General features: G+C 34.1%; 1 protein-coding gene, 3 long non-coding RNA genes, 1 other non-coding gene and 2 pseudogenes across 7 annotated transcripts; 3 read left to right on the top strand and 4 right to left on the bottom strand.

The window, feature by feature from the left end:
* Positions 1-48,226: 48,226 nt before the first annotated feature.
* On the top strand, positions 48,227-246,534 carry LOC122217744. 2 transcript variants are annotated; one of them, XR_006201653.1, is made up of 7 exons: positions 48,227-48,313; positions 67,099-67,196; positions 102,425-102,562; positions 174,946-175,064; positions 229,873-229,953; positions 243,795-243,856; positions 246,393-246,534. It is a non-coding gene; the product is annotated as an uncharacterized LOC122217744 (long non-coding RNA). The 2 variants fall into 2 exon arrangements; XR_006201652.1 differs by lacking the exon at positions 67,099-67,196.
* Positions 142,725-159,826, top strand: LOC122217745. The gene is made up of 3 exons (XR_006201654.1): positions 142,725-142,846; positions 158,984-159,081; positions 159,670-159,826. It is a non-coding gene; the product is annotated as an uncharacterized LOC122217745 (long non-coding RNA).
* A 46,802-nt stretch (positions 246,535-293,336) lies between the features above and the next one.
* Positions 293,337-1,086,945, bottom strand: FSTL5 (follistatin like 5). Its single transcript, XM_042935151.1, has 16 exons — positions 1,086,901-1,086,945; positions 1,011,751-1,011,892; positions 933,339-933,372; positions 791,283-791,531; positions 646,959-647,155; positions 632,618-632,738; positions 538,339-538,505; positions 477,771-477,891; positions 440,420-440,581; positions 435,913-436,047; positions 404,775-404,801; positions 395,425-395,543; positions 375,187-375,336; positions 357,951-358,058; positions 351,871-351,995; positions 293,337-294,153 (listed from the first exon to the last, which is right to left on the bottom strand). Exons 1-16 carry the CDS (start codon positions 1,086,924-1,086,926, stop codon positions 293,451-293,453), a joined length of 2,586 nt encoding a protein of 861 aa, XP_042791085.1. The 5' UTR covers positions 1,086,927-1,086,945; the 3' UTR covers positions 293,337-293,450.
* On the bottom strand, positions 333,167-333,295 carry LOC122218862 (annotated as a pseudogene).
* Positions 506,063-506,171, bottom strand: LOC122218807. The gene has a single exon (XR_006202129.1). It is a non-coding gene; the product is annotated as a U6 spliceosomal RNA (small nuclear RNA).
* Positions 519,879-519,978, bottom strand: LOC122218798 (annotated as a pseudogene).
* On the top strand, positions 793,731-856,635 carry LOC122217743. 2 transcript variants are annotated; one of them, XR_006201650.1, is made up of 4 exons: positions 793,731-793,783; positions 835,089-835,160; positions 848,112-848,164; positions 855,873-856,635. It is a non-coding gene; the product is annotated as an uncharacterized LOC122217743 (long non-coding RNA). The 2 variants fall into 2 exon arrangements; XR_006201651.1 differs by lacking the exon at positions 835,089-835,160 and having other exon boundaries at positions 855,873-856,634.
* Positions 1,086,946-1,153,433: the final 66,488 nt, after the last annotated feature.

The raw sequence follows: 1,153,433 nt of genomic DNA, 5'->3' as shown, positions 1-1,153,433 counted from the left end.
GATGATTTGGGGATGAATTTAAGTTACAAATATTTTCTTAGTTAATTTATTTTTTCCCAAAAATAAGTACTATAATGTAATGGTTATACTTTCAAATGTGGATGTGATTTCAAAATATATTACTTCAAAAATCTATTATCACGCTTAATAACACCAAGAATCTAAATATAAATCAAATTTTAAAAATATGGAACATTTTTCTGACACATCCTTAAACACGGGTGTAGAACAGTGGTATCAATATTTCTAATTTAAAGGAGATTGTTTCTCTATAGAAAATTTTTGCCTACTTACACCACTCAGAGTTTTACATCTGAACATCTTGGACTCTCTAAAATGTAATATAGTTATATGGTTATCAGTCTGTAAGCACAGCTCAATTCTGCTGATATAAAGGACAATGTTCTTTTTAATATTTGATACTGACACTCTTTCATGTAATTTAAGGAAAAATAACTTTTTTTATCAACAAATTTTCTGTATCTAATGTATATTTACTCTTAGGTTCCAAATGTTTAATGTTTATACTGGAAAGTAAGTCTTTGCACCAAATTTGTATTCTGTCTGTAACATGGCAGGTCTTGAGCTGACTAAAATTATGTTGATTTGTTTTTAAGACAGGAAGAGAGAGATAGCATAAGCAGGGTAGGGACAGAAAGAGAGGGAGAGAGAGTATCTCAAGCAGGCATGACCAAAGCCAAAATCGAGAGTAAGATGTTTAACTGACTGAGCCACCCAGGCACACCTAAAATTATGTTGATATTTAATTGATATATTTGTTTCCACCTTTATGCATTCTACATAGACTCTGAGATGTCTTACAAAAACATTTAAACAAAAAACAATAAATTTAATTACGCACATCTATTGATAAAACATATAATGCATATTTCCTACAGTATTTAGTGCAATATACAACAGATCAAGAGAGGGACTGAGAGCGGCCATGTTTTTTATCTTTCTATGTCTCTTTTAAAATCTTGATACCCTTTGGAGTAGCATTTCAGCACCCCAGAAACACCCTGCTCATCACAGAATATTTTAAAAACATGTTCTATTTTAGTAAAAAGGTAGTCTTTGTAGTCAAGAAAGAGTAAATTAGCCTTGTGGATCTTTGGGGACTGCACTCTCATGGTTTAGATTTCCAAATAAAATAGGTCTCAAATTTTCATAAAATACCTGTAAAGACACCAGGGAGGAAAGTCAAACATCACTGACATTTGCAGTTTGCCTACCAACTCCCAAACTGTTGATATAAATAAATAATGGCAATTATTGAACCAATTAATCTATATTCACTTGAAAAAGTGACTAGTCCTTGACTTCCCTGACACCAGCCAATTTTCTACCTGGTTCATATATGGAAAGACAGTGGTGTGCATATAAGCTGGCTCTTCTGTTTTATGAAATTCAATTCTCAGGGAAAACAAAATTGTGACCTAAGAATATTTTGGCCAGTCTGTTTTTCTTTTGAATGAGTACAATAGAACAACACTCATATATTAGGATGCAGAAAAAAATACTACCCATATATAATTCTTGAATAATTATCTGTAGACACAGTTCAGGCAATAAGGAGATGAAATAAAGAAGGCAGTGGTATTCTCTTATTTACAAGCACAAATAGCAAGGAAAGGAAATAAGTTATTGCTTTATTATTGAAAAGTCCTGCAGGAAAAAGTGCATATTATTATTGAGGTATTCTGCTATAGTAAGTTCCCCAGTCCTAAAACTTTACCATCCCTTTATGATCTATGCTAGATCAAGGAAATATCTTGCGTTCCAACTTAAAGAAAGAGGAAAGAAAGTCCAGTGGCTGTGGAATTAGTCAGAGCTCTCCAGAGAAACAAACCAATACGATAGAGGTTTATGTACATATGAGGTCTGAAGGTAGTCTGTGGAAGAATTCTCTCTTGCTTGGAGGAGGCCAGATTTTTTGCTCTATTCAGGCCTTCCATTGGTTGGATGAGGCCCAAACACATTATGGAGGGAAATATGCTTACTCAAAGTTCACCAATTTGAATGTTAATCTCGTTCAATAACACCATCCAAGTTGACACATAGAATTAACCATAACAGGCAGTAGTTTTCTTTAACGAAGTAAAGTAGAATTTGCTTTCGTTCATGTGTCATTGGGAAAAACTTAGATGCCCAAGCCTCCTGAAAGGTGGTCAGGGGAATAAAAATAAAACAAAATAAAAAATAAAATAAAAATAAAAATAAAAAATCCCCAGGTGGGAATTTATGTGCCTTGGAAAAGGAAATCATAGATTTGGGGAAACATCTATATGCAATCTGCTGGATACGCAGAAATTCATGGAATCATCTTTTTATACCTCAAACATAACTTTCTCCTTTCACAGGATCCATTAAATTACTTTATTCAGGAAAAGTCTGGGATTCCTGTGTGATGCATTATTCTTTGCAACAGGTCCGTATTTGACTGCTTATCATCTTGAGACTACAGACTGAAAGATGAGGTATTTGCTCCTACCCCATCAAATATAAAATCATGGAGTCAGAACAGAATAACAGAAACAAACCAATAAAAATTTGGCAAAAGAACTGAAATCACACAGAAGTTTCTAGTCCACAGCAGTGATTAAATCCTGGGCAAGATTTGAAAGCCTCCTCTGACCCATCAGTGGAGTGAATTCCATAGTGTATCAGGTTCTTTTTGCTGCTGTGACAAATTTCCACGAAATTAGTTGTCCTAAAACAATACGAATTCATTATCTCACAGTTTGGGATATTGAAGTGACTTTGGGCTAAAATCGAGGTGTCAGCAGGACTGGTTCCTTCTGGAAGCTTTAGGGGAGAATTATTCCCTTGAATTTTCCAGCTTCTAGAGATTTCTAGACTCTTGGCTTCTGAACAGCACCACATAGCCCTTTTCTTTCTGCTCCCATCATCACACACCCTCCAACTGAGTCTGATCCTTCTCCCTGTCTCTCATAAAGACATTGATCCTGCCCAAATAATCAAGGATGAGCACCCTCTTCTCAAGATCTATCTGTAAGTCCCTTTTACCATTAGTAACTAGTAATTAACTAACTCACAGATTCAGGAATTTTTAGGAGGGGAACATCTTTGCCATTTTCTACCTATCCCCTCCCACAAACTTAGTAAGACCCTGTGCTTGTTCTCTGGGAAGAAACCCTTTACCCACTGTTATCCATGACTTCTTAGAGGTTTTCCTTGACATGTTTTTCTTTGGCTATAGTAGGTGCCAGAGAACTCTCCTTTAGGTTGAGGTCTTCATAGTCTGGTACTTATGATGCATATGTGAAGGCCCGAATCTTTTTATTCAAATCAAGCTTGTGGTCATTAACCATGAAATCCTCTTAAAAAAATAGTAGACTTCTAATAGCATGTACTAGTAAACATTCACCATGCTCCTTTTTGGATAGAATTCCTAAGCCTTTCTTATTAAGTGCCTTCAATCTACATTTTTCCATCATTTTATTAATAGTTACAATAAAACTATCTTGCATTAGAAGGTGATACCTTTATTTAATACAATCTGTTGCAGGATTAGGACTGATTGTAAATGAGAGCTTGTGATACGAGGCCTTTGAGAATGGCACAAGGAACAGTGTTATATATGGTTCCCAATATTATTATTAATATTTGATATATTATTCCAGAACTGCAAAAGAATAAGCTTTATTTTGCTAAGCTAAGCTACCAAATGTTTGGAAAATTATTACAGCAGAAATAGGAAACAGATACACCGAGGACTTGTTCCCCTGCCTGGTCAAAAAGGCTTTCCAATACTGCCAGCTGATTTTATCACTGCTGTGCACCAGAAACTACTGTGTGGTTTCAATTATCCCTTTTGCCAATTTTGTTATTTGTTTTTGTTAACCTGTTCTGGGTCCGTGATTTAATATTTGATGCTGTGGGAACAAGTATCTTGTCCTTCAGTCTCTAGTCTTTGTGTCATTCATTCCCAGCAAATAATCCAAATTTTGGTTGAGATAAATTTTTTCTTATAATACTTTATTAAGGGGCCACCGGGTAGCTCAGTCGGTTAACCAACCAACTTTGGCTCAGGCCATGATCTCACGGTTCTTGAGTTTGACCCCGGTATTGGGTTCCTTGCTGGCAGTAGGGAGTCTGCTTGGGATTCTGTCTCTCTCCTCTCTGTCTGCCCCTCCCCTGCTTGCACGCACTCCCTCTCCATCAGGTAAATACATAAACTTTAAAAACCAATAGCAATAATATTTTGTTAAAAGCAGCTAGGAATAATTAATACTTACTAATACTCTGGATCATTCCAACTGCTTCCAGAAAGCCAGAGGCCTTGTAGTTACACAGATGTTCTGTCAAGTTACCACAATGACAACTTACCAAACGTTCTGCTGCAGTATAACAAGGAACATGAGAACTTGGTTTTCCTCACCTCTCCTTGTTTGGTCACTAAGCCAGCCACATATTTCAGATTTTACATTTTCAACTTGCACAATGTTTTATGTCAATTACATCTCAATAAAACTGCAAATATTATACCAGTGGAATGTTGTCCCCCTAGTTGCTATAAAGTTTAATTTTCATTATCAAGAAACTTAAGGGGCGCCTGGGTGGCTCAGTCAGTTAAGCGGCCGACTTCGGCTCAGGTCATGATTTCGCGGTCCGTGAGTTCGAGGCCCGCGTCGGGCTCTGTGCTGACAGCTCAGAGCCTGGAACCTGTTTCAGATTCTGTGTCTCCCTCTCTCTGACCCTCCCCCATTCATGCTCTGTCTCTTTCTGTCTCAAAAATAAATAAACGTTAAAAAAAAATTAAAAAAAAGAAACTTAAGTAAAAGGTGAATGTGTTCCCAAAGCTCATTTGGACTGTCTTGAGTCATCTAGGTTTTATAACTGGCAAAGTCCAGGAAATCACCCAGGAAAGAAGAACGTGCACCTAGAAATGTCTTCATTTAGCAGTGCTTACTAGTCATGAGATTCTAAGTACAGTATAGTATTCCAAACTCAGGTTGTTATCATATCCCACAATTTGTGTAAAGAATTTGGGGGCTAGAGGGGAGGCAGGAAAGGCAGAGATGACCAGAGCTGGGATTTTCTTTCTTTCTTTATGTTTTTGATTGTTTTATAAAAGAGCTAAGTTCACATGAATGTTCTTTAAAGTCTGTCTAATATAACAGCTTTATTTTTACTGATGTAACAGATTATAATACAGGGAGGGAAAGGGTTTCTCTCCATAACAGTGAAGCAAATTCACAGCAGCCTGGTTGTTAGCTTAACGGCCCTTTAGTGGACATTGTCAGATCATCCCTAGCACTGTCCTGGCACCAGCCACAGTGGGCTCCACAGGAAGGTCTCAACATCTTTGGCCCAGTGAAGTATTGGCTGGGGAGTTTGGTGGCCTTTAGAGGCTGGAAAGGTGAATGTTATCAAACAGAAGCAGAGTCAAAACAGAAGACAGGGTAAAAGGTGATGGCTCTGTATGAGCTGAGTGCTGTGCTGTGATCATAGAACCACAACCCCTGTGGATCTGAAGGAATAAATAGGACAGAGGGTTTGAAAGGCTCCTCTGGATGGAGACACATAACTTCTCTTAGTTACAGAAATTGTAACACTGCGTTTATGTTCAGTTCCTAAAAACCCTTGGGCCATCATGCAGTATGTTTCAACTATGTCACAAGTTGTTGTAAAGAGATATACAAAGTCAGGCACTACATTGATTCATAGCAGAAAACATTCTGCCAAAGTACTTACACTTCTTTATTTATATGTTACATGGGGATTATAGAGCATTACCTTAGTTAATTTTATACATCAGTCCCAAAGGTACAAAGCAGGATACATTTGAGGAAAGTGTGTGTTCATTTATGGAACTTATTTTCTTTTATTATAAAGTAGATGTAGTGGAGGAGACATTAGAAAATCCCAGATTTTATGAGTCTCTGAGTTGCAAAAGTGTTTTAAAAAACCAAGCTGTCCTATGTTTGATGTATTTTCCTTTGGGGCTTGAGTAATAAACATAGATATATGGAGGGAAGAATTTTATATCAAGTTTTAATGAAAGGTTAATCACTTCAGCATCAATAAGTCATTTACCAGGAAAGACATTCTAATTCATAACTGTAAGGTTTGATATGTGTTTCCATTTATTAAGATGTAAGGAGAGAAAAAATGAAAATAACCAAACTTAAAATATAGCTATTAACTGCTTCGTGTGTCCTGATGCTAATAGATTCCTGTCAAAGTAGAAGCCGACTTAAGATGACCTTGGCTGAAGTTGACTAGTACTGAAATTCAATTAACTGCTGCATTAGGATAGTAATGAACATACTTTTTTGCAGGTTAGTAACATCCAGAGGAGACAAAGCCCAAGGGTACAAGTTGTTCAGTATGCCACAGAGATAGCAGGAGAAGAATAAAATTATATGCAAGCAACTGGAAACTTCATTAATAAATTATTTTTAATGTTATGATGATACAGACAAAAATCCCTTGATTCTTTAAGGAAAACCTAGGAGCAGCAAGTTGCTGAGAAGGTTGTTAATACTTTCTTTACAAATATGTAAGACTTTTTATGAGAGATTGGGAAAGCACAATTATTTGTGCTTCCTTAGGTCCATTTTCTTTGCAGAGTAATGTTGCAGATGTTTCTTTTAGAGGTGGAGGATCTTTCCTTACTCTTTGAATTTGAGCTGGTACAGTGACTTGTTTTAGCTAAGAGAGAGACACAGTGAGATTATATCTTACTCCCTAACTTCAGACTGGAGAAGCCTTGCATGTCCCCAGTAGCTTGCTTGGACTTCTGTAGCTTCTATATGAATAAGACTTAGAACAGAGTCAGTCAGCTGATTCATCTCAGCCAAGACCCAAGGTACATGGAAGAGTCCAAGTGAACTCGGCAAAGCCAAACGCCATCAGTCTTTCCAGCTAACACCCCAGCTGACTGCAGCAGGTTACACAACCAAGGCCATCCTAGATCTGTCAAGCCTACAGCGAGTCAATGATTCATGAGCTAAATCACTGTTTATTGTTTTAAAAGACCAAGTTTTGGGGATGCCTGGGTGGCTCAGTCAGTTAAACGCCTGACTCTTGATTTCTGCTCAGATCATGATCTCTTGGTTTGTGAGTTCAAGCCCCCATCAGGCTCTGCACTGACATTGCAGAGCCTCCTCGGGATTCTCTCTCTCCCTCTCCCTCTCCCTCTCCCTCTGTCCCCACCCCCACCTGTGCTCTCTCTCTCTCTCTCTCAAAATAAATAAAGAAACCTAACAAAAAAACAAAATACAACAAAAATGAAATAAAACACCAAGTTTCTCATCAGTGTGTTACATAGCAACAGATAACTGATATACTATTGATTGCATTGTGGTAGGCAAAATGTAACAAAAAATTCATTTTTTAAAATATAATTGTGTTTTGTTTTTGTACTACTACTCTGTAAACATCCTCTAGTTCTATCTATCTATCTATCTACCTATCTACGAATATATAGGTATAAATGCGTGTATCATATGTATACCCATATAGTATTTATATCTATATACATATATCTGTAGATATACCTATGTACATATGCATGTATGTATGTATGTATATAAGTTCTATGAAGAAATATAACGCAGAATAAGAAGACAGAGTGCTAAGTGAGAAGGGGTTCTATTTTAGACATAGAATGATACCAGGATGCTCTCAGGAATTGGAAAACATATAAATAGGTTCACTAGATTGTCAAATCAATTTTTCACATCACTTGTATGATGGACACAAGTGCTATTAATAGCTGGTAGTTAGCAGGAGTGAATAGAGTCAGGGAACCAAACCTCCACATTAAAACTAAGTGTGTGAAAGTTTGGAAAATTAGTCAGGTTGAGAAAGCTAATTTATTTCACTTTCCTGTTAGTTGAGATGGAAACAGCAACACCTTTTGCTTCTCACTTTTCCTCACGAACTAGATTAAAATCCAACTAGAACCTGTAGTTTGTAGCAGCTCCTGAGATTTCAAAAAACATCTCTTCTGTATCCTTTTGGCCACCGCTTGTCAGAGACTTATTATCACTAGCATGAATCATGGCAAAAGCATGCTGTAGTGATTTTTCTAAACCAAACAAACCTCTTTCCTTTTAAGCCAAGTTTCACTCAGGAAGGATGTTCGGCCTGAACCAAATTGAAAAGTTTCATTTTTCATTTATGATCCTTCAAAGGTTACTTTATGACATCTTATCAACATTCATGACCCCAGAGCATTCCAGAATTGCTTCCCTCTGTCTGCCACTCCCCATTACTGCCCATGGAACATACACTTTGTATGCAGTATACCATTCAAATATACTTACCTTTTAATTTTTTAAAAAACCTGAGGTATAATAAACTACATAAATGTTAATGTGTCCTTTTTTCCTAGAATGCTGAAGAATTGAAAGTCAAATATGTATTTAACTTTTAAATTTTCCCACTCCAATATTTTTCTTCTTGGTCAAAACAAGATTACTGACACATATCTGACAAACTATTAAAATAAGTAGAAGAAAAGTAATCAAATAAATAAAAGTTCATAATAAAAGGCACAAAGTGATAAAAAATATGTTTTAGTTGGTCAGAAATAATCAGTTTTGGTTGATAAAAACAAGTTAGTTTAATAAAAGAGGCCCAAAGGGACTTCTATATCTGTGTCTGGTAGAGTATGAAGATATTGAACAGAATATAATGAGTATCACTATATTCAAGTATATGAAAGTAATGAGCTTAGTACTGGAGGCTCTAAGAATACCAAAGTCTGACAAAAGCAGTTAATGAGTGGTAAAGGAAAATGATGTATAGGATTTAAGCAGTCCACAGTTGTATGGGATAATATCAAAGATGATGGAATCAGAGTGCCGGGATTTTAATCCAAGTTCATACATTTACAAGATATGAGCGAGTTAAAATTTGCCTGTTTCCTCACTTGGGAATAGCAATAGTTTGACTTTTCAGGGTTATAAATATTAAGTGAGTTAATGTTTTATTTTTAAAAATATTTTGCTGTCCAAAAATTCTTCCTTGACTTAGGCTACATTCACTTCTCCGCTTAGGGCATTTGGATCCTCTGACATGGAACATTCGACAGATCCTCTGGTCTATTCTATCATTTCATCTATGTCTTCAAATGCCAACTCCTCAGAGCATCCCAGCATCATCCCTGAGCTAAAATAGATCCCCTTCTTACTCAGCACGCTCTGTCTTCTTACTCTGCTTTATATTTCTTCATAGTACTTATCAACATCTGAGATCATAGTCTATATTTAGACAGTTGTTCTCTCTCTTTCTACTAGAATATAATAAAAAAACATTACAGTAGAGATGTTTGCCTTTTATTATTGTTTTTCACTGAAAGTATGTCACTTATAGATCTTTCTAAATATTTTTAATAAATTATTTTTATTTTTTATTCATATATAACTAACATACAGTGTTACATTAGTTTCAGGTGTACAATACAGTGATTCAACAATTGTATACATTACTCAGTGCTCATCAGGACAAGTATGCTCTCAATGTCCTTCACATTTTCACCCATCCCCCACCCATTTTCCCTCTGGCATCCACCAATTTGTTCTCTATATTTAAGAGGTTTTTTTTTTTTTATTTTTTATGTTTTATTTATTTCTGAGAGAGAGACAGAGAGAGAGAGACAAAGTGTGAGTGGGGAAGAGGTAGAGAGAGAAGGAGACACAGAATGAGAAGTAGGCTCCAGGCTCTGAGCTGTCAGCACAGAGCCCAACGTGGGACTCAAACTCACTAACCGTGAGATCATGACCTGAGCCAAAGTTGGATGCTTAACCGACTGAGCCACCAGGCTCCCCAAGAGTCTTTTTTGTGTGTTTGTCTCTTTTTGTTTGTTAGCTTATATCTTGTACATCCCAATGAAATTTTGTCATTGGTCTTTTTAAAATCCTATCTTGAGAGAATGAGCAGAAATGTCTTTAAGACTATGCTTTACTCAAAAAAAGCAGAGAATTCCTTTTCTACTACCCTACATCAAAAACTTCAGATAACAAGTAAGAGAAAAATATGCTGGGAGAAGATCAAGAAGAGGACAAGAATGTTGAAAAATGCCTTTTTTTAGGCACCACAAAAAGCTAAGTTTGTCACAGTCAAAAATATAAGACGAAATGCAGCAGGAAGGAGGGAATGTATGCACATTCAGAATGGATGTACAACTCAGAAATGAGTTCAAAAGGACTCATGAAAAGTAATGGCATATGTAATAAGTAAAAGCTGAACATATATACACACACGCACACATACAGATGATCTGTATTTACAGATACAAATAAAAAATTAGCAGACCAATTTTTTTTTTTTAATCTGGGAAAACATGTTTTGGGAATTGGGATATATTATATATTCAGAGAGTAACATTTTTTATGAGCCTGATTCTTTCATCAGAACAGCTTTGATTACTGTAGCTTAGTGTGTGTATGAAGCATGTGAAAAATACACCCTTGTCTTTTCAAGGATTAAAGTTTGAAACAGCTATAATGAAGAGGAAGCATCAATATACATAGTATTTAATTTAGACCTAAGGTACAAGCAATTCCCATCGGTATGATTTAAATTAAGGGCAAGATTTGGTCAAGTTTGTCTCCCTGCTTGGCAAGTCTATCAAGTCTCTGATAGTCACGTAGAGAACAGTCCCTTCTTTTCATGTGTTCAGGCCTCCCTGGTTTCTCAGATTTGGACAATAGATATAAATAAAAAAAAAAAAAAAAACCTTTGTAATGGAAAATAAAATATATTATTCACCAAAAGACTAAATTAAATTTAAAATATTTTTTAAATGCATAAACGACACATTAAATTCATTATCATTGAATGTTGTTGGATCAGTTTTTCATTTTTAAATGTTTTGATCTTGTATAATCATAGCTTTTCTAAAGTTCACAATAACCCATTTTATTAAATGACTTTATGAATTTTGAAATTAGAGTGCTTAATTTTGTGGATTTTTAAAAAATATTTTTCATAAAGAAATCTGGCTATAGTTTAATATTTATTTGGCACTGTACTATATAATTAGTCATGTGAATTATACACATTTAAAATACAAAAATAATAACCAACTTTTTAATATGAAATAAAAATATTTATTAAGAAAATAAAGACCTTTCTTTGCAGTTTTCAATATCAATATTTCAAAACTGAATTTCAAGTTTACTTGTTACCGAAAATTTTTCATGATTTTAATCTCTTTTTGACATGCTTGCTAATGTAAAAATCTAAATAGCTAAAAACTTGACAAGAATATATATCTCTGAAATTTATGGGGCTCTTCTACCAATAGTTAAGCATATACAGTATAATGCAAGGAAAAACTTTCTTCCTGTCTCATTTTCCTTCCAACAGAAATAGAAATTGTTGAAAATACAAGAGATTCAGCTGAAATTCATTATTCATATTTTTATAGAAATGGTTTCCCTAACATAACTTAATAAACTAATTAATAAATTTTATATTACACTCAAATTGTCATAGACCATAGGTCTTACTCCTTAGGTAAGAGTAGAGATTTCAGATTATGGCAGGGGAGACAATAGAATCCTGCAGCCAAACAACAGCACTTTTCAGACTGAAAGGTTGTGAGGCCAAGAGATGGGACACTGGAACCACAGTTGTAAACCAGAATTGTGTCTAGTAAACTGTAATCTAGGTCATGCTAGTTATGTATTTACTGTCTTATCTTAGATATTTGACTGAGAACTTTTCTGTGTGTTAGGCACAGACTTTGGGTCGCTCGTCTAGTAGTTGGGAAGCTGAGATAATGGATATAGCTATGGAGGCAGCAAGGCAAATGGTAGTGAGTTTTGAGTAAAAGTTATAAAGAACTGACAAAAAGTAGGAACAAGAGACTCTGAATAAGGCTTTCTTTATAGACTTTACTGCCCTGGCATCTGAGATGAAAAATCCAAGCAAGGGAATGAGGCACTAACAATTTACCTTACTGTACTGTAGATTTTGAAGATTGATAGCATTTTGTTCTCCTTGTACAGCACATTGGATACATGAAAAGGGTATATGGCTTGCCTTAGCACACTGAGTTTATATCTGATTTATACGCTGTAGAGGGCTCTCCATCAAAATAACAGAAAAGGTTTTAGTGTTTCTTAGAATGATATTCTGACTTTTGTCTAAGAATGAAATGTGATTTAAAGTGTATCACCTTATTGATGGGGAAATCAAACCCCTCCCACTACCTATTTTACAACTTATTTCAAATAAGGCCCTCAATTTGGGTTGTGGCAAATATAATTTCTTCAGTCTTGACAGATTTATTTTGATCCTGACTATAGCATCACCAAATAATAGCTCTGTCTAAGAGGGAAGCTACTTACTTTGCCTTTGAAGACTTAACAGCTTATCGGGGGGAGAATGTTACAACTACTAAAATGTCCACTGTTGCATAGAGTGGCTCCCACCTAAGATTTTAGTTTATGCCTAAATAACCTAGCAAATATAAAAATATGTAATAATGACAATCTACCTGATATTAGGTTTAAAAAAAGGAAACTGGCTTATAATTAAACAAAAATTGCTCCATATTTTCATGCATTTGATATGAAGGTATGTTTTATTATAGTGTCCTAAGTAAGTGCTTCTTGTAACTGCCAGTCTTGAATCTCTTGTCTAAATAAATACATAAATACATTTTGAAAGAAGGAAAGAGAGAGAGAGAAAGAGAGAAGAAGGAAGGAAGAAAGGAAGGAAGGAACATTAGAAACTTAAAAATCTTACAGGAATTTTATAAAATTTCATATCCTTAGTTTTTTAAAGTTATTTATTATTTATTTTATTTTGAGAGAGAGACAAAGAGAGCACACCAGTTAGGGAAGGGCAGTGAGAGAGGCAGACAGACTTTCAAGCAAGATGCATGCTGTCAGTGCAGAGAGACACAGGGCTCAATCCCAGGAAACCCTGAGATCATGATCTGAGCCAAAATCAAGAATCAGATGCTTAACCAGCTGAGCCACCCAGGCACATTCCTCTTAAGTTTTTAAAAAATATTTTTGTTGGGATATATTCATGGGAAATTCTAAATATATTCTGAGCAGTATTATATAGATCTGGAAGTTCAAGATTTAGGGTGGTTAAAGGCTATTAGCTTTGTTTGATACATGGCCACAATATCCACCAGATTTTATAGCCCTAATAGAAAATTTATATCGTATATAATGATTTAAAATTTCCTTTAAATAAATATCAAAATCTATTTTATCTAAAATATAATCCATTATCTGGAAGGGAAGAGATTTAGTTGAGGGTACAAAAGTATGCATAAATGAAAGGTTTATCATTTGATTAACATATGCCTAACTATTCCAAATATCTAAACTAATAAAAATAAATAAATAAGTTAAATACCATAGTATCAAAAACAAACAAACAAACAAACAAACAAACAAACAAAACTCAACGATAAAACCCCTAGGCATAAAAATAATCAAGTATGCACAATGTCTCTAACTGAAAATAACAAAACATTGATAGGATAATTTAAAGAAGACATAATAAATGGAAAGCTACACTTTGTTTAGTAACTTGGATAACTCAGTATGTTAAAGATGTCAGCTTCCCAAATTGCTATATAAATTCAAAGCAATCTCATTAAATATTTGAGATCTTTTTGCAAAAAGTGATGTCTGTTTTAAAAATAAAATGAAAACACAAAAACCTCAGGTACCCTAGACAATCTTGAATCACAACAAAGTTGGACTACTGTACAATTATGAAGTTACAAAAATCACAACAGCATATTAGTGCAAGAATAAACATATAGAAAAGTTTAATAGAATATAGAGTGCAGAAATAGATTTCAGAAGGGAAAGAATGAAAAATTTAAAAATTTAAAAATTTAAAAAAGAAAGGAAAGAATTTGTATTAAGTTAGTCTATGGAGAAAATAAATAAATATTCACCTTCACCTCACATTAGTATAAAAATTAATTTGTTATGAACCCTAAAATATATGTGTAATAAAAGACATAAAGCTTTATAGAAAAAAAAATTAAAATTCATGACATTGGGGAAATAATTTTTGTCAAAGACACAAAAAACACTAACCATTCAAGGAAAAAACTCATAAATTACACTGAATTAATATTAACAATATCTTTACTTCAGTAGAGACAACTGAATGAATGAAAAAGAAAAAAATAGATGGAAGGAAGATTTTCATACAACATATATCAAAGATTGAATCATATCCAGATATTTTAAAGAATTCCTACATATCTATAAGTGAAAGACAAACAATTTAATTTAAATATTATGGTAAAGGCTTGAACTTACATTTCACAAAGAAGAATATCCATATAGCCAATCAGCATATGAGAAGATGCTCAACATCATTTTTTATCAGGAAAATACAAATTAAAATCACAAGGCAATGAATTATATAGTCATCAGAATGGCTAAAATTAAAAATTTGGTAACTTACAACAATCATTATCATAGATTGGAATGTAAATTGGTACAACAGCTGTGGAAAACTGTTCGGTGATATCCACTAAATGTAAACATATACTCAAACTATGACAAAGAAAAGTCTACTCGTACGTAACAAGTAACAAGAGAAATAAATGCCTATGTGCACCAAAAATGTACACATGGGAGCATTCATCACTTTACTCATAATAACAGAATGTCTGTCACTAGAAAAATTGACTGTTGACTTAGTGACTTATGGTATGTTCATGTAATGGAATATTCCAAACTAACAAAATAAACACTAATACACACAACAAAATGGGTACATATTATAGCTATTATTTTGCAATAAAGTCAAAAGAGGGCATTCCATTCATTTAAAGTTTCAGCATAAGAAAATCTAAGGTTAAAGAGAGAAATCAGATTATTTATTATAATTATAATTATAATAGGGTTCTATTGCTTAGAAAGTGACACAAAACAACTTTTGGTGCTTCTAAAACATTGTATATTTTTATCTGAGTTTTGTTTACATGGATATATAAATTATAGAAAAAAATCATCAGTCTGTATGTTAGTTACCAAAATTTAAATACTTTATAAATGTTATACTTCAAAATAAGGTAACTATAATTGTGGAATACATATAAGGCAATGATTGAAAGAAGGTTAAGAGTCTTAATTACATATATTAAAAAGGGAAAAATCTAAAGTCATTAACCTAAGTATCATTCCAATAAGATTGAAAAAGAACATCAAATTAATGAATGGAGAAAAGAAAAAGAAAAATTGAAGTAATTTATAGAAATATAAAAAATATAAAAAGATTAAAATAACTGCTATAAATGAAACACAACAAAGAATTGAAGAGGCTGGTCAGGAATGAAAAAGAAGACATTAATATCTAATGTAAGTAATGACAATAGAGTCATCACAATATGCACTAAAAGCATCAAAGACAAAGATATAATGAAGAACACTATGTACTAAATGAGCTAATATGAATGGATGGGTTACAATTATAATGGTGAGTCAGAAAAATTAGACCTAAAGGATATACTTAAATAAGTATAATTGTATAATTAAATAATGCGAGATAATATTAATGAATGATTTGATTTATATAAACACAGGAAAACAGAAAACTCTATTTTAGTGTTAATGTTTAGTAAAGAATGAGATTATGATAAAGAATGGGCAAGTGAGAGTTTCCTAGGTGGCAGTACTATTTTATTTCTTGATCTGGGTGTTGGTTATCCAAGTATTTTCTTTGTGATAATTCACTGAGCTGCATATTTATGGGGGAGGGGGTGAGTTGGCACTTATCTGGTTGTATTTTATATTTATTTTTTTAATGTTTTTATTTATTTTTGAGAGAGAGACAGAGCATGAGCAAGGGAGGGGCAGAGAGATAGAGAGGGAGACAGAATCTGAAGCAGGCCCCAGGATCTGAGCTGTCAACACAGAGCCCGATGTGGGGCTCAAACTCACAAACCATGAGATCATGACCTGAGCCAAAGTCAGATATTCTACCAACTGAGCCACCCAGGCATGCTGTATATTTCAAAAAAATTATGATATATCCAGTATCATACCAAAAACCTCCAATAAGACAATGATAAACTTTCAAAACCTATAAGGCTGATTCTGGATATTCATAAATGTAGTAGAACAGATTTGATGGTTTTAGTGACAACAACCGGGATAGAAAGTATTGTAACAATTAGAGCTTATAAATAAAATTGTGTGATATGGAAAATTTTTAGTAATCTTTTATTCATGATCACCCTCTATTCCTCCATATTAGCTAGTGTAGTACATCAAATTTTCTTAGGACTTTATTAAAATTAGTGTACCAAATTTGAAACATGGTAGGAAATTTCATGAAAATAATGAGAAGAAAATAATACACTGTAATACTGTTTATCTGCCTCCGGTTTCTAGCACAGAGATCCTAAAACCCTTAGAATTTCTCAAGTGTTGTGAGTGATCAAGGTGTCTTCTGTTATGTCAATGAAGTGGCCTTTGGACCCCACCTAAAGATGTGGGCTGGTTGCTAGGAAAACCAGGCATGTGATTAGAGGGTTGGAACTTTGATTCCCACCCCAGACCACCAGGAAAGGGAGAGAGCCTGGAGGTTGAATCAATTGCCAATGACCAATAATTTAATTAATCATGTCTATACTTGTATAAAACACAAAAAGGACAGTGTCAGGCAGCTTTTGGGTTGGTGAGCATGTGGAGGTATTTGGACAGTATTATGTCTGGAGAGGGCATCGAAGCTCCTCACCCTTTTCCCATGCCTGGCCCTAAGCATCTCTTCTGGCTGGCTGTTCCTGAGTTACGTTTATACCCTTTTATGGTAAATTGGTAATCTAGTAAGTGAAATGTTTTTCTGGATTTGGTGACCCACTCTAGCAAATTAATCAAGCTCAGGGAAAAAGAGGGTTGTGGGAACTTCTGATTTATAGCCAATCAGAAAGAAGTACAGGTAACAACCTGAACTTGTGACTGGCATTTGAAGTCCAAGGAGGAGGTAATGGAAATCTCCAATCTGTAGCCTATCAGTCACAGGCACAGATAACAACCTTGGCTTACAACTGGCATCTGAAATGGGGGTTGGCTGGGAGCAAGGGCTGTCTTGTGAGACTGAGCCCTTAACCTATGGAGTCTGATGCCATCTCAAGGTACATAGTGTCAGAATTGAGTTGAATTACCAGACACCTAGTTAGTGCCCAAAGAATTACCTGTTGGTGTGGGAACACTTGTCACATTGGAAGTGATGTCAGAACCTATTTATACGTTCAGAATATAATTTGCAAAATAAACTTTGAATAAAATATTGTGAACATTATTTTATTTATCATTTAAATAAGAAAGTTGTGAAAGGGAAAGTTATGTATAGTTATTATTGAATGATAATAATCACTTCTCATAAGTTCAGTAGTAATAAGAAAGAAAATCTTGAAAAATAAAGTAAAATAAATTGAGTTTATATGATCTACTCTTTTACAATAGATCATAACATAATTTCATTTTGGGAGAACAATTTTTGAATCATTTGATTGTACAATAGAAAAACTCCAGAACATACTGATTCATTTCTTATTTCTTAAATTTGCAAGGATAAAATGAAACATAACTCTGTTAGTTATTTTTCAGCATATATAATTTTACTTTTTAAAAATTAATGTTTGTAATCTGGAAATGAGTGGCATAGAATCGTATAGATAGGTCTTTAGACAATCTGTCAATAATGCTTAAAGATGTCATTTTTTATTTTATGTTGAGATAATTGTACATAGTTTACTCATTTTCTTCTTTGAATTCTCTATCAGCTTAAGTGATAATATAAATTGAAGTTTGACTATTTGCCTACTTAACTTGCCATGTTTAATATCGAAGTAAAGGATGATTACATGAACATTAATTTTAAACTGGCAAAGTACAGTTGCATCTATGTAAGAATAACATTTGGAAGGTTTCCGCTGTTAACCTGTCCATTCAAATGGCTGTTGTGTCTTTTTTTTTTTCCTATTTAACTTATTTTTTACTTGACTAAATCAAATAAATAAATTTTCTGTAATTTTAGCTCAAAAAGTAAACTCTTCTTAGGATTTTGGCTTTGTCTAATAGTTCACATACAGCAGCAATTTAAAGGCATACATTCTACATGGCATGATTAATAAATTTGTTCTTCATCTGGCAATAGGAGTGCAGCTTAGCTATATAAATCTTTTTAGAGGTCTGTTGTGAGTTGCAGATTCTCAAATAAGATTTATTGTAAAAAGTTTCTTAAATTTTACAATGTAAAATGCAATATTTGTTAATGGTTATGTTGAGATTAGAAGAATCCTATTTTTTAATGGCCTATTATGGATATATTGAGAAGGCATAAACGTCCAGACCACAAATGGTCAGCCCTGTTATATCTTAAAAACCCATTATCCAAATGTTAATACAGTTGTTGTTCATTAGGACAGTTGAACAAGACAGCTTCATGAACACAATCAAATCTGTTCTCTACATAGTCTTGGCTTTAATATCCATACAGGCAGCTGCTCCCAACAGGATGGCTGGGCTGAGACTATAGATACTATGGAGAAAGTAACTGCCTTGTCACATGATTTAGAGCATTGTTCTTGGAGTAGTTGTCATGTGCCACTTTCAGAGTAGTATAGAACATCGAAGATACTTGTGACCAGTGGTCAAGGTGGTATAGAAGGCTAAATGCTGGTGGGAGCCTTTAATTTATGATAATTTTTTTTAGAAAAGGAAAAACAAGATTGCAAGACTTGGCAGCATACCTTCCTGTTAACAACCATGGGATCCAGAATTGTTAAGACTTGAGTTTGAAATTGATCTCTGCTTTTTATTAACTATGCACTAAACAAAATACCTGATCTCTGCTTCATTTTTCTCCACAGTGAGAAATATAATCCTTCTCCTATGATTAATTTTAAGATTTATCTATTCATTTGTTTGTTCAATGATTATAAAGTAAGCTTAAGGCAGTAAACTGCATAGATGTAGAATTCATTCTTTTCATTGAGAGGATTATGGAAATTTACTTTTTTGCTTGATAATAGTGAATACTGTTAATTTTAGTTTACCTTCAGAAAAACTTGTTTTTTTTAAGTTTATTTATTTTGATTTTATGGAGAAGGGGAGAGGCAGAGACAGAGAATCTCAAGCAGGCTCCACACCACACCATCAGTGCAGAGCCTGACATGGGGCTTGATCTCACAAACCCATGAGATCATTATCTGAGCTGAAATCAAGAGTGGATACTCAACCCACTGAGCTAGCCAGGTGCCCCCAGAAAAACTTGATTTTTAAAATTTTATTATTGAAGTATAGTTGACATACAATCTTATTTTACTTTCAGGTGTACAATATCATGATTCTACAATTATATACATTACAAAATGATCATAATAATAAGTATAGTTACCATCTGTCACCAAAGTTATTCCAATATTCTTGATATATTCACTATACTGTACTTTTCATGCCCAAGCCTTATTTGTTTTGCATGTGGAAGTTTGTAACTCTTAGCCCCCATCACCTATTTATTTTTAGTTAACTACCAGTAGTACTTTTCTTACTGCTGATTGTTTTCCATGTACCCTATCATCCTTCCTCTCCCCGATCCCAGACTTGTGTTCTCTTTGTGTTTAACTTAAATCAGTAATTTACGAATTCCAGTCACCTATGCTAGAAACTCACAGACATTTTCAAGTACTTCAATACCTATATATAGAATGCATTTCTATACTCTTTTGAAATTTCCACCCACTGTAGTTTTTTTCCAAACAATAAAAATATAATTTGAAAAAATATACTACATACTCACTATTCTTATGAAAGCCACCATGTATTCTCTGCAATTGCTGCCTGGTTTATAATGCATCACTTTTCTCTTCCCTTCCAGTTTCATTCTGTTATTATGAAAAAACTGCCCAGATTTTTATAAAAGCCAATGCCTACACTTATACTTTAGATCCTTTTCTCGTCTCCTCAACACGGTATGATTCTACCAGTTTTATGGATTTTTGTCCTGCTTGGTTCTATTTTCTCTCTCTATTAAATAATTCTGACTAGCTATAAATATATTAGAATTTCTCCATCATAAATATATGAATTACTATCTCGTCTCTATATATATGCATAAGCATATAAATAGATTTATATCAAACTAAATACATATCTATATATGTGTATATTAACATATCTAAATCTATTTTTTTATTTTTTTAACGTTTATTTATTATTGAGAGACAGAGCGTGAGCAGGGGAGAGGCATAGAGAGAGAGGGAGACATAGAATCCGAAGTAGGCTCCAGGCTCCGAGCTGTCAGCACAGAGCACGATGCGGGCGCTCGAACTCACAAACCGTGTGATCCTGACCTGAGCCAAAGTCGGACGCTTAACCCGCTGAGTCACCCAGGTGCCCCTCACATATCTAAATCTAAAGCTAAATCTATTTATCATCTTGCTTATATCAGTCAGCATAGGCTGGGTTATGATTTGGTAAAAAAGAATGCCAAAATTTCAATGAATGTCTTAAAACAACAAAGACTTTTTTTTCTTCACACAATGTATGTCTGCCACAAGTTGAAAGAAGTCTATGCTCTTTTGAATTTCTTAAGGAAGGTAAAGTAGACAGTATCTTGAATATTGTTGATTGCTATGCCAGTACAACAGAGATATCTGAATGATCTCAAATAAGCAATTAAATGTTCTGGCCCAGAAGTAACATTCATATCTTTATACACACACCATATCTTGGGTACCAACCAAAGTGAAGGAAGCTAAGAAGTGAATCCATATAACTAGGAAGCAGAGTTGAATATATATGATAAATGCACTAGTTTTAATGACAATCTACATTTTACCACTAAATAGTCACTTCTCCCAACACACAAAATACCCCATCTTCAAAGGAAACAACCCCAATTCCCAGTCCAATAATAAGATCATGGCATCAAATTTAAAGTTCAGAAACTCTGAAAAGTTGTGCAATTATATATTCATCAGATCCATGTGGTTCCCCTTTGATCTAGAAACCTATGAAATAAAAGCATGAGTTTGCTTCCACCTCATATATTCAGTGGACGTAGGTGGAACAGAGATAATGTAATTAAAATAAACACCCTCATTCAGGTAATGAAGAAAAGGAAATGAAGCAATTCTGAGATGCGTTTGGACAGACAGGTGAATAAAGATGGAGGCCTCCACCCTGGGAGTAGCTGTCTTGTTCTCCAAACACCCTGGCTTTGTTCTTCTGCAGCTTCTTTCTTTCCCCTTTTGCTCCACCTGAAGAGACTTTGTGAAATATCTATTTTGTGGGTTCTGAGCAACTATTTTTTAGTCTACATCACAAACATGGACATCTGGAGGTACAGGTTTTGTTTCTATGACTGCTATGACTTTCTATCTTATGACTAAGATACAGGTCTTAGTCATATTTGCTCGCAGATATTTAGAAAATATAGCCCTCTCAAAAATATAATGAGTTTTTTATCTGTTTAATTCAGATTGTCTCCAGGTTCTAAAAGCCTAGTGAGGTGGGTAACTTCATTAGTGAGCAGAAGAGCCAGATTCAAACCTAAACTTTGGAGTTCAGTGCCTATGTTCCTGGTCACACTGCTACTACACTGAGTCTTGTTTTTCCCTGTTAAATTTCCCAACTATAATCACTTTAAAAGGCAATGATTCCAACTTCATCATATTTGTATGCCTTAAGACATTTAGTATATGCTAAAGGGCTATTATTTTTATATCAGAAATATCTCATTTATTTAATAAAGTTTATACAATAAGGTTTTCAGATCCTAGAACATTCAAACTCATTCCATTTTATCCATTTCTCACTATGACATGGTGCCTAACAATCAATAATATACCTTACAAGTGATATGATCACCTTCAACCATGCCATCTTCTTTGATACAGACTCTCCACAATTTTTAGAATACATAGCCAATAACATTGTGTTGGCTCTGTGGTTTAGCAGCATATCAGATCATAGCGTTATTTTAAAATCATGATATGGTTGGTCAAATATAAGTTCTTTTTGTCCCACATCCAATTCTGACCATTAATTTTTCCCTATTATCATTCATTTGTACATATAATTTATTTTATAGGATATTCATATTGTTATGTTGCTCAAACTGTTATGTGGCATTTAATGTTCAAGGATTTTGCCTCTTAAAAAATGCATTGCATCTTGATTCTGTCACCAAATGGCTGACTATCTCTCAGGGGTAGGAATCATCTAGAGATCTGACAACAATTTGCCATATTATCACTTAGATAACTGCTAAAAACATTAAAGAGGTATAGAATTTGGTAGTACAGTGACCTAATAGTGAAGAATTATCAATTTGGGGGCTCTGATTATCTAAGCAGCAAGAGAATTGTCTCAACTAAGCTATGATCATGTGAATACCCAATGTGCAGCTTATCTTCAAAGATAATACTCACCCAGAGGTATAGTATCAGGAACCGTGGTGGAGGAAAAGGGCACAGAGCAGAGATTAAGGAAGCCAGTATTCTTCTCTTCATTCTGATGCTTACAAGCTACATAACAATCAGTCACCAAACTCTACAAATTTTAATTTTGTGTATTAATAATAAAATCACTATCTTAAATACATTATGAGCATTGTAAGCATTCTAGTGCAATGTCATCTATTTTGGTCATCGTTGGAAGCAAATACCATTTACTGAATGCTTTCTACATAAAAGCTTTCATGTTTTTATTCTAATCTGTTCAATAAACTTATGGGGTGGGTATTGTAAATATACTCCAGCTTGTTAAAATGAGAAAACAGAGGCCCAATGAAATTACACAAATTGCTAATATTGACAAAGTTTAGTTTGGGAATGAGATCTGGCTAGTAACATTATGCTATTCTGTAAAACATAATGGATTTGAAACCCCTTTGTGTAAGGTATAAAATTTGGCAAGTATAAAGCATTATGCTTCTGAATAGAATGTAATTAAATAAACTACAATAATTTGACACCAATTTTTATTAGATTACCTTTAGTTTTTTTGGTAAGAGATTATGTTTAATTCTATTAATCAATGTGAAAATCTTATTTAAATGAAAGCTTGCTGAGAAAATTAAATCTACATTACTAAAATGAAAGCTCTGAAAAAACTTATAAAGAAGCAATAGAGCAATTTTCATTAAAGTAATAATAGAGTGAGAAACTGTTAAAGATTTAAAGATACAGTAAAGTAATATGACTAGAAATGGCTGATGAATATTAAAAAGATCAGATTCATCAATACAAACGTTGGAAATTTAATCACATAAACGCTAAAGTGTGCAAACACTCCATACAGATGACATATGGTGTTTTCCAGTGTACATTAGATAGAAATTCACATTAAATTTAGATATAAAATTGGAATAAGTCCAAACTTCCTTTATGGGGCACCTAGGTGGCTCAGTTGGTTAAGCATCCAACTTTTGACTGCTCTCTCTCCTCTCTCTGTCCCTCTCTCTGTTTCTGTCTCTTTCTCAAAATAAATAAACCTTAAAAAATTATATATGTATATATGTATAAATACATGTGTATGTATATATATATATATTCATATAAATGTACATACATATCTACATATAAATATATATTGTGTATGCATACATATATAAAAATATACAAGTGTGTATGTATAAGTATATATATTTATGATGTTCGAGTATTATCTCTGGTATTTCCACCTCCTGAAATTTAGTTAAATGAAATAATATAAATCGTGGTCAAAGATACATGTTTACAAATACTCATTAGATTGTCCCATATAATCCCACCAAATTTAAAACAACTAAATGTTTGGAAGTATGGCAATGAACTTAAGATAATACATCATAGGGGCACCTGGGTGGCTCAGTCGGTTAAGCGGCCGACTTCGGCTTGGGTCATGATCTCGCGGTCGGTGAGTTCGAGCCCCGCGTCGGGCTCTGTGCTGACCGCTCAGAGCCTGGAGCCTGTTTCAGATTCTGTGTCTCCCTCTCTCTCTGACCCTTCCCCGTTCATGCTCTGTCTCTCTCTGTCTCAAAAATAAATGTTAAAAAAATTAAAAAAAATAAAGTATTAAAAAAAAGATAATACATCATAGAATTCAAACAACATTATGCTCCTATCCAATAACATCATTCTAAGAATATATAATAATCTTGGAATATGTTAAAGTGTTAAGAAAGCAGAAAGAAAAATATTACAGTGCCCATTCTTTTTTAATAAATTTTTATTTTTCAATAGTTTTAGATTTACAGAAAAGTTAAGGAGATAATGCAGAGAGTTCCCATATACCACACACAAAGATTTCCCTATATAAAACTCCCCTAAGACTCCCATTTATGGAAACTCCTTATATGAACTATATGAACTTACCCTAAAATATCTTATTATTTGTGACACTATAATGGATAGAAGATGGTTGGAACCAGAGTTTCAACATTGCAGTGGAGTTCAAAGAAAAGCAAAATAATTAGGTCTGGAATGATCTGTGTAATAACGGATTAAATTTGGAGAAATCACTGTGAATTCAAATGTAGCTTAATAAAAATAGACATGGTTTTATATAGACATGTTTATCTTGTGTATATATACAGGCTAGCATGCATATATTTCTCCTTACTTAGTCATCTGAGAGGGCCTAGAAGCAACAACACCCACGTAGCAATGAGCACATCTAGCACCTGGATCTTGTTTTCTAATATCATTCTCCAAAAAAAGGAACCAAGTTTCCTTGGGGAAAATGGTTGATTATAGGACTAGGCAGAAAATATACAACCTGGGCCTGGAGCAACTGGTAATTCCAGAAAGTGAGGAAGTGCTTTAGAAAAAAATTAAAATAAGTAGAATATAACAAAGACACATGGGAGTCAACTGAAAGAGCTCCAAATGTCCAACTATGGAACCATATGAGCAAACTAATAATAAAAATAAATAAAAATAATAATGTATTAGATTATAGCCCAAGGTATAAAATAAATCCACATACATTCATACTGATTGATATGAGTAATTTATTAAATAAATAAGTAAATAAATAAGAAGAAACAAATCTCCCCTACAGAAGAATTTCAAATAGTTTATGTAAATACTCCAGCATGGATAGAACATGACTCTTCACTTTTTAAATATGCACAGTCACTTTCTTCAAAGGGTACAGTTGAAAAGAGGCAAGGAGGAAGTAACTATGTAGTGGAAAACCTGACAAACACAAACTCAGCTAGGTGATCAATCTAGCAGTTTCAACTGCTAAGTCATGTTCCTAGTATGTACCCTTGATATAAAGTGATAAAAAGGCATTTTAACTGTGTAGTTTCCTCCTTAAAACCCATAATCTCAGTGCTATGAGAAAAATAATTCTACTTCAGGAGTATTCTGCAAAATACCTAACCAGTAATAACAATTTCGAAATTGCCAAGGTCGTCAAAAGGAGGAAAAGTCTGAGAAACTGTCACAGTTAAAAGCCTAAGGAGACATGACCACTAAGTATAATGCTCAAATCCTGGATGGGGTCCTGAACAGAAAAAAAGGATATGAAGTAAAAACTAAGAAAATATAATCAATATACAGGTTTCAGTTAACCTGTGCATCAACACTGTTTAATTAATTGTAAGAAATGTACCATACTAATGTAAGGTAATATTATGAGAGTTAATATAATGAGAAAAGGTGTGGAATATTTGGGAACTCCAGTACTATCTTCACAATTTTTCTACAAGTCCAAAAAATTTTCTAAAATTAAAAGTTTGTTTTCAAAGATTCCTTGTACTTCTCTATTCAATGATTATTTCTTCTAATTCCTGGCAGCTGTAAATCTGTTTACCAGCTCTATAGGTTCTCTTTTTTCCAACTGTCATATAAATGGAATTATACAGAATGTGTCCTTTGCAGGTTGCCTGTTTACTTAGCAATATACATTTAAAATTCATCCAGGCCTTGTATGACTTGATAGAAATCCCTTTTGATAACTGAATACAGTATTCCCCTGTAGTATTTAATTATTCATTCATGTATTTAAGAACATCTTGTTTGCTTCCAGTTTTTGGTGGTTATGTATAGAGCTTCTATAATGTTTCTGCAGGTTTTTATGTGGACATAAGATTTCAAAGGAATTAAAAAAGTAACTACGATACTATTTTCCATCATAAGACTAAATTTGTAAGAAATCACCAAACTGTCTTCCAAAGTGGTCATGCCATTTTGAATTTTCACCAGCAATAGTTGAAAGTTCCGGTTTTTCACATTTTCTCCATCAATTACCATTTGTTTTGATTTTAGCGTTCTAATAAATGGTATCACATAATTGTTTTAGTTTGCATTTCCCAAATGACAAGGGATGTTGCGCATCTTTTTATATGCTTATTAGCCATCTGTATATATTCTTTGGTGAATGTTCAGATCATTTGTCTACTTTGAATTGAGTTGTTTTCTCACTGTTGTGTTTTCAGAATTTTTTGTAGTCCGTTACAAGTCTGTTATCAAATCTAGGTTTTGCCAATATTTTTTTTTCCCAGACTGTGGCTTGTCTTTTCATTCTCTTAGCAGAATCTTCACAGGACAGGCAATTTTACCTTTAATAAAGCCCAACTTATGAATTATTTATTTCATGGACTGTCCTATTAATGTTGTATCTGAAAACTCATCACCAAAACCAAGGTCACATACATTTTCTCCTGTGTTTTATGCTAGAAATTTCATACTTTCACATTTTTGATTTGGGAACATGATGTGTTTTCAGTGAATTTTTGTGCAAATGTTAAGGTTTTCTCTGTGTTACTGATGTTTTTATGATTATTATTATTATACCCATGTACAACCAATTTTCTAAGTGCCATTTGTTGGTAGATTATTTTCTCTATTGAATTTTCATTGCACATTAAAAAATCAGTTAAATATAATTGTGTGGTCTATTTCTGGGTTTTCTATCCTGTTCCATTGATCTATGTGTCTTTTATTTTGCTAGTGCAATGCTGTCTTGATTACTGTAGCTTTATGTTTAGTCTTGAAATCTGGTAGGGTTAGACCTTCAACTTTGTTCTTCAGTATTGTGTTGACAATTCTAGGTCTATGACTTTTCATATATATTTTTAATCACTTTTTAAAATATTTGCAAAATACCTTCCTAGGATAGTGGCTGGAATTGTTTTTAATTATAATTCAAACTGGGAACAATTGGCATCTTAACAATAGTAAGTATTCCAACTCATGACCATGGAATATCTCTCCATTTATTTGGTTCAGCAGATTTTTGTAGATTTTCACATAACAATCCTACATAGGTTTTGTTAGTTTTATACCTAAATACACTATTTTTTCATGCAAATGATATTGTTTTTGTAATATCAAATTCCAGATGTTCATCAGTACTACACAGAAAACCAGTCAACTTTTGCATGTTGATCTTGTATCCTGCAACCTTGCTATTTTCACTTACTAGTTACAGGGCTTTTCTTCCAGATTCCTTGGGGGTTTCCACATAGACAATACGGCACTTGCAAAAAAACTGGTTGTTACTTTTCTTTCTGTACAAAATGTATAACTTTTATTTAACTATTTTGGTCTTATTACATTAGATAGAATTTTCAGTACTATGTAGAAAAAGAGTGATGCAAAAGGTCATCCTTATCTTCTTTCCAATCTTAGTGAGAAAGTGTTCAGTCTTTCACCATCACATATGTTGTTAGCTGTAAGCTTTGTTTAAATATTCTTTATTAAGTCAAGGAAGTTCTCCACCCTTAGTGTGCTGAGATCTTTTTCATGTATTCGTTCTGGATTTTGTCCAATGTGTTTTGTATGTCAATTGATATGATCATATCCTTTTTCTTCATTGCTCTGTTGACAAGATATAATGTAATTTTTAAATCTTGAACTAGCCTTGCATTCCTGGAATAAATTGTATTTGTTCATGGAGTATAATTCCTTTTGTACATTGTTTGTTTTAATTTTATATTATTTCATTAAGATTTTTCATATATAAGTTTATGAGAGACATTGGTTTGTCTTCTTTTTTTTTTTCTGCATGTCTTTATCCAGTCTCTTTTTAAATAATGTTGGTTTCATACATGAATTGGGAAGTGTTTCCACTGCATTTATATTCTGGGGGAGATTGTAGAGAAATAGTGTTACTCATTTCATAAATATTTGGTAGAATTCACCAGTTACATCATCCAGTCTTAATGGTTTCTGTTTTAAAGGTTATTAATTAGTGATTAAATTTATTTAGCAGAGATAGAGCTGTCAAGAACTCAGCTGAACTGGAGAGCAAGTTGAGCAGCCAGATGTCAGAGGCACAAATGAAAGCAGTAACATGCCAAAATGAAAATGACAGCAATGCCTTTAATCACTTACTGGAGAAGTGTAACTGCAAGGCTAACCCTCCCTTCCCCCCCAAAAAAATGCCTACTCCTCCACTTTCCATTTTCCCCCATGAGTCAGTGCATTGGTTCAGGGTCAGATGTATCAGCATGGAAGAGAGGGTCAGTTCACAATCTAGGGAGACTAGAACAAAATGTTCTTTTAGTTTTATGGGCCCTGAGGCTGGAGAGAGGGAAGCAGAGGGAGGATTAGGAGTAGAAAGTTATTGAGTATGGAGTTATGGTAAGGAAAAGTGTCTTTGTGTCTACCTCCCCCAATAAGGAGGTCTGAGTAGAAGCATGTGAGGAAGGCCTCAGCTAAAGGACTCAGACATAGAGGCCTCCAATGTAAGACATCTGGGCTAACAATGCAACTATATATTTGTTCATAGAGTATGGCTGGTGAGTTGAAGTCAACTTCAGAACCTGTAAGTATTTGACTGTACCAAGTCTGGTGTGGAGAGGCCAGCTTTCCCCTAAGGTCTACCAGGTACAGCCTCTGTAGTTGTCTATGGTTGAGCCTGAAAAGAAAAAAATAGACACTTTTTTTTTTTTTTTTTGGCCAGGAGCCCGAATTTTCAGGAACTATTCAGGTTGTATATTTCACCTTATGCAAGCTTTGGTTGGTTGTACCTTTCAAGAAATAGTCCATTTGATGTAAGTTATAAAATTTGTAAGCTTAAGGGTTAGTTGTCCACAGTATGTCACTATTAGTCTTTAAATGTTCATGAGATGAGTATTAATGACCTCTTGTCATTTCTCATATTGCTAATATGTATCTTTTCTCGCTTATTCATTGTTAGTCTGACTAAAGCTGTATTAATTGTATTGATTTTTTTCTATAAATGTTAATTAGATAATGTTGATTGATGGTACTTCTCAGATAATTTATGTATATCTTTAGTGACTTTCTGCTTATCTCAACTAATCATTAATGATAATTTTGTAAGTATAATGTATCCACATATGACATGGATTTGTGTAAGTATCTACATATGACAATGGATTTGTCTATTTCTCCTATCAATTTTGTCTCCTATGTTTTCAAACTATGTTTTCAGGTGATTATATGTTTTGGATCATGATGTCTTTTTGCAGAATTGCCCCCTTAATCATTACATAATGCTCTTCTGACATAGAAGTTGTCTGAAATCAATACCTACTCCAGCTTTATTTTATTGTTAGCATGGTATACATTTCTCCATCACTTTACTTTTAACCTAAGTATTTATACTTAAAGTTGGTTTCTTGTGTGTGTGTGTGTGTGTGTGTGTGTGTGTGTGTGTATACATATGCATATATAAATAAAACTGGATTTAGTTGTTGTTGAATCTAACTTCTTTTACTTGGTATATTTAGACCATTCATTTAAAAACAATCATTGATATAATTAGATATCTGCCATGTTTGTGTTTTCTATGGGTTGCCCTCCCTTCTCTTTTTATCTGTTTTCAATTCAACACTTTATATGATTTCATTTTATATCTTTTCTTAGTATATCAGTTATATTTACTTGACAATTTTTGGTGCTGTTCTAGAGTTTAACAATAAACATGTTTAACTAATGAAATTCCATCTTCAAATAACACTATATCACATGTAATGCAGGTACTTTTCACCAGACTATTTCCAAATCCTTCCTCCCCTATATCCTGTGACATTACTGTCATTTATTTCATATATATGTTATACGTATGCTATATGTATATATATATATGTGTGTATATATATATATATGTGTATATCTATGTGTATATATATATACACATAGATATAGATATATATACACATAGATATATTATATATGTTATAATCACCCAATACAGTGGTATTATTTTTGCTTTAAGCGAAGAGTTATCTTTTAGATCAAATAATAAGAGAAATAAAATTTTTTATCTTGATTTCTTTTTCTGTTTTTTCTTTTCTTATTATTTAAGCAAGTATTTAACTTACATGATTTTCCTTCTGCCTAAATAATTTCCATTAACATTTCTTGTGGGGCAGTTTTGCTGGAGAATTCCCTGAATTTTTGGGTTTTTTGTTTGTTTGATTGTTTGCTTTGAGAAAGATGTTACTTCTATTCACTTTGTAGAATAGTTTTGCTGGATAAAAAAATTTTAGGTTGGTGTTTTGTTTTGTTTTGTTTTGTTTTCTACATGTTATAAATTTCAGTCTATTCCCAGTTTCTTAGGAGTCTATTATAATTCTTGTCCTCAGTTCTCTATATTTAAGGTGTTTTACCTTTTGTCTGGCTTTTGTTCAATCACTGTGTTTGCCATTCTGCTGTTTGAATATACCTAGGTGTGTTTCTTTTTGGTGTTTTGTTTTCTGTTGTTTTTAATTTATTCTGCTTGAAGTTTTCTGTGCTTCCTGAATCTGTCGTTTGATGTGTGTCATTACCTCAAATATTTTTTTCTCTTTCCTTCTCCTTCTGGTATTCCAATTCCACATATGTTACATTTTTTTTGATATTGTCCCACAGTTCTTAGGTGTTCTGTTCAATTTTATTCGATGGTTCATCTTTTAGAATTTTAGTTTGGAAAGGTAATTAACCATTTTCAAACTCACTGCTTTTGTCTTCAGCCATGTGAAATCTACTTAACTCATCAAAAGCATTCTTCATTCAACAATTGTATTCGAATTCTATTTTTTTTATTCTTAGAGTTTTTATCTCTATGCCTATTTGTTCTTGCATCTGGTCTATGTTTTCCATTAGAGCATTTATCATATTAGTCCTACTTATTTTAAATTTCCAGTCTAGTCATTTCAAAATCTTTGCCATATCTGAATCTAGTTCTTATTCTTCATTGTTACTTTCAGACAATATATTTTCTTGTATTTTAGTATATCTTGTAATTTTTTATTGGAAACGGGGCATGATGTATATCTAGTGATAATCTTTTCTTAACCAAAGTTTAACCAAGGATTATCTGATTTTTTTCCCCAACTAGGCCTAAACTTTTGGAGTTCCATTGCCCCATTATTACAAAAATCCTGCTAAGTTGGTTTAGCTAGAATCCCCCACTCTGATTAAATGACCAAACTGCTCATCCTCTCCTATATCCCAAGTGATATCTTATCACCTTGGTCTGCTTTCAACAAGAATACTGTTAGGTTTGGATAAAGACACCCCCACCCCCTACCCCTCCAATACTCTTGAGATTTTCTTTTAGTTGTTTTCCATCCACCAGACAGCTCCTTTGCTACAAATTTCCATTTTTATGTGTTGTATTCAAAATTGAGCCCAGTTCTATTTTGAAGTCTATTTTCCTCTATTGTGATAGACCACAATAGTATTGAGTAAAATGTGTTATTATTACTTTATTATTTTTTAAAGTTTTTTTATTTAATTTTTTTTACATTTATTTACTTTTGAGGGACAGAGTGAGACAAAGTGAGAGTGGGGGAGGGGCAGAGAGAGGGAGACACAGAATCCGCAGCCGGCTCCAGGCTCTGAGCTGTCAGCACAGAGCCTAACATGGGGCTCAAACTCACGAACCGCAAGACCATGACCTGAGCCGAAGTCAGACGCTTAACCGACTGAGCCACCCAGGCGCCCCAGTTATTATTACTTTAATGACCAGCTCTACTGTTCTCTGATAATGGCAATAGGAAATGGGTTACATAGGCTTTAAATGGGAGGTTTTATGAACATCTGTCATGGATTTGGGCTGTGTTGATTTCACTGTACTGTAGGAGCCAGACCTTCAGTTTCCTCCAGGGTCTTCGTTTTGGTCATTTATCTTGGCTTTAGTCTTCTATGAACATTCCCCATCAAAAAGAATCCCTTTTTTAGAGCTTTTTCAGCTGTAACCCACTGTTATTGTGTTAGTGTGTTAGTGTGGTGAAAAGTGTGTGGAAGGAGATACTTCTATAATTTCCTAATTAAATCACAGTGTTTAAATGACCCTGTGAAACAAAGCTATGACTTTCATAAGTAGTTATACATGGTATACTTCTGTTTCATGTTTTCCACTGATTTCTCTTCCCTAAGTACAGTGTTCTCAATTCATTTCCTAAGAGCCTGATGCCTCTTGATGACTTCTCCCCTTTAGTTGTAAAAGGAGGGCTATAAAGGGCTGGAGTGGCAGGAATGCCTTTATCCCAGCTTTCCAAAAGCTTTGGCAAAATCCTTTCACCTGAAATATAGGCCTTTGTTATGGAGATAACCCTTGATAAATTTCACAATGATTACCTTTCCCTTCTGAAACCTGCCAGAACCAAGATGATTTTTCTTGATCTTCACTATGGGAACCTGAGATGTGTGGGGATATATTTTATATCTTTTATATAGTTTTATCTATCTATCTATTTTATACGTTTTTATCTCCAAGATATATATATCTTGGAGATAAAAATACATGAAAATATGGATCCCCTCAATACCAAAGCCCCCAGAAATTTTTCAGACTTGCATTTGTCTGTATGCAACCTATAACAATCATCAAAATTACCACTTTAGTGTCCTTACCTGTTTAAGGCTCTAGGTTCATTTCCAAGTAAGCAGATCTAGAGAATTTCTCTCAGCGTGTTCCAGTACCTCCATATTTCCAGATAGCAATTTCCCCTGAAATTTCAATTCTCTGAGTCCAAAAACAGTCACTGATTTTTAGTTTATCCAGATTTTTCTTCTGCATGTGATAACTACTAAGCTCTTTAAATGAAGCATAATTTCATTTCTTCTTAATAGGTTTTTTTTTTTTGCTTATTCCATTCTTGTTCATCCTCCCTATTTATTAACTTACTTTTGATATATCTGGTTTTTTTCTGTTTTCTGAAGTATAATTTTGATGTCATCTAATGCCCTGTATATTTTCTAATCACCTATTGAGTTATAGAGTACAGAATTAATTTAATATTTGTGAAACTATAAGATCATATAATAGTGCACCATTATAATACTAACTCTGATTTATGCATTCCCAATGGAAGTCATATTGCTTTAAGTAAAGTAAATACCTTTCTATATGACATAATTTCATTGACCTCTGGGAAATACTCTTTTTTTAATGTTTATTTATTTTTGAGAGAGAGAGAGCATACATGAGAGCAAGGGGAGGGGCAGACAGAGAGGGAAACCAAGGATCCAAAGTTGGCTTTGCACTGACAGCAGACAGCCCCACGCAGGGCTCAAACCCACAAACCATGAGATAATGACCTGAGCTGAAGTCAGATGCTTAACCAATTGATCCACCCAAACGCCCACTGGGAAATATTCTTGATTTCAAAGTAACTTTTCTCCAACATATATTTGAAATACCTTTAACAAGAGAGAAATCTTTTATGCCACAATGAGAAATAAGACTTCAAATATCTCCTTGGAGAAGTAATATGTTGAGTTCAATTCTTCTAAGGCAAAATTAAGTAACAAGTCCTTTGAAGGTAGTAAAAGATTGAAAAGGAAAAGTAATGGATCAGATAAGCTGGAAAAATTGGAAAAAAATATAAACCTCATGTGAATAAACTCTGAATGTGTCCCAGCTCTATTTTAAACACCAAATCTATAGCTTTATCAAGGAAAATATCTTAGAGTTGAAGAAGAACAAAAAGCCAGGTAGAACTCACCCATAAAATGGTTGTCAATTATGGCCTGCTAGAAAATAACTGACATTACTGAACAAAAATGTCGTGACCATTTCATTCCCATAAGCAGAAACAGATCTAGAGAGATTAAGTGAGCCAACCCATATCACAGAGATAAATAGTAGCAAATGTGGAACTAAAATAAAAATATTCTAACTACTGTCCTTTGCTAACATTTGAGTTTGTAGTTACAGTAAAAAGTTATTCACCTTGCTAATTTTTTAAATCATGGCAATAATAAATCATAATAAAGTCACAAAAGTAGAATGTTATTAATTTTTTTTTTTTCATTCATTCCTTGAACTTTGAAAACTTAAAAGCCTAGATTTGAATTCTGGCCTTGAATTATTTATCTTACCTTAAAACTTATTTCAAGATGATGGGCTGAAAACATAATTCAGCTGTCCCTTGCCTATTTAAAAATGTGGTATTTATAGAAGAATATTTTTAAAGATCTATAGTTTTTTTGGAAAGCTAGATATAGAATGCTTAGTGGACAAAAAATGTCAAGAAATATCAGAAATAAGGAAAACAGATAGCATATTACTGAAGAATAAAATCACAGTGATAAATGCTTGAATGAAAATTATATATGATCAATATAGAGTATCAAGGACCAAATTTACCTCCCCACTTGAAGGAACAGCAGCAGCAAAATAGACAAAATATATAAAACAAATATTGTTGAGATAATGGACATTGGATAACAAAGATAGTATTCATTGATAGAGGAAAACAAGGAAAGTAAGTCCTAGAATGGCCTTGGCTTAATACCAGGAGAAAATTTCCAGTCCATGGAGCAGGAAGAAAAAATCTAAACAGACTCCTATAGCCTTTCTAAAATCAGATTGGAACAAAAAATTCAAACAGGCAACAGGAACTAGAGTTTACAGTGAAGAGGTATGTAGGGGACTTCTACCTAAATTGGATTATAGATTCAAGCAAGCCCAGTAAAAATCTTAGCTGATCAATAGGATAGTATAGATAATACAGAAAGAGATTCACACATATATAGTCAACTAATCTTTGACAATGGAGTAAAGGAAATTCAATGGAGAAAGGATAGTCTTATCAATAAATAGTTCAGGGAATATTAGATTTTCAAATAGTGAAAAATTAACTTAGATCATACATCATAACTCATGAAAAATTTAAATCAAAATGGATCCTAAATTTAAATGTAAAGCCCAAACTACAAAACTTCTAGAGGAAAACACAGGAGGAAATCTTTGTGAGTTCCTTTCTCTGTTCTGGTTGTTTGTTTGTTTAATCAAGCATTTTTACTCTATTCTTTTTATACTTTTTCTGTATATCCTTCTTTTTTTCTCTCTGTCTCTTTGGATTAAGCCTTATAGTTTCTTTGATTCTCTACCTGGACTTTTTTTTTCCACCCCTGTCATATCTCTTTTTGTATAGGATAAGGTTTCTTCCCCCCCATCACCACTTTTTTTTTCCTTTTCTCCAGGGTTACTTCAATGAACAAATCAAAGCACACCTGGTGGAAGTTCCAACCTACCACTACGAGCAGTGAAATAAAGCAACCAAAGACGCTACAACAGAGTCCACACGACACACTCTAAAAACACTTCCTGTAGTGACAGGCCCTAGACAGTGTATGACCACTTTTTAATATAGTAGTACTCGCAGGTGCAGGACACACTGCAAGCTATTAAAACGTGTAAAGGACAGAAAACTAGCCAAAATAACGAACCAGAAGAATTTTCCTTGAACACAATTCCAGGAAGAAATTACAGCCAGAGAACTGCTCAAAAACAGATATAAACAATATATCTGAACAAGAATTTAGGATAATAGTCATAAGACTAATAGCTGGGTTTGAAAAAGCATAGAAGACAGCAGAGAATCTATTGCTGCAGAGATCAAGGACCTAAGAAATAGTCATGATGAATTAAGAAATAAGTGAATTAAGAAATAAGTGAAATGCAAAATAAACTAAATGCTGTGATGGCAAGGATGGAAGAAACAGAGGAGAGAATGGGTGAAACAGAAGACAAAATTATGGAAAATGATGAAGTTGAGAAAAAGAGGGAAGGAACATTTCTAGACTGTGAGATGAGTATCAGGGACCTAAGTGATTCAATGAAATGAAATAATATCCATATAATAGGAGTTCCAGAAGAAGAAGAAGAAGAAGAAGAAGAAGAAGAAGAAGAAGAAGAAAAGAGAGAAAGGAGCAGAAGGTTTTTTTGAACAGATTATAGCTAAAACTTCTCTAATCTGAGGAAGGGTGCAGGCATCCAATCCAGGAGGCACAGAGAACTCCCTTCAAAATCAACAAAAACAAGTAAACATCATGACATATCACAATGAAACTGGCAAAATACAAAGATAAAGAGAGAATTCTGAAAGCAGCCAGGGACAAACAGGTTTCAACATACAAGGGTAGACACATAAGGGTAGTCACAGATCTGTTCACTGAAACTTGGCAGGCCAGAAGGGAGTGACAGGAAAATTCAATGTGCTGAATAGAAAAAACAAAAAAACAAACAAAAAAACCCATACAGTCAAGAATCCTTTATCCAGCAAGATGTCATCCAGAATATAAAGAGAGATAAAAGCTTTCCCAGACAAACAAAAACTGAAGGAGTTAATGACCACTACACCAGTCTTGCAGAAGATCCTAAGAGGAACTCTGTGAGTGGAAAACAGCCAAGACTACAAAGGACCAGATAACACAGTGACTCTAAATTCTTATCTTTCAAAATTACTCTGAATGTAAATGGACTAAATGACCTAATCAAAAGACATAGGGTATCAGAATGGGTAAAACAAAAACACGATCCATCTATATGTGGCCTACTAGAGACTTGTTTTAGATCAGAAGACACCTGCAAATTGAAACTGAGGGGATGGAGAACCACCTATCATGCTACTGGATATCATAAGAAAGCTGATGTAGCCATATTTATATCAGACAAAATAGATTAAACAAAATTTTTTTTATGTTTATTTTTGAGAGAGAGAGACAGAGCATGAGTGGGGGAGGGGCAGAGAGAGAAGGAGACACAGAATCTGAAACAGATTCCAGGCTCTGATTGAGCTGTCAGCACAGACCCCAATGCGGGGCTGGAACCCACAAACCGTGAGAACATGACCTGAACCAAAGTCAGATGCTTAACCAACTGAGCCATCCAGGCGCCCCCAAACAAAATAGATTTTAAAACAAAGACTAACAAGAGATGAAAGAGATGAAAGGGCATTATATCATAATTAATGGGTCTATCCATCAGGAAGAGCTAACAATTGTAAATGTTTGTGTCCTCAATGTGGAAGAACCCAAGTATATAAATCAATCACAAACATAAGTAAATGTATAGATAACAAGTCTGTGATTGCAGGGAACTTTAAACTCCACTTAACAGCAATTGACACATCATCTAGGCAGAAAATCAACAAGGAAACAGTATGTCTCAGTGACACATTGGACTGGATGGACTTAATTGATATATTCAGAACTTTTAATCCAAAAGCAGAATACACATTCTTTTCAAGTGCACATGGAACATTCTTCAAAATAGATCATATCCTGGTTTATGAAAAAGTCCTCAACAAATATAAAAGGACTGAGATCATACTATGCATATTTTCAAATCATAACTTTAGAAAACTAGAAATCAACCACAAGAAAAAAAATTGGGAAGCCTCCAAATATATGGAGGTTAAAAAAAAATCATACTACAGAATGAATGGGTCCACCAGGAAATTAAATAAATGAAAAAATATATGAAGTCAAATGAAAATGAAAATACGATACTCCAAACCCTTTGGGATGCAGCAAAGGCAGTCCTAAGAGGAAAATATGCGATCCAGGCCTATCTCAAGAAGCAAGAAAGGTCCCAAATACAGAAATTTATCTCACACCTAAAGGAACTAGAAGCAGAACAACAAAGAAACCCTAAAGACGGCACTAGAGGAGAAATAATAAAGATTAGAGCAGAAGTAAACAATATAGAATCCAAAAAAATATATAGTAGAACAGATCAATGAATCTAACAGCTGGGTTTATTTTTTAATTAATTTATTTTTTAATTTACATCCAAATTAGTTAGCATATAGTGCAACAATGATTTTAGGAGTAGATTCCTTAGTGCCCCTTTCCCATTTAGCCCATCCTCCCTCCAACAACCCCTCCCGTAACCCTCAGTTTGTTCACCATATTATGAGTCTCTTCTGTTTTGTCCCCCTCCCTGATTTTATATTATTTTTGTTTCCCTTCCCTTATGTTCATCTGTTTTGTCTCTTAAGGTCCTCATATGAGTGCAGGCATATAATTTTTGTCTTTCTCTGACTAATTTAACTTAGCATAATACCCTCCAGTTCCATCCATGTAGTTGCAGATGGCAAGATTTCATTCATTTTGATTGAAACAGCTGTTTTTTTGAAAAAAATAAACAACATTGATAAACCTCTATCCGGACTTCTCAAAAATAAAAGAGGACCCAAATGAATAAAAATCATGAATGAAAGAGGACAGATCATAGCCAACATCACAGAAATACAATTATCGAGGAACACTATTAAAAATCATATGCCGACAAACTGTACAACCTGGAGGAAATGGACAAATTCCTAGACACTATCAAGACTCAAAAGGGAAGAAATAGGAAATTTGGACAGACCCATAACCAGTGAAGAAATTGAATCAGTTATCAAAAATTTCCCAACAAATAAGAGTCCTGGGCCAGATGGCTTCCCAGGGCACTTCTACCAGACATTTAAAGCAGAGCTAAAACCTATCCTTCTCAAGCTGTTCCAAAAAATAGTCATGGAAAGAAAGCTTCTAGACTCACTATGAAGCCAGCATTATCTTGATTCCCAAACCAGACAGAGACCCACTAAAAAGAAGAATTACAGGCCAATATCCCTGATGAACAAGGATGTAAAAATTCTCAACAAGATACTATCAAATCAAATTCAACAGTATATTAAAAGAATTATTCACCACGATCATGTGGGATTCATTCCTGGGCTGCAGGGCTGGCTCAATTATCACAAATCAACCAATGTGATACATCACATTAATAGAACAAAGGATAAGAACCATACAATCCTATCAATAGGTGCAGAAAAATCATTTGACAAATAATGAATTCTTTCTTAATAAAAACCATTAAGAAAGTTGGGATAGAAAGAAAATACCTTAACATCATAAAAGCCACATATGAAAATCCCACAGGTAATATAATCCTCAATGGGGAAAAACTGAGATCTTTTCCCCTGAGATAAGGAACACGACAAGGATGTCCACTCTCACCATTGTTGTTTAACAGTGTTGGAAGTCCTAGTCCCAGCAATTAGACAATAAAATGAAATAAAAGGCATCCAAATTGGCAAAGAAGAAGTCAAACTTTCACTTTTTGCAGATTACATGATACTCTACATGGAAAAACTGCTAGAACTGATACATGAATTCAGCAAAGCCTCTGGATATAAAATCAACGTACAGAAATTGGTTGCATTTCTTTACACAGATAATGAAGCAACAGGAATAGATATCAAGGAATTTACCCCACTTACAATTGCACCAAGAATGATAAAATACCTAGGAATAAACTTAACCAAAGAGGTAAAAGTTCTGTAAGCTGAAAACTATAGAAAGCTTATGAAAGAAATTGAAGAAGATACAAAGAAATGGAAAAATTTTCCATGCTCATGAACTGGGAGTACAAATATTGTTAAAAAGTCAATAACATCCAAAGCAATCTACACGTTCAATGCAATCCCAGTCAAAATAGCACCAGAATTCTTAACAGAGCTAGAACAAACAATGTAAAATTTGTATGGAACCACAAAAGAACCTGAATAGCCAAAGTAATGTTGAAAAAGAAAACCAAGCCTGGAGGCATCATAAAATAGGACTTTAGCATATATTACAAAGATGTAATTATCAAGACAGTATGGTATTGGCACTAAAACTGACACATAGACCAATGGAATAGAATAGAGAACCCAGAAATGGACCCACAAATAATCTTCAACAAAGCAGGAAAGAGTATTCAATGGGGAAAAGAAAAAAATAATCTTCAACAAAGCAGGAAAGAGTATTCAATGGGGAAAAGAAAAAAAAAACACAGTTTTTTTAGCAAATGGTGCTGGGAGAACTGGACAGCAACATTCAGAAGAATGAAACTGGACCACTTTCTTACACCATACACAAAAATAAATTCAAAAATAAAGGAAAGACCTAAGTGTGAGACAGGAAACCATCAAAATCCTAGAGGAAACAATAGGCAGCAATCTCTTTGACTTAGGCTGCAGCAACTTCTTACTTGGCATGTCCCTGGAGGCAAGGGAAATAAAGGCAAAAATGAACTATAGGGATGTCATCAAGATAAAAAGCTTCTACAAAGTAACAGAAACAATCAACAAAACTAAAAGGCAACTAACAGAATGGGAGAAGATATTTGCAAATGACATATTGGATAAAGGATTAGTATCAAAAATCTATAAAGAACTTATCAAACTCAATACCTGAAAGACAAATAATCCAGTGAAGAAATGGGCACAATGCATGAACAGACATTTTTCCAAAGAAGACATCCAGATGGCCAACAGACAAATGAAAAGATGATCAACATCGTTCATCATCAGGGAAATACAAATCAAAACCACCCTGAGATACAACTTCAGACTAGTCAGAGTGGCTAAAATAAACAACTCATGAAACAACAGATGTTGGTGAGGATGTGGAGAAAGGGTCACCCTATTGCACTGTTTGTGGGAATGCACACTGGTGCAACCACTCTGGAAAACTGTGGAGGTTCCTAGAAATCTATCCAAAGGATACAGGAGTGCTGATTCATAGGGGCATATGTACCCCAATATTTATAGCAGCACTATCAATGATAGCCAAATTATGGAAAGAGCCCAAATGTCTATCAACTGATGAATGGACAAAGAAGATGAGGTATGTGTATACAATGGGATACTACTTGGAGGTGAAAAAGAATGAAATCTTGCCATTTGCAACAAAGTGGATGCAGCTGGAGGGTAGTATGCTAAGTGAAATAAGTCAGTCAGAGAAAGACATGTATCATTTGTTTTCACTCATATGTGGAATTTGAGAAACTTGACAGAAGGCTGTAGGGGAAGGGAATGAATAATAAGTTACCAACAGAGAGAGGCAAACCATAAGAGACTCTTAAATACAGACAACAAGCTGAGGGTTGATGGGAGTGAGACACTGGGGGGGGGGCGTAGGGAAAATGAGGGAAAATGGGTGATAGGCATTGAGGAGGCCACTTGTTGGGATGAGCGCTGGGAGTTGTATGTAAGTGATGAATCATAGGAATTTACTCCCAAAGCCAAAACTACACTGTATACACTGTGTGTTAGCTAACTTGACAATAAATTTTTTTAAAAAAGGAAACTACAAATTAAATGTATTTCAAGTATAAATGTATTAATTCCAATTGAAATTAAATCCATTAACTCCATTAATGATATAATACTATATTCCAATTAGAATGTATAAATTTTATTTTTTTTTTTCAACGTTTTTTATTTATTTTTGGGACAGAGAGAGACAGAGCATGAACGGGGGAGGGGCAGAGAGAGAGGGAGACACAGAATCGGAAACAGGCTCCAGGCTCCGAGCCATCAGCCCAGAGCCTGACGCGGGGCTCGAACTCACGGACCGCGAGATCGTGACCTGGCTGAAGTCGGACGCTTAACCGACTGCGCCACCCAGGCGCCCCTAGAATGTATAAATTTTAAAAGGCTCACTATGGCAAGTATTGGCTAGGATGTGAAGTAATTCAACCTTTGATACATTGCATATGAGAATGTGACATTGTGAAATGCCTTCAGAAAGCAAAATTCTACACTAAAATATAATGACATAAAGATCAGTGGTCATCTTGTGATGGGGACCTTAAAGAGGTAAGTGGTAATACAAATGTAAACAAACTTTTGGGGGTGTTGGATATGCCTATTATCTTAACTGTAGTGATGGTTTAGTATGTACTAAAAATTAAATTGCACATTTTAACTATGTGAAGTTTAATTTGTGTATTAAACTTTTAATAAAACCATTTTTAAAAGAAAAATGTATAGAACTACACAGTTTGTAATTCAGTTTGATTATGACTCAAAGAAAACTTGAAATAGTAATGGCTTAAACAAATGAGGATGTTTTTATATTTTTTCCTCCCAAGATAAGAATTTCAGGATTCCAGGTTTCATTAATGTTGTGGGCTTCTTAGTTTTTTTCTGTTCAATTGTTATTAGTGTTGAGTGTTTTCCTTATAGGCTCAGGAACGTACCTCTACTTTCAGTAATCAAAAGCATGTCATAAGCAATTTGAAAGAGAAAAGTGAAAAAGGAGAGAAGCCTGTACTACTCGACCTTATTTTAAACAGGCTTTCTCATTTCTGTATGGCTCTTTGGCCAAAATTTGTCTTTTGGCAATCTCTCTCAAAAGAAAGTCTGTGATATATAGTTTTCATTTTCTTTGTTTAGCTTTACACATTGCCTTTCCAAACTAAATTGAAGTTTTTATAGTTTCTATTATTAATGAAGAAGACTAGAATGGATATTGGATTGATATCTAGCAGTATGTGCCAGAGGCACCAATAGTCCTTTTCATAAGTAGGTATAGATACAAGAAAGAGAAAAGTTCTCAAGATTAGCAATTGTAAAGTGTATGTAGTATGATTCCTGGGGAATCAAATCCTGCATATTCTACCTCCCCACCTGCCTCATCCCTGACAGTAGTACTAGATATACGTACCAGACAGAGGAGAAATGACTATGTGAGATGGGGTTGAAGAAAGAACAATGTCTCACATAGCCTGCTATTGTGGAGGATAAATGGAGCATCTACATCCAAATTAGTAGACAACAAAGGACCCCATGCAAAAAATGCAATCTCCCAATCTTATTTTCTATTAAAAAAAAAAGCCAGAAGACACACAGAAGAGGCATACATAGCTTTTCCATCTAGTGCCCAAAAACATTTCGGAGATCCGAAGGAAAATACCAAGTAAGATGATTAAAAAAAAACCCAAAAATTCATCAAATGAGCAGGTACTACCATGGATTAGACAAGAAATTTGACAGATGTGAGAAATCATGAACATTGAAATCGAAATGATTTTCATTAGCTCTTTTTTATTTGTTGGTAAAGTGGAATGTTTTCTCACTGGGTGTTAAATATTGTCTAAAGTCCTAAGAAATATCTTAAAATATATAATGTATTCAATATTAAAAGGTATTTTTTGGAAATGTATAAAAAACGAATTTTCATTATCAAAGAGAATATAAACAAGCTAATCAATGAAAAGGTTAGAGCCAGGCTGAAATTATACTATTTATAATCTATGATTCTATTGAATTTATGCCAATGCATTTAAAAAAGCATTGTAAACAAGAAATTTTCCAAGGGATCATAAATTATCCAAATTGGACCAAGAAGAAGTAGAAAGCCTGAGTAACTTTATACTTATGACAGTTTGAAAGATAATCAAGGATCTTATATTTGAGGTACAGATGATTTTATAGATGAAATTTGACAAGAATCATTAATGGATAGTTCCATATTATATAAAATATATTTAAAAAAAGATCATCAGTTCAACCAGACAAGATAGTCAATAAATTTAACTACTTTTGAAATGTAAATACAATCAGGGTGTGATAATTTAAGAAATTAGAGAATTGTCATACATAGTTATGTTTCTTACTTTCAGCAATAGCTTGAAGCAATGTTAGCTAGAAGCAAAAATATTCATTTCTACCTGAATGAACACGCATTTATTGCAGTTTGCTTAACTCTAAAAGGGCAAATGGACTTCGAGACAAGTCTGAGTCTAGTTCTGCAGGATAATAAGAGCTATAACCTTATTTTCTCTTGAGCTGAAAAAATAGGTGTAATAAGAAAATATACCTGTTTCCAGAATGAATTACCTATAAAATTATTTATTCTTTTCCTTACAGGTAATTAAAGATAGAAATTTCTGTAACTAGTGTCAATTTATAGTTGGAATTAAAAATAACTGTGAAGTTTACCAGTCTTATTGATAACAAGTAGAGCCTTATAACAGACTAAGTCAAAGAGAACTCATAGCAAATTTACTTAGTATAGCAAATATTATGAAACCTGTGTTATATCTTTTAGGCCTAGAGGGGAGAAATATTGTCAAATCTCAAAAATTTAAGAACAGAAAAATAATTAACAGATAACACATTGACTATTGGAATGGATACCTTTTTAAAGTTCTTAATGCAAATGTAGGTTTCTTTTTCTAGTAGAACCTGATGACTGGTAAAAATTGGTTCATTTTCCAATTTTATAAGTGTTTGAAATCATTTTCCAAATTGCTTTCCCAGGTAACCTTACAATCAGCAATGCAAGAGAAATGCCATTTTCCCACATTGTGTCCATTTTTGGTATTATTAGACTTTGTGTGTGTGTGTGTGTGTGTGTGTGTGTGTGTGCGCGCGTGTGTAATCATAGTATGAAAATTAAATCAGCACCACTTCTACTTTCCTGTTTTAGAATACCTAACTAGATGAGCAATTTTCTGCATCTTTAATGTCAACAAATATGAATTTTTTTAGTCATACAATTTAACTAGTTTTCTATTGGTTTGTAGGTAGTAGAAACTATTTGAAAAATATATATTTTGTACACTCTGAATATCAATTCTTTGTTGAATTTTCCAGATATAAATCTATCATTTCATATTGGGCTTTGCATTTCAGTTTAGTTTTTCATACATTTGGTCATGTGTTGTTGTTGTTTTTCAATGTATTTATTTTAAGGAAGATTAATTTGTAACTTTTCTTCTTCTTTCTTTTTTTTTTTTTTTTTTTTGATAAACAAGTAAGTACTTTTAATATAAAAAATCCTACAAATCAATAATAAAATGTTGAATGCATCACAGGGATAAAATAGGCAATAACACAAAATTTAAATACTACAAAAATTGCTGTTTGAGAATTTTCTGTTTTATTTTTAATATTTTTTGTCTTAAAAATGTATAATGCTGAAAATGTAAACAAAATACACTTTTTTTTTTCAACTTTTTTTTTTTTTAATTTTTTTTATTTTTGGGACAGAGAGAGACAGAGCATGAACGGGGGAGGGGCAGAGAGAGAGGGAGACACAGAATCGGAAACAGGCTCCAGGCTCCGAGCCATCAGCCCAGAGCCTGACGCGGGGCTCGAACTCACGGACCGCGAGATCGTGACCTGGCTGAAGTCGGACGCTTAACCGACTGCGCCACCCAGGCGCCCCTAAAATACACTTTTAATAGCTGTGGACATTATGTGAATAACAACACTGCTTGAGACATCGCACCCCACCGGATTCACCAAATGGCTTACTCTTTAAAGAACTTCCCCCTACTTGCTCCAAGATGAAAAGAGGCTAGTTCCTTTTCTCCCCATTGTTTAACTACTTTTATTATTACTGTTGATGTTGTAAAACATTTAACATAAGATCAACCCTTCTGACAAATTTTTTAGTGAACAATACATTATTGTTAACTCTAGGCCCAATGTTGTACAGCTGATCTCCAGAACTTATCTTGCATAACTGAAACTTTTTACCTGTTGAACGACTTCTCCTTCTCCCAGCTCCAGGCAAATACCATTCTTTTCTCTGAGTCTGACTTCTCTATAGGTACCTTCTAAAAATGGAATCATTCTGTATTTATACTGCCGTGTCTGGTTTATTGCATTTAGCATAGTCCTGCAGATTCATCCATGTTGTCTTATATGGCAGCATTTCCTTTTTTTAAAGGTGAATAATATTCTACAGTATGGATTTACTACATTTTCCTTATTCATCCATCCACTGATGGACATTTGTTTCTTGGCCACTGTGAATAATGCTGAACATGGCAGTGCAGAAATCTCTGAGATTCTAATTTTAGTTCTTCTGGATATATACTCAGAATGGGATTGCTGAGGTATATGGTAGTCCTAGTTTTAATTTTTAAGGAAACTTCATACTTTTTCCCATAGCAGCTGTACCATTTTATATCCCCATCAACACTGTGTAAGGTTTCCAAATTCTCCATATCCATAACCAACACCTGTTAGCTTTGGGTTTTTGTTGTTATTGTTATTCTGTTCTGTTTTCTATAATAACCATCCTAACACATGTGAGGTGATATCTCATTGCAGTTTTGATTTGCATGTCCCTGATGATTAATGATGTACAGTGTCTTTTCATATACTCGGATATTTGTACATCTCATCAATCTTTATTTCTGCTTTTTAGTACTTTTTAAAAAATTGCCTAAGATGAATTTAATCCTTTGTATACTTTTCCTAATACTTTTCAGTTTTTTTCTTCATAAGTCAGCTTTAAATACACCACGAATTTGCTTTACACATGGAACATAATGGGGTTAAGAGTATTAAAGGTAAAGCACTTCATAAAGTGTCAATACAGGAAAAGTACAACAAGTATGTTGTCAATATTATAATGCAAAGTTATACTCACAGAAATAAGCATAAATAAAGAGAGTGGGGCAGGAAAGAATTAAGTGATATAGGGATAGATTAAAGAAAAGCTGGCTGTCCATGTTAACTGAAGAAACAAGGAGAACAGATACAAAAGTGAAGACCATTTTCACTGATGCTGGAACTCACATTTGTTTTCACATTTTTAAGAGCTCAGAAGTTAGGATGCATCCTACAATCACTAGTTTGTATCAGTTTATTTGGCAGTATTTTCTCTTTCTTAATAGTACACAAAATATAGTAAGACTTACAGTTAATGGCACCTTTAGATTTGATGAAACACTTTAATAAGATTTTCACTGAGCTGTAGAGAACACAGATATTTACATTAATGGGACTCACTGCCTGCTAAATAGGATGAACGATTAAAGACTCATAGTTACATTATGGCAAAGTATCAGAGGCGCAAAAATGAAGACAGAATCGTCTCAGACACCAGAGATAAAATCAAGCAAAAAGTAAAGAATTATACTAATGTAATAATTTTCATCAATAACACTGGAAAATAGTAAATGAACACTTTCCAAGTTAAAATAAAATTATAGTTTTGGACAGAGAGAAGGCCATGTGAGGACACAGCAAGATGGTAGCCATGTATCAGCCAAGGAGAGAGGCCTCAAGAAAAACCAACCCTTCTGGCACCTTGATGTCAGACTTCAGCCTCCAGAATTGTGAAAAATACATGTTTGTTGTTTTGCCACCCAGTTTCTGGTATTTGTTAAAGCAGCCCAGGCAGACTAAAGCAGACTTTGACATAGAGAAATGGGGTTCTGCTATAACAAATACCTAAAAATATGAAAGCAGCTATGGAACTGGATGATGGGCAGAGGCTGAAGAATTTTGAGGTGCATTTGACTAAGGACTATCACTGGATAAAGAGATTATAGGATTACACAAGTGGAAACATTGTAGCTTTGACTAAAGGGCATAGACACCAAAGAAGTGGTGGAAGGCTCTCAGACTTCTGGGATTCTATAGGACTACACAATAGAGCTAGTTACCTGAGAACTAGTTAGCTGTGATCCTTCAAGAAAAGGGAGAAAGACCTCAAGGTGTCTCACAGCTCAGCAAGGCTGTCTCCTCCTCCTTTTGAGAAGGTGGAGCCATCTCCTGGGGGCAGGCTGTTTTCCACCAGTGCCTATGAAGCAAGGTGGGGACCACAGCAGAGACACGTCTCACGCCCCAGGGGTAACACCACCCACAGCCAATGCCACGCCCACACTAAGGTGTCCAGTTCCCTGGAGGACTCTCTTTGGTCTCTCCTTGGGGTCTGCGGCGAGACGCGAGAGGTGAATGTGGCTGAGCTGGGGATTTGCTGCCTGTACACTGCCAGGAAATGTTTTGGTTCGCAGAGAAAGTCCTCTTTGTTCTACAGCAGCTCTCCCTGGGTGCCACTCAATACCCAGATCCCCAAAAATCTCTGGGGCACTCAGCAGTCCTACTGACCTTGCTTCCTCCAAACCCACCAGGATCCCGGGAGCTTTTCTGGAGGCGGGATTATTCAAAAAGTAGGCCGGCCCCAGCCTGCAGCCGAAAGTCCTGAAGGGAGTCCGTGAAGGATGGGAAAGGTGGCGTGGCCGCCGCCATAGCTCTCGGCGAGGCTGTAGGTCTGGCGTCGGTTCAGCGCTTCTTGGCGGTGCTAGCCGCGGCAGCCATTCCGGGGGCCTGCTGTGGATGGGGACAAGCCCAGGACTGTCCAGGGAAGCCAAGTGGGCCCCAGGTGCAGCCGGACCTCCTTCCCCTGAGGCTCTGAGCTTAGATCCCCGGATGACCATGACAGACTAGGTGTCACAGTTGGAGGGACGTCACTCCACAAGAGGGGGCAAGAGTGGCCTCACTAACTCAACGTCGCCTGTGAAACGCGCCCATGATGACCTTTAGCCGGGTGATTTGGAAACTGCATTTCCACAATAAGGTAGGCGATGTTGCCAGTTACGGTGTGGGTGAATGGACATCGCATCCTGAGCTTTTCCCAGGTTATAAGCAGATGGTTGCTCCCCTCGCCCGGTGGGCCGCCAGCCAGTCATAGCTCCTCTCTGCCCTGCCGGGGAGGGGTGGGGGGGGCAGGAAACAAAAGGCATTCTGGGAAGGACCGAGTGCTCAAGTTCAGGGGAGTGGAGGTGGCTTGACACCTTTTCCCTGGGTCAGGGACATGGGTCCTGCTGGCTCCGCAATTGATCCGCAGCTCCGAGGACTGGCTACCCCTGTTCAAACCTTCTGTCACTAAGAATGTCACCCAGGACATAGCCAGCCTCCAGGGGCATGCACACCTTTCCAGGCCTGGCCTTAGCCGGCCCTGCGGCTTAACCCCCAGTCAAGTACAACCTCAGCCTCCAGTGTGCCCCTTTCCACCAGGAACCCTGTTACTATTGCTGGACTGTAGACCTCATGTCTTGGGATGTTGCAGTGAGTGAGGTGTTCATGCCTTTCGTTTTCTTGGTAAAAGGAAAGATCAGCAGCTGCACCCAGGCTTCCGGTTAGGTGATAGGTAGCTGATGTTTCCATACACGCTGCATATAATTTTAGCCAAAAGACGAACCTCTAGGTTTTCTAGCTGCCTTGTGTGGTTTTATTGAGAATAGAGGCATAATGCCTTCAGCTTTTGAGTGTTCATTAAAGCATGTGGACTTGCAATGGGAACACTGGCCTGTCCAGTCCTGCACCCTCCGGTCTTTGGGGCTTCTTGGGCTTTCATCTGCCCGCCCTTTCCAGGGTGCCCTGAGTCTCTTCCTGACCCCAGCAGGCTCTCTCATGTCCCCATGAGGGCTCCTGCTCCCGCTCCCTCAGGGCTCTACCCTTTTTTGTGCTGCTCCTTATTCACTCTGATCTGACAACACGGAATCCCTGTCTACCTTTTAGTATATTGCATGAATGGAAGGCTCACCACTGAGCAGTGGATATTTGAGACATAGATTTATCTATTCTCTTTTGGATTATTCACAGTACTTAATACAGTACTGCATTATTATAATTGTGCACATTTTGCTGTGGTGAGTTAAGTTTCCAGTATTAAGCAGGTAAAAGCACAGAAGGCTTAATTAGAAGTATGGAAAGAGTGCCAGTGTTGTAAAACCTGACAATGTAATAATCATAACCAAAGTAACACAAACCAAAAGTCTATGCAGATGTGAGAGGTAGAGAAATTTAGTGTATTCTGTGTATTTTTTTGTGGTAACTTAAAAAGCATTTTATCTAAATAATTTTAAAATTAAGAAATAAAGGAAAAGATGTGCATGATTCAAAGCTGTGCAATTAATCATCAAATAACTAAAAACTGAAAACTTTAAAAATAGTTAATCCTGAAAAATAGGACCTGAATCAGGGGACGGAGGCTGATAACTTCTTTTTGTTTTAATATCCTATTTTTAAAATCGTTGTCACTCGTACATAAAGCAGAATTAAAGGAGAGTTGTTAATATTAGGGAAACAAAGGTTTCCTTTTTATTTTTTACCCCGAGTTTGTTAATTTAACTTCAGGTTATTTCTTTTCATATATGTACAAATATTTTACTTATTCTTTTTACTTCACAACCCAAACTTTTCTTTTTTCCTAATTACTTAAGGAAAACACATAATTTTAATTATAATTTTGTTTTGCAAGTAACCCAGATAATATCTCAATCAAGTCTACAGCCTAAACAATGAAGTACATTTCAATTACATGAAAATTATTAAATGAAAATAGGCATGACATCAAATAAGAATCATTAAGTACTTTTATAATTTTCAGTTAACTTGTATCTAAATATTTATTCTGAACTGCTTTCTCTCTGGGAAATAATGCTCAAAATAAATTCAAAATTCAATCAGTGAAAACATTTCTTTTTTATTAAACCAGAATTTTGTAGAGATATTTTTCTTTGAGTTCAATGGTGAGATATAGTACATAGTTCCTATCATATTGTATATGGATTTTATGGGCTGACTTCTATGTAAAAACTAGCTCCAGAGAAAATCTTTCTGAATATGAATCAGCCAAGTTAAAAATAGTATTTGGATCAAATTCATATCTGAATCAGAGACAGATTTTTCTTTTCCTGCTTCTTTAAACATAGTTTCATTCAACCTAGAACCCATGTATTATAGTTTTACATTTTATTTCTAATGACAAAGTGTAATATTACTATTATACCAGAAAAGAGTGAATAGTTTCTTTCTAAAATGTGTATGTGTTGCTATAATTGATGTTATATCCTAGTGATTAAAATAAAATAGAAATACATGAATTAAGGCTCAAGCAACTAATTTATAGAATTTTCAGTAGAAAGTGATTAATATAATATGCATTGCCTAAAAGAGCTGAGCTAGAGTACAAAGAGACTATGATAATGGAATATTTTTCCTGTGTGCAGACATAAATATTTGTATTCTGCCCACACATTATTTTGAACAACAATTGGGAAAAACAGACAGTTATGCGCTAATATAATTAGCATATCCATGTCTGATGGATAATACTATAATTGATTATATAAATCACAGAAGTATATAACAGGATCATAACTACTGACAATTATTTAGGTTGAAGGTGAAACAAAAATATAATTTTAGAAATTACATAAAATGCCAAGTTATTTTAAAATATTTGCTATAAGGAATAAATTATATATGCTGGACTCTATGTCAGTGAAGGATATACTAAGTAGCAAATATGTTTACATGAGTGAATAAATAATATTGTTTTAACATTTTATTGTCAGAATGAGTTCTTTTCCTTTACTACCAACTGAATAATTCAACTTTTTTTGAAAATAATTTTTATCATTAAGTATCAGGATTTATCTAGTTTCTGATTTAAAGAAATGGTCCCAATATTTCAGCCATAAAGAATGGTATTTGCTGTGAGATACTGGTAACTGCTGTTTAGTAGATGAAACATATAGAGAAAAGCTTATGAATGGCAGTAGGCATTATGTGTTTGTTTTTCTTTTTTCTTTTTTTTTTTAGTAATTGAGGTAATTAGTGTTTTTATCCTCTAATCTGTTACATCGGTAGAGTTTTCTTTTCTTTTCTTTCTTTTTCTTTCTTCCTTTTTATTTATTTATTTATTATTTATTTATTTATTTGAGAGAGAGAGAGAGAGAGAGAGAGTGAGTTCGAGTGGGGGAGAGGCCGAGAGAGGGGTAGAGAGAGAGAATCCCAAGCAGGCTCCCTACTGTCAGTGCGGCGTCAACAGGAAGCTCGATCTCAGCAACTATGAGATCATGACCTGAGCTGAAATCAGTAGTTGGACTGACTGAGCCACCCAGGCACCCTTGATAGAATTTTCTAATTTATATCTGTCTTTAGGGTTTTTTTGCATCTATGGTCCTAGGTAGGTTTGCCTTTAAACCCCACTGTTGTGTCTCTTGTCTCTTACTTACTCATTTGATGAGTTTTTACATGTGAATTGATGATTGGCTGAGCTGGGAGTATCCTATGAGGCTGGGTTGAGGATTTTTTACTTCATAGAGATTGGTTTTTGGTTCTGCCAAGTACTCCAAATAGTTCCCACTTAACAACAACAACAAAAATCCCATTAAATTTTTTTTAAATTAATGTTCCTAGTTTGGTTTCAGTGGGTTTTACCAACAAATAATCTCAAACCCCATATCATTATAAGTATAGGCCGGTATTTACAAATTCTTATATTAAAACAAAGCAAAACAAAACAAAACAAAAAAACAAACCTCTATCTAGAACCCAAGCAAAGCAGACATGTTTTTATATGTATGTGTCTCCTTTTGCTAGAAATGCAGATTCCCCGCCCCCCCCCCCCCCCACTGTCCTTTTACTGAGCCTGTGTTTTTGGTTTTACATGGGAATAGAAATGAGTTTGTATTCTCTGTTCCTTTCCTTCTCACTTTGCACGAGCCCAAACCCTTGCCTTTTGTTGCCGATGTGATTCCTAAATCCCAAAGCTCTATATTAGGCAAATACTTTGAATGTAAATGTGGATCCATTGCTTGATTATTCATATGTTCCCGGGCTATGTATTTCATTTGCACAGTTGGGAATTTCCATTTATAACTTCTGTGGTTTACCTGGTATTCATGTTAGCACAGATGCCCTGTTTCCCTTTCTTGAAATTCTGTATATTTACCTGTCTCAATTGCATAGCGTCTGAAAAAATTGCCACAGGTTCCTTTATGGCAAAATCAGAGGAATATTTTCTATAAATATTTATAGTGGCATTACAGTATCTTTCCTTAAGATGATTTGCCTCGTCTTCAGTCACTGGGTTCTGGTTTTGAAAACTACATTACTTGTATAAACAGGATAATGAGTTGTTATTTTTCATGGTGGTAGCTGACATATTTACCTTCTCATTGACTTTCAATTTTATTTTGATTATATTGATTAAACAACCTTCTACTTGGCTGCCTATCTATGCCTCCTGGAATATTATGAACTACTAAATGTCAATATATTGTCTTGAGAGTCCAGACACAGTGCTAGTAGCCTCCTCAGCCATCCTGCATATGAGGAATTAAAACATTCTTACAACTTAAGGTAAAAAGTGTCATAATATGAACACTGCCATTCTGTAATGCTATTATCCATGTTGAAATTAGGAAGCTCGGTTCAGGGAAACATCTTCCATTGTTAACTGTGGCTAGAGGATGGCCATTACCAAACTTCTCAAAAGATGTTGGTATCTTCTCACTAGTGCAGTCCTTATTACCTAATAAAGGGAATGACCTCTGGGCCTTTCCAAGGAATATAATTAGTAGAAATTTGATATAATAAGAACATAATAAATAGAACTGCAGTTATTACATAGTAAATCCATTGTTACACTAAAGATATACTGACATCTCAATCTCATTTAGTATAGGGAATCATTATGTTCATGGTTCAAGGTGATATTACAGTAGTATATTTGCCTAGCTCTGACTTTCCTTGCCAGAACACTCAATTTTTAGCCAGTAGTAAGTCCATTTTTCAGTGTATTATTCTTTGTCTCGCCTCATGTTATTCCTACTCAGATCTAACTCCTTAAGACACATCTCTGTTCAGGTTACCCAGGTTCCTTCTAACACATATTTAATGAACTATTTTCCCCCATTTATGGTAAGGAAAATAAACTCTTTATTATTTTTATTATTTTTGAGAGACAGAGAGAAAGCAAGCGGGGGAGGGGTAAGAGAGAGGGGGAGAGAAAGAATCCCAAGCAGGCTCCATGCTGTCAGCGCAGAGCTCAATGTGGAGCTCGATCTCATGAACCATGAGATCATGCCCTGAGCCAAAATCAAGTCAGATGCTTAACCAACTGAGCCACCCAGGCTCCTGAGATCCTTTTTTTTTTTCTTTTCTTTTTTTCTGCCACAGAAGCCATATTCAAAATTAAAATGATGCTGTGTTCTCACCGTGGTCATCACCACCAAAAAATAAGTGTTGAATATCCTGACAAGAACAAGCTTTGTCACGTGAGGTATCTACTTCAGATGGAGTCACTATGCAGCCTGCAGACAAAGAAATCTGCTTTTCATTTTATTTATTTATTTATTTATTTATTTATTTATTTATTTATTTATTTTCAGTAAAAGGAGAATGGATGTTACTGTTAGCCAGGGAATTTCAAAGGATTTGAATATTTAATTTCCCAGATTTGTGTACTCAGAGGCTATTTTCCTAGGAGTAGAATACCCTCTCCTACCTGATGAGGGAACAAACTTAGATATAATGTAAATCTCATAACTTTATTCTTCGTCCTTTGTAATTAGATCCTGAAGCTGCTGTTCAGCAGGGTCTGACCATTATCTATAGAATATAAGAATTTCCAATGAAGCATCATAAAGATACTCTAACTTTCACAGCATGATTTAAATTGCTAATTAACACTTCTGGACCTAAGGGTTTCTTTTTGCAAAGCTCCAAGTGCCATCAAAAGCAGGTTTTCTACAGGACAATTATCATTGCCACTCTACTATTCAAGTACAATAGGCAGTCCCCCCCCTCCGCCTGCAAAGTATTAACTTTCACATGAACTTCATTCCACTTGACCACAGATAAGTGTTGTGTGGTCACTGCAAAGCACAGGTTGACTTCCACCCTAATTACAGCCATAAACAAAGATTCTCATTTCTTATATAAAAGTGGGAAAGTTAACTCCAAAATAAGATTCTGGCCTCTTGTGGTATCAAGTGTGTTAGCTCTGATTTCCTAGGGAAGAGGGCTGAGGCAAAATATATGTACTACTATATGTATGCTTCATTTGAGGCATTTCTTGGATAAGGAAAACTGAAATGAAAACACAAAGTAGAGGGAGCAAATACAAGATGGTACTTTCACCAAGCTTTCACAAGGAAATACAGACTAGGTTAATGCATCCATCAGGGGAGAATAAGACTACTTTTCCACTTCCTTTGTTTCTTCTTTTCATGTTTCTATTTTGCCTCATGGTGTGTTAACTGTGTGTGTGCCTGTCATGTGTAACCAGGCCCAAGACACCTTGGATGTAGCCATATCTCATGCCTCATGGGGCAATGCCTCATCTGAATTGGGAATTGGTGGGAGGATCCATTTATTCTGTCAGTCTAGTCAACGAAAGCAGAGTGACAGAGCTACTTAAATGCCCACTGAAGCAGCCCTGATGGAAGCTGTACCAAAAGCTAAGCCCCAGTGTTGGGGAATTAGGGGCACTTGATGATATTAGATGAGGAGACAAAGTTGGTTATAAATAGGGCTCACCAGTGAGCAAGTGGGAGAAGATCAAAGGAACAAGTGGGCACACTGCACTGAAGGAGGGACACAAATAAATCTAGTACAATCCTGCTTTTTTCTCCATACCCAACTTAAAAAATATACTTTTAATCTCCGCATATATATTTTCCAACTTCTATTTTCATGTTTTCTGTATACTTTTAAATGTATCTCTTGTAAACAACAAATTGGTGACTCATTATTTTTGTGGATTTTAAAATCTCCATCTTTTAATTACTGTGTTTGAACCAGTTATACTCAACATAATTACCGTTATTTTAGGACTTGTTTCTAAGATGCTAGTTCATATTTCCATTTACTGTACTTTATTTTTTCTATTTTCTTGCCAGCTTTGAAGTGTATGTTATTATGCACATAGTTGTATATGTCAGCTTTTCTGCTGCTGACTACAAAGTAATATATTTTGTAATTCTTTAGTTAAGGTTTATATTTGAGGTATTTTTACCCCTGTTGATTTATGAAATTAATCCAAATATGAATTTCTGAATGAAGACAAGAAGTAATATGGTCTCACATTATTTTGTCTTCTCTCTTTCTCCAACACCATAGTGATATTTTCTACAATTTTACATGGACTTTTGTGAATGCATGTTTTTCTATTTGTTTGGTTCTTTGATTATATTCAATTTACATATTTCCTCCAGCGTCATCTATATTATTCTTCCAATTTTCAACCTTTCTTCAAAATTCCTTTCAGGTATGCTTTTTGGTAAACAAAATAAGAGAACTTAACTAATAATATCTTTATTGTACTTTTCATTAAATTACAATTTAAATTGAGAATAAAGGTTTCATAATTTGAAAATTCTGTTCCACGTTTATAGCCAGTATGTTTGTCTTGAAGATTCTTTGCCCCTCAGTGTGGTTTTTGGTCCATAGTTATTTCAAATTTTTCAAATTTTTAGTACAGAATTTTCTTTTGTATCATGTTTGGCATACTGAATCCTCTCAATGTGCTTTCTTATATCATTCTTTGATTATGTGAATATGTCATCAGTGATATTTTCTCCATTCCATTTGTTTCTCTTTCCTTCTGGGACTCCTATTATCTGGGATATTGATACTTACAATTTTCATGTCTCAGCATAATTTTATTTAATTCATTTATTTCTTAAACTTTCTAAGGTATTTTTGGGAGTTCATCAGTCTAATTCTTCAGCTCACTAATGTGGTCTTTCATGCATATGTTCTCCTCTTTGGTTTATGATTTGTCTATTTAAACGTATTCTCCCTTGCAGCTCTTATTTTCTGTTGGTTCTGTTTTATGAAAATTCATTACTATGTCATATCACCAATATGTTTCCTTACTCTTTTACAGTTAGTTTTTATTTTCTTAAAGGTAATTTAAATACAGCTGTTTCAGTAATTCTACTTTATTTGGTCATCTCTTTCAGCTCTTATTTCTGTTTTATAGCAGTTCTCTTTTTTTAAGAGTGGGCTCATCTTTCCCTGGTGCTATCAGTCTCTCCCTGTGGTAATGAATGCTGGTGATGGCATCCAAACCACATGCTCTAGTGTATGATGCTCTTGCGAATTTAAGAAGAAAGAAGAGAATGTGGGGAGAATGGAAGTTCCAGGCATTTATAAAATCACATTGACTGCCTATGTTGCCACTCTACCATGTATTTATTTTAGTCCATTTATTTATTCTAGTCAGGAATATCTCTTTGATTCAAAGAAAGAACTGCAAAAGCAGCAGCAACAGCATAATAATGAATGGTTGCAGAGCCTATGCTGTGGGACAAGCACCTGTGTGTGTGTGTATGTGTGTGGGTGTATTCACTTAATTCCACAGCAACCATATGGAATATACACTATCGTTAGCCCACTTTACAGAGAAGAAAACTGATACAAAGAGAAGTAATGATTCCTGAGTCTGGCCCAGAGTTTTGGCACTTAACAAAATTTTTCCCAGTTTTCAAATTGTAACCATAATTTAAATATTAATGACTGCTATAGTTATACCATACAAGTTTTGTTATTTTCTATAAAAACCCCTAGATCAATATGTTAAAGTTAATTCAGTTTTGTGAATTCATTTTCTTAAAAGGTTGATTTCAATAATCTGGGAGTTTCATTTGTATCGTATTGACAGACAATAAGCAGACAAGGTGTTTTACAAGAAAAGAAACATGGAAAAAGTCTTAACGTCACATATTTTATCTTACAAAAATAAAAGTTATCAAAAATTTTGTAAGAGCAAAGAATGCTAACATATTAAAAATGCAGTTTTTCAAAAGGGAAGAAAAGGGGAATGAAGACAAAAAGGAAGGAATTTTAGTGGTAAGGATTTTTTTAAATAAAAGAAAAAAGGAAGAATGTACACTTGAAAATAAAGTGGAAAATGAGTTTGATTTGAAGTAACATCATTGCATCATACTGAAGAGAAGTAAAACAATGCAAATTAGATATATGTCATTGCATTCAAAAGAACATTTCTTCACAGAGGTAGCTGAATGTAGAGTCTATTCTTACCTTTCTTCTAAACAGCAAGTCAACAAATGACAGAAGTAGAAAATGAATAGGACTGAAAAAGAGAGAAATCACAATAAGAGATGCGTTATCAGGATTAATTATTATTCAACTCAATTACTTGATTTACTGTAAAAAAAAAGCCCTTAAAAACCATCATTTTATGTGTTCTGTATAATCTTTTTGGAGTTTGTATTGGTCAATATTCTGATGCAAAGGGTGAGTTCCACTCTAGATAATTTGAATAAAAAGGATGTATTACAGCATGCCAGATTGCTTATACAACTATGAAGATGCTGAATAGAAAACCGTAGGATGAGATTCTAGAATCTCAAAGCTATACTTCAGAATCAAGCTGCTAAAGGAAGTGCTTCTCCTCATGATCAGGAAGCTGCTAGTAAAATCAGGAGGCATCTTTTTTAGTATGTATATAAATAAGGACTGCCTTAATCTGGTATGCTAAATTAGCTATAGGTACTGGTTCCAGAAAAGCATCACCTCAATTGCAAAATCAGAAAGTTTACACTATAGCTTCAGGGTTCGGTGGGGAGATGTGTGAAGTAGGTGGAGAGCATTGGGTACAAACTTTTAGTTATAAAATAAGTAAGTCACAGAGATGAAAAGTAGAGCACAGACAATATAGTCAGTAATAATGCAATAACATTGTATGGAAATGGATGGTAACTTACTGTGATGAGTGTTGAGTAATGTATAGAATTGTTGAATCACTGTGGTGTACAGCAGAAACTGATGTAACATTATATGTCAACTGTACTTCAGTAATTTTTTTAAAAAGACCATAAACAACAGTCAACGTAACTACATAGATAAAAATAAGGGTCAGTATTTTATTTAAACAAACAAAAAAAGCCATTTCTGCTAAATCAGCAAGCCTCAGAGATTGATTTTAGCTCCAGACCTATGCCACATTTGCTCTACTCCACATTGATGAATGGGATATTGTGCAAGTGTTTTATCTCAGTTCAAATTTTGAGTGTCATGTGATTGCATCTGATGTGGAACCTGAATTACACTTGGATCAACAACTGAAAGTGAAGAACTTTTGATTTAGCTTTCTCCTCTCCACAAGAAATGGGAGTCACAACAGAAGAAGATTGGAATAGATATTGTGATGCAAACTTCCATAACTTCATTAGACTTCATTCTTACTTTGCTTCTCCACATTAATCTTTAAAAATTTCAAACTTTTTTTGTTCTATAAAAAATTATATGTTTAATTCCATTTTTGAGCATAGTCCCAAAGTCTAGAATATTCCTACTGTAAATAAGTGCTTAATAAATATTTATTTAATAGATTGATGTCAGGTACTTATTGAGATTTGAAAATGTATTTTTATAAGAAATTGGAAAATATTGGATTTTCTGGTTACTTTCATATGGAACGAGCACATCAAATTCTTCTCTGTATTAAGGGTTACCAGCTAGAGCCTTACTTGGGATTCCTAGACATTTAGGAAATTTGCTAAAGTTTAGAGTAGATTGAAAAGATTTAACAGTATTTAATAACTCTGTTTACATAAGAAATTGGGGAGTACAAGAGTAGGAAATTTTCCTAAAGGATGGAATAGTCAGAACAATGCAATTAATCAAAAAATGATCCACAGTTTTCAAAATGGGATGGCAATTATGAATATAGCCTGGTGGCTATAATTCTAATCTTTCTTTATCCAACCATCATGGGCACATAATTGGTTCCGAAAAGGAGAGAGGGCTGTAATTAACAGCTGCAACAGCTGTTTCTCTATAACAAAGCAAACAAAAATCTATAAAATTTTGTAGCCCGAGCAGAAATGATTTGGGTCTCAGGAGCATAATGTTACATAAAATGTAGAGTGATGATGCTATCTTTCACATTTTATCTTAGACTTCCAAGAAATGGGGTTCTTAACAAAAGGAAAATGTCCTATGTGAGGAAAAAAAATCCAAAATCAGAGTATCAATCATTGTCTTTTTGCTTTAAAACTGGTAGTAAACAACAGGTTGTTTGCCTAGTTTTATTTACTTATTTTTTCATGCTACTGGTAGCTACGAGTTAGTGGTTGTTGCTGGAAGATTGGGTACTTAGCAGGGTTTGTAACCAATTTAACTTTGGTGAATAGAACATGTTTTTGAACTCTTACATAACCAGCAACAATGCCATCATATTCACTTAATTGGTGAAGTCCTTTGTGGCTAACTGATATGCGTGAAGGTAGTGGTTTCCCAGTATAAAGGTATAAAAGGTCTTCTCCAAACTGGATGCTATTAATGAGCCTCATAATAGACAAGTATACCTGCCATCTTTCAGGACAATACTTTGCTCCCTGCTGTTAACTGACATAGATCTATTCTTGTTATTTTTCCTTTCAGACACAATAGGAAAGGTGATATAGTTGTTGAAGTTCTGCCAGTGTGAAATTTTCCTTCTCCATAGTCATTCTGGGTCCTCATTAAGCCAGGATCTAATGCCATGAAATGCTGGGGATTCTTTTCTGTTAATAGTCACAAAACCTCACATGAGGCCTTAGATATAGGTTGAAGAAGAAACAGTAGAATGACAAGAAAAAAGAGACATGTTGGAAGTTGAGGAAACTATTTTTGAAATTCGCTCAGACTTTCAAAATCTGTTTAGGTCTTAGCTTATGTATAACTCTTCCACTTGACAATAGAATGCTTTTTGGGCATTTATATTTATATGGCCAGTCATATTAGATAATGTTAAACTCATTGTAGACAGGTAAATTTCCTACTTTTCTAAAAAAAAAAAAAAAAAAAAAACAAAAAAAAAACTTGGCTGGTTTTTCAATATCCATCACAGGTTAATAGCAAGAGTTCTTTCTTAAAATGAGACTTTTTCATTATTTAGAGGAAAAATCTTTGCTCTTAAAACTCTGAGGTCTATACTATGATTATCCTAGTATGACTTGCTATGGTCTACAAAGCAAGTCCCAGAGACATTTTAATGCCCGTTGGATGATCATAGATATTTAGCAATAGTACTCTTGGTCCACCTGGAACATCCTTTCTTGATCTGAGTCCTCTGTAAAGCTAACAGGTTTGGGAAGATATAGGAAATGAGTGAAAATTGGATAGCCAACTATGACAATTTTTGCCTTCATAATTGAAAGACCATATTGCAATCTCCTACTTAGTATTAGGGAGTATAAATTCAGCGATGTGTTCTTTGCTTTAGAGGAGTAATTCCATATTACTTAAGCCACAGAATCCCCCAAACTACACAATATAGCAGGCTCTTTTATTACATGGGATTTATGTCTATGTATGTTTGTAAATAATATAGACACATAATTTGCTACGCATGTGCCTTAACAAGTCACATAGTGTACTTGGTACAGTATTTCCAACTTTCCAAGAATGGCATTAATAGGTAAAAAGTCAATGTGTATTGTATTCTAACACCATGCAGAGGTGTTGATTTATCCATGAGATAAAATAGTAAGGTTAAAATATATCCCATGATGGGTAAAAGAAAACTACTTCAATTATTTTCTCTTTAACAAAATGGAGGGAAAAAATCAATTACAGGCAAGATCAATAACTGCATCAAGGTGCAAGAAGAGGAATAAGATAAAAAAAAAAAACAACAAACATACAAAAATTCATTACCTGAGTTCCTCAATCAAATCCTCTCTCTTATTAGTGAGCCATAATGGCATTCTTGGTATCATGGAATTATTTTGCCCCAAGCCAGTGTCTTCATGTGCCCGGGAAAATTTTAATGTCCTGTTTTATTCAGTGTGCAATGACTCATGCCAATGGCTAAAGGTCACTTAGAGAATATCCAAATAAAAGAACGACTCTATATCAACTTGTGTTGGAACCATAACAGTCTTCTTTACATCCACAAAGTGATATAGCAAATAAGAGACATACGTGTGAGCTGCAACAGCGTCTTGTTCTTCTGTCCAATATTACTGCTTCACTTCTGCATTCCAAAGCGTACACAAAATGGCTTTTTGTATTCCACTGTATCCAGACATGGCTGAGGAAAGGTAGTCCCCCCCCCCCCCTTGTAGGGAAGCCTAGCCAAGTTGAAATACTACAAATCCACTAAAAGCAAGAGTTTGGGATGGATATGGGATGGTACTTGGGGCCTAGCCACATCCTAATTTGTAATAGATTTAAGAATGCTGAGAAGATAAATATTTCAGAAAAAATAGAAGAACTGATTGGATTTTGATTGTTGGTAAAGTCTATTTTACAACCATCAATCTCATTAGACACTTGATAAAATACCATTATGATACTGATTCCTCATGAAAGGGGACTTTCTATACTTGTCCAATGTCATTGGTAGGAGGTCACAGTATATGATTGACTTTCAACTACAAGAGAATTTTTTTCAGTTTGATGGCAAGGGAGTAAATTATATTCAAACGAGAAGGAAATTTTCTTATAAGATGGAAGAGCTGCTTCATTTGATAAGGGAGGAGCATCTGGAGCCTTCAGAGTTATTCAAGTTTAGGGATGCTCTGAATTCTTCAAACCCTGTCATGTAGCTCCAACCTAATGACAGAGTACTTCCTCTTCTATCAATGCTCCCAAGTTTTATATTAGAGGATAGTAAGATACGAATTGAATTGATAATATAATTCAGCCAACTCGAAGATTATTTTTTGGCTATCATAGCCTTGTGTGTAAAAACATATATAAGAGATTCTTTCAACATAGGCATAGAAAATCCCTGAGTTTCAGATCATTCCTTGAAATGAGAATTCAGAAAGTGGCATTTCTCACTCTTCTTAAGTATCTTAATAAAAAGTCACACCATCCCATATTTCTTGACTGCTGCATACTGTTAATAATATAATATTCTGTGATTCCCCCAGAGCCTGACCTTCCTGGCATACCCAAGAGACCACCAGCAATAACTTACTTAGTTGTTTTGTCATAGGGTAAAGCATGGCCAGGATATTTTTCTGAGTTTGAATAGAGCTTCACTGCCTTCAGCTGCATTCTTCAAAAATACTTCATATTGTCCTGGCCATATCAATTTCTTATAGGAACATCTGTCATTAATTTATTTTCCTCTTATTATTTGGTTGTTTGGGGCTATAAGTAACAGAAATTGATGTTGTCTAAGTAAAATGTATTAAGTTCTTACCAACTTGATAAACAGAACAGATTTGAAAATGATAAATGCCCTATTTAGCTGTAGAGGCTGAGAAGTGGGGACGCTACAGTATCGAGTGTCATAACAGAAACCATCATGTCCGAATGCCAACACCAGAAAGGTAAAGGTCCTAAACATCTTCAGTTTCTTTGCTGTTCTTTTCAGCTCAAGATTCAAATTAAAAAGGAGGCATATGACTATTCTAACTTCAGTCACATTTTATATATGCAGTAGACTAAATCCAAAGGGGAGCAAACCATTCCTTTAAGGACGTCAGTGTGCTTTTAAGAGGAAGTAGAAATGGATATTGAGTAGTTAAAAATAAGTTAACATTCTTTGAACTTAATTTGTTTAATATTTGTAGAGATGTAACCAAGAATGCTTCCATTTTATCTTTTTGAAAAACATCTACTATAAATGGTTCTGCTAGAGTTCTTAAGTCTATAGCATTTAAATGCTTTCCAATGATTAATATATACAAGAATGAACTGGCATGTTTGGTATAAATGCAAATTTTAGGGTTCCACCCTTAGAGAATCTGATTCTTTAAGTATGGCCTGAAGCACAGGAATCTACACTTTAACAAATATTCCAAATGAAGATCATAACAGGCCTACATACTTAAAGAAGTGCTGTTCTAGAAAATGTTGAACACATCATTGAAAACAGATAATACAAACTTGATCAATTAACAGCTAACCCAATTTCACATTACATCACTAAATAATTTAAATTTATGTGTATACCTTGCCAATTCATTTAATTAGTGACATTAATATTTATCTAAGGTTTCCATTTATTTAAATTTCTTAATAATAGTTATTTGTTGCAAATTTCTATTTTGTGTTTATTTCTCTAAAATGTATACTACATGTATATTTAAATGTGCTTATAATATGATTAGTATCTCTACCTTTTTATCTTATCTACTATGTTAACCTAAATTCTGTGAAGAATTACCATCTTCATTTTATAAATCATGACAGCAAGATTTTGAGAAGTTAAAGTGATCAATTTCTTATAATAAATTCAAGAATGATAATGCCAATCTATTTGATCAAGATATCTGATCTAAATATATTTAGGTATTTTGTTACACCATCTGAAAGAATTTTGTGTTTTCATTCCCTTTCTAGAACAGCAGATACTATGATATAAGTTCTGCATTCTAGATTGGAGATAATTCCACACAATTCAAGAACTGGAAGCAGAACACATATGCTACGTTGTAATCATTGTCATGTCTTTCTTATCCCATAGTAGAAAATTCTCATGTGATCCTCCCACAGTACACTGTATGCTAGAAATTTATATAATGTATGTATAATGTTTTGTGACATGTATAAAACTGTGAAAATGATAATTATCTTTTACTTAAATCATTTTTTACTCAATATCTCACCAAATGATGTCTACATTTGAAGTCACTCTAATAGTTTTGAGCTCTTGTTTCTATGAAACAGTAGACCAAATGTGGAACAGAGACCAAAAATTAACAAAAAGCAACAACTCTATAAGCAAAGAGTTACCCTAAACAGAATCCTAAAATTCAAACATGACTCACCAATAAAAACAAGAGAGATTTCAGTACAAACATGGTTGATACAATAAGTCAATTCTTGTATGACCTATGATATCACAATGTCATCTGTATCTCTGACCTCTTAGCACTTATATCATGATAGTACATTGCTGTTTATTTTTATTTTTATTTATTTTTTTATAAGTTTATTTATTTTGAGAGAGAGCGAAAGAAAGAAAGAGCACCGGAGAGGGGCAGAGAGAGGGAGAGAGAGAGGTAGACCCAAGCAGGCTCTGCACTGTCAGCATGGACCCAGACACAGGGCTTGATCTCATGCACCATGAGATTATGACCTGAGCCAAAGTCAAGAGTCGGATGAGTAACCGAGCCACCCAGGCGCCCCTGGTTTCTAATTTCTTAATAAGTAGTTATTCAGTTATAAAAATAGCTGGCTGAAAAGCAACCAAGTATTATGAACTTTAGTTATGTTTTAAGGGATAAATAGATTTTGACTATAATGTACATAAGTATATGTAGTTGGTAATAAACAACAAATGTATTACACAAATTTATGTAGCTTGTGCAGAATGAAATATCCCTCACAATGCAGATAGTCTTATGCTGCTTTGATCTTTTTCTTGTGTACTAACCCTCATTATTTACATACTTAATTTACATAATTACCAAAGTCTAATTATGGCACACTGTTTTTAGGAAATATAATACATTTGGGTGATAGTGAGATTTAAAGTAATCTATGTTCTCATAAAATAAATAAAATCATTGGTTGAAGAAAGAACCAGAATGACATAAACTAGACATATAACCTTTTGATGACATCAAGACAATAATACCTAAGAACTGAAAATATCTTATTTTAACATAAATTTCTTCTTTTAACAAATCATGCTTTTCTGTTTGTGTATGTGTGTGTGTGTGCGCGTGTGTGTGTGTACATGGTCCTTGTGGTGAGCTACAACATCACAACTGCTGCAAATAGCAAGATATTATCACTTTCTACCCATGGAAATATGTAAGCCTTGGGCTTGCCTTAGGAACAGTGAATTGGAAATATAATAATACATTTTTCCCATCAGGCTTCATTACAAATCCTGGATATGTTTAATTCTACCCATAGCCAGTATAAGACTCACAAAGAATCATTAAAATTTATTATCTGATTTCTCACTAAAATGTTAGTCATCAAATGCAGTCCAAAATAAAAACAACACTGAGCCTACACTACACAAATTGATATCTGTTAAACGCATAGCTGCTCCTATAATAAAGTTTTTTTTTCCTTTGTTTTAACACATAGACAAAATTAGAGAAAAATAATTTAGGAAAAAAAGTCTGTTTTTAAGGGAGACGTACCTAGTGTCAATGAGCTTAACAAACATGTTTGTTTATAGTTGACCAAAAACTATTCCTACATTCCATTGAAGCAATACTAAGTGTATCACTGTGATGCCATCTGTTTACTGTGTCTGTTATAATCAGCAGTTTTTGAGGGTTCTACTAGTGACTAGTAATTTGAAACTGATCTTGAATTATGTAAAAAAAAAAAAAAAGAATAAATCTAACCAGTGGAAAGTAGGAAATCTTACCAAATTATCTTAAAAGGCAGGGTGAAATTACTTTAATGTCTGAGGAGCTTTCTAAATGGTATTCAAACTATGGTTAACATTCCCATTACCAATAAGTAATTTGTAATGGTCTCTCTGATAGAACCATTTTTGTAGGAAAACATGAGATTGAGGGACTTACAACCTTGAAAAGTAATTATTCAAACATTGCTCTGAGAAACTTTTGAAAAGTGCAGAAAACAAACAAAACTAAAAGATGTTGCATATGACATTCCTTGAATCTCAGGTTCTTTTTACTTTCAAAATCAATGACAATTGATTGCCCCTTCTATTTCTATATCTCTGGTCCACTCATCTGCATATGTTAGACATTCCCTGTATTTAAAGTTATGTTATATCCAAGAGAAGATCAAATATTCTTAATTGCAATTTATTTTAGAAAAATAAAGTTATGCATGGAAAATACTGATTACAACAAGTAGCATATGCATTGGTCATAGGTATTGTGAAAGATAATTTTAAAAAGTGTCACCATTATGGACCATATTGGTAACCATATTGGTTACTTTTTGAATAAGGATTCATCTTCCAGGAAATGCTTTAAAAGGTGGAAAGAATAGAAAAGAATAAACATAAGCAAAGACACACAGACAGAATTATTTCTGTAAGTGCAAGGAAATTAAATAAGCTAGCCTACAAATGGGGAGCATCCATTGCTATCTATGTCATGTAAATATAGATTCATTTTGATGGATTGATGTTGTTTAACCCTTTTTTTCATTTAAATGTGATATTAAATGTTCCATATAATACATGCATATGGTTCAAAACAAAACTGAATACAAACTGTATGTTGAGAATTCAAATTTGTACCCCTTTCTGCACCTAACTCTTCCTCCACATATCATCTTTTCCCTAGTCTACAGCATATCCTTGTCATATTTCTGTTAAATTATGATGATGCTCCTTTAAAGGCAATCAAAAATATCTATAACTCATCTTATTCTACCTAGTTTTTGTGGTAATTTTATGCCTCCTTGGTGTTTTATTTCATAATGTGCTACTGTTCATTTCCTATCTGAATTTACTTTTCCCACATAGGTCATGCCCTCTTTGGGGCATAGTTGTTTTCTTTGACTTTCCTCTTCAGTGTCGTGAGTATACACTTTCTGATTTGGGGTCAGAGGTGTGACAGCTAGACAGACACCTTCTCCCTCCAGTTTGAAACAATTGAGAAATAATGTGGTCATTCCTTGATTAAAATATCAATTTGATTGCAGGTGGAAATGGTCTACACTGTGGCTTTGATCTGCAGTTATACTTAGACAACTTAATATATCCCCTGACCAAAGAAGTTACTTAATTAGGCACAGAAAAAGTAAGTAAAAATGTTCTCAAGACTCACCCTTGGGATACTCCCCAGATAAGCCTAACTTAATAAAGGCAGTAAAGGGCTCCTAATTTAAAAAAAAAAAAATCATGAGTATGCATTTTTCTAAGAGTTACTCATCTGGACTCTTCTGAGGGACTGATTTTCCTTCTTAACCTCTGCTCCTATGATGTTTTATTCCACACTGAAGGACTCAGACCTCTGGTGGTGAGTCCACTGGTAGCAGATATGGTTTTCAAACAAATTATGACTATGCTAATTGGATATACTTTAGCAATAGCAAAGGGTGATTGCTGGTTCACATGAAGATGTTTAGATTAATAAGTCATGGAGAATGAGAGGCAATCTGAAGGACAGGGAACTACATAATGAACTGGGCACCCCACCCGCATGAGACTCCTGTGTGATGTGTTGGACTATGTTCCTCAGTGATGCATTTCCTCATGTTATAATCCCCTTCGTTAATAAGAGTGATGTCCACACACGCACACACTATGTATTATACAGCTTGTGGTAAATAGGGAAAACTTAACAAGGCAACAATGGCAAAGGGTGTTTCTATTCCCTTCTCTATATTTTGTCCATATTGACACCTTTTAAAATCTGCAGTCTAGGATAAGAAGTCCAAAATTTTAGGTGGTGACCATAACAAAGTAACTAAGCAACCTAAGTAGCTAAGTAAACATAGTAAAGCTAGGTACAAAGGAGGAAGAATAGTCTTAGGGAGGTAGAGCTTTTGAAAATTAGTTTTTTGTTTTATTGGTCTGTTCTCCTTATCAAGGAGAATTGCTCATCACCCAGCAGAATGGAAAGCAAGGATAATTTGTATGACTTTTTATCTTAGGCCAAAGAGTAAAAGCAAAAGTAGATGACAACTTGTTTCATATTAATTTATACAATTTTTTAATTTTTTTACTTGAAGTATTAAGCGATGTTAATGAAAAAAATCAAAATTGAGCATTGTAATAATTTGTGGTCTCTGTATTTACAAATATCACTGATTAGGAATGCCATTGATTAAGTATGACATTTAATGAGCTCATAACTTTCTAAGGAGTAGAAAAGGCTACTGGGGTTAAGCTTAATGGTTTGCAAGGACAGTGGGCTAAATAAAATATTAATCACTGGCACCTTCATTTAAGTAGTCTGTTGTGGGGAAGAAAGCAATATAAACATGCTCTTCTTTCTTAAAAAATACTGATGATCTGAAAAGTAATTTTATACTTACAAGTAGGGCAAAGACAGCCTGCAGCAAACACTGTTATGTCAGTGGCAATAGTTTACATAATGATTCAGACTGTTTTAATAGCTCACTGATTTTGTGAGTTCGTACAGAATGTGCAGCACTTTGACTTGCCAACTGAACATTTCAGTATCTACATATTTCTGTTTATTCATTGCCTGAAATTAATTAACAATGATGAGAACTGTGAAATCACAGATTCTAAGTCATTTCACATTAGAAAAATGTTTGGGTTAGGTGACATTCAGTTTCTGTAATTCTTATTTTCTCTATCTTCATTTTTAAGAGTTTGATGCATATCTTTAAAGCTTATAATATACCTAAAAATAATAGTGATCTTATAAAATCACTATTTTGACGATATATCTACCAAAATAATATCTACTAAATATGCTGTACCCCATTGGTTAAAAAATATAGAGCTCATATATCTTCTTCATTTTCTTCTTTCCTTGCATTCATTCCTTCATTCAACACATATTAATTGAGTGACTATTACCTCTTAGGCATTGTGTCTGATTTCAAGTCACTGAATACCCAAGTGTCTGGGTATTCATGAGCTCACATTGTACAGTAAACTTCAGTGACTGGCATCTAGTAAGGATTGTATGAAACAAAAATAATAATTTAGGTATTTGTGGATATTTTTACAGAAGTACAAGTTTTGATAAATTTTGAGCTATAAAATATAATCAACCAATAACAACAGATGAATAAAAACAAGCATAAAATCAAGAGATGATTTGGCTATTATGAAAATAAATTATCAGAAACAGTTTTTCAGATTTTATCTTTATTTGGAAATGTGCATGGCACTTGAAAAATGGTATTTTGAACTAAATTTAAATGGCCATTTATAGGCATTAATTAATTAGCTAGAAAAATCATTGTCCAAAAAATTAGTAGCACTTTGATTAGCCTGAAAGAAATTCCAAAATGCTTTTAAATTGAGTGTACTGCTCTCATAAGAAAAAAAAAGTGTAGGTTTCTCCTTCTCCTTTCCTTGCTTGTGCATCTCTTCCCTCCCTCTTCTCCCTTCCTCTCTCTCTCTCCTCCTCCTTCTCATGCTCTTACTCCTTCTTTTGTGGTTTCTACTTCTGAATCATCTGTTTATGCCCCTCTTCCTCTTTCTTGATTTCTCCTTCACTTCTTTTTTTCTTTCTCCTTTTTCTTTCTTTCTCTTCCTCTTCATTATCTTTTACTATTATTTTCTTTGTTTCTCCCTTCTTCACTGCTATTTGAAAAACACTCATTTAAATTAACATGAGAAGAGAATTGATTTCCTTCATTAGTGTGTTTAACTATGATCTGAGGACAAGGATTGAAGACATCTTCTCGGTCCCCAAAGAGGCTTAATGGATATCCTAAGTTCAGATCTTTCATTTTATCAACACTAGCCTAAGGCAGTAATAAATCATGTTTCAAACAGTGCACTGAATAAAAGAACGCACAAATATCCTTGGATCAATAGCCTGAGGTTTTATCATTGTACTATAATTACTAACATAATTTAATTCTAATGCAGTCTAAAATTGAGTTTAATTACCTAAAGAGAACAAAATGATGGAATATAGCATATGAGTTAAAAATTACATGTTATTTTGGCAAATACAGTTCTATAGCAGAAATGACTTGCTAACTAGGCTAAACAATTAGATAGCCACTTGAACTGCACATTACAAATTTTAGATGACTGAAGCTTAAAGGGTACGCAATAGTTTTGTCAGGTAGTAAATATCACTGAGGTGATGTGCCATACAATTGGAAAAATATAGCTCCATTTTCTCCTCCATCATTTGGGTTCTGCATACTATTTTTATTTTTAAAATTTTACATTAATTGAATTTTATTTTAATAGACTACTTATTCTTTTATGTTGAATTAACCATAATTTGTTTTATTGTACCACTGAAACTTAACCTTTACCTGATACATAGGTCACTGACTAATATGAGAATGATTGAGAGTACTTATTATGAATGCCTGAAATTTCTGCAAATCGGTTAATAGATTTTTTATATATATTTTTTATTCCTTGATTTTCAAATATTTTCAATAAAATGTATTTTAAACTAATGGTATCAATATAATTTCTATAAATAGCTTATATGTTATTATGCAAACTTCAATCACTAAGAAGTATGTATATATATATAGTGTAATATAACATACATAATATATAAATAGTATATAATGTAATAAAATAAAATATATACAATAATGTATACACATATGTAATAAACATACATTGTTTATATATATATTCATTTTACTGTGAAATATTCCTGTAGAAAGTACCTTGCCAGTTATGTGTGCATTTTAACAAATAATTACAAATTAAGCACTCATAAAACCCCAATAGAAGAAACAATATTATTATCATTGTAGAAGTCTCCTGTGTATCCCTCCCTGATAATAGCCCATGTGATCCCCCAAGAGGAAACTACTCTTCTGCAATTTGCCACCTTACAATGAAAAATAGGACTTGTTTACTTCACTTAGAATCTGTAGGCTTTTCTCTAATAGTTATGTATTACCCTTTTTGGAGATCTCCATGACACTAATGATAGCTATCATTTATTCAGCTTGCTGTGTGTGTCAACATATTCAAAGTAACTTACAAACAGAAATTTATTTCATTTTATAGGAACTTTCTGAGGTGGATCCTTATGTAATCATTTCACAAATGAGGAAGCTGAGGCTTATGTATGTTAAATGATTGCTTAAGTGCCTATTACAGCCAGTGTGATAATGAACATGGCATTGATACTCACTGAGAAAGTGTAACTTTTCCTGAAGAATCATTTTGATGCCTAGAATCAGGAGGTTTTTAGGTAAAATACCAAAGTGAGATACTGCATTGAAAGAAAGTAGTGTTTTATCAGATCAGTAAATGAATCACTTAAAATTAATAAACTGAATGTGCCCTCTTATAATAAATTTAAAAATATTTTCTTTTGTCCACTTAAAATAGTCATTGAAAATATGTCATGAATTATTGGAAAGTATTTATTTTTATTTTTTATTTTTATTTTTTAAAAATTTTAATGTTTATTTATTTTTGACATTTATTTAAACATTTATTTAATGTTTGTTTATTTTTGTTTTGTTTATTTGTGAGAGAACGAGGCGGGGAGGGAAAGAGAGAGAGAGAGAGAGAGAGAGACATAGAATACGAAGGAGGCTCTAGGCTTTGATCTGTCAGCACAGAACCCAACATGGGGGTCCAAGCCATGAACCACTGGATCATGACCTGAGCCGTAGTCAGACACTTAACCAACTGAGCCATCCAGGTGCCCAGGAAAGGATTTATTTTTTAATTTATTTTTATTTTTTATATATTTTTTAATGTTTGTTTATTTTTGACAGAAAGAGAGAGACAGAGCATGAGCGGGGGAGGGGCAGGGAGAGAGGGAGACACAGAATCCGAAGCAGGCTCCAGGCTCTGAGCTGTCAGCACAGAGCCCCACGCCGGGCTGGAAGTCAAAGACCTCGAGATCATGACCTGAGCCGAAGTTGGACGCTAGACCAACTGAGCCACCCAGGCGCCCCAGAAAGGATTTATTTTTAAAAACGATCTCTAGATAACCCTTTGTTTTCAAATAACTTTTAAGTAACCAAAGACAGATATAAATGCCAAGTAGATACATTTATTTTTATACACCAGAAAAGTGTATCAATATATGATATGAAATGTCATTAAATAAATGAGGCATATAAAATAATGGAACAGAGAAAAAGAGTAAAGATAAAAGCTGGAATAAAAGGGAGAAAATAATGCACCAGGAAAAATTTCTAATTTTAAAACAGATGAATGATGAGTATTTCTTTGCACCTAGAGGTACCCAGAATTAAGCTACTGACCTTTATTTTTTTTATTTTTTTTCCAATATATGAAATTTATTGTCAAATTGGTTTCCATACAACACCCAGTGCTCATCCCAAAAGGTGCCCTCCTCAATACCCATCACCCACCCTCCCCTCCCTCCCACCCCCCATCAACCCTCAGTTTGTTCTCAGTTTTTAACAGTCTCTTATGCTTTGGCTCTCTCCCACTCTAACCTCTTTTTTTTTTTTTTTCCTTCCCCTCCCCCATGGGTTTCTGTTAAGTTTCTCAGGATCCACATAGGAGTGAAACCATATGGTATCTGTCTTTCTCTGTATGGCTTATTTCACTTAGCATCACACTCTCCAGTTCCATCCACGTTGCTACAAAAGGCCATATTTCATTCTTTCTCACTGCCACGTAGTATTCCATTGTGTATATAAACCACAATTTCTTTATCCATTCATCAGTTGATGGACATTTAGGCTCTTTCCATAATCTGGCTATTGTTGAGAGTGCTGCTATAAACATTGGGGTACAAGTGCCCCTATGCATCAGTACTCCTGTATCCCTTGGGTAAATTCCTAGCAGTGCTATTGCTGGGTCATAGGGTAGGTCTATTTTTAATTTTCTGAGGAACCTCCACACTGCTTTCCAGAGTGGCTGCACCAATTTGCATTCCCACCAACAGTGCAAGAGGGTTCCCGTTTCTCCACATCCTCTCCAGCACCTATAGTCTCCTGATTTGTTCATTTTGGCCACTCTGACTGGCGTGAGGTGATATCTGAGTGTGGTTTTGATTTGTATTTGCATTCTTATACACTAGCAATGAAGCAACAGAAAGACAAATAAAGAAACTGATCCCATTCACAATTGCACCAAGAAGCATAAAATACCTAGGAATAAATCTAACCAAAAATGTAAAAGGTCTGTATGCTGAAAACTATAGAAAGCTTATGAAGGTAATTGAAGAAGATATAAAGAAATGGAAAGACATTCCCTGCTCACGGATTGGAAGAATAAATATTGTCAAAATGTCAATACTACCCAAAGCTATCTACACATTCAATGCAATCCCAATCAAAATTGCACCAGCATTCTTCTCGAAACTAGAACAAGCAATCCTAAAATTCATATGGAACCACAAAAGGCCCCGAATAGCAAAGTAATTTTGAAGAAGAAGACCAAAGCAGGAGGCATCACAATCCCAGACTTTAGCCTCTACTACAAAGCTGTCATCATCAAGACAGCATGGTATTGGCACAAAAACAGACACATAAACCAATGGAATAGAATAGAAACCCCAGAACTAGACCCACAAACGTATGGCCAACTACTCTTTGACAAAGCAGGAAAGAACATCCAATGGAAAAAAAAGACAGTCTCTTTAACAAATGGTGCTGGGAGAACTGGACAGCAACATGCAGAAGGTTGAAACTAGACCACTTTCTCACACCATTCACAAAAATAAACTCAAAATGGATAAAGGACCTGAATGTGAGACAGGAAACCATCAAAACCCTTGAGGAGAAAGCAGGAAAAGACCTCTCTGACCTCAGCCGTAGCAATCTCTTACTCGACACATCCCCAAAGGCAAGGGAATTAAAAGCAAAAATGAATAACTGGGACCTTATGAAGATAAAAAGCTTCTGCACAGCAAAGGAAACAACCAACAAAACTAAAAGGCAACCAACGGAATGGGAAAAGATATTTGCTACTGACCTTTAGTGTTTGTAATGTGACAACTGTAGACAAGAGTCTGTGTACGACATTTTAAAATATTATCTTAAAACAAACAAACAAACAAACAAACAAACAAATAATCCGAAAACAAATAATGAGACACAGTGTAAGACTGCATTGGAATAAAACTGTGTTTTACAGGAAGACTAATTGCTAGTTCTGGCTTCCAATAGCACCTTCAGCAGCAGAAGGTGGCAGCAAGTATGAGGAAATGGCACAAAGAAGTTAGGAAGCTATAAGAAGTAGGGTTCATGACCTTAAGCCTTTCACCTTATACACAAGCGAAACTGTATTTAATAAGGAAGGTGGATTCTCAAAATTTCATCTTACTGGGTACCTCTGCAGTCAAGGTCAATAAAGAAAGGTAGTTTAGGCAGAACACAAGTAGATTTTAAATAATAAATCAAATCATATCCAAAACTTATGCCCCCAACTCTGAACTCAGAAATGGCTGGGAAAGCACTTTAGAGTATGAGTTAAATTTTCACCAGTTTCAGGGACAAGGCTTATTGTAAGAGGATTATTATTTATTATTGGTAGAATTTTTTTTCTCCAAGTTGGACTGTTTGAAGAATCTGCATTATACGTGGCTTGAAACAATCTTATTAGAAGGAATGAAACCAGGGAGTCAAAATTATGGTGTTGAAATGGAAAATTTGAGGCTCTGAATAAATCTATGAATATAAGATATAGAAAATTTATAGATTAATTGAATATATTATTAAAAACATAGCAAATGTAAATACTGTTGCAGGGATAAGTACTAAGGAGAAAATGGGAGCAAAATGACGACTAATGATGAAATATTTGACCAGAAAGGAGAACAGTTAAATAGCAGTTACATAAAATTCTAGCCAGGAAAAGCAACTGTACTTGGGCTTTAAAGGTCTGAATCTTTTTTATTAAAGAAGTTTATTGTGATGACTTGGAAGAATTGTAAAAGGATAAATACTTTTAGGTGGAAAGGTCATTTGGGAACTGGAAAGAAAGTCAGCTGTGTGAAAAATAAAGGACATTGTACAACATTGTCAAATAAGTAAAGATGAATAGTAAGAGACTTAAGAAAATAAAAAGACAAACCAAATACTGGGAGAAAATATTGTGACAAAAGACTGCTATCTAGAATAAATAGTGAAAAAATCTAAATATATTAAAAAATAAACTTCATTTTTAACTTAAAATAACTTTTACATTTTTTGTTTGATTTAATAAATATACTTTAATATCTGAATTCATACTGAATCAAGCATATAGTGACCATATAGTTGGGAAAGGCAATCTTTTGTCCACGAAATTCTTTAACTTTTTTTTTTTTTACTGAGTTTATATAACATAAAAATGATTCTATATTTGTATATATTGTGAAATGATCACCACAATAAGTCTAGTTAACATCCATTACCACACATAATTAAAAAACATTTATTTTTCTTATGATGAGAACTTTTAAGATTTACTCTCTGAGTAACTTTCCGCTATACAATCCAATATCTTTACTATAATCACCATGATTTTCATTACATTCCCATGACTTACTTATTTCATAACTGGAAGTTTGTACCTTTTGACCCTTTCGCTCATTTCACCCCACCCCACTCCCTACCTTGGTACCTACCAATCTGTTCTCTCTCTCTCTTTTCTTTTTCTTTTTTTTTTTAATATAATATTTATCAGTGATTAGTGTTAAAATTACTTCTCTACCTACAAAAATACAGATTTGAACACTATGAAAACAACCTCTAATCTGTTCTCTGTTCTGTGAGTTTGGTTTTGTTTGTTTGTTTCTTTTGGATTGCACACATAAGTGAGATCATATGATCTTTGTCCTTCTCTGTTTAATTTGTTTCACTTAGCATAATGGCCTCAAGGTATTGCAAATTAAAATTTCATTCTTTTTTTTTATGGCTGAATAATATTCATGTGTGTACACGTGTACACACACCACATCTTCTTCATTCATTCATTCATTCATTCATTCATCGCTGGACACTTAGGTTGTTTCCATATCTTGACCATTATAAATAGTGCAGTGCACTAAATGCATATATCTTTTTGAATTAGTGTTTTTGTTTGGGCAACTATCCAGAAATCTAATTGCTCGATCATATAGTAGTTATATTTTTATATTTTTGAGGAACTTCCATACTGCTTCCCATAGTGGCTGCACCAGTTTACACTCCCAACAGTACATAAGCGTTTCCTTTACCCACATCTTTGCCAACCTTATTTCTTATCTTTTTTGATAATAACCATTTTAACAAGTGTGAGGTGATATCTCGTAGTTTTGATTTGGATTTCCCTGATGATTAGTGACATTGAGAATCTTTTCATGTAGCTATTGGCTATCTGTATGTCTCCTTTGGGGGGGAAAAAAAAACGTCTATCAGATCTTTTGCCCATTTTTTTAATCGGATTTTTTTTTGCTATTGATAGGTGTGAGTTCTTTATATAGTTGGATATTAATTCCTTATCATATCTATGATTGGCATATATTTTCTCCCATTCAGTAGGTTGCCTTTTAATTCTATTGATTTCCTCTGCTGTGTAGAAGGTTTTGAGTTTGCTAAAGTCCCACATGTTTATTTTTGTTTTTGCCTTTGCTTTTGATGTCACATCCAAAAAATCATCTCCAAGATGTCAAAGAGCTTACCACTTTTTTTTTTTCTAAGAGTTTTATGGTTTCAGGTATTACATTCAAATCTTTAATTCATTTTGAGTTAATTTTTGTGTATTGTATAAGATAGTGGTCCCGGCAATTTTTTAAAAACCCTTTTTAAAAAATATTTTATTGAGATATACTTGACATATAGCATGCAAATTTAAGTTATACAATGTGTTGATTTGATATATTTGTATATTGCAATATGATTACCACCAGAACTTTAGCTAATATCTCTGCATGGAGTCTTTTAATGCTCACTGGGCTACATGAGAATGTGGCTTGGGCCTGGAACAACACTTCCTTACCAAGAGATAGAATTCTCACAGCCTATGCTGGGATTATCACCTTGTGTAGGACAGTCTTCCCTTGTTTCAGATTCAGTGTATTCTTTTGTTCTGCTTACCTGTGCATGTCATACGGCACCTGGCCAACTGGATGGTTATATCTGTCTCCTAATGGGAAACAATGGGGGTCTTTATTCTGCATCACAACAGGGGTGTGTCCCTGTCAGTTGCCCCTGGAAGGGATCTGTAGCCACGGGGGACTGATACCCAGTACTGAAGCCCTGTCTGTTCTCCAGGAGAATAAAGCGTGACTGTGTTGTGTTTTTCTTGATGACTCTTATAATAGGATACAGTGGGCAGAAGTGTTCAGAATTTGGCTCCCTAATGATAGGCAAAAGATGCCACTTACATGACAGTTATGCTATGGCTAAAACAAAAATAAAGACACCAAATTGCTATAGAGGAAGAATTACAAAAGAGTAGAAGATCTAAAGAAAATATTGAAGATTTTTTGGCCCCTTCCATACACATTTTGTGGTAATGTATGAAAAAAATCTTTAGGTGGAAATCAGAGTTTGGGAGTAAAAATAGAAGATACAGTTAAGCAGATAAACTTAGAAAAGGAGTAATTTATCCTCTTTGTGTAGGATAAACATTTCTAGTAGACATAGGGGAGATATGTTTTTCCATGTGAACTTTGAAATAAAATCTAAAATAAGAATTTTCAGATAATTAAATATGCCATGTAATATTTAATAGCATTTAATAATTCAAATAATAGTAATAATCATATTTATCATTAATGTAACTATATCACCAATAAAATAGTAACACACAAGTCAAATAACGGAGGAACCAATGGATTTAGGGAATTTAAATTTGGATATGATCATAGACATAATTCATTGCAATATGCCATTTCTCCTGCTTGGACATGAACACAGTATTTCCAAGTACCAGTCAATCTTAATAATAAATGAATCTTAAATGTGTCTATACTTTTCTTTTATTTAAGTAAATCAACCCCATTTAGGTATAAATTACACACCAAAAAGCTCATTCAAAGTGTGTAAGACTTTTGACAGAAGTACACACTCATGTAACCACCTTAATACAGTCAAGTTATGGAACATGTTCATCAGTCCAGAAAATTCCTGTTTGCTCCTTTGATATCATTTATTAATTGAAACAGAGCAAACAGTGTTCCGCTTTCTGTCATCTTTACTGATAAATAACACCATTTAAAATTTGACAGCAAGCTTTCTTGGAACAGGTTTGCTTCTATGCTGCCATAGTGGAATGTGAAGATCAGATTGAGTCTCTAAGCGTAGGACTGAGTCTAGAAGCCTATCATCCTTTCTATGACTGTCTCCTACATTCATATACCTTAGTTTTGTGTGTGTGTGTGTGTGTGTGCGTGTGTGTGTGTGTGTGTGTTTTAACTTGTTAACAATTTAGGAACTGCTACTATTAATATTAAATGGAAAATAAAGGGTTGTTAACTTGGAAGACCAAGTATAGCCATTTTTCTGGTTTATGAAGGGATTTGGAAAAGCAATTATAGAATGAATGCCCTAGTCAGTGAGAAACCAGCATACACTAATGACACAATATGGACATTATGGAAATGACAGCAGATAATACATGGTTCTACTAGTAGAAGGTATTGAGTTCTTACTAGGGCTTTCCTGGTCTGGTGGTTAAAAATATACTTAACACTTTTGGAATGAATACATCCCTTTGGAATGTTTTTATATTTGGGGTACCTGGGTGACTCAGTCGGTTGAGCGTCTGACTTCAGGTCAGATTCGTGGGTTCAAGCCATGCATTGGGCTCTGTGCTGACAGCTCAGAGCCTGGAGCCTGCTTCCGATTCTGAGCCTCCCTCTCTCTCTGCCCCTCTCTTGCTCTGTCTCTCTCCCTCTCAAAAATAAATAAACATTAAAAATTTTTAAATGTTTTTATATTTGAAGAGGAATAAGAGAAACAAAACTCAAAAGAAAGATATATTAATTATCATGTTAATTTAATCATGGGATGAGCTGAGCCATTAATTTGAAAAAATAAAATAAAATAGATATGACTGTCTGCATACCTGGAATTATGGCAGTGGGTCATAGTGTTATTCATCTTTCTTCGTATGTTGTAAGGGGTGTAGAAACACATTTTATACTCACTTAGAATCTAAATATCATTATGTCTATGAGGGCTTTGCAAATTTACTATAAAGATTGTTGTTGTTTTAATCACTGGTGGATGGCCTTCTTTATTGAAATCATTGGTTTTATGCACCTCACTATATTTTCCTGCATATGTTTCCTTCTGTTTTGTGATTTCTTGCTCATGCCATCCTGCTGTTTCTGCTGTGATGAAGTGATCTCCTTTAAACAGACAAATATCTCTTGTAGTCAGACACTCCATGCTAACTTACTTGCTCTTAGTGCTGCTACTATAAATCACTTTCTTAATCTAGGCACACAATTTTCCTACTCTTATCACTGTACTGCTCCTGGGAGCAACACCAAAAACTGTATCCTGGCTTGCTGGATTCTATTCTATTCTGTCCTGACTTTAGGCTTCTATTCTTAACAAATATCATTGATAAAAGAAACTATTTCTGCCAGAAGAGGACCAGTATAATAGAGGGAAGGAAAAAAGGGTAACATGTATCTGCTATTTCTGCAATTACTAGATGCTGCCTTTTTTCTCTCTGATTACTCCGGGATTAATCCATGGCTGATCCCCACTCATTGTTTTGATTCCTATTCAATTTCAGCCAGTGTAGGGATTACTTAAATTTATCTTATTCAATTATACTTATTTGTGACACTGCTAAACATTCATTTATTTCTTATCTGCAATAGTCTCCCTCTGCGTCTCTTCAACCTCCCCCCACCCACCTCCTACATTTTGCTTCATACTGCACTTCTGAACAATTTCTTCTCCATACTACTTCCAAATGATCTTCCAAGATTATCTTCCAAAGCTAGGTACTTAGACTCCATTAATAAATCAAGAAGACATGATGCTTTCCCTAGGGTGGTATATTTTCTACTTAGGATTCGGAAATAAACTTAAAAGAACAAATATAGTAACTGCACATATAAGAATTTATAATAGAAAACAACCAAATAAATTGAATAATCAAATGACAGGGCATAACTTCTGATAGCATGATTAGAGACAGCTTTTTCAATCAGATAACAGTGAAGCAAAGACTTGGAAAAAATATTCAGGTCTAGGTATTTAAAGAAGAGCCCTGGAGGCAAAGACATAAGCATAAAAGAAGTCATAAATGCCTTTTTAAGAAACAGAGAAATCATATGAAGATGCCTTGTTCTGAGATGTAAAACCAAAACCCATCACAAGCAGAGGCTTTAAAATATCAGTTGTTGAAACCATTTAAAAAGATTAATTAGAGCACTTTTGCACTTTGGGCTTTCTGTCTTTTCTGTGCAATGCTTATTTCTGTTAAGGGTGAAATTTGGCCTGTGTTTGCTTGAATATAACTGAGAAGAGCTGAAGCTGTGTGGGTTAAATAATTTGTTAAAGTAAGTTAAATGCTGTTACAGATAAATCCTGACATTTCCATGTCTTAAGTGAATTAGTTCATTAACACTGAGAAGTGTGGCTTAACACGGTCACACATAAAGTTTATTGTAGGGGAGTTCAGCTCAATTGAGTTATTCAGGAACCCAGAATGATAGAGTTATTCAAGGTGGCTCTACCTTCTTCAACACTTGATTGCACAGATCACCTTAGATTAAAAAAAAAAAAAAATGAGAGAGTTGGTCTCGAAGTGAGTTCATCAATTTTTCCTACATCCCATTAATTGAAGATTCAAATGCAAGAAAAACATGAAATGTAGTCAACTGTGGGCTTACAAGAAAATGCCAACTTTGGAAAATAGTTGGCTAGTCTCAGACCCAGTCAACAACACTGGTTATTAAATGCAACTGGAAGTTTTTCTGGGGCCAATAATCTTTTTCAGGGTAGACTGTGTACACAATAAATAGATAACATTTGTTTGGATTCTTTAGATTCAGTACGTGCCCTTGAGACTAGTCAAAATCAACTTAGTGCATCATATTGTAAAATATTTATTCTAAATTTTAAATACTGTCTGCTCACACCATTTAAAACTTTTCAATTATTTGATGTACTCCATCTCCCATTAGTAAAAACAAACTTCTAAACTTAGGAGTACATGAAGGTACATTTGTCAAGAGATGACAGGCTATGCTGACATCATCAGGTATTTATTTCTCAGTTGCTTAAAATAATAAAAATTACTTCTTGGATCATCTTATATATCCATTGAGCATCATTAGGAGGGGTCTACTCCACATAGTCACTCAGACACAGAGCTTGGACCAAATAGGCTTCCTTGGTCATTTTGGGGAAGGGGTAGCATACATATATAGAACACATATAGCTTCTACTTATAGTCAATTTTCCAGAGCAAATTATGTGTCCCCTCCTAACTTCAAATTGGGCTGGACATATGTGGGACTATATTCACTTTAAGTGGAAAACATTGGTTCCCAAGTTATATATTTTCAAAATCCTATTGGGAGGAAATATTAGCAGAAATTTGAAGACCATATTTTTAAAGAAACCTTAAGGAAATGCTGGAGTTGAATTTGCATCTGGAAGAACAACAATCAGTCATACCTAGTAGAAATTTCATATGATTTCCTTACATCTGTTATCATTATGTTTTGAATGGTGTTATGAAAAGTATAAGATATATACATATCATTATGTCTTGAATGGTGTTATAAAAAGTGGTACCCGTAGTGATGTAGGAAATGAATGGAGGGTTCTGTGTATATTATGTATGAGGGAGAGAGCCATATTGCCCTCTCTAGTTGCTGTCCCCAACATCTATGAAAGTCCCAAGATCAACTCTCTGGAATTAGATGATCCAGGAGTCAGAGGAGTTGTTGTTAAGACTTGGTAGGAAAAAATATGAGCTTATTAGCTCATGAGTAACTGATACAATTGAAGAGTGGCACTAGGGGGGAGGGGAACCTATAGTTGAGAGTTTAATAATCTCAATTGAATCATTAATATAAATATGGCCTATTTTGTAATGGTGAAAAATTTTCTAAATTTGGTGAAAATTATAAAATCACATATTTAAGAATCTCTACAAACCTCAAACAGTGTAAAAGAAAATCAAGGAAAACACATCAAAGCATATCGTCATGAAATTACAACAAACCAGTGATACAAAAAAATATTGAAATAAACTTGCAAAAGGAAAATGCAATATGTGCAGAACTGTAGATTGTTCATAAGAAAGAAAATAAGACCTATCTAATGGGATAACATCTTCAGAGTGTTGAAATAAATTTTTGCCATCTTAGAAATCTCTACCCGTTGAAAATATCATGCCAGAGGAAAATGGATGTAAAGACTTTCGGACAAAATCTGAACAATCTCCTGGCTAAGAGGCCTGTACTAAAGCAGATATTAAAATAAAATCTCCGGGTAGAAAGAAAATGATAGCAGATAGACATTTAGATTCACACAAAGAACTATGAAAATGGAAAAATGGGACAAATATAAAATGATTTTTGAATTATAATTGGATAATTTGTTAACAAAAAATAATTTGTTAAGGGGTTTATAACTAATGTCAAAGGAAATGTGTAATAAAAAGTCCACAAGGTTTCAAGAAGGCCCCATATACCCAGTAGGTTTAGAATCTATAGCCTCTGAATCTATTGCCCCCAAATCGTAACAATCTCATTTATCAGTAATATTAGCTCTTAAAGATTTGATTACTCAGACTACATTTTCTGAAATAGGTACTTTTATACTTAAATTGTGCCTATTAGAAACAAAATTATTAAGTTAAAAGGAGAAAATGTATTCAATTATGTAGTAATTTGACATATAGGAGGACTATATATGAGGAAGATCAAAGTATAACTCTTTTCTCCAAAATTGGCTTGAAAGATGATTAAGAAAAATCATGGCTAAAAAGAAGTTCCAGAACTGTGGAATCCAGCTCCTTTTTGTAAGTAGATGTGAAAAGAAACTGTCATGGGTTCATCATAGAGGCATGCTGTGTCATGACATTGTGGGACAATGAAAATATGAAGTCTATGTAACTTTTTTTTACATGGCACTGGATTCACTTTATGTCCCAGTTGTGAGTATCTATGTTGATGTGCTCACAACACTGACTCATTTATGTTATATATGCGAAGAGGGGCACAGCAAAAGGGAGAGAAAGGTGAATACTGAGCAATTTTGCATATGTAATTTTTCTCCTTTGTGTTTGTTTCACTTGAATGGACCTTATTGTTTATATTCATTTACAGATGAACACATTTGTATTTGAGAAGAAATAGCACTAGGAAATATTTCAAAGGTTTTTATTTGGGGGCGGGGGAGAAATAACTGCTCTTATTCAGGTCATGTGCCTAGCAGATACACAGGTGAGCACTTCATTTCTCTTCACAGTGTCATCAGTTGGCTTGACCTGGTTTCCAGTGATGTGTGAGACAATCATAAGAGTTATATTTAGTTATATATACTTATAGAAGCCAAATGTGTAATTAACATGTCCCAAGGAGGTGAAGGAAGTGTCAGTTTGAGCCCATTAAGTGTCATGTAATCAAATTTCATGAATTAATTTTCTCAGTGAACAGTGTTTCCTGGAGGTATGCTTGCTAAGGTAAGAAGTAGAGATGCAGATTAATTGAAAATCAATTTTTGGAACAGATAGTGGGCTCTTAAGGTAACATCCTCTTGGCAGGTGAGCTTAAATGCTTTGATAAATAAAAGGAAAGAAATGATAAATAACACTATTCTTGAACATCATTCTTGAACATTCATTATGTAACAGCCCATAATTTCACAATTATTTCTAGATCTGTAATTATTTGTGTTTATGTTGGCAAACATAGTATTTGGCTTAGAAAACTGTGCTACTAATTATTAGGTTTCTGAAGATTTATTTTGTAGCATCTGTCCAGTTGCTACTATTTATCATTTGTAGTTCTGACCCTATAAATTCAGAACTTCTATATGCTCCTGGGAGTATTCTCCCTTTAATGAGACATTTATAGTGAAGGGGTATTAAAATGAAGCATTTCATTGAAAAGGTCATTAAGCATCTAAATTCATAAGCAAGCCTATTTAATTGATACATTAATGGCACGTTCATAAGAAAAATCCCTAAAGATGTATTACTACTGAAAGGGAAACAGCAAATATGTAAGTTTAAAATTAATTGTTTTCAGTGACTTAGAATGTATAAGCTGCAAGAGAGACTAAGGGTCATTTAGTTTTATAGTTTTCATACCTGATTGCACATTAGAATATGTTGGTTTCCAGAAGTTCTTATTCAGTAAGACTCTTTTTAAGGCAAGAATATGCAAAGTGAAATAAGTCAGACAGAGAAAGACAAATATCATATGATTTCACTTATATATGGAAACTAAAAAACAAAACAAAATGGATAAGGGAGAGTGGGAGATACAGGCTTCCAGCTATGAAATGAATGAATCATGAGAATAAAAAGTACAACTTAAGGAATATAGTCAATGATACTGTAATAGCATTGTATGGTGACAGGTGGTAGCTACACTTGTGAGCACAGCATAACATATATACTTGTTGAGTCACTATGTTATACACCTGAAACTGATGTAATGCATGTCACCTATACTTCAACAGAAAAAAAGGAAAAAGAAAAAGAAAAGAAATCTGGATTTCAAAAGTGGTAACTAAACCAATTCTTCAGATAATTCCCACATAGCCAGTCTGTACTAATGCATTTGAAAATCGCTGTTCAAGAATAAATATTTCAAGATACTTTCATACAAGAAAGTAATAGCCAAAAAGAATGAGACTCATGTTAAAATTTTATTTTTAATTTTGTCCAGTATCTTAGGTTTTTAGGCCAGAGGAAAGGTCAGGTAACAGTTACTTCAACACAAATGGCAGCATACATTGTAATTTTTTAATAGTGTGCTATATCTTCTCGTAATATATTTGTTATGTATACCTCTTTTAAAAAAAATAAATGCTTGTTTTGGAGTTGAAAAATGCATTGTTAATTTATGAAATATTTTATTTATGTATTTATTTTTTTATTTTTTTTGATGCTTATTTTTTGAGAGAGAGAGAGAGAGAGCAAGCAAGCTGGAGAGGGGCAAAGAGAGAGGGAGAGAGAAATCCCAAGCAGGCTCCATGATGTCAGTGCAAAGCCCAATATGGGGCTCGAACTCATGAACTATGAGATCATGACTTGAGCCGAAACCAAGATTTGGGCGCTTAATCAACTGAGCTACCCAGATGCCCCAATTTATGAAGATATTAAAAAAAAAAGACTTTTTTTTAATGTTTATTTATTTTTGAGAGAGAGAGAGAGAGAGAGAGAGAGAGAGTGCGCAAGGGAGGGGCAGAGAGAGACACACACACAGAATTGGAAGCAGGTTCCAGGCTCCACACTGTCAGGGAAGAGCCTGACAAACCTATGAAATGTGAGATCATGACCTGAGCCAAAGTTGGACACTTAACCAACTGAGCCACCCAGGCATCCCTATGAAAAGATGTTTAGAATAAATATTGTATTATTTAAACTTTACACTTCATACTTTACCCTTTATACTTCCTACTTCACACTTCACACTTGCCAGTTTTTAGTTCCAACCTCCCACTTCTGACTTCTACAATGAAATAATGTCCCAGGAGTGTAATTCTCTATGTCCACCTCATATCTACATGGAAGAATAATTCCAAGTGTTGTTGTCGTATCTTGTGTTGCAATGTACATTATAAACCACATTTTACATTTTATTAATTCTATTTTTGTCAGTTCTTTTGGAGGAATATTTTGAAAGAAAAAATAGACAGTCCTTTATTCCTACCTACATAGTTACTTTTCTGGCACTCTTTTTTCCTTCTGGTAGATCCATGTTTCTGTTCAGTGTGGTTATCCTTCTTCCTGAGAAATATCCTTTACCGTTTCTTGTAGTGCAGGTCTTTGGGCAACCAAATATTTCAGTTTTCGTTATTCTGAAAAAGTTTTATTTTACCCTTGTTTTCAAGGATATTTTAACTGTATAGAAGAGTGGTGGACAGAACTTGGTTTTGTTTTCCATTCTTTCTTTCAGTTTTTTATTTCTTTTAATTTTTCAATTTTATTTATTTATTTATTTATTTATTTATTATTAATATGAAATTTATTGTCAAATTGGTTTCCATATAACACCCAGTGCTCATCCCAACAGGTGCCCTCCTCAATGCCCATCACCCACTTTTCCCTCCCTCCCACCCCCCATCAACCCTCAGTTTATTCTCAGTTTTTAAGAGTCTTATGGCTTGTCTCCTTCCCTCTCTGTAACTTTTTTTTTCTTTTTTTAAATGCCATCACAGGGGCACCTGGGTGGCTAAATTGGCTGTGACTGACTCTTGATTTCAGCTCAGGTCATGATCCCAGAGTCATGGGATTGAGCCCCAGGTCAGGCTCCGTGCTGAGTGTGGAGCCTGCTTCAGCTTCTCTCTCTCTCTGGCCCTCTCCCCTGCTTGTAGTCTCTCTCTCTCTCTCTCTCTCTCTCTCTCTCTCTGTTAGATAGTATAATTTTTTTTGGTCAGTGGTTAAGTTCACGGAGTCTTTTCCCATCCTCAGCCTACTATGAAGCACAGAAAAAGTTTTCACCTCAGTATAATTTTCAGTTTTAGAATTTTTATTTTTAAAAGTAGGCTCCATTTTTCTGAGCTGCATTCATTATCAGCTTCTTTTGTTTAATTCTTTGAAAATCATTATAAAACTTTATTTCTTTGAACTAAATAATGCCTTTTCTAAACTTGTCTGCTAAATCTGTCATCAAGATATAACTGGTTTGCCTTCTATTGACTGCTTGTTTTATTGACTACTAGGCATATAGTTTGGTTTCTTTGCATATATGATTTTTAAAATTATTTTTAAGTCTTTTTTTTTTTAATGTTTGTTTATTTTTGAGAGAGAGAAAGAGTGCTAGACAGAAGGGGAGGGGCAGAGAGAGAGGGATACAGAGGATCTGAAGCAGGCTCTATGCTGACAGCAGAGAACCCGATGTGGGGCTGGAACTCACGAACCATGAGATGATGAACTGAGCCGAACTGAGCCTAAGATCATGAACTGAGCCACCCAGGCACCCCTAAAATTATTATTATTTTATTCTATTTACATTATTATTATTTAAATCATTATTAACTTATTTGAAATTCTTATTTTATACTGAAAATGTTTGATGATACATTATGGAGACTCTAGATTCTGTTAATTTCTTCTCAAGTATGTTTATTTTCTTTTGGTAGGAGTTCAATTACTGGTTGATTACGCTACCCTTAAGTAGGCTTTGTTAACACTTTCCTGGTAAGGAAGACTTCCTGTGGGAAGTCTAAGTTGTTTCTCAAGCTCTTCTAAATTGGTAAGATTCAGTCTCAAACTGCCTCTGCTTTGGATCTTGTCAGGGCTTGATTTTAGCTATTAGGAAAAGTATAGTGTAGGCCTTACTTAAGTCATCATACTCACTCATAAGCTGCGGTTTTTCTGTTGTCTCAGCTAGATGTACAAGATGTGAAGTAAGGGTAATGTGATTTCTCCACTTTGGCTGGACTGAGCTACCAGTGTCTCCCAGAACTGTGTGATCTGCCTATTTCATTTTCAACGCCTTAGCGAATGCTATATAGTAAATTGTGTAGAATTTTCCATTATGTATGTGAAATCTGGTCCTCCACAAATGACTAGTTAGGAAACTTCATGCATATTTTCAGGAAACCACTTTGCATAATCCTCTTCTTCAGTAGTCCTTGCTACAGAATTCAGCTATTTGAGCACTTATGAATTCTGACCTCTCCCTCCTTATCTCAGTTCAACCATTGTGGTTCCTCTTGGAGATCAGCTTGCTGAGCCATCATTAGGAAGTTGTCTGTTGGTAGAGGGATGATTGTGGAGCTCATCTTATGAATTTCCATGTTTCCAAAATCTGTGGTTATATGCTGTTGGCCACCCAGTTCATAATAACTAACCTTGCCTAATGTATTTTGTCTGATTGTTATTTGTTTAGAGGTCTAATCCAATATCATTTACTCTATAATATCTGAAAGTGAAAACTCTGTGTTGATATGTAATATTTTATATTAGCAAATAAAGTACATAAGACTGAATTGTATCTGCCAAAGAAATAAAATTTGCATCATTGTCAGAATAAAAGTAAAGTTATGTCATATATAAACTCCTAACAGAAAGAGCACAGGCTCTTGGATCCTCACCTTATAAGAAGATGAGTCAATGGATAATGTTAAAAGTTGTCTACAATTGACATTTTAATTAAAAATCAATTGAAGTTTTAAAAATAACATTACTCTTCTGTATTGGATGGAAGAAAAACAGGGGTGGACAGAGTGATTCTGATAAGATAAATTGCTATGTTTTATTGTAGTAAGTTAATAGATTGTCAATATCTCATATTGATAGATCAAGAATTAGAATTATGGAAATAACCATGAGAAACAGTACATACTAATTTCTAGAAAAGAATGTAATTGAAGGAAGATGGGAAAAAATAAAGAAGAAACTCCAGTTCTTCTTTCTAATTAATTGAAATTGTACGTGTTAAAAAAGTATAAAATGCTATATAGTAAATAAGCATATCCATTTTTTAGCATTCATTTATAATATAATAATTGGTTGAGTCTGCATTATATGATGAAAAGATTCTATTTTTATTCATTATTTGATGTTTTTAAATAATTTAAATTTCTTTACATGAATGTCTTATTTTTATGTTCTGAAAACACACAAAGTCATAAAAACAAGAGCACAGTGCTTGGTTTAGATTTTTATCTCCCTTTGTATTTGTTAATTTGTATTTTAAAAGAGGGTACCCACAGTGTGTTAGTCTGCCATAATGTTCCTCAATAACCCAGGGACTCTGATAAATCACTGTCCTTAAAATACCCAAAGACATCAGACTAATCCCACCTCTCCCCTGTTCCCTCCAGATATTTTATAAAAATTGCCTGCTTTCACCAAGGATTAAAATCCTGTTTGCTGCATTGAAATGAAAATGTCTTCCTCAGAACAGCATCCAACCTATATCCAGAATTAGCTAATTTGAGTCCCTAAACCTACTTTGTGTTTCTTCCCTTGACTGTACATGGAACCCCTGTGGCTGGCCATTGCATCTAAAGAATAAGAGATTAGTGTGCTTGATTTCCATCTTTTTCGCTACTGTGAATTAGATTTGACACATATAAAAAATATGGTGTGGTAGGGGCACCTGGGTGGCTCAGTTGGTTAAGTGTCTGACTCTTGGTTTCGGGTCAGGTCATGATCTCTTGATTTCGTGAGGTTGAGACCTGCCTCTGACTCTGCTCTGGCAGCATGGAGCCTGCTTAGGATTCTCTCTCTTCTCTCTCTCTCTGGCCCTTCCCCACTTGCGCTGTCTCTCTCAAAATAAATAAATAAACTTAAAAAAAATATATGGTGTGGTATTTCAGTGTTGTACTGAGAATACCACAAGCCCTCGTTACCTTGGGGAGATTTTCTGTATCTGAAAAAGGAAGTGAAAAAAGCATTCTCTGAGAAAATGATTGGTTTTTTTTTTTTTTTTTAATGTTTATTTATTTATTTTTGAGGTCAAGAGCGCAGAGAGCCTGATGTGGGACTCAAATTCACAAACCTGTGAGATCATAACCTGAGCCAAAATCAGGAGTCAGACACTTACCCAACTAAGCCACCCACCCAAGCGCCTTTGAGAGGATAATTTCTAATGTCACCTGGAAGATGGCATGTGGAGTCATACTCCCAAGCATTGTGGGTTGGCAATGACTTGATGACAGTTGTTCTGCTGGAGTATGGTTATCCTTATAGTGTCTGTTGCTGACTTCTATTGTAGGTTGTAAACATACCACAAAATAAATAAGTATACTTAACATTCTGCTCTTTCCTGAATATTGCATTTTCCATGTATTTTTGAACTTCATTTCTCTGCAAACTTGCTGATATTGCATGTTATTTATAAAGTTGTAGCTCCCAAACTTAAGTGGAAAGGTTCATTTTCATATGATGACTATCTTGCTTAGTTTTATTTCAGACCACTCCACATTTTATGGCACAAAATAAAGTATCTTAGGATAGCACAGTTATGAATCATTTAGTGTCCTGGAATGTATGAGCATAATTGCCATCTAAGATAATAGAAAATACATAAAATAATCTCTCAGAACTCAATGGGCATATTTCAAATCCTACAAATATTTCTGTTTTGTGGAATACTATATCACAGAATAATGAGCAAAATAATATAGATTGTGTAATTCAATAATCGTCTCCATAAAAAAAAAAAAAAACTGAACCCAGATTTGTGTGGTTATTCAGTAAGGGAATAATTCTGATCATTAATATGGATAATGTTTAATATAGTATTCAAGCCATCCTGATGTATTCTTCTGTGATAGGACATTTCACTTAGATATTTTCCTGAGTTCATCTATAAGAGAAAGGTAATTAAAAATGAAGATGCAATGCTTACTCCCATCACAAATCATACTTTATTGTAATGCATACTTTTAGATTCACATTTAGAGGGTATCCATCATAAATTTTTATGTTGTACATGAAGAAAAGTGGGTAATATTCCAAATAGGTAATAACTTTACAAATTGTATGGGAATGAATGACACAAATGTGCCGGTGCTGCTTTATTTTAGAAATACACAGCAGTAAAATTCATCACTTAGGAAGATTTTTATTCAAATGCTTATAAGTTCAGAAATCTTCCTCAATCAGAACCTTTTTTCCCCTTGTTCTTTTGTTGGTTTTGTTATTCATATAGAAAATAAGTGAATCACCAAACCAGCATTCAAGGGATAATAGTACTTCCCAGTGTATTTTCTTTAAGTCTATGGAAAATTATTTGGAGTATCTGACTTCTGTTGTCTGTGACACACTTGGAAACTTCTTGCTCCTCCTTTCTCCTTTTCAAGATCTCTTTGCATGGATGGGGTTAATTGGAGAGCAGAGAACTCATCCAGGACCAATTGAGTTGTTTTGAAATTATGTGAATTGATGAGCATTGCTGTGGGGAGATAAAAATGCCATAGTATAATCATTTGATTATTCTAAAGCTATCTATCCCTTTCTTCGAATGAGTGTTCATTTGTAAGTTCACACATATTTCTGCTGCATTGGAGAAACAGATGGACTTTGTTTTACAATCCTCACCGTGCCTCTTGGACTTCATCAGTGTTCTCTGAGTATAACCTATATCTAGTAAGGCTCAGAAGGTGTTTCAAAATAACTGATAGAAAGTACGGACATTTTTTAGTTAATGCTGTTTCACTCCCATCATTTGTAAGAAGGGGATAATAGTGGCTGTTTTCCTAAGGTTACAGTGAAAATTAAAATAAAACATGAATTTTAAATGTTCTTAACAATCCCTTAAAAATAACAAGTTCTAAATAAATGTTAATTCTCTTCTTCATATATTTACTGACATAGAAGACAACCCATAATATGATCACATACGATTCCAAAATAAAATATCCTAGTTTACTAAGAAAACAATGATATAGACACCAGAAAGTAAGCATAAATTCTCACAGAGCTCTAACACTATATTTTGATCATTTTTAAATCTTACTTGAGCAGGGTAGACAACTGGAAGAACTAAGAGACACCCATTCATTCAATTATTTATTTATTCATTCATTCAGTATTTATGGAGAATCTATATATATGGCAGGCACTGTGAGAAGTTCTGTGGTTAAAGTAATGAGCAAGACAAACATGCTCCCATTCATAGATAACATGAAATTAATAGATTAGACATTGATCTAAAATGTTCACTTACCAAACAAAGTTTAGTTCACAATCTTATTCATCGTTTTAAATTTTAAACATAATTTCCAAATGGTCACACAAAATTGAAATAACTCAAGTTTTGTTTCTTTGCCTTTATAATCACTGTCCTAATATTGTTTACTTTAAATCCACTGTTTAAATGCAGGAAAATGTAGCACCACAGAGGTTGGAGACAAAAAGTGAGTCTGAAGTGATCCTAAACAAATTCAAATCTTGATGAATTTATTCTTTAAAAATATATATATACTCTTAAAAAACTGGAATATATGTGATTCAAGGGATAATTGTGTAACTGGGAAATTTTCCAAATTATTAAGGCATATATAATAAATGTGTTATTTTAAAACACACACACATATGCACATATATATATATATATATATATATATATATATATATATATAACCCATGTATATATGTGTGTATGTGTTTTAAAATAACACATTTATTTTGTCACTGACTTTATTTAAAGTTTATTTATTAATTTTGAGGGGGTAAGGGCAGAAGGAGAGGAAGAGAAAGAATCCTAAGCAAGCTCTACTCTGTCAGCACAGAGTCTTACTTGGGGCTTTATCTCACAAACCACGAGACCATGACCTGAGCCGAAATCAAGAGTTGGATGCTTAACCAACTGAGGCACCCGGGCACCCCTGTCACTGCCTTTATTTTAAAATGCCAGTATAGGGGCACCCGGGTGGCTCAGTCGGTTGAGCATCCACCTTCAGCTCAGGTCGTGATCTCACAGTTCATGAGTTTGAACCCCGCATTGAGCTCTGTGCTGACAACTCAGATCCTGGAGCCTGCTTCAGATTCTGTGTCTCCCTCTCTCTCTGCCCCATCCCCACTCATGCTCTGTCTCTCTCTGTCTTAAAAATAAATAAAACATTAAATTTTTTTTAAATGCCAGTGTATGTTGATAATATAAGGCCAACCAATGTTCAGTTTGTTTTATTTTTGTTCATAAATTCTATATAGAATATGTGATACCTTGTCGCCTGCACCCAAGAAAGATATCTCCTGCCAGTTCAATCTTGGCCTTCCACTGGAACACACTCACTTGAGAAACCCCTTCTTACTATTGGGAAGGATGTAGAATTGAGGATAAATGTCTTAGTATGTCAGTGCCAGTGAGCCCCACACAGCATTAAACTCCCCTACTGACTAATCCATTCTATCTCATAGGATAAGCTCATTAAGCTTATCTATCACAAAATTATAATTTGATTAGCTCAAGTTGTATTAATGGTAAGGGAGCAATAAGCAGTCATGTTCCTTATCTTCTGTTTATGGTAAAAGAAGAAAGTCTCAATACTTGCAACACAGTCATTTCTAGTTTTCAAATAATTGAATGTGAAACCACAGGAAAAGTATTCTTTCTTACTCCATTAGTGGGATGTGGGCTGAGCAAGAAGGGAACCAACTGAAATATTCAAAGAACCCAGTTTGAAAATCTATGGCTTTACTTAGAGGCTGTGGCCACAGTAGATATTAATTATATAGCCCTAAAGCACTGCAGATGGGAAAAAATGTTTCCTTAGATGGGGATTAAGATTTGGTCAGGAGTATGCACAGGGTGGGACAGAACCTGGTTGAAGTTTGAAATGTTGCAGATTTTAAATGTGCAAACATTCCCCCTACATAAAAGATTTATAGGTAAAGATTTATATAAGATTTACAAAGACCTATATAAATACAAATTATAGATTTTTATTATGCTCTATGAATGGACTAAGAAAGATACGGATATTTAAAAAAAATTCCCCATGATTCTAGTGATCATGCAGGTGACTTTAGCCACTTTCAGAAAGAACACAGAGTAGAGGTTACAAGGGTGTGGTTCTTTTCATCCTATGTGGCTGCAAATGCTCAGACAAAATTTGGTTCAACTTGGGTTCAGAGGAAAATTTTTCACACTGGTATCACCTATTAAAAATATTTTCAAACTAAAAACCTACTAGAATTAGCATGCATCAGCACTCTCCCCCCACCCTTTGATTAAAGAGGAATCAGAACTGTAGAGTACTGGTCTAGGATAGGAATCAAAACACTTTGATGATATTTTAGTGTGAAGAAAAATACATTCTCTATATATAGGTTCCTGGCTTGAACCTATTCCAATGAACAGAAGATTTTGAGCATCTCTATTTTCCAAAAGTATTATAGTTAGCAAGAATCATCCACATTCTTAAGGTGAACCCTAACTAGAGAGACTTTACAGATTTATGATGGGGACTCTGTTTAAAAGAGTAAGGGAAATGGAGGGTAGTGTAGCTCCAACTCTGCCTACCTTAGAATTCAGACCCTAATAACCATGCTCAAATTGCCCAGCACTGCTCCAAACTTAACTACCAAGAGTCTGGTCCTCCCAACTTCACCCTATTCATTCTATCAGTGGAATCGGTGGGAAGAGGTAGTAGAAACACCTGAAGTGACAGCCCAGTCGTGTAACTTCAGGATATTGAGGGGCAAGATGTGGCAAAATGTGTTGTGGAACATAATGTGGAATGTGAGGTGAGTATATAAAAGAGGGGAGTGATATGGAGTATGTGATTCTTGGCATTCAGTGATAAGGAACAAGTAAGAGCTCCACGTATAAACCACCACTCACTTTCCTGACTTGAAGTGAGGTGACAATTTTAGGAAGAGACCCCCACCACGCCACTACATGTGGCTGGAAGCTACCTGAAAAGGTACTCCTAGCCCTCTCCACTCATTAAACTGGGAGAGGAGAGTATCCTCACTTTGAATATATTCAAAGCATTTCTCCAGGGAGAGTCTTTTAAAGGCCAGAATTCCCACCACCTCATTTCTGAGAACTTAGTCCATCTTCCTTATTTTCTCACCATTTCATTGTCCTAACCCATTCTGTCTTTGGTATAGAAGCAAAAAGAGATGAACACTCTGTTACTTCCATGATGCAAAGAGTTCAGATGAAAGAGATGTTCAAAAATAACAAGAGAAATGAAGATTTATTGTACGCATTTATGGGCCAGATGGGCCTGAAATTCTAGTAGCTTTTAAGTTTGAAAACATTTTAAATTCTGATCTAAAAAAACCCGAAAGACTTCCCTCATCCTACATCTGATTCATCTGAACCATGGTGAGGTAGGTATGGGCAAGTAGTGGTATAAAGATACTAGTAGACCTATGATAGGAGAAAAAGATGGAGGGTTCCTTGATGCTTAGCTCATTTTATGGATTGAGAGCAAAGAATTTGCAACATTCTCTGATCTCTGTTAGGTATATACATCATCTGGTAATAAGATTTCCTTGTGGCTATGGAGCGTGACTTTTCTTACTTCCAAACATTATGGGCATACCCAAGTTTATTCGTAAATAAATATGTTATCTTTCTAACATTCAAGGGACCATTATATTTCTAAAGAACTAGAGCAAAGTCAGAAAAATGGAGAATTTTCTGCATATTCGGAAATTAAAAAAGAAAAACAAAGAGCTCTAGAATGTTCAGGGTTGTCTCCAGTAAAGGTCTTCATTCAGCTAATAATCAAAATTTAATAGAACAGTCTTGGATATCCCTTTTTTTTTAATGTTTTATTTATTTATTTATTTATTTATTTATTTATTTATTTATTTATTTATTTTTGAGACAGAGAGGATGAGTAGGGCAGGGGCAGAGAGAGAGGGAGACACAGAATCCAAAGCAGGCTCCAGGCTCTAAGCTGTCAGCACAGAGCCTGACGTGGGGCTCCAACTTGCGGACTGTGAGATCATGACCTGAGCTGAAGTCAGACGCTTAACCAACTAAGCCACCCAGGTGCCCCTAGTCTTGGATATCCCTTAAAAGTCTTGTCAGTTTTGGAGAATGATTAATTTAGATTAATCAAAATAATTTACAAACTTATGTGATTCAAAGTAAAAGAGTATGTTAAATACGATGAAACAGGTTGAAATGATTCAAAATAAGGGGCCAGAGTATCTCGTATGTTTGATCCTTATTCACAACATGAACAATTAACCTTCTGTAACTTCATTAAAAAGATGGATTATGATGAGATTAATAACAAGAAGTTTGATTTGAGGAAGGGGTAATTAATGGCAGACATCCGCATTTGTTTGTTTTGATCTGCAATCTCCCTGGGATTTATTTGAAATTTATCAATTGGATAAATGCACGTTTTAAGTGTCTTATTACCTCATGAAGGCTAGAATGAAATTTGAAACTAAATCATGAGAATTCTAAGGAGTACTCCAGAATTGGGCTGGTTCTATTTTCTGCCATCATTATTATCACAATTGCCACAATCAAGAACTACATCAAGAATAAATTAATTTAGAAAAAAAATTGTTCATATAAATATATAAAAATTTGTGCTAAGGGCAAAACTCACTAAATAAAAACACATATGAAATTTACTAAAATTTCTTTTGAGAGCTATGAAGGATAGGTTGGATTATATCTCTTGAAGCTACTTACTATTTATAGCTCTAAATCAAGAAGGAAGTAAATTAAAAAAAAATGTTTATTTTTGAGAGAGAGACAGAGCATGGGCAGGGAAAGGGCAGACAGAGAGGGAGACACAGAATTCCAAGCAGGTGTCAGGCTCTGAGCTATCAGCACAGAGCCCGATAAGGGTCTCAAATCCACCAACTCAGATCACGCCCTGAGCTGAAGTCTGGTGCTTAACTGACTGAGCCACACAGGCGCCCCAAGAAAGGAGTAAATTTTAAAAAGAAAAAAAATGTCATTTTATATTAATAAATTCACATTACACTTTTCTAGTAATCAAGTCAATTGAATTCATATGGCAACAGGATATTTGAAAAGTGCTAAGGTGGGTTCATGACAAATATGGGTAGATGGGCCTTCGCGAGGGTCCTTAAAGTATTCCAAAAATGTGTAACTTATTTTTTTTTTAATTTAACCTCTATAATACTCTTAAAATATGGAAGTACTACTTCTAACCACTTAGAACCTATAAGTGAAAATATAATTAATTTAAATTTAAATTAAATGGCACTATGCAGCATATGATTTCAATAGTATAGTACTACTTACAGTGTTTCATGAAAAACAAGTAAAAATGTTAGAGAAACACACTATGTTACAACATCAAGAAAATTTATGATGAACACAACAATATAAAATATCCCAGAAGTACTTCAGTTAAAAAAGAAAAAAAAATAATTTTATGTAATTTAAAATTTTCCCTTACCGATTTTTGCATCACAATTCTTAACTGGTGAAACACACTTTTGGGAAGTTTTAGTATGATAATTTTTTTTTCATTTTAGAGCGTGCGTGCACACATGCATGTACACACGCGCACGCACACACACACACACACACACACACACACACACACACATCAGAGCAGGTGAGGGGCAGAGGGAGAGAGAGAGAATCTTAAGCAGGCTTCCTGCCCAGTGCAACAGACTTGGGGCTCGATCTCAGGACCCTGAGATCATCACCTGTATTGAAATCAAGAATTGGAGGGTTGGCTGACTGAACCATCCAGGTGCCCAGGTAGTATGATAATTTAATTCAAAAGCTTAACTCTCAAATCATATAATGTTGGAGAGGAGACCTGAATAAGTGATAAACTGAAAGACTTGGACATCACTTTTGATGCACTTGAGTCCCCATAACACAGTTGTGGGGTTAAAGGAGGATTGGATATCATGACCACCCTCTTTTACAGCATCTGTATTTTGTTAAGCCAGTTAACAAACTTGACCTCCCTGGGACATGACTTTCCTTTCCTCTCACTTGAATTCTCCACTCTGTAAACAAGGAAATTTCTTGTGTAGGTATCCCCCTTATCTTTAGTCTTCAGTTGAGCTTTAACTTTTGTGGAAACAATCACAATTCCTGAATGAAGAAAATACTCAAATAGGTTTGCAATAAAGGCTGAAATGCCCCAATGCCACTATTAATCAAAAGAAGATTATGGTTAGGATAACTTCAAAGCTAAGTGTAATTATTCAAAAATCAGAAATATATGTAAGAATAAACACAAGAATCCTTTACTTTTCATTTAACCAATATTCAACTAATCTCTAGTTACTTTACTGCCCAGTCATCCTGCATAAACATGACATTTTTATACTTGCTGATTCTATACTGAGACCCAACCCAGTTGGTTAAAATTACTGAAAAATCTAGATCACACAAAACTGTGTAGTTTGTTAGTAAATGGTTTTATAATTTGAAGTGTCACTTTGCTTTACAAAGCCTTGTGTGATATTTTCTTGTAAAAGAAAACATTGAGTTTTCTTGATTACTTAGAGTATATATATATATATATATATATATATATATATATAATATTTTCTTCAAAGTTTCTCAGTAGAAATACAGAATACTATGATATTTATAATGTAAAGATGGAAAAGTATCTGAAAGAAACCACTAACACTCACATGCACTTTTAGTAATCACCTGTTATTATGCTCCCTATAGTCTCCTTAGTATGTGGGCCAAGGCATGTATGAGTGACAAAGGCCTTTTTGCCTATCTAGCTTAAGCCTGTACACAAACCCCAACCAAATGGCCTTTTGATTCCTTTTCCACTAAATTCTTTTTTTTCCCCTTTTCACTAAATTCTTGACAAATCTTAGGCATGTAGAAAAGTATAATCTAAAAAATAATGTGCAGAGGAAAAAGTATTTATTATGAGACCCTAAAGCAGAGTTGTGTTAATCAATGAGGAAAAACAAGGAAATGAAAATAGCAAACCAAGGACAAAAAGCAAAACACAAAAACTCTTCTAATTCCTTTTGCTATACTAGGAGATTGGAATAAAGTAGCCAACAAACATGATCTCAAAAAGAGAGTGAAAACCACAAACAGGATTAACTTTAACCTTTTTTCTGGATAGTAGCTCCATTTCTGAGTAAAATATCATGATCTAATTAGGTCAGGGATCCTGATTAGTCTTTTTTGACCAAGGTGGCCTTAATGTTCCCTTTAGTCTGACTAAACTTTAGGCAGCTTTGTTCCTGATTATAGGCCCTGGTCTCTGTTTTCTTAGGGCTTTTATTTTAGATATCTTGCAAATGTAAATTCTTTTAATGTTTCTTGGAGATGTAAATCTTCTCCTAGCCTGTCCTTGCCTCTTGCTAGTTTTACCACACAATCTTTGTCAAAGATTTGGGAGCAATCCCTGTGATGTAATCATCAAGAAAATAGGACTCCTATCTCCTTGTCTAAAGGAGGGTGGGAGCCTAACTTTGATAAGTACCAATTAGTAAAAACGGGTGACCTAAACACATTGACCAGCCTCTCAGTGACCTCCTGTACTTTACCAGTAGCTCACCCTAGTACTTAAGAATGCTCTTGCCTTTGGTTTCAGCAGAGTTAAATTCAGTCTTTCTTTGCTATTGCAATAGTCTTAAATAAAGTCTTCCTTGCCTGTTTAAATCCGTAATTTTTCTTTGACACTTCCTTTTTGGGAATTAAGAGAGATGTGGCTCAATTTGATCTCTTTGTAAAGGCCAAGAATTGCCAATATATTTCTGTAAAACCAAAGCTTCTTGTGATAATTTTAAAAAGAAATAGTTAAAAAACTGCTTTTAGTGTGGGAATTAGTTTAACCTTATTTATTCAGCATTTTCCACACCCACTTAGAATCAAAGTAGTAACATATATTAAGACAGGTTTTAACTTTACTGGTGTCTTTTTTTTTTTTTTTTTTTTTTTACGTTTACTCAATTTTTGAGAGGGAGGGGCAGAGAGAGAGAGGGAGACACAGAATCCGAAGCAGGCTCCAGGCCTTGAGCTGTCAGCACAGAGCCCGATGCAGGGCTCGAACCCGTGAACCATGAGATCATGATCTGAGCTGAAGTCTGACGCTTAACTGACTGAGCCACCCAGGAGCCCCCTTTCCTCGTGTCTTAATTGGCTCATAAGAACATGTTCACAAAATAACTTTATTCTTTAAATAATATATAAGGTATGTTATTAAAAATGAAGGAGACATTTGCAAATATGTATTTAATTTTGTCTGTGGGCCAGTAACTTAAGCAGCTAGACTTTGATTATCCCTGCCCACCCCTCTACCTCTATACAAAGAGTCTTAATTCGTTCTGGATGTTATAACAGAAATATCATAGACTGCGTGGCTTATAAACAACAGAAATTTATTTCTCAGTTCTGGAGACTGGGAAATCCAACATCAAATCACTGGGACATTCAAGATCTAGTGAGAGCTTATTTCCTGGTTCATAGATTGTCTCATTCTTTTTGTGTCTTCATATGGTAGAAGGATCAAGGGGAATCTCTGGGATCTCTTTTAAAAAGACACTAATCACATTTATGAGGGCACCACCCTCATGACTTAGTTACCTATCAAAAGGTCTACCTTCAAATACCATCACATTGGGGATTAGATTTCAACATATGAATGAGGGGAGGGGGAACACAAACATTCAGTCAATAGCAACAGGCAATCTAACTTTATTATATCTGTAACTATATTCATACAAAAACATTTAAATATGGCCACAATTATTGAATCAACACTGCTGTATTTGGCATACTATCATTATTTAATGTTTTGCAAAAAAGCTCATTACCACTCCCCTACTGACCCTTTTTAGACTTCTTTTTTCCTAATTGTTCAGCTTCCATCATGAAATTTTAATACCACAGAGATACTGTATATTGTTTATGTATGTACTGAAGGCCACAAACCATTATAATATCTAAGATATGATAGCTCAAAAGAGCTAATTCTTATTCCTTTAAAGGTGATGGGGCTCCCTTTACAAATGCATGGTTTAAATAATTCCTTTGATAAGGTACAAATCACACTATTCTCTATAATACAGCCAATATAAAAAAAAAATCTATCTCTGCCCGTTAATTTATATATGTATTATGTAAACCTCATTACTTTCACCAATTTAAAATGCCATCTTAGTTTACTAGGGTCGGGCAGGAGAAAGTGGGAGGGCAGTTTGTGGGGGAGGTGACAGTTTCAGATCACCCTTGGGTAGGACATAATTTTGTATGTTTATGTCTAGAAAATATTACCCAAATGAATCTATATATAATTGACAATGACCATAGTAGAAGTAGTTAAAAGGACTGAAGAAATATTGAGAAGAATAATTAATTTCCTAAAAAGCAGCTTTGTGCATTCATTATTATCCTCATTCACATCTGTTTTATTATATATGTCTTTTATACGCTGTTGAAGAAAAACAGATAATTTTCTATTCATCCTGGAAAGTCCCACAGCATGTCAATAATTTTCTTCTGAGTTCTTAATGAGAGGCTTTAAATTTCAATAAAGAATGTTCTTCCTTTTGGGAACTCATGAAGGGTTTGCAGCAATTCATTCCCAGACAATATTTTATGGCATCATTATACCAAAATTTTACCAAGTAATTTCACTCAAATAATTCAATAAGAAAATACCTCTATAAACAGTTTTCTTGATCTTTATAGCATCAATTAATTAATGGCAGTCTTTTTAAAAATCTTGCCACAATAATATGTTGCTAAACCCAGTTGCTTTTAATAATTTCATTATATCAATGCTTCAGTCAGAATGAATTAAACTAATGAGCTTATTAATGTCATTGTAAATTATATTGTGATATACATTTATCTTTTTAACATATAATTTAAGCCTTTTTATTTGTGGTGCTCTCCCACAAAGTCTGGTCTACATATGCAGTGTGTAATAGAATATTTAACTATTTTCAACACTTTCACAAAAACAATTCCTGAAACATTAAGATAATTCAACTGAAAACAATTTTTGTTGTTTAAATTTCTAGATGGTTGTTTTGGTTCTGTATTCTTTGGTGTGTATAAAATATGCTAAAGTAACATAAGAGAAAAAAAACATGATTTATTATTTAGGTACTTTAAAAATATATTCTACATATAAATTCTACATATTGTACTATAAATATAAAACATATTGCATAGTAATTAAAATCTTAAACCTTGACAATATATTTAGTTATTAAATGTAAGTGCATGGAAGCTGGAGCAAGTGAGCATTAAACATACAACTAAAGACACAGACTCTGGAATCAAACTGCTAAGTTTGAACCTGAGCTATGACAGGTACTGTCTGGATGACCTTTGACTAATACTAATTAGTCACTAGTTATTTATTCTCCTTATTTCATTTTCCTTCTCTGTGAAAGAAGGATATTAATAGTGTATGGATAGAAATAAACCAGACACAAAAGAGTTTATATTGTGGCAGGCCAAGCGAACCTTTGAAATAAATAAAAATAGATAACTATAGCAATAGGGATTGACTGGAAAAAAAAAAAAACACATAAGTTTCTGGAGAGGAAATATTCTATATCATGATAGGGTTACAAATTATATGGATGGATGCCTTTGTCAGAAGTGATCAGAGTTTGTCTCTAATATCTCTTAATTTCATTATATGTAAATGATACTTCATTGTTGTTAAAAAGATGATGATGAAGATAAAAATACTCAATATAATTTCTGCCAAGTATAGTGTGACTGTATCATAGTAATCAATCACTGATAGCCTTGGAAGTCAGGGCTTGGCTGTGATCTCACTTTGCCTATTAATGAGAATAGCAAATATTAGCTTTGAGCTTATCCTTCCTTCCTTCACTTCACAGATATTTTTGAGTGAGTTCATGTGTTGATACATCAGTGTTGAACAGGACATAATCCTTGCCTTCAAGGAGCTGATAATGGAGCTAATGTTGGCATTTCTTAATTTGCCTCCTCATCTGTAGAAGGAAAGTGTGATGCTGGTAAGCACCCCCTTAACCATAAACTAAGCAGAAGAATCACTGTTCATGAAACAAAAACATAGTGCTCTGCTTACTATAGATATACCTGGGTCTAGAGCCAAAAATACGGTATTTTTGGCTCATATTTTCCTCAGTCCATCTATCAACTCTGCTTTTCTTTTTGCACGTTTGTTCTCCTCCCCCTACTCCCCCCCCCCCCCCAACACACACACATTCTTTCTTTCTGACTCCTTCATCAGACCAGGGAAATTTGTGGCAATCCACTTACTGACACAAGTATTCATCTTCAAGAAAGAAAGACCTTTTATTTCCCAGGGTACATATGTCAAAACATCTGTCAAAAAAACTAGACAGATCTTGACTGTCCAGCTATATGGGATGGACGGTGGATAAGATTATCTTCACATAAATCATATGGAATAGATTTCCAACACCAGAAAAATCAATGATGGGGACACTAATTACACCAAAACAACTATCACACACACCATTTCACACTGAAGCAGCACAATGTGGAAAAGCAGAAACTATGAAGGCTGAATGGGTACAAAAGCACATTTTGCAATTTATTTACTGTGTGTTTTATACATTTACTTAAAATCTTGCTGCTTCTGTTTCATTATTATAAAAATATGGATTATAATACTATTCACCTATGTTAGAAAAATCAGGCAGTATAAAGAGTACTTAAAATGGTATCTGTCACTACATAAATGCTTGATTAATGTAAAGTCTAAACTCTACAATGTTACAATTAATTAGAATTGGTGTTGTTATATCCTCATCTTCACACTAGTAGCCAGAAACTATAGAAATATTTTGAAATCCATAAATGCCTCAGCAAACCATGAAATTGAAATCATGTTTCTGAAGAACAATCATACTAACTAGTCATTCAATTAGTCTCTTATTTCATTAGAGTTTAACTTTTAATAACATCAAGAATATGATGCAATATCCCCCTGAACATGCCAATTTTGGAAACATTGTGAAGCTATGTATAGACAATACTGTGGTGTGTTGTAAAAGTTATGAAACTACAGACGTAAAATAGATAATTGCTTGGGTTGTTACAGGAGAAAGTTGATTTCAATAAAAATTACAGTGTTCAAATGCAGCCTGTCATTAATGTCAAGTTATATTTTAGCTAAAATTTGCTAAATGTGAGTTATTTTCAGGGTTTTAAAATATTGAGATGTCAAAGGAGCCTTTTTCATTCCTCTGTGGAATATGGTTATATTTCTTGAGCAATTTGGAAACCTAGAGACCTCAGGAAAGTCCACTCTCTTTGGTCTCTTTATAGAGTTGCATATAAATACTTGGTCACTGTGATATTTTGTTTTATGTTTTAATAGCAATGGAGAAAGCATATGTATCCCCACTGACTTCTTGGATTACATCTTGATAAAAAGTAAAAGTGCTTTATCACCACACTTCATGCCACACGTAATTTTCTTTGGCTCCTTAGAGAGTCCAGCAATTTTACACTTTTCACTTGAGGGAGCCACTTCTGGTGTTAAAAGAAAACAAAAATAAAATACCAACCAAAAAAGTCAACGCCTTATTTTTCAAAGTTACATCCATCAGAAGCCTCTTGTTATCTGCATCTTGGGCAAATATGTTTAATCTGGTCAAACATGGAATAGATGTAAAAATCTAAATGAAGGGTTACAGTCAAATATATCCCAATTGCCTGTTTTTCAATACTGTCTGTTCATTTCCTATATTTGGTTAAGTGCCACTAAATATGTAAATAGCTATATTACTCAAAAAGATGCCATGTGTTAGTAAAGATTATGGAAACTTGTTTATATTGCCTTCCAGAAATATTAAAGAAATAAAAACACAGTTATCTATAAATGAGTTTTAGTTTTTTTAAATGTTTATTTATTTTTGAGGGAGAGAGAGACAGAGCCCAAGTGTGGGAGGGGCAGAGAGAGAGGGAGACACAGAATCCAAAGCAGGCTCCAGGCACTGAGCTGTCAGCACAGAGCCTGACACAGGGCTCAAACCCGAAAACCTTAAGATCATGACCTGAGCCAAAGTCGGATGCTTAACTGACTGAGCCACCCAGGTGCCCCTCTATAAATGAAATTTAAACGCATTTACTCCTACTCATGGTCTGCTTTATTTTGGCTTTTTAATATGTAAAGTATTAAAAATAAGGGGGTTTACTTTGAAGTAAAATATATGACATTATTTATGATAGAAAAATCATCATTGCCACCAGAGTTGAACAAACTAGGTAGAAAGTAAAGCTAAACCAAGTATTTGTCTCCATGCAGAAGAAGTAGTTGATGCTTGAATTTATTCATTTAATTTATACACCTTTGTGTATGTATACAAAGCTAGTGATTAAAAGAATATTTGTTCAGCCACAGAAAAATAGCCTGTTGTTGTTTTCTCAACATGAGGTATCATTTTTTTTTTTTTCCCAACAAACACACAAGACCCTCTTCCTTTTCTCTGACATGAAGTTAATTAGGGAAAAGTGAAAACTAATAAAAATAATTAAGTACTTACCAAATGTCAGGTGTTTATCAAATATCAAGTGTAGTGTGCCAGAAATGTTAGTGGAGGGCTTAAATCTACAGGCTTTGGAGTCAGACATATTTCAAACTTGAGCTAACTTGTATGGTAGACTTAGGCAAGTTTCTTCCTTCTCTTCCTTCTCTTCAAGCACCATTTCCTCAAGTGTAAAATAGAAATAATACTGTCACCTAACTTAAATGATTTCTGTAATTAACTAGTATACAAAAACTTTAAGTGTCTATAGCGTACTCAATAAAGTGTTTACTATCATTACTTCATTATTATTTTGTCTACTCTTCCCAGCTAAACTCAGATATATACCATTATCTTTATTATACATTTTAAGAAAAATGAAGTCAAGAAAATTAAAATGACTTGGCCAAAGTCATGCAGTCAGTTAAGGTACTTTGAACCCAACACTTTAAAGTCTATTGGTTTGTCATCAGACTACAAATTTTGCACACTTCTCATTTTCTGGTGTCTGTTAGGCAACGAGTGTTCTGCCCATGCCACTGTACAGATCATTGTGTAGAAAATTGACAGGCTGTTCACATAGAGAACACTAAGTTTATAATTTTAGTGCATATCACAGTAAAATTATCATTTAACAGTTACTGCCTCTCTCTTCTGGGCACAGTAAAAAGAATTATCCCATTTAATTTTCAGATTATCCTGAACAACAGGTATTATTTCTTTTATTTCTACGACAAGGAAACTGATCACAAAGAAGAAATGATGTTTATTATCAGACAACCAATATGAAAAAGATTTGTTACTTGAACCATGTCTATCTTATTCTAAAGTTTATAATGTAATCATAAAGCAACAGTGTCCCCCCATGTGGGTCCAGCAAATAAGGTCAGATTTTTTATATTCAAGAATTGCCCCTGCCAACATTAATTGTCACATTCACCTCTACTCTGAGAAAAATTTTCCTGGATGATACAACGTACAGTTATGAATTCCAGCTTTCATATTTTAAATAGAAATATTAAATAGGGGGATAATTTAAAAGACAAACAATCTCCTCTGTAATGTCCTTAGAAGAAATCAAAGTACTTAAACTGTTTCACTTTTCTGACAGCTTTGAAGTAAACTCGTGCTGAAGACCGAAGAAACCAGCATGATGTGCTGAACCTTGCACACCTTCAGAACTATTATTCATATAAAGCAAAATCTAGGCTTATACTCTGAGATATGATTTCATATAGAGTATAGGGAAAGGATTTCAGTCCAAAAACGGGCCTATCAGTTGTGGATGTGCTTAGCCAGAGCTCACAATTATATGCCAATTCCTTACAATAAGTTCATGTAAAATTGTATATCGCAGTCATAAATATCCTGAATCTGCAAACTGTTAGTTCTGCTTCTCTGGTTGAATCCTACCCAATACACCAACCTTTTTCTTACTCGGTTGACACCCCCTGGTTAGAGCAAGCAAACTATAAAAAAAGTTTGGTACCAACAGAGTCTAGATAGTTTTGAATTGTGTGGAGAATAGTGGGATTCTTTCCTGAAGATCACAGACAACACTTCAGCCAAACTACTTGCAGATGTTATCTTCCTTTTCAAATGAGTGGTTTTCATTGGGTTATCAGATAGTCTAATGGCAAAAACATAAAATTGATTCTTGTGTTCTAAATAACCATGAAAATGTCATGCTGAATAATATGTTGGCATATTCAATGAGAAAGAACAAAATAGGGGTAAGATTTTTGCAATTGCCAGTGGTTGTGGTATCATTTTTATTTATACTCATTTATAACCATTAACAAATAATTAGACATTGTTTGCTGAAGATAAACCAAAATAAAAGTTAAATTAAAATTGTAAGGAATGATTTAACATGATTTAAATATTCTAAAAGTACATTGATCAATAATATAAAAATGTAAAAAAATGTTACTTCTATATTTCTCTTATCTTAAAATTAATCAAATTACAAAGATAAAAATTACATACACACAGTCATACATAACTGCTAATAAGGGATGAGGATCCAGTTACCTACATTTTTATTTTTTGGTTTTAAAGCAAGCATAACCCCTTTGATAATTAGAATATGCAGAAAGTAAACAGAACTTCATTTATTTTCATGTGTGATTCATTAAATATGCATTAAATAAAGATGTTTCCATTTTGCATTTTAAGTCAAAGACTCTAGAAAAATCCAACCATTTAACTACTATTTGTTAATAATGTTATTGCAAAATGACAACCAGAAGCTTCTCCTTTTTTTTTTTTTTTTATTTTTTAATATATGAAATTTACTGTCAAATTGGTTTCCATACAACACCCAGTGCTCATCCCAAAAGGTGCCCTCCTCAATATCCATCACCCACCCTGCCCTCCCTCCCACCCCCCATCAACCCTCAGTTTGTTCTCAGTTTTTAACAGTCTCTAATGCTTTGGCTCTCTCCCACTCTAACCTCTTTTTTCTTTTTTTTTTTTTCCTTCCCCTCCCCCATGGGTTTCTGTTATGTTTCTCAGGATCCACATAAGAGTGAAACCATATGGTATCTGTCTTTCTCTGTATGGCTTATTTCACTTAGCATCACACTCTCCAGTTCCATCCATGTTGCTACAAAAGGCCATATTTCATTTTTTCTCATTGCCACGTAGTATTCCATTGTGTATATAAACCACAATTTCTTTATCCATTCATCAGTTGATGGACATTTAGGCTCTTTCCATAATTTGGCTATTGTTGAGAGTGCCGCTATAAACATTGGGGTACAGGTGCCCCTATGCATCAGTACTCCTGTATCCCTTGGATAAATTCCTAGCAGTGCTATCGCTGGGTCATAGGGTAGGTCTATTTTTAATTTTCTGAGGAACCTCCACACTGCTTTCCAGAGCGGCTGCACCAATTTGCATTCCCACCAACAGTGCAAGAGGGTTCCTGTTTCTCCACATCCTCTCCAGCATCTATAGTCTCCTGTTTTCTTCATTTTGGCCACTCTGACTGGCGTGAGGTGGTATCTGAGTGTGGTTTTGATTTGTATTTCCCTGATAAGGAGCGACGTTGAACATCTTTTCATGTGCCTGTTGGCCATCCGGATGTCTTCTTTAGAGAAGTGTCTATTCATGTTTTCTGCCCATTTCTTCACTGGGTTATTTGTTTTTCGGGTGTGGAGTTTGATGAGCTCTTTATAGATTTTGGATACTAGCCCTTTGTCCGATGTGTCATTTGCAAATATCTTTTCCCATTCCGTTGGTTGCCTTTTAGTTTTGTTGGTTGTTTCCTTTGCTGTGCAGAAGCTTTTTATCTTCATAAGGTCCCAGTAATTCACTTTTGCTTTTAATTCCCTTGCCTTTGGGGATGTGCCGAGTAAGAGATTGCTACGGCTGAGGTCAGAGAGGTCTTTTCCTGCTTTCTCCTCTAAGGTTTTGATGGTTTCCTGTCTCACATTCAGGTCCTTTATCCATTTTGAGTTTATTTTTGTGAATGGTGTGAGAAAGTGGTCTAGTTTCAACCTTCTGCATGTTGCTGTCCAGTTCTCCCAGCACCATTTGTTAAAGAGACTGTCTTTTTTTTCCATTGGATGTTCTTTCCTGCTTTGTCAAAGATGAGTTGGCCATACGTTTGTGGGTCTAGTTCTGGGGTTTCTATTCTATTCCATTGGTCTATGTGTCTGTTTTTATGCCAATACCATGCTGTCTTGATGATGACAGCTTTGTAGTAGAGGCTAAAGTCTGGGATTGTGATGCCTCCTGCTTTGGTCTTCTTCTTCAAAATTACTTTGGCTATTCGGGGCCTTTTGTGGTTCCATATGAATTTTAGGATTGCTTGTTCTAGTTTCGAGAAGAATGCTGGTGCAATTTTGATTGGGATTGCATTGAATGTGTAGATAGCTTTGGGTAGTATTGACATTTTGACAATATTTATTCTTCCAATCCATGAGCAGGGAATGTCTTTCCATTTCTTTATATCTTCTTCAATTACCTGCATAAGCTTTCTATAGTTTTCAGCATACAGATCTTTTACGACAACCAGAAGCTTCTTACATCATTTGCATCATACCACATTTCTAGAGTAATCTATGATATAAGACAACATCTGGTTGATTGCATTCTTGCTTAAAATTATTGAAAGATCACATTCATGACTTTATTCATAATAAGAAATCATTTTTAGCATTTGGGTAAGTGTAAGCTATACATATTACCGTTTTATTTTCACTGACTATTTTTATTTTAGTGCATGATAAGAAGAAAATTGTGTATCCTACAATAATCTGATTTTAAATAATGGTTTTGACATGCTTAATATTATTATTAAAGAGTTAATGTTTATCACAAAACAAGACCTCTAGAACGAGCTTGATCATTGTGATGTTCACATTCTATCAGTTGTTAAATATTTGAATATCATATTAATTTCTTTATCAGCACACTTTTCCATTAGCCAGTCTGCAAATGCAGAGATGTTTCATATGTAAATGCATCACCCAAAGACTATTCTATTTACATTCTAACTCCTTCACACTTGTCTTCCTACTGGGACTTTGTATGATTTCTCTGTGGCACCTTTAATAACACTACCAGGAGGAATTTCACTGGCTAATTAGATTCTCTTAGATAAAACTAGAAGAATAGATAATGGGAATAGACTTGCTGAACAAGAAAACTGTAAAATATAGTGTGTGTGTGTGTGTGTGTGTGTGTGTGTGTGTGTGTGTATATATATATATATATATATATATATATATATATATACACTTTTCTTCTAGAAATAGACAACTCAGACATAAAGAGGCAAATGGTTCATGTAGCAATGGCCATTGGATAAGCTTGTTTATTTCAACTAAAGCAAGAGCAAAACCATGTCTAGTCCCCAAAGAATTTATGATTACATGATACTCGTGTCAAAATAACCTAGTGTTTATGGGCCCAATAGCCAAAGCAGTTCCTCTGTGGCATCACATTCTGTTCATAGAAAATTAGTGGTTATATTCCCAAACTTCAACTCTTCCCTGGGTGTAGGGAATCAGATCAAGAATATGGAAAAAGTTTCCTTCCACCCACTAGTCTTTGCCTTTAGGAATCCAGTGGATGAAAGTGGGGATATCTAATTTATTTTAGTTATCCAAGTCTAGGAAAATACTTTAGGTTTCCAATTACATGAAAGCTGAGCTCCACAAAGCTGAGAGTATTGAGCACTGTATCTTTGGTAGTGTGCTCTCACTTGTTTGCCCTATTCCTCACAGGTATGTTCCCCAGGAACTTATCAAAGATTTTCTCTATGGGAGAAACACATGAAAGCCAGTGGGTCTGAAAGAATATATAAAGAAGCTGGATGGAACTGAGCAGAATTTCTGGAATGATCCTTAATGTGGTGTAATCTCCTTAGGAGCTTGCCAATAGCTAATTCTCTGGGACAGAGAGTACAGAAAAAAACAGAACTGAGGCTAAAACTGAAAGTAGAGGTAGATGTTTTATACGGATGATCATATGGTTGGATATAGTAGCAGAAGAGTTAATTTTTAGAAGTATCTGGCTAGGTTATTGGAAGGGTAGGCTCCTGGAGAGGACTGTCCCTTAAAGATCAAAACTGTTAATGCTCATCCAAATATCTACCATACAAATTCCTTGGGCTGGAGACTGACTGCTGTTCTGTTGGCTCTGTGAATGTGTCAAAATGGCAGTTGGAATTGCTTGTTATGATCTTTGCTGATTGCTTCAAAAGAGTAATCATTGCAAATAAAAATTCTGGTAGAAAGTCCACCAAAGGAAGGCATCAATATTCAGGCCCTCTACCCTGACAAAATAAAAACCTAAGAGTTGGGGAGGGTAGAGAATCTTGAGGAATATTCTACTTCCCCTCTCTGTTTTCATAACTTCCTTGAACAATGTAGGTTGATGGATGGTTCCCATTGTTCAGATGAAGGGCAGCTGGGTGGACATAACTTGGACACTCATTTCATTTTAGGTGGCTCCAAAGTTAAACTCTTGTATTTTCAGAAATCACATATGGTGACATAATGTTGTCTTCTGGGTATGAAAGAAGGGTAATAGTCAATGATGAATAAAATCCCAATGGATTAGTCAAACACTGCCAACCCCAGGAAGTGGATGGAGGGTATAATATATTTCTCACTCTGTTTTCCTATTCTTGATTCAATTAATTATATCTCCTGATAAACAGGGTTCATATTTGATTATTTCTTAAGATTAGGGGTTGACTTGGAAAAGACATAATTTTCGGTAAGATCAGACTATCACAGTTCTCTTGGTATTGTGCAAGGATGCTAGCTTATTCTATTACCAGGCACTTGGAGAATCTACAAAGAATCTTGTCAACCTTCTAGAGTTTTCCAGTGATATTAGTACAAGTATTGAACAGGTGGTACCCAAGTTCAGACTATTTTTAAGAACACTCAAATACTCTCTGTAGAACATATTTTTAGGAAAATTTCTTTCCTGGAACACAATGTTATTTCTAGTTGAGTCTGACCCAAATATTCCTCTCTAAAGGATGCTGAGAGAGCAGGGACCATCCCCCCCGCCCCCCACCCATCTTGCTGGTAACTTTATTCTTTAATTCTAGTTTCCAAATATGGTCTCTGATAGTATTTTTTTTGAACCCTTCCCTCAGTGTGTGGATAATAAATTCTTCATATAAGCTCCACCAAAATCCCAGTCATTTTTTTCAGCTTCTTAACACATTTTTAGACACTTAGGAGTAGGAATATGGAGAATGAGACAGTTTGGGGGATGTACTTTGATCTAAGCAAAGTGAAATATATTTCTTTGACCAGTAAGTAAAATGTGTTACATATGAAATAACATCTTGTGACCTTGAATCTATAAACATCTACTATTGTGAACCGTATAAATTCTCACATAGTGAATTTTTATGTTATAAACTAGCTCTTATGTAAACAATTACAAAACTATTTCCTAACCATAGTAATGTATATAATACCAATTTATGTGATTCATGGAACATCATGTAATAAAATTTACCCAAATTTCTAATAACAATTTGCCTTTGCCTCTACTACTGAATGATTTCTAGAGTTGCCTCCCAAATCATAGAATTTCTGGTCTTGACTGACAAAAGCAAGGCAGAAACACTAAAATTATCTTAAACACTGATTGTTTTCTTTATCCAAAAAGAAGTCCAAATTCTTAAGTAATTTTATGGTCATGAAGTTGTAAGGAAAAGTAACCAATTTGCTATTTTATGAGGGAGATAGTTTAGATTTCTGAATATTGAAAGGCATACGTTTAATCAGTTGATTGGTATTATACCTAAATTCTGAAGTCTAAGTTGAATGCCCAGAGAAAAACCTGATAAATTTGAGGGGACAGATGCCTTAACCTTTACTCTGAATTATTTCTAAAGAATCATACAGAAAATAATTAAAATGGAATTACATACTTTACTTGTATCTATGAAAGATTACTAAGAGGTATCTAATTCAAAATCCATGTCAACATTTTCAGAATTTTTCTTTTTCTACCTTTTTGACACATATATTTTGAAGCTACTCATATGTTTAAATCTCAACAATCTCCATCTCGTTTCACAAGATTGTTTTTCCTCTTTCTGCCTCCCTCTTTCCTTGAACTTTTTAAGTTGAGCAATCTAGCCTCTTTTCCATTGAGTACAAATATTTCTTATTCAGAATACCAAGGAATGATGAAAAAAAAAAATCACTGGAGACTGATACAGTGGGTTTAGAGCTCAGAAATAAAAGGTACAACTCTCAACATTCTCATGCAGTTTTTTTCAATTCCCACATATATTTGCCACGTGATAACTGTCTGATCTGAATGAGATAATTCAGAAAATAAAAGCCTCAAGAAGTTAGGGATCATGTGGAAAACCAGCACAGAAATAACCTCTACATATCAGCATTTTCCTGTTTCTGCTAGGTATTACATGAATGTCCATGACTGTTTTGGGAGAGATATTTATTTTCCTTCCATAAATGGATCTCAGAAAGTACTATGTTTTTTTATTATCCACAATGCAGTTCTTCATAAAGCGTTACCTTGAAAACTGAGAAGCATCTTTTCTCTTCATGTGTATTGTATACAGTGCAAAATTCAAGATGTCATAGCTAAATGTTCACATTTTAAGACAATTTTTAATTAATTATAAATAACAAATAATTAAAATAAAACAAACAGTGGGCGTAAGATGTTTGGAGAAAAAAAAATTTCACACTGTTTGTTGAGGTTCTGGGCATGGCCACCCGGAAGTGTGTCTGTTATCTGCCCTTATCTTGGGTTTAATGGTATATGTGTAGTCAAGAAAGGTCATGTTCACAAACATGGTTTCAACTAATATCCATGAATGATGCTGGGATTTGAAATTTGTATTTAGAAAACTATAATGCTTAATTGTATTGGTTGGAACCACTAAGATACACAGAGAAATTGGGGATTAATTTTTAACACCATATTGGGTCTGTTTGCATTTACCTTTTGGGTGACCATAAAGTTATCTAATCTGGAAGTTCCCCAGGAAATTTAGAAGTCATAGTGTATGATATCACCCACTCAGTTCCTCAGAAGAAAAACTTGACTACACAAATGTATTTCATGTCTGCTTAAAATGATGTTCTAATGTGGTTACCAACACAAAAATTTCAATATGAACCTCAAAATATTCTCTTGACTTATTATAGGTCACTTATTATAAATTTGCTCCATGCTTACTTATACCATTCATATCATTTATATAAAAGAATTTGTGGCAGGTAAATAAAGGTCTTGTTGATGGGGTGGCTGGGTGCCTCATTTGGTTAAGTGTCCGACTCTTGATCTCGTGGTTCATGACATCAAGCCCTGTGTCGGGCTGTGTGCTGACAACGCAGAGCCTGCTTGGGATTCTCTCTCTCCTGTTCTCTTTGCCCCTCCCCTGCTGTGATCTTTCTCTGTCTCCCTGTCTCTCTCTCTCAAAATAAATAAATAAACTTTAAAAAGTAAAGGTCTTATTGTATGTTTTTCTTAACTTCTTCCCTGTGTTTCCCTTGTCAACAGTCACTGCAACCAGTATTGAAAAGTGTTTTTCATCATGGCAAGCTGTAATAGTCATTCATGTCACACTCTTCTAATCATGTTATATACATAGATTTACTGTCTAAGACAGTAAATAGGCACATAGATTTACTAAGATCATATTATGTAAATGCAAGGTCACCACCAACATTATACCAGTCACTAAAAAGTTTTTATGGGGCACATGGGTGGCTCAGTCAGTTAAGCATCTGACTTCGGCTTCGGTCGTGATCTCCTGGCTTGTGAGTTTGAGTGCTGAGTCAGGCTTTGTGCTGACAGCTCAGAGCCTGGAGCCTGCTGTGGATTCTGTGTATTTATCTCTGTCTGCGCCTCCCCTGCTCACACTCTGTCTCTCTCTCTCTCTCAAAAATGAATGAACATTAAAATATTTTTAAGTATTTTATGCTTTATGTCCAAAAAGAACAGTAAATTTTAAATGTTCCAAAATTATTTAAATTTTGAACTTAAGGTAATCAAAGATTACTGGTAAAATATAAAAAGTAAATTCTAAGATTGCAAATGATAAAAAAGTTTCCTGCATTTATATATAAATAAAAGTCAAGAAAGTTTAACATTGGCATTCAACAGAGGCCATGATTTTTTGCAAATGTCAAATTTATCCTTGTCTAAAGCTAGTCATTTTTTTAAAGAAAAATATTTTAACATAGAGGCACAAGGATGGAATTTCTGAATATACAGTTAGAGTTTGTCTTTTGATTGACTGTTTGTATGCAAATAGGATTCCATTTATAAAGAATAGAAAAGATCCAAATACTATTATTCTTAGAATTCTCATTATTTTTTTTTAATTTTTTTTTAACGCTTATTTATTTTTTTGAGACAGAGAGAGACAGAGCATGAACGGGGGAGGGTCAGAGAGAAGGAGACACAGAATCTGAAACAGGCTCCAGGCTCTGAGCTGTCAGCACAGAGCCCGACGCGGGGCTCGAACTCATGGACCGCGAGATCATGACCTGAGCCGAAGTCGGCCGCCCAACCGACTGAGCCACCCAGGCGCCCCAGAATTCTCATTATTTTAATTACACAAACAATGCTACTCTTTCCCAAAGGTTAATTTGCTTTAAAATTTTGCAGCTCAATCCTTGATTATAGATTATTCCAATTTCCCTGGAGTGGAAATGATACTAATCAAAGAAGGGATGAAAAAAGAAATTTATAGTTATAATTAATTAAATATTTCAGTCTACATATTGGAGCTTTTATAGAAAAAAGATATAAAACTTTTAGTTATTTAACTAGTTTGAATGAAACACTGTTTGAATATATATGCACATGTTCTTAATAATTTTCCTGAAGTCAAATAGTTATTCAAATTTATCCTTTTTGCGGATCAGCCAGCCCTTTGCTTATCTCTAATTGAGTTCATTGTGGCTGACCCACAGATATTATCTCACAAGGATTCATTTTATTTAAGTTCCCAATTTCAGCTCATTCCCACCTGAACCCCCCTGCTCAATATGTTACTAATAATATAGTTTATTAATCATAATAATATAGATTGCTTCATACAATAGAAAAACCTGAGTTTTTCACATATACTGATCTCATCTCAGTATAGCAATAAATATACATGTCTCATTTGTAAATAACTTAAAATCATAAATGGTCTCAGGTCATCAACCTTTAACACATTTGAGACTTTAGTGGTATGAAAATGCACTTTTTTTTCTAAGATGTTCAAGCTCTTGGAAAAGGTTCCTTTCTTTATATCTTTAAATATTCTCAACTTGCTAATGTTTTATTTTATTTTTAAATTGTTTTTAATGTTTATTTATTTTGAGAGAGAGAGATAGAGAGAGGCTGAGTGCAAGCAAGGGAGGGGCAGAGAGAGTGGAGACACAGAATCTGAAACAGGCTCCAGGCTTCAAGTTGTCAGCACAGAGCCTGATGTGGGGCTTGAACTCACGAACCCTAGATTATGACTCGAGCTGAAGTCAGACACTTAACCAACTGAACCACCCAGGCGTCCCTCAATTGCTAATATTTTTTTTTTAATGATTATTTAAAATGCCCTTTCAGGACTAATCTTTCATTCAATCTCCTTGAAATCAGGTTTAATTACAACCTACATGTGCTCCTTATTTTCATCCTCTTCTATTTGACTTCCACTCTTGTACAACACTATATAAGGGTGACTTGAAATTTAAAAGAAAAAAATATATATCTAATCTCCTACATGGTATTTCTTTTGCCTAATTCCTCTGAAGCATTTGGTTCCACTGGTCATTCATGGCTTGCAAGTTTCTCTTGCTGCCTCTTCAGTGATATTATGCTCTTGATACTCATGTTATAGTTACAAACTTCTTTTCTATATCATTGTCTCTTTCTTTCCTTTCACTACTCTCTAGATCTTAGTGTTCTTAAAGCTTGAATGCTTTGTGTTAAAAGTAATCTTCAAAATTGCAATTAACCCCTTATAACTTTTATGTGCAAATCTTGATTAAATTTACTGTTAATTAACTTTCTTAAAACTTTACTTCTCCTTAACCTTTATGTGCCAAGAACTGAGAAATATCCAAGTAATCGGATTGAAATGGCTCACTGAGTACTTAGTGATGATTCAAAATAATAAAATTTAAAAAATACATATTTTAAATTAAAAAATCATAAAAATTAAAAAAAAAACCAAAATAATAAAATTAGATTTAAAAAACCCACACAAACACATAGAAAACAAATGTTCAGGAAAAATATACAAACTAGATTGGAAATGAGTTTCCTAACAGTGATATGGATGCTAGAAAGACATAGCAGCAGCACTTTTAACTTTATAAGCAAATGATTTTTCTATCAGAGATATATACTCAGCCAAACTATTAATTCACTTGTGAGAAGTTTGTTTTAAAATTTTTTAATGCTTATTTATTATTTTGAGAGAGAAAGACAGAGTGTGAGTGGGTAGGGGGCAGAGAGTGAGGGAGACACAGAATGTGAAGCAGGCCAGGCTCTGAGCTGTCAGCACAGAGCCCGATGTGGGTCTCGAACTCACAAACCATGAGATCATGACCTGAGACAAAGTCGGATGCTTAACTGACTGAGCCACCCAGGAACCCCCATGTGTGAGGAATTTTTAAAAGCATGACAGATATATAAGAATTCAGAAAGTTTAACTTGTTACAGCCTTTGTTAAATAGTTGAAGATGTGTTTTGGCAGAGTGGGATGTACATCAAAGAAGAAAAACTGTTAGAAACCAGGTAACAGTGGCTCTTGCTATCAGTAATTCTTAAGGTAACAGCCCAATTGCAGGTGGGGAGATCAAAGTTTCACCATGAGAATAGAGATTGAAGGTAGAGTCTCTCAAAAGGACAATAAAAGAACTAAGGAAATGAGAAAATTTGATTAAGCAAGGAGAAATACAATGAAGTCTTGATAAAAGCAAGTAAGCTAAAGAAAAGTTTTTACAATGTCAACAAAATATAGTAACAGCACTATTACCCCATAACTACTACTGTTCTTACCACTACTATTATTATTGCTGCTGCTGCTATCTTCAAGACAATCTATGAATTGGAGACAATTATGTCTACAGTAGTGTGATTTTTTCTGTTATTTATTATAAAATATAGATCAACTTAGGAAGAAAATACTAGAGGAATAGTACCATGGGTGTAAAAGTAAAAGTGCAGCTGACTAAAGGTGAGGTGTGAATGTGGGACTGTAGAATGGGAAAATTTATATGTCAATAATAGCTTTGTCTTACAAAGTGGGGACAACTGGCATTGCTCAATAGTGATATTAACATAAATATTAAGTATATACTTCAAAATTAGAAATGCAACCAAAAGAATAATTAAGATAACATATCATATATAAAACACTTGTCAAAAGTTAAAGTAAGATAGGGGCGACTGAGTGGCTCAGTCAGTTAAACATCCGACTCTTGGTTTCTGCTCAGGTCGTGATCCCAGGGTCCTGAGATTGAGCCCTGAATAGGTCTCTGCACTGAGGGTGGAGCTTGCTTAAGATTCTCTCTCTCCCTCCCTTTGCCCCTCTCCCCCATTCCCACTCTCTCTCTTTCTCTCTAAAATTTAAAAAAAAAGTTAAAGATATATATAATTTAAATTTTATAGACCATATTATTATTATGATAAATAATGTTAGCTTTTTATTAAAGTTTATTTATTTATTTTGAGAGAGAGAGAATGGGGGAGGGGCATAGAGAGGGATAGAGAGAAAACCACTCAGGCTCCATGCTGACAGCAGAGAGCCCGATGTGGGACTCAAACTCATGAACTGTGAGATTAGGACTTGAGCCGAAATCAAGAGTCGGATGCTTAAATGACTGAGCCACCCAGTGTCCCTACCCATATTTATTTTTAAATAATATTGATAATAATGTTTCTTTTGTCCTATTATACAGTAGAATACTTTTACTCTCTTTTTCCTTGTCTAGTAATACTTGTTTGAACTGCCTACAGCCATTGAGACATCTTTCTTTTCTTTTAAAACTCACTCTGACTTGCAACTCTTGTCTTCTCAAGGCTGTGTCACATTGGTTCCACATTTAATGAGATGGCAGCAAACCAAATATCCTCACACCAGAAACATTTGAACATAGAATATTTAGAATTTTACTTGCCAGAAAGTTTTTAGATGATAGGAATTAGTTTGCAGCTCTCCAAGTGTCTAGCCACTTACACTGCCAGCTAGATCTGGTAGACCAGTCATTTACCAATCAGATTTTCTGTACTCATAAATGTATTATACAGCCTATTCATGTTTAAAGTGTCCATCATTTTTAATCATTCTGAAGCACGTGGATGTCATCATGAATTGTATATCCCTTTCTTAAAGAAAATGGTTTAGGGGCGCCTGGGTGGCGCAGTCGGTTAAGCGTCCGACTTCAGCCAGGTCACGATCTCGCGGTCCGTGAGTTCGAGCCCCGCGTCAGGCTCTGGGCTGATGGCTCGGAGCCTGGAGCCTGTTTCCGATTCTGTGTCTCCCTCTCTCTCTGCCCCTCCCCTGTTCATGCTCTGTCTCTCTCTGCCCCAAAAATAATAATAAAAAAAAAAAAAAAAAAAAAAAGTTGAAAAAAAAAAAGAAAATGGTTTAAATGCACAGAGGTAATTTGATTTTTGGGAAACAAGTTAAATTTCAAGTGAATTAAAAGACATAAGAAAGTTGTATTTAACTTGGCTTCCTTTTTCTGGTGAACCAACCTTCCTTCCTTCCTTCCTTCCTTCCTTCCTCCCTCTTTCCCTTCTTCCTTCCTTCCTTTCTTTCTTTCTTTCTTTCTTTCTTTCTTTCTTTCTTTCTTTTTATTTTTTTAGTTCCAAAGCCATCTTATTTCCTGTAGTTTGTTATTTTCACTTTGGGAATTTCTTTCATACATACAATAACAGTGAATAACTCAAATTCAGTTATTTTATCCTTTTCTAGGCTCATATGTCCTTTTCAAAGATCATCAAACAGTTTAGGTGAAACAGCATAATTTTTCTTTTACTATAATGGTTTCCCTCTTTTTCATCTCCAATGTATCTCCAAATTAGAGTACATCCTATATGTACACACTGAAAATATAATTTGATGGCAGGCCAACATTTTAAGATGATCTCTATGGCCAGAAAAAAATGATAATTATCTTATAGGTGCAAGTCTAAGAAGGCTATCTCTGTCCTTTTATATCAAGTTGAAATCTTATCATGGGCTCATGCATGTTTTAAGAAAACTGAAAAGTGAGAAAGCAAAGAAAATCTTTACTATGAAAGCCTCAATATCACAAGTCAGCAAACCCCGCTCCGTTTGACATTGCTATTTACAAGATATGCGGGATGTTTAGCAAGTAGGATCTCTTCATTTACTTGGTAAGAAGTTTATAGACTAAATGGGATTTGCCAAAATCTACATTTGTGTTCTCTGCCAAACATGAGAGCAGAGTCTAGTTTTTATTTGAACAAGGTAACAATCTGTAGTTTCATATTTTCTGCAGTTTCATCACCCTTGATAGAAATCAAGATTATTTGAAACTCCACTTTTTAAGTCAAAATTCCTAAAAGCTAGAAGGGGAATTTTTCTTTTCTATATTTCTTTCCTTCCTCCCTCCCTTCCTTCTTCCTCTCTCTCTCTCTTATCTTCTTTTGTCTTCTCTTCTCTTCATCTTTTCTCCTCCCCTCCCCCTCTCTCTTCTCCTCTCCTCCCTTCCCCTCTCCTCTCCTCTCCTCTCCTTCTCTTCTTTTTTCTTTCACCATGACTCAACAACTTGATAAACTTTAGAGAGTATCATTATAGGCAGGATCCTCAGAATTAGCACTACACCATAAAAAGCCAAAACATATGTTATTAAAATGTCCTTTTGTGTTTAAAGGAACAATATGATAATTACTTTTCATTCCTATAGTAATATACCCAAGCTAATTCAGCAGTCACTATTTTCAATAGACAATTTGTGTCTTTTGGGGAGATGACCAATCTTTTGATTCATTTAGAAGTGACTGTGTGTCTTCTCCTGGAAATGTGAGTTTCTGTGTCCGTATGTGTTTTCTTATGCTCTGCTCCACCAGGTCCAATAACAAGTTCTGTTCTGCAGATTGTCCAATATGCTCCATTGTGCTTTTTTACCTCCCTAATCCAGTTGTATGTGTTCCCCCATCTGCCATCAATATAGCACAGTTGTTCAGTTTTTTTTTTTTGTTTTGTTTTTTTTTTGATAATGTCTGAGTCATCCTGTGTTGGCATGGTAATCATTCATTTTCATTATCTTAAGTCAAAAAAATATATAGTCACAATATACACAATGTTAAAAATTAAGCTGGCATTACCATGATACAAAACATTACAGTTAATCCATAGAGGCAAAGTCAAAGGTAAAATAATAATGCTTACAACTACAGCACCCTCAGTTGCACATTTAGTTGCATAATCTGGAATGAGCAACAACTCTCATGATCCATAAACCATAAATCATGGTTTCCAAGATCAGAAATCGGGGAAAAAAACAGTACCAGGACTACAGAAGGCAGATAATCTGTCCTATCCATTTTACATTAAAAACAATTCTACTTTTAGCCCTTGTTTTGGAAGCAGCTATATAGGTTGTGGGCTTTCCCCCAAACTTCCAAACTCATCACCAAAAAAGAGAGCTTTTCAAATCCTGAGGAGAGGTTTTTTTTCTAAGATATAGCTCTTTTTGTACTAAAACAGGAGCTGACAAACCAGACTGTTTTACAGCAGCACATGGTAAAAGGACCTTGAAAAGAAAGGTAAGTGAGGCACTGAAAAGCAGAAAACATAGAAGCAGTATAAGCATATTTTCTTGGTAGGGGCTTTGGCATAGGAATATTTTTTTGGGAAATGGAAAAGCAGTCTGTTACAATATCAAACAAAATATCAAAAAGATTAGTCCCTGAATACATGAGACAATTTCTCAGAGTCCTTATGAGTAAAGTTACAAGAGGGGATTGTAAATTACACATACATATGTATATAGAGTGTATATATATATATATATATATATATATATATATACACACACACACACATATGCACACCCATATATATACACACACATACAATTTACTTACAGTAATTAAAGAAAATTATTGTACATACATATACATATATATAATTTTCTTACTCTTACAATATACCTATTTAAGCCATAGGATCACATTTGCCAGAAAATATATATTCCATATTTATAACTTGTGCTTCTGGGAAGCTGCAGTTTTAAAATAAACACTGTTAAAGGAAAGAGAGTAAAGATAAGAGAATAAAAGAACACTGTTACAAAAATCAGTTTTGATTAAATGAGGAAAAAATGGAGTAGAAAACAATGAATATATAAGGATACTTGAGCAAGATAAAATAATAGAAAACCTTAATATCTACCAGAAAATTGGCTGGGATTATTCTGATAATATATTTGTTTTTACTACTGCTTTTTGTTAGTTTTAATGAATCTTGCATTTTACCAAATGTGACTTTGTTATAGCATTTCCCTCAGGTTTTCTTAGTAAAGGCTGACACTTTGCAAATTTAAAAGTATGTATTGTCACATAATTATATTAATTTATATTCAAATACTTCACACATATCTATCATATATCAAAACATCTTTCAGAATCTTAGAAGTGTAGTTGTGATCACCTTTTTCTTTACCATTAATATCATCTTTATTTGAAGGAATAAGTGCTACTATTTTCTATTTAGTACCTTAGAAAATTTTATTTTCACATTATTTTGTCTTTTCAGTATAAAAACCTTGTATTTTATTGTCTGTATTCATTTTATGTGAATTGAAAATATCATCCATTCTAATTTTCAAAAGACATAATAGTGACCATTTAAGAATTTCTAGCAGATTAATATATACTTTATGGTTTGAGGAGCTGTTACTACCATGCAAGTATTCGCTACTACAGATTACATATTTGCATTATTTTGAAATTTTTCTATTCTGCACCTAAGTCAGTACTTAAAAGTTAAATGATATCTATATAATATGTGAATGAATTACTTTATATTGCAATCACATTTTTGAGTATGTTATATGAAGAAAGAAACTTAGTAGAGATTTATAGTGCTAAATTTATTTTTAATAGTATTTATTTAACATCGTTTAGTATATTTTGTGAATATATCATGTTTTACATTTTTATGACATAAATTACATGGTACTGGGAAAAGTAGGGGTGTTGCAACTGTAAATAACATAAACAGAACTCAATATTTGATAGTTTATAGACAAATGCCATTGATTTATTGCTGAAAGAGCAAGTGAAATCTCATGTGTGCTAAATTAGGAGTCAAGTGCTAAATGAAAGTGAAAACCTGGGCTTCATTCGAGATTGGTGAAAAAGATAGCAAAACAGGAGGAAACAGGAAAGAAAATGAGATTTCGGGTAATGATTACAGATAGGAAAGAAGTCTAAAGAGATCATGTACTGAATTGTGTATGCTAATCATGCTGATCTGAATATTCAACACACATCAATATAATTTGCTCTAAATTACTACCCAAACTATTTTTCCTCAAATAGATCATATTTTTTTCTACTAAGTGTTTAAAATAAAAATCAGATCAACTTCTTTATTCTTGTGCACTCTTCATTTGTTTCCTTATTTTATCCTTGATCTTGTGTACAAGAAAAATATTTATAGGCAATGATTGATTCAAAGATATTATAGTTTTATTTTTAATTTAATTTAATGGTTTTTAAGTTCTATTGGGGCGCCTGGGTGGCTCAGTTGGTTGAACATCTGAGTTTTAATTTCAGCTCAGGTCATGATCTCACAGTTTCTGAGATTGAGTCCCACCTTGAGCTCTGTGCTGTCAGCAGAATTCTTGAGATTCTTTCTCTCTTCCCCTCTCCCTGCCTCTTCTCTGCTAGCACTCTCTCTCTTAAAACAAATAAACATTAAAAAATTATATATATTTAAGGTGTGCAACCTGATTCGTTGGTATATAGGCATCATGCTGTACATTAGTGTAGCTGATGTAGATATACTTATATCAGAATTTAAAACAAAGACTGTAATAAATGACAAAGACAGATTGCACATAATGATTAAATTGCCTCAATTAAACAAGAGGCAATCCAACAAAAGGATATATTTCTAAATATGTATGCATCCAACATAGGAGCACCTAAATTTACAAAGCAGACCTAATGGATGAAATAGACAACAGTTCAATAATATTAGGGATTTTAATATCCTATTTACATCAATGGATAGATTATCAAGACAAAATCAATAAGGAAAACAATAAGGAAATAAAGGAAATAAAGGAAAAGCTTTACACACGTTAGACCAGATGTACTTAACAGATATTTACATAACATTCCATCCAAAAGCAACAGAATATACACTCTTCTCTAGTGCACCTGGAACGTTTTCAAGTATACATCCTTTGTTAGGCTACAAAACAGTCTTAATAAATTTAAGAGGATTAAAGTCGTTTCAGGCATCTTTTACAACCACAATGTAATGAAACTAGAAATTACTTATGTGGAAAAAAGGAAAATTCACAGATAAGTGGACATTAAACAACATGCTACTGAACAACCAATGGATCAAAAAAGAGATTAAAAGATAAATCATGGGGCGCCTGGGTGGCGCAGTCGGTTAAGCGTCCGACTTCAGCCAGGTCACGATCTCGCGGTCCGTGAGTTCGAGCCCCGCGTCAGGCTCTGGGCTGATGGCTCGGAGCCTGGAGCCTGTTTCCGATTCTGTGTCTCCCTCTCTTTCTGCCCCTCCCCCGTTCATGCTCTGTCTCTCTCTGTCCCAAAAATAAATAAAAAACGTTGAAAAAAAAAAAATTTAAAAGATAAATCATAATATGTATTGAAACAAACAAAACTAAAAATGTAAAATACCAAGATATATGGGATGCAGTAAAAGCAGCTCTAAAAGGAAAGTTCATAGTGGTAAATATCTACCTCAAGAAACAAGAAAAGCCTCAAATAAACAACCCAACTTTACATTTCAAGAAACAGAAAAAAAAGTCAATAGAGGAGATCAATGAAACTAAGAGCTGGTTCTTTGAATAAACAAAATTGACAGTCCTTTAGTGAGACTCATCAAGAAAAAAAGGAGAGAGAACTCAATTTGATGTTAAGGTGATTCAATTGAGAGGATTCAATTCAAAAAAGAGGTGTCTATGGGGCACCTGGGTGCCTCGGTTAAGCGTCAGACTTGGGTTCAGGTCATGATCTTACAGTTCATGAGTTCAAGCCCCGTGCCGGGCTCTGTGCTGACAATTCAGAGCCTGGAACCTGTTTCAGATTCTGTGTCTCCCTCTTTCTCTGCCTGTCCCCTGCTCATGCTCTATCCCTGTCTCTCCCTCAAAAATAAATAAACATTAAAAGAAAAGAGGTGTCTATTTGATAGCTGAAGGATAAAGAAATTGGGATATATATGTATTTTTAGATATAATGGAATATTATATATATTGAAAAAAATAAAATTTTGACATTTGTGACAACATGGATGGACCTTGAGGGCATTATACTAAGTGAAATAATTCAGACAAAGATGAATACCATACGATCTCTCTTATATGTGAACTCTTAAAAACAAAAAGGAAAAACAAAGCTCATAGATACAGAGGTTGCCAGAGTCAGGGGATAGTGTGTAGGAGAAATGAGTGAAGAGAGTCTAAAAGTACAACAAAAGAAAACAAAAAAATAGGTTCATGTTAATGATATTGGGCCATATCTATAAAGTAGAATTCAGTGGGGCCGTTTATAAAAATTATATTTTTGATATAAACAGATGATCAAGTGAAAATAACATTATTACAATACAATTCAGTTTTTTTTTGTAATATGTATATATATTAGGTGTGCATAGAAAAGGTCTGAAAGGCTATATATCAAAATATTAGTTGTTATCTCCGTTATGTTAGAATTATAATGACTTATTTTATGTAGGAAGAAATAGATCTCTTGGCTTATTCATCCTATGTAACTGCAATTTTGTTCTCTTTAACCAGCATCCCCCATTTCTCCTACCTCTTCTCCCCTGATAATCACAATTCCACTTTCCGTTTCTATGTATTGTTTAGATTCTACTTATAAGTGAGATCATACATTTTTTTCCCCTGTGTCTGGCTTATTTCACCTGGTGCAATGTCCTCCAGTTTTATCCATGTTGTTGAAAATGGAAGTATCTCTTACTTTTTTGATACTGAATGATATATATTCACCATAATTTCAGTTCTGTATCTGTTCATCTGTCAACAGACACTTAGGTTGTTTCTGTATCTTGGCTATTGTGAATAATGTCATGGGAGTGCAGTTATCTCTTTGAGGTACTGATTCCATTTCCTTTGGATATATACCCAGAAGGAGGACTGCTGGGTCATATGGTAGTTTTATTTTTAGTTTTTTGAGGAGCTTGCATTCTGTTTTCCATACAGCTGTATCAATTTATATTCCTATCAACAGTGTACAGGGTTCCTTTCTCTCCATATCCTTGTCAACACTTGTTAATTATTATTTTTTTGATGCTAGCCATCCTAAAAGGTGTGAGGTGATATTTTTCATTGTGATATTGATTTGTATTTCCCTGATGATTAACGATGTTGAGTACCTTTTCATATATCTGTTGGCCATTTGAATGTCTTCTTTGGAAAAAAAAATGTTTATTTGGGTCCTTTGCCTGCTTTTTAATCATTTGTTTTGTTTTATTTTGTTTTGTCTTTTGTGATTGAGTTGTGCTATGTTGATTATAATTTAAAATCTTAAATTTATTCAGATGTACTCTTTAGATAATTATATATGTATTTTCATATTTAACCTGACATTTAAATTACAGAGAAAATTCTCACATAATTACTAGTTATACATATACCATGCAGCAATGACTTTTTACTGTATAAAGGATTTCATTCTATGCACTCATGTTTGCGATCACTTCTCTACTGATAAATTGTTAGAACTGAGAGGTAAGAGTCAAAGGATGTGCTTGATGACCTTCCCAGGAATCATTGTCTAATTTAATCTCTCTTATTTTATTACCAGTGCTTTTGAGTTATTTTTTTTTTTCTTTTACCATGGTCTTATTTCTCTTACTAGATCTCAAACTGAAAAATTAAACTGGCAAAAAAAAAAAAAGCTGAAAAAGTTAAATAGAAAAATGGGAATAATAAGCTTAGCTTAATTCCTTCAAGATCTCCATTTGAAAAATGAGATGTCTGTCTGATGCCTAGGTTGTGATGGAGTCTCCTCCAACACTCCCACACTCCACTTGATACTCTAAAAGACTCCTTTAGTGTCCCAAAGTTTAGAACCAAACTGCTGACTTGGCACAATTGTTAAAAGTCCGTAGAGTTAATGTGACACATATTAACACACCACCAGTATTACAGACAGAAAACTATACATACACTCCCCAAAAGTATTCCCAAACTCTAGAAGTTTACTTGAGTCGAAGTATATTCCAAGAACTCGTTGCTTAGATCTATGAAAGACCATAACAAAAATTAATTGTAGCCGATGTCAGTCATTCTTCTTCAGTTAGTCAGAATCCATAATATGTGAACTCAATTTGGCAGAAATTAAGAAAACGACACAGATTAATATGAGCACTCACCATGCATATACCATTTGGGACAGAAAATTTTGTTACACATTACCTCTAAATTTTCAGTTCTTGTTTTAATATATGTTTCTTTGTTTAGTGTTATTGTCTCCTTGTTAGGAAATGGAGTAAGGACTAACAAACACTTAATAAGAAGAAGTATACTTTTGTATGATGTGAACTCACTTGACTTTTTATATTAAATATAATCACAATACATGAGAAGCAGGGATATAATCGATAGGTGACCCCTTTGCAACTGCAACACTTGGTTTCTTTTCCAAGAACATTGAAAATTTAAAAATAATAGGACAGCATCTTTTACTAGAGCCAAAGTATATAGCCATTTATCTTACACTGTGATGAACAAGGGAATATAATCAAGGTGTTTGGAGAAGATTTTACTAGGCTTCGTTATTTTTTCAAGTAGTATAGATGACTTCATGTTGCTTCCAGCTGTTCAGAGGCTTAAGACGTCTTCAGGGGGTGCCTGAGTGGCTCAGTCGGTTAAGCTCCCGACTCTTAGTTTTGGCTCAGGTCATGATCTGACAGGTTGTGAGCTTGATCTCCAAGTTGGGTTCTGTGCTGACAGCACGGAGCCTGCTTGGTATTTTCTCTCTCCGCCCCCTCTCTGTCCTTTCCCTGCTCATGCTCTCTCTCTCTCAAAATAAATAATTTTTTTTTTCTTTTTTTCTTTTTCTTTTTCTTTTTCTTTTTTTTTTTTTTAAGTCTTCAGGGCAAGGAAACTACTTAAGAAAGGCACTCTATCTTTTTCTGTATTTTTCCAGTCATGCTCCAGGTGGAGGTCATGGGTAGAGATCCTAGTCATGATACTAAGGAGAGGAAAGTAAACCTCTTAGATAATGTCACAATCTTTGCTGATCCCTCAGAAAGTTAGAATTAGAGATTTAATACTAGCTATTAGCCAATAGACTCTCTCCACAACACAAGGAAATTGATAGGCCACTAAAATTTGAATGGAGTCTGTTTATCTGATCAAAAGGAGTATGTAATTAAGACTTCTCTTCAGTCATGAAAAGGGAGCCAGGGATGGGCTGAGTTTTGTCCCTTCTATAGAAGTAAGAGATTTTGCAATTTTTTGGTATGGTTACTTTAACTTGGAGAGATTTAGAAGCAAATCAATAAGAACCCTGATAAACGTTTTAGGCAATTTACTGCAGAAGAAACCACAAGCTTGAATCTTGAAAGCCAGTGTAGCAGATTGTATACCTACCGCATCTCTGAGTTCACTTGAAGCTATGGAAGTTAATTTCTATTAGTCTTTCTCTGCAGCCTGGGAGCTGACTCTGCAACAATGACACTAAAGAATGTGAGCTGAGGATGGGGTTAAAAGTCTGAAGATCCTGAGTGCAATGCTGAACACCCAAGGGTCTGAAAGGATAAATGCCGCTGGTGGAACAGTTCTTGTTGAGGCAGTTTAGTGGTAAACTCTACGTAGTTTCTTAGAGATTCACAGTGGAATTGAGCCCAAGTTGATCACAGTTCCGACTAGGCTCATTTTTGTACACTTTTTTTTTTTTTTTTTTTAACTTTTCTCACTTCACTGTCTCACTTTCCTCATTTGGACTCCTTGGGATTACTTTGTCCTAAACATTCTGGACCCAAGTCCTCATCCTGAGGTCTACTCTGGGTACTCCAAATCCTTCACTGGCAGAATATAAGCTATACAACAGAATGGCCTCTCAGTGAAAGACAGCCAGAGAATTATTCACAAAGGGCAGATGGACTTACCAAGGAATTTACTTCTTTCTCAGGCCTGGGGATGTCTGCATTTTCTGACGAGAAGGATTTTTAGATTGCTGTGGATAGCTGACTGATGTGTGTATCCCATTCAGGTAGAAAGTCCTGGCTGACTAATGAGATTCATACTCCCCTTCAGCTTTACAAACTGAGTATATGGATGACCAACTAAGGGCAGCTAAAATTTCCTAACCTATTTTTCAGTTGGGTGTTCCCCAGTGGTTAAGTTTTCTCTGATAAAATACGAGCAGAAATTTGGGTATAGTACCTAAGCCTGGCACAAGAAAATTTCCACAGTTTACTCCAAGCTCTTTTCAACTTCTGGCTTTCGGATGTAGCTAACATCAGGTTGATGTTATAGGACCACATATGACAAATGGCAGAGCACCTGAGTTTGTGAAAGCATCGACCCTCTGACCTGCAGCAGATGAAGCATGCTAGTGCTGAAGGCAAGATGTAAACTTCATCCTTGTACATTTGGGGAGATTTCACTGGAGCGGTTTAAGTCCTCATAGCTATACTGTGGCATTCTTCCTTTTTCCAAATGGAAATTTAATGGGCTTATTATATTTTTGCTCTATCATTGTACATCAGTCGTGGAAAGACAGATATGTTGACTTTTTAAGGTTACTGGGGAAAAAGTAGTCATAGCATGACCTGCTAGAGAGTACTTAATGCACACCACCAAGAGATCCTAAAAAAATAAGCTGAAAGCAGTGCAGATAGGGACATGAGGAGTTCACCCTTGGAATGAGTCATGAAATAGCCCTACTTGTGGGAAAAAAATGGCATTCAGGAATGCTATGGTATTTTCTACCTATAACCTAGCATTTGTTCTTATTTTCTTCCTTCTATTTTTTTAAAAATCCGTGAACTGTGGTTGGCAATGTAGACGCTAAGCCAGAGACTGCATTTCCTGGCCATTAGTATGACACTGTGCTTAGCAGGAGAGCAATGAAATTGAGGGGGATAGATGTGCTTCTTCTTTCCTACTTCCACAGCCTGAGACCCAGAGCTAGAAGCCAAACCACATATTTAGGATGTCAGAGCAAACTCACCTAATTGGATCTTTGGAGTAAAACTCAACCTAGATATTGTTGTTCATCAACATTTGGAAAAATGGGGAGAGAGAATGTAATTTCTATCATAATTAAACGGGAAAGTATACACAAAATGCTATTCAAATTACATTTCTTCAAATTAATCAACATGGGCACATCTAACTGCAAAAAAGAAAAAAAAAAAAGACTGAAGAACAGATTGGTGGTTGCCAAGGACATGAGTGGGTGGTGATGTGGGGTGGGGATTGTGGCTGAGGCAGCCAAAGGGTACAGCTTTCTAGTTACAAGATGAATGAGTCCTGGATATGTAATGTACAGTGAGCATACTGTATTGTATATTTGAAAGTTGCTAAGAGAATACATTTTAAAAGTACTCATCACACAAACACACTAAAAGTGTAACTATGTTAGGTGATGGATATGTTAATTTTATTGTTGCGATCATATATATTCATATATATATATATATATATATATATATATATATATATAGTATTTCATACATCACATATATATGATTGTTACATGTATACCGTAAACTTACACTACATTATGTGTCCATTATATCTCAATAAAGCTGGAGGAAAAAAGGTTGGGATATATAGGTGTATAGTAAAGTGTCTTCTGATGCTATTTGCCTACTTTACAGGTTATCTCCACTGACCACCCACCAAGCACTCATTCTAACATTTCATATAAAGTGAAAGTTAAGTTTCCTCTTTATATTGTTAACACATTCCCCTTCCTCCTTTCCAGATTTAATCTGTCTCCCGAGGTTGTTTTATGTTCTCACCATGCATTAAAAATTTTAATCAGTCAAAACTGACCAAATAAAAAAGTAGTTCAAATAATTCTAACATCTGTTTTAAACAGGTTTAGACTTAGCTTGAAGTTGGTGTACAGAGATACTTTGCTTGCTATATTCCTTAAAATGTATTTTGTAGCTAATTCCTTACATAAGATTAATATTTTATGTAAAATTATTTCATATTTCTATATGCATTCAAATTATAAAAACATATTTACTGAATTCCATAAAATCTTCTAAAATATCTCATAAAATGATTTATCTGTTTTTTATCTGTTGATCAAAACAATGGTGATGGTGTATTTTAAAAATTAATGAAATTAGAGAATATTTATATGAACACATAACAATGCTAAATCTTTACTGAAATAAAAATTGAACATAAATGAATATATTTAAGCCAACAGCACCACCAAATAAATCAGTTAGAGTATTATTTTAGAACATTTCTATGTGGATAAAAATATAATATTTATATCTTTAAATAAGGAATAAGAATACTGTTCTAAAATAACTTCTATAGTCTCAAAAGTTTCTTAGAAGAGCCCATAGGAAGAGGGTTTGTAAGGCCAGTTCTTTTTTATTTTTATTTTAAGTTTTTCTTTAAATTCCATTTAGGTAACATACAGTTTCAGGTGTCCAGTATAATGATTCAGCTATTCCACACAACACCCAGTGCTTATCACAGCAAGTGCGACCAGTTCCTTTATTTATTTTTTTTATTTTTTTAATGTTTATTTATTTTTGAGAGAGACACAGATTATGAGTGGGGGAGGGGCAGTGAGAGAGGGAGACACAAAATCTGAAGCAGGCTCCAGGCTCTGAGCTGTCAGCACAGAACCCAACACAGGGCCCAAAGCCACAAACCATGAGAGCATGACCTGAGCCAAAGTCAGACGTTCAACCAATTGAGACACCAATGTGCCTCTTTTTTTTTTTTTTTTTTTTTTTTATAGGGGCATCTGGATGGATCAGTCGGATAAGCATCCCACTCTTGATTTTGGCTCAGGTCATGATCTCACGGTTTGTGAGATCAAGCCCCACATAGGGCTCTGTGCTGACAGCTAAAAACCTGCTTGGGATTCTCTCTCTCAAAATAAATAAACAAACTTTAAAAAATAAATAAAAGGGGACCCTGGGTGGCTCAGTCGGTTAGCCGTCCGACTCAGGTCATGATCTCGTGGTCCGTGAGTTCAAGCCCCGCGTCGGGCTCTGTGCTCACAGCTCAGAGCCTGGAGCCTGTTTCAGATTCTGTGTCTCCCTCTCTCACTGACCCTCCCCCGTTCATGCTCTGTCTCTGTCTCAAAAATAAATAAACGTTAAAAAAAATTTTTTAAGTAAATAAAAATAATCTTTAATAAAGTACAGTTGACACAATATTACATTAGTTTCAGGTGTAAGATATAGTGTTGCAGAGCTTAATAAATAAAAAGGAAAAGTTATTTTTAACCCTTCAAATAAGTCAAATAAACTATTAGAATAAAGTAGTTAATAATCATTATTGATATAATGACTGCAAAGAAAGCTTTAACACTTGGTAATTATAACATTATACAAAAATAATTTATTTTCCCCATCATAATAATTCTGTATAAGCAGCAAATACCTGAAATATCAGTGTCAACCACATCATCATGTGTCAGAGTAAGTATAGAAATAATGCTCATTTTAATTGGGCATATTACTTTAATACTTTGTTTACGACAGTATACAGGTAAGGATTTTGTGGAATTGTCACAGAGAAAATTAAATTTAAATTAAGCTCTTTGATTCATTTGCACTGTGATCTTGGCCATATTATTGCTTCTATGAGATACAATTTTGTTGAATGTAAAAAGCAAGGAAAACAATCTGTAACCTGCAGCCTTTATTTTAAAATCTTTGTTGTCTGTCAGGCACTATGTTAGATGCCAAGGAGATATTGTTACAGAACACAGATCCTGGCTTAAAGGATATTATATTCTAGAGAGAAAAAGGAAACAAACATGTCAATAACTGCAAGATAGCGTGATGTGCAGGGTGATAAAGATACACGCACTGTGTACTCTGTATTCAGGAATGGAGTAAGGAGATCTGCCATGGGGCTGGGTCAAGGTGAATCATTGTAGAAGTTGCCTTGAAAGACAGATTGGAAGCAGCTGGATGAAGGAGGGGAGAAGTGTGTTCCAGGTAGAGAAAAGAGCATATGTAATGTCAGAGAGACATTAAAATGACATGGGACAATTTTTTTTTAATGAATAGTGAGAAAAGAAATAAGGATGGATGATGGGAAAGGACTCCCTGGGAGAAGGCCCTAGCCAAATTTTTATAAAAGGCTTTATGTGTTAAGCCAGGACCCTAAAAATTATGATAATGTACTGCTATCAAAATATTAAGGTAGGTGTGCGTTTTAGAGAAATTATTTTGGTAGTGTGTGGATGATTAAATGTTTGCGAAAATATAAGCAAGAAGTGCAGTTGGGAATCAAATCTGGATATTTACATGGTAAAAGTGAGGAGAATAACAGAACTTGGGATAATGGAAAAGGAGAGAAGTTGAGGAGTGCAAAATTAAATAAAGAAGACAATTCACAGACTCTGGTACATGATAAGGCATGTGACAAATGAAGGGACTGAGGTTTCTGAGTTTCTAACTTGCCTGACTGTAGAAAAAGGGCAATTCACAAGCATGGCAAATACAGGGAGAATAGATATGTGGGGAGAAAATGGTCTTCAGATTTAAACATATTTATTTTAGTTTTTAGTACGAACTCTCAGTGGAGATGCCGGATGAGCTTTGGCTCAAAAGACAGAATCAGACATAGATTAGGAGTTATTGGGAGTTTTGGTTTATATGTGCTAATCAAAAATTGTACATATGAGGTTATTCAGGGTGACATTTAGAGAAAGCAGAGCTCTGGGATGCAGTGAAAGATATAACACAAGTGGAAATACTACCTAGGTTTTTGATGATGAATTATATTTAAAAAACCTGGTTTATATCATGGTAAATGCTAAAATTGGTCATATGTATAATTGATATGTAAAATCATATATATTTGGTATATGTATAATTGGTATGTATAATTGGGCATATGTATAATTGGTATATATAATTATATATAATATATATTATCAACATATTATATATTTAGAGCAACTTGATTATATAACAAGAGTATGTATACACACACACATACATGTGTGTATACATGTAGGTGTGTATACACATACACATGTGTATACACACCTACATGTATTCCATATATATACATCTTTATATATATGTAATCACTAGATTGCTACAATGTAGAGTATAAGGTGACTCCAGAAAAAAATGTCTTGAATACTCATAAAATTTTTAAAAAAACATAATAAACTTTTTAAACATTCACGTCATAAAGAAATGTTGGAAATATTCATTTAAAAGCAAGTCCAAAATGTGTTTGGGTAAATTATTTTACTTGCTGTTTCTTTCCTTTAATCAGCTGTAGATATATCTTTACCACCCAGCTTCCCAGTTATTTTTGACCATTCTCCCTTTAAGTGGAATCCTTCCTTTCTCTTCATTCCATTTCACCTACTTCAGATGTCTTTCAAATATATATTGGATCAGAACAGATCAGAACAAATATTGGGTCAGATCTGATCTCATTTTATAGAAGATAAAGATCTTGCATAAATAGAACTTAATATATTATTGGTTTATATTTGATTTTTTTACAGGAAAATAATCAAAGTGTTTTCCAGGTATTATAACATACAATGATGAATTTTCATTACATTTGCAGAATGAATAGAATAAGAGAAAATGGTATGATTACATAAGTGCCTTTTATATGTACTAAGTGAAGATTTACTGCATGATAAACAACAGATGATTATTTTGTGTATGTGTTATGATCTAATTGCTGTAGACATCTGAGTGCACAGCTTCAGTAACTGCATGAGGAAGGCAGGCTGCCTGAAGTCTTCAATTAAGGTAAAAAAAAAAAAAACACAGATCCTTCACGTCATTTATGGGAGAGTAGAAACTGCACTGCAATTAGAGTTTCCAAGGGGAGAAATAGCTCAATCTAATCCCATTTATAAATAACAAAAGGAACAATGATGGCAATTTATCATCAGTCAGTGGCAAGGAAGTAAACTAAAGAAAGTGAGAATTAAAGATAGCATTGGCTTCTGTGCTGGATGCCTAAACCAAAACTAAGAATGGCAGGCCCTGGGGACACTGTGGTCTGCTAATGCTTAGTTTCTTTCTCATAAAAAAAAAAAAAAAAAAAAAAAAAAAAAATTCTGAGGATACTTTTGTAATGACTTAATGTGACCATAGTACATTTACCTTAAGGGGCACCTGGATGGCTCAGGCGGTTGAGCATCCGACTTCAACTCAGGTCATGATCTCATGGTTTGTGGGTTTGGGCCCCGTGTGGGGCTCTGTGCTGACATGCTGACAGCTCAGGGCCTGGAGCTTGCTTCGGATTCTGTGTCTCCCTCTCTCTCTCTGCTACTCCTCTGCTCACACTCTGTCTCTCTCTCAAAAATAAATAAAGTTTAAAAAAATAAAAAAATATATTCCTCAATCCTTTTGATTTAGCAGAGATATGAATAAATATTACAGATACTGTGAGCATCACTATTCATCTCATGCGATAGTGACATATTTGATTTTTGCTTTATTAAGTATTTTATGATCACATTTCTTCTCCACTATTGGCTTATTATTTATACAATTTTTTAAAGTTAAGATATTACCTTAGGATATACAATATTTATCTTTAATTTGTCATAGTCTACCTTAAAATAATGTTATAGCTCTTCAAACATAGTATAAGAACCTTACAATAAGAAACTCATGATTTCTGCTTCCCATACTTTTTGGTATTATGATATTTATCACATTTTTACATATACTGTAAACACCAATATGTTGCCACTATTTTGGGTTTAGCAGTCAATTAACTTTTAAATTTATTTTTATTTATTTTTGAGGGACAGAGAGAGCGAGTAGAGAGGGGCAGAGAGAGAGGGAGACAGAAAATCCCACACATGCTCTACACTGTCAATAAGGATGCTAGACTCGAACCCACGAACCATGAGATCATGACCTGAGCCAAAACCAAGAGTTGGACGCTTAACCAACTGAGCCACCCAGGTGCCCCACAAGAAAGATTAAACATTAAAAAAATAAATTTATTTCTACTTTGATTTTTGCCATTTCCAGTGCTCTCCATTGCTTGTATCGATGAACTTTCTATCATATTATCTTATATATGATATAAATTTACCATATTCTGTCTGCCGAAATAACTTCTGTTAATTTTCTTATAGTGTAGATCTGCTGGGAATGAATTCTTCCTTTTTTACTTCAACTGATAAAACTTGTTTTTCTCCTTCAATTTTGAAAATGGAAGATGCAAATTTGAATAAAGAATCTAGGTTGTTAGATTTTATTTTATTTTTTTTCTCAACACTAAATGTTTCTACTTCTATAGTTCTTAACAAGAGGACTGTGGAATTCTTATCTCTGTTCCTCAATATATAATGTGTCTCTTTTCCCTGGCTACCTTCAAGATGTTTTCAGTCTTTCTCTGTATCTCCCTGTCTCTGTGTCTGTCCCTCTCTTTTGGTGCTGAATATATGTGTCTAGGAAATTTTAATTTTTCCCTTGCCTTAAAAAAAAAAAAATAGACTGGCTGATGCTCTTTGAGCTTCTTGGTAGTATGGTTAGCTATCCCTCACCATTTTTGTAAGAATTTATATCATTATGTCTTCAAATATTTTCGTGCTTATTACTTTTTTATTCTGAAATTTCAGTTGCGTGCATGTTAAATCATTGCTATTGAGTAGCAATAATATGTTCTATTATTTTCTTTTCTACTTTTTAAGTGTGTTTTGTGTTCTATTTTCTTTTTATTTTCCTTTTTGTTTCAAATTGGGTAATGTCGATTAGGATTTCTTCAATGTCACTTATTTTTAAACCTTATCAAACTTATTTAAGTTCACTGATTAAGATTAGTATATGAAGCGGGGGGTGGGGGCGCACCTGGATGATTCAGTGAGTATCCAACTTCAGCTCAGGTCATGATCTCACAGTTCATGAGTTCGAGCCCTGTATTGGGCTCTCATTGGGCCCTGCATTGTCCGTTCAGAGCCCAGTTCAGATCCCCTATCCTCCTGTCTCTCTCTGCCCCTCCCCTGCTGTCTTTCTCTCAAAATAAGTAAATATTAAAAAGAAAAAAAATATGCTGTGAGGAATGTTAAAGGACTTTCAGGAAAAGATACTGAACAAGCTAAATAAACAAAAAGCGGTGGAGTATTGAATCTTTAAAGAGGCAATGATTGAAAATTCATGAAAGATATGAACCCAAAGGAAGCAGAACATATCCCAAACAGGATATAAAACTAAAGTACACCCACATATATTGCAAAAATGTGTAGAATGCCAGGACTAACAGAAGATCTTGAAAACAGCAACAAAGAAAAGAGAGATAACATTCCAATAAAAATAAAATGAGAAATATTATAAAAATTATTTCAGCACCACCTTAACAATAACAATAGTTATCTTGCCTTTTATCACCTGTATATAATATAGACTCTAAATCTTGAAAAATAAAATGTTTTACTTGAGAGTATTAAAGATGCAGATATTAGAAAGCTAAATATATTCAAAGAAATTCTTCTATTCTCCTAATCCAGTTAACTCTGCCACGGTTGTAGGGTATATTTTAAAAAATGCCATTGGTAAATGGGTCTTAATGTGCTATGATTAGACCAGAGAAATCGCATGTAATATATATTTTTGAGTATGCATGTTGTTTCACATGATACATCTAGGGGATATAACTTCTTTTTTGGTTTTTATTTTCCTTAAGTTTGGAAATGATGCCAATTTTTTATTGGTTTTAATCATTGTATTATCTTCAGTCAGATATATATATTGTGTAGATGATAGATGATAGATAGATAGATAGATAGATAGATAGATAGATAGACACATTGATGTGTGTATCAATATATAATGAGAAACATTATACTTACTGATTCAAACACATAAAAAAGAAGAGGTGAAAAGTATAGCCTTTGCATTCTCTATAGCTTGCAAGCAGAGAAACTTAGTGCTGTGATGTATAGAGATGAAGAAGAGTATTGAACCATATTTAAGAATTTTTAAAAATCCTAGATTTTTGGTCAGAAAGCATATGTTTGAATAGCTTTGTTGATAGAAAATAAATTGGTATATCCTGCCAAAACAAATCCTCTGGGCTTCTGTCAAAGAAAAAAAGTGGGATGATGGAGAATGTAGGAGACTGAGGTTGAATACCTATTCCAAGACATACTTCAGAATTGCCGTGTCAAAAACGAACATATTTCTTTTCCTTTCAAACTAGCTTCTCCTTCTTTGTGACATATTTTACATGTCAAGACTACTATTCATTTAGCTAATCAAGCTAGGAGCCTATGTAACTCACAGACTGTCCCTGACCTCTCACCTGCCTTTGTGAAATCTGTTATCAGTGCTGTTGTGTCTACCTGTGTCATAGATCTCAAAACTGTTTTGTTTTGTTTTGTCTCTCTCTTTCCATTCCTGTTTATACTACTTTAGTTAGAGGTTCTGGCCTCTTTCAATTACCTGTAAATATTTCTTCACAATTAATCTTCTTTCCACACACATTCAATATTTATTATGCTTTCAGAGTGAGTTTTCTGAATTAATAATTTGACCGTTTAATTTACCAGCACAAAATCTCTTATGGCTTTCTGCTATCTTCAAGATAGAATGAAAATCTGTAGTTTATCTTCTGTTTAGACTGTTTTATTTACCGATATTCAAAGGTTTAATTTCTCTCATTTTGGAGTTTGTTCATTGTTCCAGAGCTTTGGATTTCTTCATTATGATTTTTATTTGAGAATGCACATTTTGTTGTTAAATATTTATTTATTTATTTATTTATTTATTTATTTATTTATTTTAAGTAAGCTCCATGCCTAGTGTGGAGCCTAGCATGGAGTTTGAACTCACAACCTTGAGATCAAGACCTCAGCTGAGATCAAGAGTCCAGTGCTTACCACACTGAGCCACCCAGGCACCCCAATTTGTTGTTAAATTAAAATGAAATTCCAAATATCATAGATAAAACTAATAGAGTAGAAAGGCACATAACTGTTAACATATGAATGTAAATAAATATCTGACTTTTTCAAATCATGCAAAAACACACCTGGCTATGTAGAACACATTTGTATGGCCATTAACTGAGGTGAGGTACTCTCTTTCGGGTTACCTTATCCATCTCAGCCTTAGGAAGTGGAACAGCAGATGGGAACTAAGACACTTAAAATTAGAGGCAATATGTATAACGTTTAGGAAATGTGCTTCTGGAATAACACTTCCAGTGTTTGCCCACACCATTTATTAGCCATGTGAACTTCACTGCATTACTGAAACTTTCTGTCTATACCTGTTATAATCAAGACGACAGTAGTACTAACTTCATAAGGTTGTTTTGAAGATTAAATAAGTTAATACATGTAAAGCAATTAGAATGGTGCCAGAAGATACTAAGTGTTCAATAAGTGTTAGATATTATAAACATTATTATATTTTAAAATGTTATACATAGCTAATTTATCAATTAATTGTATTGGTAAAATGAGGCATTTTAAGTCTTATAGGGCTCAAAACATTTCATCCTACAAACTTGTTGCAGGACAGTAGTAAGGATATGCCATAGCAAATGAAGGGATGAATCAAGAAACGGATCCAGAAAAGTGGGGACCCAAACTAGAAAAGCAACACAGAATGGCAGCTCATTGGCTGAGAAAGTAAAGAGCATACTGGAGCAGAAGAGAAAGTGAAGGGAAGGTGTTTTCAGCCAACAGAGAAGATTACATAGGACTTCATTAATAGGAAATTTGGGAAAATACTTGGCTAATATATCTATATATCTATCTATCTATCATCTATCTATCTACCTATTTCATGAAAAAAGAATGTCAATTATTAACTTCATATAAGTGTATAAGGAAGGACTTATTTCTAAAATACGTTACTTGATGGGGCGCCTGGGTGGCTTAGTCGGTTGAGCTCTGACTTCGGCTCAGGTCATGATCTCACAGCTCGAGAGTTCCAGCAGCACGTCGGGCTCTGTGCTGATGGCTTGGAGCCTGGAGCCTGCTTCTGCTTCTGTGTCTCCCTCTCTCTCTCTGCCTCTAACCCACTCACATTCTGTCTCTGTTTCCCTCAAAAATAAATAAACATTAAAATAAATTTAAAATACGTTACTTGGATCCACAATGAAAGCATTCACACAAATATAATGTAGGCTGTATATATTTTCTTACTTTTACACCAAAACTAAAGATATTATTATGCCATGATTAAACGGCATGATATAAATCTCCAGCCTGGAAAAATCTAACAATAAGATATAGACTGGAGGTAGTAAGAGTTGGGAATAGGAGCTTAAGAAAAGAGCAGTGTTCATAGTGCCCTCATCTTTCAAAATAAGGAGTCAAATGATAGCTGAAAGAAGTAAAAATATAAATGTAACAAGTTATTTAAAACTGTAAAGCAACCAATGAAGAAATTAAACTGGGAATTAAAATATGCCAGGAAGACGGTCGGAAGGAGGAAAGGTGCAAGATTACACAAATGAGCTAGGCTCTTATCTATTATAATAATAAATTAACAGCTAATTTCTATAGTTGATAAATCAACATTTGAGAAAACATATTAATTTGATATGTAGTGGTAACCAACAGAAGAATAACCTAAAAGAATCAAGGGAAGTTGCAATAATACGAGTTGGAAGATGATAGTAGCAGGAGATGGCTGCATTTTGTTAAAATCATTCTATTTTTCTTTTAAAAGTCATTAATATATATCTAACTATAATAAGGCAGATAATATACTGAAGAATAATTTTTAATTAATTTATTTATTTTAGGGAGAGAGTGAGAACAAGCAGAGCAATCAGAGCTGAAATCAAGAGTCAGACACTTATGGGGCACCTGGGTGTCTCAGTTAAGCATCCAACTCTTGATTTTGGCTCAAGTGATGATCTTATGGTTTCATGAGTTTGAGCCCTGTGTCTGCCTCTGTGTTAGTAGCACCAAGCCTGCTTGGGATTCTCTCTCTCCCTCTGTCTCTGCTCCTCCCCTCACGCTGTCTCTATCTCAAAATAAATATATAAACTTAAAAAAAAAAAGTCAGACACTTAACAGACTGAGCCACCAGCAATCAAATAATGATTAGATTTATATATATATATATATATACATATATATATATGTATATATATATATTTTTTTTTTTTTAATTTATTTAAGTAGCCTTAACACCAAATGTAGGGCTTGAACTCATGACTTCAAGATCAAGAGTTGCAGGCTCTAGTGACCAAGCCAACCAGGCATTCCAATTATACTTTTTAAATTACACTGGGATAGAATTATGATATGAACAAGAACCTGGAAGGGATAACCTAGTGAAATATAAGCCAAAGAATCACTTTTATAAAAACAAACATTAAATGTCAAATATTGTTAAATTATCTCTTTTAAAAATTTATTCCAAGAAAATAATCAGAAATATAGATGTTTAGATTTAATTAGGGAACAAATATTAACAATTGAATTTTCATTCTATATAGCTCCTGCAATTTTAAACTTTGTATGTTGATTTCAAAATTAGAAATATATGTGAAATCACATTCAAGGAATTCGATTACACATTTAGAAATTGAAATATAATAATAAATTGGTTTTAAATAAGCAGAAAGCCAAATTAATTAATACTTTGTCAAATATCCATATCATTACCTCTTCTTTCTTCATAATTTTGTAAAAAAATAAATAAAATTGTATGATTCTCAATGTATATTTCCTGGTGTAAAGAAAGTCATTTTCGTAGATGATTTATTTCCAGGATCTATTCAAGCCATAGGAAATAGTTATTAAGATAGTCTTTTTAAGTATATGGCACACATAGGATCACAAGGAAAGAGAATTACTTATTCTCTTCTCTCTACTGAATTCGCAGGATCTTGTGGAGCATCTTCCTTAGCAGGTGTTCATTAAAACTTGTTAAATCAATGGATTAGTTAATGTACAACCATTTATTTTCCCTTTTGCATTGGGAAGAGTGTTTTACCAGCCAGAGAAACAAGAAGACAGTTGTTGAATGTACACTATACCACAGCTGCCAAATCATCAGGGAGGGACATCTATTGTACCTATATTATTTTCATGTGATGGCTTTCTTTAGCCATCAATATTTTAGAGGCTGAGGCAGCCATGAAAACATTAGCCTCTGAGAATTTACTGAACTCTGGGGTAGTAGGTGACACTTCCATAATCCATGGGCTAGGTGGGAATCTGAGCAAATTATAAGTATATCTATAATTTGCAAGTAACCACATGTAAATCTCAAACTGGTTTTAAAGGTGACAGAAACTTTCCTAATTCTCAAGATTAATGGTCTAATAAATTAATGCTTTCATTTCATTTTTTTTATAATTTCAATTGGAATCAACACAGCAAATGTATTTATTGGTTTCTTTGCACCTTCGATTAAGATATTAGTGACTTTATGAAACTATATTATGATGAGATCAGAAAATTAGATAAGTAGACTCAGTGGAAAATGGAATAAGGAAAATACTGAAACCGTTTAACTTAGGTAGTCTTTGATTGTGAATTGATAAAAAAATGTTTTTATGAAAATCAGTTTTATTTATTTGTAGTCACATATTGCATATTCATAGAAATCTCCATCTAAAATAAGTTAGCATACAAAAATAAACATACTTGATGTATTTGATGTACATAGAATATCGAGGTTCATCAGGGTACATATATATTTGTGAAGTTATGATGTCAGAACTTTACATTTATCAGAAGACTCCATATCCTGTTGATTTTTTCTTTCTTTTCTTTTTCCAAGAGGTTAATAAAAAGCAAGAGAAAATTCAGAGCCAGATATATTACAGCAGCAGAGAAAAAGCAAGCATCTGGTACATAAACATGATTGTAGATTCATTAGATCATGAATATATATTCACACTTACCTGCCATTCCAAGGTGAGAAAAGTTTTAGTTATTGTCAGTGCTATAGAGTTTCAATAGCTCATTGGACCCAAAGCTGCTTGAAATATTATAAACAAGACATCTAAGGCATCCTTAAGGGGAAAAGAGAAACAACTGTAGCTGAAGCAAAAAAAATAAAAAAAATAAGTAAAGCTATCCATATGGCTCTCTGAAACTACTGCCAAAAAAATAAAAAATAAAAAAATCCCAGAAAAATGTAATTGTCTTTATTATAGGGGTTCATTATTTTTCTAAATACTCTGAAAATAATTTTCCTTTGTGTGGAAATAGTTTAAGAAAATACTACTCTTCATCTGGCTGACCATTAAGCCCACACCAAAGGCCTCATGTGTTATATGTGCTAGCAATTGAAGAGAAGGAATAAACATGTTTAACTGAATTGACGACAAGAATACATAATTTGCTTAAAATCCTACATTTTTTGGAAAAGTGGAAAAGTTCTTTTAGCATATTATGTGCATACATTCTTGTATGCTAAAAATAAAACATTCTGTTAAATTAGTAACTAAAGCAGGATACATAATGCACATAGAAATTAGTAGAGAACATTATATTGAATGAAAACACAAATCCACAGTATTTGTAAATAATGGCTTGAATATTCCCTACAGAAATTTATGTTATAGACTAAATTTCTTGAAAATTATTTTTTTCTGACTTCCAACCGTTTAGGAATGAACTAATCACAAAAACGTATGCAAGAATATTATTTTCATTTATTTTTCAATATATGAGAGTTTCCATATTTGTTTCTAAACATCTACATAACTAACATGCATAATGATTTCCCAGTTACTAGAAAATAGGTAAAATATTGTAATATTGTTGGATGAAACTAGGCTCTGCCCATAAGTTTAACTGATAAAGTTGGTTTTAATTCAGCCAAATCTGACATTATTCCATTTTTTAACTATTTTTTTCAGCGCACTTCCTCCATGCAAAATACATAGATTTACCACAGTCCTTACTTATCTATATTCTAAAGTTGATCCCTAGAGGTCTTATATTAAAATCCTTAAGATAAATGCAATTCTTTTTTTTTTTTTTTTTTTTTTTAATTTCAACATGCTTAAATTAGATGTTGGGATTCTAGATACAAAACTTCAAATGAAACCAATAGTACTAAGAAATTCAAAGTGAATAGAAAAATTATTCTTTAGAGGAAAATTACTTCAGAAAACATAAGATTTAATGGGTTTTTTGTTGACCTATAGGCAGCTCTGAATCCCATATGTTTCAAAATCTGCCCTTTTCATCTTTAGTGGATATTATTGACTTTAATGTTTTGTTGTTCCAAATGTTTAATTGAAATATGGAAAAATATGAAACATGTTTTTCTTTCTAAATAATGCAAATCATTTGAATATTGGGAGTAAATTTATTTTTTGGAGCTACAGTCTGTCAAGTAAATTTAATTGTATTTTTTCTTAAAAATATAATTAAATACATCTTCTACATAATTTTACTTAAAAATTATTTTTTGAGATCACTTATTTGCATATTAACTTTGAAATGAATATTCAATAAGACATTTTGATGAATTACAGTTGTCACCATTATGAATATTATTTTTGGTTCATTAGTCCAAAGAAATTATTTATTTCTGGGTCATATTTCACAGATAACATATTCTGTCAAAAACTCTCATTCTTCTCAGTTTTAGGCAAATTTTAATTTTAGAGTATGTACTTTTGTACACTTTCAATTTTATTGTCTATTTATTTTTTTCTCCAATTATGGGTTTTTATTTTTATCAGTCAACTTTGGTGGTTTCCAGATTTAGGAATTGTGATACAGCAACCATTGTCTTCTCATTTAGAACAATTTTACCGAAAGCAGCTTTGGAAAGTGTCTCTTTCTTTAAATTTCTTTCTAACATTAGCTATCATTAAGAATTGAAAATAAGTGTTATGTAATAAATAATCCATAAAAAGTTAATTGACAGAGACAGCATGAACAGGGAGGACCAGAGAGAGAGGGAGAGAGAACATCCCAAGTAGGCTCCATGCTATCAGCACAGAGCCTGATGTGGGGCTGGAACTCATGAAACCATGAGATCATGACCTGAGCTGAAACCAAGAATCAGGATGCTTAACTGACTGAGTCACCCAGGTGCCCCAGTAATACATTTCTTAAATACATTCTGACCAATTTATGATTGTGTGATGATTATGTATTATTTAAAAGTGATTAGAAGGATCATAACAATCTCAGCATTCTTGTTTCAAAGCAAATATGCTGGGTCACAAATTGAAAATACCATGATCAGAGTGATTTGATAGATTCTTAGAATTCCAAGTTATGTGGAATTCTGCTCTTGGGCATCTAGAAGTACAATTATTAGCAAAATGGGGCATCTTAGAGATACTGTAATGCAGAAAAAAAATTACAAGTGTTATCTTTATGTCACTGTACCCAAAGTTTGTTACAGTTTTCTGCTTTTAAGATGAACCAAAACCAGCTAATCAAGGAACCAAACAACTCCTCAGCTTTCCATAATAATAATAAAAAAAAAAAAAGCTAATGGACTTCTATAAAATTTGTGTTTCAACTAGCTACTCCACACCTCATTATTTTGTTTTATTCTTGAGTTTAAATCTTGGCTTTTACTCCTATTATTATATCATTTTTATAGTAACATAATTCATTTTTATAGTAATATCTTTTTTGTTACTCATATAAAAATGCTTTACATGACCTTAAAAATATACCTCGGTAGCAATGAGCACATCTAGAAGCCAGATCTTGAATTACATTATCATTCTCCAATAAAAGTTACCAGAGCTCATTAGAGATATGACTGAGTCCAGGATTGGGACAGGAAATATACAAAATGAGTCTGGAACATCTTGTATTGCCAGAAAATAGGAAATTATCCAAAAACAAACAGACAACAACAAAACACTGAGGGGAGTGTTTGTGTCAAAGGCATAAGAGCCAAGTGAAAGATCTCTCAATAGTCAAAATGTAAAAATGTGATAAAAAATTAATCAAAATAGTATTGGATTATAACCTAAATTATAAAATAAATATCCAGGAGTCCATGCTGATGTAAATAACTGAAAAATAAATAAATGAGTAAGGAAAGACAAATGTCACAAGCAAAATTCAAAATAATTCATCAAGATACCTCTTTATGAGGAAGGGAATCATAACTCTCTATTACTTAAGTGACTATTGTGACTTTCTTCCAAAGTGAAAAATGTGGAAAAGATCAAGGGTGGAGGGAAGAGTAACTTTGTAGTGAAGAAACCTAACAAATACTACTTCAGTTAGGTGATCAAAATCAACAGCAATAATTAGAAATTACATTAAATAAGTTTCCCTGATATTCTGTGATGAAAATGGCACCTTAGTGATCTTCCTTACAAAACCCTGCAATCTTAGTATAGTGATGAGAAGAAAACAGTAGAAAAACTCCCAACAGAGGTGACTTCTACGAAACATCTGATCAATACTCAAAACTGTCAAGGTCAGAAAATACAAGGAAATTCTGAGAAACGGTCACATATAGGATCATCCCATTAAGACATGACAACTAACTACAATGTATCCTGGATAAAACCCCTGAGCAGTAAAAGGATGGTAGATAAGGGGCGCCTGGGTGGCTCCATTGGTTAAGCGTCCGACTTCGGCTCAGGTCATGATCTCAGGGTCTGTGAGTTCAAGCCCCGCGTCGGGTTCTGTGCTGACAGCTCAGAGCCTGGAGCCTGCTTCGGATTCTGTGTCTCCCTCTCTTCTGACACTCCCCTGTTCATGCTCTGTCTCTCTTTGTTTCAAAAATAAATAAAGATTTAAAAAAAAAAAGAAAAAGGATGGTAGATAAGAACCAAGGATGGGAATGCAAACTGGTGCAGCCGCTCTGGAAAACAGTGTGGAGGTCCTCAAAATATTAAAAATAGACCTACCCTGTGACCCAGCAATAGCACTGCTAGGAATTAATCCAAGGGATACAGGAGTGCTGATGCATAGGGACACTTGTACCCTAATGTTTATAGCAGCACTCTTCAACGATAGCCAAATTATGGAAAAAGCCTAAATGTCCACCGACTGATGAATGGATAAAGAAACTGTGGTTTATATACACAATGGAATACTACATGGCAATGAAAAAAAATGAAATATGGCCTTTTGTAGCAACATGGATGGAACTGGAGAGTGTTATGCTAAGTGAAATAAGTCATACAGAGAAAGACAGATACCATAAGTGAAAACTCACTCTGATGTGGATCCTGAGAAACTTAACAGAAGACCATGGGGGAGGGGAAGGAAAAAAAAAAAAAAGAGAGAGAGGGAGGGAGCCAAACCATAAGAGACTCTTAAAAACTGAGAACAAACTGAGGGTTGATGGGGGGTGGGAGGGAGAGGAGGGTGGGTGATGGGTATTGAAGAGGGCACCTGTTGGAATGAGCACTGGGTGTTGTATGGAAACCAATTTGACAATAAATTTCATATTAAAAAAAAAAGAACCAAGGAGTAAACTAGAGACTTTAGTTAATGGAAACACATCAATATTGGTTGAATGTTGATAACAAATGTCACATACTAATGTGTGAAGCTGATATTAGGGGAAACATTGTACAGGGTATATGAGGACTTCATACTCTTCTAAAATTTTCTAGAAGTCTAAAACTGTTATAAAAACTGAAGTATATTTAAAATACTGTAGATTACTACTGTTAAATATTGTTTCTATGCTACATAGTATGTAATCACAACTTCAGATTCAAATATTCAAGACAAAACTAGACTTATGGCCTAGTTCTCCATCCGCTGAATGAGACTAGTAGTTGTTTTTTAGGACTATTATGCAATAATATTTTAACAGTGAAACAATCAGGTGCTCCAAATATCTGTTCTCATTTTGTGAAGAGTACTTACATAGTGCTTATCTGTAAGGCTTTTAATTTGCAGATAATAGATCCTGAATGTCTTCTATAGGTTAATTTCTTCAAGTATTACTTTAAAATTCTCCTTATTTGAGACTTACAATTAAGATGTAGGAGACTGTGATAGGTGAACATTCCTGATGAAAATAGGAAAAAGAAAATACTTGTTAAATTGAAGAGGTCAATTTTTTGCATTTATTATGTTTTTTTTTTTAATTCACAGATTTTATTTCTTTAAGCAGTTTTAGGTTTACAGGGGAATTGGAAAAAAAAATAATAGAGTACGTCCTGTATACCCTTCTACCTGCCCGCAGTTTCTCCATTATTACACCTTGAATTGGTGTGGTACATTTGCCTGAATTGAGGAACAAATACTGATACATCATTATTAATTAAAATCTATAGTTTGCCTTGGGATTCACCCTTGATGTACAATTCTGTGGGTTTTGCCTCGTGCATACTGTCATGTATCCACCCTTGAAGTATTACTATATGGGATAGCTTCACTGCCCTAAAAATGTTCCTGTACTTCACCTATTCACTCTTTACCTCTCTTCTGAAGCCTCTGGAAAGCACTTATCTTTTTACTATTGCTATAGTTTAGCCTTTTCCAGTACATATCATGTAGTTGTAACCATACAGTATGTACCCTTTTCCTATTGGCTTCTTTCACTTAGCAATATTCTTAAGTTTTCTCCATTCCTTCTCATATCTTGATAGCTTGTTTCTTTTTATTGTTGAATAATACTCCATTATGTGGATATACATAGTTTGTTCACCTGTTCACCTATTGAAGAACATCTTGATGGCTTCCAAGTTTGGGCAATTATGAATAAAGCTGCTATAAACATTACGTGTAGGTTCTTGTGTAGTCAAAAGTTTTCAATTCATATGGGTTCAATACCAAGAAGTGTAATTGCTGGATCATAGGGTAAGAATATGTTTACCTTTGTAAGAGACTGCCAATTGCCTTCCAAAGTGGAAAGCCATTTTGCATTCCTACCAGCATAACGAATAAACATTTTTGCTACCCCACATACTCACTAACGTTTGATGCTATTAGTGTTTTGGATTTTAATAGGCATTCTAATAGGCATGTAGTGGCATCTCACTGTTACTTAATTTGCAATTTCTAATATATGATTTGAGCATAATTTTCTATGATCATTTGCCATCTGTATATGTTTTTTGCTGAGGTATCTGTTCATATCTTACCTGGGACGACCTTGACAGTTTGGAAATTAGTAAATCCACAATACAAGCCAGATTTACTGCAGTACATATTGTGAATTTTAGGGTGGCACGTGAGGAAACTGGATGTTGGGGCCAGAAAGACAAAGTGAAATCACCCATGGTTTCATAGTGCTTAAGATACAAAGGTCCCACTGATCCAGAGAGCAGGGGACTCAGGAAATTCTGGCCACACATGCACAATGAGTTGCTGCCTCAAGACATAAATCAGATTGTGAAGATGTGTAGGATAAGGATAAAGAGTTAAAACTCAAGACCTCTGAGTGATGGAATGGAATCTTCTATAATCTGTTAGCTGTGAAGAATCAGAAACCTGCTAAACTCTTAATCAAAAGACTCCGAAGAACCCACACTTAAGACTTTGCCAAGAAGCTCTTATAGGAACAATCTTTTGCAGATAACAAATAAACCTTAGATTAAATACTAAAAACAGCTATCTGAAGATACTGGAGAGTGAACAAAAAGCAGGCAGGCTCTGTTGACACTTGAACAAAGGGAATGTCTCTGGGTGAGTTTCCAGCTTTTATGACTCAGCCTGCCTGAGGCAGGCTGTGGGCAGTGCTACCTCAATGGCGACATTTTCTAAAAAAAAAAAAAAAAAAAAAAAAAAGAGTTTGAGACAATTGCAGGGCTGAATGTTGAATGGTGAGAGAAATCCCAGAAGAGAGCCAGAGCCCTGAGTTCTGTGTATCCACACTGTCTAAATATCTGGTTACCCCTGAGCTACACTTGTATGGAGCAGACACTAAGCTAAGGATTAACGAATGTAACTTAGATTTGAGCTTCTTCACAAGACAGTTTTCTGTTGGAGTCAAATCAAGTTAACTGCCTGCTAAAAGATACAAACAAAATCAATAAATGTGTGATATTTTGATGCTTCTGGCAGCCTTTCTTTTAGCATTTTTGGCTTCCACTAAGATGATTCCTTTTAGTTAGATTTTTAGTTTTGTAGGATAAATTATTGTGAAAAGTATTTAAAATTATTCCGAAATCAAGGCGTACACAAGAATAGTTGAAAGCATTTTGTAATTTGCCGCTCTGTATTAAACCTCAAAAATGCACATTCAAAAAGTATATATGCAAGTTATTTTAATACTACCTGCATTTATGTATGTATGTATTTATATGTGTAGGACTTTTGTCACTATAGTATTTGTTTCTTCATGGCATTTTGCCACACCAGAGACAATTTTGCATGCAATTTCTTTTGGGACTGCCAAATTTTGGCAGGAAAACATATGAAGCATGCTAAAATGCAATATGATAGATTGAGATGCATAAAATATGTAACTTCACAGACAAGCACATTCGCTGTTTGAAATACGAATACTAATATAGATTGTGCCACACAAACCCATGAATTTTGGTGATTTCTGTTTCCCACGTTTCTTGACCACCCCTCAAATAATCTATCTACTTGTCTATCTATCTATCTATCTATCTGTCTATCTGTCTATCTATATCCCTATGATCTTCTCACTTACCTACTTATCTGTGCATCTCATATAATAGTAAAAAAATGAATTATACGTGTAAGCAGACAAGACAGATTATCTATTCTAAAGATCAATGAAGTGAATAATACACTTACAACTTACACAGCTCATGACTATACCAATTTTCCACAAAATTATTTCCAGATCTATATATTTATTTATTTTTTTCTCCTACACTACTCACATCATTCCAGAGCCAAGTACTGTAGATTACATTTGCATGGTGAATTTATCTGGCCCTGTGTCACAGTGCTGGTTGAGTCAGCACAGTGAAGGGCAGCTCCTAAACTGAAGACGACCAACCAAACATTACAAGTCCCAGAAGTATATCCTACAACACTAAAAGCAAAAGATTCCCCAACTCCTTCAGTGATATCCTCAAAAGTGCCCATGCTTAGTCCAGTATTAACCAGTATGAGAGAAAAGATGACAGATAGTAAGATGAACCATTAAGAGATAGTAGACATTAACAATTGTGTTTAAAATCATACTTTGGAAAATTTTACAAAAAAGACATGATTATGTGAACAAATATCCAGAGCTCATCCTGGGGTTTTGGAAGAATCCCATGAAAGTAAAAGGCGCAAAGTTGGAGTTTTATTACCTTCACTGCAAATTCACCATCATATACTTTGTACAGCCTGGTCAGATTTTTGCTCATTACTAGTTAAAATCCCTAATGAAGTTACCAATAGAGTGAAAAACATAAGAATTTTCATACATATCTTCAAAAAGAGGAGCAACATAGCAAAAATGTCAAAGCATTTAATTTTCTTATTGATCCATGGAAACAGAACAAGTTAGAATTCTTAACATTGTGCCTGTGTGGGAATTCTTGTTCTATGGATAGTAAAACTGAACACATAAGGTATTTTCAGGTCTATTTTATTTCAAAAGTTTTGAAAAAGAAACAAATAATTTAGAATCTTAGAATTGTTCAAAGAAAAATTTATTCACCTCACTAGTTAAAACTATCTTTGTATTTTGTAGCATTTTTTAATATTGGCTAAGAAAAAGGATAAAATACCTGTGCGGAATTCAAGAGTTTCTACTATTCAAACTTCTATTCAACTAATGTCTTTTATATTTTATATTTGCTTCAACCAAATTTATTTACTTTCTTTTTATATGTGCACCATGTTTTCTCATCACCCATGCTCTTTCTTCTTTCTGGTGTATTTTTATTCTTCCTTGTTTTGAATAATTCCTACCCTCAAGAACCAACTCTTTAATAAAGCATTCTCTCCATCCTCAAGATTCATGTAACACAGCGTATCCTTTTCTTTTTTTAATGACAAGGAATTTATGCCTTTCACAAAAATTAGCTTAGCTCTCCCACTAACTGAAAACTCATGAAAGACCATGTATTTTCTCTTGTGTATCCCCTATTCACTTCACCAGTGCCATGAAGAAATATCTATATAATAATTATTTGTTCAAAAAACAACCAAAATTATACCATGCATATTAATAAACATAACAGAGGTGTTAAACCTGACTTACACCCACTCTGCATGTCTCTGAGCCCTCTCTGTTCTGCAACCCAGAGAGTCTTCTTTTCCCTTCTCTAATTTTCTCTAGTTATTCCTAGTTTACATATTTGAAAATGATTTTGTTATAAGAAAAAAAAAACCTACATAACAAACAATGTTTTCTGCACTGTTCACAGACATTTATTTTTCCTTTATTGTTAAGCGTAGCCTCAATGTATAGACCTAGTTTTTTTGGACTCAGGACAAAATAACAACAGCCTCCCGCCCCCCCCCCCCAAAAAAAAAACCTATTTACAGTAGTTACATTGTAGAGTATAAACGGAATGCCCTTTTCCATGTCTCATAAATTGTCATATACCACAAGGAATGTAAGACAGTGATATGCAAAATCCATCTTAAAAGAACAAGATGAAAGAGAGTTGCAAGCAGACTGAAGAGATGTCCTTCAGCTTCAGATTTCAGAGATAGCTGGCAGAACATTACCTGAATAAGGCAGCATACCTAGGAAGAAAAATAACCATCTCTTATTTAGAGAAATGGGACCACCTTTCAGTGGCTGATATGGGCCTTCCTAGATGGGTGTAAGGAGGAGCTAGAAAAGTGAAGGAGGAGCTGGAAAAGTCAAGGTAAATGAGAAATCCCTTAGACATGCCATATTCGTAGGAAGCTGTCTGTTGGGGAGTATGGATGATGAAAGGATAAATTATAAGTAACCCAATATCTGCAGATTGTTGAAGGCAGGGAGTAATAAAGCTGACACAAATTCACAGATATATTGTGTCATAAATAAAATCACTGAGAATGAAAGAAAATTTCTCTTATTCTTGGAAACTCTACTTAATAAACATTAGTTGGGGCGCCTGGGTGGCTTGGTCGGTTAAGCATCCGACTTCGGCTCAGGTCATGATCTTATGGTCCATGAGTTTGAGCCCCGCGTAGGGGTCTGTGCTGACCGCTCAGAACCTGCAGCCTGTTTCAGATTCTGTGTCTCCCTCTCTCTCTGCCCCTCCCCTGTTCATGCTCTGTCTCTCTCTGTCTCAAAAATAAATAAACGTTAAAAAAATAAAATAAAATAAACATTAGTTGATAAAAAAAAATAAGTGACCTAGGGGCTCCTGTGTGGCTCAGTCGGTTGAGCATCTGACTTTGGCTCAGATCATGATCTCACAGTTTGTTCGTTCAAGCCCCATGTTGGGCTTTTTGCTGACAGCTCAGAGCCTGGAGTACTTTCAGATTCTGCTTCTCCGTCTCTGTATGTCCCTCCCCTGCTCGTGCTCTGTCCATGTCTCTCTCTCTCTCTCTCTCTCTCTCTCTCTCTCTCTGTCTCGCGCGCACGCAAAAATAAATCAACGTGAAAAAATAAATAAGTAACCTATTATAATTGCTCTATTTTAGGCAGTTTTTGTCTTCTATGTTGTGTGTTTGTTTTTCAGCAATTAGTTGCACAGCTACCCTGTATTTTGGCATATTATTAAGGTATCCTTTTGAACTTTTAACACCATTGCCCTTTTCTATTGAATATTTTAGTGAAAATTAAATGAAAGAATTATCAAAAATGCTTAGTACTCTTTTTTCCTAAATGTCTAAATAAATGTTTATTACTGCTATTATTATTATATCAGTATATGTCTAGTTAATATTACAAGCACTAAACAAGTTGAGTCAATAAATATGATTCTCTAAATTAGAAAGTCACATGCATTTAGAGGCTCTTGGGTGGCTCAGTCAGCTGGGCATCCGAATGCAGCTCAGGTCATGATCTCATAGCTCCTGAGTTTGAGACCCATGAGGCCCCTCATCGGACTCTGTGCTGGATTCTGTGTCTCCCTGTCTCTCTGTGCCTCCTCCCCTCATGCTCTGTCTCTCAAAAATTAATAAACATTAAAAAAAAGAAAGAAAGCCACATGCATTTAAAGTAAACCGCACATTTGTATGTGACGGGGATTAGGAAAAATATGTGTTAGACCATGACTGAATTATAAGAAAACAAACATCAGGTGAATTGAAAACTTGTATAAGCAACTTACTTTATTCCTATGACCAAAATTGAAATGTTTATCTCATTATTCTTGATATTAAGTTGTTTTAGGTGCAAAATGATTTTTGCATTTCCAAATAAGGCTTAAAATTGATAGGTTAATTATTTTTATATTTCCACTAGTAGAGGTAATGTAGAGCTAACTAGATTTAAGAAGTGAAGTTTTCAGTGATCAGTAAGAAATATTCAATCATTTAATTCTAATCACATTCAGACATTTTATAGATGTATTCTCATTTGGAAAAATATCACTGAATGTATGATAACATCAGATCTATGTGTTACCTACTATGTCAATAATGACACATTTGTGAACTGGTTAGTAGCACTTTCACGACACAAAGCATATCCTACTAAAAACAAACTTGATTTTGATTGTTTGGAATAGTGGAAGTGAAAATATTGTCTTTACTTCCTGTTTGCCAGAGAAATAATTCCACTGCAGAGCCAACAGTAAATTTAAAGTGAACATTATGAAGAAAAATAAAATTCAGCTGTGCTTGAAATGTTTGATGCAATTACTACAATGAGAACATATATTAATAGGTATGCAGTCAATGACTGACAGATTAATAGATTGTCACACATAGAGGAAGACAATGCACAGTAAAGGAACGTTTGTCCAAATCAAAACATTAGGATGAAACATATGTGGTCTTTAGGTTTGTATAGTGTGTGTGTGTGTGTGTGTGTGTGTGTGTGTGTGTGTGTGTATTAAGGCTTTATTACCTAAAGGTGTGGAAATTATAATCAGTGCAAAAAAGGATAACATAAGGAAACCCATAAGTTACAACAAAAGTTGCCTTCTAATAATGTGATTTAGAAAAATAGAGTGAATGGGATCAGCCTTCTAGTAAAATGAGTAAAACTAAATAAAAATCTATGAATTGTTTACTAAAATGGATTTTTAATAGCCTTATTGTAATCAAGGTGTCTAAGCTATGGTGCGTTTTACGTGATCATTTTAGTAAGTATAACTTTGTCAAATAAATTTTATTTGTGTGGGCTGTGTACCTCTCTGCCTCACCAAATCCACTCTCCACCCCTCTCTCCTCTGCTCTGCGCCAAGAGAGACAGATGTTTATGGAATGCATCAAAGAAGCTCCTTGTTCTTGGCATCCACTTGAACTAACAAAAAGTACTAGCAAGGAATCAGCAAGTGGGTGTGGAGTCAGTCATGGAATATTTCTCCTGAATCCATCCCCCGTAAGATTGCTACAGATTGGTTAAATTATTTTAATGGAAGCTACTAATCTGTCCAGGTTCTGATAACTTCAGACATGGGGCAGATTTCTTTATTGTAAGCTAAGCCCCCCTAGCTATTCATTATTGGTTTTTCATATTCCCACCTGCACCATTTAAAAAGGTTTCTTTTTTAAACTATCCTCAACTTTCAAAGTTAGTGTCATTTATTTCCTGATAAATACACATTTTAAGGGAAAACGTTTATTAGTAAGATTGAGAAAGAATTCACAGGGCCTAGAAAATTGAATTTCTGTAAAAAAGGTAACCTGTCGATATATATCAGGTACTCCTTGGGAGATGAAGTGCTACAGTCAGTTGCTCCAGATGATCCAGTCACATTATGTCTCTCTCTCTCCCATTTTCAACATTTTGCTTAGTTTATTGAATCGGTATCATGAGTTATCCAGATTTTAAAGAAGGTAGTCCTATAGTAAGCACTAAATCAATGTAATTCCTTCCATAGTCTGTAATGACACCAGAAAACTTTGACTTAGAATCCCAGAAGAATTTCTTATGAGGAAAAGGGAAAATATTTGATAAATGGGAATTTCTTCCTAATGATATTTTGAGAAAAAATGTAAAGTGTTAAGACAAAAACAGGAACATAAAAGTATATGATCTCTTGAGAGTTTATTGATACATAAAGGAAGCTATGGACTTTATGTCAAACTGCCTTTGTTTTTGTGTTTTTTTTTTTAATTTTAAAAATTTTATTTAAATCCAAGTTAGTTAACATATAGTGTAATAATAATTTCAGGAGTAGAATTTAGTGATGCATCACTAACAAGTATCAACCAGTATTCATCCTAACAAGTGCCCTCCCTAATGCCCATCACCCAATTAACCCACATCCCCAACCGAACACCCCTCCAGCAACCCTGTTTGTTTTCTATATTTAAGAATCTCTTATGGTTTGCCTCCCTCTCTGTTTTTATATTATTTTTCCTTTCTTTCCCCTATGTTCATCTGTTTTGCATCTTAAGTTCCATATGAGTGAAATCATGATATTTCTTTCTCTGACATTTTGCCTAGTTCCAACTGCAATGTTGCAACACTCTAATTTCATCAACATGGCTGCAAATGACATGATTTCATGTGTGTGTATATATATATATATATATATATATATATATACACACCACATTTTCTTTATCTGTTCATCAATCAAATGACATTTGGGCTCTTTCCTTAATTTGGCTATTGTTGATAGCACTGCTATAAACATTGGGGTATATGTGCCCCTTTGAATCAGCATTTTTATACCCTTTGGATAAATACCTAGTAGGGCAATTTCTGGGTCATAGGGTAGTTCTATTTTTAATTTTTTGGCGAACCTCCATACTGTTTTCCACAGAGGCTGCACCAGTTTGGATTCCCACCAGCAGTACAAAAGGGTTCCGCTTTCTCCACATCCTTGCCAACATCTGTTGTTTCCTGAGTTGTTCATTTTAGCCATCCTGAACAGTTGTGAGGTGGTATTTCATTCATTATGGTTTTGGCTTGTATTTCCCTGGTGATGAGTGATGTTGAGTATCTTTTCATGTGTCTGTTAGCCATCTGGAGTTCTTCTTTGGCAAAGTGTCTATTCATGTCTTTTGCCCATTTCTGCCACTGGATTATTTGTTTTTTGGGTGTTGATTTTGATAAGTTCTTTATAGATTTTGGATACCAACCCTTTATCAGATATATCATTTGCAAATATCTTCTCCCATTCTGCCCATTGCCTAAGTTTTGGTGATTGTTTCCTTCACTGTGCAGAAGTTTTTTATTTGGATGAGGTCCCACTAGTTCATTTTTGCTTTTGTTTCCCTTGCCCCTGGAGACATGTCAAGTAAGAAGTTGCTGTGGCCAAGGTCAAAGAGGCTGTTGCCTGTTTTCTTCTCTAGGATTTTGATATTTTCCTGTTTTACATTTAGTTCTTTCATCCATTTTGAATTTACACTGAAAACTGTAGAAAGTTTATGAAAGAAATTGCCGAACACAGAAAGGAATGGAAAAATATTCCATGCTCATGGATTAAAGAACAAATATTGTTAAAATGTCTATACTACCCAAAGCATCTACATATTTAATGCAATCCCTATCAAAATAACATGAGAATTCTTCCATACTAAAACTCCATTCTAAAATTTGTATGGAACCAGAAAAGTCATTGAATAGCCAAAGTAATATTAAAAAAGAAAACCAAAGCTGGAGGCATCACAATTCTGGACTTCAAGCTATATTACAAAGCTGTAATCATCAAGACAGTATGACACTGGCCAAAACCAGACACATAGATCAGTGGAACGGAATAGAAAAACCAGAAATGAACCCACAAATGTATGGTCAACTAATCTTAGACAAAACAAGAAAGAATATCCAGTAGAAAAAAGATAATCTCTTCAGCAAATGGTGTTGGAAAACTGGACAGTGACATGCAGAAGAATGAACCTGGACCGCTTTCTTATGCCAGTCACATTCTCTTGAAGGGATAGCCTTATCAAGCTATCATTGCTGGCATTGGTTAACATCACTTAATATTTTGCTTGTGTAGTGCTTATGAAGTACACTTCCTGATAGTATAAATTCCAGTGTAGGTTTTTTATTGAAGAGTGCTAATTAATGAAGTAAAATTTTGTGTAGTGTAACTTGATGCTCTTGAGTTAGTCTGGTCATTTCTCAGCCCTCAGTCTAGAGAGAATTACCAGACTTAAATTAATGATCAGACTTTAAAATGTAACTCAAGTTGTGTTACCCTGCAGAAGACCAACTGGACAGACAAATTTTCTTGGTGCTATTTCTCTTAAACTACATAATTTTAAAAACATTTCATATCTTCCAACTCTTTTTTGTTTTTTTAAATATAGCAGTCTAACTGTCAATAGCAAAGGCATATCACTGGTTTATGCAAGTAAGTCAGCTCCTGTAATTGTGTTCATTTAAAATAATTGAATAATTATTTCCAATAAGGAGTCTAATTTCTGTACCATAACAAATATAAATTGCAGCAAGTACCCATTTATGACTCTACAGTATAAAGTTAAAAGAATACCAGTGTGAAGAGAGTTATGGCTCATTCCATGGTTCTTCTTTTTTATTTCAATATAATAAATCAGAATGTATGAGCAGTATGTGGTTGTCCCTGCCCTGAATTATGGGCATCTCTGGGGACTAGATAAGGAGGATAGCTAACATAAGTCTAGTTATTAGTTTAACACTGATATGGGGCGCCTGGGTGGCTCAGTCAGTTGAGCGACTGACTCCAGCTCAGGTGACGATCTCACAGTTTGTGGGTTCGAGCCCCACGTCGGGCTCTGTGCTAACAGCTCAGAGCCTGGAGCCTGCTTTGGATTCTGTGTCTCCCTCTCTCTCTGCCCCTCCCCCACTCATGCTCTGTCTCTCTCTCTCTGTCTCAGATATAAATAAAACATTAAAAAATTAAAAAAAAAAAACACTGATAAAATACTTTTATGTTCAATGTGTATACATTTTTTGAATTGTGTTGAAAGAACAACAACAAATAAGATATTTTTACTCAAAGTGAAAAGCGCCTAAAAACCAACCAAGTTTTATCACTATAAAAGAAGGCAGGGTCTCAGGAGTATCACTTTCTTCATTTCTAATGATTTTGCCAGATATCTTTTATAATGGGATATTCACGTATGGTGATATAATTATGTATCATTGACGCGACATTTCTTAACAATTCTCTACAGTAAGGGAATGTGATTGGCATTTAGAAGAAAGCAATAGCAAAGAATGCTCCATAACACCATGGAACTTACATTTCTGAGGTAGAAACAGATCTAACCACGTAATTGTGCATTTAATTATTTAATTTAATGTTGATGAGTCTTACAAAATTAAAGGGTGATCAAAAGAATATAAACAAGATTTAGGGTAGTGTAGAAGTAAGGGAAAACAAATTTGGAAGAGAACATAAGATTGAGATTGGAAAGATTAAAAAATAGTAAATATGTGAAGATGAAGATAATAATGGAAAGCATTGCATACAATAAAAATAAGATATTTGACATTAGAAGAGATAAAGGATAATTGCTATGAAGTTCAAAATTCTAGTAAGCACTAAAAATAATGACCTCATACAGTGAACTTCTTTTTATCTTAATTGTTCCTAATTTTATTTTTTTGTATCTATAGTTTTTATTGAGATGCAAGGGTTTTTTAAAGATATTATTTATCTTTAAAGAATTGTGACTTCCTAAAGAACTACCCCAAAATCATTTGTTCTCACACCTGGTAGGTGATACAAAAATTCAAATATCAAAAATTTTCCTATACTTTAAAGGTTCTCTCTTAGTCACTTGAGCATATTTGCAAATGAATCTTTTATAGCAGTCTCCAAGGACTCTTACTTACTGCAGCATTTTGTCTTTCACAGGTGAGAAACTTCAAGTGCCTACAGTAATTTTATTTGAGCCTTTACTATCCTTTCAAAGCAGGTGCAAAAACCTAAAGAGCCATGGTATTCATCACTCAGCAAGATTTTTATGTATGTAACATTGAAAGAAAGCTGCAAATTTGATTTGAGATTACTTTTAAAAATCCTAGGAGAACTGACTTACTACTCAGCAGCTTGCCTAACAGGCTATTTTAATCACAATTACATTGATTATATCTTGTCTGAATTCAAAGAATTTCACTTAAAGTCACACTCACATACATATCCTGAAAACTTTCCTTCTCTTATTGATAAATAAGAAAAATAATGGTTAATAAAAACAGTATTTTTATATACAGAAAATGGAGTAGTAACTTAAATGTGATGCCAGAACTCTGTACTAATGTAGAAAAATTCTGTTTGAATGAAAATTATATCTGTTCAATAGCAAATGTACTACAGAAATTTCTATCATGAATGTGACAACGCTCAAGCATTACTATTATGTGCGTGTGTATATAGTGTGTATGTATATAGCATTCATTCTCAAGAGAAATGATATGAAATGAAAACTGGGATCTACAGTAAGGAGTGGAGAGCATCTGATATAATAACAGGTGTGGGTATGTGTGCATATATACTCGTATGTGAGTCTGTGTGTATGTATGTTTCTTCTCAATTTCTTGAAAGTATGACTATTTGTAAAAGCATTTATAATAACAACTGGAGATATCAATTTTAGTAACATAATTTATGAAAAAAATACTAAGATGAAGAGGGCTGTAAACAGAATTTTATTGCTATAAGGTTTGGGGTTTTGTTTGTTTTTTTATTTTTAAGTGAAGTGCTACAATATTACATCCAGGTAGACTTTGATAAGTTAAAGACACATAAGATAGGTGGTGATCCCAAATGTCACTTTTAAAACTAAAAAGAAATATGATCATAAAACCAACAGATACTAAAATGGCAGAAAAACATGATTAAAGTAACAAAATGAAGATGTGACAAATAGCAAAATGGTCAACTTAAACAAAAACAAACTAGTAAAATGCAATTTACTAGTTTTAAATATAGTTTTAAATATATGTGAATTAAGCATGCATATTAAAAACAATCATTGTCAATATAGGTAAGTAGTAACACCCCAAACCTTGTCATCTACAAAGAACACACTTTAAATACAAATATCCAGATGGCTTGAAAAGTGCAAACCATAGTAAAAGATATATCTTGAAAGAGATAGGACAGGAAAGCTGGATTGGCTATATCATGATCATAAAAATATGCTTTAGATATAATCATGGTATATTATCTGATATACAGAACTTTATTGCGTTATGACAAAATACTAATTCAGTAGGAATTAAACGTATCATGTCTAAGACATCTACCAACTGCACTTTAACATGTGGGGCAAAAACTGGCAACACTGAAGAATTAAGAAATAACAATTTAGAGATAGAGACTTTAATAAGGTTTATCAACAAATGATAAATCACCTAGATAAAAATTCAGTAACAATACAGAAGAATTAAACAATGAGTAACATAAGGTGGTTGAATTGTTTGTTTCAAGTTTTTTTTGTTTACATACTTTTGCTATCATGTTACATTAAAAAGATAAGAAACCAGGAGCCATTGAGACCAACTCTTCTGTGTTTCATCTATAGTCCTTTTAAAGGTATTTTCTTTTGCTTCCTGAGATATCAATGTTGTCAATACTCTTGTCCTGCCATAGGGAATATTCCTTAATACCTTCACCCTGTCATTCCACTTATTATAAAGTAGACGGTAGGACAGTTTCTTGGGAAGATTTTATAGGTATTAATGTTAAATGAGTAGCAAGATCTTAAGTGATATTTATCGTACCTAATTTATAAGCTTTCTGACACAGTTTAGTAATTTGCTTGATATATCCAATTGTGTTCTTTTAAGAAAAGGATATATTCTTAAACCTAAGTAAATAATTACATGGTTAGAAAAAGTAAAGGAACATATCTTCTCCCATTCAGTAGGTTGCCTTTTTGTTTTATGGATGGTTTCCTTCACTATACAAAAGCTTTTTATTTTGATGTAATTCCAATAGTTTATTTTTGCTTTGTTTCCTTTGCTTCAGGAGACACATCTAGAAAAATATTGCTGCGGCTGATGTCAAAGTAATCACTGCCTATGTTCTCTTCTAGGATTTTTATGGTCTCACATATCATGTTTAGGTCTTTAATCCATTTGGGTCTATTTTTGTGTATGGTATAAGAAAGTGGTCTGAATTCATTTTTGTGCATGTAGCTGTTCCATTTTCCCAACACCATTTGTAGAAGAGAATGTCTCTTCCTCATTGTATATTGTTGCCTTCTTTGTAAAAAAACAACCTACTGAATGGGAGAAAATAATTGCAAATGATATATCCAATAAGGGATTAATATCTAAAATATAAAAAGAACTTATACAACTCCAAAACACAAACAATCCAAAAAAAAAAAAAAAAGAAAAAAGAAAAAAGAAGCAGAAGGCCTGAATAGACAAATACTTTAAAGAAGATATACACATGGTCAACAGACACATGAAAAGATGCTTAATGTCACTAATCATCAGGGAAATACAAATCAAAACCACAATGAAATATGACCTTATACCTTTCAGAATTGCTGAAATCAAAAATATAAGAAATAACAGTTGTTGACGAAAATGTGGAGAAAAAAGAAAATTCCTGAACTATTGGTGGGAATGTAAATTGGTACAGCCACTGTGGAAAATGGTCTGGAAGTATCTCAAAAAATTAACAATAGAAATATGATATGATCCAATAATTCCACTATTGGGTATTACCAAAGGAAATAAAAAACACTAATTCGAAAAGATATATACATCACTAGATTTATTGCAGCACTGTTTACCATAGCTACAATATGTAAGCAATCTAAGTGTTCATTGATAGATGAATGGTTAAAGAAGATGTGGTATGCGTGCGCACACACACACACACACACACACACACACACACACGCATACACACACACACACACACACAGTGGAATATTGCCCATAAAAAGATGAGGGTGTTGTAGTTGTTGTTGTTGTTGTTGTTTGCTTGTTTTTTGTCTTTTTGTTTTGTTTTGTTTTTGTTTTGTTTGCCATTTACAACAACCTGAATTGATTTAGAAGGTATTAGGCTAAGTGAAATAAGTCAGACTGAGAAAGACAAATACCATATGATTTCACTCATATGTGGAATCCAAAAATAAAACAAATTAAAGTAATATAGTTAAGGTACTTTGGGAAATATTTAAATATTGTTACTATTGTTTTGAGCTATTTTGTAAACAAAGTCAATTGATAGTCATCATTCTTATCTAAAGAATTAAGTGGTTTTTTTTCTTGAAAATTCATAAGCTTATTAACATCCATATTTTAGCAAAATAGTCTTGTTCAATTCTAAGTGTTACCTGGAAAGAGATATTGTGTAAATAAATATTTAATGCCTGTTTGTATAATAATAATCTGATAAATTGTGGGTTACAGATAAAGGAAATATAAGTGGGTTTTCACATGCACTATTAATACAAATATTACAAGTATTTTTTTAGACCTTTTGGTCCTAGGTTATTAATTCTTGTTTTGTCAGTCTTGAATTATGCAGTCTGCTTTCACGTTATCTGTCTAGACTAAAAATTCTTGGGAACACTGTGTCTTTGTACTGCCTGAAAGAACTCAGTTTATGGTGATGCTATCACCTTAGACTGGAAAGCCTATATGAATGGTAGAGTGATTAAGGAGGAGAATACACTTAATATTAAGATACACATTTTGTGGAAATTGTGGTAAAGTGTTATGATGTTCCAACTTACTTCAAGTGATCCAGTAACAATAAAAAATATCTACTGTATTTACACAGTGAAATGAAATCAGTATATAAAAATGTGTATTGTAATCAAATATAGGTGAAACTAGGTAGAGGATATAGTAGTGTTTATTCTACTATTTTTTCAACTTTTGTGTATTTATACAAGTTTTTGTAATAAAATATTAGGCAAATAGTTGAGTATAATATCAAACTAAATTTGAATATTTAATTTACCATTGGTATTGCCTTATATTACATAAATACTCTTGAGTTTTAAAAATTAATTTTTTTTTATTTTAGGGAGAGAAAGAGAGGATAACCATAGGAGAGGGGCAGAGGCAGAGACAGAGAGAGAGAGGATCCCAAGCAGGCACCATGCTCAGTGCAGAGCCCAACACAGGGTTCAATCTCATGACCCTGGGATCATGACCTGAGCTGAAATCAAGAATCAGATGCGTAACTGACTGACCCACCCAGACGCCCCTACTCTTCACTTTTTAAATGTAACCTGGGTACACTGTGTCTTATGCACATAGAAGCTGGAGAATGTTGAGTTCTTAGATTAAGAGAAGACACAAAAAGATGATACAAATGTAGGCTCTAGATATTCAAATTCTCTGTTTAAAGAAGTGCCTGTCAAAATTCTACTAGGACTAGAGAATTCTAATGTGTTATATCTTACTATCAGGGTTCTATATTTTTCTTTTTGATATTAGGAATTTATTCCATTAAAATAAGTTAAGATTTTCTTCTGCAATTGGGGACGTAAAGAAATAGAGGACTCCTTTTCAGTAGTTGTGGTTGTGGGGGAGATGAGGTTTAAACAACCACTTTTATAATATACAAGTACTATAACCCTATGCATATATATGCATTTATATTATTATATAATTAAATGTAATTTATCTTATTTAATATATATAAATACTATAAATGATTATTTAAGGATAAACCACAGAATAATTTTGCAATGAAAAAAACATTTAGGAATTAAATTTGCTGAGAAAAGAGGCACAAAATTATAGCTGTCTATACATAAGTTGTATTATACTAGGATATCCCATGCTTGCATGAGCATTATGAAAACAAAAAGTTGTGACTTAGGTTTTAAACTCTTTGTGGCAAAGAGATCTGGCTGGTAATAGAATGATCTAGTAGTTTATGAAGACAATAGTAACTAGAGAGATGAGTTCACCTGCTAGATGTAAAAAGGTTGGGTCTTTCTATCATATAATATACAAAACGTTTTATTATGATGTTAGAAGTTGAAGTTTCATAATAAATCTATTTTCATGGGATGATTTTTTTTTTTAATATATGAAATTTACTGTCAAATTGGTTTCCATACAACACCCAGTGCTCATCCCAAAAGGTGCCCTCCTCAATACCCATCACCCACCCTGTCCTCCCTCCCACCCTGCCCTCCCTCCCACCCCCCATCAACCCTCAGTTTGTTCTCAGTTTTTTAACAGTCTCTAATGCTTTGGCTCTCGACCACTCTAACCTCTTTTTTTTTTTTTTTTTTTTTTTTTCCCTTCCCCTCCCCCATGGGTTTCTGTTATGTTTCTCAGGATCCACATAAGAGTGAAACCATATGGTATCTGTCTTTCTCTGTATGGCTTATTTCACTTAGCATCACACTCTCCAGTTCCATCCATATTGCTACAAAAGGCCATATTTCATTTTTTCTCATTGCCACGTAGTATTCCATTGTGTATATAAACCACAGTTTCTTTATCCATTCATCAGTTGATGGACATTTAGGCTCTTTCCATAATTTGGCTATTGTTGAGAGTGCCGCTATAAACATTGGGGTACAGGTGCCCCTATGCATCAGTACTCCTGTATCCCTTGGATAAATTCCTAGCAGTGCTATTGCTGGGTCATAGGGTAGGTCTATTTTTAATTTTCTGAGGAACCTCCACACTGCTTTCCAGAGCGGCTGCACCAATTTGCATTCCCACCAACAGTGCAAGAGGGTTCCTGTTTCTCCACATCCTCTCCAGCATCTATAGTCTCCTGATTTGTTCATTTTGGCCACTCTGACTGGCGTGAGGTGGTATCTGAGTGTGGTTTTGATTTGTATTTCCCTGATAAGGAGTGACGTTGAACATCTTTTCATGTGCCTGTTGGCCATCCGGATGTCTTCTTTAGAGAAGTGTCTATTCATGTTTTCTGCCCATTTCTTCACTGGGTTATTTGTTTTTCGGGTGTGGAGTTTGATGAGCTCTTTATAGATTTTGGATACTAGCCCTTTGTCCGATGTGTCATTTGCAAATATCTTTTCTCATGGGATTATTTTTTTAATTTTATTTTTTATTTCTTTAAATTTACATCCAAATTAGCATATAGTGCAACAATGATTTCAGGAGTAGATTCCTTAGTGCCCCTTACGCATTTGGCCCATCCCCCCTCCCACAACCCCTCCAGTAACCCTCAGTTTGTTCTCCATATTTATGAGTCTCTTCTGTTTTGTCCCCCTCCCTGATTTTGTATTATTTTTGTTTCCCTTCCCTTATGTTCATCTGTTTTGTCTCTTAAAGTCCTCATATGAGTGAGGTCATATGATTTTTGTCTTTCTCTGACTAATTTCACTTAGCGTAATACCCTCCAGTTCCATCCACGTAGTTGCAAATGGCAAGATTTCATTCTGATTGCTGAGTAATACACCATTATATATATATATATATATATATACCACATCTTTATCCATTCATCCATTGATGGACATTTGGGCTCTTTTATTTTCATGGGACGATTTAATCTTACCTGAAATTAATTAAATGTTCATATTTCTGAATTGAACACAATGTTTCTATAGTACCAGACTTGAAATCTAAAATAAAACTCAATTATTTTTGTTTAAAATTTAACTTTTAAAGAAAATGAAAATGTTGCTTTTCATCATGTATTAAGGTTCATATATTTGGTACTTTTCATTTCATGGTTTGCTTAACACAAAATTTCATTATTACTGTCTACTCTCTAACCACACACTTGAGTGCTAATTTTATTTATCAATATATATTTAGGAAAATTATATCTAATTCCTGTCCTAAACTTTCTAATACTATAGAATTAAAACTTATGCTTTCTCTATACACAGATATTTTTAGTATAAACAGGTAATAATCTTATCATATGAGTGTACAAAAACAATAAATAAAAGTAATTTTTCATCTACTCTACTCACTCACATTCCCTAACAGTAAAATAATAAAAACAGCTGACAGTTTGGAGTTTATTCTTCCAGATAGTTTATATGTGTGTGCACATATATAATGTATATATATATTTAGTATATTATACTTTATTATGTAATATTAAATAGAACTTAATATTATTCTATATTAAATTTACACATAGCAGTATTTTTTGGGCCTCATTCCATGTCTGTGAATGAAAATTTAGCTCATTCTTTTAAGAAGTTTTATAGTATGACATAATATAGAGAAGGATATGACTTCTGTCTGAGATTTGTTATATTATTATGGATAAACTGGTTATTATAACTGAACATGCCAAAGACACATCAGTGTCTGTTAACTACCTCAGAGACAAGTAGTCCGACTTTAATTTACAAAGGTGAATGAGAAATGATCAGTAAAATTATGACCTAAAATAAAGTTTTCATGTCAAATGAAGCCTTAATCATGTTATGTGTACAAATGAAGCTTCTGCAATATTTCAAATTTTATAAAAAGGCAGAAAAATCAAAGCATCACGTCACTCATAATTCTAGACATGGCAAATTTGAAAAAAAAAAAAAACCTTGTGCTGTAGATATCGATATACTAGTTCAGCTTCTTTGAAGAATGTGGTATGTTCATGGGCGTCTGGGTAGCTGGGTCATTTAAGCGACTGGCTCTTGATTTTGGCTCAGGTCATGATCTTGTGGTTCATGGGATAGAGCACTGAGTCAGGCTCTGTGCTGAATGTGGAGCCTGCTTGGGATTCTCTCTCTGTCTTTCTCTTTCTCTCTCTTTTTCTGCCCCTCCTCAACTCCTGTGCGTGTGTGTGTGTGTGTGTGTGTGTGTGTCTGTGTGTGTCTGTGTGTGTGTGTGTGTGCACTCTCTGCTTTTTTCAAAATAAATAAACATTAAAAAAAGAATGCTTTCAGCACATCATTCATAACATTAAATTAATGAACTAATTAAATGTAATTGATTCTATAGTTACATTAGTATTTAATTTGTAAAGGTTTTGGTTTTATATCTGCAGAGAAACCATAGCGTAAGAGTTTACATGTAACTTATTAGTATATTTAATATTTCAATAACTCTCTTAGTGAGAGTGAGTGTTCACAATAATTTGATTATTCTTTGAAACAGTCCATACCTTATTCAACTTTAAGAGATATTGACATAGGAAACAGCCTCAACAAAGATTACATATTATTTGTTTGCTATATAGTGAACATTTAGTTTTTGAGAATATATAACTTTTACATTTTAAACTTCTTTAATATCAAAAGTGAAAATGAAGGCATACCTGGATGTTTCTATGAAATGAAAAACAGAAATTAAGGAAAAGAAGAATTTTCCAGCATCATTGATGATCTACTTGACAGTATAGAATATAAAATTCACTGGGGCAATGACAGCTGGTTTGACCAGTGTCGAGAATATTTTGGTTGCTCAATAAATATTTGCTTAAAATACATATATGTGAGAATACATACATAAGCATGTAACAGATTATTTAATATTGCATATAAATGTGTTATTTTGCCTGCATAAAAAGTGTATGTTGATGAAGAACAATATGGGTCGGCATCTAGTGAATTATTCTTAAAACTAAAGCATTAAATTTTCTGGAAAAATCTGTCTACATTTTAAGATGGAGAGAAATTTTAAAACATTTAATTGCATGGTTTTCAACAAACAGAAATTATTCAGGCTACATGCACTTATAAAAGATTCAGGAGAAAGGCAATACTTTCAGAATAGCAGAAGAAGGCCCTTCCAAAATCTACATCTCAAAAAAAAAATCTTCATCTCCATAAAAGCCATGAGAAAACTGACGAAATGTGTCAAAATCAACTCAAAACTCTAGATTTAACCAAAGGCTTGCAACCATCTAAGGAGTGACTATTCAGTAATAACAGCTAAATCTCTGTAAGAACAGCCAGTTTTTGACATATCCTATTTCCAACCTTGTGTCCCCAGGTTCATGGTAGCCTTTTAAATGACAGCCTCACAACCTGAAAGGTGTGAAAACTAACAACATTATAGTAATTGGAGAGGAGAAGCCCAGTGTGCAGCTCATCCAAAGTCCCCCATTGCCAAAGAATTGGCACTATTTGACATATATGTCACCACTCTGTAAAAGTCCCATTCCCAGATCTGATTGTCTGATTCTGAGCTTGCTCAATGGAAAAAGTCTCTTTCTTAGGGAGTTGGTAAAAAACTTAGTGACAATTATTTAACATCATAGTAGACTAAGGCAATGATACTGGTTGAGACAAACAAGAGGAAAGTAAAATATTAAAAGGAAGATTTGAGGAATTAAGATGTCCATAGTGGTTTTAAAAATCTCCTCATTTTTTATAAATATAAAAGACCATATGCATGTGCAAAGATGTTTCATGGCGAGAAAACCCCAGATACATGAATGCTTCACTTGTGGCTAATTTTGAGGTTCTATGCAAGCAAGAAGTGAAAGGTAAAGCAGAGATGCAATCTGCATATAGAAACATTGAATGTGACCCCAAGTCAGAACTAAAGAATCCTGATGAAGTGTAAGAGACTTACTGATTCCAAGTATTTAAGGAAATCTATCCAATCTTTATGTAACCACTAAGCTAAATGAACAGAGACTTCAGTAGCCACAAATGTCAGGGAATGCAGACTTTATAGAATCAGTTCAGGAAGATCACTGAACTAACAAACAGCAAAAAACCCCAACATAGTAAACACCACCAACAATACATGGGAAAGAGAGGGAATCTACTACCCATACTTGTCAAATATATTGTCTGTGACATTCGTTTTTAAAAAAAATAATTTTCAAAAATGCTAACATCCATTAGTTTTTTTCTTCATATCAAGTGAACAAAAGTAATCAATAGAAACTCTTTAAGAAAGGACAGATGTTGGACTTACTAGACAGATTTTAAGGAATTAAAAATGTTCAAAGAACTAAAAATAATCATGTCTAAATGATTAAAGGAAGATGTGGATTGATATGTTACTAAATAGAGAATATCATAAAAAAGAGAGAAATCCTAGGGTTGCCTGTGTGGCTCAGTTGCTTGAGTGGCTGACTTCAGCTTAGGTCATTATCTCACAGTTCGTGAGTCCAAGCCCCATGTCAGGATCTGTACTGATAGCTGAGAACCTGGAGCCTGTGTCTCCCTCTCTCTCTCTGCTCCTGCCCGACTTGTGCTCTTTCTCTCAAAAATAAATAATAAAACATCAAAAAGAGAGAGAAAAATTCTAAAAAAATATCCTGGGGTGAAAGTACATTGTTATAGACTGAATATTTTTTTCCTACAAAATGTATGTATTGAAATGTATTCCCGCCATGTGATGGTATTTGGAAGTGAGAATCTTTGGAAAATAATTGTCTCATGATGGTGAAGCCCTCATGAACAGGATAAGTGCTCTTATAAAAGAGGCCCCAAGAGTTCCCTCATCCCCTCCACTATATGAAGACACAGCATGTATATTTATAGATGTATATTTATCTATGAACCAGATAGGAGACCATATATGATAGCACGTTGATCTTGGACTTCCCATTCTCCAGAATTGTGAGACATAAATGTTTGTTGTTTTGAGCCATACTAGTATTTGTCAAATTTGGCCCAAATGGATTAAGACATACATTAACTGAAATTTAAAATAATCACGAGAGTTCAACAGAAGATTTGAATTGGCTTAAGAAAGAATAAGCATACTTGAAAATAGGTCAAAAGAAATTACCCAGTCTTAAGAGCAGATAGAAAAAAGGGATGAAGAAGAAGTGGTCAGAGCTTCATATGTCTAGGGGATATCACAATGTGTACCAACATGCAAATAAATGTGACAAAGGAAAGCAGAGAGAAAGAGGCAGAACGTGTATTTGAAGAAAAATGGTCCAAAACCTCTGAAATTAAAAAGCACTATTTATACATCCAAGAAATTCAGACTACTAATAGTATGTACAATAGCATGACATTAATATCATGACAAATTATATAGTTAGGTTGTCAAGAGTAAAAAAACAAACAGAGACTCTTTTTAAAGTTTTTATTTAAATTCCAGTTAGTTAACATACAGTGTAATACTAGTTTCAGGTGTACAATATAGTGATTGAACATTTCCATAGATCACCTTGTGCTCGTCACAACAAGCACACTACTTAATCCCCATCACCTATTTAACCCATCCCCTTACCTCCTCCCTTCTTGTAACCATTAGTTTCTTGGTTTGCCTCTCTCTCACGAAGAGAGTTAAGGGTCTCTTTCTTAGTTTGCCTCTTTCTCACAAAAAGAGACTCTTAAAAGCAGCATGAAGTAACTCATCACACACAAAGGATTCTCAATAAGAGTAATAGCAGATTTCTCATAAGGGCCATGGAAGTCAAAAAGCAGTGGGATGACATTCAAATTGCTGAAAGAAAAGGACCATCATCAAATAATTCTATATCCTTCAAAAATAAAAATAAAGATAAAGCTTTTAAAAAATAAATGAATTTATTGCCAGGATATGTGCATTATAAGCAATTCTAAAGGAAGTGGAATAATACATGAAAGTAATTTAAATCTATCCGAAAAATAAAGATCACTGATAAAGATAGTTATATAAGTAAACAGGAAAGGCAATATGTATGTGTTTAGACTTTTTATTTTTCAACGATCTGATTTAAAAACAACTGTATAAAGTAATAATTATAAAAGTTAAACTGTATAAATATGTAACTGTATGACAGAGATAACACGAAGAAGGAGGATAGAGGATGGATCTATTTTGGAGAAAACATTTTATATATTATTGAAATTATGTTAATATTAATGTGAATGATATAGATTTATGTAAAGATGTAATTATAAACCTCAAGGCAACGACTAAGAAAATATCTGAAAATGTATACTGGAATAAATAACAAAGGGATGAAATGGAAGACTAGAAAATGTTTATTTAACATGAAAGAAGGCTATAATGTAGAAATAGAGGAATATAAAAGAACAGAAGACATATAAAAATAGCAAAATATCCTATAGGATTTAAGAGAACAGAAGACATAAAAATAGCAAAGTATCCTAAATTACTTTATCAGTAATTTCATTAAACTTAAATTGTTTAAACATCCAACGAAGAGTGAGATGTTGATAGCATGAAAAAAAAAATGTTATCCAACTATGTTTTGTGCATGGGGACACACTTTAAATTAAAACTCACAAGTAGACTGAATTAAAGAGTAGAAAAAGATATACCATGCAAATAATAACTAAAAGAGAGCTTGAATGGCTCTATTAATAAGAGACTAAAAAGAATTTAAGAAACAAAATTGTTATTAGCATCAAAGAATGGCATTTTAAATGATAAAAGGATGGAAAGATCAGGGAGATATAGCAACTTTAAACGTGTGCAGCTACTAACAAGGTTCTAAAATGTATACAGGAATAACTGAGAGAATTGAAAGAAAATATGGAAAATTTAACAACTGTTGGAGATTTAAATATCCCACTTTCTTTTATTTTTAAATAATTTTTAATGTTAATTTTGAGACAGAGAGAGAGACAGAGTGTGAGCGGGGGAGGGGAAGAAAGAGAGGGAGACACAGAATCCAAAGCAGGCTCCAGGCTCTGAGCTGTCAGCAAAGAGCCCAAGGCAGGGCTCAAACTCAAGGACCATGAGATCATGATCTGAGCCAAAGTCAGACACTTAACCGACTGAGCCATGCAGGTGCCCCAAATATCCTACTTTCAATAAAAGGTAGAACAAATCAGTAGAAGAACACAAAGAACATAAAAGACTTCACCAGAACTATAAACCAAATATAACTAAGGAACATCTAGAGAGCAGTTCACCAACAGCAGAATGTGCAGTCTTCTCAAGTGACTATAGGGCATTCTTTAGGATATAATATAGGTTAAACCACATAACAAGTCTCAGTAATTTTAAAAGAATTGATATCATGTAAAACATGTTCCCTGACCACAATGGAATTAAATTAGAAATCAATAACAAAACGAAATTTGGGAAATTCATAAATATATGGAAATTGTTTCAAAAACTAAATAACTAATGGGTCAGTGAATAAGTCCTAAGGAATATTCAGAAGTAATTTTACATGAAAGAAAATGAAATACCAAAATACAAATACCAGAATTGTGGAATATAGCCAAAGTGTTTCTTAAAGTGAAACTTATAGCTATAAACACCAACATGAAAATAAAATAAAGATTAAAAAACCTAACCTTTTGTCTGAACAAAATATAAAATAGAGAGTAAGCTAAACTCAAAGCAAACAGAAGAAAGAAAATAAAATTGATTAGGGCAGAAATAAATGAAATGGAAAATAGAAAAAATAATAGTGGAAACCAATAACATCAATAGTTAGAGCTTTGAAAAAATCAACATTGACAAAATTTTAGCTTGGCAGAACAATGAAAAAGACATAAATTACTCACATCAGGAATAAAAGAGTAAACTCTTTACTACTTGACAAAAATAAAAAAAAACAAGAGGAAATACTATGAACAATTATCTGCCAAATACATATACAATATATACATACATTACATATGTAATATACATATATATATATAATATACCTATATATATAAAACCAAGATAAAGTGGAAAAATTCCTAGAAGGAAACAAACTATCATAACTGAATCAAGAAGAAATAGAAAATCTGGATAGATCTATAAAATTAAAAATAATTCAATTAATAATTTTGAAAATTTCCACAAAGAAGAAAACAGGCCTACACTGCTTCAATGGTATACTCTACTAAACATTCAAAGAATATTTAATACCAGGCCTTTACAGACTCTCCCCAAAATATTAAATCAGTAAATAGTTTTCCACAAATTTTATTGGACTAGAATTACCCTGATGCCAAAACAAGACAAAGGTATCAAAAGAAAAGGATAGTACAGAGCAACATCTTTTAAGAATATAGCTAGAATAATCCTCAACAAAATACCAGCAATCAACTCTAGCAATATATCAAGTAGATTATACTTCTTGACCAAGTGGGATTTACTATAAAAATGCAAGGCTAACCTACTCGAAAATCAATCACTGTAATACACCATACTATACAATAAAGGACAAGATCCTCATGACTATCTCAAGAGATGTAGAAAAAAAGCCTTTGACAAAATACAACACCTTTTACTGATAAACACTTAACAAACTAAGAATAGGTGACTTCCTTTACCAAGTAAAGCCATCTATAGATTACCCACACATAACACATTTTTAAAAAAAGTTTATTTATTTATTTATTTATTTATTTATTTATTTATTTATTTATTTATATTTTTATTTTTTTTGTTTATTTATTTTTGAGACCAAAGAGAGAGAGTGTGTGAGAAGGGGAGGGGCAGAGAGAGAGGGAGACAGAATCTGAAGCAGGATACAGGCTCTGAGCTGTTAGCACAGAGCCTGATAGGCACACATGAACCCAGGAACTATGATCTGATGACCTGAGCTGAAGTCAGACACCCAACAGACTGAGCCACGCTCCCCACAGCTAACATGTTTAATGTTTGAAGACTGAAAGTTTTCCCTCTAAGTAGAGGGCAAGACAAAGACTTCTACTCTCATCTCTTCTGTTTAACATTGTACTCAAAATTCTATACAGGGAAATTGGGCAGGAAAAAAGTTTTAAAAGACCTCCAGATTAGAAGGGAAGAAGTAAAACTATCTCTATTCACCTATAATGTGATGCGTATAGTCTTGCATATAGAAAATCCTAAGAAAGCCACAAAAAAACACTATTAGGACTAGTAAATTCATAAGTTTACCAAAAAGTAAGCTCAATATCCAAAAATTATTTGTATTTAGATTAACTGGCAATGAAAAATCCAAAAATGAAAAACATTCCACTTATAATAGCATCAAAAATACAATGCTTGGAAAGTTTAGCAAATAGTGAAAATCTTGTCCATTGAAAATTACCAAATATTTTCATTGAAATCTTTAAATTTTTAATATTTTTCAAAAATGATATTTAAATATCAAACTAATGGAAAACCATTACATGTTTATGAATCAGAAGACTAAGTATTATTATTATTATTACTATGGCAAAATTCCCTAAATTGATCTACAATTTCAATATAATCTTTATTAAATAATAATACCAACATTAACAATAATATTCAGGATGAAATCATCCTCTGGAAAATTTTGATGATTCCTTTTTACCCTAGTAGATGAATTTCAGGATATTCTACCTGTTAATGCCAAAATATTGCTATATCTTTACAGATGATATGTTACCAGCATTTCAATGCTCAAATTTGGAATCCAGGAGCAGAATAGAAGTTCAACGTATTATTTCCTCACTCTGATTTTACTAGTGTATCCTTGATTCTACAGCAAAGAAGGTAAGATTCAGAATCATAAAGTGATTCATCTATGCAGAGCAAATTTAGTTTGCCTCTGTGTGAAAACAATTTAAAATCACTGCTTGAAATTTTTTTTCTGTTTTAAAATGTTGCTCAAAATGTAATGATCCATGATAAAAGCTACAAATTCTTTCAAACCAGTTGGTGCTGAGGATAAATTTCCATAGCTAAAGCAAATTTATAAACCACATCTATTATTTTAAAAATCTTAACAAAAAAGAAATACAAATGATAAGGTGTTTGATTCCTCTTCAACAAAGAGGTTCTTGTAACTTTCTTCGAATTGGTACAATTTAGTCATGATTACATCATATGCTGATATCTAATGATGTTGCTTATGAGACTCATTTTTTTCTCTTTCTTTTCAATAAGAGGAAATATCAGTAGTAATAACTCCTGGAGCATCTACTGATGCAGATTTTGAAAGAAAAATTAAGTCTGTTTCTTAATTAGCCGTAATAGCTTCTAATAGAAGTAAGGTGTGCAAACAGACTTGCTAGGAGGGCAGCCTAGAAGCAATTTACATCAGTGTCAAACACAAATTATACCTAAAGGTTTTGCATTCAAATAACTCAAGCTAAGTTAGGAAGAGTTAGTATAATTAAACCCGCATATAAAACCAGATCTAGTTTAAAAACAACACTTTTTAACATCAAAGAACATGCAAGTCTCACATCTGAGAATGGTTGCTTTCAAAAATATGTTTAAGTGAATTTTATTTTAATAACCACAGTATCAAATACTTTATTTTATTAATACATAAAACAGAGTAAGCTTGTTAAAAATAATAGTATGTTTTGAATTATAGGTGCAAGAATTCCAGTTTAGCCTGGAGACATTGCTTGATGCACACATGGTATTTTGTTCTTGACCCATTGATGCTCTTTGATTTTGAACTCTTAATAGATTGATTTATAACATGGAAATTTGGGGTCTAATTTTCAAATGTTGTCTTTTAATGGAAATTTACATTTGCTTCTCTTAGTAGTCAAATGTCATTCTTAACCAGGACCACAATTGGCCCCTTACAGCCCCCCTGGATGAATCTGAGGGTTTCAGGTGCTGCTCCTCTGCTTTATCCACTGGCCAAATGCTTAGTCTTTTAACTGATAACAGCATTCTTTTCTTCTTGATGCCTTGTTTTAGCATTTGCTTACTCCTGTATTTTCAGTGGCTATGACTTCTTTGAAGATTTCATTTTTCACCGCAAGTCAGCTTTTCTGTCTCTCTCTCCTTAGATAGTTTCTTAATTTCCTGTTAGCTCAGGAATACAATGAAAATTTTGTTTTTAGCAGAATGTATTCTTTTGCATTGCAAATGACTATTACCAACACCTATTTTAAAAACATTATTTTGTCACTATTTTTTTAATGTTTATTTTTGAGACAGAGACAGATTGTGAGCTGGAGAGGGGCAGAGAGAGAGGGAGACACAGAATCTGAAACAGGCTCCAGGCTCCAAGCCGTCATCAAAGGGCCTGATATGGGGCTTGAACTCACAAGCCATGAGGTCATGACCTGAGCCAAAGACGGACGCTCAACCGACTGAGCCACTCAGGCACCCCTGTCACTATTTCTAAGAGAGAAAGGATAGTAAACCTCATATACTTGCTTTAAATACATAGGGGACAGAAAAAAAAAAAAAAAAAAGCAAATGACATGGCAATTCTGCCGATTAACCCAGCATATAGCTTAAGAGGGATGGTGGATATTCTCAGCTGACAGCCAGTCATGTCATCATCACTTTCTTGCTTACTTACTCTGTAAAATTAATTGGTTCACATTCTTCTCTAAAACCTCAGTTTCAGAACTCTGAAGTGGGAAAAATAGTAATACACAATTGAGATTATTTCATGTATATTCTTACCTGTTTTATGCCTAATTCGATATGTGGCAGCTATTATCTATCAGTGTTATCATTACTTATTAGATAATGCAGAGACAAGAAACAGGAGAGGATAAGGAAAACACAAAAATAATAAGAAAAGTAATCAGAGATAAAAATGCAGTTGTCTATTGAGTAAGAAACAAAGAGAATAGGAAGTTGAGAGAAATAGAGAGATAAAAAAGAAAGATACATAGGCATAGACTGGGAATAAGATAAATAGGTATTTAGGTTCATATAAATAAAATCAGATAAAAACAAGGAAAGTAGAATTTTGGAGAAACAGAGAAACATACAGAGGCAGTGGACTGTAGATACTGATTTGAATTACATTTGTAAAGATTTGTACTTTAGTCATTGAGCTTTAAAAAATCAATATCACTGGGGTGTCTGGGTGGGTCAGTCAGTTAAGTGTTTGACTCTTGATTTTAGCTCAGGTCATGATCTCACAGTTCCATGAGTTCAAGCCCGGCATCGGAATCTGCACTGACAGTATGGAGCCTGCTTGGGATTCTCTCTCTCTCTCTCTCTCTCTCTCTCTCTCTCTCTGTCCTTCTTCCCTGCTCATGATCTCTCTCTCTCTCTCTAAAAATAAGTAAATAAACATTTAAAAAATCAAATATCACTGATTATAAAAATTCCTTAGTGCAGTTTATTTCTTAAGTATTTTCAGTTATTATGAATGTTATTACAGTCTCCTGTCTTTCCAAAATCCACTCCAAATTCATTCGCTTCTAAAATTCACAATTATATAAAATATTATTTGAGGGGCGCCAGTGTGGCTCAGTGGTTTAAGCATCCGACTCTTGATTTTGGCTCAGGTTCATGATCTCACAGTTCCATGAGTTCGAGCCCAGCATCGGAATCTGCACTGACAGTATGGAGCCTGCTTGGGATTCTCTCTCTCTGCTCCTCACCTACTCACACTCACATGTGCATGCACATTCTCTTTCTCTCTCTCTCAAAATAAATAAACACTTTTAAAAAATAGAAAGGATTATTTTTTAAGCTGAAATTTACCTGTTTGTATTCTTTTTATTCAAATTAGAATTGAATATAGTACACAGAAAATTATGCAGGCAGCCCAGAAAACAAGTTTCATGTCCCATTTATAGCATCAAATAGCAAGATAACGTTGGGCAAGTTAATAAACTTCATTAAAGTTAACTCTTATCAAACGAGATTTGGATTAAATAAAAAAATATATTTATTTATTTTTGAGAGAGATTGAGAGCACGAGTAGGGAAGGGGCAGAGCGAGAGAGAGACAGAATCCCAAGAAGGCCCCACACTGTCAACATGGACCTTGATGTAGGGTTCAAACTCACAAACCATGAGATCATGACCTGAGCAAGAGTCAGAGGCTTAACTGACTAAACCACTCAGGCACCCAGCAGCATTTTCACCTTTATATCCAAATGTAAATCATAGCATGTTGTAAGTTACCATCTGAGTATCAGATGTCTTCTTTTTCATTTACACTGTATTTAACATGGTGTGTGTAATTCCAAAATTAATTGGTTTTATAGTTTTAACACACTTGGAGCAAGAACCTTTAAAAATCAAACTATTTCATTATAAAAGTTAAGAATCTTTGCTGTAGAAGTCTGCTTAAGATTCTCTCTCTCCCCTTCTGCCCTTCTTCCCTACCGGTGCTCTCTCTTTCTCTAAAAAATTACAAAAAAAACCCCACAAAACCTTGAAATATATGTTTAAATCAGAAACACTTAAATATTCTTCATTCTTGGAATGTTTGAGAATGTTATGCTACAGCCATAGGCTGGATCACATACATTCATGATTACTATAGTTAATAATTTTAAATAACTTCGAACATAGGTGCTTTTAAATGTTATGTAAAAATATCCAGCATGAAAGATAAACTATATGATATGTATTTGACTATAAAAAATACATATGCTTAGAATAAAGCCTAGGAAGAAAGACAAATAATAATATAATTTGTATCTAGATTATAAGATTAAATTATTTCTATTTTTCCTTTTTATAAGTTTATTTTACTAATTTTTAAAAAGATTTATTATTTTAAGAGATACAGAGAGAGCATGAGTGGAGGAGGGACATAGAGAGAACCAGATTGAGAATCCCAAGCAGGGTCTGTGATATCAGTGCAGAGCCTGATGTAGGGCTCAATTCTATGACCCTGGGCTCATGACCTGTGCTGAAATCAAGAGTAGGACACTCAACTGACTGAGCTACCCAGGTGCCTCAATACTATAAGGTATTTTAAATACAGAGAACCAGATGAAGTAAAACAAAGAAATACCACAATCCTGTGCACACTGCTATTGTCACCTGAGAGCTGTCTTCATTCTTTCTTTAATTCCAAAGGAGAGAGAATAAATTATTAAATGTGACTGTGTGAATGAGGCCTAATCCTTTTATTGATGTAGAAAACTGTAACTTATTTTCTAACAGTACAAAGGGAAACAAAATGCTTTGAAAATTTGGGAGACTACAAATTCTAGAATTGGCAGGTTGGTGAGGTACAATTACACTGAGAAAGTGATAATGGCAAGGTAGAGTGAAGAGAAACATTCTGAGGAAACTTCTGGAAGCTTTCTATTTTTCTCATATGCTACTAGGTCATTTAGGAAAAGTCCTTGGTCTAAATTAAAGTAATATTTTTAAGGCAAAATATGATATATGAGTATATTTAAAGATTACATTTTCTTTTAAAGTTTATTTTCTTTTATTCAGCTAATTTGAAGATAGTTTGGGATATTTCAATAATCGGCACATGTTTATAATTTTACTTTTTAAGGTCAGGTGTCTATGTCATTAAAAATAAAATTACTTTAGTTTGTAGTATATAGCTAGAGTAGTCATGACTTCCCTCCCAATAGTTTTGCAGCTTGTGAAAAATAGTAGCTTCCCCAACATCCACTCATGATCATGCATCTTTGATCAATCTATTCTTTACTTGGTACAGAAGGCAAGGCATCCACTACAGTGACCTCGGAGGGAGATAAGTACCACTGCAGTACATATACACACTCCTTTTTGTGCCTACAGATAAATCTCTGCCAAGGTGAAGTAGGAAGGAAATAGGAAAGGAAGAAAAAGGCAGGAGAGACCCATTTTTCTTATCAATTCCATTAACAAAATAAAGATTCAGAATCTGAAGTCAGTAGACAGTAAATCACTTCCTAGCTAACTTCACATTCACAGAAGCCCTATGAAAGATTAACATACAAGAATTACTTTTACTGCACATACACAGACTAGAGATAAGGACAAGGGTTTTTCTAACCCATTGCTGAAAAATTAATGAGCATTCAGATAATAAGCCCATTTTTATTTCCCCAGTCCGAATCAGGAAGTTATTTTCTTTCTGGCACAGACCTCCCAAAACCCTTGTAATTTCTTGCGTAAGAGCACTAGGAGCCTCTTGTTTATTAAGGTGACTCTGAGTGGGCTCCTAGATGGCTCCTGGAAAGGGGGCTGATCACCAGAAAGACCCAGCCATGATAAGAAGCTTGGAACTTTCAGCACCCCGCCGCCTCTTCCTCCAGAGAAGAGAGGAATTGGAAATAGAGTTAATTGATCATGCATTTGTGAGGAAGTCTCTCTAAAATCCCGATAGTAGGGAATTGGATTCAAAGAATTTCCAGTTTGGTAAACACATACAGACCAGGAGGGTCAAACATCTCAACTGCATGGGAACAGAAGCTTCTGCACTCAGGAAACTCCTGGATCTCATCCTATGTATCTCTTCATCTGGGTGTTTATCTGTATTCTTTATCATCTCCTGTAATAAACTGTGAATATAAGTACTTGATTCCCCAAGTTCTGTGAGTCACTGTAGCAAATTTATCAAACCCAAGGAGGCGGTCATTGGAAACTCTAATTTGTAGCTGTCTGGTCATCGTGACTGGCATCTGAAGTAAGAGGGAAGGTGGCATAGTCTTGTGGGACTGGGCTTTTAACATGTGAGATCTGATGCTATCTTCCGGTACATGGTGTCAGAATTGAGTTGACACCCTACTGGTGTCCAAAAACTGCTTGTTCTTGTGGGAACCACCATCCCCGCCCCCAACCCCATCTCCACACACACACACACATTTGGTGGCCAGAAGTGTGTTTTGTGTAAGTAGTAAAGGGGACACAGGGATAAAGACCCACGGCAGGGAAGAACTGTGTTTTTCCCAATATAGAAAGTAGAAAACTGGGGAGCCTGGGTGGCTCAGTCGGTTGGGTTCGACTCAGGTCATGATCTCCCAGTTTGTGGGTTCAAGCCCCACGTCAGGCTCTGTGCTGAATGCTTGTTCAGAGCCTGGAGCCTGCTTTGGATTCTGTGTCTCCTTCTCTCTCTACCCCTCTCCCACCTGTGCTCTGTCTCACTTTGTCTCTCAAAAATAAATAAATGTAAAAAAAATTTTTTTAAAAGAAAGTAGAAAACTGAGGTGTTTTTTTTTTCAGTTTTAGTAAATGCCTTTTTTTTTCATCCATTCTGAGAGAGGAAAACAAACAAAGAATCTAATTCATATAATGCTTTGAAAGAACTATTGAATAATAGACTTTAATTTATTTCTGGTCTTTATATTGAAATAGTTGGTTGTTACAGGAAGATCAGTAACACTAAACATTGGAGAGCTGACAGGAAACAAACAAAAAAGTAAGGTCAAGTGATATTTAAATAATTTCAAGGAAATCTGAAAATAATCGTAAATTTTCTCCATAGAAATTTTCCACGGGAGTAAAGAAATTCATTGCCTTAAAATGGTTCAGAAGTGAAAAAAGGTAGTATGCATTTCCACATATAAAGTGGTATGCATATTCCACATCTGATCTGTGCTTTTCTCAGAAACCACTTAATATTCTAATTATACATTAAACTTGTATTCTATTATAACCTTATTTACTCTTTTTATACTATCCATTCTTTATTGTGTAGCTCCTCTTTGCAACATTTGTACTTTAGATATTTTAAATACTGCATTGCTTATGGTAAAAGCAAAAATGTTGTGTATTTTAACAACTCTTAAGAAAGTTCTTTTTTTTAAGTTTGTTTCTCAGAGAGAGAGAGAGAGAGAGAGAGAGGAAGTCAGGAAGGGGCAGAGAGAGAGGGAGAGAGAGAATCTGAAGCAGAGTCCACAGTACCAAGACGGAGCCCTATGTGGGACTCAAACTCACAAACCGTGAAATTATGACCTGTGCCGAAACGAAGAGTCAGACGCTTAACTGACTGAGCCACTCAGGTGCCCCAAAAGCAAAATGTTTTAAAAGAGATTGTGTTCTAATTTGTTTAAGCACTGGTAATCAAAGTCTAGATTCTTTTCAAGAGATGTTGTGCAGTTGAATGGATTCTGTCCCTTGCCCCAGAGGTAAGTACATGATCCAGAATGGGCCTATTTATACACTTGGTCACAGTAGTTGTTTCAGGGATAAGAATGAGAGTGGGTCAAGGCACAAAATAATTCTTTGTTCCTTGGCTACTTTTGGAAAGAGGTCCTCTCTTTATGATCAAAGATATGGACAGAAAGAGAAATAGAGACCTAATGCCAATATTTTGACCAAAGTTCATGTGTATTTGATACAGAAGATGCCTGGGTTTTTCAGTTTTCCTAGGCCAATATATACTCTATTTGGGTAAACAAGATTGACTTTGGGTTCTGTCTGTTATAAATGAAAATTATTATCTAATATAACAGGAATTAAATTTAAGTGTATAATTTCAAGAACATCATCCGAGAAGAAAAGTTACATTTCCTGATTTGTTTGATTTTTTAAAAAAATGGGTGCCCCTCACCCTAATCAGTCTTAGTTAAGTCATCTTTATGTCAATTAAGGATTTTAAAACTTAGGTTACTTTCTAAAAAATTGGTTATTCAGTTATCACCCCTATTAGGTATCATCTATATTCCTAAATGGAGAATGCCATTGTAACATTTTGGTAAGAACAGCTTGTGACTTACAGAGAAAAGCGAGAAATATGGCTCAAAGAGATAACCACTGTGTTTGCACATCTTGGCCTTTGTGCGAATGTGCTCTTTTTAAAAGTAGCACATGGGGTGCCTGACAGCTCAGTCAGTTGAGCATCTGACTCTTGATCTCAGCTCAGGACATGATCTCACTGTTCCTGGGACGGAGACCCCCATCAGGCTCTGTGCTGAAAGCACAGAGCTGGCTTGGGATTCTTTCTCTCCCTCTCCCTCTTTCTCTGCCTCTCTCTTTCTCTCTCTCTCTCTCAAAATATAAATATATAAACTTTAAAAAAAATCACGTGTAAAAAAACAAGTTGTATATCTGTCTGATTCCTCTGATCAAGAATCTTCCAAAGCATTCTTCTCAGTTGGTGATAAAGATAGTGAACACATATCTTCTTTAACCTCCTGTCAGTGGCTTTGCCAAGGCACATGAAATATGGCAGATTTACAGTGTATCAGTAAATGAGTGTAAACAACCATCAGACATTTTGTCTTTATGGTGGTTGGAGTAGTTTGATATCAAAATATAACACAGGCTCTTGATTGATTTCTTAATATTCATTTAGTACCAGTATTAGCTTGGCTATATACATTATTACTAAGCTCAGAGATCTCTATGTTATACTTGAGCAGGACATACCCTATTTATATTGCTTCTACTCTGTTAGAGAAAAAGAACATAGTACCTGGATCAAATGTAGTCTTAAAATATGTGTTGTTAATTTCAGCTAGCAAATGCAGCACATAGCACTTTAATATTGTTAGAAAAAAAGGTTAAACATATGAATAATAGTCTCTTGCTATACTCTTAAGCTTATCTGGGTGGAAAAACTTGAGGCAGTAAAACAAAAAAGAGTTAAGTGTTTTTATTAACTAGAAATATTTAGGCTGTGTCAATAACAATAGGAATCAAGCTATGTATATTTAGATTTTTGTAAAGATACCATTGTGCTTTCTAGATGCTTTTGTATATAATTATTTCTTATTCTACAATTCTTAGAAACAGTGAATTAAAAAGGGAGAGAGAGAAAATACATTTAAAAATAAATAAACAGGAAGTGATCTGATTTTTCTAGAATGACTAGTCTTACTAGAAGTTTCCTTACCATACTTAATTGTGACATAAGAATAAATTGACTTTCTAAAAATATTGAGAGTAAAGATGAAATAAATCACTGGACTTAAGCATCTGTATATTCAAGAAAGCCTCTGTCAATGGCGATCTGAAGTCATTAAAATGAGGCCTGTATAGCCAAGAATCTAAACTGGTAAAAATAGTTCATGTGTATGATTTGGGGAGAAAATAAAATATATTAAGCATTAGCACTATTTATACAGCCTGGCTTTTCAGTCTGTATTCAGTGAGGCAAGCAGAGGGTCACTATGGGTGTAATGGGATAAGGGATTTACTATTCTAGTTTGACCTTTTACATTTGTGGATGAAGCTTGGACAGCCAAAGCCTGGAAGGGGAAATTAGAGGAAAAAGAAGTCAGTCACTAACCAGTCAGTCTGAAAAGACAAGCACTTCTACTCCCAGATGTGGGCTTGAGAAGGAGAAACCTATGGGAGGCTCCATGCAAAGCTGCTGCCTCTGAGCGGCTTTATCTCTGACAGCTGAGCATACAGTGAACTTGGGGCCTCTGTTGGTCAGCAAGTTCAAAAATCTGAGAGAAGACCTAAAGAGATCAAAGAGAGGTTGGAACCCATGGGTGTGTGACAGCTTCAGTAATGACCCCATCCTTCACTTCTGTTTTCCAAATCTTTTGTCCAACTCTCACCTCAAACTGTACAAGAGAGGGGATTCTGGGAAAACATTGTTCCAGCTTAACCAAGTCAAGAGAACACAAAACATGACCAATGTTCTGGCCCCTTATAATATCAAGTTGTCTAAAACCAGCCTTTAGAAGAAGGAGTTTTACATAAAGAATGTACAACATTGAGAAATGTATTCAGAATGACCCCTATTCAGTAGATGCAATAGGCAACACCTTATCTTGACTAAATAAAACCAAATTTGACCAAAATCTTGGTATTTATGTAGGTACAGCATTTTATTGTTACTGTAAAAGGATGACCCATATAAACTGCCTCCAATATAGAACAGTATAACATGACAAGAGCAAATTACAAATAATTAAAGAAGAGCGATTTCCTAACTAGACAAAGGAAGTGTCTTGCATTTAGCAGGGAAACATAAAGAATGAATAAACAAATGTAAGAGGACTGAAACAGATGAAAGATACAACCAGCTGTAATAGCAGGAACTACAGAAAAGTAGCAGCCATTACAGTTTAAAGACATTAGTGTGTAGGGAATCTGAGAGAACCTGGGACCAATAAACTTTTAAACACCACTGTCTCAGGAGAAAATTACTAGTTTAGGAGGACAATAGAGATTCCAAGGACATTGTGACAAAACAGAAAACTGGGACAGAGTAGGACATTGCCTTTGGCTATTTTCTGCTAAAATACTTGAACAATACTTAATAAAGAGAAATGAGCAACTAAACAAGAAAAGGACTATTAATAGACCATAAAATAAATATACATATTAATGAATATGCATATTAACATATTAGTTAATTTATGATCATTTCCTTGTAGTGGTATTACAATTATTTTTGAATTTGAATTTAATTCCTAAAAACAATTTGAAGTAATCCATTTGTTGCTAAAATAGAAATCTTTCATCCAAGTGAAATCAACTAACCATTTGGAAATAATCTTGACCTACCTATTGGTGATTGGTAAACGAGTGGCACATTTATAGTTTATTGAGCTGACTTGTAAATGTGAACTGGCCATAACAGGTGTATCTCCTAGAAAACAGTCTTGTATGTGGTGCTGCATAACCTGATTGGAATTTGTCAGATATTTGCAACACTTCCACCCCCACCCCTTTTTATCACAGTGATTGGGAAGCAGAAGCTACATTTGTTATTCTTCCTTGAAGCTAGAGTTCTGTATGCATTTAAATTATAGAAATAAATAACACTCTCATGGGATTTGAAAGAAATTTTAACTTAGACCATTTTACTGCACTTTTAAAGCAGGGAGAGCAAGACCTGACACATATGAATATTTGTAGCAGATTCCATATTTTTGTGTTTAACTATAAGTTTCATAGAGATGAGACAAGCATAGAGGATGTGTACCTGAAGATTCCTTACATTCTGTGTCTCTACCCCTTCAATCATTATTGTAACCACAAAATTCCCTGTATTAAATTTCTTGCTGGTTGGAATACTTTAAGTGGATTCTTACACTATTTCTTATATTATGGCCTGACAGATACACAGCTACCTCTAAGAATCCTTATCTGATCATGCACACACTGAAATCCCGATAAAACACCACAGTAGAAACTGAATTTCAACATTGTAATACAATATCTATCTGGTTTGGAAAACAAAACATGCCCAGTTGGATTGTGAGATGGTGAATGTATGGTTTCAAATATCAAAGTAACATGAGAGCATGGACAGTAGGACTTGTCTTAAACCTTAGGAATTTTGTGATCTTGCTCCATTGTCCCAAATCATCGGCACTTAGAAATAAGATGAGTCACATGCAAACATTGGAATGTTCCTAAACAGCACTAATGAGTTACTTTCAATAATTATGTTTGATGTTATATCAAGGTAATGTGATAGTACTTCTTACTAATGCAGCCATTTTGACTCTACAATTTTTATTTTATTTATTTTGTTATTTGTGTATTTATTTATTATTTATTATTTTTTTTTGATGTTTAGTTTTGAGGGAGAATAGCAGAGAGGCAGAGCATGAGCAGGGGAGGGGCAGAGAGAGAGGGAGACACAGAATCTGAAGCAGGCTCCAGGCCCTAAGTTGTCAGTACAGAGCCTATGCGGACCTCAAACTTGTGAACCAGGAGATCCTGACCTGAGCTGAAGTCAGACACTCAACCGACTGAGCCACCCAGGCTCCCCTGACTCTACAATTAAAAAAAAAAAAAAAAAAAAAGGAAACAAATAGGGAAAATGTATTTAAAGTAAATCATTTTATTTTTATTATTATTAAAAGAAAGAAATTTGTGGAAAACTGGTCTATTTTCTGGTATCCAAACATGGTTTATTCCCTGGATTTTCAAAGTTTAAATTAATAATGTTTATTCACTGAATGCTCAATCTGCCCATATCCTGAGCAATGAGTCAATACATTGGCAGTCTCATATTGAGTAGCTGATAGGCTCTGCAATTAGTCTTGTTGAAGACCTGGTATTTAGTGTGCAGAAAAGCCTTAATTACATGTAAATCCACTGTCTTGTCTTTTTCTTTTTCATCACTACTCCTCCCACTGCCTTGTTGCTACCTCAGTATAACTAGACTTCATCTAGCCTTGATATCCTTGCTTAGTACTTGTAAGTTCAAATCTGGTTCTGCACCAATCAAAAGCAAGCTGATTGGAGCCTTTATACACAATCTTCCTTTTGTCAATCTCCCCCAAATTGTGTTCCTTCAGCAGTGATATTGTTCTTAGGAGGCTGGTCCACTATCTCCTGACTGATTCCAAGCATTGCCTGTCACCTATTTTCTCACTGTATCATAACTCTACCACCTTAATGGGTCTTTTCAGTTCTCCAGGCCTACCAACCAAGCCAGAGTTAAGTACAACCTCTTGGAAATAGCACAGCTCGGAAGTGCCATATTGCTTTGCCAAACATGGCCTCTTTAGAAAAGTTACCTTCCTCTGTCTTTTTGCTACTGGATCCAACTTGCTTCAATGCCTTTTTTTCCCCTTCTGCTAACATTGCAGTCTGAAAGCCAACTTTTTCTCTGCTGGACATGATAAAAGCATTTCAGTTTTCCTTTTCTGTCACACTCCATAGATCTCATAAATCTTACACTCCTCGAGAGCAAGATAAACGGCTCTCAAGCATATAAAACTTACTTAGGCATGTTTTTCTGGATGTGTAGCTTTTTATTCTGAATAATTGGAAGTTTATATGAAGCTAAATAATTATCAACAGATAGTATCAGACTATTTCATATGCTAGGAGTAAAAGAAATATTGATTAAAAGGACTTTCAAGCTGTTCTACACCACACAAACTCTTTATAGTTTTCGATTTCTCGACAAATCTTCCTGACCTACAATTTCAATGAAAACAGCTTCTCCAGAAGTTTACATAGATGAGAAACATGGGATAAAGAAATGTTATATGTCCTCTTGTCTATAACACGTACTTGCTTCACATATTTTTTCTTAAGAAAAGAAAATCTCCTTATGATGTATGTATTACTGTCAATTATAATGAGAACTAATTGTGTTTAAGATACATTTTGTATACTTGGAGTTAACTTTGCTGACACATCAATAATAAGTAAAAAAAAATTAACATAGGAAAACAGGCAAAATAAAGGAATGCTTAATAGTTGGACATGCATGTCCATTACCACAGATATATTTGTATAATTTAAAAACAATACTATGTGAATTGTACTTTCTTGATCTTCTTTTAACATTTTTAATAATGCAATAAACTAAGAAAATAATTTATATGGTTGCATATAAGCCCTGAAATTCTGTAGTTCTAAGAGTCCAGATCTCATATACTTAACTGAGTAAGTATGTCTCAAAAGATAGTGCCTCATTAAATGATAAATGGCTCTCATCATTTCATTTAATTGTAAAACTGTTTTATCTTGAAGATCAACATAAGGGTACCTGTGTGGCTCAGTCAGTTAAGCATCTGACTCTTGATTTCAGCTCAGGTCATGATCTCCTAGGTTTGCAAGCTTCAGCCCTGCATCAGGCTCTGTGCTGACAGTGCAAAGCCTACTTAGGATTCTCTCTCTCCTTCTCTCTCGCTGCCCCTCACTAGCTTGTGCTCACCCTCTCTCTTTCAAAATAAATAAATATTTTTTTTAAAATGAAAAAATAAAATCAACATAATATAAAACTCTCATAAAATTCTTAGAAAGCCAAATAAAACATCACACTATCTTTAAAGAAAATAAAATTGTTTGAAAGTTAAGCATTCTTCCAAAAGGCTGAGCACACTCTGAATATATTTTTAATGGAAAATTTCCAAAAATAATTGATCTTTATACTGATATGTAATAAAAATTATATATTCTGAGTTGGGACTCTAAAATCTAAATTCCACTTAGTTTAAACTTGAAGTTAAAATTCATAGAGCATATTTATTCTTTAATTTATTATTTATTACCATTATAGCAAGGTTACCCATATATTTTATCCCTATTCAATCCATACTTTAATGTCAAATAAAGAACTGTACTGATAATATAATGTAATCATTTATAACTTGAATTCTTTAGTGATCTAAAAATAAGTTTAGTCAACAAAGTTGGGACTACATCGAATGAAAAACCTGCATGGCAAAGGAAACCATCAACAAAGTGAAAAAGCAACCTACTGAATAGTAATTTTTGCAAATTATTTGTCTGATAAGAGGTTAATACCTAAAAATATAAAGAATTCCTACAACTCAATGGTAAAAAGATCTGACTAAAAAACCAGCAGAGAATATGAATAGACATTTTCCCAAAGAAGACATACAGATGGCTGACAGGTACATGAAAAGATGTTCAACATTATTAGTCATCAGAGAAATGAAAATTAAAACCAAAATAAGATATCAGCTCACACTTGTTAGAATAGATAGTATTAAAAATAAAAGACAAAAATAACAAGTGTTTGGAAGGATGTGGAGAAAGAGAAACCTTGTGTACTGTTGGTGGAAATCTAAATTGGTGCAGCCACTATGGGAATAAGTATGAAGGCTCCTGAAAATATTAAAAAAAATAGAACTACCATAGCTAATATCATTCTCAATGGGGAAAAACTGAGAGCTTTCCCACTAAAATCAGGAACATGCCAGGGATGTCCACTCTTACCACTGTTGTTCAATGTAGTACTAGAAGTTTTAGCCTCAGCAATCAGACAACAAAAAGAAATACATAGCATAAAAATTGGCAAAGAAAAAGTCAAACTTTCACTCTTCACAGATGACATGATACTCTACATGGAAAACACAAAAGACTCCACCAAAGAAACTACTAGAACTGACACATGAATTTTGCAAAGTTGCAGGATATAAAAACAACATACAGAAATTGGTTGTATTTCTATACACCAATAATGAAGCAGCATAAAGAGAAATCAAGGAATGGATCCCATTTACAATTGCACCAATGACCATAAGATAGGGAGAAATAAACCTAACCAAAGAGTAAAAGATCTGCATGCTGAAAACTATAGAAACCTTATGAACGAAATGTAAAAAGACACAAAGAAATGGAAAAACATTCCATGCTTGTGGATTGGGAGAACAAATGTTAAAATGTCAATACCACCCAAAGCATCTACACATTCAATGCAATCCCTAAACAAAATAACACCAACATTCTTCACAGAGCTAGAACAAACAATCTTAAATTTTTATGGAACCAAATAGCCAAAGTAATGTTGAAAAAGAAAACCAAAGCTGGAGGCATCATGATTCTAGACATTAAGCTATATTACAAAACTGTAACCATCAAGATAGTATGGTACTGGCACAAAAACAAACACATTGATCAATGGAACAGAATAGAGAACACATAAATGGAACCACAAATATAAGGCCAATGAATCTTCGACAAAGCAGGAAAGAGTATCCAATGGAAAAACAAAAAACAAACAAAAAAAAAAAAAACAAATCCTACATTCCTACAATCCTAAAACAAGCAGCAATTTCTTTGACTTTGGCTGCAGCAACTTCTTACTTGGCATGTCTTTGGAGGCATGGGAAATAAAAACAAAAATGAAATATTGGGACCTTATCAAAATAAAAACCTTCTGCACAGTGAAGAAAACAATGAAAGGCAACCGACAGAATGGCAGAAATTTGCAAATGACAAATCAAATAAAGGGTTATTAACCAAACTCTATATACATAAAAAAAAAAAAAACTTATCAAAGTCAACACACAAAAAACAAATAATCCAGTGGCAGAAATGGGCAAAAGACAAGAATAGACACTTTTCCAAATAAGACATCCAAATGACTAACAGACAAATGAAAAGGTGCTCAACATCACTCATCGTCAGAGAAATACAAATCAAAACTACAGTGTGATATCAGAATGGCTACAATGAACAACTCAGGAAACAACAGATGTTGGTGAGGATGTGGAGGTAGGGGAACACTTTTGCACTGTTGGTGGGGAAGCAAACTGGTGCAGCCACTCTGGGAAAATGGAGGATTCTCAAAAAAAAAAAAAAAAAATAGAACTACCCTAAGACCCAACAAATGCACTATTAGGTATTTATCCAAAGTATACAAAATTGCTGATTTTAAGGTGCACGTGAACCAGTGTTTATAGCAGCACTATCAATAATGGCCAAATTATGGAAAGAACCAAAAAGTCCATCGACTGATGAATGGATAAAGAAGAAGTATATAAAGAAGTGTATATATACATATACATATACATATGTATATGTATATATATGTATATGTATATATATGTAAACAAGGAATATTAGTCATTGATGAAAAAAATAAATTCTGCCCTTTGCAACAATGTGGATGAAACTAGAGTGTAGTACGCTATGTGAAATAAGTCAGTCAGAGAAAGACTTATGATTTCAGCCATATTTGGAATTTAAGGAACAAAACAGATGAACATAGAGGAAAGGAAGGAAATATAAGATAAAAGAGAGGGAAGCAACCATAAGAGACTCTTAAATACACAGAAAAACTGAGGGTTACTGGAGGGGAGATGGGTGGGGGATGGGCTAAATGGATAATGGCCTCTAAGGAGGGCCCTTGTTGGGATGAGCACTGGGTGTTATATGTAAATGATGAATCACTGGGTTCTACTCCTGAAACCAGTACTACACTGTACGTTAACTAACTTGAATTTAAATAAGTAAATTTAAAAAAGAAAAAGAAAACATAACATCAATGAAATGTATTAGTGTTTACTTACGTCCATTAAAAAAAAAAAGAACTATCATATGATCCAGCAATTCCATTTCTGGGTATTTATTTGAATAAAATTAAAACACTAACTTAAAAGATATGCACCCCCATGTTCATTGCAGCATTATGTACAATACCCAAGACTTAGAAACAATCTACATGTCCATCAGTGGATGAATAAAGAAACTGTGGAATATATATACACAGTGGAATAGTACTCAGCCACAAAAAAAAAAAAGAAATTTTGCCATTTCAACAACATGGATGGACCTTGAGGGCATTATACTAAGTGAAAAAGTGAGATAGAAAAAGATAAATACCATATGATCTCATTTTCATGAGATCTAAAAACAAACAAACAAATACACAAAAACCAAACTTATAGATCTAGAGAACAGATTAGTGATTGCCTGAGGCAAGGAGTTGAGTTGGGCACAATGGGTAAAGAGGGTCAAAAGATACAAATTCCCAGATATAAAATGAAAAAGTTAAGGGAATATAATATACAACATAGTGACTATAATTAATAATACTTTATTGTATATTGGAAAGTAGGTAAGAGAATGGATCTTAGAAGTGTTCATCACAGGAAGAAAAGATTTTTTAACTATGTATATGAATGATGTTAGCTGTACTTTTTGTAGTGATCATTTTGCAAGATATATACACATTTTGAATCATTTCATTGTATACCTGAAACTAATATAATATTACATAAATCATACCTCGAGAAAAAAATAAGTAGTGAATGCAACATGCTATACTGTTCATACATCTTACAATAAGCATTAATTTATGATACAACATGTCGAATGCAACGTAATAAGCAGTTTTAGAAAAATGCAGAAAATAATATACAATTAAAAAAAATTAGCTGGTGTGGTGGAGGGGATATGAGAATTGGGATAAGTAGCCAAAAGTCTGGTTTTGGTACCATCCCTAATTATCAGCACTACGTTGATTTTTTTTTTTTTTTTAATCTTTATTTTGAGAGAGAGAGCATGTGCGAGCAGGGGATGAGCAGAGAGAGACGGAGAGAGAGAATCCCAAGCATGGTCCATGCTGTCAGTGCAGAGTCCAACTCTATCCCATGATCCTGGGATCAAGGCCTGAGCCATAATCAAGAGTCCATCACCTAACCTACTGAGCCACCCAGGTACCCCACCCTGACTATTTTTTAAAGAAGTCTGACATAAAATCTTTCATTAAGTGGGTGAGCCAGACTGAAAAACCTATTTGGACCCTTGCAATTCTAGGATCCTGAATTCTTATGAGTTTTAGTTCTATAGATGGATTGACATTTCTTTCTAGACCAAAAATCTGGGTATATAATTCCATGATTAAATTCTGTATTCCCTGCTTTGTGAGAGGGCAGTCTAGGCAATGTGGTCAAGATGCAAAATGATAACGCCAGAAAAGTGGTAGCACAATGCCTGGAGCTTAATTATCATAGAGTAAATATTAGCTGCTCTTATTTTTACTCTCTATACACACTATAGCTACATGATTTCTTAATAGTACATTTTGATGGGTAGGGCATGTGCTAGAGTGATTCTGGAGAAAAGAAGGCATTGTAAGAGGAAAATATACAACCTTGTCTCTATCTTGTATGTGACGTTAGTCCTTGATCTTTTCAGCTAACATCTAAGTGTCTTGGTCTCTTTGTTGTGTATGCCTGTTTTTTTTTTGTTGTTTGTTTTTTTATTTTTTTTAATTTTTTTTTCAACGTTTTTTATTTATTTTTGGGACAGAGAGAGACAGAGCATGAACGGGGGAGGGGCAGAGAGAGAGGGAGACACAGAATCGGAAACAGGCTCCAAGCCATCAGCCCAGAGCCTGACGCGGGGCTCGAACTCACGGACCGCGAGATCGTGACCTGGCTGAAGTCGGACGCTTAACCGACTGCGCCACCCAGGCGCCCCTATTTTTTAATTTTTTTAAAATTTACAAATATATGTGCTGCTTAACCACAAAATTGCACTGAGGGCAGCAGAGGATTGCTTCCCAGACAGGCATCCTAAGTAACATTGACTTGATCTTGCTCAGAGGAAAGACTCCTAAAAAAAAACATAAGTCATCTGAGCAAAATAAAAACTCATGAAACTCATTGTATTCTACCCAGAGAAGACATTCTCCACAAAATCACTTCCTATCACGATACCTTGTGGAGCCTTTTTCAAACTACAAGTACGTCCTCAACCTGTCTGGTGAGTACGTATGACACATTGCAAGTTCTTGTCCCTTCTGATAATTACTGCTGTCTTACTGCTGTTGTAGTGCAGTGAGACTATGATGTAACCTTCGAGTGAGGATAAATGATAGTACAAATGGTTGAAAATGTAGTGTACTGCTACCTTTATTGATTTTTCCAAGCGACCTGTTGGTCTTACGTAACCCTTCCCATTTTTAGAGTTTATCACCTTTTCCAACATATATCATTACAGTAGGTGCTATGTAGTTTCTTGCTTTGATGCATTTACTAATGAGATGGCACTAAAAGTTGAATGAAGTGGCCATTTTTTAAATCCCACTATTTTCTAACTGTGTGAACTTGCAAGCGCCCGAGGTAGACGTGTACAGGTGTACATCATTTTATTGCTGATATTGTGTGTTTTTTTGTTTGTTCATTTTTTTACAAATTGAAAGTTTGCAGGAGCCTGCATCTAGCAAGTCTATTGGTGCTGTTTTTCCAACAGCACTTGCTCACTTTATATCTGTGTCACATTTTGGTAAATCTTGCAATATTTCAAATTTTTTCTTCATTATTGTATTTGTTACAGTGATCTTTGATTGGTGACTTGCTGCTGAAAGCTCAGATGATAACATTTTTTAGCAATAATGTATTTTTAAATTAAGTTTAAATAGCATTTACACATGATGCTATTATCACTTAATAGACTATAGTATAGTTTAAACATTTATAAACTTGTACATGAACTGGGAAACCCCAAAAAAAAAAAATCATTTGACTCCCTTTCCTGCAACATTTGCTTTATTATGGTGGTCTGGAACCAAACCCACAATATCCCCTAGGTATGCCTATGTATCAAATAACTGTTGCATATATCACAAGCTTAGAGCCATGTCAGGGATACTAATAGGGGCAAGCAGTTGTTTAAAACTACTTGTACTTGGCACTTGGGTGACTCAGTCAGTTAAGAATCCAACTCTTGATTTCGGCTCAGGTCATGAGCTCACTGTTTGTGCGTTTGAGCCCTGCATCAGGCTCTGCACTGACCCGTGGAGCCTGCTTGGTATTCTTTCTCCTCTCTCTGCCCCTCCCCCACTTGCTCTCTATTTCTCTCTCAAAACAAATAAATAAACAAAAAAATAAAATAAAATTACTTGTACTAACTAAACTTATTTTTTTTTAGATTCATTAGATTCAAATTTAATGTTCAAGGAAGGTTGGCTGAGAAATAAGAGATAAGATACTTTGAAGATATAGATGTACATTGAAGGGAAGGGATGACAGTTAAAGATATTTTCTAAGAGTGAGTAGAGATGGTAACGTATAGAAGAGAGATAAAACAGGTAGTAATCAGAAGAAATTTGTTAGAGAATTCAAGGGTCACAAAACCAAGGGCCACACAAACAAGCCAGTTTGTCTTCAAAATTAACCAGATAAATCACCTACTAAACACCATGAATTTTCACTTGTGGAATGTTTATGGAATGGATGAATAAATACATATATAAATTAAAAGTTATGACATACTTTGGCCTCTAAAGTACTTGAACCACAAATGGAATAAAATGCTTTAAAAGGTAGATACTAAAGATATAAAGTATTTAAAGTTGTTCAGCGTATAGACGAAAAAATATGTTTGTCATATTTCTACACTTTACAAGTCATGACTGATTAATAATTTACTGAATGAAAAGAAGCTCTAAATTATGATCCTCAAAATTCCTGATATCAAGGGATTTCCCTTCCCTGAAAAGAAACCAAAATGAGTTCTAAAATAAATAGCATTCTCATTCCTAGTATGTCTAATATTTGGGCAAAGGTGATTATTGTGCAAGATATTTCAATCATACACTTATTAAAAGAAATGACTTTATTCTATGAAGTGATAAATTAAAATTCCTGAAGTAAATTGCAAATTGTGGATGCTTCCATATTTTCAAATTCATTATAATCTTCTTGTTTTTGTTTCACTCCACCCCCTGCCCCAGCACACACACCATCTTTGGGAGACTTAGCTAATGAGAGGAAAACTGTTCTGGTTTTTTGAGTTTTTGTTTGTTTGTTTTTAATTTTTCCAGATTCTTTCCTGTTTATCAGTTAACCTCAGTATACACAGTTACTCATCCTCTCTAATGATCTGAGACTGCAAGTCTCTTGAAAGTACAGCCAATGCAGAAGGCAACGTAGGTGTTCCAATCTTGCTGTATCCTTCTTTGGGTCAGCAAGCTCCAACAGATGTGATTTTCAGTTCTATTAACCGCATTAAGAAAAAAAAATAAAAATAATATTTTTCTAAATAGTTGTTATTTTTTAGAACAGATTCAAATTTGCAGAAAAATTTATGTAATAGTGCAGAGACAAAAATGTCAGCTGATATTTTGTTAGGGATTGCATTGAATCCATAGATTAATTTGGAAGTATTGTCATTTTAACAAATGTTAAGTTTACCAGCCCATGAATAGGAAATATTCTTCCATTTATTTTGAATATTTTAAATTTCTTTCAACGTTGTTTTTTAGTGCAAAAAATAAATTTTGTGTTTCTTTTTTTAAATTTGCTCCTCTGTACTTTATTCTTTTTGATACTTTTCTAAGGGGAAATTTTGTCTTAATTTCCTTTTTGGAATGTTCACTCCAAATGTATACATATACTACTGATTTTTGCATATTGACATTCTTCAATCTTGCTGAATCTGTTATTCTAATAATTTGTTTAGTAGGTTTCTTAGAATTTTTTATATACAAGATTATGCTATCTTCAAGTAGGGATGGTTTTACTTTTATTTCAAATATGAATGCCTTTTATTTCTTCTCCATTTCTAATTGCCCTGGCTAAAAGTTTTATCAGTCAATCAAGATCATTTAGTTATCAAGGGACACAAAACCAGCAGAAAACAAAATGTGTGTGTGTGTGTGTGTGTGTGTGTGTGTGTGCGCGCATATGTAAGATGTTTATTTCAAAGAATTGGCTTATGTGATTGTGATGTCTGGCAAGTTCAAAATCTGTATGGCAGGCCAGAAGACTGGAAACTCTCAAGTAGGAACTAATGTTGTAGTCTTGAAGCAAATTTCTTCTTCTTTGAGGAATTCTTTTTTACTCTTAATCCATTTCAGTTGATTGGATGAAGTCTACCCACATTACAGATAGTAATCACCTTTACTGAAAATCTGCTGATCATAAATGTTAACCACATCTACAAACCTTCATAGCAAAGCATAAATTAATGTGTGATCAAATCACTGGGTGCTACAGCCTAGCCAAGTTGGCAAATCAAAATAATCATTACCTTCCAACTCTTGTTAACCTGATACCCATGCACGTCTCCTTAAACCATAATTATCTATTAATGATGTCAATAGAAAAGTTACATTTCCACCTAACATGGTAAAATTATCCTATATACAACCAAAAATGTATTAACCCTTTTCTCTAAAGAGGATTCAAAATTCTTGCATAATGTTCACTCCTCCCACAGATATAACCAATATTGTGATGTTAACTGTTATCAATACATCTTATGTTATATGATAAAGGAATAAGAAGAAAGTATATATATCTGAAGTATATAACATACATACATAAATGTATTCATAACAAAATAAGGAAAAAATACAATAATTACAGTCCTAGTTTATACAACTTGGCATGTGGTCATAGCTGGAATTTAAAACTGTATTTTTCAACTATCCATTTCATATTCCATTTTATCTCATCAACTACTTAAGTTAGTTGTGGTACTTTGCTTGGTGGGTGGCTTTAACTTTCACTCCTTAAGTAGTTGGGCCATAAGTAGTCCTGAGTGGTTTTGGGTTGTGGTTATTTCCCATTGATTTTAATCACAGAGCATGGTAGTACTAAGAGAGATCTCAAGGAAATCTCCTATATTCCAGACATACTCTTTCTTGCCTCCATTGTAGAGTAGCAGCCCTGTATCCCCTTGGTAATCAGAATCTGCAGTATAGGAAATCCTTTCTCTGCCTATTGGTGCAGAGACAGGCAAGTCAAAATAGCTGAATGGCAGTTTTAACTTGCAGTTCAAAGAATCATTGTGTTTCCTAGTGCAAGCACTCTTCCTTTGGAACTAATGCCTCTCAACTCACAAAGCATAAGGTCGTAAGGATAGGAAATGAAAATTTTGTCAGTGGATCACCAAGAGTAATAATGAGTTGTACCACACTCATTTCTGCCACTTGATTCCTGGACCTATAAATCTTGGCTACATGAGAAACGACACCATATATTAGACACAAATTCAAAACTTCTAGAGAACCTTGTCACAGTTCTACAAGGTATTGGCACCTAGCTGGTATATTCTACATATTCAAAAGGTTATCCCACCATCGGATTGACTGGATCATATGGCCTAAGTTGAAGAGGAGCTTGCATAGAAGCCTGGATCTGTTACAAATGCCTTCTTTTGGCCTGGGACCCACACGAAAGTAGCAGCTCTTTGAGTAACTTAAATAAGCCAGAGTAGCACATCCAGATGAGGAATATGTTGCCTTCAAAATCCAGAGAGGCCTAGTAGTTGTGGCTCTTTTTAGGTTATGGGAAATGCCAAATGCAATTATCCTTCACCTCAGAAGAGATATCTCAACATATCCCACACCACTGGCCCCCTAGAAATTTTACCGAGGTATAAGGCACTGAATTTTTGTCATATTTATTTCTTAACCTTTGGCATGTAAATGTCTTACCAATAAGTTTAGAGCAGTGGCTACTTCTCACTCACTGGGTTCAAACAGCATGATGTCCTCTCAGTGTAGTAAGACAATAGGATATCTTGTGGGAGGAAAAAGTTATCAAGGTCTCTGTAGACTAGATTATGATATATGACTACTGATTTGATATACTCAAGAGGTAAGTAGCAGACATTCTTGTCTTATTTCTGATCTTAGGAGGAAACTATCTCGTCTTTCACCATTAATTTATTGTTAGCTGTGGGTTTTTTTGTAAATGCTATTCACCAGGTTGACGAACTTTCCTTCTATTATTAGTTTGTTAATTATTTCCTTATGAAAGGATTTGGATTTTGTCAAATGTTTTTCTACATCTATGGAGACAATCGTGAGATTTTTGTTTTTTTGTCTGTTATTATTATTACATTAATCCATTTATTGTAATCAATTAGTATATGTGTCTATAGTAACCTCTGTGTATGGATATATCGCTACAAATGTCTATATGCAACCACTGTATTTATATTAAGCTAAATATGAGTTCATAATATCTCCAACTTTATTCCATTGCCAGATGGATCATTTCAGTCTCACTCCTTATTCACGCATAAACTCATGCTTTCGCAGTGAGAAATCCGGTTCCCAACATCAACTGTTTATTTACTTAATTGTACGTTTCCAATATTCATGTATAACAATATGCATGTAAAAGTATATCAGAATTCTTAACCTGTACTCCTGGAGGAGCCAACTTCAGCAAATAAAATACAGTGGCTCTATGCAGTTTGGCTTTCAGTCTTACAGATGCCACTGTTTCTAAAGTTACTTAGGTCAGCACCTCCCTCTTCCTTCACTGAGGGTGTTTCATGTATATGGTATTCCAAATTTGGTATTTCAATTAGATTCTCTTGACAGATTCTGAATTCCTTTCTATGATTCTCAATCTCCTAAATGATATTTTAGAATTTGCATATAAAAGGTCCTCTCCTTCTGATGTAAATGTCTATGGATTTTCACAAATGCAAAATGTCATGGACCCACAATTACACTCTCAGTAGAAGGGTTTCACCACTCTAAAAATCCCCAAGTTTACCCATGTAAAGTTTCCCTACTGCCCTTCCAAACTCTTGGAAACCACTGATCATTTCACTGACTATAATTTTGCTTTTTCAAGAATTCCATATAATTGGAATCACAAAGTGTTTAGCCTTTGTAGACTGCCTTCTTTCACTTAGCAATACGATTTTAAGGTTTATCTATGTATATAAATGGATTGATAGCACATTTCTTTTCATTGTTGACTAGTATTCCATTATATGGTTGTACCAAAGTTTGTTTATCTACTTATCTGTTGAAGGACATCTTGGTTGCATTCAAACTTTGGCAATTATGAATAAGGCTGTTATAAACACACTTTGAGGTTTTTGTGTAGGCAAGTGTTTTCAAATCAGGTAAGTAGCTAGGAGTGCAAATGCTGGATTGTGTAGTAATACCATGTTAAGCTTTATAATGAACTTCCAGCCATCCTTGAAAGTTGTGTACAAGTTAGCATTCCCACCCACAATGCAAGAGAGGTCCTGCTGTTTCAGCATTTGTTACTGTCAGTTTTTTTTAGATTTTAGTAATTCTAATAAATGTAAGTATCTTATTATTTAATTTTTTAACGTTTATTTATTATTGAGAGACAGAGAGACACAGAGCATGAGCAGGGGAGGTGTAGAGAGAGGGGGAGACACAGAATCTGAAGTAGGCTCCGGGCTCTGAGCTGTCAGCACAGAGCCTGACACGGGTCTCGAACTCACAAACCGCGAGATCATGACTTGAGCCGAAGTCGGTCGCCTAACCAACTAAGCCACCCAGGCACCCCAGTATCTTATTGTTTAATCTGCAATTACCTAATGACAAAATATTTTAGTAGCTTTTTATATATTCATACTCTGTATATCTGCTTGATGAGGTGTTTATTCAGATCTTTGCCCATTTTATTTGTGTTTGTTTTCTTATTATAGAGTATTAAGAATTTTTGTATATTTTGGATACAAGCCCTTAATGAGAATAATATTTATTTTAATAATATATTTTATATAAAACAATGTATATATTAAAATGTTTATACTAAGGAACTGGGTCATTTGATGGTAACCATCGGTAAGTCTGAAATCTTTGAGAAATGTTTGCAGGCTGGAAACTCAAACATGAGTAGATGTTACAGTCTTGAGGCAGAATTTATTCTTCTCTGGAACACCTGGTTCTGGCTCTTAAAGCCTTTAGATTTATTGGGTAATTTCCTTTACTTAGGAGTCAACAGATTGTAGATATTTACTACATCCACAAAATACTTTCACATCTATCCCTAGATTGTTGTTTGATTAAATAATGTTAAATAATCTTTAATGTCTAGAAACATTTTTTATAGACTGGGTAATCTAGTCTGAAAAAGTTGACACATAAAACTTAACCATCACAGAAGTCATCAAATTTACTATCGAAAAAATAAACTTAGCACCAGAGTTAGCATATATGTAATGATTTTTCAATACCTGAATAGAATATCAGTTTTTAATTTAAGTTTAGGTTAATTAAAATGAACAAAATTAACAATTCAGTTCTTCAGACTCACTACATTTGAAGGACTCCATGGCCACATTTGATTATTTGCTTTTATTGGACAACACAGCTCTAGACATCTTATGTGTTTTCTTGCCATCAACCATCCATTTATTTGGGCAATTCTTAAACATAGTTTTCCATCTTAACATGTCTCAACATTGCTGTATATTTCCAAAGAAATTCTATGAGACAGGCTTATTTATTCTTAACAATTTATTTGAAAACTGAACCCAAGCACCACTTTTATAATCCTTAGTCTTCATTATTAGAACTACCTTATTTGTCTACATTCTATAATCGTACTGTATTAGGGAGTAGAAAGTATCTGAACTTAGGAACAAGGCCCAGGTGTGAATACATGTGTTAGTACTTTCTAGCTAACCATTTCATATCTATGGACCTTAATTTTTTTTTTTAATTTTGAAATTTGCATAATAATACCTTCCAAAATTACTTGATATGATAAGTAAGATTATTAACAAAATAGGTGTATAGTAGCTGCTCAATAAATATTGCTTACCTTATTTCCTATTTATGTTTTTCTGTACTTTGTTACTTTAGTTATTTTATCATTTACATGCCAAATAGATTTTCCCCAGGTCAGTTCTTAACTGTATTTCTACACTGATTTTATATCTCCAGGTCTGTATAGCCATACTTATATCTTTTGATCAGATAAATCATCACAAAAATCTAACTCTGCTTGTATGCCTATCTTATTTTTTTTAAGTCAAGTATCTATCCATTCCCAACCAAAACACGATACTTATTTAGTTGAGAATAAAATAGTCATGGCATTTATAATACAGACCCTTTCCAAACTCGTCACAGTCTTAACTCATACTTAAAAAGAATATATGCCATTTCCAGAGAGGACCTATATTAATTTCATTACTTGAGTCTCTTTTTAGATGCTGATTTTCCACAACTGAAATACTTTCCATTTCAATCCCACCATTTAATCTCATTTCAGAACAAGGTTTATTACATTTAGATATGTACATTGTAATTCCTATTCATTATATCATGAGTAAAAACTACACTCTGGTAAATTCTGTCTACTCAGTTTGGATAAAGTATTCTCATTAGGATGATAATTTCTCTTGAAGTAAACATGACCTGTTTTCTTTCTGTCAGTTAAGTTAGATGATCTTTGATTTTTTTTTTTTCCATAAAGAGGATATGACCCTTTACAGCTTATTTCTTTACCTTGTTTGACTATCTGTCTGTGTTCATTTGAACTGAGATTTTTTGGGTCAACTAAATATATGACTGTATGAAACTCTCAGATGTGTGAATTATAAATTGTGTATTACAAGACATTGGTAATATTAAACTAGCACATTAAAACAGAGGTGAGGTCAATGTACATTGATATAACAAACATTGAAACTCTAGTTTGAATTGAATTTTGACTGAATTGAAGGTTACTATACCAGAACATGCATTTTCACTACATTTTGAATGTAAATGATGTTGAAGGGATGAATACAGAAGGAAATCTGAAGTGGAAACACCACAGTGAGGTTATATACTGCATTTTAGATTTGTGCATAGATTATAGTATTTCTAGCATCACAGTTTCACAAAAGCTAAAATATTTATGTCCATATCCACAGAGAGAATATGAAAAAAAACTTATTCAAAGCAGATTCAAATGACTATCAGAGCTAGATTTTAATACTATAAAGTATGCATGTGATTCATGCATTTGTGAAAGGTTTTAATGCTAAAAATTTCAAGCAACACATCTTTAACTGAAAAACTCAAAAGATATTTAAAAAAATTATTCTTGGGGCACCTTGGTGGCTCAGTTGGTTAAGCATCTGACTTCGGCTCAGGTCATCATCCCATGGGTTCGTGAGTCTGAGCCCTGGATCAGGCACTGTGCTGACAGCTCAGAGCCTGGAGCTTGCTTCAGATTCTGTGTCTCCCTCTCTCTCTGTCCACCCCTCCCTGCTCTCTCGCTCTCTCTCTCTCAAAAATAAGTAAACATTAAAAAATAATAAAATAAAAAAATAAAAAAATCATGCTTGAACTAGAAATTTAGAGATGATCTCTTCATGTTTTTAAATCATGTTGTCCCTTTCTAAGTTCCATAGGAACCACATACTTTGAATTTTCTGGAGTTAATCTATCTCAATTCTGCCAATATATACATATATACTATAAATATGTATTTATATGCAATAGCTTTTATTATACTTATTTTACATTAATGTATTTAAATTATGGATGAAAAATCTCTAGATCCATGAAACTTCCTCAGATCAATGCAGTGTGATTAAAATCTCAAGAAGCAAGCAGTAAACAAGTAAATACAATGGGTAGGTAAATACTGCCACAAATATATAAATGGCAATCTTATATTTTGGAACTCTGCACTAGGAAACAAAGGCCTTTTGATTCCTTCATTTCAAAGACATGCCCCTCATGGGCCTCATTGTTTTATTTCATTGTTAAGACCTTAAACTGGACACATATTGCCTGTAAATACAAATCCTTGTCTCCTTTCTGTATCACCTACTGACCAAGCGCTCACAAAATGCCCTAAATGTGTCCACTGACCTTTGGCTTGACCAAACTGTAGTCAGGCTTCTCTTCTCCCCACAGGCCCCTAAACGTTGGCTTGCCTCCAAGTTTGAGCAAGCACTAAAGCACTAGGTGCAGAACATCCCCTCTGACCAGCTCATTCATCTTTTCTTAAGTTTATTTTTAGAGAGAAGGTGCACACGTGAGCAGAAGAGGGGAAGAGAGAGAGGGAGAGGAGAGAATCCCAAGCAGACTCCGCACCATCAGCACAGAGCTCAGTGCAGGGCTCAAACCCACAAACAGTGAGATCATGACCTGAGCAGAAACCAAGAGTTGAACGTTCAACTGACTGAGCTACCCAAGTACTTCACGACCAGCTCATTCTGAGAATCAGCCAGCCACACAGAGAAACATTTCTTGCTGATGCATACTGATTTACCACCTGCACATTCACACTTATTGACCCACTGACTCTCTCACAGAGTCCTGCTAGTCCTTCTTATAGAAGAAAAGCCTTTCCTGTTTGTTTTTGAGATGTTTGCAAATTACTAAGATCAGAGCCTCTTCTGCATCTCAATAATCTTTTAAAAATAAAGTTTCTACTTATCTAGGTCCTGATTGATTTTTATTTTCAATATGTTCAGGATATTTCTCTCACCAGGATAGCTAATCACCAGTCAATTATGTCCTTTATAGAAAACTCTGTACCCTACCTAGATGTAGTTAGACCAGTTATTAGTTCCTTTTCTAAAACACAGAGGATTTTTAAGGCAGTGAAAACATTCTGCATGATACTATAATGGTGGATATATGTCTTAATACATTTGTTCAAACAAATAGGATGTACAACTCCAACAGTAAACCCTCATGTAAACTGTAGACTCTGAGTAATTATGATGATAATATAGATTCATTACCTGTAACAACGTCCTCTCTGGTATAGGATATTGGTAATGGGAGATTAGTTTGTATATGTATAGGGGCAGGTGGTACATGGAAAAACCTCTGTACTTTCCTCTCAATGTTGATGTGAACCTAACATGGCTCTAAAAACCAAAGTCTGTTCTGGTCTTTTCAGAGTTTGTTTTCTTTGCTTTTCAGTTTTGAAGGTTTCTATTGCTATATCTCCCAGCTTAGAGATTCTTTCCTCAACTGTATTCAGTTTACCATCAAAGGCACCCATTTCTGTTGCTTTATCTCTACCATTAATTCTCCCCCCCACCCCTTTAGGGTTTCCATCTCTGCTTACATTTCCTATTTTTCTTACAATCTGTCCACTTGATTGGTTAGAGCCCTCAGCATGTTGACCTTAGTAGTTTTGAATTCCCAATCTGGTCATTCCCTCATTTCTGCCATGTCTAGTTTTGATGCTCGCTCTCTCTCTCTCTCTCTCTCTCTCTCTCTTTTTTAAAGCAGGCTTCACGCTTGTTGTGGAACCCAATGCAGGGCCTGAACTCATGACCCCAGGATCAAGACCCGAGCTGAGATCAAGAGTCTTTTTAAAAAAATTTTTTTAACATTTATTCATTTTTGAGAGACAGAGTGTGAGCAGGGGAGGGGCAGAGAGAGAGGGAGACACAGAATCTGGAGCAAGCTCCAAGCTCTGAGCTGTCAGCACAGAGCCTTACGCAGGGCTCCTGACTCGTGAACCGTGAGATCACGACCTGAGCTGAAGTCTGAGGCTTAACCGACAGACCCACCCAGGTGTCCCTGAGATCAAGAGTAACCAACTGAACCACCCAGGCACCCCTGACTCTGTCTCTTCTAATTGTGATTTTTGTATTTTAGTATGCTTTGTGGTTTTTTTCTTGGTAGCTGAAAATGGTGTATTGGGTAAAAGAAACAACTGTAAGTAGGCCTTTAGTAATGTGATACTTAAGGTAGAAGGGGAAGGAGAGCATTGTACTGTTCAATGATCAGGTCTAGGTCTTAGTGATCCTTTGCCTCTGGACATTGAGCTTCATAGTTCTCTTCAACCCTTACCTTAGGCAGGACGGAATTGCTGGAGTAGGTTGAAGTGAGGCTCTGATAATACTCCAGCAGGTTAGGCTCTAGTTAACTATTTTCTCCTGAGGGCAGAAGGTTTTAAGAATAACAATGCTATGGCATATTTCAAAATGCTTCCTTTTCCCCTCCCTCTGCTGCAAGTATGAGGGGATTTTTCTCCAACATTTACTGTGAGACTGTAGTCAAAGTTTTGGAAGTAAAGCTTACAAGAGGAAGAGGGCCTCCATAACTGAGTTCCACTGGAGTTTTTAATGTTCACACTTGTCCTCTCTCAGCCTCCAGTAATTTGTCAATTGTAATTCAGATTTTCCTATCCCATCTGCTTGTGAATCTCTGCTCTGGTAAACTGTACTTTCCTGTTTGTCTCACCAATCTTGAGGCTGACATTTGCCCTGTTTCCTCACCTCCATTAGAAATTTAAGAAGCATTGTTAATTATTCAGTCTGTTCAACTTTTCACTCCTTAGAACAGAATGACAACTTTCAAGCTCCTTACATGCAGAAGTGTAAACCAGAAGTTTCTATCAGCTCTTTTTTTTAATTCTTGCTTTTAGTCATTAAGACAATCAAATTTATGTTCCAAAAAAATTAATATTTTCTTATTAATGTTCTATAACAAATGGTTCACATAGATTTGAGGAATGTTGCTTATAACCTTGCTGTAGATATGTCTGTTAGAGACCTCACTACAGAAGTTTCTGCTTGAACTTTGCTACATTGACCACTATTAGTATAGCTTTAAACTCTTCATATAGTTTAGAATTGGCCTCTAAATTTTTCAAGGAAAAAAGAAAGATAATCACTACACAGATATTTAAAGTTTTATCAAGGTCTTACATTGGGTTGTAAATGCTATTCAACACTGATGGTATTTATCTTTAGTTAACTCCCTACCATGCTTTCTTCACCCTCCTTTTTCTCTTAATATTAGCCACAAACCACTTCAGGCAAATCTCCTTGCCCCTTATTTAATTGAGCTTCTATTCCTCTGTTCACATGGTCTATACACTTAGTAAATAGATTTTATGTTTTCTTATCACAATTATATAATCGTTTATCACTTTATATTTTCTTAAAAATTGCTTCCTTGTTTAATTTACCTTTTCTTTTTTGCTTTCCAATTTCACTGCCAATATCTTTTCTTCAGAATTTTAGAACATCCCTTTGATTGGTTTTAATTTAGTTGTATTCAAGTTAAACTTGCAGAAGTTTATTCAATTATCCTTCCTGGAGGACTATATTAATTATCATATGGTTTATTCAAAACTTTCAAAAACACCATGTTTTGTGCTGTTTCATGTTGTAAAAAGTTATATTTCCCCATCCCATATTAAAGATCACTACTCTATGTTACTACTTATCTTTCTGGTGCATTTTTGAAGTCTCTTAAAATAACCATTAACTTAGTCCAAATAACCCACTCACTGTTTCTCAGTAGACCTTATTCATTCTTTTCCCATTGTGTGTGTGTGTGTGTGTGTGTGTGTGCGCGCGCGCATGCACACATATGCTTAAATCCTTCCTGCTAATTCAATTCTATCTCACACATAATAAAAATATTCAGTAACTTCCAGGTGGATTAAAAACTTAAATAAGAAAAAAAATTTTTGAAATTTCCTGGAATGAGAATATCTTTAAATGACATTGGGCTTGGGAAGGAATTTCTTGGCGTTACCATACAAATCATGAAAATAAAGACTAATGCATTTGACTACATGTAGCCTTTTTGTTATGATAACAACACACAAGAGATGAAAAGACAGGACATAAACTGGGAGACAATATTAGCTTTATATCATTTCAAAAGTCTTAATATTCAGAATACATTGTTTCCTATCTGTTGATAAGAGAAACACAAGCACCACAACAGAATATGGGGCTAAAGTAATTTTCACATATTTCACAATAGAAAAAATATAACTCAATGATAAAGATAAGAAACAATTTTGAGTTTATAATTAATCTAAAAATACAAACAATGTTATTGAATTGAATACCATTTCCTTTTTAACAGGTCAAAAAACAAAACAAACACTAAAAAATTTTTTTATAAATAACAGTAAAGAATAGAGCAATAGCTAGTTTAAGCAGAATATAAATTGATAGACATACTTTTGAAAAATAATTTGGTATTACCAGTTGCAGATATGTAATTTTATTCTTAGAAATATTCTTGCATATCTGTGCCAATGAATATGTACAAGAATGCACATGCCAGTATTAGTTCTAAAAACAAAACACGACAAAGAAGCAAATGTCTATTCATATTTAAAGCATAAATACAATTTTTATAGATTTTGTTATACAAATTTATAGAAATCTATAAAATACAAATTTTATAGATTTTGTTATACAACAAAATCCTACTCAACAGTGTAAAATAATTTTTTTTCAGTGTTTATTTATTTTTGAGAGAGAGAGAGAGACAGAGACAGAGCATGAGCCGGGGAGGGGCAGAGAGAGAGGGAGACACAGAATCTGAAGCAGGCTCCAGGCCCTGAGCTGTCAGCACAGAGCTCAACATGGGGCTAGAACTCATGAAGTGAGATCATGACCTGAGCCGAAGTCAGACAATCAAATGACTGAGCCACCCAGGAGCCCCTCAACTGTGTAAAATAATAAACTAACTTCATATTGATCAACATATATGAATCTTAAAAAATATTTAATGAAAAATATCAAGTCACAGAAGAGTACACATGCATATTACATTGAAGTAAAAACCAAGTGTGCAAAACTTAAAATTAATTAAAAATGAATACCTATGCCATAACATGATGAAACAATATAAAAGGATAAATAATAGCATTTTGGATGATTTTCTTGGGCAGGGAGAAGAAAGAAGATCCTTTCAGAACAGAACCATTGAGAAATTTGATTGCACTGGCAATATTATATTCATTAAGTTTGGTGGTGTCCATGGGTTTTCATCTTATTATTAAGCTTTGAAATATTATAGATTTTTTTTACATTTTTCTATATATTCACAAAAAGGGATGAGGGGAAAAAGGAAAGGGAAGGAAAACAAGGAGAATAAGAAACATTGAAGTTGGATGGGCTGTGTTCAAAATCTTCGTTTGCCACTTGCAATGGTACTCTGGGCAAGTTATTGAACTCTCTTGGGTATTTTTTCTTATGTGTAAAGTGAATAATGACAACAGCTATCTCTCAGTCGTGAAGAATAAATAAATTAAAACGTAAAACAATCTAGGACTGTGTCTAGCAGCTAGTAATACTGAATAAATGCCAGTTTTCATTTTTAATTATGAAAGAGTAAAATCTCACTTATGTTTTGTATCATTTATGTAGATAAATAGTTACTTGAACATAACAGAAACACTAAAATCAATAAATATTGTTGATTTTTAATAACATTGTGTGTTATAAGAAAACAAACTCTTGCTACACACACACACACACACACGCACACACACACACACACACAGACACACCATGAATGTTCTGGCTTCTGTCAACTTCTCCAGCCTTCAGAATAGTACATGACCTTCGGTTGGTTCTTCAGATACATCCTCTCTGCTTTTTTATGTACTTTTTATGTACTATTTCATCTATATAGCAGTCTCTTCACTTAGTTCTTTATATATTTGGCTCACCCTCATAGATTAATTCTAGACAAAATTTCGCTTCCTAAGGTAGGCCTGCATAACATCCCTAACCAAACATGTAAATATGTATGAGTTTGATTATATTCTTTTCATAGGATTTCTCACAAAAATTCATACTATTACTTGTTGTTTTCTCCTTCCTCCCAACACAAAACTAAATTTTAGGGAGTCAGGAGCTCTTCAGTCTTTCTCTCCACTGTATCCCCAACACTAAGAGATGTGTCTAGTACAGAGTAGGTGTTTAATATGTATTCATTAAATAAATGAATGAATATATAACAGAATAAGTGAATAAATGAATACATTCTGCTCTTGAATATTGTTGGTTATTTAACTAAAACTTTGTAATTTCATTACGTTAATTGTGTGATTATTTTCCTCCAGTTATCTAAATCATGTGCAAGTCATGACCTTTTATAGGGGAGCAAGGCAGGGTGAGCAAAAGATTGTTATTTGAAAAAAGATTTTCCCAAATAGCACAGTGATTGTGTTAGCAGAAGGTTTTAATAGAATAGATCCAAAAGTCCACATTGGTCTCCTGAAATATGTGAGCTTTTCTCTTTAGTTGAGGAAAAACCATTCAGAAAAGTAAAAATAATTGCCACAGTGTTGCTTGAAGAGTGGTGCCCTACCCCAGTTATAAAATTGTTTAGATAGAGAGGTGGCTTGATGTAAGCAATACTAAAACTTTTTTCAGTCATATTAAAGATATCTATGAAACGAAAACTAGCAGGAATAAGCCTTTTGAGAAGCAGTTATTAAACACAAAATTTACCCTTTGAAACTATTTTTATATGATAAACCAACTTTCACATGGCCAATGATTTTGAAACAGTTATACACTTAATAGGAAGTTGTGGATCTTTGTTCTAACTGTAAAATTGGAGTTTAGAGCTACTTAAAGCAGGCAGATTTGCCTTGATGACATGAAATCAGGCTGGAAAGTGGGAAATTTTTACAAGTTGATGCAAACTGTTTATTACTTACAAATTTTGCTATGTTTTCACATCTTCCCCTCATTCTCAGGGAAGCTATAACTGCATTTCCCCCATCAGTGTCATGAAACAATTTGGATTGCAAGAATATGAAGCATCTTCATTGTACATCTTCAATGTACAAATAACTTACCCCAAAGGGAAACATAATGTAATAAAGAGGTTGAATGTAAATAGGTGAGGTATATATATGAAAACTAAATTAAAATGCCACACACCAAAAGTATAAGCAAGTGAACAAATAAGACAACCACTTTGAAATTAAATGCTTCTTTATTTATTTTAGAGAGAGAGAGAGAGAGCACAAGTACAAGCAGCAGAGGGGTGAGAAAGAGATAGGAAGAGAATCCCAAGCAGGCTCCACACTATTAGCACAGAGCCTGTCACATGATTGGGAGATCATGACCTGAGCCTAAATCAAGAGTCGGTCACTTAACTGACTGAGCCACCCAGGAGCCTCTGAAATTAAAGAATCCAATAAAAATAAAGCTATTCACTGATCAGTTCAGGCTGTTAGCGATTTTATTATTTTTAAAATTTTTTTTAATGTTTATTTATTTATGAGACAGAGAGAGACAGAGCATGAACGGGGGAGGGTCAGAGAGAGGGAGACATAGAATCTGAAACAGGCTCCAGGCTCTGAGCTGTCAGCACAGAGCCCGATGGGGGTCTCGAACTCACAGATCGCAAGATCATGACCTGAGACGAAGTCGGACGCTCAACCGACTGAGCCACCCAGGCACCCCAATTTTATTATTTTTAAAAACACACTTCATGGATTCTAAATAAAAATCTTCTATAGGAAACTTAGTGTTTAAAGAACAAAAATAATGTAATGAATCAAATTCCTAAGAGTTTCAACAATCAATATAAGAAATCTTCCACACACAGTGACTCTGTAGTTTAGTCAGCTGTTTCAAATGGTCTTCAAGAGAGTCTGACAGCAGGACCCTCAGTAGGGAGCTACATCAATCGCGGGCAAATCATTCTAGCTCATCTAGTGATAAGAGGTAGTAAAAGGAATCACAGACTTTAAACTGATTTAAACTTGGTATAACAAACTTGAAAAACTATACTTTTTAAGGGTTATGTAACAATTGCAAATATTCTGAACTATCTAAAAAATAACTTGATGTGATTGGATTTCTTTTATTCAAAAAAAAATGTTTAACGTTTATTTATTATTGAAAGACAGAGAGATACAGAGCATGATCAGGGAAGGGGGAGAGACAGAGGGAGACACAGAATCTGAAGCAGGCTCCAGGCTCTGAGCTGTCAGCATGGAGCCCAATGCGGGGCGCCAGCTCACAAACCGCAAGATCATGACCTGAGCCGAAGTCAGATGCTCAACCGACTGAGCCACCCAGGCACCCCTGGATTTCTAATATTCTATGATTTTGTACAAATCATTAAGTTTAACAAAGTCTTTGCTTATGGATGGCAGCAATGTAGGGTGCTTATCTTTTGATTCATATTTCTTATTTCTAAGAATGGCATATGAATTCTACACTTACAATTGGGGAATAGGCATGTCATAGCAAATTAATTTAAGAGTTACACTGTGATGGTAAATAAGTTGTGAATATTAAAACTCATGAAACGTTTCTATAAAAATTTGCTGATTTAAAAAAATTTACTGTCTTTGAGAATTTAAAGAGAAATTTAAAAAATAAATAGGGATGACCTACAAAATACTTGTTTTGTTTTATTTTATTTTATTTTATTTTATTTTATTTTATTTTATTTTATTTTATTTTTTTAGAGAGAGAGAGCAAGAGTGAGGGAGAGGAGCAGAGGGAGAGAATTTTAAGCAGACTTTACATTCAGCATGGAGCCCAATGTGGGGCTTGATCTCATGACCATGACCTGAGCCAAAGTGAAGAGTTGGACACTTAACCCAGGACACTGAGGTGCCCCAAAATATTTTATTATTTATAAAACAAAGTTTGTAAACATAATAACACTGATCCTATTAATGAAATCAGATTACAAAACAGTATTTGACTGATTCATCCATCTTACTTATAAAGCCTATGACCAGGGAAATAGAAATGATTCGTTTTCTTTCCTTAACACATGTTCTAAAGTGGAGAACAGTTACAAAGTCTTTGTTATGGAAACTATTAAATTTTTAGCACAACTTGGTCTCTGCTTTTCTTTCAACATTGTATGAGATACTGATAAAACATTGGACATAAATTAAAATTATTGGAAATGCTAGTTTTAGGTTCTCTTGTAATGAGAGGCAACATAGTACAGTGGATAATATTCAAAAAGTCCAAACAACTTTAAGATCAGGTGCAATACTGATAAACTTTGATCTTTTAACCAGAAAACCTTATTTAACCTCTCTCTGTGCCTTCATTTTCCCTGGTTAAAAACATAAAAGAATAACTTACAGGGCCTACTTCAAAGTGTTATTTATTTAATATTATACAAAGCACTTTGAAGTGAGACTGGTACCACTGTAGAATACATGTGTACGTGTATGTACATATACATATGTTTCTAGATTATTTTGAACTTTTATAATTTTGATTTTATTTAGAAGAACTTTATTTTATTTAGAAACTTAGTATAAAATATTACATAGTATCACCATTGGCATATTTATTAGATTTTCCAGGATTTTCTCTATTTAAAATATCATTTTCCATTGCATCACCTATTGTTACCATTACATTCATACTTGTGAGATGTGTAAGTTTTGATTATTACAAATACGAATGTCATGAAGGAATGAAAATGAAAATTCAATCAGGAAATGACCATAATTGATAACTGTAATTGTATGTTTGAAAGTTGCTAAAAGTGTAGAACTTAAAAGTTCTTATCACGAGGAAGAAAATTGTATTACTATGCATAGTAATGGATGTTAAATAAACTTACTGTGGTGATCATTTCATAACATATACAAATATCAAATCATTTTTTTTGTACACTGAAACTAATATAACGTTATATGCCCATTATATATCAATTAAAAATAATCTAAAGCTCTTTTCTAATAAAAATTAATGAACTATATGGTGAAACAAACAAAAAATCCTAATAGAAAAAAATAATATGTAAATAAAAGCAATTTGACGACACTCTCACACTACATTTTTTTGTACTACAATTCATAAACGGTAATATTTTGTTTTCACAAAACATAGAAGCAGCCAATACAAGGTTTTTCTAAGGGCTTTCATATAAAACAAAAAGAGCTCTGTCTATCGCAGTTATAGTGTCTAAAAAAGGATTACTGGGATGAAATGAAGTCAAACACCTTGCTCCATTGAGTATTTAAGAATGTCTATCATAACACCAATAAGGTAAGTATGAATAGGGAAAGAAAATCTCTCAGGTAGTTTTTAGAATAAACAAGAAGTAGAGTTCTCAAACTGTCAGGCTGTTTTCCTAAGGGGATTTTATTTTTACTCAGGGCTTAACTGTCTGAAACACTTCTTTTCTGCACATCTGATAAGTCAAATTTAATATCACTCTTTCTACGAGAAAACCTAGAGAGTGAATTAAAATAAAACATGGAAAGTATTTGTGCTTAACTTGCAGTATAAGACAACAAAAAGAATATCCAAATGTTTTTCTGGGTCTTCTAAGTCTGTAAGCTTGGCAGACATCATATACAAATATAAATAAATATTTAGAGGTGCCTGGGTGTCTTAGTAAGTTAAGTGTCCAACTTAGCTCAGGTCATGATGTCACTGTTTGTGAGTTCAAGCCCTGAGTCAGGCTCAGTGAGCCTGGAGCCTGCTTCAGATTCTGTCTCCCTCTCTCTTTGCCCCTCTCCTGCTCGCACTCTGTCTCTCTTTCTCAAAAATAAATATAAAAATTAGAAAAAAAAAACAAATACAAGTGAATATTTAAATCAAATCCTAGATTATGCACGCTTAATGTAGTTGCTGTCATACCTGTCTCTGAAAACACACAGGATGAAAGTATTCTCTATAATTCAATACAATTAATTATTATAAACTTTTTTCATGGAACATGTTCTTCTAATTATTTATCAGTAATCACCTTAAAGTACATACTATAAAACATTCAACTTCCACTTGAATTTTTATTTCTCATTGAGAATGATACCTTTTTATCTCTGCTTCCTAATTATCTATAGTTTGAAAGACAGTCTTCTACTTCTATTTTGGTTCATAATTGAGCACTCTATGATACAACAGACATTCAAACAGCAGAAAATTATTCTTCATTGAGGATTACCAATTTGAGGAAAAAAAGGCAAAATCCTATTGAATAAATACATAAATATTAAATAAGGCCAGGAAAGTAAATAACAAATTTATTTAACATATTTTTATGATAAAATATATGAGAAATGCTACCCATCTAATGTAATTGCTTTTAAGTATTTAAAAATATTTTATGATAAAATTATATATACTTATGTAAAAATTAATGTGTTTGGAATATTAAAATAGAATCAGAAACAAGAAAATTTTTTACATTTTCTTTAACACACAACCTGGAAAAAAAACTCTCTAAACATTCCATGCACATACTTTTTCTTTAATTTTTCTATGAATATGGTGTATAAGAAAAATATGTTTCAAATGGTCAGGCTACAGTTAGGTTGTTAGTATCACTAAGGTTCTCTCCAAAAATAGATGTGTATTTGTTTTTCAAAATAACCCTAGGGGTGCCCGGATGACTTAGTTAAACTTCTGACTTCCACTCAGTCGTGATCTCACAGTCTGTGGGTTAGCCCTGCGTGGGGCTCTGTGCTGACAGCTTGGAGCCTGGAGGCTGCTTCCGATTCTGTGTCTCCTCTCTTTGCCTCTCCTCTGCTTGTGCTCTGTCTCTCTCTCTCTGTCTCTCAAAAAAAAAAAAAAAAAAAAAAAAAAAAAAACCTAAAATAAACATTAAAAAAAGCAAAAAAAAATAGCCCTTATGATAAGAGTAAATTGTTTAAAAGAAGTATAAAATGATGAAAATATGAAAATCTCAGTAAATAAGAAAATTGAAGGCAAATAAATATATTTTTTACACCACTCAACTTTTTAAGAAGACAAAAAAAAAAGAGACATGAGCATGAAGTCCACTTTCCTTCTGTCCCACTGAAACTATGTAATGAAAAGATTAATCACTCCTACTGGATTTCTTGGAGTATCTAAGTTGATAAAATACATTAGAGTCCTTTGAGACTTGCTGGGGGTATTGTTAAAGTATTTAGCTTAAAGCCTTTTCCTTTATGAGAAAAATGAAGTATTGTAAAGAACACTGAACTACAGAGAAAAATAGGAAGAGAAAACACCAGAAGTGGAAATAGAGGGCTGATGTAAGAGTTCATGTTAGATTTGTTAATTGTTCCCAAGCCTCCACTACCTCTCTGTAATTAATTACATAACCACCTAATTTTGCCATTTGCCTTTGTAATGGTTATCAGTACAAGTAGGCAGAGTATATATTACCACCCCATTGACTATGTAACTCGCTGGGACAATAAAATGTTAGTAGATGTGATGTAAACAGATGATTAAAATGGGCTTTTGCTGTTTGGCTCAGTCCTTTGGGCTTCTACTATGGCCACAAAAAGACCACAACCTGGGTAACTGTTGGTCCCCAGAATGATGAAGATAAATGAGTTAAGAATTCCAGAGTCTCAGCTGAGCTCTGTGAGAACCAAATATGTCTAGTTAAGACCAACCAAACTGTATCCAACCTAAAGATCCATAAGCCAGAAAAATCAATATGTGTTGCTGCAATCCATTGAGCTTTGGGGATTATTTGTTATATATTTGCACAACAATAGCTGAATAATAGCCTTACTGTATGTAAGGCTTTGTTGAGTAGGTAAGACTCTGCAGCCAGACTGTGTTTTAATTCTAACCACACTACTTTTTAATTGAATGATCTTTGTTAAGTTGCTGACATTGTGCTGTAAGCTGTGTGTGCTGACAGCTCAGAGCCTGGAACCTGCTTCAGATTCTGTGTCCCTCTCTTTCCGCTCCTCCCTCACTCATGGTCTGTCTCTCTCTCTCTCTCAAAAATAAATAAACATTTAAAAAAATTTTTTAAAAAGATCCTCTTTTAAGAAAGAAGTGTAAATAAACTTAGAGGATTGCTGTGAGAATTACTGTGAGAGAATTGCTGTGTGAAGTATATATGTTTAGAACAACAGCTAGAATGTAATAAGTGCTTGTTACATGTAAATAAGTTACAATTCTTAAGTCTAGAGTTCATATTATTTCACCTAGAAGCGTGATGTTTATGTAAAAAAAGAAAATATATATTAACCCTGAGTGTCTAAACATAAGTAGAAAGGCTAACTAAAAGTTTATAGATTGGAAACTTGAGTGCATGTGTGTGTTTCTAAATCTCGAGTGTAACTGGTAAGCAATTGAATTACCTGCAATAGTTCAACATTTTAATTTTTTCTGACATTATAATATTATGGAGAAAATTAAATTGGATGAATTTTTGGATAAATATCTGGATAAGGTAGGATTTTGAAAATTCTGAATAGAAAGCTATCCAAATCTGTATGTTTCTGAATGTAATGAATTACCACAAGTTTAGTGGCCTAAACAATACAAATTTATTATCTTATAATCAGGAGGTTAGACCCAAAATGGGTCTCACAAGACTGAAGTCAAGGTATCCTCAGGGTTGGACTGCGTCTAGAGGTTCCAAGGCAGAACCCAACCCATTGCTTTTCCATCTTTTAGAGGTGGCCTGATTTCTTGGCTTGTGGCCCATTTTCCATCTTAAAAACCAGCACAGTTGCTGTATCTCTTGTTCTTTCTTCCAATTCCTTTCCACCCTAAGGACCCCGGTGATTACACAGAGCTCATCCAGATAATGCAGAATAAGCTCTCTATTCTGAGGTCATTTGTTAGCAAATTTAATTCCATCTGCACCCGATTCTTCTTTGCAATGTAATCTAGTATTCACAGGTTCTGGAGACTGGATATGGATATCTTTGGAGGGGACACTATTCTACCTATCACAAATACTCAATTTAATTTCTGTGGGTAAAATAAGAATATATCCAATTTTACCTATTATAGTGAAAGGCAGGAGCATATTGACACAATAAAGTGTTCATCTTGTCATATTACGATATTTCTGTGTGTTGTTCTGTATTTAAATCTTCACTGGGTAATTTGAATGTTTTCATGTCTTATTTTCCATTTGCATGTATGTACATATTGGACTGAAAGAGATTGTTTCAGGGTGCAAATCTGCATATCTTATTTATATCAATAAGTTTTTCAGGAAATAGCATTATATATTATATATAATGTGTAATATATATATATATATATATATATATATATATATATATTCCTATTCTAAAACTTCCTCTCAAGATATATATTTTTAAATTGACTGACTTGGGATAAAAAGTCAGTACACATCTCTTTGTTACTGTGGTTGTTCTGTTACATGAGTTTTTATTTTCAATCCATTAGTTTTTTAACCCCTACTCAAATACTAGCCATGCTATAGTATTATAAGACCCATTTTTGATGAAACTAAGTAAAATTCCACTGGGTAACTTTTGTCTCATTATGTCATAGAATAACCCATATGAACTTCAAATGAAACATGAACTCTAAAAAGCCTGTATTTTATTCTTTTATGACTTAATATTAGCCAAGTTTGCATTTTCCTATTGCTTTTGTTTTTCCTCTTGAATTCTAGATGATGAGCAAGAGGTGAAATATTTTATAATTTGTTTTTAGAACATGCTTAAACATGAAAATAAGATATAGGTATTTTTATATAGATGTGGTCTGCAGTCTATCAACATACAAAGAATCAAGAAAAAAAAAACCTTAATTCAGGACATAAATCTTATTTCTTTCAATCCCTTAATTCTCTTTCTGGAAATATATTATGGGGAGGAAAAAATTATTGAAATTTGAAGAGATCTAATACTTTTATAATCACTATTATACTGTTGAGTTCTGGGTATCCCTTGACAGTGAAATTTTATGGTTCAAAATAGTTCTCTTCCACCTCATGAAGACATTTTGCAGTATGTCATACAACTATTATATTTAATATGGCATCCACTGTGTCATTTAATTCTTAAATGCTGAGAGCATAGTTGACTAAAAATTGTTTATTGGTGTGACCATTCTAAACAATTTCAGGATAAATCCTGCTGACAGAAAGACTTTGCTAAAGAAAATTAACATCAGTCATGTAACCTTCTAATGTGAGAGACAAAGACATATTGCTGTGAACTCAAGAATGCCACAAAACGCCAGTTATACTGAGCTTCTAAAAGCCTGCAGGCCTGAAAACAGCAAAAACTACATGATTTAAAAAGAATGCTAAAATCACTAAGGGGTAGAGTAGAGCAATTTTGAGGTCAATAGGGTTTTAGTGACTAGCCTGGCAAAATTGGAAACATTATTCCATATTTCTAATCTTAAGGTCATTTCACTTTTTTTTTTTTAAGACCAAGAATAAATTTTAGGGAAGTTGAAGACAAAATTCTACTCTAAAGTTGTTATCTTCAAGTTTCAGAATCACATATCCATTTAAAAACCATCATTATTCCTCAAATTGTTCCCCCCAAATACTATAATTCTTTAGGGGACTTTGCACATATTATCTTTATCTTGTTTATGTGTTTATGCATTTGTTTTCGTTTGATTTTAAGATCCTCTAAGGGAGAGTTTCCCTCCTCTGTTCTCAGCTAGTTCTGATCTATCATGCTATTTTCAAGTGTTCTCAACTCTATAGGGCTTTCACTTATGCCTTTAATTTTCAGTGTCATGTTCTTCCCAAATGCCAATAAAAACTAAGTTTAAAAACACACAAGTAGGAAATGGTTGACTATGTTGATTTCATTGGCCTGTCCAAAATGGAAATAAACAACATACCAATAATTGGTCATTTTTCTGACAATGAATACGAGAGAAACAGTTATAGAGGCAAGGTGTTCATTCTACCTCCTAATTAAATCCAAAATACACTTTAATTCCAAATGTATCTAAAGGAAATTTAAACTTTGAAAACAATGACTATACACTAATTATATTTATTCTAATGAGAAGTGCTTAGATGAAAAAGAATTTAAAATACAGCACATATGAAAAGGAATATTCACAACACAAACTAATTTTCTCTTACTCCCTTGGGCAACCTGAAGTTAATTATAGCCAGAATTATTCCCCTTTATACATTATTTTTGAGAATCTGAAAACACAATTGCTTGCCATTGAATTTTTTTAATTTAAAAAGCTTTATTAGATCATACAATTTGAAAATAATAATGAGTTATAATAATAGTAAGTGAAAAGCCTCAGAGCATAAAAATATTTCTGTACATTTTAGATGTGCATAGTCATGACATTATCCAGATGAACAGTAGGATGAATGTTATTTTGAAAAAATAAATTTAATTAAATGTCTTTGCCTTAAAATATCCTTCAGAATAATACCTCCCATGCCATGCCACCTTGGCATTTTGGGGAAATATATAAAGAATAAAAGTTTAAATTTTGCATAATTTACATTACAATATCCACACACTTTTTCCATCACTCATTTACTCCAGTTCAAGTCCAGAACCACTCATTCCATCTTTGATTCAACAAAACAGATACATGCATAGTGCAATGATGAATCTATGTTCCCTTTATCCAAAAATATGTTTATTTTTTCCCAGTTAATACTTTAAATTTTTTCTAAAATAAAAAATGCAGACCAATCAATATGTTTTAATGCAAAACTATATCTGGAAAGATTATTCTTTGTGCTTTTCCTAAACATTCACTTTCATTTTTCAAGAACTATATATTGATTCTCCTGGAAAACTTTTGTGGATAAGATTGTAATTTATATGCCCATCATCACTTCCTCAAATTTTCCTAGTTGCCAGTTTCCTCCTCAGAATACAGCTGTATACAATGGCCTAAAAATATCTTTCCAAACTTACAAGCTTTGATTCCCAATATTATACAAATGATATGTTAGAAAAGCATAAATACCTCTCTAAAGGAAATGGAAACCATATTCATTTATCTAAGTATATGCTGATGTGAAAATGGATACAAAACTATTTATTCTTAAAATGTCTATACTACCCAAAGCAATCTACACATTTAATGCAATCTCAATCAAAATACCACCAGAATTTTTCACAGAATTAGAACAATTTTAAAGTTTGTATAGGACCACAAAAAAACCCAGATTAACCAAGGCAATCCTGAAAAAGAAAAGAAAAGCTGGAGGCATTATGAATCTAGAATTCAAGTTATATTACAAAGCTTTTGTCATCAAGACAGTATGGTACTGTCACAAAAACAGACATATGGATCAATGGAACAAAATAAAGAACCCAGAAATGAAACCACAACTATATGGTGAACTCTTATTCAACAAAGCAGAAAAGAATATCCAATGGAAGAAAGATAACCTCTTCAAAAAATGGTGTTGAGAAACATGGACAGCAACATGCAGAGGAATGAAACCGGACCACTTTTTTATACCATACACAAAAATAAATTCAAAATGGATGAAAGACCTAAATGTGAGACAGGAAACCATCAAAATCCTATAGGAGAACACAGCAATAACTTCATTGACCTTGGCTGAGCAAATTCTTACCAGACACATCTCTGAGAGGCAAGGGAAACAAAAGCAAAAATGAAATATTGGGATTTCATCAAGATAAAAATCTTCTATAGAGTGAAGGAAACAATCAACAAAACTAAAAGATAGCCTATGGAGAAGATATTTGTAAATTACATATCTGATAAAGAGTATCCAAATTCTATAAAGAACTTCTCAAACTCAACACCCAAAAAACAAATAACCCAGAGTGCCTGGGTGGCCCAATTGGTTAAGCATCCAACTGCAGCTCAGGTCATAATCTCATGATTCTTGAGTTCAAGCCCCACATCGGGCTCTCCTCTGTCAGCATGGAGCCTGCTTAGGATCCTCTGTCCCCTCCCCTCTCTGCCTCTTCCCCACTCACGCTCTTTCTGTCTCTCACAAATAAATAAACATTAAAAAAAAAAAACAGTTAAGAAATAGAAGACATGTTTCCAAAGAAGACATGTAGATGGTTAACAGAAACATGAAAATATGCTCAACATCACTCATCATCAGGGAAATACAAATCAAAACCATGGTGAGATACAACCTCACACCTGTCAGAGTAATTAAAATCAACAACACAATAAACAAGTGTTGGTGAGGATGTGGAGAAAGGAGAAGCCCCTTGCACTGTTTTGGGAATGCAAACTGATGCAACCACTCTGGAAAACAGTATGGAGTTTCCTCAGAAAGTTAAAAATAGAACTACTCTACAGTCCAGCAATTGCACTACTAAGTATTTACTCAAAGGATACAAGAACAAGAATGCAGATTCGAGGGGTACATGTACCCTGATGTTTATAGCCACATTACCAACAATAGCCAAGTTATGGAAAGAGACAAATGCCCATTGACTGATGGATTGATAAAGATATAAATACACACACACACACACACACACACACACACACACACGCACACACACAGCCATCAAAAGGAATGAAATCTTACCATTTGCAATGATGTGGCTGGAGCTAGAGTGTATTATGTTAAGTGAAATAAGTCAGAGAAAGACAAATGCCATATGATTTCACTCATATGTGGATTTAGGAAACAAAACAGATGAGGGGTACCTGGGTGGGTCAGTCATTTAAGCAAACAACTTTTGGTTTCAGCTCAGGTCATGATCTCACAATTTATGAGATTGAACCCCAAGTTGGGGTCTGTACTGACAACATGGAGCCTTCTTAGGATTCTCTCTCTCTGCCCCTTTCCCATGTGTGTGTACAAGCACTCTCTCTCAAATAAATAAATAAACTAAAACAAAACAAAAAAAAAGAACATATGGGAAGGTGAAAAAGAAGAGAAAGAAACAAACCATAAGAGACTTTTTACAGTAGAAAACATACAGTGTTGATGGAGGGACTTGTGTGGGGGATGGGTTAAATGGGTGATGGGTATTAAAGAGGGCATTTGTCCTGGTGAGTACTGGGTGTTATATGTAAGTGATAAATCAATAAATTCTACTCTTGAAAACAATATTACATTATATGTTAACTAACTAGAATTTAAATTAAAATTTGAAAGAGAAAAAAAGCCAAAACAAAACAAAAACAAAGATAAAAATAAATACAACTATTTATTTTTCTCACCACATAAATAGCTAGATTGCATTGATTTTCGACATGGTCATTCACTGTGATGCACTGTGAGCAACAGCATATGAGTTCAAGTGTTAAAAACTATTTCTAGGCTTGTAGGCTTGACTCATGTCACTTCCCATGTAGCATAACCCATACTTTTTTGTCCTTTCTTTGGGCACGATCCAATGTACATGAATGTCCAAGGGTTGTAAAACACACGGATTCAAGATAAAAGAAATCCAGGTTTGTAACTTACTATTAAGAAGAAAGACACAGACCAGTTAGGGACACTAGTTTTGGAATTTACTAAACTGATAAATAGACTTCGCTCATGTGTGAGTCCTTATATTTATTTATTAGAGCATCTGTCATTATGTCAGTTTATACCAAAACTGGTAACCAGAAATGGATCGCTGCCTTTATAGTCACATGAAGTATGTGACATTGGCTTGGTGGTTGGATGACAGGTGGTATATATATATATATATATATATATATATATATACACACACATATTACAAATTGTAAAGTTGTGTTAATTGAAGACCTGTACTATATAATTGAAAAGTATTCAATAAAATTATTTCCTATAAAATTGTTGAAAATTTTCAAAATAGACTATGTGCCCACTGAGCCTGACTTAAGGGAAATGGAGTTAAAAAAATATACTGTATATTCGCTATGATTGGCAGATTTTAGCAAGGTATTATAAGATATGACATCAAACAAGAATTGCCTGGTTTCAGATACAGATATAAATAGAGAAGATATAGAAATGAAGTTATGGGGTTGGAAAAACCACCAACCCCTTCTCGATCCAAGTAAAAAGATATGAATAAAGAGCCAATAATACCCCCTAAAGGGACAAAGATCCAGTCCAGAGACAAAGATCATTGACACTAATACTGACACACTTGAATCTTCTCTTTCATTTTACTTCACATTAGCCAAAATTAAGAGGGGAAAGGAGCATAAGATAAACCAAATAAACAAAGAGTACCTGAGAACTATGCACTAAGACGACTTTCTGTGAATGTATTGCACATTTGAAATGGCTCCAAGAAAACAGATTCAAAACCTACTACATTTTGAGGGAATTGTTTTGTCAAAGAAACAACACATCTAGAACTAAAAAACAAACAAGCAAAACCCTTTGACTTTTTTTTTTTTTTTTTTTTTTTTTGCTTCAAATCTGTTCAGAGTTGCACATGTAGGAACACTGTGAAAACTGCACATGACCAAATAGGTCATTCTCTCCAGATTACACACACTTCATATGTAGCTTTGGAGAGTAAGAAACAAGGAGAAATTTGTCAGAGAGAAGAAGAATTAAAAAAAACAAACAAACAGCAATTATGAGAACAATGTATAAGAGGAAAATTAGGGAGGGTCTTATTAAGGTGATTCTCCAACAGTCAAAGTGGTTCTTAGAATACCTGAACTTTAGGATTTTATTATTTCTCTGGAAAAGTGATTTCATTGTGTCTTTCATTCTCCACTCTTCCAGATGATAATTTTTATTATGATTATTCAACCCCTGCTTCTCAGTTATATAAACTGAGATAAAACATCTTTTGGTTTATAGGTTATCAGACAATTAGGAACTCACCAAAACCAAATGATCTTGATTGAAAATAATTATGCACCAAAAATTAGCACACCAGAGACACAGAAAACATAACATAAAAAGTTTGCAGTATGTTATCCTGTAATGTAGTATTCGTGACATCATCAAAGTCAACATTGTCAATGGGTACAACTAAGATGATTTGGTTTTATTTTTTATTTTTTTTAATGTTTTATTTATTTATTTTGAGAGAGAGAGCATGAGTGAGGGAGGAGCAGAGAGAGGAGGAGGAGAGAGAATCCGAAGCAGACACCGCATTGTCAGTGCAAAGTCCGACATGGGGCTCTATCTCACACTGTGAGATCATTACCTGAGCGGAAACCAAGAGCCAGACGCTTAACTGAATGAACCAACCAGGTTCCCTGATTTACTTTTAAACTTAATACTTTATTCCTTATTCCTCTGACCTTAATTCCATGAAAATGCCAAAGTCAAACAGAAGATTTTTTTTAAGTGAACAATAATTTACGTATGTATATCTGTTTGCTACTGTGTACTACATGAGACGTTAAATACCCTCAGTAATCAGTTTACTACTATCAGGCCTGAAATTTGCTGGCCTTGGAGTTCACATTGCTCTCTCTTATTCTGGCATCTCATCTTCTTTATCTCTGGACCTCTAGTTCTAGATGATGCACCAAAAGTGTGATGTAGATTTGTCTATTTTTACATATAATAGCATCTGAGGGAAAATCAATGGAAGTACAGTTTTTCTATCTTGTGAGAGAATTGCTAAAATTAACAAGGACACTGATCAGATACACTTGGTAAATTTAATAGTGGCACGATGTGTATGTAGCATTTACAAAATGCTAATATTAAGTGACATTAAGGGAAAGGAGAAAATCATAGTTTTGTTTGTAGCAAATGCTAACAAGTGCACTTTGACTTGAAATCCAGTATTGAAAAAATGGAGAAATAGTTCAATGTATATTTAAACTGTGTATCATGAAAGACTGTCTGTGCATACACAGCACAAGCGATAACTAAAAAAAGCTTAATGCGTTACCTTTGTCATATGCATAGGTCCATTTAATATTACTGTGAAACCATTACTAGTTTAAGTAGAATGAATCCTAGATAATGTAACATTTGTGGCTGTATCAATACTCTCAGATACAGAGTGCTGACTCTCCTATTGTTGTATTACTCCTTCCAAACACAGGGGAATGGTTTCACTGTTAAGATTTATTTATTTTATGTGGCTTGAATGGATTTCATCACTTATTTACTGTTTTGGTGCACATCATTATACATTATTATCATCAAAATATGCTTTTGTAAGTACTTTATTTTTATGTCCGGGGATATTCCATATATAACATGTACTTAACTAATGAAATTTCTCAGTTCCATCATTTGTAGAAATATCTATAGCCTATCTTTCATGAATGTCAAGAAATCTCTATATGAAAAGTAGAGGACTAGTTTATTTATACCTTGCCTATAAGTTGCAATGTTGTGCTGACAAGTCCAATTTTTCAAAATAATAGAATGTAAACTCACACTGTATTTGTGTAATTGCAGGATTCTAGAAGACTCCTGAAAAAAGTATTATACTTTCGAAAACCAATGAGATATGAAAATTATAAATGTCTACAGCTTTTAAAATTGAGAATAATGGAGAGTTGTTTATCACACTCCATACTTTATTCATATCTGACTTCACTTTGAAGTATATTAATTGAAACTTACTACTTTGAAAGCTATGTCAATATAGTTTTGTGGGGTTTTTTCACTACCAAATCTGTTTCCAGCTCTGTCTTTAAATTATACAAACTGAACAATATTATGAACTTAAAAATGACTATTAAACTTAGAACAATAGTCCATTGATTTTTGTGTTGTGACTATAAATTTTGTACTTTTGAAATTTGGCGTAATATTCTGTAGTGATGCTGAACCCAGAAGTTATAACACTGTCCAAATAGCTCAATTATAAATTAATAAGTAACTACCGAATACTCATCTAGTAATGTTCCCCTTATCAATATTGTAAACATGCATTATTCTTTAAGTAGAAGTTATTACTCAGTCAGTTATGTGGCCGACTTCGGCTCAGGTCATGATCTTGCAGACCATGAGTTCGAGCCCCGCGTCCGGCTCTGTGCTGACAGCTCAGAGCCTGGAGCCTGTTTCGGATTCTGTGTCTCCCTCTCTCTGACCCTCCCCTGTTCATGTTCTGTCTTTCTCTGTCTCAAAAATAAATAAACGTTAAAAAAATAAATAAAATAAATTATAGAGTGATAATTCTTATACGTTGTCTTCTCTCAGTCTTGATTCTGTCTAATGGAATGAAAAATCAATGCGGTATCAAAGGCATAGATCCAAGTGCTAACTATGTTGAGTAATTCAGTTGTGAACTATCTTCTTTGCTGAGTCTTTCTTTGTCAGGAAACAAGAGAGATTCTGGAGCTGAGTGAAACAATATCATCACAAAGATTCCCTGCAATTCTAAAGTCTCTTTATTTCAAATGTAACTCTCCATGCATTTGTTTTGTAGTCTTCCAATTTATGGATAACACTCATTATTTTCATAATTATGGTTACTTTTTATTTTCATAGTTTGTTTCATTTTCATTAGATGGTATGTATCAGTATTACCATAGATTAGGATTCATATTATTCTGTACTGAATAAGGTATTAATTGTTTTATTTCTCTATAAATGTACCTTTATGAGAAACCGTGTGAGAGTTACACCTGTACAAGAAGCTTCCATGGTAACAGAAGATAGATGTGGAAACAGCACACTGGATAAAATATATTTATGGTGAGAGCATTGGTAGTCTACAGTATCCTCTATAATTCGTACTGATAACACAGAAAAATGAGATCAAATACAGCTGAAATCTAAACATTTTACAGAAGAGATAACGTTTGAGCTGTAACTTGTCAATAGATAAACTTCTGACCCACAGTAATCTTTAGGGGAACATTTTAATGAAAGGAAATGACTGTGCTCAACCTTTATTTCATCGTCCAGTGCCAAAAATATAGTGGCAGATCTCAAAAGTGAAGTCTTGAATGATTTTTACATGTCTGTGATAATCCCCAAATATTAATAAGCTATGAGAATATTTACTAAGATCTGACAAGCTCTTCCTAAGTGAATAAAGTTGTTAGACAATTTTCAGTGTTAGAAAATAAAACAAATTTACTGGGGAAAGGTAATTCTGAAAATGGAAGCATGAATTGTTGGAATCACAAGGAACCAGAGAAATCACCTAGTTTAAAACTCTGTTCTTTAGAAAAGTATTCTCTGCAATATTTCTTATAAGTCATCCTCATACTCTTTCAGTACTTCCAGTGATACAATTTTCATTTTCTTTAAAAATATGAGTAAGATATTGCTTTTGCCGTATGCAAACTGGGAGAGTTGAAATAAGCTAGTAAAAATACTATTCAATAGAGAAAGAACAATAAAAACCTTTTTTTCCTTTTTTTCTTTTTTGTGCATATCCCATTTTACGACTGTCTTGAAATTAGCATATGGCATTATGATTGCTATTTCCTTTCTCCTTTAGGACACGGTCTTTGTCATTTATATTTGTAACTTCAAAATGTATCATTTGCTTATCACATAGGAGATGACTCATAAATATAAGTTTCATGACCAAATCAACCTCCTCTTTATGAGGAAGTGATTAAATCTGAATCTTAAATATGAAGAATATATACTTTGAAGGGAAAGGAGCAAAATATAGGAAAAGGTCATTCAGTGCCAAAATAAATTGTATATGAAAGAATAAGGAGTATTAGCAACTTAAAGCTGAGGAGACATGATCTGTCAAAAACCCAATAGTAATCATAAGATGGCTAGTATTCCAACATAATTGGAATAAATTTAACCACAGAAAACACAATCTTTGTGTTTATTCTCAGCTTGTTTAATACAATGTTTTCTTAAGAATTTTAATGTCCTTTTTCCCTTAAACAACTTTATTGAAATATCTTTGACACATAAAAATGCTGTATATTCAAGGTGTACAATTTTATGTTTTGATATATGTATATCTTGTAGGAAGATCACCACAGTCAAGCTAATTAACATACCTATCACCTCTACATAGTTACCATTTTGCCTGTGTGTGTGAGAGAAAGAGAACACTATTTTCTTGAGGTATTATATAATATGTCAAATGACTGTTATGATTTTACTCCTGTTGTATTAAAATTGCATTCCAAAAATATAAGAATTCCTTTGCTAGTGACAGAAAGCTTTTTTTTTAAGTTTATTTATTTATTTTGAGAGATAGAGAGACAGCACGAGTGGGAGTGGGGCAGAGAGAGAGAGACGGAGAGAGAAAATCCCAAGCAGGCTCCACACTGACAGCACAGAGCCCAGTGTGAGGCTTTAACTCAAAAAACCGTGAGATCATGACCTGAGCGGAAACCAACAGGCAGAGGTTTACCCGATTGAGCCACCCAGGTGCCCCTTAGATTTTTTTTTAAGTTTATTTATTTTGAGAGGAGAAAAAGTGCTCCTCAGGGGAGGAGCAGAGAGAGAGAATCCCAAGCAGGCTCCCCACTGTCAGCACAGAGCCCTATGCAGGGCTGGAACCCACAAACTGTGAGATCATGTCCTGAGCTGAAGTTGGTCGCTTAACCTAATGAGCCACACAGGCACCCCCAGAAAGCTTTTTAATGGGAAGTCAAATTAGAACATCAAACTGTTTATTCTTTAGAAAATAGATTTTTCAGAGAATTGCAAGGTGACCTCAAACGAGTTACATTTACTGGAGAAAAAAGAAAAAAGCCTAAGGTGAGAAGAGTAACAATATAATCCTGAAGTGTCAAAGGCTTCGTTGATATGTTACAGATGGATGTGCTATGCCAAGGCATTTTTGTTTAATTTGACACCTCAGTATTGAGTAGGAATTTTTCAGGTAAGAAGGAAAAGACAAATGGTATAGAGAAATTACTAAGAAGGGGGCTAGAGGCAAGAGAAATCTAGATTTTCTTCTAGGAATTACATTGCATACTGTATAGCCAAATGGTAAAGTGTTCCAAGAAGTTAAGTGGAAATAATATGAAATAGTCTTCCATTAAATCTCCCGAGATTCTATTATGATTTCAGTTAGAAGAATGCTTACATTAATTTTAGTCTCAAGGTAGCACTAAAATTAGTATGTATATTTTGGAGACAAATAGTCTCCAAAATGTAAGCTCACAGATCTTTCTCAATTGCTGATAACTGCAGATACACTAAAAACTAAAATTTAAAAAAACCTGTAGAATATTTTGTTACTATTAAATCTTTCTCTAGAAGAGTATAAGTTCATTGAGGGCATAAACTCCATCTATAGTTGTTTGCCCTTGGCCTGGCATAATATGTAGTACATACTATGCACACATATATTAATATTTATCTCAGTGAATAAAAATAAGGTTATTCAATGGTGAATTAAAGAGAATATGACAAAGGTCAATAGTGTACATATTGGCTGTACTTCAAAACATATTTTTTTGTCATTTATATTCTTAGACCTAGCCACTTGTAATTAACCTTACCTCTGCATTTATAATTCCTTATTGGAATGATTGGTTTGTTCACTTTTCTTCTATTTTAGAATTCAGACTACTTGAGGAAGCCACTATGCATCATTCGCTGTTGTATTTTCTAAAGAAGAAAACTGACACTTAGTTTTGAGGTAAATTAATTATAACAAAGCAAAAATAGCTTAAATTATAAATAAGTAATAGAATAATGATGGTGAAAAGAAAATGGTTTTGGGGGTGGGTGCCTGGGTGGCTAAGTTGGTTAAGTGTCCCACTCTTGATTTTGGCTCAGGTCATGATCTTGTGGTTTGTGAATTCGAGCCCCATGTTGAGCTCCCTGCTGACAGTGCAGAACCTGCTTGAGATTCTCTCTCTCCTCTCTCTCTACACCTCTCCCTGCTCTCTCTCTCTCTCCCAAAATAAAGAAATAAACATTAAAAAAAGAAAATGTTTTTTAAAGTACTCTTAAGCTAAGCAACTTTTTTTTATATTTGGAAACACATGAATTAATCAGGAAATAGTTTTAGGGATCTAAAGGTCAGGATGTTAAATAGTTTGAGAGTTGACATGTGGTGATCATCTATACTCATATATCCGAATCAATGAGGGTCCAAGAGTATTAGAGAAATTAGAGGTTTTGTTTTGTGTTGTTACATTTCCTAGCAAAAAATCCAAACCAAAAAATCATTACAGGGAAGACATTACAGCAAAACAACAATTCATTAATTCATATAATATGTATAATCTTACTCCTGTGTATATAAGAACACATGCACATGTACACATGCACACACAATAAGATGTTTAATGAATCAGGGACACTTAGGTGGCTCAGTTGGTTAAGCATCCGACTTCAGCTCAGGTCACAATTTCACATGAGTCTGAGCCCCACACTAGGCTCTGTGCTGACAGCTAAGTGCCTGGAGCCTGCTTCAAATTCTGTGTCTCCCTCTCTCTCTGCCCCTCCCCTGCTCATGCTCTCTCTGTGTCTCTCAAAAATAATAATAATAAAAACAATAATAATAAAAACATTAAAAAAAAGAAGTTTAATGAATCAGATTTCAACTGACCCAAAGGCAGTTGGTTTTAGAAGAAATATGAGACTTGGAGTCAGAACTTGATTTAAATTCTGGTTATACCATTTTCCACTTTTATTGAGGTATACATAACATACAAAAAATCCACATATTTATTGTATACATTTTGATGATGGTTCTACTGTGGTATTATTAAGATATTTAATTATCTTGAGCCCCATTTTTTTCCGTAAAATGGAAATGATAATATCCTCTAGGTTATTTGTGAGGATAAACTATAGTAATATTAAAAAGTTCTAACACAGTGACTGAGTTAAAGAAGGAACTCACTAAGTATTAATTCTAGTGTCTATTATCAAGTAGATATTTCCTATTAGCTTTTGTAGATCAAATAACTTATTGGACAGAATTTGACAACAGCAAAACTGAAAATTTGGTGACAAATATGTATGGGAAAATGTATGCTGATGGATCTCTTGGAATAGAGTGTAGATATTTGTGCCATGTACAAATGACCACCAAAGCACATCCACTCTGGAGGAGAGTGTCAATAATCATAGACAAAATGACTGATTATATAACATAGCTTTGGTGCAGGATGAAGGCTTTCTCTGGGATTAATAACAAATTCTTCTCCTTACTGAGGCTGTTTTGTCTGCCAGAGCTGTTGAATGAATGCATAATCTTCCAAGAGCAAAGTCCAACACTGAACTCCTAATATAGTATCAGAGGGCAAGCTGGTATCTAGTTGATTATAGTGAACCTCTCTTATCACCAAGGAACATTACTGTGCTCTCAGAGAGATAGACAAATATTCCAGATAAGAAAGAATATGCCTCTCCGTTCCACAGAGCTTCTGTCAAAACTGTGATCCTTTATCCTTTCTTTATACTGTCTGACACAGTATTCTTTGGGTTCAGCAAGCATGTTGTGTAGCAAAAGAATATGGCAATTACCCTGAACTCATGAATTTCATTGATTATAAATACATGCTTCATATCCAGAAGCAGTAGCCTTGTTCTCATCAGTCAAATCTCCAGTTTAATGTCATGCTATCTAATAGGTCGTGATGAATATATGTAATTTTTGTTTCAAGAATCTCACAACCACTAGATGTCAAATTATAGAGGTGCCTGGGTGGCTCAGTAGATGGAATTTCCAATACTTGATTTCAGCTCAGGTCATGATTCCAGAGTCATGGGATTGGTCCTGTGCAATTGACTCCAAGCTGGGTGTGGAGTCTAAGATTGTCTCTCTCTCTCTTTCTCTCTGCCCCTCTCCCCTGCTCATTCATCTGTTATCTGTCTCTCTCCAAAATGTACCCTAATATTTATAGCAGCGCTTTCAACAATAGTCAAATTATGGAAAGAGCCTAGATGTCCATGAACTGACAAATGGATAAAGAAGATGTGGTTTATATGTACAATGGAATACTACTTGGCAATGAGAAAGAATGAAATCTGGCCATTTGTAGCACCGTAGATGGAACTGGAGGGTATTATGCTAAGTGAAATAAGTCAGGCAGAGAAAGATACCATATGTTTTCACTCATATGTGGATCCTGAGAAACTTAACAGAAGACCATGGGGAAGGGAAAGGCGGGGGAGTTACACAGAGGGAGGGAGGGAAACCATAGAAGACTTTTAAATACTGAGAACAAACTGAGGGTTGATGGGGGGTGGGGAGAAGGGGAAAGCAGGTGATGGGTGTTGAGGAGGGCAATTATTGGGATGAGCACTGGGTGTTGTATGGAAACCAATTTGACAATAAATTATATTTAATATAAAAAATAAAATATTAAAAATAAATAAAGTCCAGGTCAATAAACCCAATATTTTTATTAAAAATAAAATAAAATAAATAAAATTATAAGCCCAAATGAAGGGTTCTAATTGTGTGTGTGTGTGTGTGTGTGTGTGTGTGTGTGCGCTTTTCTTTTTCTTTTTTCTTTTTTTCTTTTTCTTTCTTTTTCTTTTTTTTAGACAGATACAGCATGCAAGCAGGGGGAGAGAGGCAGGGAAGGGGAGAAAGAGACAATCTTAAGCAGGCTCCTATCTCAGTGCAGAGCCCCACACCAGGCTCAGTCCCACAATACGAGGATCATGACCTGAGCCAAAATCAAGAGTCAGACACTCAATGACTGAGCCTGCGAGGTGCCCTCTCTAATTGTATATCTTAAGTCCTACTGTTTCTTAAAACTGCAGGGTGACATTTACAATACGTAGTTGACACAAACAGTTATACTAGACTGTCTCACCCACAGCAGCCCACATTCACTGTTTTCAAATCTGATAGCCCAAGACATGGCAGAGCCATCAGGCCAGAGTCGTCAGCACAAACGTGGACCCTCTTACTCCTAGTCTTATATTTGAATGTCCCCTGCTATCTCTCCTTTCCCTCCACTAACAACCTCAATGGAGTAAACGAATAGAATATCAATTGAATAGACAAATTCCGGTCTTGTATTACAGGGTCTTTTGATTCAAAGAGTCTCTTCTACCTAAAATGCTTTCCAGTTTCTTCTAGCCAATTCAACTGCTATTTTGGGAAATAACACTCCATCCAAATGGTCTGCTTCTCTGAGCAAAAGGTACTAAAAATCTTCCCTGGAAACTAGAGATAGTATCTCTCTCCAGGTCAAAGGGCATTTGTTTCCTGACCAATATAATAAAGATAGAGAATTTTATTATATTTTTTTCCAGGAAACATTCCAGGAAAGTAAAGTCTCCTTTTCATCCCCAGAGAAGATTTGTTTACCTTCCAGAGTAAAGATAAGGGCTTTTGTTTTTCCTCATAAATGAGGAGAGAGTGGGTAGGTCACCAGCAGCCCTAGATAAGATCAGCATTCCTTAATTCCTGAGTTCCTCCTCCTTATGTCCTCTGTATTCCCCCACTATGTGTCAGGTATCATCTCTCCCTCACTCTGCATGGAGATCTGAGTTAGGAAACTAATACAAAATATTGCTGGGGCTGCTGCTTTTATCATGAGTTATAACTGGTCTTTGTCTCTGATAGCGGATTCTCATATTTTCTTATAACACTAAGGCAGGCTCACTTGTTAACTTGCAAATAAGACAAAACCTCACCCCCTCCCCAGGTTCTGATTATACATACCTTCAGGAGGATTTGCAGATCCTTCTAGATGTAATCTTTAAACCCTTTAGGATTTCTCTTTCTTAAATCTCTTAACATCTTTTTGTTGTTGTTGTTGTTACTATTCTTACTACACTCATCCTGAACTTCTTTCCCAGTAGTATGCTACTGGAAGGCAGAATTATACTGCTGGTAAGAGATAACTCCTTTCTTTTGCCCCACATATGTTGTCTGGCCCTTAAGAAACATTCAGTAAATATGGAGTTTTATTAATAAAACCTGAACTAGGTTTCAAAACATTCTTTACAAGTCTGGCATTTTCTCCTGCTTTGATATTTGCATTAGTTTCACTCTTCTTTGAGTTTTGAACATTCCAATGTCATATTTCTTTATGTGCAGTACATTTCCTCCCTACGTTACAAATTGCAAGAACCGGGAGTTTTCTATTTAGTAACAGTTGTTCCAGGACCATCATGTCTGCCACAGCTGTTCTTGTTTTAAATCAGAGTGGGTGGTTTTTCATCCTAATCAATGTTTTGTGATATAACTGTAATATGAAGCTATTTTATCACGTTTTATTACCTAAATGGGTTATATATATTTTTCTAATTTTTTGTGCACTGGTCATGTAGTTTTTAAAGGTAGGCTAAGGAAAAAAAATTATCTTATAAACAAATATTTTTTTTATGAATGGGATTGAATGAGGTGTCTGTCTGGAGGGATGAATACAGTATTTACTGACTTTAAAGTTTTAGTGGTAACAATTGACTCATACAGTTTTCCTTAAATAAAAGACTATATCATGATGTACATCAGTATGCCCCTGCTTAGATGCACATTATGCTGAAAAGCCTCTGAAAAAATTAATATGTGTACTTAAAGGTATTATAATTCTCTCTCAAGATACTTTTTCTTCTGTTTCATTTTTAAAGGAACCATTCTTTGGATGTTTGACCTCCTGCTGTTTTAAATAGGCTGCCTAATCAAAAATTTAAACCATAGTACATGTATTGAAAAAAACTCTAATAAATCTTTGAACTTCATTCCATCTATGAAATTCTATTTGTGCTGTAGCTTTTTCATGCAAAAAAAAAGAATGTCAATATTCTATAAATATACATGTTTTCAATAATAATCTAGTTTTCCATAAGTAACATTTCAGTCTTGCTTTTCAGCAAACGCACAACAAATATGCATACATAAACACAAATGCCTATCCGTTTTCATTGTGGCAAGATGAGATACTCAATGAGAAAGCACAGCATTTGTGTTTAGGCATGCACATTTGGCTGTGAGTTGTATGGCTGTGGGTATTTTAGAGTGTATATGTGGATGTGAGTGTGATGGGTGTGTGTGAATGCGTGTTTTACCTCTTGAACTAGCAAGAACTGAGTTTCATGTAGAGTTTGTTGTTCTTATTTTATATATGAGAAATATATTTTACTTTAAGAACAAGTCAGAAAACATCCTCACATAATTTGAAAAGCAATTATCTTTACTGGTTCAACAAAAATGTCACATTTACTAATGAAATTTTAATAATAATGTTAACCCTTAATCTGGTTGGTTATGCCCCATGCCCTAATAAAAAAACCTTTTTTTCTCAGACATTTAGTCTGTTGCTCTCTCAAGCGTCCCCTGTGTCTACTCTAGTGCAAGTACTTTCTTTACTAAATTCACTCAAGCTCAGATGTCTACTACTTCATTCCCAGAAAGAGAAATAACTTACTCTTTTTTAAAATGCTTTCTAATGTTTATTTATTTGAGAGAGAGAGAGAGACAGAGACAGAGACAGAGACAGAGACAGAGAGAAATGAAGACACAGAATCCAAAGCAGGCTACAAGCTCTGAGCTGTCAACACAGAGCGGGATGCAGGGCTTGAGCTCAAGAACCAGTAGATCATGACCTGAACTGAAGTCAATCGCATAACCAACTGAGCCACCCAGGCGTCCCACTAATAAATTACACCTAAAGTTCAAGCTACAAGCATATCATTAACATCTCAGGTGTTTCAACTAATAGAAAATAATAATCAGATATGAATTATTAAATTGGGGTAACAACATAGTCATACACAATTTAATGTGATTTAAATTACCTAATTACAATAATAATTTACTAACATTCTTTTGAAGTGAAAAATTATTATCCCATCTGCTATCATTTCTACTATCACTCTGTGTTTTCATTTGATGATAGCATACATATTTGAATCTTTGCTAAATTCATTGTTCCAAGGGCTGCTGTGGTCTTGGACTGTTTTGTTCTGTTTCACTAGAGCATCACTCCACCCCAGCATGCATTCCTTTTGCTGGTCAATCATGTTGTACCCAACAGGCTCCCATATCCTTAACCCAAGCCCATTCTCTCCCTGTTAAACCTTCCTGTCTCTATCAATGACTGTTCTCTTAATATTTCAACATATTTTAGGTTTGAAACCTTAACTACATCCTTATATTCATTTTCCTTATTGAAACTTGTCTTTTACTAAGGGCAGTCTTTGCCTTCCTTGTGAGTGCACCTCTTTATTCAGTCACCAATTATAAGACCCAATGCTTATCACAGAAGCTGCTAGCATTGTGTTAAGCTCCTGATCCATGATCAGAGTGTAAAGGAAAGCTCTTCTGTTTCTCTCTAACCTCGATATGTCTCTTCTGAAACTGGATGTGAATTTTCCCATACATCAAACAATTCTCTCACACCAGCTGGGTGTCCTGCAATTCAACTCAATTCTGACACTGTCTAGCTGGAGTTATCCTCAGGTGCCACATTGGTTAAGGGCTCTGTCCCATAACTGCCCCACCTCAGATAGTGATCACAAGTCCAGGTTGTCACCTGTGCCTTTGACTGGCCAGCTCTAAATGGGACTTCTCTGTGACTCCCTATTCTGATTCATTAATTTGCTAGAGGAGCTCACAGAACTCAGGTAAACAGTTTACTTACTTATCAGTTTATTATATAAGGATATAATTCAAGAACAGAGAGATGGACGAGATGCAAAGAACATGTATGTGGGAGAGGGCATGGAGTTTCCATGCCCTCTCTCTAGGTGTACTGCCATTCCAGCTCCTCCAGATGTTTGCTCACCAATCCAGAAGTCCTCTAAGCCCATCCTTTTGGGGTTTTACAGCAGATTAATTATATAGGCAAGATTAATTAAATCATTGGCCATTAAGTGATTGTACTCAATCTCCAGCCCCCTTAGCTCCCCAAAGGTTGGAAGTCAGGAGTAGGACTGAGAGTTCTAATCCTCTAATCGTATTATTGGTTCCCTTGGCAATGAGCTCCCATCCTAAGGGGCTTTACAAAAGTCACCTTATTAGTAGAATCTCAGGTGTTGTTGAAACGGGCTTGTTATGAATAACAAAATACATCTTTATCAAAACCCCAAGCGTTTTGGGGCGCCTGGGTGGCTCAGTCGGTTAAGCGTCCGACTTCAGCTCAGGTCACGATCTCACTGTCTGTGAGTTCGAGCCCCGTGTCAGGCTCTGGGCTGATGGCTCAGAGCCTGGAGCCTGCTTCTGATTCTGTGTCTCCCTCTCTCTCTGCCCCTCCCCCGTTCATGCTGTCTCTGTCTAAAAAATAAATAAAACGTTAAAAAAAAAAAAACAAAAACCCAAGCGTTTTATTTTAGGAGCTCTGTGCCAGTAACAAGAACAAAGATTGAATATATATTTCTTATTATAAATCGCAATATCACAAATGGGGGCGCCTGGGTGGCTCAGTCGGTTGAGCCACCGTCTTCGGCTCAGGTCATGATCTCACGGTTTGTGAGTTCAAGCCCCACATCAGGCTCTGTGCTGACAGCTCTGTGCTCCAGCTCTGTGCTGGAGCCTGCTTCTGATTCTGTGTGTATGTCTCTCTCTCTCTGCCCCCCCCCCCCCCAATGCTCTGTCTCTCTCTGTCTCAGAAATAAACATTAAATTTTTTTTTAATGGTTTGTTTGTTTGTTTGTTTGTTTTAATTTTTATTTCTCCCAGCAGTGTTGAGTAAGTTTCAGGATAGATGGTCCTCAAGTTATGATGGTTTGACTTAATTTTTCAGCTTTGCAATGATGCAAAAGTGATACACATTCAGTAGAAACCATACTTTAAATTTGGGATTTGATCTTTTCCCAGGCTGGCAATATTCAGTATGAACCTCTCTCATGATGTTGGGCAGTGGCAGCCACAGTTCTCTGTCAGCCACAAGATCCTAAGGGTAAACCACCCACACACTTACAACCATTCTGTACCCACACAACCATTCTGGTTTGTTTTGTTTTGTTTTGTTTTGTTTTGTTTTACTTTCTTTACAGTATTCAATCAAATACACAAAATATTCAACACTTTGTTATCAAATAGGCTTCGTGTTAGATGATTCTGTAGAACTGTAAGCTAATGTAAATGTTCTGAGCACCTGTAAGGCAGGCTAAGCTAACCTATGATGTTTGGTAAGTCATCTGTTTTGAGTGCATTTTCAACCTATAATTGACTTATCAGGACACAATTCCATTGTAAATCAAGGAAGATCTTTACTGATCTTGTACATCTTTTGTCAAATGCATTCAGTATTTCATATTTTTTGAAGCTACTGTAAATGGTATTAGCTCTCAATTTAATTTCTGATTATTGTTAGTTTATAGAAATACAACTGAGGGTCTTGATTAGTCATGTATCCTGCAATCTTGCTAAATTCACTTTGTTAGATTAGCATGTTTTTTTTGTAGATTCTGTACATTTTCTGCATAGATAATCATGTTGATTACAAATGAAAAAAATTTTTCTTTCTCCTTTCCAATTGGATAACATTACTTTCTTTGTTATTCCTACTGCACTGACAAGAATCTCCAATATATTGGAAAATAGAAATGGTGAATGCAGACACCCTTTCTTTTTCCTGGTCTCAACACAAAGTATTCAGTCTCTCATCATTTAGGAGCATAATAGCTGTAGATGTTTAGATGATGCCTTTTATCAGGTTGGGAAAATTCCATTACACTGTTAATTTATTTTCCTTCAGCTTTGACATAACCATAGAGTTTATCTTTACAAGTTTTTTTTTTTAATGGTAAAATGCATTGATTGATTTTCAAATGTTAAACCAACTTGGTATTCTTTGGATAAGCTCCATTTGTAAGCTGATCTGTATTTTTATTTTTGGCATGCATTGACCTAATTTTAAAGTCAATGTAATAACCTCAAAGAATGAATTTAAAATTATTTATTCCTTTTTCAGTTTTCTACAAGAGTTTATATGAATTTTTTTCTTCTTTAAATATTTGCCAGAATTTATCAGTGAAGCCGTCAGGGTGTGGAGTTTTCTGGTGGGTAGTTTTTAACTCTAATTTTACTCTATTTAATAGATGTAAACTATTATTTCTTCTGCGAACTTTGGTAGTTTATATTTTTCAAAGAATTTGTACATTAAATTTTTAATATATTTACATAATCTTGTTCATAATAATTTCTTATTGACCTTTAAATCTCTACACAATTTGTATTGATGTCTTCTCTCTAACTGTAAATATTGGTCATTTATGTCTTCCCTCCTCTTTCCCTGATTGGTCAGACTTAGGGTTAATCAATTTAATTTTTTTTGCCCAGTGGGCTAATTTTTGGTTTCATTTTATTTCTCCCATTTTGTTTGTTGTCTAATTATTCAACTTATCTCTTATGTTTATTAATTCACTTCTTTTGTTTTATTGCTTGCTCTTTGTTTCTAGTTGTTTAATTTGGAAACTGAGGCCATTGACCTGAGACTTCTTTCTAATGTATTTATTTCTAATGCATTATTCTAATAAATTTACTCTATAATTATTGCTCTAAGTTCCACTTTAGCTGAATACTATAAATTTTGATATGCTGTGTTTTTATTTTCATTCAGCTTAAAATACTTTCTAATTCAGCCATTGATTCCTTTATTGACCCATGGATTATTTAGAAGCATGCTATTTGGTTCCCATCTGCTTGAGGATTTATTAGAGACTTTTCTGTTATTGATTGCTAATTTAAACATGTTGTAGTCAGGGAGCATACTCTATGTAACTTTAACTTTTGTAAATATGTGGAGGGTTTGTTTTTTTTTTATGGCTTATAAAATGGTCCATCTTTAAATGTTTCCTGTGCAGTTGAAAAGAATGTGTATGTTGTTTAGTGAAATACTGTATAAATGTCACGTAGGTCTACTTGATTGGTAGTGATGTTCACATCTTCTATATCTTTACTATGTACCAATAATTTCTTTCAATTACTGAAATAGGGGTGTCTAAATCTCTGACTGTAACTGTTGAATTTTACTATATTTACTTTAAGTTTTATCAACTTTTCTTAGTTTATCTTAAAGTTGTCTACTAGGCACATAGACTTTTAGGATTATTATATCCTTTCAGTGAATTTTCACTTTTATTATGAAATGACCTCTTCATACCTGGTAATATTCTTTGCTCTAAATTTAAACTTTTAATTACTAAAATAGCCACCTTAGCTTGTTCGTTCTTTCTTTCTTTCTTTCTTTCTTTCTTTCTTTCTTTCTTTCTTCTTTTCTTTCAAGAGAACTAATATGAGCAGAGGAAGGGCAGAGAGTGAGGGAGAGAGAATCTTAAGCAGATTCTGTATATGCAGAACCCGACATAAAGCTCAATCTCACAATCATGAGATCATGACCTGAGCCAAAATCAAGAGTCGGATGCTTAACTGACTGAAACACACAAGCACCCCCCCGCCAGCTCTCTTTTGATTAATATAATTGTAATATAACTTCTTCCAGCCTTTTACTTTTAAACTATTTTTTCCTATATAGAAACACATAGTTCCATATTGCTTTATTATCAGCAGTATTCACTTAATTTGGTTTTAATATCACTTACAGTTTTATGATTATTGATATCACTAGGTATAAATTTATCATGCTTCTATTTATTTTCTATTTGTCCTATCTCTTTTTGGTTCATCCCCCCCTTTTTTTTTCTGCTTTGCTTTGAATTATTTTTACTGATTAGTAATTTTATCTCCTTTGTTGCCTTATTAGCTTAACTGTTGTGTGCATATTTACTGTTCATTTTAGAATTTATGAAATTTACTTTAACTTATTACACACAACCTTCAAGTTTTGTTATGCCACAGTATAAGAGTCTCATAACTACATTTCCATTTTTCTCCCCTATGCTTTTTTTGTTATGCTTGTCAATATGTTACCTTCCATATATGATATAATTTCCACAAATATCTTTTTTTACGTTAAGTAGCCAATTTTCACTTAATAAGATTTAAGTTTTAACAGAAATATCTCTTATATTTATATACTTATATATATCGTTTCATTCATTTATATTTGAAATCTAGTTTTGATCTGATGTATTTTTCTTTTGCCTTCATGATTTCCCGAAGTGCAGTCTGATGTTGATGAATTTCAATTTAGTATGTCTGAAAAATGTTATCTATATTAAAAGATATTTTTGCTGGATATAGAATACAAGATTAATAGTCTTGTTCATTTTGTACAAAAGAACAAGGCAAAAACCGAAATATGCTACAGATGTTTCTCTGCAACTAATGTCTTTTTTTCTTGCCATGCCTGTAAGATTTTCTCTTTATGACTTGTCTTAAGCAATTAATGAGGATGTGCCTCAATGCAGTTTTATTCATGTTTCTTTTGTTTGGGATACTTTAATCTTCTTGGAATTATTTTAACAAATGTGAAACATTTATATCATTTCTTTAAATATTTTTGTGCCCTATGAATTTTCTGGGTTTTTACTATGGCTGATGAGACATATCTGCTTCTAGTCCTGTTTGAGTACAGGAGTTAGCACCATCTAGTCCATGTGGATGATTCCTTCTCCAGCCTTGAATTATCACCTTATACGTATGCACTGATCAGTACTCAGCTTAAGAAGAAGATCCTCAGGGCTCCTGGGTGTCTCAGTCGGTTGTGCATCCAACTTTGGCTCAGGTCATGATCTCACGGTTCGTGAGTTTGAGCCCCGTGTCAAGCTCTGTGCTGATAGCTGGGAGTCTGGAGCCTGGAGCCTGCTTCAGATTCTGTGTCTCCCTCTCTCTGCCCCTCCCCTGCTTGTGCTCTGTCTCTCAAAAATGAATAAATGTAAAAACTTTTTTTTTTTAGGAATAAGATCCTCTGCAGATCTCTGAGTTTCTTTTTTTTTTAATATGAAATTTATTGTCAAATTGGTTTCCATACAACACCTAGTGCTCATTCCAACAAGTGCCCTCCTCAGTGCCCATCCCCCATTTTCTCCTCCCTCCCACCCCCTACCAACCCTCAGATTATTCTCAGTTTTTAAGAGTCTCTTATGGTTTGGCTCCCTCCCTAACTTTTTTTCTTCATTCCCCTCCCCCACGGTCTTCTGTTAAGTTTCTCAGGATCCACATTAGAGTGAAAACATATGGTATCTGTCTTTCTCTGTATGACTTATTTCACTTAGCATCACACTCTCTAGTTCCATCCATATTGCTACAAAAGGATTTCTGGGTCTCTTGATGCAGGTTTCCCTTCTCTGATAATCTGTCCTGCGAAAACTATCCACTTTTGCTTCTCAGATCTCTCAGCTTTATCTCTCAATTCTCTGGGGTCCTGATCCCTGTGATGCGGAACTCTGCCATAAACTAAAGCGGTCAAGTCTTCCCTCAATTGTTTCCTATCTTTCATGGATCTGTTGCCTGATGTCCATGTCTTGAAAAGTGTTTTATATGTTTTATCTGTTTTGAGTTTTTCCGTGGGGTGGCAATCTGATCGCTACTAATAAACAATATTTTCAATGTTTTTTTTTCATTTCGTTTTCATATACATATATATATATATATATATATATATATATATATATATATATATTTTTTTTTTTTTTTTTTTTAGCCCAGCAGAATACTGCATTAGGGTTAGGGTTAGGGTTAGGGTTAGGGGTTAGGGTTAGGGTTAGGGTTAGGGTTAGGGTTAGAAAGCGCTCAATGACAGCTTTTCTCCTTAGTGTATGCCAAATGCTATTTATTCTTTAAGCCAAATTCTTCTTCATACACTGAGTACCTTCTCAAATATTTTAGTAACAACTAATATCTGAGATTTTCTGACAATACTGTATATATTTATCTACATTAATAATTAAAAAGTTTTGTTAAAAGTTTTCTTATCTTGTGGTGCCTGAGTAGGTCCATTGGTTGCACCATTCTTGATTTCAGCTCAGGTCATGCTCTCACTGGTCATGAGTTTGAGTCCTGCATTGGTCTCTGCACTGAGAATGTGGAGCCTGCCTGAGTTTCTCTCTCTCACTTTGTCTCTCTGCCCCTCCCCATACTCACATGCACTCTTTCTCTCTGTCTCTCAAAATAAACAATACATAAACATTTAAGTTTTTTTTCTTACCTCTAATTATGTCATATGTTATAGTTTCCAAAAAATAGGTGTGTCTTCCAGAAGAGTGAAGCTTATTTTTTTGTCTTTAGCATATTTATTCATAGAAAATTAATAAGTAAACATTAATGTTTATTGAAGAATATGTAAAATATAGTAAAGTATGAGCTAACAAACAACATGGTTAACTTGTAGGATTATCCAAATTTGTTTATAAATGTTTTTAATCACTTAAGAATAATTATCTTTGGAAAGTTTCTCAAATTCTTTTCTCATCTCTGAAATGGAATTACACTAATTAAATGCAGTAATTTATATAAAGTGTAAGACTTAATAAATGTCAGTTCTCTCCCTGCTTGTTGGAGGGACTAAATAACCACTTTAAAATAAATACAGCTTAATATGTTTAATAAAACCATTTGACTAATCTGCTCATAAATTGTGATTTATAAGCCGTGTGTTCATTCCAAATATATGCGATAGTACCCAGATTGTCATGTTTTGTTTTGTTGTTCTCTAGGATCCTAGAACAATGATACATACAGAGAAGTTACTATTTTTCTAATAAGTAAACAATGTTGAGTAAGTACAAAATTTTTATCCATGCTTTTTTTTTATTCATATAATGTCAGTTCCAACATTTAATAAATCCTTTAATAAACAGGATTTTCAGGGGCACAAATCAGTGAGCTCTCACTCGAATAGGCATGTTACATAAGCATTCTTCCTTGAGTCTAACAGAATCTTCAGCAATGAGTAATATCTTATATAGCTTATAAATGTCTGCTCAACAGATTTAAGACATTTGATTTGTCTTCTAGCTTTGCTTACTACTTACAGACAAGGAAGATGGCTGATTACCACGCTATAGACATTGTCAGTTCAAGGATATTTGAACTTTAATCCTAGTCTATTCATTCTCTACAGGTTAAATTTCGTTTTAAAGGTTTTCCTCTTTCTTGTTTCCCTCCCACAGGCTTTCATGTATTTTAGAGAACTCTATGAATAAATATTATTTTACTAGCTAGCATTTATTGAGCACTTACTACATACCATTTTTAAATTTATATTTAAATTTATTACATTTATACTTACTATTTGTAACATCATTTTGAGGCAGGTGCTACTATATTCAGAAGTTCATAAATGAGAAAACAGATCACAAAGAGGTTAGGTATCTATTAGCACACTTTCCGGGTGATTAAGGTATTGTCTCATTGCATCCATTTTACCTTGCTGATCTCTACTTGATGGTGCTGAGTTTGAAAATCTGCAAACCACATTTATCATTGCAACTGCCTTCTTGTAACATTCTAACCATAGCGAGCAACACAATTAAGAAATTACAGGGTGCCTGGGTGGCTCAGTCAGTTAAGCATCAGATTTCAGCTCAGGTCATGATCTCAGTTTGTGGATTCCAGCCCCATGTCTGGCTCTGTGCTGACAGCTCAGAGCCTGGAGCCTATTCAGATTCTGTGTCTACCTCTCTCTCTCTCTTTCTCTGCCCCTCCCCTGCTCATGTTCTCTCTCTCTCTCTCTCAAAAGTGATAGGCATTAAAAAAATTATTAAAAAAAGAAAGAAATTACAAAATTACAAACTAAACAAAGGGGAGACTGTCTCCCTTCTTCCAACTGCTTGCTATTTATGTCACCACCACCTCCATCTCTGGACTTCACTTCAGAAGCAGCAGGTGATTCCAGCCTCCCGATCCTTTTTGCTCTCCTAGCACCTGGGTCCTTTAAACCCCTCCTGGTACCTGCAGCAGCACTCTCACACCTCTTCTCCGAGTCCTGATTTCTGTTCTGCAGGACCGTTCTTTTTTTTTTTTTTCAATATATGAAATTTATTGTCAAATTTGTTTCCATACAACACCCAGTGCTCATCCCAAAAGGTGCCCTCCTCAATAACCATCACCCACCATCCCTTCCCTCCCACCCCCCATCAACCCTCAGTTTGTTCTCAGTTTTTAAGAGTCTCTTATGCTTTGGCTCTCTCCCACTCTAACCTCTTTTTTTTTTTTTCCTTCCCCTCCCCCATGGGTTTCTGTTACGTTTCTCAGGATCCACATAAGAGTGAAACCATATGGTATCTGTCTTTCTCTGTATGGCTTATTTCACTTAGCATCACACTCTCCAGTTCCATCCACGTTGCTACAAAAGGCCATATTTCATTTTTTCTCATTGCCACGTAGTACTCCATTGTGTATATAAACCACAATTTCTTTATCCATTCATCAGTTGATGGACATTTAGGCTCTTTCCATAATTTGGCTATTGTTGAGAGTGCTGCTATAAACTTTGGGGTACCGTTCTTAATAGTCTATATTACGATAATCCCACCCTTTCTCCTTTATTCCCCCAAAGGTAAGAATGATAGATTTTTCTTGTAGTTATTTCTGATTTACCTCAGTGTTCCTGTTTTTGTTTCTTAATCATTCAGTCTATTCAACATCTACATAACCAATTCTCTGTTAAACTCCTTCATTTCAAATTCCTAGTTTGATTTCTGATTTTCCTGCCATATCCCTGATTGATCAATTCTCTTGGCTCATTTATTTGCCTTGTGAGATCTCTTAACTTAGGTCCCTTGTGGGGTGAAAATAAAAATGTTCATTTTAAAACATTTTCAAATAATTATTGGTATAAATAAACAAATATAACTACTTCTTACATCCTGGATGAAAATAATGCTCAACTAAGGAAAGCTGTCATATGCTCATAACTGCTGTGAATGCTGAAAGTGTCTAAGCCATGCCAGCTAGAATTGTGAGGTAGCATGCCTATGCTCATGTCCGTGTGGTTCTCCGTCTCCCAGGTTCTGAGCCAACACAGTGTGGGCCCAGAACCTGACAATAATTTTCAGCTATCCATCAGTCAAAATCAAAATCATGCCAATATCTAAATTTCCCTCATCAACAGCCTTCTCTTTCACTCTACTCCATTTTAAAAATCTGAATTCATATCCAAGATTTAAAAGAAAATTAGGCATTACTAAACTAACTTATACAAATAGCATGTGTATTTGCATGTGCGTGCGTGTGTGTGTGTGTGTGTGTGTGTGTGTGTTGGAGAGGAAATGGTGATTCCAGATGCCTACTAATCTTTCTGTTTTAACCAGTCCAGCTGAACCATCTGTCTTAACCACACTGAACAGAATTGACTTTGCCATTTACCAGTTCTGGAATTTACTCAAACTCCACACACCTCAGTTTCTTCACCTCTAAACTGAGGAATTCAAAAGCATCTGAATCAAGGATTATATGAAGTTAAGTGAGCTAATAAATATTAAATTCTTTGAATGGCATTGTCACATGGCAATTGTTGAATGAATGCTAACTACTTTTACTGGTATTATTCTTGTAACATCCTAGGATGGCATAGCCTGGAGAAACATGTACTGGCAAAAAAATTAATGTATTCTAAAACATGTATAGGAAATTTCCATAAACTAGAAATAGTTTGCTCAAAACTATGGAAAGTATAAATTTATCAGACAATTTCTCTTGTGAACAGAAATATCTGAAATGAAGTCAGGAATGTCAATGGAGTGGCAGGTCCTTGGGGAGGTTAGTCTTACACATGTCCACACTTGGATGGAATGTGAACGTTTTTTAGACTGTGCCAACCACAAACTACCACATCCTGTTGCACTTCTCAGAAAGAATTATTTCACTAAACTCCAACCTAGCAACTAGCATAGTCACCTATAGTATAATATAGACCAATGTTAATTATTTTTGCCTACACTAATCACGTGTCTTCCACAACAACTTACATAAGCCCACTCTTTTTGCCTTTATAAACTCTTTCTCCTCACCTCTCAGAACACATTTCAGGTTTCTCCTGCATCTGTGCCTCCTGGATTTGAGTTCCTAAAGACCCCAAATAAACTTTTTGTTGGCTTTGCAGCCTCATTTCTTTCTTGTTCGACACTCCCTTATACTTGGTTTATTAATTGGGTGGAACTGTTTCACATTTCTGGAGAAGAGAGCCCCTCAGGTAAAAAGAAGTGTGAAAACACTTTCTTCACTTGCCTACCCCTCATTTCTCCCTTACCATATGTTCTTAGAAGAAATGTGAAGGCAGATGTGGCATGCAAAATTTTGATACTACTTGTAGAAAACAATTAAAGATTAAGTAAATTGAATATGAAGTAAGGTTGCTATATTGTTTGTTTCATTTAGACAAATTTTCTCAATCCTGTAAAGAACATTTTTCTAGTTCTTTGGCAGGAAATTAAGCACTGCCCTCTCTACCAGCTCCCACCCTGTATATATGTATGTATGTATGTATGTATGTATGTATCTATCTATCTATCTATCTATCTCATTATTAACCAGATATTTTCTTTCCTATCTTCAATTTCTCTGACTTCCAAGTTCCATATATAAAAAGCTGCTATTTGGTTTCAGAAGTATTTTTTATACTTTATTCAAATTGATCTTGGTTATCCTTCTCCCTTATGAACAATAAAGTTGAGTCCTAGAAGCTAAATGCCTGAATATAGTGTTTGAGTCAAGTCTAAATTAGATTTCCTGATCCTTGGCATCTTTTGTTGATGTCTGGATTAGAAGTACGTGTTTGTCCTTTTCTAGGGCAAGAGTCCACAGCTTTTATTAGATTCATGTATGGATATATACAGTGAAAATTTTGTAATAACCAGGATTTTAAATATTATAAGAAGCTGAGTTTTGGATAGTGAAATGTACTGAGTTCTTTACTAGTAGATCTGGTGAACACATTTTAGGTCTATTGCACTGTTCCCATTTACTTGTGAGTGAGAGGGATCCAAGTAATTCAGACTAAAGAGGATTTTCATTTCTCCTTATCTTCTGTGCTGATCCTGCCTAGCTGAGACTTCTCTGACAATAAAAGGACTAAATATTTAGTTCAGAATAAAATGTTTCTGTAAGTTTTCACTATAGTAGAAAGACAGAGATTGGAGAAAATATATCACAAAACCTTAACTTAGCCAGTTGAGTTCCATCATAAGATACAGCAAAAAAATTTTTTATTTTAATTAAAACACATTTCTACTAAAAATATGGGAAATAGTTATCCGAATGTGCTACATTTTCCTTGGAGTATGTAACATTTTGCAGAGAAATATAAAACATGCAGGACTAGGTCCATTTATATCTACTCCTGGAGATTCTTGGACTCTATTTCTATTTCAGAAGAAAACTCCCTGGAGCAGGCAGCCAAGACAACATGGCAGGCAGGATATAAAGAGAGAGCGTCTGACTTCTCATCTATTCCACAAAAAATATAAGTGCAAAGATGTATTGAGTCTACATCCATAAAGTCTCCCAATGTGATACATTCATAACTGCAATACCTGCACTTTTTATCTAGTGAGAAATGTAATCATCTCGAGTTAATACGCCTTTCCTTTTTCATACTGAAACTCGGTTAGTGTGGGCCTAGAAATCTGTTTCTTTCCCTCTGTGTCTCTTTCTCTTTCTCTTTCTCTCCTTCATTTCCTCTCTTTCACTTATTCCCTCTCCCCATATCTGAAGTTTCTTCTGTAATTTAAAGCATCTTTGTTTCACAAAATTTAATATTTTAATTGACAAAACAGCATGCTCTCTCAAGTCATAAAATTTTTATATGCTTACTTATTCCTTAACACCCTCAAAAGAAATACAAATAAACAAAAAAACCCAGTTGGAGGAGGAAGTTACAGGGACACTACATTTCCTAAATGATACTTATGTTCTTGTTTGTTACTAACTCCTAAATTCGCCTCAATCCATCCCTGTTGAATCCTCATTTCTAGAGACTTTGCCATGAAAACTTCTGCTCCTCTGAAACCTTGATTCCGTTAAAACCAAGCAAACTCTACGAGTTAGGTTTAAAAGAAACAGAAGAAATCGTCTTGCTTCATTGTGTTGCATTTTCTTGTATTTTTTAAACAAAACTCAATTTATCAATTCGGGAGAGGATAGAACATAAAAGTAAAGGATGTTGCCATAAAAGTTGGAAATCTATCCTCTGTAACAGCTTCTGGGGCCGATCTGCATAGCAAGCTCTTGGTTGTTTATTCAGTGCGAAAGCTAATAAATCTATTTGTGAGAACTCCTAAAAGGCAATCATTTTCAGCAAGAGTGAATTCTGGCAAAAGCTATTGTTTCAGCAAACCCAAATGACAAGTGCTTTAATATGACAACATTTGCAGTTCCGGGGGCACAGTACATTTTGGAATCATAAAAGTAGCAACACGTTCTGTGTGGCAAAACATACTGTGTTTAAATCTGTCCCACTGAAACGTGCTGCTAATGGTTATGTACAATACGTGAGGGAGAGGAAGGATGACAAATTATACACCTACACAGATCCAGTCATTACAAGAAAATCTTTATTTTCTTTATTTATTTTGTTCTTTTCATCCATCTGTTTTAGTTATACACACCCTCCAAGTTTAGCTAGAAATCTGTCTCTCAAGAGCTTTCTCACACCACATTTCTACTTTTTTTAAAGGATATGCATTAGAATTTCCAGTAACAATAACTTTCTACTTTGTAGATAGCAGCAAATAAAACGTAATTATTTTAGATTAATGAATTAAATGAAACAACGTTTTTTGCTATGTGTAAAATGTAATGATTCTCACGAATGCTTAGGAAGGTGAAATTCAGTTCTCATTTAACTTACTTCTTCAGTTGCTATTTTCTGTTTGTTACTGGGACACAGGACACCAAACATTGTGGAAAATGAAAAGTTGATAGTCTTTGCCCCGAAGCTTACGATCTGCAAATAAAAACCTGAGACAGGCAGAGTCAAAATAGGAAAGCTGTACCAAAGTGAAGTGAACACTGTTAGAGGTAAGGCAGTAAGGAAACAATAAACTCTGAACTTGGAAGTAGAGGAAAAAAATCGTGTTTATTTAAGAATTGTCAATTTCTCTAACTTCATGCTGGGAGATGACCCCTGTGATAGCGGGCTTAGATATTTCTCTTAAGGATTCATGGATGTAGCTTCTTATTTGGATTTTCTGATTGGGGCTCAAAACCACACTGCACAGAATTGTCAGGAAAACATACCAAATTTTTGTAGATATTCCCACTCCCCCCCCTCCCCCCCCCCTTTTTTTTCTGTTACATTTGATCTAAACCTGTTGCACAGACTTTCAAAGCTCTCCATTATATGACTCTGCCATTCCTAAAGAGTTCACCCTTCCTAGTCAATGATCAGGCCAGGTTTCATGTGATCCAGTTTCCCAACGTGCTCAGTTTTCTCTGTTCTGCCTGTTCAAATCTTGTCATTTAAGTCCAGATGAACACTCACCTCTTCCACCATCCTGACACTATTCTTTTTTACAGGTCTCAGTTTCTAGGTTATATACGAAGGTGTGACTTGTAGATTGTCAGCTCCTGTTTCTGGTGCTCCCTCGGTCAGAAAATGTGCTGCTTTAGGGGCGCCTGGGTGGCTCAGTCAGTTGAGCTTCCTACTTGGGCACAGGTCATGATCTCAAGGCTTGTGAGTTCGAGCCCCGCGTGGGGCTCTGTCGGGGCCTGGAGCCTGCTTTGGATTCTGTGTCTCCCTCTCTGCCTCTCTCTGCCCCTAACCCACTTGCATTCTGTCTCTGTCTTTCTCAAAAATAAACATTAAAAAAAATTCAGAAAATGTGCTGCTTGAGGGAATCTGTGGTGTATTGGCAAGTTTTTCATTAATAATTACGTTATTAATGCTTCTTATATTAAGTATAATAACTATGTGATGGGTTAATAAAAGTGTTATTTTAGCTACTTTCAGTTTTCAATTTTATTCTTAATTTTTTTTTTTCTTTAGTTTATCTTTAACATGTATTCATTTTTGAGAGTAAGAGAGACAGAGCATGAGCGGGGGAGGGGCAGAGAGAGAGGGAGACACAGAATCGGAAGCAGGCTCCAGGCTCCGAACTGTCAGCACAGAGCCCCACGCGGGGCTCGAGCTCAGAGTGTGAGATCATGACCTGAGCCAAAGTCGGACACTCAACGGCCTGAGCCACCCAGGTGCCCCTAAAAATCTTTTTGAATACGTTTGGCTCTAAGATAAATTTTCACTATAATATTTTTTTCTCAATTTTCCTCCACTCAATTCCACCCTAATTAACGTGAAGAGAGCAATGGGTTTATTCTCCTAATTTTCAGTTGAAATTATGCAATTGAGGATAGCATATATTGATTGTCTTGAATACACACACACACACTGAATTTGGCTAAAATATTTTAATTATTTATAAGTTCTTATTGCTTCATAAGTACAACACCACATCATCAAGCTCATCAAACCTTTTTTTTTTCTTCATAAAGGACTCTCATATGGAAGCAAGTAAGCGTATTTATTTTGTATAAACTTACATTATTTCAAGTAATATTAACTTCATTTTGGTGTAAATTCAGTAATATTACAGGGTAAATAATACAATATAGGTTCATGAACAGTTTCCTGAAATTGTTCCAATAGCCAGCACTGTTTCAGATATCAACACTAGTTTGCAATATCAAAGGAAATATATATTCCTACCTGAATTATACTTCTATAGCAATTCTCACATTTTATTTAGGATAAAAGTCAAACTCATTAGCTGTCTTTCATCTATCTTTTCTACTGCCATCATCACACTGCTCAGGACCCAACTCAAATTTTTCAGTTTGAAATACGTGACCCGATCTTTCTCATCAGTCTCACCTGTACTGTTCTCTCCACCTGGCATTCTTTCTATTTTCCTCTTAATTGCTAACTTCAAAGCTCTTGTCAAGAATCACCTTCTCCTTGATGATGCCATGATGCACTCCTTCATTTAATCTAGTTTCCATCTCCTCCTCTTGTCCTGAAGTCCCTAAGTACTCTCTGTCACCTCTTCACAAAAGCTGTTCTCCTTGAGATCACCAGTATTATCCACACTGACCATCCACATTATTAGTTCTCAATGAAATACTTGACACAGAATATCAGCCGAGTTTGACGTATGTAATACCATTGATAGACATTCTTCACGTGGTTTTGAGAACACTATATTACATTATTTTTACTAACTCACTTTTCTGATTCACTCTATTTCTGTCAACATTGTTTAGTGTTAATTCTTGGTCCTCCTTTGTTTTTCTTTTTATTTTATAAATAATCTCTTGATGATCTTATTGATCCCATGGTTTTAAATAGGGCAAAAACTGACAACTTACAAATTACTTTTCATGAGAACTTCATTCTCTCAGTTGCTCAGTTAGAAAAATCCTAAAGTCACTTTTTCTGTCACTCCCACAGCCATCAGAAAATCTTCTTATAATTTAAATTTTAGCCATTTCTCTCAGTCTCTTCACCTCTTAATCTCTTAACTCTATCTAAGCTGTTGCTGTTGTCATGTTGAGTTTCAATTGTTGCTGTAACTAACAGATCTCAAATTCTTCTAGTGCTCTCTCTAATCTGTTCTTAAAATAGATGCCGCAGTGATCCTGTAAAATGTGCTGTAATTCTTACTTCTTCCCTGGCCGGAGCCAGGCAATGATTCTCCATTTCAGTCAGAGTAAAAGCCAAAGACCTTTCCATGACCTAGAATACCTTGCAAGATCTGACCCTGCTATGGACTGAATTGCATCTCCCCATAATTTATATGTTGAATCCCTACCCTACAATATTAAGATATTTGGAAATGGGGCTTTTGGGAGATAATTAGGTTTAGATGATATCATGAGGGTGGAGCTCTTGTGATGGGATTAGTGCCCTTATAAGAAGAGATATCAGAAAATGTGTTTTTATTCTTTCTGCTATGTGAGGACACAGACTTCTGTCATTTGAAAGCCAGGAAGGAAGCCCTCATTGGAACTTAACAGTGCTAGGATCTTCATGTTGGACTTTCACCCTGCAAAACTGTGAGAAAATAAATTTCTGGTGTTTAAACCACCTAGTCAATGGTATTTGGTTATGGCTGCCCAAACTGAGTACTTCAGACCTCTGTTAGCTTTCTGAATTTTTATTCTATTAGCTTCTTTACTTGAGTCAGAGCCTCCTTTCCTTTCTAGAACTACTAAGTATAATCCTGTGTTAGAAACAAGTTCTACCCATACCCTTTGCTTGAGATAGTCTTTTGGAAGACGTTCTTCAAAAGATTTCATCTCTTTCGAGTTATTGCTCAAAATCCCACTTTGGAAGCAAAGTCAATCCTGCCTGCCCAATTAGCCACCACTTGTACACCTGACCCAAGGATTTCTCACCCTCTTTACTCTGCCCTATTTTTTTAAGTTTTTTTTTTTTTTTAATTCCAATTAGTTAAAAGTATAATGTTAGTTTCAGGTGTACTATGTAGTGAGTGATTCAGCACTTCCGTACAGCGCCTGGTTGTATCACAAGTGCACTCCTTAATACACACAACCTATTTAACCTGTGCCCCCAACCACCTCCCTTCTGTCAACCCTCAGTTTGTTCTCTATAGTTAAGAGTCTGTTTCTTGGTTTGCTTCTCTCTCTTCCCCCCACCTTTACTCATTTGTTTGGTTTCTTAAATCCACATATGAGTGAAAACATATGGTATTTGTCTTTATCTGACTGACTTATTTCACTGCCTCGCTCTACTCATGCCATTGCAAATGGCAACATTTTATTCTTCTTTATGGCTGAGTAATATTCCATTATATATATATCACTTCTTAATCCATTCATTAGTTGATTGCCACTTGGGCTGTTTCCATAATTTGGCTATTGTAGATAATGTTGCTATAAACATCAAGGTGAATGTATCCATTTGAATTAGTATTTTTGTATTCATGGGGTAAATACCTAGTAGTGCTATTGTTGGATCATAGGATTGTTCTATTTTTAACTTTTTGAGGAATCTCCACACTGTTTTCAAGAGTGCTTACACTAGGATGCATTCCCACCAACAGTATAAAAGGGTTCCTCTTTCTCCACACCCTTGCCAACACGTGTTGTTTCTTTTGTTGTCTATTTGACCCATTCTGACAGGTGGGAGGTGACCTAATTGTAGTTTTGCTTTGCATTTCCCTGATGATCAGTGATGTTGAGCATCTTTTCATGTGTCTGTTGGCCATCTGTGTGCCTTTTTTGGAGAAATGTCTGTGTATGTTTTCTGCCCATTTATTTATTTTTATTTTTTAAAGATTTTTTAATGTTTATTTATTTTTGAGAGAGAGACAGAGTGTGAGCAGGGGAGGGGCAGAAAAGAGACACACACAGAATACGAAGCAGGCTCTAGGCTCTGAGCTGTCAGCACAGAGCCCAATGAGGGGCTCGAACTTACAAACCGTGAGGTTTGTGAGATCATGACCTGAGCCAAAGTTGGACATTTAACCTACTGAGCCGTCCAAGTGCCCCTTTCTGCCCATTTTTTAATTGGATTATTCATTTTTTGGGTATTGAGTTTTCTGCATCTAGTTCTTATCCTCTGATTAATGTGATGTCTCACATTGATAGATTTGCAAATGTTAAACTACCTTGCAGCCCAGGAATAAATTCCACTTGATTGTAGTGAATTATTTTTTAAAATATATTAGTAAATTCAGTTTGTTAGTATTTTATTGAAAAATTTTGCATTTATGTTTATCAGGGATATTGGCCTTTAGTTCTCTTTTTTAGTGGTGTCTTTATCTGCTCGGTTTTCTTTAATATAAAATATCATCTTGTAATCATTAGGTGTCATTTACTGATTATGTGTATTATTAAATGCTGTTCTCTGCCTGATAAACTGAGAGCCTCACAAAGACAGGGATATTTTTCTCTACGCTTCTATAGAAAATACATAGTATTTTAACTTAAAGTTTAATTTTAATGTATTTTATCCTATCAACAGTATTTTTTTTTCCTGAGAGCTCAGAACATTCATATAATAATTATTTTATTGTGCCAATTTCATATTTTTTCTCTTAAAATATTTGTAATAGTTTATCTATTTTTAATTTTTTCTATTAACATTTAAATTTTTGTATATAACTAGCTTCTTTTTTATTGACATATAATTGATTTACAATATATTAATTTCAAGTGTAAAACAAAGTGATTTTAACTTTATATACATTGTGACATGATTATCTCAATAAGTCCACTACCCTATGTCATCATACAAAGTTAATAAAAAGTTGTTAATTATATTCCCCCTACTGTAAATTACATCCCCATGACTTACTCATTTTATGACTAGAAAGTTGTACTTTTTGATTCCCTTCATCCATTTTGCACTACAACCCCCATCCCACTAGCAACTCTCAATCTCTTCTCTTCAGCTATGAGTCTGGGTTTTGTTTTGTTTTGTTTTGTTTTGTAAGATTCCACATATGACTAAAATCATCCAATATTTGCCTTTCTTTTCTGACTTATCTCATATAACATAATACCCTGAAGGTCCTTCCATATTGTTGCAAATCGCAGCATTCCTTTCTTTTTTTATGGCTGTGCAGTATTTCATTGTGTATGTATATATACCACATCTTATCGGTTTATCCATCATGGACATTTAGGCTCTTTCCATATTTTGGCTATTGTAAATGATGCTGCAATGAATTTAGAAGTACACATATCTTTTGAAATTAGTGTTTTCTATTTTCTTTGGATAAATATCCAAAAGTAGAATTGCTGGGTCATATGATAGTTTTTATTTATTTATTTATTTATTTATTTATTTATAGGAATTGTAATACAGTTTTCCATAGTGGCTGCACTTATTTACATTCCCAACAACAGTGTGCCAGGATTTCCTTTTCTCAATATCCTTGTCAAAGTTGTTATTTTTTGTCTTTTTCATAACAGTCATTCTGACAGGTGTAAGATGATATCTCCTTGTGGTTTTGATTTGCATTTCTCTGATGATGAGTGATGTTGAACATTTTTTCATGTGCCTTTTACCCATCTGTGTGTCTTCTTTGGGAAAATGCCTATTCAGATCCTCTGCTCATTTTTTAATCAGATTTTTTAATTTTTTTGTTGTTGTGATTGAGTTGTATAGATTCTTTATATATATTTAATATTAACCCCTTATCAAATATATCATTTGCAAATAACTTGTCCCATTCAGTATGTTGTGTTTTGGTTTTGTTGATTTTTTTTTTTTCCCTGTATAGAAGTTTTTGAGTAGGTCCCTTTTGCTTATTTTGCTTTTGTTGCCCTGGCCTTTGGAGTCAGATCCAAAAAAACCACTGAGACTAATGGGAAGGAGTTTATTGCCTTTGTTTTCTTCTAGAACTGTTACGATTTTAGTCTCACATTCAAGCCTTTAATCCACTCTGAGTTAATGTTTCTGTGTTTGGTATAAGACAGTGGTCCAGTTTCAGTCTTTCACATGTGTCTGTCCAGTTTTCCCAGCACCTTTTATCGAAGAGACTATACTTTCCTCTTGTCTATTGCCTTTTTTTGTCATAAATTAATTGACTCTACATGTTTAGGTTTATTTCTGGGCTCTGTATTCTGTTCCATTGATCTATGTATGTTTTTATGCCAACGACATACTCTTTTGATTACTACAGCTTTGTATTATAGTTTGATGTTTGGGAATATCTCTGACTTTGTTCCTATTTCTCAAGATTGCTTTGGCTACTCAGGGTCTTTTGTGGTTCCATACAAACTTGAGGATTCTTTGTGCTAGTTCTGTGAAAAAATGCCATTACAATTTTGGATAAGGATTGCATTGAATCTGTAGATTGCTTTGGGAGATACAGGCATTTTAACAATATTAATTATTCCAATCCATGAGCATAGAATATCCTTCCATTTATTAGGGTCTTCAATTTCTTTCTTCAGTGTTTTATAGTTTTTAGTGTAAAAGACTTTTTCCTTATTGGTTAAATGTATTCCTAGGTATTTTATTCATTTTGATGTAATTGTAGGTGGGATTGTTTTCTCAGGTTCTCTCACTGATTGTTCATTATTAATGTATATAAACAAAACATATTTTTGTATATTAGTTTTGTATCCTGCAGCTTTAGGGTCTTTAGGGTTTTCTATATATTATTGTGTCATTGCAAATGGTGACAGTTTTGCCTTTTTCTTTCTAATTTGGATGCCTTTTATTTATTTTTCTCTTCTGATTACTGTAGCTAGGATTTTCAATACTATTTTCAATAAAAGTGGCAAGAATGGGCGTCCTTGTCTTGTTACTGATCCTAAAGAAAAATCTTTTAGCTCTTTACCATTGAATATGATATTAACTGTAGGTTTGTCATATATGACTATTATATTGAGGTACCTTCCTTATATACTCATTTTGTTGAGGGTTTCTATTACAAATTGATGTTGATTTTTGACAAATGCTTTTCCCATTTCTTTTGAAATGATAGCGTAATTTTTATCTTTCATTTTGTTAACATAGTGTATCATGATGATCGATTTGCATACATTGTGCCATTTTTGCATCCATGGAATAAATCCCACTTGATCATAGTGTATGATCCTTTCAATCTATTGCTAAATTTATTTGAGAATATTTTGTTGAGGGTTTTTGCATCTATGTTCATTAAGAATATTGACCTGTGAATTTTTTTTTTTTTTTTTTTTTTTTTTTGGTAGTCCTTGTCTTGTTTGGTATTAGAATAGTGCTGGCCTCGTAAAATGAGTTTGGAAGTATTCTTTTTTTCTCCATTTTTTTGAAGATTTTTAAAAAGATGGATATTAAATATTCTTTCAGTGTTTGCTAGAATTCACTAGTGAAGCCATTGGGTCTAAGATTTTTGTTTGTTGGAAAGTTTTGATTACTGACTCAACGTCCTTACTAGTATTCAGTTTATTCAGATTTTATATTTCTTCCAGATTCAATCTTGGAAGATTGTATTTTTTTTTAGGAATTTATCCATTTCTTCTAAGTTGTCCAATTTGCTAGTATATAATTGTTCATAATTGTATAACATAAAAATTCACATTTACAGCATCCAAAACACAACCTTAGAAAATTCTAAAGCATATGCAATTAGATTTTAGCAGTAAGATAGTCCTTTTGTTCATTATAGCACATCACTTAAAAAGTCAAGAGTATTATTGGTAAAGTACTGTTCTGTCAAGAACTAGAAAGGAACTCTGTGTGCATAATATCACTGAAAGCAAAGTAACTTCTTCTGTGGATGAATTTCAGTGGCAAATATTATTGACCTCCAAGAAGCAGATACTAAAGGAATTTCCAATCAAAATACAAGTGCAGTGGCTTTCATCCAGTATAAAACTATGATAATTCTATAGAGACTCTGAATCCTTAAGTACTTGTAATATGATTTTATGCTGTGACACTAGCACAAAACACTTCAACTCTAATGCAGATTCTGACAGACTATAACAACAGAATATTAGAGATAGCCCTTTTTCTATATCAGAAAATACCGAACATATTTCTATGGTATCAGTTGTAATATCCCTACTTTCATTTCTGATTTTACTTATTTGAAATTTTTTTCTTGTTGAGTCTAGTTAAAGATTTGCTGATTTTGTTTATTCTTTCACAGAACTGGCTCTTAGTATCATGTATCTTTTCTACTGTTTTTTTTTAATTTTCTATTTCATTTATTTCCTTTATAATCTTTATTATTTCCTTCCTTCTATTACCTTTGAGCTTCATTTGTTATATTTTGTTTTATTTTATTAATTCCTTGAGGTATAGATTTAGATTGTTTATTTGAGGTTTTTCTTATTTCTTTAGGTAGGCTTGTATCACTATAAACCTCCTTCTTAGAACCACTTTTGCCAGATCCCATAAATTGTTGTATGTTGTATTTCTGTTTCCATTTGTCTCTATGTTTTTTTTTTACTTCTCCTTTGATTTCTTCAATGATGCAGTAGTTGTTCAGTAACATGCTTAATCTGTATTTTTTTCCACTATTTTTCTTGTAATTCATTTCTAATTTCACACCTTATAGTTGGAAAGATGCTTGATATGATATCAATATTCTTGAATTTATTGAGATTTGTTTTATAAACTAACATGTTATCTATCCTAGATAATATTCCATGTGCACTTGAGAAGAATGTATACTTTGCTGCTTTTGGATGGAATATTCTGTATATATCTATTAAGTCTATCTGGTCTCATGTGTCATTTAAGGCCAATGTTTTCTTATTGATTTTTCTGTCTGAGTGATCTATCCATTGATGTAAGGTGGGAAGTTCAAGTCCCTTACTATTATTGCATGGCTGCCAATTTTCTCATTAAGTCTCTTAATATTTGCTTTATATATTTGGTGTTCATATGTTGGGTGCATATATATTTATAAATGTTATATCTTCTTGCTGAATTGACTCCTTTATCATTATGTCATTTTCCTCTTATTACATTTTTTTGTTTTAAAGTCTATTTTGTCTTACATGTCATATATATATATATATATATATATATATATATATATATATACACTAGCTTTCTTTCCATTTCTACTTTCATAGAATACCTTCTTCTATCACTTCTCTTTCAGTCACTATGTGATGCTACTTTTGAAGTGGGTCTTTGATAGGCAGTATATAGATGAGTCTTGGATTTTTAATCCATTGAACCACTCTCTGCTTTTTGATTGGAGAATTTAGTCCATTTATATTTAAAGTAATTATTGATAGGTATGTACTTATTGCCATTTTGTTAATTGTTTTCTGGTTGTTTTTGTAGTTACTCTCTGTGTCCTTTTTTTTTCTCTCTCCCCTGTGGTATAATGTCTTTCTTTAGTGTTATGTTTAGATTCCTTTTTGCATTTGCTATAAGTTTTTGCTTTGTGGTTACCATGAAGCTCATGTATAATATCCTGTATATATAACAGTTAATTTTAGGTTGATAAAAACTTACATTCAAACACATTCTATAACTTTACACTTTTACTTACCCTCCCATTTTATGTTTTTTGATGTCACATTTTACTTCTTTTTATTTTATGTATTCTTTAATTATTGCGGTTTTAGTTAATTTTGCTACTTTTTTATTAAGGTATAATTAACATATAATGTTATATTAGTTTCAAGCGTAAAACATATTGTTTCAACAATTCTATACATTACTCAGTGCTTACCACGATAAGTGCAGTGACCATCTGTCACCGTACGTTATTACAATATTATTGACTATATTCCCTGTTTTACTACTTTTGTCTTTTAAACTTCATGTTAGCTTATATATACTACCTTTACTGTATGATTACTTTTCCAAGTGATGTTTTTACTTTCATATGTTTTCTGGTTTTTAAATAGTGCCATTTCTTTTCAGCTTGAATAGGTCTCTTTAACATTTCTTGTAAAGTCAGTTTACTTATGATAAATCCTTGAGCTTTTGCTTATCTGGAAAACTCTTTATCTCTCCTTCAATTGTGACCAGGTAGAATATTTTTTGTTGGCAGTTTTATTTTTCCTTTCAGCACTTTAAATATCTCATGCCACTCCTTGCTGGCCTGTAAAGTTGTTGCTGAAAAGTCTGCTGAAAGCCTTATGGGATTTTTCTTGCACATGACAAGTTGCCTATCTCTTGATGATTTTAAGATTGTCTCTTTGGGGTGCCTGGGTGGCTCAGTCACTTGAGCATCTTGCTCTTGATTTTGGCTTAGGTCATGATCTCACAGTTCATGAGCTTGAGCCCTTTGCCAGGCTCTGTTAGCACAGAGCCTACTTGTGTCAGCATGGAGTCTGCTTGGGATTCTCTCTCTCCCTCTCTCTCTCTGCCTCTCCCTCATTCACATGCTCTTTCTCTCTCTGTGTCTCTCTCTGTCTCTCAAAATAAATAAACATTAAAAAATTATTTCTTTATTTTTAACTTTTGCCATTTTAATTATGAGGTATCTTAGTGTGGATCTCTTTGGGTTCATTTTATTTGTGACTCTCCATAGATTTTGAAAACTTACATATCTCTTTCCTCTGTGGTTTAGGAAACTTTTAAGCTATTATTTCTTCAAATAAATTTTCTGTTCCTTTCTCTCTCTCCTCCTCTGGGACCTCTATAATACAAAAGTTATTCAGCTTGGTATTTTCTCAGGTATCTTAAATTATCTTCATATTATTATTATCATTTTCTTTTTGCTGCTCTGGATGAGTTCCAAAATCCTTTGTCTTTCAGCTCACTTATCCATTCTTCTGTTTCATCCAGTCTGCTGTTGAACCCTTCCAATGTATTTTTCAGTTCAATTTTTGTATTCTTCAGTTCTATGACTCTGGTATTTTCTTAAATTTTCTAACTCATTGTTGAAGTTCTTGCTGTATTCATTTATTCTTCTCCTGAGTTTGGTGAGCATCCTTATGACCATTACTTTAAATTTTTTTATGAGGTAAATTGCTTACCTCCATATCATTAAGGTCTTCTCCTGAGATTTTGTCTTATTCTCTCATTTGGAACATATTTTTCTCTTTCCTCATTTTGTTTGACTTTATGTGTTTGTTTGTATGTATTATACAAAACAGCTACCTCCTTGAGTCTTGAAGGAGTAGCCTTGTGTTTGTGATGAAGCTTTCATTCACCTTTGCCCTACTTCACAGGTGTCTCTCAAACCTTTCTGTTTGTCTAAATACCCTGATTTATTCTTGATATATCTTCATTGTTGATGGTGTGCCAAGACCTGTCAGAGTTCCAAGGGGAACAATCTCATTTTGCATCAGGTTGCAGGCTGATTGGAGTCGTACCCTCAAACAGAACCTTTTGAAGCACTCAAATATATACAGTCCTGTGAGGCCACAATTGTAACCTCTGCTAGCCTCCAGATCTCTCAGTCTGCAGGTATCCCCTGGGCAACAGTTGCAAAAATCAGGGCTTCAGATAAGCCCATTTCTGAGACATTTCATTGAGTTTTAGCAAGACAAAGGGGTACCCAAGAATGGTGTCTTCCTGCTTACATTCTCTGGGAACACTTGCATAACCTATAGAACCTGGAACCTCTTTCACAAGCTGAAGCTCCAGGATAAGTAAATAGGCCTTTTTCACAGGAAGATTGGAGGTATGTTTCAGTCTCTGTGTAGTGTCCTGGTTGTTTGATCTGCCAAGAACTGTCCTTCCGATTATTATAGTACTTTGAAGCTCCAGAATGCCAGCCCCTTTGGCTACCAGGGTCAGGCAAACAAGGGGTATCCCCTGTTGTTCATGTGCGTTCACTGGCTTCAATAGGGCAACCAGGAAGTATAGCAGGTAGCACACACCAGCTTCAGAAAGACGACAAAGAAATGTCTTGACTGTGTGCACTAGTGGGCTTCAGTGATGTTATGTGTAATTAGCTTCTTTTTTCTTAACACTTCTTTTGTGACTTAATAAAACATAATCTCATTAGGTTGTTCCAATGAAACACTGAATTTGATGTTTCCTAATGTGTCTTGCTTACAACAAACTATTTCTTACAAAGATCTAGAGTTCTCATCACAAACCCCTTTGTAACATACCTGAGGCACTTGGCATATATCTGTGATCAAGTTAAAAACATCCTTATCCTCTATTCTATTCTATTCTATTCTATCCTCTATTCTACATACCATATATACCCTATGGGTTCAAATCCAGCTGTCTGAATTTCAAATACTATCATACACTTTGACCCCCTTTCACTTTAAAAGTTTCACTCCAAAAGACTTGCATTAAAACTTTTTCTCAAAGTCTCTGTTTAAACCATTCCCTTGGTACATATAATGTTTCTTCAAATTTATGAAGTTTAATCTTTAATATTTATCCTTTATGTTATGGTGTTTCTCTAAAAGTTCCATATGGTTTATTTAAAGCTTTTTCCTTCTTTTGATGGATTATAAATTCCTTTCTCACAAATGGGTTGATATATATAAAATAACTTTAAAAGTAAGTGCAAGTTTTTAATACTCATTCCCTCTTTTTTACTTCAAACATCATTTACCTTTACTCTTTTTCATCACCACTTTTAAAAACTCTAGACTACAATACAAACTGTAAACTTTTGTTAATATAATTTACTCCTTTCATTTCCACCATTATTTTGTACATATTTCTTTTAGTTTCTTCTTTTTGTTGTTGTTGTTTTTACATATTGTCATTCCATTAGTGAGAATTAATCTAAAAGGTTTTAGCCGTCTGAGTAAGTTTGTTCAGTGCACTTAAGTCCCTGCCTGAGAGTGAATTAGGCACTTAGAGAGGACCATTAGCACATACAGTGCATGTATAATGTTCAAAACAGCACCCAAGTGGTCCAAATAATTTATGTACCTGATGCCAAACATTCTTACAGAGCTTAACTTAGGTACTATGGAGGAACAAATGAATAACAGGGTCTTAGAAGATTATCTGATCTAGCTCCTTGACTTCAAGTAGGCACTTGTTGACTTCAAGCAGGACGGATCTTTTCTAATTCTGGATATCTCATGTTCATATTTTTCTTCTCCTCAAATTACACAAAGCAGTTGTTACAATGCCATGTACTTGGTGCCTTCTGACATTGCCTGGTTTGAATGGCTGCCTTGGATCATTTTTTGTTGCTGTCATTTGTAGGTACCCATGTAGCAAGGGTTAATATATTTCACTACTCACTATTTTAAAAATTGAAATAATGTTAGCATTCTGGGGGTTTAAATTTAGATATGAAAGATAAACTTAAATAGGTAATATAAAAGTAAAAACAAATCCTTTATTATGAGTCAGAAGAGATTCCACCTGATTCTGCCATTGGAGAATTCTGGACACTTAACATTTTCTCCCCTTGTTAAGTGTTAAAAATAATATCTGCATTAACTACCTCATTTAATTATTGTAAGGATTAAATAAACTAGTGCATGGGACAGTGCCAAGAAATCTACAGGGTACTATTCAATTATAAGGCCTTTAATCACTATCCGTTCTATGTCCCTGGCAGAATTTGTTTACATAGTTATTATAACATTCGGGATTTTGTTTCGTACTATTAAATGTGTCTCTTTCTATTCCCCAACAGCAAGGTTGTCAACTAGGAGAAATCAGAGGCTGTAATTTATTGCTATGCTCCCAGAATGTAAAACAAGCACAGTGCTATGGGTGTTAAGAGCCAATAAATAAATGTGGAATATATGATTAAATAAAATGTGTAGATTTCATTGCTGATTATTTGCAAAATTAACATTTTACTGAGCTAAGCTGGAAACAGAAAACAAAGACATAATGGAAATATTTCAATCTGTACATTGCTAGATTTCAGTGGTAAAAAAATATGATGTAAATCTGTATGAGAAATATTGCAGACACAAATTTAGAAGAGAACATCCATGTTTTAAAACTATTGGAAAGATTGGGGCACCTGGGTGGCTTAGTTGGTTAAGCATCTGACTCTTGGTTTCAGCTCAGGTCATGATCTCACAGTTGGGGAGTTCAGGCCCTACATCAGGCTCTGCAGAGACAGTACAAAGCAGGCTCTGGGATTCTCTCTCTCTCCACGTCTCTTTCTGACCCTCCATACCTCTCTCTCTCTCTCTCTCTCTCAAAATAAATAAACTAAACTATTTTTAAAAATTTAAAAACAAATTAAAAAAATAAAACTATTGGAAAGAGATAACTCACTTGGAAAAAAAAAGTCTGCATTACCGTGTGATTATGTCTACTTGTAATACCAGAACTTTACTCAAAAGAGAACACCAGAGGTCAATACTAGGTCAGCATATTCTAGCTATGTGGTCTTGGCAAGCTGGGAATTTTATGATTCATCTAGGAATGGGATGTCTATTATTTAATATTAAAGTATTAAGTGTTGCCCTGCTTTGTAACCATCTCAATCCATTATTTCAAAGTTTTATTCAAGCTTGATCTAAACGTTATTCAAAGCATTAGTTATTTAGGAAATTTGGGGCAGAAAATTCAGCAAAAGCAGTAACATAGAATCTGGTATAGGTAAAAGAAATATAAGAACACCAAACATTATGTAAAATATTTGAATAAACTGATTTTCTCACCATTCCTGAGAGAAGTACTTGTCAATATAACTTAATATTAATGAAGAAAAATCATGAGGTATGGGAATACTCAAATGGTGACAAATTATGATATAGATCAGAGCGGGGAAACCAAATATGAAGAAGGATAAAACAGCCTACTACAAAGAAGTGAGATTTCACCTGATTTAAAATGCTTAGAAGTTTGCTGACATTAATAAATGGGACTTTAAGGTATGCCTGGGTGGCTCAGTTGGTTAAGCCTCTGACTCTTGGTTTCAGCATAGGTCATGATCTCACGGTTCATGGGTTTGAGCCTGGCATCAAGTTCTGCGCTGACAGCGCGGAGCCTTCTTGGGGTTTTGTCTCCCTCTCTTGCTGCCCATCCCCTGCTTTCTCTCTCTCTATCTCGAAAGAATAAATAAACATTTAAATTTTTTTTTAAATAAATGGGATTTTAAAATATTTAATTCAGAACAATTTGCTTCTCAATGGTTAAGTCTACATTAAAATTCTGAAAGAGTATACTAAAATCAGTAATATTACTGTTAAGAACACATAAGAAAAAGTCACTAAGCATATCTTTCCCTTATCCACCACTTAGAATTAAACATGTGTATTTTTTGACCTTACCAAAAGGCAAAAATAATAATAATTAAATAATTAATGAAAACAAAATGCTGAGGAGTCTACTAATTCCTAATCACATGCTTATCTAACTTTCCTGAAATTGGAGGGGTGTTGGGGCGCTGGGAATACCAGTGTAATAGAAGAGTCTTATATTAAAGAAAACATAAAGGAAAAGGTTGTTCATTTACGTAGGAGCTACCAGTTTACAATGTGATTGCTCACAACATCCTTTACTCAATCTGGTGTTATATTAGTTGTCGTAAAATCAACCCAAGTTTGTACAGTTTTCTCTTTCCCTTTGATCTTTTAAAATGGCTCACTGTGTCACATTTTTTTAATGTTTATTTATTTTTTGAGAGAGACAGAGTGTGAGCAGGAGAAAAGCAGAGAGAATGGGAGATGCAGAATCTAAAGCAGGCTCACGTTCTGAGCTGTTAGCACAGGGCCTGAGGCGGGCCTGTAATTCTCGGACTGCAAGACCATGACCTGAGCCGAAGTTGGACACTCAACCGACTAAGCCACCCAGGTGTCCCTATGGCATTTTGTATCAGAATATTTACATTTTCTTAGAAAATGGTTGCAAAGATCTATGAATATTGTTTTGTTGAAAAAAAATCAGAAAAATTTTGTATGTTCATCAGTGGTGGCTTTTGCTATTGTGAAATTCTGATTCTTTGGTTTGAGAGACAGGGAGATCAAATACCATTTATTAGAAAAACTGTTGCCAGCAAAGTAAGCAACGAGATAAACGCCAGTAACAAATAAAATACTCAAAAGATTGATATCTAAAAATGTATGAGAGTAGTATCAAGCAGAGCCTTATGTATAAGGAGAGAAATAAATGGGAAAAATTAATAAGTGAAAGAATGTTAAAACCATAGAGGACAGTCCACTCTCACAAGTGAGAAGTCATTTCTTTACTGGCATGTACATTGTAGCAATACAATTTCTTAGAATACTGGTGGTGACTATCATAATATGTCATGACAGATCATATTTCTTCATGCAACATTGATATCATTAAAGTAGAAATCACCTATTGAGAGGGTAAAACATTACGGGTGTATTGAATTTTTTGCCAAGTAAATGCAAACTCTTCCTGACTGTGTTTTATAATAGAGTGGGAAAAACTAGCATGAACAAGATCAATAACAGTGTGCCATTTGCCTTCATCTAGCTGAGCTTCCACTCCTTCAGTGATTAAAAGCATGGACTCTGGAGCCAGACATCCTGGATTCATGGTCTAGCTCCACCTCTTATTAGCTGCATGACTTTGCCAAGTTACTTAATCTTTCTGTGTTTCGTTTTCTTTAGTAAAGTGCGTTTTAATAGTACCTACTTCATAGAGCTGTCATGAGCATTAAAACAGTTAAAATACTTAAAGCTTATAGTAGATTGTCTATAAATATAAAGAGCTATATAAGATTTTGCTATTATTCTTATACTCAAATGTTTTACATATACCATTTCTTCAATTAGAAATCCTATTTCTAAAAGTCTTCCTTAGAGCCAGTATGATTTCAAATTTCCCACTACTTTCAGCCTAGTAGATCAGAGGTTTCTACCAAGCATGTCCTCTTAAACCTGAGAGAAAAGCAGCACTCCATACATCAGAAAGGTTTTAGCATTTGGTTCTGATTCCCACACCACTGTGCTACACTGTGTCACTCAGAACAGAGATCATGCTAAACATATTTAACCTCCTTTTTCATTTTTCACATCTTCATCACTGCAGCCCAACACCTACCTAAGGTTATAGCCAGCCTCTGGTGTTAGTGTTTAGAGCTAATGGCATAATCCACAGAACCCAGGAGTTTCCTCCATGTTATTTGTGCAAATCCTGCCGTCTCAATCTTCTACAGAGCAGTTAACAATAACTAGGGAAATTCAATGATTGTTTTTCTTTTCAAAAATGCTAATGTAATCCAACGAGCCAGACCCCTAAGAGCTAAGTCTTCATACTCCACTGAGAATTCTACTTGCCATAATATATCATAATGTCTGAATCACAGGAGATACATTCAATCAATCAAGCATTATATGTTCTTCCCCAACTCCACTCCCTTTATCACCCTGGTATCTTTCCACTGAGATTTACCCTAATGGTCTATGGTTTCCATAGCAAATCATCTAAACTATTCTTAAGTAAGTCAGTACAGTCAGAATATGTCACAGAGAGAAGCACCATTTTTCATAAGAGATAGTGGTACAAAGTTCTTAAAACTTAGAAATCCTCATCTGTTCCAGGGAAAAAATAATATGAAAAAATAATATGAGGATGAGAGTCACATCCTATCTCCAGGATTCTCATGTGAGCCATGAAAACTCAGCCTTCTATGTACAAGTGTAGAGACCTACTACATATGGTACATAGCAAGATTGGAAGCACGCTGCATATGTCATCAGTATTGGGAAGGTACTGTATCCCATATGGCTACAGAGTGAAAGTGAGTGAGGGAAGGCACAGAACACAGGCATGAACACGCTCATTTGTCATCTGTAGCTTCCTAAGCTAATAAAACCCCATCCAAGTGTGTTCTTGAACTCAGAGTTGTAGAGTTAGAACAAGAGTTACACAACATACTCAAGTGTCTCTGAGCATCTGGCTAACAGTCTTTTAGACAACCACACGCCTATGTTGAGCACTCAACATATTTAAATGAATTTGTTAAACATAAAACTTTTGAACCTATCATATCTGATCACATTATTTGTAGTGATGCATTTGTGCTGTGATTTGTTAAAATCGAGTGTAAGGTGGAAAATCATACCATTGTTTAGTGATTTTCTTGAACTAGGTAAGATATTTGCATTTAGAAGATGCCCACTGACCCTTAAGTTGCATTGAGAGCAGTGCAAAAAGGGCAATGGTAGCTATGGATTAAAGTTCCAGGGGCAGCTTTATGAAACTTCATGCCTCCCCCTTGTTTTAACTGAGTCAGTATGTTTGTGTATAGGTGTGTTTCCAATCTATATCCTTTCCCCAGGGACTCCTGTACACCAATTAAAAGCTACAGTGATAAAAATGGAGAGGGGTGCCTGGCTGGCTGAGTCGGTAGAGCATACAACTCTTGATCTTGGGGTTGTGAGTTCAAGCCCCACTTTGGGTGTAGAGATTACTTATAACTAAAATCTTAAAAAAATAAAAATAAAATGGATAAATGAAAGAATCATCTGTAAAGGGATAAATAACAAAGCATAAAAAATAGAAATGGGAATCGACTGGAGCACAATTTTTGAAGCCACCATGAATAGCAGAAGGCACAGGCAAGGACTCAAACAGATAGAATTTTGTCCTCCTGGTTCCCTGCATCTCCCCTGACTAGACAAGCCCCCTTCAAGAAAAGTCTTTTTCTTTGTTTGTTGCTCTATAACCAGCACCTAGATCAAACCCTAGCAATAGTCAGTACTTGCCAAATATTTTGTAAATGGATGAAGGAAAGAACAAAAGTAGCACAGAAAAAACAGAATTTGAAGATCAGAAGATTGATGTAGTTAAGGACACAGTGAACTCTTTTCCTGAAAAAGTCAGGTTGCTAGTATAGATAATGTTCATTTGTTCCTAAGGTAAATATCTTCCAACTTGGGGGAAACTATGCTGTCATATAAAACATAATAACATCACACTCATATAGCACCTGGTGAGCAAGTGCCCAAACCAGCAGTGCTACAAAGCACAAATGCAAATGGTCAAACTGATAAAGTTAAAAGGCTGCCAAATAAAAATTTCAAAATATTTGTTCTATTTGGTTGTTTATTCCTCACTGGATTGAAAACTTCTATAGATGGTGATAGGATCTCATTCATCTTTGTTCCCTGGTAGTACACAGTATCTGATTCAGAGTCAGCATGCATTTATTAATTTAATTGAACTAAATCCCAAGAAACTTTCTCAGTAAGCAGACATCCTGCCAGATCAAATAAAGCCTGCCCTAATCTCTGCAAGCCAAGATTACCAGTGTTCCTACTTTGTTAAATCTTCTGTAAAACAGGTAACTTTAGGCAATTCCTCCTCTAGCTTGAAAGAGCCGTAGTATAGACACTAATTTGATTTTTGTTTTGTTTTGTTTTCTTTTCTATAATCGTGTCACTTGAGGTATGCACTGCCGATCGGTCTTGTCAGACAGCTAGTTGCCACCCATTGCCTGTCAGCCTCTCAGAAGGTGGTGGTTCAGTGAGAGAGAGCACATTTACACCTCTATGATTCCATCAATTGGTTTAGAAAAGCACTACTTCTAACAGCGTTCAGCTTCCACATGATGAGAGAGATTGTTCCCTTGTCCCTTAGGCTACAGTCTGATTTGTGTTGAAAAGTATGATTTATGTGAACCATCTGATACAGGCAGTATAGGCAGATGTCAGTATTTTAAATAAAATGGTAACAGTGCAAGTGAGATAGATATGGAAACATGGGACCTTAAAGTGGTCTAATTCTTTCATCTCAGGGAGAAGTAAACTATTCCAAAGAGATTATGGCCTAATAAGGATTATACAGATAAGTGGTAAGAAAAACACTGTAAATTAGAAATGATGTATACTATATGCTAATTAAAAGGATTCTTTCCAGACTAGAACTTTTAATGACTGTTTCTGTCAAATATGGTAGACACTAGCCATGTGTAGTTGTAACTGAAATTTAAAAAAATTGAAGATCCTGTTCCTCAGATTCTCTCTCCCCTGTCTCTGCCCTTTCACTGCTTACACATGTGCCTCTCTCTCTCTCAAAATTAAAAAAAAGAAAAAAGGTGGGAAGATGGCGGCGTAGGAGGACTCTGGGCTCACTGCGTCCTGTGAGTCACTTAGATTCCACCCACACCTGCCTAAATACCCAGAAAACAACCAGAAGACTAGCAGAACGGATTCTCCGGAGCCAAGCCTAGACGAGAGGCCAACGGAAGAGGGTAGGAAGGGAGGAGAGGTGGTGCGCGCTACACGACTGGTGGGAGGGAGACGGGGTGGAGGTGCAGCCCGCCGGCCAAGCAGAGGCCCTGAGTCTGGCTTGCAAAAGCGAAGGGGCCGGAGGGAGTGTGTTCGGACAGTAAGCGGGACTTAACATCTGGAAGGTTATAAGCTAACAGCTCTGCTCGGAGAACGGGAGGGCTGGAGGACAATGGGAGGGAGAGTTGTTGAGCCCCGGATGACAGAGCTCAGCTTGGCAGGGAACAAAGGTGCTTGCCAGCACCATCTCCCTTGCCCATCCCCCAGCCAAAATCCCAAAGGGAACCAGTTCCTGCCAGGGAACTTGTTTGCGCCGTGCAAATACCCAACTCTGTGCTTCTGCGGATCCATCCCTCCGGTGGCAGGTCTGACTCCCTCCCAGTGCCACAGGGCCCCTCCCAAAGTGCATCAACGAAGGATAAGTGAGCTGAGCCTACCCCTCCTGCCCCTGTGCACCTTTCCGATCCACCTCAGCTACTAGCCAGATCCCCAGCACCACAAGCCTGGCAGTGTGCAAGTAGCCCAGAATGGCCATGCCACCCCACAGTGAATCCTGCCCCTAGGAGAGGGGAAGAGAAGGTACACACCAGTCTGACTGTGGTCCCAGGGGTGGGCTGGGGGCAGACAACAGGTCTGACTGAGGCCCCGCCCACCAAAGCAAGTTATTCAAGATAGCATAGGGGAAGTGCCCTGCAGTTCCGCACCACTCCAGGGACTAACCAAAATGACGAAACGGAAGAATTCCCCTCAAAAAAGCCTCCAGGAAATAACGACAGCTAATGAACTGATCACAAACGATTTGAACAATATAACAGAAAGTGAATTTAGAATAATAGTCATAAAATTAATCGTTGGGCTTGAAAATAGTATAAAGGACAGCAGAGAATCTATTGCTACAGAGATCAAGGGACTAAGGAACAGCCAGGAGGAGCTAAAAAATGCTATTAATGAGATACAAGATAAAATGGAGACGACCACAGCTCGGATTGAAGAGGCAGAGGAGAGAATAGGTGAACTAGAAGATAAAATTATGGAAAAAGAAGAAGCTGAGAAAAAGATAAAAAAATTCAGGAGTATGAGGGGAAAATTAGAGAACTAAGTGATTCACTAAAGAGAAATAATCTACACATAATTGGTATTCCAGAGGAGGAAGAGAGAGGGAAAGGTGCTGAAGGTGTACTTGAAGAAATAATAGCTGAGAACTTCCCTGATCTGGGGAAGGAAAAAGGCATTGAAATCCAAGAGGCACAGAGAACTCCCTTCAGACGTAACTTGTATCGATCTTCTGCACAACATACCATAGTGAAACTGGCAAAATACAAGGATAAAGAAAAAATTCTGACAGCAGCTAGAGATAAACGTGCTCTAACATATAAAGGGAGACCTATAAGACTCGTGACCCATCTCTCTACTGAAACTTGGCAGGCCAGAAAGGAATGGCAGGAGATCTTCAATGTGATGAACAGAAACAATATGCAGCCGAGAATCCTTTATCCAGCAAATCTGTCATTTAGAATAGAAGTAGAGATAAAGGTCTTCCCAAACAAACAAAAACTGAAGGAATTCGTCACAACTAAACCAGCCCTACAAGAGATCCTAAGGGGGATCCTGTGAGACAAAGTACCAGAGACATCGCTACAAGCATGAAACCTACGGACATCAAAATGACTCAAAACCCATATCTTTCTATAATAACACTGAATGTAAATGGACTAAATGCGCCAACCAAAAGACATAGGGTATCAGAATGGATAAAAAAACAAGACCCATCTATTTGCTGTCTACAAAAGACTCATTTTAGACCTGAGGACACTTTCAGATTGAAAGTGAGGGGGTGGAGAACTACTTATCATGCTACTGGAAGTGAAAAGAAAGCTGGAGTAGCCATACTTATATCAGATGAACTAGACTTTAAATTAAAGGCTGTAACAAGAGATGAAGAAGGGCATTATATAATAATTACAGGGTCTATCCATCAGGAAGAGCTAACAATTATAAATGTCTATGCGCCGAATACGGGAGCCCCCAAATATATAAAAAAATTGCTCATAAACATAAGCAACCTTATTGATAAGAATGTGGTAATTGCAAGGGACTTTAACATTCCACTTACAGAAATGGATAGATCATCTAGACACACTGTCAATAAAGAAACAAGGGCCCTGAAGGATACATTGGATCAGATGGACTTGACAGATATATTTAGAACTCTACATCCCAAAGCAACAGAATATACTTTCTTCTCGAGTGCACATGGAACATTCTCCAAGATAGGTCACATACTGGGTCACAAAACAGCCCTTCATAAGTATATAAGAATTGAGATCACACCATGCATACTTTCAGACCACAATGCTATGAAGCTTGAAATCAACCACAGGAAAACGTGTGGAAAACCTCCAAAAGCATGGAGGTTAAAGAACATCCTACTAAAGAATGAGTGGGTCAACCAGGCAATTAGAGAAGAAATTAAAAAATATATGGAAACAAACGAAAATGAAAATACAACAATCCAAACGCTTTGGGATGCAGCGAAGGCAGTCCTGAGAGGAAAATACATTGCAATCCAGGCCTATCTCAAGAAACAAGAAAAATCCCAAATATAAAATCTAACAGCACACCTAAAGGAAATAGAAGCAGAGCAGCAAAGACATCCTAAACCCAGCAGAAGAAGAGAAATAATAAAGATAAGAGCAGAAATAAAAAATATAGAAACTAAAAAAAATTGTAGAGCAGATCAATGAAACCAAGATTTGTTTTTTTGAAAAAATAAACAAAATTGATAAACCTCTAGCCAGGCTTCTCAAAAAGAAAAGGGAGAAGACCCAAATAGATAAAATCATGAACGAAAATGGAATTATTGCAACCAATCCCTCAGAAATACAAACAATTATCAGGGAATACTATGAAAAATTATATGCCAACAAACTGGACAACCTGGAAGAAATGGGGAAATTCCTAAACACCCACACACTTCCAAAACTCAAACAGCAGGAAATAGAAAGCTTGAACAGACCCATAACCGGCAAAGAAATTGAATCAGTTATCAAAAATCTCCCAACAAATAAGAGTCTAGGACCAGATGGCTTCCCTGGGGAATTCTACCAGACAATTTAAGCAGAGATAATACCTATCCTTCTCAAGCTATTCCCAAAAAATAGAAAGGGAAGGAAAACTTCCAGAGAACTACAGGCCAATATCCCTCATGAATATGGATGCAAAAATTTTCACTAAGATACTAGCAAATCGAATTCAACGGCATATAAAAAGAATTATTCACCATGATCAAGTGGGGTTCATTCCTGGGATGCAGGGCTGGTTCAGCATTTGCAGATCAATCAATGTGATACATCACATTAATACATCCATATGATCCTGTCAATTGATGCAGAAAAAGCATTTGCCAAAATTCAGCATCCTTTCTTAATAAAAACCCTTGAGAAAGTCGGGATAGAAGGAACATACTTAAACATCATAAAAGCCATTTATGAAAAGCCCACAGCTAATATCATCCTCAATGCGGAAAAACTGAGAGCTTTCCCCCTGAGATCAAGAACACAACAGGGATGTCCACTCTCACTGCTGTTGTTTAACATAGTGTTGGAAGTTCTAGAATCGTCAATCAGACAACGAAAGGAAATCAAAGGCATCAAAATTGGCAAAGATGAAGTCAAGCTTTCACTTTTTGCAGATGACATGATATTATACATGGAAAATCCGATAGACTCCACCAAATGGCTGCTAGAACTGATACATGAATTCAGCAAAGTTGCAGGATACAAAATCAATGTACAGAAATCAGTTGCATTCTTATACACTAATAATGAAGCAACAGAAAGACAAATAAAGAAACTGAAACCATTCACAATTGCACCAAGAAGCATAAAATACCTAGGGATAAATCTAACCAAAGATGTAAAAGATCTGTATGCTGAAAACTATAGAAAGCTTATGCAGGTAATTGAAGAAGATATAAAGAAATGGAAAAACGTTCTGTGTTCATGGACTGGAAGAATAAATATTGTCAAAATGTCAGTACTACCCAAAGCTATCTACACATTCAATGCAATCCCAATCAAAATTGCACCAGCATTCTTCTCGAAGCTAGAACAAGCAATCCTAAAATTCATATGGAACCACAAAAGGCTCCAAATAGCCAAGGTAATTTTGAAGAAGACCAAAGCAGGAGGCATCACAATCCCAGACTTTAGCCTCTACTACAAAGCTGTAATCATCAAGACAGCATGGTATTGGCACAAAAACAGACACATAGACCAATGGAATAGAATAGAAACCCCAGAACTAGACACACAAACGTATGGGCAACTAATTTTTGACAAAGCAGGAAAGAATATCCAGTGGAAAAAAAGTCTCTTTAACAAATGGTGCTGGGAGAACTGGACAGCAACATGCAGAAGGTTGAAACTAGACCACTTTCTCAAACCATTCACAAAAATAAAGTCAAAATGGATAAAGGACCTGAATGTGAGACAGGAAACTATCAAAACCCTAGAGGTGAAAGCAGGAAAAGACCTCTCTGACCTCAGCCACAGCAATTTCTTACTTGACACATCCCCAAATCAAGGGAATTGAAAGCAAAAATGAATTACTGGGACCTCATGAAGATTAAAAGCTTCTGCACAGCAAAGGAAACAATCAACAAAACTAAAAGGCAACCAACGGAATGGGAAAAGATATTTGCAAATGACATATCGGACAAAGGGCTAGTATCCAAAATCTATAAAGAGCTCACCAAACTCCACACCCAAAAAACAAATAACCCAGTGAAGAAATGGGCAGAAAACATGAATAGACACTTGTCTAAAGAAGACATCCGGATGGCCAACAGGCACATGAAAAGATGCTCAACGTCTCTCCTCATCAGGGAAATACAAATCAAAACAACACTCAGATATCACCTCACGCCAGTCAGAGTGGCCAAAATGAACAAATCAAGAGACTATAGATGCTGGAGAGGATGTGGGGAAGCGGGAACCCTCTTGCACTGTTGGTGGGAAGAAAAGCTGATGCAGTCACTCTGGAAAACAGTGTGGAGGTTCCTCAAAAAATTAAAAATAGATCTACCCTATGACCCAGCAGTAGCACTTCTAGGAATTTACCCAAGGGATACAGGAGTATTGATGCATAGGGGTACTTGTACCCCAATGTTTATAGCAGCACTGTCAAAAATAGCCAAACTATGGATAGAGCCTAAATGTCCATCAACTGATGAATGGATAAAAAAAATTGTGGTTTATATACACAATCGAGTACTACGTGGCAATGAGAAAGAATGAAATATGGCCCTTTGTAGCAACGTGGATGGAACTGGAGAGTGTGATGCTAAGTGAAATAAGCCATACAGAGAAAGACAGATACCATATGCTTTCACTCTTATGTGGATCCTGAGAAACTTAACAGAAACCCATGGGGGAGGGGAAGAAAAAAAAAACCCAAAGAGGTTAGAATGGGAGAGAGCCAAAGCATAAGAGACTCTTAAAAACTGAGAACAAACTGAGGGTGGATAGGGCGTGGGAGCGAGAGGAGGGTAGGTGATGGGTATTGAACAGGGCATCTTTTGGGATGAGCACTGGGTGTTGTATGGAAACCAATTTGACAATAAATTTCATATATTAAAAAAATGTGGTAAATATATACAATGCAAACTCACCAATCAAAAAGAATGAAATCTTGCCATTTGCAACGACATGGATGGAACTGGAGGGGATTATGCTAAGTGAAATTAGTCAGTGAGAGAAAGACAAATATCATAGGACTTCACTCATAGGAGGACTTAAAGCACAGAACAGATAAACACAATGGAAGGGAAGCAAAAATAATATAAAAAATAGGGAGGGGGACAAAACCTAAGAGACTCTTAAATATGGAGAACAAACAGAGTGTTCCTGCAGGGGTTGTGGGAGGGGGGATGGGCTAAATGGGTAAGGGGCACCAAGGAATCTACTCCTGAAATCACTGTTCCACTATATACTAGCTAACTTGGATGTAAATTAAAAAAATAAATTAAATAAAAATAAACTAATTTAAAAAATAAAAAAAATTAATGTTTATTTATTTAGGGGAGGGGGAAGGGCAGAGAGAGAGGGTGACACAGAATCCAAGGCAGGCTCCAGGCTCTGAGCTGTCAGCACAGACCCAATGCAAGGCTTGAACCCATGAACTGTGAGATCATGACCTGAGCCAAAGTTGGTCGCCTAACCAAATGAGCCACCCACGTGCCCCCCCAAAATAAACATTTTAAAACAAATTCCATTCCTCAGTAATACTAGCTATCATAGATGTTTAGTGGCTATATATTGGACAGAGAAGATACGGAACTTTTCCATTAGAAAGAATGTTCTTTCTTTAGGGCATCATAGTTCTTTTTTTTTTTTTTTTAATTTTTTAAATGTTTATTTATTTTTGAGACAATGCAAGAGACAGAGTGTAAGCGGCTGAGGGACAGACAGAGGGAGACACAGAATCTGAAGCAGGCTCCAGGCTCTGAGCTGTCAGCACAGAGCCCGATGTGGGGCTTAAACTCACGAACCATGAGATCATGACCTGAGCCAAAGTTGGACGCTCAACCAACTGAGCCACCCAGGCGCCCCTAAATTTTCATGATTTTTATTTATTTAAGAAAAAATTTTTAATATTTATTTATTTTTGACGAGAGAGAGAGAGAGACAGAGCATGAGTGGGGGAGGGGCAGAGAGAGAGGGAGACACAGAATCTGAAACAGGCTCTGGGCTCTGAGCCGTCAGCACAGAGCCCTATGCGGGGTTTGAACTCACAGACCGCGAGATCATGACCTGAGCTGAAGTCAGATGCTTAACTGACTGAGCCACCCAGGCACCCCTAGGACATCATACTTTTATTTATTTTTTTTTTTTTTGAGAGCGCGAGAGAGACAAGGTGTGAGCAGAGTCAGGGGAGGGTCAGAGAAAAAGGGAAAGACACAGAAATTGAATTGTGCTGATAGCACAGAACCTGACGCAAGGCTTGAACTCACAAACTGTGAGATCATAACCTGAACTGAAGTCGGACACTTAACCAACTGAGCCATCTAGGCGCCCTGAGGACATCATAGTTCTAAAGAGTATTTTTGCTGATGGCTGCACCTCATATCAAATTAAACATTTCTTTAAGTTCCTTCTACCTAACATATTTGGCTTCCTACACAGAATTTCATATAAAAATATGGTTTAAAACTAATATAAATATCACAGCAACTTCCTGCCTTTGTTTCTGTTTCTTCAGGAACATAGTGATACTTCATAGTGACATTTACTACCCAGGATACATCACATAATAAGAACTTGTGGATTATAAACCAAAGTTTCCATAACCAGCAAATATATAGCATCACATCCATAAAATTGACATTAATATAAATTTAGTACTCAATTCAATAAAAAGTCAACTTTTAAAAATACTTAACTTTGAAATAATTACAGATTCACAGAAAGTTTCAAAAATATATACAGTAAGGTCCTGTGTACTCTTCATCTGCCTCTATCAATTTTGACATCTTGTACACTACAGGAAAATGTCAGAACTAAGAAATTGACCTGATTCAAGCTGTAGTTTATTCATATTTCAGCAGTTATATATGCAGCAGTGTATATATGTATGTACATATGCGTGTTCCTCTATGCAATTTTATACATGTGTGGCTTAGTGTAACCACCATCAATGAGGATAGTTAAGTGAGCCATCGCATGACTTCCTTATGTTATGGCCAAGTCCATTTTACCCCACTCTCCACCATGGCAATGGATATTCCTCCCTATCTCTATAATTGCTATTTGACAGATGTCTACATACAAATGAAATTTTGTAACATGTGTTCTTTTGTGATTGGCTTTTTCCACTCAGCATAATTTTCTTGAAGGTCAACCCAAGTTCTTGTGTATATCCTTTTTATTGCTGAGGAGTATTCCATGACATGGAAGTTCCACAGTTTGTTAAACTATTGACCCACTGAAGAACATTTAAAAAACAGGTTTTTTTTTTGTTTGTTTGTTTGTTTGGGGTGATTATAAATGAAGCTGCTGTGAACATTTATGGACAAGTTTCTTCATGAATCTCTGGAATAAATGCCTAACAATGTAATTCTTTGCTAATTTTTAAAGACCATTTTTAGTTTTAAAAGAAGCTGCCAAATGCCACATTACTCTTCCATTTTACATTCAAACCAGGGAGGGCACCTGGGTGGTTCAGTCAGTTGAGTGTCTGACTTTGGCTCAGGTCATGATCTCATGGCTTGGCTGGTGAGTTCACAGCCTGTGTAGGGCTCTATGCTAACAGTTCAGCTCAGAGCCTGGAGCCTGCTTTAGATTCTATGTCTCTTTCTCTCTCTGCCCCTCACCCTCTCACGCTCTGTCTCTCTCTCCTTCAAAAATAAATAAACACTAAAAAAAATTTACATTTGAACCAGCAATGTATGAGTTATCCTGTTTTGACACATCCTCACCAGCATTTGGGGTTATCATCATTTTTTAATTTAGCCATTTTGATAGTTATGTAGTGATATCTTATTGTGATTTTAATTTGTATTTTTGTAAAAGCTAATGATGTGAAAGATCTTTCCATATGCTTATTTATCATCTGCCTGTTATCCTCTTCTGTGAAATGTCTGTTCACATCTTTTCTCATTATCTAATTGTATTGTTTATTTTATTAACATTGCGTTTAAGAATTCTTTACATATTGTGTATATGAATTCTTTGTCAGACTTAGGATTTGGAAATATTTTTCCCGAGTCAGTAATTTGCTTTTTCATCTTAGAGTTTTTAACAGAGCAACATTTTTAATTTTGATGGTTTCAATCTATCATTTTTTCCTTTGGATCATGGATCACCATCATACATGTAATTGTTAAGTATAAGATGCTTAGCCTAGTGTTATACCCCAAATATTTTCTACTGCCTTATAAAAAAAAAGTTTTATCATATTATGTTTCGTATTTAATCCATTATCAACTTTAACTTAATTTAGTACAATGTGTCAGAGTTTCATTTTTTGCCTATAGTGGTCCAGTTGCCCCAGCATCACTTGTTGAAAAGATTATCCTCCTTCTCAAGACCCCATAAGACTCTCTTGAATACAGAGAACAAACTGAGGGTTGATGGGGGGTGGGGGAGAGGGGAAAGTGAGTAATGGGCATGGAGGAGGGCACCTGTTGGGATGAGCACTGGGTGTTGTATGGAAATCAATTTGACAATAAATTGTATTTAAAAATAAAGTAAAATTAAATAAAAATTAAAAAAGAAGAAAAGATTATCCTCCTAAATTAAATTATTTTTCCCCTTTGTCAAAAATTAATTCTAGTTTCTGTATTCTGTTACATTTATCTATGTCATTCTCTCCAGCAGTACCACACTGTCTTGATTATTCTAGATATAAAATAAGCATTTCTACTGGAAAGAATGGTTCCTCTCACTTCCTTTTTTAAAAAATTTTATGTATCTTAGGGAATTTTCATAAAAAATTTAGAATATTTTTTCTATATCTACAAAAAATTGCTGAGAGTTTGATAATAATTGCATTAAATCTACACATCAATTAAGGACAATTGACATCTTTACTGTGTTGAATCTTCCAATCAATAAAAATAATATGCCTCTTCTAGTATTTATACCTTCTTTGACTTTTTTCTTCAATATTGTATTTTCATCATATAGATCATATAAATATGTTGCTAGATTTATCCTAATATTTCCTTTTCTCTGGAGCAGTTGTAAATGATATTGCATCTTTAATTTCAGTGTCCAGTTGTTCATTGTAAATACATAAAAATGCAGTTGATTTGTGTGTATTCATATTGTATTTCATGACCATACTGATTACACATATGAGTTCTAGGAAATTTTGTAGATTCCTTGGAATTTTCTACCAATAAATCATGTCACCTGAATATTTCTCCTTTTATCTTCATCATATTTTTATTTTTTTATATAATAGTTTAGTGAGATAAAATTCAAATGCTATAAATTCAGTCATTTAAGTGTATACTTCAATAGTTTTAGTATAGGGCTCCCAGGTGGTCATTTGGTTAAGCAACCAACTCTTGGTATTGGCTCAGGTCATGATCTTGTGTCTCATGAGATCAAGCCCCCTGTCAGGCTCTGTGCTGACAACGTGGAGCTTGCTTGGGATTCTCTCTCTTCCTCTCTCTCTCTTCTCTGCCCTTCCTCCCCTCATGCTCTCTCTCTCTCTCCTTCTTTCTCAAATTAAATAAACTTTAAAAGATGGTTTTAATATATCATGGAGTTGTGCAACTTCCATTGTAATGAACTGCAGAATGTTTTTACCACTCTAAAAGAAAGTCGATTCCCATTAGCAGTCATTCCTTCTGTCTCCTCTACCCCAACCACTAATATGCTTTTCTATCTCCATAGATTTTCATTTTAGAAATTTCATATGAATGAAATTATTCAAGATATGGTCTTTTATAACTGACTTCACTTAATTTGCATAATGCTTTCAAGATTTATTCATGTTAAAGCATAAAATAATATTCATTCTTTTATGAATGATATTTAATTACTTGGAATATACCATATTAAATTTGTCCATTAACAAAGTGCTACACATTTGATTGTTTTCACTTTTTGGGTAGTATGAATAATATTGCAGTGGACAATCATGTACATGATTTTGTGTGGACCTGTTTTAGATTATTTGGATATATATCTTGCAGTGGGATCCTTGAGTCGTTTGCTAATTCTGAGATCAATACTTTAATAAAATACTTTATTTTCATCCTGTTTTCCAGTGTCTGTAACATTTTATATATCCCACCAGCAGTGTAAGACAGTTCTAATTTCTTCACATACACCCTAATACTTGATATTTTCTTTTTATTATTCTAGTTGATGTGAAGTAGAATATCATTTTGTTTCTTTTAAATGTTTATTTATTTGGTTTTTAGAGAGAAAGAGGGAGGGAGAGAGAGAGAACATGAGCAGTGGAGGGACAGAGAGAGAAGGAGAGAGATAATCCCAAGCAGGCTCCACACTGATAGTGTGACAGCTTTTCATGGGCTTACAGGCCATATTTATATCTTGTTTTCTTATTTTTACAGCTTTATTGAGATATATTGACATACTACATTTTGTGAGTTTAAGGTTTAAAATGTAATGAGTTTATATATGTATATATTACAAAATATTTATCATAATAAGGCTAGTTAACACACCTTATACCTCATATAATTACCATTTTTTTGTTGCTGCTGTTATGATGAGAACATTTAAGATCTACCCTCATAGGAATGTTCTGGTGTATAATATAGGATTGTTAACCGTAGTCACCAGGCTGTACATTAGATGCCTGGAATTTATTCATTTTATAATGGGGAGTTTGTTCCCTTTGATCAACATCTCTTCGTTTTCCCCCATTCCCCTACCTCCATCCAGTCCCTGGCAATGACTGTACACTCTCTGTTTTTATAAATTCAGCTTTTTGGTTTCCACATATGTGTGAAATCATATAGTGTTTGTTTTTCTCTGACTTATTTCACTTAGCATGATGCCCTAATCTATCCATGTTGTCACAAATGGCAGTATTTCCTCCTTTTTATGATCCAATAATATAATATTCCCATTATTCCATTGTGTGTGTGTGTGCGTGTGTGTGCGTGTGTCACTGTTCTTCATCCATTGATGAACACTTAAGTTTTTTTCCACATCTTGCCTATTGTAAATAGTGCTGCAGTGAACATGGGGATGCATTGTCTTTGAGATGGTGATTTTATTTTCTTTGATAAATACCCATAAGTGGATTTTCTGGGTCATGTGGTAGTTTTGTTTTAATTTATTGAGTAAATTCTAATTCTTTCTCATAAACTTGTTGGCATACAATTTATCTTGTAAATTGTAAGTGGAGCTACCAACCTCCACTTAGTTGCTTATAATCCAGATCTTTATTGTTTGTAAGAGTGGTCTCTAACCTTAATTCTTCACATTCTGTTTCAAATAACATCAGTTATTTCGAAGGAAATTTTAGAGCTATTTATTCTTATGGTCTGCCTCTTCTCCTGTGCAAAATATCTGGTTTCTGATCTGACATTGGGAGTGGGAAAAATGATTCAATTTCCTCTGTGTGACACTAGGCTGGTATTGTACTCTTTGGTCTTTTTGAATTCCCTCTCTTCTCCTGAAACTCCAACTTGTAAGTAAGTTGGGGCAAAGTCAAGCAAAGCCAGTGTTTCCAAGTTTTCTAGACTGGGGTAGATTTTCTTTCTGCCCTATGAGTGGATTGTCATGGACATTCAGTTTTTTGGCTCAACATGTTAAGTAATATTCATTCCATAATGCATAATTTAAGTCATACAGTAACTTTGTCCAACATGGTCAAGTGTTTAGTCTCAGCCAGTAGTAAACAAGAAGCTACTTTTAACTTCATTTTTTTTTCTGAAAAATATAACATGGATATGCTCCAAAGCCCAGGAGGAAGGAGGATTTATTTGGGGCTTTTCCAATATAACTGAGACTATAGGCTTAATACAATGTGGCAGGACATTGTATACTGCAACCTGGACCTTTTATGAATCAAATTAATACCTTATACTATTGCCAATAATGCTATTTTAAAGCTTTTATAATATTAATAATTTATGAGCTTTAAATTTGCTTACCTTAGGTCTATAGCTGACTCTCCCTCATACCTTACTTAATATATGAATTCTATGCACCTTCCATAATATCACTTCTCCCACAATCCTGTGGGTTATGTACATTTCTCCTAGGCTTAGACTGTTAAATTTATTTTTACTTGGTTTTACAAGTTAAGAGAATACATAATAATAATGGGTTTTATAGAAAAAAAATCTAGGAGGGTTTAAAAATGATAAATATTTTAGGTAAATATTGGGACTACTTATTTATTTTCCTTGTATAAACTTCTCCTTAATTTTGTCTCTCTTCTCAGATTTTTAAAAAGCAAAAATTGATCCTAGTAATATTCTGAGAGACTTCAAAAATACAATTTATAAATAACATAGTTTAGTATTTCAAGTATAATGTGTACATTTACTTTTTTCCATTTACTTATTTTTTAACTATAATTTTCTTTAATCAGCATGCTCTTTCTGGATAGCACTACTTGGTTCAAATAATCATAACTAATAGTATTAGCAAAAATAAACACTGAGCTAATAATGGAAGGAGATATTGAACATAGTTGGATAACAGTGAAAAGTTTTATGCACGTACATGAGTAAGAGAAATCAGAGGCAAGTTATCTCAGGTTGAGTGTTGGGAAAGTATAAATTCATCAAACAATAAAGTTTAAATAAAATTGTAGCTGCCTCCAGTAAGGAGTGGAATACTTTTGATTCCGTAAGTAATCTTGAAACAGAAATACAATTATCATCCCCCAATATACTGATATTTCTTTAGGATACCAAGATGCAACATTTTTTATTTATTTTATGTAAGCATGCTTTTTTGTGGCACGGCTAATATATAAAGGACAATCTGCCTCTAGAAATAACTAAAACATGATACATATTAATTTAGAGTTTAATAATACATGGAAGGGATTAATCTTTAGCATAACAAATATCATGTTTACATAAGCAATTACATTTGAGATGACAAATGTTTAAAAAAGACATCATCTATTCAAATGTTCATTATATGTCTATTAGTTCTAATACTTTAGAAAATTATAGAATATTAAATAGAAAACTCCTGCCTGAATGTTTCCACAGTTAATTAGCACAGTTTAATAACATTCAAGGAATACATTTTTACGATAATGATTTGAGATTATCAAAAGTTAAATATATATTCTATAGAGACCAAAAATAGTTTGAGTCCAATTAAAATAACAATTCAGTTGTCTCACATACATTTATTGACTGCCTAATATGGACCTACCACATTCTAAGCCTTTTTCTGGATATGATATAAACAAGACAGACAAAAGTCCCTGCTCTTATTTGGTTGCATTATGTGAATGTGTTGGCTGGGGTTATGCAGGTAATAAACAAATACACAATAAATAATATAGTATGTTAGATGTTGATACATTTATGGAAATGCATAACAGCAAAGGTAGATGAGCATATTTTGGAAGATGATTTCAAATTTTAAATAGGGTAGTCAAGAAATCTCACTAGTAAACAGACATCTGAAGAAAGTAAAGAAAGAATTCATGAGAATATCTGGGGAATGTGCATTATAAGTGGAAAAAAACAACATGTTAAGACCCAAGTCAAGAGTAGTTTTTCAAAAGAAAAGAAAGACAGCTATATGACTACAGTTGAATGATTGTGGGAGAAAGTGCTAGGGCATGATCAGGTGATTAGAGAGCTAATGGGATGTTACATCATGATGTTCCCTGCAGATAATTTTAAGACAGTTCCAGGATCAGAGAAGAAAGCTTAGAGGAACAGAAGCTACCACCTCCCACCCACTGCTTTGCTCATAAAACTGGAGTATCAGTCCAAGAGTAGGGAGCAACTATTTCCAACACCAGCTCCAAAGCTGTGGTTCAGATATTTTGCAGGTCACAGGAAAGAGGGAGAGGCAGATCACACATACACACACACACACACACACACACACACACACACACACACATTCACATACTCAAAAGCAGAGTATAGACCCTATAGTCATAAAAATCTGACTCGCAAAAGAGTGTGAAGGAATTCAAACCTAAGGGCTCTTCAAAACATTAGAGATTTTGGTGGTAATTAAGAAGAAGGTGGGGATACTTCTGTGGCTCAGTCGGTTAAGTGTCCGACTCTTGGTTTCATCTCAGGTCATGATCTCACAGTTTTCGGGTTAGAGCCCCATGTTGGGCTCTGCACTGACCCTGCAGAGCCTGCTTGGGATTCTCTCTTTCTGGTTTTCTCTCCCCCTCCCCTGATCACATGCTCTTTTTCAAAATAAATAAACTTAAAAAATGAAAATTATGCAAAATTTAAGAAGCTGATTACTCTACCTGGGTAATATATTAAATCATAAGTCAGCTAATTTTCCAGAGATAACCAGGAAAGGAAACAGTAAAGGAGAGCTATGTTGAAATAATTGTGGGAGAAAGTGCTAGGGCATGATCAGATGCCTCAAAATTATCCCTGCATAGGAGTCTAGATTTAATTGGGCAGACTGGAGCAATTTGTTTCCCAGGACATTGCTGAAAATAATAATAAATTCTGCCAGCAATTAGTGATACAAAATGTGAATTCAAAAGCATACATGCACCATTATATTTATAGCAACATTATCTAAAAAGTCAAATTATGGAAACAGCCCGTGTCCATTGACTGATGAATGGATAAAGCAATTAGTGGAGTTCAACAGCTGGGTATAATGCCAAAATAGAGAGATCAAGTAAAGAAATAGTATAAGCAAACCGACTAAAACAATGTCATCCTAGAGTTAATGTGCATATGCCACATAATGTGGTGTTCTCTGAGGAGTAACATCAGAGTCTTCACATTGTGGGGTTTCTGTATTTTATTTCAATTGTCCAGTTAAATCAGTAATCAAGTAAATGAAGAAACAAGGAGAGGAGAGAGAAGATCTAGAGTTGCTGTAGTATGCTATCTAACAGATACTATTTTTGGGGTGCCTGGGTGGCTCAGTCGATTAAGTGTCTGACTTCGGCTCAGGTCATGATCTCACGGTTCGTGGGTTCGAGCCCCACGTCGGGCTCTGTGCTGACAGCTCGGAGCTCGGAGCCTGGAGCCTGGAGCCTGGAGCCTGCTTCTGATTCTGATTCTGTGTCTCTGTCTCTCTCTGCCCCTCTCCTGCTCATGCTGTCTCTCTCTGTTTCTCAAAAATAAATAAATGTAGAAAAAAATTTAAAAAAAATCATAAAAGATATTATTTTCAGCTGCTAGAAATATAGATCCTAACCTGCCCCTCATGGGTGAGACAGATGACTGCCCATATCTTAGCTCCTTAATGTTTTGGTTTCCAAGGCAGAGGAGTCAAGGCACGGGGGAAATGTCTGTCTCCCCACAACTGGACACCACTTACACACCATGCTGCCTGGGCAGCTCTCTTTGATCTCCTGCCTGTTCTCTGATCCTTTTGCCTGCACATGGTAGAGGCCTGTGAAACAATATTGAAAGTGAATATGAACTCTTCATGTGCCTGAACCACCCCCTCTCCATTCCTGCAGCTGTTCCTAACTGATAAGCTAACTGACCCATAGCCTTTAAGAATTTGTCAAAATTTTAGCAGATATCTTGACACCTGCTCTTATGGAGGCCACCTTTTTCTTGTGCCATGCCAAGGGCTACTTGGGGAACTTGCAAATCCAAATGTATGATATGTTCAGGTGAAATTATAATTTTGTTGATTTTTCAGCTTTTTCTTTTTACTAGAGTGGCAGTAACTTTCTTTCCAGATCTCTACTTTCTAAGTAATGTCAGAATCTTCATATTATTGTTTAATTATATTGTTTCCATTTTTATTATTATATAAAGAATCTAGATTGGGCATATCTGAATTTAATTTTTCTTTAAAGTGTTGTTTATAAATACTTGTATATATTTTTGCTTATTAATTTACATATTTATAACTTCTTAAGTGATTGAAAAATTGTTATTTCTTAGTTTATTTCAAATGAATTGAGAATGTTTTCTATATCATCTTCTTTCTTTTTTTTTTCTTTTGTTTTAAAGTCTGTATTTAAATTTCAGTTAGTGAACATACAGTATAGTTAACATACTGTAATATTAGTTTCAAGTGTAAAATATAGGGAATCAACACTTCCATATAACACCCAGTGCTCATTACAGCAAGTGCCTTCCTTAATCCCCGTCACCTATTTAACCACTCTCCCTTCCCCTCTGGTAACAGTCAGTTTGTTCTCTATAGTTAAGAGTATGTTTCTTGGTTTGCCTCTTTCTCTCTCTTATTTCCCCCCTTATGTTCATTTGCTTTATTTCTTAAATTCCACATATGAGTGGCATCATATGGTATTTGTATTTCTCTGACTGACTTATTTCACTTAATGGAATATTCTCTAGCTTATCCAATTGAAAAAATGGGCAGAAGACATGAATAGATGCATTTCCAAAAAGACATACAGATGGCCAAACAGACACATGAAAAGATATTCATCAGAGAAATACAAATCAAAACTACAATGAGATATCACCTCACACCTGTCTGAATGGCTCCTAACAACACAAGAAACAACAGGTATAGGTGAGGATGTAGAGAAAGGGGAACTCTCTTGCACTGTTCATGGGAATGCAAACTGGTGCAACCACCCAGGAAAACAGAGGTTTTTGAGGTTCCTCAAAAAGTTAAAAATAAAACTACCCTATGATTCAGCAATCACACTACTAGGTATTTATCCAAAGAATACAAAAATATTAATTCAAAGGTATACATGCACCCTGATATTTATAGCAACATTATCTACAAAATCAAATTATGGAAACAGCCCAGGTGACCATTGACTAATGAATGGACCAAGAAGAAGTGATATATATATATATATATATATATATATATATATATATATGCATATAATATACATACACAATGGAAAATGCTTGAGCCATAAAAAAAATGAAATATATTATGTTCTTTATTAAATTTGTGTTTGTAATTGATTTTAAAATGTACTAGTAATTTTGAAAAAATCAAGGGAGTGATGTGTATAAGTGTGTGTGTATATACACACACATAGCCATTTGTTAAATCTTAATATTACATTATTCAGATCATATATACACTTAATTTACTTGATCTAATAGAATCTCCAGAATTAAGACCCATTACTATTTGGTTTCTACGATATTCTTTACTTCTATGTAGCTTATACTTTCATTATTTATTTATTTATTCATTTTTAAAGTTTATTTATTTATTTTGAGAAAGGGAAAGAGAGAGAGAGAGAGGGAGGGACAGAGAGGGAAGGACAAGGAATCCCAAGCAGTCTCCATGTTGTCAGTGCAGAGCCTGATGCGGAACTCAAACCCACGAACCTTGTGATCATGACTTGAACCAAAATCAAGAGTTGGACACTTAACCAACTGAGCCACTCAGGTGTCTTTAGCTTATACTTTGAAATACTTTGACAATCAATCTTGTCATTCTAGATTTAATAGACATTCTAAAATACTAATGGGATATGTTTGAATATTAAAATTTAATTATCCAATATTTCCAGATATGCTTCAATTTTTGCATATGCCCTAATTAACACACACACACGCACACACACACACACACACACACACACAGTGAGTTGTCTAATTGCTGCAGTATCTAAAACTGCATGGCATATGGTGCAGTTGCACCAAAATTGACAAAATGGAATAATATAATATTTCTGTCAACAATCAAATTTTTAAATTATGCAAAATCAACATGCTATGTGTTGATATAATATCTTTAATCTAATCTATATATTTACTTTTTCCCAATTTATTATAGTTATTTCCCTAAAGAACAATTAATGTATCAAAAGGATGTTTATTGATCTAGACAAAGTCATGGATTATATTTTATTCATAAGCTCAAATGTTGAATGCTTGCTACTCTTTGCTAATAGTTCTGACCACAGAGCATAATTTGAATTAAGAGCAAAACTGGTTTGAAAGTAGGTGGGTAAGCTGAGGCACAGTATGGTAATAAATGATTATTTGCTTCTAATAGCTATATATTTCATGTATGTTGAGTCCCTATCTTGATTATCATGAGACTGTCCTCTTGTAATGTGTAACACTGAACAAGTATGCAGATCCAGGTATAAAAGAACATTGTAATTTTTCATAGAAGTGTAAAAATAATTACACACAGGAATAACAGACTTTTTTTTTAATTCAAGTAACAGTCTATTCTTTTGACACTAAGGCAATTTTGATTCTTTTAAAAGTGTTGAAATGTGTCTTCAATACATTTATCAAACATTAAAACAGAATCATGTTTGGTATTTTAGTGTTAGTTTCATCCAAATTATACTATTTACAAAATTTAATTATGTATGTAAACATGAATCTGAAAACATTGAGAATTCTATCATTTCTCAGCTCTAGTATAAAAGAACAATTAAAACTTTTCTAAGTCACCAAGTATAGCTGAAAATTACTGTAAAATAGCTGTGATGTACCCATTAAATACCACAGAGACAGCTACATTTTGCTGATGAATATTACTGAAAAGCTAAGTGCTTTTCCAATTACCAATAGGACTATATAATTTATTAAATACAAACAGACAAATAAACAAAAATATGCTTGTATGCTCTGCTTAAGACTTAATCTCCTGGGAAGTAGGAAAACTTACCAAGACTTAAGACTGCAGACAAGAACTTCCATAGCATAACTTTCAGAATACATTGCTATGTATGAAGTTTCCCAGAAGAGGTAAATGATATTTGAGTGTTTTCGGAAGGATAGTGAAAATCGGCTTTGATAAGGTGCTGCTGTAGTTCTTTTTTTTTTCCATTCATACAGGAACAGATAAATGGTAGATATATGAACAAGTGGCATTAGAAGTAGCCCCTGATGACCTTTTAAGGCTGTAATGGTGGGTTGTCCATTTTCATCTTGTATTGATTTCCATGATAGTATTTATCCTTAATATTTTTCTCACTTGAAAATTTATATAATATGATAAATTGTTATATATGATTAAACATATTGTTTCATCCTGTAAAATCTTTTACTACTGAATGTAAAATCCAGTCAAATTAACTTATTTCTCAAAAGAAAACCCTGTGAGGAATTTTTGAGTGGGAATCTGAAAGGCAATAAGGTTCTAAATTGCATTTTTTAAAAAATGCTTCAACTTTACGTAGATATAATTAAATGGAAGTTGGTTTGCCATACATGCTGACACTTCTCTGGGAATATATTCCATTGCCCAATATTTTCAGTTAATTTGCCTTTTATCTAGTTTCTTATTTTCTGACCCAAATCTGTTTCTCCCTCATGGCTTTCCAATTTCTATCAATGATGTCGTATTTGAAACCGGTCATGTTTACCTCTTTTTATGACCCATATGTATTCAGTTGGCATTTCATGTCTGGTTCCTTAATACCCCTTGTTTCAAAATATATACTTTCAAATTAATTCTCTTATATTAAAAACTATAAACTCACCTTATTGCAGCAGCCTCTCAACTGATACCTCTTCCTCTAATTTCCCTTTTCTTCAGTCAACTCTTCATTCCATTAAAAAATAATAAATTCTAGAGGCACCTGGGTGGTTCATTCATTTAAGCATCTGACTCCCGGTTTCGGCTCAGGTCATGATCTCATATGGTTCATGAGTTGGAGCCCCTACCTCAGGCTCTGCACTGATGTGTGGAGTCTGCTTGGGTTTCTCTCTCTCTCTCTCTCTCTCTCTGCCCCTCCCCTGCTCACTCTCTCTGTCTCTCTCAAAATAAATAAACTTACAATATTAAAAAATAATAATATTAAATTCTAAAAGTTCTGTTTTCACTGGCATTTCTGTTTTCAAAAACTATTGAGTCCCTATTGTCTGGATGAAGTCCAAACTCTTTACATTGGTTTCTTCTTCCTCTCCCACCGTCCCAAATCTGATCATAACCTACTTTTCTTACCTTCTCAAATATCACCTTCTTTACATAAAACATTTACTTCTTCAGTTTCAGTCAAGGACCTCCCATATCATATTCCCATTCTTTGTTTCACACCTTTTCTCATTCCAGGGCCCTTCACTGCTATCACTTCACTTTTTACTCTGTTTAGTAGAAATATGCTCTTTGATAGAGTTGTGTTTGTTTGTTTGTTTAGTGCAGTTATCTCATAATTTTACCTTGGTTTTTCTAAACTTTCAGTGTTTACACATACCCACATTATCACTGACATCATTATTTGCAATACAACTTACATTTTCTATAAAAAGATAAACTAAATTACCTTTTTTTGATTGTTCTCACTTTACTTGCCCTCTACCTCATCCCATCAATTTTCAAAATAATGCAGAGTACCAGACTATGAGCACGTGGAGGAAAAACAAAACAAAACACTGTTATGCGCATTAAAACATTGACTGAACTCAAGCGTTAAAATTTAAGAGGTTTATTCTCCTTTTATCAAGCAATGTCTACAGACAGAGCATCCACATGGTGTAAGCTACCGAAGAAGGATGTATGAGACAGACTTACATTAAATCATTAGACACTTTATATGGTTCATGTTCACAAGGGAGAAAATCGCTAAAAAGGAAAGCAGGTAAGTAGAAACATAAGCTCATCTCTGTTGTTTATTAAATCTACCTCCCATAATGTTTCCTTAAGCTAAGAAGAAATCTACTGTATCACACAGCTCAGGATGCTATATATACATAAGATATTACACACTATAAAATTTCAGGTTTCTAAGCAGTTTTATACAATTTAAACTTGAGTAAAATTTGTATTTAAAAAAGACCTTATTGGATTACCTTCAGTAAACGGAGGTCATTTCAACAGCCCATTAGCATTTTTAGCAACAATTAAAAAAAAATAAGTAAAAAGATTCTCCAAACATGTAAGCTATTACTTTAAGCCTAGATAATTATCTGCTTATTTCAGTAAACCAACTTTCTAGTTTTAATCCATGTCCACTGGCCTTTTATTTGCCCTTAAAAAAAAGAAGCAATAATTTTTACTTCTATACAGTTTCTCAAATAAGAGGATTAGTTAGGTTTCAAACCATAGCACAGAGTTAATGATGGGGTCATTTAAGGATTATGTAGCAGTTGAGCAGAAGTCATTTAGGAAAGTTCTTAAGGAATGAAGTTCTTTGATGAGTTATATTTAAATTGCCAAGGCAATAGTGAAGTATGTCTTTACTCACCACTGTGGAGCTATCCCCTTATTTCCAATTTCTGCTACTAATTCTCCTAACCCGCTAATATTCATCAGTTCTTGGTGTTAATTTCCCCATATGAGGTTTACTCTAAGCAGATACAAATGGTACTACTTTTTTAAAACTGAAAGTTCCTGCTGATTCAATTCTGGACTACATGAAAAGAAAGGAATCGATTCTGCTAATAATAAACATTTGTAAGCAGTTGACATCCCAGACAAACTTGCATTAAAAATACAATGCACTCCAATGATTAAAAGCAAAATGAATAGAGAATACATTGCAAACATTTTTTCATAATTATTTTTCCTCCTTTCCTCCTCATTTTCCATAGCATGCTGCAGACCATATAGTAAGTATTAAATAGAGTTTGTCACTGGTGTACGACCTAAGGTCAACTTATGCCTTCAAATGATATTTCGTTGAGGTTTAAACCAATGCTGAAGACAGGATTTGGTGTAAGAGATGTTAAACTTTTCTCTTTTAATGACAAAAGACTTGTAGTTATGAGGGTGTTCAGTATGCAGCTTTCAACCTACTTTTTCCTCTTGTGACATTCCCTTCAAGGCACAAAAGATTATAAACAGTGGATGGGACAGAATATTTTGAAGTAAGAATTTTAAGGTTCCACAATACCTTTTTATTTCTAGTTTAAGCATACCAAAAGACAGAGAAAAAATAATAGATAAACCACTTCCAAAATGAAATGCTTAAAGTCATCTGAAATTCCCTGCAGTTATTTTTTAATTGTTTAAATTTCTACTTTGTTGGCTTGAATGTAATTATAGATTTGAATCTTGTGATTGATCTAGTTTTTTTATTAAATGTTGTGTTAAATATTTCCAGTCAACCAATATTACTAATTGTGTTCATCTTTGCAAAAGAAAAAAATCTGTTTTATTTGGGTCTATCAAGTAACTTATGTTTGACTAGGGTGTGATCTTGAAAAGTTAAGCTGTAAATTTAAACAATGGGTTAAGTGCAATGTACTGGAAAACTCTTCATTCAATAATTATCTAATAGGGCTTCTAGGCATCTCCAACCCAAATGACTGTATTTCCTTTCTCAACTTCAGTGATCTCACAGTTTAACTTATTGAGTCGTCCATCTAGTATAAAGAGAGAGTCCTTGGAAGGTGTCATCAGGTACTGACCAAACAAGCCACTGTCCTGGATTTGCCTGTTCTTCTGGTTCCAAGGCCATTCTTCTGCCTTGAGTGGTTCCTTAAGACTCTTTATCATCTTAACCTTCCCAGAGGAGAGCTCCACAAAGAGCACATCAGTTTGTGTGCTTGAACTACCATAAATGTTGTATTGGTGAGCTTCAGTAAAGGATGGCTGAAATGCCAGATCAGATATGTGCAGATTTGTGTGAATATCAAAAGCCTCCTGTATTTCTCCTCGGATGGTAATGTACTGGACCCTTACAAGACCTCTCACATCATTAATGCTGACAAGATAGTGCCCATCTGGAGAGACATATGGAGTGCCCGTCACATCGCTATTGAATCCAATGACTGAGTCGGTTACACTGTCCACCATAAGCTGTGGTGGAATTGCCCCAGTGCTGTCAGGTTTGCAGCCAATAAAGTAGTATCCTCCCAAGTGCGTATATGCCAATGACTGAGGAATGCACTTATAGTCCATCAAGTTAATTGTCTTGATGTATGACATGGTTTCAAGATCAATTTTTTGTAATGCAGCTTCATCTTTATGAAGGATAAATCCAAACCTGAAAAGATGAAAACCAGAGTTAGACAGGAAACTACAGAGGGGTAATCCCATATGAAAATGTACCGTGGGCAGGTGGAAAGCGCCATCGCAAGTCCACACATTGTCAGGCTATGCAGCAATTTGTGTCACGATCGTGTTAGAATTAAACTTTAAAATTTTGCCACCCTCCTCCTTTCTCTAGGTCATTCCTTCATTACAGCTAAACAATTGTAACTCATGGTGTAGAAAACAAAATAATTAAAAGCAATATATCTAGTTAATTGGAACAACAAATTTTACTTTTACCATACAGGGGGAAAAAGGTAAAAATCATCTTGTGTGTCTCTAATCCTGATATTGAACAAGTTTGGTTTACTGCTACTAAAGTCAGCAAGAATAAAATACTTGAATATATAGGTATTTCACTCACTTCATTTCCTTCTTGTCTCATGACCAACAGAAAAATGTGACAGTCATCTCTACTTAGACAATTATCCACCACTTTCTACTTTCTCATTTTAATAAACTTTACAAGACTACCTTAATAAATGAAGATTTTTTTTGCTAGAAAACTATTAAAATTCTATTTATTAGATTTTAGGATTACTTTGATTAACAACTTTTACGATTTTAACACTTATAAGTTTTAAATACAAGTTACATTTGTCAACCTTGCTATGCTTAAATTGTTATTGTTTCTGGTGGTATATCTAAGTTATATTGGTTATCTTATACTGAACAATGATAAACCTTAAAGATTTATGATATTTTCTGTTAAAGTTCATTTAAAAGTAAATATTTCTTATTTGTTTTGGTGTCCTCTTTAACTACTTCAGTATTTTTCACAGCATTTGTCTGGAATACTAGCTACAAATTATTATAAGTCCCTGTGATGAATGTAAATGTATTTTTAAACTGAGACCCATAAGACCAGTGGGTTCTTATGAAAAATAAGTAAGTTAAATAAGGTAAAATGAGATGGGGACTACTATACGAAATTATATCCACAAGGATACTGGTCAATGAAGAACTCTACTTTTTGTTAATAATATTGATTAAAACACATTCTAGTATTTTCAAAATCTCCTTAAACATAAAAAAAGGCATCTATTATTACATTGACTGTGCTTATAAATGAAAAAAAATAAGATGACTTGTGACAATGTAAAACAAACAAAAATTCTAATGATAACCAATTATGTTATTGTCACCTGCAGAAATCATTTTCAATATGCTAATATTTACACAAAATTTTATTTATGTAAAAATGACCATTTCCACACATAACACATACATATAGTGCATTTGGGGTAATAGTTCCTGAAAATTTCAAATATAAGCACATGGCAAGCTCAAAAATATAAATAAACTCATCTTTAATATCATAGAGAAGATAAGATGAATGTTGTCAAACATCAGTCCTGTGTTGTAATTGTAGAAAGCAGCAAGTGCATAAGCACAAATACTTTACTGAAATGGATATAAAGTTGTAATTGCTTCTATGTTCTCATATTATATATGGTTGGGAAACCATATTGTAATTTTCGCTATATTTGAACATTTGTGAAGAGACTATTTGTCCTTAGAGAGATTACAACTCCATCTATACAAAAGGAAAACTACAATGTATACTTAATCCTTTTTAAAAAAAAGTTTTAAGCATTTATTAAACATCTACAAGGTGCTGGGAATATATTAAGGACCAACATATCTCTCCTGCTTTTAATGAGTCTAGGAAATGATTAATAAAAAATGACAACTTAGTGATTAATGTTTAATTATAGCATTCTGCTACACTATGACTTAATTTAGTAATTATCACTTATTCTATTTACACGAGATGGAATAAAGTAATCATTTTGAAAATAACATTTCTGGTGTATTTCAGAATGACATTCACCATTTCGGCTTATTTCCTGGATCCTTCTCTTTCCTGTGTCCTTAATAACTATGTTTGTGTCATTTCAGTAAAGACAGCTCATACCATACCTATTTAGGATAAAGTTTTAGTTTTAATTATAATGATATGAAGAAACATTAATATTATTAAAAACCACTTCTTAGTTTTTCCACTAAAATATTAATAACCTAGCAAAGCTCTTAAATACTACTGAATATTAAAAAAATAGAAAAAAAAAACCAAACCTCAAACTGAAAACTGAGTCCCATTGTTTTTTGTCAACATCAAAAACACTGTAAAATCTTAGACATCACTCTCCACTCTCCTACTTGTCTTAATAAATAATTAACTTTGATTATTGTAAAGGGATATTTTTCCATTAATGGATAATCATTAAGGATATGCAAGTGTGTATATGATTGTATGTGCTATTATTTATGAAATTTTGAATAATAATGGAAGATATCGTCTTTGTTATGTTATGTGTTGTACATGTGCCCAGAGACAAAAGCAGTAACATTCACACTTAATAAAAGCAATAAGCCAATCAAGTTTTGGCATTTCAGCTCCTCTCTTAACCTTGAGTCTTCCAGTCCCTTGGCAATGGTTTTTGAATGCTAATGAAGAAGAATGAGAAAGCTCCAACTACTCATGAACTATTTTAACTCTAATACTAAAGAATGCACTCAAGTTTTCTGTGATACAATCCAGCCTCTTTTGGAGGTAATTAAAATTTTAAAAAATGGTCCCGTTAAAAATGCAAAAGCTCCATGTGGGGTGATAAAATTACATCTATTTTGGCATCCATGCTGCATGCTCCTTTAGGACTAGAGATCTAGCTACATAAGCAGATGCATGAGAATGCCTTCAATTTTTCACTACTGATTTATTGGGTAGGAAGCAGTGTCTCTAATTCAAAATTTCCCTCTAGTACAGATTGATATTCAGAAATCTCCCACTGTTCATTAGTCTGTGATTAATATTTACGAGGCTCTCAACTTTCATGCCTGCTTAGTATAATAAAATCCTGCACGGTACTAGGCCTAACATAGTTTGTCTCATATTTGTCAGAATGTGTATAGGAAGTTCCAGACTGTAAGAAATGAGAGGTAAAACTTACTCTCGGAATCACTTCTTTTACTAGGAAATTAATAAACCTAGGAAAGTGTGACCTCCCAGCACGGCATTGTGTGGATTTGTTGTTGGAGGTGGTGAGGAGAATTAGAGCCGTGTTTTTCTTTCCCAGATTTCTGAAGTGTAATCAATCTAGTTCATTATAGATGTTTTTAAAAAGTTCAACTTTAATTACTGCTTTTGTACTTTGAGGTGAGGTCCTGAACTGATTCATACAAGAGAACTTGTTTTGAACGATGTAAAGGTTTTCAGTCCAGGCTGATTTAGTCTCATGATCCAGTTTTTCAAGGTAATAGATAGGTGACTTTGCGTAAAGTCCTCCACTGCCATGAGTTTCAATGTTTTCATTAGCAGAAAAGGGATAAAAGTACTACCTTGCTTTGAGGATAAAAGTGAAATGTGTGTTCTTACCAGGCAAACAGTACATCCTTAATAAATAGAACTTGCTTATGCTTTACACTGCAACTAACATCATTTTCCTATTGTCACTCAAATAGGATATTTCCTGTGGGACAGCAGATTATTATAATTCATAAATGGGGAGAAAAACAAATTATTGATTTTTCTATATAGCCAGTATTCCAGTTTTTAAAGATTTATTTTTATTTTGTTTTAATTTGTTTTGAAAGAGAGAGAAGGAGAGAGAGAGAGTGGGGCAGGGGTAGAGAGAGAGGGGGAGAGAAAGAGATCTCACAAACCATGAGATCATTACCTGAGCTGAAATCAAGAGTCAGACACTTAACTGACTGAGCCACCCAGGTGCCCCAGTCTTCCCAGCTTTTAAAATAAGCACATCATGTTACTCAAATGTGGCAAGATTTTTCTACTTGTGAATGCAGCAGAGATCGCACTGACATTAGAAATTCACATTTTTATTCTTGCTCTCACTTGTGCCAACAGGATCTATGGCTGGAACACACCTCACCCAAAAACCAAGTCTCTCACATTGTTAGGAACGAAGGCGGTCAGCTCACTCCTTTGCTTGGAGGTGCTGTTTCAGTTGAGGGCCTGGAGCACTGAGTCATGGTGTGCTGGGTGATTTTGACGTCGGCATAGATGATGGGATTTGAAACAGATACCTGTCTTACTCAAGAATTTTCGCTAAAGTGAAATTCACTAAAAGAAAATTTTGTAGGCAACTTTAGGACACGGATGTCTAAAGACGCAGAGAACTGCAGTCAGAGTTTACGTCATGGCAATTCAAGAGCCTTGCAAGGGAAGTTATTTGGCAGAGAAGGGGAAAGAACAGATATTTAGAGAGAAACATGGCTGAAATACCATGACTGAAGGAATTTCAGAATTACAATTAATAACCTGTATTACCTTTCATGGTCGGTGCCAAGAATGTTAATAATCCAAAGCTTGGGGTGAAAGAAACTCATAAGATTTGCAGAATAACAATTATTTTATCTCCTGAGTCTTAATACCACCTTTCCCCAGAGTCCTCATAGATTCTCACCTGAACAGCTCACCCTACTGCTGACTTTTAGTATTTAACCAGTGAGATCACCGCCCCCCCTCCCCCTTACTACAAGCTGGGAAGTGTCCCTGATGTTCCCTCTCCATTCCTACATGACTTCTTTCCTCATACCCTACCATCTACACCTCCCCAGATTTAATTTTTTTTAACGTTTATTCATTTTTTGATAGAGAGAGACAGAGTATGAGTGGGGGAGGGGCAGAGAGAGAGGGAGACATAGAATCCGGAGCAAGGTCCAGGCTCTGAGGTGACAGCACAGAGCCTGATGCGGGGCTCCAACTCATGAACTGTGAGATCATGACCTCAGCTGAAGTCAGACGTTTAACCAACTAGCCACCCAGGTGTCCCTACACCTCCTTAGATTTTAAAACAAGTATTTCTATGTATATCAATGGATGCAAAGGGGAAGTTGTAAGTGCTGATTGGATGTATTTGGGCATCGGATTCATCAGACACTCTATCCTGTTATAAAAACAGCACTGAGGAGGTTCCGGAAGATGGCGGCGTAGGAGGACGCGGGGCTCACAGCGCGTCCTGCCGATCACTTAGATTCCACCTACACCTGCCTAAAGAACCCAGAAAACCGCCAGAGGATTAGCAGAAGTGAGTCTCCGGAGTCAAGCGCAGACCAGAGGCCCACGGAAGAGGGTAGGAAGGGCGGCGAGGCGGTGCGCGCTACACGGACTGGCGGGAGGGAGCCGGGGCGGAGGGGCGGCTCGCCGGCCAAGCAGAGCCCCCGAGTCTGGCTGGCAAAAGCGGAGGGGCCGGACGGACTGTGTTCCGACAGCAAGCGCGACTTAGCGTCTGGGAGGTCAGAAGTTAACAGCTCTGCTCGGAAAGCGGGAAGGCTGGAGGACAAAGGGAGGGAGAGCTGCTGAGCCCCCGGACGGCAGAGCTCAGCTTGGCGGGGAACAAAGGCGCTCACCAGCGCCATCTCCCCCGCCCATCCCCCAGCCAAAATCCCAAAGGGAACCAGTTCCTGCCAGGGAACTTGCTCGCTCCGCGCAAACACCCAACTCTGTGCTTCTGCGGAGCCAAACCTCCGGCAGCGGATCTGACTCCCTCCCACTGCCACAGGGCTCCTCCTGAAGTGGATCACCTAAGGAGAAGCGAGCTAAGCCTGCCCCTCCAGCCCCCGTGCACCTTGCCTACCCACCCCAGCTAATACGCCAGATCCCCAGCAACACAAGCCTGGCAGTGTGCAAGTAGCCCAGACGGGACACGCCACCCCACAGTGAATCCCGCCCCTAGGAGAGGGGAAGAGAAGGCACACACCAGTCTGACTGTGGCCCCAGCAGTGGGCTGGGGGCAGACATCAGGTCGGACTGCGGCCCCGCCCACTAACTCCAGTTATACACCACAGCACAGGGGAAGTGCACTGCAGGTCCTCACCACGCCAGGGACTCTCCAAAATGACCAAACGGAAGAATTCCCCTCAGAAGAATCTCCAGGAAATAACAACAGCTAATGAACTGATCAAAAAGGATTTAAATAATATAACAGAAAGTGAATTTAGAATAATAGTCATAAAATTAATCGCTGGGCTTGAAAACAGTATACAGGACAGCAGAGAATCTCTTGCCACAAAGATCGAGGGACTAAGGAACAGTCACGAGGAGTTGAAAAACGCTTTAAACGAATTGCAAAACAAAATGGAATCCACGATGGCTCGGCTTGAAGAGGCAGAGGAGAGAATAGGTGAACTAGAAGATAAAGTTATGGAGAAAGAGGAAGCTGAAAGAAAGAGAGATAAAAAAATCCAGGAGTATGAGGGGAAAATTAGAGAACTAAGTGATACACTAAAAAAAAATAATATACGCATAATTGGTATCCCAGAGGAGGAAGAGAGAGGGAAGGGTGCTGAAGGGGTACTTGAACAAATTATAGCTGAGAACTTCCCTGAACTGGGGAAGGAAAAAGGCATTGAAATCCAAGAGGCACAGAGAACTCCCTTCAGACGTAACTTGAATCGATCTTCTGCACGACATATCATAGTGAAACTGGCAAAATACAAGGATAAAGAGAAAATTCTGAAAGCAGCAAGGGATAAACGTGCCCTCACATATAAAGGGAGACCTATAAGACTCGTGACTGATCTCTCCTTTGAAACTTGGCAGGCCAGAAAGGCTTGGCACGATATCTACAGTGTGCTAAACAGAAACAATATGCAGCCGAGAATCCTTTATCCAGCAAGTCTGTCATTTAGAATAGAAGGAGAGATAAAGGTCTTCCCAAACAAACAAAAACTGAAGGAATTTGTCACCACGAAACCAGCCCTACAAGAGATCCTAAGGGGGATCCTGTGAGACAAAGTACCAGAGACATCACTACAAGCATAAAACATACAGACATCACAATGACTCTAAACCCATATCTTTCTATAATAACACTGAATGTAAATGGATTAAATGCGCCAACTAAAAGACATAGGGTATCAGAATGATAAAAAAACAAGACCCATCTATTTGCTGTCTACAAGAGACTCATTTTAGATCTGAGGACACCTTTAGATTGAGAGTGAGGGGATGGAGAACTATTTATCATGCTCCTGGAAGCCAAAAGAAAGCTGGAGTAGCCATACTTATATCAGACAAACTAGACTTTAAATTAAAGGCTGTAACAAGAGATGAAGAAGGGCATTATATAATAATCACAGGGTCTATCCACCAGGAAGAGCTAACTATTATAAATGTCTATGCGCCAAATACCCGAGCCCCCAGATATATAAAACAATTACTCATAAACATAAGCAACCTTATTGATAAGAATGTGGTCATTGCAGGGGACTTTAACACCCCACTTACAGAAATGGATAGATCATCTAGACACACAGTCAATAAAGAAACAAGGGCCCTGAAGGATACATTGGATCAGATGGACTTGACAGATATATTTAGAACTCTGCATCCCAAAGCAACAGAATATACTTTCTTCTCGAGTGCACATGGAACATTCTCCAAGATAGATCATATACTGGGTCACAAAACAGCCCTTCATAAGTTTACAAGAATTGAAATTATACCATGCATACTTTCAGACCACAATGCTATGAAGCTTGAAATCAACCACAGGAAAAAGTCTGGAAAACCTCCAAAAGCATGGAGGTTAAAGAACACCCTACTAACGAATGAGTGGGTCAACCAGGCAATTAGAGAAGAAATTAAAACATATATGGAAACAAACGAAAATGAAAATACAACAATCCAAACGCTTTGGGATGCAGCGAAGGCAGTCCTGAGAGGAAAATACATTGCAATCCAGGCCTATCTCAAGAAACAAGAAAAATCCCAAATACAAAATCTAACAGCACACCTAAAGGAAATAGAAGCAGAACAGCAAAGGCAGCCTAAGCCCAGCAGAAGAAGAGAAATAATAAAGATCAGAGCAGAAATAAACAATATAGAATCTAAAAAAACTGTAGAGCAGATCAACGAAACCAAGAGTTGGTTTTTTGAAAAAATAAACAAAATTGACAAACCTCTAGCCAGGCTTCTCAAAAAGAAAAGGGAGATGACCCAAATAGATAAAATCATGAATGAAAATGGAATGATTACAACCAATCCCTCAGAGATACAAACAATTATCAGGGAATACTATGAAAAATTATATGCCAGCAAATTGGACAACCTGGAAGAAATGGACAAATTTCTAAACACCCACACTCTTCCAAAACTCAATCAGGAGGAAATAGAAAGCTTGAACAGACCCATAACCAGCGAAGAAATTGAATCGGTTATCAAAAATCTCCCAACAAATAAGAGTCCAGGACCAGATGGCTTCCCAGGGGAGTTCTACCAGACATTTAAAGCAGAGATAATACCTATCCTTCTCAAGCTATTCCAAGAAATAGAAAGGGAAGGAAAACTTCCAGACTCATTCTATGAAGCCAGTATTACTTTGATTCCTAAACCAGACAGAGACCCAGTAAAAAAAGAGAACTACAGGCCAATATCCCTGATGAATATGGATGCAAAAATTCTTAATAAGATACTAGCAAATCGAATCCAACAGCATATAAAAAGAATTATTCACCATGATCAAGTGGGATTCATTCCTGGGATGCAGGGCTGGTTCAACATTCGCAAATCGATCAACGTGATACATCACATTAACAAAAAAAAAGAGAAGAACCATATGATCCTGTCAATCGATGCAGAAAAGGCCTTTGACAAAATCCAGCACCCTTTCTTAATAAAAACCCTTGAGAAAGTCGGGATAGAAGGAACATACTTAAAGATCATAAAGGCCATTTATGAAAAGCCCACAGCTAACATCATCCTCAACGGGGAAAAACTGAGAGCTTTTTCCCTGAGATCAGGAACACGACAGGGATGCCCACTCTCACCGCTGCTGTTTAATATAGTGCTGGAAGTTCTAGCATCAGCAATCAGACAACAAAAGGAAATCAAAGGCATCAAAATTGGCAAAGATGAAGTCAAGCTTTCGCTTTTTGCAGATGACATGATATTATACATGGAAAATCCGATAGACTCCACCAAAAGTCTGCTAGAACTGATACATGAATTCAGCAAAGTTGCAGGATACAAAATCAATGTGCAGAAATCAGTTGCATTCTTATACACTAACAATGAAGCAACAGAAAGACAAATGAAGAAACTGATCCCATTCACAATTGCACCAAGAAGCATAAAATACCTAGGAATAAATCTAACCAAAGATGTAAAAGATCTGTATGCTGAAAATTATAGAAAGCTTATGCAGGTAATTGAAGAAGATATAAAGAAATGGAAAGACATTCCCTGCTCATGGATTGGAAGAATAAATATTGTCAAAATGTCAATACTACCCAAAGCTATCTACACATTCAATGCAATCCCAATCAAAATTGCACCAGCATTCTTCTCGAAACTAGAACAAGCAATCCTAAAATTCATATGGAACCACAAAAGGCCCCGAATAGCCAAAGTAATTTTGAAGAAGAAGACCAAAGCAGGAGGCATCACAATCCCAGACTTTAGCCTCTACTACAAAGCTGTCATCATCAAGACAGCATGGTATTGGCATAAAAACAGACACATAGACCAATGGAATAGAATAGAAACCCCAGAACTAGACCCACAAACGTATGGCCAACTCATCTTTGACAAAGCAGGAAAGAACATCCAATGGAAAAAAGACAGTCTCTTTAACAAATGGTGCTGGGAGAACTGGACAGCAACATGCAGAAGGTTGAAACTAGACCACTTTCTCACACCATTCACAAAAATAAACTCAAAATGGATAAAGGACCTGAATGTGAGACAGGAAACCATCAAAACCTTAGAGGAGAAAGCAGGAAAAGACCTCTCTGACCTCAGCCGTAGCAATCTCTTACTCGGCACATCCCCAAAGGCAAGGGAATTAAAAGCAAAAGTGAATTACTGGGACCTTATGAAGATAAAAAGCTTCTGCACAGCAAAGGAAACAACCAACAAAACTAAAAGGCAACCAACGGAATGGGAAAAGATATTTGCAAATGACACATCGGACAAGGGGCTAGTATCCAAAATCTATAAAGAGCTCATCAAACTCCACACCCGAAAAACAAATAACCCAGTGAAGAAATGGGCAGAAAACATGAATAGACACTTCTCTAAAGAAGACATCCGGATGGCCAACAGGCACATGAAAAGATGTTCAACGTCGCTCCTTATCAGGGAAATACAAATCAAAACCACACTCAGATACCACCTCACGCCAGTCAGAGTGGCCAAAATGAAGAAATCAGGAGACTATAGATGCTGGAGAGGATGTGGAGAAACAGGAACCCTCTTGCACTGTTGGTGGGAATGCAAATTGGTGCAGCCGCTCTGGAAAGCAGTGTGGAGGTTCCTCAGAAAATTAAAAATAGACCTACCCTATGACCCAGCAATAGCATTGCTAGGAATTTACCCAAGGGATACAGGAGTACTGATGCATAGGGGCACCTGTACCCCAATGTTTATAGCGGCACTCTCAACAATAGCCAAATTATGGAAAGAGCCTAAATGTCCATCAACTGATGAATGGATAAAGAAATTGTGGTTTATATACACAATGGAATACTACGTGGCAATGAGAAAAAATGAAATATGGCCTTTTGTAGCAACATGGATGGAACTGGAGAGTGTGATGCTAAGTGAAATAAGCCATACAGAGAAAGACAGATACCATATGGTTTCACTCTTATGTGGATCCTGAGAAACATAACAGAAACCCATGGGGGAGGGGAAGGAAAAAAAAAAAAAAAAAAAAAGAGGGTAGAGTGGGAGAGAGCCAAAGCATAAGAGACTGTTAAAAACTGAGAACAAACTGAGGGTTGATGGGGGGTGGGAGGGAGGGCAGGGTGGGTGATGGGTATTGAGGAGGGCACCTTTTGGGATGAGCACTGGGTGTTGTATGGAAACCAATTTGACAGTAAATTTCATATATTAAAAAATAAAAATAAATAAATAAATAAATTAAAAAAAAAAAAAAAAAAAAAAAAAAAAATAAAAACAGCACTGATGTCTATTACTGATGTCTAAATAATAGAAACCATGTTCTTTGAAATAGAGCAGAATAATTTCAACAGCCCTAGGAATTAGTTGTATTGAGGCACAACATCCAAAACATATTATCATAATTAGTACTTCATAATAGTAGTGGGCAGGATTATTAATACCTTGTTTTATTAATTGGATAATAAGTACCTTGTTTTTTTTTTAAATTGGAAGGTAAGAGATGCTTAACAGATGATAAGAAACAAAAATTATAACTTCCTCTCCATATAATTAATATATAAACTCACATATACAATGTGCTGTTGAAATGACATCTTCCATTGTGTAACAGCTGACAGAGAGTTTTCATGGGCGCAAAGCATAAATCTGACATGAGCCATTATTCACTAGTTTATGAATTCCTTTATATTTAGTTGTTTTCTATTATCCCAGACTGACCCTTGTAAGAAAAGATTGAATGCTGTTCCTACTCAAGTACCAGAGGATTTAGTTTTTATCTGAACTTCACATAAATAGCTCAGTAAAACACACCTGTTCATAAATAGTAGTCACATTCATATTCGGGATATGGGAAGCACAGAGAAATAAAATTGACACATTTAGTAGAGATTTATAACTAGGGCAAGGACAGTTTTTGAATAGACCTAATGCTTTGATGCGTTTGAGAAATGGTACTACTTTGAAGTTTTCTGTTTTCAAAACATAGGTTGGAAAAGCTAGAATGAACCACAGGATGCCTCCTGCCTGCCTTTTTAAAGTATATCATAGAAATTCTATAGTAAAGATTTTAACATTACTTCACCTACTTTCACTTTTAGAAATTTTTCCTTTAAAAAGTGGAATGTGTTTTGGAATACTAAATTCCCTATTTTCTTCCCTCTCTGGTACCCTATTGTTCTGATCTGTAGAAAGTTTGATTCTTCTAGGCCAAATCAAAACATAAATGCATAATTTGATTACAGTATATTCACGATGTCTAATTGCTTGATAGAATTAATACAGTGTTTAGAGGTCTATCACTTCTAGTGTCCAGAACATTAAAAAATAAATAAATAAATAAACAAACGAACAGATTTATTAAGAATTCTGTGCACACCATATATACTACAGAACATATTTCAAAAACCAAAGTCCTCAACCTCTTTTTGAAGAGCTTAAAAACTTAGGGAAAAAACAAAACAAACAAACAAACACAAAACAAACAAAAACAAAAACAAAACACCCTGACACCGACACCTGTGCTTTCAGATGGCATCTTAAAAGTTTGGTTGCTCTTCTTAATTTGGTTTTGGAAAAACATGAAAATCTGAAAATAGGAGCCTCTTGAGTCTTACCCATTTTTCTGATTAGGATATGTTTTATGCAGGAGTTGACAAATGGAGCAGGGATGCCAGAGTGGAAATGGAGTTAGTAATTAGAAGAAAGAAATAATTTGTGAATATAAAGGTGGAAATACAAAAGGAAGGTAAAACAAAGGCAAGAGCAAAATCTGTTAATAAAAAAAATACTACTGAAATATCCATTGCATACCTACAAGAAAGAAATAATGGGTGAGAAAAAGATTCAGTAGGAACTAGGTCTGTCATGAGTTGGGTTCTAGATACTGTATGACCAAATTCAATATTATTCACGTCCTGCTATGTTCAGTACACTTTGTACAACCTTATAAAGGAAATGGAGAGGAAATAAATGATTCCTATCCTTAAGGTAATTATAGTCAAACAGTGGGGTGCTTATAATTGTATGCCCTGACTTTCAAAAAGTGTTTAGGGAGCCTCTTCAAAGATGAGAGAAGGGATGGATAGAGTTATATCCCTGTTTCAGCTACTAATTTACATTTCTGTTATGCTAGGCTTTCACTTGAAGAGAGAGTTTATATTAGTCTGGATCCCAGAAGGAAAGGAATAAATTTCAATTAGAATAAATCAAGGAGGGTGCAATAAAGAGTCTGTTTACAGTGAAATAGAAATTGGTCACAAGAGACAGTGCAGTAATATGGGGAGAGTAATAATAAGGCTGTTGTCACTACTTTATCTGGGAAGGAAGGAGTTATATAGAGAGGTGCCTCGTGTGAGTATCTGTCTCCTTTGATCTAAAGAAACAGCTGATTGCTTACAAAACAGCAGACATGGGGTGGGAGGAGTGGGGGAATAAGCAGTGGGAGGGTAGGGTGGATTCTATACTCTGGTCTCATGCTCCTTCTTCATGCAATCTCCAGTCAGGCTTTTCATTGGCCCAAACAACCAGAAGCCATAGTATCCAGCCTTCTGGGATAGAAAGCAAGATAGTGAAGGCTAGAGTGTGTACCGGGGGATAGAAATGCAAAACAGCAGCCACAGATTTCCTTGGCCAAAGAGACTTGAAAAAAATGAATTCTAGTGAATATACAGAGCTACATCAAGTAAGGATTGTGACATGTGACATATACATTTAGTCTCTTTTTTATAATATTTATTTTTGAGAGAGAGAGAGAGAGAGAGATACAGAGCACAAGTGGGAACGGGGCAACGAAAGAGGGAGACACAGAATCTGAAGCAGGCTCCAGGCTCTGAACTGTCAGCACAGAGCCTGATGTGGGGCTCAAAGTCATGAACCGTTAGAGAACATGACCTGATCATGAGATTAACCGATTAACTAAATGAGCCACCCAGGTGCTCCTATATTTAGTTTCTAATTGGAATCATTTGACAACTGATAAAGAAAACTTGTGTAACTTTCCAAGCTGGGAGAAGAAACATTATTTTTTAGGTGTATTTATTTATTTTGAGAGAGAGAGAGAGAGAGGGAGAGAGAGGAGGGAACAGAGAGAGAGGGAGAGAGAGGAGGGGTTAAAGGGAGAGGAAGAGAGAAAATCCCAAGCAGGTTCCATGCTCAGCCCCGAGCTGGATGCTGGACTAAATCTCAGGACCTCAGCAGAGATCAGATGCTAAAGAGTCAGATGCTTAACTGACTAAGCCACTCAGGCACTGGGGAGAAGGAACATTCTTGATTATTTTTTTTCCACCTGAAATAAATGCTTCTTCAGATAGCACTTTCTTATTTCTGGTAAAGCTTTAGAAAATGTCTCTTACCTTTCATTACTGGTAAATATTTTCAGTAATTGTTGTGTAATAAATGTTTGTGTCCCCCCACCAGACCAAATTCATGTATTGAAGCCCTAATCCCCATTGTTTTTGGAGGTGGGCCTTTTGGAAGAAATTAGGTTGTGAGGGTGAGCCTTCATGGATTAGATCCGTGCCCTTGTAAGAAGAGCCATAAGAGAGAATATTTCTTGCTATCTCTGCCATGTGAGGACACAGTAAGATGATGGCAGTCTACAAATTTGGAAGAGGGCTCTGCCCAGAACCCAAACATGTTGACATTCTGATCTCTGACTTCCTAGCCTTCTGAACTGTGATAAATAAATTTCCATTGTTTAAGCCAGCCAGTCTGTGATATTTTGTTAAAGCAGCCTGAACTGGCTAAAGCAAACCTCTTATCAGAGAGGTGCTTCTACATTTCTTGAAATGGGGCTGAAGCATTGGAACTGGGTAAGGCACAGAGCCTTGAAAGGTTTTGAGGTGCATGCTAGAAAGAGTCAATACTGCTGTGTAGAGGCCACTAAAGACATTCCTGGTGAGGGCTCGGAAATAAAAGAGGAGGGCTGGAGAGAAAGCCTTCATCTTCTTAGAGAATTCATAAATGATCATGAACAGAATGTAGAAATATGGATGGTAAAGGCCACCCTGATGAGATTTCAGATGGTAATGAGGAATATGTTATTGGAAACTGGAAAAAAGGCATTTCCTTACGGTAAATTGACAGAGAATTTAGTTAAACTACGGTAGTGTTCTAGCATTTTATGGAAAGTAGAACTTGAGAACGATGAAATTGGATAATCAGCTGAGATTTATAAGCCAAGTGTTGAAAGAGTGATTTGGTTTCTCCTGATACTTATAGTAAAGTGAGAGCAGAAATAAATGAATTAAAGAGAGAATTGTTAAGCAAAAAGGGCCCAAAACATAAATATTTGGAAAAATTTTAGCCTGTCTATAATACAAAAAAAAAAAAAAAAAGGAAATACTTGTTCAGAAAAGAATATTAAGGGTAGGGAAGACCAGCCCCTTAATAAGGAGGTTAACATAGTGTGAACCACAGAACTAATCAGCTACCCCTGCAGGGAGACTGCCAGTTTGAACTGAAGGGGATGGAGACTGGGTGGAATGAAGGAAAGCTCTTAGATGTCCTGAATTTTATGGGATGAGCCCACACAGCTCTTTTTAAAACTTTTTTTTAACATTTATTTATTTTTGAGAGACAGAGAGAGGCAGAGCATGAACAGGGGAAGGGGGGGGGGGAGAGAGAGAGAGAGAGAGAGAGAGAGAGATACAGAATCTGAAGCAGGCTCCAGGATCTGAGCTGTTTGTTAGCACAGAGCCAGACGCGACGCTCAAACTCATGAACTGCGAGACCATGACCTGAGTTGAAGTCAGACGCTCAACCAACTGAGCCACTCAGGCGCCCCTCCCACACAGCTATTTATCTGTGAACATGCATTATTATTCAAGATAAAGGAAAAAAAAATGACTCCAAGGTGATTCAGTGATCACGAGGGCTACAGTCTCAGTTTGAGAGAGACAAAACATCACCCAGAAGCTTGGGGGTGCAACCCTCACCCTACGGAGCTGCAGGGACATGGCCACCCACTGCAGTGGGTCTGGAAGTCAGAACATCAAGTCAAAAGGGGTTATTCTCAAGCCTTAAAATCTTAGGGAGTTTCGCTTTCCTAAATTTTAGACTTGTCTGGGACTACTCACCACTTCCTTCTTATTTCTCCCATATGGAGTGGAATGTCTATCCTATGCCAGCACCATCATTTTATTTTGGAAGCACATAACATATTTGATTTCATAGGTTCACAGCTAGAGAACAATTTTGCCTCAGTGTGAATCAAAGTCTTTCCCATATCTAATTTAGATGACATTTAGTTAAGACTTTAGACTTTAGATTTGATGCTGGAACAAGTTAAGACCTTTGGGACTGTTGGAATCGAATGCGTGCATTTTGCATGTGAGAAAGACATGAATTTGAGGAATCAGGGGTGGAATGCTATGACTGAATTGTGTCTCCCCCACACCTCAAATTCGTATGTGAAAGGTCTAATCCCCAATGTGATATTATTTGGAGGTGGAGCTTTGGGGAGGAAATTAGGTCATGAGGGTAGAGCCCTCCTTAATGGGAATGGTGCCCTTAAGAGAAGAGACATAGAGATATGATCTCTCTCACTGTCAGCCATGGGAGGACACAGCTTAAGGCAGCTATCTGCAGATCAGGGAAAGGGCTCGCCACCAAAACTCGAGCGTGTTGGCAGCCTGATATCTGACTTCCCAACCTCTAGAAATACGAGAAATAAACTTCTGTTGTTTGAGCCATCCAGTCCATGGTACTTTGTTAAATTAGCAGAACTAAGTTAGAAATCTCTGGTAAAAGTTATGCACATGATTAATACCAGTGGTTGTATTATTATTTTCCCATTACTTTTACATTTTCTTTAGGTAAAGCTGCATGAGTAATTTGTGTTTAACAGGCTAAAAGTTTATAAAATATGTTTAGAAATTTACCTGTATTTGGTAATTTTTAAAACTTTCTTAATCTGTGTATATGTTCTCAGTATGCAGAGTAAGGGAAAGGGGAGGACTTTATTTTGTTTTGTTTGCATTTTTTATTCATATAAATGACGAAGTGGTGTATATCTCATACGGTGTGTTTTGTTCTTTCAGCACTACATTTTATTTTATTTTATTTTTTTCAACATTTATTTATTTTTGGGACAGAGAGAGACAGAGCATGAACGGGGGAGGGGCAGAGAGAGAGGGAGACACAGAATCGGAAAGAGGCTCCAGGTTCCGAGCCATCAGCCCAGAGCCTGACGCGGGGCTCGAACTCACGGACCGCGAGATCGTGACCTGGCTGAAGTCGGACGCCCAACCGACTGCGCCACCCAGGCACCCCCAGCACTACATTTTAAAGATATATTTGTGTTACTCTGCATATTTACTATACTGCTTTATAGTCACTCATAGGAAATCTATAGTAATATCCACCATATTTTACTTAATCACTTCCTTAATAATAAGTGTACTCATGTGGCTTCATTAAATTGGTGGGTTGGTTGGTGGCTGAGCTTAGCAAGAAAGCCTGAGATGGATGAGCCTTCCTCTGTCCATGTGGTTCTCTGTCCTTCAAGGATGTTCACAAGACTTCCATCAAAGGTAACTGCAACATTCTAAGAGGGAAAGCTCCTGTCAAGCCTTTGCCTCACTTGTGTTTGCTTATGTGCCTGGAAAGAAATAACATGCTTAGGGGCAATGTGCAAGGAGAGTCACCAAAAGCATTGATACTGGGAGATAGGATTCACTGGAGATCATTATCATAAAAAATTATCATATAAGGTAATGGCTCAATTGTTTTTTTTTATTCTTTTTCTTTAATTTTTTTAATGTTTATTTATTTTTGAGAGAGAGAGAGAGAGAGAGTGTCAGTGGAGGAGGGGCAGAGAGAGATGGAGACACAGAATCTGAAGCAGGCTCCAGACTCCGAGCTGTCAGCACAGAGCCTGACCCGGGGCTCAAACTCCCAAACCATGAGATCATGACCTGAGCCAAACTGACTGAGCCCCCCCTCATTTTTTTTTATTCTTAAGATAGTTACCTATTAGCACTATTTTATTGAATAGTCCATCATTTCCCATTGATTTGGAGTGTCACTTGTTGGTCTACATGCATTTTGTCTATGTCTGAATGTTCTGTTTCTTTCAGCAGTCTTTCTCTTTCCTCATACTTTTTGCACTATTTTATTCATTGAGCCTATATAATATGTATAAATATCCAGGAGAATGAATCTAACAATTTTCTTTCTCAAAACTTGTTGGCTATTTGAGCGAGTGCGTGTGTATGTGTCTGTGTGTGTGTGTATCTGTGTTTGTGTGCCTGAGTGTGTGTGATGTTACATAAACTTTTCAGTTTATCAGGTTAGAACACAATTAGAACTTTTATCTTATGGGGCACCTGGGGTTAAGCATCTAACTTCTGACTTCAGCTCAGGTCATGATCTCAGGATTCTCTTGAGTTGGAGCCCCGCCTCTGGCTCTATGCTGACAGAGTGGCCTGCTTGGGATTCTCTCTTTGCCCTTCCTTCCCTACCCTTTTCCTCCCCCTTCTCCCCACGCACTATCTCTCTTTCTCTCTCTCTCAAAATAAATAAACAAACTAAAAAAATTAAAATGTTGATATATGAGGTGTTTATTAATTTACATAGTAACTGAGTTTTAACATTTTAAAAATAATATGATATGTATTTCTACTTATTTGATTTATTTTTTTAATTTGATTCATTTTTAATTGCTGTATCAAGAAAAATTAATTTTTTCTTGGGTATATTCATAGATATTTTACCTTTTACTTGCTAATAATAATAGATTCTTTTTTCCATTATATCTCCTGATTGGTTTCATTCATATGCATAAAGTTATTAATTTCTGATATTAATTTTGTGCCCCTTAACATTTTGAGTTACTTTGTTTTAGGGTCTCCAGCCTATATTCTACTGTTATTTATATTCAGTCATATCATTTTTAGAGATGGATAATTTTACCTCCTCTTTTCTAACCAAATTAAGTCTTCATTTTATCATTGCAGTGGCTAGTACTTTCCTCTTATTTTTAAAATATATATTTCTGGGGCACCTGGGTGGCTCAGTTGTTTAAGCGTCCGACTTTGGCTCAGGTCATGATCTCACGGTCCGCGAGATCGAGCCCCGCGTCGGGCTCTGTGCTGACAGCTCAGAGCCTGGAGCCTGCTTCGGATTCTGTGTCTCCCTCTCTCTCTGACCCTCCCCCCTTCATGCTCTGTCTCTCTCTGTCTCAAAAAAATAAATAAGCATTAAAAAAAAATTAAAAACAAAATAAAATAAAATATATATTTCAAAATTGGTCTTAATCTAGTGGTGTTTCAACAATATATAAAAATATTGATGGAAAGAATAGAAATTTCAGAAGCAGACATGTGTTATGTGAAAGTTAAAATAATAATAATAATAATAATGGTTTATTAAAACTGTAGCGAAGATATAGGCTACATTGTATGTTGAGATAATCACCTATCTAATAAGAAAAATGTATATATAACTCATTTTCTGTGTAAAATAATACCTAGATAGGTGAAAGAGTTAAAATTACACTAATACTAAATAGTATTAAAAGATTGGTATTAAACAACAGTATAATAACAGCATTTAATGCATCAACAATTTAAATATTGGGGAAGATGATACCTTTTAAAGAAAAACCCCACATTCTTAAAGTCTAGAAGTAAAGCTTGATAAAGGTGATTATATTTTAAAAATGAACAATGGTTAATGCAGTCCATAAAATGAGCAAAATATAAAAGAAGAATTCAATATTCTGACTATAAAATGAATTACTAAAATCAAAAAAGCAAGAAGTTAAAAAAATTTAGCAAACAAAGAGCTATTCCTCATGTGGGGGGGGAGGATTAATTTAACCCCCCCACCCCCCAAAAAATGTGGTATTTATTTTCACCAATCCATTGGTAACAAAAATAAAGTGTGTTTACAACCAGCACTGATTCTGGGGTGCCTGGGTGGCTCAGTCAGTTAAGCACCTAACTCTTGATTTCAACTCAGGTCATGATCTCACAGTTTCTGAGTGTGGGTCCTGAGTCAGGCTCTTCACTGACAAAGCGGAGGCTGCTTGGGATTCTGTCTCCCTTGTTCTCTGCCCCTTACCCTCTGGCGCTCTCCCTCTCTCTCTCTCTTAAAAAAAATTAAACAGGGAGCCTGAGTGGATCCTTCCATTAAGCATCCGACTTCAGCTCAGGTCATGATCTCACAGTTTGTGTGTTTGAGCCCCGTGCCCCGCTTTGGAATCAGTTCTGTGCTGACAGCTCAGAGCCTGGAGCTTGCTTCAGTTTCTGCCCCTCCCCTGCTCATGCTTTGTTTCTCTCTGTCTCTCAAAAATAAATAAATGTTAAAAAAATAAAAATAAAAAAGGAAATAAACATTATAAATCCAACATTGGTAAAGATCTGATCAAATAGGTGTTCTCACGTACTACTGTTAGAAGCATAGATAATTTAGGCTTTTTGGAGAATGATTTGATGTTACCTTTTAAAATTAAAATATGACTCTGCTTTAATAAAGCAATAACATCTCTCAGTATCTCCTCTTAATTAATGCTCATAAATGACCACAAAGTAACATTCGTAAGGATATACACTGCAGCTTTGGTTGCAATAAAGAAATTTAAAAATAATTTAAATGTCAAACAGTAGAGAAATGCTTAAATACACTATGAACAACCAAAAAAAGAAATCTCACACTATAAAAAATCTTGCAGCTATACAAATGGTAGGTTATTGACAAATGACATAGAGGTCTCTCCAAAATGGTTAATTTTTAAAGAAGACATACCAGATTTAAGGAATACTAGATATTTTAATGCATTTATGTGTAATTGTTTCAAGAAATGGATTGAAAGTTTATTCAGCAATATGTCTCGTCTTCTAAAGTGAAAAGTTCTAAGAGTGCTTATAAAAGGAGTACTTATTATTACATAAACTTCTTGATGGTTTCAATATTGCATACATATTTCAAAATATATAAAGAAAACAAGCAGCTACATAAGTTTTCAACTAAAGAAAATTAGAGACATTTTAGTCTCTAATCATCATTTTCATTTCACAAATTAGGAATATATAAGGGTAAAGAGTGTTCAATGAAATTGGCACTTATATTGCTAATAACAGTGGAATTGCATGTGGAAAATATTTAGTAATTAGCATGAAGGATCTTTCACATATTTCTACCCTTTTTAGTAGTAATTCACTTTCTAGTTGACTATCCTGAGAAAACAATAATAAACAGGAATGAAGCTTTGTGTATAAATACACTCATAATATTATTATGTATTGTAGTAAATATATGTAAGCAATCAAAAAGACCACATATGAATGAATATGTAAATGGTAATAGAGACACTTGATGCAATAGAGTACACATGTTGAAAATATAAAACACTAATTTAGGATTAATGTTCATTCAGTAAAGTTATAACAAAAAAGCACAATATTGTATGGATGATATGATTAAACCATTAATAAGAAAATAAACAAAGCCCATGCTTGCACTGAAGGTAAATATACCCAAAGTTTCACTTTTTGATCAAGTTTAGAGACTGAATTAAGCTCATTTTTTTAAGTCTGCAATCTTTGTTCAAAGAGAATAGTCTACTTTTGTAACAAAAAATATATCATATATTTCTATGTGCTGATAGAAATAAAAGAGTATGTATTAAGTCTGGATAAAAAGCCCAGGTAGCACTCATAATTGCTCAATGTTTCAATCTTGAATATGCACTTACTAAGTGGCTAAATAAATGAACAGACTGTGAACCCACAATTATATAGTCAATTAACCTTCAAGAAAAAGAGGCAAGAATATATAATGGGAAAAAGATAGTCTCCTCAACAAATAGTGTTGGAATAACTGGACAGCTACATGTAAAAGAATGAAATTTGGTCACTTTCTTATACCATACACAAAGATAAACTCAAAATTCACTAAGGACCTAAATATGAGACATGAAACCATAAACATCCTAGAAGAGAGCACAGGCAGTAATTTCTCTGACATTGGCCATAGCAACATCTTTCTAGATATGTCTCCTGAAACAAGAAAAACAAAAGCAAAAATATACTATTGGAACTACATCAAAATAAAAACCTGTGCAGCAAAGGAAATAACCAACAAAACTAAAAGACAGCCTACTGAATGGGAGAAGATATTTGCAAATGACATATCTGAGAAAAGGTTAGTATCCAAAATATATAAAGAACTTATACAAGTCAACATCAAAAACAAATAATTCAATTAAAAATGGGCAGAAGAAATGAACTCCAAAGAAGACCTACAGGTAGCCAACAGACACATGAAAAGATGTTCAAGATCAGACATCGTCAGGGAAATACAAATTAAAATACAATGAGATATCACCTCACACCTGTTGCAATGGCTCAAATAAAGAACGCAAGAAACAAGTATTGGGGAGGATGTGGAGTAAAGGAACCCTTTACTGCACTGTTGGTGGGAATGCAAACTGGTGCAACCACTGTGCAAGAGTATAGAGATTCCTCAAAAAATTAAAAATAGAACTACCATATGATCCAGTAATTGCAAGAGTGGGTTTTTACCCAAAGAATATAAAAACACTAGTTCAAAGGGATATATGCAGTCTTTTACTTATTACAGCATTATATACAGCAGCGAAACTATGGACGCAATACAGTGTCCATTGATAGGTGAATGGATAAGGAAGATATAATGGAATATTCTTCAGGCATAATAAAAAGTGAAATCTTGCCATTTGCAACAACATGACGGATCTAGAAAGTATAATGTTAAGCAAAATAAGTCATTCAGAGAAAGAATAATACCATATGATATTTCACTCATATGTGGAATTTAAGAAACAAAACAAAGAAAAAAATAAGAGACAAACCAAAAAACGGACTCTTAACTACAGAGAACAAACAGATGGTTACCAGAAGGGTGGTGAGTTGGGGGGTGGGTGGGTATGGGTGAAATAGCTGAAAGGAACTAAAACTACACTTATCTTGATGACCACTGAATAATATATGGAACTGCTGAATCGTTATGTTGTACACTTGAAACTAATATAACAAAGTATGTTAATTATACTGGAATTTAAATAAATAAATAAATAAATAAATAAATAAATGTACAGACTATGCTTCATGCTTCAGTAAAAATTCATCCATGTAAAGACTTATCTGCAGAGAATGATAGACTTACTGGAAAAAAAATTTTGAAAATACCAGAGTAGGGGTGCCTGGGTGGCTCAGTCAGTTGAGCATCCAGCTTTGACTCAGGTCATGATCTCATGGTTCATGAGTTTGAGCCCCACCTCCGGCCCTGTGTTGACAGCTCGGAGCCTGGAGCCAGTTTCTGATTCCGTGTCTCCCTCTCTCCTCCCTTCCCCTGCTCATGCTCTGTCTCTCTTTCTCTCTCAAAAATAAATAAACATTAAAAAAAAAAAAAAGAAAATACCAGAGTATGTTTTGATGTTAAATTAAATGAAAAACATGTAAATACAAAGAATACGTGCGCTGAAGATAATGAAACAATAAATTCATAGTATAAATAAGAATATAATAGTTGAATATTAGAGGACCAATGGAAAATGTTATGATTTGTAATACTAATAAATAATTTGCATAGTAAAATGAAATTAAAATTTTGCTTGAAGAAAATGGTTTGCAGCTGTAATTTTGTTTTATTTTATATTTAATTTTTTTTTTTTTACCATTTATTTACTTTTAAGAGAAAGAGACAGATTGTGAGTGGGGGAAGGGTAGAGAGAGAAGGAGGCACAGAATCCCCAGCAGGTTCCAGGCTCTGAGCTGTCAGTACAGACCCCGACGCAGGGCCCAAACCCACAAACTAAGTTTTCGCAGCTGTGATTTTAATAGATAGAAGAATGCAGCAGAAAACAATGGAATGGAAAAATTGGAAACAGGAAAGTTTTCTCCTTTCAAGATATCATACCACAGTGTTAATCACAGATTATTTTTTATATATCTCTAAACTATACTGTCTTTGAATATCTGCTTTGAAATTCAACCTGACAATACTATATATATATATATATATATATATATATATATATATATATATAAATATATATATATTTACATATATATATGTAATATACACATATATATACATAATATGTATATATACATATATATATACATAAAAATATATATATATTTACAAATTCTATATTCAAAAGAGCACCTTTGATAATTGTCTTAACTCTCATTTCAACAATTTTGGAAGGTTTTCCATTTTTAAGTCTGTTATGGGCAATTTGGTGACTGAACATCAGACTTTAAAAATGAATGTGATTTATTGGAAATCTCTGAAAAGGCATATTCATTTCAAAGATTGAACCAGGAATACATACTATGGAAATGAAGACAAAGAAGTCAAAAGTAGTTGAATTTGTATAACTACTTCATCAGTTCTGCTTGAAATTTTAATCTTATTAGCTTTAGTAGCTTTTCCCTGGTAACTTCTTTTAATTGGCACAATGCTGCTATAGAGAAACATGTAGTGAAGTTTTATGAGGAAGAAATTAGAAATAGAAAAACCAAACTGTGTCTGTTACTTACGTTGTAAGCCTGCCCCAAAACTATAATTTCGTTGGTTTTATCTATGTTTGCACAATGGTGATTATGCTAGTTACTTCCCAGAACACTATAAGAATAAGTTAGTTTTAAGAATATCAGTGTTTTAAGTCATGAAATTCTTATATAGGGCAGAAGCAACATACATATAGCTAGAATGTTTATAACAATGAACTGAAAAATGGTGCTTTTTCACTTGGATGGAAATTAGATGGTTGCTATTTATTTACTTATTTGCTTGTTTATCTGTTTGTTTATTTATTTATTTATTTATTTATTTATTTATTTATAATTTATTGTCAAATTGGCTTACATACAACACCCAGTGCTCATCCCAACAACTGCCCTCCTCAATGCCTATCACCCGCTCTCCCCTCTCTCCCCCCACCATCAACCCTCAATTTGTTCTCTGTGTTTAAGAGTCTCTTATGGTTTGCCTCCCTCCCTCTCCGTAACTATTTTTTTCCCCTTTCCCTCCCCCATGGTCTTCTGTTAAGTTTCTCAAGATTCACATATAAGTGAAACATATGATATTTGTCTTTCTCTGACTTATTTTACTTAGCATAATACCCTCCATTTCCATCCACATTGCTGCAAATGGTCATATTTCATTCTTTCTCATTGCCAAGTAGTATTCCATTGTATATATACACCACATCTTCTTTATCCATTCATCAGTTGATGGACATTTAGGCTCTTTCCATAATTTAGTTGCTGTCTTTTTAGAATACTTAATTAATGTCAATTAACTTAGAGCTCAATAATGACATTTTTTTCTTATTTTACTACAGTGATTTTAAATTTATTATAATTATTTGACATTCTCTTACTTTTCAATCAATAATAGGATCTTTACAAGTGAATTTTTTATATCTCTGTATAACTATCAGTCAATTAAGAGTAGATAAAAAACACAAAGGAACTGTTATTGAAAGGATCTGAGTATAGCTAACATTTCTGATGATAGTCAGGATAATGGCAACTTATTGTTTAGTGGGTACAGGTTCTCCCTTAGAGGTGATGACAACACTTTGGGATATTTAAGTTTATTTATTTATTTTGAGAGAACAAGTGGGAGAGAGGCAGAGAGAGAGGGGGAGAGAGAATCCCAAGCAGGCTCCTCACTGTCAGCATGGAGCCCAATACAGGGCTTTAACTCATGAACCATGAGATCATGACCTGAACTGAAACCAAGAGTCCATCACTTAGTCTAAGTCACTCAGGCACTCCTGGAATATTTTTAAACTTGAGTTGATGGTCACACAACATTCTGAATATATTAATACTACGAATGATACATTTTGAAATGTTTAATATTGTGTTATGCGAGTTTCACCTAAAACATTAGAAAAAAAACAATGTAAATCAAAGTATTAATTGATGGCTAAACTAAATCTAACAGCAAAAGAGGAGTAGGAGTTGCTGACTGAGTATAACTCAAGACAACACCGACGATATTAAACAATGCTGTCCCTGCTTTGGGGCACATTGAACAGCAGTTTTAGCACATCCTCAGTTCCATCCTTAATTTTACTTAATGGTTGCAGGGAAAAGAAACAAACAATGAAAACATAAACATCCAACAGAAGTCCATTAGATATAGTCAATTAGATATAGAAACAAATTAGATATAAAAACAAAGCAAAACAAAAATATCTATACGATTTAGGTTATTCACCTGAAGGAAGTAAAAAGCAATACATTTTTAATATTTGCATTTAGAGATTCTCTGAGTCCACCGTACTTCTAGAATCTTTGGTGTAATTTTAGCATTTAGTTCAAAACGGTCATTTACTTATCATGGGAATATCAGTCAGGTATCTTAAATCTTTTCATCCCTTGGGGTGCCCAGGTGGCTCTGTCAGGTGACTGGCTCTTGATTTCGGGTCAGGTCACGATTTCACGGTTCATGAGTTCCAGCCCTGCCTTGGGCTCTGCAACGACAGTGTGGAGCCTGCTTGGGATTCTCTCTCTCTTTGCCGCTCCCCACACCACTTCTTTCTCAGGATAAATGAACTTAAAAAAATCTTTTCATCCCTTATATTTTATATAGGGAGACAACCTAGATAGTTGTCTAATATTCATTAGTTAAACTCACCAAAAAAGGAGAAAAAAACCAAAAATAAAAACACTATTACAGGAAAGGAAGCGACAAAAGCAAGAAAGGTTTCAAAAAATAAATAGAAAAGACGACAATAATAACATACCAGCAATCCCAGAAGAATATTAACTGAACATTTTTTTTCTGCATGTGGAAAATAATAACATACCTATTATTTCCTTCCTTTAAATACTGGTATGAATTTTAACATGAAACAATATTCCAATTCAAGTTCATCATGATTGTTTGTATAAGGTGTTGGGGAGTCACCTGAATTTCAGTACTGTTATTGCGACATTTTGAATAAGTTACTTTATTTGAGCTTTGGTTCTTCTCTTTTTTATATATTCTAACAATGCAAACCAGTGAATATTAGAGAAATACATGTACAAAGTCTGATGTATTGTAGGAGCTTAGTAATTACAGCTATTACCATTAACGATAATTGCAAAATATCAGGAAAATATATTAAAATTACAAATAATGCAGTTTCTTTTCTAGAATTTAGATAATTGCCCTGAAAAGGGAAGATAAATACATCTAAGAGCTCTGATTTTATTTTCCCCCCTCAGCAGGTTTTCTTGTCTGCTCACTTTCTTTTGAGGTTCACTTAGCTATTTTGGCTTTAAAATAATTTATCATCTTCTACCTAGTCAAGAAGATACATGTTGTATTATGGGGGTTAACTCTCTAGCATTTCATAGTAACAGCTGCTAATTTGCTTTGATGTTATTCTTTAATTTATGTCTATAATGGGTGGGTGAGTGATGGATGGCTTGCACAGATCATTTCTCTATTCAGAGAACTTAGCGCTTGGATACTTGGAAATGCCATATGGAGAAATATTTCTGTTTAGCACATTCAAGCGTATGAGCTTATGCTTACATTAAGCCTGATTCTATATCTTTATTTATTGATGAGCTTTTCAATGCCAATCCATCAACATTAAAATATGGAATGACAAGAGATTTTCCCTAAAGCACAATGATCTAGTGTGATACATAATTTCATTATTATTTTTCCAAGAGAAAATGTGAAAAGTTCATCTGAGAGGAAGGTCATTGAATCCCACTTTTTTCTTCTGATGACTGCAAATGATTAAGTGTTGTCCACTTGTCATGGCTGGTTATAATAAACAATTTGGTTTAGAGAACTGACAGAGCCAGTGATCTTTCATTTAACTCTTTTAATTTATTGGTGCGACTGACAAAGTTTAAATCACTAGGATATATTTTACACAAGCTTTTTCTGTTTGTTTCTACTGAAGATTTTATTCCCCCATTATTTGGTCATTTTATTTTAAAGATGATTGAAATCATTTCTTGTTTTCACACTATGTCATGCTTTAGTCACACAAGAAGTGTGGGTTCATCAGCACTTTTTTTCTCAATTCATTTCTGCAGGATTTAAAAATATTCTACATAAAATCATACCCAACAGTGGTATCCTTTCTGGTCTGTGTAAATTGCCCATTTCCCAAAGGACCCCAGGCTTGCCTTCAATATTCAGTACATTATACTAAAATCTATGCATTGGACAGCATCTCTTTATATGTGGTCTGTTTTAACAAACATAAATAATGCTACTTTATACTTCAACAGTAGCCTAATTTTGAAGCAGCATATCTAGTAGATATTTAACTGGTTTGTTTGTTTTCACTCTAGAAAATTTTGCTCAAAAATCCACAATTCTTTTATTATTTTTTTTAATTTTAATGTTTATTTATGTTTGAGAGAGAGACAGAGAGAGAGAGATCCATCAGGGAAAGGACAGAGAGAGGGAGACACAGAATCTGAAACAGGCTCCAGACTGTGAACTGTCAGCACAGAGCCGATGTGGGGTTTGAACTTACAGACCGGGAGATCATGACCTGAGCTGAAGTCAGAGGCTTAACCAACTGAGCCACCCAGGTACCCCCAAAAAAAATCCACATCTGTTAATGGTCATGCAAACTGAGTGAACTTTTATCGCTCTCTCTCTTATCATCAAAGACACTCATAAAATAATGTGTGCCTCATTTCTTACTAATTTTCAATAATGACATTCTACACTACAGCTAATTTATAGTTATAATTTGTCTAATATGTTTCATAATTTTCCAACCTTTTGATCTCCTCTTCTCATGTTGTCCTATTCAGAAAGTTGCTGGGTACTAGAAATACATCATAGACTGTGGAACAGTCACTATTCTTTAGGGGTGTGTAGTCTAAGATTAATAATGTAGGTCTGGACACTAGGCTTTCTAGCTTCAAATCCCACTACATAATAACTGTGTAGCCATCAGGGACCTGTTTTTATCACCTCTATGATGGGAATAGCAATAACATCTATGTGTAAGGGTTTTGTGAGGGCTGAATTAATTCATGTAACACAAAATCATGGCTTGCACATATTTACTCCCATATATGTTTGTTCAATAATATTTAAAAAGAGACACTAATGAATACACAAATTATTTTAATACAATGTATTAAGGGTTATAATTAGCCATGAAATTCCATTAGAAAATGGGCAATTTACACAGACTGATAGAGATTATGAATGTCTTACTGGAGGAAATAAAATAAATGTTGGAAAACGGTGGTCAAATGGAGGAGGGGGAAAATACATTTCAAGTATAGGGAACAAAATAAGCCATGCAGTCTAAAACAGCACGTGTAAGCTGCCTTGTGTCACACAACTGAAATGTGTAAAGCAGAGATATCTATTTCATTCTGTTCCTAAGCTCCCGGAGAGGGAAGTCCTGGGCTGGCATAAGTGCAGCACTTGTAGTCTCTAACCCAGAGCTTTACACAAAAGAGACCCTCATCATGTCATGCATTATTCTTGTGATGGCTTTCTAAACTTCTCTCAAATACTCTTCTCAATCACATTTCAATCTACTTCCTGTAGAGCCTCCAGAATAACCTATGGTACACACATAATCCCTCAGAAGAAGAAGAGGCTGAACACTAGTTTCTGCTTGTTACCAATGGCATTAAAGACACATTCCTGGTCTAGTACTAGACATGTTTTTCATAACTTAAGGCCTCTTTGCTTTTTATTCAGCCTCCTCTTTTCTTCCATCTAAATCATACATGTTTACCTACACATATGAAACAAAAATAATTGTTCTAACTACAACACCTCCGTTTTTGTATAGCACACATTAAATCTAGAAGTTTAAAACAAATGCAGTGGGAAGAGCAGAGAGAACACAAAAGAAAATACTCTTAAAGGAAAGAGATTTCCTGAACACTGATCAGTTCTTAGTATCATGTTCTTGAGGACTCACTGTCTGGAAGATCCTGCCCTTTTTTTTATTTAAAAAAAAATTTTTTTTTAACGTTTATTTATTTTTGAGACAGAGAGAGACAGAGCATGAATGGGGGAGGGTCAGAGAGAGAGGGAGACACAGAATCCAAAACAGGCTCCAGGCTCTGAGCAGTCAGCACAGAGCCTGATGCGGGGCTTGAACTCACGGACCGTGAGATCATGACCTGAGCTGAAGTCGGGCGCTTAACACTGAGCCACCCAGGCGCCCCAAGGAAGATCCTGCCCTTTGATTTGTACTTCTACATTAGCTTCTTAACTGATCTCCACACCTGTCTTCTTAAAACATAATCTCCACAACTGTGCACTTTCCCAGTGAAAATCAGATTTCATCTCATCTCTGATCAAAACTTTTAATGGCTTTTATCACACTCAGAGTAATATGCCAATGGCTCTACTTATTCAAACTCATCTCCTACCACCAGAACTGCAGAGGTCTCCAAGCTGCTCCTCAAATATGCCCAAAGATTTCTATTCAGTATGTTTGCACCCAGCTCCCTCTACCTTAAATACTTGCTTTGATTGTTCTCTCACTTTTTTTTTTTTCAATCCATATCATCTTTTCAGAAGCATACCCTGCTTATTACCAATCAGTTTACATTCTAATGTCTTATTTGACCTTTTATGTATTTTAGTGGGCTAGAGGTCGTGCTTAGATTCTGGTCATCCCTGCGTACTTCAAAGTATTAGTCTCCTCGGGGCACCTGGGTGGCTCAGTGGGTTAAGCGTCCGACTTCGGCTCAGGTCATGATCTCACGGTTGGTGGGGTCGAGCCCCACGTCAGGCTCTGTGCTGACAGCTCAGAGCCTGAGACTGCTTCTGATTCTGTGTCTCCCACTCTCTGCCTCTCCTCTGCTTACTCTCTGTCTCTTTCTGTCGCTCAAAAATAAACAAATGTAAAAAAAAAAAAAAAAAGTATTAGTCTCCAGGCCTTGAAATTAGAGTCTAACTCCTGAATTCTGTTATCAAATCTAAGAATCATTTAGTAAGGCTCTGCTCAGCCTCCAGCAGGCTGTTCTTTGGTTAGCATTATATGATTTCCACATTTCATTCTCTATTAATGTCTATAAATCCCTCATTTGAAGGGTTATTGAGAACACTGTAAATGTTATACGTAAAGTACTTAATAGACTGCCTGGCACAAAATAATGAAGAGGCTCTACTATTACTATGATTGCTGGTCTAATGAGATGCATGAGGTTTCTGAACAGGAAAACTAGTTTTTCCTGCTGAGCTAATGAGAATTTTATTAGGAGTCCAGAACCAATTTTCTTGTTTAGATTGCCTGGACTAATCCAGAAATTACTTGGGTTTAGAATTATCCCACAGAAAGTGAAGCTAGGGATCCCAGGGGCTGAGGTAAAAGTGTGGAGGTCCAGCATAGCTGAGGGCATTTGAGCATCTGGACTGGGTCTTAGGACTGCCTATATTGCCTGTCCTTGACTTCCTCTGACTGTGTAACCACCAAAAAAAAAAAAAAAAAAAAAAAAAAAGGAAAGGATTTGAATATTCCTTACAGGATACCTAAATCCTAGTCTTCAAAGTGCCCTGGGGAATGTTTTTTATTTTTAAAAAATAAATCAACCATAATGCGACACATTTCTTTTTTAGAAAAAGAGAGTATGAAAGAGGCCAGAGTGTTGCCTTGGAAAGGACCTATGGCCTGAAAACACATTTACAGCATATTACAATCCAATCACAGCTTCGCTTATCTATTTGGAAAGGCATTTATACTGCACTTATTACCTAGTCCCTGTTAAAGCTGTTTATGGAGACCACAAGGAAGAAATAATTTTTATGCTCCTTTTAGTTTGCTATAAATTCAGAAACAATTTTGCTTGAACAGCTGATCTGTGAATTAATAATGAGGGACTATAACTTTTTTTCACTACAGTATGTCAAGTACTTCTTTGTGTTTAAAAATTGATGAGACTCAAAACTCCATTTCTTTACACGAAACAGATTTCAAAGGCATATGGGGCAATCACCACTTCCCTCATAAGGAAAGTTCTTTCCAAGATCATGTCTTGGCTAGTAAAAAAATAAATAAACAGTGTTTAGCTTTAAATTCAGTATGAAATAAAATACTATGTTCTTTCATTAAGTACTTCCTGAAAGTATCCTGACAAATGATGTAAAGAATCATTTCTGGTAAAATATGTCATGATTTATCTCAGAAATTCTACCCTAAGGAGCAACTGGGTGGCTCAGTCGGTTTAGTATCTGACTTCGCCTCAGGTCATGATCTCATGGTTCGTGAGTTCAAACCCCTTGTCAGGCTCTGTGCTAACAGCTTGGATCCTGGAGCCTGCTTCGGATTCGGTGATTCCTTCTCTCTTTTCTGCCCCTCCCATACTTATGTTCTGTGTCTCTCTCAAAAATAAACATAAAAGAAAAAAAAAGAGCTTTAAAAAAATTCTACCTTAAGAAACAATTAACTGAGTCTTTTCATAATGTAAATAACTCTCTTAATTGCTTTCATTGGCCTTATATATTTATTTTTATGTCTACTGTTTTTGAAGAAGCAGTATTTTCTCTAGATTATTTTTCATTCACTATTAGATTGAATTTACCAAGACTAAGACGTTAGTGAAATGAGAATCCTATCATTCGTATAAATGGACAGGTATAGGTCAATATGAAAATACTCTCTTCTCCAGATATGATGCCTTAGTCCTGAGCATGGACACATCAGCAGCTGAACCAAAGTCAACCTGAAAGTGACCTGAGGCAGTGGACAGGGTTTGACCTTTCTAGTATTTTATATGGTTTATCATCAGTTGGAGGATAGAGAGGAGATAAAGCTTTACTGATGTTGAAAGATTGCCCAGATTATCCATGTAGTAAGAATAATTCTTAAGGTAACTTTAATATAATTATTTTATCATTGGAAATAGGGTGTTGATTTAATCAAAACATTTCCTGGATGTTTACTGGGATATAGGGGATGACAGTAAATGATATAGTGTCTTCAAGGCAAATAGTCTACCCTACTTAAGGTTTTAATTTTTGCGTGGCAGGGAGAAAATTTCCTAAGTAGTTTCTGCAGACGACTTGCATTTTCATTTGAAGAAAAGCTTATACTTTTTTTCCCCCTTTATCTAAATTTTTAAACACATTTATTGGTTTTCTTTTGTGTTTTTTCTCATTCTATCTCTTTATTCATGTGTGTGTGTGTGTGTATATATATATATATATATATATATATATATACTATATATATGACTATATATGACTATATATATATGGCTATGTATACTTATATAAATATATGTATTATATATTTATATATGCATATAAAGGAAATCCTTTCTCTTTCCTGTTTTCTCTAGGACTCAGTATGCTAATAAGATTTTGTAAATGTATAGTCTCTAAGTGTGGAGACTGGAAGTTTAAGTCAGAAAATGGCAGAACATGACTTTGAATCTTTGCAGATATGCACTCTGCACATGAGCTTCAATTTTACAAATTTTAAAAGGAAAAAAAAGGTTATATAATGTTGGAAATTTTTTTAGAGGCAGACACTAAAGTGAGAAAAAAACTGTAGCTAGGAAAGAAAATCATTTATATTTCATAAAATGTTGGTATCTTGACTTAATGTTCAAATTTTCCTTATTTAGATATTAGTTACATCAAAGTATGTCAAATACCAATCCAAAGATTCTGGGGATGTGTCTTCTTCCTGTACAATGCCACAAGAATAGGCTGAGCCTAGCAAGGATTTATCTGTAGTTAAGGCTATATTTGACAATACGGCGAGCTGGGCTGTGTTATAGATCTCATAGATCTTTGAATAATCATGTATTGTATTTTAACTGGTATTAATTGCCCGGGAAATTCATATTCCAAAGACTGTTGGCCTCCTTTGGGAGAATGATTAATATTTTGTAATTCTTATATACTACCACAAGGCATTAGAGAGAAAAAAGCAGAAAGCCAGATGTTCTGGTCTGAGACAATCTTAAGACCTTGGCGTTTGCTTTGGAACTGGAGAGACTTTAGAGATGATCTGGTTCAATCCCTTCATTTTACAGATGAAAATCTTGAAGCCCAGTGAGATTAAAGGATATACCTGAAGTCACACAGCTCGCTTACTGAGGATCTTGGATTAGGTCTTATGTTCTTAAATTCTATTCCTCTCTCAGGAGTGAGATGGTCATGAGTAGAACTTAAAACTACTGTGGGAAATATATATATATATATATATATATATATATTTTTTTTTTTTTAATTAGTGCATAGAAAGAAGGAAAGAGTAACTAAGAATGATTGAAGATTGTAAACCAACAGAAAATTCCAGAAAACAAATACTTTCAAAATCTACCATTTTCTAGGTAGTATCTCAATCTAAACTATTTGCACAATATTATTTGTTTTGTGTAATTTATAAACATTTTTGTATCTACATATTCTTTATTATAGGCAGATATTAAATTTACTAAAATTGATTAACATATATAGATATGATATATATGTTATATATTATATATACTTATATATATGTTGTGATATGTATGTTTGTATGTATGCATGTCTGTATATATGTGTATTTTAATTGTATATATATGTACACATATAAATTCTACCCAAATGATATTTATTTAACACATTGTCTGTTAGGTACTGCAATAAGTGAATAAGTGAACAGTTTAACAAAATTCTATTACCTTACTTCCAGCAACATAATGTCTAGAATGCAAAGATAAAAAAAACCTCTCTAATATAAAGTACAATATGATAAATGCTACAGTAGCTATAATCATAATCAGTTTGAAGAACACAGGAAATGGACAGAGTAATATAGATGCAGCTACAGAATGATACTGAAAAAAATATGGAAAAAATCCTTAAAAATAACAGACACAATTTGATGTGAGTTTTAAATGAGAGACAGTCCTTGTAGGCATGTGTATGAAGGTGGGTGTTTTTAGTACAGGAATTATTCCAAGTTCACTTCTACCACATTCCACTTTCCCTTTCCAAGCTTGAGGGCACATATCTTTCAATAGAAGAAGGTAAATTTTTATTCTACTTATTGAGAGGACTAAAACAACCATATTTTCTCTGATCTGTAGCTATGAGGACCTTGAAAATAATTTCACATAAAATTTACTTAGTTACCTAATGGTCTCTAGCCACACTTAAAATGATTGCCAACTGTCTCAGAGAATTCAACAAAAGATTTTTGTATATGTTTATTTATTTTTGAGAGAGACACACACACACACACACACACACACACACACACACAAAATGTGAGCAGGGTAAAGGCAGAGAGAGAAGGAGCAAGAACCTGAAGCAGGCTCCAGGCTCTGAGCTATTGGCACAGAGCCTGACACAGGGCTCGAACCCATGAACTGTGAGTTCCTGACCTGAACTGAAGTCAGAAGTTTAACTGAGCTACCCAGGTGCCCCTTCCAAAGGTGGTTTTTGAAAGGACTTGTATTCTCAACCAAATATCATGTTAAGTATAAATTATGTCAAAGATTCAGACAATAGATTTAAAGATCTAAATCTATTGTTCAGATTGAAATATAAACAATGCATTATCTACTGCAGAAAACCAAACATCACTAATATGCAGGCATTGTAAACATATAAAATAAAGATTGGCTAAACATTACAAAACTCCCAACTTGGAAACTAAATACTCTAGAGTAGAAGTTAACTTTAAATTTTTGCCTAGACCTCAATATGCTTCCTTAGGAAAATATCGCCCTCATTTTTATTATTACTTGTAATTTAACTTAATTCAATTAATTTTACTAAACTCTTGCTGACTATTGATTTCTGTAAGATCCATGTTACATGCTGTGTCAGCCATGAAAATAAGATCATCCGTTCTTCTCCTGTGGGGACCCTAATTGACTGAGGGTCTTGGCTGCTGTGCTTTGAAATCTATAGATGCATTTGTGACCTGACCATGTTTTCAACAGGCTGCTCTGAGCCAGTGCTCCAGTCCAGTACTGATAATAAAGCAGACCCATTCCCTCTAGAGGCGAGGCGTCTCTGAATGAGGATTTTGGCTCTAGGACTTCCGAGAGCACTATTAAATCTTCCAGATCTCTGGCAGTCTAGGATGTTTCATCCAAACTGACTTCCTTTTCTTTTCATTGTTCTTCACTCAGGGTCCGACATGCACAGGGTCAGGTAACACCCCCAGCCTTGTCTGTCTCCCTCCCCATTTGTTTTCACAGGTGTTCCTCCTAATAAATTTCTGCTTAGTGTCTGCCTTACAAAAGACCCAGAATAAGACACGTGCATATAAATGATATGTAAAAATAACGCCCAGTTATAATAAGCCATATTGTGAAGGTGACAAAACTTCAATAGAAGCAATAAATTTTTATTAAACCAGAAGGTCAGCCCTCATAGTAAACTGTCAAAATTAGACTGTTCCTTGGCAACTCTCAAAAAACCTATTCATGTTGGTCAATGAATGCAACACTTTATGCTTCTACGATTCAGAAACAATTAGACTTCCCCAAAGGAATCAAAATAGTTTTTTTAAGTGCACTTTATTTTCTGATTATAAAAGTTAGCATGCCATTTAAATTTTTTTTTTTAATTTACATGATATTTCCTCTATCTGTAATAAGTCCTCATGTTTCTCCCTTCTTTAGTATGACTAGCCATGGAACTTGTTGTAGTTGTCTTAGATTGATTAATAGAAATTCTCCAACAGACATAAGCAAAAAGCCACTTATTTTTTAATGAAGTCAAAGATTTAAGAACACGTCTGTATTGGTCAGCACTTCATGCAGAAGATACAACAGACGGCTCTCAGTTGGAGGAACAATTTTATCAGCCCACTAGTCCCCATAAGAGAACTGCTGACGATAACCCTGAAGAGAGAATGAAGATCTATAAAAGTCCCTTCTTTTGTTTCGTCCATCGACTCTCAAGGGATTTATATACCCTCCTAGATTCTTCCAACTCTTTGGGGGATTTTGGCTATTGACGGCCCACTTGCCTGATGTAAGAAACTAAGCATTCCTCAGTGTTTACTGAAGGGGTGAGCTGATGTTCAAATTTCTGTGCAAACTCTGCTAGCGTTTTCACGTTACAAGCTTTGCCTTCTTTATTTCTTTAAAACTGACTGAACACATCACTGCTACTGCCACTTGTCTGACTTGACCAAAATGGTTGTGTCCTTCACTTCTAATAGAAACGTGTTGGCATTACCTCTGTGATAGCCCTTACCATAACGAATTAAACAATGTTTATATACTAAGCTATTTCACTCAGTGATGAAGAACTTGGTTGAAACACATGAGTTAATGATTTCTGTATCAGAATCTTCCACCTGTGCCTATGTTTGTCTTCAAGGGTCGGATTACGTCCATCAAAAAAATTGGGACATTGCGTTTACTAAGAATAATAAGAATTACCGGCTCTTATAGAGGAAAGTAAAGCCTTCCCCTAACTGGTTTCAAGATTGCAGAAGAAACTTTCTGAAATATGTGCAAGTGGCTTCCACTAATTACATTCAATCATTCCCTAACTGAGCATTCCTGTGCCAGACAAGGATCTGTGGGCTAGGGAAAACAGTACAACGATTATGATTCTGTTTGTTACTAGGAACCTTATTCTCATGGGGAAGATAAATATGTGAACAAATAATTTTTGAAAACTGAGTTCTACTGTCATATACACTTGCATAGAATTCTATGAAAATGCAATTATCAAGGGCTGAAATGCTTCAACAGATGAGATTAGGCACGGAGACCTTGCAGCATAAGAGAGCCTGGAATAGTAGGGGCACTGTGAACAGTCTGTGTGAAACACAAGATGAATATTAGGAAGTAGCAGATGGGGAGGATGAAGAAAAAAAATGAAAAACCTAGGTCACAAATGTCTTTAATGCCATGAAAAACATTCTAGTATTTCTTCCAAAGATAATGTGTGTTACTGTCCTATTTGAAGCATTGGTTTGATTCTAAATGCAATATGAGTACTAGGGTCAATTAGACAAATTAGGATATATTTTTGAGTAGAATCAACAGCACTGGTTGATCTTGTGAAAGCGTGAAGTGAGATGGTGGATGAGAAGTCCACTTATAAGCAGAAGTCACATGGCAAGACGTGGGATGGGGAGAAAAGTACCAACTGAAGTTTTGTTTTGTCTTGTGTTTAAATCTACATTCAAGTTTCTTTTTTTTTAATGTTTATTTATTTTGAGATAGAGACAGCAAGTGTGAGTGGTGGAGGGACAGAGAGAGAGGGAGAGAGAATCCCAGGCAGGCTCCATACTGCCAGCATGGAGCCCAATGTGGGGCTCAATCCCACAAACCGTGAGATCATGACCTGAGCTGAAATGAAATCAAAAGTTGGATGCTTCATCAGCTGAGCCACCCAGGCACCCTAAGGGGATTATACATTTCTGAAGGGGAGCACTTGCCTTTTTGTCTTGGTGATGGAGGACCAATTGTCTATAAATGACTGTGTGGGCAAAAATGGCAAAGGCAAACAACTCGCTCCCTCAGCCCCACGCACATCAAGGCTGTTTAGAATAAGGCATGTGTGCAAAAATAGCCTACAATACGGGGAATGGAGTTTCATTAAAATCAAGGAGGGTGAAGAAAAATGCTTTTAAAAGTCTGTGGGTGTAGGGAAATTTAACTCAAATAGCTGTCTATAAAAATAAGATAACGTTGAGGCATCTGAAGTGATTTTCTGCCTATGAGCTCCATCTGTCCGTTTGAAGTTTTTTACATTTATCTCTAAGTGGGCCAAAGTCTATACTTATTTTTTTTCTTTTATGTTTACAATGTACTAGCAAGAAAATAACAACTGTTACATACAAATAAATGAGCAGCTTATTGTACTGGATGTGTTTATGGTGAAAATGAATATACCATTCAACAAAAGCATTTCATCTAAAATCACTCATATGTTGCCTTTTAATTATCCTTTATCTCTTGCTGAGGATTAAAAAAATAGGTTGCCCAGTTACCATCTTATATGGCTACAGAATCGTATTTTTCCAATATCTCATGGAAAAAAAGATTATAAAAGTCTAAAGAACACACAGAATTATATTTCAATTCTATAATTCATGAACTAAATGAACAAAAGATAACTGAATTGAATTAAAGTATATCACTACTGGACAAGGGTTCAAAAGTAAAATTAAATTGAAGAATCTAATATAATGAATCACTATCTTAAAGATACTTAAATGTTTTTACAGAGTACTTAATTATCACATACGAAGTAACATTTTGGAAAAGACAAGCAATCAACTCTGATATAATAGATTAGAAATGAAAATCCATATTATAGTAGTTCCTGTCTCATACTTGAAATTGAAATATATATTGTATCCTTTCTAAAGCCTGTGCCTGTAATATTTTATAGTGAGTGTAAATAATGTTTTTAGAGTATATAACACAATGTCAGCCATGAAGGAAGCTCATAGATGATGGTATTAAACTGATAAGAACAGGTATTACACTTGATCTTAGCCAAAAGGCCTAGAAGTGATCATAGATGATGATAAAAATGAGGAATGAGCTTGCTTGTTTTCCACCAGAAGTAATTTTTAAGCATTGAAACCACCAGAACATAGCACCACCCAATTATTATAAAACATACATTATAATCAATATAATTTAATTGATTTGATGTCTTATAACACAATAAGCCATTGTTTATACATTAGCAATGAACATCTCTCAAAAAACATCCCATAAAACAAATTTCAGAAATATGTCTGACCAACCAATAGATTGTGCAAAATCTCTCCACAAAACAAACACACACAAGGGGAAATGTTAAATGGAAGTAAGTGTGTATGTACTTGTGTTGAGGAATTGGGTCAGATGGGTGTCTTCAACAGAGCAAAGTTTTTAAGAACATTCACACGCAGCACTCCAACCAGACTATGCAGGTTTGTGTCCAGCTTCATGATGTAATAACTTGTGTGACGTTGAGCAAGCCATTGGATTTTTCTGTGAATCTGTTTCTTTTTTTTTAATATATGAAATTTATTGTCAAATTGGTTTCCATACAACACCCAGTGTTCATCCCAACAGGTGCCCTCCTCAGTACCCATCACTCACCCTCCCACCCTCCCACCCCTCCATCAGCCCTCAGTTTATTCTCAGTTTTTAAGAGTCCCTTATGCTTTGGCTCTCTCCCACTCTAACCTCTTTTTTTTTCCTTCCCTCCCCCATGGGTTCCTGTTAAGTTTCTCAGGATCCACATAAGAGTGAACACATATGGAACCCTGTGAATCTGTTTCTTAATGCATGAGATGGAATTGGTATGGCTGTTATGATTAATAAGCTAAACATGCACAAGATACATTCCGTTGTACAGATTAAGTAGTTAATAAACACCAGTTATTTTTGAAGTGATATTAAAAATATCTGACAACTTATAGGTCACAGGCACCAACCAATTAGAATGCATGGCAACCTGGTATACACCTCCTCAATACAAACCCTGATTATTTAATACACACTTATATGTGCATGTGTAAAATATATGTGCATAAAGAGTGATTTGTAACCAACTGACACTTTTCAGTTGTTATTACCGCAAAGTTAAGTTATTCACATAACAAGTTATAGAGATATCCTTTAGTGTATCTAAAGATTATGTCAGGAAAGTTCTCCAGGTAGTGGCCAAAATGAGTTGGCTCTTTGAGAGGCATTTATTGATGCCATGGTCTGGCATATTTTCTATAAATGATTGAAAATGGATTAGTGCCATTTCAGAAGCTTCAGGTCCTGTCAGAAATAGATAATGCCTAACAATACAATATATGCTAATATTAGAGTCATAGAGAAAATAAGATGACTTTGCAGTTCATCTCACAATGACAAGCATATGTTTGATTTTCCTTTTTTTTTAAACCATAATAAAAAAAAAAAGAATAACCGTAATGTTCCTAGGGGGTACCTAAAACAAACATTTCATCATTGAACATGTAAGGGATGTATCAACATACAGATTTTTGTTCCATTTTTTATCTATATATCATCTATCTAACATCCATCTAGCATCTATCTATCTATCTATCTATCTATCTATCATCTATCTATCTATCATCTATCTATCTATCTATCTATCTATCTATCTATAGCAGCTAACACAATGAGTGTAATCACATATCTGGACTTGTTGATGAAATACTTTATTTTCTCTCCTCCTACCCCTACAGAAAGTCTCTGGCAGTCTCAGTCTCCAAAAGAATGGGCATTTGTCTTGTTCTTTTCATGCTGTTCCGAGTTTCCTAATGAACATCTATGCTGGTGGTTGTTGATTCTGTTCAAAATACTGATGTGCCTCTGGACTGGCCAGATAACATATCTAGATCTTACTTTGGAGATCCTTTTTTTTTGCCATGTTTTCATCTCACTCTTGTGTGAAGGTCTCTATCATGGCTGTGATTTCAACAACTAATGGTGTTTTACTTCAAAAATTACACTATAGGATTAATGTTTACAGTGGCACATATTGAACATAATAGAAATAACTGTGAACAATTCTTTATTAATTCATTTTGAGTATGTACTGATATTCCTAGTCAACTGAATAATAAATTTTGAGAATGTTCAAACATTTACCTATATAATGCTCGTCAGGTAATAAGCATATAGATTTATGATTTGATTACTCTGATAGTGACACTAAAAAATTCTCCAGTATTCCATTTGATAGATATTTATTTAGATTTCTTCTATGCCATCTTTGTTACAGGATGTTTTTACTCAAACTATTTCTCACCAGAGAGAGATAAGGCACTCAATACAGCTACCCACAGTTTTGTGAATCATCAGTCCTCATGATTGACAACAAAACAAATCAAGACAAAACCACACTATCCTTGGTTTTGAACTTTTTCCTATATCTTGTTTGCAGAAGACTATGATTTGCTTTCTCTATAGCACCAATATTAAAACTTAAAATTAAGGGGTGCCTGGGTGGCTCAGTCGGTTAAGTGTCCTACTCCAGCTCAGGTCATGATCTCACAGTTCGTGGGTTCAAGCCCTGCACTGGGCTCTGTGATGACAGCTCAGAGCTTGGAGCCTGCTTTGCATTCTGTGTCTCCCTCTCTCTCTGCCCCCACCCCAAAAAAACTAAATAAACCTTAAAAAATTTAAAAATAAACCTCAAAATTAAAATGAACAAAAAACCAAAGCTTCCTGAGCTTTATAAGTTATTTAATAAATATACTGAATATCAACTACAGATGAAGCTCTTCTTTGCTGTGTTATAATTTGACAAATTCAATAAAAAAATTACACTCTTTGGAGAAATATTAGCCATGGGGTGGGTAGGGTTCTAACTTACTTATAAACCTTACTAATTAGTCAATAGTGCTACAAACTAGGTTAGTAGTAAACTGAAACTGAGACACCTAGGGGCTCCTGGGTATCTCAGTCAGTTAAGCATCCCAACCTGCTCAGGTCATGATCTTCTGGTTTGTGAGTTCAAGCCCCACGTGGGCTCTGTGTTGAAAGCTCAGAAGCTGGAGTCTGCTTCAGATTTTGTATCTCCCTCTCTCTCTGCCCCTCCTCCTCTCATACTCTGTCTCTGTCTCTCTCTCTCTCTCAAAAAATGAATAAAACATTAAAAAAAAAACCCTGAGACATTTAATGAAATGTCCACTCCAATACACATTGCTTTGAACCAGAATAAAAATCACTGCGTAAATGTCTCTAGAACATTTTCAGAATTTCATGAAAGATATAAATTTCAAACAAACATTCTAGGAGATTTATAAAGAAATCCACCTGAGAAAAGAAAAAAACAAACTAGATTCTCTAAATCTTAGAATTATAACATTCCCAGCGTTCAAGGTTTTGTTCAGTCACAAGTTTCAGTCTAATCCTAAATGAAATAACAAGTTTCTCTCTGAGGAAAGTCCTAGTGAATTTTCTTTTCTTAGCACTTAGAGGAAATGTGGATTCGTGCAAACCATAGAGATAGATGCCCAGATTGAATAAACCAATGGCCTCGTCTGTAACCATTGTAATTTAAAGGACGCTGAGAAAACCTCAACAAATGAAGCCCTATAGTCTCAGTGTTACTCTTGAGCTGCCTCAAGTGATTCAAATATCTTCAAACTGAGTCATCTTCTTAGGATGTTACACAAGTGGTTGATAAATAGCAGCTCCTTATCTCCATAGCACTAAAGCCATGGAGAAGTTTTCAGTAAGCTACAAACTGGGACTTGACTCATTGCCCTTTGCTCTTTTATGCAGAATCACCATGCCAGACAGGCATTCAGAGAAACATTACTAAGTACACGACTTTTTAACAAATATTTACTGAGTGCTAATTTGTAAAACTGCTATAGTTATAGTAACTACACCATGACAAGAAATTTGTCAACCCAAAGCAGTAGGAAAATAGCATTTGTTAATCACCTATAGTGTGCCCAGAACTGCACAAGATCTTGCAACCAACTCAAAATACTGTGAAGTGAATGTCCTTTACAATAGGTGTATTTTAGACATGAGGAAGCCTCCTCTTAGACTCTTTCTTTTGTGAGTAATAGGATATGCACTCCAGACCTTTTAAAAGGAAAAGAATATGGGGATTCATACAGATAGAAATTCTAGAACCAGATCAAGCATAGCTGAAATTTGGTCTAGAGTCATATTAATATAGACCATATTTTTTCTTTGTATATTGGTTCTGCCATCTTCTATCTTGATTTCAGGTATGGGCTTCACATGGTATGAAAAGAACTGCTGATGCTTTAGATCTCCCAGACCAGCCTACACAGAAAAACAGAAGCTGCTTTCTAGAAAGTCCCAGAAAAATTTTTCATTGTAACATATGGGTTCTGAGTGGGTTACACGCCTATGTCTGAACTAATTATTATAGTCAGAGAGAATATGGGGACGTATTTGTCTATCTCTCTGTACAGGTGCTCTTCCTCTTCAGTTAGTAAGTGAATAAACATATGCAAAAGACATGGACCTAAGAAGAGGGAGGGCGAATCTGTAGCAGACAGTTTTCTTTTAAAAAATTTACCTTGAGAAAGTTTTTTTAAAAGATTTTGAAGAATCACACCCCATTGGAGTCTGCAGAGAAAAGCAGGGAAGAAATGAAAGTGAAGGTGAGTGGGTAAGGCTTTCCCCTCCTACCACCCCCACCTATCTCTGTTAATGTCAACCTGGGTTGACATTTATTTCTTTTACATAAAGACTTCAACTTCGACATAGGGTTCCATTGCTTTAGTAAGAGAAAAAGAAAGAACACTAATATTTTAAAACTAGGTGTCAGTTGACCTGAATATGGACATAAATTGTGTGTAGTTGTAGGTGAGGAAGGGGGAGGAGTAAGTGAACAAAATCATTCCAGCGAATTAAAGATAAACTAATATTTGAAACAAGCAACATTTCTGGATGAGACACATATCCCTAGCAGACAATTTTTTTAAATGTCCTTTACAAAGTTTAATTTGCTTAAAATTGCACTGTAGTGAGTGGTAGCATCTGAATTTGAATCTATATTATTATCATTTCAAAGTGTGAGTTCTTTTTAAAAAATATCTTTTAATTTTTATTAACTGTTGTGATATTTACATTGTACTATAGGAAAATAAGATAAAGTTTGTATTCACTTTCCTATTGGAATCTAGAATAATGTCTGGCATGTGAACAGTTCAGCTGTATTGAAAGAATAAATGAAATAAACTAACAATTGAGGTGAGGTTGGTGCACTTAACAAGAAGTTCTGAGGAGAGTGCTAGCATAAATGACAGAGGAATAGAAAATGTTGCATGAATTGGAGTGTTTTTGAGTTTGGCCAGAAGATGGACATATATTAAGAGGGTCTATATCAGAATCAGAGAGAGCCCCTTAGATAAAATGAATGGTTAAGTGGGAACAGGAAAGTATGGTCCATTCGCTGGATCATAAAGTATGTGCAGATCAGTCCTAGGAGTTCCGATCAGTAAGGAAGTGGGTTCAACGTAGTTTGGACTTAACCTATATGCAAAAGGAAATATTTTAACATTTTTTTTCTCCCCAGTGCAGAACTATATCATCACAGCTAGGAATTCAGGAAGAGGGATGTAGTGGTTCTCTGTTTAGTGAACTGAAGTAGGGAGAAAAAGAAGTAAAGAGAAACAGTGAAGACCTCATTGCATTAGCAAGGTGCGAGATAAGGAAGCTCAGCTTAGGTCTGTGTCATGAGAGTGGAGAGGAGCAGATTAATAAATAGACATTATGAAGTTAGACATGAGCAGACAGCAAAAAATTACTGTGGGATCTGTAGGGACTGTAGACACCACATCATATTTTTTTTCCTCTATCCCTTCTGAAATCATTTACCTTTGGAAGAGGAAAATCAAACTTATCTAAGCAAAATTAAATACTCTGTTAAAGGTCCCAAAGGATCTGAAGAGCTACTTTCCAACCTAGGTCTTGTGCGAGTCTCAACACAAATGAGAGAGAACGAAAATTCAGAATGCCAAGGGGACTCCAATTAGGGAAATTATAAAAAAATTTTATCAAAGGTGGCTTTGAGATAAGCTCTGAAGTGTTTATTGGGCAGATGATGAAGAAACAAGGCATTCTGCAAATAAATGCAGATAGGTGAGAAAATACGGTGTAGGTTTGCTGTGAAGAGGAGAGTTTAGTTGTAGCACAGGTGCATACAAGAGAGAGAGGAAATGTTTTAAAAGTAAGTTTAAGATAATTTGTAGAGGATATCAGTCATTAAGATTTACCTGAAAAGTGAAAAAAGGACTTGAACACTAAAATGTATTAAGTGTTAAGAAACTAAATTTAGACACAACTGAGTTTATAGCTGGTTCCAACACTTATTAGTTAAGTGATTCACCATATGTAGAATAGGGATAAAAATTTATGTAGCTGCTAGTTTTAAATGAGGCAGTGCATAAAAATGCTGAGCTCATTGTATGGCATAGAATAAGTGCTCAATGTTTCCTCATTACTCTTAACATATTATATAATAACCATAGTAATAAGAACAAAACTATAACCAAGCAATGCAAACTGAGGGTATATAAATGATAAAGTAAACTCACACTTGACTTCAGAAAATCAGGCTTTGCTACTATATTAAAATAAAATTGTAGAAAATCACTTTAAATGATTGTTATACATAGGACCAGAGGAAAGTTGGACATTAATCATGAAGCTGCTAGACAATATGAATAAGTGGTAGTCATGTATTTCCTGTATTTCTAATAAATTTCCCATGTACCTGGGCTTCTTTTTCTTAATATTTTCATTCCTTTATTTCCTGATAAAATTCAAATTCTTGATTTATTTATTCGCATAACTTTTAGGAAATCATTATGAGTTTATCATAATAAAAAAGGTGAATCTCTTTAAATTATTTACCTGAATGACTTACATTTTAATTTAATGATATTGTTTATATTTAACTAGTATAAATACAAAAAAGAAAAATATTTCCCTGGTGAATTTGAAATTTTAATAACAACTTCATAATAGGAAGATTAAATATAACGTATCTGCCTTCTGTAAAGCCACATATTATGGTTATCCAAAGGTGTTTTCAAGTATTTAAAAGTTTTAAAAGATGGTAAATGGATCAACTTGAATTCAGATAAGTGGTAAAAGTATCAAAAAGATTATCAATACATCTTTATATGATGTTGTCAAGGCACAGACTTGAGTCAGGAAATGAAAAATGTAAAAAAAGGTTAATGTGACCTCTCTTTTTATAAGGTCTCTGATAATGATGATACCTATGATATATCTCTTTATTCATAAAGCATTCATTATTAAGTTATCAATATAATGTATATCTCAAAATGACTGTTGCTAAATAATTTCTATTCTATTCTATTTTTGTAGTGTTTATTTATTTTTAGAGAGAGAGAGAGAGTGCAAGCAGTGGGAGGGGCAGGGAGACAGGGAGAGAGAGAATCCCAAGCAGGCCCCTTGCTTTGACATGGGCTTGATTCCGTGAGATCATGATCTGATCTGAAATTGAGTCAAATGTTTCACCAACTGAGCCACTGGCACCCCTCTGATTTTATTTCTTAAAAAAATAATTTGTGTCCGAAAAAATCTCTCTAAATTATATTCCATTATGTTCCAATGTGAATAGTAATTTGGACACAAGTAAGGGTTTTTGATGTCAAAAATTACCAAACAAATTAAGGCTATATACAAGGAATCCTAGAAGACATGTCTAGCCCACATAAAGATATGTGTACCTATGATCTACTAAAAATATTTTTTAACATCATCTTCCTATGTAAACTAATAATCTATTTTCAAATTATTTTCATGTATTAATTAAATAAACATTGTCCAGTTTTTTAATAAAAATTCTTCAGATGTTCCAAATATTCTATTATTTCATATTTGTGCAGCCAAGTTTTTAAACAGAATTTAAATAATATCCACTTTAATTAAAAACATTAAAATATTTTCTATCACTCAAAGTTGATGAATAATCTTGATTTACATTACAGGGGAAAAATCTAGGTTATTTTAGGATTTTCTTGGCTTAGTTACATAAATCAGCCACTACTTTCATAGCACATGCAAACTCTGATTCCCTTTCGTTTCAAAGAACTAAAAATTGTATTTATGGATGCAAATTACATAAGCATAAAAGTAAGCCTCTACATTATGACAAAAAATGAATTACTGTAATTTCATACAGTTTTCCTTGAAAATCAGTTGCCAATATAGAAAAAAATCAATAAGTGTTCATTATCTCCCCCAAATAAAAGAAAAAAATGGAAGATAAGAAAAGTTTTCTTAGTATAGAAAAATTCAGCTAACCTCAGTCTAAACAAACACAGACATTTTAACCATAACTAACCCAGCTAGCAGCTTTATAAGTCATTTAAGACAAGTGTCATTTTTATCTCCTCTGAAGTTGGCTATTTCAATACATTTTGTGAGATTTATATACCTACACAACACTAGTGTGTATACCAAAGGATATAACCCTGGCAGTTTGATATTTGTTACCTAGTGTTCTTAATCTACTCATGAGGTCATGTTGAGTATTTCCATTTATGACTGTTGACAGATGAGACCTAATAAGCAGTTTCTCTATATATCTACTAATTTGGTTGGTTTTTCTGTAAAAGTACATTTTAAAGGCTTCTGATATCCTTAAGTACCTTACTTTTGCTTGAACCAAATCTTAACCCTAAAACCTGAAATTTTGCGGCATGGTTACTTTTTCAAAAAAGAGAAGCAAGAGCTAGTACACTGCTACATAACAAGTGAATGATAATTTAATGGAAAAAAAAAGGAATGCATTTGTGTTAAAATTATTCGATTGGCTTACAACAACCAGTTCCTTTTTCCTACATGGATAGCCATAGTACGACAACATCTCACTATCTCACTGTAAATATACAGCTAGATTAAAACAGCACAAAATATCAACTTGGGTAGATTCACAGTGAATAGTTTTGACAGTCTTAAATCATTGTAGACAGAGAATATCAGTGTCCATCTAAAGACAGCCCCCCACTACCACCACTCATTATACATTTAAATTAACTTTGTTTTTATAATTAACCAAAATTGAAAAGTGATGTATACATAAAAAAGTATTTAGCCACATTCACAGAAAATTTCCAAAATATTTTATGACAGTAATTATGAATTTATGCATGATTATCAAAGATAAAATTATTTATTAACAGTATTGCTTTGTTGAGCCACAGTAAGTCTTTCATTCAAAAGGGAGTTTTTGTTATGCTATGATACTTGTATTTAAAGTTTTAGTACTTTTATCAAATGTTTCAGCAATAAAAATTAATGAATTCATAAGATATTCTGGTAAAAGATATCATCTTCCTTCAATAGAATAATAATATAGTCACTTCAGATAGAATTAGAAACTCCAATATACATTATTCTTTTGTATACACATTTTATGAGATCTAGTTAATGCTTTATAAGCTTGATTCAAAATACTATAATCTATTAAATATATGCATGAAATAGGTCATGGAGTGCATATATTAAATTCACATAAGAAATTACTTAAATTCTCAGGATGAGCTCTACCCCTCACTTAATGTATTGCATTATATCTTCACTTTTTATATGTTTATTTACTAATGTTTTTAAATGTTTTTATTGTTTATATATATATATATATTTTTTTTTTTTTTTTTTTGAGAGAGAGAGGCAGAGTGTGAGCGCAGGAGGAACAGAAAGAGAAGGAAACACAGAATCCAAAACAGGCTCTAGGCTCTGAGCTGTCAGCACAGAGCTTGACACAGGGTTCAAACTCAAAAGTCACAAGATCAGGACCTGAGTCCAAGTTGGTTGCTTAACTGACTGGGCCACCCAAGTGCCCCTGTTTATTTACTAATCTTAATTGTTACCTGAATCTGTTTTTACTACCAAGCAAAGAGAGCAATCCATGTAATTTTATCATTGACTCATTTAAGGTAAAATAAGTTAGATTTACCATTTCCAGCAAAACTCAAAATCATATGTGACAAAGGAAAAACAAGTACAAGTATGCTGCATATACCCCACAGCTGTCACCTAACAAGAATACTGGGTCCTATCAAATGGACAGACCTATGTTTTACTGAACACTTTGATGAGTTAGCATAAGGATCTCTGAGAGAAGCAAGAGCTATGTTTCTTTGCATAATAAAACTCAAGAGGCAGATCTGCAATGTAGAGTGTTTCTAAATAACATGTTATTCTTGCTCCATTGATTTCTTCCTTTAAAAATTCTATAGAATGAGTCTATTTAGGGGCTTTATTAAATCCTAGAAGTTGGAGTCTACTAATAACATCTGTACAAAACTTCTCCTTTTTTAAAATAATGAGATTCCCATGTTTTAAATACAGTTTGCCCTTTAAGTCAAATATTGTTTCCCTATACAATAAAAAAAAAATTACAGCTATTATGAGCTACTAAGCTAAGTGTATATGTATCCAAAAGAGATGCTGATCTACTTGGTTCATCCACTTTGGACACTAGGCCCTGCTTATTTATTTATTTATTTATTTTTACACAGGGTTCAGATAGTGCAAAGACCTGTTAATATAGGACAGAGACCAAGCAGGGAAGCAGACCGTGTTCTCTAACTCGAGAAATAATGATGATAACACACTGAATACACACACATACATGCACACACACACACACACACACACACACACATCCCACTTGGCTGCAAGCACACCACTTGGTTTTCTGTCTAAGCATTTTACACTCCATGTGTGTATCACACTAGTATGGTAAAGAAGGTTGAAAGTAAAAAGGTAATCCAGTAACCTTAATGAAAAATAAAAATAGCATTACAGATCCAAGTTGAAGGGTATAGTGTGTTTATACTTCTTTAAAAATAAGATGAAGAAAGCTGTCAAGTGTTTATGCAGAAGATGCTTTGCACCCACGTAATAATGCTGGAAGGTTTTCCAGCAATGATTTGTATATGTATATTCAGACACGCTCATAAATCTACATATATGTACTTTGTTTAATAAGCAACTTATGAATGTCTTATGTTTTTCAGATAGTGCACTAGGCTCTGTACATGTAAGGATCCCAAGATACAGAAGGTCCTGACAATCTAGAGTGTGTGTTTGTGTGGAGTAGAGAGGGCAATGAAGAATTTCAGAGACACTGGGGAAAGAGAAGGCCATGGTTTCAGAATTTATGAATGTTTCAGATATTTACTATGTAAGAGAATATAGATAGAAAGAGCTCCCACTCCTAGGATATTTAGAATCCTTCTAGTTTGTTAGTTTATTTCTTTGTGGGAGGAATTAGCATATAAGGATGAATGGAGTAAAAAAAAAAGAACTTCATTGAACTGTGATTTTGTGAGCTCTTTAAGAATCATTTTGCAAAACAATTTTAATTGTTGCTTCTCATCCTGAGATTATATTTTTCCTAAAAATGAATTGCCCAACTGATATTTTCAATTTCTAATGTGCTAGGATTTCAGTGTAACCAGACAATTTTACTGCTAAAATTGTATCTCCTTACACCTGGCCTATCCATGAATCAAGTCACAAGTGTAGAGTTGTCTTGATAAATGGCTAACCGTATATATAATTTTGCTTTAACAGATTTGATAAAATATGAAGAAGAATGATATACTTTACTTTAACTTTCACTTTCACAGAATGTTTATTTTTCCCTTGGAGAAGCTTCAAGGAAACATAAATCAACTCCAATCCCTTCTTAATCATTTCCTTGCTGTAATTTATAACAGAAAAGGAGTGCTATAGACCTCTCTCCAGACTCACAGAATAGTGCCCGTTACTTGTTATTTCAGTTTTCTTCATCTCTTGCAGTGGAGTATAGCCATTGGCTGTGCAGGAATTATGACTGATCCGAAACTGGATAAGCACTGAGCCTCTTTTCCACATTTGACTGCAACCCTCTTACATTACACTCTTCATACTCATTCGACTTTTGAGGGTCCTAAAACAGTACCTCCAACTACCCTTTCCTTTCCAGCCCATCAAAATTGAAGAGTAACACTGAAGTCCACCAACCATGGAATTATCCAGTTGAGATATTTATTCGACACTGACATCATCTTGGAGTATGTGGTAAGGAAGGAAGGAGTTTTACAAGGAAACTTTTGGAACATTATTTGTTTGTTTGTTTGTTTGTTTGTTTTGTTTTGTTTGGTAGGTCAGGTCCAGAGGAAGAGAAAAATGTGGAAACTGGCATTTTCAGGTGTTATTGCTTTTAAGTTCTCTATTATATATACTCTATTCATCTTATTGTTTATCAATGCAATCATTGATTGAAATAACACACACACACACACACACACACACCCTCCCAAGTTCAAACATTAATTTTAAGAAACTACATAATCAACCAATCAACCCATAAAGTAAAATGCTAGTAAGAAAGATTATCAAATTTCCCAACAACTCCATTTTCCTCTCAAGAAGTAGAAGCACTTTAAAGGTAAATTTCTAGAGAAATATAACCCAAAGAAACAGGAGAAACAGAGTTTGAAATTCTAGGCAATATTATCAAATGGTGGTGTTGGGGGTGATGTTAAGGTTAGGCAAGCCTTTCGAAGCATCTCAAACAGCATCATCGAAGTTGCTATCTCCCCTTTCTACTGTAGGACTACTCCTGAAGTAGCACATAGTCTAGAAATGACTTCTTTCTTGTATTTACTGTAAGTCTCCTGTGTGCCAGTTGAACTAGATGGGATTAAACTTGTCTGTAGATGCAGTCATAACTTCAGAGAGGACAAGAGATGGAAGACACATGATTTGTAGACCTATAAGGGTTAGGCTGTAAATACACATTTTTTCCTTCATGTAGCACCTATTTTAAATTTTTTTAATGTTTATTTATTTGAGAGAGAGAGAAATCATGAGCAGGGGAGGGACAGAAAGAGAGGGAGACACAGAACTTGGCCTAGGTTGCAGGCTCCATGCTATCAGCACAGAGTCCAATGTGGGGCTGGAACCCAAGAGCTGTGAGACCGTGACCTGAGCCTAAGTCAGACGCTTAACCGCCGGAGCCATCCAGGCATCCCGATGTGGCACCTATTTTAAATTGTATCAAAGGTATTATTTTGGTCAGGGAAAATTTTAAAGAATTTCTTAGAGCTCTAAATGTTGTGCCCCTTTAATGGAGGTGAAACGATCTAGCTGTTACCTTCTTCCTTATCTTCCAATTACTTTTATTCATGACAAGTCAAAGGCTCTCAGAAAGACTTCTGCTAATTCCTGCATTTGTTGTAGTTGCTGGCCTTCTAGGTATCTTGCACTAAGCTTTATCAAGTTTCCTTGCTCTGAGCCACCTTGGCCCCTATGTAATTTTCTCTTTAGTCACCCCTCTACCAAGAATAAATCATTCTTTGGAAAAATTATGGAAGAACTTTCAAAAGGCAGGGGGAGTTCCATGGAATTATTTTGTCACTCATTGCTTAGATATCTTCCACCTCATTAGCTACTCCTCTTATTTTTTCAATTCTGCTCACCCGTTGAATCTTTACAGGGAAAATTAAAAAAAAAAACATATGATAATTTGATAAATCACTGCCAAACCTGTGTTTTTTTTGTTTTCTATACTTATTAGAGTAAAACTTGCACAGTAAGTTGTAATCTTTACACATACTACAACACAAAATTGACATTAAATTCTTTTCTCTTCAGAATGGTACCAAAAATTAAACAATATAAATTATGTAAATGTTCATTCTTTATGAATTTTAGTTGCTTTGAAGTTAATACAACCATTGTAATACAATCATTTTTCTGGGGAAAAAAAAACAACTTGGTTTTAAATCACTTTTTAATCTCTAATTTAAAAAATCAGTACAAAACTTATAAAATCTCCCATGCATTAGCCAAATCATAAAAATATTAAGAGTAGAACTATAATATCATTCAAATATATTTATTTGCATTTAATGATATTATAATAACTCAGCTCTTTGGGTACAAGTTATGAGTACAATATGAAACATTTTCCTTTACATTTGTAGAGCACTTTTGATTAAAAAAGAAAAATTTTTTCTTTTTTCTTTTTTCAGGGAATTTAAATTTTCCCTGAACAGTTGGAGGGGGGATATTGACCAACTCACACTCAAATGTATTAAAAATATCTATGCTAGAATTTTAATAACATTTTAAAAACAAACTTTCAGTCAGCCTTTCAGAAGTTGAGTAAGTAGTTGGAACTTTGGGGAAACACGATTATAATACACCTTCTCTCATCTTCCTGGAAGTTTAGTTTCATTAAAATAAACTGAATTCACAACTGGGGCTCACATATGCATATCTTAAAGAATGGCTGCACGCTGGTTGGAGTTCTTTATTATCTTCTGGATAAGCACTCATATTCAAGAAAGTGGAAGGCAAGGACACAAGCTTGGTCCAGTAAACAGAAGTCAACAGTTTAAAGACCATTTTGATTTAGATCAAAGATAGCATGGCATTGATGTATCTGTTTTATCCCCAGCCTAGGACTCAGGTACCCTTCTGATTTCTACAGAGAAAAAAGGAATACATAAAACTAAAGGGGATTTTTCTTTAATAAAGTGTCACTCTATAAGATAAATTTAGAATAACTATATGTGGCCTAGGCTGTGTCTCTCAAGGAATGGGAAGGAATTCAGCTGAGAAACTGAATGAGTAGATGGAACCAGGCCTTCCTTCTCAGATATTTTTAAAATGGAAATTAGTTTTTTGAAATGAAAATTCTTCAGGCCATTCAAAATGGGTGAAGAAAATGTGAAACATATGTACACACACACACACACACACACACACACATTGGAATATTACTCTGCCATAAAAACAAATGACGTTTTTCACAACAACATGGATGGACCTAGAGGGTATTATGTTAAGTGAAACAAGACAGACAAGGACAAATATCAAATGATTTCACTAATATATAGAATCTAAAAAGCAAAATAAGTGAACAAACAAACAAAAACAGAATCATAAATACAAATAGCAAACTGGTGGTTTTGAGGGAGGGGCTAGAAAGCAGGATGAGTGAAATAGGTGAAGGGGACTTAGAAGTACAAACAGAGAATATGGTCAATAACATTGTAATATTTATGTATGGTGACAGATGGTAACTACACTTACCATGGTGAGTACTTTATAACACAGACAATTGTCAAATCACTATGCTGTACACTTGAAACTAATATAACATTGTAGGTCAACTATACTTATGTTAAAAGGGGAAAAATAAATTAGAATCTCAAGGACTTCTAAAGTACTGAGAATATTAAGCTGTCTTAAAAAGTGAACATCTTCCTAAATTTTGTGAAGACTGAATTTTTTAAATTTTTTATTAAGTTTATTTATTTATTTTGAGAGAGACAGAGACAGCACCAGTGGGGAAGGAGCAGAGACAGAGACAGGGAGAGAGAAAATCCCAAGCAGGCTCCACACTGCCAGCACAGAGCCCAACATGGGTCTTGAACCTACGAAATCGCAAGATCATGACCTTAGCCAAAACCAAGAGTTGGACGCTTAACCAACTGAGCCACCCAGGCACCCTGACTGATTATATTTTAAACTACAAGTTTATTTTTTAATATAGATTGATAAAGTAATTTTGGTTCTCTTAAATTCCTCAGTCTTGATTTACTTTATACACTAGATTAAACAAGCTTGAGAATTATAGACACTAAAAAAAGAAAAAGAATAAATAAAAGAACAAAATGAGAAGAAGCCAAGTAGGGAAAAAATAGAGACTTTTAGCAAAATTGAAAGTATTCGCAAGGGAGCCCCTGAACCAATGTAAATTATGAGTAGAGTAGTCTGAAAGATGATTATGGGCAACATAATACTTAAACAATATTTCATTCCAGTCCTTAGAAAGAAATGAAGTAAACTAGCTAAGGTCACAATAGCCAATGGCAAATGGTGTTGCTGGGACACTCAGGCTTAAATCTATCTGACAGGAAACATAAGTACTTATTACTACTTCTACAGAATTCATGTGCTCTTAATGCTGTATTTGTTGCATCTCTGATATCATGTTAGATGTTGAGAAATCCAGTACATAAGAAATACAGTTCCCTCATTGCTATATAATTCCCTCAAAACTGTACAAATTCTGGTTTAGGAGACGGTGTAGTATTTTTTTCTTTATTCCCATTCTTATGAGATATGTGAATTAGGAGCCTACCAGTTTTTAGGCACTTAGAATATAAAATCCTGACACTTGTCCAAGAGCTTTTCAGACATTGGAGATATAAATTATTTGTAGTGAGAGTGTAGCAATCTGAGAGAAAATTAGATTAATGTGATGAGGGGTCAGAGGAAGGAAACTCATATTAATCCAACACATATTATGGGTCAGACCTTCTGCATAGCCTGGAAATATATACCAAGCAAAACAGTCAGAAAATAGTTTCACATTCCAAAAAACACAATTTATAAAAAGATCAATCTTTGCAACACATATTTAAACACATGCCAAATTTGATTAGAAAAAATATGTTACATGAAATTGGTAGAAGAAAAGATTGTGTCTATCCGTCAGATTTTCCTAATGTAAAAAAAAATTCTCATTGTGTTAAAAATAGTTTATGTTTAATGTTTTGATTTTGGAAATGTATGCTAAATTTTACTCTTACTCTTCACTTTAGTAATAGGAATAGTGAGTAGAATAGTAGAATAGTTGCAGTAGAAAATTTGACCATCTGCATTCATTAAAATGGGACTCCATATGCAAGTAGGATTGTAATTTAGTATAAATAAAGCAAAACACTCTTGCATTTCACTATGCATCCTTAAAAGGAAAAAGATTTAAAATATCTTCAAGCACACTTTCCAGTGTTTCTCATAATATATAGAAATAACCCAAATAAAATTTTGCCTTATATGTGTTCATATTATTAGGATGCTCCTCTAATTATTAGCTCCATCTCTAGCTATGTTGTAAGACCCTAAAGAGATGTTATGTTCTGACTGCATATGTATCAATTCTATAATTGTGCAATGCAATCTTGAATGTCAATTATAAATACAACCCCAGAAATACACATAGCACTTACAGCATTTAGACAAAGTTAAACTCTTGGCCTGGTAGGTATCTTACCATAATGAAATAATTTACTGGTTGCAGGGGAAAAGAAATACCCCCGAACTGTACACTATTAACCTGATTAGTGTTATAGACACAGAAAATTTGCTGCAAATAATTCCATCTTTAATGCATTTGGAAAAAAAGCAAATTTCAGAATAGTATATTAAATACAGTAATGCATAATAAGAAATGGGGTAAATAAAAGTAAGTTTTACGTATTAAATTATTGATTAGTGATAATTCATCAATAACTTGAAAATAAAAAAGGAATAGTTGTTACTCATAACACTCACTGCCAATTAAATGAAGTTGTATCCTTATCAAGTGTATAAAAATATTTTTAGGTACCATCTCAAGTGGTACCATTTTTGGTTAATATGCTGATTTCTTCTGTATCTGAACTATTACAGTGTTTATAGTCAAATGTAAAAATTATGACTTTGATACAAACAATTTTAAAATATGCTGCATTTTCAATAAGTTCTACTTATTTTCCACAAAACATGCAATAATTGTGACAGGCCATTACATTTTTTAATCACTTTATTGCTGAGTACATAATAGACACTCTGAAAGTAATGGTCAATTGATTGAAAAATATGCTAACCTCTTTGAAAACATACTTGACTGTGCAAATGACAGTTTATATGTAATGTCTGACTATGAGCCACAAGTCTGATTTATTAATCCCCCTTTTTTTCCTCATGAAAGTTGAATTTCATAATCTTTCATAATTCTTACAGCTCCAATTCTTAGATAATTTCCAATTTAATACAAGAGAAATATACACAAGAATCAATAATGACTCATATAACATATCTGGAGCATTTCCACCTCATTCACTTGAAAAACAGAACGTTATTAGTTAGGTTCAAATTCACTAACATTGCGAAGCAATACTTTAAAAGTTTTCCAAATAGATTATCAAGATACACAGTACCTGAAATTGTGATATTATCCAGCATTTAAGCCACTTCTATGGAACTTTGGAGTGACGTCATTCGAAGTTAATACTTTTCTTCCTCTTGTAAGTACACACAAAGATGGAGCACAATAACGTATTTCTCAAAGGGTAGACCTCAAACATTTTATTTAAACTTACTGTATACTTCCTAATACAGCTTTATATTAATTTCTTATGGACATTTTTATAGTAATTTCTATATAGACGTGGTGTAAGAATGTCATTATAATATATTGAATAGATTTCTAGAAGAGTGGTTCTTTCATCATGCTGAGTTCAAATGTCAGCATTTTGTAAAAGCCTAATAAGAAGACTCTAATGACAGCTTGCAAAAATATTAACTGTAAAATTGATTTAAAAATGCAACTGATCTTTTAAAATTCACTTCCTTATTAGGCATACAAAGAAATGCATGACAGGAAACTCATTACTAATGTTGGTAAATAAAATTTCAAGTAGATGAGACAAGGTAAATCATGTGTGTATTTGTTGTATAACAGAAATGTGTTTTAGTTTTTATGATTTCCCATGGCTTCCTGTCTAAATTAGAAGGAATCCAAAAATTGATCATTCATTTTAGCACTTACCTCATATGTGTGATGATGAGTGTTGTCATGGGGATAAAAAAATCATCCACTCGGTCAAACTGCTTTCCCACAGGCTGGGTGTGAATAGTGTGGTGGGGAACATTCCCACTGGCCAGGGTTATTACCTAAACAGAACACGCCATGGTTAGACATTGGCAGTGCATTCCCTTAATAGTATCAGTGTTAACTTTATTTAGAGATGAAACAAATCAGCAGTTGTTTCTTAGATTCTTTATTGCCATCCTGAAAATTAGTACATCATTAAGCAAATTGGAATTTTGTAATTGTTTGCTTATTTTCAACATAGAAATTTGTTTTTATAAAGAAAAAAACAGAAAAAGATTTGTCTTGAATAATTTCTGCTTAAAGTATAAAATTATTACAAATAACTTCTGTGTTATAAACATGTTAACCTTGCTATAATGAGAAAAATAAAAACAAGCATACATATGATGTAAATGAGATTATTAGCTTTCCTTCCTTCCTTCCTTCCTTCCTTCAGTTTTGTTAAGGTATAACTGATGAACAGAAAACTTTTAATATAGAACAGAGCTGGAAATAAAACTGAAAACTCTAAAACAAATCATACATAATATTTTAGCGCTTAATAACGTTAGAATAGATGAAATTATATTTAACTTTTTCCTCCTATACATTGAAAATAACAGGTTCAAGTAAGTTTTTATCAAAGACTCTTCCTCTTTTTATTCATTGTTAATTGGTTTTTAAAACTTTTATAGTCCATTCAAGAAAAGATGACTACATTTAAGCTCTTTTGTTCCTCATATCCCATTATGCACCAAATTCTATCAGTTCTTTCTTCAGATTTCTCACACCTCCATATGTTTTCCTGTTCCTGCTTGACAATCATTGCTCTGTGTTAGCCTTTTAAAGCACTTTCTGCCTTTATTTCTCCCCTTTTAAATCCTTTCTACATATGGCCACCAAATTAAACTTCTTAAACTATTGACTGACTCTCCTAAGTTAAGTAGACTTTCCCCCCTTAAAACTGAGTCTTTTCCTTTGGTTTATATGACAAAAGTAAATAGCATTTTTGATTTTTTTTCTCTGAGAAACTAAGTTTTCTTCATTTCTTCATTTCTTCAAGCTGATCGCAGCAATAATAACATTTATGGAGAGCTTGCTATATACCAGTATGTGTTCTAAGCAGTTTACAGGCATCACATAATTTAATAGTCAAACAACACTATAAGGTATCCTAACATTACTGATGAAAATTATTTTATGCCAATGAAGCATAACTGAGCATCTCATTTGTGTTTGGCATAGTCCTAGGTTGTAAAAATACAGTGCCTCCCTCTCTGTTCAGCATAATGTTCTCCAGTTCCATCCACATTGTTACAAATGGTAAGATTTCATTTTTTTGATTGCTGAGTAATATTCCATTATATATATATATATATATATATATATATATATATATATGTATTATATATATATATCACATATCACATCATCTTAACCATTCATCATCAGTTGATGGACATTGGACTTTTTCCATAATTTGGCTATTGTTGATAGCACTTCTGTAAACATTAGGGTGCATGTGCCCCTTCAAATCAGCATTTTTCTATCCTTTGGATAAATTTCTGGTAGTGCAAATGCTGGATGTACAGTAGTTCTCTTTTTAAGTTTTTAAGGAATGTCCATACTGTTTTCCAGAGTGGTTGCATCAGTTTGCATTCCCACCAACAGTGCAATAAGGTTCCCCTTTCCCTACATCCTCAAAACCATAAGACACTCTTAAATATAGAGAACTGAGGGTTGAAGGGATAGTGGGGTGGTGGGGTGGGTTAAATGGGTGATAGGCATTCAAGATGAGCACTGGGTATTATATGTAAGAGATGAATCACTGGGTTCTACTCCCGAAGCCAAGAAGACTATACTGTATGTTAACTAACTTTTCCCTAGTTCTTAGTCTGGACTTTGTTTCCTGATGGTTCTAGATCCTTCTCATTGCTGCAATTGAATAGGAAGAGGTGGATTACCAGATATCAGGACTGAGCTAACTGCCAGGACACACAAATTGATCCACGATGCACCTTAATCAACAGGCCAGATCTTGGGACAATCCTTGGCTCATTCCTAATGGCATCCTGCTGCTTGTTTCTCTATCTGTAATAACCTACAGCTGCCAACTCCCACTGTCACCCCATCTGGCTGGAGCCTACTTCCTGGCCAATAGCAAGACGTAAAGACTTTATTCCAAGTTGTTTCCTGGGGACATTTCCTCTCTAATTATTGTGCATTTGAAAAGACATAACATATGGATTGTAAATCTGTGTAGATGACAGACTCATGACTTTCAGAACAGCATTTCCTAAATTTTCATAAGGCATAGTTTCCTTTAAAAAAAAAATAACGAGGGGCGCCTGGGTGGCTCAGTCGGTTAAGCGTCCGACTTTGGCTCAGGTGGTGAGTTCGAGCCCCACATCGGGTTCTGTGCTGACAGCACAGAGCCTGGAGCCTGCTTCAGATTCTGTCTCCCTCTCCCTCTTCCCCTCCCCTGCTCACACTCTGTCTCTGTCTCTCTCTCTCAAAAATAAATAAACATTAAAAAAATTAAAAAAAATAGTAAAAAATAAAAAAATAACAATAATAAATCTTTGATAATTCATCTGAGAATACTAATTGGAAAACCACTGTCTTATGTACCTATAGTTATGAAATTTTATTAGTTGTTATTAATTAATTATAAATATCACAGAAAATATATTTTGCTTCCATAATTGGTAAAGTTGTATAGATTTAATTATAGTCAAATGAAAACACAAAGTATAAGTATATATATGAGTTTCAGATCTTTGATAAAAATGCTTTCGCACCTTTAAGCTTTCAGTAGCCACTATTATAAGATATATTGCATTAGGGCAAAAAGTTATTGCCTAGCCATCACAACCTGACATCAATATCTCTAGTTCTAGTCTAATCTTTCAACATGCCACAGGAACACTCTAGCAAAAATCAGACCTTGCTCATATTTCTGGTTTGGTGAATTCAGTTTCTCCAAAGGTAAGTCTGTTCCCCTTTCAAACAAATCTTAAATCCCATTTCCTTTGCAGATGTTTCCTGATAATCTTGTTGGAAGACAATTAACCATTAATCTGTTGACATTTCTCCTGAGTCAAGTCTTTCTGAGCAGAGGGCACTGGCAGAGTTGGTTAAAGGATGACGGGGTAGCAAAAAGGCCTTGGAAGCTAAAGGTGGTGTATTGCTCCAGAGAGAGGTAGAGACTTAACTCCTTTGAGCCTTACTGACATTCCAGGGTACCGTCCTGATAAGATTTGCATCCCAGAGTAATAATAATGTCTATCTTTCACAGGAGAGGATGGGCTATTGTGCCAGCAGTCTTAAAAAAACTTGGAGACACATAATTGCAGGCTCCTTCTCTTGTTAGTGCAACTGTGCTGAGGCAGGGTGATATTAATCTCTCATGGCATCACCCCATGGGAATGGGGCTGGAGAATTAACACAAATATTCTCCTTGAGTAAGAAATGGTCTGTTCTATGATCCAGAGACTCTGTGTTTCCTGTCAGCCTGTCTATCTATCAATCTATCTAATCTATCACAGATTTATATAGATGTATGTGCATGTGTGTAAATTTTACTTCATGCAAATAAATCTTATGGTATGTACTATTTCAATAGTACTTCTGAATTCTTACATATTGTATTATATTTTCAGGTGTGGAACTTACCTTTCCCTCCATCCAGCAAGTACTTAAAAAAATCATTAAATCTTACTAGCATATTTTTTATTAGACATCCAGAGAAAAAGAACCCATTTTGTAAGGGCTGGATAATGTGTGGGAAGTTACTTAACACCTTTATAAAGCCTTTTCCCCCCTTCCTGTATGATATTAAAGGAGTCTGCCTACAGTGCCTTATGGAAGGATTGCAACACTGAGGATTGCAACATTAATCTATCCAAGTAGCAAATACCAATAGGGAGGGGAAGAAATCAGTTCTAAAGAATATAGTAGAATGAAAATATATACAGCTTGTAGGGTGCCTGGGTGGCTCAGTTGGTTAAGTGTCTGACTTTGGCTCAGGTCATGATCTCATGGTTCATGAATTGGAGCCCCACATCAGGCTCTCTGCTGTTAGCACAGAGCCCACTTTGGATCCTCTGTCCTCCCTTTCTCTCTGCCCTCCCCCACTTACTATCTGTCTCTCCCACTCTCAAAATTAATAAATAAGTTTTAAAGAAAGTATAAAAATAAATAAAAAAAGAAAATATATACAGCTTTAAAAGAAAAAAAAATTAACTTTTATAAGCTGTGTTTATTTTATTTTGAAGGTAATAGAATTAAAATAATTCATAAGAATGTTTTTTTAAAACATAATATATATTGGCCTGTTTTATCTTGTCAAGATTTAAGAGTAAAATATCAAATAACTAGATGATATTACCATATTGTCATAGATCAGTCCAACAGTTGTCCACAATGAACACTGTAGTCTTTCCATCAAAAGATTGGCCTTGTTACTTCATGTTCTTGAATCTAGGCATGGAGTATGCCTTGCTTTGATCAATAAGCTGTAGAAGTGACTTTATGTGAATTCTAAGACCTAGATCTTAATTAGCCTTGCAATTTCCACTATCTTATAACCTAGAACCACCATGCTGCTAGATGCCAGTCTAAAGGATGAGCAGGCACATGCTAGAGACACAAGCCACCCAGCTAATCACCACTATCACATAACAGACGTGGGAGTGAGACTATTTTGAACCATCCAGCTACTGTAATCAGATGAGTGCAGCCATCTGAGTGTTTCTTAATCATGCCCACAAACTGCCCAGATTGCTGCACCACAGAACTATGAGTAATAAGTCATTATTATCATGTTTTATGTTTATTTCCCTTTGAATGAGAGAAAGAGACAGAGCATGAGCAGGTGAGGGGCAGAGAGAGGGAGGCACAGGATCCAAAGCAGGCTCAAACCCACAAACCACAAGATCATGACCTGAGCCAAAGTTGGGTGCTTAACCGACTGAGCCACCCAGGTGCCCCATTAAGTCATTCTTTAATTCTGTTTAACACATCAAATTTTGGGGTGATTTCATTTGCTACAGCAAATAACTGAATAACTATTACATGTTAGATGTTACTTATGACACATATTTCTAGTGAAATATAAAATGAACCATCATTCTCATAGTTCCTTTAAAATCATTTCAGTAAACTTGCCTCTTGTAAGTTAAATATTGTAAAACTAAAAATACTTCAGAATCATTTAAAGTATTGGTAGTGACAACTGACAAAAAGTAAAAAAAAAAAAACAACAAAACGAAACAAAAATTGCATGTAATACTTAGTGAAAACTGGCCAAAGTTAATGATTTAGGACTTTATAAGAAGAGGAATCTTCACAGCAGTGCTATAATCAAGGCAGTTTGAGATATAGATAAAAACACATTTCCAGGGCCAAATGTTCTTTCTCATTCCCTCTCAGTTTTCTGTTAAACTTGTAACTCCAAAAATTGAAAGACTGTGCCAAAGAGACATTGTCAAAATATATATTTTTTTCTCTACTAAGTTCTGTATAAACAACTTTAAAATGTAAGCAAATTCCACAAAGATTCTACCACTTATTCCCCAGTTAGAAACGAGTCTGTGCTCAGATAATAACACACTATCTTTCTGGAAAAATTGGAGATGTGTCTTGAGACTGTCCAACTCTCTTAGTCTCTATCTCCATGCCACGTTTTGAAAGAGAGATGGAAACAAAAAAAATCTCATGCAAATTGGAGGGAGGAAGGTAATTGCTGAAAGGTAAATTATGATTTTTTTCTTCCTAATGGCATCAGTTTTGTCATCATCGGTTATTATTTTTGTGTATAAATCTAAGCTTTGATAAGTATGACCTACAGTATTATCCAATCCAAACAAGTACTTGAGTATTATCTCCCCCTGCCTTTTCCATGCAGATCTAGATGTGATTAAAGTACAGTCCTCAGATGGAAGAATATCATTGCTAAATAGTTATAAATATCCAGTGATATATCTAAAGGTTTAAAAATCATTGTTTTCTCAAATATACTGAAATGTACTTACTTGCAATGTTGGAGAAGTCTTTTCCATGGTACCCCAGCTTAACACCCATACCTGGTCATGTGATTTGTCGTAGTGTAATTTAACTGGCACAGGGTCTGTGCTTACTGCCTGTAATACATAGGAGTTGAAAAAAATGTTTTCAGACTGAAATATTCATTTAAAACTATGCCAAAAATTATGAAAGAACACAAGAGTTTAGATGTCAGATTAAAAATTTATGTTGCAAATTATCTAATTTTCTAAACCTTTATTTGATTAATTTGGAAATATGATACTTTACCCAGGCATATTTTTTGAATAATTTTTTGCCCATATTTTTATGTAGTCTTAAGTTCCTTCATTACCTATGCAAATTGTGTGTCATAGAAAAGCTATTTAGAAACTCAAGATATATAAATGATTAATATGTGTATTTTATTCAATTGTTGAACACACGTAAGAACTATGTTTATACTATTAGGTTTTTTTTTTTTTTCATTCTAGTGCTGGTTATGGGATTTCGCCATCTATAATGCTAAAATGTCTGCAATCTGATATATGGCTGTAACTCTAATGACAGATTACCTAATTTAGTTTCCTTAATGAATAATCTAATACTACAGAAAGAAGTAAAAGCATTATTTTAACATATTGATGTGGTAAATGTGTTTTTCTGCTAATATTTATAATATTTAGCAATTACTTAAAAGAAAACTTCCAGAAAACAAATTGCTGCCAGGAAGTTATTTCACTCACCTTAATTTCAAGCTATTTATATTTCAAGCTAACACCTTTTTCAAGTAATTTCCTGTAGTAGTTTCCTTACATATTTTTTTTCTGATCATATAGCATTAAACAAATTGTATTCAATAAAACTACCTTTATTCAATATAGAAAGCATTTCTTCCAAAAGCTCTGTTCAATATCCCTTGAGAATTTCCCAATTTTTAGTTCATAATGCAATCCTCTTCTCAGTGGATTAAAGGTAAACTACTGTTGGTTGAACATGTGAAGGTTCATGCTTTAGTTAACATGTTGGCAATTCAGTCTTACCAAAGTAACTATTTTCTAAAACCTTGTTCTGCATTTTATCTATTTAAAATTCTCAATACTCTTGGATTACTGCAGTAATTATTTAATTTCTAAAAACACCTATTTAAAGATTTCTGTATTAGTGCCCTTGTCACTTTCTTCCTGACTAACAGAGCCACTATGTTGCTTTGGGATTAGGTGCCCATCAATGTTCTCAGGGAAGGTAGCCCACTTGTGAGCATCAGAGATTTAAGCCTACTTCCCTTTTTTTTTTTTTTTTTTTTTAGGGATTCCAGCTTTATTATTCCCCTTTTACACAAAAACAAGTAGAAGAAATAATACAAGATTAAAACTGCAAAAGTAGTTAATTGGTAGAACACATATACACAAAAAAATCCAGACAGCAAGACAGGCTTATCTACAATGGGAAACACATGTAAAAATTAAGGTAGTTTGTAGTTTTCATACGGAACATTAAAAAAAAAATCAAACATTATGCTACAATGGGTGCCATTGTTTACAGTAATATTGAAGGGGAGAAAACAACACTTATTTAGGGTCCCTTTCACAAGTGCGAAGATTCCCAGCCTCTCTAGAGGCTAGAGTGGTCACATAGAATATTCCCCTTTATACATGGTAAAGATTAATGTGATGAATGATTTTTGAGAATGCTACTGTGCCACACTTTCTCTTTCTTCCTGCTTTGGATGCTCTCATATGAGAACAGTAAACCTTAATTTCCAAAGTCATTTTGAGGCCATGAAACAATAAGCTTAAGAAGAAAAACCCAAGCAACACTTAGAGGATTTGGCAAGAGATAAATGAAAGGAGACTGAATTCTCCATAACAACCTTGAGTTGCTACACAAACCTAGAATAACTGTCTCTAGACTTGATGTTATTTGGGATAATTAAATGGCTTTTTTACTTAAGAAATAGTCTGGTATTTTGTTCATTGTAATCAAGTGAATGCCAGATGTTTCATTTAAATTCTTCATGTCCTCATTGACAATTTCATTGCATATACAGCAAAAGTGCCATCATTAATCATTACGCTAATAACAAAGCAATAAGATTCTTTTGTTTTTCATATCGTAATATTGTATTATTTGTAAAATTTGATCTATGTGTGATTATAACATTACCCTGTTTTGCATGCAGCTTAAAATGGAATAATCTACAATGTAAAGATAAAATAGTTCAATACAACAACAAAAGCAACATTAAGAAAAGGCTCTTTATTTTTCAACTGTTAAGACACAGTTAAACAAAGATCAAAGATGTTTAGGTAACTTTAAATATTAAGGAACAATTTAAATGAAAATTTCCATTTTGCCAGCTCTCATAAGGTTCAGTCCATGGGTTATGTTAATATCCACATAAAACAGGATAAGAAATGGAGACTCGGTCTTACCAGTAGTCATCTAGCAGGTGATCAGAAGAGCTGAGATTTGATAGTCTGTGTTTATCCCCAATGTGGCAACCTCCTTGCACATGAAAGATCATCCTTCTTAACTGATAGTTTAATTCCTGACAGTGCTTATGTGGATATGGTGTACTTCTATTTATGCCTCATGTATAGGAAACATTCTTTGGGGTTTTTTTTGTTTGTTTGTTTGTTGGTTTTGTTTTTTGTTTTTATTTTTGTTTTTTTTTCTTTTATGAAAGGTGGAAGGAAACCCACAGACCCAAATACATGCAGTATTATCTGTATAGACAGTGCAAATGAAGCCAAGAATCAGTGAGAGGCAGTAGTACCCCATGCTTATGAGCATGCATATTGAAGCTAACTGCAAGTTTTAGCCTCCTCACTTAAGTTAGAAAAATAATAGTACCTTAGGAAGTTACTAAGCTTTTCTGTGTTTCAGTTTCCTCTCTGATAAAATGGAGACAATAATCACACCTACTTCAAAGGGTTGTTCTGAATATTTTGGTAAGGTAGTAAATATAAAGTACTTAGGGTATGCCATGGAAATACTACTACTATCAGAAAAGCTAACCAAACTAGAGGTATTTTCATGACAATTAGCATCATAATATTTTAAAGTTAGAGATATAGTACCCTTATTTAGCAAATGAAGAATCTGAGACCTGGAAGAGAAAGTAAATAAACAGTCTTTGTCCTGAAAGAATTTGTAGACAAGAGGATGAAAGAACTTAAAATAACTAGATGTGGCAAAAAATAAAAATAAGAACCAAATGCCATGAAAGCTCAGGGGAAGGAGTAAAAAGCAGGATGAAGGATAGGGGCATGAGGTGATACTTTGATTGAGCTTTTAAGTATGAGTATTTTTATAAATGGGAAGACAGAGACAATTTTATATGGGAAGACAGAGACTTAGGAGAATATGTTTCAGGAGACGTCAAAAAGCAGTCCATGAATAATTGCCTTCAAGTAAATTAAGCTATACATATTTGAAGGAGAAAAATATCAATCAATTTTCAAAACAGCTTCAGAGTTAGAAAAATATCTGCTCAATGCTCTTCCAAATTTTTGAACATTTTGCCTTTCAGGATTTCAAAGTTTTGGTATTCAATTCTCTTCAATTTATTTTGGGATTTGGTTATAAAAGCTCACCAGAACTAAAAAAGATATGTGGATCAAAATGAAGAAAAGTACATCTGACATACTTTATTTGGAAAATGTTTAACTCTAGGAGATAAAAATATGTTTACAACATTTCAAGTGTGCAGATATAACACATTTCACAGAGGGAACATTTACATGGTTTTCAGTAACAAATTCATGTAACAATGACAGAAATATTTCCAAACAACCATCTTCAGGCTAATCTTGCCATACCCAATTTTCAGCCAAAAAATTGTTATTTTTCTTACTTATATTGTCAACTTTTGAAAGGGCTAAATTGCACGTATTATATTGTATTTCACAAAATACCTGCTTGTATACTCTGGAAATTACTTTAAATGTTAAGTTTAGACCATTAGCCTTTATAAAAGAGAAAGACACTATATTTGGTACTTAATTTTTTTCTTCCATAATTAAACCTGTAAACTTCGGTGTTATAAAATATTTTAAATGTTTCTCCACATTTTATGAAAAGGATTGTAAATTTTCTGTTATCCTTTTCTGCCCTCTCTCTCCCATGCCTCTCATTCTCCGGAACAGGATTCCATCTGCCTTTTAAATACTGATCTCTGCAGCATCTCCCCTGCTACCGACAAGAACAGACTCTATCCTCTTGACCCTCATCACATGGTTTCTAACATCTAACTTTATACTCACCAACTTTCTCAACAGATTTGTCAGGATGCTTTGGTTTGTTTGTTTGTTTTGTAAGCATTAGACAGATCTTGACAATAATCTGCTCTAAACACCACAGTGTCTTTTCCTTTCCCTCACAGTAAAGCCAAAAGTTCTTCGAATGACTACCAGGCCCTAGCTGACCTGCCACTTCCCTCTTCTTTCTCTGACTCCTTCACCTACTCCTCCAATCAAGGTGCTCTTGGCCTCCTGCCATTCATCCAACATGCTCTCCACATGTCTGTCTTTTGGAGGGCTTTTCCCCTGAACTTATCCACAAATAGCCCAGTGTCTGCTTCCTCAACACCTCCTTTGTTCAGAACTCGCCTTCTCAGGGAGGCCAGTCTGACCACCCTGCTGAATACTGTTAGCAGCCTTCACTTTGTGCACATCCCCTCATCCTTAGCTTGCCCAATCCCACGTGGCCTTGCACTACCATTTTACCTTTTCTAAAGGACTTACTACCTCAGCATACATTATGCAATTTACATTTTAATATTCCCATCTTTCATTTCTGTTTTCATCCAATGGATTCTAGGTTGCTAGAAAGCAGATTGTTTGTGTTTGTGTAAGTCAATAATATCACCTATGCACTTAGAACAATACCTTGTAAATAGCAGTACTCAACATACAATTAATGGACCTCTAAATCTACTTAATTGGGGAAACAAAATTGCAAAATTAAGGAACATTCCAAAACTTATTACTATCATTATTATTTTTTTATTTAAGAAAGACAATTATACTCTGTGCTATGCTTATTATAAACAAGGTTTTTAAAAATGTTTTACAAATACAATTTCTTTTAATCTTCGTAATAGTCTTTGTGATGAGGTATGCAGTATCATTATCCCCTTTGTACAGATAAAAATGAACTAAAGTACCACTATTGATCCCTCCTTATTGTAAAACTCCCACATTCCTCTCCAAATGCCGTCATGTTTAATGTGCATTACATCACTATTCAAAATACAGATGAATTCAAGCTTCCCACATTGTTCCGTATATTAAATGTTTATAAAATGTAATATGTTTTTTTTTTAAGAAAAAAGACATCCTAGTATCTCCTTCTCACAATTTGTCATTTTCATTCCTTTATGCTGCACCCACTCCACTTTGGAGACCATTGGTGTATATAGGTTTTTTTTTTTTCTGCAGCTACTAACCATTTACCAAGAAAAAAAAATGATATAAATTGAATAACAAATGTTCAAGAATATGTGATTGGGAAAAAAAAGTGTATATGTATTCATCTTTCACCTCACAGCTAACCTATATAGAATGCTCATTTATTACTTTGTATAAATTTGTTTTAATTACTGATATTATTTTACTAGGAAAATTGCTTTCAAACTTTGCCTGGAGAAGCTTATGGAAATGAGATTTTTATTTGTAGCAGGTCATTGAAATCCTGACCATAATAGAACAAAGGGAAGCAGTTTAGATCTATTGAATGATTCCATAAGACTTTGTTTAAAAATTTTTTTAATGTTTATTTATTTTTGAGAGACAGGGAGAGGCAGAGCATGAGCAAGGAAGGGGCAGAGAGAGAGGGAGACACAGAATCTGAAGCAGACTCCAGGCTCTGAGCTGTCAGCATATAGCCTGATGAGGGCTCAGACCCAAGAACCAAGAAATCATGACCCGAGCCAAAGTCAGACACATAACCAGATGAGTCACCCAGGTGCCCTGCATAAGACTTTGTTTAAATTAAAGGTTCTGATACTGCAGATTGGAAATTTTTCTCCCATATAATAAACACTATGATTTTCTGCACACAGTATCCTTTGCTTGGCCTGGTGATATTCAGATAATTAAACCATAATCCTACTTCCAAAAATTTTCATTTTCAGAAATATCTTAAAAATTACAATATATTGTTACCATAACTAATTAATAGTAGTGACCTAGGTATTCAGGTCTGAGAATCCATATTTCTTAATTTTCCATATAAGTACCGTTTTCAGAGTGTTATATTATGTTCAATTAACTTTTTACCCTATTACTTTCTTTTTTTTTGTTTCTTTTATAATGTTTATTTATTTTTGAGAGAGACAGAGACAGAATGCCAGTGGGTTAGGGGCAGAGAGAGAGGGAGACACAGAATCCGAAGCAGGTTCCAGGCTTAGAGCTGTCAGCACAGAGCCCAATGCGGGGCTCGAACCCACAAGCCGTGAAATCATGACCTGAGCCGAAGTTGGAGGCTCAACCAACTGAGCCACCCAGGCGCCCCAGTATCCTATTACTTTCTTAAAATATACTATATAATGTAATAATAAAAAGGTTTTATTTGTACCTTTGTAAAGATATTGATAAATTTTTTTTCTTTAATATTTTAAAACATTGTTTAAGGATATAATTTACACTATAAGGTTTTGTTTTGTTTTTTCTCTATGTCAATCTACAAATCTTAACTCCTTCATAATTCCAACATACCTACCGTTATATAAATTTATCAGTATTTCTTGAGGGGGTGAGGCAAATATAAAGAATCTAAAATACATGCTATATTGGGCGTCTAGGTGGCTCAGTCAGTTAAGCATCCGACTTCAGCTCAGGTCATGAGTTCAAGACCCATGAAGACATCTGTGCTAACAGCTCAGATCCTGGAGCCTGCTTCAGACTCTGTGTCTCCCTCTCTCTGTCCCTCCCCTCCTCGCACTGAGTCTCACTGTCTCTCTCAAAAATAAATAAACATTAAAAAATTAAAATACTTGCTATACTGGTCATGGCCAGTTGTATCCACTTCTATAAAGATGGCTTATTTTGTAAGGGTGAAATACTGATAATACCAACGAAGATACACAAAACTTGGGGTTGAGTCTTGACATGCAGGAACAGTGAAGCACAGCTTGTTTATCAGTCTGACAAGGAGAGTAGCAGCTGGCTAATTAAGTGAACCTAATTTAAACTAATGATGTCGATTCTCAAGATAATGTGCTAATGGCTAGAGGAGACTGCTGATGACACTTAAGAATACTCCCGAGGTGTCACAAGCCACTTTTGCATCCAAGCAAAACCTGATTTTGCTCCACAGAAGACAAAATGAGGTCAGTTGGTTACTAGTCAATCTCTTTTACAGCCAAATATCACCTGTATGCCACTCTTATAAAAATTTCATGTGTTCTTATAAAAACACATTTGATGTTTAAAGCAACACCAACGTTATAGACTCCATTAAAAAATTGTGACCTTTTACTTTTTAAGCTGTTGATACAAATGATATTGTTGCATCCACTGAAAACAAATAGACTCCAATGATAATATTTTATCATGGGCTTTATAAAATCTTACGTTGTCAAGAAAATATTTGTCATTTTAATAATAAAATGTAACAAACCTGTTCAAAATGTTTAGATTTTTAATCCTAAAATACACATTTAATACCAATCCACACAGTCTTTTGCAGGTGTTTTCAGGCAAAAGCAAAAGTCAGAAATATGATTTCTTAGATAAGGTCAGTGTAAAACACTAGGGATCTACTTTAATTAGATTGAAAAAGAAAGTTCGAAAGATTAAACTTAAATAAGAGTAGTGTTATTTTTCTTCTCTTTTCTTTTTTTTTAAGATTGATTTGGGACTTCACTGTTCCATTTATATATCCACACTATGGAAAATTCTATGGTATTTTTTATCATGTTTGGGAGAAGATGAACTAACTTTATGTTATAATATTCTTAGCTGTATAATATACTCAGGTTTGAAAGAAAGAAATAAACAGCTACAGCACTCAATCAGGAAGTATAACTTTACTTGGATATAAAAAAGACTCACTTCAAATCTAGGCTCAGTTGAGAAAAGCGGTCAGAATGAGAAAGGGATGCTTTACTTTTTATAAAATTAACTTTGTGCTTTGCAGTTGACTTTGAGTGTGCCCTGTATTTGGATATAAATACAGCTTTAAATCATAAAGTTTTTTTTTTTTTAATTTAGTCTTTCAAGTAGCTAGAAATGTTTTTTTTTTCTTTAAGTAGTTTTAAAACTTGAACTACTTGGGTTATTAATTTATAAAACAGAGGGTTCAATATTGAAGTCTGTAAGATCTATCATGTTGTTTTCAAATTGGGAAAACCTTGAGGGAATTTATAATTCTAAGAGATGAAGTGTTTTCAAGTACAAAAATAGAACCACTAGGATATTTATAATTCACCTTTAAGCATGTACTTTTGAAGACTAAAATTTACATACTGTAAGGTATTGTTAAGACAAATATAAGGATGTGTTCTTTCACCCAGCAGGTAGTAGATGTATGGAACTCATTATCTAAAGAGTTCACAGGCTGAAATTATACATGGTTTTGAAAAAAAGAGCTTAGACAAATTAAAAAATTGGAAATTCTAACTTTTGGAGCCCCTGGGTGGCTCAGTCAAGCATCCGACTCTTGATTTTTCTCAGGTCATGATCTCATGTTTTGTGGGATAGAGCTCCACCTCGGGCTCTGTGCTGACAGTAAGGGGCCTATTGGAATTCTCTCTCTCTCTCTCTCTCTCTCTCTCTCTCTCTCTTTCTCCTTCTCCCCCTCTCTGTCCCTCCCCAGCTTATGCTCTCTCTCTCAAAATAAATAAAATTAAATTTAAAAAAAGAAGATTCTAACTTCTATATTTAAAAGGAAAGCAATCTTTTATGTATATATCTAAAATTTTAAGTTGATATTTACAGTCAACCAGTCAACCATAGGTTTCAATAAGTAGTATTTCTATCAGAAAGAATACTAGACTGAGTGTACTCAGTATGGAAATTTTCATTTTAAAACTACAGTGATGTCTAAATTTCTATAGAACAGATTGTTGCAGAATGACCCAAATCATTACACTTGCTACTTCACGTTCCTTCTTTCCAGTGAGGTATTTGGTAGGCCCTATAATTCAAAACCATTTCTTTTTATTGATGGAAAGGCAACATTCAACTTCATCATACACCTTGCCAGAATTGTGTGGGAAACCCCATGACACTCTATTCCCTCAGCCTTTTTGCTCCAAATATTAAGTTCTTACATTTTTTTCCTACAATAGGAACATATCTGGTACGTTTTTCTTGGTTCCTACTGTTCTCCAAATAGAAGGCAGCTGTAGAAAGTGAGGCAATAAGGCTGATAAATGGTGTGTGGGGCAAAATGCATCAAGAGAAGGTTAAGATTTGTCTTTGATAGTAGAAAGTATGAGAATATACAGAGACTATCCCCAGAGGAGGAAGAATAGATAAAACAGAAAGCCAGCCACCAAGTCAACTTTCACCTCTAAACCCAGTTGGGACAGAATATTTTGTGTTGTTTTGTTTTAAAGCTCTTAAATTAATATTCCTTTTTATTCTTTTTTGGGTTACATGTTTCTAACATATTTTCACTTTAATTTGTTCCTTCCCACATTGTTTTTAGAATTTACTACTTTAATACTTTCTTAGTTTCTTTTATTCTCTGCTAGGATTGTGGTTATATATTCTTTTATTCAACTCTAATAGTGTTAATCGTGACTTTTGTCCTTATTCTTTGCCAAAATTCCCAGAGTTTACTTTTACTTAGTCTTTTTTTTAATAAATCAGTTTTTGTCTTTTATACATTAATTCCTTTGTGTATTTATATATACAGGAAAAGCTTGGATTGCCAGTAACTTGTTCTGTGAGTGTTCTGCAAGATTAGAAACATTTCTTATAAATTTTAACTTGATAAGCTAATTATGTCTTGCAATACAAGTAGTACATGGCACCAAAAATCACATGATCACAAATGAGCCAATGGTTCTTGAAATTCGCTTTGATATACAAGTGCTTTGGATTACAAGCATGTTTCCAGAACAAATTATGCTCGCAAACCAAGGTTTTGCTGTATATATTTGTTTTTATATTTTCCTTCTTTCATAAAGATTATTCTGATTTTCTTTAGCTAAATTCTAAAACTATCTGGTTAAATGTTTTATTTTTAGCTATTATTAATTTTTTTAATTAAGGAAAAAAATAACCTCAAATCATCGTCTTACTTGGATTCAACATATTTATTTATGGTTATCAATATTACTTGATATTGATATTAATATTTTAAATTTACTTTGGTACTGTTAATAGCTTAACATTGTGTCAGAAAATCAGTATGAAATAATTTCATTTCTATTTCTTGAGACTTAATGTGTAGCCTACCATGTGGTCATTTTCACTAAATGCTATGGTCTGAGTGTTTGTTTCTCCCTCAGAATGCATATGTTAAAATCTTAACTCTCAAAGATGATAGTATCAGGAAGTGGGCCTTTGGGAAGTGATTAGGTCATGAGCATGGAGATTATGGAATTAGTGCTTTTAAAGAAAGATCCTACAGAGATTCCTTGCCCCTTCTACCATGCGAGGACACAGTGAGATGGCACTAACTATGAACCAGCAAGAAAATCCTCACCAGATCACAACCATGCTGACACCTTAATCTTGGACTTTCCAGACTCAGAACTGTGAGAAATAAACTTCTATTGTTTACAATCTACACAGTCTGTTGTATGCTGTTGTAATGGCCCTAATGGACAAAGATATGATAAAATGTTTAGTGATGATGTATATATTAATCATTGCTGGATGCAAAGCCAAACACATACATCTGTTCAAGCATAGTAATACTGTTGTTCAATTCACACATAGTGTTGATTTTGTTGATTGGTCAAGTATAGATTTATCAAATTCTTCTCACTTTGATCATATGTCAATCTCTACTAGTAGTATGGCAATAATCACTTTACAAAATTGTAAGCAATCATGTATGTTTTTAGTCTTATATTTTCTTAATAAAGTAAACCTTCTATCGTTATCAAGTAACTTTCTTTAACTTAATACTTTGTTGCCTTAAAGTTCCTTTAAAATCTGATGTCAATATAGCTATATGAGCTTTTTTGATTTTTTTAGCATACTTCCTGCACCATCTGCACTGTCCTTACACGTCAATTTTTCTTTTATCTCTTATCTCATAATGTGCATATGGCTAGATTTTCATTATTCAGGCTGACAGTTCTCTTTTTTGTTTTTCATTGAGTTACATTAGTCCATCCTCAGTTAGTTATTGTGAACATATTTTTTTAAATTTCTATTTATTTTATTATTTTTTAATACGTGAGTATAGCTGACACACATTATTACACTAAGTTTCAGCTTAGTTATTTTACAAGTTTATACATTATGCTATGTTTACTATAAATATAGCTACTGTAAATATAGTCCCATTACATTGCTATTCCAGTATCACTGACTGTATCCCTTCTGCTTTGTATTTTATCCCTGTGACTCGCTCATTCTATAACTGGAAGCCCGTATCTCCCTCTCCCCTTCATGTATTTTGCCCAACCCTCCACCCTCCACCTCTCTGGCTATTATCAGTCTGTTCTCTATATTTATAGTATGATTCTGCATTTTGTTTGTTTATTTTTTTTTTAGATTCCATGTATGAGTGAACACATATAGTATATTTGTTTTTCACAGTCTGACTTATTTCACTTAGCAAATACCCTCTAGGTCCATCCATGTTGTCTCAAATGACATGATATCATGCTTTGTTATGGCTGTGTGATATTACATTGTGTATCACATTTACCTTATCCATTCCTATCAATGGGCACTTAGGTTGCTTCCATGCCTTTGTTATTGTAAAAAATGCTGCAATAAACATAGGAGTATATCTTTTTGAGTTAGTGTTTTCATATTTCCTGGGGAAATACCCAATAGTGGAATTATTGGATCATATGATATGTCTATTTTTTAATTTTTTGAGGAATCTACATAATATTTTCTAAGATATCACCTTAGAATGGCTAAAATCAAGAAAGCAAGAAACAATGAGTATTGAAGAGGATGGGGAGAAAAAGGAACTCTTGTGCACTGTAGAAAACAGTATGAAAGTTCCTCAAAAAATAAATGTATTCAGTTTTATCCTATCATTTTGTTTAAACTTGTTTCTATTTATTTGGGATTTTCCATCCTTATTATTTGTATTTCTTATTTATTTTTTCTCCCAGTGTATTTATTTGTAAGTTTTTCATTGCCTTTTATTTTTTAATAGACAGACACAATATTGAAAGATAAGTTCTTGTAACATTAATAAGCATACATAATATATGTATGGATAATTAGTTATTATTCCCATTCCAAAATAATACAAAAAATCTTAAAATATTGCAAACAAATCATCCCTTTCCCTGTTTACGTATTATGTACAGTACTTAAACACTCATATCACTGTTTTTGTCTTGTGTTTTCACTCTTTTAAACATTTCAATCTTTTTTTTTCAAAAATTTTTTTCCTTAACGTTTTAATTTATTTTTGAGAGACAGAGAGAGACAGAGTGTGAGTGGGGGAGGGGCAGACAGAGAGGGAGACACAGAAATCGAAGCAGGCTCTGAGTTGTCAGCACAGAGCTGGATGACTTGGGGCTCAAACTCAGAGACCATGAGATCATGACCTGAGCTGAAGTCAGACGCTTAACCGAGTGAGCCAACCAGGTGCCCCTAAACATTTCAATCTTAAACTAAGAGGATATCCTAATTATTACTGAAAGTTAGTATTTTAATATATCATATATTTACCAAACTGCGTGCTCACTATCATATCAAACTTACTGATCAGTTAAGTTTCCTTATTCCTGAAGCAAACAGTTTCAGTTCTATTTCAGTTTATCTTGGTGATAATACCTGTTTTTGTGTCTCTGACACAATAAATAATGCTCTGGTTTCAAAATTATTTTTCCCTGGTCATATTATAATATTAGAATATATTTTATTTCCACTAAGCCCTTTAATAATGTTTCTCTTTCATTTGGTGTCCATTATTGCTATTGAGAAAATTGCTGCTGTTCTCATAGTAATTCATCTGCCATTTTAAGATTCTTCTTTGATATTTATTTTTTTCCATTTAGATTTCATTGTCCTTTCTAAATCTGAAGGCTTACTATATTTTATTTTATAAATTATAAAATAAAAATAATACGCAGTGTATATGTGTACACATATATATAAAATATTCTTTATTATAGTATAGTAAATGCTCAGTTATTGTCACTCATTTTGACCTAAATACTGTTTCCTCTTTTTTTTTTCTTTTTTTCACTCCCATTTTGAAAACTATTACCTCCTTTCTGGAACCTCCTTCTTTAATTTATGCTTTCTACTGTTAATGGATAAATAACGTCTGGTATATTAAGATGCATTTGATTTCATTATTATTGGTAATTGTTTCCATAAAGTTACCATAAACACTGAATTTCTGAATAATAACCTATTGTTCCTAGGGGAAATACATACTTCAATTCCTAAGGGCCTCTGGTCAAAAGGTTTTCATCAACTAATCAATACTTAAATTTATTTCATGTGTGTTTCTGTTCAAAGACACTTTACTTAATATATATTGTTCATTAATTAACATTGAACTCATGGCCAAAGTGTACTACAACTCATGGCTAAATGAAGCTTACCATTGGGCACATCACAGCATTCTTACACGGGCATTTCAACACTATGCTTAGGAGTCATTTTAAGTGGAAAATTGCCCACAAAACCACAAAAATGCAAAACACATGGTACTCAATAGACCATGGAAAGAAGACTTGTTTACAGTATAAAAGCTGAAACAAGAAGGCAGAGTCTCTTCAAGTTCAATCTTTGCTAGAAATATATATGTTGGGTGACGAATTTTTCACCACTCTGTGCATGTCCCTGAATGACCACAAAAGCACCATGAGCATTGATTTTTTGGTTCTAAATGAATTTGGTGAACTTTCAAATGCAGAATCGACAATGATAATTAACTATAATCAATGTCCCTACAGCAAAAAAAGAATCACACTACAGCTATGTTTAAATGAAATGATCTTATGATTATAATGTACAGCAAAGTAGCCAGATACAAATAATGGAACTATATATTTCCACTTATGTCATACTCAAAATCAGTCAATACTTATTTATGGTGGCAGAAATACACATAATGATTATCTTTGAATAATGGCCAAAAGGAGTAATAAAGTATTATTATTTTAGTAACAAGATCATAAGGAGGACTCATTTGGATGGGGCCCAATTTTCTAACCTATAAAAACGTAAATGTTAGATTCTTGTCTGAAAAATCTCCACAATCATGATATATCATAATATTATTTTTAATAATTCAGTATTATATAGTATCTTTTACATTCTCATATTTCATTGTAATTATAGGCACTATGAAAAATAATATAATTTATGTGACTTTTACCATTGCATTAACATTTCATTATCAATATTTTCTATTAATTTAAAATTTTACATTGCTGTCTGAAGATAGTGATTATATGAAGATAAGTGATGTTAGTTTTTCTCACTTTTGAGGATCTAGTAGGTAATACATATTTAGTCAGTGTAGGTTTATAGTTGGAAGACTGAATTTAAAGACCAGTTTGATTATTTCTGAAACATACTTCTAATTTTAACCTGCTAGCTTTAATTTTTTTTAACATTTATTTATTTGAGAGAGACAGAACGTGAGCCAGGGAGGGACAGAAAAAGAGGAAGATACAGAATCCGAAGCAGGCTCCAGGCTCCAAGCTGTCAGCACAGAGCCCGATGTGGGGCTCGAACTCACAAGCTTTGAGATCATGACCTGAGCTGAGGCTGGAGGCTTAACGGACTGAGCCACCCAGGTGCCCCCATTAACCTGCTAGATTTAGAATGTAAATAATCCCATACTGAATGCCTATAATTTGATGGCCTCTGTTACAGCTGAAATCAAGATAAAATGAACCTGCTCAAAATCCAGCAGTCTCAAAGACAGAAGCATAAGCGGTGAAATATACAGAAAGATATATATTCTCATAATAGGTACTGAACCATTAGATTGGTTATATATATGAGAATCATGTAACTCTGGAGGCCTTAGATAGGTTTTCTACCAGAACAGTTATGCATCCTTTTTCTCATGATTATACCAGTCATTATCTTATTAGAAATTAAACCATTATACTAATTGTCCACTGTAAATTTGTAACCCTAACCAGAGTTTTTCAATAGAAACACTTTTCATTCTTTTACTTGTAATACCAAAAATATCTCATAGTAGGCAATCAATATGTACAGCATGAATGGATGGATGGATGATGGGTGGGTGGGTGATTAGATAAATTCATGTGAAGCTGTTCAGGATTCTTAGAACGAAAAGCCCTAACTTTGGACTTATTACCACTTTTTGTGGTTCTAGTCAGGAATCATTAGAGGGACTAATAGCTACTTCAATATTCAATTTCAAACCAATATCGATGCAAAAAAAAGTCTTTAAATATAAGGAATGGTTAGGTTACAGTGTCTCTCAGAAACTTTGATAATGAACAGGTATAAAGCACTTCTATATGCCAAGATCTGCTATAAATGCTTTATATGCATTAATTGAGTTAATTCTTTTTTTTATTTTTTTTATTTTTAATGTTTATTTATTTCTGAGAGACAGAAAGACAGAGCACGACCAGGGAGGGCCAGAGAGAGAGGGAGACACAGAATCCAAAGCAGGCCCCAGGTTCTGAGCTGTCAGCACAGAGCCCGACACTGGGCTTGAATTCACAAACTGTGATATCATGACATTAGCCAGCCACCCAGGCTGCCCAGTTGAGTTAATTCTAAATATAACTTTATGAGATATGTATAATTATTAATCCGTTATTAGATATACCTAATAAAACTGTTTTAAGTTTGTTTCCTCTGAGCTGTCAAGCAATAGATCATGAGTCAAGGGCCCTGTCACTGGAACCAAACTACCCAGAAGCAAAGCCACTACAACCCGTTTGCTGTTGTGCAGTGGAGTACAAACAGATTGCCTAGGTTAAACAACTTTGGATGGAGCAGAGCATGAAACGTTTGGGGACTCAAACCAGAATGTTTTTTTTGTAACCATGATCATGATAATTTTTATTAGGATTTTTTTCTCTGTCATTGACCTATCCACCTATTGACTTGTTTTACTACTATACTAAAACCTACTACACTACTATTATTTAATAAAGTCTACTATGAATTTATCCAAGGGATACAGGAGTACTGATGCATAGGGGCACCTGTACCCCAATGTTTATAGCGGCACTCTCAACAATAGCCAAATTATGGAAAGAGCCTAAATGTCCATCAACTGATGAATGGATAAAGAAATTGTGGTTTATATACACAATGGAATACTACGTGGCAATGAGAAAAAATGAAATATGGCCTTTTGTAGCAACATGGATGGAACTGGAGAGTGTGATGCTAAGTGAAATAAGCCATACAGAGAAAGACAGATACCATATGGTTTCACTCTTATGTGGATCCTGAGAAACATAACAGAAACCCATGGGGGAGGGGAAGGAAAAAAAAAAAAAAGAGGTTAGAGTGGGAGAGAGCCAAAGCATTAGAGACTGTTAAAAACTGAGAACAAACTGAGGGTTGATGGGGGGTGGGAGGGAGGGCAGGGTGGGAGGGAGGGCAGGGTGGGTGATGGGTATTGAGGAGGGCACCTTTTGGGATGAGCACTGGGTGTTGTATGGAAACCAATTTGACAGTAAATTTCATATATTAAAAAATAAAAAAAAAATAAAGTCTACTATTATTTTGGCTTTTGTTAAGAATAAAATAAAGAGATAATAGTGTTTCTGGAATAGTAACTAGGAATACCTTAATTAGCCTCTAATTTGAATTCTTCTTGCTCTAAACAGAATAAGCAGTTCTTAGGTTCATTTTTGTGGAACTAGTCATGTTAGTATTATGATGTGTTTATGGAATCAAATTTCTGAAAATAAGAAAAATTAATTATTTTCTAAATTCATTAAGTTCAAGCAGCAGAATGAGAGGAGACTTTGCAGAAAATGCATACAGTTCCCAGTTATCCAATTAATGAAACAAGTTACCAAAGACAATCAAATGGCAATGTACAAGTTACCTGGTGAAGAATTACATAAAAGGACATTTTTTTTTAAAGATCACCTTAAAAAGCAGGGATCATGCATACCTGAACAACTTTTTGGGACTGCACATCAACGATAAGGACTCTGTCCAAAGTTGGCTGTGCAACATAAATGAACTTGTCTTTGACATTAACAGCTGAGGCCCACACACACCTCTGAATTTCATCTCCTTCAGCTTTGGGACATACTTCATCCTATAATTTAGAAAACAGTGGAAAAATGAATATTTTAAATTATAACATGGGTATGACATATTAGGAGCAAAATTAATGTTTGATGCTTTACTACTTTCAACATCAAATGTTAAATATAAACATACATAGAGAGATAAAGTTGTCTGTTAAATAAAACAATACATAGTGCACATTTAAGCTCATTAAATGTATAAATAAATCAATGTGAATAACCCTCTAATATAAATTTCATCAAGCCCTTAATTACTTATTTCTAATAGGACATTGGCCTTTCATTTGTTACTACCTAATTCATAACTCAGTAACTTCAGATATAGATAATAAATTCAATGTTTTCTCTCAAGTCTCCCACTCCTAAGCTTCTTTACCAGACATTAAATGCCACACCAAAGTATAGTTAGAGGTTATCACAGCATCTGTGGCTGCCCCCATGGCATCTCCATGGTCTTTTCAAAAGCCTCCAAATCCACTGGAAATGATTCCATAGCACTGTGGAATGAGAAGGTCAATATGTGGTCTGCTGTTTTTGTTCTTTAGAGAACTTCAGATCTGATTGCAGGAGGATCTGGCAGTTCCACTAGATTTTAAGATCTAGTTTTTAAGATTTTAAGATTCAGTCCAGAAGCTTTAGGATTCAGTCCAGAAGTTTCCAGGTATGGCCAAATCACCAAGAATATATAATGAGAGTGATTTTAAAAAATAAAATAAAAAGTAAAAACAAACAAACAAAACCAATACAGGTTGTTCCAGGCTTGCAGAATATAACCTAAAAAAAAAAAAAAATCCTATATATGCTTCTGGTAGTTCTGGAGGTATGAAATTAACTTCATTATATAGAATGTACCGCAGTCATTCTAAAATGATTACCAGTGGGTTCATCCTGAATCATGTCCATGATACCCTTAAGTGGGCATCACAAACCTGAAGGCAGAAATCTGTCCTCAGCACATGCCCACTATAGTTTCATTCATCAAATGAATTTGAATAAAAAACATTATTTTCTATGCCAAACATGCTTCTTCAGAAGCATATTAAATATCTTTGACAGGAACCTATTTTGTGAGAATCAAGCACTATATAAAGTAAGTACTTGAGAAGCATGAAGATGTGGGAAGAAAGTGGGATCTAAGATTGATGAAAGGCTCTGAATTTGGGAAATTGTTTACAAATTCTTTGCTGTTGTGTAAAAGCTACCAAGAAAACCTGCCAGAATAATAGGAAGTGTGAGTGACCTGACACATCACTGTTAGCGGAACAACTGCTGAACCAGGAGCAATTTCCACCCTTTTGTTTTCTACAGAACTATTCAACAGTAAAATAAACTGCTCTGCTGGGAATTATTTCCTATTTGTATGCTGTCCCCATAAGATGTCCCTGACCAGCCTCGCAATCATTTTTACAAAGCCATTAAAAGTTTCCTGACAGCCACCCTGAGTTTTCCTTGCTTCACTTTATGCCATTATTTCTGATGAGAGTCTATTAGGTCCCATTTTGCAACGACACTCTTATTTTTTCAGATCACATAGATTAATATTTATTTCTGGGGATAGGAATTTTAGAGGAATGTTTTTTTTCACATGCCTTAGGCATTTAATGAGGTAAAAGAAAACCTCAAAAAAAAAAAAAACAAAGATGCAAAATAAAATTAAGATAATACATATGGATTAGGGAAATTGTCAGGAATTATATTGAGAAGTTTAATTAAATCACTTTTTATAGAAATGTATACCACCATTTAGAGTAAAAGGAATTAATAAGATATTAGAACTAATAAGGATGAGCATCAATAATAAAAAGACAATTCATAATCCATAATTAGAACTTATCTATTTCCCTTTGGGTCATTTTGACATTTAATAATACACAATTCCTGTCTATGCATTATTCTCTTCCAAAACTTTAAAGGCAAACAAGACATGTTTCTAGCGATGATGAAAGTTTGGATTTAACAATTAAAACAGTGCTGATGATACCTGACTTCTAAACATAAGTAGGTCAAATAGATGGATATATGCATTTGTTTTCTATACTTTGGCATTTTTATTTATTGTATTGACTCTCTATTAAAAACACATTTTCCTCAAATTTCTAAATTCCCACCTCTCCTTCCTCTTCTTCCTCATACACCCCCTCTCAACATGCCTTCCATTATTTATGGCAAGGACAAATGTTATTTGTCATAAGCACCTCCATTTTCCTTGCATCCAACTCAGCAAGTGTCTGTCATTATCCCCTCCTCTCATCCTTCTCTCCAATCATAGATTTGTCCACCTGTCTTTTGCCTTCAGAAAGATCTGCCCTATATTTCATTTGAAATTTTAGCTATGTCTCTAAGTATTCAAGCATGAACATTCTCTGTAATTTAAGAAGCAAAGAATAAGAAAACATTAATTGGATTTCATCATCTTTCCCTTCCAATCATCCATCCAATTCTCTTCAGACACTGAACAAGCTGTCTCGAAATTTACTTCCATTTCTTGATCTTTCAATATAAATTGTTCATACTTCAGACAGGTTTTCATCATCCTAGCTCTTTAAAAAGAGGAAAGATCACCAGTGGCCTCAGAATTTCCAATCATTATTCTTTACTTTTTATTGGGAAGCATTTATTGAGTTCATATTATGTGAGAGATATTGTACAAAACTATGTTTGGAAACAAAATCATGAATAGAAGAGAACACCTGCTCTCAGATTGCTCATAAATTCTGATGCATTTGGCTATTCAGACACTGATTCTTCCTAAAATGTTCTTTCATTCAAGTAAGGCGAAGATCGGCAAAAACATTTTTTCAGGAGTAGATTCCTTAATGCCCCTTACCCATTTAGCCCATCCTCACTCTCACAGCTCCTCCAGCAACCCACTGTTTGTTCGCTATATTTAAGTCTCTTATGCTTTGTCCCTCTCCCTGTTTTTATATTATTTTTCTTCCCTTCCCTATGTTCATCTGTTTTGTATCTTAAGTTTCTCATGAGTGAAGTCATATGGTATTTGTTTTTGACTAATTTCGCTTAGCATAATACCCTCTAGTTCCATCCGTGTATTTGCAAATGGCAAGAGTTCATTCTTTTTGATTGCTGAGTAATACTCTATTGTTTGTATATATACCACATCTTCTTTACTTATCTGTCGATGGATGTTTGGAGTCTTTCCATACTTTGGCTACTGTTGATAGTACTGCTATAAACATTGGGGTGCATGTGCCTCTTCAAAACAGCACACCCATATCCCTTGGATAAATACTTGGTAGTGCAATTGCTGAGTCACAGAGTACTTCTATTTTTAATTTTTTGAGGAATCTCCATACTGTTTTTCAGAGTGGCTGCAACAGTTTGCATTCCTATCAGCAGCGCAAAAGAGATCCTCTTTCTCCGCATCCTCGCCAACATCTGTTAATTGTAGCCATTCTGACAGGTGTGAAGTGATATTGTGGTTTTGATTTGTATTTCTCTGACGATGAATGATGTTGAGCATTTTTTCATGTGTCGGTTGGCCATCTGGATGTCTCCTTTGGAGAAGTGTATATTCATGCCTTTGCCCATTTCTTCACTGGATTATTTGTTTTTTGGGTGTTGAGTTTGATAAGTTCTTTATAGATTTTGCATACTAACCCTTTATCTGATTTGTCATTTGCAAATATCTTCTCCCATTCTGTCAGTTGCCTTTAGTTTTGCTGATTGTTTCCTTCACTGTGCAGAAGCTTTTTATTTTGATGAGGTCCCAATAGTTCATTTTTGCTTTTGTTTCCCTTGCCTCCAGAAATGTGTTGAGTCAGAAGTTGCTGCAGCCAAGGTCAAAGAGGTTTTTGCCTGCTTTCTCCTCGAGGATTTTGATGGCTTCCCGTTTTACATTTAGGTATTTCATCCATTTTGAGTTTATTTTTGTGTATGGTATAAGAAAGTGATCCAGGTTCATTTTTTTCTACATGTTGCTGTCCAGTTTTCCCAGCACCATTTGCTGAAGAGACTGTCTTTATTCCAATGGATATTCTTTCCTGCTTTGTCACAGATTAGTTGGCCATACATTTGTGGGTCCATTTCTGGGTTCTCTATTCTGTTCCATTAATCTGAGTGTCTGTTTCTACGCCAGTACCATACTGTCTTGATGATTACAGCTTTGTAATACCGCTTGAAATCCGGGATTGTGATGCTCCAGCTTTGGTTTTCTTTTTCAAGATTGTTTTGTCTATTCAGGGTCTTTTCTGGTTCCATACAAATTTTAAGATTGTTTGTTCTAGCTCTGTGAAGAATGCTGGTGTTATTTTGATAGGGACTGCCCAAATTCATACCATTTCCTACTCTGGTGTGTGGCCCAACAGCTAAGAACATTTTTTTGCATTTTTCATTGGTTGACAATAAAAGAAGAATACTATTTTGTGACATGTAAACATTATATGAGATTCAAATTTGCATAAAGGTTTATTAGAACACAGCCACGTCCATTTATTTAAATATTGTCTATGACTGTTTTCATGCAATAGCAGACAAAAAGATCATGTGGACTGGAAAGCCTAAGATATTTACTAACTGAACCTCTGTAGAATAAAATGTTGTTGATCTCATTCTTGGATATAACCTTATCTTAGTTATTATTTAAATCCTATTAAGTTCTGTCTATAGTGACTTCTTTATCTTATGCTCCTTAATTATGATTTCAGAAAAGGTAAGCCTCAGACCTTGGTTTTCTGCTTTATTTCCTTTACATTAAATTCTTCTCAGAGTGCATTCATTCTTATTGCTTTATTGTAATTATGGTCAGATGACACAAAGAAATTAATCTGTGGCCTTGCCAACCACCAGGACTTCTATTATCAGTCTTTTACAGAAAAAAAAATCTGTTAAATTAACAACTTGAAATACCGCCACAATAATAAAAAAATGTGTACTATATTAAAGGTGATTCAAAACTAAATAGAAAGTAAAAAGGGTGAAATACACATACATGAACACACTTAGGTAAATTACAGATAGATGATAAGATAGGGAGATATATGATAGAGAAGGAGAAATACACAGATGGTATAGAAAGATAAACATTTTCCATCTAGAGATAGATAATAAGGTTTGTTTTATATTTGGAAACTTTAAAAAACTAAGTAATTTTATAAAATAAAGACTATTGAGTAGCAAAACAACAGAGTAAAATTAACAATAATAATCATGTGTAGGCCCGCATACAAATGTGAGTATAGTTGATATGTAAAATATCTTGTTTAAAAGTAGACAATAATCTAAGGAATGTCAGGCCTAGGAGCAAAGGAAACAAAACACAAAAGGCAAACTAATTAAATACAAATAGGTTAGAATTCTCTGAGATATACAGAAAAGTAAATATCTGATCTTTTGCATAATTTGGATTATAAAGGCGTCATGTAATATACAGAGCTGTGAATAAAAATAAACTGGCTTATATTATATTATAATAAAATATTATTAAAAAGGCAGAAATAAGCATGTAACATATAAGGTGATCTAAGATGGATATACCAAATTTAGGCATTGGATTCACCCAAGGGTGGTATACAGACACTCTTAGGTAAGTACTGAACTACTAGAATTTTATATTAAGTCAAAGAATGAGAGAAAGAGAATTTGACGTTTTGATCAACATGTAGCATTTAAGTTTGAAAATTTATAGATATATTGCAGACCTGGTTCTCTTGCTGATGTGGTCACTAGTTATTAAAAATAAATTGATTTTAGTAGTTCTGCATTGTTTAATTTTTCTGCTTCTCTACCAGTCATGTTCCTAAGACTGGCAAGAGAGTTGCCTCCCCTGGCAGTAATTAAGAATTGTGGGGAGTTGAGGGACCTTGCAAATAGAAAAAAAAAATGAAAGAAAGAAATTTAAAAAATCTTACTGAAAATGTGTAACTGTAATCTTCATTTACCTGCAATAAACAGTCTGTTCCCTAGCTAGAATATTCTCACCAAAACTTCATAAACACCAATGATTTTCCATAGCTACTAAAAAGCACACCATACCTTGTATTAATCAAATTCTTTTCAATCTACATTTGGCAGTCATATTTGTAATATTTCCAGTGAACTTATCCCTAACTACTATGGGTCTTACTGATTTCCTTCTTGTCTCAACTTCCATAGCTTTTATATTTTGTATCACATAGTTTGGCATATAACCATGTACTATCATCTTAATTGAAATGTTAGCCTTTGCTATTCCTATATTTTTACATTTTCCAAACATAATAGCAAAGATACAATATTTCTTCAGTAAATATATGTTTAAAATATATTTGGAATCTTTTGCAGCAATTTGGCATTGCCATAATAGCCATGTGCTCATATGACTATTAGACTTATCTCTTTAAACAGAATTTAGACCAGTCTGCGTGTGTCAAAGTTGCCTGGGGGATTTCTTGGGATGAAAAATACCTACTGGTTAAAAAAAAAAAAGAAAAAAGAAAAATTGAGCAAAAATCAAAGTGATTCTTTCCCCCCACAAATAGTTTAAGAAGCATTGATTTGAGCTTTTTTTTAAATCCCGACTGTCATCATCTGAGTCAACTGAGATATATAGAAAAGTGAATAATAAAATACTTGAAAAAATAGTGTTCACTTTATCAATAGACTGTAAATAATTATTTCCAATGAGGATTTGTTCAGTTTATCATGAATCAAGACAAATGAAACAAAGGTTCTTTTGTACTGTTTAGGTTGGGATTCCTAGGATAGTTTTCATAACATGAAAATATCTATAATCAAGGTTAAGCTTTTTTTTAATACACTGAATATAATGTATTCTGTTGATCTTGCTTAGTGATATTAAAAAAAGAAATCTTACAAAAATGTATTAATTTAAATTAATATCAATGGTTATCTCCCTGTTGGACCTCTTTTTAAAAAGAAAGGCCATGAAGTTTAAGTACTTTTATCAATTTTTAATTGAAATCACTATTTATAACCTGAGCAATACAACTTTTTCTATAATTATGTATATTCAATTTATCTAATTCTATTTGCCATTTCATTTATTAAAGTGTCATAAACAGTCTAGCTCATACTAGTCAAAGCACAGGTAGTCAGAGAAATGTAGGAGGTCATTTGCCTTAATTTAGCCTTAGAAAACTGTCATATGGCATGATTTTGATTAAAAGTACAAAGACCACATTACAAAAATTTCCATCCTTTCTTTTAATATAAAAAGGATGTATTTATGTTTTTTAGTGTTACAATAAAAATGGAGCTGATAACATTACAGTTATAAATTGAGAATCAGTATCTCTTTAGAGACAGTGAATTAGAGAGGTTTTGACTTTGAGGTTAACCAGACCTAGAGGTAATACACTCATATTAACTGTGTAAATATTCTTCTTGGCCCTTGTTTATCTCAGTGGTATAACAATATTATGTATCACATAGGATTATTATGTACATTAAATAAAATAATGCTTGAAAAGGTTAAGCGATCCATAATGTTACCTGCTATTTTCATATAGAAAATTTCCCATGGGTTATATTTCATGAAACTAAAATAGTCTACATATTTTGCATACAATTTTTTTTCACTTTTTCATAGTGTTTTGGAGAGAAGTCACTGTGAATATTTAAGAATTTCAGAGAGTTACTTTAAGTATGGAATAGTTGATGCATAGATAGAATTATTCAAGAGATTTTTTTCCCTTTATCATTTGGAAGTTCTGTGACATTGAGCAAATCACTTCACCTGTCACATTTCATCTGTAGGTTGAAGACATGAAATTAAAATTTTGTCAACTGTTTCCAAAAAAGAAAAAAAATCCAAAGTTTTCTGAATTATTTCTATTCTGCTTAAATGGAAAATATTTTACCCAGTTTATAAACATATTTCATTAGGTAAGAATCACTAATCAAAAAAAATTTTTTTTTTAAGTATTAAACCTCAAATGCCTTCATAAGAGAAGAAAACTGTAGACCTTTTGTAAATGTAGGACTAGATGGTTTGTGTCTTGCTTCTCTTGGTTCTTGTAAAAGAACTGAAATCCTGGCTAGGGCTTGGTCCAGATGCCAGTAGGCACTGAGAATCCCAGGGGCAGGAACTTAATGTCTGTTGGGAAAGGCATAAATTTGAATAATGGGAGACCAAATTAAATATAAAAACTGAAGGTTTAAAGTTAGCTTGAAGAACCAGTAAATAGAGTTTGGCAAAAAAGTTGAATCAAAAGCTGATATCAAGCACTAAAGAAATTGAACAATTATGATCAATATCAGAAAGTATAAATTATATGGGCCAATATGTTTTATGGTGGATAGTTTGATTAAATAGTAGTGGGGATAGTTGAAATTAAATTATTAGTTATGTTGAATTTTGTTCCCTAGCATAATGAAGTTTTGATTTGTATAGGAGCAATAATAGTTTTTCCTGACTTTGTTTTACAATGCACAATTAGTAAATGGTGAGCTAGAGGGAAAAAAATAAGATTAACAATTTTTTTTTCCTTACCAGATAACACATGAAGTTAAGTGACCAGAAAGAGAATAGAAGAGAGGAGAGGAGAGGAGAGGAGAGGAGAGGAGAGGAGAGGAGAGGAAAAGAAAAACAAGAAAAGAAAAAACAAGAAAAGAAAGAAAGAATGAATGAAAGCAACCAAGCTGGGCTATAGTGTGTAAACTTTTCTTTAAAATAATGAAAAACTCATTATAACAGTGACATCATTATGAACACTAATGAATATCATGGGAAATGGGGCTTACTTCTTTCAAATACATTTTATAATTTCCTTTCTTTTAATTTTTTTGTTAAAAAAAAGTTTCAATGTTTGTATTTTATTTCTGAGAGTGAGACAGAATGTGAGTGGGGGAGGAGCAGAGAGAGAGGGAGACACAGAATCTAAAGCGGGCTACAGCTGTCAGTACAGAGCCTGACACAGGGCTTGAACCCACAAACTGAGATCATGACCTGAACTGAAGTCAGACACTTAACCAAGTGAGCCACCCAGACACCTCTGTACTTGAGTTTCTTTAAGTGGAAATAGAGAGTACTTGTTCAAATGGTCCTTTCCAACTACTGATTAGTAGATTCATTATTAAAAAGATGAATAAAACATTTGTTTAAATGCCAAATATACACATTTCCATTCTACAATTTTACAATTTTTCTGACAGCTGGATATCTAGTATTTTTCTTTCTTTCTTTCTTTCTTTCTTTCTTTCTTTCTTTCTTTTTAATTTAGAAAAAAGGGAGGCTTCTTTATAATGTACACTTTTACATTTTGGCTTGAGAGCATAGATCTGTCTCCTTATAGCTTTCCATCATTTGATTTAGTTTTTCCATTTTGAAGCAATATATTCTCTCCTAAACTTTACATAAAAGTCCTTCCAATGTTAAAGAAAATTTGTTAATGTCCCTTTAAAACACAGCTCCCAAAACTAAACTTACATTTTTTTAACGTCAGTACAAATTAAGGAGTTCATTTCCTTTGACTTCCTGATTATCCACTTCACAGGTATTATTTATTTCAAAATCTATAAATGCTTTAAGTAATATGATAGGAGCATGAAGAAGTGCAATCTGTCAAAATAAAATTGCTGGTTTTTAGAAGACATTGCAAATGCATCAGTTTGGATTATTTACCTTAATGCTTTGAAATTCTTCTATTAAAATGGAGTACATTAAGTTATTTCTTATCGTTAAAGTCCACAGGATATAGATGAATCGAAGTTAAACTTTTAAGGAAAGAGCTAAACAATTTAAATGAGATGGGATATCAAAAACAATCTAAGGTTCTAAGGTGTCCTTTCCTTCTTTAAATGTTCATCTCTCTCTCTTTTCTTTTTTTTAGTAGTGACACATGAAATTTGATAATGCCCATTTTTCAATTTTTTGTTTCAAAACATTAGTTTAGGATCAAGATGGGTTTTAGTGATTATCTTTTTAAAATATACATATGTAATCTGTCCTTGTGAATACCTTACTTTGCCTTGTAACTATTTTTAAAAATGTTGACAAAGGAGTCCCTGGGTGGCTCAGTTGGTTAAGCATCTGACTTTGGCTCAAGTCATGATCTCAAAGCTTGTGAGTTTGAGCCCTGCACTGGGCTCTGTGCTGACAGCCTGGAGCCTGCTTCAGATTCTGTGTCTCCCCCTCTCCCTGCCCCTCCCCTGCTTGTTCTCTGTCTCTCTCTTTATTTCAAAAATAAATAAAAACATTAAAAAAATTTTTTTAAATGTTGACATAAAAGTATAAATTGAAAAAGAAAGCATAAATAGAGCTAATTTATACTTGTTGGACTATCTACACTTGTTTCAATAGAGTGTAATATAATTTAGGAATTGAACTTTTTTTGCAGCACATAATCTCACAATGCAGATGGTGACATGTCATTTTGATCGAGTCCTTCCATCTTTCCATATTGTCTAGCACAGAAGTGCCTTATGTGGAAGACAGGCGTGATCATTTTTGCAAGACTACTATTTACTGAAGCAAATTATTCTGAAGGGTGATAGATATATCTTCAAAAATTATAAAGCTATTTATAGGATAACTATATGCATTTCTATTTTTCAACTTTACTGTAATGCACACATAACTTGTCCCACATCAGGATGCCTACATTGAATACCATTACATTTTACCTTTTAGGTCAACAGTCTTTAAAAATTTTTTTAGCACGTGTTATATTATTTACTGTTTAAATATTATTGCAAATGACTTTACATTCTGTTTCTTATAGGTATGCAGTGAAATGATATTGGTCAAATAATTTATGCACTTATGTATTTTGCTTTGTTTATATCAGTTAAAGAAAAACCATGAAAATAGGCCCATTTTTAAGTTATATTTTGTAAACCTTTAGAAATAAATGTTATGTTAAAATAATTTATCTCTGCACCAACCTTCTTTATAAGGGGATACAAACCAAAGGTACATTTTCTTTATATTTCCTACAGAACTATATTTTGTCTTGTCTCCTTTTTACTACTGAATTACATAAGAGTTCTGCCACACTCTCCAGTTCAAAAAACTTCTTGGGTGATAACATGAAAACAGTATTGAGTGAGAATTCACCAAAACTGCTTCTGTAACTTAGTTCTATGTGAATCCTTCAAAATGTATACAGAATGGGGCGACTGGGTAGTTCAGTCGGTTGAGCGTCTGTTTTTGTCTCAGGTCATGATCTTGAAGTTCTTGGGTTCCAGCCGCATGTCAGGCTCTGTGCTGACAGCTCAGAGCCTGGAGGCTGCTTCTGATTCTGTGTCTCTCTTTCTCTCTGCCCCTCCCCCATGTGTGATCTGTCTCCCTCTCTCTCTCAAATACAAACGTTTAAAAATATTTCAATGTGTACAGATCACCTAATCCGATATGCTATTATTTTATTACATTTCTAATTTTTCTAAATAATTTCAACAGGGAGCAATCAGCAGTAAAGTAAATGTTTACGAAATTATATTAGTAGATAACTATATGCTGCAAATTATACATTAAAGAGTTCCTTTTTTTTTAATTGAAGTCAATGGATACACAGTGTTACTCTAGCATCAGGTGGACAATGCCCTGACTCGAAACGTCCATACTCTCTGCTGTGCTCACCACAAGCGGATCTACTATCTGTGACCACACAATGCTATTCTGATACCATTGACTATATTCCCTCTGCTGCCTCTTTTACCCATGACTTACTCATTAAAAGTTACTATTTTTCAATGAAAATGGTACTAGTGTATAGGTTTTTAAATATACTAAGCTCGTTTTCTTCTGCTCTTATCATAGGAGTACGTTTTTCATCTTAAAATAGAAATGAGATAGGAGCGACTGCTGTGGTCTTTTTCAGGATGGAAGGAAGTACACGTTAAGATGGAGTCCGTAAACGGATCCAGTTCTTGAAACGAGAAACCCTTTGGCGGTGATTTCGGGCAACTCAGACTGCCAGTAGTTAAGCCCCTCCATAGTGGCTCGTGTTCCATTTTCTTTAGCACTTCAGAGATGAGATTTAAAAAGGGAATGGAATGATTGCCATGCTGTTTGGCAAGCCCTAGGTGCGCTTTGGGTTTGTCTTTAATTTACTGAGCAATCTGTAACATGTTGTCTAAAACTGCTTTAATAAAATCGTGAAGAGACATTACTAAATTATAAAGAAAAAAGGAGTTTTAATAGGCAATAAATTAGTAGCTTAAATAGTTAAGAGATAAACAATAGTTTTGAGCTTTAAGTTTTGTCTTCTTTTAATTCTTATTATATAGTTGTATCTCCAATTTCCATGTAGGAAGCATATAAATTCATTATATGATAAGTATATAAAGAAATGCATACTGGTTCTCTAAATGCTTTCAGCAATATTTTTAATTCTTCACAATTCAAACACTTAATAAAATAAAATTGAGGACATTAATTTACTGTATTGTTTTTCCTCCTACACCACCTCTCAAATTATTCAAACTGAGATTTATGACCTATCTGAAATATGAAAATGATATTAGAGGAAATGACTAGCCTTTGGTATTAAGTTGCAACTTTGACAACTAGGTTTGAAGTATAAAATGTAAACAATAAAATATCAAGCAAGAGCTTGGGATATTAAAGTTACATAGAAATTTTAGGAAATTTCAAGAAAAATAAGAACTAAGATTTAAACAAACCATTAAAATTTTAAATCTAATCCACAAAAGCTTTAAAATAATTACATAATTTTCAACATATTCAGAAAGAGAAATGTTAGGAATTGTGTGAGCAGAATTGTCCTCATTCATAAAGAAACACCAACAGGAAATATCTAATTCATAATTCAAGAGATACTGCACACTCCTTAAAGTGAGTAAATGAAATTGATTCCATGCAGTGGGACTGGGAATAGGGAAGCATGAAGAAAAGAAAAAAAGACTACTTTTTCTCTAAGCTTTTTTTGCATCATTTTATTTTACCATGCAAATCATTCCTTTGGGAAAATAAAAATAAAAATAAAAATAAAGAATAGGTACCTTTCTTGTGAATAAAACTAAATCTTAGGTCAGAACTATAGTTTAAAATCTGTAAAAGACATACTTATGTGACTTCATAAATCTCAAGTAAAAAGGTTTCATGTTTAAAGACATTTGTATTAATAATTTTTAAATAGTTTAAGTGTTTATTAATTTTGAGAAAGAGGGAGAGAGCACACATGTGGGGGATACAGAGAGAGAAAGAGAGAGAGAGAGGAAATCCCAAGCAGGCTCCATGCCCAGTGCAGAGTCCAACAAAGGACTCCATCTCACAACCATGAGATCGTGACCTGAGCCAATATCAAGAGTCGGACGCTTAACCAACTGAGCCACCCAGGAACTCCTGAATAATTTCTTGCAAAACTCTTCAATTTTATCCTTAGGAAATTTCCATCGAGAAAATTAAATTGCTATGAACTCATATGAACTCATTTCTTTCTGAAGTGCATAGAATGTACTTTATATTATAATGAGTTCTTATTTCTCCTGAATAAAATGTTCCATAATGATGGCAAATGATTGTCTAAAATACATGTATCATTTTGGTCATATTTATCCAGGTAACTTGGCTGGTTCTCATTAGTAATTCTTGAAGGAGACTTAATCTGCTTTCTTAGATAAAGTCACCTGCTATTCAACTCCACTAAAATGTTATTGCACAATTTACATGTTTCCCACTGTTGTTCTCCCAATGTTAGGCTTACATACTTACAGTCTAATAGAAGCACAATACAAGATTTTTTAAAATAATGTGATTTTTGGGGCGCCTGGGTGGCTTGGTTGGTTAAGCGTCCGACTTCGGCTCAGGTCATGATCTCACGGTCCGTGAGTTCGAGCCCCGCGTCGGGCTCTGTGCTGACAGCTCAGAGCCTGGAGCCTGCTTCTGATTCTGTGTCTCCCTCTCTCTCTGACCCTCCCCCATTCATGCTCTGTCTCTCTCTGTCTCAAAAAAAATAAATAAACATTAAAAAAATTTTTTTTAAAATAAAAAAAAATGTGATTTTTTTTGGACAAATAGAAGGCCTCTTTAAGTCTAGGGTTTCAAAGATTTCATATATTTACTTCTTTTAACATCTACAGAGGAATCTACTAAGAAATAGGGGTAGTGTGTATTACTTTCTATAAGACGCTCTTTGCAGGACATCACTGCAACCACAAAGGGAGAAAAGCTTAAATCTTCAGCATTCTAGAACTCTTTTCACTATAAGCCATGTTTGAATGGAGGCCCACTGAGAAAAGAATAAATGGAGAAACATTTCTTTCTGAAGTCTACAGTGCCCTTGAATTCAAAAGGATGCTCAATGGCTTCGTGGGGAAATGAATGGTCTGCATCATATAAAGGAGCTGATGATTTAACAAATATTTTTTGTGGACAGAGTTTGGAGAAGTAGTAATTGGGTTAGAACCAGAAAGAAACGCTGAAAAGGGAAATTTGGAGGTGTAACTAATGGAACGGATAAATGCCCTGAAGGCAGCAGTGCTTGAGGCCAGAGACAACACCAATGGAGAAAGAAATGTGCACCTGCTGTGTTTCCCTATTTCTAATTTCAGCATCAGTTTCTTAATATCTAAATATTCTGAATGCTATAGACAATCTGTTCCTATATACCAATACCATTTCAATAGAGTACTAATAGTATTTATTCGTAAAAGTAAAGTAATTTTCATAGATGGGAATTTCAGACCTAGAAAACAGGCATTTTAGAGGTGATACATATCAGACTTCTTGTAGAAAGTATGTTCCTCTGCAGTTCAGCACCATTTTAATTATCATTAAACCCAGTAATTAAACCTTCATGTCTCAAAATATAAGACCCATGCAGGATAAAATATATGTGATCTTCATTTGAGCTCTTCTAGGGTCGATGAAAGAATAAGTAACACCACGGTATGTGTGAGGAACCGCGGCTAGATCTATAATAAGCAAACACAAAAGGAATGGAATTTAAAAGGTATTAAGGAGTACAGATGACAAAATAGTTGAAAACCATAAGAGTGAAAAGGTTGGTAATCTTGGAAAATCCTGTCATCCTTGAGCCTGTAATTTACACATTTTTCCAACCCATTTCAGTTTGCATTCTGAATTCATAAGTCTGGGTTAGAATTCTATTTGCTTGAAGTTCATACTGTAGGGGACAAGATGAAATCATGTGTACAACTAGGATAAATATAGCAAAAATCATCTAGTAAGACTATGTAACAAAAAAGAAAGAGAATGAAAGTAAAGCCATGTTGCATGAATCCTGACCAGCTCATTATCAAAAGCTGAAACCCGATGTAATCTGACATTGCACCAAAATTGAATTTTTATTTAAAGCAAGAAAATGGCATCTTCTGAGAGATTTGATGGAAAATTCTATATTCGCAATATTTCAGTTTTCATCTTAATGTTACTAGTTAATGAGTTATATTGGAAATTGTGCTTCCATTCTCTTAATACCAACAATGACTTGATAAATGTTATATTTATGTTTAATCCTTTCATGGAAGAAAAAAAAAAAACTCCAAAAGACTCATTTCTCTCACTCAAGAGATTTATCTTCTAAATTCCCAAAGAACCAGCTTTTTTTTCTGTAGTAGAACTCCAAACTATCTTCTACAATTTATCTGCACAGTATATTTTGACTACGTGATCCTGAATTAATAGACACATGAGGTTATATGTACCCTGAAATAATTCATTGATAAATTATTCTATGAAACATTTTTTTCACAAACACATTGAAAGAACACTGTTTTCTGGGAACTGAAGTAAGGAACAATATTAAGGTGAGGAAGAAATTAGATGTATACATGTTTAGACTTAAAGAATGCATAAAAGAATGAATAGCCCAACTGTCTAAACAATGGAATTTTTATGAAATTCATTTAACAAATGTTGCTTGATTACCTGCCATGGGTAAAACACTGTACTAATATTGGGTATACAAACACGGATTTAATAAGTCCCTTGACTAAGAGATAGTAAGATGTGATGGTTAATTTTGTATGTTAACTGGGTTATTACTAGACTATGGCACCTAGCTGTTTGGGCAACACCAGTCTATTTGTTGCTATAAAGTTGTTTAAAGGTGTTTAACATTCATAATCGTTCTTTAAGGAAAACAGATCACCTCCCATAATGTGAGTGGTCCTCGTGCAATCAATTGAAGGCCTTAAGATTTAAGAATGAGTTTTCCATAGAAGAAGGAATTCCGCCGCAAGCCTTCCCCATGGAAATCTGCTTGAGTTTCTAGTCTGCGTACATATTTCAGACTCAAGACTTCAATACCATTTTGTGTCTGAGTTGCCGGTCTATTGGCTTCATCTGGATTTCAGACTCCAGACTATATATAGCATCCCAGTATCCACTCTTACCTGAATTTCCTGTTGGCTGTCCTGCCCTAGGGTTTTCAGACTTGCTAACCCTCCCACCATCACCTGAGACAATTCCACAAAATAAAAAGATCGGGATAAAGACAGAGACAGAGATAGACAGAGATAAGGATAGAGATAAATATAGAGATAGAGTCAGAATAAAGAGATACAGGTATTAATTATATTGGTTCTATTTCTCACATAATACGCAACAATTTGCTCAGGAAATTATTTTATAATTAGAAATGTAAATCTAGAAATGTAGCACCAAATAGCTTACACACTCTGAAATTGGTATCTCTCTTGTGTTTAAACACAAAACAAAATAGCTTTGCATGAGCTTTTATTCTCAAAACTTAACATGATCAATTTCCTCTTACTTCTACCTCTGTATACTTGTATATCATGAAAGTGCCTGTGTATATATACCAATTACTTAAGTTTATCTCACACTAAGGAATAAAAAAGTAACAGAACAATATGAAATAAAAATTTATTTACTGTACTCTTTATTTCATATATATGGACTATAATAATCACATAAGAAATGTGTCTTTCTTTTTGGTATTCATTGAATACTTTTATATTCTGCATTTAACAGTTATAAGCAAGACATAGTTTTAGCCAATTCACAATTCTCTCTATTACTCTTAGTGCTTTAAAAAATATATTGGTCAGAGGCGCCTGGGTGGCTAGGTCAGTTAAGCCTCCAACTTTGGCTCCGGTTGTGATCTCACAGTTCATAGGTTTGAGCCCCACATTGGGCTCTGTGCTGACAGCTGAGCCTCGAGCCTGCTTCTGATTCTGTATCTCCCTCTCTACCCTTCCCCATTTGCACTCTGTGTCTGTCTCCAAAATAAATAAACACCAAACATATTAAAAAAATATATAAAATAAAAAATATATTGGTCAGCTGAAATGTTTTGGTATTTTAATGTCAACATTCAAAGCAATAGAAAGGTCATAAATTTCAAACATACACATTTTGGGGATTCCTGGGTGGCTCAGTCGGTTAAATGTTCGACTCTTGATTTTGGCTCAGGTCATGACCTCATGGTTCCTGAGTTCAAGCCTGGCATTGGGCTCTGTGCTGACAGTGCAGAGCCTGCCTGGGATTCTGTCTCTCCCTCTCTCTCTGCCCCTTTCCCGTTCGTGTGTGCATGTGTGCTCTCTTGCTTGCTCTCTCTCAAAAAAAAATAAACTTTAATATTTTTTAATTTGATAGTTGCCTTCTTCTTAAAAGTACAAATCTGATATTTCTTACTTTTTGCTTACTCTTCCATTATGATAATTAGAGTATTAAATTTTTTGTAAGTTTTTGTTTTTTATAATGCAGGAATGCTAACTTTTTTCCTTTTATTTTCTTTCATTTTGCACTATGCATTTCTAGCATAAACTCTTATGTAGGCTTAATATAAGATTTCCAGAGACTATGATTTGGAAAATCTGATGCAGTAAACTAGTTTTTAGTAATGACCCTTGTTTTGACACTCACTGTTGATGGACGTTTGCAGATAATGGTTCTCAGGTTGAAAGAAATGAGTGAAGGCTGTCATCACAGGGTTTGGTTTTCACTTCTTCAACTTTTAATTTTTATAGAAAATTACATATAATTTACATCTATGTACATACGTAATTTCTCACTATATATACCCAGACATGTAGGGAGAGATGCATCATCCTATATAGTTTCTACTTTAGTTGTTTTAGAAGAAGGTCTATATAGACAAAGGCTTTAAAAAGAGAGAAACTCAGGTAAGTAAACTCACATCCCTATTGTCAAGACATGTCACAAAAATTCCACATCACTTTTTTGCTTGCTTTCTCAGTTTTAGATTCCAAATAATTAAATTAACTCATCCAGAGCCATCAAAACACATTCTAAAAAAGGATATTCTTAAGACTTGCATTCAACTAAATTGCATTAAACCATTTACTGATACTCTGAAATAGCACACTTGTAATGTAAGAAGAAAATTCTTTGTCTCTAAATTTGCAGATCAAATTCAGGAGGTGATGGTTTTGAGATAAAAATTATGGATATCACAGATTATCTTATTGCTGTTAGTCGCCGAAGTTTCAAATTCTGTGATATGACAAACACATCTGTGTCAGTTAGCTACAAAACTGCTGGTCCTGTAGGAATCAGAGATACACTCTCCTACAAAATTATTTTGCTTTGATTTAAATCATTTGGATGCTACATTATCTTTGTATTAGCCCAGAATTTTCATCCATAATGCTTTTATGAAAATATGAATGTGGTATTAAACTGCATGATTTGCTCTATCACAAGCAAATATTTATATTTTCCTATATGTCTTTATTTACACACACATATATGCCTTACTCAGAATGGACTTAGTATTGATATTATATGATTATAAAACAAAACAAAATTGTTTGTGTAATTTTAAATGTTTTCTTCCTTGTTAAACTATAGCTTAGCAAAAATAATAATTCCATTTAGCTTATAACCGAAACCTTTTTAAATTAAAAAAGTTTCATTTGTTTTAAACAATCACAGGCATATTGAATTAAATTGTTTTCTTCATTTAAAATAAGAGGTCTTGGGGGTGCCTGAGGGCTCAGTCGGTGGAGCATCAACTCTTGATTTTGGCTTAGGTCACGGTTCATGGGTTTGAGCCCTGTGTTGGGCTCTGCACTGAAAACCTGCTTGGAATTTTCCATCTCCCCTCACTTTCTGCCCCCCCCCCCCCCCGCCCCTGTCGCCTCTCTCTGTCTCTTTCTCTCAAAATAAATTTTAAAAATTAAAAAAATAAAATAAAATAAGACATGTTTTTCCTATAAAATAGCTGGAGGGAAGCTCAATTATCTTATCCCACTTATATTTTTCTTCTCATTTTAGTGCATAAGATGTGAATTGTCTCCATACATCAACATAAGACAACACTGGCTACTGGTAGGCTGAAAATAGGAGTTGAAAGTAAAAAATCTAAACAATGGAATTATTAAATATTTATTTTACTCATATCTCATGGCCACGCTAACCTTTAAAATGAGTATTGGGAGAGGATCCATGATTAAGTCTACCAATATTTTAACTTATTTGGGGAGTTTGGTGCATGTCCAAACTTGTGTGGGAACACATAAATAACATAGATACCTTTAATCTTACATATTTTGGTGTATACATGTTTATGTGGAGATATATATAGAGCTATGACAATGTAAACATAATTATAATTTATCATCTCATAAAAATGTAATCCCTAATATGTATGATTAATACCCATTTTGTTAGATATTATTTTATTTTCAGAATGCTGTACCAATATTTTACAGAAAAAATCTTTCTAAGAAGGGTAAGATACATATTTATAAATACAAGAATTGATATTTTCCCATATAAATCTAAAGCTTTCATTCCATTGAGACCTCATAAAAATGAGATAAAAAATAAAGGGGAATCAATATTTATAAAGCAGCTAATATACCCCAGTTTCCCATCAGATTATTTTCATGTTATTTTCTTTTATTTTGTTAAATAACCATCGCCTACCCAGATGGGAGACATTCTAAATTAAGGAGCAGGTAAAGTTATTATACTGTGTTCATTCTACACGTTTCACTTCTATTGCCTTTATTTTAATTAGAGCAAGTAATTAGGAATATACAACATATTATTTTTCCTTCTCAAGTATAAAACCTGCATAGAATATCAGCCTGTCTCACAGTTTTAATATTTTCCTCCCCAAATTTCTCATACACGCATGGATTTCATTGTGTTTCCAAAATATAATTCTACTTAACAAATCTGCTGCATAAAACTGCATAGGAAGTTTTTAAATACTTGCCTGAAATCCAAGGAGCTTTTCACTAGGCTTAATGTGCCTCTGAAATTCACATTCTATGGGTTGTATCACTTTGATTCCATCTTCATAAAAAACATAGAACATGTTCCCAATTCCCAGACCTTAGGAATAAAAACACATTCAAAAGTTCAAAATAAAATTATCAGAAATCTTTACAACCAAAACTCAGTGTTCCTCCCAGTACTGGCAGGAGATCGATTTGTAAAGTTGTATAATGTTAATAAAGCAAATCATATGAATCCTTTACCTTATACCAAAGCAACTTTGTGATATTATGCGACATTCTTTATGGTCTCTAATCTGCAATTCAGTGATTTCTTTAGTATAATTCAATAAATGTTTCACATAGAAATGGAAATTATAAACTCTTTGACATATAGATTATGTCTGACACCTTCCCCACTTAATAGGTGTTGATTAAAAAATAAAAATAGTTTTTGAAGAATTATATTTATTGTATATAATTATTAGAGTTCCCTAGGGAAAATAAAATTTCATTCTTTGTAGAAGTTTTGTTTACATAAAGACTTTTAGAAATAAAAAGACCAAGTCTTCCAGATTGGAGAAAATATATTTTTTCCTAAAGTAATTTTTGTAAATATAATCATACATGAGGCCTTAGATTTCAGTTTTTACACTGGCCAAGTTTGGGATCCATTTCCATACTTTAAAACTTGTATTAATTTACGCTCTTAGGAAAATTTCAGTAAATGATTGAAATCATACTTTTAATTTATTCACACCACAGATTTGGGTATTTGATATCTTAGAAATTCATCTCACTTTACTGATCCATGCCTGATAGGTGCAGGATGCTACAAATCAGACACCGGGAATGTGGGTAAGGTTAACTGATGCCTGCGTGTGGGAGGCTTTCACATACTCCTGCACACCTGTTCTCTGTTTCCTCTGCTTCTGCTTTGTTCCAACATGGCCAGTCCTTAGCACATATAGTTCTTTTTCTTCTGATCTTCACCTGAGTAGCTCCCTCTCTGGCTGTACTATTTTGCACAATTGTATGTATTCAATCTAACTATAGCATGCACAATTCAATGATAGCATGACCTCTTTAAAAGATAAGTAATGATATTCAAATCTCAGTAGTTTGAAAAGCCAAACCATTATTGTTTTAAATGTTTAAATTCTAAAAATATTTATAAAGAAAAAAATTTATTTAAATACAAAAAAATTTCCCCAAGTATCATTTCATTTTGATTGATAACACCTGCAAGGTTTTTTAAGTCAAGCCTAAGGATCATAATAAAAGTGTATTGATTCATAAAAATATTTGTTTATTCAACTTAAGCCACATTTATTCTTATCTAATATGTTCCTAGTTAATAAAAGGATCACCAATTTTGTCCATCCAGCCACATATCCATCTATTCTTATGATTTAGAGGAAAATATATTCAAGTACGATTATGACTTTATTGGTGTTTATACATAGTGGTTATAATTTTCTTTTAACACATGAAATCATTTCTATATAGTACAGTTATGCATTTTAAGTGACTCCAGATAATTTTCACACATCTTATTGCTTTATAAATATTTCATAGTACTCCTAATTTAAAATGATGCAATCTTTATCAGTTATTATGTATTATAATTCCAGAGAGCACTACAGTATGTTGGAATATTTCTGAACAGTAGCAAAAGTAGCAAAAACTAAATTCAAGTCTTATTTTTCATAGAATTTAATTCATAAATTTTCATCAAATTTAATTTTTTCATGATTTCTAATAATTTTAATTTAAACTTAATATTTTTCAGAAAATAAAATTTAGTAGTTGTCAGCTCTTATTTATAATTATGTTTATACACAGATGAATATCAATTCTATGCCCAAAGGATAAAACTTTTAAAAAGTTTGATTTTATGCCAAAACAATTGATTCATATCAGCAAGCTTCCATGTAAGCATTAACATAGGATTGACGTGAACTACATGTTGGTGACTATCAATTTTTTTGGTTGTTGAAACTTGTAAACATAATCATGTAGTCATGTGGTGTCTAATTTTTAGTTGTGTCAGTTAACTATGTTTCATGATTATTATAAAGCTCCCAAAATGTTTAATGACTATGACTCTCCCTTCCTTCAGCTACTGCAAAATTCTGGTCCAGAATCAGGAATTTGAATGTGTTTGAATATGAAAAATAAGTCCAGAGTGCAAAGTTTCATGAAATCTTTCTGCCCTGACTCAAATGGAATCTTTCATTATGTCATTTACCATATTCTGTATACAATGCAGTCAGTGGAATTTTGCTGAATTGTTGCACTGATGAAGTTTCTAAGATGTATTTTCCTCTAAAACCCACTTAATCCATCCAAATCACTTGTTCAAATCTCAAGTCTATTTTCTTACTTTTTAAAATATAAATAACACATTCAGTGTTGTTACAAAAACAGCTGCTTCCCAGGTTACAAGCTATTGAAGAAATACAGATTTCATTATGCCAAGTTTAGTTTGTTCTTGAATTTTTTATTTTCAATGGAAATATAACTTTTCAGTGTTTATGAATAGTAATGCCAGCAAAATACCATATATGTTAGCTAAAATAATAATTATAAAACGAGTAGTTTTTAATCACTCTCCTGCTATCAATTAAAATTTTATGTATACCTTTAGAGCCATCTATGAGTTACTCTTCTCTACACTCACAAGAGATGTGTTTTCCTTTTTCTTTTTCTGGTTAGAGAAATATTTTAAACTAAGTTTTCTGTAGGTTTTAGCAGCAGAATTTATTATCTGAATATGTGATACAGATGTGTTTATTTTTAAATTTACTGCTATAATATTATACATATAAACACTTATTATGATTATACTGGGCACAGAATAATAAAAAATACCCAATAATGGAGATGTTGGTAGTTAAAGACACAGATTTGCATTTAGAGCATTCATTAGCTTTATTTATAAAGAAAATAATAATATATTTGTGTATGTTCACTATAATTATTAAGTTGTCATGACCAAACTTCTTTTTGTTGTTGTTGTTTAGATGAGAGACAGTAACAAAGAGAGATAAACTCCATTTTCTGGGTTCACACATTTCAAAGATCAATCATGGCAATAGAGCTAAGTGTTGTACCATGGGAAAGTTACTCAGACTATGTGAGAAATTCTCTATCTCAAGCTTGGAGATAAGTATTATACTTATGTCATACAGCTATTATAAGAATTAGATTAAATGGAGAATGTAAAACATTTAGCAGTGACTGGTGCATGGTAAATTTTGAAAAAAAAATGGTACTGTTGCTATTTTTATGACTGACATTATCTCTTCTTTTAAAAATTAGTAGACAAAAATTGTAAAATGGTATATAACCAGATTTTGATTTCTGTTCTCATGTTTTAATCAAATCTACACTGTGAAATATACTGCTACATTTCAGTTTTCTATGTTATCAAATTCTATGGATCCATGAGCCTGCTAAAACTCAACTGCATTTTCTAGTAGGAATTCTTGAAGTTGATCCTTTCAGGGGGTCTACAAATTCAAAACTATTTTCATAATGATACTTAGGTGTCATTTGCATTTTTCTCTTCCATTCTCACACATTAGATTCTTCCAAATATAGAGGGTAGTTTTCAAGGGGCTACATGACATGTGATATAATGAGTGATATCACAACAATTCAACGCAGAAGCAGAATATATGAATCCAGCATCTTCTATTGAGCCAGACATGAAAAGAATTTGCAAAATGCAAAACGTGAATCTCTTCATTTTTCTAATGTAGCTTTAAAAATATAGCTTTAAAACAGTTTTAGTTATGGGTACATATAAGGAGTTTATTATGGTTTATTTCAATAAATTAATAAATAAACATCTTTTACTTTTCTCAGTTTTAATTTCTAGTATGGTGAATATAAGTGGATAGTAGTAACCCCATAAAATCAAGCTTTTGAGTTCTCAATAATATTGAAGAGAGCAAAGGGGTTCTGAGTCTGAAAAAAAAGTTTAATAACCATTTAGGTTTCAATTACAATTCTTTCTTCATGAATGCGTTGTATTGCAGTATATTACAAAAGTTCCTGGCTTCAGTAAAAGCTTCACCACTCTAGTCACAGTAAAGATTTGCAATATGTGCAGCCTGTTGTTTCTTTTTTCATCCCCTGGTGAAGACAGACACATGTACTTTGTCTTTTCCAGGTCGATTGTTAATCTAATGGAGTATAGAGGCTCTAGAAAGTGATCCATAATTTGTTCCTTGTGAGCTTTCTTTTTGCTTTGTTTTTCTTTCTATACAGAGAAAGGACGTAAGCAAGAATTACTTGCAGTCTTGTAAAAAGGAAGTATTTCCTAGAGGAATTTCTAGTCAATACTGCACCTTTAAATACATGAAATAGACTGAGAAAAAAGTGGATATAATGCACATTGCTGTCTCTTGAGGCTATCTGCTGAAGAATAACCATGTACCAAGATAATATAATTGGATCATTTCTTATATATAGCGTATATGTTATGTAATTTATATCAACAATAAAATGTGGATAATTTGTAATTATTGGATGGATAACGATGGCAAAAGATAGTAATAAAAGCTATTTTGTGGTGATGTTTGTCGTTCTCTGTTTAAATTGCCACTGCTTTAACATTCAAATTATAGTCAAGAGCAAATTATAATCATATGATGCAGTGATTTGGTAACCAATCAAAAGATAATTCAATAAGTTTTAGTGTTATAAAGTCCTTCATTGGTTGATATTATTATTTTCACCTTATAAAGATGCTGAGCTTATTTTTTTTGAAATATAGAAAAAAATATCTTTTTTAGCTAAAGAAAAATATAAGCAAGAATAGATAGATAGTCCATATTGCATGTCTCACCTTGAATAACTTAGCAGGGAAAGGTTTTGGTTCACGAATGTTCCCGTTTTATATCTTTGTCTCTGGAGTTAAAAACTTTTTCACACTCAAAGCTCCTCCCCTCCTCCCCTGCACGTACATGCACTCTCTCTTTCTCTCTCAAAATAAATAAGTAATGAAAACTTACTTTCATTCTCGCTAGAAAGTTTTTTGCAAGTGGTCATGCTCTCTACTGGGCACTGGGCACTATTAATTCAGCAAGTGGGTACTATTTGATTGGTCAGAGTGACATTATGTAAAACCAGTCCTTTTGAGTCAGTATACCATTTCCTGAACTTCCAAAGATAAGCTGAAAAAGCTGAATACAAATCTGCATGATTAATATCATATTTAATGATTAACATAGCAAAGGTTATAATAGAGTATTTTTGTCATATAATTAATATTAGTTGGAATTATGTATATCTTTGTATATACACCCATGAGTATGTATGTATATATATACACATTTAGCATACATAAATATGTATATGTATATACACATACATCTGCAAATGGATATCTCTTGTCAGATCACAATTGTGATGTGAAAACTTTTTAATGAAATAATTTAAAATACACAAAAGGCCAGGTTGATGTTAGTATTTAAAGCAAGGGTAGAGAACTGGCTAATGAAAATATCGAGAGCTTGATCATGGTTTAATTGGCATCGTGTACTGACCGTTAGAAGGCATGGTCTCTACCTCTCCACAATGCTGTAACTTTCTAAGTTTCATGAATTTAGAATTTTATGCTCTGAAAATCCTTTTTAATTTTAAATAACTTCTCAATATTACTGTGAGGCAGCAATCTGGTCTTGAGAACCTTAGCATTTTTTTTTCTCTAAAAATATATGAGAAGCTTATGGAACTCACAAAGTTGGTATATATTAGTCTATATTTTTCAAACTCCCTTACAATGCATAGTAGTTAGGCCAATGAAACAAGAATAATTTCAGGCTGAAGAAGTTAAAAACTGACCTGTTTGCCATATCTCTTTTTCCCCAGTTTGGTGACATTACAGATCACAAAGCTTTGTGATCAGATCATGGTGTAACATGTAAGCTTTTTGTAAGATTTCCCTGCAACTTTCTATTTGTATCTTGTGTCGGTAGGTGTTAATTATATTGATTTGTTTCAATCATTTCCATATTGTTGTTTGAGTAGATTCATAAATATTTACAAAGATTAGAAGGGACAATCTTTAATAACATAGAAGTTATATTTTTGACTTTCAAATCATTAGATGTCATGTAAATCCACTATATCCCAAAGTAGCCTTTATTCAATATTGATCCTATAGATATTCATCAAAATAATTCCATGTTCTAACAAATTTAGGAAATGCTATCCTACATAACGAACCACCTTACATCTGTGTTAGGCGCTTGAAATTAGCATATTTAAAAGTTAAGATTAATTCATCAGTGAATAAAATGGCTTAATTTCCTTTAATTCAGCGCTTATACAAACCAAAACACATATTATTAAGTTAGACCATATAATATATTCCTAAATTGTTGTTTACAAACAAATATTAATATACAATTTATTAGATTACATTTTATTACAAGATCATAAAAATGTTGTGGAAGAAAACCAGTCGATCTTTTAATGTGTATTTTCAAATCACATCATAAACTCAGTTATCAACAAGAATGACTTAGACTTTAACTTACTAGATTGAAATTTTCTTTAGGGAAAATATTCCAGTCTTTATATTTCCAGTATTTTCAAAGTGCTTTACATTTAATAGGCTCTTTAAAATATTTGTCATTAAATGAGGTGGATATTTCCTCTCTTAATAATGTCTTCCTGCACTCCTGCAAGCCACAATGATGGCTAGAAAAGGAGTGGAAGAACCCATAGAAGTAGAGGATGCTGTGCTTCAAGCTTAAATATCTGTGTAATTAGTATGATAATACACATTAAATTCAGTAAAATCAATTCTGATTGCAAAACCCTGGCTAAGCTAGATTCTGATGTTAATGTTTAAAAAAATAATTTTTCAGTTATAAAATTTTATAGTTTTAATACTTGCCTAGAAGTAAAATGACATTATGAGAGGTTTATCATTTTTAACTCTTTTCAATATTAATCTTAAAATGCCAGAAACTGGAATTCCCCAGCTGGTTTTCTCTTGGGTAAATTTCTCTTGGCCACGACAATGACACAAGCATACAAACAAGGAGCATTACTACATGTGGAAATAAAAATGGCTCTCAGAGTTATGTAGTTCATATTTGTTATTTTTGATCCTTTAAAAATAAAAGTAGAAAAATTAATTTGGAAGCTTCAGTTGGCTGTTACTTTAATTACTTTTTATGAAATAATTGTACGTACTGTTAGTATTCAGTGATTTCTCAAGCTGGCCACCATTACTATTATTATATGCAGTCATTTCTAATTGTAATGCCTTGCCAATAACTGCAGCATTGTAAAAAATAATTTACAGATGACTATGAATCTAAATCAGGCATATTGTTTTCTCAAATATACTATGTTAAATCTTGTTTATTCTAAGAAACAACAAAGGACTCTGATGATAATTGCACATGAAATAAAAGATTTTAAAAACTTTACCCAAAGACATTTACTTATACAGGTCTTCAAATTATCTGCGAAATAGACTAAATGGCTATTACTCCTCAAGATATATTCTCTGTCAAACAAAGTTATGGAAAGTAAGCAAATCACTGGTTGATGGAAAATAATTATTGAGAGTATACATTTTAAAAAACTAACAGAGGAAAATTTTAAATAGATAAAAATGGTTTCATATAATGAATCTCAGGGTCATTTTAATTAATCTGGAGGTCTCCTATAATTTTAAGGGTAGCCTGAAAAATATCATATTATTATTTCATATTCAAATCATAAAATAATCATGTTCACGATTGTTATCATAGTCAAATTATAAGAAAGCATTGTTTCACATACTTTGAGGGCATTCATATATCACAAATTTGCAAGGGGAGTGACAACTGTATTTCAAGCAATATGTTAGAAAATCTGGCTCAGAGAAGTAAAATAATACATCCAGTTTTTACCAGCAATTAACCAGCAAAAGTCATATCTGTGCTACCTGATCTCTGACTACTTAAGTTTTGTTCCTTGCATTTCGATAACATGAAATCAATTTTTAAAATTTCAGGAGATATATTATATGATCTCAAGAGGGAAGAGAATATAAAGAAATGTTTAACAGACATGTTAACGCTAGTTTCAACAATGATTACATTTGTATGTTCAGCTGTGAACTACCTAAGTGGAATAAAATGAGAAGGTATAGTTACACTAGAACCTCTTTAGAAAACCAGACTTTGGGGGCGCCTGGGTGGCTCAGTTGGTTGAGTGCCGACTTTGGCTCAGGTCACGATCTCGCGGTCCGTGAGTTTGAGCCCCGCATCAGGCCCCTGTGCTGACAGCTCAGAGCCCGGAGCCTGTTTCGGATTCTGTGTCTCCCTCTCTCTGACCCTCCCCCATTCATGCTCTATCTCTCTCTGTCTCAAAAATAAATAAACGTTAAAAAAAAAAAGAAAGAAAAAAAAGAAAACCAGACTTTGAAGAAGCCCATACAAAAGATTTGAGAAGCAACAAATACCAATGGGGGGAAATGGTGGTATGCCTCATCATTGAGAACAAAACTGAGATGCTTCAATTCTCAAATTACTTGAAGCTTATGAGACACAGCCCTCGCAGGTGGCAATGACTCCAATTCATTTAGGAAGCCCATTATAATGAGGGAAGAAAAAGTTTGTATAGGATCAAGTGTGAGGCAATATTTTGGTCATTGCTTACCAGAACTCTAATGATGACTTACTACATTTTTCTCCTAAGAATTTAAGTAAAGCACATGAGTACCTGGCCAAATGCATTCTCCCTGGTTTTTATGAATAAGAAAAATAATAACAATAATAAATGGAAGTGGAAACTGCTTATTCAGTATAGACTATGTTTAAGGAACTGGTAATAACCCTACTGAGTGTTAACAACTATCCTTATATTTGAGATGAGAAAATTGGGACATTAAGGGGCCCTCGATTATATGGTAGTGGAATCTAGATTTGAATCTAGATCCTTCAAGTTTATCATCCATTTTCTTAAATAATTTATTACATTTCCTTGATAAGGTAATAGTTTTTATAATTTTTCTTTTTCTAATCGAAATCAGGGTTTATTATGGAAGTTAATGTTTAAGTTTGCCTTTATTTTTTGACATAATTTTAAACTCTTAAAATCATTTCAATATATTATAATGTACCTCTCTGGTTATATAGCGATAATAAATCAAGCTGATGAAGAGTAATAAATATTTTAATGGTAACAGTTTCACAAAATAATATTGATTTATAGTCAAATAAAAATATTGAGTCAACATAAAAATGAATAAGGTCATTACTAGAACATAGTCAACAAATCTACTAAAAATTAAACAAAATAATCACAATATAAAAATAATGGAATTTAGTACCTTCTTCTCTCCATAATATGTTAGCTACTGCAGCATGTTAAAAAGAAAAAGGAGAGAAAGAAAAATAAGTAAATAGAGGTTCAATTGCATACTAATATAAATAACTATTAAAGAGGTCACAATCTCTAAGATAGAACATGTACATAAAAGTGATGTTGAATTCAACAAACTACTTCGAATTAACAAAACAGTAAAATGCTGGTACTAGCTAATAATGCTCTTTTCATTTATTGAAATTGTCGATTCTTCTTTGTAATAAAGATGTTGCTAATAAACAAAAAACATTTTATGCATCACTGGAAAGAATGGGATAGTTAGGTTAATGTTATTGAAATACATCTTTAGAACAAATATTGGTAGTTAAAACTATTTACTAAAGACAGTATAGTTAAAAGTTGCTAACTGAAAAAAATGTATTTTAAAAATTTTCAATAATCACAATATGTAATATAACTACATAATATGCAATATTCCTGAGCAAGAAGAATTCTTGTAATTAAAGGTTTTGAACATAGCAGTAGCCTATTTTTAAGTAGCATGCTTTCACTTTTTAAACCAAACAGAATTAAATACAGTAAAACCTTGGTTTGCAAGCATAATTCGTTCCACAAACATGCTTGTAATTCAAAGCACTTTTATATCAAAACAAATTTCAAGACCCATTGACTCATCTGCGATCATGTGACTTTCAGCATTGCATAATATTCATATTGCAAAACATTGCTCATTTATCAAGTTAAAATGTGTTAGAAATGTTTGCTCGTCTTGGAGAACACTGACAGAACAAGTTACTGGTAACCCAAGGTTTTACTGTATTTCTAACTATATCTTACTTAGTTCAGTGCACAATAATGGTTCAGATTAAATTGTTTTTGGAAAATAGTTTTATTAAATATTATACCGAGATTAAATCAATAGAGTTAAAATATTGAGATAGAAATAATGAAATAAATACCAATTAAAAATATTCTCAGAGAAATGTCTGTCTCCATTACCAATTCAATGTTGCCCAAATTTTATGCTTTCTAAGCAAAATAAGATGTCAAAAGAAAGTGTGACTGATGTAAAATCTCATGCACAATTAAATATTCCCTGAATATTTTAGCCATATTAAAGCACTTTTTTTTTTAACGGAAGCCCTTTATGAATGCAGCAGAGCCAACACGGTAGTCCAGCACTCTTAGACAGATGCTGACGGCCCAAATCATCCAGTTTTCAAAACCTGCTGTATTTTTTAAAAATAAATTTGTGTAAAGTAAGCTTTTTTTGTAATTCTTGGCATTTTTAATTCTTTATGATTATTTATCCAAATCTGAATGCATGCTATATGCTTCCCTTCAGGACATTTTGTGGTGCTATTCTTGTTGTCTACAGTGTTCTTGAAATGAATATGAAAATGATAGATCCTATTTGTGAGGAGAGGACACAGACCTCAGTTACCAGCAGTTAACCTCGGTCTGGAAGTAGATGATCCTGCTCCGGAAGTACCATCAGAATATCAGTGGTAGTCTCAGTGTCTATCTATGTCATTCACCTCACTTCCTCTCATCACATAGGCATTCTATCATCTCACATCATCGCAAGAAGAAGGATGGCGAGTGTGGTGCAAACAGATATTTTAAGAGAGAGACAGATAGGGAGAAACCACATTTCCACAACTTTTGTTACAGTACATTATTAAAATTATTTTGTTATTATTGCTAACCTTTTGGTGTGCCTGATTTCTAAATTAAATTTTATCATAGGTATGTACAGATAAGAAAACACAGTGCACCTAGGGTACAGTGCTATAAGGGGTTTCAGGCATCTGCTGGAGGTCTTGGAACATATCCCCCCCCATAAGAGAGAACTAACTACTGTATTCAGAGAAATTTAAGTAACTGAGTCTATTTGAAGCACAAAAGAAGATGAGGCCGGAGAATTTTTCCATGAGTAGATGAACAAAGTCTTTTGTACACCATGCAGCAGATAATAAATTTTCTTCTGTAGGCTCAGGCAAGGCTGAGCCATGATTAGACTTATCTTTGTATGGGTGGGGTTTTTTTGTTTGTTTATTAAAAAAAGGGGGGGGGGGTGACTAGACACATTTCCTCCTATCTCCATTCATTCTCTCAGTGAGTACTGACTGAGTGCCTAGCATGTGTCAGACATTGTGTTCAGTGATATAGGACACAAATTAATTTTTTGTTCCTGTATTTATAGAATCCTATAAAACATCTAATGCATCCCTTAATATAGCATAAGTAAATTTCTGTTCTGAAATATTTTATTTATAATTGAACAAAAAACCCTCAAAGTTACAGACACCAAGCAATTAAACACTTATTCATAACTTAAATGAAATGCAAAACTCTTTCTGGAAGATAGCATATGTCTTATAATGAAAATGTGGTTCAATGGAAGAGATGCTTGAACACTAGTAACAGAATCATTTATTAATGCCTTTTTAAATTTTTTTAAGTTTATTTATTTTGAGAGAGAGAGAAAGCACAAGTGGAGGAGGGACAGAGAGAGGGGAGAGAATGAGAATCCCAAGCAAGCTCTGCACCGTCAGTACCGTGCCTGACACTAATCCACAAACCGTGAGATCATAGCCTGAGCTTATTTGGATGCTTAACTTATTTGGAGCTTATTTGGATGCTTATTTGGATGCTTAACTGACTGAGCCACCCAGGTGCCCCAATGCCTTTTTTAAATAAGTTGCCTCATTTTATATTAGCGACTTGCAATTATATTCAAAGTGATGGATCTCATATTAAATATGCTACCTGTTTGTGGAAATATGTGTGGGAGATTTGAATATTATATAAGTAATAGTAATAAGGTGATTAACTACATAGCAGCATATCATAGTACTAAACAGCTAATTTTGCTTGGCTACTCATATGTAAACTGGTTGGCTTTTCATTAAATAAGTTTTTGTTCGTCTTTGTCTTTGAAAGTGTAAGGTTTTCATCAGTGGAAAACATATTTTTATAAACTGCATTTACGGAAAGATAGTATTTTAGTTAGATGTCTTATTGACTGCTTCTCCTTTTGCATTTAAGAAACTGACTTAACTTCAGAAGGCAAATGAAAAAGGGTAACGTTAAAAGAAAATGTAGATAAAAATTTAATGTATCTAAAAATGTATAGTTAGTATTATGGTAAGCTGGAATTTCTTTGAAAGTGCATATGGAGAATGAAATGAGACATTTAAAATATACTATTTTTAGGAAGGAAAGCTATGTAAGATATGTCAAGTACATTGCCTGCCATGTGCCAAATTCAAAGCCACTTTTAAGTAAAACTGTCACTTGCTGGGCACTGATTGAAGATGATTCTCCCCACTGACTACACAGCTTCCCAACCTAGTGTCTCACATTAACTAAGTAGGCTATATAGTGTCCAACTTACATTGGGGAATATGACTCAGAAACTGGCCAGGAATCTATGGTCTTAATTTATATAAGCTGATGAAATGAGATGATCAGATTCTTTTCAGGACTAATTTGAATCAAGAAATCATGTTAAAAAACGAAGAACACAGAGAACCAGAATTATAAGAATGCAGAGCAAAAGGCACCATTATGTAGATTCAGAGCCCCTGATAATTTGTAAGACTGAAGAGAACTCAGAGTGGGACTCTCCCATGGGAGAGGAAGAGAGTCAGCAGGTGTCTAGGATATCAGTTTCTGGATTTTGAATATGGATACATCCCTCATTGCTTCACATTGCCAGTTTAACAATCACATCACTTTAAAAATAACCTATACTTAACCAAATAGAACTTACTCTGGCAACCAAGTAGTCTGATTGAAACCAAGGCAATGTAAGAACTGTTCCCCTGTCAAAAGATTAAAGCCACGACACAAAACAAATAAAAATTATATCCATATTTCTAGGGCACATGGCTGGCTCAGTCAGAAGAGCCTGTGACTCTTGATCTCGAGGTCCTGAGTTCGAGCCCCAAGTTGGATGTAGAGATTACTTAGATAAATAAATAAATACACTTAACAACAACAACAAAAAAAACTATATCCATCTTTCCTTCCAATGCCAAATCAAGTAAGCTTATATCTGTAGTAGTTATCACATGATGTGTTAAAAAATTATCTCAGACTTAGTGGCTTAAAACAACAACAACCACAACAACAACAACAACAACAACAACAACACATTTATGGTATCTGTGGTGGAGACTTGTCTAAGAGAGTTCTGATTTGGGATATCTCATGAGGCTCTAGTCATCTGAAAGCTTGACTTAGATTGGAAGATCCACTTCTGGGTGGCTCACTTACATGGCTGGCAATTTTGTGCTAGCTGTTGGCAGAAAGCCTCAATTCACCACTTATGCGACTCTCCCCAAGGCTGCTTACATGTCCTCACATACTGACAGTTGGCTTCCTCCAACTGAGTGAGTGATCCAAGAGAGCAAGGCAGAAGCCCAAATGCCCTTTTTGAACTGGCTCCAGAAATTATATACCTCCACCTCCACCCTACTCTATATGTGATAGAGAACTGATCTATTTCAATGGAAAATTATATAAGGGTGTGTATAACAGCAGAGGAGGATCATTTGGACCATCTCAGATACCACACAATGTTAGTGTAACAGGCTGCTTACTAACAAACACAACTTCAAGAAAAATTTTCTAGCTAACATCCTCCCATCCAGACTGCCAACACCTGAGCTTCTCTTAAGAGAAATTCTAAGCCCACCATTGTCAGGAAGTGACTTGATTTTGATAATTCTTCACACAAATGATTGATTGTCATCTTTACATGATAAACAAGAAACAATGACATTATTAAACAATTGTGGTGATTAGCTATGGGTATGTATGGGAAAATCTTTGCCTTCTAACTTACTTATATACCCTACCATTTCAAGTATATGGCAAGCAAAGTTACTTCCTCTTTTGCTTTAACTTTCTCACCTAGAAAATATACCAAATGGTTAATTAGAGAATTACAAAATAAAATAAAGTGATTATAATATTTGTTAAATATCACATGGCACATAATGAATTGTTCAATAGATCTTGATTATATAGTTGTATATATACAATAAATGTATTTATATATATCCCATATCTCCTAGGTAAAACTCGAGATAATCATACCTATAGAAATTAAATTAATAGAAATGCTGCCAAAACAAAACCTTGCATAAAAGCATATCCTAGCGTATCATTAGGACTATCAGAGAGTCTCTCTTATTATCATCTGAGAAAACAAATTAATTAGAGAAATAGACTATTTGCATATTAATTAGCCTTATGCATAGGAAACAATGAAAGATGGTAGACTTTAAAGCTATTGCAATGCACAATAATTTTTATAAGAGTATTATTTCTATCACTTTTATCACTTCTCTCATATATTGAACTTTTCACTATTTGATATTTAAATGTCTGTTTAGTATATTTACATTCATATGTTAACACACAAATATAATTATATTTAAATATAGAGTAAGTAAAATAAGAGATATGGAATCTTTGAAGGAAATTGACTACTTTAAAAACATTTATCAATAAAATAAAGATTTTAGGTAAATATTTCATGAGATTAATTAAAATTATAATTACAACCCTCAAATACATTAAATATCTTGATATTTATGAATTCTGGGTAAATGCTTAGTTTATAATTCAGTTAAAATTGCTCATCTTTAAAGATATTACAAACAGATTAGTAGCAGTGCAATAAAAGGCATCAGACACCCAAATGAATAACCACTGTAGTAGGCCATAAATTTAGCACCTGAAATTTCCAGTAGTCACAAAACAAAAAGGAAAAAAAAATATTGGACTTTACACTATCTGAGAAAGTGTTCATGTAGAAAATGACATAATGTCTCATAAAACAACAGAGGGTAAATTAACATAAATTAACAGGGGGTTACTACTTCTTAGAACAGATTTCTAGGGGTACCTGGATGGCTCAAGTGGTTGAGTTGAAGTCTGACTCTTGGTTTCTGCTCAGATCATGATCTCACTGTTCATGGGTTCCATCGCTGCATCGGGCTCTGAGCTTACAGTGCAGAGCCTGCTTGGGATTCTCTGTCTCCCTCTCTCTCTGCCCCTCCCCCAATAAAGAAAAAAAGAACAGACTTCTATAGAAATTGAATGAAACAAGAAAAATTAGATATTATAAAGATTTTAGGAAAATTCCATGAGCTAAAATTTTAAATTGCTTACAACAGTGATTGGCACATACTCAGACACACACGTGTATGCACACACACCACAGATATGTTTATATGCATATGTACATATATATTTTTCTCTAAACATATCTTTAAAGATAGCAACTTTATATTGTGTCTCAAATGTGAAGCAACTTGCAGTAATAATTAGCATATATATTGCTTTTTAATAAGGAGAAATAATATGATGTTTGTGTGTACACAGTGTTGAGAAACACATTATTTCACATACCCCTTCTGTGCTGTCAGTTCAGAGCCTGGAGCCTGCTTCAGATTCTGTGTCTCCTTCTCTGCCCCTCCCCCACTCACGCTCTGTCTCTCTCTATCAAAAAATGAATGAACGTTAAAAAAAAGACATTCTTGGTTTATATACACAATGGAGTACTACATGGCAATGAGAAAGAATGAAATATGGCCCTTTGTAGCAACGTGGATGGAACTGGAGAGTGTGATGCTAAGTGAAATAAGCCATACAGAGAAAGACAGATACCATATGTTTTCACTCTTATGTGGATCCTGAGAAACTTAACAGAAACCCATGGGGGAGGGGAAGGAAAAAAAAAAAAAAGAGGTTAGAGTGGGAGAGAGCCAAAGCATAAGAGACTGTTAAAAACTGAGAACAAACTGAGGGTTGATGGGGGGTGGGAGGGAGGGGAGGGTGGGGGATGGGTATTGAGGAGGGCACCTTTTGGGATGAGCACTGGGTGTTGTATGGAAACCAATTTGACAATAAATTTCATATATTGAAAAAAAAAACGACATTCTTTGTCAAAGACCAAATATTAAAAACCTTAGCAGGCCAATGACAAGTTCTGAAATAAACTCAAATTTGTCTCTTACAATACCTTCAAGTATTTTAAGTCTTTTTGTAAATTCTTTTAATGTTTATTTATTTTTGAGAGAGAAAGAGAGACAGAGCATGAGTGGGGGAGGGGCAGAGAGAGAGAGGGAGACACAGAATCCCAAGCAGGCTCCAGGCTTTGAGCTGTCAGCACAGAGCCTGATGGGAGGCTTGAACCTGCCGACCATGAGATCATGACCTGAGCCGAAGTTGGAGGTTTAACCTACTGAGCCACCCAGACACCCGTGAAATGTTGATTAAAGTGAATTTCATATTGTTTGGATTTTCTCACAGACACAATTGGCACCAGGCTTAGCACTCTGTTACAAAATTAAAATGTGATATTTTCAATCTGTTACATTCCCATTCTATAACAATAAGGTCACATGTAGTGGGACCGAAAGGATGACTAACTCTAGAACTGAATTCATTTTCCCCAAAGTATTTTAAATATATCTTAGCTTTTGTACAATTTCATAGTAGAGAACCCAGATATCAGCATTATGAGGTAGGAATTTTGATATAAAAATATTAATTGGGAAATTAGACACTAACAATAACTTTTATAAAATAATTTCAGCCTAATCTTGGAAATGTGTGTGATATTAAGTTAAAAAGTATCTTGGGACACCTGAGTGGCTCAGTGGGTTAAGCACAGGACTCTTGGTTTGGCTCAAGTGATGATCTCATGGTTTGTTAGTTCTAGCCCCACATCAGGCTGCTCGCTGCTGGTGTGGAGCCTGCTTGAGATTCTTTCTCTCTCCCTTCCTGTACTCATCTCCCCCCAAAAAATAAACAAATAAACTCAAAAAAAAAAAAAAAAGAAAGTATCCTGATGACTCCAAGAAGATAAGTTAACTGTGCATTGCATGTACACTTGGTTAATTGAGTCATCCTGTTGAATAGGATTGTTTTGTACTTGCCAACTCAAACTATAGCCTGAGGTTTCTCTTACCGTTTGTTCTCCTGGGATATTTCTCTTTCTCTGACTTAATTATGAATGTAGTACTTGCTCAAAAAACATTAGCCTCTTTGTTTGGCTTGCATTAATGGAAAGGGAATGGCAGCTTCTGCCTAAAATTACATCATAAACTCTAGATTTTGTTCTCAGCTCTTCATGGTATTGCCACTGACTAGTCTATGTTTTACTAAAATTCTCCATAGATACCCTTCTAATTATTAGAATTTGGAATTTACTTACCTGTTTTTGAAACATCATTTAGATGAACTAAGTGAAATATGGTGTTTTAAATATGACAAACTAAGAATCAGTTCAATAGTTTATATAAAGAGGAAAATATAATGAAACCAGAAAAATGTCTCTAGTCATCCAGTTTTTTTTTCTAGATTAACTAACATGCTTCTTACATTGTTCCATTAAAACCCCTGATCATAATCTCACTTGATTTTAAATCTCTAACCTTCCAAGAACGTAATAACTTCTCTCTCTCTTTTTTTAAATCTTTTTAATTTTTATTTTTGAAAGAGAGATAGAGCTCAAGCCAGGGGAGGGGCCGAGAGACAGGGAGACACAGAATCCAAAGCAGGCTCCAGGCTCTGAGCTGTCAGCACAGAGCCCAACGCAGGGCTCCAACTCTTGAACTCGTAAACTGCAAAATCTTAACCTGAACTGAAGTCAGTCACTTAACCCACTGAGCCACCCAGGCGGCCTAGAGCCTAATATCTTCTCTATTGAGATATTATCATTATTGTTTTAAATGCCTGCAAATAAGCTTGAGAACCACAATTCTTTATCATCACATGAGAAGGGGAAATTAAAGCCTGAAGAAGTGACATCAATGTCAAAGACTGGGTAAAGGAAGCAAAAATGTGCCCTACCACTACAAATCAAGATTAGGAATTTGTAAAGCCATCTCATTGGAACACAGATTATTTTCTCTATTTGAAACATTACTGTTACTTCTGGGGGCAGGATCACTGCTTAACTGTTACAATGGAGAAACAAATGTTGGAAAATCCTAACAGGTATAAACTGGTCTCTTCTCCCCAAAGCCCTATCTTTCCCCTCTCCTCTTCTTTCCCATCTCTACCATTACACCACAAAGATTCTGTTTCCTTAAGAGAGAACAATGCCAGGTGCTCTTCCTTCCATTGTCGATGCTGAAAAAGGGCCCAACTAGCAACAGAAATCAGTGATACCTTAGCAGCTGCAATTACTGGCATAGAGAAAAGGGAATGGGGTCAGAGATGCTCAGCAGAGAAGTCACAGGGAGAGCAAAAAAACTAGGCCAAGTAGCAGCGGTGTAACCACCCGTGGCTGCGGTAAGAATGTGCGTTGGCACCGAAACGTGAGAGCATTTTCAGCTGAAGCCTTCTGATATCGCAGTTACTCCGCACAAGTGTAACCTTTAACTATCGCTCACTGTTGAAAATAAAGTGTGGTGAGGCATGATTTTGAGAATATGATATAAAAACATTTTCATATATATTTAATTTTTTTTTTACTAACGTTCCTTATGAAACTTATTTTTCTTTCCACACTCTACAAGAAGGCAAAGCCACGGATAATTATCAGATTTGAATAAAACTCTGAAATTAGATGTTCTAGGGGCATGTTTTCAAACTGGAAGATAAAATGTTCTGATGGGATTCAAAAACAGAATTTAGCTTCAGAGGAAAGTGATAGACTATGTAAGACACAAGAGTAAACGAATAGCCACTTGCCACACCTGTTAATAAAAATGTAAGCAATTTCTAAATATATCTGAACTTCAAAATATTTTGCTACTAAATATACACCTATGATATCTAGTTTGTGATTCTTTCTTCAATAGTCCCATACCAAGCTTATGGTACTATCACTTTTATCCGTTTTCACCCAATTTCATTTTTATACATTGTTCAGTATATTTAAGAAAAAAATTTATTATTTTTTATTTTTTTAATGTAAATCAGTTTCTTTTTTTTTTATTTTTTTTTAACGTTTATTTATTTTTGAGACAGAGAGAGACAAAGCATGAATGGGGGAGGGTCAGATAGAGAGAGGGAGACACAGAATCTGAAACAGGCTCCAGGCTCTGAGCCATCAGCACAGAGCCTGACTCGGGGCTCAAACTCAGACCGCGAGATCATGACCTGAGCCGAAGTCGGACGCTTAACCGACTGAGCCACCCAGGCGCCCCAAGAAAAAATTTAAAGCTAATAATTGTTGAACCCAAATAATAACAATAACGATAATCAGAAAAAACACCTATTGAGTGTTCATTAATTCAAATTAATGAATTTTCATTAATTCTACCCAGGTAATAAAAATATGCTCAAACATCTACTATATTTAATAATAAAATCTAGAAAAAATGCTTATGGTGAGCTCTGTAAATAACGTATATGTACAGAATTTTTACCTTTGCAAAAATATACCATGTAAATCACTCTTTTTTTTTAAGTTATGTGCTGGACATATGGTAAGTATTTTACAACACTAGATCATTAAAATTTTATTTCTACAAATGTCTCCAATTGAGTTAATGTCTGTAATAGCTTAATCTAAATAAATAAATAAATAAATAATAAACATAAAGCAAGCACGTGTTAAGAAGGCTAGGGGTGGGGCACCTGGGTGGCTCAGTCGGTTGAGCGACTGACTTCAGCTCAGGTCATGATCTCATGGTTTGTGAGTCTGAGCCCTGCGTGGGGCTCTGTGCTGACAGCTTAGAGCCTGGAGCCTGCTTTGGATTCTGTGTCTCCCTCTCTCTCTGCCCCTCCCCCACTCATCCTCTATCTCTGTCTCAGAAATAAATATTAAAAAAAAAAAAAAAGAGGCTAGGGGTGCCTGGGTGGCTCGGTCTGTTGAACATCAACTCTTGATTTCCATGATCCCAGAGTCATGGGATCAAATGCCCTGACGGGCTCCACACTAAATGAGGAGACTGCTGGAGATTCTCTCTCTCTCCCTCTGCCCTCTCTCCTACTTGTATGCTCTCTCTTTAAAATAAAATAAAATAAAATAAAATAAAATAAAATAAGCAAATCCAATAGTCTGGGAAAAAATAATAATATTCTAAAAATAAATCAATGAGCAGAATAACCACTGTTTATTTTCTTTTCAATTTTTTTAATGTTTTTATTTTATTTTTGAGAGAGAGACACATAGAGCATGAGCAGGAGAGGGGCAGAGAGAGAGGGAGGAACAGAATCTGAGGCAGGATCTAGGCTCTGAGCTGTCAGCACAGAGCCCCATGCAGGGCTTGAACCCACGAACCATGAGATCATGACCTGAGCTGAAGTTGGAGGCTTAACCAACTGAGCTACCCAGGTGACCCATAACAACCACTTTTTAAAGTATCACATAACATGTTTTTAGATTAGGTTTGTTAGCCAGAGTTGTTTACCTGGCCAACATCCCACCAACTGTATTTATATCACTGTAAAGTAAAGATTGCTCAGAGGGCTCAAAAGTATTAAGTTGACAGTAGATTATCTTCTATCTATTATCATAATAGAATATTCCCCATGTCAGTTTTGCTGTAATTTAATGGTTGCAAATTAATAGGCACAAACAACCTAAAGTATAATTTTAGTCCTTGACTGTTTTAATGTGATTATTTATGATGAAAAATAATACTTTATGAATGCACTGGTTTTCTTCTTAGAAATTCAAGTAGGCTGATGAACCAAGTAATACTACTTTTGGGAAGTGCCATTATGCCAAATACTCTTCAAAAGATAGATAAAGGGAGATAATTCAACTTCACCTTGAATGCTCACAACAATCGTGAGTCACCAGCATGCTGTAATGAGTTTTCACCATACACATTCTGTCTTGTGATTAAATACAAGCATATTTGTCTTATAAACTATGTTGGGAAATTGAATTTTCATTAATTCTACCCAGGTAATAAAAACATGTTCAAATCTCCACTATATTTAATAATAAAATCTAGAAAAAAATGTTTATTGTGATCTCTCTAAATAATGTATATGTAGATAATTTTTACCTTTCCAAAAATATACCATGTAAATCACTCTTTTTTTAGACAAAAAATTAATGTTTATTTATTTTTGAGAGAGAGAGAGAGAGAGAGAGAGCAAACAGAGGCAGAGCAGAGAGAGGGGGAGACACAGAATCCTAAGCAGGCTCCAGGCTCTGAGCTGTCAACAAAGAGCCCAATGTGGGGCTTGAATCCACGAGCCATGAGATGATGACCTGAGCCAAAGTCGGACACTTAACCGAGTCACCCAAGATCCTGGTAATTCACTCTTAATTTGACTTTTTTCCACTCATAAAGTTCAAGGCCTCCTTAAATCTGGTTCTACCCCATAATTTGTTCTCACTGTGTGTTTTAAATTCCAGGAAACATTTTTATGATCATATACTACACCTAGTTCATGAAACCTACCATGTACTTTATGATTATTCCCTGAGTTTGACATACTTTTAAGTCTCCAGCTATGTAAGGATCACTAGAGCCACCAAATACCAGCTCAAATGTCATCGCCTCTATAAAGAAAGGCTACACTATGTAACTCGGTTGGAATTTGTTGCTTCTGTGTCTGTGATCCTTTCATACCTGGCTTATATGTCTAGTGCAGCAATTATTTTATTCCACCATGCATTATAGATTCTTTACTTCTACTTGTACTTAACTATACCTTTCTGAAAGTAGAGAACAGTCTTATTCTGTGTTAACCATATGCCAGCGACATGTTTGTTTTTGTGTTTGTTTTTACCTCAGTAAATATGTAATAAGTGAAAACATGAGGGAACAAACCTATTGTCCCTGTAGATTTTTTTGTTCTCCACAATGAAACCTCTTATTCATGGTAAATTTTGTCAATGTCCCTTTTCTAATAACCAATTAAGAAATGAACAGATAAGTTTGAAGTAATACTGATGCGGTGTTCATGCAAGCGGGAAGGTAACTAGCTTCACACACATTTAAATTATAGCCATTGTAAAAAGCATTTGAATTAAATTTAGTTCAGTTGCCATGGAAATATGGATGGAATTAAAAGGCAGATTTAAAAGAAATTACAAATTGTAGCAGAATATCAATTACATGGAAGGTTTTTCCTAAATAGATTCTCTTTTTTTAATTTTTTTTTAAATGTTTATTTATTTTAAGAGAATGAGAGAGGGGGGATCAAAGGGCAGAAAGAAAGAGAGACAGAGAGAATCTCAATCAAGCTCCACACTGTCAGCATAGAGCCAAATGTAAGAATTGATCCCAAACACCGTCAGATCCTGACCTGAGCCAAGAGTCGGACACTTAACTGACTGAGCCACCCAGGCACTTCTTCCTAAATAACTTTTGAATGTATGGCAATTCAATGTTTCTTTAATGCATGTGATTGCTGGCTCCCTAGGTATATGTGAAATCAGCTCTAATAGATAATGCCAAAGAGCTTTCCAAATGGTGGTAAAATTGACATTAGTACAAATCAGGTATAATGATTCCTATTTTTCCTAATCTTGTTATTATGTAGCTTTTTAACATTTGGCATTCTAGTGCATACAAAGTAGCATTTCTCTGTAGTTATAAGCTACGTTTCCTTGATAACTAATGAGGATTCGTTCTTTTCATAATATAAACTGCTGCTTCATTTTTTCTCGTCTCTGAAAAGTTCTTTTTAAAACTATGCTCTAGTTTTTTTGCTTCATTAACATCTGTCTGTTTATCTATCTATCTGTCTATGACACAAGTCCTTGTCAACTATTTGTATTGACTACATCTTGGGGGCAAATTTTTATGATTAGAACTTCTTAATTTTAACATAATCATGCTGTTTCCTCTAACGTTTATTCTGCTTTTTGAAACAATTACATTATATTTACTGATTAACATTTGTATAATCGTAATTTGTACAATATTGGTTGCAATATATATGGATAGTATGTATATATGTATAAATACATACAGTTTTTAGTTAAATATTATTATAATAATTAAAATAGAAAAGAACACATCTTTCTCTTTATTCTACAGTATACTCAGTCATCTGAGTCAAAACTGTCTCTAGAGACATATTTTGACTTCCTATTAAAACATATTTGAAATTAAAACAAATATTTTGGTGTGCCTGGGTGGCTCAGTTGGTTAAGTGTCCAGCTTCAGCTCTGGTCATGAACTCGTGGTTCATGGATTTGAGCCCTGCAAAGGGCTCTGTGCTGACAGCTCAGAACCTGGAGCCTGCTTTGGATTCTGGGTCTCCCTCTCTCTCTGTTCCTTTCCCACTTGCACTCTGTCTCTGTCTCTCAAAAATAAATAAATATATTTAAAAGAATGAAAAAAGAGCCCTTCCTAAAACAGAAATATTATATTCACTAATAATTTATTTTCTATTAAAATTTCACTATCACCAGAATGTTTACAAAAATTTTATTATGTTTACAGTAGAATTTAGTATAAAGGTATGTGTTAGATAAGCAAGTAAATTTAGGGCAAAGATATCCAATTGACACATAATTTTACTGCATGAAATAGGAAAGTGCTTTTAAAGAATTTTCATATTTAAAACATTTCATATGCAATATTACATTTCATATGCAGCACAAGTCTGGAAATGTGGACTAAGTTGAAAAAATAAAACAAATAAAGATGCAGAACAATAATTAAACTGACTCACTCTTTCTGTCATATTCACCTCATAACCAGCTCTATCAGAATTCAGGTATCTGGGCAAACAGAGGACAATAGGACGCACTATGTGTAATCTGGGCTCTGCAGACAGTTGATAAAAATGTGTGGCATAAATTAAGACTTCATAAAACTTTAAGAAGGTAACACTGCAGCTCCTTATCCCAGAGCCCGCAGTGAAGAGCCCATTTCTTTTAGTAATGCGTCACACATTTACACTATTTTTCAATTGCATTTCTGTATCAGAGGACTCTAAGAAAATCACAGAGTGATGACAATTCTAAATTCCTTTTGAAACTAAGTGCCCAGTTATTCTGCAAAGGATTCACCAAGCTTAAGACCTTTGGAATTATAGAAGTTTTTTTTTTTAATTTTTTTTAACGTTTATTTATTTTTGAGACAGAGAGAGACAGAGCATGAATGGGGGAGGGGCAGAGAAAAAGGGAGACACAGAATTGGAAGTAGGCTCCAGGCTCTGAGCCATCAGCCCAGAGCCCGACGCGGGGCTCGAACTCACGGACCGTGAGATCGTGACCTGAGCTGAAGTCGGACGCTTAACCGACTGAGCCACCCAGGCGCCCCTGGAATTACAGAGTTTTAAAGTGAGTTCTAACATTCTTTCCTGAACACACCAACAAAATATTAGTATGAGATTTTCTAAGTTTCATAGAGATGTTATACTTAGCACTGCCACTGTATACAAGCTTTTTAGTCTACATGCCTGAAGTAATATAAATAAGATGTCATCATCACTTGCCTAATTTATCATCAAATAAATTAGGCAATTGGCATTATGTAATATGATATGAGAATATTTCAGTAAAGGTATATAATGCCTTGCAGACAAAATGTAGGCAATAAATCAAAATAAGAAAGCTTGGAGTCTTATTTTTTTTGGTAGGCAAAGAGATGCCCAATTGCTTATAATTTTTGTAAACCTGTCAATTCGATGACATTCAGATCACGTAGCATTCTTGTTAGACAGCAAGCCTCTAGTATTGTGCAAAAATGTGTTAGACACAGATCTATTTAATGATGTTGAAAAGGGTGTTATTTTAAAAATACAGCCTTCAGATGTGGAAATCACGAGGCAGATAATTTCAGCGTGTTCTGGGTCACCAGATGAAAAGATTTATGGAACAAGTTACTTCACAGGATGTGACAATGTCATTGGCCAAATTGAGACTATGAATATTAGAATTTATGATAAATAATAAAAGCTCATAAAATAATAAATGCTTATCAAGCATGGCTAACCTTGACATGACTCTGATTATCCTAAGTGCATTTTATTTCGCACTAAGCTTACTAATATGCCAGAGTCTGTGACAAATATTAAATAAATAGGTTTGGGGACTTTTCAAAAGAAATATGAATTGTTCATTCTGCTTTAAATATTTTTAGTATAGCTCTTCTATGGAATAATATTCAGTAATAATTAAAAAAGAAAATTAACATTTTTCATGTTTTCCTCAAATATTTGTTTTTACATCATTCTTTTTGATTCAAGCACTTAGCTTATAACTATCAGGATTAAAATCTCCCTCTATCACATGCACACCTTATCTTTAACTATGGACTTTTCTTACTCCTAATTATTCTACCTATCTAACAGTGGTTGAGTGTAAAAATTATAACTAATGGATGACAGCTGGATCTTGCTTCATCTGTACCTGTTTATGGACTATGTTCATCTATTTATGTTATCTTCCTAGCATCTAAGATATTGATAAGATTCTGCATAAATCATCTCATTCAATCCATACAACTGCCCTTTTGAAGTAGGTATTTTCTCCATTCTTTTCTTTTTTAAATTTATTTATTTTGAGCGAGACAGCATGAGTTGAGGAGGGGCAGAGAGAGAGGGAGAGAGAGAATCCCAAGCAGGCCCTGTGCTACAGAGCCTGATGTGGGGCTCAAACCTACAAAGCTGAGAGATCATGACCTGTGTCAAAACCAAGAGTAGGGGAGGATGGCCAACATGGCAGAGAAGTAGGGGGATCTGTACTTCCCGCATCTCCCAAACAAAGAAGGGCTGAAGCCAAAGGACTTTGAACTCCAAGACTCTGGGAGGAAAAAAGATTGAATCAACCAGGAAGAAAACAGGAAAACTTGAGAGACCATAGGTGGGTGGTTGTGAACGGGGGAGATAAAATGGGCCACGTAGGCATAGAGGAGAGGGATCCCCTTCTGCTGAGAGACAAAGGGAAGAGAAAGAGTGGCTGGGGAAGCATAGGACTGTATCTGGACAAGAGAAAAAACATCAGGCCCGACAGAGAGGGATCCCATCTCAAACTGCAGGTTAGAGGATCTAACTGCAGATCCCATCTTCAGACTGGGGCCTGCTGCCCTGCTTGCACACCTGGGGAGGTGGGGAGCCAACTCCAGGTTTAGTGATAGATTATGAGCGCAGTCTGCAGCAGGAGAAACCAGTCCCTTCCCCTGAAGGGCTGCAGCACAAGACAAAACCAGCCAGGACCTCATATCAGGAGATGCTTCCCCAGTACTGGGGTGCATGGAGCGGGAATTTAATTCCCAGCCAAGCCCCTGGGGCAAAGGAGTCAGTGAAGCAGGACAAACTGCCTCATCTGGGCTCGCAGCACAGTGAGGACAGCTCCAAAGGAATGATTTGGGACACCAGGTGGTGGAGAAGAGACTGGGGAGGTCACCATTTTTCTCCCCACCACCACCAAGGTGGGGCCCACAGTAGAGGTGGGACCAGCCTACACCAAACTATGCCCCTCTGCACTGGGTAACTGTGTATCTACTGGAGCAGGATAGACACTGTGGAACTAGATGGATAGCTCCTCCAGACCAGCACTGCAGCACTGTCTGGATTAATTCTAGGACAATTCTGGATATATAGATGTATTCTACATGCGCCCCCCCCCCCATTTCTCCTCCTTATCTCTTCCCTCTTCTAGGCTGGTTACTCTGGTTGTTGGTTTGTTTAAACAGACATATTTAATCCATTCTCTTGATACATGGTCCACACCTCCTTCTTTACATTCCTTTCTCTCTCTCTGGAATAATCAAGCCATATAGCTTCTCTGTCTGGATAACTTTATCTTCGTTTCTTTCCCCCACCCCCCTCTTTCCTTACTTTCCTTTCTTTCTCTCTGGATTAAGCCTTTTAGTCTCTCTGCCTGATCAGTGTTCTTTTCTTTTTTTCTTTTTCCCTGCCCTTGTCATTTCTCTCTTTGCGTTCCTCTATCAGCATGGCCTCCACCCTGTACTTTACTTGTAGCTGGTGTTTCTGGTTTTCTGCTTCTGGATTGTTTTCAGTTCTTCATTTTTTTTGTTTTTGTTGGTTTGCTTTATTTGTGTGTTTTCATGTTTTTATGTCTTGTTTGTCTCTCTCTTTGCTTTCCTTCACAGGGCTACTTCAAGGAACAAATCAAGGCACATCTAATGGAGGGACCAAAAACATCACTATGAATAGGGAAATAAAATAACCAAAGTCACAACAACAGAGAGAAAGTAACACTCTCCAAAAAACACCTCCTGAAGGGTCAGGACCTGGACAGTGTATGACCCCCTTTAATATAACAGTGCTTACAGGTGCAGAGCACATAACAAGCTTTTAAAACTCATAAGGGATAGAAAACTAGCCAAAATGATGAAACGGAAGAATTCTCCTCAAAAGAAATTCCAAGAAGAGGTGACAGTTAAAGAATTTTTCAAAGCAGATTTAAGAAATATAACTGAACAAGAATTTAGAATAACAGTCATAAAATTAATTGCTGGGCTTGAAAAAAGCATAGAGGACAGCAGAGAATCTATTGCTACAGAGATCAAGGGACTAAAAAATAGTCATGATGAATTAAAAAATGCTATAAATGAGGTGCAAAATAAAATGGAGGTAGCCACATCACGGATTGAAGAGGCAGAGGGGAGAATAGGTGAATTAGAAGATAAAATTATGGAAAAAGAGGAAGCTGAGAAAATGAGAGATAAATAAATCCAGCAGTATGAGGGGAGAATTAGAGAACTAAGTGATTCAATCAAATGGAACAATATCTGTATTATAGGAATTCCAGAAGAAGAGAGAGAGAAAGGGGCTGAAGGTACACTTAAACTAACAGCTGAGAACTTCCCAGATCTGTGGAAGAAAACAGGCTTTGAAATCCAAGAGGCACACACAACTCTCTTCAGATGTAACTTGAATCAATCTTCATGACATAGCATAGTGAAACTGGCAAAATAAAAGGATAAAGAGAGAATTCTGAAAGCAGCTAGGGATTAACAGACCTTAACGTACAAAGGTAGACACATAAGGGTAGTAGCAGACCTAACTCCTGAAACTTGGTAGGCCAAAAAGGAATGGCAGGAAATCTTCAATGTGATGAACAGGAAAAATATGCAGCCAAGAATCCTTTACCCAGCAAGCCTGTCATTCAGAATAGAAGGAAAGGTAAAGGTTTTACCAAACAAACAAAAACTGAAGGAATTCATCACCACTAAACCAGCCCTACAAGAGATCCTAAGGGGGACTCTGAGTGAAATTTTACAAGGACCACACAGGACCAGACACATCACTACAACCATGAAACTTACAGACAAAACAATGAATCTAAACCTATATCTTTCAATAACAGCACTGAATGTAAATGGACTAAATGCTCTAATAAAAAGACATAGGGTATCGGAATGGATAAAAAAACAAAACCCATCTATTTGTTGTCTACAAGAGACTCATTTTAGACCTGAGGACACCTTCTATCTGTCTATCATGCTACTGGAAGTCAAAAGAAAGCTGGAGTAGCCATACTTATATCAGACACACTAGACTTTAAATTAAAGGCTGTAATAAGAGATGAAGATGGGCATTATATAATAATTACAGGGTCTATCCATCAGGAAGAGCTAACAATTATAAATGTCTATGCATCGAATTCAGGAGCACCCAAATATATAAAAAAATTAATTATAAACATAAGCAACCTATTGATAAGAACGTGGTTAATTGCAGAGGACTTTAATACTCCACTTACAGCAATGGATAGATCATCTAGACAGAGAATCAGTAAAGAAAGAGTGGCCCTGAATGATACATTATACCAGATGGACTTGAGAGATATATTTACAACTCTGCATCCCAAGGCAACAGAATATACTTTCTTCTTGAGTGCACATGGAACATTCTCCAAGATAGATCATATATTGGGTCACAAAACTTCCCTCAATTAATATAAAAGAATTGAGATCATACCATTCACACTTTCAGATCACAATGCTATGAAACCTGAAATCAACCACAGAAAAAAGTCTGGAAAACCTCCAAAAGCATGGAGATTAAAGTACACCCTACTAAAGAATGAATGCATCAACCAGGCAATTAGAGAAGATATTAAAAAAATATATGGAAACAAATTAAAATAAAATATTACAATCCAAACCCTTTGGGATGCAGCAAAGGCAGTCCTAAGAGGAAAATACATTACAATTCAGGCCTATCTCAGGAAACAAGAAAAATCCCAAATACAAAATCTAACAGCACACCTAAAGGAACTAGAAGCAGAACAGCAAACACACCCCAAACCCAGCAGAAGAAGAGAAATAATAAAGATCAGAGCAGAAATAAACAATATAGAATATAAAAAAACAGTGGAGCAGATCAATGAAACCAAGAGTTGGTTTTTTGAAAAAAATTTAAAAATTGATAAACCTGTAGCCAGCCTTCTCAAACAGAAAAGAGAGAGGACCCAAATAGATAAAATCATGAATGAAAATGGAATTATTACAACCAATCCCTCAGAAATACAAGCAATTATCAAGGAATACTATAAAAAATTATACGCCAACAAACTGGACAACCTGGAAGAAATGGACAAATTCCTAAACACCCACACACTACGAAAACTAAAATGTAAAGAAATAGAAAATGTGAATAGACCCATAACTAGTGAAGAAATTTAATCAGTTATCAAAAATCTCCCAAAAAATAAGAGTCCATGACCAGATGGCTTCCCTGGGGAATTCTACCAGAGTTTTAAAGTAGAGTTAATAAACCTAGCCTTCTCAAGCTGTTCCAAAAAATAGAAAAGGAAGAAAAAGCTCCAGACTCATTCTATGAATCCAGCATTACTTTGATTCCCAAACTAGACAGAGACCCAACAAAAAAAGAGAACTATAGGCCAATATCCCAGATAAATATGGATGCAAATATTCTCAACAAGATACTAGCAACTCGAACTCAACAGCATATAAAAAGAATTATTCACTATGACCAAGTGGGATTCATTCCTGGGCTTCAGGGCTGGTTTCAATATTCGCAAATCAATCACTGTGATACATGACAGTAATAAAAGAAAAAAGAAAAGAAAAGAAAAAAACCATATAATCCTGTCAATAGATGCAGAAAAAGCATTTGACAAAATTCAGCATCCTTTCTTAATAAAAACTCTCAAGAAAGTCTGTAGAAAGAACATACTTAAACATCATTAAAGCCATTTATGAAAAGCCCACAGCTAATATCATCTTCAACAGGGAAAAACTAAGAACTTTCCCTCTGAGATTAGGCACACGACAGGGTTGTCTGCTCTCACCACTGTTGTTTAACATAGTGTTGGAAGTCCTAGCATCAGTAATCAGACAAAAAAATGAAATAAAAGTCATCAAGATTCCAAAGATGAAGTCAATTTTCACTTTTCGCAGACCACATGATACTCTACATGGAAAACCTGACAGACTCCACCAAAAGTCTGCTAAAGTTTCAGGGTACAAAATCAATGTACCGAAATCAGTTGCATTTTTATATACCAATAATGAAACAACAGAAAGAGAAATAAAGAAACTGATACCATTTGTAATTGCACCATGAACCATAAAATACATAGGAATAAACCTAACCAAATATGTAAAAGATCTGTGTGCTGAAAACTATAGAAAGCTTATGAAGGAAATTGAAGATGACACAAAGAAATGGAAAAGCATTCCATGCACATGGATTGGAAGAATAAATATTGTCAAAATATCAATACTACCCAAAGCAATCTATACATTCAATGCAATCTCAATCAAAATTGCACCAGCATCCTTCTCAAAGCTAGAACAAACAATCCTTAAATTTATATGGAACCACAAAAGACCCTGAATAGCCAAAGTAATATTGAGGAAGAAAACCAAAGTGGGGGGCATCACAATCCCAGACTTTAGCCTCTACTACAAAGCCGTAATCATCAAGACAGCATGGTATTGTCACAAAAACAGACACATGGACCAATTGAATAGAATAGAGAACCCATAATTGGACCCACAAAAGTATGGCCAACTAATCTTTGACAAAGAAGGAAAGAGTATCCATTGGAAAAAAGACAGTCTCTTTAACAAATGGTGCTGGGAGAACTGGATAGCAACATGCAGAAGAATGAAACTAGACCATTTTCTTACACCATTCACAAAAATAAACTCAAAATGGATGAAGGACTTGAATGTGAGACAAGAAACCATCGAAACCCTAGAGGAGAAAGCAGGAAAAAACCTCTCTGACTTCAGCTGCAGCAATTTCTAACACAACACATCTCCACAGGCAAGGGAATTAAAAGTAAAAATGAACTATTGAACACAAATGCCTCTGTACTGCAAAGGAAAAAATCAACAAAACTAAAAGGCAACCGACTGAATGGGAAAAGATATTTGCAAAGGACATATCAGATAAAGGGCTAGGCTCCAAAATCTATAAAGAACTCACAGAACTCCACACCTGAAAAACAAATAATCCAGTGAAGAAATGGGCAGAAGACATGAATAGACACTTTTCCAAAGAAGGCATCCAGATGGCCAACAGACACATGAAATGATGTTAATGTCACCCTCATCAGGGAAATACAAATCAAAACCACACTGAGATATCACCTCATGCCGGTCAGAGTGGCTAAAATGAACAAATCAGAGGACTAGATGCTGGCGAGGAGGTGGAGAAACGGGAACCCTCTTGCACTGTTGGTGGGAATGCAAACTGGTGCAGCCACTCTGCAAAACAGTGTGGAGATTCCTCAAAAAATTAAAAATAGAACTACCTTATGACCCAGCAATAGCACTGCTAAGAATTTACCCAAGGGATATAGGAGTGCTGAGCATAGGGGCACTTGTACCCCAATGTTTATAGCATCACTTTCAACAATAGCCAAATTATGGAAAGAGCCTAAATGTCCATCAACTGATGAATGGATAAAGAAGACGCAGTTTATATATACAATGGAATACTACTTGGCAATAAGAAAGAATGAAATCTGGCCATTTGCATCAGTGTGGATGGAACTGGAAGGTATTATGCTAAGTGAAATAAGTCAGGCAGAGAAAGACAGATACCATATGTTTTCACTCATATGTAGATCTTGAGAAACTTAACAGAAGACCATGGGGGAGGAGGAGGGGAAAAAAAGTTAGAGAGGGAGGGAGGCAAACCATAAGAGACTCTTGGTTACTGAGAACAAACTGAGGGTTGATGAGGCATGAGGGAAAGGGGAAAGTGGTTGATGGGCATTGAGGAGGGCACCTGTGGGGATGAGCACTGGGTGTTGTATGGAAATCAATTTGACAATAAATTATATAAAAAAATAAATAAACAAAATATATTTTGCATAAAACAAACAAACAAACAAGAGTAGGATATTTAACCAACTAAGCCACCCAGGCACCCCTGGTCCATTCTTTAAAAATAGGAAGGGGGCACCTGTGTGGCTCAATTGGTTAAGTGTCCAACTCTTGATTTCAGCTCAGGCCATTATCTCACTGTTCCATCCCTGCATTGGGCTCTGTGCTGACAGCATGGAGGCTGCTTGGGATTCTCTCTTTCCCTCTCTCTGCCCTTCCCCCACTTGCTTGCATGGGCACATGCACTCTCTCTCCCCCAAAATAAATAAATAAATATTTTTTTAAGTTAAAAATAAAAAGAGGAAGTAAATGTGAGGTCAAGTCCCACACTGAACGTGAAACTTACTTAAAATTTAAAAAATAATAAAAACAGGAGGTAAATGAAGACTAGAGAGTTCGTTAATTGTTTTATATTATCAGAATATGTACTATTTTCAAAATTTGTAACACCATATTCAAACTGTGTTTGTATGTAAAAAGACCCTGTTTTAAGCCATTTTATTTTATTTTATTTTATTTTATTTTATTTTATTTTAATTTTATTTTAATGTTATTCTTGAGAGAGAGAGAAAGAGAGAGAGAAGAGAGAGAGAGAAAGCCAGTGTGAGCAAAAGACAGAGATATAGAATCTGAAGCAGGCTCCAGGCTCTGAGCTATTAGCACAGAGCCCAACATGGGCTCAAACTCAAGAACCAGGAGATCATGACCTGAGCTGAAGTTAGATGCTTAACTGCTTAACCGACTGAGCCACCCAGGTGCCCCTAACCTATTTTAAGATGCTTTTCTCTACTTTTTTTCATTTTCTTATCTTTGCATTTTGCTTTAAGGTTTTTATTTAAATTCCAGTTAATATAACAATGTAGTATGTTACACACAGTTTCAGGTGTAGGCAAGCTGGCTGTGACATCTGTCACCCCACTGATTACCAGGCTTGAGACTGCTGATCTGGCTGGTTAGGCACATGTCCCCTTCTCCCCTCACTGTGGCCTGCATGTCCCTCTGAAGCTGTGTGCTCAGCGGAAGAGGATGATCATCTCTAATAGAGGAAGACCTTCGTTCCTCAAGGAGATAGGAGTAGCTGTGCTCCCCTGCTGTAACTCCAAACATGCTCTCAAGGTCCCTTCTAAAATAGACAGACACTTCTTAAGCATTTACATATCTTTTGAAATATTTAGGTGCAAATGGATACATTTTACCATATTCCTAAAGTCTGTATATTGTGAATTACACTCATTATAGTTTTATAATAGCATTAATTTACATTAACATTATATATTTGCATAATTTGTTTATTCAAGTAATCTTGTTGTAGAGTTTAACACATGTCAAATACCCTGTAAAGGAATCTTACAACTGATGTATTTCATAATTGTTGACCAATACTAATTCATTGAATTCTAAAATAATGATTGTTGTAATGGCACAATATTTCCAAATATAATACTGACCGTGACAATGATGAAAAGAAAAATTGTATATACTATTATATTCAGGCATTATATTCCAATATTTACAAGAGGCTAGATCTTTACTAAAATCCTAGCAAGGTGTGATATAATCTGTGCTTAGTGCTTAATGCAGCCAGTAGCTTAAAAGCTTTCAATAGCAGCCTACATTCACACTGCTTTTCATTTACCTTAATCCTGCAGATGAATTATTGTCATCTGGGAATTCACTCCCCTTGGGAATGAAAATGTATCAAGTGCTTATGCTCCTTGCAAGATGTTTTAAAATGAATAACATTTACCTCTGCCTAAACCCCTCTCATATATTTCATATCATCTCTTACTCCCTGTTACAATCCCCTATGGCCCATTTCTACTCTTCTTTACATTTAAATCCTCCTCATATATCACTCTATTAAATCTTAGTTATCAAACCCTATCCCTAATGCAACTGTAGATTATATTACTTTGAAGCACTTTTTTGTAGTTCAATTTGTCACACAAGAAGACTTCCAGTGAGGTTTGTTGACAAAGTTGGGCACTGTAACTCAAGGTTTTCCAATTCAAAGATTAGGTTACAAGCAAAACATAAACTCCTTTGCCGTATGATGCTTTGCATGAATTGTTCACTCAACAGTATCATCCTGCTGGGAAATGTAGTATAAGAAAAAAAATGTGATTGATACTGCTATGAGTGCTCTATTATGTAGAAAATAATGGATGATTGCTCTGAAGCTGTAGCTAAACAAAGTAAGACTGTGTGGTGTCATTTAGTCCAAAAGTTGTAAATCTTTCCCCATTTTTCTTGCTGCCTATATGAAATTCAATACTTCTCATCTTGCATCTTTCAAAAAGAAAACAGAAGAAGGGAACATTAAAGAATTATTTTTAAAATATAATAGGAGTATAAATTGATGTAAAGAGAAATAAAATGTAGCTTTTGCTTTCATTCTGTGACAAAAGTGGACTCTGTCAACAAAATGTATTTTATTTAAAATATATTAAAAGCTACATTAAGGGAAAAATGTATTCTCTAATCCATTGAAACAAGTTTTTTATGCCAAATGAAATAATGATATTTTATATTTGAATAAATAATTTTATAGGTGTCCAAATATATGTCCTCTCTCCCAATCCCTCATTATCTCTACATCTATTTCAGTTCTGCCTCAATCTTTTTATCTGTCTCTAAGTATCATTCATCTTAGAAACTCTAATTTCTAAGAATTGCTAGATTCTCCAGAGTATTAAAAAAATAACTGTCAATATTTCTAGCAAGGAGTAAATAATTATTTTCAGAAAATAAGCATAAATTGGAGGAAGAGCAAATTTATGTCTAGCACTATGGAGAATGCTTTATAATGTCTACAAAGAAAGCCCTTAGTGAGTTAGTAGTATTCATTCCATATTACAAATAGATAAATTAAAGCTCAGAGAGGTTTTGTAATAGCTCCAAATCACAGAACTATCATGGGGTAGGGCAATGATTCTAACTCCTGTCTAATGCCCAAATTCATGCTCTTCTACTATACCAATCTGCCTTTTTAGATACATTGTATCCCATCACTACTGGCAGGGAATAAAAGACCTCTGAACTTATATTTGATCAATATGGGCAAGTCCACAATTTTTTAATATGTACAAATGAGAAAAGTAAAGTCATCAGGGATGGCTCTGTGACTATTTCCTTTGGCTTTTTTGAAAATAACTATCTATCCAAATACACATTGTATAATTTATATTGGACTTTGTCCCTTGAATTACTAGAAGAGAACCCAAGGATATCCTTAAGAAGTAGGTTACATAAGGCCATAGACTTCTCTAATGTGATCTCCACTTGATTTGGATATTGTTTTTGTTATACAGGATTCTGACAGTTTTACTGAGTAATAGGACACATCCCCAGGAAAACTGTCTTATTCCACATAGACATTCTTACATTTTCTATTTCTTCTTTTCTGTAGCTCCTAATATTCTCATTTTACTCATTTAGTGTTATTCTGATTTTAATTATGTGCATAAATTTCTAAAATGGATGCATTCACATCTCTCTCTCTGTCTCTGCCTCTCTCTCTCTCTCTCCATATATATATATATATATATATATATATATATATATATATAACCAGTACAGCAAGTTTTTGGAAACCAAATGTCACAAAAATTAAAGGCATTTATTTAAATGAGAGGTAAATTTGTTATTCCAAAGAAACTGGATTGTATCCTATAAAAGAGTAGAATATAAACATGAATTAGCAATGTTTGAAACTTCAGGGTTACAGTCAAAATCCATTATTTTCATTGCCAAGATCAATGTAATGAAACATAGAAGTTTTACACTTTCAGGTCTTATGTTTAAATCTTTAATCCATTTTGAGTTGCTTTTGTATATAGTGTAAGATTGGGATCCAGTTTCATCCTTTTACATATGGACATTCAGTTTCCCGGAATCATTTTTTGAAAAGACTACCCTCTCTCCAATGTATATTCTGGTCCTCTTGTTGGAATTCAATTAACTGTACATTCATGGATTTACTTTTGGGTCCTCTGTTCTGTTCCATTTGTCTAAGTATCTGTCTTTATACAAGTATCATATTATTTTATTTCCTATAGCTTTATGTACATTATGAAATCAGGAAGTACAATGCCTCCAGATTTGTTCTTTCTCAGGATCACTTTGGTTACTCCAGATCTTTTGTTGTTCTATATGAATTTTAGTTTTTTTTCTATTTCTGAAAAAAAATAAATCCATTGTGTTTTTTATGGAAACAGCATTGAATCATAGGTTTCTTTGGATAATATTAGCATTTTAATAATGTTTGTTCTTCTAAACCATGAACATAAAATATCTTTCCATTTATTTGTGTCTTCAATTTCTTTCATTAATGTATAATAGTTTTTAGTGTACAGTCTTTTACCTCCTTGATTAAGTTTATTCCCAAGTACATTATTCTTCTTGATGCTATTATAAATGGGATTGATTTCTTAATTGCCTTTCAGATATCTCATTTTAATTTATAGAAACATAACAGATTTTTGCATGTTGATTTTGTACACTGAAACTTTACTGAATATGTTCATTAGTTCTAACAGATTGTTTGTGGAGTCTTTGTAGGGGTTTTTATTTAAAAGTTTATATCATCTGCAAATAGACTATTTTACTTCTCCCTTTATGATTTGAATACTTGTTTTCCCTTTGCTTGTCTAATTTCTGTGGCTAGGATTTGTAGTGATATGTTGGATTGAAATGGTGAGACTGGGCATCTTTGTCTTGTTCTTGAGCTGAGAGAGAAAGATTTCCATTTTTTTTTTTCATTGAGCATGATGCTAGCTGTGGGCTTGTCATATATAGCCCTTATTATGTCGAGGTATGTTCTTTCCATGTGTCATTTGTTGAGCATTTCTAGTACGAATGTGTCAAATATTTTATCTGCATCTATTTGATGATCAAGTGATTTTTTACTCATTTCTTCATTCTTTTTTTTAATGTGCAAATCACAATTTTATCTGCATATGTTGAACCATTCTTGCATTCCAAGGATGAATCCCACACGATCATGGTGTATGCTTTTGTTAGTGTGTTGTTAGAATCAGTTTGCTAATATTTTGTTGAGGAATTCTGCATCTATGTTCATCAGGATATTGGCCTATAACTTTATCAAAAACACAGGCAACAAAAACAAAAATAGACAAGTTGGACTATATCAAACTAAAAAGTTTCTGCACAGTAAAGGAAACAATCAAGAAAGTGAAAAGGCAACCTAAGATATGGGAGAAAATATTTTCAGCTCATATCATATTATCTGATAAGTGTTTAATTTCCAACATATATAAGGAACTTCAGTAACTCAACTTAAAAAAAAAAAAACCAACTAAGTAAAAAAAAAAAAATGGGCAAAGGCCTTGAATGTCTCCAAAAAGATATAAGAATGGCTAATAGGTTTATGAAAAGGTATTCTACATAACTAATCAAAAATGCAAATCAAAACTACAATGAGCTATCTCACACTTGTTGGGATGGTTATTATTACAGTAACAAAAGATAGAAGTATTGGCAAGGATGGGGAGAAATTGGAATGTGCCCTGCACATTCATGGGACCGAAAAATGGTGCAGTTATTATGAAAAACATAGAAGTTCTCAGAAATTAAAAATGGAACTATCATATGATCCAGTAATCCAACTCCTGGGTATATATATCCAAAAGAATTGAAATCAGGATCAAAGAAATACCTGCACTCACATATTCATTGCAGCATCATTCACAATAGCCAATGTATGGAAACAACTCAAATAAATATCTTTTGACAAAATGAATGGATAAAGAAAATGTTGTGTACACATACAATAGAATATTATTCCACCTTAGAAAGAAGGAAATCCTATCCTTTGTGACAATATGAATAGACCTGAAAGACATTATGCTAATTGAAACAAGCCAGTCACAAAGACCAAGACTGTGTAATTGCATTATATGAGTTATCAAAGAGTCAAAAGTCATAGAAACACAATGGAATGGTGGCTGTCAGTTGATGCGGAGGAGGGAAAAATGAAAGTTGTTCAATGTGTACAAAGTCACAGTTATACAAGACAAACAAGTTCTGGAGATCTGTTGTACAACCTAGTGCCTATAGTTAACAATAAAATGTGGAGCATTTAAAAATTTAAGAGGGTAGAGAATTTATGCTGTGTTCCTAACAGAATAAATGAATTAATTAAATTAAAAAATAAAATCTGGTAGTTTTCTCTCTTTATCCTTGAAAATGTTACATAATTAAATATAGAAGGAACACCTATAAATAATTATATCCAGACTTAGGAACAAAACCCTTTGAATCTTTTATTTATATTGTTACTTATGGGATGAATTTGAAAGTTCTATAAATATAGATATAGTAAGGCCTGCATTGCTATAACTTACAAATGCTACTTCTGATTTTAATAGGATGTTAACATATAATCTCAAAAATTTATTTAAAATGTATTATTTTGACCTCTAAGAGCTTAAAGTAAAAACATGATTTCAGAAAAGTGTTTATAATTAAGCAAATACATTCATGTGACTGAATCTATGAATAAAATTATATTAAATCTTCCCCTAAAATTTTTCTCAAAGTTACATGCTGCTAAATAGTAAGTGGTTCACTGATTAAAGGAATAGTAGCTAGTATTTTAATGTTGTAACTAGGGAAACATATTGAAAAATACTTGACTAACATTAAAAGAAAATCAGAATAGAGAATTGAAATTAAACTCTGTCTTACAACTTTCATCATAAAGAACAAAGAAAACTAAAGTATTCAATTACTTGTCACCTAAATTATTTTTAAAGAGAAAGTGGATTGCAAATTGATATTTAGCAGAAATATATAAAAGGCATAGAGAAGTTATGCTGGACCTTATCCAGGTCATTAACTTTAGCTTTCTTTTATCTTTATCTACCTTAAGAATTTTCTTTAAAAAAACTTTTTTTAATGTTTATTTACCGTTGAGACAGAGACAGACACAGAATGCGATTGGGGGAGGGGTAGAGTGAGAGGGAGAATCCGAAGCAGGCTCCAGGCTCCAGAAGCTGTCAATACAGAGCCAGATCCAGATCAGGGACTCCAACTCACAAGCCCTGAGATCATGACCTGAGCCGAAGTGGGCCTCCCAACCAACTGAGCCACCCAGGTGACCCAAGAATTTTCTTTTTAAATATTTGCTTGCAATGACGGTTGAACTAGTGAGACCAAATATAGATAAAGATATACTAGTAGTCAGGACTTGCATAAGATCTTTCTCCCCCCTTGGATCCACCAATATCTACATATACTCGTTGATTTAAAGAGAAATAAGATTCCTGAGACAATGCTTTAACCTTGTTCAAGAACTCGATTGAGAAATAGGCATGCCAAACTAGAGTCCTCCAAGTATCAGGGGCCCTGCAACAAATTAGAATAATTAGATTTGTAAATGCATCTAACAAATCAGATTGAAGAGCAAGGGTAATAGTCATTCCAAGTACATCCAGACCCAATCTTAAAACAACCATCCTGTGGCATATGCGGACTGGGGGAACAAAGTGTCCGTGACTTTTCTCATAGAGAGCACATTTGATAAATCATGGTACTTGGAGTTCCAAGTAATTTAGCTATAACTAAAAATCCATCTTGAGCATCCCCACTCTATCCATATCTCTTTCGCTACGTAATAGTTTGTTGTTGTTGTTGTTGTTTTGTTTTGTTCTGTTTTGTTTTAAAAAAGAATGAATGATACATTTTTCCCCATTACTTCATGATACAATCGGGAAACGTGGGCAGTGATGGCAAAGCATTTCTAGCACTAAATGGAGAAAACAGCCCAGGGATTGATGTTGGTGGCAGGGCAGTGAGCTCTTAAGGTGGCAGTAACCAGAGACTGCTGCAGAAAAGCCCTGCTCTATAGCCAGTCGCGCTTTGTGAGGGCGAGTGTTCGATACATACGGGTCTTTCTGGCAGAATCTTCCACGAAAAGAGAAGAGATGTCTTCATCCACTCCTGCTTCATTCTTTGCGATACAAGTGTATGCTCCTGTATCTTCATAGCGCACATTGCTTATATGAACCTCGCTGCCATTTGCTGAAAACAGAAGGCAAATGCAACTTGTAAACTCCAATTTCAGTTTTGGTACAGTGCTTTCCGATTACACAGTCAAGCAGTTCTCTTAGCTTGTCCTAATTAAACTGCTTTCCTTCCTACTTTCATGCTTTGGAGGCATGCCAAATTATTCCAAAAGCATTCAAGTGTTTCATAAACTGTGTTGTCATTCTGCTAACAGAGAACCCAAAACTCTGTATCAAATGCACATGCTTTATATTTTATATTTATTTCCTATTTCCTACTTGGTATAGGTATTTCATATTGATAACTATAATTCCATTTATTTATTTCTTTTTAGTATTCAAAATTCACTTTGTCCTAAGTTTTACAAAATTTAAAAATAATAACAATATGTTTTATATACAGGAGAATACATATAAAAAGACTTCATAAAGGAATTAAGCCAGCTACATCATACAAGTATAGTGCAATTACCACTTGTCAAGTACATTATTGAGCGTGTATTAAATATCTGGAATTATAAGGTAAGGGAACTATTAAGTAAGGAAAACAGAAGATAAAAACACATGATTTGTCTGCAAGATTTCAATCTTTTGCCAGGAATATATGTAAACAATATTATAATATGGAAATTAACACTGTCAATGTATAACCAAAGGGTTAAGGGAATAAGTAGCTCAACTTTTAAATCTTAGTAAAATAATTTTTTAAGCTAATCCCTAATTAATGAGTTGTATTCCCTAATGTGGATACCAGAGTATAATTAAAAACTGACTATATGTAGGAAATATACAAGGTGGTGTTACACATATTATGTGTTAATTGTCCTAAGTAATACATAATTATCAGAAGCAGAATCCGAGACTCAGAGAATGATCGTACATAAATCACTCAACTCAAAAGATGGGGGCTGGATGCCTATCAGACTCCCAAATCCAGTGTTTGTTGTGCTCATTTTTTTCCCTCTTTTACTTTATTTCTTTAAGTCTTTCTGTGTGTGCTTGTGCCCTTTATTATCTAATCACAAGAACACCATGCACCATGTCCTGTGTGGTTGTCTGGGGAAAGAAGGCAGAAAAACAGTGGGAAAAGAGCTTGAAATGCCAGTGGCTCTCAAGGGATGTGAATAGGAGGATATGGAGAGGCAGTGAGTGTTTGGGGAGAAAGAGCCAGACTACTTGAACCTCTTTCTCACTTTATAGATGTTATTACACACCTCCACCACCCCCTAGCCCCCATCCATTGTTGAGAGTCACTACTCCAAAAGGGAGGTTGGTGATTTGTTTTTGTTTTTGTTTCTTTGCTGTAAAAGGCCTGGTAAATATTTTGTGCTTTATAAGCCATATCATATCTGTGACAACTGCCCACTTCTGCCATACTGGCATGAAAGCAGCCATGGACAATACTTTACAACATGAGTGTGGCTGTGTTCTAAAGGCAAACAAAAACAAAGCCGCCCCCCCCCCCCCAATTGACTTTATTCACAAAACAGGCATGTTCCCAGATCTGGCTTGTGGACCTTAGTTGGCAGACCCCTGCTCTGAAAAATAAGGAGTGAACATACATTTAAGCCTGCATCAGCTTCTTGTTTTACATGAAATATGGCTCTCTCCAAAGAACATACTTTTTCTTAAGACCCACAACTTCACAACTTCAATTCTCTAGATTTGTTTTGAAATATCGTCAATTTATTCCTTCCTCAAACTTTCTCTTCTCAATATTCTTATATGTTCTCCTAACCTACATGCCTCACTGTCTTCCTCCTTCTCTACATAATCCACCATTTCTAAATATTTTCTACTCTATTGCCAGAATGAGCAATTCCCTAGTCCATTTATCATTCTGACACACAGGCCTTACTAACTGCCCAAACTGCAACAAGCTGACATATCTCCACACTTGGTGTCTCTGTATCTAGTTTTTTTTGAGTACATTAAGAGACTACTGCATAGGCAAATTTACAGATTTTGAAATTCACAGTTTTCAGTTTGCAAGATGTTCAATGCTACTTGCTATTTATTTCACCTGACCTTTATGGTTACATGCCTTTCATTTCCTGCTCCATTTTTATTTCAAATCTTTACTATGTTTGATGTTTCCCATCTTAATACTAACTTCTTAATCTACGCAAGTGACCTTGCTTTTAAATAATGAAATACATACATGTAATTAGAAAGTAAACTCAAATCATTTTGCAGTATACATGGTTATTAAATCATCACATTTTATTACCTTAAACTAACACAATGTTATGTCAATTATATTTCAGTAAAAGCTGGGAAAACGAGTTAGGCCAATTTCCTATTTCCATCTACATTTTTACATTTATTTACATTTCAAAGGAAACTCTCTCCTGTTTCTTTGCAAGGGAAATCAATCTCCTCTCTTTTCTTTCTGATTTCTATGATTATTTGGTCATCCTTCCTCACCTCCATCATCTCCACATCTTTTTCCTTACTAATATTCCTTCAAATTGATGCACTGTTTAAGAAAAAATATCTTTATTTGCCCTAATTCTTACCCTCAGTGGCAGCTAACTTTTCTTTTTTCTTCCTTTCAAAACTGGAGAGATTTTTATACTTCCTACTTCCTTTTCATTTCCAAACCCACTGAAGACTAATTGCTACTATTACTGCTTTTTTAAATGTCAAAAGGCCAAACCTAATCACCTAACTCACAAATACATTTCAGTGACTTTCCTTAACCTTTCTATGCATTTGACATTGTTGAACACTTTCCCATACTTAGCTTTATTTTCTTCTGTAGAATCACCTTAATTTCATGCTTCCTTGTTGATTTTCAGTCTCCTTGTGTTATTTATCTTGATTTGCCTTCCAATTAAACATTTCTGCTTTTCTAGGATTTTACTTCCTTTCATTAACATATCATCCCATCCATGGACATAGTTATGGAGTCTGTGCCTAGACTTGGACCTCACATATTAATGCCAACTAAGCATTTGTTGAATAAATGGATAATTGAATAACTATAGTATTTGGTAATATGTAATCATATAGAAAGTCCTATGAAATTCAACACTCAAATGCACTCAGAGTTATCTCGTAGGTTGTGTTCCCCACTCACCTTTCATTTGTCACATTCTGTCAAAACTTTAGCTATTTTCTCGTTTTTAAAAATGATAATAGCTATCCTACAAGGGCCCACACTCTTTCAATATTGAATCTAGAGTGTAACCAAACCCCTGAATTTACCTCCCTGTATATTCCTAGAGGCAAAGATATAACTTGCCCATCTAATATGGCTTACTAGTATTAAATGGGCAAGAGATGACAAAATCAGAAACTAATTAGAACTTTCTTCACTTTAATTTGTGTTAATCAGATCAATCTTCTTCTCTTCTAAGATTATAGACACTAAAGATATGATCAGCAGATGTAAACATGTTGGTTTACTTATATTAATATGGAGATTTGTAGCATTCAGGTTTTAAAGGTCAAAATTACTTTCCCATGTCATTTTTGAAAAAAATAGTAGATATTTCAAAAAAAGTATTTAAAAACATATATTGAAACATTCTTTGTCAAAGTGGAATAAGAATTGATGTCTGTGCTTATAGAAATAATGCCAAAATGAAAATACATTCATTTCTAGCAGTATGAATTGCAGGAATTTAAAGCAAGCAATAAAGAATATCATGTCATGCAACAGATACTCCAGTAAAATGACCTGTCATGTTCTAGTCTTGATGGTGGAAATAAGATATACATTTTTCAACCTACTGGTATAATCAACGTATATGCAACTGTTTTTGCACAAAGATATTTTTTGTTTTCTACTTACCACATATTAATGATTATTATATGTGTAATAATTGATTAATTATAGTTACACATTAGATTATTAAAATTTAGGATATTTTATAAATTAGAATTCAATAATAATATTCATAACCTTAAAACAATTTGGTAATGTTTTTATTTTCCTCTGTCTTCATTTGCAAAGTATACTACAAAACATTCACTAAGGAATTTCCATATTATTTATACTTCCTATAATGTATTTTAAAAGTATGATTTAAACATTTAATTGGCCCCTGCAGAAAGGTATTCTCTGAAGACATCCACCTATTCTGTTCAGCATATCTGCTATAATCCATAAGACAAGTATTTAAAAGATACATAATATAATATTTTATTTATTGCTAAAATAGTGACATAATTATTATGACAAGATTATTATTGAAAACACTAAAAATAGTAAAGGGCTCTATTTCAGATATAATGTGTTAGAAACAGCTATATTCTTTTCATATTCATGACATTTTGTTGTCATCTACTTTTTTTTTTTGAGTCATGTAAACTGTGTTATAAATTTTAATGTAAAATTTCTACATGGTCATTTGAGAGGAGAAAATGAAACTGAAAAGCACCTTGAAGTGTGAGTTGTTTGGACAGCTTTGGTGTAATATCGATTCCATTCTTCAGCCAGCCAAGCTGAGGGTTTGGTATGCCCTCTGCATGGCACCTGAGACTTGCAGTTACCCCAGGTTCTCGAGCCTGACTCTCTGGATACACCCGGATCACTGGAGGGACTACAAGAAGAAATGGGAAAAAAGTAAGTTACTAAGCCATATTCTGTGATTTTCCAAAAATTGCAATATGATAAAATTGCTAATTATATATTCTAATGATATGTAATTCCACAGATCTTAGTTTCCAAATATCAATATCTCCAAAAATTTGCCACTATTCCTTGCATCAAGGTTATTATGAGACTGTGTCGGGAAAAATACAAGCTGAGCCTGGAATATCCTGTTTTGGTAATAAAGGAGGTTTTCAAAGGATGATAGAAACAACAATAAAATACAGAATCCAAGGGCACCTGGGTGGCTCAGTTGCTTAAGCATCTGAGTTCAGCTCAAGTCATCAGCTCACTGTTCATGAGTTCGAGCCCCACATCAGGCTCCATGCTGACAGCTCAGAGACTGGAACCTACTTCGGATTCTGTGTCTCCCTCTCTCTCTGCTCCTCCCTTGCTCACTCTCTGTCTCTCTCAAAAATAAACACATTATAAACAAAAAAATCTTAAAAACAAAATACAAAAGCCAGCTTAAAGGGGCTCATATTTGTCAAATATATGAAAATTTGGGCATTAAAATAATTAACAACTCTAAAGAACTATAAGGAACAAAATAAGACTTTAAGAATTCAGTTATAGGGTCCCCTGGGTGGCTCAGTCAGTTAAGCATCCAACTTCTGCTCAGGTCATGATCTAGCAGTTCATGAGTTTGAGCCCCACATCAGGCTCCGTGCTGACAGCTCAGAGCCTGGAGCCTACTTCAGATTCTGTGTCTCCTTCTCTCTCTACCCCTCCCCCACTCATGCTCTGTCTCTCTCTCTCTCTCTCAAAAATAAATAAAACATAAAAAATTAAAAAAAAGAATTCAGTTATATAAACAAATAATGAATATATAAATGAGAAAGAACAAAAATATTTTCCTTACCATAGCATGTTTAAAAGATCAGAGTAACAATTATATTTATAGAAGCATCCAAAAAATAAAATATTTAGAAATATTTAGAATATTTAGAAATGAATTTAACCAAGGAGGTGTAAGATTTTTACACTGAACACTGCAAAATGAGTTGAAAGAATTTAAAGAAAAACACATAAGTGAAAAGTCATGTGTTTATTAATTGAAATAATTAATTAGTAGGACAGTAAGAATTGGTAAGAATTGTCTGTGAGATGACAAGACTCCAAAAAAGTCGATCTATAGATACAATGTAATCCCAATCAAAATTCCAACTGCATTTTTTTGCAGAAATGGAAGAGCTAATCTTCAGCTTTATATGGAACTACAAGGGACCCCAAATAGCCAAAACAATCTTGAAAAAGAAGACAAAACTGGAGGTCTCATATCTCCCAATTTTCAAATGTATATATATGTAGACAACACACACACATATAGTATAGTAATCAAAACAATGTGATAACTGGCATAAAGAGAAAAATCAAATCTATGGATATAGACTTGGGATGCCAAAATAAACCTATTAATCTATGGTTAATGGATTTTCAATAAGGATTCCAGAAAAGAGTCTTTTCAAAAATTGATTCTGAAACAACTGGATATCCATATGAAAAAGAATGAACTTGAACCCCTACCTCACAACATATATAAAAATTAACTCTAAATTAATCAGACTTAAATGTAGGAACTGAAATAATAAAACACTTAGAAGAAAACATAAGGATAAATTATCCTGACTTTGTATTTTACCATGGTTTCTTAGATATGACCCCAAAATACAAGCAACAAAAGAAAGATTAATAAACTGAACTCATTAAAATTAAAATTTGGGGTGCTCAAAGGACACTATCAAGAAAGTATAAACACAACTCACAGAGTAAAAACATATTTGCAAATTATATCTGATAACATACTAGTATCTAGCATATATAATGAGCTGTTATAACCTAGCAACAAAAGACTAACATCCCCTTCCACACAGCAAAGGAAATTGTCAGCAAAATGAAAAGGAAACCTATAGAATGGGAGAAACTATTTGTAAGCCAGATATCTGATAAGTCATTAATATATAAATATACAATGAACTCATATAATTTAACAGAAAAAAAGCAAATAAAAATGGGCAAAGTACCTAAACAGACATTTTTTAATGAAGACATACAATGACCAACAGGTTAATGACAAGGTACTCAACATTACTCAACATTACGGCTTATCATGTAAATGCAAACCAAAACCACTTCATATTTGTTAGGATGTCTATTTTAAAAGGCATGAGATAACAACCATTGGTAAGGATATGGAGAAAACAGAGCCCTTGTACACTGCTGGTGGACATGTAAATTGGTACAACCACTATGGAAAATAGTATGGGGGCTCCTACAAAAATTAAAAATAGAACTACTTCCAAGTCAGTAAATTCTAACTTCCTGCTCAAGTAAGCTTTAACTGACACAGATTCCTTCTGAACTTTATCCTCAATATTCTCCCAGGAAAAATAAGATTGAATTTGTGTATCTTCTTTTACCCTGTGTCAGTTTTTCTGCTGATAGAAAATAATACCATCAGCAATAATACTTTAAGAGTAAAAACAATAATATGTTCATAGATGCCATAGAATATTTGTGTTGTACTTCTTATAGTCATGTTGCTTTAAAGATGAGTCACAAAGAAGTTTGAAGCCTTCCCCAGGACACAGAGCTTGTTAGAGTCCAGAGTTGAGATGAAACTCCAGGAGGCCGTGATTCCTCAGCCAATGTTCTTTGCTTTTCATGCTGCCCCTAATCAACCTGGCTGATCTTGGTCTCTAATAGCCACTGAATTTAGCCAATAGGAAAAAAAATACACAAAAATCTGAAGGGTAGTAAAAACATGTTCCAAATTTGACTGATCAGTAATTCCTATGGCAATCAATCAATCAGTCAGTCAATCATAAAAATTGCCTTACAATCCAGCAATCCCACTTCTGGGTATATACCCAAAGGAAACAAAATCACTATCTTTAGAGAGATAACTGTAGTCTTATGTTCATAGCAGCATTATTCGCAATAGCCAAAGTAAGGAAACAACCTTAAGTGCCCATCAATGGCTGATAAAGAAAATATGGTATATATATGATGAAATATTATTCAGCCTTAGAAAGGACATTCTGTCATTTGTAAGAACACAGAAGGCATATTGTAAGTGAAATAAACCAGACAGAGAAAAAAAGATACTCTATGGATGACTTATATGTAAAACTTAAAAACAACAACAAACAGCAATAAAACCAACAACAGTAAGAAAATTATGTTGACTGCAACCTCAGAAAAGACCTAATACCAGACCATCTGCTTAAGCTGTTCTCAAATTCTTTAGTTGTCTCATTTCTCTGCTTATAATCTCATAACTCTATATCTCTATTTTCCTGTTATCTCATATGAAAACAAATGTTATTTTAAACCACTAAGTTTGAGGATAATTTATTGTTCACTAATCTCTCTCTCTCTCTCTCTCTCTCTCTCTCTCTATATATATATATATATATATATATATATATATATATATATATATATATATATAATCTGTACTGCCAGCGCAGAGCCCAACATGGGGCTCAAACCCACAAACTGTGAGATCATGACCTGAGCCAAAGTGAAAAGCCAGACACGTAACCAACTGAGCCACCCAGGTGCCTTTAGCATTTGTTATTTAGAATGATCATGAAAGCATATGCACCCTGCATTTGTTTGTGATAATATGACTTGGTAAATAAAGAAAAACACTATGGTTTTCAGTGAAAAAATTTTCTGCAGGAGCTATCTTAGCAGAAGACAATGGACAGATATGCTCACCTGGGCCATTTTGCTCTTTGGTTAACTAATATACTTTGAACTACCTGATTTCTTTTATTTTCATCCAATGGAATGCCAGTCAAAGATGCAATGTGGATAACTAAACTGGGAGACTCTCTTTAGGATCTCAACTTTAGACCTAAGTTAATTTCACCACTGTTCTTTCTAGTGACTGGAGGAGCCATGGTATATACAAATTAGATAGACTAATGAATAAATGTCAGCCTTCTAGATTTACTGAAGATATAAAAGCAATTCAAACCAAGAGACTAGTTGAAGCCACAATCAGGACTATAGATATGTTTATCATCCTACTGTCCCCTTCTTTTTGGCTGTGTACGAGAGTTCTTAAACTAGACTCAAATCAGCTCTGATATGGAGACAAAGGGAAGGAAGGGGTCCTCAAAAAGTCCCAGTAATGCTTTGAATTTGCAGCTGCTTCTTTACTTTGTGAATTGCCTTTAATAGTTTCAGGAGCAGAAAAATATTAAACTTCCAAAATTCTGAACACCAGATTTTTGCTACATCCTTTCCCCCTCTCCTAAATATAATTCCAAAGAAATGCAATACACACATCTGCAACAGCGATGGGAGTAAACCAAGCTCTGATTTTTTGTTAACCTCAATGACTATTTAAATGGTTTATTTTGAAATATCAAATATATTTTCAAAAATAGTCTTCATAAATTTCTGTACATGCTTTCTGGTGACCACCTAACACATGTATTTAGGCATTGGGTACATATCTAAAAGCCCAGGGTAATTTCTATGCCATTTTATTACATTGGAGGTTCAAGTAAATAACTTTTTAAAGAGATACAGTAATATACTTCCAGCAAAACCACATTACCATAAGATCTGCAGTGAAGAGACTTCTTTCATATACTCAGACCCAATCTTTAATCTCTTGACAACTCGAAAGTGAGTTAGAAGATGAGTTTTTTAAAAAGACTTTCATAGAGTGCCAAAATGGAAATCTACTCTTTCAGTAAACATTTAATAAAAGAAAGTGTATCTTACCACAAAACTCATAGCCAAAGTAAGGACCAAGGCTTCTTGAAATATTATTTGGAATAGCAAAAAATTGAGACAACCTACATACATTGAAAATTAGTTTGAAAAGAAGTACATAAGTCAACTCAATGATAACAATAGATTCTAGGGGCTCCTGGGTGGCTCATTTGGTTGAGTGTCTGACTTCATCTCAGGTCTTGATCTCATGGTTCATAGTTTGAGTCCCATATAGGGCTTACTTCTGTCAGCCTGTCAGCATAGAGCCCACTTCACATCCTCTGTCCCCTTCTCTCTTTGCCCCTTTCCAGCTCACACTCTCTCTTTTTCTCAAACAAAACAACAAAAACAATAAATTCTACATCTTTTCTATTAAAAATTGTAGATATTATATGGGTCACCTACACTGTCACTGATACTCCCCAAAGAACAGCTTTTCAAATAAGATGTTCAATTTCCCCCTGCATTCCTGGTTGTTTCTACCTTATTGATACATTTGCACATGAACTGAAAGGAAAATAATGAATAATAATTTTTGTCATATTGAACTTTTATACCCAAATATATAATATTACATTTTGAAAAAATCCTAATACTCATATTGTATGCTTCTTCTTTACTATATGGATACCAAGTGATTGTCTGAAAGCTATCTCTTAACTTAGACACCAAATTGAAGGATAAGTGATCGGCATAACAACTACTTAACCTTGGTGACAAGCTACACATTTAAAAGTAGGTTATTTTTCCCGGGATACATATTATGAAATATAAATGACGATTGATGGCAGCCTGAATTAAAAAGTCAATAACCCTCCAGAGAGCATTTCAAGTCATTTGTTACCGTCATTTTTAGTTAAGAAGTTCTCTCTATGAACTTATCTTTCCTTTCTACTGGTATTGCATAAATAAAGAAACTGAGGAAGACCACCAAAGGGTTTTCACATTGGATTTAGAATATTATTTGTGTGTGTTATCATGAAAATCTTTAATTTTTTTAATGTTTATTTATTTTTGAGAGAGTGAGAGAGAGACAAAGTGTCAGTAGAGGAGGGGCAGAGAGAGAGAGGGAGACACAGAATCTAAAGAAGGCTTCCGGCTCTGAGCTGTCAGCAGAGAGCCTGATGCGGGGCTAAAACTCATGAACAGGAGCTCATCACCTAAGCTGAAGTCAGAGGCTTAACTGACTGAGCAACTCCAGCGCCCCTATCATGCAAAACTTTAAATTACAGGTTCCCAGTATTTTAAGCAAAATGTAGTATGTAAAGGTTAGTGTCTATACACTGGACATTTTCTAATGATATTCAGTGTAGCACTAAAATAACTCAGGAAGCACTTTAAACTGGTTGAATTTATTTGGCATAACATTGTCTAATAAAGTCAAATAATATCTATATTAAATAGTATAATATTATGTGCTTATATGTACTAAACATTTAAGTAGTTGAGTTTACATATTGTTCAAATTCATTCTATAAAATATAACGAAATAAACGTCTGTGCCTTAAAATGGAAGAGATCTAAGAGGATGCAAATATATGAATTCTATCATTAATAAAACTTAAAAAACATAAAATAGGAGTTTTGAAATAATAATTTACAGATAATTAGTGAGCAACTTCTGAGTGTAGCAAATTGAGCTACATGATGTTCTCTCTCCATCTCCCACATACTCTGTTTTATGAATTAACATATTGAGTGAATGTTGAATTTAGGTTTTGAAATTAGCCAAGTGAACACTGGAAAAAATGCATTCTTGGCCTAAACTGTCTTATCTGGTACTGATTACAAAATAAACATATCTACTGGATTTAACTACTTGGAATCTAAATATAAAGTCTGAATTCGGTGTTTAGCAGTTATATATAAGGTATATTTGGGGTCCTTGAAAAATAGTATTTTAAATGTCAAGGTCAAATAAATGTCAGTTCATTTATACTAATTTGAAGAGGGATTAATGATTCACCTTAAATGGACATAACTTATGGAAACCCAACTCTTCTTTCTATAAGACAGTTAAAATAAATATCATGTGACTATATTGAACTAATATAATAAAACTGTATTTAATTTACCTGATGGTTCTTACAGCATAAAGTAAAAGTAATTGGATACTGTATATGGAGGACTAAGAGTAGGTATTTAAGGCTAATACATTTTTAACTAATTATAGAAAATAAAATGGAAATGAGGTTCTGATACTAAATATTAAATTTTGAATCAAAAAAGTAGCTAAGCTAAAGAAAATATTGCACAATTAGTACAATTATATTTGTTAGATCTTTCTTCCTGGAAACTTTGGGGTCCTAATGGAATCATTTGTGAAGATTTATCAGCTCAAAACCATAAAGTATTGAATAATAATAGGTATGAAGCTTAGTAAAGGTTGATGTATATATTTCTTAAAGATCTATAATAACTTCATTGTATTAAAATATATCAGTGCTATTCTCAATATTAGGAGTGTCTAATAGAATCTAATAATCTTCCTCATCTAGTATTAGAAAAGATCTATTGAAAAAAATAGATCTCTATAATACTAAAACCTGATTTTTTGCCCCTTTAGCTTTCATTCTGTGATCTTTCTTTAGAAACTGCTGCACCATTATCAGAAAGTATAAAAACAGCATAACCTGGGTACTTTGGAAGCCTGATTTTGGAGTCAGGAAGCAGAGGTCACTGACCCAATACGGTGACTGCAATCTAACTGAAAACAAAAATGAATTTAAGGTGAATTGTCAGGTCACTGGTATGTAAACAACTAAACATTAGATATTTTTTTCTTTTTCTTGATGCCATTATCTTGCACTCTTTTGAAGGATTCTATCACTGCTCTTCCACAAATTATTCACACAGCTGCGACTGTTACAAAAGGTTCTAAGAAAGCTTGAGGGTAAGAATATAAATGTCTCTGAAGTAGTGCTGACTCACAGCGGCATCTGGATTGTTCTGTTTGTATTATGACTTCCTTTGTCATTAAAGCAACTTTCCTATGAAAAATTACAGACAGAGTTTAATAAATATTTTAAATGCTACTGAGCTTGTCCAATGCCTTTTGTCTCTGACATTATTAAAGCCATCAATTTCTCTTTAACTTTGTCCCAAAGCAGTCTTTTTATATTCATGACTTTCACACTGCCTCTTGTCAATATTACAAAACTCTCTGATCACATTATTGCAGCCTTCATAAAAATGTAGAGGATACAACAAATGTTGGAGGCAAAATATAAATAACAGCAACATACTTATGGTCATAAACTTTTGCAATTTTTTATTGGGTCTTCCTATTTATCCTACAGTATTGTAACAAATCACAACTTTTTAAGCTATTTTGAAAGGAACAGGAGTCTATCCTACTTTGACAAACTTAGATCCATTAATAGCTATCTTTAAAGTTAGTGGCCCTTTTAAGCCCCAATTTTGAAAAATCTCAAAAGCCCTCATTTACAGAAATGCTCTCTGAAACAAAAGAAAGCATAACAAAAGCATTCAAGGCAATAATATAAAATGTTATTTTTCTAAATCTATGAAAAAAGAACTAATGAAAAAAATAATGTTATGTCTGGTACATGATGTATACTGTTTTTTTTTTCTTTAGACTGTATTTACTTTCATTTAATATATATTTAGTTTTAAAAAATTGGGGAGATCTCAAATTAATTATTTGAGGCAGGGAGTGTGCATTATAGAACATTATAGTAACCACTCCACATGCACACCTGAAAATTTGAATATATCTCTAACACTTATTCTATGCTCTAAGGAATAAAATATCCAATTTCTCTAAGTCTCAGTTTCCCCACTTGTAAAGTGTAAAACCCTTCCTAGGATGAAATTGATGAAAAGAAACAAAGTATGACAAGTTGAAATATTAGGTGTCTTAACTCACACACTTTACTTTCCAGAAATCATATTTTTGCCATTATTTGCAGAATGACTGAGACTTAATAGGAGAAATGACAAATGCACATAATTTTACTAGTCAATATGAATTGATTAGTAGAAATGGACATTTTGAAGACCTAAATTGGAAGTGGCCAAAACTTATGTATGGGTTCAATATAATATAAAAGCTATAATTGATCAGCAAAATCTGCCAAGACTGGAGAAAGGGAAATGGAAGCCAAGAAACATTTTGCAAATTTGTTTAATTTCAATATACAACATTAGATATAAACCCTATCTCAATACAATATGTAATGAGATATATTCAAAGCTGTCTGTAACTATTCTAAACAGGTCAAGTGAATCTTCTAAGCTCTTCCTCAATCACATTTGTACCCTATTGGTCACATAACAACTAAGTGTATGCTTACTCCGTAAAAAGACTGTGTTTGTGACTAAGAAGTAAGAAAAACAATTGTATTAATTAGAGCTCAAAAAGATATAGAAAATATGTTATTCAATATAATATTAAAATGTGTGGCCAAAAAGACAACTTTCCTTAAAGCTATCATTCTACCCAGACCTATCTTCCACCATTTGTATAAGGAATTGTAAGAACTTTAAATATATGTGAGACCATAAAATATGAAACACTTTGTATCAGACAGGATCACTCAATTTACAGATCTTAGATCACACCCTGGAATTAAATCGTTTTGGAAAACTTACTCTAAATCTTCCAGTGTGTGTTTCTTCACTCGAAAAAAAAAATGATGATGAAACAATGTGATGGCTCTTTAAAATATAAAATGCTTTGCAAATGGAGAGGAATACATTTATGGTTAATATTGTTGATTCACATGTTGGTAGAAGTCTTCAATAGAGAAGATGATGAAAATAGCAAATATAAAATAATTTTGTTCAGAGATTTTCTTATTGCAAACTACTCTATGTAAAAAACAAAAAAGAAAAAAAATCTTTAGGTTTACGGGGTTAAATTCATCTACAGTTATGCCAATTTAGCTAGTCCACAATTCCATGTCAGAGATATATACTTTTTATTACGGATTGATCTCCAGATTTAGCAATGTGAAGTAATTTCTTAAGAAACTACCTATCAACTGATGAATGGATAAAGAAATTGTGGTTTATATACACAATGGAATACTACGTGGCAATGAGAAAGAATGAAATATGGCCTTTTGTAGCAACGTGGATGGAACTGGAGAGTGTGATGCTAAGTGAAATAAGCCATACACACAAAGACTGATACCATGTATGTATAAAAACCATCAAAATACTGAAAAACAGAAATTGCTCATTCATGTTGGCTCTAATTTATTTCTTTCTAATTTCTTCTTACTGATTTCTTAATATACTGCATATTTATTATTAAAAACTCATAATATATAAGAGGAATATAAAATATTAATTGCCTCTCTCATCACAGATGTTTGAAATGACCAGTTTTAACCTTTCAGTGTACTTTAAATTTTACCTCTATCCTTACAGTGTATACAGATGTTTGTTACTCAAATAGGAACTTATTCTTTATACATTACTTTTGATTTTTTTTATTTTAGATATCTTAGACATATTTTAGGACAATATGTGTAAATTAGTTTATTGTTTTTAATAGATTAATTTAATAATTTTTACAATAAGGGTTATAATAATGTATTCAACAATTTTAATGATGACTAGGGGTCACAGTTTCCCACTATTATATACACAATTGCTCATAAAAATCATTCTTGTACCAAGGCATGCGGGTGGCTCAGTTGGTTAAGTGGCTGACTCTTGGTTTCGGCTCAGGTCATGATCTGAGGATTTAGTGAATTCAATCCCCACTTTGGGCTATGTGCTGGCAGCAAGGAGCCTGCCTGGGGTTCTCTCTCCTCTTTCTACCCCTGCCCCATCGTGTTGTCTCTGTCTCTCTCAAAATAAATAAATAAGCATTAAAAAAAATCATTCTTGTACCTACATACTACTGTTGCTTTCAATTTTTCAGATTATCCAAATCAAAGAATTGCTACATTAAAAAGTACATACATTTAAAATTGAATGTCAGATGACTTAGCTAACATGTACAAATCCCTTCTCCCCAAACTAACCAATGTGTGGGAGGGTCCACTTTCCACAAATTCACCTGAAATGCATGTTATTATTGCTTTAATTTGGCAAATGGTTTCTCATTTTAAATAAATTGAATTTCACTGATTGCTACTTGAATACGTTTTCCTATACTCATTAGTCATTTTGATTTCTTCTATGAAAAGGCCTGTTCACAGCTTTTACCCATTTTTCTTGTAAGTATATAGGGATACATATTCAACTAGAAAAACCTACAATAATCTTTTATCCCTTATTTGTGTGTAAATGTTTTATCTAGTCTATTTTAAATAATTACAAAACAGAATATTTTTATTTAAGGTAACCCATGAAAATCTCTTTTATTACTACTGGATTTCTTGTCTTGCTAAAGAAAAATGCACACATGTTGCCATCTTCAATTAAATAAATGTTTTCCTGAACAATGAACACCCTAAATTTATTTTTCTTCTTAAAACAATTCTATTTATAATTAGATTACAATCTAGTTTATAATCCAATTTTTGGATGAATGTTTAAAATTTTTACATATAGTGTGAAGACACATAATTTTCTTTCAGTGATGTTGATTACTTTTTATACATCATTCAAGAATAAAGCAATATATTCTCAATAATTGGATATCCTTTCTTCATCACACTGTATAATTTGTCAATCACTATATATATTTCCATTGTACATTTTCTGTGTTTATTTTATTTTATGCATCATATATACATACATATATTTTCACACTTAAAATGATTTTACAAATTTACTGGCTGCATTTCTTTCTGGTAATTTATTCACCTCATGAATTTTACCTATATTCTTTGGTTACTGTAGATTTAAATTAGGCTTTATTATCCCTTACAACAAATTCATTCACACTAGTGTTCATCTTATCATTTTCCCCCCACATTTATTCTTTTATTAGAAGACATCGAGGGAGCGTAAAGAGAAAAAGGAGATGTAGGGAGGAAGAGAAGAAGAAAGAAAAGAAACAGAGAAAGGGAAGGAAAAACGGATCCTTGGAATTCCAGTTGAAACTGAATTAAATGCACAGTTAAAGAAGCTGTGCAATTATTTTAATATAGGATATCTCCCAGTCTAAGAACGTAGTATATTGCTCCATTTATTAACATTAGTTTTGAAGTCCTTTAGTTAGATTCTGGACTTTTTCTACTAAGTTTTTTAACATTTTCCTTTTTTGCTGTTAATGAGAAATGTGTTTCTATATATCCATAAGTAGTTAAGTGCCAATGAGCACTAATTTTCTTTTAGTAAAAAAAGCTTTTAGATATTTGATCTCTTGGGATTCAAAGGTAAGCCATCATATCATCAGCAAATATATAAAAAAAAAACTGTCAATCTTGTAATATTTATGTTTTTAAACTTCAAAACAATTTGAATGAGGATTAATTATGGATGATAGATGATAGTATGGCTTATTTTGGTGTTAAAGGAAACATCCATTATATTAGGTAGCATTTTAAAAATAAGCATTGTAAGGTATGGATTGATTTTTTTGGTATCTAATTTAGTATGCTATGGTATATTAATTTGACCAGTTATGTTTCAGTTACTTTTCAGCATTATATATATATATATATATATATATATATATATAGACATGAACACATATGAAAATGAATATATATGTATATACATACATATAACTCAGTGAGTATGTTTGAGATATATATGTCGTATTTAGATTATAGATAGATGGATGGCTGGATGGCCATAGCATTAGTTCTGTCATCTGTCTGTCTACTTATATCTAAACACAACATATATATCTCACATATACTCATGGAGTCATTACAATCTCCATTCCTTTGCTTAAACTTTATTCATTTAATCTGTCAAATATTTTATAAGTTTATTTATTTCTGAGAGAGAGAGAGAGAGAGACCACACAGCAGGGGAGGGAGAAAGAAAGTTGAGGGAAAATCCCAAGTAGGTTCCACACTGTCAGCAAAGAGCTCGATGCTGGGGCTCAATCTCATGAACAAAAATCATGACCTGAGCCGAAATCAAGAGTCAGATGCTTAACGGACTGAGGCACCAGGTGCCTCAAAGTCTTTTTTAACTATATTTTAAAATCCTATCATTATACCTTTATCAAAGAATCCTTTGAGTTTTATATTTTGCTTGATGCAATTTTACTGTATATATTGGACACATAAAAAGTTTTGATTCTTATATGTTCTTTGTATGTTGTATGTTTTTACTATGGGAAAATATTTTTCTTTATTCTAGTCAATGAGTTTAGCATAAATAAAACTTTAGCAAATATAGGTACATTACCGTTGATTTAATGTAATTTATTTTCTACACATGTATTGACTAACCACTTTATTATCAATATATTTTCATTATTTCTTTTTTGGTGTTTCTTACAACTATTACATAACTGAATTTTTTTATCCAAACATTCAATTTGATGCAGAAGTTTAAAACACATATACCAATTGTGATACACATGATAGTTTTTTTCAATTTTCCATTTTATTTTAAACTTGTACATTGTTGCTGTTTCCTTTTTTTATTTTACTTTTTTAAAAAAAATTTAATGTTTATTTTATTTTTGAGAGAGAGAGACAGTAGGAGGAGGGGGGGCAGACACAGAGGGAGACACAGAATCTGAAGCAGGTTCCAGGCTCCGAGCTGTCAGCACAGAGCTTGATGCAGGGCTCTAGATCATGACCTGAGTTGAAGTCAGCGCTTAACCTTTTCTTTTTCTTACCTATACTTCACTGATAAAGTTCCTTTGTATTCCTTCTTCTTCAGTTCTATTGCAAAATTCCTGTGTTTAGCTATCATATGAAAATCTTATTTGTCAAGTTATATCTAAGAATTAAATAACAGCTACTCCTACCTCAGGATGTAAGACCACCCCTATCTAAGATAGAGTTTTAGAATTCTTTTGTTTTCTTGCTTCCTTTTACTCCTGACATCCACTTTCCAACCTAGAAAAAGTAAAATAGGACCAGCAAAAACTCTAACTCAATCACATCATGGAGACAGGAATCCTTTTATTTTTCTGGTATAATTTAGGGATTAGAATTTAGAGATATATGAGCTGTCTGAGAAATAAGCAGATATTTGGCTATAGGAGAGATAGTCCAGTTTGTAATTACACAGATTTATGTCATCCTTCCCATTGCCTGCTTCTTGTAATGTCATACCCATAGTTGGAGGTTACTATTTTCTCTTTTGTTAGTGTTAACATATTATCCTTCTGTCATGGCATTATCATTGATTCATATCTCATACCTTATACAAAACCCAACTAAAAATGTACTATAAACTGCAGAACATAAAACTGTAAAACTTTTAGGAAAATACATAGGAAAAATTCTTCACTATCTAGGAATCAGCAAAGAATCATTAGATTTGACATAAAAGTACTATTCATTAAAAAAAAAAAAAAAAAGGATTAATGGACCTCACCAAAATTTAAAACTATTGCTCTAGAAAAAAATCTGTGAAATGGATTAAAAGACAAACTACAGAGTGGACAAAATATTTATAAACCAGATATGCAACAAAACAATATCTAAAGAACTATCAAAACTCAACAGTAAAAAAGCAAGCAATTCAATTAGAAAATGGTTAAAGGACATAAGAGGACATTTTATTAGAGGTGATATACAGAGTGCAAGTAATCACATGAAACGATGTTTGGCTTCATTAGCCAATGCAAATTAATATGACAATAAGATTTCACTACACATATCAGAATGGCTGAAATAGAAACAGTGATGATGCCAATTGTTGGCCAGGATGCAAAGAAACTGAATCACTCATACATTGCTAGTGATAATGTAAAATAGTATAAGCACTCTGTCAGTTTCAAGAAAAGAAAAATCTAAACATGTAACTACCATATGACTTAGCAATTAAATTCATGAGTATTTATCCCAGAAAAATGAAAATTTGTGTTCATATAAAAAATTCTACATGAATACTTTTTTTTAATGTTTATTTATTTCTGAGAGAGAGAGAGAACACAAGGGCAAGGAGGGGCAGGTAGAGGGAAGGACAGAGGATCAGAAGCGGGCTCTGCACTGACAGCAGAGAGCCCAATGCGGGACTTGTACCCATGAACCATGAGATCATGACCTGAGCTGAAATCGGTTGCTTAGCCGAATGAATTAACCCCTACATGAATACCTTTTACAGTGTTATATGTAATAGAAAACAACTGGAATCAGCCTAAATTGTCCTTCCACAGGTAAATAAATAAGCAAACTTTAATATATCCATACCATGGAATACTATTCAAAAAAAAAAAAAAAAAAAAAAGGAACAAACTATTGATACACACAACAACATAGATGAATCTCCAGATAACTGTGATCCATGGGGAAATAAAACCAATCCCAAAATGATATACTTTGCCATATTATTTCATTTATAAAACATTCTCAAAATAATCGTATAAAGGGAGAGCAGATTAGTGATTGCTGGGGGTTAATGAGGGCAGAAGAGAAGTGGGTGTGGCTATAAAAGGGCAACATTAAGGATCCTTGTGGTAATGGAACAGTGCTATATCTGCACCTGTTAATGTTCTGGCACATATCACCTGCAATATATAATCTGATCAAACCCTAGAGGTCAATGGATATTACCACCACTTTCTGCTCCTTTCCTCTCTGAAGTATTGTCCCTTAATTAGCATATATTTTTAACGATCAAACTCTTTAAACTACTCAGTATTACCTTAGGTAATTTGGCCAGAAAGACAGATTGTTCCAGCCAGGTGTATTGTAGAAAATTGGAAAAATTAAAGATAATAATTTAGAATTATTGAGAAGAGCTAATCTAAGCGTCTTTTATATAGTCTGTTATTATATATAAAAAAACCAAAATTAAAAAAAATAAATATTAAATTCAGTCATAATAGTATGCTGAAAGGTACATATTCAAATTTTTACATGTTAAAAGTATTTTCTGCACATTAAAATAGAATAAAAGAGAGGGAAGCCTGGGTGGCTCAGTCAAGTAAGCCTCCAACTCTTGATTTGGGCTCAAGTCATGGCTTCCTTGATAGTGCAGAGCCTACTTGGGATTCTCTCTCTCCCACTCTCTCCGCACCTCGCCACTCATACATGTGTGTTTCCTTTCCCTCAAAACAAATAAAAAACATTAAAAAATAATAAATAACGAGACACAATGATTCATCCCTCGCCATATAGGTAGTTATTGCTTAATATTTTTAGCAGAATATAGTATATAATATTAAAGTTAATTTTCTTCATTGATTAAATTTATTATTATTCAATTGATTAACAGCTTTACTAAACTTAATTCAATAACCAATGTCTATTACAGGAAGTATAACATTATTAATTACATACATAAAAATATACACATAAATACATACATATACACACATAAACACACCCATTCACACAAATACTATTTTTAACACAAGTCTAGTACTTGATGTGATAAAATAATAATTTAAAATAATCACAGCACTAAGGACTTATATATTTTGAAGTATATTCCTATACATGTAAGTCTCGGTTTTCCTTAAAAAGAAACTGTAGTTTTCAATTTTATCAATAGATGGCACTACTATTTACCACATTTTTTGCTACACTATAACATAAAAAATTTGCTATAATACATCAGTTGATTCAATAATATATTTCCTTCTTTCTAAAAACTTATATTCAATAAATAATTATTATTCCCTTGACATGGTGATATAATACTTTAAAATATTCACTTTCAAAAATGATACAGTTTTTAAAACCATGATAATTACTGTAAAATTCTTGGTATCATTCACAAAATTTCCCAGATACTTTCTAAGAAACATTTTTTTATTATTATTATTATTTTTAAGACAGTGTGATTTAAATGAGCATTTGCAAGAAAGATGACCACTGTAGTTGTTGGGAATAGTACTATCATTGGGTGTTTTGCTTATTACTTGCTTTTACTTTAAAATAGCTAGTGGTCTTAAATGAAAAAGTGATTTAGAGGAAAATTTTAAAATTTGATGCCACATGTAATCTATTAATAGTGATAGGGCACCACTGATAGTCACAAATGATCTATTTTCCATTGTTAATACCTTATGTGTATATGACAGACAAAATTATCTGTATTTTGCTATGAAGCATATTCCCAAGTCACTATTACAGTTGTCAGTATATAGCACTCCCTCTGCTTACCCTCTGGCAAAGCTTACTTAAACTAATTTGTTAGCTGGAAATGTGGAGCGGGAAGCAAAGAACTTCTCAGGCCACCTTATGAACAAAACATAATCAGAGCCTTCCAATCCATACTGCCTTCTCACTTTCTTTCGTCATATCTTGTCTGTCATCATCATCATAGTCATCATAACTAGCAGTAACAACAACATCTTTTACCACTTGACCAATATGGAGCCTTTATATATGTCATTAAACTTCAAGAAGTATGCTTGCCTCATCATCTAAACTAAATTGAAACCTCCTTGTGCTTAATATAGGCTCAATAAATACATTAAAATAAATACCTATGTAGATTTCTGAGGAAAAAAATGCTATTGCGTAACCACACCTTTCTCTTTGACCTCATCTAAAATTATTAGCCTGCATGAGTGTCAAACCTGCTAAGAGAAAATGTACTCAAGCTAGCATGTGTCCATGGCCCATTTCAGAAAAGTCCTTCTTTGCACTTTACACACAACTTTTTGGATTTGTATGATACCTCAAATTTCAAAAAGGCTGTATGGGTAGGAGTTATGCCCTTGTTTATATCACCACATTTAATTAATGACCTTATCTGTTGTGTGTTTAATTCAGGCAGTGGTTTCATCATTCTGAGACTACTATGCAAAAGACCTTTGAACATCACAGATTTGAATTGCACTGGCCAACTTATATGCAAGTCTTTTTTGGTAAATACATACAGGACTGTAAATGTATTTTCTCTTCCTTATGGTTTTCTTAATAAAATTTTCCTTTCTCTACTTTATTGTAATATAATACCTTTAGTATACGAAATATGTATTAATTAATGATTTATGTTATCAGTAAGGTTTCCACTCAACAATAGTCTGTTAGTAGTTAAGTTTTGGGGGAGTCAAAAGTTATATATAGATTTTTCAACTGTGAGGGGGGGCTCACGCCTCTAACCTCCACATTATTCAAGGGTCAACTGTATATTGAGACACAAATACCACAATTACATGTAGAATGGCCAATTTTCATCAGCCCATAAGCCATTAAGTTGATTATTTTTAGTTTGTCAAAAAAATTTTTTCTAGTTCAAAAAGCAAAACAGATCAATATAGATATGCTGACTATTTGCTATTTGCAAAGTACAAAATTAAACCTATGAGAAAGCAAAGAATTTATGAAACTTGACCCTCATTTTTTGGATATCTAAATGCAAAGCTCCATATACATTAAAACCCTAAAGAAAGATAGTTTGAAAATCAAATTCATTGCTTCTTTTAAATTTTTTTACTGTTTATTCATTTTTTGGGAGAGAGAGAGAGAGAGACAGAGTGTGAGTGGGGGGAGGGGCAGAGAGAAAGGGAGACACAGAATCTGAAGCAGGCTCCAGGCTCTGAGCTGTCAGCACAGAGCCAGACGAGGGGCTCAAACCCACAAACCATGAGATCAAGACCTGAGCCAAAGTCGGATGCTTAACCGTCAACTTCATTACTTCTAATGAAAAAAATAAGTAGTAAGCAGGGTGCCTAAAGTGGAAGAGATTACTATGAGCTGAGGTGCTCATGGATATCTGCATGTAAAACATGAAACATGAATTGAGTCTTAGAAAATGGATCTGACTTAAGTCAGAGAAAATAAGAGGCTGACCCATGCCAGTACTCATGCTCTGATGGCTTCAAGAAATAAAGTGCTACAAGAATAAACTGAATTGAAAAAGAAACAAAGACTGGGCAGTAAAAATCATGTAAATGAATTATGAGAATCACTCATTAACAAAGAGGTATTAATAAAGGGGTATTAATTTGGAGAACTCATCCAAGCCTAAATATGGGATGTGAAAATGTAATTCTATATTTTTCCAAAGCACCAGAAAACAGTATACAATTGACTGAATTACTGCTACATATGATCTTCTGTTTCATTGTTAAATTAATTTCTAAAATGTTCTTTCCATTTGGTCAAGTTTAAAAATGACACAGGTATCAAATAATGAAATCACACTTACTAACATATTGTATGGTGTAATATAGTGTACTAAATGACATAAAAATTACTTAAATGAGTCTAGTCATGATTTGTCATACTTGCCTGCATTTTACTCAGCTATTGTTTCATAATTTAAAACATCTTACTATTTGACTCAAACTACAATTTGAACATAATACGAAAGAAGTAATTATAAATAACACGTATCAAATGAAAAATTCAAAGAAACCCCATCACTAGTAACAGTAAACAGCACAAGGGAAGAGATGAGACAAATTCATTAACTTAAAGGAAGTAAAATTTATTTTTAGAACATATGGATTAACAAGTACACATGCAAATTGGAAAAGGTGCTTAAAATCTAATTAAGCTATCTTGAGAGTTCCTTCATGCTAAATCTTTAAGATCAAATAAGCCTCATTATCACATTAACCTTCTTTCGACTCTCTTGTTATACAAGTGTCATTACATTAATTAGTCATTATACTGTTCTTTAAGTGCTGGCCACCTCATGAGTGTTTTGTAACATTACCTAGTACTTGTATACACAGAAACAATCTATGAAATATCACTTCTATGGGCAGGTGTAAACCAGTCCAGTAAACTATGCCTTGCTAATTTCAACGTGGATGTAGATATAATAAGATTATAATCTTATGAAGGAAAATACTTTTGTAATATTTAAAAATAAGATTTAGTACATGTACTTACCCATGAAAGTATATAAATACATTCACTTATACCATAAAAGAATGCTGGCTGAATAAATTTAGGTCTGAGTCAATCACAGGTGAATACAATAGTATCTGAGAATGAGTCATCCACCTGAAAGATTTGCTCCTATTAACAAAAGACTCCAAAGAACTCTGTGTTCCTGTCGAGGATTGTATCTATCCCCAGACCTTAGTAAATCCACAAGTAAGAAGAGGGATGAAGTGTCTTCTTGTCATGCTTTAAGAAAGACTGAGCCTTTTCAGTTCATCCCTTCTCATATTTTGGGTCTGTCTGTAAAGAGGATGTGTATTATTCTGCTCTTGGTTAAATCAGGTATCAACTTTTGTTTTCTTGTGCTAAGGTCTATACCAATGCTCATGAGTTATTGGACAAACTAAATTATAAAAATTAAACAACTGTCACATATCTCAAACACATTCTCTAAGCAGCTTTTCCACAATGTAGATGATATTTTGTCCTTTATATGACTCATTATCTGTCCCTCACTTGCTTCCAAAGACAAGATCAGGAAGGGAAGAAGCTGGTGTTATTTACTGATCTCCTAAATGCCCAACATCTGATGCTTTGGGAAGCCTTGACAAATTTACAGAGTAAAGTTTGGTTGACATGATAACACTAGGGTTTTGAAATGGCTCCAGTGGGTAACTTAACTCTGATAGTATATGCTTTGAGGGTGATTTTCTATGGAGAGAGAGAGTAGGAAAGTAGGTTTCCATATGCTGCAGCCTTAGCAAGTGGCTTTAGGCCTTAAGCTTTAATAAATATGGGCTAATTAGATTTGATCCCATTGGGTGACTTTTTCCCCATAAATGAATTGTTGTGTTTATGCAGGCAGAACTGTGTCTAACAAATACAGACCTTAAGAAGTGGGTCACCCTGTGTATGGGCTTTAATAATTCAATTTTGAATTACAGAGGTGCACTTTGATCTGGTATTTTAATCAAGGCTGAAGTAAAGGTATCAGTAAGTGGCTTGTGCTGTGTTTCTCAACCATGTCTGTGGGAAGCATTTTTGTGTTTTTTTTTCCCCCTAATGCACAGGCAGCTAATTTCCATTAGTGTTACAAAGTGCTAAGTACAGGTTATTGCTTTATATTATTAGTGGCATATCTAGGTAGGCAATACTAAACTGACTACCCAAATTTCATTAACTACCTTTTCATTACAAAGGGAGGAATCTTGCAGGGATTACTAATATAAAGAGAAGCTTTTTCAAAGACTCTTAAGCCCCAGCCCACTGTTAGTGGTAATAAGTTCTCTGGCTTCCTTATTTATATAAACTCTGATCATGGCTTTAGATTGCAGAGATCTATAATGTGTCTTCACCCAAACAAATATTATATATTTTGTTAGCAGACAAATGCAAAATAAAAAAAAATCTTCATTCTAGAAAAGTAAATCTCAAGGCCTGGATAGAGGAACAACTCAACGAAAACACTGCTAACGAAAAACCTAACACGACCTTTGAACCTCTATACCTCCACTGTCTCTAAGAATTACATTTGCTCAGGATGCCAAGGAGGAAATGAAATAATTGAAAAATATACTTTAATTCTCTACCAGGACATGAGTAGTAGAAAATGAAAACAAAAGAAAGGAAGAAAGATTGACTACACTGGAAAAGAGAGATTTACCTAGAAGACATTTTAGAAGACAGAACAGCCTGATATCAAAAGGAAAATTAGATCTTGAGGTCCAGTGCAAACACATCCGCCCACACTGTACACACACAGACACACACATACATGCACATGTCATGAAGAGGCGGCTCTTAAAAAGGATATCAGTAAAAAATGAGGAAATGTTTTAGTTGTCTATTTAAGGTAGTCCCTCACAATCTGACAGCTGAGGAGAATGGGAACATCTCAGAGAGCAGACTACTAGATTCCTCAAAGGGATCCTGAACCAGGAGCTAATGACAAATATTTATTTATCTAGTCATATGTATTTATCCAGCAAATGGTACTGTTTTAAGTACCAAAAGGCAGAGAGAGAAAGAGAGAGAGAGAGAATCTCCTCCAGTGAGGGAAGACCAAAATTAAATTATAAACAGGGGTGCCTGGGTGGCTTACTTGGTTAAGCATCCGACTCTTGATTTCCGCCCAGGTTAGGATCTCACGTTTCATGCCTTCCAGCCCTATGTTGGGCTCCACATTAACAGTGCAGAACATGCTTGGAATTCTTTCTCTCCCTCTCTGTCTGCCCTCTCACCCTGCTTGCATGTTCCATCTCTCAAAATAATCATTAAAAAAAAACTATAAACATACTAAATAAGTAATCCACCTTACTTAATTAAATCTAAGATGCCATTATTTATATACCAATAACAAAGAAAAAGAAAGCTTCCAGTGTAGTAGACACATTGCTTCCTATAACCCTAGATTGTAGAACATATCCCTATTTCGAGGATGTTAAAATGCCAGGGAAAAAACTTAGTGCAATACTATGTTAGGATGCATGAAGTTATTAGAAGGTAATACTACTATCCATAAAGTTGTCAGTGACTGCAAGTGTGAGAAGGTGGGGACTAGTTGTGGTTTCAAATTGTGTGGTCTGCGTAGACTTCATTTAAAAAATGCACATTTAACCAAAGAGTTGAAGGAGGTTGGAACTGGGCCTGGTGAGGATATAGAAAGTATCTTCAGGCAGAGGGAATAGCCAGCTGCAAACACTTGCTATATTTAAAGAAAAAAAGCACATTAAATACCTGGAATGGAGTTTGCAAGGGAAAGAACAGCAGGATAAGAAGACACCACAAAATCCGAACATTTAGCATTTTGAAGGGCATTTGAAAGACTGGCTTTTAATCTGAGTGATTAAAAGGGGTCACTATAGGATTTTTTAAAGTGTTTATTTATTTTTGAGAGAGAGAGAGAGATAAACAGAGAACATAGGGGAGGGGCAGAGAGAGAGGTAGACACAGAATTCCAAGCAGCTCCACGCTAACAGTGTGGATTTGAACCCATGAACCGTGAGATCATGACCTGAGCCAAAGAAATCAAGAGTCGGATGGTTAACCGACTGGGTTTATCCTAGGTGCCCCAAGGATTTTAAGCAGAGTAGGGACATGGTCTGACTTCATAAATGTGAAGTTAAGGATACACAAAAATAGGAATAATCATATTAAGTGGGAAATACTCAAAAATGAGAATAATATTTCACAGATCTCTACCAAATGTTTACACAAATTGTGGAAAAAATGTTAGAAGACAGAAGAGCAGCATAAAAGTCTCATGACATCCCTGGATGCATTTCAAAGTGACAGTCATTACAGGTGGTCATGGAGCTATCCTCTGCAACCAAGGACACATAACCAGGAAATCTATGGAATTAAGACTCTGAGAGAAGAAGGATCCAAGATGAAACATGCTAAAGGAATCTAGGCATGATAATGATGGATCATGTCTGGGCAGAGGTTTTATACTGTTCTAATGGAAAAATAACCTCTGAGTGGGATTACTCAAATCAATAAGGAGAAGGTGGATAATATTTGTTTGAACTGTGAATGTTTTTGGCAGGTTCAGATGCAATATTTTCAAATCTCTCACTGAGACAGATCCCACAGGACAACATATAGAGAAATACATGAGAACAAAAACGTTTGGGCCAGAAAGAAGAGAGCAATAAAAAAGAAGGAAGACACTTATTTCTAGCATACCACCCTGCCAAAGGAAAAAAAAAAAGAAATAGTCCAAATTAAGAAGATAATGAAGTCGGTGAACCTTCCTGAAATAAATAATGGAAGAACTAAGAGAAAGAGAGCAGTAGAAGCAGGGGAAAGTGTAGCAGAAATACATATAGCACAGGTCTACAATCCTTCTAAACTGAGGAAATGACACGTCGTAGAGCTCCTGGTGAAGTTTAGGTCTGCAGTAGTCCCCTGAAGCACAGCTCTCAGAAACATTAATCTCAAGTTTAGTTTCAGAATCAGCTAAAGGATATATGCCAGCTGAGACCAGGCCTTATGGACTTGGTTTCACAAATACAAAGAATTCCTTGGGGCTCCTGCGTGGCTTACTAAATTAAGTGTCTGACTTCGGCTCAGGTCATAATCTCCTGGTTTGTGAATTCGAGCCCCACATTGGGCTCTGTGCTGACAGCTCAGAGCATAGAGCCTGCTACGGATTCTGTGTCCCCCTCTCTCTGCCCCTCCTCTGTTCACTCTCTCTCTCTCTCTCTCTCTCAAAAATAAACATTAAAATAATTTTTAAAAATGCAAAGAATTCCATTGTGACACTGGATCCCAAAATGCCTGTTCCTAGAAGACAATATGATTATCTTAAATGTTTTCTATACCATTTGATCTTTCTCCTAGAAAGCTTATGACCATTATGGTCTTGTGGCAAAATCAGGCTAGGTGCACACTAAAAGTATTCCCCTTTCTTTCTGAGCCCAGAACCAGCTTATCATTCTCAAACTCCCTTACAAAAGAATGTATAATTGTGAATCCCAGCAAGTGGGCAAAAGTGCTATCTGCTACAAGTGCTACCCTATAAACCTCCCACACAATCCTTCATGTGTTGCCTCTTCTGTTAACCACTAAAAAAACACACAGAGAATCTAGTGGAGGACTCGCAGGCTTTACGGAAGTGATTCTCAAACTATCTGTGATTGGAGGTTTTTTTTTCTTCAATCTCTACAGTTATCAGATAATAGAATCCTTTCCATAGATGATGTAGAAATATGCAATTACTATAAATTTTTTGAACTTACTAATAATTTCTATACTTTATTTTATGGATAGGTAACAGATGACAGATGACAACCCAGCAATAGCACTACTAGGTATTAACCCAAAGGACACAAAAATACTGATTCAAATAGTTCACAGACTATAACAAGGACATGCAGTAACATAGCCTTACATAATACTCTAGTGTGCTAGACGTAGAAGGATCCTGGATTACTGAATGCATCAAAAAGAGCCCCTCTACAAATCTGCGGTTGGACTGTGGTAGAAATGAAAAATAAACCTGATAAAGATATGATGTTGGTTAAACTGATGTAACAGAGCAAAAATACAGTCATGGCTTCAATAAGATATAAATTCTGATATGTAGTCAATATGAGTGGCTTGATAGTATATATAATAGAGACTCAAATACAGTGGTTTAAGCTAAAGATAAGTCCTTGTAGATGGCCAAAGGATGTTCTGGTTACTTGATCTTGTTACAGAACCCAGTGTCGCTGACAAAAATTACCACAGGTTTACTGGCTTAAAGTAACATTTCCAGAGGCCAAAAATCCAAAACCTATTTTAGTGACCTAAAGTCAAGATGTCGGCAGGGTTGGATCATTCTGGAGTCTTAGGGGGCAGTCTATTTCCTTGCAATTTCTGGCTTCTTGAGACCACCTGCATTCCTTGGTCTAAGACCCCTTTATCAAATCATTCCAATCTCTACCTTCTGTTATCACATCTCCCGTTTCCTTCTTTGACATTTTTGCCTTTTTTTGTATGGGAATCCTTATATTTACAACACACCTGGATAATATTGCCAACTCAAGATCCTTAACTACATCACATATGTAAGTCTCCTTAAGCCATATAAGGTACCATTCATAAATGCCAGGAATTGGGATATGAATATCTTCTGTGAAGACATTATTAAGCCTTCCACACCCAGGGACCTTCTATTATTTTCTTCTGCTAACTTTTAAACATGACTTCCTTTCTTTAATTGAACATCATTCCTCAGCTACCACTGTCAGATCCATATTCCAATAAGCAAAAACAGAGAAAAAGAGAAGGGAAAGCACATAACCTCCTTTTTTATGGTAAAATCCAGATATTAAATACATTAGATAGTATCACACTCCATTGGCCAAAACTCTGTCATGGGATAATACTTAGCTTCAAAAAGATCTGAGAAATATAGTTTTAGGTGGTTAGCCATGAAGGGCTAAAATTGGGCCTCTGTCACTAAAGAAAACTAAAGAAAATTAGGTGGTAGCTAATAGTCTCTTCTTCACACCTAGTCACAAAATTAACATATTTTGGGGTGGTTATGATCAATTATATATTTAGCCTTGAATATTGAGCATTGAAAAACTAATATAGAAAGATTCATACCTTGCCACAGCCGAAACAAACCTTTTATTTTTCTTTTATTGTTATTCATTCTCCTCCCTTCATATACTGAGTACCTGCCATCCTCTTGGTAGAATTAAGTACTGGACACTGAGAACAAACAAGTAATACCTGAAATTTCCAACTGTATTTCACATAGTGTTGATGCTGCCAACATTAGCCATGTCTACTAACTTTCAGAAAGTTTATACACAAGGGTCATAAGAAAACTTGCCTTTAATTAATAAAACTTCTCAGTCTTTTTAAAAAAAATGGTTCCTATGAACCTTCTTTCACTGTTAGTGGGAAGGCAAACTGGTGCAGCCAGTCTGGAAAACAGTATGGTGCTTCCGTAAAAAGTTAAAAAAGGAACTACCCTACAACCCAGCAATAGCACTACTAGGTATTTACCCAAAGGACACAAAAATACTGATTCAAAGGGATACATGCACCCCAATGTTTTTAGCAGCACTATCAACAAAAGCCAAATTATAGAAAGAGCCCAAACGTCTATTGACTGATGAATGGATAAAGATGTGGTTTTTATATACAATGGAATATTACTCAGCCATAAAAAAGAATGAAATCTTTCCATTTGCAACAATGTAGATAGAGCTAGAAAGTATTATGCTAAGCAAACAAGTCAGTCAGAGAAAGACAAATACCATATGATTTCACTCATATGTGGAATTTAAGAAATAAGACAAATGAACATAGGAGGAAAACAAAACAGAGGCAAACCAAGAAACAAAACTCTTAACTATAGAGAAAAAACTGATGGTTACCAGAGGGGAGGTGGGTGGGGGGTGTGTTAAATAAGTAATGGAGACTAAGGAGGGCTCTTGTGACGAGAACTGGGAGTTGTATGTAAGTGAAGAATCTCTAAATTTTACACCTAAAGCTAATATTACAATGTATGTTAACTAACTGGAATTTAAAAGAAGAAAATAGAGGGAAAAAAAAAGGTTCCTCTGAGATTTAAAGTCATGATAGAAAATGTATAGCAGATAAGTCCTCTGCCATAGATAAATAGAACAAATATGAGTGGTGCTTGGGTGGCTCAGTTGGCTAAGCATCCAACTCTTGATTTCGACTCAGGTCACAATCTTGAAGTTTGTGAGTTCAGGCCCCACATCAAGAACTGTGCTGATGGTGCAGAGCCTGCTTGGGATTCTCTCTCTCTACCTCTCTCCCTGCCCCTCCCGCACTTGTGTGTGCTCTCTCTCTCTCTGTCTCTCTCTCTGTCTCTCTCTCTCCCAAAATAAATAAACATTAAAAAAAATAAGAAACAACTGCTGTCAAATGCTGGGAAACCACCAACAGAAGATCATGATCCCTGAAAGAAGAGAAAAAAGAAAACAAACGAGGTGGGTTTATAATTGCCTCAACTTTCTGCCTAGAGACATTTAAACTGATTCTAGGAAGAGGAATTGAAGGGTCTTGCTATAATAAAAGAGACTGGAATTCAAGAAAGCTTGAGACCTGGAATTTGTAGGGCAGATTTCCAAAATTGAGAGAAATATGTAGAGATAGAGATCTACAGGAATCCGAATAGGTGTCTGTTGGGGATGAAACTCCACAAAGTAAGGCAAAGTTCAGTGACTATAAAAAGAACTACAACCAGGGAGCTATAAATATAAATTCTCCAAGAGTTTGCTCAAGGATAGGTGTCATTTGAGTTAGATTAATCAGACTCTGAATGGAGAGACCTAATAGAAGAAAAAAAAAAATTAAAGGAACCCCATTAAACACCTCCTAGAGACCCCAGAAACACTATATCTTGGAAGGATAGTGAAATAAACCCTAGTGTGAAGGTTACTCTAGATATAGTCAAATATAATTTAAAAAAAAGTGTCAAAAAAGATCTAACAGGTGTGCAGGTAAGTTAATGCCAAAGCAGCACTTCTCAAGAACCCTGCAAATCTCTCTCACCAATTCCCATCATCAAAAAACAAAATAAAACAAAACAAAACAACAACAACAAAGACAGATGTAAGAAGAAGAAGGAAATGTGATTCATATGCAAGAAAAATATTGATGAATAAAGACAGACATAACATTTCAGAGGTCATGAAGTTAGTATACAGATTTTTAAAATATCTGGTACGGATAGGTTCAGATATTTAAGGGGAAACATGAACATAATTAATGAGAAAATGGAGATTATGAAAAAACAAATGAAACTTCTAAAATTGAAAAATATATTATCTGAAATACAGTTTTAAAAATTGGTTGGGCTTAGTGGAAGATTATACATACAGAAAAACAGAATTTTGACTTTGAAGTCAGAGCAACAGAAACTATCTAAACTGAAGTATAGTGAGAGCAAAGCATGAAGAGGAAAACAAATAAAACAGATTTTAGTGGACTATGGTAAAATGTCAAGCAGTCATGCATATCTGTAATTGAATTCCTAATGGAGAGAGAAAGCAGAAATCTACTTAAAAAAATCGCCAATTTTTTTTCCAAATTTGTTGAAAAATATATATTCCAAAGTCCAAGAAGTTGAATAATCCCTACAGGATAAATACAAGTAAAGAAAACAAAACCAAAACATGTTAATAATTAAATTGCTGAAACCCAGTGAAAAATTGAAAATTTAAAAAGCAGCCAGGTTGTGGGGGGCAGGGAGGAAAGCCTGGAAATATAACTGACTTTCCTTTACAAACTATACAATCCAGAAGATAATACAACAACTTCTGTAAAATGTTGAAAGAAAAACAGAAAACAAAAACTGCCTATTCAAATTTCAATGTCTAGTAGAAATATTCTTAAGTGAAGAGAAAAAACAAAGGCTAAGACAAACAAAGGCTGAGAAAATTGTTAAAGGATTTTTTGTAATGTATTTATTTTTAAGTAGGCTCCACACCCAGTGTGGAGCCCAACACGGGACTTGAAATCATGACCCTGAGATCACGACCTGGGCTGAGATGAAGAGTGGAACGCTTAACCGACTGAGCCATCCAGGTACCCCAATGGATGTTTATTAGGCTAACGGAAAATTGAGAAATTTGCATTTATGTGAAACAATGAGGAGGATCAGAAACTTAAAGTAAAAGTTTTGTCTCTTGTTTTTAAAAAATAATCTTTTTGAAGGATATTTACTTATTAAAAGCAGAAATAAAACAATATGTTGTAGAGTTTGTAACATATATAGAATTAACTATTTGACAATATTATCACAAAGGATAGAAAGGGAGAGGTCAAAGATTTCTGTTTTAAGGTTCTTCTTTCAAATGTGAAGTAATAAAATATTATTTACAGATACATGGTGATAAGTTAAAGTTGCATATTATAAATATAGCTTACAGCTGCACTTAAAAAATTAAACTAAGAGGTATAGCCAATAAGCCAATACTGAAGATAAAATGAAATTCTATTGAAGTTGGATTGAAGTTATGCAATCCAACAGAAGGCAAAATACAAGGAAATAAAGAACAGATGTGACCATTTGTAAACAAATAGCAAGATAGTACATTTAAATCTGATGGGAATTAGATTCTCATCAGATAAAGATGTAGACATTATATCAAAGCCATAAACTTTTCAAAGACCTCTCTCATCAAGAGGGAACAAAATAAGAAATAAGGGAAGAACTTGACTCCTGGAACTTTACTTGTAGTTAAAACATTTGGACTTTCTTTAGACTTTATGTTCCAGGGCAGAAGTCTTCAATTTTGGACATTAATTATTTTAAACTAATTTCTTTGAAACTTTAATCTTTAAAATTTTATGTATCTCTGGGAATTTAATAATTAGATTATATATATTAAATTTTGAGCATCTATATGCTCTTGCTGTTGCATAATTGCAGTATCTTGATGCCATGATTTAATCTAGTTGCAGAAGCTCTGAAGAGCTCTATTGAATAGTATAACTGGACATAATTTAGCATGGGTAAATGATAGAGACAGAGAATTTTCAGACTCTGGAGTTAATGAATTAGTGTAATGTTTTATCACATTTCAAAGACTTCTGGAAGCAAACATATGGTGCCTACCAGTAGCTATCAAGGGTGAGCTACCAAAGGGCAGCAATTATTACTAATAACAATTACCTTAAAGTAAGAATATTCCCCAACATGAGAATCCCCAAAAAAGCACCTCTGAGGACAGAATTTAGGTTCGTGTTTCCTATTTGGGATGTGATCCCAGGAAACACAAGTTAGAGACCAGGAAAATAAGATGGAGGAAAGAAAAATAGCAAAAAACAAAAAACAAAAAGCAAGCAAACAAAAATAAATAAATGAATGAATGAATAAATAAATACGAATCATGTAGACTGCATCTCAGAATCTTCCCCCTGAGTGAGTGGGAAGCTGTGATTCTTGCCTTTTGACTTGTGTCCCTCACTGGTTAAAGAGTGTCCTGGGAGAGGTTAAATCCCTGGCACATCTAGGCTGCCTTGAGTACAGCTGATAAAGCCTCCCGTATCAAATATAATTCTTAGGAAGAGTGGTTTGGGACTGGCTCCTGTAGTATCAAGGCATCAGGGGACATCCACCACAGCTGAGGTGGCCTGGGTGGGCTTTGGGCAAGACATCAGTACCATCTGCTGCCAGGCCTCATGAGAGGGATGACTGATCTGATGCATGGCTGATCCCACCCCCTAAGAGACAGCCATTTCCCAAGAACACTGTGAACTTAGTTTCAAGTCAAAATTAAGGGAAGAAAGCTGGAGTATATGAGGAAGGAACACATATTCCCACTTCCCATTTCTCTAGGGAATAGCATTTCTAGAGCAGTAATTCTTCAGCTACATCATCTGAATCATCAGGAAGGTTTGTTAAAACACAGGTCACTCTCCCTCATGCACAGAACTTCTGATTTAGTACTCGTGGGTGCACCCTAAGAATCTGCATTTAAAACCCATTGCTGAAGGTGTTCGCCCAAGAACCAGAGAGAATCACTGAGCCAGACTAACCTTCAAGACTCTTCTTTCTCTCATCCATTCGTAAGTCATAGAAGAAGGAGGAGTGAGAAGGGGGAAGTAGGCCTCTTACCACCTGCTTTCTGGATCTTACTGCTTGCGGGAAGGTTTTATTCCCATCTGCACTTTGGCAATACAGAAAGTTTGGCAGGGAAGGCTGTCTGTGACTGGAGGAGGAAGTTCAAATCTATGATGTAAGAAGAAGCAGGCCACTGTTGCCCAGACCTAAGCCACTTTCTCTAAATAGCTTTGTCAGTAAAGAAGGTGATGCTTCCATATATACATCTGGCTCTAGTGTCTTTCTTTTAGAGTTTTCCAAACTTTGAAGGAGAAAAATGGGGTGTTCTATATAGACATCTTATAAAACCAGCAATATTGTGCAGACATTTCTGACATGAGCAGGAAAAAAAATCCAATTGATATTATGTGTGAGGTTTTAAATAATAAGAACAAGAGAAATAACAGCATACATATGGGTCTACTGTGAATATGGACAAGCTTTTTGCCCAGAGGGTAGTGTAAACACTGAATGACTTTTAAAATTTCAAACATTCTGTATCATAAGCTGAAGATCTAAAGACGATTCGCTTTATGTAAAAAGAAAAAGAAAAGCATGAAATGAATTCCACTGGCAGAGTCAAGCTCCTTTGATTTATACATAATGTTTCTTCTGACAAGGACACAGAAGCACTCTCATATTTCAATAATCTAATTTTGCATTGTTTGAAAAGAAACAGGGCTATTGATAGACTTATTTGGCTTGCACCCTGGGATATTTAAATAGACTTTGCACTTCAAAAACACTCTTTCACAAATTCCAATAACTTGTGGTATTTTCAGAGCTTTTTATGGTAATCAATGATATATTTTATTTTTATTACTAATTGAAAGATTGTTCAGACAAATATGTTAAATTTTCTATGAAAACTTAATTTTCTAAAGGCCTTTTTAACCTTTTCTGAAAAGTGGATGAAGAATAGAAAATGAGTTAAACCAGTTTAGAGATTTATTGGATCTATAAATGTGCCATTTGGCTAATCTAATTTGCATTTTCTTGCATTTTCATTGTATTTTTCCAGTGTCACAGCTCATTTCCAACTATTCTTTTGTTATTGGTCTATAATAATATTCTGAGTGATCTCAAGTTTACTGTACTTATTTATACTCAAAATATATGTTTAGTTATTATCCCAAATATAAAACACCATAAAATCAAAGGAAAGCAAACCACCAAAAAGAGGAGAAATCACTTGTTTAGCAAATCACTTGTAGGGTTGTTGTTTTATAGAGAATCTTACTATTTCTAAATAATTTTATAAAGTATCATTGTTCTATTACTGTTTTGCAAAATGTTTTGACAGACCAGACATTTTTTTATAACAAAGATGGCTATTTACCTACCCAATATTTATTCTTCTTGTAAATAATTGAACTGTTAATTGTTGTGGATGTAAAACAAGAAGGTCGAAGAAATATACTTTAATCTCTGCATTTAGAGAGGGTCAATGTAAGTTATTGTTTATGCTTCCATTGGTGTTATTTCAAAAGTGCTCTCTCTTGGGGCACCTGGGTGGCTCAGTCGGTTGAGCGTCCAACTTCGGCCCAGGTCACGATCCCACGCTTTGTGGGTTCGAGCCCCGCATCGGGCTCTGTGCTGACAGCTCAGAGCCTGGAGCCTGCTTCGGATTCTGTGTCTCCCTCTCTCTCTGCTCGCCCCTGCCCCCACTCTGTCTCTCTGTCTCCCAAAATAAACAAACATTTAAAAATGAAAATAAAATGGTTAACATTAAAAAAAAAAGTAATCTCTCAGATGTTCTCTCAGGTGTTATTTTTCCTTCTTCTTTCTTCCTTTTTCCTTGTACTATGAACATGATGATTGGAATTTCCACTGCCATTCGGAAAACATGGGATGACATTGAGAATGGAAACCATTTCTAACCACAATGGGGGAAGAATAGGATAATGATGACATTGTGGAGTAGCCATTTTGAAGCACCTCATCTGAACATTTTTTATGCATTAAAAAAACACACTGGTATCTTCTTTAAGCCCCTGTCATTTTGGTTCTCTGATATCATGCCTGAAGGTAATCTCTTACTGATACACATCTAATACATTTTCTACTTAGCTTCTTGGCTTCTTCAAATAGGTTTAAAAATTAAAGATGATCCTTGAAATGCACTTATTATCTTCCCTCATTGATAAAAATGCGGTAGAACAAGGTTTTGATCTACTCTCATTGGTTTTGATGAATTAATGTCATTCTTCCCTTTGTTTCTCCTTTTCAGCTAAGCCTGGAACTGGCAAGTTAGATTTAGAACAGCTAGCTCCCTAAACACCTATCAAACCTTAGTGATTCACACGTTCCTTTATATAAACTTGACCTAATTAAAAGTGTTTCTAATAAAGAGAAATTGCCATATGTCTTAAGAGAATGCTTTGAATGGGGCACCTAGGTGGCTCAGTTGGTTAATCACCTGACTCTTGACTTCGGCTCAGGTCATGGTTCAGGGGATCAAATCCTATGTCGGGCTCTGCACTAACACTGCAGAGCCTGTTTGGGATTTTCTCTCTCTCCCTAGAGACTGACCCTTCCCAGTCTCTCTCTCTCTCTCAAAATAAATAAACATTAAAAAAAAAAAAGAAAATGGGGCCCATGGGTGGCTCAGCCCGTTAAGCTTCTGACCATGGCTCAGGTCATGATCTCTCAGTTCTGGAGTTCAAGCTTCGCATTGGGCTCTGTGCTGACAGCCCAGAGACTGGCACCTGCTTTGGATTCTGTGTCTCCTTCTCTATCTCAGCCCCTCCCCAACTCACACTCTGTCTCTCTGTCTTTCTCAGAAATAAATAAACATTAAAAAAAATTAAAAACAAATGCTTTCAGTGATGGTACTACATTTCATTCTCTCTAGTACCTCCTCCTGGTAGTATTTGATCAACTTGGAAACACCAGTCAGGGTTTCATTTCATTTCACATTTTTCATGCTTTCACTGCTTTCCTCATCTACCACTTTCCTTACCTTACCACTTATTCTCTGGTCTATCATTATAATCATTCTCTTGTAAACTTGTTTAGTTTCCTCATGCCTGTTTCTCTCCCAGTTACTCACCTGACAAAATAAAATGCAGGTTAAACCCAATTCCCTTCTTTCCAGGATTGCAAACTCACAGCCGACCACAACCGAAGGAAAACATACTAATATATATCACCTCGAGAACACTCAAAGATCTGCCAACATTCCAACTGCCGCCTGCCATTTCTATCACCCTCCTGCCCTGCAAGATAATTGTTTTCTATCTCTTCCTCTCCTCAAACTGAAACTCTCACAAACTCCTTGCTTTCAATAGTTGGTATTCCCGACTGCACTGAAAAAATCCAAGCAATGCAAAGAGGATTATTTTCTCATGCTCTCTCCCTGAGCATCTGTTCCCAAACAGTCTGTCTTGCTCAGTTTCAACAGATTAACTATTCATCTTCCAAAGACCAATCCTTCCATTTCTGTACTAATCACATCAACTTTTTAAAAACTTGACTACGGCAATTTTCCCTTTTTTCTCTTAAATGATCTGCTTTTCATCTTTTACCATATTATTCACATCAGCAGAAAAGATTACCATATCTGCAATTTTTATAAGTTCCCTCCCCCCTTTAACTCCACATCACTCTCCAGCTACTGCAGAGTTCTCTCTCTGTTCACTTGCAACCAGTGTTCAGCAATAATAATATCATTTTCCCTTTTTCCAAACCCCATGCCTTCATAAAAACACTTATATGAAAGATTCTGAAACAGATTAAATGTAGTAGGAGGTAATAGAAAGAGATGGGTTTTACTCCCAGGTTCAGGGATCTGTGTTTCTAGCAGAGGGACAGCATTAGATCTCAGCGGCAGTCACTGCTAATATTGAATTCCTCTAAATTAATTCATAATATTGAGACTGATGGTCATGGCTCTATTGCTGAGACCTCATTGTTCCTTTATTCCGTTATTCCATCTTCAGAAAAACCTGAGATCAGAGAGTAAGCAGTTCATTCACAGGAGGGGATGAAGTAGGGAAACTGCATTTCTCCAGTACTGCTCAGGGCATATCTTGCAACATGAAAGCCTGCAGTTTGGCTCAAAGTCTTGTTCCTAGGCTTCCCAGCTGGAGCATGGCAAATGAGTAAAGTTGTCTGAGAAGTCTGCTTCAGACATCAATAAGGAGCAGAAACTCCTAAAGAACAGTCATTTGGAATGATTCTCATGCCCGACCATGCATTACAATTACTAGGAAGTTTGACAAAATGCAGATTTCAAATCAACTTCCATAAAGTGCTGGTAGAGTCCAGCATTCTACAATTTTGATAATTTTTTCATGTGATTCTGATACAGTTAGAACATGAACCATGCACTACTTTAGAAGCTAGAAACCTGACCAGTTGGTCCTTAGACTGAGAGAGTGAGTATAGAGGAGAGAACTAATTGTTAGCCAAAACAAAACTGGAGAATCTCCAACAAAACAAAGATAACAGCTCAGAGCATTTGTCTTGTCAAATAGGCCATTAGTTTGTAAACAATCACAACAAAGAGGGAGGAAAGTACCAGATTTGCAACAATAGCCATTTCCCCAGGAATGCAGCAATTAGATAGAGAACATCCCCTAGGCAGACTTGTTCTGTCCTCTCAAGATTGTATATCCTCAGGTAGATTGTATCCAAAGCCCAACTCCAAACATCTGGACCACTGGGAATAACATGCATAACCTCCCTTGTACCTTGTCTGCCCTCTTCACTGGCTTCCTTGAAGGTTGGTTTTCAAGCCTTGACCCACATTAGTTACAACTGGGTTTACATTAGAAAGCAAGGCCTAGATCTGCTTCTGTTGAGTGCCCACAACAAACCATAAACTCTCCAATCTTTTCAAAGTTTTTGCCAATATTTTAAAATTGATTTCTCAGGACACACTTACAATCACAAGGTGCTCATTCTAAGTCTTCTTTTCTCCATTTGTTAACCTCAGCTACAAGGCTTAATCCTCAATAGGAGTATTTATACTCATTCTTAAAGTGACCCCATCAAGCTCAAATTTATGGCTTTTAATACAGTTTATGCACATTGATATTATATAAATATACAACTTGGGCTGACACCCTCCTCTGATCTCCAAACTTGTATACTAAAGACTTGATTTCCATTTAGAAATTGTATTGTCCAAAGATATATATATTAATTTCACTCAGTCTCCAAATATGTTTCTTCTATATTCAGTTTATGTCACAAGGATATATGTAAATGTTTCAAATTTCTTGTTTTTTTAACTCTCTTTTATATTTACATGCCATCCTCAATAATATCACCAGATCTACTTTCAAAATATATTTCAAATTTAACCGCACTTTACCTTTTCATCATTAACACTATATTTTAAGCCACAATTATCTCTTCCCTAGACTATTAAAATAATTTTTTTAAACAGATCTCAGTGCTTCCAGTCATTTTAGAATAAATCAGAATATGCCACTTCACACACTAAATACTTAGAATGAGAATCCACATATTTAATTAAGTCCACAGGGTTCCACATGATCTGACCCCAGACTACCTCACCAAGCTCATATCTGCCACTCCCCTCTTAATTCAAACCAATCACACTAGCTGAAAAGCCCAGTTAGTTTCTGTCTCCTTTTAGTAAATCATAAAGTAAATTAACATATATATCAGTATGGAAGTAAATTGGTATGAATTAATGTGTCATACATACCATCCTGTATCATCAATTGACTAAATAGCTAAAACTTGAATTAAATTAAAAAAAAGGCTCTGATTATAAGAATAATATCAGCTTACATGGCAAATGTCCAAAGTCATTTAGTTAATTATTAAAAGTATAACATTTGCTGAACATAAATAGCAGTTTTTTTGTATCATTAATAAGATCAACCAGATAATCTGATTAAAATTTTAACATGCTTAATATTTTGTTTCTAAAAGGTATGTGGTTGCCTACCTGTTGATATTTAGAGCTTAAAAAGTAATTTAAATTTCTTATGCTTTAATTTTCCAGTTAAAATGAGTTACTCTATAACATTTCAGAATGAGAAAAGTGGTACAAATTTATAACATTTACTCACTCAACCACCCCATTTTTAAAAATTTATTTATATTGAGAAAGAAAGAGAGCACAAGTCGGGGAGAAACACAGAGAGAGGGAGAGAAAGAATCCCAATGAGGCTCCTCCACACTGTCAGCGTAGAGCCCGATGAAGTACTTGAACTGACGACTATGAGATCATGACCTGAGCCGAAGTCAAGAGTTGGATGCTTAACTGACTGAGCCACCCAGGTGTTCTGCACTTTTTTGTTTGTTTTGTTTTGCTTTCAATTAAAAGGTTTTACATTAACAATAATTCCCAAAAGAAAACAAAACAAAGCTTATACTTTGCCAAAACTCAAAGAAAATTGAAGATTTACCTTCCTAATCAACTGTGATATTCTTTGAATATATAGTGAAGCATAAAACAATAATAGCAACACCATATTTCTTACCATTTACTTGGAAGATGTGAGTCTGAAAGACTTGTTCATAACCATCTGCATAGCAGGTGTAATTGCCCATGTGAGTTGTGGTAACCTTAGTAATATACAAGGACCCATCATCTCCAAAGTCCTATAGAAATAAAATAAAATGAAACAAAATGAGCTGTTCATATTTAAAATGTATTTGAACAATTCACTTAAAAAATAAACGTGTACTCAGGAGCAAAGTAAATAGACTAAAGTATTGTTTTTAAATTATCAAAATATCACTGTTAGTCTTTATAGGGATGGAAGACCTATAATTATCATTTCTCAAGATATGGTTTGTTTAAAAAGTGTAATTTCACTCATACATACAGATATTTTAGTACTTATTTGAATTATATGAGTTTATATATAAAGTCAGTTTCCACATATTTTTTTTCTAATTTAGCTTACAGCAGTCTCCCCTTATCCATGGTCCCGTTTTCCCCAGTTTCAGTTACCCGTGGTCAACCAGAGTCTGCAAGCAGATGATCCTCCTTATGTATCATCAGGAGGTCAGTAGTAGCCTCACACTAAATCACAATGTCTACATCATTCACCTTGCTTCATCTCATAACATGAGCATTTTATCATCTTACATTACAAGAAGTATGAGTATGGTACACTAAGATATTTTTGGAGAGACCATATTCACATAACTTTTATTATGGTATATCGTTATAATTTTTCTATTGTATTATTAGTTACCATTGTTAACTCTTACTATGCCTAATTTATAAATTAAACTTTATCATAGGTATGTATGTATACGAAAAAACATAGTGTATATAGGGTTTGATACTATACAAAGTTTCAAGCAGCCACTGGGGGTCTTGGAACACAACCCCTGAGGCTGTCCATTTTTAATTAATAAATAGGTAAAATGACTTGTTTTTATTTGTAGCTAAAACAAATAGCTCTTAATTATATTCTTTACACTTATAATTGTCCATTAATTTTTATATCCTTTAGTTATATATTTACCCAGAAAAGAGATGATGAAAGCAGTATGGTCTCAGAGATAAAATTTATAGGTATATTGATAGAGTACAATTTTTTAAAGCCCAGAAACAATCAATAGAGTAGAGCAAAACAACCATACCATTTCAAAACTGTGGGGGCAAATGTATGACCATTTTGGAAAGAAGAAAGAAAAAACAAAATCTCACAGTGTTTGTCAAAATCAAATCTAAGAAGCACCTCTGGAACAGCAGAGTAAATACCAGAAAATCTTCTCTTCCACAAAGGCAATGAATACTCTGCAGCAATTGTCAAAATCAACTTTTTCAGAAAGTTTATCTGTTTGGAAATAGATAAAAAGGGCTTGCACAAAACTACAGAGCATTTACTCCAAAAAAGTAGTTGAATCTCAGTAAGAACAAAGAAATTTGTGGGATCCCTCTCTCCACAGCTTCATGGATGCCTTGAACCACCAACTTTGTAATTCTGCTATCTGTGAAAACCATCATCCTAGCAGGCACCAGAGGGGGAAGAGCAGGCTAGGAGCTCTTCCAAGGTCCCATTCCCAGAGAATTGTCACCATTTGACCTATCTAGCAGCCCTTTGGGAACTTCCCTTTTTCTGACTTGGTTTGTTTGAGCAAGGCTTTGAGTCCTATCCCAAAGGTCTGTATTGAAAAGAAACAACAGCAATTGTTTAACATTACAGCTTCTTGTGAAGGAGATATTAATGTGGATAACAACAGGTGTACCAAACAAAATAATACAAAGTAAAAGAAACAAACAAAAACTTAAAGGGAAAGTGGGAATGGGATGTCAAGAGAAGGATATGAACAAATCTACATATTTCTGGGAATTTAGAAGTCCATAAAAATGTGTAGGACTGTGTGCATGCCCAAAAGAGATGTGTTTTCTTTACATTTTAGAATTAGGGAAAGAATCCCTAATCTCTCATCTCTGATTGATATTGAGGTCCCATAAGGACAGAAAGTGAAGGCTAAGGCAGACTTGTAACTGCCTATGGGAGCATTCAGTTTATAGCAAAAAGCAGAAATATAGCCCCTTGGCCTAGTCTGGAAGACTTATTGATTCAATACATTTAATTAAATATCTGTTCAATCATTAGCTCACCACAACACTGAGCAAAGGTTTCAGTGATTAAATATAGCAAACTCAAGGAGATTGGATACATTATACTTCATCAAAATTAACAACATGTGCTTCCCAAAGGATACTATCAAGAAAGGGAAAAGATCTCCAACAGAATGGAAGAAAATATTTGCAAATAATTTACCTCATAGGAGTTTGTATCCTCAATATATATATTTAAAAAAACTGTTACAGTTGAACAATAAAAGGGCAAACATTCCAATTAAAACAATGAGTAAACAATTTGAAGACATACCTATCAAAAAAGAATTACAAATGGGCAATATTCACATACAAGTATAATCAGCATCATTAGTCATCAAATAAAAATAAAATATTTTTTATTTACAAATACAAATAAAAACCACTATGAAATACCACTTCACACCTGCTAGGATGGCAAAAATAAATAAATAAATAAATAAATAAATAAATAAATAAATAAATAAATCAGACAGTCAATAACAGCCATTGAAGAGGATGTAAGAAAATGGGAAACTTCCAACATTGTTGGTGGAAATATTAAACGGAATACCTAGTTGGGATGACAGTTTTGGCAGTTCCTCAAAAAGTTAAACAAAGAGTCTAATATGTCTAACAATTTCATTTGTAGGCATATACCCAAAAGAATAAAAATAAATAAATAAAAATTTGTGCACAACTGTACATGAATGTTCATAGTAGCATTACTTGTATTAACCAAAAAGTGAAAACAATTCAAATACCTATCAATTCATGAATGGATAAACACAAAATGATATGTCTATATGTAATAGAATATTATTTGGCTATAGAAAGGAATAAAGTACTGATACATATTATAAAATAAATGAATCTTGAAAACATTACACTAAGTCAAAAAAAAAATGAAACACAAAAAGCTACAAATTGTATGAGTGTATTTATATGAAACGTCCAGAATGCCAAATCCATAGAGATAGAAAATGGCTACCAGGACCTGAGCAGAAGGGGTGATAGGAAATGAGTGCTAATAGGTTGGATTCCTTTTTGGAATGATGAAGATATTCTAATCTTTGATAGTGATTATGGCAACACAATATTTATTTACTTATTTATTTATTTTGGAGAGAGAGCACATGCAAGAGCGAGTGGGAGAGTGGCAAAGGGAGAGGGAGAGAGATAATCTTTAACAGGCTCCACACGCTCCACACATAGCAGGGAGCCCAACATGGTGCTCTATCTTTTTTTAATTTTTTTTTAATGTTTATTTATTTTTGAGACAGAGAGAGACAGAGCATGAGCAGGGAAGAAGCAGAGAGAGAAGGAGACACAGAATGTGAAGCAGGCTCCAGGCTCGGAGCTGTCAGCACAGAGCCCAACACGGGGCTCCAACACACGGACTGTGAGATCATGACCTGAGCCAACGTCGGACGCTTAACCCACTGAGCCACCCAGGCCCCCCTGGCGCTCTATCTTACCACCATGAGATCAAGACCTGAGCCAAAATCAAGAGTCAGAGGCTTAACCCACTGTGCTCTACAGGTGCCCTATGGCAGTACAGTTTTGAGAATATACTAAGAGCCACTGAACTCCATATTTTTCAAAGGGGTTAAATTTATGGTATGACTATATTTCAAAGCTGTTACTAAAAATAAGTTATATATGGAATACTTAAATATAAAATATATATGTTAAAATAAAACTATATATAATTTTAGCTAATATAATCTTTATTTACTTTAGGAGCTCCTGGGTCACTCAGTCAGTTAAGTTTCAGACTTTGGCTCAGGTCATGATCTCACCATCCCTGGGTTTGAGCCCTGCATCAGGCTTTGTGGCAACAGCTCAGAGCCTGGAACCTGCTTTGGATTCTGTGTCTCCCTGTCTCTCTGCCCTTTCCCTACTCATGCTCTGTCTCTCTCTCTCTCAAAAATAAAATAAAAACATAAAAAGAAAGAATCTTTAATTAGTATAAAAATTTAGAAATCAAAAAAAGTGGGGTGCCTGGCTGGCTCAGTTGGTTAAGTGTCCAGCTTTGGCTCAGGTCATGATCTGTGGTTCCAGCCCCAGGTCAGGCTTTTGTGTTGATAGCCCAGAGCCTGGAGCCTGCTTCGGATTCTGTGTTTCCCTCTCTCTCTGCCCCTCTGATGCTCATGCTCTGTCTCTCTCAAAAATAAATAAACGTTAAAAAAGTAATAAAAAATAAATGTTTAGAAATCAAAGAATGACCAATATCCTTATGTAAAAAATAAACACTTCTGAATTACAAAACATGGTAAGCATTAAAAGAAAGAAAATGAACCTCAGGTTATCTATGCAAAATATACATAAAAAATACATTTTAATCCTCATTTATGTAACAGTTATTATATGTCAGATACTGCTCTAAGTAATTGATAAATATTGATATATTTGGTCCATATAACAAGCCTATGAATCTGCTAAAGAGAATCTGTTAAATTCCTGCCACGTTATAGCAGGGGATATTAAAATGTTAAGTAATCCCCTTAGTTTCTTTTGGCCCCTAATTAGTAGAACTAGCATTTGAAGCCAGGTAGGCTTACTCCAAGGCTGTGCTTTAAACCCCTCCACGATGCTGCCTTCCTTGTCAATCATAGATTGAACTAGAAATAAGGACAAGAGAACAAAGAAAAAATTCAAGATAAAATGCCCCAAAAAAGGAAGTCAATTATACCGTTAAGTTTGAAAGGGCCAGATATATAGTGAGAGCACATATGGAAAAGGAAGAAGGAAAGCTGATAGATCTGAGGCTTAAGTCAAAAGACAAGAGTATTTAAATAAGTCAACAACTGTGTCTCTTCCTTTTCTCAGCAGCAGAAAAGGAGGATGACAAGAAGGGTGCTGTTGTACTCATTCTTCTCAGGATGCAATTGACAAATTTTCAACATCTTTTACAACAAATATTATTAAAGTGTTTTTTTATACGTGTGGTGATGATTAAGATTTACCCTTTAAGGATTGTTTACTGTTTCTTTCAACTTTTAACTTTGGAGTTTGCTACTTTTCATGGCAATTCTCCAATTTTTTAATGCATTGCTTATCTTGTAATTTTGTGTGGAATACTGTAGTTTGGATTTTTTTTTCATTCATTATAGCAGCTTTATGATAAGAAAGACTTTTTTTTTTCATTCTGATTTTAAATAAATATTTCCCAGCATTTCTTTCTCATTTCCTAATGTTTGTAAAATTACATTTAATCCTTTAACATTTTATTTTTATTTTATTTTTATTTTTGTGAAGTAAGCAATCACCTTTACATTTTACCTAAACCATAATTAACTGTGTCAGCAGCATTTGGTCGGGAAACTCCCTGGCCCATTAGTGATTTTTTTTTAAATCCTTGTATTGTTAAAATATCATAGTACCCAGTGACTTACGAATATTCATACAGCAGTGCTCCAAAAACATACCTTGTATGTTTCTGACTTTACCTATATTCAAACCATGTGCATTTCTTTTAAAAATAGATTCCCTGTAACTGATTCTCATACAGATTGATTGCAATCAAGAAAATTACTATGAAGCTTTTGAATCTGGGCCCGAAAATAATGAAAATGTACTCTCAGTCAAGAGAGAAAGAGACAGAGAGGAGACAGAAAGAGGGAGTGAGAGAAGGAAGAAGAATAAGAATGTGAACAAGGAGGAGAGGGTAGAAGAAGGGAAAAGGGAAAAATAAAGAGAAACAGTGGCAGAAAAGAAGGAAAAAATATAATGTATGCTCTGGCAATCATATTATTTAGCTGAAAAATAATATTTCTTTAATAACTGCCAAATAAAATTAAACCCCTCTACATTATATAAGATTAATCATACCACATATCTATAGCTGCCAGGAGGAACTTTCATAAAGCTACAGGGGAAGGCTCATGACCCGCACAATAAGAGAGGATTTGGAACTTGATCCTCAACAAGAAAGTCGCTGTGTGATACACATGTGTGATAAAACTCCTTGCATTACTGCAGGCTGCCTTTAAAAACACTGCTCACTCTTAGTGCAGGGCACTTTGGCTAGAGAATGGAAATGCCAAACATAAAGACAGAAGCTGTAATTCTGGTTAACACTAAGGCAGATAGTTGACATGCGGCAGGATAAAATGTGGGAAAGCCAAACTTCTGTAGAAATCAATTAATAATGGTTAGAGTTACAAAATATTTTGTGAAAGATTATGATCCAAAAGTAACAATTGATAACCTAATATATAAGAGTAATGTACCCAGTGTGCATAAGGTGACAGGGAGGCAGAGGGGCATGGTCCTGGAAGAAAGATTCATCCCAAGCAGAGCAAATCACGGAGACCAAATCAGAACAGAAATGAATCCCTTCACTGAACAAGAATAGTTGGAAATAATTGTAAAAGCCCAAAGAATATTTGATATTTTTAATTATTTTTATATTTCTATATCCCAGACTGTCAATAGGTATTTTAAAGTATATTTTCAAACAATCTTTTTTAAATCTCCATAAAATCTGAAATAAACAACTTTTCCATGTATTGTTCTATATAGCTACCTAGAAAATATGACTCTTCCTTGTCTACTATAATTAAGACTCCTTCACCCAATGATGTGAAAACTATCTGAGAATATAACTTTGAGGATGTTTATTTAAAGTATCTTATTGCTATCTCTGTTACTCTGCAACATGAAATTGCTTTAACTTAGAGTATTTTCTAAAATAGCATATGTGTGACCCCCTTCTAGTCTATATTTATGCTTTTCTCTTTCTTCTAAATGGAAGCAAAATCTTCCAGCTTCAATTTCTTTCAATATACAACTTTATAATCACCTTTTCAGACAGCTTTTCTATATAAACAAGACTTGAATATTCCCTCATCACTTTGAGTAAGGCATGGATCTTTTCACTACACTAAAATTAAACCTAATAAATATTTATTGAGCACTTAAATATGTCGGGCACTGTGCTAAATAATTTATATAAATTATAAAATTTCATCCTTTAAAAAATCTTTTTTAAATGCCCTATTATTGACTCCATTTTATATACAAGAAAACTGAAGTATGCTGATGCTAAGTTTGAGGTCACCAGTTCTTATGGTCTGAATGTTTGTGTCCCCTTCCCAATTTATCTGTTGAAATCCTAATGCCCAATATGATGGTGTGAAGAGATGGGGCCTTAAGGTGATTAAATCATGAAAGTGAAACCCTCATGAATAGGATTAGTGCTCTTTTAAAAGAGACCCAACATAGACCCCTCACCCTTTCCACCACTTCAAGACACAGGGAGAAGCCACTTGCTATGAATCAGGAAGAGGGCTCTCAGCAGAATATTAATATGGTGTGGGGGATAAGCTTAGGAATCCCTGGGCTTACACCAATGGGTTAACAAGGCATAAAGAAATACAAAGTCATAAAATGCTCACACCTGAGTTTGGGTAAACCAGTTTGGCACTCAAGAATAGGGGGGTGCAAAGACACCCCAAGAATAGGCAGGTGCAAAGGTGCCAGGAATCGGGTGGTGCAAAGGCACCCCAAAACAGAGAGGGGGCATAACCCTCAAAATAGAGATGGAGAGGCAAAGGCCTAAAATAGAAATGGTGCAAAGGTGCTAAATACACAGGTATATGAAATGAACAAGATTAGATATTCAGAGTGGAAGCACCCCCAATTTAGTACTGTAGCAGAAAAGCTGTTTTCACAGGAGTATAGGGCCAGGTTAGGTAAATTGGTGAATTAGACCACAGACGGCTATGCTGCAGGCAAAGCAGTCAGCAGAGATGGTTAACAAAAGAAAAGGTGCCTTGTCAACCCTGAGGTTATTCCCGCTATCTGTCTCATCCCCTAGGCTAAGATAAACAGAGGTGCTGCCTCATGTGTGCTGTAAACAACCCTCCTCCAGACTGCCTGGTGCCCAGATTTTGCTTTGTATTAACCCAAACCCCTAACCACGAATATCCTCAAGACCCCCCTTTCCCCCACATCCACAAGTTAATGTTCACAGATTCATTGTCCCTTTGTGCACGTCCATCGCCCATGCTTGTAAGCCTTCTGATCCTAATAAAAATGGGGCAAGGACCCTTATTCGGGGCTGTTGTCTTTTTCCTGGACATTAGCCATCTTCTCGCTTTAATCCTGCATCTGCTCTTTTGCTGGCCAAAAGAGAACTTTAGACTTAAAATCTATGACAACATGGTAGTGCTTCAAACTTTGATTTCTCAGCTTCAGAACTGTGAGAAATAACTTTTTATGGTTTTTGCTACTAAGTCTTTAGTGTTTTGTTATGGCATCCCAGTGGACTAAGACACCACCAAAGCCAGGGTATAAGATGAGCACCCCAACCATTGGACTGCAGAATCGAACTACCCTTGTTATTATGCAATGAAAGTATTTTTTTTTAATTTTATTTTATTCATTTGCCAGGGGGGGAAGGGGCAGAGACAACGCACACCGTCAGCACAGAGCATGAACTGTGAGATTATGAGTTGAGCTGAAATCAAGAGTCAGATGCTTAATCAACTGAGACACCCAGGCTCTCCTTGTTATTATGTAATTGTTAACACATCTTCCTCTTTCTAGATTTCCACTATTTTAGCCAAACCTCAAAATTACCTTTGAGTTTTTAAAATATATATGTTTTAATATATATATAAATAGATACACTATATATAAATATATATAGACACATCAATCATACTCTTTACCTCCATCCTGATTCAGCTTTTCTAATCTTTTAATCTTTCATTTTCTCAGCATTTTTCTAATCTTAAATAGATGAAATCAAATGTACAATTTTGATGCTTGACCATAGTTGAGAATTATGGCCTGAGAATAGGCACTCTTTGAATTCAGGGACAAAATCTTCCATTTATCCTGAACCCCCATTACACCTTTATGATCTTACTGCCAATAGAAACTCCATAAATATTTCTTCAGTGATTAAATCTTTATAAGCTTCTACACAATTAAAAAGTTGCCTCAAGGCTCTGAGGTCTGGAAAGTCAATAGAAAAAAAACTACAACTTTTTAAAAAATCATTAATTTTGTTGAGTTGATTGCTTACATTCTTTCCAAAGCAGTAAAAAAGAGAACTGTGGTTAAAAGTAAAATCTGTAACACATTTCAAAAATTTTGAAAAAATATTGGGGCTACTATTAATGATAATCAATTATGTAAGAGTAAAAATTAGAACATTTAACAACCTATAAATGGTAAACACTGACCACTCTGAATATATAGGGTAGCACATGTCAGTTGTGATTATACCAGAACATAACAAATGAATTTCAGGCCTATATTTAACAACAAGCATTTGTTCCAATCCGAAAGAAAATTTCATCCATTAAAAAATGGCAAATTTTAAATTTAAAACTTACTTTCCTATTTTGTATTACGTTTTTCTTCATAGTTCTAGATTACATGGTAGCAGTGTTACTTTACTTTAAACGAGGCTTTCTATGTAATATACATTGCTTCAATATACACTCACATTAATGTAATTTCCTTTGTAATTTTGATTATGCTAGTGTGCTTTTACTTTGTAAACTTGTATAAACTATTTCCTAGCTTTTTATGTGTATAAAATATGTTTCATAAAATAGCAATAAAAGTAATTTAAGCAAACATCTACATTTTAAAATTGACTAAGTACTATTATCTCATGATTTATGTGATTTTCTAAAACTCTGGTAGTTTCTCATTAACCTATTGAGATATTTATTCCATCATCAATAAATAGCACAGTGAAATATAAAATTCAATAATGTAAATATAGTTTGTTAAATACATTATTTGTAAAACTTTTTTACAATTTTGTAAATTGAATTTTGTAAAAAATTCAATAATGTAATTTAATTTGTTAAATACATTATTTGCAAAACTTTTATTTTCTTCTAGGGGCACCTGCCTGGCTCAGTCAATTAAGTCTCCGACTTTGGCTCAGGTCATGATCTCATGATTAGTGGGTTCAAGCCTGCATTGGGCTCCCCACTGACAGTGTGGGGCCTGCTTGGGGTTCTCGCTCTCCCTTTCTCTCTGCCCCTCTCCCAATCGTGTTTTTTCTCTCTCTCAAACATAAATAAATAAACTTAAAATAAAAAACAACTTTTTCCTCTAAAGTAAGCCATTTCATGTGTTAAAGAGATACACTAGAAAATAAGTAAACTAATATGGACTGAAATTATTATTTCAAGTTAACAAGCAAACAAAAGTCAAGCAACTACATTCTTTGGTGAGAAAAATCAAAACCAAAATCATGAAAGCTATGTAAAAAATATTATTTGATATTTATGTGAATAATTAGATTAATTATATTTTATTTCACTGAAGAAAATAACCCTGCACTAATTTGAAAAGATATATACATCCTTATGTTTATTGCAGCATATTAACAATCACCAAGATATAGAAGCAATCTAATATTCGTTCATAGACAAATGGATAAAGAAGATGTGGTTGGGACACGTGGGTGGCTCAGTTGGTGAAGCATCTGACTTCAGCTCAGGTCATGTTCTCATGGTTTGTGAGTTTGGCCCACATGAGCCCAGAGCCCACTTCTAAAAACTCTGTCCCCTTTTCTCTCTGCTGCTCCCCTTCTCACACACATTTTCTCTCTCTTTCTGTCTCTCTCTTTCTCTATCTCTCTCTCTCAAAAATAATTAAACATTAAAAATATTAATTTAAATATATATATGTATGTATATATATATATATACATATATATATAATGGAATATTACTCAAACATAGAAAAGAATGAAATCTTGCCATTTGTAACAACATGGATGGACCTAGAGGGTATTATGCGAAGTGAAATGAGTCAGAGCGAGATAGATAACTACCGTATGATTTTACTTATACATGTAATATAAATAATAAATGGACAAATAAAGCAAAATAGAAACATACTCAGATGTTGAGAACAAACTGATGCTTGCCAGAGGGGAGGGAGTTGGGAGACAGATGAGATAGGTGAAGGGGATTAAGTGGCACAAAGTTCAGTCATAACATAAATAATACAGGAAGACATAACGCACAACATAGGGAATATTGTCAGTAATATTGTGACTGCTTTGTGTGGTGATAGCTGGTAACTAGACCTGTCATAATAACACTTTCATAATGTATATAAATATCAAATCACTGTGTTGTACAGCTGAAACTAATATAATATTGCATGTCAATTATTCTTCAATAAAAAAGGAAAGAGACTTACAAAATGTTTCCATTGATATAATAGTAATAAATTAAAAATGTCTATCATTTTTATAGAACTACTATTCAAAGGGTTTTATGTATATATGGATTCAGATTTTCCCCAAAGATAATAAGGATTAATTAAGTTTCAGAGTCCCTCATCTGTACATTTACAAGGATATGACAGGAACCCTGAAATGTGTGTATATTGCTATATGTTTCTGTATAATTTATAAATATATTGAAGTTTCTGATTTCCTGTCTTATTGTAATAAACATCCAATTTTGTATCTAATTGTTATTTATAATTTGTATTCTATTTCTTAAATAGAGCACCTTTAAACTACAGGTGTTTTATTTTTTTAATGGAATTTACAGGGTTTTTTTAAGTTTATTTATTTATTTTGAGAGACAGAGAGAGACAGAGCGAGACAGAGTGCAAGTGGAGGAGGAGCAAGAGAAAGGGAGGGAGAGAATCCAGGCAGGCTCCACACTGTCAGCACAGAGCCCAATGCAGGGCTCAAGAACTGTGAGATCATGACCTGAGCCGAAAGCAAAAGTCAGATGCTTAACCAACTGAACCACTCAGACGCCTCAAAATGTGGGTGCTTTAAAACTTCAAGGTCACATAATGTTGAACCACCCCGATTATATGAATTCTTTATATTTTGGCAATATTGTACTTTACACATGAATAAACAGAAGTCAAAAAGATGAAGTAACTTATCTATGAAGATTTTTAGTTAATTTTACAATATTCAAAACCAGGCCATCTGACTGTGAAGTCCAAGTTCTGGAAGTCCATGCTTTATGGATATAAGCATCAATATAGATGAATCTCCAAACACAATGGCAAATGCATATGTAAAATACAATATGACTCAATTTATGTAAAATTCAAAAGGCAAAAATTAACTGTATCTTTTAGGTATATATGCATTATACATTATATACATTTATGGTAAAAATAAAAAACAACAAATAACTAGTTAACATATAAGTCATGGTAAGTGTTATATCTACAGAAAAAGAAGGAGAATATAATGGGGAGGAGCCTATAAGCAGCTTCAAGTTTGTTGTTAATGCTATATTTTTTAAATGATTATTGGGTCCATAACCATCACTGCCTTTTTTTTTAAGTTTACTTACTTTAAGAGAGAAGAAAGTATGATCTGGGGAAGAGGAAGAGAGAGAGAGAGAATCCCAAGCAGGTCCCTCACTGCCAGCACACAGCCAGATGCAAGGCTCAAACCCACAAACCGTTTTATCATCATCTGAGTCGAAATCCAGAGTCGGAGGCTTAACCAATTGAGCCACCCAGCAGCCGCCTATAATTATCAGTGTATTACTTTACTTTAAGTTGTATACTTTAAGTTGAAGTGATTTTTAATGAATTGTTAACAGCTAAACACACACAGTTAGGAGTATAGACCCCTGGGAGCACAAATGCTTCCAGCCATTTCTCCATGGACCTCACTATTTGCTCATGAAAAACACTGGGGGTAGTAGAGATCAGGGGGAGCATCCATCAAGTGTAGTTCTGATGTTGTGTCACATAATGTAGTCCTGCTGCTGAGAAAAAAGAAACAACAGTTCTTGTCTGAGTCTTCTCCCCAGTGGAATAAAGTTTTAAACTGCCAAAGAAAGGCAGTGAATCCTGTCACTTTCTGTTGGTGAAAACTTACTGAGTTTGGGAAAGGGAGAAAGGCAAGAAATCTTCCTACTTCCAGAAAATTAAAGATCCCTTAACACTGGGGGCAGGCAGGATATCTGAGAAAACTCTGCTCAAAAGACTCAGAGACACATGAACAGCCTAAGGCTAAGGTTGAATGAGGAAAACATAGAATGCTTCCTTGCTCCTCACCACCCAGGATATCAAGAACCAGAAAATAAACAACAGCAGAATACCACTAATGGGGAGGACAAGAACATGGAGAGACAACTTCGCTGAGGCACAAAAGTATAAAATTGAAGGTGGACCAAGCAGAATCAAGAATTTTCTCAGATAAGCAATCTAGCTCCCACCTTAACCAAAAGGTACCACTAGAGGAACTTGAAACTGTCTAACTTGGTCTCTACTACCCCACACAGAATATGCGGATTTCAACAAAAAAATTATGAGACACACAAAATTGAAAGGAAAAATAATTTGTTGTTGAGAGGTGAAACAATCAAAAGAACTAATCTCAAGTATAAATCTACTGTTAGGAAAATCAGATAGGGGATAACATAACAATGATTAATATGTCACAGGCTCTAGTAGAGAAACTTGAAGACATTCATGAATGGATGGGTAATTTCAGGAGAGAAATAGAAGCAATAAGAAAGTGTCAAAATACATGCTGGAAATAAATTTAAACACACACACAGTAGCAGAGATGAAGAGCGCCTTTGACGGGCTCATCAGTATGCCTGACACATCCAAAGAAAGACTCAGTGAACTTGAATATAGGTCAATAGACATTACTCAGATGGAAACACACACAGGAAATTAGTGAAATAAAAATTTAGAAGAAAGAGAGAGAAATGAGCATCCAAGAGATATAGGCCAATATCAGTCTAAAATGTGTGTAATTGAAATCCTAAAAGAAAAGAGAGAGAGAGAGAGAGAGAGAGAATGGAGAGAAAAATGCTTGCAAATGAATAGTCAAAATATTTTCAAAGATAACTAATTAAAAAAACAACCAGGAAATAAATTCATACTGCTGAAGACCAAAGATAAAGAGAAATGCTAAAGGTTGTCAGAAAAACAAATGCACATAATCAACTTTAAGGACCTGGAGAGCCTTCCAGGTTCTTGACACCAGGTATTACCAGAGTAAAAGTATCGACATATCTGAAAAAAAAATATGTATAATGTAGAGGAGTGGATGATCTCCAACAGAGGTTAAGAAAAATCAGGGAAGTGAGGTAACAATATCAATATCAATTCTCCAACATAAAATAAGAGAAGTTCTCTTTCCCTGACCAAGGGAAGTTGGACCATTCAATCATTGATAACCTTATTGCAAATATCAGTCAATCACTCCATCAATTAATTGTTTGAGCATATATAAATAAAAAATGCATACAATTTTAACAGAAAATGATCAGATTCTGATGCTATTATATATTCAAATGATAAAACTAATCATCTCTTGGTATTTGTACCTAAATAATATTCATTTCCAATCACTTTCTTTTCAATAGAATTTGCTTCTTACTTTCAATGTAGTTTTGATAATTATCTTCCCAATATCTTCTTGGGTTGATTTTCATATTCAGTTAAATTGAGTTTAATATTCATTGATAGATATCTTAAATTTCACAGATTAAATCAGCAAATAATAATATGCAAAAATCCACTCAGCACTATTACCATGAATCATCAGTCTTGAATCAGAAGAGCTCTGAGAACCAGAAGAAAGCAAACACATAATTCAAAAACCAATCAAGAGGCAGAAACCACACAGTAATTTGAGCATGGAATTTTCTATTAGAAATTACTAACTGTAACAATGAATTACAGTAATGGGTGATCGTCTACTAAAAGTACTCTAAACAATGTAGGAATAACAGATACAGGGGCAACCATTACCCAGAGAGGTGAGATAGTAAGCCTAAAGAAGAGACTCCTTTCCTGCATTGCTGACACCCAGGCTTTTGTAGAAGGTAGGCATGTCCATGGTCATTAGAGAGTAGAAAATTCACTGAGCTGCAAAGCTTCCCAAGAGGTACAGGAGAAATTTTTCATAGGACGTACCCTGCTGGAAACCCCCAACTGAGAAGTCACTTATGGTGTTTTTGGAGAAATCTACCCATGGGGACTGCCATGAGCTGTTAAAAATCGTGTACTTTTAGAGTCAAGGGACTAAACCAGGAGTTGCACAAAGCTTTGGGGCTAAAAAGTTGCACATAGTGCAGAAGTCTGCCAAGGAAAACACACCAGAACTTGAAAGAGAAACCTTCCTACTGATGTGTTCTTCTAGTACTCTCTACTAAAAAAGCATGCCATCTGCTACAGGAGAAATATTTTCAAATATATTACAGAACTATCATTTAAGGGTGATTAGAGAGAAGACACAATGCATCAAAAAAACATCAATTTTCAGTATCTTTCAAGAAAAATGCCAAATTAGGAAAACAAAAGGTCAGCGGTCTGATCTACTACAAGCCATATGTTTTTCACTACTCACACTTTCTATCCTCATTCACCAATAAAGAGAACAAGAGGGGAGAGGGGATAACATATAGAGAATAAATTCAAAAGTATCCCAGGGCTGGATACATTGTTATTTTCAGTTTGTGAAAATTCATCAAACTGTAAATTTGTGGTTTATGCATTTGTCTGTAACATTTTTTAATAAAGATTTAAAATAAAATATCCTTGTTGCAAAGTTTAATTTCTGATTATTAGTGACTGCCTGTGTGTAGCACTCCATAGAATCCATGTCTATAGCCCTATTAACACGTATTTCTCTCTGTTGTAATTGCCTATTTAATTGCAATGCTCTGAATTGAAAATAATTTTATTTCCACATCCTAAATAAAGGTTTGTTAAAAAGGAACTAAAGAATGAGTTTACTGTGGAAGTAAAGACTTGTCAGTCATTCAAAACATGTTTTTCTATGACTTCCCATTTTTCCTCTACATGAAGATAATTGTCATTATATATGCTATCAGGAAGCTACTGGCAACAGTATTAATTATTTTATGGTAAAAACCAGATGACCCTCATTTAACTCCCTAAGTTCTTGCCCTTCAATGAAATTTACTAGTTGGACACCCAACTCATCCTCAATACTGAAAGTTGAAATGTCTTTGCCCTTCAATGGAAAATCATCCCAAATCTTAAAAGGTAGGTCTTTTTGACAGTGTTGTTAACATAAGAATCACCTTTTGTGGTAGACAGATTTCACTGATGGTCTCAATTACTTGCTTTTCTAAACAATGTAATTTGCTCTATATCTTTCTAGTCTTCTCTTTGACTATGACTTTTGCTGTTTTAGTTACTCTGGCTAAAGTGATTTAGTAAATGTGATGCAAACAGAGACTTGAAAAAAAGAAAAGTGCATTTCTGCTTGCCCTATTACATGACTTGTCCTTCTCTCTTCTGGATTCTTGCCATTAGCATAAGCACACGCAGATTAGCCTCCTACAAATTGAGACACCCTATGGGGTAGAGCTAAATCATCCCAACTGAGGCTATTCAAGACTGAGCAGTTCATGGCTTACACACAAGTTTATTACATTGGACTGAGAAAATTAAGCAAGGTCAGTCTAGTTTAATCCAGATCATCAAGGTCTCCATGCTAACCCAGAACCTTGCAAGAAATAATGAATGGTTGCAATTTTAAGTCATTTAATTTTGGAATAATGTATCATGTAGCAATGTTAATTAGTGTAACTTTTTACCTCTGGCTGGAGTTTTCTCTTACTTGATTTTTTTTCATTATTAAAATTTTGTTTGGTTTTGTTTTCTTAAGAAATAATGTTCAGAGCACTTCACTAGAGTTATTGAATAGGCAAACTGAATAAGAATCAAAAAGCCACATGTAGAACATTAAGTGATCACTTGGGTTTCTCAATAACTAGAGAGCATTTTTCTTCATATCAGCAATGAGAGATTGTAAATCTAAATTGTATTACAACCAAAATAGAGAATATCATATACCATGAACTTTAAAATTACGTGGGATGAGTTAAGAGCTTATATTTAAAATCTATAAATGCTGAGCCTACTAAATAATATAATTGATGAAAAATGAAATTAACAGTTAAAAATTAAATATACAGTAGTAATGTTCTGATTTCATTAAGAAAGTTGCAACGTTTAAATAAAAAATGTTTTTAAAATCATTTGGAAGTCTTTTACAATCAAAAGGTGATAATTCGGGGTGCCTGGGTGGCTCAGTCGGTTAAGCGTCCGACTTCAGCTCAGGTCATGATCTCGAGGTTTGTGAGTTCAAGCCCCACATCGGGCTTTGTGCTGTCAGCTCAGAGCCTGGAACCTTCTTCGGATTCTGTGTCTCCCTCTCTTTCTCCCCCTCCCCTGCTCAAGCTCTGTCTCTCTCTGCCTCAAAAATAAATAAAAACATTTTAAAAATTAAAAAGAAAAAAGGTGATAATTCAATAAATGTAGACTTACTGTTGTTTCACTATGTGTGAACTGACCCACAGGTTGTTATTAAGTAACATAACAAGTTTGATGACCATCAGTGAGGTAATAATGATGAACAGCCGAACAAAACTGAACAGTCTCATGTTTCATATCATTCTGCAAGTTAGGGGAAAGAACCTATGATTTCATGATTAGTCATGAAATACTGTTTATATGAGAAATTTATTACTGAATTTTTCTTCTCTGTGCAGTTAGATGATAACCCTATTATTGGCTCAGTTGTCTTTCGTAAGTTAGGAGACAATGGGGAGTATTGTTCTTCTAATTGCATGCACGACAGGTAAAATATAGGTCATATTCAAAAACAATGACTCTTTTTTTACATTAATGCTGTCTGTTACCATGATAAGAATAAATAAGACTTTAAAAAATGAAGAACATTAAATAACTTCTCTAAGACAATTTATTTCTTTCAGGAAATGTTTGTTGGATACCTTCTTTTTGACTGGCCACTTTGAATCTCAGGCAAAGGCTGCGTACTTGTCTTTTCATATGTCCTATGGGAAGGGATAATTTCCTTTTAACTAATCACAAAGAAAAAAGATATAATCGGTACTGAGGACCTGAATAAAGATGATTCTTTATTCTACTCCTAATCTTAAAAAAATTTTTGAACTCTCCAATCCAATGGGTGCTTACTTAGAACAAAGATATTTACAGAATTTATAGGATGCTGATTATTTAGCATTTCAAAATGTTTATTTTTTTCTTTCTACTTATTCTTTCTGCTTTCTTCAGCTTTATTGGATGATATTATACATTCACATGTGTAAACTTAACCCACCAAAACTATGCTTATTAGAGAAGCCTGGTTGATGCTTTTTTGTTAACAACACTTTAATTCTAATTATTTATTTAAGTCATTGACTTTCTGAAAAATCAAAACTTGAATTTGAAATCCAGCTTTGTCACAGACTGCTTTCAAGAGAACTGGAGAAAGCTGTTTCCACTCTCCAAGCTTCAATTTCCAAATATACAGAACGGGGTTGAAAACATTTGCTCACTTTATGTCACAAGTAGATCTGAGGAGAAAATGAAAATAAAATGATGTTTCGGAAAGCACTTTGTAAATTACAGTAAAATAGGACATATGACCCTTTTAATGATAAGGAATTAAAAGTTTGTATATTAGCACATCTAATTTTGCATGGATTGAAGGTTTCCAAATGGGAGGTAAACATGTTAAAGTAACAATCAATATTATAATTACTTTTAGCAGTTCATTCCAACATCACCAATCAGTATAGTTTTCATACAGTTGGTAAAATTAAGATGTTCTGAAGTTCTTTTATAAATGCAGCTGTATATTCTTCTGTTTGGAAGGACTGTTTGTCTCACGGTTCCTTTTCTTTGGTCTACAAAGGCTCAGATAGCTTCGTTGTTTGGATGATAATTTCACATTTAGAGCAAAATGTTAAAGAAAAGCGTAACTGAGAATAAAGTGATACTTCCTCATTTGAGATTTTCTACACATTTCTAAACTCATCAAAAAGGATGAAGTAAAAAGTCATAACTAAGAATCTTAAATAATTAGTATATATTCTTTAAAAACATTTTTTACCTCATGTTAACATCTGTAGAAGAAAAACCACATGTGATATACTAATAGAAAATGTCACATGAGAGTTTTAAATTTTATATCAAAAAAGAATATATGATTGCCTATGCAGTCTTGTCTCTTGCCATCAGGATCACAGAGGCCTCTTTTGATTTCTTTCCAGCAGTCCAGAATCCTTTCCACCCTGTAGTGCTCACACCTATTGCTTAGTGCACACCTTCCAGAACATCTCCTATATTCCTTGAGATATTACACTAAATTTCCTGTTGGATAACAAAAATGAAGTCCCCTCTGTATAATCTATCATATTACTCTATACTTTTTATTCTTAACTTTTGGTACAATTGCTATTAGCTTTTAAATTTTATGTGACTATTTTTAATGATCTATCTCCATAGTCTTATCCACGAAGGCAGGTAGCATGTAGTTCACTACATGTCTTCAGCATGTAGCACCATGCCTGGCATATGGGAAGAGTGCAATAGACATTTGAGTGTGTTAATAAAATAAATCAATAATAATTTCTCTTTTTCAAATTTCCCAAGCATTTAGTTGGAAAATTATTTATTATAAACAACATTTTAAAGTCTATATCATGCTGAAAATAAGTTTATTTTACCTTTGATTAGACTTTTTATTAAGTGGTAGATCATTAAGTGTTGTTATTTAGATTTATTAGATAAAATTATGCTGCAGCATTCCGGTTTTAAACCCAACAAATATACTTAAACCTTAAATTATTTATTTCATTGGATTCCAGAGCATTTTATTTATTTATTATTTATTTATTTATTTATTTATGAGAAAGCGAGAGAGTGTGAACAGGGGAGGGGCCAGAGGGAGAGAGAGAATCATAAGCAGTCTCCATGTCCAGCACAGAGCCCCACGTAACGCTTCATCTTACAACCGTGAGATCATGACCTAAGCTGAAATCAAGAGTTGGCCGCTTAATTGACTGAGCAACCCAGGCACCCCTCCACAGCAAATATTTTGTTTAAAGATGGTTATCAAAATTAAATTCAATCCTGATACGTCATGGGGCTAGTTTGCTGGATTGAATTAGGTCAAGCTATCAAGAACAGTGACTGGTCTAATATTTTTTCCTACTTACATGTTACTAAGTAGGCCTGCTCAAGTTCTGTGAATGCTGGCGGAAGACATGAGATTCCTGGGTCAGTGACAAAAGTCTTCCTTATTTGTAGTGCAGCAAGCAGCATGAGCTTCACACTTTTATCAGTTCCCCTTGCCCCGTCAGCCTTATGGGAATGATGCAAAGCAGCCCGGGTGAATGCTGCACATAGTAAGCAAGCCCAAACTCTGTTTTGGAGGGAGACACTATTTCCATTTTCAAGGACTGTATTCTACACAAATACCCTTACAAACATAGTCCTGAACAAAAACCGTCAGTGCCTCTGTTCAAAAGACATGCAAAAATGTTTAACACTCAATGGAAAATTGTTTTTTAATGTACTCCTCATTTAATGGAAATCTTGCAGTTTATACTTTGAAATAATCATTTTATTCATTTTATCAGAGCAGTACTGTGTCAGAAAACTTTTATTTCCATACGTATATTTAAGCACACTAAATATGACACCAATTAAAGCGTATACTGGCTTGTTGAAACTCTTCTCGCTAATAAAAAATAGATAATACGCAGCCATAGAAATGTTGAATGTCGGCTTTCCTTCTTTTGGATTATATTTCTAGAGCCAATCATGTTGCACATTTGTAAAATGCTCCGTTGCATGTGTAAGGGTTACATATGCTCTAATCACAGAACTACGGTTTTGTTATAGAATGCTTAAGCTGGCAGAAGTGATAAAGATGAGATAGAGGTGTACATCACGTAATAACATCAAATATAATATCTCTTTTACTTTCCCAATGCATGCTGCTGGCCTCAGAAGAAAACTGATTCTATCCTTGCTTCAGCCCAATTTTGCTTTAAATTTGAAAAATTTGAGGTGATCGCATGGCTGAAGTCAGTAAATGCAATCCAGGTTTGCAAAATCTAGAAAGGACTGCTTTAAACAAGAGAGTGGGGGAGGATCATTTCAGTGGGGATAGCACATCACCCCTGGCATGGAAACCTAAATTCAAAATCAAATGGTGAGGGGTTGAAATTGAAAATGAAGACTCTGCCACAAATTTCATTCTTGAAATGACAAGGCAGCTTCTTTGTAGTGATATGAAATTACTAACTTAAATCAACTTCTTCCATAATTTATTTCATTTATATTTTGGTTGTGGATGAAGTTTCTCTGTAGAGATTTTATGTACTATAGTTTTTGCATGGCAATTTCAGGTGCAGATATAATGAAAAATTGACTATCTATTTTCTATAGCCCCTTTTCTCATTCATAAGACAAAATAACCAACATAATTAAATTTTAAATTATGAAAGACATACATAAAATTACTTGTAAGATAACTCAATTCAGTATATTTATTCCATCAAGGAATAAATGGACACAGAAGATCTGAATAATTTGCCCAAGGTCATAGAGTAGGTGAGGTCAAGAGATGAAAAAAATATAAACATAACTTCCTAGATCAGTCAATTATTTAAATCATCATCTTAAGGCTTTCTTTGCAATTTAATCATTAATACTCTATGAAGAAACCTGAGATATCTTTTTCTTCTATTCTTTTTTTTTTTTTTTTAGACCTTTGCCTGAAATAGAATATATGAAAGCCATTATAACAAATCTTCTAAGTGAAGACCATGTGTTTGGACTAGAAGGAAAATATAGATAAAAGCCTTCCAGTGTGACATCAATGGGTTAATGGGTCCCAAGTGAGAGCTGGGGGTCACTCACAGTGTTAACTTGAGAATAATGCTTTGGACTAGAAGCCATTTTGGCCAGGTGTGGCAGGCTTTCAGCCAAAGATGAAGAATCAGCAGAAACACCTTTAGATCAAATTATGAGAGCAGAGCTACAGCAGAAACAGAGACAATGGAGGAGGGGTGTCCAGAACTCTTGGGGATACTATGCCCATTCCAAGATGCTTCTGAAGCCAGGATAGGAGAAGTGGCATTCAAACACTAGAAGGTAAATATATTTTCCTAGATATCTCTAGAGCTATTAAGGTGGGATGCCTGGTGAAAATGGGACAAAGGTACATAAATCTGGTGCTGGCAAAGCAGTTTTGAGTATAAATGGAAGGGACTATGTGCTAAGCAGTGTGGGGCGCCTCATGTGGATCACCTTTTTCCATACTGACAAGATTCCTGGGTGGTGGGCAAGATGAGCCTCATTTTGCAGAAGAAAAAACTGAGGCTAAGAGTGGTGAATTCCCATTGCTAGGAAGTAGCAGGGCCCAAAGTTTGAGCCAACCTTGGTTGGTGGGCTTGTTTCTTTTTCATAAGGTGCTTAGCTACAGCCAGGTACCTGCTTTTGGAAGCCTAGTGGATACAATAAAAGGAGTAAGAAACAGAAGTAACATTTTGAGAGAATTTGCCACAGATCTGAGCTGATACACAAGGAGGGGGTGGCTTCCTGATACAACTGGAAAAAAAGGCACAAAATAGGCACAATGTGGGTGGACAGTCCAGTTACTCAGCTGTGGTTGGGACAATGGGTGAGAAGAGAAACATTTGAGGGATTCTCAGCTTCTCAGCCTGAATGTGGATGTTTGGATTTCCTAGTCATCAAGGAAGAAGGAAGAGAAGTGATTTTCCATTTCTTCTCAGCACCAGTGAAGCATTTACTGGTTGAGTAGGTGGGGGAGAGGCTGGCGAGGGGTGTGAAGAGAAGGCATATTTTTTTCTTCAGTGGCCAGTGGAAGGCAGCCACAGCGCAGCACCACTCCTTGGCACTGGGGTAGCCAGATCTCCTACCTCCCAGGGAGCAACATAGGATGTGGAGGGCTAGTGGAGGCACCGACCAGGTCCTGCATGCAGCCACCACTCCCACATGAGTCTGAGGACATTCTGACATGTCTCAGTAGTTATCATACAGTATGGTGTGCCTTTCCATTAAGATGGGGACTTCACAAGGGCAGGATTATATCTTTTTTAAAAGCTATGGTCTTAGGTCAGATTTACCTATGAATATACTCTGAGGATCAGTTGGGAATGTTCTCAGGAGCAATACCTGTTAGAACATGAGGGAAAGGATGAATGGTGATGGGATTAGAACAGAGGCCATGGGGAGCTTGGAGTGTGGCTGGATACAGGCTCATGACATGACATGTCCAGGAGCAGGACGTATCTATTTCTATTTCTTTAAATGTATTTTTAAAATATTTTAAAAGATCTTTATAAAAGATTAAAAGTAAGTATGTAGTAAGTATGTAACTTACTACATACACTCTTATGATAACTGTAGCCTTTATCACTAATTAGCTAAAAATTAGCAATATGTTATATGTTTTTGTTCATAAATGAATTTTTTATCCATTGTAAATATTCATGAAACACTCACTAGGGAGTATACGGTATTCAAGGTCCTCTGTATACCAAAGTGTACCAACTAACCAAGAAATTGCCATCAGGAAGCTTAATTACAGTGAGGACAATACAACAGTAAATACAGACAAGAACTAATTTCTTAGCGCAAAATTATGGAAAAAAAATTTAGGGTGGAAAAGTTATTTTGGATGGAATGGTCATATAAGGCCTCTCTGCCAGGGCATATCTTACTAACGAAACTATAAGCTTGAAAAGGAACCAGCCATGGGAAGGGCCGTAAAGAAATCTGTGAATATCACAGCAGTTACTTCAGGCTGGATGAGTTCATCTGGAGAAAAGAGAAGGGGGTTAAATCTGGCCGTGCCAAAATCTGTAGATTGTTAGTGAAGGACGAGTTGGCAAGCAAGAAGACTCAAGATCCTCCAGAAGCACAAAAATAAAACCAGCAATGTGCCAAGAGAGAAAGCCAAAAGAGAAAAGAGATTCCTCACATTGTGTGCCTTCTAATAATTAACAACTTTTTTTTTTAGCATTTATTTATTTATTTTTGAGAGAGAGAGAGAGAGAGAGAGAGAGCGAGTGAGCACAAGCGCGAGAGGGGCAGAGAGAGAGGGAGACACAGAATCCAAAGCAGGCTCCAGGCTCTGAACTGTCAGCACAGAGCCCGACTCACAAACCATGAGATCATAACCTGAGCCGAAGTTGGACACTTAACCAATTGATCCACCCAGGCGACCCTAATAATTAACAACTTCTAATGCAGAACTTCAATTAATTGCCAAACATGAAAATAAAATAAATAAAAATAAAAAAACAAAGTATAACTTCAATATTACTTTAGAATAAAGGAAAAGCAATAAAATAATAGATACATAAAAGTAATTTGAATAATAACTTGAAATATTGTATTCATATTATTAAAAGAAGATGTTTTATGCCTACTACTTTCAGGATAATAAATAGTACATAATTCAATAACACAGTAATCAAAGAACAAGGATTTATTTCATGGTATTCATTAGTGTGTTTTTTCACTAAAGGAAAATAAAATCAGTGGCATTTTATAAGGCTAGAATAGTCAGCTTTCTCTATTTTGCCCTTTACCAGAACCAGTGTATGATCAGGATGAATGAATTTGGTGCTTGAAAACCACGCTATTGTGTTCTACCATTGTGATATTCATTAGCGCCCGCTGCCACATTAACATAAACTTGTGATATGATTTTCTAGATTCTTTTAACAACAATAAAAGGTCACACAGTTCACTTGGACTTTGGAAGTAGGGAAGACACAATATCTTTATCAGGGCATTACTTCAATGAAGGCATATAAGGCTATAAAAGCTTCAGAGGGAATTTCTGCTTGTGAACTGAAAAACTGGTAAACAGTGCTATAGGGGTCTGTTTCTGTAGGGAAAGGTATTGAAGTAGAATCTATTCTAAAAGCAAGAATTATGTGATGAAGACAAATCCCATACCTCTTTTTGTCTCAGAATTACCATCTACAAAACGGGAATGTTAGTGATAATCTTATAATATTAATGATGTTACAAGGTTCTATGATTCTATTTGTAAAATATACTGACAAATGTGTCTGCAACACTGCAATTGTAACATAAATATCTATTATTGGTGTTCTGTTATTATAATCTTAAGTAGTTTAACAACTCTACCTTATGACTGAATACTGAAATTCAGAAAAGCTTGGAGCTAAAAAAGGTACTAACAAATCTTTTTTTTTTTCCTTTTTTTCCCTTTTTTTAGTATTTTTAAATTTTATTTTAGACAGAGAGAGCACACACAAGTGGGGAGAAAAGGCAGAGGGAGAGAGGAGAGAGAGAGAATCTTAAGCAGGTTCCATTCACAGCGTGGAGCCCAACACAGAGTTTGATCTCACGACCCTGGCATTCATGACCTGAGCAGAAACCAAGAGTTAGACACTCAACTGGCTGAGCCACCCATGCACCCTAGTACTAACAAATCTTTAACCAAGCCTGAAGGAAACTGTATCTATTGAACTCAAAATATAATCATAGAATTTCTTATAAACTAAAACTAATTATGTGACAATTCACAGTAGTGCATCTCGTGTAATGCTCTCAAAACTTAACATGGTGGCCTAATCATATACGTGCTCATAGGATGCTGATGCTGATGAAGAAGAAGGCCCCGAGACAGAAAGACTACAGAGTAGAGCAGGAAAACAGGGGGACCAGAAGGCAAAATCCCTGATAATGTCTTCAAATATTATCCAGTTTAAGAAAACATACAGGTAAATCCATATGCAATAACTTTTATCTGCATTTCAAAAATATTCATCTGAGTTTTCCTTTAAAGAACACATTCCTTCAGCATCTTTTAGATGAAAAATTACAAGTTTTGTTTCATATGTAACTTTTCCGGAACATATCTTGTCTGTGAACTAACAATGTATGTAGAGAATGCAAAAAAATACAATTAAGTCTGAAGGTCATGTTTAAAATAGTCATTTTCTGTGAAGACTTTGAATTGAAACAAACATAAAATATGCAAAACATGAACTCCTAACGTAGCTCAATTATATTTCATATATCATCGACCAATTAATCAAATGAGTTTTAGGTTTATTTTGTTATTTAATCCTTATTACATTCCCAAATTCTTCTCATGTTTAAAGAAGGAAAATAGTTGAGTGCTTAAATTTAAAATATAGTATTGGCTTATACACAATAATTGCTATTTAAAATACTCTTGCTTACAATTTATTTGAACTCCTTAAAGTGGGAGTTTCACAGTGTGGTTTTTTATATTAGATAGGGCTAATATTTTCTGTGATATCTTGACATTCTTATTTAGTAATTATCTCAGAATTATACAAAATCAAGTTAATAAAATTAGTATAAATTTAAAGCTTAATTATTCTGTATGGATTCTGATAAACTTTCCAGTCTTATTCTAGTATGAACCAAATGATCTGATGTTGAGCAATTATGTGATCCTGAGAAAGCTGGGCTCCTTGAATTTCAGTTTCCTTATCTTTAAAAAAATTTGTTTAGCATTTATTTATTATTGAGAGACAGAGCATGAGCATAGGAGGGGCAGAGAGAGGGGGAGACACAGAAACCAAAGCAGACTACAGGCTCTGAGCTGTCAGCACAGATCCCGTTGTGGGGCTCCAACTCAGGATCATGACCTGAGCCGAAGTTGGTCGCTTAACTGACTGAACCACCCAGGCACCACCAGTTTCCTTATCGTTTAAAATAAGATTAGTAAAACTGAATTTATTTGATTAAATAAGTTTAGATCGGCAAATCTTCTAGTATACTATCCATCACAAAATAGACATTAAAGTGGAAGTATAAAGAAGTAATTTAGCAGAGTGACAAGAGCAAGGATTTTGAAATCAGAACCTTGGAAAGGACTTGAATTCCATTCTCTACTCTTGGATTCCATTTCACAAGTCAACTGGCTTCACTAATTAGTAAGAATAAAAATGTTTATGTTGCATAATACAAGCACATGAAGTTTCTGGTAAATTGCAAGTAATCACAATCATTGTCATTTATGACTGTATTCCAACAACCTATTCTCATTAATAAACCTTTTACCTATACTCTGATAAAACCATTTCTATATTGCACGCAGTATACAATACACTATATTTAAAATAAGTTTATTCCCAGAGACTATGTATTCACAGTCACTCCAAATTCACCAACACCTCTTCATCATCCATTGGTTGATGATCTCAAAAATATGGGAGTAAAAGAGAACTTCAATTTAAATATAGGATTGCAATCAGGTGTCCATTACTATCTGTTATGGAACCTCAATTAAAGAGATTCATTGAGATAATAGAAATTGTAACCAATCAACAAGATGAAATGATCATGTAGAACAAATAAAGGGGAGAATCTTCCTGAATAATTAGGAGTCCATATAATCCTTTCTTCCAGATTTATACACAATCTGTATTATATACAATTGTATTGTATGATTTTTTGCCTCTTTAAATATCAAAATCTTTAAACATAAAAAATATTTAGAATCATACAATACTCTTGTTATCTCATAAAAATATTATTAATTTTTCATTATAAGCATATCAATCCATGTAGCATGGAAATAAATCTAAAAATAAGTGAAAATGGGATTTAATTCCCCTCATTAGATCAAATAAACATCATAACGAAATGGTACAAATATTCTCCATCTCTTCAGTGCTCCTATATTTATAATATCAGTGTACTTCCAATACCATCAACATTTTCCATAATCATGTGTATAGAAACTTTTTACTAGGCTATTATAGCAATACATTTTTTAAACTGTAGCATGCATAACTTTCCTTCTGTCAAAATTATTTTATTAAGCCACCTTTTAAAATTGTTTGGATTATATCTGCTACTCAGCAACCATATTCTCTTACTTCTGGTAATTGGACTTTTAAAAGAGCAACAATTCTCTTTCACCCTTTCTTTTTCTTTTTCTTTCTTTTTTTACTAAGTATATCTTCAGATTTTGTTACTTTATTGTTTGAAAAATGGAAATAATTTTGGTAAACACTTTACAAACCTAATGTCGTGTGTGAAAAGTGTACCATCCTCACTTTACAATGAAGAAAGAGGCTCCAAATCTCCTCAGCCTAGAGAAGACATCTAGTTAAAGGCAGAGAAGGACTTCATAATGGTAGAGCCCAGCCTTCACACAGCTCCTTATGGCAGGTCATGCATTGCCGTAGCTCAATACTTAAATCATGGTTAAGAACAAAATGCAACTTTACCACAGTGATATTTTCGTTTTTCACTTATTATTTTATAAGTATTATTAATGTGGATTGGTATTTCTGAGTATTTCCATAATTTGCTTCTTTCAACTTTTTTAAATTCAATCCTCAGGGGATAAACCCCAAGGTTGTATCTGTGAAGCCCATGTTGAGATCTCTACATATTCATTACGTCATTCTTATGTGGGGCCATGCTAATCTTCTCTGTTTCATTTCCATTTTAGTACATGTGCTGCCCAAGGGAGCACTCTACATATTCATCACTGTTTAAAATTTATGTAGTTTGCAGGGAAAAGCATACATTAGTAATATGTATAAACAAGTTTAAGTTTAAAAACTGTAACTATTTTATTTGTTTTATATTTAAGATAGGTCACCTGATTTTTGAGATATCTAGTTTGTATTATTATAGTCCGACAACACTCTTACAGGAAATTATTTTGATTTTTGTTGTCATGGAAGTTGGTACTAGACAAGCATGTGGCTAGATAAACAGGGGCCAGAATGGTTTGGGCTACTACCAATCTAACCAAAGCTATATTCATTTAATGGATTTCTTGACACAGTGTTCACATTTTTTTTTCCCCTGAAGCCTCAAGTCTCACTCAAGAAACTACCATGATAGGCATAGAAACTTTTTACCTACTTTATAGAGAAGATGTATGAGCTCTTGTATCTTCTCTCCTTTCTTATTTAAAATATACTCTTGTTTTTTTTTAAATGTAATCTGCATATCGTTTGTATCAAAGTCTCAATGAGTGCTTGTTTAAAAATACAGATTACTTTTTCCAGCCCAGCTAATTACTAGATCTTGAGAAGGAATAAAGCACTTCACAATGAAATTCTCCCAGAGATGATTTTTAACATAAAATAATTTTTAAGACACACTTAACATACTTTTGTCTTTTTGCCTTTCTTAGTGAAAAAGTAAATAAATAAAGTTCCCCTACATTTCTAAGAAGGAAATATTTACTTTCTTAAACATATTATCTCACATATTCCTTTTGTCACTCTTTGCAAAATGTCCTCCTTTATCCCCAGTCCTAATTTAGTTAAAAGCCCTTATTTATTGGCTTATGTAATGTTCATGTTAAGCCCTTTCTATCATGGCATTATTTGATCTAGAAGTAAAAGTTAAAAATTAGCCAAAAGATTTGGTTTTGTAAGTGAGATATCAGCAATTTTGTTAGCACTTCCTCCTCCACTTTTTTTGTCTGTGTGACTAAAATGTGTACATGATGTCCAAAGTGCAACCACCATCACAAAGGAAGGCACAGAATGAGGGATGGAGGAGCCCGGGTCCCGAGGCCACAGCTGATCAACCATTCCATCTCCAGCCTGTCCAATTTTGACTTGAGTTATGAAAGACAAACACATCCTTACTTATTTAAGCCACTGTTTTTTTGAGTTGTATCTTACCTGTATTCATATTCAACTCCTAGTTAAGATGATGTATAGATTTGATCAGGAACAATTTCAACTTTATTTTTTAATTGTTTTGATCACAATGTTGTTCTGGAATTTCCATTGCCCTACCCTTACTCCATTTTCCCAGATATTTTGTTATTATCAAAGTTAGTACCTGGAAATTCTACCTTTGGGTAAAAAAATGGATCCTGGATATCATTGGATGTCATGAATATCTGGCATTTGTTGTTTCTACACCTCTATTCTGATTTTTATATGATATATTCATTTTCAGGCTGACTATATCCACATAATGTCTCCCATAATAGAATTTCTCAGGATATGACCCCAGAAGTATATCCTTATAAATCTAAGCAGAGCAGAAAGAGCTCAAAAAAATCTATCCATTCATCCAAAACTTGGGATTGATATTGACTACATGTTTTGGTTTTGGTGACTACGGTGTTATGTGTGCCCCATCTGGAACTAAGGATGAGGTCATCTTCATCCAGACCCATGGACACAGAGTCATGGAGAGATGGTTATCTAAGAAGATAAAGAAATTCTGGGCTGGCAAAATTAAAAACAAAGAAACAAACAAACAAAAAAACCCAACACTTTCCACTCTACTACTGCCTTACTTTTTACATTTTATATTTGCCTGAAATGCTACAATATCTATTTTTTTCTTAAGCACCCTGTTTTCAATACTTCAGTTGCATTCTTTAACCAACTATTTCTTCCTACATCTAAATCCCTTTAATATCTTCCATTGAACTATGCTTGTATACGAGAAACTGAGCAGAACTTTCCACTACTGCCTAAGGCAAGAGAGTTTGGAATTTGAGTCTAGTCATATAGTCTGCCTACTAGAAAAAGAAAAAAACAAACACAAAAACAAAATAAAACAAAAAAAAGATCCCTCTTCAGAAAAAGAAAAAAGAATCCACAGTGTTCATAACATATTGTTCTTACTATACACTATCCAATTAAAAATAAACCAGACAAGCAAATTGAAAAATAGGACCAAACTGAAGAGAAAAAAAAATCTGTCAATAAAAACTAATACTTAGATGACTGAGCTATTGCATTAAGTAAATAAGGAGTTTACATAGGATGCTATAAATAGGATCAAAGATTCAAAGAAAAAAAAGGAATGACAAAAAAAAATCTTGAGGCATGTGGGTGGCTCAGTCAGTTAAGCATCTGACTGTTGATCTCAGCTCAGGTCATGATCTTACAGTTGATGAGACACAGCCCATGTGTTAACTCAATCAACAAGACATGACAGAAGCTGTATAGCTCTACATCTCCCAAAAATTGTTTTTATTGTCAAAATCTTTTCCCACTAAGAAAGTTCATATTTTAGATGTTTTCAATGGTAAATCCTAGACAGACTAAGGAATGAACTAATATACCAATCTTACAAACACTTCCACAAGTACAGAAGAAAGCACCTCTCAACATATTTTATGAGCTCAGAAAAAATTTGATGTCACAACATGAGAAAAACATTTCTAAAATAGAATATTATAGCATTTCATAAATATAGACAAAACTGTTAAAATGTTAGTATTGGAAAACAGCAATATATGTAAATGATAACACATAAAAAGATAATATAGTATGAACAAATAGAGTTATTCCAGAATGAAAAGTTAGTCTAAACCTTAAAAACTAAATACCATAATCTACTATGTTATCAGAATAGCATGATCATGTTAATAAATGAAGAAAAAAAACACTGGACAATTTTCAACTCTCATTAATAATAAAATTCTCTGAATACCAGGAACAGAAAATAACTACCTCAATCTGATAAAGGATATCTTGGTCATTACAATAAATCATGCCCAATTTGCTTTATCCAGGAAACCAAGGTTGGTGCATATTATAAAATTCAACTTCCAGTAAAAGATTAAAAGAGAAAATTCGTCAGACCATCCCAATAACTGCTGAAAAAAATAATATTTGATAGAAAAGAATCTTTGATGATAACATTTTTAGGACATTCAGAATAAAATAAACTTCCTTTATCTGCCAACAGGTATTCAAAATGTCTAGAGCAAACATCCTATTTAAGGGTCAGACCCTTAAAGCTTCCTTTTGAGACTTGAAGAAGAGAAAAATTCCCATTATCATCATTTTCATTCAACATTTTACTGGAGTTTCTAAAAGGTGCAGTAAGTCAAGGAAAAGGAATAAAAGCAAAGACAAGAAAGATGTATTCACAGATGTAAGGACAAAATTATGAATTTTCAATAAAGTGTCAAGTGAAAATACATATAACATACTTGTGTCTTCAACATGAGAAATATTATTTATATCAATACTTAAACATTTATTTTTTAAATTTATGAATAGATTTTTGAGAAATAAAGAAAGCCTCAGTTCCATTCTAACTTTATTTCTAGAGTTTCTTGATAGACTCACAGAAATATCAAGCATCACAAGGGGTGGTGGCAGTTAAAATTATATGTAGATACACATACACAGACACAGACACACACCCAGTTGTATTTGAGATTATATCTGGAACTCATCCTTGACAATAGGAATTTTCTCAAATTTTGGCCCATGTTTCATTTCATAAGATATTGAATCCAATTAGAAATTATGATATTAATGAATACCATTCCTGTCTCATTCTCAAGTGTACAAACAATGACAAAAACATTAGAAGGTGAATTTTTATTTATTTTTTATTTTTTATTTATCACTACAAACACGCTTTCATTCCAATTACTCCATTTTTATTTCAACATTTATGTGGTATTAAATTAAATACATGACTACCAAATGACCATATATTTAAAAAATTGAAATCTGAGGGATGTCTGGGTGGCTCAGTCGGTTAAGCTTCTGACTCTTGATTTTGCCTAAGTTTATGATTCCACAGTTTGTGAGTCAAACCTTATGTCAAGTTCTGCACTGATAGCACAGAACCTGCTTGGGATTCTCTTCTTTCCTCTCTCTTTCTGCCCCTCCCCTGCTTGTGCATTCTCTCTCTCAAAATAAAGAAGTAAACATTTTTTAAAAATTTAAATCTAAAATATTGTATCTAGACTCTTTATAAAATATATTATGCTTATTGCTCATTAAGATTATTTATAGTTTTTATATTAGTTAAATGAAATCCTTGTTTGTCAGGATATGTCAGTTATGTTATCAACAAAATCATTTCCTGTGTAATTTTTCATAATACTTTACTTTAAATTAGTTTTCGGTTCACATAAGACACTCTTAAATGCAGAGAACAAACTGAGGGCTGATGGGGGTGGGGAGTTGGGAGAGTGGGCAAAATAGGTGATGGACATTAAAGAGGGCATTTGTTAGGATGAGCACTGGGTGTCATATGTAAGTGATGAACCACAGGAATCTTCCTAAAGCCAAGACTACAGTGTGTGTTAACTAACTTGACAATAAATAAAAAGCAAAATAAAATAAAATAAAATAAAATAAAATAAAATAAAATGATAAATTAGTTTTAGGTTCAGTTTTGTGTGTGTGTGTGTGTGTGTGTGTGTGTGTGTGTGTGTGTTATGGTTTATAAACAAAATAATAAAATGATGGTATTACATTTCATATCCCAAATGAGTGATTTCTGGCATGATATATTTCAAGTCAATGATAGATATCTACTTATTTCTGTTAAAGAAGGCTATCACTTTTCTTCATTAAGTGGAACCTCTAAGAGCAGATTTGTGCAGAATATCTTGTACCCTTTGCTTGGAGAGCTTTTATTTAATGTATTTGAGATATTGGATGTGGTAAAACTCTCAAGGACTTGCTTATACATCTCAAATTTATTATTTCTCTTTAATTAAATTCACATAAGCTCTTAGGCAATTACATTTGCAAGAGAAATTTTTAAGTGATGAGAAAGATTACAGGGGGGGATATAGAAAAGCGAAATTTTCCAATACTGATTACATACTATTTTACATAAGACAAAAGCAGTGGGGAAGATAAATGCTTACTCATAAGAGATAAGATAGTTATTACCAATTAAGAAAATGCATTTGAAGCAATTACTAAAGGATAACAGCAGTAACTCCATTCATATTTTGAATTTCCCCTGTCTGCCAAATTGAAGTGTGGACCTCTACTCCATAAGTTACTGCACTAAATTTGATTTCCCCCTTTTTTATATTAATAGGACTACATATTAAGTTTTGAAAGCCTAAAGAACTTTCAATTTTGAAATCCAGAAATAAGCACTTTTATTTTATCTTAATTTTTCTCTTCATGTATATTTCCACATATTTAAAATTTGTTTTAAAGATTGAAAATCAAGATATCTTCTGATATAAATATTTAAAGAATAGAGGAGAAGAGCCAGGATGGCAGAACAGCATGGAAGTTTTTTGTGTGTCTCACCCCCATGAAATACAGCCAGACCAACACTAAACCATCCTACACACCTAGAAAACTGATTGGAGGATTAACAAAACAATCTGCACAATCTTAACCACTGATTTCAGCAGGTACATGGCACGGAGAGGTGAACATGGGGAGAGAGAAGCAGGCGGCGGGCAGGGAGCTGCTTTTGCAGGCGGAGAGGATGGAGACTGGGGGAGGGGGTGAGAATACAGGAAAAGCACGCCTCCCCAAAAGCAGCTGGAGAGAAAGTGGAAAATTGGAAACAGCTGCAGGGACTAAACTAAAACAGGAGAAAGGAGAAAGGAGAGGGTTTAAATTCCATTAAGACTGTAAACAAGTGGAGTGCAGAGTCTTTAACTCCGCAGCTTGATACCTTGTGGTGCTCTGGTGGGAAGGGCGAATCTCCAGGAACAGAGTGGGGTCCAGGAGGTTCTCGGGCCACACAGGAAGAAGCAGTTCCACTGTTGGAAGGACATTTGGTAGAGACTGTTGAAGCTACCTGGTCCCAGCAGACCCCAGAAGGTGGCCACATTTGCTGGTGCTGGAACAAGGTCGTTAAGGGTGAAGCCTGGTGCCAGATGTGTGTTGTGATTTTTCATAATCCCTGAAAAGCTGCTGCTACACTACTTGCAAACTTTTTCTGGGGCAGACTGGCACCTGGCCACAGTCTTGAGACACCAGCAGCAGTAGGGTCCAGCAATCATTCCTGGGTGCAGCTGGCATTCGGCCATTGCTTGGTGAGACCCTTCCACAGAGGGGTGGAACAGGTCAAAGCTGCATTTCTTCAGAAGTAAGGGGCCAGGGAATACAGGCACATCTGAGACAAAACTTGGGAGAGAGGTAGTGCCTGGGGCTTGGTCACGGACAGTGAAGAAAAAGCGGGGAGTGGACAAAAGCTGAAGACAGAGAACGGGTGCCCTATTGCTGATCATGGAGAACAGGGTTCACATACTAAAGACTGGGTAGCTGGGTGATGCCATTTTCACCACTCCCGCACATGCACATACACACCTACGAGCGCCACAACAATCCACTCCAGTAGGCTAGCAGCGCCACCTAGTGGAGAGCGGATCCGTTAAACTGAGCCCCGCCCAACAGGGCCAACCTTGCTCTTCAAGAACACAAGTCTCACCGCCTACTTAGTTTATGGACTATAAAGCGCTTCATAGTCTGACTTCTACAGGAAAATGAAGTAATTTCAGTTATATTTCAATCTGTGAGCAGGTCCATCTATTCAATTGTCTTTCTTTTTTTTTTGTCTTTTACAATACTTTCCTTTTCTTGAATACAGAAAGAGAAAAAATTCATCTTTATTTTGAATTTTTATTAAAAATATTTTTCTTTAAGTTTTTTCTACTATATTCTTTACTTTTGTGTAAATTTTTTAAAATTCTATTTTACTCCCATCATCTCATTTTAGAATACTTCAGTGTATTCATTTTTTCAAATTCTCAAATGATTTCCTTTTTTCCCCTAAACCAGACCTGCAAGAAATTTTAAGGGGGACTCTCTGAGGGGAGAAAAGATGAAAAATATGTATATAGAGAGAGACATAACTAAATAAATACCAAAAGCAGCAACGACTAGAAAGGACCAAAGAACACCACCAGAAACTCCCAACTCTACAAGCATCATAATGGCAATAAATTCATATATTTCAGTACTCACTCTAAATGTCAGTGGACTCAATGCTCCAATCCAAAGACATACAGCAACAGAATGGATAAGAACACAAGATCCATCTATATGCTGTTTACAAGAGACCCACTTTAGACCTAAAGACACCTTCAGATTGAAAATAAGGGGATGGAGAACCATCTATCATGCTAATGGTCAACAAAAGAAAGCCGGAGTAGCCATACTTATATCAGACAATCTAGACTTTAAAATAAAGACTGTAACAAGAGATGAAGAAGGGCATTATATCATAATCAAGGAGTCTATCCACCAAGACGACCTAACAATTGTCAACATTTATGCACCAAATGTGAGAGCACCCAAATATATTAATCAATTAATCACAAACTAAAGAAACTCATCAATAGTAATACCATAATAGTAGGAGACTTCAACACCCCACTCACAGCAATGGACAGATTATCTAATCAAAGTATCAACAAGCAAACAATGGCTTTGAATGACATACTGGACCAGATGGACTTAACAGTTATATTCAGAACATTTCATCCTAAAGTAGCAGAATATACATTCTTCTCCAGTGCACATGGAACGTTCTCCAGAATAGACCATATACTGGGACATAAATCAGCCCTAAGTAAGTACAAAAAGATCGAGCTCATACCATGCATAGTTTCAGACCACAATGCTATGAAACTCAAAATCAACCACAAGAAAAAATTTGGAAAGGTAACAAATACTTGGAGACTGAAGAACATCCTATAAAAGAATGAGTGGGCTAACCAAGCAGTTAACGAGGAAATTAAAAAGTATATGGAAGTCAATGAAAATGATAACACCACAACCCCAAACCTCTGGGACACAGCAAAGGCGGTCAAGAGGAAAGTATATAGCAATCCAGGCCTTCTTAAAGAAGGAAGAAAGATCTCAGATACACAATCTAACCTTATGTCTTAAGGAGTTGGAAAAAGAACAGCAAATAAAACCCAAAACCAGCAGAAGACAGGAAATAATAAAGATTATAGCAGAAACTAATGCTATCAAAACCAAAAAAAAAAAAAAAAAAAACCCAAAAAACAGTACAACAGATCAATGAAACCAGAAGTTGGTTCTTTGAAAGAATTAACAAAAGTGATAAACCACTAGCCAGTTTGATCAAAAAGAAGAAGAAAAGGACCCAAATAAATAAAATCCAGAATGAAAGAGGAGAGATCACAACCAACACAGCAGAAAAAAAAACAATAATAAGAGAATATTATGAGCAATTATATGCCAATAAAATTTGCAATCTTGAAGAAATGGACAAATTCCTAGAAACATATACAATACCAAAACTGAAATAGGAAGATATAGAAAATTTGAACAGACCCATAACCAGTAAGGAAATCAAATTAGTAATAAAAAATCTGCCAAAAAACAAGAGTCCGGGGCCAGATGGCTTTCCAGGGGATTTCTACCAAACATTTAAGGAAGCGTGAACACCTATTCTCTTGAAGCTGTTCCAAAAAATAGAAACGGAAGGAAACTTCCAAACTCTTTCTATGAAGTCAGCATTACCTTGACTCCAAAACCAGACAGACACTCCACTAAGAAGGAGAACTATGGACCAATTTCCCTGATGCACATGGATGCAAAAATCCTCAACAAGATATTAGCCAATTGGCTCCAACAATACATTAAAAAAATTATTCACCACGACCAAGTGGGATTTAGACCTGGGATGCAGGGCTGGTTCAATATCCGAAAAACAATCAATATGATTCATCACATCAATAAATGAAAAGACAAGAACCATATGATCCTCTCAATAGATGCAGAGAAAGCATTTGACAAAATACAGCATCCTTTCTTGATAAAAACCCTCAAGAAAGTAGAGCTAGAAAGAGCATACATCGAGATCATAAAAGCCACGTATGAACGACCCAACGCTAATATCATCCTCAATGGTGAAAAACTGAGAACTTTTCCCCTAAGGTCAGGAACAAGACAGGGATGTCCACTCTTGCCACTGTTATTTAACATAGTATTGGAAGTCTTAACCTCTGCAATCAGACAACACAAAGAAATAAAAGGCATCCAAATTGGCCAAGAGGAGGTCAAACTTTCACTCTTCGCAGATGACATGATACTCTATATGGAAAACCCTAAAACTGCTAGAATTGATTCATGAATTCAGCAAAGTTGCAGGATATAAATCAATGCACAGAAATCAGCTGCATTCTTATACACCAATAATGAAGTGACAGAAAGAGAAATCAAGGAATCGATTACACTTACAGTTGCACAAAAAAACCATAAAATACCTAGGAACAAATCTAACCAAAGAGGTGAAAAATCTATATGCTGAAAACTATAGAAAGCTTATGAAAGAAATTGAAAAAGTCACCAAAACAGGAAAAAGATTCCATGGTCCTGGATAGGAAGAACAAATCTTGTTAAAATGTTGATACTACCCAAAGTAATATACATATTCAATGCAATCCCTATCAAAATAACACCAGCATTCTTCATAGAGCTAGAAAAAATAATTCTAAAATTTGTATGGAACCAGAAAAGACCTGGAATAGTCAAAGCAATCTTGAAAAAGAAAGCCAAAGCAGGAGGTATCACAATCCCAGACTTCAAGCTATACTACAAAGCTGTAATCATCAAGACAGTATGGTACTGGCACAAGAACAGACACTCAGATCAATGGAACAGAATAGAGATCCCAGAAATGGACCCACAAACATATGGCCAACTATTCTTTGACAAAGCAGGAGAGAACATCCAATGGAATAAAGACAGTCTTTTCAGCAAATGGTGCTGGGAAAACTGGACAGTGACATGCAGAAGAATGAACCTGGATCACTTTCTTACATCACACACAAAAATAAACTCAAAATGGATGAAAGACCTAAATGTAAGACAGGAAGCCATCAAAATCCTCTAGGAGAAAGGAGGCAAAAACCTCTTTGATCTTGGCCACAGCAACTTCTTACTCAATATGTCTCTGGAGGCAAGGGAAACAAAAACAAAAAGTAACTACTGGGACCTCATCAAAATAAAAAGCTTCTGCACAGTGAAGGAAAACTATCAGCAAAACTAAGAGGCAACCGACAGAATTGGAGAGGATATTTGCAGATGACATATCAGATAAAGGGTTAGTATCCAAAATCTATAAAGAACTTATCAAACTGAACACCCAATAAAACAAATACTCCAGTGAAGAAATGGGCAAAAGACATGAATAGACACTTCTCCAAAGAAGATATCCAGATGGCCAACCAACACATGAAAAATGCTCAACATCACTCATCATGAGGGAAATACAAATCAAAACCACAATGAGATGCCACCTTACACCTGTCAGAATGGCTAACATTAACAACTCAGGCAACAACAGATGTTTTCAAGGATTCAGAGAAAGAGGATCTCTTTTGCATTGTTGGTGGGAATGCAAGCTGGTGCAGCCACTCTGGAAAACAGTATGGAGGTTCCTCAAAACACTAAAAATAGAACTACCCTACGACCCAACAATTGCACTACTAGGCATTTATCCAAGGAATACAGGTGTGCTGTTTCAAAGGGACACATGCACCCCCATGTTTATAGCAGTACTATCAACAATAGCCAAAGTATGGAAAGAGCCCAAATGTCCATCAATGGATGAATGGATAAAGAAGATGTGGTATATATATATGTACACACACACACACACACACACACGCACACACACACACAATGGAGTATTACTCAGCAATCAAAAAATGAAATCTTGCCATTTTTTTTTTTTTAAACCTTTTTTTTTTTTTTTTCAACGTTTATTTATTTTTGGGACAGAGAGAGACAGAGCATGAACGGGGGAGGGACAGAGAGAGAGGGAGACACAGAATCGGAAACAGGCTCCAGGCTCTGAGCCATCAGCCCAGAGCCCGACGCGGGGCTCGAACTCACGGACCGTGAGATCGTGACCTGGCTGAAGTCGGACGCTTAACCGACTGCGCCACCCAGGCGCCCCGAAATCTTGCCATTTTTAACTACGTGGAATGAACTGGAGGGTATTATGCTAAGTGAAATTAGCCAATCAGAGAAAGACAAAAAACATGTGACTTCACTCATATGAGGACTTTAAGAGACAAAACAGATGAACATAAGGGAGGGGAAACAAAAATAATATAAAAACAGGGAGGGAGACAAAACAGAAGAGACTCATGAATATGGAGAAGAAACTGAGGCTTACTGGAGGGTTGTGGGAGGGGAGATGGGCTAAATGGGTAAGGGGTACTAAGGAATCTACTGAAATCATTGCTGCACTACATGATAACTAAATTGGATGTAAATTTAAAAAAATAAAATAAGGTAAACAATTTATATAGAGAGAGTAATTTCCTATCTGCTAATAAAGCTACAGAAATTGGCTACAAAAAGAAAGAAGGAAAGTATAACTAGAAAGCATGAAAAATTATGTACACTTCAAATTTGATGATTTTAGGGGCGCCTGGGTGGCTCAGTCGGTTGGGCATCCGACTTCGGCTCAGGTCATGATCTCACGGTCCATGAGTTCGAGCCCCGCATCGGGCTCTGTGCTGACAGCTCGGAGCCTGGAGCCTGTTTCAGATTCTGTGTCTCCCTCTCTCTGACCCTCCCCCGTTCATGCTCTGTCTCTCTCTGTCTCAAAAATAAATAAACGTTAAGAAAATTAAAAAAAAAAAATTGATGATTTTATAATGTATTTTTTCATTCTCATATGTAGATACTTATTCAAAGCTGCTTAACAATGTGAGTAGAGCTACAGATTTATAGCAATATTGTATATATTGTATTGTATCTATTGTTTTGTTAGTGTTGTTGTTTATCCCTTTTTTTCTTTGCTTCTTTTTTTAGAAATATTTTATTTTTATTTTTTCCCCACATTTTTATTTAAATTCCAGCTAGTTAACAAACAGTGTAATACTAGTTTCAGGTGTAAAATATAGTGATTCAACACTTCCACACAACACCTGGTGCTCATCAAGACAAGTGCCCCCCCTTACACCCATCTGCTACATCACCCATCCCCCTGCCCACCTCCCTCTGATAACCATCAGTTTGTTCTCTATAGTTAAGATGTCTATTGTTTTTTAACCACAGCACATTAAAAACTTTCATTCTTCAAAGTAAGTTAATTACTTTTTGTAGGCTCATTACCTTGAAGTGTTTACATATATATATACACACACACATATGTATATATAATCTGTATCAGTTTCTGTTCTGTAGATTGAGTTTGTACATATCTGTTGTGTACAAAATTGAATTCCAATCCTATACAGAAGTCTGATGCAGTCTAGATTGGACAAGACAGAGAAGCCCATGTTGTGGTGAATAACACGTAAGCCGCGTGGGGCCACTTTGGCCAGCATCACAGCCGCTACAGTTGGAGCCTGTTAGGAAACATCAGTTTGTCATTCTAACTCTACTTTGTCAATAGCATGCACTATTTTTCATTAATGGGACAGCAGAATAAAATATCCATTATATGGGAATGACAGCCTTCAAAAAGTTCTTTTTAATCATATGCAAATTGAAGTCTTAATAAGTTGACCATTTTTCCATATTTACCAGTTTTTAATAGCAGTATTTCACAATAATTTTAGGAAGTGTGCTTTTATCAGGTACCTTTGTGCCAATATTGACCCTCAGAATCTTAGTTGTTAATTATATTGAATTAATTTTTGATAATTCACCATGTTCAGATCTGTTACTATAGTAACTTAAGGCATAAATCATGTATAACCAGATAATTTTCCACATGATAACTTGGGGTAATATCGAAGTATTTTTCTGGAATATTAAAATAATACCATTTCTATTCTATATGTAATAAAACATGTAATTTCATATCTGAAATGGAAATTATTATTATAAAAATTCTGAATTTATACTGATACTATTATACAGGTATAGACTTGGAATAGTCGTAAATAGTTTTATGATGGCATCATATGCCAAAATAACTGTTTTTTGTTTTTTGTTTGTTTGTTTGTTTTTTGGAGAGAGAGAGCATGAGCAGGGGAGAGAGGGGCAGACAGGAAGAGAGAGCGAATCCCAAGCATGCTCCAGGTTCAGTGCAGAGTCCCACACAGGGCTTGATCCCACAGTTCTAGGACAATGACCTGAGCAGAAATCAAGAGTTGGTTGCTCAACCAACTGTACCACCCAGGCAAATAACTAATTTTTTTAATGTTTATTTATTTTTGAGAGAGAGAGACAGAGCACCAGCAGGATAGGGGCAGAGAGAGAGAGGGAAACACAGAATCTGAAGCAGGTTCCAGGCTCTGAGCTGTTAGCACAGAGCCCAGTGCGGGACTGGAACTCACCAATCCAAACCATGAGATCATGACCTGAGCTGAGATGCTTAACCAACTGAACCACCCAGGTGTCCCTAACTCATTTTTAATTCAAATATAATACACAAGGAACAATTAGATAGACATGGATAGAAACATTCCTGTACAGACAAAATGGTATGACTTTGAAGCCAACAAATCTGGCTTTTTTTTTTTAATGAAATGCTTCATGTTTTGCATGTCATCCTTGCACCAAGGCCATGCTAATTTTCTCTATATCATTCCAATTTGATATTATGTACTGCCAAGCAAGCACCAAATACGGCTTTTAATTCTGACTTTACTTCTAGCTCCCTTTGTATGATTTTGGTTAAATCAGTCTTCTTAGCTTCCATTTCTCATACTTAAATGGCGGAGGGGGGGGGTGGGAATGCACCTTTCTTTATTGAATTTGAATATCATGATTGAAGGAGCCAATTTAATATAACACAGCACTGTGTCTGTCATGTTAAAGGCACTCAAAAAATGTTAATTCCTCCAATATGTTTTTATTGAACTGATTGGATTTGAAAATCTATAATCTCTATGTTTTAAATTATGGAGAATATTTTAGTTTTGGTAAGTGGTAACAAAACAACAATAAATTGTATTTAAAATATCAATGAGCCCTGATGAGTCTAAAGGATTTCTTAAGGTAGAAATGTTACACTCTAATCAGAAGTATGACCACCATGATAAAAACTGCTTAAAGGAAACACACGGATGGCAGCTCCATTTTTAAAATTATGCCTAAAGAAAAATTACTACATAAAACATAATTTCAAAGTATAATCATTTTACTTCCTCAGATTAACCAAAGATGAATGACGGCCATATTACTTTTAATGTGCAAAGAGATGCCAAAAAGGACATTTAAAATCACTTTCATCCATTAAGAGTAACATTAAATCCCAATGAAATTTAAGTTTTAATTTTATAATGCATCTCAATCTGAAACTTTCATTTCTAATTAGTAATTTATTCCTTTGAACTTCCTATCAGGTTGGCTGTGCCAATCTCAAGCCCTCGATTATAATTTGTCACTTACTCCTTTCTGATGTCAAGATTCAGACTACTAATGGACAGCCATGTTATTCTGCTACCTGGATGTACCAAAAAAAAGTCACTGATCTCAAGGACCAATAAAACTCTATATTTTATTGACTGCTTAGCATACTCCACTCAATAGTATTTATTGAGAACTTCCTGTGAAGATATTATTTTGGTTATTATATGGTTACAAAATATGAATTAAGCACTGCCAGAATTAAGCATTACCAGTGAGCAAAGACCTTGGAATTTAGTGAGGGAGCTAAGGCAACGTGTATATAGATATGTGTTAGACAAAGCAGAAAGACATTAAATCAATAAATCATTAATAAAATCTAGGTTTGTGTTATATATGGAGATTAGTGATGTTTAGGGTACATCCAGGCAGCAGAACCCAATGGCTGTCTAACATAAATTTCACACAAGGAATTCTTCCTCCATCATTTTTTTTTCCTTCATCATTTTTTATGTGGCCTATGGGACTACCACATATATCTCTACTTCCAACTCTGTTTTCTATGCTAAGTTGCAGCAAACATTTCCAAACATATATTTTATTAGTAAGGAATGGTAAAGTTCCAAGAGATTATAGGAAAATCAATAAAGTCAACTTACTAAAAATGTTTTTAATGAGGACAGCGATCTTGAATAGAATAAAATGGGATTTTTTTTTTCAAGCTATATGGGTACAAGTTTGGGTTGAATCGGTTTATGCCAAAATTATTGAGGAGTCAGGCTTCTGTTCAAAAAATCTATGTGTGATCTTTCAGGCCTGACCACAGGCAGTTACAAAAGTTTTGCTTGGCAGATATTGTAAGGGAGAGCTGCCTTTCCTACACCAGACTCGGAGCACAGCCAATGCATGGATGTTTCTGGAGAAAGTTACAGTCAGGAACTCAGGACCTCTTGGCCAGCCAGCCATGCTCTTATCTGTATTACCAGCCTAAGCGCCTCCATTCTCTACCCCCATCAGGAACCAATGTAAGAGACACCTGTGACAGACACCTCTGCTGAGATTTCTTTATGGGGAAAAGGATGGGGGAGGGACATGACCCTTTTTTCTCCTTGTCCATTAGTAAGTAGTCTGAATCTTGACAAAGTATTTAGTACTTTGCCACTCCTAGCCCTTACCTTTCCTTCTCCTCCTCCACCCAGGTCCATAAAACTACAGGATCCTTTTGTTCAGTTTCTCTTGGGAGTGATATAATTACTTCCATTTTGGCTAGCAATCCACCATATCTGTGCTGATGCATCTGACCCTTGTCTGGTGCCATTTGACAGAGAAAAATGAAACAGTGGGAGATTTGGCCTTCCTCTATTTAGCCTGTTGCTTATAATTTTGCACTAAGTGACTAAAGGGTTTCATTTTGGCGTGTAGTGTCAATGAGCTACTGTGACACCTGGCCACTCAGCAATCTCCAGCTCAACTTGGCCCTTGAAGTTGTCTACCTTCTTTGAGCTCTTCTTAGCTGTAAAACTGAGATGCTGATGCCTTTCTATCATAAGAGATGACATAAGTAGATTTCTTAAGATAAAACAGACATTCAATAACAGCAATCTCAAAACCATAACTATAACTGGAAACTTGAAGGATCTCCAAAACAGTAAATAACAGCGATTGAGCATATGAATCATGTTACACTTTGGTTAAGTTTTTATAAATATGAACATTAGATCTTGCATCTTCAAACTACACATATTTTCAACAGGATGTCATTAGATGACTTCAAAGTCAACATATTTATGTAAAACATATTCTAATTCCAACAAGAAACTAACTCACTTTTTACCAATAGTACTGGGTACTATGTGGTACTAATAGTAATGTGCAATAGTCACCAGGACCCAAGTTTTTGAGTCCTATTTTGTTCCTGCTTTTCCCCAGGACAGTGCTTCATGTGCACGTATGAAAGAGACAGAACCTCACTTGCTATCTATACCTGTTATCTTAACAGGAATCTGACACAAAATGTCATCCTGCCTATCCCCAACATTTTTGTAACATATTTGTTCAATTAGAAACAAATAAGCAATACTTGAGCAAATGAATTCTTCACAGGCCAAGTTAATAATTATCAGATGCACCCAGACGTTTTTCAGTATCAATTTAAAGGCAAGAAAATTCCATTCCCTACTGTTGTCTTACATAGTAAGAGCAAGTATGGCAGTGGAGTTGGTTGATTCATGTCTTCTGAATATTATTTGTCCATTTCTGCCTCCATGAAATGTCCTTATAATTAACATTTATGCATATTTCTTAGAATTTTCTGTTCCTTCAATCTCACAGTTTGTGAGTTCGGGCCCCACATCGGGCTCTGTGCTGACAGCTCAGAGCCTGGAGCCTGCTTCCGATTCTGTGTCTTCCTCTCTCTCCACCTCTCCCCCGCTCATGCTCTACGTCTTTCTCTCAAAAATAAATAAACATTAAAAAAAGAATTTTCTGTTCCTTCTAATTCTTCAAAACCAAAGTCTGAATTTCCCCATCAATTTTTTAGTCCACTAATTCATATTCCTTTCTTCTATCAATAATGCATGTGACCCACAACACTAATTTGGTCCTTGGTGCTGTGATATTTTATTCATTTAACAACACAATTATTATTCAAAATGCCATATAGCCTTCTTAGGCATACATAATTGCCACGATGTTTTGATTAGACAACTTTAATAATAAAAAATTAGGTATATATTAAGAAGTATAGTTTCAAATTTAAATTGCTGCCTGAATAAACTTGGTAATTAAAGCAAGCTGTATGAGATTTCAGCATATTATATAAGTGGGGTCTTTCTTAGGCATTTCCTTTAAGTCTTGATTTATTCTTGATTTATTGTATCCTAACTTCTCTCATTTAAAGTTACCTCCAATTTAGAAATATATTGAAGTTTTATTTGACTCATATAAGATTTATTTTAACATGTGACAAGGTCAACTCCAACTTCAATGAAAACAACACTCTTCAACTGATCGCCATTCCACTGCACAGAAGTAACATTTTATTTTTAGAGGAAAATAGATTCAAAGAAACATGGTTGCCATGGTATAATTAGAGATAGGTGTGCACTGTTTCAAAGTCTTCAAAATTAGTATCATTTAAGGCTAATAAGATTTTTTTTTCAAAGTAAATTACATGACCAAATATATCTTTCTGTTAATGTAATTGTATTCTTTTGATATTCCTCACTAGATAGTAATTTTTATATTCTACTCTAGGAATTTGTGTCAAGGAAAACATATTCTATGTAATATTAAGAGTCTGAAATAGAACATTTTCTGGATAATTATTTTTGTGTTTTTCAGTTAGAAGGTGAATATTATATTTTCTTATGAAGTATTCATTGGTGTTAGATATGCTTCACTAATTTACTTAAAAATTGATTTTTCACTTCTTTGATTATTAAAATATTCAGATATAATAGGATAAAATCTTATTAGTAAATGAACAAGGGAATTTAAGTCAGGACAAAAGGAATGGAGTAAATGTTCTTGTGAGGGAAGGAGAACTAAATCTTATTAAATTTTACTATTTATCTTGTGTTACTTTAAAGATGTATGTTTCATTTAATATAATTTTTTCACAAATCTATAAGGCAAGTTGCTGGAATGTCTTTTATTTTCTTTACAAATAAAAAGGTTGTGACTTAGAGAGATTTCACTCCTTGCCAACCTTCAATTACCAAGGCACTTTCACAGCAAACACTTCAGTGTTTCACGGATGCATATCTCTCTTGAGCCACAGATTATGTTAAAAGTCTCTGAATGTCTCAATACAGTAGAAGCATTTAAGTTCTTTCCACCTACCCCGCCAAAAAACAAAAAACAAAAAAACAAAAAACAAAAAACAAAAACAAAAACTGATTCTAACACCGAATGTTATCACTAAATTGTGTAAATAATAGCTCCCTCTTTTTATTCAGTTAAATTGCTGGAAGTAAAAATCACATTTTACCAAAATATCCTGCTGGAGTGTGTAAGAACTGTAGATGCAGGCAGCTTAAAACACTGTTAGTGTAGCTTTAAAAGTGTTAAAACAGGGGTGTCTGGGTGGCTCAGTTGGTTAAGCATCTGACTTCAGTTCAGGTCATTTATTATCTCCTTCAGTTCAGGTCATAAGCTCATGGTTCATGAGTTCAAGCCCTACGTTGGTCTCTGTGCTAACAGCTCTGAGTCTGGAGGCTGCTTCAGATTCTGTGTCACCCTCTCTGTCCCTTCCCCTCTCTCTCTCTCTCTCTCTCTCTCTCAAAGATGAATAAACATTAAAAAAATAAAAGAGTTAAAACACAATTCTAGTAAAAATATGAAATGAGCAGGAGACAAAGTTTTATTTATCTCATTAATGAGGAAACCAACAGGACAGTAGAGCTAGTTTAAAGTCCATTTGAGGAGCAGAGATTTGTATAATTTGGGAAAGTCATGCTGAGGTAAGTTTGTTAAGTTAAACACAAAAGTGATTAATAAACAATTATTTTGGAGTTATTTTTTTCTATAGAACAAAAATCAATTGCGTCTCTTTTGGACAACATATATACAACTTAACAACACGCGTATTCAGAGTCTTTGTCCCAATAAGTAGTTAATGGGCAAATGTACATCCCTAGAGAATTAAATAATCTTCAGGTGAGAATGTTAGCCCATACTTCAGTATGGCATTGAAAAATATGGTATTGTTAAATAGCTTTGTAACATCACTGCTACGTTGTTTCCAGCAATTGACTCTAAAGCATCAGGCAAAAAATGGCCCTCTAGTTGTTTACCTTAACCCAGAATACGAACCAATGTCACAACATATCATTGTGATCATGTTTATTTCAGTTTCTCTCTCTCTAAAAGTTAAATTGTCCTTGTTCACCACATACACTGAAGATTGTCTTTATTTCTGAAGCCAACTTTTGCCATAAATTAAGTACCTCTTATCTAGAATAATAGATGATATAATATGGCCCCTATTATTAATCATACATATTTTTTGGCTTTGTAAAAATTCATTGATAAGTTGTCAAAGAAGCTCATTGAGCCTAAGTCATTAGACTTAAATATGCCATAGTGGAATAGAAATGAATAAAATAAGGGAGGATTTGATATCTGCCTTTGGGACAACAGCTAGTTAATTATTTTAGACAAAAGTTGTAAAATAACAATGCATTTTCCTCCATTGAAAGAAGGTTTTGTGAGTCACAATGTCAGTATAAATATGTTTGAACATTGATTATATAAATTTAAGAGTTTGTTAGAGTTCTCTGTCATAAATATAATTCATTTTCAGGAGGAAAAACAGTAATTTGCAAGTAATTGCCAATTAACATGCTTCACTAATATAACTGATTTCACACACCTCTCCATCAACTTCCTTGAGTGAGCAAAAAAAATTTAAGAAATGATGTTCTTTATTAGTAGTGTTTTTATGTCCTTGCCTTATTTTAATAGTGTATACTGTTAGGAAGAAAATATATAAAAAATCCCCAACCTCTGACAAAACCCTGCTAATTGAACAGAAATAGCAAATCCTTTAAGGAACAACAACATTGGATTTTACAACTTCTTTTCTTTTTGGTTAATCATTTCTCATAGCCTTTTTAAATTTCTCTATCTAAAACACTGAGTACTCACAAGTATACTATTGGTAGCTTCTATGAAAACTGTTTCAAGACAGAGATATCTATGATACTATTTCTTTATTTTATTTTTTTATTTTATTTTTAAAATGTTTTTAATGTTTATTTATTTTTGAGAGAGAGACAGAGACAGAGTGTGAGTGGGGGAGGGGCAGAGAGAGAGGGAGACACAGAACCTGAAGCAGCCTCCAGGCTCTGAGCTGTCAGCACAGAGCCCAATGCAGGACTGGAACTCACAAACCATGCGATCATGACCTGAGCCCAAGTCTGATGCTTAACTGACTGAGTCACCAAGGCGCCCCCTATTTCTTTATTTTATATTAAACCATAAATTTTGCTTCTTGTACAAAAGGAGAAAGATTAAGAAAATAAGAATCAACAATTACTGTTAAAGTGATTGGTTGTCTTTCTGTATTAAAAAGTCTGCACCTATTATGCCTTTAATTAGATAAGAAGATTTTGATTTTGAACCCTATGATTGTTGGTGGCTGTGAAGCAATTATACCATAGAATTTCTCTTCGGTTCTTTTAAAATAAATTGTGTAGTAGATGTAGCTCCTAAATCTGGTCATTATTTAAAAGGTTAGGAAGAAGTTAACTATAATTAGAGGGCAATGGAAAGTCTACTGTGAAATGAATGGTATATATTTTAGGAGGTCTGTAAGATCAGTTGGCATAGGTTATATATCCTTTAAATTGTGCTTGCCGTTCTCCTTTGCTATGAAACTAAAAAGTTGTTTAAAATTTTATAGATGTATTATTTGTTTAAATTATAGTTCTATCTGCAAACATGGACCAAGGTGACTGGACAAAGATAAACTATTAAGAGAACCAAGATTATTATCAAAACGATGCACTTACATATCAACTTAGAGGTGCCTGGGTATCTCAGTCTGTTAAGCGTCTGATTCTTGATTTTGGCTCAGGTCATGATCTCACGGTTCCTGGTTTTGAGCCCTGCATCGGGCTCTGGGCTAACAGAGCAGAGCCTGCTTGGGATTCTCTGCCTCTCTCTCTCTCTATCCCTCCCCTCTTCTCACTCTCTCTCAAAATAAATAAGCATTTAAAAAATCAACTTGGGGGGGGGGTGTGGGTGGCCCAGTTGGTTAAGTGGTGGACTTTTGGTCTCAGCACAGGTCATGGTGTCACAGTTCAGGAGTTTAAGCCCTGGGTCGGGCTCTGCTCTGGAAGCACGGAGCCTGCTTAGGATTCTATCTCTCCCTCTCTCTGCCCCTCCCCAACTCTCTGTCTCTCTCTCTCAAAATAAGTAAAAAATAAACTTAAAACAACTTAAACATCATATTGTGTACAGGTATAGATAATGTTGGTTTCTCTTGTGTTGTGAAATAAATAAGTTAGTATACTGTTTTAGAATGATAAATATCAATGCTTGGTAAATATTAAGTATCCATCCAATGTTATTATTGTGTTATATGTTGTAAATGTAAATGTATACCTCGATAATCAAGTGCAAAAACCTAATTTTCTGTAATATATTCAAACCTTTTATCAATATATTAATATACTGAAGCCCTTTATTAATCTATTGTCCTTGCTTGTTTATACACAAGGGACTTGCAATGCATTAAATATACTATGCTATCTCAAGCCTGATATATACTCTTTCCCAGTATACCTATCTGCCACTCCTTCATCTAGCTCTCCTCTAAATTGCAAGACTAGTGTATTCTTAGAAGTCTTCTGAGACTCTGTAACTTAAATTTGACTTCCCTTTTCTATTCCTTATATATTTGCACATTAATATACAAATGTACATATACAGATGGTCTCCAACTTATGATTTTTCAACTTTGCCAAATGTGGAACTAATACACATTCAGTAGACCCGGTACTTTGATCTTAATGTTGATATTTTCCTGGGCCAGCCCGGTATAGTACTAACACTTCTAGTGACGCTGAGCAACAGCCGTGAGCCACAGCTTGCAGCCAACCACGCAATCACCAGGGTAAACAACTCTTACACCGGGGTAAACAAAATTGCCCGTACCCATACAATCATTTTGTTTTTCACTTTCAGTGCCATATTGAGTAAATTACATGGGAGGTTCAACACTTCATTATCAAATAGGCTTTATGTTAGGTGAGTTTGCCTAACTGAAGACAAATATGAGCATTCTGGGAACCTATAAAGGAGGCTGGGCTAAGCTATGGTGTTCAGTAGGTTAGGTGTATTAAATACATCTTCCACTTAAGATATTTTCAACTTAAAACGGGTTTATTGGGGTGTAGTCCCATGGTAAGTTGAGGAAGATCTGTATTTAGGAAACTTTCATACTGCATTATCAAATATAATGCAGTTGTGTTCTTTCTTTGATTCCTTCAATCTGTGAGATTTTGAAGCCTGGAATGCTGTCTCTTTTAGGTATGTTCTCAGAATTTAACTGAGTACCTAGAAAAGTGAAGCAGTTAAATCAATATGTGTTGAATACATAAAGATTAAGCAATGACCAAATATGTGTTGCCCCTCATCTTTTTCTTGTCCCCCTTATTGCATATGATAAAAGATTAAATTGAAACTGTAGTAAAAAATCAATATGCTTAATTAGAAATGTTATTAAAGAAATGGAATCCAGAAATTGTTGAGCTATGCTAGGCTTAAATGATTGATTGTAAATAAACATCAGTTGATTGATAATCCTGCAAGTAGCTAGAGTAAGTAAATAAAATCTCTAGCAAGATTTGAATATAAAAAGTGTACAAATAAATTCATAATTGTGAATATCAGAAATATCACTATGTCATTTGTTATTTGTACATTTAAATTTGATTATCTCCTATGTGTCAGTATAGTGCTAACTATTACATTATAACACAAAGTTAAATATGCCAAAGTCCTTGAACTCAGTGTTTCTAGTCTGGAGAAAAAAGGCAAGAATATTAACAGTTTTATCATGATGCAACAAGTATGGTAGTTACTGGAAAAAGAACTTTTAAAAAAGTCAAATTTAGGCATAAGAAGCATTTGTCTATTTGTAAAGAATACATTAGATGAAAATGACAAGGGATGGTTTTCCAGAGAGACAAGAATGTGTTTGAGAATGGTAATAATAACACAACCTAATAGAAAGCAGCTAGTGTTCTGGGGGGCTTTAGGAAAGAATGGAATTGTATGAATAGTAGGAAGAATTAATAAACAGGCTTTCCAGAGTAAGCTAAATAATTTGAATCTTTTTTTTTTCATGAAAACTAGAAGACACCATTAAAGGTTTTAAAGAGCTATACATTTTATGAGAATCTGTCTGCCTGTGATATAAAGTGCATGTTTCAACTGGGGCGGGGGGGTGGGGTTGGTCTCAGTAGGAAAGGGTCAAGTTTGAAGGTGAGAACTGATAGGACCTTAAACTAAGACAGCCATAGTGGAAATGAGATGACAGAAGAGATGTAAGGTAAATAAAAAAGATAAATTCACAAGGTTTGGTGATAGATTGGATTTGAGGGGAAAATTGAGAGAGAACTCTAACATGACTTGGTTTTCTGGCTACATTTGCACGGAGTGGGAAACACTGGAAATGTCACAGCTTTTGAAATAAAGATATTGGTTTGGATTTCACACATTCGAATGAAAAAAAAAAAGAGAGCGAGAAATTTTAAATAGAAGTATAACTTAGAATGTGTCAACTTAAACATAGTAATTAAAGCCATGGGTTTAGACACATAATGAGGGGGAAAAATGAAAAAAAAAGTTCATCAATTTAAGTATCTATATAGATATTCAGCCAAAGTTCATATTGAAAAAAAAAAGAATGTCATAGTAAAGTCATGCTTCCAAATTAATATTTCTCATAAACCTATTTAAATAACATGATCTGTCATAACTTTGAAAACTGGACCTAAATTTTTAAAAATTAAAAAAAAATACATTACCAGGTACTCAACAAACTAGTATGTGACTATTTCATTCACGTATCCACACATGAATCCTTTTGTTTTTATATGTTGCTATTTGTAAGAATAAGTTCAAAAAGAATATGGCCAATGACATTTAAAAATATTTTTAAATTACTGATTTTAATACTTTTCTAAGAGGTGAATTGTAATATGCAGTGTTCCGTTGTATCAGCAGAACAAAGCAAGTTAGGAACAATACTCATTTTAAAGCAGAACACTCTTAGGCAATGTTTATGATTACGTGCAATTTCACCAATTTAACAATTATTGGTGGAAAATGAATGCATGTTGCGTATTTGATGTTTGTGGAAGAAATCCAACATCTTCAGCTTTGCCAATGCTCCCTGCTTTATTTGGCTTGGAATATTTTGAATCATAAATATTCTCTAATTCCCCTTGGATTTTAAGAGCCACAGTGGCCTCAGGCTTATATTAAAAATAAATTAGTGATGAAAATTACATGGTGAAATACGTATTATATACCAAACGTTAAATGTCTACATTTTTAGTTAAGATGGAACAAGAAATGGATTGTTTATAGTCTAGAGAAGAAAAAAGTCAATGCCGTTCTTTTTAATAACTAGTTTTGACATTATACTCTAATATGTTCTATATTGAAAGGCAACACTGTAGGTTTCTAAAAAGTTAAAATTAAATCTTGCTAATTAAATTGTTTTTATCAGAGATCTATAATTTTGGTTATGTTACCAAAGAATAACATAAGGGGTAAAAATGTCTGTCTTTATATATGAGAACTTTAAAATTCATAGATTTAAGGGAAAAAGTTATATCTTCACACTGCTTTAAGTATTAAACCTGAGAAACAAAGTCAGAATTCTCTGCTACTAAAATCACTTTCAGTCTCAGGGAACTAAGTATTCCTTAGGGATTTTACTTCTAAATTTGAAGTTCACCATATATTCTGAAATAAGATATCATAATAAGGTATAGTATTCTATAGTAAGCATTTAATGGCTTTAAAACTTCAAACATATTAAAATAAAATTAATAATAAAATAAAATTTTATTTTATTAAAGTTTTTAATTTGGATCAAATTTCATTATTATGCTTGGATACGTTATCTCCCAGTACTAGTTTGCCAACTATGTACTAGGAAATGTAATATTTAGAGACAAAAAACAAAACAAAACAAAACAAAAAAGCAAAACAAATCATCAAATGCAAACTGCCCACACCTGCATTTGGATTCTGATTTGAATTAAAGTGATTATTTCAATTGTCTGTGAGTGACTTATCTTTTTTCAAGAGAATGCTTTGTTTTAAATTTTTTTTTAATGTTTATTTATTTTTGGGATGGAGAGAGACAGAGCATGAATGGGGGAGGGTCAGAGAGTGGGAGACACAGAATCTGAAGCAGGCTCCAGGCTCTTCAACAGGAGCCCCAACACGGGGCTCGAACTCACGGACTGTGAGATCATGACCTGAGCTGAAGTCAGATGCTTCACTGACTGAGCCACCTAGGCACCCCGAGAATGCTTTGCTTTAAGTGGAAGTTAATGTACATGGTGAGAATCACTTCAAATAAGATGCAGGGATAGACAGAGATATCTTAAGAATTATCAGAAAAAAAATCATCAGACTACATGCAAAATATATAAATAAAACTTAGTGGAATATATATATTTTTTATTTTTTTAATGTTTATTTATTTTTGAAAGACAGAGACAGAGCGTGAGCAGAAGGGCAGAGAGAGAGGGAGACACAGAATATGAAGCAGGCTCTAGGCCCTGAGCTGTCAGCACAGAGCCCAATGCAGGGCTCGAACTCATGAACCGCGAGATCATGACCTGAACTGAAGCCAGACACTTAACCAACTGAGCCACCCAGGTGCCCCAAACGTAGTGGAATATTTCCACAGAGGCCTATAAAAGCAAAATAAAAAAAATCAAGGAAGTAAATTGATGACTGATGAAACTACCAACGGAACAAAATTGGTGTGCAGAGATGCTCAGATTGGAATTCAGATGGATAATCACATTTAATTAATGCAGAAAAACAAAACGAAACAAAAGTGTAAAGAAAAAAGTAGAACATCTTACATCCTCTTAGATGGCCTCGGGTAGAGAAGTAGAGATTGCTCTCCTGTTCCTCCTTTGTAACAGAAGGCTGAGCAGTATGCCTAGCTAAACGATGGTATTTACCAGTCTCCCTAGTATAGTTATGCCAGTTATTGCACATCGGTGACCCATAAACAGTTGTGGGACTTCCAGGAATAAGTTCCTTCATGTTTTACCTGCTTTGTACTCTTGTGGACCTGGATTACAGAATGATGGAATATAGATTGGTGACTGGAGTTCCAACAGCCTTCTTGACCCCTGAGATGACCTTGAAGATAAGAGCCATGCTCTTGGAATGTCAGAAAAAGAAGATAGAAGATTGAGATCCAGATGCTTCATGGAGCAATCATGCCAGCTATGGACAATATATTTCTTGAAAGAACAAACTCCTGTGCATTTAATCCACTATTTTTCCTCACCTCTTCTCAGTGCCAGACACAATTACTAACAGGTTAGATAGATGAAAAAGAAACAAAAATCACAGAATGCATGTTAAGATGGGAAAACAGTACAGACTCCACAAAGTCAATGTATTAAATTCATATGAACTTTTGACAGTTCAAACTTTTAATCTCAGTGATATAAGCCACAGTATCATTTGTAAGAAAATGGTTTTCATGCAGTATTCAAGCCAATCTGACTTTATGTAAATAGAGTGCCTGACATAGCAAATAATATGCAGCACCTAATTAAAGTTGAATTTCAGACAGGCAAAAAATGATTCTTGTAAAAGTATATCCCATTGTACATTTTGTATATGCCTATAGTGAAAAAAATATGTATTGTATATCTGAAATTCAAATGTGTCTGTGAGTTCAGTATTTTGTCTAGTAAGTCTACTTTTAAAGTTGTTGAATGTTATAATGATATAAATTATATCAGGCTATTTTGAAATAATATTTTCATGGGGCTTTACATTTGTTATTAAGCATGATCAACAATGCCATGTTGAATCACGCTACTGATAGTGATAAAATAAATAGCTCATATTTTATGTGCAAGTTGATATGTGTCACTGAATTTTATGACAATATCTGCTTGTGTAGATGAAGAGACTGTACCTTAAATTGGTTCAGTCTATTCGCTGTCATTACATAAGTAGCAAAACTAGGGCTGGAATCTAAGAATCAGCTGGAGAGAAGAAAGGTGAACGGGAGAGTCATACTCTGTACCTCATAGCTCCCCATCTGCATCCCTGGTCATGGCTCAGTAGACCAGCATTAGGACTCAAGTTCAATCACAATAATGCCAGAAGTGTAGTTTGTGTGCCAAGTACTACCCAAAACAAAATGATGTAAATAAACCAATGATCTATTGCAGAAATTTAGGTTGAGGACTGAGGGCACAGATACTAAGAAAAATATATAAATATATAGTAGCTGAGTGCATTTTTAAAAACTTTTTAATGTTTTTATTTATTTTTGAGAGAGAGAGAGAGAGAGAGAGAGAGAGAGAGCGCATGAGTGGGGGAGGGGCAGAGAGAAAGGGGGACACAGAATCTGAAGCAGGCTTCAGGCTCCCAGCTTTCAGCACAGAGCCCCAGGTAGGATTTGAACTCAAGGGACCCTGAGATCATGACCTGAGCTGAAGTCAGACACTTAACCAATTAAGCCACCCAGGCACCCGCTGAGTGAATTTAATGGCATATCTTTAGAGCAGGGATTAATACAAGATTGCTAAAGAAAGTTTCATCAGCCTGATTCCTAAGCTGCACTGAATAGAAAAACAAAACAAAAACAAAACAAAACAAAACAAAAAAACAACTTCCAGTTTTAGTGACTATAATTGGAACAAATTTGGCGGGGGCATTTCCTGTGAGTTTTCAAACTCTCTTATTGCTGTATGTGTCCTAGCATTGAATTCCTGTGGTTTCAGGCAGGTTGAGTGTTTCTGTGCTGTTGAAATATATATCAGGAGGAAGGAAAGAAAGAGGAGGAGGTTGGGAGGAGGAGGAGAAGAGAGAAAAGAAAGCCAAGAACCTACTTTAACTGAACATTTACAGTATGATTCATACAGTGTTACCAGTTTTAAAATGCTTTATGCCATTAGCTCTTGTGCAAAAATGAGTTCATTCTACTGTTATCTTCAATTTACAGATAAGGAAGCTGGGCATAGGTGGGTTGAATAACGAGAGCACATCATTCCCAAGAGATTGAATATTAATTGGAATTCAGACAGTGTGAATCCCCAGCCTGTGTTGCAAACCACTGTCACTGCCTCCAGTAGTTCAGTGATGTTCTTTTATTTATTTGATACAAAACAGAAGACAGAAGACAAGCAAAATGAAAGTCTTCTAACATTAACAATATCAATCTGTCTCACACATAATAACCGAGGATATAAAATCTATTAGTAATGTATAGGGGCCAGAATTATTTGGGGTACATTTTTCAAAGGGTAGCATAAAATGACAGACCATCTCACTTCCATGCAGTGGTTAAGCTCAAGAACTAGAGTCTATCAGGCCATATAAACATTCCAGCTGTACCATTTATCAGCTCAACAACCTTGGGTGAACAACTCTCTAGCATAAATCCCCACATAGGTAAATAGGGATAAGATTCCCTGCTTCATGTAGTTGTCTTTAGGACTAATAAGATAATAAAGTAGTGACATAATGAGGATTAATATGAATCTAGCCTACTAAAAAAATAAAATTATATTTGCAGCTCATAGAAGGGAGATTAAAAGCAATCTCACAGGATTTCTTCTGCACTTAAAAATGAGAGTAAGTGGAAATAAAACAAGGGGTAGTTATGCTTTAAAAATATGTCTATATTATTTTAATCTTTTGCAATCAGAAAGTATGTATGTATTGCCTAGGTAAGTATATATTAAATCCTACCTAATATATATTAAATAATGAGAAAGAATTTTGAAAACTATCACTGAGTCAGTAGTTATAATTTTAACCTTACATAATTTAATGGTAACTAAACCCACTTTTGTGAAAATAAATATATACAAAGTAGGTATAAAACTGACTCATATCTGAAAGGTTTGAAGTTCTCTTTGCTTATAAACAATGAATGTATTTTACTATACTGAGGTCATTTTGGTCTTTCAACACATCCAAAATCTATATCCAATGATGAAATATACATTTCAAGAAGATATAATTATAGGGGCACCTGGGTAGCTCAGTCTGTTAAACGCCCGACTCTTGATTTTGGCTCAGGTCATGATCTCCTCAGTTCGTGAGTTCTAGCCCCTCATCAGGCTCTGCTCTGACAGTGCAGAACCTGCTTGGAATATTCTTTCTGTCTCTCTCTCAATCTGCCCCTCCTCGGCTCTCTCTCTCTCAAAATAATTTAACTTAAAAAAAAAGAATATGTAATTTATAGATGTTTCTTAACACAGTACACCCGAAAATTTAATTAAACAACATTCTTAGAGGCAAACAATAGAACCCATTCTAGTGAGTTTTAAGCAAGAAAGACATTTAATGAAGATAGTAGGAAGGTCATAGAATATCCAGAACTGAGTGTCATCCTTATGGAATGAGAAGCCATCCTTATGGAAAAACGCATAAGCCACATGTTGACACTGTCCAATGAAAACCCAATTACACCTAAACACTGACCAACTCCAGAACTTTTATCACTAATGTCCTGGCAAGTAGAATCTGCTGCCACAGCACTTATAAGGAAGAATGGATGGGAGAGTGAATTCTGTAAAGTACCTGTAATTCCCTGTTCTTGCTTATGAAATGAAGCCTTTAGCAGTCTTTTTGTTAGAGCTTTATTTACATATATACTCCCTAACTGCAAAGAAGGCTAATTAAATAAGACTTTGGTTTCTACCTTGGGGAAGAAAAAAATCCAAGCATCGACAAAATATTTGAAGGGGTGTTCAAAAGATGTTGAGTAATCAGAAGACACATCATATGTCCACTAGAGATAGTACTGACTCTCTGTGTGTATCTATCATCTATCTATCTATCTATCTATCTATCTATCTATCATCTATCAAATAAACTAGAATAGTTTAACTATTATATAATAAATACAATATAATAATATGTATAATATACTATAATATATGGTTGACTATGATAGTTTATTATATTTAATACAGTTATGTATTTTAAAACTTTATAGTTTATTAACTACAATAAACTATACACTATATACAGATGGATAGAAATAGATAGATGATAGATAGATAGATAGATAGACAGATAGATTGTTTATTTACATGGTGTGGTCCATATTTTAGCAGACTTCAAGCAAGAATAAGTATAAAACAAAACACAATAAGTAATAGTTTATAACTGCTTTATTTCACACTTTAGTTCTACTGGTAAATGCATTTAAATGAAAACTCCAGTAGTACATTGGGACATTAAATAAATATCCCTTTCAAAGATATCCCTACAGTTTTATTTGGAATGCTGGCAGTTATGTGTATACTACAGATTATGAACATTTGTCCAACTTATTTAAATATGACTTGTAATGAAATTGAAACTTTCCGACTCTTGAAAATGTTTTTAAATTTCTTAAAATTTACCTGCTTTATGAAATGTAACCAAAATAACTTTAATAAAAATGTATTTATTGATACCAGAATTTATCTAATGCTCACATATATTTTAGACATCTAACTTATCTATAATCATTTTTCTAGGGATTTCACATTTCTAGAACAGAGTCAAAAGTTAGGAAGTAAGTAAAATAATTTACAAGATATATGCACAAGAATGTGCCCATTTTTACAATTTTTCCACAGGGTATTACTCATAGCATACCCTTTCTTATTCTTGAAACAATTCAAATGAGCTTATTTTAAGGTATTCAAACCACAGCACCATAGAATACAGGGGCCTCTGGAAATAACAGTGGAAAACATGATAGTAAGAATGAAGATAGAAAATAAAAGATAAAATGTAGACATAACAACATAAAAAGCAAACCCAATGTGGCTTTATTTAAGGCGATATCTCTCAAAGACTGTTGAATGCTCCAGAGATTATAGCTGTTCTAATGCACAGTGTTCATGATACCTTAAGAATTAAATATTATTCTCCATGTACTCTCCAAAGAAATTTCACAGATGTAAGCAAAGTTAGAAAAAATGTTAAATTTAAAAATTAAAATTAGAAAGCTTCTTTTTTGAATAATTTGAGGACATTAAACAAGAGTATTAGTAAGATGTAACATAGAAGTGACTCTCTTAGATCTGTGTTTTAGGGTTTCTTTATGAAGCAGTAAAGAATGAGTGGATAGGTGATGGCTTTCCCGAGCAATAATAAAAAATAACTAAAATTTATGTGCAAAGAGATCATAAAATCCCCAAATCACTAAGACAAAAGATTGCCCTACATCATTTCCATGGGCATCCCATAATGCACAATTTTTACTTCTTTTCATCATCTAGGATGATGTATACATTTTAATCCCCACTTGGAACGCATAGCATGGAAGAAACAGATGAATACCCTGAAGTTTGTTCTATTTCTGTTTCATTTTCAGAGCAGTAACCTTTCAAATTGAGTTTAGATTCTGAATTTCTAGGAGAGAACTGAGTGGAAAAATATATTCCAATTTCATTCTAGAAAAAATAAACCATTTGTTGCTTGATTGATATTTATTATTTCTAATACATTATGAAGAATTTGAAGCAAAAACCGCCTTTCCCCAATTTAACACCTCACAAGCTAAAGGTGGTTGCTTAACCATAATAGCAAATACATAAAGATTAATTGTTAATAATTGTAGAAATTCTGACAGGCAGACATTATTGGTTTAAGTTGATATGATACCACCAACACAGTGCTACACTACCTGCTTACCACATCTACACAAGTGATTTGGATAATTTCATGTGATCTATAGTGCACATCCTAGTCAGTAGTGTGGATATGACAATGTTCCAATTCTCTTCTACACTACACCCAGTATTCATTAAGCTACTCAGACTTCACAAGGCCTAGAGTATATCACATGAAATACACAAATTATAAAGGAACACCTATGTATGTACTCACATTGATGTCTTCCAAATCTAAATTATTTAGAATAATATTGTTCCTTTTCCAGATGATGGGGGGTCTCAGTGCCCCCTGAATGGCACAGCTCAGAACAGCACTTTGTCCCACAGTTGCTGCTGTAATGCTTAGTTTCTGATCTTCAGGCAGACTCAACTGGATAACCTCTGCAAAGATAAAGTGTCAGTAATGTTGATGAGCCTGTAGTTTTATAAGGTTAATTACTATAAAGTTTCTGAATACTAGTAATTAAGGCTTTTAGTTTGAATAAAATTGAAAAAAGCTTGTGATGAAATGAAAAAAAAGAGTAAATTGTTTCCAATAAAAGGTCAGAATGACATTTCAATTTAATTGATTGACAAGCATCCTCATGAGGCAAAGAACTATTAAACATGAAATGAATATCAGAAGTAGAGTTATAATAAGCCTGGCAGATTGCACCCAAAAGAGAGATAAATTATTTAACTGCCAAATCGACATGTAGTGTGTCATCGGCATTGAAATAAAAATGATGTTGTTTATTCACTGATAGATTTATATTGTAGGTGCGGTGAGATCATTGCTGGCTGGCTTCAGAGAACACTAGCATAGCTGAATGGGTAAAATGCATCATTATGCTGGGAAACGTAAATTGACTCTAAAGGAGTAAGATTTATTTGGGAAGTTGAAGGAGGAAAAACTGAAGTTCACCAACCACACAGTAATTAAGTGAAATTCTGCCAGCTGCCTTTATCAGTCAGACAATGTTGGTATAGTACACTTGCTTCCTCATCCTTAAATTTTAAAGTTAAATATAATATTTTTAACTACCCAACACATTTCTTCTAATAATTTTGCCGAACCAGTAAATATAATTTGTAACTTGGATCTGGCTTTCCCTTTCTACTTTCAGACAATATTTACAAATTATGGGAATTAACACCTCTGTCATTGTCGAGTATCATGAGAAATGACTGGATAAGCCTACCAGTTTTCTTCCACATGAAAGTTGCCCTTTAGTTTTCTCAGCTGACATTCACAGGCACTGTCTTTTCTATGCTATGACTGAGTCTTGCATTTTGACTTTGCTCAGTTTTAGCCAGGTTAGAAATATCACAAACCACAATTCTGAACTGAAATTTCCATGGGGGTAGTGTGGGGAGGAACAATGATTATCTTTTGTTCCTTTGTTGCAATTGATGATATTTTTCATGGGGGCATTGGGTAGAGAAAGTGATGGCTTTTAATTTGCGATAAATAATGATCAGGTGCTATCCTTGCTGTTTCCTCCACAAGCCGCTTTCCTTTCCTTTCACCATTCTACCTTCTTTTTTTCTCTTTCTGAATCATATGTCCTCTTGAGAAGGAAGAAAAATGCCAATCAAATAGTTTATAGAATGTAACTATTTGATAAGCAGTTACTTTATTTTTTGGTGCAATCACAAAAAGCAATGTCAAAAATGGCATGCATTTTTGTAAACTAAGACCAGGATTAAACAATTCCTCACATGCACATGCTAAGTATGAATGTTAAACGATCTCTATTGTCATGAACCACTGTCTGCCACACCGTTACCTGATGAAAATAAATGAAATAAACTGACCCTTACATTGTTATATAAAATCTAGTTTCTAAATTTAAAGGCCTTAATTACTTAAGTCAGAAGTGTTTTGTGTTGTCAAAGAAGGGGGTAGGCATGCTTTTGAAACTGAAAAACCCTATGATACTCAGCCCAAGATTATTCTTTTTGTCATTACATCCAGAACTGATAGAAATAGGTAACAAGCATGTTGCTCAGTCATTTGTATTGGCAGCCTGATGTTGCCTAATGACATTCATCTGTATTCACATTTTATTTCAGAGTTTCCTGAGTAATAAGAACATAGGCAATATGTTTAAGCTTCTCTTTAATACTAATTCTGTTATTACCTATTTATTTATTTATTTATCTATATTTTATATGTTTGACCAATTAAGCATAGAAAGCATCTGAAATTTTCAAACACAGTGTTCTTCAGGTTTTTTAAAATATGATAAACTTATAGAAAAAGAGAATTATAAGAGTAAAAACATCATGAGAGTATCATAAGGATTATTTATAGTTTTCAATAACATTTCTGAATTCCAGCTTCTGGTTTCTCATAAAATCATCCAAGAGACAATGGGGACATCTGGTTCTAAAATCCATATGTTAGCGTTGGCTATTCTGACCAATGCCAATAGCCAATAGCATTGGCTATTCTGACATTTAGCAATATAATTGCTACTAAGTCACTTTGGAATCTCTTCACTAACCTCCATCATTTGGTATTAGATCCCGGGGCATTCAAATCAGTTGTGCTTTTGGTAGTTATGCATTAACAATGCTAATTAGATAATATGAACATGTTAGAGTAAATGAAAGATAGGGCATAACAATGTGGGACATCTTTCTAAAATGTAATTTTTTTGAGAGGATGCATAATGAGAAACAAGAATTACTCTTCACCCAGGGTATATTAACAAGCACAGTAAAAATTCTTCTTTAATTTGGAGATTACATTTTAAAATGATTTTTAAAACTATCTCAGTGATATGTATTATTAAATAATGATACATATTTTGAAAACTTTAGAATTTTTCCTGCATATTTCATGTTACATATACATTTCTCCTCTTTCTAGTATATCACATAAAACTACATACACCAAGCCAATTATGTTCACTTGCTACTTCTCAAAATCAAGTGGTTCTTTGCTTAAATATGTATAGCAACGAAATTTGTTTTACCTACAAAACTGTCATACTTATTTTACTAGTCTTTTTAATAGCTATTAACAAGCAAAGACTTAATCTCACAAAGTCACTGACATTAAACGTTTTTATTCTTATATTCTAAATTTCATTAAACCTGCTTTAATGGTAAAGAACATACATATAAAGCATATTGGATTTATGTTTTATAAAGAAATGGTGACTATGTCTAGATTAACGACCCAAAACAATAACTATGAATCAATCTGTAAGCCAATTTAACATTTATTTTAAGAGCTATTAGTACAGGTTTGTTGTCTCTGAGTGTTTGTGGATATTTAGTGTTCAAAGTTGTTAGTTCAGAAATTAGTTCCAAGGAAAAAATCTTGAAAATTTAATTCCTTATTAATTAGGATTAACCTACATTTTCATAGATATACATTAAATGAAAGCATATTTCATTCTACAGCATTCTATCCACAAACAGCTTATGCTAGTTATGTGAAGACAACTACTTTGTAGAAAATAAGATCTACCATTTTTGTACCCACTCCATCCTTTCAGCTCCAATAATAGCACACATATAAAAGTCTTTGAGTAAAATCACATACAGGCTAGGTTTAACAGATGGTACTAGATTTTTTGAAACACTTCAGCCTATAAGCCTTTCGACCTATAAGCCTTGTCTCCTAGTGGAGGACCTCTCAAGTATTCAAGGGAAGAAATCAGAGATCCAGCTGTGGCGTTTCCTCTAATCTCATCTTATGAAGACTATTAATGCCATTTCTAGATCAGCTTTTCTTTTGATTACTTGGGAAAAGGAAGAGGCAAGTAAAATAGTGTCTCCCTTTAGAACCCTTTCTGCACTTTCTCATTTTCACAACTTGACTTAACAGGAATATTAAGAACTCGCTTACAAAGGAATGAAAAATTATCTATACTAGCAGAACCTTATAACCAGAGAGAGACAAGTACAGTTGAGTACAACTTCAACCACAGTAGGTAAGTATTTTTAAAGCATTTATTCCAGTAGAAACTAGGTGATAGAAATAGTAATAGGAACATGTGTAAAAATAGTATGTGTTCTTAAAATAGTACCAAAAAAGGAATAACATACTGTGAATATTTGTGAAACACCAATTAAAAAGAAGATTTTAGTAACTGACTTAAAAATTGATTTAAAAATCTATTATTTTAAAATCATTAGAAAAATATAATTTATCATAAACAGGATTCTGTTCCTTCCAACTTCCTAAGTACATACTTATGTTGAATATTTTAATATCAGTTCTATAGTCTTATTGCCTTAATTATGCATATAATTATTATTATAGGAATAAAAAATGGAAGAAATTTTATCAGCAACATTTTCAAATTACATGTGTTTTTCCCTTCTCTACCTCATTAAAAGTAATTACTAATTAAAAACAGAAAAAATAAAATACTTAAGTAAGAAATGCATCACACCAAAAAAGACACTTAGAAATCCTAAGTGGTATAATTAATTATTCTCATAATAAAACCACACTTACTCAATGACACACTCCTTAACTAACTAGAAAATTCTGATGGTATCTTTTGTCAAGAAATAGGTAATTTCAAAATAAATGTTAATTCTTAACTAATTTAGACATGTCAAGATATACACTAATTTACTGTGATAAAATGTCTGGAATTTTTTAATACTAATTGCTTATCTGTAAACTATTGTATGTTTATATCAGAATATGCATTGCAAAAATAAAACAAAATAAATTTAATAAGAGATCTAGAAATTTTCCTTTGGTAGCAATGGATTAGATAATTTGGACTAACTCTTCTACTAAAGAAGTAACATAACAAACAACAACAACAACAACAAAAACAACCCTGGAATAAATACAAATACAAATTTTAAAAGACTATATGAGAGACATATTCTTTCTCATTCCTTCTTATTTTTATCTCATGAAAGAGATAACAGGACAGTGAGGAATTGCTCAATCTATGCCTTGGAGAGTACTGTAACTTTGAGAGATAAGATTGCACCTTGAGTCACAAATCCCTTTAGGAAATTTTCCATCTTGAGAACATGACTGAGGCTTAAAGCCTTTTGGTGGCTTTTGTTCCTCCAGGCATATAGGATACGTGCAATAATGGACTAGATGCTGTTTGTACTTGAACTTGAAGATGTCTTACTCTGCAAGTGAATAGTATGGACTACAGCTCACTTTTATCTAGGTGTCTCATAAAATATAAAATCTTCCCCTGTATGGTAAAATAATACCATCCTACTCATCCGATCATTATTATAAGAAATTCTGAAAATAAAATTCCCAATAAACAATTAAGGATAATATGGCATTCACAGAGAGAAGACAACATGATGAGAATAAGCAGAAATACCATACAGTAGTAACGAACTCACCAGAATTATAAAATGTATTGTTTATGAAAATATAATCAGGTTAGGAAATTTGACAAAGACCTTAGACATGCAATCAATAAACATTATAAATCCATGGAAGAGCCAAGTAGAAATTATATAAGTAGAAAATGTAATAAGTGAAATTAAGAATTAAATTGTTGTACATAAGAACAGATTAGACACAGCAGAAAAGAGAATTAGTAAACTGGAGAAGAGATGAAAAGAAACACTACAGAATGAAAAGCAAAAAGATAAAGAATTGAAAATATGGGCGAGGGTAACAAAAATAGGTTTGTGTGGAACCTCAAAAGGAGAAAACAAAGAAAATAAAACAAACATAATACGTATTTGAAGAAATAGTACCTGAGGATTTTCCATTGAAAGATACCAATCAACAGATTGAAGATCATCAAATGTGAAGCAAAGAAAACAAAAAAAACTAGAATAATCTACACCTAGACACTTAGTAGTAAAATTAAAGAAAAATCAAAGAGAAAGAATATTCTGAAAATTGTGCAAATAAAAAAATAACAGATTGCCTTCACAGCAAGTAAACTAGAAAAGTAACTGATATCATTAACAAAAACAGGAACAAGAAGCTAGTGAATGATATAGTATAGATGACAGAACAAAATAAAATCAATCTCAATATTTTATACATATAAATAAAAAATAAATACATTTTTTAAACTTTTTTTTAATGTTTTTATTTTTGAGACAGAGAGAGACAGAGCATGAGCAGGGGAGGGGCAGAGAGAGAGGGAGACACAGACTATGCAGCAGGCTCCAGGCTCTGAGCTGTCAGCACAGAGCCCATCACGGGGCTTTAACTCACGGATTGTGAGATCATGACCTTAGCTAAAGTCAGATGCTTAACCGACTGAGCCACCCAGGCGCCCCAATAAATACATTTTTAAAAACAATAAGAACATTGATCTCTAGTAAACTTGTCTTAAAGTAAATTCTGCAGGAGATTCTTCTGGCGAAGGAAAATGCTCCTAGATGGAAGCTCAAAGATGTGTGAAGGAAAGCAGAGCAAAGAAAGTGTTTAAATGCAACTATTAAAGTTTAACATTATACCTTGACACTTCAAGAATGCCTGATAACATAAAAGAATATCTTCATAACCCTGGGGTAGAGAAAGATTTTTTAAGGCATACATAAAAAACAAAAACAAAAAATCAAAATGACAACAAACAAAAACAACAGCAACATCAAACTCACCACAAGGGAAATGATTTACAAGTTTAACCACATGATAATTTACATGATCTATTCCTCAAAATGTACTTTTAGGAGACCAAAAATGTAAGCCACCAAGCAGGAAAAGATACTTGTCATCCACAAAACAAGCTCATATGTAGAATGAATAAAGATCACCTAAAAATCAATAAGTAAATGACAAAGTCCGAAGAACCACCAAAGACTTGAACAAATAATCTATAAATTAATTAATCCATATGGCTAAGGAAAATCTAAAAAGTATTTAACAATATGTGTAATCAGGGAGAAGCAGGTTTAAGCCAAAACTTTCACACTGGCATAAATTACAAAGTCTCGTGATAGCAAGTGTCAGGAAGAATATGAAGCAACATAAATTCCTATATTCCTTGAGGGAGAATTCACATATATAGTTTCTTTCCCCATTGGTAAATAAAGTCTCTTCTACACAAACTTGCCCCGTCAGTTCATGTTTCCAAAGACAAAGTTATCCATGTGACTTGTGGAAGCCAAAAGTGAAACAGAGAAGGTAGAGTGTTTACATGTTATATATATATATATATAAATTAATAGAGGTAGCAATGCATATATTTTCTAGATCTTTAATACATTAGACAGCGAGGGTGAGGGGTGGGGGAAAGAAGAGGTCTAATTTGGGAGAGAAGAATCTGGTTTTGGAATTAGGATTTAAAAAAATACTCAGTTTATCCTAAAAAAAAAGAATCCGTAGAGAGGAAAATTCTGAGAATACAAGTGAAAATGGAATTATTTCCACCACAAATTGTGCAGGAAACCAGAAGGAGTTATAATCATAAGCATAAATAAAGTATGTAGCAGTTAGTTAAAATAAAAAGGTCATTTTTTCCTGTGTCATTGGAGGGATCTAAAAGTTATGGGAAGATGTTTTAAAAAGACTTTTCAATAAGAGATTTTCTGTACAACTGAGCAAAGTTTCTTGTACAAAATTGGAAATTCATTTTGTCATCTCTTTATAATTCTGCAATAAGGACAATACAGAATTATAGACAGGACTATATTTTGATAACACTGCAAGACATCTTACATGTTACAATATTAAGTCACATTTTTTTTTAGTCATGATTTTGATGCTCTTTCCATGATCTTATAAATGTAGTACAATTACCATTCAACTTTTCTCTTCAAGTATATTTAATTTCTCTCTTTCAAATAAATTATATACAGTTGAATTTTAAACTGAAATATGGGAAGAATATGCCTATTCATTCAGTGATATGTATGACAGTAACAATTTGGGAAATAATTCTTTTTTATGAGGAATAATTTCACTTTGAAATGTGACCTAACAAAATTGTATCCAACAAAGAGCTGGGTGATGATTACCCAAAGTAATCAATTTAATTTTAACATTTCAATTTGGAAAACTTCAAAGGTAGAGACAACTGGATGATTTTAACATTATAGGTATATAAGCTGGAATAATAAGGTATTGATATTTCAAGCTATATTATATCCAGTTTAAAATCTCTTTACAAGTGAGTGTTCCTTGGAGGACTGAGGTAAAAAATAGAAAGTAGCTGTCAGCATTTATTCAGCACTTACTATTTGTTAGACACTGTTCTAGGTACAATAAAACCTTGAAATGTGCGTAACCTGTTCTGCTAGTGTTCTGCAAGACGAGCAAACATTTCTAATACATTTTAACTTGATAAACGAGCGATGTCTTGCTATGAGTAGTATGTGACACCGAACATATCACAACTGAGCCAGTTGTTCCTCTCTCTCTCTCTCTCTCTGTCTCTGTAGGATTGTGGGTGACAGTCTCCCATGCTTGGATGCTCTGTCTCAGGCCACAGTGTTTCGCAGAAATTAGTGGTTTTTCAGAACATTGGAAGGTGCCCACGACTGGCCCTAGTGTATTTTTTTGGCATTTCAAAGCACCTATGGACAGTTCTTTACTTTTCCACACAAGAGTAAGCTTAGGAATGCTTTGCTTCATTCTAGGTCAGGCTGCCAGCAGACATAGACCCTTCCTCCACTGCCTTATTGCCAGTCACATAAAATAGTGGTTACAAGAGTTTATTAATACTGTACTGTAGCCAATATTCATGCAAGCATATACAATGGCTCCCATGCAGAAAAAGATTCCATTGAGCCAATACATAGCAGGGATTCCATTAATGATAGTGAAGATCATCCTACACAATAAGCCTCCTCTCTCTTGCCTTCCTTACACCAGCCATGAAGATTTTCAAAGGTAAGCGTAAGTTAATTTGTTTTTCTTTATATGTTGTATTTTCATTATTTTGTATTATATTAAGTACTATAAACTTAAAAAAATTAATGTTTGTGTGTGTGTGTGTGTGAGAGAGAAAGAGAGAGGGAGAGAGAGAGAGAGACAGAGAGGGAGAGAGGGAGAGAGAGGGACAGAGTGAGAGGGAGACAAAGAATCAGAAGCAGGCTCCAGGTTCTGAGCTGTTAGCACAGGGCCCAACGCAGGGCTCAAACTTGTGAACTGTAAGATCATGACCTGAGCTGAAGTCTGACGCTTAACTGACTGAGCCATCCAGGCACCCCTTATAATCATTTTTATATGAATATTTTTGGGTTATGGAACAAATCATCTGAGTTTCCATTATTTCTTATGGGGAAATTCACTTTGATATACAAGCACTTTGGATTACAAACATGTCTCTGGAACGAATTATGCTCACAAACCAAGATTTTACTGTAGTTGATTCATTTAGTCTTCACAACTACCCTAAGAGGTAATGATGTTATGATCCTGCTTTTTTTTTTCCTTTGTCTCTTTTCCACTCCCACTCATTTGTAATTCTATTACGTGAGAAAGAGATCAATGAAACTTCACCAACCATTTGGTGATCAAATAGGAACTTTCCCCAACGCACTAAGTATGGCTAATGCAAAGGGAAGAGTTCTGGTCTTTGATTACAATTACAGAGAAGAAAAAAAAAAATACTATCTTAGGGTATCTTGCACCAATCATCTTAAAAAGATACACGCTAATGACAATGAAGTCTGAAGAGCATGGAGGATAAAAGCATGAAATACATCATCAAGAAGACTCACATTTGAGACATGACTTGGATACCTTTGATTTCTAATGCACACTATTCAGAAGACTTTTTTAAAAACACTTTTTACGTTTATTTATACTCACAGCGTGAGTGGGGGAAGGGCAGAAAGAGAGGGTGACACAGAATCAAAGCAAGCTCCAGGCTCTGAGCTGTCAGCACAGAGCCTGACATGGGGATCGAACTTGTGAACTGTGAGATCTTATCCTGAGCCGAAGTTGGACGCTCAACCGACTGAGCCACTCAGGCACCCCCAGAAGACTTTTGACAAGTTATTTAAACTCTGTGATTTAAACTCTCAATTTTTCCATCTCTACAATAAAGATGGTGCCTAACTCTTAAGAATATTGTGAAAATATGATATTTTAAAATACTTATTACTGTGCCTGGTCTTTAGTAAATTCTGGATATGCCACAGCTGTTACTACTAACGAAGAGCTATTGAAGTATGTGTAAGTTAAAATAGGTCTCATTTTACCATGTATAGAAATATAACATTATGATCTGTTTGAAAAAGGCGTTGCTTATATAAATTGTATTGGTTTGATTTTCATTGATATTACTTAAACATAAGAAGAAAAATCCAGGCTCATGACCCATAAGGCAATTTAGGCTCTACTTTAGTTCTACTCTTACATACAAACTAAGTGCCTTTAATGTACTTAATATGCATGTTTAAAAAAACAAAGCCTATTGAACATAATGATAATCACTTCCTACCTTCAAAAATCAAGAAAAATATAATGAAATGTTGAAATAATCAAATATCTTTCTACTGTACAATTTGTGGAATAAATACCATGTGTGATTTGAGAAAATCTGAAATTACTCTCTAAATGCCTAAATTACTGAATACATGAAATACTGAATAAATCTACTATCTCTAATAATCTTTTAAACGCTTCAGTATGATCACTTATAAATGGAATTCAGTGTAATAAATTACGAGGAGAAATTGTATAGACATGCGAAGGAAAGAATCTAACGTGAAGAGTTCGCCCGTGAATCCTCATTTGTCACTCCGGGCAAAGCAATCAGCTAATCACTACCCATTTCCTGTATGTTAACAGTGTGTTCAGTGCTGTGTTAAAAAGCTATTACAGATATAAGGATAGAATGTTAACCTGTGTTCGTTCCTTCAACTTATCTCAAGGAAACCCCAGGATGTTAATGTTGGAGTCAATCAAATGACACATTATTTGCTCTGTCTTTAATAAATTGAAATTTTGCCACCAATTTTTAGATTACAGTCAGTAGGCAGAGCTAAATGAATTAACTATTCCCTCCATGCAATGTAATATAGATTTTGAGCATTTCAGACTGGAAAAGATTTTAGTATTGTTTGCCTAATTAAAACAATTCAGGTAAAGGAGAAGATTGTTGTTTGCCTTAACACACTGCTATTAACTGATAAAACTGAAACTGGGATCCAGAGCATTCGCCTACACTATGAAGTTTTACAGAGTTAGAGTCTCCCTATTATGTTGCAGCGAATAGACCTGAAAGATGGAGAATTGAACGCTGGCTGTTCATTTTGGCAGCTCTTCATAGCTTCAGAAGACTGGGTCTCAGCTATGAGAATTCAGAAACAAATTTAACAATTCATCCAGAATTAATTAAGCTATTGGGGATTGACTGAGCTAATCAAAATCACAGGATACTTTTGTTTATAGTGGAATACCAATTTATTCATTTACAATTGGGAAAGCATCAGGTTTAGTAAGTAGTGTCAGCTGTGAGCCTGGGAATCTCCTTTCTAATGCACAGGTCAAAAGCTTTCAAGATTGATGAACAGAAAATTACAAAAAAGGGAGTTGGCTATTCTCAAGCCAGTCAAGCTCTAATCAGCTAATGAATTGCCCTTTTCAACTCTAAAGACATTTCTGTCTAGAGAGTCTTTCTTTTCCTTGTCACTTTCAAGTTTACTGACAAATTCTCAGCTCTTAGCCTCCTGTTTGTTTTTTTTTTGTTTTTTTTTTTGTTTTTTTTTTACTCCATGCAAATGACCATATGTTTGCAACTAGAGTATTAACTCAGGTATGCTGTAAGAGTTGAGCATATAAGAGCCTTCTTCACATCAGTTAATGTTCCCGTAGTCCTGGGCTTGGCAAATGATGCCCACACACCAAATCAGGCCCACCGGTTGTTTTTGTAAGTAAAGTTGTATTGGAACACAGGTATATTCCTGTATTACTGTATTGTCTATGTCTGATTTCAGTTATATGGGCAGAGCTGAGTAGTCATTACAGAAACCTTATGGTATACAAAACCTAAAATATTTATTCTCTGGCCCTTTATACAAAATTGCCTCATCATGGAAATACCACACTGCCGATTTTACATCCCTTCACCATGCTTTAGTTATTTAAATGTGAACTATTGGATTCTCCTTTCTAGGTTCACAATGCTAAGCATAAAATAATTACACAAAGAATACATGAAAATTGTTCCCATTTATATATGGGTGAATTTGTAAATTACCACTGTATTTTTTATCTTCTCTGAAGCTTCCATAAATAACGAAGGGAGGAGTTTCTATGACAATTGATGCTCTTAGAGTACAAAAAATAATAATAATGTAAAAGTGAGTCAAGTTTGTCCTTCCCAAATGTAAATTCCTAGTTCCTGATGGTAGCATCCTACTGGGTGTGTCTTCTCCAAGTTTATCATGTAGAACAATGATCATTTCTTCTCTCTTTTTAACATCCAATCAAAATACCAATTCTCAGGACACATTTCTCAGCCAGAAGGAAAGCAATCTGATTATCCCATGTAAGTCATTCACAGTACTAATCTGTGAACAAGCCTGATTTCCAAGAGAGAATTTACATTTTAATAGGGAACATTTTAATTCAAATGTGTCTTTAACTACCAAAATGCTTAGTAGAAATACTATGAGAAAGAAAACCTTCTAAGGAACGCTTGTCAACTCTGACACCATTTTCTCACTAAAAAATCAGAGGGACCTACATCTGACATAGACAGACTTAATGTTCCGCTCAGTTTGACCAAATTTTAGACAAAACCTGTCTAGATTATAGTTCTCTGACCTTTTTCTTAGAGCATTTGCTTTGAAAATTTGCTATTGGAAATTCTTTCTCTGCCCCTTAGAGATGTAAATCATCTGGCCAGTTATGCCACCCAGGAACGCCTTTCTCAAGGACCTCAGAGCCATCCCTGTGAAATGTAATCATCAAGGAAGATATGTTCTTACCCCAGTCTCTCTGAGGTATGAGGCTAACTCCAACAAGCACCAATGAGCAGACATGCTTGGCCTCATCAAATTGACCAACATCATTTTCACCCCATTACCCTTCAGTACCTTTCAGTTTGCTCACCGTGGTGCTTAGTAGCTCATTTGCCTTTTGTTTCAGCGGAGTTGAGTTCAGTCTTTCCCCTATTGCAATAGTCTTCCTTGCCTTTTAAGTTGTGAGGTGCAATTTTTCATTGAAAGGCAGAAATCAGTTTTCCTTTTCTGAAAAATCATGGTATTTGCTCACCTTTACTTCCTACTTCTCAATCATGCTTAAGAGAGAGGGACTTTACAAAGTATTAATGAGGGGACGAGTGACATTTATTTATGGTCTATCATTCTGGAGAGGTCGAGAAATTGAAGAAAAACAGATTGGCCTCATTTATTTTCAGCTATCCCCCCAAAAAGCTATAAATTTAAGGATTTTTACAGGTTTTTGATTGTTTCTATACAATGGTGGTTTTTATCACTTATCAAGCTAGAAATACATCTTCGCTGAATATAAATACAGTTTAAATTACTTTAAATATGTACTTCTCTTAGGATCTTCCAGGCATAATTTTATACTATATCACTATCTTGAAACTACAGGTCCTTACAAATCCTATGTAAATAGAGTATAATTGGAAGCTCTCCAGCAAATCAAACGTTGTCTAATCGCCTAAAAACTCAGATTTAGGGTCATTTATCCTCATCATCAAAACAAAGAAGATATGTGAACAATGATGCACTTTACCCAGTAATTTTGAATAGATATTCTATACACTGGCTGCTAAAATTAATGCACTTGATTTAAATCATACAAATTGAAATGTGTTTATGGAAATTAGAACTTGCATGGCTTTAATTGAAATTCTATATGTATAGATCTCCTAATTGCTAAAGCATATTTGATTATTTGAGAAAAGGGATCCAGTACAAAAATGTCAAAATCTACATTTTGTGGCTTTTTTCATGCAAAAATCTGTCTTTCACATGAATTTGATATTTGCAGTAAGTTTCCCAATTTTTTGGAGATTTCACTAAGGTACTTTATCTTTATCTTGCTCATTTGAACAAATTTTGTGCACAGTACTAAAAACTAAATTCATTTTCAAAGAAGCTGCTGAGGTAAATCCAAAAAGATTTTTAGTAATTCTTAAGTAGTAAAACTATTTACTATAGCATCATATGACAAACAAGCAAACCATGTTTTTTTTTTTATTTTTTGGTTTTTTTTTTGGTTAAGTAGATAAAAGAGTGGGTCAAACTCATATGCTGATGAATTCTAGCCTTTGACACTATATTTATTTCTTTGTAACAAATAAATGTTACTTATCAAATGTCACAATTTTTATATTTAAGTCTGAGTTTTGTCTTATTAATTTGTGATACAAAGTGCATAATTTATCTTATTAGATGACATGTGTATATTTTTAATAATTATTTTTGAGAATATTTTTATACTGATTTTAAATTCATGAAGACTTATAACTTGTTTCAAAATTATATAAAATTAGCACAATATTTCAATACCTATTTATAAACTGTCAAACAGAAAAGTCATAGTATTTTAACCTTTATAATCTAATTCACTTAGAATCAAAGCAATTTTAAGATATGATGAAGCACTGTATTTCATATAACGTTGTCAACCAGAGTGATTTTGTTTTGGCTGATATTACTTAGTAAACAATTAAAAAATCTAATAATTAATGCAAAAAAACACTCCATAGGTTCTCACTATTAATAGAAATTTTGTAATGGAAATGTATATTTGGCAAGATACTAAACTCAAAGCTTTACAGCATCAACATTCTAACAGAAATCACTTCCTTGGAAAGAAAGGATGAATGGAAAGAATAGAAATGAGGAAAAAATTGAAATGATTTGGTACAGCTAATTCATCTTATTACTCATTGACTTCATTTCTTCATTGCTACCCTAGTGTTTGATATAAATAATACTAGAAATAAAAAAAAATGATCCATATCCCTTTTATATTTGCATGTGTCTTAGAAAAAATAACTTGTTCCGACACATAAAAACCAGAACTATTGGGAAGCAGCATATTTGGGTTTTTCTCTAGCCACACCTGAGGGCCTGCCACTGCTGTTATATAGGTATGTCACCATACCAATGGCCTCCCTGATAGGCTTGTTTGGTTGATGTATTATATATTAAAGAGATATCTAGTGACCAAGTTAGAAACACAAGTCTGTGACAATAGTTTATGAAGAAAAAGGTAGTAAAGGTGAAGTCATGCCCCATAGATTTAATGAGGTTGAAACTAGCAGAAAGTTGAAAGCTTCTTTTTCAGAGAACCGTTTTCCCCTAATCTGCTATTGTGTATGTTCAGACCCCTCTAAGTAACGCACTAGCTGTCTGCAGAAGCCTGGACTCAAGGTCAACTGATAAGGTTCCAGACTATGAAAAAGCAAGGCTCTGCATTCCTTACCCAACTTGAATCCAAGACCTCATCCAGTTTATACCAGCTCTCAGAGCATGCCTGTAACCCCTTCTCCTTGTCCTAAGATAACCTCCGGATGTCAGGGGCTGAAACTTGCCTCATTTTGGTGTTGTCACCATCCCGAAATGAACATGGGATGTATTGTTATATATACGTTTGCTCATGGTGCTTGCTCCATCTTTCTTCATGAGTTCATGAGTTCATCAATATGTATGTAATCTCAGCCCCTATGATTATAAAAAACTGTTCTCTCCCTGCTCAGGGAGGCGAATATGAGCTTTGTCTTCCCTCTCTTGGCTGCCTCTCAGATAAACTTTCCTTGCCGCATCCCTGATGTCTCAGTGATTGGTTTTGTTGCGCATCAGGCAGACAGACTTGGATTAGGTCACAAGGGCAATCAATATACAGAAGGCACAAAGGGGGACTATTACCTTTGATAAAGAAACATTTCGGTGAAGACATGTACCATTCTGTTTGACATTGGGATGCATGTAAATCTGATCTTTGGGAGAACTCTTTGGGGCTTTAGCACCTGGTACTGTTGCTGCCCTTGTGAGACTCCATAGGAAACAGACCCTCTCTCTCCTGACAGAGGTCTTGTGCTTCAGTACCTGAGTTCAGCTTTATAATCTCTGATTTGATTCAGCTGAGATATCTATTACAAAATTAACATCATGCAAATGGTAATAGAGGCATAAACACAAAATTATAGATATAGCAGGACACTTCATAAACATTTCAGTTCACTATATATATATATATATATATACACATCAATATCAAAATAGATATGTTTCTAATCACTTCAGTGAAAAGTTAGCAATAAAACAAATGATAAACAGTTGCTTAAACTTAATTGCTTGATAGTAATAAAATAATAGCATATATAGTTTAAAATCATGTGGAAACATTTCATTAGTGTTATTCCCTCTATGAAAATTTGATAAACCAATATAGCTATTACTTATTTTTGAACTTGATCCATAAAGAGTGTCACATCATACTCTTTAAACACGTATTTACTAGAATTTCACTTATTTTGGAAATTGGAATACAAATGAACAACAGAACACAATATTTTCCCAGTAATGCTTAATTATCAATTTAATATTAGATAATTGAGACATTAAACTCACCATTTTGTTAAAATAGCAACCCAGGAACACACTGAGATTCTTAACTAATTCCTCTTATGCTCATAAAGGCAAAGCGCTATAATTAGCACAGTTAAATAGGAAGTATTTTTACATAATCCATTTTTTATTTATCAAAATTCTAATTTGGTGGTTTTAAGAAGCAGGGATTTACTGTTTATCATGAAAGCATAAACTTGGAGGTAGTATTTTTCTTAAGGGGTGCAAATATTGTAATTCTCATGAGATAATAAAAAATATATTCTTTTCCTTGAAGGCATGCTGTATAATCAGATTTTATACATTGCTACAAAAAACTTACATTAATGTGCTTTTAAGGAAACATTTAAAGAGAAAACAAAACCTAGATTCATGATGTAATTTATGCTAATATGATGCTGTCTGATATAAAATCTTTAGAAGTTTTTATTATATATCTTGTATGTATGATATATTTATTTTCTCAGAAAAGGAACAATTTCAAAAATATTAGACAACAGCATGTAATATATTATTATATATGTGATATGACCTTGCTATGTCACATATCAGTCAATATAAACTAATTTGTATGATACAGTTGTAGGGAACAAATCACATTGGAAAAGTACAAACTGGTTCCTGGTCTGACTCCGAATTTGAATTCTGACTCTTTTAACACTTTCTCATAGGACCTTGGATAGAAATCACAAACTGCCCTCACAGAAATCAGTTAAATTAATTAAAGGTAGGATATTGGCAGGGGAGTGAAGGGAATAATTATAAATATGTTCTCTTCATTTTCCCTCATCAAGAAAGACAGAACATTCGCAAAAATCTTTGGTCCCAATTCTTAAGACATTTGAGCTTTGAAAAATGCAACAAAAGAACAGTAAACCAATCTTTGTAGTTTCTTAGGCCCACATTCTCTCAGATCTTGTTTTCATCATTATTGCTACTACTAATGATAATACAAATTACACAAATAAATCATTGAGACTATAGAAAGCGAATGTAATATTAAATGAGTCAAGTAGAATTCAGAGAGGACTCTATCATTACGTTTGATCAACAAAAGAAGAGTATGCATTGATGAAAGCTACAGATATGTTTTCAAAATAAACTGTAAACCCCGCAGAAGGTGGAGAAAAGTTTCAGAGAGATGGAAAGTGAGAAATGGGAAAACAGCAATAAAGGATGAGATTTAATTTAGATAAATGCAACGGAATACACAGAAGGGATGCCAAAGAAAGAAACAAATTGAAGAGTATTGGTTAGAGAACACCTTTTGGAGATTAACTATGGATTATTATGGGAGGGAATCTTTGCTATATGACAGAGAAGTGAAAACTAAATGAAATATGTCTTGTAGTAGATAAAGAGGATTATTGCCATTTTATCTACACACTCAGGGTTAATTTTTAGCAACCATAATACTTTTTAAAACAACAACAATAATTTTAATAGCTAGAAGCTATAGAATATTAGGTACACACTGGATGTTCTATTAAACTCTTTAGTATTAAACATTCAAGTAAATATTGAAGTAGTGTTACTATTGTCATTTTACTGATGGGGTATTATCTCTTGGAGATATTAAGTAATTTTTCAAGGTTGCAGAGTTATAAGTAGTGGAGGAAAGATGATATAAACTCTGAAAACTGATAGCATAAAATTTAAATAAGAGAAAATAAAAGGAAGCATACAAAAGCATTGGATGTTAATATGTAGGAATAAAGGGTTTCAGTAAGACATGATTTTCACAAGTGACAAAATTTGCTAACATACATTGAGCATTAACTATGTGCTAATTACTGTTTTCCATACTTTACTAGTTTTTATTTGTTTAATCCTCAAAAATCGTATGTGTTAGAATTATCATTCCATTTTGAAAGTTAGGGACACAAAAGCAGGGAACAATTGTGTTAACTAGTCTTGGTTATATAGCTCGTAAGTGGTAGAGCTGAGAACTGAATCTAGCAATCCCACTCAAGGCTCCATGAATGTGTGCTAGTTACCATTATGTTACATTGATTCTAGTATTGGGAAAAGGGGGCAAATATAGAATAGAATACAAGTGTAGAAATCAATTAAATGCAAGAAAATAGGAGTTACTGAAAAATGACTGTGCCTGATACATAGTGTAATTATTAATAAATAATTATTAAATACATAGAAAATAATCTAAATGAGTGCAGTTTGGAATCAACATTCATTCATTGAGAAAATAAAAATAATAAACCAATATGCTATCTTTCTTCCTTTTCAACAATAGCACATACTATGTGCTGAATACTCTTCTGGTGTGAGGAATACATTTTTGAAACACATAGAATGGTCCTCTCTTCAGAGCTTATATTCCAGGAAGTATAAAATAATATTTCACCAAAGCTCAGCTATTTACACTTTTATTCCTAATTATATTCTTCTAGTTAATTTTGAATCAAGACATAATTATATGATATAAAGTTAAACCAACTATATACCAACAATAATTAAATATGCAATTGTAACTTAAAAATATTTCTTTACATACATATTGTTTTATAGAAGAAAATAAGAACATCTTAAAGAGAAATATAGCCCAGACTTCATTTTAGGTACCCAGAGCTTTGAGATTCAAATTAAACAGATTTGAACATGATGCTAGACCCAATGCCATACATTTTGCTTGTCACATCATGTTCTGAGCTGAGTCTACTTAATTAGATCAACATTTGGACCACATAGCCATCTGTGTGCATATTGTCGCAATTCCAAGCTATTATTTGTCCCTCCCGGAATACATTTACTCACTCCAACCCTTCCATCCCCTTTCAGCTTTTGGTCCACTAAGGTTTACGCTAACACTCATTTTTTAATCTGCTTCATGAAGAGCTACCCTCAGTCAGTTGAAGCAGCAGTGACTTTAACTTTTCTGCTCTTGTTTCTTTGTTTTGTTTTCATCTTCCTCTCCCTGTCATCTTTATTTGTGAGGATAAGGATCTGGCACAAGCAGACATTTCTCAGAAGATATGAATTACACCCTTTTTCATAGATGTTACAGTTTGTTTTTATTTTAAATGTTTTATTTTTCTATTAAATTAGAAAAAAATGGAGGAAGAATTAAATAAAATGTATAATTTCATATACATTCCTAAATTTCTAAATATCCCTGGGAGAAGATCTCTGGAAAAGCAAGCATTTTGTTAAACAATAAATTGACATTGATTAAGTAAAAATTTAAAGCACACACTAACAGTGGACTTATGAAGCCTTGAAAACTTTGAGGCACTGAAAGATTCAAAATACCAAGATTCAAAGGAATTCCATGTTTTCTACTCTCCCTTGTTTGTAAGTCCCTCTCTGACGCTAAAGAAAAACACATTAAATCATTCAGTTCAGTGAAGTGTAACACTGCAAATGGTAATAATGTATAGATGCAGTCCAGAAATCAAACTGAATTATAGTCAAGGCAAAACTTTCATTACATGAAAGAGTAACTATGGAAATCAATTAATGGAGCAGATAAATCCAGCTGTGGGTCAAGTGAAACAAATCTAGCCGGTGTGTGTGTGTGTGTGTGTGTGTGTGTGTGTGTGTGTGTGAATTAAAAATGATCTTCATACAATTGAAATGATTCCACTAAAAACTGTTTAAATACTGGGATTACAAACACTTTAGGACACAAATGCTTTCTGACTTAGAAAAAATGTCAAGAGCCAAAAAAAAAACAAAAAACAAAAAAACAAAAAAACCACATCACACAAAATTTAAGAAATATGAAGTCTAGTTAAGAGACACACTAGCACACATCAGAAGCATTTGGTACATTTCTTTTGAGCTATTTTGCAATGAACGGATAGATGTTTGTGGGTTTCAAACATCTTTACGTTTATTTTTCATCCTTGTAATCAGGAGTATACTAAACAAATTTCACAACCAGTACTATACTGGTACTGATCGATCCAATCATGCCAGTTGAATATTAGTTTTAGTAACAGTCAGAATTTGCACAAATGTTGAAATTGTATTTATAATCAGCATTTTTTTCAAATGTTTATGTACTTTTCAGAGAGAGAGCACACAAGGACATGTGGGAAGGGAAGAGAGATAAGGGGACAGAGGATCTGAATTGGGCTCCACGCTGGCAGCAAAAAGCCCCATGGGGGCCTTGAACTCGCAATCCAGGAGATCATGACCTGAGCCAAAGTCAGATGGTAACTGAATGAGCCACGCTGGCACCCCAATAATCAGTATTTTGAAATGACTAGATCATACTGTATAGAATACATATAATTTATAAGTCTTTTTAGTGTAATAAATATTGTACAGTAATGTGCAAATTCAGAACTACATATTTTCTGTTATTTTATATTTCCTTACCCCTCCAAAAAGATATTAAAAAATAAGAATTAGTTAATAATGTTTAACATTCTTGATACATATTGTCAAATTACAAAGGAAAACTAAGTTATACAGAGATTGTGTGTGTGTGTGTATACAAAATCTGTTACTGTTTGCATATTTTAATACTTTTATAATTATACATATAAAATATATTCAGTGCATAATTTTTTAAATACTTGGGGAAAATACAGAAAAGAAAACTTCATATAAGAAAGTTTACCCATTATTTACCTATAGAAAACAAAACCACTAATTTGTTTTTTTTTAATATATGAAATTTATTGTCAAATTGGTTTCCATACAACACCCAGTGCTCATCCCAAAAGATGCCCTCTTCAATGCCCATCACCTACGCTTCCCTCCTTCCTACCCGCCCCCCCCCCAATCAATCCTCAGTTTGTTCTCAGTTTTTAAGAGTCTCTTATGCTTTGGCTCTCTCCCACTCTAACCTGTTTTTTTTTTTCCTTCCCCTCCCCCATGGGTTTCTGTTAAGTTTCTCAGGATCCACATAAGAGTGAAACCATATGGTATCGGTCTTTCTCTGTATGGCTTATTTCACTTAGCATAACACTCTCCAGTTCCATCCACGTTGCTACAAAGGGACACATTTCATTCTTTCTCATTGCCACATAGTACTCCATTGTGTATATAAAACACAATTTATCCATTCATCAGTTGATGGACATTTAGGCTTTTTCCACAATTTGGCTATTGTTGAAAGTGCTGCTATAAACATTGGGGTACAAGTGCCCCTATGCATCAGCACTCCTGTATTCCTCGGGTAAATTCCTAACAGTGCTACTGCTGGGTCATAGGGTAGGTCTATTTTTAATTTTTTGAGGAACCTCCACACTGTTTTCCAGAGTGGCTGCACCAATTTGCATTCCCACCAACAGTGCAAGAGGGTTCCTTTTCTTCACATCCTCTCCAGCATCTATAGTCTCCTGATTTGTTCATTTTGGCTACTCTGACTGGCGTGAAGTGATATCTGAGTGTGGTTTTGATTTGTATTTCCCTGATGAGGAGCAATGTTGAGCATCTTTTCATGTGCCTGTTGGCCATCTGGATGTCTTCTTTAGAGAAGTGTCTATTCATGTTTTCTGCCCATTTCTTCACTGGATTATTTGTTTTTTGGGTGTGGAGTTTGGTGAGCTCTTTATAGATTTTGGATACTCGCCCTTTGTCCGATATGTCATTTGCAAATATCTTTTCCCATTCCACTGGTTGCCTTTTAGTTTTGTTGATTGTTTCCTTTGCTGTGCAGAAGTTTTTTATCTTCATGAGGTCCCAATAGTTCATTTTTGCTTTTAATTCCCTTGCCTTTGGAGATGTGTCAAGTAAGAAATTGCTACGACTGAGGTCAGAGAGGTCTTTTCCTGTTTCTCCTCTAGTGTTTTGATGGTTTCCTGTCTCACATTCAGGTCCTTTATCCATTTTGAGTTTATTTTTGTGAATCAAAACCACTAATTTGAAAAGATATATGTGTCTGTATGTTTACTGAAGTATTATTAACAATAGCCAAAACATTGAAGCAACCCAAGTGTCCATTAGTAGATAAATTAAAGCAGATATGCTATACATACACAGTACAGTATTAGTCATAAAAAAGAAAATGCATTCTTGCCATTTACAACAATGTGGATGGACCTAGAGGGTATTATGCTAAATGAAATATGTCAAACAGAAAGACAAATACCATATGATTTCACTTGTATGTGGAATCTAAAAATCAAAACAAACAAATAACTAAAAAAATAAAATAGGGACTCAGATGGAAAGATCCAACTGATGGTTGTCAGAGTGGGGGGCAGTAGGCAAAAATAGGCAAAGGGAATGGAGAGGTACAAACTTCAAGTTATAAAATAACTATGTCATTGGTGAGCATTTTGTAATGTATATAATTGTTAAATTACTGTGCTGTGAACCTGAAAATAATGTAAAATTGTATGTCAAATATATAATTAAAATTAAAAAATAGGGGCACCTACGTGGCTCAGTTTGTTAAGCATCTGACTCTTGATTTGTGCTCAAGTCATGATTTCAAAGTTTCATGATCAAGCCCTGCCTTGGGTTCTAATCTGGCAGTGCAAAGCCTGCTTGGGATTCTCTCTCTTTCCCTCTCTCTCTGCTCCTCCCCTACTCACACTATCTCTCACTCAAAATAATTTAAAAAAACTTTAAAAAATTTAAAAAAGAAAGTTTATCCATAAACACTCACTGAAATATTTTATACACATTTCAAATAATTATATAATGAGATTTAAACTATGCTAAATATGTGTGCATGAATCTATATGTGTGTATGTATATATAAATATAAGCATATGTATATATGTATTGTAGCATGAAACATACACAGATAATGATATTTCTACAGGCTTCTAAACTTTTTCTCAATAATAAGGTATTAGGCATACTTTCATATCATTACCCATATTTTTTATCCTCTTTTTAATAATTTAATAATTCTGTAGGTAGATATAAAACACTTATAATTTATATAGTCAATCTCACAGTTTTGATATCTTTGTCATTTCCATCTCTATTATAATTTATTCTAAATAAATCATAAGTTGTATATAAGTAACATAAGATAATTAACAAATTGATTATTTTTTGAAATAAATCCCTATAAGTGGAATATGTGAAACTAATTTTGTGACAAAGTAAAAATATTTATTCATATCTGAAGTCTGACCTCTCAAAATTAATACCAATTTTCAATTTAATAAACTGGACAAGAAAATGTGTGTTGGTCTGGCCCCTGCTGACAGTATGTATTATCATTAAATACCCCCCCCCCCACACACACACATACACACACATGCACACTTTGACAATTAAAGAAGGGCAAATGTGTGCCTCAATGCTTTAATTTGCATCTTAATCATTATTTATATTACATTATAATAATGAAATAATTATGTGTATTTTCTTAATTATTTAGAATAATTGAATGTTTGAAGTAAACTGGATGTATAATGACCAGATAATGGTAACAAAATTTATATTAGATCCTCAATGATTAAGTACAATGTTTAACATTTATTTTCCTGCCATATATGTCACAAATAATTTTTATAGTGGTTTATGCTGTTGAGTCATATTCATAAATATGCAATTTAATTTAACAAATATGCTTCAGTATTTATTCTTTTGGTGTTCTTCTTACAAAAATTTTCCAACCTGTAATTAAAGTGAATTTATTTTCTATTAATTCATTTATTTCCTTTTTTTGTCTTTTGGAATCATTTCAAATTAAATATCCTATAAGATATGAGGTAAAGAGTATAAAAATGTGTATGATTTTCAAATATTTCACTATAGAAACTTTACTATCATTTTGATTTTTAGGTTCAGCTATAAAAGTGTAAACACAAAAGATTTTATACATTCACAGCCACTGAGAAGAACCAGTCTAGAATTGGTGGCTTTGCAATATCACCAAAAACCTAGGATCCTTCTTTTTTTCACTGCTTATATTTTCCATCTTCAAAACCATCTTTAATCCAAAGTAACTGTTAATCAATCTTAACATCCCACACAAACAGAAAGGAAGAAAATGAAATAAAAATTAGCCTTTCTGGAAATTCCATACCTAGTTTTAAATATATACCTATGTGGTATATATAGATTACTATATGTGTGTGTGTGTGTGTGTGTGCATATATATATGCAGTAATAACATTTGGACTGGTATTGAAAGGCATTAAATTAATTAAATAAACGTTTCCTTATAACAACTGTTTTAACTAGTTGTCTTTTTTTTTTTTTTTTTTTTTTTTTGCATAAGGAACTACCTTAAAGTTTAGTGGTGTAAAGAGGCAAATATTGTATTAAATCATGATTCTGTAGGTCAGTATTGCAGGCTCAACTCAACTATGAAATTACTCTTTTCCATGACATTCACTTTGTAGCATTCTGCTAGTAAATGCACTAGACTGATAGACGCAAGAAATGTTCATTTACATGTCACCTCAGCGCTCTTCTATAGGTCATTGTATCTCTACACTGGCCTTGGACTTTCTCACAGAATACTGATCTCTGAGTGTTTGCACTTCTTACATATTAGTTTGCTTGCCATTTTAATTTCACATTTTTCAATAAGACTTGCAATTTTATAGGATTTTTCACCTTTTAGTTACTTTTATGGACAAGTTAATAGAAATATTTAATTATGTTGTTGATAGAGTGAATGGCATCTTTCTTTGATTGTATTTTCTAAATGTTTATTGCATTACAATCAAGAATAGTACTGCTTGCGTATTCTTCTTGAACCCAATATCCTTCTCAATTATGATGCTTTTAATTGAGATCTTTAGGTTTTCTAGATATGCAATTACATCATTTGCAAATAATAATTGACTTTTCTATCATTGTTTCTTACTGATTTTATTAGCCTTATTATGGTAATTAATTCAAAATAAACAAATTACAGAAGTCATGAACTACTTCTTTTCATGCAGCACTAATTTTTTGGGAGAAACATTTACATCACTAGACACAGCTCTGTATATTCTGTTCATACTGCAACCTTTTTAATATGTTCCAAGATATGGAAACAGGGAACAACATGAGTAGGAAAAAGATGCAGTTGACTTAAGAATGTTTTCTTCACTTTCCTGGAATAGAAGGCCAGACTTTCCTTTTTTTGTATATTATAAACTCTTCCTAGGAAGGTAACTTTTGTTCATTCTATGGAAAGGTATTTGGAAAAAACATTCTGACAAAATTCAATTCACTTTCATGATAAAAACACTCACCAAACCAGGAAAAGATGGGGACTTCCTTTACATGACAAAAGGTATTTATGATTTGTTGTGTTTTTGTTTTTATTCATCTCAAAGTATTTTCAAATTTTCCTGGTAGATTCTTCTAATTGGTTGTTTAAGAGTGTATCATTTAATTTCCACATATTTGTCAATTTACAGTTCTTTTTTTCTTTTATTGATTTTAACTTCATCCCATTGAGGTGTGAAGTTTTCAATTAACATACAATCTTCAATTGTATTACTGTATAGTCCCCAACAATACTGTAGACATATATTTTATAACTCTCTATTTCTTTCTTCAATTCTGTCAATGTTTGCTACCAATAAATTGCTGCCAATGTATGTTGGATTCTATTGTTTGCTGCATATATGTTTATAATTGTTACATCTTCTTGATGAATTGACACTTTTATCAATATATAATGCCACTCTTTACCTCCTCTAACACATTTTGTCATAAAAATATTTTGTCTAACATTAGTATAGCTATCCCAGCTCCCTCTTGGTTAATGTTTATGTGGAACATTTTTTTCCATTCCTTCACTTTCAACATATTGGTATTTTTAAATCTACAGTGAATCTCTTAAACAAAATATAGAGTTGACCATGTTTTTTAAATCCATTCCACCAATCTCTGCCTTTGACTTTAGAGTTTAGTTTGTTTTCATTTAACATAATTACAGATAAGGAAGGACTTCTGCTACTTTGCTGTTTGGTTTCCATATATCTTATACCCTTTTTGTCTTTCATTTTCTCCACTGCTTCTTTTTAGTTCAGTGCATTTTCTGTTGTGAATTATATTGAGTCCCTTCTCATTCCCATATTTTGATTACAATGGTGATTACAGTTAATGTTCTAAATTTGTAACAATGAAGTTTGAATTGATACCAATGTAATTTCAATATCATATACTAAATCTATCCCTATCCATCTCTTTCCTCCATCCCTTTATGCTGTTATTGTCACAAATACATATTTATACATTGTGTAGCTATTAACATAAATTCATTACTGTTTTGTAAATTTGTCTGTTAAATAATTTCAGAAACAAAAGAAAGTTACAAACCAAAAATATAATAATTCTGCCTTTTATTGTTATCTATGTAATTATCTTTACCAGTGATCTTTGTTTCTTGGCTACAAGTTACTGTCTAGTGTCCTTTTGTTCAGCCTGAAGGACTCCTTGGTGATTTCAATTGCCCTATCTTCAAATTTGCTGTTTCTTTTTTCTTCCCGCTAATATCTTCTGTTGAACCTCTCTGGTGATGTAAGACCAGATTATGAAAATTTTTCCTTTGAGCTATTTATTTTTCAATTACAGCAATTCTATTTGTTTGTTTGTTTTACAATTATATCTCTTACTGATATTCCTTACATTTTCATACATCAGCCTCTTGATTTCCATTATTTCTTTATTCACGTTTTCCTTCAGCTCATTGAGCATCTTTAAACATAGCTAATTTAAAGTATTCATGTAATAAATCTATATTTGGACTTCTTCAGAGATTTCTGATTTTGCTTCTTCCTATGAATGGGATATATTTTCATGTTTCTTTGGCTATTTTATAATTTTTTTTGAGAACTGGATATTTTAAATATTGTAATATGATAAGTCTGTAAATCGCGTTCTCCTCTGTCCCCAGAGATTGCTGATGTTACTTATTGAGGGCTGCAGCTGTCCATTTGATAAGTGACTTTTCAAAACTTTTTTTTTTTTTTACAAAGACTGTATATTTTATCATGTGTGATCACTGAAGTCTTCGTTCTATTATCAGATCAGCCAGAAAAAAAAAAAAGATGTTCTCTATTTCTTTAAATTATTTTTACAAACGCTAGAAGTCATTTGAGCCAACCTCTGCACCAATCCCCCAGTGAAACAACAGGCAAATTAATGTGCCACTTCTGATCTTTATAGGGTAACATTCATATTGTCCACACTGTTCCCAACAAGCCACACTGGGAATGTGTGCTGCCATCCACACAGCTATCTACACTTGAGTTTGTTAGTAGGAATGGTGGCTCCTATGTGGAATGCTTTACCAATCTATTTATTCATCAAGCACTCTCCTGGACACTACAATTGTTTCACCAGAATCCAGAGTCCTGAAATAGTTTATTTTGACAATTCTCGCCAGTTCAATAGTTGTTTTAGTAGGGGGAATCCTTTCTGGGAGCTTCCTATTCCACCATCTTCTGTAATATTCCACAGGGTAATTTTGAAACAAATAATGAAAAATAGTCAATAAGAAAGTTTAAAACTCTGAAATTCATATCAGTAATGAACGTTTAAAGGGAACTGTTAATAAAAGCAATTGAACTGAGGGGCGCCTGGGTGGCTCAGTCGGTTAAGCGTCCGACTTCAGCTCAGGTCACGATCTCGCGATCTCGCGGTCTGTGAGTTCGAGCCCCGCGTCGGGCTCTGGGCTGATGGCTCAGAGCCTGGAGCCTGCTTCCGATTCTGTGTCTCCCTCTCTCTCTGCTTCTCCCCCGTTCATGCTCTGTCTCTCTCTCTCTGTCTCAAAAATAAATAAATGTTAAAAAAAAATTTAAAAAAAAAAAAAAAAAAAAAAAAAAAAGCAATTGAACTGAAAGGAAGAATTAATTTGATGAAACAGTCTAAATCTTCAAAGAGCAGTAAAAGAACTGTGAAAAGCAGATGAACAGGAAACAGCTTCAAGTTCTGGATCTGTCCTTAGGTAGCTGATTGATTCTGACATACCATTTAATAGCTGAAACCTTTGTTTCTTTATTTTTGGAATAAAGAGATTGCAATTTTGAAATTTGAAATTTACATAAAAAAAAAAGTATTAATTTTTTTTGAAAAGTTTTCCTTTTAAATTATGCCTTACTATACCCTATAATGCATACATAAAAAGATGATATTCCATATAAATTGCTTGTACAAATATTTTCACTATTACTCATACGCTGCTCAACATTTGTTGAATATTTAATATGTACTACTTAGTACTGGTCTCATGAAATAAGTCTTTTCAGCTCAAAGACAAGACATAAGCAGTCTGCATTTTTTTCTGCCTCAATCTTCACCCCTTGTATTTTTGAGAAGAGAGCACTGTTTTTCCCAACCAACAACCTGTGCTGTGATAACTTGGAATCTGCTGTGTAAGTTGCAGGATATTTTCAGATATAGCTTTTCATTATTTAACTAAAATAATCTGCAAGAAACACATTAATATATTCACATTTAAGATATGCAAAGTGAATGTAATTTTGGCCATTTCTTTTGTAGTGCATAAAATATTGAGTTTCTATAGAATACAATTATAAAAATTTATGTTAATTTGTACATTTATATGACTATTTTTATAATGCATATAACATGTTACTAATTACAAAATAAAGGATTTCTACTTAAAATGTATGTTTCAGTTACATATTCAATTACATATTCTATTAACAATGATGTGATTTTGGGCTTGTTATTTCTTTTTCAAGTTCTAGTTCATTGTTTCCTCAAAATTAATGCTAAAATTCTAAACTAATAAATGGTAATGAAGCATATTCTTTATGTCTGGAATTAAGACTGAATTAAACCTGCATTCATTTGCTTTCCTTCTTTAGAATGTGATTTAAAAGCAACTGTGTTTTATTTTTTTTTGTATTTTTTTGAAAACAATCTATTCTAAAACTAAAAAAAGTACCTTTATTCTAAGACCATGTTTCAAGTTTAATGAATATTTGATCATATGTACATTCATGATTTGATGTATTCTGTTACATCAAAACATCAATAAAGGAAAATATGTACTTTATTTGGACATATGTTATCAATGATTTTAATTTTATTCATATGGGTGACAAAGATACTTGGGATCCACTGGAATTAATACTTTACATTTTCTTAAATGTTATTCTCACAAAGAAAAAAAATCTTAAATGTATGTAAAAACATTTTCCCAATGTAACTTTCTAAAGCAATGTAAATCTAAAGCAATATTTTTCCTAAAAAGAAAACAGAATTATTTTAATATCTGATTATAAAAATTGAGAAGAAAACTAAATTATAGCTCCATCATTTAGTATAAAATCAGAACAAGTTTTAGGTAAAGCAAAATGTGATTTTAACAAGAATACCTTTTGTTATCCAAAAGCACATCTGTAAAACCTTTTGTAAACCAAAGCAGTGAAAAGCAGAGTATCCGCCATTTTCTGAAAGCTTGCATTAGGCCACTTCACTTTTACAAAGGAACTGTATCAGTACTTGTGTTTGCTAAATGAAAGGAACCTAAAGAAAATTTTCACTTTTTTACTCCACTAATGTAGTAGGTCTTTTGTGAAAGTGAAGTGACCCAATGTGTACTTCCAACTTTCGGAAAATACCTGTATCACTCTGTATTTTCATAATGACCGTTTATTCTTTTTTTTTAATTAAAAAAAAGTTTTTTATTGTTTATTTATTTTTGAGAGAGACAGAGACAGATCATGAGCAGCAAAGGGGCAGAGAGAGAGGGAGACACAGTATCTGAATCAGGCTCCAGGCTATGAGCTGTCAGCACAGAGCCCAACTCTGCGCTTGAAAACACGGAGCGCGAGATAATGACCTGAGCCAAGGTTGGACACTTAACCAGCTGAACCACCCAGGCTTCACTGTGACCATTTATTCTTCCAGATGATAATGCTCTAAACAAATATTCCGTATTATCTTTCTTATTCAAAATATAAGTTAAAGATTTTATCATATAAGTATGTGGTTAGAGGACTATTGAGTTGACTTAAATAGTTGTAAATTGATTCATTTGGATATGATATTCAAGCGATACTTGAATATACTGTGTATGGAATAACTGACTATTATGCCATAGTTCAAAAGTGGTTTTATGTTCTGATGCTTGGTATAAGAAACAGTCAGTTGTAATGCAGGTACCATTACATGCTGATTGGATTGATATTATACATGCATTGCTTACATACAAATATGTTAATATACTTACAATGATATAGTTCGTAAAGTATTTGTTTGCGTTATTCCTATTACAGTATCTTATGTACTTCCTTAGTACATATTTAAATATGTTTCAAAGCAGGCAGAGATATATTCTGAAATTGGTGGTACTAATACAATCTTGAAGGGTTGACCATGGCATTCTCCTACTTAAAACTATTGATGGTTTCCCTTGATATACAAAATAAAATTTAAGCTACTTTACAACATTGGAATTAATTGGTGCATGACACTCAGTATGTAAATAAAACTACTTCAAAATTTAAAAATTACCTTAGTCAAATGAAAGTGTAAGTGTGCCTGCAGTTGATGAGGGCAATAGAAACATTAATTACATAATGATTATCACTTCTCTTTTATTATTAGATCAATCTAGCTCATTTGAAGTTTATTTGAAGTTGCCTCTCCTAACATTGCAAATTCCTCCTCCCCGTGCTTAGTCATGGAATCCTTTAGGAGGCTCCCACAGATGTAGCAATTTATTAGTGGCTGTTTATCTATGGGCAGCCACACAGTCATCCCCCGAAATGACATGCCACCCCAGAGTGTCATTTTAGAGTAAACTCAGGATTTTCTACATTCTACTCATTATTTCTTGTGACATCCTAGAATGAGAGAATGGAATCAGTCCTGCTGATTATCAGACTTTGATAACAACCGTAGATATATGACTGGCTCCAAAGGTAGCAAACATTTTTCCACAGGCCACCTCTGCTTCAGGCTGCTAAAACAGCCACCTTTGGAGTGATTTCTCTTGTCATACCAATGATGTCTTCAGATCCATTTTGCTGTTCTGCCTTACCTTGAAAAGATTACTGGGGTCACCAAGGTGGTTGGGTGCCTGACTTGATTTCAGCTCAGGTCATGATCTTGGGATTTGTGAGATCAAGACCCACATCTGTGCTTCCAGCACAGAGCCTGCATGGGATTCTCTCTCTCTCAGAATAAATAAACATTTTTTAAAGTAAAAACAAACAAATAAATAAAAATATTATTGACTTAACTTATTGCTAAACCTCCCTTGTTGTATGACAGAAACCAAAACAAAGCTGAACTCTGCTTCCTCCAGTCCTTCCTCTATGTATCAGAACAACTGATACATAGTTGCAATGGACTGAATTGTGTCCTCAATTCATGTGTCAAAGCTGTGATCTTCAATACCTCAGAATGTAAGTATATTTGGAAATAGGCATATGAAAATGGTAAATCCATTGAGATGAGGCCATTAGGGAGGGGTCCTAATCCATTATGACCTGTGTCCTTACAAACAGAGAGAGAGAGAGAGAGAGATGCCAGGATTGTCATACACAGAGTGACAATTGTGTGGGGCCACAGTGAGAGGGAGTTACCTACAAACAGGAAGCAAGGACCCAGGAGAAACCAAACCTACCAACACCTTGATCTTGGAATGCTAGCCTCTGGAACTGTGGGAAAATCCATTTCTGTTAAGCTTCCCAGTCTGTTACCTTGTTATGGCAGCTCCAGCTGGCTAAGTTCTCCTTTGTTGTGGCAAGTTAGTAAACCTAAATTTGTTTGACTACAGGTTTGTTCCTGGTGGTCTTGACCTGATGGGCTTTATCACCCTTTCCTGAGGTTCAAAACATCCTTAACGTCAGGCAGCACCATTTGAAACAAAAATCCCACACCTCTCTCTCTCTCTCTCTCTCTCTCTCTCTCTCTCCCTTTCATTTGATACAGTTTGATTCCCTCCACATATGTAGACAGACCTTTATAACAATAATCTTTTGATGAGTTGCTTTATGGGTAATCTCAGACTCCATGTTGCTGAACAATTTATAGAGATTATATATACATTTTAATGCATAATATTAAATATATTAAATTAACAATGAATCTGTAGGTCAGAACTTCATAAAGCATAAATTAATTTCTCAATTACCTACTATAATATTGAGATTTATAATATATACAATGATCCAGCCTTACCTTCATTTCAGTCATTGGCCTTCCCCTTTTTTCAACTTGAACATATATATTATTACCTTTATATTTTAAAAACATAAATAAACAAATAAATAGATAAAAACACAAACAAGTTTTCAAAGGAAATAAATCCAACTCAAAATTTTCTAAGCAGATTCAACCATAACAAAAATCTGAACACAGCGTTAATACCCTATGAAAATTCACTTTGGGAATTTTAAAATAAATTTTGGAAGAACTGATTGCTAGCTCTTGTCAAAGTTTTATTACAAACTTGTGACAAGGGACTAATGACCAAGAAAGGCAATTCAAGATTTCTTATCTGATAAATAATTTTTACAGGAAGAAGGGTTGGTTAAAAACACTAGTAAACTAGGTACCAAGAAAAAAGAAAAAAGAATCTTGTTTTATTACAGACTGATGTTTACCTAGGCAGTTTGAAGAAAAATTCTATCACAATCAACTGCTTAACTCTACTTTCAGTAATGCTACCTTTTTGTTAATCATATGAGACAACTCCCCCCACCCCTCAAAACACACACACATTTTCTTTCTCAGGTCTGAGACCATCTTCTTTCTCACCATGACCTACTTGAGGTCTACTCTGTGCTTTTGCTCATGCTGTTGTGTCTCACATTTTTTTTAATCTAACTCATTTTTTTTTCTTAAAAATTCAGACATCATTTATTCTTCAAATAGTCATCTATCCTTTATAGAAGCATTTCCTGAACTTCAGATTGGGTTTATTCATCTGTATAATCCAATAGTCCTATTTATAGCTCTACTATAGTATTTAAATATTGTATTACATTTAAAAATTATACTATTTGCAATGATCTTTCCAATAAATTATACACTCCGTGGAAACAGGTATGGCATCTTATGTATATTCGTAATTCTGTATTCATATTTATAAATTAACTTACATATAAACTTATATTTATGTCAACTCTATATCAAGCACAAAGTAGACAGATATTAAATGAATGTTGAAATGAACTAAACCTGTTTGTGATAGCCAATTAGAGAAGATAAAAATATTTATTTTTATGAAGTGTGGGAAATGTTTTTTTCCTACAAAACCCTAACTATATGTATTATTAGCAAAACAAAACAAAAACTTATAGAAGATGTACTGATTTTGAAAGAAAAGAATAGTCTTAAAGTAGGAAAGCCGAAGGGACTCCATATTTGAAAGACTCTATCTCTGTTGTTTTCTTGCTAGTCCCCATTTACTCATGTTCCATATTTTGCCTCTGAATAAGCCAAAAAAGCTATGTTCCCACTTATAGGGGGAAGCAAGGAAGTTAATCATTTTCAGAGTTTTGTCCTAGGCCGCAAACAGCTGATAACACCTAAGGAGAACAAGATCCCAAACACATTCCAGGATATTAGCATCAGACAAACCTCATTTGATGTTGGCATCAATACCCTTACCTTCCATAATTTATGGAATAACACCTATTGTTCACCTCAGACTCATCTTTGATTGGACCCTATCATGCAATCCTGAAAAAACACATATCCTAGATCCTTTCCCAATAAAATTCCCTAACCCCAAACAAAGACAAGACTCATTCTTACTTCCTTCCCAAGTTTCCCAGACGCTCCATCTACTATTCTCCATCTGTCACTCACCCTATTCAATAAATACTTTCACTCGTTCTGGCTATATTTGATTTCCATTCTGTGTGAAGCCAAGGATCCTCCTGGCTACTCTGTGGGTCCCTCCTCTGGGTCCTCAGGCTCAACCTGCCTGCATCAACTTCTTTAGGATGTCATAGGGGGAAAAATGTACAATATTAGAAGAAATCCTATATTTTAAATTGACCTAAGCTTCAGTTGGACAGGACAATAAGTACATTAGGAAACCACAAAGGAAATTCATTTTTTGACTGAAAGTCAAAAGGCCTTGGTCTGAATTCCAAATCTGTGCCTGGACCACTTCGTGCTCTGTGATTTGGTTGGGTCCTGTCTTTTGAATTTCAGTTTACTCACTTATAAAATAATAAAATAACACTGACCTTGCCAACCTTCTTTGCAAGGTTTCTGTGAATACCTAAAGTTAAAAAGTTTATAAAATACTTAATCTTTATAAAATATGTATTTTTTAATTTGGTTTAATGATTATTATAATAGTATTTATATTGTAATAAAGGTGAAAGAATTCCACTTTTTACTTTTACTCTTTTTTTTTTCTTTTTGAATAATAGGTTTATGGAGCTATTTATCATGAGTCATTGACTTTATGTCAGTGAGGTGGGTTTAATTTAGAATCAAACAAGGATGGACCAAAAAAATGTCTTAATTCACTAGCACCTGTTGAAGATTAACCAACAACATCTATAAAATCATCAGGTAAAAACAATATTATAAGAATGAACATATATTAGCTTATAAAAGTATAAGGATCTCAAAATAAGCAGCTGTCTGGAAGGCAATAATTATTTTATTTTACAGGTAAGAAAGCTTTGATCTGTATTATTTTTTTACTTATTATTTAATAAAATTATTTAATTTAAAAAGGGATATAATTTATCATTATTTTTTTTTTTTTTAAATAGAGAAACAGGGCACCTCGGTGGCTCAGTTGGTTAAATACCTGATATCGACTCAGGTCATAGTCTCGAGGTGGTGGATTTGAACCTGCATCAGGCCCTGGTGTCAGCGCAGAGCCTGCTTGAGATCCTCTGTCGTCCTCTTTTTCTACCTCTTCCCAACTCGTACATGCTCTCTCTCTCTCTCTCTCTCTCTCACACACACACACACACACAAATAAATAAGCATTTAAAAAATAAAGAGAAAGAGGTATCTAAAAATGCTACTGATATAATAAGTACTAGAAAAAATTTGGAAACTATCTAATTGCCAATTGAATGCTTTTTCATTAGAATAACTCAAACCATGGATAAGAGGAAAATTAGTAGGAGATATTACTGGATATTTGCTAAAACTGAGGTGTTTCTTTTACTTTCATTCTTCTTACAAATGTATATAGCATTTAAAATAATATTGTGGAGGGCTCCTGGGTGGCTCAGTCAGTTGAGTGTCCAGCTCTTGGTTTGGGTTTGGGTCATGATACCACTGTTCATGAGATCGAGCCCCATGATGGGCTCTGCACTGACAGTGTGCAGTCTGCTTAGGATTCTCTCTTTCTGCCCCTTCCCCACTCTTGCATGTGTGCTCTCTCTCTCTTTTAAAATTAATAAATAAACATTTTTTTAAATTTGTTTAACATTTATTTATTTTTGAGACAGAGAGAGAGAGAGCATGAATAAATAAACATTTTAATAAGCAAAATATTTTTAGATTAAATATGGTTTATAAATATTTTTGCATTGTAACAAAAGTGATTTTAAAGTTAAAACAAGAAAATGTGCACTTAACGAGTTTTTTAGAGATCATAGCTATCACTACCTGAAAAAGAAAAAATCTGAATGGACTAGCTTGTTTAAGTTAATAAGCTAATAGCATCATCCAGGGTAATCCAAATCATGGATTCTGAACAAGGTTCCCATAATCAATCTTTGCAGGCTAAAATCATTTCATTAGCAATATCAAACAGCTAATACAGCAGTCTTTCACTAAAAGAATGCATATAATAATAGTTAAATATCTTTACATACAACTATTGGTCATCAATTCTTAGATTAACATTACTTTTATACAGATTGTAGTTAGTGCTATAATATTACTTATTTTATCATACACTTATTCTAATGATTCTAATGCATTTATTTAACCAAAAAATTATCTCCACAAAAATTAATTTGTTTATTTCTATGAATTAATTTGTTCAGAGAGAAATACCTTTCTAGAAATACAAATTGAGTCTAATTACAATAGTTACATGATACTTTTCACTTCTCAAGCAAGAAATTTAATTTTCACACATCAGAAGAACATTGTATTGAAATGAATTTTAAACCGAACTTCTTGGCCAAAATCCTATTATAGAAGCAACACATGCCTTACTGAAAAAAAATGTTTATGCAGTTAATGACTCACCTCTTCCCCACTCATACATGCTCTCTCTCTCTCTCTCTCTCTCACACAAAAATAAATAAGCATTTAAAAAATAGAGAGAAAGAGTTATCTAAAAATGCCAATGATTTGTTTTTACCAACAAATTTGTAAATTATGACAATACGTTTATTAGAAGATACATTATTGAAAAGGAGAAAATAGTATAAAACTTTGAATTTGTATTTCACTCATTACTCTATAAATGCCTCAATGGCATAAAATTTTAAAGCATGAAGATTGAAGTATGTACTACATATAATACTTCTGTATAAATTAACCTATGAAAATGAAACAATTTAATATGTTTATTCCAAAACCTTATTTCACTGTTTCCTCATAATACCTTGCTATTTTGGTGTTGTTATGCCAAATATACTGATTTATGAAAGTTTTCAATTTGCTAACATATTTCGTTCTGATTTTGTAAATTCAATTTTATTACACAATGGACCACAAGCATTACTAATTTTTTGATGATGATATAAAATAATAGAATATATTCCATTGTACAAATGGAGAAAATTTAAAAAAAAACCTGTGATGATATTTGGTCTCTAGACAGTGTCTTTGTTTCATTGGTGCTTGGGGTTTAACTTGATAATATTGAAATGGAGAATAAAGACAAAAAGGAGGAAGAAAACATTAAAAACTAATAGATATTCATTTCCCCCACAAAAATACTTTTCAAGTTTTGTGAAGGTAAAGGTATACTTTATCAATAACAGACCTTTAATGCCTGCCCACAAAATTCCAGATGGTAGAAAGCTGAAGTGAGCACATATTATTACAATGTGGAATTTTACAGATGGAAGGGAAGTTACACATTTCAAATCTTAAGACTTCAGCACAGAGGCATCCAGAATCCTGTCCCAAATTCAAAGGCAAAGAAAAGATTGTGGCCCTCGTCTTCCTTGTAATGTATCTAGATCTCTTCTCTATCACATTTTTTCACCCTCGTCTACTTTAGAAATCTAGAAGACCTCTCAAAGTGTAAGCTTATATAAAATAATTTAATCCTTTGCATTATATCACTTCTTTACTTAAACTTTACCTAAAATAAGAGGTTATTTGTTTTACAGTTTATACATGCACTCAATATTTGCTAAAATAACACTCCACTTTAAGAGCGTATTTCCATATTTAATGCATAATTAGTTGTACTTCAATACATTAAAGGTATTAACAAAAAAAAATCAAAATAAGAAACCCACAAAACCTTGAACAAGTGTCAGCCCTGAGTCAGAGGGAAATGATTCTACTGTTGGATGTCCCTTTTAAAGCTGTTTCATGCCGTGTGCACCATTTAGAGACTGTACTCTTTACTTACACCATGTAAGATCATTTACATAAATTATTTTTCAAGTTCTCAAAAACACACATCATTTTATGTTTACTTTCTTTGTATGTCTATGACTTTGCTTCTAACACTTCCCCCTTTTCTAATGATTAAACGTGCATATATATATGTATATATATATATATTTACATATATATATTTGTAAATATATATATTTGTAAATACATATAAATATTTGTGTATATATATATATATATATATATATATATATATATATATTTGTAACTATGGAAAGGGGGATGAATTGTATAATAGAACAAAAAAATAGTTTTTATCTGGTTATTTGCCTACCAGGCATGAACATGATGTCAATTCTGGATCTATGGAAATATATATTAGGAGTATTTCTTCTAAATAGATTTTTATATGCTAAATTTACATAAAACTATGTACAACATTATACAGAATATTTATGAAATGTCAAATGTAAAATAATGCTAATAATTCACTAATTTGCTTTTCCTTGTGGCATTTATCACAACTGCTATAATATCATTTAAATACATGAAAAATCCAATATGCATTGATTATAACCTATAGTCAAACAAAAATTTGCCAGTGTTTTACCTCAAACACATCTGTTGTTATTTTTCATAACATCTAAAAAAACAAAACTAAACAAAACAAATGAACAAACACAAAGCAGAAACAGACCCATAAATACAGAGAAAAAACTAGTGGTTGCCATAAGGGAGAGAGTGGGGAGGAAGGGCGAAATAGATGAAGGGGATTAAGAGATACAAACCATTAAAAAATAATTAAGCCATGGAAATGAAAAATACACCATAAGGAATATAGTCAATAATATTTCAATAATGTTGTATGGTGACAGACGCTGACTACACTTACGGTGGTAGGCGTTGAGTAATATAGAGAATGGTCAAAGAACTATGTTGTGCACCTAAAATTAAAACTATTAAATTAATAAAACTAATACAATTGTATGTCAACTATGCTTAAATAGTAATACACACATAAATAAATAAAACTGTAGGCACATTTAAAAAGAGAGAGAGAGAGAGAGAGAGAGGGAGAGAGAGAGAGAGAGAGAAAGAGAGAGAGAATGCTTGCCTTTCTCCAAATGGTGCAGGAAAAAAATAAGGACCATTGACATAATGATCCTTATTGTGTCATGGTCCTTACTGAGTCATGTTCCCATCACTGTGGAGGAAGAATGTCATCCTCAGATGGGCCAGATATGAATCACTGTAAGCCTCAGAAAATAAGAGTGAAAGAAAAAGCAGTTTTCTAGAACGGTTGTACTCAAAGTTTATCTTAGATATACATATATTATCAGCTATACCTCAGACCTATTCAATCAGGAACTTTTTGGTGAAACCTAGCAATCTGAGTTGTTATTTTGTTTTGGTTGTTTTTAATTTTTTTTAAATGTTTATTTGTTTTTGAGAAAGAGACAGAGCATGAGTGGGAGAGAAGCAGAGAGAGAGGGAGACACAGAATCTGAAGCAGGCTTTAGGCTCGAACTGTCAGCACAGAGCCTGATGTGGGGGCGAGGGGTGCCTAGTAATCTGAGTTTTAATAAGCTATCCAGATGATTCTGATAGCTACTCAAGTTGGAGAATCAGTGCCGTGGTATAAAATATGGGTTTGAGAAATAAAAGAATATAGCAATGATGGGTGATAAAAATAACAGATATTCATCATAATCTCTTCAATAAAATATTTGTGATGTGTAAATATGTGTGTGAGTGTATATATAAGTGTGGTTTTATTATTGAACAAATAATTTGTTTTGTTATTTGACAAATAGTTGAATCCTATATTCATTTATATCAGTCTTCTGCATAGAATATTCAGCTTTATTTCTACATTATTATAACTTTATTTCTTTGATTAATATAAATAAAATACATATTACAGATATATAAAAATTATGAGACATACTTTTTTCCATTTTCTGTTTCCTTAATTATTATTTTTTAAGTGCTGCAAATAAAACACCTTAGCAATGGTATTGTGAGAGATTCATGGACCCTTATCTAACCAAATAACCATAATTGGTAAAAATTCATTTTTTGAAAATGAATGTCTTTAAATTGAACTAAAGGCATACAGCAAATGGAGATACAATTACTCTAGGAGACGAAGAGATCTACTAAATATCAATAAAAACAGAGCAAGTCTGTGGCATTTGAATGAAAACCCGTTCCCTCGCTCCTGAACTCAGCAAGATGCAAGCTCTACACTGTATATATGCACCAAAGAAATGGCACTGCCTGTCTCCCCAGCTATAAGTCTAGAGCTACACTTTCATCCCGGGAGAGGAAGGTCACCATCATTTCTCATTTCCTTCAGCTCCATAATAAAGGGCTCTTTTCTAGGCAAGCATGGGTGAGAAATCTGAGTTCCCTTCTTTTCCCAGTCCCCACCTCTAGGATGCAAGAATGTTGGGCTCAACTACATTCATCACTACTCACTCATCCAATGAAATGCCTACCTTAGAAGACACAATGTGAGAAGATCAAGGCAACAACCCCAACCCAACAAACCTCTTACCGAGGTTCTGTCTGTCACTAAGAGAGAAATGGGATGCTATTCTCACCACCAGAACCAGTGCAGTAGCATAGAATTCTGCCTAGGCAAGCCACAAGGGAAAAAAAAAATCTCCATAGAAGTCTCTAAGGTGACTAACCTATTTGGAACAGAATATGGGGAAGTTCAGGCCTAAGGGGGCTGTTGAAAACAGTGAAAATTTTAGTGAACAATTAAGATGAGTTGATAACTCCATGATAACATTAACATTACATGAAACAATAGACAAGCGAAACACCTAACAGAGAAAATAGGGAAAGAAATAGCTAAAAGGAGGCTTTGCAGGATTGAAGCAAGCCTCAAAGAATACATCAAAATTATGCTTCCAAAATGAACCAAATTTAGCGTCACCTGACTATGGAACATTGATTACATCCAGGTTGTTATCAAACAATAGAATGATTATCTAACAATTAGTGGAAAATAACAAATGGAACTGATATAAAAAATTCAGTTCAGAAGGTGAACAGAGATCAGGGAAAGCACATAGAGAGCCCTATTTCAACCACTGACTAACTTAGGATGGGTGTACCAGGGTGAATATGTGCATGCCCAAGAATAAGTCCTTTGAGTTGCAGTATCAGAGGCTGAACTTTCTTCTGCAGGGAAAAGAAACTTTACTGAAATATTATGGCTAAATTACTAAACAAATAGTAAGAAAAAAAAGAACAAGAAACTCTAGAGTAGGGTGTCAGTATTTAGAGTTGATACTTTATATTGTCCCAAATGACCAACTTTCTTTCCAACTTACTCTATAGTCAATATTTTCCTAATACCACAGTTAGATTACATAAGAAAATTATGTAACAATACCTCATGATTATAGATGCAAAAAAAATTCAACAAAATACAAACACACCTAATCTAGCAATATATAAAGTAAGCTATATGTACATTATGACCAAGTGGGATTTATCCTTTGGATCTTAGATTGGTTCAACGTTTGAAAATCACTTAATGTAATACACCATAGTAATAAAATAAAGAACTAAAATACATGCTAATTTGAATAGATGCAGAAAAAGCATTTGACATAACCCAAAAACATTTGTGATAAAAACACTCAACAACTAGAAGTAAGGAGGAACTTCCTAAATCTGATAAAGGATTCGTATGAAAGACCCACAGCTAACATCATATGTAATTTGAAAGACTGAATGGTTTCCTCCAAAGATCAGGAATAAGAAACAATGTTTTTCAATACTTCTTTTTAATATTATCCTGAAGGTTGGGGTGGATGTGGATTGACCACCAATAGGTAAGGGATTTCTTTTCGAAATTGTAGAAACGTTCTAAAATTGATTGTGGTGATGGTTGCACACCTCTGTGAATAAACTTAAAAGAACAGAGGATTGTACACTTGAAAGAGGCAAATTGAATTTTATGGTATATGAATTATATCTCAATAAAGGTGTTTTTAAAAAGTAATACATAGGGGCGCCTGGGTGGCTCAGTCAGTTAAGCATCCGACTTTGGCTCAGGTCATAATCTCCCAGCTCATGAGTTCAAGCCCCGCATCACGCTCTGTGATGACAGCTCAGAGCCTGGAGCCTGCTTTAGATTCTATATCTCCCTCTCTCTCTGCTCCTTCCCCAGCTCACATTCTGTCTCTCTCTCCCTGTCATTCTCTCAAAAAGAAATAAACATTAAAATAATTTAAAAAGTAATACATAAAGAGCTGAGTTCTGCTATTTTGCAGAATATCCAAATGCTGGTAAATGGTCTTAAATTCAGCTAGTTAAATCATTTGACCATTAGGTTAACCTTCCTAGCAGTGACTCTGCAAGAACCATTACAGATTTCACAAAGACAATGAAGTTCCTATCACAGAATTAATTCTAGACTGATGGGGTTTGGAAACCAGACTCGGAGAATCGATGCCAGTGGTTGCATGATACAACAATACTCAGAAAATGTGTTTGTGCCATGTCTGTGCCACAGTCGCCATGTCTAATGAAGTCAGCGTGTAGTAGTATAATGTAGATTTCATTAATCTAGGAAATAAGTCTGCACTTCCCCTAAACAACTTTATGATTTAAAGGAGTACCTCTTTTCTGGTTAGCATTCTATAAATAGAAACCATTATACAATCAATGAGGAATCATAGTAGCTAATAATGTGAAGGAAAGCCTCAAATACCAAGACATGTTTTACGCATATGCATGTTATTTTAGTTCTGTCTGGGGATGTGAAGGGTGACACTGCACAAACAGCAGAGGCGTGGGGGTTTCAAAAGGTGTTTCTCAGATGCTCTTGAGTAGAAGCAGTCATGTCAAATGGCATTTCCCGATGAAGTGTTTAGAGAAATGTTAAGTAATTCAAGGTCAAATGAGTTTCTTTGTTTTGTGATATTGCTTTGAAAAGGGAATATTCACTAAAACTATCAAAAATATTTTTTCAGACAACACTCTTAAATTATTTGAGTGTAAAAATGCTCAGGGCACCTGGGTGGCTCAGTGGGTTAAGCGTCAGACTCTTGGTTTCAGCTTGGGTCATGCTCTCATGATTCCTGAGGAGTCACGTCCTGCTCTGTGCTGACAGCACGAAGCCTGCTTGGGATTGTCTGCCTCCCTGTCTCTCTGCCCCTCCCACACTCGTGCTCACTATCTCTCAAAATAAATGAATAAACCTTAAAAAAATTAAAATTAAAATAAAATGATGGAAAAAGGGGATAGAAGCTGAAATCCCTCAAAAACATGAGAAAAATATATTGATTACCCATTTATAATAACACATACAGGGGCACCTGGGTAGCTCAGTAGGTTAAGCGTTCTACTCTTGATCTCAGCTCAGGTCATGATCTCACAGTTTGTGGGTTCAAGCCCTATGTCAGGCTCATGCTGATGTTATGGAGCCTGCGTGGGATTCTCTCTCTCCCTCTCCCTTTCTGTCCTTCCTTGCTCGTGCTTTCTCTGTCTCTCTTTCTCAAAATAGATAAACTTTAAAATAAAATAAAATAACACATACGTAGACACACACACACACACACACACCTCTCCTTAGATATATCTGCACAGATGTTTAAGTTTTCCATTAATCATAACTTTTCTACTAACATAAAATAGGCATATTTTCACGTAAATATCTTTTCATTTTTGGTGGCCTTTGTTTTTTGGGGTTTTTTTTGTAACATATTGTATTTAAGTTAAACCCCTACTATCAAAGGGATTTGGAATGCTGTATATTTACTCTACTTGGAATTGTTTAGTAAAAAATATACATGTTAACTCTTTGATTTTTAATGCTAGACTGCTCCCCAGAAATACACCCTTTTACACTCCTGGTGGATACCTTTTCCCCATAACCTTGTGGAAATTGTGCTGTCACTGTGTTCAACCTACCATATTTGTAAACATTTAAAACAATCCCATCATTTTAAATTGTCTTTATTTACTGGTGAGCTGAAGAACACTTCCTGTTTGTTGGTCACTTGCATTCCTACTTTTAAAAAAATTTCCTCCTTTCCCAAGCTTCGGGAAAAGCTTTTCAGGAGCTTCCCATCCAGAGGGAAGACTCAAAGGGCAAGCAGAAACTCATTAAAGTGTGTGAAATGGTCTGAGGTCACCTCAAGTCACATTTTCTCAGAGACAAAGTAAACCAACACCCAAAATGCTCATTCAATTGCCTCAGGACCACAATGCACATAAGAACATTCTATTCCAAGGCCTGTGTTGTTATTGTTGTTGTTTTCAGTGAAAAGTGTACTCCATCTTACTTAATGCTACATTCATGTTCTACTTAATGTTCAGACATGAAACATTTCATAATCGATTTACACAGTGAAAACTGTTGTGAAGAATAAAAAAGGGAAAGGGAAAAAAAATGACATTCAAATCTCCTAATCCTTTAACAAATCTTCTAATCCACCAGCCTGTCTCCTGTAATGAATGCTCACAGTGTGAGCAGGATTTGCTGTGCTGCAGGATTTCCTTGCTCCTTGGCTTCAGTCTAACGCTATCATCTGCTGAGTTTTGTGGTTATCCCAATGTCACCTTTACATACTCACCAGTCTCTTCTAGAAAGAAGGAAAACAGGGGAAAAAATAAGCTCTAATTAAAAATGTTTGCTTCTAGATACAAGCCATAACTTCTGCACTGGGAGAAATAAAGTTTGCTTTGTGCTTTCTTGATTATAGAGGCAAACAGGTGCAGCTTGATTTTTGTAGATAAATTGGCTTTTTATTTTTTGTTTTTTTAAAGAAAGCCTGAAGTTACTTTCTCTATGTAACATGTACTAGGAATAAAGACTAGTAATTTTAATGCCAATCTAAATATACCTTTTATTTCCAAGTTTGAAGCCCATTTAATAAATTGCACATTCAAAAGTTTTACTAATTTCAAAGCAACACTATTTTATAGTAAAAAGACTAGATTGAATGTTAGAACCACCGATGGTTTTTGATTATTTAAAATAAATAATGTAGCTATACAATGAATACAATCAGGATCACTACAATGAGAAACATATTTTAAAGAGGAGGATGGGAAGAGAAAAGGAAGAGAAAATGCAATGAGAACTTATCAGCCATGTAACCAACATAACTGTAGGTTTTTCCTTCCATTTGAAAGTGGAAGCCAAAGTGCAGAAGAGGCATTGGGATGACCCATACAAAACTGATTATGTATAGCTATTATTTCGCTTACAAAAAAGGGTGATTTCAAGCAGTTCAGAAAGCAAAACAGTTTTGTCTGATGTCCAAATATTTGATAACAGTTGAGTCTTCTCTCCTTAATGAAATACTCTCTTCTTGTGGCTTCCTACAGATATACTCTGCAGTTTTGTTTGTTTGTTTCCAATTTTACTGGCCACTTGTTCTCCTATTTTTAGTGGATGTTTTTCATCTTCTTGACTTTTAGATAGCAGAGCTCAGAACTCAGAATATTCACAACTCGGAATATTCATGTGAACTCTTCACTCCTCTAACTCCTGCTCCATGGTTTAAAATACCACCCAAAAATTCAGTTTCCAATTCATACTTCCAGTGAATCTCACTTCTAACTGCCAATTCAACATCTCTATTTGGATGTTAATAGGTACTTAGATGTAATTATATACCAAATTTTCTCCTTCCTCAGTCTTTACCCATCTAGGGAAACAAGGGCTCCATTTGTCCAAATATTCAGAGCAAAGTTCTCAAAGTTATCCTTATTTTTCTTTTCTCACCGATTCTACATTCGATGAAAAGATGTGTTCTAACTCATACATATATATATATATATATATATATATATATATATATATATAATCTCTAGCCTGGGCTAATACCAAAACTACCTTTCCAATCTATCACTTCCATTCGTGCTCTCCCCTTATTCCATAGACTATTTCTACAGAGCTGACAGAGAAACTCCATTAAAAAGTAAATTGTTTCTTATCACACTCAAAATCAAATCCAAAATTCTCAAAGAGGGTCTACACAGCAGAATGACTGTTAACCCTTGACTACCTCTCTAATTTTATTTCTTATACTCACCTTCTTGCTGAATTGGTCTCCATGCTGACCCTTGACTACAGGGAGCACACTCCTGCCTTGGGAATTTTCTACTTGCTATTCCCTTTACCTGATAGCACCGTCTCCTCCCCACCATGACACAGATATACACATGGCTTGTTCTTTACTGCATTCTAATTTCTCTTATTTATCACCACATCCAACAGGTCATCCCCAGCTACTTATAAATAATGGCACCTTATCGCTGTCTAATCCATTACTTTTGTTCATATAATCTCCACATGATATTTTATGTGCTTTTCCTGTCCTCTCTCTCTCTTTATCCAACAGAATGGAAACCTTTTAGGACTTTATGTATCTTATATAATCCTTTACCTCAGCGCCACACACAAAATTAAGTAATAAATATACAGTATTGTTAAATGAATTAATAAGTGAGAGTTACTACTGAAGTCTAGAAAAGAGATTATTCTGATTATATTCAACTCAAGGTACTAAAGATAGAAGTGGTTAAATAAAAACATCTGGGTAGTAATTTCAATATGGATTTCAAAATGGTTTGAACAATTTTTGTGACTAGAATGGAGAAAAACTGCTAGATTAAAACTACAAATGTTATTTTTCTTTTTCTCTGAAGTTGAAATTTACTTTTTTGAAACAGACATTCCTTTGGTATGGAAAATTGCCTTTAGTGACCTTTTGACTCTTGGTTAAGATATGAATATAGTGACATGACCTAAATGCCCATAATTCAAACTAAGAAGTTAAATGGTCTTTTTGTTAATGGAAATTGACATATCTATGTGTATGAGATTATATTTTCTTTAGAGATTTCAGTTCCTAATAAATATTTGCACTGTATTGAGTACTTAGACTGTGGGGCTCCTACAGCTGAGTATATCAATAGGAAAGACAACTTCTTCCTCTTCATTATTAGAAATTATTACCGGTTTCATGCCTGTGTTAATAAAGACCTTAAAGCTATAGCAGCCTTTATCCACTCTGGTTTACGCCCCAACAGACAGGACATCGAAGTAGATAGTCATAGCATCCAAAATTATACTTGTGTAAATGTTTAAGTGACTACATCTTTTATCAGCTCTACCTCAAAACTGCAATAGGGTCAGGTAAACAGGATTGCCCTCTTCAGAGAATTGGATCCTTAGCGTCTTAGCATTGTGCAGTGGGGGCCCACTTAAGGGAAATAATGCATTGTTTTGTGATCAGCTATATGCGGTTTGTTAAAAACACAATTTTTATGTTAAAAGATGCAATGTTCTGTTCTTTTTTATCTCAATTTAACACAAAGCTAAAAATATGTTTTATTATAAACTAATATATATTTATGCTATTTAGCGTTATATCAAATCATTTAATTTTTTGATAAGAGAATAATTATAAAAAATAAGTTTATAATATTTCCACATAAGTAACTGAAAATTTTTACCAATTATATAATTGCATATCTAAAGACATACCTATTTTTCCCATTTAATAGGTGATATAGTTACTTAAATCATTTTAAACTAACATAGTTGACTAATGTAATTCATCAATATGTATTGTATCAATTTAACCTGGAAAATAGTCATTCTAAAACGTTAGACTTTTATTATGTGTTATGGCATCTAACAGAAAGCAAACCTGCATTTTTTATTTTTAAGCAAGCTCCGTGTCCAGCATGGAGCCCAATCCTGGGCTGGAACTCATGACCCTGAGATCAAGACCTGAGCTGAGATCAAGAGTCTAATGCTTAACCGAGGTGCATGCCCAAGTCTGAATTTATTACCTGATATTTGAAATTATTGCATTTTTGCCTTTGAAAATCAATTGGTTCGGGTGCCTGGGTGGCTCAGTCGGTTAAGCTTCCCACTTTGGCTCAGGTCATGATCTCACAGCTTGTGAGTTTGAGACAGGCATTGAGGCTCTGTGCAGACAGCTCAGAGCTCTGCCTGCTTTGGGTTCTGTGTCTCCCTTTTTCTCTGCCCCTCCCCCACTTGCGCTCTGTCTCTCTCTCTCTGTCTCTCAAAATTGAAAAAAAAAAAAAGTTAAAAAAAATTAAAAATCAACTAGCATACTTTTATAATGATTGTGAATTGCGAATCATTGTTTATGAATAATAATATAAATTTTGGGAAATTCTGGCTGTTGTTTTAAGACTTTTCTTTAAATATAGTGAATTTGATCTATAATTCTATAATTGAAAAGAGAAACTGGCAATGATTGTTAACATATTTTTGGTTTATTATCAATGATATTTGAAGTTTTAGAAATAACTTTATATACTATGTAAGGAATTCATTCAGATTAATGTCTTTTAGTAATTTTTGAGCAGCATCTTGGGGCAATTTGACAGAATTATTACCATTTTTATGTTCCCCATTAAATTGTGTTATCTCAAAATTAGTATTTCCTGTATTCCCCGTCTCTAAATTATGGTATACTAAGGTATAAATTATACAATATGTATTTACAAATAAAAACACGTTAAAACATTAACACCTCAGCAACTATATTCTATCAAGTAAACATTTGAAGGTATGTCTGTATCACTATATGCTTATTTTATTTCCATTAACACAGATGTTTACTTAATATCTAAATTAGGTACTAAATTTTTGTTTCAGAGGAAAGAATAATTAGTTAAGAGTCTTTGGAATTCCATTGGAAGCCACTAGAAATCCAATGATTACATTCTGAAAATATTAATACCAACAATCCTTGAACAAACTTTCATCAGTAGTAGAAAAAAAAATTGGAAATTTTAAATAGTTAAATGCTGAGTGTGTTGAGTGTGTTGAGCCTGGAAGTGGTGGGGGGGGGGGTCCAAGTCCCACCTGTCAGGTTTATTCTCTCTCCCAGTGGACAACCTCTAAACTTTTCCCTGCAATGCAAGGTCTCCTGGAATTACATTTTGAAGAACATGACCTCATGCCTCCTGTGCTGGGACGTAAGACATATTGTATCAGAAAAAGAAAGTGAAAAACATAAAAAGCATCATGCTATGTAGACAAGATTTTCTTTGAATAAAGCTACTTAACAGAAACTTTTCACTCTTTCTTTGGCAATGATTATACATACAAAAGAAAAAAATAGTGAATTTTAAAATAGTTTGCACAGGGATAGTCTAAAAGAACATAATCAGGTATCATTATATTGGTGAGCCAGGGGTCAAAGTAATTGAATTTGTAAAAAGACACAAAGGATATCTGGTGAATTAAATTATAATTAGACAGTGATAACATCTGATACATGATATGGATGCAAATATAAATGAAAAAAAAAGACGTTTAAGATGTCTTTTTCTTTCATTTCTCTCTGGAATAACATGTCTAGCTTCAACTTCCTTGCCTTAAGGATTATGTGGGTGTCTGGGATTAGTTCCCAGAAATGTTAATATTGCTTTATTTTCATCCTCTCACTGATGTGAAAACACAGCTGGGAAATTAAATGCAAATGCAAACATTTTCCTTAGCAGATTTCTTTCTACTCTTGTAAAAATTTCTTGTACCTATTTGTTTTAATGATTAATCCTATTCAACATTTGTCATTAAGTTTTAATTAATTCACAACATGAAATTGATTCAAAATGATTAGAAGGGTCATCTAAGTCTTTTTAGAATATTGCTTTCCAGACTATTCTTGCCTTTAAAATTATTGAATTTCAAATAATTTTCTTATACTACAGATGAATCTCATTTGATGTTCAGCTCACATTTCACATACCTCCTTTTAGTTCACTTATTTTAGGTGACTTTCCCTACCAGTGTTTCCAGTATCTTTAAATATTCTGATGTATGTGAATTGCAATGATGTATTTCCTTATCATGGTACTGCTGATCTATCTATATGCACAACTAACCCTGTGGCACTTAACTAGCTACTTCCTCCCTCAATTCAATTTCCATTTTAATCATTCTCACAGGTTTTATTCACTTAAATATATTGAATTCTATTCTTGGCCAAACTATTTTTTAATTGGCATATCTCATAAGGCATGATTGATTAGCTTTTCAAGCTAAATACACTAAATGTCACTAGAAGAAAATTATGGAGGCATGTTAATCCTTTTGGGTCACTAGAATGCCACTGAGGTTTCTGGGCCCTGAACAGCTATTGTTAAAGCTGTCTTTATTAAAAATACTCAGTAGGAGCTATAGGTAACTTTTTATAAGTGTCACCTTTACATTTATAGAAAGACAGCTACATTCCTTTCTAGAGAATACATAATTTTATAAGAACAGAAATCTGCAAATCCAAATCATCCAAGAAATAAGGAAATGCATACATATAAAGTTTTTTAGCTGAAAGTCAGGCTTATAAGCACGTAAGATTAGCAGCTCTCCCAAGCACTAAAATATGTGAAGATAAGACTATCTAAGCCAAAACTTAGATTGATGAGCAACTTATTGGCAGAGGATTGAGGGATCATCCACTAACTAGAAAATTGATTGAGCTGGATGGAAAAAACTATCAGTGCACAATGAGTGCTTTTTATAACATAGACAATTGGTTCTTCTACTTCCCTCTGTCCTCTAGATAGGAAACCAAGGATCTGTATCACACAGAATATTAGGCAAACATCTTTAAGGGTGTTAAAATCAAAACCAAGTGAAAAACAACTCTGAAAATTCCCTGAGCAGACAAAAACAGTTTAGCCATACAAACAAAGCTAAATTTAGCTTAGTTTGCAACACTAACTTGACCTGGGTCATTTCTTGCCTGTACTTCTGGAAATCATGAGCAAAACTTAATCTGCTTCCCAAGGTTGATCTGAGGTAACCACTGACCAATTCTCTATAATTTAAGAAAATTCTAATATTATACCCAATTACTGTGAACAACAAACAGTCATTGCTTTCTCACTATAGAAGCTGCTTTATACTCCTGAGCCTCATTCCACATTTTGGTTTAAATGCTCCTGGTTTGCAAACTTTTCGATCTGTGCACAATAAACTTTTACTGATTACTACTTTGATGATTGATCGTTTTTACTTCCATTATTGCTAAACTTTTCATGAGGGGATCCTAAATATTGAGAATTGTTTTTTTTTCTTTGCTCTCCACTCATTTTCTATATCCATACATGAAATGATCATTTAAACGACAAGCCAGGAATATGGGGAGATGAATTTTAAGTGGTTATCGAATCCTCATGGATAAAATGGTTTAAAAAAAAACACAGAATAAAGCCTGAACATCAATAGACACAACTATTTCTTTGAAAGTAGAAATTAACCACAATCCAGCGTCCTCTGCATGGGAAGGACTAATATTCAGACAGATGTCTGGGTTATCAAGAGTATATTGAAAGGAAAATCAACACCAAAACAAACCAACTCTGGATTTTGAAAATTGTACTTAACCAGAGGGAAAAGAAACCCAAGAAGAAGAAATATATTTTGAAAATAATTATACAGAAAAAAAGTAAGTTACTATTTGGATGCTTAGTGAAATTCAAAATAACATTAAATCCACAAAGGAGAATTAAAGGCCATAAGAAGGATCAAGTCTTTTTGAAAGGATATTAAGTCAAATAAGAGTAAAACTGAATGAGATTTGATGATAAACTCTTTGAAATAAAAATCACAAAGAAAAAAATAGCATTAACATAATTAAAAACTCTTTTCAAGACAGTAAGAGCAGACTTGATAATGGAAAATTTAAATGATGATGTTGAGAAAAAGGTTAAAATTTTCTTAAGTATTTGGGTAATGGATAAAGAGGACAGAGAGTAGACCACACCTAAATATTATTCATGTTCCTGAGTACATGCCAGAACAATGAAATAAGCATTGTCAATAATGCAATTTGTAATGTTTGTTTGTTTATTTATTTTGAGAGGAAGTGCAAACACATGGTTATGGGGAGGGACAGAGAGATGGCGAGAGACAATCCCAAGCAGGTTCCGAGCTGTCAGTGCAGAATCCAACATGAGGCTAAATCTCACAACTCATGAGATCATAACCTAAGCAAAAATCAAGAGTCAGACACTTAACCAACTGAACCACGCAGGTGGCCCAATAGTGCAATTTTTAATAGGAAAAAAAAAATCTTTCTTTTTGAAACTGAAAAAATACCTATGTAAAGATCAAGAAAATTCATCATATTCCAGCAAAATAAATGGAAAAGTGAGTGAAAAAACATCCATAGTAGACAAAACATTCACACATATACATATGTGTGTGAATGCATTTTATATATATATATATATATATATATATATATATATATATATATATGAAGGAATAAAAACATGAATTATCTTAAGGACTTTCTCTGAAATATAAAATGTTAAAAGACATTATAACAATGCCTGTGATGAAAGATTTTAATCTATTTGTTTAATATGAAAGCCATAAAAAGACAATTGCACATAGATAATTACTCAGAAAATACATTAATTAAGGTCCTATCTGTAAAAGTTGCCTTGAAGCTATACCTGGGTAAATGACATGGATCAAAATTAATTGCTGAGGCATTTGGGAAGGGGATAGTAAGCATTAACAGAGGGGCACCTGGGTGACTAAGTCTGTTGAGCATCCAACTTTAGTTCAGGTTATGATCTCACGGTTCATGGGTTTGAGCCCCTTGTGGGTCTCTGTGCTGACAGCTCAGAGCCTGGAGCCTGCTTTGGATTCTGTGTCTCCCTCTTTCTCTGCCCCTCCCCGGCTCATCTTCTGTCTCTCTCCCTCTCAAAAATAAGTAAACGTTAAAAAAAAAAAATAAGGCAGAAGCATTTAATGTGAAACTTCTCTAAAATATAGTTAACAGAAAAAAAAAAAAAAAACCAAGATAAAGACCCAAGAACATTATATGCTAACCATTCATAATCTCTTGTACATGTTTAGAATGACACTGGAAATTAACTTCTTAAGTGGTTTGTGATATGGATGCCTCCAGGGAGGTGAATTGTTTTGTGAAAAAGGGAAAAAAACAAAACTCTTCTGTGCCATTGAGCCTGTAAATTCTTCCATACTATTTATTTTCTACCATGTGTATATAGTTATTCACATAGTTATTACTTTTTAAAAAAAATCATTAAAAAGTCAAGTTTGCCAGTATCATAATAGGTTGACTATATATGAACACTGTAAAAACTAAACAAATAGCTAAATCTAAATCTACAATTAAAAAGAGTTACTATATAAAAAGTTACTTGAAAGGTTAAATGGAATACATAAATAAAATATATGAAAATATCACAGAATACATAATAAATAAACATATTTTTTAAAACACTACCTTCATAAGATTTAGTGACAACAGGCATTTTTGGTAATGTATCAATACATTTGTGAAAAGACAAAAAATAATTGGAATAAAAAAACATTAAAGAGTCAATATTTGAATCCTTGGAGTCACCTGGATATTCAAGGAGAAAGAGGAATGATGATAGAGTTACTGAGTATACTGGGGAATGTTCTAAGTACTTTATATATGTATATGAACTCATTCAATTCCCACTACAAACCTATGAGATAAGTAGTATTATAATCCCTGTTTCCTAGCTAGGATAGAGGGGCACAAATTGGTTAAATAATTTGCCTGAGGCAAAAAAGGTAGTGAACAGCAGAGTTAGGATGTAAACACAGGCTATCTAGCTCCACAGTGCCTTAAGCTATTCTGCTTCTACAATGGATTCAAACTAAAAAGACCATTTAATGTTGATGTGATAATAATTGGAAAAAAATACAATGTAACTCTGCTAAATAATCTGAACCTAATTCTGGGAAAAAAATAAATTTATACCATGCATATGAAAATAAGCTGGAAGAAAATATCAATAGAAGTATTAACTCTATTGGCATTGTCTATGATTATTATTTTAAATTCCATATTCTTATAAAGACTAAAATGGATAGTCATTATTTTCATTATCATCATTGTCAAAAGTACAATATTTGAACATAAATAGGTAATTAATTTACTGATTTATAGATAAACAGTTCATCTAGGAGCTGATAGCCTCAAAATTCCATAGCTGATGGAAGTTATCATCAATCAATTCTAAACTACCAAGAGTCAGTCAATTCTCTGCAAAGAAATCAACACACAGAAAAATTATTTTCATATAATTTTTGTGTCTGTCTGGATAAAGAAAAGCGTTAAAGTATGTTAAAGTATGTTAAAGAAAGTATGATTTTGTTGTTGTTGTTGTTGCATTGTATATACAAGTTTTAGTTTAAAAATTCAGGAAAACTGAGATACTTTGAAGAGATAATTTTCTTGTCAGAGATATTGTTTGCTGCTTGTGATATCGCAGTAGGAGGTAAATATAATACTTTTGTACTTAATCAAAGGTGTAGTTTGCAATGGCTGACAATTTATCCAGGTGAGGGGTCCTGCTGTTGCCCGACCTTATAAAGAGTTTTTGACAACTGACTTCTTTATTTACATCATAAGACTCTATATTTTGAAGTCACAGTTACCTTTAGTTATTCTTAGTGTCAATATATTGTGAAGTGATTTGGATTGTTGTTAATCCTTCACAGGTAGAGGCACCAAAATTAAAGAGAGAGAGAGAGATTATGTGTCAACATAATCCTAATTTAGATTCAACTAGAATCAGATAGAGTGTTAGCCACAGGTAGCCACATGTGATTCTGCTTCAGCAATTTCAGAAGAGAGGTACTACAGCAAGCCTGGCCAATTTGCTGCGTATCTATCCACCTCAGTCATTTTACTGAATGACTAACCTGCCAAATTGCTAAAGAGTTTTCACAAAGTTTTCACTTGTTTCCTGACAGCTTTTGTCTCTGGCCCTGACCCTGTGTCTTTACATGCAATCGGTGGAAGTTTTTTCTAATCTAATATATCATCTCCTGTGTGTTAAAAACACACGCCTTTATTACTTATGTCCCTTCCACTTTCCACCTCAGCATTAGCCCCTCTATTTGTTGTTAAAATAGCAGCACAGGGGCTCCTGGGTGGCTTCGTCAGCTGAGTGTCCATCTCTGGTTCAGGTCATGATCTTGTGGTTTGTGAGTTCCAGCCCCATGTCGGGCTCACTGCTATCTGCCTGTCAGCGCAGAGTCCTTTTTGTATCCTCTGTCCCTCTCTCTCTGCCCTCCCCAGCTTATATTCTCCCAAAAAACAAATAAATATTTTAAAAATAAATAAATAAAGTAACACAGAAGTAGCAACAAATAAAAATTGTAAATATAAGAGAGGGCTTTCTGAACAAGGTAACTTCTTAGTTTTGCAAAACTTGAATGAGACAAAAGAGAAGAAAATGTGTTCAAGAAAGAGAGTAGCTTTTTAAAAACCTTGCTTGAAAACAAAGTGTGACAAGTTCCACATGTGTTGAGTCAAAATCTAGGAGGATGGAAAATGCTACAAGTCGGAGCAACACAAATAAAACGATGTTCTAAAATTTAGAAGAGAAGAGAGCATCTCAGCTTGATTCCCAAATTCACTGAGAGCCACTGAGAGATTTATAGCAAGATTTGAAACAGAAATACCACCTTGCTGGCAGCTTAAAGATCAGAGTTTGAGAATTCTTTTTTTTTTTCTTAGTTTATTTATTTTGAGAGAGAGAGAGAGGGAGAGAGGGGCAGAAAGAGAGGGAGGGAGAGAAGCCCAAGCAGGCTCCCCACTGTCAGCACAGAGCCTGATGCGGATTTCAATCCCACCAACCGTGAGATCTTGACCTGAGCTGAAATCAAGAGTTGGACACTTTACTGACTGAGCCACCCAGGTGTCCCAAGACTTTGAGAATTCTTGAAACAGAAATATTAATAAAGATACTTTGCAATAATCTAGGGAGTAAATGCTAAAGGATTAACCAATTATTAAAAATGTACATAGAAAGGGGACATTTTTGAGAGATATTTAGTTAAGTAAAATTTCACTGTTGATAACTGTGGAGGCCAAGGAAACCATACATTAAGAGCAGTGCAAAGATTCGAGTCTGGAAAACTGATGCTTACCTCATAGAAGAAATAAGGGAGGGATAGTAGGTTGGAAGGGATGATGATAATGTTGGTTTATTTTGAATTTAAGATGCTATTCAAGGGAACATGTATAGTAATTTATGAAACTCAGTGTGCGTGTGTGCACATATGGATTTGAGGTTAGAAGGGAGTGAGGGATAAAGATTGGGGCATACATAATTGAAGCCATATATCACACAGGACAACTGTATCAGGAATAGAAAAAGTAACAGGAATTGGAAAAAAAAAAGAAAGAGAAATGAAGGTACATGATGGAGCTAGGGAAAAACTCACATTAAGACTAAGTTCTTGATTCCCTTATGTTTCAAAGAATTTAATGGAAATGTTGTAAATGCCCAATACTATACAAATAGAAGTCGTAACTGTCCAACTGTCCAATAATATATGTATTAATAATTAACAATTATATATATACAACAATATATAACAATTTTATATATATATATATATATATATATATAAAATACACACACACACACACACACACACACACACACACATGATATTCTCTCTCTCTGTCTCTCTCCATCTCTTTCTCCCTTCCCAAGTTCATAATTGTGGCGAGGGAAGATTTGGCTGAAGAGTATTTCCAGGCACTGGAAACTGCACCACTAGAAAACTTTCCACCGTTTGCTCTCTAATTGCAGTCATCTTTGCTGCCATTCTATGATCTAGTTCCACTACTGCTTAGATTTGCACCACTACATAACCCATATCAGTTTCTACAGTGTGTGACACAAGAGTCAGAAAGGGCATGCGGCTGTAACAATGCCTAGGGAGGTATTAGAAACAAACCAATAACGACAAAAACTAGTACACCAGTAGTCAAAGTTAACAAATTGGTTGCTAAGGAGAATGGGTAAATTGGCATAGGAAATAAAACGGGAGCTGAGAAGAAAGCAATCAGCATGTTAGCCCCATTTGAAAATCAAGGTTATTATATGTTCTGAAGGATTTGAATGCCACAATGGTATCCTGTCACTAAAGGGTCCAAGAAAGAAAGTCACTATGTGTGGATGCATAGTCTGTGCTGGTGACATACACTCAACTAAACCTGGAGTTTTAGGAAAAAATCTGCTTCTTCAGTCATGGTTATCTAGGTCTGGAAGCTTCTCTGGATATAGGCACACTACCTATGGGGGAAAAATCTAGATGCACTAAAAAGCTTTATCAAGCCCTAACTTTGGAATCTTAAACACAGAGCATCACTGCAGCACATATAGTGGATACCTGTCTGCATGTACAGCTCAAGCTGGTGAAGTGGGACCTACTGCTTACAGAGTAGATACACAAAACACATCACAGGATTTGGATTCGAATGCTATTCTATGCCATAGCCGGCAGAATAATCACGCTCCAAAGATGCTTATGCCGTACTCCCCAGATCCTGTGAATATATTATGTAACAAAGGGGACTTTGCAGAGGTATTTAATGCGCTGCCCTTAAAACACAGAACTTATCCTGGGTCCAGGAGGGCACAACTTACTCACATAATTCCTTAAAAGTAGAGAACATCCTTTATCTGGAGTCAGAGATATGGAGCAAAAAGGGAAGTCAGAGAGATTTGAAACATGAGAGAGATTCAACCAGTCATTGCTGGAGGTGAAGCTACATGGAAAACATAAAAATGAATGTGGGCGGATCTAGGAGCAAATACCACCCAAGATGGACGGCCAGGAAGTAAATGGAGAGCTGGGTCCCACAGCTGCAAAAAACTGAATTAAGCCAACAACCTGAATGAGCCTGAAAGTGGATTATCCCCAGGGACTCCAGAAAGGACCACAGCCTTCCCTAGACCTTGATTTCAACCTTGTAACACAGAGGACCCAGCTGAACAACACTTTACCAAGACTTCAGACCTACAAAACTGTGGGATAATAAATGTGTTGTTTTAAGCTGCTAAATTTAATGTATTATGGCAGCAATAGGAAGCTAGTATATATGTATTAACTTGTGATAGTGTGAAGAATTTAGATTGCATTAATAAAATTACGTCAAGATAATAGAAAATTCTAAAGCACTCACAAAAGATAATCAGATATATTTTATTTCATCTTGAGTACTCCCACTGAATTGAACAAAACAATGAATACTAATACGATTTCAGATAGCAAAGAAGACACTCAACTTTAAACCACCTTGCAGACGTGATTCAGTAATAAATACCAGGTGAGCTATTTCCTATGAAAACTGTACAATAAAATACAAATTTTAGGTGTAATTAAAATGAGAAAATATGATAAAGACTTGGAGAACTTCTATGCAAACGGGTAGTATATGATATGTTCATAAGTGTCCTTTTAGATATTCTAACTTAAGTGTATTTATTTTGGGGACAGAGAGAGACAGATTGTGAGTGGAGGAGGGGCAGAGAGAGGAAAACACAGAATCCGAAACAGTCCCCAGGCTCCAAGTCATCAGCACGGAGCCCAATGCAGGGCTCGAACTCACAAAGCATGAGATCATGACCTGAGCCACAGTCGGATGTTAAACTGACTGAGCCACTCAGGCACCCCTAGATCTCCTAACAACACCTTAAACTAATAGGAATTATTTCAGAGGTCTTCCGTAACATTATGAAATTAAGCTGCTACCTTCAGTTAACATTCCTGCTGCTTTATCTCGTTCACAGCTGACTTGTGCAATTGCCCACTCACCAAGGTGAGAATGGCCTCTAAAATCCCAGAAATTTGCCACAAAAGCACAGCAAACCTACGATCACCACCCAAGACAATTTACTAGACGTCTGGCTCTACATCTCTCATCTCGATCCAGAGAGCAGCACATATATTCCACATGCACCTTCCTGTTGTTTAAATAAGACTGAGTCCCTGCTGCCTCCCTCCGAGCTGAGATATCCTCTCAGGGAGTGTGGCCAGAATACCAAAATGTTTTCATAAAATTTGGGTTTAAGAAAGTTTTAGTGCCTACTCTAGCACCTCCTCCACTTTTACAACCCCCAAATAACTCCCGTAAAATGGATGTTTTACTGTCCTCTACCCATCAGTTTCCTGTAAGTAAAAGTTTAGAAGTGTGCAAGGCCAAAAGGTGTATAGGCAGTTGAGAATACTTTATGATGCTGAGCATGTCAGATTTGAAGCTTCATGGGTTTTAAACACACACTTCTGAATAACTCTGCCCTCATACCTGATCTTTCTAGCCCAGCAGTCTTAAAAAGGATGGCAATTACCACTTCATCAAGTTCAGTGATATATGATTTGTCTCCTTCTATTATTTTCAGTGATTTAAAGATTTGGAAGGAAGAACAAAAATAGATACTTTAAGCAAAGCCAATTCTGAATTATGAAAATTAGTTATGAAACATACGGAAGGAATGAATTCCTTCATATCTGAAATGAAAGCAAACAAAAATTTACTCTTCTGTGTACAACTATTCATTTATTTCCACAGGCATTTATGATGAAGTTGGATGGTAGCAGTTGGTCCATGATTAAAACTGAATTCCAAGTAATTTCAGGTATAGAAGGAAGACGATGATGGGAGGGAATCATATGTTCTTCTGTGCATCACAGAAGGTGATGAACTCCTAGAGTATATGACAAGGCAAGTAACATCATTATTACTTCTACTTGTGTATAGATGTAAAGCTGTAGCATTTTTTTTCTGTATATGTTTATTTTTCATGAGAATTTGGGAGTAATTTCAGCCTAGAATATTCTAAATCAGCACTTGTAATTGTGTGTCTGTGGTATATGTTTGTGTGTTCAAGATTAATGCTTTTATTATTTTATGTCAGTCTTATTCATGTCTGTGAATGTTATTCAGTTTCTGTATTTTTTGGCTCCAATTCTTTTTTATGTTTGCACATATTGAATCATGTAACAGAAGAGCTTTATATGAAACAAATATTCCTTTGAGAATTACAAAGGATCCGTATTAGAAAATCTGACTATAGAATATAGTGCCAAAAGAATTATAAATATGAACATTTTGGAATATTTTTAGGTATGTAGTACTCTCCCAAAACTGACTTACAACAAATGTGAAATATAAAGTATTATTAAATATTAATAAATATAAATTAATTATTAAAATAATTTAGTCTAGGAGATATTTTCCATTTTATTTTTCTTTGGTCTATTTTATTTATTTAAAATTAATTTTAATTTTATTGAAGATATATTTAAAATTACTTTTCATCAAGAATGGATTGCACTAATCAATATTTTCCTAGGATGGTATCCATAATAAATGGCCTGTACTCTTCATATGAAAAACTTGCACCAAAAGTTAGCTGCTGTCAAAATCCATCTTCAGTTGTTGACCTTTCACTTCCCCTTTCATCCAGATTCTCACAAATCTAACCCTTTCTCTGAAATGATGCATTGCCTCATTAGCCAGAGTATGGCTCTACTACTCATAAATTTTGATTCAACGTTAATTTACCTTTTCTTGCTTGCACATGAATTTGGAAGGATTTCAGATTTGCAGCTCAACATTGAATTACTAGGAATCTTATACTAGATAGATGAAAACTGTTAATGAAAACTCTAACACTTTCATATCAAAATAGGAGAAATGGAGAATTTTAGGGGGATATACATATCTATCCCAAAACAAACAAAAAAAATCATGTTGCTAGTGCCCATGCAAAGGAAACGTGTGTGTGTGTGTGTGTGTAAACTTTAAGGTCATCTATTATTTTTTAAAGTTTTTGTAAAATTTTTATTTATTTACTATTTTATTTTATTTTATTTTATTTTATTTTATTTTATTTTAAGAGAGAGAGAGAGTACGCAAACGGAACAGAAAATAGAGGGAGACAGAGAGAGAATCAGAAGCAGGATCCACACTCAGCAATGAGCCTGACACCAGGCTCAAACCTATGACACTGGAATCATGACCTGAGCTGAAATCAAGGGTGGGACGCTTAACTGACTGAGCCACCCAGTTGCTCCATAAGGCTTTCTTTTAGAGTATTTTAAGTTTACAGCAAAATTAAGCGGAAAATACAGATATTTTCTGTATACCCCCTGATCTGCACATGCACAGCCTCCCTCATTATTAACAGTTTGTACTAAAGTGGTACATTTGTTACAGTTAATGAACCTACATTGACACATCATTGTCAACCTAATGATTGCACTGGGATTCACTCCTGGTGTTTTACATTCTATGGATTTGAGACAATTTATTTTATTATACTTATTTTTACTTACAGTTACCAGTCATTATCAATAATATTCCTTGTTTAATACTATTATTTTTAACCAGTTTATTAATTTTACACCTTTAATGAGATAAACTAATGTAGACTAAACTGCATATGTTTAAATGTATAATTAGATGAATTTTAGTAAGTATACATGTACCCATGAAAACATCATATATCAAGATGATAAATAAAACCATCACCCCTAAAATTTAGTGCCCCTTTGCAACTCCTTCCTTGCACTATCCTCAAGCAAACACTGCCTCTCTTTGTTAGTTTGCATTTTCCAGAATTTTTATAAATGGAATCTAGTGTGCACTATTTTTTGGTCTGGCCTCTTGTACTGAGCATAATCATTTTGATATATCCACTGTGTTGTGTGTATAAATACTTGATTCATTTATATTCCGAGGGCCATTCTTTTGTGTAGATATTCCATAATTTGATTATCCATTTACCAACAGATAGACATTTCAGTAGTTCCCAAGTTTGACTGTAACAAATAAACTAATATAAACACCTGTGTACAAGTTTTTATGTGTCATATTCTTACATTTTTATTACCTCCTAGGTAGGGTTATAAGGCACTTGTATGTTTAACTTTTGATAACTTTCTTGTTTTCCAAAGTGGTTGTTCTATTATGCATTCCAATCAGCTGTATATAAGAATTTCAGCTGCTGTATATCTTTGTCAACACTTGCTGTAGTTGATCTGTAATTTAAGCCATTCTAGTGGGAGCGTAACAGTATCTCATTGTGTTTTTAATCTTCATTTCCCTAATAATTAAGGGTGCTGGCAAGTATGCACATGAATTTGCCATTTGTGTATCTTCCTTAGTGAAATGTCTGTTATTTCATTTTTTACCCATTTTTAAAATTGAGTTTTTGTCTTCCTATTATTAGATTGGAAGAATTCTTTATAGTTTCTTCGTAATGTACTTTGTTAGATATATGGTTTGAAAAATGTGCTTCATTCTATAGTTGCCTTTTCATTTTTGTAATGTTGATTTTCTTTGATAAATGAAAGTTTTGATTTTTACAAATACCAATTTAATTCTTTTTTTCTTTTGTAATTGTGTTTTTTCATGTATATTAAATAAAACTTTGCCATTCCAAGGTAAGTAAAGCTTTATATTTCCTCTCAGAATTTTCATTATTTCAGGTTTTAATTTTAGATCAAAGATCCACTTTGAGTTCATTTCAGTCTGTGATGTGTCATAAAGACAAAAATTTAATTATTTATTTTGCCTATATGTATAGCTATTTGTTCCAATACCATTTGTTGAAAAGATTGTCCTTTCCTTATTGTATGGCCTTAACACCTTTGTCAAAAATCAGTTGACCTTATAATGCACCATTCCTTGACCCTCTTTTTCTATTCCATTTTTCTGTATATCTATCTTTATACACACACCACACTGTCTTGATTACTATAGCTTTATAAAATAATTTAAAATTATATGTAAATTCCTCAGCTTTGTTCTTTTTTTAAAGAAATAGTTTTGGCTACCTAAATACTCTTTATTTCCATATATATTTATATGCAGGCCTTGATTTTTGATAAAAATGATCCTAACATTTTTCTTTTTTTGCTTTGTATTTATCCATAGATCAATTTTGATAGTATTAACATATTTTGTTCCCTGAACATGATCAACTTCTCTATTCATTTGTCTTCATGACACATGTCTTATGAAAATGGCAATTTTCAGTATACTGATTTTGCACATTTCTTATCAGATTTATCTCTAATATTTTATATTTTTGGTTGCTATGCTATTTTTGTTGCTATTGTGGGTGTATATGTGTATATTTTTAAAATTTTAACTTCCAATTGTTCATAGCTGGTTTATTGAAATCAAGTAAGTTGTTTATTGAAGTCAAGTTATATTGGTATAATATCTTGTGTCCTTGAAAAACTAACTTACTAGTTTTAGTAGTTTTTTTTGGGGGGGGGGGTAGATTTGTTAGGATGATTGTGTTGTTTTCAAATAAAGACTTTTACTTCATTTCTAATCTGTATGTCTTTGAAGTCCCTTTCTTGTCTTATTATTCTTGATAGATTGCTAAAGGACTTTTGGAGATGACTTTTAGCAGGTGGTGATGTCCTCATCTATATCCATGTTGCATGTTATCAGCCCTATATATGAGAATATTATAATTATTAATATACATTAATTAACTTTTTTAAATGTGCTTTACTGAAAAATAAAATATTGAATACTATGTGTCTCCCAAATCAATGTGGTTGTCTCGAGATCCATTAGCTAAATTCCCTTTGATCTGATGAGAAATGAAATATTTTTTGCTTAACAAGCAGTCAGTCTTTCAAACTAGATGAATTAAGTTAAATAAATAATTTTAAAAATTAGGTGACTTACCTGCCAGTTATTATCATCTGTTTCTTCTAAAAAGATCAGTTAGCTAAAGTCTAATTGAATCAGTTAATGTGATATAATTTTAGTTTAAGAAAATGTTCCGTTGTATTCAGAATTTATTTTGTATCATATAAGTAATACTTTTACTTGTTAATGTATAAATGATCTCAGTAGTAATGATCAAGAAGACACTTTAAAATTACTGGGCCCTGAGCATTTTTTTTTGCATGTAACTAAATACACAAACTCTCCAGTAGAGTTTTTGATAAATTGAGAATTTACATTGTACATTCACCACTTTTTAAGTGCTTATTTATTTATTTTGAGAAAGAGTGTGTGTGCATGCATGTGTGTGAGTGGGGGTAGGGGCAGAGAGAGAGGGAGGGAGAGAAAGAATCCCAAGCAGGCTTCACCCTGTCAGCGCAGAGCCCAACACAGAGCTCAATCCCACAAACTGTGAGATCAAGACTTGAGCTGAAATCAAGAGTCAGATACTTACCCAACTGAGCCACCCAGGCACCCCTGTGTATTCATTTTTATAAAAAGTGTGAGCCAGGAATATTTGTTTCTTTCTTACAACTCTTCTATTTTCTAATAGAATTGCTTGATTCTATTGGACTTAACTTGACCACCAAAAGAAAAAAGAAAAGTTAAAAAAGAAAAAACAGTGTAAATGGAGAGAAGAGATTATTCCCAGGTCTTCCAACATCCATATTCAAAAAACATAGAAGCTAACCTTCTGCAATTATGAGAGTAGGGTTCTCTCAGCAAGCCTAGAATTTGAGATTATATGACTTTCTGTATCAAATTTCACATATTTGAATGCTCAAAAATAAATCATATCACAATTTCATAATAGTACTCTTTAATTACAGCATGTTATTTGCTTACAATTACCGAGATAAACATGTTTGATGCTGTAGGAGTCTTTACAAAATAGTTTGTGTCATCTAGCTCATCCTTTACTACCATTTTGTATTAGTAAAAATTCACATTATTAAAAATGCTCTTGCTTAAGAAAAAGCAGTATTACTACATAAATCTATGGAGATGAAATGAAGCTCCCCCAAAAGTTATCTATTTAATTGAAGGAACCTACCAATTAACAACTAGTTTTGGCTTTATTAATGCTATGTAATATATTTTGTAATACATAAAATACATCTATTTTATTCCCTTCCTAGATCTTATATATGAGTATTTAGTATTGGACAATCAAAAGTAACTGAAAAAGTAGACCCCATCTAGCCCTCATGGGAGATAGTAAAGTAGATAATATTGATTATGTAAAATAATTCTCATTTTTTTCTCTAGTGTGGAGCCAAGGAACAGTCATTCTGAGAGTTCTTTTCCTATTTCTAAGAGCCAGGAGAAGAGGTGCAGAATCTGAAGTTGGTTATGAGAGAATTTGTCCTGCAAATTTGAAGTAGTTAGGAACACTTTCCTCTGCATGGGTTTATATTGGGCTAGGCAGGAATGTCTGTGGCTATAGGAACCTACTGCTATTGTTAGATTAAGCTGCTGGCCCTGAAAAATCTAAATACTAAAAAGTCACATCTGCACCTCTAGTTATGGTGACCAATAATCTAAGAAACGTGGATTTGCAGTGTCCATTACTGCTCTGGATGATCCTGTGGAATGTAGATTGCCAAAAGGTGAGTCATGAATAATAAAATGGACCTTAGAAGACAGAAAAAATTTCCTAGGGAAACATTAAGTAGAGAATAGGAAGAACAAAGAAGGTTAGTTACCAAACAAACCCATGAAGGAATCACTGTTAACTCTGTGTAAGCTTCAGCTTTGGTTTATGGAAAATATCAGATTTAAAATTCAGGTTTTTGCTTTTTTCTATTTCAATTTATAGTTCCCTTTAGTGAACCTAACCCTTTATGAGTACCTGGCATGTCCATAAAGCACTGTGTGCTAGCTTTGTGGAAAATCAAGGAAAGGGTAAGGAAAGGGAAATAAAGTGTGGCCATCAATCAACCTTTGTGGTTTCATATTGAGGGAGATACATGCAATCATAATGATGAGTTGAAAAAAAAAATTTGATCCTACAGTAGGGCAGGAATAGCAGGAAGGATCACAGAATGTGGGACAACAGTTCTTATAAAACAACTGCTGTTCCTTAAAAATGCATTCTGCAATAATAATACAAAAAAAAATTTATATTCTCACTATTTTTCATTGTCTGTTTATTACCAGTTAGGCACAAGCATGAAGTAGCTCTCAAACACTATTTTCAGCATATTTTTGTCAACTTAAAAGGATCAAAAGAAGATCAACAGGCAAAGACAATCAAACTTCCAATTAAACAAAATCTATATATTTATTTTCAAACTGAGAAACATTGTTAAATTTAATTTTTTTTATGTTTGATAACAATGATGCTGACATCTATCCATTGAATAGGTTTAAAAAATAGAAAAAAATAGGGGCAAATTCCAGGTTTTTCTAAATCAACTACTTTATAATATTCTTTATAATTTTAAGTTTAAAAGTGACCAAATAAGATGCATTTAAATATAACTGTTATGAATAATCTTAAGGATAAAAAATTTAGGGTCAACACTTTTTAGAATTCCAGTGATATTCTTTTTTTTTGAGCACATAATGAGAAGGGGAGCATATAGATTATGAATAAAAAACAGACTATGAATAAAAAATGAGAAAACTAATTTTTTGCTGATTTTCTCAGTGATCATGAACGTAATATTTAAAGAGAAAGGCCATTATTTATCCGATGAAAATTATTTTGCATTTTTTTTACTGTTAAACCAAATGAGAATGTACATTCTTTTATGAGTTACAGACTATGTTTTCTGGACAACACTTAATGTTCTTCTGAGTGTCAATTTTATCTGAGAAAATAAGAGAGAGATGGTCCATTAAACAAAGTTCTTGTGTTCATAAGTAGCTATTAACCTCTAAATAATTCCAACAATGCATCAACTTATGTTGCTGGCTTTTGAAAACCTAAAAGCTTTTATAATGTATGTGATTTGGCTCAATAATTGTGAAATAATAGCTCATAATATAATTACTATTAACTTTTCTCAATGACAAAATAAGAAGGGTCAAAAATGAGCTGGGGAGATGATGTTCATTCACTCTTCCAGATACCACATTGAAAAAAAAAGTATTATATGAATAAGAATGAAAATCAGAAAAGCTGGCATTGAAACTGATCCAGAGACAGAGATAATTAATATAATAAACTGTGATCAAAGTATAGTTTGTATTATGTCAAAACATATCAAATGAATAAAAATATAATGGGAACACTTAGCTGAAAGGTAACCAAATTAATTAGTGTTGATCAAATTCAAATAATAATGGTTTACCTACTTGGAAAATTGTATGCAAAATCAAAACTGTTTGGCTTAACAAAATATTAAACTACAAAATAAGCCTTTGATAATTTGCATGTTTTTGATAATACCTAAAACACTTCACTTGTTTTTTCTGATGAGTCTCCTTTATTTGCATATTTTGGTTAAATCACTTGCATAATTTCCTTAAATGGTATAAGTTGCAATCAAGCTCTTTTAAAGTGCTCTATTATTTTGAAAATTTACAGAAAATAGCATTCTTGTCCAAATTTCATTCAAGGCACTATTTGTATAGGAAAATTCCAATAACTATGTTCATCTATTTATGCATGGCATCCATAATTATCTGCTTTAGTTATTTAAATGTGTTTGCTATGGCTACTTGTGGTATGGGTTGAATTGTGTCCTGCTCGAATTCACATGCTGAAACTAAACTAAAAATGTGACCTTATTTGGAACTAGGGTTATTGTAGATGGAATTAGTTGTTAAGAAAAGGTCATTAGAGTGGGCCCTAATGCATTATGACTGATGTCCTCATAAAAAGGAGGCATTTAGACACAGAGACATGAATATAGAGAAAATGCCATTTGAACATGAAAATGGCCATTTACAAGCCAAGGAGAGAGACTTGGAACAGATCCCCTATTCAGCACTCAGAAGGAACCAGACCTACTAAAATTTGTATTTTGGATTTCCAGCATCCAGAACTGTAAGATAATATAGATTTCTGTTGTTTAAGCCACAAAGTTTGTGATATTTTGTTATGATAACTCTAGCAAACCAATACAACTTGTTTATATCACTTTATGCTTAAAATATTCATAACTGATTTAACTGCCAAATTTTCCACACACTGAGGCAACCATTTTTACAAAGCTCACTTGAATAGGGGAACAATTATGAACACAGAAGGGCAAGAACAGGAATCACCTCAGACTCCAGCACAACTAATGGCACACACTAGGATAAGGACCGAGAGTCAGAGATTGACGTCCCAGATCTGGGCAAAAATAGGGGGTCCAAATGTAAAGTGAAGAGGGGTTGGCATGGAAGTAGTTTTAAACAAGTGAAAGATATGTCTGCCCCCTGTTTAAAATTGAAACATGTTTTTAAAAAATAAGTAGCCAGACTAGTGCACTTTAAAAAAACAAAACAAGCAAAAACCAACAAACCAACCAACCAACCAACAAACAAAAACCCAAAACTAGACATAACTGGGCTTCATAAGAGCAAGAAAACTGATGCCTTGTGGTTTTTGTAGATTACCCTAAAGCTTAAGGAATCCCAAAATTTACGTTCCGAAGGCAAATCAAAGACAAATAATCCCAGCTACTAATCAAGGTATCTAAAATAAGATAGCATCCCCTGTAAGCGTTGATTGACAATATTCTCAATGTGTATAAAGGTTTAAGAAGAGTTTTAAAATGTACTATCAAATTTGATTTTTATATTTTCATGGGATAAGCATGTCAAGCCCTATTTCAATTTCCATGTTTTAAGGAAAAAACAAAGCAAAACAACACACACACACAAACCCGATTCTTAGAAAGATAAACTATCCTCAAATTAAAAGTAATAAGAAGCATGGCTTACAGATAATTCTAGTCTTTTGTTCTTGATTTTCATGTTATTTACAGTATACCATGTTTACTGACCCACACTGCAGAGCTATGTCTGTGCAATAATTTTCATAGATATTTCATTAACATTAATCTTATACCCAAATCATCATTTTGAATTTGATATCTTTTGAAATTAATTCATTGATTGTTTCATACATAAAATATGTATTTAGAACACTTTACCTACTTAAATAGTGTGGTGCTCCTGATCCAAACAATATCCACATCCTAATTCCCAGAACCTGTGAATATGTTAGATTACATGGCAGAAGGGAATTTAGGTTACAGTTGGAACTGCGATTACTAATCAATTGACCTTTAGATGGGAAAATTATCCTGGAATATTTTGGGAGGGGCAATGTAATCACAGGGGTCTTTATAAGTGGAAGAAGTAGGAAAAAGAGAGAGAACCAGAAACATGGCAGCTTGAGAAAAGCTTGATCCAAAGTTGTGGGCCTTAAAGATGGACAAATGGAGCCATACACCAAGGAATGTGATGGCCTTAAGAAGAAGAAAGGGAAGCAGATTCTATTCCATGATGTCCAGTAAAGATGTAGCCTTGCAACAGACACCTTGATTTTAGCCCAGTGACAATTATGTCAAAGTTCTGACCTACCATACTCTAAGATAATCAACTTGAGTTGTTTCAAGCCTATATATTTTTGGTAATTCATCATGGAAGCAATAGAAAGTGAATACAGATAATATTTCTGATCCAATGGATCTAAGAACCAAACAGAGAATTCAGAAAAGTAAATAGGGACTTATAATAGACTGTGGTAAGTATAGGGATTAGTATGAGTGAGTATAGGAATACTTATGCAAATCCACTAAACACAGCCTAGGGACTGGGAAGGAAGTGGGACATGAAAGAAGAATGATTTTTTTTTTCTTTTTAATGCTTATTTATTTAGTTTGAGAGAGGGGGGAGAGAGAGAGAGAGAGAGAAAGAACAAGAAAGTAAGAAGGGGAGGGGCAGAGAGGGAGAGAGGGAATCCCAAACAGGTTCCATGCTTAGTGTAAGCCCCAACATGGCGCTTGATCTCACAACCCTAGAATCATAATCTGAGCCAAAATCAAGAGTTGGTTGCTCAACTGAGCCACCCAGGCACCCCAAAAGAATGTGTTTTAGGGATGCCTGGGTGGCTCAGTCGGTTGAGTGTCCGATTTTGGCTCAGGTCACAATCTCACAGTTTGTGAGTTCGAACCCCACATTGGGCTCTGTGCTGACGGCTCAGAGCCTGGAGCCTGCTTCAGGTTCTGTGTCTCCCTCTCTGTCTGCCCCTCTGCCACTCACACTCTGACTCTCTCTCTCAAATACATACATACATACATACATACATACACATTAAAAAATAATAAAAAAAGAATGAGTTTTAATTAAAAAGAAAGTCTGGGTCAGTGTTATGACTTAGTGTGAATAAGCAGTAAGTATATACAAAGAAATAAAGTATGTGGCATTTCTGGATAGTGGTTCAGTATGGTAACTTGATAGCTTGTGAGAAAAAACTAAATGAAGAAACAACAAAAATAAGCAAGAAAACAAAAAACTCTGACTACTATTAGACTAATGAAAGGGCTAGTTATTTTAGAGATAAACTTGTTAAGAAGAGTGTACTTAATAACTTGAGAGGATTGGGAGGCCATTAAAAATTATTTCAGGATAAGCTTTGCATTGTAGGAAGAATATTCTGGTAAAGGGAATAGATTAAAAGGGGGCAACAATGGATGCAGGAAGATCATGCAGAAAGCTGCTGCATTATCTGTTTAGAAAGGATGATGACCTGAATGAGGAGACTGGTGGAGATGACAGAAAAAAGAGAGAGGATTTTAATTATTTTAACATGTATATTTATTTATTTTTGAGACACACACACACACACACACACACACACACACACACAGCAGGGGAAGGTAGAGACAGAGAATCCCAAGCAGACTCCAAGCTCTTCAGCATAGAGCCTGATGTGGGGGCTTGAACTTCTGAACTTCAGATCATGATGAGCTGAAGTAAGATTACCTGACTGAGCCACCCAGGTGACCTTAGATTTTAATTTTTTTAAGAGAGCAATTCAACACGGATTTTGTTATGCCTTAAGAAACAAGGATAGGGGCGCCTGGGTGGCTCAGTCGGTTGAGCGTCCGACTTCAGCTCAGGTCACGATCTCATGGTCTGTGAGTCCGTGAGTTCGAGCCCCGCGTCGGGCTCTGGGCTGATGGCTCAGAGCCTGGAGCCTGCTTCTGATTCTGTGTCTCCCTCTCTGTCTGCCCCTCCCCCGTTCATGCTCTGTCTCTCTCTGTCTCAAAAATAAATAAACGTTAAAAAAAAAAAAATTAAAAAAAAAAAATAAATAGTGGTGTCTCTACAATGACACTACTGAAAACATCTTAAAAAAAAAAAAAAAAAAAAAAAAAAAAAAAAAAGAAACAAGGATAAGGGAGAGAATGTATTTGTATTGCTTTAGCAACTTGGTACAAGGTGATGCCATGCTCTGAGATGGATACACAGAGTAGGCTTTGACAAGACACAAAGAGTGAACTTAGGCTTGCATAAATGGTATTGAAATGCAAGAAGAGAGGGAAGATGGCAGTGTAGGAGGATGCTGACCTCTCCGCATCCTGCTGATCACTCAGATTCCACCCACATCCACCTAAATAACTCAGAAAACCGCCAAAAGACTAGCAGAATGGACTCTCCAGAGCCAAGCATAGACAAGAGGCCCACGGAAGAGGGTAGGAAGGACAGAGAGGCAGCGCGCACTACACGGACTGGTGGAAGGGAGCCAGGGCAGTGGAGAGGCAGCCTGCCTGGAAAGGCAAAGCCCCCGAGTCTGACTTGCAAAAGTGGAGGGGCCAGATGGAGTGAGTTCTGACAGCAAGCAGGACTTAACATCTGGAATGTTATAAGTCAACAGCTCTGCTCAGAGAGCTGGATGGCGAGAGGACACCTGGAGGGAGAGGTGTTGAGCTCTGGAAGACAGAGTTCACCTTGGCAGCAGCGAACAAAGGCGCTGGCCAGTGCCATCTCATTCTCCCATCCCCCAGCTGAAATCCCAAAGGGAACCAGTTCCTGTCACTGAACGGGCTCGCACCTCGCAAACACCCAACGCTGGGCTTCTGTGGATCCATCACTCTGTCGGGCCTGCCTCTCTCCTGGTACTGCAGGGCCCCTCCCGCAGGGCAAAGCAAGCTAAGCCTGCCCCTCCCGCCCCTGTGCATCTTGCCGATCCACCCCGGCTAATACGCCAGATCCCATCAAAGCAGCACCACAAGCCTGACAGTGTGCAAGTAGCCCAGACAGGGGCCACACCACTCCACAGTGAGTCCTGCCCCTGGGAGAGGGGAAGATAAGGTACACACCAGTCTGACTGTGGCCCCAGCAGTGGGCTGGGGACAGACATCAGGTCTGACTGCAGACCCGCCCACCAACGCAAGTTACTCCAGACAGCACAGGGGAAGTGCCCTGCAGTTCTGCGCCACCACAGGGACTATCCAAAATGACAAAACGGAAGAATTCTCCTCAAAAGAAAATCCAGGAAGTAGCAACAGGTAACGAATTGATCAAAAACGATTTAAGCAATATAACAGAACAAGAATTTAGAATAATAGTCATAAAATTAATCGCTGGGCTTGAAAAAAGTATAGAGGACAGCGGAGAATCTATTGCTACAGAGATCAAGGGACTAAGAAATAGTCATGAGGAGCTAAAAAATGCTATAAATGAGGTGCAAAATAAAATGGAGATGACCACAGCTAGGATTGAAGAGGCAGAGGAGAGAATAGGTGAATTAGAAGATAAAATTATGGAAAAGAGGAAGCTGAGGAAAAGAGAGATAAAAACATCCAGGAGTATGAGGGGAGAATTAGAGAACTCAGTGATGCAATCAAACACAACAATATCCATATAATAGGAATTCCAGAAGAGGAAGAGAGAGAGAAAGGGGCTGAAGGTGTACTTGAACAAATCATAGCTGAGAACTTCCCTGATCTGGGGAAGGAAAAAGGCACTGAAATACAAGAGGCACAGAGAACTCTCTTCAGGCGTAACTTGAATCCATCTTCTGCACGACATATCATACTGAAACTGGCAAAATACAAGGGTAAAGAGAGAATTCTGAAAGCAGCTAGGGATAAACACATTCTAACATATAAAGGTAGACCCATAAGACTAGTGGCAGACCTATCTATTAAACCTTGGCAAGCCAGAAAAGAATGGCAGGAAATCTTCAATGTGATGAACAGAAAAAAAAAATATGCAGCTGAGAATCCTTTATCGAGCAAGTCTGTCATTCAGAATAGAAGGAGAGATAAAGGTCTTCCCAAACAAACAAAAACTGAAGGAATTCATCGCCACTAAACCAGCCCTACAAGAGATCCTATGGGGGATTCTGTGAGTGAAATGTTGCAAGGACCACAAAGGACCAGAGACATCACTACAAGCATAAAACCTACAGACATCACAATGACTCTAAACCCATATCTTTCAATAATAACACTGAAATTAAATGAGTTAAATGCTCCAACCAAAAGACATAGGCTATAAGAATGGATAAAAAAAAAAAAAAAAAAAAAAAAAAAAAAAAAAAAACAAGACCCATCTATTTGCTGTCTATAAGAGACTCATTTTAGACCTGAGGACACCTTCAGATTGAAAGTGAGGGGATGGAGAACTATCTATCATGCTATTGGAAGTCAAAAGAAAGCTGGAGTAGCCATACTTATATCAGACACACTAAACTTTAAATTAAAGGTTGTAAGAAGAGATGAAGAAGGGCATTATATAATAATCACAGGGTCTATCTACCAGGAAGAGCTAACAATTATAAATGTCTATGTGCCAAATACGGGAGCCCCCAAATGTATAAAACAATTACTCACAAACATAAGCAACCTTATTGATAAGACTGTGGTAGTTGTAGGGGACTTTAATACTCCACTTACAACAATGGATAGATCACCTAGGCACAGGATCAAGAAAGAAACAAGGGCCCTGAAGGATACATTGGATCAGATGGGCTTGACAGATATATTTAGAACTCTGCATCCCAAAGCAACAGAATATACTTTCTTCTCGAGTTCACATAGAACATTCTCCAAGATAAATCACATACTGGGTCACAAAACAGCCCTTCATAAGTATAAAAGAATTGAGATCATATCATGCACACTTTCAGATCACAATGCTATGAAGCTTGAAATCAACCACAGGAAAAAGTCTGGAAAACCTCTAAAAGCATGGAAGTTAAAGGACACCCTACTAAAGAAAGAATGGGTCAACCAGACAATTAGAGAAGAAATTAAAAAATATATGGAAACAAATGAAAATGAAACTACAACAATCCAAATGCTTTGGGATGCAGCAAGGCAGACCTGAGAGGAAAATACATTGCAATCCAGGCCTATCTCAAGAAACAAGAAAAATCCCAAATACAGAATCTAAAAAAAAATGTGGAGCAGATCAATGAAACCAAGAGTTGTGTTTTTGAAAAATAAACAAAACTGATAAGCCTCTAGCCAGGCTTCTCAAAAACAAAAGGGAGATGACCCCAATAGATAAAATCATGAATGAAAATGGAATTATTACAATCAATCCCTCAGAAATACAAGCAAATATCAAGGAATACTATGACAAATTATATGCTAACAAACTGCACAACCTGGAAGAACTGGACAAATTCCTAAGCACCCACACACTTCCAAAACTCAAACAGGAAGAAATAGAAAACTTAAACATACCCATAACCAGTGAAGAAATTGAATCGGTTATCAAAAATCTCTCAACAAATCAGAGTCCAGGACCAGATGGCTTCCCAGGGGAATTCTACCAGACATTTAAAGCAGAGATAATACCTATCCTTTCAAGCTGTTCCAAAAAATAGAAATGGAAGGGAAACTTCCAGACTAATTCTACGAAGCCAGCATTACTTTGATTCCTAAACCAGACAGAGACCCAGCAAAAAAGAGAACTATAGGCCAAAATCCTGATGAATATGGATGCAGAGATTCTCAATAAGATACTAGCAAATCGAATTCATCAGCATGTAAAAAGAATTATTCACCATGATCAAATGGGATTCATTCATGGGCTGCAGGGCTGGTTCAACATTCGCAAATCAATCAATGTGATACATCACATTAATAAAAGAAAAGATAAGAACCATATGATCCTGTCAATCGATGCAGAAAAAGCATTTGACAAAATTCAGCATCGTTTCTTAATAAAAACCCTTGAGAAAGTCGGGATAGAAGGAACATACTTAAACATCATAAAAACCGTTTATGAAAGCCCACAGTTAATATCATCCTCAATGGGGAAAAACTGAGAGCTTTCCCCTTGAGTTCAGGAACACTACAGCAATGTCCACTCCCACCACTGTTGTTTAACATAGTGTTGGAAGTTCTAGAATCAGCAATCAGACAACAAAGGGAAATCAAAGGCATCAAAATTGGCAAAGATGAAATCAAGCTTTTGCTTTTTGCAGATGACATGATATTATACCTGGAAAACCTGATAGACTCCACCAAAAGTCTGCTAGAACTGATACATGAATTCAGCAAAGTCGCAGGATACAAAATCAATGTACAGAAATCAGTTGCATTCTTATACACTAATAATGAAGCAACAGAAAGACAAAGAAACTGATCCCATTCACAACTGCACCAAGAAGCATAAAATACCTAAGAATAAACCTAATCAAATATGTAAAAGATTTGTATGCTGAAAACTATAGACAGCTTATGAAGGAAATTGAAGAAGATATAAAGAAATGGAAAACATTCTGTGCTCATGGATTGGAAGAATAAATATTGTTAAAATGTCAATACTACCCAAAGCTATCTACACATTCAATGCAATCCCAATCAAAATTTCACCAGCATTCTTCTCGAAACTAGAACAAGCAATCCTAAAATTTGTATGGAACCACAAAAGACCCTGAATAGCCAAAGTAATTTTGAAGAAGAAGACCAAAGCAGGAGGCATCACAATCCCAGATTTTAGCCTCTACTACAAAGCTGTAACCATGAAGACAGCATGGTATTGGCACAAAAACAGACACATAGACCAATGGAATAGAATAGAAACCCCAGAATTAGACCCACAAAAGTATGGCCAACTAATCTTTGACAAAGCAGGAAAGAATATCCAATGGAAAAAAGACAGTCTCTTTAACAAATGGTGCTGGGAGAACTGGATAGCAACATGCAGAAGGATGAAACTATACCACTTTTACACCATTCACAAAAATAAACTCAAAATGGATAAAGGACCTGAATGTGAGACAAGAAACCATCAAAACCCTAGAAGAGAAATCAGGATAAAACCTCTCTGACCTCAGGCGCAGCAATTTCTGACTTGACACATCTCCAAAGGCAAGGGAATTAAAAGCAAAAATGAACTATTGGGACTTCATGATGATAAAAAGCTTATGCACAGCAAAGGAAACAACCAACAAAACTAAAAGGCAACCAACGGAATGGGAAAAGATATTTGAAAATGACATATCAGACAACGGGTTAGTATCCAAAATCTATAAAGAGCTCATCAAACTCCACACCCAGAAAACAAATAATCCAGTGAAGAAATGGGCAGAAAACATGAAAAGACACTTCTCTAAAGAAGACATCCAGATGGCCAACAGGCACATGAAAAGATGCTCAACATAACTCTTTATCAGGGAAATACAAATCAAAACCAAACTCAGATACCACCTCACACCAGTCAGAGTGGCTAAAATGAACAAATCAGGAGACTATAGATGCTGTTGAGGATGTGGAGAAAAGGAACCCTCTTGCACTGTTGGTGGCAATGCAAACTGGTGCAGCTGCTCTGGAAAACAGTGTGGAGGTTCCTCAAAAAATTAAAAATAGATCTACCCTATGACCGAACAATAGCACTGCTAGGAATTGACCAAAGGGATACAGGAGTTCTGATGCAGAGGGGCACTTGCACCCCAATGTTTATAGCAGCACTTTCAACAATAGCCAAATTATGGAAAGAGCCTAAATGTCCATCAACTGATGAATGGATAAAGAAATTGTGGTTTATATACACTATGGAGTACTACATGGCAATGAGAAAGAATGAAATCTGGCCTTTTGTAGCAACGTGGATGGAACTGGAGATTGTTATGCTAAGTGAAATGAGTCATACAGAGAAAGACCGATACCATATGTTTGCACTCTTATGTGGATCCTGAGAAACTTAACAGAAGACCATTGGGGAGGGGAAGGAATAAAAAAGGTTAGAGAGGGAAGGAGCCAAAACATAAGAGACTCTTAAAAACTGAGAACAAACTGAGGGTTGATGGGAGGTGGGAGGGAGGGGAGGGTGGGTGATGAGTATTGAGGAGGGCACCTGTTGGGATGAGCACTGGGTGTTGTATGGAAACCAATATGACAATAAATTTCATATAAAAAAAGAAATGCATGAAGAGAATCCAAGCGGCATTATCCAGTGGTCTAAGAATGATTGTTGTTATGAAGATTCTAGTCTGGAGGTGTGCATTACATTATTACAAGGTATAGATTATAAGCACCAGAGCACAGTGGGTTATACGAGTAGAACTACTAAGAACCTCCATCTTAATGTGATTACTAAAAGAACTCAATAAAGGAAAGTGACGAATGACCAGAAATAGATAGATTTCCAGGAAATATGGTGACTGACAAAACTAGGAGAGCAAGCGTTTAAATTGGAGGGAATAGTGTGCAATTTCACATACTGAGGAGACATCAAGTAAAATAAGGACTAAAAACATTTCACTGGGTCTGGCAATAAGCAAGTTAACATTCACACTTGCAAGAGCACTTTCTCTGGAGCGGTGACATGGGAATATGGTTTTAAGATAAGAAAAGGAACATGAAGTATAAGCAAGTGTAAAAGTTTGGGTAAGAGAATACAACCAGTTGGAAGAAAATATGCCGTGTGATGGGGAGAAACTTACCTTTAAGACTATTGATGCAAGGTAGCCATCCTAATGGGAGAGAATAGAGGTATACTATAGAGAAAGAATTATTTTGAGACTCAGATTTTACAGGATGTAAGAAAAAATTGGGTACAAACCTGTATAAGTAACATTATTACAAGGGATTAAAGGTAGATAATGTCTCTTTGTATTGTAGCTAGAGATAATGAAGAAAAGGTAAGTGTGAATGCAAATAAAAGGATGGGTTTGCCTGGAATGTATGACCTGTCACTATTCTCTAGGGAGTTCTAGCAATGTACTTATTGATGTCAATCAACTAAAATAAAGAAAATTGACTCATAACAGATAGATAATTGCTTCTTGCTTCTTGGACATATAAAGCAATAATGTTCTACTTAGTAAATAAAATTCTACTTAGAAAATTCTCCATTCTACTTAGTAAATAAAAATATTGATGGTAAAAATCAATGTATCCTTTAATTATTTGCATACACTTTACAAAGTATTTGCAGATATATTTATTTTTATTATCTTTTGAAATTGTTACTAAATACACCTAATGTAAAATTTACCATTTTAATCATTATTAAATCTATAATTCTGTGGTATTGAATACATTCACACTGTTGTGAGATGTTCATCATCATCCACCCCATCATTAAATACCAACTACTAATTTTCCCCTCATCCTAGACCATTCTACTTTGTCTCTATGAATTTGGATATTTCATGTGAGTTTAAGCATATAATATTTGTCTTTTGTTAATCGCCTTATTTCACCTAATATAAAGTTCTCAAATTTCACCCATTTTGAAGGATGTGTCAGTGTTTCTTTGCTTTTTGAGGTTGAATAATATCCTATTGTACATATATACCATATTTTGTTCATTGAATCATCCATCAATGGACACATCTTTCCCCTTTTGAATGATACTGTTATGAACATGGATATACAAATATCTCTACAGTCTCAGCTTTCAACTCTTGTGAATATATGTCTAGAAGTGGGATTGCTGGATTATATGGTAATTTTGTGTTTATTTTCCAAGGACTACCTAACATTTTCCATAGCAGCTGTATCATTTAGATTCTCACCAGCAATGCACACATTTCCGATTTTTCCACATACTTGTCAACATTTATTTCCTGTGTTTTTTTTTAAATAATAACCACCCTAATGGATATGAAAGGGTATTTCATGATGAGTTTGATTGGTATTTCCTGAAAGATTAGTGATAATGAACATATTCTTATGTGCCTATTGGCCTATGTACATCTTCTTTGGAGAAATATCGTTCAAATACTTTACCCATTTTTTTAATTACTGTGTCATTGTTTTGTTGTTGTTGAACTGCAGCAGTTCTTAAATATTTTGGATATTAAGTTCTTATCAGACAAATGATTTCCAAATATTTTCTACCATTCCTTGGGTTGCCTTTCCAACCTATTGATAATGTTCTTTGATGCACAAAAAATTTTAATTTTGATGAAGTCCAATTTATTATTTTTTTTATTTTGTTGTATCGTATCCAAGAAACCACTGCCCAATCCAATGTCATACTTTTTCCCTGTTTTCTTCAAATATTTTTATAGTTTTAGTTCTTACTGTTAAGCCATTCATATATGTTCAGTCATTTTTTTTTAAGATGGTATAAGTTAAGGATCTGATTTAATTTTATTTTATGTGGATACCCCGTTTTCTGAACACCATTTGTTGTAAAGACTCTTCTTTACCAATTGAATGACCTTGGTGTTCTTGCTGAAAATAATTTGACTATGCATGTGAGAGTTCATTTCTGGGTTCTCCATTCTATTTCATATGTCTATCTTTAGGCCAGTACAACATTGCTTTGACTATGACTTTATATTAAGTTTTAAAATCAGGAGGGATGAGACTTCAAATTTTCTCCTTCTTTATCAAGAGAATGTTGGCTATTCAGGGTCCCTTGAAATCCAAATGAATTTTTGCATGGATTTTTTTCTATTTCTGCAAAAGAAATACCCCCCAAACAAACAACAAATCCCACTGTCAGCATGTTAATAGTAAATGCATCACATCTGTAGATCATTTTGGATAGTATTGGCGTCTTAACTGTGTGAAGTCTTCTAAATCATGAATATGGAATGTCTTGCAGATATACTTTAATCTACCACATTTGCAACATCTTCCTCCATAACCTCAGAATATGTTTACAAATAAAAATTAATATAAATATACTTTGCTTTTAAAGCTGTAAATTCATAGGTTGCTTTTTGGATGGATAGATAAGTATAATAAGATTCACAAGTTTTTCAAGGTGAAGAATTATGCTGCTGCATCTGATACAATGTTTTAGCTGAAATCTAGGTTTGTAAAAAGTAGCGGACTCTTTAGAGTCCAATATGCTTCTTTTCTCTCTTCTAGTGGAATCCATTGTGTAAATTTACTCGCTTAGCTCACTGAAAAATTCAGAGCCACTTAATCTGTTATGCTCAACCAGGTGCAAATTCTATCACTATTATAAGAATATGATAAATACAAGATTAAAAAAAATTATTCTGTTCTTTCACTAATAGATGCTTTGTTCACATTACAATCAAGAGTAATAAAAGCATATGGTCAGAGCTGCATAAGGAATGAGTACATCATTGTGTAGACTTTTTGGACAGTAACACTCTCTGAGAATCCTATCAAACTAATTTAAGAAATCAGTTTGCACCACAATTTTATAACTGTGATTTAATTATACCTTCAAGAGGTGCCTGGGTGGCTCAGTCAGCATCTGATTCTTAATCCTGGCTCACATCATGATCTCACGATTCATGAGCTCAAGTCCTGCATCAGGCTCTGCTCTGAGAGTGTGGAGTCTGCTTGGAATTCTCTCTCTCCCTCTCTCTCCCTGCCCCTCCCCCACTCCAGCACACACACTCTCTCCCTCTCTCCTCTCTCTCTCTCTCTCTCAGGAACAAGTAAATAAACATTAAAAAAAATAATTATGCATCAACTCATATAGATATATACTTCTTGGTCCAATGAATCAATATAGTCAAAGCTGACACAATTTTTACCTTTCTTCAGTTATTATTATGTTGGGTTATATTTCCTATAACATTATAACATGGATTGGTAACACTGATGATATAACTCAGTTCCTAATTATAACTTTTCCTACTTATTTTTTCTTTATTTATTTTAATGTTTATTTTTGAAAGAGAGAGAAACAGAGTGTAAGTGAGGGAGGGCCAAGAAAGAGAGGGAGACACAGAATCTGAAGCAGCCTCCAGGCTATGAGCCATCACTCAGAGCCGGATGCAGGGCTCAAACTCAGAAGCCTTGAGATCATGACCTAAGCCGAAGTTGGATGCTTAACTGTCTGAGCCACCCCAGCGTCCCTATCTGTTTCTACTTATGAAATTGTGATGAAAGATGCAAGGAAGTCTCACGCCAAATTCCACCATACATACCAACATCTAATATCACCTGGTGGCAAAGCAAGCATTTTCTACCAGGGAGGTGACATCAGGCCTTCATCCATCCCCAGCTATTTGAGGTCTCTGGTAGTCCCTACAAGAAACCTAATAGTTCTTAATGATCCAATTGGCACAGGCCACTTCTCAACACTCTGATATCCTGTCTCAGCTAAAATTAGAAGTAAAACCTGATGAAATTGTTTATAAGCTCTTTCAGTTTATATACACTAAAAATTTTAGCACTATATTTCTTCTAAATATAACTATACTCTTTCAATCGATACTGTGTGGTGATAGTTATATACTATTAGAATCAAAGTTTCATAATTTGGGGTATCAATATTTTTCAAATAGCTGTCTCTGCATCAAAAAAAAAAAAAAGTAAAAGACCATGTAACACAAACTACAAAATGAGCTATAAAATTAGGGATAGGAAATATCAGATGCAAGTATTCTGCCTTATTGGATTTAGCAGCAACCAAGACTGAGTGGTTTTGGAGAAAAGAATGTAGTTCTCTGCTAAAACAGCATAAAAAGTGACCACATGAGCTGGATCTTGAAGAATAACCTCAATTAAAATTGATCGATTCTACTATTTCCCTGAACTACAATAATGTCTCAAATATCCTAATATTTCAACAAGTAATAACTTGATGAGTCAAGTTTGAAATCAAAATATGAAAAAGTTCATCAATCCCAAAGACTGAAAAAACACAGACTAAGTGAAGCTATATAATGTCACATGAACATCTTTCACTGGCACTGTTTATTTTGTACACCTGTAGCTATGTGAAAATGTACTACTTTTTAAGCTATGAAGTCTAGGAATTCAGTGGTAATATGAAATCTTTTTCAAACATGGTATTAATATGAAGCTGTTCAGTTACAATATGGGGTGATAATAACAAGCGGTCTATAGAGGAGTGGTGTATATAGCACTTTCATTTGTTGTTAAAACATAGTTAAAAGGTGTTAAATATTTAATTATAGATTTTTAGTTGAGTGCCAAAATATCTACAAAGGGCAGGAAAATAATCTGCACTTTTAATGAGACGTCACAAAAATAATATCCTTTATATGAGAAATGTGTCAACCCATAAGTTAATAATCTCACTCAATATAGAAGTAAGATAAACTCTTGCTATCAAAGAAAATGTTGCCAACTCATATATTATAGCAAAGATGCAATCATTAAAAGAAACGTTAAGCTGTCACTTATGTAGTTTTCAGATTGCTAACATAGGAAATTCTTATAAAAGATTATTCTAATAAAATGAATTGTGTCAATGGAAATGAATTGAATGCAATCACTGGTTCAGATCTTTAGTTTGCTACTCTAATTTAGTTTGATATCATTTCAATCTCCATTTTTCATCAGTAACAAAAAAGACTAGTATACTTTTTATGCTTTAGTAGGTCAAAAATTTTGTAACAAATTGCTCATGACTTCTATCGTCAAAAATCTATTACATCACATATATAAATTATTTATACTACAATAAAATGCTACATTAAGATTTCTAGAGATAAAGAGAATATTTTTGAATTTGAAGTTGAAAAAAAAAAACAAGAATTATCACCAATTAACTTTCTTAGATGTCTTTTTTATAGATCACAGCAATTTTATTGATCTGATTATTACTAATTTTGGATTGCAAAATGTGTATCTTCTAAGATTCTTTTCTACCAATTGTCAGCCTTAGTGTTTTAGGTCTTTTCTTTTAAATACATATTTTTTTTTAATCAACACCCTCTTAATTACCCAATTATCCTTGTTCAGTCTCTCAAAATTTATCACTAGAGGATTGCAGCCTTTAGTCAGTAGTGTTCTGGTAAATATTACAAAACAAACAAAACAAAACAAAAACACTGCAGATCTCTGAGCTGGAGTGGGTTTGGAATTGGGGGTAGGGCTTTAACTTGTAGCACTAATCAATGTCTGTGGTGTAAAGGTTCCCACCATGGGCCACTTCCTAGTCTTCAATGATATCAACTCAACAGTAAAATTTCCGAAAACTTAATCACTGACTTCAACACACCACTGATTGCACTAATGTGCCCAATCTTGTTTCTTAACTGCATTTTGCTCTCAGCTTTCTAAGTGATCTTTCCAAATTTAGATCTGACAATTCCATATTTCTACCAGTATCTTTCTCGCCTACCATTATACAGATTATCTCAGTTCCTCAATATTGCATTCATGGAGTTTCAAAATCTAGCTCTTCTTAGTTCCCTCCTAAGCTTTTTTTTTTTTTTTTTGACTAATTCCCCCTTTTCACTCCATCTCCCTCAACTCTGACATTGCTTGTAATTTCCCACACCTCAGTCTTTGCTGATATGCTCTGCTTAGCAGAAAAGCACATGGTTTGATTTTCTCATCCAGAACTCCTATATGAGGGTATGCTTAATTCAGAAGTTATTTCTGCTTAGAATCCATCCCTTACAGTGGCCTCTTTTTTCTTGTATTTTATACAAGTCACTTTTGCTCCATGCCATATTATTTTCTAATTGTTTTCTTCTGTTTAATTTCCTGGAGTTGAGAAGATGCTTTCTTATCTATTTTTATATTTGTAGTGACTAGCCTTGTGAATGTCACATAAGAGTAAAATACATGTTGGTTGTTGTGTATAAAGTTAGTACCTGTAATGGAAATATTAATCGAAATATGTAAAAGTGTACCCCTGGATCACTGCACAGCTAAGTTTTAAACTAAAAAATACTTGCATAAAATAAACCACACTTACTCTTCTTTGTCTGGCTTTCATCTTTCTCTCTTCAATCTCTTTTCTCTGTCTTTTTTCTTATGTCACTGTCTGTCTCTCTGTCTGCTTCTCTGGCTCGCTTTCCCCTCCTTTCATCCTATCTTGTCTTTTTAAATTTTATGTTTAGTTGAAAATATTTATCTTTTAGGAATAGACTAAGTACAATATACCATATACTAAAATGTCTAATTTTCTTATTTATTTAATAATATATTACTATAATTAATGACCAATTATAGCAACAGTCAGAAGAAAGAGTTATCCTTCCCTGTCTTCCAGGCAGTTGCTATAAATGTAAACTACCTCTCAAGATGATTTGCAATCTGTAGCTTCCATAATGCTTTCAACATCATTGATGCTTTTTTCCCATCTTATCTGGTCACCACCACCAAGGGCCTATTTGCATTACTTAAATGATCAGTAACAAGTTTACTGCAATTTCCTTCCTTTTTATAGGAACAATTTCCATTAGGATGAACACATTACCCGGTGAGCACGTTGCAGATGATATATAGTATTCCATGCCTCACAAAATCCTCAATCAGGCAGCTAAACAGCACTTGGTGTAATGTCTCCTTTCCCTCTTTGTTAAGAAATCTATTTCATTTCAATCTACTTTTCATTTTACTTATTTTATTTTATTTAAAGTTTATTTATTCATTTTGAGAGAGAGAGAAAGAGGCAGAGGGAGAGAGAGAGAATCCCAAACAAGCTCCCCACTGTCGATGCAGAAATCAATGTGGGGTTCAAACCCAAGAACCATGAGATCATGACCTGAGCCGAAATCAGACACTTAAGCAACTAAGCCACACAGGCACCCCTTGATCTATTTTTTAAATCGTCACCTAAAGATATAATGAATATTCATTAGAATTATAAGATAAATATATTTTTATAAGAAATTATCATTCCAAAATCTGCTAATGATATCAATGATAGATTATGCTAAATATTCATTCATCATATAGCACTACAGAGTTTGTCCATTATAAACTTATAATAAGACTTACTACAGACTTATTATAAGTCTATTATAAACTAAGGGAGAGAGTTGTAATAGGATTTCCTTAAGAAATGAAAGACTGTTTTTGAATAAAATAAACAATCAAAAGATCGAGCATTACTAAACACAGTGTCAGGCATATATAATTTATATAGGTAATATTCATCGAATTGATTACTTGTATAAAAGTATAACAATGGATGTGTATTAACTTATTCTGTCAATTCTTAAAGTGTTTGCTACAAACTAATTTGTTATTGGTTTTGGAATATCTGTAAAAGGAATTGCCATACAAAGTATCAGGACTGAATAACTGTAAGATGTGTTAATAAGGTATTTGGCATATACCTTGTTAACAATAAATACTTACATATGTACATGCATTTTTCTTTTATTGTGGTGACCCTGAGGCACTACAAGATATTTCAGTAACTCCTAAGCATTAAAGAATATTGGGTTATGTTCAGTGTAGTGCATTAAATCCCCTAGGATTCTCAGAGGTAAAAGTACTCCAGAGCTGTTTTTAATACTTCAAAAAAAAATGAATATAAACATTAATCCTTGTGGTACATAAGGTCTTACAGGCTCTTTGAAAGTGTTTCATTGCTTAGTGTTAGACTAAACTCACTCAGTAATACCTTTCATTCTCAGATTGAACAGCTTCTCACTGGAAGATGTATATGATTGGTGCATTTGTTTTAAATCAGAAGGGAAAAATAGACCTTAAGAATGAGATTATTAAAAATTCAGAAAAAAAAAAATTAAGGTGCTAACTGTGGGCAGAGGATATATGATTTAAATGATCCTTTGATAACACATTTGGGAGAGAGTGGTTTAAGGTGGGTGGCATAAAATATATAATATTGAATTATGTTTTTAAAATAAACATCTTACTTATGTTGAGGATATAATTTTGTTGCTTAGATGACTACATTTATCCTATAAATGTGTACTTTTCTGGCTTCCTGAAAAATAGATATTAGCATGAAATTCATACTCTGTTTTTTATTTACAAGTAGAATATGTGCTTAACCTCCTATTCAAAATAACTGAATTGTCAAATAAATATGCTATATACTTGAAATTAATATAACATTGTATGCCGATTATACTTTAATCATAAAAAATAGATCAATCGATAGATAGATGATAGATAGAATCTGTAGATTTCCTACATACACACCTATGTTGTCCTTGAATAAATACAGTTTTATTATAGAAACACTGGAATAGAATTTTAGGTAGAGATTTTAACACTCTAATATAATACTGTCCAAGATGGTAGTCAATGACTACTGAGCATTCAGAATGTAGATAGTCCAAAATGAGAAATGAGATATGTTGTAAGTGTAAAATATATGCTAGATTTATATTTTGTTATGCCTCAAAATCACATACTAAAAATATTCTGTTAATTTGAAAATTGTATAATATCCTAATATAAATATAAAATTAAAAAATGAGTACAATATAATAAATAAATTAAAATAAAATATATGCTAGATTTTAAAACTTGATAGGAAGAGACGATAATGTATTTCCTTCATTTTCATAATGATCATAGGTTGTGATAATATTTTTTTGGTCTATAGGGATAAATAAAGTGTTAAAATCAATTTTACGTGTTTCTTTTAAATCGTTTTTTTAAATGTTTATTTATTTTTGAGAGAGAGAGTGCAAGCAGGGAAGAGGCAGAGTGAGGTGGGGACAGAGGATCTGAAACAGGCTTTGTGTTGGAAGGAGAGTCAGATACTGGGCTTGAACTCATCCACCTGGAGATCATAACCTAAGCTGAAGTCAGACACCTAACCTACTGAGCCACCCAGGAGCCCTACTTGTTTCTTTTTTTTTTAATGTGACTGCTAGAAAATTAAACGTTTCTAGGATGACTACCATTTTTGCATGTATTATATGTTAAATGGACAATGTTGGTCTTCAAAGAGAAATAATAGCTTGGTAATAGTAATAAATGGAGAGTTATGATTATAATTTTTATAATTATGGTAACTTCACACAATGCAAGCCATTAAAAATATGTTAAGCTAACCAATACTGAGATATCTTACCCTAATTAATTAAAATTAGGAATAATTAAAGTAAATCTTGAGGATATAATAATATAGTCACATTTTCATAAAATATGTGCATATATGTATATCAAAGTGATTATACCTAAATGATGGAACTAAAATTGATTCCTATTTTCTCTTTTGTGCCTTTCTGTTTTAACTACTGCAAGAACCAAAATAAATTGTCATTGTTAAAAAGGATATGGAATTATGGTACTTAATAAAATTGAAGTTTGTTGGCCAAACTTTATTAATATGTGATATGGCTTAAAATTTATTAAAATTCAAAATTCCATTTCTCTTGTTCTGATTCATTTCCTCTTTTTTAACAAGACAAATAGATTCAAACTAATATTATACAGCTTAAGTCTTATTGTTTCTACATGTTATTGATAAGGCCTACTTAAAACTTCTTGTTTTATCTGGTTATAGCCATGTGACCACAATATGAAAGTGATAGGACTCTCTTAACTAAGAGGATAAGCCTCTGGCTGGTTTTTAAAAAAATGTGAAGGTAATAACAACTATATATTAAAATACATTTAACAAAAATGTGTTTTCTAAGTGCTAGCTTTCAAATCCTTGAATTAAAAAAAATTAAAGATTAATTGCCTAAACATGTATGATTATCTTATCTATTTAAAAAGCACTTGATTTTATATATCATAACATTCACTTTGTAGATAAATGTCTCCATGGTGGATCATTTGACAGAGCAGAATCCTATAAAGAAACTTTCACCTGGTAAATGTAAATGAAATGCATTCTCAGACTAACCTTAACTAGAGAATTCAAAAACAGCTACAAATTAAAACATGATACATTACATTCAAATTGTTTTAAATTATTGAACAAGATTTAGCCAGTTAAAATCAAATCCCACTGATAGAAACTCAGTTCAGAAATATGAGATACTTTCTATTTTTTTTTTAAGTGGGCTCCACAGCCAACATAGGCTTGAATTTAAGACTCCAAGATTAACAGTCCTATGTTCTATTGGCTGAGCTATCCAGGTGTCCCTGAGATACAGTAAATTGAAGCTAAGGCCTTGGTGCCAGACTGCAGCAACACCGTCATGCCCAAATGACACTGGGGCAGCAGTGAAGCTGGCGATCTCCACAAGAACTCCATTATGAAGAAGATGCCATCCAGATAGAGTTCAGAACCACAGAAGCACAACGCAAGGCTCAATTCAAGGAGTTTCTGAGAAATTAGTATAAAGAACACGGGGTTAACAAAGCCAAAGTACCCATGAATTACAGAAATGATTTTGAAAGTCCAAAACAGCCTTAGGCAAACTCTATTGCTGAATACCATGCTGAAGTCAGAGGAAAGTAATTTTAAGTCAGATCCACTAAGTCATGATTGACAAGACAGGGTACAGCATGGAAAAATAAGAACGATTAATCAATTTCTATTTTATTGTTTCTTATTTCAATTTTATTTTGCATCACAAAAGGCCCTACTCTCAATATCTATATGACACAGAGTCAATACTTTAAGAAATAAATATGAGGTTTTCACTTGAAATAAAAGAGAAGCTAAAATACCTATTTCTGCCTTTATGAGTTCCAAGTAGTTAGGTCAGCAAGTGACCAGTGAGAAATCATTATGGAGGCTACCAGTGAGAAAACTACCAATGAGAAATCATTATGGAGGCTATAGGTAAAAGGAGAAACATAAATGTGCACTAGCTACAAAAGATTAAGATAATCTTAGCAATCTGGAGGGAAGGGTCATCTTCAAATGGAAAACAAACATAAGACTTTCATTATTTTTAAAATTTAACTTCAAATTGGTATTGCTTTACCTGTTGTCTATTAATAGTTGGTATGTGCAATTTATCTTGTTTAGGACAAAATCTGTCCTTTTGGAATATGTGTCTATAGGTTGGGTCTCAGCAATCATTTTGGACAGTCCTTTTCCTAAAAGGTCTAAAGAACTTAGAACATAAAGTGGAAATTACCTATAAGTGAATGATGCTGACCTTTATTTACCTAAACTGTCAGGGCATATCTATAAACTCTAACATAGAAAATTACAAGTATACAAACAAGTGAGTTAATTTTTTTAATTAAATGTAGATGTACCCCTACATCTCCGCTGAAAGTGCGGTGACCAAAGTCACCCACACCTCCTTGTGATCAAAACTGGTAGCCATTTCTTTATCTGTCATATATCTCTTGTTTTGAACTCAGTCATGGAAATTGCTCATCAACAAATTCTAGTAAAGTTTTATAAATACATAGTCCTTTGGTTTATTCCCTATTTCTCTAAGCATTTTTGTTTTTGTTGTTATTTGTTTTTATTTATTAAGTTGTTAAAGTTTATTTATTTTAGGAGAGACAGCATGTGCATGTGTATGTGAGAAAGTGGGGGAGGGCAGAGAGAGAGGGAGAGAGAGAATCCCAAGCAGGCTGTGCACTCTACACCCAAGGTGGGACTTGATTTCATGAACCATGAGATCATGACCTGTGCCGAAATCGAGTCAGGCACTTAACCGACTGAGCCACTCAGGTGCCCCTGTTTGTTTGGTTTTTAATTTCATTACTTAATTTTAAGTTTTAGTTCCCTGTTGCTCTTTTGCTCATCTCTTCTGTCTTTACATACTCACCTTGGGTACCCCATTACCTGCCAGCACAGGTTTTAACTGTATCCCCCATATTTCTATTTGTGTCCCTGAACTCCTACTTGAGATCTAGGCCACAATATTCTCCAACCAAATGTTTCTATGTAAATATGCCAATATGCTGAAAATCCAACTCAGTATATGTTCCCAAACTTGCTTATCTTACTGTGTGCCCTACTTTAATGAATAGTATCATTGTTCACCTCAGTATGGAAGCTAGATAACTGGACATTGTCCTTGACCCTACTGTCTCTATCTCATGTATATGTAATCACTCAAGTTGAAATGATTCTGCTTGTAAGTTACTGCCCAAATATGACCACCTCTCTGTATCATTACTGTTCTCTTTTAATCCTGACCCTTTCACCTTTAACCCATATTACTGTAATAGTTTTAATTCTTCTCACTAAACTCTGTTATTTTTCTCAAATAAATGTCTTTCATATACTAATGACCTAAAATCTATGAATATTAATATAATATTCATATTTCATTGCTCTGATTATTAGATGGTTCCAATAAGTAATATTTTTATTATAGAAATTGTGACTTCCTAGAAAATGATTTTTTCCTCATAATGTCATTATCAAATCTATATTCCATTAAGAAGTGTTTCATATAAAGAAATATGACATTTTAAATATAATCATGAATAGTTAGGTAATTTAAAATAACTGTGCCATGTATTTTTTTAGTACTTTAAAGTTTTAGAATCCTAATTGTCTATTCTTTTTAAGAATGGAGAGAGAGCTATTATACAATTAGTTTCAATATAAATGCTCACAGTTGATGCATTATGCTTGCAAAAAACTAATTTTTTCATGCCTAGTAGAAGCACATTTCTTTAGGGAACTTTCCACACATAAAGATCATTTAGAATTGATAGAGATTTATTTAAGTGTAACATTAGAACTTGAACTAATAGAACACATGCATATCTTGAAGGACTTGTACATGGCTTTAGGAACTGCAACTCGTAACCATTTAATAGAATTTTAAGAATCTATCAGAATTGCAAACTCTTCATTTCATATAATTTTAAGACTTAGCATGATAGAGCAATTTATAATTTAACTCAGAAAATAAAGTACATAGAAAGCATTCTCAAAACAGATATTCTTTCTCTGGATAGCCAATTGCACCACTTTTTGTTAGCTAGAAACAAAAACAACTAATTCCTAAGACCAATAATCATTTAATAAAAATTTATTATCTCAACTGAGTTTGACTGCAAAAATAGGTAAACATATATTTATCTGAGTATCATTTATGAAAATTAAATGCCTCAATTCAGTGTATGGTCATGTTTGATGACAAATAAATTGCATTTACCTATATAGACTTAAGGCAAAAATATAGTGCTCCATGCAAATCAAACAATCAAAGATTTTAATTTAATTTTGAGTGCGAAGAAAATAAAGTGCTATTTTCTCATATGTTAATTCAAGTCCTTATGGTCAATAATGGCACTGTTTACTCATTTTTAATTCTATAAGAAAGCTTTGCACTGAAAAATCTATACATTTAACTGAAATTATTCAAGACAACAAAATGCCTGGGTGAAAGAATTTGCCATCTGATCAGAGGATTTAGTATTTCCTCTAAGTATTCAAAACTGTGTCACTGACCTCATTTAAAATTTATTTGATCCCATAAAATAGATTTCCAAATTTATTAATAAAACAAGACATGGTTTAGAATGCTTGATGCTCACACTGAGGATTTATTTTAAATATCTTTTTAATAATCCCCAAATTTCTGGAGAAAAATTAAGAATAGCATCCAATGCCTATTGTCAAATATTAAAATAATCCCTCTTCTTATCCAAAGAGGGGAAAAAAGGCTATTTTACAGAAAACCTTATTACCAACTGTAATAACAATTTACTAGTGTTATAATGGTTGATAATGTACTATTTTTAAAATAACATTAACCTTTTCTTGTTTGCACGTTACATTTTGCTCTACTTTCTTCCATTTTATACTATGGCAGAAAGAATAATAAATTGCAACTCTGTCTATTCTTGTATCTACCAGTAAATAATTAATGGATTAAGAGAAGTTTTTTTGTTTGTTTGTTTGTTTTTGTTTTTTAACTTCTCTGGACTTCGTTTATTCTTTTGAACATTCATTTAGGGGCTGTTTAGTTTTCTAGGTTTTCATTTTAAGAGTTATCTGGAGGAATCATTCTGGATATAAAAAAAAAAAAAAAAAAAAAAAAAAAAGATTATTTTACCCTTACTAGATCTGTCATTTTTATCATTGTCTGTCTGAGATTATATATTCCTAAGGGAAAGAAAACAATCTTTCTAAGTTGGTTTAACTATCACAGCATTCTATACACATAAGTACTTAATACATGATTTTCGAATAGATTGCTTTTCTATTGTTACACATTTTTATTCATGACACTACCTTAGTATTTTATAATGCAGTGACTTTTTGAAATTATGCCATTATTAAAAGCCTGCCACTAAACTTCATAAAACCAAATTGGGTTTAGTTGTAAAGTATTATAATAGATGGAAAGAAAGAAATAGATATATGTTTTCTATTCAAGAAGTATAAATACTTTTTGCTAATGTAGACACTATCCACACAAATTAGTTCTTCTACCTCTAAGGGATCATTATATAGTCTGATGACCTATTTAAGCAAGGTGCAACACTGAAAATGTGATACTTTCCAGAAAATCGCTTGGTAAGACCACAAAGAATATTAAAATATTCCATATAATTCCAGCATTACTTAGAAAAACATTATCTTCTCTAAATGACTACATGAACATTATTTTATCATTGTTAAGGGATAGTTTTGCAATTACACAAAAAGGGAAAAAGCTCATAATACGATTGCTGATTGCCAAGTGCTTTCATTACTTAATATCTCTTTATGACTCAGAATATTAAAAATGTAGACCTTGGGTGTGATGCATAATTTTGACCTCATGGCAGAAACATTATAACATTCATTAAATTCATTGCCTTTACTATATATAATTTCCATAAAATTGTTACTTCTAAGAGTTAACCCAAATCATATAGATTTTTTTCCATCCAACTTCAACAGTTTCTAGTACAATTTAGCTCCTTCACAGACAACATTTTATTATTTCTCTATTGAATGCTTTTACTGATGATACAAATTTCTGAATTGCAAAATTTTCTTTATCAGAACAATATACTGATCTACCTTGCCTTCCTTAGCAACATCAAATCATATCTCAAAACACAGTATCATTTTTTTCCTGTGATAGGGTAAGCAGCAGCATTCTAGACAAGATTCTTATTTACTGATATTGCCAGGAATCATTATTCAGTCTTCGCTGTACTGTCATAAAAATAACATATTATTCCTACTTTATTGTTTTAGTTTCTAGCTCCACCATTTCATCATCAACAATATTTAATAAAAATTCTCACAAACATCTATTTTAATTATCTTACTGATGCTTGATAAATTGCATGCTATTAAAAATATGTTCTGCTCTTGCTACAAGTTTCAATTACTTTTATTTAGTCAAATCCAAGTATCCGCCTAGTAGAAGGGTGAGAGATTGGAGCTGGTAGATTAGACTGATTGTTTAATAAAACAAGTTAGTAAAATAATAATAATAATTTATGTATTTTCATAGAATTTCAATACTGGAACAGACCTTACAGTTGAATTAATTTCCGTAAATACCCTGGTATGTGATACACTTGAGTTTTTATTTATGCTATACATTTTTGTCCAGTTTCCCATCTTTTATTGCCCAAAGTCCATATCCACTCATCCTGGAGACTAATTCAGTTGCTACCACCTTCAAAAAGTCTTCGTGATTTCCCAAATTAGATTATATTCTAACTTACTTAATATTTTATGTAGTCCCTTCTGTGATGTGTATCTCTTTCTAGCTTATATATGGTATTTGTAAATTAATATATGACAATATTAATGTAATACAGATATAGAAGAATATAAATATAAATTCTTTTCTGATAAACCATAATATCTTCTCGTTGCCACCATGAGTACACAGAACAATTCCTATTACAGAGTGAAGTTTAGTGGAAGACACAAAGCCTTCACAGTCTGACATAGCTTTGATTATAAACTCAGCCACTTAGTTCTTAAGTTCTTTGTGTTTCAATTTCTTCTTACAAACGTAGAATAATAATGCTGCTTTCCTGTTGTTGTCTTTGAAAGGTGTCTATCCTTGATTGTGACATTTTTTAAGGGGTTAACTGTTTATAGAGTCACTCTGCATCTTGCTATCCTGCCTTTTAATTGAAAATGGAAATGCAATTTAATTAATCTGAAGAGCATACTGATATCTTGTCTTAAAGCTTCATCACCTGCAACTATTTCACATATATTATTTTGCTTTATCAAAACTTACATAAAATCTAATTTAATGTTTTAATATAAAATTATCATATGACAAGAACATTACTATTCATATTTATATGGATTTTCAGGAATTTAAGTAATTTCCGTAATATCAGACCACTGATAGATGGAAGAGGCATAATTCAAAAGAGATCTTTTTACATCAAGTACATATCCTATTTCCTGTCTTTTTTGAAAGCAATATATAAATGTGCATATATATAACATTGAAGATAGAAAGATAGAAGAAAATACTGGTTTCAGTGCTGACTTAAATCCTGTTGAGCTTTGATTCTTTGGTGACTTATAAAGCATATATAAATCATATTTCATACATGATTTATAAAGCATATACAAATCATAAATCATATAAAGCATATCTATGCTTTATAAAGCATAAATAGTCGATTTAAAGAAGTATTTAAGCAATTTAAACATACGTAAATTATTCCAAAGTACCTTAATATAAATACAATTTTCCATTGTTATGCTAATTATTGTTAACATATATGCAAACTCTATCTACTAATCTACCTTGGTTTCCCTATAGTGTAAAAACAAAAACGAAAAACAAAAAGTCACTGTGTAAATAATTAAATTGTTCTTGTTATACAGTGAAGAGTAGTCAAGTGCTACTACTCCCCCCAGACTTTAAAAACAGCATTGTGGAATTCACGTTTTCAATGAGAATCAGTAAGAACTGATATCCAGGGTTATCAAATACTTCCAGCTTTTCATTTTAGGATTACTGCATCCCTTAACTTTTACATATGTTTCAGTACACTTCAGCACTTTATCTTACTTACACCACTTCTCTTAATTTAAAAACAGCCTGTACTCTCAGATCAAGCAACATTCTGGATTGTGTAAAGAAACAGGAAAATGAACGAAGAGGAATTAGAGAATGAATATTATACTCACGGAATGTTCTATAAAATTCTTCAAGAGCCAGGTGCTTGTCAGAGTTAAAATCATCGTATTTCAGTAGATCATACAAAGTACAATCAGAAAGATCCTTGCCAAGTTCTTCCTGTTTTATCACCTGACAAGGAAATTATAACCATACAATTATAACCGTCTTAACATTTCTATAGCATAATTAATCATACATAATAATCACTTAGTGATTATTAAGTCTGCAGTCATTTTAAGTCTGCAGTAGGGCAAAAAACTGTACCTATGAAAAATCCTGATTTTCAGTTACTGGACAATTATTTTGAACCATTCCAAAGATATAAAGTTAAAAAGTTAAGATAGGTACTTAGAATTGTCCAAACTTTCTAATACAAAAATCTCATAGTAGGTCCCAGAAAATCTGAGCTTTACAAGGACATTTTGTATTTCACTCATTTTCTTTGCTCCATTTATAGTGACTCAAAGAAATATCTCCACATGAAAATTGCCTCCTACGTCTCAGTGACCTCTGTCAAAAGAAAACAGGGCTCTTTCTCAACAAAAATAGTGAGATCGTTTGTTCCAACTTGCATCTTCAAATTATTTGTGAAAAATGAAGTTAGATGTTTTGTTTTTTTTTCTCTGCCCAAACTCCTCCTCAGCTGGAAGTTAAGCCATTTGGGATTGTGCATTAACTCCCTCGGTCACAAAAGAGCTATTAAGCAAATGACTGTTTCCAGGAGCCAGAGAGAATTAATGCACCAATTGATGATGAAAATCCATCCAAGTGTGGGTGAGAAAAATCATCAAACTGCTTTTCTTCTCTGTGCTCTGTCCTATGGACTGAGGCCGTAGCTTTTTTTATACTCTACTGATTTGACTATCGTGTCTCACATAAAAGAGCTCCCCAAGATTTTTCAAACATTCCTATCCATCTGGGTGGCTGCATAGCTGTGTCCATAGCTTTTCACATTCTCTCACATACAGAGACAGTATTTCACATTGTTGGAGCTGTGCATTATAGTTGTGTTTTTTCATCTTCTTTTAAGTTTTATTTATTTTGAGAGACAGAGGACTCAAGTGGAGGAGGGGCAGAGAGGGAGAGAGGGAGAATCCCAAGCAGACTCCTCACTGTCAGCACAGAGCCCAAAGTGGGGCTCGAACTCATGAACTCTAAGATCATGACCTGAGCCAAAGTCAGTCGCTTAACCAACTGAGCCACCCCGGTGCCTGTAGTGTGTGCTTTTTTTTAAAAAAGGTGGTGCCATGTAATTAGAAAATGCAAGCTCTGAAGTCAGCCAGCTCTGGCTTCTGCACCTGCCAATGGCACTTAATATAGCTCTATAATTTCTGGCAAATTATTTAACCTTTCCTCAGTTAGGAATAACAGATAGTAACATTTATCTCTTATGGCTATTGTGAAGATCATATTTATAGACATGTATACACACACACATACACACACATATACATGCACACATACACACATAGTTAGATGTAAGACAACATATAACACATAGTTAAAAGTAATCATTTTAAGTTAAAAATAATGATTTTTTAAATATAATGTGCTTTTTATTCAAATAATTCACTGCAGATTTCCACGCCAGCTTGCACAAGCTCTGTTGTGTGTTCACAGTGTGAATCCAGACTTTCTTTGTTATATCAATAGCAGATCAGTGATACTAGTTTCAAAAGATTCTCAGATGCTATTGACTATTTTTTTTTAAATAACCCTTTGGGGAACACTTCTATGTTAAAAGTTCAGTTCTGCCTGAGTGTGGATGAGCTATAGAGGTAGCTCTGAGGATGGAGCTTAGCATATGTATCACTAGAGCCTCTGGCCCTCTTCTGTAGCCACCTGAGTGGTTTAGCAATGATGACACATAGACGTTGCTAAATATAACTTCTACAATATACTGGGCTCTCTATTCTTGTGTTATATATTCACATTTCATTGGTTAAGCCGATGTTTGCTGCCTTGGAGGGGGAAAATAGGCAAAACATTTATCTGCTTTAATTGATCCACATAAATAGATATTGTTGAGAGTGAGTATTAAGCCCTACACTTTTGCATAGTCCAGCTGTAGGGATTAACAAAACTACCTAACGGCTGAAGCCATTTCTCCTATAAGCCTAATGAGAAAACTAATACTGCTTTTCTATTTAGAAGGCAACAGAGCTCTCAGTCATTCTCCATCTGTTATTTGTTAGATCATGGAAAATGACTTTCCCTGGGTGGTAGTGGGGGGGGGTGGTGGTGGCATATTTCATTTTACCTCACTATGCTCTTCCTAAAGTTCTGCAATGCTAGCATAATGGTAATTTTAAGGATGCAGTGACACTCAGGCTTGGTGTATTCAGGTATTTTAATAATATTTCTCAGTAATTTTTATTCTCATACATGTTCATAAAGAGAAGGAGATGGAAAAACCTGGAGAAAATATTCATCATTTTATGTCTCATATTTTCTATTTTAATAGTTTACTCAGATTAAATCATGTCTAATTAGACAAAGAGAATGAACTTCTACCTTTTTTTCTGAATGCTGGCTTAAGACTAGCTTGATCTTGATTTGATCTTGATCTTGATTTGATCATGATTATACAACTTAAGCTGGACCTGCTGTTTCAATTAGTGTGCCCTAGCAAAGCAAATGGTTCTGGCTAGGAAATTTTCTAAACAAACAAACAAACAAACAAACAAAAAACCCTCTTCACCTATACTGGACCATGCCCATATATAGGAGACAGGAGATTTGTCTCTCATCATCAATAGTTCAAGTATATATTTTTTTCATTTATTCCATTTTTTGCCCAATAAAACAGCCTACTTAAAAACATACTTCCTAGTTACTTCTTCTCCCCTTTAGAATGCCTGATGGGAGCTGAGTAGTCTGGTGTATTCCAAATGAGGAGGGTACTTTCCTAAGACCTCTTAACCAGCATAGAGAAATGGTTTTAAATAACTAGAGCTTTGATCATGTTTGACTGTCTGCAAGAAAGTATGATAGAGGAGTGCCTGGATGGTTCAGTCAGCTAAGCATCTGACACTTGATTTCGGCTCAGGTCATTATCTCATGATTCATGAGATCAAGCCCTGAGGTACTCTGTGCTGACAGTGCAGAGCCTTCTTGGGATTCTCTCTCTCCCTCTCCTCTACCCCTAAATAAATAAATAAATAAATAAATAAATAACTTAAAAAAAAAAGAAAATATGATAGAAAATAAGCAGATTTCCTTCCCAAGTGCACAGTAATACATTAAGCACTCTTTGGAACAGAGGATCCAAACTTGTAGGGCTTTCATAGTTGCCTGCATTTCTTTTGTTTATTTCTGCCATTGGCTTTCAAAACTTCCAGTCTAGTTTCCTCAAAACACTCATGTTATTTCTGAACTAGAGATCATGACAGAGCCAGACGCACAAATGTTATCTAAGTATCCTACAATAAAGCTTTAGTCTAGGAGGTGACTCATAATTTTATTTGTTATCTATTGTAAAATATTGAGTATGTTTTCCAAATTTACCAGTGCTTTGGTGAACTCTCTAAGGCTAAAATAATGATAATAATAATTAAATTAAAGATTCTCACTTTCTTTAATGATCAAAAATCAAGTTAAATGAATATTCTGCTCCACAGAGATGAGTCAGTGTGACAAAATAGAAGTATTAGCAGAATGTATGTCATCCAGGGAGCTCAGATACACAGTATTCCAGAGGGGTACATATTTAATTTCAAAGTAACAGAACTGTTAAAGTTGCATGAAGAATTATAACTCAGGAATGATTCAATGTTTTGATACTGTATTCTCTTTTGTCCCCAAACAGGAAAACAAAACAAAACAAAACAAAACAAAAAACTGTTCCTCCCCAAACTAAACTATTCTGCTTATCATTCTGCTTCATTTGTTTATTCAAGTATCCATTCAACAAATCATTTTTGAAAATCTACTATTTTCAGACACTTTCCTAGACTCTGATAATAGCCAATAAGATAGATAAGAAACCCTCTTTTGTGAAATTTATATGCTAGTAGAAGGGAACAAATAAATATATAAGTAAAATATATAGTATGTCAGATAACAATTTATTTAAAGATAAATAAAACTGGAATTAAAAAAAAGGAAAATGCCAGAGGTAGGTGTAGAGGATTGTCTCCCTGCTATATATATATATATATATATATATATATATATATATATATATGAATATATATATCCCTGTATGAATATTGGTTTTCCAGGAATATATCATGACTTGGAAATCAAAGATTATTATATTGACTCTCATAAAAGAGATATAATATATCCATAATTTTGATGGTCTCAAGTCAGATCATGGTAATGAGTCTATGGGCATGAGGGCATAGGAGCACAATGAAGTAGAATCTTCCAATTCTATGTCTTTTTCTTTATTCTTCTTTGTGGAAACAGGGAAAAACAGCAACTGTAAACTCATGGAAAGATACACCACTCAAAATTTCAAGCGTTCATCAGAGGATGAGCTCTTCCTTATCCTTTGCAAGCTGTTTCTCCTCAAACTAATCATGACCATGTCACAATCACAGTGGTCTTAGTAGATCAGAGTTCAGTGTTCCTCCATTTTAAAGAAAGTACATCACATTTGTGAAGTTGAGGAGAAGACGATATATTCAGTCTTTACTTGGCAAATATGTAGATTACGTCAAAACTTAAGGGTCAGGAAATAAATATACTTTTTTTAGAAATATGTATCTTTAGGCATTATCTTTAAGCCTCTCCCATACACTCACTATGGGTTGGCTTCCCTACTACTTAGTTCTCTGAATATCTCCTATTTGACTTCCTTCTTCTCTCCTTCTCTCCCTTCCCCCTTCCTTTTTCTTTTTAACAACTGACATGTGCATAGAAATGTGCTACAGTTTTGGAGATACAGTAGTAAAAAAGAATGGCATAGTTTTTGTCCTCATAGAGTTAATTTTCTAGAGAGAATGTGTGGGAACAGGCAAATAATTAAATAAACAAAATAATTACAGATTTCCAACAGTGCTCTAAAAATAAGGTGCAAGGACGAGAGTAAAAAACTAACATTACAAATTATAATTGTTTAATCATATATAACTGATGCTATCATACAATAGGTGTGTTAGAAGAAAAGGATCACATAAAAATTAATTACATCTTTCAAGTTGTCTTTAGGTTTCCTAACATCCATAACACATTAGAAAACGTTTAAAAAATCAATAGGGCCAACATGAATTCTTTTGAAAAATTCACTGAAGAGATAACATTATTCAACCCGTGGTGGGAAGAAAAAATACCTTATTTTGAAGCCATCCTATATGGCTCACAGGGATTCTCTGAATATGAATGCCAAATTTTTAAAAGCACGTTAACATTCTAAAGGAAAGATGCTATAAAAGATATGTTTAAATTTTTTAAGACAAAATTTTAATTTTCCAATTGTCTTGTGCATATTATGAACAACATTAAAAAAAAAGAGTATTTGAAACTAGTTACTAATGTTTCCAGATAGAATTGGAAGTACTGTTTCTTAATTGTAGCCCCAAGCTGCACCCAAACCAACAATTAGGGGCCCCACTTTTCTGTTAAGTGCTAACTGTTGCTATTATTATTATTCTGAAATCTTTAGCGCTTCAAAGGAAATTGCCAGTACTACTAAGATCTACCTACTGGCCTTGCTACTACCATTCTCAGTCAAATACCTGGTTTCTGCTGCCTTATTTTGTATACCAGAAAGTTCATGGGGTTTTAAATGTTAAATAGGATTAATTACCATGGCATTTCCTGGAAGTTCTCACTTATCTCCCTTTTCTAGCCATACAAGTGCTTATTTGTTTGTATTTAGTTTGTTCCCACCAAAATAGCTTTTTATCCATTAGACAAAACAATTCTTACCAATCTTATAGTAAATAAATATGTTGACTAGAAACCAGAACCTCTTAAAAAGCCTTTAAAATTGTAATAGGCTTTATCAACTCAAAATAAAGATTAACTGCCCATTCCCTATCTAACAGCTCTAATAATTTCTAAAGAAAATTGGTATGTACAAAGGTTGCAAAAACATCATTGCCCTGCCCATCCTGATAGCTTAAAAATATCTAGTCTTATTTATTCTTGCTTTTTATTTAATTTCGTAAATGTATTCACATATGGTAGTCATTGAGCAAATAGCATTTTAAGTCAAATATGTATAACGTAATAATCTAAATCCTGTGAACAAGTAGCTCTTTTTATTATTTTAATAAAGAGTTGGCATGTGTGCACATTAGGGAAATATTTCATTCTAATATGCATGCCTAATGTGAATCAGCTTATTAAGATGACAGAATCTAAATGAAGAAAGTGCTAAATCAATATACTCAATACAGCTGCTTATTTAAACTCAGAATCACAAGGGAATGATTTTGCTTACTTAAATTCCACGGGTGGTTATTTTATGAAATAGGGAGAGGCCAAAAGAGTAGATTATCCAAGCTGTTAGCACTATTTCACTTTAAGAACCCTATGTTTGCTGCTCTAAACAAGGAAGCCCTTAGACGGAGTTGGCTCTAATGTCCTGGTGCCTATGTAAACAACCCAAAATCTAGGCCTGTAAATGCCTCAATGTTTCAAAACTCACAACCAATCACAAATAGGATGTGTTAAGCTACAGGGAATCAATGATTTCCTGCCTTACTTTGCTCTCTCCTTTCTCTATAGAAGCTTTCCCCTAGTTCCCCTCAGTAGAGTGCTTCTAACCACTTCTGATTTGGCATTGCTGGATTCAAATCAACTTTTCCTCCAATAAACCCTGGAAATGAACACCTGGTTGGCTCAATGAGTTAATTCACTGGCTCTTTATTTCTGTTCCAGGCCATAATCTCATGGTTGGTCAGTTCAAGCCCCAAGACCTGCTCTGTGCTGACAGCAGGGAGCCTGCCTGGGATTCTCCCTTTCCTCTCTCTCTGGCCCTCCCCATGCACTCTCTCTCTCTCTCTCTCTCTCTCTCTTTCTCTCTTTCTCTCAAAAATAAACTTAAAAGATAAAATAAACCCTTAAAATTTTAATATGTTTCAATATACCCATCTTTTAACACTGCTAACAATTCAAAGATGCCATTCTGCCAGGTGAAGTCTGCCTATGTATTCCCTCATCTTACTCTATCAAACATATTACACCACAGTGCAAAACACAGTTGTCCATTCTCCTCTAAGGAGCAATCTGGACAAATTCCTTTGTCCTATGTGACCCTATGAAACCCAAGTTTCCCTATATTGCTTTGCATATTTCCTTCTCTGACTCAATCTCCATTCTTTTCTAACTCAAACCCATCATAATGACCTCTGGAAATCCTGCTTCTGGTCAAAAAACTCTTCACCTCCATTTCTTATAAAGACATGTAATCCATGCACACTAACTTTAAGAAATTCTGGCTGCCCCTGAAGAAAATCACTTGTAAAATAATTTTAACAATTGGTGGCCAATTTTTCTCTCATATCCATTTTACCTCAGCGAGGAAGATGGGTCAATAACTAAATGGTTCCCTACTGGCACTTCTGGATTATTTCCTCCTCCCAAACCAAGTCTTCATTAGATAGATACAAAGATGAGAGAGATGGTAGGTATAGATAGATAGGTAGATAGATAGATTGATCGATCAACAATAGATTGATAGAGAGCTAGAACCTACTTTGGATCTCAGGCCATTCAGCTACATAGTTCTTTCCTATTCTCTCCCCATAATTCACAAATAAATTTAACTGCTGATTCACAATATTTCTGCCCACCTTTTTTTTTTTAATTTTTTTTTTTTTTTTTTTTTTTGAGAGAGAGAGAAACAGAGTACGAGTGGAAGAGGGGCAAAAATAGAGGGAGACACAGAATCCGAAGCAGACTCCAGACTCTGAGTTGTCAGCACAGAGCCGAGGTGGGGCTTGAGCTCACAGACTGCCAGATCATGACCTAAACCGAAGTCGAATGCTCAACTGACTGAGCCACCCTGGCACCCCTATTTCTGTCTACCTTAACTCTTTAATATTCTCTGTGGTTTCCATATACACATGAATAAGCCACCCAGAACAGTTCTGAGCTCCTTTTGACAACAAATGCTCATTAACTTTCACACTTCCAGTGACCTTTCCCTACATGCCAGACTGCCAGAAGGAACATACTCATACCTCAGGTCTCTTCATCCTGAAATCCTGATTTCAAGCATTACACATTCATGTCTGTTTTAGAAACAATCTGTGTTCTTAAAACCACAAATGTGTCACTATGAAACTGAGTACCTGACTACACTAGTCATATATACAGCGCTTAGGGGAGATAACAGGTTTGTGATCATCCTTTGGAAAAAAAAAATATGTTTGTTGAGGCTTTTGCAGTAAGCTATTATTCTATGAGTCATACATTGGAGTATGATAAGCCAATTTGGAGCATATTGTTAGAACAATTTTCATTGAAGCAGGCATTAGTAAAGCTCAGATTTCTCCAAAGAGAGCAGTGAATTCTCACTTTGGGAGAAGGTAATTTAAGAGAAGCAAGAGAGAGAGAGAGAGATCCAGGTAATAGAGATGAACGTTAGAGATTTGCTTAGATGTGGGGAGGAGCTAAGGTAAAACACCAAACAAGCGAGGGTCACACCTTACTAGAATGGTCCTCAGGAAAAGGCAGAACATTTGGGTTTGCATTTAGTACACAGGATTGGTTACCAGCACAGACCATTCAGTTCTATAACCTCATTATGAATGGGATCCGGGCACTATGGCATAGATTTGAGAAGATATAGAACCACTAGACCAAAGTAAGTTCCCATTTACCTGTTTTCAATAGAGGATAGGCATTTAAAGAAAAAAAAATACAAAAAAAAATTTTAATGTGATTGAAATATTACCTTTATCATACAGTAATTAAGACACATGGGAGAGGAGACAATAATAATCTGTTTTGTTCCTACAAAAAAACTTTGATAGATATCCCACTTTTCTTCCCTAACACCATGTCCATGTCATTTGGAAAAACAGAAATACTCACCCCAGGGGTAAGAGTGGACAATGCACTTGAGGAAATAGAGATAGATATGACTTAATTGGGCTCTGATGGTGTAAAAAATAGGGCAGAAGATGGAGGCTAGGGATTTCTTTTTGTTTCGAGAATTGATGATACATTTCTCCCTGAGGGAAGAGTATGATAGATACTGGTTTTTGATGTTGTTGTAGTATTCTATAACTTGTCATTAGTTTTTTTAACTAAGGTAGATGTTGGCATCTGTGGAATGTGATATATTTGGTCATACATATTTAGAAGGAGAATCTAAAATAGAACATATTGTTTTGCATGACAAATAATTTGGAGCCCCCAGGGAAAACTGAGGTTGAGAGATAGACTTGGCACTGTATCAGTGGTGCAGGTAATGAAAAGCACACCATGGACAGAGTACAAGGAAAGGAAAAGTGTACAAAGTGCTGGATCTAAACTGGATTTCAATTTGGGATTTGTGTAATTTGTGATGTAAACACTCACATACATATAGCGGAGCTCAAATAGAAGTACAAAGGAGACAACAGACATCTGCATTACGGCAATAACCCAATAGTATCATTACCATTATTACTAAAATTACGATTACTCAGTTACTCTAATCTGGTACTGAGGATTTAATAATTCATGCCAGCTATATGAGATAAATGTGTAACCACTTCAAATGAGATGGGCAAAATAAAAACATGCCGTCATTTATTTTTTCTAATTTCTTGAGATAACCAAAACTACTCTTCTTTTGCAAGAACTATTGTTTTTTCTCATTGTAAAAGTTGGTATTAAAACTTTTGTATGTTTAATAATGTGTGTATAGATTTCTGGGTTATAATGGCTGTAAACTAATGGTATTTAAGTTGTTATCACCTACCATTCAAGCATAAATATTAAAAAGTTGCAAGGGATGAACATAGGGTAAATATTATTCAATCGCTCAATTACTAACTTAAGGGTATGTACCCACTTTATTTCCATTATCATCCATGACATTCACATGAAAGTTAGATTTGAAAATACAGTTATAACTAACACACTCTATTTTGTATGTGCTAGTCATGCTTCTAAGAAGCTGACACATTCTAAATGATGTGTGTGTGTGTGTGTGTGTGTGTGTGTGTGTGACATCAAATTTACGCAGTAGGTACTAGTATCATTGCCTATATATAAAATGAGTCTCAGAAACTTTAAATAACTTGCCAAAGGTTAACAGGTCATAAGTAAGAGATGTTATTTGAACCCAAGCTCTATAATAACAGTTCTTAACCACTACACTTTGATCATAAAAAAGATTATTCTGAAAAAAAATATACTAGGACTTCATCACTTGGGACCCACTCACTCCTTTCCATCTGAACATTCTCTTTAGATCTTCTGAAATGAATATACCATCTCAATCTTTTTTGATTTTTTTCTTCTGGATCTTCAACTACCAATGACAAATCTACAAGTGTACTATCATAAATTTTATCAACTTTATAAAAATTATTTTAAAAGTCCAAAATTTCACTTCGCTATCAATTTGTATTTCATACTTGAATATTTTCAACATAAGAACATTAGCCCCAGACTGGAAGACTAAACATAGAGTTACAGATGTTTATGTTATTAAGCTAGAGTGGTAAAGAGATGGATTGAATGTGATTTATTTCTATAACCAGTCAGTTCATTTTAGCAAATATTTTCTTGCTATAACATGTTGTTAACTGTGATTCTAAAGGTCCTACTCTTTTAACTATTAATTTTTTAATGTATTTTCTCTCAATTAGACAGGCCTCTGTGTTCTAATTTACATGAAAATCTGTAAGATTCTCCATTCATTATGGGGAATAAAAATAGAATGTGGGTAGCCAGCTTTCATGCTACAATTATAAAACCTCAAAGTCAAATTATATTCTTTAATTTTTACTTGTCACTGGCAGTATCTTACATTTCTGTTAATAATATCTTATAAATTATTAATAGACACCATTAAGATCCTTTCCCTTTTTACTCTTCTAAGTTAAATTATTTGAAAATTCCATATTAAATGATGGTATTATATGTTTCTGCATTTATTAATAAAACCGTATGTATTATTGGTTATAATACTTGCAAAAGATCTTTAAAAAGTACCTGAAATCTAAAAATACTACCATCAAAACAGTATTTGTGCCATTCATATCTAGGTGTTTATTATATTTTTTCAAGATTACTTGTTACAACCTTCTGTTTTTCTTGTCGTTGTTGTTTAAGTTCTGTGTTTTTGTTTATGTTGTTTTTTTCATAGTTGATTATTTACAGATGAGATACTGACATTTTCACAACACACTAGGTGGGAATGACTTATGTAGTATGGGATGTATTCAGAAGGAAGCCAGTAAATCTCCCAAATCTTTCCTTGCTTGTACCTCATGGATGGCCAAGAAAGAAATGGGTTTCTGAAGACGACTTTCAGATGAATTGGAAGGGGACTTTTCAGACATAAAGTGAGTCCAAATCAAAGGTAACAGAGAAAACACAACTAAATTTGGTAGCAGATAAACTTCATTATGAGTTGAGTTGTATCTTCTCAACAGATATTTTAAAGACCTAATCCTGAGGACCTCAGAACATAACATTTTGTGTTTTTTGGAAATAGGGTTGTTGAAGAGATAACTAGATAACTGAAAATGAGGTGATGCTGGAGTAGGGTGGCCCCTTATCCAATATGACTGGTGTCCTTCAAGCAAAGGCAATGTGTTGTGAAGACAGGCACACCAAGTATGGTATATGACTGCAGAGGCAGATTTTGTTTGTTTGTTTATTTATTTTGAGAGAGAGAGAGAAAGAGAGAGAGAGAGAGAGAGAGAGAATGAATAGGGAAGGAGCAGAGAGAGAGAGAGAGAGAGAATCCCAAGGAGGCTCTGTGTTGACAGCGGGATCTCATGAACTATAAGATCATGACCTGAGCCAAAATAAAGGGTGGGCTGCTTAACCCACTGAGCCACCCAAGCGCCCTGAGGCTGAATGATGTTATCTACAAGCCAAGGAATGCCAAAGAATGCCTAGCTCTACCTGAAGCTGAAAAAGACAAGCAAAGATCCTCCCCCAGTTACTTCAGAGGGAGCATGGCTTAGCCAACTCCTTGGTTTTAGACTTTGAGCCCCTAGAACTGAAGGACAGGTTGATATAGCCACCCACATTCTGTTATTTTGTAATGGCTGCCTAGGAAACAAATACTAACTTGAATGTAGCATAAACTTGAAATAGGTATAAAGTGCTGTGACTGCCATTTTCTAGTGAGTAGCAGTTTTCCATTTGGATTTAGATGTAGGTACTATGATAATAACTGGATTTCGTCAGATCATGTTTTGTACCCAACCAGTGGTTACAATGATGTAGATACATTAATAAAAACTAATAAATACATGTAAAATATGTAATATATAATAATATATAATACACAAAATAAAAGCAAAAGCAAAACCACAATATATTCCAATATGTCAGGCCCACATAGACCAAGGTGACATGACTGAATTATATTTTCATTTTAATTAACTAGTCACTTCTTATCATTACTATAAATATAAAATTCTAAAGAGTTTCATTCTTGAAAAATAAATCATGAGGTAAATGATAACATAGGTATCTTAATTAAAAATTTTCTGATTTTACTCTAAAATTCCAGAGTTCAATTCTTTAAATCCCAATGCCTGGATTTAGTAACTTCTCAATAAATGCAGGCTAAATTAAAGAAGATAAGGAAAATGATATATATTTTAATTAACTGGAATGGCAAGAACTGTAATTAATTTACTTAGAAAGTCACTTTGATATAAAGTCTTGAAACTAAGTTACACTATTCCAAAGCTTAGAAATCCTTGTATAATCGAACCAATATTCCACAATGTCAGATTCTTTATATAGACCATAAAATTAACCATAAGAGATGAATGGCATGGTGTTATGGAGATAAACTACTGGATTTTTTTAAAACTATATTAACTGCCAATCACTGCAGCAAAATCCACCTTAATAAACACTATAAGGATTATTAAGAATTCAGAAAACTTCTTCAGTGCTATAACCATTTTCCTAGATTGGTCACCCCAGATTGGCTTTTTTTCTCCATTACTCCTAAAACTTGTATACGTTTTTGGAGAAAACTTATGTCTCTTATTTCACATTTCTATACTACCTACAACTAGTTTAGTTTCTAAAATCTGGGTATTATAATTTCCTTCAAACTGTTCTGTCTCCATGATACACACAAAAAAGTATTTGTATTTTTTTCCAAATGGTTCACATAAAGACCTTTTGTTCATTCAAATATTCTCTTTAGTAACAAATTTCTTATCACATATTTCATTTGGTGACAATTTTCAAATAAGTGAAATTTAACAATGTGGACTTAATACTATACCTAGATTAACTATATCCTAATTGATCTTTGATTATTGGAAAAATAAAATAGGTCAGAAATTTAATACCTTCTTAAATGATGTATTTACATCATGTTATAGATGTGCTCAATTGCTGGTGAATAGTTTCCTTGAATATTGGATACACAAGTTTTTACTGAGTGATAGAAAATTAAACATTATAAAAGGCTTCAGAACATATCTGAAGATATCTTACAAATTTTGTAAGATAAAGAATTGATGATTCCTTAAGGTATTTAAGGTACAGAACAAAAGTAGCTATCTTATTTTGAACTCTAAAATATCATATAAATGTTATTTGAAATTAATATTGTTGTTAGAGTAGTGTTAGAAGAAAAACAACACCAAGACCCAAAAACCAAACCATTTTGGTCCTAAAACAGTCCTAAAATGGCATAATTTAGGCCAAATCCTCAAACTGGGGTTTAATACGTGATCTAATGGCAGTTCAACCTTCCCCAGAAATGTAGTCTTAACGGGTTGGTCAGGAATTTTTCAATCAGCCCCAGTGGGTCTGCCACTTGGTCCTTTTCCATCCCACAAAAGATGATGAGGTAATCGACATAACAGCCCTAGCCTTTCCAGCTAAAGGAAAGCAGCCTTGCCGGGAAAAATCTTTCTCTTTTGCTAATAATTTTTTTGCCCCACTCTCCTGCAAAAACTTTCCATTTGTACAACTTCCCAAGTGCCTCTCTATTTGCTAGATGGGATGCTGCCCAGTTCATGAATTGAACAGTAAAGCCAATTAGATTTTTAAAATTGACTCAGTTGAATCAAATCTTTGTTATTTAACAGCAGTCAAATTTTACTCTTAAAAATATGTTTTGTCCACACTTTCAAATAATACAAATTAAATACATTTTATTAATATAGAATAAATTCACACAGATATAAATATATTGTACATGTGATTTTTAAATAAGCTTGTTAATTTAATCATTAATCATACCTGAGTTAGTTCATTAATATCTACAAGTCCGTTACTGTCGGCATCAAAATATTTAAACATTTGATCCACCAACAACTTCTTCCAAGACAGGTCATCACCGTTAGGGTTTTCATTTTCTTGTGTAATATATTTTTGATTTTGTAAATCTAAAAGCATGCTTTTCATCTTATTGTATTCAGTGGTCTTGCAGTTATTTCCTGTAACAGAAGAACTAAGTTATTTTCAAAGCAATATTATTGAAAAGGAATCATTTATTGTTTTAATGTTAAGAAATTGATATCTTATAAATAATATACTTGGTACATAATTTTTATCTTCCAACTTGTACAAGGTTAAAATAATAGGATATTTTCATTTGTATCAAATCTAATAAAAACATGTTTACTGTGTGCTTTCTCTAGGATAAAGTAATTGGTTCTATGAGGGGTTTAGAAACACATGATAGTTCCAATTGTTTAAATACATTATCTTAGTTTTTTTAAGTTGTTTTTTTTAATGTCCATTTATTTATTTTTGAGAGAGAGAGTAGGGGCGGTGCAGAGAGAGGGAGACAGAATCTGAAGCAGGCTCTGGGCTGTCAGCACAGAGCCTGCAGAGCCCAAGAAGGTGCTGGAATCCAGGAATTCTGAGATAATGACCTGAGCATAAGTCAGATGTTTAATGAACTGAGCTACCCAGGTGGCCCCATTATCTTAGTTTTAATCCTCACCATACATTCCTATATAGATAGTTTCATCGGTTTTAACATGAAGTACAGGGAGTTGAAATAACTTGCCCGGCAAAGAGTTAGATTGTGTTGGATTTTTGCACTTGAGCTCAATATATATATATATATATATATATATATATATATATATATATACATATATATCTGGTTTCAAAATAGGATAGCATATATTAACTGGAAGTATGCTTTTTACATTTGAATTTGTTTTGAAGATGTCTGTACGCATGTGTTTACATTTATAAAAATCCTATTCCCAATGATGCTGAGGTCTTATTTGTATTCTTCTAAAAGACTTTAATTATTTTTCTGATATTTGTTTATCTCTCCTTTAGGAGCACAGTGTATTACATGATATGTGTTTGCACCTTGTATCTCCAAGTTTTAACTTTGCAAATTTCATCTCCACAAATGAAGTATAAGCTCATTGCACTAACAATGCATCAAAGATTTTCAGTATTTCCCATAAAATAACCAGGACAATACTGGCAACATCAGAATTAGTGAAAATGATTGCTTAGCTTAATGTCTTCAAAAATAACTGCAATTTTCACACAATTGTCTTACAAAGGATTTTTTTTTACACTGGCCCCCATGACAATGTCTTTAAATAGTACAATGGAAAGTAGTATATACTACTGATAGCAAATGTGATATAAAATATAGAAAATACAGTGCCTAATGTAATTTGTAAATGAAAAAAAGTAGGTATTATATTAGCCACGAATTTTTACAATGTACTTTTAGAGAAAATACTAACTTTATAATTGTTGTCAATATTGACAATTAGGCTTTAACAGAATCTACAATTTTAAAAGATTTCTAAAGATTTTTAAATATATGTCTAAGAAGTATGGAGTTGAAAAACAGGATTTGAAGTCTCATTCTCTTTCAAGACAAGGTGGAAAACAATCTCTTCTAGAGAGATGAGAGACTGTCTTATTTTTCAAAGATAGTGAAATAGCTATTGTTGTTCAGCAATTTTAGTGTTTAGCAATCCTGTCAAGAACTTCTTTTTTTTCAACAAAACATAAACTTTGTGCTGCAGATTAAGTCAATTTTGCATTATTCCATTCTCAGTATAAAAATAATGCTAAAAATGTTTTCATAATAGCAAAGAAATCACTGACAAAAGAGAGAAGTAATCAGATCTAGAGGGGATAGGTAGCAATTTTGGTGTCCATGAAAGTGACAGAAAAGAAGCCTTCAAACGTGTGTGTGCCTGTGATTCTGTGTGTGTGTGCCCACATGCGTATGTGTGATAAAAGAATGAGAAAAAGGATAATAGACCATTGCAATAGCCCTCCATGGAATTTCTGTATTTGACCTTGGGTTGGTATCTCCTTTGACTGATGCTGAGTAGGGTTGAATTTAGGGGAGCTGATATTGGGCCATAGGCAATGTGGAGACCAGAATGTTGGTGAGAGACATTGGGAATCAGGGCTTAAATGCTGAAAACCTGCTAACTAATATTTAAAATTTGAGGAACAAGGAAACAGTTTGAGTTGTTCATTTTAATTTTGATAAAACTGAGTAATGTGATCATCATCATGATCCTATTAATATTTTCATTTCCCAACTTGCAAATTTCCTTGAAAGTTCAGGTGGCTGCTGGCAATCCAAAGAAAATAAAAATAAAAGCATGGCAGTGAAGGCATTTATAGTCCACAGAAATGTACAAGAAGTAGTTATGCAATTATGTAAAACTTTGTAGAATTTATAGATTTAATAAAATTTCTGTCACAGATTTTTTTAGTAATAAATAGGAACATCTGCTATTAACAATAAATTACATGTAATGAAGATTTCTTACGTGTCAGGAAGTTTATACATTTTAAATTAGTTATTCCTCACAACAGTCCCAGAAGAAAGACAACTATCACCATTTTATAGATGAGGAATTAAGGCACAGAAAAATTAAATAATTGTTCAAAGTTACAGAGCTAGAAAGGAGCAGAGTGATTTTTTTTTTTATTTAAAAAAATTTAATGTTTATTTTTGAGAGAGAGAGAGAAAGAGAGAGAGAGAGTGGGGGAGGGGCAGAGAGAGAGGGAGACACAGAATCTGAATCAGGCTCCAGGCTCTGAGCTGTCAGCACAAAGCCCTATGCAGAGCTTAAACTCACAAACTGTGAGATCATGACCTGAGCCAGAGTCGGCCCCTTAACCCACTGAGCCACCCAGGCAACCCCAGAGTGATTTTTATATACAAGCAATATCCCTTCTATCTTTTATTCTCTGCTTCTCTTATCTTCAGAACTGAGTTTTAAGATCAACTTTTACATGTGATTCAGTAAATTTGTCCAAGGATTATTTGTAAAGAGAAAGATAAACATCATAATAAACACTAGGCAAGGAGAGAAAAAAATAACTCACAAAGGAAAAAGAAAAAGGTCTATCTGAGAACTAGCAGGAAAATAAATACTGAAAAGGAAGCTAAAGGGAAAAGAACTCAAGAAAGAGGGTCTGATGAGATGTCAAATGTTTCAGAGTAAAAGTAAGATAGACAATAAAACAGTCCCATCGAATTCCTTAAACTGTAGGTAACTGGTGACTTTAAAGAAGATTTTAGTAAATAAATGGAGCATTTTTTAAAAAATCTAGAATCTCCTTTTTTATTATATGTCTTTTTCCCATTGATATTTTTCTATTTTGTTTTAATTTTAGTATGGGTAACATACCTTGTTATATAGTGATTCAACACTTCCATAAATCACCCAGTACTCATCATGACGAGTGCACTCCATAATCCCCATCACCTGTTTCACCAATCCCCCCACTCACCACCCTTCTGGTAACCATCTGTTGGTTCTCTATTAATAGAAAACAGAGTTAAGAGTCTGTTTCTTGGCTTCCCTCTCTCTTTATCTCTTTTTTCTTTGTTTTGTTTCTTAAATTCCACATATGAATGAAATCACATGGTATGTGTCTTTTTCTGACTTATTTCTCTTAGCATTATACTCTCTAGCTATATCCATGTCATTGCAAATGGCAAGATTTCATTCTTTTTTTTATAGCTGAATAATATTCAATGATATATATGTGTGTGTGTATATATATATATATATATATATATATATATATATATATTTCTTTATCCATTCAACTATTGATGCTGCTTCTGCAATTTGACTGTTGTAAATTATGCTGCAATAGACATATAGGTTCATATATCCCTTTGAATTAATGTTTTTTGTAGTTTTGGGGTTAATACCCAGTAGAGCAATTGCTGGATCATAGGGTAGTTCTATTTATAACTTTTTGAGGAATCTCCTTACTTTTTTCCATAGTGGCTGCACAAGTTTGCATTCCCACCAACAGGGCACAAAGGGTTCTTTTTCTCCACATCCTCACCAACACTTGGTTTTCTTGTGTTTTGACTAGCTATTCTGACAGGTATGAGCTGATATCTTACTGTTGTTTTGATTGCATTTCCCTGATGATGAGTGATGTCGAACATCTTTTCATGTGCCTGTTGGCCAACTGCATGTCTTCTTTGGAGGAGTGTCTGTTCATATCTTCTGTCCATTTTAAATTGGATTATTTGCTTTTGGGTGTTGGGTTCTAGAAGTTCTTTATAAAATTTGGATACTAACCCTTTCTCAGACATGTCATTTGCAAATATCTTCAAAATGCAGCAGATTTTGCAGCAGCTTATTATAATGGGTTAAGGAGCAAAAACAGTGACGATTTGGCATTATTAAATATTTACTACCTTTTTTAGTGAAAGAAAAAGAACTAGCATTATTAATGAAACAGAATAGATATTTAGAAATAAATATCAATTAATAGATATTTGGAAATCATGGACTCATCCATGAATAACATCAGGCAGGAGGGTAAGAAATTTTTGTTCATCTGCTTTGATAAGATTCCTTTCTCAAAGATTAATCAACAGGCAGTGTTTGATTGGTATAGGTAAGAGAAAGAAATATTTTCCTGGATTTACCTCCTATTCTGGGAGACCAGTAAGAGATCTCCTCTGCATTCCCTGTTTTAGACACTGAGAACAAGACAAATGAGATGCCTATTGGTGGTATCTATTCCATCATCTTTCCCATGAATGCAGTGACACTGAGGTTGTGCTGATTCTTGATTCAGAGTCATTCAAAGGGAAGTTAAAATCCATCTGGCCTTGGGGGGCCGGGAAGGATGCAGAATCTCTGACATTCAAATGGCTGCACCTGTGTAGCTAGCTGGCAGTACCTCTCCAAGTCTCTATGGAACCAAAGATAATTACATTTTATACATCCTATAGTACATCCATCTGTTTGAGGACATGGTAAGTGCTAAAAATTATAGATTATATCAATTATCCTTAGTGTTATGTTTTCCAAAGGCTGTTTTTATCTTTTTGAAATTACACTTTTATCCCTCTCCCATCCATCAATAAAAATTACCTATTTCCTTCAACACAAAAACATTCAAACCTAAATATATAAGAATATTACTTTTCTTTTTAACATTTATGGTTAGAATTTGATTATTTTCATTCTAATGTAAGCTAAAATCTTAGATATTCAAAGAATAAAAATTGAATGTTTTTATTTTAGTGTTAATTCTATTCAAGTATTAGAATGTATATTGGAACTATTTTTTCCTCAAACTGTTCAATAATTGTTAATAAAGTCTTTTCACATAATTTATTTATTTATTTTTAAAGTTTATTTATTTTCTTTTTGAAAGAGAGAGAGAGAGAGTTGGGAGGACGGGGCAGAGAGAGGAAGAGGGAGAATTACAAGCAGGTTCTGCACTGTCAGCGTAGGGCCCAATGCAAGGCTCAATCCCACAAACCATGGGGTCATAACCTAAGCCAAAATCAAGACTCAGATGCTTAACCAACTGACCCACCCAGGTGCCCCTCACATATCTTTAGAAAAATATTTCGTATTTATAGCATAAGGAATATATCAAAACTTTAGTATATTGATTTATGTGTATATGTGAATCAAATTCAACATGGAAAGCTATTATATTGAAGTTAATTTGTAAGTTGTTAAGTGTGTTTTTATCTTGATTGAATTTATCTTGATTAAAAGTAGTCAAAAGAATTAAAACAAACTTTAATCCTTAACTGGGATATCTATTTAAATGTGAAAAAAGATAAATGTGTAAATTGTTTTATTTTACATGAACTCTACTTAAATGTTCATATTAAAAAGTATATTCTAGGGGTACCTGTGTGGCTCAGGTGGTTAAGTGTCCAACTTTCAACTTTGGCTCAGGTCATTATCTCATGGTTCATGAGTTCAAGCCCCACATTGGGCTCTGAGCTGACAGTGCAGAGCCTGCTTGGGACTCTCCCTCTCTGCCCCTCCCCTGCTTGTGCTCTCTCTCTCTCAAAATAAATAAATAAACTTAAAAAAAGTATATGATAATTATAAACAAAATTAATGTAAGTTAACTATGTTTCAGATACTATTCTATTCTGGGAATTCACTAATACAAACACACATACACACACACAAACACACATACACATTCTTCACAATGTAGGACATTTAAAGAACCATGATTTTCTCCTAGAGGCAAGGATCTTTTTTTTTATGTTTTTTTTAAAAATGTTTATTTATTTATTTATTTATTGAGAGAGAGAGACAGACAGAGAGAGAGGATGAGTTGGGGAGGGGCAGAGAGAGATGGAGAGAGAATCCCAAGCAGTCTCCACACTGACAGTGCAGAGCCTAATGTGGGGCTTGATCTTATGAATCATGAGATCATGACCTGAGCCAAAATCAAGGGTTGGACACTCAACTAAGCCACCCAGGTGCCCCTTTTAAGTTTTTATTTAAATTCAAACTAGTTACCGTACAGTATAATATTAGTTTCAGGTGTACAAATAGTGATTCAACACTTCCATGCATCACTCAGTGCTCATCACAGCAATTGCATTCCTTAATCCCCATTACCTATTTTACCCACCCCTATACCCACCTCCATTCTGGTAACCATCAGAGTCTGTTTCTTGGTTTGAAGTAGGGAATAGTTTTTAAAGAATACACTATTTTTGAGACTAGTTTTAGGTTCACAGCAAAAGTGATCAGAAAATAAAATTTTCCATATACCTTTTGGCCCCTACATGCACAGACTTCCCCACTATAAATATTCTGCAACAATCAGCGAACATACAGTACATATCACTATCACTAAAAGTCCATTTGAAATCATACAGAATGCAGCCTTCTAAGGTTGACTTCCTTCATTTAGTAATAAGCATTTAATATTACTACATGTCTTTTCATGGCTTGAGAACTCACTTCTTTTTAGCATTGAATAATATTCCATTCTCTGGATATACCAAACTTTATTTATCCATTTACCTACTGAAAGATATCATGGTTGCTTCTAAATTTTGGGAATTATGACTAAAGCTGCTATAAATATCTGTGTTCAAATATATTTGTGCGGCCCTTAGTCTTCAACTCTTGAGTAAATCCCAAAATGCATAATTCCTGGATCAGATGATAACATTATGTTTAGTTTTGTAAGAAACCATTAAACTGTCTCTCAAGTGGCTGTACCATTTTGTATTCCCATCAGCAATGTATGAGAATTCTTGGTGTTACACAGCTTTGCTGGCATTTGGGGGGACAGTGTTCTGGATTTTCACCATCTAATACATATGCAGTGGCACCTCATTATTGTTCTATGGGCAATTTTTTAAAGTTAATAAGTATATTTTCCAAGAGATATTGGTTCTTTCACCGTTTTCCTACTCTTTACTCATGCACAATGTAATTTGGCTTAATTTAATTCCTTAAGCATTGTTGAATAGTTAAAAGAATATGATGAAGGATACAATTAATTGAATTGGTATGCTTACTGATTAACTTTGGGAATTAATCTTACTGGAAATAAAAGGAAAGTATTATGAATTAAATACCCATTCTCCAAATGCTTTGCTACTTATATATAACTTTTGTCAATGATATGCCACATGTCATTGACAACTGCCTACAAATCTTTATAAGCAGGATTTAAAACAGGGTTTGACTTTCTAGTTTGGCAAAAGTGATTGTATATTAGAATTTCAATAAAAGTGCTCTAGTAATCAGGTCACTTTGCTCTGTAAACCCTAAGAGAACATTAATTAAAATGTCTTTGAGGGGTCAGGTTAGTCACAGTATGCTCTATTTCCAACTATACTCTTAAAAGATGACACACTTTGGAGTAGGTGCTCATCTTAGCTGTTGCTTACTATCACCACCCTCTCTCATCATCTTCACAAACACAATCACATATTATAAAGATACAGAGAATGCAGCAAAGTGAAAAGCACAATACAATGGTGAAATTGATCACCTAGAATGCTTGGAAACTTAAAAGAAAAATGGACATTTATCTTACCCAAAGTAAATAACACTTGTAATATTAATTATCATAATTGGCCAAATGTGTAATTCTATTGTTTAGGGAATTCAAAAGCCTCTTAAAGCATTGTCTTTGTAGTAAAAACCAAGAAAATACAATATGCATCATATGAAAAGGCATAGCTCTTTTACAAGATATGAAAGTTAATGTTGCTTAATAATTTGTGAACTAAGTTTTCCGTACATAATTTTTTTTCTGGTAATCAATCTACAAATATTTTGCACATAATATGTAAGGCCTACCATCTTTTTACAAATTTACAATTATTATTAAAATGTGAGTGCATATTGCCTTAAATATATATAACACATTGACCTTACATTTCTTGTTGTGATAGCCTCCTGTGTTTTATGAAGGTTATTAATTTTCATTCATGTTACAATACTTATATGACTTTTTGGAGTAAAGATACATAAAGTAAATTGCTTATTTTTTAAAGAATTTCAGCAAATCATTTAAAATTAACCAGGTTACAAAAAAGTAAATCTATCCCTGCACAATTGTTTTGTGCCGGCACTGTTCTAAGTATTTTACAGATAACTTCTTTAATCTTTGTAATTACCCTATAAAGTCATATCATATCATTGGAAGTATAATAAGCCCAATAATAGGTTTGACATTTGACATTATGTGAAAGGTTGAGAAACATCTAACCCTAGAATTGGAAGCCCATCACTCAGAAATTAATTCAGAAATTTCCCTTGAGATATACAGAACTCACAAGTTTGCATCTATTTGTCTATTGAAAAGCTAGAGAAGCTTCAGGTGTAAAATCTCATATGCATACTCAATAAATCTTTTTTTTTTTCTTTGCTTTTGTCTTCTATATTGAGACACAGAGACCTTTCAGCTAGTGGGGTTTTGAATTTCCACAACGAGCAATAGGCCTACCTAATGACATGAATGACTTGCCAAGCCTATCTAAACATCATGATTTTGTAGGCTCACAACTTCAAAAAATGTAACTCAGATGGTGATACAATTACCAGGCAAGCTTGATCAACCACAAAGAAAAACTGCAAACTTCCGTATGGGAAACATAGATCAAGCAGCCATTAAGCATTGTACGTGGGTCTGGAACAAATCCAGAAATGTACTCTTATAGGACTATAGAACTCTTCCTTAGGCACTAAGCTTAATGTTAAATTTATCTATAGAAGTTTGAGGTTGAATCAATTTCTTCCTGAAGTTCATCCATGAACCCTGGGTACTTTGGACAGTTTGGTTTTATAAGTTCCTAGTTATGAACATGAGTATATGTCTTTTTCTGGTCACTGAGTAACTTAGTGAAGAGTTCATACACATCTTGCTTTTTAATAGTTCAGCTACTCTTTGTCTCATTTATCACAAAAAAGTAACGAAGTGATAGTGAAAAACAGGATTTTTCTCTGGGGTTTCTACTTCTTATACATTCTATATAACTTATTTTGCCAAATAAACAAGAGATGATAGTCTTGAATGGGCATCAGCCTCTGGCTGTGTTTTATCCTATCAACTATAAAAAGAAATATTATTGCAAAAATAAATCTAATTATAATCAACTATAAATGTGCACACATTATCATGTATTAAACATCACAACAGCGATGTTCATGGTGTTGATTTTTTTTATGATAGATACTTTCATACAGGTTCAATCTAGAAGTGGGTTAATATAAATATCAGTATATGGGTAGTATCACCTTACTTGATTTTTTTTTTCAACGTTTTTTTTTATTTATTTTTGGGACAGAGAGAGACAGAGCATGAACGGGGGAGGGGCAGAGAGAGAGGGAGACACAGAATCGGAAACAGGCTCCAGGCTCCAAGCCATCAGCCCAGAGCCGACGCGGGGCTCGAACTCACGGACCGCGAGATCGTGACCTGGCTGAAGTCGGACGCTTAACCGACTGTGCCACCCAGGCGCCCCCTTGATTTTTTTCTTAATACAGTGGTCATGTATAAATTTTTTCTTAATACAATGATCATATATAAATATTTTTTTCTTAATACAATTATCATGTATAAATATTTATCTGAATAGATGCAATGTGCAAAAATTCATGTGCTTGTGGGAACAAGAACTATGTATCAATTGTCATTATTTATTTTAAGCACAGTTGGCCTATAGATATTGTTCTATAAATGTCCTATGACATTTCACATATAGATTGGTCATAGCATGGATGTAGCATTAATTACCTCCCCACTGTCACAAACCAACCAAAAAAACAGAAATGATTCTACCCATTTGTGTCTGTCTGTAGAAGAGAATTACTTTGTGTTTTCAAATCAGTCTTGGTTTTAGTAGTTAAATAGTTAAATGGTCAAGAAAGAACTTCTTCAACTAGACATGTATCTGTCATTTTCTTCTATGTAATGATTCTTTGGAGTATTTCCAAAGTGGACCTTACTTTTGTCTTAGATTTTAATAACTTACACATAAAATACTATATAGTAAGAACACTTGTGGGATGCCTGAGTGACTCAGTTGGTTAAGTGTCTGACTTTGGCTCAGGTCATGATCTCACGGTCTGTGACTTCAAGTGCTGCATCAGACCTGTACTGACAGCTCGGAGCCTGGAGCCTGCTTTGGATTCTGTGTCTCCCTCTCTCTCTGCCCCTCCCCTACTGTCTCTGTCTCTTTCTCTCTCTTCCTTCAAAAATAAAAAAAAAAATAAAACATTAACATTTTCTTAATAAAGAATATTTGGTTATATATAATCTTTATACAATTCACACTGTTTTGTTATCTGGAAGATTATAAATTTTAATTGTTCAATTCCTCAGTATTACATATCATAGAAATATGACACTATGACATTTTATTTTAATTCACCCATATTTAGTCATACAAGATAAGAAATAATTATCAACTTAGTCATGAACTTTCTTGTGGGTATATGTCACATTTTTTAAGTTTATTATGTATTTCAAGAGAGAGAGAGAGAGAGAGAGAGAGAAAGTGCGTGTGCACATGAGCAGGAGAGGGGCAGAGAGAGAGAGGGAGAGAGAATCCCAAACAGGCTCCATGGTGCCAGCACAGAGCCTGACACAGGGCTCAAACTCATAAACTGTGAGATCATGTCCTGAGCTGAAATCAAGAGTTAGATATTTAACCGACTGAGCCAGATTCCCCATCACATTTTAACAATAGTTCATCATGAACTTGACCAAAGATACTTAGGAACTAGAAAAGACAGAGGGTAAACTATGTAAGCATTATAAATAGGAAGAGTGGGGCATTTAGTACTGGAAAGTTTCTGCATTAAGTGTAGACTGTGTATCTCATCAGTAAAAATTGGGCTTAAGGGGGTGCCTGGGTGGCTCAGTCAGTTAAGCGTCCCACTTCAGCTCAGGTCACGATCTCGCCGTCCGTGGGTTTGAGCCCGGCGTCGGGCTCTGGGCTGATGGCTCAGAGCCTGGAGCCTGCTTCCGATTCTGTGTCTCCCTCTCTCTCTGCCCCTCCCCCGTTCATGCTGTGTCTCTCTCTGTCTCAAAAATAAATAAATGTTAAAAAAAAAATTAAAAAAAAAAGAAATTGGGCTTATGAGACAGCAAATAAATATAGAGGAAATGACAAGTTAATTTTTAAATGTGTATTTATTTTGAGAGAGAGAGAAAGAGCGCACACACCTGTGCACCTGTAGTAGAGGGGCAGAAAGTGAGGGAGAAAGAGAATCCCAAGCAGGCTCTGTACTCTCAGCACAGAGACCAATGCAGGGCTCAATCTTATGAACTGCAAGATCATGACCTGGGATGAAAACAAGAGTCAGTGGTTTAACCAACTGAGCCACCCAGTTGCCCTGATGTCTTTATTTTTACATTAGATGAGTTTTAGATAATTTGGGGATATCCTGTTAGAGGTCTCAATGAGGGAAAAGGAAATATAGTTATAGCTCAGAAGCTCATTAGTTCAGAAGGAAAGTGTTTGATAAATTGGATGAATGAGTCATTGGCAAATGCATGGCAGTTGTGCATCACTTCTTGGATTGAGCACTGAGTGTTATATATAAGTGATGAATCACTAAATTTTGGTCTTGAAAGGAATATTGCACTATATGTTAACTAACTAGAATTTACATAAAACTTGAAGTGATAACAAAAAAAAATAATAAAGGAGGGAACTTGCTGAGTGTGAAATGAAGATGACAATGGTAAAACCATGACCACACACATTTTCAAGGAATATTAAGATACAGATTTCTTTTTTTTTATTTTTTTAAATGTTTTTTATTAATTTTTGAGAGAGAGAGAGAGAGGTCTAGCGCCAGTGGGGAAGAGGCAGAGAGAGAGGCAGACACAGAATCCGAAGCAGGCCCCAGGCTCTGAGCTGTCAGCACAGAACCTGATGCAGGGCTCAAACTCATGAACCTTGAGATCACAACCTGAGCTGAAGTGGGACGCTTAACCGACTGAGCCACCCAGGTGCCACAAGATACAGATTTCTTATAAAGAGAATGCTGAAGCACTGACTAGTTTGGTGGAAGAAGAAATGAAGATAATTTCATGACACAACTTTATTTACATATTTATAATTTTTTAATGTTTGTTTATTTTTTAGTAAAAGGCGAAAGATTTATATGATCTGAAGAGAAACCAGAGTATAATGTTTATTTATTTTTGAGAGAGAGAGAGAGTGAGTAGGGAAGGGGCAGAGGGAGAGGGAGATACACAATCTCTGAGCTATCAGCACAGAGCCTGATGCAGGGCTCAAATTCACAAACCATGTGATCAGGCCCTGAGCTGAAGTCAGGTGCTTAACTGACTGACCCACCCAGGTGCCCCTCATCACACAACTTTAGGTGCTAAAGTCTATTTCTTGAAAAAGGAAAAATTGACTAACTGCTGCAAATTACATGGAAGAATATGAGGAAAAGAGATATTCCCTTTCTCTGAAATGCAAAGTTAACTGTGAAATTCAGCTAACATTTTTATTTTCACCCTATGTAAGGATGTGTGTGTGTGTGCATAAAACAAAATCTGTGTTTTTATTAATATGAGTGATAACAGCACTTGCAGAGATATATTCCTTTGATATGGTGTTGACTAATGTTTAGAAAAAGGCTATGGACTGCTTTAATAAAGATATGTTCAAGATAACTTTAACAGTGAAAAGTTGCTTTTTCATTAAATTGACCTTTCTCAAGTTACTTTTGCTACAATTTAAAAGCATATGGGTTATGAATATGTTTATATAAGAAAAAAATTAAAATGTGTGAAATTTCTAAAGCCTATGTAAAATTCTTAATTTTTACACTATGAATAAATAGTAAAAGAGAATTACTTAAGGAGTTGTCCTTCTATGTATTTTTTCAGATGCAAATGAATTACAAGCTCCTTATTTTTAAAGCCATTCGTTTTACAAATGAGTTGCAGAATTATTTAATAAATTCATTTTAAAGCAAAGCCTGACTGCCTAGTTTCTAAGGAAAAAGAAAAACTAAGATGTTGCCTTTCCATTAACTCTAAAATTCTTATTTATTTAGTTATCTGTTATGAGCAGTAGAAACAAAAACATACTCTCTTTGAAGATAACATACATTAATATTCATACACCTATATTTATATATGTTCACATAGAACTAATGAAAAATACATAATGGTTTAGTAACATTTTCTTCAATTAAATTAATTTCTTCTTAGCTCCATAATTAAAATAGTGATGGTGGGGGGCGCCTGGGTGGCGCAGTCGGTTAAGCGTCCGACTTCAGCCAGGTCACGATCTCGCGGTCCGTGAGTTCGAGCCCCGCGTCAGGCTCTGGGCTGATGGCTCGGAGCCTGGAGCCTGTTTCCGATTCTGTGTCTCCCTCTCTCTCTGCCCCTCCCCCGTTCATGCTCTGTCTCTCTCTGTCCCAAAAATGAATAAAAAATGTTAAAAAAAAAAAAAAATTAAAATAGTGATGGTGGTTATAAAATTTATGTCTGAAGTTTTTCATTTTGTGTGACTTCAATGCTGTTGATGCCACATACTGATTTCTAGTACTACAGTTTGGTAAGTTTGGAATGAACAAAGAAATTATTAGGTGTCTCCAATGGAAAATTATTCATTATTTATAACATGACTCTCAGGGTTATCTAACTTCAGCCTTTCGTTGCCTTTGAAATATTTTACTGCTCTGTAAATTGTAGATAACTGTTACCAATGAGAAGTAATTCTTCTCTATGAACTTGCAAACGAATTCTGACTGGAAGAGATTCAATTGATTTCTCTTCCCTCTTTTGAGGAAAAAGCCAGATTCATGTACAACTGTAACTACATTTCCACAATTGTTTACTCCATATAAGTATGTGGCTCTTTGACTTCTTTGAACTGATTATAACATCTGCCTAGGTCCCTTATGAATAAATAACAGATTTGTTAAACATCTAACATGTGCTAACCATGCTTGGATTTTGGTTGGTACCCAATACTTGATTCAGGACAGGTCCCTAGCACAGACCCATCGTTTTGGAATTCTGCCAGGTTTAGAGACTAAATACAAAGCTATGTGAGAAAATAACTGAATTTTTATTTTATTTTAATGACTCTTCAAATCATCCTTAAATGATCTTTCCCAGACTTGGTAAGAGATCTCAAGGGAGGAAAAAAAGTTTGGCCCTTGATTTGTGGGAAGATGGCAATCATTTTAAAAGTCCAAGAAGTATAGCTTTTTAAATGGTCCAAGGAAGATAGGATATTGTATCATAGAAGGAAAAAAAAAAAGCAAAAAAACACAATAAAACACAACTAAACAAACAGGAAGGGAAAAGAGGACAAGACAGAAAAAAAGAGAGAAAGTGAAAGATCATTTCACACTGAGGAAGAGACTTGTTTCGCAAATAACTCTTTTCCCTTCCTTTGTTCATTACAAGGAATTGTCAAAGAGCAATCTGAGGGAATTAGCTTTCTCAAGTTATCTTAAATTTAATAGATTTTTTAAAATCAATCTATAGCAGGTTAGCATAAACTTTTTCTGCAAAGGCCCAGGGAATAAATATTTTAGGCTTTCTGGCCCGTGTCATTTCTGTCACAACTACTCAACTTTGTTACTACAGGGCAAAAGCAAACGTAGGCAGTACATGGATAAATGGTCATGGTTGTGCTCCAATAAACTTTATGTACAAAATCAGGTAGTTGGCCATAATCTGCTGTCCCCTGGTGTATAGAATAATGGGATAGCTGAGATAGATATCAGTATAAAATTAATTATATTACTTCTGGTTTTTTTGTTTGGTTTGTCTGGTTTGTTTGCTCTTTTCTTGAAATTTAAGTGTTGAGTTTTTGGGAAACAGAAAAAAGACACAGGTACAGATATATTCAATACTGAATTCAAAAGTGGCATTTTTGGGGTCCCCTGAGTTGCTCAGTGGGATAAGCGTCCAACTTTGGCTCAGGTCATGATCTCACAGTTTGTGAGTTTGAGCCCCACATCAGGCTCTGCGCTGACAGCTCAGAGCCTGGAGACTACTTCAGATTCTATGTCTTCCTCTCTCTCTACCCCTCCCCTGCTCACGCTCTGTCTCTCTCTCTCTCTCTCTCAAAAATAAATAAATATTAGAAAAATTTTCAATAGCATTTTTATCTTGATTTTAAGAGCTCCTTTAATGTGTCATATAAATGGACTTCAAAAAGGTGTGAGAAATTAATATGTTATGTAAATTTAAGGGATAATAAAAGAGGGCTACTATACCACATATATCCCAGGAAAGTCATTGATTTTTTTTTTCCTATTGTCTTAATATAATAGACTAGACCTTTTACTTTTACTGAAGTAACCTCTTGGTCAAAAGGGGTTGTTTTACATGAAAGCATTTTGTTAAATACAGTCAGGACAAATTCGGTATTATATTAATTTGTGAATATAAGAAAGATCTGCCATTTGCCTCATAGGGATGGTCAGGAAAGCTAGACAAACAGGTAATTCAGACCCCTAAGAGTGTTGTTAGCACAGCTTGAAGTTGCTTTTAAGGTCCACTGAATGAGAGACTAGAACTTTCAAAAGCAGTTTTTAATGTGTGGTTCATGATATAGTCACCTGAGGAACATTAAAACAAGTGATGCCTGGGCCTCTTTCTCAGAGTCTGATTACTTGATCTGTAGTGGTGCCTGGGCATCAATATTTTTTAAAAGTGCTTCAAATGGTTCATAAGTGCATCCAGGGTGGTGAACCACAGTTTCAGAGTTTAAATAAATTAGATTATAACTATATCCCTAGAAGATGAAAAACAGACTTGACATTAGTTCAGGAGCTAAATCTAGACCATGATGTCCTAGTTGCTTCTTCACACACATGAGCCTAGTAGCCTATGCAACAGGAAAATGAGCCTTCAGAGCTATTTCTGTGAGTTGCAATAATTGTAAATCTAAGTTAAATTTGTAAAGCTGAAGAAAAATATGCTTTTATCAATGAATTGCAATCTAAGTCCCATCTACTTTTAATATCCAACTTAGGGGCAACATAGGCAATGTTCCCAGTCCATAGGGATCAGAAACAGACAGGCCCTGGCTGGGGCCTAAGTTTGTTCCTCCTTTTAAACTTCTATAGTACTTTGTATGAATCACATTTATTCTAATTCTCTCTCTCTCTCTCTCTCTCTCTCTCTCTCTCCCTTTCCTTCTCTCTCTCTCTCCCTCTCTCTTTTGTTCTCTCTCTCATTTTACTTTTTATTTTTTAAAACATGACATTTCTCCTCCTTTTTCGGATGATGGTAAGATCATTTAATTCATTTTGGATTATTAACTAGGTTATAACTAGGTTTGACACATAATAACATTTTAATCAATTGTCATAAATACCAATAGGTTGTCACACTTTTTTTTCCTTCGCTCCCATTATGCACATTGCCTATATTTTATTACTATAATCAGGTAAACATAGTGACCAGCTTATTGAAGAAACTATATCTACAACTATAACTGCACACACACACACACAAATATATTTATATTTTGAATACAAATATATATTTGTATTTTCACTGCTTAGCTCAGTGCTAGCACCTGTTTGCTTACTAATATTTGTTGAATATCTTAACATCTACTTGAAAAGAGTAAGAATAAAAATGACCGAAAGAGTGCAGTAAATGAGCATTTCAGCTATTACTAGAGTTGCCAGATTTAGGACGTAAAATGCAAAACAGCCAGTTAATTTAGAATTTCAGATAAATAATGAATAAATTTTGGCATACATATTCCTAAATATTGCATTGTATTTTATCTGACAACCTTAGTTACTAACTCTCCCCTAAATCATCCAATTACCTTTAAGGCAGCATTACATTTATCCTAATCTCATATCAATGGATTTTAAAAACCTGACATTCTCTTTATTTTAATTGGTAAGATTAGTCCATTTATATTTATTACTGTTATGGTCTGAGTGTTTGTGTCCTCTCAAAATTCATATGTTGAAATTCTACTGCTCAATGTGATGGCATTAGGAGATTGGGCCTTTGGGAGATGCTTAGGTCATGAGAATAGAACCCTCATGAATGGGATTAGTGCTCTTATAAGCTCCAGCAGAGCTCCCTAACCCCTTCTGCCGTATGAAAACATAGACCTCACAAACAGCTGTTTGTGAGCCAGGAAGCCCTGACCAAACGTGAAATCTGTTGGTACCATAATATTGAAATTTCCAGCCTCCAGAACTCTAAGAAAATATTGTTGCTTTTTAACTACTCAGTCTGTGGTATTTAGTTATAGCAGTCTTAATGGACCAAGACAATGATGATGATTAGTGTATTTGAATTTGTTTTTGTAACATTTATTTGTGCTCACTATTGTTTTGCTTTTATGTTTTCTTTTTGGATAAATTTTATTTGTTTTGTTTTTATTTTATCATTTTCCTGTTACTGATTTGGAATTCATATGCTCCTTTTTAAAATTTATTTTAGTGTTTGCCCTCAGTATTTTATCATATATGTTTATTGTAGAAATATCTTCTATTCTTTTCTGTGTCTTCGAGAAATTTATTTATAATTTCCTTTCAATGGAGTGCGTGGGTGGCTCAGTCAGTTAAGTGTCCTACTCTTGATTTCAGCTCAGGTCATGATCTCAGAGTCATGGGTAGGATTGAGCCCTGTGTTGGCTCCATGCTGGGTGTAGAGCCTGCTTAAGATTCTCTCCCTCTCCTTCTGGTTCCCCCTCACTCTTTCCCTCTCAAAAAAAACAACCACAACAACAACAACAACAAAGAAACAAAAACAAAAAAAAAAGAAACAAAAAAACCACTTTCATTAATAGCCCAATTTTTTTTATGGGATTATTATTTTAGTCTCATTTTATTGGAGTCTAAGGAGGTGATGAGATAAATGTTTAATCTCTTTAGCTTTCTTCTACCCTTCCTTCTTAATTTCTCTTATATTTCTCCATCCATACTAGTAGGTAATGTAACTTGGGATGCTAGCATTCATCTGATTCTACCATTAATTTCTTAACTGCCTACATGCAACCTTCTATATTTTCAATCTTGCCAACTTCAATCTAATTACTGTTAATCTATAAATTACCATTTTCAGGTACCTTTTCTGCTTCAAACCTTTAAATGGTTTACCATTCCTTTCTACATTTAGTCCAAACAGAAAAATGTGACACAGCTCTGCCTTTCATCAACTCGCTAACTTCACTTCTAGTGTTGTTCAGATACTCTGAAATTTCTGAGGGCTGTCTGCTCATTGGCTACTCGATGTCTTTTAGCAAGGATTTCATATTGCCTATTCAGCAGGGTCATGGTACAAAAAGCATATTGAAGATGCATAGTAAGCATTATGTTTCACTCAAATTGTCTATGTGTCCACATACATAATAAAATTATTATAAATGGGGCATTATAACATTCTGGGAACTGCTTAATGATATTCAGTACAGCATTTAACTTTCCTAGAATAGTTTGTTTATGTTAATTTGGTTTTAATCAGGTAAAACGCTGTTCTTTACCACACTATTAGCTATTCTTGCATAAAAATGACAAGTCTTCTACAAAATTAGAAATTGAAATAAATATTTGACCAGACAATTGATCCATTCTGATGATTATATTTTAATTATAAAGCACATAGAGCACTATTAGAACAAATGGGTTTTTAAAACAAAAGGTAGGATTCTGTAGGCTGTTTTATAAGTACTGTGTTTATTAAAGAATTTGAAATAGATTTTTAATGAATGTAATATTTTCAAGAATAAGAAATTTATTTTTTCTTAAGTAGCAAAGTTTATTTGTTGCTTTATAAATATGATATTTTTGAAGAATTTGGTATTGGAAATATTTTAATTGTAACATTTCCAGGAATATTATGGTTGAATTAAAACTATAAGCATAATGCGAAACATGATGATAAGCTGAGATCTGAAGTCCATTTGATCTGAAGTCCATATGATGGTTATATATATCATAATTTATCAGTTAATAAACTATTCAAGCAAAATATTTGAAATTATATGCATAATGTCATTATCAAAGTAAAAGTGAACACTCCTCTATCCTTCACCGTAAATATTTCTTAGTGCCTTTCATCTATTAATCCATATGTTACCAAAACTACTCAATAGGATGTATGCTATTATTATTTTCCTACTTTAGATTAGGAAACTATGGCACAGAGAGGTTAAATAAGTAAATCAGAGCTAGAATTTGAATTTAGATAGTTTGGCCAACTGTGTGCTACTTTACAGCCTATCAAGTGTTAGTGATTGACATTAGACATTTGTAACTGAAAAATTTGATTATAGCTTCCTATTCCACTAATGCTTCCTCTAGTCTATAAAAATAGATGCACCACCTGGGTGGCTCAGTTGGTTAAGCATCCGACTTCTGCTCAGGTAGTGAATTAATGGTCTGGGAGCCCCCCTCCTGATTGGGCTCTGTGCTGACAGCTCAGAGCCTGAAGCCTGCTTAGGACTCTCCCTCTCTCTCTGCCCCTCCCTCACCTGGGCTCTGTCTCTCTGTCCCTCCAAAATGAATAAATGTTATAAAAATAAATTTAAATATAGAAACAGCTGCCAAAAAAGGAGAAGGGAAAAATAGAATCAAAATTTTATCAATTCCTAGCTAATACAGATATTCTGCTAGCTGGAATTTTGTCAAGGGTCAAAAATAATGTTCATAATAGTAAAAAAATACTTAGCATTTATGGGAACAAAGAGACTGAAAGCATTTTTAAAATGTACTATATTAGTCTATATGAGTGGTCTCACATTATAGCCTAAAGGCAAATTCTCAGCACCAATCAAAAGTAATGAGTCAGAACCTCTAGGTATATGGCCCAACAATCTGAGTTTTAATAAGTTTTTCAGGTGATTCAGATGAACACTCAAGTTTGATAAACACCAGATTTTACTCACAACAGTGTAATCCAGTTAAGAGGCTCATTTAGAAATATAAAAAACACGAAGTTTAAGTAATTCACAGGTGAGCCCAAGCCTAATTTTTAGCATAGCCTGGCAGGCCAAATGCAAAACTGTTTTGTTTTAATAATATGAATTAATAAAGAAAACACACTGAAGAAGTTTGAACTTCTAAATTGTGTGAAGTGGAAAGAAAAGTGGAAATTACAGAGCCAGGGATGGGAGTAACATGTAGACAGACAGACATCTGAGGGAAATTATGACGGACTGTGAACTCATCCTGTGAAACTCAAATGAAAGTTCAAAAGGTGAACCCTAGACTAGGTTGGATATTGAGGCCATGCATTATTAAATGACTGTTCTCAATTACTAAAAGATAGGTGCCTAGGTTAAGAACCTGGCTCTAACATATGCCAGCTGTGAACATGTGAGTCATTGACTCTTTCTGTATCTTAGTGTTCTTAGTTAATAAAGTGATATCAGAATCTAACTCATGCATTTTTGAAATGATTAAATTATACGTAAAGAGTTCACCACATTTTATGATAAATAACTGACCCCACCCCACAATGTTAGATTTAGATTCTCCTTTTAATGCAAATAGAACATATCACCACAGTAATGAATAAGCTATGACAGATAAATATAGATAGATAGATAGATAGATACTCTATTTACAAATATTTTGGATAGATACTAGTGACATTAATTCAGTTTGATATTATTTATGATGTTCCAATGTTTGCAAAGGTGAAATACATGAAAAAAATAGAATTTTTTGCCTAAGCTATTTTGATAGTAGAACAAAAATAGATGTTTGAGTCAAATTGCTTTCCTATCTATCCCTAAACTCTACTTTTCATCATGTTCACATAGGCTGTATTTTAGTGCAATGTATTTTGCCTGACTCCAAAAAGGAAATACGGAAGCAAGACATAATGTATACATGAAAACAGCAAACAATTATAATTGAATGTTCATCATGTTAGAGGATCTCAAGCTGAGTATTAACACATTTAATCCCTGCAACTATATTATGAGATAAATATTACGTCTCTTTCATGGATGGGCAAACTACTGCAATTGGGTGTTGAGCAAGTTTCCAAAAGAGATATAGTCAGTGACTACTGGAGCTGGGTTATAAAATCAGGCAATTAAACTCCAGAGTCTGTGTATTTAACCACTGCGCCATGATTCAAGCCTCTTAAAATAAAGATGTTTACAAAGTAATATTGATTCATAGCCATAATAGCAATTCAAATATTGACATAACATTCAGGACATCTGCTCAAATTTAGATTACCATATCATACAGATGTAGTACAGAATGCCATAGACAGGCTAAGATTAGACTTGGCTAACTGATTATTGAAATAGTGATGTCTCATCTTAAAGTGTTAATTTTACATTTTATTTTTAGCACTAAGATGAAAATCCCTTTCCTATCTCTGCCTTGTTTGTTTCTAAGCTTAATTTCTAGATATAATCTCTGAGGATGACAAAAGTTTACCTTTTACTTTTAGTAAATGGCTCAAGAGAAAAAGCTTATGTTCTAAATTTTGCCCCTAATTATTCACTTCATTTAATGGGATAAATACAGTAAACAATACACAAAACCAGCCTAAGCCAGAGAGAAGTATCCTTTAAAGATGAGACGAAGAGGAACATTTCCATATGACTCTTGCTTCCTCCTTTACAGTGCAGGATCTAGATACAACAACCACCACTGTCAGAACTGTCCCCACGTGGCCTAGCCAATTTTCACCTTTCCATGTTTATGTCAAAGGACATTTCAAAGCCTTCACAGAAACTACATTTAAATTTCAAAAGAATCTTTTAAAAAAAGAAAATCTTCAAGCTGGCAGATGGAAATGAATATACAAAGACCATCTTTTTTCCTCAATTGAGACAGAATTGCCCTGATTTCTTTACCTCTTAAGTAAAGCTAACTTTTAATTTAGATTTCATTGGGATAAAGCTTTGATAAATGAGCACTTCCAAGTGACTCAACTAGTAATTAGAAATTTAAGAAGTACATTTCTATTAAGCTTCAGTCATTTTTAATTCTGAAAATGCCACGGAAGATAATTTTAAAAAATGCGAGTATGCACTAGGTAAACGCGATTATCATCATAGGCAGTTCTTCAGGTAGTGTAAACATCTTTGATAGAAACAAATATTTTATTTCTCAGAAGAGCCCAAACAGTCCCTGATAATATAAGAGAATCAGTGACTGTTGTGAAATATATTTCGGTCCTATTTTTAAGCACTTGATAAGTTTATCGGAGTCTATGTGAATATATTAATTTTAGTTTCATTAGATAGGAGTTTGGAAATACTGAGAACTGTTAGAAAATAATGATGAATGACAGTGGATATGTTTCATTAAGCAGCTTCAGGGATTGGTATTAGGTGATGAAAAGTGCTACACTTGTCACATTAGGGAGATGCAAAATAAATAAACCAGCATTTTTGCTGTCCCAGTTAAAAAAAAAACTTTTGAAAATATCTTAGCGTTCAGATTTTTGTTGTTGATGCATGTTTTTGCAGGGAGAAGGAGTGTTTCTGGGAGGACAAGAGTGATGAACAAATGTATGTTTCCTATATGAACTATATTATTCCTTTTAATCTTTTCATGGCTGTATGCAGCAATATTGGCAAATAGTAGGGATACCATTTGGGTTTACATATTCACTTAATGCACATTTATTTTGTGAAGCAATGAATGGGGCCTGACAGTCTTTCTCAGATTTATGCTTTCCTAGGGTCTGGGATTTTCTTTAAAGGAAAACCTCCTCAGAGAAATATGAGAAAGACTCATTTCTACAGAATCAAGAGATCCTTCTGTTTTATCACTATGTTCCTAATGGAAAAGTAAAATCCTCTTCTCCTTGCAGACATTCTAGGTCTCAGATTTAAAATATCTTATCCAGCACAATATTCAGTTTTAAACATACTATAATCAGAGTTTTCAGTATGACTGATACATTCTTGTGAAACTGTACTTGAATATATCATTTATTACTGTGTTATATATAAATATGTATAAGAATCTTGTATGTATGGTATGTATATGGCTAATATGGTATGTATAATAATAATAATAATAATGCCTTTGGAAAAAAAAGTCTCTATCTGGCAGGTATTCTATCAAATTTCTTGAATACCTGATGAGCTGTGATTGAACTGTATGAAAGACAGACTAAAAAGAGATTCCTGTTGTGCCTCTAGTACTAATGCTCTTCCCTCTCCCCAGAAAATAAACTGCAAGATACGGCATTCTTTAAAGATGCCTTTCTCCTTGTTTGCACAGTATTCAAGAATAGAATGTTACTTTATAATGTACTCAATCTATGACAATAGAGTAAAATCATACAGTCACCAAAAAGTCTCATGTCTGCGCATACTTTTGAAATTTTATTTAGATGGTGTGCTATTTTTTACACTGAAAGACCATTTTAGTCAACCTTTAGTACTTTCTTTATTAGGAATATAATGGGTTCTTTGGATTCTCCTTTCACATGAGCTTGAAGATGCAACCACATCATACCTGTGTTAATTCTGTTATGTGGTTAAACAACTGCTCTTTGGTCATAAAATGAAGAAAGCCAACTACCCTCTACAACAGTTAACTCTAGGACATTGATTATAGCCACTGTAATCTAAGCATTTCTAAAATAGTCAGTTTAATGGTACTATATGTGTGTGTATACATGTGTGTGTATTGATGATATTTTCTGATTCTAACACAGTGAGCCCATTTACAATTTTCCAAACCAGAGGACTCTGACAAATAAGATAGGCAATGCACTCAGGGGAAATGATGTGGAGTTCTCACATTGCTCTACTCTGATAACCATTCGTTGAGTTAGGTAAAAAGAGATAATAAACTTTACTATATGAGCAGGTTTTTTTTTTGCTAAGCCTGTATTTCAACCTTCCAAATCTCATGGTATTAATTATCTTTATTATCAGATCAATATCTAAGATGCTCTGCTGTATTTTAAGTAAAAATTAAAGCCTAGCAAGAGCTATGTGTCAGAGAGTGTCTTTAATTCATGTATTGCTGCTGCTAGAACATAGGAGACAAAGAATACAAATGCTGTTATTAAAGAGGAACTCCATTCATATGTGGATGAGAAGATTTAAAAAAAAAATCATTCTGTTCTATCACTAATGATGTCCATGGCCTTACTGAATAGAAGGATGCTTCCTGAAATTCACACTTGAAGATTGCAGGATTGAATATATTTTGTGGCAATAGCTTGAAAATAATTTTTGAAACTTAATAATTCACTACCTGTGCAAAGTTATTTTTCTTCCATTATTATGATAATAATCTACAGAAAAAATTAAGGCAGAAGACACATATATTGATCTCTGAGCTTTCCTGGTATCCTAGTACCTGGTATATTTTGCACTTGTTGGTTTATAAATTCAGAAGTGAATTAATTTGCTGCTGTATTGAAAAGGATACTATATGATTTCTGCATAAGGCATTTCAAAAATTCCTTAAACCTTTATTCTATTTCTGTGAATGGTAATGCTCATTGTTTATCACTGGCTTCGTGATTGATTAACTGGGTAAAATTAATCTTCTAGGATAATAAGCCTCAGAGTCATGCTTGAAATCCATTTAAAAGGACCCATATAAATAAAACATTGGAATTTAATAGGTTGTAGCTTCTTGAAGAGAGATAATATACAATCTGCAAGGTCTTTTAATATCTATGGCCCTGTAAAACACTGATGATCAAATATTCTGTCACTGTCTTCAGATAGCTGAATTTCAAAGTTTCAAATTTCAAAATATTCAAAAATATTTATGATGGTGAATATAATTTTTATTTTACCAAGAAACTTTCTATATGCAAAGAAACTGATCAATACACTATTTAAGAATTATAATGTTAATAATATGTGTGTTAATTTCTAACTGCTGTCCTAACAAGTTATTACTAACTTAGCAGTTTAAAACAAGTCAAATTTCTTAATTCATAGTTTCTCTAGTCCAAACATCTGGATATAGTGTAGTTTAGCTGGGTCCTCTGCTCTGAGTTTCTCAAGGCTTAAAATCAGGGTGTCAGCTGTGTTGCATTGCTTTCTAGAGGCTCTATGATAAATCCACTTCCAAGCTCATGCATGTTGTTGGCCAATTTTGGTCCTTGAAATTGTAGGACTGAAGTTTTCTTGCTGTCACCTTTAGATCCAAAGGATCTCTCTGTGGGATGTGCATGGAGTCCCCTACATCTCAGAACAAATAGCACATCCAGTCCTTCTTATCCTTCAAATCTTTGATGTTCCTTTCTGCTGCTTCTTGTTGACTTCACCAAAGTAAGCATTCTGCTTTAATGTTTATTTATTTTTGAGAGAGAGAGAACATGCACACATGCAAGTGGGCACACAAGTGGGGGAGGGGCAGAGAGAGAGGGAGACAGGATCTGATTGCACTTTGTGCTGATGGCAGAGAGCCCCATGTGGGGATAGAACTCACAAACCTTGAGATCATGACCTGAGCTGAAATTGATGCTTAGCCTACTGAGCCACACAGGCACCCCAGTAAGTTCTCTGCTTTTAAGGACTCTTGTGATTAATTAACTCCATCAAGATAATGCAGGGGACTCTATTTTTGGGTCCCTAATCATAATTGTATCACTAATGTTTATTTTCCCATGTGACATATTAACAGATTTCAAGAATTGGGATGTGGATATCTTAAAGGTGGAGCAAAGTTTCTGCCTACCACGGGTATTTTGTTAGTTATTTTACATATCCTATTTTTTTTTTACTATTAACTTATTTCAATTACATTTTATTTTCAAACTCTAATTATTCATTAATGTTCATTAACAATATCATGTGCCAAAATATATATTGAGCAGTTCCTCAGATAACCAAATATTTTGTTACAATCATTATTTTTCTTCAAAGTGAAAATCAACTATCATACTTTTTCCTGTTTATGGGAAAATTCTTTAAAATATGGGCTACTTTTATCACCTTTTAAATAGAAACTAATAAATATTTAGTAAGATTTGCCCATTGGAACAGATGGCTACAGGGTTTCAAAGAGCTATCCTTAATGTAAATTTCAAAAATTAAGTTCAGTTTCTTAATAGAAAAGAAAAACGTTAATTGTTCATTTAGTTTAAGTACCAGAGGAGACTGAATAGGAGAATATAGTCAATTGTGAAAATAACAAGTAGCAGTTTTTTGACATTATCCAAATATGGAAATCTTAAGATCCATTGCCCCTGAGGTGGTTAAAAGAAGGTTTTGGAGGTCATTCCTAACCCTTACAGTACATAGATACTACTTTGTGCATAGCACTGTTGCAGTACTTACACACATTAATTCATTTAATCCTTAAAAAAGGTAGATATAATTATTAAAACTACATTTTATGGATGAGAAACTAAGCCAAATAGAAGTAAGAGATTTTCTCAAGTTATACAATTAGTAATGGTAGCACTTGGATGAACACTCTTAACATTAAGTAATAAAAAGTTTCTGTGGAGTAGGTTTTTGTATGTATCCATTTCTCTTACTGCCATACCACCATTGGTTTTACGGTCCATCAGGGACAAAAAGAAGTGTCAAACGTAGTTGGCAGAAAAATGGAATGAGTCAATTTAAGTGAGGAGTGCTTGAAAAAATGTCCAATATTTAAGGGTGGATATTGGATAAGTATATTGGATAAGTATAAGGAGAAAAAAGATGGAAAATAGCTGTTGGACACAGAAAGGAGCAAATCATGGATGACGTTAACAATGCCTTGGAATAGTAGTGTAGGACCAAAATATATTTGGTTAGCATCCAAGATGATTAGATAGATGATAAATAGATAGATGATAGTCACAATATGTTTGTTAAAGGGAATAAGAGAAGAAATTAAAGTTAAGAAAAAATGGGGCACGTGGGTGGCTTAGTCGGTTAAACGTACCACTGCAGCTCAGGTCATGATCTCACTGCTCATGAGTTCCAACCCCACATCGGGCTCTGTGCTGACAGCTCAGAGCCTGGAGCCCACTTTGGATTTTGTGTCTCCCTCTCTCTCTCTGCCCCTCCCCAGCTCATGCTCTGTCTGTCGCTGCTCATGCTCTGTCGCTCTCCTTCAAAAATAAATAAACATTTTTAAAAAATTTAAAAAAGTTAAGAAGGAACAGATTAATGAGTAAAGTATATGAAAAGCCAAAAGGGAGCATAAGCTTACATATAGGTTGAGAAATCACGCTTGGGTTAGAGGAGTATTTTTTATTATAAAAGGAAGTAATTAGAAGCAATGAGACTGGATATTGGTTAATCAACTGATCTCAAGGTTTAAAATAAATGGCAATAATTTTCACTTTGAATGTCTGAAGAAAAAGGAGTCCATTTGAAATAGTTACTGTGGATTATGGAGACAGAGATGCCTCAAGAAATGTAGAAACTTTGCTGGGCAGAATTGGTACTCGAGTCTTGGCTGAATTTGTCATGGTATTATTTTAAGAGGTTTGTGATACCATATAGACAGAGATCTGCAAACATTTTGTATAAAGGTCAGATAGTAAATATTCCAGGATTTGTAGGTCTTTGTAGCAACTACTCAATTTTCGTTTTAACACAAAAGCAGCCATAGAAAATACATAAATAAATGGTCATGGCTGTGTTCCAATAAAACCTTATTTGCAAAAATTAGTGGTAAGCTAGATTTAGCCCATTAGCCATAGATTAAACACCCTGTTCTGCAGAAATATATATCCATTTGGTGTAGACAAGAAAGCAGAAACTCGTATTGAACCTGGGTAAAGTTTCCTAATCAGTGGATGGGCACTAAGGCATGCATGTCAAGGCAAAAGAGTGTTTAAAGTGTTGACCATGTTGGATGGACTGGACTGGAAATGAGAACTAGTTAAATCAATAAGCAAATATACAGGGAGTAATTAGAAGGATCAGAAAGTAAAGACGACAGATAGCATGTATGTTGGGGTTACTGGATAGAAAAAAGGTAAGGGAAATAGATAAAATAAAATTTAGTAAAACCAGGCTATGGCACATTTCTATGTGTGTAAATAATAAAATGATTTATACTTTTTTGGCAGTCTAAATAAGAAAATAATCCAAGTGATATAACCTTCAGAGAAAGGACTGATAGAAAATTAAAATAATGTGGGCCTAAAATTTAAAAAAAATTCTGATAGATACATAGATTGATAGATGATAGATAGATAGATAGATAGATAGACAGACAGATAGATAGAGATAGAAAAGTAGAAGTGTATAATAGCAAAATAATAGAATTGTATAGAAACTCATCCAGAAATTAAATATAGAATTACCGTATGATCCAGCAATTCCACTCCTAGGCATATTCTCAAGAGAAATGGAAGCAGGGACTTGAATAGATATATCTATATCCATGTTCATAGCAGCATTATTCACAATAGCCAAAAAATGGAAACAACTGAAGTATCCATTAACAGATAAATAGATATAAAAAATTAACTCCAAATGGATCAAAGAAATAAAGGTAACACCTAAAACTATAAAACTTAAAAGAAACATGAGGAAAAGCTTCATGATTTTGGATTGGCAATGATTTCTTGAATATGACAACAAAAGCACAACAAGAAAGTAAAAATAGATAAAATGGATTATATCAAAATTAAAATCATGTGCATTGCAAGACACATGGATGGTGATGATGGTTACACAATAATGTGGATGTACTTACATCTTTTAAAAAAAACTATATAGGGGCGCCTGGGTGGCTTAGTCGGTTAAGCGTCCGACTTCAGCTCAGGTCACGATCTCACGGTCTGTGAGTCCGTGAGTTCGAGCCCCGCGTCGGGCTCTGGGCTGATGGCTCAGAGCCTGGAGCCTGCTTCCGATTCTGTGTCTCCCTCTCTCTCTGTCCCTCCCCTGTTTATGCTCTGTCTCTCTCTGTCTCAAAAATAAACATTAAAAAAAAATTAAAAAAATTAATAAATAAAAAAATTATATAGAGTCAAATATTTTGATCAATAATCTATTGGCTCTGGAATTAGAATGTGTAGATTTGAGTCAAAATATCATTGTTTCCAAATTGGTGAACCTGGACAAATCAATTAGCCTCTTTAAGACTCGGTTAAACATTTGTAAATAAGAATAATATTAAAACTTAAAAACCATGATGGTGTTGTGAGATAGAATGAGATAATACTTATGAAGTACCTAGCACCACATGTGACACATAGAAAGAAATCAACACAAATTAATTATTGTTTTATAATTATTATTATTTTGATTTTTATTATTACTTCAAGTTTCTGAGACTAAGATGTGTTCAATGATAATGAAACTAATAAAATAGAATATGCAAGAGGAGAAGAATGAATGTTATACAAGAAGATAGTCCCAGTGATGGGTGCATTCTATTTGAGTAGCCAAGAAAGAAAGCCATAGAGAGGTGAACAGGAAATTAAAAATTCAGGACCAGGGTATGAGAGAATGATCCTGACCAGAGACATTAGTGTTGTGGTAAAATATTTCAATTTCCTGCATAGCTACAGTGTATAACTAGACATAAATAGATTATGATTTCTAATTTTACTACCAATGTAACCTTTAGTATATTGCTTTACATCTTAGTGAGAAAGACCATTTTTACTTCATAGCTTTGTTCTAAATTTATATACTTAATTATAACAATATTAATTGATATATAATTTATATAATGTAATAATAACAGTAATTTAAATATAAACCCCTTGGGGCGCCTGGGTGGCGCAGTCGGTTGAGCGTCCGACTTCAGCCAGGTCACGATCTCGCGGTCTGTGAGTTCGAGCCCCGCGTCAGGCTCTGGGCTGATGGCTCGGAGCCTGGAGCCTGTTTCCGATTCTGTGTCTCCCTCTCTCTCTGCCCCTCCCCCGTTCATGCTCTGTCTCTCTCTGTCCCAAAAATAAATAAAAAACGTTGAAAAAAATTAAAAAAAAATAAAATAAAAAAAAAAATAAATATAAACCCCTTAATATAGAGAAGATGGTTAGATGTACCCATAACAAAAACAATTATAACTTCTGAGATTAAGTGATTTACATACTTGATAAGCATCTAATAATAACAACAAAGCAACAAAACAATGCACCAGACCAAGAGTAGCTACCATCTAAAGGCATGGAACACTCACTATGGAACTGTGTCAGCCCTTTCCTAGACATTTCACATGAATTTTCTCCTCTGATCTTCAAACCCTTGGGACTTATTTTTACTCTTCTCCACCATTTTTATAAATCGGTAATATAAAGTGACTATACAGAGAGGGGATGAGAACTGCAGGCAGTATCTTGAAGAATCCTTTTTGTGTTGATACAAAAAAGCAATGAGAGAAGTGAGATGACTCAAAGACAGAACAACACAGTGCCAAAAATGATTGAACAGGCACAATTTCACTAAAGTCAAAGCAAGAGAGAGTTAAAAATATATAAACCATATGAATTTTCTTGAAGGATAATCAAATTATAAAATTATTTTATGATGAGGTTTTTAAAATGTTTTCCTTTCATGTAGATGCCAAGCACATGAATTATTGAATGACTTGTACACTGTGACAGCATTTTAATGGACTTTCTCTGTACACTACAATTGAATCCAAATTTCCTTCACTCAGCTTTCACCAAAACAAGCAACAATCTTAAAATGACTCTACTGAGAGTGAATTTTGCATAGTGTACAATATGTCTGAAAGCATGGAGATGAAATCACAAATGAAACATTGACCCAAAATCCTACTTGATGTTCAAATCAAGACAGAGCTTGAAAAATAAAACTATGTCATTAATCATGGTTAATCTATGAAACCACTGCAAACAGAATACGATGCTGAGATGCTATTATTCTGTTGTAAGTCAGCAAATTTTATGCACAACAATTCACCTACATATTTAATGTCATGTACAATTTGCCTTACAATCAAATGATTATCTGAAGGCTTAAATATAAACATAGAACTTATACATAATAAACAAATATCACCAATTGGCTCACTGAATATAAGTTAAAAGCTCTGAGGATCACTCTTCCTAAAACCACTTCTACTACTGCCCTATAGATTAAATGTTGAAGTAATACTTGACAATGATCCCTGGGAAATGTTTGGATACAATGCAAATATTAATAAGAAATATTTATTTTTCAGAATTCTAGATCCTCTGTTTTCATATTAAACTATATAAAATGGCAACGCATCTGAAAATTTGATAGATGTTATAGAGATTTGTTCCCAAGTTTTATTTTAGGAAACATTAGTTCTATAAGATATTAATATATGCTTCATTTAAAAAAGAAAGTTTGTGGGACTATTGAAGTAAATATCTGTAAAGAGACTTCTTAGTCCTATTCAAAGGGCACTGTGAAGTTTCGAGAGGGGATCACATAGACACATCTTTCTCCATTTTCTTTCTTTGATCACAGAGCCAGGTACAAGTACGTGTACAAGTACTATGAAGGAGTGGCTAAAAGCTGAACTTCGGGACGACACTGGGAACAAAACACAACTCTGCCATTTTTCAGGTGTGTGACTTTGTGTAAACTGCTTAGCCTCTTTTGTCTCAATTTTCCCATCTAAAGTGAAGAAAAAGTACATAAAAATAAAATGAGCAAAACCATCTCCTGTGGTTCTAATGAAGACTAAAAATTATATTTTGAGGATTTTAAGCCGTATCTGGTACATACGAAGCTCTCATTAATAGTTGGCTGTTGTTACAATGTGCTATGAATTGAATGTATCTTCCCTCCCCTAAATTCATATGTGGAAATCCTAATCCACTGTCATTGGTTTACCGAGGTGAGGCCTTAGAGAGGTAATTAGGTCATGAGAGTGGTGCTCTCATGAATGAGATTAGTCCCCTTATTAAAAGGTCTTACACCCCACCCCTTCCCTCTTACATGAGGCTACAGCAAAAAGGTGGCTGTCTGTAAACCAGGAAGAAGGCCTTCACCAGATACTGAATATGCTGCTATCTTGATCTTGAACTTGCCACCCTCAAAACTGTGAGAAGTAAAGGTTTGTTGTTTAAGCCAACCAGTCTTGGTATTTTTGTTAAAGCAGCTCAAACTAAGACACTATGATTCACTGAGGAGAACTGTACCAAAGTAGTGTACCACTCAGAATGGGCTCAGACTTTGCATCCTGGCAAATAAACTGAGGTTTATGGCATATGGTGAGGTTGATACAGATATTAACATGCAGGTTGAGACAGGTGGCTATGTGGAATTCTCTACATTTGGGGCCTTATAGAATATTAAATTTTAATAGAACACCGTCTATCTATCTATCATCTATCTATCTATCTATCTATCATGTATCTTATCCATCTATCATAAACACAGGTTTAAATAGGTTATTGGCATTGATGTTTAAAACTTATTTTCCATTGTTTTATATATTTCTGTTGTAAAAATTAAAGTAGCAATTGAACTATCCATGTTTATCTCCTCCCAAACACAGTAGCATCCACCCATAATCAAACAGAAGTTTCTTTCAAATTTATTTTTTGGTTTAATATTTAGTAGTGCAACCTAAAGATGTCATTCAGATCACCTGATTCCAGAAGTATGGGACAAAATTCAAAGGGCGATAACTAGACTTTCAATGTTGAGGAACTTTAAAATATTCTTTGAATATGGAGGTTAAAGAAAAATGAGAATTATTAGGAACAGCTATTGGGTCTGGCACTGTAATTTTTTTAATGTTTACTCATCTTTGAGAGGGAGGAAGGGCAGAGAGAGGGACAGAAGATCTGAAGCAGGCTCTGCACTGCAGCAGAGAGCCTGATGCTCAAACTCATGAAGTGTGAGATCATGACAAGAGCCAAAGTCAGACACTTAACCAACTGAGCCACCCAGGCACCACCTAGCACTGTGATTTATTATATTTCATATAGTTAAGCTGGGTCTGTCCACTTGTCCACCCACTTTTCATGTCATAGTGCCTTTTCAGTGCTGAGCACTGTAATTACATTTTGGCTAACAGGCTTTTCATAGAGATATACAATATAAAATAAGTAACTTTACATATAAATATATTGCAATATCAAAATAAATAATTTGATATACCAAAATCCTTAATTTAATTTTATTTGTTTATATAGTTATTTATTTATTTTTAATTTACATCCAAGTTAGTTAGCATATAGTGCAATAATGATTTCTGGAGTAGATTCCAGTGATTTATCCCCTATGTATAACAGCCAGTACTCATCCCAGCAAGAATCTTCTTTACCCATTCTCCCACTCACAACCCCTCTAGCAACTCTCAGTTTGTTCTCTGCATTTAAGAGTCTCTTATGTTTTGTCCCCATCCTTCTTTTTATATTATTTTTGCTTCCCTTCCTTTATGTTCATCTGTTTTGTATCTTAAATTCCATATATGAGTGAAGCCATATGATATTTGTCTTTCTCTGACTAATTTCACTTAGCATAATACTCTCTAGTTCCATCCATGCAGTTGCAAATGGCAAGATTTCATTTTTTTGTTTGCCAAGTAATACTCTGTTGTATACACACACACACACACACACATATATATGTATATATGTATATATATATATATATACATATATACATATATATGTATATCTTCTTTATCCAGTCACCGTCGATGGACATTTGTGTTCTTTCCATACTTTGGCTATTGTCAATAGTACTGCTGTAAACATTGGGGGGTATGTGTCCCGTTGAAACAGCACACCTGTATCCTTTGGATAGATATCTAGTAGTAAAATTGCTGGGTTGTAGGGTAGTTCTACTTTTAACTTTTTGAGGAACCTGCATACTGTTTTCCAGAGTGGCTGCACCAGTTGCATTCCCACCAGCAGTGAAAAGATATCCTCTTTCTCCAAATACTCACCAACATCTATCGTTGCCTGAGTTGTTAATTTTAGCCATTCTCACTGGTGGTGGGGTGGTATCTCATTGTGATTTCAATTTGTATTTCCCTGATGTTTAGTGATGCTGAGGATTGTTTCATGTGTCTGTTAGATATCTGGATGCCTTCATTGGAAAAGTATCTGTTCATGTCTTTTGCCCATTTCTTGACTAAGTTATTTGTTTTTTGGGTGTTGAATTTGATAAGTTCTTTATAGATTTTGGATACTAATCCTTTATCTGATATGTCATCTGCAAATATCTTCTCCCATTCTGTTGGTTGCTTTTGGTTTTGTTGATTTTTTCCCTCACTAGCAGAAGATTTTATCTTGATAAGGTCTCAGTAGTTCACTTTTGCTTTTGTTTCCCTTGCCTCCAGACACATGTTGAGTAAGAAGTTGCTGAGCCCAAGGTCAAAGAGGTTTTTGACTTCTTTATCCTCAAATACTTTGATGGCTTCCTATCTTAAAGTTAGGCCTTTCATCCATTTTGAGTTTATTTTTGTGTCTGGTGTAAGAAAGTGGTCCAGGTTCATTCTTCTGCATGTCGCTGTCCAGTTTTCCCAGCACCACTTGCTGAAGAGACTGTCTTTATTCCATTGGATATTCTCTCCTGCTTTGTCAAAGATTAGTTGGCCATACATTCGTGGATCCATTTCTGGGTTCTCTATTCTGTTTTATTGATCTCAGTGTCTGTTTTTGTGCCACTATCATACTCTTTTGAGGATTATAGCTTTGTAATACATCTTGAACCCCGGGATTGTGATGCCTCCAGCTTTGGGCTCTTTTTTGGGATTGCTTTAGCTATTCGGGGACTTTTCTGGTTCCATACAAATTTTAGGATTGTTTGTTCTAGCTTTGTGAGGAATGCCGGTGTTATTTTGATAGGGATTGCATTGAATATGTAGATTGCTTTGGGTAGTGTCGACATTTTAACAATATTTGTTCTTCCAATCTAGTAGCATAGAATATTTTTCCATTGTTTTGTGTCTTCTTCAAACTCTTTCATAAGCTTTCTAAAGTTTTCTGTATATAGATTTTTTTACCTCTTTGATTAGGTTTATTCCTTGGTATTTTATGGTTTTTCATGCAATTGTAAATGGAATCGATCCCTTGATTTCTCTTCCTGTTGCTTCATTATTGGTGTATAGAAATGCAAACAATTTCTGTTCATTGGTTTTATATCCTGCGACTTTGCTGAATTCATAGACCAGTTCTAGCAGTTTTTGGGTGGTATCTTTTGAGTTTTCCATATAGAGTATCATGTAGTCTGCAAGGAGTGAAAGTTTGATTTCCTCCTTACCAGTTTGGATGCCATTTATTCCTTTGTGTTGTCTGATTGCTGAGGCTAAGACTTCCAATACTATGTTGAGTAACAGTGATGAGAGTGGACATCCCTGTCATGTTCCTGACCTTAGGGGGAAAGCTATCAGTTTTTCCCCATTGAGGATGATACTAGTGGTGGGTCTTTCATATATGGCTTTTATGTTGTTGAGATATGGTCCTTCTATCCCAACTTTCTTCAGCGTTTTTATCAAGAAAGGATGCTGTATTTTGTCAAATCCTTTCTCTGTATCTATTAAGAGCATCATGTGGTTCTTGTCCTTTCTTCTATTGATGTGATGTATCCCACTGACTGATTTGCAGATATTGAACCATCCCTGTATCCCGGGTATAAATTCCACTTGGTCATGGTGAATAATTCTTTTAATGTATTGTTGCATCCAGTTGGGTAGTATCGTGTTGAGGATGTTTGCATTCATGTTCATCAGGGAAATTGGTCTGTAGTTCTTTTTAGTGGGGTCTTTGGTTTTGGAATCAAGGTAATCCTGGCCTTGTACAATGAGACTGGAAGTTTTCCTTCCATTTCTATTTTTTGGAACAGCTTAAAAAAGAATAGGTGTTAACTCTTCTTTAAATGTTTGGTAAAATTCCCTTGGAAAGCCATCCAGCCCTGGACTATTCTGTTCAAATTTTCTATTTCTTCTTGTTTCAGTTTTGGTAGTTTATATGTTTCTAGGAATTCATCTATTCCAGATTGGTCAATTTATTGGCATATAATTGCTCATAATATTCTCTTATTATTATTTTTATTACTGTAATGTTGGTTGTTATCTTTCCTCTTTCATTCTTGATTTTACTTATTTGGGTCCTTTCCTTTTTCCTGAGGATCAATCTGGCTAAGGGTTTATCAATTTTATTAATTCTTTCAAGGAACTGGCTCTTGGTTTCATTGATCTGTTTTACTGATTTTGTTTTGGTTTTGGTTTTGGTTTTGATAGTATTGATTTCTGCTCTAATCTTTATTATTTCCTTTTTTCTGCTGGTATGGGGTTTTATTTGCTGTTCTTTTCCATCTCTGTAAGGTGTAAGGTATGTCGTATATTTGAGACCTCTCTTCCTTCCTTAGGAAGGCCTGCATTGCTAGGTACTTCCCTCTTATGACTGCCTTTGATGCATCCCAGAGATTTTGGACTGTGGTGTTATCATTTTCATTGGCTTCCACATACTTTATAATTTCCTCTTTAACTACTTGGTTATCCCATTCATTCTTTAGTAGGATGTTCTTTAGTCTCCAAGTACTTATTGTCTTTCCAAACTTTTTCTTGTGGTTGATTTTGAGTTTCATAGTGTTGTGGTCTGAAAATATGCATGGTATGCTCTTGATCGTTTTGCACTTGTTGAGGATTGATTTGTGTCCCAGTATGGAATCTTTTACACTAGAAAAAAAAATGTGTATTCTGCTGCTTTAGGATGAAATGTTCTGAATATATCTGTTAAGTCCATCTGGCCCAGTGTGTTATTCAAAGCCATTGTTTCCTTGTTGATTTTCTGTTTAGAAGATCTGTCCATTGCTATTAGTGGGGTGGTCAAGTCTCCTACTATTATGGTATTATTGTCAATGGATTTCTGTATGTTTGTGTTTAATTGATGTATATATTTTGGTGCCTCTCCACTTGGAGAATAAATGTTTACAATTGTTAGATCTTAGTGGATAGACTCTTTAATTATGATATAATGCCCTTCTTCATCTCTTGTTACAGTCTTTATTTTAAAATCAAGATTGTCTAAGTATGGCTACTCTGGCTTTCTTCTGGTGACCATTAGCATGATAGATGGTTTTCCATCCCCTTACTTTCAATCTGAAGGTTTCTTTATGACTACAATGTGTCTCTTGTAAAAAGCATGTAGAAGGATCTTGTTTTCTTATCCATTCTGTTACCCGATATCTTTTGATTATAGTGTTTATCCATTGACATTTAGAGTACTGAAAGATACAAATTTATTGACATTATGTTCCCTGTAGAGTTGGAGTTTCTGGTGCTGCTCTGTGGTCCTTTCTAATCTTCATTGTTTTTGGTCTTTTTTGTTTTGTTTCATCTTTCTTCCCTCAGAGAGTTTCCCTTAAAATTTCTTACAGGGCTAGTATAGTGGTCATGAACTCCTTTAGTTTTTGTTTATCTGGGAAACTTTTTATCTCTCCTTCTATTTTGAATGACAGCCTTGCTGGCTAAAGAATTCTTGACTACATATTTTTCCAATTTTGCACATTTAATGTATCCTGCCACTCCTTTCTGGCCTGCCATGTTTCTGTGGATAGGTGTGCTGAGAACCTGATCTGTCTTCCCTTGTAGGTTAAGGACTTTTTTCCCCTTGTTGCTTTCATAATTCTTTCCTTGTCTGTGTATTTTGTGAATTTGACCATGATATGCCTTGTTGATGGTCAGGTTTTGTTCAGTCTAATGGGAGTTCTCTGTGCTTCCTGGATTTCGATGTCTATGTCTTTCCCTGGGTTAGGAAAGTGTTCTGCTATGATTTGTTCACATAAACATTCTCTCCCTTTTTCTGTCTCTTCATCTTCTGGGACTCCAATGTTATCTCTTTTTAATGAGTCACCGAGTTGTCTATTATATTGTGCTCTTTACCTAGTTTCCCTGTTTTTTTGTGCTTCATTATTCTCCACAGGTTTGTCCTCTTTATTAATGACTCGCTACTCTGCTTCATCCATCCTTCCCGCTGTGGCATCCATTTGAAATTGCATCTCAGTTATAGCGTTTTTAATGTCATCCTGACTAGATTTTACTTCTTTTATCTCCACAGAAAGGGATTCTATGCTTTATTCAACCCAGCTAGTATTCTTATTATCATGATTCTAAATTTGGATTCAGACATCTTGCTTGTATCTGTGTTGATTAAGTCCCTGGCTGTCATTTCTTCTAGTTCTTTCTTTTGGGGTGAATTCCCTCCACGGCTTCTCCCCCCTCCTCTAGTTCTCTCTCTGTGCTACAAACCTGCTGTGTTCTGTGGTACAAGTTGTGTAAATTGTTATGTTAATCTTCAGATCAGTTTTCTAGGTGTGCAAGATGGTTTGGTGTTGATCTAGCTGCATTTCAAGGAAGAGAGAGGCAAAAAATCTTCCATGCTGCTCTGCCATCTTGACTCAGGCCAAAATGCTTAATTTTAGAGGCTCTAAATTATTCGGGATCATGTTTTAACTTTGTTAATATCCAAACCTGAGTACTCAGTAAGAAGACTGGCCAAAATTATAATGATATCTCATTAGAGGGGTAATCAGAGCAAAATAAGGGTGTGTCATTGTTATAACAAGTTCAAAAGCCAGACATATGAAACAAGTTGACAAATTCGATCAAAGGCATAGACTATAATAAGGAAGACACAATAGTTGAAAAATAAAATGTGGAGGATTAAGTTGAATTCAGGAACAAGTTTAGAGCCTATAAACTAATTTGAGACAGCATTTCGTGAGTTATTCTTTCAAATGCTCTCAATAACCCTGGTGGAGAAGACACACAAATATTACAATGTGTTGTATTTTAGGAAAAGAAATTTAGTAGCTTGTTAGGATCAATGAAAATGTGTATTTAATAATTACACTTGAAACTAAAAAAAATAAGAATGTGGAATATTGTTTATGTGAAAAACCAAAGGGAAAATTATTTTTTAAAAGGAGTCTTTGGGGAGCAAAGTATAACCTACAGCTTGGCAGCAAGGGGAAGCCAGCTGAAACCAACAGATGTGGAGCAGCAGCCATTTAATAATGGCCCGGACTGAGTCTCAACTTGGTTCTACAATGAGGAAATGAAGTTATTGATTGAGATTTCTAAAAAGGAAGATTATTTGTATTATCATTTTGCAAACTATCCTCAATACGTCTTAGCATAAATGTTTTATTTTTATTTACTTTCATTTTATTTTAAAAGTTTAATACTATTTCTAAAATACCATTTCCAATTTTTAATGAAATGGTGCTGACTTTAGAACATACCTGAAAATTAAGTGTGAAGGGTGTGTGTGTGTGTGTGTGTGTGTGTGTGTGTGTTTACTTTCAGATGAAAAGGTCTTGGATCAGAATTTTTTTTAAATTCTCTAATATTTAGATCCAGGTTTTCATTGTAAATCTTAGAATAAGACATTATTCTAGTCAAGTAATAATCCCTCTTTCTTTGAAAACCTTCTAAAACTTCAGTATATTTTGAGCTAATGGGGACTACTCCAAAACTAAAAAGACTCTGGCCAGTAATTACAACAACAACCTTTGCTATATGATTTTTATATCTACTATAGGTGTCTTTTTATCAGTTTACCTATTATTTTTGCTGAATATATTTGGTTTCCCAAGAAAATTGTAACCTTCTATATGTTAGACCTTTATTTTTGGTGGGGGGAACCACTTTGAGTAATTAGTATGCTTCTCACACACTTGAGGCTTCATAAGAGCTTTATTTAACAATGAAAAGAAAAAATAAATGCATTTGCTGAAGTAAAGAAAATTATAGTATAATTTAACCATTCTAAATAGCAATGCCTATGGAACATATGCATTCATTCACCTACTGCAATAAAATCTGTTAGCCTCACTTTTCTATATTTTAATATATGAAGCAATGTTATTATTATCTAATAATAGTTACCAAGATGATATATTTTAGGTAAAATACATTTCTTCGTGTTTCATTATAAGAACTGAAAAACTAGAATTTTTCAGTATTTATGAAGAGATAAAAATGTTTATTGGAAATAAGCAATAGCTTCCTTTGACAAATAACTTACTCAGAAAACAACAGGTAATTTGTTCACTGAGTTGATTCCTTTTATTTTATGCAATAATAGTCAAGATACTTCCTTGAAATTTTATTTTGTATAACTAATATAAAGAGGGCTTACAGTTTCTCAAAATTAATCTTCAGTTTCCAGCTTTCATCATCTATCTGTCACTCTCTGTGAATTTCAAGCATTTAAAAATGCAGTATTTGCATTTTGAATATTATACACATAGAGTGTGACCTTTTCAGCAGAGTACATCAATCAGATTTACCGTAATTTATTTTCAAGTCGTTGCATCAGATGGAAGGAAATTTGGGACAAGAAAAGGAAATCCAAAATCAGTTTTTATCATTTTAAAATACATTTTAACTGTGGCAATCTCTTCTGAAATTTAAGTATAAATATCATATTCTAGTAAAGTTGGCATGAGAAATCAGTGATTTAATCATACTTTCAAGAGTGGTGTCTTAGAGGAAAATTAGTTCACATCTTCTGAATCAATTATTTTTTTCAAAATGTTACGTCTATATCAAAACCTGATGATATTCTGGAGGTGGGTTTTTTTTTGTCATAAGGCAAAAAAGTTAAGAGTTATTAGAGTACTTTTTAAACACTTATACAGCATTTTTCTCTAAAGGACATTGAAGATTTTTAGTTCCATTAAAGTTCTGGAAGTTTTAATCTTTTACCCTATTATAGGATGTTTTTAAAGTGGAAAATATTTATCTCCTGATGCTTGCCAAAAGTTGTTCTCAATAACATAGAGGAGAAAACTATTTACAAAAGTTTACCATAATTTCCCTCTTATTTTGCCTAGTGCTTTGAATAGTATCAATTAACATAAATATTTTATAACTTACAAATTAGATTATAAACTATTATTGGGAGATAAAGATTATAGGAAGCAGTTTATTACATGTTTCCCCACCTGTCCCTGTGTTTAAGGAAAAATAATAAAAATTATCAAAAGAAAAAAGAAAGGAATTCAGAACCATCCTTAAGAACTTGTGATTCTTAGGATTCAAATAGGTATATTTTAAGGATTAATTCTAATATGTATGCAGTTTAATGCTATGCACACATATTTTTAATAGAAAAATGGGTTTTTGAGACACATAACAAACAGCTGTTTATTTTTTTTTTAATTTACTGTCTACATTTTTTAAAGTTTTTATTTAAATCTTGGTTAGTTAACATACAGTGTAAAATTAGTTTCAAGTGTACAATATAGTGATTCAACACTTCCATACAACACCGGGTGCTCATCACAGCAAGTGCCCTCCTTAATCCCCACCACCTATTTTACCCATCCTACCATCCACCTACCCTCTGGTAACCATCAGTTTGTTCTCCACACTTAAGAGTCGATTTCTTGGTTTGTCCACCTCTCTCTTCTTTTCCCCTTTACTCATTTGTTTTGTTTCTTAAATTCTAGGTATGAATGAAATAATATGGTATTTGTCTTTCTCTGACTTATTTTGCTTGATATTCTCTAGCTCCAGCCATGTCATTGGAAATGGTAAGATTTCATCCTTTTTTATGGCTGAGTAATATTCCATGGCATATTTATATCACGTCTTTATTTATTCACCAGCTGGTGGATACATTGGCTGTTTCCATAATTTGGCTATTATAGATAATGCTGCTATAAACATTGGGGTGCATTTATCCCTTTGAATCAGTATGTTTGTATCTTTTTGGTAGTACCTAGTAGTGCATTTGGTGGATCTATTTTTAACTTTTCAAGTAAACTCCGTACTCATTTCTAGAGTGGCTGTACCAGTTTGCATTCCCACAAACAGTGCAAGAGTGTTCTCCTTTCTCCACATTCTCGCTAACACCTGTTTTTTCCTTGTGTTGTTGATTTTAGCCATTCTGACAGGTATGAGGTGATATCTAATTGTAGTTTTGACTTGTATTTCCCTGATGATTGGTGATGTTGAGCATCTTTTCATGTAACTGTTGGCCATCTGGATGTCTTCATTGGAGAAATGTCATGTCTTCTGCTCATTTTTAAATTGGATTATTTATTTTTTGGTTTTTGAATTTTATAAGTTCTCTATACATTTTAGATACTAACCCTTTGTCAGATATGTTATTTGCAATAGCTTCTTCCATTCCATAGTTGCCCTTTAGTTTTGCTGACTGTTGATTTTGTTGATTGAAACTTTTTATTTTGATGTCAAGTCTCAGTAGTTTATTTCTGCTTTTGTTTCCCTTACCTCAGGAGACATATCTAGAAAGAAGTTGCTATGGCCAATGTCAAAGAAGTTACTGCTGTATTCCTTACCAAACCCATTTCTTATTCTTCCCAGGTTCATGGGGATGTGATTTTTTCAGTGTTTACTGTAGTGGGGTGTGATTGAATGACAGATTTAGGCAATGGAAAATGAGCAGAAGTAATATGTGGTAATCCTATGGCCCTGGACTTATAGATGATCCCTTTGCTTGTTTCCTTTGAATTATGTTGAAAATGGAGCATAAAATGGAAGAAACCTGCGTCTCAATTAGAGAATTACTTGTGTTTTAGAAACACATTTTGGTTTTTATATGAGCAAGAAAAAAATGTTTATCATATTTGAGCCATCACAATATTTTTATTTGTTACAGCATCCTAGCATTCATTAATTAATACAATGATTTTCAAAGATTCTTAATTATTAGAAATCAAAGGTCAATTTACCAAAAAAACAAAACAAAACAAAACAAAACAAAATGGCTTTATGGATGGTAAATATATATTTGTAAACTTTTTTTAATGGTATTTGATTAAAAACATGTTTAATTAAAGGACAATGAAGATTTGATAGGTTTTTTTTAAATTTTTTTTAATGTTTATTCATTCTGAGAGAGAGAGAGAGAGAGAGAGAGAATGAATGGGGAGGAGCCGAGAGTGGGAGAAACAGAAACTGAAGCAGTCTCCAGGCTCTGAGCTGTCAGCACAGAGCCCATAGTAGGGCTTGAATTCACAAACTCTGAGATTATGACCTGAGCTGAAGTAGGCTGCTTATCCGACTGTGCCACCCAGGTGCCCCAAATTTGATAGGTTCTTTGGGCCATGTTAAGGTTCATATTTTTAAAAAGAATGTTTTATTTGGGAGAAGTTTCTTTTTAACTATACAAAAGACATTTAGAGTAATTATCTGATAATTTTAGAATCTGTGATTTCTTTCATTAGACAAAATATTCTCTGAGGGTAGAAACATATATCACTAACTTTTCTTGGACAGAGTTCAGTTATATTTAGCTAATGATAGATGTTCAATACATTTTTACCAAGTGATTGAACACATTTATGCATTTTGTATCTAATTTTATTTTAGACATTATATTTATCATATATCATTTGTACACGTTTTTAGTTTTTACAACTTTTTATAAATGTGATATTCATGCAATCAGGAAGGGAAATCAGTAGAGAGTAGAGACAAGTATTTTGATTTGGCCCAGCTATGGACCGACCCCATTCCATTACAAAGTTATGTCAAAAAAGGCTATTGTAGTAAAAGCAAAATATGAAGCCCTGTCCTTCAACAGGCCTCAGATGAAGAGTGAAGTTATGAGAGAATGAACTCTCAGATGAAAAAGGATGAACTCTTTGTAGGTGTCAATGGTGGTGAATTTAGGATACTTGAGAAATAGATGAACTCCAAAATGAAAAAAAAAAAAAATAGATGAAGAGTTAAAAAAACGTTAGGGGCGCATGGGTGTCTCAGTTAAGCGTCCAACTCTTGATTTCAGTTCAGGTCATGATCACATGATTTGTGAATTTGTGAGTTCATCAGGCTCTGCACTGACAATCAGGAGCCTGATTGGTATTCTCTGTCTCCCACCCTATCTGCCTCTCCCCTGCTTGTATTCTCTCTCTCTCAAAATAAATAAGTAAACTTGACAAAAAAGAGATTTAGTTACATTAGACACGATGAGAGGGGGGAAGCCAATGGACTCTATCTCTAGGGACAGAGTCTTTCTCTATTTCAGATTAATATTTTTCTGATGATAAAACTTCTGGGGATCCTGGGTGGTTCATTCGGTTAAGCGTCCGACTCTTGATTTCAGCTCAGGTCATGATCTCACAGTTCGTGATTTTGAGCCCCATATTGGGCTCTGCTCTGACAGTATGGTGCCTGCTTGGGATTCTCTCTCTCTCCTCTGTCTCTGCCTCTACCCTGCGCATGCTATCTCTCTCTCCCAAAGTAAATAAATAAACATAAAAATTTTTTTAAATAAGAAAAAATAAAACTTCTGGGTAGTACATTAATAAAAATATTGTAATATATATATTATATCTATAACATATTTTAAGAACAGTTGCTTAGGACTGTATATATTCTGATATTTAGAGCAAAAGCTCTTTAAAATATTAATTTTAATTGATAGTAAACATAAGAAAATACTAACATTTTTCACTTCATGGGTGACAGCTATAGGAAGTAAAGAACCAAGGAATCATTTTCAGGATTGTCAGTGAATAGAAAGAATTCTGCCTAAACAATAGCAAATCAAAAGATAAACCAAGAGAGAACAAGATTTTTAAGCTGAAAATCAACACAAATCACATTATGATGAATGTATACAATTAACTATGATAGTATGCAATTCAAATTTACACCAATTTTTCTTCAAAATTATCTTGTTCTGAGCATTTCTTATGAATGGAAAATAATTTCCAGTTTTGTTTTGAGCCATCAAATAACAAACACCTTGTAAATGAGAAGAAAACAAGAATCCATTTGGCTACTGTGCCAGGAGGGACCCTAACAGCAGGTGATTACAATAAAAACCACCTTGTTGTTATATAGTTAACATCTGTGCTTTCTAAATGGTAAAGTAAATGAACATAATGGATATAGTTCTGGTTTCACATTTTGCCACCTGCCTTTACACAAGTGTATGCAGATTGTCTTCAAACCACAGATCCAAAACCTCAGATACATCCTGCCAATTTCCCTTAAATGATTGTATGCAACAATGACAAGGAACAAACACATTTTGCAATTTTGTTCACAAGGAAAGAGCAATAATTAAGTTTGTAACAATGAAAGGCTAGAATCAGAAGCATTTTTGAGATGAATAAAGACTGGAAAGCAAAGATCCAGTAGAATTCCAGAATTATCTTATTGTTTTAAATGGTTTTAAATATCTGATATAAATACAACTGATTAAATAAACTATGAACTTTTTGAGTGATATCATAATATTTATTGATATTTAACTCAGGTAAAAATATTTGATACTCTGCAAGAACAATTCTTTTTATGGTTAGTTAAGGTATTCAATTATAGTATAGAGAAAATTTGGCCAATGATTTTCAGACTTTTTTTTTGCCCTTTCGAACAACTGGAAAACTCAAAGATGTGCACTTTGAAAATAAATGAACCTGATGCCAATTAATTCCAGAGATTTTGCTGCCTGTTATGTTTTCCTAGTTCTTAAGAGGATAATAAGAATTAAAAGTAAAGATATCTATAATTCAATTTTTAAAGATTTGAATCTCTTATTTTTGTTGAAAACATTTAATTTGACCAAGCTTGCTTTGCCCTGCTTAAACTAAAAATTGTGATAAACTTGACATTGTGTTTGCAGGCATAATTTTGTGGTGGATAAAATATTTGATTCTGAGTGAGGAGAATCTTAGCCTCTATTTTCCTTTGTTTTGTGGTCTAGAGAAGGTCTTAGAATTTCTGGTCTTGAGGTTCTCTGTCTATAAAATGAAAGTATTAGTGTCAAGAGTGTTAAACTCAAGATGCTCCTGTATGTTTCAAAAACATAAAACTAAATGAAAAGTGTCCCTTTGAAAATGTTTGGGAAATAGTCATTGTGTAGTATCTCAACAAAAAGACAGCGTGAATGTCAGAATATTGTATAAAATATTGAGTATTGAATAAAAATCTAAATGAATGAATAATTTATTAATCAATCAATCAAAAATCTATCAATCTTCATTTTCTCAAATTGTTTGACCAGAATACTCCCAAAAATTGGAAATGGGGTAATAAGGTTAGAAAACATATTAAAATATCTCTGACCCCTAGGGTGTGGCATTGCTATCTTGAGGGAAAAATTGGTATTGGATGACAGGTGGGTCCCTATCAACAATAAATTGCTATGATGCTGAGCATATTTGAAAATCACAATTTTACATGTTCTCTAAAAGTCTAAATGTGACTCTATGACTTAGCATTAAGAAGCATTTGGCTCTTTTAGTCTTTCCCAAATATCTAATCAGTGGACATACTGTAAATTCTTATTTGGACATTTAAATGCAATTTTCCCCCTTTGAAACATACCTCATATTATGTATTTGATAAGACAAGCAAGCACCATCTGCTTGGTTTTTAAATTAACATTTCATCACCTGAATGGTTTCTTTTGTGTCATTTTCAGGAGGAGATAATACAAAATTTGAAAATAAAATGAAAAGATTTACATTTTTTCACAGGAATCATATAAAAATTTTAAATATTCTATGATTTCAATTAATGATCCCCAAAATTTATATTAGATTTAAGATCAAAGCATAAAGTTAAATTTTTTATATTCAATATCATATAGTATTTTATTCTAATGTGCATTTCCACATGATTTTAGGTTTGAAAAGTAAGAGCTGTTTAGGAATATATTTTTAAGTAATCTCATTTATTAAGTAACTTGTATTTGTAATATATATAATTATGAATAGCATATTAATATATATTTAATGCCATTCTAAAAAATCAAAAATATTCTTAGGGTTTTAGAGACATTTTGCTGAAAAATGTATTTACAAAATGAGTAAGTAATGACTTGTGAATTTATTGACCTATTAAGTAATTTGGATAATAGTAAAAGACATTGCCCAATTAAGACTATTACAATCAACAGAGTCTTATTGTCTCCTTCTTAGTATGTGCCAAGAATAGGTCATATAGAGAGGAAAGACACCTGATAGTAAGGCTAGTGGAAATTTTCACATATAAACAAACCACTGTAATACAACATAGTATTATGACAATTTTAAGCGTGGTATACATTTGTAAGTCTTGATCACACTTCAGGTGAGGGGGTGACTGTCTCAGGGCAAAGACAAGGGAAGAATGTGTAGATAAGATGAAAACTAAACTAAAAGAATGAACTGTACTATAGGACTATGTGGTGGTGTATTTTGTGAGGAGAGATTATCATGCCAGAGAGCCAGAATACAAGTAGAAATGCATAAAATTGGTAAAGAATGAGATATATTCCTACACCTGCATATAGTGCATTATCCCTCAGGTAGAAGGTGCTGGTGGAGTCTGGTAGATATTGAGAGTTCATGAAGAGTCTAAATGCTCTTCTATGGAGTTTGGACTATATCAGGGAGGCAATTTTAAAATGGCATTGCATTGCAGACAGCATTGTAAGACTATCATATAAGAAATTTGGACATTAAAGAGTACTCCAGAAGCAGTGTTGAGAATAGTCTGTTGAGGAACAATATTTGAGTTATTGTAAAATTTCATTTCTTTAGAAATTTTTTCAGATGTTAAAATAAGGGGCGAGACTGGACATGTAAAAAAAAAAGAAAAAAGATACAATGAAGATATTTTTAAGAGGTCAGAAAGAATTTTTTTTAACAAATTTCGAATATTTACCTATTTACTGATTTGAATAATCCAATAGATATTAAGTGTAAATTGTGGAAAGGAAGAGAACCAGGTACAGTATCTGAGAAAGATCCTTTCTTAAGACCAAAAGAATAGAAATAGGAGCCCAGGAAAAAGAATAAGATGTTGTTAAAGAAATGTTGATGGAAATTTAGAAAATAATACCACTAAGAATTTCTAGATATATAAAATGCTCAAAATTTTCAAATACTATAAAAAAGCTATATCAAACCAATAATGAAAAATGCCTAGTTTATAACTAAGTAGGATGCCTTTGAAATTAGGGAAGACAATCAGTGAATTTTAGGAGCAGATGGCCCTGCATTAGTTTTAGATGAAGAGTCAGCAAGGAATTGAAATAAGCAAATTAGAAAAGATATTTTAAACTAGACAAAGCTTTTTAATACCATTAGTCAATTAAAAAGATCACACTATTTACTCTGTGAGGTCTTGTCATCTTTATAAAAGATAACTTTTATACTTTTACTACAATTATGAAATATGGTTAAAAATTTATTCTATGGCCAATGAAATGAATGCATTATGAACCTACACATGGAATCAATGCTGACCCACTTGAAATTATGAATACTTCTTCATCCATAAAATAGATACTTTGTTGACTTTCAGGGTCAATAGAACAAATACTAATATATCATTATGGAAGTCACAGAATGTTAACTATTGGACTTGATTATTATAACTGCTTAGAAATATTACTTTTATTACATGATTTTAATGTTATACATGTTATTTTTTATTATTATTTTAGAAAACAGGGTTGGATTGAATAAAATATATCCAGGATTCACACACACACACACACACACACACTCACCAATAATAGATAATAATTTGAGAAAAAAGTAAAACTAAAAATAAAGCGAAATAAGCAAGTAAATAAAAAAAATGCTAAAATAATATTACCTTCTTGGTAATACCAAATAGTGATAAAGATGGAAAACTGCATATGTTTACGTGTCTGTCTCTCTATAACTCCATGTATGAAAAAATATTTTAAATTTTATTGAATATTTTTATTTCTAAATTTCATCCACGTAAGAGAAGATTTTTAAGAGATGACACTGATGATTGTTATCATCTTTCCTCGGAACTGGTTACTTGTATCAAACAATAGCATCACTACGTGCCTAGAAATGGATGTAAATATGCAATATATATTATTCTTTCTAAAATAAATTGCAGACTAGAGTAATTAAACATCTGTCTATGAAATTTTAACTAGAACCATGAACACAAATTTTAAATGTCAGAAAAGTAGACTAGGTTTTGAGTGATACAGAGATGTCACATAAACTCTACTATAAAAAGTGGGAAGTATTATGGACTTAATGAGTGTGGTAATTTGGGTCTGAATTGGAATGGATGTGAACAATGTAATAAAGACAGCATTGTCTCAGAATACAATACAACTAATCATTATTGGTCATTTAGAAAATGATGTTATTTCTTTAGAGATGTCATCATGTGGTCCTGTGCTACATGTGATTGTAATCCATATGCTCTTTCAAGGACTACCCTGTGTGGTCAGGGGTCCAGAGTAAACCTGAGTTACCAAGAGACTTGATCTTGGCACTCTTGAAGAAAGTGGAGGAATTCATGTGAACTTCTATCTCTCTTTCTGTCTCTATATATGTATACATTATAGTCATAGGTTGTCCTTCAACTGGTTTTCTTTTCTCTTTTTTTGTTGTACTTATACACATTTGAAACCCCAAAAGGTTAAAGAAATAAAATAAATGCTCATGTTAGGAATAAGTACTGCTTAGGAGTAACGTACTGCTCCATATAAAGATTGTTTTTTGAAGCATAGTGTCATGTTATTATTGGTTATATGAATAAAACATATATATCACATATTTTATGATTTTACTTTATTACTTTCTTTATAATTAAAATATATTTAGCCATTTTATGTAATATTTTATTAAATGTTATATTTATTAAATAGTTTATCATTAAGCAATTAATTCTTTACTATACATATTTATTATTAAATTATTAGTTTAAAATATGTTGTACATATTTGTTATACATTAGCATATTAATATTTCTTATTTTTTATATTTAACTTTATATTTACAATTTACTTATATTAAACATACACTTATTACTATTGCAAATATGTACCTTGAGGTATCAATTTTGGATTACTCCATTTTCTTAAAAAATTTTTTAACATTTATTTATTTATTTATTTAAAAATTTTTTTAATGTTTATTTATTTTTGAGAGAGAGGGAGACAGAGTGTGAGCAGGCCAGGGGCAGAGAGAGAGGGAGACACAGAATTGGAAGCAGGCTCCAGTCTCCGAGCTGTCAGCACGGAGCCCAATGCGGGGCTTGAACCCACAAACTGTGAGATCATGACCTGAGCTGAAGTCTGACACGTAACCGACTAAGCCACCCAGGCGCCCCAACATTTACTTATTTTTGAGAGACAGAGAGACAGAGCACAAGCAGGGGAGGGGCAGAGAGAGAGAAACAGAATCTGAAGCAGTCACCAGGCTCTCAGCTGTCAGCACAGAACCCGATGCAGGACTCTAATCCAGAACCATGTGAGATCATGACCTAAACCAAAGTTGGATGCTCAACCAACTGAGCCACCCAAGTGACCCAAGGATTACTCCATATTTTTTGAAAAAAACTAATTTCATTTATTTATTTATTTATTTATTTATTTATTCTTTTATTTATTTTTTTAATTTTTATTTTTGAGAGAGAGAGAGAGAGGTGGGGGGGGGAGGGGCAGGGAGGAGACACAGAATCTGGACCATGCTTCAGGCTCCAAGCTGTCAGCAGAGAGCCTGACATAGGGTTCAAGTCATGAACTGCAAGATCATGACCTGAGCTGAAGTCGGATGTTTGACTAAACCACCCAGGCACCCCAAAACTAATTTATTTTATAATAAAATGTTTTCTCACTATATATTAAATTGTTCTGGCACTTTTGTGCCGTTAAAATATTCAAAAGCCAGGGCGCCTGGGTGGCTCAGTCAGTAGAGCTTCTGACATCAGCTCAAGTCATGGTCTCACTGCTTGTGAGTTTGAGCCCTGCTTCAGGCTCTTGTGCTGACAGCACAGAGCCTGGAACATTCCTCAGATTCTGTGTGTCTCTCTCTCTACCTCTTTCTCTGCCCCTTCCCTGCTCGCACTTCATCTCTCTCTCAAAAATAAATATTTAAAAAATTAAAAAAGTATTCAAAAGCCAAAAAAATTATGTGACAAGTTTATAAGTGGTTATTTTCATTCTTCTGTTAACACAAAAATATTAAAGACAGTAAGACTGATGACACTCCTTTGGGGGAGTCCAGTAGAAGGTGGGGTACCAGGCATATTGGTCAACTCTTTCCTTTCCAGGGGGAAGAAGAGAATGGGTTTGTTTTTTGGTTTTTTTTTTTGTCTGTTCACTTTGTGCTCAGGGCATGAGTAGGTGGACTCATGATTTGGGTGAGGAGGAATCTACAGTCTCTCCCAGGCTATGTTACCGTCCAGGCTACATTGTGCTGGGGCTATCAGAGATCCAAGACTAATAAGACAAGTGACACGATCAACTCTTTCCTTCTCCAGGGAGAAGCTAAGAACTAAGAACTTGTTTTCATCTGCTTGCTCTGTGCTGAGGACAATGGAGAATGCATGGCTTATACTACCCCCAAGACAGTGTCTCCATTCTCTCCCAAGGGAGTAGACCGTGTCACTCCCATCAAAACTACAAGAATGGTAAGATAGAAGCCAGTCCTCTGATGAGCCCCATCAGAAAAGCTTGTGGTGTTAAACAAATGACTAATCTCTTTCCTCCTCTGGGAGAATCTGGGAGGCAGGAAGGTCTCTTTCTGATTATTATGTTGCTGCACAAGTGCTGGGACCCTGGAAAGAGGATGTCCTGAATCTCCCTACCTTTTCTGATTAGTCTAGTTTCACATTTGCCCAGCGTAAAGGAGCCTTTCAATTTCAATTCTGGATTTCTCACAAAGGAAATTTATCTATGACTTGTTGTTGAATCAGTGCTTTAATGAGGAAAGGGAAGTCCAGAGCTTTCTGACTGTTTTTCATTGATAATTATAGTGGAACTGAGTTGAATAAACACAAAATTATTTAGAATAACAGGTTAGCACTTATGTCAGAATATAAAAGACTTTATGTGAAAGAAAAAGTCATTTTGTTTCTACTCATTTTTTTTACTATACCTTGGCAATAAGTATTTTTTCAGTAACAATGAAGGCAGAGAAAGAGAATAAAAAGAGATCTAGAATAAATAAAGGAAGAAGAAAACAGAAAAATTGAGCAAAGAAGTAAAACTTCTCCCAGGATATAGGAGTAGGAGAACATTAATATTAAAAAAAGAGGAGAGAAAGAGAAAGCAAAAATGAATTCTAGCACTTCATCATTTTCAGAAAATAAAATTACATCAGAAGAATAAAGTATAACTAATAGAAATTTTCATTTCCTAAAAAAAACCATACATAGTATTCTTATGTTTAAAAGGAGGATACTTCTCTACTCTTCAGCTCCTACTGCACAAAAATCTTGTTTGTGACCTGCAACTTCTTTTGTTTGTTTTTTAACTGGAGCTATATACAAAAAATAGTTCAAAAAAAGAAGTCCTTCTCAATGGGCTCTAATAGAGGGCAGTATTCTTTTATCAAAGTGAACTTAGAATATTTTCTGTGTAATGGTAACCAATCTTTCTACACCATTTAAAAATGTGTATTATAATACAAAAGTGGTAATGTGGGAAAGGTTCATCTTCTTCCGGATTAATGTTCAATAAAAAGCTAACTGTAACCAAAGGTTTCTTTGCATGCAATCATCTCTAGTTTTGCAAATGGATAGGGACATCATTAAACCAGATCCTCAGATTTGTATAACCTCTTCACCATCCACTTTCTATGTTTCCTTCCACTACTCATTCTTTCTTGCTGGAGCCAGCTCATACCAGATCAGAAGAGTCAACTGTTCACATCGCTTCCCACAAGCTCAGTAGCAACAACCCACTGGTAGCTTAAAATTGACCACAGTGGGAGTATTTACACAACTGAAATCAGCAAAGGTTACAAACCAAGGCTTTTCTCTGCAAAGGTTACACATCAGGACATTTTTCTTTCTCTTTTGTTTTCTGTCAGGCAAAGGATGATCAGCATTTACTCACATAGCATTACTTGCACTTCACCGGTCAGAGCACTCTGAAATTTTAACCTTCTTCCAAACTATACTCCAAGCTTGGACTACCATTGACATTATTCAAGAAACCAACATGAAAATTTCCCCAGATAGCAGAAAAGGAAGGACAAATCCTCTAACTCACCTCATTCTGAAATTAAATTTCTCAAACGCTCTTCTTTACTTTGAAAACTTTTTCCAAATCCAATACCTTCCACCCTTTACCACCCTTGTACTGATGATGATAGATCTATAAGCAGTCCTCTACACTTACAAATGGTTGATGGAGGGCAACTTTCTGGGACAAATAGTGATTGTAGGGCCATGCAATCTTTTTTTTTTTAACTGAAATTGAATTTTGAGAGAATTGTAATTCATATGTCATTGTAAAAAATAATATAGAGATTCCTAGTATACTTTGTCCAATTTCCCATACTGATAATATTTTGCAAAATTATGCTATAATACCATGACTAGTATATTAATATTGTTACTATCCATTTATCTTATTCAGGTTTTACTTGTTTTTAGCACTTTTACTTGTATATATATTTCTGAGGGCGCACATATGTATGTGTGTAACTGCACAATATTATCATTCATGCAGGTTATGGATGCACCACCACAGTCAAGACACGGAAAAACTCCAATACTACAAGGATTCCTTGTGTTGCAGTTTTATAACCACACCCAACATCCTCCAGCTGCCCCCCACCCTCCCCCTGCACATAACTACCTTCTGGCAAATACTAAGCTGTCTTTTATACCCAAAATTTCATCATTTAAAAATGTTATATAAATAAAATCAGGCAGTATGCAATGTTTAGTTTTTGTTTTTTTGTTTTTTTTTTGGTTGTTTTGTTTGCTTTCACCCTGGATGTTTAGCCAAGTTTATCTCTTCATTTTAATTGGTGAGTAGTGTTCCATGATATGTATGGACCACAGTTTGTTCCAACATTCATTGAAGAAAATCTGGGTGGATTCCAGTTGTTGGTTGTTACAAACAAAACTGAAATATTTGTGTACAGATTTTTGTGTGAGCATAAGCTTCATTCCTCTACAATAAGTGACCAACAGTGCAATTGCTGGGTTATATGAAATATTAGTTGTCTAGGGTTATAGGAACAAAATACCACAGACCAGGTGGCTTAAACAACAGAAATTTATTTTCTCACATTTCTGGAGACACAAAGGCCAAGATCAAGGTGCCAGCAGAATTGTTGTTTGATGAGAACTTTCTGCTTAGGTTGCAGATGAGCACTTCTCGCTGTGTGCTCACGTGTCTGTATGTGCACACAGACAGAAACAGCAATCTCTCCTATATCTTTTCTTATAAAGATACTAATTTTAATGGATCACAGTTCCATTCTTATGACTTCATTTAATATTAATGCATTTTTTAGAAAACTCATTTCTAACAATAGCCATAATGGAGATTAGGGTTCCTACATATGAATTTGGGATGGATAAAAACATGTGATCCATAATATACGGTTATTAGGCATTTTGTTTTGTAAGAACTACCAAACTATCTTCTAGAGTGGCTGTATCATTTTATATTACACCTAACAATGTATAAGTGATCCAATTTTCTTGCATCTTCACCAGCATTTGTGTTGTCACTAATTTTTATTTTAGCTACACTGATATGTGTGCAGTAATATTTCCTTACACCTTTAATTTGCATTTCCCTGATGACTAATGATCCTGAACATCTTTTTGTGTATTTATTTGGCACTTGAATATATATATTTTTGTGAAATGTCTATTAATGTCTTTGGTTCATCTGAAAATTTCTTTGGATTTTTTATTTTTATTGTTGAATTTTGAGCATTCTTTATATTTCTAAACGCTAGTCCTTTGTTGGATATATAATTTGCAAATATATTCTTCCACTCTGGAGCTAGTATTTTTTTTAAAATTCTTAAAGTTTATTTACTTATTTTGAGAGAGAGAGAGCAGAGGAGAGGCAGAAAAAGAGAAAGAGAGAATTCAAAGCAAGCTACACACTGTCAGCACAGACCCTGATGCAGAGCTCGAAACCACGAACCATGAGATCATGACCTGAGCCGCAATCAAGAGTCAACACCTAACAGACTGAGCCACCCAGACGCCCTTGTAACTACTATTTTTTTTTATCCTGGTCCCATGAGCTTTTTTTTTTAATATTTATGTTTGAGAGAGAGAGAGAAAGAGTGTTGAGAGAGAGAGTGAGACAGAACACGAGTGAGGAAGGGGTAGAGAGAGAGGGAGACACAGAATCCAAAGCAGGATCAGCACAGAGCCTGACATGGGGCTCAAACTCATGAACTGTGAGATAATGACCTGAGCTGAAGTCAGATGCTTAACCGACTGAGCCACACAGGCACCCTGGTCCCATGAACTTTCTTAAAGTAAACTTTTTTTTTGATGAAGTTAACTTATCACTTGTTCTTTCATGAATCATGATTTTCATATAAGAAATTTTTATCAAATTCTAAGTCCTGAAGACTTTTACCTTATTTTTTCCCCTTTACATCTTACATTTAGCTGTGAGGTTTAGGTTGAAGTGTGTTTGTGCATATGTGTACATGTGTGTGCTTTTTTTTTTTTTCTCTTTTGGCACTGTGGTTGTCCAGGAACCCCAGCATCATTGTTGAAAAGGCTATCTTTCCTTCACTGGGTTGCCATTGTGTTTTGGTGGCTCTATTTATGTATTCTCTGTTTTCTTCTATGACTCTATGTGCTTATACCTCTGCCATTACCACTTGGTCTTAATTTAATGTAAGATCATCTTCCCAACTTATTAATTTTGTAAAGATTGTTTTAGCTATTATAAGTTCTGTTACTTAGGAATATTATGTATTCCTGGTTATAGCGGAAAAACTGGATATTTAAATATTCATATGAAGAAGGAAAATTTTTAAATTCAGTGATATAATTCTATCATAGGATGTTGGAAAAAAGAAAAAAATAACAAAGTGTGTATAAAAAGTAATAATAAAGGTAAGTATCATTAAAATAGAAGTCATTTAATAGAATTTAACAGACAGATATATTTCATTTTACATGAGAATATTTACATTTTATTTTATTTTATTTGTTTTATATTGGTCACTTGTAATTTGAGAAATGACCTGAAAGGATGATTATGCTGGAGTTCATTTGTAGAAGACCACTTTTAGACTTGTAGTTGGTTCTCCATAACTGTATAAATGTGGATAAAAGAACAGATGTTTGGAATTATATAAGCCAATATGGAAGTTGACTTGGTGAAGTCACAGATATGGTTTGGAATGAGCCTATAGTGTTTATAATGCAAATAGCCATCCTGATTACACACAGGAAGATTCACAGACTGTACCTTCAAAATACAATAATCACCATTGCATTTCAGTTCACATTTAGCCACCTGTTTTTGATTACTTGGTACCAGCTGTCAATTTGCAGCTATTTATATTGATGTCACAAGGTGTCCTGGTTCTGCTGGAGTCCTACAGTTGACACCATGCAAAGCCCCTCAGTGTTTTCCCTGAAGCTCACTGTGAAGACAGCCTCACATCCTTCAGTGCCAACATACACACCAATCTGAATAGTCATGCAGCCCAGCTGGGAGCAGATCTTCAGGCCCACTGAGGAGATGCCAAAGCCTCATCAGCATCAAAAACAGTTACTGAAGAGCCAAGTAGAAGATTAAACACTAAAATATTAAATATGATCTTATTCACTATGCTTCTATTGCACTGGTCACTTCTCTATTCTTAAAATAGCTCCTTTAAAGAATTAGGAACAGCAGTTAACATTACTTATGATCGATTGATTGATTGATTGATTATATCCTCTCACCTAAATAGATGCTCTGTGACAGTGGTGATCTCATCTCTTCTGTTTAACATATCTCCATCTCCTAGAAAGCTGTTCTTTATAAATATCTATTGAATAAATAAAAATTATTCCATATGTTCATCTATAGGATTTTGGTCCCAAATATTATGCATGAATGCTTTCAAACATATTTTATACACAAAAGTGGAACTGATTTTAAAGAATAAATTTAACATCAGATGAAGATATATACCTTCTGCTGTACTTTATGTCTTGTTTTAGAATAATTAGATGGTTATCTGTTAACTGAAACTCAGAAGCTTTTCATTCACAAAAGACTGGAAGACAAAATTTAGGTAACTCTTCCTGCCTTCACAATTGGTTTATGGCCAGTATTGGATCTATTTATGCCCGCTTCAAATACATGGGCCACTTTGGCCCCCCAAATATATAATATCAATACATTTTGTACAATACTTTCTAAAATAAGGAAATGAGTAAGAAACTGTAGCAATAGTACTGTCATTTTTTTTTCCTCTCATTTCTGTTTTTATCAATAAGAGAAGCAAAACAATTAGAATCCTAGCAGAAATCAAATGGTACTTGAACTATAGTCAATTTGAAGATAGGTTAAGAAACTATTTATAGGAGTGTGAATAACCTAGTAACAGCAAGGTCCCATTCCCAACTTTAGATCTGAACAGGTCTTTCTTCTTACTAGAAAGAAGCTGTGTTGAGTGTCCCCTGACAAGGTCTGTGATGTTAGGTCAAAGGATGCAGTGACATCCAGTGCCCTACAAGTGGTGGGGAAGAGGGTATCTATATCTAAATCTGTATCTATCTAATCATCTCTCTCATATATCTACCTACCTACTACCTACCTACCTACCTACCTACCTACCTACAGCATCATGCGTCATCATCATCTATCCAGCTATCTATCTGTCCCCAGTCTCACCCTCTCTCTTCCTTCCATTTCTTGCCTGTGCTTCTCATTTCCTAAACCCCTTCAAGACACCAAAAGTCAAGACAACTTTCTGAAGTTATCTATACAACCCAAGAGAAGATCTGGCAAGGGAAAGAGAGCAGAACAAGCACAGGAAACATGATCCAAATTGGGGATAAGGCATCCGTTGCCCAGTTTATTCTGTACAATCATTTTAGCAATGTTTTGGAGGTAATTTACAAAATTTGGTTTGCCACATAACAAAGATTAGGTTGAAGTGAGATTAGTTTCACAGAACTATGTGGGAGAAGACAGAATGACTGGAATTAAATAGCAGTTTACCCAGAGAGTTCTCATTCTTACTTCTATTGACTTCAGCCAATATAATTACTTTTTCACTAGACAATTGCAAATAGTCATTTTATTAATTCTCCTAATAATTTGTCCTGTTTTCAAGTTCAAATGTGATTATCATAAAATATAGATACAAGTCATAAAACATAATCTTTTGAGATCATAGTTACTTTGATCTACCATGAATTCTTCAACAGAATCACTACTGTGCTCAATAATTCTTTATCTAGTGCCCTAAGGAGGTGAAAATGATTTGAGTACCTATTTGCCAACCTAATTTTGTTTGCTATTCTACATTTTTAAACATTTTTCATGTTTCATGTGATTTAATATTTCTTTTTTAAATTATTAAACTATTACAATAAAGCTCATTTCTTTTTTCCAACTTTAAGGGACTATTGCCATAGTAACTTTAAGGTGTACAATGTGATGATTTAATATATGTATACTGTAAGAAATGATTACCACAATAAAGTTAGTTAACACCTCCATCCCCTCAATTACCATTTTTGGGGTGATGACATTTCTGTTCTACTCACTTAACAAATTTAAAGTGTATAATACAATATTGTTTATAGTTATGATGCACATTAGGTCCCCAGAACTTATTCTGGAAGTACAAACTTCAGAGCTGGAAGTTTGTACCTTTGGACCGACATCTCTCCATTTCCCCCATCTCCCAGAATCTAGCAACCATCATTCTCTTCTCTATTCCTATGAGTGACTTTTTTAGATTATTCATAAGTGAGAACATAAAGTACTGTATTTGTCTTTCTCTGTATGACTGTATCTCTGTATGACTTATTAGCAAAATGCCCTTGAGTTCCAGCCATGCTGTCCAAAAGGCATGTTTTCCTGATTTGCTATGGGTGAATAACGTTACACTGAATTATCATTTTTTTTTTATCCATTCATCCATCAATGGATGCTTAGGTTGTTCTCAGGTCTTGGCCATTGTGAAAAATGATGCAATGAACATGGGGGTGACAGATGTACCTTTAAAAGAGTGATTTCATTTCCTTCAGATATGTACTGAGATAGAGGTTTGCTAGATCACAAGGTAGTTCTATTTTTCTTTTTTTAAAGATTTTGTTTTTAAGTAATCTCTACATACAATGTGGGGCTTGAACTCACAACCACAAGAGCAAGAGTCACATGATCTACTAAGCAAGCCAGGCACCCCTCCATTTTTCATTTTTTGAGAAACCTCCATACTGTTTTGCATAGTGACTGTATCACTTCAGATCAACAGTGCACAGGGGTGCCCATTTCTCCACATCCTTGCCAGAATTCATTGTCTCCTGTCTTTTAATAATAATCATTCTAACAGGTATGAGGTCATATTTCATTGTGGTTTTGATGTGCATTTCCCTGATGGTTAGTGATGTTGAGTATCTTTTCATGTACCTGTTGGCCACTTGTATGGTTTTATTGGAGAACTGTTTATTCCAGTCCTTTGCTTATTTTTTTAAAAAATCATATTGTCTGTTTGTTTCTGCTGTTGAGTTGTATGAGTTCCTTATAAATTTTGGATATTACCCCCTTATTAAATAGATGGTTTGCAAATATTTCCCTCATTCAATAGCTGGCTTTTCATTTTCCTGATTGTTTCCTTTGTTTTGATGAAAAGTTTTTGTTTGTTTGTTTTTGTTTGTTTTTTGTAGACTCATCTTGTTTATTTTTGCTTTTGTTACTTGTACTTTTGGTCTGATAACAAAAAAATTATACCTAAATTATACCTAAATTATACTTTAGGGTTCAAATGCAAGATCTTTTCAGTCTTGGTTTTACCTTTAAAGTCTTTAGTCTACTTTGAGTCAATTTTTGTGAGTGGTATAAGGTAGAGGTCAGATTCTACTTTTTGGCATGTGTATATCCAGTTTTCATTTATTAAAGAGACTATACTTTCCCTGATGAATATTCTTGGCTTTTTTTGTCAAATTGACCATGTATGGTTGGGTTTATTTCTGGGCTCTCAATTCTGTTTCATTGATCTATGTGTCTGTTTATACAACAGTACCATATGGTTTTATGTAGTATCGTTTTGTAATAAAGTTTGAAATCAGGAAGTGTCATGCCTCCATCTTTGTTCTTCTTTCTCAGGATTGATGAGCCCAATTTTTATTATTTGCTGAGTAGTACCATTTCTTCCAGAAACCTCCTTTACACAGTTTGTGGATAACCACTTAAAGGGTTGAATAACTATCCTATTATTTAGATAAACTCTGTTGTATACCTAATATCTTTGTCATAGGTTATTAAGAATTAGGTAATAATGTACCTGTAAAGCTTTTGCTTGATTTTGTACTAAAAGCATAATAAAAAAAGACAAAGAAACAAACCTGAAAAAAAACAATAAAAACTGTTCTTATGAGTTCAACCATGCTACCCTATTTATGTCTTTCCTGAGTTTAATGCCCAGATCTTCAAATTGCATGCCTGAGAAACTAATGTACTATAGTACTACAAGCTATGATATTAATGAAATCTTGTAAATTATAATAACTGATTCCTAAATATCTTTAAAGCTAAGTAAAAGTGACTTTCTTTTTCTTTTTGAGTTTTCTTTTAACTAAGGCTGTTGCTTCTTTTTTGTCATGCTGTCTTTTTCTGCTGTGGGCAGGTAATGTGCTCTTAAAACAAGCATGAATATTGTGTGTCTTTGCAGTCTTCCCAGTACTTAGAAGCTGTCTTCTGGACAAGCTTACAAGTCACACTGGAAAATCAATCTCATTCTTTAACAGACTATTGCATTTGTGACTGTAAATGATATTATGAAGGTTGACCACTCATCTTATTCACATGAAATACGGCATGAAAGAATTCTGCTTTAAAGAAAACATATTTACCACCATTGAATGTATTGGAAACTTTTATTTTAGAATTCAAATGTATTGCAAAAGAGAAAACATGGTTTCAGAAATGTCAACGTCTTAAATTTTCATTTGATGGCTGAGGTACATTTGTTTATAATATGGTCCACTATTTAATTACTTCACAGATTTGTAATGTTATTCTTTACAGGCATCTTTAGGCATTTTATCTGATGTTAAGAACAGTGAATGTATGTGTATGTGTCTGTGCATGCAAAGGGCATGTAATTTGTAGTTTACAATGTTATTATTGTTGGAGTAATCTTTAAATTATTTTCTATAATTAATTAACAAATTATAAATAACTATTTTAAATAAGTCTGCATTTCAAGTGCATTCTTTGTTCAAAATTGTGTCATTTTACTATATATATCTATATCTATATCTATATCTATCTATATACATATATGTTTACCATATATTAAACTATATAAACATATTAGTAGCAACTTAGTATTTAAGTTTGTGGAACAAATTCTTGTCATTGATTGCATCATAAACAATGTACACATAAATTCAAACTCCTGAATATAAATTTAGGTTACTAGTTAAGGTACAAGGCATTTGCAGGGCGCCTGGGTGACTCAGTCGGTTAAGCATGAGACTCAATTTTGGCTCAGGTCATGATCTTATGGTTTGTAAGTTCGATCCCCGCCTCAGGCTCCCCAGTGATGGCATGAGCCTGCCGAGGATTTTCTCTCTCTCTTTCTCTCTGCCTCTCATCCATTCTGTCTCTTAAAATAAGTAAACTTTTAAAAATGCCATTTGCAGGTTTTCGTTAGTACTAAAATACTAGTAATAATGACTTCAAAAGCTATATATTTATACCAGAAAACCATACATGGATACTTTTACTCCGTAGATATCTATGAAGAGGATTCACAATGATTAACCAATCACAATTCATTCTGCCAAGATTTTCACTTTCATTATGTCATTTTATTATTAAAACTATAATTTTACATTATTGACATTGTAAGATAAAGAAACTGATACACTTATATTTTGAGTATTTATCTAGGTCAATAGGTTAGTCAAAGTTGAATGGAGGATTAGAACATAAGCATTTTTTTTCTACTACGGATACCACTTCACTGTATAAAATCATGAAGTCAAGTATTCCTGAGTTAGCTGCCTACCGTGATTTTTTTTTTACCTGATTAAGAAAATAATGAAATGTTGATCAAAATAATATGTGCATGTGTCATCTGAATATCACTTGAAACTTACATTTAACTATTACCCCTAGATTTCAAGTGATACTTGAGTGTTTTAATAATCTATGTAAGGGGTGCTTGGGTTGCTCAGTCGGTTGAGCACCCTACACTTGATTTTGGCTCAGGTCATGGGATCAAGCCCCGCATTGGTTCTGGGCTGAGTGTGGAGCCTGTTTATGTTCCTGTCTCTCTCTCTCTCTCTCTGCTCCTTTACCCCACTCACATGTGTTCTTTCTCTTAAAAAAAATAATAATAATAATCTGTGCTAGTCTTTGCTATTATTTCAAATAACTAGCAGAAAATACTTGACAGAATTATAGAATCATTGCTTTAAACTCATACCACTTTTTATTTATTTTACTAATTTTTATTATTTTTTATTTTTTAATTTATTTATTGTTTAATTTACATCCAAGTTAGTATATGGTGCAACAATGATTTCAGGAGTAGATTTCTTGATTCCCTTTACCCATTTAGACTATCTCCCCCTCCACAACCCCTCCAGCAACCCTCTCTTTGTTCTCTATATTTAAGAGTCTTTTATGTATTGCCCCCTCCCTGTTTTTATATTATTTTTGCTTCCCTTCCCTTATGTTCATCTGTTTGTATCATACCAATTTTTAAAAGTGAAAAAAAACCATTTAATGATAGAATAGTAAAATAGTAAAGTAAAAATATTACTTTTATTGATGTTCAGGTCACATAATATATGTATTGAATAGAATATTTAGGAAACATCATTATCGGGAAAAAAAAAAACAAAAAAACAAAAAACAACCATACCAAACCAAACAAAATGTCTGTACAAAGTTTAGTCTAAAGTTTAATTAGAGAATCATTATAGAAAGAATGATGAATTGGTAATCCTTCTTATGATTATAATAAATAACTTTCATTGAGTGATTTCAATGTACAAACTATTGTTCTAAGCATTTTTCATGAATTAAAACTCTTTTGCAAGGGAGCTATTACTATCCTCATTTTATAAACGAGGAAGCACACACATAGGATGGTTAAGTAACTTGGTTAAGGTCACATAGATACCAAAATGGCAGGGCTGAAATTTAATACCAGTCAGTCAACCTGGCTCCAGAGCTGGCTCTCTCAAGCACCAGAGTTTATTGACTCTAGAATCAAGACACCTCTAGGTTCACTGCCATTTGCTTTTCCAGAAAGCAGGGTTGTTTCTGTTTTGTTTTATTTTTTAATTTTGTTTTCTCTTTTTTTCTCTGTAAGTGGAATTGTAGTAAAGAACAAAATAACTTCCAGGTTTACCTTAGTATTTGTAGCTATAACCTTAACATTTTAATTTCAGCATATTCAAATCATTTCTTCCTAAAAAAATCAAGAAATATCAGATAGAACATACAATTTTATTTTTTCATGATATTTTAAGGAAAGAAAATAGCTTATGTATTGAAAATTACAGTAATGTGAAGACATGAAATGAGTTGCTATTTATCAGAAATGTACTGTTTTTAAAGAATAATCCATAAAAAGGATCTCAGGTATAATTAGTTTTTTCATAAATAGAATAGCTACAATGAAAGGGTCATCTGCTTCATAATTTTCAGGATCTGGATTTCTTGATTATTTAGCTTTGATTCATGAAATGGAGGGTTACTATTTTTGAAATAATATTTTTATTATTTATATCTTTCGTCATTCTTCTAAACTAATATTATCTTAAATTCATTTTCTATAATAGGAACTTGAAAAAAATGAGTCCCATCATGGTTTTTTTAAATTATACTAGATTATCAATGCTTAATGAATTGTTAATGATTAATATCCTAGCATGTGTTGTGAGATTTCAAAAATTAATATCACACATTGTGTATTTGCATAATTTGTATACTACATATAACTTTATTTCCTTATTAAGTCATTGGGAAAGGATACATTTTTCTGCAGCACAAAAAAATTCAGAAAAGTCCTTTCTACATGCTAACAATGTGTTCGATAAAGCTCTGCTCCATATCATCATCATTTGGAGCCCAATTGTGTGGTGCTGTTTCCATCTGGAAATTTTGTGGTTCTTATGACAGAGGGTAAAGAGAGTATTCACAAACCATGAATCGGTTATTTATCTACTAAAAACTGACATATATATCACTTTTGCTTTCCTTAAAGTAATGAAAGTAAGTTATAGACATTCTGAGTTCATTAGGGTGTAGAAGCATAATCATTTACACTTGAGAGGTGTTGCAGGTCATATGGCGAGAACTGCCATCAGTAGTGAAGGAATAAGAAACATTAAAAGTAACACAATCTACCACTGTCTCTATATAGGAATTAGTGACAAATGTGTAGCTAACTGCACACAGTAGTTGCTAAATATAGATTTTTGAGTCAATGTTAATGTAAAGTAGTTTCCATATTAAAGACTTTTTCTTTAGAAAAAAGTGTCCATTGACCTCTAAATCTGAGGAAACTAGAAAAACTAGATATGTCTTCATAGAGGAAGCCCAACCACCAGCAGCATGACTGTGTTTCTTGGATTTCTGTCCCTGAAAACATCTAGCAGTGATAGGGGATCAGCTTTCACATGATCTATTTGGCTCACACACATGTACAGGATCTTGAAATTTTACTGAATATTTCTCCTCTGTTCATTCTCTCTTTGTTTCTTTCTTTGCTAAATGAGAATGGCACTATTTAATAATACAAAGTATTCATAAAAATTAGGTAAGCTATTTATATAAATTATAAGAATAAAATGCTACATAATCTATAAATGTCTAGGACTTTTTTCTTTTATAATCATGAAATTGTTACCTGGTTTCTTTGATACCACCACTGCTGTCATAGATTATCCCTAAAGAGCAGCTCTTCTAGTTCTTAATATGACAAAGTCAAGAAAATCAATTTCTGTGTCAATATGTATAGTTTTTTATTCCATTAATATTGAATTGTTTGGTATCACCAAGATCAAAAAAAGAAAGGCTAATTTTACATAAATTTGGTACAGTATTTACACACTGTAATACCTGGTAAAAATATGTATTGCAAAAAATTAAGGATACATATCTCATCACCCATTTCAAATACAGAGTTAAAAAAGTATTCTGTAACTTAGGGAAAGGGATGATATGATTTCCGAGGATTTTAGCTAGAAAATGGTAGAAGCTGTTAATTATATAAGTTAATAATAACATGTTTTGGAATTAGTACAATTGAATGAAGACTGCAGTGTCTGATGGGAAGGGAAACTAAAATGCATTGATTGTGTTACTGTGTATTGGTATGAATTTTTAAAACATTAGCCCATTTAATTATCAGAGTGACCATTCAGGGTAATAAAGCAAGATTGAGGGAATGGTTTTTTAGCACAATTGAATTGTTTCATACAAAATATAGATGTGCATGTGTGCATGTACACACACAAGCATGCTGAGTGAGGACACAGGGTGAGGCTGTGCTAATCTTCATAGTGGAAGAAAATCATAGGTCTGGCCCAAAGACATTTGGAAGGTTGTGGAGCATGTGGCAAAGTCCACCAGATGTCAAAGTCAGCCCCCCTCTCTCCAAGCCTCAGAGGAGGCTGACCATGCATGAAATAAAGTGACTACTCCTTCCAGTAACCCAAGATATTCAAAGGTTAACCAGAAAAGGAAAGCTATGAACTATGTATTCATATGAAGGAAGACAAAGAGGTTTGAAGCAAATAAAGTCAGAAATCTACAAATTTGAAGAGGAGCAAGGAGCTGATTTTGGAAATTTTACAGTTAAATTTACCCGTATATTCAAGGGCAAGAACGATTCAAGTAAAAATTTGGTCTACTGTAGAAATTATTATTCTCATTAATTACACATGACTAAGATGAAGCTTAGAATACATAAATTCTGAGGTGCCTGGATGGCTAAGTAGGTTAGGCATCCAACTCATGATTTCAGCTCAGGTCATGATCTCACGGTTCGTGATTTCAAGCCCTGTGTCAGCACAGAGCAGGCTTGAGATTCTTTCTCCCTCTCTCTATCTGCCCTCCCCTGTTCCCTCCTTCTCTCTCTCTCTCTCTCTCTCTCTCTCTCTCTCTCTCTTTCTCTCTCTCTCTCTCAGAGTAAATAAATGTGAAGAAAAAGAAAATATAAATTATTTTCTCACAATAATTTAGCTAAAAACTGAGAGAACTACGATTTGGAAGTTGATCATACTGACTCCATAGTTCTTTTTCATACAGAATATAAAGAAATGTAGAAGCTATCTTCTTATGAAGTAAGTGTTTACAACATAAATCCAGATGTGAGTTTTTCATATAGTCTGTGTTGTTATTGAGGTGCCACCATTAATCTGTTGAGTAGATAATCATCAGTAGTATCTGGTTAATAATAATGTGTTTTACAATTAGTGTCACTGAATGAAGATTGCAGATTACCTGAGCACACAAACATAGGTGCACAGGATCACAAATAATTCAAGAAATACTGTTTCAATATATCTTTCCTAATGACAAACTGCCAAAACAAAACAAAAGGTATGCACGTATATACACATACATATATTTACAGATATATGCACATGATATGAGTATATATATGCTATATTTTTTCAATCATTATTCCTATATCTGAAATAACTTCATTGTGCATGTTAGTGTAAACACTATTAGAATATTTAATTTTTTAATGTTTTTTTAATGTTTTTTATTTTTTTTTTATTTTTGAGAGAGAGACAGAGTGTGAGCAGGGAGAGACACAAAATCTGAAGCAGTTTCCAGCGTCTGAGCTGTCAACACAGAGCCCGATGTGAGGCTCGAACTCGTGAACTGTGAGATCATGCCCTGAGCTGAAGTTGGTCGCTTAACTGACTGAGTCACCAGGTGCCCCTAGAATATATAAATGCAATGAAACATTTCAGAGTAACTCAGAAAACAAATGTTAGAGTCATATATATTCCCTATATTATGTGAGGATATTTTGTTTTGAATGTTATATTCTTTGTAATTTTAGCTTCTCTCAAATTTACCTAACTTAAGGATACTTTTACTTTCTTCTACAACCATCTTTTTTTTTTTTTTAACATTTATTTATTTTTGAGACGGAGAGAGACAGAGCATGAACGGGGGAGGGGCAGAGAGAGAGGGAGACACAGAATCCAAAGCAGGCTCCAGGCTCTGAGCCATCAGCCCAGAGCCCGCCACAGGGCTCAAACTCAGGGACCGCGAGATCGTGAAATGAGTTGATGTCAGACACTTAACCGACTGAGCCACCCAGGCGCCCCTTTCTACAACCATCTTAAGCGCTGAAGAAAAACAAAATAAAGGAGAATCTAGTTTAAAGTATGTGCACACACACATGATTTTTCAAACCATTTAACTTATGATAATTTTATTTCATTCTCAAGAATATTTTCTCTTCATGACAGTTTGGTCACTTTGTTGTGCTATAACATTTTCAGGAAATGCAATGTACATTATTTAATTTATTCAATCTTTGAGACTTACCTAAGAAATATATTTCTTCTGGACCCAACATAGATTCTCATTTTGTTAATTGAGGTTAGTAACATGACCCTAGCCTTTCAAAATACCCATTAAATACACTCTTTCGACTCAAGTAGATGTAAAATGTACACGTGTATTAGAAATTATACATACAAGGGCACCTGAGTGGCTCAGTCGGTTAGGCATCCGACTTTGGCTCAGGTCATGATCTTGCAGTTTGTGAATTCGAGCCCCGCATCTGGCTCTGTGCTAACAGCTTGGAGCCTGGAGCCTGAAGCCTGCTTTGGATTCTGTGTGTCTCCCTTTCTCTCTGCCCTCCCTCACTCACATTGTCTCTCTCTCTCAAAAATAAATAAACATTAAAAAACATTTTTAAATTAAAAAAAAGAAATTATACATTTAATTATATAGGAAAGGCCTGTCAAATATTAAAGGACTTAAAATAACTTATTTGAAGATAAAGGAATTACTTCAAAACAAAACAAACAGACAGAAACAAAAAAGAGAAAAACAAAACCCCCCACCAGCAGGTATCTTATCCTTTAGGAAAAAGAAAGGTGAAATTAATAATATCTAATCTTATGATTTTCTCATATTTTACACCATTTATGTATTATTTATATTATTGAAATGAGAGAAAAAAAATTGGTTTCCTAACAATTCCCCTGAAGACGTCTATCAAATTGTTTGTTTCTCATTTTGTTTAGACCTCCAATTTTCTAACTATACTATCAATATACTATAATTCACCTTTAGGGAAGTTTTCACAAAAACCATACAACTTAACCACATAGATGAATGAGTTTTAAGTGCTTTACAGTTTAAAAAAAAAAATAATTCACTTTTAAAAGTCTTTCCTAAAATTTAATCACTTATCTTTTGCTTTTTCTTGGGAATATGCCAATTTTTATAGCATTTTTACACTCTGAATAGTTTGATATTATTGACATGGTCAAGGGGGCAAAGCTAGTTCTTCGGCATTTATTCCTCTTCATCCTGGTCAGAAAAAAGTATAGTAAGACCAATTTTAAATGTTCCTATGCATTTGAGTAGGGTTTATTCAAAACAGACAAGTGAGCATTAAGATTCTGGAGTTAGATAAGACTATCTAGGTTCTACGACTCACTGTCTCTGTAACATTAAGTTACAATGTTGAGGCCCAATTCCCTCACCAATACAATGAAAGTAATAATCTTTATTTTATAGGTCAAGATGAAATTTGAATAAAATAATCCATGTTATAAAACAGGAGTTAAGAAAACTAACTGCCATTAGAAGTCCTATTTACAAATGTAGATCAGATCCTGTATACATTTCTTTAAAGTGACAACTTTAGAGTTAAACACAAACTTATTCTGGAACTCAGGGTTGGGTGGGGATGGGCTGTCTGAGAGGAGAGATGGGCTATTACTGGAATCCTAGGAAGAGCTGCCATTGAAAAGAGTAATTCATGATGACATGGACAGTTATATTTTCATTAAGAAGAGGAAACAGATGACTAATATTCGCTTCCCAATTGATGAGAACCAGTGCTCAAACAAGTATGTTCAGTCCTAGGAACTTCTGTCTCAAATGAGACTTCCAGTAGATAATCTCAGCACTCAGCACAGAGCCTGCTTGCACAGGAAAGAGCAGTATCAGTTCTTTGGATGAGTGCCATGAACTGCTGGGGAGTCCCTAGACAATAATTTCTCTTGACAGGGGTTTTGATTATAAGCATTCACATTCACTAGGAATGATTACATGCCTCTTCAGTGGCCTGAGAGAACAAAAGATATTTGATTTCATATCATATCAAATAGGGGTGATGGGGGGTTTTAATTCTCCATGGGGATTACTGATGTTACTCTAACAAAAACACCAATTTTATAGACAAACATGGACTTCTTGAGTCAGAGAGTGTGACTCAAATGAAAAATACTAGGAAGAGAAATACTAGGAATAAATGAGTTAGGAAAAGTTACTGTGTCAAATAGTATCTGGTTTTCATGAGAATATAGGGGTCATGAGAAATATTTTACAAAATATATAGCACATAATGAACCATATAAACTATAATATATAAAATGCAATAAGTTATATATGTCTTTTAAAAAATAGGCATGTAATTACCATATAGATACAATTTCAAACACATTACTGACTCAGAAGGTTATTTTGAAAATATTCAAACCAAACAAACAAAAAAAGCCAAATCATTTTTCTAAATCTAAACCTGATAATAATTGACATGGAAATGGCAGTATAGCTAAGCCAATCTTCACTTTTTTTTTGCTTTCCCTCTGAGGAATATAGTTGTGGGTTTTGTTTTCTTTTTCCTTCTAGTCCTGTTACTACTAAATCTACAGCTTGAAAGAGAAGATTGAGAATGTTCTTAGAAATCTGACTCAAGGCGATAATATTAAAGAGAAGAGAGTCTGATTAAGCCCTAATTGTGCTATTTGGGGTAAATTAATTATATTGTAATAAATATAAAGATTAAGATTTGCAAAGTTTTATGCCCTGGGCTACATAAACATAGGCTAAAATTGCCATAAGGTATCGTTGGAGAGCTTTCTAACTGGTTTATTCAGAGTTACTCTGTATTCCCTTGAAATTTCACAATAGAAGAAAATTATATATTCAGGTCCATGAGGAATACATGGAAAGAAAACAAACCTCTCCTTTGAGCATAAAAAGACTCATTTATTTCAATATAATGTCAATGTGCTTGTTTGCAATCAGAGTGCTGAATCACATTTGTATAGAATTTATAGTTAGATTGGAAATTCACAGAAACACATAGAAATCTGCTCTTAATTATTCATTACATCAATGCCAAAAAATGTAAGAAGTGCAGGAAGAGATAAAGAGGCACAGTACTTGGTTCCAGGACTATATTTGAAATTTGTGGAAAAGGTAAAATGTCTGCTTTCTCTGAATATTGTTCACTACTTTGTTTACTGGTCATACAGCAACTTGATCAGAGTGTTAATATAGACACTAATCAAATTTGCTGAAATTAATTTAATAACATATTTATTTATTTTTTTCATTCAGATTGGTAAACTAGACACTTCAAAATTAAATAAAAATCTCATTTCCATGGGTAATTTTTTGCAATTTGTACATATAAAACCATGTACAATTTTGGTTGTATTGGGAAGGGTTCATTCAACATAGGGCAGGCAAAGGCACTAAAGTACCAACATCTAGGTTTGGACAAGAAAATAAGGCTCAACAGGAAGACAAAAAGTAAGATATTTAAAATCTTGCTGTTTAGTTTTTGTTTGCTTGTTTTGTTTTTAAATATTTATATGCATCATGCCTTCAAGGAGCTTACAGTCTAGAGGAATACAGTGTAAGCCACAACAAGTCACCTATCTATAATAAAGAACACTAATTATTAGTGAAAGACAAAATATATTTTTAAATGTTGATTTATTTGAGAAAGAGAGAGAGAGAGAGAGAGAACGTGAGCGTGGAAGGGCAGAGAGAAAGGAAGAGAGACTCTGAAGCAGGGATGTGGGGCTTGAACCCACGAACCATGAGATCATGACCTGAACCTAAACCAAGAGCCTGATATTCAACCGACTGAGCCAGTCAGGCATCCCAAGACCAAATATTTGAATGCTGAAGGAATAGTGAGTTATTTTCATTTGGGGGATAGCAAAAGTCTCATGCATCTCAAGGAATATGAATTTTCCTTAAGTGATAATTCAGGCCAAATTTCTTGGAATGGAAAGTAAGAGGAACAGCATAATGTAAGGTATGGTTGTGGGCAAATGTGTGTGCTCAAGAGAATGGAGAAGATCACAACCAAAAATATGTAGTTTTTGAAGATATATTTTGAATACACTGATAGTTGGAAATATTAATAGTATAATTATAAAATTAAGAAAATAATTGTAGGGATGTCTAAAGTATAGTCATTTTATTTTATTTTTAATTTTTTAATGTTTTATTTATTTATTTTTGAGAGAGACAGAGTGCATAAGAGGGGGAGGAGCAGAAAAAGAGACGGAGATAGAAAATCTGAAGCAGGCTCCAGGCTCTGAGCTCTTAGCTCAGAACCCAACGTGTGGCTCGAACTCACAAACCATGAGATCATGACCTGAGCCGAAGTCAGGTACTTGACTGATGGAGCCACCCAGGAATCCCCAAGTATAGTCATTTTCAAAAAGCCATTTTGAAATACCCTTTGGTTTAATTATATGCAATCATCAACCATTTACTGAGCAAATAGTGTACTAGGTACAATTCTTTACCTGGAGATACAAGAGTGAATAGGCAGCCAAACACTTGTCTCTTTTAAAGGAATGTATATTCTATTGTGGAAGAAAGACTATTTCTATATGTGCATCTATTATTTACTTGCATGCTCATATATCTACGAATGTGTATGTATGTGTATCCACAAGTAAATAAGTACTGTGAACTCAAATATTATTAAGTATAAAAAATAAAACCCAGAGGGGGATTGAAAGCTTGGTTGGTAAGTAAAGACAGAAGACATAAATGAGTCCAGAAACCTGACTGACACAGAGAAACAAAGCTATCAAAGACCTGAAGAAAGAGTGTTCAGGCAGAGTTCTGTCTGAGACCAGAATGAGTTTTTCATGCTAAAGAATGGAAAAACAGTCCTAATGGACTAAAGCCCAGTAAACTTGGGGAGAGAATGATGAGATGAAAGCCACGGTTGAGATAGAAGCCTGATACCTCATCTTTATAGATCATTGCCTGGAATTTAGAATTTACTCTAAAAGCAGGTGGGGATTCATTGATTGGGATTTTCAGAAGTGGCAGTGGTATGGTCTGACTTCCCTTTGTACAAGATCATTCTGATTGTAAAGCTGGAAGCAGAGGAGTAGTATTTAAAAGCCTACTGTTGCAGGTTAGAGATGAAAACGCCTTGGAATAGGTGGCAGTGGAATACGTGATAAGAATTGATCAGATTCCCAAATTGGATATGGATTTGGAAGATGTTTCCATTAGGATCTGCTGTTGGATTGAATGTGAGATCGGAGGGAAAGAATGGAGTAATAATATTTTTTTGTATTTTGTACCTCAGTGAAAATATATTTAAATCCATTAAGAATTTTTTCCTAAAATTTCCAAAAGATGATTTGGGAGGAATAATTATTTGTAACATTCTTAACTGCTGCATTATACTTATTTGCCTGGAATACTATCTCCTCCCATGCCACCTCCATCCCTTTCATAAATCTCTTACTTCATCTTCGTTACTCAATATAAATATATCTTACTAAAGATTATTTCCCTGCAAGTCTACATAAGTATCTTTTGTCACATTTATCTCTGCTTTAATTACTTAAATTTTAATTTAATAATTTCATTTAATAAAGTTTGCTTCCCCAGTATGAAGGCTCCAGAAGGGCAGGAACTGTGTCTGCTATATTTATAAATTATTCTCAATACCAGGACCTTGCAGACACTGGAAAGTCAATAAATATTTATTGAGTGAGTAAGTAAGTCTCTCTTCCTTGTATTTTCCTTTATTTTTTTTTTCCCACTTGTTTATATGGGATCTGTTTCTATCACCTTTTCTATAGCCTCTTCCTATTGCTGTCACCTACCAATCAATTAAGCGTTGGTAACAAAGGGACTTTTAGCCTAACTTTTAACCACCTATCAAATTTAAAGGCTTCGAGGCAACTACTCATACCCTAATCTAAAACTCCTTGACTTATTTGCATAATTCACTTTCACAAAATTCTTATTTAGGGAGCCTTTGCTGCTTTGAGGCACTATGATAGGCACCGAGAATAGCCTAGTAGCAGAAGCAGACATGATCCTTGTCATCATGCAAATCAAGTTCCGTGGGAGGAAACAGATACTAAGCAAACAATTCCACAAAATGCCCTGACCTGCAGCCCACTCCAGCTACCTTTCTCCATAGACACTGCCTTGAACTCTGTAATTGTAATTCTAATTCTCATTCCCAGACCACAAAAGTGACCCCTCTACCATTTTCATTCTACTGGTTCTGCTCTGTGAATATGTTGAGATATCTAGGACATGGCCATGCCTTCCAACCTTAGATCAGCAATATGTCCTGGCTTTTCTCCCTGCTGTCTCTTTCTTTGGTATCACATGGAGCTTCTCTTGGCTTAGAGCTTTAATTCCTTCAATTCTACTGTCAGCCACAAATCCTTGGTAAACCCCAATCTATAATACACACACACATACATACATACAATGGAATATTACTTAGCCATGAAAAAGAATGAAATCTTGCCATTTGCAAGGACATGGATGGAGCTAGAGAGTATCGTGCTAAGCTAAATAAGTCAGAGATAGACAAATACCATATGCTTTCACTCATATGTGGAATTTAAGAAATAAAACAAATGAACATAAGGGGGGGTGTGGAAGGGAGGCAAACCAAGAAATAGGCTCTTAATTATAGAAAACAAACTGATGGTTACCAGAGGAGAGATGGGGGAGGCGGGGGTGGGTGAAATAGGTGATGGAGATTAAAGAGGGCACTTGCAATGAGCACTGGGTGTTGTATGTAAGTGTTGAATCACTGAATTCTATACTTGAAGTTAATATTATACTGTATGTTAACTAACTGGAATTTAAATAAACACTTGGGGATGGGGAGAATCAGCTATGTAAGAGGCATAGCACTAACTGCTTAGGATAAAATAATGAATGGAGTAAGCCAGTGCCTTACTATTATTAGGCTTACAGCCCATTTGAAGAAGCAAATGGTTACATTTCAACAATTAAATACTATGATATGCAGATGCAGAGGGCTGGGGAACATGGTGGAAGGAAATGGAACCCAGAGTGAGGGGCTAAGTTGGGGTGTCAAGGAAGGGTTTGAAGATTAAATGCCAATGAAATTATTGTCTACAGTATGAGAAGAGTGTATTAAATAAAAGAGAGATGGCAATGAGGAAACGTCAAGTGCTTTCCAATGTGTTTAAGGCTGTATGGAATTTAAAACGAAGTTTGGCTGAAATACAGAGCTAAAGGTGAGAGATGAAGTTGAACAAATAATAATGTTATTGCATGGTATGTTAAGGAGTTTGCATGGTAAAACAAAAACATAGGGAGTCTTTGGAGAATGAAAAAATAATAGAGTCAGATTTGCCTTTTTATATCAGTCAATTTTGCTTTAAGGTAGAAAAAATTTCCAGGGTCTTAAAAATGGGGGCAAGAAGCTGAATTAAGAGGAATTCATATTAAAGGCAATGGTAGCATAAATCAGGGTAGAGACAATGGGGCTCTAAAATACTCTACCTTGTGGACACATAAAATTTAATTTAACCATCCTTTTTGTTTTGTGCATTTATATTCTGTCTGGTGAATCTCTAAGAAGGGTGTAAAGTATATAACATTTTTTTACGTGTATTTGACTTCATTGTTTTCCCACAGAATATCTCATTATGCTATATTTACATGGCCCACACTGCAAGAAATGCTGACAGAGTACTGTTTAGCAATGGATAAATACTCAAGTATATGCCTACAACAATGCAAGTATTTGCTTTATAGCCCAAGAGATCTTGGACTGAGTATTATGCATCTATTACTAACCCCCACACAAAGACAGCATATTATATTTCTCAAAATACAACATTGAAGGCAATATTACAACCGAATATTCTTAAATATCATCTCTTGGTTCAGTGATTTGTGTGTTATACTTGTAAATATTTGTGTTGATATCATCTGTTTACTGGTTCTGCTAGAGGGTATTATATTCTGTTTTCCTGTCAGAAATTTGAAATGGTAGTTTGGTGGCATCATTCAAATTAAAAAAAAAAATTGATATTAATCCTCATTCAAACATGGCACCAAAAACTTAGCAGGCCAGTGTTTGGAAGAAAAACCCACTTCAGATAGTGTCATATTTTTCATGGGTAGAGGTTGTTTCTTTCTTCTGGATTCTTGTTACAGAAGCAGCTGAAGGATTTAGTGGGCAAACTTCAACTCATTTCAAGCAGTCTTTGGAAGTTGTTTTCTCACTTTAATTCTCTGATGATAAATGTGGTATAATAATAGTTGACAGCAAGATGGAAAGAAAATATATAAATACGTAGAATAAACTACTCACAGACAATCTGATCAATGCATGTGTCTGTGGCTAAGAAATCATTTCTCCCTTGATGCAAATTTAGTTCATTCTATCCCACTGAAAAGTAATCTGACATCATTAGTCTTTCTTTACCTGGTAAAAGTGGCATAGCATACACAAGAGAATTCAATTTCCTTCTTTAGAAGGAACTGTAATACAGAGATCAAATTGAACTGTCAATGAGAATGAATTCTTTATGCAAATACTTCCCATTTGATGAATACTCTATAAAAACATTTTAAATATACTTTTGAAAATCTTATAAAATAAATTCAAAATATACTTTTGAAAATCTTATAAAATATATTCCTTTTTTTAAAAAAGTAGTGGTATTTCATTTTTGCTTTCAATAGTTAGAATACAACAAAGGTAAAAAATAATGATTTCACTCATCAATGAATATGAAAAATAAACTTGAATCTATAACTACTGGGCAATTAATAGTTTGCATATAGTAAAAGAAGTTCATTATTTTCTATTAGAATTTCAATTTTAAAGAAGTAATAACATCACTACTCAAATCAAACAGGTAATGTCAATATTATTTGTGTGAAGATACCATATTTAGTGTGTGCAGGGATAATCTCAAGAAGTCAGTATAAGAGGAATTGAAATTGTAAGGAAAAATTTCGACTTAGAAAGTCTAAATTGTTGTCTCTTCTCTCTTCTGAAAGTAAGTAGATAATTTACAAATGCACTTTTATTGTAACTCAAACTGTCTGAAAAATAAAAGTGATAACGCTACAAATGAGTGGAGAAAGTATGCGTCATAAATTCTCCACTGAGTACAAAATATTCTCTGTACCAAATGTTATGATAATGCCACAATTTGATTTGATTAAATTGGCTTTCATATGTAATAATCCCTAAATACATATGAAGCTCCTTACAGAAATCCCTACTCATCTATATGCAATAAAGCGGTCTGCCATTTTTCTATCAGTTATGACATTTAAGTACTCATATTTAAATATAAAGATAGTTGCTGTATATTGTTAATTGTTATAGGTAAACAGGAAAAACAATAAAAGGACACAGTGTTAGGAAATGAATGGTTGTGCTGAGGAATAAATAAATGATCTTATTCAAGGTAAACAGCGAATAGTGACAATAGAATAGGTGGGTTTATGTCCGATGATAGAAAACCTTGGATTGCAGTCAGACTTTTACTACATGTGATGATAGATCAGGTTTGTTTGTCTGTTTGTTTGTTTTATCAAGGGGTTTCAGCAGCAAAACAGTGTAGGAGCATGAGTATTTGTATTCAGCTCATGGAGAAAGCCAACGCAGAAAAAAAAAAGGGGGGAACCACAGAAGAATCAGGTACAGGTTGTTACTAGTTACAACAACAGAAATTGAGTACACGGAGACGCTGAATGAGTTGTGCTAGGCATGCTGACAGTGGAATTGACAGATTGGATATGATGCAAGCAGACCAAAAGAGGGGTGTTGGAGAAATTCAGCCTGGGTAAGAGGGTTAAGAATGTTTGCTTTTTCTGGTTCTTGATTTCCGTGAGAAGCGATTTGCCTCACCTTCTCATTCTTCCCTCCACTCTTGAGAAGTAGAGTTCTTTATCTTGTTTGTAAATTTACAAAGTATAATTTGGCCAGCTTGTCACAGCTCCACTCACTTTTCCCCTGAGATCTGTACATCTGCCAGCAGTGAGCCTACTCAGCCGCTCCTGCAGGAGCTTTGATTCTGCGGGAGAAGGATGTCAGCACAGCTGGGATGAGTCTAGCCAGTTCCGTGGTCAGGATTTTCAGGGCCATTAGGCTCACACATTGCAAGCCAGCAAGCCATGTGTTTTAACCTTAATTTTATCAGTGGCAAAAAGAAAAGCCTCTGTTGTTTCTTCCTAAAATTTGTTATAACTCCAGTGGGGAACAGAAATCCTACTTATATGGACCTCCGCTGCCCCCTGAAGACTCCAGGAGCTGTGTCATGTTTTGTTCTGTTTTCTGTAGGTTAGCTTGATATTGAACAAAGTATTTCATATTTATCTTTAAGACACACACTACTTCAAGTAGATCCTAAAATGTCTTCTAATCCAATGAGTTACATGAAGTCCTGAGGGCACTATGGGAGTCTCCGAAGGATGTTATGAAGGGGAGTAACATATGTATTTCAGATTCATTCTGACAGTCATATGTAGTTGGCAGTCAAGGTTCAGTTATTCACTAGCCTTGGAGTCAAGTGGACCAGACCTCAAATCTCATCCCTGACTCTTACTGGCTATGTAGCTACAGAAAAGCCATCTAAGCCATGGGAAGCTCAGTTTATCTATCAATATAATGGGGGTATTGTGACTTATCTCTGAAGGTGTTGTGAGGATTAAATGACATAATATAAGTGTAGCATTTAGTCCAGAGCTAAGTATACAGATTAAATTAAAGACCGTTATTAATAATGAATGGAACAAGGCAAGCTGAATGTAGGAGGAGAGGTACGAAGCTAGTGTAATAAACCAGAGTGAAATTGTTTTATAAATATTAGCAAGAGTGGATAATGAGTTCAATTTTGGTTGCATTGTGTTTGTAATATTGGTGAAGATTCTCAGAGTATATGTCCAGCAATAAAATATAAGATAACAGCTGGAAGAATGTTACAGGAACCATAGATACATAGAGATGCATAGTAATATAAGAGTAAAACCTATGGATTTATGCAAATGGACCAAAGAAATGAGCATAACATAAACAATGAATGAATTTTTCAATGTAGCCTTAACATTAGTTGCAATGTAATGAAATTATATTTTATACTGACAGAATGTAGTGATCAAATTAAAATATAAAGCATGTTTAGTTACATATGCATTTTTCTTCCTACATATTAAATTTATTTCAATAACTTTCTAATATCAAGTCTTACACTTTGCTATACAAGACTAATACAAGATCAACACAATTTTCAGTATTTTGCAGTTAGGCAAATAAAGGAAGATAAAAAGATTGAAAAAATGGTGATTTTCACATTTATTAATTTGTGTTATACAGTTAAATGTCATTTTTTGCACTCTATCTTAAGCTCTAAAGATAGAAGAAAGGAAACCATGAAAGCAAACAAGTGTGATTTATACTTGGCTAATAACATGTCTTCTCTCTCTCTTATTTGCCTCCGGAAATACTGAAGTTTATTGTTAATTCAGGAGGAGAGAGGAGGAAATAGAATGAGGTATTCCAGGCTTTAGTTAAAATCCCAACCTTTTGCTTTATCATCTGAGGGCACTTATTAAGTGGTTTCAGCTACATACATGTATATTTTATATTTATATACATATTAATTGTGAATTTTACAATACTATTATATGTTCATGCTTACTTGCTGTCTTGAAATTGTCTTTTAATTATCATCTATTTCCCTAAATAGATGATATACTGTTTTAAAATTAATGCCCTAAGTAATACAAAGTATTAATATACTTAATCTACCAATGTCTCAAATCATTAATGGCTAATTAACTTAATGAGCAATTTCTATGTGACAGACACATGGATATTTGAGCAAAGGCATAGACAAGCAATTTAAAATTAAAGAAATATAAATATTTTAAGTATGCATGGAAATTATGTTTCACTTTAGAACTAATCAAATACATTAAAAATCTATGCACACATTATTTGTATGTAAGTACTTGGCTATCATATAAACAATGAAAAATTATTGTATTAATGTTTGACATGGAGTGAGATGAATGGAATACTTAAACATTACTTCTGTGGAAATAATTTAATAAAGTCCTTCATGAAAGAAAAGAAGCAGTACAGAATAGGAACAACAGATATCTATAAACTTTGGTTCCATAAACCAACTGAGGCCTTATCCTCAGGAAAGAGTTTAATATACAAAAAAAAAATCATATGCTAAGATATTTACTTCAGGGTTTTATAGTGCAAAACTTAGAGAAAATTAAATACTGACTATAAGGATTTGCATACAATATAAAGCAAAGTAAGAGAAGCACAATACAAATTTGCCTATAATATACTGTTAACTGTATTACAAAAACAAAACTGCATCAAAAAAGGATAAAGGTAACTGCCCCAAAGTCTAATCAAATATATATCTATGTATGTATGTATATATATATACATGTGTGTGTATGTTCGTGTGTGTATACATACATATATATGTATATATACACTGAAATAGCCTTTTGTAAATTAGGGAGATAGTTGAATAAAAATAGTTTGAAATGAAACAAGAAAACATTCTGAGGTAGTTTTCCCTTCCTCCTATTCATCATCTACAACCATGTGCCTTCTTAACACCCCTCCCCGCCTCCCATCCATCTTTTTTTTTCTTGTCTCCCATTATTAGGGTTTTGTACTAATTAGATGGCCAAGCCAAAAACCTAAAGCGTTACCTTTTCTTTCTTTTATAATATTATCATTAGTTAACATATATTCTTGACCTTCTTTTCTCAGTCTGACTAGAGCTTGACTTTTTCTTCAAAACCACTGATGTCATTTTAGTTTAGGTGCTTATCATCTCTCACCCTGTCTTGTCTGAACCTCCTTATTCTTTTCTCTGTCAAATAATCCCCTTCTCCTTCACAAATCTATTTCCACAATTTGTCAAAGTGATTTTCTAACAACTTAGTACTATTATCAGTTTTGAGGTCATATTCTTTCAATGACTCTTTATCGTCAACTGGATAGTATCTAAACCCATTAGTGTGATGTAAGTGGTTGGACATTCTGCCTCTTCCAGGCATCTTATCTTATTTATGTACAATCTATCTGCACTAAATCGTTATGATTCCTTAAAGCAACTTCTTTTCACAATTGGGTCCATCTATAAATGCTAGACCTAGAGCCTCTTCTTGGTGTGGCCTCTTTGGATATGTCCCAGACTATCCTTATTCCTCTGGTCTCACAAACCATCATTTCCTTTGGCAGGCTTCTTTGGTCTCCTGGGCAGATTTTGACAGTGCTACCCTCGTATTCTAAGTCATCTCAAACACTAATAATCTGACTGTGAAAAGATAACAAATGAAGCTTCTTTCACTAGGCAGCTATGGGGAAGAATGTAGTAATTATGGGAAAATGTTTTAGAACATAAGAGATACACAGTCAGTGATGACTACTTAGGAGGGAAAATATATTAAGGTTATGAGAATATTGGGTTCATATTTAGGCATATCACAGATTACTGGTTGTATAACCATAATAAGCTTCTTATCTAAGCTTCAGTTTCTTTATCAGTAACAGAGAAATAATACTGCTGTTGTTGACATGCTGACTTTCACCACCCATCCCACCTATCCAGCTCTAAGCCCTGATTATTCCAATAGCAGTGATTCACAACCAAGGGAGAGTTTGCTCTCTAGGGAGTTTTTAGCGATGTCTGAAGACCTGCTTGGGAGTGTGAACGGCATATAAAAGTAGACATCAAGGATGCTGACAGACATCCCACAAGGCACAGCAAGGCCCTCCACAACAAAGAATTATATAACTCAAAATATCAATAGTGCCAACATTGAGAAACCATGGTCTGATAATCAATTGTGGCTATCCCAGACACTATGCCAGTTTTAAAATACCAGCATATGGCATTTCCTAGATAGGATTTTCCAGATTATATGTAGTTTAAGTTGATATAATTGGACTTACATGCAGAAATTATATTTAAGCGTAGAGTCGCTCTCTCCTCCTCTCCACCCCTCTCAATTCGCCTCCAGTTTCTTTCTCTGTCCCTCCTCCTCCCATCTCCCTTTGTCCATTTTCTACCCTTTCACTGAAGGTAGACAAGAAGGGTTGTACCTCTGATGAATACCAACACTCACTTTAAGGCTGCAAGGGGAATCTCTTATAGCAGAGACAATAGAGAAAAGTGATCATAAGAGTGTGGGGTTTTTGATGACCTCATTGACTTCATGAGCTATCTCATGACTAAATACTATAAGAGAGGTCATGTACTTGTCACCACCTAGTGTATAGCACAATATCTGGCACATGTTAGGTGGTATATAAATGGTGATTATTTTATTGCTTTGTCCTTCTGTGTTCTTTTCACAAAAGAGTGAGTTACTTAGGAGTTTTCCTTTTTCCATCACAAAGATGAAATATCATCTGTTCAATCATATATATGTATATATCAATCATATATATATATATATATATATATATATATAAAATATCAGCACAATACAAATTTCATTAAAAAATCACAAAAATCATATATATAATATAATACATATCAGAATACCAAGCTTCTAATCTTGGCCCAGCTTATTTTATATCACATCATAGTGTCATGCTTCGACTTCTCTCTCTCTCTTTTTTTTTTCTTTTATGTTAACCAATGCATGCAAAGTGTCTGGGAGAAGAAATGTCTGGCATATACTTGGCTCTCAATAAATTCTTATTGACATAATTAATATCACTTAACTTTTCTGAGCCACGATTGTTTCTATAAAATAAGGCTAACCATACTTACCTACAGGTTTTATTAGGATTCAATTAATTAATGTAAGCTAAGCGTTAGGCAAATTACAGGTGCTCAATACATATTAATTCTTTTTATGTCTTTATTTTTGCAAATAATTTTCTGCTTGAGAAACAGCTCAGACAGCTGGATGCTAATCAAGTGTACTAAATGGGTCAAATTTTTCACGTAATGAAAACAAGCCCAAAGGGAATGACAGACAGGAGAGAGTAAAACTTGTTGATGCATCAAGATGCCCTAATAATATATAGATATGTTTTAAATCACTAATTTTATTTAAAATAAATTATAATTTAATTTATATTAAAAAAATATGTGCAGTCACATCTTTGAGAACCATTGGCTTAGAAAAGAAGCATTATCTTCACATTATTTTTTCCAAGTCAAGAACAATTGACTATTAAGCATTACTAATGAATTATAGCTGTTAGCTATTATAAAGAATTTTTATAATGGATTCATTAGCCCATGCTATATATGTTAGTGTAGTTTTACCTGACATAATGTAGAACATAACAAATGCTAGCTAAAGAGTCTGTACATCTTTGCATTTTCAGTAATGAAAATTTTCCATATGCTTATCTAACTACTTTCAATTTTCAAAATCAAGAATAATTTCTGAGTTTGTTTTATAGATAAATGAATTCTTAATTTGAGGAAAATCTAGTATTGAAAAATTTTATCTGTGACTTTAAAAAAAATTATTAGAACAATCACTGCAATCGAGACGGAAAATTTGTCCAAACATTTCAAAAAGCAACACAGTAAAGACAATGGACATTTACCTAGTATCTTGTTGTGTATAACATAACCTACATATATTTCCACATATAATAGGACATTTCCCAATATATTGTGTGGTACACAGGAATAAATATTCTCCATCTTCAGGGAAAAGACTCAGCTATCGAATGTTCAGCAAATGCTTGTTAAGGGTTTATATGACCACCTTCAGGCAGATTGTCCATTTTCCAAACTGATTTATTTTTAATATAATGAATATGTAAGTTGAATTTATGACTAAGCATGGTTCTTGCTTCTATTATCTGTGTGTCTTTGGGAAGTTTACAAATATCATGATACCTTCTCTCATCTGTAAAATAAGGATAAATATAGTGCTTGTCTTACAAAGTGGGTGAAATGAGTCATTTGATTCTTGGAAAGTACACAGAAAAGTGTCTGGCAATCCTAAATGCACAGTCTGGAAGCTATTATTATTATAATTATTATTTCAAGAATGTAATAAAAGTAACTTTTTAAACCACAAAACTGTTACTGTTTGTCCATTTGACAACTACATATTTATTCACACTAAAAGATATTGCTTTGTAGAAAAATAAATTTTGTTGAATCCAGAAGGGTCTTTCATAGACTAATATGGTGGCTTTAAGAATGCTTAAAAATCCACTCAAGACCTTTATAAAATTTCATGTTCCTGCTCTCTTTTCTGAAAGGATTTAATTCAGAAAATACTGTGCAAGGTTATATTTATGCTATTCAACTTCCTGGTTGGACAGTATATGTGCCATTCACCCAGAATATATATATACACACGCTGTGTAATTTCTACAGTTTCTATTTAATTGTATAAAAGCTGCTTGTTCATTTTATAGGCTTTGTTTTTTCTTCTATTCCATTTAATAGCTTTTTCTTTATCTCTATATAGTATTTATTTGATATTATATATCTGCAGAGATGATTATCTTGGTTCTCACTCAAGTTTCCTTATTATATTATGTGAATATTTTTTTTTTAATTTGGAGCCATATATATGTGTGTGTATATATATATATATATATATATATATATATATATATATATAATATAATTTGTTGTTGTTGTTTCTCTGTGGAACCACACACAGGCCTAAGGTAAAAGTTTGCAAAGAAAACCTTTGTACTGCTTGTCCTTTCCTAGCACTATCATCCCAAATCCCATTTAAAATGGAATCACTGAGGTTTTTCATAATGTGGCTATCATATAAATTAAAACCAAAATCTCAGAGGAGAGATAGTTTGTAATTATCAATTTTTTTTAATTTGAGAGAGAGAGAGAGAGAGAGAGATACACACAGAGAGCAGGGGAGGGGCAGAGAGAGGGGGAGAGAGAGAGAATCCCAAGCAGGCTCCATGCTTAGTCCAACACGGGGCTCAATCCCACCTTGAGATCATGACCTCAGCCAAAATCAACAGTCAGAGGCTCAACCGACTTAGCCATCCACATGCCCCTCATCAACAATATTCTTAAATATATTTCTGTAGGGAAACTTATGTCTCTATTGAATGTTTTATACAATGTGTATATAGCAAATGATTTTTGGACACATTTCCTAAATTATAATCAGGAGGAAATATTAAAGTATATCTGATCAGCGCAAAAACATTAGATAAAGAACAAAGTTTCAAGAGATAATTAAGGTAGCACTATATGCCTTTGTATCGCATTTATGTAAATTGTGTCAATAATTATCTCTATTTGAATAGCACTCTGGGGCAGCTAAAATATTTATATCTTAAAATAAATCTTAACTAAAAACAACAAAAAAAGTCTATGCTACAGTGCAATGTTTAAATGTATTGTTGTTTAAAGTGACTAGTAATCAAAACATTTTCATTTTATAGTAATTTTAATTTTTTTAATTACAGTATTTTATTTAAATTTTTATATAAAACCATCATCACTTTCTCCTATATATTACCACACAAAATGCATAGCACTATTATAAATAAGAAACAAATGTAATAGTGTTTTTGTATGTGTATTTACATATAATTACATTGTTAATATATTAGAGAAATACATTTTTACCCAGTAAGTGGGAAAATAATTCTACCTTCAGTAAACATTTAAATTTCCCATACTTCACTACTTAAAAAATTGTTTAATAATATTCTTGTTTTGTGTGACTTACTAAAAATGTAATCCAAAGTTCAGTTTTGTTAAGTGCATTTTTATTTGTATTTAAGCACCTCTCTCTATATATATACAGATTTATAAATATATATTTGTAATTCTGTAATGAAGAGTAATATGAGCTTTTTCTCCCTTCCCTTTCCTAGTTTTAATTATAAGAATAATGTGTATATACATGCACTGTAGTTTGATGAACTGAGAAGTTCAAATATAAGAACCAATCATGATTGTGCAAATATTTTGGAGGATTATTTTTACTTTAGCAATCTATGTAATTTCTTCGATTCTTCATTTAAAGAACGATTCAAGCAAAGAACACCACAGAGGAGGTGATTGTATGATCTTTTGATTTTGATCAACTGGGATAATCTAAACTGTGTAAAGGGAATAACCTTTTTTTTTATTTACATTTTGCGCCCTCCTAAAGCAAACTAGGAAACCCAACAATATCAGTGAAACACATATATTTTAAAACCAAACAGAAAAAAGAAAGAAAAAACATGGATTGTGAAATTTAAGATGAAAATAATAAGGGTAATAGGGTTCTGATTATAAAATGTAATATAAAATATCCTAGTCGTCAGCATGAAAGGTGGAACATCAACTTACTGACGCAGTATTCCTGCAAATATTACATCTTACTCGATCTAAATGCCCATTCCTATAGATATTAAATTTAAATGAAATTAATGGGTATGACAGCAAATTCTAGAAACTTCTTCCCTGTATAAAATCTATAAGTTTTCCATTGATTAGTTAACATGGATATTATCCTACACTTACAGGTGATGCCACTAGGCTCAGAAATTTATATTTTCTGGTGGTTCTTAAATTTTTCTGCAATGATGACCTCTCCCCTAAATATTAGGTTTGTATTTTGAATTGCCCACTCAAAATATCCATTTAAATATGTAATACTCACTCTAAAAGGCAAATTGTGGCTTTCTGTCTTTCCTGAACTTTCTCTTTTTCAGTCTTTCCTTGGTTACGAAATAGTCAGCTGATATCTGAAATCTGAAACTTTGATGTTACCATTGTTTTGCCCCACCCTCACCTCGTATTAGACCAGCAGTAAATTTCATTGGATTTACTTGTAAATTATATTCAGATTCCAAGAAATTCTCCTCACCCCCACTGCTATCACAGTAGGTTAAGCCAGCATCCTTTCTCACCTAATGAATAGACTTTTGATAGCCTCCTACCTGGGATCCATTTTTCACTCTCCTCAACCTGCAAATTAGTCATCATAATAAAACAGGTTGGAACTGCGCAGGTCTGCTTACATGCGGATTTTTGTTTGTTTGTTTTACAATATAGCACAGTAAGTGTATTTCCTCTTCCTTATGGTTTTCTTAAACATTTTCTTTTACTTCAAACATTTCAGCTTACTTTATTGTAAGAACACAACATATAATACACATAACAACAAAATATGTGTTCATTGACTGTTTACGTTATCAGTAAAGCTTCTGGCTTTACTAATAGCAGGCTATTTAGTAAAGTTTTGGGAGACTCAAATTTACATGTGGATTTTCGATTTTGCTGTGGGTCAGCAACCCTAACTCTCAGGTTGTTCAAGGGTCAAGTATATAAATCTGTTCACTGTACTTCTCTAGGCAAAACATCCCAATGACTTTCTCTCGCATAAAGGGATAAATCCAGACTGTTTAGCAAAGTGCAGAAATCCCTGCAAGAGGACTCATCTCAGGCAGTTCTCCAACATCATCTCTATTCAGCTTTCTCTTCTCCACTCTTCTCTAGTCACACACACCATGTAGTAATTTCCTGACACATGCTGTATGTTTTCGCCTCATAACTTTTTCAATACTTTTACATTTTGCTGTGAACTTTCTTTTCTTGTATCGTCACATGGCTAGCACCTTACTTCATTCAATTCTCTGCTCAAATGTCATCGTATGTGAGGGACCATCCAAAAACTTCTATCCCTGGGACACTTGCCTATCAGTTATTATTGTTTACACATACCACTATTATATTAAATATTTATTTATTTCCTTATAGACTACTCTGTCTCACTAGAATGTTAGCTCCATAGAAAGAATGGACTGTTTCTCCTGCCTGATTCTGAATACCGTAATTTCCCAAATGTTAATTTTCATTAACCCTTAATGACTCATTGCTAACTATGTTAGCAGGCATCCTTCTCAAGATCCTTAATCACATTGGCAGAGACATCTTCTCATATATGGTAATATTTATCCTGTTCATAGATTGGGTCCTGAATATCTTTTGGAGGGCCATTATTTTGTCTCCTATAGTGATTAAACACAGAACATAGCTACTAAATACAATGCAACCTTGACTCAGGTATTTAATATTTGTCTTTTTAAAAAATGTAATAAACTAACACTCATATATTGTTAAACTGTAAAATAGTATAGACACTCTGAAAACAATTAGACAATTTCTTAGTAAGTTAAACATACACTTACCATATGACCTAGCAAATCCACTACTAGTTATTTACTTTGAAAACATAAAAACTTATATCCACACAAAAACCTGTACACAAATGTTTATAGCTGATTTATTTATTGCTGATTTTATTCACCAAAAACTCAAAACAACCTAACTGTCCTTTGGTGGGTAAATGGATAAACAGACTGCAATATCTATATGATTGAATACTACTCAAAAATAAAAAGAAATAAACTATTGATATATAAAAAAAAAAACATAAATGAATCTGAAAGGCATTATGCTGGTGAAAGAAGCCAGTTTCAAATGGTCCCATACTGTATGATTCCATTCATATGACATTCTGGAAAGAGTAAAACTATAGGGCAAGAGTTGAGATCAGTGTTTGCACTCAGGTAGGGGTAGGGAGAGGGTGTGACTACACAAAGTGAGCAAAAGGAATTTGGGGCAGATAAGGGGACTCTTCTGTGACCTGATAATGAAGGTGGTTACACAAATCTATAAATGTGTTAAAACTCATAGAACAATACAGAAAAGAAGTTAAAAAAATATTTTTGACTCTGTATTTTTTAAAAATATTAACCTTACAATGTTCTATGATATGGTAATTTGTGATGTTGCTGAGGAATAAAACTTAAATAACTTTGACAAAAGCAAATAATTTAGCCATTTAGTATATCCAGCCAATAGTATGATAACCGTATTTCAACTCAACATGTTGTTTACGCACTATGCACACACATCACACATACCACACAGATGTTTCTGGGTTGAATTATGTACTGAAGTTGCATGAGTAAACTTCAAGGCTTGGGGGTTCAAGAATATTTGGTAAATATATATATATATATATATATATATATATATATATATATATATTTAATTTTAAAGAACACAGTATACTAATTACCTGGGACACTATATAAAACAGTAACACAAAAAACAAACAGGTATACAGACAACTATCTTTCTCATTCACATTTAAGTTTTAGAAATAACTGTTTTCAGGGCTGCTTGGGTGGCTCAGTTGGTTAAGCAGCTGACTGCAGCTCAGGTCATGATCTCACAGTTTGTGAGTTCCAGCCCCGTGTAGAGCTCTGTGCTGACAGCTGAGAGCCTGGAGCCTGCTTCAGATTCTGTGTCTCCCCCTCTCTCTACCCCTCCCCTGATCATGGTCTGTGTCTCTCCATCTCTCAATAATAAATAAACATTAAAAAAAAATTAGAAATAACTGTTTAGATTAATGCTGATTTTTCTGATGTCAAAATTTGAACCCCATTTCTTATTATTATTTTTTTTTAATTCTGACAGCACTATCTTGTTGCTCTAGAATACTCCTAGTGAAGAAATGCAGAAATCCCGCATTTTGCTAATAGCAGGAAAAGACTAAGGTCACTGCCCATTTTTTTTTTCCCTTTGGTTTTGTTTTCCTTTTATGAAAGAAAACTGCTTTCTCTTTCACAGGCTTATCTCAAGCTATCTGGTGCCATTATAGTCACAATCAGTGTTACACGTGCAAACATAATATTCTGTGTTATAGTAAGGGTCAGAAAATCCTTTTTGCTCTATTTGGTTTCTCCTGCCTGATTCCTTGATTCTTAATACAGCAATTTCTTAAATGTTAATTTGCACTAACCCTCAAAGCTTATTTATTAACTATGTCAGCAGGCATCCAGAGGATTTTATAAAATGGCCTCAAACTAATATTGATGTTAGTGTTTAAGTAGGTCAGACCCTTTTCTTTCTGATCACTGGAAATTCCTATTTGATCAGGCAGTTTTAACATAGAAATATATAGCTGCTTTACAAATGGTCAAAGTAGTGTTTTAATATTTATTATATTTAATTAAATAACATTCGATCATTATAAAAGTTCTTTTCCAGCTTCTCTTTACCCTCATCCTCTGGTTAATTTTCTTCAGACTCTGTGAGCACCAGTAATTATATATATATATATATATATATATATATATATATATATATATATTCAACTTGGAAGACCTAAGCCAACAGTAATGGACTTTAAGCTGATCACTTGTCTTATCTTAAATTGTTCCTCTCTAATTCAGGATTTTCTCAAATTACTAGTGACCTGCTACTTGAAAACCATAAATCCTCAACTAATTCCTGTCATCAGATTATTTAGAAGCTTCCATCTGTTGTACCAAAGCAAAATTGTAGTACTTATAAAATTGCAAACATTCATACAGCTTTTGGCATCTCTGTTAGCTAAGATATTATTTGTTTGCTATTTTGTGCTTGTTTATCCCAATCATATTATGTTAAAAATCCAGAATAAATATTTCCACCCAATGATATTATCCATAAATCTGAAGTAATCATGTAAGTTCTTTATTAAGGAAACATAAAAACTTTAAATAATGACGAATGAGAATACCTTATCTAGGATGTTTCCTATTTACATAGATCAAAAAAACTAAAAATAAAAATGATTTTAAGCATGTTTTATCTTTATTCATTTCTTCTGTACTTTTTCTATTTCCATTTAGAGTGGAATCATCATTTTACAGAACCTGATGTAACTTTCCAGTCAAGGAATAAGCCACAGTCTCTCCATAATGGAGTAGGGAGAATTTTCAGTAGAATTCTCTGATTAGCCATGTACGAAGCTTACTGCTAAATGGTTCGCTGAAATGTATAAATAATTTGGTTTTCATTTTGGCTCCAAAAGACCCCACTCCAACATACCCCATGTATTATCCCATTTGGGTCAATAGTGAATAATTGATTTTCAGTGAGAACATTGCTGAATGATCTATTTGTGAATAACGTCCATTGAAGATACGTTTTAGATATTTGGAAAGCACATAATATTCAGGGTACTGTGTGATTATTTTCTTCCTGCCTAGAATACAATATTGCAATTGAAAACATGAAGTGAAAGATAAACTTTAAACCAGAATATATGGACTACATGTTTCTAGTTCTTGTAAAGAGCTTGGAAGTCACCACTCTGTCCTAACAATGAATAAAAAGCTGGGCAGATTGAAAAAAATCAACAACTCTTCCTGGATCTGTAAGAGAAGAGGGGATACCCAGCAAACTGCTGCTTCTGTATTGGAAAGACAGGTGAGTAGGTGAGTAGGAGTATACCATGGCAGAGACTCAGCAGTAAAAGACACCAAGGGAAACAGTGCCAGAAAAGAAAAGAAAAGAAAAGAAAAGAAAAGAAAAGAAAAGAAAAGAAAAAGAAAAGAAAGGAAAGGAAAGAAAAGAAAAGAAAAGAAAAGAAAAAAGAGAAGAAAAGAAAAGAAAGGAAAAGAAAAGAAAAGAAAAAAGATAAAAGAAAACATACACTGTAACTGATAAGTTACTGAGGCTTTGTGTGGACAGGTATGAGAGTTAAAAGCTTCAGGGGTACCCAGTCATAGGGAGCCCCAACCTTTTTGCAAGCTTTACCTTTAAAAGCTTAACCATGGGTGCCTGGGTGGCTCAGTTGATTAAGCGTCTGACTTCGGCTCAGGTCATGATCTCACAGTTTGCAAGTTTGAGCCCTGTGTTGGGCTCTGTGCTGACAACTCAGAGCCTGGAGCCTGCTTTGGATTCTCTGCTTCCTTCTCTCTCTGTCCCTCCCTAACTTGTGCTCTGTCTCTGTCTCTCAAAAATCAATAAATCTAAAAAAAAAAAAAATTAAAGCTTAACCAGATTCTCACAGTAAATGTTGAAGAAAAATCCCTTCAGGCTTTCAGGAGGGGATGGGGAAGAGTAACCACGTTGAAATATGAGAAAACACCTTGTTCTTAACAAGGTGTGCTCTCACAATTAACAGTTTAAGGAGAGCCCAAACAGCTGGTGTTTTATCATACCCTACATAATCCTCAGAAGAGAAATACCCAACTTCAGCTCACTCTAGTTAGCCATCCTGTCTGACTTAAGAGAAGGGGAAAAACTGAGACCCATAGGTAACATTGATAATTCAGAGGGAAAGGTCCTCTAGAACACTGAGACCTCATCATAGGAGAAGCATTTCTTCTTTTCATATAGAAACTTTTCTTTCTTCTAGATCATACCGCCACATTATTAAAGGCCTAATGACAGCTGTTCTTTTTTTTTTTTTTTCTGATACATTCTACATCTTGTCTGTCTATCAAAACAATTTTACATGACATACTTAAAGGCAAAAAATGCAATTTGAAAACACAGAGCAAGTAGCATAACCACACATGGCAGAGATGATGGGATGATCAGACCAGAAATTTAAAACAACTATGATTAATATGTTACGAGCTCTAATGGATAAAGTAGACAGTATGTGAGAACAGATGAGCAATGTAAGCAGAGACATAGAAATCCTAAGAAAGAACCAAAATGAAATTCTAGAGATTAAAAAACACTGTCACAGAAATGAAGAATGCTTTTGATGAGCTCATTAATATACTGGACAAGGCTGAAAAATATCTTTGAGCAGGAGAATGTATTGGTAGAATCCTCAAAAACTAAAAAGGAAACTAAACAAAGAGTGAAAAAATTATATAAGGGCTGGGGGGATAGCTACAAAGGTATAATGTATTCAAAATGGGAAAAACAGATGGAGATGAAATAGAGAAAGGAACATATTTGAAACAATAAATGAATGAGAATTTCCCCAAATTAATGACAGATGCCAAATTACACATCTGGGAAACACAGAGAATATTAAGCATAATAAATACAGACAAAGAAAAAGGAGGAGGAGATGGAGAAGGAGGAAGAGGGGGAGGAAGTAGAGGAGGAGAAAAAGAAGAGGAGGAGGAGGAGGAGGAAGAAGAGGGGAAGAAGATGAGGAGGGAGGAGAAGGAGGGGAGGGGGGAACCCTACATGTAGCATATCATTTTCAAACTACAAAAAATCAAAGGAAAAGAAAAAAAAAATCTTGAAAGAAGGTGTGTGGAGCACACCTTACCTAAAGAGGAACAAAGATAGAAATTGTATCTGACAGTTGCTCAGAAACCATACAAGCAAGAAGAGAGTAAAATGATTAATTTAGAGTTGAGAGAAAAATACGCCAACCTAGAATTCTGTACACGGCAAAATTAACTTTCAAAACTGACGGACAAATAAAGACTCAGACAAAAATAAAAACTGAAAGGTCTCTAGCCAACAGATCTTCTTTGTAAGAAATGTTAAAAGAAGTTCTTTCCCTAAAGAACTACTTGGGTGGCTAGGTTGGTTATGTGTCCAACTCTTAATTTCAGTTCAGGTCATGATCTCATGGTTTGTGGGATCAAACCTTGCATCCTTCTTGGGATTCTCTCTCTCCCTCTACCTCTGTCCCTCCCCATCTTCTCTCTTTCGTTCTCAAAAATAAATAAACATGAGAAAAAAAAAAGAAGGGAATAATAAAGTTCAGAATCTTGGATCTACAAAAAGAAAGCAAGTTGTCAAAAGGAATAAATAAAATTAAAATAAAAACTATTTTTTCTTATTCTTAAAGTATCTAACAAATAACAGTTTGTTCAAAGTGATGATACCAAGAAATTATTTGATTATGTATGTTTATGGATATATCATATATGTATGGTTATACATAAGTAAATCAATGACAGCAATGATAGAAAAGATGGGAGGGAGGAAATAGAATTATTTTGTTATCATAACTTAATCACATACTTGAGAAGTGGCATAGTATTGTATGAAAGTGCACTTACATTGGCTGTAATGTATATTGTTAACTCTAGGGCAAATGCTAAAAAAGGGGAAAAATAAATCTAACCTATGTGCTAAGAAAAGAGAAAAAAATAGTATTATATAAAATGCTCAACTAAAATCAAGGCAGCAAAAGAATGGGAGAAAAAATAGAAACAAAGAACAAAGGCCACATATAGATGACAGTAATATATGCTAAATGTGACTCCAAATATATCAAAAATCATTCTGAATGTCAAGAGTCTAAATCCACCAATCAAAATGTAGCAATTGTCAGCAAACCCTCCCCCCCAAAAAAAGATCCAAGTATATGTTGTGTACAAGAAAACCATTTTAAATATAAAAACATATACAGATTAAAAGTATATGGATCAAAATTAAAAGCTTCTGCCCAGCAAACAATCAGCAAAAAAGACAACCTACTGAATGGGAGATGTTTGCAAATGACAATTCTGATAAAGGGCTAGTATCGAAAATATATAAGGACCTTATACAACTGAACACCAAAAAGACAAATGATCCAATTAAAAAATGAGCAGAATACAGATGGACATTTGTCCAAAGACATCTGGATGGCCAACAGACACATGAAAAGATGCTCAACATCATTAATTATCAGGGCAATTCAAATCTAAACGACAATGAGATACCACTTTATACCTGGCAAAATGGCTAAAATGAAAAACAGAGTGACAGGTGTTGGTGAGGGTTGTGGAAACAAAGGAACCATTGTGCACTACTGGGGAGAATGCAAACGTGTGCAGCCACTCTGGAAAACAGTATGAAGTTTCCTCAAAAAATTAAAAATGGAATTACCATACTATCCAGTAATTCCATTACTGTGTATTCACCCAAAGAATAAAAAAAACACAAATTCAAAAAGATATCTCAAAACTACAATGAGCTATCTTCTCACACATGTCAGAATGGCTAAAATTAACAACACAGGAGGCAATAGATGTTGGTGAGGATGAGGAGCAATGGGAACCCTCTTACACTGTTGGTGGGAGTACAGACTGGTGCAGCTACTCTAGAAAAGAGTCTAGAAAAGGAAACTCATGGGGAGTTTCCTCATGAAGTTTCCTCAAAAATAGAACTACCCTAAGATGCAGCAATCGCACTACTAGGTATTTATCAAAGAATACAAAAATACTAAATCAAGTGAGTACATACACCACAATGTTTATAGCAGCATTATCAACAATAGCCAAATTATAGAAAGGGTCCAAATATCCATTGATGAATGGATAAAGAAGTGGTATATATACAATGAAATATTGCTCAGTCATTAAAAAAGAATGAAATCTTGCCATTTGTAATGACATGGATGGAGCTAGAGAGTATTATGCCAAACAAAATAGGTCAGTCAGAGAAAGACAAATACCATATGATTTCATTCATGTGTGGAATTTAAGAAACAGGACAGATTAACATGGGGTCAAAAAAAGAGAGGCAACCCATGAAACAGACTCTTAACTACAGAGAACAAACTGAGAGTTGCTATAGGAGAGGTGGGCAGGGAGATGGGTTAAATGTGTGATGGGTATTAAGGAGAGCACTTGTTGTGATAAACTCTGGGTGTTTTATGTAAGTGATGAATCATTAAATTCTACACCTGAAACTAATATTACACTATATGTTAACTAACTGGAATTTAAATAAAATCTTGAAACTACAAAAAAGATATTTGCACCCCTATGTTTATTGCAGCATTATTTACAACAGCCAAGTTATGGAAGCAACCCAAGTGTCTGTCAATAGATGAATGAATAAAGAAGCAAGATACACACACACACACACACACACACACACACACACACACACACACACACAAATATATATACAAATCTTCCATTTGTAACAACATGGGTGGATCTTGAGGGTATAATGTTAAGTGAAATAAGTCAGTCAGAGAAAAACAAATACCATACGATTCCACTCATATATGGAATTTAAGAAAAAAAACAAGCAAACAAATAAATAGAGAAACCAAAAACAAACAAACAGACTCTTGACTGTAGAGAACAAACTGGTGGTTACCAGAGAGGAGTTTAGTGGGGGGGGGGGGGTGAGTAAATTAGGAAAAGGGGAGTAAGAATACATTTATTGTGATGGTCACTGAATAGTGTATGGAGTTGCTGAACACTATATTATATACCTGAAAGTAATACAACACTTTATGTTAATTACTCTGTAATTAAAATTTAAAAGAAAAAATAATCACCAGAAAAACAGTTTTTATCAGTGTAACATTTGTACATGGTGCAGAAAAATAAAATAGTACCAATGAGCTTCTAATGAAAAATAGCACTTTCCATTCCTTCACCTCCCTGAGGCAATCTAAGGGTAATATGTTTATTGTTCTTCCTTGATTTATTGAACTCAGACAAGTTTCATTGAAAAAAAAGTAAATGGATGGAGGAAAATATACCATGTTAACACTAATCAAAAGAAAGCAGGAACAGCTATATTAATTTCAGACAGGAAAAACTTCAAATGAAGGGAAGTTATCAAGAATAAAGAAGGCTATTACATAATGAAAAAGGAGTCAGTTCTCCAAGAAGACATAATAATCCTTAACATGAATGCACCTAACAACAGAGCATCCCACTACATGAGGCAAAAATGGATAGAAGCAAAGAGAAATAAATGAATCCACTATTAAAGCTGAAGACCTGAACATCTCACTATCAGAAATGGACAGATCCAATAAGTAGTTATTCAGTAAGGACATAGTTGCACTCAACAACACCATCAATCAATTGGATATAATTGACATCCATCATCATTCAAAGCACATACATCATCACATACATCATTCAAAGCAACAGAATACATATCCTTTTTAAAGGTCTTATGGAACATTCAACAAAATAGATTATCACATTCTGGTCCATAAAACACTCCTTAATAAATTTGAAAACACATAAATCATACAATGTCTGAATTCAGACCAAAATGGGATTAAACACAAACCAATAAAAGAAAGATAACTGGAAAAGCCTAAGCTATGTGGAAATTAACAGCATACTTCTACCAAACACATGGATCAAAGAATAAATTTCAAGACAAAATTTAAAAAAATGTGTTTTGAACTAAATGAAAATGAAAACACAGCTTATCAAAATGTGTGTAATGCAGTTAAAACAGAGCTTAGAGGGATTTTCCCCCCAGATTTACTGAGATGTAATATAACATTGCATAAGTTTGAAGTGTACAATGTAATTATTTGATAAATGATTACTACATTCAGGTTAGTTAATACTTTCATCCCCTCACATAACTACAATTTTATTTTATAGTGAGAACATTTAAGATTAACTTTTTCAGCAACTTCCACATATATAATACAGAAATGTTCTACACTCTGTTTCAAAAATTTGGCTTTTATTATATTGCATATATAAGCGATATCATACAGCACTTTTCTTTCTCTGTCTGACTCATTTCCTCTAGCAAAATGACCTCAAGGTCCATTCATGTTGCCTCAAATGATAGAAAATATCACATTTCCTTCATCTGATCATCCATCAGTGCACAGTTAGGTTGTTTCTATATTTTGCTTTGTGAATAACACTGCAAAAAACATTAAGACGCAGATATCTCTTGAAGATAGTGACTTCATTTCTTTTGGATATATACCCAAAAGTGGGATTGCTAGATCATATGAAAGAAAACATTAAGACGCAGATATCTCTTGAAGATAGTGACTTCATTTCTTTTGGATATATACCCAAAAGTGGGATTGCTAGATCATATGAAAGAAAACATTAAGACGCAGATATCTCTTGAAGATAGTGACTTCATTTCTTTTGGATATATACCCAAAAGTGGGATTGCTAGATCATATGAAAGATCGATTGATCTATCATCTATCTATCTATCTATCTATCTATCTATCCTTTTCATTTCTTTTGAGGGCCCTCTATACTCTTTTCCATAGTTGCTGTACCAATTTATATTTCCATCAACAGTGTACAAGCAGTTCCTTTTCTTTACATCTTTGCCAACACCTGTTATCTTGCCTCTTTTTGAAAACAGTCATTCTAACAGGTTTGAGGTGATATCTCATTGTGGTTTTGACTTGTACTCCTTGTTACTTAGTGGTGTTTACACTTTATATACCCATTTTAGTACATATTTTTTATGTACCCATTGGGCATTTGTATGTCTTCTTTGGAATAATGTCTATTTAAATCCTCTGCCCATTAAAAAATCAGATTATTAGTGTTTTTGCTACTGAGTTGTAGGCATTCTTTATATATTTTGGATATTAACCACTAATATATGGTTTGCAAATATTTTCTCCCATTCCTTAGGTTGACTCTCCATTTTGGTGTGTGTGTGTGTGTGTGTGTGTGTGTGTGTGTGTGTGAGAGAGAGAGAGAGAGAGAGAGAGAGAGAGAGAGAGAGAGTTGGATTTTTAATTTGTTTTTGTGTGTTTTTTTGTTGTTGTTGTTTTACTGTGCAGAGCTTTACAATTTGATGTAGTTCCTCTTGATGATTTTTTTTCTGCTTTTTCTGTCATTTCCAAAAAATCACTGCCAAGACAATGCCAAGAAGCTTTTTTTCCTGTTTTCTTCTATTAATTTCATGGTTTCATCGTCTTTTTTTCAATCTAATTTATTGTCAAATTGGCTAACATACAGTGTGTAAAGTGTGCTCTTTGTTGTTGGGATAGATTCCCATGGTTCATCACTTACATACAAAACCCAGTGTTCATCCCAACAAGTGTCTTCCTCAATGCCCATCACCCATTTTCCCCTCTCCCCCACCCTCCCATCCACTCTCAGTTTGTTCTCTGTATTTCAGAATCTCTTGTGGTTTGCTTCCCTCCCTCTGTTTGTAACTATCTCTCCCCCCTTCCCTTCTCCCATGGTCTTCAGTTAAGTTTCTCAAGATCCACATATGAGTGAAAATATATGATATCTGTCCTTCTCTGAAGGACATAGTTCCATCCACGTTGCTGCAAATGGAATGATTTCATTCTTTCTCATTGCCAAGTAGTAGTCCATTGTATATATAAATCACATCTTTTTTATCCATTTGTCAGTTGATGGACATTTAGGCTCTTTTCATAATTTGGCTATTGTTGAAAGCTCTATTAGACCACTTTCTTATACCATATACAAAAATAAACTCAAAATTGGTGAAAGACCTAACTGGTTTCATGTCTTAAAGTTTTTCTAAAATCAGTTGTGAGGTAATTTTTGTGAGTGGTGTAAGATAGGGGCCCAATTTAATTCTTTTGCATGTGAATATCCAGTTTTCCTGGCACCATTTCTTGAAGAGACCATCCTTGCCCCATTGAGTATTCCTGGCTCTCTTATCAAATATTAAATGTCTATGCACGGGTGTATTTTTGACCTCTTTCTTTTCTTTTTTTCTGATTTTTATTCTCCATTCTATTAATGTTGTGTATCAAGTTTATTGATGTGCATATGTTGATCCATCCTTGGATTTCAGAGATAAATCCCACTTGATCATGATGTATGGTCTTTTTAATGTGCTGCTGATTTTGATTTGCTGGTATTTTGTTTGGAATTTTTGCATCTATATGTATATATATTCATTAGGGATACTGGCCTATAGTTGTCTTGTCATGTATTTATTTATCTTTGGTTTCTGGGTAATATTTCCTCATAAAATGAATTGAAGAGTATTATAGAGGGTTATTCATACCATTGGATGCATATATTTGAGAAGAATAAATATCTAAAATTAATAGCCTAAGTTTCTACCTTAGGAATCTAGATCCTCAGAACTTACTCATCTTATAACTAGAAGTTTTCACCATTTGACATAAAAAGAACAAATTAAATGTAAATTAAGGAGAAGAAAAGGGATGATAATAAAAAAAATAAAGCAGCAATCAAAGAAATTGAAAAAAGGAAATCAATAGAAAAAATCAATAAAACTAAAAGCTGGTTCTTTGAAATGATCAAATAAAATCAATAAGCCTCCATCCGGGTTTAAGGAAAGAGAAAGAGAGAGAAAGAGAGAAAGAGAATGAAAGAGAGAGAGGGGGGGATGCGGAGAGAAGAGAGAAGAGAGGACACAAATTAATACTATCAGAAAGGAGAAAGAAGAAATTTCTACAAACCCCATGGTAATAAAGTAATACTATGAACAAATTTGGTGACCAAATTGAAAGTCACAATCTCACAACATTCACACAACTACAAATAGGCAATACCTAAAAAACTGAATCAATAATTTAAAACATTTCAAGACAGGAAGCATGAGGCCAGGTAGGTTCACTGGTGAATTATACCAAAATTTTAAGGAGGAAACTATAGCACTCCTAAACAGTCTTTCAAAGCTTATAAGCAGAAACATTTAACTCTGTGAGGCCAGCATTACCCTAAATACCAAAACCAGATAAAGACATTTCAAGAAAAGAAAGCTACAAATCAGTATCTCTCATGCATGTATGTAAAAACTTCAACAAAATCTTTGCAAATCAAATTCCGCAATGTATAAAAATAATTGTACATGGTAAATAAGTCACATTTATTTCAGGTATGTAAGATTGGTATAACTGAAAATTAATGTTATCTATCACATCAATGGGCTAAAGAAGAAAAATCACATGCTAATATCAATTAATGTGAAAAAATTTCTTGACAAAATCCAATACCCATTCATGATAAACTCTCAGCAAACTACTAAAAGAGGAGAACTTTCTCAATTTAGAATATCTACAAAAAAAATCTACCATTAATGTCATACTTAATGGTGAGAAGCTTGAAGCTTTCCCACTAAGATCAAGAATAAGGCAAAATGACCCCTCTTGCCACTGCTTTTAAATGTCATACTGAAATTCCTAATAATGCAATAACAGGAAAGGAAGTAAAGGTGTACAGACTGGGGAGTAAAAAAAAAATAAACTGTCTTTGTTCAAAGATGACATGATCATCTATATAGAAAATCTGAAAGAATCTACAGAAAATGTGGAACTAATGAGCCCTTTTAGGAAGGTTGCAGGATATATGGATTATAAAAGCCAATCACTTACCTACATAATAGCAATGAACAAGTAGAGTTTGAAATTAAAATCACAATATAAGTTACATTTGTACCCCCAAAATGAAACACTTAAAACAACTACAAACTCTGATAAACACATCAAAGAAGAGCTAACTAAATAAAGAGATATTCTGTTCATGGATAGGAAGACTCAATATTATCAGTATGTCACTTCTCCCCAGCATGATCCATAGGTTCAGTGCAATACCAATTAAATTCCAGGAAGTTATTTTGTGAATATTAACAAACTGATTCAAAGCTTATATGAAGAGGCAAAAGACCCAGAGTAGACAGCACATTATTGAAGAACAGGATCGACATTACTTGATGCCAAGACTTATTATTAAGCTTAAGTAATAAGGGCATGTGGTATCAATAAAGGAAAGACAAATCAATGGAAGAGACTAAAGAGCTCAGGAAGGGACCCACATAAATATAATCATCATATTTGACAAAGGAACAAAGACAATACAGTGGAAAAAAAAGATGTGTGTTTTTGTTTGATTTGTTTTGTTAACAAATGGAGCTGGAACAACTAAATATCCACATGCAAGAATAAAAATGAATCTGGACACAGACCTTCCACCCTTCACAAAAATTAATTAACAATGGATTATGGCTTATAAATATAAATGCAAGATGTAAAGCTATGAAACCCTTAGAAGATAACAGAGGAGAAAATCCAGATGATCCTGGGTAGAGCAATGACCTTTTGTTACAACCCCAAAGCCATGATCCATGAAAGAAATAATTTAAGAGGCTAAATTTCATTCAAATTAAAAACTTTAGTTCTGCAAAAAGATGATATCAAGAGAATGAGAAGACAAGCCATAGACTGGAAGAGAATATTTGCAGAGAGCACATCTCATGGAGAACTGTTATCTAAAATACACAAAGAATTATTCCAAAAGTTAATAATAAGAGAACAAACAACCTGACTAAAAAATGGGCCAAATATTGTAACAGCCACCTCACCAAAGAAGATATGCACATGGCAAATAAGCATATGAAAAGATGCTCATATCGTATGTCATCAGAGAAATGCAAAATTAAACAACAACAAGATACCACTCCACTCCTAGTAGGAAGGCCAAAATCCAGAACCCTGACAACAACAAATGTCTTCCAAGATGTGGAGCAACAGGAACTCTCATTCACTATTGGAGGGAATGCTAAATGGTGCAGCCACTCTGGAAATCCGTTTGCCATTTTCTTATAGATTTAAACATATTTTTACCATACAGTCCAGCAACTGTGCTCATTGGCATCTACTCAAAAGAGTTGAAAACTTGAGCCCACAAAAACCCTGTGTACAAATGTTTATAGCAGCTTTATTTCCAATTGGCAAAACTTGAAAGCAGCCAAGGTATCTTTCAGTAGATGAATGGATAAATACACTGTGGTACATCCAGACAACAGAATATTATTTGGTGCTCTAAAGAAATGAGCTATCAAGCCATAAACAGATAAGGAGAAATTTTAAATGCATATTAGTAAGTAAGAGAAGCAAATCTGAAAATTCTACATACAGTATGGATCCAACTTCCTGACACTCTGGAAAAGGCAAAATTATGGAGACAGAAAAAAAGATTAATGGCTGCCAGGGATTGGTGGGGGAAAGAATAGGGGTTTTTAGGACAACAAAATTATTATATATGATACTACAATGGTGAATACCCTTTATTATGCATTTATTAAAATCTATAAAGTGTAGAACACTGAGGGTGAATTGTAAAGTAATTCATGGATTCTGGGTGATAGTGATATGTCACTGAAGGTTTGATAGACTGTAACAAATGTACCTCTCTGGTGCAGGGTATTGATAGTGGAGGAAGCTGTCCACGGGTGGTGTTAGGCAGTCTCTGTACTATCAGCTCAATTTTACCATGAAGCTAAAACTGCTCTCAAATAGTCATAAGAAAATAACAGCAGAAGAGTATATACCCATAGTACTTTAATCTCCAATCTGTAAACTCTTCAACTCCCCATTGATGCTGTCAGTAAGAATTTATTTTTAACCTAATAGAATCAAGGACACTAAGTTGAGCACAACCCAATCTTTTTTTTTTTTTTAATGTTTATTTTTCAGAGAGAGAGAGACAGAGGGCAAACAGGGAAGAGGCAGAGAGAGAAGGAGACATAGAATCCAAAGCAGGCTCCAGGCTCTGAGCTGTCAGCACAGAGCCTGACACAGGGCTCAAACTCATGTACTGAGAGACCATGACGTGAGCTGAAGTCCGGCGCTTAACCAACTGAGCCACCCAGATGCCCCAAAACCCAATCATTTAACAAGGGTCAGTAACAAAACACTCTTTAAGTGACTAACTTATTGATGATTTATTTTGTTGTATTAAGTATATATAAATTATGTCCTTTATCCATTTCATTTTTCAGTGTCGCATTGACTCTGTCATCATTATGAGTTCTAAATGGGTCTCATGCAGCTGTTTGCTAAGTAATTTAAAATTTGAATACAAATAAAAACTTCCCTTGGTATTTACTGTAATGAGTAGAGAAAACAAAGATAACCCTCTGGAATAATGACATTTCAGGATAACTAATGTCAGGTTTAATAATCATGGACGGTGTAAGCATTTTATTGAAATAAAATTTTAGCAAAAACCTATTATTAATAATTGATGTAAACAGAGATAAAGGTTCATTGATGGGTCAAAACCAAGTGCTGGTATAAACTAAGGCAGATATTAAGCTCCCTGAGGTCAGAGATGAGAGCTTCATAAGTCCAAGATTCTGCCTGAAGTTAACTGATGGTGTTGCAAGTAACACAGGTGACTCCCAAAGGTTGATAGATAGGTGGAGGATGCATTATTCTTTGTGCTGTGTCATAAATTTTGTCCTCACCCGTTTGAACATATTCTGAGATTTGTCCGGTATTTATGATATAATTTTATATATTTAAAAATGTCCTCAATATTTTTTGTGTGAAAATATGCTTAGGGCTCAGAATTTTAGAAATTCTTTTGAGCATCTGATTGTTTAAATGTATTTAAGCAGCTCTTGTCAGGAATAATTTTGTCTCCATTAGAAACAATATGGTGTAAACCCCAATGAAAAGATGGAAGGAGAGAATGCGCAATTCGGAACTTACAGGCAAGAATTTTACCTCAAACTTGAAACTTATTAGATGAGGAAGGAACTTAGGACAAGATTTGACTTCCATGATTCTCAGTCTGCATCTCTCCCATTCTCACTGGTAGGAATATTTTGAGGATTTGAAGAGGTAGCAGATATGAAAGACTGAGACAAGAGATCCACACTGTGGGTCCATTATCAGTTTACAATCTCTCTTCCTTCTCTTCCTCCATTCTATGTTTCTTAAGAAACTTCTATGCACAATAAAGTAAAATGCAATATAAAAGGGAGTTCACCTTCTACCAAAAGTAAAAAAGCATAGAAATAAATGTAAACAACAGAATTCATATATTTGTTTTACTTTAACATATAAAATGCCATTTTAATTGTGCTTTCATTAATGGGAGGTATTTTTTATGTAAAATCTAATGTTTCAGGAATGAGATACATCTACAAACAAAATGCATTTTAAATAAAAAAATATTTTTAAGATCTTCAGATAACACTGCATTTCTCCAAACCTATTTTTTTCCCACTTAAATTAAAAATCTCTAGAGAGTTCATTATGCCACCACTGCCTTAGGTCCTTATCAACTTTATACCCTGTACTAACCAAATGTAAGAAATTGTTATATCTATGACAAGAAAATCTGAAAGTATTAAAATGTTAACAAAAGTCTTCCTCCCTATCTCTCCTGAGCTTACTAAGCACTTTTTTTAATTGAAAGAGAAATGGTATATTATGAAAACTACATACTAAATAACCATTCTACAAAAACAGTAGTGAAAAGATACATGCTCTTTCTGTATGTAGTTAGTTACAAAGTTGCAGGTAGACACAGAACCTAAAATTTGGATTATATCCCCTTTTGATTTTAAATTACCTTTAACCTTAGGTGATGCTGTGAGAAATTGAAACTATAGAATTTGGATTTACATTTAATACGTGAATTTGTGACTGAGGGTAGTCATAGTTTTCAGAGACAGTATAAGACCGAAGTGACTTTATCTCAGTTAAATGAATACTCCTACTACCCATTTTTTTTAAATCTTCAACTGATCTTTGTCATATTTTGAGATCCTAACAATGTAGCCCAAATTCAGTTTCTGCAATTGAAAACCAAGAAAATTCAGGAGAAAGTTTTAGGTGAATTATTCTGGTGATAGTACTTATAGCTCATCTCAATTTTAAATATTTGAATAATTTCTATGACTGAAGAAGAGCAATCAGTGCAAATGATATAAATAACCATTAGGGGGACATTTTTGATTGACAGCTATTCCCCAAAATGTTCAAAGTTAAAGGCAGTTATTATCAACAAGATTACTGAATGTAATAACTTTAAGGATGTAGTGTAGTCTAAACTCAATGCATTTAGACACACACAAGAATGATTTTTATAAAATTTGCCATTTAAATTCTCATGAGGTAGAAAAATAAAAATAGGGATAAAATCATTTTTGATATATATTTATATAAATTGAAGGGTGAGTAAAAGTAAACAAGGGAAGACACTTGAGCCATTTCTTTCCCAATACATTTTTTTGTGGTATAACTGAGTTTTGGGAATCTAACTACATTTTGTCCTCTGTAGACAAGTCCTGCAAAACAGTATATACAATGAAAAAACAAGGAAAGAAAATAAAAAATAAAAAATCACTGTATTTCTAATATTTTTGTGTTGTTCCTCCCCTCCCTCCTGTTTTTTTGCTGTGTGTTGTATGTGTGTGTGTGTGCGTGCGTGTGTGTGTGTCTGCCTTAGGTCCTTATCAACTTTATACCCTGTACTAAACAAACGTAAGAAAAGGAAAACACACACAGGTGTGTGTGTTTTCCTTTTGGCTAGAACAGTTTAGCTTAGTTAGGTAGCCACAACTACTGTCACAGGATTCTACCATTGTAACAACATGAAAGTTATCAGAGGAATGCTATGGAGAGCTACTGAAGGACTTTTGAATAACATAACTGCTTAGCCAGAAGAACTCAATTAGTTCCTGTTTTTATGTCCTTTGATAAACAGTTATTTCTAAAACACATATTACAAGCTCTTGGACTGGACACTGTTTAAGTAACTGGTGATACTATAAAAGTCTGTGCCATGAGAAATTAGTATCTAATATGGGGAAGGGAACAATTAAATAAAGTTTTATAATTCATATTGGTAGATAGCTGATCAAAGTAACGTTATATTAGAATAAATTTTTATTTGAATAAACAAGAGGCATTAAGATAAATAATTCCCCTATGCTTTAATCATATTTAGATAAAACAGGGCCAGTACTTCAAAAGGTATGAATAGACTGTGAAGGAGACAGCAAAAAATGACTACATCTCCATACATTGTTACCTTTATCTGTATCCAAAGGTCACCATTAATATTAATTTATCATAAAGCTCAGTGTATTCTGAAAGGCCCACCATCTTTGGAGTATATTCTAGTGTTATACACTTCATTCAGAAGAAAAAGAGCACACTGTTTTAGGATATGCATATACAAATTTCATGGACACACATCACAAATACTTGTATAGCAATTCAAGAATCACTGGGTTGTCAATACAACAATCCTAATGTAAGCTATCCTGTACAAAACAATTGTAGCCCTGATGGGAACTTCAGTGTGTAAGCATATTTTTCAAGCTCAGTCAATGTAACCTTTAAAATAGGTAAATTCATGACTGCTAACATTTTAGAGGTTTGGTAATTTACAAGTAATGCAATATTTAAGGGTTCTGAAGAAAGTTTGTAGCCAATTTTCATAACCCAAATCCCGTAATAGCATTAGCAGGTAAGGCTGAAGGTCACTTAACGTAAATTAATGTTGCTTGTTTTCAAGGGTTATCAGACAGTTATTTAAGTGCGGTAAGTTAAACATTCAGACTTCTGACCAAGAAAAAACCAAAAAACAAAAAACGCTGCTACTTTACCATCATCGCCAAGTTTGATTTTCATAAAAATGTGGGAACATTGTTTGATCTATTATGATTTGTTTCATGTATTGGTGTTTTCTTCTATTTCTGAGGTTCTTGTTACATGTTCTGTCTATCTAGCTAGCTATCATCTATTCATCCATCCTATCTATACTATTGGGTCTTCTCACTTTCCCAATTTTAAATGCTTCTCACACTTTTTCATGTTTTGCTATAATGTTGTTAATGGTACCTATAGAATCTTTTTAAAGTATTTTAGATTAATTTCTGTTAATATTTTCTATGCTTTATTCCAGTATTTTTGTACTTTAATACATTCATGAGCAAAATGGATGAGAAATCTCATTTATTGATCAAGTATGCACTCATATTCAACTGTCAATCTTTTAATTTAATTCACTTTATACTTAAGACTAATTTTCATAAGACTGATTAACCACAGTTAATCTTCCACACAAAAGTTTTCAGTAGGGACCATGCATAGTATAATTCGTTCATTTTACCAGTGAGGACATCTAAGTCCAGAAAGAGTAATGCCTTGTCAAGGTATCAAGACTCACCCAGTCCCTGCGTACCAATATCTGTTCAAGTTTATTTTTCTTTGCCTTTTCCCCCCATTAACCCACTGGCTTCACCAAACTCCACCTGAAAGTTGTCCCAGTGTCTACTCTAGTAAAATAAATAAGGTCCTGTGGCTGTTAGAGACAAGTAATATTCATCAAACCGGTTTCTTTTCCTTCTCTGCATACACCAAGTTCATTTCCCAGCCTCCCTTTAAATGAGGTACAGCGAAGTGACTGAGTCTGGTTAATGTGATATAGCAGGGTAGTGTGTGCCACTTTCAGTTTGGCTCATTAGAACCTCCCCCGAGTGAGCCTCATTCTTTCTCCATTCATTGGAGAGACCTTACAAAACCTGATATAGATCAGGATTCTAAGATTTCCGGAAGAAGCCTGGGTCTCTGAATTACAACATGAAGCAGAGCCCATCCAAACCTGGAAAACACTTCCTGGACTACAAGAGGTATAAGAAATAACATTTGGGGGCGCATGGGTGGCTCAGTCAGTCAAACATCCAATTTCGCCTCAGGTCATGATCTTGCAGTCCACGAGTTTGAGCTCTGTGGCTGGCTCTGTGCTGACAGCTCAGAGCCTGGAGCCTGCTTTGGATTCTGTGTCTTCCTCTCTCTCTGCCCCTCCCCCACTCATGCTCTGTCTCTCTCAAAAATATTTAAGTATTAAAAAAATTTAATGCAGGGGTGCCTGTGTTGCTCAGTCGGTTAAGTGTCTGACTTTGGCTCTGGTCATGACCTTACACTTTGTAGGTTCGAACCCCATGTTGGGCTCTGTGCCGACAGCTCAGAGCCTGGAGGCTGCTTTGGATGCTGTGTCTCCTTGTCTGCCTCTCTGCCTCTCACTCTCACTCTCTCTCTCTCTCTCTCTCAAAAACAAATAAACATTAAAAAAATTAAAAAAAATAATACATCTGTTTAATGGATAATGGATGACAGAAATGTAATATTATATTTAATATATACTTGAATTTTAGTAATTAATTTTTATGCTTTAGGCAGACAAATTAAGAACTAGTCATGATTTGATTCTGTCATTGCTTCATTGTATGACTCTAGACAAACAATGATGCACAAAAATATCTAGTTAGTTCCACTAATTCTTTTTGACTTGACATGCTCAGTAGCTTTACTATCTCTTTGTTTTGTCTATACAAAAAGAATGATTCAAATAGAATACTAAATAGATATACATATCTCACCATATATTTATTTAGTTTTCTATATATTTCAACTACTGTATCCTTTATTTAAAAACACAATAGGAGGAAAGAATTTTGTAAGCCACAACTACTGTGAAATAATTATTAACTTTCTAACTTTAAATGAGTTGATTCATATTTCCTTTATAAAATAAATAACTCAGGATTTTTTTGAGTCATCTATGTGTACAGCATATCATATTGTTTTAATCTTTCACAAAACATTTCATGAAGAGAATTGTTCCTGAGTTACAACAGATATCCTTATTTGGATTTCTGATATTAGTTTTAGTAGCAATTAAGAATTTATTTACAGATATTATTACAAAATGTGTGATTTTTTATAGTTTTTTTTAAAGTTTATTTACTTATTTTGAGAGAAAGAGAGATAGTGTGTGAACATGGGAGGGTCAGAGACAGAAGGAGAGAGAGAGAAGCCCAAGCAGGCTCCACACTGCCAGTGCGAGGCCTGATGGGGGCTTGAACACACTAACAATGAGATCATGACCAGAGCTGAAATCAAGAGTCAGACGTTCAACCAACTGAGCCACCCAGGTATCCCCAAAATGTGTAAGTGACTTTTTATGTTTACAACTAAGAAGAATGAGAAAGTATTTAACTTTTTTTCATCCACAATTAGATAGCAATCAAATTATCCTAGATTTGGAAAGCTTGGAAAAGCAATTTAAGGCCATTCATCACAGAGAGAAGGTCTGAATACTCTTCTTTAACATTTGGTTTTGTTGAAAGGCAGAAGATTCTATCTTATTATAATACAATGGAGTCGTGGATATGATTTATGGAAATCCCGGTTATGGTAATTCATGTTTATCCTTGAACATCCTGGGGAAGCATGAAATAATGTGTTTTAAGAGCATTCTGATCACTTATTGGAAATGTAAGTAAATTCACTTACAGGTAAATAAGTTGTTTCTGTTCTTGTTTCTTTTTTTTTTTTTTTAGTGTTTTATTTTTTTTAATTTTTTTAAATTTTTTTTTAATTTTTTTTTCAATATATGAAGTTTATTGCCAAATTGGTTTCCATACAACACCCAGTGCTCATCCCAAAAGGTGCCCTCCTCAATACCCATCACCCACCCTCCCCTCCCTCCCACCCCCCATCAACCCTCAGTTTGTTCTCAGTTTTTAACAGTCTCTTATGCTTTGGCTCTCTCCCACTCTAACCTCTTTTTTTTTTTTTCCTTCTCCTCCCCTATGGGTTTCTGTTAAGTTTCTCAGGATCCACATAAGAGTGAAAACATATGGTATCTGTCTTTCTCTGTATGGCTTATTTCACTTAGCATCACACTCTCCAGTTCCATCCACGTTGCTACAAAAGGCCATATTTCATTCTTTCTCACTGCCACGTAGTATTCCGTTGTGTATATAAACCACGATTTCTTTATCCATTCATCAGTTGATGGACATTTAGGCTCTTTCCATAACTTGGCTATTGTTGAGAGTGCTGCTATAAACATTGGGGTACAAGTGCCCCTATGCATCAGTACTCCTGTATCTCTTGGGTAAATTCCTAGCAGTGCTATTGCTGGGTCATAGGGTAGGTCTATTTTTAATTTTCTGAGGAACCTCCACACTGCTTTCCAGAGTGGCTGCACCAATTTGCATTCCCACCAACAGTGCAAGAGGGTTCCCGTTCTCCACATCCTCTCCAGCATCTATAGTCTCCTGATTTGTTCATTTTGGCCACTCTGACTGGCGTGAGGTGATATCTGAGTGTGGTTTTGATTTGTATTTCCCTGATAAGGAGCGACGTTGAACATCTTTTCATGTGCCTGTTGGCCATCCGGATGTCTTCTTTAGAGAAGTGTCTATTCATGTTCTTGTTTCTGATGTGTGTGGTTGTAGTCCTGGTAGTTGAAAATTACGATAGAAACTTGGGAGTTAAATGGCCTAAGAATATATACCATCTTCTAACAGAGGTTTTCTCTAATAGACTTTCCATGAATAATGTTGCCTGTCTCCTAAAGCCATTATTTTTTTTAATAAAAGGAAATTAAAAAAAAAAAACTTTGGGGGTGCCTTGAGCCTCTGACTTTGGCTCAGGTCATGATCTCACGGTTCAAGGGTTCGAACCCCATGTCCAGCTCTGTTCTGACAGCTCAGAGCCTGCAGCCTGCTTCAGATTCTGTGCCTATCTCTCTGTCTGCCCCTACCCTGCTCATGCTCTCTCTCTCTCTCTCTCTCTCTCTCTCTCTGTCTCAAAAATAAGTAAACATTAAAAAAATATTAAAAAATACTTTAGTTGTTTACTTCTAGTAAACAAATATATGTGGTTTATAATCTGATCTCATAATTCCGAAAAACATTACTAGGTGATAAAGTCAGTGCCAATAACACAGACATTGAAGGGGATATTCCAGCTGTCAGATATTGTAAGATATACATGTAAGATATACATGTATGTATATATATAAGTATAGATATACTTATATATGTAAGATATACAAAGTAATACACCTCTATTTTTATCCCTCTTTATTCTCTGTGTCAGGAACCGGAGATGAATCTATCTATATAACATATTTATAATCAATTCCAATAAACTCTGTTAAGGTATAAAACGAAGGAAGTTCACATGCCACATTTTACCTGACTGGCACTTAATGGATGCACTTGATTAAACTATGGGTTGATGGTATATTGAAGTTTTGCTGTAAGCTGATGTCAAACATCACAAATTCAAGCTTGAATGAAATATTATTCTATATTAATTAATAATGTGAAACAAATCACCTTAAGAATAATACATTCTCTTATTTCCAGGATTATTTTGCATCAAGTGAGGAAAAATATGTGCAGAAGCTTTGGAACCAGTAACATGATTTATAAAAATCAGGTTCAAAACCACAGAAAGCCTCATGTTAGAAGAAACCTGTGTCCCTCTGTCTTTTTCTATCTGTCTCTTTCTTTTTGTTGAACAATAAAATTATATGCTATGATTTTAACTGCAAAGCAACTACTAACAAAGTAGGGCCACGGATCATGCTGAATTGATAGATAAATTAGCTAGTGCTGCCTGACCCTCCTCCCCTACAATCTGACATTCTTGTCAGTCTAAAATACTAGGGTTTCCTAATTACTTTAATAAATTTTATTTTTCTTTTAATGTTTACATTTTGAGATAGAGAAAGAGCACAAGCAAGGGAAGGGCAGAGAGAGAGGGAGACACAGAATGTGAAGCAGGCTCTAGGCTCTGAGCCGTCAGCACAGAGCCTGACACGGGGCCCAAACCCACCAATTGTGAGATCATGACCTGAGCCAAAGTGGGATGTTCAACTGACTGAGTCACCCACATGCCCCTCAATTTGATTTTTTATCTTCATTCGCTAGGATTCTATCAGTATTGTATGCTTAGTTGTCAATTCTCCCTTCGCATTATACTTTTATTAGTCCAGTTTTCAAAAAAAACAGGGACAAAAGTTCATAAATTTACCATTTTGTTAATATTCTCAGTTCATATTTGTTACTATAGCACACCACCAGAGTTTCTTCTTTGCCACAGAGATTTTAATCCTAGCTCTCTGTAACTATATAGACCTGTAGAAGTCTATAGGTTTAAATGTATATTGAATATATCTATGCAGCTTTTCAAATTTGAAGATTTAACCCCAAATCAACTTCCAGTATTTAATATAAATTCTCAATAAATCACATCACACTATAAGTTTATTTTACTAACTTTTACACGTGTGAAATGCCATTAGTTATCTATAGAAAATTGAAATACTTTGAATATCAAGATTTCTAGGCCTAATATTCTATTAATTTAAATAAACAGCTGAAGAAGAATATAGCAAGTAGAAATTCTTCAGGTTTTCTTTTGAAAAATATGCCAAGTATTGGATAATATTTTATAGCAATATTCATGCTTTACTTAAATTTTAATTAGAGGTATTACTCAAATATTTAAGTACATATTATAAAAAATATTTGCCACAATGCTGTATTCTTATGATGCAAATATTCATATCTGCCTCTTGCAATAAACAAAGAAAAACTATTTTTTTGCATGAGTCAAGTCTGTGTTTTCCTACCATAGCTAAAATTTCTGTTTTAACACTTAGTCATACAGTAAAAAAGATGGATATAGTCCCTACACAGCCATTTACCATCTGGTTAAACAAATACACTTAAAGATACTTCTGCAATTGTGATCAAGTGACAGAAGATCTAAGAGCAGACAGAGCTTGGACTCTGAAATGATGATTGTACAGCTGTAGTTGGCATCATTAGAGACCAATAAAATCTTTATGTTCCGTTTGGCTGGCAAGGACCTTTATCAAAGAGAAGCTCAAATGGCTAAATAACAAAGAAATGATCCATTTAGCAGTTGTTTTAAATTTAAGACAGATAATGAAACTTCTAAGTCATAATTAGCTTTTAACACTGGAAAGATTGTTTTCAAGTTCTATATTCCATTCTGATATTTTAAACTTGTCATCTAACCATACTTCTTTGATTATGGTTTTGCTTCATTTTTCTAATGCCATCAATGTAAGCTGAAGCCATCACATAATCCTTAACAGTTAAGCCTCTGAAATTATCAGAATGCTTTCATACTATTTTCAATTAAATACTACAATAGAGGGAAAAAAACACCAAATATCTTTTCCCTAGTTAAAAAAAAATATAGCAGATATACACTTTTGTTTTCTTATCAGGTAATTCAAAACTTTCTGAACATTGGATATTTATTGGCTTCTCTGTTAACATGATAATTCCTGGGAAGCTATGTAAGGTGTATTAAAACAGAACAAATGAGCACAGCATACTTCTACTGATTTACAATATCAGCAGTAATCTCTTAGAAATCACACTTTAGATTTTTCAGTGCTTTAAATTGACATCAGCATTTTTTTATTAATTGGTATTTTTTGTCTTTTTCTAAAGATTCAATAATCTCGGTGCCTAAATATTTTAACGATGTTCCATACTGGAAGATAAACCAACTTTTTACTTCTGCAAACTTAATATTAGTCAAGCTTTCCTAGGGAATTCCTGCAGAGCTTAAATTGTATCTATGGTAGAAAAACAGGTATGTTTTTTCCATAGGCTATACTATAAACTTATCGGAGTCAGAGGCTAGTATATAGTTCTCAGTTTTAGAATTTTACATGAAGAGGCTTTAACCATTGCTCTAACTCAATATTATGTCCACAGATATGGAAAGTTAAGTCTGAGATGAATGTTTGGATAAAGTTACATGGTAAGAGGTAGAGCATAGATTAATCTCAAGCCTCCCTGCGTCCCAAGTTCCAGTTTCTCTCCATTTCACTATAAAACTATTAGTCTAAGCTTTAGTGAAATCAGGATTTTTCTTAGTTCATGCTCACATCATTACTAGACTACCATCACTTTATATTTTAGTGTAGTATTAACAACTCAATAAAAAAAAAAAAAGAAAAACTCTCTTGGTCATTTCCATATGTCTGCCTGTGGACAAAGATACATATGCTTTTTCAAAACATATTTGCGTAGACACACATGCAGACACACATATATTTACGTGGTGCATATTTATACTATATCCTATGTGGGAAAGGAAGCTTCTATAAGATAAGAAATTATTTTCTTCAAGAATGTGCACATGATTGAGTAAAGCTCTCCTGGCTATATCAGTACTTGCCAAAAGTAAATCAATGCTTAGAGAAATCAATCATAATGATAGCTTGCATGTACACGGTACTTACTATGTGACAAGCACTGTGATTTGTGAGTTACATCCTTATAGAGTCTTCAACTAGGGCAACAACTCTTGTGGGTTATGTATTGTAATTATCTCCATTTTGCAGTTAAGAAAATTCAGACTTGAATGTTCGGTTAACTTGCCCAAGATCTCACAACTAACAAGTAGCAGAAGCACACCCATCAGGTGTAATCTGACTCCAGTGTTCTTTATTTTAACCACTTAGCTGCACTAAATTCCATTATTACATTTCAATATTGTGTTAGAAATGTCCTTTCTTCTGCATGAATAAGAAAAAAAACAAATCTATTGTTACAGTTCTTTCTACCTTTCAAAGATATATTGTTTAAAAAACTATTATGCGTCATGTTCTTTTATTTGGAACCAGCTTTTAAGTGATATATAGGATTCACATTTAATTGAGGAGCTCAATTAAGTTGCAAGGATTTCCATACTGTTAGGAAGTAGCAGGGACAGAAATTGAACCCACTCTTCTGATTTTCAGTCCAGAGCTATTTTAAGTAGAGAAATATGAAGCTGAATTCACAGGTTTTTTTTTTTTAATGTGCCTGAGACTCCATCCACAGCAATTGTAACTGTGATGCTATATATGATATATCAGAGCAGAAATATAGCAAGAAGCAAAAAAATAATAAAGTTATTTATTTTCACTTACTTTAGAGTGCACTTAACTTTATGCTGGCCATTGTGATAAAGGGGCTTATACATTGTGCTGTTTAATCCTCACTACAGACTATTTATTAGGATTATTTTTACATGCCATAATATTTTTTACATGTCTTAATCACTGACCAGAGGACCACTGGCTTCTAATGGTGGAATTCAGAATGAGTATTCTGCAATGCAGAGTTCACATTTTCTGGTGAGCAACAAACAATACAGAGGAGCATATCTGCTGCTTTCCTTCCTGTATTATTTTCCCTTAGATATCTGACCATATTGCATTTTGTCACTGACACAGAACAGCCACCTGAATCACAAAAGAGTAGTATTTTCCTCCTTCACCTATATGGCCATGGAAATATACAGTTGATACATAAGAACAGTATGTGTCTAGATAATTAATCCTTAAGTATCAGTTTAGCCTTAATATGTTTGATTTGCTGTCATGACATCTGAATTCTATAATAATGTTAAACTTTGAAAAATTCTACCAATAAATATATAGGCATCTTTTGACATCTCCATTGTTTTGCTACTTAAACTATTTCATTCCTTAATTATGGTAAAAATGATAGGTTACAAATTAGACTGAAATATACAAACTTACCTTTTAGGTAAAAAAAATGGTAAATATTAGCAATTTTGTATGCTTTGAACTGATAATAGTATCTTATTTCCTAAAATACACATGCTAACCTTGGTTATAATGTAATACTTTCCTAACGGACTTCCACCAACATATCAACACTTTTTGAAAATTTAATTTAAATGCTAGAGGGATAACTCCCATGCCACCACACATGCACCCAAATAAGTATTAAAGCAGCTTATTTCAACTGTGAAAAGCTCATATCTTTGATTTTCTTTTATACCATATTAAGACTTGGTTTTCATTTCTCAATAAATATTTATATTATATACAATGGAATTTGCATCTAATAATGCTTGCAGCTACATAAGCTGATAAAACATGAAAATTTTAATATCTTTAACCTGAAAAAAATATTATTTTTTTTCTAATTAGGTAATTGGGCATTTACATAATTCCTTAAGAAGAATTTTTATAATTTTTTAAATGATCATGTTTGCATTTCCTTAAGACCTTTTGAGTTATAGAGATTTTATTGTGTATATTTATATTATACATTTTTAATTCCAATATGAAAGCATCAGTAAATCGTACACTCTGTGAAATGTATTAAATTTTTCCCCTTAGATGTTAAAGATTCTGTTGACATATATAACATACAAATCTTTTCAAAATAGTGATATATCTTTAAAATAACAAAAACACGGGTGCCTCAGTTGGTTAAGTGTCTGACCCTTGATCCCGGCTCAGGTCATGATCTCACGGTTCGTGAGTTTGAGCCCCATATCAGGCTCCGTGCTGACAGCATGGAACCTGCTTGAGATTATTTCTCCCTCTTTCTCTGCCCCTCCCCTCTTGTGCTCTCACTTTCTCTCTCTCTCTCAAAAATAGACAAATAAACATTTTTTTATATAAGGAAAACATCAAACATTAGAATTCAACTGCATCATACTGTTTATGAAATCGTATTATTGGAGGATTAAATTACATATTTAATTCAACTTATTTGTAATAGGTAATTGGAGGAATACTAAATAATATATATAATATATATTCTAATGGGATATATATATATATTTTAAAGTAATTCATTTTTTTAACGTATCCATTAGGTAACTAAAGTTCTTAAGTTCTTTGTGGCAAGATTCTTTTAACTTATTGTAGTGAAAGCCATTATTGTTATTGTTTTTAAGTCTATTTATTTAGCTTGAGAGAGAGAGAGGATGGCAGATAGAGAGAGAGAGAAAAAGAGAGAATGCCAAGCAGACTCAGCACTGTCAACAGAGAGCTCAATGGAAGGCTCAACCCCACAAACCCTGAGATCATGACCTGATTTGAAACCAAAAGTCGGATGCTTAACCTACTGAGCCACACAGGCACCCCTGCTTTTTTTTAATTAATAGGCTAATATTTAGAAAAGTTTATGTTTACAAAAAAATTGCATAATGCAGAGAGATACTTCTATCCACCAAGTCCTAAATTTTCTTCAATTATCAACATCTTGCCTTGCTTTGGTGCATTTGCTACAATTAAATAAACTGATAGTGATACCTTACTATTAAGTAAAGTCTATAGTTTACACTTCAGTTCACTCTTTGTGTTGCACATTCTATGGATTTTGATAAATGCATAGTGGAATCATCATTACACTATTGAACAGAATAGTTTCAGGGCTCTAAAAATTTCCTAGGTTTCACCCATTCATTCCTCCTTTCATCTCTAAAATACTTGACAAGCACAAATCTTTTTACTTTCTCAGTAGCTTTGCCTTTTCCAGAATGTAATATAGTTGGAATCATGCATTATGTAGCTTTTCACTTAACAATATGCATTTAAAGTTCTTTTATGCCTTTTTGTGGCTTGAGAGCTCATTTCTTTTTATTGTATTTATGTATATGTGTATGTCATATTATATATTTATATTTGCAACATTATGATATTAGTGTTAAAATAAATATATATAAGCCTATTATATATATTATCAATATATTATTATATGTATTATAAATGAAATACATGAAATACATACAGCTACTAATATTAAAATTTTAATCTATATATTATATTCATATTTATGATATTTATGCATCTGTATTTATCATATGGATATGGTACTCTCTCCATGCACCCTGAGAAGACATCTTCATTGCTTCCAGTTTGGGGCATTTATAAATAAAGTTTCTATAGTGCTCACAGGTGCAGAGCACATAACAAGCTTTTAAAACTCATAAGGGACAGAAAATTAACCAAAATAATGAAACAGAGGCATTCTCTTCAAAAGAAATTCCAGAAAGAAGTGACAGCTAAAGAATTGATCAAAACAGATGTAAGCAAAAAACTGAACAAGAATTTAGAATAATAGTCATAAGATTAATCACTGGGCTTGAAAAAAGCATAGAAGACAGTAGACAGTCTACTGCTACAAGGGGCGAGGGACTAAAAAATAGTCATGATGAATTAAAAAAATGCTATAAATCAGGTGCAAAATAAAATGGAGGCAGCCACAGTGCGAATTTAAGAGGCAGAGGGGAGAACGGGTGAATTAGAAGATAAGATTATGGAAAAAGAGGAAGCTGAGAAAAAGAGAGATAAAAAAAGAGAGATTAAAAAAAAAGGAGAATTAGAGAAGTAAGTGATTCAATCAAATGGAACAATATCTTTATCATAAGAATTACAGAAGAAGAAGAGAGAGAGAAAAGGACTGAAGGTATACTTGAACAAATCATAGTATCTGGTGAAGGAATCCAGACATTGAAATCCAAGAGACACAGATAACTCCCTTCAGATGTAACTTGAATTGATCTTCTGCACAACATATAGTAGTGAAACTGGCAAAATACAAGGATAAAGAGGAATTCTGAAAGCAGCTAGGGATAAACGGGCCTTAACATACAAAGGTAGACACACAAGGGTAGTGGCAGACCTATCTACTGAAACTTGGCAGGCCAGAAAGGAATGGCAGGAAATCTTCAATGTGATGAACAGAAAAAAATATGCAGCCAAGAATCCTTTACCCAGCAAGCCTGTCATTCAGAATAGAAGGAGAGATAAAGGTTTTCCAAAACAAACTAAAACTGAAGGAATTCATCACCATTAAACTAGCCCTACAAGAGATCCTAAGGGGGACTCTGTGAGTGAAATGTTGCAAGGACCACAAAGGACCAGAGACATCACTACAAGCATAAAACCTACAGATAACACAATGACTCTAAAACTAGATTTTTCAATAATAACACTGAATGAAAATGGACTAAATACTCCAATCAAAAGATATAGGGTATCAGAATGGATAAAAAAAAAAAAAAAAAAAACATTTGCTGTCTACAAGAGACCCATTTTACAAGAGACCTGAGGACACCTTCAGAAAAAAAAAAGAACTATCTATCATGCTACCAGAAGTCAAAAGAAATCTGAAGTAATCATACTTATATGAAACAAACTAGACTTTAAATGAAAGGCTGTAACAAGAGATGAAGAAGGGCATTATATCATAACTACAGGGTCTATCCATCAGGAAGAGTTAACAATTATAAATGTCTGTGCACTGAATTCAAAAGCACCCAAATATATAAAACAATTAATCACAAACATAAGCAACCTTATTGGTAATAATGTGGTAATTGCAGGGGACTTTAATACTCAACTCACAGCAATGGACATATCATCTAGACAAAAAATAAGTAAACAAACAATGGCCCTGAATGATACACTGGACCAGATGGACTGAACAGATATATTTACAACTCTATATCCTAAAGCAGCAGAATATACTTTCTTCTCGAGTGCACATGGAACATTCTCCAAGATAGATCACATACTGGGTCACAAAACAGCCCTCAATAAATATAAGAGAATAGAGATCATATCATGCACACTTTCAGATCACAATACTATAAAACTTGAAATCAACCACAAGAAAAAGTCTGAAAAACCTCCAAAAGCATGGAGGTTAAAGAACATCCTACTAAAGAACAAGTGGGTCAACCAGGCAATTAGAGAAGAAATTGAAAAATATATGGAAACAAATGAAAAGGAAAACACAACAATGCAAACCCTTTGGGATGCAGCATAGGCAGTCCTAAGAGGAAAATACATTGCAATCCAGGCGATCTCAAGAAACAAGAAAAATCTCAAATACAAAATCTAACAGCACACCTAAAGGAAGTAGAAGCAGAACAGGAAAGACACCTCAAACCCAGAAGAAGAAGAGAAATAATAAGGATCAGAGCAGAAATAAACAATTCAGGAAAAAAAAAACAGTAGAACAGATCAATGAACTTAAGAGTTGGTTTTTAAAAAAATAAACAAAATTGATAAACTTCTAGCCAGGCTTCTCAAAAAGAAAAGAGAGAGGACCCAAGTAGATAAAATCATGAATGAAAATGGAATTATTACAATCAATCCCTCAGAAATAAAAGCATTATCAGGGAATACTATGAAAAATTATATGCCAACAAACTGGACAACCTGGAGGAAATGGACAAATTCCTAAACACGCACCCACTATCAAGACTAAATGGGAAAGAAATAAAAATTTGAACAGAACCATAACTAGTGAACAAATTGAATCAGTTATCAAAAATCTCCCAAAAAATAAGAGTCCTGGACCAGATGGCTTCCCAGGGGAATTCTACCAGACATTTAAAGCAGAGTTAATACTTATCCTTCTCAAGCTGTTCCAAAAAATAGAAATGGAAGGAAAACTTCGGACTCATTTTATGAAGCCAGCTTTACTTTGATTCCCAAACCAGACAGAGATGCAACAAAAAAAGAGAACTACAGGCCAATATCCCTGATGAATATGGATGCAAAAATTCTCAACAAGATACTAGCAAATCGAATTCAACAGCATATAAAGAGACTTATTCACCATGATGAAGTGGGATTCATTCCTGGGCTGCAGGGCTGGTTCAACCTTCGCAAATCAATCAATGTGATACATCACATTAATAAAAGAAAGAATAAGAACCAGTCAATAGATGCAGAAAAAGCATTTGACAAAATTCAGCATCCTTTCTTAATAAAAACCCTTAAGAAAGTTGGGACAGAAGGAACATACTTAAATGTAATAAAAGCCATTTATGAAAAACCTATAGCTAATATCATCCTCAATGGGGAAAAACTGAGAGCTTTCCCTCTGAGATTAGGAATATGACAGGGATGTCCACTCTCACCAGTGTTGTTTAATATAGTGTTGGAAGTCCTAGCATTATCAATAAGACAACAAAATGAAATAAAATGCATACAAATTGGCAAAGAAGAAGTCAAACTTTCACTTTTCACAGACAACATGATACTCTACATGGAAAACCCAACAGACTCCACCAAAAGTCTGTTAGAACTGATATGTGAATTCAGCAAAGTCTCCTGGCACAAATTCAATATACAGAAATCGGTTGTATTTGTATATACGAATAATGAAGTAATGGGAAGAGAAATAAAGAAACTGACCCCATTTACAATTACACCAAGAACCATAAAATACCTAGGAATAAATCTAACCAAAGATGTAAAAGATCTGTATGGTGAAAACTATAGAAAGCTTATGAAGGAATTTGAAGACACAAAGAAGTGGAAAAATATTCAATGCTCATTGATTGGAAGAATAGATATTGTCAAAATATCAATGCTACCCAAAGCAATCTACACATTCAATGCAATCCCAATCAAAATTGCACCAGCATTCTTCTCAAAGCTAAAACAAACAATCCTAAAATTTGTATGGAACTACAAAAGACCCTGAATAGCCAAAATAATGTTGAAGAGGAAAACCAGAGTGGAAGGCACCACAATCCTAGATGTTAACCTTTACTACAAAGCTGTAATCATCAAGACAGTCTGGTCTGGCACAAGAACAGACACTCAGATCAGTGAAACAGAATAGAGAACCCAGAAATGGACCCACAAACATATGGCCAATGAATCTTTGACAAAGCAGGAAAGAGTATCCAATGCAAAAAGACAGTCTCTTTAACAAATGGTGCTGGGAGAACTGGATAGCAACATGCAGAAGAATGAAACTAGACCATTTTCTTACACCATACACAAAAATAAACTTAAAATGGATGGGAGACCTGAAGGTGAGACAAGAAACCATCAAAACCCTAGAGGAGAAAGCAAGAAACAACCGCTTTGACCTGAGCTGCAGCAATTTCTTACTTGACACATCCCCAAAGGCAAGGGAATTAAAAGCAAAAACAAACTATTGGGACCTCATGAAGATAAAAAGCTTCTGCACTGCAAAGGAACCAATCAACAAAACTAAAAGGCAACCAACGGAATGGGAAAAGATATTTGCAAATGACGTATCGGATAAAGGGCTAGTATCCAAAATCTATAAAGAAGTCACCAAACTCTACACCCAAAAAACAAATATCAAATGAAGAAATGGACAGAAGACATGAATAGACACTTTTTCAAAGAAGACTTCCAGACGGCCAATAGACACATGAAACAATGCGCAACGTCACTCATCATCAGGGAAATACAAATCAAAGCCATACTGAGATACCACCTCACACCGGTCAGAGTGGTTAAAATGAACAAAACAGGAGACTATAGATGCTGACGAGGATGTGGAGAAACGGGAACCCTCTTGCACTGTTAGTGGGAATGCAAACTGGTGCAGCCACTCTGAAAACAGTGTGGAGTTTCCTCAAAAAATTAAAAATAGATCTACCCTATGACCCAAGAATAGCACTGCTAGGAATTTACCCAAGGGATATAGGAGTGCTGATGCATAGGGGCACATGTACCCCAATGTTTATAGTAGCACTTTCAACAATAGCCAAATTATGGAAAGAGCCTAAATGTCCATCAACTGATGAATGGAAAAGAAGATGTGGTTTATATACACAATGGAATACTACTTGGCAATGAGAAAGAATGAAATCTGGCCATTTGCAGCAACATGGATAGAACTGGAGGGTATTGTGCTAAGTGAAATAAGTCAGGCAGAGAAAGACAGATACCATATGTTTTCACTCTTATGTGGATCTTGAGAAACTTAACAGAAGACCGTGGAGGAGGGGAAGGGGGAAAAAGTTACAAAGAGGGAGGGAGGCAAACCATAAGAGACTCTCAAATTCAGAGAACAAATTGAGGGTTGATGGGGGTTGGGGGAGAAAGGAAAGTGGGTGATAGGCATTGAGGAGGGCACTTGTTGGAATGAGTACTGGGTGCTGTATATAAGCCAATTTGACAACAAATTATAGAAGTGAATAAATAAATAAGGCAGCTATTAATATTTGTGTGCAGCGTTATTTATTATAGACTTAAAATTTCAACTCAAGTGGATAAATACCTAGAAATATATGCTAGGTCATATGGTAAGAACATGTTTAGTTTTGTAAGAAACTGCCAAACTGTCAAGTACTTAGGCTCAGAGAGTTTGAAATTTTGAAGCATTGGATATTATAACAGTAGGGAACACTTCTGACTATTCTACATTAAGGTTTTTAAAACCTGCATCCATCCACCCAAAGTATGCTTTCTTACCTTTTAAAATCAAATACTAGCTCTCAGAAACTTTCAACAATTATTAATATGTGTTTAAATTTGAATATTCAGAGTGCTGATTTATGATTGAATATTGTTACGAGCCACAAATCAGGTCTTTGGTATCTGCACAGATAGACAAAGTAATTAATTCAATATCCTTATATTCATATTGCAGGAAAGTACAATTCAGTCTTGAGGTTTTAATTACTACAAGCTCAAGTATAAAGTGTAATTCTTATATTTTTAAACAACCAGAATGCCAAAGTCACTAAATGACAGCAAATTGAAGGATTCCATTTTATGTCAAATTCAGGTTTGTATTAAGTCCTTTAGAAACAAACCAACATTTATTATTGTCATTTTGGTGTTTTATTTATTACTTATTTTATCCATTCTAATAGGTGTGTATTAGTATTGAATTGTTATATATTTTTGCAATTTCCAACTGAAAAATGATATTGAGGGGCGTCTGGGTGGCACAGTTGGTTAAGCGTCCGACTTCAGCCAGGTCCCGATCTCGTGGTGCGTGAGTTCGAGCCCTGCGTCAGGCTCTGGGCTGATGGCTCGGAGCCTGGAGCCTGTTTCCGATTCTGTGTCTCCCTCTCTCTCTGCCCCTCCCCCGTTCATGCTCTGTCTCTCTCTGTCCCAAAAATAAATAAAAAACGTTGAAAAAAAAAATTAAAAAAAAAAAAAAGAAAAATGATATTGAGCATTTTTGGTTAAGTATTCATCATCTTCTTATCTTTTTTATTGAGGTGTCTATCACTGTCAATCTCTATTCCCTTCAGCTAGCAACACTGCAGTTCCCTTCTTTTAGGAAGATAGTCTTCCTCCATTCTGTATCCTCTTGGATGGAGTGATTCCTTCTTTATTATTTAAAGCAAGCCTGTCATCGGGAGTGAGGTGGTAGGCTAAGAATTAGGGATAGCATGTGACCCAACTGTGTAACCATGAGATTCTCATTGGAATTTGTGTGTAAGAGAAACTATCTTTCCTTCAGACAGTAAAATATGAATAAAACTAAGCCACATGGTGTCGCAGACATATGAGAAAAATCTACTTGTGCCTCTTAGGTAGAGCTGAAAAAGAGGTGAACAGAGGTGGAACATGGACAGAGGACACATTAGGATATTCTTAGAACCCCTGTGTGCATTGTATTTAACTCTTACGATTTTAAGTTTGAAATTTTGAAGCAACAATTTTAATTGTATATACCACTGAATTCCCTAGTATTTACTCCATCCAATTCACTGGATTTTTCTGTCAAGTCTCAAAGTTGTTAACAGATATATTCAAACATAGGTGTCATTGAAAGGCCTAAAATTCTCTACCCGTCACAATAGAACTTCTAGGAAGCCTCTCACTTCGTATTATCCAATTATTTAAGCTAGAACTTATGTATTGAACATCTGTTATGTGTCAGATATTGTTCTAGGGTTTGAGGACACAATGATGAAAAATAAAAAAAAATGACTCTGACTTCAAAAAATGTCATTCTGTTGGGGGGGTGGGGTGGGCAGAGAAACAGAAAATAAACCAAAGACATAAATCCCATTTTCAGAGTAGCCAGGCTTTTGTGAAAAGAAAACAAAGCAAACTTCCCATAAGACATCCCATATTTAAAAAACATGTTAACAAGGGAGCCTGGGTGGCTCAGTAGGTTAAGCGTCCAACTTTTGATTTTGGCTCAGGTCATGATCTCAGTTCATGAATGAGAGCGCTGCGTTGGGGCTCCACGCTGTTAGTGCAGAGCCTGCTGGGGATTCTCTCTCTCTCCCTCTCTCTCTCTACTCGTCCCCTGCTCACATGCTCCCTTTATCCCTCTCAAAATAAATAAGTAAATTAAAAAAAAAAACATGTTAACAGTAGTATGACCAAAGTTCTGAACCCAGGAATGCAAAAGTGGCTGCAGAGTGCACTTCGCAAATCTCAGCTTTAAACAGCAGCTGAACAAGCATGTCATGATGATGACAGAAGACACATCCGGAGTCACAGCACAAAGCCACATTATAAATGAAGCACAGAGTATGGCAGGAACAACCACAAATGTGACTAATGGATTCTCGGAAGAACAGAAAATCCTTAATAAGGATAGCATGAGGTGGACACTGAGCCACTGCATAAGGGGTCTGTGTACATCTTGACACATAGGAAGATGCAAACATTTAAAACAGTAGAAGTGTGGTATTTGTCTGGTTATATGTGATTAGTTAGCACAACTCTCAATTGTAAAGAGATTATAGGAAAGGTTTAATATGTTTGATATTATGTGTGCTATTTAACTCTTTAGAAATCAGTCATGCATAGTCTGTAACTGTTTTCCTAAACCACTTTTATTGTTATTATTAAAGACATCTGAAGAGATATTTTAGAATATTTGTTCATTCATTGTTTCATTCATTCATCACATATTTACTGAGTGGCTACCTCAGCTCTAGAGATGGCATAGATGATCTACAAGAAAGAAGATGCCCCTGCCCTCACTGAGATTACTTTTTAGTAGAAAAACCTGCCAAGGGGCACCTGGGTGGCTCAGTCGGTTAAGCGGCCGACTTCGGCTCAGGTCACGATCTCGAGGTCCGTGAGTTCGAGCCCGCGTCGGGCTCTGTGCTGACAGCTCAGAGCCTGGAGCCTGTTTCAGATTCTGTGTCTCCCTCTCTCTCTGCCCCTCCCCTGTTCATGCTCTGTCTCTCTCTGTCTCAAAAATAAATAAACGTTAAAAAAAATTAAAAAAAAAGAAAAGAAAAACCTGCCAAAAAAACGTAAGACATAAATTGATAATGTTTTGGGCAATTTTTCAAATGTTTACTTAAAGTGTTTTGTATTTTAACAATTTGTCTGTCTCTCTCAAAAATAAATAAACATTAACATTTAGGTACAGAATACTTAATGTGTTTGGAAGAAAATTTCAAAAAGTACCTTATAAAAGGTATCCTGTGAAGAGGTGATGTATGAGAGCTTCATGAAGTAGGGCAATGAGCCCTGAACAGATCTGAGGCATAACATTACCAGTAGTGCAAAAACAGGAAATGTAAAAGTTTTTAGGTGGGAATGAGCTTGCTGTGTTTTAGTATCAATGAAAACAGATATGAAGGCTGAAATGAGTAAGCAGTTATGGAGAGTTATAAAAGAGGATGGGCATTTATATAGGTATTAATTAGAACACATGAAACCCTTCTAGATTGTGGTTAAAACAATGTATTTTATTTGGTGTATCAAAATGCATTTGGGGTATTTTGAGAGAGAGTAACATAATTTTATCTTTTATAAATTTCACACTGATCTTTGAAATGGATATGTAGTTAGAAAAAAACCCTAAGGTTTACATAAATTAAACCCCACTAAACATGAATATATAGGTGGAACATTTTCTTTCCTTTTTTTATTTTTGAGAGAGAGACAGAGTGCGAGTGGGGGAGAGGTAGAGAAAAGGGAGACACAGAATCTGAAGCAGGCTCCAAGCTCTGAGCTGTCAGCACAGAGCCTGACATGAGGTTCAAATTCAAGAAGCATGAGATCATGACCTGAGCCGAAGTCGGATGCCTAACCACCTGAAGCACCCAGGCACCCCAGAACTTTTTCAACGTTATCTTTGCTTTGTTTATCTAATATCCTCTCTCACATGTATTCTGATAACTTTATTGTTCTCAGTCTTTTAAAATATTTACGAACCTAATATAGTTACCAATTATAAATTATGCATATCAGTATTTTACCTAGTTTTTAATTAGTTTAATAAAGACTGTACCTCCCTAAAAGACACTCTATAAAATCAACTTAATATATAAAATCATATGATAGCTAATCTGATAAATAAACATTTATTCAAGCTCACTAAGAGAAGCTGGAAAATCCAACAGACATGGTTTATGTATTAATAAGCCTTAACTAAATTCTTCTTCTTGATTTGCTACAGTAGTAGAGAAAGGTGTTTTTATTTTTTAATAAATAATATTTAAATGGCAGGCAAAGGAACATACACATGTTTAAATAATAGATAAAGGCAGTAAGGCTAAATTTAAATGTAGCAGTGATTCTCTTTTTTTCTTCATCTTCAATGAATTTGTGTCTTATCAAAGTGATGATGAAAGAATTAATGTATAAAGCTTTTCTTTTAAAAATAATATCCAAAAGAATACATTTTGTGAACATATTTAATCCTTGCTACTCTCATATCAGCTCTCTTGCATTTTGCCAGCTTACCCGCCAATATTAAGATTTTGATAACTGGTTTTAGATGTTTGAATGGTGAGGTCTAATTAAACAGCAAAGTCAGGCTACTCAACCTAGTGAGAGTTGACAGTACACTATATTAAACACCTTTTCAGGATTTTTATTGTGATGGTTTTAATAGGTGTTATTCCTACAGGATATCAAATCCCAAGCTCTAACATTTTTTTTTCATGTAGTTCATTCATTTTTTTTTTCTTTTGATCAGGTTATTAAGTCTTCTATAATGTTCTCTCCTCATTTTATGTGCCATCACTTTTAACACATTTTAAAAGACACTATTGATGTGACTGCCCCAAGTGTTCTATTCAACTATAATTTTCATTTCCTTCTGGCATAAAGAGATAATTTTTAAAAAACCTTCCTTTTCTAGACCCCTCAAAAACCATTACACCTTTGTCCCATAAAAATAATAAAAATGAGAGACCCTTTTTTCATTCATTTCCTCAAGTATTATTAGATGAAACCACCCTTTCATTTATTTTTTTCTTTAGTCCTACTTCATTTTAGGTATAATGTATTAAAAAATCCTTGTTGTAACTATATTAGATCTTTCGTAAAATATGTTTTTTTAACAACTATAGTCACATCCCATGAATCTCAGTCATAATACCTCAATATTTTTCTTAAATTCTTATCAAAAGTCAGATGGCTCAATTATTTAATTTTTTTAATGTTTATTTACTTTTGAGAGAGAGACAGAGACAGAGAAAGAGAGAGAGAGTGTGTGTTCTGAGCTGCCAGAACAGAGACAATGTGGGGCTTAAACCAACAAACTTCGCGGTTGACCTGAGCCAAGGTCAGACACTTAACCAATTGAGCCACCCAGGTGCCCCCAGATAGTTCAATTATTGAAATGACATTAGATTTCCCCTAAAATTAGACATCCATGGGGCTGTGTGTGTGTGTGTGTGTGTGTAGGAATAGGCAATAATTGTCTCTTGGGAAATAGTATTTAGATTTTCTCAGAGTACATTTAGTATATTTAGTATTTACTCTCCAAAAGCTAGTTGCATAGATCCGTCACTAACTGAAATTCAGACACTGCATGTTCTTGGCCACCCAAACCCTTACAGTGTTAGTCTGGGATCTTTATTTATCTTCCAAGTCTTCAGTCCTTGCTTCAATAATGTAGAGACAGTAGAAGGTGAAAAGCAATTTTATCACAGAGATGGAAAAAGTATTACTAGATAAACTCAAGAGCCAAATTTTTGGAGAAAAAAAGTTAAGAAAAAGAAAAAATTTCCTTCACTATCCTAACATGCCTTAGGAAAGTCCTAGATGAAAAAAGAATTCTCATTTTTTTCTATTGTCTCAAATTCTAAAACTTTAAGGCATATATTTTCTCAATTTTCATACAGTTTACAGACCTGTTAACTTAGATTCATAAGCAGACAAAGTTCTGATGAATTCTGTCACTTTTAAACTCATAGGCCTTGGCAGTTAAGTATCAGTCTTAGTGTGAACTTACAGGTGCACAACATAAATGTGATGATTTTTCCTTAGCACAGTTAAGTAGTCAAAAGGGGATCATTCTTAAAGTGGCTCACAATTTAATTTATTCAAATACTTTTGGATTTGACAATTAGAAATAGGAAGCTTATTTTCTCAAATTCAACCCATTATTGACCAGTGCTGAGTGCTAATTATTTAAAATATACCATTCTCGGGGCGCCTGGGTGGCTCAGTCGGTTAAGCGTCCGACTTCAGCTCAGGTCACGATCTCACCGTCCGTGAGTTCGAGCCCCGCGTCGGGCTCTGGGCTGATGGCTCAGAGCCTGGAGCCTGCTTGGGATTCTGTGTCTCCCTCTCTCTCTGCCCCTCCCCCGTTCATGCTCTGTCTCTCTCTGTCTCAAAAATAAATAAACGTTTAAAAAAAATTAAAAAAATAAAATAAAATATACCATTCTCCTTTTTCTCAGAATAAGACAATTTATTGTTGAAACTTCACATTATTTTAAATAATTTTGTGAAATAATAATAATAGAGTTAAATTTATATAAAATACCTTTTTTTAAGGGGTAAGGGCAGGTTTGGTGTTAAGCAGAAACTCAGGCCAATAAAGGAAGACTATGTGTTATTCCTAGAAAACAAAACACACACATGCACACACACACACACACACACACACACACACACAAATATCCCTCAAGAAATACAGACACATTTACACTCCATAAAAAAACAAAGTAATAATGACTTGAGTATTAATACCTATAGTAATATACCTTCTTATTTAATTTGATATATTATGTTGAAAATCACTGTATCCTCAGCCAGTCAAGTATTGAAGCATATCAATATGCTTTAAAAAAGCAGTATGCTTTAAAAAAGTCATTGTTCTATCATTATAATATGTGGGAAAATAAAGATTAATATTAATGTAAATGTTATAGTTTCATATAAATGTGTTTATGTGTACATATATATTTTTAACGTGTATTTATTTATTTATTTATTTATTTATTTATAGAGAGAATGAGCATGAGCAGGGAGGGGCAGAGAGAGGGAGAGAGAGAATCCCAATCAGGCTCCATGCTCAGCACAGAGGATGATGTGGGGCTTGACCTCATTAAATATAAGGTTGCTTGAGTTGAAATCAAGAGTAAGATGCTTAATTGAAAGAACCACCCAGGTGTCACCCTATATTTTATTTTTTTAAATTTTTTTAATGTTAGTTTATTTTTCAGACAGAGACAGAGCATGAGTGGGGGAGGGGGAGGGGCAAAGGGAGAGGGAGGCACAGAATCCAAAATAGGCTGTAGGCTCTAGGCTCTGAGCTGTCAGTACAGAGCCTGGTGTGGGGCTCAAAACCACGAACTGTGAGATTACGACCTGAGCTGAAGTGAACGCTCAACTGACTAAACCACTCAGCCACCCCTATTTTTAAACTTATACATGAATTACTTCATTCCTGTCTACTATTATGAATTTACAATATGTCTATCACAATAATAGGCAGTTGGATGATAACTGTAGTTTAACAAACCTGATATATAAAAATTCACTTTGTAATAAAGTAAACTAGGAAAAAAATCATTCTGCTAAGTAATTTTCATTTTATAACAGGTGTTCTTTCATAATATAGCTCCTTTAAAATTAAAAAATGGTTTTATATATATAAATAAATTTATATATAAATATATTTATATATATTTATGTATACTTATATATAAATATATATCTATATAAATAAATTTATATATATATATATATTTTGTGTAGACAGTTTGGTAGACAATAAGATACATCTGAAATGAAACTTCATGTGTAATAGGTACTTGGTCAGAAATAATTGAACATTGTGTGTTTACCATTCTGTGATCAAGAAAGAGACCCTTGAATGGCCTCTTTAAAATATGAGTATAAAGCAAACAAACCACATTTATTTTTAAAGGCTATTATGATCAAAATTTGTGAATATGTATGGCTTAGATAGCAACCACCACCACCACCACCACAACAACAACAAAACACTGTTTTCTCTGTTTATGTAAAGATTCTGGGGATACACAGGTTGGTAAAACTGAAGACTATAAGCTTCTCCACTGATATTCAAAACAAAGGAAGCATGATGGAGCGGACTGGTAGAGTCATGGTTGAGATTTTTGGACTGTAGAGGACACTGAACAGTCAAAGCACAACCAAACACAAGAGAAAGAAATGGACTGGTTTGTGAGAGAGGTTTTCTTTTTTTGACCCAGAACGTGGATGAGCCTGGGAGTTTCCAGGGAACCTGCCTTTGGACAGTGTTTTAATCTGTGATATTGGCATATGAACACGTGCATACCTGAGATAAGTTCAAAGAGTCAAAAGTTCCAAACTCATGAGTCCATATAAAAGATATAGATTTTGTTATAGAAGAATGGGGAAAAAAAGACTTGAGTGTCCTGAGGAAAAGACATACGTAAGTACCCCAAGAAAATGACAAGAAGCCAGCTAAGTCAAATTCTATGAATGCTCACTGATACCATTACTAATAAGTATCTTTTCCTTCTTCAGTCCTAGTTGGCAGTGGTAAGATGAAGTGATGAGACTCTGCCAGTATCCAGGAGTAGGAAAAATGACAGAAGTAGAATGACAAAAGCAAAAAAATTCAGGTTAAGTACTTTGGGAAAAGAAGATAAATTTTTGAAATAGCTAAAGGATGTAGCTCAAATTGATCCATTCACTTTCATTTGATTGGAAATGAGGTTGCAAAGGAAGCTGCTTTTTATGCATTTAACAGTTGTGTCCTTCTGAGCTTTTCTTAAGAAACAGAGTCAGGAGATTGGACTATAAATGGAGTTGATGTCTTGGCCTCTTGCAAAACTCACAGTATTATAAGTTTTTGTTTGTTTTTTCCTTGCCAAGACCACTGATTTCAAGTCTCAGAGAACAGTGGAGTCCTTTGGGAAGGGGGATGAAGAGGACTGGGGCGAGGGAAGGGTGACAGGAGGCTTTGCCTTTGGTAACCATTTTCTGTAGCTGCATGTAAATTTTATAAATATTTAGAATTACCTGGAGTCAAAAATAGTAACCTTCTGCTCCCTATTTCTTGCAGTAGGATGTCTGGATGTCTAAATAAGATATTTATCTATTTATTATTTATTTATTTATTTATTTATTTATTTATTTATTGTGGTATTCTGATGTTGAAATAATTAGAGTTACATAAAAAGGGCATGGCGTAATCTTTCTTCCATATATTTATTGATATGTTGAAATGAAACTCACTTCCATGCTGGCTGTTCCCTGTAGATGTAGACACAGCACTGACAAATTTATGTGAGAGTCAGTGTGCGTGTTTACTATGGAATTAATGAACAAAGCTGTTGCTATGTTGTATACTAGCTATGTCTGAACTACGGAGATTGTGCCAATGTGTCATGTAAATGTTTCCACTTGTTAAAATTTTTAAAGGCCAAAACATGTGCTGTATTATTCAAGCATATTTTTCCCCAGGATATGAAAGTAATTTTGGCATAAATTTAATTAAACCCCCAAATCCTACTGTTAGGTTTTGTAGACCATCATCAAAGCTAAATGCCATAGTTATTATTCTAAATACTGGAAAACACATCCCGTACCAACTTACATGTTCTTTTATATTTCACTAAAAGTGCAGGTGATGTGGGCCTATTGTAGTATTTTTCAAGTGAAGCTTAAACAATAATCACTTTGTCTTTTATGACTAATTTACACATGTGTATGTTTTGAAAATAAGTAAATGTGGGGATACATAAAAGAAATTATGGGTTTTGATAAGGCATAAAACTACCTCAAAGCTAAAGTTCTAATGTTAATATTCCATGCTTGTTCGGGAGTAGATCAAAGTCTAATGACCAGATAGATACAATGTCAATAAGTAGTCCCAAATGTCTTTCTCCTCCTTGAAATATTTACTTAGTCAAGTTATGCCACGCACTACATACATACCATTAGGTTCTCTGGATTTATATAGGTATGCATTAGCCTCAGGGTATACAATGTCACTACACCTTACCTGATATCATCACTTACATGAAAGTAGAGTGAATGACCAGTATCTCCTAGGTTATTAGAGTGAACTTAGGTTGAGGTTGTAAATTCTTATAAAGAAACATTGTCTGCTGATTAAAACAATATGCAGTACCTTCCAAAGCTAAAGGAATTAACATAAGTGATAAGAAGATAAAATTATTTCTCTACATTCGAGTTCTAACTTCCACGTTGCTGTTTCCTAAATCTGATTCTTATTTCTTGCTGAATATATTTATCAGGGATCCCTGATCTTTCTTTTGATTTAGACCTTATACTCAATAAACTGCCAGGAGAAAAACTAAATGTCCATTGATAACAATGGAATGTAATGTGGCACATATACCCTATGAGAAAAAATATTTCCCTTATACAAAAGGTTTACACAAAAGGGCTTGTTTTGACACAGAATAATTTCATGTACCTGAATATCAGGTACAGATGCCAATCTAACTGCATATCATGAGATTTTCCAGACATGGTGGAAAATATCATATTATTGGTCATTAACAGATTGGTCTAGCCACTCATCTCTACCCAGTTAGCAAAATTAAGAATGGTGCCATCTACATTTTTGGATAGGTCTGACACAGGATCAGGTGTCAATAAATAATCACTGACGAATGGTTAAAAAAAAATCATATTTTATCATACATACCTATCCATGTGTACATGTGCATATATTTTATTTCTATAGATATTTTATATTAATTACCTGAACTCTTTTGACAAGTACACATTTTGAGCATTTATAGAATTAATCAAGTGTATGTAATATTGTTTTTTACAATTAATTACACTAATGACCAATTAAATTAATCAAATGCTCATGCATCTTTCTGAATTTTTAATAGGATTTTCTTGTTTTTTAGGAAAAAGAATGCTTTTAAAAATGAATTAAATGCTAAGAGCCCCAGAAAAGCCACATTAAATCAATCTATATTCCAACATTATTGGCAAGCAGATTGATTAAAGCATATAAAATAATGAATGCTTCATGTCTTATTTCATATATATATGCATATAGAGATATATATCTGTATCTATATATATACAGATAAGAACAACACACTTTTATATCATAAAATAAGTTCATCTACCTGCACCTGAAAGTACTTATTTTTCCTTTCCTATTTAATGGATGAAGAATCCATGTGTTCATCTAAAGTCAAAACTACCCCTTCTCTGTTGGATCCCATTCTCTCTATCCTGTCCAATGGTTCTGCTCTGACAACTACCTCCTTTTTCTCTTGCCTTATGTTTTCCCCTCTCTGTTTTCTTATTCCCATCCACATGTCTGTGTCTCCTGATCACTATGTATATATAGATATATATATATATAGATAGATAGATATCTGCACATGTATCTGCTCCTCTTTTGAGAAACACTCTTCCAATGAGCTTTCTGGAATATGCTTACTATCTCACTTCCTCACTTACTATTTTCTCTTACAGACTCTTACCAAGTTAACCACGGCCTTAATCTTTCCAAATCAATGTTCATTTCCTAATCCCCATTATACTTGATTTCAGCAACATTTAATCCAGTTCATCATTTTTTACTCCATGAAAAATTTTAATTAGCTTCATGTATCCACACTCTCTTAGTTTTCCTCCCTTTTCACTGCAGACTATGTATTTGACTCCTTTACTTGTTCTTTGTCCATCTCCTGACCTCTGAGGGTGAAATACAATAGAGTTCTATCCCTAGCATTCTTTGCTTCCTAATGTGCACTCATTCTCTTGTATATCTCAAGTATAAAGTTCCATGCCTGTCTCTTTATTAATATACTTATAAATCCTATATATATGTATCCTCCTCCAAATTCTCCGTTGATTTCCTGACTCAGATCCAACTGCATAAATGGCATTTTTCCTCACTTGTCTAAAAGAGATTTAAATTTAACTGATCTTAAGTGCATATGTGTATATTTTCTCCTCATATCCATTTTCAAATGTGTGAGTCCCCCAGCATTTCATATTTCAGTTAATGACTTCTTATTTATTTATTTATTTATTTATTTATTTATTTATTTATTTTTGCTGAGCTCATGTATTTAGTTCCCATAAACTCCATGTCCACGCCCAAAAAAGTTGTGTTTAGGTAGTCAGACAACTTTGTACCATCACTGGCACTTCTGTCATCTTGATTCAAGCCAGCATCATCTCTACTCTCTTTTGGGCAACTACACTTAGATACTAACTGAGTGCCCAACTGACACCTTGCTTTTCTGTGCCGTGGAATTCTTATCCAACTAAAACAAAGAAACATTTTATGTCTTTGTTTTTTAAGTTTATTTATTTATCTTAGAGAGAGAACACAAGTGGGGGAGGGAGGGGAAGAGAGAGAATCACTGTTAGCACAGAGCCCGTTAAGGGGCTGATACTCAACAAACCTTGAGATCATGACCCGAACCAAAATCAAGAGTTGGGTGCTTAACTGACCAAGCCACTCTGGTACCCCAGAAACATTTTATGTTTTAGTTTTGGCAAATCTTTCTACTTAATCCACCAAGATTCTTCATTGATTATTCTGGCCTTAATTGTAACTTTTGATTTCCCTAATAGTAACTTAGTTGTTATTACCATCCTTTAAGGGTTACTCACAGACATGTTTCCATACTTTCACCTAAGGACTTTTTGAGCCACTGTGTTACAATTAAAATGAATGAAAATCATCAAAGAAGACCTATCTGGCACCTAACTGATTTGGAATTATTGGGAAGAAACCTTTGGAAACAGTATCAATTGTTGAATTTACTATGTTACCACTTTTTAAATTACACCTCTATGTTAAATTATTATGGATTTTTGAAAGTTGTTATTGATTTATGGTAAAAAAAAAAGTGAAAATTTCATTTAGAAATCTCCACTAATACTACAAACTTTTATTCTAGACCTATTTGTAACTGTCTTTTTTATGTTATTTTATATTTACAATTCTCAAGAAATATGGAGATAAATGTCTTATTCAATAGAAAATGCCTTATTCTTATAGAAAAGCTAAAGTCAAATTTTAGTACAATATTGCTTCTACACATTGTGGACTTTAGTTCAACCTGGTTTCATATACAAATCCGTTCATGAACTTTGGTGGTTATGAGTGATGTCTTTAGATTCATCAAGGGGAAAAAATACTGACAAAATGTAATCACAACTTATGCCTAGATTTTGGGGGAAGACTTTTATTTATTTTTTTTTTATTTATTTTTTATTTTTTATTTTTTAATATATGAAATTTACTGTCAAATTGGTTTCCATACAACACCCAGTGCTCGTCCCAAAAGGTGCCCTCCTCAATACCCATCACCCACCCTGCCCTCCCTCCCACCCCCCATCAACCCTCAGTTTGTTCTCAGTTTTTAACAGTCTCTAATGCTTTGGCTCTCTCCCACTCTAACCTCTTTTTTTTTTTTTTTTTTTTTTTTTTTTTTTTTTTTTCCTTCCCCTCCCCCATGGGTTTCTGTTATGTTTCTCAGGATCCACATAAGAGTGAAACCATATGGTATCTGTCTTTCTCTGTATGGCTTATTTCACTTAGCATCACACTCTCCAGTTCCATCCATGTTGCTACAAAAGGCCATATTTCATTTTTTCTCATTGCCACGTAGTATTCCATTGTGTATATAAACCACAATTTCTTTATCCATTCATCAGTTGATGGACATTTAGGCTCTTTCCATAATTTGGCTATTGTTGAGAGTGCCGCTATAAACATTGGGGTACAGGTGCCCCTATGCATCAGTACTCCTGTATCCCTTGGATAAATTCCTAGCAGTGCTATTGCTGGGTCATAGGGTAGGTCTATTTTTAATTTTCTGAGGAACCTCCACACTGCTTTCCAGAGCGGCTGCACCAATTTGCATTCTGGGGGAAGACTTTTAGAAAGACATTATACAAATCACTGGAAATTCATATACTGATTAGAGAAACATATAGAAACAATTCTTTAAAGTGATTATCATGTAAGGGAACACATGAAATGCTTCACATCTGTCTGAGCACACACTACCTTCTATTGTAACCATGAGATTGATAAATAATTTACAGCTAGATGATGTGGTATTTTGAACTAAAAACAAATTGATTGCGTATTACGGTATTAAATTAATTTGAATTTTTGTTAATTGAACTGAAGTTCCTTATACTTTTCTTAACCAGTGTTCAAAACAGAAACATTGCTAATTACCTATGCTTTACATTGTGCTAGAAAGTGCCAAATCTTCTTTCTTCAGGGTGATTCCCTTCAAATATTTATTTTTTCCCACATAACTATCTGAATGATAACCACACACAAAGCTTCTCATTTTTCCCATTTGGTTTAAAATTTTTAGCATTAATAGTTTTCAAATGTCCCCTAAAGTATATATACACCCTTCAGAAAGGATTTTAAAAGTGAAATATGAATCAGACTAATAGAGAACAATTTTCAATTGCATTTTCTAGAACATTTTATCCCCAGTTATATATGCGGAGTGTAATCATTGGAAAGTTTTTCATCATCATGTTTTTGCAAAGAAATGTCAAAGAGAAGAAATTAACCACATTAAAAAATAATGGTTTTAAAAATGTTCTTCACTTTGTAAGTTATAGCATTTAAAAATACATATTCAGCATTTGAAAATAGGATACTGAAAAAATAAACATGATAAGTGAAGGTGCCAGTGAGAGACAATGACTGATACAATGTTTAAACAGCCTCAATATACAAGACAAGGACAAGTTATTTGAACTGATAAAATGTTCTTATTTTTTTCTGTCACTATTGAATATTGTGTTTATAACTATTGATGGGATATTCATATATCTATAGAAAGCATGAAATAAAATATTAAAGTATTTATTCTATAACTTGAAATTGAAGCAAAATGATATAGCATGAAAATATACAAAGACAAGATAAGGCTATCCATGTATTTGAATGTTAAATTTAGTTCCTATAATGGGGGGAAAATGAGAAAATTTGACTAAAATTAAAGGCATCAGTAAATGAATTTAGTCTTTAAATGTTTTTTTTTTTCTCTTTTTTGGAGGGGGGAATAGGAGATTGAAATAACTTTCTAACATATCTAATAGATATTCTATTTATAGCATAAGATCAGCAAAATCAGCCTAAAATAAATCTGTGCAAAAGGTGACTATAAGATAGCATCTTAAATGTCAACCAAGAAACTAATAATAAATGTATTTTTTAACAATAAATATATTTCTAAATTCAAGTTAGTTATTTTTTCTTCAAGTATTCTTAACTAAAATAAAAAAAAATTACTACCATAAATTAACCTATTACAATCTGGCAAATTCAGTTATATAATAATTTAACCTGAGTCTTTTGATGCAAGATTACAACCTAATGTTAACCTAAAATAAAATATGTGTGGCTTCACAGACTCAAATTTGAAAATTTATTGCAATCAAATGTTCACAGTTACTATATAAACGTTACAGTCTTAAATAAGTATTATCTTTTACTATGTTCTTCAGTTGGCTAAGAACTATATCAAATACATTACTTAATCCTTAAAAATATCCAGTGGGCAAGAATGTTTCCAAATAATGTTGCATGTTCTTGGAAATCACTATTAAAAGTAAAGTTTTTGAAAGACATGGGCAAGTAAGATGTCATGGTATTATATGTTTAAGCAGAACATTTGCAGCATAGGTACACTAAAAGAGAGGACAGAATCCATTGGTTCTTGTCCCAGCAGCATTAACTTGCTATGCGCATGTCGGCAGGTCATTTTTAAAACCTTAGGTTTGTTGTCTTCTCTATAGTATATTGGCTTATTATGATAAAACAGTAGTATAATACTTGAAGTGTTTTAAAATAAATACCCAATGTATTACTATTATTACTGGTATTCTCTCTCTCTTACTTTCTGGTAATATATATATTTTTTTAATATTTATTTATTTTTGAGAAAGAGAGAGACAGAGCATGAATGGGGTTGGGTCAGAGAGAGAGGGAAACATAGAATCTGAAACAGGCTCCATGCTCTGAGCGGTCAGCACAGAGCCCGATGCGGGGCTCAAACTCAGGGACCGCGAGATCATGACCTGAGCTAAAGTCGGATGCTTAACCGACTGAGCCACCCAGGCGCCCCTCTGGTAATATTTTTTAATACATTTTTTAAGTAGTCAATATCTAAATCTCTTTTTGGATCATTTTTCATATTCTGTGTAATATCTACCATTTATCCACTGTTTTTCTATAAACAAAAGATAAACCCATATAAATTGTAATGTTTACAGAATCCTTAATCCTAAATCAGAGGAGAAACAAATATGTGGTATGATTTTAATAAAAATGGTAAGTTTATGAGTATACACATCACAATGATTTCTAAAGAATATTATGTAATGTTACGTAATGAGAATACATAGAATTCTAGATTTCACATTAGGATTAGAGAGAGTGGCAACGAAACTATACTGTTAAGTTTGATTAAATGTTAAATGCAATATAAATTTTAAAAGTGAAACACAACTCAATTTCATATCACCAAATTCAGAAAATTTTACCATAAATCTACCGATTATGGGTGATTAATCAATCAAATTTTGATGTTGTGTACTGAAGGCTTTCAGAAGGACTAGAGTTTCTGTGTCTGTAATATGACCTTCAAGAGTTATTGTTCATTTTATTAATTTCACTACCACCCTGCAGTTCCAGTTGGCTAACACTGACCAAAAACAAAATTAAACAAACAAGTATCTGGGCATCACTTTCCAAAGTTTAAATATTTATCAAGATTACTATTTTTCATGAAATGGCATAAAAAAGTAGACAGAAAATAGAAACTTTACAAAGCTTCAAAAAAAAAGTAATCTAAAAGCTCCTCTGTGTTAACACACAGCAATTACTGTTATATTTTAAAATATCATTGTATCATTGGCAGCCTAGTTCTCTAGCCCAATTTCTACAAGTCTTATCCTTAAAAAAAAAATCAGGTAAGAGAACGAATTAAAAAGTGGAATATGAATGTCTCTCCAGATTATACCAAAGAAAAAAAACCACAATGTCAGATCTCATTCAAATAGTGCACACATAGCCATAAAAACCATATTTCCCAAGTTGTTATTGTTTGTGATGCACATTTAAATGCACACAACATTTGCTTTTATGGCAATTTTATTCTTAGCACAGTAAATGGCAAAAGGGTTTCTGTTCAATTGACTTTCTCATAAAAGGCTTAATTCCTTATTCATTTTGGCATAGGTTATATCTTGAGTTTCTTACTCTAGCTTTTGTCTATTCTCTGAGTAAGTAAATTCTGCTGTGTACGACAGACTGACCTGGAGTCAGGGTGAGAGGAAATTTTACTTGTTATAAGTGATGTGAGTTGTAGAAGTTAGACGCTGTTTGGGGGTAGAGGTGGGGATGGGAAATGACTTTAAGCCCAAACTGCCATCACAACGAATAGCTAGGCATTACATAAAAATATAAAAGTTTTATGCTATGTGATAGGATTCTGCACAGTTCATATCAGAATGTGCTGCTTTGGCATGAGAATTATTTTCAGCTGAAGACAATAAAGCCCTACAGATGCAAAAAGAGATTTTTGCCCCCCCCCCCCCCATACTCCCTTAACTGCCTTAGAGAATTTAGATAGAGGCCCTAGAGCCTAAAGATAACTTGCTTTTTTGGTTTGTTTGTGTTTTTTTTTTTTTTTTTTTTTTTTGGATAAGAAGAATTTCTCAGCATGACACAGCAAATATATATATATATTTTCCCCTCCAAATGTTTTCTCTTCCATCTACTTATGAATTATCTTCTCCCGTTTGAAGTCTTAGACCCTTACCCTCTTCTTACTTCAGGGCTGCGTATAAACCTCAATTCCCTGTCAGTGGATCTCATATTCTCTTGGGGGCCCTATGTATATATAATTAAATTTATCTTCTCCTCTTATCTGTCTCGTGTCAATTTGATGATTAGGCCATCCAGAAGAATGTAGAAACGTAGATAAAATTGTTTTCCTCCCCAGCATATGTCAAGTGTCATCTTAAAGTCTTTGATTCCAAAAAAACAAATGCTACATTATTCTTTCTTACTATAGCCAGTTTCTTTGTAATTACATAAATGTGAATAGAAATAAATTTAAAGATGTTTTATTACTAGATATATTAGATGCTTTATTTATAGTTCCATAAATCATAAATCATTAAAGAAAGTTCTTAGTGAATTAATGTCTCTATTTAAGTGTAAGAGTAAATGCTAAGCACACTATAGAGGCATTCAAATATTTAACAAATATAATAAAAGAAAGATATATAGATATAGTTATAAGCATATACATATGTATAAAGATGGAAATGTCTTTTTAACTTACACTCTAATCTTAATTTTAAAACAATCAATAAGCATGATTGTACAAATATAATTTTAATAAGTTTAAGTATAAATGGCAAACATAAACCTGATAAATTTGATATGTGAAATAGGTCTTAGCCTAAAATTGAAATAATTAATGAATAATGCAAACCATACTTTCTTTAAAATTGTCTTAGTATTTGCTAATAGTGTCCAGGTTTTTTTTTTATTAAACTCTTTCTATTGAGGTTATATGAGTCATATGAGGTTGTATGATGTTGTATATATGAGTTTGTAATAGTCATATGAGGTTGTAAGAAATAATATAGAGATTCCTTGTTCCCTTTACCCAGTTTCTACCAATAGTAACATTTTGAAAAGCTGTAGTACAATATCATAACCAACATATCATCTTTAATACTACCCACTGATATTACTCAGATTTCCTGTTTTACTTGTAACCATGTGTGTGTGTGTGTGTGTGTGTGTGTGTGTGTGTTTATTTCTATTCAAATGTAACAATGAGTATGTCCCTATATTCACCACCATAGCCAAGAAGATATAGGATAGTGATAATCTATCAATATTTTAGAAAAATGTGTTTGTTTATTTATTTATTTTGAGAGACAGGGTAAGAATGAGCACAAGTAAGGGAGAGGCAGAGAGAGAGAGAGAGAGAGAGAGAGAGGGAGAGAGAGAGAGAGAGAGAGAGAGAGAGTCCCAAGCAGGCTCCCACACTGTCAGTGCAGGGTCTGATGCAGGCTCAGACTCCCAAACCTATGAGATCATGGCCTGAGCTGAAATCAAGAGTCAGATGCTCAACCAAATGAGCCACACAGTTGCTCCAATACCCATCAATATTTTAAATAATTAGTTTTAAGGCACTGGTAATCTTTTAAAGCAGATGTTAACAAGCTTTTTCTGGGAAGATGCAGACAAAATGTTTTTTATGTTTTGGGGGCCATACTATCTCTGTTGCAAATACTCAACTCTCCTTTTGTTGTGCAAAAATACCCAAAGAAAATTTCCTAAATTAGCAGGTGTGGCTCTGTTTCAATAACACATTGCTTTAAAAAAATGGACTGGATCCTGAATTTGGCCTCTAACTTCCTGTTTGTTGACTAATGTTCTAAGGTTTGCTTAATTACCTTTTATTAGATCTAAACTACCAAATTTTTCCTCCAAAGTAGGAAAACTCGTTCCTGTTATTTAGTTTTGATTTTTTTATTAAAAATCTAATTAAATATAGGTTTTTAGCATTTCATGAACTTAATATTTTGATTTGCTTCTTCCTTTAGGCCATTATTGTAAACAATATAAATTGCAGACTTTCTAGAGGAAATAGAGTTCACAATCACAAGGATTAATTTTGGCCATCACAATGATGTCAGGCCTTCAGCTATAACGAATCTTGTTTTACACCTAAAACTTGACCAACTGCACACCAATAAGACAGGCAACTTATTGTTTGTTCTATATTATTTAGTCCCTTTCTGCTGAAGCAAAGTCCTTTTGTGAGTTATATATGTTAGGCAAAACCCCAAAATAAATAAGCAGAAGACTCACAAATTCTGAGACCAAAGAAACATGCTAACCCTTGCTAACTAACCCAGACAATATTAATAAAATTTTAATACTATATATAGATAAGGAAGTACTTTGACTTACATATGGTGAAAAAGTATTTTGAAACGATCATAGATGTGATAAATATGCTGAGTATCAGTCTAAAAAGCAAAAATTTTTCAAACCATTGTTTTATGAACTCACAAGGAAGGCAACGCTCCTAGCTATATCCAGTTCTTCCACTTCCATACTGATATACACATTGATTTGCAATATGCCAAAGCATCCAGCAATAAAGTAGAACATTAGATATTCCAAATGTTTTTTCTCACATGATAATTTACTATCATATGTTTCCATATAATCATTTACAGTGTTTCGGTTGGACAAAACTTCATTTTGGGAATATGATTCTAAATTACCTTAATAGAATATTATTTATATGATTTTAGGATGTTATACAACATTGGCATAGTAATATCTGCACTGTACCATCTCAGGTCAAAATGACAGAATTGGGGCGCCTGGATGGCTCAGTCATTAGGCATCTGATTCTTGATTTCAGCTCAGGTCATGATCTCACAGTTCACGAGATGGAGCCCAGCACATCAGTCTCCACACAGACAGCAGGGAGCCTGCTTGGGATTCTCTTTCTCCCTCTCTCTCTGCCTCTTTCTCTCCCTCTCTGACAAAATAAATAAATAAACTTAAAAAAATGACAGAATCAATTCTCTCTCACACACACACACGCACTACTCTCTCATGAGTTTTAAAGCACAATGCTAATAGAATTAATTATAGTTATTTGTAAAATAGACTTGATAGAAGAGGGGAGTAAATAGACTTGAAACCACAACAACTGATATTCTTTCTGTACAAGAAGATAATCTGATACCATAAAAATTTCTGTGCATGTATTCAAGTTGCACATAGTTTACTGTTGTGAGGAAAACTATTCTTCTAATTTTACTTTGATTATATCAGTAGGCGTCTAGTGGCCACACTGACTAGAGTATTACCCCTTATATCATTTGAAAAGTTCTGTGCATAATTTTATTATTACCTTGGAAATAATATTTTATTTATTCTACCAAATTTGAAAAAAGGAACGTTTTTAGTCATTTACCTTAATTGGTGCACAGATGAAATACATTATATTTCAGTCATACATTTAAGCTAAGAATTAAAATATCAGACAAGATTTAATTGTAAGTAAACCTCAGGAACATTATGAAAAATGAGATGAGGAACCAATCAAAGATGAGAAATCAAGCTGATCACTGACCTATTCGAATGATGGAAGTTCCATACACTTAAGACTTCAGAATTTCAGTGTGGGTTATGACAATTACTAAGCAAATATTATCTCCAGTAGAAGCAAATAGAAAATGAGTTTGTGAATAAATAAATAACATTAAAATGTCCAAAGATTTATTTATATATCATGTTAAAATAATTTTTCAAATCACTAAATCAGCAGTGCCTTTTCATAGACAATACCAATGATTTTGAGTACCATGAAAGTAAACACCAATACTTTCAGATTTTATATTAGTGTCATCTCAAATTTACTAATTAAATTTAGCATGAGTTCTTCAGAGTTATTTAAACGGACATTTGCAGGCTCCATATAATCTGAATTATGTGGTGCAAACTGAAACCCATCATTTTTAATCAGGAAGAAAGGAGATGTTATCACAGCATGGCTTGGCATTCACTAGTCACTCAATTCCACTCCAGGTGCTTTCCACTGGGTGGATTTGGCCTGTTGACTGAATTGGCCTCCCTGTGTCCTAAGATAACTGCCATGATTGGGAAGCCATATGGTGCAATGCTGTAAGCTATATTAAATTTCAGTCAGATTTTGGCCAACTTTGTACTCATAATTGAGATTCAGAATTGTATCCATGTAAATTTCTATATACTTACTGTTTATTGGTGTGATGAAACTCACAATCTTTTCCTTTCCACTTTTAAATATTTCCTGATATAAAATTGTGTTAGAGGTTAAACTTGAAGTTTAAAGGCAGTAGTTGAGAAGACGAAAGAAATAGAAGGTGACACTTTAGGTCCACCCTGTATTTACCTTTAAAGAAGCAGTCTTCATTGTGAACAATGGTAATCTTTTGCTTTTTCAGGCAAGCAGCTCTATGCACTTCGCAGTGGTTTTCGTAAAATTCCCCGTCAGATCCACACACAGGTTTGTAGTGACGTTTGCAAAGGTCCATACAGGCACATTCTGCTTGCCCTGTCTCTCTGCCGATGACACAGTGCCTTCCCAAACCACAGTATTTATTTTCACAAGACCCCAAAGGGACATCCTCAATCAGGAATCCTGAAGATAAAGAAAAAATCATTTGTATTCATTTGTCTAAATGTGGCATGTCAAAGTGTGAAATAAAAAAATTCTAAGAGAAATTCAGTATAATCAGGGTTCAGTTGTTCTCAGTGGAAAAGAGACTTGTATTAGACAGGGAGACTAACTTTTGAAAACACTCTCAACATTGCTCCCCTCTTCTCTCTTGTGCTTGTAGCTCTCTTCCATCTCTCCAGTGAGTACTGTGGTCCTTAAAAACATGATCCCCAAGATTAAATTGCCTGAGTTCAAATCCTAAGTCTACCATTTATTAGCTGTATGTCTTTGGATAAATTACGTCTTTGTGCCAAGTTGTCCCATCTGTCATATGATGGTAATAGTATAGACCACCTCCTAAAGTTGTACAAAATATTACATGTAAATAATCCACAGGAATGACTTTCCTGTCATAGAGTAAATGTTTAATAAATTCAACTTTTACATTAATAGAATCCTGGAGAAATGACAGGAGAATGACATGGAGAAATGACTAGGAGAAATGACATGCATGTATAAAAAGCAGGAAGTAGGAATGGAAAATTATTGTGCCTTGAAAACTTCTTGATGGGTAGTTATAGCTACTCCTTTCTTGTTTTGACCTTTGCCACTTGACAAGCACTAATACATTTCTTGACTAAATGAACAAATCATGAAGAATTCAATTTTCTTGTTACTTATTCAGTTTAACAGTCTCCATTGGCATCAGAAAAGAAAAGATGGATCCAACAGCCTTGTACTAAAACCAAACTAATCATCTATAATCCCTGCATTTTCATAGGCAGATCTGGCTTTTCTTTTTTATCTGACTGGACTTTATCTGACTGGAAAGTGAAAATTGTCAGTAAACTTAATATATATATATATATATATATATATATATATATATATTCATATTATGTAATACATGAATATATATGTATACATACATGCATATATATATTCAGAGAGATACACACAGAGATATATGTGTGCATGTGGATATATGTGTGTGTGTGTGTGCATATATATGTGTGTATATATATGTATGTATGTATATATATATATATGTATAAAACAATGACACCTATATATTGCAAAAAAAGAAAAAAATTGTGAAGTAATAAATTACAGTAATTTTATTAGACATATAGTGTATATTTTCAACTTGTTGATTTAAAACCATTGCTCCAGGGCACCTGGGTGGCTCAGTCAGTTAAATGTCCAACTCTTTTTTTTTTTTTTTTTAAATTTTTTTTTTTTTCAACATTTTTTATTTATTTTTGGGACAGAGAGAGACAGAGCATGAACGGGGGAGGGGCAGAGAGAGAGGGAGACACAGAATCGGAAACAGGCTCCAGGCTCCGAGCCATCAGCCCAGAGCCTGACGCGGGGCTCGAACTCACGGACCGCGAGATCGTGACCTGGCTGAAGTCGGACGCTTAACCGACTGCGCCACCCAGGCGCCCCTAAATGTCCAACTCTTGATCTCAGCTCAGGCCATGTCCCAGTGTCATGGTATTGAGTGCCATGTCAGGCTCTGCACTGAATATGGAACCTACTTAAGATTCTGTCTCTCCTGGGGTGCCTCAGTGGCTCAGTCAGTGGGGTGTCCAACTTGGGCTCAGGTCATGTATTCACGGTTTGTGAGCCTCCTGACAGGCTCTGTGCTGACAGCTCAGGCCTGGAGCCTGCTTCAGATTTCTCTCTGTCCTTCCCCTAATCGCACTCTGTCTCTCTCTCAAAATAAATAAACATTAAGAAAAAAATTAAGGGTCGCCTGGGTGGCTCAGTCCATTGAGCATCTAGCTTCATCTCAGGTCATGATCTTGTGATCTGTGAGTTTGAGCTCTGCATTGGGCTCTGTACTGAGAGCTCAGCTGTGGATTCTGTGCCTCCCTCTCTTTCTGCCCCTTGCCTGCTCACACACACTCTGCCTGTCTCTCTCTCTCTCTCTCTCTCTCTCTCTCTCTATCCCTCAAAAATAAATAAACATTAAAAAATAAATGAAAATAAACTTTAAAAAATTTTAAAAAAAGATTCTGTTTCTCCCTCTCTCTGCCCCTCCCCTTTACACCCACGTGCATACACACATGCACATACTCTCTCTCCCTAAAATAAATAATAAATAAATAAATAAATAAATAAATAAATAGTATGTCTCTTCACATGATGACATCATAATGATAAGGAACATAGATTCTTATACAGAGTTTAAGCCATAACCCCACTAGTTACAACCTTCAGGACCTTGGGTGAGTACCTAACACGTCTGTAAATCAGTTTCTTCATCTGTAAAATAGAGATAATATCATATCCTCATAGGGTTATTAAAATTAAAATATTTGGCATATATAAAAATGCATTTAATTGCTGGTTATTTTTATTAATACTATATTTTTAGGGACTAATTTTCATAAGGCAGATATATACAAATAAAAAGTATTTTAAAAATCGATTTTATTTGCTTTTAAATGAAACCTATGCTGTACTTTTATTTCAATACATATGCATGTATTTCCAAATGGAGTATAGCAAACATAATATTACAAACAAAAAAGACCAATACTATCAACTGTATTTTTTAAGGTATGGCTTTTGATAGCAGTTTAAATTGGAACAAATTTTCTTGAAAACAATTTTTAAATATTTGAACCCTTTGATAATATATTCCAGTTGTTGAGAATGCAGTCTATAAACTTATAAAAAATAAGCAAAATAAATAAAAAGATAATATAATTTATTTAACAAACCTTCCTGATGTGTTATTTTATATGATACCTCACTGAAATATTTTGTTAAATTTTGTAAAATACATTCAATGTGGTAGTTTCTGAAGTTTGGCATGCATTAAAATGGCCTAGAGGAGTTGTTAAAAGATCAGTTCTACCTCCAATCCACTTAAGAGTTCTGATTCAGTAGATCTGGGCATGTGTAGCCCCAAATTTATATTTCCAAGTTCCTATGTGATGATGGTACTGTTGTTTCTGAGATCATACTTTAGGGTCTTTGATTTATTGAAATCCTACTTTATATTTAAAATAAATATAACACAAAGGGAAAGACTAGGTAAACAATTAAAGAATGCTATTAAGTGGGAAAGATGAGAAGTATATGGTACCAATAAAAACATATAAAATAATGTAAGAAGAAACTAAGAAACTTAGAAACTAAGAAGAAGCTAAGAAACTTAGAAAAAACTAAGAAAAGATAAAGTAAAATAAACAATTTATTAACTAGGTGGATATAATGCTGGGCAAATTTTCCTATGTTTGTATTACTGCTTTTTAATGTTCAATGCAATACATTTTTTTAAAAAGTCCAAAATTATGTCAACTGTAACTCTACAGTAATGACTTATTTGAATTTGGAAAATCTTTTTTTCCTCATCCTTATGCCAGTATTTATGCCAAATGTTGATCTAATGTTGACAGAGTCCAAAATGTGAGTGCCAGGAATCTGACTCACATACTTGCATTTTGTATAATTTTACACCTTATATTTTCTTTGTGTTCTTACTATCTTACTAATTCTAAATAGTTTTATTGCTATCAAATAGCTTAAGATTTTTCAAGAGAATATTTCATGTTTTTGCTATCAAAGAATGAGTTTAATGTTTATTAAGAGAGTCTGATTATTTTACACTTTAGTCACAAAATGAGTTGGCTAACTGAATCAGTAGTTTTCTTTTTAGCGAGGAATGCTCTGCTAAAAATGAAGTCATTTCTGGTATATCTGATGAATTGCTTTCCCAGATTCTCTCTTCTTTTTATTTTTTTTTCTGTCTTAAAGCCTATACTCTAGAGATTTATATTAGGATATTGGCCATTTTCTAGAAGTTAATGAACTAGTTAGAAGCTGCATGTTGCATGTAGTTGCTACAATTAAAGGAAATTTAATTAATTCATATGCAATCCAAAAGAAAGCTCATATTATGTAAATGAATAGCTAGAACATATCCTTTCTGACAGTAATTATCCATGACTAACACTGAACTTAAGTTTCAGCTGAGATTAAATCAATTTAATCTGATCAACATGTCAAAGATTTCTTTTAAGTACATTTAGGCAGATGACACACTAAATGAATTTTAATCAAGAACTTATATCCTGCTGTCTCATAACTTGATAAAGTAACATTTGTTCCCCAAAAAAGTGCTGTATGTTTAACAAGTACATCATTTTATAATTTCTATGCCTTCAGAGCAGTATAAAAACTCCTCAAAAGATTTGAGACAAAGATGAGACCTTTAAAGATAAAAGACACCAAGTTTTAAAGCAAAATAATTCCATAGAATTCTAAAAATTTTTTCTTCAGATTCTCAATCATGATGCAATCCTCTTCAAGTGATTACATATGTAATATACAATTTACCAAAGAGTACTTAATATAGAATGGATCTAAATTGAAATAAACTTTAATATAATGTACTTATTTTTATTTGTAAGGTGCTATGTTAGTTGCTATAGGACAGATGAAAAGAACCGTCATTGACACTTTTTGTAGTGGCTCACAAAGGGCATAAGGCAGGATTTGAGTGTGCCCAAGTAGGGAGGAAAGTTGGAGGGACACAACTTGGAGAGTGAGATGGATAATAACAGGTAAGACCTCACAAGCAATGTATCACGTCACAGTTGAGGTTATGTCCTACAAATGGATTCGGAGTTCAGAAAGCTGCTCTAGGATTAGACACGGTATGGAATAAACAGATACTGGATTGAAAACAGAAAGAGCAGACGAAGGTAAAAGATTGTGATGAGCTAACTACTTCTAATGATTCCAATGGAATATAAACATAATTAATTTAGAGTGCCAAGTTATTTGAGGTGTTAATTGTCTCATAAAAATGTATAATGCTAAAGTACCAAATATAAGTATTACGTTAACTTTGACTTGTTAAACAAACAAACAAACAAAAACCAGATTTTGGAATTGAACAGGATTACAGTCTTTGCTTTTCCATTACATATTAGTCTGACCTCATCTAGGCTGTAATGTCTTTAGGTCTGATATTCAAATGGTAAAATAAAAGGGAACTGATAAATTATGTTCAGATTTACTCTCATCCAATCTCTTCATTTAAGAATGCTTGGCAAAACATAATTTTAATAAAAGCTAATATCCAAGAAATATATTAATCTTTCTCTAGAATGTTTAATATTTAAACTTCACCTGCATTAAACAATCACATACTCAATATTTTCTAGTTTAAATATTTTCATACTCTAGAAATAGCATCAGACATACAAAATGTAAAATTATTATTGTTTAAAAAGTTTTTTAATGTTTATTTTTGAGAGAGAGGAGAGTACAAGCAGGAGCAGAGAGGGAGAGACAGAATCTGAAGCAGGCTCCAGGCTCCGAGCTGTCAGCACAGAGCCCAATGCAGGGCTCAAACCCACAAACCACAAGACTGTGACCTGAGCCCACGTCAGATGCTTAAACTGACTGAGCCACCCAGGTGCCCCAAATGCAAAATTATTTTTAACGTAGGTTTTCTAATTTCTCCTTTCTAAGATTTTGTGATGATATATTCTATTTCTATATCATGTTAATAATTACAACAATGGGCCTAAAATCAGTCCTTTAATTTACATTCCAACTGTCACTACCAGTGAAATTTCTGGGCAATTAGTTAAAATTGGTGAGTATCAATTTCCTTGTCTAACTAAAAAATAGAAGAAACTCTATAAGTATTATTTAAATGAATAAATAAAATGAGGATAATAATAATAAGCATAGGGTAATATGATTGAGCCTATGAGAGGATAGCATAGAGATATCCTTTATGAGATAATGCATTGCATGTACTTGGCTTAGAGTATGACAGATGTAGTTATTATTATTAATAATTATCATTTATGATCAATTTGGCATAGACTTAATATCACTGGAATGAATAAAGAACAGCTTTTGACAACTCTAGCTTTTATTATGTTCATTAGAAATGTATTTGTGGGAGTGTTGAGGTGTGTTTTTCTAAATAATATACCTAAAAATTTTAAATAGTATCCACTACATAAGAATTCCCCTCACCCGCAAAAAAAAATAAAGAAAGAAAAATAAAAAAGAAAGAAAAAAACCCTAAATTTATCTAATTACATATTTTGATTTATAAATAAGTATAATACTTTGGTGATATTTTGTTACCCACATAAAGAAAAATTGCAAAACTCTTCAGTAAATGCAAAATACAATTTCACACTGTAAATGAATAAAACACATTCGGTCCTCACTAACTTCATGGCAAGTAGCAGTTCAAGTAAATATTCTAATGCCTGCAGAAGATTGAGCACAGTTATGATCTTTTCATGACCTTTAATGATTAGGATATGTATTTCCTGCTGCTACTTTGTGAAGTTGGTGAAAACAAGGCTACCTGATTGATAGTTTGCCCAGGGTGCCACTACTGAAAGACAGTTTGAATGACCACCTAACAGTAGTTCAGTGAATTTGGAACCTTCTTCCCCATCTTATTTTAAACATCCTATTGGACTTCTGTAAGCACTTTCATGTAATTCTGCATTCAGATTTATTTTAAAAGAAGTAAATATGAAAAAAAAAAAGATAAGTACAGAAAAAGCCAGGAATTCAGTTAAATTGCAACCATCCAAATTATAGTTCCTGTTTAACTCAAGGAAATTTTTGCCAACACAGATAGTTTTTCATGTGTCATTATGAGAAGTTAGATAATTTGAGATCACTAGCTAATAGTTATTTCTTTGAAGTTCTCAACTGCAGTATAATTCCAATAGCAGAACACTGAAAGAGCCCAAGATACACGCTCAAAACTGTTTCCAACCTCAACTAGAGACCTTGATCACAAAGTACACCAAAATTTATCCTACTCCTTAATTTTATCTTTTCCAAATAACAACTAGGAGCCAAGATTTCTCTATCAACTTAATATTTCAATCCTACTGAGAACTTAGAGTAATACTTGTGGTTATACACTTTACCAGATAAAAATAATTTCATCATCTGTGTGATTTATTTAGATCACAGAAATGGGTTGGAAGCCAAAGAAATCTCACTTGCTAATACTTGCTATTAGTAGCTAGAAATGCAATGACATTATAGACATATCAGTAAAGAGATAAATTGATAAACTGATAGATGGATAGATCATAGGTGAGTATATGGTATTTAAAACTTTTTTAAAATATGACTGATTATTAAAAAGAAAAAAAATATTTTTAAATATTTTAGTTCTGTGAAGATTATGAGTTATGAGTTATATTAAAAGAAAAAAAGTAATCCTTTTGCTTAGTAACTAGTGGCTACTGTTCTCTATGAATGATTTTGACCCTTATAATAAATAAGAAAATAAATCAATTAACAGACATAAAATAAAAGTATTTTATAGAAGTCTATGTAAGGAGACTAAAGACATATGTTAAATCATCTGTGATACTTAAAATATTTCAGGCTTTGGAATAAACCCAAATCATAAAAAATATCTAACTTCCTATTTACATAAAAACTTAAAGCAGTAGATAGATTATTCTCAAATAATGTAGATATTTTCACACAATGATAAAGAATATTAAATAGCAAAATAAAAATTTTAAACTGAAGATCAAACATTGTAATGGAAGGGTAGATTTGTGTAGGCAATCTTCAGGTTCATTGTAATGCTGATTGCTGGAGTCAGACCAACAACATGACTAATGGAGAATTGAGGAAGAAATGAAGACAACAATTTTTGTACTGGCTGTAATCATAAATGGCTGCTAGAAGAGGAACATTGCTTTTAGAATTTAAAAGTTTCAGTTTTATGGGTACAAAGGAGGGTACTTGTTGTGTTGAGCACTGGTTGTTAAATGTAAGTGATGAATCGTTAAATTCTAGTCCCGAAACCAATATTACACTACATGTGAATTAACTAGAATTTAAATAAAAACTTAAAACAAGCCAAAAACTAACAATGAAACAACCCAACACTTTTCCTAGTGAAAAAGGCTTCAATTTTAAAATCCACTTCAATAAATTATTTTGATATGCTCACTTACCATTGAAAAAGTATTGTTTTTATATAGTGTTTTTAATTCGTTGATTTTATATTTTTAATTAATAGACTTATTTTTTGAGTATTTTTTGGTTCATATCAAAATTCTGTAGGAAATACAGAGAGTCAGTTAAGCCAATCATAAGAAGACAAATACAATATGATTCTAATTATGAGCTTCTTAGAGATGTCAAAATCATAAAGACATAAAGTAGGATGGTAGTTTGACAGGGGCTGGGGGAGGGAGAATGGGTAGTTCCTGTTTAATGGGTAAGAGTTTCAGTTCTGCTAGAGAGGAGCTAAGATGGTGGAACAGCATGGAAGTTTTTTGTGTGTCTCGCGTCCATGAAATACAGCCAGACCAACACTAAACCATCTTACACACCTAGAAAACTGATGAGAGGATTAACACAACAATATGCACAACCTGAACCACAGAATTCAGCAGGTATGTGGCGCAGAGGGGTGAACTTGGGGATAGAGAAGCCGGCGGCAGGCAGGGACCTGCTTTTGCCGGCAGAGAAAGGACGGAGACTGGAAGGGTCGGGGGAGAACATGGGAAAAGCACCCCCCCCCAAAAGCAGCTGCAGAGAAAGTGGAAAATTGGAAACAGCCACAGGGACTAAACTAAAAAGGGAGAAAAGAGAAAGGAGAGGGTTTAAATTCCATTAAGACTGTAAACAAGGGGAGCACAAAGGCTGCAACTCCACAGCTCAATACCTGGTGGTGCTGTGGTGGGAAGGGCGAATCCCCAGGAAAAGAGTGGGGTCCGGGAGGTTCTCAGGCCACACGGGGAAAAGCGGCTCCACTGCTGGAATGACATTTGGTAGAGACTGTTGAAGCCACCTGGTCCCAGCAGACCCCAGAAAGTGGCCACATTCGCTGGTGCTGGGTCAAGGTCGTTAAGGGTGAAGCCTGGTGCCAGATGTGTGTTGTGATTTTCCATAATCCCTGCTGCTGCTGCTGCTGCTGCTGCTGCTGCTACACTGTCTCGCTAACATTTTCTGGGATGGGCTGGCACCTGGCTGCAGTCTTGGGGCACCAGCAACAACAGGGTCCAGCGGGCATACCTGGGTGCAGCTGACATTTGACCATTGCTTGGTGAGACCCTCCCAAACAGGGGCAGAACGGGTCAAAGCCTCAGTCCTTCAGAAATAAGGGGCCGGGGAAAACAGCCACATCTAAGACAAAACTTGGGAGACAGGTAATGCCTGGGGCCTGGTCACGGAGAGTGAAGAAGCAGAGAGTGGGTGAGAGCTGAAGACGGAGGACAGGTGTGTGATTGCTGATCCGGGAAAACACTGGGTAGCTGGGTGGCTAGTTTCATCGCTCCCGCGCATGCTCCTATTCACCTACAAGCTCCACAACAATTCACCCCCAGTAGGCTAGCAGAGCCATCTAGTGGAGAGCAGAGCTGTTACACTGAGCCCCACCCAACTGGGCCAAATTCTCTCTTCAAGAACACAAGTCTCACTGCTGGCTTAATTTATGGACTATAAAGAGCTACATAGACTGACTTCTAGGGGAAAACAAAGCAATTTCAGTCCTACTTCAATCTGTTAGCAAATTCATCTATTCAATTTTCTTTCTTTTTTGTTCTTTTTCCTTTTTCTTTTTTACAATTCTTTTTCTTGAATACAGAAAGAGAAAAATTCATTTTTATTTTTAATTTTTATTAAATATCTTTTCTTAATTTGTATTACTATATTTTTTACGTTTGTGTAAATTTTTTCAAATTCTACTTTACTTCCATCATTTTATATTAGTCTACTTCAGTGTAATCACCTTTTCCAATTTTCAAACAATTTCCTTTTTTTCTTTTTTCTTTTTTTCTCTTTTTCATTTCTTTTCATTTTCTTGAATGCAGAAAGAGAAAAACTTCATTTTTACTTTCAATTTCTATTAAAATATTTTAATTTAACTTTTATTACTATATTTTTTGCTGTTATGTAAATTTTTTCAAATTCTATTTTACTTCCATCATTTTATTTTAGTCTACTACAGTGTACTCACTTTTTCAAATTTCCAAACGATTTTTTTCTTTTTTTTCTTTTCTTTCTTTTTATCTTTTCTTTTTTTTAAATACAGAAAATTAAAAACTTCATATTTATTTTTAATTTTTATTAAAAATATTTTTCTTTAATTTTTTTCTATTGTATTACTTACTTTTGTGTATATTTTTTCAAATTCTATTTTACCCCCATCATCTTATTTTAGTCTACATCAGTGTATTCATTTTTTCAAATTCTCAAATGATTTCCTTTTTTTCTCTCCCCCCCCCTTTTTTTTCTCTAATCTGTCAAACCACTTTCAACACCCAGAGCAAAACACACCTAGGCTCTAGCATCATCTATTCGATTTTTGTGTGTGTGTTTTTAATTTTTTAATTTTAATATGTTTTAAATTTTAACCTTTTTTTCAATTTCAATTTTTCTACCTCATTAATTCCTTTTCTCCCATCAAAATGACAATATGAAGGAATTCACCCCAAAAGACAGCATGAAGAAACGACAGCCAGAGATTTAACCAACACAGATACAAGCAAGATGTCTAAACCAGAATTTAAAATCACGATAATAAGAATACTAGCTGGAGTGGAAAATAGATTAGAATCCCTTTTTGCAGAGATAAAAGAGGTAAAAAATAGCCAGAATGAAAGTAAAAATGTGATAACTGAATGCAAACACGGATGGATGCAGTGGCGGCAAGGATGGATAGGGCAGAACACAGAATCAGTGATATAGAGGACAAACTTATAGAGAATAATGAAGCAGAAGAAAAGAGGGAGATGAAGGCAAAAGAGCACATTTTAAGAATTAGAGAAATTAGTGACTCACTAAAAAGGAACATCAGAATCATAGGGGTCCCAGAAGAGGAAGAGAGAGAAATAAGGGTAGAAGAGTTATGTGAGCAAATCATAGCAGAAAACTTTTCATTAACCTGGGGAAAGACACAGACATCGAAATCCAGGAAGCACAGAAGACCCCCATTAGATTCAACAAAAAACCGACCATCAAAAATGCATATCATAGTCAAATTCACAAAGTACTCAGGCAAGGAGGGAATCATGAAAGCAGCAAGGGAAAAAAAGTCCCTAATCTATAAGGGAAGACAGATCAGGTTTGTTGCATATCTACAGAAACTTGGCAGTCCAAAAGAGAATGGTGGGATATATTCAGTGTGCTGAATCAGAAAAATATGCAGCCAAGAATTCTTTATCCAGCAAGGCTGTCATTCAAAATAGAAGAGATATAAAGTTTGCCAGACAAACAAAAAGGAAAGGAGTTTGTGACCACTAAACCAGCCCTGCAAGAAATTTTAAGGGGGATCCACTGAAGGGAGAAAAGATAAACATATATATATATGTGTGTGTGTGTGTGTGTGTGTGTGTGTGTGTGTGTGTGTATCATACTAATGGTCAACAAAAGAAAGCCAGAGTAGCCATACTTATATCAGACAATGTAGACTTTAAAATAAAGACTGTATCAAGAGATGCAGAATGGCATTATATCATAATCAAGGAGTCTATAGACCAAGAAGACCTAACAATTGTAAATGTTTATGCGCCAAATGTGGCAGCACCCAAATATATAAATCAATTAATCATAAACATAAAGAAACTCATTGATAGTAATACCTCAATAGTAGGAGACTTCAACACCCCACTCACAGCAATGGACAGATCATCTAATCAAAAAAATCAACAAGGAAACAATGGCTTTCAATGACACACTGGACCAGATGGACTTAACAGATATATTCAGAACATTTCATCCTAAAGCAGCAGAATATACATTCTTCTCAAGTGCACATGGAACGTTCTCCAGAATAGACCATATACTGGGACACAAATTAACCCTAAAAAGTACAAAAAGATCAAGATTATACCATGCATAGTTTCAGACCACAATGCTATGAAACTTGAAATCAACAACAAGAAAAAATTTAGAAAGGTAACAAATACTTTTGGACTGAAGAACATCCTACTAAAGAATGAATGGGCTAACCAAGAAGTTAAAGAGGAAATTAACAAGTATATGGGAGCCAATGAAAATGATAACACCACAACCCAAAACCTCTGGGACACAGCAAAGGTGGTCATAAGAGGAAAGTATATAGCAATCCATGCCTTCCTAAAGTAGGAAGGAAGATCTCAGATACACAACCTAACCTTATGCCTTAAGGAGCTGGAAAAAGAACAGCAAATAAGACCCAAAACCAGCAGAAGACAGGAAATAATAAAGATTAGAGCAGAAATTAATGCTATCAAAACCAAAAAAAAGAAAAAAAACAACAACTGTAGAACAGATTAGTGAAACCAGAAGCTGGTTCTTTGAAAGATTAACAAAATAGATTGAAAGAAGAAAAAGGAAAGGACCAAATAAATAAAATCAAGAATGAAAGAGGAGAGATCACAACCAACACAACAGAAATAAAAACAATAATAAGAGAATATTATGAGCAATTACATGCCAATAAAATGGGTAATCTGGAAGAAATGGACAAATTCCTAGAAACATACACACTACCAAAACTGAACAGGAAGATATAGAAAATTTGAACAAACCCATAACCAGTAAGGAAATCTAATTAGTGATCAAAAATCTGCCAAAAAACAAGAGTCCAGGGCCATATGGCTTTCCAAGGGAATGCTACCAAACATTTAAGGAAGAGTTAACATGTACTCTCTTCAAGCTATTTCAAAAAATGAAATGGAAGGAAAACTTCCAAACGCTTGTTATGAAGCCAGCATTACCTTGATTCCAAAACCAGTCAGAGACCCCACTAAAAAGAACTATAGACCAATTTCCCTGATAAACATGTATTCAAAAATCCTCAACAAGATATTAGCCAACCGGATCCAATAATACATTAAAAAAATTATTCACCATGACCAAATGAGATTTACACCTGTGAGGCAGGGCTGGTTCAATATCCGCAAAACAATTAACGTGATTCATCACGTTAATAAAAGAAAGGACAAGAACCATATGATCCTCTCAATAGATGCAGAGAAAGCATTTGACAAAATACAGCATCCTTTCTTGATGAAAACCCTCAAGAAAGTAGGGATAGAAGAAGCATATCTCAAGATCATAAAAGCCATATATGAAAGACCCAATGCTAATATCATCCTCAATGGGGAAAAACTGAGAGCTTTCCCCCTAACGTCAGGAACAAGACAGGGATGTCCACTCTCCCCACTGTTCTTCAACATAGTATTGGAAGTCTTAGCCTCTGCAATCAGACAACACAAAGAAATAAAAGGCATCCAAATCGGCCAGGAGGAGGTCAAATTTTCACTCTTCGCAGATGACATGATACACTATATGGGAAACCCTAAAGATTCCACCGAAAACCTGCTAGAATTGATTCATGAATTCAGCCAAGTTGCAGAATATAAAATCAATGCACAGATATCGGTTGCATTCTTATACACCAACAATGAAGAGACAGAAAGATAAATCAAGGAATCCATCCCATTTATAGTTGCACAAAAAACCCATAAAATACCTAGGAATAAATTTAACCAAAGTGGTGAAAAATCTATACAATGAAAAGTATAGAAAGCTCATGAAAGAAATTGAAGAAGACACAAAAAAATGGAAAAAGATCCCATGCTCCTGGATAGAAAGTACAAATGTTAAAATGTCGATACTACCCAAAGCAATCTACATATTCAATGCAATCCCTATAAAAATAACACCAGCATTCTTCACAGAGCTAGACCAAATAATCCTAAAATTTGTATGGAACCAGAAAAGACCCTGAATAGCCAAAGCAATCTTGAAAAAGAAAAACAAAGCAGGAGGCATCACATTCCCAGACTTCAAGCTATACTACAAAGTTGTAATCATCAAGACAGTATGGTACTGGCACAAGAAAAGACACTCAGATCAATGGAACAGAATAGAGAACCCAGAAATGGACCCACAAATGTATGGCCAACTAATCTTTGACAAAGCAGGAGAGAATATCCAATGGAATAAAGACAGTCTCTTCAGCAAGTGGTGCTGGGAAAACTGGACAGCGACATGCAAAAGAATGAACCTGGACCACTCTCTTACATCATACACAAAAACAAACTCAAAATGGATGAAAGACCTCAATGTAAGACAGGAAGCTGTCAAAATTCTCGAGGAGAAAGCAGGCAAAAACCTTTTTGATCTTGGCCGCAGCAACTTCTTACTCAACATGTCTCCATAGGCAAGGGAAACAAAAGCAAAAATGAACTACTGGGATTTCATCAAAATAAAAACCTTATGCGCAGTGAAGGAAACAATCAGCAAAACTAAAAGGCAACCGACAGAATGGGAGAAGATATTTGCAAATGACATATCAGATAAAGGGTTAGTATCCAAAATTTATAAAGAACTGATCAAACTCAACACCCAAAAAACAAATAATCCAGTGAAGAATGGGCAAAAGACATGAATAGACACTTCTCCAAGGAAGACACACAGATGGCCAACCGACACATGAAAAAATGCTCAACATCACTCATCATCAGGGAAATATAAATGAAAACCACAGTGAGATACCACCTTATACCTGTCAGAACGGCTCACATTAACAACTCAGGCAACAACAGATGTTGGTGAGGATACGGAGAGAGAGGATCTCTTTTGCATTGTTGGTGGGAATGCAAGCTGATGCAGCCCCTGTGGAAAACAGTATGGAGGTTCCTCAAAAAACTAAAAAATAGAACGACCCTATGATCCAGCAATTGTACTACTAGGCATTTATCCACAGGACACAGGTGTGCTGTTTCAAAGGGACACATGCATCCACATGTTTATAGCAGAACTATCAACAATAACCAAAGTATTGAAAGAGCCAAATGTCCATCGATGTATGAATGGATAAAGAAGATGTGGTATATATATGCAATGGAGTATCACTCGGCAATCAAAATGAATTAAATCTTGCCATTTGCAACTACGTGGATGGAACTGGAGGGTACTATGCCAAGTGAAACTAGTCAGTCAGAGAAAGACAAAAATCATATGACTTCACTCATATGAGGACTTTAAGAGACAAAACGGATGAACATAAAGAAAGGGAAACAAAAATAATATAAAAACAGGGAGGGGGACAAAACAGAAGAGACTCATAAATATGGAGAACAAACTGAGGGTTACTGGAGGGGCTGTGGGAGAGGAGATGGGCTAAATGGGTAAGGGGCACTAAAGAATCTACTCCTGAAATCATGTTGCACTATATGCTAACTAATTTGGATGTAAATTTTAAAAAATAAAAAATAAAATTAAAAAAATAAAAAAAAACAAAAAAGTGAAAAACTAAAAAAAAAAAAAAAAAGAAAGAGTTTCAGTTCTGCAAGATGAAAAGAGATGTGGAGAGCTCTGAAAACCGGTGATAATGTTTGCGCAATAATATCAGTGTACCTCACACCACTGGGCTGCACACTAAAAATGTTTGAAAAGGTAGTTTCATATTTTTTTACTACAATATAAATTTGGAAAAAAACATTAAAGTCCAAAGAGTTCTTATATATCTCCTCTTTCCAAAGTACACAACCTTCCCCACCACCAACAAAACTTGATCATCCACTATTTGCAAAGAAGAGCCTTTGCTTCCTGAGTCAACTCATTACCACTCTAAGACACTATACTTCCACGATTAATTATAAAACCTCAATCTCAGTCATTTTTGAGGTTTTTGTTTTCCTCCTTGAGGGTGTAAGTCAATGTAAGGGTGAATTTTCTGAAATAGTAAGGCATGAGAGATCAATTCATTTGACCTTAGGTTCAGAACACACAGTTTGTTATTTTACAACTTTATTTCCTATTCCCATGGTCACTCAAATTTCTATGCACATAAGACAACAACACATAAGACAATAACGAACAACATAAGACATAAAGCACCTTCTCTACTCTCATACCTTATTTCCTTTAACCACCTACTTCTTCCCGTCACCAGCTGTGGTTTAAATCTAATACATATCCAATTCTCCAAAAATCTTTGTTTATCCTCATAATCCCTCAATTCCCATGACTTAGGTGTTTGGAATAAAAATAGGCATTTTAGGCTGTTCACACACTTCACTTCTCAGAGGTAACAGACACGGGTTCAATCCACTGCTTGAATTGGACAAATGTCAAGGAGAAAATAATAGAATACTACCTCAAAAGTGTTATGTCACTGCTTTATAATGTAAGGACATATAACTCTGCCCTGTAGGGTTATGGAAGCCTTATTAGAGGAGAAAAGACCAGCACTGTATGGGAATTAGCCATGTAAAGAAAAGAATCATAAAAGGAGACTTTGAACAAGGTGTGAATATACGCACAAGATGATTTAATGTTACCAAAAGGCAAAGATTATGGTTGAGATTGTTAGAGGATGTGGTGCCCAAATTAGAGACAGGATTATAATAGCAGCCCTGAAGGTTATGTTAAGGATGTGTTACTGTGGCAGTAGAAGCTAGTATGTGATAGTTTTAAGGATGAATCTATATGGAGGATAGAAAATAAACACCAGCTAGGAAGCTACCACCCTGGCCCACATAAAAATAATGTGAGTCAGAACAAGGACATCTATTAGAAACTCAATATATGGAGCAATATAATATCAGTCATAAAGAGAGGAGGCAAAAAGAGAAACACTGAACATAAATTAAGAGTCTAAGAGTAGTTATAAGTAAAGATAATTTTGTCAACAGCTTTGTAAGTGGTTGAAGAAATTCTTAGTCTCAATATACTTGAATAATAATAACAGTAAGCACAATAAATAATTGGTTGTGGATGAAAATGACACAATTTAGGCTGGAATCCGAATAGCTTTAATTGCATTAATTTACAACATTGTGTTATTTTTCATCAAAACTCACTCATCTCACATAGAAGAATGGGAAAGTAAGATGATGATGATTATTACTATCAAGAGTAATCGTTCTACTTGTCAAGTGTGGTGGAAAGATTTGACAGGCAGGGAAATTCACCACTATACTGATGGGGAGAACATGATGGAAGGATTTGAATGGATGAAAACCAGAAGCAACTCAAAAGAAAGTATTGCAAGCAGGGTACAAAGAACAGGGTACAAGTAGGGAAAATAAGGTAGTTTTCTGAATTCTTGCCTGGTAAATTGCTTTACTACTTTAACATCACTTATAGTCATGGAATTAAGTCTAACATACTCTTGTCAGCTGAAATGACAATCCATTATGTTTCTTTGACATATGGAAAATTAAAAAAATTCTCCTTCTATTCACCCAGATAACAGGAGACGTTTTTAGATGTAAAATTGCCAAGCTGTTGTCTTCTTTTATTTTTTAAGTTACTGTTTATTATCTCCATTATATTAATAAGTTCTAATACTTATGTGGCTTTCACATGAGTCAGAAAATTAAGCTGTATGTAGCAGAAATATAATTTGCATATATTAAAGCTAATTATCTTAACAATGAAATGAATGTCATATTAGAACTTTTAATATATTTGTTTTTAAAATCTTAGTTATTTTTTTGAAGTTCTTATTTTAATTCCAATTATTAAAATACAGTGTAATATTAGTTTCAGGTGTATAATATAGTGATTCAACACTTCCATAGAACATCCAATGCTCATCACAATAGTGTCCTCCTTAATCCTCATCACCTATTTAACCCATCCCCCCAACAACCTCCCCTCTGGTAACCACCAGCTTGTTCTCTATAGTTAAATAGAATCTGTTTATTGGTTTGCCTCCCTCTCTGTTGCTTTTCTCCCCATTGCTTGTTTGTTTTGTTTCTTAAATTCCACATATGAGTAAAATCATACGATATTTGTCTTTCTCTGACTGACTTATTTCACTTAGCATAGTATTTTCTAGCTCTATCCATGTTGTTGCAGATGACAATATTTCATTCTTTTTTATGGCTGAGTAATATATATATATATATATATATATGTATATATATATATATATATGTATATATATATATATATATATATATATATATATACATATATATATGTCCTTTTTTCTTTATCCATTCATCAGTCAATGGACATTTGGGATCTTTTCACAATTTGGCTATTATAGATAATGTTGCTATAAACATCAGGTGCATGTGTCCCTTTGAACTAGTAATTTTGTATTCTTTGCATAAATACCTAGTAGTGCAATTCATCTATTGAGGGACACATGGCTGTTTCCACAATTTGGCTATTGTAAATAGTGTGGCAATAAACATAGGGGTTCATGTATCCCTTTGAATTAATATTTTTGTAGTTTATGGATAAATACCCAGTAGTGTGATTACTGGATCATAGGGAACTTACATTTTTATGTTTTTGAGGAACCTCCATACATCTTTCCAAAACAGCCACAGCAGACTGCATTCCCACCAACAGTGAAAGAGGGTTTCTTCTCCACATCTTCACCAACACCTGTTATTTCTTGTATTGTTAATTCTAGCCATTCTGACAGGTGTAAAGTGATATCTCATGGTATATAGCAATATAGGCCTACTTCAAGTAACAAGAAAAGTATCAAATAAACAACCTAGCATTGTACCTAAAAATGCTAGAAAAAGAACAACAAAGACTAAAGCCAGCAGAAGGAAGGGAATGATAAAGATGAGAGCAGAAATAGATGATATAGAACTACAAAAATAAAGCAATAGAACAGATCAATGAAACCAGGACATATTTCTTTGAAAAAAAATTAACAAAATTGATAGACCTCTAGCCAAAAAGAAAAGAGAAAGGACCCAAATTAAAAAAAATGAGAGAGGAGAAATAAGAACCAATACCACAAAAATATGAACAATTATGAAAGAATATTTATGAAAAATTATATGCCAACAAGTGGTCAAACTGGAAGAAATGGACAAATTCCTAGAAACATATAAACTATCAAAATTAAAACAGGAAGAAATAGAATACTTGAACAGACTGACCAGCAAAGAAATAGAGTCAATAATCAAAAAACTTCCAAAAAACAAAAATTCAGGGCTTCACAGGGTAATTATCTCAAAAAGGGTAAAACTTCCAAATGCATTCTATGAGACCAACTTTACCTTTATATATTTGTATTTAAAATCTTATGTAGCCTATGTTCCATTGTGATTTCTAGGTTTGGTCTTACTAATTTATTCTGTAGCTCTACATTCTATTTTTGTTTTGTTGTTGTTTGTTTGTTATTGTTGTTTTGCTTCATATCACTGTATTATTTTAAACGTTCTAAAAGTTTTCAACTTATTCCATATTTATGACTTCTACATATTTGCAATCTCATTTTTCCACAAAATAAAATAAATATTTTAGTTCATCGGTTGACCAAAACAAATGCTTTTTTAGTTATTTTTAAAGATTATTTTATTAATTTTACTAGATAGTTGTTTCCTTAGCCTTCCAAATATTTTGATTGTGGTGTTCTCCCCATCACTGGATTTTGCTTACTTTTAAATTGCTGATAAACTCTCTACAATTTATATAACAAAATATAATCTCTACCATACATAAAGAAATATTTTATCTTTTTATAAATGTTTTAATTTCCATAGTCACATGATAATCTCTATACACCTTTATATCATGTACAATTTGCTTGGATAATATTATCATTTTTCCATTTTACACTGCTGGCAGACAAATATGGCAGATTTGGTGTAAATTTAGAATTATTTCATGATCTGGCACCTCACTCTCCCTACCCTGCCAACATATCTAGCACTGATGCTCTTTTCCAAGGGTTTCTCTCTCATTATGCTTTTCAGGCTCCATGGCCACATGATCCCACTGGAATGATATTTTATGGTGTTTATAACTTGGTGACTATCCTTGTTTCTTTCCTCTGTCTATCTCCTCTTTCTTGGATGTACAGGTTATGTTCTGGAACTCACTACAAAAAGGTAATCACCTAAGTACTGAAAAGTAGACTAAAATATATGTCATTTGTGTTTAGGCTCCAAAGGACCTTATGTTTTAATAGGGATATGAAGTAGCTAAGATGTAAATATATTAAAAAGAAAAAAAATTGTCACATGGTAGATAAAAAATGATATGAAAGTTTGGAGTAAGAGATTTATTTTAAGGGAAAGTAATAACAAAATCTTCCTAACAGAAGTCATATTTGATCAAAGATTTTTAAAAATTGGCTACGAATTTGACAGGTGGAAATTGGTTGGAAAAGGAAAAGCATGGGAAGACAAGAAAGAATATGTTATGTTCTATAAAACTTGGCTCTTGTATCATTTTTATATGACCCTTACAAATAGGTTCAGAGTGATGATTTCCTAAATGTTTTATTATTGTCCCAATAAAGGAAAACACTAGAACCTATGATATCTCTTTTAAACTATTTATTTTTAAGTACTTATCACATATTTTCAAAAATTATATAAAAAGCAGCAATATAGGAGCGCCTGGGTGTCTCAGTCAGTTAAACGTCCAACTTCCGTTCAGGGCATTGATCTCACGGTTTGTGAGTTGGAGCCCCGTGTCAGGCTCTGTAGTCAGAGCCTGAAGCCTTCCTCGGATTCTGTCTCCCTCTTTCTGTCCCTCCCCTGCTTGCCTTCTGTCTCTTTCTCTCAAAAGTAAATAAAAACATTAATTTTTTTTAAAGGCAGAAATAAAGTTTTTCCTAGGTAGTTAGTTCTTTGAGTGGTAGCTCTGAAGTAGAGAATTACCTCCAAAACAAGTTTCCTTTCTGATAACTATCTTTTATGAATACTGACTAAAGCATTTTCCTAATTATTTTTCCTTTTCTTGGTATTTGTAACCTATGAATTAATTTTTTGCTTTCTGTTTTACAAATAAAATAGAAACTAGCCCAAAGTGTTTACTTATCATGTCCTAGGTCACACACTTGATCAGCGATGGCCTCAGGCTTCAATCCATGTATTTTAAATATTAACCATTACATTATTTTGCCCGGATTTTGTGCCAGCTGATTTTTATATTTCTGGTCGAATATATAGAACATATTTATTATAGGCAATTGGAAATGTAAAATATGAGCTTAGTGGAAAGTCTAGGAATCTGAGTTTGACAGCCATCTATATAAAATGATAAGTGATAACATGAGTGAATGCTTTGTAAGAAAAAAAAAGCATAGAAGGGAGTTTGGAAGTAGAGCAACTTGGACTTCAGAAATTTTTTTCACAAGGACTGAGATTACCTTCACCTTTAGTCATAAAAGACTTGGTATTAAAAGTCTTTTATATATATATATATATATGTGTGTGTGTGTGTGTGTGTGTGTATACATATACATATATATATATATGTGTGTATATATATATATGTGTGTGTGTGTGTGTGTGTGTATACATATACATATATATATATATATATATATATATGTGTGTGTGTGTGTGTATATATATATGTGTGTGTGTGTGTGTGTGTGTGTGTGTGTGCGCACTGCCAGGGTTTGAAACCTGGCTTCATCAGTAACTGGTTGTGTAATCTTGAAAATTTTCTTTGTGTCTTTTTACTTTAGTTTTCTCATCTGAAAAACAGAGATGGTAATAAAACAGATTTCACAGACTTATTATAAATTAACATCCTTAAGATAGTAGCTGTCTATTAATAACTATATTACTATTAACTATTATTAACAACAATATTATTGCTGCTGTTGTTATTGTTATTGTTGTTAGTATTGTTCATTCTAATGCATAAACCCAAATGTAGGCAATTTTCAAATTTTCAAAGTTGAAAATTTTATATTGACATTTTCACTTTTCAAAGAATCAGGGCTCTGTATTTTAAAATCACTGCCAGGGTGCCTGGATGGCTCAGTCGGTTAAGCGTACAACTTCAGCTCAGGTCATAATCTTCCGGTTCGTGGGTTTGAGCCCTGGGTAGGGCTCTGTGCTGACAGCTCAGAGCCTGGTGCCTGCTTCGGATTCTGTGTCTCCCTCTCTCTGACCCTCCCCCACTCATGCTCGCTCTCTCTCTCACTCTCTCTCTCTCAAGAATAAACAAACATTAAAAAAATCACTTCCACTCTCACTTTCTGAGAGACACTTGGTGCTGCTTGTTTTCTGGGGAATCTGTGCAGTAAATAAGGTTTTTCAACTTTACCAACATAGTGTTCATATTCAGTTTCCCCCGAGTCACTAATTCAGCTCCCACTTATTTATATTCTTTCAGACTTCTAATATTTTTTGTTGTCTTTCTTCCAGTTCTCCTTATCCTTGTATATATCTTTTAAAATAATTTCTTTTTGGTGGTTTTGAAGGGCTTAAGTAGGGAGCATAATGATGTTCATATGTCCAATATGCCATAGTAAACTAGAAGTGCACTAAAGAGGAAAATATATGTGTGGTGGTGTATATGTACATACACATATTTAGATTATGTATTTTGTACATTTGTGTGAAATATATGTAAAAGAAGCTTCATTGTTTTCTTAATTTCTGAAATAAGAATAAGAACAAACATTACAAAAACAAAAAGAACTATTGGAATTTAAAAACCTGACAAATTTAAAAACCAGACTTCAAGAGGAAGTCTGGAAAATAACGTTAAAAAACTTAAATGGAAAAAATGATAACACATAGAACAACAACCACAAAAAAGCAACATGGATATCACTTCCAGAATTCCAAAGTCCAAATAATAGAAGGTCCAGATGGTGAAGGAAGAAAAACAGATGGTAGGAAATAATTAATAAAATTATTAAATCATTTCCCAGAACTAAAGGACATTAATTGCCAAATTGACAGTGCTCACCCAGTGCCCAGTAAAATGAATCAGAATAGACTCCTACAATGACACTGTGAAATTTAAAAATATTGAAAACAAAGGGAATTTTCCACAAGCTTCTAAAAAGAAAAAAAAAATAAATGTTCCGTCACACAAAACAGATTAGAAAACAGAATGGCCTTTGACTTGTCAGCTGTAACAGGGAAATCAAGAAGGCCAGAAGGCAGTACAAAATTCTGAAGGGGAAAGGACCTTGTGCTTATGTCTTCCCTGCACCTGCCCCCCTCTCCATGTCCTGCTCCTGAGGACACTTTTTGTCTCTCTACAGAGGTATTTCTGCTTTGACTTACTCCTGAAAGATGGAGGTAGGGAATGGTAAATTTGGAAGCAAAACAATTCAAAGACCTGTCTCTCAGCCCATGTGTCTGCTGTGCTTTAGTGCTTGGTTCACACTACAGCCCTGTCAATGGCCTCATTGCAAACTTCTGGTCTTTAAGATATTATAATATGGCGATCCCCCGGAAATCATTCCAACTGCACACCAACACACCAACATTTTTGCCTAACTCCCACTCATCACACAAGTCTCACATTATGTGGCTTCTTGTCAAAGAGGCCTTCATTTATGCCCTTTCTTTATCCCTTTCCTTACACTACTTTACTACTAAAGTTACTCCACCATTGGTCATCAGTGTCAATGCACTTTTGTAGAACTCTGTGTCTTTTCTCCATAACACCTAAAACAGAACCGATTATAAGGCTACTGGTATGAATATTTGTTTAATATCTGTGTGTCAATAAATCGAGGTTTCAAGAGAGCAAAGATACTGCCTGCTTGTCCAACAACTGGATCCTCATCCCCTAGCAGAGTCCCTGGTGAATCTTAATAAGTGGATGAGGGAATGCCTGATACATTAGTTTTTTGTTTTTTTTTTTTAATTAATTTTTTTTAATTTTTATTTTTGAGAGAGAGAGAGAACAGGGAGGGGGCAGAGAGAGAGGGAGACACAGAATCTGAAGCAGGCTCCAGGCTCTGAGCTGTCAACACAGAACCCCACTTGGGTCTCGAATCCACAAACCAGGAGATCATGACTTGACTGAAGTCACTGCCTAACCAACTGAGCTACCCAGGCACCCCGACACATTAGTTGATATTATATTCAAAAACATCACATTGCATCAACAAATTGAACTACAATGTGAAATATTTCTAAAAGATATATATATATATATATATATATACATATACATATATATATTTATTTTATTTTATATATATGTACATACATTATTTTTTAAAGTGATAGATACATAGATACTATTTTTAAAGTTAAAATATTTAACACTTAAATATTTAAAATATTTAAATATTTTATTTAAATATTTATTAAATTTAATAAATATTAAATATTTATTAAATATTTAATAAATATTAAATAAATATTAAATATTTAAAATATTTAAATATTTTATTTAAATATTTATTAAAATATTTAAATATTTAAATACTTAAAATATTTAACATTATTATTTTTCAACTTCATATATTTGGCACATATTTTATCTGTGAGAAAGATTACATGAAAATGTTGTGATATGAAACACTGGTGCACATCTTCATTTTCTATATATCATGATTGAATAAAATGTAATAACAGTGGTAAGTTAGAGTAGTAAAATGCCAAATGCTAGAAAATAATAAATTGATTAAATAAAATACAGTTTATAAAAATGTGACTTAACTAAAGAAATACTGCAATGTGTATACCTATCAATGATTGTCCCTGATCTCTATTTTTTTTCTGAGTGCTTTGGTTATAAGATGCCTAAATAATTTAGTAGCATTCTTATGAATAAGTGTTACAGTTATTTATATTATTTTCTATTGGGAATAAATTATTCTTAGACTCAAGTTTCCTTTTATTGGTGATGTAAGTCACAGAAAAATGTTTCCAGTGGTTAATTTTCATTATCTTATTAATTAATAATTTTAAAATGTACCATTTGTTGCTTTAGTCCTCAGCAAAGAGAGCAGCTAGTAATATGGAAATATGTTCAGAAGATGTCATCATAAAAAAAGAGAATGACAATGACCATAATATATCATTTTCCTGGTTACAACTGATAATTAATTATATCATCTAAAGATGTAAAAAAGCATTAATATAATTTAATTATTACGATGCTATCGTATTGTATATTGACACAGAAAATTGGCGAACTATTTAATAATAAAGGAGTTTGAATCTGGAAAGAAAGTTTATCTTATTTTCTTAGAATAAAGGAAATTGTGTTTTTATGTATTAAATTAGAACAAGGTAGAAATTTTAATGAAATCCTAAAATGTATATTCTTGTTATTGTTGGAGACCTATAACTTGAAATTATATTGAAAATATTTGTAATAAGAGAAGCTTTCTTTTCACTGTGTATATATAACTTTACAATATTTTCTCTTTATTTAAATCCCAAATAATCAAGATAAGACTCAATTTTATTTTAGGCTTATTCAGTCAATGGTTTCAGTAACTTTTCTTCTTTATTTTCTTTCTTTATTTTTTTAGTGTTTATTTATTTTTGAGAGAGAGAGAGAGAGAGAGAGAGAGAGAGAGAGAGTGAGCAGGCAAGGGGCAGAGAGAGAGGGAGAAACAGAATCTGAAGCAGTTCCAGGCCCTGAGCTGTCAGCACAGAGCCCAACGTAGGGCTCGAACTCACAAACCGCGAGATCATGACCTGAGCAAAGTTGGAAGCTTAACCAACTGAGCCACCCAGGTGCCCCACCTTTTCTTCTTTATACCCTTTGGCTGATTCTAGATAGTTTGCACTCAGATTCATTAAGCTGGTTGACACACTTCATAACTCAGGCATAAAAATGTCCATGTAATGAAAAGGACTATACAGGAGGAGTTGATATTTGCTACTTATGTATAACAATTCTTACTGCCAGTTTGAGGAGTTTGGCTAGATTTGGCAGGAAATAAGGTATCATTCTGGATTACTGAACAAACAGTAACATGAGGAAAATAGTGAATCAGAAAAGTTACTTTTAAAGTTATGTGCAAGACGATGTCAGTGATAATGGTGAAGCAGGTAGCTCCAAGAGTCTGGTCCTTCTCAAAAAATAAAAATAAAAAAAATTAAACTTAAGCCCTCAGAATAAGCTTTATCAGAACTCTAGAAAATATTCAAGAATTTATAGAAACTGAGAGGGCTGACTCCAGAAAAAGTCAACTTAAAAATAGTAGAAAAGCTTTGTGACATTTTCCCTTGCTCTTGCCTTGCTCTCTCTTTCCCTTGCTCTCTCTTTCCCAGCTCAGTGGTAATTATGTTAAAGATACCAGTCCATGTCTCCAGCCATTCTGGCTCTGATTATTATAATGGAAATGAAAAATTCACTAGAGGTTTTCAATAGCAGAATTTGGTAAGCAGAGGAAAGAATCAGAAAACTCAAAGATAAGTCTTCAAACTATCCAGTCTAAAGGACAAATATAAAAAGGAATCAAAACAAACAAAACAGAAGAATAAAGCTTAAGACACCTGTAGGACACCATCAAACATATACAATAAGCATAATGGTAGTCCAAGAAGGAGATGAAAGAGAAAAAGGGGCAGAAAGAACATTTGAAAACATAATGTCCAAATTCTTCCCAGATTTAATTTAAAAAACACAAATTTTCACAGCTAATAAGCGCCAAGAAGGATAGATACAAAAATTGTCACACTGAGACACACTTTAAACTTCTGAAAGATAAAGAATCTTGAAAGTAGCAAAATATGATATTTCTCCTATAAAATAAATACAAGATAAAAATAACAACTGAATTCTTTAAAAAAAAAAAAAGGTTTTTGAGAGAGAGAGAGGGTGCACATGTGTGCGATTGGGGAAGGGTCAGAGAGGGGGAGAGAGAGAATCCCAAGCAGTGTCCACACTCAGAGCAGAGCCCTGGAGTCTGACACAGGACTCGATCCCACAACCTACCTGAGCTGAAACCAAGAGTTGGGTGCTTAACTGACTGAGCTGCCAAGGCACCCCAAATAGCAGCTGATTTCTAAGCAGAAACCATGGAGAACAGAATATAGTAGAAGGATAACTTTAATCTCCTGACTTAAAAATACTGACAAACAAGAATTCCATTATCAGGTAAAACTCTCCTTCAAAAATGGAGAAATTAAGACATTCTCAGATAAACAAAACCTATGAGAATTTGCTACTTGTATACTTGACCTCTAAGGAGTACCAGGACTCTTTTTTGACAGAAATAAAAGGATACTAGATAATAACTAAATGCTATATAAAGAAATTAAAAGCATTGATAAAGGTAACTATATAGGGAAATACAAAAGTTAGTATTACTGAATTTTGGAGTGGTAACTCCTTTCTTTTAACTATATGGGTTAATAAAAAGTAAAAAACAATTTTAAATTTATATTAATGTACATAATGGATAAAAATCTGACTTGTGAAAACAACAATATAAAGGGTGAGGAGTGGAGCTGTATGAGACAGTGGTTTTATTATGTATTATTAAGGCTAAGGTGATATTTATTCAAAACAAATATAATAAGTTTAAGAGGTTAATTACAATTCCAAGGGGAACAACCAAGAATGCAACTATATATATATGTATGTATATATATATATATATATATATATATATATATATATATGAAAGTAATCAAAATGGAATACTACAAAAAATAAAAAAATCAACAACACAAAATGAGGCAGTAATGGAGGAAACTGGGAAATAGAAAAGATAGTAAGACTTATAGAAAAAGTAGAAAAATATAGAAGTCCTTCCTTATCATTCATTCCTTTAAATTTAAGTGGATTAAATTATCAAGTCAAAAGGCAGAGGCTAATAGAATGGGTAAAAAGGTGATACAACTATATACTGTCTAGCAGAAAGTCACTTTAGATTAAAAATACAAACTGAAAGTCAAAAGATGGAAAATATATTCCATGCAAATAATAACCAAAAGAGAGATGAGATGATTATAACATTATCAGACAAAATAAAAAGTAAGTCTCAAATTGTTATCAGAGACAAAGAAGGATATTATACATTGATAAAAGGATCATTTCACCAAGAAGGTATAGCAGTGACAAACATATAGGCATCAAACATCAGACCTCCAAAATATATGCAACAAGTATTGACAGAATTGAAGAGAAAAATTTACAGTTCTACAGTAATAATTGCAAACTTCACCCCCCCCTTTTAATAATGGGGGAAAAAAACTAGAGACAATATCAAAAAATGAAATAAAAAACATACAACACTGTAAACCAGCTACACATAGTAGACATATTCAGAAAACTTCACCCCCAATTCTTTGACATGAGTGAAAATGAAAACATAACAAACCATACTTAAAATATTCAGAGATGGAAAGGTTATGACAGAAATCATAACTATGATTTCATGATCCCATGATCCCATATCATGATCCCATGATCCCATGATCGTGGGCTAGATCCCTGTGTCAGTCAGAGAGAGAGAGAGACACCTGTTTCTCTCTAAAATAAAAATAAAAAATCTTAAAAAAGAGAATAGAAAAACAATGAAGATCAACTAAACCAAAGTTGATTCTTTGAAAAAAATCAACAAAATGTACATACATTTATCTGGATTCACTAATAGAAAACAACGTGTTGGAGGAGAAGAATCAAATTATTAAATTCAAAATTAGAATGGGGTCATTACTACCACCTTACTGAAATAAAAAGTGTAACTGAAATAACAAGAGATTGACTCAGTGATCAAAAACCTACTAACAAAAACAAAACCCAGGACTAGATGACTTCACTGGTTTTATCTACCAACCATTTACGGAAAATTACCCAATCATTCTTTTCCATTCATTTCCAAAAACAGAAGAAGGAACACAATATAATTCACCGTAGTAATAGAATAAAGGAGGTGAGCAGATGATTATATAAGTTAGTAAAAAAAAAAAAAAAGAAAGAAAGAAAAAAAGAAAAGAAACCATCTGATAAAATTCAACATTTCTTTTTAAATTATAAAAACACTTAAACTAGGGATGGAAGGGAATTTCCTCAAATTCATAAAGGCTATTTATGAGAAAACCCACTGCTATTACACAGTAACTGAAAAGTCTCCCACTAAGATCAGTAACAAGACATAAATGCCCAATTCCACTGGTCTTTTCAACTGGAAAATTCTAGACAGAACAATTGGGGCTGAGGCTGCGGCTGCGGCCGGCGGTGGGAATAAAAGACACTTAGGTTAGAAAGGAAGAAGTAAAAGTATCTTAATTTACATACAGCATGATCTTATGCTCAAGAACCCTTGAAAACTGATTAGAATTAATAAACAAATTCAACACCTTTGCAGGATGTAGTATAAACACAGAAAAAGCAGTTGTTTTGTTTTTTTATAAACTAGCAATGAACAATCCAAAATGGTAACAGAAATTAAGAAAACTTCCATTTACAATATAGCCCGTAAAAGAATAAAATATCTAGGGATAAATTTAACCAGTACAAATCATACATTAGAAACTAAACACGTTGTTGAAATAAATTTAAAGTGACCTGTATGAAGATCCATATGAAGATATTCTATGTTGATGGATTTGAAGACTAAATATTGTTAAGGTGACAATACTACCGAAGTTCCATTGCGGCTAGCTACTATTATTACTTTATTTTATTTTAAACTTTTTTATTTTTTTAAATTTTTTGATTTATTTTTGAAGGAGAGAGAGAGACAGACAGACAGAGCATGAGCAGGGGAGGAGCAGAGAGAGAGGGAGACACAGAATCCGAAGCAGGCTCCAGGCTCCGAGCTGTCAGCACAGAGCCTGATGCGGGGCTCAAACCCACGAACCGTGAGATCATGACCTGAGCTGAAGCTGGACGCTCAACTGACTGAGCCATCCAGGCGCCCCTATTTTAATCTTTTTTAAATGCTGATAAGAAACATGCTTATAGTGTAGTTGTAATTATTTTTAAGGTGTTCTGTTATTTTTAGAATTTTGACATGGTATGTTTACATATGAATTTGTTTCCATTTATTTTGCTGAAGTGTTTTATTTTATGCTTATTTAGATGATTGGCACATTTTTTTATCTGGTAAATTATTGCCTAATATCTCCTGGGGCTATTACTTCCATCACATTCCCAGAAGTCCTGTAAGTTTTTTTATTTGGTATTTCCCATCATAACCTCTATAATGTAACTACTCTATATAACTTTTTTTTTTCCCCTTCCATCAAGTTCTCACGCATAGAGCTGATTTTCTTTTTCCACTGTCTTAAGTTGAGGAATAGAGTTACAGAGTTTTTCTGGTTCTCTTTTAAACAGTCAGAGAATCAATTTAAGGCTTCTGTCTTTCTTCAGGGTTACAGCTTCTAGTTTCCAATCTTCTGAGGTATAAATTAATTGTTCCTTTCTCTGCAATGCCAAACCTCAGTTTCAAAGTTCTATCTTGCTATGAAACTGTCTTCGGTTCACTGCCATTAGCTTGTATTTCATTCTGAAATTTGATGTATTTATAGTTAAAAGTTGCTTGCTAGTAACAATATAGTCTCCCACTTTACAAAAATATTCCAGAATTTAATTATGGTTATATTTACACTTGTACACCCTAATGTCAACTGCCAGTAATCTGTGTTGACCTCAGAAATCATGTCAAAATATTTTTGCCAGTAAATGTCTATTTTACACGTATAATTAAAAATTGAAAAGCAATCTAAAAAATGAAAGCTTTGTTACATTGTTCCATAAAATGAGACATATTTGACATCATGAAATAATATAATGGTGAAGTATAATTCATTAATTGTTCTTGGCTAATTAGAAAAATATAAAAGCAGACATAAAGAATGCAGTATGGATTTTAGCCAACCCAAGCCACAGTGCTCATAGAATTGTATACATAGAGAAATAGGGTAGAAAAATTGCTTTATAAAAAGTGAATATACATATTTTAGACTCAGAACCATCATCCTATATAGTATCATGTATCATATATACATTGAAAACAATTATTTCAATTTCACAAACTAATGCCTGTTAAACTAAGTTGATGATCTAAAATTTGTTATTACTGGTTTTGCAGTTTGGTTAGTAGATATGATGCTAGAGGCAGGGAGATTTTAAAAAAAAACTCCCAAACATTCAATGAGTAGGGATGGAAAAACTAGCATAATTCTGTCTTTCTATTGAGGTTATCTCAGGTGACACTTTTATTTGTACCCAGGAGAACTTTATTCTCAATTTCACAAAAGAAAAAAAAAAATGTTGTTACTGTTAAAATAATCCAGTGAAGACTGAAGGCTTCTGATATGTCAAAGAATGACAACTGTTACATTCTTTTCCAAAGCAAATGCTATATGTAGATCTGTAATATTTTCCTCATAGAATTTACCCACAACCAACAGAATTCCTAATTTTTAGATCTCCTTCATTTTTTTAAAGGTTTATTCATTTTTGAGATAGAGAGAAAGCATGAGCGGGGGATGTGTGGACAAAGGGGGACAGTAGATCTAAAGTAGGCTCTGGCAAGCCCAATGTGGCGTTCAAACTCACTAACTGTAAGATCATGACGTGAGCGGAAGTCCAAAGTTCAACCTACGGAGCCACCCAGGCACCCCAGATCTCCTTTATGTGAGGGAGATCCCATCCACATCTCCTTTTCTCTTCCCAATTTCACAAACTACAGATGAGGAATGAAGAAATCCTCGTGCACGTGTTACAACACTCTTTTAGTTGAGTCAGAAGAAACTAAGAACAACAACAAAAAAAGCAGAATTCTGAGAGAGGGCCTTGAAGTGGAAAATGAGACAGAGAGAGAGAGAGAGGGAGCTAAAGACAGTTTTTAGAATGTTTCTAACGTCATATTATAATTTTACTTTAAAGTTTTGCTAATCTTTTTATGTTCTAATCACTGCTAACAATATTATATATTTGTATGGATAAAATAATTTCGGTATGTGTTTACACAAAAAGATATAACCCAAGCTTGTCAAAGCTTTCTTTGTAAACTTGCCATACATTTCTCCCTATATACTAAATAATCCATATTTCAAATTTCTTTGCCAAACTAATTATAAATCAATCTAATATGTTCATCCATTGACTTATTTTTCCAATGACATCTAAATTTTATGGTCTCCAATTCTGTCTGGTAACTTTTGAACTTTGTGTCTTAAGTGATTCATTTTGTGTTCATTAATTGCTATTCTTCTCTTACCTCCTTCTAATATGACTTCAGAAGATACAGAGCTTTAACAAAACTTTTAAATGATGTGGAGCTCTAGGGAGCAAATTTACATCATAGATGTTGCTAAATAAATTAAACAAGAAGGCCATTAGACAGAGGTAGCTCTAACGCCGTGGCAGCTTACGTAAGCAAACCAAAAGTCTAAGCCTGTAAATGCCTCAAAGTTCCAAAATCAAAACACTCAGAACAACCAATCACCATCACATGCGGCCATCTAGGCTTTGAGCCATAGACAATCAGGGAATTTCCTTTCTTTGCTTCTGCACTCTCATATAATTATTTTTCTTGGCTCCCAATTCAAATTGAATTTTGCTCAAGTAAACTTACAATTTTTAATATTGCGTAGTCTGTCTTTTAGCAAAGCTTTCCATTTGTTTGTGCAGAAACCCATTGGGAATCCCAGAATTGGTCTGAAGATTATTTTAAACTGAAGACATGTGAAATTCAACACATGCAGAAGGAAAGCCTACTTTGACCTTCCCTTATTTGACTAAAATTGGCAACTTCCTGGAAGTGAGGCTGCTATAAATTCGCTCTTCAAAGTGTGTCAATTCCTGGAGGAAGAATAAAAATAAGCCTACATAAGGCACTGAAGGAAAGAGAGACCCCTCATGTCTATATAGATAAATATATAAACTTTCTTATCTCTCCTTGGTTCTCCTAAAAAGCCATTTACCTTTCTTGAAGAAAACTTTCTATTCTTCCTAGAAGAGCCTTTCATCCCTCTTCCCTTTCCCTACTTCATTAGGTCTCCAAGCTTGTAACTTTAATCATTTAAGGAGCCGGCTATTTCTTTTGTTACCTCCATGCATAGTATGCATACACATAAACCTTTTTTTTTTTTCTTCCTGTTAATCTGTCTTTTTGTCAGCTTAATTCTCAGACACCCAGCTACTGAAATAAGAAGAGGGAAAAGTTGCTTTCCTCTCCTACACTTCAAAGCATGACTAAGATTTTATGCTACTCTCTTAAAAGTTGCTATGCTTTTAAAAACTGAGTTACCTAATGCAAAATATTTATTGGATTTCTGATACTTTCACGAAATCAGATTGTGAGTTTAAATTAGTTTGTCATTTTGAAATATTATAATTGTAACTTGTAATAATTTCCTAACTTTGAAGACCACCCCAGAAGATTTAGGATCCATTCCTTAAGATCTGACTCTGTTTTCATTCTATGTTTAAAATACTATTATGTACAAGTCCACAAAGAGTAAAAATGTCTGAGATGACTGTTAATCATGTTAGCATACTTTCTGTGGAATCTCTAAACTAAGTAGAATGTAATGAGTTGTTCCATTTGCTTGGTTGTTAGAATTTTAGTAGGTATATATGGAAAGGGGAGGTGTTTAGACTGTACTTCTTAAATACAGTTGTGACTAATCTTTAAATTTTGAACTCTACATTTGAAAGAACACTTAGAATGGAACAAACATTCAAAACTTAGCAGAAAGAGGAAATAGGTTTCTTTTCTTGTGAATTTGTGGGGTTTTTTGTTTGTCTTTTTAGAGAGAGAGAGGAAGAGGGATGGGTAGCGGGAGAAGGAGAGAGAATCACAAGCAGGCTCTGCCCTATCAGTGTGGTGCTAGACCTCATTAACCATGACATCATGACCTGAGCTGAAATCAAGAGTTGGATGCCTAACCGACTGAGTCACTCAGGCACCCCTTGTGGATTTGTTTTTAATACAATATGATGTGGTCTACAGAATGTCATTTAAGAACAGTTGGTGTGAGATGTCTTACAAAGGCCTCAAGGTTCCCCCACCAGGGACCTCTGGGTGGCTCAGTTGTTTAAGAGTCCAACTCTTGATTTCAGCTCGTATCATGATTTCATAGTTCTTGGGATGAAGTGCTTCATAAGGCTCTGCATTGACCAGGCAAAGCCTACTTGGGATCCTTTCTTCCACTCTTTCTGCCTCTCCCCAGTGCATGTTTGCTCTCTCTGTCTCTCTCAAAATAAATAAACATTAAAAAAAATGTACACACCTGGACCATAGCTGATTTAATAAAGGGAGAGGACTAACCCCAGATCTGTTCATTAGATTTTGTTTTATCTCAAATTTGGAGCTGGAAGTGAGAGACTACTAGTTGGTTTCTGCATGGAGTTGAAGAATTCTAACATTTAGAATTGGAGGATGTGGACTTGTCAATGGTTCTGTACAGAGCATGGACAGCTTTCTGCTGAGGGAATTGACAGTGGCAAAACAAAACAAAACAGAACAAAAAAACTATCTGGTTATCTAATGACACTCTGTACCTTGGTTCGTGTCCCTCCTTGTGGATCAAATACATCATGCCTTTGGCTGATTTCATAAGAAAAGCTTAAAACAAAATTGTCTTATTCTTGCCATCACTTAAAACAATTTAGATTCTTGCATGTATAATTACAAATATAAAAATTATATTAATGTAATTATCGAGAAAACAATTTGTGATGTTATACTTTAGATGTGTGTAATGCTCCTTGAGTTCAACATACCAACAGGAGTGCTCAATATAAGAGAACGGGTCTGTGCCCTACTCCTTAATCTACATAATGGAGATGGAATTACAGAGCACACACAAATATGTTCAAGGACTCATAGATTACCTTTTAGCCTTCTTTGTCTAAGAAATTTTGCTCCAGATATGTCACAAAGCCACACATGTTAATTTCTGTTAATGTATCTATATGGTTGCTTAGCTTTGCTTTGTATTGTTTTAAAATTTTACCTGCAGAAGTTTATAAAATATGTTGTGGTAATTTAGGATCTACTGAAAAATTAAAATGCAAATGTACTTATCTGAGAAAAGCCAACTTTATTTTTAAGCAATATATAGATGACAAGTATGTTAATATATCTTAGCCATGGATGCCATTTATTTATACCCATATGAATGTGCATAAATATTTAAAATATATATATAAATAAACATAAGTGATTGTTCATACCAGCACTTTGCATTTATTTTGTTTACAATTAAAATTTAATATGCAATGTGTGTTTTATTTCAACACTGAATTTATTATAAATATCTAATGATAATTATGGCTGTAAATAAGATTATATTTCTAACAATTCTTGCAAGAAAAGGGACAGAAAACTATTAGTGTAGAAATGTTCATGGGCTTCCTTACATTCTACACAAAGAGAATCTCTGGCCCTTGTAACTCATGTCCGAGGTTGTTTCTAATTTTAGACATGCTCTTTTCAGATTTTCTTCAATGTCATCATGAATCTCTCTTTTTTGTTTTTTTTTCTTTCCTCTGAAACTATTTTCCTTACCATTGGCCTCATTTTCTTCAGTAGTACTTCCACCCTACAGCAATGATGATTTCAAGCTACTCTAGACTTACATGGTGCCAACAATCTTTTATCTTTGTAGAAGAGATAATCATCATTTGGGATATCAACCTCTTCAAAAGGTTTCTAATTGGTCCTAATTGGATCAGATGCCCATGCCTGATTAATCCATGTGACTATAAAAAAGGGGTAATATGATAGGTCAGGTGGAGTGGCATACATGCCCCTTCTTTGCAGTAAAGCAAGAAAGGTTGTTAAATAGCCTTCCAGATGGACAGGAGCAATTTCTAAAAATAAATGTTAGAGTGCAGAAAAAACAAAATAAGAGGATCACATTTTCCTTCTGTCCTGAGGAACAGAAGTAAAGAAAAATTCCTTTTTAATTACTTATTATTGTTTAGCTCTGCTAACTTCTGGAGATTGATCCACTAGGTTTCTCACTCTGAGAATGATTGCTATATACATAAAGACAAAATTAAGCTGGACCAAAAGGATGGACTTTGTGAAGCTTTAACATTTTTTAGGAGATCTGGGATAGGAAGCACAGAGCAATGAGAATAAAGGGATAAAATGTTCTTTTAAGAAGGCAAGAATTAATTCCTAATTTCACCCATTATTTTAATTTTCTTTAGACATATATTTGGGAATATGATAAATTTGAATATGAACATTTTGATTTATATATTTAGCTCGAGACAGAATTTATATTTTAGTAAATGCATAGATCTCAAGTAATTCAGTTTTGACAATCTTACACTCTATTAACATTTTTATTAAGATATATAATATTTCCATCTACATCAAGTTCACTTCTGACCTTTCCTGGCAATCCCAAGCTCAACTCCTCACCTCAGAGAGAAGCACCATTTTGATATCGGTCAAGACACACTGCCTAGGGCTCTCAGTACTCTTTGTGGCCCCTGGAAATGTTTTATTTTAAATCCGGAAGGAAAAATAAGGTTTAGGTGAAAGGAAATGTTACATAATATTATTATTTTTCTTATTACACGAGAAGAGTCAAATGTGCTTAGGGTCCACAGTCACAATGCAGCCCTGATTTCTTTCACCATAGAAAACTTTATCTCCTTTGGATTTCATGAAATCACTCATACAGTATGTGCACTGCTGTGTTTGCCATCCTTCATTAAACATTTCTTTTCTGAGAACTATCCATGTTACCATATGTGATTTTGCATTTTTAATGACGAGTGTTATTCCATTATATGAATATGTTAATATCCACTTATCTATTCTCCTGTGGATGATTACTTGAGTTGTTTTCCTGTTTGGGACTATCATGAACAAGACTGTGACGAACATTCATGCACAAATATTTTTGGAAATACGTTTTCACTTATTAAGTAAGTATTTAGTGGTGAAATTTCTTTGTCATAAGGTAGATCTATATTTAATTTTATAAAATATTACCAAAATATTGCTCAAAGTAGCTGCTTATTTTACACTTATATGTGAGTTCCACATTTGCTACATCTTTGCTAAATCATGTTCTTATCATCCTTCTGGATTTTAGCCTTTCTAGTAGATATGGGATGGCATCTCATAGTTACACTCATTTTAATTTTCCTGATAAATGATGATGATGAACATCTTTTAATGTACCTTCTAGCATTCATATTTTCATTTTTCAATATCTATTCAAGACTTTTGTCCATATTTATTCAGTCATATATAATTTTATATTGGTTTGGGGGCACCTGAGTAGGTCAGTCAGATAAGTATCCGACTTCAGATCAAATCATGATCTTGCATTCATAAGTTCAAGCCCCACGTTGGGTTCCCTGATGTCAGTGTGGAGCCCACTATGAAACCTCTGTCTCGCTCTCTCTGCCCCTCTCACACACGTGCTCTCTCTGTCTCTGAAAATAAACATTATAAAAAGGCTTTAATTTTATATTGGTTTTTAAAAGTTCTGTATAGATTCCTTTGACAGATATATATGTATGCGTGTGTTTTAGTCTGTGGTTTGTTTATGCCTATTAATTTCTTTAATGAAGTCTTTTGATGAACAGAAATTTATTTTTTATGAAGTTCTATTTATTTTTTGTCTTTTTGATTTTACTTTTTGTGTGTTATCCTAGGATATCCCTTGTCTATGTCAAAGCTGCCTAGAGTGAAGGCTGCAGCATTTTCTTTTCTTTATTTTATTTATTCTCTCAAAATAGTTTTGTCCAGTTCAGATTTGTTGAATGTACAAATATGTTTTAGAATCATATTGAAATTAAAAAAAAATACTGTCTTCTAGCTTTATTTAAATCTATCTATTTGGAAGAATAAACATCATAATATTAAGTTTTCCAATCCATAAATATGGTATGCCTCTCTATTACTTAGGTTTTCTATAGAGAGGTCTTTCATTCCTTTGTATGCCTTATGATTAATTATTTGACATTAAAGCTATTTGAAATGCTGTTTTATTTTATTTTCTAAATAAGAAAGAAAAAGAGACATTGATTCATCCTTTCTGGTAATCTTCATTATTTTGTTTCTGAAAATCTAGGTTTTGATCCAATACAATTACCCTTAAACCTGTACAACTTGGGTTGCTGTTGTTGCTTTTATTTTAATTACTCTTATAGTGTATTCTGTAGGAAAGAAATATTTTTTTTCCTTTTTTGTTTGTCCTACAAGTGTTTTGGTTTTTTTTACTTTCATTCATTCTGGATGTACAGCTGAAATAATTATTGAATTTTCATTTATTTATTTTGTTTAATGTAGCCTTTTAAAAATGTTTATTTTTTTGCACACACGCACATGCGAGACAACCTGTGAGAGTGAGCAGGGGAGGGGCAGAGAGAGGGAGAGAGAAAATCCCAAGCAGGCTCCGTGCTGTCAGTGCAGAGCCCAGCATGGGGCTCCATGTCACAAACCATGTGATAATGAGCGGAGCCAAATCAAGAGTTGACGTTCAACCAAATGAGCCACACAGGCACCCCAAATTTAGCCTTTAAAAGATATTATTTCATCATTCTTTATGATGACAATTTTGCCATTTTGCTTAATGTTTTTCAATATGATCCATGGCTTTCTCCTTTGGTAGTTTACTACCTTATTGATGCTGTGGCAAATTGCCACAAATTGGATGGCTTAAACAACCCAAATCAACTCTCTTACAATTTGGGAAATTACAAGTCTGAAATGGTTCTATTGACCTAAACCATAGGTATTGGCAGCACTGTGTTTCTTCTGGAGGGCCTAGGGCAGTGTCTATCCTTTGCAGCTTCCAGAGGCTGCCTGTCTTTCCTTGGCTTGTGGTACTTTCCTTTGTCTTTAAAGCCAGCAACATAGCATCTTCAAATATCTCTGTTCCCTGTTCTAGGCTTTCATTATCTTCTCAGATCTCACTCTTTTGTCTCATTTTTTCCTTTATAAGGAGGACCTTTGTAATTATATGGAGCCCATCTAGATAATCCGGGATCATCTTCCCCATATCCCTATCCTTCTCCTAATCTCATCTGCAAAGTTCCTTTTGCCATATAAGGTAAGGCATTGACAGGTTCTGGAATATGGACATATGGGATATGGGATATGGGATATGGACATCTTTGGGGAGCTACTATTGAGTGTACACAGTTTTTTTGTTTGTTTCTTTGGTTTTTTTTTTGTTGTTGTTGTTGTTCGTTTGTTTTTAACAGAAGTTCTATTTAGATACGATTTTCTTTGATTTGATTTTGATATACCTGGGTATGGTTTTATTTTTTTCCTCCTGCATAGTGTCTGCTGAGATTTTTGATTCCACAGGTACTTTTCCAAATTTTGAAAATCTTAGCAATTATATCTTCAATTTTTTTCTCATTCTAATGAGATTAATTCGAATCTCTTCTCTTTTTGAACTCCAGTTTACATATATAGAATATATTTTATTGCACTAAAGATCTCAAATGTTCTGTCAATAGTTCTTACTCCGCATTTTCTTCTTGCTTCAGTTTAGATCATCTTTAAAATCGCTGTCCAAATTCACAGATTCTTTTCTTCCCTGTGTCCATTTTTCTGATATCCAAACAGAGATGTGTTTTTCTTAACATCTCCATGTGGATTTTTAAAAATAGTTGACAATTTCTACTTCAATACTTCCTCTGTTCACTCAAGTTTCTGCTATACATTTTAGCATATTTACTACAAACTTTTAAAATTCTTTGCTTGATAATTCTAACATTTAGGCCATCTCTACAGTGGTTTCTATTAATGGTTTCATTCTTTGATGATGTTATATTTTATGGCTCCTTTTCATGATTTTTTTGTAATTCGGAAGAAAATGATATAAATAATATTACCTTCAGAAAAGGGCACATCCTTTATCTTTCTGAACAGTAATGTGAGTCCCTGAGTCGATAAATGTGTTCTTGGGAAATTCTAGCCTAAGCTAATGTTTATATTGAGTTCAGTTCTGATGAGGTTCATTCACTTCAGCAGCGCCTGGGATCTCACCACCAAGGACACTGTAAAAATCACTTTTTTTGATTTACACACAGAACCAACACTCTAAATCACAGGAGATTTGGCTCTCAGCTATTTGGGTTAGTGAAAAATTCTATTTGCTATCTACTTCTGCCTCCTACTCCTACTTCTGCCTTTATGATATTCAGATGTTCTCTCGTTTGTTCTCTGCCCCGCTTCCCTGAGCCTACATTTTGAAGAACTGTGGTCTAGCATTCAGTGAAAGCTTGAAAAGCCTTGGTGATTTTTTTTAATTTTCTTAACTTCCCTATCCTGCCACATCCTTAGGATGCCGTGCTTTAGACTCTGAGAAGACACAATGTGCTCAGAGGCGTTGCTTTACTTCCTGGGCTACACAACCTGTAGCAGCCATGCCTGATATTTCCCAGAATGTTTACCTCTAAGGAGCTTATCTTAACTGTTTCTCCCTCCCCACAGTGTTCAACAGCCATAGCCTCCTAGTTACTGAAGGCCCAGAAAGCCTCATTTCGTTTTCCTTCAGTTATCCAGACCTGCCCTCAGTCTTCGGCGGGCTCCAAATGCCTCAGATGAAAGGTCTCTCTATCCACCCTTCCGCTTCTTTAGTCTTTTGGCTGCAACTCCCGTTCTCACTGAAGAATGTAGAGAGTTGACAGGTAGATGAAGACTTGCTTGCAAGGTGGAGCCCCTCAGGATTCTCCATCATCATGCCAGACACCATTTGGCATTATTTGCTAGTTGCTAGTCCTACTACCACTACTGTATGTTAATTTAGGTTTGTTTCACTTTACCCCATTCCCTGATGAATTCCTCCTCCTTCATCCACTCCACCAAGGATGAAAGCAGATTTAGGTCTCTTTTCTCCTAAGAGGGCCTTGTTGCTTCATAGGTTTTACTTCATGAAAGTTTATTTGCATCCTCATTTCCTTAATGGGTTCTTAAAACTACGATTTTGTCAGTTTTCTGTTTTTTTCTTCATTATTTGAGTAAAAGTGATATTCTCTTGAGACATTCTATGTCTTACTTGGAGGCAGAAGTCTGCAAAGTTTGATACTAAGTGTATACTAACTAATCCTGACCTGAAGGCTTATTGTCAAAATTAACTTACCTGTAATATTTAAATTATTTTACCTATTAGATAAATTAAAAACAATAGTGTAAATGAAGTCTAAAAGTCAAATAAAATAATGCATAAAATCCGTAACTTTTGACTAAAGAATCGCATAACACACTTTGCTGCAAAATTATTTGAAATATATTTTGGAATTTTCAATTTATCTATTGTGTATATGAGAATGTTCATATAGTATTATGTCTTTACATGGGAATGCAGTTTTATTTTTAAAATAGAATTACATTTTTTTTGGAATAATAGCAGTGGGAAAATAATGACTTTTTATAGCAATGTCCTTATTGACATAATTCTCAACTCAGTTATATTGATAGAAGAACTTCACGTTTTATAAAAAAGATTTCAATGTATCTATAGCCAACTTCACGGATTCCTTGTTTAGGTGAAATATATAACTTTCAAGGTATTATATGTTTACTCATGGAAGGTAATAAAAATATAAGCTGCTTGGTAGAATGTTAAATTGAAAATTAATCTCTGAAAAAAAGAAAACTTTACAGATATATAATGACAAATAACAAAAGGTTTAAAAGTTATACGTGGGGAAATAATGGATGTTGCTTTTTAATGTAACACCATCCATCTCACTAGCTTTGATTAGACTTTTAGGTATTGTCATCCTTTCTCTTTCTTTTTAACAGAAAATACTTTTGACACTTGTCAGACACAATCAATAGTTCTATTTTTGACCTTATTGAAAAATATGTCTCAGGAGAACTAGAGATGGAAAGTGAGAGAGAAGATAAAAATCTGGACAAAGGAAAGAAGGGAGGATATAATGTAGTAGTTTTCAAGTGATCGTTACAGAGTGATCTGAGGTCATTGGAAAACAGTTTAACTCATCATATAATAAGAAGGACAAAAAAATTACTTCATAGTGCTTTTAGCCAAAGCCTTGAAAAACATCTGGAAATTCTAGTTAAGTTTTGTTTTGTGCATCAGATAGCAACTTAGAAAGTATAAGAAATAATCTCATTTTTTAATGTAAACATTCTTACGCAGTGTAAAGGATGCCACCTGGCTTTGGAAATAAATATGGTTAAGGTCTTAGCTTTAAAAATTAAAGAATTAATTGAATTCATTCATTCATTTCACAAATATGTGAGGGATAACTAGGCACAGTACTAGACTAAGGAATAAAATGGCCATAGTATTAAGCAATACCTTTTAATTTTGATCAGACCAGGTAAGTAGAATCTATTAACTGCTTTTGAAAATATCTTTAGGTAAATTAAATGTAGACCTTATCATCATAACTTTAAGAACAACCTTTTTATTAAAAAAAAACCATGAAAAAAAATATGGCGGGTTTATAGAGAGCTAAGCATACATTAAATTATATGACCATTTACTTTTGGCTCAAGGCAAGGTTCCTTATCTTCATGAATACAAGACACAACTCTTAGGAATGATTTAGACATTTATCTGCCTGCAGGCCCTGAAGAAAGATGGCTTATCACAGGATTATTTTACTTCCCTTTCTCCCCTTTAGAATGTATTATCACAGGCAATCTAAGTAGGTCCTTTAGACCATACCTTAAAAATGTGGCTGTTTGCTCTCTCTATTTAGAAGATTTGCACTGTAATCTGTTATATAATGTGTGAGCCTGTGGACTCAATTCAAGTATATATCTTAAAGAATAATGCTACAAGTCCTTCTGTTAACTTTACAATGAACTCATCTAAATTATAGTAAGATGAGAAAATTATAAAATTTAAGTATTCTGAAGCTTTTTTTATTTATAATTTTAAAATTTAACTCTGTATTCAACTGATTTGTGACAAGTTGTGCTTAAGTTATTTGAAAATATAAAATACAGGAAAATTTACCTTTAGGATAAGACATTTATTTTATGCATTTAGACAGTATATAATGGACACTGCTAATTTATAAGCTGTATGTGTCCATGTGAATTCAATTCAAAAATTAGTCACATGTTTAACAGAACTGATACACTTCTCTAAGTAGGTAATTTTGCCTTGATAGAGTCAAATAACAATCTTTCTATGTGATTTTAATAAAATTGCACAGTATTAGGTCACCACAAAATTCCCAAACACATCTTTTCAAATATTGGGTAGAAATAATTTAAATCTAGGAGGAACAAAAACAAAATTGCTTCACTTTTTGTATTTCAAACCCCATAATTATCCCATATGTATATATATTTTTTCCCTAATGATTTTCAACTGTTTTCTATATAAGATATAAAACTTGGTAGATCTGGAAACAGTTTTAAAAAGTATGTTTACGGGGTGCCTGGGTGGCTCAGTCGGTTGGGCGGCCGACTTCAGCTCAGGTCATGATCTCACAGCTTACGAATTCAAGCCCTGCATTGGACTCTGGGCTGACAGCTCAGAGCCTGGATTCTGCTTTGGATTCTGTGTCTCCCTCTCTCTCGGCCCCTTTCCCACTCATGCTCTGTATCTATCTCTCTCTCAAAAATAAATAAACATTAAAAAATTTTTAATAAAAAATAATAAAATAAAATGTGTCTTTAAATTTGAATTTTGTTTTGTCAAGGAGTAAGTCATTTATATCCATTACTTAAATATTAACACAACTAATTTTGCGATCGACTATACAGTATAACTTACTGAGATATTATATGCTAGATGATCCATTGCATATTAATGTTTAGTATTCAATTTGAGTGCTATGTATCAAAGGACAATAAAGTAAAATGAACACATTACAAGATTCAGCTGTATTACAGAAAAACATTAGAATAATATTTAAAACATAAAAATGAGCATGTATGAAATGAATTTTCTTTTTTTACAGAATTTGAACCACTAATGGGCAAAGCTGTGGTACACATGAATAATTGATATCTAACCTTAGATTCTGAGTGGAGTAAATGAGCAGTCCTATTATACTTATGTTTTAGGTTTTATTTTATTTGCATTTGTGTTCTTCCTGGCTTTACTGAGATATAGCTGACTTATAACACTATACAAGTTAAAGGTATACAATGTGACGATTCGGTACATCTATATATCATGAAATGATGACCATAATGAAGTCAGCTAACATATTTACCACCCCATACAGTTACTGTCTGTATGTGTGTGGTGGGAGAGCTAAGACTTGAGATTTACACTCTTAGCAAATTTCAAGTATATAACACAGTATTGTTAAACGTAGTCACCACGCTGCATGTTAGATTCCCCAGAACTTATCCATCTATAAATGAAAATCTTTACCCTCTGACAAACATCTTCCCATTTTGCCCCATCCCCCAGGCCCTGGCAACCACCATACTGTTTCTATGAGTTTCACTTTTCTAGATTACATACATAACTGAAATTATACAATACAGTATTTTGTTTGTCATTCTCTGTCTGGCTTATTTAACTTAACATATTTCCCTCAAAGCCCACCCATCTCAGACATGTCAAGAGTTCCTTCCTTTTTTATGGCCAAACACTATTCTTTTGTATATGTACATATATTCTACACTATGTAATACTATCACATTTTCATTATTCATCAGCTGTCAATGGACACTCAGGTTGTTTCTATATCTTGGCTATTGTGAATAATGATTCAGTGAACATGGGAGTGGATTGCAGATATCTTTTTGAGATAGTAATTTCATTTCATTCACATATATGACCAGAAATAGGATTGCTGGATTATACAGTAGTTCTAATTTTAATTTTTGAGGAACCTCCATACTGTTTTCCATATGGCTACACCAATTAACATCCTCAGCAACAGTGCACAAGGGGTCCCTTGTCGACACATCTTTGCCAGCACTTATTTCATCTTTTTTTTTTAAGTTTATTTATTTTGAGAGAGAGGAAGAGAAAGTGAGCATAGACAGGGGAGGGGCAGAGACAGAGGGAGAGAGGGAGAGAGAGAGAAAATCCCAAGCAGGCTCTGCACTGTCAACACGGAGACCTACACAGGGCTCAAACTCACGAACTGTGAGATCATGACCTGAGTCAAAACCAAGAGTCAGACACTTAACCAACTGAACCACCCAGGTGCCCCTTCATCTTTTGATAACTGTCTAACAATGTGAGGTGATATAAAATTGTGGTTTTGATTTGCATTTCCCTGGCAATTAATGATGTTGAACATCTTTTCAAGTTTCTGTTGGCCATTTGTAGGTTTTCTCATTTGTATGTTTTCTTTAGAAAAAAAATGTCTCTTCAGGTATTTGTACATTTTGTAATTGGATTATTCGCTTATTTTTATTATTGTATTGTATGAGTTCCTTATATATTTTGGATATTAATCTCTTATCAAATATATAGCTTACAAATATTTTCTCCCATTCTGTAAGTTGCCTTTTCATTGTGTTGATTATTTCGTCTGTTCCGTAGAAGCTTTTCAATTTGATGTCGTCCCACTTGTAGAATTTTGTTTTGTTGCTTGTGCTTTTGTTGTCATATCCCAAAATTCTTTGCCAAGACCAACATTGAGCTTTTTCCTTATATTTTCTTTTAGAAATTTTATAGTGTCAGGTCTTACATTTAAGTTTTAAGCCATTACAAGTTAATTTTTGTGAGCATTGTAAGATAGGGGTTCAACTTCTTTTGCATGTGAATATCAGTTTCTCCCCATACCATTTATTAAAGAAACTACCCTTCCCCCCACAGAGTATTTTTGACTCCCTTGTCAAATATTAGTTGACCATATACATGTGGGTTTATTTCTGGGCTATTGATTCTGTTCTATTGGTATATGTATCTGCTTTTATTCTGGTACCACATTGTTTTGATTGCTATATATTTGTAGGTTGAAATAAGGCACAAATAAATAAAAATATATCCATGTTCGCATTTTACAATAATAAATATTGTTAAAATTTCTATACCCAAAGTAATCTATAGATTCAATGCTATCCTTATCAAAATTCCAATGGCATTTTTCACAGAAATGAATTATTCCTAATTTAGTTAATTTGAATAAATAGATTTTTTAAATGAGATAAAGTCAGTTATATATTAAGAACCATAATACATATAAAATTATTAAAATATTTTAAAAGGCTATCTCAAAATTTTCAGAATATTCATAGACCATATTCCTTTAGTTTCTTGCCATGTAGAATTAGCACAGATACTTTTATAAACTACTTGGAAATTAGTGCCTATAAATTTGGCTATTATTCTATAGATCTCTTCAAGCCATATATTATATATTGGAGTCTACATGTAAAATATCCCTGTTTGTGTGTGCCCCTATGTGTTAAAATGTATCAGTGTGTCCATCTCTATCTATCTATCTATCCATTCATCTATCCATCATCACCGTAGGCCTGGGTTTTATATTCCTGTAAGGCAACTCCATCCTTCCTTTGTTACTTCTTTTTTCACTCTTTTTATTCACGTATACCAAGCACATTACATATTTCTCCCAGAGCTGAAATCAATAAACTATCATTGAAAATATGTCTATCATTGAAAATATGTCAAAGGGCACCTGACTATCACAGTTGGTAGAGCATGTGACTCTTGATCTCAGGGTCATGAGTTCAAGTCACACGTTGGGTGGGGAGCCTACTTAAAAATATATGTATGTCTACTGGTCCATCACTTAAAATATGTCTCAATAAATGTCAGAGGCAAATTAAGAATAAAATATATAATAAACTAGGACATGAAAAGACTAAAGTTAGATAACGTGGAATTTAGGACCAGATAGCAAATGGGAAAAGAGACAAAATTTCATGATGATAAAAGTTTTAATATGCAATGAAAACATAATGATAATACATATTAAAACACAGAAAAACAAAAATAATAAAATACATGAGGAAAATTTACTGAGAAATGCAAGCATTAAAAAAAAAAGTATACCTCCCAATTTAAATTCTCTTCAGGATATTTTATGCCACATTGATATAAAAATATTTTACTTGAGTATTTCGGTTTTAATTTATGAGTCAAATAATAAAATGTATAATTTTCCACAGGCAATATTTATTTCTGGGAGAGAAAGAAAGAGTGAGAAAGAGACACTATGTCCCATGAAAAGAAAGAAAGTTCTTATATGTGTAAGGAACAGCTACAAAAATTACCTTAATACACACACACGTACACACACACACACACATGCACACACTTTAATTAGTTACAGAAGGCAGAATTCCTCCATATCACATTATTGGACCTCAAGACAATTAAAAGATAAATTATAATAATATAAATAACCCTCAGGTAGATACTTTAAATAAAACCGAAAACATCTATTCTAAATAAATCTCACATTAAAAAATAAAAATAAAACTTAGAACTTAAAAGAAATCAGTGCAAGGCAATAACATTTTATGGCAATACTCAGAGGATGTAGAAATCCCACAGAAAGGGAAATATTTAAACTTATTTTCTTTAATATTAAGTAAAAATCATGAAATAAATTAACCTAAGTATCTCATATAGCAAATAAAAACTGAGCAACAAAATATATCAAAAGAGAATGTCCGGAAAACATACAGCTAGCAAAAGACACAAGACTAGCAGCCTAGCTAAGGACTGACCTCTTCTGCTGCAAACAGAACCTGCATTTGGAGTGTGTTGAGTCCAGCTTAGCATAGTCACCATCCGGAACCCTTGCAGCTGGAGTGATCATGTGACATGGTTTTGATTAATAATAAGTGGGCGATATATAAGAGGATTAAAAATTTTGACCAATGACACAGACCTTTTACTTCTTTTTTAAAATTTTTTACATGTTTATTTATTTTTGACAGAGAGAGAGAGCGAGAGCGAGCGAGCATGAGCGGGGGAGGGGCAAAGAGAGAGGCAGACCAAATGCAAGCAGGCTCCAGGCTCTGTGCTATCAGCACTGAGTCTGACACGGGGTTTGAACTCACCCACCGTGAGATCATGACCTGAGCCAAAGTCCCAAGCTGAACCGACTGAGCCACCCAGGCGCCCCTTAATTTTTCTTCATTATTGGAACACAGAGAGATGCCTGGAGGGGCAGAAGCCTTGAAACTGGAAAAATGAGAATTACATTCACAGAAAGAAAGAAAAAATTTATGGGAGATTGGTGTCGGAGTGAAACTATTGTACCAGCTACTTATTTTGTTATTACAAATGAAACCTCTTATTCACTTAGGTCTATATAAAGATTTAGTTTGCAAATGGCCAAATGAACAAAGAACTGAGGAAGGAATGAATAGTGAAATATAAATAAATGAATTTCAAGAGTAAATAGAATACCAAAACATCTAGTTCTTTCAAAATGTAAGTATGTAGGTTGCTTATTTAAAAATGAGGATAAAAATGAAATATAGACAAAATATGTGAAAATTGATAAATGACACACAAAATGACTTTATATCTACTCTAAGATAATACAAAAAATAATAATTAGGAATGCATGAAAGTCTTTACAACTCTCCAAAATTATAAAGGAGGACACTGACTTATTTTATCAAATAAAATTTGGATATTTCTGTATTTCAAAAAATAGGAAAAGAGAAAAATATTTACAACTCATAAAACAGAAAGGACTAGTGTCTATAATATATAAGCCAGTCCCACAAATAATAACACATAATTTAATAAAAAATTATGCTGCCAAATAAGGCATAGAATAGGAATCATAAGTTAATGTGAAAAATGCTGACACTTTCTAATAAAGGTACACAAAACAATGCAAACTGATATTTTACCCATAAGATTGACGAAAATTAAATAAAAATTATGTTTATTTACTTTTGAGAGAGAGAGAGAATGAGTGCAAGAGGGGCAAACAGAGAGGGAGTCACAGAGTCAGAAGCAGGCTCCAGGCTCTGAGCTGTCAGCACAGAGCTTTACACCAGGCTCGAACTCATCAACTGTGAGATCATGACCTGAGCCAAAGTCAGACACTCAACCCACAGAGCCACCCAGGCACCCCACGATTGACAAAAATTGTAGAACATGTTAACACTAAATGTATTTACACTGGCATGTCTCAAAAATTATACATTTAAGTTGGTATTATTTATTAGAGTGATGTGGTACTACTTAGTAAAATTTTAAATACACAAGGTCTATAAGCAATGTGTTTAATCTATTGACAAAAAAAAAAATAGCTCAGCATTACCAGCAGAAGTACTAAGGAATTTGTTATAAAATTGTTTGAGAAAAGGGCTGGTTATATAAAATATGTAATTTAACAAAAATTAACAAAATTAAATTAGATTTTTATGAACTGATTTGAAAAGATATAAGGATTCCCTGGCTTATAAAAACAATGTTTATTAAAAAAAAAAACTCTGAAACTACACAGTTGGGATGAATGGTGGATAGAGTGTTGCTGTTTTGCTGTTGTTATTATCTTCAGGCTTTACTTCTGTGACCAAATATAATTTATAAAATGTGTATAAATGCATATCACCTAGCACCATACTTTTGCATTAATGTAAACTAAACGACAGACATTTGCACAAACATATACTTCTTCCATTTTATATTGTGGTATGGTACTTCCCCTCATGTCCAGGCCTCATAACAAGTGGGTAATATGTTTTGCTCCTCTTATTCATGTGACTTTCTTTAGCCAAAAGAATTTTAGAAATCAAGGTACAAGCAGAGACTTATAAAAATCTTGTTCTCTTGTTTCTCTTACTTCTTAATGAATGAAAACATGCTTAGAATAGCAACCGAAGGGATGAAAGAGACATGTGGGGAGAGCAAAGGCCTACAGCAGCCAAACAGAGTAATTCCTACTACACGAAATAGCATATTTAAGACAACCATTTTATGAAATCCTCAGAAGTTGATTTTTTAACAGCTATCAGGTATAACTGATGTACATTTAACTATATATATTTAAAGTATGTAATCTTAATTTTCTGTAAAAATTTATAAATTGAATAATTACAGCTCAAGGTGTAATTTTTGACTTACACACAACTTATGTTTATTTTTCTAGCCTTTAGAGATTGTTGAGTTTCATTGATTTGCTAGTTTATAATTTTTTATCAAATTTGAAAAAATAATTTTCTGGGCTCCAGTTACACATAGCATTTCTAAGATTTCAGTTCTACATATGTTAGGCTGCTTGAAGTTGCCCCACAAATCAATGATGCTCTTAATATTTAAAAAAAATTTAACATGTATTCATTTTTGAAAGACAGAGAGAGACAGAGTACGAATGGGGAAGGGGCAGAGAGAGTAAGGGAGATACAGAATTCAAAGCAGGCTCCAGGCTCCAAGCTGTCAGCACGGAGCCCGATATGGGGCTCTAACTCATAGACCGCAAAATCATGATCTGAGCCAAAGTCGGCCGCCCAACCAACTGAGCCACCCAGGCACCCCAATATTTTTAAATCATATTTCTATTTCTGTTATATTTTAGATACTTTTTATGAATCTATACTTGATACTTAATGTTAGCAATCTCTTCCTCTGCAGTGTCCAATTTTCTGTCAATCCACCCATTGTTTTTTTCATATCAGGCATTGTGGTGCTCAACTTTAGAAGTTTAATTTGGGTCTTAGTTACATCTTCCATATTTCTAATTAACACATTAGATCTCCAGTCTCTTGATTTTATGGAATATAGTTATAGTATCTCTTTTAATGTTCTTATCTACTAATTTTATCATCTCTGTCATGGACTGATTTAAATTGATTGGTATTTCTTCTCATTGTGTGTTATACTTCCCAATTTTTCACATGTCTGGTGAATTTTGATTGGATAGAAGGTGTTGTGAATTCTACCCAAGGTACTTGATATTTTGTATTCCTGTAAGCACTACTGAGCTTTGTTCTGGGATGGAATTAAGCTACTTGGAAAAAGTTTGATCCTTTTGCAATGTGCTTTTAAGCTTTGTTAACTAGGATTAGAACAGTGGTTAACATAGTGCTAAATTTGCCTCATTCCTCAAACAAGACCCTTTTGACTACTCTCCCTAATGTTTTACTTCTTGAATTATGAAATACTCTACTTTGGATTGTGGGCAAAAGAACTATTCATAGTTCTATGTGAGCTCTAGAGATTGATCCCTCTAATTATTTCTCAGATCATTTTCTCATGTTTTTGCTCTTCAGAACTCAGCTGAAGCCTCAAGGAAGAATTTCTTCAGATGTCCAGATGTCCAAATTTTTTTTTCTCTGTGCAATTTTCTCTTTTCCAGTACTTTGCCTTTTGAACTCTAGCTTTGCTATCCTCTCCAGACTCCAGCTCTGTCTTCTTAATTTATGGAGACTCCTGGGCCCATTCTAACATCCCTGTCACCGGGTCACATGGTATGGAAATCTCCCAGCCCATGACCTGGGGGAAGCATTGTTCTCACATTGTTGATTACTGGTCTCTCAGACATCACTGTCTTTTGTTCCCTGATGACCAAGATCTTAAAAAAATGTTTCATATTATTCCTCCTGATTTTCTACTTGTTTCAAGGAGGAGGCTGAACCCTCTTCCTGGTCCTTCAACTTGGCCAGATACACATATTTTGCAATGGAGTTTGAACTTTTACTCTTATATAACCATTATTTTATTTAAGGTGACTATATATTATATTAAGGTCACAAAAGACTTATATAACTTTTAAAGAAATATGCCAATTTCAATGATGCTAAGATGAACATTTGCCTACATAGATGCAATGATTCAATTTACAGACTTTATTTTTCAGTTTTGTAGTACCCAAATAAAGTCTTACAATAAATAGACTTCTACATTCAGTGTGATATATTACTTCAGAAAGTTATAAACTGACTTAGGTAAATAGTTTTTAACTATTTAGTGAATTATGACTACGTTATCATGTTAAAAATACGTAGACCCTTTTATAACAGAAGTCCTAATACCAAAAATATGTAGACCCTTTTATTACAGTTCTAATACCAATTGATTGAAAAAATGGTAACAATGGCAAAAAGTTCAGTCAAGATTTTAAATTAATATATTTTAGTAATGTCAACAATTTCTAACTTCATTAACAAAAAGTAGCATATATGTGTGAGAAATCATCTATTTAGATTAGAGATGTTTCTTGGTATATAAATGGTTTTAGAGATTTTTTTCAATAATGTTTCACCCTTCAGAGTTCTGTGCCTTACGATTTATTGGGTGAGAATTGGCTTTCTGAGAAAGCTAATTCAGAGGTGTGATGGTGAATTGGCCTTTAACACAAACAGTAATTCACTAAGTGGTGTCCTGGTTGCCTAGAAGAATGAACAATGTTTTAAATTTATATCCAGGGAGCAGTTTACACAGAGGAGAACTTCTGGCTTCTTGCATGTTCAGCATGACAAAGCTAGCATTTCAGAGTATTCCCAAACTCCAAACTAAAATCACATTGAAATTCCAAATCAAGCCAAAGAAAGCAGATATACATTTATTATCCACAATGTAGTTAAACAAAAATAAATTCAGCACTTGAATGTTCAGTTAGCTTATTTGCTTTTCCAATATTTAGTCCTATGCTAAAATATAAACAGGCAGATTGAGATATACGAAATTTTAATATACTCTGAATATTATGAATATACTATGAATATACAATGAAATCTGTATATAAAGTATATATATTTATATATGTATTAAATTATCTATACTTATTATTTCTTATTGAATCATTATTATTTCTTAAATTATTTTTATTAAATAATTTATTAAATAATATCATTTATTATTAAATAATGATTTGCTTTAAAATAATAATTATTAAAAATAAATATAAATACTTATTCAATAATTATACATTACATATATTAATATTTTATTGAAATATTTACATATATATATTTCAGGACAGAAATGAAACTGCTGCTAAACTATCTGCTTTACAGGGCGCCTGGATGGCTCAGTCAGTTAAGTGTTGGACTCTTGATTTCAACTCAGGTCAAGATCTCACGGTTCCTGGGATGGAGCCCCTTGTTGGGCTCAGCACAGAGCCTGCTTGGGATACTTTCTCTCCCTCCCTCTTTCTGTCCCTCTCCTGCTCACACACTGTCTCTTTCTCCCTCAAAATAAATAAATAAATAAACATGTAAGTATCCGCTTTCCACCAAATGCAAGCCTGATATGGTATTAGAATAGTAAGAAATTTTGAGAAGATAATTTAAAGCAAAAATAATTTTTAAAAATTCTGACATGAATGGGAAAACTATGTTAACAACTCAAAGTTGTAAAGTTCATGAACTATGATCAAAATAATCAGGAAATGCAGTGAATTCATTTGTAAATGAACATGAAAACTTTTAAATTTAAATTATTGCTCTACATGTATATCTCATTAAATATAACTACTTGGTGAAGCTTTCTTATATATACTCTTGCCTATATGGATTATATGTTTATAACTAGCTCTATTTTGCTCTTTATTTTCAAAAGGAATGCAAACTTGAAGAAATAACTTTGGTTGTAATAGATCTTAAAATTTGAAATGATACCTTGCATAGCTACTAGCTTAACTGGTCTCTTTGGTCCCAAAGTGATAATAACCAAATAAATGTTATATTCACCATTTCACCCTGGAAGGAAACATACATGAATATTTTATAAATATAAAGTTTGAATTCTGAAACACATCTTCTCTTTATTTAATAACCATCATTTCTTATTAAATTGAAATTCTTTAAACCTTGAGAACTTTCATTCCATCTCCAAAACAATTATCAAAGCTTTGTCCATAAAACAGAACAACATCAATGTCTCCAAAGTTGATAATTTGGTGATATTAACTTCTTTTTATATATTGTGGAATTCAATTAGTCCCTGAGTATTAATTTTTAAAAGTTCTTCTTACCAAAATTCATATGATTTTTAAACTTCATAAAAAAAAAACCACACTGGAAAACAAAACAAAACAAAAAAACCCACACTGTAATTATAAAATTTTTCTATTAGACAAATTGGGTCAGGTGGGTCCCAATTGAGTGAATTTATGTATTTTTAAATAAATTAATTCTCTACTAACTAGTCGGACATATATTTTACTTATGCTAAATATAGTAATAGGTGTTGATGATATTATATGTTAATATGACATAAAATTTATGTTTATCTCAATAGAATCTTTTTATTTATGAAAATTGAGTCACAGACACTCACAGAATAAGTCAAATATGAGTAAAATTGAATGAAGTATTTAAGTATTTGTGTACCCTACTCTCAAATTTAAAATATTTGTACCATATTAGAATATTAAGAAAGTTACAGAACAAAATTTGAGTATTTATATAAACATTCCTAAGTAGATTCTAAGTTACCTAAGAATACAGTCCCACTTGCTCTTTTAAGTATTTTGTCTAAGAACCTAACGTTATTCTCAGTGTGCAATTATTGTGATATGAATTAGAAAATCTTTTCTGCTTCCTACTTTAGCCAACACTGTTCCTTTTTTGAGATCGAATAATTCTCTTTTCCTCTATTGTAACCCTTCAACACTCTAATTGGTACCTTCCTATGAACTCAGAGGAATAATTGCCCATGCTGCTCGTTTGAAAATGGAATTAGAAGCACTGTATGATAGCATCTTTTATTATTACCTTTACTGTTGATTATCCATCTTTTAATTTTCATAACTTGATGCCCTATCTTTTAAGTTCCTCTAGGGCAGGCACTATGAATTAAAAATAATTTTGTCATTGATACAGCTTATTAACTGACACCTTAATACTCTTTAAAGCACTATTTAGATAATCACTAACTGCAATTTCAGGCATGTCCATAGAACTAAAAACTGTTATTTCTCAAGGCACTTGAAGAACTATCATTTAAACACATTCATTTTCTAATTGCGGAAAATTGATGTAAAAATTTTATATTCTAGACATGTGATTTGGAGATCAGAATCCATTTCTCCTTTCTCTCAAGTAGCCCCTTATTATTACAATAATGGATAAAGTTGCCATTCTTCTAAAAGCTGAATCTTACCAACAAGAGTAACATGCCTTTTCATAGGTGTATGTATGCAATTAACAAGTACTTCTTGGTTATTAATACCAAAAACTATTTGAAAAGCTATCTGTATATAGTGTATCAAAATTTTCTATCACAGAATGTTTAGAACCCCATTAAGGATTATTTTAATTTATAAAGATATTTCAAGAAAGGAAATAAAAGCGTGTGTGTGTGTGTGTGTGTGTATGTGTGTGTGTATACGTATGTATATGTGTGTTGATGTATACTGCACTTTGAGAGGTAAGTATTGTTATGAAAGAAAAAGCATAGGTTTGGGGATTAAACTAAGTTTGAATTCCAGCTATGCCACTTGCTAGCTGCATTTTGTTTAGCCCAATTTACTACCAATAGAGAGGAAATATAATAACTCACAGAATTGCTGTAAGTTTAAACAAAATCATTTAAGTAAAGGATTATGCAGAACATGTGAATATAGTAGATGATAATTACTGTTTTTTCCTTGAACTTTCTTGTAAATGAATTCAAAATAATTGTAAAATAGTAAAATAGGAAGTCTCCCTTTGTTCTATCAAGTTCATAGAGTCACCTTCAAGATCACAAAAATGTTCTTTGTTAAAATGATATTTTTTCAGAAATCTTTCATATATTGCATACAGTTACAAGAAGGGCATTTTTAAGAAGCTGATTTTGAATTTTTTTTAAATATAAATCAAAACAGAGCATTCACACCAAGTTTCCTCATTTGCAGGTTTATTTATTATGCATAATTCTCACTGCAGCTGAAATACAACAGTAACCTTGGCTCTTCCTTAGATAACTTAATTATGGTCTCATACATTTCCACCTTTAAAAGAGTAAAACGTTATATTGCAGAAACATGAATTAGGATCTATACTTGAAAACTCATATAAAGAAAATCATAATCTAAAATATGGTATTCTTTAAAATGTATGCTTCTATGAACCTTCCATTTCTAATGACTGACCTTTTGCAAGAGGTTGATGCAATTCAATAAAAAGAGTTCCTCAAACTAATTTTTTCACAAAAGTTTGCCTATTGTTGATTTCAACACAAAATGCAAACTTATTATTATAACCAATTAATGGCCTCACCTATGTAATAATATGACACTATACTACACTGTACAAATTCAAGGCATTTTCCCCCTGCTTACTCTGGACAGATGGCTAACTGTAAAATATATGGAAAAGTGATTTAAATAATTTCTGAAATTACTAAGACACTTTGGAAATTGGTTGTAATAGTAATCTTATGAGATCCTTGCACATAATAATATATCTCCATTAATTCTGAATTATGTATAGTTTTTTTATTATTATTACTGAGACAAAAGATTTCAGGAAGTTAACTTTTAAATAATATCCTTTTTCCCCCTCTAGTTGTATTTAAACTTTATGAATGTTAAATACTAACTTTTCACACTTGCAATGATTTTAGTCCCTATTCAATTCTATGTGACCCTGAAATATGATAGATATCAAATAAAGACACTGCATTGAAGGTGGCTTTTATTATAATTTGAAGAATATATCTGAGAGTATGTTCTCGATTGGCAATGATTTTGACTGCAGTGGAAAATTTCAAGTCAGATTTCACCTCTAGCAGAAAATGACATCTTCACACTTCAGCTCACTGATTTTGGTTTTGAATTATTTAATTAACAATCAATTTATCAAATCCTTTATTAGATTCAAAAGAGCTTTGCAGTAGCTCTTTAAACACATTTCAACTTACATGTAGATTGTTACGGTTTTCCTCTCAAAACCTCATAGTGAAATGAAGCTACATTATGTTGAATAAAAAGACTACAAAGTTTTAGCTGAAATTCCAGGAATTAGCTATTTATTATTTACATCAAGAAATCTCAGGCTCTTGCATGTGGTAAAGTGAGAGATTTAATAATATCGAAGGTTAACTGTTTTAAAGACCCCCTGTGGTTTTTCTTTTTCTGTTACCATAGGAAATCATCTGCCAGATTTGTGGTCAGTTTACTGTACTCTTCTATGAAAACAGGTAATATTTAATTTATAATGTTTGCTTCATTCTTAGTCCATAAATATTAATAACTTCCTGTATTTGCCTTCTAAGACACAGCATGATAGTAATAGAAATTTGTGAAACATGAGATTTAGCTTCTAGTTATAAGAGTTACATTTGGAATAAAACATTCCTAATTTTATATCACATATGGCCACTACTTTTCAGAATTTTTTTTCCTGAGATCCTAGAAAAGTATAATAATTTCTCTGTAACAAATAAGACCATCCTTAATTGTTGGTTCATCACTGCATTGTTTTATTTTATTCTAGATCAGGATAATGCCTATCTAATTTTAAGAAAGCGTCCAGAGTTGATGTAAAACTATTAAGGTATCCCTTAAAGCATTATTAAGTCTAAAGGATAACTGATTATTAGGAAGTATACATTAATTATTTTGAATATTTTTCCTAAAACACATGTTTATTCATGGGAATGTTGAATTTTTTATTATACCTTAATCGTTAATATTTCTAATGGGCCCATTACCTTTGTTAGTTGACCTTAACTTCCATTCGCTACCTATGGTCCCTTATACAACTATATTCAGAATCTTAAGCATGTGACCACCCTCTAAATAGTTTAAGTGTCACAAGTTTATAGGACTAAAGACTAGGTCTACCCTAATACGTTTTAGGGATTTAGATCTTGTAGCAATCTCATTTGAGCACGAGAGAGGATCGAAGAGTGTTGATAACTTCACCTTGGAATGGTAACTAGATTTTTTATCTGCACTAGAGAGTGAAACTAATATTACTTGGTATCTTTCACCTTTTACTTTTTATGTAACTATTCATTTAATTTGTGTGAGGGAGAGGGAGAGAGAGAGCTGGAGTGAGAGAGTGAGAAAGAGAACACACTAGAAAGCAAACTGAGTGGGTAGCTCACAGTCTGTATAAGACCAGACAGGATTTGTCTTGAGATACGCATTTGCTATGCCCAGTAGAAATAAATTTGGGAAGAATGTGACCTAGGTATCTACTGAGGAGGCCATTATTGTTTATTCCTTTTTTGAAAAACTGACATGATTGGAACAATTTTAACATACAGCCTGAGCCACTGCAGAAAAACTGCCATACCTTTTTTTTTTTTTTTTCCTTTTTGGAACCGGGCCAAAATCTTTGGAGAGGGCAAAACTATAAATAGTTATAAACAATTTCTTGAAAACTCAACAGGAGAATGGACATCCTGTTCATAAGACCGATGGTTTGGGATTTTCTGAAGTAGGAATCAGTAGTGAATCAATGTATAACCCAGAATAGTTTAGCTAGTTAACATCCATAGCAAACTTTGTTTTCTTTAACTTATTTAATTATTCCCTCTTCTACTTCTTCATAAAAACTCCTTGCTTTCACCCTGCATGTGGGACACACAGAATCTGTGCTCCCCAAATTACAATTCCTTGCTAGCAAGTGAATGATCATTTGCCTATCATTGTGGCTTTTTATTTTCAGTTTAACAATTTTCTTCCTGCTCTTCTTATAAAGGATATTTAAATAAGTCAGGGAGCAATAATTCACACTTTGCTTAATACTGAATACAACATTTTTCAGGCACTTGCTTTACAGCACACAGTGGAGGTATTTAAGGGATGAAAAATGATAGGGATTGCCGTTTTCTACTGGTAAATATATTTAGATATCCAACTTAGATGCCTTGGAAATAATGTTTCTCTTTTCACCAATTATCAGTAGAACATGGGTAGTCTGTCACAGTTTAGAAAGTTCCTACATACTTAGTTTATTAATTTAGGGACTGTTGAATAGCCAGGTTAAATAAATGTTATGTAAAACACCTGGCACTTAGTAAATTTTACTGTATGTATGTGTACATATAAATTTGTTATTTTGTGTGGAAGCATTTGTGTGTGAGTGTGCATTCTGTGTGTGTGTGTGTGTGTGTGTGTGTGTGTGTGTGATTTTCTTATTGCCACAGAGCTGATTTGCAATAAAATTTTATGGTAGGAAATATGAGGCTATCACAAGAAAACTTAATGTATTTTATTTGATTCATACTAAGCAGATAAATGAGATTATGAAAGCTGAAGTTTCAGTTCACACTGAAATTTGGCTTACAGCTCTATAATTTGAGATCATCCATCCTGATTTTGTTGATCTCAAGCATTACATTCTAGGTTTCACTAAATCTCTTACTTTGCACTGCTACATATAAAACACTAAATGAATTATTCAGGAAATCTTTAAGGACATTTTCATAAGCACTTAAGGAAATATCAAACAAAAGCCACCAATGAGGTGGTGTGTCCCTTCCCAAAATTAGTATGCTTGAGTCCTTACCCCCAATACTTAGAATGTGGCCTTATTTGAAGGAAGTGTCCTTACAAAGTTGATTAAGTCAAAATGAGTTTATTAGGTGGACCCTACTCCAATATTACTAAAGCCCTTATAAGAAAAGGAAATTTGGACACAATGGTAGACAAAAGGGAAAAAATGTGAAGACATAAGGAGAAGGCTGTCTGTAAGTCAAAGAAAGATCCCTGGAATGGATCCTTCCCTCATGGTACTCAGAAGGAGCCAGTCTTGCCAAAACCTTGGTCTCAAACTTCTGGCCTCCAGAACTGTGAAAAACTAAATTTCTTCTCTTCAAGCCATCCTGTTTGGGGTAATTTGCCATGGCAGCCCGAGCAAACTAATATAGAACATCTTCCTTGACATCATGATTTTATTTGGGTACATCCACTCCATCCTTATAAAATAATGCTTTACGTAAGTCAAATTAATGACTTACTCATAGCTTAACATGAAAGAAAATCTAGATCTTTCAGTGGAAACATTTTACATAAGATGGGCTTAGTCACAACTAACTTAGCCATAAGAAACCTGTTAACCCTCTCCACATAAAAGTAGTATAAGATTAACTGACTTGTTTTCTATTTCCCCTCCAGCCTTTTATTCTGTATACAGAATCAGTTACCAGCTAAGCCTCATGAGTTCAAAATGTCATTGATGAACAACTATAAACTGCTCTCTAAAATCAAGAGTTACACTACTAAAATACACAAAATTGAGTACATTCTAGTACTCCTTCTTCTGATTTCTATTTGAATGATAACAATTCCTGAATAAATTAAGTCATTATATGAATAATTCATTTTATATATAAACATTTTCATATTTCATTTAAATTTTCAAATTTCTAAACAGATTATTGACTGTTCTAAAGGGAACACAGATAAACTATTTTAAAACTGAAGTTGTCCCTTTTAGATAATACTCTCAATATTTAATTTCTACAAAGAAAAGTTTCATACAAAGTTGCCCAATTTAGTAATTTGCGATTTATGTCTCAAACACACAATCGTCTCATAGTTAAACCATGTTATAGAATTACCTAAATATAGGAATTTGAATAAAGCTTTTGGTTTTAGTTTAATGTAGCTGAGATAGTCATCTAGCTATATCCATTATAAGTCAGTCAGAGAAAGACTGATATCATATGATTTCATTCACATGTGGAATTTGAGAAACTCAACACATGAACACGGGAAGGGAAGCAAAAAAGATAAAAACAGAGAGGGAGGCAAACCATAAGAGATTCTTAAATGCAGAGCACAAACTGAGGGTTACTAGAAAGCAGGGGTGGGGTTCGGTGGGGGTTGAGTTAAATAGGTGACGGGCATTAAGGAGGGCACTTTTTAGGATGAGTACTGGGTGTCATATGTAAGAGATGAATCACTGGTTCTACTCCTGAAGGCAGACTACACTGTATGTTACCTAACTTAAATGTAAGAAAGAAAGAAAGAAAGAAAGAAAGAAAGAAAGAAAGAAAGAAAGAAAGAAAGAAAGAAAAGAAAGAAAAGAAAATATTAGACTTGGGAAAAAAATTCCAGGCTAGAATCACAGTTGTTGAAGGAAGTTAACATGTCTCTGTCACGTACTGTTGAGAAACTCCACCTTATGGAATTTCTTCTTCAATCATTTTAAAGGTTTATTGAGCTAGAAACAAGATAAATAGCCTGCCTCCATATTCCCTCAACAAAGTCAATACTTTCCTAAACAAAAAGCACACAACAAATATAATCCCCCCACCAAAAGAGAGAGAGAGAGAGAAAGAGAGAAGAAAAAGAAAGAGAGAGAGAAGGGAAGAAGAAAAAGAAACAAAAGAAAAGGAAAAAATGAAACTAGGAAGAGGAAAGCTAAAAACAGGATGATCCTGATTCTAAGGAAAGGAGAAAAAATACACAATTATATAAAGTAAACTTGTAAGTTATTGACTTATTGTCAAATGCTATAAAGATATAGAGGAACTAAAGATAATATAACTTCTTGTATTAAACTGAAGTGTTTAAAAAATTAAGGGCAGACAGACAAAAAGCATCCTCACACTATAACATTTGAGACACAATTTATCTAGAATAAATTAACTTTTCTTTTTTAAAAGCATTAATCACTGGAAGTAGTTGGTTCAAACAGGCTCCTGATTTAAACTTCTTTCTTAAAATAAAAATGTTTCTTTTTCAATTTTTAAGACTAATAGAAAGGATTGAAATGATGAGTGGGGAATCTCAAGCCTTCATATTTAAAGAAATATCTTCTTCCTGACACCTTAGTAAATAGAATATTTTGTGCTGAAAATAAACTAGAGAACTTTCCAAGAAAGACTTTTCCTTTAATATCCGCTGTGCTTATGGATGTTTCAAAAATAAAATAAATGCTTCTTTGTTGTTCTTTATTTGCTTAAAATATAATGCAGTTGTGAGGAATAAGGGCTTGGTGTACTTCTGATTTTTAAAAAATACCCTCTCCTATTAACTGAGGGACCATGGGTAGTTTATTAATCTGCACATATTTTTTTATCTGTAAAACGTATTGTTCTTAAACTTACATGATATGACATTGTATGATATGATACAAGGAGACTTCATCTGGCAAAAATGTTAGAAAAACTTGGTTAAGGGAGAAATATATCTTCATTATTAAGTATGTGGGTAATATATATAATGTATAAAATATAAATGCAATTTTTTTTAAAATTGTCATTCTTTCCACTGAAATAAGTGATATAGTCTATGAAAGAGGTAAAAACACACATACTTGAGAAACAGTATATTTATAAATCAAATAAATACATTGTACTATACATGTACTACTGCATATTTCTCACACTCATATAAAATAAAATATTTGTATTTTTCTTATAGCATAAATTCAGAACAGAAATTCCCTACCTAATATATAAACTGGCCATTTGGGAACAGAACATTAAAAAAATAGGTAATCTGAGATTTAGAAGGCACCTCAGAGACATTCTAAAACAGGCCATTCATTTGATATTTTAATCTCCCCTCAAAGCTTTTCAGCCGGGCATTCAATCCATATATGTTTGAATACCTGTTATACGCAGCAGTAACACATATTGCCTGCTAAATTTGTCTCTAGCATCCTGATTATTTAAAGCTAATATTTAGTTTTTATAGAGCCAAATATATTCACTTTAGCCTCTACTTATTAATCCTTTGGGGTATTAAGAGAAGAACAATCCTTCTTGTCATAACAGACTTTAAGCAAAGAAAATAATTACGCTTCCCACTAACACCCATAACACACATATGTACATTTACACACACACACACGCACACACACACACACACAAATACACACAGTACTTTGTCTTTTTCAAAAGAAATGTCTAAGGACCAGGGATTTATGAGTTGGCTGTGAAACTTTTTATCACATTCACTGGCATTGCCTGTACAGATACCAGGGTGGTGGCAGGGAAGAGAGGCCACATGTTTCTGGAAATAAAGGCCAGCCTATATGTGACAATAGTATTCCATATTTACTGTTAGTAGAAAGTGCAGCTTCAGTTAACCTATTCTCTCAAATGACCTACTAAATATATACAAATAAGTTTAAATCATACTTTCTTCTGCTGCTTCACTGTTTCCTTTCTCAAGTCATTTTGTCCACCAAAGTCTGGAAGTAACATATTTTGTCTGATTATACTAAAACTACTTGGCCTAATGTTGGCATGCTTAGGGTTACAAAATATTTACCTAGTTTATTTTCTATCAGAACTTCAAGACATATACAAATTTGGCAAGTATTTCCTCTGTAATCTAAAAATAGAGAATAATACCAAGTCACAAACTTCCAAATGCACTTGTTTGCTTCTATTTGGAAAGAAATGCATTTATAAGAAATGTTTTAATGTATTTGGGCCGTATATCATTGGGAGAGATTAGCTAAAGCCACAGATATAGAAGATACATAATTGAATATCACAGTGCTTTAAGAAACTCAGCCTGTAATAGATGAAAGAATAACATATACACAGAGGACGTATTTCAACATAGCATCAACAGAATGGGTGAAGACATAAAGAGGAACAACCTGGCATATGGGCACTGTTGATACAGATGTTGGTAAAATGAAACAAGCAGTGAATGTTTGAGAAAATGATCAATACATCATATGAATATCCCCTCTAACAACATAAGCTTACCTTAAAGCATATTGGTGAGTCAACCATTTGGAATGTAGAGTAAAATGATAATAATTAAGATTATGTTTATAGTTTGTAGCATAGTATGTTCAAAAGGGCAGAGGATAGGATGAGAACATAAAATAGATTTCCATCCCAAAAGAAAGAAAGAAAGAAAGAAAGAAAGAAAGAAAGAAAGAAAGAAAGAAAGAAAAGAAAGAAAGAAAGGATAAATAATAACCAACATTAACTGGTTGTGATGTTCAGCATTTGGAGGGAAATAAAAATGAAAGTTGGAAGTTAAGACTATATAAATGAGGGCAGCAACATGTTTATAGGATCATGTAAAAGAGCTAGTTTATAGAAGGACAAGTAGCAGAATTTGTTAGGGGGCACCTAGAGATCAAGATATTAATGTAGGTACTTTGCTTTGGAAGAAATAAAATAATTAAACTTTCAACCAAGTAGGCGGTTAGGCCAGAGATAGAAGGAAAATCAATGATACAAAATATTCCTCAAAATCTAATACTATGTTTTCTATTTCATTGAATGTAAAAGACACCCAATTATATGATACACCTTTATTTCCAGCATAATGAATAAAGATAACACCTGCTATTATAGATGTATTGTAGGGTGCTGTAGGGAAATAGAAGAGGAAGAACTTGGTCTCAGGATGAGTAAGGACTTTTTGGAGGAACTGATTCATTAGTCCAATCCAAGAAGGGGGAGAAGAGGAGGGAAAAGGGAGGAAATGGGGAAGGAGGGGGGGAAATGGGGAAAAAGAAAAAAAATGTATAAGGGAGGTGGGATGATTAATAATACATGAGTAAATGAGGGAGGGTTAGAGGAGATAAAGGGTATGGTGTGTGTTTGAAAACATGTAATTAGTTTATGATTCCTATAGTGTAAGTTTCAGCGCAGAGAGTGAAAGGCTATGAGCTGAAGAGGCCGGTGAGGACCAGACTCTTACGTGTGGGGCTAAGAAATTTGGACTGGATTTGATGGAAATTCAGGAAAATTATGTGATTAAAAAATAATAAAAGTTTAAAATGTGGAAAATGTTTTTTGAGGACTATTAAAATAGTCCAGATGGAGAAAATGAGGACCTGAAGCAAGATCATGATAGAGGAATAAAAAAGTAAGAACAGATTTTAAAAACACTAAAATGTTACAATTCCAGAACTTATTCTGAATTTAGCAAGTTTATGTTGACTATATCAATAATAATATTTTTCAGGTTCGTAATGGAACCTTTGCAGTGTGGAAGCAACTTAATTGATCCTGAGTATCAGTGAGTTGAGTCTGGATTTGGGAAGAAAAGAGCAATAAGAAGAATACAGACTTGTGAACTAAATGTTTAAAAGTGCGGAATTGTGGTGACAACCAAAGTTTCATGACAGCACATTACATTTCCTTCAAGACATGACATTTTTAAAAAAGTCTTAATTCATATAAGACTATATTTTTTAATTTTTCAGGGATCTGGTATCCAGATTGAACTAAGAAAAAAGTAAAATGTTGCCTTATGGAGGAGGCATCTGTGCAGTGAGAAACAGAGATTTCATCCTGTACAAAACTCTCTCAGGCTGAAATATTGAGCAAAAAGTTTTCTAAAAGGCACACATTTAATCCTGGTTTAAGGAAAAGACCATTAAAGACAGAACATTAGAAACAAAATCCCCATGGTAATGCATGCAACTATTCACAATACAAATCTCTGAAATGCAAAAAGAATAATATGATTTCAATACATGGTTGAAAATTAATTTATATTCTAAGCAGCTCTGAGTGTATCAGTTATATTTGAACAATGAAATTCAAGTGAATCATGTAGAAATTAGAGTTAATACTTAGTATGGATTCTATTTCATTTGTGTACTCTCTGTAAGCAATGTAATTACATAAAAAGAGAGATGGTTCATCATTAAGAAATGACTTTTCCATCTGGGCCTATGAATTATTTTACTAGAAAGTAATAATAATTTCTTGCCAATGCATATATCAATTACTGCCATAACATAATAATAGCAATGGTAAATATTAAATATTTATTTTTTATATATATTTTGCTCATATAAAATGACTCAGACTGGAGATTTCAGGAGATAGAGAGGAGTTTCTCAAATCAGATAACAGGTAGTGTAATGTCACCTTGAACCATATAAAAATACTTTTTTTAATAGGTTATAGGCCCAGGGGCGTCGGGGTGACTCGGTCGGCTAAACATCTAACTTTAGCTCATGATCTCACAGCTTGTAAGTTGGAGCCCCACATCAGGCTCTGTGCTGACAGCTCAGAGCCTGAAGCCTGCTTCAGATTCTGTGTCCCCTTCTCTCTCTGCCTCTCCCCTGCTCATGCTCTGTCTCTCTCTCCTTCAAAAACAAATAAACATTAAAAAAAAATTTTAATAGGTTATAAACAGAAATACCAGAAATGCCATATAGTTCTAGTTTGGTATATCAGAAATTAATTTTATAAATCCCATATTGCAGAATTTCTAAGCTATTTTTAAGTCTTCTTACATATTTTATATAATCTGGGATGACTTAAGGTAACTATTAATTATTTTCACAAATTTTCTAAGGAACCTGGAGAACCATCTTCAGACATGAACATATTATTAGGAGGTGATCAAGATCAGGGAGTAAGAACTTTGATTGCCTCAACATTCCTGAGGAAAATATTGAAATAAATAATATGGATTTCTCTTTGAAAACTATACATTTCCTGAGTTTAAATATCAGAATACAAAAGCCAGCAGCCATAGTCTATCAACCGACATAATGCAAAAGGATCTAGTTATAAATTGTGCGTATCTCAAACAAAAAATCCAAATAGCCAATGTTATAAATAAACATTCATTTATCAATCAGTAAAGCCAGCATCTTTCCTCCAACTGATTGTAGAATATTCTTGAAATCGTTCTCCCACCCTTACCTTATCCAATCCCTTACCAAGTTGAAGATACTATCTGATAATGTCAAAATCTTCTGCCCTAATTTCTATCCTTCATAGGAACTATAGCAAGTCAAAATTATTATAGTACACAGATCCCCACCTGCTGGTATTTACTCACTCGAATAATGCCTCCTCTCAACCTTCCACTCCCTGCTTGATTGTGGGAGGAAATGATGACTTACTTCTTAACAATAGAATATGGGAAATATATTGGGATGCCATAAGAATGACATCTGATTCACTAGCAAACTCTTTCTCCTGCTGACTTTGCTGGAGCAAGTTCCCATGTTGGGAGCTGCCCTGTGGAGCAGACCATGTGGCAAGGCACTGAAGATGTTGGGCTCCGGTCAACAGACAGCAAGAAACCAAGGCCCTCATTCAAACGGGCTTCTAGTACCTCAGGAAACTAAATGGTGTCTACAATCGAGTGAGCTTGTAAGGGGGATATTTCCACACTTGAAGTTTCAGATGAGACTCCAACCATGCTTAACACCTTACATGTGGGAGATCCAGAAACAGAGAACCCATTTCAAGTTTGCCCAGTCTTTGACTCATGGAAACTTTGGGGCAAAAATGTGTTTCATTATATGCTTCTGTGTCTGTGGTACTTCATCACCACAAATAAATAATACAGATACTATTACTCTAACATGGACTACAAGTGTTTTATTAGCTTCTCCTCTGGCACTATCCAAAGCATTCTCCTCCATTCAACAACAGTTGTTTGTACGAAATGCAAACCTAATCACAATGTCTTCTCTCTTTTTCCAACCACACATACTGTTTATAATTCTTTAATGGCTTCTCATTGATCATAAGAAATTTATATTTCCTTAATATGACCTAAAAACTTTCACCTGTGGCCTTCATCTATTTCTCCAGTCTGATCATTGTCCCTAGGGAGGATTATTCAGATCCACTTACTGCCATACAGTCAGAGTTAGAAAATTACTTGCTGGGGTGCCTGGGTGGCTCAGTTGGTTAAGCACCAGACTCTGAATTTCATGTTGGGTTATGATCTCTGGATTTCGACTCAGGTCATGAACTCATGGTTTGTGAATTGGAGCCCTCTGTCAGGCTCTGCACTGAGGAGCCTGCTTGGGATTCTCTCTCTCTCCCTCTCTCTGCCCCTCCCTTGCTCATGCTCTTGCACTCTCTCTCTCTCTCTCTCTCTCTCAAAATAAATAAATAAATAAATAAACTTAAAAAAAGAAAGAAAAGAAAATCATTTGCTAAAGTGTCTCATATCTTTTGTATTACTTAGTGAAAGTTGTTTCATGACAGTTTTAAACACCCAGATATACATATAAAAAAAGAAAGGTAATTTTGGCATAAACTATATCAAATACAGCTGTAGTGTCTGTGTAGATATCACTGGGCCCTAGGATAGGCCCTATTCTGTTAAATATTGTTATAACATGTGAGTGGAACTGGAAATAAAACACATTTATTTTATAAATAGCACAAAATTAAGAGAGATAATTCATACACAAAAAATGAAGTATTTCAAATTATTGGAAAAATAAAAATCAATAAAGCTTTTTCAATTTCTTCACTAGCAATGAGGAATTCTTCATTAGAAATATAATATATTATATTTGTAAAACCCATAAGGTTATACTAAAGATTAAATGAGATAGTGTGCAAAGCACCAAGTTTTATGTATATTACTGAGTAAGTATTCAACAATATTTCATAATACTTTTAGAATGTGTTAGAAATGTACTTCAGTACAATGCAAAGTACTCCCACTTGTGGTAATGATTGAGAAGTTAGACCACTAATGAAGGATTCTCTGACTCTGATAATGAGAGTGGAGGGAAAATCTTCACTGTGTTATACTGAGACCCAACCTCTACCACCAATCAATCAAATACAGGCATGGCCAAATCAGAGTCCGTTAATGATTCCTCATGTGCATTTCATCTTCACCCACATTTATCTCGAGTGGAGAACTTCAGACTATGAACGTATTCCCCTTTGCAATAAAATAGGAGGTTATGGGTAAGGGAGAGTGGTAATGCTACTGCTTGCTTTATTTACTGTATCCAATCATGACAGCCTCTCTTTGATGGTCTTTGTATTAAGAGTAATTAATTGAAAATACGCATAAGATCTGATAAAGGAAGAATGGGATACACTGTTTCTCCCAACAAATAAATATCAAAATTTCTCAGTGTGGGATCAAAATATGAGTAGCTTTTTGAATGTTTATGGGGTGATTTTAAGATATATTTAGGTTTGAGAAATTTGCATGAACCTGGTAAACTGCATGGGACCTATGAAACAGAAGAAACCCTTCTATGTATGTGGGAATTGCAAATTCATCCAAGACTAAGGTTTCATGATTAAACCTTTATTCCTATCATTATTTTTCTGCAAATGGACACCATCCTTTCTATTTTCCATGGTGATTATTATAACTATCTTCATTTTATTCATTCAGAAAAGAGCAGAGCAGTTGTAAAGTCCTAAAGTTAAAAGTCTCAATTGTAAGTGAACCCATCATTTATAATGAGACACACTTTACCAAAGCAGAATTAGGCTGACCATGAGATTCCATCAATATGATATTTTTATTAATCTATATCACAAATAGGGATTGAAAAACCTTAACACTTATTGTATGTTTTGACATTACCAAAATGAATTACTATATGAAATCTGTAAGTTATTTTGATGCTGTCATAACAATGAAGAATCCATTTATCATTCATGTTATTGTCCCAACAGTACGAAAACAAAACTAATAGTATTGGCCTTTCTACTTTTATTTATAACGTAAACCTCCAAAGGCAACCTACTGTTTTTGTTTAACGTAGTTTATGTCTAATAGCCATTGAAAATAATGGCTAATAGGACTTCTTATTAAAAATACACAAATATTGATAATTTTCTAGAAAAATTATATTATTTATTCCCCATTAAGAAAATTAAACCATAAAATATTGAAATGTATATTTCTATGCATATATTCCATACCTATCTCATGAAGCTATTGATTATATAATGTTAACATTTTTGAAAATATTAAAATAACCCTCATCACCACACACAAAAAAAACCAAAAACCAAAAAGCAGAAAACTAGTTAGTGGACACTTCTGGATATTTAGAGCTATTTATTCTTTTGTTTAAATAATCACATTAAGGTGGTGAATATGATTAATTATTTACATGCAAAAAATATAACATCACTCATAATGTTTTATTTATTATACATAATCTAAAAACAATTTTAAAATTCACATTTGCCCTATTTTATCCATCCATCTATCTATTCTACATATCTGTTTAATGCATTTGAAAGTAAGCCACAGCTGTCATGAACTTCACTTTTAATTATTTCAGCACATATCTCCTATGAATAAGGATGGTCTTCTATGTAATACAGCATCATTATAACACCATATAAAATTGATAATAATTTCATGATAGCAAGTAATATATAGTCCACACTAGTCTTTACTTAATGTACATCAATGTATCCATAATTTTTTTTTAACCTAAGATATAATCAAGCTCCATAGTTTGTGTTTGGTTGTATGGCTCCTTAGTTCTTTTCCGTCACAGTTATAGCCCCATCATTTAGTGTGTTTTGAAGACTGTAAGCTACTTATCTTCTAGAATAGTTTACATTCTAGATTTGTCTACTGATTTATCGTATTTAATTTAAGTTAAAGTTAACTACTTTGGACAAATTTACTATGCAGATGATTTGTGCACTTATTACATCATATTAGGAGATACATAATAGGTTATTTTTATCACTTAAATGGTGACTACATTTTCTCTCTGAACCAAAAAAGTAATCCATTTGTAATATTTTAATATAAATATCCTTATGTGCAACAAGCTTTCATACTACTAATTAGCTAGATCTATCTAATATGTGACAGATAAATCATAGAAGAATTATCTATTCTTTCATTTTGGATGTAGACTTGGCCATGTGGCTTGCTTTGGCAATGAGATGTTAGTGGATTGTATGAAAACAGAGGCTTGCTTGAAATATCCTTGCCCAGGCTTATTGTTTTGCTCCCTTTAACCACAAAATAAAATTTGTGACTCAGATAGCCACTAGTCCAGGAGAATTAAAAACACAAATAAAAGTTCTTTGTATATGTTATAACGTAAGACTATTAAACTGGATTATGGCAAATACTGATGAGCTTTACTTGATTTAGTAAGTACTTTGGGGGTTGAAAAATGATTTCTTATATTTGCTTTTTGTATGTATGTATATATCTATATATCTATATATCTATATCTATATCTAATATATATATATATAACATATATATATATATATTAACTTGCCTTAAGTAAAACTCTCTCTCTATTCCCCCTCTTTGTTTTTATAAGTCACTATGGATTCAAAGAGTTTTTATTCAATATGTTATACTTCATTTGCATTATTATTCTGTTTGAAACTTAAATTATGTTAAATTGAACAGGTGGATACCCTTAACATACTAATTATTATACTTTTTGGACACAACCCTATTGTCTCTGAGCAGTTCTTTGCTTTATGTACTAATAGCATATTCACCACTGCCCATACCTGGAATCACACATTTCTCAAGGATCTCTGATCCATGGTAGTGGGGAATGGTACTTGACAATCAATCCAACACTGTGTAGGTTTTTAATCTAAAGTCCAAAACATTTTCTACAGAAATATACTTGGATCACTTCCCTTCAAAAAAGAAAGAGGAAAGTTTAAGGAACTGAATAAATTACCAAGAGACAGGTGGATTTAAAAAGAAACTGGGAAAGAAGCAGCAGCTGCTTAAGACCAAAGAACAAATGACAAGTTATATCCATGGCACCTGTTCTTTGTTTCCTTTATTCCTAAACATGGCAGTTTTTTCTCCCTCTCTCATTTTTCCTTTTCTTTGTCCACTGTAATTCCTTCCCTACATTTTCATTTTCGCTTTTATCTCTTGGTTTTCTTATAATTTTCCGTTTAGTCTCTTCTTTCTCATTTATCATCTGTATCATATGGAAATTATAGGGAAAGTGAGTGGTATTTTATACTCTAGTTTGTTCCATAAATCCGTCTATTCAAAACACCAAACCTTCTAATAATAATAATAAAAATAATACCTTAATAATAATAATTAAAAGCAAGAGACTAACACAAAATAATTTAATGTGTAATGTGATTGTAGTTTATTCAAATAAATTCAAGTAATTTTTGCAAAACTTAGCATGTAGAAAATCTCTACTCTTTTTTTTCTACCAAAAGCAAAAGAACACTTTGTAGTTCTAAGATATATATTTTCTAAAAAGTTAGTACAGGAAAAGATTTGATGAGACAACTAAGCCAAGTATGTTACCTCCTTACTAAAATACAGATATATAATCCTTGCTTCCTCAATTGAAATTCACTATCATGCATAGCACACATTCTAAACCAGAATTTAGATCCATTAAAAGATAATGTAAGTGTTTTATTGTTACAATGATGATCTTGTATTTTATAGTAACTTTTCAATAAGAAATCAGAGTAGTAAAAAGACTATTTGCCTTTGGGTATGCTACAACCAAAACTATTTGCCTTTGGATATGCTACAACCAAAAATGTGAAATTTTCATACTTATATATATACAAATGTGTGTGTATATATATATGTGTGTGTGTGTGTGTGTGTGTGTGTGTGTGTGTGTCAGTTTTCTCCCATATTTTATTTTTTTTACCCTAGTTATATGCCACTACTTCTTTCTATAATGATATATAAGTATAGTCTTCACATCAGACCACTAGTTCATCTTGAGGATATTTCATTACAAAGGTTTGGATGTAGCCTATGAGATCCTCGGACTTGGCCTTCAACTCAATATTTTAGTGTTTAAATATAATCTTTACCTTATTTTGGCATATACACATATTGTAAAAAAATTGACATTAAATAAGCTCTTGGGGTGCCTAGGAGGCTTAGTCTGTGAAGGCTCCCATTCTTGATTTTGGCTCAGGACATGACCTCAGCATTCGTGAGATCGAGCCCTGTGTTGGGCTCTGCGCTGACAGCACCTACCCTGTGGGATTCTCTCTCTCTCTCTCTCTCTCTCTCTCTCTCTCTCTGCCTCTCTCTGGCTCATGCTCTCTTTTTCTCAAATATATAAATAAACGCTTTTTAAAAAAGAGTTTAAAAATTACTATGTCATTTAGACATTTAAATTGCACGTTTATATAATAATTGAAAACACAACTAATTTATATAAAGTTCTACAGGAACCTTTAAGTTGGTCCTGGTTTTCTTCAGTTAGAAATAGATACATTTTGGGGCACCTGGGTGGCTCAGTTGGTTAAGCGTCCGACTTCGGCTCAGGTCATGATCTCACCATTGGTGGGTTCGAGCCCCAAGTCAGGCTCTGTGCTGACAGCTCAGATCCTGGACCCTGCTTTGGATTCTCTCTCTGCTCCTCCCTCACTCACGCTCTCTCTCTCTCTCTGCTCCTCCCTCACTCACGCTCTGTCTCTCTCTCTCTCTCTCAAAAATAAATAAACATTTTTAAAAAATTATTAAAAAAAAGAAATAGATACATTTTGGGGCACCTGGGTGGCTCAGTTGGTTAAGGGTCCAACTTAGGGCAGGTCATGATCTCAGGTCATGATCTCATGGTTTGTGAGTTTGAGCCCCGCATTGGGCTCTGTGCTGGCAGCATTAAGCCTGCTTGGGATTCTCTCTCTCTCTCTCTCTCTCTCTCTCTCTCTCTGTCTTTTTCTCTCTGCACCTCCCCCACTAGTTCCCTCTCTCTCTCCAAAATAAATAAACATTAAAAAAGTTAAAGAAATAGATATATTTTGAAATAAGTTATATTTAACTTTTATAAACTCTTCAACAAAACAAGGTCATTAATTCTGATATATTTCTCCTTGATTATTGGAATTTTAGAGGCTGCCTTATGATGCTTATGCCTCTAGTGGGTACTCAAAATCAAATTTGAACTACAGCAATTATGTTGAAGTTAAGACTGCAATTTTCAAATATTACACATGTCTTCATAAATAACAACAAAGCCACAGTAGATTGAGACCTAGTTTGGATAAAGGGAAGAAGCTGGGTAAGGAGTTTACCTTGCAAGAATGAACTACACAAAAGTCATCTGCCCAATTGATGGTTTATTTGGGATTAAGTCTTGTTTTTGAGATCTGTTGTGGGCCCTCATACTACTAACTATATCCACAGGAAGTCAAGACCAAAATTGTAAAAATGTCTCTTGGAGGACAAAAAGGTACTTCCAAATTAGAAGTTCTCTATGTATAATTGCCATTTTTCTGCAACACAGTTACTGACAAGGGAAGCAAAGTTGCCTTTAGAAAAATGAATGCTCTCTCACTTCTGTCTTTTAGCTGAATTCTACTAACTTTTTTGTATATCCACATCCGCATTTGTATTACATATTCATTTGCTTAGGAAAAACTATCATATACCTATTTAAGACTACCTCTGTGAAAACATGAATAATATTTTAATAATATTTGAGTTATGTCCCATATGTAACATGTAATAATATAGTATTCATTTATATATACCATAATTATGGTCTTTAGTATTCTATTATGGTCCTTTTTGATAATAAATTAAGAGAAGTTACAAAATAAACTGCCAGTTTTTTCACTCAGTAATTCATTAAAAAATAAATGAATGGGCTACTTGTTTGATGGGTGTAGTATTTTTTTTAACTTCTTAGGAATTTGATATGGCTTACAATGCATTAACTGCATTATAGCACTGTTTAAGATAGTATATCATGAGAAAAAGATATTATAACTGTATTCATTTACTATCAAAATATACAATGCATTCTCTAGGTTATTGGAATGTAATATTGGAAGCTTCTACAATATATTATTCAAACCTAACTCAAATACTATGCTTATGTATTTAAAGATTTTTTTAACGTTTATTTATTATTGAGAGACAGAGAGAGAGCGTGAGCAGGGAAGGGGCAGAGAGAGAGAGGGAGACACAGAATCCGAAGCAGGCTCCAGTCTCTGAGCTGTCAGCACAGAGCTCGACGCATGGCTCAAACTCACAAACAGCGAGATGATGACCTGAGCTGAAGTCTGACGCCTAACCCACTGAGCCACTCAGGCGCCCCACTATGCTTATGTATTTTAATCTTTTTTTTTTTTATTTTTTTTTTATTTTTTATTTTTGGGACAGAGAGAGACAGAGCATGAACGGGGGAGGGGCAGAGAGAGAGGGAGACACAGAATCGGAAACAGGCTCCAGGCTCCGAGCCATCAGCCCAGAGCCTGACGCGGGGCTCGAACTCACGACCGCGAGATCGTGACCTGGTTGAAGTCGGACGCTTAACTGACTGTGCCACCCAGGCGCCCCTATTTTAATCTTTTTTTAAGGAGGATATTATTACAGCAAATCATAAGTTAATAAAAGGATTAAGAAACATATCAGTTTTTATATGTATTGCACTGACAAATTAGGATGAAACAGGAAAAAAACACTTTCAAGAAGGTTTTTACAGCATGGGGAAAAATGAACTCTTATGGAAATAATGTATCATTCATATCAATTGTAAGCAGTGCATTTTTTAATACTTGTGTCTGTGGTTTAGCATTAATATGAATTACATGTCTTCTCCTATAGAGATTTAAATATCTAATCATTTAATGAAAATGGGAGAAGAATGATTAAAATTAGAACCCAGGACACTCATTTATACAACAAAAAAATACAAGATATATCTTGTTAATTTATTTGTTTTCCAATATTATGCCTTTCACCAAGACAATTCCAGAACATGCTAAGAAAACTTTGCAAGACCACAGAGCACAATTATATAGTTTGGATTAAAACATACTCTCATTGTTTACCTCTTGTATTTGACAAACATCTGCAGAAAATCTTCTCACAAGACAATATCCAATGACTAAATCTTTTTGCTTCTTGTCTGATAAACACATTTCCTTAATGCTTCCATAATGAAGTTTAAAAGAATTATAGTAAATACTATAATATCCTATAATGTTATAAAAGAAATTTAACTTCTATTTTCATGCTACATTATTATTTTTATGTTTTATTTCTTTTTTAAATTTTAATTTAATTTAATTTAATTTTGAGAGAGAGAGAGAGTGTGAGCAAGAAAGGGACAGAAAGAGATGGAGAAACAGAATCTGAAGCTGACTCCAGGCTCTGAGCTGTCAGCACAGAGCCTAACGCAGGGCTTGAACTCATGAACTGGTAGATCATGACCTGAGCTGAAGTCGGCTGCTTAAACCACTGAGCCACCCAGGTGCCCCCATATCATGCTATTTTAAAATTTGTGTTTCTCCATACATTTGTCCCCCCTAGGGTCAAAATTACCAAAACATTTTTTCTAATCAAGTAATATGTAAAGTGAAATCAATTAGCAATTAACTAGTATTATATGCTTTCAAGCTCCTCTACTATATGTTTTTTTTTTATTTTTTTTGCTCCGTTTTTCTGCTACAGGTTTCATTTAACTTTCTTCTGACATTTCACATACCCTTAATTTTATATTACAGATATATAATCAGATATATACAGATATATAATACATATAATACACTATACCAATAATCAGTACCTACAATATGAAATGTCATTCATTTATTATTTATTCTGCCAACTGTTTCCATAAAAAACTTGATAATAAAGAATTTAGAAAAACCCTAGAAATAATCTCATTCAATTTAGAATCAGGTCCCTATATTGTTATTCACTGTTTTTAATTGACTTTAATTTCCAGATCCTCAGTCATTTCCAAATGATTAAAATAATACTAACAATAATTAGTGTGTACTTCTTTTAATAATAAGAAAAAGTAAACGTATCTGTAGTGTACTTGCTATTACAAGAGTGGCTCTGCCAGTTTCACTGTAAATCAGAATGACTAAGACAGCTTTGAAAAATCCAGATTCCTGGGCTTCACTCAGAGCTACTAAATCAACACCGGTAGTCATAAAGCTAAGGAGGTTTTCTCATATCCTCTATCTCTCTTTCTTTTTCTTTCTATCTCTAAAATATCTTTTCTGAGTGATTTTTATGTTTAACCAAGATTTCTTTTCTTGTAAACCAAAAATACCCTCAGGATTGATTGGATTCATTGTTTTTAAATCTCATAAAAGTTATTTTAAAATTCTTTAATGTCACTATCAAGGATGTTAACATTTTGGAAACTTCATGAAACTATTAAAATAATGATAGTTATGAATCACTTTCAGAAAGGGGTGTATTTTTTGAAAAGTTTATATTATTTAGAAGACAAATTTGTGGTTTACCCAATTATTCTATCTATTACTACTGCATGGTTTCACCACAAAATTCAATTTTTGACATAAGTGAATATGTGTTTCTGAATAAAATAACTATTAAATTTTTTTAATGTCCATTAATTTTTGAGAGAGAGACAGAGAGTGAGCAGGGGAGAGGCAGAGAGAGAGAGAGAGAAAGAGAGAGAGAGAGAGAGAGACAGAATCTAAAGCAGGCTCCAGGCTCTGAGCTGTTAGCAAAGAGCCTGACACAGGACTTGAACACATGGACAGCTAGATCATGACCTGAGCCGCAGTCTGAGGCTTAATCCACTGAGTCACCCAGGCACCCTGAAATAACTTTCTTAAAAATATAATTGACTCAAAACTTCACTGAAATAAAAACTAGCTAAATTCGGTTATATAAGTGAATTTAATTTTGAATATAACTATATTTTTAAATATCCATATACCATCTGTAAGCACTTAATAATAGTTTTTGATGTCACATTACACTTTACTAAGTTGAATGGCATTAAAATTATTGGAGGAGGGGAGTTTGGAAGGCTCAGTTGGTTAAGCCTCCGACTGACTTGGCTCAGGTCATCATCTAGCAGTCTGTGAGTTTGAGCCCTGCATTGGGCTCTGTGCTGATGGCTCAGAGCCTGGAGCCTGCTTTGGATTCTGTGTCTCCTTCGCTCTCTGTTCCTTCCTTGCTCGCATTCTGTCTCTCTCTCTCTCAAAAATGAAGTTTAAAAACATTTTTTTAATTATTGGAGGAAAGGGTAATTTTATGAACAATTGCATATAAAAATATTTATTATTATCCACATATCTGTACTCCAGGCATATTTAATAGTTTGAACATGTACTTTTTAAAATAAAACAGACATTATTTTAATATGCATTCCCTTGAGACGTAAGTCTTCCATCAAACTACTTTCCCCTACCACCTAGTCTTACCTTGTGTACCTATCAAAATTTGTCACCTCTTTATAAACCTTTTTATGTTTTTAACTGACAAATGTCACTATGCTCTTCTAAGTACCCACAGACTTTTGTACCTAATGTAATTAAATCACAGTGCTATTTTTGCACATCTTTGCTGTTAAAATATAAGGTTTTTGGAGGTAGGAAATGGGATCCTTAACAATTGTAATGTTAGTGTTTGCCAAAGATCATGGTAAATGGTAACCATCAAATAAATATTTGTTTTAAAAATGAATAATTAAAGAAATTAGAATAATAAATGTACAGATTTGAAAATTAATTGGGAGATTTCACAATTGCTTCAAATATAGGAACAACTTTGTTCAAATAGTTTCTCGAATGAGATGACTGAATGGAGAGTTGAGGTAAATGTTTTCACCTCAAAAGCTTTCTGAAAAGTGGAGAGCATGGTGATCAAGACTCTAGAAGAGTGGTACAAGCACCACATTTGACATTTATGGCTCTGGTCTGCATTTAGCTATTCTTGCTCAAATAACTGCTGAAGACAAACATTGGGTTTATTAAAATATAAACCACAGGCCCCAAACAGAGTCATTTACTCTAGGCCCATATCACCAAACCAGGGCTATTTAATGCCTCTCCTAACTGTAGTTTCAACCTTCCCCAGGAATGCATCTTAACTGGTCAGTAGGGAACTTCCTGGTCAGCACTGGTAAAATAATCCATGTAATAAGATCAGTTGTCCCCCAAAGAGAGATGATCTTGGCCAAAATAATCCTTTTGTTATTATTGTTTATTTCTTTGTATTGCCTTGAATAATCTTTCCCTTTCTGTAGCTTTTTGAAGTTCCTTTGTACTTGCTAGATTGTATGCTGCCCAATTCATGAATTATTCAATAAAACCATTTAGGTCTTTAAAATGTACTCAGTTGAGTTTTTGTTATTTGATAGATTTAATTAACACTTGAAGTTTGGGGAAACTTGCCTCAGATTGGTCATAAACCTTGGAATTTAAATCCTAAAAATATGATACCTGAAAGTTAAAAGTTGTGAAATTGACAGTGATGGATTACAGAAAGAGGAGCCAGGAAGTAGTAATTAAGGGAGTAATACTCCCAGACTCTCTACTCCTGTTCCAATTTATCTACTGCCCTACCCCTAGTTTTGCCACATCACAGCTAATCCATTAACTTCCATGTACAGAAAACCTGATTTAAAAAAATAAACTAGTTTCTGGGGCATCTGGGTGGCTACTCGGTTGAGCATCTGACTCTTGATTTCTGCTCAGGTCATGATCCCAGGGTTGTGGGATTCAGTCCCATGTAGGACTCCATGCTGAGTGGGGAGCCTGCTTAAGATACTTCTTTCTCTCCCTTTACCATTCTCCCCCACTTTATCTCTCTCCTTCTCTAAAATAAAAAAAAAATCTATAAAAATAAAATAAACCAGTTTCTTTCTTTATTACTTATAGTATTCTGTGTTATAGCTCACAGATTACAGTGATGGTGGTAATGGTTGCTTTTGTTTGTTTGTCTTCACAAAAGCACTTCTAAAACCCAAATAAACATAGCTCCTCTGGTGGGTTTTCAGGAACAGTTAACAAAGCTGTGAGGAAGGTATTTTGATATGGTATGGAAAGGAGAAGAAACTGAAAATAGAAGAGCAGGTTTAATAATTCTTAAGTAACAATATAAACACTACATAAAAAGAGAATCCAAGGGGTTTAGGAAGCCCAACAGAGGAAGACAGAATCAGGAGGAATATTCCTATTCAATGGTTCCAACAAATTCTAACTTGCAAAGTTGTGAGTTCTCAGTGAAGAACTCCATATCTGAGCATACCTTAAATGAAAATGTCCCTTAACAAGACATTTGTCACCTTTAGCTTGACTTTGAGAGATCAGTAAAACCTAGACTACCAAATCATAATAAAAATTAGTATTTATCTAGTCCAATTTCATCATTTTACACACGTAGAAAGTGGGTCTTGAAGAACTAAAGAATCTATTTCTAAGTTATTTCAGTTTGAAATTGCAAACTGAAGATATGAAGAGGCCTCTACAAATTTTATAGTGAGAGAATAAATGACTGAATTCAGAAACTACTAAGAGAAAAATAGACGTAACTCATGAGAGTTGAAATATGCTTCCCATTTCAGATAAAGGTTAGCATTTTCTTTGATTTCACAACATTGGAAAGGCAAATAGGATCTAGAAGAAGTAGAAAATGTTGATGTTAGGAGGTAATTACAAGATTGTTTTCATAGGTACAAACCACAAAACATGAGGGTTAGAATGGGGAAGTCAAAGATAGCCAAGCAGGCAAAAGTTTTCCCACTGTTTAAGGTAAGAGAATCACTGACAACAGAAAATGGACCATTGGCCCTGATATGGGGCAAAACAACAAAAATCCAGAATATATGTAAGTTAATTAGAGTGACAGTTAATAATTCTCAAGGAGAAGCTAAAATCTCTAAAATAAGACAATTCTATGGAAAATAAATCTTGGAAAATTGTTTATCAATAAAAAAACTGGCATGTTATAATTTCAGTAGAAACTAATTGGATTTATTAAAATATGAAAACTCCCCCAGGGAAAATGAACTCTTTCAATGCATACACTTGAGATTTAAAAAGTCAGACACATGATGAAAATTATGAAAAGTTCTTGCCACATATGCAACCAACATTTTATTAATAAAGAAGTTTTTTTTTAGTTATTTACATTTTTTTCCTTTTCTGATGATTTACTTTAAATTAAGCAATATAAAATGCTAAGTTGGTTTAACTTAAAGTTGCAGCAGAACTAATTCTAATAATGAAATAACCCCTTACAGCAAGTCTTTGAATGATTAGAAGATTTTCAGATAATTTCTTGTGAATGCAAACAAGATAATCATAGAAGTGCATATATCAAGTAGCCCTTTCTTCAAACACTAGTGGTTATGCATATTCAACAGAATGCAAATATTGACTTTTCTGATAGCAAGTGGATCAAATTGAAAAGTGTCTGATGGGAAACTATAATCATTTGTGGAATGCAGTAACGACCTTCACACCCCCTATGCCAAGGGTGTATTCCACTTGAATCTCTGATTCTGCTAACCTTTAAACAGTTTCCACAACTTGAGAAATAAAATAGATATCTGGGAAAGGGCAGTCTCTGCCAGTACAACAAAGGCTTAGAGGAAATAAACAGGCCTTGTGTCTCATAATGTTTCTCAGGAGATTCAAAGCAAGAAAGCCTAAGGTTGCAATTGACTTCTCAAAGAGACAAACTAGCACATGAAAAGCTTCCTCCCTCTGAATAAACTGAGAAGAGAATAGAAAAGGTCAGCCAATTGTATACAAAGTAATCAATATGTTCTGGGAATATAATACTCAATTAGATTTAAGTATTTAGTGTTTCAATGAGAAAAATAACCTAGTACATTTCAATCAAGATATTGTTAAGTATATCCCAGCATGTTTTATACTTTATGAACATATTTATCATGCTTCAAATAGCAGCCAAAGCATAGCTATGGAATCATAGCTAAAAGGAGTATGTCAGACTATATAAATAGACTTTTATGTATCTACTCTGACAAATAAAAAACACATGCTATTTTACTGAAATATTAAATACATTAGATAATAGAGATGCCAATACGTCTCCAAAGGTTACATCCTGCATGATTCTGTTCATATGTTACTTTGGAAAAGGCGAACCTATAGGGACAGAAAACCAAATCAGTTGACTGGCAGAGGTCTGGGGAATGACCTGACTAGAAAGGATAGGTATTACAGATTATTACTGGGTAATGGGTCTATTCATATCTTAATTTTGCTGGTGATTATGGGATGTTAAACAGGTCTTAAAGCTCATAGCTCTGTGAATGAAAATAGCTAATGATAAATTTCATATATATGTGTGTGTGTGTGTGTGTGTGTGTGTGCGTGTGCGCATGGGTAGATAGAAATATAAAGATAGGTATAGAGAAATATCTACTCATATATCTCTTGATTATGTTGGTGGTGAGTATATGTGAGAACATGTCGTCAAACTAACAGAACATGCCCATGAATGCTTACAGGAGCTTTTTTCATAATTACCAAAATTTGGAAGAAACCAAAATGTCCTTTATTAGATGCATGAAATTATAAACTGTAGTATATCCAGACGATGGAATATTATTCAGCACTACAAAGAAATGAGCTATTAAGTTATTAAAAGACATGGAGGAAAATTATATGCATAATATTAAGTAAAATAAACCAATCTAAGAAGACTACATATTGTATGATTTTAACTACATGACAATCTGGAAAAGGCAAAACTATGGAGACAGTAAAATTATCAAGGATTTTCAAGAGTTAGAAGGGAGAAAAAAGTGAATAGGCAGAACACAAAGAAATTCAGGGCAGTGAAATTACTCTGCATGAGACAATAATGGTATATATATGTCATTAACACACACACACACACACACACACACACACACACACAGAGCACCCATAACTTAAATATACCTCAAAGTTGTTGCTAAAATTATATCGAATAAATTTACACATACAGAAAACAACTTTAGAGAATCTATTCCCTTAATTTTAAATTAAAGTAAAATTTAAATACTCAAAACAAGATGAAATTTCAATGCTACACAGTCTAGTGATGTCTATTCAATCTAGTGAGGCTGGATCCTTATTTATTCAACTCTGGTTTAGGAAGTTAGACTGATTAAACAACCTTAAAGAGTTTCTATGTGAGCTTCATTTTGTAGTAAGACTATAAAATAAGCTACATTTTTGGCAAGAAAGATAAATATATATATATATTTATTTATGTTATTTTTTTAGAGAGAGAGAGAGAGAAAGTGCGAGCATGGGAGAGGGGCATAGGAGGGAGAGAAAGGAGGGGGGAGAATCTTAAACTGTCTCCACATTCAGCCACTCAGCACGGAATCTGAGGTGGGACTCAACCCCACAAGGGATCATAATCTGAGCTGAAATCAAGAGTCGAACGCTCCCCAGACACCCCTAGCAAGAGAGATTATTAGTCTATGTATAAAATACCTTCTTTACCTAAACACTTGTAAGAAAGCCACTCAACTTTGTTTATCTAAAAAAAAAATAATGTTTATTTGTTTTTGAGAGACAGAGAAAAACCGAGTGTGATCAGGGGAGGGGCAAAGAGAGAGAGAGGGAGACACAGAATCTGAAGCAAGCAAGCTCCAGGTTCTATGCTGTCAGCACAGAGCCTGATGCTGGCTCGAACCCACAAACTGTAAGATCATGACCTGAGCCGAAGTCAGCTGCGCAACCGACTGAGCCACCCAGACGCCTCAACTTTGTTTATTTTTTAAAAATAAAAAATGCACCTTCAAAGAAAATGGTGTTATAAAATCATGATCAATAAAGTTAATTAAATTTTATAGGTTTAAGTGTGAATGAATTATTAAATATACTACTTTTTAAAATACATATATCTAAAATAAAAAATACAATATAATAAGTGAAAATAGAACAAAGTGGATCAATTATCCTTCTTTTATAAATTTGATATTAACTTATATACATATAAATTATATCGCCATTATATACATGTATATATACCTATATGCATGCATTATATACATGTATATATACCTATATACATACATTATATACACCTATATACATGCATTATATACATGTATATATACCTATATACATACATTATGTATATACATTATGTATGTACATATATAATGTATGTATATAGGTATATATACATTCCATTACAGTTCATTGGGAAATATGATGGAGATACCTGGTGGCTTAAGCGTCCTACTCTTAAATTTTTTTTTTAATGTTTATTTATTTTTGAGACAGAGAGAGACAGAGCACGAACAGGGGAGGGTCAGACAGAGAGGGAGACACAGAATCTGAAGCAGGCTCCAGGCTCTGAGCTGTCAGCACAGAGCCCGACGCGGGGCTCGAACTCACAGACCGTGAGATCATGACCTGAGCGAAGTCGGACGCTTAACCGACTGAGCCACCCAGGCGCCCCAAGCGTCCTACTCTTGATCTCGGCTCAGGTCATCATCTCATGGTCCATGAGATAGAACCCACAGTGGGCTACATCCTGTCCTCATTGAGCCTGCTTGGGATTCTCTCTCCCTCTCTCTGCCCATGCTCGCTCGCTCTCTCCCTCTCTCAAAATAAAAAAATAAAAAAATAAAACTTTAAAAACTACAATGGGAGATATGAAAATTCATAGGATGATAAGAACATAGATACTACACTGAAAGGTTTTTAGCCATTATCTTGTTAATTTCTTGTATAAACATTTTTGGTTAATCCCTGTGAAGCATCATGACCTTAGTTAGTAACAGATTGAATCAATAACTCACTTTTGAACTCTTTCCAGTGAAGGAAATATGTGAGATTCAACTCAAAAAGTTTTAAACTGAATCACAGCCACCAAATGATGACTCTTTCTAGTTGGGTGTTAGACCTACATGACCAAACTTGCTGTCTCCACTAACCTGGAAATCAAAATATAGCAGCTACTAGCTGAATGTTAACAACAGAGTCCCAGAAGCAAGTGAACGGAAATGGAATTTATGATACAAAAAAAAAAAAAAACCCTCTAGATGTGGACCAAATACTCAACACTAATTTCGTAAGAAACTTGATTACACTGTTAGGGATTTGGAAGTAATATCAAGACTTAAAAATAAAAGGGCTATTAAGATATGCAAACTACAAATAATATGTTTCAATTTCATATAATTTTCATTTCATTTTAATGTAAAATAGTTCACATAATGCACTGGTTTGTCTCATACGTACTGAATAATCAATGTTATTGCATAATCTGCATCCAATTTTATACCTAAGATAATTGAACTTTGGGAAGAAAGAACTGAGTTCCCAGAGAACTAAGATTCCCAACATTGTAATGTCATGTCAGTGGCTACAACACCAACTATCCTCAATTTGTTGTCCTTTCTCTCACTCAATCATTTTAATATTTTAATATCTTAATATTTCTGGGGCACCTGGGTGGCTCAGTTAATTAGGCTTCTGACTAGGTTTCAGCTTAGGTCATGATCTCATGGTTAGTGCGTGTGAGGCTCACATCAGGCTCTGTGCTGACAGTGCAGACACTGCTTGGGATTTTCTCTCTCTCCCTATTTCTCTGTCCCTCCCCTGCTCATGCTCGCTCTCTCTCTCTCTCTCTCAAAAATAAATATATAAACTTCATAAAACATATTTTAATATTCCTGCTGGCAGATTTGGAGGAACTTCCTCATGTATTGTATCAAATATTTTAAAATATAAAAATAAGTCTATATTATTATAACTCTATATAAATATATAAATATATAAGCTCTATATAAATATATATAAATATATAAATATATAAACTCTATATAAATAACTCTATTATAAACTATTTAAAAATATTCATCAAAGATCTATTTATACTAATATTCTAAATACATGGTGTACAACAATGACCAGAGCAGGTGGAATTCTTGCCCTTAGGTAGCTCACATTCTAGTGAGGGAGGCAGATAACAAACAGGTTAAAAAAATAAATATATAGTTTGTTAGAGGCTGATAAGGCCACTAAGGAAGAGAAAATAGGGTTAGAGGGAGAAAATGCTAGCCAAATGGGAATTGTCAGTTTTTAATAGAAGAGTCAAGGTAGACCTCAAGGAGAAGATAGCCTTTAAGCAGGAACAGCAAGGACATAGGGGAATAAACCATGTAGATAGCTGGGAAAGGAAGATTTCAGAAAGAGGGAGGATGGAGTGCAAAAACCCCAGGAGAGACTGTGTTCAAGGAGCAGAAGGAGGGTGGTGTGGGAGGAGAAATGTGAATGAAAAGAAAGTGGTATGGTTGAGTTTGGAGAGAAGGGGCAGGGACATGGCTTGCAGGGCCCTGTGGTAAATCTGCCTTCATGCAGGGAGAAGTGGAGAGTCACAAGAGTGACTTTATCTTAATCACTCTGGCTGCTGGATTCAGAAGAGTTTGGAGGGAAGAATGTGCAGGCACAAGGAGAGTAATTGGGGTTATCTTCTCACAAAGATCGTAGTGGCTTGGATAAGAGCGGCTGAAACGGAATTGTGGGGCAACTTAGAGCTTAGAAGGTGAAGACTAAGATTTTCCAAGAAAGCTGAGTGAAAGAGAAGAGTCTAAGTTGATTGTAAGACTGGACTGAGCACATGAAAGGGAGGGGTAGCCATTAATTGTGAAGGGAAACACAGCACGAGAAGATGTATTCTGCTCTGGATAGGATAAATTTGAGATGTCTTTAGATATTCATGTATAGATATTTTTTAGTGTGCCTCACAAATGATGTGTGTATATGTTTTGTTTCCTGCCTTTGATATCAAGTGTTCATTCCACGGCTTGAATGTCAAATATAAATGAATATGATTTAAAAAAAAACAATTGCCTACAAATATTTTTTTTCATAAAGTCAGTGATATGGTTGGTCTGCAAATTGAAAAAAAATCATGATACCATTATATAACTGAACTCATTTCCAGAGGTCCTTACTAGATGGTGCTTCAAAAAAAAAAAAAAAAAGGCTTATAGGGTAACTTTTTTACTAAATAGCAAGAAGTCAATTAAAGAAAAAAAAAGAAAATCTTTGGAAGTTATATATGAGGTATAAAATAAATGGTGCATAATCTTTGAAAAAATAGAATATAATTTATAACTGAAAATCCATGGTCCTTCTCAAAAGCATGCAATAAATTTTACCTTTGCATGAGTTTTAATCTTAATGTAAACTGCTCAAAAATAAACAGAAAAACAATAAACTATTTGCTTTCAGTGTATGGAAATCAAAATTTTAAAGCTGTGTGATTATAGAACTTTATTACAGGCTCACCAAAGAAAGACTTTTTAAGTAAACCTGGCCTTTGAACTAAGAATACGTTTTGTACAGATGAACATAAAGAAAGGGAATCAAAAATAATATAAAAACAGGGAGGGGGACAAAACAGAAGAGACTCTTAAATATGGAGAACAAACAGAGGGTTACTGGAGGGGATGTGGGCGGGATGGGCTAAATGGGTAAGGGGCATTAAGGAATCTACTGAAAACACTGTTGCACTATATGCTGACTAACTTGGGTGTAAATTTAAAAAATAAATTAAATAAAAAAAGAATACCTTTTGTAGAATGTTTTGTGTGTGTGTGTGTGTAGATTGGGGTAAGGCGAGAGTAGTCGTGAATAAAATTAACACTAAAATTACAGTGACCTGATTTTCAGTTTTTGTGAGTGTGTGTGCGCGCGCGCGCACACACGTGTGTACGCGCACGTGCGCAGCTGCGTATGTGTAAGATTGTCATTTTATTTGGAATAAATAATTGACTCAAAATATTATAGATTTGTGCATTTAGATACAGATTATTAAAAGAAGGCTACTCTAGTATGATGTAAGGCTAGGGAGGGAAATCAAATCCTCACTCTAATTAAAAATGATTATAAAATAAGAATGATACATTATACAGCCTATGCAAAGCAAATTGCATAAAATTTTGCATACGTTTATATGCACAGCATTGGTTACTGATAACCACTCTATAGATAAATTTGGAATTATTTGCTTTTACCAATAAGCAAAATGAGAAAGAAAGTGAGTCGCCCAGTCTCACATATAGAAGAGCAATGAGCTCAGGATTCCAAACCAGACAGCCTAACACTAAAGCCTGTACTTGGCTTGCAATTAACGTGTCACATTTTTATGTATCACTTATATCCTTTGGGTGTCCAATCTTCTCTGAACAAATACTTCCTTAGTGCGTAAAGGGAAAATTATTCTTATCACCTTAAACAGATGCACCAGAGTTACTAATTTGTCAGCACTTACGAATGCAATAATGAGCAATCAGCATCAAGCATCAGTACTTTTTTACTGAAGATACTGTATCACATCAAAGCTATAAACTAGGATACAGACCACTACGTTGTTAATGAATTATTAATTTATATTCTCTAAATATTTCCTTAAATATGTTGACAGTTTCCAAACTATTTATTAACATGTAATGAGGTGGGGTTTTTTTGGCATTTGGATTTATATTCCCTTTAATATCTAATGAAAACATACTCTTTCTCTCAATTAGCCAAAAGAACTCTCTGGAGACCCATAGCATTCTTCAGATCGCCTATAAGAATCTTAAAGCCTGCTGTTCTCCTAAAAAGACCTCCTGGTACTCTTAAACAGCAGTCACCTCACAGGGATATAAAAACCACTTTATTAGAGGGATTAAAGTACACTAGTGTTAATGCAATGACAATTATTTGCTAAACAAGGCCCCAAAATACCAGAGGTGCCTAGGAAAAGGTAACTCTTGCTAATGAAGTCAATCCTGAAAATAATTGTATGAATCAGTGGTTACAATCTCCATTATACAACAAGGAAATTGAGACTCAAAGATATTAAATAAGTTGCCTGAGGTAATATATCCTGCATGTGGCCAAGGCACATTTTAAGAATGATCTGACTGCTGCGGGTGGCCTGTAGGCTCCTTAAACTAAGGTTGCTCACCAATGAACTCATTTTTCTCTCCAGAACTTGCATTACTTCCATGATTCATCTTCATACTGCACAGCAAATATTCAGGAAACTGTGTTATCTGCAGATCTTTTCTTATCCTCTCCAGTCCAAATGTTCACCATTGACTCTAACTCCTACATAGATCTTAAACCCTCCCTCCCTTGCCATCCTCATTGTGACTATCATAATTTAGGAACTGATATTTCTCAAAAGTCTCCCCTCCACCTGTCTTGTCTCTTTCCTTTGTTTAATCTATGTTCGACATAGCTGCTGATATCTTCCTTTGGATATATAAAAATGATCATATTTAAAACCATTCAATAGCCTTTGCCTTACAGTGCCATTTATTTTTTCTGAAATGGAAATACATCCTTTTGTATACCACCTGGCATGTGCTCTCCCCTACAATGGAACCACCGGCTCAGATTATTGTTTGATAAATCTGCTAACTTTATTTGTTTTCTACAATTATTGCACTAAATGTCTATATATTTGCCTGTCTTGAAGGTTTGATTATAAGTAAGAATTCCAATTGTATCTATTGCTAATTAGAAAATGTTTTTAACCTTGCAAAAATCATTCTCCCGGGATAGATGTTATTACAGAGGAATCTTATTTTTATAGTTAAAAATATGTACCACATTGTAGTAGGCAATTATACTTAAAGTGTGAAATCACCACTCCAATAAAATTTATGTGAGTACAGTCAAAACACATGCTAATTAGATCTCACATGGGATGAGTCAGACAGATGTATATTGTCTGTATATTATATTATTTTATAGTTTTACAATGTTTTATTTAACTTTTTATTGTAACTTATGTGGGGACCAAATGAAGAACCTAAATTGAATTTTTAGAATTATTTTGAGCTAATGAAGTTCTCAGAGATTAGAAATAAATATTTGGAAACATAATTTCCACCCCAGAACTTATTTGATGACTTAACCAATTTCTTTTTCATATAAAACTTTTATGTTTTAATAGATTTTTCCTTATTATTTTCAGAAAATATCTAAAGATGTGTAACATAAATGGATACAATTGACAAAAGAATAACTTACGTGAAACATGGAAGAGATGCAACCTATGTAAATTCCCTAAATATATTACTGCATGTATAGCAGTAATATATATGTATATAAAACATATGATATATAATATGTTATATATATATATAACATATATATATGTTATATAATATATGTTATATATATGTTATATAATATTATATATATATATATATATATATATATATATATATCAGGCATATTGTATATATTCTCTTTGCAATGGATATTTCAATTGAAAGTAAGTCAAATAGACCCTACTACAAATGACAAAGTTTTTTAAGTCCGTTCATTTAACACATGTGTGCATTTGTGTGTGTGTGTGTGTGTGTGTGTGTGTGCATAAATGTTAAGCGTGTCAATGTGAGTATAGATCACAGGGTCTGTACTATGCCCAACAGTCAAGACTAAAGCAATAGTCGCCTCAGATACCTCTAGTTAAAACCATGTAAGAAACAGAATTGGATGTCTGTAACATTCTTTCATCTAAAGCTGCTCAGTGGAAGAGACTCTATTCTTTTATTTATTTTTTTCACTTTAAAGTTTTTATTTAAATTACAGTTAACATACAGTGTAATATTAGTTTCAGGTATATAATTTAGGGATTCAATAATTCCATACAACACCTGGTACTCATCAGAAGTGCATCCCTTAATCCCCAACATCTAACTTAATCCATCCCCCTACCCACTTCCCCTCTGGTAACCATCAGATTGTTCTCTATAGTTAAGAGTCTGTTTCTTGGTTTTTCTCTCTTTTTTTGTTCCTCTGATCATTGTTTTGTTTCTTGCCACATATGAGTGCAATAATATGGTGTTTTTCTTTCTCTGACTGATTTATTTCAGGAAGCATAGTACTCTCTGGCTCTATCTACATCATTGCAAATGGCAAGATTTCATTCTTTTTATGGCTCAGTAATATTCCATGGTGTATACCACCTCTTCTTCTTTATCCATTCATCAGTTTTGGACACTTGGGCTCTTTTCCTAATTTGGCTATTGTAGGTAATTCTGCTCTAAACATCAGGGTAAGACTTCAAATTAGCACTTTTGTGTTCTTTGGGTAAATACCTAGTAGTGTAATTACTGGTTCACATGGTAGTTCTATTTTTTTTAACAATAATTATAATTTTTAGTTGATTTATTTGTTTTGAGAGAGAGAGAGTAGGAGGAGCAGAGAGAGAAAGAGAGAGAATCCTAAGCAGACTCTGCAGGGCAAGCCTTGAGCTCATGACCGTGAGATTATGATCTGAGTCAAAATCAAAAGTTGGTCATTTAACTGACTGAACCACCCAGGCGCCGTGGTAGTTCTATTTTTAATTTTTGAGGACCCCCCATACTGTTTTCCAGAGTAGCTGCATCAGTTTTCATTCCAACCAAAAGTGTAAAGGGGCTCCCCTTTCTCCACATCCTCACCAACTCCTGTTTATTTTCCATGTGGTGTTGATTTTGGCCATTCTGACAGGTGTGAGATGATACCTCATTGTGATTTTGATCTGTATTTCCCTGATTATAAGTGATGTTGAACATCTTTTCTCGTGTCTGTTGGCCATCTGTATGTCCTTTTTTGGGGAAAAGAAAAATGTCTATTCATATCTTCTGCCCATTTTTTAATTGGATTATTTGTTTTCTGGGTGTTGAGTTTATAAGTTCTTTGTATATTTTGGATATTAGCCCTTTACCAAATATGGTCATTTGCAAATAGCTTCTCCCATTCAGTGGGTTTTTAGTTTTGTTGATTGTTTCCTTTGCTGTGCAGAGGCTTTTTATTTTGACAAGTCCCAATAGTTTATTTTTGCTTTTGTTTCCCTTGCCTCAGGAGACATATTTAGTAAGAAGTTGCTATGGCTGATGTCAAAGTAGTTACTGCCTGTGTTCTTCTCTAGGATTTCTCTAGGTTTCCTGTCTAACATTTAGGTATTTAAACCATTTTGAATTTACTTTTTGTGTATGGTATGAGAAAGTGGTCCAGGAATGTCTTTCTTAAGGACCTGGGAGCTATGTCTTTGAAATGTAATTATCAAGAAAGATAGTGCCCTGATCTCCTAATCTTTGTTGGAAGGTAGGAGCCTAACTTAGATAAGAAAAATTAGCTAACACAGATGGCCTAATCGCATTGACCAACTTCCCTATTAAGGGAGATTCACATGTACTTTTCCATTACCTCCCTCCACCATTTACAACCCTCCTACCTTTTGCTCTAAGGGGAGTTGAGTTTAGTGGCTCTCTCCTATTGCAAGGGTCTTGACCCCTATTGTAATAGCCGTAAATAAAATTTTGCCATTTTTAACAAGTATTCAGTGCAATTTACTTTACAAAGTATTCGATATTTGTAGCTAAAGAGTATTTGATTGAATTGCTTTTGGATCAATAACGAGTCAATTCAGTCAATTGATTCATTCATGAAAACAGGGCTTTTCAATAGGTAGGTCATGACTTCTCCTACTATACAAAATGAATTGCACAAAGAAATATGTACTATTTTAGTTATTAAACAAAAAATATTTTTTTCAAAGAAATATCTAGATTTAAAAAATGACTTATCAATTGTTCAAGTGCTATTGAGCAATATTATTCCAAAAAAGAAAGTGGCATGCTAGAAAAAAAGTTTGTGAACTCAATATAAGTGAAATAAATAATTTATTATGTTATTAAATAAATTAAATTATAATACTGTAATTAAGAGGAAATACCTATAATAAAAGATAGACTCTAAATTTATATTTCTATCACTTCTGCTTTATAGTTGTATTTCAAAATAAATGTTATATTGCTTTATTTTGTAGAAAATTTACTTTTCAGCATATATATCTAAAAATATTCCCAATTATTTAGATAAGATGGTGAATGATGTATGGCTTTTTTAATTCTGATTCTGGCTTTATTCATAAGTTATGTTTTTTCTTAGGTAAAATATCACCAATTTTTCTGTGAATTACACTGTTTTTCAGTGCAGAAGTGACAGGATTTTGTGACCTCTAGTCTGGTGTAGAAGTTCATTACCATGAAGTCATATAACTAGATAAAATTTCTAATAGGATATATAATCCAAGATAAGCATTAAAAATGCCTTACATGTAAAAGCTATTTTAAAATATTCTCTTTGTTATGGCCATCTTAATTTTAGGAAAAATAAAATGAAAATATCAAAAACATAGGAATGAAAATAAAATACCACCTGACAGCTTAGATGCAAAGCCAAATGTGAAGTGCTTGAGATAAAACTTTACAAAACAATGTAAGAAAATAAATGAGGCTATAATTAGATCAAAAATATTGGCAAGCACTCATGACTTTGAAATGTTCCTTCTCTGTCTCTGAAATAACATCACCTGTGGTATAACCCTGCCAGTAACTGGTAACCAAATGGGATGACACACCTGTGATGATTATGTTACCATGTACCACCTTCATAAAGGAATCAGGCCTCCTGTCAAGAATAAATTACTCAAGATCTGGGAGGAAGAAATCAACATAGGCTGAAAATATTGTTTAAATGAAAATGATGATTTTAGAAATGTCGGCTAGATCTTTGAATTCATTATGGAGCTAAAAAAATAAGAATATAAAATATGCTAAAAAGAAAGAGCATATTTAATTTCTATATTGCCTACAGAAATAATAGATGACACATATTGATCAAAATAAACTATGAGAATTATATTAAAAGCATGTCCAATGCCTAAAATATCAATAACAAATTATTGTTACATTTCAAGTCCTCAGACATGTTCAAGTTTTAAAGTTATTTATAAAGACATTGATTTATTTTATTTCCACTCTGAAATATGAAGTTGGCTATTTAATATAAAGACAATATGCTTTAATGAAAAATGTATTATCTGACTATGTAGATAAATGCTATGCCATGTGGATCAAAAATTACAAAATACCTGGATATTTAAGATACCAATAAAAAAAAAACCAACAAACTTCCCTTGAAAGTAAACATTGAAAACAGAATATTAACTTTAATCTGGTAATATAAATTGATATTGATGAGAAAACAAATTCGCTTTGAAATTATCTCCTTTTGTGTGTATAGTAAATCTCTTTCTAATTAACTATGTATTGCAAACACTTCATGGTGCCACTAAGATATTTGTACTCATCAGCAAATAGATTGTCTAAAAAAGTCTAATAAGAAGAGAAATACTCTCTTCTGGGAAAATTACAATGCATAATGTATGCACAAATGATCATTTGGATAAAACACTTTAATGTGGCTGAAGTAACACCATGATAGCCAACAAATTTCATTTATGGCTCAATTATATGTTAATTTTAGAAAAGAAAAAATCAAGTATAATCCATAAATTTTATAAAGTCAATAACCTACATGAAATAATGATGTAAAAATCCCACTTCTCATCATTCTTGCTTAGATAATTCACTTGAAAACCATTGCAGTCACCTCTAGTCTAGTCAAAAGGTTTTGACTAGAAAACTAGAAAGGTTTCAGAGGTCAAATTCAGCTCTGATTTCCCAGATAAAACAGGTAGATTTTTCAATGCAAGTAACAGTTTTTGCTGGATATCTCAGGTATCATAAGGTCAGCCTGTACTAAATGATTGAAGATTGAAATCAGTTCTGATAAGCTGATCTAATATATTGGATTTGAAGTTCTTTTGCTTAGGGGCTATCAGGAGAACAGATGTCAAGAGGTTTGACTTCTGGCAGCATCAGCCAAAATCTATGTATTTACACCCATGCCTGCCAGGCACAAAGATACGAGTACCCACAGGTTCAGTAGTTCAAGCTTTAAAATTGAAGGTTGAATATTTTCCTTTATTATGCGGTACCACTTACAATTGTAAAAGAACTAAAAATGCCATATTCTCTACATTTTTAAATGTAAACTGTGAAATAAAATATTGGGTTATTGTGCAAAAGCACCTTTGTACAATGATCTTTCTAATCCAAAGGGGACTGAGAAGTTGTTACTAAAATAAATGCTATTATTTTCTATGAGAAGGTCATAATTATAAACTATCTTACAGGGGTTGTGGAAGTAGATGTAAAACAGAAGTTGCAGCCCTTGGTAGACAATAGGGGAACACTAAAATAGGGAAAGAGATGTGTGTGGGGGGAGAATATGCCTGTAAATGTTTCCCAAGTTATTAAAACTATAAGTGTTGGAAATAGATTAGTACAAGTAGCATGTAATTATGTATAAACAATTTAATTTGATATCCCATTGATTCAGATCTATTAGAAACTATGTATCTTAAACTAAGTGGATCAACAAGCACAATTTTTTAATTTGATTCCAAAAAAAAAGTCAAACAATGACAAGAGTCCTGAGATTTTGTAGTGTTGATTTAGTTTCATAATAACAAACAAATAAGAACTAGCAGCTACTAATTGATATCTACTTACTACCAGCCAGGAACTGAATATTGTATCTTACATTTTTATCACATTCATTTTTTTAAAGAGGAAAACTTCTCAGCAAGTTCTTAAGTGTATTGAATACAATTGCAATGCAGTTAAAATATTGGAGATGTTGTATTCTCTTTAGGGAGGAAAAAAACAGCATTTTGTAAGTGTGTGTCTGCTTATCATATTTATTTTTAACTACATGCTTGGAAAGTCAATTGGTATTATTCCCTCTTGTATAGGTGAAGTAGAACTGAGGAGACAGTAACCAGTAAGGACTGTGAAAATGAGGCATTGCTGAATAACAGTTAAGAGTCACATAGTCATGAATATGAATCACAACTCAGACATTTGCTGTCCATGAGATCTTAGACACATTGCATTGTTTCTCTGACTTTTTGCTTTCCTCATCGTACATGAAGTGTAAGATAGTGAGCATATTTATGTTATGAGCTGTCAACTGAATAATACACTGATGTCTCTTTCTGATACGAGTAGAAGCCTAATGTGCTTGTGTATGTGTGCCTGTGTACAGGCAATATACATGGATAACATTCAGTAAGTGTGACTACACATGTTCAGTACTTCAAGAAATAATACCATTATTGCTAAATGTTAGCACAAGGATTCAAGCCCGGTATTATTTTACAACAAAACCAGTATTTTCACTGCATTGATGCCAAACTCAGTCTCCTCCTGCTTTGGTGCAGATTAAGAAACATGATTTATTCTCCATTTCCTTTATTTTTATTTAAAATTCTATACTTAATTGGATATATCATTTAAGACACTGTTGCAGTTTGGGGATATATAATGAGGCACTGTCTATCCATTAGGACAAAGACTATTATTACAAGGTCAATCCTAGTTTTATAAGGTTGTAAAATAGAGTTGAAACCACCTACTCATTTGTTTAAAAATATATCATTATTGGGGTGCCTGAATGGCTCATTCGGTTAAGTGTCTGACTCTTGATTTTGGCTCAGGCCATGATCTCACATGCTGTGAGTTTGTGCCCTGCGTCAGGCTCTGTGCTGCAGTGTGGAGCCTGCTTGGGATTCTCTCTCCCTCTCTCTCTCTGCCCCTTATCTGCTTGTTTTCCCTCTTTCTCTCTCAAAATAAATAAACTTTATAAAAAATTTAAAAAATAAATATATATCATTATTTTTTGATCAATTGTTACAAATTTTAAATTTTTATAGGAAAATTATAACTTAATTGATGATATAAAAAAGTCTACATTTGAATGAACTCTACTATAAATTCAAAGAGATTGAGATTTTTATGATTTTATATACAACTTTTATAACTTATGAAAATTCCTGCTCCATCATATAGCTCTAACTAGAAACTAACTCAAAAATTCCATTTCAAAATAATTTTTAAAAAGAGATTTACATTAGAATCAATAAAGTTCTTTCCCCAAATCCAACCAGTTATCCAATGGTTAACTTGTGCACATATTTCAGGTATCAGATTAATGGTTACTTCCTCTAGTAAACCCTCCTCCCTGAATTCAACCAGAGCATATTGGCTCCATAGGAGAGAAACTCCTGCTACACCTGTCTGTAACATCTTGTTTTATGCTATCAATTATTTAATTACCATTGTTATTTTTAGTTTGTTAACTATGGGATTGTATGTACTTTGTTAACAATCTTTACTGAACACACGGCTACAAATGCAAAATTGAACCTATTACTATCTTGCGTCAGACTATGTTCCATGGTAGTCACATAGGAGAGTACCAGATTGTTCTTCTACGTATATAAAGAGACTTAAGAGAATCAGATAAAATAACAGCAATCTACCACATAGACCCAAAGATATTATTTTATGTTGTTTTCCCTATTAAATCAAAAAGCTTCTCTTCTATCTTACTGTAGTATTTTACTAATTTGACAATCACATTATTATTAATTATTATTAAAATAAGTTTTACTTTTAGAGAAAGAGGGAGCACGAGTGAGGGTGAGGAGCAGAGAGACAGAGAGAATCCCAAGCACACTTAGCGTGGAGCCCAGTATGGGGCTTGATCTCACAACAGTGAGATAATGACCTGAACCAAAATCAAGAGACACTCAACCAACTGAACCACCCAGGCATCCTTCAGATTATTGTTATTAAGGTTTGTTGTTTTCATGCCTGACTCTGATTTCATTTCCATAGACCTTGGGTTATTAGAGGTTATTAGCAGGGGTCATCCATTATTTTATTCATCTTGACTTATATATCAAAGTATCTGGCAAGGAATAATAATATATTACACTTACATTTACATTCACATGTGCCAGATGCTGGTCAGTCTATGTGTTTTACTAATTCCATTCTTCAGCCACTTAAGAGATGGGAAACTAAGGTATAGTGACCAAAGCCATTCAGAATTTGTATTCAGATGTTTGGCCTTGAAATTTTGACTCTCAACAATTATGTTATATTGTCTTAGCAAATTTGGTACTAAATGAATGAATACTTAAATATATAATAGAAGAGAAGATAGGAAGAAAAAGGAAGGAAAAAGTAAGTAAGGAAGGGAAGAAAGAAAGAAGGCAGCAAGGCAGTCAGGCAGAAAAGAACATAGGGAGGAAAGTTTAGTATTTAATTTGTAATGAATTAAATGATGAGGATGGAATAAACAGTATGATTACTATTCATAGGAATGACATAATATTATTGTATTTCTATGTTCCACATATTATAAATGTAAGATATTTATTTACAAAAATAATGGTGTTATTTAGTTAAATATGTGCAAATTATATATTTTATTGTTTTAACAGTTTATATAAAGTGGTATTTTGCATATTTCTTCATTTTTTACTGCACCCCACCCATAAATCCTATTGAAATAGTGCATGTATTTTGTGACCTTTGGCCCATGAGAATACTCTTGAATAGATGAAATAAGTCCTCTGAAAACAGCTAGAGAGCAAAATCAAGAAAGTAGCATTAGACTTAATTGAAAAGTCAGGAAAATAGTGTTTTTATCCTTTCTCTACCACTTAATAGATGCATCATTGGGCAAATTAAGTAATTTCTCAACATTTTGTGTTCTGCATCTTATAGGGTGAATCTTACTATTTTTTTGTCCTCTAAGCTCTAAACCCATGTAATCAAATTTTCCTTCTCTATACATTTATTCACCTGGACAACATACAGAACAACTTCAAAAATAAAATCCTTCTCTACACATTTATTCACCTGGATAGTATTCAGTACAACTTTAAAAATAAAAAGTTAAACGTTGTTCTTCCCATTGAGACTGCTTCTCTTCCTATGTTGCCCACCATAGAAATAACTACCTAGATTACCTAGTCAGAAATCTAAAAATTATTAACAATTTAGTTTCTGTCATCCATCATAACACTTCATTGCTAAGACCTAATGATTCTGCTTCCACAATTCTTTCAAATCAGGCCCCCAAAATCTACTGTCATAACTCAAGTAGAATCATCTCTGCTTACTTCTTGAACCTCATACCAACCTCTTCTTCACTAACAATGATATAATTCCATGTGTCTTCATTCATCCATGTATTTATTTATTTATTTATTTTCTTCCAAGTTTTATGTATGTATGTATGTATGTATTTTTAATGTTTATTTATTTTTGAGAGACCGAGCAAAACAGCATGAGCGGGGGAGGGGCAGAGAGAGTGGAAGACACAGAATCCAAAGCAGATTCCAGTTTCTGAGCTGTCGGCACAGAGCCTGATGCTGGGGTCTAACCCACAAACCCTGAGATCTTGACCTGAGCTGAAGTCAGATGCTTAAGTGACTGAGCCACCCAGGCACCCCCAAGTTTTCGTTTAAATTCAAGCTAGTTAACATATACTATATTATTGGTTTCAGGAGTAGAATTTAGTGATTCATCACTTACATATAACCCCCAGTGCTCATTACAAGTGCTCTCCTTAGTGCCCATCACCCATTTAGCCCATCCCACCTACCTCCTCTCCAGCAACCCTCAGTTTGTTCTCCCAGTTAAGAGTCTCTTATGATTTGCCTTCCTCTCTGTTTCTATCTTATTTTATTTTTCCTTCCCTTCTGCTATTTCATCTGTTTTGTTTCTTAAATTCCACACCTGAGTGAAATCATATGGTATTTGTCTTTCTCTGACTGACTTACTTTGCTTAGCATAATACACTCTGCTTCCATCCACATCATTGTAAATGGCAAGACTTCGTCCATTTTCATGGCTGAGTAATATTGCCTTGTATATACAGATACCACTTCTTCTTTATCCATTCATCAATTTATGGACATTTAGGCTCTTTACATAATTTGGCTATTGTTGATAATGTTGCTATAAACATTGAGGTGCATGTGTCCTTTAGAATCAGTATTTCTGAACATGCTAAATATATTTCTACATCAGAGTTTTTACTTTCTCCTTTTCATATAGCATGACTTTCTTCTAAGTATTTATCATTAGGTCTACCTAAATATTATCACGTCAGGTATGCATTTTCAGAACACCTTTATTAAAATGTCACACATCACCATTTTCTTTCCATTTTTAATTAAATCATATTATGTTAATTATTTTTATTGAATATGTCACCACTTGGAGTAAACTTCCTGTGATTGTCAATTTTATGTGTAACATGACAAGTCATGGGGTGCCAGATTAAATATTGTTCAGTATGTCTGTGGGGGTGTTTTCAGATGAGATTGGTATATGAGATTGGTAAAGTGGATTGCCCTCCTTGGTGTGAGTGGGCACCACCAAATCCACTGAAGGCCTGAACAGAAAAAAGATGGAGAGAGGAGGAATTCACATCTTTTTTCTACCTAACTGTTTGAACTAGGGCATTCATCTCATTTTCTCCTGTCCTTGGACTGGGATTTATGCCATCAGCTCTTCTGATGGCATATCAATTATCAATTCCTTTGGTTCTTAAGCCTTTGGACTCAGAATGAATTAGACCACTGGTTTTCCTGGGTCTCCAGCTCACAGATGGTAGATAATTTAACTTCTCAGCTTCTGTAATTATGTAAGCCAATTCCTTATAATAAATTTCTCTCTCTGTCTCTCTGTCTCTCTCTGTCTCTGTCTCTCTCTCTCTCTCTCTCTCTCTGTCTCTCTCTCTCTCTGTCTCTCTCTCTCTCTCCATATATATTATATAATATATAAATATATATATAATTATATATATTATATATATATAATATATAAATATATATATAATATATATAAGTATATATATTATATAATATATATGATTATATATATTACATATATATATTTCCTATTGTTTCTGTTTCTCTGGAAAACCCTAGCGTAAATTTTGGTACCATGAGTGGTACCAAATGATGAGTTTTCTGAATTGGTTTTGGGTTTTCTGGAATTGGCTCTCCAATCTGATTAGTTTTAAAGACACTAATGACTATAGTTCCAGTAGTAAATGGAGTACTGATAGTCAATGGCATGAACTATTTATAAAGATATGCAAAATATCTACAGGTTTCACATGGTGCCTAATCAACTGCTTATTAGAAACAAGGTCTAGGAGACTCAGTGTATGATACTTCCAAATATTTTTTTGGAAAAAAAATTATACTGACATTGGCTGGTTGCTCCTAATGTCACTGGACAAAGCAGTAAAAGAAAAGGATGCATTCTGGGATTTGAATTCCCAACTTAAACAGCATATGAATGACCTAAGAACTTCTATAGTCGTTCAAGCTATGTAGCCTCTAAATTCTAGTGGGTCTTCTTTGTTTCTCTACCCCCAATGGCAGTGACATACCTCTCCCTAGATGTATTAGCTGCTTGACCTCTTTTTTGAGGGGATTAACAATATATTGCCTGAGGAAACTATAATAGCCTCCTACAAGACAATGCTGATTTTCTCAGCACTCGCCCCAACACCTCTTTTTTGCTTCTAAAACTTAACTAGACTCATGTCCCAGCAAGCCCTTTGTGGGCACAAAGTGTGACCCACAAGGAGGTGTGCTACATTTCAAAAGAACTGCTTGAGTTTTCTAGTTTATACAGACAGATATCTGGGAAATATGTGTGGGCAGGATATTAAGGGTGTGAGATCATGGTGAAGGAATATAAGGTGGAATCAGGCTGGACATACTAAGAAGAGATTATGCATTTAATGTTGCAATTCTAACTATTAGAGTTAGAATGGGCTTCAAAAGTTTGTTTGCTCAGTTGATTGAAACACAGACCAAAGGGTGATCCCTCTCCACCCCCCAATGAGTGCATCAGAAATGCCAGACATGACTTGGCTTAATGTAGAGGGAAGGATTAAATGGCTGAGGGAGATTGAAATGTTACAACAGTAAGGGTCCAGAAAACATATCTTTTACTGATACTTGGAGGCATACATTTTTGAGGGGAGCCCTGGTGTCCTTGAAGAGCTCTGTGATAACTTTTCTCTGTAAAACAGATTTCAGAGTGGGAACCATAGTCTCTGAATTGGGAAACCCAAATGTGATGGGAATAATTGAATCCTGGGATGGCAGGGGCCTAGTGGCAGCACTCAATTGTCAAATACAAGGTGAACATAGTTACCATAATAGAAAACAGAGTCAAAGCATCAATCAAAATAATCTGACTTGAGACACCTGGGTGGCTCAGTTGGTTGAGTGTCTGACTTCAGCTCAGTTCATGATCTCATGGTTCATGAGTTCAAGCCCTGCATCGGACTCTGCTGACAGCTCAGAGCCTGGTTCTGATTCTGTGTCTCCCTCCCTCTCTGCCCCTCCCGTTTATGTTTTGTCTCTCTCTCAAAAATAAATAAACATTAAAAAATAAATAAATAAAAATAATAATCTGACTTATGCAGGAGTGATATTGTCAAGTTGGTCATGGCATTCCCAGAAGTGAAATAAGAAGTTTACTAAATACTTGATCTATATAAGCAAAAAAGTTCTAGGTCGTGAACAAAAGTCCAACCTGAATCATAAAAACAAAGAATCATGGGATTTCAATCAATTCCCAGACATGAGACACTTTTTAGTGCCATAATTCCTTGAATGATGAGGAAATCAGGTCACCTTGAGGAAAGACACTACTGGAAATTTTTATTGTTAATTTTTCCTCTACTTTTTCCCAAAAGGATCAACATCTAAGATCACAGGGAAAAGCAAATAATCAGACTTTTCAGGGATGATTGGACACTGGGTCTGGACAATAATTCCCTAAAATTCAAAATGTCACTATGGTCCACCAGTCAGAGTAGAAGCTTATGGAGGTCAGGTAAGCTATGCAGCTTTAGCTCAGGTCCATCTCAAGGTGGGGTCAGTGGGTTTGTGGACCCATCTGAAAATTATCTTCCCAGTTCCAGAATGCACACCTAGCAGCTGGCAGAATGCCCACATTGGTCTCCTGCACTGTGGAGTGATGGCTATTATGGTAGGAAAGGACAAGTGGGAGCCATAAGAACTACTTTGAAAAAACTAAAGCAAAAGCAAGACTGTATTCCCAGAGAGATAACAGACATTGTTATCGCAATCAAAGACTTGAAAGATCCAGTGATGGTGATTCCCACTACATCCTCATTCAAGTCTCCAATTTGGCATGTGCAGTAGACAGAGGGATCCTGGAAAATGACAGTGGATTATAGTAAATTTAGCCAGGTATTGACTCCAACTGCAGATGTTATACCAAATGTGGCTTGATTGTTTGGTACTTGGCATGAAACTTCTGATATGGCAAATATCTTTTTCTCCATACCTGCATAGGGTCCACCAGAAGCAGTTTGCTTTCAGTTGGCAAGGCCAGCAGTACACTTTCACTGTCCTACCTTGTGTACATATCAGCTTTCCAGCCCTATGTCATAATTTAATCCTCAAGGATCTTAATCACCTTTCACTTCCACAGATATCACACTGGTACATTACATCAATGAAATTCTGCTGGTTGGACCTAGTGAGTAAAAAGTAGCAACTACTCTAGATTTATTGGCAGGCCATTTGTGCATTCGAGAGTAGGAAATGAATCTGATGAAAATTCAGGTGCCTTCTACCTCAGTGAAATTTCTAGTGGTCTAGTTGTGAGTGGTCCATGTCAAGATATTCCTTCTAAGGTAAAGGATACGTTAGTGTATCTGGACTCTCCTACAACTGAGAAAGAGGCACAATACCTAGAAGGCCTCTTTGGATTTGAGAAGCAACATTTTCTTCATTTGGGTGTGTTACTTTAGCACTTTTACCAAGTGACCTATTGCAGAGCCTTTTTTGTTGTTGTTCTGATCCCCACTCAAAACTAGCAGATTTTCAGGTCACTTGGTAAAATGGTAATCCACCACTTGGGCTATATGATTCAGCAGATCTAATGGTTTTGAAGTGTTAGTAACAGATAGGAGTGCTGTTTAGAGGCTTTGGAAGTCTTCTATAAATGATTCACAGTGCAGGGCTTTCAGATTTTGGAGCAAGGCCCTGCCATCATCCACAAAGGACTATTCTCCTTTTGGAAATAACTCTTGACTACTTCTGGGCTTTAGTAAAGACTAAAACTTAACCATGGCTCACCAAGTTACCATATGACCTGAGTTACTCATCAGGAACTGTGTGTCATCTTACCTACCAAGTCATAAAGTTGGGCATGCACAGAAACATTACATAATTAAATAGAAGTGGTGTATACTTGAATGGGTCCAAGCAAGCTCTGAAGGTACAAGTTATATGGGGAAGTGGCTCAAGTACCTATGGTTCCCAGTCCTGCTGCATTAACCTTCTCTTTCCAATCCTGTACCTATGGCCTCATGGGGAGTTTCTTATTATAGATTGATATAGGAAAAGGGGACTAGGACCTGGCTTATAGATGGTTCAGTATGATATGCAGGCACTACCCAAAAGTAGACAGCTATAGTAATACAGCCCCTTTCTGGGAAATCCCTGAGGGATAGAGCTAAGGTGAATATTTTCCCAGTGGAAATAACTTTGAGAAATGCACCTGGCTGCTCACTTTGCTTGGAAGGAGAAATGGCCAGATGTGATTATATATCAATTCATGGACTATGGCTAATGTTTTGACTAGATGATCAGAGACTTGGAAGGGAAATTATTGAAAAATTAGTGACACAAAAAAATAGGTCAGAGTTACATAGATAGACTTGTTCAAATAAGCAACAACAAAAAAATGAAGATATTCGTGTCTCATATGATACTCATTAAAGGGTGACCTCAGTAGAAGAGGATTTTAATAATCAGAAAGGTAAGATGACTGTAGATACCTGGATTTGGATTAACTTATTTCCCAGCCACTTCTGTCATTGCCCAATAGGCTCAAGAACAAAGTGGCCACAGAGGTAGGGATGGAGTTTGTTCATGGGGTCAGCAACATGGACTTCCACTCACCAAGGCTGACCTGGCTATGGCCACAACTGAGTGCCCAATCTTCCAGCAATAGAAACCAACACTGAGCCCCAATCTCAACTGGCACTATTCTCTGTGGTGATCAGTCAGCTATCTTGTGGCAGACTGATTACACTGGGCTGCCTCCAACATGGAACAGGCCATGTTTTGTCTTACTAGAATAGTAAGGGGCCACTTACTCTGGAAAAGGATATGCCTTCTCTATATGCAATGCTTCCATTGAAACTATCATTGGTGGACTTACAGACTGCCTTGTCCACTGTTGTGCATTCCATATGTCATTGCTTCTAATCAAACCCACCTCACAGCAAAAGAAGTATGACAAGGGGTCCATGTTCATAGAATTCTCTGGTCTTTTTTCCCTACCATCCTGAAGCAGTTGCCTTGAAAGAATGATGGAATGGCCTTTTGAAGACTCAGATACAATATCATCTAGGTGACACTATCTTGCAGGGCTGAGGCAAGATTTTCCAGAAGGTTGTAGGTGCTCTGAATCAGCATGTGATACATGGTTCCATTTCTCCCAAAGTCATAATTTATGGATCTTGGAGTTAAGGGGTGAAAATGCGAGTGACACCACTCACTACTATTACCCTTAATGACATACTAGCAAAATTTTTGCTTCCAGTTTCCATTACCTTTTGCTCTTCAGGCTTAGAAGTCTTAGTCCAGAAGAAGAAATGTTTCTACCAGGAGACAGAATAACGATTCCATTGAACTGGAAGTTAAAACCATAACCTGGTCTTTGGGTTCCTCATGCCACTGAATCAACAGGATGAAAAGGAAGATACAATACTGACTGGGGTGATTGATCTTGATTATGAAGGAGACACTGGACTGCTACTCCACAATGGAAGTAAGGAAGGGTATGTCTGGAATACAAGAGATACCTTAAATCGTCACTTAATATTATCATGCCCTGCGATTAAGGTCAATGTAAACCCACAACCCAATCTAGGCAGTGCTATTAATGGCTCAGATACTTCAGGAATGAAGGTCTGGGCCACCCCACTGGGTAAAAGACAATGACAAGCTGTGGTAGTCATAAATACTAGCTCTGATCACAAGACCAGTTACAGAAACGAGAAGTTTAATTGTCACAAGTATTTCCTCCCTATTTTGCTATGAATGTGTTCATACATAAATCTATCTATCTATCTATCTATCTATCTATCTATCTATCATCTATCATCTAATATCTAATATATCTTTGCTTTCTTTATTCTCTTATCCCCTTATCAATAACATAAAATGTACATATATTATTTCATAGTATGTAAGTAATATAACAGGAGAAGAGAAAACACCACTCAATGATTTTTACTTTTTCTTCTGGGGAAGAAATTAGCATGTTTTCAGTTGTATGCTGGATAGTTGTCATGTTAGATGGAATTACATCTTTGTTATTGTCTTTATTTAGAGATTAAGTATGGTTTAAGATGCATATGGGTGCAAAGTTGACAGAGGGCAAACTGTAGATAATCAATCTTATGTACCAGTTTGACTGGCTATAGGATGTCCAGGTTAAACATTATATCTGGATGTTTTCGTCAGGGTGTTTCCAGAAGAGATTAAGATTGTATTAGATGTTATTGCAACTGGGATTGTTTTCCTAATATCTCCTTCTGATAGTTTGTTGTCCTTGTATAAAAATGTAGCTGATGTCTCTGGATTGATTCTGTATCCAGCAATTTTACTGGATTCATTTATTAGTTTTAATAGCTTTTTGGTGGGGTCTTTGGGGTTTTCTATATATAGTATCATGTTATCTGTGGACAGAGGCAGTTTTACTTCTTTTTTTTTTTCTGATTTCAATGCCTTTTGTTTCTTTTTCTTGCTTAATTGTTATGGCTAGAACTTTCTGTACCATACGAAATAAATATGGCAAGACAAATATCCTTGTCTTGTTCCTGATCTCAGAGGAAAAGCTTTCCACTTTTCACTATTATGATGATATTTGTGGGCTTATCCTATATGGCTTTTATTACATTGAGGTACATTCCCTTTATATCCTTTATATAACTTTAAATATACATTTCATACAGAAGCATTCCATCCTCTGAGTAGATCAGGCTCTTATGTTTATGTTTAATGTTTCTAAAAAACCCTCTGCTGAAAATGAAGAGAAAATTGAGATAGAAGTGGAAGCCTAATAAACTTCAGTTTGAGAAGTCTGTAAAGCCAGCAAAAGAAAAAAAAAACAAACAAAGGATTTGGGGGATAAGATTAGTTCTTTCCTCTTTCAATTCCTTAATATCATCTGTTTTGGTAATTTAAAAAACACTAATATTGGTAATAAATACCAGACACAATTCTAAGCCCTTTCTATGCATTTTATCACATTTAACTCCCAGTATGACACTGTGGGATAGGTATTATTTATGCATAGTGTCCACTATGGCAGAGAGAAAGGCTCAGTAAATATCATGAGGAAATACTTTTAATAAGCTAAAATAGGATTTAAACTCAAAAATCCAAAATCCCACTCTCTTATTCCCATGTAAACTGCTTCTCCTGCTACTATTGACAAAATTTTAATTCTACAAGTTGTGTGGTTTTTATTTTTTGGTGTCACATTGTGTATATGCACACACATACATTCCTCCTCCTAACACATACACATTCAATTAACTGCTGGCAGCTATATATTGAGTATATATCAAATTTAACATAAACTTTATTTTTATATAATATAAAAACTATAATACTGAGATACTATAGTGTTCCAATATAAAGCTGTAATTATATTTGCATATAATTTATATTTTGGGGGTAGATTCCTATTGCTATTATCACATAACATTTAATTTTACCATTGATAACATTTATATCCTGAATAAATATAAAAAAAAAAAGTTTTCTTCTAAACACAATTGATTTGCATTCTAAACATGATTTATGACCTAGAACTCCTATAAATTCAGGGAAAATGGAAGAAATTAGAATAACAGCCAAATTTTAAAAATAATTTTCTGACCTTCATTTGAAAAGTTAAACTGGTAAACACCTGGGGACTGTGGTGTTTAAAAAATAAGACACAGATAAATGAATAAATTATATAAAAAATTAGATTATACATGTTCTCTGGGTTTCTTGTAAGGAAATGTTATAGGTTGTCATTATACAAGTAAAAAAATATATATGATTAAAGTCAATTTTTTTATGTTTCTACAGCAGAATGACTATTCAAGAATTAGTAGTATTCTTTTGGTAAAAAGAAAAAAAAATCATATTTCCTAAGTCCCAGTGTTATTCATTGCACTAAGTGTCTTAATAATAAGCCAATACAATTTCTTTTATTTTGTCATGCTCATGTTGTTTCCCAAGTAAGATTTGCTGCTTTAAAAATTATTCCATTCCTATGGAGCCTATTTGCAATATTGCAATTTTCCATTTTTATGGTAGGTTTTTTATTTTCAAATAATGTTCAGGAGCAAAAACAATAAAATAGCCTCAAGTTTCTGAAAGGGCATTGCCAAAATATTTAAATTATTGGATCAGTATTTTTTAATTAAATAAATAGATACAGGGGCGCCTGTGTGGCTCAGTCGGTTGAGCCTCGACTTTAGTTCAGATCATGATCTTACCCTCTGTGAGTTTGAGCCACACATTCGGCTCGGTGCTGACAGCTTGGAGCCTGGAACCTGCTTGGAGTCGGTGTCTCCCTCTCCTCTCTCTCTACCCCTCCCCTGCTCGCACTCTGTCTCTCTCTCAAAAATAAATAAACATTAAAAAAATTAGAAAAAAATAGATACCTATATTATCTGTCATTTACCATGTCAATCCTTGGGATATTTTTACTTTCTCATAGCTAATCAGAATCTTATTTTCAGATGATTAGGCTACTTTCAGAGATTTAAGGAGGTAGCCCCATTTATTTGTAACTTGTTGCCAGGTCCACAATTAACCAACGAGATTTCATCAGTGATTGATAACATTAGTTATTTTAAAGAAAATGAAAGAGATAATTCTTGTACTCCACATTCTGAAGTTACTAATATGCAGAGGTTATAAAGAATCATAGTATATATAAACATGCATACCACAATATTTTAAAATCAAGTGTATTTTTCAAATAAAAATTACAATATAGAGAAATGTACACTAAAAATGTATTAGAACACTAGTTTTTGGAATACTTAGATTTAGGGGGGAAATATTAGCACTAAAACATTTTATGCAGCTTGGTAAGTTTTGTAGTATGGTTATGTATATTTCCTTATGTTAACTCTGCAATGCCCATAACACAAAATTTCATTCAACTTATTTTCAAAAAGTATAAGTGTGGAAGAAATAGCACAGGCTCAAAAGACAGGCAAAATTGGGTTTTAATCTCTCCTCTGTATTAGCCAAACACTCATCAACAGCACAATGGGTAAGTACCTTGTGGTATGTCCATACAGTGTAATACAGCAATAACAATGAAGAAAACACAATTTGGGGCAATAAGTGTTATAAATATCTTAGAATGTTGGGCACAGAATAATTATATTATTTCACTTATATATGGTTAAAATGGGTAAAATGAAACTCAATTTTAGAAGTTACAACCATGTTTAACTTTTAAACTTGCTAGGAACTGGACAGTGGGTGGGACAAGAGGAACTAAGGGGGGGTGGTTTGTAATACTCTAGTGATGTGGTATACATCACTTGTTATTGGTTTATATAAAATATCCTATAATAAAGTATTCCTTTGAAATATACTATGAAAATTGTATATAATTAGAAATTTGTTGTAAATATATTGTTAAACATTTTGAAATTTGAATTCAGAGTGCCTGGATTAATATAATGACCATGAATGAGATAACAGCTCTTGCTAACTGTATTCATCTTGATTTTCAAAAAACTTAAAAAAAAGGGTAACATAAAAAAAGCAAATACAAGTGTTCTACATAATTATAGTAATGGTTTAATGATCAAAGAACCATAGTGCCATGACAAGTCTTAGGCAGAGTTGAAGGAGTTAAAAATCTAACTTTAAGATCCATTACTTATTTTCCAACAGTATCTTTTAATGTTTTATAATATTTAGGTTCAACTCATTTTGCTAATAAAGAGTGCTACTTAATAAAGGATGGTTATAATGATTAAAAATGATTCAATAGGAAAGTCATCTGTTGTTTTTATTTTTATAGAGATGGCTTATAACTCATGCACTGTTCTTGTGACAATGACATAAAAATCTTATCTGAATTACCTGTCCTGTAGAAGCAATGACAAAATCACTATTATGTTTGTTCATATTACACAAAAATAAATAATGAATTTTTAAATACAATTTCCTTCCCTGTTCCAGAAGAAAGACATCATTACCCAAAAGACAATAAACTAGATAAAAAGAAAGAAAAAAGTGTTGGGCTCTAATTTCCTTCAGCTTGAATGACTTTACGTCATGCTTTTTTTTTTTTTAATATTTAATATGAAGGATAAATTGCTTAAACTTGGGCTTGATTTACACAATTTTCCTGTAGGATAGTAATTTGCATGATAGTATTTTAAATTAAACAGGCTCAGTTACTCAGAAAGCTATTGAAATCGAAGACTTTTTCTCTTCTATTTAGCTTACACTAAAGGATTTAATTTTGTACAGAAATTAAATTGAAAAGAAAAAAAATACATAAAAGGACAGAAATAAAAAATTTGACCTTTGATTGACAGAAGCTTTTAACATTCTACAAAAAGTGTCCAATAATTATATACATTTAAAGTACTAGTTAGCAATAGATGTGTTCTCTCTTAGCAAAGCCTTCTTAGATATGCCATTCCTTTAACAATAATCAGAACCGACAGCCTGGTCCACCTTTTATGATAATGTGGCATGCAGCCTTGTTAATGTGACCCATTGAAATAAATGAAAAATGTGCTTGTGCCCCAGTATAATTGTTGGCAGCAGCATTTTAGCAGGCTTTAATTTGCACTTCACTGTAATATCTCCTCTCAAGTCTGATGTAAACGTTAAGCAGAGCTGGCACTATTAATAGCATTCTAGGATCCGGGGTAGGGGCAAAGGAGTGTACTTGGAATGAACCAGAATATGACCTTAATCGTTAATGAAATGCGGCAGTTGTATGAAAAGTCAAGAGCACAAAATGACTACAATAATTGTTTCAGTAGGAACCTGCATAATGCAAAAAGCTACAATTGTAAAATATACCACCCCAAAAAGCCCTCCTTAGATTCATATTTCAAAGTTATATGTGAGCTCTGATTGCCCTTTAAATTGCCAGTAGACAATATGAGAGAAAATAATATATCTTAATATATAATTAATAATATTTAAAAGCATTAACTCACAGACTTGAAGCTAATAGGTGGCATAAAAATAAGAATAATAAAACTGCTATACGCAGAAAACAAGAATTATTTTTTTTTATTCCTACATTAGTCTGGCTGCATGAGAATTTCAATATCATTTAGTATTTTATTTCTTCCTATGTACACCATATAAATAATCATTCAACTCAATACATTTCTGACCAGTTTTCTACAAATTAGGTGTAGTAGTGGTAGGCTATAAAGATGAAAAGTAGCATAATGTTATTGGATTTTGGTTTCTTATGTGCAATTTTAAGTAAATTTTCTTGGTATTTTTTTGTTTGCTTTTGTTTCATTTTGTTTTAAGAAATAACACCTTTTGAAATTTTCCTGTATCTTTACTAGTACAGAACATAAACATAAGTGATGATTCTGAACAATTTCTTGATGCTTTGTTCCTATGTGTAGGTTAATTTACTTTTTATAAAGTTCACACACCAAACTTAAGAGTTTAGCCAATAGTGCTATTTCAAAATAACGAAGTTTATCTTGCAATATATCTCAAACCGTTTCTCCCCCTTTTCTAACGCATTTTTATGCCTATAAAATTATTTGTTAAAGCACCCTTGAGTGGTGATGCATTAATGCTGAAGATCATAGAGAAGTTAAATAAGAAGTACAGTCCTGCTACTCATGATTATCATGCTAGGGAGAAAAATGATGGAGGAACATATGAGAAACACTTCACATAGAACACAGCTCACCCACTTGAAGTACACAATTCAATGCCTTCAGTATATTCATAGGGTGTTACAACCATCACTACAATCTAGAACATTCTCATCACCATGAAAGGAAAGCCCAAACCTATTAGTAGTCAATCTCCATCTTTTCCTTTAGCTCTCCCTAACCAACAGCTAATATACTTGCTGTCATTATAGATTTTCCAATTCTGGACACTTCATATAAATGCATTCATATAATATGTGGCCTTTTATGTCTGGCTTTTCTCATGTACAATGTTTTCAAGGTTCATCTATATGTGTTGTAGCATATATCAGTACATCATCCTTTTTTATTACAGAATAATATTCCATTTCATTATACCAAATTTGTCTCTCTGGTTATCAGTTCATGAGCATCTGGATTGTTCCAAATTTATCACTATTGTGAATAATGCTGCCATGAACATTTGTGTACAAGTTTTCTCTGTATGTGTGTTTTTATTTCTCTTGGGTATATACCTAGGAATTGTATTGGTGTATATGGTAACTCCACTTAAGCTAATCAGATTTTGAGGAATGTTATAAAGCACAATAAAAGTTAGGAACACCAGACCAGATTATAGATGCTCCCAGGAAGGAAGAACACATCTGTTTCACTGAATTTTTATCAGGTTATAGTGTTATGGGAAGTGTACGTGGCAGTGAAAACTGGGATACAATGATGCCTGGAATTTGAGAGTTCAGAGTTAGGGGAGATCTCAAGTCAGCTATTCAGTGCCATTCTTGTTCTTCTTACCATCAAACCACTAGGATTTCCATCCCCAGGCTCACCTTGAGTTATATACTGAAAGATCTGGCATGAATTTGTGGAATAAGCTTCCCACAAGCTTTGAGAAGACAAGTAAAATATTGCACGGGTTTGTACCTTTGGTATGCCTAGGTGAGTACTTTGCACTTAGGTTGATGTTCAGTAAATGTCTGAGTTCTAAATCCTTATGTGATGCACAGTGTTCAAAGGGTAATATCCAGAAATACAATATCCAGCACACATCAAATATTGATACACAACATGCATCAACCCTCTGTGGGGGTGTCTGTGGAAAGCAGCAGACTGAAGTGGGACATGAACTTCAATATCACCTTTCAGTTTAGGGCAAAGAAAAATATGATTTATCCTGAGGAACATGCTACCCACAGAAATCTTGATGGTTTTCCAGAAGTACAAGTACTGAATTTTAATAGCATTATTCCAACTCTCACAGATCACCAACACTTGATTCTCTTACCTTGGTGCAATTTCACATGTCCTTCTCAGGATATATAAATTCTTCAAATGAACATGGATTATTAGTGAAAACAGAAAATCAGAGTTAAAATGAAATAATGTGACCCAAATTCCATTTAAATCATAGTTCAAAACATTCCAATTATTTCTTCAATTAAGAAAATCTGTAGCATAACATTAAGTAAAAGGAAACAGTCTTAAGCATATGAATTTTAATTCAACTTTGCTGAGTTTTGATAGGAAAATCCCCATGTGACAAAACTTGAAAAGCTTGTAGAAAGATTTTATCTTTTAGTTAAATTATAGAGGAAGAAACTTATATCAAATGTATTTCAAGTGACTCAAATATCTGAGTGCTTAATATTAAAGTGGAAGCTTGTAGATTTTTTTCCCAGAATGGGTGGAGAGTCATGTTTTCCCCCCCTTCCTCTATATGAAATTGTATGTTATTAGAATTTTTTAATATTATAGTATTAAGAATTTTATTCACGGGGCACCTGGGGGGTTCAGTCAGTTGAAACTTCGACTTCGGCTCAGGTCATGATCTCACGGTTTGTGAGTTTGAGCCCTGCGTCAGGCTCTGTGCTGACAGCTCAGAGCCTGTAGCCTGCTTTGGATTTTCTCTCTCTCTCTCTCTCTCTCTCTCTCTCTCTCCTCCTACCCCACTAGTGCTCTGTCTCTCAAAAATAAATAAATGTAAAAAAAAATTAAAAAAAGAATTTTATTCACTAAAATATAACCTCTCAGAATAGCTTCACAAGTGTCTATTATACTTCAAATGTTTCCTGTAACCATTTCTATAGTGATTTTGTTCTTCTGAGATTTGGGGAAGGACAGTGTTGAAGACCAGGGAGTGGAGACAAAGTGGAAGAATCTTCTTCTTCTCCTGATGTTCCCATCCATATGGAAGAACTCCATTAGTATAACACACACTACTCATGGTTTCTTTCTCCTCTCTTGCATTCATTCTTAGGAGAAAGATATGAGACTTGAATTTGGAAAGAAACAACTGGGATTGTCCTGTTTACTTTCTTTCTGTGCTTGGTTTTGTTTGTTGGTTTGTTCTCTGTTTTGGGAGTTTTTGTTTATTTGTTTTCCTTTATTATTCTCTACTCTCCATGATTTAGATTTTGCAAATTGGGATCTGGACATGGTTTTACTTTACATGTTATTAAACAAGAGTGGGGTCTTTGTTGCTGTTGTTATTTTGTTTTGTTGTTTTGCTTTTATAGAGGCTTAGATAAGGTTATGTAAATGAATTTTAGGTCATCAACAGCCTTAAATCAAGGATTTGTGATTATTTCTCTACCTTGGCTGGTCTTTGCAGGTTATGAAGGACTTTTCCATGGGCAATTTTTAAATTTTTTTAACGTTTATTTAGTTTTGAGAAGAGAGAGACAGAGCATGAGCGGGGGAGGAGAGAGAAAGAGGGAGACACAGAATCTGAAATAGGCTTCAGGCTCTGAGCTGTCAGCACAGAGCCCGACACGGGGTTCGAACTCATGGACCATGAGATCATGACCTGAGCCGAAGTCAGACGCTTAACCGACTGAGCCACCCAGGCGCCCCTCCATGGGCGGTTTTTAAAAGAGATACAAAGACATGCCTGCAAACACAAGGCCTTAAGCAAAGGTGCACTGACTTGGAGAAAGGTACCGGTCATTCTGGATTTAAGCTACATAGAAGCCACATGGGTATCTGAAACCAAAACGCACTGTATTCAGTCAGAAAATTTCAGAACACACTGAAAAGCCCCATAGGCTTCGTAAAGGGGCAGTCCTGGTGAATCCTGGCTCTGAGTGCAGTCTGGCAAGTTGACTTGCACCCTCAGTGTGTGTGTGAAGGCAGTGGTGCCTGAATAGATGCCACCAGGGGGCTGCAGAGGCCTGAGCCATCAGACTTCACTGAAGTAAAAGTTTAGCTGCGTGGAAAAGCAAATCTTGCCATATTCCTACCATTTAGACTTTAAAAAGCAGAACAAGTTATTTGTCATTTGCATTGTGCTTTGCAGCCTTGTCTACAAGGGAATGACTTTTATACTGCAAGGCAGCTGGATTCCAGGCATGCTGCATAGTACTAAAGAGGTTCTGGTTTTAAATTATTATTGCCAGGCTTAGGTCGGGTGCTTGAGATTTCATTTTGCATTCAAGGCTAAAGAGGAAATGGCAGAAGAACCAAGCTTGAATTCATGAAGTTAGCCTTTATGCCTGAGATTTGAAAAGTAATAAAATAATTTTAGGTAATGAAGTTACTTTTACTTAGCTAGCCAGGAATTTTCTTTGCCTCGAGAGAACATGTATGATCAATTTGTAAAACTGTGATAATAAAAGAAAGCATAGCAAAAAGGAAGCATAGGACAGGAAGGCAGATGGATAGATTCAGTGCATGCTATGGTTAGATGATAATATTCCTCGGGTGGGGTTATCCAAGCCAAGAAAGTGAAGGTGCACAAGATTTGCTTGGGCAATGGATGCATTTGGCAGATTCACAAGATACTGGGTCTAAAATCTTTTTAAAACTCTGGATGTAAGCATACAGATGGTAAAGGAGCAAGGCACTAAGATCCAGGAATGAGCTATTTTTTACATGGTAGAAAAAGAAAAAGACCAACTCTATAAGCAGGTTACCAATGGCTTTTCTAAAAAGAGAAGAGAAAGAGTAGGAAAATAAAACAATAGAAGTTATCTTCCATTATTGCACACACACACACACACACACACCAGCTAGATATAAGGCTCAAGATCTAAAGCGCTCAAAACACTTGAAGAACTCATGGCAGATCTATTGTCCTGACTGTGTTCTTAGTGTGAACTCTGAAGCATTAATGGTAGGTTAAAGTTAGGAATCTTCTGAGAGTGATATTAAAACCAAAATAGGAGCAAAACATTCCCCGGGGGGCAGTTTTCATAGACGTGAACAATTCTACAGTAACAAGGCAGTACAATGAGCCTCTTGTGGCCAGGCTCCATAAATGTTGGTCCACAAGGGAGGATGGAGGCTTGGTTACTAAAATGTTTCCACATTCAGGGCACTTGGGTGGCTGAGTCACTTACGCGTCTGACTTTAGCTCAGGTTATGATCTCACAGTCCAGGAGTTTGAGCCCGGCATTGGCTTCTGTGCTGACAGCTCAGAGCCTGGAGTCTGCTTCAGATTTTGTGTCTCCCTCTCTCTCTCCACCTCCCTGGCTTACACTCTGTCTCCCTCTCCCTCTCTCAAAAATAAATCTCTCTATCTCTCTCTCTGTCTCTCTCTCTATCTCTCTCTCTCTCTCAAAAATAAATAAACATTAGGGGCACCTGGGTGGCTCAGTCGGTTAAGCATCCGACTTCAGCTCAGGTCATGATCTCACAGTCTGTGAGTTTGAGCCCTGTGTCGGGCTGTGCTGACAGTTCAGAGCCTGGAGCCTGCTTCATATTCTGTCTCCCTCTCTCTTTGCCCCTCCCCTACTCATGCTCTGTCTCACTCTGTCTCAAAAATAAATAAAAACATTTAAAAAAATAAATAAACATTATTATTATTTTTTTAATGTTTCCACATTCATTGCATTACTGGTGGGTTGGAAGCAATAAGCCATACAGAGAAAGACAGATACCATATGGTTTCACTCTTATGTGGATCCTGAGAAACGTAACAGAAACCCATGGGGGAGGGGAAGGAAAAAAAAAAAAGAGGTTAGAGTGGGAGAGAGCCAAAGCATAAGAGACTCTTAAAAACTGAGAACTAACTGAGGGTTAATGGGGGGTGGGAGGGAGGGCAGGGTGGGTGATGGGTATTGAGGAGGGCACCTTTTGGGATGAGCACTGGGTGGTGTATGGAAACCAATTTGACAGTAAATTTCATATATTAAAAAATAAATAAATAAATAAATAAATAAATAAATAAACTGAGAACAAACTGAGGGTTGATGGGGGGTGGGAGGGAGGGGAGGGTGGGTGATGGGTATTGAGGAGGGCACCTTTTGGGATGAGCACTGTGTTGTATGGAAACCAATTTGACAATAAATTTCATATATTAAAAAAAAAAGACTCAAAGAAAAAGAAAAGATTCTGGATTCAGTTTTATTCCTTACTCCAGACATGGAGTTGATTTAGTTTCTGACTGAATGACTCAAACAACAATTTAGCTGTTTCTTAGTCATGGAGAAAATTGCCACTGCCCTCAGTCCAATAATATGTCATGCCACACTAGGCACTATACACTGAGGCACAAGATTCAGCTCAGCATACACACATAGACAACCTGGAATGATGGGGCAGTTAGTGACAAGTTTTTAATAGAGGTCGATGGGTACATTCAGATAAATTCTTCCTCCTTCTTTCCCATGATGGATTATCTGCAGATAGAGTACCTTATACGGTTTCACTATTTAGTCCTTTGAGACCACATAGCTTGTTATGAAGCATGATGGCTAGCTTGCTAGAGCATCTATGGCTCTCCAACATTCTCTTTCTCTCTTATTCTTTACTCCTCAGTCCCTGGGGATGTCCTCCCCACTAAACATTAGCACATAAGTCTTTCCAAAGGCTCTGATTTTAAAAGAAATTCAGTTGACAGAAAATTAGAAGATGTTTCAAATGCTGGATGAGAAAGAAAACTATGTAAACTAATACACGCTAAAACCTTCAAGTGTTATTTCCAAACTTCAAGAGAAGGTGATCATGTCTCAACAGCCATTTTCTGGAAAGGAGAGAGCGTTTGTAAGTTTACTTTTCTCCCAGATATGGTAAACACTGTGCCATCCTTAACCTCTTGATCAGAGTCTTCTTCTGGTTGAAATTATTTTCAAAGTTCATAGGTATGGGCAACTGGCGTGAATGAACTGGTTTCCTGAGTAGCTCTAACAAAGCTCATTTTCATGCTCTAGTTCCATTTCTTCAGATAACATTAGGCTTCTGTTTTGGTCTTTGCCAATCCCAAACCCTAGCCTCTGCAAATATAATTCGGAGTGGAATAACTTTGCCTGGGTTCTAGAAATAAGCTTCTTTAGAAGATTTACTGGCTAGGAATACAGACTGTAATAATCTCTGGACTCTTCTAAAAGGGAGGCACATCAGACCTGGTATTGATCTCATTGAGCTTCTGAGTTAGTGAGAGAACCACACCAACACTGTAGAAAACAGAAGCCCAGACTATGCTGAAAGAAGCTGCATTATAGCCAGACTCCGACATCCCCTAGGGCTCATGCTGAGCAGGATAGAAAAATAGAAAAAAATCTATTTTCTTTGGATTTAAAGGGGCTAGATAATTGATTTTTTGAGTTTTAATTCCTTTGGACTTTAGAGTCTTTGGAATTTAACTTACATGGGAATTTAGTCTTCCAATTGAATTTCTTTAACAGCTTCCCCAGGCTTCAAATAAGAATGAGATTTATAATTGTATTTGAGTATCTCTATGGTCTTGGCATTCTTTGGAGTATCTTTATAATGTTATATAATCTTAATATAAAATCTTGGATGAAACGTAGCTCACAACATGGCTGGGCATAGTTGGGAAGTGTAAGAGAATTGGAATGAACATTCAGTTTGGAGGGAATAGTCTTAGAGTTACAGCTATTTTTTTCTGACTCATTTCAGCATCTTCTGGAGACAAAATCTACATGAGCCATCAATACATCAGTAGCCCTGGTTGATGGTGGGTTTGTGATTTCATGAAGGCTTGTAACTGTCCTGATGAATTCTAAGCAGGATGCCCACACAGCATATTGAACATAGGCTTAATAATTTAGTCAAATGGTTTAAAAGTAAAGCTAAAAACAATCTGAATGGAAAGCATGCAAGTTCTCTCTGCTCCTATTCTTGAGTAAATTTCCCTTGGAGTCAGTCTTTGCAGGGTAACAGTGTAGTTATCCTGTGAGGGTCCTCCTGCTGTGACTGAGATCATAGGGCCTGTGGGGTGCAGACCACATGCCAGATGGGCTGTATGCTGTATCCTGTAGATTATCTGCCAGCATGTTCTTTCCAGAATGACCAGACAATAGCCAAACTCTTTGTAACATCTCTACCTGACCTTTTTTTTGTTTTTGTATTTTTAGATACGTTCAATGAATACTAAGAGCCCTAAAGAAAAGTGAAAGCATATTTTTCACTGATAAAGTGTCTCTTAACATTTCTTTTTTTTTTTTTTAAATTTTTTTTTTTTTCAACGTTTTTTTTATTTATTTTTGGGACAGAGAGAGACAGAGCATGAACGGGGGAGGGGCAGAGAGAGAGGGAGACACAGAATCGGAAACAGGCTCCAGGCTCTGAGCCATCAGCCCAGAGCCCGACACGGGGCTCGAACTCACGGACCGCGAGATCGTGACCTGGCTGAAGTCGGACGCTTAACCGACTGCGCCACCCAGGCGCCCCTTAACATTTCTGAATGCTATTACATCACACTAAAATTATTATAAATGATAACTGTTACTCGAGAGATGACCATGTAAAGAGGAAGTTGTGTCAGATATGCAATGAAGGCATCGTGACCTGGTGTATAGTTTCCACCGCCCTTTTGAAGAGCAGTTTAAAGTGGGCTAAGCTTAGGGCACCAACACCATCAGGCACAGGATTTTGTGCATTTTTAAATTAATTAACTTATTTTCATACTTCCAGCAGACCACTCACTAAGTCAGCCTAACACAATCAGCAGAGGATGGGGTCAGCAAGAACAGTAAAATAGTTTAGAGAGTGAAACAACAGTGGATAGCACTTTTTCCTAATGTACAAAGATTTAATGACTAGGTCATCAAACTCAAGTTTTTCAAAATGTGGTTTTAACCCATGTAAGCCATTGTTGTTTCAAATGTAGTTTCCTTTTCTAAACTTCCCCTAATGCAGATTTCCCTACCTACTGTACCCTTTGTAAGTGGTATTTTCCAGTTCATTACACCTCTTCCAGCAGCACCAACTGGGACCAGGCAGTGGGTTCCTGTCTTGAGCTCCTTGCTTTGGTTGTTCCTTTCTTGGCAAGGCAATCAGTTCTTGGGGTTATGCCCAAGTCTGTATCTTGCTCTCTTCCAGGTCTTATTTGAGATGATTGGACCCCAGGATTCCCTAACAATAACTCTGAGTCTGCTTCCTGGACCTGCATAAGTCACTTCTCAGGGCATATTTTTGCTTTTTAAATTTTCCCAAGAGGAGGAGCACCAGGGTGGCTCAGTTGGTTAAACGTTGGACTTTGGCTCAGGTCATGATCTCACAGTTCATGTTCGAGCCCCATGTTGGGCTCTGTGCTGACAGCTTAGAGCATGGAGCCTGCTTCGGATGCTGTGTCTCCCTCTCTCTTTGCCCCTCCCTATTCCTGCTCTGTCTCTGTCTCTCTCTCAAAAATAAACAAACATTTAAAAAATTAAAATTTTCCAAAGAAGGAAAAGAATAAAAAAGGGCATGCAATTATGTATAACAGAAGGAGAGAGCAAACTAAGGTGTGGCAGTAGGTAGGGGAGTGTTCTATTTGTACTCTTGGTCCAGTCTCCACAAATTTTAGAGTTGGGCCTATTTAAAACATGAATTAGCAAGACAATGCAAGTTAGTATAGGTTGAGTCAAACATCTTAGGTTTTTGTTATTAGAATATTGTTTTCCATTAATTTCCAAAAATCCTATTGATACCTAACATTGTATTAATTGGTGACAGTGGTTTGATAATCGTTTTATTTGTAGGTAATTGTTTTCTTATTTTGAAGCCTATTGAGAAAAATAAATCTTAAATAATTGTAAGATGCTCTTGCTGAAATATTTTAGTACATAACGGAAAACATAAATGCAATCTAGATAATTTTTAACCTCACTATTGTTGATACTAAAGTAAGATTACTATAACTTTTTATATATTTCTGTATGTCTTGTGTCAGTAGCTTTACATTACTTTAAATAAAAAAAAATAAAAAATAGATCAATGCCATCTTCTAACTCACTGTTCTTTTTTAATTTTCAGAAAACTTGAGAAAATATTCTACATAAGCTCAGACCCCATTCCTGTTCTTCAATGGCTCCAGTGTTAATACTTCATATTGAGGAGTTCAATATTTTCCTTTTTATTGTTTCAGTGTAGATCTGTCTTTTTCGCTATCCCCATCAATTCCATAGCAAATAATATCTTTAATAATGAAACATGAAAATAAGTAAATAATCTGTTTAAATCTAAATTGCTCATGTTATTTTTTGCATTGTTGCAGTAATATATAAAAACATTTATCCTAATCAAACAGTTAAACAACTTTCTATTGTTTTTTCAAGAGTCCTTTGATGTTATTACAAATTATTTTTGGCCTGCAAATTTGACTTTGTGAGCCAGCTGTGAAGAAAGCTTTTTCTCTATGCATCTGAAATTTTGAATTTTTTAATGATATGGTACATATTTTCCCTCAACTGGGAAAATTTACGTTTTGGTAATATACATATTATCTCTAAATCTTACTATAAAATAAAAAGTTTAAACTAATCACAATTTATACATGTTACTCATTAAAAATCTAGCTAAACATACCAGGCCATAGATACCAATTCATGTTTTTAAAATTCTTGTTGAAAGACAGCTACCATATGTTTTCACTCTTATGTGGATCCTGAGAAACTTAAAAGAAGACCATGGGGGAGTAGAAAGAAAAAAAAAAAAAAAGAGAGGGAGGGAGCCAAACCATAAGAGACTCTTAAAAACTCAGAATGAACTGAGGGTTGATGGGGGGTGTGAGGGAGGGGAAAGTGGGTGATGGGCATTGAGGAGGGCACCTGTTGGGATGAGTACCGGGTGTTGTATGAAAACCAATTTGACAATACATTTCATATTAAAAAAATAATATATAAATAAATAAATAAATAAATAAATAAATAATTCTTGTCGAAAATGTTTGCTTCCACATTTGCAAACCTCAACCCTTGAAATAAAATGAAAATTCTATGTATGACAATAAATGTAAAAAGCTAATAATAGACTCTGGCATATTGTTTGTCTAGATCATACACGAAAAAGATAACTGAAAATGTAATATACTTGCTATTGTTTAATGAAAAACACCTGGGAAAGTAATTAATTTTGAGAAAAAATAATGTATCACATTTATAATTAGAAATATTCTAAATAATTCATCATGGATTGCATGAGATGCTCTCATATGAAAGTATAGTGACATTTTGTAACTGAATATAGCTTCTAGCTCATTCATCATTTATTCATAAATATTTTCTGAATAACTTTTATGAAGAATGAACCTCCAATGTTTCAATAGAGACACAAAAACTAGATTAAGTACTGATTTTAACCATAAAGAAAGTGGTTGTGTATATGTGTGTGTGTGTGTGTGTGTGTGTGCACGTGAGTGTTATAATATAGAGTAGCTTCTCCAAAAGGCAGAAAGTGACTTAATTTTATACCTCGACATATATATGTATAAAAATATACAAGTTTATTTTAAACAAATTTCACTTTTATGTGAACTTACTGAAATTATTGTGAATTATATAGATTTAATACTATATATAATTGAACTCTTTACTAGTACATATACAAATATCTACATATATTCATAAACTGAAATTTGATACAGATTTAACTAATATTAATTGAATACCTTTGAGATTTCAGATAATGTGCTGAGTACTTTTTATATATTATTACATTAATTATCTTATTTGTCCCTCACAAAAAAAGCTTATAAAAATCTCCAAATTATAAATGAGAAAATTTATAGAGAAAAGGAAAAAAAATATGACTTATACTTTGTTCTTTCGATTTGAATAAATAATACTGAACATTCATCTCTTGATTAATAAGGGTCATGGGACACAAGTCATAGGCATAAACTCATAGTATAGATAAAACTAACAACTTAAGTTGTTAAAAAAAATCTATTTCATCAAAATTAAATCCAATACTTAGAAAAATTGATGATTAAGTTTACTGTTGTGAATAATCCAAATGTTGAAAGGGATCATTTTCCTTATTATAGATTCTTTCCACTCCTAGTCAAGATAACCCATGGTATAGGTATTGAACAATTCCCCACATCTTACTTATGTCAATTCACTCAATAATTTAAAATGGTATTTAAGCTAACAGTTATAAAGTATTTCCTATATGCTAAAACTACTCCAAACACTTCTATATGTAATCATAGTTAATCCTCACATCCACCAAATTAAATAGGTGCTCTTGATTGATCCTCATTAGGGAAGAGAAAAATAAGGCCCAAATTAATGTGCTAATTTGCCTATAGTTACATGGCTAGTGAATGTCAAAGTCAGGTTTCCATCTATGTAGTGTGACTTAATCACAAGGCATTACGATTTGACTCTTAAATAGCAAAAGAGAATAAAGTTACTCTTCAACAATAGCAGCAACAACAACAAACCCAGAAAAAGCATTTCAAATAAAAATTATGCTTTTTCAGCACATATTTATCATGTGCCCTTTGCTGATTGAACCAACTGATTATTGCTTTATCAGGCCTCTCATAAGAGGGATTTTAATGCTTTAATTTTCTGTTTAATTTTATAATTAATATTGAAATAAGTAAAATTAATCTTTCACTTGTTTAAATCATAGGACAATGAAATTCTTTTTTGGGGGGGCAAGGGTTTAAGTTTTTCTCCCATTTAATTTCTTCAACCTGTGCACTTTTTTATTGGCTATGAAACATGAATTTTTCATATGGAAACTGATATTTAAATAATTGACCTATCCAATTTTTGAGGGCACAGGCCTTTCCATCTTGCAACAATGTACTTTATATTTGTTACTATGTATTTGTAAACAATGACCATATTCTCAATAGATTTATCCAAAAATAGAAAATTTCACTGTATTACACATGCATCAGGAATTACAGTAATTAATTCAATTACTTTAAATTAAGCATTTATTAGCTGTATATGATTCAATGAGTTACTTAACCTTCAAGATTCCTATTCCTTACATATAAAATGATACCTATTTCTCAGAGCTTTCTCACAGATATAATAAGCTGGAGAAATAAAATAAATAAATAGATGTGTGCTACATGGTAAGAGATTGATATATATCAGCTCTCCTTTTAAGCCTGTACAACAGACACAACAAAAATACACAAACAGAAAATAAATCACATTGATGATCACCCAATATTGTGATTGTATTAGTTATGTTATTTACATAATACATTACACATCATGTTATATATCACATAATCATATTATTTATAATATATGTTATCTATTACCATTTTAACATTACATGTGTATTGTATATTATATATAATTATCCTCCATATCAATATTTTTAAAAAGAAAATTAAAACACTATTTATTAAAAATTATACTGGGATAATAATGTTTTACCATTATTTCCATCCTGTGAGAGGATAGAAATGTACCTAATAAAGCAGAAAGATTACCACATAGAGACCAAGACAGGTAATGATGCCTCTGTAGGTAAACCATAAGCCCAACATCTGTGTGCCCTAAGTCATCCTAGGAAAGCATTGCTGCTTCATTTCTGTGAGAAAATGAAATGTTCCTGAAGACCAAAAAGGGCCAATAAATGACAGAGTTCTTTCCTCTTAAGGATTCATGAGAATTACATCATGAAAATTACCATGATTCTGAATCACTAGGAAGAGATTTGGGGCAAGATTGAGAGACACATATTTTGCTGAGTCAGAAATTATCTCCTAAGGTTGGAAGGTCTGGAAAGGGGTACTTTAGACATAGCAGCAGTTTAACTTCTCAGAGAAAGGGTTTATCCTTCATCAAGTTGATTCTAATTTATCAGTTCCTGTTTACTTTCTTGCCTCCATCCCCTCTAGTACTGGTGTCTTACTCTTAATTTTAGACAGCCGCTAAGGTAAAGTAGAGAAAGGGGATGGTAAGAAGATGAGCAGAGAAGATAAGTTGCCTGTGCTTTTCACGAGATTTTAGTTGTTCTTTGAAAAGAACAACTATCCTGTGGTATGGGCAGATTTCCTACGAACTGCAATCTAAGATCCAGGAGGGCAGAATATTTTTTCTCCAGTGCCCAGAGCTCACGTTTGGCACACAGTTGATGCTCAACACAAAAGTGTGAATAGCTTGCATAAGGGACTGTATGAACCATAATTATGTTTGACTTAAGAATTCCCTACTGTTATGCTCACAAGCCAGATAGAACCACTTGATTTTAACATGCACCTGAACAATGCATGTTCACTCTACAATTTGAGCTTAACAACTTGTACCTCTTGGGTATCATTGCCTGCATCAGCCTTGCAGATAGGTTTGCTTCCTTGGGTACTTTGTTCATTCCAGGTCCCTAGCTGTTGTAGTCCTAGAATGGACCAATGCTTTGAAACAAGGCTCTATGTTACAGACAACAAATTCTTCACTATTTAAGTAAAAGAGATTTATTAAAATAGTTCACATGATTGAAGAGAAGGGCTATGTATTGAATTCTTAGAAACAACTTCTAAAACCTCACCACAGAACTGTAATAGCGAAAGGCTTACTACTCCTGCAATACTCAGACTAACACACAAGTAAGCTGTTACCCTAGTTGCTAGGTTCAGAACTACACTGCCCTTGCTATTGTGCAAGGAAAATTTCTTTCCCCAAACTATGCTTGTTTTACAATAAGAATTTCATAAAAGTCCAAGCTTGTTTGAATTTGATAGGAAAAACCTAAAACACATCCAGAAGGCTAACTGCAAGAAAATCTGGGAAATGTAGCTTTGAATTTACTAGATTCTGTAAAAGGTCTATAAAGAGAAATCATACTATTTGGTGTTTGAAATGGTTGTTGAGTGAACCAATTTACAGTACCCATCACAAAGTGTTAACAAAGTTTTGAGAAACAAGGTTATCTGTTAACACTTTCAAAAGAATATGAGTTTTTTTGTTTTGTTTATTTTGCTCAAATATATGCATGTATAAAAAATGTTTGAATTCACACATACCAAAATGATAATTATGGTCATTTTTAGATAGACAGATTGACAGTAAAAATGTACTCTCTTAATAGTATGTAAAATTTTTCTGATGCTTACATAAAATAATACATGGGAAAGAATTAGCAGAAGACCTGACAATAAACTAGTACTCATAAATGTTAAATATATATGTTATAACATAACATAAATATATATGTTATAGCATATATAGTTTTAGTATATATATATAAGTATATACTTAAATATGTATCATATATATGTGTGTATATACAGTAAAACCTTGATTTGCAAGCATAATTCATTCCAGAAACATGCTTGTAATCCAAAGCACTTGTATATCAAAGTGAATGTCCCCATTAGAAATAACAGAAACTCAGATAATTGTTCTACAACCCAAAAATATTAATATAAAAACTACTCACAATCCAAGGTTGTTTTACTATATATATATATATATATATATATACAATATATATTCATATATATATATATACAATATATATTCATATATATATATATATACACACACACACACACACACACACACACATACACTTATATAATGTATATATATATAGGGGCCTGCCATTTATTAATTACACAGTTAATTGCGAATTACTGCAATTATTTTTAACTCTCTGAATGTGTGTGACTTTTAAAATAACCATGCATTAACATGGTTAACCATTTATAAAGAGAAAATATATTAACGTTTTTCTCTGTGTATCTATCCATCTGCGGTATGCATATACACTTATTTTATCTTAGAAGCAAATTCAGAAACATCTCCCCTTCCATGAAACATCAACAGAGACTGTAGACAAGAGAACCCTGCATTTTCTCTGGTCTACATTCATTTGCACCCCAGAGGATAACCAGGGGGGGAAAATACTCTCTGATCATGATGGTGGTGGCAGTGATGGTGGCAATTATAAATGTTTATTCAGTTGGTTTTTTGAGCCCCTACTCTTCTAACTTCTCGAAAAGACAATTTTCCCTACGACTTTTGAATTTCGGCACATCTTGAAAGAAGAGACACTTTTTGGGTTCATTTTGTTGTTGTTTTTGTTTTTTATTCCAGACTTTCTTTTAAGGTATTTTGTACAGTGAATATTCTTAGGCGATAGACAGAGTGTCTCCCTCTAAAGCAAGGGGCGGGTATGTTTAATATCAAGTGTAATAAAATGTCTTTCAATGCAGCAAATGTCAGGTGTGCTTCCTGTTCATTATAAAATATTTGGGTTTCCTGAGCTGGGTGAGGGAGAGGGCAGTGGTCCTCTCCTCTAATGTAAATGGTGGCACCTGCAGGCATCATCCAGTCCTCTTCTCCTAGCCCTGCACAAATGCTTTAGTCTGGCTACTGTTTGACCATGAGTAACATATAATAAATTGGTCTTCGTCTCTGACACAGGAGCCTCATAGCTTCTGCCAGCATCCAGGAAACTGTGAGCCTCACTTGTTAGTTTGTGAAGAGGGTAAAATTTCAGATCGTATATGGTTCTTGATTAACCATCAAAACAAACCTATCAAGAAACAACTATTATTACCCACATTTTACAGATTAGGGCATTAGTGCACTGAAGCCAAATAATTTGCCATTAGTCACACAGCTATATATTTAGTGCTCAAGCCAGGATTGAAATTTACTGTATTTCTAGAGCCTGAATACTAAACCAGCAGACAAAACTGATTTCACGACCAGTTCTTAGTTTTTGTTCTGTTTGTTGCAAACAGATTGGAACAATTTCAGAAGATAGAAGAAAAAAAACCTGTGATTTGTCAAATTGGAAAACTGCTTAGCTTGTACCTAATATTTCTCAATGCTGTACATATTTTTTTAAAGTTTTATTTTATTTTTTGAAGACAGAGAGAGACAGCACAAGCAAGGGAGGGGCAAAGAGAGAGGGAGACACAGAATGCAAAGCAGGCTCCAGGCTCCGAGCTGTCAGCACAGAGCTGGATGCAGGGCTCAAACCCACAATTGCGAGATCATGACCTGAGCTGAAGTCGGACACTCAATCAACTGGGCCACCTAGATGCCCCTCAATGCTGTACCTATTAAGCAATACCAGTCTTCTATCTAGCTCGGGTCACGTCTTCACACTAGTGTAAGTTCTGCCATCAAATTTGCTGGTGATATTTTCCTAGTTATAAATGACTCTGTGCATCAATTCTCCATCGCATTCTGATTTCTTTTCTAATTCTCATCAGCCTGGAATTAATAGGTCAACATTTATATTTCAATGACTCACGACCTAGAATAATTTCCCTAATTCCTCGCCTCTCCTATTCATCCCCATTTTTCCAGACAGTATCTTGTCTCTCTATAAAAAGAAAAGGCTAACCTTTTCCAAATGTCCATTCCTAGATCTCCTAGTACCTCCATGTATAGCACTTGGGCCTTTCTCTACCAAATTATTTATCACACTTTTTGTGTGACTATTTGCTCTAGTTCCCATCTCCCAAGCTCAAAGCCAGTATTACCTGACTCCTTGAGTTGGAAACTTTGTCCTTATCTTAATTTCCCTGGCAACTAACCTCATTTGTAACTTTTTTTTTAAAAATTTTTTTTTCAACGTTTTTTATTTATTTTTGGGACAGAGAGAGACAGAGCATGAACGGGGGAGGGGCAGAGAGAGAGGGAGACACAGAATCGGAAACAGGCTCCAGGCTCCGAGCCATCAGCCCAGAGCCTGACGCGGGGCTCGAACTCACGGACCGCGAGATCGTGACCTGGCTGAAGTCGGACGCTTAACCGACTGCGCCACCCAGGCGCCCGTCATTTGTAACTTTTAAATAACTAATAAACATTTGTTGAACTAAGCTTTATTATCTGATGCAGGTGAATGCATCATATCTTCTCCCTTTCTGAATTTCGGGCAAGCTAACACTACCACAAAATTTCTCACATATAACATATAACAGTACTTTTTTTTTAATGTTTTTATTTATTTTCAGACAGAGCATGAGCAGGGGAGGGGCAGAGAGAGAGGGAGACACAGAATCTGAAGCAGGCTCCAGGCTCCGAGCTGTCAGCACAGAGCCTGACACGGGGCTCGAACTCACAGACTGAGATCATGACCTGTGCTGAATTCTGATGCTTAACTGACTGAACCACCCAGGCGCCCCTACAGTACTTTTAACTGTCGTAGTTGTTAACTTATATTCAATACGTTAAATTAGGTTTGGTTTTCTTGTTTTAAATTTCTCATAAATTTCTTGATATTTGAATATAAGGCATTACAACATCAAGTTCATACTCTCAGAGTATTCTCACTACTTCCCCCCTCAAAAAGAATACATCTCCTATATACGTTTATGTTCAAGTCATTGTCCACTGAACTGTGCTTTATTTTTCTTCTAAGAATAAATATGACAGGACACCTAAAGGCTATTTAATATCAGTAGGTCAAATATATTCAAGTTTGGAAAGTATTTGGATTACAATTTAGATTATGTAAAATAATGAAGCAAAGTAAAATCAACATGTCCTGACATCTTAACACTTTATGAAATTAAAACTTTTTTTCATAAATATGTTTCTACCAACAAATAAGAGTCCAGGACCAGATGGCTTCCCAGGGGAGTTCTACCAGACATTTAAAGCAGAGATAATACCTATCCTTCTCAAGCTATTCCAAGAAATAGAAAGGGAAGGAAAACTTCCAGACTCATTCTATGAAGCCAGTATTACTTTGATTCCTAAACCAGACAGAGACCCAGTAAAAAAAGAGAACTACAGGCCAATATCCCTGATGAATATGGATGCAAAAATTCTTAATAAGATACTAGCAAATCGAATTCAACAGCATATAAAAAGAATTATTCACCATGATCAAGTGGGATTCATTCCTGGGATGCAGGGCTGGTTCAACATTCGCAAATCGATCAACGTGATACATCACATTAACAAAAAAAAAGAGAAGAACCATATGATCCTGTCAATCGATGCAGAAAAGGCCTTTGACAAAATCCAGCATCCTTTCTTAATAAAAACCCTTGAGAAAGTCGGGATAGAAGGAACATACTTAAAGATCATAAAGGCCATTTATGAAAAGCCCACAGCTAACATCATCCTCAACGGGGAAAAACTGAGAGCTTTTTCCCTGAGATCAGGAACACGACAGGGATGCCCACTGTCACCGCTGCTGTTTAATATAGCGCTGGAAGTTCTAGCATCAGCAATCAGACAACAAAAGGAAATCAAAGGCATCAAAATTGGCAAAGATGAAGTCAAGCTTTCGCTTTTTGCAGATGACATGATATTATACATGGAAAATCCGATAGACTCCACCAAAAGTCTGCTAGAACTGATACATGAATTCAGCAAAGTTGCAGGATACAAAATCAATGTGCAGAAATCAGTTGCATTCTTATACACTAACAATGAAGCAACAGAAAGACAAATGAAGAAACTGATCCCATTCACAATTGCACCAAGAAGCATAAAATACCTAGGAATAAATCTAACCAAAGATGTAAAAGATCTGTATGCTGAAAACTATAGAAAGCTTATGCAGGTAATTGAAGAAGATATAAAGAAATGGAAAGACATTCCCTGCTCATGGATTGGAAGAATAAATATTGTCAAAATGTCAATACTACCCAAAGCTATCTACACATTCAATGCAATCCCAATCAAAATTGCACCAGCATTCTTCTCGAAACTAGAACAAGCAATCCTAAAATTCATATGGAACCACAAAAGGCCCCGAATAGCCAAAGTAATTTTGAAGAAGAAGACCAAAGCAGGAGGCATCACAATCCCAGACTTTAGCCTCTACTACAAAGCTGTCATCATCAAGACAGCATGGTATTGGCATAAAAACAGACACATAGACCAATGGAATAGAATAGAAACCCCAGAACTAGACCCACAAACGTATGGCCAACTCATCTTTGACAAAGCAGGAAAGAACATCCAATGGAAAAAAGACAGTCTCTTTAACAAATGGTGCTGGGAGAACTGGACAGCAACATGCAGAAGGTTGAAACTAGACCACTTTCTCACACCATTCACAAAAATAAACTCAAAATGGATAAAGGACCTGAATGTGAGACAGGAAACCATCAAAACCTTAGAGGAGAAAGCAGGAAAAGACCTCTCTGACCTCAGCCGTAGCAATCTCTTACTCGGCACATCCCCAAAGGCAAGGGAATTAAAAGCAAAAGTGAATTACTGGGACCTTATGAAGATAAAAAGCTTCTGCACAGCAAAGGAAACAACCAACAAAACTAAAAGGCAACCAACGGAATGGGAAAAGATATTTGCAAATGACACATCGGACAAAGGGCTAGTATCCAAAATCTATAAAGAGCTCATCAAACTCCACACCCGAAAAACAAATAACCCAGTGAAGAAATGGGCAGAAAACATGAATAGACACTTCTCTAGAGAAGACATCCGGATGGCCAACAGGCACATGAAAAGATGTTCAACGTCGCTCCTTATCAGGGAAATACAAATCAAAACCACACTCAGATACCACCTCACGCCAGTCAGAGTGGCCAAAATGAAGAAATCAGGAGACTATAGATGCTGGAGAGGATGTGGAGAAACAGGAACCCTCTTGCACTGTTGGTGGGAATGCAAATTGGTGCAGCCGCTCTGGAAAGCAGTGTGGAGGTTCCTCAGAAAATTAAAAATAGACCTACCCTATGACCCAGCAATAGCACTGCTAGGAATTTATCCAAGGGATACAGGAGTACTGATGCATAGGGGCACCTGTACCCCAATGTTTGTAGCGGCACTCTCAACAATAGCCAAATTATGGAAAGAGCCTAAATGTCCATCAACTGATGAATGGATAAAGAAACTGTGGTTTATATACACAATGGAATACTACGTGGCAATGAGAAAAAATGAAATATGGCCTTTTGTAGCAACATGGATGGAACTGGAGAGTGTGATGCTAAGTGAAATAAGCCATACAGAGAAAGACAGATACCATATGGTTTCACTCTTATGTGGATCCTGAGAAACATAACAGAAACCCATGGGGGAGGGGAAGGAAAAAAAACAAAACAAAACAAAACAAAACAAAACAAGAGGTTAGAGTGGGAGAGAGCCAAAGCATTAGAGACTGTTAAAAAACTGAGAACAAACTGAGGGTTGATGGGGGGTGGGAGGGAGGACAGGGTGGGTGATGGGTATTGAGGAGGGCACCTTTTGGGATGAGCACTGGGTGTTGTATGGAAACCAATTTGACAGTAAATTTCATATATTAAAAAAAAAAAAAAATATGTTTCTACCACCAATGTATTACAAAATAATCACAATTTTTAAACATATTCAAATAAGAACTCACATAAAACAAGAGCTTTTCATTCTACTCAAAAGAGTCATATAATTTACCTCATTTAATCCTTAAAAGAGCACTTTGTGATATGTTATATTGATGTTACAGATGAACACAAAATTCAAAGTGGGTAATAAATAACTGATCCTAACTATACTGAGTCTAAACCCTGTGATGTATCTTAAAAAGTGTTATAGGGGCGCCTGGGTGGCTCAGTCGGTTGGGCGTCCGACTTCAGCTCAGGTCACGATCTCACAGTCCGTGAGTTCGAGCCCCGCGTCGGGCTCTGGGCCGATGGCTCAGAGCCTGGAGCCTGCTTCCGATTCTGTGTCTCCCTCACTCTCTGCCCCTCCCCCGTTCATGCTCTGTCTCTCTCTGTCTCAAAAAATAAATAAACGTTAAAAAAAAAAATTAAAAAAAAAAAAAAGTGTTATAAAAAATCAGTGGTTTTCAGAATGCAGTTCTTGTAATTCTAGTGCTCTGAGTTAAAATATCTTTCTTTTTTTTTAAATACGAAATTTATTGTCAAATTGGTTTCCATACAACACCCAGTGCTCAGCCCAGCAGGTGCCCTCCTCAATGCCTCTCATCCACCCTCCCCTCCCTCCCACCCCCCATTAACCCTCAGTTTGTTCTCAGTTTTTAAGAGTCTCTTATGTTTTGGCTCCCTCCCTCTCTAACCTTTTTTTTTTCCTTCCCCTCCCCCATGGTCTTCTGTTAAGTTTCTCAGGATCCACATAGGAGTGAAAACATATGGTATCTTTCTCTGTATGACTTATTTTCTTAAAAGGTGAGTGATGGGGAAAAATGGATCCTTGATCAAATACAATGAAAATGCTTAATGAAGCAAGATAAGCATCACTAAAGGATTATGTAAAAATTTTGCAGTATCACAACGCATATTTGACCAAAGTTTTCCCTTATTTTCCAGTATCTAATGGATAAGGATTCCATGTAGTAAGAATTTAAGAAACTATATTAATTCTAGTACGATGACACGCATTTGCCAATAAAAACGTTTATTTTATATCTAATTATCGAAGTAATTGAAAAAAATTACCCATTTAATGAATTAAGACTATAAAATGTATCTTATAATCGTTTGCTTTTAACATATTAGGTAAAACTCTAAATTAACTAATCTATTATAGTTAGACAAAGAAATGTATGTCTACTTCTCCTCACAGAAGTCACTGAGTATATCACAAAGTAACAACTCATTTTTATATAAAATTTCTATCCTTCAGAATTTAAAAACATGAAATAATTACAAAATACTGAAATATTATTTCATTAAATGGGAAGAAGGAAGAAATACACATTTTAAAATCCTTATCAAATATAGCCTTTTTAATAGAGTCAAATTTCATGTTAAAGAAACTGAGGACATAAAATATAAACGGAAAGTGATAGACCATGTAATTTTTCATTGGCAGATAAAATAAGGATTTACTCTCCCCCCAAAATTAATGTTCATAACCATTTCAAAAACTACTCTGTCACGAAGGCTAACCATTGTAATTGAGTGAAGTGATTTATCAAGTTAAATAAATGAAGTCAAGTTAAATCAATGCATTTTGGTTAGTAATACTTCACTTTTTTTGAAACATGCCATTCAACTGTTCAGACTATAGAATTAAAAAAAAAAAAACCTCAGGGAAATTTAGCTCTGCTAAAGTCTAGAATAAATATATTTTTGGGGGTGCTTGGGTGGCTCAGTCGGTCAAGCATCAGACTCTTGATTTGAGTGCAGGTCACCATCTTGTGGTTCTTGAGATCAAGCTCTGTGTCAGGCTTGCTGAGCACGATGTCTGCTTGGGATTTTCTCTCTCCCTATCTCTCTGCTTCTCCCCTGCTCATGCTCCCTCTCTCTTAAAAATAAATAAATAAACATTTTTTAAAAAGATGTTTTGAGTTTGTGATTGAAGGAAAGATCAATGTTGAGATGTTACTGTACAGGTATACAAACTATTGGGTTCTGTAAAGAAAAACCTGAACAATATTAATTTGATATTACATGCAGCATTAAATTATTCTTTATTAAAAAAAAAATAGAAATCCAGTTGTTCTGGGTGTTTTTCCAGCATCAAAAAAGGGATTATACCTTGATTTCTTTTAGTTAGTACTGCCTCCTGGTGGACAAAATGAGTGGCAAAATTAATCACCTTGAAATCAAAATAAAATGATCTATTGGACCTTATGATTTATTGTTATCCGTTTGAAAACTAGAGAGTGTGTGCAGAAGGGGAAAGGGGCCATGTGTTTGGCATAATACAAATTGAGCCATTCATGGCATAAATGAGAAATAGAATCAGACGTTTTTTGAAATATCTTTTGGTTGATGATAACATTATGTAGTGAAGGAGGTTTGTCTTCTTGATTGTTGTGGCAGGAGGAAATGCACGGAGATCATTTAAAATTATACCAAGTTGGTCAAATGAATTTTTTTTAAATTTTTTTAACGTTTATTTATTTTTGAGACAGAGCGAGACAGAGCATGAATGGGGGAGGGGCAGAGAGAGGGAGACACAGAATCTGAAACAGGCTCCAGGCTGTCAGCACAGAGCCCAACGCGGGTCTCGAACCCACGGACCGCGAGATCATGACCTGAGCCGAAGTCGGCCGCTTAACCGACTGAGCCACCTCAAATGAATTTCTTAAAGACTGGGTAATGAGCATTACCTTAATTCCCTGAAAGAAATTTTTACTTTTAGTGAAATCTATAGTACTTGAAAGTTATTTAGTAAGGTATTTGGAGGCATCTTTTAGATTATTTATAGTGAATATACACCTATAAATTTGTTTTTTCTTCTATGGAGTTATACATTGGAACTGAAATTGCTATTTCAGTTTGTCAGTTTGGAAGTTATGTATATGGCTTCTAGAATTTACATCTATGTATTATTATTTTTATGTATTATTATTTTTATTTCAAAACTCACCTTACAACAAAACATCATTCATATAAAGAATTTTGACCAAGTTTTTTTCATAGTAAAAAATCATAAATGGAACAGATGTCATCTTATGAATTAGAAAAGTATGGCAATGTGTTCATAAAAACTGGAAATTAAATTTTTAATTGATCTGTTATTCAACAATCCATTTATACTCCTATTGTTATGTTAGGTTTAAAGTGAAATGCATTGAAATAAATGAGATGCTTATATTAGTAATTTAAGGCATGCTAATCAATCATACACTAGAAAGTAGTGCATATGTGACATTGATATTTTGCAACAAGGTAATTAATAATCATTTATGAGAATATGTTTTCCCCCAATTAATTTCAAAAGTGACTTTTTAATAAAATAAATAGAGCAAAATACAATTTTTAATTAATGCAATTGCTATATTGTAAAATGGCAAGCACACCTCAGAGATATTGGGGGTTAGATTCCAGACCACCTGCAATAAAGCAAATAAATACTCCCAATAAAGTGAGTGAAATTAATTTTTTAATTCCCCAGTTCATTCAAAAGTTATGTTACACTATACTGTAGTATATTAACTGTGCAATAGCATGTCTGAAAAAGCAATGTATGTATCTTAATTAAAGAATAGTTTGTTACTCAAAGGTGCTTACCATCATCTGAGCTTTCAATAGGTTGTAATAACTGATTGCAGATCACCATAACAAATATAATAAGCACAAAAAAGTTTGACATATTGTAAAAATTACCAAAATGTGACTCACAGTGAGAAAATGCTGTTGGTAAAACGGTGCCAAAAGATTTGCTCAACACTGGCTTGCTATAAATTTTAATTTGTAAAAAAAAAAAAAACGAGACAAGACAGTATCTTGTGAAGTGCAAAATGAAGTATAATAAAATGAGGTATGACTACGTATATAGAAAAAAATTATTGCTCCCTTACATATTTTTACATTTATTTTTTTAATAATTATTATCACAAGTCTTCCATAAGTACACTTGTCTAGAGTTTATCCAACATTATAGTTTTGCCAAAAACAAATAAAATAATCCTTTGGTTGACATTTTCTAGACCTGAGTTTTCTTGTCTTTTAGATACTTAAAACTTCTGAAGGATTATAACTTGGATATTATAGACAAAAAAACCACAGTTTTCATAAAATTTGCAATTATTTTTCTCAGCAATAGCTTTCTACACTGAATACCAAAATACCTAGCATTCATTATGTATTATATTGTAATTGATTAAAAATATAGCAACTCTGAATTTCATATAATGGTAACAGTCTCCATTTCAGGCATTACTTATTGTATGGCTATATTTTATTTTCTAAACATAAAGACATCCAACAATTAGACAAAGAGTCTCATGAAGGTCTCATATATATGAATTCCCATCTTTCAGTTTTACATAATATTTTCATTTATTAATGTAATGTGTCCAGTGGCTTTCAGGAATACAAATTTGAAGGTCTATCCATATCCAATAACTGTTTCTGACTAGTTACCTGATATTAAGGAAGTGAGCTAACCTCAGTGACTCTGTGAGATTATTCTAGTGAAAAGAGCTCTGAATATTCAGGCAACCCAGATTAGAAGTTTATTAGCATTCCAATTCAATATTACATACATATATAATGTATATGTATGTATATAATATATAGAGATAAATTATATATATTATATATATAAGTATATATGTGTGTATATATAGATATACTGTATATGGATATCTATATATGGATGGATATATATACATACATATATATATGTGTGTATATATATATATACTGTATATGGATATCTATATATGGATGGATATATATATATTATATATATATATATATATATAATATATATATATACCCCTGTACGTATCACATCATTTCAGTGCTCTGGACTGGCAATTTTGTGCTGTAGGAAATAAAATAATCTGAATACATAGTTGCATAAAAGTAAACAGCATGTATGACTGTGTGTGTGTATGTGCTTGTGTGTAAAGACTACAGGTTCCATAGTATTTATTGTCCCAAACATACACCTTTTTTTTTTTAAGTCTATTTATTTATTTTGAGAGAGAGAAAGCCCAAGCAGGGGAGGGGCAGAGAGAAAGGGAGAGGGAGAGAATCCCAAGTAGGCCCTGTGCTGTCAACACGGAGTGTGATATGGGGTTTGAATCCACAAACCTGAACCGAAACCAAGAGTCAGACACTTAACCAACTGAGCCACCCAAGCACCCCCAAACACACACCTTAAATTTCATTAGGTATGGTCTTAACATAACACTGTCTTTATTGTTCACTGCATGTACGAATGTGTGTATCTAGGGAGAACAATTGTGCAGCTTACATTTCTCTCATAGTCAAATATCTATGACATAATACTTGCCATATAGAACCTATGGAGATTTATGGAGTTTCAAGAGATAAGTGTTTTTAATAATAGCATTGTCCAATATTTTTAAAGAAGTATAAGCCTTAGACTTTCATACATATAAAATGACTATTGATATCATGGAGTATGTTATGTTAATATTAACTAGAAAAAATGAACTACTTCTGGAGGGTTAAGTCACTAGTCAAAGATCACAAATATTTATTGAACAAGCTGGCACAATTCTTTCCTCTGTCCCTTAGGACATTACTATGCCACATGTATCACTATCAAATTTTTCTTAAAGTTACAAAGCCCTGAGCAGTATTTATACAAATTAGCAGTAGGGGAATATTTGTAACACCATACCATTAAAGAAAAATAATACATAAATAATAAAAATCATATGTATCAAATCCATGAAAATGTAAAAAAGCATCACTAATAACAGCACGCTAAATGTGTTTAATGTATAATTGGTACTGGTTAAATAAAATGCGACCCATTTAAAAATAGAACAAAATGATAATAGTTTTCTGAATTATTTACTTTAGATGTGCTTTCTCCAAATGCTGTCATGTTGGAATCCTAAATCTCACCTAGTAATGTGTTTGAGGATTAAAACGAGATAATACCTGTAAAAAGCTCAATCCAATCTCTGACATCTATTAGATATTTAAGAAAAGATAGATGTTAGGGCTCCTGGGTGGCGCAGTTGGTTAAGTGTCTGACTTCGACTCGGGTCATGACCTCACAGTTTCTGAGTCTGAGCCCCACATTGGGCTCTGTGCTGATAGCTCAGAGCCTAGAGCCTGCTTCAGATTCTGTGTCTACCTCTTGCTCTCTGCTCCTCCCCCGCTAGCATTCTCTGTCTCGCTCTCTCTCTCAAAAATAAATAAACATTAAATTTTTTTTAATGAAGAAATAGATGCCATGTAAGTGACTCTTAAGGAACCAACTTTAGTCCTCAGTGTCCCCCAACATATAACTAGCAATGAAAGTGGGTATACTTTATTTTTATCACTTCTGAATGATAAGAGCTAAAAGTTTCCACTTGAAAAGAGAGGAAGGAAAAATGCATGATAAAAGAACTGAATCTTTTCATGTGCCTGTTGGCCATCTGGATGTCTTCTTTAGAGAAGTGTCTATTCATGTTTTCTGCCCATTTCTTCACTGGATTATTTGTTTCTTGGTGTGGAGTTTGGTGAGTTCTTTATAGATTTTGGATACTAGCCCTTTGTTTGATATGTCATTTGCAAATATCTTTTCCCATTCCACTGGTTGCCTTTTAGTTTTGTTGACTGTTTCCTTTGCAGTGCAGAAGCTTTTTATCTTCATGAGGTCCCAATAGTTCATTTTTGCTTTTAATTCCCTTGCCTCTGGAGATGTGTAAAGTAAGAAATTGCTGAGGCTGAGGTTAGAGAGTTTTTTCCTGCTTTTTCCTCTAGGATTTTGATGGCACATGAAAAGATGCTCAACGTCGCTCCTCATCAGGGAAATACAAATCAGACCGCACTCAGATACCACCTCATGTTAGTCAGGGTGGCTAAAATGAACAAATCAGGAGACTATAGATGCTGGTGAGGATGTGCACTGTTGGTGGGAATGCAACCGCTCTGGAAAACAGTATGGAGGTTCCTCAAAAAATTAAAAATAGATCTACCCTATGACCCAGCAATAGCACTGCTAGGAATTGACCCAAGGGATACAGGAGTGCTGGTGCAGAGGGGCACTTGTACCCCAATGTTTATAGCACCACTTTCAACAATAGCCAAATTATGGAAAGGGCCTAAAGGTCCATCAACTGATGAATGGATAAAGAAATTGTGGTTTATATACATAATGGAATATTACGTGGCAATGAGAAAGAAGGAAATATGGCCTTTTTGTAGCAACGTGGATGGAACTGGAGAGTGTGATGCTAAGTGAAATAAGCCATACAGAGAAAGACAGATACCATATGTTTTCACTCTTATGTGGATCATGAGAAACTTAACAGAAGACCATGGGGGGAGGGGAAGGAAAAAAAAAGAGGTTAGAGAGGGAGGGAGCCAAACCATAAGAGACTCTTAAAAACTGAGAGCAAACTGAGGGTTGATGGGGGGTGGGAGGGAGGAAAGGGTGGGTGATGGGTATTGAGGAAGGCACCTGTTGGGCTGAGCACTGGGTGTTGTATGGAAACCAATTTGACAATAAATTTCATATTAAAAAAATAAAAAAAAAAAAGAACTGAATCTTTTTGGTGAATGGACAAACATACTTTTAATAACAGAAGATCAAGCACATACTCAGGAACATACTACAGCATAACCATATGTAAACTTTCCATAGTGATATTGTCCTTCTGATTGTAGTTAAGTATTTTAAATTATTTTTGGAAAATTCAAAGCTCAATTAAGTTGACAGAAGTTTTATGCTTTTTGTAAAGGAAGAATCATTTAATTTTTTGTCACAAACAGTTACTGTTTTATCACTGAGAAGTCTAGAGAGAGGCTCTTAAATATAAATGAATAAGCAAATCACAAATTAAAATACTCCCCTGAGAAATATTGGCAGAGGACAACTGATTTATTCCCCTTGTATTGTAATGAACTATTCTTCAAAGGAAATTATTTCCTAACAATATTTATCAATTTCCTAATGGATTTTTTTAAGTTTATTTATTTTGAGAGACAGAGACAGCACAAATGGGGAAAGGGGAGGGAGAGAGAATCAAAGCAAGCTTTGCACTGTCAGCACAGAGACCAATGTGGGGCTTGGTCTCACCAACCATGAAATCATGACCTGGGCCAAAATCAAGAGTGGAACGTTTAACTGACTGAGCCACTCGGGCACCCCTCAAATTCTTAATGAATTTTAAACACATAATATATCCTATCCTAATGTACTTGTAATGTCACTGGAGAGCAGTGTGAAATACGGCTTCCCAAAGAGTTGATCATTCTTTTACACCTGTTAATACGATGATCCTGCTATCCTTGTCAATGGAACGTTAAGAAAGGATATCTTACATAATTGTAAACCTCAAAATTGTGTACTAACTAGAGCTTAAGCCCTAATTCATTTGACAACATACGCAATCTTAATGTGGAAATCAATTGAGAATCCAATGGTATACTATTGAACCCAAATTCATTTTGTCAATTGAATTCATATAAATATAATTTTAGAATATGTACATATTGGATTCTATGGTATTTCAAAATAATATTAGAATAGGAGCATGTGTATCAAATAATTAATCAGGGTTAGAGTTGCAAGTTTCCAAACATTTCAATATATATTTCCATGTACAGAGGAAAGACTGATTGATTTTCACTGGACTGCTTTGTGAATTTATGTGACTTCAGGTCACTGGTATAATGAGGATGGAATTTTTGTCATAAGCAAGAATAAGTACAGAATGCAGAAAATTAAAAGGTTAAAGACTTCCCCTGCATATATTCCTGACTATATAATAAACATGTCCTAATGAATAAGAATACCAATTAGTCAGGAAGTCTAGGGAATTAGATGTTACAACTGATTACTAACGTCAAGAGAACATAACTCACATTTCAATAGTTACCAAAATATGTACAATATTTGATTTTTAGAATTTTTCTCATCTATCAATATGTAAACTATTTGTTTTATTCAATTCTTTTTTTCTTAATATTAAACTTTAAAGACATTTTCATGCCATTTGTAATTTCCAGTAAAAAAAAAACATTTCAAGATGATTCCCATAAATAGTCAAGAAAAATATTGAATTCTAAGTAGAGTTAGGCAACAGGTCCCAACAAAACAGTATGTCTCTGGTTTACTTACAACTCAGTAGCCTACAAGCCATAATGTGAGAGTTCTGAACCATGTGTCAGCCAATAACAGTTAAAGAAGTGGCAAACATCATCTTGAAATTTTATTACATTGTAAAAGAAAACATGTTACTAGGTACTAGTAGAAAAAATATAATTTCTACTACTTCAGATGATAGGATTTATATATCCCAAGACAATAAGTTATCAAGAAGAAAGCTATACTAAACTTATTTCAACTATAACAGAATTATAAATATGATTTAAGTTTAACTTGAAACACTGGGACCCTTCACGAGAAGGAAGATGTGTACTCAATATGCTTAAAATGCACGTATCATTTAAATGCACATCATACAGCACATCTTGGAATAGAAATTCCCCTTTGTAACACAAAAGTATGAAACTTTGAGTTAATATGAGTGCTTTGAGGATAAATAAGTGTAATAATTTCACATATAAAATAACAAGACATACTTCAGTTTGCTGAAAAAGAACACAAATAGTTTGGGAATCCCTGGAAGGGCCGTCTTCCATAATTCATTTGAATAAAACATACCTAGCAAAATGAAAAAAAAAAGTATACCTTTTCATATTCTTCAGGAATGCAGACACACACAGATGACCAAACACGGAAAACAAATTGAGTAATTCAATTGCTTGCAGGGAAGTGTGCAGAGAATATTCTATTTGGATTTATTAGTAAGCAAGGTTGATATTGTCGATTTAGAGACCCTCAGAAAAATAATTTCCCCTTCATCATTTTAGAAGTACATGTATACTTGGTAACTTCACGGTTTTTGGTTTTGGTTTTGGTTTTTGGTTTTGATGTTAGTTTTGGTTTTGTAGAACTCCAAGAAAAAGTAAAATAAAAACAAACCTATCTTCCTATGCAAAAAGGGTAGAAGGAAACAGGAAAACAGTACTTCAGCCCATAGTCAGGCTTGTGACTAAATGCCTACTGGAAAGGGATTGGTGAGTGAGGATGTCCAAATTGTGCAATAAGAAGGACCAGCACCTGAATGGAGAGGCTGGAAGAATTAACCCAGGAAAAATCAGTTAAGATTCATTATTATGATCTGCATACACAAGCGAATGGCAACCTTTTGCTGAAGAACTACAATCTACCTAGAGTAATTGATTATCTCAACAAGTAAACAAACATCAAAACATAAGAGTGTCATTGTGGGGAAAAGAGTTTCCCTATGTCTAACTAGAGTTGACCACACCATACTAAAAGCTACCGCCAACTTTTAATATATAAATATGTTCTTGCTTTTTTCGTAGAAAATAAAATAAGATACCAGTGATTTAATAGATCTTCCATGAGACATATTTTGTAAAGTTTATCTGGTGAATCATAGATGTAACAGAACACCAGCTCTTCTGGACAATGTCTGATGGAGGAACTCCAGGAGAACAATTCAGAAAACTAACAGAAAATTAGGTTGAAGTTCCCAACAGCACAGTATGAAAAAAAGGAAACCTCAACAGAGGATCCCCAGTGACCTTGTAGAATTTCCACAGAGCTCACAATGCCCTTAAAACCACATTGAAGATTTTGAATTCTTATTGTTTCCTCATTTTTAACTATGTCCAAAGCTGCATGATTTTTTTTTCTTCTATACTCACGTGAATTTATGAAACTATGATCTTAAAACAGCCATTTCTTACCTTTGATTCTTGAACTTTCTTGACTCTTTTCCTGCTGGAATTAAAACAGAAATAGGTCAAAATCTGTGAGTATGTGATCAACAGCTTGATACAGCATATCATTGTAACTAAAGACTTGTCCAGGTATTTTGTTGTACGTATACCCTAGAGTCATTGTAACACAATTCTCACCTTAAAAGCCACTTATGTCAAATCTTTTATCAGAGCAGTAATCACTCTTAGTGTCCATATATTTCTTTAAGAAACTGATACATTGTATTAATATGGATTTATAAAAAAAGTAAATGGTAATGAATAATAAGTAACCATGACTCTCAAATGCCTCAGGGCATTTTCATTTAATTTCAACAGATATTGAATGATATCTTCAGAATTTTCTATTAATGTCTCCACATTAATCACAAATTGGTGGTGAGGAAAAATGTTTAAGGGCAAACAGTGGACAATTCAGTAAAAAAACACAAAAGACATTTCAACTGTCTTTTCTTCAGTTTAACTTAGAATTGGTCCCTGCCTCACTTCTCTAAGGCTAAAGTTGACAACAATTCTATTATTTATTCAAAGGCTGCTTCAGTCAGACCTGTCTTTCAATTTGACATACTCCTTATTAGTTACCAGGCAACCCCAAAAGAATTAGCTTGCTTTCAAGTTTTTAAGTAGAAATTGTGCCCTCTATAACTTGTCAATTAATATTCAAGCACAGTTTACTCTGTCTAAAAGTTTCAGGGCCTCACACTAAAAATAATTTTGAAATAAATTTCTAATTAAAATTATAGATAGATATAGATATAGTTATAGAGATAGATATAGATACACATACTTCAGAAATGTCTCAATGTCAATAAATTTTGGTAAAATTTATGAAAATAATGAAAAATATTAAGAATTTATTTTGTGGCAGGTATTAATCCCAGAGTCAGATTTGAGAACAAAAATGCATATTGACAAATGTATTTTTATGGAATATCCTTATCCAATGTATGATTCTATTAGACTTTAATACTTTATGTGCTATTTCTCTTTGCCTAATTTATCCAGCCTTTGTTTTTGAATTCTGTACTGTTTTTTGCTAATTGATTTTTTTCTACTTCAGGTTTATTTTTAATTTAGAATATCTGTTGTTCATTTAAACTAAAATTTAAATTTTAATTACTTGATTTAAAAATACATTATTCTTTCATAATATAAGATAAGCAAGCGTAAATTCTCCAAAGAGGTATTTGTTAATGAAAAATAATCTCTCTGTCCTCTCTCCTCCTTTGATTCCATTGATTCTTTCATTCATTGAGTCATTCGTTCTTTGAATAAATATGTATAGATTGCTTTCATGTGCCAGACACTGCTTTAGGTGACAAGTCTACAAAGGATGAACAAAACAGAAACAAAACAAAACGAAACAAACAAATAAAACAAAAAAAAATGTCCTTAAAGTAACATACTGCTTAAATGTTAATAAGTTCTATTTAGGAAAAAAGATATATCATAGAAGGTAGTTTTAGAATAAGTGACTGCAATTTTACCTAGGTCTACAACGATAAAATGTCTTTTTTATGTTTCAAGTTTTATTTAAATTTTAGTTAGTTAACACATAGTGTAATATTAGTTTCGGGAGTAGAATTTAGTGTTTCATCACTTACACCCTGTAAGTGCCCTCCTTAATGCCCACCACTCATTTAACCCATCCCCATACCCACCTCCCTTCCATCAACCCTCAGTTTGTTCTCTATGGTTAAGATTCTCTTACAGTTTGCCTCCCTCTCTCCTTTTTTTTTTCTTTTCCTCTATGTCCAGCTGTTTTCTTTCTGAAATTCCACATATGAGTGAAATCATTTGGTAATTGCCTTCCTCTGATTGACTTATTTTGCTTAGCATAATAACTCTAGCTCCATTCACATCATTATAAATGGCAAGAGTCACTCTGGAAAACAGTATGGCAATTCCTCAAAAAGTTAAAAATAGAACTACCCTATGACCCAGCAATTACACTACCAGATATTTGCCCAAAGGATACAAAATACTGATTCGAAGAGACACATGCTTATAGCAGCATTAACAATAATAGCCAAATTATGGAAGAGCCAAAATGTCTATCAACTGATAAAATGACTTTTGAACAAAATTTTGAGTGAAATGAGAGGATATTATTCCAAGCATTTATCTGGGGAAAATATATTCTAGGGGAGAAAAACAACGGTACATTTCCTGAGGTACAGAAATTCTTGGCATTGTCAAAGCTACCAAGGAGACCAGTGTGAATAAACTAGACTGAGTAAGGGGAATTTAGTAGAAAATACAATAAGGGAGCTAATAGGGGTCAGTTAGATTAGCACCTGGGCACTTGTTAGATCTTTGGCTCTTACACTGAGATAGTTGAGAAAACAATCAGAAGTTTCTTCACAGAAGAGTAACATTATCTTAATTGCATTTAAGTAGAATCATTCTGGCTACTAAAATAGGTTAAACAGGGCAAGGACAAAATTAGACGGACCAGGTGGAAGGGTATCACAGTAATCCAGATGGGAAGTGATAATGGCATAAAACAGTGTGATAACAGTGGAGTTGAAATATCAGTTGTAACTGTCAAGATTTCCTGACAGAATAAATTTGGGGTGTGAGATATAGAATAGATGAGGGTGATTTCAAGGATCTGAGTCATGAGAAGGATTTCTATTCCTTCTTCACTTGATTTCTGATACTGTCTCACTCTGTGAATTTTTCTCTTGTCTGACCACCCCTTTTGCATCTCCTTTACTGATTCCTCCTCATCCCCTCAATTTCTAAATACTAGGTTTGGAGATATTGAACCCTTACCTTTTCCCATACACATCTCACTTCTTTGGTGATCTTATCTGTTCTTATGGCCTTAACCACCATCCTTTTCCTAACGACTCTCAAATTTATATCTCTAGCCAATTCTCTCCATTGAACTTCAGCCTCATACATGTATTTTTGACATCTCTACTTGGATGTCTAATAACATCCCACTTATCACGTCCAAAACTGAACTTCTGATTTTTCCTTACTTCTTTGGCCATCTTTCTCATCTCCGTCTTCCTCATCTCTCCATTCTTCTAGTTGCTCAAAGTAATCCTTATCTACTTTATCTCTTAAGAGATGAAGAGCCTGAATTTTTCATGGATTTGATATTTGAACATGCTGACTTTTATTTTACTTTAAATATAACTCTGAGGACACAAAGTAGGCAGATGGTTAAAATGTCTGGAACTCATAAGAGATATGTCAACAAGACATATAAATTTAGAAACCACCATCCTATGTATAAATCATCAGTACTGCATCTGGAGAACATATAGTATAGTTGAATGAGCTAGAATTGAGTACTGGAAACAATATAAGAAAAATATAAAGTTTAATTAAACAACAAAAGAGAATAGAAGAATGGACAAATTATAGGAGGAAAAAACAAAAACACAAAAAGGTGGAATCATGGACTCCCAGGGAATATCTTATACAGGGGTAAATTTTCAATAGTCTAGACTTCTTCTGACAGACCAAGTATGATTATGTCTACGGCAATGCCCATTAGAAAAAGTGACATAGATGTAACCATTGACTTAAAGGAAGCAATGTATGAAACAGTAAAAATGGAATGGAAGAAACTAGCAAGGAAAGAAAGACCCGGGTGGTTTGTAGCTAGAGAGTAAAGTGAAATCTGTGCAGGTATTGTGTTTGTTTTTGTTCATCTCTTTGTTTCATGTTTAGTTTTATATTATCTATATCAGTGAGAATTGAGAATGTGTAAATGAGGGGGGTACATAGTAGAAATGGAAAGGATCATGATAAAAGGGAGAGATGGTATGACTGATAATAAGGTTATTGAATGTGACACAGAACTTGAGTGGAGACGTTTAGATAGGAGGAGAACCAGTTTCTCCAATATAACAGGTGGGCACAGAGAGGTGCAGGCATAGATGCAAGAGGTTTATAGGTTTGATATGATTAATTTAAAATTTTTAATCTGTGAGGATTTATTTTCTTTATCCATTAGAAGGGCAGTTGGCTGAGTGATGAAGTAGGCTGATTTGTCAGTAATTTGAGGAGATAAAGAAGATTTTTAAATGCACTGCTTTTTGGGAGACTAGGTGTGTAGGACAGCTTGGTACTGTAAAAATCCTAATTGGGTTTTGCCATCATAAGTTTGCATGATACTGATATTAGCCTTATTTTGACTATAGTCAAACAGACTTAATACTCACTGATATTATATCTTATTGTATTTGTTTCTGAAAACCTAATTTTCTATTTACAAAATTGTACATATTATAAATTACCAAAGAAAATAGCCTTAAATACTCTATAAACTGGAAATGTTTAAGAAGCATGTATCTAAAGAAAAAAATAGAAATTAATTTAATGGACTGAGACTAATAAACCTGTAAAGTAAGAATCAAATAAGGATAAACTACTTAATTCACTGCAAGACTTGATCTAGAACCATCTCAGTTGAGACTTAATGAACATTATTTAGGATTTTCAAAGTAGTAACTGTCCAAGTTGTTTCTATGACTAAAATGTTGCTTTATTCACCTGACAATATACTTCCCAGAATTTTATTTCATATGCCATTACTTCATGTTTTAAATGTTAATTTTTTAATGGAGAAATATTAAGGAGAAAAATGTGATTATTTAATTATGTGAGAACTCTTAAAAGATCAGAAAGATTTGTTATCCTGGACTCATGATACACTCGAAAAACATTCTTACATTAGGAAAACTTAGTCTCGTCTGCAATGGTAGAATGCCAATCCCTTGGCATAACTCAATTTTAATATTCTTTCAAAAGACTTTCTGATAAATTGATCTTGTCTTAAAATAAGAAATATATTTTGGCAACATATCAAAATTAAATAATAGCAAACCATTTGTGTTTTACTTTGTACTACACCGTTTCTTGGAAGAATCCCAAAGTGCTATATTAATTATATAAATAGACTCCATGAAATCCAGCTTAATGGTAGAAATGAGTAAATAGATCCTTGCAGACAGTATGATAAAGATTGGCAAAGACAATCTGGGTAGTAGTATGGATTCAGAAAGAACACATGATTGTATAATATCTTAAATATAAAAAGATACAACATAATAAATAGAACTAGCTAAGCCAGTATAAAATTAAGTCCAGTTGGGGTACACAATAATTTTTAAAATGAGATGTTGTGATTCTAAAGTATCTAAGCAAACAAGACTATGGCCATATAACACTAATGTACAGGTTACTAGTTCCATTTAAGGGCAGAATAATATCTTCAATCTATAAGATATTATTAAGAATATTTCTTATCTAGTATTTGGATTTATAGAATGTCATTTACTAACATCTCGTGATGCCTATAACATAAAAAGCTGATGTCTCTTTATCAAGCACTAAAAGTAAATGTTTGGCCACAATATCTTCATAGTTTACCCGGTTCCTTCTTTCTTACTGAGAAGTCCATGCTCTCTAGAAAGAGAAGACACCATCTAAATGCTAAGTGAATCATTTCCATCATAACAGCATTGTTATAAACATTAGACAGTGAATTGTCCTCTCACTCCATAATATAAAGCTTAAATCACTTAAAAAGAAAAAAGAACATGACACATTGGGCTTTGAACTAACAGCACGGAGACTACTTGGGATTCTATGAGTCCCCTTCTCTCTGCCTCTCCCTAGCTCCAGCACGCATGTGCTCTCTCTCTCTCTGTCAAAATAATTAAGCATTAAAAAAAATACATGAACCTCATTCAAATAATACCCATGATACTCTTATTTTCAATTTGCATATGCATATTGTAGATTAATGAGACTAATGAAGTGCTTTTTGGTCATCCCACAGGCTTTCCTTCACAAAGAGGGATATAAGAATGAAGCAAGTACAGGTTCAATAGACCTGGTCCCTTAAAGAGGTATACTTAGTCTTTCTTTTGAATATACAGAAAAATAATGTCTATACTACATGAAGGAAGTAAGGAACATCAAGTACGTAAAATGCAGCATTTTCCCCTTGCAATAGTGAGAAAGAAAGGATCTCTAGGCTGCTACTGTTTTTCCTGAGAAAACTATCGACTTTCTGAGAGACTACAGACTTTCTTTAATTCATGGTGGGAAAATGGTCTTTTTGTCTTTATTTGTTTTTCATTGCCTAAAGTGTATAATAAAGAACACTCAAACTGTGTTTAGGTTAATCACATACTGAAAAAAAAAACGCAAAACAAACAAAAAAGAAACCACTTGTGTCATGAGATTTAAGAAAAGTCAAATGTACTGAATAGTTTTACTGGCACATTTAATCAAGTCCATAATGAACCTTAAAACTTAAATATTAACAAAAGAAACAAATAAATCTCAAGTACCCAGAAGTGATATGTCCTGGTTAAAGTAATCTTGCTCTCAATACATATGATCCACACTTGTTATTGAAGCAAATAGATTGTCAACATTCACCAAAGTTGAATCATTATATATATATATATATATATATATATATATATATAGTCTAACATACAGCATTGCATAAAATGTGATTAGAAATATTTGCTACAGGGGCACCTGGGTTGCTCAGTAGGTTAAGCGCTTTGGCTCAGGTCATGATCTCACGGCTTGTGAGTTCAAGCTCCACGTTGGGCTCTGTGCTGACAGCTCAGAGCCTAGAGCCTACTTCAGATCCTGTATCTCCCTCTCTCACTGCCTCTCCCCCACTCACACTCTGTCTCTCTCTCCGTCTCAAAAATAAAATAAACATTAAAAGAAGAAATACTTGCCACAACTTATATTGTATATACATGTATATGTACACACATACATTAATTGTATAGAAACTCAGGTAAATGTATATAATTTTAAACTTAAGACTAAAGACTAATAGACCCTAACAGTGAAAATAGTCAATGGATGGAGAGAAAGGATGCACAAATATAAATTTTGGTGGCAAACAAACATAACTGTAAACATTATTAGTTTTAGATAGCTGCCTAGTTTAAATTTCTTCTCAGGATTCTTCCCTTCTCTTTGACACAATTATTGTTTACCAAAGACCACCAAACAAAAGTCGTGAAATGTTGATGTGCAGTAGATCACTCATGTTCAATATATATATTTAACATTTCCATGTGCTAGGTGGTTAAAATGTAAAATATTAAAGTTTTTTTATGTTAGAGCTATTAAGTAATATTAATATTTAATAATAAGCAATATTAATTTCATGTAAGCCAAGAATAGGACACTTTCAGCCAAACCACTCAACCACAATCTTATCACAAATCTCTTCTATTATGACGCATGCATACCCATGAACACAGGAGCTCCCTCCTTCAGGCTTTCAATGCACATATACACACACATGTTCACACACACATACACATATGCACACACTTTCTTAAAAACTTATTTTGCTGGTGGCAATTTAATTATAAAATGTCTCTAAAATAAGAACTACTGGCAATGAAAATGCAGTATATCAGGCTTCCTAAATCTTGGAGATACAGACCTATTTTTGGTAAACTTCAATGGCAAATTTTCAGTCTTGCTTAGTTTAATCAATTTTAGGATCGTTTATTTAAAATACTTCCCCTTAGAATTTGAATAATGTTCTTGATCCAATATCACCTCCTCAACAAGCCTCAACCTTCACCACTCTAAAACAGCACCCCCACTACTAGCTGCTTTTCTTAATTTTTATCCATTTCACACAAAAGTTGCTACTTCCTGGAATATGTATTTATTTGTTCATTTTATGTTCCCTTTACTGGAATGTATATTCCCTGAGCAAAAGGGACTTTGCAGTCTTAACTGGTTTACCCACAGTATTTAGAAGAGTATCTGCAGAAGAGTGGGCACTATTCCTAACAGAGTCTCTGAACACTTGAATTTCACAAACTGTTGGCAGGACAGACACACGCTCAAGAAATACGTAAAATAAAATGTGACATTCAAGAGTGGAAATGTATGTAAAATCTTGAGAGCACAGTCAAGGGAACAATGTCTTCTTTTTAACTTAGATGAAAGGAAGTTTTGAGAATGCAGAAAACTGGGAAATACAGAGAGCAGATGAGATTGTAAGAATAAGTAGTTCATCTCTACAGCAATGGGAAGAAGATCCTATCAGAAAACATAGCTTGAACAAAGTTAAGAAACTATGAGAGTGCATGGTAAGACTGCAAGATAGCAAATAGTGTCTCATGGTAAATGCACAATGGGATGATAAAATTGGCCAACTAGTAGGCTTCAACGTTTCATGAAGGAGTCAAAGTAACTTGCTTATGTTTTAAGACATATATATATATATATATATATATATATATATATATAATCTAAAATATAGCATACAAAACATTTGATCAGAAATATATGCTATAAGATTTATAGATTTATATGGATAGGTATAGATACAGGTATATATATAGATATTCAAAACATGACCTGGAAAAGCTACACATTGTTAATATAGATCTGCTTCTTTCTTGACTTAATACATTGGTGTAAAGTCATTTATTCCAATATCAAAATTATAGCACTTATTATTGCCAATTCATATTATATTTGATATGTTTATGTGATTTTAAGTAAGAAAAAGATTAAAAAAAACTTGTTTTGGATTGATAGATATCCTCAATATTACTTTCAATTCTAAAGTCATAAGCTAGGTAACAAGACACATGCACAGGACTTGAAAAAAATCAAACTAGAACTGAATTTACTTATAAATCAAATCCATATTTAATAATATTTGTATTATCCTTTTGTTACATACATACTGAAATTTTAAATATTAAATTTAGAAGTTCATGATGGAAATGTATTTGTATTTACATTTAACATAAAATCAATTATTATAAAAATATATAATTATATTCATGGTTTAAATCTAATGTAAACATTAGAAATATTTTTGTCTGTTTTTAACAAGAGTATGTGTATTCAAGTTAAATGGATATGACATATGCATAAACTATCACTACATAATGTGCCAAATACAAGTAATAAGAATTCTCACAATGTGTCACAAAAGACATCTTTGGTTCATGTACTCATGAAAAACATAAACAAACTGGATCTTAAAAGATGATCAGGATTTAACTAGATGAAGGCATTATGGGCATTTAGGGCAGAAAAAATAGCCTGTAGAAATGAGGAATTAGGTAGTGAGAAAGATTATATAGAAAATAATGCAAAGACTCACAAGGATAGTAGGTGATTAAAATAATCAAAAAAGAAATTACTCACTTAAAAGTCCACACATGGTGCACACATATATATGTACTCCTTTCTATACAAAGTATAAAATTATTTACTTTATTTTACGGGAATAAAGATTTGAGAATTTAAACATTTCTAGGAGGAAAAAATGTTATTTAACTTAACCTATAATATTAAAATAAAAATGATGATTCTGCAGTCCCTTTTTATAGCATCATTGTTTTACACTATTAGACTTCGAGTTGAAATATGGGGAAAATCTAAAATTAATATTATGTTGATGGGCCACTGTTTTGGAGCTATAAATTTGAAATGGAAAGAAAATATATCTAAAATTAAGTATGTTTGACAATTTTAATTCTGTATTGTAGACAATATTTCATTGCGAAGGATATCCAGCATAAATATGGAAACTTTTAACAGACATACCTATTTAATTTTTAAAACATAGATCATTTTTTTCTAAAAAGAGAATGGAGGAGATTACATTTTTTAAATTGATAATATACATTCTAACTGGCTTTATCCATTTATTGCATTATTGTGTGAAGAAATTCAAAATATAATTAGAAATTATTAATGTTATGATTATGTTACCACTTTAATAAGGTATTAGCATATTAAACTACTCACCCCTTGAATGAAGTTTTGTTTAGAATATATATACTGTGAGATAGGTGTGAAGTATGGATAACATAAATTTCCGATCTCATAAGTTTACATTCTGTCTGGAGAGACTGATAGCTATTAATTATAAACAATGATAAATAATTTATAGAATGAAAAAAAATAAAGAATTTATAGGATAATGTGGAAACAAGAATGGGAGGAGAAAATGTCTATGCTGAGTATGAAGCAAAGGGAGAATTCACAGTGAAAATTGTTGCTTGAGCTAAGAATTAAAGAGTAGTAAAATAATTCGATGGGGAAAAGAGTATTAGGCAGTGCAAAGGCACAGAACTGTAAAATATTTAATCTTTTTGGAGAAACAGTGAAGAGGTAAACATAGCTCACCTACATACTTCTTTATACATGAGTATTATATAAAAATATATTCAAGAAACTTCTCTCCTATTTTCAGAAGAATATTTGTGACTACTTAAGTATTATAGCTAAAGCTATTTGGTAAAGAGCCATATAAATTAAATAAACACGCCAATTATTATAACAGTTTTCACAGTGTGCTTTTGAAGTGTGAAAAATAATGATGATTTTCCTAACAGAAATCACTAATTAAAGGATTTGGAATAAATAGATATATAAATCACTAATTAACGATTTTGACATGGAAATGAAGTCTTAGTGAAGATTTATTATTTAAAATACATACATTTACATTAGAATTATTTCCATTTTAAATTTATCCCTTAATAGATTTAAATTTGTAATTTATTAAGTCTGTAAATGGATCCTAAATTATAATTGTTATAAGAATCTAATGATTCAATTTGTAAATTTCCAGTGATCTGGAGTATAGTAAATTTTTTCTAGTAATATACACTTTTCAGAGGCTACCAATAACCCACATTTATTATTGAAAATGTATTTTGTACAAAAAATATATCCTGCAATGTAGAAAATATAAAGACTTATAGCCAAGTATTCCAGAGTATAAGATATTCTGGGCACAGGCAATCAAGGGAACTTGATAGGGAAGATAAGCACAACAGAGGTCAATAGATGACCTCTAAGCATAAACACAACCATTGCTCATCCCAACAGGTGGAGGGACTGGGTGCAAGTCTATGAAAAGAAGATTAAGACTTGGGGAATAAAAATGGAGATAGGTGGGGGTGGAGGGGTGGGGTGGGGTGGTGTGTGGAGAGGAGAGGGGAGCCTGAGGGAATGACAAATAAGGGGAATATTAAAACATGCACATTAGTCTTACTACATAGCAAGAAATGTTTAAGTTATTTATATATTTTATCTCATGGAGATGACCAAAGTCATGGTCTAGCTTCCCCTACTTACATCGTCAACCTGTGGGTTCATGGAGGTCTCTAGGAGATGATAAACATGGTATACACAACAACATTTTCAAGCAAATGTGATTACATGATATCGGAGACAAAACCATTAATTTAACTGCCATCTTAAAAAGATGATATCCCCAAGTGAGATATCCCTTAAAATAAGTAAAAGAATATTTAATAGGATTTTCATTCCTGCTTGGGCAGGTAATTGGTAGCAGCTATTATAATATCATCCTAATTTTAACTTAAAGGTGAGTGAAGTCTAGGGCATTTTATTTACAACTGTTTACTTTTTTCAACTTTACTGAAGAATAATCGACAAATATAATTGTATATATCTGAAGTGTATGTGATATTACATATATAAACAAATACACACACATACACACACACAAAAACGTACATGATGGAATAATTACCAGGATCAAAATAACTAACATACCTAAATCGCAACAGAGCTGGATGAGTGCCTGAATCCTGTCCAACCCACACAGAGACTGAGACACAACCAGGATGAATGAATGTCCTGAGCCTTGTCTTCCTTGTTCAGCAGAGACCCAAATGGGTGAGATAAGCACCCTGTGTTTCAACTTCATTGATAAAGAGTTCAAAGTAATGATCAAAAGATGTTCGTTAATCTTGGGACAGAAATGAAAGAGCACAGGAAGTGTTTCAAAAAGAGACAAAATATTAAGAAGTAGCAAAAAAGTTACAACTGAATGGAAAAATGCACTGAAGAAGTTCAAAAATAGAATAGATGAAATAGAAGCATGAATCAGTAAGTAGTAAGACAGACAATGGAAAACATCTGGACAGAGCAGCAAAATTAAACAAACAAACAAACAAAAAAAAACAGACTTAAAAGAAGTGAGGAAATCTTTAGGGACCTCTGAGACAACATCAAGCTGAATAACATTTACATTATAGGCTCCCAAAAAGAGAAGAGAAAGAGAAAAAGCCAGAAAAATGTTTTTGGAGAAACAATGGCTGAAAACTCCTCTAATTTATAGAAGGAAATTACCAGGTCCAGGAAGTCCAAAGAGTGCCAAATAAGATGAACCCAAAGAGAAACAGATCTTAAAAGCATAATGGAAAAACAATATATTACGTACAAAGGAAACCCCATAAGTCTATCAGCAGAGTTTTGAACAGAAATTATGCAAGCCAAATGAGAGTGGCATTATGTATTTGAAGTGTTGAAAAAAAAAATACAAGATACCAAAATGTCTCTAGCCAGCAAGTCTATTCAGAATTAAAAGAGAGATTAAGAATTTTCCAGATAAGCAATAGCTAAAGGAGTTCATGACCACTAAACTGGTTTTACAAGAAGTATTATATTAAAAGGACCTCTCTAAGGTAAAAAGAAAGGCACTAGATAATAATAAGAAAACACATTATGTAAAACACTCATTAGAAAAGGTAAAAAAATAATAAAGACAGTGGATTAACTACTTAAAGAGCAAGTATAAAGAGTAAAAGACAGAAGTAAAATTAATTAAAATGAAATAATTAGTTACGGAATATGTAAAATAGAAATACGTAATGTGTGTCATCAAAAATATACAATGGGGGGGTAAAAATATAGCTTTGAAATGGGTTCAATATTAACCTACTATTAACTTGTAAAAGACTGTTATATACATAAGATGTTACGTGTGTAGTGCTTGTAGCCACACGCAAACACACACACACACACACACACACACACGCACACACAAAGTTATAGTAAATACACAAAAGAAAAAGGGAAAGGATTCTAAATATTTCACTGAAGAAAACAAACTACGGGAGAAGAGTGAAAGAAAAGAAAGGAAAAGAGAGTAGCTACAAAAACAGCCAAAAAACAATGAACAAAATGACAATAAGTGTATACCTATCAATAATTAACTTAAATGTAAATGGACTAAATACTACAATCAAAAGACATAGGATGGCTGAATGGGTTAAAAAGCAAACAAATGAAAACCAACCAACCAAAAAAACAAACAAACAAAAAACAAGACTCATCTATATACTTCCTACAAAAGACTCACTTCAAAAGTAAGGAAATACACATATATTCCCAACATAGAAGCACCAAAATATATACAAAAAATATTCAGAGACCTAAAGGCGTAATTTGGCAGTAATAGAATAATAGTGGGGGACTTTAACTCCCCACTTATATCAATAGATAGATTATTCATATAGAAAATCAATAAGGAAGCAGTAGTCTTAAATGACACATAGACATTCCAACCAAAATAGAAAAATATATATCATCTTCAAATGCACAAGGAACATCTTCTAGGACAGATCACAAGCTAGGCCACAAAACAAGTATCAATAAATTTAAAAAAACTTAAATCATATCAAGCATCTTTTCCAACCACAATAGTATAAACCTGGAAATCAAGTATAAGAAGAAAACTGGACAAAACGCAAACATAAGGAGACTAAACAACATGCTATTAAACAATGAAAGGGTCAACAAGTAAATCAAGGAGAAAATTAAAAAAAATACTTTAAATAAATGAAATTGGAAATACAACGTTGTAAAATCTTTCGAACACAGCAAAAGCAGTTCTAAGAGGGGCTTCAGTGCAATTCGAGCCTACCTCAAGAAACAAGAAAATCTCAAATAAACATTTTAATTTTACATCTAAAGGAACTACAGAAAGGAGAACAAATGAAGCCTGAAGGTAGTAGAAAATGAAAACAATACAGATAAGAGTGGATAAATATGAAGAAGAGACTAAAAAAATAGAAAAGATCAATAAACTAAGAACTGGTTCTTTGAAAAGAGAAACAGAATCAACAGATTTTTAGACAGAGTCATCAGGAAAAAAGAGAAACCCCAAATGAATAAAATTAGAAATGAAAAAGGAGAAATTACAACTGACAGCATAGAAATACAAAGAACTGGAAGAGATGAGTCAGAGCCATGCATCAGGCTCTGTGCTGACAGCCCAGAGCCTGGAGTCTGCTTCAGATTCTGTGTCTCCCTCTCTTTCTGCCCTTCCCTCACTCACACTCTGTCTCTATGCCTCAAAAATAAATAAGTATTTTTTAAAAAAATAAAGAAAAAGAATTAGAGGAGAATAGTATAAAAATTATTTGCCATGAAATAGGCAGCCTAGAATAAATGGATAAATTCTTAGAAACATAATCTTCCAATACTGAATCATGAAGAAACAGAAAACTGAATAAACTAATTACTTGGAATTGAGTCAGAAAAAACAAAAAAAAAATAAAAATAAAAACAAACAAAAAACTTAACAAACAAATATCCCGGTCCATAAGACTTCACCAGTGAGTTCTGCCAAACATTTAATAATGAATACTTATTAAATTATTCCAAAAAAATGAAGAAGGAACACTTCCAACTCATTTTATGAAGCCAGAATTACTCTGATACTAAAACAGAAAATACTACAAAAAAAAATGGGCTAACATCTCTGATGAACATACATGCAAAAATCCTCAACAGAAGTATTAGCAAACCAAATTCAACCATACATTAAAAGGATCATACACCATAACCAAATGGAATACATTCCAGGAATAGGATTGTTTAACATCCACATATCAAAAGCATGATACGGCACATAGCAAAATGAAGGATAAAAATCATATGGTTATTTCAATAGATGCAAAAAAAGCATTTGTCAAAATTCAACATCCAATTTTGGTGTAAACTCTCAATGAAGCTGATATGGAAGGAACCTACCTCAACATAATAAAGTCCATATACAAAAAGCCCTCAGCTAACATCAGAGTCAATGGTGAAAACCTGAAAGCTTTTCCTCAAAGATGAAGAACAAGACAAGGATTCCCACGCTCATCACTTCTATTCAATGTAGTATTAGAAGTTTTGCCCATGTCAATAAGGCAAGAAAAAGAAGTACAAGACATTCAAACTGGTAAAAAAGAAGTAAAGGTGTCGTTATTTGCAGATGACATGATACTATATATAGAACACCCTAAAGACTCTAATCAAAAGATTATTAGAATTAATAAATGAATTAACTAAAGTTGCAGGATACAAAATCAATATGCAGAAATCTGTTTTGTATCTCTACACTAATGAACTATCAGAAAGGGAAATTAAGAAAACAATATTATTTACAATTGCATTGAAAATGACAAAATACTTAAGAATAAATTTAACCAAGGAAGTCAAAGACTTTTACACCAAAAACTATGAGAGATTGATGAAAGTAATTGAAGACAACAAAAATAAATGGCAAGATATCCTGAGCTCATAAACTGGAAGTATGAATATTGTAAAAATGTTCATATTACACACAACAATCTACAGAGTCAATGCAATTCCTATCAAAATACCTATAACATTTGTCACAAAACTAGAAGAATCTTAAAATTCATATGAAACCACAAAAGACCCTGAATAGTGAAGGCAATCTTGAGAAAGAAGAAAAAAGCTGGAGGTATCATGCTCTCTGATTTCAAACTATACTACATAGCTACAATAATCAAAATTGAATGATACTAGAAGAAAAACAGAAACATAGATCAGAACGGAATAGAGACCCAAGAAATAACCTCTTTTATGGTCAATTAATCTATGACAAAGGAGACAAGAGAGTATAATGGAGAAAAGACAGTCTCTTCAATAAATGGTGTCTAGAAACTGGGACAGCTATATGCAAAAGCATGAAACTGGACCACTTTCTTACACCTATATTAAAAAGAAATAAATTCAAAATGGATTAAAGAGTTAAATGTAAGACCTGAAACCTTAAATCTCTTAGAAGAAAACATAGGCAGTAAGCTTTTGACATCGGTTTTAACAATATTTTTTGGATATGTCTCCTCAGTCCAGGGTAGACACATGATATCACAATTGTCAGAATGGCTGTTTTCAAAAAGACAAGAAACTGGTGTGCCTTGGTGGCTCAGTTGGTTAAGTCCTCGACTTCAGTTCAGTCGTGACCTCACAGTTCGTGAGTTCAAGTTCTATACTGGGCCCTTTGCTGTCAGTGCAGAGCCTGCTTTCGATCTTCTGTCTCCCTCTCTCTCTGCCCCTTCCTCACTACACTCACTATCTCAAAAATAAACATTAAAAGAAAAAGACAAGAAACAAGTGTTGGTGAGTGTGTGGAGAAAAGGGAACCCCGGCATTCTGTTGATGGGAATATTAAATTATTGCAGCCACTAAAAAAATATGGAAATTCCTCAAAAAATTAAAAATAGAGCTAACATATAATCCAGCAATTCTACTTCTTGATATTTAGCCAAAGAAAACAAAGACACTAATTTGAAAAGATATGTGGGCCCATATGTTTATTGCAGCATTATTTACAATAGCTAAGATATAGAAGCAACCTAAGCATCTTTCAGTAGATGACTGATAGAAAAGATGTGATTGTGATATACATATATACAATGGAATATTACTCAGCCATAAGAAAGAATGAAATCTTGCCATTTGCAGCAACTTGGAACTAGAAGATCTTATGCTAAGTGAAATAAGATAGAGAAAGAAAGATAATGTATGATTTCACTTATATGTAGAATCTAAAAACATAATAACAAACAAAACAAAACAAAAAACACTTTCATAGATCCACTGAACAAACAACTGGCTACCAGAAGGGGATAGGAAAAAAAGATAAAGTGATTAAAAGTTACAAACTTCCTGTTATAAAGAAATGAGTCATGGAAGTATAATTTACACCACAGGAATATACTCAATAATGTAATAAGCGTATAGTGACAGAAGTTAACCGGAGCTATAGAGTTGATCATTTTGTAATGTATAAAAATATTAAATCTCTATGTTGTACACCTGAAATTAATATAATTAATTTATGAGTTATCAGAGTATTTTAATAAGAATAATATAATTATTAATAATATTATATTTAATAATAATAACATTTAATAATATAATAAGAATAATATAAAATAAGAAAATTGTACATAATTAATCAGATAATCAATAATATTAGAATAATATCACAAGAATGCTGAAATTAGCACCCCATAGCTAGAATATACATATGAGACTACTAAGTAATCCTTTGATTAAAAAGAAAACCATACAGTAATTCTGAAATATTAAGATGGGAGCTAAAGAAAGTGCTGTATGACAATAATCATGGAGCTCTGGAAAAGCAATATTTGTGGGTAAATTTATAGCTTTAATTATCAGGAAACAAGAAAGGTTATAAAGTACAAACCATGAATTCAACTTCAGAGGTTAAAAAGTAGTAACAACATAAACATAAAGAAACAAACAACCAAAAATACAGCAAGGAAATATAGAACAAAAAGAAATGAAGAATTGAAATACAATTTCAATTGATATTTCCTTTTTGTTAAGATTAATAAGATCTCCTAGACAAGCCTTCTTCAAGACTGAATTAAAAAATAAAAGGTAGAATGTCAGAGTAAACAAAATGTGGCATGTAAAAAAAAATGGAAATACAGACAACAGTGATTTAATGTACAGGACAAACATTACATTCTAATAAATCTCATCTAATGATCTTAGATGTAAATGATACAATTCTGAAAAAACTAAAAATGACAAAATGGTACAAGAAGAAAAAGAAGATGTGCATAGGTAAGTCAAATTTGAAAACCATACATGAAAACAAAACAAAATATGCCCAAAATGGCCACAGAAAACTTCTTTCCAAATGCCCAGACCCCAAAACCTTTGTAGATAGATTCCAGTAGATGTATAAGAAATAAAGTTTTTTGTATATGAGATTATTTTCAAAAACATATATAATTATAAAAGATACACTGCTGTTTGCATAAAACCAGAGAAATAAAATAGGGACAACCTCCTGCAAGCAATCTATTACAAAAGCTTAGAAATTCTCCTAAATTCCACAAGGAGCAGCAGGGAGGGAGGATGACCATCACAACATTGTTTGTGGTAAAATGTACTGGTGGCAACTGATGTGGTCATGACTAGAAAAACTGGTTTGTAAATATTAAAAATTCAACAATTAGAAGCAATAATCAAGTAACATGGAAAAATGTTAAAAACAAAGCACTGAGTGAAAAATTAATTAATGGCGTGAAAACAAAACCAACACTATGTGAATTCAAAACACAAAAACACAAGAAAATGCATTCTTATAGGAATACATACAAAAAAATCGGTCATCAAACAAATAAAATGGTTGACAATAAGGAAAAGAGTTAAGTAGAGAATGAGGATGAAAAGGAATAGAGAAATGTCAGATGATGATAGATGATAGATAGATGATAGATAGATATATAGATAGATGATAGGTAGATATATAGATATATAGATAGATGATAGATGATAGATGATAGATAGATAGATAGATAGATAATTGATAGATAATAGGTAGGTGGGAAGGTAGATAGATAGATAGATAGATGGATGATAGGTAGATAGATGATAGATACAAACATACATACATTCATACATGCATCTATAAGTAGATATAAATAAAAATAAAATATACAATTCATTTCACCAGATGATAACAGGCACTTAAAGAATATGTATTAATTGTTTTGTATGGAATTTAAGTAGGAAAGTTACGTACATATAAATTTTTTTAAATAATTTCTTTGGCATATGAGAGAAGGGAAATTTCCAAATTAATTGTATGAGGTCAGTATCACCCCAATACCAAAACCAGACACCAGCACAAAAGATAACTTTAGGCCAATATCTCTCATGAGTATAAATGCTAAAAATGATGCAAAGGTGGTTCAGTATTTGCAAAACAATCAATGTGATATGTCACACCAATAAAAGAAAGGATAGAAACCATATGATCATTTCAATAGATGCAGAAAAAGCATTTGACAAAGTACAATATCTATTCATGATAAAAACCCTCTGTGAAGTAGTTCTAAAGAGAAAATACCTCCACATAATCAAGGTTTTATATGAAAATCCCACAGCCAACCTCACATTCAATGGTGAAAAACTGAGAGCTTTCCCTTAAGGTCAGGAACAAGACCAGGATGTCCAGTCTTACCATGTTTATTCAACAGGGTACTGGGAGTCTCAGCCACAGAAGTTAGACAACATAAGAAAATAAAAAGAATCCTAACCAGTAAGGAGGAAATAAATCTCTCACTATTTTCAGATGACAAAATACTATTTTTGGAAAAGCCTAAAGATTCCACCTAAAGACTACTAGAACTGATACATAAATGCAATAAAGCCACAGCATACAAAATCAATGTACAGAAATCTGCTGCCTACACTAATAATGAAGCAGCAAAAAGTGAAATTAAGAAAACAATCCCACTTACAATTGCACCCAAAACCATAGAATATCCAGTAATAAACTTAACCAAAAAGGTGAAAAACCTCTGCTCTGAAAATATAAAAACTGATGAAAGAAATTCAGAATGATGCAAAGAAACAGAAAGATATTCTATGCAAATGGGTTGGAAAAACAAATATTGTTGAAATATCTATACTACCCAAGTCAATCTACACATTTAATGCAATCCCTATCAAAATACCAACAACATTTTTTCACAGAGCTAGAACAAGCAGTCCTAAAATTTGTATAGAACCACAAAAGACCCCAAATAGCCAAGGCAAACTTGAAGAACAAAACTGGAGGTATTACAATTCCAGATTTCAAGTTACATTACAAAGTGGTAGTAGTTAAAACAGAATGGTACTGGCCTAAAAATAGACACACAGTTCGATAGAATAGAACACAAAACCCAGAAATAAACCCACAGTTACATGGTCAGTTAATCTTCTACAAAGGAGGAATGAATATCCAATGAGAAAAAGACTCTTCAACAAATGATGTTGGGAAAACTGGACAGCTGCCTGCAAAAGAATGGATCTGGACCACTTTCTGTCACCATACACAAAAACAAACTCAAAATGGATTATATACCTAAGTGTGATATCTGAAACCATTAAAAACCCTTGAAAACAGGCAGTAATCTCTGTGACATAGGCCATAGCAACATTTTTCTAGATATGTCTCCTGAGGCAAAGGAAATAAAGCAAAAACAAACTACTGGAACTGCATCAAAATAAAAATCTTCTGCACAGTAAAGGAAATAATCAATAAAATGAAAAGGCAACCTAATGAATGGGAGAAGATATTTGCAAATGCATATCTGATAAAGGGTTTGTATCCAAAATATATGAAGAACTGATATAACTCAATATCCAAAAAACAAATAATCCAATTTAAAAAATAGGCAGAAGACATGAACAGATATTTCTCCAAAAAAGACATACAGATGGACAACAGACACATGATAAGATGCTCAACATCACTCATCATGAGGGAAATGCAAATCAGAACTACAATGTGATATCACCTCACTTGTCAGAATGGCTAAAATCAAAAACACAAGAAACAAGTATTGGCAAGGTTGTGGAGACAAGGGAACCCTCTTGCACTGTTGGTAGGAATGCAAATTGATTCAGCCACTGTGGAAAACAGCACGGAGTTTCTCAAAAAATTAGCAGTAGAACTACCCTACGATCCAATCATGGAACTACTGGGTATTTATGCAAAGATATAAAAACACTACTTCAAAGGTATACATGCATCCTATGGTTATAGCAGCATTATTTACAATAGGCAAATTATGGAAGCAACCCAAGTGTTCAGGCATAGATGAATGGGCAAACAAGATGTGATACACACACACACACACACACACACACACACACACTTACATATATACTACAGCCATATGTGTATAAGTACATACAAATACATATATGCATATGTATATGTATATATATATATATCACAGCCTTAATAAAAGAATGAAATCTTGCCATTTGCAACAATATGGATAGAGCTAAGGAGTATAATGCTAACTGAAATAAGTCAGTCAGAGAAAGACAAATAGCATATGATCACACTAATATGTGGAATTTATTAAACAAAACAAACAAGCCAAGGGGGGGGGGAAGGCAAGGATCAAACCAGGAAACTGACTCTTAACTATGGAGAATAGACTGATTGTTACCAGAGAAGAGTTAAGTGGTAGGATGGGGAATAGGGGATGAGGATTAAAGAGTACACTGTGGTTTTTTTATGTTTATTTATTTATTTATTTATTTATTTTATTATTTATATTATTATCATTTTTTTTTGAGAGCGAGAGAGACAGTGTGCGAACGGGGAGGGGCAGAGAGAGAGGACGGGGACAGAATATGAAGCAGGCTCCAGGCTCGCAGCTGTCACCACAGAGCCCCACAAAGGGCTCAAATTTATGAGCCGTGAGATCATGACTTGAGCTGAAGTTGGACGCTTAACGAACTGAGCCACCCAGGCACCCCAGAGTACACTGATTTTGGTGAAAAAAAAATAAAATAACATTAAATGATATAAACAAACAAGTAAATAAAATAACTTTTTGGGCAAATGGAGGTAACATAAGAATGTTTGATTTCTACCCTGAGCTTTACTTGGGGGAAATATATTTTCCTTAGTATCTATAATCATTGGCATGTCCTCATAAGGATTTGGAGTGCAAATGCATACTGTTATGACCATAAAAATTCAAGAAATAAAATATTTCTACTTTGGTAATGCCTTAAGATCCTTTACAGCAGAGAAGTTTTCATCTCTGGAAATTTGTGCCTTTGGCTGATGGTTCCCAAGTTTCCAGAAGACATAAATAAACAGAACACAATCACAGAATCCAAATTTATAAAGCACATGTAAATGTCAGTGGAAGGAATAATAGAGTAACTTTGCTGCCCCAAATTTCATATACTGGGATTACTGAATATAGAATATAAATTGCAGAGATGAAAAATACTTAGGGAGCTATAGAGAATTATGAATACATAAGAAAGGTAATGGGGTAGACTGGGTGGCTGTCAGTTAGGTGTTCAACTCTTGATTTTGGCTTACGTCATTATTCCAGGGGCATGGGATCGGCCCCCACATCAGGCTCCAGGCTGCTTGGATTCTCTATCTCTCCCTCTCTCTCTGCCCCTTCCTTGCTTGTACACTCTCTTGCTCAAAATAAATAAATAAAAGATAAGAAAAAAGACAAGAAAAGTAATGGACCCTCTTAAATATTATTTTAAATGAGTAGGACAGTTCAAAGTAACCTAACCAGTTAACAAGTTGAACAGCACCAAGATGAAGGGAATTGGAGAACTAGGAGACAAACATGAAGAGGTCCATAGAAGAAATCAGAATCATTGCAGATGATTTTCACTAGATCAGAAATATTGTTTAAGAAAATTGGTTTTACAGTTGTTTGTGAATATCAGCTACACTTGAATATGCAGATATCCTAGGAGATAACAAATCCACTTTTGATAATGTATCCCACTTTCTGCATATTCGCACTTGTGAAAATGTGTATGAATGATCCTAGCAGCACTGTTTGTAATTAAAAAAAATATGTGAAGCAAACTATCTTTCATATAGTGTATGCGACATACTTATAAGTGAAGCATTAATTATAGAGGAAATAAATAAATTGCAGCTATAGGAATCACTATGAAAAAATAAAATGCTACAATCATATACTTTTGTAACATGCTGACTCACTATTATGTATTGTCAAAATATCCATATATATTAAACTTCTAAATAAAATTATAAGAGTGCTTAACACAAAATCAAGAAAACATTTTCTTTTGAAGAGGTAGCCAGGTAAAGAATATGATTCGGGAGAGGTACAGAGGAGCTTAAACAATATTTATAATATCTTATTTCTTACTTTGATGCTGGATTCAAAGAGTTTTATTATTTTTATACATTATTGTACATCAGAAATATTTTCCAACATTAAAGGGAGAGAAAATTTATCTCAGTAACAAAGTCCAACAAACTAATAAAACAATTTAATTAACTTAAAACATATGTTGTTGATTTCATTATCATAGAGAAAAATATATCGATACATGCAGACAGTTGATGCTGTGTGACTGCACAGGGATATGATTTCAACTGATGCTTAAAAAGACCTGTGTACGGCAGGTTGCAAATAGGTCCTGAGGGGACAGACCAACCCAGCTGGAGTGTGGCCCACCTGCCTGATTAGCACTGTGGCTAAAAGGAGCTGACAGGCAGCTTCTATTTTTATCTGATCTTTAAATTCCAGGAACCTCATTTCACTAAATCATGGTTTTCTAGCAGGATTGTAAAAGCTTTCCCTCTGCTTATTCCTTTTTAATCTAGATTCCTCTCAAAAGCTCTACTCATAAATGGCTACCATCCTGATAAACTCTTCATATCCTCTACCACTAGGACATTGGGGAAAAAAGAAAAAAAAAAGCCAAAACAAACAAACAAAAAAAAAAAAACCTCCCCTGAGCTAAAATTAAAGCAAAAGAGTAAGAACAATTTGACACTTATTCCGACTGGTAAAAACTCATTTTAAAGAGATTTAAAAATTATTAATACTCTAATATTTTTGGCATTTTTGCATTATGCATAATGTAGACCAACATGGACAGTTAAATATATTTACACCCTCTTGGACTATTTTGCTTAAAGAGACAATAAAAATGCACCCATGAGTTTATTAAATATTCCTTCAATTGGTGTTTTAAACTTAGCTTGAATTGAACTTTAATATTCAAAATTTTCTCATTTAAAAGATATAATGCTGAAGTATTAGAAACGACAAAGGTAGGTATGCCATGAACACATTCTAAAACAGCATGATATTATTATGAGAAAATTTTAGTATTTTACCAACTACACATGTGTGTGCATTCCTAACTGATTTAATTTATGGCTATAGACTAGATAAGGTGTATACATACACTGATTGTGAGTATTGATATAGGTAGGGAGATGCATGAGGATGAGCGTAGTGATAGATGAAGAACCCATATGATTTCTTCTTTGACATCAATGGTAAGGAACCAAACTCATTTTCCATCAGTTAGGGACAAAGCTAGATTGGGAATGTGGAAATTTAATTTGAATTATTGGCTTCAAAAGAAAGCCAAGGATATCTTGGGGTGCCTAAGTGTCTCAGTCGGTTAAGCCTCCGACCTCTGCTCAGATCATAATCTCATGGTTCGTGAGTTTAAGCCCCACATCAGGCTCTGTACTGATAGCTCAGAGCCTGTAGCCTGCTTCAGATTCTGTGTCTCCCTCTCTCTCTGCTCCTTTCTAACTCCCCCACCACACTCTCTCTCTCTCAAAATCAAAAAACAAATTTTAAAGAAAGCGAGGATATAAAATGACAGGAAAATAAATCAGACTTTTATGCCAGTTTTCAAAAAATGAGAATAAATCTGATCTTTGTTTTAAATCTGATCAACTTTAGGTTCAACTTGTTATCTATTTTATTAGAATAGAGTTGACATCCTACATTTAGAGTTAGATTTCTAAACTAATATAAGGAGAATATACTATTTACTTTGTGCCAAAGTGAGGTCAAAGTGAGTGAGGTCAAAGGAATGTGTGGGATATTCACACTACCTGCTCACTTATCAGAAAATAAAAAACAAATCAATGAGCCTATAGACTTTCAATGATAACATTTATTATTGCATCTAAAAGCAATAGCATCACTGTACCGGAAAGCAAGTTCACTAATTCTTAGTTCTATGAATAGGTGTGATTCAATCAATTTTAAATTTAAGAAAAGAAATAAATATCAAAATAAAATAGCATAGAAATCTCATAACATTTAAACTTATTGAATACTGGGAGGACTACATGTATATCTTTTAAACAATAGCCAAAATTTCTAAAAGTCTGCGATAATATCAGAATTTTGAGACAATCTAAAACTCTTTGATATTTAAATCCCAACAAATTTTGAGTGGGTAATATTTGTGATACACCAGAAGTGAAAGAAAAAAAGGAAAAACCCAGCGGTCATGTGTTAATGTTTTATACTTAATAGTCAAATTTTTCTGTTTGCAAAACTGAAATATTAGCTATTCAACATCATATGTAGAGGTCATAGATTCTTATAGATTAGTGCTGCGGTTGCATTAAAGCATTCAAATTTTAAATTTACTTCAGAATCAAATAAAAATTAAGTTGCAATAGTTTAAATCACAGTAGGTTCAAAGCTCTAAATTATAACCTCATATTGGAAATTGAAATTGAAATAAAATAATATTAATTATTATTTATTAAGCCTATTAAATATCATCAGCATTTTTTTAATGTTTATTTGGGGGGTGGGGAGGGGCAGAGAGAGAAGGAGAAAGAGAATCCCAAGCAGGCTCCAGGTTGTCAGCGCAGAGCCCTACACAGGGTTCAATCTCACAAACTGTGAGATCGTGACCTGAGCTGAAATCTAGAGTCCGATGTTTAACCAACTGAACCACCCAGGTCCCCCATTAGCATTTTCAAGTACAATGCCAAACCACATTCTGTTCCAAATTACTGTAATACAATATTGGTCTGCACAAGCAATCACAAAGGTCAAGAAAAAGGTCCAGTCACAGTGGAATGGGAATGCTAATAATAGTCTATAAATAGCATAATCTATAACTCAAACAATTATGTCTATAAACAAGAGGAAGACAAAGAAGGACCATGCTCAAGATTTAAGTGGACTGTGGGGAAAGATGGGCTGCAAAAAAGGTTAAGAGATCAGAAACACACACAGATGCCTGACTTCCGGATAAAGGCCACAGGTCTGGAAAAAGTTTCAAATTTCTCAAATTTCAGTGTGCATAGGAATCACTGGGGAACTTGTTAACCTGCAGACTTCCTTGGATTCTACTTTAAGAGGAGTGAATTGATTCAGCATAGTTTTCTAAAATATCTTTAAAATAAATTCCTCATAGAAGCCATTTTTCATAGTTTCTTTCAAAATTATATTGGAAATATAAAATAAAAACATATCACAATTGAAAGTTACAATAAGTTAGCTTGTGTTGATTTGGGATTAAATTAGTTCCTTATTTTCAGTTCTGCTACTTTTTCTTGTCCCCAAACCTCTTTTATTATTCCATACCTTTCTTAAAAATGTAGCTGAAATTTTTTGGTTGTAAAATCTTAGAAATAATAGTGGTCTCATGTTAGATTTATACTCAAATCTGTAAATAAATAGATAAAACTATATGTATCACAGGATAGGAGAGGCTCTATAATTCACAGTATCTTTGTTGAGTTTTGGAAAAGTGATTGGATGTCTCAAGTATAATTTCAGAGTGTTCTGATTAGTTTCTGATAAGAATAAAGCTAACTTTATTATGTACAAATCTACACAAGCTTCTAAATATGTTTTTAATTGTTTACTTATTTATTTATCTATTAGATAATGTCCATGTACTTCCATTTTTATATTCTGACTTTGGTCATTTCCAGATCTGAGTGATATCTAATATTATGTCAGGTTTCAATAAGCATTGTTCCTATCAGCTGTCCTCAGATCTATAGAGACAAAATACTATAGACTATTTAGACTAAGATGGTATCCTATGTAGGGAAATGACTGTAAAAGATTCCATGGCTGTACTGTGAGGTCTTCAACCATAAAACAAGTTTCCAAGTGTCTAGGATCCCATGTTCAACCACGTCAAGACACTGAACTCTAAAAATTCTTGCAGTGCAATGGAAATATTCCTCTGGCCACTTTTTCTAAAAAACTTATGATTGACATTCTCCTTTTACAGTATCAATATCGAAAATGTGATAGTTTTGATTCTTCTTCCTGTTTCATGTGAAATTACTTCACTTTTAACTGATAGCTATGATGTAATTGTTTTAAGCCATTGATTTTCAATGAGTCAAAATAAAATAAAATAAAATTTGTGGTCAGAGGCTACGTGAGTTTGCAACTCTACCCTATTCCATCTTAACTGATTTTGCTTTTGAAAGAATTTCTGTCTAATCTTGAGTTTCTCAGTTGGCTTTGATGGCAATAGTCTTGTTTTATTTCTTAAATCATTTTCTTCCCTAGCTTCCTTTCTCAGAATATAAGAACGCTTTAAAAACAAAACAAAACAAAACAAAACAAAACAAAACAAAACAGGGGCGCCTGGGTGGCTCAGTCGGTTGAGCGTCCGACTTCAGCTCAGGTCACTATCTCGTGGTCCGTGAGTTCGAGCCCCGTGTCAGGCTCTGGGCTGATGGCTCAGAGCCTGGAGCCTGCTTCCGATTCTGTGTCTCCCTCTCTCTCTGCCCCTCCCCTGTTCATGCTCTGTCTCTCTCTGTCTCAAAAATAAATAAATGTTAAAAAAATTAAAATAAAAACAAAACAAAAGACTATAAGAATGCTAGGTGCTACTTTTGTTCTTGTTTGGTTTATAGGCTTTCTCCCTATTACATTTTGAACTTCTTTGGATTGATATTTGATTTTTATTAATTTTGTTTTTCACCCATTTTTGCCATTTATAAAATTTTTCTTCAAGAGATATATCATGTATCTTATTTAAAATCTTTGACATATTTTTTTAAATTCAGAACATATTCCCACATATCCAACCATACTCACTTTAACATCATAAAAGATAAACATTATTTCATTGATAAAATTACCTAAATGTAATAAAACTTATGAAAGAGATATTCTTACCTCAATATAGTTATATCCAATTTCTCAGAACCCAAATTATGAATTGGATGCTATTAAATATAAAATATTTCTCTTTATATTTGTGAACCTATGGTTTTTCTACTAGTGATTTCTTTAAAACAATTTTTTTTAAATGTTTATTTTTGAGAGACAGAGTGTGAGCCGGGGAGGGACAAAGAGAAAGGGAGACACAGAATCCAAAGCAGGCTCCAGGCTCCAAGCTGTCAGCATAGAGCCCAACATGGGGCTCGAACTCACAAGCCGTGAGATCATGACCTGAGCCGAAGTTGGACGCTCAACCAACTGAGCCACCCAGGTGCCCCAGTTTGTGATACTTTGTTATAGTAGTCCTAGCAAATGAATACAGCATATGATCATTTTTGTTAAGGGGAACATGACTTACTTGAGTGACCTTTGTTGCTTGGTACCAATAAGTTGTCATATAAAAAGTGAACAGTTTCTACATAAATATTTTTGAAAAAGGACACACCCCCTTTTATTTTTTTTATTTTTATTTTTTAATTTTTTTTTTAATGTTTATTTATTTTTGAGACAGAGAGAGACAGAGCATGAATGGGGGAGGGGCAGAGAGAGAGGGAGACACAGAATCGGAAGCAGGCTCCAGGCTCTGAGCCATCAGCCCAGAGCCCGACGTGGGGCTCGAACTCACGGACCATGAGATCGTGACCTGAGCTGAAGTCGGACGCCCAACCGACTAAGCCACCCAGGCGCCCCAACACACCCCCTTTTAAATACTGGTTTATGTTTATCTAGGAAACACTTAAAATTCCATGGGTGGTTCTGTTACAAAGTAACTTTTCTGTGACTGAATTGGGCCTTGAGTATTTTTTAAGATTGGAGCAACTTTCTTCCACGTCTAAATGTCTACCACACATGAGTTTATATGCTTTGGTGGTTTTGAGTTGTTATTTTGCTTGCCTGTTTTTTTTTCTGTTTTGTTTTGTTTTTCTCCTGGAAGTAAAATGAAGGGCTCTGGTTCAAGATAAAAGGTAAGAAGATGCTACAGTAAAGAAGAGGAAGCAAAAAAATAAAAGTGACACACTAAGAGAACAAAGAAAAGATAAGGAAGACGATTATGAGGAATAGTGAAAGGCAAGAGTAGCCAGCAAGGTAGCGGAGGAATTATGACTGAAGCCACATTACTGCCCAGACTCCCCAAGAGTAACAAAGGGAATGATAAACCCAAAGGCACAGCTTTGGTGAGCAATTTTCTGAGACTCTGCTTTGGAATACGGGTGGCATATGCAAGGAGTCATTCTCTCCATTCCAGGTCAACAGACAAGCCTCAGGCACCCAGAGCGTTGAAAACTGATGTCAGGAGCAGCAGAAAGCAACAGTAACCTTCCTATTGCCATTTGTGTTTCCATGGAAAAGCAAAAGTCACAGAGACAGCACACAGGAGGAACTGTTACCCTAGGACTCCCTAAAATAAATGAAGGAAGTATTTGTGGCCCAGAGTCAGGATCAGCTGTGTAATTTGCAGGGCTCAGTGCAACAGGAAAATGCAAAGCCCTTTGTTCAAAAGTTATTAAGAATTTCAAAATAGTGACAGCACAGTAAGAATCCAAATATGTGGCCCAGACTCGCATGGGGTTTCAAGCAATTGTGTAGGTCACATGCTCATAAAGCTGGCCCCACCTGGACATGATTCATTTATAATCAGATAAAGTCTAGGCACTGATGTGCTATAGTATTCTAACATAATGAGATTATGGTTAAATATGCAATCAATTTTCTGTAATTCCTCCATTCAGTAAGTATGATGGCTATTTGAAGGCATAAAATTTTAATTTTGTTTTTTAATTGCCTTAAAAATTAAACTGGTGAATCTGCTTAGAGTATCCCTCTCAATAAAACCTTTTAAAGCATTAAACAAATAACTATTTTGAGATCTTACTTTCTTTTTTTTTAATAAAATGACTACTTAATCAAGAAGTGCTTTCTAAACTCTACCTGAATTATATGCATGAAGTTAAAACATCTTCTCCAATTGATATATGGAACATACTATTTCTGATTAGCAATATTTACATGAAATTGGCATTTTCATAACAGATTAAGCAAATAGAAACCAATATTTTATCTTATCATGAATTTACTGCTGTCCAGGATACAAAGTCTAAGTAGTAGTTGAGTAGTCTTATTTCAAGTGCATAGATACACTAAGCAGGCAATCTGTATAGACAGAAAGAGAAATTCTTAATACTGCCTTGACATTCAGGATACTTTTTGTTTCTTAGTTCAATTCCTATTAGAATTTCCCAAAAGAAACAAAACTTTCCTATCCAACATCATACCTTTTTTGGCTGCCTTAGTAAATGCAGGTAATAATCACTTTACATTTCTCTTTTGTGTTTCTTCTAAAAACTTACAATCATGCATCTGACATTTCCATCCTCATTTCATATCCATTGTCATGTATCTTCTAAATAAGAAATCACTTTAGGATTGATTATTATTATAACTAAATATTGAATAATTTCTTTGTTGTCCTCCTCATGCCCTGTCTTGGCAATTAAAGGGTAGGATAAAATAAAGTTTACTTGAAGAATGTTTATAAAATGTATGTTTACTCACACAATTTAGTTGGATGACTGAGCTTTTTTGCCCATACTAAGTAAGCAACATTTTCAAATCCCTTCATGTTTTCTAATAAGAGTGATGACAACAATAAAAGTCACATGATTCTCTTTTCATAGGTATTGCAAATGGTCCTCAAATCAAGTTTCTCTATAAACAAAGTATTGTCTTATTTGAATTCTATCCAGTTTATTAATGATTCTGAAACGACAGTCTCTTGACTCAAGTTCATAAAATTCATCTCTTTATTATTTGTATTATATACTACCATGTTATTTATTTTCATTTTCATTGTTTTTTCTTTTTGAGAGAGAGAGAGAGAGAGAGAGAGAGAGAGAGAGAGAGAACAGGAGAGGAACAGAGAGAGGGAGAGAATGCCAAAGAGGTTCCACACCGTCAGCACAGAGCCCTATGCGGGGTTGAACCCACCAAACCTGAGATCGTAACCTGAGCCGAACCTGAGTTCTAGGCTTAAAAGACTGAGCCACCCAGGTACTCCTATATGCTACTATTTTAAATGGAGTTTTTCCTTTTGTTCTTCGAAAAATATTCTGAATGCCCTCACATTTTCCTACTGACTCCTCCAATCCCATTGTTACATCTTTGCATCATTTAATTACCTGAATCTTTAACTCTTCCGGGATTAGTCTTTTAATAAGTCTTTTAATAACCGCAATGCGGTTATTACTGTGTGCGTTTCTTGTCTTGCTCCACCATTTTCTCTCCATTCTTCTTTCATTTGTCTTATCTGTTAAATTATGAATAAGTTTTTGGGGCGCCTGAGTGGCCCAGTGGGTTAAGTGTCCAACTTTGGCTGAGGTCATGATTCCACAGTTGATGGGTCATCGGGGGTCTGTGCTGACAGCTCAGAGCCTGGAGCCTGCTTCGAAATCTGTCTCTCCCTTTCTCCCTGTCCCTTCCCTATTTGTAGTCTGCCTCCCTCTCTCTCTCTCAAAAATATAAACATTAAAATTTTTTTTAATTATGAAAAGTTTTTGAAGTATTTGTTTACCACTTATTTTCATACTTAAATACACATAGTTTTGAATAACAAAACCTCTTTTAATGAAGTTTTTATAAACTTCTTTTATATGAGAATTTTTTCATTCCTGTTTTCCACCTATAAAACAATGATTGCATTTTAATTTCAAAAGACCTATTTTGATGGCTCCCTGAGTTTTACTGATAGCCTGTATTGATCAATATGCTGTATCATCTAAAATTCTTTATACTCAAATGAAAAAGCACAGTAAAACCATCCTTTCAAATCTTATGATACACAGTAAACATTCTAAATGTAGATGTTAATTTCTAAAAAAAACAACTTATATCATTATAATAGGAGAATTAGTTATCTTAAATTTGTCATGGACAGTTAAATCATTGAGTTTTTCTTTTTCTAAAATCTTGTTGATTTGTTATTGTTTGATCAAAACTAACTGTAGGCTCTTAAAAAATAAATGTTTGTACTCCTCTAAAACAATAGATGCTTTACTTTGAGAGCTTTATATTTGGACAATTATACTCCTTTAATTTATCTCTGGAATTAAACAAGGTTCTCATTTCATGAGACTTTTCTAGGAAGCTCTTCTCATTACTTATGAAGTGAATTCTTAAAACTAACTCTTCTTGAAAGTTTTTTTTTTTTTCTGTACTGTGTTCTTCCTCTCAGAGATTTGTGTCAACTTTCTAAATCTATGTTTCTTCATGCAGATTGATGACAAATAGACTAAGAAACTAAGAAGTACACTTTCTTTCTTTCCCCTTGCCCAATGTTTACCTTAATTACATTCTTCTATCCTTTCTTTCTTTCTTCACTATTCAGCTATTTTTCCATTAGTATTTTTATTCTCCTTCTCTAGGCCTCCCTGTTAAACTTCTTTACCAGCTTTTACTATGCTCATATGCCTTTCTGTTCATCCTCAGGCCAGTGGCTTTCTTCTTAAATAGGGTTATTTACTGATGGAAAATTCTTGATCAAAAGTAAACTTGAGAACCTGTGTGCTATTTTGCTGATTGCATCTGAGTATTGTTTGTAGAAGGGGTGAACATTTATTAGCTGATGGTACATATGATGGTTAATGTTATGTGTCTACTTGACTGGGCAACACAGACATATGTTCAAATGTTATTCTGGGTTCCTCGGTGAAGGTGTTTCTAGATGAGATTAACATTTGAATCAGTAAACTAAGTAAAGCAGAATGTTCTCCCCAATGTGGCTGGCCCCATACAATTGAAGAAATAAATAGAACAAAGAGGCTGAGTAAGAGGGAAATCCTCCTGCTTGACCACTTGAGCTGGGATACAGGTCCTTACCTGCCTTCAGACTGAAATTGAAAAACAGGCTCTTCTCAGGTCTCAAGCCTCTCCTGGGTCTCCAGCTTCCCAACTGCAGATTCTGAGACTTAGTCTCCATAATGTTGTGAGCCATTTCCTTATAATATGTATCTTCCTTTCTCTCCCTCTCTCTTTTCATTTTATATATATGGAAGCATCATTTATAGACACTTGAATGTTTAGGACTGCTCTTCCCTCTTGATGGATTGACCCCTTTATCATTTTGAAATGACTTTCTTTATCTACAGTAAATATGTTTTACCCTGAAATCAGTTTTCTCTTATAGTGATATTGTAACTGAACTAACATGAGTTTGCTTCTTGGTGAGTTACAGGTAGAGACTAGGACCAGGTAGAGTTGTCACACAAAAGAAACTGTTTGCAGCAAATAAGGAGATCTCTTGAAAAAAAATCCCCAAAGCCAAAACCTGACTCTCTGAGGGGGTGAATGGGTTCATTTTAGTTAGGTTCAGAATGAATATTCAGAAAGGAAATTTTGCCATTGCATATAAAGGCAGGCATAAAGTTGTGCAGCCATACCTAGAACACATGCCTGTGTAGGTATCCTACGTTATGTTAATGAAACTTGTGCTCCTCCTTGAGCAAATATTTAGCATTGTAATAAAGCAGAGGAGGGGCACCTGGGTGGCTCAGTCGGTTGGGCTTCAGACTTCTGCCCATGATCTCATGGCTCCTGTGTTCGAGGCCCGGTCGGGGTCTGTCTGTGCTGACAGCTTGGAGCCTGGAGCCTGCTTTGGATTTTGTGTCTTCCTCTCTCTCCGCCCCTCCCTTGCTAATGCTCTGCCTCTCTCTCTCTCTCTCTCTCTCTCTCTCTCTCCCAAAAATAAGCAAAAACATTAAAGAAAAAATTTAAAGCAGAGGTAACTATCAGACAAAGAGAAGGGGCTATGGGCATGCTCTGAGAGCTGGCATAAATTGGATGACATCTTGAGCTCATTATTGTCTTGCTTACTCTGGAAACAGTACTGGGAATTTTACCACTGATTTATTGTCTCTGATGTAGTTAGGCTATTTCCTGGTCTGGTAGAGACATTAGCTTTTACATTCCCTCTGTTCCTTTAAAATCTTTAACCATTGGGGTTTTGCATTTCTTTGTGATTCTGACACCTCCTAGGGAAGTTCTGCAGGAGCTAGTGGAGCATAGTAGGGCATAGTTGGGGTGGGGTGGGGAATCAGCTAGGAGCCTAAAATTACTTTTCTTATGTCAAGAACGTTGCATCTCCTCATTCTTTCTCTGGAGATCTCTAACTCCTGCTTACAATATTGCTAGTCTAGCTTTTTTCTTTAATTAATGTTACCATGTGATATGTTTTTCTATTGTTTAACTTTTGATCTATTTGTATATTTATATTTAAAGTGAATTTTATAGGCAGCATATAATTATTCCTTGCCTATTGATGCAACGATGACAATCTCTACCTTTGAACTAATAATGTTTTGACAATTTATATTTAGTGTGATCATTAATGTACTTAGATGTGAATCTATTATCTAGCTATTTTTTGCATTTGTCCTTTCTGCTGTCTGATTACTTATCTTTTTCTTCTTCCTTTTGGATTATTTGAACATCTTTTCATATGCTGATTTTCCATCTGTTTATCTTCTTTGGTGGGATATCTTTTCAGATATTTTGCCTATTTTTTATTAGGTTGTTTTCTTACTGTTGACTTTTAAAAGTTCTTTGAATATTTGGATACAATTCCTTTATCAGATATGTGTTTTGCAAATATCTCTCCTTGTCTGTGGCTTGTTTTCTCATTCTCTTGACAGTGTCTTTTGAAGAGCACAGTTTTTAATTTTAATGAAGTCCATTTTATCAATTATTTATTTCATGGAATGTGCCTTTGCTGTTGTAACTTTTTAAAAAGTCATTGCTATATCCAAGGTCTTCTAGCTTTTCTCCTATGTTATCTTCTATGAGATTTATACTTTTATGTTTCTCATTTAGGTCTTATACCATTTTGAGTTAACTCCATCCTTAACTTATTAGCTACAACTCTTTAGCCTTTTTAAAAATGTTATTAGTTATTTAGGGGGTTATTTCCAGCTTGAACATATCTACCATCAAATCATATTACCTCATGTCTTCTATAATAAGAGAACCTTATGATACTATACATCTAATTTGCCCTTTATGCCCAAATGATTCATTTGCTGTAAGATATGTTAAAATGAATCTTCTAGGCCGAAGGAAAAAGATACCAGTTGGAAATATGGATCCACACAAAAGAACAAAAGCAATGGGAATGGTATACATATGGATATCTATCTATCTATCTATATATATATATATATATATATAATATGTTTTAAATACAGTGTTTTCATTATATTTCTTAAAAATGAAACATTATCTACCTCCCCACCCCCAACCCCAGAGTTGTAGTTGTACTGTATAATGGAAACGCAAGGGACATAAACAGAGGGGTTGAATGTATGGAAAAGCTCACTCTTTCCCTATTCCTCCCACATAACTATATCTGCCCCTAGTGTCATCCCTTGAGACTCCTCTGGTCTCATTCTTTCTGAGATTGGCTTATTATAGAAGTTTTCCTAGTGTGATACTTAAGAAACACATGTTGTTGTTGTTGTTGTTGTTTGATGTTTATTCTTTATTTTTGAGAGACAGAGTGCAAGCAGAGAAGGGGCAGAGAGAGGGAGACACAGATCCAAAGCTGGCTCCAGGCTCTGGACTGTCAGCACAGAGCCCAGTGCGGTGTTCGAACCCATTAATCGTGAGATCATTACTTGAAGTCAGACGCTTAACTGACTGAGCCACCCAGGCGCCCCAAGAACACATGTTTGAGAGCTCTCCACACAATCATAATTCATTTCAAGTAAATGTACATTTAATTTATTAAAATAATTTATTCCCTGCTAGCCCTTATTTTTGGGTTTCTGAAATCTATAATTTCTAAGTATACCACCTATTTGGTTTGGTGTAAAACCCTAGAAATAGGATGTGCCAGTAAATAAAAGATTAGACACTGAGAGGGAACACAATTCTTTCAGTATGAATTTGGTGAAACACAAGGTGAAATTGAAGAGACATCTTCCACCTATGAAAATAAGATTGAATGCCACATGACTTGGGACATAGGAAATTGGTTTATAGGAAATTGGTAGCTAAGAAGGATACAAAAGGGCTTAATGGGAACTCCTGGTTTCATTATTCCTTTTATTTATAATATGTATATAACACACATAAACTGAACCAGAACACTGAAATAATCGTCTTTTGATGTAATATTTTAACAGAAAAATTAGGTGAGGATTGGCATCAGTTTTGATGAAATGGTATGGTTGCTTAGTTAGATACTATATATGCCACTGGAATATCATAACATAAATATTTACAGCAAGCGATCAGTGAGTGATACTAAGGAGTGTCACTAGATGGGAGAAATATGAAGGAGACTTAGATCACCTAGCCTGTCTTTTTTTCAATAATGAATGTCAGTTTAATTGACATTGGTTCAACAGACTAAATAATGAATAGTTAATAAGGGACATCTAATCAGAGCTCATAATATTAATTCACATCTAAAAAGCCAAAATATATGTGCTTATTTATTAAAGCATATCTTTTGTTTTACACTAACATACATAGAATAAAATCAAGATGAAACTTTACCCTGAGAATTCCAGCGTGGTTATTCTTCTAAAATGTAGAGATAAAATATTGAAATGAAATTTTCCTGCCTGATTTTTCTGTGTAATTTTCAAAATGAATACAACATATGAATTAGATGTCATTAAGTATCAATGATGCTATGGGTAAATAATTGGCCCTTTACTGATTGAATACTTAAAAACTTTACTCAATATTTAATTAATGAATAAATGAATTACTGTTTAAACATAAAAAGGTAATATATAACAAATTATAGATAAATAAAAATAACCTTGCTCTGAAATCTATTAGGAATATTATAAGGTAAAAACTAATAAATAAACAAATGACTCATTTAATCACTAATAATTATTCATTTATTTGCTACTAATTTAAGGAACAAATATACAACATGATTTTTTTTTCTACATATGTGATCAAGTTCTTTGAACAGAGACAAGTTTTATACTTATATGACAAATATAGGCACCCTTCAAGGAAGACAATTTTAACAGTGTAATTGCATTCTGGTACAACAGCACATACTTGCTGTGTATAATATAAGATTGTTGAAACCTAAGATATATTCACTCAAAACCTAGCTGACATTCTTAAATTTACAATGTGTAATGGTTAATTTTATGTGTCAACTTGATTGAGCCAAGGAGTGTCCAGGTGTTTGGTCAAACATTATTCTAGATGTTTCTGTAAAACATTATCCTAGGTGTTTGGATGAGATAAACATGTAGATAGGTAGAATGAATACAGCAGATTGCTCTCCTTAGGGTGGACCTTATCCAATCAGTTTAAGGGCTAAATAGAACAGAAAGGTTTACCTTCCCCAAAGAAAAGAGAATTTCTCCTGTATGATTCCTTTAGATCTGAGACATCAGCTTTATCTTGCTTTCAGACCCAAACTGAAAAACTGTTCTTCCTAGTCCTTGATTCTGCTAACATTTGCACTGGACCTATATCATTGTTCCTTCAGGTTTTCAGGCCTTCAGACTCTGAACTACACCACCAGCTCTCCTAAGTCTTCAGCTTACTGACTCATCTTACAGATCTTGGGACTTACCAGCCTCTAAAATCATGTGAGCCAATCCCTTGTAATAAATCTATTTCAAAATATGTATATATCTTAGTGGTTCTATTTCCCTGGAGCACCCTAATACAAAATGTAAAAATGCATGTTGTTAATACATTGTTGTTAATCACACTACCATATGCATGCGTGTGTGTTATGGGTATAAATTCAATATAATAATATTGTGTTGATTTAAAAAAGAATAACTTCTTTTACACTGACAAATTTAGGAAACTCATTTTTCTTGTTTTTTTTTTTTGTTTCTTTTAGTAAACTATCTGATTGATTAAATTGCAAACATTATAGTAGAACTGTTTATATAAAGGCAAACTGTGATGCATTTATTTGTGATATATCTTTAATTTTTGCAAAAACAGAAAAATTATATCAAGAAATATCTCAAGAAGTAGCAAAGCATAGGACTCAAGTGGCTGTACTTTGAAAATATGCTTATGATTAAAAAGTATTTAGGTAATATTTGACTATAATAGCAAGTGTAAAAAATGAATATTTGTTGCATAATAGTTTACTTTGGTGAATTAATTTTTGTCATGATAATATGTAATGGGTAAAACTGCCGGGAAATTAATGGTTCTAAATAAAATACCCTACTTATTCTGGTATTCCTGTATGTAAAATTGAATATTCTTGCTATACTACTCTCCTATAGAAATAAGATAGGATAGATCAGGCAACGTTTGTAGTGTTTTCAAGTTTTGCCAAAGCAATACTGTTATCTCTAGAGAATTTTGAGAATCTTGAGCAATGCATTTAAAAAATAAACATGATGCATTTTATAAATTTCAGCTTGTCAATGAGAAGTCTCATATGCTAAAATCTACCTTTTCTACCTGAATTTCTACATCTCTCAGTTGTTCCCTTGCTTATGAAAACTCTTAATCTATTATAAAAGGAAATTAAATTAGTTCAGCACAATTAGGCCTTCACAAAGTCAGCTGGATTACACACAGCTATTTTCTAATTTTAGGTGATTCTAAATTATGCCTTTAGTGACTTCAAGTAATTCCCCAAACACAAGTATTTTGCTCACCATTTGGTAACTTATAGATTTATGATTCTTCCTTTCCTAAGGAGATTTTTAAAATCACTTTTCTTTCAGCTGCATTTATTATTTTGTGTAATCATAGTTGTGCAGTTTCCTTTAGTGTTTATGGGTCAAGTGATGGTATTTTTGTAAAGCTTGCTAAGTTTTATTTATTTTTAATTTGAATTTTTGTTCCCTCCTAAACATATCTATGTGTATTTTACAACTATAACCAAAGGATTTTTTCAGTAAAGACTAAATTTCATATGAAATACCAGTGATATCATGTGCCAAGGGTTAATGAATATCTGTTGAATTAACATTATTTATACATGTGTATATATACATATATATGTTTTATATAATATAAACCTCAGTTATTAATAAATTAAATTCCCTAAAATATATGAGTGAATTTTTCCTCCTACTATACACCTATTGCATAATTATTGAAATTAGTATCTTACTATTATATGAACTCTCTACAAGCAAGTCCCTTTCATTTTCTTCCTTTTACTTTAATTGTGGCAAAACAGTCAGCATTAAAGATCAACAAAAATATTAATAACAAAAGAAAGCCAATATTTTCATCTTAAGTAGATGGGAAAATTTCTTAGCAGAACATTTCGAAGGAATTCATGTTCCAAGTAAGATGTTTCAGAGCTTGCATCACTGCTTTCCCTTGATTTCCTCCATATCTATGAGAAAATGGTCCAAAGCTTATCCAGAAAGTGTTTGTTACTGGAAATTGGCATCAAATAATATAGTAATAAAATCAAGAAAACATTTTTAAGAGAGAGTTACAGGGAAAACTACCAATTTCCCATCAGACAAAAATTAAATATCTATAAATATATAAAATGAAATAAATTTACCAGATAATGATAAGTGGGTTGAAGTGATTACCATAAGGATAATTTGGCTACTAGCTTCAAAAACCTGTTCCAAACACATGCATGCACACACACACACACACACACACACACCCTACAAGACATTCTTGGAGAAACACAACAAATTTTACTTAAATGCATATCTCAGCTTTCAAGAAAGAAAGAAACAAAAAGTACTAGAAACAAATAAGAAAATGAAAATCAAGTTGTAAGAGTCAAGATGAATACTGCACAATTCATAAGTTGCTGGTAAAGCAATTCTGAGGCTTGAAAAATATTGCCCATATGAAGCAGGAAATAAAGCTTTGGGCTTCCAAAAATTGGTTTATATCTTTGGGGACTGCAAAAAACCTGCACCATCAGTGGTCTGTACCCTTAGTGAAAGTCTGAACTAGGAAAAAAAATAAAAACATATATCCACTGGACCACAAAAAAAACAAGGCAACTATCTCTGATTCATTTCTAGGGGATTGAGTAAATCTCTAAAAACACATAATCACAACTGTAAGCCCACCAGGGTAGATTTTAAATATGCAATATCTGTGCTATAGGAAAACCCAGGGTAAGATATTAGCACAAAATTTGCCCTTGGTTGGATATTGCTAAGATGCCAGGCAGAATAAAAAGCAAAAGCTTTCCAGAGAGATCATTCCCACAGGTTGTACCATAGCCTCCTGATCTTTCAGCCTCCTGTACATACTGTTGGTTGGATAGATAGAAAATGTAATATTTATAGTTCCCAAACTTCCTTTTCTGTGAAGGTTTAGATGTGAATTGGGTTCTTCCAATTAGATGCACCTGCATGAGATTTGGAACACAACTGCTGTGTGACAGGCCATCTTCTTGATGTTACTGTTGCCAGAGAGCAATGTGGTGACATTGAATGATAGACACAGTTGAAGTGACCAGAATTAGCATTCTAGTATTCGGCTGTCATCTCTATGAGGATTTAAGGCATGTCTCTTATATAAGAGTTAAATGTATCAATTTGGAGGAAGTAGATTTCTGAAATTTAGAATGGACGCAAATGGATAGTTTCACATACACACTACAATACCTCCCTTGCCAGTAAAATCAACTCTAAGTCTAATCAAATTACTCCTGAGATGCTTAAAGAAATTACAGTAACCTCACTTGCAATAGTTATCTTACAATGAGATACCAATACTTTCCTACCCCTTTCTTATCCCCAAGTGTAAGATCCACATACCCCAGAGGGAAAAATAGCAAAATCTGACTAAGGAAGAAGTAACTAACACAATAACAATTGTAAGATGTTGATCATTGGTTCCAGTGAAAATTTGGATGGCACATGTAGAGATGAATTCTAAGAGTGATGGCCTACATAGGAAAAAAAAATAACTAGATTAGGCCATAATAATCAATCTGGGTATAATTATTAATGTTCCGAATTTATTAGACTAGCTTCAGAATAGGACACTTGATTCTTTTGTTTGACTTATTGACCAAAACTAGAATACTTATCAGTGCCCTATATTAAATAATGTTAAGAGTCCTAGTATTTTTATATAGTTCAAAAGATGAAATAAAACACTCAAAGTATAGTGAAGTTAGAATAGACTTATCTTAAACTACATATTAAAGCTCTTTAATGATGTTCCCTCAAATACCAGACTGAAATCTTTATAAGGGCATTGGGTTGATCACCAGAACCCTTGAAAAGTAGTATGGTTATGCCAAAGCAGAAATTGACTCTAAATCTCTAATATATCATCTGTAACCAGATGAACAAGCCAATTATCTTGGGCAGGTTTATTACATCGGTCAGATTTCATCATGAAGTTTATAGATATTTTCCACACTAGAATAGACAGTAATCTGTAACTTTCCTATCAGCAATAGTTCAGAAGTTGTCACCATCGTAAGATTCACCAAATGCCTTATTTACTGCTATACATCCTACATAATATTGCGTTTAGCCCAAATAACTAATTTTTATGTAAAAGAAGTGATTAATACAACTATGAAATTCACTTCTTTTACCACAAATTCCAATACTCAGAAGCACCTGGCTTTATAGAGAAGTTCAATAGTTTATTTTATTGAGTACTTAGCTACATTACCAACTAGGAGGAAACACTGCTTGCAAATTAATGGTTCAAGATGAAATGGATATTATCAATTGATAACTAATATATGATGCTGTTCTTTCATATCCCAAATGCCAGGGAACGAAGGTAAAAAATGGGAGAGATGTTTCTTATTATTATACTTAATAGTGTATTCTCAAATTTTTGTTCATTCCTTTTCCAACTCCGAGTTATGTTATTTTAGTATTCAAGAGAGAAATGCTCTAAGGCACAAAATATTCTTCTATTGAATTGGATGTTTAAATTACTACTTGACAACTGTATATCTTCATGCAATTGAAACAAGAAGATAGGGAGACTGATTATGATCAAGAAAATAGGGTTTCAGGCACAAAACATCTGTCTGAAATTCAGAAGTTCCTTTGGACTAACTCGTAATATTCCTACATGCATTGCCAAATATTGAAAGAAGGCTTTAGCAACCTAATACAGAAAAAAAAATCACTAAAGACTCAGGACCTTTAGAAAAGAAGTTACAGCCCAGCCTACTGGAGAAAACAACAACAGAACTCTAATGGCTGAAATATTGTCTAGAGATCCAGAAAACATGAAATAGTTAATGAAGGAAGGTTGTTATAAAAACCAACTTACAGTTGGTTTGTGATCAGTTGAAAATTACAGATTTTAGAAACTACCTGTATTCTCTGCTTTGCTCTACTCTGTACCTCATGTAAAAAACAACCAATTGTCTTTCATATTAATCTACCTTCCTTCTATGATTTTACATAAGGTATGTAGGTGGTGGTTAACTTTCAAATTTAGTTTTAAGGTTAGAGTGTACCAGGTTGAGAGTATGACTGAATTAGTGCAATGAATATCATCTCAAGATGGATCCTATGACTAAAAGAGCTCTGTGTGTCTTCTGGGTAAATGGATTTGTGTTGTATGATAATTGGTTGCCTTACGCTATAGGAAAAAGAATTTCAGGAGGAGAAGAAAGGGGAGGGAAATGGAGAGAGGGTCTTTTTTTTTTAAAGTTTATTTATTTATTTTGAGAGAGACAGAGACAGTGTGAGTGGGGGTGGGGAGAGAGAGAGAGAGAGGGAGAGGGAATCCCAAGCAGGCCCCGTGCTATAGTGCAGAGCCTGATGTGGGGTTTGAACCCACGAAGCTCTGAGGTCACGGACCTGTGCCAAAAACCGAGTCGGATGCTTAACTGACTAAGCAACCCAGGTGCCCTGTAAAGAGGGTCTTTAGGTATATATGAGGTTTTTCTCTATTTTTTTTTTACTTTTAGAAATATGAAAGCAATCTGGAACATTAATGTTTCCTTATATGGTTATGAGCATGTGACTTCCTATTACGTATTTCTCTGTACTATTCTATGTGTTTAAAAGGTTTTTTTAATTCAATGAAAATATAATGAGGATGTATTCATGTTTATTCGTCCCTAAACTTGCACGTATAGATATGTGGATATAGTAAAATTATGCTTTAATCAGTGTATTCTTCTAGACAGGGGCAGGGCAACTTCAAAGCACTTAAATTTCCAAAAAGAAAAATTATGTAAATGAGAATTGGAGCAGGATTATGTAACATTTAAGAAAAATTAAAAAAAATAGGAGAAAAATACTTAATAATAATATTCAGTACAGTAAAATTGGGAAGAAATTTTAAGATAATGAAGTGCACTTTGGATTTGATGTGTGGTTGGAGGTGCAAGAAATTAACAGCTTTAGGAACACATTACACTGGTTGAAGAGATAAGACTATAGTACACACTTCAGGAAAACAAAAATTAAGGGATTATAGCGGATAAAAGATGATGTTAGCTAATGAAAAAGCTAATAATGTGTATATTCTTAAAGGTGTCATAACTTTTTCCAAATTAAAATGATACAAGTCGCAGTCAGGAAAACTGTTCCTGTCTCCCTAAAATCACATGTGTGTGTCTGTGTGTGTATGTATATGTATATATATATATTTTTTTTTTTTCTGCTCCACATGGACCTCCATATTCTGTCTTATTTATCACTAACTGAGCAACGTCTCTTCAAACAACATAGTATTGAGATTATCTATGTGTGTTAGGTTCCCCAAGCCCTCAAATACGATTTCAATCGCTTTTAAGTATAATTTTACTTACATTTTTCATTGTATTTTTCTATGGCAAATTGCATAAGGATTTATTCTGACTTAATATATTTAATGTATCCTAAAACCGACAAGAATAATTAAATCTCATGCTGCAGGGCATAAGCTGATTGCTAGAGGGTTTTATTCATTTTTATTTTTTTATTTTTGCCAGGGATTGCCAGAGGGTTTTAAAGAGGTATTTTCCCTCTGTGCACAAAACTGTGTATTGACAAATTAAAAGAGGGGTGTCTGGAGGAGAATCTGCTGTTCATTACTCTGTAGGTACTGAATTAAAAGCACCAATCAGGAAAATTCCTTAGGAGAGGTCCATTCTAGACATTGTATAAAGTGCTACAAAATATAATTCTTTATAAATGTATCATAGATTGGCATTTCCCTTTAAATTAATTATAAAACAATCAGTTTCTCAAAGTTTTACTACTTTCTTGTGTTATATGGTTTATTTCATTATCTTGTCTGTAAATTATTACTTTGTAGTTTAATTCGAGTATCAATAATTTGAAATTGAATCTCAACAAAATCCCCCATGTTTTCAAATTCACTAATGTGCTGTTATTGAAGTTTTTAATGTGAATTTGACAAACTCTGTGCATTAGATTAAATATAGAGACTTCTAAAGCACATTTTGTTAAACTGACGAGTCCTAAAAAAATTGACTAAGAGAACCCTACAGAATTTAAATTGCCAAAATTTAAAAGCATTGTTATGAACTAAGCATAAATAATCCTTGTTGTTTTAGACAATATTATTCTGTACAAATTATGTCCACACGACTTTTTTTTTCCAAATAAGAACTGAAACTCCAAGATTGAAATATAACATTAGCTTAAGCTGGAGAGTTAATTTTAGTGAATATCTTTATGCCTGCCCTCTAAATAATCTTAACTGTGGGAAGCATTCTAATTTCTTAAAGATGAATATCTAATCACTTCTCATCTAACAGCAGCATCTCCAGGACTAGCAATATTGGAGTACATACAAAACCAGAGTTTTCCTGGGTCAGTGGCACCAAAATGCTCTTAAGAAGTAAAAAGTCCACTAGAGTAGATCACAACTAACAAAATATAATAGATCACAGTGACTCAGAGTTCAAAGGGCCACTGGGGAGGGCCTTCTGCTAATGAAGCAGACCAGAGGCAGGTATCCAGTCAGAATGATTTAGTTCTCATTTATTTCTGACCTGGTATTTGGGTTGTAAAAGGCCAGTTTGTAAAGTGATTCTCTTTATCAGGGAACACAACCCAGGTAAATCAAATGATATATGGAAAGTGAAAACAGATAATATTTTCTCTTTGCTCTCCCAAAAGCACAATACAAACAGGTGGGAAACAAAACTCCCACTTTTCAGGAGGGGTCAGGCAATATACAAGTTGTTAGACTCTTTATTTCTAAGGAGGCCACTTCCATGTATTATTTAACAACACTGTAGAGTCACTATAATAATTTGGTAAGCAAGGGCTAATTTATAGCATGGCATCCTGTTGTCCATGGATACTGTACACTAAAAGCAAAAGTCTATAATAGGAAAATAGAACCAGGAAAAAAAAAAACTATTAAGCTTCTCTCTCCTTTCTCCCTTAATTTCTCTCTCCTCTACACGCACACACACACACACACACACACACACACACACACACACACATTTTCTTAGGCAGACAAGAAATTTACAAGAATATACATTTCAAAGATTTTTAAATACAGTTCAATAACCAGTAAGCAGTCTTCAGTCCCAATGACACAATATTTCAAACAAATAGTCACTATCTTCAACAAAATTATTTTGAGCCCAAAATATTTTATAAAATTTGAATTAATTTCAACACTTAAAAATTGAGATATATTACCAAGATGAAAACTGAATTATTTTAATACCATTGGCATTATCTGATTTTTAAAAATTAGGTCGTTAAGAAGTTAGGTAATTAGATGACTCAATGTGGAGTCATATGGTTTTTGTCCCTATATCAATGTTGATCTGTAATTTCCTTTCCAATCTCTTTTATAGTAGTTGGAAAATAAGTTTTCCACCTTTGTTGGAGTTGATTTTGATAACTTGCCCTTTACTAAGAAATCACCAATTTATCATAATTTTTAAGTTTCTTCAATTGAATCGCTATTAGAATTGCTTATGATTCTTTCCATTTCTCCTGATATTTCCTACTGTTGTTATTATTCATTGATCAGGTTTTAAAAAGGATATATATTTTATTAGTAAATTAAACAAAGAGCTTTTCTATATATTTACCTATTCTACTAATTTTTGTTGTCTAGCTTATCAATTTCTGTTTCTACTTTATAAATTATGTATTCCTAAAGTTTATTTTATTTATTTTGTCCAATTTTAGCATAAATAATTAAGTTCATTATTGTTTCCAAAATCTGTAACAAAGAAGGTATTTAAGATTACATTTTTTCTTTCAAGTATTCTAGTTTCTTACAGTACTCACCAGGCCCAATTTGCCCATTTATTTCACTTACTTAGTTTCCAAAATCATTTGAATTTGCAAGTCCTGAACATCAATTTATGGGAAATTAGGACTCCCAGCATATTAAATATGTAAATCTTTTGATGTCACTATCATATTAAATTTAATCCATATCTACCCAAGCCCAGGACACATAAAATATTTTTTTCTATTTCCTTTTTTTTGTGTGACAAAGCAAAATATTCTTTCAATCTCATGTGGCATCCAAACACACTCAGAAACTAACCACTGAAAAAAATGCTTCAGTATATACTACAAAGTAAATCAATATCAAATAGAATGATAAATGAAAATTCTGAAGGCACCACATAGTGAGATTTGTATAAGGTTGCTAAATGGCTGATATCAGTAAAAGTTGCTGCCAGTATTTAGTGCTTACTCAATGGCAAGTGTTTTGTGATTCATTTGTTTGCAAAAGAGCTTATAATAAAGATATTCATATCAGAGATAATATTTTATCCCTTTTTACATTTTGAACAAAATTGGTGGACATTAACTTTTACAATATTGATTTAAGGTAGTTCTATTGGAAACATGCAGAAAACATACGCCTACTAAAATTTATTTGACAATTTTCTTGTATTTAATGGCTAAGTAAATGTAATGAAAGTCTTTAAAATGTTGAATTCATAAAAACCAATGAACAATCATTAATTACCACATGACATGCTCTAATTCTCCCATGAATGAAAGTTATCACTTCATTCAAAGCGTGAAAAAATTGAGATAGTTTAGCTTTAGGATGTAAAATATTGCCTTTCTTCAAGAGCAGAGTTTGGTATCAGATAAACATGTATTTTATTCAAATAGCTGGTTCAAGATAACAGAGATTTGGTGAAAGGAATTAATGCAGAAAATCCCATCTTTTAGGAAGAGATTTTCTCCTACAAAGATTTTCAACTAAGAATGTACCAGAACCGATAGGAGAACCCAAGAACAAAATAACTACAAAAAAATCTAGATCTTTATACACTTGCAAGGAGTAATTTAAAGAAATATAATCCCAATGTTTAAAACTATCAAAACAGAGCTCCTGGGTGGCTCAGTAGGTTAAGTGTCCGACTCTTGGTTTTGGCTCGGGTCATGATCTCACAGTTCATGAGTTTGAGCCCTGTGATGGGCTCTGCATTGATTGCGTGGAGTCTGCTTGGGATTCCTCTCTTTCTGCCCTTCCCTGACTTGTTCTCTCTCTCTTTCTCAAAAAATAAATAAACATAAAAAATAAAATATTATCAAAACAGACCAATTTCCAATAGGAAATAAAAAACTCCTAACAGTCAACTTAACAAAATACTCAGCACCAATATCAGAACGATGAAACATTGCTAACAGATATAAAAAATGGCTAATTGAGAGACATTTTATTTCCTCTTAGAAAAAGTTAAATTCATTGTAAGGTGATAATTCTTCTAAAAGTAAAATTGTACTTGTAAAATTACAAATACTTCATGTAAGAACAAGTTAATTATTAATTTTAATGCAATATACCAATAAATCATTCTGTGACTTAACGAAATTATTCCAAAGTGTTCATAGAAGAAAGTGTCAATAGAAAGAATTCTGAAAATGAGTTATAACAAGGAAGATGTGTGCCATTTCAGGTAGTAAAGTATATCATAAAGCTATAGTAAATAAAGCTATTGCTCCCATGCCAGAGTGAACAGACACATCATTGGTATAAATTATAAATTTTGGGTGCAGTTTTGCAGGGTTGACTGGTAGCTGATAAATTCATACAACAGTCCTTCTGATTGGTAAATGCTCAGACCATGCTTATTGTTTAATAGTTAGCATGTTATCTCCTGGATTCATGTTTATGTGGCAATTTAATTTATGACTACATAGCATTCAAAGAGATTGGAAAATATGAATCACTTAGAAATAATACTTGAAAAGGTGGTTAATAATTTGGATAAAAGAAATAAAGATTTTTGACACCCAAATTAACATAAAAATAAAACATGTATTCCACATTTTGAAATGTATATTTACACTTTCCAATGTAAATGCAAATTATAAAATCATATTAATTCTAAGATAAATATTCTAGAGTAACATTTTGACTTTATAGCACAGTGCCAGCTTAGGAAAAAAAAAACTCTTAAATAACAGTTGTCATAAGGACTAAAATTTTGGGAAACATTCCTATGTAACTAGGATAAAATACTTTTAAAATTAAAGGAATTTAGTGTGAACAATACATATTTTAAATTTGCATCTTTGAAAATACTATTCACTGTAAGTCTTTGAAGTTGTTTAACAGATGGGAAAAACTTCTGTAATAAATAGGGTCAAAGGGTTAATGTATTTAATATATCAATAATTCCTATATATTATAAAAGTTATAGTAAAAAATAGCAAAGAAAATTCAAATATACAAGAAATATTTAAAAATAATTGTCACCTAAAATAAATAATACAACTACTAACAGGGAGATTATTTCAGGTTCAATATAAGGACATATTGGAAAAATATACTGATTTTAACAATTTCTAAACAAAAATCAACGACATATTTCTTATTTTCTTACAATTATATTAGCCAGTATACCGTATAACCTGCTTATGTATATCCAGCTTCCGGTATATATTCAATGTATCTGTATATTATCATTAGCCACATGCTAAAGCATCTGATTCATTAATAGGAAATGTTATCAGAGATGGGGTGTGAGAAAGAAAGATAGATAATAGTACTTGTATGGATGGAGTGGGGCACCCAGAATTTCTGCCTGCCCCTGGAGGCCCCACCATTGAATAGTTCTGTCAATTAGGTGATGGTTTATTCTACTTCTATGGATTCAGTCTCCTGGATACTAAAATATAGGGCTTTGGATTTGATACCTTTGAGATATCCAACTCATACACATATGCTGTGTGATCCTATTCTAAGAAAATTCACTAATTTACATCACAAACTTTCATATTGACATTAAATAGGGGCTCCTGAAAGAAAGTAACAAAAAATGTTAAATTAATCAGCATTTTGACAAAAATTACAGCATATTAAGCAGTGGTCTCTGAAATTGACTCTGTTATTAGCTTCAGGGCATTGTCAATGAATGCATGCAATATTTAATATTATTTCCCCTCTTTCTGTTAATATTCAATAAATTTAATGTGCTTTTTACTCAGTCATTATCAAAATATGTGCTTTATGTATCTAATTCCACAAGGCACCAGGCTAAATATGAAACTTCTTAACATGGATTAGGGGAAATATATTCAGAATTTTTCTCTCCTTTACATCTTTCCACCTTACATATTATTGCCTTTACTTTTATATTCTCTCTCTCCTTCTCCCCTGTCCTTCTACTTGAAAAGCCCCAAATTTACTTTTGCTATTTTTTCTCAAACTTCAGTTTTGATAATGGATGTTTACTCAATTATGTCCTGACCTAGAATTCCACTGGCAACATTAAAAACACATAGGGTATTTGTAAAACTTTCAGTTCTGCAATAATGACTATGTGGTATGCTATTATATATATTTTTAAGCATTATGGCTTGTATCTCTGTGGGATGCTTTTGAAAATTGACACTATCTAAAATGTAATTCCCTTTTTATTACTTTTTTAATACTGAATTTGTGGCAATTTTTGTGGTTTATTCCAAATGTATTTTGCCTGGAGGATTGATTTTTTCCCTTTTGGTTTCCCTATGTCTTTCAAAATATTTATTGATCTGAGAGCTATAGATTTTTATCTTTTCTCAAAGAGCTCAAAACTTCATTTTTATGTACTCAACAAATATTTCCATTTAAGGAAATAATAACATAGTTTAAAATTCCAAAAGATTAAGTTAACATTTTAGCAATGTTTTATAAGTAAAGAAAATGGAAAAAGTATATCTCAATATTTAGTTAAATCCAAATATGTAGGTACTACTTTAGCATAACACATTCTTCTGTGAATTATTAAGATGACTGTTCTTTGGATATTTTAAAATAACTTTTTTCTGATAGAAAATTTTTTTATATTTGCATATATAAAGATTTAATTTACTAATGCACCAAATCTGAGTAAATCTGTGAAGAAATGTACTAATGTGAGTATATAAAATGTAGCATATAGATATTTTACAACTTTCTCTAGATTCTTATGCTCCTCTCCAATGTAAATATCTTACTTCTGCTCAGAGGAAATAAACCAAATTTTTAGAATAAGAGAATTTTAAAAAGCAATTTAAATTCTGCCCAAATGAAACACTTCAATAATAATTTCCAATAGTGGCATATATAAGATTACTCTAATTTATCAAAGCTAAGTTGAGAAAACCTGTTTGGCTATTTATTGGTTTATAACTTTGCTTGTATTTGGGGAAAATCAAGCAAATAACAGGTCTGTTGTTTTGTCATGATTATTACGCAGAAAGAAAATGTCTTCAATTTGCTTTTGTTTTGTTTTGTGTTCAATCAAGAGAACGAAATCTTAGAAAAATATTCATCAAAGATAAAATCCCGGAATACTAAGGAGATTATAAAAACTAAATATTCCAATCTAAGTCAAGTTTAAACTTCATGGTCTAAAAAATTCCATCTTTTCCATTCCCTCCCCTTCAAAAACAAAACAGAACAAAACACAGATTTATCAAATCACAGAAAGAAAAGTTTAAATTTAGTTTCAAATAATTTTTTAAAGCAATTATTGAATGACACTTTGGACATCTATAAACGGAGACTCTGTATAGAAATCAGAATGGGTTAAGTAAAAGTCACCATATGCTAACATTTATTCCCTTTATTTCCCCTTATCAAAAAGGGATATACAGTAGATCTTCATTTCAGTACAGTAATGAATACATTTTATATTATCATTACGGAATGCTGAATTACACAGGCTGATTCTAGAATAACTCCGTGCCTTGCATATATTTGAATAATTATTTACATCTTCAACATCAACAGTTGACTAATATTCTCCAAATTGTAGTAATGTCATATATATATATATATATATATACACACACACACAAAATGATACATTGATTTGTGAATAAAAAGAATGTAAGTAGACAAAAAAATGTATTAAACAGGATTTTTGATCCTTAACAAAAATAAAGCTAAAATACCGGTTTAACTCTCAATATACAGAGTCCACCAAATTTACAATAAAATAACATGACTTAACCACATGGTAGGAAAAACATCTCACCCTCAAGCAAAATCCACATAAAGGCAAAAATACAAATTAGATTTTAGATTGTAGACTCTAGACTACCTAATGTAGATGTTCTTTAATAAGATGGGAAAAAAGGAAAAGAAACATCTAATTTGTTATTAATAACTTAGTACTTTGATACTGATGTCATATCCAGAAGGAAGTTGGAGTTGAGAGAACTGACTTTTATTCCAGGCACCACTTTTCACAGGGAAGGGAAAAATGAACCGCAGTCAGCAGTGTTAAGAATACCAGAACTTGTAGCCAAAGTCATATGAAAAATGGTTAATGGAACCAGAGACTTTTAGCTTGAGGAATAGAGAATTTCAGGGGATATGACAGCCATGTTCAGATATTTCACAGGGCTTCTCTGTGGAGAGGATATTAGATACTTTATGAAAAATCTGCAAAGCTAAATTAGCATCAGTAATTGAAAGCTACGAGATAGATTTTAGTTCAAATTAGCAGGTTTTCAAAGTTGCAATGAGGAGTTTCACCCACTTGGAGGTGGTTTCAAGTTACTCAAAGTAAGTTAGTATAAGCAGAATGACTATTTAACAGGTATATTTGAGAATATCCAATCTAGAAAAGGATAATAATCTGGTGAATTAGATGATTTTTAAGATATCCAAAAGACACAATATAATGTACTCAACTATCCTAAGAGAGGAACAGTTATGATTTAAATTATCAGATACTTACTTTTAGAACTTTTTATTTAACGGGGAAAGAGAATTACCCTGTTATGTTAAAATCCTCATGTGAATAAAACTGCTACATTTTGAATTATGCCTTTCCCTTTAGGCAGTAGTTCTCAAATTTTATCATGAGTGAGAATTACCAGGAAGGCTGATTTAGCAGATGTGGGGGGATCTGAGAATTCACATTTCTAACAAGTTCCCCAGGGATGTTGAGTGAGTTGATTCTGAGACCACTTTCTGAACTTTTTTAAGGAACTGGGTGTGTAATATTACTGTCAACTTTCAAGCAGGTTAAGCTTCTATCTACCCAATAGTGCAGTTTCAGTTACAGATTATTGTGCAGAATGGCCAGCCTTTCCAAAGTATGATAAAACTGAAACATGATAAAAATTAGCTTCTTTACAAAATTATGTTACCTTAAAAATTAGCAAGATACTTTTAACCTTGCTATATAAAGATATATAAATTTATAAGGTATAAATAAATTTAAAGGTATATAAAATTACTAACTTTATATTATTCCTTCCTCTTAAATCCTTTCAATTGGCTCCTTGTCAATCCTGATAAAATTCAAGTTTTACTACTTCTTATATGTAGTATCCTCCATTACCTCTCTGCTCTTCATCTGGTTTTTTTAGAGTTTTTTTAAAGTTTAGTTATTTATTTATTTTGAGAGAGACACAGAGAGAAAGAGCAGGGGAGGGGCAGAGAGAGAGAGAGAGAGAGAATCCCAAGTAGGCTCTGTGCTGTCAGAGGAGAGCCCAACTCAGGGCTTGAACTCACAAACTGTGAGATCATGACCTGATCAGAAACCAAGAGTCAGTAGTTAAAACAACTGAACCACCCAGGTGCCCCAATGTTCCTCATCTTTTAAAATTGAGTTATTTCCCTGTGTCAAATACTTTAATTTTTGAAAACACTGAACTCATTCTCAGGGTTTTTTGAATAAATATTTTCCACCTGCTTAGAACACTTTTATCCCTTCTTTTTACCAAGTAACATCAACATTTTTCTTTCAAGTTTGAGCTAAGTTGTTTCTTCACTTATGCCCCCCCTCCAAAATCAAGTCAAATAACCATCCTATGCAATTCCATTGCACCCTGAAGTTACCTCAAGACTTTTGTTTCATACCTTATCTCATTGAATGTGTAAGTACTATATATGGTTCAAACCTCCACACTAATACATACTTAAATAAATGTATTGGTAGATTTTAAATATCTAAGCCTATAGGCATTGTGTTTCATAATCTTCACAGCTATCAAGTGTGGCTTAAACCAAACATATTTTCTTAATTATGAACAGAACCAACATATCCTAAACAAAAGCATTAACTACTTTTGGGATTACTTTCACCATAAGTTCCTATTAAAAGTCTCTAGGTATTTTTCCCCAGCCAACCTTGCAATTAAAGGGATGTTAATTAAAGGGATGATCCAAACATTCCCTCTGGAAGTTCTGTTCTCATTATTTGTTTGGGATTCATTCTTCCAGGCCTTGTTTGTGGCTTGACAGATTATAGATTTGGTTTTCCTCTGCTAATATCATGTACATATTATAGTCAACTCTCCACTTCATTCATCACATATTAACATCCTATTTGCTTCATGTTGTTGCATTATTATTTTTTTTTTGGTCTTTCAACAACCATAGCAGTAAGAAAAATATTCACAACCAGTACAAAATTTTCACCAAAATGGGTTTCCTTTTATATAAAACCATTTTTCTTTAGTGGTTATATTCAAATTATATATATATAAATATGTGTGTGTGTGTGTGTGTGTGTGTGTGTGTGTGTGTGTATACACCATTTTTGGTATATATACACACACTTTTGTATATATACACACATTTTTCTTTAGTGGTTATATTTAAATTATATATATGTATATATATGTGTGTATACACATATATATTCATAGTTACTGTAAATAATACATAATTTAGTACATATATGAATATTTTATGTGAATATAATTATGCATTTTTTTAAATTTAGAAATATTGAACATTCTATATGTAATATACAATTCTATATCCTCTCTCTGTAAAATCTTATCTTCCTGTATATTCTTATTATATAAGAATTCTATGTTCTGTCTCCATATATTCTTATATGACATATATTTTATATATCTTATATAATACATATTTTATATGATATATAATAAGAATATGTGGAGAGAGAATATAAAATTCTACAATACATATAGAATTTTCAATATATCTAAATTTTAAAATACTTAATATTACTTTTTTAAACATAAATTAATATTCTTATGGTTTTTTGACACTCAACTCTTTGATACAGAATTCTAGTCATTAGCCCAGTGATTGTCTATCCTGACTGCACTTTAGAATTATCCAGGAAACTTTATAAGCATTCATGTCTGGGACTTAATCCCAAAAGCTCTGATTTAATTTCCTAAGGGAACAGACCAATATCTCATGTTTATATGCTACTAGACGATTCTAATATGCAGTCAATATTGATAACTATGGCTTTAGAGGCCCTTAAAATCAGTCTATACCTATAACTGCTTTCTTGAAATAGTCTCAGATTATTGAAAAGAAAAAATTTGACAGAAATACATAATCTTCTTCTACAGGTTTATGTAATGTTTCATCATAAGAATGCTAAACATAAGTCTTCTGTTAAGAGTTAGTAGTGTCTGTTATCATTTTTAAACCGATAACAGGTAAAATTCATAACTGATGATCATTTTGTTGCCAGAATTTTATTTCACGTGGCTTACACTCCTGATAACAGCAAGAGCACAACAATGGCAGTAAGTAATTTTCAGATCATTGCTATTGACTCAATATTTGTGTCCTGCCCCCGAATTCAGACCAATTTAATAGTATTTAGGGAAGCAGAATACGGGTGGTAATTAGGTAATGAAGATGGAGCCTTCATAAATAGGATTGGCACTCTTTTTAGAAGAAACATAAGACATTTTGCTTCCTCTATCTCTTTCTTGGCCATGTCATGATAGAGTAAGAAGACTCTTATCTATGAATGGGTAAGACACCAAACATCATATCTACTGGCACTTTGACTTCCCAGACTTTAAAATTGTGATAAATAAATGTCACGGAGGCAACTCAGTCTATGGCATTTTAATTATATCAGCCAGAATTGACAATCATTTTCCTAAAGTTTGATAAGTAAAATAGAAAAAAGCTACATTAGCTTCATTTAGAAACCAACTAATTCTACCAGTTGGTAAATAATTCAAAAGATACCTGAGCCTATGTCTCCGACTGGTATAGGAGCTTATATGTTATAAGCTTAGAAAATTTCAATAAACTAGGTTCAGCAAGTCTCTATAATTAATAGTAATATTATTATAAGAAAATAAAATATTCACAAAATAAATGTCAAACGGAATTCAATGTTGAATTGAACTAGAGGTGCTGGTGGGAAAGCCTGACAGTATAACAAGAATTTGGTGATCCACTTACACAAATGAAAACCACCAAATGGGCGCCTGGGTGGCTCAGTTGGTTAAGCATCAGACTTCAGCTCAGGTCATGATCTCACAGTTTGAGTTTGAGCTCTGCGTGGGGCTCTGTGCTGACAGCTCAGAGACTGGAGCCTACTTTGTGTTCTGTGTCTCCCTCTCTCTGTGCCCGTCCCTGACTCGTGCTCTGTCTCTCTCAGTCTCTCAAAAATAAATTAACATAAAAAAAATTAAAAAAAAAAAAAAGAAAACTACCAAAGGATGGCTGTGCTTTTTTGTTTTTTTTATGCTTGTTTATTTTATTTGTTGATTTTTGAAATGCTTTACTATTCACACATTCTTAGCTAATTTTCAATTCAGGAAAATTTGGACTAGCCTGAGAACTACTAGATAACAGGTCAAATGTCTGTTGAGAAATTCCAAACTTCTACATATGAAGTATAGTGCTTTCCAGTGGCAAATACTGTTTCAGAGATACAAAATCTCTATTCTGTAATAAAATCTTATTTTGCTAATTATCAGCAAACACTACAAAAATAAAATGTTGAAGCCAATCCTACTGGGGATTGAGAAAAGATGGAAACTGCTTGAAATGACTTATTCCAAAGAGTATAAATATAAAATGCCATATCTGAGAGACCATTTCATGTTAAATAAATAGATATTGGGAACTTTGCTGTTTATGTACAAAAACTGTAAGAAGCTTAAATTGACAATCATTAAGTTTCCTCACATGTCAAAAAGAGTAAAAGTCTTTAAGAAAAAACTAAACTTCTAGTTCTGTGATTTGTTTATAATTAGGGTAACTTTATAAAGGAAGAATGGCTCTTTTTCCAAGTCAGACATTTCATACTAATTCACATTGTATTAAACTTTCAAAAATAGACTTAGTAAGAAATTTTGGAGCCTCAATTTTAGTATTTTTTTTTTATCTAAAAAGCTGAATATTCAGTCACTTAATCATCCTGTAATTGTTTTGCTCATCCATTAGTCAGCAGCAACAATAATATAACATCTGTTCACACCTCATTTTTTCCATCTAGGTAGACAAAAGAAAGATCTAGAATTAAAATAGTTGCTAAATCATTCTGAAATACTTTACAAAACAAATATGCTGGCACAAACACTTTAGAAAACTCTTTGGCTTTATCTATTAAATCTAAATATGTGCCAACCCCATAATCTTATAGTTAAACTTCAAGAGGAATAAATGTATATGTCCAACAAAAGGCATATGCAGAATGTCATAATAGCCCCCAAACTAAGAGAATTCCTATTCCTAGAATACCCATCAAAAACAGAATGCATAACATATTGTGAATTTTGTGTAATAAGGCGCTATAGAGTACTAAAAACAATACAGTTCTGTTACATTCATTAGTGTAGATAAACATCACATAGTGTTTAGCAAAATAAACAAACAAGCCATACACTAAAGAATACTTGCATCAGGATGCCATTTATATATGAAGTTCAAAAGGAATACTAATTTATGGCAAAAAATATGGAATAGTGGTTATCTTCAGAAGATGGCATTAATTAGAACTCTTAAAAGGAAACTCCTGGACTGCAAAAAAAATTTTGTATCATAATGTAAGTGGAGGCACTGCAAATATGTACATACTTAAAAATGTATTTAAATTTAAGGTGATGATCTACATGCTTCGCTGTATCTAAGTTATCTCAATTAAAAAATTTAAAATTGGTGTACTTTGATTTTTTATTTAATAATACAGCCTAGTTGCTGACAGCAGTATTTCGAAGAATGGGGATTACACACAGCATGAGATTTAAGGAAAATAAAAAACAAATTTGAAAAGATACATGTATCATAACTATTATACTATAACATCAAGATTATTTCTAGAAAAAACAAACCTAAAATAGACACTGATAAAAAAAGAGAAAAGATGGACTTATAACACTTCGTTGTTTTTAACTATAAAAGGATGGTAAGCCAGATCTTTTTTTTTTTTAATTTTTTTTTAACGTTTATTTATTTTTGAGACAGAGAGAGACAGAGCATGAATGGGGGAGGGTCAGAGAGAGGGAGAGACACAGAATCTGAAACAGGCTCTAGGCTCTGAGCGGTCAGCACAGAGCAGGACGCGGAGCTTGAACTCACTGACCCTGAGATCATGACCTGAGCTGAAGTCGGCCGCTTAACCCACTGAGCCACCCAGGCGCCCAAGCCAGATCTCTAATATCGTTAGTTTCAAGAGAGTCAAAGTCGGCTGATGTGTATAGTAACAATTAATTCTAAAGCTACTAGAGCATAGTTTCCCAAATTGTGTTTCTTAGACTACCAGAAGGTGTTGAAAATTTTCTATAGTCCATTTAGTTGGGAAATTCTAGGTTAAGCAAAGTTTAGAATATTTCTCAGACTTGAATATGCTCTTGTGCATTGTGTATTTCCACAGAAGCACACTCTGCAGTTCTCTCCAAATAACTTGGTCATTAGAATCCGTTTTCAGCAGAACATTTCACAGAAATAATGTTCTCAGGGGCAATGAATACAGACTTCTGGGAGGTGAATAAGCAACTTTATTATATCAATCAAAAGGAAAAATCATAAGATCTTAAGGAACAGTTTTCCAAAAAGAGGGACACTAGACACAACAACAGGGCTTGAACTATAGCACAAGGTCAATTCTATTTGTGTTTAAAAGGCTGCTTTTTAGCATAATAATGAACTTAAACAATGGCTATGATTCTTCAGGAAGAAATAAAAATTTGGGGTTTTTTTGTCTTTTTTTTTGAGAACACATAGTTATTTGGCATATCAAGTTTTGAAGACAAAGTTTTAGAAGCTGAAAATCTAGTACAATTGGTAAAAATATGCTTGTGCCAGTTATGTTTGTACATACAATACACATACATGCTGCATGTGTATAATTGATGGTAGTGTTTTAAACAAAAATATCAGAAAAATGTGTTAATGGGTAGGATCTCTAATCTACTCTTTGTTAGGAGACCAGGGTATTATTGCAAATCTATCACTACCTGATATTAGCAACTTGGGCATGTAACAGTTAAGACCTGAATTTTACACTAGCAAAAATGAAGATACTGGACTTGTAGACAAAGAAGATACATCTACCTTTCACTTTCAGTGATGCCTTTGTAATGGCTGTGTAAGTTAATACGAATGTTTTTCAAAATATTTAATTTTCTCTCCTGGAAAAACCTTTTAAAGTTGTCTTCAATTTTTAAAAAAAATATATATTTGGTTTTAGCTCATCTACATCCTTTGGGGACAAATTTGAGTTCTGGAAGTAGCTGAATCATTTGAAACCATAATTCACAAAATCACTAAGTAATCAAGGCCATCCATTTCTATATTTAATTTGCATTAAGCAACAAATTTTATCCAAATGAATCTTATTATGACTCAAAATAAAAAAAAATCAGAAATACTCTACGTGAAATGGGAGTAGAATAAAGAGAGCTTTCTGCTCATCTTGGTGTTTGCCTTCCATTTTCATGTATTATTTCTTGGTCACATCCATGTAACTGTAACCTAAGCATAAAATGGACTGGAAACTAGTAATCTGGTATAGTCATTCAGAGATATCCACATACTCTTTCCCTAAGTATCTCTAATACCTGATTAAAACATGTTCTTCATTCAAAGGAAAGAAATAGTTCTGTGGACAAGCACTGTAGGCATTTTTTTTCAATATAATATTGCTTAAGCATAAACAAGCTTAATAAGAGTTATAAAATTCAGGAAATAAAAACAAATAAAAGAAGAAAGCCCATCTCACTATTGGCAGATGATATGACACTCTATATAGAAAACCAGAAAGAATACACCAAAAAACTGCTAGAACTGACAAACAAACACAATAAAGTGGCAGGATACAAAGCCAATATACAGAAATTTGTGGATTTCTATACACGAATAATGAAGCAGCAGAAAGAAAAAAATAAGGAATTGATCTCATTTACGATTGTACCAAAAACAATAAGACACCCAGAAATAACCTTACCAAAGAGGTGAAAGACCTGTACTCTGAAAACTCTAAAACACTGGTGAAAGAAATCTAAAAGGACACAAAGAAATGGAAGGCCATTCCATTTCATTGACTAGGAGAACAAATATTGTTAAAATGTCTAAACTACTCAAAGCAATCTACACATTAAATTTAATCTATATCAAAATACCAAGAGCGTTTTTCACAGATCCAGAATGAATAATCCTAAAATTTTTATGGAACCACAAAAGACTCCAAATAGCCAAAGCAACCTTAAAAAAGAAAACCAAAGCATCATCATCCTCCAGCCTCCGCATCCTCCACATTTCTTTCCATCCTCCACAATTTCTATCCTCCACATACACCATCCTCCATAATTCCAGACTTCAAGTTATATTACAAAGCTGTAGTGATCAAAATAGTATGGTACTGGCACAAAACAGACATACAGATCAATGGAACAGAATAGAAAACCCAGGCATGAACCCAAACTATATGATCCATTAATCTTTGATAAAGAAGGGAAGAATATCCAATAAGAAAAATACGGTATCTTCAGCAAATCATATTGGGAAACTGGACAGCAACATTCAAAAGAATTAACCTGGAGCACTTTCTTATACCATATTCAAAAATATATTCAAACAGACTGAACCTAGGGGGCTCAGTCTGTTAAGCGTCCAACTTTGGCTCAGGTCATAATCTCAACACTTGGTGAGTTTGAGCTCTGCATTGGGCTCTCTGCTGTCAGCACAGAGCTTGCTTCAGATCCTCTGTCCCTCTCCCCTCCACGCCTCCCCTACTCACTCTCTCTCTAAAAATTAAATAAACACATTTAAAATATATATTGTAAAATGGATTTAAAGACCTATATGTGGCACCTGAAACAACAAAAATCCTAGAGGAGAACACAGACAGTAACCTCTTTGACATCAACCATAGCAACTTCTTTTTAGATATGTCTCCTGAAGCAAGGGAAACAAAAGCAAAAATAAATTATTGGGACTTTGTAAACATAAAAAGCTTTTACACAGTGAAGGAAGCACTCAACAAAACTAAAAGGCAACCTGTAGAATGGGAGAAATGTCATTTGCAAATGTCATTTTTGATAAAGAATATCCAAAATATATAAAGAACTTATAAAACTCAAACCCAAAAAAACAAATAATCCAGTTAAAAAATGGGCAGTAGACATGAATGGACATTTTTTTTTCCCCAAGAGGACATACAGATGGCCAACAAACATGAGAAAAGATGTTCAACATCACTCATCATCAGGGAAATGCAAATCAAAACTACAATGAGATATCATCTCACAACTGTCAGAATGTCTAAAATCAACAACACAGGAAACAACAGATGTTGGTGATGTAGAGAAAAATGGAACTCTCTTACACTGTTGGTGGGAATGCAAACTGGTGCAGCCACTCTGGAAAACAGTATGGAGTTTCCTCAAAAAGTTAAAAATAGAACTATCCTACCATCCAGTAAATACCTACTAGGTATTTACCCAAAGAATACAAAAAATACTAATTCAAATGGATACATGAACCTTCATGTTTATAGCAGCATTATCTACAATAACTAAATTATGAAAACAGCCCAAGTGTCCATCAATGGATGAATAGATAAAGAAGAGGTGATCTCTCTCTCTCTCTCTCTCTGTCTCTCTCTCTCTGTCTTGAGAGAAATGTTACGCTAAGTGAAGTAAGTCAGAGAAAGACAAATACCATATGATTTCACTCATGTGGAATCTAAGAAACAAAATAATAACCAAAGGAAAAAAAAAGGAAAACAACCCAAGAGATTCTTAACTATAGAGAACACATGGATGGTTACCAGAGGGGAGGTGGGTGACAGGATGGGTTAAGTTGGTGATGGGGATTAAAGAATGCACTTGTTTTGATGAGCACTGGGTGTGTATAGAATTGTTGAATCACTATATTGTACACCTGAAACAAATATTACACTGAGTGTTAACTAAGTAGAATTTAAATAGAAATTTAAAAAATAAAAATTATAAAATTTATTAATATATACTTCTTAAATATCTATAAACCCTCAATAAATTTAGAGAATAAATACAAAAATTTAAAAAAGTCCAAAATATTCGATTAGTGAAACAGAATTGATACAATTAGTGATATATTATTGACGCTATATCAACACTTGCTATATATCTATGGTACTGATAGGAACATAGAACAGGGTAGCATTAAATATCTTTTACTTTCTTATTCTTCAAAGATGAAATGAAACTTCATTTTTAAGACTTGTTAAAATTCTAATATAATGTCATAAAGCAAGAGACATTTTCTCATTATAATAGTTATATGTCCTTTTATTCTTTCTTTTCCTAACTGGAGTTTTAATTCCTTCTCATCAATGTTATTTCTGCCATTTCTGGTTTGTGTATTGTTAATCTCACAGAAGTGAGTTATAGAGATGATATACTAGGGAAATACTGTTTTGGATCTTAAATTGGGTGTGATTGATTAACTATAGTGGCTCATAAAATAAGTGCAATAGATGAATTCCTAAATTTGTTAACAATGAAACATGAGTGAAATAAATATATTTTGAATTATATATATTATCATATATTATAACATACATTGATGTATAATTATGCAGTGTATATAATCCTAAATATAAATAGATATAAGACTGTCCAAAGGTAGACTCTTTTTACTGACTTCACATTGCTTTCCATGAAATCACACTAAAGGCTGTAACAGTAGATCTATCTAGTTTAAAATTTTACAATGATATAAATATTTTTTTTAATTTTTTTTAACATTTATTTATTTTTGAGACGGAGAGAGACAGAGCATGAATGGGGGAGGGTCAGAGAGAGGGAGACACAGAATCTGAAACAGGCTCCAGGCTCTGAGCTTTCAGCACAGAGCCTGACGCGGGGCTCAAACCCACGGACCGTGAGATCATGACCTGAGCTGAAGTCGGCCGCTTAACCGACTGAGCCACCCAGGCGCCCCTATATAAATATTTTGATAAAGCAATTATATTTTCTTTGAAGTATTGAGAGAATGTAAAATACTTCAACAACTGAAAATAAAAACAATATTACAAAAAATGGGCAAAAAATTTTGGACACTTCACAAAACAAAATTTATGAATAGTACACAAATGAAAAAATTCTCAATGTCACCACCAGTCATCAAAAAAATATTAAAACTACAATAAATACCATTGTTCAGAATGACTAAAATAAAAATTAAGACCAGGGAACATAAAAAGTTGTCTTGAATGTAGAGTAGCTGCAAATTTTACATTATTGTTGAGAATATAAAATTGTGTATCATTAGAAGTTCTGGTGGTTTCTTTTTAAAGGAAAAGTATCCAACTTACAAACCAGCAATCCACTGCTAACACTTATTAACTATTAGCCCAAGGAAAATGAAAATATATAACCAAACATACTTGTACAAGAATGTTCAAAGACACTTTATTTATAAGAGTTACAACCAGGTTTCCATCAACAGAAAATATATAAAAAAACAAAAAAATTAAATGCTGTGATATATTCATATGGTAAAATATTACTCAGAAATGAAAGGGAATGTACTATTAAGAGACAATAACATAAGTGAATCTCAATACATTATTTTGAGTAAAACAAGTATTAAACAAATCTGCATATATAGTATGATCCCATTTACAAGGATTTTAGAACAGATAAAACTATACTATGGTGAATAATATCAGAGCACTGGTGGCCTCAGAAAGAATGAGGAGGGCAGCAGAGATTGACAGGAAGAGGCATAAGGCAACTTTCTTGGGGACAGATGATGATTTTCAATATCTTGATATAATTGTTTTTTATTATTATTTTAATATGAAATTTATTGTCAAATTGGTTTCCATACAACACCCAGTGCTCATACCAAAAGGTGCCCTTCTCAATGCCCATCACCCACTTTCCTTTGCCTCCTACCCCCCATCAACCTTCAGATTGTTCTCAGTTTTTAAGTCTTTTATGATTTGGCTCCCTCCCTCTCTAATTTTTCTTTTTTTTCTTTCCCCTCCCCCATGGTCTTCTGTTATGTTTCTCAGGATCCACATAAGAGTGAAAACATAGGGTATCTGTCTTTCTCTGTATGACTAATTTCACTTAGCATAATACACTCCAGTTCCATCTATGTTGCTGCAAATGGCATGATTTAATTCTTTTTCATTGCCATGTAGTATTCCATCGTATATATAAACCACAACTTATTTATCCATTCAAGAGTTGATGGACATTTAGGCCCTTTCCATAATTTGGCTATTGTTGAGAGTGGTCCTATAAACATTGGGGTACAAGTGCCCCTATGCATCAGCACTCCTGTTTCCCTTGGGTAAATTTCTAGCAGTGCTATTCCTGGGTCATAGGGTAGATCTATTTTTAATTTTTTTGAGGAACCTACACACTGTTTTCCAGAGCGGCTGCACCAGTTTGCATTCCCACCAACATTACAAGAGTTTCCCGTTTTTCCACATCCTCTCCAGCATCTATAGTCTCCTGATTTGTCCATTTTAGCCACTCTGACTGGCATAAGGTGGTATCTCAGTGTGGTTTTTATTTGTGTTTCCCTGATGAGGAAACATCTTTTCATGTGCCCGTTGAGCCATCTTTTCATGTTGAGCATCTTTTCATGTGCCCGTTGGCCATCTGGATATCTTCTTTAGAGAAGTGTCTATTCATGTCTTATGCCCATTTCTTCACTGGATTATTTGTTTTTCAGGTGTGGAGTTTGTGGAGTTCTTTATAGATATTGCATACTAGCCCTTTGTCTGATATGTCATTTGAAAATATCTTTTTCCATTCCGTTGGTTGCCTTTTAGTTTTGTTAATTGTTTCCTTTGCAGTGCAGAAGCTTTTTATCTTCATGAGGTCCCAATACTTCATTTTCGCTTTTAATTCCCTTTCCTTTGGAGATGTGTCAAGTAAGAAATTGCTGCAGCTGAGGTCAGAGAGTTTTTTCCTGCTTTTTCCTCTAGGCTTTTGTTGGTTTCTTGTCTCACATTCAAGTCCTTCACCCATTTTGACTTTATTTTTGTGAATGGTGTAAGAAAGTGGTCTAGTTTCATCCTTCTGCATGAGGTTGTCCAGTTCTCCCAGCACCATTTGTTAAAGAGACTGTCTTTTTTCCTTTGGATATTCTTTCCTGCTTTGTCAAAGATTAGTTGACCATACTTTTGTGGGTCCAATTCTGGAGTCTCTATTCTATTCTACTGGTCTATGTGTTTGTTTTTGTGCCAATTCCATGCTGTCTTGATGATTACAGCTTTGTAGTAGAGGCTAAAGTCTGGGATTGTGATGCCTCCCACTTTGGTCGTCTTCTTCAATATTACTTTGGCTATTCAGGGTCGTTTGTGGTTTCCATACAAATTTTAGGATGGCTTGTTCTAGCTTCGAGAAGACTGCTGGTGCAATTTTGATTGGGATTGCACTGAATGTGTAGATAGCTTTGGGTGGTATTGACACTTTAACAATATTTATTATTCCAATCCATAAGCACGGAATGTATTTCCATTTCTTTGTATCTTTTTTCAATTTCCTTCATAAGCTTTCTATAGTTTTCAGCATACAGATCTTTTACATCTTTGGTTAGGTTTATTCCTAGGTATTTTATGCTTCTTGGTGCAGTTGTGAATGGGATCAGTTTCTTTATTTGTCTTTCCGTTGCTTCATTATTAGTGTATAAGAATACAACTGATTTCTATACATTGATTTTGTATCCTGCGACTTTGCTGAATTCATGTATCAGTTCTAGCAGATGTTTGGTGGAGTCTATTGGGTTTTCATGTATAATATCATGTCATCTGCAAAAAGTGAAAGTTTGACTTCATCTTTGCCAATTTTGATGCCTTTGATTTCCTTGTGTTGTCTGATTGCTGATGCTAGAACTTCCAAAACTATGTTAAACAACAGTGGTGAGAGTGGACATCCCTGTTGTGTTCCTGATCTTAGGGGTAAAGCTCTCAGTTCTTCCCCATTGGGGATAATATTAGCTGTGGGCTTTTCATAAGTGGTTTTTATGATGTTTAAGTATGTTCCCTCTATGCGGACAATCTTGAGGGTTTTTATTAAGAAAGGATGCTGAATTTTGTCAAATGCTTTTACTGCATCGATAGACAGGATCATATGGTTCTTATCTTTTCTTTTATTAATGTGATGTATCACACATGTGAATGTTGAACCAGCCCTGCAGCCCAAGAATGAATCCCACTTCATCATGGTGAATAATTCTTTTTATATGCTGTTGAATTCGATTTGCTACTATCTTATAGAGAATTTTTGCACCCATATTCATCAGGGATATTGGCCTGTAGTTCTCTTTTTTTGCTGGGTCTCTGTCTGGTTTGGGAATCAAAGTAATCCTGGTTTCATAGAATGAGTCTGGAAGTTTTCTTTCCCTTTCTATTTTTTGGAACACCTTGAGAAGGATAGGTATTATCTCTGCTTTAAATGTCTGGTAGAATTCCCCTGGGAGGCTATCTGGTCCTGGACTCTGATTTGTTGGGAGATTTTTGATAACTGATTCAATTTCTTTGCTGGTTATTGGTCTGTTCAAGTTTTTTATTTCTTCCTGTTTGAGTTTGGGAAGTGTGTGGGTGCTTACGAATTTGTCCATTTCTTCCAGGTTGTCCAGTTTGTTGGCATATAATTTTTCATAGTATTCCCTGATAATTGCTTGTATTTCTGAGGGATTGGTTGTAATAATTCCATTTTCATTCATGATTTTATCTATTTGGGTAATCTCCCTTTTATTTTTCAGAAGCCTGGCTAGAGGTTTATCAATTTTGTTTATTTTTTTCAAAAAACCAACTCTTGGTTTCATTGATTTGCTCTACTGTTTTTTTAGATTCTATATTGTTTATTTCTGCTCTAATCTTTATTATTTCTCTTCTTCACCTGGGTTTGGGGTGTCTTTGTTGTTCTGCTTCTATTTCCTTTAGGTGTGCTGTTAGATTTTGTATTTGGGATTTTTCTTGTTCCTTGACATAGGCCTAGATTGCAATGTATTTTCCTCTTAATACTGCCTTTGCTGCATACCAAAGCATTTGGATTGTTGTATTTTCATTTTCATTTGTTTCCACACAGTTTTTAATTTCTTCTCTAATTGTCTGGAAAACCCATTCATTCTTTAGTGGGTATTCTTTAACCTCCAAGCTTTTAGAGGTTTTCCAGACTTTTTCCTGTGGTTGATTTCAAGTTTCATAGCATTTTGGACTGAAAGTGTGCATGGTATGATCTCAATTTTTGTATACTTATGAAGGGCTGTTTTGTGACCCAGTATGTGATCTATCTTGGAGAATGTTCCATGTACACTTGAGAAGAAAGTATATTCTGTTGCTTTGGGATGCAGAGTTCTAAATATATCTGTCAAGTCCATCTAATCCAATGTATCATTCAGGGCCCTTGTTTATTGATCCTATGTCTAGATGATCTATCCATTGTTGTAAGTGGAATATTAAAGTCCCCTGCAATTACCACATTGTTATCAATAAGGTTGCTTATGTTTGTGAGTAATTGTTTTATATATTTGGGGGCTCCCGTATTCAGTGTATAGACATTTATAATTGTTAGCTCTTCCTGATGGATAGACCCTGTAATTATTATATAATGCCCTTCTTCATCTCTTGTTACAGCCTTTAATTTAAAATCTAGTGTGTCTGATATAAGTATGGCTACTCGAGCTTTCTTTTGACTTCCAGTGGCATGAGAAATAATTCTCCATCCCCTCACTTTCAATCTGAAGGTGTCCTCAGGCCCAAAATGAGTCTCTTGTAGACAGCAAATAGATGGGTCTTGTTTTTTTTATCCATTCTGATACCCTATGTCTTTTGGTTGGAACATTTAGTCCATTTACATTCAGTGTTATTATAGAAAGTTATGGGTTTAGAGTCATTGTGATGTCTGTAGGTTTCATGCTTGTAGTGATGTTTCTGGTCCTTTGTGGTCCTTGCAACATTTCACTCACAGAATCCCCCTTATGATCTCTTGTAGGGCTGGTTTCGTGGTGATGAATTCCTTCAGTTTTTGTTTGTTTGGCAAGACCTTTATCTCTCCTTCTATTCTAAATGACAGACTTGCTGGATAAAGGATTCTCAGCTGCATATTTTTTTCTGTTCATCACATTGAAGATTTCCTGACATTCCTTTCTGGCCTGCCAAGTTTCAGTAGATAGGTCTGCCACTACTCTTAAGGGTCTACCTTTGTAAGTTAGAGCTTGTTTATCCCTAGCTGCTTTCAGAATTCTCTCTTTATCCTTGTATTTTGCCAGTTTCACTATGATATGTCGTGCAGAAGATTGATTCAAGTTACGTCTGAAGGGAGTTCTCGGTGCCTCTTGGATTTCAATGCCTTTTTCCTTCCCCAGATCAGGGAAGTTCTCAGCTATGATTTGTTCAAGTACATCTTCAGCCCCTTTCTCTCTTCTTCTTCTTCTGGAATTCCTATGATACGGATATTGTTCCATTTGATTGCATCACTTAGTTCTCTAATTCTCCCCTTATACTACTGGATTTTTTATCTTTTTCTCAGATTTCTCTTTTTCCATAATTTTATCTTCTAATTCACCTATTCTCTCCTCTGCTTCTTCAATCCATGCAATGGCCGCCTCCATTTTATTTTCCACCTCATTTATAGCATTTTTTAGTTCCTCATGACTATTTTTTAGTTCCTTGATCTCTGTAGCAATAGAGTCTCTGCTGTCCTCTATGCTTTTTTCAAGTCCAGCGATTAATTTTATGACTATTATTCTGAATTCTTGTTCTGTTATATTGTTTAAATCAGTTTTGATCAATTCATTAGTTGTCGCTACTTCCTGGAGTTTCTTTTGAGGAGAATTCTTCCATTTTGTCATTTTGGGTAGTCCCTGTGGTAGCTCCAAACTGCAGGGCACTTCTCCTGTGCTGTCCAGAGTAACTGTGTTGGTGGGCGGGGCCGCAGGCAGACCCGATGTCTGTCCCCAGCCCACTGCTGGGGCCACAGTCAGCCTGGTGTGTACCTTATCTTCCCCTCTCCCAGGGGCAGGACTCACTGTGGAGTGGTGTGGCCCCTGTCTGGGCTACTTGCACACTGCCAGGCTTGTGGTGCTGCTCTGATGGGATAGGACATATTAGCCAGTGTGGATCCACAAGGTGAACAGGGGTGGGAGGGGCAGTCTTAGCTTGCTTTGCCTTTGGTGGTCCCTTGCAGGAGGGGACCTGCAGCACTGGGAGAGAGGCAGGCCCGTCAGAGGGATTGATCCACAGAAGCACAGTGCTAGGCGTTTGCAAGGTGCAAGAAAGTTCAGTGACGGGAACTGGTTCCCTTTGGAATTTCAGCTGGGGGATGTGAGAGGGAAATGGCACTTGCCAGTGCCTTTGTTCTCCCACCGAGCTCTCCTTCTGGGGCTCAACAACAGTCCCTCCCAGTCCTATTGCCCTCCCTGCTCTCCGAGAGCAGAGCTGTTGACTTTTAACATTCCAGATATTAAGTCCCACTGGCTGTCAGAACTCAGGGAGTCTGGTCCCTCTGCTTTTGCAAGCCAGACTCTGGGGCTCTGCCTTGCAGGGTGGGCTGCCCTTCCACCACCCCGGCTCCCTCCTGCCAGTCCCTGTAGCGTGCACCGCCTCTCTGCCCTTCCAACCCTCTTCCGTGGGTCTCTTGTCTATGCTTGGCTCTGGAGAGTCCGTTCTGCTAGTCTTCTGGCATTTTTCTGGGTTATTTAGGCAGATGTCATGGAATCTAAGTGATCAGCAGGATGAAGTGAGCCCATTGGCCTCCTATGCCACCATCTTCCCCGAAATAATTGTGTTTTGAATTTTTTAATGTTTATTTTTGAGAGAAAGAGTTGAGTGGCAGAGAGAAAGGCAGACAGAGGATCTGAAGGGGGCTCTGTTACAGGGCTTAAACCCACGAATGGGACATCATGACCTGAGTCGAAGTCTGACGCTCAACTGTCTGAGCCACCCAGGTGCCCCATGTATTTTGGTATTTATTGCAGATGTGCACACATTTGTCAAAATTCAAAGAATAAAAACATAAGAGCAGACCTTTCCATTGTGTATAAAATGTCATCTCAAAAGAAAAAAAATCTCTAAATAAATATTTAACTCTAATTAATGATATGTACTAAAGTATTTAAGACAGAAAAGTGTACTGTCTATAATTTGAAATAAATAAAAAATATGGTAGATTAATAAATTAAAAGAGGAATGGAGATACACACAAACATATACACATATATGTGAAAATCAAGCATAAGAAAATATTTGTCTAGGTTTTGGTTACATGAACATTCACTGTAAAGTTCATTCAAATTTGCTGTATATTTAAAATTTAAAAGAAATAAAATATAAATTTGAAAGAAATACAATATAAGCGATTAAACATTTACACACTTAAGAGAATGTTTACATCACTTCAAATAATAGATTTTAAAATTTTATGTTATATTTGTTTACTTATTTGAATATCGTCAGAACACTCGTTTTTGTGACGTCTTTATAAAAGATTTATATAAATCTAAATGGCAAAATATCCAGCAGAAGGTTGATAGTGGAGGAGGGGTGCACAGGTGTGGTGCCAAGAGGAATATGGGCACTCTGAACTTGGGCTCACTTTGGTTGTTAACCTAAAACTGCACTGAAAATAGTAGTAAGCATAACATATAGAGTTACTGAATCACTATGTTGTACACCTGAAACTAAGATAACATTGCATGTCAACTATACTCAAATAAAAAAAAAATTAAAAAGAAATTACCTTGGAAAAACAAATTTTAAAAAAGCCTGTTAAGAAAATTGAGAAAGACTAAAAGAGGCAAAAACAAAACCACATTGCCAGGATTTCTGATAGAATATATAAGCAAACTTCTGACAGAATGTTTAATACTTTTAATGTTTATTATTTATTTTTGAGAGAGACAGAGACAGAGCATGAGCGGGGAAGAGAGAGAGAGAGAGAGGGCGACACAGAATCCAAAGCAGGCTCCAGGCTCTGAGCTGTTAGCACAGAGCCTGACACGGGGCTCAAGCCCACGAACCTTGAGACTATGACCTGAGCTGAAGTCTGACCATTAACCAACTGAGCCACCCAGAAGCCCCTGACAGAATGTTTAAAATAGAATTTTTATGTTGTCAAATATCTCTACCAATTGTTAGTGTAATGACTGACAACCCCATCTCTGAATGGGCTGTTTGTTTAACCCACACAACTGATAAACTCACAATCACTTTCAGACAGCCTGGTGACTAGTTCAACAACTTAACTAAGCATGTTTTTTCTAGTGCCTAGCCCAGCAAATATGCTGTAGACTACTAAATTTCCTGTAGACTACTCTCTATGAAGCAAACTTGGCACTGGCTCTCCCTGAGGGTCAGTTCCCTTGCTATATATTAAATAAGGTCTTTTATTGTATTTTCAACCCACTCATTTGAGAGGTTTACTTCACCAATGATCACAGGCATACCAGCAAGTGTATTTAAGAACTTAATTTGAAGCATTTTGTTCAGCAGCTATTTAATAAATGTGTGTTGATATAATGAGTGAATGCATATTTTTGCTGATGAAAACCTGGACTTGAGTGTTAAAGGAAAATAAAACTGTTTTGGAAGTTGGAAAATCTGGATTCTAATATTAGCCAAGCAACACCCACCTGTGTGATCCTCAACAAAGAAATTTTCCTCTCAGGTCCTTGGCTTTATATATATTTTTAAATGGATTGAATATTTTCTACTATTTTGTGGCTCTAAAAACCTAACTCTCAGCTCATACATAGGGAACTGATGCCTGAAATAAACAGTGAGTAATATTAGTTAAAAGTAATACCACACACTCATTTGTGGTTCATATACCATAGGGTGTTTATCTTTTAAACATGCTGAATATCAAGCTCATGAATCAGGATATTTCCTTTCATTTATAATACAGAGGTGTGGTAATTGAATTCACAATAGAATTTTAATAATTGAAGATGTACAAAACAACTTATAATTAATTTACACATTAAAGTGGTGAATGCAAATGCTATCATGCAATATATTAATATTAATGATCAGATAAAGGCATTTCTACTTCATTCACCTTTAACTCACGACCTGTTAACTCACAATCCTTTTTCCTACATCTACAGTGTAGCATATCCACATTGAACCCTGTTATAAACAACATACCTATATTTTGTTTTTTGAATATAAAGTAGCATAATGTGCTTAATTAGCAAATAATAAGGATGTGTTAATAGGTGGATTTTCTATCAAGCTAATATGATGTAGTACTCTCCTCGCCACAGAAATGGTGAGAAAAGACAACCAGATCTAAACATAAGAAGGCTTTGGAAGTCAACCTAAAGAAAATGAACAGTAATGACAAACTTATTTCATTGTACGTAGGTCCTAATATTTTGGTATTTGTTGATTAGTAAACAAATCAATGACTGTTAGAAAAACAGGGGTAAAACCATTTTTTAACTATCAGGATAATTTTTCAAATCATTGCATTGGAGGAAGCACTGTGACTCAAATCACATGAAAATCCATATTGGGATGGTAGAAAACATGATATGTGCCCAAGGCTGATACATAAGTAGTTTTCTGGAATTCTCACAAGCTTGGCTTTAATGTACTATATAAATTTGACTTTATTTGCCTACTTTGTTATACTTTGTGAATAGATGTAAATAGAATGCTAAAACATCATATTTTTAACGTTTCAAAACTTTAAATCTTCAATGCAAAGTAGCTCCAGTCTTTCAAGTTATAGCTACTTTTAAAGGTTTACAAAAAATAGTTTAATGTAGAGTCAGAGAACTGTAAAGGAGCATCCTGTTTTGCATACCACCTTACACATCTATAATAACAGTACTGCTTTGAGAATTCATTCTTGAAGGGATAAAATGACAATTTTCTGTAGCAGGTCTTCACCTTGAGAATTTTAAAAGTTAGATATATCCCTTTCTTGACTTAGTTTTGTTAGGCAGAATGATTAAGTCCACTGCATGCCAATTTTCCCCAGTTTATCAAATATACCCTGGTTTGATGGAACAAACATGCAAGCAACACATCCAAAGGTGAGAAAACTATTTCTCTCCCCTTAGAGTTCCAGAAAGGACAAAGTTAACCAGGTGAAAGGTAAGACGATCCTATAACCACATACTGGGTGTTCACATCAACTTGGAAACACACACAGAATTAATTTTGGCTTTAGATATACCTGATGGCAATTCTAACTTCCTGTTAAATGTGGTGCTCTCCATATGCATTGAGAGAAAATCTTCCATGGCCCCTCATGTACTGAGGCCTCATGTACAGAGACACTGAGCCATTTGCTCTGGACTATCTTGCCAGGGATATTTGGATAGAAAACTGTCTTGAAACATAGAGATAACATCTCTCACTGGAGCAAAGAGAAAGTGTATTTATAGCCTTAGAAGAGTTTGTATGTCCATTCACAGAGAAGGGCAGGAATACTTGCCGTCAGAGTAATAAAGGTCATGTTTTTCTCTGATACAAAGAAAAGGCAGGCTTATGGGCCATACAATAGACATGGTGTCCTTCAACTCACATATCTTCTCATGTAGCATTCTCTGTGATATGTGCTCGTTTAACCTGGTCCGGGAACTAGCTCAGTTAATACTGGAATTTCATTTCTCAGAAATAAAATTCCAAAAATATTCTTATTTTTCAAACATAATTTACTTGACTAGAAAAAATCTGTGATTTATTAATAATATTCGGCCATTATGATGTATATGGCATAAATAGTTCGATTTATATATTACTTAGTGCAGTCTTTAATATTTAGTTGATTATTTGACCAGTACTCCCTCACTCCCTTCATTGCCACCATTTGTTGCTCTTATCTACTGTGCTGATTTGCTTTCTGACCTCTGCAGAATATATTAACATTTTAAGATCCTTCTGTTGAACATGCTACAAGCAGTCAGATATTTCAGATGGAATGGAACAATTTTTCCTCAGTCAGGAAATAATGCTGCCTGGTTTGCCTGAAGGTTTCCAGCCTCTAAGCAGTCATGGTTTTGATGAGCTGTTTAATGTTTGTCTCCTGCCCTAGAGTTCTCTCCTACTACTCTCACCAATCCACAGCTACTATTCTTTAATACCAAAGAAAAAACTCATCTCCCACAAATGACATCTTTGAAGTATTCTGTAAAATGGTGCATAGCAACACTCTATGGATGTATTAAATTATGCTAACTCTGTCCATTTATATAGTAACTACTCTCATAGACAAACATTTTGATTTAGAAGGTAAAGGAATCATAAACCCCTTTTGGTTTGCAGGAGTAGTTCTGTACCATTAAGTTGGACATAGCATTCTCTGGTCACATAAAGATGTAAGCATTTTAAGGTCTTTAAGTGGCACCACTAGGTATACTCAAAGAACACTCCTGTTGTCCTCATAAGGTCTTCCTTCAAGCCTGACTTTGATTATTAGTAGCAGCAAATGATGCAGCAATGTGATCAGCGCTATAGGTAAGAAAAGGGATGTAAGGTATAGTTCTGTTCCTAACAGGATTTACAACCAACCAATTAGAGTATATGACAGTATGCTAAAATATTAGGACACACATGTTAAGGGCTGTAAATACAATAGGAAATTATACTATGATGGGAAATTATGACCCAGAAAGAAGTAACGACAAGAAAGAAATAGAGAAAAGAGAGTAAGAAAAATCCAAAGAATGGAAATAAAATAAGAAACCAGGATGGTACAGACAAAGGAACCCAGGATTTCTGATTAGGTGATAAGAGTTTAAGTTCTAGTTCTGTCCTTATTGGTGAGGATAGGCTATGGTCATGCTGATAACAAACAACTCCCAAATCTCAGTGGTTTAAAATGAAAGTGTTTTGTTTTATTTTGTTTTTTCTCTCTTTCATTTTACCTTTCAAGACAATCACTAATTACCTGGGTGTTTTACTCCTCCTAGTTATTTAGATACTTGGGATGATTAAGCAACCACTACCTTGAACAGATGCTGTTTGTAATGCTAGAGGAAAAAGAGAGTTCAGGAACATTTTGTAAGTGTAGTCAAATGTTCAGTCCAGATGCATTCCATGGCACTTCTATTAACTCATTGGCCAGAACTACACACACAGTCCCATCCAACGACAGAGGGATATAATATCCTACCTTCCTACAATGTGATCAGAATGTGGGGAGAATAGGAAATATATGGCACATAGGTCAAATTACTATAAAAAGTTCTCATTGTGTACTCTGCATTATTTAGTCTCTGTGTATTCAATCCTAAATCCTTTCTCCTAAATTTCTAGGTATGTGACAGTAAAAATTACTATACATTTGTGAATCTAATTTCCTCATCTAAGAAATAATAAAATTCCTTACTGCATATGAATATTCATAATTAAATGACCTAATGTATGGAATAAAGCTACTGAATCCTTACATTTGATGTTTCATAAATGCCTGTTGGATAACACAGCAGTTAAAACACATGATCAGCTCCTTCAGACATACTGTGGACTATAATTAGAATTTCTATAATTAACATGATGAATTTATATGGTATTCATTTTTATCTTGAGACACAGACATAGGTTTTCAATCATATTTATGTGTACATATAGTTATAAATGATAAAAAATATGTACATATATATTTATATTTCTATCTACAATGTATTTCTATGTAATCTGACAAATAAGTCACATTTCACTTTTTCTCCCTAACGAGGATTCATTATACAGTTGGCACACAAACATTTGGTAAACATGAGTCCTAAACATAATATTTGTTTAGACTCAAAGTACTGACATCTTTCTGGGGAAAATGTGGAAAATAGCTAATTATATCTCAAGATCTATTTTATCTATTATTTATTTTATAGTTTTTTAGTCAATAAATATATTCAATACAGTGGAGCCTAAACCAAATAGAAAATCTTCTCGTGTATTCCCTAAGTCTTACAGAAATATAGACATTTATATTCTTTGTGATTTAAATAAAACCATTTTTATTTACAATAAATAATAACAAATAATAGGAAATAACAAATAATAGTAAATTAATTCATGTATGTTAAAATAATCTATTTTAAACATTTTATTAAGTATTTCTCTGTTGATTTTACTATGATAAATTAATAGAAAAATCATACCTAATTTATTAATAATTATAATAAACTATATAATATAATTATATATACCATATAATATATGATTTCAGCCTTATTCTAGTCAGCAGGTGGAATCATTCATTCCATACATATTTATTAAATGTTGGTCATGTGCCAAATACAATTTTAGGTGCTGTAGGATAGCAAGATGAATAGTGGCTCACATCATGATGGAAGGGAACAATCCAATAAACTAATAAATAAGTCAAATATACACATACACATATAAAACATATATATTTCTCATATAAATATATATGACAAATGGTGATAAGTTCTATAGATGAAAATGTATTTTAAAAGGAGAGATAGAAAATGTCTGTGACTGTAACAGTTTTTAATTATGGTTTGTGAAAGCCTTACCACTAACGTTGCAACTAAGCATAACTGAAATGGGAATCAGTGGAAAAAGGATGGCAGGGCATTTCTGGAATCTAAATAATAATTGATTCAAACAGAAATAAAGGCAGGGTGCCTGGGTGGCTTAGTCGGTTGAGCACATGACTCTTGATCTCAGCTCAGGTCTTGATCTCAGGGTCGAGTTCAAGCCCCATGTTGGAGCCTACTTTATATAGATAGATAGATAGATAGATAGATAGATAGATAGACAGACTATAATGAGCTTAATCCTCAAGGTCTTGGGGAAATAAAGACCTTGTATTCCCTGTGGTTGGGTAGGGGTGTTGCTAGTGAGTGGAAAGTACTTGGTGGGGTTTTGGCAGGGACCGGCACAACCTAGGATATTCTTTACTTTTGTCAAGATACACACTTTCACACACACATTCACGAAATCCTTTTATAACTTAATTTTACCTCTGTCCAAAATTGTTGGAAAGTTAGGTATTACTAATATTCTCTGCCATTTTGTTTTTAAATAACAGTAATAATATATTATCTGTAACTATTCAGAGGTAAGACCCATAGAGATGGAAAAGACTGAGAGGTAACTTTGATCATTTGGAGTGATTATCTGTGTTTCTAAAACAGGCTTGACTCACTGTGTTGTTTCTTTTCTTTAAAGGTTTAAATCTCATGGCAATACATGATAAATAATTTATCTTCAATATCCACATTTAATTCAAAATGGTTTATAAAAGTACACTGACACATAAAAACCTGTGGTATTATATTTAGCAGAAGAACAATAAAAACAGCATAGCCATGCATTCTGCTGATCATTTCTCTGCCATGGAGTCAATTAAACAGTATCAATTATACTCATGGCACCAGAATGAAAAGATTAGAAAGGCATAGTTTCCGACCTCAAAACATATAACTCAGGGGAGACAAACGGAAAGATTAAATAATTACTAGTATGTAACAAAATAAGCCATACATTGCATTAATAATGTTTTCAGAATATTCATAAAGCAGTTATTATTTCTAAAAATTGGAGTAGGATGAAACTGACAGTCTGTGAGGTAGGGAACACAAATGATAATTGAAAGGTAGCAGAACAGGTCCAATTCTCCAGCTGCATTTACCTAGAAACTTATTTCCTTTCACACATGAATAAATTTCAACAATGATTTTTGACATTGAAGTATATTTTCATATTTTACTTATTTTATTTCTTTTCTGGCTATCAAGCTTATACTTCACATTACCCTGGTCAGTTAATATGTTTAATAAATGTATGCATTCATTGAATCCCTTAATGTTTCTATAAAATTGATTTTTCATATATAAAATTAAACTGGTACATCTTTATAAGATTGTTTGGAGATTAAATAAAATATGACATTTAAGAGCTTACCCTATGGTCTGGCACATAGAAATCCAAGTAAAAGTAACCTATTTTATCAAAACGCTGTAATATTATGAAAGAATTTTTAGCAAAAATATATGCATGAAAACATACATGTATTTATACAACACAGGTTTGAACTGGGTGGGTCCACTTATACATGATGTTTTAAATAAATGTAGTACAGTAGTATAAATGTAAATTTTCTTTTCCTTCTAATTTTTAAAAATGTTTTTTTCTCTAGCTAACTTTATTGTGAGAATATAGCATATAATACATATACAATACAAAATCTGTGTTAATCAACTGTTTATATTATCAGTCAACAGTAGCCTATTAGTATTTAAGATTTGAGGTAGTCAAAAGTTATGCTTAGATTTTTGACTATGCAGGGGTCAGTGCCCCTAACCCCATGTTAAATAACCCCATGTTGTTCAAGGGTCAACTGTACTTATATTTATTTCAAGTGTTTCTTTTAAGACAAGTAACATAAGAAATTTTAAAATATATATTTTCTCCCATAATTATTATTATTATCTGCTTTCTATTAAGACCAAAATGTATTGATTTGATTTGATTTAATCTAATTCGATTAAATTAATTTGATTGGATGAAACTGCTTTAGCATAATGATCTGTTATTAAAATAAAAGCACTAGCTTAATTAATATAAGTATAATATAATTAATATAATTAATTAATTAACATAAGTAATCTATATAATTTATAGTATGTCTAAATATCAACTTATTTTATGTTTGAAAATATTTAACATAAGGAAGTGATGTATTTGCCCAATATAAAATAACATGAATTTTATGAAATTAAAATGTCTAATGATTTCTACAAATTCTAATTCTTTGTCAACCTATATATCTCCAGATGGAATAGATATCCTTTTTTATTTACTTTTATCGCTAATTAAAAAACATAACACTTATGTTTAGTTTAAAAAGTCCTAAACTTAATATGGAAATGACAGAAACTATCTGATTGATTAGGTTAACAGATTTACTTATTTTTATAAATCCATTACTATGGCTTAATGTAAATTTTAATGATTTTTTTTTCAATAAACCATCTCTATATTTTGTCCAGAAATATTTAATTCCCCAAATTATAAATTTCTAAATTAGTCATTTCTCATTTTTAAATGTGCATTTTTATATGGAAATTTTATTCTGAAGGCATATACTGACATAAGTGCTCCTGAGTGAATAATAAAGCAGACACCTAGTAGTTTAGTTCATAATTGGTAGGCATTGTGTGCAAATTCAGAGTGGTGACTGTACCTTGTGTCGCAATCTTATTAGAGGTTGGTAGGATTTAAGGCCATATCCTGCTTCTTTGGTTGGCCTTCCTTCTGACTCCAGAAAAATGAATCCAAGAACCAAAACAGCTGACCAGCACTTAAACATTCTTATTGCTTTCCACCTGTGAAAATTAGCATTGCAAGTAATCAGAAAATGCATTATATATTTAAAAAATGCATCAAGAAATATTCAATAGTGCATAGAAATCTCCACAGATCTAATCAATACTTGTAGGCAACTGTCAACTGAATCCATAACAGGTAAGCCTCTCCAATTAAAGATTAGGATCCCCTTCATCGTAACAAACAGTTTGTTAAAAAATTTCTCACTCGTACAGCTTTACACAACATTACATACATAGAAATATAGAAGCCAATCAAAATGTATTGAGGAAAAAAATAATTAAAATCAAGTTGAAAGAAAATGAAAATGAAAAAAAAAACAAAAACCCGACTTTAAACCATGGTTAATTTTCTAAGCATGTGTATAGAGTACAATTATCAACATACTTATAAATCTTGAACTCCTCTTTGAGTACATTTGATGAATATCACTTAACTAAAATAATTCACTAGTAAAGACTGCTGACAGTTTGATAAGGCAGTCTTCTATGGTAGGCACTTAATAAACTGAGGTACAACAACAATTAGGCAGACAGTTATATTGAGTTGTGAGTGCATTTTTCCAACACTATCACAAAGAATATTTTCAAAAAATTTCTTCATAAGTGCTTTAAACTCAAAACTATACGAGTCTTTCCACTTCTCTGTGTCTTTGGACACACAAAAGAAATTGTAAAATGGCATAAACTTATTATCATATAACTCTAAGCCCTCTTCCTAACCAACAAATCAATGCTTTGAATTAAACTATATTTCTTTTTATCATTTTCACCAACATATATTTGCACCTAATGTGCCCCCCCCCAAAAAAAGAGCTCTTTCTGCTCCTGCCTAATCCATACTGTACATCTGACTTCTTGAGAAACTTAACCAAGTATTTAACCATGCTGGTTACTGTTTTCTAAACTGCCCACCCAATTATTAACGTCCATCTTTAAAGATGCTCAAATCTTAAGGTTTTTTAAGATTTTTTAAAGATCATTTTTCTCTTCTACTTTTTGAATTTTCTGAAAGAGTTGTGTATCTCATTCTAGCTAACTTCTGAACCGAGTCCATGCAAGCATTTCTATCACCCTATCCAAGTAACATTTCTTTTTTTCAAGAAATGGTCACTTTACCTGGAATTTTATGACACCCCTGACTTCCATTTCTGTAGAATTTCTGTAAAGAAAACTCCTTCTCAGCCCTTTTGCAAGTTCATCCCACTCCTTTGCTTCACTCTTTAATACTATAGTTTATCAAATTTTTGTTGTTAGCCACTTACCTACTCTATTCATGCAGCCAAACATTCAACAACATCTGTGGTTTTAATTACATCTACCTCCTGCTTTTTGAAACTTACCTTAGACCACTTTGCTTCTACTGAACAGCTACATTAGTACCTGTTTTCACTAACCAAAAGAAATGCGAAGGCGATTTTTGCTTTCTCAAAACAAAAAGGTGAAAGGGGTTAACAGTATTGAGCATTTGTTTTGCAGTCAGCCCTTAAGGAAGCAGAGCGCTTCAGGAGCATGGAGCAGAGACAATGGCCCAACCAAGCCCCTTCCCAGGCACCTACATTCAACATGTCAGCACCAAGCCACCAGAGCTTTGAACTGTGTCTGTGAGCGCCCATGCTTTATCTTGATTTATTTTGTGCATCTGTGAGCAAGATGTCTCCTAAGGTATCAGAAAAGACTAAGAGGGTTTTTTGGGGGGTCTGAGAACATTCAAAAATTTTTCAGTATAAATTAATGACAATTCCTTCTTCATTTTATGCTTTTTGGCTTATGAAAGTTTTTATAGAAAGGCTATACTTACAGATAGCAGGGGAAACCTTTATATTATTGCTTCTCATCCAATCTCCAGATTGGCATAGTTAGCCTACTTAACAACTCCACCTTTATGTTTCAAAAACAGTTTATAGTATACAAACCCCACATAAAGTCATGCTTTCCCAGATTTCCACTCATTTATTTACTCAAGCCAGAGACAAAGGAGACAGATTTGTCTCCTTTACCTTTCATATCAAACCCACCCTTAAATTCTGTTAGTTCTACCTTCAAACTATATATCCCAAATATTAGTTTCTTTCCAGTCTACTGTCACAACCCTAGTTCAATTATCAGCACCACTTGTCCCCTAAATTGCCTCAATCACATCCTCAGTGGCCATCCACATTTACGCACATACACCTTGAATTATTCCCTACCCAATAGCCTGAGTGATCATGTCAAAAGCAAATATCATGATGTAATTGCCCTTGTTAATAACTTTAAGATATACTCATTTACCCTTGAAATAAAAACCAAAATCCCTGAAATAATCTATAAGTCTAGGCTGTGCATATCTTTCTCTTCCTCCAAAGAACTGCTCTCCAGCCACACTGAACTTACTTGGTCCATTCTCACTATAAGACTTTCATACAGTATTTCCACCATTTGAAATTCACCTCTCCCCACCCCCATTTATCACCCAAAGGCCTTCACATATCAAACATATCCCTTAAGGGTTGTCCTCATCACACCAAGCCTGAATTGCATTTCTTAACTAGTCATTCTCATAGATCAGTTCCCCTTCATTTCAGAGCAACCATTTGTAATTAGACATCATTAATGTGATAATTTGAATAATGTTGGTCTTCTTCACTGCATTATATAATTATAATCTCCTTCAAAGTTCATGAATGCAGGGATCTGGGTTGTTGTTTTTTTTCTTTTTAGCATTATATCATCTGGGACTGGCAAATTGTCTGGTACCTACTAGACACTCAATAAATGAATGCATAAATGAATGTCATCCTGCATTCAATAGTAAAAAACAGAGTGTGTTTTTTGCATTTTGATGAAATTGAATGCAATTCCTATTTCACTACCACTACAAAATGTCTGAAAACTAACCCAGAAAACTAAATAATTTCATTTGCAATCCATCCCTTTGCTGTCATTTTGATGTATAGTCTAATCCTTCTCTCAGAGGTAAATATTTGTTTATAAGACAACTGGATGGAATATTTTAAATCCAAGATAGAGCCCAAGAATAAAGCAAACAGTACCAACTGAGCTGAAGGGATATTTTCTAAGGGTTCTGAATACTATTTTACTCTGTTGTCAAACAGGAGAGGGAGAAAAGAGGTATGATCACAACCTTGTCCCACCATGATGGGGTAAAGGTGAAGTCATAAATTTCTTAAGCTGAACATTTAAGGGTTTCTCTTTTTCTTCCTCTCTCTCTCTTTTAATGTTTATTTACTTTTGAGAAATCGAGAGAGACACAGAGCATGAGTGGGGGAGGGGAAGAGAGAGAGGGAGACAGAATCCAAACCAGGCACCAGGCTCTGAGCTGTGAGCACAGAGCCTGACACAGGTCTCAACCTCACAAACCACGAGATCATGGCTTGAGCCAAAGTCGGTGGTTTAACCCAGGCACCGCTTTTTCTTCCTCTTTCTAATGCACTCTCACACACATGCACACACAGTCACACACATATATTCCACAGGGCTACAAATATTTCATATACTATATAGACTGAATGAACAAAATTTTAATAGGTGACCAAAAATCTCATAAATTTTGGGTAAGTAAACTTCCACACATTGATAATTAGTTCAACAGTCTCCTGAAATATTTTCTCTTCCAAGAGGCAATAGACTAGGAATATCTACTTTAAGAAATTTCACCAAAAGTTAATAACAAGTCAACATGTAAGCCTTCAGTGCATCATATACAACTTATTTATAACATTTAAATCCACTTTTCATATTACTAACCATGATTAATTTTTTCATTGATAGTCCTAGAATTTTCAAGTATAAAATTTCTTAATAATACCAAGTTACACAAAATTTTAAAATATGAATGCTTTATCTCAGCAAAAGCTATCATGCAACTGGAGTGATTTACTTGATACCACAGATAAAATGAAACAACTGATATTAAAAGTCATATCTCTTTGTTTTGTATTTCTAGTACAGATAGGCATTTGAGCTCAACACTGAGTGTTAGACAAGACAAAAGAACACAACCAATTTCTGCATTTATCTTCTGTGAAGGGCTACCTTGCAAGATTTTCTTCACTAAGATATTACTAAGAAAATATTTGAATCCAATTATACAGCAATCAATTAGCAAACTAAATAAAAAGATGACTCTTCTTGATGGATGCTCAGAAAATAATCATCAGTTTCTTATTTCTCTTCAGCTACAGGATCCAAAGGATGCCATTATTATGTCTTTAAAAGTTCACTCATCCACAGAAGGTGTTCTGGAAATTGTAAATCTGTAGTAATCGATCCCAGGATATACTGACTCATGATCTAACTTTCTCAGTACTATAACCTCTGACAACCTGTTAGCTTTTCATAATTAATTGGCAGTTTGTGATAGCTCAGTAAGAACACTGAGGAGCATGTGACTAAAACAAACCAGCTGGAACAGATGGTGCAATAATGATCCTATGACTTTTCCTTGTAACCCCAACTGTATATGGAAGCATCAGAAAACAATCTCTTTATTAACTTAGGGAAAACAAAATGTTCACAAATCTAAAAAGTATCTGCTTAATGTTTGATTTAACAAAGTTAGATTCGAAAATGGTAAGGGGAATGGAAAGAGGTTTCTTTTCTTCAGAAAATAATATTTTTCTCTGAATCAAACTATTTTATTCACCATATGGTGTAACATGCTGTGCTGCTTATGGCAGTAGGATTTAGAGTAGTTACATGATTTAGTAGATTCAAATATTTCAGGGATTTTGATTTGTTTACACATTCTCTAGAATCTCACCATTTGGGAAAACAAACTAAGAGTGTTCAAGTATTGCCTTAGGAACAAAATGTAGCATTTGAGATGGGGAAGGAAACTGGTATTATGTCTATGAATGAAAAGAATATCAAGGTGAAGCAATTCCCAATATTATCAAAGGTTGCAGAAAAGTCAAGTATCTGAGGGTTTCACCGGAAGTACCCTCACTGCCTCTCACTCCAGCCTAGAAAACTACTATAGGTCTTCCAAGAAATATCCCCAGTCACTTCCTTTGTGAAATCTCCCCTGTCAATTTCACATGGACTTTGCTGCTCTCTGCTGCAATTTTTACATATCTCCCTTAAGTGTCTTTTCACCTTGCACGGTGGTGATTGATTTAAGAAGGTTTACATCCTTATATAGCTGCAGAGGGAGATACACTAAACTGGTTCCGTCACAATCTAGGGAGTTTCTTAACTTCCATAGACTTCTCTGTTCTCTTCTGAAACAGGGAGGTGGCCTAAATTATTACTACTTTTTTTTTTCCTTTTTGGTATTCTATAATTCTATGAGACAGAAAAATTGACTTTTAACCTACCTCGTGTCATACTGTATAACCTAAACAAAACCAATTGCATTACTTGGGCCTCATCTGCAGGAAGGGATTTATGACACTATATAGTCTAGAATCTATACCAGATTATTCCTTCTGGGTAGATTTACTGATCTGGATAAGGATATGGGGAAAAACAAGTTTGAGGGAGAAAACTATTATTCCTTTTTTGAGAGGCCTTTTGGTAGTCCTATTGGAGATGTTGAATATTCATTGGGATATAGGAACCTGAAGTTCAGCAAAGAGGTATGGGCTAGATATACCTATTTGGAGTTCTTAGCATTTATATGTCATCTAACCCAGGTATGAGATGGGAAGAGGTTGGAAAGGAGAAGAGGTCCAAAGACTAAGCCCTCAGGCAGTTTTAGTCAAAATAAGGAATAAATGCTGCTAGAAGGTAGAGAAAATGAAAATAGTGAAATTTTAATTTTGAAGAAAAAGATAGATGGAAATTTTCATTGGAATGCAATGACTGGAAGCCACAGGTATTATCATCTGCCATGCTATATTTTTTACTGGTTTGTGTAGTCTACGTTTCCAACCAGAACATTAGTTCCATAAAGACAGGACTTTGTTAATTACCTGTGTGAATTAGAGCAGTACCTGGCATACAGCATGAGCTCAATAAATATTTTTAGATAGATAAATGAATGAATAAATTAATGGTGATAAGTAATTAATTTGAAATAGTAGGTATACATTAAGGGATTCTTAATATTCTTCATGTAATTGAAAATATTCATTAAAACTGACTATGAAATCAATCTAGAATTCAAGTTGCTGTTATTATAAAAAGCTTTTGTTTTACAACTGGATCAAAACCAGGTTTTCAGTGGGGAGTTCCTGTGGAAAAGCCTCCCTTGTCAAGAACTGACAGTCTTTTCATTCCTTAGCTCAACTGAAGTTGGAAAGATGGGAGAGACTTCTTTGTATCTATCAGGCAGATCTGCTGCAGTACCTGTTTGTATCTTTTGACCCACTTTAACTTCATACCCATGGCTTTGAACTCTGAGGTTGAGTTCTAATTTAGTATTTCTCCTAGGATAAAAATTTTTCCAAAGGATCTACTTTTGTTATGGGAAATATATTCTCCCTATCACAGAAGTAGATTCTTTCCCTCTATTAGTAGATTATCCTCATCAGAGCAATGTAATCTCCTAATCATTGTCCTTTCTTCAAATATCCAGTCCAATAAGTATAATTAAAAAAAAAAAAGAAAAAGAAAACAGCTAAGAGTCACCACTTTCATACTGTAGAACCATACAGGAGAAGAGCAAAGGAAAAACACGTCATACATATCCTACTAGACATACTAGGATGATACCTAATAATATTTAATTATCCAAAAAATATTTTCTGATAGATATTATTGCTTATTTGAACTAAATATAAAGAAAGAGAAACTTATCAGGATAAGGTTTCCAAGTTCACAAAACTGGTTATTGTCAAAATGGAATCCAAGGCTGACTCCAATCACCTTTGACCCATGATTCTGTGATTTAATTCTACTTTCAACATGCACAAAATGATGCAGATATAGAAGAATAGCCTGTACATGAAGTAGCCATAGAGGACAAACAACTACTTATTTAGACTGAATACTAGTGGAAGAGAGAATCTTTCACTTGACATTCACTTTGGATCAATGTAAATGGAGATACATATTAACAAATGCAGTGATAATGAGAACAATAGCTATGTGACTTCTCTGTCCATACTGCATGGGTGAGTGTCTTTCAATTCTATATGGAAACACTCAAAAACATGGAAACTTCTTTAGTTCTTAATCCCACCTTATCGGTTCATATTTCTGAAAAGACCAAAACTTTTAAATATAAAACTCTGTATTGAAAGAGTATAACATGTGCAGTATACTTTTTTCTTAACATCTAAGATAAGAATAGAAGTGTTAAATAATAAGAATTATGACCATTAAATTAATTTAACTCTCAAAGGAGGAACTTTGATTTCAATGACATCTGAGTCATTAATTTGGATGAACAAAACTGTCCAGATTCAAACCAATTATACCTTTCAATAGCCAGCTTAATTTGAAAAAGAAAGAAGCTAAATATAGATAAAATATATTCATTGGCATTTTGGAAGGACTGCAGTGTGAAATGTATAATAATTTAAGCTTGCATTAGGCGAAAATATTCACACTGAATTCCATTTAATTTTTTAAAAAAGATGTGAGTACTCTCCTTTAAACAATTGAAAATCCCACATTATGAAAAGTATGTTGGGTGGTAAATATTTGTTTTCCAAAGCCATCTTTGCCTTACAAAACTATGCTGCAGTTATATTAATCACTCTGGTGCACTAAAAACATTTTTAAGATAAAAAAATGAACTTCAACACAGAATACAAGATAAGAGAAGTGAAATTCATATTAGACACCTAGTGTTACCCTTTCTTTTTATAGGGGAGGACAATAGTAAGCAGCAAGAATAGCATTTGTGCTTACAAGGAAAGTAGTCATAGGCGTGTAATGTCACTCTCCTGATTCCAAATACGGTATTTTTCTTTTAAATGCTACAACACTTCTGACCAGAATCCATTCACTATGGAAATAAATAACACGTGTACAAAAATTTTAAGTGTCTAAGGCACTGTTTAGAAGCCGAAGCTCTGTGAACCCCAACAACTTTATGTTTAATATAAATAGAAAGCCAACAGAAAGAGTTTCCAAAAGCCAACAGAAAGGACTTCAGCATCACCATCTCTACAGAATCATATTGTTCAAGTAGAATTTTTGGATAATTTTGTTTGTACACTTGTTTGATCAAAATGATCTTCACTGGGAAGATGGTTATATATAGCTGTGGTTAAAGTTATAAATACATGGTTACAGTAGCACTTATGTAACTGTAGTTATACAGTAGTTTTAGATATATTTGTTATATATAAGCATATACTATTATATGAATAAGTGATTTTATGAATATATATGTATATATATATACATATATATGTATATATATATATACATATATATGTATATATATATATACATATATATGTATATATATATATACATATATATGTATATATATATAAAATTTGTGAGAGATATATAACCATATAGAAGTTTATAGTTCTATACAATGGTTATATATAGTACAGGAGATATATAGATATATAGATATATAGTATTATTATTATTTTTTTAAAGCATGTTTGACAACTGAAACAGAATGAAACTTTGGGTCTAGCTGACTTAAACAAGGAATTTTATTAAATTATATAACCTTACAATAGCCTGGACTTCAAATTGCATGTACTGGTGCCTCAAACTTAGGCAGAAAAAAAGACAACATATAGTGACTAATATTCAATCTCCCAAAGAAGGTCCCCAGACTTGACTTTATAACACATTCATGATTCAATAGTAAAAAAGTATGTTATGTATAGGTTGAAATTAAATTAATTCCATATGTCTTTTTGTTTATGATGGCCTTCAATAGACAATATTTAAAAATAAACTTTATGTGGGGTGCCTGGGTGGCTCAGTCAGTTGGGTGTCTGACTTCAGTTCAGGTCATGATCTCACAGTCTGTGAGTTCGAGCCCCGTGTCAGGCTCTGTGCTGACAGCTCAGAGCCTGGAGCCTGCTTCCGATTCTGGGTCTCCCTCTCTCTCTGTCCCTTCCCTGCTCATGCTCTGTCTCTCTCTCTCTCTGTCTCAAAAATAAATACATTTAAACAATTAAAAAAACTTTATGTAATTATTTCCATACAGTTTATCAAATCTTCTGTCAGTTCCTTCTTCCAATTAATAAACTGGAGTTATTTTATAATAAACTTGAATGAATATTCTGGATTATATATGTTTATACGTACACCTAAAGGGGCATCAATTCTCCACCTTCCTAAAAGCTGCCGCCTGCAACATGGTACAGAATAAGTGGTTAAAAAACATTGACTAATATAACCACGATAGCATGATATATCTTAATATTCTGCACTTAGCTTTTCTACACTGTATGTCCACCTGGGTTATGTGTGACAATTTCATAAAAGAAGCAGCTTCAATAATGTTCCTGTATCTTTGTATGCAGTTTATTTGACATGTTGAATTTCTGAGTTTTAGCTCATTTTCACAGAAATCTGACATCAAGCAGGCACTTTTCTTCTTGTGGTTGATAAACTGAAAATATTCATTGCTAAAAACTGTACCAAAAGTATTTGTAATGCTGAGTAGCAGCATGCTATAGTAGAAAGAACAATAGCTAAAATAAAAAGATATGGATTCTCCCTGTGGCTGTGTTCATAAACTGATTTTCTTAACACTCGCACTATAATTCTCAACCAACTGAAATCCAGCTTCACCAACTAATCCATTGAAAGTTCTCTCACAGGGGCACCTGGGTGGCTCAGTTGGTTAAGCCTCGAACTTCAGCTCAGGTCCTAATCTCACAGTTCATGGGTTCAAGCCCCACATCAGGCTCTGTGCTGGCGCCTACTTTGGATTCTGTCTCTCTCTCTTTCTCTCTCTCTCTCTCTCTCAAAAATAAATAAACATTTTTTAAAAATTTAAAAAAAGGAAGTGCTCTTAGGAAAGTGACCACTTTACTTGACCTTTCTCCCTGTAGCTTCAATCACACAAGACTCCAACGATCTCCCTTCACTTTTCTAGCCATCCTTCTGTGGTCTCTTCTTACACTTTTTCTTTATTCATCTGATCTCTTAAAGCTGATATCCCAGAGGTTTGGTATGTTAAGTTCAAAGAAGAAAAAATTAATCAGAATGATAAAGTTCATTTTTTTCTTTGTCTTTTAATTTGTATTTTCAAGAAAAAATTAAGGAATAACATCTGTATGTCATAATAATACAAGCTGAGAGTTCTAAGTAATTTCCTCCTTATTTTCAAAGTACCAACTGGAAGTAATTATGGAAACTAAAACTAACCAATCATTGACCATTGTTTGCTTGTTTTCTCTCAAACACTATGGATATAATTTCATTGCACACTGCAAAATGTTGGCTAAGGAAAAGCAATTTCATGTATGTCTGGTGTAAAAGTCCTGTGATCCTAGTTTGTATCTAAGCTGCAATAACTTTGCTTGATATAACATGAAAAATTATGTTTTAAAAGTTTAAAAATAATAATATATTATATGACCTTGAAGATATTGCTCTAATTCAAGAGAAGAGAAAATCATTATAAGCTCTGTCTTCTGAATTCATTGCCTTCTACCTTGATGAGCACTTAAAATGTAAATTAAGGAAGAATGCAGCTCTTAGGATTGACTCTGTCTAAAATCCCAAAGGTACTATGTTACAGATTTTATTTGCTATTAAAAAAAATCATTGCAATTTTGTCAATGTCAGACAGATTTTAAATTCAACCTATTCCATACCAAGGTTTCTAGCAGCCTATGTTCTTTAAATCTGGGACTACGTTTATAGTACAAGAAAAAAATATTCTGTCACAGTTTAACAATGAAGTGCTGCACAGGGAACAACTTAATTTCTTCTGTATTTAAAACTGAAATGCCATGGGGAAAACTTGCCCATTTGTTCAGGTCAGCTGGGTCTCAGAGGTATTCTACTTCGTATTCACAAAAGTATGGGAAAGTCCAATGATGGAGTCCACAGTTAGTTAGAAGAAATCATTGGGACCTGAATATTTTTCAGAACAACCTAATGCCTTCCCAAAAGGAGAGATCTGGGCCACTGTGGTGTGTAAGGAAAAGAGGGAATATAGGTTAACGTGACCTAATTCTGCCGTGAGGATTTTCAAAACATTTCTCAAAATCAAAACCTGTGTACTTTCATGAAAGACAAAGAAAGCAGTGAGTAAACCAAACATAAAGATAGATTTCAGCTAAGTCAACTGAACATAAGCACATTACCAGTGATTTGAACCAAAGCAGACAAGAGCAGTTGAAACTTTCCAATTAATTCCTAACAGGAAGTAACAGAAACTATACTAGCTAGTTATGAGGCCAATGGTAGCTGGCGATTAAAATACAAGTCATGAGCAAAACCGCAGCCAATTTGAGTTAGTTTTCTAAGGGACATAAGAGAACTTGCATTTTATTTTATACCACTGTTTCAAATTCGAAAAATAAACTAGAGGTAAAAAGTTGGATTAAAAAAATCAACAGATTTTGAAATAAAGAAACCTGAAGAAAGATGAAAAAGAGCAGTAACATAATGTGTTATGATATAACAGTAAAAAGTGTTTATTGGATATTTACAGTGCTTCAGGCCAAGTATACCATGTGCTTGCACATTCTTGATAACAGTCAATCAATACAAAAGCCACTGATTTAGGTAGCCTAGGCATGTGAATCCAGGCAATATATCCTTACCAACTTCCTACAGTATCCATCTTTCGAAGCAAATGCTTCAAGAATAAAATAAAGGCAAGGCACAGGTACCAGTTTGATTTCTAAGAATTTCACACAAGCGGTCCTTTGGGATGTCTCCTTCTAATTAAATTTAGGGGTAAATACTACATGGAATTTACCTATATAGAATTGGAGCTAACCTGCAACTACATCTAGATACTGTCTCTAGTCTAAAGGCAGATAACAAAATTTAGCAGCAACATCCAACCCTCAGATGGCCTGCTTCAGGACACTTGTAATTCTGAAAAATCCTGTAACCCTGACAACCAATCCTTTTTTTTTTTTTAAAGCGACTTTGGTTCTCCATGTCTTCTTTTCTGGGTACTGAATATAAAACTCCCAACAGAACTGGCTGGGCTCAAAACCGCTAGTAAAATTTATCTCCCTTCCCCTGTTCTTATGGAATTAGAACCAGAAATGACCATAATGATTCCTTGCAGCTGGAGGCTGAGAGAAATGCCTCTCAAGTTTCTTTAATAAGGGAATCTATTGCAAAATGGGTCCTTGAACACCCAGAAAGCAGCTGAGAAATACGGAGGGGTAGCTGGAGAATCTATCAAAACTTCCCTCAAGCACACTTAAATGCTTCTTTCATTTCATTACTTTTCTTGAAAAAGCAAGCTACAAGTTTGACTCAGCCCAGTTATTGTCCTACAGTAAACACAAAAATAGCTGAGACCAGCCCTTGGGGGGCGCAATTGCCTATAAAGCATGAAGGAAAACTGGCTCAGGGGACATAGCTTCCCCTCCATTGAACAACTTCTGATTTTTAAAATAAATTTTGAATTCTATTTTCTATTTTCATTTTTAATTGTAACATATACAGTCTCTAATTATAATGTATACATTTTTTGCTTAATTGTTTGTGATAACTGTAATATTTAAAAAGAAAACCTCCTTTCACCAAAAATATTCTCATACATGTATTTTCATCTGAAGTTTTTCATTTTAGTCTTTTCATTGATCTGGAATTAACTTGTGGCATAGTATGGTGACAATATTTTACTTTATTTTTCTTGTATTTTAATTTTATTTTTACCTTAACTGTATTCTACTCACCTAAAGTTTTTCAAGCAGTTTATCTGACTTGTAACTTTATCTTGGTTAAAGGCTGGGTTTCTCTGCATTGTGGTTATGTTTTTAAATACTCTATTTGATTCCTTTAACCTATCTATTCCTATGCAGATAGTACATACTTGAATTACTAGAGTTTTATAATAATTCTTGATATTCAGTAAGGAAAACCCTTGGTTCTTTTCTCTTCTGTATCAATTTTTAAATGAGCATATAAAGCTCTTCATCAGAGCTAGTTGTGATTCCCATTCAATTTGGATTTATCTTTGTCAGTGCAATTTACTTAAGGTGTTTACTTTCTAAGCAGCCCAAGAAGTTTTGGTTAACCATTATGAAAATCTATCTTTAGTAAGTGAATATAAGCCTTTTACATTCATGAAGATTGATATACTTCAACATTTCTACTACTAGATTTTTTTGCATGTATGTGTGTTTTGTTTTTTTAAGCATTGTATAACTTCTATTACTCTCTTTTCATACTTTCAATTGGACTGATACATTTTCAATACATTTTCCCTTCTTCATTTAGATGCTCTAGATGGATTTCTACTGTCTAAAATATTCAATGTATATTTCACCTGAAAAACAAAATAGTGTAAGTTTTCAACATGTTTTGAAAATATTAGACCTTACATGAAATTAGTAATAAAGTAGCCTCACCTTTAAAAGATAGCAGTTATTATATTATAGTTAAAGTCAATAGTTAATTTAACTTCTGCATTTGTCATTTTTTTTTTCCTGCACACTATACATTTCTAATGGTTTACTTCTATGCTGAGGTAAATCTTTCTATAATTTTTCACTGTGGGTCAATAAGAGGCAAACTGTCTTGTTCTTTGTGTTTTAAAATATCATTGTCTTGCACTTAATATTTAGGTAAAATAACATATTTTAGGTAGGTAGGTAATCCTAGATATGGAATACTTTCTCTCCAACACTTTGAAATGCTTTGTGGCTTATACTAATTTAACGAAAAGGCTTCTGTTAATCTACTTGCCATTCCTTTGTAGGGAATGTATTCTTTTTCTTGGCAGTTTTTGGCACTCTCTTTGTTAAATTTATTTATTTATTATTAGCATTATATTCTTGATAAATTTCTCCATAGTATTCTATTATCCATTTTTTATTTTTGTGTATAACCTAATGTGTAACCTCTCCATTTAACTTTTATTTAAATGCCTATAGGTATGTTTGCCAAGATTTGAAATTATATTGTTCTTTATTTTTTTAAGTTTATTTATTTATTTTGAGAGAGAGAGAAAGCAAGCACATGTGAGCACAAGAGGCGCAGAGAGAGAGGGAGAAAGAATCCCAAGCAGGCTCTGTGCTCTCCGCAGAGAATGCAGAGCCCAGTGTGGCACTCAGACTCTCAAATCATGAGATCATGACCTGAGCCCAAATCAAGAGTCCACTGCTTTTGTTCCCTTGCCTTTCACAACATGTCTAGTAAGAAGTTTCTCTGGCTGAGGTCGAAGAGGTTTTCTCCCGCTTTCTCCTTTAGGCTTTTGATGGTTTCCTGTCTCACATTTAGGTCTTTCATTCATTTTGAGTTTATTTTTTGTGAATGGTGTAAGAAAGTGGTTCAGTTTCATTCTTCTGCATGTCATTCCCCAATTCTCCAGCACCATTTGTTAAAGAGAGTGTCTTTTTTCCATCAGATATTCTTCCTGCTTTGTCGAAGATTGACCATATAGTTGTGGGTCCATTTCTGTATTTTCTATTCTGTTCCACTGATCTATGTGTCTGTTTCGTGCCACTACCATACTGTGTTGATGACTACAGCTTTGTAATGCAGCTTGAAAACATGAACTATTGGGACTTCATCAAAATAAAAGGCTTCTGCACAGCACAGGAAGCAATCAACAAAACTAAAAGAATGAGAGAAGATATGTGTGAACAATTTATTTGATAAAGGGTTAGTATCCAAAATCTATAAAGAACTTATCAAACCCAATGCCCCAAAACCAAACAACCCAACTAAGAAATGGGCAGAAGATATGAATAGCCAATTTTCCAAAGAAAACATCCAGATGGCTAGCAGACACATGAAAAGATGCTCAATATCAATCATCATTAGGGAAATACAAATTAAAACCATGGTGAGATACCAGTCCACACCTGTCAGAATGGCTAAAATTAACAAAACAAGAAACAGAAGTTGGCGAGAATGCAGAGAAAAGGGAACCCACTTGCACTGTTGGCAGGAATGCAAACTGGCGTAGCCACTTGGGAGAACAATATGGAGGTTCCTTCAGAAATTAAAAATAGAACTACCCTAAAATCGAGCAATTACACTAGTAGGTATTTACCCAAAGGATACAAAAATACACATTTGAAAGGGTACATGCACCCTAATGTTTATAGCAGCATTATCAATGATAGCCAAAATATAGAGAGAGCCCAAATGTCCATCAATCGATGAATGGGTAAAGAAGAGGTGGTGAGTGTGTGTGTGTGTGTGTGTGTGTGTGTGTGTGTGTAATGGAATATTACTCAGACATCAAAAAGGATGAAATCTTGCCATTTGCAATGATGTGGCTGGAGCTAGAATGTATTATGCTAAGCGACAAAAGTCAATCAGTGAAAGAAAAATAGCATATGATTTAACTCATATGTGGAATTTAAGAAACAAAACAAATGAACATACGGGAAGGGGGCAGAAACAAGAACAGAGGGAAACAGACCATGAGAGACTCTTAATGATAGAAAACAAACTATGGCTTGATGGAGGGAAGTGGGTGGGAGATGGGCTAGACAGGTGATGGGTAGGTACTAAAGAAGGGCACTTGTGATGAGCACTGTTTGTTGTATGTAAGCGATGAATCACTGAATTCTACTCCTGAAACCAATATTGCACTGTATATTCACTAAAATTTGAATTAAAAAATATTCAAAAAATAAAAAAATAAAATCCATTGAATTAAAAAAAAGATCATTATGAATAACCATTCTAAATTCACATTAAATGTCCACATTAAGTCTTTTAACAAGTTAAAATATTACTACTCATAAGGAAAACAAAGTTGGACACTTAACTGATTGAGTCACCTAGGCGCCCCTAGTTTGTCTTTTAAAAAAATATTGTTATTTTTATTTAATTCTGATTTTACTTTTTCATGTCTTGTTATGTTTGCATATGATGCCTTCTTTTATCTACTTGATGTTCTGAAATATATTCATTTTCAAAACTTTCCAGTCTTTTTTCTTAAATCACATTTCTTCTGGGGTATAATCAACTCAGTTATGTATTTACTTATTTATTTGTCATGATGTTGGATATGTGTGTATGTGTGTGTCTAAGAGAAGGTGAATGTTTTCTGTGTTTCACCCTACCTCCCCAGTCTAATATTGGCAGCTTTGTACTTCTCCCATGTGGTTATGCTGAGACAAGGGCAGCCAGTTATGAAGCTTGTGCTTAGCTTGCCTGATCATGAGGTTTTTTAAAAGCAGCCACCTCTCTTAATGCTAAACTTTATTTAATTTGCAGCAATGACCAGCCCTTTTTTTTTCCATCTCAAATTAATACTATCTCAGTTCCTGAATTCAGTTTGATCCTAGCACCTTCTAGGAATCTGCATGGAAAGTTATTTTTACCACTAACACGAAGAACTAATTATCCAGGCAACTTTACTTGTTTCCCTACATGTCCCTGGCTTTTACAACCAACTCCTCCCTCTTACCCTCAAAGTTATGACTCTTTAATATACCCCTTTTTGCTTTGATGGTGATGATGATGATATGTTTTATGTTTAGGAATACCCTCAAAGGATAAATAAGGAAACAAGGTTTTGTTCGTTTGTTTGGTTTGTTTTGTTTGTTTTTGAGTTTGCCTGAGGCACACTTACGGTATAATCCATCTGTGGCTATTGGACTTTCAGGGATGGAACGAATATTAACTACTTATTCAGTAAATTATATATATATATATATATATATATATATATATATATATATATATATATAAAGAGTTGTGGAGAATTCAAAAAACAAACAGATCTTGGGGCGCCTGGGTGGCTCAGCTGGTTAAGCATCTAACTTTAGCTCAGGTTATGATCTCACGGTTCATGAGTTCGAGCCCCGTGTCAGGCTCTGTACTGACAACTCAGAGCCTGGAGCCTGCTTCAGATTCTATGTCTCCTTCTCTCTCTGTCCCTCCCCTGCTCTCACTCAGTCTCTCTCTCTCTCTCTCTCTCTCTCTCTCTCTCTCTCAAAAATAAATATACAAAAAAAAGTAGAAAAAATAAAAATAATTTGCAAGTCATTTAGTGAGTACATATAGAAGAGTCTTGGGTGTCTGGGTGGCTCAGTTGGTTGGGCATCCGACTTCAGCTCAGGTCATGATCTCACAGTGCATTGAGTTCAGCCCTCATAGGGCTCTATGCTGACAGCTCAGAGCCTGAAGCCTGCTTCGGATTCTTGAAACCATTTGGTTTTCTAATTTACTTAAATTTAGTACCATTTTCATTACCTTTCTATGATAAAAATTAAGTGGAGAAGCACCTGGGTGGCTCAGTCAGTTAAGCATCCGAATCTTGATTTGGCTCAGGTCATGAGCTCATAGTTGGTGAAACGGTGCACCACCTTGGGCTCTGCACTGAGACCACAGAACCTGCTTGGGATTCTCTCTTTCCCTTTCACTCTGCCCCTCCCCTGCTTATGAGTTATCTCTCTCTCTCTTTCAAATTAAGTAAATTTAAAACAAGGTTATGTGGAATTTTTTGTACTATTAAGCTTTTAAAATACAAATGTAAATACAAAATGCTAATGTATACATACTATAATTACATAACTCAGGCTTCATTGTAAAAATACGAGAGAGATGGGGCACCTGGGTGGCTCAGTCTGACTTCAGCTCAGGTCATGATCTCATGGCTTGTGGGTTTGAGCCCTGCGTCAGGCTCTGTGATGACAGCTCAGAGTCTGGAGCCTGCTTCAGATTCTGTGTCTCCCTCTCTCTCTGCCCCTCCCCCACTCGTGTGCGCTCCCTCTCTCACTCTCTCTCTCTCTCTCTCTCTCTCTCCCAAAAATAAATAAACATTAAAAAAAAATTAGGGGCGCATGGATGGCTCAGTCAGTTTAGCGTCCAACTTTGGCTCAGGTCATGATCTCACAGCTCCTGAGTTCTAGCCCCACATCAGGCTCTGTGCTGACAGCTCAGAGCCTGGAACCTGCTTCACATTCTGTGTCTCCCTCTCTCTCTGCCCCTACCCACTGGAATTCTGTCTCTGTCTCTCTCAAAAATAAATAAACATTAAAAATTTTTTTTTAATTAAAAAAAATAAAAATCTGAGAGAGAAAAGAAGAAAGTGTCAGTCTCAGTGAGGTTTTTTATAACTATTAGACAAGAATTGGCATATTAGTATTCAATTTATACACTAACAAAAATGCTTGGGTGGAGAAAATCGATGATAACATTTGAAAATCATGACTTTATTTGATCTACAACCCTGCAAATAATTCAAATGATGCACTAAGGAGATTCTTATAAATTTCTTTTTAAACATATCCTTCTATTTGTATTAATTTTCAAAAACTGCAGAGCAAGTAATTAATATACTAAACTTGATCTAATACCAACATAAATCCAGTCTCATGAAACATGAAAAACTAGATTTTTATATTTGAAAGACATATTAGAATTATGTAGCCCAAAGTCATTTTTCACAGATGAGGGGGAAAAAAGTCAGTATAATGAGTTGAACTCTGATGGTATTTAGCTAATTACTTAGTAATATGTCCAGAATATTTTTGGATACATGTATAGGAATGTGTCTAGACACAATATTTCCTTATACCTAAAGTTATTTTCTAGACTTATTGAAGATTCTAATCAAATAACTCCATACATTTACCCTATATTTTAGAATATGCAAAAGAAAGAGATTAAGAAAACAGAATAATGCTACTAGAATTTTCTTTGTCCTGATCTAACAATGTTTGGTTATTTAATATGCATACTTCTGTAATGGTGTTTGTAAGTTACATATTTTTCTCATGGTAAATATTTTGTATACAAAAGATTGGTCACATTTTGGCAGTACTTATCTCCAAGTTAAATTTAGCTGTAATACCTCATTGCTCAACACTTTATCCATTTTTATGTTTAATCAACTCATTTATTTTGTTCAAATCCACATCTTACATGAAATATAATCCTCTGAATATTGCATTGGTAACATTCTGAGTTGCATTTGAAGTTTAAAGAAAATGTTTCCCAGAGAACTCAGTTGCAATTTAATATTTCCAAGTAAATCTCTGCAAGTTTTCATATTTTTTGCAAAAAATAATAAGAAAAAAAAAAACCTTTTATGGTACACTTGATGTTACATAGCAAATTCTTAATTAAAGTATAGCAATCAACAAACCCAAACACGGAATAATCAAAGATATAAAAAGAACATTATTTACAGTCTGTCCCCTAGAAGAGTCTTGGGTGTCCTGGGTGGCTCAGTTGGTTGGGCATCCAACTTACGCTAAGGTCATGATCTCACAATTCGTGAGTTTGAGCCCCACATTGGGCTCTGTGCTGACAGCTCAGAGCCTGGAGCCTGCTTCAGATTCTGTGTCTCCTTCTCTCTCTCTGCCCCTCACCCACTTGTGCCCTGTCTCTCTCTCTCTTTCTCAAAAATAGATATTTAATTTTTTTTAAAAAAGAAGAGTCTTAAACCAATGCTGTGTAGTTATGAAACTTTTCAAAATTGACCTCAAATTGTATCATGGCAGTATTAACAAGAAAGGTCATCTCTCAGCTCCATGTAGAAAACAAAATAACATTAAAAGAAAAGGGAAAAAACTGCTATATTTGAATCAAATAATAATTTAATGTAAATTAAATAATCCAGTTTTATATAAATATCTTATGGAAAAAAATGCTGAATTTCAATAAATAATAATTTTCCAAATTGTGTAGCCTCAGAGAGTGCTCAATAACATGCCTGCTATGAAGGAAAGAGAGGAAGAGCTTAATCAAACAAAACCATCACTTTCTTTTAGATTTACTCAACACAAGATATCAAATGTGTTTTTTTAAGAGGCACCATGCTAGCACTATAAATATATTTTATGAAGACAATACAGAGAGATTACAAACATGAAGCAATAGAATTCTAAGAACCTAGAGGGATAAAGTCCACACAGGTATTGAACATTTTTTATTTTCTAAAATCATCCTGCCATTTTAAGCAACAAACTGAAGGTCTTGTAAAATGATTGTATTCTGCTATACCTGAGCATTTGACAAAGAGTTTAGAAAAACATCATCTTTGTCTGGTCTTTGAAAAACTTTCACTTTGTTTTTGGTTTTCAGTGTCTATATGTGTTCATTCTTCAGGAGGAAGAATATTCCCATATCTGTAAGTATAGTATTACCTGTACAAAATGTTTCATCATCACTGTAAATTCACCCCTTATCAAGTGCATAATAAAAAGGTTCATGGGATTGAAAATTATAGTCTTTTAAAAAAAGTGCAATCAAGCCTGAACATTGTAAGCACTTCCTATGCTACTGATTAGGAAAGTGCATGAACTAAATATCTATGACCTATGTAAACAGAAGCTAATTATTTTTACAGTCAGATTTTTTTTTTCAAATGAGTGATAGTCTATATTAAATAAGAAAAACTCCAAATGAATGTGATTTTTTTTCTTCTTAGTTTTCTGTGTTTAAATAAGCTGTGTCAGTTCAAAGGGAACTATATTAAAAGCCCTTCCAGATATGTCAAGGCCTATACAGTTAAAACGATATATTAACAGCAATAGTAAACATTTCCTAGGATTTTACTTATTGCAGGCTTCATGTTAAGTAGGTTATATGAACAATTCAATTTGATATTATTAAAGGAAAAAAAAAAACAACTTAGACTGATATGTAATGATATGTCCAAGATGTGACCACACTGATAAAGATTTGGATCCTTGTTATTTCATGATGACCAAAAATCAAATTATAATTATCAGTTCACTATGAAACAGGCACTGGCTATGTACTTTTTAAATATTTACCTTATCAACATTTCCATAATATAAATATGGTATGAAACATTAAATATGGTAAATAATTATGCATTGAACATATTTCTCTGCTTATATGCATGATTTATTTCCTTACACATACACATTACTGTGTGTTAATATATGCATGTCAATCCTAACATGGTAGTAACTTTAAGCCATGTTTCTCATTACATATATGATAATATTGAATGGAAAAGAAAACTACTTTTAAATATCATTATTTTGTAGAGCCACATTTTCTAATGCAAAGACCTATCGCCTATGTAAATACATCATTTGAATTACATTATGATTTGCATTATGCTCTCTGCAAAGGTGGTGATCCAATGGGTTTACACGGCATTGTCCGCTATGTTAACCATAATATAAACCCACGGGATTTAAAATGTACCTAAACAAGCAGGAACACATTACTGCACACTCACCCCTCAAATAGAATCTCAGGAATTATCTGGGTAATTAAGTAATCATGGGACATGATTTCTCATTGGAGATAGAGAGTAGGATGTTCTGTTATTTGTGGGCTAATAAAGCTGTATGAATATTTTATATTAAATGAATGAATCCACTACAGTATTTGTTTGTACTCAGGCAGTGAAAAAATATAGATTGTGTTTACAACAAGGTCACAATTGTTTAATATCAGGCACAACAAAATTTTAGAATGTGGGGCTCTTTGGCCACTTAAGGACAAGTTCAGCTGATCTTCTCTAAAGCTGGCCATCTGGTGGCATCATTTCAAATTGAAGTCATGTTCCAAAAGATGTACTGTGGTTCTCTGAGGATGTGGCTAAGTCATTCCACTCTATTTATAGAGATTATAGTAATCAAATGTCACAATGATATAAAATTATTCCATGGAATTGGAGGCTACCCACTATAGCAGAAGCTTCTCACTGAGAGATTCCTTGGGCTGGAAGGACACAAGCAGCATCAGAATGAAAGTCAAAAGCTCCAGGCACAATGAGAGGGCCCAGGGATGTCAGTACTGAGACTGTTCCAATTTCTATCTCACTGACTTTCCTAGCCTGTGGCTTCCCTTTCTCCGCATTTCTAAAACAGAAGACTTTACGCCATGCCTACAGCTATCAGATTTTGGTGAGCCAGAGAATTTTAGGCAGAGAGTGCTTGTTAAATGTTCCTAGGCCCAACCAAAGAGATTCTAATTCCAGAGGTCTTAGGTGAAATCCAAGAATCTGCATCTTAAACAGGCATCACAGGGGATTCCAGCACTGGTGGAGCAAACCCCATACTGGCAAAACACTGTTTTATAAAACTGTCTGCTAGACCCAAGTAAGAAAACGATGAAGCTCAAAGCACATGAATTAAACTCACAATCCAAGGTTTATCAGGGTATTTTTTTTCATTTCACTGATTAAATTCAGTGTGGTGTTTCAATGCCTGAATATTGGCTTTGCTCTTGATCTAACCAGAGGTAGGAAGAATTTCATTTATTTAGGTACTTTCATTTACAGGGCTAGGGGCCAGGAAAAAAGTGTTGAGACTACAGAGGCAAAATATTACACACATTAGAACTAAAAAAAAATCTAATCTTTCAGTTGCCAGCGGGGTAGGAGGTGGAGGGATGGGCAAAATAGGTGAAGGGGAGTAGGAGATACAGTTAGGGAATGGAATGACTAAGTCATGGTGATAAAAAGTACCACATAGAGAATACAGTCAATGGTATTCAAGTAGCAGCTACTCTTGTGGTGAACATAGCATAACATATACACTTGTAGAATCACTGTGTCCTACACCTGGAACTAATGTAACATTGTGTGTCAACTATACTTCAATAGTTAAGAAAAAAAAGAAAAAAACAACACTCAAATTTTTCTAACCTGAGATTAAATCATTAGTGGCATTAAAAATGCTCACCCTGGGGCGCCTGGGTGGCTCAGTCGGTTAAGCATCCAACTTCGGCTCAGGTCATGATCTTGCGGTGCGTGAGTTCAAGCCCCGCATCAGGCTCTGTGCTGACAGCTCAGAGCCTGGAGCCTGTTTCAGATTCTGTGTCTCCCTCTCTCTCTCTGCCCCTCCCCCATTCATGTTCTGTCTCTCTCTGTCTCAAAAATAAATAAACGTTAATAAAAAAAAATGCCCACCCTGGGGCATCTGGGTGGCTTAGTCAGTTGAGATTCTGACTCTTGATTTTGGCTCAGGTCATGATTCCAAGGTCGTGGGATTGAGCCCTGTGCTGGGCTTTATGCTAACTGTGGACTCTGCTTGGGACTATCTCTCTCTCCCTATACCCCTCTCCCCACTCATGCTCTCTCTCTTTCCCTCTCTCATTAAACAAAATAAAAAGAAAATGCCTGCCCTGAAAACTGTTCCTGAGCTTAGTAACAGGGCTTCTTTGTTATAGGTGGCAAAGGAAATCATCTTCAGAAGCAAGAAGGAAAAGTTGCAATCAAAAAAATTGCAAGTATTTATATTTCTTTTTGGGATTTTGCCATCTGCTCTGCAGGAGGAGCTAATTTCATTTTATCTCTTAGAGGAGAAAGTTGTTTGGCCCTCCAGGATTGTCAACCTATGAACTCTTAGGTGATATTGCAAAGTTGTAACTATGTTTTTAAGTCTGACTTTTGCTTAGTTATTAGAAATTGAACAACGGTGTTTCAATATGTCACAGAGAAGTGGTGGCAACATAATTCTAATAGTTGTTCAAAAGCTTAGTGTTGAACATAATGTATTTTTACATGCATCTGAGCTTTTAACAGTATCTGTGGCTCTCTGAAACACTGGAAGTAAGGCAGTAATAGAAGTCTGTCTGTAGAGCGTACAACTGAACAACTGGTGAGTGCTGTCTCCAAGGACACGCAGAGTATAAAAGGTCACCCTAAATCTCAGCTCTATGGTTCCATATTTTCTACAACATATGAAGAAGAGATAGACAAGTACGCTTGTTTATGGATGGTGTTTTCTCCCCCAACTGCCTGTGCTTCCCTTCCTCACTCTTCCTTCTTCTCACTCTTCTCTTTTTTTTAAAGGCAGTAACATCTTATTTTCATATAAATACCAATAGCATTCACTTTAAAATGTAGCCCTTCTCTTAGATTAGGTCAGTGTTTCAGCTGGTGCTAGGCATATGGTTGACTTGATAAATATTTGAAAAGTGAAAAAATAAAGTTCTGTCAAAGCAATTCCCTTGCAATTATGAATCTTCCTATATTTGTGATAACCGGTGCCATAAAGAGATGCTTCATTTCTCCTGTTTCTGCTTTTAAGGAACTTAGCAGAAGCAGCTCTAAAATATAAAGGACAGAGATCACAATGCCTATTTACCCCCTTCTTCTCTGTCAAGACTCACTCTTATCAGGTGCCCAGTGCCCCTGGCTGTTTCCCAGGCTCTCTGACTCCTTAGCCTCTTTCTCTAAAGGAAACAGACTCATGGTGCTTGCATTACAAGTGCTTCTAATCCTGACAGCCTAGAGGACTTGGCATGTGGCCCTACCTTTGTCATGTTGGGTAAATCACTGAAATTGTTTTGATATTTTTTTGGTCAATCACAGGATGTGGAATGGATGATCTTCATGATTTCCTAAAGCTCAAAATTCTGATTTCTAACCCATAGCTCTTGCTATCTTCTCTCTTTCCTATATGTGGTTTATTTTCTCTCAAGCCTAACTCTGGGCCACTGCATTGTAAGGTTGAGAAATAAGAATAATCCTGGGAATATTAGGCACAGTGGTGTCTCAGGCCATGGAGACCTGCTGGAAGTGTGTGGGGGAGAATAAATTTATGTCAGGAGACTTAGCGGTGTACTCAGAAATGCAAAATAATCCATTTTAAAATATGTGATTACACTTCCCCGGAAGTTTCACATTTCGCAAGGTATATTTTAATCTGTAATTGGTTGATGGGCTTCAGGCTAGTAATTACACACTCTTTCTATTAAATGACATGAGAAACCACCTACGACTATTTCAAAACTCCTTTAGTTTGTGAAAGCTGTCCGAAAGAAAACAAAGAACTTTGTAGTTCATTGTTTTCCAAGGTGTATTTTTTTAACAATACAATAACATTGGAAGAAATTAACAGCTTAACCCCTTCTCATTTAGCTTGTGGAAATTTTAATTCCATAGTCCCTTTCACATGCTGGAGGGAAGGGAGAATAACAAAGGTATTATCTTACAAAGGCCTCACAGGAGTTGTTTTAATAGAATGGAATCATGGCTGCTGATCTTATTTTCCCATAAATGTTCACAGCTCAATCTCATGGAATGGCTGTGTTTACCACCACTGATGTTTATAATCAGTGTTAACACAGGAAACTTAGACAGTCAGCCAGGCAGTCCTTTTCTTCTCTTGTTAACTGGGCTTGTTATTACTGTTTCTTCAATTTCCTAGAGGATTCATGTACATAATCATGTCAGCTGCTAAACTGGTGGGATTTGAAGCTATTCTACATTTTGAAAGCATTAGCAAGTGCCAACTTAGTAGCTACATAAATTAATGCTTTGCTTTCCACTTTTTAAAAACTTCCAGTGGCTCAAGCAGCTCTACTTTTTTGGTGGATATGTGTTGTCAGCATAGAACAACTTGAGTTTTGGCAATTATCGACTTAATTGGATCATTATGTAGTCAATCAGAATAATGAAGTCCTCAAAGGAAGTTTACTAAGGTTCTGTTACTGTCAGTTTTTGAATCATTTCATTTAATCTCTTATATTTACCATAATATCATTCAGATAAATATTATACCTTCACTTCATTTACATTTAAAATTTAATTAACAATAATCATTAGAACACAGTTCATTTAAAAATAATATGTATTCTTATTATAAAAAATGTATCTTGATTGTAAGCGCTTGTAAAATACATATGAGAAAAATATAATAAAATTACTTGTAATTCCAGTCTAGAGTCAATAATGCTTAATATTTTGGTGCATTTCAATATTTTTATGTCTATAATCTGAAATAAATGCCTTACAGTTCAGCCCATTTCAATATGGTTTCTTCTCCTCTAGTCCACAAAACTCATCTCTCTGAGTCTCGTATGTCCTCATTGTTATTAATTTTAATGATTCTCTACATACTTTCTTATCTGCCTTGGCTTTCCCTAAATAATTGGGTGTCATTATATATTTCAAGCTCTATGAGGCCATCCTGTCTTATTATCTTTGTAGTTCAGTGCTAATACAGTGCCTGGCACATAAGTATGGCTCCTTGGATATTTTGTTGAGCAAGCATATCCTTCATTTCCAAACAATAGCTCCATTTTCTTGTATGGCAATAACCCTTGTGGATTTTCCACTAGTTATCTAGAAGAATGTTCAAAATCTCTTTCATTTTCTCTTACTCCTCACTACTTTCATAGCCAGTGACTTTCTATTCTACATCTGTATCTTTCTACTCCACTCCGTCTGGCTCTCCATGCACCCCTATGACTTTAATTGTCATCTATATGGTTATCTTTCCTAAATCAATATCCATTGCAGATATTCTCTTCCCAGATTCATAAATGTAATTACCTATTGTAGTCTTTTTTTATGCTTATTTATTTTTGACAGAGAAAGACAGAGCAATGGTGGGAGAGGGGCAGACAGAGGGAGACCCAGAATCTGAAGCAGGGTCTGGGATCTGAGCTGTCAGCACAGAGCCTGACATGGGTTCAAACTCACTGAATGTGATGACATGACATGAGTCAAAGTCAGATGCTTAACCGACTGAGCCACCCAGGTGCCCCCCCCCTTAAAATTTTTTTAATGTAGTTTTAAATTTTAATGAATATGCATCTTAGAAACAATATGTTCTAAGCCAAAACAATTATCCTCTCACTTCCCAAAAAGTAACTACAACTCTCTGCGAGATCTTTAAGAAATAGTCATAACTGAAATGGGCTTGGCTTTGAGGGATGACTAGACCCCCGTTAAAAATGAAAAAAAAAAAAAGGAAGACCATCTTGAAGACATACCCATGATGATTGCTTTTAATATAAATGAAGCAGTAAACCAAATTATTTACTAAGAGTCTGTCAAATTTAGGTTTTACGTCTCTAGAGTTGGGGAAGTTGTGGATATAAAAATTCATGTGAAATGGCTTAGGATTGAGAGGGGTACTTGGTTAGAGTATAACCAAAAATATAATAAATAAATAAAAAACCCTATAGTAGTAGACTGTATTAATTAGCCAAACAAGTTACAAAAAGCGATAACTCTACATCAGGAAATCCAGTCTGTGAATATAGACGTTTATATACCAAAAGGAAGTAATCCGATTTACAGTATTAGTGAAAAATTATATATTTCTTACCTAAAATTACGTATTCTAAAATGCATTCTGCAGAACACAAGGGATATATTAGCTGAGTTTATATAGTAAGGAAACAGACTGAAATGGTCAAATAAAATTTAGGGAAGCTAGGATAAAAAATAATTTTATAAAAAAATTTCTCAGTTCACTATGCTAATGTGTATTGGAAAATCCAAGAAGCCGTAGTATGCAGGGTTTCTTAAAGATACTTAACAATTCTTACTTTTTAAAAAGAAGAATATATTAAGGGATAAATAGACTTGTGATTAAACTTTGAAATAGACTGCTATAAATAAATGTATGCAACCAAGTTGCATATAGTGGGTAATAAGTAAAACAAGATCTTAAAAAATGCAGTATACCAAACAATAAAGAAAACATGTTTAAAATGTAAATTAATTTTTTTCTCAGCTATTTTTCTCTGTTGGCCATAAGTCAAGAGCTATCATCATAATTCTCTCATCAAAAAATAAATAAAAGCTGGTGGACATTTTCTACATAATGAATAATTTTAAAATGTGTCCCCAAATTTTAACATGCATTTAAAAACATCCACATATAAGTGGACCTCAGTAAGCTCAAACTCATGTTGTTCAAGGGTCAGTTCTACACACATACACATAGCAGATATAAATATAAATAAATGTAACATAAACCTTCTCTCTCTTAAATCTACTAAGTAATATATGCAGTTCAATAATCTAGCTCTAATCTAAATTTGAAGCAGTTTTTTGATAAATCATGGTGTGAAGGAAAGAACACTTCAAAATTACAGAAACTTCAATTAAGTAATTAACTGAATTAATTAATTTGATTAGTATGTATTATAACAGCACATTTACAGATTAAAGGCCACTGATACTAATACTGAAGCTCATCTTAATATACACAGATATAATTCTCTTGATTAAATTTAAGATAATGCATGAGTAAAAAAAAAAAAACTCTTAGCAAACTAAGAATAAATGGAAACTACTTACCCTAAAAAAGGACATTTAATTTTTAAAAAATATTAAGAATACCATACTTACTGAAATAATCCTTTTAGGATCAGAAGCAAAAAGATGCTTGCTATTATCTATTATGTTAGGATTGTACTGGTGGTCTAGTCAATGCAGTTAAAAAGTAAAAGTAAGGGGCTCCTGGGTGGCTCAGTTGGTTGAGCCTCCAACTTCTGTTCAGGTCATGATCTCGCGGTTTGTGAGCCCGACCCCTGCATCGGGCTCTGTGCTGACAGCTCAGAGCCTGGAGCTTGGAGCCTGCTTCAGATTCTGTGTCTCCCTCTCTCTCTGCCCCTCCCCAGCTCATGCTCTGTCTCTCTCTCTGTCAAAAATAAATAAACATTAAAAAAAAGTAAAAAAAAAAGTAAAAGTAAAATAAAACCTATAATCAGAAAGTTAAGGCAAAACTCTATTTTTAATTATATGGCTGTCTAAATAGAAATTGCCAAATGCATTTTTGTTGTTAGAATAAATAAGTATTGCTGAACCAAAAGAAAAAGACAACATGCAACATGAAATTGCAATTCTTTAGGCCACAACATTGTTAGAAAATGTATTTTTTTAAATTAAAATTTAGAGTACCAATAAAAATACAAAAAGTTCCTTATAGAATAAATTTAAATATTTTACTGAAAACTTTAAACAATATTAAATAAATGGCAACATTGACTATATTTTGTAGAGGAGAACTCTGTCATTAATATACCAATATTCCTCAAACTGAGCGGTAGGACGAGTGCAATTCCAATGAAAATTCAAATAGGGTTCTTTATAGAACTTGATAAGTTGATTTTAAATTGCATATGGAAATAAAAAGAGACAAGACGTCTAAAAATCCCTGAAAAAGGACTGGGTGTAGATATTGGCAAGTGAAGAAAAAGTTTGAATAATGAAGCGATAGACTATAACAAATCATCTAATAGTTCAAGCATGCAGAAGACTAAAAACAGCAACATATTTAGTAACATGCAGAATATGCTGACCTTGATCGGAATAGATTTCAGAGATAAATCTATTTAGATTTATCAGGTAAAGTAGATTCAAGAGAGGACATAACTGAAGAGAGAAATTTGATATAGTGGTAGAGATTTACAAAGAATTTTGTCATAAAACAAAAGAGAGAAATTGAATGAAGGGTAATCATAGTCAAAAGGGTTTGTTTGTTGATTTTTTAAAAATGGGAAAAACTACATCATTCTTTTATGCTGATAAAAATAATCCAGTAAAAGCAGAACTAATTGATGAGATTGAAAGAGTAAAGAGAATCCTTAGAGCAATGTCCTTGAGTAGCTAAGAGAAGATGTGATACAGTAATTGATATGTTCCAAAGATTTTTTTTAAAGAAGATGAAAGAACAAGCATTATCATTCATATGCATGAACTTTATTTTGACTTTGTCAATTATTAATAATGTATCTTTGGTCAAATTATTTAAACCTCTCTCTACTTCAGCTTGTGGTATGAATTAAATAAGATAATGTATGCATAATACCTAAGAATTTACTTTGACACACATTAGGCTCTCAAATGATGACAACTATTAGTATTCTGATTTTTAATGAGACAATCAACTACTTCATCCTTGAGCTATTTCTCTGATATCATCAGTTAAAATCTCAAATGCAATGTCTATAGTTGTTTAGCAATTTCTTAAAATAGGCTATGTTCTGTTAAAAACTTCATATCCAATGATATACAACATTATAAATATTAACTCAAATAACATCTACACTTTCCACAAGTAACCATCTGCAATTTATATTTAATTGGGTCATTTTGTTTCTAGAATAAGATATGAAATTGCAATGATCCAAAAAATCACTTTTAAAACTTACTGACTGTAGCTTGATTTGTAGTAAGGCATTTGTACATGTTTGATTTAATTCAATTTTATTTTACTTTAAAATTTTAATTTTGGATTCACAACATTAGCAACTTGTGCTCCTTACTTAATTTAAATCTGAGAGATGATTATTTTTCAAGATCAGAATTTGTACCACATACAGTATTATATATGTTTGGTGGTCAAATCACCATGAACATTCCTTCTTAATTCATATAAATGGCATCATTACTAATTTAAATGCCTAAAGCATATTATTTTCTTTCCATTTTTCTTTTTACCGCAAGTGCTCCTTGGTTTTCATGGTTATAAGTTGCGTATTTTTTTTGTACTTGAAGTTTTAACTCACCACACATTTTACAACAGTAAGACTTAGAATTACAAATCTAATACTTCTAATACACACACACACACACACACACACACACACACACACACACACGGGGAGATTTGCTCTTACACAGTTTCTAAACAGAATTTTCTCTAAAGCATTTTGTTTTCTCTCAAGATTATACGATTGGTATATGAAAATTACTGTTCTCACAATATTTGCATATTTTAGACTAAAAATTATTTACTGAGAAAATTCAAGACATTGAAACTACCAGGGTGGTGACCCAATTTTGGAGGTTCCATAATTATGTCTAAAACAGAACCTGCTAATAGAGTTCAAAGCTTTAGTTATCATATTTTGAATGCAATGAAATGCTGTGAAGGGCCTTCATTGTCCTCAGTAGGGGAAAGGGCTTGCCTAGTGACTGGTCTGCAGGAGATAAACAAAACGTATTCTAATGTGATCCAAAGTTAATGAACTTTCAAGCATGCACGAAAGGAACAAAATTCAAATGCACACATCAGTGATTTATATAGCTATAACTTAATTATTTGGGAGGAATTTCCATTTGTGTTATATGTTCTATTATCGATGTAACTCAATTGGATTGCCTTCCTATATTTGCATTTTAATGCACTAAGAGGATTTAATTTGAACTTTTCTCCCACAAGGCTATTCCAAATGGAAATTTATTTCTACGTTACTATTTGAGCTGTATTCCATTCATTACGATCAAACATGTCACAGTATACTATGTTGCATATAATCACTCAGAGTGTGTGATTAGTATGGAATCAAACTCAACTTAATTTTTTAAATAACTTCGTCAGCTCTGGAAATGGCACCAAATTCAAAGTTGTGCTTCATCATGATGACGTTATAAACATCAAGCACATTCTGATTATTTTGAAAATTTGATTAGACAAATATAATGATCAGTAGGAAAAAAGCATATGCATATTTCATCAAGGAGCAAACACAGAAAATCAAAAAGAACAAGGTAAAATCTGCTAAACTGTACACATATTATTGTAATCTTGTTTGTTAAATTGTTATTTTTATAAATTTATTTTTTATTTTTGAATTTTTATAAAAATGACTGTAAAAGTATATACTTTAGAATGTGAAATTAATTCTAAATAGCAGGTATCCACACAGAATTATTGTTATCATTTGTAAATTAAGAAGTGAGAATCCTCAAAAAATTTTAAAAACCAAATTTTTATATAATACCGTAGCATTTTGATTAGATACACATCTACTACCAGTACACACACACTCTCACACACACAAAGACACAAGTGCAGATACATACAAACATGCACATTTTCATATAAAAATAGAAGACTCAAAGGGGCACCTGGGTGGCTCAGTCGGTTAAATATCTGACTCTTCATTTTTGGCTCAGGTTATGATCTCATGGTTTGTGAGTTCTAGCCCCATGTCAGTTTCTGTGCTGACGTCATAGGGCCTGCTTGGGATTCTCTCTCTCTCTGTCTCTGCCTTTCTCTATCTCAAAATAAATAAACAAACATTTTAAAAAATAGTTATACACATAAAATGTTGGAATTTATTTTTTAACAAATAATGAAGGAGAAATATTGTAATTATCTCAGCTTCTCAACTGGTTTTAGGAGTGAAATCAAAATACATATTTGGAAACATTTAGGCCAAAATGCTTAGAATATTACCAGTAAGTATGACAGAAATAAAACTTTATTTTTAAATTATCTATAAAAAATGCAAGTTTATAGAGATTTTTGTATAGTATTTATAGTCTAGATTGCCTACATTACACAACAAAAAATTTTAAATTCCAGAAACCTATTTGTTTTTCAAAGTGAATTTTTGCCTCTGGCATGTATCCATTGATAGTTAGCAAGAAAAAAGTCTTTTTGTGGAATTACTAAAAAACACATAAACTGACGAAGAGTGCCCATCTTATGACACTCTCATCTTAACATGGGCATCAGGATATGCCATTGCAAGGGAAGAAAACATAATCAGGCACCAGCTCTTAAATACTGGTATATAGGGTGTCTCTGTTATGTCTACTCCCTTCTCACTGGCTAAACAAGTCACATGACCATATCTAATACTTTCAGGAGGAGGCAACTGTGTAATCTCTCTATATGCTCAATAGTAAGGAGAGTAAAATGTTGGTGAGAAATAATAATTCCTACCATACTTCAGGACTTTTTTTTTTTCAAATAAATTCTACCCTCAAAGTGGAACTTGAACTTACAACCCCAAGATCAAGAGTTGCATGCTCGGTAGAGCCAGCCTGAGCCAGCCAGGTGCCCTTTAGGACCTTTTACGTGGTAAAGTTTATACTATCCTAATGTATATTATGATTCTTAAAGGATGGTGGTGAGACTATATTGAATTTTCTAAATTTTCTGAAACAGTGATATTTTAAGTAGAATATTTTTATGCTAAATTTCTGTGAGCATATATTGAAATAGTAATTTATGCAATATTTTAACTTAGAAAGACAAACTAAAAATAATTCACAACCGTACTATAGTAATTAAGATTTTTATTTTTTATTACTGAAATACATCTAATTATAATAATTCCTTATTCTTATAGCATGATAGTGGTATATCATCAGTTTATCTAAAGAATAGTCCCTCTTGGGGCACCTGGGTGGCCCAGTCAGCTAAGCATCTGACTTCCAGCTCAGGTCATGTTCTCATGGTTCATGAGTTTGAGCCCCACGTCAGGCTCTGTGCTGACAACTCAGAGCCTGCAGCCTGCTTCGGATTCTGTGTCCCCCTCTCTCCCTGCCTCTCCCCCACTTGCACTCTGTCTCTCTCTCAAAAATAAATAAGCATTAAAAAAATTAAAAAGAAACAAAGAAACAAAGAAAGAAAGAATAGTCCCTCTTTAATTGAAGTAACTGTAAAGTTTTGGGGGGATTCTATTCTATTGGAAGAATCAAATACAAAATTTCCTTCCTAGAATAAATTCCTTAATAATAACCTTGTGTCATAATTTCTATGCTCTTTATGAAGTGGAGTTAAAAATATGTTCAAATCTGTAGTTTTCTATACACATAAAATTATAAACTACCCATAAAATAAATCACTATATCTATAGATAAAATGGCCTTCTTTTCACATTATTTTAATGGATAGCCCCTTTTATAAGTTTTAGGTTTACAGAAAAATTGCAAAGATAGTTCATATACCATGCCATATAGTAACCATATACCCAACCAACACCTGGTGTCCTCTATTGTAAATATGTTTGTATGATACATTTGCCACAATTAATAAACCAATACAGATACATTATTATTAACTAAGGTTAATAAAGTCCATACTTTATTCTCAGTTCCTTAGTTTTACCTAATGTCCTTTTTCTTTCCCAAGATCTCATTGAGGATGTCACATGACAGTTAGTAATTATGTTTCTGTAGACCCTTCTTCACTGTGACCTCACTTAAGTCTAAGTTTCATTTTTCATAATTTTGTAAATATTGTCATCTGGGAGTTAGCTTCTTTTTTTTAAGTAGTTTTAAATTCGTTCATATTTATTTTTAGAGATAGAAAGTTCAAGCAGGAGAAGGAAAGAGAGAAAGGGAGAGAGAGAATCCCAAGCAGGCTCTGCACTGATGACAACACGGGACTCGATCCCACGAACCATGAGATCATGACCTGAGCTGAATGTAATCATGAGTCCAACACTTAACCAACTGAGCCATAGTTTCTAAACTTATCTTTTTAGTCTCTCCCCCTACATAATATTGTAATGTTCCTTTTCAAATAATGCCAACCAAGTCCAACATCAAGAAGCACTTCACAAGAAGCTGTTTTCACAACAGGCAAAAATTGGATTTTAAATCTATGGTAGTGCTTTGATACTTATTTATTTTCCAAGTATGTCCTATAATAAATGCTGCAAGATTTCTTTGTAGTACAGAATGATAAATTCACTCCACTGTTGTGAGAAAATACAAAATAGCGTGATAAATCCCAATTGGATTCACATTTTTTGTGCACCATTTAAGTTAAAATTCTACTAGATATCAGTTCACTATCCTTTCTCTGAAGGGGTTTTCTGGAAGCGTTTATTTTATTTTTTTTTATTGTTTGTATTGTTTCTTTAGTATATCCACTTCTTATTCATTTGTGTTTACAAAATTAATGTTTTAACTATATAGACCACTTTGGTAAATGACAGGCATTTGTATGTGTACCATTGACCCATCCTCATCAGTTAATTCACAATCTGACATACCTATAAAACGGCAGATTACTGATCAATATTTAACTAAATTTAATATCTAGAACTTATAAATAAATACTTAAAAGTTGAGGCCAGCAGAACTTTATCATGTTGGATGAGCTTGTGAAAGACTATTCCATACTAGTTAACCAATTCTTCCCTCTGATAACCACAAATAGTTTATCATTAAGAAATCCTCAGACACAATTAAAAGTAAAGTGAGATCAAATGCACTCTTGATATTTTTTTAGTGTTATAGTTATTGTGTCACCCTAAATTCCTTTTATATTATGTCTTGAATTTGGAGATTTTCAACCATTATATTCAGTATATGCGTGATTCTAGTGGATATTCAATTTAATGTATCAATATAATATACCATTGAAAATGTACTTATCTACATATTAGTAAGTATAAAAATTCCAACTGACTTGAGAGATTTAGAGGATATACATATAAATATACATATATATACATATAGATGTGTGTATATATATATATATATATATATACACACACACAAACACAATATAAAAATAGGATACTACTTATTTCAAGGTAAACATAATTAAAGTTAGAGTATTCACTGTCAATAATAAATCATCATATATATAGTTCACCCTTCACAGAGATAATCATTTTTATCTTAAACATGTAAAAGTATTCCACAATGTAGCCAAAAAATGGTATGAAATTTCTTGAAGTCCATGTGATTTAGTACCACAGTTTGGCTTTCTAAGTCAGGCATTATCAACTTGCATTTCCAAAGGAATGACTGTCAACACTATACCAATGAATACAATTTATATAATTTGACATTAATTCTAAGTGTTATAATGATTACAAAGGGTAAACTCTTATGAAGTAACATATGTACTACCCAGCCTGAAAGGCATATATACATTAAAAATGTTCAACATTACTCTACCAAAGCTTGTGTCAGGAATAATACTGCAAATTCAAAGTCAAAACCTTTTGTTTGTACCATTTGCTGTACGATTACAGGTATGAGACTCATCAAAGAGTTCTAGCATTCAAGAGTTATTGCAATAACACCATCCCCCAAAATGAAATGCCTGAAAGTATCTAGTTCAGAATTATACACAAAAATCTAGAAGTGTGCACTGACTGGAATGAAACCCATACACAGTTGAGTTTAATCCCAATTAAAATGAAATGGTTTAATCTTTGTTTTCCCATTATTAAATCAGATGATAATAAAGATCCCACCCAATGAAAAATTCAATGTAGATTCAGTTCATTTTTCTATACACTTTTATATGCAATTTGTATAGACATACTATATTTAACTTTTATTAGAATAATATTTTTTTAAAAATACTGTTCCTATAAAAATGCCAGATTACATTTTTACTTAATTTGTAAGTCAACTTCAATATAATGTCTACTCTGACACGTTTATAAGATAAAATACTTGAAGTATACCAGAAATAGAAGTTCTCATATGCCATCATTTAGTGATAAGGCTTGAATGAAAAACACAGATAAAATTACATTAATAAATTTAGTTTTATTTTCTCTTTAAATTACAGAAAGTTTTAATTCATGGTGCTTTTGCTTTTGCAAAACTGGAGAATTTCTTAATTAAAAAATAATGAATAATCAGGATTGCATTTGGATAATGTATCTTTGTTTAGAGTCACAGATATTTAAGAGAGAAGTTACTTTGAAGAAATCTTATGTACTTGAGAAACCCAAGTGTTTTCTAAAAAAGCCTGTTGGGCCTAAGGTATTTTTACTGAAGACTTTAGACATTGAAAAACCCAGCTTGCATGGAAATTATGAAATCAATATTATAGAATTCTTAATATATAGTCATACAGCATTGCCTTTGAGCCTGGGAGGTCCATGTCTGTGATACTGTGGCCTTTAACCTCCCCAGAAGCCCTGGTTCAACCTTGGTTCTACCTTAAAAGCTCTTCTGGGGGCACCTGGGTGGCTCAGTGGGTTAAGCATCCAACTTCAGCTAGGGACATGATCTCACAGTTTGTGGGTTTGAGCCCTGCATTGGCTCTGTGCTGACAGCTCAGAACCTGGAGCTTGCTTCAGATTCTGTGTCTCCCTCTCTCTCTGCCCCTCTTCCACTCGTGGTCTGTCTCTCTCTTTCTCAAAAATAGAATAAAAAAAAAACCTCTTCTAAAGCTGTATTGAAATAATTTAAGTGTTGTCTAGAATCAGGCTTGAGGCCCAATAATTGGTGAATAAATAATAATAATAATAATAATAGTAATAGTAATAATAATAATAATTTATTTAATAGAATCCAATTTTCATTGATTTTGTAAAATCAAGTTAAAGTTCTCTTAGATTAATGGCCAAAAGACATACAGAGAAAATTTATAACAGAAGAATTACTTTAGGAAACATTAAAATATCACATTCACTAAGCAAATATAAGCAGAAATCTAGAAAGTGTAATTTTCACTGTTCAATTAACAAAATTGTAACATGCAACACTATGACCAAATATCTCAAATATTACTAGCCTAAATCTATAGTAATAATTATAGAAAATAAAACAGCAATAGCCATTTCTAAACTTAAGTATGATCAGGTGATTTTACCAAATAATTCAACTTCTGGGAAAATTTTAAAATAACAATAAAAGCTTTGAATGGATTTCAAACATTTTAAAAGTTTGTAGATCACTCAGCATTCATATAAAAACTGCATGCCAAGCAATAGAAAATAAAATATAAATTTTACTAAAATGCAAATTTATTATGATTTCAATAATCACATATGCTGCTATTAAATTTAAGTGTCCTATGGAAAATGGCAATGAATTCCAAAAATTGTCATTATGCAAGAAAAGAATCTATTAATTTAGCATTAAATAAGGACTAAATAATAATGAAACTATGTTAGAAGTTATTAATAATAAAATTTTCATTCTTTTTCTAAAATGCTGTTATGTAATAGCTCATTCTTACAACATGGTAAGTTTTCAATTGAACCCTTGGGATATAACACTCTCTGATGCATAGACAATAATTAAAATTTTAATTTGAAAAAGTGTTTTAAATTAGCAAGCTTTATATTTTCAGCAAAACTTTGGAAAATCCTGGAGCAAAGTCCCAATCAAAAATAGCCTGAGTTGTTGCTTTCAAATTTATGATATATATAAATATGGGACCTGGTTCTTGGTATGAAGTTGTTAAATGAAAATATCAGGTCTGTTTAAGAGTTTCTGCAGATGGATGTCCTTTATCTTTGTGCCAGTTTTTGAAATTTCTAGAAGGATACTGCCACAAGTCCTGCATAGAATACAGACCTATGTTTAAGTCCAGTGTATTTAAGCTAACCAGAAACATTTTAGGATAGGGCCAGACTTAGTTTTAAGATTATCACAGGTTTAATTTAAGCCAACTAATGCTTTATAGAAGTCTCTGAATACTAGGCGTCTAGTTTTCATGTTCTTTTTCTGAATCAAAAACCCTGTACAGAGATCTAAAAACTGGAACAATAAAGCCCCAGTATCACAGAGCTGGATCTTCATAGCATTCCAACAATTTATAAGTCAAATCTGTTTACCTTCTGTTACAAATAGGACAAAAAATTAGGGGGAAATGGGGAAGCCTCTTCAAGTGCTTAAATAGCCATAAGCTTCACAAATTCAAAAGGTTATTTTGCACTTAAGGATACTTTTATTTCCTATATATGAAAAAAAAAAGAAAAAAAGTATTGAGGGAAAGCATAGTGACATTAGAAAGCTAGTATCAAAATATCCTTAAGGCCTTCTTGAGCTCCCTCTACTGATTTTTAGACAGTTGTTAACCTGACCAAGATGTTTAACAAAACATATATAATTATCAAGCTGTCCAGTCGAGTGCTAGCATTAAGAGCAGTTTTCACAGCTGGACACAGACTTCTACTCCAGACATTATCAATTAAATCGTACTATTTGTGCACAGACAGGAAAACAAACTCAGTGAAAGACTTTCCCCATACTCAGCCCTCAGGAAATGAGAAACAGGACACTTGCTAAAAGAAACAGTCATGGAGGGCATATACTTGAAATCTTTGCTGTCATTTAATTGTAAATATGTAGACGTAAAATACAAAGCATTTCTAGAACTTTTTTCACTTCATTTTTACATTTTTTAGCTCACTTAATTATGACTTCATGAGGAATCTCACCAAAGGAAGTAATTTAGGGAAAACACTGCCACAATTTGTGCAAGTTCTTTCAACCATTTTTTTTTTGTAAATTCACTAACTTTTGAGACTCTGCCAAAGGATTGAGATGTTGTGCATGTAATTGTTGCATTTATTTCATAAAGTTCTGGGTGTATTTATATCTCATTTATTTTATTTTGCTCTTTCCTTACATGGTCCCATGATGTCACACTTTTTAATGAACACTGTGGTTTCTCAAGCATGTGCACAAACCCAAAAGGCATACTAAGCATTTCCCTTTCTCTATAATGCCATAGTGTTTAAGTTAATGACTACTTGACATAAATACCAGCTCAGTGGATCACTGCCTCAAAGGAACATAGATTTTAGAGCACTTAAGTTTTCTATGAAAGGATGTGAAGTTTTGCAAATAAAGTGTATAATGCACCAAGAGTACAAATGAGTTTTCAGAAATTCGCTTTAAATCCCAGAATTTAGTTGCAATATATGCTCTGTATGGTGTATTTAACAGTGGAAAGAAAAGTTAAATAACATATTTCACATATATTGGAGTGCCAAGCAACGAAGGATGTTAATCTTTATTAACAAGACCACCACAAATAAAAAGAATCTTTTTTTTTTTTCATGATGGGAGTATTTTGGATTTTGTCAATAATTGGACATTCAGAAATGAAAGAGATATTATTTTAAAAAAACACATACAGATGGCCAACAAGTACATAAAAAGTTGTTCAACATAACTAATCATCAGGGAAATGTAGATCAAAACCATAATGAGATATCACCTCACATCTGTTAGGATGTCTATTATCAAACACAAAGAAACAAACAAAAACCCTGTACACTGTTGGAAGAAAAGTAAAATGGTATAGCCACTATGGAAAACAGTATGGATAGTCATTAAAAATAAAAAGTAAAAAATAAAATTACCATGTGATGAACTGATCCAACTCTTTCTAGCTATTTATCTAAAAGAACTAAAAGCAGGATCTCAAAGAGATATTTGTGCTCCCACATTCATTGTAGCATTATTCACAATACCCATAAGTAATGTCAACATCAGAAACTACAGAATGGGGAACAGAGAATGTCAGAGTTGGCACCCCAAGGTAACTCCTACCTTAGATACCACTCTTAATCCTCAGTAATCCTTACCTAGTTTACTTTTGATCATGGCACTTATCAATAATACACATGATCCTCTGTCTAGTTTGCTGATTGTCTCTCTTTCTGCAGAAAGACTAGACAGGCAATTTTGTTTCTAGCATTCTCACTCAACCCCCAGCAACCAAAAGGGCACCCGAAACACAGTAGCCATTTATCAATATTTATTGAAATAATTATTTTATAATAAATATGGTCTTAATGTTTTTAAGAAAATTATTGTTTATTAAAATTAAAAATTGAATTTATATACAAATTAATCTTTTAGCTTGAAAAATAAATTTTAACGTTTATTTTTGAGAAAGAGACAGACAGACAGAGCTGAGTGGGGGAGGGGCAGAGAGAGAGGGAGACACAGAATCCAAAGCAGGCTCCAGGCTCTGAGCTGTTAGCACAGAGTCTGACACAGGGCTCGAACTCACGGAACTGCGAGATTGTGACCTGATCCGAAGTCGTATGCTTAATGGACTGAGCCACCCAGGCGCCCCTTTTTAGCTTTTGTCAAGCTAAAATTATCTTAATTGTATGTAAACTATAAAAGATATAAGTGCAATAATATTTTGTATAGTAAATGTTAATAAAGTAATTGTCTAAATATTTACCAATCTTTAGACAAGAACAAAATTATTAGTATCATAAATGTGATATTCTTTTGAAAATGACATTCTTTTAAATTTTTTTAATGTTTATTTTTAAAAGAGAGACAGAGAGAGTGAGCCTGGGAGGGGCAGAGAGAGGGAGACACAGGATCCAAAGCAGGCTCCAGGCTCTGAGCTGTAAGCACAGAGCTCGATGCAGGGCTCAAACCCACAAACCATGAGATCATGACCTGAGCCAAAGTCGGACGCTTAGCTGACTGACCCACCCAGGTGTCCTCTAATTTTTTTTTATGTTTATTTTGAAGATGACATTCTTTAAAAATGTAAAGTTTTTCTTTAAAAGTGTATAGAAATAAATTTTGTACTCTTCTAAAAGACAAATATAAATATCATTTTCACTTTCTATGTAATTTATATATCATTTGTAGAGCATAATATTAAATATAAGTCCCCGATTTTTATGGAGAGATCCTATGTTGCATAAAATAAGATAATAACAGTAAACCCTTTGTGTGGTTTCAACTTGTCAAAGACCAAAGACTAAATAAATAAATAAATAAATAAAAGATAAACAAAATCTAAAATCTAAAAACATGAACCAATCCATGAGCATACATGTACAAAATCATTGTACCAAAACCAATCCATTAAATATGCATGATGCTACATAATGGAAGTAAATATAAAAAAGAATCAACTTCAATGAGGATTATATAATAATATGTATATGAAGTGATTTTAAACTACAATGTTTTGCACACATGCAAGGAATTCCTAGGGTTTTCCTTTAAAAAGTGTTAAAGATTAATTAGAAAGAACAACCTAAGACACATTTAAAAAATCCAAAGGCCACACCAGACTGTTCACTGCATAGCTCAGGTCATAAATGCTGGGGATTAGTGGCACAACATCAATGGAGAAATATTCTAAGGTTCAAGTAGAACTTGAGTCAGGTATGGTAGGTAGTATCTTACATGAATCCCAATGACCCACACTCTTGTATAATCACCTTACATTGTGGGTAGACATAACCTTTAAATTGCTTTTGACCAATAGAATATGACAAAGGTAATATATTGTTCTTATGGTTACATTATGTTATATGGAAAGGAGAGATTTTAAGATGTAATTAAGGTTCCAAGTCAGTTGACTTTATGTATATCAAAAGAGATTATTCTAGCTGGACCTGACCTAATGAGGTGGGCCACTTTAAAAGTGGATCTTAGGGGCACCTGGTGACTCAATCAGTTGAGCCTCTGACTTTGGCTCAGATGGTGATCTCAAAGCTCCTGAGTTTGAGCCCTGCATCCAGCTCTGTGCTGACAGTTCAGAGCCTGGAGTCTGCTTCAGATTCTGTGCCTCCCTCTCTCTCTCTCTGCCCTCCCCCAACACTCTCTCTCTCTCTCTCTCTCTCTCTCTCTCTCTCTCAAAATATAAATAAACATTAAAAATTTTTAAAATTAAAAAAATAAAAGTAGATCTATAGGTCAGAAACTGAAGGAATTAGTGAAATTCTTATCTGGCCTTAAAGAAACAAACTTCCATTAGTTTTAAGTTGAAGAGAAAAGAAAAGAGAAGACAAAAGAAGAAAAGAGGAAGAAAAGAAAAGAAAAGAAAAAGAAAAGAAAGAGAAAAAAAAAAGAAAAGAAAAAGAAAAAGACTCTCAACAGCCAGTGATCTTGGAGAACAACAAACCTGGGCCTCAAATAAGAGCCCAACCCTGGCTGAAACCTTGATGTGAGATCCTGAACAGAGGACCCAGATAGTCTGTACCGAGACTTGTGACTTATGGAAACTGTGAGATAATAAATGTTTAAACCACTGAGGTTATGGTAATTTTTATGCAACAATAGAAAACAAATACATGCATGTAAAGAAAAATAGACATCTTGGTAATATCCAGGGTGACACTAACATGACATTACTTGCAACAAAAACTAAAGACTCAGAAAAGCACATATGAGCACAATATGCTCTTATACTATGAAAAACTTGGCTGGAATTAGAGGAGTGAGATGTAGGTGGAGATTCTTGAAAAGGCAACAGTCCAGACAGGGTATTGGTTTTCTGTAGAGGGAAGGATCATACTTTATATTTTGATCAATCTCTCTTTTACATATGTGCATTGCACATACGAGAAAATTGAAAATCAGATTGATTGCTTGAAGCTACAGAAACAGTAAGAAGGATCTTAACATCAAGTAGAGAATTGCAACTTGAAAAAGTAAAAATTACAGATCCACTGATGATTTCTGAAGAACACAGTGACATTTAAAAGCTTACTTTAACTGAGAGGAATCTAGAAGAGGTATGAAGTGTGTATCAGGAGAGCATAATGAGGATGATCATGCAGCTGGTTTCAGACACAGTTTGGTTTGAGTCCCAGCTCTGTGGGCAGCATAACTCTTTAAGCTTTGGTCTTTCACTATCTACTATCTATCTCTATGAATAGCATTGTGCATATAAAATATAATACTGCTTATAGAAATTAACATATTTTATGGCATACTATGAATTACCAAAAAATGTACTTGCTAATAACATCACTAATTATTATTACTGCAGGGAAGAAACAAGAATCAGGGAGATCAATGTAGAGAGTGTCAAAATAATTCTGATTGAGATGGGATACTCTAGGTCAAGGTAAAAGTGATACGATGAGGGAATAGAAAACAGAGAATTAGATAAAGGCTATGTTACAAAGGGAGGAATATCAAAACTTGGGGAGTCACTGCATATAGTATAGTAAGAATGATGTAAGTTTAAGACATCATTAATTTTTCAGACCTCGGTGAATAGAAAAAATGTCATTAACTGACAGGCAAAAAAATTAAGATGGGGGACCATGTGAGGGATGAGATGATGAGTTCATGGAATTTATGCTGTCACCATGAAATCAAAGTTAAAATGTCCAGCAGACCTTTGTAAATACATTAATGGAGTTCAAATCTGGGCCAGAGCTATATATTTGGAAGATCTCTGTGAAGAGAGAATAATTATAGCTGTTGGAGTGAATGGACTTCCTGCAGGGCTCCACAGAGAATGAGGAACAGTGAGTCAAATGAATAGTATACAAAATGGTGCTGAAATTTCAAGGATTAACAACTTTTATACCAGTCTTCATTCCAAAAGGTAAACACTGGATATTTCTAACGAATATGTAAAATATTTAATGAAAGCCCTATAATCTTACACTAAAATATTTAATGAAAGCCCTATAATCTTACACTTTTAAGTTAACTTTTCTATAAATCAAACTTTTCTACCTCCTTTGGGATCCATTTAATAAGGACAACCCAAAACTTGGATAATGAGGATTCACTAGGGAATCTGATGCAACTCTGTGGCTCCCCTAGGAACTGTGTTATAATTACTGCCACCAGTACTCACCTTTTCTCCTACTCAGTGAGCTTAATGCTATATGAAAACACAGAGCATCAACTAGAGGTCAACATTTCCCTTTGTACCTCAAATAGAATAAATAAACAATGAATGAAGTATTTAATGTTTCCTAAGTGTTCAAGAGCCCATTTTAGACTACCTATTTTTGTATTGTGTTTCAAAACTAATTTTATTTTGATTACTTTATTTCATCTCACAGACCATTTGAAATATTAGTAGCTAACTAGTTTGAAGGTTTAAACATGACTGTCAGTTGATAGCACAAGTGGTAATTTCAGGAAGTGGCTAAAGTTCAAGATGTATTTGTATTTGATATTCAGTAGGACTTTTTAGAGGGAAAAAAACAAGCAGTATTAGGAAACATTAATTACTCTATTCTACTGTTTCTTATTCTACTTATTGCCTGCCCTTACTCTTATTAATGCTCTATGAGATAGAATAATGTAACATCTTTCTAACATTAAATACAGAGGAAAAGCTTCTTAAAGCTTTTGGTATTGTGCATTCTAAAATGTGTATACTAAAGAATAAATACCACAAAATCATTTAAATATAATTTAATAATTAAGGGAAGACTTGGAGAAAGAGGGCAAAGTAGGCATTCACATTTAGTAAAAGTCTCACAGAAAATGTGTAGTTTTAAATAAGACACACCCAGTTGAATATTTGTCCTAAACAGAGGTGCTGGAAGTGCACAGCATAGCTGCAAAAGGAGTGACCTGGGTTTGATTGTCTAATCCACCTATTCCTGGTTGTGTGAGCACATGCTGGAGAGGTGGACAACTTTCATCCGAGTTTCTGCTTTCTCCTATCTAAAATGAAGGTACCATGAATTTTTTTTCACAGTTATACACATGTTAAATGACTGAGATAAAATGGCCTAACATGAGTAAAACATGTGTACATATATATGTATAAAATATATGTCTACACATATTAACCCTTCGAATGGTATCCTTTTCTGTCTTCTTGTATAAGAAAATCCAGGCTCGAAGACTTTTTGCTCAAATATCAATAGGTAATTTACCACGAGACAGAAGATGCGTTTACTAGAAGCAAATCACTCTCTCTCTTTCTTTGGAAGGATGAATGGGACCCCCTCCTCAATCCTAAATGAGGCGGTTCAGACTCTGGTTGATGTCAGGATCACAGCAATTACTGTAGCTCTGAAAAAGGGGGCACATACCTACAGAGTACATGGGGGCATTTGTCCATTTGTCACATCATGTTAGTAAAAAATCTTTAAGGGTTTTAGAAATTAGAAAAAATAAAGCCTTGGTGGTCATTAAAACACTACCTAATGTGTTTTGTGGAAGTGGTCCAATCACAAAAGGCAAATTATTTCCATTTCATCATCATCGTTGGGGAACACAGTTCAGGCTTGTATGTTCTAATTGCTACTGTATGTTTGTTTTAATTGCTACCTTAGTGCTACTTACACAGAAAAAACATATCACTAAAGTAAGCTTCTCTTAACTGTCAATTACAATGGTATATTTAAATAAAACTCAATGAAAAAAAGTATTTTCAAATCCTTTGCATTGTGTTTTAGAACTTCTAGCAGTGTTATGAACCAGTGTTACGAGTTGGAATAATATTCTCTGTATTGACATGCAAATGAACTCACTAAGCAACTACTTTGTTTCGGAGATTTACATAATGTGATACTAAAAGCCACATTAAATTAATATTAATTATTTGGTTTTAAAGCAAGAAAGTTCAGAGTTAAGTGGCTCTTCTTCCCACATTTTAACACATCTATGCGTGTAACATTGATATACAAAGAATAAAAATATCTTAGGTATAGGGATCTCCAAACTCTATCCCTTAGAAGTGCATGGCTTATTGCCCAGAAATATAGGAAGAAAACCTGATGTATCTCTTTTAGAGATAGAAACTTTCAAATCCTTATCAGCACTCATATTTTTTTTTTCAGAATCAGTGTGGTAATATAAACTCCTCACTATGTACACATCCATTCTGCTTCTTATTCCTGGAGAATTTTCATTTCCAATTGTCCCTTCCCTTGCCAATCAGCATGAGAGCTTATGAGTGACATTTTCATGGCAAAAAACTGGTGTGTGCTAAAGCATAACAGCCTAAATAGCAAAAACAATAACAGGATGAACACATTTGCCACTAAAAGTATATATTGTATTTCAGCTTGCTATGTAAATTATTTTTGTATTAAGTAACATTTCTTGAACTTGCATGTTCAAGATCATTCCCATTGCATGTTTATGGTAGAGCCTAATTTACCAATAAATATATATGTATATATACACACACACACACACACACACACACACACAGTGTACACACATATATACTCATTATATCATGCACTTATACTATTGTTTAACTCCTTCTCTTTAAAAAACCCATACTAAGACTCATTGAAATTCTGAATTTATCAAAAACACTATCTCATTTACTATAATAATATTAACTTCCTCAATGCCAGGGTGATTAAAGCACAAAGGGACCAATTGTTCTGATGCATGGTGTGATGACCAATTTAATGGGAAAATTAGGATTTTCCACAAGGGACCCTACAGCTCACCTTAACTAGTCTATGCCCAAAGGACACTGGAGGTGTTGAAGCAGAAGATGATTAAGTCTGTTTGGTAAAAGATAATTGGTCACATGGCTGTTGCAATAATGTTAACAACAGGAAGTATTTTTTCTGACCTATTAGTTCCAAAGAATCTTTAGAACTTTATAATACATTAAGTAATAAAATGCCAGAAGTAGATTTGGAGATTTGGAGCAGAACTAATAGAAACATATTATTGAAGGTGTTTTGGTCTCATCGATAAACAAGCATTAAACATGAAAAATTGTCATTATTCAAAGACAATTCTCAATAAACTATTACTTCCATAATCTTTTAAATATAATTTTAAAAGTTACTTTTAAAAAGTCAATTTCCTAAAACTTTTTAGTGTATTTCAGGTTTATTATTACTTTCTTTAGTTCTCCATTGTACACGTTAGTAAACAGATTTTAAAAAAGAAAGCAATATATAGCCTTGATAACAGAAAACCCAAATTGTTTCATCTTGGCCTTAAATATAACCAAACATGCATACTTACTTCATCTTATCTGTAAGAAAAAAATCTGCCTAGCAATATCATTTTTAAATTTTTTACTAGACCAATGTGCTTTAAGAAACTGAGAAGCAATTAAGGCAACTAGAGTATGTCATGTGACATATAATTAAATTATTTCAATAATCTTTCTATACACTTTGTAAACTTTATCATCTTGAAGTAAAAAGTTCTGTATATACTTGTAGTACTTATGCAATGAAATGAATTCATTTTTTAGGAGGCTATCTACTGTGGTATTGAATATTCCTTTGAATTTCACATGGACAAGTTGTAACTCCAAAATATGGTCATTTTCTTTGTGAAGCAAAAAATTTATGAAGGGATACCACATTTGACTGTCTTTAATAGGTATCTTCCAATTTGGCAATTTTATTTGTTTACAGTAAGAAACGTATTCTACATCCAAATAGTATACCCTATATGCTAAGTTTGGGTTTATCGTGGTCACCTAATTTTACCTTACTTCAGAACTAATATATAAAAGCTAAATAGGTTTTAAAAAATCAGGAAAAATGTATCTAATATTTTAAATTTGCAATCTCATCGAATCTGCCTCCTTAGTTTCACAATTTCCAATAGCATATTTTGATTTTAGTATTTAACCATCTCACTGTGACTTCACCTGAAAGAATTTCAGATACTGGTAGTTCAAAGAACTGTTTATACTCAAAGGAAGCCATACATCTTGGAAAACTTTATGCAAAAAGAAGTCAATGAGATACTAAAATACATTTAGGTGAACATAGTGTTTATTTCTGTTATTGCCTTTCAAGTAAGTTATAAAATTACAATATATATTGTTGTTTCCATATGACAAAGAAAAGGAAACTGAAATTAAAAGAAGCCATAATTCTGTTTGAAATTCCATACTTTGAGCATGTATACCCATATAACTAGTTTTAAAAAGAAAATTTTAAAATGTATAGAAGAAAAAAATTATTTCATATTAATTTAAAGGAGGCTGTTTAGTGGGAGCTTCATGGCCCAGTATTTCATATATTCCCTCCTTTGCTTCTCTACCTGCTTAGTCTTTAAAAAATTTTGTATCAATATTTAATGTAAGATCACAGGACTGACAGGAATCCTATAAAGAACAATCTTCTTGGGGTAAAACATGAGAACAACTTAAGGGGATTTATATTTAACCTCTAGTGTTTGCAATAATATTCATTTCTTGCAACAATCACTCTGATGTAGTAGTGTGCTGTAAATAAAATGAAAAATCTCTATGCAGAAAAATTATTTCAAATAATTAACTTTAAAGCTAAAGTTCATACTGGTAAGTGTAATGCCACTAGAAAAGAAATGTTTACTGTAATTAAAAATATACAAATATATAAAGTTAACTTAGTATACTCTTTATTTGCTGAAAAACATAGCCCTGGTCAGTTGAATGATACTTAGTAAGTCTGAAACAGCTTATATTTTACACATTCCTATTAAGATAGGATGTCTAGTTGCAATCTTTCCCTGGAATGTAAACCCTCCACTCTCTGTTTTTCCAGCCATCCTTTATCCTGAATCTAATGTCACTAAAAGAGATAAATGAAAAATCATAATCCTACTTATCAGATAAACAATATGCCTTTACATATAAAGTCATGAATAGTGATAACAAATACACAGAGCACGAGTTAACTTCTATCATTTAAATATTGTTCACTATAAGAAGTACTGTTCAGTGGTTTTCTGTACTGAATTCTTTCTTCATACCCACTCAAAACACACTACCAATTGACAAAAGGAACACAGCTTCAAAAGAAAATCTCCTAAGTAGAGAAAAGCTCTCTGTTAAACATGCAAGAGGTTAAACATTTCTGAAATAGCGAGACATTTTCTCAGCCCACGCTTCCCAGTTCCATTCAATTACCAACAGCAGTAGCGACTATAATACAAGCTAATACTGTATTATTAAATCAGAGCTTCCCATTTACATCCACCTCTAACCTGAGGGGGTGGGGAGGGGATGACATTTACTATTCAATAGCAGGACAAACAGCCCCCAACTTGGAAATACCCATGACCTTGGGGTGCAGAATTCTCAGAGACTGAGTTTCACAAGTTTTATTTGGATCTACTGCATAACAACACATCTAAATGAACCCAGCAGGATATGAATGCTCTTATCCTTACCACCTCCCCTCCAAAAATGTTAAGAGAGCTCTGTACTTTGCAGTCTATGCTGTAGATACCAGAGGTAATATTGATTAATCAGAGATTAGTTCACTCAAATATTTCTTCAAGATTGCATTTGCTTTAAACAACTTGTTGGTTGATTTATTTACTGCAATTTACTAACATATTTGGGGCTTGCATTGAATGGTTCTTGTTTCTTGAGCCATGCTGGAAGTGTTGCTCTACAAATATTTATATTTATAAAGCAGAATGTAACCTGATGACATTAACTTCGCAAAAAAACCCAAACCCTCAACTTCCCCTGTAGAATTCAGTGCTTAGTCACCAATAGATGTGTTTGTAATAAAAATAATAATAGTAATTATTAAGATAATTGTTGCAATCATTGCCAAAAGTCCTGTTTCAGATTAGAAAAATCATAACTTGCTTTTAAATTTTTGTATGGCACTCTGCATTCCTCCCCCCTTTGTAATAATTTATAACATATTCTTTATCTTACCTTATTTTAAGAGTCAAAAAGTCTCCCAGAAAGATTCTTAAATGGTGTAGGTATATAAATCACAGTAATAATAATAGTTAAAAAAAACCCTAAAAGATTGTTTTAGCTGGGAAAAGAGGAAAATAGTTTGGTCTAAAACTATAGAAATCTCCAAAGTCACGCTTGAATGGGCGCCCAGGTGGCAAACAGAGGACTCTCTCCCACGTCCGATAGCACACTCCTTTGTCAAGTTGATATGGTCCTGCTGGTGAAGCGGGTCCCGCAGGGCACAGAGAGTGCAAGAGGGCGTTGCCTCGAGGTGCTGAAGCACCCCGTCCGCTCGCGTCCCAGGTTCAGCACCGACAGCACAGTGGACAGCACCAGCTCCTCTCACCTCCAGTTTGTCTCAGTCACTGAACCAGGCTGATTCTCGCGCCTCCTCCCACAGCAAAAGCTGCTGCCACTCAACCCGGGCGTGCCCCGCCCCCATCATCTGACGTAACTATTTTGCATATCAACTCCCTGAGAGGTGCGGGGCCGCCCCTTTGACTGGGCTTCTGGTAGGGTCAGTTGAGGCAATCGAGGCGACAAAATCCAGGCTTATGACCAACGTGGACTTCATTGGACTTTACAATCCATTCACCACCGGTCCTGAAGAAACTAAACGCTTTTGGCGTGGCATGAGCTTTTGCCTTCGCTGGGACTGCCGTTTCTGTGCGCTCTAAAGATCGCTGCTGGCACAGCTCTGGCAGGAAGAAGGGGCGGAGGGTGGGGGCAGTGGAGCACTGAGAGGAGAGGCTGGGGAGGCGGGTGGAGAAGGGACTAGGGAATAGAATGAATCCATCCAACCACTCCAAATAATGTCCCCGCTCCTTTTGATCTTCCTAGGCAAACTTTCCTCCTGCTCCCTACCATTTGTTTACTGGAAAGGATGTGTCTGGTGTTCTGTTCCCTTTCCTCGGTTCAGGGAGCTGCTAGAGGGAGTCGCTGCAGCAGAAACTTGTTTAGGAGAAAAAAATTGCACTGAGCACTGGGAGAAAATGTGAAAGCTGGCAATGCTTATCATCATTCGTAAACAGAATCTTTTCTTATTTTTTATGTGAATGATGCATAGCATATATCAGAATTCATGTTTTCTTATAGAATCTACAGAATCTTCCCTCATCGTTCTTATGATTTGAATACATCGTCAAGCTATGTGAAGTTGGAAATTCCAGGGTTAAAAAAAATTAATAATGAAAAAAAGTGAAAGTTCTCAGCTTCAATTTCCACTGCCAAAATACTGAAGGTTATGTAATATTTATTATGTCTAATATATCAATTGTTCTCTGAAAGATGGGGTATGCTGGAAGCATTTCATAGCCTTTAGCAATTCTCTCACTATATGTGATGTTTCTTGTTCCAGTGAAGCTCTGAGGGCCTTGACAGCAAGAGAAAGGGCTGCCATGCCAGATTTCTGACTGCTTAAACTTGTAAACAAATACTTTTAGTGAACTGGAGCAATCAATCTCCTAGAAAGATCATTATTCACATACAGTCCACATGTCCCACCTACAGCCAGCAGGACTTACTTGTACAAAGAAATGGGCAACTAAATATTTTCATAAACAAAGTCATTTATTCAAGAAATTTCTTAGCATGCAATACATTGTTTTCCATAAAAATGCATATATCCTGATATTCCTGGAGTGTAATATTATTCTGCACTGGACCCGCTCAGGAATGTTTGTAGGGAATCCGATGAAATGAGTATACTTCTTTATTTTCCTAACAAGAAACATAATAAATTTGATTTTCTGCAAAATTTAAGAAATTATTTGAGGAAACACATTTATTTTGTGGGCAGATATACCCACATCCTTTCCTGAAAGTTAGTTAGCAAGATTGAGGGAAAAAAAAAAATGATAATTTTTCTTCGGAGGGAACTTTCTTTTTTCTGCTTTTGAATAAACTTTCCTTTCCAGCTTTATTAAAGAATTTGTCTATTCCTTTCCTAAATATCCAATTCCCTTGGAATATCCCGCAACATATCTAGACCATCCCAGGTAATCTGCATTGTTTTATTTTCCTCTGACATCTATTGATTTTATGTAAGTATATAAATAACTAGTGCAATGCCTTTTTGCACTGCTCATTACATGCGCGCGCGCGCGCGCGCGCGCACACACACACACACTTTTTGCACTGCTCATTACATGCGCGCGCGCGCGCGCGCACACACACACACACACACACACACACACACACATTCTAATAGTGTTTCAGTTACCAAAGTGATTTTATAATGGTTTCAGATACCATGGTAAGGCCTAAAGGATGACATTTGGGGCAGATGGGTACTCTATATTACAAGTACAATGAAGACAACTGAATATCCTGTACTTAGGCTGATCAAAGCACACATGTTATGCTTCTTTTAGAAATGTCACATGGCATATTTTGGTCTGCTTCATGCCAACATGCCAAAATGGCAGAGAAAACTTAAAAAGTCCACTGTGAAAATATATAGAGTGCATTATTAAAAATCCTTACAAAATTCCACCAAACTGTGTCATATGCTGTTTAATAGACATTATTTTTCAGTTCACTTCAGTCGTCATATTGTTTGGGGCTATGAATTACATTAACGCAGGCATAATATTATTCAACAGCCTAAGGGGATAATTGCTTCAAATGTTTCAAATAAGGGGGAGGGAGAAATCATTTTCTCATTGTGGGGAGTGGGAGAGAAAGAAAGAAAGAAAGAAAGAAAGAAAGAAAGAAAGAAAGGAAAGAGAAGAGAAGAAATAGAACTATTTTGGTACGCATGCACAAAGAGGCATACATACAGAGAAGTACTGGAAGGACTGAACCCTCCTCAGAGATTCTAAGTTTTTTTCCGACTTAAATTAGCTGTGTGACCAAGATCAAGATATTTAAACTCTTTCCTCATACTCATCATTTGTAAAATTTGAGGATTTTATTGCACTAAATTGTCTCTAATGTTCCTTACATATCTGTCATTCTATGACTCTACAGTAGAATTTTAAAACTTCATGAATTACTATATTATAATGATATTGTGATAGAATTCAAGATCTTAAGAGCCCTCCCCTCAGGTGGGATAAATTGGCATCTGGTTACTAAGACTGTGAAAATGGTACCTTAGGGTAATTAGTTTGGGAGGCGTGCAAAAAAGATGAGTGACTAGAACAAAAGATGAGGCTAAGTAAGAGAGGTCAAAAAACTACATTTTACCTACCCAAGATGAAATTAAGAGAGGATTGAATGGGTCTGATAAAGTAGTCATTTATTTTTATATAAACAATATTATAATATCCTCACATATAGTCATACAAGTAATTACTGTTCAGGATGTTTAAAATAGTTGTAAAGAAACAATAAAATCTAATGCATGCAAAAAGTCATTAGATGGAGTTTTAGTTATAAATTGTCATGGGAAAGATGACTAAAATATTAAGTAAATATGAACAAGGAAAACATCTTTAAAGCTGAATGACCAACATGTACTTAAGGATTTTAATTTAGGTAATTTACATGAACATATTAAAATGTAATACACAGAAATTATGAAGCTCATTGTGTTGTTGCTTTGTGCATGTGTATTTATACTTGTACAAAAGAATTACCTTTTAATCATATTGCTTTTTGGTTCTCTATGTTTGGACTCCTGTAGTGTCATCAAATTTTACAAGCTCCTTTTCAAATTATAATTATTCCAATGTATTTGTAGCATATTAGAATTATAAATACTCTAAAGATAATAACAATGTATGCTTTCTTAATTTTTACTTTTTAATCTATTATGAGAAGCTTTCCTGTGAATTAAGAACATGTTTATTTTGAAAAGCCAAGATTCACTACTTTTTGCTGGGTAATTTTCATTCTTAATTTTGGAGAATCAAAATAATAAAGCAAATCTGGTTTAAAAAAAAAATCAGAGCCACAATGGCCAAGCACTTCCTTAATTAAAAAGAGCAAGAAAATTACAACATAATCACAAAATGTATCTATCTTAGAGATTTTAACTTCCTTGCAATGTGAGCTTCCATGATTGTGCTTTCACTTAATACATTATATGCACATAGTTTTTAAAGCATGAAATCTGCATTCAACAATTAGTTCTTATGATAAAATAATTCCTGAAATTTATTTTATGCTCTTGGTTTTGGGCTTTTTAACAGCAATTACAAGTGCCAGGTATGCAATGATTTACAACATTATTTGGATATTTGACACTTGAAAATATATTTTTCTTCCCTGACTTCTATTGTTGTTTTTCTTCCTACTTCCATTATTTCCTTCCCTTCCTCCTTTCTATGCTTTACTCTCTTAAGACCTTTCTCTCTCTCTACCTATCCTTTATGTTAACATTCTATTAATAAAAATTTATTAGTGATCTGTCTGTTGTGTTATAGGATATTTAAATACAGTATTGTATTATTGAATGAAGTGTTGATACGATATGTTTATATTTAAATTTCTTAGCTACTGCAGTATTTCAACCTTGTACCAATTTTATGTGTATGCGGGTGGGGGGTGAGGGGAGAATGCACTGAAGAGGAAAATATGTTTTCTTTAAAATATGTGAATAAGGTTTAAGATATAAGAACCAAAACTTCAATTCTAATATATAAAGCTACAGACTGAAGAACAGTATTGAATTAAGCACACGTGCAAGAGCGTTTTTAACCTAAGCGGTATTTGCAATCAACTACATAGCTTTCATGTGATTATGTTAGCTTAATTTTAATATTTTCAATATATGTTGCAAATTCAGATTATGTTTATTTTGTGTCTACCTTGTCTATTCGAGTTCAGGCATTGTATTTGTTTCACATAAGAGATTGTTATGTATATGATGAATAATAAGTTAGTTCTTTTCATATTAGTATTTAATACACAGGGAGACACACTAAGACTATTTCTGTAATTTTTAATCATGAACCTATCATCAAAATGGTACATTTCATAAAAGATTAGAGATTGCTTTTCAGAAATACCATGCTAAAACCTGGGATAGAATTCTTTATCCCTTAAATTCTCAGATCAATGCATGTATGAACTCTTTAATTCCCACTATGTAAATGGGTTTTTCAAATTCCACAAGAACTTCAGCAAATGTATAATATGAATGGAAGTTATTGGTTCAAAAAACTAGTTGATGTTAATCTGTATTGAGGTCATATTAAATAGAGAAAGACTAGAACATGTTTCAAGAAATGTTGCCTCACTAGAAAGCTAAAATCTACAGCATTTAACAGCAATCTAGGTTAGATTTTAAGCAACAGATTTGTTCATTATCATCAGCAATCTGGAGCTTATCATCTACAATTATCATCAATAATGTGGGTCAAGTAAAATCCTGAATTTGAATTCAGGATTAAGTACCAATGGGCCACTCAAAGGATCACTGTAGAGTACAATGAATGGTATGTACTATGGAAAGTGTGGAAAGACCTGTGAAGCTATTATTTTTCTTATGATAAACATGGATCCTTAACTTGATAAGTTTTATCTTCTAAATTGGAGGGAAAAAGTAAAGCTGCCTCTTTATATAAACATATCAAGGGAAATTAACCTTAATAGACGGATTTACCAGACTCATGTTTGTGTTACCTACTCTAGTTTTCCAGTTTTCATGTACAGTACTTTTATATTCCTTATCTAATAGCTCTTTTGAGACATACTCTCTCTGACTTCCAAGTGATACCACTATGAATTTCCCCCAGAGCTATATTTTGTCTTTCTTGTTTGGCTTGGTAAAGACTATTTACTTTTTTCTGCGCTAGTCTGAAAACAATGGGAATAACTTTTCTATAAGAACCATCATCTACCCATATGTCTATGCATAGAATTCTCAGGCTCACAGGGTTGGCATCAAAACGTGTTGTTTTATAAAAGCGAGTACCAAACGAAATGAAGAATTAAGAAAATACTTTTATAATAAATGTAATTGAATAAATTAAATATTGTTTTTATATTGCCATATGTCTATACAATTTGGGATAGTTTCATTAAGATGGAAGATATTGGGGCAGGTGAGTGGCTCAGTTGGTTAAGTGTCTGACTTTGGCTCAGGTCACGATCTTATGGTTTGTGAGTTCGAGCCCCACATTGGGCTCTGTGCTGACAGTTTAGAGCCTGGAACCTGTTTCAGATTCTGTGTCTCCCTCTCTCTCTGCCCCTTCCCTGCTCATGATCTGTCTCTCCCTGTCTCAAAAATAAATAAACATTAAAAAACAAGAAGAAGAAGAAGAAGGTGGCAGATACGAACATAAGCCTAGAAGAAAATAATTTAGTCATTGGCTTAGTAGGAAAAAATTTTTTGGAGTAATTTTTTATAAACTAAAAGTGGAGAGAAAATAACATAGTTCTATTTTTCAAGATTTATATAATAATCTTGGTAATCTTCATAAACTTAAATGTTAAAAGTGGATGTAGAGAACTATAATTAAAATACCTTTCATTAATAGATTCAATGCACACTCTGCTAATAGCAGTGTTATAGAAAATAATAGAAATTGTAGTAAAATCTGAAAAATCCAAATGTATCCATTAATTCATTTGAGCAAATGCTTTACAACTCAACCTAATCTTCTATGATTAAATTAACCTGAGAGTTATAGTTACACCCTATAGTGCGGGGTGCATTTATTGAAATTAGAAATCATTAATCTAAGTGGATCAGATATATCCCTGCCTTCACTGTAGTTTTAAAAGCAATTCTGGAAAAGTCTCCTTTTCTTTCCTTTATTATTTTAATAATCAGTGTTTGGGGCAGGTAATTTGGAATTTGCTAATCTTAAGACTTGAGGATCTAAAAATACTGTACCATTTTACAAGTGTAATGAAAATTGAACTATGAAAATAAAGCGTAAGACTTACTGATTCTCAAAAACATGATTTTAATTCTTAGAGTTCCTGTGTTTAAGAGATCTCTTAGGGCATCTATTGGCCAATGTTAGTATTACATATGAGAATTATACAGCAGCGTGAACCCTAGAGTTCTATGTATCAAAATAATGATTTAAATGCATGCTGATTAAGAATTTACGATGGAAATCTTTAATGTTTATTGTTGGATTTAAAGTGTTGTGCAAATACATGAAAACTAATATGGTATGGGAGTTAGACTTATAAAACTTTTGTAAAAACTATTTGCATTTCAATATTTTCAAAATTTATTTTAATTGTCTCTTAGAATCTGTATGTCACTGGATTAGCTTCCTTTAGTATTTTATTTACACTTCTGAATATTTTAAGAGTGTCATAATAATTATCTTTTCAAATTTCAAAAGGAGCACACATAGCAACATATTTTATATTGTTCTTTGAGAGCAGAACATAAAAGGATATTGAGAATATGGCTGTTAAGTCTCCAGTTCAAAAAGATTATAATATGTAGTTAGTGGAGATGATATGTTTATTTGGCCAGATGGACAAGTAATTTGCCCAAACAGCTACTTCCTACACATTAGGTACAGTGAGAAAGGATGGAAAAGGATCTAGATCTTAAGGTCTAGCATCTGTGTGTGTGTATATGTATTTAGTATATAATACAAATACATTATTGGGGCGCCTGGGTGACTTAGTCAGTTGAGCATCCAACTTCGGCTCAGATTATGATCTCAGAGTTGGTGGGTTCGAGCCCTGCATCCACCTCTGCACTGACAGCTCAGAGCCTGGAGCCTGTTTCAGATTCTGTGTCTCCCTCTCTCTCTGACCCCATCCCTGCTTGTGCTCTGTCTCTCTTTATCTCTCAAAATTAAATAAACATTAAAAAAATTATAATATAAATACATATGTATTAAATAATACATAAAATAAGCAATGAACCACAAAAATCTACCCCAAAAAACAGAGCACACTTTACACACTGTATGTTAGCCAACTGACAATAAATTATATTTAAAAAAATAAATAATATAAAAATTAATAATGTCATAATTAAAACTAAAATACATAAGATAGAAATAAAAAATATTAAGAAGCATATATAAAATTTCACAGGTAAAAATGACTCAAAAGCCACAAGTAAAAAGTGATAAATCCTGAAAGAGAAGTAGAGTTTGGTGAAGTGAGCAATTACTACTGATTTTTTTTGTTCTTTTTAGCCTTTCTTGTATATAAGATCCTTCCAGAGCATATGGGCCAAAGCAGCTGTCTCAGTTTGTTCCCAAGAATGGTACTAGCACTGTCTGGGAAAAAAAAATATGCTGAGGACCAAACAGAGATGTATACACGTTACTTTTATTGAAGTTTCACTCCACTGATGTGTTTCTGCTATTTATTAATATTATATAGAAATCATTTGAATTCAAACAGCAAACACTGTCACAAAAGAACCTTGAAAACAAGTCTACCTAACAGATCAGGATTTTACAATATACTTCTTGTGTATTCATTAACGCTGCTCACTTCATAAAGCCAACTTCCCTCCTGTGAATGTGTTTGAATCACATTTTGTGGTCTCCAGTGGTTGAATGGAACCACGTGCCCACTTCTGTAGGAAGGATTATGAGTAGAAGTGACACATGTCACTTCTGGGACGAGAATTTAGCAAAATCCCGCAGAGCGCCTTTTTCTCTGTCAAAGAAATTGACAACATTTGAGATAAGTGGCTGCTCAGTTAGCCTGGATTCCCCAGGGACAACCTGAACCGAGAAGCCTGTGCTGACTGTGATGGTTAGTTTTGTGTCACCTTGACTGGGTTAAAGATGCCCAGGTAGCTGGTGAAACATTACATCTGGGTGTGTCTGTGAGGGTGTTTCCAGAAGAGATTAGCATTTGAACTGGTAGCCTCAGCAAAGATCTCCCTTACCAATGTGCTTGGGCATCATCCAATCCACCGATGGCATCAATAGAACAAAATGAAGGAGGAAGGGCAAACTCACTCTGTTTGAGCTGGGATATCCACCTTCTGCCTTCAGCCCATCCCGCTTTGGAACTCAGATCAGGACTTACACCATTGTCCTCTCTACAACATCCCAATTCTCAAACTTTTGTACTCAAAGTAAATTATGCCAACAGCTTTCCTTGTTCTCTAACTTGCAGACAACAGGTCATGAGACTTCTTGGTCTCCATAGTTGTGTGATCCAGTTCCTATATAAATTATCTATCTATCTATCTATCTATCTATCTATCTACATATCTATCATCTATCAATCATCCATGTATTTATCAATCTATCTATTTACCTATTTATCTAAATTCTATTGGTTCTGTTTCTCTGGAGAACCCTGATTAATATACACTGAACCATGATGGGCTTGAAACATGAGCAAGAAATAAACCTTGGTTATTTTAGGCTACTGAAATTTAAAGTGCGTCTTAGGCTTCTGATATTTGAGGTTTGTTTGTCTGTTATAACACATAAATAGCTTAAACTAATTGGTAAATAACAGTAGTTGAGTTGATTTTAAAATAGTTATATATGCATCAATCCCTCACAACATCCTAGTTCACATGAACCGACCTCTCTAGGTTCCTATATGAAAAATGTAACTGATCTCTTGAGATATATAGGCTTATTTATGCCCTAGGTTTCATATTTATCTGGAATCAAATAAAACAAATCTCATCCTCTTACTATCCATCCTAAAATAAGGTTAGGCTGGGTTAGTAAAATAAAGTAACCCTGTACTGACCTGAACTAAGTTTCTATCATTCTGACCTAGATGCATTATTCTAGAGCTAATTATTTGGCTTCTATTCTACACTGCAAAATGGCTCACTATCTTTCAGTTAGGATTTAATTTCCACCTACCCATTTTTGTCCAAAATAAGAACCAAGCCTCTTCTTTGGTGGTAATTTCCAAGTATCTCTTCAATTACCCATTCAACAAACAGAAATCTGTTTTCTACTCTGAAACAAATATGCTGGGAGTTAGAGATACAAAAAATAATATGCAATGCCCATCCAAGCCATTGCTTTATGGTGTACCAAGTATTAAAATAGGGTAATGTGCCTAGAATCATCCCAGTCCAGTGTAAGCCTTATAGATATTTCTACTGGGGATCAAAGTTCTGCCTTTAAAATTCATTCAGAAGGATCGGCTGGCACTTCCCAGGGACATTGTTCCCAGATATAAAATGACTGATCTATAGATTTCAAAGTATTGCTTGCCTATGTTCTCTATATCAATATTCCACCTACCTAACTAAGCAACAGCTAGTAAAATGAATCCTATACCTAGAACTGATGGTGAATTACTTGTTCCTTTGACTACTGTGACTTGACCAAATGGCTCAATTACAGCATTTAAGCGCCCTTGTTTTTTGAAGCTAGTGAGCTTGTCTAGTTTTGTCCAGTCCCCCTATTTCCTTCTCAGACTCATACTTGTCCTAAATTGTTACAACGAAACTAACTACTTCATATATGTCTAAAAAATTTCATCTAGAATACTAAGAAAATTTATGGAGAAGAAAACTAGCATTAAATGAAAAAATACTTGGTTTCAAACACTGCTAGGACCTTCAAATTTGTTATTTCTTTTATGACTCACTATAACGCTCTGAGTTTATTATTATAATCACTGATTTACCACTGACTGCAGAGAAGTAAAGTCATTTGTCCATTGTTGAAGATTAAGTTAGTGAAACACACCAGAATTAATCTAAGTATAATGCAGAAAATCTTTCCACTTTATCACCATAGCATATCTCCACAACCCTTAGTATTTCAAAATTGTTTTTCTGAGGTGTGATAAAAATAGTTAGGGGGAAACCACTTATATTTGGAGAAATAGAGAATTCCTTCACAGGTAAGGAAAAGGTATTCCAGGAAGAGAAGGAAAGTGCAAAAAACAAAACAAAACAAAACAAAACAAAACGGGCGGGGGGTGGACACAAAAATCGGAGCTTGTTGTTTTGTTTTATGGCTTATAAAATAATCAAGTCTAGAAAAGCATGGGGTGCATAAGGGTCATGGAAGGGAATCAAATGAGACAAGAAGAGTTACTTTTTAAAAGTTGTATCCAGGGGTGCCTGGGTGGCTCAGTCGGTTGGGTGTCTGACTTCAGCTCGGGTCATGATCTCACAGTTTGTGAGTTCAAGCCCTGCTTCGGGCTCTGGGCTGACAGATGGAGCCTGGAGCCTGCTTCGGATTCTGTGTCTCCTTCTCTCTCTGCCCCTCCCATGCCAATGCTCTGTGTCTCAATAATAAACATTTTAAAATTTTTTTAAAAGTTGTATCAAATTATTATCTATGCTCTCTCCTCTTCCACTTAATTCTCCAAATACTTCCATCTTTACTGTGTGTTCTCCCCATAGTCTTTGGAAATTGCTCTGATCAGGATCAAAATAATTCACTTTCCAACAAATTTCAAAGATACTTTTCCTGTCCTGAACTCTCAGAATCATTTAACACTGTTGACCATGCCTGCATTGGAAGACATTCTTTATTTGGCTTCTGTGACACTACACCCTGTTGTTTTGGAGAAATTGCCTGATAATTTTCAGTTTTGCCTCTTTTCTCTTTCTTTGCTTTCCTTCTCAAGTTGTATCCTTCCTCTTGCCTTCTCTCCCTCACTGCCTCCCTCCCTCTCCCCTCCTTTTGTCCTTTTGATTCCTCCTCCTCTGCCATTCTGAAATATTTCTCAGGAATCAAATCCTACTCTTGTCAATTATTATTCTACATGTCTGGAAATTCTCTTCCACTCTTTCCACAACCCTCTACATTTTGCTGACCTGATTCAGGGCTCAGAGACAAATGGTACTTCCCAATAAAATTGCAATAAAAATAATTCACAGGTATCTGAAACACATGTCCCATATTGAATTTATCTATCTCACTGAAATCTCTTCTTATGATCCTTTTCTTATTGAACAACACCTCCATTCATCAGAGTTAAAGCTCAGAGTCCGATTGCTTAACTTTTGAGTTCTTTTTATCCCAATTTAGATGTCACTTTCTTCAGGAAGAATTCCTAATTCCATCCTTTGTAGTCCTTTTTTCCTCTTTGCAGTCTTAATCAGACATGCCAACATCATGGTTAACTAAATCTTTAATTTCCTCAAAATTATCACTTTATTACATTACATATAATTGCATATTTAAGCATGTATCCTATTTCCTACATGAACCTCCATGAAAGAGTTCATTATGGGATTTCTAATCTTAGCCCATACCTGGCTCATAGTATAGAATCAAAATTTAATATACTTAATTCTATAAGTCCAATAATTTGAGAGTTTCCAAATTCCTAAATGATGACTTTAGAAGGGGAGTGACAATGTGCACATTGGGTGGGCTAGAAGGGGAAGGATAAAATAATAGGCATGTAACTCAAGTAAAAAGGCAATAGTTATCATAAATATAATAAAAGAGATGACCAAAAAAAGTGAAAATCATGTATAAACTAAGAACAAGTCAGGGAAAATAGCAATTGCCCATTGGAGTGCTTAAAGAATTGTACACACTTCAAGGAATTTAATTTCAGCAAGGTAATAATAAAGCTTCATATGATAACTTTCTTTGAAAGATCAAGAGTTATTGAAGAAGAAATAAAATAGACCCACTATCATCAACAACAACAAAAACAAAAACCTTTTGAGAGTTACTATTGTCTACTAAATTACGTAAAATTACTGGCTTTGCCTTAATTCCTCATTTAAAATTACATTGAAGTCAATTAAAATTGGACAGCACAAGTATCACTGAACTTTGTAAGTTTATTTTGTCACAGGTACATACCTTAGTCCAAGCTACAATTATCTATATTATACATCATCTATCATCTCCTATTATCTGATTGCCAAACTGATCTCTTACTTTCTTACCTCCTTGAAAATATGTTTTCCTCACATTAACTGCAGTTATTTTTTTTAAATATATGTCACATTATGTTGATTCTTTCCTTAAAATTTTACATTCCATTTGTTATTTTAAAAAATCTAAATTACTAACCATTGTTCACAGGTCCTTCCACTATTAGGCATTCACATCTTTGATGTCAGACTCCACTCCTGCTCTTATCTTCACTGACTTGCAATCATTGTAGCAATCTTGTTACTCTTTGAACATGTGAATGTTCACACCCATGTGAATGTTCACTCCATACTTGATGCACCCTCTTCCCAAATTCTGTTCTCCCAGATTTCCGTATGGCTAGGACCTTAGCATTTAGCTCCATGGAGTGGACTTCTTTTGCCTACCAATACTCTATACTGCCACCTTTTAACAATTATACCACTACTTGTTCTTCATAGGATGTATTAACGTTTGAAAATAGATAATTCATTCATTTATTTCCTCATCCCTCAGTATTGTCTTCTCCTACTTGAATGTTAGTTCCTTGAGTGCAAGACCCAACTTGTTCATACGTGTATTCTGTGTGCAGAGAGAGCTGCCTATAACATAAGTGTTCAGTATATATTTACTAAATGACTGCATTAATATATTTGGCAATGCTTTCATTTATTACACTTTTAACTTTTCAAAATCTACCTATTTTTCAAGAGTATGTTGAATGTTATTTCTTTCATAAAATTTTATTTGCGAACTGTGACCCTTCCTTGAAACCACTGTAGAAGTCTATCATGATGCTCATTCTGTCTTTATTCATACTTTGTTTTTTTGTTTTAATTCCTCTCTCTAATCACTAGATAGTGATTATCCTGGGGGTAGGGGGAGAACCTTAGATTTAAAAATTTTATATCCATAAAAAAAAAAACTTAGGATTTATAAATTTGATATCATAACATAATGTGAATTTCTGTCTCATAGTAAACACACCATCTAGATATGTGTATTTACTTATTTTATGTTTGTTGTCTATCCCTAAAGGGGAGTTTGGCCTTCTGTCGTTGCTCATTTCTATATCCTCATCTGCTAGACACAAACTGGCAGGTGGGAAAAGCCTATTAAATATCTGCTAAAAGAATAAAAGTCTGAACATTTTCCCGCTGAATTCAACATTTGCTAAAATACAATTTTACCTTCTCAGTAAGAATATTAGCATCATCATTTGGTAATTTATTTCAAGAATGTTGTATTTTGTTGTAAGTATTTAAAATGTTCATTTTACCAGGGCGCCTGGCTCAGGTCATGATCTCACGGTTCATTGAGTTTGAGCCCTGCATTGGGCTCTGAGCTGACAGCGTGGACCCTGGAGCCTGCGTCAGGTTCTGTGTCTACCTCTTTCTCTGTCCCTCCCTCACTAATGTTTTGTCTCCCTTTCTTTCAAAAATGAATAAACATGAAAAAAAATTAGATGTTTATCTGACCAGTGTCTTAAGATCACCAGAATTTTAATTATGCCTAATATTTATGTAACAAATAGTTTAACATTCTTTGAGTACTTTGGAAATAAAAAGAATGATATGTCAGCTTCTAAGAACAGTGTGGACAGAAAATTTATCGTATGAAAGTAAGCAATATACAGTTTGTTTCCTAAGTTTCAAGTTCCTGACATTGACTGAGATGTCTTATCTTACCCTGTAAAGCATTTTATTGATTCTTAATCTATACTTATCCTTGGCAAATGTAGGAGAGAAGATATAAACCAGGATAACTCAAGTATGTATACTTCAAACTTAGACTGAAGTATAGAACTTTTAAACTAAACCCACATGGAAAACACTGACAAAATTCTTGTTAGCCTCACTTGGATACATATTCAGTTCCCCTTTACCACTATTTTGTTAATAACACAAATACAATTTATAAGATTCTAAAAAATTAAGAAAATGCATACCCAAGTTTTCAAACTGATATACAAAACGTAACTATTACCTAGTGGCTGTTTACATGCCCATTTTAAATAATTAAAGAGTAACCTTAAGTTGAGTGATATACCAACCATATAATCAATAGTAATTTATTAGTTGAATTTATTGTAATTTTCTACTGGTTTTGCTTAAAAGCAGTAGAGAAATTGGCAAACGTTAATTTCTCCTAATGTAGTATTCCTTCTTGTGAGTTAAAAGAATGATATGACTGAAGGGAGTTTTCTGTGCCTTTTGGATTTCAATGCCTTTTTCCTTCCCCAGATCTGGGAAGTTCTCAGCTATTATTTCTTCAAGTACACCTTCAGCACCTTTCTCTCTCTCTTCCTCCTCTGGAATACCAATTATGCATATATTATTTCTCTTTAGTGCATCATTAGTTCTCTAATTTTCCCCTCATACTCCTGGATTTTTTTATCTCTCTTCTTCTCAGCTTCTTCTTTTTCCATAATTTTATCTTCTAGTTCACCCATTCTCTCCTCTGCCTCTTCAATCCGAGCTGTAGTTGTTTATAGCAGCACTCTCAACAATAGCCAAATTATGGAAAGAGCCTAAATGTCCATCAACTGATGAATGGATAAAGAAATTGTGGTTTATATACACAATGGAGTACTACGTGGCAATGAGAAAGAATGAAATATGGCCCTTTGTAGCAACATGGATGGAACTGGAGAGTGTCATGCTAAGTGAAATAAGCCATACAGAGAAAGACAGATACCATATGGTTTCACTCTTATGTAGATCCTGAGAAACTTAACAGAAACCCATGGGGGAGGGGAAGGAAAAAAAAAAAAAAAGAGGTTAGAGTGGAAGAGAGCCAAAGCATAAGAGACTCTTAAAAACTGAGAACAAACTGAGGGTTGATGGGGGTGGGAGGGAGGAGAGGGTGGGTGTTGGGTATTGAGGAGGGCACCTTTTGGGATGAGCACTGGGTGTTGTATGGAAACCAATTTGACAATAAACTTCACATACTGAAAAAAAAAAAAGAATGATATGAACTATAGCTTGCTTAATGAAAGCAATAATCAACAGATAGTATTTGAGATATTTAAAGAATCTATAGTCCAGTAATAAAAGAAAACATGTGGCAAATAGAATAAATGTTGCTTATTATAGGATTTATGTATTATACATAGATTATAGTTATTTTCTCTAAAAATAGTGATCAAACTAATCTAATTTGTATAAAAATAGAATTATGGAGCAAATACAATATAGGTATTATACATGAAAACAATTATACTTAAGTTATCCTCAAAGGTGAATATCAATTATGGATGGCAATACAATGTTACTAAATTGTTTCATAAAGCCTTAGCCAAAAGAGTTCTTTATTTTTATTTATTTTACAGAATGTTGCTTAAATTACTGAAAATAGTTCTATGAGGACATTTTATACTGAATAAATAAAAGTGTTCCATTAGCCAGTGAAATGTTAGAAAGGAATTAAAAGCTGTGAAGTAAAAGAAATAACACATTTTAAAATGAGTCTTGAAGATTAATATGTTCTATTTGCTATGTTTACTATTGAGCATAAAATATCAAGACAAACTAGTAAAGAAAATTTATGAAAAAGCATTAAAGTAATCAGATGCCTGAGACTTAAGCAACAACTCAGTGCACACATAATTCAATGTTTTGTTTGGTTATTTATATATTTTTTATTTCAAATCAGGCCCAGTAAGCACGCTCTTTTATACACTTACTAGGCAAATGACAAGGTTCACTTAGCTATACAATACATGTACCAGACTAATCTTAGATGACTTCACAAAGCTGTTTCCTCAGTTTCAGTCCACAGACAACCTGCCTTATTACCTATCTTTGTGTTCAATTCATAGTTCCGGTTCCCTTGTTTCATTATCATTTTAACATTTAATCAATCCTCATTAAACCAGAGCTGGGGATTCTCAACATGCTCCACCTCATCTATTACAGAAGTTCATATTTTTTCCTACAAATGTTCATTACATTTGCTCCAACCTTAGCATTTTTATAAAATACTTTGACAAAGATAGATGACTGGATAGCAATTCAACTTTAACCATGTTTCAAGTCTATTTCCAAATATGAAAAAAAAATAATTTACTTCTAAGTTACATTCACAGTTATACCTCACTGAGTTAGATTGACTCACATTGTCATGAAAGTGAAGCTAAAATTAGGAATGTGTGGATTTTAGAGAAATAGTTTGCTATGGAATATAAAGGAGGGATTTTACTTTTACAGAAGTATATTTTGAACATCTCTTTCAGTCAGGTGCTATAATAGGCACTGGGGATACTAATGACAAAAAAAAAAGATAGTACTAATTTTAGTAAATATATTTTATAGTAGGAGAGAAACTTAATCTAAACATACATATTATTAAAAAATACATAGTTATCATATTATCCTATATTTATTAGACTTATGCAAAATAGTTGATGTAAGCATAAAGAGAAGTTGATGATATATTTCAGTTAGAATGTCCAAAGTAGCCTTCCAAATGAAAGAAATATTTGAAGCTTGGCAAAGAGGAAAATAAGAGTCTTATAAATATCTGGAGGAAATTTTCCATGTAGAAGGAATAGCAAGCACAAAAGATGCTAAGGAAAACTAGGATGGTGGGATTGGATTAAGCTCAGAGAGGTAGGTGGGCTGGCCATGTACAGCCTCTTGACCCATTACAATGTGTTATATTTGGTACTGATTTTGATGAGAAGTCATTGAAAGGTTTGGGGGAGGGAAATTTGAGTAATATCTTAAAAGAATTCTCTGATGGTTAAATGAAGATTTGTCTTTAAGACAGCATAACTACATACAGGGAAAACTGCTAGAAGTCTGCTGCAGTATTTCAGGTAAGAAGTGGCCATAGGAAAGAATACATCAATAGTACATTACAAGGGTTATGCGCCATGTTCAAGTAGGATTTATTCCTGGAATTCAAGGATGGGTTAACATATAAAAATCGATTAATGTATTACACTGTATTAATGGAATAAAGGACAAAAACCATCTGATCCTCCTAAGTCATGGGGAAAAAAAAAGCATATGACAAAATTCAATACCCTTTTGTAGTAAAAAACTCTCCTGAAACTAGGAATAGAAGAAAACTGCAGCAGTGTAATAAAGGCCATATACGAAAAGTTCTAGGTAATACCATACTCAGTGGTTAAAGACTGAAAGTTTTGGGGCACCTGGGTGGCTCAGTTGGTTAAGTGTCTGACTTTGGCTCAGGTCATGATCTCATGTTCGTGAGTTCAAGCCCCATGCTGGGCTCTGTGCTCACAGCTCAGAGCCAGGAGCCTGCTTTGTATTCTGTGTCTGTCTCCCTCCCCTGTTCATGCTCTGTCTCTCCATCTCTCTCAAAAATAAATAAACATTAAAAGAAAGACTGAAAGTTTTTCCTCAAAAATCAAGAACAAGGCAAGGATGCCACTCTTGCCACTTCAATTTAACATAGTACTGAGCATTCTATCCAGAACAATTAGTCAAGAAAAAGAAATAACAAGTTTCCATCCAAACTGGAAAGGAAAAAAGGAAAGATATCTCCATTTGCAAATGAAAAAATCTTGCATGTGGAAAACCATCTATTCCATACACACACACACACACACACACACACACCACACAAACTCTTAGAACTAATAAATAAATTCAGTAACGTTGCATTATACAAAATCAATATGCAAAAACAAGCTGTGTTTCTATACATGAACAATCAATAATCTGAGAAGAAATTATGAAAACAATCCATTTGCCATGGCACCAAAACCAACAAAATACTTAGGAATAAATGTTACCAAGGAGGCAAAAGATTCATGCAGTGAAAATGACCAAACATTGATGAAAGAAATTAAAGGAGATATAAGTAAATAAAATATATTTTATGTTCACAAATTAGACACTTAATATTGTTAAATTGCCTATATTTCCCAAGAAAATCTACGGATTCAATACAATCCTTATCAATATCACAATGGAATTTTCTTTTGCAGAAATATAAAAAAAATCCTAAAATTTATACTGAATTTCAAGGGACACTGAAGAGCCAAATGATCTTGAAAAGAAAAATAAAAAAAGAACTAGGTTGGAGGCCTCACATTTCCTTGTTTCAAAACATTTTACAAAGCTAAAGTAATCAAAACAATGACATTTATGTGAGGTATCCAAAGCCACCAAACTTGTAGAAACACAATATATAATGGTAGTTGACAGTTGTGTGGATAACAGGGAAATGGGGACTTATTGTTTAATGGGTTTAAGGTTTCGGTTTTCTAAAGAAAATGTTTTAGAGATCTGTCCATACACCAATGTGAAAATAGTTAACACTACTAAACTGTACACTTAAAAATATTTAAGATGGCATTTTTTTGTTATATTTTTATCCATAATTTTAAAAGTTCATCCTCAAATATATCACTATCTTACGGGAGAAAACTATTATTTTAAAGAAAAAAGAACCCTCATATCCTATTGGTGGGAAAGTAATTGGTACAGCTACTTTGAAAAACAGTTTGGACGTTCTTCAAGAAATTGAAAAATAGAAATATCATATGATCCAATAATTCCATTCTTGGGTATGAAAAGATATATGCACCCTTATGTTTATTGCAGTATTATTTACAATAGCCAAGATATGGAAGCAAACTGTGTCCATCAACAAATGAATAGATAAGGAAGATGTGGCATGCACATGTGCACATGCGCATGCACACACACACACACGCACACGCACACAGGAATATTACACAGCCATAAAAAGATGACATTGTACCTTTAAGACAACATGGATGGACCTAAAGGGTATTATGCTAAGTGAAATAAGTCAGACTGAGAGAGACATATACCATGTGATTTCACTCATAAGTGGTATCTAAAACAACAAACAACTGAATAAACAAATAAAAAGTAGAATCAGAACTATAAATATGGAGAACAAATTGAGAGTTGCTAGAGGGGAGGCTATAAGCAATTCAGGCAAAATAGGTGAAAGGGAGTAAAAGACACAGGTTTTCAGTTATGGAATGAATAAATCACAAAAGACACAGCATATGGAATATATTTAATAATAATGTAACTAAGCAGATGGCAGCTACACTTGTGGTGAATGTGGCACTATGTATAAACTTGTTCAATCACTATGTTATATACCTGAAACTAATGTTAACATTGTGTGTCAATTATACTCAAATAGAAAATAATACTAAAAAAGTATCATGTCTAGAAAGGATTAAAATTAGGATTCATATTTAAAACTGTCTTGATCCAAAAACTGTGTTTTTTCCACCCCCCCACATTGATAGTTACAAGCTGTCTCTCCCAGACACAAGTCCAGGTTTATAGGCTGGATCAATGCAGTATTTATTGTTTTGTTTTGTTTTGTTTTGTTTCATTTTATTTTGTTTCCATGGGTGAGAATAGGGGTGGGTGGCTTGAGATGTTTGACTCCAGAGGTTTATAGGTACTTATATTGTATCAGAGATTTCTCAGAGCCTATTTCTAGATAGTATGTTTGTGTGTGTGTGTGTATGCTTATGAATAATGAATCACCAGCATATAGATTTGAGGGTCACAATAATTTTTAACCTCATAAATGGAGGAGGCTGATATCATTGGTTTATTCTCTACCTTTGAGAAAACTAATTCTTAACTAGAGGCCAGTAGATATAAGATACCAATGGGTCTGTATATGAGGACTTAAGGACAATAGAAGTAATGAAGGAAAGGACATAGCTGGTTACAGATAGTGTCCCCTAAGATCAAGACTCATTGCCTAGTTTACAGTAATCTCTATGATTATTGATCATTGCCTAAATGAGTAAGTGGTTTTCTCATTAGCTATGCTCCTCCCTTCCATGGCATAGAATCCAGACAACCTCAATTATAAGATCAGGGAAACTCCTGATTTGAATTGCTAGACAATAAAAAGTCATGCTTTCCAGATTTAGCATCATTTTCCTTACCTTTCACCCAATTCATTCACTGAAATTCATTCTTTTCACTGAATTTTTCTCAAAATAATATAAAATTCTCTTATTCTCCTTTTTTTCTATTTTCATTTCTCCTCTTTTTTTTCATAACTTTAAAGTTATATTTTCCTTTTTCTGTAGGGTCTCTCCAGATTCAACTATGATGTCCATGAATTTCTACCCTCATTGCATTTTTCTCTGTTTTTTTAAGCAGGCTCCCTGCCCAGCGTGGAGTCCAAAGTGGGGCTTGCATTCACAATCCTGAGAGCAAGACTTGAGCTGAAATCAAAAGTCAGACACAAATGATGGAGCCACCAAGGTGCCCCATTCTCATATCTCTTCTGCAGCCTTGTTATCTGAAGCATTTCCCCTCTGTTTTTACACATGCTCATTTTCCTGTTTCCCAGAAGTATGACATTTAAACAAGTGAGCAGAGGAAATGGCAGTATAATGACTGGCATCTTTTTCTTCTTTTTTTTTTTTTTCTTGGTAGTTTGGTAGTTTATTTTATTTCTTTTTGAATATATGAAATTTATTGTCAAATTGGTTTCCATACAACACCCAGTGCTCATCCCAAAAGATGCCCTCTTCAATGCCCATCACCTACCCTCCCCTCCCTCCCACCCCCCATCAACCCTCAGTTTGTTCTCAGTTTTTAAGAGTCTCTTATGTTTTAGCTCTCTCTCCCACTCTAACCTCTTTTTTTTCTTTTTTCTTTTCCTTCCCCTCCCCATGGGTTTCTGTTAAGTTTCTCAGATCCACATAAGAGTGAAAACATATGGTATCAGTCTTTGTGTGTATGGCTTATTTCACTTAGCATCACACTCTCCAGTTCCATACATGTTGCTACAAAGGGCCATATTTCATTCTTTCTCATTGCCACGTAGTACTCCAGTGTGTATATAAACCACAATTTCTTTATCCATTCATCAGTTGATGGACATTTAGGCTCTTTCCATAATTTGGCTATTGTTGAGAGTGCTGCTATAAACATTGGGGTACAAGTGCCCCTATGCATCAGCACTCCTGTATTCCTTGGATCAATTCATAGCAGTGCTATTGCTGGGTCATAGGGTAGATCTATTTTTAATTTTTTGAGGAACCCCCACACTGTTTTCCAGAGCAGCTGTACCAGTTTGCATTCCCACCAACAGTGCAAGAGGGTTCCCGTTTCTCCACATCCTCGCCAGCATCTATGGTCTCCTGATTTGTTCACTTTGGCCACCCTGACTGGTGTGAGGTGATATCTGAGTGTGGTTTTGATTTGTATTTCCCTGATAAGGAGCGACGTTGAGCATCTTTTCATGTGCCTGTTGGCCATCCGGATGTCTTCTTTAGAGAAGTGTCTATTCATGTTTTCTGATGACTGGCATCCTCTAAGAATTAGGACATTCCTACTATTACTGTAAATATTTAGGCGCATATGACCTTCCTTTTGTTGTAGCACCAAAGATCTTGGCAAAACAGAACTTAAAGCCAACTACTCTTTCCCTCTTTCTTCTTTTTTTTACCTGCAAATATGCTATTAAAAGTCAATTTAGCATTTATTTTAAAGGTATGAGATGGCTCGGAAGAATAATTACATATTATTCTTATATATAACCCCCAAATCACCTTATTACTAAAAACAATGAGGAAAGCACAGAGCGCATGGATGGCTCAGTTGGTTGAGCATCAGACTCCATTTCAGCTCCGTTCATAATCCCAGTGCAGACTCTGTGCTGAGGGGGAGCCTGCTTGACATTCTCTCTCTCTTCCTCTCACTCCCTCTCCCTCTCCCTCTCTCTCTCTCTCTCTCTCTCTCTTTCTCCCACTGCCCTTCTGTCCTGCTCATGCTCTGTCTCTAAATATAATGTAAATCTTTTTAAAAATGGGAAAGAGTAAGCATTTAGCAGACTGACTTTGTTTTACTTTGTCTCTTTTTTTAACATTAGAATGATACCATTTCCATTTTTATTCTAACGCTCATTTCTGTCAGCATCATCACCACTCCCACTCTGTGATAAAGTGATCCTGTTTTTACTTCAACTGGAACAACTTTTCATTATTTAAGAAATATGTTCCATTCTAACTCCTGGCATTGCCACCCGTCCCACAACAGTCTGACTACTGTTCCTGCTGGTAGTACTACTAGTGCTCATCCCTAATGTACTAAAGGCAGCAACTTAATGGATGCTAATTGATCAATTCTCTGTGTAGTGTTCCATAGTAAATGTGTCAATGGCATTTGAAGAGAAAGGTATGAGAGTTGTTAACAATAACACCATACAGATGCCTTACAAGTCAAAATGTATATGATTAGGCAAAAATAACTGAGAAATGGGTGGAGCACCTGGGTGGCTCAGTCAGTTGAGCGTTCGGCTTCAGCTCAGGTCATGATCTCACAGCTCATGGGTTCAAGTCCTGCTTGGGTTCTGTGCTGACAGCTCAGAGCCTGGACCCTGCTTTGGATTCTGTGTCTCCCTCTCTCTCTGCCCCTTCCCTACTCATGCTCTGTCTCTCTCTCTCTCTCTCTCCCTCAAAAAAAAGTAATAAATAAATATAATTTAAAAACAATAACTGAGAAATGGGAGTTATTTACTATATCTTTGACTTACAAAAATTTACATAGGCATGGTTTAAAAACACATTTTTTTGCCTGTCTCAAAAATTCGATTAATTTTGTTATGGCAACTGGTTTCTTGGGGTTTTTTTCTCATTAAACTTTTGTTTTAATGGGTCTCAAAATTCTGTGACAGATTTTTGGTCAAGTTGTTTCCATTAAAAAGTACTAAGTTTAAAAACCAGTAACTCATATGAGGACTTTAAGAGACAAAACAGATGAACATAAGGGAAGGGAAGCAAAAATAACATAAAAACAGGGAGGGGGACAAAACAGAAGAGACTCATAAATATGGAGAACAAACAGAGGGTTACTGGAGGGGATGTGGGAGGGGAGATGGGTTAAATGGGTAAGGGACACTAAGGAATCTACTCCTGAAATCATTGTTGCACTATATGCTAACTAATTTGGATGCAAAATTTAATACATACATACACACACACATACATACATAAATACATACATACATACATACTAGTAACTTAAAACTGCCACACACACACATACACACACACACACACACACACACACACACACACACTTACAGAATTTGTAAATTTTCTAAAACCATTTGATGTTAAACCAAGGGGAGTAAAACTTGATTTTTTATATCTTGGATATCTGTGACTGAAATGCTATGGTCTGTGTTCTAGAGATGCATTTGTACTAGGAAATACATAATATACTCTTTGACATTCTTGATCTGAAAACAGGTAATCATTATACTTCAATACATGTGGTACAACACATTTGAGAGCTGCTGTTAATGCTCTTCTGTTCAGAACTCTGTCGGAAAATCAGGTAGAACTCTCAAATTGGGTAGTCTGAAGAGACTTTAATAAGGGGATTGTTTACAGTGCTGAGCCAACAGTCTTTTGCATTGAATTGTATCTTCTAAAGAAAGATATGTTTAAGTCTTAACTCCCAGTACCTGAGAATGTGACCTTACTTGGAGACAGAATCTTTACACAGGCACTCTAGTTAAAAGAAGGTCATTATGTGGTTCTTAATCTAATATAACTGATGTCCTTTTAAAAAGAGGGAATTTGGAGCGCCTAAGTGGCTCAGTCAGTTAAACATCTGACTTCAGCTCAGGTCATGATCTAGCGGTCTGGGAGCTCGAGCCTCGTGTCAGGCTCTCTGCTGACAGCTAAGAGCCTGGAGCCTGCTTCAGATTCTGTGCCTCCCTATCTCTCTGCCCCTCCCACACTCACACTCTGTCTCTCAAAAATGAATAAATATTAAAAAAAATGTTTAAAAAGGAAATTTGGACACAGAGAAAGACACACATGCAGAAATTATCATGTAAACATGAAGGCAGAGATAAGGGCAATGTGTCTACAAGCAAGGTAATGTCAGCAATTGCTAGTAAACCATTAGAAGCATGGAACAGATGATCCCTCACAGCATCATCAGAAGGAACAGATCCTGTGTATACCTTGTATCAACATTCCAACTGGTCTTAATGGTTAAATTATCTCAGGTTGATGTATTCCTTGCTTGCCAACCTAAGCCCCATAGTTTGTAGCAGAACTAACACACTTTCCTTGAGATTTTACAAACCACTGGCCTTGAGGGAGAAAGGACCAGACCTGAGCACATTAAAAAACAGCCTCCACTGATACCAGCCTGTCTGTTCAGGTCATGCAGATGGATGACTAACTGCTGAGCACCAGCTTCTCTTGCCCATAAGCCTCTTTATCATTTCCTCACCTTCCCATTTAAAAACTTCCTGCTTCACCTAAACTGGCGGAGATGGTATTTGGGACCTTAGTCCACCATCCTCCCAGATTTCTGGCATCCCAATTAAGCATCTTTTCCTTTTCCACCATCACTTGTCTCTTGAGTACTGATTTTCTAGGGTGAGCACCCAAACTTGAGTTCAGAACCAGGACGGTCCCCTAGTCTAATAACACTTTGATTTTGGACTTCTGGCCTTGAAACTATGAGATGATACATTTTTGTTGCTTAATCCACCCTGTATGTTGTACTCTGTTATGGCAGCCCTAACAGAGAAGCCTAAGGCATAGTGTCTTAGTGTCATCATCCACTCAAACACCAATGGGCTTGAAGGGGTAGGTTGGATGGGAAACAGTTATTGGATTCTACGCAAAAGAAAGACTATGCAGAGACGCCTCCATTGCAGAAGGTTAGACTTTACTTAGAGGTATGCAGCTAGTCAGGGAAACCTCACAAGCTAGAAATAGAGGAATAAATACCTTAAACTTGTTTTGAAGTTTTCCATTCCAAGATGTCCTTTTGATACGACCCATTCTTTAAACTCAACTGCAAAGCCCTCTGCAAAGCCTCAGAGATACAGAGTATGGTGGAGACAGGTAGTGAAGCATCTGGAAAGACAAAGGAAAGATACCACACACTCAATAGCTTTTAAAGTATGTTACATTTATTCACTTCTTTGTAAATGTCTAATATACATTACAGTATAGATTTAAATACTTTACTAGATTAATAATAGATTAATTATCTATTAGATTAATAGACTAATTATTAATCTAATAACTAATTAATAATTGATTATTAATTATCTAATAGATTAATTATTAATAATAGATTAATAATACTTTAATAGATTAAAGTATTATTTAAAGTGCTTTTGTAAAAGGTGTTAATTTAAAAAACTTTTTAGGTTTAGGTAATACTATTTCATCATTAAAGATACCCACAGAAAATATTAATCAGAAGGCAGAGTAATAATCATAGAAGATAGTGGGGAGAACAATGGCTACTAACATTCATTCTTAAGAAATGTAAAAGAAGAGGGAGGGGCCAAGATGGCAGAACAGCATGGAAGTTTTTTTTTGCATCTCTCATCCCTGAAACACAACCAGATCAACACTAAACCATCCTGCACACCTTGAAAACTGATATGAAGATTAACACAACAATCTGCACAACCTGAACCAGAGAACTTATGTGGCACAGAGAGGTTACTGGGGGAGAAAGCTGCAGAGGGCAAGCAGCTGTTTTTGCTTGTGGAGAGGACAGAGATGGGAGGAGAGTACAGAAAGCACACCCCCCTTCCAAAAGCAGCTGGAGAGAAAAGAGTATGAAAGAGACTGAACAAAAAAGTGAGAAAAGAGAAAGGAAAGGGTTTAAATTCCATTAAGACTCTATAAACAGGGGGAGGGCAGAGTCTGAAACTCCTGGCAGTGCTCCGGTGAGAAGGGTGAATCCCCAGAAGCAGAGAGCACAGTCCAAGAGGTCCTCTGGTCACATGGGTGTAGGCAATTCCCCTGCTGGGAGGACATTTGATAGAGACCATGAAGCGTCCCCATAGGCAAAGGTCCCAGCAGACCCCGGAGAACAACCACATTTGCTGGTGCTGGAACAAGGATGTTAAGGGGGAAACCTGGTACCAGATGTGTGTTGTGATTTTTCATAATCCTTGAAATGCTGCTGTTACAGGATCACGGGAACTTTTTCTGGGGCAGGCGGGCATCCAGCCACTGTCTCTGGGCATTGGCACAGCACCATCTCCTGAACGTTCCTGGTGGCAGGCGGAACCCTGGCATTGCTCAGTGAGACCCTCCCCCAGAAGTTCTAAGCAGTAAAAGCCACAGTCCCTCAAAAGTGAGGTGTTGGGAAACACAGCTGCATCTGAGATAAAACTCAGGAGGGAGGTGCTGCCTGGCAACTGGATGGCTTGGTCACAGTGTAAAAGCGGGGAGGGGACACAAGCTGGATGGGTGCACGATTGCTGGTCTGGGAGAGCACAGAGTTCTGATACTAGAGACTGAGTAGCTGGGTGACACCATTTTCATGCCCCCCACGCATGTGCGTGCCTATAGGCACCACAACAATCCACCCCAGTAAGCTAAGCAGCATCATCTAGTGGAGAACTGAGCAGTTACACTGAGCCCCGCCCAAATGGGCCAACCTCCCTCTTTCAAACACCACAAGTCTCTCTGCCTGCTTACTTTACAGACTATAAAGTGCTTCATAGTTTGACTTCTTGGGGAAAATGATGTAATTTCAATCGTATTTCATCTGTTCACTGGTCCATCTATTCAATTTTCTTTTTTTTCTTTTTTGCTTCTTTTCTTTTTCTTGATTACAGAAAGAAAAAATATTTTTTATTTTCATTTCTATTAAAATATTTTCTATAATTTTTTACTATGTTTATTACTTTTTGTAAATTTCTCACAATCAATTTTTTTACTTCCATCATTTCATTTTATTCAATTTCATTGAATTTATTTTTTTCCAATTTTCAAACATTTTCCCTTTTTTTTCTTTTCTTTTCTTATCTTTCCTTTTTTTCTCTAATCTATCAAGCTCTTTTCAATAGCCAGACCATAACACACCTAGGATATAGCATCCTTTATTTGATTTTTTTGCGTTGTTTTTAATTTTTAATGTCAATTTTCTTACCTTGTTAACTCCATTTTGTCCTTCAAAATGATGAAATGAAGGAATTCACCCCAAAAGAAAGAACAGGAAGAAATGACAGCCAGTGATTTAATCAACACTGATACAAGCAAGATGTCTGAACTAGAATTTAGAACATGATAATAAGAATACTAGCTCGGGTTGGAAATAGATTAGAATCCCTTTCTGTGGAGATAAAAGCTGGTCAGGGTGAAATAAAAAGTGCTATAACTGAGCACCAATCTCGAAAGGATGCCAGAGTGGCAACAATGGATGAGCAGCAAAGCAGTGATTTAGAGGACAAACTTATGGAGAACGATGAAGCAGAAAAAAAGAGGGAGACTAAAACAAAAGAACATGATTTAAGAATTAGAGAAATCAGTGACTCATTAAAAAGGAACACCTGACTCATAGGGGTCCCAGAAGATGAAGAGAGAGAAAAGGGGTAGAAGAGTTATGTGAGCAAAGCATAGCAGAAAATTATCCTAACCTGGGGAAAGACACAGACATCAAAAGCCAGGAGGCACAGAAGACCCCCTTTAGATTCAACAAACATTGACCATGAACAAGGCATATCATAGTCAAATTCACAAAACACTCAAGCAAGGAAGGAATCATGAAAGAAGCAAGAAAAAAAAAAGTCCTCAACCTACAAGGGAAGACATATCAGGTTTGTAACACACCGATTCACAGAAACTTGGCAGTCCAGAAGGGAGTGGCGGGATATATTCAATATGCTGAATAGAAAAAAATATGCAGCCAAGATTCTATATCTGGCAAGGCTGTCATTCATAATAGGAGAGATAAAAAGTTTCCCAGACAAACAAAATTTAAAGGAGTTTGTGACCACTAAACCAGTCCTGAAAGAAATTTTAAAGGGGACTCTGAGGGAAGAAAAGATGAAAAAAAAAAAAGACCAAAAGCAACAAAGACTAGAAAGGACAAGAGAACACCACCAGAAACTCTACAAGAAACATAATGGCAAAGAGTTTATATCTCTCAGTATACACTCTAAATGTCAATGGACTAAATACTCCAATCAAAAGGCATAGGGTAACAGAATGGATAAGAAAATAAGATCCATCTATGTGCTGTTTACAAGAGACCCACTTTAGACCTAAAGACACCTTCAGATTAAAAGTAAGGCAATGGAGAACCATCTATCCTGCTAATGGTCAACAAAGAAAGCTGGAGTAGCCATACTTATATCAGACAATCTAGACTTTAAAATAAAGACTGTAACAAGAGATGAAGAAGGGCATTATATCATAATTAAAGGGTCTATCCACCAATAAGATCTAACAGTTGTAAACATTTATGCTCTAAATGTGAGGGCACCGAAATATACAAATCAGTTAATTACAAACATAAAGAAACTCATTGATAATAATACTATAATTGTAGGGAATTCCACACCCCACTTACAACAATGGACAGATCATCTAATCAAAAAATCAACAAGGAAACAATGGCTTTGAATGACACACTGGACTGGATGGACTTAACAGATATATTCAGAACATTTCATCCTAAAGCAGTGTAATACACATTTTTCTCTGGTGCATATGGAACTTTCTCCAAATTAGGTCACATATTGGGACACAAATCAGGACTCAGCAAGTACAAAAAGATTGAGATCATACCATGTATATTTTCAGACCACAACGCTATGAAACTCGAAATCAACCAAAAGAAAAACTTTGGAAAGATAACAAACTCTTGGAGACTAAAGAACATCCTACTAAAGAATGGATGGGCTAACCAAGAAGTTATAGAGGAAATTAAAAAGTACATAGAAGCCAATGAAAATGATAAAACCACATCCCAAAACCACTGAGACGTAGCGAAGGTGGTCATAAGAGGGAAGTATATAGCAATCCAGGCTTTCCTAAAAAGGGAAGGTAGGTCACAGATATACAACCTAACCTTATACCTTAAAGAGTAGGAGAAATAACAACAAATAAAACCCAAAACCAAAAGAAGACAGGAAATAGCAAAGATTAGAGGAGAAATTAATGCTATCGAAAACAAAAAAACAGTAGAACAGATCAATGAAACCAGAAGTTGGTTCTTTGAAAGAAATAAAAAAAATTGATAAATGCCTTGCCACATTGATCAAAAAGAAAAAGGAAAGGACCCAAATAAATAAAATCAAGAATGAAAGAGGAGAGATCATAAAACAAAACAGCAGAAATACAAACTGTAGTAAGAGAATATTATGAGAAATTATATACCAATAAAATAGGCAATCTGGAAGAAATGGACAGATTCTTAGAAACATATACACTTCCAAAACTGAAACAGGAAGAAATAAAAAATTTGAACAGACCCATAACCAGTAAAGAAATCAAATTAGTAACAAAAAAATCTCCAAAAAAACAAGAGTCCAGAGCCAGATGGCTTTCCAGGGGAATTCTACCAAACATTTAGGGAAGAGTTAACACCTATTCTCTTGAAGCTGTTCCAAAAAATAGAAATGGAAGGAAAACTTCAAAACTCTTTCTATGAAGCCAGAATTACCTTGATTCCAAAGCCAGACAAAGACCCCACTAAAAAGTAGAACTATAGACCAATTTCCCCAATGAACATGGATGCAAAAATCCTCAACAAGGTATTAGCCAACTGCAAGCAACAATACATTAAAAAATTATTCACCACGACCAAGTGGGATTTATACCTGGGATGAAAGGCTGGTTCAATATCCACAAAAGAATTAATGTGATTCATTACATCAATAAAAGAAAGGACAAGAACCATATGATTCTCTCAATAGATGCAGAGAAAGCATTTGACAAAATATAGCATCCTTTCTTGATAAAAACCCTCAAGAAAGTAGCAATAGAGGGATCATTACTTCAAGATCATAAAAGCCATATATGAAAGACCCAACACTAATATTATCCTCAATGGGTAAAAACTGAGAGCTTTCCCCCTAAGGTCAGGAATAAGACAGGGGGAAAAACACAGCTTTCCCCCTAAGGTCAGGAATAAGACAGGGATGTTCACTCCCACCACTGTTATTCAACATAGAGTTGGAAGTCCTAGCCTCAGCAATCAGACAACACAAAGAAATAAAAGGCATCCAAATCAGCCAGGAGGCAGTCAAACTTTCACTCTTCGCAGATGAGATGATACTGTATGTGAAAAACCCTAAAGATTCTATCAAAAAACTGCTAGAACTGATCCATGAATTCAGCAAAGTCTCAGGATATAAAATCAATGCACATAAATAGGTTGCATTCCTATACACCAATAATGAAGCAACAGAAAGAGAAATCAAGGAATTGATCCCATTTACAATTGCACCAAAAACCATAAAATGCCTAGGAATAAATCTAACCAAAGAGGTGAGAAATCTATACACTGAAAACTATAGAAAGCTTTTGAGCGAAATTGAAGAAGACACAAAAAAATGGAAAAATATTCCATGTTCCTGGATAGGAAGAACAGATATTTGTTAAAATGTCAATACTACCCAAAGCAAGCTACTTACACAACGCAATATTTATCAAAATAACACCAAATAATACCTTCACAGAGCTAGAAAACAACCCTACAGTTTGTATGGAATGAGAAAAGACCCCAAAGAGCCAAAGCAATCTTGAAAAAGAAAACCAAAGCAAGAGGCATCAAATCCCAGACTTCAAGCTGTATTAAAAAGCTGTAATCATAAGACAGTATCGTACTGGCACTCAGATAAACAGAACAGAACAGAGAACCCAGAAATGGACCCACAAACATATGGCCAACTAATCTTTGACAAAGCAGGAAAGAATATCCAATGGAATAAAGACAGTCTCTTCAGCAAATAGTGCTGGGAAAACTGGACAGCAACATGCAGAAAATGAACTTGGACCACTTTCTTACACCATACACAAAAATAAATTAAAAATGGATGAAAGACCTAAATGTAAGACAGGAGCCATCAAAATCCTCACGAAGAAAGCAGGCAAAAACCTCTTTGACCTTGGCCATAGCAACTTCTTCTTCACATCTCTGGAGGCAAGGGAAACCAAAGTAAACATGAACTATTTGGACTTTATCAAAAGAAAAAGCTTCTGCACAGCAAAGGAAAAAATCAGCAAAACTAAAAGTTGACTGATGAAATGGAAGAAGATACTTGCAAATGACATATCATATAAAGGGTTAGTATCCAAAATCTATAGAGAACTTATCAAACTCAACAGCCAAAAACAAATAATCCAGTGAAGAAATGGGCAAAGGACATGAATAGACACTTCTCCAAAGAAGACATCCAGATGGCCAACCAAAACATGAAAAAATGCTCAACATCACTCATCATCAGGGAAATACAAATGAAAGCCACAATGATATACCACCTCACACCTGTCAGAATGGCTAACATTAACAACTCAGGCAACAACAGATGTTGGTGAAGATGTGGAGAAGAGGATCTCTTTTGTACTGTTGGTGGGAATGCAAACTGGTGCAGCTACTCTGGAAAACAGTATGGAGGTTCCTCAAAAAATTAAAACTGGAACTATCCTACGACTCAGCAATTGCACTATTAGATACTTATCCAAGGGATACAGGTATGCTGTGTCGAAGGGACACAGGCACCCCAATGTTTATAGTAGCACCATCAATAATAGCCAAAGTATGGAAAAAGCTCAAATGTCCATCAATTGATGCATGGATAAAGAAATGGAGGGTGACAGGGAGGGGGACAAAACATAAGAGACTCTTAAATATGAAGAACAGAGGGTTTCTGGAGGGGTTATGTGAGGGGGGATGGGCTAAATGGGTAAAGGGCTTAAGGAACCTACTCCTGAAATCATTGTTGCACCATGTGCTAACTTGGATTTGTAAATTATAAAAATTAAATAAATTATAGGGGAAAAATGTGCAAAAAATAAAATAAGAACTTGTCTATAATTTAAGCATTTTTACACAAATGTAGTGATGAAGTATTTATTTTACGTGAAAGTTAAAATTAAATTAAAACAGAAGAATATTATTTTTTTACAACCAAAATACACATTTTCTTTACAATGTATTTATACAATGTATTTACATTGTATAATATAGAATGTACAATGTATTTATACTTTTGTACATTGTTATTATACATATATACAGCCCTGATAGAAAGCTGGGAAACAGTTAATTTTAATTATCCAGAGATGACATGGCGACAGAAGACTACATACTGGTGTATCAGCACAGGCTTTTCAAAGTATAGCCAAGCTATATGTGATAAAATACCTATTTATGAGATATTCAAGCATTATTATTTTGGCAAATCTCTGGCATTCAAGGTGCAACTATTGAACTTGTTTGGAGGATATGTGGAGTCAGAGTATAGTGTGCGTTAGGGGTAAAATCTTAATTGGCTGTAGCCACAGAAGAGTTTGCAAACTTCCATTAGCAGAGAGGACTTCAGCAAGATGTGTGTATAATCTGTCTACATTTCAGTTTCCTCATCTCTAATAGTGGAAAAGTTGATGCAATCTCTTAATGTTACTATGATACGATAACATTGTACTGCTTGTATAAATTGCCTGGTACATGATAGTAACAGTAGCAATAGTTAAATGGCGGTGATAGTGTAAGTATTTTTACCTACTGCATGGACTAGACATATAAACACTAGCTTATAAACATTGCACTTAAACCTTTTCTTTGGATACTACCTCCATTCATTTTATCTAACTACAGGCCATTCTGTTTATAGCCAAGCTGTTCTAAAATAATGATACCACCTAACATCTTGAATGTGTTGCTTCTTCACATAATTTGTCTTTTTCCTTGTACAGAGGATTCGTTCATAATTATTTACAGAATTTGTATTGCTCACATCTTATATGTCTGCCGTAGATATTTGCTTTCTAATGGGTTTTCTTTTTAAATCTTCCATATCTCTTTACTTCCTGCTCAAATAACTCAAGGAAATATCCACTATCCTTTTGCTCCCCATCACTTTTTATCCCACTTATACATTAAAATTAAAAGACTTAAAGTACAGAATTTCATTTATACAAGATAAATAAGCAAGCCCTCTATATTTACTGTACAGCATAGAGCCTATAGTTAATAATATTGAATTACATATTTTCAATTTGCTAAGAGGGTAGAAGATCTTCTATTAAGCATTCTTACCACAAATAATCAAACAAATAAATAAACAGATGAGGAAACTTTTGGAGGTGATGGATATGTTTATGATGTAGATTGTGGTGACCATCTCACTGGTATATACTAACCTCTAAACTCATTGCCTTGTACACATGAACATGTAAAGTTTTTGCTATGCCAATTATACCTCAATAACGTGGCATAAAACTGTGGAATCAGATCCACAAAAAGGGCAGATGTTGTATTTATAATTGTAAAATATAAAATGCAAAATCATTGCATTTAAAGTAATAAAAGAATAAATTAAAACATGAAAAAAGCCCTAAATGCAACTGATAAATGTAAGTGGAGTTAGTGATAGACCTATACAAACCCAAAGGAAACGTGTATATTGAGAAATTCTGTCCCCTAAAAATACCAATCACTGGATTACATTAAAAAGTATTCAGTCTCCAGGGTGCCTGGTGGCTCAGTTGGTTAAGCATCTGATTTTGTCATGAGCTCACAAACAGTTCATGAGTTTGAACCCCATATAGGACTCTGTGCTGACAACTCAGAGCCTGGAGCCTGCTTGGGATTCTGTGTCTCCTTCTCTTTCTGCCCCTCCTCCACTCACACTCTGTCTCTGTCTCTTTCTCTCTCTCTCAAAAATAAAATAAAACATGAAAAAAAAAAGTCTTCAGTCTCTTTCATAACCCCCTCTAAGTTTTCACTGACCTCAACAGTACTATCCAATAGCTGTGGTTTTCTTCAGGTATTAATTTTTCAGATTTTTTTTTAATTAAGAAGAACATAATGTTTTATTCTCAGAATCATCTTAAAACTTTATTGATAAACCTGGCATTTCATTAATATTTACATTAGTATGATTTTCCTGATTTTTTTAATGTAATGTAAAATATACCATCATCATTTACTTTGAGGATTTGATCATAATAACATACAGCTTCTAACCTCAATATATATAATATAATATAAAACATTACTGTTTGTGCTAGGGGAGAGCAGCTTGCTGTATAAGGTAACATAGACAAAGAGGGGAAAAACAATTGTGAAAATACTAGAGATATGAGTTTCTATGTTAAAATAGTTTTTAAAATCAACTCTACACATAAAAGTGACCTACATAGCTACAAATTCTGCAGACAAATATAAACTGACATCTTCGTATTTGAAGTGGAATAATTTACAGGAAAACATGAAGTCAGAGAATCCATGATAATTGAAGTAGTCTTCTCAAAAAAACAAAACAAAACAAAACAAAACAAAACAAAACAAAAACAACGATATATAAAAATGCTCTCAGGCCAAGAACACAATCACAATGCTTACCACCTGTTAGTAGCATTGTAGTCCCAGTCACTCAAGATCCAAATCTTGTAATCACTGTTAATTCCTCAGTCTCTCTCATAAAAAGTATTTAGTGTCTGTGTGTCCTATTTATTTTATATCTGCAACATTGCTCCATTAAGCTTGTAATATATATTGCTTCCTGGCCACTTTCCCTGTCCTAATTCAGATTTTCAGTACATTTCCTTAGATGATGGAAGTAGACATCTAATTGGGTTCTCTGTTTCAGACCCTTCCCTTCATTCCCATGTATACATTTCTTTCAGATTAATCTTTCTAGAGCATTGCCCACATCATGTCATTATCACATTAAAAAGCCTGTCATGGTTCCTCATTGAGCCAGTGACCACATAATTTGTCATCCAAGCTGGAAGACATTGGAGAGTGAGAGAGGCATGACTGATTATCATCTTCAGACTGTTGGAAACAGGTGGAAACCAGAATTATCCTGGCTGGATGGAGAAGTATGGTCATTCTACCCACTGCCACAAACCACCCATCATTTCCCCCACTCTATTTTTCTATTCAGAATTTCCACATCCTTTTCAGACTAGCTGAATTACTTTATGTCTGACTACTCATCTTTTTTTTTAATATCTGTGAGTTGTGGATTGTTGGCTCTAGGTTTTTGTGAGAACAAGATGAAAGAGTGTATATAAATACGTGAAACATATCACACACTTAATGTTACTGTCCATCTTATTCAATAAATGTCATTGAAAAATACAGAATACTCTCAACACAGAACATTGTCAATCAATACCATGTAGGAAGTTTTACTCCTGTTGGCACTATTAAATGATAACTAACTAGCATGTTATTTAAAATTAGTTGAATACGTCTCTGTAGACATTTTCATTATTTTATTTTATCCTTTAACTATGGTAAATCTAAATTGGATCAATAGTGCTGTAATTTTTGGATGCATTCACACATAATCCCATTCTAACTCATTGGAGATTTTTTTGTTGTTATAACAGTGGAATACACACACACACACAATATTGTTTTTAACAATGTTGTATGAATAAAGATGCAAATTTTCATTTAAATTAAGTTATATAATCATGTTTTTCTTAAGAATTTAGAATCTGTGTTTCTAAAAAAACTTACCTTGTAATTAGGTATTGTACTTGATGTCCCTTTAATCAAACAGTTACAGACATGTTAAATTATAACTTGATTAGGAAGTTAAAAATAAACCCTTGCATACAAGAATATCTCTGGCATATGTCAAAAGGAATTCTGCTATTAATCCTATAATCAATTCATTGTTTTATAAGTAGATTTATTGACAATAGTCCCCAATGAGATAAATTGGATTTAAGTTGAATTATACTTTCAGTGTGTTGTGAATCTGGCCTATATTCAGACATCATTCTCTACAATTTAAAATCAAATTAGTAGGAGTCTGTTTCTTATATTTTAATTTATCAAATTAAATTTGTTAGTAGTAATGGCACTTTTCATCTTTTCTTGTTTCCTTTGTCATTTGATATAATAGAGTAAAAATTACTTCCACTGTCTTATTTTTTTCTTTTAAATTTTTATTTCACTATGTACATATTAGTGGATCATTAATTTGTGATGATATAGTTCTATATTTTTGTAGTGAAAAGATTTGTGTATTTTATTTTTGTTTAATTATTTCAATTATCTTTTATATTTATCGCTAGTAAACTATAATAGTTTAAATTTAGTAAGATTTATCATTATTCATCTGATGATGGACATTCTATCTCAAATACAACAAATTAGAAATAAGGTATATTTGCTATGTATAATTTAACTGTGACAAACTTTAGAACCCACTCAACAAATGTGCTTTGCTTCACTAAAGAAAATAATAATTTATTACATAACTCCTTATCAAATCTACTCTAATTAGATTTTTTTATATTTAGATTAGAGATTTTTTTATATTACTGTTTCTGTGATTAATAATGTGTACAGTTAAGCCATTTGAGTACAATATACAGTCAGTTTTAAATGCTATTTATTATTTATTATGTATTTTTCTATCTTGTTTTATAAGTATGTTATATAACATCCCCAAATATTTTCTTTTCTTGATTGAGGAAAGGGTACCAAATGCAGAATCCACGATTTTGATAACTGAAAATTGCCAATTCTTTTGCAGTACTTTATTACATTGGATGTCTTGTCTTTCTTGGGCTTTCAGTTAGCTAATGAATGAATACATAAGACACTTTACGCTTTAGCTGGAATTTTACATAGCTCACATTTCAATTCTTTGCTTCTTTGCTTTTGCTATTAACCTACAGCACTATTTAATAAATGTTATAATAATACTAAATTAATTAATTAATTAATTAACAAATAAATAAATGTGGTTGTAGTTTATATAGAATGAAAGAAAAAAAACCCTCATGTTCTATAGGCAATAATCTGTGCAGACACAGGTAGGTCTTGCTACCTTATTTAATATTATTACTTTAATTACTACTATTTTATGAAAAAAGTATTGTACTGTTGGTGTGGATATTTCCAATTATAATAACAAAGCATTTTTGTTATTAGTAGGTAAAGAGAAAGGTATTCATTAAGTATATTTTGTTGGTGATGAAGTTTTCCTGATTTGGTATCTTATTTACAGCTATTCAATGGTAAGTAGTAGCTCAAAAGCTTCCATTTTGAAAAGAATAGAAGCAATATGAGATATATTGTTGAGGTTATATTAAAAATTAGCATAACCTGATTTCACTTACTAAGTAATTGAAAAGTCATATTTAACTTTTTGTTTGTTTCTTCCATTCTCATTTTTTTATACATTAAGCAGCACCCATATACATGCATATATATGGATGCTGCTTAATGTATAAAAAATCTGATATATATACATATGTATACACACAAACATACACACTCATAATTGAATCATAGTTCAGGATTTGGGGGATTCTGTTGATTACCAAAAAAATAATTAAGGCCTTGACGTGCACTAATACAAGTTGAGGGCAGGTAGTGATTTTTTGCTGTCTGAATGTCAATTCTATAACTGAGTTCACTTTAGACCTTTTTATTTTTTTCCTGAAGTGTTAAAAAAGATGATTATTTCAATTAATCCTAATGTCTACTATATAACACTTTGTTCATTTTGGAGATCTTTGATGAATTATTGACATGTTTACAAATCTTTGTGATATACCTATCAAGGTGATTAGACCTTTGAACTGTGAACAAAAATTACCTTTGTCTACATTTTTCTGATGTTAGAATATTCCTATTCTGACTTAATGTTTACTTAGAGAGGAATTGTGTCAGTGAAGATGTGCATTCATGTGTTCATGGAATCACATCCACGAGGTTGATGCTTTGGAGTTGTACTGAGTAGGAAGGTCACACGTTGTATTCAAACATTATCTTTATGCTAATTCAAAATTTCCTGAAGGCTGATGTGATCATTTTAATATCTAATATTCAGAAGCCAACTCTTGACATTTTCTGTGTGATGAGAACAAATACACCCAGAAGAATTGATAAATATTTTATTAAACAAACATTGAATGAATGCATTCCCTTTTCAAAGCATTATGCTAAGCTAAGGAGACAACCTTTTCCTTCAGTCAGATAAAAGAAAAAACAGTAACAATGAAATATTTTTTATGAAAAAATAGGAATGTGCAAACCTGAAAATTGCTAGGAGTATTGTGTCTGTGTGTGTGTGTGTGTGTGTGTGTGTGTGTGTGTGTGTGTGTTTCCTGTGGGTGATGATCTATCCCATTTGTACAGATGAGGAAACAGGTCACAGGATATATTAATTTGCCCAAGTTCACATAATGTGGAACTAAGATTTGTGTCTATACTCCATGCACTACACTACTTTAACAGATGGCAAAGGACATCATAGGTTAATACAGTACATTATTATGACTAATAGGTTATAAGTCCATGGATAAAGAATCTCGATTGTGTATTTTTCACTGGTAAATTTAACTTAAATGAATTTAAATTAAATGAATTTAAACAGAAATACATACCAACTCCACGATGTCTTTTGACCTATAAAGTTAGTTGGAAATGTATTTTTTTTATTTTTGCAAATTTGAGTGTATGTCTATCTATATCTAGATCTAGATAAAAATAAAACTTTTTTTTTTCTCTATTTTCACTACAAAACCTGGAGGTGAAAAGCATCCAGACTTTCTATCTCCAGAATGGGCACAATTATAGTTTGAAATGCTAAAAGAGAAAATGCGTGGATATTTTAAATTTAAGAATTTGTCACTGTACTTAATGGTCACAGTTGCTGTTTCTCCTACTCCTTCTCTTCCCCCTTTCTCCTCCTCCTTTCCCCTTCCCCACCACCTGTCCTCCTCCCCTCCCTCCTCCTCTTCCCCCTCCTTTCATCAGTGTGATAAAGTATTTTAATTAAACTTGAAATGTTAAAATATGATCTAATCCTTGGATGTGTTGCCATGTGGTATGATATTTTTTCTGTTGTGAAATCTGAGTTGATACATGGTAAAAAGTTCTGTATCTGTGTTCATGAAAGGTATCTGTCCTCTTCTTCCTTATAATGCCCAGCCCAGCTTTGAAAAGAGGGTGAAGTTGGCTTTACAATACAAATGAGTTTGGTTAGTGTTCTTTTCCTCTCTATCAGTTTTTTCAATGATAATGTTTTCTCACCCTTAACTACTACACAGTATCAACATTTGAATCGACTCAGTCTAAACTCTTAATTGTGGGAAATATTTTGACTACAATTTCAATTATTAAACAGATATAGTGCTAATTATATTTTCTAGGACTCATTTTCTAATTATATATTTATTACATTTACCTACCCTTCCTTTCAGCATTTATCCAAACTTTTCCCCCTCATGATAAAATTTGGAGATGGCCTTATTCTTCCACAGTTTAAAATTATATGTAATAATAAAATCACAAGGAAGTAATAGTTTTTGTAACCTGTGATGATGATCTTGATATCTTTAGGATTGGCAACATACTTTCTTGGTATGCTGAAGTAACTAATTTTTTATTAACATTTCCTTTTTAATTAGATCATAATTTCACTTTTTCTGACTTGAATCATGTATTTCTGGAAGTTAAATAGGTCTGTTCCAAAAGGGCATAAAATTTCTATAAAATCAATAATGGTTTCTTTGACAAGAGTGATATATAAATCATAAATTGGTCAAATCTCTCATTGTTTTAATTTTATTTTTCATCTATTCCAAGGAGTTGGCAATTTCTCTTATCTTTAGTTTATAATAGGAAATCGTTTGGTTTATATATAAATGACAAACTATAACAAAGCTTTCTGTACTAGAGTGTTTCTTCTTTTCTCAAGTCCCATAGAATGTGGTATGTTTTTTTTCTTTGCAAGAAAACATAAATTGTAGACATTACTCAAACAAAAATATCTGTTTTACCATATCGGATGTAAATCTCCACCACTGTTCCCAAAACTTTTTTTTTTCAATATATGAAGTTTATTGTCAAATTGGTTTCCATACAACACCCAGTGCTCATCCCAAAAGGTGCCCTCCTCAATACTCATCACCCACCCTCCCCTCCCTCCCACCCCCCATCAACCCTCAGTTTGTTCTCAGTTTTTAAGAGTCTCTTATGCTTTGGCTCTCTCCCACTCCCAAGCCTTTTTGTATACAAAATAACTTTTTGTTTCAATGTCAAGTCATAGTATGCTCTTTTTCTTGAAGGTATATCAAGTGACATTTAAATTCAACATGTGTAGTTCCAAAAATATACATAACTCAATTGAAGTGAAGACAATGTTAACAGCTCTGGCCAAGATGTTGCACACATAAACATTTACATTGCATTATGACTGCTGTTCTGTTGATCATGATTATAAAATTGTAATATACAACCTGATTTTTATCTACTTTTTCACAATGTACAAATTTGAAAAATTTTTGTCTTATTAACTAAATCCCCCCCCCACACACACAATAGTACTAAAAGTATTAGTAAGGACTGCTATTTGTCTTATTCTTGAATTTAATGGGAATGTCTTCAGGGTTATTATATTTAATATCATATTTCCTGTTATTTGGGGTAATTAGACTTTATTGTGTAGAATTAGTTTCCTGAATTGATATTTTTTTTAAAGTTTTATCAAACTGTCTAAGTATAACCTGTATTTACTTTAAAGTGTTAAATAATTCAGTAAGGTTTGTTAAAAATATGTCCACTGCTCCCCTTTCATTCATAATTTCCCGAAAGCCTTTCATTTCTACTCTTTCATCTGATGCTTTGATCTAATCTACATCTCTAAGTTGTTATTGAATGAACTTCTCTCCATTTTAGGTTTCTCTGTTTTGGTTTTGTTCTTTACTTTTCACTCTGTAAGTACCAACACCCAACTTACACACACAATTTCCATTTCCTTGATGTGTTTTAAGTATAATGTTTGTCAGATCAAATTCAAACTTCACTGATTAAAATAACTTTAGGTACATCAAGATTTCAGAGAAGGGGGTCCCTGAGTGGCTCGGTGAGTTGAGTGTCCAATTTTGGCTCAGGTCATGATCTCAAGGTTCCTGGGTCCGAGCCCCATGTCGGGCTCTGTGCTAACAGCTCAGAGCCTGAAGCCTGCTTTGGATTCTGTGTCTCCCTCTCTCTCTGCCCCTCCCTCCCCTCTGCCTCTCAAAAGTAAATAAACATTAAGAATATATATGTTAAAAAAAACAGAAAGTCCCTCAGACTTAAGGTTCAGGTAGCTAAGACAGAGGCACCACATACTTGAGGTTGGCACTTTTGAAAGGTTATGGGAGCCTAGTTCTTTATGCCAAATGAAGCTGGAAGCTGGGGTGAACTGGTGGCTCTGGAGTGATGCAGACAAGAGCAGAAAAAGATTTAAAAAAAAAGAAGTTGCTTCTGCATTTTTCCTGCCTCCTAATCTTCTTTGTGCCTTGATTTACATAAAAACAGCTGGCATCACCCCATCCCATCCATCTTCTGCCAGAGTCAGCTTCAGCCACCTCCTCCCACAGGAACAGTAAATAGTTTGTGCCCACAGACTGCAGAGGCTGTTGCTTCTCCCAGGTGCTAGGAATCTGAGTTTTCAAGAAAAACTATCCTTAAAGGTAGCTGCTAAATCGTGACTTAAAGGTAGCTGCTAAACTGTGACTGCGTGGGTCAGTAGTCTATGCATAACCTGTTGAAAAGGCTACAAGAAGAGCAAAAGGACTAAATCCCAGCAACTCCAAATCCGAGTTCCTAACTGTGGCACACCCTTCTGTGAAATAAGGCAATAATGGAAGAGCTTTGCATTCTTTTTGACCTTTGGTTTATTTTTCCAACATTTCATGTTGAATTTAAAACAAGCCCTAATGTCTTTCATATGCCTGATCCTACTATATAGTTAAAATGAAACAACTGTTTTTCTAAACACTGTTTTTGTGTATTGTTTTACAACTAATGCATAAATGGCTTTTTAATACTAAAGATGTGTATTTTGTGAAGAGTTATCAGTTATTATGTTAACACTTTTCATGACTAAGTAAATTTTTGAGAGGAGAAAAGAAAAAATTTAATTAAGAGTACATACCAGCTGTTATGCACTTAGAAAAACCTATATGGCCAATGTCTTAAATTGAATTTTTGTGTATGAGCAACCTGATTAACTTAATAGGGTACATCCAATTGAAAGATGAATCAAGATTTTAGTGTCAATGCATTCTCACTTACGGAACTAGAATGTAAGAAAGTTGCCATCATTGTTATCAACATTTTCCAGTTAATCCATAACAGGCAGTTACAGTCTTTGCCTTAACTCATTTAAAAATAAAGATCATTTTAGGGGCGCCTGGGTGGCTCAGTCGGTTGAGCGTCCGACTTCAGCTCAGGTCATGATCTCACAGTCTGTGAGTTCGAGCCCCGCATTGGGCTCTGTGCTGATGGCTCAGAGCCTGGAGCCTGCTTCCGAATCTGTGTCTCCCTCTCTCTCTCTGCCCCTTCCCTGCTCATGCTCTGTCTCTCTCTGTCTCAAAAATAAATTAAAAAAAAAAAAAAAATAAGAAAGTAAAAATAAAGATCATTTTAAATTTTTAAACTTTTTTTAAGTTTATTTATTTTGAGAGAGTGTGTGAGCTTGAGTCAGGGGTGGGTAGAGAGAGGGGGAGAGAAAGAATCCCACGCAGGTTCTGCATTGTCAGCATGGAGCTGACAATGTGAAGCTCTAACTCATGAACTGTGACATCCTGACCTGAGCTGATATCCAGATTTGGGCACTTAACCTACTGAGTCACCGAGGTGCCCCAAAAATACAGATCATTTTAATTTTTATGGGCAATATATGACTGATACTAACTATGGTAATCTTATTACATCAAAAATGAAGTAATCAAAGAACATACAGATCATTTTAATTTTTATAAGTAATATATGACTGATACTAACTATAGTAATCTTATTACCTCAAAAGCGAAGTAATCAAAGAATACACATTAATTGTATTCAACCTTTGAAATCACTATTCTGCCCTCTCAAGGCACACAAGAGCATGTGATACATAACAATCTCACCAAGATTCTATGAATATCCTGCTTGTAAACACCTATTGAAAAATGTTTATGAAAAATAGCATTTTTTATTGTATTACACATTCTTTTCTGTTGAGGAATTACAGCCAACATTGCTTTAAATAACTCTGAGAAGTATGAATTTTAGTTACTATGGTTTAGTTAAATAATGCAAATCCTCTAACAATATGGTCCAATTTTTAGTTGCCAGTAACCATTACATGTGAGAAACTGTGAAGTGCAAAATTCACTGCCACCTCTTTGGTCCAGAAGTCAGTAAGTAAATAATAGATACACAAAATGATCTCTGGCCAATTATGTCACTGGTTTGTTTTGTTTTGTTTTGTTTTGTTTTGTTTTGTTTAATCTAAAAGGGACTGGTCTCTGTGCATGTTATTAAGGTCACACACTATCAGCAGGGCATGTAACTGTGCTGCCTCTTTCTCTCTCAGGGATAAACCCATGTGACATTTACCAACACGGATGATAAAAAAGGAAACTGGCCAACAATACGAGAGTGAAGAAAAAAAAATGAAAAATTATAAATGCCAGAAGTAAAATCTCATCAAACATAAATGGAATTACAAAACAAAGAGTGAGGTGTGGGAACGTTGAAAGTGACAGTCTTTAGGGGACTCTAGATGTGCTGCCAGACTGACTAAATAAACTTAATCAAGTGAACATATGGACATAAATGAGGAACATGATTGCGTTGAAAAGGATGATGTCCCAGTGGGAGGGACGCTGGCAAAATCTTCACCTTAAAGACATGTTAGAAGGCATTAGATGGCTTTGAAAGCACATAGGTTAAAATGCTGGAAGCTGATACAAACCTAGAGAGCCATATGAGGGGCTCAGTTGGTTAAGCAGCTGACTCTTGATTTCATCTCAGGTCATGATCTCACGGTGGTGAGATCAAGCCCGAGATTGGACTGTGAGCTGACAGCATGGAGCCTCCTCAGGATTCTCTCTCTCCCAATCTCTCTGCCCCTCCCCCACTTGCACACAAAATAAATATGTGCTCTCTCCCAAAATAAATAAACATTTTTTTTAAAAAGAAAGGCATATGAAAGATAATTCCTTTATAATGTGTTATAGAATGTAAAGAAGGCAAAGACTGTTGATGCTACCCTTGGTAATTAAAAAAAAATAAATCTAATACTTTAGATCTCAATGTTTCTATTGTTTCTATTCTAAATAAATAATAATCTACTTTTTTAAAAGTTTTTCATTCTTATTTTATCCCCAGTATCTAAGTGGCCAATGCTTGACCTCTAGTTATCTAGCTATACAAAACATGTTGGGTAATGACATAAGCTCTTAATAACTGTTTTAAAAATATGGGAAAAGGATAATTCTGAGCTGGTTGACTTAGCAGATAAAGAATCAGTAATTGAAAGATAGAAAGGAATATGTTAGAGTCACCCTTAGAAACAATAATAAGTTCATGGATCATGGATTGCATATGAACTCACTGTGGAATGTGTGAGTGTGATGGGTCCTGGACAAGACAAAAGTTAGTTTGGGAACTGATTATGAGTGGTGACAGTGAAGGTGCTATATATTAATTCACTGACAAAGAGCAAACATTTGGATTTTTTTTTTAAACAGAGGAGTATGATAATCTTTGTTATTTGGAAGACAATAAGATTTTCTCTATGTCTTAAATCTGAAATTAAATGAAAAGTAAATTAAATTATGCCCGATGTTTCAATTCTATCAGAATACAATGTGAGCAAGCATGAAATGTAGACTGGTTTTTCCAAGTCGTGTATAAATGCAGAGTGTCTTGGGTGTGTGAATTGATAGAACAGCTGGAGGGGCAACATCATGTAGCAAAAGGAATACAGTTTTATGCTGGTTTAAGGTTTTTTTTAACTTTTTAAATTCTAGGTTTGGTGTTTTCTACTTGTATTGTCCTAGGATAGTTATGTAAGGTTTGTAAACCAGACTTTGTTAATTGGTGGTTTTTGTTGACGGCATTATCTTCTGTGCTACAATAAAGAAAGCAGCTGATGTATAACATTTGTGAATAAATACTTGATAGATTTAGAAAAACAATTTTTATTTTACCTTCGGTTTATAAATAGGATTTTGTTCATCTCACAAATGAAGAATTTAAACTTATTTTCAGACCATATTCCAAACAATGCTAGTCAGAGAACTTTGGACAGTAAAAATGTGTTAGTGCTATTCATTGGTATGTTGAGTATTTTAATGGTAGAATTGTTTACACTTCCTTTATTGAAATGAACGATTTTCCTATTTCTTGCAAAATTATATATGCATCCTGGAAATACTTTAGAGACTGAGTTAAATGGCATAGTATCTGAATTTTAAGCATCCGGCTTCAGCTCAGGTCATGTTCTCACAGTTTGTGAGTTCGAGCCCTGCGTCAGGCTTTGTGCTGACAGCTCAGAGACTGGAGCCTACATCGGATTCTCTGTCTCCCTCTCTCTCTCTGCCCATCCCCAGCTCATCTCTCTCTCAAAAATAAATAAACATTAACAAAATAATCATAAAAATTAGGCCAACCATATCCCTAAATGTGTGGTGGTGGTTAAACATTCTATATGACTTAGTATGTTTGTATTTATTTTTTTTAAGTTTATGTATTTATTTAGAGAGAGAGAGAGAGAGCCCACAAGCAGGCAGACAGAGAGGGGCAGAGAGAGAGAGAGAGAGAGAGAGAGAGAGAGAGAGAATCCCAAGCAGGCTCCGTGCTGTCAGCAGGGAGCCTAGTGCAAACTTAATCTCATGAATGAACCAGGAGATCATGACCTGAGCTGAAATCAAGAGTCAAATGCTTAACTGACTGAGCCACCCAGGTGCCCCAGTTTGTTTTTTGTTTTTTGTTTTTTTTTAAATCTCTACCAATTTTTTAAGTTTAATACAAATAAACAGAAGAAAGTGCTTCAAAACTATATTAATGAATTGTCAAATACTAATGTGTCTTTTTCAAAATGGCTTCCACATTCTTTTCATCCATAGCATCTCCACTGGTACAACCCTGAGGTATTGCTGTCATTACCTCACATTGGTATCATTATAGCAGATAACAGGAATAGGACTCATTTAAGTATTGTCGTTCTCCAACTGAACCACATATCATAGCTACACTAGAATTTCTAAATGTAATTTTCCACATAGTATGTGAAATTTTTGGTGGTTTTGCCTGAAATCTTTATTTTTCTGATGTCCATAATTTATATCACCTTTTTTCCTGTGTAATTTCTTATGCTCTTTTATTTCACTAGTTCTCTCTGTCAAATTCACTGGGGTACAATTTCAAGAATTTGTTTTCAGTTCTATTAGAGTTTATTATAGTTCTATTTTGTTATTTTTCAAAACTGGCTTGTCCTTTTTGATACCAGTTTCTTCCTTCATTATACTTTCAAGGCTATCTCTAATGTCTTTAAACACATCAGATATTTTAAAGAGAAACTATTTTTACCAAGTAGTTTTAGATACACAGCAAAACTGAGGAAATTGAAGAGATTTCCCATATATGCTTTGCCCTGTATTTGCATAGCCTCTCTCAATATCAAAATCCAAGCCAGAGTGGCAATTTGTAACAACTGATGAGCCTATAATGACACAAAATTATCACTCAGAATCCATGGTTTACATTACATGGGTGGTGTACATTCTATGGGTATGAACAAATTTATAATGACATATATCCACCTTTGTATTATGACAGAAAGTAGTTTCATTGCCCTAAGAATGCCCTAGTCTCTACCTATTCATCTCTACCCTGGCAACCATTGAGCTTTTAACTATCTCCACAGTTTAACCTTTCCAGAATGTCATACGGTTGGAATCATACAGTATGTGGCCCTTTCAGATTGGCTTCCTTCACTTAGTAAGTTTCAAAGTTTCATTCAAAGTTTCTCTGTGTATTTTTGTGACTGGATAGCTCATATCTTTTTTGCATGGATAATATTCCATTGTCTGTATAAGTCAAGTGTGTGTGTGTGTGTGTGTGTGTGTGTGTGTACACATTATATTCAAAATATACTCTATGTATCCCCTGGCTGTCATCCCAGGTGGTTTGTTTCTTGTATATCTATCTCTGCCAATTTTTTCAGGACTGTATTTAAAAAGTGTCTTGTTATGTCATGAGCTTTGGATACTATCAACCTGAGACCACTTTACAATTTCTTCTACCTTGAGGGGCACCTGGGTGGCTCAGTCAGTTAAGCATCGGATTTCGGCTCAGGTCATGATCTCACAGCTCATTAATTCAAGCCCTGTGTCAGGCTCTGTGCTGACCACTCAGAACGTGGAGCCTGCTTTGGATTCTGTCTCTCTCTCTCTCTCTCTCTCTCTCTCTCTCTCTCTCTCTCTCTCTCTGCCTGTCTCCTAGTTACTCTGTCTCTCCCTCAAAAATAAATAAACATTAAAAAAAATTCTTCTGCCTTTATATTTCTCAGTGTGAGAACTGCCATGAGGTAAGACTTTTTTCACATTTCTTTATGTTGTTTTCATCTTCATTTTGTTTATTTGGTTGGTTTTGTTTTTTGCCCATCCACAAATAAAGCAGAGGCAGGAAAATATCACCACCTCCTTATGCACTTTGCAATGTTATCCAGTACTCCAACTTAAGTGATAAACCTTTATGGTACAGGCATAACTTAGAGATACTGTGAGTTTCAGACTACCACAATACACCAAATATTGCAATAGTGAGTCCAATTAATTTTTTGTTTTCTTAGTGCACCTAAAACTTATTTATACTATATAGTAGTCTGTTAAGTGCATAGTAGCATTATATGTAAAAAAAAAAAAAAAAAAACAGCCCATGTACATACCTTAAAAGGTATTTTATTATTTAAAAATGCTATCTGGGCATCTGGATGGCTCAGTCAGTTGATTATCTGATTCTTGATTTCAGCTCAGGTCATGATCTCACAGTTTATGAGTTCAAGCCTTGTGTTAGTCTCTGTGCTAACAGTGCACAGCAGAGCCTGCTTGGAATTCTCTCTATCTCTCCCTGTCTCTCTCTCTCCCCCTCCCCCATGCGTGTGCATGTCCACTTTCTCTTAAAATAAATAAATGAACTTAAAAATATGCTGTCATGTGAGCTTTCAGTGAATCATAACCTTTGCTGGTGGAAGATCTTGCCTCAATGGTGACTGCTGTCTGCTGACTAATTAGGGTGGAGGGGTGCTAAAGATTGGGGTAGCTGTGGGAATTTCTTAAAACACAACAATGATGAAGTTTGACTCTTTCTTTCACAAACAATTTGTCTGTAGCATGTGATGGTGTTTTATAGCACTTTACCCACAAGAGAATTTCTTTCAAATTCAGAATCAATCCTCTCAACCCTGCTGCTACTTTACCAACTAAGTTTATGCATTATTCTAAACCCTTTGTGGTCATTTCAACAATGCTCACAGCATCTTCACCAGGAATAGATTCCATAGCACAAAACCACTTTCTCTGCTCAGCCATATGAAGCAACTTTGCATCACTTAAAGTTTGATCATGAGATTGAAGCAATTCAGGCACATCTTCAGGCTCCACTTCTAACTCAATTCCCTTGCTATTTCCATCATATCTGCAGTCACTTCCTGCACTGATGTCTTGAATCCCTCAAAGTCATCCATGAAGGTTAAGATCAACCTCTTCCAAACTTCTGTTAAATGATATTTTTACATCTTCCTATCAATCATGAATGTTCTTAATGGCATCTAGAATGGTAAATTCCTTCCAGAATATTTTCAACTTACTTTGCCCAGGTCCATCAGCGGAATCACCATCTATGGCAGCTGCAGCCTTATGAAATGTAGGTCTTAAATAATAAGATGTAAAAGTCAAAATTACTCCTAATTCTATGGGCTACAGGATGCATGTCACGTTAGCAGGTACAAAAACAACATTAATCTCATTGCCCATCTCCATCAGCACTCTTGGGTGACCAATTGTGACATTGGTAACAAGTCATATTTTGAAAGGAATCTTTTTTCTGAGCAGTAGGCCTCAACAGTGGGATTAAAATATTCAGCAAACCAGTTTGTAAATAAATGTGCTGTCATCTAGACTTTGTTGTTCCACTGAGAGAGCATAAGCAAGAGTAGATTTAGCAGGATTCTGAAGGGGACTAGGATTTTCATAATGGTAGATGAGCATTAGCTCCAACGTAAAGTAACCAGCTGTGTTAGCCCCTAACAAGAGAGTTATCCTGTCCGTTGAAGCTTTGAAGCCAGGCAGTAACACTTCTCTACCTATGGAAGTCCTAAATGGGATCTTCCTCCAATGGAAGACTGTTCCATGTAGGGGTGCCTGGGTGGCTCAGTTGGTTGAGTGTCTTGACTCTTGGTTCCGGCTCAGTTCATGATCTCAACATTCATGAGTTCAAACCTGGCTTTACACACTACACATGACCGCAGAGCCTACTTGGGATTCTACACCACCACCACCCCACCCCCGCCCTTCCTCTACTTGTATTCTGTTTCAAAATAAATAAATAAACTTAAAAAAAAAAAAAACTTGGGCACCTGGGTGGCTCAGTCGGTTAAGCATCCGACTTCAGCTCAGGTCATGATCTCATGATTCCTGAGTTTGAGCTCCGCGTGGGGCTCTGTGCTGATAGCTCCGAGTCTGAAGCCTGCTTTGGATTCTGTGTTTCCCTCTCTCTCTCTGCCCCTCCCCCACTCATGCTCTGTCTCTCTCTCTCTCTCTCTCTCTCTTTCTCTCTCTGTTGCTCAAAAATAAAAATTATTTTTTTAATTAAAGACGACTTTCTGTGTACCCTGAAAAATCTGTTGTTCAATGTAGCTACCTTCATCAATTATCTTAGCTAAATCTGAATAATTTGCTGCAGCTTCTACAACAGCATTGCTGCTTCACCTTACACCCTTCTATTATGGAGATGGTTTTTTTCCTTAAACCTCATGAACCAACCTCTGCTAGCTTTATTTTTTTTTTTCCTGCAGCTTTTTTATCTCTCAGTCTTCACAGAATTGAAGAAAGCTAGGGTCTTGCTCTGGAGGAGGCTGTGACTTTAGGGAATGTTGTGGCTAGTTTGATCTTCTACCCAGACCACTCAGAACTCTCTTTATATTAAAGAATATTTCTATTTTTCATTAAAATTTTTTAATGTTTATTTATTTTTGAGAGAGATACAGAGTGTGAACAGGGGAGGGACAGAGAGAGAAGGAGAAACCAAATCTGAAGCAGGCTCCAGGCTCCGAACTGCTAGCACAGAGCCCGACACGGAGCTCAGACCCACAAACCGAGAGATCATGACCTAAGCCGATGTCGGACACTTAACTGACTGAGCCACCCAGGCGCCCCCTACTAAAGTACCACTTTTAACTTTCTGCAAGAACTTTTCCTTTGAATTCACCTCTTGACTAACTGGTGCAAGAGGTGTAAGAATAGGAAAGGGTGGTCCAAAGATGGAGAACTGTCAGTTGGTAGAGCAGTCAGAACATACATATTTATCAATTAAATTTGCCACTTTGTATGGTCATGGTCTGTGGCACCCCAAAACAATTACAGCAGTAACATCAAAGATCACTGATCATTGGTATCCCAACACAAATGGAATAATGAAAAGTTAGAAATATTGTGAGAATTACCAAAATGTGACGCAGAGACATGAAATGAGAAAATGCTGTTGGAAAAACAGTGCTGCTAATAGTTTTATTCCACAAAGGTTGCCACAGATCTTCAGTTTGTAAAAAGCACAGTATCCATAAAGCACAACAACATGAGGTATCCCTGTATCTGTCTGGCTCTTTCCCTGCTTTGGCTGTTTACCCAGGTTATCTCGTATCTCTTAAGTAAAAACTCTATAAACACATGGCTCTCGGCCCCCTAGAGAAAGCAAATAAGACCCAAGTAAATGTCAGTTTGCTCCATAGATTTATGCCTCTTTTTTTCTCCTCTTTCTGATATTTTTTAACTTTATATTTTGAATGATCTTTAGACTTTCAAAAGAATGTCAAAAATACTAGAATTTTCATAAATCTTTCACCAAACCTCTTCTAGTTGTTTAACATCTTACATAACTTTAAGTATAACTATCCAAAACAGGAAATTTACATTAGTGTAATGCTACTATCTAACCCCAAAACATTATTTGACTTCAACAGTTTTTCCACTAATGTCCTCCTTAGGCTCTAGGATTCTAGCAGGATATCATGTTCCTTTCTTTCTTTCAGTCTATTACTTTTCCACAGTCCTTCTATGTTTTTCACACCTTTATTTAATTAATTAATTAATTAAATTTAATTTAAATTCAATTAGTCAACATACAGTGTAGTCTTGGTGTCAAGAGCAGAACCCAGTGATTCATCTCACAAATGACACCCAGTGCTCATCCCTAAAAGTGCCCTCCTTAATGCCCTCAACCATTTAGCCCATACCCCTACCCACCTCTCGGTTCAAATACAGTTTGTTCTCTGTATTTAATATCTTATGGTTTGCTTCCCTCTATGTTTTTACCTTATTTTTCCTTCCTTTCCCTTATGTTCATCTATTGCATTTCTTAAATTCCACATATAAGGGACACCCTATGGTATTTGTCTTTCTCTGGCTTATTTTTCTTATCAAAATAAACTCTAGTTAAAACAGAATACACATTCTTCTTGAGTGCACATTCTCCAGAATAGATCACAGATTGAGTCACAAATCAGGCCTCAACAGTACAAAAAGATCGAGATCAAACCATACATATTTTCAGATCACAATGCTATGAAACTTGAAATCAACCATAAGAAAAAATTTGGAAAGCCTCAAATACATGGAGTTTAAAGAACACCCTACTAAAGAATGAATGGGTTAACCACACTTTTATTTTTTTCATAGTTAATTATAATATTTATTGACTCATAATATTTTAAAAAATTCACTCCCATTTATTTCTACCTTCCAAGTTGCATTCTTTTAATATCCAGAACACACAAAGAAGTCCTACAACTCAACAAAAAACAAATAACCCAATTAAAAATTAGGCAAAGTGCTTGGAAAGACATTTCTCCAAGATGACATACAGATGACCAACAAACATGAAAAGATGCGGTGCATCACTAGTCATAAGAGAAATACAAATACCACGGTGAAGTATCACCTCACGCCCATTGGGGTGGCTGCTCTCAAAAAAACAGAAAATAACAAGCGTTGGCAACCATATACACTGTTGGTGGGATTGCAAAATGGTGCAAACACTATGAAAAACAGTATAACAGCTCTTCAAAAAAAATTTTTTTAATTTTTTTATTTTTTTAAAATTTATATCCAAATTAGTTAGCATATAGTACAACAATGATTTCAGGAGTAGATTCCTTAGTGCCCCTTACCCATTTATCCCATCCCCCCTCCCACAACCCCTCCAGTAACCCTCAGTTTGTTCTTCATATTTATGAGTCTCTTCTGTTTGGTCCCCCTCCCTGTTTTTATATTATTTTTGTTTCCCTTCCCTTATGTTCATCTGTTTTGTCTCTTAAAGTCCTCATATGAGTGAAGTCATATGATTTTTGTCTTTCTCTGACTAATTTCACTTAGCATAATACCCTCCCGTTCGATCCACATAGTTGCAAATGGCAAGATTTCATTCTTTTTGATTGCCGAGTAATACTCCATTGTATATATATATGACATTTTCTTTATCCATTCATCTATCGATGGACATTTGGGCTCTTTCCATACTTTGGCTATTGTTGCTAGTACTGCTATAAACATGGGGGTGCATGTGTCCCTTCAAAACAGCATACCTGTATCTCATGGATAAATGCCTAGTAGTGCAACTGCTATGTCATAGGGTAGTTCTATTTTTAGTTTTTGAGGAACCTCCATACTGTTCTCCAGAGTGGCCGCACCAGCCTGCATTTCCACCAACAATGCAAAAGAGATCCTCTTCGCATCGTTGCTAACGTGTGTTGTTGCCTGAGTTGTTAATGTTAGCCATTCTGATAGGTGTAAGGTGGTATCCCACTGAACCACACTTTTATTTTTAAAGACTTGTTCAGATATTTTAATGAATGTCCCTTTATATGTTTGTCTAATACATTTTAAGATTGGATGAAGGGTATGCATTTTTAAAAGAATGACACAAAATGAGTTTGTACCATTTCTGTGCATCATATTATGAGACTTAAGATGTCAATACATCTTATTACTGATGTTAACCATCACCACTCTGTTAGGGTGAGTGTTGGTATGTTTCTCTTTTCTCATGTTACTAGCTATTCCTGCTTATTTAACAAGTATTTTGAGGGAGATTCTTTGCTTGTTTTTCTTCAAATTTATTCTGTATAATATTAGTATTCATAGTTGGATTATGTCTGCATATGATTATTAAGGGTTTTGCCTAATGGTGATTTTTTAATTTCTCTTTTCTTTTACATCTGTTAACTGGAATTTCATAAGTGAAAGCTGTCTTCCTCTTTATGTATTTGATTATTCATTTATGGCAATATGGGTTGGTAGATTTTTATTTTACTTTATGAGTTATAATTTAAAGCCATCAACATTTATTTAGTTTTTCTGGATAAGTAACTGTTATCTAGTTCTACCTTTTAGGAACTCTTTTAAGTCAGCTCCTGTGTTCTTTTACTAAGTTCCCTCCCTTTTCCCCTTTTCCTTTATTCCCTCCTTCCCTATTCGTTTATTTCCTCCCTTCCTCCTTCCTTCCTTCCTTCCTTCTTTCCTTCCTTCTTTCCTTCCTTCCTTTCTTCCTTTCTAATCCTTTCTTTTCACTGTGGTCCCACAAGATGTTCTATGTTCATCTTCTATTTTTCTTGTATTTTTACATTCCAGGCTTGTAATCAAACACTTCTGCAAGATGTCCAGGTTACTTTTATTTTTTTAATAATAGCATTTATAAACCAAACAAGGGCCTTACACATGAATTTCACAATGAAAAGTCATTACTTCTAGGTCCTCTCAGTGTTCAGGCTAGGAAATAAACACACACACACACACACACACACACACACACACACACACTTTCTGTATTTCTGTACTTGTGTCAGTATTACTCCATACTCATCTATATCCATATATATTATGTCCATATCCATATCTATTTATCTGTCATCTATCTAAAAACAAGTGTTTATCCTGACATCATGGATTCCAATTCAACACCACAGGATTAATATTAGCCCTCCCCTTTTCCTTATTTGTAATTTTCCCATTATCATTGAGCCCAATTCTTATTATCTACAATATATTTACTTATTATTTCAACTCCAGAATACACATATACTTGTTTCCAACCTGTGAGAAATAGGTTTATTGATGAGATTGCAGTATTTATGATTCTTTTTGTCTTAGTCTTACTGTATCCATCCAAGGTACTGTTTTCCAAAGTTACCTAAGTTAGTTCATTCCTTCCCCAACTCCTTCAATGTGGATATTTTATTTACTTATTACTAAGTTAGCTTCATTTGTTTGGGATTATATTCCATTTAGAATTTTTTCATATCCCATTTATTGCCAATTATTTAATTTTTAGAGCATGTGAAATGTATATAAAAAATTCCTATTGTTCTAAGAAGCAGAACTATACAAAAAGTTATATTCATAAAAGTATCATTTCCTTCTCATCTATGCTGCAATGTTCTCATTCTACCTTCTTTCCATCCCTTTCTCAACAACCCTTATGTAAGTAAAAATTATTTTTAGTTTCTGGTTTGTATTTATCATATTTGGGTTTTTGTTTTCATTTATCACAAATAAGCAGACACATATTTTTTACATCCAATTTAGTTTTGTTACAAAGAGAAAAACATATTATAAATATTCATTTGTGATTTGCTTTTTCAACTTTATAGCATGTCCTGGAAATCACTTGTTATTAGTTCACAGAAATCTTCCTCATTCCTTTTCCTAGATGCATAGTACTCAATTGTATAAATGTAGCATAGTTTACTCAACCATTTTCCTTTAAATGGGCAGTTATATTGTTTATAATGTTTTGTGATTTCAAATGATGCAAAGAATAACTATGTGCATCTAAATTTTTTGTAATCATAGAAGTGCATCTTTGGGGTATATTGCTAGAAGTGACATAAGTAAGTTAGGTGAATGTAATTTCATCCAAATTTTAAATGTGTTCTATTTCAGAAGTCTTTCTGTGTGTCAAGTGTGCCTTATAGAGATAAATTGAAGAGCTACTATAATTCTATTAAAAACAGTGCTATTCCTATTTGGATAATTTTGTTAAATATTTTTCTTTATTTTCTTTTATTTTTAAGAAAGTACATTTATAGTTCTGTACTGTATTAATTGAAAAAAAAACTGCACATAATTGGACCCATTGAGTTCAAACCTGTGTTATTCAAGGGTCAGCTGTATACTTTTTTATTTTTTAATATGAAATTTATTGTCAAATTGGCTTCCATACAACACTCAGTGGTCATCCCAACAGATGCCCTCCTCAATACCCATTACCCACCCTCCCCTCCCTCCCACCCCCCATCAACCTTCAGTTTGTTCTCAGTTTTTAAGAGACTCTTACGCTTTGTTAAATATTTTTCAAGAAAAGCTCCTTAAGCACTGATATACTAGGTTCTGTAAACTTAGTATATCAATATCTTTAACCAAACAGTGATGTAGCTATATTTAGAGACACATCAGAAATCATAAAACAGCTTTGCTCTTTTAACAGTGTACCATGCATTTTCTGCTTTCCAAGAAAGAAAAAAAAAATGTGACAATAAGTGCTTTTAGTTACTTAATTTTTTTTAATATTTGTTTATTTTTGAGAAAGAGAGAGAGACAGAGCATAAGCAGGAGAGGGGCAGAAAGAGAGGGAGACACAGAAACCGAAGCAGGATCCAGGCTGCAAGTTGTCAGCACAGAGCCCGATGTGGGTCTCGAACTCACAACTGCGAGACCATGCCCTCACAAACCACGAGATCATGACCTAAGCCGAAGTCGGACACTTAACTGACTGAGCCACCCAGGCGCCCCAAGTTCTTTTAAATCTAAGTGTTATTATCCTATGTTTATGCCTTATTAAAACTAGAACATACTAAAAAAGTGATGGCCTCAAAGTTTTGCAAGTTATTTTTTATGAGCTTGTTTCTTAATAGAAGAGTGAAGCTAGTTGTCTTTCCCCTGCAATTTCTCATTGAAAATATTTTCATCAAGTTGACAGGGAGGAACAGGGTAAGGAAAGAGATTTTTAATTCTCTTACTGTTCATCTATTCTAGTATTTCTACTCCTTGATTAAAATTAGAAAACTATATTCTCATAGGAGTGAAAACATATGATATCTGTCTTTCTCTGTATGACTTATTTCACTTAGCATAACACTCTCCAGTTCCATCCATGTGGCTACAAAAGGCCATATTTCATTCTTTCTCATTGCCACGTAGTATTCCATTGTGTATATAAACTACAATTTCTTTATGCTATGTGGATCCTGAGAAACTTAACAGAAGACCATGGGGGAGGGGAAGAAAAAAAAAAAAAGGTTAGAGAGGGAGGGAACCAAAACATAAGAAACTCTTAAAAACTGAGAACAAACTGAGGGTTGATGGGGGGTGGGAGGGTGGGGAGGGTGGGTGATGGGTATTGAGGAGGGCACCTGTTGGGATGAGCACTGGGTGTTGTATGGAAACCAATTTGACAATAAATTTCATATTAAAAAAAATAAAAATTTAAATTTAAATTTAAAAAGAGAAAACTATATTCTCAATCAAAAGGAATGACACACAAAATCAAAGGTATAGAATTAGCATAGATTTGTGAGAATTAAAGTCTGCAGTTGTAAAGAGGTTTCAAGAGAACGAATTCTTCTAAACTAGTTCACAAGTCTAACTTCACAAAGTTCCATTATACTACCTTTAAAAAGAAGGTATGAGTGATACCTATGAGTAAAACTGTGTTTATTATTCTTTAGACATTGGGAAATGGAAGAAAAAATTATGACAGGTAAAAAAAGACATGAGGAGAATTGGTATTGATATAAAAATAAGGGTTTCAAAATAGAAGTAAAAGTTTAGAATTGCTTCTGTGGAAATCAAGAACATTGCTGCATTGAAAAAGTGAAAGAATTGTTCAATGATGAATAAGGACTAGAAAATATTAGGAATACCTATTTTAATTGAGTAACTCAACATAATTACAAGTATTTGTTAGGTTGTCTGTTTGCTTTTATAATAGTCCAATTGAGAAAAATAGATGTGTAGTTTATATATTTACTTAAGACTTAAGTCACAATAGCTGAAGATTTAGATGTTTAGGGTTTTGAGCTATAGGTCAACATAGAATTAAAAATCTAGATATTAGATTTAGATACTGTTTAAAATATTACTTCTAAAATATTTTGCCATTTCCTGTTTATTCACTTATTTTTTAAAACTGACATAATTGACATAAAATTCTGTTAGTTTCAGGTGTATGACATAGAGATATATGTATATATTGTGAAATAATCACCACATTAAGTCTAGGATTAGTATTTTTTCATCTGTTTTCTGTTTTTCTTGCTTTTTAAATATTTTCGTTTGTTTGTTTGTTGGTTGTTTTTTGAGAAAGAGAGAAAGAGCACAAGCTGGGGATAGGCAGACAGAAAGGGAGAGAGAGAATCTAAAGCAGGCTCCATGCCCAGCACAGAATCTAATGCAGGCTTGATCCTAGGACCATGAGATCATGACCTGAGATGAAATCAAGAGTCATGTGCTGAACTGACTGAGTTACCCAGGTGTCCTTGTCTAGGATTACTTTCTAAGATGAATGAAAAAAAAATCTTTTAAAAAACATTGCCTGATCAAAACAGTATGGTACTGAGACAAAAATAGACACATAGACAATGGAACAGAATAGAGAGTCCAGAATTAAATTCATGCTTTTATGGTCAATTAATCTATAACAAAGGAGGCAAGAATATGCAAAGGATAAAAGACAGTTTCTTCAACAAATGGTGTTAGTAATACTGGAAGGCTACATGCAAAATAATTAAACTGGACCACTTTTTTACACCATACACAAAAATAAACTCAAAATGGATTAAAGACCTAATGTGAGAACTAAACCCATAGAATTCCTAGAAGAAAACACAGGCAGTCATATCTTTGAAATTAGCCATAGAAACATATTTCTAGATATGTCTCCTTTGGCAAGGGAAACAAAAGCAAAATTAAACTATTGGGACTACATCAAAATAAAAACCTTTACACAGCATAAGAAACAATCAACTAAATAGACAAAATGGGAAAAGGTATCAGATAAAGGTTTAATATACAAAATATGTAAGATATTATACAACTCAACACCAAAAGAGCAAATAATCCAATTAAAAATAAGCAAAGAACATGAATAGATATTTTTCCAAAACACATACAGATGACCAACAGACACATGAAAAGATGCTTATTATTACTCATCATCAAAGGAAATGCAAACCAAAACAACAGGGAGATATCACCTCACACCTGTTAGAATGGCTAAAATCAAAAATAGAAGAAACAAGAAGTATTGGCAAGAGTGGAGAAAAAGCAGCCCTTATGCACCTTTGGTGAGGAGGTGGATTGGTGCAGCTACTGTGGAAAACAGTATGAAACTTCCACAAAAAGTTAAAAATAGAACCACTTTATGATACAGTAATTGCACTAGTGGTTATTTACTCAAAGAATACAAAAACGGTAATTCAATGGAATGCATAAACCCATTTATTACAGCATTATTTACAATATCCAAATTATGGAAACAATCCAAGTGTCCATCCATAGATGAATGGAAAAATGAGATGCGTAATATATCTATATTATCTATATGTATATCTATATCTATAGTGGAATATCATATGTTAAATATATAGTAGAATATTATTCAGCCATGAAAATAATAAAATCTTGCCACGCAATAAAATCTGGCCATTTGCAACAACATAGATGGATCTATAGAGTATAATGCTGAGTGAAATAAGTCATTCAGAGAAAGACACTATAGTATTTCACTCATACATGGAATTTAAGAAACAAACGAAGAAAAAAAGAGACATAAAAAAACAGATTATTAAATACAGAAAGCAAACTGGTAGTTACCAGAGGTAGGTGAAAGATGGATGAAACAGGAAAAGGGGATTAAGAGTACACTTATTATAAGGAGCACTGAGTAATGTATAGAATTGTTGAATCATTACATTGTACACCCAAAACTAATACAATGCTGTATGTTAATTATATTTGAATAAAACAAACAAACAAAAATATTAACTTATCCTTCAAAGAAACATAGCAACACCCTGGTGCCAATGATTGCTTATTCTTCTGATCCATTATAAAGTATTAATTTCTTTTATCTTTGACATTATTTAAAGTGGAAACATACAGTTTAATAATAATTAGATAATTAAATACCCCAATTTCAATAATAGATAGGAAAACTAGACAGAAAGTCATCAAGGATCTAGGACAGTTGAGTAGCACTATAAACCAACTAGACTTAAATCTACAGAACACTCAACTTAGAAATAGCAGAAAACAAATTCTTTCCAAATATACATGAAACATTCTCAAAGAAAGACAAGATGGTTAAGCCTTTAAAAGATCACATTACATTGAAATTATATAAATCATAAAATGTATGTTTTCTGACCATAATGAAGTTAGAAATCAGCAACAGAAAGAAATTTTGAAGGTTCAAAATGTATGCTTCTAGTTAATCAATGGGATAAAAAAAATCACAAAGGAAATTTGCAGTTATTTCCATATGAATGGAAAGGACAATATGACATACCAAAATTATAGGATGTGATTAAAACAGCAGGGAATTTATAGACTGTTTATCTATAAAACAGAAGGGAATTTATAGCTGCAAACACCTATATTTAAAAAAGAGAGAGAGAGAGAGAGATCTCAAATCAATACTCTAAGCTTCTACCTTAAGAAACTAGAAAAGCAGAAACAAAGCAAGGAGAAAGAAGGGGATAATAAATATTAGAGTAGAAATAAAAGAAAACTAGAAGAGAAAAACAATAAAATTAATTAACACAATTAAAGTTTGTTTTTTGAAAATGAACAATTGACAAAGTTTTAACTGGACTCATAAAACAGAGAACTCAAATTACAAAAACCAAGAATGAGAGAGAGGATATCACTATTGACTTTAGTTAAATAAAAAGAGTTATAAGAGAAGGCTATGAAAAATTGTATGTCAGCATACTAAACAATCTACATGAAACAAATTCCTAGACACAAACTGTGAAAATTGATTCAAGAAGATGTTAAAAAATCTGAGATCAAATTAATAATAAAAAACTTCTCACAAAGACAGATACCATATGGTTCCACTCTTATGTGGATCCTGAGAAACTTAACAGAAACCCATGGGGGAGGAGAAGGAAAAAAAAAAAAAAAGAGGTTAGAGTGGGAGAGAGCCAAAGCATAAGAGACTGTTAAAAACTGAGAACAAACTGAGGGTTGATGGGGGGTGGGAGGGAGGGGAGGGTGGGTGATGAGTATTGAGGAGGGCACCTTTTGGGATGAGCACTGGGTGTTGTATGGAAACCAATTTGACAATAAATTTCATATATTGAAAAAAATAAAAATAAACCAGCTTTGCCCAAGGAATACAAGCAAAAAAAAAAAAAAAAAAAAAAAAAAAAAAAAAAAAAAAAAAAAAAAAACACCTCACAAAATCCAGGCCCAGATTGCTTCACTGGTGATTTTTCCAAATATTTAAAGACTAACACCAATCCCTAAAAAACACTCCCCAAAATAAAAAAAATACACGGAAGTGGGAATACTTTCCAACTCATTCTATGAAATCAGTACTACCTGTATACCTAAGTCAGATAAAGATATTACAAGAAATAGAAACAGGAGCCAAGATGGCGGAACAGCATGGAAGTTTTTTGTGTGTCTTGCATCCATGAAATACACCCAGACCAACACTAAACCATCCTATACACCTAGAAAACTGACTGGAGGATTAACACAACAATCTGCAAAACCTGAACCACAGAATTCGGCAGGTATGCGGCACGGAGAAGTGAACTTGGGGAGTGAGAAGGCGCAGGAAGGGAGGTGCTTTTGCGAGCAGAGAGAGGACAGAGACTGGGGGGGGGGGTGCGGTGGTGAATACGGGAAAAGCACCCCTCCCCAAAAGCAGCTGGACAGAAAGTGGAAAATTGGAAACAGCCGCAGGGACTGAACTAAAAAGGGAGAAAGGAGAAAGGACAGGGTTTAAATTCTATTAAGACTGTAAACAAGGGGAGTGCAGTCTGCAACTCCATAGCTCGATACCTGGCAGTGCGCTGGTGGGAAGGGCAAATCCCCAAGAACAGAGTGGGGTCCAGGAGGTTCTCGGGCCACACGGGGAAAAGCGGTTCCACTGCTGGAAGGACATTTGGTAGAGACTGTTGAAGCCACCTGGTCCCAGCAGATTCCAGCAGGTGGCCACATTCGCTGGTGCTGGGGCAAGGTTGTTGAAGGTGAAGCCTGGTGCCAGATGCGTGTTGTGATTTTCCATAATCCCTGAAATGCTGCTGCTACACGATCTCGTGAAATTTTTCTGGGACGGGCTGGCACCTGGCCAGTCGCAGGGCACCCTCAGCAGCAGGGTCCGACAAGCGTTCCTGGGTGCAGCTGATATTCGGCCATTGCTCAGTGAGACCCTCCCACAGAGGGGCAGAACGGGCCAAAGCCACAGTCCTTCAGAAGTAAGTGGCTGGGGAAAACAGCTGCATCTGAGACAAAACTCGGGAGAGAGGTACTGCCTGGGGCTTGGGCACGGACAGTTAAGAAGTAGGAAGTGGATGAGAGCTGAAAACAGAGGACAGGTGCGCGATTGCTGATCCGGGAAAACAGACTGGGTAGTTGAGTGGCGCATGGTCCCCATCCTGCGCATGCGCATATACAACTACAGGTGCTGCAACACTCCACCCCAGTAGGCTAGAAGCGCCATCTAGTGGAGAATGGAGCTGTCACACTGAGCCCCACCCCACTGGGCCAACTTCCCTCTTCAAGAACACAAGTCTCAATGCCTGCTTAGTTTATGGACTATAAAGTGCTACAGAGTCCGACTTCCGGGGGAAAAGGAAGTAATCTCAGTCCTAATTCAATCTGTTAGCAGGTCCATCTATTCAATTTCCTTATTTTTTTTGTCTCTTTAACACTATTCTTTTTCTTGAATACAGAAAAAGAAAAAGTTCATTTTTATTTTCAATTTTTATTAAAATATTTTTCTTTAATTTTTTACTATATTTTTTGCTTTTGTGTAAATTTTTTCAAATTCTATTTTACTTCCATCATTTTGTCTACCTCAGTGTATTCACCTTTTCAAACTTTCAGATGATTTCCTTTTTTTATTCTTTTCTTTCTCTTTCTTTTTTCTCTTTTTTGTTTCTTTTCTTTCTCTTGGATGCAGAAAGAGAAAAACTTCATTTTTACTTTCAATTTCTATTAAAAATATTTTTTTTAATTTTTTACTATATTTTTTGATTTTATATAATTTTTTTTTCAAATTCTACTTACTTCCATCATTTTATTTTAGTCTACTAGAGTGTATTCACTTTTTCAAAATTTCAAAATGTCTTATTTTTTTAAAATCATTTTTCTCTTCTTTGTTTCTTTTCTTTTTCTTGAATACATAAAGAGCAAAGATTCATATTTATTTTTAATTTTTATTAAGAATATTTTTCTTTCTTTTTTGGACTTTATTCTTTAATTTTATGTACATTTTTTCAAATTCTATTTTACTCCATCATCTCACTTTAGTCTAATTCAGTGTATTCATTTTTTCAAATTCTCAAATGATTTCCTCTTCCCCCCTTTTATTTCTCTAATTTGTAAAACCACTTTCAACACCCAGACCAAAACATACCTAGAATCTAACATCATTTATTCAATTTGTGTATTTTTTTAAATTTTTTAATTTTATTATATTTTAAGGTTAATTTTTTTAATTTTAATTTTTCTACCTCATTAATTCCTTTTCTCCCTTCAAAATGACAATACGAAGGAATTCATACCAAAACAAAGAGCACAAAGAAACGACAGCCAGGGATTTAACCAACACAGATACAAGCAAGATGTCTGAACCAGAATTTAGAATCATGACAATAAGAATACTAGCTGGAGTCGAAAATAGATTAGAATCCCTTTCTGCAGAGATAAAAGAAGTAAAAAATAGCCAGAATGAAATTAAAAATGCTATAACTAAGTTGCAATCACGGAAGGATGCAGCGGCGGCAAGGATGGATGAGGCAGAACAGAGAATCAGCGATATAGAGGACAAACTTATAGAGAATAATGAAGCAGAAAAAAAGAGGGAGATGAAGGCAAAAGAGCACGATTTAAGAATTAGAGAAATCAGTGACACATTAAAAAGGAACAACATCAGAATCATAGGGAGTCCACAAGAGGAAGGGAGAGAAATAGAAGTAGAAGGGTTATGTAAGCAAATCATAGTAGAAAACTTTCCTAACCTGGGGAAAGACACAGACATCAAAATCCAGGAAGCACAGAGGACCCCCATTAGATCAACAAGGCATATCATAATCAAATTCACAAAATACTCAGGCAAGGAGAGAATCATGAAGGCAGCAAGGGGAAAAAAGTCCCTAACTTACAAGGGAAGACAGATGAGGTTTGCAGAAGACCTATGCACAGAAACTTGGCAGGCCAGAAAGGAGGGGCATGATAATATCCAATGTGCTGAATCAGAAAAATATGCAGCCAAGAATTGTTTATCCAGCAAGGCTGTCATTCAAAATAGGAGAGATACAAAGTTTCCCAGACAAAAATGAAAGGAGTTTGTGACCACTAAACCAGCCCAGCAAGGAAATTTAAGGGGGACTCTCTGAGGGGAGAAAAGATTATATATATATATATATATATATATATATATATATATATATATATATCAAAAGCAAAAAGATTAGAAAAGGACGAGAGACCACCAGAAACTCCAACTCTACAAGCATCATAATAGCAATAAATTCATATCTTTCAGTACTCACTCTAAACATCAATAGACTCAATGTTCCAAACAAAAGACATACCGGTAACAGAATGGATAAGAAAACAAGAACCATTTATATGCTGTTTACAAGAGACCCACTTTAGACCTAAAGACACCTTCAGATTGAAAATAAGGGGATGGAGAACCATCTATCAGGCTAATGGTCAACAAAAGAAAGCCAGAGTAGCCATACTTAGACAATGTAGACTTTAAAATAAAGACTGTATCAAGAGATACAGAAGGACATTATATCATAATCAAGGGGTCTATATACCAAAAGGACCTAACAATTGGAAACATTTATGTGCCAAATGTGGGACACCCAAATATATAAATCAATTAATCACAAACATAAAGAAACTCATCGATAGTAATACCATAATAGTAGGAGACTTCAACACCCCACTCACAACAATGCATAGATCATCTAATTGAAAAATCAACACAGAAACAATGGCTTTGAATGACACACTGGACCAGATGGACTTAAGAGATATATTTAGAACATTTCATCCTAAAGCAGCAGAATATACATTCTTCTCCAGTGCACATGGAATGTTCTCCAGAATAGACAATATACTGGGACACAAATCAGCCCTAAGTAAGCATGAAAAGATCGAAGTCATACCGTGCATATTTTCAGACCATAACACTATGAAATTCGAAATCAACCACAAGAAAAATATTGGAAAGGTAACACATACTTGGAGACTGAAGAATACCCTACTAAAGAATGAATGGGCTAACCTAGAGTTAAAGAGAAAATTTAAAAGTATATGGAAGTCAATGAAAATGATAGCACCACAACCCAAAACATCTGGGACACAGCAAAGGTGGTATAAGAGGAAAGTATATAGCATTCCAGGCCTTCCTAAAGAGGGAAGAAAGATCTCAAATACACAAGCTAACCTTACGCCTTAAGGAGCTGGAAAAAGAACAGAAAATAAAACCCAAAACCAGAAGAAGACAGGAAATAACAAAGATTAGAGCAGAAATTAATGCTATCAAAACCAAAAAACCAGTAGAACAGATCAATGAAACCAGAAGTTGGTTCTTTGAAAGAATTAACAAAAGTGATAAACAACTAGCAAGTTTGATCAAAAAGAAAAAGGAAAGGAGCCAAATAAAAAAAAATCAAGAATGAAAGACGAGAGATCACAACCAACACAACAGAAATAAAAACAATAATAATTGGTGTATACACCAATAAAATAGCGTATGCCATTAAAATGGGCAATCTGGAAGAAATGGACAAATTCCTAGAAACATATACATTACCAAAACTGAACCAGGAAGAAATAGAAAATTTGAACAGACCCATAACCAGTAAGGAAATTGAATTAGTAATAAAAAATCTGCCAAAAAACAAGAGTCCAGGGCCAGATGGATTTCCAGGGGAATTCTACCAAACATTTTAGGAAGAGTGAACACCAATTCTCTTGAAGCTGTTCCAAAAAATAGAAATGGAAAGAATACTTCCAAACTCTTTCCAAACTCAAGCCAGAATTACCTTGATCTCAAAACTAGACAGAGACCCCACTAAAAAGGATGGGAACTTTAGACCAATTTCCCTGATGCACATGGATGCAAAAATCTTCAACAAGACATTAGCCAACTGGTTCCAACAATACATTAAAAAAATTATTCACCGCGAGCAACTGGGATTTACCTGGGATGCAGGGCTGGTTTAATATCTGCAAAACAATTAATGTGATTCATCACATCAATAAAGAAAGGACACAAACCATATGATCCTCTCAATAGATGCAGAGAAAGCATTTGACAAAATACAGCATCTTTTCTTGATAAAAACCCTCAAGAAAGTAGGGATAGAAGGAGCATACCTCGAGATCATAAAAGCCATGTATGAAAAATCCAACGTTAATATCCTCAATGGGGAAAAACTGAGTGCTTTCCCCCTAAGGTCAGGAACAATGCAGGGATGTACACTCTTGCCACTGTTATTCAACATAGTATTGGAAGTCTCAGCCTCTGCAATCAAACATAAAGAAATAAAATGCATCCAAATTGACCAGGGGGAGGTCAAACTTTCACTCTTCGCAGATGACATAATACTCTACATGGAAAACCCTAAAGATTCTACCAAAAAACTGCTAGAATTGATTCATGAATTCAGCAAAGTTGCAGGATATAAAATCAATGCACAGAAATCGGTTGCATTCCTAGACACAAACAAGGAGCAACAGAAAGAGAAATCAAGGACTCGATCCCATTTACAGTTGTACCAAAAACCATAAAATATATAGGAATAAATCTAACCAAAGAGGTGAAAAATCTATACACTAAAAACTATAGAAAGCTTATGAAAGAAATTGAAGAAGACACAAAAGAATGGAAAAAGACTCCATGCTCCTGGATAGGAAGAACAAATATTGTTAAAATGTGGATACTACCCAAAGCAATCTACATATTCAATGCAATCACTATCAAAATAACACCAGCATTCTTCACAGAGCTAGAACAAACAATCCTAAAATTTGTATGGAACCAGAAAAGAAATAGCCAAAGCAAGCAAAAGCCAAAGCAATCTTGAAAAAGAACACCAAAACAGGAGGCATCACAATTCTGGTATTCAAGACATACTACAAAGCTGTAACCATCAAGATGGTATGGTACTGGCATAAGAACAGACACTCAGATCAATGGAACAGAATAGAGATCCCAGAAATGGACCCAGAAACTTATGGCCAACTAATGTTTGGCAAAACAGGAAAGAATATCCAATGGAATAAAGACATTCTCTTCAGCAAGTGGTGCTGGGAAAACTGGACAGTGACATGGAGAAGAATGAAACTGGACCACTTTCTTAAACTATACACAAAAATAAACTCAAAATGGATGAAAGACCTCAATGTAAGACAGGACACCATCAAAATCCTCGAGGAGAAAGCAGGAAAAAACCCCTTCAATCTTGGCTGCAGCAACTTCTTACTCAACACGTCTCTGGAAGCAAGGGAAACAAAAGCCAAAATGAACTACTGGGACCTCATCAAAATAAAAACTTCTGCACAGTGAAAGAAACAATCAGCAAAACTAAAAGGCAACTGACAGAATGGGAGGAGATAGTTGCAAATGACATAACAGATAAAGGGTTAGTATCCAAAATCTACAGAGAACTTATCAAACTCAAACAATTAATCCATTGAAGAAATGGGCAAAAGACATGAATAGACACTTCTCCAAAGAAGACATCCAGATGGCCAACCGACACATGAAAAAATGCTCAACATCACTCATCATCAGGGAAATACAAATCAAAACCACAATGAGATACCGCCTTACACCTGTCAGAATGGCTCACATTAACAACTCAAGCAACAACAGATGTTGGCGAGGATGTGGAGAAAGAGGATCTCTTTTGCATTGTTGGTGGGAATGCAGGCTGGTGCATCCATGAAAACAGTATGGAGGTTCCTCAAAAAACTAAAAATAGAACTACCCTACGACCCAGCAATTGCACTACTAGGCATTTATACACGGGATACAGGTATGCTGTTTCGAAGGGACATGTGCACCCCCATGTTTATAGCAGCACTATCAACAATAGCCAAAGTATGGAAAGATCCCAAATGTCCACTGATGGATGAATGAATAAAGAAGATATGGTATAGGGGCGCCTGGGTGGCTCAGTCGGTTGAGCGGCCGACTTTGGCTCAGGTCATGATCTCGCGGTCCGTGAGTTCGAGCCCCGCATAGGGCTCTGTGCTGACAGCTCGGAGCCTGGAGCCTGCTTCCAATTCTGTGTCTTCCTCTCTCTCTGACCCTCACCCGTTCATGCTCTGTCTCTCTCTGTCTCAAAAATAAATAAACGTTAAAAAAATAATTTAAAAAAAGAAGATGTGGTATATATATATACAATAGAGTATTACTCAGCAATCAAAAAGAATGAAATCTTGCCATTTGCAACTGCATGGATTGAACTGGAGGGTATTATGCTAAGTGAAATTAGTCAGTCAGAGAAAGACAAAAATCATATGACTTCACTCATATGAGAATTTTAAGAGACAAAACAGATGAACATAAGGGAAGGGAAACAAAAATAATATAAAAACAGGGAGGGGGACCAAACAGAAGAGACTCATAAATATGGAGAACAAACGGAGGGTTACTGGAGGGGTTGTGGGAAAGGGGATGGGATAAATGGTTAAGGGGCACTAAGGAATCTACTCCTGAAATCATTGTTGCACTATATGCTAACTAATTTGGAAGTAAATTTAAAAAAATAAAAAATAAAATTAAAAAAAGAAATAGAAACAACAACAAAGACAAATAAACTTTATGATTATAGATACAAAAGATACAACCAAATACTAACAACCTGAAATATGTAATATAAAATGGTTACAAAAATAATTATATAATATGACCTAGTGGGATTTATTCCAGAGATGCAAGGGAAAGTTAATGCATAAAAAGCTAGTAATAGTAATATACCATATTACCAAAATAAAGGACAAACACAACATTATCATCTCAACAGACTCACAGACTCAAAATATCATTTGACAAATCTAACACACTTTCATAATAAAAACACACAACAAACTATAGACATATAAAAGGTATCCCTCAGGCTGATAAAAGCTATCCATAAAACTCTTTAAAAGTTAAAGGGAAAAAAGAATAGAAACATAGGTCAATAGAACAGTATTGACAGCCAAAAGGGAAATGCTTAAAACTACCATTAATTTGCTTTGGACTAGGTAACACGGCAATTCAGTGTGGAAAGAATTGTGTTTCCAGTGAATGGTGCTGGACAACTTCATATTCACACACACCAAAAAAAAAATAACTGGACCCACACCCACACCCACACTTTAGGCCAAAGGTAAAAATTAACTCAAAATATATAATATACCTAAATGTAGAAGCTAAACTACCAATTCTTAGAAGAAAACAGAAATAAGTCATCATGACCTTGGATTACATAATAGTATCTTAGATATGACACCAAACGTGCAAGCGACAAATAAATAAATAAATTCAACTTTTTCAAAATTAAAACTTTTGTACTTCACAAGACAAAAGAGAGTGAAAATATAACCTATCAAGCAGGAGAAAGTCACAAACTATATATCTGATACGGCTCCAGTATCTAAAATAAACACTTAAAACTTAATAATAAAAAGACAATTCAAACATGGGCAGAAGGTTTAAATGGACACTTCTTCAAATAAGATAGACAAATAACCCATACAAACAGGAAAGGATGCTCAATGTAATTAGTCACCAGGGAAATGTAAACCGAAATGTCAATGAGATACCACTTAACACCCATGAGGATAAATTAAAAAAAAAGTACAGGCAAAGCAACAAGTGTTGAGGATGTGGAGAAACTACAACCCTCATACACTGCTGAAAAATAAGCTAAATACAATGGTACCATATGACCCAGTAATTCCATTCTTAAACATATACCCAAGAGAATTGAAAATGGCACATCTGGGCAAAGATTTGTAAACAAAATTCGAATTGGCATTATTTTAATAACGTAAAAATGGAATCAAACAAAATATTGATAACTGATGGATAAATTAAAAAAATGGTATAGCCGGGCACCTGGGTGGCTAAGTTGGTTAAGTGTCCAACTCTTGGTTTTGGCTCAGATCACGATCTCACAGTTTTGTGAGATCAAGCCCCATGTCGAGCTCTTTGCTGGCAGCATGGAGCCTGCTTAGGATTCTTTCTTTCCCTCTCTCTCTCTGCCCCTCCCCCATTCACCCTGTCCCTTTCTCTCTCAAAATAAATAAATAAAATTTAAAAAATAATATAGCCATATGACATAATATTACTTGACAATAAAAAGGAATTAAGGATGGACATATTCTGCAACAAAAATGAACCTTGAAATTATGCTAAGTGAAAGACACCAGTCATGAAAAATCAAATATTGGGCAATTACATTTATAGGATATTTTTAGTACAAGAAACCCATAGGCAGAAAGTAATGATTATGAGGGGTTAGGAGAGGGGAAAATGGGGACAGGCCCCCCCTTATATATAAGATTTCTTTTTGGAGTAATGAGATGTTCTGAAATTAGATAGTGATAATGGTGGCACAACTCTGTATGCAAAGTCACTAAATTGTACACTTAAAAAGATGGATTTTATATACAATTGCATCACAATAAAGTTGCTGGGGTAAAAAGGAGCTATAGTCAAAGAACTTCTGATGTTAGTAAATGAAGTCAATTTGGAAAATGAAGCAGATTTTAACTGCTTATGTGAATAAATTTTTCACAAAGTAAAAAAGAAAAAGTTAACACCAATTTCTAATTTGAGCAGGAGAACATTTGAATCATAGTGATCTATGTAAGATAATGATTGAACTTTTCTTTCCTTGTTTTCTAATGCCCTTTAGTATTTTATTTAAAGCTGTTTACACTAGGATTTTGTTACTGTAATGAGTGTTTTCCTCATATTGATCTTTCTGAGATGGTATTTTATTTGACATATTAAAGGCCTTATTCAGGTCTTCATGCTCCCTGGATTGTTGTAATGCAAACTTGTGAGCTCAGGCATCTTTTATGAATCTCTTTTTGCTTCCTTTTCTTTGTCTGATATAATGTGAATTACACTTATTAGTGAATTGCATGTACACATGTATTCTTATTAGACTCAAAATGTTGTCTTTAGTTATAATTTATTGAAGATTTTTTAAAGGTTGTTGAGTTTAAAACCACAGACGCTTATTTAACCATTCTGAAGGAATAAAATAAATCAGTAGTACAAATGTATATGAACAATCACTTAAGTTTTTGTGATTAAAAGTTTTTTTTAATCTTTAGGTATTTTAAAAATGTAATACACTGCTATGTACTGATGCAATGCTTGAATGGGGAAATTTTCTCCAATTCAAAACAGAAAATTTAATCTTTGGAACCTATTCAATGGTTAATATATAATAAATATCCATAAAATCAGATGTCTTAAAGGGAGTAAAAAATTTCTATGCTCATCAGTGACTGCCAAATTTTAGTCTTCGTTAGGTACTTCATGTCACTAACACTACCATTTACTTTTGGCTAATAGACATGTCCCTAAGAGATTGTGCTGTAGAAAAATCAAACACTTTTAACCACAAGCAGTGACCATCTTTGCCTACCCGGTTCCCCATCCCTCCTATCCTAAACAAGATATCATCTGTTTATTCATCTCCTCACAAAATAATACATCACATGTATAGGTACAAAGGTTCTTAGTCTTTTCTGGGTCATCATTACACTTGAAAAATAAAAAGACCTTTGAAAATTTCTCCAAAAACAATGAGTTTATGCATTCATGTTCACACACACACACACACACACATACACACACACACACGCACATGCACACACACACACATAAACACACCAGAGTGCTTCATGTGGCCCTTCCATAGAGCTAGATTAAGAGCCACGATCCATTAATTTTCTATAATTCCTGCCTTTTCTTATTTCCCATACCAGTTTTTATAACTCAAATCAATTCTGCCTATATAATCTCTTACATTTCTTCATTTCACTATTTTAGATTTTGCCTACAGTATCTCTTAATTTTTTTATCATTTTGATTATTATAATAATCTCATAATTGATTTTTCTGCATTTTGTCTCATTCTTTTCCAATCATTGTTCATATTGCAGCCAACTTATATTTTTTAATGTAATTATCAGAAAACATTACTGCATTTAAGACTTCCAAAGGCTGTCCATTATTATGTCTACTAGATAAAGCCCAAAACAATCATGATATTTTTTTAAGTTTCCTTATGCACTTTCATCTCCTAAAGTTTCCTTCCACAAAGTTCATATTAAACTTCTTAAGCCATTTTGTTTTTACCACGTTTGTGCTATTTTTTTAATTCTAATTTTAGCATTAAAATCATGCTGAAAAAAATTGTCATTGTTTAAACCATCATGGACAATGGCACTAACATAAAGCACTTGTTACCTTAACCTGTTTCAATTTATAGTTACAATTAATTTCAAAAATATATACTGTTTTCTTAGAACACAATATACTCACTTTTTTCTTAGAATGCATGTTTATTGAACATTTACTTTGTGCTTGGCATTGTTCTAGGCACCAGCTCATCAATGAACACAGGCAAAAATCCCTGCCTTCATGGAATTTAGACTCTAGTACAAGTAAGGAGGCAATAAACAAATTTGTAGAGTCTACAGCAAGCCAGATTGTACAATGGGTTATTAGGAACAAAAATATTACAAGAAAGGGGGATAGAGAATATTTGTAGAGTGAGATTTGTCATGTTTAAAATAATGTCTCCATGAAAGCAACACTGAGGACGTAACATCTGAGTGAAGATCCAAAAATGGAGAATAAGTAAACTATTTGTATATCTTCAAGTGAAGTGTTCCTGGCAGAAGAATATCAAATATAAAGATGCCAAGATGGAGTACATCTGATTGTTGCAGAAAAGGCAAAAAAAAAAAAAATCAAGTGTGTATAGAAAGGGTGAGTACAGTAGTAGAAATAAATTATATCAGTGAAGTGTGATGGAATTTATTGATGTCTTGTAGTTCACTCTGATAACACTGGCTTTTGCCTAAAATGAGTGGATAACGTGATGGGCTCTGAAAAGTTGAAAATCAGTCACACTAAGAATTGGCTTTTCCTTTCCTATCATATCAACAAAGTTTCTAAAAGAACACAGTCAAGATGTCATCATAGCCACAAAACAATTAGGTTTTTCTTACATGTGATTGCTTTCTTAACAAGTCTCAAATCATTTTTCCTGTTTTCGGAATAAAGGTTACAAAGATACCCAATTGCTGAGTCACCCTGCTTATTAATAGTATCTAATTCAAAACAGACACTTGTTTTTCAAATTCTTCCTTAGAATCTTACAAGGTCTTCCATGTAAATCCTGTCTTACCAAGACTCACCAGGCTTCCTCTGATGAGCACCCTATCATGATAACACCAAGCTAAATAAATCTAACATTAACTACAATTATATTACTGGTGGGATTAGATAGTTTTGAGAACAGAAGAGGTGGTATTGTAATTCATAGTTTACAGATCATCTGACTCTTAAGAGTAGACTGCAGTTGTATAAGACAGATACAGGTAAACCAATTACAAAGCTAATATAAAAATGCAAAGACTGGGGCACCTGGGTGGCTCAGTCAGCTAAGCATCTGACTTCAGCTCAGGTCATGATTTCATAGTTTATGAGTTTGAGCCCCACATCAGGCTTTCAAGTTGCTTTGGATCCTCTGTCTCCTTCTCTCTGTGCCCTTCCCCTGATCGTTCTTTCTCTCTTTCAAAATAAAATAAATAAAAACTCAATAGCACAAAGGATAGATAATGTGATTTTGACCATAATGTTAGCAGAGAAGTATTAGGATGTGATTGGATAGTGAATGTATTTGAGAGAAGAGCTAATAACTGATAGCATGACCTGATGGATTCCATGTGAACATACAGAGAGAAGAGTTAAAGATGACTCCAAAGATTGGACATAAACTGCTGGCAGAAAAATATTGTCTTTTATCCAAATTGAGAAGAATAAAGGACAAGCAGATTTGGAGGGGAGTTCAGCTTTGGACATGGTAAATTTCAGATAGTATCAAGGTGAAGATGTTGAACGTGAGTCTAAAGTTCAGGGGAGCTTCTAGGCTTGAGGTGTAAATTTCTGAGTAGATGATATTCAAAGTCATTAGACTGGAGAAGATCAAGAGTTATTGTATTTGTCTTGTTTTTATGTCTTCCAAACTGAGTTGCTATATTTTTATCACTTTGGTCAGATTTGTCTTTGTACTCTATAGATGCTACAGTCTCTGTAAGAGATCTTGGGTTTTCAGAATATCTAGAATTTGCTAATATTGGGAAATTAGTTTTCAATATGCAGAGTATTAGTTTAGAATTTTCAAAAACACAAAACCCAATTTCAGAATATTCATGTCACTTACTTTTATTTTAATATTTAATTGTATACATTATTCTGTTACTAACTATCCAACCAAGTATCATGGAAGCTGAAAACATCCAGGATGGGAGAAAAATTAATTCAGTTTCAAATTCTGGTACTTTTTTTGGTTAACAAAATAGTCAACTGCTTTCTTCAATTGGTTCTGGTATGACATGATAATATGTATTTTAATCACTCCAAATTGCATGTAATCTCTCAAAATATATTGACACTGGCCGTAACAGAAATAAGATTTTTACTTTATAGTCATTTTTAGTAATCAACTATATACGTTTTAATAAAATCAGTTTCCATTTTCACCCATATTTGGCACATAAATTTGAAAAATGTGAATTGGAACACAGCAGAAAGTTTAATACAAATAATATATCCTGGATAACAGTAGTCATTATCCTTATTGTCTTCTGGAAAGCCTCATATATCGTCTCTGGAGAGCCTCATATATCGTCTCTGTTGCCTTTGTCCAGTCATTTTCTGTAGTAGTTTCATTCAAATTTAAGACCAAAGTAAACTTCCTTAGATTGATATTACTCTAACTTGAAAAATTATTGATGCATCTACTTTTTTCTTTTAGTTTTTGTAAGCAAATGAGAATTGTTTTCTTTCTATTTCGCTTCAAGTTTCTATTTAAATTCTAGTTAGTTAACATATAGTGTAATATTTGTTTCAGGAGTAGAATTTAGTGATTCATCACTTACCCACAATACCCAGTGCCCTTCACAATAAGTACCCTCCTTAATACCCATCACCCATTCAGCACATCCCCTGCTCACCTCCCCTCCAGCAACCCTCAGTTTGTTTTCTGTAGTTAAGAGTCTGTTTCTTGTTTTTTTTTCTCTTTTTTTCTCCCCCATGTTCATTTATCTTGTTCTTAAACTTCACATATGAGTAAAATCATATGGTATTTGTCTTTCTCTGTTTCACATGGCATAATACTCTAGGCCTATCCATATCACTGAGAATGGTAAGATTTCGTTCTATTTATGGCTGAGTAATAATCCACTGATATATATACCACTTCTTTATCCATTCATCAGTCAACGGACATGCAGTCTTGTTTCCATAATTTGGCTATTGTTGATAATGCTGCTATAAACATCAGGCTTCATGTATCCCTTCAAATCAGTATTTTTGTAATTTTTGGGTGAATACCTCGTACTGCAATTGCTAGATTGTAGAGCGGCTCAATTTTTAACTTTTTGAGTAACTTCCTTCTTGTTTTCCAGAATGGCTCCACCAGTTTGCATTCCAACCAACAATATGAGATGATTCCCCTTTCTTTACATCCTTGCCAACACCTGTTGCTTCCTGTGTTGTTCATTTTAGCTATTCTGACAGGTGTGAAGTGAAGTTTTGATTTGTATTTCTTTGACAATGAGTGATGTTAATCATTTTTTGTGCACCCATTGGCCATCTGTATGTCTTCCATGGAAAAATGTCTATTCATGTCTTCTGCCCATTTTTAACTGGATTATTTGTTTTTTGGGTGTTGAGTTTGATAAGTTCTTTATATATTTTGGATACTAATATTTTATAAAGTATGTCATTTGTAAATATCTTCTCCCATTCCATAGGTTGCCTTTTAGTTTTATTGATTGTTTCCTTCTCTGTGTGGAAGCTTTTTATTTTGATGTAGTGCCAATAGTTTAATTTTGTTTTGTTTCTCTTGCCTTAGGAGACATATCCAGTAAGCAGTTGCTATGACCAATGTCAAAGAGGTTATTGCCTTTGTTTTCCTCTAGGATTTTTATGATTTCTTGTCTCACATTTAGGTCTTTAACCCATAAGTCGTCTGGTTTTATTATGTTGTGTGTTGCTGTCCAGTTTTCCCAACACCATTTGTTGCAGAGACTTTCTTTTTTCCATTGGATACTCTTTCCTTCTTTGTCTATACAGTTGTGGTGATACATCCATAATTAAGATAAAATAAACAAATTAATATCTAAAAACTTGATCACTTATAGCTTTGCATGATTATACAACTTATATACAAATCTCATACATTATTGAAATATTTTTTAATGTAATCTAAGCTTTTAATTGAGCATATGAAAAACAGAATTAGTATTCACTCTCTGCCTTATGTATAGTAGGGGATGTCATTTTTTATTCCACTCAAACCTCTAACAACATGGATATAATTATTTCCATTTAATTATTTAAAAATCAAGAATCTGAGTCTTATAAAATGTAAGCAGTTTTTTTCAAGGTCAGCCTACTAATCAGAGCCAAAACCAACATTTAAGTCAAAATCAGTCCAATCAAAATCAGTCCAATCAAAAGTTAATTCCCTTTACCTTTCATGAAGGAGCCTGCTTCAATTTCTAAAGTAAAGTGTATTGTGAATGGCTGTATTTATAGACCTAGGATTTTTTGAGGTGGGGGGGCAGTCCACATCCTTTAAGATTTATCTTAATTATTTGAAAAAAATTAAAGAAGGAAAAATAATTTAAAGAAAGTATAGGGACCTTATAGCTTTTCATTGGTTCAGTTTGGAGACATGTACTGAGTGCTACCCAATTTGGTTAGGTGTGGGAAATATCAAATAAAATAAAACATTGTCCCTCGTCTTAAAGAAATAACAATCTAAAATCCCTCATAAATCAACAGTGTGCAATACAGGTCATAGAGTTATGCATAAAATTCTACTCTGGAATCAGAAACAAATAAAGTTCATCTCCAAAGCAGTGGTGAGATGCAGAGAGTACATGATTCTGTTAAATGTTTACAAATCATCCAGATAAAGAAATGGAAAACAGAGTCATTATTTTCAGAAGGAATAGCATGTGTAAAGACATGTCGGAAGGATTTGATGGAAGGTCCCATTTGGGCAGCTGTGAATAGTTTGAAAGAGCTGTAGCATACATAACTATGAGGAAGAGCGGGCCACGTGGCTGGAGATATAGACATGGGCGGGATGATTAAAAGGTAGGATACTAACTAAGGGGTTACAAACACATACTTATATTTTCTATGTAATTGAGCTTTGAAGAATGGGGATATGGGATATTTAGAACTACAGGGTTGTAAAAAGCTATGTCAAGAGCAAACTCTTCAATGATTTATTGATATGTCACTCACTAAATTCTTCTACAACTTCTGCTTGTGATTTCCAAACACTTTTATGGACAGTATTTGTACTGGGAAGAAAAAAGTTATTCCAATAAAATGTATTTGGGTTATTGGGTTACTTTGTGTGTGGATAGGATCTGGTTGACAAATAGAACTATATTTAGAATTAAAATTATTATTTCAGTTTCAGCTAATCCTTATGTAGGTTCTTATAAGATTTCAAGAGCAATGATTTTTCAATAAAAGGAATTATTAGAGGTTTTTTTTCAGCATTTTTCTATATTATTTTGTTCTAAGGGGAGTTTCACATGTTATACATGTTTCTGGTGTGAGTTGAAGAAAGAATACATACTAGTATTAGAACATTCATTAGATCACCTCTAAAGCAAACAACTTTTAAATGAAGAAGGGAAGAGCGCCTAGGTGACTCAATTTTGTTAAGCAGCTGCCTCTTGATTTTCACTCAGGTCATGATCTCACAATGGTGAGATCAAGCCCCATGTCCAACTCCACATTGATCATGGAGCCTGCTTACATTTCTTTCTCTCCCTTTTCCCCTCCTTTTATCATGACTGCATGCTCTCGGTCGCTCTCAAAAAGAAGGAAGGAAGGAAGGAAGGAAGGAAGGAAGGAAGGAAGGAAGGAAGGAAGGAAGGAAAGGAGGAAGGAAAGGAGGAAGAGAGGGAGGAAGGATAGAGGAAGGGAAGAAGGAAGGAGGGAGGGAAGAAAGGAAGAGGAGAAACAAATGGTTAAGGAAAGTGCTCAAGGTCACAAGCAGTTTATGAAAAATCCGGGTCTAGAACACAGATTTCACAACTCTAGAGTAATGGTTTTACTTTTTCCCGCTATACCTTAGTTTGATTCCTGGGTTTCCTATTCCAGATATTGTTTTTCAACAATAAGATTGAATAAGATTTCAACAGAGTCATATGTCAAAGACAGATACTGATGAGGAAAAATTCTATGCTACTGAAAGCAACAAATCTCACGTTTTTGTCAAATGCTTAGGATCTTATACTTAGTTTCAAAGTACTCCCTTTATAAAAGTACTTGAAAGATATTGTGAAATGATAAAATATGTATATTTTCTCCTTTCTATATAAAGAACTATTTCAACAGTTCCCTAGAACAGGTATTTATACACAGAGGCCTGTTATTTGGCTAATTTTGGTAGGGTAATCTCAGAAGATTCAGAGTTTATTTAGTTTGTCCAAAATGTTGACTGGCTATCTAAACAAAGGAGTTATAAAATTTGCCTGGAGACATGATAAATTGGTTTGCTCTTCTCAAGATTGTTAGTATTTTACTTTTATTTGTAGAAAACCTTACAAATGTAGTTGTATGGACATTTTCATAGAAAGACTAAGTTCCTGTTACCTTCTTTAAATTATTTTTCCTTCTTTAAATTTTTAAAAACTAATTTGGATAAATCTTATTTAAATAAAATAATTATGAAATTATTTTTACCTGAAAAGACAATGTAAAAATAATACTAAATGAATATCTTTTAAGGATAGTTTAAAAGTATCTTTTTTTTTTTTGCTTTTGAAAATAGCATCATTTTATAATTTCCGTTATTCAAACTTATGACTAATGTTTTTTTCTTTTCCTTTTTTGTAAAAATATGAATCCTGTACATTGATTTAAGAATTATTTTATTTTTCTTACTTTTAAAAAATGTTTATTATTTTTGAAAGAGACAGAGAGTGAGCTGGGGAGGGGCAGAGGAGAGGGAGACACAGAATCTGAACCAGTCCCAGGTTCTGACCTGTCAGCACAGAGACCAATGTGGGGCTCAAACTCACATATCGGTGAGCCGAAGTCAAACTGAGCCACCCAGGCGCCCCTTAAGAATTATTTTAGGGCGCCTGGGTGGCGCAGTCGGTTGAGCGTCGACTTCAGCCAGGTCACGATCTCGCGGTCCGTGAGTTCGAGCCCCGCGTCAGGCTCTGGGCTGATGGCTCGGAGCCTGGAGCCTGTTTCCGATTCTGTGTCTCCCTCTCTCTCTGCCCCTCCCCCGTTCATGCTCTGTCTCTCTCTGTCCCAAAAATAAATTAAAAAAAAAAAAGAATTATTTTAAAATATTTTTTGTTAAAATATTAAAGTAAATATAAATTAAGTATATAATTTATATTTTATAATATATATATTATGTATATATACATAAAGTAAATAAACAATTACTTGCATAAAGTAAGTTTATACAAATATATAAAAAGACCCCCTAAAAAGGATGTGGGAAAATGTGCTAATCTGAGTAACTTTTAGTATGATCAAAAAATGTTAGGACTAAAACACTTATGCACTATACTGTAGTTGCTATAGTGGTTTTTCACAGGCATTTAGGTTCACAATTCTGATACTATTATGTATGTATACTAAAATTGAACAACCATGTAAATGGATGCTGGATAGGGGGGACAAGATGTCTCATTTTTAAATTGGGAGGTTACCGGGGGCGGGGGGAGAGAGAAAAAGGTAGACTAATCTAGGTGGTAACAAATTTGCGTTAGGGATATCAATATGAATTCATGTTTAACTTAATATAGATAAAAATGATCAAACATAGAATATTCACAGATACGTATATACTTCCAGAACAGTATATACACACATATTTTATTGTTCTGTTATCTAAGAAAGTGTAAAAGCAATGACACTTCTAGAGCAATAAGCACATGTAAGCACTCAGCATTGGTTTCTAAGACCATTCTCCAATAAAAGGAACAAGGGAACCCCTTGAGGAATGGCTGATTTTAGGTCTGAGGACAGAAATATGCAAGATGATCCAGAAGGATCTTGTAGGACCAAAAAGCAAAGACATGCTCAAAAACGCCTTATATGAGTCCATATTGATATAATCAGATAAATAAGTAAATGGGGGAGAAAAGATAAATGTCTCATCAGAATTCCACAGGATTTATGTAGATACTCTGATCTCAAGAAAGAGGAGTAAAACTGCCCACTCCCACAGTGACTTTCTTCTAATGTTTCCATAGGGGGAAAAAAGAGACACGGGAACTTACAATGAAGAAACTTTGTAAATACTACACAGCTATGTGATCAAAGTCAACACTAACAGTAAAGATCATGTTGAAAGAATGTGTCCTTGATATGATGCAATGAAAATGGCACTTTATCTATGGGTCTTCCTCCCCAAACCCCATAACTTCAATCTAATCATTAGAAACACATCAGAGATTCAACAAAATACCTGACCAGAATATCTCAAGAAGGTCCAGGTCATCTAAAACAAGAAAAATTTGAGAAACTGTCACATTTAACTCTTTATATCATCTTCACATTTTTTGTAAGTCTAAAATAACTCTAGCAACATAAAATACTAGGTCTAGCAACCTTAAATACTGCCAGACCTATAGAAAGTAAGTATATTTTATTTAAGCAATAATGATGATGATTATATTAATGATAGCAAATATTTACTGAAACATTCTTATGTGCCAGACAAGATTGTAAGTAATTTAAATGTCATTTCATTTTGGTTCTGTAAAATAGCTTAAGTACAGTTTTATGTATAATGTTTTACTTGATATGATAATGTTTTACTTGATAGAGCATTGAGTTTTTCCCAAAACTTTTACTTTTTACTTTTTCCTCTCGCTCCACACAAGGAAAACTGAGCAATGCCACTGAGTCCCCAGGGAATCAAACACCATTTACATCTGATGACACCATCAGAATCTAACCCTTTCCTGAATTCCAGGTTGGTATTTCCAACTGCCCATGGAACTTTTTTTTTCCGTTAATAAATACCCCAAATCTCAAGGATTCCTGGTAAAAAACTAAAATAAAACTAATTTCCTCCTTCCCTATTCACTGTCCCAAACCTACTTTTCTTATATTTTCCCAAGGTGTACACACATTGCCTTCCACGTAAATCCCCCAAGCCACAAACTTTTGCATCAAATTTACTTCCTCTATCTTTATCCCTCCACATAACCCACACACATTTTCCCACTGTTGAGAGTTTAGCTTAGCTACTTCATGATACTTCTGCCTTAGCCACCATTTTGTTTGCCCAAGTGGCCTGTAAGGACTTTAAGCTGACACTAGCCCTTTATGCAAGCATATTCACTGAATAGCACTCCACAGAATCACAGGCAAATGTGAGTTGCTGATATGACTTCCTCATACGACTTCCCGGGAACAAGGCCTTCTGCTTATGTTCCCCTTGGATGAAAACCATATTTTTTTGTTTGAATTGACTAATCTGACCTTAGGCTGGGAACCCCAAAACATTCCAACCATGGACCCTAATAAAAGCATGTGCTCCATGTTCTGCCCCGCCCTGTCTGCCTACACTCTGCCTTGACCACATATGTAGCCCCTTGAGGCATGCAGGGTACTTCGTCCAGGACCTGTGACTAATAAACTTCTCTATTTCAATTCCTCTCATGGTCTGTTGTTAAACACCCAGCACATCGCTTCTCGGCCTTTTGGCTAAGATCAAGTGAAATATCCAGCATAGTGTTCTCCACTTAATAAGTGTTAATTTGAAAAATTCATAACAGCAGTTAAAGCCCATCTTTTCAATTTTAGTTTCTCCTTTTGCCAGTCTTTTGTAGTCCTTTCTTAGCTCAAGTCTATGCATTCTCCCCTTCAACTTATCTTCAATAGGCTCAATATTTAGGATTCTGAAACAAAAATGAGCACCTTAGTGGATATCTTGATTAAAACTTTTGGCAATGCCTCAAATCCAAACTCCTTAGCATGTCTTTTAATCTGCTTTCAATTGTTTCCCAAGAATCCTTGGTAGGACTCTGTTATGGTTTTAATTGTGCTCCTCCCAAAACATATGTTCAAGTCATAACTCCAATACCTATTAATGTGACATTATTTATAAATAGGGTCTTTTCAAATGTAATAAAATTAAGTTAAAGTCATACTAGATTAGGGTGGGCCCTAAATCCAATGACTGGTGTCCTTAAAAGGAAAAAGAAATTCGAACATAGAAAGGGCACAGAGAAATAAAAGCCAGATGATAACAGAGACAGAGAATGGAGTAAGGCAGCTATAGGCCAAGGAATGCCAAGGATTTCTGGCAACCTACTGAAGGTAGAAGAGGTAACGAGGGATTCTTCTCTATAGGTTTCAGAGGGACATGGCCCTGCCTTGGTCTCAGACAGCAAGCCTCCAGAAATGTAAGAATAAAATACAGTTTTATTGTTTCAAGCCATCCAGTTAGTTTCACTTTGTCAAGGCAGCCCCAGGAAGCTAATACAGATTTCTTGATATTCCCAAGACATGATATGTGTTTCAATGTCTTTGAATCTGGTCCCCTGATAAATTTCACTTTTTACATCCCCCGCAGGATGACTAAGTTATTAACCCTGGACAAGTTTCCATGACTTTTTTAGATGGAATTATTTGCTTGTATCTGTGTTTCTTTGAAAAAATGTACAATCGTTTACTAAAATACTCGTTTACATATTTCACTGTTAAACTGTCACCTTATCAATGGAATATTTCATTCCTAGCTAAGTATCTGGCACAAAATCCAATAACTTGTATTAAGTTACTCAAGGGTGGCATTCTCCATGTGTTTTCATGTGCATTATCTGATCTGATCATATATATAGATACTTAACATTTTGAAAAAATACTCATGTCTAATTAAAGAATATGCTCTAAAAGATTAGATGTAATTGTATGAAATAGTATAATCTTCTATAATTTAATATTTTTAAGTATTATTTAATATTTAAGATTCAATTTAGTGTTTAATGCATTCACTACAAACATTTCATTAAAATTAATGGATTTTTATAGTAAATTCCTAAATATTTTTCTCAGTTTAAATGACATATGTTTGTTTGCATGAATAATATTGTACTTCTTGGAATTATCAAGGGAAGTAAAAAAAGCTTTCCAATCTAAATAAGATACATTAACATATAACTGTAAACAGTTGTTAAAGCCATAGAAAGATAATTGCACTTTGTTTTCAATTTAACAATCTTTCCTGCTCTAAATGAAGGAGGAAATAAATGATCTCATGGGGGAGTTACCCAGAGTATTGATAATTTAAGTGCTTAATTTAACTTATCTAGATACATGCTTTATTCTATACCACATTAAACAGTCATCACAAGTTTAGACTGAATCCAAACATGTTAGGAAAATCACACACAAAGGGAAATATACTTTACTAGTGGTATAAAGAAGGGGGAAAAAACACCAGAGAAGTAAATTATATAAAAAATTTACCTTAGGTCATGTTTCTCATCTAAATAATAACGAGAAAAAGAATGAAACAAATAGACCAGGGATACAATTTGTCAAATGTTTCATCCACAAGAATAGAAAGTGATACAAGGACATTCTGTAAGATAATCAACCAAATGTCAGATATGGGAGGAGCATTGCTGGTCTCCCTTCTGAGATATACAATTGATTGTTCAGGACTCTGCAGGGAACTGCTCAGCACAAGAGGAATACAAATAAGATGTTTCCATAGTTCAGACATGTACAAATTCCTCTCTCACATGAAAGAAGAAGCAGTGAATTGAAAAATGTCTTTAAGTTTGTGATTTTATTCTTTCCCCAATAAAGCAAAATGGGGAAACATCCTTAGCACCTGGATGTGTTAAACGAAATGACAACAGTGGGTGGCAGTTAGGGAATAAATAAGAATGATGAGAGAGATGTTGGTAAACAGTGCATAATAGGGATATGAATCACCAGAATTTGAGGAAAATAAACAGTAATTGGAAGAAAGTACAGAACTCTAATGTGAGTTTGATGTTTACAAAGCCAGTTGTTTTCCCTCTAGTCAAAAAGTAGGATGTGTAAGGAAAAGACCAATAAAAAATAATAATAATAATTGGCACTGCCCTGCATGGTTGTTCCTTTCACTTGTATAAAGCAAAGAAAGGAAGGAAAATATTCATGAGTTGATTTTCTTGGTGTATTTGAGGCAGCAGTGTCCTATCAGTGCCGTGACAAAACTTCTCATGGAAAGTGATTTGGACTGCTGGAAAGGCTCTGGTCATGCAGTAAGACAGCCTGTTCATGAATGTCACCAGTGACATTCTGCACATACATGGGGAGTTTTTGTTCTCTCAACAATGCTAAATGATATTAGAGCAATTGAGAGTTTTTTTTCAACCTACAAATGTTTTTGACAGCCACACACACATTTCCTCTATGTATGATGTAAGACGGCAGTAGAAAAAATACTTGGGTTAGTACAGAATTTAAACACTAATTCTATTATTAACTGCATAGAGCTCTAGTCAATTCTCCTAATTTTGTAAAATTCAAGGTCTTTTTTTTTAAAAAAGGAAGCTAAAACCCTGCCTCATACCTGCATTAGCAATACAGTGTCATGCCTGGCCTGTTGCTAGTACTCAAAAAATATTAGCTCCTTTATGGTTCTACCTAATTCATAAGGGTTTACAGCTCCATCCTGTGGGCAATAGATTCTTCTGATGTTCAGAAACTCTTTAAACTTTATTCAGTATATTTGGTCATATTCAAAGATCATTACATAGTCCAGTAGTTAAAAAAAATAATATATATATTATATATATATATTATATAATATATATATATTATATATATATATTATATTATATATTATATATGTATATTATATATTATATATTATATATATTATATATTATATATTGTATATGTATATTATATATATATATTATATATATATATATAATATAATATATATATATGTGTGTGTGTGTGTGTGTGTATTATATGGATACCAATACCAAGAACATAGACCAGAATCATTAAGGCTAGTTGTAAGGCCACTAGGTCAGAAAGAAGCAACTTTCACTTAAGTACATTACTTCTTGGATACTATAAAATCATGGGTTTTGACATGGAATGGCTTCATATGTATATAGTTGACCCTTCCAATTTAACTTTTTCTCTCAAGTTCTCTACAATTGATTTGGATAAAGAGTTTGCTTCAGTTGTCTCTATTTAGAAATAAGCTATTATTTAATACAGCATCATATATACTTGCCATGAAAACTGAGGAAAGCAATAAAAAGTAGGTGGGCAAGCCAATATGCAATGGTGGTTAAGATTACAGGATTTGAAGGCAGACCAATCTGGGTTTAGGCAGTATCTCTGGTGGTTAAGAACATTATAATCTTGGATATGTTAACTATCTTTCCTATGACAGTTTTCTTATTTGTGAAAGTGGAAATTAATAGTCACAATCTCAGAGTTGACATAAGAATTAAACATAGAAAATTTTTTTTATTAAGAAAGATTATAATAAGGAGAGGGGCCAAGACAGAAGAGCATGGAAGTTTTTTTGCATCTCTCACCCCTGAAATACAGCCAGATCAACACTAAGCCATCCTGCACACCTAGAAAACTGATTTCAGGATTAACACAACTATCTGCACAACCTGAACCAAAAAACTCAGCAAGTACCTGGCCCAGAGAGGTAAAGTGGGGGAAAAAGTTGCAGAGGGCAGGGAGCTGTTTTTGCTGGTGGAAAGAGGACAGAGACAGGGGAAAAGTACAGAAAGCGTCCCCCCACCCGCACAAAAGCAACTGGAGAGAAAAGAAAGAGTGCACAAGGGACCAGACAAAAAGGGAGAAAAGAGAAAGGAGAGGGTTTAAATTCCATGAAGACTATAAACAGGGGGAGCACAGAGACTGAAACTCCTCAGCTCAATACCTGGCAGTGCTCTGGTGGGAAGGGCAAATCCCTAGGAGCAGAGAGCAAAGTCCTTGGGCCACACAGGGAGAGGCAGTTCCCCTTTGGGAGGACATTTGAAAGAGGCTGTGCAGCTTCCCCATAGGCAAAGGTCCCAGCAGACCCTGGAGAAGAACCACATTTGCTGGTGTTGGAACAAGGATGTTAAGGGTAAAGCCTGGAGCCAGATGTGTGTTGAGGTTCTCCATAATCCCTGAAATGCTGTTGCTACACAATCACGTGAACTTTGTCTGGGGCAGCTGGCACCCAGCCACTTTCTCTGGGCATTGGAATCAGCACAGTCCCATGAATGTTCCTGGGTATGGCTGGCACCTGGCCATTGCTCAGTGAGACCATCCCCTGGGAGGTCTGTGTGGGTCAAAGCCACAGTCCCTCAGAGTGAGGGATCGGGAAACACAGCTGCATCTGAGATAAAACTCAGGAGGGAGGTGCTGCCTAGCAACATGACGGCTTGGTCTCAGATAGTGTAAAAGCGAGGAATGGATGGAAGCCAGAGACAAAGGAGGGGTGCACGATTGTTGCTTGGGGAGAAAAGAGTTCTGATATTAAAGACTGGGTAGCTGGGTGATGCCATTTTCATCCCTCCTGTGCATGCACATAAACACTTACAAGCACCACAACGATCCACCCCAGTAAGCTAAGCAGCACCATCTAGTGAAGAAAGGAGCCATTACACTAAGCCCTGCCCAACTGGGCCAACCTTCCTCTTGCAAACATCACAAGTCTCTCTGCCTGCTTAGTTTACAGACTATAAAGTGCTTCATAGTTCGCCTTCTAGGGGAAACTGATGTAATTTCAATCGTACTTCAGTCTGTTTCCTGGTCCATCTATTCAAATTTTTTCTTTTCTTTTCTTATTCTTGAATACAGAAAGGGAAAACATTTATTTTTATATTCCATTTATATTAAAAATAGTTTTCTTGGGGCGCCTGGGTGGCTCAGTCAGTTAAGTGGCCAACTTCGGCTCAGGTCATGATCTCATGGTCCGTGGGTTCAAGCCCCGCGTCAGGCTCTGTGCTGACAGCTCAGAGCCTGGAGCCTGTTTCAGATTCTGTGTCTCCCTCTTTCTCTGACCCTCCCCTGTTCATGCTCTCTCTCTCTCTGTCTCAAAAATAAATACATGTTAAAAAAATTTTTAAAAAAATAGTTTTCTTTAATTTTTTCTATGATATTTTTTACTTTTTGTAAATTTTTCAAATCCTATTTTTTTATTTCCAACATTTCATTTTATTTTATTTCATTATATTCATTTTTTCAAATTTTCAAACACTTTCCCCTTTTTTTTTCTTTTTCTTTTCTTATCTTTCCCTTTTTTCTCTAAGCTGTCAAGCTCCTTTCAACAATGAGATAAGAACACACTTAGGATATAGCATCCTTTATTTCATTTTTTTGTGTTGTCTTTAATTTTTTTACTTTTAATTTTTTTAACCTTATGAATTGCTTTTCTTCCTTCAAAATGATGAAATGAAGGAATTCACCCCAAAAGAAAGAACAGGAAGAAATGACACTCAGGGACTTAATCAACACAGATACAAGCTAGATGTCTGAACCAGAATTTAGAATCATGACAATAAGAATACTAGCTGGGGTTGAAAACAGATTAGAATCCCTTTCTGCAGAGATAGAAGTTAGTCAGGATGAAATAAAAAATGCTATAAACTGAGCTGCAATCTCGAATGACTGCCAGAATGGCAAGGATGGATAGGGCAGAGCAGCAAAGCAGTGATATAGAGGACAAACTTATGGAGAACAATGAAGCAGAAAAAAAAGAGGGAGACTAAGGCAACAGGGAATGATTTAAGAATTAGAGAAATCAGTGACTCATTAAAAAAGAACAACATTAGAATTATAGGGGTCCCAGGAGATGAAGAGAGAGAAATAGGAGTAGAAGGGTTATATGAGCAAATAATAGTGGAAAAATTTCCTAACCTGGGGAAAGACACAGACATCGAAATCCAAGAAACATAGAGGACTCCCATTAGATTCAACAGAACCCATCCATGAACAAGGCATATCATAGTCAAATTCACAGAACACTCAGGCAAGGATAGAATCATGAAAGCAGCAAGGGAAAAAAGTCTTTAACCTAGAAGGGAAGACAGATCAGGTTTACAACAGACCTATCCACAGAAACTTGGCAGGCCAGAAAGGAGTGGCAGGATATATTCAATGTGCCAAATTGGAAAAATATGTAGCCAAGAATCCTTTATCCATTAAGACTGTCATTCATAGGAGAGATAAAAAGTTTCCCAAACAAAAATTAAAGGAGTTCGTGACCACTAAGCCAGTCCTGCTAGAAATTTTAAGGAGGATTCTTTGAGGGGAGAAAATATAAAAAAAAAAAAAAAGATGAATACCAACAAGGACAAGAGAACACCACCAGAAACTCCAGCTCTACAGGCAACATAATTGCAATAAACTCATATCTTTCAGTACTCACTCTAAACATCAATGGACTAAATGCACCAATAAAAAGACATAGGGTAACAGAATGGGTAAGAAACAAGATCTATCTATATGCTGTTCACAAGAGACCCACTTTAGACCTAAAGACACCTTCAGATTGAAAGTAAGGTGATGGAGAACTATCTGTCATGTTAGTTTAATGGTCACCAAAAGAAAGCCAGAGTAGCCATACGTATATCAGACAATCTAGATTTTAAAATAATGACTGTAACAAGAGATCAAGAAGGGCACTATATCATAATTAAGGGATCTATCCAAGAAGATTTAACAATTGTAAACATTTATGCTCCAAATGTGAGAGCACCCAAATATATAAATAAATTAATCACAAACATAAAGAAACTCACTGATAATAATACCATAATGGTAGGGGACTTCAACACCCAACTTACAGCAATGGAAAGATCATGTAAGCAGAAAATCAACAAGGAAACAATGGCTTTGAATGACACACACTGGACAGTTTGGACTTAACAGATATGTTCAGAACATTTTATCCTAAAGCAGTGGGATACACATTTTTTTCAAGTGCACATGGAAAATTCTCCAGAACAGATCACATACTGGGACACAAATAAGCCATCAACAAATACAAAAAGATTGAGATCATACTGTGCATATTTTCAGACCACAATATTATGAAACTCGAAATCAACCACAAGAAAAACTGGAAATACAGCAAATACTTGGAGACTAAAGAACATCCTACTAAAGAATGAAGGGGCTAATCATGAACTTAAAGAGAAAATTGAAAAGTACATGGAAGCCAATGAAAATGATAACACCACAGCCTAAAACCTCTGGGATGCAGCAAAGGCAGTCATAAGAGGGAAGTATATAGCAATCCAGGCCTTCCTAAGGAAAGAAGAGAGGTCTCAGATGTACAACGTAACCTTACACTTAAAGAGCTGGAAAAAGAATAGCAAATAAAACCCCAAAGCAGCAGAAGACAGGAAATACTAAAGATGAGAGCAGAAATCAATACTATGAAAACCAAAAAAAAGAAAGAAAGAAAAAGAAAAAAAAAAACGTAGAACAGATCAGCAAAAACAGAAGTTGGTTCTTTCGAAGAATTAACAAAATTTATAAACCCCTAGTCATATTGATCAAAAGGAAAAAGGAAAGGAACCAAATAAATAAAATCAAGAATGAAAGAGGAAAGATCACAACCAACACTACAGAAATAAAAACAATAATAATAGAATATTATGAGCAATTACACACCAATAAATTGAGCAATCTGGAAGCAATGGACGATACCTAGAAACATATAAACTACCAAATCTGAACAGGGAGAAATAGAAAATTTGAACAGACACATAACCAGTAAAGAAATTGCATGAGTAATAAAAATTCTCCCAAAAACCAAGTGTCCAGGGCTTGATGGCTTCCCAAGGGATTTCACCAAACATTTAAAGAAGAGTTGACACCTATTCTTTTGAAGCTGTTCCAAAAAATAGAAATGGAAGGAAAACTTCCAAACTCATTCTATCAAGCCAGCATTACCTTGTTTCCAAAACCAAAGACCCTACTAAGAAGGAAAACTATAGACCAATTTCCCTGATGAACATGGATGCAAAAATCATCAACAAGATACTACCCAACTTGATCCAACAATACATTAAAAGAATTATTCACCTTGACCAAGTGGGATTTATACCTGGGATGCAGGGCTGGTTTCAATATCTGCAAAACAATCAATGTGATTCATCACATCAATAAAAGAAAGGACAAGAACCACATGATCCTCTCAATAGATGCAGAGAAAACATTTGACAAAATACAGCATCCTTTCTTGATAAAAACCCTCAAGAAAGTAGCAATAGAAGGATCATACATCAAGATCAAAAAAGCCATATATGAAAGAACCACCAATAATATCATCCTTAATGTGGAAAAACTGAGAGCTTTCCCCCTAAGGTCAGGAACAAGACAGGGATGTCCACTCTCGCCACTCTTCTTCAACATAGTATTGGAAGTTTAGCCTCAGCAATCAAACAACACAAAGGAATAAAGGCATCCAACTGGCAAGAAGGAAATCAAATTTTCACTCTTCGCAGGTGACATAATACTCTATATGGAAAACCCAAAAGATTCCACCAAAAAAACCTGCTAGAACTGATTCATGAATTCAGCAAAGTCTCAGGATATAAAATCAATGCACAGAAATGGGTTGCATTCCTATACACCAACAATGAAGCAACAGAAAGAGAAATAAAGGAATCAGTCTCATTTACAATTGCACCAAAAACGATAAAATACCTAGGAATAAATCTAACCAAAGAGGTGAAAAATCTGTACATTGAAAACTATAGAAAGCTTACGAAAGAAATTGAAGAAAACACAAAAAAATGGAAAAAGATTCCATGCTCCTGGATAGAAAGAACAAATATTGTTAAAATGTCAATACTACCCAAAGCAATCTACATATTCAATGCGATCCCTATCAAAATAACACCAGCATTTTTCACAGAGCTAGAACAAATAATCCTACAATTTGTATGGGACCAGAAAAGACCCCAAATAGCCAAAGCAATCTTGAAAAAGAAAACTAAAGCAGGAGGCATCACACTCCCAGACATCAAGTTGTATTACAAAGCTTTAATCATCAAGACGGTATCATACTGGCACAAGAACAGACACTCAGATCAAAGGAACAGAAAAGAGAACCCAGAAATGGACCCACAAACGTATGGCCCACTAATCTTTGACAAAGCAGGAAAGGATATTTAATGGAATAAAAACAGTGTCTTCAGCAAGTGGTGTTGGGAAAACTGGACAGCAACATGCAGAAAAATGAACTTGGACCACATTCTTACACTATACAAAAAGATAAACTCAAAATGGATGAAAGACCTAAATGTAAGACAGGAAGCCATCAAAATCCTTGAGGAGAAAACAGGCAAAAGCCTCTTTGACCTCGGTTGCAGCAACTTCTTACTCAACTCGTCTCTGGAGACAAGAGAAACCAAAGCAAAAAATTAACTATTGGGATCTCATCAAAATAAAAACTTCTGCACAGTAAAGGAAATAATCAGGAAAATTAAAAGGCAACTGACAGAATGGGAGAAGATATTTGCAAACGACATACTAGATAAAGGGTTAGTATCCAAAATCTATAAAGAACTTCTCAAACTCAACACCCAAAAAAACAAATAATCCAGTGAAGAAATGGGCAAAGGACATGAATAGACACTTCTCCCAAGAAGACATCCAGATGGCCAACCTACACATGAAAAAAATTCTCAACATCACTCATCAT

This window comes from Panthera leo, chromosome B1, assembly GCF_018350215.1.
Source record: "Panthera leo isolate Ple1 chromosome B1, P.leo_Ple1_pat1.1, whole genome shotgun sequence".
Lineage (NCBI taxonomy): Eukaryota > Metazoa > Chordata > Mammalia > Carnivora > Felidae > Panthera > Panthera leo.
The sequence above is the reverse complement of the archived record's forward strand: the minus strand, read 5'-3'. Positions and strand labels throughout refer to the sequence as shown.

What these genes read in the sequence shown, in the direction of transcription:
- FSTL5 (XM_042935151.1), bottom strand. Translation starts at nt 1,086,926, where the DNA reads ATGGAAAACTTCAAAACAAGTTTAAG. An exon ending in AGAAAGTTCAAGAATCAAAG is followed by an intron (nt 791,532 to 933,338) that starts GTAAGAAATGGC and finishes CTTTATCTTCAG; the next exon opens with GATTCCTGATTGAGGATGTC. An exon ending in TGAAGACTGCTTCTTTAAAG is followed by an intron (nt 647,156 to 791,282) that starts GTAAATACAGGG and finishes CTTCTGTTACAG; the next exon opens with GAAATAACTGCAAGACCACT.